The sequence below is a fragment of the Pseudorca crassidens genome, chromosome 3 (assembly GCF_039906515.1).
Source record: "Pseudorca crassidens isolate mPseCra1 chromosome 3, mPseCra1.hap1, whole genome shotgun sequence".
In the NCBI taxonomy this organism is placed as follows: Eukaryota; Metazoa; Chordata; class Mammalia; order Artiodactyla; family Delphinidae; genus Pseudorca; species Pseudorca crassidens.
In genome coordinates, this window is record NC_090298.1 from 90990649 (window position 1) to 92098490 (window position 1107842).

At 40.0% G+C, this 1107842-nt stretch overlaps 7 protein-coding genes, 1 non-coding gene and 1 pseudogene across 35 annotated transcripts; 5 read left to right on the forward strand and 4 right to left on the reverse strand.

The window, feature by feature from the left end:
• The first annotated feature begins 52402 nt into the window (after positions 1 to 52402).
• Positions 52403 to 284317, forward strand: CAMK4 (calcium/calmodulin dependent protein kinase IV). 3 transcript variants are annotated; one of them, XM_067731417.1, is made up of 12 exons: positions 52403 to 52553; positions 53306 to 53544; positions 165905 to 165983; positions 190568 to 190630; positions 192616 to 192698; positions 210196 to 210268; positions 240648 to 240738; positions 242775 to 242849; positions 257931 to 258006; positions 262856 to 262982; positions 267097 to 267249; positions 268419 to 284317. In XM_067731417.1, exons 2-12 carry the CDS (start codon positions 53384 to 53386, stop codon positions 268857 to 268859), a joined length of 1422 nt encoding a protein of 473 aa, XP_067587518.1. In that variant the 5' UTR covers positions 52403 to 52553; positions 53306 to 53383; the 3' UTR covers positions 268860 to 284317. The 3 variants fall into 3 exon arrangements, with proteins under 3 accessions (XP_067587518.1, XP_067587517.1, XP_067587519.1); XM_067731416.1 differs by lacking the exon at positions 52403 to 52553 and having other exon boundaries at positions 53050 to 53544; XM_067731418.1 differs by lacking the exons at positions 52403 to 52553; positions 165905 to 165983; positions 190568 to 190630; positions 192616 to 192698 and having other exon boundaries at positions 53050 to 53544.
• On the forward strand, positions 83820 to 84601 carry LOC137221554 (high mobility group protein B1 pseudogene; annotated as a pseudogene).
• Positions 162188 to 162318, forward strand: LOC137222876 (small nucleolar RNA SNORA18). Its single transcript, XR_010942652.1, has one exon. It is a non-coding gene; the product is annotated as a small nucleolar RNA SNORA18 (small nucleolar RNA).
• A 622-nt stretch (positions 284318 to 284939) lies between the features above and the next one.
• STARD4 (StAR related lipid transfer domain containing 4) lies at positions 284940 to 302063 on the reverse strand. Its single transcript, XM_067731420.1, has 6 exons — positions 301781 to 302063; positions 293535 to 293648; positions 292538 to 292587; positions 288474 to 288600; positions 287496 to 287610; positions 284940 to 286219 (listed from the first exon to the last, which is right to left on the reverse strand). The coding sequence occupies exons 1-6, from the start codon at positions 301817 to 301819 to the stop codon at positions 285990 to 285992; spliced, it is 675 nt and encodes a 224-aa protein (XP_067587521.1). The 5' UTR covers positions 301820 to 302063; the 3' UTR covers positions 284940 to 285989.
• A 241-nt stretch (positions 302064 to 302304) lies between these two features.
• Positions 302305 to 766480, forward strand: MCC (MCC regulator of WNT signaling pathway). Of its 7 annotated transcripts, XM_067731409.1 has the most exons (20): positions 302305 to 302784; positions 311312 to 311419; positions 410379 to 410626; positions 441168 to 441382; positions 653035 to 653148; positions 666781 to 666923; positions 677849 to 677991; positions 693792 to 693955; positions 696017 to 696223; positions 712634 to 712780; positions 713962 to 714051; positions 715146 to 715294; positions 719498 to 719638; positions 722239 to 722342; positions 725453 to 725636; positions 738668 to 738902; positions 742387 to 742593; positions 746956 to 747056; positions 762315 to 762437; positions 763917 to 766480. In XM_067731409.1, the coding sequence occupies exons 2-20, from the start codon at positions 311331 to 311333 to the stop codon at positions 764095 to 764097; spliced, it is 2985 nt and encodes a 994-aa protein (XP_067587510.1). In that variant the 5' UTR covers positions 302305 to 302784; positions 311312 to 311330; the 3' UTR covers positions 764098 to 766480. The 7 variants fall into 7 exon arrangements, with proteins under 7 accessions (XP_067587510.1, XP_067587509.1, XP_067587512.1 ...); XM_067731408.1 differs by lacking the exons at positions 302305 to 302784; positions 311312 to 311419 and adding an exon at positions 335023 to 335199; XM_067731411.1 differs by lacking the exons at positions 302305 to 302784; positions 311312 to 311419; positions 410379 to 410626; positions 441168 to 441382 and adding an exon at positions 493401 to 493989.
• A 3648-nt stretch (positions 766481 to 770128) lies between these two features.
• Positions 770129 to 820708, reverse strand: DCP2 (decapping mRNA 2). Its single transcript, XM_067731419.1, has 11 exons — positions 820474 to 820708; positions 808359 to 808510; positions 802390 to 802517; positions 801876 to 801974; positions 789408 to 789560; positions 789170 to 789282; positions 788963 to 789070; positions 786667 to 786805; positions 783812 to 783922; positions 779999 to 780050; positions 770129 to 777851 (listed from the first exon to the last, which is right to left on the reverse strand). The coding sequence occupies exons 1-11, from the start codon at positions 820524 to 820526 to the stop codon at positions 777688 to 777690; spliced, it is 1272 nt and encodes a 423-aa protein (XP_067587520.1). The 5' UTR covers positions 820527 to 820708; the 3' UTR covers positions 770129 to 777687.
• Positions 820709 to 858951: 38243 nt separating this feature from the next.
• REEP5 (receptor accessory protein 5) lies at positions 858952 to 902297 on the forward strand. The gene is made up of 5 exons (XM_067731421.1): positions 858952 to 859160; positions 859834 to 859927; positions 884846 to 884984; positions 894916 to 895084; positions 899897 to 902297. The coding sequence occupies exons 1-5, from the start codon at positions 859043 to 859045 to the stop codon at positions 899944 to 899946; spliced, it is 570 nt and encodes a 189-aa protein (XP_067587522.1). The 5' UTR covers positions 858952 to 859042; the 3' UTR covers positions 899947 to 902297.
• A 6631-nt stretch (positions 902298 to 908928) lies between these two features.
• Positions 908929 to 915388, reverse strand: SRP19 (signal recognition particle 19). 2 transcript variants are annotated; one of them, XM_067731422.1, is made up of 5 exons: positions 915234 to 915388; positions 914508 to 914583; positions 912129 to 912200; positions 911923 to 912034; positions 908929 to 909473 (listed from the first exon to the last, which is right to left on the reverse strand). In XM_067731422.1, exons 1-5 carry the CDS (start codon positions 915350 to 915352, stop codon positions 909340 to 909342), a joined length of 513 nt encoding a protein of 170 aa, XP_067587523.1. In that variant the 5' UTR covers positions 915353 to 915388; the 3' UTR covers positions 908929 to 909339. The 2 variants fall into 2 exon arrangements, with proteins under 2 accessions (XP_067587523.1, XP_067587524.1); XM_067731423.1 differs by lacking the exon at positions 914508 to 914583 and having other exon boundaries at positions 915234 to 915386.
• Positions 915389 to 920386: 4998 nt separating this feature from the next.
• On the reverse strand, positions 920387 to 1059780 carry APC (APC regulator of WNT signaling pathway). 19 transcript variants are annotated; one of them, XM_067731429.1, is made up of 17 exons: positions 1059684 to 1059744; positions 1011347 to 1011499; positions 1001089 to 1001173; positions 993947 to 994148; positions 989562 to 989670; positions 987430 to 987543; positions 977697 to 977780; positions 960587 to 960691; positions 948239 to 948337; positions 945367 to 945745; positions 943575 to 943670; positions 942230 to 942283; positions 938374 to 938513; positions 937722 to 937799; positions 937318 to 937434; positions 932362 to 932576; positions 920387 to 930792 (listed from the first exon to the last, which is right to left on the reverse strand). In XM_067731429.1, exons 2-17 carry the CDS (start codon positions 1011479 to 1011481, stop codon positions 924207 to 924209), a joined length of 8598 nt encoding a protein of 2865 aa, XP_067587530.1. In that variant the 5' UTR covers positions 1011482 to 1011499; positions 1059684 to 1059744; the 3' UTR covers positions 920387 to 924206. The 19 variants fall into 19 exon arrangements, with proteins under 19 accessions (XP_067587530.1, XP_067587528.1, XP_067587529.1 ...); XM_067731427.1 differs by lacking the exon at positions 1059684 to 1059744 and adding an exon at positions 1059468 to 1059605; XM_067731428.1 differs by lacking the exon at positions 1059684 to 1059744 and adding an exon at positions 1059179 to 1059303.
• Between the last annotated feature and the right edge of the window lie 48062 nt (positions 1059781 to 1107842).

A 1107842-nucleotide genomic window follows, 5' to 3' on the forward strand; every position in this document is an offset into this window, starting at 1 on the left:
GTGGGATTTTTTTTTTATTCAAACAGAAAGTCACAAAAATTATAATCATCCTCATCAGTTCACTCAGTCCCATGTAATTAATTTTTTTTCTCATCTTGATCTTTTGTTAGCACTTTTATGAATTCATCAGTTTTCCATTAGAGTTCTGAAAATGCTTATTCATTCAGTTCAGCAGTATAGTCAGTTACCAGAAACCTGTACTTGTCAGAGTCTTTTCCATGAATTCCTTGAAGATGAAACCCTTTTATGGGAACATTTTTGTGAAAGCATCAGAGTACACCCAGAAATGTCTGTAATTGACAAAAGACTTAAAAATTACCACGGTTAAAGATTTGATGAAAGTTCATAATAATGCAATTGACAAGGAAATTTAGTTATTTCTGAGATATACATTTTAAAGTAATAACTAGAATTATGATTTATAACATTATACCAGAACATATAAGATTTTTAGAAATTTCATGTAATGTCTGAAACATTTATATTAACATATTTCCATACAAATAACCCAAAGAAAGTTTAGTATTAGTTGTTTTCTTTGTTGTTGTTGTTTGTTTGTTTTTATACTGCAGGTTCTTATTAGTTATCAGTTTTATACACATCAGTGTATACATGTCAATCCCAATCGCCCAATTCAGCACACCACCATCCCTACCCCACCGTGGTTTTCCCCCCTTGGTGTCCATACGTTTGTTCTCTACATCTGTGTCTCAGCTTCTGCCCTGCAGACCAGTTCATCTGTACCATTTTTCTAGGTTCCACATACGTGCGTTAATATACGATATTTGTTTTTCTCTTTCTGACTTACTTCACTCTGTATGACAGTCTCCAGATCCATCCACGTCTCAACAAATGACTCAATTTTGTTTCTTTGTATGGCTGAGTAATATTCCATTGTATATATGTGCCACATCTTCTTTATCCATTCGTCTGTCGATGGGCATTTAGGGCATTTAGGTTGCTTCCATGACCTGGCTATTGTGAACAGTGCTGCAAAGAACATTCTTCTTTTCCAATTTGTATTCCTTTTATTTCTTTCTCTTCTCTGATTGCCGTGACTAGGACTTCCAAAACTATGTTGAATAATAGTGGTGAGGGCTTCCCTGGTGGCGCGGTGGTTGGGAGTCCGCCTGCCGATGCAGGGGATACGGGTTCGTGCCCCGATCCGGGAGGACCCTGCATGCCGCGGAGCGGCTGGGCCCGTGAGCCATGGCCGCTGAGCCTGCGTGTCCGGAGCCTGTGCTCCGCAATGGGAGAGGCCACAACAGTGAGAGGCCCGCATACCGGTTAAAAATAATAATAATAATAATAATAATAATAATAGTGGTGAGAGTGGACATCCTTGTCTCATTCCTGATCTTAGAGGAAATGCTTTCAGTTTTTCACCATTGAGAATGATGTTTGCTGTGGGTTTGTCATATATGGCCTTTATTATGTTGAGGTAGTTTCCCTCTGTGCCCACTTTCTGGAGAATTTTTATCATAAATGGGTGTTGAATTTTGTCAAAAGATTTTTCTGCATCTACTGAGTTGATCATATGATTTTTATCCTTCAGTTTGTTAATATGGTGTATCACATTGATGGATTTGCGTATATTGAAGAATCCTTGCATCCCTGGAATAAATCCCACTTGATCGTGGTGTATGATCCTTTTAATGTGTTGTTGAATTCTGTTTGCTAGTATTTTGTTGAGGATTTTTGCATCTATATTCATCAGTGATATTCGTCTGTAATTTTCTTTTTTTGTGGTATCTTTGTCTGGTTTTGGTATCAGGGTGATGGTGGCCTTGTAGAATGAGTTTGGGAGTGTTCCTCTGCAATTTTTTGGAAGAGTTTGAGAAGGATAGGTGTTAGCTCTTCTCTAAATGTTTGATAGAAATCACCTGTGAAGCCATCTGGTCCTGGACTTTTGTTTGTTGGAAGATTTTTAATCACAGTTTCAATTTCAGTACTTGTGATTGGTCTGTTCATATTTTCTGCTTCTTCCTGGTTCAGTCTTGGAAGGTTATTACCTTTCTTAAGAATTTGTCCATTTCTTCCAGGTTGTCCATTTTATTGGCATAGAGTTGCTTGTAGTAGTCTCTTGGGATGCTTTGTATTTCTGCGGTGTCCGTTGTAACTTCTCCTTTTTCATTTCTAATTTTATTGATTTGAGTCCTCTCCCTCTTTTTCTTGATGAGTCTGGCTAATAATGGTTTATCAATTTTGTTTATCTTCTCAAAGAACCAGCTTTTAGTGTTACTGATCTTTGCTATTGTTTTCTTTGTTTCTATTTCATTTATTTCTGCTCTGATCTTTATGATTTCTTTCCTTCTACTAACTTTGGATTTTGTTTGTTCTTCTTTCTCTAGTTCCTTTAGGTGTAAGGTTAGATTGTTTACTTGAGATTTTTCTTATTTCTTGACGTAGAGAATTTTTAAAAACCTTTAATATCTGCCATTGCTACCCTGTGTCTGTGAATTTCTGGGCTGAATTTACCTAATCACTGCTTCTCTTATGTGGAAATGAGAATGTTAGTTTTAGGATATAATGCTTAAAAGTGGAGCTGGACTTATGCCTCATGAAGCTGAATTTGGTACCCATTATTATAATTTAGACTGCTTCCTGTCCCATCAGTGAGGTGGGGGTGGACTTCAGTCCACAGAACCACTTCCCAGAGAATTCTTGCTGTACACCTGTCACACAATTTTTAATGCTCCCCCTGCCTTCCCACTCCCAACCCATTAGTTTTGTTCTCTTAGCCTTGGAGTGGAGTTAGAACATGTGGCAGCCTCCATGGATGGTACCTAGAACTATATTGCTGTTTTGAGTCTCTTTAGTTCATACTTCAGTTCTTTTCTTAAACATTTCTGTGTCTTGAGACTTTACTGAAAAAAGGTTTCTTACTCTTGTCTATCCCCAAAACTTTATGGGCTTTCCAGTTCTTTCTAGTGTTTATTTTCATTATCTAAAGGCAATTGGAGAGCATTTTTGAAAATAGAAACAGGTGCCTGGTAATTTGTTTCCATCCTGTTAAAGAACTTATTCAGTTTATCTACTAAATTTCCTGGCAGAATCAAAGCATAGACTCTGTAAAACTCATCAACATAATAGGCAAAAGAAATCTTGTAATAATGTGAACTTATTTAAAAACCAATATGCAACTGGACAACCTAGGGAAATAAGTTGACAGTAACAGGGACTTTAACCCTTCGTATCTCAGTGCTACAATCTCCAGGTAAGACTGATGGTCTGTTTTTTGTTTTTGTTCTGGATTGGGTCATTGCTGACAATATTGCTGATGACATTCAGGATCATAATTCAGTGTCATTAAAAAACCACACAGTATACTTATGTTTGATAAGAATTAAGAAGATAATGAGAAATAGTAGGAAGGAAAAGATGAATAAAAGAGAGGGAGGGTGAGAAGAGAAAAGGACTGAGAAGGAAAGGAGAGCTCAGAGGAAAGAGAGAGAAAAGAGGCAGGAGGAGAAGGAAGGAAATGGTGAAGGGAAAGAAGGAAAAATGTCAGAAACTGTATTCTTACCTAGTTCCAGATGAAGGTTTATCTTCTCATTAGCCTAGGCTGCCTTGCATAATTTCCAGAACTAAAAGAATTGTCCTTTTTTATGATATAACCCCCAACTCTTTCCTCGGCTAACCTTTTTGGCTTTAAACAAGTAAGGAAAGTTGGCATAGTATTTTAGGATCTTTGTCATTCTTCATAGGAGAGCCTGATTTGGAGATGTATAGGGTCCAAGCAGTTATTTCAGATCAAAGTAATTTTATTTCTGAACTTTGGGATGTATGTTGTGTTAAAACAGGGTTGGGTAATATATCTGATTAGTTGGAATGATCTGGCTCATTCATACAGGAAAAGCTGTGTGTCCTACACATTGGACTGTTTTGAGTGTAGTTGTTTGAGAAATATGTTGAACTGACTGGGAGCAGGGAGTAGGACGTATACTCTCAAGCCTCAGGATTAGTAGCTCTGTGGTTTTGGGCAATTCACCTAACCTCCCTGGTTCAATTGAGCATGCATACGTGACCAAGTTGAGTTAGTTCCCTTCAACTTGAACATTACACAATTGAATGATTTAAGACATTTCTTGAGATTCCTTCCGTGTCTTGTTTGAGGAGGTGTAGGTCATATGAACACACAAACTATGTGGTGTCCTAAAAAATGTGGTGGTTAAGAGCACAGGGTCTAGAAAGTCTAATTTAAATAATCCCAGCTCTGTCATTTAACTTCAGGCAACCTTAATCCTTATTCTAACCTTAATCTTTGAGTATTAAAAGAAAAAAATATTATGTAACTAATTCTAGCTCAAAATCAACTGTCAGAAGGGTAAGAATAACCTGGCTCTCCGTGGACCGTGTCCAGTCAAATGAAGAGCGCCCTCCCTCCATTTACACAGAGATTCTGCTGCAATTGCTACAACGTAGTGGCTGTCTTCTCCAAAGGCACCTTTATTTTGTTATTGTGAAATCCAAGAAAGAGTTTTTTTGTCCTTGTCTTCTTTTGCCACAGTCCGCTACTTCCTCTTTCTTGAAAATATTCCCTTGATTTCTGAAACACTGCTCTTCCCAGGCTTTCTTCTAGCCTCTCAGGTCATCCCTTCTCTATTAATTTTAGTCTCTTTTCTATAAATGCCCCCCACAAATGTTGGTGTGTTTTGTTTTGGGGCTCTTTCCTAGGAATTCTTATTACTCTATATGCTTGCCTTAGAAGATCTCACTTCGGCTCAAGGATCCGATAACTATGTCTTCAGTCCACACCTTTTTCTTTTGAACCTTTTGTCCACTGCCTAGATACCTAACATCCTATAAACACAAATACAAAATAGCACACATCATTTCCTGTCTTAGTTCAGGCTGCTATAACAAATCACCATAGACTGGGTAGCTTAAACAACAAATTTTATTTCTCACAGTTCTCGAGGCAGGGAAGACCAAGATCAAGGTACCAGCAGATCCAGTGTCTGGTGAGAGCCTGCTTCCTGGCTTGTAGATAGCTGTCTTCTTATTGTATTCTCACATGGCAGAGAGCAGAGAGAAACAAGCTGTCTTGGGACTCTTATAGGGGCACTAGTCCCATTTACGAGGGCTCTACCCTTATGACCTCATCTAATTATCTAATTATCCTAATTATCTCCCAAAGGCCCTACCTCCTAATACCATTACATTGAGGGCTAGGGTTTCAATGTATGAATTTTAAGGAGACACATTCAGTCTATGACATTCCCAATGAACACGTGCCCCTCTCTTTTATTCCTTTAAAATGTGTCAGGTGTGTTTACTCTCCATTTACACGACTTCTGCTTCTTGCCTAAATTTTTTCACCAGCCTCCAAAATGACCTGCTTGTCCACAGTACTTTCATTTTCCAACACATCCCCCATTTGAAAGATCATTCTCACCTCAGAATGCAAATCCATTCTGTCAATACCTTTCTGAGAATACAGGGTCCTTCATGATTCGAGCACTGTCTGACCCAGCCAAGCGCATTCCTCAGCAGTCCCCTCTCCTACCACATTCCATGCTCCAACCCAATAACTACCTGGAATCCCACAATGAAGCCTATCTGTGAATGCCACTCAGCTCAGGTTTTTTCCTCTGCCCAAGAGGACTTTCTCTTCCTCAACCTTGTAATTAACTCCAGTTTATCTTTATAATGAGATAAAGTATGTAAAGAATGATTTTCTCTGAGAAGACTTCCCTGAACTCTACCCCAACTCCTTGCTGAACTACTGCGCTCCTCTTTTTCATGGAACATCTCAAATACTATGTATTTTTTTTAAATTTCATCAAGGTTATACAAACATATGATTTAAACAAATAGTTTCACAAGTTTGAGAAATAACGTCCTACTGTCTAAATTCAACTATTTTCAACTCTTATGGCTTCCTCTTTTAATTCTAACTCATATCTCCAAATGATAAGATTTTACTGCTTATACTGCTGTTTCTTAATTTTTCAGTCTTCTCTCTGTGGAAAATAAGAATTTAATTTTTTTTTCTGCTCTCTCCTCAGCCCACCAAACGAAGACACACACACACACACACACACACACACACACACACACACACACACAGCTTCCACAATCCTTCTGATATAGATATAACACAGTGGTAATATATGGCTCACAGTTGAGCAATATAGTGTACTATGAATACATTTCTTGTATAACTTTTTGTTTTCCTTGGAGAAGATAATAAATGTTTTATTTTCTTGTCTCCTTAGTTTTCTATGTAGCTATCATTAAATCATCTGTATACTCTTTACCTACCTTAAAAAAATTTTCTGTCAACAATTTAAACTTAATAGACATTTCTGTGAATTTAATCTCCTTTTACTCCCCTCTCCTAGAGCCCACTATGCTCTGGCCAAAATCCGAAATGATTTCTCTCTCAGCCAGGAGGTCAGCTGTCGCTCTAGGTTCACCATCATTCTATAGATTCCCTTTCCCTCTCATTGTATTGGATTCTCTATTTTACGTATCCCATGTTTTCTACTTTCTTAGTTTATTTTCTTTTAATGAACATCTCCTTTCAAAGCCTCCTAAGAAAGGGTGAGTATGGAGATATTCCTGTGAGACCTTGAAAGTCTGAAAATGTCTTTATTCCACTTTTTTTTAAGGTGTAAAAGTGAATATTTATTTAGAATGAGAAAGAAAGTCTCCACAAATACTGGCATATTTGGAATTGCCAGGCCCCTTTCCCCACTGGGATTTCTTTTTCCCTTTTTTTTTTCTCTCTTTTTTATAAAAAAAAAATTTTATTTTATTGAAGTATAGTTGATTTACAATATTATGTTACTTTCAGGTGTACAACATAGCAATTTGATATTTTTCTAGCTTATACTATATACAAAGTTATTGTAAAATATTGACCATATTCCCTGGGCTGTATAGTACATCCTTGTAATTTATGTATTTTCTACCTGGTTGTTTGTACCTCTTAATCCCCTTCACCTATTTGGCTTCTCCCTCCACCGCTCTCTCCTCTGGTAACCACTGGTTTGTTCTTTGTATCTGTGAATCTATTTCTGTTTTGTTATATTTGTTCATTTGTCTTAATTTTTATATTCTAGATAGGAGTAAAAACATACAGTATTTGTCTTTCTCTGTCTGACTTATTTCACTAAGCGTAATACCCTCCAGGTCCATTTGTATTGTTGCAGATGGCAAAATTTCATCCTTTTTTATGGCTAATATTCCATTATGTGTGTGTGTGTATATACATATATATATATGTATATACACACATACACATAATATCTTCTTTAGCCATTCATCTGTTGATGGACACTTAGGTTTCTTCCATATCTTGATTATTGTAAATAATTCTATGAACATTGGGGTACATACACCTTTCGAATTAGCATTTTCATTTCTTTGGATAAATACTCAGGAGTGGAATTGCTGGATCATATGGTAGTTATATTTTAATTTTTTGAGGAACCTCCATACTGTTTTCCATAGTGACTGAACCAATTTACATTCCTACTAACAGTGTACTAGGGTTTCCTTTTCTCCATATCCTTGCCAACACTTGTTATTTCTTGTCTTTTTGATAATAGCCATTCTCGCAGCTGTGAGGTGATATTGTTTTGATTTGCATTCCACTGATAATTAGTGATGTAGAGTATCCTTTCAGGTGCCTGTTGGCCATATGTATGACTTCTTCGGAAAAATGCCTATTCATGTCCTCTGCCTATTTTTAATGGAGTTGTTGATTTTTTTGATATTGAGTTGTATGAGTTCTTATTTTGGATATTAACCCCTTATTGGACATTGAAAATATTTTCTCCCACCGAGGTTGCCTTTTTGTTTTGTTGATGACTTCCTTTGCTGTGTAAAAGCTTTTAAATTTGATTAGGTCCCATTTGTTTTGTTCTACCCTTGATTTTAGATGTTTTGTTTTTCAATTAGTTGATGTTGCTTGATAATGTTTTTCAAATACTCTATATCCATACTGATGTTTTCTTCTTGTTCATAAATTATTGAGAGAGGAGGGTGTTAAAATCTCTAACTATTGTGGGTTTATCTATTTCTTTTTCCAGTTTCGTCTGTTTTTGCTTCTTGTATTAGGTGCACACACATTTAGGATTATTATGGCCTCTTGAAAAATTGATGCATTTTAGCTGTACTTTAATTATCCTGTGTCTAATCTTATTAATTCTATCCAGTGAAGTTTTTATTTCAGATATTTTATTTTTCATTTCTAGTAGTTTTAAAGTATCTACTTTTAAAAATATCTTCCACTTCACGGACTTCCCTGGTGGTACAGTGCTTAAGAATCCACCTGCCAATGCAGGGGACATGGGTTTGATCCCTGGTCCAGGAAGATCCCACATGCCATGGAGCGACTAAGTCCATGTACCACAACTACTGAGCCTGTGCCCTAGAGCCCACACGCCACAGCTACTGAAGCCCGCTCACCTAGAGCCTGTGCTCCACAACAAGAGAAGCCACCACAGTGAGCAGCCCTCACACCGCAACAAAGAGTAGCCACCACTCACTGCAACTAGAGAAAGCCTGCATGCAGCAATCAAGATCCAACCCAGCCCAAAAAAGAACAAAACAAAGGAAAAAAACCACAAAACCAAAAAGCAAAGCGCCAAATGAAGAATAAGCAAAGAAACAAAACAAACTGACAAAAATGATTACAAAAAAAGGGAAAAAACACAGAACAACAGAACAGCAAAGTACAAATGGAAATATAAAAAAATGAAAAATATATTACAGAAAAAGAAGAAAAGAAAAAACAGGAAAAGAACACAGAGCAACAGGAAAGCAATGTAAAAATAGAAATATATAAAAAATAAGAAATAATAAATAGGTTAAAAAACAAGATCCCAAAAGACTAAATAAAAATAATAATAATATGGGGCTTCCCTGGTGGCGCAGTGGTTGAGAGTCTGCCTGCCGATGCAGGGGATGCAGATTCTTGCCCCAGTCCGGGAGGATCCCGCATGCCGCGGAGTGGCTGGGCCCGTGGGCCATGGCCGCTGGGCCTGCACGTCCGGAGCCTGTGCTCCGCAACGGAAGAGGCCACAACAGTGAGAGGCCTGCATACCACAAATAATAATAATAATAATAATAATAATAAAACAATGACAGAAAAAACAAAAAACCAGAACCAACAACAGAATGAATCCAAACATAATAAAAGTAATAATAATAATAATGTTTTCCTGGGGACTCAGCTGTCAGTATCCTTGCCCCTGCTGTGAGCCGCAGCCCACCTCCACCTCCCCAAGAGGCCCCCCACTGTCTCTAGGCTGGTCTCTGGACCTGCTGTGGGCCCTGTGGGGACCCCTCAGACTCTGATCTGACCCACCTCCCACGTGTGCTGCCCCCAAAGTCCACAGCTGCCAGAGCTGGACCATTTTCATTTGCGGGAACACTCAATGTCTACTCAGATATTCCATAGACGCAGGGTCTACCTAGCTTATTGCAGGGATTTAAAATGCAGTTTGTGCAGCTGATGGAAAGATTTTCGATCCTCTTCCTTAGTTTCCGCGTTCCTGGCGTTCAGCTTTGGTTTTATCCCCACCTCTGCATGTGGGCTAACCACAGGAATCTAGTCCTGAGGCTTCCCTGGAACACTTGGGTCTGCCGCGGTGAGAGTAGGGCACGGAGGTAGTACAACTACTTGGATTGTGGGAGCCCCTCTGGTGCCAGATGAGCAGGGAAGCCAGCGGCCACGGGTGCAAGTGATACAGTCCTAGTGAGGGCCCTTTCTGGTGCCCAGTGGTAGGCATACGAGGGCCAGCCCTGGCTGGGCTTTTTCTGGCGCCCAGCAGCAGGCATGCGAGGACCAGTCCTGGGAGGGCTTTTTCTATTCATTCCTGATAATTTTAGATTGGATGCCAGACATTTTCAATTTTACATTGTTAGCTGATGGAATTTTTAAAATTTATATCTTTAAATATTTTTAAGCTTTGATCTGGGTCACAGTTAAGTTACTTAGAAAGAGTTGTCTTCTTTTGAGTTGCTTTAAAGCTTTATTAGACTGGGTCCAGAGCAAGATTAGTCTAGGGCTAATTTAACCTCACTACTAAAGTGGTAAAGTTCTGATGACTCTACCCACTGACACATGCGTTAGGAAATCTTTCCATCCTGTCTGGTAGTAACTCCAGACCTTTTTTAGCAATGGAAATTTTTTTGCCTACTTTGTTCCAATAGTTCTTTCTTCAGGCTTGGATAGTTTCCCCACATGCTTACACTGATCAATACTCAGCCAAAGACTCAAGGGAGCCCCTCTGGAGACCTTAGAGGTCTCTCGCTGTGAAGCTCCTTTCTGTCTATCCCTCCACCCAAATTCTAGCTGCCTTTAGCCTTTGAATTTCCAACCCTATCTCCTCAACTCAGCAAGACTGCCAGGGTCTCTTTGGATTTCCCCTCTCTGCGTGGCACACTGGAAATGCTCTCTAGCATGAGATTCCTTACTTCTTATTCTTCAGATTTCATTTCTCAGACTTCTGAATACCATACAAAGTATGCAATGCATGCTTCAGGTGAAAAAGGCTTATGGTGTACTGCCTTAAGATTACAACTTATGAAACCTTTTATAGGTATTTTCACTGTAACTAAATAAATTAGTAAAATATATAATTTTTATCCCTTAATTCCTTGAAAGGCTATCCATATATATCCAAAGTCCATATAAATAGGTCCCAGTTCTCATACTGATATAATTTGGCAATATTTTTGTTTTCTTTTGTGTGTAGCTCAGTAAATCAGGGGTAAATTTTGAATTTTTAGGCATGTAGGCACAGAAATCTTTGCTATTAAGAGTGTAAACTCTTCCTGGAAATGCCCATGCAAGTTTTTGGCAACCTAGTTTTGATGACCACCATTGCAGTTATGGGCAGGTTTGGGAAAGCAGTCATGTTCTAAAAGTTTAAGATTCTTTATCTGTCTCAAAGGGCTTCCAACCACATATACAGGGATCATTACATCCTCCATGTTAATGTGCTTCAATTACAAATATGGCAGTTCTTTCATTTAGGGAAGATGACACTTACTGGGGGCAAGATAATTTATGTAGCATAAGCCCAGTCAGTCTCATGGCAATCATGGGTAAGCATGGTTTCTGCAAACAAAATGGGTGCCTTTGAGACTCATGTTTTCTAAAACTGTAAGTTTCCCCAGAATCAAAGTGGCTTTAGGATCTACGAAGGTCACAGTTTTAGCATGGGCTAAGGAATAGCTACAAGTGCTTACTTTAGGAACACAGTGCCACTGTTGACATAGAGCATTAATCCAAGTATGTCAGTTACTAAAAGAAGACAGATATCTCTATACTGTCTTACTGATGTGAAAAGGAAAAGTATCAATCATATGAGCTTTCTACAGCACAAGCCTCCAACTCTTCCAAGTATTTTCTCAGATGTGAAGCCTTAGCATCATAGAGGCTTTTCCATCAGTGTCCTGAGATGTATGTCATTAGATCCAACTTTTGAAATGTAAGCATTGTGCATATTTTTTTGACAGCCCAAACAATGTTTTGTATATTTTTATTATAGTGTGGAACACCAATAAAAAGGAGTATAGTAATAAAACTAGGCACAAGCCCATAGTTTTCTGAATTTTTTAAACATTGACTACTTTTTGAATATTCACATAGTTCAAAATCAAAATAATACAAAAAAGTATATGGTGAAAATTATTGCTTCCTTTCCAGCCCACATTCATGTTCACCCTTCGCCTCTCCTCCATCTTACTGGTTTCTTGTGTTATCTTACCAGTGCTTTTTATAATGCGAACAAAAGCAAATTGTGATTTTTATTTCCTCCCTTTCAGTATAAATGTTAGTATAATATGTGCCCTGAATTTTACTTTTTTTAAGAAAAGCTAATAATATAGCCTTGAGATCTTTTCACCTGAACATTGATGTAGTATTGAGTAGTATTTTTTTATATGAATGTGTTGTAGTTTATTTAACCAGTCCCCTCCTGATGAATACTTGGGTTGTTTCCTATCTTTTGTTATTATAACAGTGTTCCAATGAAGAACCTTATACATACTTTATTTGGTGTATGTATTGGTTTAGTTGCAGTGTAAGTTCCCAGAAGTGTGACTGTTAGGTCAAAGGGTAAATGAATTTGTAATTTTGACAAATATTATCAGATTTCTTTTAAGATAGGTTATACAGTTTGTTGCTACTAAGAAATAGAATGACTTTACCTATAACTTTGCCACAAGAATGTGTTGTAAAATTTGGATTTTTAACAATATAATAAATAAGTGATATTTTAATGCAATTTCATGTACATTTTTCCATTTATGAGTCAGTTTAACAATTTCGTATGTATAATGATTTTTTTCCTTTTTTTTTTCAGATTGTAAATTGGGCCAAATGTTCTTAGTTCTTTTTTTTTTTTAACATCTTTATTGGAGTATAATTGCATTACAATGGTGTGTTAGTTTCTGCTTTATAACAAAGTGAATCAGTTATACATATACATATGTTCCCATATCTCTTCCCTCTTGCGTCTCCCTCCCTCCCACCCTCCCTATCCCACCCTTGTAGGTGGTCACAAAGCACCGAGCTGATCTCCCTGTGCTATGCGGCTGCTTCCCACTAGCTATCTATTTTACGTTTGGTAGTGTATATATGTCCATTGTATAATAATTTATATTTATTTTCGTGAACTCTATGGTGTTGCCTTTTACCTATTTTTCTATAAATTTGTTTAATTTTTCTTATTTATATTTGATAAATATTTATAATTAGAGAGATTACCTCTTATGATATGAATTGCAAATACTTATTCCCAGTGTGTCATTTGTTTTGAGTTTTACTTATGGTATATATTTGCCAGTCAGGAGGTTGTTACCTTTTAATTTAGTTCTTTTATGGCTTCTGAATGTTGAGTCTTAGAAAGGCTTTTCCATGTCCAGGGTTATGAAGAAATTCTTTCTTGTACTTTTATTTTTATATTTATATATTTGACTCATTTAGAATTTACTCATGTTTAGTTGGTGACATAGATCTGGTTTTATTTTTTTCTATATGGCTCCTAGTTGTTCAAACATCATGTATTAAAAAGTCCAACATTTTTGGCTTTTGATATACAACTTTATGACATATTGTCTATTAAGTGTGAATTTTGCTCTATTTTTGAACTTTCTACTCTGTTCTTTCAACAGGAAGAGATCACTAATATGTCTGAAACTAGGGTAAATTTTTACCTGTTGAAGAAGATAGAAATATGTTTTTAGGACTTAGTCTTTCTGAACAAAACAAAAAGCCTACTTTAAAGAATTTGGGACAACATGAAGGGTAGGGATTGGCTTATTTTCAGAAGTGATAGATTTTTAAGAATTGGATCATGTTTAGCATGGACTTTAGGGATGGGCTGATTTTCAGAGAGGGAGTACTGAACCAGAGCTCTGATTGATTGATTGGCTGCAGCTTGTTTAAACCAGTTTTGTGGTAACTTATTTACAGCTACAGACTACAGACAAGGAACAGTCAAACTTGGAATGTAGGAACTTTTTCTTCTCTGTTCCATTTCCTGTGCATCTATCCATGGCATGGGCTAATTCCAACAAGGCCCATCATTTTATATAACTAGATGCCTCATGGGCCTGTTTATGAACATTTTTCCAGAGAGGCAATTGCATACTCATATGAGCCATGGATAGATTGTCCGGTTTCTCTACGACTGTGGTGAGTTCACTTTTCACAATCCCATTTTGACCTATTTCCACCATTAGCTCTGAGTGCTGTGAGCAGATGAGGTATTGTTGAATCTTTAGGGTTCTGCAAGATTCATTTAAAATACAGTTTATAAAACATATTCCCTGATTCTGGCAGTAGGCAAAGATACTAACAAACCTAGGAATGAAGTCCTGTAAATGTCTCTTGCTGTCAATTATTATGCTAGTCTTCACACATAAATATGTACCCACCCAACCAGAAAAGGTATATGCAAACATTGAAATATTTTAATGGAATTAATACTTCTCACTTGAAAAAAATTAAGCTAAATGTCAAAAGAAGTGTCTCTACTAGGGAATATGAATTGCCTGTATCTTGTCAGCTTTTCAACACTGTAGTCTTAACAGATTGAACAGGGAGTTCTGACACTGTTGAACAACATGGTAACTTTTGGAATAATCTTTATGATACTTCAGGTTTGCAGAGTTATTCATTACTCATCCATCTGGGTTTCATCTTTATAAATTTTATTGCCATAATTTCTTCTGTTCTACTTTCCTATGTAGGTTTATCCCTTTAAATTTTTTAATTTAAATTTTCCTTTATTCTTTACTGTCATTTTATTAGGGTTTCAATTAGGAGTGAAGATAAATGCATGTATTTTGACACTTCTTCAGCTAGAAACCTTCCCATAGTATTGTAATTGTTATTTTACTCATCTATTGCTTTGACTAATTTGAACATCCCCTGAGAGAATACCTATGACTTACTCATTTTTGTGTAGTTAGAGCTCCAGCCCATGGTGAACCATCACAGGTTCTCATTAGATCATTATTATGTTAATTGTACATTTCAAAATATAGGTACAGCAAGAGAAGGAGATTTTTTTAAAGGCCGCATTGATAGAGAATCTTCCATCAGATTATGTTCTGCACTAATAGAATTGTTTGGATCTGACAGGAGGTGCAAGTTTTTCTCTTCAGTTCTCGTTATCTATTTTAATCCACTTATTCTCAATATAAGCAACTCGCTTAAATTTGAAATAAGATTAAATCTTATAAATCTTATCCAGAAAGAAACAGAACATGGTAACAGAGCAATTTGCTGTCATTTTGTATCATGGAAAATAAATTTCATTTCACGATGATATGTGGCATGCTATCCTAAATTCCCAGCACTCTCACTACCTGTTTTTTCCAGAAAAATAGTGTAAACATTCCATTCCAGGAACTACTTTCTACTCAAAAGAAGTTCATGAAATGAATAGCTTTTCCTCTCCTCAAAATCAATGGATTGATGCACTTTGTATATAGAAGTCCTATGTATGTTCATTGCAATGGGCTGTACATTGGTCTCCATTCAACATAGAAAGTAAGAGAAACAAATTCATCATAAATAGACCTATCTTATACACATTTTGATTACATTTATTGACTCACAGGGGAGAGTCCTATTTGACTTTAAGAATAAAAGAGCTGGCCATATTTTCATTTTACTACTCAATCCAAAAAAGATGCCATGAGCAATGCTGGAATAGTGAATATTCCAGCTATCAGAAAATTTTAAAAATCTTAATGTTGACTCCTGATAAAAATCTAAAATCTAAAACCTTTCCTTCTGTTTCTCCTTCCCTTCCTTCCTTTTTCCTCTCCCTCCCTCCTTTGAAGGGGCATTACTTAATATACAGTAAAAAGAAAAATTTAAGGACAAAGGTACACAGTAAAAGTAAATCTGTGCCCATTGCCGACCTCTTTTGCCTCTCCCCATAGGCAAACACTGGGGCAAAGCCAATATATTGCGAATCATTCCAAATATGTTGTGTCCTATGCCAGCATATGTATGCAGATACTAAATTTTAAATTTTTCTCAAATGTTTGAATATTGTACATATTTTTTGAGTCTTCCTTTTTACTTAACAATGTACAGAGGAGAGTCGATATTTAGGAATATTTACACTGTTTAACAGCTGTGACTGCCATTGTATGGTCGTAGCAGCATTCAACATATACCCTATGGATGAAAGTTTAAGTGTTTTTCACTTTTATGTTACTATAAACAATGTAGTAGAGGACCTTAATAGACATTTTCTTCCAAAGAAGACATACAGATGGGCCAAAAAATGCATGAAAAGATGCTCAACATCACTAATCATCAGGGAAACACAAATCAAAAGCACAGTGAGATGTTACCTCACACATGTCAGAATGGCTGTTATCAAAAACACAACAAATAACAAGGGTTGGTGAGGATGTGGAGAAAAGGGAACCCTCATACACTGTTGGTGGGAATGTAAATTGGTGCAGCCACTGTGGAAAACGGTATGGAGGTTCTCCCAAAAATTAAAAATAGAACTGCCATATGATCCAGAAATTCCATTTCTGGGTATTTTTCGAAAGAAAAAAAATTTTGAAAAGATACATACACCCACCACTATGTTCATTGCAGCATTATTTACAATAGTCAAGATATGGAAGCAGTCTAAGTGTCCCTCAACAGATGAATGGATAAAGAAGATGTGGTATATATATACAATGGTATATTACTCAGTCAAAAAAAAGAGAATGATATCTTGACATTTGTGACAACATACTCTGGTTTCCTTATACCCCCCATTCAAATTTTTAAATATTTTCTTATGTGATCAAAAACTGGAATCTCATTTGGTTTTGTGTTTCTCTTATTATAAATAAGATTCAGCATCTTTTCATGTGCTGTTTAAATTTTACTTTCTATGATTTGTCTTTTCATATTCTTTGCCCATTTTTCTATTGGGTGGTTGACTTATACAAGTTTATTATGTTAACGGTGTTAGTTCTTGTCATCTTTTCGTTGCAAATACTGTTTCCTTATTTTTATTTATCATTTGAACTTGTTTATGTGAAATATTTTTAGGGTGTCAAAATCTATCTTAATTGCTTCTGGTTTTTGTTTGATTACTGAGAGAGAGAGAGAAAGAGAGGGAGAATTTAGAATGTTTCTCATATTTTCTTTTTTGTACCCTCATCTGCCTTATTTTACATATAAAAAATTCTCTGCTTGCTATGTAGTTTGGTGTAATTAGTGACATATGAATCCAACTGTCACAATGTCTACAGTTTACTTTGAAAATTCTTTAGTATTTATACTGTGGTATTTATGTGTGTTACTTAGGTTGAGCTGTAATGCAGGTTAGCTAGTATTGTGTCAGAAAGCCTGTACTCCTGAGAAGCAACTACAGACTCTTCTGTTATACCACCAAGCCATGCTTTTCTAATTAGCATACTGAATGTCAGAAATTGTTTTTCTATTCTTTTAAGTTTTTCTCGTGAAAATTGTTACCTGTTCACTAACTTGATGAAAATTAGATACAGAAGCCCATTGGCAAAATTGAAGGTATTTAAGATTTATGGATGGGTCAAAAAATTTTGGAGATGTTCTAATCATGAGTGAACAGAGTTTGAAAATCCATTGAGGTCTGTTGGGGCTCAGGGCAGACTGCCCCAAAAGATGTCAAAGAGATGTACTGATTATTTTGCTTTAAAGTGACTTAGGAAACAACCAGTGCAAGAACACTTTGACCCAACTCTCTGTCTCCCTGGAAGCAGGAAATAAATCTCCCATGTAAAAGGTACTCTCCCTGAACCAGAGAGAGAGACATCCAGAGGTAGGGAAATCGGGGCAGAAGAGGCTGTGTAAACAAACTGCTTAGATTCTTCACTAATTAGTACCCAAACCCAACTTTCTTTGTTTTGTCAATTCTTCACAAATTTATTCTTCACAAAGAAACAAATTTATTGTTTCTTTGCCTAAAAACTATTAAAGCTGCCTGCTTTGGTTATTTCTTTACATCCTATTTCTATTAAACCTCTGTACATACAAATTCAGTTTTTTTCTGTTAATCTGTCTTGTGTCAATTTAATTATTAGACCCACCAAAAGAACTCAAAAAGCATAGGGGGAACTTTTCCTGTCCCCTACAGTTTCTACTTCATACTTTTAGGGATAGAGCTTGAGTCTTGGATCTCTAAATAGTTTTGAATCCAGCCATTGTATGATGCTGATTATCCTTTCTCAGGAATACTGTCAGGTCTTCCTCATGTGAATCTTCTATCCAAGGTGGTGGGCCTCAGGAAAGATTAGAGCACCTCAATCATTTATTTAAAACATGGTGTGTGTGTGTGTGTGTGTGTGTCTGTCTGTCTGTAAGCTTGCTTTCTTTTTTAAAAAACTTTTTATTTTATATTGGGGTATAGCCAATTAACAATGTTGTGATAGTTTCAGGTACACAGCAAAGTGACTTAGCCATACATATACATGCATCCATTCTCCCGCAGACTCCCCTCCCATCCAGGCTGCCACATAACATTGAGCAGGGTTCCCTGTGCTATACAGTATGTCCTTGTTGGTCATCCATTTTAAATATAGCAGGGTGTACCTGTCGATCCCAAACTCCCTAACTATCCCTTCCCCCATCCCTTACCCTCTGGTGACCATAAGTTCATTCTCTAAGTCTGTGAGTCTGTTTCTGTTTTGTAAATAAGTTCGTTTGTATCATTTCTTTTTAGATTCCTTATTTTAGATAAGGGTATCATACAACATTTCTATTTCTCTGTCTGATTTACTTCACTCTGTATGACAAGCTCTAGGTCCATCCATGATACTGCAAATGGCATATTTCATTCTTTTTAATGGCTGAGTAATATTCCATTGTATATATGTACCACAACTTCTTTATCTGTTCCTCTGTCTATGGACATTTAGTTTGCTTCCATGTCTTGGCTATTGTAAAGAGTGTTGCAATGAACACTGGGGTGCATGTATCCTTTCAGACCATGTTTTTCTCCAGATATATGCCCAGGAGTGGGATTGCAGGGTCATATGGTAGCTCTATTTTTAGTTTTTTAAGGAACCTCCATACTGTTCTCCATAGTGGCTGTACCAATTTACATTCCCACCAACAGTGTAGGAGGGCTCCCTTCTCTCCACACCCTCTCCAGCATTTATTGTTTGTGGATTTTTTGATGATAGCTATTTTGTCTGGTGTGAAGTGATATCTCATTGTAGTTTTGATTTGCATTTCTCTGATAATTAGTGATGTTGAGCATCTTTTCATGTGTTTGTTAGCCATCTGTATGTCTTCTTTGGAGAAATGTCTATTTAGGTCTTCTGCCTATTTTTTGATTGGGTTGTTTGTTTCGAAGATATTAAACCTCATGAGCTGTTTGTAAATTTTGGAGACTAATCCCTTGTCAGTCACATCATTTGCAAATATTTTCTCCCAACTTGTGGGTTGTCTTTTCATTTTGTTTATGGTTTCCTTTGCTGTGCAAAGCTTTTGAGTTTAATTAGGTCCCATTTGTTTATTTTTGTTTTCATTTCCATTATTCTGGGTGATGGATTGAAAAAGATCTTGCTGTGATTTATGTCAAGAGAGTGTGCTGCCTATATTTTCCTCTAGAAGTCTTATAGTGTCCAGTCTCACATTTAGGTCCTTAATCCATTTTGAGCTTATTTTTGTGTATAGTGTTAAAGAATAATCTAATTTCATTTTTTTACATGTAGCTGTCCAGTTTTCCCAGCATCATTTGTTGAAGACACTGCCCACCATTGTGTAGTCTTTCCTCCTTTGTGGTAAATGAATTGACCATAGGTGCATGGGTTTATTTCTCGGCTTTCTATCCTGTTCCATTGATCTATATTTCTGTTTTTGTACAGTACCATACTGTCTTGAAGACTGTAGCTTTGTAGTATAGTCTGAAGTCAGGGAGCCTGATTCCTCCAGCTCCGTTTTTCTTTCTCAAGATTGCTTTGGCTATTTGGGGTCTTTTGTGTCTCCATACAAATTTTAAGAATTTTTGTTCTAGTTCTGTGAAAAATGCCATTGGTAATTTGATAGGGATTGCACTGAATCTGTAGATTACCTTGGATAGTACAGTCATTTTGACAGTGTTGATTCTTCCAATCCACGAACATGGTATATCTTTCTATTTATTTGTGTCTTCTTCGATTTCTTTCACCAGTGTCTTACAGTTTTCTGAGTACAGGTCTTTTGTCTACTTAGGTAGGTTTATTCCTAGGTATTTTATTCTTTTTGATGCAATGGTTAATGGGATTGTCCTTGAATTTCTCTTTCCAATGTTTTGTTGTTAGTGTATAGAGATGCAGCAGATTTCTGTGTATTAATTATGAAACTGGCAACTTTACCAAATTCATTGATGAGCTCTAGTAGTTTTCTGGTGGCGTTTCTAGGATTTTCTATGTATAGAATCATGTCATATGCAAACAGTGACAGTTTAACTTCTTCTTTTCCAACTTGGATTCCTTTTATTTCCTTTTTTTTTCTCTGATTGCTGTAGCTAGGACTTCCAAAACTATGCTGAATAATAGTGGTGAGAGTGGACATCCTTGTCTTGTTCCTGATCTTAAAGGAAATGCTTTCAGTTTTTCACCATTGAGAATGATGTTTGCTGTGGGTTTGTCATATATGGCCTTTACCATGTTGAGGTAGGTTCACTCTTTGCCCACTTTCTGGAGAGTTTTTATCATAAATGTGTGCTGAATTTTGTCAAAAGCTTTTTCTGCATGTATTGAGATGATCATATGGTTTTTATTCTTCAATTTGTTGATGTGGTGTATCACACTGATTGATTTGTGGATATTGAAGAATCCTTGCATCCCTGGTTAAGTCCCACTTGATCATGGTGTATGATCCTTTTAATGTGTTGTTGGATTCTGTTTGCCAGTATTTTGTTGAGGATTTTTGTGTCTGTGTTCATCAGTGATATTGGTCTGTAACAACGAAAACATAATGACCCAAATCCTATGGGATGCAGCAAAAGCAGTTCCAAGAGGGAAGTTTATAGCAATTCAGTCCTACCTCAAGAAACAAGAAAAATCTCAAATAAACAGCCTAACCTTACACCTAAAGCAACTAGAGAAAGAAGAATTAACAAAACCCAAAGTTAGTAGAAGGAAAGAAATCATAAAAATCAAAGCAAAAATAAATGAAATAGACACAAACAAAACAATAGGAAAAATCAATGAAACTAAAAGCTGGTTCTTTGAGAAGATAAAATTGATAAACATTTAGCCAGTCTCATCAAGAAAAAAAGGGAGAGGATTCATATCAATACAATTAGAAATGAAAAAGGAGAATTTAGAACTGACACCACAGAAATACAAAGGATCATAAGATACTACTACAAGCAACTCTATGCCAATAAAATGGACAACCTGGAAGAAATGAACAAATGCTTAGAAAGGTACAGACTCCCAAGACTGAAACAGGAAGAAATATAAAATATGAACAGACCAATCACAAGTACTGAAATTGAAACTGTGATTAAGAAACTCCCAACAAAGAAAAGTCTAGGACCTGATGGCTTCACAGGTGAATTCTATCAAACATTTAGAGAAGAGCTAACACCTATCCTTCTAAAACTGTTCCAAAAAATTTCAGATGAAGGAAAACTCCCAAAGTCACTCTATGAGGCCACCATCACCCTGATACCAAAACCAGACAAAGATACCACATAAAAAGAGTATTACTGGCCAATATCACTGATGAATATAGATGCAAAAATCCTCAACAAAATCCTAGCAAACAGAATCCAACAATACACTGAAAGGATCATACACCATGATCAAGTGGGATTTATCCCAGGGATGCAAGTATTTTTCAATATCTGCAAATCAATCAGTGTGATACACCACATCAACAGACTGAAGAATAAAAACCATATGATCATCTCAATAGATAGATGCAGAAAAAGCTTTTGACAAAATTCAGCACACATTTATGATAAAATCTCTCCAGAAAGTGGGCATAGAGGGAGCATACCTCTACATAATAAAGGCCATATACAATAAACTTACAGCTAACATCACACTCAATGGTGAAAACTAAAAGCATTTCCTTTAAGATCAGGAACATGACAAGGATGTCCACTCTCGCCAGTTTTATTCAACTAGTTTTGGAAATCTTTGCTTTGTTTCTAACCAAGGAATATCTGACTACATCCATCTCCTCAATGGTTTTTAGTCGCTACTATTATATACCCAGACTGAGCTGTACATACCCCAACTACTTAGATCAGCTTATAACAACCTAATTCATTACTGATGGTCATTCTCATCTCTTAAGTAACCCAAATTTCCTCACTGATTCAAAATACCACATTTATCATATACTACATTCCCATAGATATTTGGGTCTATTTCTAGATTCTTTGCTTAGTTTATTCAAGGTATGCTAGCATCAAACTTTTAATTACTGTACCTCTTTTTCAGAATTGTTTTAGTTTATTTTTTCATATAAACTAAGAAACTTGTCTCTTTCTACTGCCGTCATAAAAAATCCATTTTTATGTTGTCTGTCTATCAATCTGGCACTTATGTAGTTCTTAGAGGATACTCGGCACTGTTGTGAATGTGTTAAATTTACAAGGTAATTTAAGAAGACACCTTCAGATAATTTTTACTCTCCTTAACCAAGAACAGGTATATCTTTCTATTTATCAAAGTTTCTCTTATATTTTTCAGTAGGCTTTATAGTTTTGTTCTTACAGATTTTATACACTTTTTTTTTTTTTTTTTTTTTTTGTGGTACGCGGGCCTCTCACTGTTGTGGCCTCTCCTGTTGCGGAGCACAGGCTCCGGACGCGCAGGCTCAGCGGCCATGGCTCACGGGCCCAGTCGCTCCGCGGCATGTGGGATCTTCCCGGACCGGGGCATGAACCCGTGTCCCCTGCATCAATAGGCAGACTCTCAACCACTGCACCACCAGGGAAGCCCATAGATTTTATACACTTTTAAAGTTTGTTACTTATCGTAACTAGATATTTTCTATTATATTTTATAATGGGCTGTTGGTTGTTTATGAAAAGGCTAGTGGTTTTCTAGTATTAGTTTTGCAGCCACCTAGATTATTAGATTCCCTTTTGTAGTTTTCAGAAATATAACTTTATCATCTACAAATAATATATTTTCTTTCTCCTTTCCATTGCTTATATTGATATATTTGTCCTTCTGGTATCTAATTGCATCAGCTAGCAGTTTCAGAACTATAGTAAATGTTTTGTCAGTCGGTGTTCTCACTGCATGATTTTAGGTTGTTTTAAGAGCACCTAGTAAAAAAGAAGACTCAGCTGTTTGAAGTTTCTCTCACTACAGTCTGTATAACCCAATTGCGTGGTTTAATTCGGTTTTGTTTCGTATTTAGGGTTGTAACTCCAGGACCTAGTTTAGTCCCTAGGACATAATAGGTGCTTAGCAAATTTTTATTGTATACATAGAACAGTGAGTGAATGAATGAATGAATGAAGGGCATAGTTATCTGAGGAGAGTATTCATTGTTGTTTTCTCCTTAAGATTCATGGGTACTTTTCTCATTGAGCATCTTTCTTTTTTTAAAAATATGTATTGACTAAATGGCTTTTTAAAAATTTTGTTTATTTTATTTTGGCTGCACTAGGTCTTCATTGTGGCACACAGGCTTCTCTAGTTGCGGCGCTCAGGCTTCTCTAGTTGTAGTGTGTGGCTTATGTAGTTGTGGCACGCAGGCTCTAGAGTGCAGTGGCTCAGTAGTTGCAGTGCACGGGCTTAGTTACAGTATGTGGGATCTTAGTTGCCAACCAGGGATTGAACCCAGGCCCCCTGCATTGGGAGCATAGAGTCTTAACCACTGGACCACCAGGGAAGTCACTAAGCATATTTCTTTAAGGTTACACTTTTTACCCTCAAGTTCTTTTGTTTTTCATAATTTTTATGTTCTTCGTGTCTAGAATCCTAACTGCTTCCTATTTACCATGATTTTTTTTCTTTTTTCTTTGTTGCCTTGTATTTGAGTAATTGAGGTTTTATTATTCCACTTTTTCCTCCTCTATAGATTTGAAAGTTATATGCTTTATTTTTATTCTTTTAATATTTACTCATACATTTGTAATATAAATCTAATTTTTAAAGTCTCAAATTAATCAAAAATTACATTCATTTCTTATCAATATAAAACTTAACATTAAATACAGAATTGTATTTTAGTAATACCTTGTTTTTAAATACCTTCTGAAATTACTCAGTAGCCTTTTTATCAATATTTATTTAAAATTTCTCATAAGTACCAATTTCTTCACCTAGCACTGATTTATTTTTATAAATAGTAGAATTGATCATATAATTAGCACATACACATTGTAAAAATTCAAACAATGCATATGTGCATGAAAAATAAAGTTCAAAAATCACATGAAATCCCATAACCTGGAGAGATTAACATTTAAAAGACCAATCTTTATTTATCTATTTATGCCCATGTACAACAGCCCATGCATGAAAGCAGAGCATATATGACTCTTTCTTTTTTAACACTGAACCTCTTTTTCAAAATGCAGTTTTGTGAATATGTGTGTGTCTCTGTGAAACTCTCTTGTCCTCTTTTTTTCTTTATAGCACCCACCCACCCCAAGTAGCCAATGTTATCAGTATGCTGATATCAGTGCACCCTTGCAGGCACAAAAATACACACACAGATAATTCATTTTATAAATGTGAAATAATTTATATATTTCTCTATGGATTTTCTCACTTAATAACACACAATACAAATCCCTCTGAGTCAGCTGGTAGAAATCCAATAATATTCTTTTTAATTGCCATATTATTCTGTGGTGAATGAAGCACAACACATTTTGCCCTTCATCTGTTAATTAAAATTCAAGTGGCTTCCAATTTTCTTGACACTTGGAGTGATATTACAATAAACATTTTGTACATAACTCCTACCTGCATGTCATTTGTTTTTTATGGAATTAAAGGAATTGTTAGGTCTAAGGATATATGTGTTTTAAATTTTAATTAAAGTATAACATATATAGTGAAAACATCATAGATATACAGATCACTGAATTTTCACAAGTTTAACACACCTGTGTAATGGTACTTATTTCAAAGAATAGAAGTTTACTAGCACCCCACAAGCTCCGCTCGTAATTCCTTCCAGTCACAATTCCCACAAGGAAAACCATCTGCTTCATTTCTAACTGCACAGTTAGTTTACAGCTCCTTTAGTACTTTGTGTAAGTGTCTGTTTGTATTTTGTGCATATTTCTATTTGGTTGACTGCATTTGCTTATTGATTTGTAGGAGTTGTTTATATTCCTGTATATGAGTTGTTTTATATATATGCTGTCTCCACACCATAGCTTGCTTTTTTAGTCTCTTAATAGTATTTTATACACAGAAGTCATCAAGAAGTCATATATCTTAATATAGTTTAATATATCCATTTTTTTTGCTTTTGCCCCACTTTAAGAAATATTTGCATACTTCACGATCTTAAAGATATTTCCTATTTTTTCTCTAAAAGCTTTGTTTGTTGCCTTTTACTTGTAAATGTGCAATCCACCTGAAATTGATTTTTGTGTACAATGTGAGGTAGGGGTCAAGGTATATCTTTTTTTAAAAATATGGATATCTTATTGACTAGTGTTATTTATTGAAAAGACAGTAATGCCATCTTTGCCAGAAATTATGTTTTTTCACTCTCTTTTATATTCCTCTAGTCAATTTGCTTATTTTTGTCCAGATACCACATTTTTAAAGTAATATACCTTTTAATACATATTGATATCTCTTTTTGTAATTTTTCCAGCTTCATTCTTCCCTAATTGCTTTAACTATTTCTAGCTCTTTGCATTTCTATATAGATTTTGAAGTCAGCTTATCAAGTTTTTGCAAAACACAAAAACAAAAAAAGATAACCTGTTGAGTTTTTGACTGGGTCTGAACTGAATCTATAGATTGTTGAGGATAATCGACATTTACATCTTTTCACTATGTAGTTTTCTAATTCATATGCATGGTTTATCACTCCATTTTATGTATTTCTTAATTTCTTTCAGTAACATTTTGTATTTTTATAGTTTTGTATTTTTGAGTATAGAATTTCACCCACTATATTCTAAATATATTTCTAAGTATTTGGTGAGTTTTGATAAAATTGTAAATGATGCTATTTCATTTTATATTTTTGTTGCTAATATATTGAAATATAATTAATTTTTGTACATTGATCTTATATCCAGCAACCTTACTATATTCACTTATTCTGTTGTGGTGATTAAATGAGGTAGTGCCTATAAACCATATAGCATTGTACATAGGAAGAACAAATACTTAATAAATTTTATTGCATTATGAAGAGATTTTTAAAATTATATTAGATCATTGTTATTAAGGTCCCCTCCAACTCTGAGGCTCTGTTATTCCATCATTTATGGATTAGGCTATATGCCTAATATACATTACAAACCACCACTAAGGACATAGCTATATTTGGAGAGAGAATTGTGAGAATGGTAGGTCATACTCTTACTATTTATTTCAAAGTATGAAGCTTGACAGAAAAAAACATTATGTATATATTTGAAAGTCAAACTGGGAAATAAAACATTTGTATATTTTTATTTATAAAGAACACTTCCTAATTGATCCCAAATTATGTTATATCATGTTATAATTTTTATAATATTCCTTTTATAACTAGTACTAGTATTTGAAGAAGAATCTAGAGATTTATTAATATATAGAGATTGGTTGCAGGGTCGTAATTTAATCAAGAAATTCTAACACAGTGTCATAAAACAAAAGATAATTCAGGGTGTCATTTTCATCTTAAAGTTATGACACAGGTAATCCATTATTTATTACAAGGCAAAGAAAAAGCATCACATTTTATAAATTCATTAATGTGATATTAATGAAAAAGTTTAATTGCAATTCTAATCTTTTTGGGGGGATTGCATTTGGTATAATGCAGAAATAGTGAAGAATTAAAACATTAAATGATTAAATTTTTGAGGTATGCATGTCCATTAAGATGTAAAAGTATAATTACTGATACTTTTTGATTATTAGCTTTTATCTCTTAGCTTCAAGCCCAACCGTCTCTACTCTTTTGTATGATTCTTGGGCTAAAACTTTGCAAGCCACATTTTTCTTTGCCATCTGGCTCCCTGTCAAATTGGGGGCACAAGAGGCAGAAGGAAAAACTAGAGGCAGGAAAGGGGACTTGCTCCTTCTGCTTTTGCTTCCTGTTCATGTCAGTGTCATGGCAGCAACAGTTTGTTTCCCATGCTCCCAGAACAGTTTCATTTGCCTCCTCAGAGATATTGGCACCAGCTTGCAGCTGCCCCTTCAGTGGCCCTTCCTTAGACTTCTGAGTCCCAACTCTGCAGGTCTCTCTTCTGAAGCTCCTGGGATACCAACACCAGCTGGTCAGTTCTAATAACCTCATCCTTTCTCTTTGTTCCTCTAGGTCTAATGGTAGAAGCTGCTTTCTTGAATTCCTTTATCTGCTACTTCAGTGCTTCCTTTTACCTTTCAGTCGTCCAATAACTCTTTAGCCAATTCCTTAAATTAAATTTACTCTGTTAAAATGACTGTGTGGTTCTGTTTTCATAACTGGATCCTGACTGATACATTTATTATTTAATAAGTCAAGGAAAAGGTGTACAAATTTTAAAGGTTTACTAATGTAGATAGCAGTAAAATATCCAAAACAGAAAAAATCTTGACTTGCAATCCTATTTTGGGGGCATTGGGAGAGAAATGTACATTTTAAATAATGTACAACATGATAAAAATTTAAAACATGAAATGACTAAATTTTTTTAGTATGAGTTTTCGTTAAGACATAAAGGCCTAATTACTAAAACTTTGTTAGATTTTCATCCTTTTTGGCAAGCTGTACACTTTCTCTATTAAAAGTATTGGGACAATCCTCTTGGTGGTTAGTACTGACTATGCCTTACCTTACAGAATCTGTGTGTGGTACTTCAGAGTGGGTTTGGTAAGGCCTGAGGCTGTTACTGACGTGGCTGCCACTGAATGTTCCCCATTCACTATCTCTCTGGTTATACTCTCCCAAGGCTGGTCCACTATAAACTTGTGAGATATAACCTGAGGGTCTGATTTTAATTGCTTTTTATCCTAAAAGTAATTTTTATTTTATGAGGCTTAGAAGCTCAAGACAGAAAGGAATTAGAAATACACAAAATCCTTGACATTCTGGAAAGAGAATTTGCTCTAATAAATGCTCTGCATTCAAGTACAGTTTGTTACAGCATTGTGCTAAAGAAAGAACTAGACTAGATGTTTCCACCTACCCATTATTCCATATAGCATCTTCCTTTGTGAAATATCCATTTCTCTGTTGAACCATGTGATCTTTCCACAGTGATATTAATAGGATTCTTTCTCTTTTTATTGGAAACATCCTTTAGAAATTTGCACCATACTTAAATTTCAGCAGAAGTGTTATCAAAAATCTAAATATTTGTACATGAAACACTAATATTTTTCCTTCTAAATTTCAGTATTTTTGTATTGGAGTTTTTATTTAGTATGCATATATGTTATATATGTCAAGTTTAAGCCCAATTAAATTTAAGAGTAGTTAGCTAATTTTAATATTGAAAATAATAATTATTTTGTGTTCAGAATTCCCAGGAATTCAGGCTTCTAGTAGATTGCAGATTATTTATTTATTTGGTCAAGGTAAGCACATAGTGGAGGGATAATAAATTAAAGCAGATATCCTGCCCTCAAGGAGCTTATGAACTCGTATGATAAATTAAGCCATGTATATAAATAGCCATAATACAAAGTAGAAAGATTATGACAAATATATATATATATATATATATATATATATATATATATATACATTTGCTTTAAAATAGTGCTATGGAAATTCAGGCTCAAAAGAAAATTACCTCCAATAAAGGTGATGGGGAAATTAATTAAATTAATTAAATTTAGAGATACTAAAACCTAAAAAATATGCTTTTGAAAAACCAATATAATGTCCTAACTATTTAAAATGTAAAATAGTTCATAAAAATATATATCTATTTCAATATGTAACTATTAATTAAGATTACAACAGCAGAAAACATAATGAAGCCAAATATTTGCCCTTTATCATAAGGAATAAATCTGGATTTATGAGAAGTTGATCTGACACTTTCAGTATGAGAACACAGGAAAATCATAGAGCAGAGATACAGAGGACATAAAAATATAACCTAGCATTGGGATAAGTAATAACAGACAAGACTTATTTGAATACAATAAAAGTAAACTAACCTCAGTTAACATGGGGATAACATATCAGACCGTTACAGGCAATTACCTTCAGTCTTGGATTTTTGGAGGCCAAGGAGAGAGGGTGGACTGAAACAGTAGAAACACCAGGGACCACAGAGAGGTTGTGTGGTAGACTGGGGACAGGAAAAAAGTAAGAGTAACAAGTAACTCCAAAGAAATAATTTTAATATGTAATTTACCTAGATTTATCCTGTACTATAATTTAAAATTACATAGGAGGTTATTAATATGAAAAATGTAAAAACCTTTTATTAATGAATTGGTAAGATTCCCATGTGTCGTACGTCTCTGCTAATTTGAAACTATTTAGCTCTAAATCTGTTAGAATGAGAATCAATCTCCTCTGTTACATGTTTGCCTATGAACTAAGAATAAGTATGTAGGTCAATGGTGGTGTATTGTATTGTCAACTTAAAACCAGAAACAACATTGTTCTCCATAAAATAATTTCCTGAAATGATGGTCAACATTCTAGTTGCATTCTTGAAAAATACTAAAACCATGAGAAAATACCTTATTATATTTTAAATTTTTATATGTGTTTATATGTCAAATATTTTAAGCTCATTTGGTTATAAATTGACCTTTCAATTGCATAAGCATCTGGGGGGGTATTGGAAAGTTATGTTCATGTGAGGCAGTTCTTCAATGTTCCCTGTATTGCAGAACCTCTAACAACTCGCCCTATCCACTAAATTCAATTAGGACTCCTCAATCACTGCAATGACTCAAAATGGCCCCTCAGATCTACAGAATTCTTCCTAGGATATGGTACAACCTTCAGTGAAAGTCACTGTCAGAGATGTTTAATTATCAGCTTGCCAGTATCAGACTCAAAGAATGAAAAGTTTCAGCAATGCTCTGAAAGACAGCTAAATGATTTTTAATGATCAGCATTCACTGAGCTGTAAGAAGTAAGGCAATCAGGAGGGAATAAATTCAGAATCTGAGATGCGGAGATGAAATTATAGTCTCATGTAACATGACATATATTTTTAAAATTTCGTATCTAATTGTTGTACACATAGGTTTTTGTGAGTAATTTTGTGTATATATTTTATAAGCATCTTTCTAAGCCGACATTTTACCAAGGCACTGTTTCAACTGGATTATATAATTCACAGTTCTCTTTACTGTGGTATTCAAGGTCTCAATATGCTCCAGTAACTATTACATATTCAAATCACAAATGAGTACTCTTCAGAACTATAACAGTAACTATATCAGAATAAGTTCAGGAAAAAACTAAAAGTGGTTAAATTTGGAGGAGGAAGGGAGCATTAGAAGTACATGGTAGGAAAGGAGCAGTGGGTGAACTAAGTGATGAAGTCACAATCTTGGGAGCCCCTCAGAACTTCTGTCAAGCAGATGCTTACGACAGCAAATGTCACATGTCAACACTCATCCTGGAACAGTGGTTATTTTAAAGAACCTGTGGACAACTGTTCTCACACACTCAGGTATAAATGAGAAACAATGACTAATTAGATAAGTATTTTTTCCCAGACATTTATTTCATTAAAAATATTTAATAAAATGATATAAATGATCTAAAAATGAAATCACTTTTTTAATGTTTTATTTAGTAAAATCATGTATATTTATCATAGGTTATTTTGATGATGTACTCATTAAATCTTCACTTTTAAACCAGGGAAAACTTTAGAAACAGAAAAATGTCCGAGAATTAATTTACCTAATGGTGAACTCCTAGAAGGCAGACACCATTCTTGTTTAACCTGCTTTGTGTGTGTAGCATCTACTAGAAAGGAAATTGGGTTAAGGACAGCCTGTATTCATTTCTATCATAGCAATTATTTCCCTATGCTATAATTGCTGTCTGCTTGTCTGTTTCATTCCTTCATTCCCAATAACTCTACTGGAAAATAAGCTTCTTTTCTATTAGATTGGCCTAATTCTTAAAGTGATATATTAAAATCTCCCTGTATAATTTTCAGTTTTATAGTTATAACAGTTATTACCATGTGTTTTTAGTCACTGCGTTTTTTTGATGCATACAAGTAGCCTATTACATTGTGTTCAAAAATTGTGCCTTTTCTTATTATATAATGGCCCTTTTGGCTGAGTAATGATTGTATTTTTAAATTGTACCTTATTTCATATATGTATGTATACATATATGTATTCACTCTTATTCTTTTTATTTATATTTGCCTAGTAATTATTTCTCTGTCATTTTATTATCATTTAAAAATGTATTGCTTTAGGTATATTTCTTACAAATAACATATAGTTGGGTTTTGGTTTTGGTTTTTCTTTTTTTATTGAGTTATAACTGACATTTAACAGTATATTAGTTTCAGGTGTACAACATAATGATTTGATATTTGTAAATATTGCAAAATGATCACCGCAATAAGTCTAGTTAACATCCATTAGCACACGTAGTTACAAATTCTTTTTGTGTGTGTGATGTGAACTTTTAAGATCTACTCTCTTAGCAGCTTTCAAATATACTTTACAGTATTGTTAACTATGGTCACCATGCTGTACATTACAGCCGCAGGACTCATTTATGTTATAACTGGAAGTTTGTACCTTTTAACCCCCTTCACCCTTTTCACCCACCCCCTACCCACTGCTTTTAGCAACCAGCAACCTGTTCTCTGTATCTGTGAGTTCCATTTTGGGGTTTATTTATTTGGTTAGTTGGTTGTTGTTTAGATTCCACATATAAATGAGATCATATGGTGTTTGTCTTTCTCTGACTTACCTTACTTAACATAATGCCCTCAAGGTTGGGGTTTTGTTTTTTAAACAAAATTAGAACAGTTTGACTCTCTCATATGTGAAGTAAGAATTTATATACTTTCTGCAGTATTAATATTTACTTTTTATTTTATTATTTCCTTCTTTACTTTCCCTGTTTCTCCTGGTATGATCAAACGACACTTTATTCTCTTTTTTCTCTTGTTAATTTGAAAGTTCAGCTTTATGTTTCCATTGCACTAGGGGTTACCTTCCTATTGCAAACGGAAATTCTCACTTGTGATATAAAAGCAAAATATAAACTGTTCTCTTTGTGGACAGTGGTAGTTACCTACCCACCTATAACATTCTCTCCTTCTGTACTAATCAAAATGCAGATTTCTTTGGGGGAGAGGGAGTGTTGCAAACTTGATTTCCCCTGCTTTCTTTAGACTAGGAGTGGCCAGGGGACTACTTCCTGGCTAATGATATATAAGCAGAAATCTATTGGCTGGGGCTTTAGGGAGAACAATAGTATATATACTCAGCTGGCATGTATTTTTGCCCTTTGCCCTTCCTATTCTTCATGCCTAAAATGTAGCTATCATGCCTGAAGGTGGAACAGCCACCTTGTGATCATTATGACAACAGCCACAAGAATAGGGGCCGTGGGAATGCAGTTCAGGCCCTTGTTGGCGGTGGGAAACTTTGCTGCACTGACTGCTCCCAACTTCTGTTACATGAGAAATACAAGGCCCTGTTTAGTCAGATTTCATTTTGTGTAGCTGAATGCAATCTGAATGGAGACAGTCCCCCAACCAAGGCACATCTGATTCCTCCCTGCTCCCCCAACGTTAGATGGATTAGTGTTCTAACTCCCTACTCTCCCCAAGCCATGACTGGAATTCTATTACTTCTCTTCCTTTCTCCTCATTCTCAACACAAAAGTTTTGGTGAAATTATTTTGTATTTTAATTCTAAACTGTTCTTTTTTATTATTTTAGAGCGTGTCATCTTATTTCAAAGCCCTAAATTATTTTGAGTCACTTTCCCATATATTGCAAAAATCATTTTTCATCAGCATTTTTTTCTCCTTCACCTTTGCTTATGTTAAGATTTCTGTTCTGATTCACTCGTTTGGCTAAAGTTCTTTATTATGTATTCTCAGATGAGATGTGTGCTGATACCTTCTGTGAATTCTTGCTTATTGGTTCACAGTTCTTTTCTCTCACTAGCCTGTGGATGTTACTTAAATGCCATCTAGATTCCACAATAACAGGCAAGAAATCGGATGTCAGTCTGTTCTTTTTTCCTTTGTAACCAATTCTTTCTGTCTAGAAGCTTATGATGTTTTGTTTTTTATCTTTGGGATTCAAGCATTTTATCATAATACACATAGATGTCTTTTTTAAAAAACATCTTTATTGGAGTATAATTGCCTTGCAATGTTGTGTTACTTTCTGCTGTATAACAAAGTGAATCAGCTATATGTATACAGATATCCCCGTATCCCCTCCCTCTTGGGTCTCCCTCCCACCCTCCCTATCCCACCCCGAGATGATCTCCCTGTGCTATGCAGCTGCTTCCCACTAGCTATCTATTTTACGTTTGGTAGTGTATATATGTCAATGCTATTCTCTCACTTCGTCCCAGCTTACCCTTCCCCCTCCCCATGTCCTCAAGTCCATTCTCTACCTCTGCATCTTTATTCCTGTCCTGCCCCTGGGTTCGTCAGAACCATTTTTTTAAACAGATGTTATTTTGTATAAGTCAATCTTGCTCAAATTCAGTGAGCACTTTTAACCTGCAGAATCAAATCTCTCTTAAAGCCAGGGAATTTTTCTCTAGTACTTAATTATCGCTTCTCTTCCCTTGTTTCTTTCTGTCCTGGATCACCTATCATTTGCTTATTTAAACTTTCATGTGTTCTCCAAATCACTTCTTTCTTCCCTCAGGGTTTATATCTCTTTTAATTTTTGCTCCATTTTTGAAGCATTTCTGTACTTCTATTTTCCATGACAGTAATCCAATTCTCAGCACGGCTCATTCTGTTCTTCATTTCATATTATGCATTGCATTTTTCAAAAGATTAAAAACCATACCTCTTATTTCCAGAAAGTATATCCTTAAGTGCTCTTATTATTTTGTTGTTAATGGTGTTAAATGTGTGGCCTGTCCCCATCAGAAGTTCTGATCCCAGGAGCTACCTTTTACTGGGAAGCACAAGCTATGCTTGTTCTTCCTCCATCTGATGATGGGTCCCTTTGGACCCTGACTTTTATTGCCTTCAGGGCTCAAATTGACTTGTTGGGTATACAAACAGCAGTAGAATCAAGAAAGTGGTGGGAGACATGGCATTATGTACTCTTGTGAGTTGATGATAGACCAGCATGGCTTCTTCCTAAGGAAGCCTCTTTCCTTTCCATTCTCAGCTACAGAATTAGTGTCAGGCTAAAGAGACAAAGGCAACATTTTTTGACCATATTGTTTCAGGTCCTGTTCTAAGCATTTTATAACAATTAAGGATTCCTATTATAACAACCTTTTGATCTATACACTGTTATCTCCATTTTATAAAAGAAGAGTTAAGAAACTTACCCAAGCTTTTACTACTAGGAAGCAATGGAGTCAGGACTTAAATCCAGGCGTTCTTTGTCCACAGCAAGAGAATATGCTATTCTGCCCACATGAGCATTACTCATGTTTGTATCCCTAATAGCTGTTCCAGAGCCAAGTTGACCGGTAGTTCCTACAGAAGGACCAAGGCTCTCCAAAGGCCAAAATTTCGCCAGTAATCCCAGGGCTCAGTTTCTTGCCTGAGGCCTCTCCACTGCCAGTCTTCAGACTCCATTGGCCAAATGAGGACACATCCTGTAGCCCCTTCAGAACCCAGGTAGGGCAGAAGGCTTTGCACCTGACAGCCATTGTCAAGCTCAGGGGAAGGTGTAGTTGGAAGCTGGAGCAGAGTTTGGATAGGCTGGAGGTAGGGACATTGCATTCATATACCATGCTCTGAATGTAACCTGCTTGAGAGTGGCAACTCTTTTCATCAACTCTTGCATTCTCAATATCTAGTACATTATAGGGAACATGATAGTAGCCCAATAAATATTTACTGAATGAAATTGTAATAGGACTTAACCATCTGAAAGCCATCACCCTAAAGTAATGTGTAAACTTAGGACTCTATCCTCAAACTCTAACCCTCAAACCAGTCCTCGTCTTAATTTTTGGAAAGCCATCTCTGGGGTAGTTATCTTCTCAGAATAAGGAAGAGGTATTCTCTCTTCATCCTTTTGGTTATAAGTTTGCAACAATAAAAAAAGATAAGACTTTAATTTCTTACAAAGCAAATGAATGAATAAACACCTTGTGTGTGGAACAGCTCTAGAAAACTGTGTGTGTGTGTGTGTGTGTGTGTGTGTGTGTGTGGTGGGTGGTGATTAGGAAAAAAAGAAGAGGAAGATCAAGCTCATGAAAAGTTAATATGGCAACCAAGCTCATCAGAGAAGAAGGAGGAAATATTGCTTAGCAACTAGAAGTTTCAAGAAGGAAAATTCTAAATTCCAGTGGGAGAAAGTGTGGAAGGTAAGTAAATGTGTATCTGAAGTGAAGGCTTTTGAGGTGATTGTTTTGGTGAATAATTTGCTACTTCTTTTCCTTTGTATCCATTGAAAATTTGGCCCTGTCTCAAAGCATGACTAATAAATGGCCAAAACGAATGGAGTGGCCAAAATGGGGCAAATTTTTCCATTACAAACAGAAGTGGCCAGGGACCAAAAAGGAAATTCCTTACTACTTCATTCCTCTAATTGTTTTGTCTTTTTAATTACCACACTAATGCATGAATATATTCTCATTATAAAAGATTTTTTAAATTTGGCATTATTAAGAGCAAACCTGAAATGACCCCTGTGGTATGCTACTCCTACTTTCATTTCTGAGTTGGTACCACTGTCATGTGTCTGATATGCATTCTTCCGACCATTACCATGTTTTTGTTTTGTTTTGTTTTGTTTTCTTTTTGCGGTACGCGGGCCTCTCACTGTTGTGGCCTCTCCCGTTGCGGAGCACAGGCTCCTGACGTGAGGTTCAGTGGCCGTGGCTCACGGGCCCAGCAGCTCTGCGGCATGCGGGATCCTCCCGGACCAGGGCACGAACCTGTGTCCCCTGCATCGGCAGGCGGACTCTCAACCACTGTGCCACCAGGGAAACCCAATTACCATGTATTTTTGTATATATATATTTGCTTCCTAATTTTTAACACAGTGGTCATATCCTAGTACTTGAACTTGTAAAAAATAATATGGTTGGAAAATTTTTCATGTTATACACACACACATATATATATAACTCATTCTTTTTACATGCCATGTATAAAATTCCACTGACAACTTCTCTATTGATGGACATTTCAGTGTTTCCAGTTTTACACTAATATATACAGTAAAGTTATGAATAGCCTTGAATATATCACTTTACACTTGAGAAAGTATTTCTTGAAAATGTATTGCTAAAAGCAGAATTGCTAGCCCAAAGGAATTTAAGATTCAAAATATATACTTCCTAATTGCCTTCCCAAAAGACTCTATCTACTGCATACAAATGTACCAGGTTCCCTATACCTTTCCCAAATTTGACAGTTTATCTGATAAGTGACAGCTTATCTGACAGCTATCTGATAAGTGAAAACACACACACACACACACACACACAGAGTTACCAGTGAGAATGACTGTCCTCTATGTTTACTGGCCATTTTGTTTCTCTTTGTGAGAATTGCTATCTGGCCTCCTTTACTCATTTTAGTATTGTTTGCCTTTTCCTAGATTACTTATAGCAGTCTTTATACATTCTGGTTATTAATACCTTGTCTGCTAAATGTGTTGCAGTAATTTATCTCTGCCACTTGTTTATGTTTCTCTCCCCTTACACAGAAGCTTTAAATTTTTTAGGAGAAATCTGTCACGTATACTTGATGGTTTCTGGGTTGGGGGTCTCACTTGAGAAAACCTTTGGTACCCCAAGGCTTTAAAAGTATTCTGTATTTTCCTCTAACACATTTATATTCTTGCTTAACATTTGGTGCTTTAAGCCACATGGAATTTGTTTTAGTAAATAATATGAGGCATAGATAGTATCTTGCTTCACTTTTTTTATACGAGAGCTACTTTCCTACAATTTAATAAGCACACAATCTTTTCCCACTGATTAAAAGGGCAAGCAAATAAAAAGTCTTACATATATGTAAGTCTGCTAATGTACCCAATTCAGCTTTATTTCCCTATTCCTAAACTCTCTAGGCTTGATTAGTATAGGCCTCATAGTATGTATTCATACATATGTAGAAGTCCTGTCTCATTGATAGTCTTTTACAGATATATTTGTCTCTTCTGTGGCATCTTCAGAGAAAATAGATAGATAGTAAATCAGATATTTGCTGTCTTGGTTTTGTCTGAAACCCAAGGGCCAAAAGCAAAATAAAAGGTGACAAGGACTCCTACATTTCAAAATGAAGGGTATTTTCTAGGTATCTTATATTTAATAAGGGCTGTTTTCCTTGCTGGATAGTGCTCATAAGAGGAGCACTAACTTTATCTCTGCGTTTCTCATATTGATGCCTCCTATTTCTTTCTCTCCATGTGTTCATTACACTGAGTATTGCTATAGAGGATATCCTTTTCTTGTGTCTGTAGTCACAGTGCTTCTCATATTTTGCCATGAACTATGATATTTTCTGTAGATTTCATATAAGCACCCCTTATTAGATTGAGGATATTTCTTCTTTAGTTTATGCTTGCTAATTTTTTAAGTCATTAAAGAACATTGAAAATAATTAAATATATTTTTTCCTTAGTTTGCTAATAATGATATATACACTTATTTTCTAATATTTAACCAGGAATAATATTTAAGCAAAGAAACCCTCACTTAGACACTTCTTTATACGTGGACATTTCAAGAGTTTTTTCCTCTCCTTATCCTACCAAAGAACAGAGAAGAACTTGACCATTTAACCAGTCTGAGTAAGGTAATAGAGTCATAACTGATTAGGGTCACTGCTGATCACAGCTGCACTAGGGGAGATTAGATACAGATCTATCTGCGTCACATGAAGTGGGGGAAAAAAGGGGTTAGTATTAGTTCAGATACATGAAAAAAAGAAACAGTTTCTCATCAACAAAAGCCTGAAACCAGTGTGAAAATATCTGAATATTGTGTAATATTGTATTGGCTATAGAATCAGTGGTCAATGGAAAATACTCTATTTCCTAAATTTCTTAATGTACTGAAATTTCTGCCTCTTTTTATTGTGTGTGTGTGTGTGTGTGTGTGTGTGTACCCAGAGAAGGAAATTTTCTATGATTTTTGCAAATATCAACACAGAAATAACTTTTACTTGATTATGGTATCCTTTAATTTCTGCTGGCTTTAGAATGTTAATACAGTTGACCCTTGAATAACATGGGTTTGAACTGTACAGGTCCACTTATACATGGATTTTTAAAATAGTATAAATTATAGTACTATATGATCTGAGGTTGGTTGAATCCAAGGATTCGGAACCTTGGATTCAGAGGAACTTCCTGTGTGTATATGTGGGAGGGCGGACTATAAGCTATGCATGGATTTTCAACTGTGTAAAGAGTTGGTACCCCTAGCCCCCAGCATTGTTCAAGGGGCAGCTGTATTTACTTTAAGATTATAATATTCATGCTCATGAGAAGAAATTGGGTTATATTTCTCTCTTTGTATACTCTTTGTCCTTTGTTGATAGTAGAGTTTTGCTATTCTCATGGAATGATTTAACAAACTTTTTTAAAAATCTGTACTCTGGGACAGTTTATATATATAATGTGGAAAATAATCTGCTATTTGAAGTTTGGTAGAATCCTTCTATGAAATTTCCTGGACCTAAGATCTTTTAAAGAGTAGATTTTAATTTCCTTGGTCATTTCTTTGCTAATAAAACTTCTATTCCTACTTCTACACTTCTTGAATTAATTATAATAACATATACTTTTCTATGAAGTGATACACTTCACCTAGTTTTCTAAATTTTTGGCATAAGGATAACTATAATATTTTCTTATAATTCTTACCTTGTTTAATGTAATTTTATATTCCCTTTCCATCTATAATCTTCTTTACCTGTGTCTTTCCTAATTTTTTTCCTTATAATTACCAGAAGTTCAATTTAATGGGATTTTCCAAGAACAGAGTTTTGCTTTTACTGATTGTGCTTAATGTTCATTTTATTTAATCAATTTCTGCTTTTATTAATTCTTTTCTTTTACTTGCTTTTGTTCTATTTTGTCAATCTTTTCTGGTTCCTTAAGTTTATGTGTGTGGCAGGATGAGTAATCAGATATTTGCTGTCTTGGTTTTGTCTGAAACCCAAAGGCCAAAATAATAAGTGACAAGGACCCCCTACATTTCAAAATGGCAGTCTAGTTCATCTATGTACAACTGACAAAAGAGGTAGCTGAAAAGCAGTTTTGTGACCCTTGGTCCCGCACCCAACTTGAGGACATAAAAGGATTGAGGTAGGAGAGCCAGGGAAGAGCAGATATTTTGAGAAACTGTTGTTGCTTGGTGGCATTTTCCATCCGTACTTCCCCTCCTTAGTGTGTGGGGTGAGTGGGTGGAGGGATGTTCCCTCTGACCTCAAGACAAGTTAGATGGATTCTAAGAGTCTTTCATGTGGAATTTCATATCCCTGCCTTCTTTCTTTGCCCTTACTGTTTGAGGGAGCAAAGAGACAGTTTGTGAGAAAATGAAAGGCAGAAAGTATGTGGCTGGAGCTGTCTGCCTGAGGAAGAGCAAAGAGAGGTGCCTTCTCCACTGACAGCTGAGCAGAGGCATGTGTTTCCCTAGACCAGACATGAATCATAAAAAGGAGAGCCATCTGGCTTTGAACAGACCAGAAAGAGGTAACCCTTAGATACTGAACCTGAGGGGAAAATCTTAAGTGGCCAGGCCAGAGACAGAGCTCTGCCCACATCAAGTGAACTACAATTTGATGTTTCTAGTGAAAAAATCTCTAGAAAGTCCACAGAAATACCCTCATGAAGTCAGCAATGAAGATTCAGCAAACCCAGAGAGCATATCACCACATCACAGCCCCCATCACCCTATCAAGTTAGACTTTTCTTACTCCTTACCTCCTTATCCCATCTCTGACTCTGCGCAGTCCAACTCTGGAGGGTCCTAATGTCACAGCTAAAAGTGTAGGAGTGCGTGAGGAGGAGCTGACAAAGCAAGGACAGGAGTCTCCACACAATGCCCTCCCCGCTCCCTGCTGAGTCCCAGCCTGAAATGAACCTGAGTTGGGAAAGGGAGAAGTGAAACATAAATAAAATCCCAATGTAGACTATTTCACTAAAATGGGCATTTTAGTTATCTAAATAAGACCAAAACCATTACTAAAGGTGACTGGAGGATTTTTTTATTACCGTTTAAGAGTGATCAGAAAAGCTATGTCCATTTCTCTATTTTATCCAAGGAGAGGGGAAGAAAGAGACTATAGAATGGATTTTAAAAGATAGTGAAATGAATTTGAAAATGAATTTGCATTATGTTTGCATCCTATCAATTTCTGCTAGTTCAGCATGCCAGTTAGCTAGTCTTAACTCACTTATTTTCAAACTTTGTTTACTAATACATACATTTAAAATTATGAATATTTCTCAGTACTATGTTGACTATATTCCACAGATTATTGTAATTAGTGCTTTCACTTTCATTCATTATAAAGGATATAAATTATAATTTATAATTTGAATTTTAGTTTTATCTGAAGGGCATTTCCAAATGCATGATTTCTTTTGCTACTTTTTGTTGTTAGTTTCTAATTCTACTGCAATTTGGTAGGAAAATTTGTCCTGTGTGATTTCTTTTTTGAATAATGAAGATTTTTCTATGTGGGCAGAGATTTTTATTTGAGGGCTTCAATCCAGCATCAAGGGAGCAGTTCCCATGCCCATAAAATCTCCCTTTTATAATTTTATTTTCTGACTCCCTTGATTCAGGAACCTCAGGATCCAAATTCATGCCAGTACATGTTGGCTAGGTCCTGTATCTCCTTCAGAGTTTAATCCCTTTCCTTGCATAGCATGCCCCACTTCCCTAGTGTGTTACGTTGTGTTGTGACTTGACCCTAGTTATTGGCCTGTAGACTAAGAGGATGGTGGGAGGAAAGATTCTGAGTGGGATGGGTACTGTCTTGCAAGACTGAACCCTCAGTATCATCTCCAAGCAGTGGAGGTGTTACAGCCTTTAATAGGATGGGTGCGCCACTTCTACAGGCCCAGATGGTTCAGGGAAATCTGGGGTTTCAAGTTTCTCCAGTGCATCAACCAAGATAGTTCCATCCCAAGACTTGGGGGTCCCATTCCTTCTACCAAAGGCGCTACCTTGGTATAGCAGGCTTTCCAGGATTGAGAATTCACTTTTTTTTAATGCAACTAGATATCTTTATAATCAAGTCTTGATTCACAGCTGTTTCCGCTGTCCTGCTGCAGAGGTGAGGGTCTCTTCAAAAGCTACCAAGGAGGCCCACCAGCTTTTTCACTTTGCCTTAAACTGGTGATTAATCATCCTTGGCCTTTTATTTTCTTTTTTCCAGTGGCTGGTTGCACTCAACAAAATCCATCTGATTTCATGTTGTTATAATTATGACTTCCTCCAAACCTTTCAAAGATTTGAGACATTGCACCCATCAATGTTTTTCCTCCTACTGTGATCCAACCTCAGTTCATCACTAGTGAAATTTTAACAACTATACTCTGTGGTAGCTAGTTTCCTACGATGGTCCCAGTTTTACTGTATCCTACATGTAAATGTCATACATCCCCTTTTCTCTCCCCATGGATCTGGCCGAAGCTCTGATTTCTTGATCAATAGAATATGGTATAAGTGATACTCTTGGCCTAGCTTTTAATTGAACTAGGAGTTTTTACATCCTCTCTTTTGGAACACTTGTTCTTGGAATGTTCCCTCTTGGAACCCAGCTGCCATGCTGTGAAAATCCCACTTGTAGGCACTCTGGTCCCCAATCCTAGGTGATCTTGCAGTTGAAGCCAGCATCAGCCCATGTGAATGAGCCCAGTTAACTTCCTAGTTGATTGCAAGTTCAGTTGACCTCTTTGAAGCTGAAGAACTGCCCAATTGAGTACACAGTCATGAGAAATAATGAAATAGTTATTTTAAGCCACTAAGCTTTGGAATTACTTGTTATGAAACAATTTGTAATCAAATTGTGCCATGGTATGCCAGGAGCTACCATACTCCATTCACTACCAATAATGGGGTCTTTATTGTTAGCCAGCTGGTGAGTGATTTGGCTCCAAAATTCCATCCTTAAAGTCGGCTTCCTTGGAGCACTTGTCACCAACTGTCCGAAATCAAATCCCCTTAGAAACATTTGTTGAGATAGAGAAGACAAAAGGTGTGTATGCACAAAGTTTATTGGGGAGCAATCAGGAACAGTGCCTGCAAGGGAATAAGGGAAGGATTGGGCAGAAGGAGAGGTTGAACTGTGGTACATTTCTCCCAGAGATTTCAGCCAATCCCACAGGGACTCTGGAGATGAGATGGGCCTTTAGAGTTGTCCTGAACTGAGGCAAGAAGTCTAAGATGAGTAAGTGGATGCAAGTTGCCCCCGGGGAGCAGGGAGGGGGCTAACTTGAGTGAGGCATCCTTGACAGTACACTACAACATCCACTGTAGTGCCATTTAAAATATTTTGTAATGCTGTTTTGTTTTTTTTTACCCCTCTGCCTTTTGTCTATCAGATTTTCTTTGTCCTATTTCCTCTCCCCACCTTGTTGTTTGAAAGCTATAAACACTTTTTATTCTTCTCATTGTTATCCTTACATTTTTGAATGTATATTTAAGCTTATAACTTTCTATCAAATTCTATATTTAATCAGAATATCTCTAATTTGCCTGGAAGGGATGGGATTAGTAATCTACTTTTATGTGTTTTCTGATCCTATCCTCTCCTGCTGCCTCTGTAGAATAATATACTAATCCACATTATTATATTGTGCACTAATAAGTTTTAAAACTTTAGCTTTGGGCTTCCCGGGTGGCTCAGTGGTTGAGAGTCCGCCTGCCGATGCAGGGGACGCGGGTTCGTGCCCCGGTCCGGGAAGATCCCACATGCCGTGGAGCGGCTGGGCCTGTGAGCCATGGCCGCTGGGCCTGCGCGTCCGGAGCCTGTGCTCCGCGATGGGAGAGGCCACAGCAGTGAGAGGCCCGCGTACCGCAAAAAAAAAAAAAACCTTTAGCTTTTTCTTCAGTTAGCACTCATATTCTATATCACTCACTTTCTTGCACATATTAAAGGTTTTACTGCAGTTAATACTATGTTGATTGTATCTGAGAGAATTGAAAGGGTGATACATTTTCCTAGTTCCATAATATTTGAAAATGTTATTTTGATTTATTTGAAATGGTAGTTGCTTGGGCATAACACATAGGTTCAAAATCAGTTTTTCCCTTGAACTTTGAAGTGGTTACTTCATTGTCTTCCAGCATCCAGTGTTACTGATGAGAAGTGTGATGAAATTCTGAGTATTGTTTCTTTGTAGGTAACCTGGTTCTTCTTTCCAGAAACTTCAGTGTTCTTAAATGGCACCAAAATATATCTTGATGGTGGGTCATTTACCTTCACTTTTTTCTTCCGGAATTCCAAATAAATGAAATCATACAATACATACTCTTTGAGGTCTGACTTCTTTTATTCAGTTTAATGTTTTTGAGGCTCATCCATGTTTCTGTGTATTTTAGTAGTTTATTCTTTTTATTGCTGAGTAGTAAAGTTTAATTTGTTTTTCTTTTCTAGTTGTTTGTTGCCAATATATAGAAATACAATGTTTTTTTACATCTTTATTGGAGTATAATTGCTTTACAATGGTGTGTTAGTTTCTGCTTTATAACAAAGTGAATCAGTTATACATATACATATGTTCCCATATCTCTTCCCTCTTGCATCTCCCTCCCTCCCTAGAAATACAATTTTTGAATTGAATTTGGCACATTGGCTTTGTATTCAGTGACTATAAACTCATTACTTCTAAGAATTCATTTATAGATTATTTTGGATTTTCAGCATAAGCAATTTTATCATCTGTAGATAATGACAGATTCTTTTCAATACTTACTCCTTTTAGGTTTTTTTTTTTTAATCTTGCCTTATTACATTGGTTAAGACCTCCTGTACAATACTGAGTAAAAGTAGGAGTGGTGGTAGAGACCATGCTTTCACCATTTCTGATCTCAGAAGGAAATTTCTCAGCATTTCACCATTATGATTTTTGCTGCAGAGTCTACCTTAGTTTTTAAAATATCTTTTTGGTTTTTATAATTAACAGACTTGACTTTTATCATTTTTTTCTGCATCTAATGAGATGGTCATATGATTTTTCTTCCTCTATCTGTTTCTCTTTTGAGGCCAGGATAAGCTGGTTTATATTATAGGGAAAAAATTTTAAGGCCAGTATTACTCATGAGCTAATTTTTTTTTTTAATTAAGCAGTACATAAAAATTATACTATATCATGACACAGTTGGGTTTATTCTAAAATAAACCATATATTTTACCCATATTAGCAGATAGAAGAAGAAAAATCTCCAAAATATACAAATAGCTCATGCAGCTTAATAACAAAAAAATGAACAACCTAATCAAAAAATGGATGGAAGATCTAAATAGACATTTCTCCAAAGAAGACATGCAGATGGCCAAAAAGCACATGAAAAGATGCTCAACATCACTAATTATTAAAGAAATGCAAATCAAAACTGCAAATCAAAACTCACACTGGTCAGAATGGCCATCATCAAAAAAATCTACAAACGAATGCTGGAGAGGGTGTGGAGAAAAGGGAGCCCTTCTACACAGTTGGTGGGAATGTAAATTGGTACAGCCACTATGGAGAACAGTATGGAGGTTCCTTAAAAAACTAAAAATAGAGCTACCGTATGGTCCCGCAATCCCACTCCTGGGGATATAGCCAGAGAAAACCATAATTTGAAAAGGTACATGCACCCATATGTTCAGTTCAGCACTATTTACAATAGCCAGGACATGGAAGCAACCTAAATGTCCATCGACATAGGAATGGATAAAGAAGATTTGGTACATATATTTCTCAGGCATAAAAAAGAACGAAATAATGCCATTTGTAGCAACATGGACGGACTTAGAGATTGTCCTACTGAGAAGGACAAATATCATATGATATTGCTTATATGTGGGATCTAAAAAATGGTACAAATGAATTTATCTACAAAACAGAAATAGAGTCACAAATGTAGAAAACAATCATGGTTACCAGGGGAAAAGGGGGGGAGGGATAAATTGGGAGATTAGGATTGACATATACACACTACTATATATAAAATAAGTAACTAATAAGGACCTACTGTGTAGCACAGGGAACTCTACTCAATACTCTGTAATGACCTATATGGGAAAAGAATCTAAAAAAGAGTGGATGTATGTATATGTATAACTGATTCACTTTGCTGTACAGCAGAAAATAACACAACATTGTAAATCAATTATACTCCAATAAAAATTTTTTAAAAAGTCTTTAGCCTTAGGTAGGCCCTGTGTCCCTGGATCTTGGGGATGTGACCTATTTAGAGCTCTTGCCTTTCCACCATTTGTAATTCTGTTTTCAGGACATATTCCTGCCTTTCTCTTTAGCGTAGAGGGATTTTTCCTTTTCCCTTTCCCCATCTGCTGTGGGCTTATGCCAGTAACATTGTTTGTTGTAGGCACAGTAGCTACTGTTCTCCTTCTCCAGGTTTGCACTACCAAGCATGCTTTTTCAGGACTTTAAACCATCTTTTATTGTGTGCCCAGTAGAGTTTGTGGAGAAAAGCCTGCAAGAAGGTGTGAACTCTTCCTCTGTACGTGGCTCCCAGGCTCACATTCTTTTGTTAACTCACATTCAATATCCCCTAATTTGCTAGTCTTCATATCAAATTCTTATTGGTATGTGGCTGTGTTTGCTGCAGGTAAGCAACTGCCATCTTTCCTTGTGAACACTGTCTCTCCTTAGATTTTAGACTACTTGGTTGTCCTGTGACCCCAGTTCTCTGAAGCGTTCAAGGAAATCTTGACTTGCATTTTGGCTTTTATTTGTTGTATTATAAGGGTTAAAGCAATGTTTTTTGTAGTGCTCTACATCCTGAGCAGAAACCAGAAATCTTTTTTTAGTTTTTTAAATTGATTTCTAAGAATTCTTCATATATTCTAGTTACATATTCTTTGTCAGATATTTCTATTGAAAATATTTACTCCCAGTTTGTGGCTTGTGTTTCTACTTTCTTAACTGTGTCTCTTGCTGTATTTAAGTTTTAAAATTTGATAAATTCCAATTTTTAATTTTTTTATGTTTAGAACTCACTTTGGCCTAAGACATTTTTATCTACTATAAGTTCCTGAAGATATGATTTAGTCTTTTCTTTTAAAAGTACTACTGTAGTTTTAGCTTATATGCATAGGTTTATGATCCGTCTTAAATTAATTTTTGTTTGTGTCACAAGGAAAATTTTGAGGTTCATTTTTACCTATATAGTTATCCAATTGTTCTAGTACTATTTATTGAAAAGACTTTTCTTTGTGCATTAAATTGCTTTGTTACTTTTTTCAAAGATTAATTGACCACGTGTATCATTTTACTTCTAAACTCTATTCTTTTCCATTGACCTATTCTTTCTTTCCTTATACCAATGCCACACTGTCTTTATTTCTGTAGCTTTATTGTAAATTTTGAAATCAGATAGAATGAGACCTCCAACTTTGTTCTTTTTTAGGATTGGTTTTATATTCCAGGTATTTTGTATTTCTTTATACATTTTAGAATAAACTTTTCGATTTCTCCAAACAAAGCGTACTAGCATTAGTCTACATCTCAATTAGGGGAAAATCAACTTGTTAACAATACTGAACCTTCAATCAATGAACATAGTATATCTTTCCATTTATTTCTCTTAGCAATATATGGTGGTTTTCACTGTAAAAGATTTGAATACCTTCTGTTGAATCGATTCGTAATATTTTATGCTTGTTTTATTATATTGTAAATCAGTGGTCCCAATCTTTTTGGCACCAGGGACCAGTTTCATGGAAGACAAATTTTTCCATGGACGGGGGGGCGGGGGATGGTTCAGGTGGTAATGCAAGTGGTGGGGAGTGGCAGATGAAGCTTCGCTCACTTGTTCACCTCTCACCTCCTGCTGTGCGGTCTGATTCCTCACAGGCCACGGACCAGTACCAGTCTGCGGCCCATTGGTTGAGGACCCTTGTTGTGAATGAAATATTTTTATTGCATTTCCAGTTGTTTTCTGCAGCATGTAGAAATATAGTTGATTATTTTATTTTGACCTTGTACCCTGTGACCTTGCCAAATTCATTTATTAATATTAGGAACCTAAGTCAAATCCTAGGATTTTTAATGTAAAAATCGAGTCATTTATAAATGGGAACAGTTTAATGTCTTCCTTTTCAATATTTATGGACTTTTAATTTTACCTAAAAGAATTGCTGATGCTACTGTTACAGTTTTTATTTGGCTTTATTGAGATACAATTTGCACACAATAAAATCCATTATTTTTAAAAGTATAATTGAAGAGTTTTGACAAATGCATGAAATCATGTAACAACGATCAAACTCAAGATACAGAACTTTCTGTGTCCACCCAAATCCCCCCAAACCCATATTCAGTCAATCCTCTACCCTTCCTTGGCCCCTGAGAACCACCAATCTGCATTCTGTCACTTCATTTTGCCTTTTCTTGAATATTATTTAGAAGGAATTATATATAGTATTTTGTATTTTACCTCTACATATATTATAAACCACAAAATTCAGTGTTATAATTTTTGCCTTAAACCATGAGTTGTCTTCTGAATAAGAGAATATGAAATATAGCCTTTTTTATTTATCCATATATCCCATTTTTGCTGTCTTTTTTTGGGGGGGGGTATGTCTGAGTTTCCATCTTGTTTATTTCCCTTCAGCCTAAAAATATTCCTTTGGTATGGAGTTCTGGATCTACTGGTTTTTTTTTTTCTTTTAGTAGTTAAATATCTTCAAAGTTAAAAAACTTTAGAGATATAATTCCATTGTTTTTTATCCTACAGTATTTTTGATGAGGCATCATCTGTCATTTGTATTACTTTCCTTTATATATAATATATTCCCCCTCCCCCCCTCTTTCTCTCTCTCAGAAGGGGATGCTTTCAGAACTTCTTTAAAAATCTATTGTTGGGGGTTTCCCTGGTGGCGCAGTGGTTGAGAGTCCGCCTGCCAATGCAGGGGATGTGGGTTCGTGCCCCGGTCCGGGAAGATCCCACGTGCCGTGGAGCGGCTGGGCCTGTGAGCCGTGGCCGCTGAGCCTGCGCGTCCGGAGCTTGTGCTCTGCAACGGGAGAGGCCACAACAGTGAGAGGCCCGCGTACAGAAAAATAAATATATATATCTATCTATTGTTGGGAGCATTTGACTTAGATAGACCTATGTATGATTTTATTTCTATTTATTCTCTTTGGGTTTCTGAGATTCTTGAATCTGTAAGTTGATGTCGTTTACCTAATTTGAGGACATTTCAACTATTTTTTTTTTTTTGATGTTGGGGGTAGGAGTTTATTAATTATTTTTGCTGTGCAAGGGCTCTCTCTAGTTGTGGCAAGCGGGGGCCACTCTTCATCGTGGTGTGCGGGCCTCTCACTATCGCGGCCTCTCTTGTTGCAGACCACAGGCTCCAGATGCGCAGGCTCAGTAGTTGTGGCTCACGGACCTAGTTGCTCCGCGGCATGTGGGATCCTCCCAGACCAGGGCTCGAACCCGTGTCCCCTGCATTAGCAGGCAGATTCTCAACCACTGCGCCACCAGGGAAGCCCTCAACTATTATTTTTTCAAATAAATTTTCTGCCGGAATCTTTCACCTTTCCTCCTGGAAATTCAGTTACATGTAAGATAAACTGATATTGTCCAAAAATTCACTGAGAATTGCTCATTTTTTAAAAAATATTTTTTCTGGGCTTCCCTGGTGGTGCAGTGGTTGAGAGTCCGCCTGCCGATGCAGGGAACACGGGTTTGTGCCCTGGTCCGGGAGGATCCCACATGCCGCGGAGCAGCTGGGCCCGTGAGCCATGGCCGCTGAGCCTGCATGTCCGGAGCCTGTGCTCACAGTGAGAGGCCCGCGTACCACAAAAAAAAAAAAAAAAATTTCTTTTTGTTCTCTAGATTGGATAATTTCTGTTTTTATTAGTTCTCTATTGATTCATAACAAATTACTCCAAAATTCAGTGACTTATAGCAGCAATAATCATTTAGCTCTCATAGTTTCTATGAATTTAGAATTCTGAATCATCTGAAATTCTGAATTGTTGGGTGTTTTCAGCTGAGGTCTCTCATGAAGTTATAGTCAAATGTTGGCTGGAGATGCAGTCATTTGAAGGCTTGATTGAGGTTGGGGAATCTACTTCAGTTGTGGCTTACTCTCATGCAAGCTGGTTCTTCTCCCCATCAGCATCTCCTTGGAGCTGCTTGAGTAGCCTCATGTCACACCTTCCATCAGAATAAGCAATCTAAGAGATCAGGGCAGAATCTGCAATGCTTTTATGACCTTGGAAATCACACACCTTCATTTCTACCATATTCTATTTGTCACTTAAGTCAACCGTAATTTAATGTAGGTAAATTCTGAGTAGGTAAACTCAGAAGAGCATGAATACTAAGAAGTGAAAATCAGTGGGGATGATCTTGGAGGTTGGATACCATATTCTATTTTCAAGTTCACCCACCCTTTCTCCTGCAATCTGCACACTTCTGTAAACCCTTTGAGTGATTTTCTCCCCCAAATTCCAGGTAGTTTGCTTGTTCAGTTCTTAAATTTCTAATGGTTTATTTTGAATCATTTTCATATCTCTGATAGGAATACCCATCTGTACACTAATTATGACTATCTTTTCCTTTAATTATTTGAACATATTTATAATAGCAGTTTAAAATAATTTGTCCATGAATATCAACCTATGAGTCATCTTGGGGTTGGTTTCTGTTGACTGATTTTTCTTTTGACTATGGTTCACATTTTCCAACCACTTCATGTATCTAGTCTTTGTGTGTGTGTGTTTGTACATGCGTGTGTGTAGACTGGATTGTCAGTGACTCCTTGGAGAGATTCTGGATTCCATTATCTTTTTCCTGAATAGATTTTTTTTCTTCTAACCCACAGTTAAATTTGATGGGACTCATATTTCAAACCATGTCTCCCCTGTGGTGAAGAACAGCTAAAATTTCTTCTTAGCGTTTTCAACCTTCCAGTTATTGCTTTGTCCTTTTTGCTGGGTTCCTCAGAATTTCCCACACATATATGTAGCTCAGAGGTTAGCCTATTATTTGAGCACATTTTACATGTAGATTTTTGGATTCTTCCACTGTGGTCCCTTCTTTCTGGAATTTCCTCCTCAATTTTCAGCCTCTCTGCCAGGCTTGAATTCTGTTTTCTGACACCTCAAGCAACTAAGAGTTGTGCTGCCTGCAGAGCCCTCAGAGGAAAAGCTGAATAAATGTGCATCTTATTCAGAAGAGTTCCTTTCTTTCATGGGTTGCATCATTTCCAGTTTTCTGATTTTGGTGGTTCTTTCTGCACATTTAAATAACTGTTTTTATACTTAGTTCAGAGATTATAATTGTCATATTCAGGAAGGTTAGTCATACCAGCTACTTTGCCATACCAGAATGGAAACTTGTCCATTTATATTTGAGTGAGACATAAAATAGCTCATTAGTAGCTTTGGGTTCCTGATCCTGTTCAATGATGGGCTCACTGTATGGTGTTAACAAAAACCAAGTTCCTTTGTTGGCAGGGGCGGTATCCTAATTGTCAGTATCCACAGATCCTCCTCGCCTTGGGTTGTTTACTTTTCTCATTGAGGAATCCTCCAATTTCTGCATGGCTGAGATTGTGATAGATACAAGCCTATTTTTCAGCATCCTGGGAGCCTGTTGGACCTGGAAGTCTCACTGTTTATTATGTAGAGTTTCATGAATCCCTTTGTGTTTAATACATTTGTAGCTATACCTTGTGATCTAAGACATACTTCATTTTTTGTTCAAAATTTCCAAAGATTAAATGTGCTCTCTTTTCGAAGAGCTTAGGAAGTGTGTTTTTTGGCTGTGAATGATAGAAGAAGAAATGTAGAGGCCTAAGAGCTTCTTATAAAAAAGCACTGAACCAACGTCTTATTCTCACTCCACTTTTAGAAAGATCTGGTACTCTAATTCCTGAGCATTTCTGGAATTCTGTGGTAAGAATTATATTTCTTCATATTGGCTTCTCCCATTGCAAATCTGGGTTTCAGGTCTACCCAGTCTTCTGAGTGAGTGACCATTGTTCATTTGTTCCAAGATTTTAAGTTTTAGTTGATATTATTTCTTCCTTTCTTTTTGTGGATATATGCATTTGTTTCTTTTCTGTCATTTTAGGTGATATTGCATAATGAGTGACAATAAATTGCATAGATTCTATTCCTGTTCCATCTGTTTTAAAATAAATTTTTTCATCTTCAGTTTTTAAATAAACTACATTCATGAAACCAAATACCCTCTTTTTAATCTGCAGCTAATAACACTTTTAGAAAAGCCAGTTGTGAAAAGCATAGGTGTCAAATAACTAAACCAATGTTGAATGTAAATATCAATTCTACTATCACCTCTGTATCATGAAATGGTGTTTCTCTAGCTATTGTTCCCTAAAATAGCAGGAGAAAAAAAGGTTAACCGTCTCTTTCAGTGTAATATGCTTGCTTTCAACTCATGAGTTGAAAAGAATTGTGAATAAAAGAATTGCTCACAACAGGCAAGTATCTACATGCAGTGCTGCCACTTCAGGACTTACCTCAAAAAGGTGTAAATAAAAGTGACCTAGCCACTACTTCATGCCCATCCCACCACCAGTCAGTGCCAAGGGAAACTGATTTAGTAAGAACTAGAATTTACTTTCAAGAGCTTCATCAGCTTGCTTTGCTTGTATACTTGGTTTTCTAACGTGAAGATTAGTGAATTCATTCTCTGAAAAGTAACAGGTCATGTGAGCATTTTGTCTTTCACCGTATAATTCAGTATTAATTGAATTTGTGTGAATCTACATGTACTTGCTATTTTTTAGGCCATTTGTAAACTGATCATATGCTAATCTTCATAAAATTACCTGTGAAGAATAGTTTCTGTATAGTTTATTTTTCATTTCCTATCAACTAAGGGTCAATTCCTATCATTAATTGGTTAGATTTGGGGGGTTTGTTTTTGCTTTTTTTGGTTTTGCTTTGTTTTTGGTAGTTCACCAATATAGCACAAAAGCTCTTAAGTGTAAGAAATTAATCGGTAATAGTGGAAACTATTGGACCGTGTTTACTGGTGTAATCAGGAATGGGGACACACTGAGAAGAGTTTAATGCATGTTGCAGGAAAGTCAGAAAAGAAAAAAGACTAAAAGTAATACCTGTGAAGTAAGATTAAATAAAGGGCTTAAAGTTATTTAGCCAGAAATGAGATATTATGTAATGTCTTTATATATACAAAGATTTATTACAGAATATAATGACTAATTGTTGTTCATTTCTGCTGAAATCTAAAAAAAGTTCAAGGGTAGAAATATAAATGATATAGATTTAACCAATACTTAGAAGGATAGCCTAAAGGTTTATGGGCAGACATTAGAATGCTTGTGATGGGACACATCTCTTGGGAAGAGGAAAGAGCTTTAAATGTAGCAGTCTTCTCTGTCATGAATGATGACAAGTCCTGCTTTAAGGCAGAGGGCTGGACTAGTTGGATTCCATAGGGCCCTTCCAAACCTGTAATTCTCTGGGTCACTTCTGTTGCTAGACTTCAGAAGCTGGGAGTCAACTAGACATAGCAAATACCTGCCCTTCCAGGAGCTCCAAAAGTGCCACAGGATGCAGTGCCAGCAGCAGCACGGCAGCACCTATTACAACTGAAGACTTCATTCAAAGGTGAGTCAGGTCACCGTGGACCCAGGCACTTCCCTTTCCTCCAGCTTTCACTGGCTCTGGGCATTGGAGCCCTGGAGGATCGGCGACCAGAGGACACCTTTCCCGGCTGTCAATATAACCTTTGACAGAGGGAGGAACAAGGGATGGCAGGTTAGCTGGTGCTGGGTGGGAGGGGCTCGCCACCTAGACGCGCTCAAGGAGAGATGAGTTGCGCCAGCAACAGCCAGGTCCCTTTCTCACCATCCTGCTGGCCACCCGGACCCATGTGCTCCCAGAGCGCGCTGGGCGCTCAACACTCGGAGCGATTGTCCCTGTGCGCTCGGTCTCTTCCAGGCACCCGATTCCAGCGGGAGGTAGCGTGGGATGATGCTTTGGCCCTTGTGCCTTCCCCAGTCTCCAGCATCCGGAGGCGCCCTAGCTGGCTCCACCGCAGCCACTGCCAGAGAGGGAGAAAGGAAAAAAAAGGGAGGGGGGTTGGAAAGGCACGGTGGAGGGAGGTAGGGAGGGAAGGACCGAAGGGGGAGGGAACCACTCTCCTTTGCAGTGCCTCCGCCTCCTCTCTCTCGCCAGCGGTGACTGGGGTTCTCCCTCCACACCGTCTCCCAGTTCCTCGGCCCCTTCTCCGCCCACCCTCCCGCCAGAGCGTGCAGAAAGGGAACCGCAGCCCGAGCGCGGCTGACGGCGCCGTGGGAGGCGGCCGTGGGTGTGTGCGTGTGTTTGAAGGACGCCACCTCTCGCTCCTGCGTTCGCAGGCGGTGACTGGCGGCGGGGCTTCTCGCTCCGGCAACGGTGGCGACCGCGGCGGCGGCTTCCGGAGTCCCGCCGCGAAGATGCTCAAAGTCACGGTGCCCTCGTGCTCCGCCTCGTCCTGCTCTTCGGTCACCGCCAGTGTGGCCCCGGGGGCCGGGAGCCTCATCCCGGATTACTGGATCGACGGCTCCAACAGGGATGCTTTGAGCGATTTCTTCGAGGTGGAGTCGGAGCTGGGACGGTAAGGCGGAGGGGGCGGGGTGGCGAGCTGGGGCGTTGGGGGGCGCCCTGGACCTGGTGGAGCCGGGCGCCCTGTGCGCGGGCTCGGGCTTCTGGGGAAGCCCGCGGCGCGCAGCGGGCGCTCTCCCTCTCGCAGCGACAGCTCCCGAGGATGCGGGAGCCGGCCTCACTGCCCTCTGGTTTCTACCCGCTCTGGGAGAGAGCTCAGCACCATGCAAGTGCGAGTCGGGTCTCCCCGGGAGCGCCCAGGCCGGTGCAGCTGCTAGCAGCAGCCCGACTCTCTCCCACTCTCCCTCCTCCTCACCGCCTGCCACTTCCCTTGCGTGATAGCTCCCACCGCACGTGGGCCCTGCTTTCCCAACTGATGTCTTTGCTCACGATTATATCTTGCCAGAGGGTCCTGTTTGTCTAGTTATTTTTTGGATTGGGGGGCGGAGGGAGCCTCTCCAAATCATGACAGAATTATTAAATTAGATTCTTTCTCTTTCCCCTCATCAAGCTCTTCAAAGCAAGTGGCACTAGAAATTAAACTTAAACACTAGCTTCCCTGCAGAGTCTGCTCAGGAGTGAAGGGGAAATGAATCATTTAAGAGAGTTGAAGGCAGAATAATGAACTAGTGTGGCTTTAAAGAAAAAGCAGCCCTTGGGGTGGTAATTAGTGAGAAGAGTTCTGCGGCTCTTCTTTCATGTGCTGGAGTGATTTGTTTAAATTATGTATGCAGAAAACCACCTCCCTGGGGTTGTAGAAATGTTCCTCATCCCTTCTGTGAAGATCCAAACAGGTAGTGGTTTTGCCATGTGAATGATGCCATATGTTCTCATATTTTTATCCATTGAAAAATATTTTTCCCTTCCTTCCTTTTTCCTTTTTTCCTTTCTGCTATCCATTGGTAAGGGACTTCTTTTCAACACTCATTTTAGAACCAGGCCCTTTATTATAGGGAATCTAACGATGTAATTTCAGCGTTTAACAGGTTGAAGCTTCTGTACTTAACTATTTCTTTGCAATTTTATTTTCCATTCTTTTTTTGCTGGAAACAGTTTAGCTAACAGCCATTTTATTTTTCATGGCATTGGAGACTACAGTGTGGGATTCTGGATGTTGGTACCTAGTGGGACTGTAAGGGCCACTTTTCCCCTCCGAATTGCCACTACTATTAATGGCTCTCTGAGTGCAGAAGGTGTGGAAGAAAAGCAAAACTTCTGAATGAAAATTTAGGAGTTGCCACTGTTTTAAAATGTTTCAGAATATTTGAGCATTGAATAATGCATACATAAACATCCTGTTCTGATCAAGTTTTTCAATGTTCATCTGAAGATCTGCTGTAGTATGCATTCCCTAGTAGGTTGAAAATGAAATATTTCCTTTTGTAAGGTTTGAAGCCTACATAATTGTATGATGAGCTGCAGTGGAACAGTGTAAACTTCTGATTAAAGTGATAATCTACTTAAAATTGATGAGTTTTAGAAACTGCCACCTAGTAGAGGAAGTGCCTGATGGTACTCCAGGGACTGTCTCAACACCAAATCTAACTGCTTTCTGAGTAACGTTTACCTTAGATGCTCCTAATTGGCTATGGCTTACCATCAGCACACGTTATCTTTGTGATTAAGCTTTGCCCTCAGGAAGCTCAAGAAATTTCCTTTAATGTAAGGAATGGGAAGATGGGTAGAAAAATAAATAAACTACAAATTGTGTGTATATACAAGATGGTAGACTTCATAGGGAAAACCTAAGGAATTTGGAGTTTATTATACTTTTTAAAACAGCTTGTTATATTTTGTACTAAATTTTGGAGCGTGAATATAAATCAATTATATATTGCTAAGACTCTCACTCTGCTAGCTAATCATTTGATTACCATGAAAATCACAGAATTAAAATATTTTGAGAAGAGATTTAAAATTGTTACTTCTGTCCTCTTTGTCAGTATTCATGTATATTAGGTAAGTTCTTTGTATATGGCAGAATTGGTGAGGTGCATACTTATTCCATTTGGTTGAGACTTTGAGAAATATTATCACTTCATGGTCAAAGTTGTTTTTTTTCAACAAAATAAACCTAAAACATAAAGCAGCTCTGTTACAAATACAATTAGTAAGAATCTATAAAGCCAGAGAATGCAACAGAATTATAATTGTAGATATTGACTGAGTGACAAGTTTTCTTCCTCACAAGTGATAAAGTTGAGGCTCAGTCGATTGGTTTCAAGTCTTTACTCTCTTTACTCCCAGTCTTGGGCCAAGTCTGCCTGCCAGTGGTGACTCTAAAGCCAAAATATTTAATTCATTAGTAACACAGTTGTTATTAAGAGTAAGAGAACAATGCCCCTAGTGTTGTGTGGTGCCATTGTGGTTAGTTCCAGGATGTAGACAGTTCTCTCCAGATCAAGTATAGATTAAGTTATAGAGTAATCTATTACAATTACGTGTTGTAAACTAGTGACTCCTGAATTCAAGAAAATTGGACAAATGACCATTAGGGCAACATAGCTTGAGGATGTATTTGGGGATTTCAGGGAACAAAATTCCCAAGGCTGTAACCACTTGAATCCCCTGGATGGTACTGACAGCACCAATCCACCAATCCATTCAGACCAGGGTAGATGTGATAGCTTTCTTTTTTCAGGATGAGGGTGAGGCAGGAGCTGAAGCAGGGACTGAAGCAGGGGCCGAAGGGTGTTGAAAGGAATTATCTAAGAGTTTCAGGCAAACTAATTTATTTTCCCAAAAACCACATTTGAAAATACTGCTATGTTTATAAAATTTGTTTAAAAGTTTACAAAAATCAAGTTTACAACAAATTCAGTTCTACTCAAAAAAATAAATTGACCGTGATCCTGTTCAGGACTCCATATCTTAAAGAGTGGTTGGTCCTTTGCCCAGTGATTTGAGAAATTGGTGTTTTAAAGGTTTTTCCAAGGGAGAAGGGACCCTCCCTCTGGTCCAGATTCTTCCGGGTGGTTTGGCAAACAGAGGGACAGGATTTGGCCTGGGCTGCTCTGTGGTGATGATTTGGCCCTGTGCATCCAAACCCATGTTCTCTCTTCAGTTATTTCTCACCTTTTGTTTCTATCTGTTGTATGAGATTGAAAGAATGTTTGTAACAAAATCAGATGTATTCCCACACACACACAAGTTCAGGGAAGCAAATGAAAGATAATTAGGACAAGAGAATAAAAGTGTGAAAATCACAGAATTAAAGTATTTTGAGAAATACTTAGGTTTGCTCTCTTTTTCAGCGTAGAAATTGAGTTTTTGGGATCTTTTCTTTTTCAATTTCCATTACATTTCACTATAGTTTCTTTAGGCTGATGACTTTCAGTACCTGCCCACCACCCAACTTGATTCACAATTTTAAAAAAAACTTATATAGCAACCTAATTTAAGCATAATTATATAGGATCCCTTGTTATGTGTGTTCTTGCTCAGGAAACAAATTTAGATAGTGAGTCATATGTGTATATAAAATGGAAATAAAAGCTTCATAAAACAATGTTTATTTTTATTACCAGCAGTGTATTCTAATATTTCCTATTCTGTGCTGTTTAATTTTATTCTAGTTCCTTAAAAATATTGGTTGAACCTACGTGATTTCACATCCCACTAGTAGGTTGTGATTCAGTTTGAAAAGTACTGTTTTAGGCCGTAAATCTGTGTATGCCAGATTAAAGTATGAGTATGAGTATCTTCCTTTCGAAAGATGCCATGCAGACCAATTGGTAACATTGAGTAGTGACTGATTGCATAGCTCTGTAAAGAAAAATCCCCCTGTCTTTCCTTCCAACATTATTGGGTTTCCCTTTTCAAACACTATTGGAAAAACTCTGGTTTCTCCACGAGGCCTGCTGAGTGGAGTGTATTCTGGACTGGCTGAGCAGTTCAGGAGGCTGGACCAGGAGCACCTTCACTGTGGAGTGGAGGAATCCAGAGGCCTGAGCAGGGCTGTAGTCCACTCGGTAACATGTAACTTTGTTCCCAGGTAATGGTCAGCAAATGCTTCCTGTAAGGAAACAGCAAAGTGTGCATTTTCTGAAAGGAGGGCTCCAACCTGTGCTCCTGGCTGGGGAGGAATCGGATCCTCTCTTTTCCCTTTTCCCTTACTTCCGTTTGTTCAAGTCCGTTCCTGAGCCGTTCTTAGCCATTGCTTCTTGGGCTCTTGGTCTTTCCCTCACACTGTCCTTTAGGGCCCCACAGCCTATCCGGCGTATCCCCACAGCTGGCTGTGGATCTCCTGCCACACGCACTGTACTTGGTATCTTAAGCTCTTTTGGGGATGATGTTGTTTTTTTTTTTTATCTCACTAGGAATTTAAAGTATACTTGTTCAGTCCCTCTCTTGTTCTCTGTGCATCTGATTCTCTTCTCAGGCAGTTGACACAGTAGCAAGGTGGGATTGCATTTGGGAGAACAGAAACTGGGGCTGCACAGGCTCTTCGCACCAACACTGACTACAAGTTCTGGAAGGCAGTGTCTGTAGATTTGGCTGGTTCACTCTTGTGTGCTCATTGCCTGGCATAGTTACTCAGTGCTCAGCAGGTGCTCAACAAATGAGTTTGAAGAGAATGAATGAATGATAACAAAGTGGGCCAGGCACTGTGGGTCCTGATGTGATGATCTCAGTTCTAACGACCCCAAGGAAAGGGAAATCTGGTGACCTGTTTGACGTGTGTGACCATGATCTTAATCTCTTAATCTTAAAACCATCTCTTAATCTCTCAGCACTGGTTTCCTTTCTTGGCAGTATTGATAACTGCCACCTCTGTAGCTTGTTGGTATTGAAAATAATGCTGCTTTTCTGTTGGCAGAGTGCTTTGTGGCTCTGAAATGAAAGGGATTCAGTTTCACCTTTGCTATCATTTTACCACAGGCATGTCAGAATTAGGAGTTAAATCAACTTGAATTTAAAAGCATGAAATGCCTCCAAGCTATGCCAACCACCAAAGTTAATACATAGTAAATGCTAAATTTGAAAATACTCTCATTGTAAAGAGCCTTAAAGTCAAGTGAAGATTATGATAGGCTCATTAATTTAAGAATGCACTATTTTTCCATGTTTAAATACTGTTGCAAGGGTAAAAATAACTCCTAATTTGGAAAAATAAAAAATAAAAAGACACAGGTGCTATCGGCTTCTAAGTTGTTCTGGTGAACTTTACTTGAAAAAAAAGAAAGAAAGAGAACGAAAACACTAACCACAAAATAGCTTCAAAGACCTTTCTTGTAAACGCTTTACCCTCAGACACATCTGTGTGGATTATGTGTTTGCAATAATACTTTTGAGAATAAAGTACTGAGTGGTGGCCAAGCGAACTGTTTCAACTACTAATTGTTATGTTGTTTTATGTTAATGATTTTTTTTTGCTAGCTTAAAAAGTAGTTCTCTTTAGACTCCCTTTCATGAAAGCTAACATCTAATAAAAAATACTGAATTTTAACAATTTCAAGGTCAGGTTTATTCTGCAAAATATATTATTTGAGTCAATGAACCATATAGTTCAAGCCAAAGAATAACTTTACATGAAGTCAATAGCAGCTAGAATCAAAGTTTTACTCAAATTGTATTAATCTTTACCTTAATTACTTTTAAAAATCTATTTGATAGTGCAGGAAAATCTGAAAATTTCGTAACTCCAATGGTTTAATTAGGAAGTTAGATCTAAATATTGATGGCATAGTATTAGCATATAAAGGACATGTACTCTTCAGTGCAGTCTATTTTAAAATTCTAATTGCTAATGGAGGGCAGTGGCTGTGTGGGTGATGTAAAATAATGAAAGGTTTGGGTGGGAGATTTTCCTCAGCAGTCTTATCAGTGGCAGATCAAATCAGGACAGAGTGCTGCATAGAGGATGATTTATAATGATGGGCAAAAGGTAGTACCTGTAAAGCTTGCTCTTTCTCTCAGAGCAGTTTCTCAACTTTGGCACTGTAGACATTTGGGGCCAGATAATTCTTTGATGTGGGGCTGTCCTGTGCATTGTAAGATGTGTAGCAGTGTCCCTGGCCTCTGCCCACTAGATGCCAGAAGCAATCCTCCCCCAGCCACCCCACCTCCACCAATTGTGACTACCAAAAATGTCTCTAGACATTATCAAGTGTCACACCCTCCTCTGTTGAGAACCACTGTCTCAGAAGCTTGAAGCTAGTCTTTTACATGATTTTCTTTTAGTTATGTAGATGGTTAACAAGGAGTTTGATGGAATAAAGTCATTTGGCTTTATTGATTATCTGCTACAACCAAATGTTTCTGACATTTTTGTGTATTACTGTTGATTTCTGTTGTATATGCATACCATCTGTGCTATAATTTGCTTAATATTTTTGTTTAAATCACCTCATTTTTGTTAACCTAAATTTATTTACTGAGAATACTTATTTTCATTAAATTGAAAACCAGTATTCATCCCATAAATAGAGGCAGTAAGAACAAAGCATTTTTCCTAAATCATAGCTAGAAATTCTTGCCTCCAGAAGGCTCCAAGCCTGAGAATTGTTTTCTCTTTGTTAAAAAGGGAGATTATCAAAGATTAGCAAAGTTAAAACCATAGTGGCACAAATTGAGGTTTTCTTCTTGATGTAATCAGATGATTGAAAATAATTGAAAAGAGAATAATGATGTCATTTTTTGATTTCTTGTTATTTAATTCCATGTCTTCATGCCACTTAATGTCCTCTCTGTTACAAGTCTGATCCTTTGAATAACTATGAGCTAGGCAATTTATGGTGTAGGGGGCAGGGTGAGGGGGACAGAGTATGAATGAATATGATAAATAAAACACTACTTGGCCTCCACATGTATAGTTTACTTGTAAGGCACCAACAATTAATCTAATATGAGATAGATAAATAAATAAAACTAATACCGGATGGAGATAATGAGAATTACAGCAGTCTTTACAACAGAGTGATAATTCTGACTGGGAAGATTGAGGTGTCTTCATTGGGAGGGGTGGATCTTGAATTTTGGCAGGATTTTAACAAGGTAGAGCTTTGGTGAAGAGCATTCCAGATGGAAAATACATTCTAAAGAAAAAGGCAAAAAAAAACCTGGCAGAAGAATGTGGGGTATACATTTTGTTTTTCAGACTTTACAAAGCATGAACATTGTAATGACAGATAAGGTTGGGAGGGTAGGTTGATTATCAGACCAAAGAAAGCCTGTAAAAAAAAAAATGACTGAGTTTGTATCAACCGAAAACCAAAATTATAGATAAAGAGAAAGAAACCATTATGAGAACAAAAGGTGCCTATAGAAGCAGCTTTGTCTTGGGCTAAAGGTGTGGGAATCAGAACTTGACACTAACTCACAATGTAGATAAGTGAGGGGGGTGGGTAAGAGAGAACTTACCATGTTGGTTGAAAAAAAAGAAAGAAAAAAGAAACCCTGCAGCACTCTAGACTAGAATAAAAAGGGGAAGTGTGGGATTGAAGGGATTAAGATCAGTTACCTACACTGGGTAAAGAGCCTGTAAAGGGATAGACAGTAACTATTTTAGGTGTTGTGGGCCGCAGATCTCTGTGGCAGCTCTCAACTCTGATGATTGAGTGAAAACAGCCATAGACAACACAGAAACCAATGCACATGGCTGTGTTCCAATAAAACTTTATGACAGTAAAATTTCAATTTCATATAATTTTCACATCACATTCTTTTGATTTTTAAAAACCATTTTAAAATGTAAAAACTCTTCTTAAGTTGTGGACTGTTCAAAAATAAGTGACTGCTGTATTAGGCCCTTGGCCGGAGGTTTGCTGACCCCTGACCTAGATCAGTCAAGGTAAACTTCTACTCCTCCTCAGTTATACGAGAATTTCAGGTTAAAATGATCTCAAAACTTCATTTATTCAAGGAATTACCTTTAATCTCCCTTTTACTTTGAACATGTCAACCTGATATTAGTTTTTCCAGTGGGCACAGGCTTTAAGTTCATTCTCATCCTTTTTCTACATCTGTTGAAACTATATCAGTTGCAGTTCTTAACCTACGTAGCACGTTGGCTAGCTCCAATCATCATTCATGTTTCTGAAAATGAAGTAGCTTTATTTGAAGTGTGTTTAAGTTAAATTTCCATACCATGATCAGCATTCACATTCAAAGACTATTGGAGGGTCATTTGTTTTGTGTATAATAATTAGATTTCAAGTTGCTCATTCTTCTATTATATTTGAAGTGACAGTCATTATAAAGTAATATGCTAAATCAATAAAGATTTGCTTCTAATTAGTAAAGTTTAATACATTTTTCTGTTTACTAATATATTATCTGCATGTTGAATAATCCTTCTATATGCCATACACATATGACAGGTGGACTAATTAAGGTCCTTTAAGTTGAGACTGTTTAAATAAGCATTTTTTTAATGAAAAGTTATTCTTTCTTAGTTTGAATAGAGTTTAGAGCTAACTAAAGCATTCACTCATATCTTAACTAGAGCAGAGGTCTCCAAAGTGAGATGTTCATATCCAGGGGGTGCATAGTATAATGGGATGCTAGAAGAACATATTTTTTTTCTAATTTTTGCTTTCTTAAAATGTTTTGGAAAGAACATTATATATTGGTTCAATAGCATATGTATTGCATTTATAGGTACTTAAGTATACACAATTTGGGAGCATGTGCTCAAAACATTTTATTTGATGATTACTGGATCAAAGAATGGTAGTTCTGAGTGGTTACTGAATAAGTTTTTTACTTATATTTAAATACTAACATTTTGCTATATGAAAATGATTTTAAAGCAAATACATAGATCAAAATGCAGACAGAAATCATATTGCAAGGTGTGACTTTGTGCAGAAAGGGGAAGTGGGCACATATGTGCACTTGTTATGCATTTTGAGACTGCCTGATGAAAGATTTTGATAAGAACATAACTGCCATTGTAACCAAAAAAGTCATACGGCAGAGTAAAGAAAAAGAGAAAAGGAATACAGTTTGCCCATCAAGCAAGCAGAGGGTTAAATGAATTTTGTTTTTCGTTGTTGTTGAACCCAAAATTCATAGGCAAGAACCTCAATTTCAAAATACTTAACTTACTTCATGGTAAATTTTGTCACCTGCTGCCTTAAGCAGCTGACTGCATTTGCCTGAAGTGTTTGGTGGGCAGGGGTTGGAGAGTTGTGAGCATTAGTGCCAGGATGCTGAGTTTAACTTGGTTAACAAATGCATCATCATCAGTTAATTACTTCTTAAGTCATGCTTCAGGGTGATATGGTTGAAAAATTCACCAAAATTTTGGTGCAAAAATATTTTTTAAAAAAACTAGACTAGAGATAACACTGTTCAGAATGGTCTGCTAAAAAAGTAATACATGTGACTTGCTCTTAACTGTTTTCTTTACTAGTTTGTGGTAGCATTCTTCGTTAAAAGTGTACTTTCTTTGATTTGTCATGATTATAGACAGAATTTGACTAATATTACAAACCAGAACAAACAAGAGTAGGGGATAACAAATCTGTAGTTATGTTTACACATTTATTGTTACTTATAATGCAGTATTTGAATGATTTCTTCCCACTTTCAGTCTTCATGGACTGTTTAGTAGGGACTTTTACTTGCATTGCACAGAATCTTGTACTTTTAATTTTTTAAATTAATTAATTTATTTTTAATTTTTGGCTGCGTTGGGTCTTTGTTGCTGCATGTGGGCTTTCTCTAGTTGTGGCGAGCGGGGGCTACTCTTCGTTGTGGTGTGTGGGCTTCTCATTGCGGTAGCTTCTCTTGTTGCGGAACACGGGCTCTCATCACGGGCTTCAGTAGTTGTGGCTTTGTTGCTCTGTGGCATGTGGGATCTTCCCGGACCAGGGATGAAACCTGTGTCCCCTGCGTTGGCAGGTGGATTCTTAACCACTGTGCCACCAGGGAAGTCCCTCTTGTACTTTTCAGCTTGGTCTGCCTTACTTCTTGTACTATCTTGAAGGGATAGTTAGTGACTCTTTAACTTAGTGACAACTGTCCATGTGGGACTTTCACAGACATACAAAATTGTTCTTTAGTTGAGACAACTAGTCAGTCCAAATGTTATCTTTAACAGGATATAAATGCGCTGCTACCTATTCATTCAAGTTAATCTTACCTATTTTTTCAAAGCTCCCTGTTAGGACAAGCACGGAGAAAATAAGACTATGTTATTAAATGTAACCAAATTCAAATTATATAATTCAGTAAATCAGCCTGGCCTAGAGTGTTCAGTCATAATAAGCCTCTGAAGCTTTCTTGTGTGAGTGGAAACATTTTTAGTGGTTCCTATGGGACTCGAGTGAGTCCTTCCTCTCCTTTTTCCCTCAGTGTGAACACATAAGGTAATAAAAATGTTCAGTGAAGTAAACTTGAGTTCTGATTGTAACCTGTATCTAGAAGCGAATTAAACACATAATAATAAACAGAGCTTGTCATGTGTATGTATGCCACATCAGCAGAGTGGAAGTCTGAGGAAATTGTCAGGATAATTCACAGCAAATGGTACAGTTCTTTCAAATCTTGAGGTACTGAGGAAATGGAATGTCAGGACTGAGCTGAGGGCCCCAGGGAGCAGATGAGGTTCTGGCCCAGGCCAGGAGGGGGCAGCAGAGCTCCAGTCCCGGCTTGAGCTGGCAGATGGTGGAGGGGAGTGATGCTCAGGGAGCCGCAGCCCAAGGGGACAGTTGGGCAAGGCAGCTACTCAGGAAAGCTTTGAGGCTGGGGGAGCAAGTAGGGCATTCTGGACAGTTGAGAGTGGAGATGAAGGAGGACTGCTGAGCCAGGCAGGTGCTAAGCCAGAAGCTGAGCTAGAAGGTGCAGGGTGCAGGCAGGAAAACAAGAAGGATTAAATTGCTGCTTGATGGCTGGGTCCCTTTGGGCATAACACTAGACCTCACTAAGCCTCATTTCTAAAGTGAAGATTTGTGGTAGTATATCCACCACAACGTTGCTCTGACGATGAAATTAGATCGCATATGTAAAAACACTTAGCTCCATGGTTGGCACTTAAGCTTAATATCGTGCCCCAGACAGGATACAAGGTGGGAGGTAGGGGATGATGATTCCAAATTAGGTAGCTACAGGGTAAAAAACCTTAGTCCAACTTACTTGGGTCTTTTAGCATTCTGACTCCAACTTGCCTGCCAGCCTTGTTCCCCACCACTTCTAATTACCACCATGGAGTATTTACCAGGAACTTGGTGTTGAGATTTTCCTTTTTTTTTTTTTTATGTGCATTGCTAATTATTTCAATAATACAACAAGGTGATCAACACGAGCATCATTTTTCAGATGAGGAGCCTGAAGCTCAGAAAGGTTAAGCAGCTTGTCCAAGCTCACGCAGCTGGGGAGGGGAGCAGAGCTGGGATTCAAGACCAGGTTGTCAGACTACAGTGCTCCTCTCTTACCTGCCATCCTCAAGGGACCCCTCATGGGCCTCATATCTCCATGGTGTTGTGCATGAAACTCTCCTGGCCTGAAACGCCCTTCTCCTTCTAATTCCTCCAGGAGAGTCACCCTGCCCCATAAGCCGAAGGTTTCCCCTGCCTCCCGGCTCTTATACCATGTCACACATTTATTGTCTTACAGGTAAATGCTTTGTGGCCTTCACCACCAGAGCATCTGTTCCTCAGACAGAGGAACCCTGAATCTTATCCATCCTTTGTCCCCATTACTAAGCCCATTCTCCAGCTTACTAGCTGCCCCCCATAACTGCTTAGTAAGTGTTTGTGGAATAGCGAGTGAATGAATAAATATTAGAAGAATTAGATGAACAACTGCAGGAAAATGAGCACACTCTTAAATCTCTCTTCCTTCAGGATGTTTTTCCTACGCATATCCTCTGCTAAACCAGCACACTGTGAAATTACTTATTCAATGTCTTTGTCCTTCTCTTTAGAATGTAAGCCTCTGTGGGCAGGACCTCTGTCTCTTTGTTCATTACTGTGTCCCCAGACCTATTGCAATGCCTGGTGTGTAGTGAGCACTCATTAAATATTTGTTGAGTAAATGAGTCAGTTGTACCAGCAGGGCATCTGCAATTGAAAGTCCTTTGTAATGCTAGGGTCTCTGGTCTTTTATCAGGCTGCTCTGTCTTAAAGAGCCCCCCATGTCTGAATGAACTGGGAATAGTGTGACCTTCTGTGATTAGATCATCTTTGTTGAAGGTACTCTCTAGCCACAACCATCTGTGCATCTATGTTTTCTTCCAGTTGAATTCTCTGGATGATTACCTTAGTTGTTTACTGCCTGTTCAGGAGACAGAGCAGCTTTTGGAGTAAGTAGGGTTCTAAGCTCCAAAGGCTTTGTAAATGTGTTGGAGGCTCCTTGAATAATTTTTTTTCTTATTTTGTACTTTTTAAATGCCTAATCTCTCTTTTAGAGACATGTACTCATTATTATATTTGCTCATTTTTACTTCCGTAAGATGGTATGGAAAAAACCTGAGCTATCTTTTTGGCCAGCCCAATAATTATTCTGGAAAATGTGTATGTCCCCATCTCTATTTTTGATGACAGAAGCCAGGGAAGTATGGTGAAAGAAAGATTGTGTATAGGAGAGAGGGGGGCAGAGATGGAGCTGAGGGATGGAAGGAAGGTCACTCCTCACCTAGGGCTATTTTTTGTTTTCTGAGTTAGCTACACCTCAACCCACAAGCACCTCTCTGTCCCTACCTGACTTCTCCCTGTTACTGTTGTCCCACGAGAGCCCAGGTCCATTTCATTTTCTTTGTATCTCCCCTTGTTATGGTCTGAATGTTTGTGTCCCCACCGTGGATTCTTATGTTGAAGCCCTAACCCCCCCCCCCCGCCCCCCCGCAATGTGATGGTATTTGGAGAAGGGGCCTTTGAGAGGTGGTTAGGGTTAGATGAAGTCATGAGTGTAGGGCCTTAATGATGGGATCTGTTCCCTTGTAAGAAGAGAGACGGGAGAGCATACTCTCTCTCCCTCTGCCATATGAGGACACAGCAAGAGGTCAGCTGTCTGCAAGCCAGGAAGAGAGCTCTCACCAGAACACGACCATGTTGGCGCCCTGATCTTGAACTTCCAGCCTCCAGAACTGTGAGAAATAAATGTCTGTTGTTTAAGTCGCCCAATGTATTTTGCTATGGCAGTTGAGCTGACCAAGATGCCCATGTACCCCTTCCCCCACTTTGAATATCTATCTAACTTTGGTCACAACCTCAGAATCTGCCTGCAGTGTCTCAGAAACTAACCTGAGTTAATCTAGGCTAATGTGGCAAGCAGAGCTTGAGGAAAGTGATGTACTTTTCCTTTCCCAGATGCCCACCATTGTTCTTCTCCCAGATGTTGGGGGATGCAGTCAAGAGGCCCACTTCACAGGCAGTATAGCGCGGCCTTGGCTTTATCTAGGAGCTGCCTTCTGGCATTACCACCTTGGTATCCACTGTGCATCCGTATCCATACCTGTTGGCTTTCCAAGTGCCCGTGCCTGCCAGCTCCCAGCATATTATTTCCTCAGCAGCTGGCACAGGATTTTTTTGTTGCCAACTAGAAGCTCAGCTATTAAAAAATAAAACTTGGCCCATCTTGAAAATCATATGTTTCCATCAGAACTTGGATCTACATTCTGGCACAACTCATAGAGTCATGCACCTCTCTCAGGACCAAGAACCCAGTGTTCCTCTGGGTCTCTGACCACACTTTCACCTGCTTGTTCCAAATGCGGTTTCCAACCTGGAGTAACCTGTGATGCTTGTGATTTGTTGAGCACCAGTTTACTAACATTTAGTTGGTCTTTTTGAATTTATTAACTTGTTCAGTGTTTCTTTAGCACTAGATTGCCTTCTCTGATCATTTGTGTCAGTTTTATATCTTAAATTGTTAATTCTCAAGAATCAGGTTCATGTTTCCTCAGTTATTGAGAAGCTAACAGACAACATGGAGGCATGGAGTAAACACCGCATGACTTTGCATGAGCTTGAGGCAGTCCAAGAAAGGAGATGTTAATATTTATAAATATCTGACTGCTGTTCTTTTGTATTTCACATACTGAAAATAATGTGTGGTATAACCTTAAGGTTTTCCATATCTTCAGACAAAAGGACAGTTGGGGAAGTTTAAAATAACTGCTGTAGATGGGTCTTTCTGTATAATTTTTACAGTTTGCTTTTCTTATAAGAAGAGCACTAAAATTAGAGAATATTAATCATTTTGTAGCTTTGAGATCTTATTTGTGCCAACTTTAACTTTGTCATATATTTATTAATTTTTTATTGAGAATAATGCATTCTTCACTGGAAAGTTAAATAACCAGACCCAGAATCACTGCAACTTGACTGTGATTCAGAAATAAATAAGAGAGTCCTGGAAATCATTTAAGGATGTTAGAAAAAAAAACAAAAACAGATGTGATTAGGAATATTTTAAAGCAGGCTGTAGTCTGTGTACACTGATAAAAACATATCACATAAAAAAGACTTCTTGTATTAAAATGACATCGGTATTAGCCATGCATAAAGAATATATTTCTCTAACTTGATACCTAACTAGTAAAATAAAGTTTGACTTTTGGTTTCATCATACGTTTCTTTAGTAGCTACTGTTAATTGTCTTAGTCTCTTTTCTGGTGAAGGGATTTCTTTGAAGCACTTAAGAAACAAATGAATAAACTTTGAGAAAGGTGTTAATGAGATACAAATGGCTAGGAGAAAAGGGGAAAAAAATAGAGACCAGATGACTTAGGAGGTGTCTTACTGACTGTCATTCAGGTAAGGGGTATTAATTCTGGAATGGCTCTCTGTAAAGAAGGAGGTGATTAGATATCACAATCCTAAGTGATTGGATATCACTGTCTTTTGAAATGTCTTCTGATTCCAAGATTCTGAATATGAGATGGCTATAGGCACTCTGAGAATAAAAATCAGGGCTGCAGGCCATATAAAATGAACCCATGATTCCAACGGATATTAATAGAACCCCCAGTGGCAACTGTGGTGTAAAAATACATTCCAACTCTGGTACCTATTAGCTGTCTATTGTTAATGATTTTTTTAAACTGTAATGAGCTTCATTTTCCTCATCTGTAGAATGAAAATACTAGTGCCATTCTCACAGGATTATTGCAAAGATTTTAAAAAGACAAATTATGTGACTATTAAGCAAAAAAAACTGTGCACATACTGCATGAGACTTTTTATTTTAATAATAATAATAAAATTTTTTTACTATTAAATCCAGACTTTATTTGGATTTCATCAGCTTTTCCATTAATGTCCTCCCTCTCTTCCAGGCTCTAATCCAGGCAACCACATTGCATTTAGTTGGCATGTTTCCTTGCCTCCTCTGATATGTGACACTTTCTCAGTCTTTCCTTGTTTTTCATGACCTTGACAGTCTTGAGGAGTATTGGACAGGTGTCCTGTAGAGTGCCCCCTAATTTGGGTTTGCCTGTCATTTTTCCACATGATTAACTGGGGTAGTGAGTTTTTGGAAAGAATACCACAGAGGTGAAGTGCCCTTCTTGTCATATCCTATCGGGGTACTCGAAGCCACCTGACATCTCTGATGATTTTAACCTTCATCACTTGGTGAAAGTGGTGTTTGCCAGATTTCTCTGCTGTACGGTTACTGCTTATCCCTTCCCCTACTCTGTCTAGTCTTTGGAACTGAGTCGCTAAAGCTAAAATAACCAACTCTTGGGAGGGAGGGTGATTAAGCTCCACCTCTTGGAGGGAGGAATATCTACATATTATTTGTAGTTTTGTAGAGAAGATGTGTTAGGTATTGTTTTATTACTAATAAATTCTTATATGTATATAAGATGATTGGATATCTTAAGTCATTTTCCAAAATTCTTTTTAAAATATACTGCCAGGGCTTCCCTGGTGGCGCAGTGGTTGAGAGTCCGCCTGCCGATGCAGGGGATGAGGGTTTGTGCCCCGGTCTGGGAAGATCCCACATGCCGCGGAGCGGTTGGGCCCGTGAGCCATAGCCGCTGAGCCTGCGCGTCTGGAGCCTGTGCTCCGCAACGGGAGAGGCCACGACAGTGAGAGGCCCGCGTACTGCAAAAATAAATAAATAAATAAATAAAATAAAATATACTGCCAGCATACATCATGCAATTAGGAATGTACTAGACGGTGAGAAACTTTGAATCTGGTAGAAGCTGTCCCTGGAATCTTGTGCTTAGACAGTGGAGAGTATTGGAGATGTGTGTTTAAGGGGAAGGTGTGACGTCAAAAACTCTCTTTTGTTTTGATGGAGGTAGATAGGCTCTAGACAGTAGTTGGTCTCTTTCTGTGTCTTGTAGGTGCATAATTCATAATAGGAATGACTCTCATTTCAGATGGCCTGCTGAACTCTCCGTTGGAAGACCATATAGGCAACTGTGATGCAGGTTATTCAAACTGACTCCATCTTCCACTCACCTCCAACCAACAGCCATTACCAAACCTGCTTCTCTATTTGTGTATTCCATCTCAGTAAATGTTACCACCATCTACCTTGGCTCCCTACCTAGGATCATGGGAGACATTCTGGATTTTTCCTTCACCCCTGCTAATAAGACATATTCTTTCACTTAACAGAGATATGATCCTGGGAAAGTCCCTTATCCATTCTGAGTCTCAAAAGAGGTATAATAATCTCATAAATTTATTATGAGGATTCAGTGAGATCATGCATTATAAAGTTCTTGGCATGATGTATATTGCACAATTCAATGAAAGTCATTGGGTGTGACCTCTCTTAAATATATTTTAAATCAGGGGTCCTGGTCCTTTTAGTTCTATAAATTAGGAACTCTTTCCTAGAGTACTGCACTGGTATCTTAAATATTGTCTCTACTCTCATCCACTTCCCACTCTGCTTGGAAGGTGACCTTTCAAAGACCAAGTCTGATTATGCCACTCCCCTGCTTAGAATCTTTTAACCTCTTGCACCCCATCCAGGATGTGGAACCCTTTTACACGAACAGTAGGTCTTTTCAAAACAGCTCCTGTCGCTTTCCTGTCTTACCTTCACCAAGCCTGCATTCTCATGTTGGGTTCCAGCCCAACCAGCTATTTTTCCTCATGTAGGATCTGTCATGCTGCCCCATTTCAGTGTGCAGTGTGCAGCACCTCCACTGTCTTTTCCCCAATGAACACCCTCCACACCATACACTCCTTGTCTACTATATGAACACCTTTTTCTTCTTCGTGTGAGCACAGGAAAGCCTTGCCTGACTCAGAGGAAGGCCATCTTACACTCTGCTTCTGTAGCTCTGGTGTACTGCTAGCAGGATCTCCTGCCTCTGCACCTTGATTGGGGTGCTTCTAAGATAGTTTCATTCCCATGTGCCTGCACAGGCTCTGTCAGAGGGAAGATTTTTTTACTGCTTTGCTAAGGATATAGGTTATATTTTGACTGAGTTAATATAACTGAAAGTTTTACTAGCCCTGTGGTGGTCCCTGTTCCTTTCTAGGCCAACCATGTCTTTTCTCTTCTTTTTTCTTTTCTTTTCATCTTTTGAAGCTTCAGAGAGGATGAGGCAGGATTCAGGCAAATATCTGGGAGAGGGGCATAGATAATGGTTCTCTCCTGTTTTCAAAAAGGGACACTGTTGGTGGCATTGTCAAGCCTCAAACTGTAAAAACACTGAAAATATCGTGGCTAAATGTGCATATGACTAAAATGTGTGTACATCTACACCATTCTTAAGATTCTTACTTAGATTTTCAGAACTGTAGAGCTGGATAGCACCTTAGAAAATCAAGCCAAGGGAACGCACATGTCTTTCCCAGCTCTCCAAAGCTAGTTAGTAGTAGAAGTGGGCCAGAACCTTGGCCTTCTGTACTTTGACTCTGTGACACACTTCCTTCCCTCGCGAGTGCCATTTAAGAAACCAGGGCTTAAATTAAGCCACTCCAAGCTCTTCCTCCTAGAGCTTTCCTGAGTTACTTCAGAACACAACATTCCTTAATCACCAAGAAGCTCTTACAGATTATGATTTTTAAATTGGCACTATTTTCTATTTTGTATGTTGTGCTTCATTTTTTTTTTTTTTTTTTTTTTTGCGGAGGATGTAGTCTTAAAAATTAAAATGCAGCAAAACTATTAAACATTGGATATTTTACACTTAATTTCTTTCACATTTTGGACAGTGTTCATTCACCTTGTAAAAAAAACCTCTGTCCCTAAATGTATTGAAATTACATTTAAGAGTCTTAGCATGCATGTCAGAGTGCAGTCTGTTCCTGTTGGTCTTTGGGGGCTGAAATTCTCATTCTTATACAACTCATTAAGAAACTAGTCAATATGGGAACATATGTATATGTATAACTGATTCACTTTGTTATAAAGCAGAAACTAACACACCATTGTAAAGCAATTATACTCCAATAAAGATGTTAAAAAAAAAAGAAACTAGTCAAATATGTAAGTGCCCCATCCACTTTAAAACGGCTACCTATGTTAAACTATAATATAAATAAATAGGCTTTCTTTGTTCTTCCTGAGTCCAGGAAAATTGAATGTTTGAGCAGATGAATTAATATATTACTCCAATATTTAGCACTACTTAGGAACTGGAAAAATTACATGGAGGTATTGTTATGGTGCCTGCACATGTCATGAGACCAAGGCTATTTTCTTATAGCTGGGGATGCTACTGATTCCAAAAGTCATTTATAACAGAAATATATTGGACATTTATTCTTAATTTCAATTAATGCTGCCAGCATCTGATTTGCATTAAATAAATATTCTTGTTTTTTCTTCCTAACCCCAGTAGTTTTGCTGACTACAGTGATAGGCTGTCAAGTTAGGTTTGAATTCCTTTAACTAAGAAAAACTATTTTTATTTATTGTTGATAGAAATGACAGAAATTTTCATTATCTACAACAGGGAAAACTGCAACAATGTCTTATTTTGTTCCCATGCCTATATCTAAGCCTCTGCTGAAGAATGCAACACTAATAATATTTAATACTATATCTCGTCTTCCTTTCTTAGTATGCCTTCCCTGACGTGAGTCAGCACAGCCATTTTTAAATTTCTCTCAAATAACTTCTACTTTGGCCCCTTCAATCTGGTTTTTATCCTCATAATTCCATTAAAAAGTGACAGGTGAGTTCCACTAGACTTCCACCTCCCAAATTGATTCTCTGATCTCACTTTTTAAACCTCTTAACTGCCTGTCAGTGTGCTGATAAATTTTCCCTTACCTTTTTAAAAGTGATAAGATAACCATGCTCTGCATGCCATGGAATGCTGAGCATTCATAGACAAAGTTTACTGATGTAAATAAAACTTACCATAAGATTCTATTGGGTGTTCATAATCATGTGAACAGTGTTATCAGTCCCAGAACAAATGGTACTCACAGGTCCCAGGAGCAAATGGTTCTCACAATGTATAACCTGTGTTCAGCCAAAGCACATTTTTAGTTCTATTCTTCAATATCTATTTATAACAAGAATCAATGTTGGCAGTTTTTCCTGCCACCATGTAGAGCAGGGATTCCTAACTTTAATCCGTAGACCTCTATGCCTATGTTTTAGGACTATATGAAACTCCTGAAATTGAAAGCAAAATATTGCGTGTGTAATCATTTTTCTGAGGAAAGTGGCCATAGCTTTCATCAAATTTTCAAGGCTGTTTAAGCAGCCTTGATGTTTGAGGTTTACCCAGACATATATATTCTTACATCTGCTCAGAACATTTGGGTAGCATGAAGCTTGTATTGGCCTAATCATTTAGCAAACTTTTTTCCCTTTTCTGCTGCCCTGCCCAGTCCATTTATCCTTAAACAGAGATTTTTATATTCTTATATACTCAGTTTTTACCTCTTCTGTATTCCCTTTAATTAGTTAGGATACTGTTATATGCAGGTGCAATTCAACAAGCATATATCAAAGTGCCAAAAGAAACCCAACTCAGATTATGTTAAACAACGAAATGGATTAATTGGCTCAAATAAGTAGAGTCCAGAGGTTGTTCAGGTTTTACATGTGGTTTAACTTGGAACACATTTATTTTTCTTCATTTCTTTCAGCATTGCCCTCCTAAGTTTGTTGGCTTGTCTTCATGCCAGCTTTCCTCATGGTAGCAAAATGCAGCAGTTTCAGTCCTGATGTTGGCAACCAACCATCATCATCCAGGACAGTAAGGATCTTCACTTCCTTGTACCACTTAATAAAGCAGAATCAGTCAACGTGGTTGAGGAGCATCAGTGCATTAATTGACTTAAGCCTGTATTACCATCATACTTGAACAAGTCACGGAGACAAAGGGAAAGAGAGTACAGTTTTTGATTAGTGTTAGTCAGGGTCTACTTTTAGGACTCTGGAATTTCCAACTTGGAGGTGGAGGTAGGTGCTGGTAGGAAAGATGCTGAGAAGCAGCTAACAATATTTATTATGTCCCTTAAATTAAGTAGGGTTCAGGCATACGGCTCCTGGTATCTGATTGCAGTTATGCTGTAGAAGATACGATTTTACTGAGGTAGAAGATGGGACTTTATTGCGTGCCCTAAAGAAAGTTATGTAAAACATTAGTTCCTTGGGATGTTTCATCAGAGTTCTGCCAGAGAAACAGAACCAGTAGTTAATACACACATGCACACAAATGCACATTTATTTAAAGATTATTTATTTTAAGTAATATTTTAAATATTATAAAATATAAATAAATACTCATTTATGTATTATTTATTTATTTCAAGGAATTGGCTTATGTGATGTGGAGGCTGGCAAGCCCAAAGTTTGTAGGGCAGGAAGGCAGACTAGAAACTCTTGGGCAGGAGCTGATGCTGTAGTCTTGAGGTGGAATATCTTCTTTCTCAGGGAAACCTCAGTTTTGTTCTCAAGGGCTTTCAACTGGTTGGATGAAGCCCACCCACATTATTGAAGGTAACCTCATATACTTTAATGTCACCTAATTATAGACGTTAATGATACCTACAAAATACCTTCACAGAAACATCAAGACTGGTGTTTAATTGAATAACAGGCTACTATAGCCTAATGAAGTTGACACATAAAACTAACCATCACAGATGTTAATAATTGTAAGGTCAAAGAAGGGTTCTGTGTTTAAACAAATTTGAGAAATGTTATATTAAACGTTGCTCTAGGACTTTTCATTCTTTAATGTGCTCAAGGACATTGTGGTTTTGAACTATTTCTCAAACTTGTTTGATCAGGGACATTTTTTTTGTTCCCCTGAAGACTCTCACTGTACTAGTGAATACATTTTGGGAAACACTGGATTAAATTATGACTGAGAAAAAGGGTTTTACTGTAACTATGGGCAATTTTATTTGTCTGTATGTTTCTGTTGTTTGTGTTTTTAAATGTATTAGTGTGTGCTCCTCTTTCTCTGTTAAATTATAGGTCCCTTTGGGATCACACTTTGTGTTTTCACAAAGTGGAAATTCAATAATGTTGACTGAGAAATATTTTTAGATAAATGAATGGTTATTAAGTCTTGGGTTAATGATCTTTATATTTGCTCAGAGCCATCACTTTCCCTTGGCAGATATTATATTGCAATAGCTTTAAACTGTTTGCTGACCTTTGGAGATTTTCTCACTGTGGGGAACCATTCAGTACGATGAAGCAGGTTCTATGTCCTGGACACAGTGTCTCATTTTATTACTTTTACTTTTTAATGTGACAGGCTATAACTTTGTTCCACTTAAGAGATTATTTAAATCCATAGAAAATAAGTGAAAGAAAAGAACAGGACAGGTTAAGGCCCTGAAAGTGTTTCTGTTTTTGTTTTTGTTTTGCTTTACTATCCTCTCACAATATCCAGAATGTTGCTTTACTCTCAGTGGTGCTTGGTATATGTTGTGCCTGACTCTTAGAAGAGAAAAATATTTTCCCTTAACTCTGCTTAAATCCATTCTTATTGTGATGACAAATTATTAGATCAAACAGAGCTGAGATTTGCTCTCCTGTAACCTGTCAGGAATATCACATGGTCTAGAGATGGTTTAGAGTCTGGATGTGGCTTAAAGTCCTGGCCAAAGACTATGACCAGTAATCAAATCATGTTGTGGGTAGATCCATTTGCCTGAAAGGCAGTGGAGCATGAAAGGCAGATGTGATTGTCACCTGCATGTCCCTGTGCATGCGAGCTGTATCTTGGATCCCTGCCAAATCCTCTGAGCTGCTTACTGTATGAGGACCACTCTAATCTGTCTGCATGGATGTTGTGAACAAGTAAACATATTTTTGGAAAACAAATCAAAATTTAAAGTCTGATATTATTAGACAGGTACTAGTTGAATCTGAAGAAACTATTGTTTTAAAATAGCAAGTTTGATTGAATTCAACCAGAATACTTAAAAGCCAGTTTGTGTGTGTAGGTATGAAAAAGTGGCCATATTAATTTCCTGTTCATTTTGTCACTGTCATGAAGGAAAAGAGGCTTTAAAGCTGCCATCAGTCTAGAAGTTGGGGTAAAGCCCAACCTTGTAAAACTTAAAAGGTTTCTTCTTCTGTTGTGGCCTCTCTCATTGCGGAACACAGGCTCCGGACGCGCAGGCTCAGCGGCCATGGCTTACGGGCCTAGCCGCTCCGCGGCATGTGGGATCTTCCCGGACCAGGGCACGAACTCGTGTCCCCTGAATTGGCAGGAGGACTCTCAACCACTGCGCCACCAGGGAAGCCCCCTAAAAGATTTCTTCTTCTTGAGGACAGAGACAGTCCTGAAATTGCCTGTTCTGTTTGAGACAATAACCTGAAAACTGAAAAAAAGCTGGCTTTAAAACCTTTTTTCCCCGATTATAAAGTGAATAGCCTAAATATTACCATATTTATATAGAATATATATAAAGGTATCTATATTTATTACAAATTAATATGTTTAAATGTATTAAATATCTAAATAATTATAGCATAAATTTGTTTTGAGTGTAAAAATTTTGGAAATGATAGATAAACAAAAGCCATACAGTAAAAATTAGTTTTAATCCCATTACTCAGAAATGATCACTATTCACGTTATATTCAGTTCTTTTTGTATTTGTATATGTGTATAATTGTTTTCATCTAATTATTTATCTCCCCAAACAGTTACTTTGTTTTAGGGTTAAGGTTAATGTTTTATAAATTTACAAATATATTTATTGTTGATTGATTTTAATATGCTTTTATATAAAATATAAAAACATATTTAATGTGTTCTTTCATTGAGTAGACAAAATCACATACAGCAATAGCAGCTGACCTTTAACAGGTATGTACTATGAGCTGGGCATGTTATCTTTATTGTCCTCAACTCTCACAATAACCTGCCAGGTGGGCATTATTAACCCACGGAAACTGAGGCCTGGGGAAAGCTATAACCTGCCAGGTCACACTGGCAGTAAGCGCCGTGGCGCAGGATGGTCTGGTTATCTGTCTGACTCCAAAGCTTGTACTTCCTAAAACTATCACATTGCCTCTTCTGAAGTGAATTCCTGTCGAATTTACTAGGTCCCAGACAAAATATCTAAGATATAGTGAAATGAAATTATGAGCAGATTGGCCAAGCACACCAATTGGATATTCAGAACCTGACACAGGCAATTCAGAGTGCTTTCACATTTCAGAGGTACGGTGTGACTGTACCATCAGGGAACTGTGAAGAGCTCGGGGAGAGAGTCCTTTGGGCTGGTCCTACCTGATTAAAGGCATGATGCACTTCTTTAAAGAAAGAAGATATTCTATACAGGCTTTTCTTAAAAATCAGGTTTGTTTCTGATAATGGCCTCAAAGTAGTATCAGAAGACCAAAATTGGTGACTTGTAGCTGATAACCCATATTATTTTTTGTTATCCATTATCAGAGCCTATGGGCTCATCACGTGCTGACTTTATTTCTAGAATGATGCACGCATAACTGAAGGCTCAATGCCATTTCCCAGTATACTGCTGCCTCTTCGTATAGTGTCTCCATCCCTTCAACATTCACTTCTTTTTCCTCATATCTGCTTCATTCTTCATACTTTGTATGCTTACCTGGATCCCATTTTACCATCTCTCTCTTCATTTTTCTTTCAGTTTTCCATTCCCAATCACCATTATCTTCTGTCCTGACTACCATTTTATCTTCATGTTGACCTTTGACTCCTGTGTCAGGCAATACTGAGCCCTTTCCTTGAGCTTTCGCATATTTTTCATCCTCTTTGTCTAGCACTTCCCACCCCTCAGTGAAGTGTGACTTTTGTCAGCCCGACAACTGCCTTCACTTTGTAAATTCTTGGACATTCTTTGCTGTTGCCTACTGAACTTAGATAAAACTTGAGCTTCTAGAGTGGTGGACATTTCTGTATCTTTAAGAAGTATAATGTGGGTAGCTGCATTTTATACTTTGCACTTCTCTTAGCTGCACTTTCCTGAGGTTCTATTACCAGAAGAAAGGTTCTTGCGTTGTTAATAATCGCTTATATTTTACTCTTCAGCAATCTTTTGTACACTGCATAAAGGCTTTTGACCAAAAAAGTGACATCCAGTCCATTCTGCACTGGCCAAGCCATTTCATTCCAGAGGAATAGGCATCTTTTTTGAATTCTTTCTCCAGGGTCATTTAGTCCAGCAGAGGTATTGTCTGCTAGGGTGTCCAAGTTGATCTTGGAAATATACAGGTGCACTGGTAGTAATTTAAAAACAAAAACAAAAATAACCTCCAAGACCATAACAGAGAGGAACTACCTAACAAGACACATTCAGTGTGTTTGCCATGCCCACTGCATCACTAGTCTAGAAGGAAGGCAGGGCTGATTAATTACAGCCGTCTCTTCATTTAGCTTCTTTTTAAAATAAATAATACAGCTATGAGGATTCAATCTGAGAGTGCTTTTATTTCTTTCTGTGATTTTTTTGGTGTCTGTGCTTTTCTTTAATTCTCCATTTGCTTTTAATTTTTGTCCTTTCTGCCTAGTCTGTCCTTCCCTTTAAATGCTTCTAAATATCAAATCTAAATAAGTAAGAATGTGATACGTAGCTGTGATGGAAGGGAAAATTCAATATGTGTTCATCAGTGAAGGATTCCTGGTACAGACGTACATTGAGGCAGCTCATACTTTTCTAGTTCATTTTGTGTGGTGTAAGTATATGACTTTGTGGCAGTGAGTTTGGGGTTCACCAGGTCTTCACTGTTCATGTCTCCTTGCCATTAATGAACTCAGATTTGATGGGAGAGAGCAGGGAATAATTATGAGTCCAAACTCTTGCATATATGTACATTTTCTTTTTCTTTATGCTTGTATTACTTCTTGATTCATGTTAGCATAACAGAAAGCATCTGGGCTAGGGCAGAGAGTTATGGGATGCCAAGGCATAGTCATCATTGTAGAATGCCAGGGAACCATCATATTCATGACAACTCTGGGAATTACTCCCCAAGTCTGTAGTCACACACTTTCCAAGAATGGATCTATTTGGAGGTGTATTTTAAACTTTGTCAACGTCATTCGTATTGGCTTCTTCAGTTGATTCATGTGGGGACTCTGATCGTTGGCTGCTGAAGTACCATCTGTACATAGAGATATAGGGCTCAAGCTGTAAATAGTATGGCATATTGTAAAGCCAGAAAGAGTAAGTGTCTTCTTACATATTTTTGTTTAGTATGGGTAAGTGTGGAAGAACACAAATAAGACTACTTCCTTATTTAGGCCTTCATGATATATTCAAGACCAGCATTTTCTTATATATTTTCCCTGGAGCTCTCCATTTAACCACTTTAAGTTGAAAACAGTTTTGGAGAACTGTGGTTACTAATGGTTACACTAATGGTTAGTGTAACAAAATTCTATGAGCCTTACTTATAGGTCTCAATAAGAATGTATACATAATACTTAGCAATAGGCTAGTACCAAAAAAATAATAATGTTGCAATAGTAAGTTAATTGTGATGTGATGCTTATAAAAAGAACTTGCTAGAAAAACTTTGACTAAATATTTTGTGACTTGCTACAGGTTTGTTTGTTTTTTCTGGAGAAATTCTTTTACCTTTGATTCTACTGATTTTCAAAATAAGGACTGGATAAGGAACTTTCCCCTAACATAATGATAGTTAGTAATGTAGCATTGCATGGACTAGAAAAATAGTTCCAGTGGTCTACAAATTTTCACCAGTCTGATAACTACTTAGCAATAGCAAATGATGCTACCTGTATTTGTGAGAGCTCTGCATAGACAATGTATAAAGAGATATAAGGCTGTAAGTTGTATTTGCATTTGTATTAGCTTTCTAATTTTTGTTAAGCCTGTTTCCTTGTCTACAGAGACTTATTTCTTTGTCATTTGGCCTTTGCTGATTAAATAACTAGTTTATAGCAACACACACACACATTCACGCTGGTAATGTCTTAGTCTGTGGTGTGGAGGTGGACACTCATTTCTGCATGGGTGATACTTCATTGTGCCTCTTCTGCACCACCACTCCTGCCTTTCATCTTCCTCCAAAAGCACCTTTGGGTTCTGGCAGCTGCATATGGAACAGCCTTGGAGCCATGTGCTCATGCGCCTTTTTTGAGCAGATATCCCCAACCAACCGCAGGTGCTGCCTGCCCGCTTGCCCTAGAAGCCTGGGAGGAGAGTCACTTCCAATTCCGGACAGGGCCGGGCTGTTCTGCCTCAACAGATGGTCAGCATTTGCTTTTCTCAGTCCTGTCACCTAGAGAACTCCAATAATGTTTTATGTTCCGTTATTTACTATTCATCAAAAAGAAGCAGAAAAGGGGAACGCAATGCCATATCAAAATAGTCAACAGCTTCAGTGTTGGTGAGAGTGAAACATGATAGTTTAAAAAAAGAAAAAGAACAGAAATGAACATGGCACATTTGCTAAAACGCTTAACTACAATGATCTTGATAGTTAGATTTTAGATCTTGATAGTATTTATTTAATTTTATGGACGATTGAAAAGATTTAGCTATTGGGCTTCCCTGGTGGCGCAGTTGAGCTTCCCTGGTGGCGCAATTGAGAGTCCGCCTGCCGATGCAGGGGACACGGCTTTGTGCCCCGGTCCGGGAAGATCCCACATTCCGCGGAGCGGCTGGGCCCGTGAGCCATGGCTGCTGAGCCTGCGCGTCCGGAGCCTGTGCTTCGCAACGGGAGAGCCCACAGCAGTGAGAGGCCTGCGTACCGCAAAAAAAAAAAAAAAAAAAAAAAAGCTTTAGCTATTAAGAAGCTGTTGAGATTTTATACATTTTTTTATTTTTAAAAAATAAGTGTGCCAGAAATGGCCACTTTAATTTTCTAATTTTATATTCCTATATGCACACTGATATTTCTTCATCTCAGACAAGGCTTTTGTCATCATCAACTCCATTAAGCTACATAATGACAGGTCAATTCATTATTTGAATAATTTCCAAATAAATTTCAGTTATTTAAATAATGAATTGCTTGTTATGTTATATATAAATATTTTCTTTTCACCTAGAAAGCATTTCAGAAGTCTTATGGTGCTCAGATATAGAACTCTGGTAAAACTGTCAGTTTAAGATCAGAACATTGAATCTGGCTGATGAAAAATAGAAGCCCAGAATAAATGATCTTCCTGTAGATTATTGCTGCATATAGAGATGGAAGGGACTCCAATTTCGTTCTCAAACATAGTCAAAGGTCTGTTTTGGAAGTTGAGGGCAAGTGCTTTAGTTCTGCCTCCTGGGATATAACTAGATATGTTGCTGCATCCTATTAACTCATTTTATGAGTTTGACACAAAAAGAGAAGCTGACGGAAAATGGGGATTAGGGTGGGGAGCATGTGGGCAGACCCTCCAGGAGGCAGATTGCTGCAATGTGACCATTGCAGTGTGGGCTGTAAGATGATCCCAGGTCTGCTCAGAATCCTTTTCTAGATTGTGAGCAGGGTTGACACCCTTGATAAAACACAGGGAATAGACCTGTCGGCCTCATTTAACTCCTTCTCACTCTGTGATGACATGAACTGATATTAACATCAAAATACAAATTTTAAAGTGTGGCAGAGATGATGTTCATGTAAGATATGTAGAATTAACATTTTAAGAGAGAAACTGAGGGACCAAGAGGTCAGTTTCTCTCAGGATTCAGAAATCCCTTCTCATAAATACATCTGCTCATCCCATCTACTCTTTATCATCTATGATCGCCAGCATCTACAGGGCAAGGGATTATCACTGCTAATACCTCAGCATTGCATCAACATTGGCATCTACAATTCTTTGGGTGATGGTGGTAAAAATAAAGCTAATTATGAGTAATGAAGGTACTGGTCTCAATTCCCTGGTTTTCTCTGGGGTTCTGGTTCTTGGGGGCTTATTTCCATACCCTGCATAATTACTTGTGTTGACCTTGATGGGGCCCACATCAGGTGCTGGGGGGAAACCTGAAGCACCATGTGTCAATAGCACTGCAGTGAGCTCAGTGACTGCAAAAGAATCCAATGAAGTCTCAATGTTCCTAAAGCTGACCTTTGTCCAACCTTTACTTAGAACTTTGAAAAAAAATACAGAGCAGTTTTTTGTATCTTCTAAATTGGGGCTGATTACTGGAATTCCCTGGTGTGACTGAAGTACATTTCTGACTGAATTTATTGATGGTCTAATAGCATAGTTGAATGTTATCTGAGCTGTTCTTGATGGCCAGGGGGCCTGGTTCCTGTGTCTTACAAATAACTTTGGTCTGCCCATCCCATGCCCTCATTACCTGCATTGGATCTACTCACTTGGTGAGCTGTGGGAAGAAAACTTCTTTCCAAGTACTAAGGAATTATATTTCTCCTTACAAAGAGAAAATGTTCGCAGCAGTCTTTATTATAATCTGAATGGGTAATCTTGGACTTATGCCCAGCAAGTTTATTCTTGTGTGGAGTAAGCTGATTTTCTAATTTTCTGTGTATCTCTTGGTAGAGTTTACCAAACTGCTTATCTTTGCCAACAACTTCAGCTAGGTCAGAGTTTTGAGTAAATGCAGCAGAGCCTTTAAAAAGCCATTATCTAAAGTTCCCTAAGATCTCTATTGCCCGCTTTTAGAGTAACAATTTGTACAGCACCTTAGCTCAGCCTGTCTTGGGAATGAAAACAAGAGCTGAATTGTGTGTTTGCATCCCCAGAGCCCAAACTGTATTTGTAAAGTTCCCATTATTTATCTTTGTAGTCTCAGAAGCTTTGCATTTATAGATTCATTGCATCATCATCTTATGATCATTTGGAGTCTCTGATGGTGTGTTCTAATTAAAAGCTCATTTCCTAGTTACCACAACACTGTTTTACACCACTTAAAATACCAACCTCCTCCAGTGTATTTTTGGATATGTGGGTAATGGATTGGAATCTGCAGTATTGCAGGAACTAAGTAATTTTAAAGCTAATAGTGTAAAGACAAAACGATTCGTTTTACAGTAAGTTTTCTCATCTTTAGAACAAACACACACACATACCCCATATATAGCCATATATATTTTGATACTGACTAATTATTCTTTTAAAACTGAGTGCAGTCCAGGGAAAAATTGCAGCAACTAATGGATTCTCTTAGTGTAATTTGATTTGAAGTATAGAAAAGAAAGAAAAAGTGATTTTGACCTACATACCCAATAGGATGTTCTTACTGTACTCATGGTATCCATGGGAAGAATACTGAAGGAGAAATGGGCAGGTTTCTGACAATCCATTGGAAGTAACAGGGATCTGTGGTCTCTGGAGGATAGGTAAAGGTATACTGCCCTGAATTCTCTTCACCAGGTCATTACAGTGACCCACATGCATTGCTCCAAGTGATTAGAAGATGTTGTAATTTTTTAAATACCATAGCCATATGTGTAATCTCCTAATTGTTCTGATTTCCATTAAGAAAATGTGATTCACAAAATTTCCACTGTATAAAACTAATTAAAAGTATTTCAGGGCTTCCCTGATGGCGCAGTGGTTGAGAGTCCACCTGCCGATGCAGGGGACACAGGTTCATGCCCCGGTCCGGGAGGATCCCACATGCCGCAGAGCGGCTGGGCCTGTGAGCCATGGCTGCTGAGCCTGCGCGTCCGGAGCCTATGCTCCGCAACGGGAGAGGCCACAACAGTGAGAGGCCCGCGTACCACACACACACAAAAAAAGTATTTCAAGAGAGCTTCATGTTATCAAAGTATTTCCTGTGACATTCATGTAAGAGTGAACTCCTTTAGGGTGTGAAAGTGAGTTTTTATAGATCATTAACAAATTGACAGATCTGGAAATAGAAAAATATAAAACTGATGTGTTAGGAAGCAATGCCAATTTAAGATCGATCAAAAGTGACAAAGTACTCCTGAAAACTTTAGATGAATTAAGGAGAAAGTAACTCAATTTATAAGCCATTTTGCAAGAACATATCAACTATATACCCTTGTACATTGTCTATAAATTCTTTTGGTCTGGCTCCCGCTCTCACAGCCATTGCAGTACATTGAGCTCCATAGAGACAGCGCCGGGGCAAGTGAGAGCCGGACGGGCACTGAGCGACTCTGTGCCTCGCAGAGGAAAAATAATTAAGCATGGGCAAAGGAGATCCTAAGAAGCCGAGAGGCAAAATATCATCATATGCATTCTTTGTGCAAACTTGCTGGGAGGAGCACAAGAAGAAGCACCCAGATGCTTCCGTCAACTTCTCAGAGTTTTCTAAGAAGTTCTCAGAGAGGTGGAAAACCATGTCTGCTAAAGAGAAAGGAAAGTTTGAAGACATGGCAAAGGCGAACAACGACCGTTATGAAAGAGAAGTGAAAACTTATATCCCTCCTAAAGGGGAAACAAAAAAGAAGTTCAAGAATCCCAATGCACCCAAGAGACCTCCTTTGGCCTTTTTCTTGTTTTGTTCTGAGTATCGTCCAAAAGTCAAAGGAGAACATCCTGGCCTATCCATTGGTGATGTTGCCAAGAAACTGGGAGAGATGTGGAATAACACTGCTGCAGGTGACAAGCAGTCTTATGAGAAGAAGGCTGCTAAACTGAAGGAAAAGTACGAAAAGGATATTGCTGCATACCGAGCTAAAGGGAAGCCTGATGCAGCAAAAAAGGGAGTCGTCAAGGCTGAAAAAGCAAGAAAAAGAACGAAGAGGAGGAAGATGAGGAAGATGAAGAGGATGGTGATGAGGAGGAAGATGAAGAGGATGAAGAGGAAGAAGATGATGATGAATAAGTTGGTTCAGCGCAGTTTTTTTTCTTGTCTATAAAGCATTTCACCCCCCTGTACACAACTCACTCCTTTTAAAGAAAAAAATTTAAATGTAAGGCTATGTAAGATTTTGTTTTTAAACTGTGCAGTGTCTTTTTTTGTATAGTTAACACACTACCAAATGTGTCTTTAGATAGCCCTGTCCTGGTGGTATTTTCAATAGCCACTAACCTTGCCTGGTACAGTATGGGGGTTGTAAATTGGCATGGAAATTTAAAGCAGGTTCTTGTTGGTGCACAGCACAAATTAGTTATATATGGGGATGGTCGTTTTTTCATCTTCAGTTGTCTCTGATGCAGCTTATACGAAATAATTGTTCTGTTAACTGAATACTACTCTGTAATTGCAAAACAAAAGAAAGAAGTTGCAGCTGTTTTGTTGACATTCTGAATGCTTCTAAGTAAATACAATTTTTTTTATTAGTATTGTTGTCCTTTTCATAGGTCTGAAAATTTTCTTCTTAAGGGGAAGCTAGTCTTTTGCTTTTGCCCATTTTGGATCACACGAATTATTACAGTGTTTATCTTTCGTATAGTTAGCTGATAAAAAGCTTTTGTGTACATACCCTGCATACTCATGATGAGGGTAATAAAAGTTTAATTGAGACAGTTTTCATCCGTAACTGAAACTCAAATCCTTATCGGTTGATATCACATTTCACATAGCCCAGGTTCATTTACAAAGTGAAGAGTAACCAATCTACTCACAGCATGGGATTATTAGAATCAAACATTTTGAAAGTCTGTCCTTGAAGGACTAATAGAAAAGTATGTTCTAATCATTACATGAGGACTCTACATCCTTTAACTCCCATTACCATGTAATGGCAGTTATATTTGCAGTTCCCACGTTTAAGACTGAGAATGTATCCCCAAAAGCGTGAGCTTGAAATACAAGACTGCCATATTACGTTTTGTTGTTGTTGTTAATATTAGTCCCAAAAAGGCTCTGGAGAAAAAGTGCTGGCTGTAAATGTCTTCTCCCATTTATCTAAATATGGATTGTTTAGGAAACTTGAGATCCTCCATTAAAGGTATTTTTAATTAATTGGGCCAACTTTTAAAATTGTATACCACATTTTAAATCAGGTATATTTTCCTATATTATGGTTTGCCCCTTTATAAATGAAATAGACATGAGGGAAGAAGACAAACTTTGTCTTTCAGTATGAATTACCTGATTTATTTGAATTTGATTTTTCTTTACAAAACTCAAGCTCATTCATCAGGGTCATATGTTTATCTGCTTAACAGTTTAGGGAACAATTTGGCAATTTTGTGGTTTTTGAGATTATCGTTCTCTTAAAGTGCCAGTGTTTTAAAATAGTGTTCTTGTAATTTTACATGCTTTTGTGATGGAGTGCTGTTTTGTTATATAATTTTGACTTGGATTCTTTCCATTTGCATTTGTTTTATGTAATTTCAGGAGGAATACTGAATATCTGAGTCCTGGATGATACTAATAAACTAATACTTGCAGAGGTTTTAAAAAAAAATCTTTTGATATCATCATAAATAATAGCTGAAAAGATTTTTAAAGGACAAAATAAGTGTATCTCTTTTTCCTTTTATGGCTAACATTCTTGAAGGAGAAGTCAGTCCACTTGTTTTCTTCTCATCTTGATCTCCCATTCTCTATCTAGATCAATCTTGATTCTGTCCTAAAACTAAAACACTAAGGTCTCCTTTTATTAGCCAAGTTCAACAGAATTTTTGTCTTTATATTCATTGACTTCTTTCCAGCATTTGATGGCTTTGATCATCAAAACTTTTGGAAACATTTTCCTTTGGTTCCACTTGTACCATGTCTTCTGGTAAAATCTCCTTCATACCTCACTGGCCCTTCTCTCCCTTCTTCATTGTTGTTTATTTCTTGGTCTATTCCTGAAGTGTAGGCTTCCCCCAAGCTACACCCTCAACCTTCTTGTCTTCCTCTACAGCTCTTGCTCAGTGATCTTGTATGTGCCAACATTTTTGGTTATAACTCAGTATTCTTGTCTTGAATATGTGTCTATAGCACCCAACTCTCTTCTGAACTGTAGGCCTGATTTTCCAATCTGAATATTTTATCTCCCTCAAAAGATTCCCATTTCTCTCCCTATATTCCTGCTTTTACACTTCCAAGCTCCCATGTGATTAATCTCAGTCTCTTCCTTGGCTCTGTTCACTCCTTATTATCTCTCAGTTCACTCTCTAACTTCCCAACCCTGAAGATCCTTCAAGTCCAGAAACTTCTCTATATCTCTACTGCCACTGCTTTGTTGAAGCCCTCAATCTTTCACACTTGGACTATTACTTCAGTGGTACTCTAACATGTATCCTGATCCCTAATTTCTTCCCCTTAACATTTACCCTCCTTATAAAATCGGAAATATCTTTCTAATTAAAATCTGATCATCTCAATTATGGTTCTTAAGACATTTTGCAATCTGATCTCTCCCTGCATTTTTGGATATGTAAATTGGCTGCCAGCTTAATTTTTGGCATCTCCATCTTAAATGCATTGTCACTCTTCTCAGAATGCCTTTTGTCAGACCTTGTCATATGATGAACCCCTGTACATTCTCTGTGATACAGTTCCATTGTCACACATGGTGAAGTTTTTCCTGATTCTTCTAAAACTCACAACTTTGTCACAAACAATCACAATAATAATTGTCTTCATCTTCCTCACCTCATCATCCTTGAGATTTCATCTTCTACCTTTGGCAACTGCCTTTCATGTCACCATAGTGAGGTCTTTTTTGTGCTTCTAACATTGGGAGAGAGTCACTCTATTTGGTTCCCACATTTACTGTGAAAAGTTGGGGGGGAATGCTCCCCCACCTTGTGTTGCATTCTCTTCCAATTTATGCATTGATTACAAGCAGAATTTACCTCTTATCCCTTCAGTAATAAGGCCTTATCCCATGACTTACTGTTCCTTACAGACCTTCTCCTCTTGTGAACCAGCTTAAGCTCTCTGGGGCTGGAATATGTACCAATCTGAGTGACTGGCACTGTGCCCTTCTTAAAAGTGTTTCTTTTCCCCACATGTTTAACCATAGTCCAGAGTTAAAACTTGTACAATGTATCTCCCTTTTTCAAGGTATATAGCCTAAGGCATTAAAGAGAGGCCCTTATCCTTGAGAGTTTAACAGTTTAGGAGTCTTAGTTCTGCAGGTTCATTCTTGTGTCCACTTATTAGCACCTTCCATGGATTCCTGGGCTCCTCACTCCACCACTATATCTTCATGGGCTGTGAAGACCCAACTTAGGTCTTCCTTCTGCAACTTTGTTGTATTAAAGAAAAATTTCACCCAACCAGCTAAACCAGCAAAGAAGACTTTATACAAGACAACTGCAATAGGGGAGAGAGATTATTGTAATAGGAGAGAGATTATTGTATTAGTTGAGCTTGAATTCAACTCCACTGAAATAAAAGGCAGGAGTGTTTTTAAGTGCTGAGTTGAGCTAGTGGAAAAGTACTGGAAGACACTAGTGGGGAGATTAGTCAATGTGATTAGGCCATCTGTATCTGCTAATCAGTGCTTACGGAAGTTAGGCTCCTACCTTCACACAGAGACTGGAAGATAAGGATGCTATCTTTCTTGATGGTTACATTTCAAAGGGATAGTTCCCCTGTCCTGGAGAAAGAAAGACATTCCTGGGTTATAGAAGATTTATATCTCAAAGGGGCAGAGGAAAAAATTATAAATGACAGTTTTCTAAAGTAAATTCTCTAAGGAAAGGGAGGTCAGGAGACTATAGTCAGGAAGAAACCTGTCTAAAGTTTAGTCAGACAATTTGAAGTCCATCTTGGTCATGTGGATAAGCATAATCTAAAAGGTAAATAATGACCCACTTAACTTGCTTTCATGTGGCTTTTCATATTCCATCAATAACAGTGAAATGGGTTGTGCAGTAGGGCAGGTACCATTATTAATACAATTTATATATATTTAGCCTAATAATATGCTACAATTGTGAATAATTTCCCTCTTACGTTATATCCTTTTGAGGAGAAATGAAAAAACACTTCAAAATAAATGCTTTGCAATTATCACTCTTTTCTTCCTTCTGACTCTCTATTTATTATAAGGTGAATGCATTTATCACACAGGCAAATATTTTTGGTTTGATTGATTTGTATTATTGCTTTTTCTTTCCTGTGGAAGTACCCATTAGGGTAAGTTTTTTTTGCAGCATAGAAAATAGTAATTTAGCACCCTAGCCGGGTTGTTCCTAGAATAAATGAATCATACTAAACCAGAAGGCATATAAGTTACAAAGAAAGGGTAGCAGTCAGTAAGACAACACAAAGAGATCATAGTTCACCGTCACCATCTTTCTAGAAGGTACACTTTCAAGAGTGATTCTTGACTACATCAGATGATTTTTCTTTTTCACTTGGTGGAAACGGTATTTGACTTAGTTTCCCATGCCTGTTATGTGAAATCAATTTCATAAATACAGTTAGTGATCTCAAGGCAATACTGATTTTTAAATTATATTACATATATCATAATTATCATTGTGACCTGACATTTTATATAAAGTTTGCGTGAATTGGGGAAGATAAAGGAAAGATAGGAGTTCAGTCAGGGTACTGAGTTTGATCTCGGGTGGCCTTGGCCCGCAGTGGCTTGAAGCAGGGTTTCGGTTCCTGGCTAAAGATTGGGGTCGGGTCTCGGCAGTGAGAGCACCGAATCCTAGCCACTAGACCAGTGGTCAGTGACAAGGCCCTGGCTCTTTGGCTTTGCAGAAAAAGAATTCCCACAAAGATGGAAAGTAGTGAAACAAGTAATGTGTTTATTAGGAGGAAAAAAGAGTACAGTACGTGTGGACAGACACACAGGTGGGCTCAGAGAGAGAGAGTCACGTCTTCGTGGCTGTTTAAATCACTTATATAGGGCATTTCTTCTGGGTTTCTTTGGCCAGTCATTTTGATTTGCCTGGTTCACAGTCCGTATTTGGTTTATCTCAGGATTCTCCCATGTGTGCATGCGCATCTCTTAGCCAAGATGGACTCTACCGAAGAGGTCTATGCGTATTTAGCATCACTTAATACTGTGGGGTGGCTCCCCCTCCCTTTTTGACCTCCAAGGAGCTTTTCTGCTCATCTGTAGTTGGGGAGGTCTCTTGACTTTGAGAATGAGAAATATGTGGTCTCTTATCTTCTCGGGCAGGGCCCAGCCTTCTCCCTCAATTGTCTTACTCTTTTTGTCTTGGAGTATCGGTCCACAGAGAGCAAATTCCAGTTGTTTGCCCCGGGGGCCCATCTATCTCCTGCCTCAAGTCTAGTGGTCAGTAAAGGCTGTTTGGGGACAATCAATAACTTGAGCTCTTTAGGAAATACTGTGGTTCATTCCTTCACTTTTATCTTCGTTTGTATTGCCACATTTGTTCACTGATCCATTTCTTTCCTGCCATATTGCTCCTGCACTAGCCTGCTTCACCAAACCCCATCACCATTGCCCTCTCTATCTGTCTCAACCCAATTCCAAGCCAGCCTCTCACATCTCAGCTGGATTTACAGCAGTTTTTATTGCCTCTCTAATATCTATTTTTTGCACAGAGTAAGCCTTTAAAAATGTAAACTAAACCAAATTGTTCTTCCTAATATCTGTAAAACTCTCCCATTGCTTCCCAGTGTACTAAAAATAAATTTCAAACTGTGACCCTCGAAACCCAATAGACTTTAGACTCTGCCTACCTCATCCACCTAACCTCTCACCTCTTACCACTCTCCCACTGGATCACGATCCCCAGGCACACTGTCCTTTCTGTTACATATAGTTACCTGAAAATTTTCTTGTTTATCTCTTTGTTTTGCTTGTCAAGGTGCTTTGAGAATATAAGCCCCATGAAGGCAAGGATCTTGCCTCTAATTATATACTGCTGTAACCAAAGCACCAAGAACACCCCTAGAACATTGATATGCTCAGTAGATAGTTGAGTGAGTTGATTAATCAGTTTTCTAAATAAATATCACTTATTGATGTCCAACTGTCTGCCAGGTCCAATGCAACATTGATTGGGAATCAAAGATGAGTATTGCATGGTTCCATACATCAGGTGGCTTACTGACTGGCTGTTATCTTTATCTGGGCATCTGGTTATCAAGCTGTCTTTTAGGGTTTATATTTAACTTTGGGGAATCAAGATGAATTGATAATATTCATGAGTAGTCAGATACTTTTGGTTCTCTAAGTACACTCTATGTCTACTTCCAAGGAACCTCTTAAAATTTAGCTTCTCTCATTATACACATATTATTTATTCACTTTAATAAGGCTTTATCCATCAGGTACAGAGTCAAGCTTTTTACTGCTTATTATGAGATATACACATGAGAGTAAGATGTTTACCCTGTCTTCAGGGAATATGAAATTTAGTAGGGAGAGATAAACTTTGTATTCTGATAAACATGAAATAAAGCTATATCTTATAAATTCCATTAAAAAGGCAGAACAAATAATAGAACGATCCAGAAAAGGGAGTAATCAGAGAGGAGATGAACAGGAAACGCTCCATTAATAGATATGTTTGATCTTGGGTGGTTTTTTTTTTTAATATAACATACAATTTTTTTTTTTGAAGATGTTGGGGGTACGAGTTTATTTATTTATTTATTTTTGCTCTGTTGGGTCTTCATTTCTGTGCGAGGGCTTTCTCTAGTTGTGGCAAGCGGGGGCCACTCTTCATCGCGGTGCGCGGGCCTCTGACTGTTGTGGCCTCTCTTGTTGCGGAGCGCAGGCTCCAGGCGCGCAGGCTCAGTAGCTGTGGCTCATAGGCCTAGTTGCTCCGCGGCATGTGGGATCCTCCCAGACCAGGGCTTGAACCCGTGTCCCCTGCATTGGCAGGCAGATTCTCAACCACTGCGCCACCAGGGAAGCCCCATCTTGGGTTTTAATGATCACTGTGATTTCGACAGATGGAGGAAATGGCACATATAAAGCAAATGACAAGTTTTTCAGATGAGCAGCAGCATCAACATGACGTTTTGGAATAGACCTCTATGCTGGAAGGCTTTGAAATGTCTTTGGTAGGTGGTGGGAGCCACTGGAGATTTCTTAGCCAGAGTGCCACTAGCACAACTGTGTAAATTAGACATCTTTTAGCAGAATGGATTGGAGTGAAGACAAACTGGAGGTAGGAATACCAACCGATTAGCAATCTTTTGGGATATGACAGTCCAGAGGTGATGGAATAATGGTTTGGTAGGATGGTAGTCTTCCTAAAGAAATATATTCAGGACACACACACACACGCACAGAGACAAATTGTGTACTCACAAGGAACTTTTCCCTTTATACATTTATCCTGAATTGGAGTTATTCCATTCTTCAAACCTAAGTTTTTTTACCTTTATACTTATAAACTATCTCTTCCTGTAGGTTATATCAGGAAGAGATTTTTGGGTCCATTTTACTATTCTCATGTATTAAAAGCACGTTTAGTATCTCTATGTATCCTCAAAATGTTTCACACTTTTGGCAGAGTTGAAACATCCATACTTGAGTTTGGTCTTTATTTTTTATGAATTACTGTCTTGCTATTTATCAGGCTTTCTCAGCAGATTGGCTTATTTGGCCTAATTTTCTCTATAAATCTTTCACTCCTTCCCCTTCCCCCCACCCAACACACACGTGTCACACACACGATTGAATCATACTTGTCTCAGAGATGTTTTGCCATACAAATCACATGTCTAGCACTGTGACATTTTGTTTGTATATCACATTCATATATTTTAGTTGAGCCATATACCAGCGTACCACAGCCCCAGCTAAGGCTGTCAAAGTGCTAAATCCATTGGATGTGTTTCAATTCTTATCTTATTTGAATTCTTAGAATATTTGATCCTGATGATCACTCTGTCCTTGAAACATTTTTTTCCATTAGTTTCCATGATATAACATCCTCTATGTTTTTTTTTTTTTTCTCTTTGCCTCTTAGTCTCTTTCTTCTCTAGTGGAATATTCTCTACTTGTCCATTAAATATTGACACTTCCCAAAGCCTAGTTCCCCTTCTGTTCTAGTTCTGAAATACTGGTGCAGTTGTTAGCTTCATTCCCACAACTTTGGCCAGTAGGATGCTCTTCAGGTTGGCTCCTAAATCCTTTATAAATGACCGTACTAGTCTCTGATAGCTTCCTTGCTATCTACTTTGTTAAGATATTCTGGGCTCTCCTTATACCTTCCCTACCCTAGACCGGGGATCAGCCATTTCTCCAAAAAGTCCTGGTTTTCTTTAGTAGTAAATGTGTTTCAAGACTGTAATTTGGGCCCAGTGGTGCTCGTTGAGACAGGATTTGCCATTGTTTCTAGGCTTTTTCATTATATATACATAAATTAACGTTAATACTTACGATTCAGGTTTAGGACTATGTGGTTTTCTTTCTTCCACGTTGAGAATCTTGGTTCTGAAGGATACAGGGGGTGATAGAATTAGAATATCCCACATTACAAACACAATATCCGCAGAATAACAGTTTTAACCCTATCGCCACCAGTATGATTTATATATTGCTTTTGATTTAGAAAATGTTAGCAAGAATACTGATGACTATGTTGTGCACATATTCTAATTGATTTAGAAAGTTACAGACCACAGTATCATTTATTTGTTTGTGTAACAAATAGTACTGATTAATAGGAATGATTTTTCCTCAGTATTCCCTTCTCTATACTTGAGGTTGTCAGTGGATTCCAAGAGAACCCTAGTGGGAATTACACACTCAAGAAGTAGAGTGGTATCTTTAGGCCCAGTATATTTCACTGTGAGGAGCCACCTCGTAGAGGCTAGAGGTCGGCCCTCTACAGTTCATTATTTTTACTCCTCTTGTAGTAAAGGGAACTTCCACACTCATGAAATTATTAGGTCCATTAGGGATCAGCAATTCTCCTTTTATATGCTTTTCTTCCAGTGAACATAGTACTGATTTTTTGTTTCCTGCTAAGGTATATTTTAATGGCCAATTCCTTGAAAGCTACTTTGAGAGGATCTTAATTGTTGTTCACATAAAGATGGAAGTGTGTTTGTAATAGATCTAGGATAGAAAAGGAGTTTAATGGATTCATTTTGTAATAACACGTATAAGTGTTCATCCTTTAGGAGAAAAAGGGAAGCTGAAACAGATTTCAACAGGAATAACAGGAAGGCTGGAATTTTCACACCAGCAGGGTCCCTTGGGTTACCAGCCCATGAATGACCCCCACTCAGTTTTTTTGAGACTCAATATTTTTAGAGCAGCTTTAGGTTCAAAGCAAGATTAAGAGGAAGGTACAGAGGTTTACCATATGTGCTCCACTCAGTTTTACTGTGTAAACTATTACTTTGTGCAAGGAAATCTTAACATTTGCAGGAAATTAATGAGGAAAAAAGTAAGGTCTTTTGAGCTTTTGTGCAGCGGGTTTTGGGGCAGCTAAACTCTAATTTAACTCTGAAAATATTAAGTATGAAGGAAATAGGAATGATAGTGGAAATCATACTGTATACCTTTATGTGGTGATTTAATAGCTGAGAAGGCTGATGTGTGATGTGTGGCATGTCAAGGATAATTTCTTTCTGCTCCTATTTTAATGAGACATCACTCACAAAGCATTCCTTTCTAGCTGCTTCTAAACCTGAAAGGTATTAAAGCTCCTTTCTCCTTAGGCTCTCACTGTCCCATCCACTACCTTTTCTCCTTCCTGTCCATCTCTTCACTGTCACTCTCCCTCGTACACTGAACAGCTAAGTGCTTAGATCACATTTGCTTTCTCCCTCTGGTGGCCGCCATCACTCTGGCCTCTGGATTCCTCATCCTCTTTGTCCTTAGTGACCTTTACCTAATTACAGAATGGCTCCACACCTGAAAGTATTAATTCCTGCATCCCAATCTTGGACTGCAGCCTCTCTTCTCTGCTTTCTTACATGATTACTGTTAAAATACTCTTTCTTCTTCAACCTTTGGCTCCTCAGTTCCCTTTTTGCCTATCAGCTTCCCCTTGTCCCCTTTTTTCTCATTTCTCTTAAATTCCATGAACCACTCCTTCATACCATCTTGAAAGAATCCTCAATTCCTCATCATTCTTCATTTTTTCAGTCTGGCAAAACCTCAGTTTGCATCAATTTAGTTGTCCAGTTTCTCCAACCTGCAACCTGGATTTCTGAGTACCAAGCAGAGTGCTTAGCATATAGTAATTACCTAGTATTTACTGAATGAAAAAAAGTCTGTGGAATACATATGGGGTAGTATTTAAGACTATGGAATTTGGATGAGACATAGGTACCACATTTTAAACCGAAGGACCTTAGGCATGTTAATAAACATCTCTGCATTTCGCTTTCTTCACCATTAACATAAAGATAAAATAGTGTCTACCATACGTGAGGAATTAAGAGGTGCAGTGAGGTTAAGTCACTTGACAAGGGGCTGGCGCAAGGAGCCCTTTAAGGCATGTTAGCCATTGTGTAGTTGTTGAAGCAGAATGGACCAGTTACACTTGCACCATGGTTTATTTGAGTTTCTCTGCCACATTGCTTCAGTAGACCAAATAGCTATGATTGGACTGGCTAGTGAGAGAGGAGCAAGGAGCTGGCAGTTAGATAGATGTGAGATCATAGCAAGCAGTAGGTGGGAGTATCTCTCAGTGGTTAGTAAAATGATGTAGTGTTTCAATTACAGTGTTTTTTGCCCAGTGCCTAATTTTTTTGTATATTGTTACTATACAAACAAATTCGTAGAAAAGCAGGATCATCCTAATTTTTGACAAGATTACATCTTAGACTTTGATTGGGCTTTTACTTCGTCCTTGCTTCATTCTTTTCCCCTCTCTCAATCATCAGTCTACCCTCTCATGTTTAGTTCCCAAGTTTTCTTACCAGGACACTAGTTCTGTAAATGTGCCATAAAAGTTCATATATGCTCTGTATTTGAAGCTTTAGCAAAGAAACAGAACAAAACGGACACTATCATCCACATACCATTGGTTTCCTTACTGCTTAATTAATGGAACATTCTCTCTCTCCCCCTATTCTTCAGTGGTCTTTTTAGATGTACTGAGAAGTCTTCTCTGAGTGTCTCTCAACCCATAAACCCATAGAGGGAATAGGGTGTGTCTTTTTCTGCCCTGTGGTCATAGTCCTAATTATTGTGTCTAGCCCCCAGACAGTCCTAGTTGTGTGTGTGTGTGTGTGTGTGTGTGTGTGTGTGTGTGTGTGTGTGTGTGTGTGTGTTTATGGTTATTGAGTGAAGTTAAAAGATGGGTAATTTACCAAAAAGGTCAGATATCCTGAGAGATGTGGTGAGAATTTTTGTTCCAATTTAGGATTTCTGGATTTCTTTGCTTTATTTCTGCTAAAGAGATCTCTTCATGACCACTATTGCTTTCTTTCTTCCATTCTCTCTTCTTTCTTTCCTTCCAGTCTTCATCTATGTTACGGTATAGGGAAGGGAACCAATGTATAGATGCCATTAGTGGTGTTAAGCATTTTCATATATATTAGGTAATCACTTAATGTATTGTGATTCCCACAAAAAATTGTGATTACCATAATAATAACTCAAGAGGTAGATTTTTATCTCCTCCATTTGTAGGTGAGAAAACTGAAGTAGAGAGAAGTTAAATAAATTTCCTAAGGACATACAGCTGTTAAGTGGCAGGAACCTAGATGTGAATCTGGATTTGAACAATATGTTTTGGGACCATAATCATGAGAGACTACAGCTTACTTAAATTCACATAAAACTTAACACTTGACTTAACATATTCATGTCATGCACTATGCCAGTGATTGCAAATTAGAAATTAGGTAATGTTACAGATTTCAGTGTTTGTAATTAAGATAATTAATGACTTGGAAATGTTGTAAATAAAATTATTCACGTATTTCCACAAAGTTGCAAAATGTCTGAGTGCCAGTTTGAAGGAATTAAATTCTTTAGTGGGAAATGTGGCTGTGGTAGAAAGGGAGTCATGGGTATCTCTACAGAGTTTACAGAAGACTTTTAAAAAGAGGCCATTGTTTTAAAAAGGTTTTTTTTTTTTTAACATCTTTATTGGGGTATAATTGCTTTACAGTGGTTTAAAAAGGTTTTGAGTCATTTATCTGTATATCTTTGTCTCTATGCACAGTGTTTATTTTTTTTAAAAAAATTTATTTATTTATTTTTGGCTGCGTTGGGTCTTTGTTGCTGCATGTGGGTTTTCTTTAGTTGCGGCGAGCGGGAGCTACTCTTTCTTGCAGTGCGTGGGCTTCTCATTGTGGTGGCTTCTCTTGTTGCGGAGCACGGGCTCTAGGCATGTGGGTTTCAGTAGTTGTGGCTCGCTGGCTCTAGAGCACAGGCTCAGTAGTTGTGGCGCACGGGCTTAGTTGTTCTGCGGCATGTGGGATCTTCCTGGACCAGGGCTCGAACCCGTGTCCCCTGCAATGGCAGGCAGATCCTTATTCACTGCGTCAAGCACAGTGTTTATGAAATAGTTGGCAATAAGAAAATTAAGTTTCTAGGGCCTTCCACACCTAATCGTTAGATTGTATACATCACTTTTCCTCACTCTGATACATTCAGGTATGATTTAGGGGACCATGGTTTCAACTTAATCATCAGTATGCATCTAAAGGATTATCTTTCCATGAAGGTACACAAGTACCAGGTCTATTTCTGTGCTTCCCTGACTCAGAATCTTTGGAAAGAGGTGCCTCACTGTGACTCACCTTTCTCTAAGCCTACAAACTTTTGTCATGTTGGACACATTGTTGTGTAAATAAATTATATGACTGTTATCTTTGCACCAATCATCACTCATGATTTTCATTATAGTTTCTCTTTCTTCAGTTCATATTTCTTACTACTCCTGCTGATGGCATAACACCTTTCATAGGATACACACACACGCATATACACACATATATACACACACACAAATGAAAGTCAGAATTTTCCAGAAAAAGTTTTTATGAGTAATTGGCACACTCATACATGTACTCATGTACATGAGTATAATCTTACTTGTAAGATTTCAAAGAGCTCATCTGGAGAAGAGTGTAGCAACAATACCCATTCTTTCAGGATACAAAGTTTGCTGAATGGTTAACGATGATCATTATTTTTCTTCATCTAATTTTTTTTCACATCTTCATTGGAGTATAATTGCTTTACAATGGTGTGTTAGTCTGCTTTATAACAAAGTGAATCAGCAACACATATACATATATCCCCATATCTCCCCCCCTCTTGTTTAATTTAGCAAGTAATACATGTATTCTTTCTCATCATAAAGAAATTAAAAATATATGGATAGATTTACTAAAATCCCTGTTGACTGCTTTCCCCATTCTAGAGCTGTCCCCAGTGTTTCCTCTTTGGAATGTATCCTTCCGGCTTTTAAAAAAATGTGTCTATATATACATACGTATACACACACACACACACAGAACATTTTGGCTTTGTCTTGTGTGTGTGTATGGTTTTAATATAAAAGGTGTTACAGGCATGTATTATTCTACAACTTTTTTGTTACTGTGTGTCTCGCAGACTCTGTACCAGGACATATATTTTAATAGCTGCATGCTATTCAGTCAACTTAAAATAAAATCCTATATCCTTACTTGATGGGATCCATGGAGTATGGCCACCCCACCTCATTATCTTCCTTGCTGCCTCCTTTCCAGCCACACTGGCTATGCCTTAATGTTTCTGGAACATACTGAACATAATCCCTTTCATGTCTCCCACTTGAAAAGCTCCACTCCTAGATATTTTTCTTCATTCCTTTACTTCATTCAAGTCTCCACTCAAACATGCCTCATCAGAAACTCTCTGCTGTTCCTCTCCATCTCCTGCAACCTCCCATTCAGCTTCTCTCTCTCTCTCTCTCCTCTCTCTCTTCTCTCTCTCTCTCTCTCTCTTTATGTCATCTGTCTATCTCCCCTTAACCTTTTTTTTTTTCTTCCTAACACCTATCACTACCTGGCATGTAATAGATTTATTTCTTCATTGTCTGTCTTCCTCCACTAGAATGTAGAACTTACTTTCAGAGTTCACTGATATATCCCTAAGACCTACTATAGTAGCTGGCCCATAATTGGTGTTCAACAAATATTTGTGAATAAATGACTAGTATGGAAGTTTGTTTAGTTTATTTAACTCTTCCCTTTCTGCTGAACATTTAGGTTGTTTCCAGGTTTACACAATAACAAACAATGTCACAGTGAATATTTTCTTATATGTCTCTATGTATATGCATATAGGTGTGTTTAGGGTGGATTCTGATAAGGAAAATCTTTGGGTTAATGTGTATGAATATTTAAAATTTTAATAGACAAGGAAAATAGCCCTCCAAAAAATTTATACCAATGTACACCCTCCCATATGGGAGCATATATTTCCTTCCTCATATCCTTGACAACACTATATGTAACTTTTCAATGTTTGTCTGTTAGGCAAACTGGAATCTTTTGCTAAGAAAGAAAAAGTATGATTTCATAGGAAACTATTAGTTTCCACCTTAAAATTCATTTCCTTTTAAATATTATATCCCTCTTTTCTTCTTTTTTCTTGATTTATAAGCCACCTTGAAGAAGTTCAGTATGCGGTTGAATAATAGAAGACACAGGGGAGTCCGTTTCTTGTTCCTGGACTTAGTTTTCACCAGTAAATGTGATTATTCTTGTTCACTTGTAGATTCCATATTGAGTCAAGAATGTTTCTTAGTTTGCTTTATATTCTTAGTTTTCTATGAGTTTTGTTTTTGTTTTAATCAGAAATGGGAGTTTTGTATAATGTTGTTTGAGGTCCTCCTGTGCGTTTTTTCTTCTCCTTTTGTCTATAGTATAGTGAATTGTATTGATATATTTTTTTAGTATTGAAACACCATTGCATTCTTGGAATAAACACTTGGTCTTGATGAAATTGATTTGCAACTATTTTTATAGGATTTTTAAAAATTTTATTGAAGAATAGTTGATTTGATTTGCTATTTTTATTTAGAATTTTTACTACATGTTTGTAAATAAGATTGACTTTTGTTTTCATATTGCCCTGTCTGGCTTTGGTATAGGAGTTATTTTAGCATTATAAAATGATTACAATAGCTTTTTCACTTTTTCCATACCACAGAAGAGTTGTTATAAGCTGGAAATTATCTTTCTCCTCAAAAGAGTATGGAAATTCACTCATTAAACTATTTTAACAACTAACTTTTTAAGGGTAGATATATTCCATCTCTTTTGTTGTTTTTGAACTCTTTAATGTCTCTGAATTATTTTATGCCAATTTTGATAATGTTTTCCTAAAGAGATTATTTTCCTAGATTTTTAGATTTATTGTGTAAAACTTCTCATAGTGTTCTTCTATCATTTTTTATAAATCTCGCAACTACTTTTAATGTTCCCTTTTTTATTCCTTATTTCTTCTCCCTCCCTTCTTTTTTAAATTGACTTGCCAAACCATCTGGATTTTATGTAAATACTTCTATTTTTAAGTATTTTTGGCAACTAATTTGATTTTTTTTAAAAATAACTGAATTGTCCAGGCAAAGCACTGGTACTGGCCAAACTTGAACTGATAATGATTGAATATTATAGTCTCGCTTTCTTTCTAGTGGGAAAACCTTCATTTTTAACGAAGATTTAAACTCATATTTTACTTCAGTGACCAGAGTTATTCAGTAGCTATAGTCTCCCCAGATAAGACCAGAATCTAAGGAAACTTGAATTTTTTTCTTTCTTCCTTTCCTTGACACTTCTCATGTTGGTTGCACCTGGGATTTAAATTACAAATTATTATTGCAATTTAAAAAGTTTATAATTTACACTTGTTTGCACTTAATCCTACATTTTACTGTTTTCTTTGCTCACCACTACTTCCATGTTCCATTTTTCTCTCATATTTATTTTTCATTTTACTGTAGTATCTCCTGTAGTAATTCTTTTAGACAGTGTCTGAGAGTGATAACCTTTGAGTTTCACATACTTGAAAATGTCCTTATTTTGCTTTCACATATGAATTATATAGCTTAGGAGTGTCGAATTTTGTTGAAAGTAGTATATCTCATAACTTTAAAGATATGTTTCCACTGTCCTCTCGTATCAGATATTACTGAGAATTCTGTTTAAACCTAATATTAATTTTGTTTTCTTCAGTGTTTATACTGGAAGCTTAGGTGTTTTTTTTTTTTCCTTTATTCTTAGTGTTCCCAGACTAACTGTGATCTGTGTCCTCTGTACTCTCTCATCTCTTTGATTGTGAGGGCTAATGTCTTTATTTAGATTTGAGAAATGCTCAGTTATAACTTATTGAAGCATTTCCTCTGTTTGGCTGTATCTATTCTGTTTCAGTAACTACTATTATATAAATGTTTAAAGATTCATATCCATCCTTGAGGTCTCTATGTTTTTCTTTCAAGCTCTCATTTTCTTTTCCTTTTTTGTTGCATTCTGGTATACTTTCTTTGCTCAATTTTCCAGCTCACTTCCTCACTCTTTTTAAATGGAATTTATATACTTTAAAATGTACAGATCCCAAGTGCTTAATACTAATTAAGATATACAACAATTACATGATTCCCAAAGGTCTTTCTGGGCCCCTTTACAGGCAATCCCCACCCTCCACTGGAGACAACCATTATTTTGATAGTTCTATCACCATAAGTTACTTTTGTTGCCCATTTTTGAACTTTATATGAATGAAATTAGCATGTACTCTTTTGCATCTGGTTTCTTTCACTCAATATGTCTATGAGATTTTTTTCATGGTGTTGTCTGTTTCAACAGTTTGTTCCTTTGTGAGAAGTATGTCATTATATGAATATATTACAATTTGTTTGTCCAGACTTTTATTGATAAGCATTTGGACTTTTCTTTTCGGTACGTGGGCCTGTCACTGCTGCGGCCTCTCCCGCCACGGAGCACAGGCTCCGGATGCGCAGGCCCAGCGGCCACGGCCCACGGGCCTAGCTGCTCCGCGGCATGCGGGACCCTCCCGGACCAGGGCATGAACCCGGATCCCCTGCATCGGCAGGCAGACTCCCAACCACTGCGCCACCAGGGGAGCCCTGGACTATTTTTTAAAAAGCTACTATGAACAGTCTTGTACAAGTATTTTATGGACATATGCACTTACTTCTGTTGAACCTATCCACTCTTCAGTTACATCTCTTTTGTTTCTTAGCCTATCTATTCAGTTTTTAATTTCAAAAATAATGTTTTCATTTCTAAGATCTCATTGGTTTTCTGTGTCTGATATCCATGGAGGGTGATTTGTTCTATTAAATGTGTTACTTCTTTTTGTTCTATTTTCTCTTCTACGGACTGGGTTATTTTTGTGTCCTATTTGGGCCTCTCTTTCATATGGTAATCCCATGTTGTGTTTTCACCTTTGTCTGTGAGTTTAAGACCTGTTTACAGCATCTTATGCTTCCCTACCCATGATTGTGAAAAAGTGGCAGAAGATGCTTGGAGATGAGGTATCCCATTTCTGGGCTGTTGGGGGCTGTCTCTGGGGACTCTGCCTGGACATGCCTGCTCAAGTTACCCTGGAGTTGGACACCCCTAGTTTCTCCTTCGGGGTGTAAGTAAGCCTTGGGTGTTATGTAGAGGCAGGTTTGGCTGTGGAGAGGCATGTGATTGGTGATGCAGCCAAACACCCTTAGCCCCTGGGCCACCTCCACTTCTCTAATTGACAGTGTACCTGTTCCCGCCACCCCTAAGTTTATTGCTGTCTTGGGGCTGTCCTCCATCTTTTTTGTAGCAGTCTGAATTTTGTCATTTAAATATTTCTTTCTCACTTAGGTCATGTTTTGTTTTCCACCAGCTTTGTGAATTTTTTGTTTTTCAAATATATTTCTGACATTTGCATGGATTTGGAGCAGGATAGGAGGTTTCAATAAGTTCTTATTCTGACATCTTGATCCCATCCCTTCCTTAATGAAGGGTCAGATAATAGTAATAACTTCTCTATCATAAACATAGCTAAATATTAGAGATGTTAAGACAGAAGACTCTTTACTGAAACTTTGTTAAAAATATGATTTTGGGGAAGGAAATCTAAAAAAGAGGGGATATAGATATACGTATAACTGATTCACTTTGCTGTACAGCAGAAACTAATACAACATTGTAAAGCAACTATACTCCAATACAAATTAATAAAAAAGAAAAAAAAAGATTTTTGGCCATCTTTCTGTTAACATTTACTTGTGGTCCTTCCCAATCACAAGAGTTTGGCCCTTTTAACCTTCAAAGGCTGTAAGGAATTTGGTCTTAATATTAAGCATGTATATTTCTATTCCCTTTGCCATAGACAGTACTTTGCTAGATTTAAATTATCTGTTTTAAATGAAAATCTCCACTTGACTGAATTTCCATTTTCAGGAGATGTGCTCACACAGCCCAAAAAATACTATTGGAAAGTTATCTCCTATCTAATTTTCGTTAAGATTTTAACACATGGTTGATAAACTTTGAGAAGCTGGATTTTATGGTTACAACACATGAACTTCCATGAGTAATGTGGTATTTGAATCCCAGAGGTGTCAGCTATGGTTTTGGAGGCTGCAGGCTTTCAACCACTAAAACTGGAATCTAGTAGAAGCTGGAAAAAGTCCTTGGCTTGTTCTTGTAGCAACTGGCTGAAAAAATATCCATTGAATAAAATAGTGGCATGTGGGTATGCTATGTCATAAAGCATTAGGAGCATAATACATCATAGAGACTCCCTGCAAACTGATTTTCTGGGATTAGAGGTAATGTTTCCCTCAGCCAGTTGCCTGTTACAATTTCCGCTAACTTGAAGCCATTTTATTTTTATTTCCCTTTTTACCTTCCTCTCAAAGTTTCCTCTAATAAGATTTACAGTGACTTCAATTTTGGTAAGGAATCATAAATTTCAGCAGCTCCAAAAAGGATAAAGAGTCCATATTAACTTTCAATCAATATAGTTTTTAGGTATTTAAACCCCCACAAATTGTGAATTTTTACATGCTTGTCATGAAACTCAGTCACATTTTTCTTCTCTAAGTTTGTATTACACAGGTCTTTGTGTCTCTCAACTTTAGCTTCTACACTGCATGTACATACATGTACATTTTGTACATTTTAAAGTGTCACTACTTTGATTGATGCTTAGAGGACCAAATGATTATAAACTGCTTCTTATTGGTGAGAATTTAGATTGTGTTATAAGGCTAAGTCTGTATATACATATAAAAATTGTGAATCTGGAAAAAATTTTAATTCAGTACTGCCAGAGGCAATGTTTGATCATCATGGGTAATAATTACTTAATTTTAGGATGTGGTATTACTCAGAGAAAGAGAGAAAGCTAGTATATGGCGAAGCTCTGCAGTGTTAGACCTTAAAGACTCAAGTTATTCTGTTAGTTTATGTTTCAGTAGCTGTAATAATGTTTTTAGGTCATTCCTCTGTATGCTTTATTTCTCCCAGCCGAGATGATAGTGTCCACAAGGGCAAGAGTTTTGCTTTTGCTTCCCTCCTATATGAATAGTAACAGCACTTTAAACAGTGATCAATAAAGAAAATGCTTGGGAACTTTGGAGTCACTTTTATACCGCTGGACACTCGGGCATACCTACTTTGTATGGGAAAAAGATCTTGACTCAAATCCACATAATCATTGCATTTCACAGATTTATGCAATAATGAGTTTCAGTAAGAAATTTGGAGAGGGACTTCCCTGGTGGTCCAGTGGCTAAGACTCCACACTCCCAATGCAGGGGCCCCAGGTTCAATTCCTGGTCAGGGAACTAGATCCCACATGTCACAACTAACATTTCGCATGCCGCAACTAAAAGATCCCGCACACCACAACAGAGATCCCACATGCAGCAACTAAGACCCGGTACAGCCAAATAAATATTAAAAAAAAAAAAAAAGAAATTTGGAGAATTGAACATTTGTTTATTCGGTTGGTTTTTTTTGCAGTGAAACTTAAATAGTTCAGAATAATTTGAGAAAGGCCATTCTCAATTACTAAAACTTTAATGAAAAGTTTAAAAGAAATGTGCTTTTGTAACATGTACAATTTATATATTGTATTACATTATATTATAAACAGTGATCCTATTAGGTCTATGTGAATCGATAGTTGACAGAACTAAATATAGAAATATTTATTAAGTGCTATGAATTTATAATTGTCTATTTTCTTACCAAGGCTTGCCAGACATCTTATAATAAATGGGTCTCTGCCTCCTGCAAAAAAATCACTCAGTTCTTTCCTTTCTGAAGAAATGAGAGGGATTAAAAAAAGGGATGGTTTCAAAGTGACTATAGAAAATTTTAAAATATACATACATATAACAGATCTTCTTTCATAGGAAAGAAGTGATCCTAGACAGTTCTAGAAAGGACTGTAAAGTGCCTTAAGACACTAACTCAGTTGCAGTAGCCTCTGGGGAGAACCCTCAGAGAATACTCTAGTGAATGGTGCCCCTGGAACTCGGGCCTAGTGTGAATGGCACCCCATTGGGGTATTGCAACATAGGAGCTTGCTCAGAGAGATGACCTTGCGTCATTTGCCTGAAATGAATCCGGTTTGCACATTAAATTCCCTTTGTTTGAAGCAAATTTAGTCATAGGCTTGAACTGATTGTGTATATTGACCTGAGAAGTCAGCATAGAATAATGAATACTACTGGGGAAAAGGAGTGACGTCAGGCTAGGGTTCAGAAGGACCTGGGTTCCTGGCCCAGTGACGGCAGTTCAATATGGCATACCCTGACTGAGCCACTTGGAAGCAGGAGCTCTGTCACCATAGCAACACTGGTACCACTTCTGCAGATCTTAAGCTGTCTCTGCCAATCAGCTCCTGCCCTAAGCCATCAAATCCATTTATGATAAAGCCAGATGCTACACACTGAAGGATGCACAAACCAAGCACAGATGAGCCAGAGGGAGGAAATTTTCTCTGAAAGTGATTTTTTTCCTTTATATGATAGAAATAATTAATGGTTATAGAATACAACTCTTCTGTTTTGTGTCAAAATACAGTTAATTCAGTGAATTCTGATTCCCATTGCTAATGAACTGCTTCTCTTTAAGAGCTCCTGAAGAACTTTATTTTTTATACTGCATGTATGGCACTCTTATTGTATTTTTGTTTGCAGTGTTCATGCAAACATGTGCATGTGTGTGTATGTTTACTGTGTATTTGTGTCTGTGCATGTGTTTTTTAATAGATTTTGAGTGCTCTGAGGATGAGAATTATGTGGTATTTATCCTTGTGTCCTTTATACCTATTTCCATGTCTGGCACTTAGCTAGGCATTCCATAAATGCTATTTGAATTGTTGAAGATAATTGGCAATGGCTAAATTTAATGAATGGTAGAGCTACTCCTGACTAGATTTAATTGGTGAGTGGATTGGAGGTGGCCATACAGAGGAAGGGAGTGTTACAAAGCCTACAGTATAGAAACAGAATTGTCAGTTTTAGTGTGCAGCTTGTAAACAAAAACGTTAGAAGGCAGTTTTCGTAAAGAGCACAAGAATGTCTTTCAAAATAAGGGTTTTCATAAACTCACACACCTACAGTCAGTTAATCTTCAACAAAGGAGGCAAGAATATACAATGGAGAAAAGACAGTCTCTTTAGCAAGTGGTGTTGGGAAACTGGACAGCTGCATGTAAATCAACGAAGTTAGAACACATCCTCATACCATACACAAAAATAAACTCAAAATGGCTTAAAGACTTAAATACGACTTGACACTATAAAACTCCTAGAAGAGAACTTAGGCAAAACATTCTCTGACATAAATCAATGTTTTTACCAATGTTTTCTTAGGTCAGTCTACCAAGGCAATAGAAATAAAAACAAAAATAAACAAATGGGACCTAATTAAACTTACAAGCTTTTGCACAGCAAAGGAAACCACAAACAAAACGAAAAGACAACCTGTGGAATGGGAGAAAATATTTGCAAGTGATGCAACTAACAAGAGCTTAATTTCCAAAATATACAAACAGCTCATACAACTCAGTAACAAAAAAAGAAAGCAAACAACCCAATCAAAAAATGGCAGAAGACCTAAATAGACGTTTCTCCAAAGAAGATACAGATAGGCAATAGGGACATGAAAAGATGCTCAGCATCATTAATTATTAGAGAAATGCAAATCAAAACTGCAGTGAGGTACCACCTCACACTGGTCAGAATGGCCATCATTAAACAGTCTACAAATAACAAACGCTGGAGAGGGTGTGGAGAAAAGGGAACCCTCCTACACTGTTGGTGGGAATGTAAATTGGTGCAGCCACAATGGAAAACAGTATGGAGGGTCCTCAAGAAACTAAAGATAGAGTTGCCATAAGATCCAGCAATCCCACTCCTGGGCATATATCTGGACAAAACTATAATTCAAAAAGATACATGCACTCCCATGTTCCTAGCAGCACTATTCACAATAGCCAAGACATGGAAACAACCTAAATGTCTATTGATGGATGAATGGATAAAGAAGATGTGGTATATATATACAATGGAATACTCCTGAGCCATAAAAAATAATGAAATAATGCCATGGATGGACCTAGAGATTATCATACTAAGTGAAGTAAATTAGAAAGAGAAAGACAATGCCGTATGATGTCACTTATATGTGCAATCTAAAATATAATGCAAATGAACTCATCTATGAAACAGAAACAGACTCACAGACCTAGAGAACAGACTTGTGGTTGCCAGGGGGGAGGAGGGATTGGGGAGGGATGGATTGGGAGTTTGGGATTAGCAGATACAAACTATTACGTATATATATAGAGAGAGAGATAGATAACTGAATCACTTTGCTGTACACCAGAAACTAACACAACGTTGTAAATCAACTATACTTCAATAAAATAAATTTTTTTAATGTGTGTTTTCATATATCTGATTGTTGTTTACTAATGGAATAAGGACATTACCCAGCTGTCACAGAAGGGGACCCATTTTGAAACAGAACGAGCTTCTAAATGATTCTTCTAATATTTTGTCAGGTAATAGTGATAACCTCTTGGTTTTAAAAATCAAGAGATTGCAGCTCCAGGAAATTACAAGCTTGATTGAAGAAACATTCTGAAGTCACTGGACAAGTATTATTGTATCTTAAAAGACAGAAAAATAATTCAATAGTTCAAATTCTTTTACTGTTTTCTGAGACTCAAAGTAAGTCTGCCAGTTATATAACCTAGTTATTAACCAGATTTTAAGAGACCTACCAAAAGTCTTGTCTTTAATACACAGCTTCTTCCCCTCTATCATGCTGCTTTATTAGAATTAAAATATATGCAGATGATCAAGAACTTGGCAAAGAAAATGAACACTCCAGAATTATAAATACAATTATTTCTATAGGAAAGCCAACTGTTCTGTTAAAAATCTAGGCTGACTGACCTAGATCTACAAACTGAAAGGTTTGCTGAGACACGTGCAGCCGTGTAAATCTCTGAGATGTGGGTTATTTAAACAGATGGTAACTGTGACACAGTAAGCTCCACATGCAAATTGGCAGAGACCAAAACCAGAAAGGAAGCAAGCCAGAGAGGAAACATTATCTCACTGTGGACCTCTGAGAATTTTAATTAAAAGACAGAACAGAATTCAGAGTGCTCGGATATACTTCTTCAGAATATTAATTGAATATCAGTATTAGTTGTATTGTTGCTATGATACCAATAGTGGGGAAGGCCAGGGATTTTTTGGAATCTTCCTTCACATCCTCTGGATGTGATTTGGTCCTGCCTTTTATACTCACTCAAATAGGATCTGGAAGGAGAGAGTAAGTGGGGGCAGTGGTGTTGATGTTGGCAAGTAAGTTGTAGAGGAGTTTTATTTGTTTGGTTTTTCTATTACAGCATTCTACAGCCAAGGTGCTAGTTTGGTAGGTGTCAAGAGACAAAGTAGAGGCATCCATGGATCTGGAAGTCCAAATATTCCTGATGGTGATGGGGGACAGTTCTGCCATCTTGTTCTGGGTCTCACTCCTAGCAGCCTAGCCTAAAGCCTGCTAACTCCGGTCCTGCCAGTGATTTTGCAAACTCCTAGTTTCCTGTATTAACTTTCTAGCTTGAAAGAGCTAGAATACATTTTCTTTCCTGCAACCCAAACCTAACTGATGCAGTTCATATAATAAAATATAGGTATTTCGTCTTGCACCTCCCTGCCCCACATCTGTATTAAAACACACATCTTTACCTCATTCATCTTTCTCTATAAGGAAGAGGAGAATAATATTTTAGGAGAAAGGGGTTAAGCTTATTCATTAAATAACTCAGAGAGATCATTTTGGAACATGAGAAGATTATCAAGAGAGATAAAGATAAAACACTTCATCTGAGAATTCAAGTTCATAAGGGTTTAAGGTCATGTTTGCAACTTAAATGCATCAAGACAGAAGATGAAAGAATGGCTGCTTCTCACAAAGAGCTGTTATCTCAAATTGACAAGAAATTTCCTGGAACTAGGGCAATGAAATTTTGATTTATTGCATTTTTTCCCCCAAAGAGAGAGTTAAGAGACATTGCACTTACAGGACTGTCTCATACTGCTGGATGGCTCTGATAGAAAGCTGAATAATCAAATTCATGCTTGATTATTTTATCTGACATTTAAAATAGAAATATATGTGTGATTTCCTAATGTTATTTTACTGTCAGAAGTTTGGAGGCTAATGTGGAAATTGAAAAAATTTCCAACTAAAAACTAAAGAAGACTGATAGTCCCATTAACCACTGGTAATTAACCACTGGTTAATGTCTATATATATTTACTTTCAGTCAATTTTCCTAGGTATGCAGTGCTTGAAAAATATCAGTAATATAAGAGTATGTTTCCCATTTTAGAAGTAGAGCTTTATGAATGATTAAGTTAGATCACATTTTTCTATTATCCCTAGTTCTAATTCCTTCACCTCCACCTGGCCCAAATTAACTTCTATAATTAGCTTTGTGTGTTTCCTTTCAGTTCATTTTTAATATGTTGGTCTGCATGTATATTTGGCTGCAAATGTGTAGGTTATTTTATGTTCTCTCTATGTGAATAAGATCATACTCTATGTTATATTTTTGCAACCTACTTTTTTTCTTCAACAATATGCTTCTGAGATCTATCCTTGTATTTGCATATAGATCTACCATATTTGACTCATCGGTATTTTTGTATCACTGAAATAGAAAAAAATTTTCCAATTAAACTGACATATTGAAAGAGCTCTTTTAGACTTATTTAGATGTACATTTTTATCACTTACTACTCTGGGTATGTAGAAAGGAAAATAAAAGAAAAATTAGCTAGTTAAGATATTTCTAAAACCTCTTCACATTAGAGTTAAATTCTTGAATCACTGATTGGCTGATACTCACCTTTTTCTAAATAGTATCATCCTCTGTGCCATTGAAAGTATTGATGAAAGAGCACTTCTTTAATGAATGCTCTATCATTATCTCCAGTATTTTCTTCCAAGCTGTTGATACCCACTATATCAGTTTTGATGCTGACACTTTCTTGGTCTGTCCAGAAGGTGAATGGGATGTTTACAGATAACAATCAGTATTCATATTCATTCTTCAAGTAGTTCTTAAATGGTTTGTTGAGTGCAGCTTTACAGGATTGTACTTGTTTATGCATGCTATTAGGAGTAACAACCCATTTTTTTGCATGTTTAATCAATGGCAACAGAAGCATGTCTACTGTCTAGAGAACAGAGATTTTATGATGAAATCGATTGTAAGTAGCAACCCTATTTCATATAATAAAGGATGAAGAAATACATCTTGGAATTGGTGAATACAGTAGTTCATTCTTTTTAACTGCTATATAGTATTCCATTTAAAAATCTATAGTATATTTTAATGATCTGTCCCTCTACTCTTGGGCATTTAGGTTGTTTCCTTTTCTCGCTATTCTATTTCAGTTGAAAAATATTTCTATTTTTGTAAATTGTGTCTACTGTTTAAAACAGGTAACTTGTGAGGCTTTTGTAAAATAGGTAAAGCACTTCAAATATGGTTAAACTTTAATATGTGATTAAAATAACTAAATTAATGGCAAGGTAACTGTTAAGTGAAAATTATAGTCTCCCCTGTTTAAACATGCTATTATCGCAATCAATTATTTAAATGCTGTACTTTATATCTCACTTATAACTGTAAGCCAGAAGATTTTCAGAATTTACATTGATAGAAGATGATTGCAGGCAACAAACATTTCATATGTGGCATTGACATTTTTAAACTTAAATATGAATATGGATTTGTCAAATATTAATCAGTATATTCACTCAGAAGACTTACACTGGTAGTTTGATATTGCAAGGCACTATATTGGGTAATATGAGAAATATAAAGATGAACTAATGTGAAACTAAAAAGTTATCTAATCTCTCCATTATGGCCCTTGCTCAGAATCGTTTCTTGTTTCTCACTTGTCCCTTCAGATTTGGAGACGTACATGTGCAGGCTCTGTACCAGGCACAGACAGAAGCCCTCTCTAGATCTGGGCAGAGCCTCAGCCTGAGGTAGCCCCTCCTGCTCTACCTACCCAGCCCCCCCATTCTAAGAGGACACTTAGAGTGTCCTGCAAATGCTTCCCTGGAGCACTGCAGGAGGAGAACTCGTGAGATTTAAAGCCTCCTGACAAGCAAAAGCATAAGGAAGGGAGAAATATCTGAGGGCATTATTGCCTCTTCTTCCTGAAGTTATTTTTGCTAATTTGAAAGTTAAACATACTAATGCCTTTCCAGTATTGTTGAACCCTGTGGAAATAAGTAAGACTGCAGTCAGATTTTTGTTGCCCATCTAGTTTACATTTTCTTTTGTTTCTGATTTCTTTATCATTTTTAAGCTATGAAGAAGATATCTTCAAAAAACACAGCAAATTCACTTCATCACAAAATCACATATGGAACCTAACTATACATCAGTAGACTCTATAATCGTAGAATCATAGGCTGTGTCATATGTTACACAGCCTGGAAATATTGGATATTTTCTGATTTTTTAACATTTCATACATGATACATATGGAATGTCTGTCAATAAAATAAGAGCTCTATCACATACTGTTCTTTTGGCTGGAGCATAAAAATAAAGCCCTATTGCAAGGAACTGAAACAAATGAAAATTGTCTTAAAATGGTCATGGTATACCAGAAGGAAAAAAATCCTACATATTTCAGAATATGTAGAAATAAGTGTACTAATGAACAGCTTATATACGATTTGGAAAATGAAATACACACACACACACACACACACACACACACACACACACACACACACACACACACACACACACACACACACCCCTACCTGAGTTGTCCGTGTATCTCTTTGTGCATTTTAATGAATCCTACTAAATTTGTACTTTTCACAATCTCTGATGTGTTTACACAATTCACAGGTTGGCAGTGTGATTTTCATGAAAATCACAATGCCTTGGTACTTCACTAACTTAATTGTTCAATAACATAATGTGTCATGTGCTATTAACAAGATGAAAATTTGTTCCTTGAACAAATTTTTCATATAGAAAATTTTTCCTTGATAATGTGTAGAAAATTTTTCCTTGATAATGTGTAGAAAATTTTTCCTTGATAATGTGTAGAAAATTTTTCCTTGATAATGTGTAGTTGACTAATTTTTGCTTATGTGTCCATATTATAGTAATACTAAATATAAAATTAAATTAGCATAATCATTATGAACACTGGTAGTACTTTTGTAAGTTGTATAGCAGGTTTTATATACCATATTCTATTTAATAAGGCTTTGAAGCCCAGAATGTTCAAGAAGTTTGCCCAAAATCACAAGACTGTTAAGTTTCAAAGCCAGGACTTAAACCCAGTACCTCAGGACCCAAATTGCATGCTATTTGTTGTGTATCTAACAGTAATCTAAAAGTTTATTTTATGAAGATTTTGCTGCTTTAAATACTTCATTAACCACTAATATTATAAATTATTTTTTAAGTAGTATTTCTAATAGCCAGGTATCCAAATATAGAACACTAAAGTTTAACCTAATCCTATTAGGAGCTTGTGAATTGATGCACATTAGAAAGAAAAACCAGAGAACTGCTACTAAACCTGACTTTTTGATTCCTTAATAGGGGAAGCTCTTTGAAGTTAAAATTTTCACTCTTTTTAGACAAGTTCATCCCTTCCTGATGCTTATCATTCATTCATTTTCTCTCTCCCTCTCTCTCTTTCTGTCTCTCTCTCTTGCTTTCTCTTCTCTCAGCAAAGCATTTAGCCTTTGTATGTGTTCCTGAGTCTTTTTTGGAAGTCACAGGTAATCAAATTTCATGACTTCTTTGACCTCTTTGTTAAAAGATTGCTAATTAGTGGGGATACTAGTATCTTTTGATAAGAATGGTCTCACTGAACCTTAACTGTTAAATTTTTCTTTATGTCAGATTCCTATAGGTACCGACAGACAGAAGACCACTGCACTTTCCTTCTTTCTTTCCAAAAGTATGAACAGGCCACTAGGGAAAAAACCTGAATACTGTTTAGAGTAGACAGATGGTACTAAAGTGGGTAGGAGAAATGAGTCAAGCCAGATGGGGCAAGATAGGAGCACAGTCCCAGAGAAAGTTGGTGTGAAATTGAGTGATTGTAATAAAGTTTAGAAGAGATCAACAAAAAGCTTTGGTTAATACTTAAGTAGAAAATGCAACTTGCATATTATATTTTACATGAAATCTTGAATAATTCAGATTTCATTTATTCTGCTTTGAATTTTAATATTGTTAATTTGAAAGAATTATTAAATATCAAGAAAAGTTATTTTTCAAGCGTGTGTAATATTTACTGTGACAGTTATATTGTTTTGACTATTTTGTCAAAATGTATTTGTATTCTATTTTGTATTTTAATACTTTATAAAGTGATGGAAGGAAGGATTAGATACTTATATAATAGTTTGTCTTTCAAATATCTGTAGCATTTACTATCTGACTGCTAGAGATGATATAATATTCAAAAAGTGGGCACCTCATATAAAAAACAAATTAAAAATTGCATTTTAACCTTTTTATTGCCAAAAACACCCCATAGGTATAAAGAAATGGAAAATTACCAGCACTCCTGCCTGCCTTTTCCTAATCATATTCCCTTCCTTTCCATAGTAATCAGCTTCCTTGCTTTCCTTTGTAATTTTACCACTAAGTTTGCATTTCTAAATAATATAGTTTAGTTTTGCCTGTCTTGAACTTTATATAAATGTAATTATGCAGTAACACTATTTTGGTCTGTTTCTTTTGCTCAAATTAAGTTGTTAAGATTTATTCATGTTTTGAGTATGGTTGTAGCTATTTATTTTCATTGCTGTATAGTACTCTACTGTAAACATAAACTACAATTTATTTTTCTGTTCTACTGTTCATGGACAGATGGGTTGCTTCCAGGTTTTGGCTATTACAAATAATGATGCTCTGAACATCTTGTTTTGAAACCTGGTATGCATAAGTTTCTCTAGGGTGGGTGATCAGAAGTAGAACTGATGCCCAAGGGGATGCATATTTTAGCTTTATTAGATAATGCTAAGTTTTTTCCCAAAGAGATTATATCTACGGACACGGCCACCAATAGTGTATGAGAGTCTAAATTGCTTCCCATGTTTGCCAAAACACACTATTTTGATTTAGTGCCTCAATTATCTTAATTTGTATTTGTATGATTACAAATGATGTTGAGCACTGTTGCATATATTTATTGCCTATTTAGATTTTCTCTTTTATGAAGTTTCCTTTCAGACCTTTTAGCCAGTTTTCTATTACGTTGGCTATCTTTTTTGTGTTGATTGATGAAAATACTTTATATATTTTGGTTTCAAGCTCTTGGTTGTCCTTCCCCTTATAGCAGAGTGTGGGATAGAGGGCTTATCTGCTGTTACTTTATTAGGAAGTGCAATCCCAAAGAGAAGGAGTAAGTAACAAGATAAGTAAGGCAGAAAAAGAGGGCGGGCCGGTGAAAGGCTGAATTACTGAGCAGGCTGCCGCTGTGTACAACTGATTGCTCAATCTCAGAGGATTGTCCCCCAAGAGCAGTGAATGCCTCTCAAGATCTTCCATTGCAGAAGGAAAAGGGGAAAATATTTATCTGCTAGCTCTTGCCTCCTACTGGTCAAAGGTCCACCCACAGAGTGTTAACTAACCCACACTTCTGGGTTGCACATATGTGGGTACTGAGCGGGGTCTGCTAGTGCAGTGTCAGTAGGAAAGTTCATGGTGGGAGAAGAGAGGCTGAAACATAGGTATGAGGTAAAGTATCCAACTTTCATATGGGGCCTTTATTTTTTGAGAATACAAGAAGTCCTCCTCAGTAGCCCCTTCAAGGTAGTGACCTGTCACAATCTCTAAAAGAGTTAAGGCAAGAGGGATAGTGGAGCAAGTAGTAGCCTCCATTGTTGCAGGTAATCTCAAGACTGTAGTTTATATGCAGAGTAAATTTCTCTCAACATCAGTTCTAGGTTTTTTCTTACTCTTGGAGAACAATTCTGCCAATCTTGGTTGCTTGCCTGGTGAATAGTTCCATATCTCTTAGAAATCTGAACCTTTAGATGCCATGTTTTTGTTGGTTGCTGCCATTGCCTATTCACCATTATCACAGATGCACCATGAGATGCCCAGCAAACCACCCCCATTGTGTAGCAGAAACTCTAGCTCCTCTTGATAATCAAGGTTGATTACCCCTGATATTACAGTAACTCATTTATTTGTCTGTTGAGCCTCAAGCATGAGGAACATTACAGTGTCTCCTGAGGAGGCAGTATCTTCCTGGGAACTCAGTATTCTACACTGGCAGAGTCTAAGCTTGTGGGGACAGGAAATACAAATTCCACAAGTGAGTCATTGGGAGTATTGGTGAGAAAAGCCAATCCTACCTCTCCCCGTAAATTCCCAAACCTGTGCATTCCAGACCAATACCATACCATATATATGCCATTGGTTCAATACATAAACCTTGTTTTGGAGAATAGACGCCCCTCAGCCTCATGGAATTTTCCCTGAGCTGATACCTAAAATAATTTAATAACTAGCCATTTTGTTGTGCTATTAAGCCACCTGCTTTTTATTTTTATTTTTATTTTTTTTGTGTGGTACGCGGGCCTTTCACTGCTGTGGCCTCTCCCATTGCGGAGCACAGGCTCCGGACGCGCAGGCTCCGGACGCGCAGGCTCAGCGGCCATGGCTCACAGGCCGCTCCGCGGCATGTGGGATCTTCCCAGACAGGGGCACGAACCCGTGTCCCCTGCATCAGCAGGCGGACTCTCAACCACTGCGCCACCAGGGAAGCCCTGCTTTTCATCTTTGAAGTAAGACCAGGGATTCCCATGAACATGACCCTTTTTTCCACGATCATGAACATTTTTGCACCTTCTTGCCATAAAACAGTCCCCAGCCAGAAATCAGAGCCTGAAGCCAAATCCCTATGAGCTATCAGTTAGGGAATTAAATCCCAGGCATTAGGAGTGAGGGAAAAGAGAAATGAACTAGAAAATGAAGGAGAGCCGATATGAAGATGTTTTATTTTGCTGGCAAGCACTAAATGTAACTGATTGTTCGATTCCATGAGACTGCCCCCTGAGAAGCCTTATAAACAGCTTCTCAAGACTATCCATCAAAGGCAGGGATGAGGGGAGAGCACAGGGGAAGAATTTGTCCACTGGTTCTTGAATTGGTCACAGACGAGTGTTAACGAGTGTTAATTTGCCCACACTTGTGGATTGCACATCTGTGGGTGCCAGGTGGGTCCAGTGGTGGTATCAGCAGGGAAATTCCATGGTAGGAAGTGGGAGAGATGTTGTGAAGACATTAGGTAAGGTGCAGAAGTCTCTGCTATTGTCACTAAGGTCTAAAATCACAGTTCTCTCAGAGATTTATATAAAAGTAAATATCTAAAACTTGAGTAACCACAAGTGCAGATTTGGATTCTATCATGAAATTTGGGCTTATAGTCCAAATGTCATTTAAATTAGGAAACTGCCACATGGCTCCTTATGTTATCATGGAGAATTCTAAGGAAAGAATCTCAGAATCCACATTCCTGTGGTTTGCATATACATGAGATTGAAAATTATAAGTGAAATAAGCTCAATTTTTTTTTGAAGAATCGCTTATCTTTATGTCAAATCATCTAATGTAAATATGCATTGGATTTAATGATTGAACGTAGGAGCTATGTTCATTATGTGGTCAAAAAAATGACAGTCTGCAAAATGTCAGTGTTAACAATGGTTTTCTTCAGTGCTTAAATTGTCTTCTTTATGCTTTTGTGTATTCTCTGAATATTCAATAAGAAATATATTACATTTGTGATCAGAAAAAATATAATGAATATTTTTTAAAAATAATGGCAAAAGGGCTAAGAAATAACTGATTTTTTTCTATGTAAAAATCAGTTTCTTTCTTGCTATCTGTAGACACACTGCATGTATCACTTTTCTTTAAAGTTAACCAAAGCAAGTGGAAATTTCTACTCAATCATATGTCTTTGCAGTACCTGTCTCCTTGCTGCCTTACAGTATCTGAAGGCTCTATTAAGATTTTAATCAATCTGTATTTTTAAACTTGTACATAGTGGGTTTTTTTCCCCCAGGGTCTTTTCTTTATCTACCTTTGAAGTGATACTTCTCAATTGTTTGAAATCTTGGGTTTCTCTTGAAAATATGCTATTTTATAAACATTAAACGGAACATGTCTTACAATAACTTGCAGGTGCTTAAGAAAAGGAGATAAAAAAGCCACAGTGGGTATATGTTTCTAATATCCTACATCATAATCTGTGGTTGGCAGGGGAATAAAGAAAATGCACATTTGCTGTGAATTTTATTTCCATCAAACCAAAAATGCATAACCTAGGTCATGCTAACACTGGGTGGGTGCAATCAGTCAGTCTTACAATAACACCAGAGACAATGTCTCCCCATAATTATCTCCATGATGTCACCCTCAAAGGTTATAGTGTGTGTGAAACAGGTTGACTTTCAGTAAACTTCTGTATCTGTATCATATGTAAATTTATCTAAGTTCCTCTCAAATTTGTTTTCAAACTCTACAATATCAGCCACAAATTATTGTAGAAATAAAATACTGCTATATAAGATAGGTATATATGATGTGAATAAATGAGAACATGTGTAGCAAGAACTTACCTCATTATTTTAACAGTACAAATAACAATCTAGCTTCAGAAAAATGTTTTTTTCTCACCTTAATAGCATAGTATGAAAATTCTCTGTCCTTCATTAGCCTTTAGAAAATCATGAATTTGTATCATTAAAATGTATTTGAAGTATCTCTTCTAAATAGATTTTTTGTGGAATTTAATGTTTAAATGCAGCAACACAGCTGCCTTTAAAACTGGGCATTAATGACCTGCAGGTTTCCTATATTTAAAATAATTTTAGATTGGAAGAGTTGACAGAGCAAGGATTTGATTTTTGTTGAAGTCAATATAACTGATGTTCAAAGGAGTATAACCAATGATTTCTCTTTATTTAAAAGGCAGTAAAAGAGACATCATTGACACCGACATTTACTCTTTCCTGCCACACCGTGTATAGAGAAGTGGCATGAGCCACATGCTGTTCTGGATTCTGAGATAGAGGACTAAGATGCCAGTCCTTGATAACTGACACACACATTCAGTTCATTGCTGAGTGGAATTCCCTGGGAAAATATTCATTTCAAGGTTTTTAGACTTTTTAACTCCAGCTTATATGTAAATTTAAATTTCTGAAGGAAAATACTATGCTTTTGGAAGATTAGGTTTTATTTGGTATCCTTGTGTTCTTATAATTTTTAAAAATGATTTGCTTTCTTGAAAATGGTGTAAAGTTTATTCAGTAGTTTGTACTTACCTACTTATTCACTAACCTATTCGTTCACTAATGTATTCAAACAAATACTCATAGAGAGCTCACAGTTGTTATGAATGAAATGGAAATGGTAGCCTCTTACAGTCTTACAGTAGGAAAGTTAAGAACTGTAAGTGACTTGTGAGCTTTTAAAACTACAAATCTCATGATGTTAAGCATGTTACTTATAATCAGTAAGTTTTGGGGGAAAAAACACCCGTAATTCCATCACATTTAGCTTTGCACAATACCTTCTAGTTATTTTATACATACATGCATGCATAATTTTAACAAGCTGCATACAGCATGTGCATTTTTTACATTCTTTTTTAATTTAACATTAATATGATATATTAAATTAGAAGGAACAACATGAAAGATTCAGAATGCCACATTCTCCCTCTTTTATTTTCATCCTGGGGTTTCTAGAGTTATGGTTGAGATATATGTTATTCGAGTACAAAAGCAAGATGGTGATACCATATGAATACTAGCACTTTCTAAGCTACAGAAACACAAAAACTGGTGCACATTGTTCTGTGTTATGTTGCAAATGTTGCTGATTCCTAGGGTATTGGAGAGAATCCAGTGGGGGCTCAGAAGAGCATCTGAGTGATACTGAATATGCCCTGTGGCAGAATCCCTTGGTGCTTTAATGCCATGTGCCCAAACTTGGGGGTGTTTCCTCCATTTTTAAAAAGCAGGTTGCATTCTTCATAAGAAAATTATTAAAAGTTTAGCTATTGGGGGCTTCCCTGGTGGCGCAGTGGTTGAAAGTCCGCCTGCCGATGCAGGGGACACGGGTTCGTGCCCCGGTCGGAGAAGATCCCACATGCCGCGGAGCGGCTAGGCCCGTGAGCCATGGCCGCTGAGCCTGCGCGTCCGGAGCCTGTGCTCCGCAACGGGAGAGGCCACAACAGTGAGAGGCCCGCGTATGGCAAAAAAAAAAAAAAAAAAAAGTTTAGCTATTATTATTATAACTAATTATGAAATTGCTGCAGATGCTGCTAAGCTCTGTTCAGTGCATGAAGCTGTTATATTTTTCACTTTAAATTCAAAGCGATAAAAAGCTGATTGTCATACAGTTCTGATATCTATTACAGGGAAGTAACTCTTCCTATAAAAGATTAAGAGGCAAATTTCATTTTAGAAATTTGTGACTTTAAAAGTCTCTGCAGGTCTAAATTTCAAATTAAAAATATATTGCCAGCAGCTATGGTTTAGTAGAACTTATTAGCAGTTGTTCTGGCTTTCAAATTTAACTGTTTATAATAATTCTCCCAAATTGGCTTTTCCCCTTTACCCTTTTATTTAAGACTTTAAAATAGAAAAGGAAACCAGCACCTGGGGCTGGGGGTGGGGGAAGTCCAACAATAAATATCTTAAAAGTATGACTGTATGACTGTTTTTCAAATCCCTTCATATTCAACAGATTTATCATTTAGATGCACCACCATGCTCTCTTCCCAATCTGAAATTGTCAGTGCTCTATTACTCTAAAATTGAAAGTGAAGCATAATGAATTCTGGTTTAAGTTAAGTTCAAGAACTCTAGACTTAAAATGATTACGAAGAGTTACATTTATCCTTTAGCCTCCAGCTTGGTGCATGTGAAAACCATAATTCATGGTGGTGTGCAAGATGAAATCAACTCAGATATGTATTTGTAAAAACTCTACGTATAATAAGGCAAAGACGTTTAGGTCCTTATTAAAGCTATCGTGGAATTATGGCTGATGGAACATATAGGAAAGAACACTCTATTTACTCTTTAACTCCAAATTACTTGCTGGGAGAAATCTACAATATTTTATAATATTCAGCTGCTGGGCCCTTCTTTCTTCTCCCAAATGTCTGGTTGTATGGGAAACAGAAGGAGCAGAAAATGAGAAAAGAGCAAGGACAACTCAAACCAACAATTTATTTTTCTTGTTGGTCATACTGTTTAAAAAAAAATGAGGTTGAAGCATACAAATAAAATTAGGGTTTTTAAATGAATTATGAGTTCTGATTCTGTTATTGGTCTTCATTTACTGTGTAGTTGACCATAGTGACTTCCTTCAAATAAGAGTTTTTTAGTGTATTATTTTTATTGTATACATTGTGAAAGGAGACCCACCATCTAGTTAATTAACACATCCATCACCTCATATATTTATCTTTTTGTGTGTGTATGAGAACATTTAAGTTCTACTCTCTTAGCAAATTTCAATTAAATACAGTGTTATTAACTATAGTCACCATGTTTTATATTAGACCTTATTCATCTTATAGCTGAAAGTTTGTACCCTTTTACCAACCTCTCCCTATTTCTCCCAGCCCCCAGACCCTGGCAACCACTTTTTCACTCTCTGTTTCTATGAGTTTGATTTTTTTTTTAAGTTTTTTAGATTCCACATATAAGTGATACCATGCAATATTTGTCTTTCTCTGTCTGGCTTATTTCACTTTTAATGGTTTCACTAATTAATGGTGTAATGCTAAATGAAAGTATGTCCTCAAAGCTGTTTTTATTTGGAAAGATAACATGTATTCCTTTAGGAAATTCACCTGCTGAAAACAAAAACAAGTAACAACCCACATGACTTCCTCTAGAAAATTAGCAGCTTTTTTGGTACCCTCTCAACATCCCACCTCCACCCTTGTAGGTATGGCAAGTATCAATACATCTTCATTGGCTGTGTTGGAGAAAGAAGCATCTGGCAGCTCAACATAAGCCTCCTCTAAAAGAAGTCAAGCTTCCCCTTCAGGAAATGTGAGGGGGTATTTAAGTCTAGTGAAGACAATTCTGTTAAAATCACTCCTACTTTCCATCCCTCAGGAAAATAGGAAAGTTTCCATGGGTAGCCTTTGTATATTCAGAAGCCTAATCAAGAATTCCTGGTGCAGCAAATATTTTATTTATTTATTTATTTATTTATTTGGCTACACCGGGTCTTAGTCGTGGCATATGGGATCTAGTTCCCTTACCAGGGATCAAACCCAGCCCACTGCATTGGGAGCATGGAGTCTTAACCGCTGGGCCACCAGGGAAGTCCCAGCAGCAAATATTTTAAAAGGGAAAGATAATTAACTCAATCTTTGCTGTCAGTTGCTTTTTATCATTTATTTAAATTTGCATTTGCGTTCTGGGATTGTTTTATCAAATAAATATCTTCCAAGGTATCTTATACTTTGTTTATAAGACAACTCTATAAATTAGCATGGATAGACAAATAACCTATGGCTTGAAAGAAATTGATCTGGTGTGAAAAGATATTGATAACCAAATGAGTAGGAGTTTAAACAAAAACAGAACAACATCCTCAGAATATTGGCTTCATTATGATACTGTTACAACCTGTGGGAAATGCTATTGGGTGATGGACCCAATCTCTGCAGGGCCAGACATTTCTGATTCAGTACCAGCAATCCTGGTTCTGTCCATAATACTGAAAAGATTATCAGTCATTCAGTCCTGATAAATATATTTTAGATACATGTGTGGTATAAATCAAGAAAATGGTTATATGCAATGAAATTGGTATTGATTAGAACCTTTTTTACGTTCTAAAAGGGAAAAACCCTCATGAACCCTTCTGCTCATAATTGCTTAGAATTGGCAAAAATACCACATTCAGTTGCTTTGGCTGGTGGAGTTTCAATTTTTCTCTTAAGCTTCTTTAGGGTACAAAAGATTCAGACACTTTCATGACTAAAATGCCCAACAGAATTTCAATTTCTTGAAAATTTGCTCAGTTAGAATCCTACTGTAAAAATGAGTTCTTTCTAGAAAAACTGTAGAATTTAACTTAAAACAATGAAACATTCTCTTCTTTTTCCGTATTCAACCCCCTTATGGATACCATGCAATTAATTTTCAGTACTTGATTGTGTAGGCAACTTAATAACTCATTCATAATTTCTAAAATCTCTCCCGGTAGTGCCTCTAAATTGATGAAGTACAGTGCTCTCCATAGCCCCTAAGGTAGGAATATTGGTTAATATTATTCAAAGCTGCTCTGTAATGAGAACATTTTACAATTGGAAATGGTATATATTTCAACATCTTTTATTTTTAAAATTCTTTATTGGCCATTTAAAAATTTTATGGCGGGCTTCCCTGGTGGCGCAGTGGTTGAGAGTCCGCCTGCCGATGCAGGGGACACGGGTTCGTGCCCCGGTCCGGGAGGATCCCACATGCCGTGGAGCGGCTGGGCGCGTGAGCCATGGCCGCTGAGCCTGCGCGTCCGGAGCCTGTGCTCTGCACCGGGAGAGGCCACAACAGTGAGAGGCCCGCGTACCGCAAAAAAAAAAAAAAAAAAAAAAAAAAAAAAAAATTATGGCTAAGTTCTAAGTAAATAAAGATTATAAACATACATTATCAGATTGGATCCCATATAAAATCAAGAATAGTAAAAGGAAATATTTTGCTGTAAGACCAGTACACTTTTTATTGAAGTATAATTAATGCACAGTACACTTAATTTAGATTACTGTGATCTGTTTTGCAGAGTTCTGAGTATAGCTAGGGAACTCAGCTATGATCATACTCTATCCAGTGAGAGAATTACATTTTCTTTCTCTTTTCGTCTTCCTTATTATACTCACGAGTCCTGGTTATGCAGGCAGGACATTGCCCGTGAGAGCAGAGTGGGATGAGAGGCAGCAGACAGGAGTCCCAAGGCCCAATAATGGAAGCAGTTAACCGAAGTTACCTGAGTTAGTATAAGAAGGTTACAAAAATGCAAATTATTGTCAAGGTAAAAAAAACAAGACTATAGCTAAGAAAATGCTGTCAAGAGAGAAATCTAAAATGAGGCCACGATGAGAGTGGGAGAATGAAGCTCAAAGTGTGTAGGCAGAAAGGTCTGGATCCACGTGGAATCAGTGGGAGGACTGGGCTGCAGAATGCAGTTCAGAGCTCAGTGGAGGGCAAGATTGTGCTAGAGCCCCCCTTTGACAATGTGCCATTTCCTTAAGCTTTGGAAGTGTGGTGGCTGAAGAGAGACTTAACAACTTAAAAACAAACATATTTGGCACTTTGTCTCGACTTTTTAAACTTCCATTTAATCCTCATCCCTCTATAACCTTTTTTCGACCTATAGTACTCCAAGAAAACCACTCTCACTAAAATCAGTACTGACTTTCTAAGTAGCTGGTCCAAAGAGCAAATTTTAGTCCGTGGCATTTAATATTATTGATCCTTTCCTCCTTATAAGTGACCCGATTTAAGTCAAATAGGTGTGTGATTGTACCATTGTTTGGAAAGAGGAGAGAAAAGTTATATTGTTGATTGTGTAGAGAATTGTGACCAAATTTGTTTTCATCACCCCAACTGATAGTTAGGCCCGTGGTGGAAACAGTTCCATGTTTTGCTGCTATCATTCATTTTGTGCAGCTCCTGTATTTCTGTCTACCAGCAATGTTTTAACATAGGAAAAGGGAAGCTCCAAGATTGACTTGAAGAAAAGTACTGTAATGTGAGGAGAAAATGGATGGGGCCTGACAAGAATAAAAGGTATATTTAGAGGATATTTAGGAAAATACATTGCCATCTTTAAGAGAAGGTTGAAATACGGCTCTATTTTGCTTAAGGGTTACTATACTTCCCTAAGATTTTATAAAATGTCTCATATGTTTTCTGGAAAAGGACAGATAACGATAATGGTAAGAAATTTAGATATAGTCTTTGCTTTATGGAAAATAACATTTAATTTAGGAATGGGAGATACCTATTTATGTTTACAGTACAAGGCAGTCCAGAATTAAGTGCTAAAATAAATGAACAAGTGACTTTTTTGTTTATTTAACATGATATCATTGAGTGCCTAAAGAATGCAAGCACCCATGTTAGGTGGTAAGAGGTACTGAGGACTCGGAGAGCAGAGAGGAATAAAATGCTTTGGGAGAAGGGGAGAAAACTCCAATTGGAGTGTTCGTGGGAGGCTGGTAGGAGGGGGTGGAAATCTGAGGGGTGACTTTGAGGATGGGCGTAACTTAAAAACGTGAAAGGACATGAGAAGTTGTTCTGGGCAACAGCATAAGTCAAGACATGAAGTGAGTAATGAACCTGTCTTCCAGGTGTAGTGATAATGTCTAATTTTGTAGTTTCCTAAAAAAAATCAAAGGAATTGATTGTAAAGGGCAAAATACTTAGTGACAGTAGTCACAGTAGTAGAGTCTGAGTTGCATCTAAAGTTCTAGACCTGTACTGTCCAGTACAGTAGCCACCTGCCATGTGTGTAGCTACTTAGCAATTGAAATGTGACTGGTCTGACTTGAGATGTGTTTTAAGTGTAAAATACGTGCTAGATTTTTAAAGACCTAGCATAAGGACAAAAAAAGAATGTAAAGTATCTCAATAATTTTATATTGGTTACATGTTGAAATGACAATATTTTAGATTATATTGGACATAATTTGCATACATTGATTATATCAAATATGTTATTAAAATTAATTTTACCTGTTCCTTTTAACTTCTTTTTTAAAAAATTTATTTATTTTTTTGGCTGCATTGGGTCTTCGTTGTTGCGCGCGGACTTTCTCTAGTTGCAACGAGTGGGAGCTACTCTTCGTTGCGGTGTGCAGGGTTCAGTAGTTGTGGCTCACGGATTTAGTTGCTCCGTGGCACGTAGAATCTTCCCGGACCAGGGCTTGACCCCATGTCCCCTGCATTGGCAGGTGGATTCTTAACCGCTGCGCCACCAGGGAAGTCCCCTTTATTACTTTTTCTTTTTTTAACATCTTTTTTTTTTTTACACATCTTTATTGGAATATAATTGCTTTACAATGGTGTGTTAGTTTCTGCTTTATAACAAAGTGAATCAGCTATACATATACATATATCCCCATATCTCTTCCCTCTTGCATCTCCCTGCAGCCCTCCCTATCCCACCCCTCTAGGCAGTCACAAAGCACCAAGCTGATCTCCCTGTGCTATGTAGCTGCTTCCCACTAGCTATCTATTTTACATTTGGTAGTGTATCTGTGTCAATGCTACACTCTCAATTCGTCGCAGCATACCCTTCCACCTCCGCGTGTCCTCAAGGCTATGCTCTACTTCTGTGTCTTTATTCCTGTCCTGCCCCTATGTTCATCAGAATAATTTTTATTTTTTAGATTCCATATATATGTGTTAGCATACAGTATTTGTTTTTCTGTTTCTGACTGACTTCACTCTGTATGACAGACTCTAGGTCCATCCACCTCACTACAAATTACTCAATTTCATTTCTCTTTATGGCTCAGTAATATTCCATTGTATATATCTGCCACATCTTCTTTATCCATTTATCCATCGATGGACACCTAGGTTGCTTCCATGTCCTGGCTATTGTAAATAGTGCTGCAATGAACACTGGGGTTCATGTGTCTTTTTGAATTCTGGTTTTCTCAGGGTATATACCCAGTAGTGGGATTGCTGGTCATATGGTAGTTCTATTTTTAGTTGTTTAAGGAACCTCCATACTGTTCTCCAGAGTGGCTGTATCAATTTACATTCCCACCAACAGTGCAAGAGAGTTCCCTTTTCTCCACAGCTTCTCCAGCATTTATTGTTTGTAGATTTTTTGATGATGGCCATTCTGACCGGTGTGAGGTGATACCTCATGGTACTTTTGATTTGCATTTCTCTAATGGTTAGTGATGCTGAGCATCCTTTCATGTGTTTGTTGGCAATCTGTATATCTTCTTTGGAGAATTGTCTATTTAGGTTTTCTGTCCATTTTTGGATTGGGTTGTTTGTTTTTTTTGATATTGAACTGCATAAGCTGCTTGTATATTTTGGAGATTAATACTTTGTCAGTTCCTTCATTTGCAAATATTCTCTCCCATTCTGAGGGTTGTCTTTTTGTCTTGTTTATGGTTTCCTTTGCTATGCAAAAGCTTTTAAGTTTCATTAGGTCCCCTTTGTTTATTTTTGTTTTTATTTCCATTTCTCTAGGAGGTGGGTCTAAAAGGATCTTGCTGTGATTTATGTCATAGAGTGTTCTGCCTATGTTTTCCTTTAAGAGCTTTATAGTGTCTGGATTTACATTTAGGTCTTTAATCCATTTTGAGTTTATTTTTGTGTATGGTGTTAAGAAGTGTTCTAATTTCATTCTTTTACATGTAGCTGTCCAGTTTTCCCAGCACCATTTATTGAAGAGGCTGTCTTTTCTCCACTGCATATTCTTGCCTCCTTTATCAAAGATAAGGTGACCATATGTGCGTGGGTTTATCTCTGGGCTTTCTGTCCTGCTCCATTGATCTATATTTCTGTTTTTGTGCCCATACCATACTGTCTTGATTACTGTAGCTTTGTAGTATAGTCTGAATTCAGGGAGCCTGATTCCTCCAGCTCCATTTTTCTTTCTCAAGGTTGCTTTGGCTATTCGGGGTCTTTTGTGTTTCCATACAAATTGTGAAATTTTTTCTTCTAGTGCTGTGAAAAATGCCATTGGTAGTTTTATAGGGATTGCAGTGAATTTGTAAATTGCTTTGGGTAGTGTAGTCATTTTCACATTGTTGATTCTTGCAATCCAAGGACATAATATATCTCTCCATCTGTTTGTATCATCTTTAATTTCATTCATCAGTGTCTCATAGTTTCTGCATACAGGTCTTTCATCTCCTTAGGTAGGTTTATTCCGAGGTATTTTATTCTTTTTGTTGCAGTGGTAAATGGGAGTGTTTCCTTAATTTCACTTTCAGACTTTTCATCATTAGTGTATAGGAATGCAAGAGATTTCTGTGCATTAATTTTGTATCCTGCTACTTTACCAAATTCGTTGATTAGCTCTAGTATTTTTCTGGTAGCATCTTTAGGATTCTCAATGTATAGTATCATGTCATCTGCAGTGACAGCTTTACTTCTTCTTTTCTGATTTGGATTCCTTTTATTTCTTTCTCTTCTCTGATTGCTGTGGGTAAAACTTCCCAAACTATGTTGAATAAGAGTGGTGTGAGTGGGTATCCTTGTCTTGTTCCTGATCTTAGAGGAAATGGTTTCAGTTTTTCACCATTGAGAATGATGTTGGCTGTGGGTTTGTCAATATGGCCTTTATTATGTTGAGGAAAGTTCCATTTATGCCTACTTTCTGAAGGGTTTTTATCATAAATGGGTGTTGAATTTTGTCAAAAGCTTTTTCTGCATCTATTGAGATTATCATATGGATTTTATCCATCAGTTTGTTAATATGGTGTATCACATTGATCGATATTGAAGAATCCTTGCATTCCTGGGATAAACCCCACTTGATCATGGTGTATGATCCTTTTACTGTGCTGTCGGATTCTGTTTGCTAGTATTTTGTTGAGGATTTTTTGCATCAATGTTCATCAGTGACATTGGTCTGTAGTTTTCTTTTTTTGTGACATCTTTGTCTGGTTTGGTATCCGGGTGATGGTGTCCTCGTAGAATGAGTTTGGGAGTGTTCCTCCTTCTGCTATATTTTGGAAGAGTTTGAGAAGGATAGGTGTTAGCTCTTCTCTAAATGTTTGATAGAATTCTCCTGTGAAGCCTTCTGGTCCTGGGCTTTTGTTTGTTGGAAGATTTTTAATCACAGTTTCAATTTCAGTGCTTGTGATTGGTCTGTTTATACTTTCTATTTCTTCCTGGTTCAGTCTCGGGAGGTTATGCTTTTCTAAGAATTTGTCCATTTCTTCCAGATTGTCCATTTTATTGGCATATAGTTTCTTGTAGTAATCCCTCATGATGCTTTGTATTTCCGCAGTGTCAGTTGTTAGTTCTCATTTTTCATTTCTAATTCTGTTGACTTGAATCTTCTCCTTTATTTCTTGATAAGTCTAGCTAATGGTTTATCAATTTTGTTTATCTTCTCAAAGAACCAGCTTTTAGTTTTATTGATCTTTGCTATTTTTTCCTTCATTTCTTTTTCATTTACTTCTAATCTGATCTTTATGATTTCTTTCCTTCTGCTAACTTTGGGGGTTTTTTGTTCTTGTTTCTTTATTTGCTTTAGGTGTAAGGTTAGGTTGTTTATTTGAGATTTTTCTTGCTTCTTGAGGTAGGATTGTATTGCTATAAACTTTCCTCTTAGAACTGCTTTTGCTGCATCCCATAGGTTTTGGGTCACTGTGTTTTCGTTGTCATTTGTTTCTATGTATTTTTTGATTTCCACTTTGATTTCTTCAGTAATCTCTTGGTTATTAATTAGTGTATTGTTTAACCTCCATGTGTTTGTGTTTTTACAGTTTTTTTCCCTGTAATTGATTTCTAATCTCATAGTGTTGTGGTCGGAATAGATCCTTGATAAGATTTCAGTTTTCTTAAATTTTCTGAGGCTTGATTTGTGACCGAAGATGTGATCTATCCTGGAGAATGTTCCATGAGCACTTGAGAAGAAAGTGTATTCTGTTGTTGTTGGATGGAATGTCCTTTATATAGCAATTAAGTCCATCTTGTTTAATGTATCATTTAAAGCTTGTGTTTCCTTATTTATTTTTATTTTAGATGATCTGTCCATTGGTGAAAGTGGGGTGTCAAAGTCCCCTACTATGACTGTGTTACTGTCGATTTCCCCTTTTATGGCTGTAGCATTTGCCTTAGGTATTGTGGTGCTCCTATGATGTGTGCATAAATATTTACAATTGTTATATCTTCTTGGATTGATCCGTTGATCATTATGTAGTGTCCTTCTTTGTCTCTTGTAACAGTCTTTATTTTAAAGTCTATTTTGTCTGATACAAGAATTGCTACTCCAGCTTTCTTTTGATTTCCATTTGCATGGAATATCTTTTTCGATCCCCTCACTTTCAGTCTGTATGTGTCCCTAGGTCTGAAGTGGGTCTCTTGTAGACATAATATATATGGGTCTTGTTTTTGTATCCATTCAGCCAGTCTGTGTCTTTTGCTTGGAGCATTTAATCCATTTACATTTAAGGTAATTATCGATATGTATGTTCCTATTACCATTTTTTAAATTGTTTTGGGTTTTTTACTGTAGGTCTTTTCCTTCTCTTGTGTTTCTTGCCCAGAGAAGTTCCTTTACCATTTGTTGTAAAGCTGGTTTGGTGGCGCTGAATTCTCTTAGCTTTTGCTTGTCTGTAAAGGTTTTAATTTCTCCGTTGAATCAGAATGAGATTCTTGCTGGGTAGAGTAATCTCGGTTGTAGGTTTTTTCCCTTTCATCACTTTAAATATGTCCTGCCACTCCCTTCTGGCTTACAGAGTTTCTGCTGAACGATCAACTGTTAACCTTATGGGGATTCCATTATATGTTATTTGTTGCTTTTCCCTTGCTGCTTTTAATATTTTTTCTTTTTGTGTGACTACTGGGAATGTTAAATTACAAACATGGCCACCATTCATAGCTAGCATTTTGCTTCTATTTGTCAATGCTGTTCTAAATGCTATATAACACAAGAGTGTGGAAACAAATGACTTCTGCGGTATGATTCCTCCCCATGTACATGTATTTTTAAAAGCCTTCTTTGACTTCTAATCATGTGCCTTATATGTGATAGAGTGCAGGATTTTCTTTTCAGTTGCCAAATTGACTTGTACAATATTATGAAGTTGCATCTATGCTGAACTTCTCATAGGGTCCATACATTGAGCAAGCCTGCAAGCAGCCCCCAGCTCTATCCAGGAGACAGAGTTGGGCTCATACTCAGGCGCTTTTTGCACCCCTGCCCTCCTGTCATTTTCATCTATCATTTCACCTAGAGTTTAAAGGAAATGAAAAAAGAGAATGAGAAATGAGACAAAGCATGAGACGGTGAAGTTAGCTGAAATCGTAAAAATGATAGACTAATTTTCTACTAATGTCTGAATCATGGGACTGCTTTGCTCATAAGATTTGTGAAACAAAGTAGAGTTGCTACCATTAATACAAGTGAAAAATACAAGAGTGAAAGAGCACATCTGAACTGGCTGCATTTTTCCTTCTTGGTAATCTGAAACTTTGCCTTTTCTGGGAGTATGACTTTTCACTTCATCTAGTTGTTTGAATTATTTTGAGATTCTCTCATTTCCTTTTGGAATAAAACACCTAGTGATATGTATTGTTTTAGTAAAAATGAAGTCATTGGTGAAAAGTGTAAATAATCATTGCAGTAATAGTCTTTTTGTTCAAGTATTCTTCTCAAAGAAAAAAAAATTAAATGTCTTATTTTCCCCTTTTTGTTAAAATATTTAATTCACTGTCTGCTTCTTGGCCATTGATACTATAGTGGTAGATGTCATAGACAAATTGCTGAAGAAAAGAATGTAATTGACTTTCTCACTGAATAAATGAGTTTTTCATGCATCACTTTAAGGAGTTGACCCATTTAAACTTTTGCAACATATTTTAAGTTAGCTTGAGAGAGGTGTTATGAAAAAATATGGGATTGTAAATGTTGGAATTAAGCGAAAATTAGTTTACTTTAACATCACCTTTTTTTTTTTTTTTTTGCATTACGCGGGCCTCTCACTGTTGTGGCCTCTCCCGTTGTGGAGCACAGGCTCCGGACGCGCAGGCTCAGTGGCCATGGCTCACGGGCCCAGCCGCCCCGCGGCATGTGGGATCTTCCCAGACCGGGGCACGAACCTGTGTCCCCTGCATCGGCAGGCGGACTCTCAACCACTGCGCCACCAGGGAAGCCCTAACATCACCTTTTAACATGTCCTGAGAACTCTCCTGTCAGAAATTTGAACTGCATTTTACATTAGATTTAGTTGAATGCATTTGCATCAAAATTACCAGTTAACTTTCGCTGGGGGGGGAAGAAACCTCTTGAGAGCCAAAATGGATTCAAAATATCCCTGTCCTTGTCTTCATGAACTCAGTACCCATAATTTTAGAGAAGAAATTTATTTACCATTGGGAAAATTTGTAGTTTGCAAATTTGTGATTTGAACTGACCCCTAATGAAAATCCACATACTGGAAAAGGATTTGATGGCTTTATGGCTAATTATTTTTTTAACCAGCCCCCTTCAGATACCGTTTGTAAGAGGTATCTTGCCTCCTTCACCAGCTAGCTTGTCTGTTTGCTTCTACATATCTCAGGCAAAATCTCTTCGTAGCAATAATGGAAAAGATTATTTACTGGAGAATGGCAACAAAAGACTTTTTTGAGAATAATTCATCTCATTCTATAGAATGATTTACATACATGCTTACACACTAAAACAGTCACAGTGAATATAAATGTGTACATTTAACTAACTTCAAATGATAAGAATAACAGAGTGACTGGTGTTAACTGCTGCTCTATTTCTACTCGGGTGTTAGCGGAACTCTTACTGGACTGGCTAAAGGAACTAAGAGTCCTGATTTTATTCCAGTCATGCCTGGGATTGGAATGTCCATGAAGAAAAGTCATTTTTCTTTGAATGGGGTGTGGGAAAGGACCTACATAGGAGGACGAATTTTTCTTAGTAAGTGTAGCTTTCATAGGGATAGCTGAATTTGAGACCATAACTTAGGTAAGTGAATTGGATTCTCCCAATTCAGAGAGACTTAATTCCATTCTGTCCAGCTTCCTTATGCCCTCTCCCCACTACATTTTGAGGACCTTGTTTTAACTGGGCTCTGCAGAATTTACCTTTACATAAATTTGGTTCCATTTACAGATTTAGATTCACTTTTAGGACAGGACTGAAGGACAAGCTATTGTAGTTTTCTTTCCATATTCACTCTATCACTTATTTTTTGTTTCTGCAATTCACTTGCAAAAAGACTAAATTTAGTTGGTTTTCATATGAGAAAGAGAGAAGTCTGTTCAGTTAAGAATCACTTATTTTGAAGACCTTTTGATATAATTAATAAACTGGCATTTGAATTAGGCAAGGATACTTACTAAAGAGTGAATGTTCTTAAATAATAAAGCCTTGGAATCTTTTAAACTACCATTTTAAACTACCATTGACTTTGGACTGAAAGGAAATGTTAAAGTATTTTACACTTATAGGTTATATTCTCTCAGTTTCCAAGCTAGTGCTTGGTTGTGAATTAAACATTTTTGGAACCGGCCTGAAGTTTTCAGGATTCCAGAGTCACCTTATAAATGTATTGAAACCAGTTATTGTTTTTAAATGAAACTTACTAATAAAATATAAGTGTACCTTAAAAACCTATGGTTTAAAAATCCAAATGTGTAGAATTATAAGATAGGAGATTATAATAAGGATTACAGAAGAATATTTTATTTTATGAAATACTCAATGTTCCCTTTAAAGATAATAATTTTTTCCTGTGCTTATCATTATTTATACGTGGATATTTATCTATAGGTCACAAAGTTTGCAGATAAAATTTAAAACAATTTTGGGAGCCATTGTCTTTGAAGATCAATTCAAAATGACAGCAAAGCATCTCTGGAATTGAAATTTAATGCAGTGGAAAAACATTATGTGATCTAGACATGTTCAGTTTGGTTGACTCGGGTTTTAGAAAAAGTCAATTATGTAAAATACTCTTTGAATCATTTATGCAATGGGAAAAAGGAGCTAATTATCTGGGCTTTAGCCCTAGATATTGAACTCATTAAAAATGCCTTCTATAATTTCAAACTGAAACCCAATTAATAATTTAAAAAGAAAAAAAATTAAACATCCAGTCGTTTGAAAATAACTTTTGTTTAATAGTAGATAAAAAATATAATTGAGATGTTGTTAACCTTCTACTTGGCACATTGGGTTTATCTGTGTTGTGGTTTTATTTGTCTAATTTCATTGACTGATTGACTTCTTTGTATAACAAACATGCACTAAATTCTTACTAGGTGTCACAGCCTGTGATCCATGCTGGAGACATGAATGAATAAGACTTGATCCCTGGACTTAGGATCTTAGAGCCTTGTGGGTTCAGACAAACATGCACACACAGAAGAGTGACGCAGTGTCACAAGGTTGTGACACCTGTTGGTTCAGGGCATTATGAGGGTACAAACATTAATGATTCCAGGACTTTACGACTTAAGAATATTCTATTATCAGTAAGCATCCACACCAAATCAGTTGCCACCTGAATGATCTTATCACTTCTCCTGAGTGAAAGACAAATAAGGCAGCATGATTAAAGACATGCATTTGTATGGAACTCTTCAGGGTCCGGGGTCAACACCTCACTCCCTCCCTGGGGGGCCTGGCCAGTCTTGGAGGAAATGTGTAGCCATTTTTTGCTGCACTTAACCATCCTCCTAAGGATTCATTGAAGTTAAAGCTTCTTAAGCTAAAGCCAAACCAAGATGTGAACTTTGACATTTTGGCCCCTCTTGTGTTGACCCTGATTCTGAGCTGTTTACTGTCTACTTAGTCTGGTAGTTCTTCCCCTAAGGGTGCTGTGGCCTCCAAGCTTCTCACAGTATGTAGGTGGTTTCACCTGCTTCAGTTTTCTTTCCCTGCATTGAGTGACCCCAACCACCACCCTTTCACCTCCATCATCTCATTAAAATTTAACTTTGCTCATTTTTAAAAAGTGAGTTTGAAATGAATGTGAGCTGGGTATAGGACTCAAGACTTGGGATTTAGTCCATCTCTAGGACCAGTAGTCATCTCAGTGTCATTTGGAGGTGAGGACAGAGGTTGATTAAGGGATGTTTATTGGTCTGGTGCCTTGACTTGTGGGAAAATAAATGTGCAATCTTGTAAATGCTTGGAAATAAGAAGACAAATAGTTTCTTAGATTAAGAATGAGTACAAAAAGGACTTCCCTGGTGGCACAGTGGTTAAGGATCCTCCTGCCAATGCAGGGGACATGGGTTTGATCCCTGGTCCATCCCACCTCCCTACCTCTACTCCCAGTAAGCATCCATTCTAATGTGTTTGGTGTATGTCTTTGGAAATGAATGTATCATTATAAAATTCAGTGTTTTCTATATAATCAAGCTTTTAACATACACAAATGGTATTATGCTGCTTAGTGAATGAGATGCCAGGGGGTTGCCAGAAGTTCAGTAAGGCTTGAAGTGAGGGCACTAATAGCAGAAGAGGTAGGCAGGAGCCAACTGATAGATGACCTTATATGTCATGCTAAGGAATTGGGATTTCATCCATCAGTAGTAGGGGGTTATTAAAAAAGGGAATGGCAGTATCAGCTTTGAGGCCCAAGGTTACTTTGACAGTAGTGTGGAAGATGGCTTGGAGGGTATGTATGTAAGTGCTAAGCTTGGCACTTAGTTTGTAGGAACTTCTCAATGATGATAGCTAGTATTAATTTTCATGTTTCAGTAATCCCTGTTCCACTGAACACAGTATAGCTTTAAGATTAAGAATATATTCTGGGGGCTTCCCTGGTGGCGCAGTGGTTGAGAGTCTGCCTGCCGATGCAGGGGACACGGGTTCATGCCCCGGTCTGGGAAGATCCCACGAGCCGTGGAGCGGCTAGGCCTGTGAGCCATGGCCGCTGAGCCTGCGCGTCCGGAGCCTGTGCTCCACAACGGGAGAGGCCTCAACAGTGAGAGGCCCACATACCGCAAAAAAAAAAAAAAAAAAAAAAGAATGTATTCTGACACATTGACTTAAAGAAAATTCTAGTGAATTACAAAAAAGCATAGTAGTCCTTTTTTTATACTTATTGAACTACAAAAAGTCATTGTAAGTGTATTTTCTTTTCTAGCACACAAAACAATTATTTGTGTTCATTTGGGAAGCTTTATCTAGTGTTCTGGGCTGTGATGAGTATTATGAGTCCTCTTAGCTGTGTTCATCTGATAGCAGTGGTGAGCATTATTCTCACAGGCATATGACAGATCTCACACATACCTACCCTAGGAATGCCATTAAAATATAGTTGAATTTAAATAGTGAAGTTTTTGTGCGGAGAGAATGTTATTAAAGAATCTGACCATCATCAGTCTTTCTATAATCAGAGCATTGCCTGGGTGAATGTGAAAAACTTCAAATCCCCCCCTTCTACAACTTCACCCAACACCCTCTGCTATTGTGAGGAGATGTGGCATCAGTTTAGCTGGCATAAGGTTTTAATGAGGTCCAAGGCAAAAAGAAAAAAAAATATTCTATTTCCTCTTCCTCATATTTTCTAAAATTGGTTGATGGAGGGGGCTGCCTGCTGCCATGTGGCAGCCACCACCTGCATAGTTGCTGGCTTTGGAGAAGACTTGCTGAGAGAGAGAGTGCTGTTATTAGCATACTATATAGCTTGCCTTGTACCTCTGTGATTTCTGTTTGAAGATTAATTGAGTTTTGAATGGAAAAACTCTAAACAGGCGATATGTTAACCCATTTTTTCTTTGGAAGGAAAAAGGAGTTCAGGAGATAATAGAAAGTCTACATAATGGATAAGAGACCAGCTGGACGATCTGTGACTCCCACAGAATGTGTAGGGAGATATTCAGGTTTTATAGAGCCAGCATCACACCCTCTGTTCACATGGCAGAGCTGTCATTCAAAGGAAAGCTGAAGGATTCCCTGCTTTTCTAGAGATGTTTCTCAAGGCCTGATAATTGTAAATATTGTATAAAAACAGCTGTGCTTGCTGTTGTCTTTGTTCTCATTCCAGTAGAGAATCAATGTGGATGATTTGTCCATCTTCTCAATCTTGAGTAGCAGTGAGGTGGGTTTGTGGTGTTGTTGCTGTTCTTTTTGTGGTTTTTTTGTTTGTTTGTTTCTTTGGTACTTTTTCACTGCCAGTTCTCTTGGTATATTTAGAAAGCCAGATTAAAAGTTACACCATTCTTTAGAAAAGTCAAAGAACTAAAAATATGGGATGGATTTCTGTTCTGGAAGTGTAAGTGCTTTTCTTTTTAAACCAAAGCATATTCTTTGATTTTCTAATTATAAGTTTTGGTACAAAGAACTTATTCATTCCAGGAAATACTTCCATTTCATTGCAAGATGATGCACCCTGCAACATGGCACAAATGTTTCTCATGCAGCTGAGTGCCAGGGCCTTAAGACCAAAGTGGAGGACCCCTCATAGACACTCAGAGGATGTGGGTTTGAGGGATTGCCAAATAAGCCAGGTGTCATGGTGGTTACAGGCAGTGGCTTTAATGCTAGAGAGAACTGGGATCAAGTTCCAGATTTACCTTTTACTAATTGAATGACCTTGAGCAAGTAAGTAACCTCTCTGGGCTTCAATCTTTTCATCTGTAAAAGGGCATAAAAAAGAATCATGCCCATATGGTCTGAGAATTAGATGAGATAATACATGTTCACATGTATTCTTCAGAATATGGTGCAGGGACTTCCCTGGTGGCGTAGTGGTTAAGAATCTGCCTGCCAGTGCAGGAGACATGGGTCCCAGCCCTAGTCCCGGAAGATCCCACATGCTGTGAAGCAACTAAGCCCATGCACCACAACTACTGAGCCTGAATTCTAGAGCCTGTGAGGCACAACTACTGAGCCCACGTGCCACAACTACTGAAGCCCGTGCACCTAGAGCCCTGCTTCACAATGAGAGAAGCAATGAGAAGCCCGCATACTGCATCAAAGAGTAACCCTGCTTGCTGCAGCTAGAGAAAGCCACGTGCAGCAACGAAGACCCAACACAGCCAAAAATAAAATAAATTTATTAATAAATAATTAAAGTTCTTAAAAAAAAAAAGAACATGGCACAATGCCTGACCTAGAGTAACTGCTTATTAAGTGTTAATTATTATTGTTTCTGAGATAGGTGGATTTGTTCATATTTTTCATGATCCCATCAGGCTTAGTCAGAACATAAAGAGGCTTCCTTGACTTCTCCTTTTGAGATATTCTGGAGTTTCTTGTGATAGTCAGAAATTTCAGGACCCAAACAGATGATACTTCAACTGCAGAGTAATAGAATTCTTCAGGCTATGCCTTATAAATATTCTAGAACAGTCCAAGAAACTCTCAGAGATGTCTTTGAGTTTAAAACACAGTGTAGGAATGAGCTGAGGGCCAACAACCCATTGGTTCATGTGATTTGTTGGTGGAGGGCCCCTGCAACTCATATTGGTACCTTCAATGGGGCAACATTTGGAACATTGGCTACAGTATACTTTTTGGAGATTTCAGTTAGTAACAGAATTCCTTTTTTCCACCATTGGGCAAATATGATTAAAACTAACTTCTTTGCAAACTTAAAACTTAACTTTAACTTAAGCTATGTATGAAGGAGTTTTTACTACACCAGATGGATGGCCCTTCTATTCTGGATATCCTGTGTTCCTAAACAGTTTGCAGTTCTAAACTGGGTAAGTCTCACTTTAAGCCAGGGTTTCTCAACCTCAGCACTATTGACATTTTGGGCCACTAATTCTTTGATTTTTTTTTTTTTTTTGAGTGATGTCACCACGTGCTTTGCAGGATATTTAGCACTGTCTCTGTCCTCTACTTACAAGATGTTAGTAGCAAACCCCACTGCACTCAGACAACAAAAATGTCTGCAGAGATTGATAAATGTCATCTAGGGCAGGGCCAAAATTACCCCCAGTTGAGAGCCACTGCATTAAATACAGTACTGAGCATTGATAATTTTAATAACAGGTCTAATTGTGCGACTTTAACATTGCTGCTTTGAGGAAGTTTGCTTTCTCCCCTTGATCTCTCTGTCCTCTGGAGGTATTCATTAAGCCTCTTCTCTCTTTATACTTATCCTGTTCTGTGGCCTCAGCCATCACCTCTCGTCATATGACGTCCAACTCTTTCCAATCTGAACATCTTGACATTTTCGTTTTAAACTTCATGTGTCAAAACCCTATTCCCAGCCTCCCTTTCTCTCAGTTCTTTCTTCTCTGTTCACCATTCTTCCAATAGCTCAGGCTCAAACTGAATCACCTCTGACTTCTCTGTCCATCTGTCTTTGTCTCCATCCCACCTCTCTCAGTCATCAAGACGACTTTTGAAATCTCTCCTACAACTTTCCCTTTTCTCCTTTCCCACCACCACTGCCCTCCTGCATGCCTCCACTTTTGTGATGGCTTCTCCAACAGTCTCCTGGGGGGGGGTTTGGTCATTTTTTTATACTCCAACATCTTTATTGGAGTATAATTGCTTTACAATGGTGTGTTAGTTTCTGCTGTATAACAAAGTGAATCAGGTATAAGTCTCCTGGGTTTTGCTCTCCCTCCAATATATCCTGCATCCCTTATCCTCTTAAAGCACTGATCGTAATACTCCCATACTCAGAAACCTCAGTAACTTTCCTCTGCCTATGGGGTTGATAACAGATTCCCAATCTTGGCATGTAAAACTTTCCATACTCACACCTCATCTTATTTCACATTAGACCACCCCTCATCCACCCAATGGAATAGCCTACCTAAGAGTTATCACTGTTCTTTTTGTGTGTCTTGAATCCCAGCTTCTGAGCCATTGCTCACTTCCTTTTCATGGACTGGCCATGGCTCTCATCTGTTCCTGCTAAATTCTTCTTATCCTTTAAGGAGAGTCAAATGATGCTTCCTTTATGAAGCTTTCCCTGATTCCATCACTTTTCTTTAAGCTACCATTGCCTTTTTCTGAGCTTCTTCCTTGTATCACTTGGTCTTCCAGCAGCATGCGTAGTTAGAGACTCAGGAAGGATTTTTTGAATAAGTGAGTGAACAGAGATGAGATCTCTTCATTAACAGAATTAAAACTTGAAATGTTTTACTCTTCTACTGAAAGATCTATTAGAAACTCTGTTATCAATTAATCTGTCTTTATACTTAAGTAATATGAATAGCCACACAACTTTTCTTAAAAATATCAATTATGCAAGTCATCAAATCCTCCCTCCCACTGCATGTTAGCTTTGTGACCTTGGTCATATTACTTTACTTCTCTGAACCTTGGTTGTCTCAGCTCTTCAAATAAGTTACTGTTATGAAATCATGTGTGCAAAGGGGTCCAATCAGTGCCTGGAATGTAGGGCTCAGTACATGTCGACTATTTGTTCTTTACCATTGGAACTATCCAAAACACCCTCTTTAAGTGAATTTCTTCTTTCTACAAAATACCTATAATATAGACATAGCTATATGCTACTTGGTTATTTTACTGTTGTGGCGTTAAGAGGGAGGCCAATGAAATGGGACCTAACTTTAACGTATGCTCTTTGAAATGATGTATGAGGTGATGTAAATTGTCCTTTAAAATAATTTCTTGCAGTAATTGTGTGGGCATGTAAAGTGATAGGAGTAGAATCTTCCTTGTAGTGGACATTAGAATTCTTAAGTGTATCTTTTTTCCCCATTAAGGCAATTTTTTCCTATAAAAGCCACAGCTGTAAAGTGTAATAGAAATTAATGGAAAAAGCAGTCCAATATTAATTATGATATTTTGGGGAATGCACCTATTTAATATATAAGATATGGCTAGTAATTAGAGTGAAATTTCTTTTAAAGTAATATTTGGTTAGTTACAGGCTGTGTAATTTTGAGGGAAAGGTAGTGACAGTTTTTGATGCTGTTAACACTACGCATGAAGACTCACCTTTACTGTCTTTGTCCAAATCCAGAGAAGATTTAACCAATAGCACATCAAAATCCATGTAATGGAAAGTCATATTGTTCTAACACTCTTGTAATCATGAATCTGCAAATCCATTTATTAGTAAAGAGTATATCATAATCCAATTTTGTAACAGTGAAGCCTGTTAATGAATATAAAGTATTGCTCTTCTTCAATATATTTATGAGAATGTAAATTGCTTTATATTCTTTTGGTGAATATAAAGTACTGCTCATTTGCCCCATAATATACATTTTACATTCTAAAAATTTGCTTTATAATTGACCAATGAATTTAATAGTACCTTTAATTAAAAAAAGAAACAAACATGGTCCATCATCTTTTCAGAATATTTTCATATTTGAGAACTTTAAAAAGCTGGTAGTTAAAAATCTACAGAAGCTAATGAATTAATTAATTTATTCTTATCATTATAATGATATACTCCAGTATAATTTTGTGTTTCTTTTCTGTTCTTGAATATGATTGAAAACCATTGAGATCTTGAAATAAGTGTCTTCTTAATATGTGGAATTTACTATTTCCATCTTCGTAATGAACAATATACAGATGAGGAAAGTTGATATTTACCAATATAGATTTTATTGTGTATAAACTAAACCAGAAATAACTACAAACAACTGAGAGAGCTTTTTCAATCTTGACATTTTGATGAAGCAATAATATCAATTTAGATGATGAAATATCATTTCTGAAATAGATGGATTTGATATCAAAAAAGTATTTTATCAAAGATAAGAGAATGCAGTAGCAGAATGATATGACAAATGGATAACATACATGATTCCACATGGCTCTTTCTGTTCAAGACACTTTGTTTCCTGATAAGCATTTTATTATCTTGTTTATTGCTGGGTCAACTGGGAAATTCTTTCGTACCTTATTTGAAATGAATGTGCCTTTGGGTGACTTTTTGGCCAGAGTTCTTTAAGAAGAAAACTGTCAGTTGAAAGGTTTTATTTCTTCCACAAAATCAGTGGTCAAAGGGAAAGGTCACTGTTTGCCCAGATAATTAGAAACTTTTGCTAGCATTAGTTTTTCAATTGAGAAGGGATAGAAACGGTGAGCTACTTTAATTTAAGGACTATTTGCCTTGTGCAATTTAATGAGTATTGATTTGTTCAGGTTAATTTGAAATGATAACATTGAGGTGGTGAACAGAACAGGGAATGTCATTTATTAATGAGTCTGTGTCTATCTGACTTAGGTTAGTCCTCACATGAGATTCTGAAATCAGATACACTAAGGGGAAAAGGAGGAAATTAAAATTCATTTAGCTCCATTTATGTGCCTGACACTGTGCTAGGATCTTTCACATAAAATATCTAATTTAATCCTCAAGACAACCTTATTTGTTGAGGATTATGATTTCAGTTGTTTACATATGAAGAAACTTATTCTTACCTCATTCTTATTTCTTTTCTGCTAATTCTTAAACTCACTACTTCTTTTCTCTCAAAGTGCATAGAGGGAGCTAAATAAAAGTTAGCTTAGAAAAAACAGTTTTCTGTTTGACAGTATTTAGACAAATTCAACAGTGTTTTCTTGAAAGTGCTCAATTTTTACATCTGCAGTCAGTGGCAGCTTCTGCTACTAGATAATTTTGATCGTCACCTGAATGATTGCAAGGGTCTTCAATGCCATAAACAGAATCTGTTTTGTCTGTATAAGTTATACATGCTTTACTGCTTTCTTCAGGAAGCAGCTCAGGCTGTCTTGGATTAAAGTTAAGGAAAGTGCAAAGGAACTTATTTTGTTTGGCTCATTAAGCAATAATTAGATGCCATTTCTAATTAATGCAGGAAACACAATAGACCCCTACATTTTAGCCATTAAAGATTGCATTTTAGGCCAACTCAAATTATTTCATGACCCTAAGCAAACATTACCAATAATAAAGAGGAAATTGACATTCTCCCAAGGGATTTCCAAACATTTCTAATCGCATCAGTGCCCTGGCATGTGGCCTAATACTCTAATTCCTTTTTCCCACCCTCCCTTGGCCATCCCCACTCCACAGAACAGACAGGAGATGTCACCAGTTCCCTGGGGAAGATAGAGCATCTGCTCAGTCCTTTTCTGTGGGCAGCCTTTGTGATTTCAGTTTGGGATACTTTGTGATCGCCACTGTCCCACTTAGCTGTTCTCAACCATCTAGTCCCATGCCACAGATTTGCCCAGGAGGCCCAATCTGACATTTGGAAACACACTTTGAGTTGTAACTTCCTTTTTCTTTACTTTTTCTTTGAAGATTAGGACACCAAGGGGGCTTTTCTTTTAACTCTGAGCCTCTGATATAAATTGAGTGATTGATTTTCCTCCAGCTCTGAGGGCTAGACCCTTAGCTCTAAATGGATCCTGAGGTAGGTACATGAAGATGCACAGAGAAGGCTCCTCTACAGTCATAGATAGGGTCGTGTTCAAGTGGAGAACTACATTATTTGTTTAAATTACTTGTTTTAAAAATAGTTATGTTGGGCTTCCCTGGTGGCACAGTGGTTGAGAGTCCGCCTGTCGATGCGGGGGACGCGGGTTCGTGCCCCGGTCCGGGAAGATCCCACATGCCGCGGAGCGGCTGGGCCCGTGAGCCATGGCTGCTGGGCCTGCGCGTCCGGAGCCTGTGCTCCGCGACGGGAGAGGCCACGGCAGTGAGAGGCCCGCGTATCGCGAAAAAAAAAAAAAAAAAGTTATGTTACATTTTGGTTGTATTACTACAAGAAAAAAGGGTACAGAGCCTGTAGTGTCTCAATGTTTTAGCGGCGTTGTTAAATCACTTGGAACGAGGAATCTATAATTTCAATTAATATTACATTTTCAGGGATCGGAATGGCAATATTCTAATCTGTTTCATAACTATTTAAATGTTCCCTGGAAGACCGAGTAAGAACTAAGACCAGGACAAAAAGTGAAGATATTTTATCTTCACACTAAAAATTGAGTAAATTTTGTCATTGGATCCTGGCATGTTCTTTGTTTTGAGGATCAAGAACGTATAGGAATTCATTCTGAAATTTCTAGCTAGTTTAAGTTTGTCTCCTTTGCTTTTGACCCAAAAGCAAAATGCAGGAAAATTACTGAAGAGACATTTAAAAAGAAGAAGAAGAAAAAAGCATCTTCCCGCAAGATAGGACATCCTGACAAAAAGGCAAAGAGCTCAGAATTGAGGAGACCTCAGGCTTCCCTCTTCACAAATTCTTATTTCAGCAAGAAAGAATAAATAGAGCCCATTAATGCATTTGATAAGATAACATGCTAGGAAATCTTCTACCCAGAAACTAGGCAGGTTGGGGTGGGGTGGGGGAATTGTAAAACTGAAGGCTGGCTGATGAAGAGACTGGATGTGTCAGAAAATGAATGTAAAATTTCAGAGTCCCATGACATAGTGATTTTAAACAGTTCAATTTAGTTTCAAGGAATCCATTTGTGCTTAGGCACATCTACTCATCTATCCCTGTTTCAAGAGATATGTTATTGTTCCCAAAGTATATAATTGGTGTAAAATCTTGGTAAGGCCTGTTGTTTTAAGAAAGAATTTGTGTTTTCAGAGGGAAATAAACAATACTCATTTGTTTCAAACTTAAGCCTGTTGGAAGTGTTCTATAATATTTCTTAAGTAAATGAAAAAAAAATGTGCATCAACCAATAACTTTGTAAAACAAACATATATTTTAAAGTGTTTTGGAGCCTACAAAGCATTTGAACTTACCTCATGTGATCCTTACAACATCCATGAGGGACAAGGCAGGTGTGATTACGCCACATTTGTAGATGAACAATCTGAGGGTCAGGGAGACCAAATGATTTGCATCTGGTGAGAGCCACCTTCATGGACATGTGAGCTGTACAGTCACACAGGTTCCAATTCACAAGAACTCTACCCTTGTTTTTGTCCTTTTATTTATTGAAGTATAACCGACAAACAATATTGTATTGGTTTCAGGTGTACATCATAGTGATTCAATATTTATATACATATTGATTTGATCACCATAGTAAGCCTAGTTGCCATCTGTCACCATACAAAGTTATCACAATATTATTGACTATATTCTCTATGCTGTGCATCACCTCCCCTTGACTTATTTCTTTTGTAACTGGAAGTTTATGCCTCTTAATCCTCTTCACTGACTTTGTCCAGCCCCCAGCCACCCTCCCCCCTGACAACCACGAGCTTGTTCTCTGTATCTATGAGTCTGTTTCTGTTTTGTTATGTTTGTTCATTTGTTTTGATTTTTACGTTCCACATGCAAGTGAAATCATACAGTATTTTATTTTTATCTGACTTATTTCACTTAGCATAACATGCTGTAGGTCCATTCATGTTGTCACAAATGGCAAGATTTCATTCTTCTTTATTGCTGAATAATATTTCATTGTGTGCATGTACACACCACGTATCACACACACACATATATATACACATACATATACACATCACATCTTTATCCACTGATCTATCGAAGGACACTTAGGTTGCTTCCATATCTTCACTATTGTAAATAATGCTACAGTGAACATTGGGATATACATATATGTTTTTTTTTTTGCTGTACGTGGGCCTCTCACTGTTGTGGCCTCTCCCATTGCGGAGCACAGGCTCCAGACGCGCAGGCTCAGCAGCCATGGCTCATGGGCCCAGCTGCTCCGCGGCATGTGGGATCTTCCCGGACCAGGGCACGAACCCGTGTCCCCTGCATCGGCAGGCGGACTCTCAACCACTGCGCCACCAGGGAAGCCCTTCAAGTTACTTTGTTCTTTTTTTTTGGATATATACCCAGAAGTGGAGTTGCCAGGTCATATGGTGGTTCTATTTTTAGTTATTTGAGGAACCTCCATACTGTTTTTCACAGTGAGTGTACAAATTTATATTCCTACCAACGTGTACTAGGGTTCTCTTTTCGCCACATCTTCACCAACTCTTGTTTTTTGTTGTGTTTTTGATAATAGCCATTCTGACAGGTGTGAGGTGATATCTTATTGTGGTTTTCACTTGCATTTCCCTGATAATTAGTGACATTGATCATCTTTTCATGTGCCTATTGGCCATCTTTATATCTTCTTTGGAAAATAAGTCTATTCAGTCCCTCTGCTAATTTTTTAATCAGGTTGTTTGGTTTTAGACATTAAATTGTATAAGTTATTTATATATTATGGATATTAAACCCCTTATCAGGTATATGATTTGAAAATATCTTCTCCCATTCAGTAGGTTGCCTTTTCGTTTTGTGGATGGTTTCCTTTGCTGTGTTAAAGCTTTTTGGTTTGAGGTAGTCCATGTTTTATTTTTGCTCTTGTTGCCCTTGCTTGAGGAGGCAGATCCAAAAAAATATCATTGAGACCTATGTCAAAGAGCACACTGCCTATGTTTTCTTCTAGGAATTTTATGGTTTCACATCTCACATTTAAGTCTTTAGTCCATTTTGAATTTATTTTTGTATACAGTGTAAGATAGTGGTCCAGTTTTGTTCTTTTGCATCTCTGTTCAGTTTTCCCAACTCAAACTTTTTAAGAGACTGTCTTTTCTCCACTGTATATTCTCGGTTTAATGCTTTGCTGTCACCATTTTGCAATTCTTAATAATTTTTGAACAAGATGCACTGTATTGTCTGAATGCAAAATTACATTTTCCTTTTAAATAAATGTAGAACCCAGAACCCTAAAACTAGTGGAATAATATATGAAAAAGCATAAAAAGTATTGAAAGGATTGGAACTTCCCTGTTGGTGCAGTGGTTAAGAATCTGGTGCCAATGCAGGAGACACAGGTTCGAGCCTTGGTCCGGGAAGATCCCACATGCTGTGGAGCAACTAAGCCCATATGCCACAACTACTAAGCCTGTGCTCTAGAGCCGGCGAGCCACAACTACTGAAGCCCGCGCTCCTAGAGCCTGTGCTCCACAACAGGAGAAGCCACCGCAATGAGAAGCCCGCGCACCGCAACAGAGTAGCCCCAGCTCACCACAGCTAGAGAAAGCCCACGCACAGCAACGGAGACCCAAAGCAGCCAAAAATAAATAAATAAATTTATTCTTTTTTAAGTATTGAAAGGATACCTTTTAATAGAATGTATGAAGATAAGTAGGTAAGAAAGAAAGGCAGATTTGTACTACATGCAGAGAGAACTAAACTACTTAATTCAGTTTACACAAGCTACTTAATCCTTTTAAACCCTAGCTCTCCATTTATGATAAGGAGATAATTATAAAAGTGTAATGGTTGGTTTTTGTAGGTATATTACTTAATTTAGTAAATGCATTAGAAGAAGTACAATACTTATCTGACACTAAATGACTTACTAAGTAATAGCCCTAAGAAAAATGATCAAGCTTTCCATATTTGGATTTAAAGTTGACAAAGTATATGGCTAGCTGAATTCACTATTCCTCTGACCCACATACCTATGTCAAGCCCAGAAGTTGTCAGTTAGTAAAACCTAAGTGTGGTTCCTGTTTTCTGGGTTGAGTCAGAGAGGCTTACTTAGTACTGTTTATGGAGCATAAGACTCCTTTAGGGTTAATTGCCTTAACATAGCTGTGAATGACACTTATTTTATTCCCATCTGAACTTTATCACCTAAAGGGAAGAGGCAAGAAGACATTAGGTTTTTTGGGGGGGACCCCAACAAACTGGCAATATCAAGCTCTGCTATCAGTCAGAGTCAATTCAGCTCAGACAGCACTGTCCAGAAGAGCAGTGTTACTTCTAATTGTAAGATTGACTTTTAAATTGTCACAAAATGTCACTAATGGAAAAAAACATTTGGCATTAATTAAAGAAACACGTGATACATTAACAGAGAGGTGGCTATGACCTGGTGGAAACAAATACAAGCATCTGAAAGCGTAAATATGACAATGATGTGATTAACACTTTTAAATCCTAAATGGATGGGAAACGATATGAATTTATCAGTTCTATCATGACAAATACGGTTGATAAAAATGGGAAACAGTAACTAGGTATAAGTGAACTCTTGTTTGCATGCTTATTTTTCTTCTTTTATTTTTTATTTTATTTTATTTTTTGCTGTACACAGGCCTCTCACTGTTGTGGCCTCTCCCGTTGCGGAGCACAGGCTCCCGACGCGCAGGCTCAGCGGCCATGGCTCACAGGCCCAGCCGCTCCACAGCATGTGGGATCTTCCCAGACCGGGGCATGAACCTGTGTCCCCAGCATTGGCAGGCGGACTCTCAACCACTGTGCCGTCAGGGAAGCACCTATTTTTCTTCTTTTATAACAATAGTCTTCCTTCTTTCCTTCTTCCCTTCATTTTTTCCTTCCCTCCTTTCATATAGGATTTAAGGCATTGTTATGATAGAAATAATAGAGAATAGAGACTTATTCATTCAATTCCTTTAAATTCTCCAAGCCACTATTGCAGGTCTACTACATGAAAGGCACTGTCTGGTCACAGGCCTTCAACCTCAAGTCACATTGGGGAGACATACACAGTGAACTGTCATACAAAGCAATGCGTGATAAGTTTTGTAATGGTGGGGATACAGAGGACGTGGAGATTAATTTATCAATAGAAAAAATATTGACGTTTCATGACCTCAATAGGTAGAAAACCACATAAGACTGGTTGTCTTTGTAAGAAATCCTAAGACATGGAATACAGATTTGGGTTTGACCTCAGCTCTGCCTCTTATCAACTAAGAGCAAGAGTTGACTTTCCAAAGTGTAGTATCTTTATCAACTGTGAATCATGATACCTACCTTGCCTCTTTGCTAGACTGTTGTAATTATCATATCGGATTATTCAATATATAAAATATTTTTTGAACTCCAACTATATATGCCAGGCTCTGTGCTAGGCACCAGGGTACACAGATCAGTAAGATACACCCTTATGTCAAGGAGTTCACAGTTCACACCCAAAGTTGTAAACGCTGATGCTTATAGAGGCCAGGGCTGTATTTTGAACAAGTGAAAAGACATTTAAAAAACCAGGGGGACTGATGGATTCCCTGATACACTGTAGAAAGTATGTCTACTCTGGATGGGGCAGCCTGTGTCAGCTTCAGCTGGTGTGGTTATCCAGAAATGCTAGTCCCATGTTTCTAGGACTTAGTTTTCTTAAAATATGTAAAGTCCCTATTTTTAATGTAGACATCTAATTACAAAAATTGTCTAAACATTTTGTAGGCAGAATGTGTCTGTGAAGGGTGGAATCAACTTATGAACTGGCCATTTGCAAGCTCTGGTCTAGACAGGTATGCATGCATGTGAATAACTCACAAGGCAAATAGTAGGTAGGTGCAGAAGCAGACCAAACTAATTTCAAATGGCCCCAGAATGGAATGAAAAGGATGGGTATGTGTACCAAAGAAGGTCTCGCATAAGAGGTTGTGACTGTACTGAATTAAAGAATGACTAAAATCTGGGCTTCTCTGGTGGTGCAGTGGTTGAGAGTCTGCCTGCCGATGCAGGGGACACGGGTTCGTGCCCCGGTCCGGGAGAATCCCACATGCCGCAGAGTGGCTGGGCCCATGAGCCATGGCCACTGGGCCTGCGCGTCCGGAGCCTGTGCTTTCCATCGGGAGAGCCACAACAGTGAGAGGCCTGCGTACCACAAAAAAAAAAAAAAAAAAAGGATGAAAATCTGATTAACCAGAAAATTCGGAAGAGGTGATGTAAACAAAAAAGACGGCATGCTCAAAGACTCAGTGAATTTGGTATTGCTAGAAACAAAAGCAGGGGCAAGAGAAGGTGAGACCAGAAAAGAGAAAGCCAAGATAGGGTGTGGTCTGACATGACATGCTGAGGAAACTGGAGCATAGAGGACAGACATGGTCTGATTTCTGTTCTAGAAAGATAGTTCTACTAGTTGAATGGAGGAGGACTGAAGAGGAGTGAGATTAGAGGCCTGGAGCTTATTTAAGAGGTTATGGCATTGAGAATGGAAATTATGAAGAAATTGAAATTGATCTGTAAACTAGAAAGCATTTCATTAATCATATTCATATGCATAATCTTTCACATTTTCACATCTCTGCAATCAAGATGCAGCTTTCAGTCCATGGGATATCATAGTTAACTGGTAGGAGCTTTACTTTTTTTTAGTGATCAAAGCATAATGATGCCTCTTAAAATCAATGGTGTCTTTAATACAGTGAAATGGAATAATAATCACGCACTTCTAACCACTAAACTGAGTGTTAAAGTGGAGAAATGGAATAAGTTCTAGAAATTGATAATCCCACCTACATCTCTGGAAAGGAGCTTTTAGACATTTATCTGCTTTGGTTGCCAACTGTTCCTACTTCCTGAATATTATGAGATTGAAGGAGGCAAATGTGTGCCATAGGAGCTGGGAGGTGGTATAAATGTATAAAGGTAAGGGGACCACAAGCCATTTCTAGAAGACAGTTGCTTCTCTGGCTCTACCAACTACTACTGGACCCAAATTAAAAATTAGTGTTGCCAGATTCAAGAGAAACTGGAAATCTGAATTTTTTGATAAAATCTCTCAATATTTAAATCTTGGCAAGATATTCGACATTTTTTTAAAAACCCTGTGCAGGCCAAACAAACGTATCTGTGTGCTAAAGAAGCTACCAGCCTTGCCTCTGCTAAGCCTCTTGTTAAAGGAGTGATCATACTGATTTCTAATCCTTACATTTTCATAACATTAAATGCTAGACATAGCTAAATGCCAGAGACAAAGTAAGTCACAGCTGGGAGAGATGAAATCTCTTCCTTGTTTGTATCAGCCATCTGGTACAGCTTTCAGCCACAAAAATCTTTTAGAAGTGGCATTGGGGGTAGTCTCAAGGCCTGTGATCTAAAATGAGTTAGTTATTTTGTCCTAAAATATGCCTGTTTGATCATCTATTCAACAGGAAAAATTCTTAGGCACAGTGTTTTGACATAAGAAAATTGTATCTCATGCCTCAAAATTCCTTTTTTCTCCAGAAGCAGTAACAGAAACTGTTGATGTTTAAAAAGCTGCTGGGAATTCCAAAGGGAAATTTCTTAATTCTGCCCTTATAGATTTATCATTTGCTAATTTCCTTCAATCAAAGCTTTGTCAACATTTGTAACGTACTATTAATAAATGCATAAAGAATAAATATATTTTCTCCTTTGCAATAATAATGTCTCACATTAACTTAATGAGGTGATAAAAATTAAGACAGTAAGGAGGAGTTCTGCTCTGGAAATGATGGAGTACAAGATACTACACTTACACTTCCAAAAACTATTTGGACATAATGCATGAGACAGTTGTTTTCAGGCATCAAATAATGGGCAGCACAGGGCTTTGAACCCTGAGAGAAGGAAATCACAAGGTGAGTGCCATTTTCATCTTGGCTCTCTAACTGGGGATGTTGTATGGTGAGACTTTATGAGGGTAAGCACGAGCAGTGTGCTCCTGTGGATGGGTTGAGAGCTAACAGAGATATCAAAAGGAAGATAGGCATGTACTCTTAGAAGACACTGGGTCTCTGGCCAAGCCAGGGTGAAGAGACTTCACTGAGCACCTCAGATATTCAGTTGAGACTTCAAAAAGTTTGTACCTTACCTTTATGAGTAAAGATCATACCCTTGAGCAAGGGCCATGATTATGGACCAAGAAAAACCCAAATTGATCTGTTCTAATAACAAATAAAACCAAACTTGACAGGATCAGAAAGATTTGTCAACAGTATAACTGCCTGCCACTAAAAAAAGTCAACTCTCTTTAAAACAAGATAATATAATCCTGACTACCTAATGTGTATCATTTTAAAGTGTCTATTACACAATCAAAGAATACTAGATGTTCAAAAAAGCAGGAAATTAGACCCATAATCAAAAGAGAAGAGCAGTTAATAAAACAGACTTGGAGATGACCCAGATGTTGGAATAAGCAGAGGAGGAGTATAAAGCAACTGTGGTACATACAGTCAGGCATGTGAAACAACAACTTGGGCATAATGAGTAAACATATGGGGTATCTCAGCACAGAAATGCAAACTATAAAAACGAGCCTAACGGAAATTTTAGAATTGAAAAGCACATCACATGAAATTAAAAATCCATAGGCTTAAGAGTGGATTGGAGGCTGCAGAAGAAAGAGTCAGTGAACTTGAAGACAATCAATAGAAATCCAATTTGAAGAATAGAGAAAAAACAATTGGTAAAAAAGGAACAGCGTCCCAATAACTTGTGGGAAAATATCCAGAAGGCTATTATACACATAATATGCATCCCAGAGGAAGAGGAGAGAAAGAATTGGGCAGGAGAAAAATGTTTAAAGAAATAATGGGAAAACATTTGTCAAATGTGGTGAAGAACGTTGCAGATTTAAGAAGCTCATTGAGCAGCAAGCATAATAAATGAACAGAAAACCAAAACTAGGCATATAGTCTAAAGCCAAAAAACGAAGATAAATGGAAAAATCTTTAAAGCAACTGAAGATGATATGATATATACGGAGAACAGTGATACAAATTACAGCTAATACCTCATCAGAAAAAAAAACAGGGCAGAAGATAATGGGACAACACCTTTTAAGTGCTGGAAAAAAAAAAACCCTGTCACTTCAGAATTCTGTATCTAGTGAAAATATCTCTCAAAAATGAGAGTAAAATAAAGACATTTAAAAATAAATGAACACTGGGTATATCTACTGTCAGTGCACATGAACTATGAGCAGTGCTAAAGGAAGTTCTTTGGGCTGAAGGGAAATAATACCAGACAGAAATTCAGACTGGAAATAGAAGAATATAGGTAATATAAAATAGTTTTCACCCTTCCCTTAATATCTTTTAAAAAACTAGTCATTTGAAGTAAAATATACAAAAACAATAACTAAAGAATAGAGAAAGAAGGGAAAGTGGTTAATGGAATTACTGTTTTGAGGTTCTTGTATTTTACAGTATTAGCTATGAGCCGACTATGATAAGTTAAAGATGTATACTGTAATCCTGAGAACAACCATTAACAAAATAATGAGGTATACCGTAAAGGCCAAGAGAGGTGATAAAATAGATACTGAAAATACTAAAATACTCAATCCAAAGGACAGCAATAAAATGTAGAAAAAGGAACAAAGAACAAATGAAACAAAAAACAAATAGCAATGTGGATGACTTAAACCCAATCATATCACTAGTAATATTAAATGTAAATGAACTAAACTAAACTGCCATTAAAAGGTAAAAAACAATCTGATTAAAAAATGGGCAGAGGAACCAAATAGATATTTTTCCAAAGGAGACATCCAGATGGCCAATAGTTACATGAAATGATGCTCAACATCTCTAATAATCTGGGAAAATGCAAATCAAAACCACAATGAGATATCATCTCACACCTGTTAGAATGGCTGTCATCAAGAAGACAAGAGATAGGTGTTGGTGAGAATATGGAGAAAAGGGAAACTTTATGTTGATGGGAATGTAAATTGGTGCAGCCTCTATAGAAAACAACATGGAGGATCCTCAAAAAATTAAAAATAGGGACTTCCCTGGTGGCACAGTGGTTGAGAGTCCGCCTGCCGATGCAGGGGACACGGCTTCGTGCCCCAGTCCGGGAAGATCCCACATGCCGCGGAGCGGCTGGGCCCGTGAGCCATGGCCGCTGGGCCTGTGCGTCCAGAGCCTGTGCTCCTCAATGGGAGAGGCCACAACAGTGAGAGACCCTAAGGTTGTTTGTAAAAAAAAAAAAAAAAAAAAAAATTTGAAAATAGAACTATATAATCCAGCAATACCACTTCTGGGTATATATCCAAAGGAAACTAAACCAGTATCTCAAAAAGATATCTGCACTCCTGTGTTCAGTGCAGCATTATTCACAATATCCAAGGTAACAACCTACGTGCCCATCAACAGGGGTGTGTGTGTGTGTGTGTGTGTGTGTGTGTGCGCGCGTGTATATATATATATATGAAATTCAGTAATGAGAAAGAACATCCTGCCATTTGTGACAGCATGAATGGACCTTGAGGGCATTATGCTAAGTGAAATGTCAGACAGAGGAAGATAAATACTATGTGATATCACTTATATGTGGAATATAAAAAGGCCAAACTCATAGAAATAGAGTAGAATGGTGGTTGTCAGAGGCTGGGAGATGGGGGTTACGGGGAGATGTAGGTCAAAGGGTACAAACTTCCAGTTACAAGGTAAATAAGTTCTGGGGATCTAATGTACAGCATGGTGATTATAGTTAACAATAAATACTATATTATATACTTGAAAGTTGCTAAAAGAATGTATCTTGAATGTTCTCACCACAGAAATAATTATGTGAGGTGATGATGGAAGTGTTAACTAACACAACTGTGATAGTCATTTCACAATATGTACTTGTATCAGATCAACATGCTATACACCTTAACCTTACACAATGTAATATCTCAATTACATCTCAATAAAGCCAAAAAATTATGATAAATAGTATACAAAAACAATAGTACATATTGCATTGGATGTTAACAAGCTTAAGTGAAGGTGTGGAAGTTGGATTAGATGGATACGTATTAAATATAGTAGATAGTATGGAATAGAAGAAAATGGGACTGGCAATGGAGGGTAGATGTGGAAAAAGAAGAGCCATAGCTGTCCTCAAATGTATTGTGGCATTAAATGCTTGATTGGAAAATCAATTCTTTGTGTGCTGCATGCATGTGCACACACCCATTCAAAGAGAAAAGAAAAATAAAGTCCTCATAAAAAGTGAATAATTGGGGCTTCCCTGGTGGCTCAGTGGTTGAGAGTCCGCCTGCCAATGCAGGGGACACGGGTTCGTGCCCTGGTCCGGGAAGATCCCACATGCCGCCGAGCAGCTAGGCCCGTGAGCCATGGCCGCAGAGCCTGCACGTCCAGAGCCTGTGCTCCGCAATGGGGGAGGCCAAAACAATGAGAGGCCCGCGTACCGCAAAAAAAAAAAAAAAAAAAGTGAATAATTGATACTGATGGCCAACAGCATTAAGACCTTTTATATTTACAATTTTTACTGTCACATCACTTTGTCATTGAGAATAAATACTTAAGGCAGCCTGATAATTTGAAGTTGTTTTTTACTTACTTTGCGGTGGCCAAAATTCAGCATTTGGATTCTAAAGCTACTTAAGCTCTTAGTTTACCTTAGGACAGGGGTTTTGTTAAATTTTTGGAACAAAAGGTATCAGCAAGTCCTTGCAGAGATTCAGGCACTAGGAGCAAAGTCACAGCTAGGTGCTGTCAGGCAACCATTGAAAGAAATTGTTAACCAGACAAGCAGGGTTGTGAGAAAACTAGAGACACACTAAGTAGAGAATATAATGGTTTATGATCTGAGTTGGTGATCAGAGTTGAAAAGTTAAACACTTGGCAATGTGTATAGGTCTTGAGGAAGGGAATATAGGTCAGGAATTAGACATAAAATACAGTGGATAAGACTAAGCTGACCTCAGAGTAAAAAGACAAATGAGAATCTTTCAGGGAGACAGCTACAAGAGTCAATATAATTCCCCGAGTAAGAGGACGTGATATGACCCTGTTACTGAAATGGAGTGCTTGCTCTTTCTCCCTGCGGGATTTAGCAAGTCAATGAACCAGAGAAGGGAGTGCAGTTATGGACAGACTCTGAACTCAAGCTTATTAAAACTTTGGGCCTTGAGCACTTCTTAAGGTCTGGGGTTCAGTATCATTCCTTGATATGATATTTTTGAGATTTACTTTAAGATTGTAAAATTTAATTGACTTGGAAAAACTCTAGGTCTAATAGCAACTTTCTAAATTCTAAAGGTCAGCCATTCTTCAAGTTGTAGGTTGAAAATGCCAAATCAGTAATTAAATCATTTCAGCAATTTTTTTTCCTCTGTTCTTTGTTGGTTTAAGGTTTGTTTTTTTTTAATCTTTGGTGACCAAAGAACATCTTGAAACACTTAAGTAGTGAAGAACATTGAGGAGTTGCAGCTGACGGAGAGAGAGAATGAAACAATGAAAAACTGTCACTGGAATGGAGCCAGATGTATGCTGACATTAAACACTCAGAGACTTTAACTTTTCAGCCTCCTGTTCCTGAATATGACTCTACTTTCACCCCCAAGAAGAATCAATTTTGAGGTTATAACCAGTCTTCTTTAATAATTCATCTAATCAAAATCAGTGAAAAGAACAGGCTTGTTAAATAATAGCAAGTCAATCATGTGGAAGAAATACAGTGCTATACAGAGTCACACACATATTTTCAACATCTGATTGACAGTTCTTATAAATCACATCTTTGCTCTTAAACCTTTTCATAATGAACATTAGGAGGATCTTTTTTGCACGCACATACACACCTTGGAAATAAAAAAAATTAAAAATCAAATGTAAAAACAAACAGAAGAACAAGAAATAAATGCATTGAAATGTTTAGAAATGGTTAATATTTTGACATAACTATATTCTTTAACCAAGCACCTTCAACATCAGAAAAAGGTAACAAGACTCTTTGGTTCCATTTCAAGACTCCTCCCATTAAAAAAAAAAAGTGAAAGTCTTCAATAACTTATGAGGCCTAGGACTTCCCTGGTGGTGCAATGGTTAAGAATCCACCTTCCAATGCAGGGCACACGGGTTCGATCCCTGGTCCACGAAGATCCCACGTGCTGAGGAGCAACTAAGCCCATGAGTCACAAGTACTGAGCCTGCGAACCACAACTACTGAGCCCGTGCACCACGGCTACTGAAGCTGGCATGCCTAGAGCCCGTGCTCCGCAACAAGAGAAGCCACTGCAATGAGAAGCCCATTCACCACCACGAACGGTAGCCCCCATTTGCCACAACTAGAGAAGTCCCACGCACAGCAATGAAGACCCAACACAGCCAAAAATAAATTAATTAATTTAAAAAACTAACCTATGAGGCCTAATATGCTTGGCAAAGACCATTTTACATGGCTGTGAAGCATGTCATTACAGAGATACAGCTGGGACCAAACAACAGAGTAGTCAACAGTCCTTCCAGACTTCTAGATCTTAAGAGATTCCATACCTGAAGTTCTCTTACATTTCCAAAAAGCAAATTTTATGTTTGGTGCCAAGGGAAGCCAAGCTCTATTGCTTCAACCCAGTCACAAATGTCGCACTAGGTCCTCCCCCAGAAAGCCAGTCTCTGATTTATAACCTCCCTTAATGGGAGAATGCCAGTGATTATAAATTGTCTTGACATTGCGCAACCATCCTAATTCCCTAAAACACTGATGTGAATCCAGACTTCGGACTTCCTGCTTCCATTTCGAAGCAGATTGACCTCTGACTGGCCCTTTGAATGCATTTGTATATCTATCTCTCAGCCAGTGGGTGGACAGTTATGTTAATGCACTTGGATTTCTTTTGAAGGGAAAAATTAAACCAATCTTTAGCCAATCTTGTTTTTCTAAAAGAAGAAAAAAGAGAAGAGGGAAGAGTAAAAAGGTGAGATTATAAAGAAAAGAAAAGAAAAAAACCTGTGTTATAAGAGAGATGAAAAACATTTTTGATAGTTGTCCCCTAAGTGTTGACCATGAGGAGCCTGTAAAGGTGAGCAATAGGATAAAAAAAAACCCTTTTCTGTACTAAATAGTTCTAAATGTGGTAGCAAGGGGCTCTGCTTGAAATGTCTTCAAGGAAAGATTATATCTGGTGCTTTTCCCCCATATCTATAAGTTTGGACACAGTGCTAGGTACCAACATCAAGTGCTTCTTCACAGCTTTACAGGGCAATGGTGTATGTGTGTGCATTATATATATATATATATATATATATATATATACACACACACTGCACACACATACATACACTATATATACACTGTGTATATGCACTATATATATATACTATATATAGTATGTATATAATATATACCTAGTATTATGGTTATCATATACACATACTATAAATGATTTTACAAACATGTTGTAGGTTTGACTACCTTCTCTTTCTCTGCAGTGAAACATGGTAGTTGACATTTTTAACTTCTTGCTTTTAACTTTGTTTAAAATTATCAACCATATTAGACAAGGCTGTATCTAAATAGTGATAATGTTACAAAATTTCTTTAAAGAAAACTAATGTGAAAGTAGAAGTTAGGCCCGGACTCCAAAAAAGTATTGAGTTTCTCACCAAACTTATAGCAAAAAAAAATTCTAACCAAAATAATTCCTATATTCTTTGGCCTTTTTGTTAAAGAATATGTTATAAATGAATAGAAATGAGTAATGAATATTTTTCCAGTTGAATAAGTCCATGAATATAAAATCCTCTATTGTAATCTTCTTGCTTCCTTTGTATCTCAGGAAATTTTACGGTGATTCTCTCTTTATACAATTTATTTTGAAATGTAGATACAACACTTTAACAAAAATTTCTTTATGTATTAAAAATTTACTGTTAATATACAAAATATTTTTATTTTTATATAAACATACTGAAAGTGTGGTTTCTTTCTAAAATTATATTTACAGACATTAAATGATTTAAATTAATTGTTTAATTTTAGCAAAGAATACAGATTAAATTACTGAGGTGTTATTTTCATATAAGTTTGGGCTGTTCTGTTCTTTTAATTTGATCTTTACATCCTTTAAAAAGTTATTTCTAAAATTATAACTATGTGAGGTGATGGATATATTAACTAATTATATTGTGGTATAAATTTTGCAATACCTATTTATATCAAATCATTACACTGTACACCTTAAACTTACACACTGCTGTGTGTCAACTATATCTCGGTATAACTGGGAAAAAATTAAAAGTTCTATTAATATTAACAAGACAATTACTTAACAAAATAAATTGGACATTCTTAATGGATTCTTCATACACAAAAATTAAAAAATTTTTGTTATTTCTAGCATACTTGTATCTTGAGCTTGATCAGACAAGAATGTATTTTGTTAAAATTTCTTTGAAAGCTGTTGTTATGGTAATGATTTATGTATTGAAATTATTGATAGGTTAATTTACTATGATAAGGAAATTAAGGAATGGATGCTATTTAATATATTTTCTTTTACATGAATTCTTGAATAATATTAATTTTTCAATTGGTATAAAAATTAAAATTAAATTTTTAGTTTTCTTCAATGTTTGCAAATCACATCCCTTTATATTTATTTTCTCTTTTTTATTTTCTTTCTTTTTTTTTTTTTTATTTCACCAGTTGCCATTAAATGAAAATAGAGTAAGTTGAATGTTATAGGCTACATTTTGGTAGTGTGGTTTTTTAATCTTACTTTTGAACAATACAGTTTTCTTGGAAAGGTTTTTTACTGTATTTTTATTAAGGTATAACTCTAAATTATATAAATTTCACCCATTCTATTGCACAGTTCTACTTGTTTGGACAAATGTATATAGTTATGTAAAAACCACCACAGTCAAGATACAGAACAATTTCATTATGCTAGGAAATTCTCCCATACTCACTTGTAGTCAGTCCGTCCCCCACTTCTTAGCCACTGATCTATTTTCTGTCCCTACGGTCTTTGCAAGAATATTATATAAGTGGAATCATACAATATACATCCTTTTGAGCCTGGCTTCTTTCACTTAGGATACTATGTTAGAGAATCATCCAAGTTATTGTGTGTATCCTAGTTCATTCCATTTTATTTATGAGTATTCTACTCATTTCTCAGTTGAGGGATATGGGAGTTGTTTGTAGTGTTTCCTGATTACTGACAAGCTGCTATAAAGTTTCATGTTCAAATTTGTGAGTGAACATAGCTTTCAATGGTATGGTATTCTTAATTTTATAAGAAACTGCAAAGCTGTTTTCCAAAGTGGCTGTATCATTTTGCATTCCTTCCAGCAGTGTATAAATTTCAGTTGCTCTACATCCTTGGCAGCCATGGTATTGCCTCTCTCTCTCTCTCTCTCTCTCTCTCTCTTTTCTTAGACATTCCAGTAAGAGTATAGTTGTATCTCATTGTGGTTTTATTCTGTCTTTTGGGTTTTTTTAACATCTTTATTGGAATATAATTGCTTTACAATGGTGTATTAGTTTCTGCTTTATAGCAAAGTGAATCAGCTATACATATACATATATCCCCATATCTCTTCCCTCTTGCATCTCCCTGCAGCCCTCCCTATCCCACCCCTCTAGGCAGTCACAAAGCACAAAGCTGATCTCCCTGTGCTATGTAGCTGCTTCCCACTAGCTATCTATTTACATTAGGTAGTATATATAAGTCCATGCCACTCTCTCACTTCGTCCCAGCTTACCCTTCCCCCTCCCCGTGTCCTCAAGTCCATTCTCTATGTCTGCATCTTTATTCCTGTCCTGCCTCTAGGTTCTTCATAACCTTTTCTTTTTTTTTTAGATTCCATATATGTTAGCATACAGTATTTGTTTTTCTCTTTCTGACTTACTTCACTCTGTGTGATAAACTCTAGGTCCATCCACCTCACTACAAATTACTCAATTTCATTTCTTTTTATGGCTGAGTAATATTCCATTGTATATATGTGCCACATCTTCTTTATCCATTCATCTGTCAATGGACACTTAGGTTGCTTCCATATCCTGGCTATTGTTTATAGAGCTGCAATGAACATTGTTGTACATGACTTTTTTTTTTTTTTTTTTTTTTGCGTTACGCGGGCATCTCACTGCCGTGGCCTCTCCCGTTGCGGAGCACAGGCTCCGGACGCACAGGCCCAGCGGCCATGGCTCATGGGCCCAGCCGCTCCGTGGCACATGGGATCCTCCCAGACCGGGGCACAAACCCGCGTCCCCTGCATCGGCAGGCAGACTCTCAACCACTGCGCCACCCGGGAAGCCCTACATGACTCTTTTTGAATTACGGATTTCTCAGGGTATATGCCCAGTCGTAGGATAGCTGGGTCATATGGTAGTTCTATTTTTAGTATTTTAAGGAACCTCCATACTGTTCTCCATAGTGGCTGTGTCAATTTATATTCCCACCAACAGTGCAAGAGGGTTCCCTTTTCTCCACACCCTCTCCAGCATTTATTGTTTGTAGATTTTTTGATGATGGCCATTCTGACTGGTGTGAGGTGACACCTCATTGTACTTTTGATTTGCATTTCTCTAATGATTAGTTAGATGTTGAGCATTCTTTCATGTGTTTGTGGGCTATCTGTATATCTTCTGTGGAGAAATGTCTATTTAGATTTTCTGCCCATTTTTGGATTGGGTTGTTTGTTTTTTTGATATTGAACTGCATGAGCTGCTTGTAAATTTTGGAGATTAATCCTTTGTCAGTTGCTTCATTTGCTAATATTTTCTCCCATTCTGAGGGTTGTCTTTTCATCTCGTTTATGGTTTCCTTTGCTGTGAAAAAGCTTTGAAGTTTCATTAGGTCTCATTCATTTATTTTTCTTTTTATTTCCATTTCTCTAGGAGGTGGGTCAAAAAGGATCTTGCTGTGATTTATGTCATAGAGTGCTCTGCCTATGTTTTCCTCTACGAGTTTTATAGTGTCTGGCCTTACATTTAGGTCTTTAATCCATTTTGAGCTTATTTTTGTGTATGGTGTTAGGGAGTGTTCTAATTTCATTCTTTTACATGTAGCTGCCAAGTTTTCCCAGTACCACTTATTGAAGAGGCTGTCTTTTGTCCATTGTATATTCTTGCCTCCTTTATCAAAGATAAGGTGACCATATGTGCGTGGGCTTATCTCTGGCCTTTCTATCCTGTTCCATTGATCTATCTTTCTGTTTTTCTGCCAGTACCATACTATCTTCATTACTGTAGCTTTGTAGTATAATCTGAAGTCAGGGAGCCTGATTCCTCTAGCTGCATTTTTCTTTCTCAAGATTGCTTTGGCTATTCGAGGTCTTTTGTGTTTCCATACAAATTGTGAAATTTTTTCTTCTAGTGCTGTGAAAAATGCCATTGGTAGTTTGATAGGGATTGTATTGAATCTGTAGATTGCTTTGGGTAGTATAGTCATTATCACATTATTGATTCTTCCAATTCACGAACATGGTATATCTCTCCATCTATTTATGTCATCTTTAATTTCTTTCATCAGTGTCTTACAGTTTTCTGCATACAGGTCTTTTGTCTCCTTAGGTAGGTTTATTCCTAGGTATTTTATTCTTTTTGTTGCAATGGTAAATGGGAGTGTTTTCTTAATTTCACTTTCAGATTTTTCATCCTTAGTGTTTAGGAATGCAAGAGATTTCTGTACATTAATTTTGTATCCTGCTACTTTGCCAGATTCATTGATTAGCTAGAGTAGTTTTCTGGTTGCATCTTTAGGATTCTTTACATAGAGTATCATGTCATCTGCAAACAGTGACAGTTTTACTTCATCTTTTCTGATTTGGATTCCTTTTATTTCTTTTTCTTCTCTGATTGCTGTGGCTAAAACTTCCCAAACTATGTTGAATAATAGTGGTGAGAGTGAGCAACCTTGTCTTGTTCCTGAACTTAGTGGAAATGGTTTCAGTTTTTCACCATTGAGAATGATGTTGGCTTTGCTTTGTCATATATGGCCTTTATTATGTTGAGGTAAGTTCCCTGAATGCATACTTTCTGGAGGGTTTTTATTATAAATGGGTGTTGACTTTTGTCGAAAGCTTTCTCTGCATCTATTGAGATTATCATATGGTTTTTATCCGTCAGTTTGTTAATATGGTGTATCACATTGATTGATTTGCGTATATTGAAGAATCCTTGCATTCCTGGGATAAACCCCACTTGATCATGGCATATGATCCTTTAATGTGCTGTTGGATTCTGTTTCCTAGTATTTTGTTTAGGATTTTTGCATTTATGTTCATCAGTGATACTGGCCTGTAGTTTTCTTTCTTTGTGACATCTTAGTCTGGTTTTGGTATCAGGGTGATGGTGGCATTGTAGAATGAGTTTGGGAGTGTTCCTCCCTCTTCTATATTTTGGAAGATTTTTGAGAAGGATAGGTATAGCTCTTTGATAGAATTCGCCTGTGAAGCCATCTGGTCTTGGGCTTTTGTTTGTTGGAAGATTTTTAATCACATTCTCAATTTCAGTGCTTTTGATTGGTCTGTTTATATTTTATGTTTCTTCCTGGTTCCATCTCGGAAGGTTGTGCTTTTCTAAGAATTTGTCCATTTCTTCCAGGTTGTCCATTTTATGGGCATATAGTTGCTTGTAGTAATATCTTATGGTCCTTTGTATTTCTGCAGTGTCAGTTGTTACTTCTCCTTTTTCATTTCTAATTCTATTGATTTGAGTCTTCTCCCTTTTTTTATTGATGAGTCTGGCTAATGGTTTATCAATTTTGCTTATCTTCTCAAAGAACCAGCTTTTAGTTTATTGATCTTTGCTATAGTTTTCTTCATTTCTCTTTCATTTATTTCTCATCTGATCTTTATGATTTCTTTCCTTCTGCTAACTTTGGGGTTTTTTTGTTCTTCTTTCTCTAATTGCTTTAGGTGTAAGGTTAAGTTGTTTATTTAAGATATTTCTTGTTGAGGTCTATCCCGATGGGGCTTTTTCTGTAAACCTAGATGGTTGGAAACGCCTCATAGATTAACTGTGTGGTTTCCTTTACTCATAGAACTACCTGTTAGATCTGTGGGAAAGAACTACAAGACAGCTGCCAAGTAAACTATGAAAAACCTAACAAACTTTTTATCTTAGGTATTGGCATATCCCAATGATCTGTACTGTTCTAGGGTGTGATGGCTTAGGAGTGAATATGATTTGAACCTAATACATTTTTAGAGGGTGTCAAATTCAGAACCAGGCAGATCCATCTCCTGACCCTAAACATGGTCCTAAAGTAAATCACTTGAGGAAATTGGATCCCAAAGATTACAGGTGGGGAATTTTGGAGTGTGTCCATATTTCATTGGAGATCAAAGAAGCCTAACTAAAAGAATTGTGGGCTGACTCACATGATAACTTCTTTTTGAAAGGGCTATTTTATCTTGAAGATTATGAGTTTGGAGGAACTAAGGTGATTGGCAGTGGAAAGAATCAGAACGTGTGAAATTCCTTAAAAATTTATTGACTTAAATAACTTTGTGTTACACATAATAAAAAAAAAACCCTTTACAAAAAAAAAAAAAAGATATATCTTGCTTCTTGATGTAGGATTGTATTGCTATAAACTTCCCCCTTAGAACTGCTTTTGCTGCATCCCATAGGTTTTGGGTCGTTGTGTTTTCATTGTCATTTGTTTCTAGGTATTTTTTGATTTCCTCTTTGATTTCTACAGTGATTCATTGTGGTTTTAATTTGCATTTCCCTAATGACTAATGATGTTGGGCATCTTTCTTTGTGCTTTTTGCCATACATATATTTTCTTTGGTGAAATATGTATTCAAATCTTTGCCCCATCTTTAAAATGCATTACTTTCTTATTATTGGGCTTTGAGTTGGTTTGTAATTCTAGATACAAGTCCTTTATCAGATATGTGATTATAAAAACTTTCTCCTTGTCTGTGTCTTTCATAAAGCAAACATTATTAATTTAAATGAAGTCCAATTTATTTTTTGTTCTTTGAATTATTGTGCTTTGGGCTGTGTATGTAAGAAATCATTGCCTAACTAAAGGTCACAAAATTTTCTTCTTTTTTTAAGTTTTAGAATTATAGGTTTTACATTTATACTTATGATCCATTTTGAGTAATTTTTTCATAGATTGTGAGCTTGGATAAAGGCTTTTTGTTTTTACTTTTGTTTTTTGCATATGTGTATCCAGTTGTTCCAGCACTATTTATACTTGGTGAAACTGTCCTTTCTCCACCAAATCGCCTATTTATTTACCTTTGTCAGAAACCAATTAGCCATATATGTGTACAACTATTTCTGGATTCTTTTTTCCATTCCATTTGTCTACATGTTTATTCTTCCTTCAATACCACTCTCTGATTACTGTAGCATTATACTAAGTCAGGAAATCAAGTTTATGAATCTTTTAACTTCAAAGAGAAAGTGTATTCTGCTGTTTTTGTGTAGTGTTTTCTAAATATCATTTAACTTAGTTTAGTTGATAATGTTGTTCATGTCCTCCATATCCTCAGTGGTAATTTTTCTGCTTTCTCTATTAACTGCTGAGAGGGTGTGTTGATGTCTCCAGCTGTATTTGTGGATTTGTCTGTTTCTCTGTTCAGTTTTATCAGTTTTTGCTTCATGTATTTTGAAGCACTGTTGTTAGGTGCATACACATTTACATTTGTTATGTCATTTTGTGGAATAGACCTCGTAATAATTAAGTCGTGTTCATCTTTATCCTTATTTTGAAGTCTGGTTGACATGATATTAATATAGCTACTCCTGCTTTCTTTTGTCTAGTGTTTTCATAGTATCTCTCGTCTATCATTTTATTTTTAACCTATTTACCCTTTATATTTAAAATTGGTTAATTGTATATGGTGTATAGTTTGGTCTTGATTTTTTCAATCTAATCTGATGATCTTTACTTTATTTTTTTGAACCTGAAGTAATGAGTCATTTATTAGAAACAAGTCATTGGCTGAACGAGTTTACATATGACAAAAAATTTGGAGGGTATACTAGTGTGGTAGATTTTCAGCATAAACAAAATTTTCTTAAAACAACATGGAATTATTTGTTTAGGTCATTGCTACAGATTGAGACTGAAGATTAAGTGGAGTCTGTTGTAGCATGTGACTGATGATCTTTATTTTGAATTGATATGCTTATGAAATTTACATTTAATGTAATTTTTATATGATTGGATTAAAATACACCATATTGTTAGTTATTTTATTTTTTAATCTCTTATTTTGTTTTGTTCCCCAGCATTTCATTCTGATTATTCCATTTTAGCTTCATTATTGACTTTTTTCTTTTAAAAATTATTTTATTCATTGCCCTAGGTTACACAATATACATCTTTAATTAATCAGAGTCTACTTTTAAATAATATCATACTACTTAACATGTAATATAAGGACTTAACAGTATTATCTCAAATTCTCCCACTCTTTGTGCTATTTTTGTCATACATTTTACTTTTACATATGCCATAAACAGTGAATTAATGTTTCTGCTTTATATAGATATAATTTAGAGCAATTAAAAATAAAGAAAATAGAATTTTATATTTACCTCCATTTATTCCGTTGCAACTCTTTATTTCTTTGTGTATATATTATATCTTACCACAGTTTAAAAAAAATGTGTTGAAATTGTTCTTACCTATTAGCATTTACACCACCAGTTCCTGACTCTTGCTGGGTCTATTAAAAATTTGATGTGCGTGGGTAGCTTGGAATATGCTTGATTTGTATATTTCTTTTGTTCTTTCTTAGAATTTCAGAACCACTGGACTGAATGTATCATGAGAGGTCCTTTGGCCTAATCTTTAAAGTATGACAGATTTACTTCAACTGATCTTATTTTAAGACTTATCTGAAGTTCTCTAAAGTTGTACTTAAGCCTGCTCCGTCTCTTTTTATCTCTGTCTTGTTCTCTTGCTCTCATGACTGGAGAGGAAGCATCAGGACCACAATGTCCTGCTTTTTAATGTTCTCTTTTTAGTAACTTCACACATGTATCACATACATAAAGATAGTTATTGAGTTTCTTCTTACCATTCTGCATTACAAGTAAAAAACTTTCTCTACTTCTCCAAGTTTTTTATAGAGTGATAAATTTACTTTTTCTCTGTATATCTTTGACCATTTTAATAGGATTTTCTCCTGGACATTTCACGTAATCATTCTTGTTAGGCACGTGTGAGTAAGTGGTAGCAGTATTCACCAAGATGAAGGAACCGGTATCTCTATTGGAATAATATTGGCTCTGGGAGAATGCCAGGGAACCAAATGAAGTGGTGTAAATTCTCAAGGGTTCCCAGCACCCTTGCCAAGTAGTGGAGACTTTCCTGACCCTTACAGCCTAGTGCTGAAATTAAACCCTCTCGCTGAAGCCATAAGGCTTACTCTTCTCCAGAGATGACTGAAGGCAACAGCCTTAGGCAGGTTACTTGTATAGCGTTGAGCTAGGAGAAAAAGAGCAGACAGGAAAATCTGAGCACACTATCTTTAGTTATGAGAAAAAAATCCTCTCAACAGTTGGGCCAGCCCTATAATAGAACTTATAAACACTTGTCAGTTATGAGGGTAAATGTAAGACATACTTATTTTCAAGCTTTCCCCTTAATTTCTTGTCCAAAGCATAACATTTTCTTTTTGTCTTTTTCCCCCTCAAGGGGTGCTACATCCATTGTATACAGATGCAAACAGAAGGGGACCCAGAAGCCTTATGCTCTCAAAGTGTTAAAGAAAACAGTAAGTTTATTTCATTATATAATAGCATCTCTAAGGGATCTGTGACCTGGAGAAGGCAGGAGCCCTGATTCGAAGGACAAAAGGGCCAGAGAGCTGCTATGTGCAGCTAACTCATGTGAATCATGATTATGAGAGTGCAGCCAAATGGGTTGTTTTTTGATGGAAATTGTGATTCTTTGAAAGCAACTGGATCTCAAATTAGATACAGTTGTGGGGAGGAGAAGTATGGAATGGAAAGACATTTAGAGTTTCCAGGTAAACTTTGCTTTGTATACCTGTCATGTTTTCTGATATATGTGTACATTTATATAATCTCCAATCACAATTTAATATACTAGAAAAGGTTGCTATTTAAAAATACCTAAATGAAACACAAATAGATGCATTTGTTAAAGAAGTCATCAGCTTCTTACTTGATTTTCAAATGGTGGGTTTACTTCAGTAAAGTACAACCAGGCAAATGCTAATGTATCTGGGACTGAACCTGCTCATCGAAGAAGTTCATATTTGAACAAGAAGGAAGGATTTTGTTTTCGGATTTTTTTTCCTTGCCCTAAGCTTGTAGGTGAGCTGAGGGGGCAAAAGTTACTTAGGCTCATCTCCAATAAGTAAGAAATGCTAAGGTGAGAGTTCAAAATACAAATGTCAGCATGTAATACTGGCATTTTTATACTCCCTGTGCCCCAGAGAATATTTGTCATTGTAATGCCCTACTTATACTTTCTGTCCTTAGGTAATTTCCCCTTATAAAACCACAAAAAGACAACGTATTCTTTTATAGCAAATTCTTCCTTTCTCAAATTTTATGTGAACAAATATGTGAAATATATATATTTCTGAAAACCCAGATGTAACATATGCTGAGGAGAGACATACTGTAACTTTTGAAGTCAAATAATACCTCTTTGAGGCCAAGGGATTTTTTTTTTCTAAAGTCAGCTTAATATCACCAACTGTTTATGTATTGTCTGGCACACGGAAATTTTAGACTCTCATATAATGAAGAAGAGAATAATGGCACAATGTTTTCAGTCAAGTAGAAGTAGAATGACATTTTCAAACAATCTGTTAGAATTTAAGGCCACTCAAGCACCAAGAACAGTATAACTGAAGAAGGTAATAGTTTAAATGGCAATTGCTCCTAATAAGGTCTTTATTCTGGATTTCCTATTTGGTGTAGCCAATGATTCCAGAATGTAGAGGCAGCTTTTGATTGATAAGCTTTGGAGTTTTCTCTTAAATCAATTTCTTATAGTCATAAAATGTATTTGAACTAAGGATTATTAAAATTTCATGAAATAGAATTTCCTGTTAAACATCTGCTTTTCATGAAACTATATTGGCATGCTTTAGCAGTAGTGACACAAGAGATGTTTTTGGACTTGGTTGTATCATTTCTTGCTGGTTAAAAAATTGTCAGTAAAATTTGTGTGTGGTTATTTTATTTTCATAGTTGAGGAAACTTTGAAAGGCACTAGCTATATAAACATCTAGGAAAATGAGTATTCAGAAATGACTTGTGAATGCTCAGAATCCCAAAGGACAAGGGGCTGGTTTAGAGAATATTTGTTTATGTCAAAAATCTTTGAATGAATTGGAATAAGAGAGAAGTGAAGACACTTGGTGGGTTCATGACTTTTATTCATTGAGAAAGTAAAGCTCTGATTTGCCCTCCCTTGTCTTCTCTCCTCCACCTCTGTTGTGGAAACATCTTGTTCAGAAGACAGGCACGAAGAAAATGTGGACGGGAACCAAGTGTCAGATGGAACTGCAGAACGATGCAGTAAGGCAGATGTTGTCAAACACAGTTACTGTTGTACCAAATGGAATGAGAGAAATCCCCTGGAGAAACCTCAGTTTTTAACATAGATGGAATTCCCAGCATTGTCTCCTAGAATCAACCATGCCCAGAGATGTATAAACAAGAGGAATAGCAGGCAAAACCTCAAAGAGAAATTGCCTCCAGTGTTTAATTCTATATAGGTCATGAAGACAGAACTTCCTTATCCAAATGAAATGAATGAAGCCTATGATCTTATTTTAAGACTAAGAATCTATTTATGGAGGAAAAGTGATGTAGGGGAAACAAAGTATTCTTCTAGCAAATTCAGTTAAAGATCTGCTCTTGACGGGGAAAGTGAGCTTCAGAAAACTTGAATGATCTGTGTAATCTATTTATTAGATTGAGCCACATAAAACTTCATCTATTAAACTATTCTTGACCTATAAAAAATGGCAATTTTATGTGGTTCAACTAACAACTTTGGGGCTACTATACCACTTCATGGGATAATTCCTTGGGTCCTCATTTTATGATTAGACCCAAACTTAAGAGGTTTGAAAGATTATCTGTCTATATCTGTTTGTCTGTCTATCATCTATCAACTATCTGTAAGAATTTCATAGGGCTGATGTAATAAACTACCATAAACTGGATGGCTTAGAACAATTAAAATTTATTCTTTTACAATTTTGAAGTCTAGAAGTCTGAAATCAAGGGGATGGGACAGCAAGGTTGATTCCTTCTGAGGGCACTGATGGAGAATTTGTTCCATGCCTCTCTCCTAGCTTCAGGTGGCCATCAGCAATGCTTGATGTTCCTTGACTTGTCATTGCATCACTCTAATCTCTATCTTCATTGTCACATGGCAGTCTTCTCCCTGCATGTCTTCATATCATGTTCCCTCTCTGCATGTCTGTGTTCACATTTCCCTCTTCATATAAGGACACCAGTTCTATTGGATTAGGGGCCCACCCTACTCCAGTATGACCTCATCTTAAATTAACTACTTATATTTACAACAACTAATTCCCAGATAAAGTCACATTTTTAAGGACTAGGGGGTTAGTACTTCAACATATTTTGGAGGGGGGAACACAATTCCATCCAAAATCCTATCAATAAAAGAGGACCTCTAAGGTGAATTTCAAAATATTCCACTCAATAATCTATCTGAAGTTGAATAAAACTTTTATCACATTCAAGAAACTAATAAACATAAGAAAACCTATCCATTTTATAGGTGATTAGATTCATATATAAATGTTTTTAAGTCCAAGAAAATTTCCCTATCTCTTCCACAAGTTAATTATTTGATAACAATAATCCTCTTCCCCAGGATCTGTTTAAAAGCTGTTTCAGGACAGTTTACCCAAAATTTATTTTGTGGCAATATTATGTTCCTTTCTCATAGCTTAATATTTTAGGAAGGATTTAGTTTACATTGCAGTAAGGGACTTATTCCCCCTATAAAACACCCTGATTATCATTAACAATCCATTAAGCACTCATATGTCTGAGTGATAGACAAATACTCTAATTTATCCATAGGAAGATAGACTAAAGCATCTACTCTTATGGAGAAATCCACATTCCATTGGTTGTCAAGTACAGGACAGAATTAATACTGATAATAAACATAAAGTAGCTTGTTATGTTCAGACAGTTGGGTATTTTGGCTAATAAAATATCCTTGTGGGAACTTAACATGTAATTATAATAAAAATATTTTAAATTACCATATATTTTATATGTGGATATAATACCATGTTCTTTATCTATAGACAACTACAATTTCTAGAATTAGAATACATTAAAATACATATCGACCAACATCATTAATGTCTGCAACTTACGTTCAGATAGTTCACAATGAAAGAAAAGTGTGAGTGTGTGTATGTGTGTGCACATATAGGGAGAGAGAGAGAAAAAAAATATGGCAAAAATCAATAGTTATTAAATTTAGGACAGTATACTAGTGTCCATGCTAGATTTCAGAATTTCAGTATATGAGAAAATTTGAGTTAAACCAAACTTCAACATTGAGATCCTGTTCAACATAACTTTTCTCTGGACATTCAGAAAGCATTACAAGATCTTACAGTTTCTAAATGTCCTGATAAACACCAGTGACTCTCTATTATAGATGTATTGAAGTGCCAGAAAACAGAAAATGATAATTGAACCAACGTTTTACTATACTGAAAATCCTGGACTTTTCCAGAAACAGTATCCATTTGTCTCATCACATCATTAATGAGGATAAAGCTTTGAGGGCAGTGAGGGTAGACAAGAGAGGAAAATGAATTGAAGGGCTCTTTTGATTGTTTATTTTTTTTAATTTTTTTCCACATAGTATTAGAGATCCTTGGACTGAAGAACTCATCAAGTCACTAGGAGTGCCATACCTACTCTCCTCCTGGGAAAGGTGACCCATTTTGTAACTTTTTATTTTAAAACAGTTACAGATTCACAGGCAGTGCCATTTTTGTTGCCCATAAATACCTCATTACCTTGTATGTAATTGGCTTGCAGATATCAGTGAAACTTTTACTGTGAACTTTGTAAAACGAATCCAGGGTGAAGGAAACAAGGCTTCCTTTTTTCCTTCACTCATGAGCCTTTCATCATCTCCGTTTTATGCAATATTTAGAAGAAATTGAAGTAGAGTCGAAAGATTTTCTAAGCTGCGTGCTCAGATGAACAACTTTGGGGCGTTAAAAGATTCTAACAGACACGGGTAGTGGGACAATAAGTGATTTACAAGATGGGACCTTTTTATTGATGTTATTTAGTTACGTGACTTTTTAATATGCTGAACTTAAAACTGCACAGAAGGAAAATAATAGATTCAAGAAAATGTCAAAATTTGAACAGATTATGCAGATGGAACCTTCAGTCTGGACTGACTTTTGCTGAGTTAAATGGAATCACAACTTTTGAAGAATTTTGGTGATAATGGAGTCACTACTTCAGGAATGAGTCACAGGCATTCTCTCTTTTCCTAAGGAGTACATCCCCTAGGGTGTGTCTAAATAATCACACTTCAGGCCTATCAATATGGCTCATTTTCAAGAACTGATTGAGATTTAAGAAAATTATGATCATCAATCATTTATAGTGTCCCTGGAATTTTGAAGACAAATATTTGAATTCTAAAATCATGATGACATTTCTAGCCATGTGGCTCAACTCTTGAAAAAGATTGCATTCAGATTGCTATAAAATCCTTGCATGAAATACCCAGTATTGAGTCTAAGAATTACTCTCAGTGTGTAAATTCAGAATTTATGAGTCTGAGAGCCAATCTCAGTGTATAAGTTCAGAATGTATAGGTCTTCTGACTCTCCTTAAGAATGGCTATGTGGTTGTGGGGTAAGATCATGGGCTGTGGAGCCAGACAACTTGAGTTCAGGACCACTTCTGCCACTTACTACCTGTGTGACCCTACAACAGTTATGTAAATCTCTCAATCTTAGTTTCTTCATCTGTGAAATGAGTTTAAGAACATCTAGCCCGTGGCATTTTAGTAACAATTAAAATGAGATAACTTATGTAAAATATTTCTCAGCACCTAGGGAGCATGTAATAAATGGTGAACATTGTTCTTATTATTAATTGTAATGGGTCCACACAGATATTTTATATTATAATAGTATCAGCTCATTCTGTGTAATTCTCGTATTTTCATTAGCTTGATTGAAAACTAAGCAGTAAGCAGCACCAGACATATTGTATACTGCTGTATGAATAAACTAATTATATCATTTCTGGTCATATGACCTCATACTTAGACAAATCTTGGATGCCCGTGATTCCTAGATTTGGGACACTTTCAACCCTACTGCTCTATTCTGATTCTTGACATTGGAGCACTGTGACTTGATCCATAGTTTAGAAGCTGTTTTAGGTCTAAATTTTGTCATATTTTAGTTATTGTAATGTAAAGTGATCTATAGATTTCTGGAAAGGCTTTTCTTGAATAATTTAATTAGCATTCACCTAGTAAATGTTCCTAACTTTTATAAAATTTCCATTAAGTACTAAAGGATAAAAGAGGCCTTTTATCCTCCTCTCAGTTAGTTGAAGAGCCACACGTTGTGACTTGCTGATCATTCTATGAGTTAGTTTTTAATTTGTATTCATTTTTCCTTATGTTCTTATGAATTAGCTCTTTGAGTATGTAACTATGATGCTGCTGGAGACTTTGAAAAGTTGCTCTAGATTAAATTACAGAAGGTACACAGGCCTCCCTCAAATTCTTGGTAGTTGAATCTCCAGGATGTCTCCATTAGAGGAGTTTTCAGGTTTTTCAGTTCTGAAATAGAAAGAATAACATTTATACCACTTGGCAAACTGAGGATTACCTGCTCTTGTCTCTTTCTGTCTAACCTTCGGGAACATGGAAAACTGATCACAGGCCATTCATTTTTCAATTTCTGTGATATACATAAGAGAGATGGCTAGGTCAATCTGGGTTAAAGATATGCGTCTATTAAACACTGCTATAACTACTTTTAACAACTAATGGGTATGCTCTAGAAGTGGAGTCAGGGTCTCCCTTGGTCAGTGATGGAGAGGAGAATAATAAATCACTAGCTCAAATGGACTTTTTGGGCCCAACTGAGGTCTCAGAACACATTAAGGAAAGTAGCTTGCTGATAACAAGCTGTGTCAAGTGAAGTGAAACTTCTTCAAGCATTCTGTCAGTTGGAACCTATTGATTTTCATAGGGACTATTAAGCCAGGTTTCCTGGAATAGGAATAGGGATATTTCTATTCAGTTTGTGACAAGTATATGTCTACAAGAGAAGAGAGGTAGCAGGGTGGAATGTTAAAATCTTGGCCTGATTTGTATGCTTTACTGTTCAAAGATCCACTTGGAAGTCTGAACATTCTTGCAGAGAACTGGTCGTTGCAGTTTGATTTGTTTTCTTGCTTGATAGAAACGCTGCTAGAATCTGTCACAATTCAGCTCACTTATCTATCCTCTCATTTTATTGATCTTTCACAGGCATTTTGTTGCCTTTTAAAAAGTAAACATAATTCAGAGGCAAGCTGATACAAGGGAAGTAGGGAGAGAGAGATTGAGAATATAGGCACTGGCCTGTGTGCTATTACCCAGAAAGAAACATACTTTGCAGTTACACCATCTGCTCAAGTTATCACACTTAACCCTCTAGTACTTTCTTTTTTTAATTTTATTTTTGGCTGCGTTGGGTCTTCGTTGCTGCGCACGGGCTTTCTCTAGTTGCCGTGAGCGGGGGCTACTCTTCGTCGTGGTGCACGGGCTTCTCATTGCGGTGGCTTCTCTTGTTGTGGAGCATGGGCTCTAGGTGCACGGGCCTCAGTAGTTGTGGTGTGCAGGCTCTGTGGTTCACGGGCTCTAGAGCGCAGGCTCAGTAGTTGTGGTGCACAGGCTTAGTTGCTCCATGGCATATGGGATATCCCCGGACCAGGGCTCGAACTTGTGTCCCCTGCATTGGCAGGCGATTCTTAACTACTGCACCACCAGGGAAGTCCCAACCTTCTGGTACTTTTACAAGTAGTGAGTGGTTGGATCTAAAGTGGTCTTCACCCTTTATATGAAGCCTATGGAGGCAAAAAGGAGGTGACTAGCCCAAACCAGAGGAAATCTTAGGAAGAGCTTATGTTACCATACCCTAGTAGAAGAAAGAGACTAGAAACTTCTCAGAGAACTGAGTGGGAAAGACCTTGTAACCAAAGGAGAGGTGCGGGGCAGCAGGAAAGTTGAGAGGAGCCCAAGGAGATCAGAGTTGGGAAGTGGTGCCTGATGGACCACAACCAGGAAAGCTGAGAAGGAACACAGATCAGCCTCAAAGCAAACTTAGGATTCCTATCTTAGTGAGAAGGGGAAAAGCTATAATCTTAGTGTTAACAGGGAAAAACATTTTAACAAATTTTTATTTTTCTTTGTGGTACAAAGTTGAATGATGATCAAAGCTGTGTTCATCCAGACAATGTAAGAAGAGCGGAGAGAAAGAAGGCTAAGAGAAAATTAAGTCCTGAAACTCCAAAACCATTAATTTGCTGAAAGAGAGAAAATGAATGACTGTGTGCAAAGGAAATTGATTAGAAGAGATCCAAATAATTTTCAGTATTGAATTAGCTTAACAACAGCTTTTTTTTTAAAGTAAGCATTTTCAAATCACCATATGCCACTCCAGCAATTTTAACAGTAAAGAAGCATAATGCTAATAAGAATGGGACCCACACTTAATTATTCAACAATATGTAGTAGCCCCTTTCATATGTTAATGCAACAATGCCTCATGGGACTGTTTACTTAAGGGAGTTTTAGAGAAGGAATGTTTCCCCTAAGGACACAATAACATGGAGAATTTGAACGCAGGACTTTTGAGTCCCAAATCTGAGCCCTTCCTATTGATACCAGCTAGGTCCTGAAAGAGAAAAAGACCAAAAAAAAAACAAAAGTAAGGAATAAGCATGGCCCAGATATGAGACTGAAACTAGATGTTGCTCCTTGCTAATCTGATAAAGGATGAAAAAGCCTTTGTTGACACACAGACACAGAGAAGCTGAGTGCAGTTCAAGTCACACTGTGAGTGAGCAAGAGTTTCCTTTGTGCAGAGAAAACAAGCAACATATTTCTTTTCCAAATGTTATTAAAACTTTAGTTTAATGCATCTCAGTATACAATATCCACTAACAAATGAAAGAAGAATAACGAAGGCATGTGTAATGTACAAAACATTGCAGGGTGTGGCTCTCTTTGCCTTTTGTCTTATGCGTAGGTAGGATGCAGTGATGGTCCCACATGCGGCTGTGTATATGGAGTTCCAGTTTGCTCTCTGCTCTAAGTGTCAGTATCACAGGGTACATTCAGTACATTCAAAGCTACTCATACTTATCTCTACCCCAGAAGTCTGAAAAATGTATCAAATGGATAGTTATATCTACGATGCTTTTTTCCCCACAGAATACCACACTGTCACTGGGAAGATTTTTGTTTGAAATTTTGAGATCAGAATAGTTTAGAACTGTTTTTCCATCATAGCATCAGGACATATTTGGGTGTCATGATCAGTTTCAAAATCAAAGTGGATCCAATATTACTATCATCATCTTTTAAATTTTGACGTATTTTATGAAGGGGAATGTGGATGAGTGTCACGATTTACCTACCATATTTATATCTGCAAAAAAAGAAAAAAGAAATTTAAGTATTCTTTGCGTTCTATGATGATTAAAATTCTTCCTGAATCTGGTACCAACTGGATATCTGGGGGGAAAAGTACTTAAATTTTTCAGTCAAAGATATCTTAGTTTTTTACAGTTTAAGAGTCTCTTTTAGTTTAAAAGAATTTCTTTAGCGTAAATATTCAGTATAAATTCAGCTCTCTCTCAGAGCTGTTTCTCCCTCACTCTGTTCTTACCACATTGGCTTCTGGGTTCAAGGGCAGCTACGTAACACATGGGAGCATGGTCTCTGCAGTGAGGATAAAGCAGCCATGCACCACAGCCATCGCCAGATGCTTACTACATTAGAGACGGGGGTAGGCAAGGGCATTAGCAGCTATAGACAGCTGGGGAACACATCATGGGGTTGAATAATGATCAGACATTTAGAGACAGGACCAGACCAGCCCACTGCATGGATCATAGGCCCCTTTCCACTGCCCTCTCTGAGCCCTGACAGTCCTGGAAACTATCAAGAGAGGAAGCAATGGTAGGGCATTAGCATGGAATGTATGCATATCTACCCAATTAGTCATACATGGAACTTTTATGCTCTGAGCCGTTTAATCCAGAAGAGATTTAAGGACAGGCTGTTGGGAGTGCATTGAGGAGATGCATATTACTGTAAAGAAAAAGACTTCTGAGAAGGACTGAGCTGGCATGCTTTAGTTATTGATTTCTGGAAACATCTGAACTCTTCAGAAAAAATGAAGCTCTGGGTTAAGATGCTTCCTCACCAAGGAAGGCAAATCCAGACTTATACAACGAGAAACAGCTACTGCTGTCGACTTAAAAAAAATGCACAACGTGAGAGTTGTGAGTCAAGTTTTATTTGGGGCAAAATGAGGACTATAGCCTGGGAGACAGCATTTCAGATAGTTCTGAGAAACTGCTCCAAAGAGGTAGGGGGGAAGGTCAGTGTATATGTGATTTTGGTAAAGGGGGAGTATATACAATCAAGCACATATTTTTTGCAGAAGGTTTCTGCTAGTCACGAGGAGAATTGGGCTCATAAAATCAAATCCTGAAAATATCTAACTATCTGAAGACCTGTTCTGCCAGTTTTCCCAGAGCACAGAGTTTCTCATTTCTGCTCTCCACCCTGAACTCCTTTCAGGGGGTGTTGAAAATCAGCAGCTGCAGCAGCACATGATTTAATCCTTGTAGAGGTAGTTGACAAGTGCCAATTTGTTGTTGACACTGCCATGGAACAAAATCAACAAGGGAATTTTATTTCAAACCTTAAATCATTAAGATTTCTTGTATCTCTTTCCTATTCCAGCCCCAGAGCATTATTATATCACTTTTAGGGTCATTTAAAAGCGTTTTGTGTCTACAGCCTGTTCTTTTCCTTTCTTTAAGGAAGTTTTTAGCATTTTTGAACAATATTAACCAGGGTATCTGAAAGTCTTAATTGTCTTAGAACATCAAGGAGCTAAAGCTTCTAAGATTGTCTAGGTGTTCCCCTATTCAAAGCTATCCTCAGTAAGGGATTCAACCCCAAGATGTAACTGATGAGACTTAAATGCTAATATTTCCAGGAGTACTTTTTGGTTTTGTTATTTGATAGGTTACAAAGTCATAAGCTTCTTGAATATGTAAATTCTCAGTTTAGTATCTCATAGATGATCACTTAGTTTTAGGATCAAAGGGAGATCTCAGGGCCTTGAAAATATATGCCCCTCACTTCAAATGGTTTGGGAATTCTGCAACCGAGTCATTGCTGTCCAACTGAAAGCAATATAAAATGAGAACTAAATATTGCTGTTTTCATGCCTTCTTGGTAATTTTTAGAGTATTTTGAAAAGTACTGCCTTGACCATGTGAAAACAACTAAAAAGAATGAAAAAGAAATGATGAATTTGTTTCAGTTCTATTAGAACTTGAATGTCTATAGGACCTGGCTGATACTCAGGTCTGTAGTAACCCAGGTGTGACCCTGATGGTCAACAATAATTAATAAACATAAGAAATGGCCTTAAAACTTCCATGGAGCTTAACCACAGTAGTTCAGCTCTCATCCCAGTCTTGAAAAAAAGGTGAAGGAAGGTGTTTAAATTTGAATGCAAATAGGCACCAATCCCCCTCTTTGATTACCATTCAGCAAGAAGATTATATTGGACTTAGTTTAAGATTTTAATGAAGTTGTCTTCCACACTTTTAGGGAAAAAAAGATAAAGCTATATTTTCACGTATATTAGGCATTTTTCCTTTCTAGGGCTGGAATACCCTCATAAATACTTGTATTTCTACACTTTGTTTTAGTTGGATTAATTTTTATGTGAAGACAGAAAATTGGAAATAGAAGACTAGAAAATATTTACCTTACTTTTACAAATTCTTTCAGGAAAGGCACTGAACATCTACCATGAGCCAGGAGATTTCGTATATATTCTCATTTAATCCTTACAACAATAACATGGTAGGGTAGCCATTATTATCCCCATCTTATCCATGAAGAAATTGAAATAATCCTCACATAGGATAAGAGACTTTATGAAGGGCTCTAAATGGTAGGGCCAGAATTCAAATTGCATTTTTTAAAAAAGTACAACCAAGGATGTTCATTACAGAATGATTTATATTAGTAACAAAACGTAGGCAGTTGTAAGTGTCTAACCATAGGATAGCCATTAATGACACGGGGACATTAGGAAGCTCTTTTTTACGTTCTGCTTATGAACATTGGGTATTCATAAAACTTTATGGTATTTTCAGTGAACACTGTAAGAAACAAAATTGTATTTCCATATTTGAAATATATAAGGAAATATGCACAGTTTTAAAAACTGAAAGGAAGTAAACCAAAATGATAATGATAATGTTACAATGGTAGATATGGTACTCACTTTTATTTTTTTATATTTTATATATTTTTTTTAAAGTGGCTGATACCTTTATAAAAATTTATATATGTGTTTATTTTCTTCCAGCCCTGGCAACATGAACATAAAAGAAAATTTGGGAGGCTAACATTATATTCATTTTTTGTAAGCACCTGATATCAATTTCTTTTTTGCATGGATTTGACCATGCAGGTACTGAAGTCACCTCATTGGGGAATATGTGAATAGGAACCCAGCAAAGCTTTTCTTTTGAACTGTCCCTTGACTGGCACAAAGACAAAGCAGAAAATTCGTAGCTGCATCCCTAGAATTCTCTGCTTACCGAGGATCTCACTTCTCCTTCTTTGGGAATGCATAGTATACTCCAGTTCTCACTCTTCTGTTGTCTAATTTTCATCATTTCACTCTCATTTAATCTCTTCTGTGGTTATGTTTGATACACAGCATGTACCACACAAATTAAAGGCAAAGTGTGCTGGTTGAAGAAGAAGCTGTGAAAGCTCTATATACTGTGAGGAGTATCAGTACCTGCTGCAGTGGATTTAGAAAGTCAGTAACTTCACCAGAGCTTTTGTTAATTATATTTCTTGGAGCATTCCCCATTTACCCATGGGAGAGTGCAATCTTGAATAAGTGGTATAGTGACCCTTTGTGGCTCACAATTTAGAAATCACAAGCTATTATCTGTGTAGGCTCTAGAAGATCTGGGTACTTAGCTCTGCCTGTGAGACAGGCATTCTCCACTCCATTGGTGTTGATAACATGACAAAAATGTCATACGGATTTGAATGGCAGGAGAAGTGACTAACCACATCTAATCTCATCTAACCAGAGCTGTTAAACCAGGGATTTTTTCCTTTGAGCCCCCAACCTTTTGTATTCAAATACTAGTACCATCCTTCATTTATTTATTCTATAAATTTATATACCAGGTGTTGGTAAATAACGCTGGCGGTACTAATGTGTAAAAAATGGACAAGCCCTTGCTATCATAGAGCTTATGTTCTGGTGGAAGAAACAAATAATGAATTTGTAACTAAATGGTAACATACATTTGTGTAAATTTTATAAAGGGATTAGAGTGATGATTATGTTATGCGTATATGTGTATGTGTGTTTAGCTACCTTTGATGCAGTGACCTGGGAAGGCCTCTCATTTGTTTTCTGAGTGAAGTGAGAAGGTCTAGTGGAAGAGGGCGTGGCAAGTGTGAAGGCCTTGGAGCTTGGTCTGGGAGTTGAGTGGCCTGTTTATAGAGAGAAAAATGACATTAGCTCAAAAGGGTGAGGCCACCCCATCCTGAGTTTTAAGACCTTGGTAAAGAGTTTGCATTTACTCTTAGAACAGTGGTATGCCAACATTTAAGTTGGAGAGTGACAGGATCTGATTTACATTTTAAAGGTATCACTTTGTCTGCTGTGTGCAGAGGGGATGATTGCAAAGACTAAGAATCAAAGCAGGGAGACTAGTTAGGAAGTATTAAAATACTTCTGCAGCCTTTAAAGTAAGTCAGACCAAAATGGTGACATGGTATAATTAATTTCACGTGAAGAAGGGAGTGATCAAATATATCGAATGCTGCTGACAGAGTAAGATAAGATCAGAAAAGTAGTTAGTCTCCTCCAAGGAGACCACTGATTTCTTCTATAAAAGCAGTTTTGGAGGAGTTCTTGGGGTGATGCCAGATTGAATTTCACTGACAAATATATGGGGAAAGGGAGGAGGAAGTGGAGAAAACGCAGAGGCAGCTCTGGAGAGGTTTTCTGCTAAGGGGAGCAGAGCTACGCTTTGGAAGCAGGAAGAGGGGTGAGGGACTGAAGGGTGAGATCTTTTTAAAGATAAGAGATATTAAATGAAGGTTACCCCCATATATTCTTAATGCCAGGGAGAGATCCAGAGATGAAAGAAATAGGAGAGAGAGGTGTATAAAATATAATGTCCTTTCTACTTTATATATCATGTTCTCTTCCCTTTTTTCTCTCCCTCTGTTAAGCCAAACCTGTTTCTAGAGAACGTCTGGCATCAGCCAGATCTTTTGTATAAACTTTGTTCAGCTTGTTATCTATCCCAGGAATATTTTAAGCCTCCTTCATTCACTGTCAAGTAAAAGACTGTTCCCCGTGAAAGAATTTCTAGCATCTGTGAGCAGGAAGTCTTATACTTTAGACTCTAAGAATGAAGGAGGAGAGGTTACCTCCTTTGTAAGAGCTGCTGTCTTCTGAACCTACCTGATTTACAGAGGTTTCAGGTTCTGAAAGACAAGTGTTTTTCTTTCTGGGTTGAGCTTCTGAGAGCATTTTTGTCTTCTTTAATTCGATCCCAATCCTTGGGATCCTCCTCCATTGGAAAGCTCTACTTTTCCCCTTTTTGCCTCCCAGATGTTTTAGAGTCTGCAGAGAGTAGGAAGTGGCTATTACGGAACTACCAAAGAATACTGTTTCACAATTTTCAAAGCCAAGCTTATCTGAGTGAAATGCTTATTAGTCTTCTCATACTGGTCAGAACCATATTGGCATTATACTAGTCTTGTTAAATGTAAAACAGAATACTGGTTTCTCTACAGTTTACTTTTTCTGTCGGTCCCACCCCACCATGTCTATTGCTCATCACTGCCTCCACCTCTGAACCGTCACCTCCTCTGTGTAGCTGCCCCTACCGTTCTCCTCTCCATTGAGTCCAAAGTCACACGGAAATACCTGGGAGAAGAACATTCAAGACAAAGAACTATCAAGTACAAAGTGGAAAGGCTCAGAAGTGGAAATGATCTTGGCTTCTGGAAAGATCAATTCGATGATCAGTGAGCTGTAGTAAAAGGGGATGAATGGTAGGTGAGTTCAGTACAATGGACAGGGACACGATATTATTAGCATCTTTCTAAACCTATTTATTCACCGTTTCAGTAAATGGCAATATTATTCTACCCATTTCTCAGGTGGAAAAACAAGCAGTCAACCTTTGCATTTCTCTTTCTCTTATACCCCATAACCAGTCCATCTTCAAATACTGTTGGTTCTTAAAAAAATGTTCATCTACTTCTTACTCACCTCCTTCATCACTAGCACCTGGGTCTAAGTCACCATCAACTCTCACCTGGATAACTGCCATAACTTCTTATTGAGTCTCTCTGATTTAACTCTTCCAATTATCCTCCCATTCTCATCCCTACAAGAGTCAGAGTATCCGTTTTTTGTTTTGGGGTTTTTTTTTTTTTTTCTGTTTCACTGCTTGGCCTGTGGGATCTTAGTTCCCCAACCAGGGATTGAATCCGGGCCCTCAGCAGTGAGAGCGCAGAGTCCTAACCATTGGACTGCCAGGGAATTCCCAAGCGTGAGAGTATCCCTTTAAAAATTAACTGAGGTCATGTCATTCCTCTCTCAAAATCTTCCAAATGTGTCTGACCTCTCTGATACAAAAATATCAAGTCCTTACCATGTTCAACCTGGCTTCTGGTCATTAGGAGACTCTGTCATCATCTACTGTTCTCCTCCTCTGTCACTTTCCTCTGGCTAAACTGGCCTCTTTGTTGGAGGCATAAGGGAGGAGAAATGGTTTGGACATAGCAATGAGTAGCAAAAAGGACACCCTGTCCTCCTTCCAGGCCCTATGGTACCTTTCCTACTGGCATGAAAACAAGTCACCACTTGGGAAGACCCTAAAGAAAGTAAGGTAGTCATGAGATGCCCAGGTTTCTGTTAGGTCAAGAAGATAAAGGAATAATCAGACTTGGCTAAAATTGTGTAGTTGTTGGAGATATTAGCCTCAGATAGGAAAAACTCAGTATTTTTCTCAGTGTCCCACATTTGATTTTTGCATTTTCAAATAGCAGTTCCTAGCTTTCAAATCCTTGTAGGCTAAAACTATCATTCTTGAATTTAACAAAGCTCCAGTTGTCAAGTCTTTTCACCACGCATGTTAGTGCCAGCATGTACTTGTTGATATGTCAGAAACCAGGATGCTAAATTAAGCAGAAGCTATGCAGGAAAGAATTGTGAAAATTTAAAGGTATTTGTCTGCTTATTTACCCATTAATAATTTACATTTTGCCTCTTTCCACAAAGGATTTGAGGAGCACAGTTCTGTACTTCACATCATGTTCGTTGGTCATTGTTAAAACCAAAAATGAGCCTAAGAAGCCAGAGAAATATTGAAGTTTCAGAGTCCGGACAGATCTAGACCACATCTGAGATAGCCAAGAGGATCAAGACCACCAGAAATCTGGTGCTGTAGTCCCTCTCCTTTTCTCCAGTTCATTCACCACCTCTGTCTCTATCCATCATTCTCACATGCAGAAACTGGTTTTCCTTTTTCTTCCCCCTTAATTCCTCATTACTTTCTTCTCACATATTTTTCAATTCTTCCTGCTTTTCTTCCCTCAACCTTTCCAGTCCCAGCACAGGAGTATATTTGCTGTGTATCTCAATGAAGGGCCCACATTTCATCAACTTTATTCCAATGGTGAGCTTTTTTCTCTGATGTTACTCTAAAATTATACCTCTTATCCATTTCTTTCTCCCCTCATGGAGGCAGACAGCAAAGTTGGGATTTCTTTCAATATTAAGGAATCTTGATTTCCGTGGAGGTTTAAAACTGTACAAATCTGTATAATCACTCTTATTAAATTATTTAGTTTTTTTCTTAAATGATTTTATGAGGATGAAGGGGTGTATTTCTTTGAATATTTAGGGCATTTCAAATAGGGGAGCTAAAATAAGGCTTTACAGAAAAAGCCCACGTGTCCAAGCCATTTTATGATTATCCATTTCATATTGGCAACTAGAACAATGGCACAAAGAATGTAAGTGGGAGACAAAGCTCTTTCTGATGGGCAGTAAAATACAGCAAATTAGAAAAGCAGAACTGTGGTCCCACTGCTGTCGATCTGCTTTTCCTGTGACAGATAAAAACTCAAGAGTGAACCGTGATTGGACAAAACTCTTACGGGCCTTCTTAGATTCCTTCCACCTGCCTGTCTTCCAGACCAGGGAGGGCTGGATTGCCTGCTGGCCAATTCATGCAACTAAGCCAACCCAGACACACACCTTAAGTTTCTGGCTCTTCCGCCACTTCTAGATTTGAATGAGATATGATATCTGATGAGGAGGGATATGGCATTACAAGTGACTGCCAAAAAGACTACATATGCAACCCAGAGGTATGAAAAAGTTAACACCACAGGGCCAAAATTCACCAGTGGGAAACAGGAGGAGGTTCCTGGGCAGGTAAATTCCCTCTCTTTCTGCCTTTCCATGAACTTCTTCAAGGCATGGTGACCTTGTATAGCTCCTCTAGGGAAGTACTGTGTGCCAGTTGGATACAACTACCCATGTGACCTGCTGTGTCTTTACAGCTCAATGTAGCCAGTGGGCTTACTGCACTGTGTCACCTCTTACCTTGCTGCATTTCCCTTTTTCCTCATTCTCACTGCATTGGGTTTGCACATTCCAAATAAAATACCTGAATGTTAATCCTCGCCTTACATTAGTTTTCTGGGAAACCTAAGTTAGAATGTTAGTAATGTGTATTTTTATAATTGAAAATTGTTAGTAATTAAAAACTACCATTCTTTAAGTTATTTCGTACATAGTGAAGGTATATTTTATGGATTTCAATATTGTTGTAATGTTGACTTGTTAAAGCCATCTGTTCGTGCTTCTGAAGATGCTAATTATAGTAGCTCTTGAAGCTAATTTCAAGTGGCAATAATGACTGTTCAGGTAGCTGCCCATTGACTCTTGTGGCTTGCTTAACAGTTATTTTCTAGGAAAACAACACTTATTCTGAATGGCAGTGCCAGTGCTCAGACCCTATCCTGACCTACCCAGGTAATTGGAAGGGGAAGTCAGAAGTAGGAAGGAAACAATAGCTCCTGGAACTAGAGAAATATTGAGAAGATATCAGATGAAATGGCTGTCAAGACGCACACCGGTGTGACCTCCAAGACCTGACACCTTTGGAGGAACCACCCCCAAAGTCCGGCTGCCTAGGAACCTCTAGACTTTGTTTCAAAAAGATGACAAATTATACTCAGCTAATCTCTCTGGGAAGGATTTTCAGACCTCAGCCTTGTCTTGTCCTTGGCTTCTCAGTCATTTATCTGCCTGCTTTTTTGTCCACTTCTCCCTCTCAACTTTACCCCCTGCTGGTTTCCTTGGTTGTCATTACTTTGTCTTCTAGTCCAGATTTTGTCACTCAGTTTACTCTCTGTGGATTGATGGTTTTTAATACCGCGTTTTTCTCTAACTTCCTTCTTCTTCGATTCTTCTCAGGCTCCACTTAAGTCATGACCTGCATTCAACCTGGGCTCCAGCATTCAGAGCAGGAAGGAGACTGCATTCACATTTTTCTTTCATTTAAATTATTACTACAGTTTTGTTCTTTTTTTTTTTTAAAGAAGATGTTGAGCGTAGGAGTTTATTAATTAATTTATTTATTTTTGGCTGTGTTGGGTCTTCGTTTCTGTGTGAGGGCTTTCTCTAGTTGTGGGGAGCGGGGGCCACTCTTCATCGCGGTGCACGGGCCTCTCACTGTCGCGGCCTCTCTTGTTGTGGAGCACAGGCTCCAGACACGCAGGCTCAGTAGTTGTGGCTCACGGGCCTAGTTGCTCCGCAGCATGTGGTATCCTCCCAGACCAGGGCTCGAACCCGTGTCCCCTGCATTAGCAGGCAGATTCTCAACCACTGCACCACCAGGGAAGCCCCCACAGTTTTGTTCTTTTCTTTCTATTTTCTGTTTTCAAATGTATAATGTTAAGTTTTCTGGAGTACTGGTTCCCAGACTTTTGGGCTTCTGGAGCCCTTTTTACTCTCCAACTTACTGAGAATCCCAAATAGCTATACACATTTAATATATTAGAGATGAAAGAATCTCGATATAATAGAGAAGGGGTCCCCAGCCTCACGGCCGCAGACCAGTACCTGTCTGTGGCCTGTTAGGAATGGGGCCGCACAGCAGGAGGTGAGCGGCGGGTGAGCGAGACAAGTTTCACGTGCCGCTCCCCATCGCTCGCATTACCACCTGAACCATCTGCCACTTCCCCACTCCCACATCCGTGGAAAAATTTTCTTCCACGAATCCAGTCCCTGGTGCCAAAAAGGTTGGGGACCACTGTAATAGAGATTAAAGAATTTTTAAGTATTTATTAATTAATTAAAACTATAACAGTAATAAACCCAGTATGTTTTAACATAAATAACATTTTTAATGAAAAGTAACTATTTTCCAAAATAAAAAAATACTTAGAAGAGTGGCATTGTTTTGTAAATCTCTTTATTATCTGGCTTAATAGAAGAAAGTTGGATTCTCATCTGCTTCTGCATTCAATATGTTGTTTTGTTTCAAGTATAGGAAAAACTCTAGCCTTACCCAGATGTGCAGTTGGGAAAGTGAGAACCTCATACATACCCTGAGTGAGTCTTAGGGACCCGGAACGTCCTCTGATCACACTTTGAGAACCACTGATCTGGAGTATAGTGGGAAAATAATTACCCTTTTCAAAATTACCTTTAAAGAAAAATTAATTCTGAATTAAAAATAAATAACTACATTAGAAGATTGCTAGTCCAAATAATCTAGTATGTTATGAATATTTCCAGAGTTTAGATAACTTTCAAAGAAATAATTTTTGAAGGCATCCCATATTTAATGTGTGACATAACATGATAAAAAATAAATTTGCTTAAAATTCATATTTGTATTAAAAAGTTTTTGTTTACTATGTCATATGAAAAAATTAAAGGATCTCTCTGACACTTATTTTATATGGATCAAAAACATACAAAAACAAGGTGGGGACTTCCTTGGTGGCTCAGTGGTTAAGAATCCGCTTGCCAATGCAGGGGACACGGGTTCGATCCCTGGTCCGGGAAGATGCCACATGCCGCGGAGCAACTAAGCCCGTGCACCACAACTACTGAGCCTGGGCTCTAGAGCCCACGAACCACAACTACTGAAGACCAGGCGCTTAGAGCCCATGCTCCACAACAAGAGAATCCACCGCAATGAGAAGCCCGCGCTCTGCAATGAAGAGTAGCCCCTGCTCACCGCAACTAGAGAAAGCCCGCACACAGCAACGAAGACCCAACACAGCCAAAAATAAATAAATAAATAAATAAATAAATATTTGAAAAAAAAAACAAGGGGGAAAACCGTATATTACATAAACACTAAATGTGTAGTGAAAAAAATATGTTTGAATATTAACAAATCTTAATTTAGAGACACCCATGTCCTTAAAATTTTTTTAAGCATCATGCAGTAATTTAAAATATATTTATTTTGTATTAGTAACTCCTTATTGTCCTGTGGAAGAGAAGATTGTGATAAAAAATAATCAGTATTCACTAATTTGTATGGAAACACAAAAGACCCCGAATAGCCAAAGCAATCTTGAGAAAGAAAAACGGAGCTGGAGGAATCAGGCTCCCTGACTGCAGACTATACTACAAAGCTACAGTAATCAAGACAGTATCGTACTGGCACAAAAAAATATAGATCAATGGAACAGGATACAAAGCTCAGAGATAAACCCATGCACATATGGTCACCTTATTTTTGACAAAGGAGGCAAGAATATACAATGGAGAAAAGACAGCCTCTTCAATAAGTGGTGCTGGGAAAACTGGGCAGCTACCTGTAACACTCCCTAACACCATACACAAAAATAAACTCAAAATGGATTAAAGACCTAAATGTAAGGCCAGACACTATCAAACTCTTAGAGGAAAACATAGGCAGAACACTCTATGACATAAATCACAGCAGGATCCTTTTTGACCCACCTCCTAGAGAAATGAAAATAAAAACAAAAATAAACAAATGGGACCTAATGAAACTAAAAAGCTTTTGCAAAGGAAACCATAAACAAGACGAAAAGACAACGCTCAGAATGGGAGAAAATATTAGCAAATGAAGCAACTGGCAAAGGATTAATCTCCAAAATTTATAAGCAGCTCATGCAGCTCAATATCAAAAAAACAAATGACCCAATCCAAAAATGGGCAGAAGACCTAAATAGACAGTTCTCCAAAGAAGATATACAGATTGCCAACAAACACATGAAAGAATGCTCAACATCATTAATCATTAGAGAAATGCAAATCAAAACTACATTGTGATATCATCTCACACCAGTCAGAATGGCCATCATCAAAAAATCTACAAACAAGAAATGCTGGAGAGGGTGTGGAGAAAAGGGAACACTCTTGCACTGTTGGTGGGAATGTAAATTGGTGTAGCCACTATGGAGAACAGTATGGAGGTTCCTTAAAATACTAAAAATAGAACTACCATATGACCCAGCAATCCCACTACTGGACATATACCCTGAGAAAACCATAAGTCAAAAAGAGTCATGTACCAAAATGTTCATTGCAGCTCTGTTTATACTAGCCAGGATGTGGAAGCAACCTAAGTGTCCATCGACAGATGAATGGATAAAGAAGATGTGGCACATATATACAATGGAATATTACTCAGCCATAAAAAGAAACGAAATTGAGTTATTTGTAGTGAGGTGGATGGACGTAGAGTCTGTCATACAGAGTCAAGTAAGTCAGAAAGAGAAAAACAAATACTGTATGCCAACACATATATACGGAATCTAAAAAAAAAAGGTCATGAAGAACCTAGGGGCAAGACGGGAATAAAGACACAGACCTACTAGAGAATGGACTTGAGGACACAGGGAGGGGGAAGGGTAAGCTGGGACAAAGTGAGAGAGTGGCATGGACATATATACACTACCAAATATAAAATAGATAGCTAGTGGGAAGGAGCCGCATAGCACAGGGAGATCAGCTCGGTGCTTTGTGACCACCTACAGGGGTGGGATAGGGTGGGAGAGAGGGAGATTCAAAAGGGAAGAGATATGGGGATATATGTATATGTATAGCTGATTCACTTTGTTATAAAGTAGAAACTAACACACCATTGTAAAGCAATTATACTCCAATAAAAAAAAATCTGTATTCACTGAATGATTCCTCTTATATGAGGCATCTAAAATAGTCAGACTTATACAAGTAGAGAGTAGGATTGTGCTTCCTAAGGGATAGGTGGAGGGGGAGATGGAGAGTTGTTGTTCAATGGGTATCACGTTACAGTTATACAAAATGAGTAAGTTCCAGAGATCTACTGTACAACATAATGCCCAGAGTTAATAATAAGGTATTGTTCACTTAAAAATTTGTTGAGGGTAGATTTCACATTAAGTGTGCTTACCCCCCGCCACACACACACATCACATACACACACACACAGCAAAGGGACACAGGAAACTTTTGGAGGTGATAGATATGTTTATTACCTTGATTGTGGTGATGGTAACATGAATCTATACATGTGTCCAAACTCACCACATTGTATACATTAATTACGTGTGGTTTTTTGTATACCAATTATACCTCAGCAAAGCTAGAAAAAAAATTAAAATTTTTAAAATAATTTAAAAATTATCATCTATATCCAAATTTTCCTCAACAGCATCTACAGAAGTGAAATGGAGTGTGAACCAAGAACTCTTTGGAAGAGATCTGTCAGTGTCATCTGCCTGTTTTAGCAATGCACCTCTTTCTCAGAGCTCTCCCTTTTGATACAAGTAGAATGACTCTTGCTCAATAGCAAATTTTCATGAAGTATGTGATTTTTTAACTAGATAAAATAACTTTTATAGCGTTTTCCTCTAATACTACATTACCCAGAGACCATGCTGTCAATATCCCATGTGTTGGGCTGTCTGATATCACTGAGTGGCCATCAGCAGCCCACATATCACACTAGCATGACCTGTGCGCACTTTAACAAGTCTTTCTTCATTTTATATTAACACTAGTGTGACTTTTTTGTTTTTTTAATAAATTTATTTATTTATGGCTGCGTTGGGTCTTCATTGCTGCGCACGGGCTTTCTCTAGTCATGACGAGCAGGGGCTACTCTTCGTTGCAGTGCGCGGGCTTCTCATTGCAGTGGCTTCTCTTGTTGCGGAGCACAGGCTCTCGGCACGCAGGCTTCAGTAGTTGTGGCATGCGGGATCAGTAGTTGTGGCATCTGGGCTTAGTTGCTCCTCAACTTGTGGGATCTTACTGGACCAGGGATCGAACCTGTGTCCCCTGCATTGGCAGGTGGATTCTTAACTACTGCGCCACCTGGGAAGTCTAATAGCATGACTTTTAATCGCTAATAATTTCAAAGTCTTTTAGAGTTAGCCCACTGTTTGAATGATAGCTGTATTTTGACTCACAGAAAAATGATCTTCCACTGAACAATGGAATTTTTAAAACAAAACTTGTTTACAACTTACATTCTTCTATCTTCTTATGGCATCTTCTAGAGGAGTCTTATGCCCAAAATTAGATTTTAATCTTCCTCTGAAAAAGATGATATTTTGTTTTTTCATATGCCCAGCATTGTTTAACATGAGGCTGAGCACATTAAAAACTACATTAGGGCTTTCCTGGTGGCGCAGTGGTTGAGAGTCCGCCTGCCGATGCAGGCGACATGGGTTCATGCCCCGGTCCGGGAAGATCCCACATGCTGCGGAGCGGCTGGGCCCGTGAGCCATGGCCGCTGAGCCTGCGCGTCTGGAGCCTGTGCTCCGCAACGGGAGAGGCCACAGCAGTGAGAGGCCAGTGTACCGCAAAAAAAAAAAAAAAAAAAAAAAAAAAACCTACATTAGACCCTTACTATGTACTATACATTCATTACGTATACATTCAAGAGAGATCCTTGACTCCCCAGTTCCATGGAACACATTTTATCTTTTTTAAATAGATCAGATTTTTAGGCTTTCCTCTGCCTCAGACATTTAGAGAATATGATGAATGTTGTAGATCCTCTTCCCTCCCAGAAAACACATAGATCTGAGGAACTGCTTTATCCAAATCTCTACTCCAGGCTTTCATATTGAGTCATCATTTCCTTAGACCCCTTTATTTTCCTTCAGCTTACATCACTGATAGCATCACGCAACTCTGGATAACTTAAGTAGAAAAGGAGATTCAGTAGCTCACATAATAAGACAGGTCAAAGGGCAAACTAGCTTATGCAAAACTGAATCCAGTGGATTACATGGTCAGCGGTACTCATTCTTCATCTCTAGCAATGTTTTTTTCTGTGTTGACTCCATTTTCAGTGAAGTTATCTCCACATGGTATCAAAAATGGTCCCTGGTAGTGGCAAACTCTATACTCCTGCTCTCACAATTTCAGAGGAAAAGAGAATACCTCTTTCTTGATTATATGAGCAATATTTGGGGGGAGGACCCAGATTGTAATGACTTGGATCTGGTGGATATCCCAGACTCAAGTCACTTTGGCCAGAGAAGAGAGTAATCTGATTGGTTAGGCTGGGTTATGTGCTCACTTCTGTGGGAAAAAGGCAGGCGAAGTGATCGACAGCTCCAATGGGTTTGGGTCAAGGATTCAAAAAAGAAAGGAAGAGGAGGAGGAATAGGTTGAGATGTAGTTGTGCCTTAGTGGTGATAGCGATAATTTTTGATAGCAAAGGGGCCACACAAGCGGTCTGACAAGTTGTGACCCATATTTGTAACTAGTTCTCTTTATGTCTGAAACAGAGAGGAAAGACATGCAGCTGGACAAAAAAGGGAGGAAGGCAACACTTAGAAATTAACCTCTGCCATTGACCTGATTCATCCAGGTGGTTATTGCTGTTTCTGACTCTCTGCTACAATGAAGATATTTCTAAGGCGGGAGTATCTTTCAGTTTCTCTCATTTTGCCTTTTAGGTGGACAAAAAAATCGTAAGAACTGAGATAGGAGTTCTTCTTCGCCTCTCACATCCAAACATTGTAAGTGGTTTTTAGCCTGTTATTTCAAATAATCTCCAATGTTACAGGATGAGATTTTTGTTCTTTACTGTCCATTCTGATGATGAGAAAGGGATTCTTCCACCTCCAGTAAGTAGCCACCTTGGCCTAGCTCTTGTCCTTATCTGATCCCGTTTTTCACTTCTTTTTAACTGAATAAATCTTAAGAATAATACCCCTTGAAAGAGTTGCAAAATGGGCAGATCAGCAATATATACCATTGATGTTTTCATGCATAAGAGGATAACTAAAATTGGAGAGTTTTTTTCCCTCTAATAAGACACTGGCTTTTTTCCTTTTGTGGGCCTACCTTATTAATATGCCATTGCTGAAAACGCCTGTGAAGAAAATGCATTGCTTTCCATAGTCATTTCACTCTCCTATGAGAGAGTATTTGCTTCAGAGACAATGTGAAGATTCAAATAAATAATGTACTTGAATGGGGAAAATAAAACGTCCTCCCAAGCTCTGCTCTAGGCTATGTCCAGACAAAGGCACTGAGGGAAAGAAGGGCTGGGGAAAAGCTTTCTTGAGCCAGTGAAGTGAAAGAACAAAATCATTTTCCAGACCATAACTTGTTTCTATAAATTGAGTCACTTACTTAAAATATTTTACTCATTTCTCTGAGAAAGTTGTGGTGTTCCCAAGGATGACCTGCAATGCTTAGGCTCAAGGCAAAGTGCTTAAAACTTGTATATTAGTTAGCAATGCACTCAGCTGTAAATAACAGAAAACTTGAATATGGTGGTCTAAACAAATATTTTTCTTATGTTGTAAGAAATCAGAAGGCAGGCAGTTGTTAACACTCGTTCACTTCCTCAGTGATGCCATCCAGGACCCAGACACCTTCCATCCATTGGTTCGCCCATCTTCAGTGCACTGGCTTTCACCTTCATGCTTTTCCCTCATGGTCCTAAAATGGCTGCTCCACAGTGTTCACAAGTCTTCAGGTCTATATTCAAGACAGAAAGTAGTGGAAAGGCTTAACGAGCAGAGGCTGATGAGAAGCGTAAAGGCTTTTTCCAGAATTTCCGGCTGCAGTAGAATTCTCTTCAGTTTGTGGCCACAAGATGTGGTCACAAAATCACCCTAAACTGCATGGAGACTGAAAAATTAGGGAGTAGGGTTATCATAAGTGGCCTAGACCAAACATAATCCATAATTTAAGGCTAGGTACCTTGCTTCCTAAACAAATCAGGGTTCAGTAAAGTAGGGGGAGAAGGGCTTTGGGTAAGCAATTAACAAAATTTACCATATATAATCACCACTTTTACATTATCCGTCTTATTTCTTTCAAAGAAGTCAGTATGGAATTTTCCTCAAATATAGATCAGTCCTGGTCACTAGATTCTCAGAAGGAAAATATCCAAAATTGGATAGATTATCTGAATGTGATGAAAACCCTGTTATGGTCAATCAAATCACTATCACTGTTACTTTTCTGAGTATCCTTTCATCTACCAGCAACTTCTTAGGTGTTAAAGGGATTCCCTTTCCCTAAAGACAGACTTTAACCTGGTCCTGTTCTGTCTCAGACCCCTAATTGAAGTCCCTTTCTAGGAGAAAGAGGCATTTGCATCTCTACCAACCATGATGCTTTCAAATGGTTTAGGAAGTTTTGTTTGCTTCTGGTTTGTTTTGTTTGTTTTTTGTTTTTTTTTTAAATTCTGTTGAAATGCAGAAATTGGGATGATTTGGCAAAATTTAAGAAGCATTTCTAGGGCAGGTATCTTTCAACTATCAAGATGAAAAATATAAAAACTCAAAAGGACCTTTGAAGAAATTAGGTAGCTGATAAAAACAACCAGAGAGTGACAAATGACTGCCTGGTACTAGAATAAGGAAGCTTTTTTAACCATGATCCAACATATTGCTATTACAGAGAGTGCTGTTGTAGCCATAATTTTAACTATTTCCTAGAAACTTAAAAATAAAGAATTTGTGATTTTTTTTATATCTTTTCCCAGATAAAACTTAAAGAGATATTTGAAACCCCTACAGAAATCAGTCTGGTCCTAGAACTCGTCACAGGGGGAGAGCTGTTTGACAGGTGAGTAGGTCCTGGCAATGTAACCACAGTAAGGTTTTGCTTCCAGTCACCAAAAATAACCAAAAGGAAATTTCTCCTGAAATTTTTCATAATGACATATTACACCAGTTGATAACTTCTACTAAAATAAATCTTAAAAGGTGTGTAGGGGCTTCCCTGGTGGCGCAGTGGTTGAGAGTCCGCCTGCCGATGCAGGGGACACGGGTTCGTGCCCCGGTCCGGGAAGATCCCACATGCCGCAGAGAGGCTAGGCCCTTGAGCCATGGCCGCTGAGCCTGCGCATCCGGAGCCTGTGCTCCACAACGGAAGAGGCCACAACAGTGAGAGGCCCGCATACCGCAAAAAAAAAAAAAAAAAAAAAAAAAAGGAGTGTAGAATGGAAAGAGTGTGATATTTGATAAGATGTGGGTAGACTAAAATTTGGGATGCTTAGTGAACAAAAATAGAAACATTGTACTATTTACTTCTGCAAACATTTACTTCTAGATAAAAAGCAGAATTTCTAAAGTCATACTAAATCTAAACTAAATAGTAAGATTTATGAGAATATTTTGTGAGAAAATGTTCAATGAGAATTATAGAAAGTTAAACATGTATTATAATAGTATTCTTTATTATGATCCAAAAGCCATAAAAATCAATTCTCTCCAAATGATTGTTTCTAGGCCTACTTTCTTTGTTAGGCTGTGTAAAGAGTTCCAAGTTGCAGAGAAAAACATGTTCTGTTATATCCAATTATAGCCAATTTTAGTTGTCTGTTCATATGTTCATCACTCAAGGCAGAGGTTTGAGGATGGCAGGGAGTATTTCTGGAAATCTGGTAGAGCATAATATAGGCACACTATTTGTACAAGAGACACACACTTTAAGCTTCCATAGCTTTCCAACCCTCCTTATCTTCTCTGAATTCCCTCTTTGCCCTAATGGGCAGCTCTTTGCTGTGCTGAACAGGGTAATTAAGCAAGAATGGAATTGGAAGAAGACAAAGAGACTGAGTAGGTATATATCAGAAATGGTAAGAAACTGCAGTTTCTGTGATGTAAAGGTCTTGTTGGTTGAAGAAAGGGTTAAGAGAGAAGTGGACTGAAGACAGAAGCCAGCAGAGAGGTTGATGAACTGCTAATGTAGCATGAGTGCCTGGAGCACAGTAAATTCTCAATAAATATTTGCTGCATGAATGAGTGAGTAAGCAACTGCTACAATGAATGGACTCTGAGGAGAAAGATACCTAAGGGTTTAGAATGTGTTAGGAGAAGAGCGTGCCCCCCCTTCCTCCCCACCCCTACTCCACCCAGTTAAATTTACTGCCTCTTTAAGAGCTTCCAAAAGTCTTCGTATTGGTTTTCAAAGTTCCTTTCTGCTTTTAATGTTACCCAGTGCAGATTTGGATCTTCAGATAGGAAGGAGCAAAATGGCCTTGATTGGAGCTACATATGTATCTTCAACATTTTGTTCAGATGTATATTAAAGTTTCCTTAGAGCAAGTTATGTGAATTTATCAGATTTTAAAAATTGTAGCATTTAAACTATATTCATTCTTTACAAATAAATGAATCACCTGAAGGAAGTAAGCATAGGTAGCCTAGACATATATTGATACTTCTTCTTATGGTATTTGGCTCATAGTCAGTTGGACTCGTGGTTTTAAATCCTGACTTAAGGAACAAATAACTAACATAGAGCGGTTTGCTTAACTTCTCTGAACCTCAGAACAAATTTGAAGCTGTACTATGATCCTAAGGAGGCTGAGACACTCTGATCCACTATAAGGATAGCCTTATCCTAAAACTGTCATGTTCCCATATGCTTAGTTAAGACTCTTCTGGACTAGTTTATTTGAATGTTGCCTAAATTTGCCAATAATTGGTCCTTTTTCAACACCTTTTTAGCTGACTTCTTTCATGGACATATTCCTTCTTTAGGTACATTAACAGAGTCAATTTATAGTTAGATCCTGCTGGCTCTGGAGCCGTGAGATCTTCCTAAGGAAGACTTACATATTTCTCTGCTAATTATGGTCTAACAGAGAAAAATCTCCTGTTCTTTGTAAATAATTGCAGGACAGGAATTTCACAATGAAGTTGTCATCTACCAATGGCACTTCCTATTTACCTTCTAACCTCTGTTTGTTTAAATCATTTTGGAATCAGGAGTCTCTTTCCTTCCCTTCTCCCCAGCCTTTCTGGTTCTCTCATCTTGCAGTCTAGTTGATTTTGATGGAATAGAGTTAATTCAGCTATAGGTAAGAGTGAAAAACTAAATGCTGTTGATAAATTTCATGTACAGTGATAAATGGATGAAATATTCAGATTTAACAGAGGACATCTGAAGAATGGCAGGCAGCCAGTAGAGCACTCAGCTACTCTATAAACTCTTAGTGGTCGTACATAATAGACTTTTTTCCCCCTGAATGTTGTTGTCCACATATCTGTTGCCATTAAGTTACTTAATTCTACAGTTATCTTTAAATTTGAATCAAACTGAAAATATATCCTGCATTATTATCCATTTATTTCTTTCTTGAGAGTAAAAAATCAAAATATGGTCTCTGTTTCCTGTACTTAGGTCAAAAACCAAACATATTTAATTGTAATGATAGAAATTCATTTCTGGTCTAATGATGACTCTAATAGTATCTAATGAATGAACTAATGGAGCAACTGATGAAGCGATAATTATGTTAGTCCACTATAGTCAAAATGGTTGTATTTTATTAACAAAAGATCTGTTCTATGGTGCTCCTAAAAACCGAAACATGGTAAATCCAAGTGGAATCTGCTGTTTCATGTAGAGTATGAATAGTAAATTGCATAGGACAATGGATTACAATTTTAGGGATTAAAATCAGTAATATTTTGTGTCCAAGATAATCCCCCAAAAAAATTTCCACAAAATTACGATATCATGGAAAAACCTCCAGAACATTTTCTGTTCCATCTCAATCTAGTCACAATTCTTATAAATTTATTGAACTTTTTAAGTGGACAAGTTCTGAGGTTGTTTAAGAGTAAATTTTCAAGTAGTTTTTTTCCAGAAAATGATTGTATTTTAAGACAACTAAGTTAGCAGTGTCCTTCTGGTCTTCTAATTAAACTTTTTTAAAGGTTGTTTTTTTTTTTTCTGATTTTTGTCTAACTCCAGTATCAGAATAACTTGTGAATTTTTAATTGTCTTTTTTTTTCTGTTTTCTCCTTGTGTTTTTGCGTGCTAGATTATGTTTGTTCAAATGCTAAACATTATGTATAAAAGGTTTTAGAATTTGAGGCTTTAAATGTTGTTGCCTTCCAAAAGAGCAGATTTTATTTTGCTCTAACAGGCAGTTAAGGTAAGGAACAGATCACTTTAACCTAATCAGGCAGTGGACTGATTCAAAGCTGGGCTTCCTGAGGGTGGATCTATTTCTTGTCAACTGTTACTCATAGGGTTTTGCTCTTTAAGGGTCCCAATTTAAGCCAGGGGATTTTGCGAGGGCGCCCCCTTCCTTGACAGACAGAACCTAAATGCCAGCTTCTGTTCCCTCTACCCTGTGAGATGACCCCATCAGTTACTGATTTAGAATCAGTAAATGCTTTTAAAGGGAAAGCATAGGCATCAGATATCAGGGTTGTTTTTATGGGTTTTTCTTCTCTTCTAGATCTTGGCTCCTTAAGCCTTAACTTCCTTCGTAACTCTGAGATGTCTTCAAATATACTTTAAAATATATTTTATTTAGCTTGTTTTCATTGTTCTTGGCTGTACGCTTGTCTACCCCACCATTACTGAGAGCAGAAATTCAGTACATGTGGTTTTAAGAGTTCTTTCACAGACACTAGTGTGTCTTCCTGTTTTATGTCAACCCTTTGGGGCAAGCAGATGAAGAGCATTGTCCCCACTATACAGATGTGGAAACTGAGAATGAGTCAAGGTAAATGATCTTCCCCAAATAGGCAGCTGGTGTGTCTTTTCGTCCAACTCTTCCTCCTTATATGGCCTCACTGTCTTTCTTATTAAATCCAGTTAGCACCTTTTAAATCACTTCCAAGGGAATAAACTATTGTTTATCGTGTTTATGGAGAATCCCTGATGTATTGGTTGGTCCTATGCAAAACTGTGTATGATTTAACTCACTCAATCACCCTTCATGTTTTTCTAAGGCATTATTATCCCCATTTTTTTCAAGAACACCAACTGTAGAAATTGATAAGTCATAAAGTCAGGCCTGAAACTCACATCTGTCTGACTACAAACTTTCTTTTTTCATTTCCCAAAAGTGAAAATATTCTCTTTCCAAACAACAAGCCATCAACATGCAGGAGAAGTAGTGCTTATGTTTGGGGATTATGAATTTACTCCATTAATTACCTGACAGAGTCCTATTGTATCAGTCCTAATAGTCGTTTCTACTTCAGCATTCCTGGGTCTCTTACTCTTGGTGGAAGTAAATGGAATTTTCAGGACATTGTCATTAGGAAAAGATTCCAGAAATGGAACTTAGATCTTTTCTCCAGTCTCCATGGAGTTGTGTCAGGGTTGGTATTCTTGTTAACCAAAATCAGAACACATCTGAATTTGTGAAGACTATTGTGTCAAAAATTAGTCATTAATGTAATTGTCTAAAGTTAAGACCTATAAAATCTTATTGTCTAAAAGGATAATTGGTCACTATAATGAGGGCCATTTGTGAGTGCCTTTTGGGGTCCTGGCAGTGGCAGGGCAGTTTGCTAACCATGATCTCATTTAATCCTCACAGCAACACATATACAAGGTAGGCCTTGATATATACATTTTGTAGACCAGATAACTGAGGATCAGAGTGTTCCGTTAACTACCATTAGGTCACTCAGTTTACATTGGATCCAATAATTAAATGAAACTGGACTCAAGTACATTAGATTCCAAAGCATATGATTTTTCTACCATGCCGTGCTGCTGCTATGTAAGCAAATGCCAGTACTCTTAATACTTAAAAATAAAACTTCAAATTAGTAATGTAACATTTTGTTCTGCTTAAGTGTTGGCTTAACTTAAACATTTATATATATATATATATATATATATACTTGTTTTTCAACCATGGATATTTTAAATACGTCTTCCCTTATGCAGTTTTATCTGGCTACATATGAAGAAAACATATACTTTGATTTGGACTAGATTTAAAGTCTACTTTTCCCAGAAGCTTGGCTCTGAAGGGAAAAATAAAAGTGAGGTAGTAGAAAGGGACACAGGATAAATGGAGGCTTATTTATTATTTTAAGCTGGCACACTGGTAACACATTAATTTGCTGATGGGAAGGAGGCTACAGGATGGGGAAGCAGGAGAGATCTGTGTGAGAAGGACTTTTATTTGGAACATTCCAGAGAAGACACTGAAGGAATAAGATCTAGAGCCACATAAAAGGATTTGTTTTAAAAAAAGTTTCCCTCTTCCTCAGAAGCATAGTCAAGCTGCAGCAGAATCAAAGGACCTACAATAGTCGCAACAATGTTGAAAAAGAGGACTTAATATCAGGGCTGGGATATAATTCTAGCCTACTTACAAACTAACAAGTTAGCCTTGTACACCTTCATGGATGTTGGGAAAAGATATGAGACTCCTGGTCAGAGTCCCATTGAGGGCATCACAGCAGGCTCAGATGGATGCCTGCAGACAGAGTAGGGTGTGTTCCAGGAGAGGAAATAACTTATATTGTCCATAAACAGGCAAATGAACAAACAAAATGTACAATGGAATATCATTCACCAATGAAAAGGAATGTTCCTTTGATATATACTGTAACATGGATGAACCTCAAGTACATTATGCTAAGTTAAAAAAAAAAAAAACAGACAGGAAAGACTACATATTTTATGACTCCGTTTATCTGGAATTTCCAGAAGGGGCAAACCTATAGAGACAGAAAGCAAAGCAGTGGTTGCCTAGGGCTGGGAATGGGATTGTGTTGGGGGAGAGGAGAGTGTAAGAGGTTTAAGTAGCTCAGACTTGATAAGCTTTATTCTTTCAGTATTGTTGAAGAGAAATTGATCTCCTAACAATGGCTGGGAGAGAATGGAATAGGACACTTTAGGAAAGAAGTGGTAAAGCTTGGAAATGTGAGAACAGACAAGAATAAGGACTTTCCAGAAGCACTAAGGATCTGCCGAGGCCAGAGGCTATGTGTTTTTGGAGAATCTGGTCTGTGTTAGTTTATATTGTTGGTTAAATCTCTCCATATCTTTAGTACAGTTTTTGACAGCATCTTTTTCCCTTGGTTTTTATCTTACTTTTTGGTTTTCTTTATCTTGATCCCTTTCTTGAGTTCCTCTTCCTCTTTTCATCCCTTAAATGTCTGCCTTTCCTAAAGTTCTTCATACATTCTCCGTAGGTAAATTGAATGCTCTCTTGTGGCTTCAGTCACATTGGTGACTGTTGTCTCAGCAGAGATGGAAACAGTATTTTCAACAATCTGCTGGACATTTTCACCTGCAAGTCCCATAGGCACCTCTAAATCAATATGTCCTGAAATGAACTCAGCATCTTTCCCTCAACTCTCAATCTTGCTTTTCCTCCCTACTTCTGTGAACTGACCTAACAGCTAAGCTAATCACTGATTTCTCCCTCTTCCTCTCACTTCTCCCTGACCCACTCCCCATAATTCTTTCTGTGAGCAGCTCTCAAATCCATTCCCTCTCCCCTTTCCCATTGCTTCTGTCCTTTTGAGACTTCACATTCTCTTTCCCATTGCAATAGACTCCTAACTGGCATTAGTTTCACTCTCTTCCATCCATCTATGTTTAAAGCACTCATTTGATCACAGATCAGCCCAGAAGGCTACTCACTACTTTTAGTTCAAGGAAATTCTTTTAAACATGGCAAACAAAACCCCTTACAGTCTGGCCTCATTCTACCATTTCAGATTCACTACCCACTTTATTCTCTTCTCACTACCGTGTTAACCAGAGGACGTTATCTTCACCCTCAAGTAGCTCACGGTCTAGAAGAGGGAAAGTAAACTGTGATATGGACCCAAATATTACTTTTAATACTACCATCACCTCCAAAAAAGTGTACTAGGCTTATAGAGACAACCACACTATGACAAGATAAAAAAATAAAGGATGACAAGGGACTAAAAAAATAAAGATAAGAATCAGTAGTACACAAAAAACCTATCACAAGATACTTTGCATTTGCTAGAGACTGGTCACAAATTTGGCTGTAAGAATTCATGTGGGGAAGATAAATGCTATAATTGGGGCATAAACACAGTACATTGGTTACAAATTAAGGGGGTCTTCTAAGCCAGAAATGACTTCAGGGAGCTAATAGAGCCTTTTGAGCTGAATCTTAAATGGGAAATAGAAAATTAGCAGGTGAAGGGTAGAGGGAAGGGCAAAGTGATGGCCAAGGCAGAGCACACTGATGGGGGGTTAGATATGAGTATCTTCATGTGCATCTTAGAAGCTGTTCTGGACAGAAAGCAAGCAATTTTTAGATATTTGTCAGATGAATGATTGAATAAACTCTATGCTCTTGGGCAATTTATATGTCTTTGGATCAGGCTTTTCATTTATAGTATGAGAGAATTGGACTGGGAATCCCTTAGGCCCATTGCCAGGTCTACAATTTGATTTGGCCTCCTCTTTCTCCTATGCTGTCAACTCTTCGGCCAGCACCCACAATGATCCACAGTTCCCTCACTCTCTCCCTAGCTTCTCAAATTTAACAGGTGCTAGTAGTCCCTTTGAAACTGTTTTTTTTTTTAAAGCATATGAATTTAATACTCTTTGGGAGAGTTCTTAGAAAAAGCACCAATACAGACAAAGGTGACATGAATGTAATAAGAAAAAGCAGTGAACGAAGCTTCTGTAGGAGGGGTAGATGTACACAGGGTACAGCAGAATTCATTTAAATACAGTTTTGTATGTAGCAGCATAATGATGTACTGGCAGCCCTTAAAACTTGGTTCCTGAAACTCATATTATTAGGGGCTTTTACCCTGTGTCATTCAATCCTTCAGTACACATTTTCACCAGACCAATGTCTTTCTCATATAAACTTACAGTCATCTAATAACATGTCCATTTAAGAAAAAGCTGCCATTGGTCGGGAGAGCAGTAGGGCTCTTAATCTTTGTGCCAGGAAGTCTGAGGGCCTCAGGATATGATTGGATTAGAGCTCTTCAGCTGCATTGTCTGTGCTAACTGCTGGACTGGAGATGAGCTCAATTCAATTTGCAGCAATTAAGGTGACAGAAGCAAATGTACAAAAGTCATATTTTAAAGCAGATCCTTGGAGAGAAATAGGCATTGCCTGTGTTTTCTCATCCTACGAGTTTAAAATGATGAGAAGAAAAACAGTCCCAACTGTGGGAAAGAGCATGTGGGCCAACATAGCAAACAGTGGAAGTAAAACGCATGGTCTTGGAGTGATAACGCCTATCGAGGCCAAAGAATCACAGCCTGGGAGTCGAAGGAAACACACCCCATTGTGATTCCTTCCCAGATCTCCAGATGTAGCTAGGCCTGTTAGTGACTGAGAGACCTGTAGGAACTGGGACACCAGGGCAGCCTTTTGGGTCAGTGTTGTGATTAAAATCCTAGGAGAGATTTTATTTTTAGCACAGCTTACAATGGAGCAACAGGAAATTGTGCAGCATAGCTAAAAACTACATGGCCCTGGACCTTTGAAAATGATCTTAAAACGCAGATAGCATCTTAACTGCCTTCTTATTATGTAAGAAACATGAAAAGGAAATTACTAAATCTGAAAAGAAATATAGCGATAAGTATGTTTAAATACAAAAGACAAAAATATCAACCAAAATTATTCTTCTATTTTTACAGCTCTAAAACCCCTATAATGATTGAACGTATTGTTTCTTCTAAAAATTGAAGTCACTAGTGTATTTTGCATAAAGCTATAAACTCTTAACTGTGTATATGTGGTTCAACTTACTTGGCATTTTTTTTTAATTTCAACTAAATTTTTTGTAGGAATTGTTATTTGTTGCCTCATGAAACAAATACTCTATTTTGCTGAATTGAATCACTTTGATTTTGTTCAAAATAAGTTTCTAAAAAGATCCATGTTATTACAATAATATCTAGGAGCTATGTAACTGTGAGTTTATTCCTAAGGACAACAATCACGTTTCTACCTGTTGCATGTTGCTTTGGGAAGCATGTATACATACAGCAGTTCTCCCTCTGGATCCATGGCCAGTGTGCTTGCAACAAGTGAGCATCACTTCCCAGTCCAGTACTTTTGTTCTACATGATAAGGAACATAGGCAAAGGAGTTGTCCAGATGTCCACAGTCTGAAATTTTTCTGGCATCCATTCACCTAGCAATTAGTATTGATTCCACAAATATTTATTGACCGCCTACTGTGAGCGAGACTTGGAGCGAGGCTCCATGGGTGATCAAAGCAACAGTCTAGTGAGAAGGCCAAGAATTTTTCCCACAATACCCAGCAGAAGACATCGACCAAACACATCTGCTGTAGTCTTGCTACCTAAATGAAGAGAAAAAGATTGCACGATTTCACTTTCCTTTGCTTGGTCACTAATATCTTCACCTACAATCTTAGCTCTAAGTTACAAACCTGCATTTGCAACTTGAGAAGTTCCCTGCTATTGCTCTTCCCAGTCAGTCATGGATGGCCTGGCTCAACTTATAAAATATTTTAAATTGAATGTCTGAGTTTCAGAGACCTATCCCTGTGACACTCTGATGAACAAATCAGCTGGGAACAAAATTCCTTTTAGCAGAAGGAGCCTGGAAGAGAAACAGTTGAGTTCTGATGGTAGGACCAAACTATGGTGTGCAGAGTTCACGTGAGACGAGGTGGGGGAGGCACCTGCATTTGTGCTCCTGCCCCACACGTCTGCTCTAGAGATGTTTCTGACAAAAAAACTAATAAATTTCTTGGCTGTACAAACCTTAGTATAACATATATTACATCTATGATGATGTATTTATTAGTAATTTCTCTACTATCTGTGGTCTCATCTGGGGCAGAACCCAAATCTTATTCTTTATTAAATCCAGCAAGTACCTGGCTCACATTAGACAGTTAAAAATATTGATTAAATATCATTACCCCATCCTCACAATCTAATCCTCACTGTAGTCTTGGTCCTTTCTCTTAGAACAGTTTCCCTTCTCTCCAATCCCATACTCCTCCCCTACACCTATCCTACCGCCAGTTCCCACTCTCCCTACAGCTAGAAAACTTCTGTACATCCTTCAGGTCTGAACTACCTCTGGAATCCTTTTCTCACCCTGCATAGCCTCCAGAATAAATTGCCTGCCCTTTCTAGGAGCTCCCAGGCCATTCTCTAATATCTCTATCACAGCGTTTAGCACACTGTGTTGATTGTTGTCTGTCTACTCATACCAAGAGAAACCCCATGAGTGCAGAGGCCATGTCTGGTTTACTACTGAGCGCCCAGCACATGGTGGTCATTCCATAATATTTATTGAATAAATAAATGAATGGATATATTTGTTAGAATGCATCCTCTCCATTAATTAGATGAAGTATATTACTAATTTAACGTATATATTATAGAAAATTAATGAAATCTTCACCATTCTTCTTATACCTACTATTCTTACCTCTATGCTACCTGAAAACAGCTCCCAAGAAAGTTCACTCCTCCATCCAGCCAGTCACTAGACATTCACACAAGGACATGTCCTGAACACAGGCATTTAACCCTAAATTATATCAAAATGAAAATGCATAAATATCATATTTAGGTCAAAGCTTGAGAATTCATAATAAAGCAAATGATAGGAAATTCTAGTGGCTGAAGCACTTCCTGTCTAAGGGGTGGGGATGCTCATAAGAACTCATGTGTATTTAACAGACAAGGAGGGATTCCCATCAGGGAGGCCGCACATGGTTGTGCAAGTTGGTTCTGTAACAACCCCAAAGAGTACTTCTTGCATAAACTGAGCCATGAGTAGCACTCCCTGGAGGGGTATCACAAAGCTGTTGTGGTAAAGCTCTAGTCCTGAAGAGTGACCATGGGAAAATCCACACTGTTTATGGCAGGCAGGAGGTAACTGATTCTCTCCCCTTCTGGGGAGAATGGGAGATGGAAAAAAAAAGTTAATTATCAGCCATTCTTTTCCATCATCTTTGTAACAACTCCCTTCCTTTAACAACTGGAGAAAACCAAGCAGGTGCAGCACACAGAGGACGCACTAATTACATTTGTGTTGGCTGATGGATGTACCACAGAATCCACATTTAGAGAACAACGCAGAGGATAATGCAATGGTAGCCGAAGTTCTCAACTTACACTGACACAATAGTCCTTCTTTTCCCCTTCTCTCATACTCTATTTAACAATGTTCAGAAAGTATAGTTCAAGAAACCATTTCAATTAAAATTTTAGTAAGTAGATGATGTAACTTAATCATGAGTTGGAAAAATTCGTATTCTAAGGAAATATCATATGAAAACTTATTTTTAAGAACCAATTAATATTAACTCCCTGAATATTTTAATCTATTCTCACATTTTATTTGACCCTGGTGCATAACAGGTGTCCAATAAATAAAAAGGTGAGGAGGGATATTCCATCTTTCATCCTTTAAAAATATGATGAGTTTGTGTTTCTTGGCAATGTTCAAAATAATTGAATGGAGAAAGTCAGAATTTTTGCATCAATATAGCTTTTCTTGTTATACATCTCTTTTATTTTGTCCTATCTGTTCTGTTCATGCCCTATTTTGTAAACATTTTCAAAATTCAGCTTCTAACACCAGCTACTTTGAGAACTTAAAACTTCTTGCTGCAACATTAAAGAAAGAAGGTACTTTCTGAAAAATAACTATACTATTTGAGGTACTAACCATCTAAGAAAAATTTCAATCCAAAATTACAAAAAGTCAACAATTTTCTAGAATTGTTTTTTGTTGTTTTGTCTCATGTTTTGAATTGACCTTTTTCAAATGTCTTTACCACAACTTTTTGTCAGCTGAAAACATCTTGTGCAAGTTGGTGATCTACAGTCTATCAAAAATGTTTTCTCTTGAAATTCTGGGAAGACAGAAACCACAACAAAGTAGTCTTTCAGTCTTCCCAAATATCCCCATAAGAATAGACAGAGAAACTAGGACTAAAAAACCAAAACCTCACTGACAGTATCTGTAGCAAAACCAGATGACAAGGTATGTCCATGAAGCTAAAATATGAGTGAATGAGGACAAACTAATGACAATTTGCAAGAGCCACATGGTATTAGCATTAGAAGAAGCAAAGGAAGCAAGAGAGCATGTGATGGAACTAAGAATAGGAGAACACTCAAATCTCTAAAATCTCCAAATCTTTGGGAGCAGGATGGGCCAGTATAAGAAGAAAGCTGAGGGATTTTCTTTCTTTTTTTTTTTTTTTTTGCGGTACGCCGGCCTCTCGCTGTTGTGGCCTCTCCCGTTGCGGAGCACAGGCTCCGGACGCTCAGGCTCAGCGTCCATGGCTCACGGTCCCAGCTGCTCCGCGGCATGTGGGATCTTCCCGGACCGGGGCAGGAACACGTATCCCCTGCATCGGCAGGGGGACTCTCAACCACTGCGCCACCAGGGAAGCCCAGCTGAGGGCTTTTTGGTATGCAAATTTTCGAGAAGTGCGAGGGCTACACCCACAGTAAGGTTTGAAGAGACTAATGCAGTCAAGGCCCTGTGAACTCATGAAATTAATATCTAAAGCCTCTTTGGGGGGAAAAAAACCTGTGTTTAGGAGAAACTTCTGGAAAGAGACTTTAGTAATCAGAGTAGAGATGGTAGAGGAAAGGGAATGATGTTCCAGATAGAGAAGAGATCTCAGAAAGTATGTTTCCAATTTTTGAATGCTTCATGAAAGTAACCGGAAAGTCGAGAGCCATGAAACTAGAATAGATATCCTGACCTACCACTCTGTCAAAAGGTTAAGAAAACAAATTTAACTGAGATGTGGCTCAGTTAATTACAATACAAAATGATTATAAGAGGACAGAAAATAAGGAGTAGAATAGGGTCCCCTTAGGCAGTGAAAGCATGTCGGGAGGATATGCCCACAAAATAGATGAAATTATAACTTAATATTGCAAAATAAACTAAAATTAAGAAAATCATAGTAAAAAGAACAATGTAAATCAAAAGTAGAAAAACTTTAATTAAAGTATGCTTGTTTTACAGTATTAGTTTCAGGTGTACAACGTAGTGATTAAATATTTTTATAGATTATACTCCACTTAAAGTTATTACAAAATAATGGCTATATGTACCTGTGCTGTTCAATATATCCTTGTTGCTTATCTGTTTTATACATAGTAGTTTGTGTCTTAATCCGTCACCCTTATCGTGCCCCTCCCTTCTCCCCTCTCCCCACTGGTAACCACTTGTTTGTTCTCTTTGTGAATCTGTTTCTGTTTTGTTATATATATTAGTTTGTTTTATTTTTTAGATTTCACATATAAGTGATAGCATAGAGTATTTGTCTTTCTCTGTCTGACTTATTTCACAAAGCATAATTCTCTCTAGGTCCATTCACATTGTTGCAAATGGCAGAATTTCATTCATTTTTTTAAAATTGTTACAAATATTTATTAAAAAGTGCAATTCAAAGTTTAGGCAAGAACATCATTGCAAACCACACACACACAAAGGGAAAACAAAAGCCCAACACAAACAAAAAAACAAGATACAAACAAAACAAGAAAAAAAAGTTAGCATGCTAAGGAATGGACCCCAAGAGATGAGGAGACAGAAGTCAAAGCTAGAACTCTACCCAGATGTTGCTGTGCTTCCCAAGTGCAAAAGAAGGTGGAGAGGAGAGACCTGCAGCCTCTACCACTAAGTGCTGGCTCTGGGTTCAGCTGCTACTTCAATATTAGGTTTTCATCAGGGAGGTTATAAAAGTATCCTATATACATGTGTACACTGGAGGCGTTTTAAAAGTCATCAGAAGCTTGAAGTGTATAGTGTCTCAGCAGTTTCAGCTACTAAAGCCCAATTAAAGCGTCTGTCATTTAAATTTGGATTGGCTTAGTTATTTGAATGGATGATAAAATCGAATTGTGAATGAAAATGGCTTAGTAATATTCCATTATGTATATATACCACATCTTTATCCATTCATCTGTTGATGGGCACTTAGGTTCCTTCCATATCTTGGCCCTTGTAAATAATTCTGCTGTGAACATTGGGGTGCATGTAACTTTTTGAATTAGTGTTTTCGTTTTCTTTGGATATATACCCAGGAGTGAAATTGCTGGATCATATGGTAGTTCTATTTTCAGTTTTTTGAAGAACCTTTTTACTGTTTTCCAGTATGGTTGCACCAATTTACATTCCCACCAACAGTGCACAAGAGTTCCCTTTTTCCCACATCCTTGCCAACATTTGTTATTTGTGGGTTTTTTTATGATAACCATTCTGTAAGGTGTGAAGTGATATTTCACTATGATTCTGATTGGCATTTCTCTGATGATCAGTGATGTTAAGCATCTTTATATGTGCCTGTTGGCCATCTGTAGGTTTTCTTTGGGTAAATGTCTATTCTGGTCTTCTGCCCATTTTTTAATCAGCTTGCTTGTTTTTCTGATATTGACTTGTATGAGCTCTTTATATATGTTAGATATTAATTCCTTATTGTTCATATCATTTACAGATATTTTCTCCCATTCAGTAGATTGTCTTTTCATTTTGTCAGTGGTTTCCTTTGCAATGCAAAAACTTTTAAATTTAATTAGGTCCCATTTGCTTACTTTTGCTTTTACTTCTTTTGCTTAGGAGACAGATCTGATAAAATATTGCTATAATTTATGTCAAAGAGTATTCTGCTTACAATCTCTTCTAGGAGTTTTATGGTTTCAGGTCTTACATTTACGTCTTTAATCCATTTTGAGTTTATTTTTGTATATGGCATGAAGAAATGTTCTAATCTCATTCTTATACAAGTAGCTGTACAGTTTTCCCAGTACCACTTATTGAAGGGACTGTCTTTTCTCCATTGTATACTCTTGCCTCTTTTGTCATATATTAATTGACTATAAGTGTGTAGGTTTATTTCTGAGCTCTCTATTCTGTTCCACTGATCTATGTATCTGTTTTTGTACCAGTTCCATGCTGTTTTGATTACTGTAGCTTTGTAGTATAGTCTGAAGGCAGGGACCGTGATACCTCCAGCTTTGTTCTTTTTTCCCAAGATTGCTTTCAAAACTTGGGGTTTTTTATGGTTCCATAGAAATTTTAGGATTATTTATTCTAGTTCTGTGGAAAATGTCATGGGTAGTTTGATAGGGATTGCATTAAATCTGTAGATTGCTTTGGGTAGTATGGAAATTTTAACAATATTAATTCTTCCAATCCAAGAACATGGGATATCTTTTCATTTCTTTGTATCACCTTCAATTTCCTTCATCAGTGTTTTATAGTTTTCAAAGTATAGGTCTTTCACTTCCTTGGTTAAGTTTATTCCTAGGCATTTTATTCTTTTTGACACAATTTTAAACAGGATTATTTTCTTCCTTTCTCTTTCTGGTAGTTCATTATTAGTGTATTGAAAAGCAATAGATTTCTGTATATTAATCTTGCATCTTGCAATTTGCCTGAATTCATTTATTAGTTCTTATAGTTTTTTTGTAGAGACTTTAGGATTTTCTATATTATAGTATCATGTCATCTGCAGATAGTTAGTTTTACCTCTTCTCTCCCAATTTGGATGATTTTACTTCTTTTTCTTGTTGGATTTCTGTGGCTAAGACTTCCAATACTGTGTTAAATAGAAGTGGAGAGCATGGACATCCTTGTCTTGTTCCTGACTTTAGAGGAAAGGCTCTTAGCTTTTCACTGTTGAGTATGTTATTAGCTATGGGTTTGTTTTTTTTTTTTTATATGGGTTTGTCTTAAGTGGCCTTTATTATTGTGAGATATGTTCCTTCTATACCCAGTTTGATGAGAGTTTTTATCATGAATGGATGTTGAGTTTTGTCAAATGCTTTTTCTGCATCTATTGAGATGATCATGTGATTTTTATCCTTCCTTTTGTTAATGTGGTGCATCACATTGATTGATATGCAAATATTGAACTGTCCTTGCATCCTTGGAATAAATCCCACTTGATCATAGTGTATGATCCTTTTTTATATATTGTTGAATTTGGTTTGCTAATATTTCATTGAGGATTTTTGCATCTATATTCATCAGAGATATTGGCCCATAATTTTCTTTGTTTTGTATTGTCTTTGGCGTTTTAGTATCAGGGTAATGGTGGCCTCAGAGAATAAATTTTGGAGTTTTCCCTCCTCTTAAATTTTTTGGAATAGTCTGAGAAGGATAGATATTAATTCTCTTTTATATGTTTGCTAGAATTCCCTATGAAGCTGTCTGCTCCTGGACTTATGTTTGCTGGGAGTTTGTTTTTTTTTTTTTATTACAAATTCAATTTCAGTATTACTGATCAGTCTGTTCAGATTGTCTGTTTCTTCCTGATTTAGTCTTGACAGGTTGTATGTTTCTAGAAAATTTTCTATCTCTTCTAGGTTGTCAAATTTGTTGACATTTAAATGTTCACGGTATTCTCTTATGATTTTTTTTTGTATCTCTGTGGTATTTGTTGTTATTTCTCTTCTTTCATTTCTTATTTTGTTTATTTGGGTCCATAAAGTAGAAAACCTCTTATATGTGTGTAATTGCATACCCCAAAGAAGAAAACCAAAGCAATGGAAGAAAATAAATATGAAATATTCTAACTCAGGAAAATTCTTGAAATTAAAAAAGGAAAGACTTTAATTTCAAAGAATAATTTCTTGCCCAAATCTATACAAAAAGAGCAAGTCATTTATTTGGAAAAGAAAAGCAGATGAGAGAAAGTGAGTGAGGGAATGGGAGAGAGGAGCTACAGGTAAAAAGAGAATAAGAGACATATCAACCAATCAATTGCATGAACCTTACTTGGATATTGATTCAAAAAAACAAACAAACAAATTTTAACATGTTTAATACAATTAGAAAGTTGAAACACTGCATATTTGATAATGTTAAGGAATTGTAATTTATGGACATAACGGCATTGTAGTTATGATTTTTAAAAGGTCCTTTATTTTTAGAGATACCTCCTTAAATATCTATAAATGAAATTATATGATGTCTGATATTTGCTTTAAAATAATAAAGGAGGAAGGGAAGTAATTAATTAGATAGATAAAACAACATTGGCCATGAATTGATAATTGCTGAAGCAGTGTGACAGTTAAATGGGATGGTTCATGGTATATTGCCTACTTGGTATATGTTTTAAATGATTTGCAATACAAAGTTTAAAAAGAATTTTTTGTCCTCAATAGGATGGAAACTTCAAGCCTAGGCAAAATAAACCTAAAGACTTCTAGAGTGCCAACTTATGGAAATCTTTCCCCTCGTGTCATGGTAGCCTGCTGCAATTGTTTAGATAAATCTTCTTTAACGTTAATTTAACTTCTTTTAACATCTACTCAACTGGATGCATGTGTCTGAGAAGGATTTCATGGTTTTTTTTTTTAGGATTGTGGAAAAGGGATATTATAGTGAACGAGATGCTGCAGATGCTGTCAAACAAATCCTGGAGGCAGTTGCTGTAAGTATGAAGTGACAGCAATAGTGTAACTCTGGGTAATGTCTTCCTTTTACAGAATCATCATTTAGGAAGTGTATATCTGTGACAAGCCGTAAAATTTACAGAAAAACAGTATGAAATATTTACTAGAAAATGTTGAACAAATTTATATTTTCTATTGATAACTCAAACTCTGAAAGATGCAGTCCTCATATGTAATGCCATAAGTTTGTAAAAATCATTTCCGTTCTATTATTATGAATCAGATCAGACTTTGGTGCCTATAGTTGTTCTTTTCTCTCTCTTTCCATTTCTTTAGTTTACCTCTTTATTGTTTTTCTTGTTTGGTGAGGAAGTGGAAAAATGTTCAAGGAGATAAATATAGACCTTAGAGCATAGAGATTATTAATTTTTCTTTCAAGAGAAGAAATGAGTAAATTAGGAGAAAAATTCTGACAATTTTATTTTTTTTAAAGGGAGAAGTATGTTAACATTTTAAACTGGAATAAAGTTTTGTAAGTTAATGATGGAAACATGGACACACATTTACCAAAAAAATATATATATAATTTTGAGAAGTTGGTTTGTATTGAATTAATAAGGAAATATTTGCCTGAATAAAACAGACTCGACTGGTGCAAATCTTCCTATAGATTAGTGGTGTCTAGTATGTCCTGGGACACTTTGGTGATTTATTTATTGACTATAAATCCAGAACAAATTATTCTCTGAATAAACAGGATGGGGCCCAAAGGGACATATTTATTAGGATCAGTTAAAGAGACAAATCTATAAAATATACCCAGAATTAATATATATTCTATTAATCAGAGTCAGTTATATAACTAAAATCATTAGTCAATATCTTGAGGAGCCACAGTGACACAAGTACATGTCCTGTGAATTTTACCTACAACCAAAACAAGAAGGAGGGAAGGAGGAAGGAAGGAAGGAAGGAAGGAGGGAGGGAGGGAGGACTCTTGATACCTAACAAGCTTATGTACCAATTGTGGGTGGAAAAAAAAAAATCCAGTCTTCACAATCTTTGCATAGGGCTGCTAGAAATAGATCTGTGATCTAACAAAATCCATTATTGAGATATCAATGCCAAGTTCGTATGGCTTTATAACCCAGACTTTCCAAATTATTTTTTCCTATAAAGCGTTTTGATCTTTTTGCTGTGGTGGGGGATTAAAAGTTTGAGGGCTTCCCTGGTGGCGCAAGGGCTTCCCTGGTGGCACAGTGGTTTGGAGTCCGCCTGCCGATGCAGGGGACGTGGGTTCGTGCCCCGGTCTGGGAGGGTCCCACATGCCACGGAGCGGCTAGGCCCGTGAGCTGTGGCCGCTGGGCCTGCGCATCTGGAGCCTGTGCTCCACAGCGGGAGAGGCCATAGCGGTGAGAGGCCAAAAAAAAAAAAAAGTTTGAATTTGGGGTGGATAAAAGCTGGAGAAGATGCCATGGAATTTTACTTTAAATACACAATGCAGTTCCTGATTATATGAATTTTGAATATCAAATTCATCTTTCACCACACCTAAAATAACCACTCCATTCCAGATTTTTTATCAGATACAATATATTTACCATCTTGGCTTCCTAAGCTTGCCAAATTGGGGATCGTTTTTAACTTTTCCATCACCTTCTCTCCTCACATCCACCTTCCCAACTTCAGTTGAATCTCTCTTCAAGTATCCATGAACATAGTCCTGCTCCCTATGTCATGCTATGACTATTTCTAGCATGACTTTAAAAAACACTTCTGGTTGCTTCCAATTCCTATCTCTAAATATACATCTGTATATGTCTATCAATCCTCCTTTGCAGTCACTGTTTTCATTTTGTCCCTTTTGAGTTCAGTAATGGTAGTTTTATGGCTTACTTAAATACTCATTTTAAATCTTCTTTTTTCACTACTGTGTTCCATAGATTATCTATTCAAGTAAACTTGCTGGCAGTTGCCCACTATCACTTTCCTCAAATCAGGCAGGCAGCTGGTATAGCAGTTAAGAGTACTTTGGGGGCTTCCCTGATGGCGCAGTGGTTGAGAATCTGCCTGCCAATGCAGGGGACATGGGTTCGAGCCCTGGTCTGGGAAGATCCCACATGCCGCGGAGCAGCTGGGCCCGTGAGCCACAACTACTGAGCCTGCGCGTCTGGAGCCTGTGCTCCGCATCAAGAGAGAGAGGCCCGCGCACCGTGATGAAGAGTGGCCCCAGCTCGCCACAACTAGAGAAAGCCCTCACACAGAAAGGAAGACCCAACAGAGCCAAAAATAAATTAATTAATTTTAAAAAAAAAGAGCACTTTGGGAGTCAAACAGAGCTGGGTTCCGTTTCTAGATGTGCGAGCTTGGGTCTATCACTAAATACCTCTGAGCCTCAGTTTCCGCATGTAAAATAGGCATAACATTCAACCTAACAGGGTTATGGAAAAGACTAAATGAGATAAGGTATGGAAATCATAGCAATCTACAAAAAAGAGGGAAAGAGGATAAGCAACTTAAGACTCAGAATATTCATTTAAAGATGTATTACATCTTATAAATCTATATATACATATACACTCCACAGCTGAGTACTAAAATAAAAGACAAATGACAATGGTAGGTGCTCAAAAATATTTGCCGAATAAATAAATGAAAATTTATCAAAATAGTCAGAAATAACCACTATTCTATATTTTGTCTTTCTAGATGATGTCACATTTACTGAAACATTCTTATAATCATTTTTCTACTCAATTCATATGAAACAAAACTATGTAATTTGCTGCCATTCATAAGATTCTTTTCTACTCCCTTACTATCATTTAATTCTTTTCCTTTCATTCAAAACTTACCTTCTTCAATATGCTTTTTCTGGTTGCCTCCATCCATTTAGGTCAGCTCTTGACTCTTTAGGCTTATCACAGTGGGCATGCTTCAATTTAGTGATACCTCGGGTGGCTGACTGGGAGAATTCTCATTCAGTGAATGAGAAATGGATGCTTTCAGCATCAGGATTTTCCCCCTGTTGGAGTTACATCAATTGAGGGATAAAAGAGCCACCAATAGTGATGGAGATGGAGGTGCTCCACATAGAACACAGGGACTAGAGTTCCTAGAACTCTGTTTGTCTGCAAAGGTGGATTGGTTAGTCTACTGCTAATCTTAAATTTAAAACAAAAACTGTGTTATTTTACCTACTCATAAAGCTCTACAAAGCTCCAGTTTAGGAAGCAGGTTACCGCATTCAAGTCAAACATTCTTTGAAAGAAGTTTTATAAAAATCAGAGTTTCTCTGATTGCTGCCCCTAAGGGTTAACTTAGAGAAAAAAATTAATTTCCCTCAGTGTTTCACAGGTAGAAAGCAAACAATTTAAAACTTGTGAGAAGTAGCTGACATTTATTATATAGTTTATTGTCAGCTATATGGCTATAGATAGCTATAAAAATAAGACAGTTGGGAACTCAAAGTAATCAGTGATATATCTCACATTTCCCCTGAATCACACACTTTTAAGACTGTATCTAGGCTGGTTTTTGAAAGCACAGAAGTAGAAAACTTCAAGATTAAAAATTTCTTGGGAAATATGTCACAGGCATAATGACACCCCTTAGGCAACAAATCTTTTAATCCTTCTCTTCCTCCTCACTTCATCCCAATTCTTGCCCCAAATATTTCACACTATTTGTCTGACTAATCTTACTCCTTCTGCATTTTAGCTTTAAATAGCATTTTTGAAAGCTTTTAAAATGAATATGAAAGATGTTTCCCGCTTTGCGTTTGAATTCATTCAGTTAGTCTTTAAGTGCAGATCTTTAAGCCTTCTTGAGTAGTCTATCTTCCTGAAATGAATTCAAGGTTGTCCCAAGTTAAACGGTCCAGTCAGTCTGGACATTCAGGAAGGGTCATCGTGTCATGTGTCATAAACCACAAGGCCAAACCTTAAAGCCCTCCTTTTCCATTTACTTGTAGAGATAACCAGGGACTGTTTCATCTCCTCTGGCAGCTCACTATTGCCACCACCTCTAGTTCTTTCCTTGTTATCATTGCTATCCTACTGTCCCTCTGTTTTCAAAAAAATTACTGTCCTTCTCTTTTTTCCACCCCTAATGCTGCCTCCCCTCTTTTGCTAACCACAGTTCTCTTGGGAATGTATTAATTTCAAAGCCATGAATTTGGAGCCTGGAGAAACTTGTAATATAGGAGTATACACTGAACTTAATAAAATAAAAGGAAATGGTTGAAAAAATATTAAATATGTTTGCTATCCCAACACAGAGATTTTTTTTGTTCAAATCGTTTTAAATATTATGGTGATGGGCGTGAAGAGTTGCAGACAAAAGCATCTCACCCTTTAAGGTTATGGAAAAAAATATGGTATCTGAACATCAAAGAAAAACAGGAGATGGACATGATTATAAGGATGCAGAAATAGTCGAAGCTCCTTTTGGTAAATTTTTTAAAACCTGTAATCTCCCCTAAAAAAAGAACAAATTTAGCCTATTAGAGAATCAATCGATAAAGAACTAATGACTAGATAGTGAAGAACTGGAAAGGCAAAAGGGGAACACTAAGCTAATGTATTGCAGAGGGAGCAGCTTCGAGAAGCAGCCTCCTCTTGGACTGGAGAAACCAAGTAAAGAAGTTGAGATTATTAAAATTTAGAAGTTTAAAGGAGGTGCTCTATAGACCTGTGTGAAAGTTCACTGCTTGGCTAGGCTGGTGTCTCTTTTCTGACATCAGAGGCATTGCCCATGCAGCGGGCACTCAGACCTTTGAGAACGATGTTCTGGCCAGCTAGTGCTGGTGTTACTGAAGAGGGACTCTGGGATTGGTTCTGTGAGCACTGGAAAACTACAAACTGGAATTAGCAACTGCTATTGGAATGATCTGCCACTGCGGGGTTAAAAAGTGTTTCAAAGGTACATGGGAAGAACAAGCAGAAAGACAGACTCAGAAAGGGAGCAAGTCCCTTCATCCGCTTCAAGGCTTCCACTCTCTTCCTAGTGCCCTCTAATGGCAGAGCCAAACAGGAAGCCAGCAGAGGAAAAGTGTCACTTGTAACTCAAGTCCCCACTTCACAAAGTGGACTATAGAAGGGCAGATATAAAGTTGAGAGACAATAGCTTAGTAAATGGTACCGGAAGTTATTTGAAAACAAAAATCAATTCTCAAAATTTCTGTTTCTATTCATAGATTCTTTAAAGTCTTCATAGTCTTTACTAATGTGTGTGAAATGGTTCTAGAGGTCAATGAATTCAAAACAAGTGCAGCAGCATTAAAAAAATTACCATCGGGCTTCCCTGGTGGCGCAGTGGTTGAGGGTCCGCCTGCCGATGCAGGGGACATGGGTTCGTGCCCTGGTTCGGGAGAATCCCGAATGCCGCGGAGCGGCTGGGCCCGCGAGCCGTGGCCGCTGAGCCTGCGCGTCCGGAGCCTGTGCTCCGCCACAGGAGAGGCCACAGCAGTGAGAGGCCCACGTACCAGAAAAAAGCAAAAACAAAAACAAAATACCATCTAGGGACTTCCCTGGTGGCGCAGTAGTTAAGAATCCGCCTGCCAATGCAGGGGACACGGGTTCGAGCCCTGGCCCGGGAAGATCCCACATGCCGCGGAGCAACTAAGCCCGTGCGCCACAACTACTGAGCCTGTCTGCCACAGCTACTGAAGTCCCCGCGCCTAGAGCCCGAGCTCCGCAACAAGAGAAGCCACCTCAATGAGAAGCCTGCGCACCGCAGTGGAAAAGTAGTCCCCGCTCGCCGCAACTAGAGAAAGCCTGCGCGCAGCAACGAAGACCCAACGCAGGCAAAAATAAATAAATTTATTTTAAAGAAATTACTATCTATATTTACTACCAAGTACTATGCTTGATAACATTTATAGGTTTAATGGGCAGTGTATATGTCATTCAGCTTTACATTATTTGACATGTTTAAGCCTTCTTCCACCTGACCTCTTATTCCTGTTGACAGAACCAATCTACTTTTATAAAGATGGAAAAGGCTAAAACTTCTTCTCCCACCCTCCCTTGCAGCTAGTCAAGGGCATATGACCTGATCCTCACCAATGAGTTTTGATGGGCAGTCTGCTTGTGAGTTATTAGAAAAGTTTCTCTTTAATAAAAGGAGAACCAGGGGAGGAAAGGTCTTTTCTCTTTTTCACTGTCATATTGGAGTCTATGTATGAAGCTGGGAACTGCTTTTGCTGTCTTATAATTATGAAGAGAAACATAACAGTGTTGAAGAAGGCAGAGAAAAAAGTAGACATCATTGGAATTCTCCTGCTTGATAGCTCATAGATGATAATGAGCTTCTCAAAATTTCTGCCACTTTAAATTGTATATCTTGTTACTTAAAGCAAAAAGATACTGAACTTCTTATTAAATAAACTTTTGAGTATATACTAATAATGGTTCTGTGGTCAGAGCAAATTGTATAGTTTTCCATCTATCTAAACATAACATGAAGGGCATACTCCTAGATAAAAAGATTCTGGTCCCTCACATTTCTAAAAACTGAATTTCACTGAACGTAAAACACACATCCACATACTGATAAATGAGGATTAAATATGATTTGAAGGGACACTGAGGTTTAAATTAAGGTCATTAACAATAAGCTTGCTTCTGACACTTGTTCTTTGTTTTTGTGAATATTTTTCTCGCTTGGGTCCACTTATTGTCAATAGAAAGATTCTTCTGAGGACTTAATTAAGCAATGAGAGACTAAGAAAGAAAATGGGGGGGGGTTGTTGTTTAAGTTTGTCGGTTCCTGTGGTATTTACATTTTTTTCTGGGGAGATTTTGTCTCTTGTTACTTCCATTTGAACGTTGATCTCTGGAGGGTGGATTTTAATGCAAGGCTCAGGCATTAAAACACTATAATGATAATTTTACCAGTAAAAAGTAAAAGTGGTTATATATTCTTACTAAGAATTGAGAGATTACATTCACCAGAGAAGAAATAACAAATAGTTCTGTTAATGTTCTAATTTTTTTATTTATAAACATAGAATAAAATAGATCAGTGGCTTAGGCATAGCATAGATATTTTATCAAAAAAATTTGGAGCAAAAAAAAATCTACATTCTGAAAATTATATCTCAATATTAGGAACCTGGAGATCTAAAAATAATGCCTGGGAAGGAGGTTCCTTTCTCATTAAATGTTTCTGTACATCATTATTGACAATGATATCAAAAGTTTATCAAATTCTAAGTGGCCTTCTCTCTTTTGAGTCCAGGGAATCACAATAAATTCTAGAGTAAATATCTAGGAATTTTCCAAGTACTATATACAAAATATCATGTTAATTGTTACATTCTAAATGACTTGTTCTTTCTGTAAATGATGTCGGTAATTCAGTTCAACCATTAGCTGATTCTCTGGTATGTGCCAAAATCTTGGATACAGAGATTAAGAAGTTCATTAGTTTATAGAGCAGATAGACACATAAGCACAGAGCTGTAAGATGACATATGTGCACCAATTGATGCGTTTTGCAACTTCAAAGACATCAGGGAGGGTGAAACCTATTCAAAACATCTAGAATGAAACTGAGTCAGAAAAATCTTGCCAGAGGATGTTATGTCTGTGTTGGGTTTTAAAAGAAAAATTGCTGTTTAGTAGTCAGCCAGTATGAAAAAAAGGGAATACCAGGAATACTCCTTTTCTCCCACAAATTTTTATAGAACATAATAGACCAAAGATGCAAAGGCATGAACTTCTGGTCTTTGGATATTGCTAGAAAGTAAAGTACACTTGGTGAGAACTGGGGTTTGAGCGAGAGGTATGGATCTTGTCCAGAGAGGCTTACGTGAAAGAAGTTCCCATGTTTCTGTAGGTGAGGAGACTGTGAAAGACTTCTGCTGCAGGACCATCATCCTTCATGGGAGCATGAAGTCCAAAAGCAGGGCAGCCAGTTAAGAGGTTATGAAAATGTCCAGTCAAGAGATGAAGAGCATCTAAAAGGACATGGTTTGTGATTCTATGAATGAAATATGCTAACAGCTAAGCCCAGGATTCCCCTTGGGTCTTCACTGCCAATATTTATGAATGTTACATATGTGAAGACTTAGAGATTATGAGAAATAAACTAGAGTGGGGAACATGCATAGAAGAGGACTTAGAGGATTGATAAGAAATTCTCATCAAACTTCCTCACCTTTATTAACATTACAGTGCAGTCTCTTCTCCTCACTTCTCTGCCCACTTGCTCTCTGAGGCTTTACTCCATTCTCTTCCATACAGTTACACAGTTCCTCTAATGAACTTTTTCTTCAATTCCTATTTCCTTCACCTACATTTTTTTTTTCCTTTTATACTCTCTTTTGCCTCTCCTCTAGCTGAGAACAAATGATGAAAAAAACAACAGCAAAAAATAACAAACATTTTAAGAGACCAACCAAAGCCTCTAGCCCAGGATGACCATATTCCCTACACACAACATGCACTGTAGGTCCTGAGAGCTACAGAAAGTAAACATGAGACACAGTCCCTGCCTGGAAAGATTTAACAAGAAAAAGAGGGTAAAAAATAACATCTAAGTTTATCTTTCTTTGAAGGAAACACCTTGGGATTGAGGTGAATATCTTCACTATTCCAAAAGCCCATTGAAATGTCATGCACATGAGGTTACTGTGTAGATATGACCTGATTCTTACTTGATGTCCTTGCATTACAGTCTTTAGAGGTTCATTCACAGCTGTTCTCTCAGGCTTCAGTTGCTAAAGGAATGAGATTCACAGAATCCTTGACTTTGGAGCAGGAGAATTGGATGACCTCAAGTAAGGGTAGGAAAATTTTTTCTAGTTAGCAGCGGCAGTATTAAAAAAAAAAAAAAGTCACAAAAAAGGAAACAAAATGTAGTAAGAGATCTACCCGCAGTTTCCTTATGAGGTCAGGAAAGGCACACATTTTTTCTGTTTCTATAGATGACCTACAAAGACTTAATGTGAATAAAGAAAAAGAAAAAAGATGGGAATTCAAGCTATAAGGGAATATGGTTTTAAGTAAAGTAATAAGTTTTAATTACATTTAAAAATGCTTATTCCAAGCAGGTGTGTATCAACCATGAGAGGAAGGATATTATCATATTATCATGATACCTTTTCTATTTTAAACAAACCTTACTCTAATTGGCAATTTGGCCTATTTTCTGTTCCTGTGATACAGTATTTCACATCTATGTATTCTGTTCCTCTAACCCTGAATGCTCTGAAAAGCTAAAATTCAGAAAAAGCTGAGCAAAGAATTCTACCACCCACAATGGGCGCTCTAGGAGGACAGTCTCTTCTTTACGTCAATATAGTTTATGTGTGACAATCTCTACCTATGGACTGCAAGGGAATGACTCAAGCTAAAAAGATTCCTTTGAAAATGATCCCCTTTTAGGAAAGAATTATCATGTGGGAAATATCAAAGTATTGTGGCTTGAAGGTGAACAATGATCCTTTCTTTGTATGTGTGCTTCTCTCCAAGGATGGTGGAGTAACTAAGGTTAGATTCTAGCTAACTATTTCTATGTTGTTTTTTCATTGATTATTTATTGGAGCATGGGGATGGGACCATGAAATTTATATCCTTGCTGTTGGGTAACAGTTGTCTGCCCCATAACTGAAGTACTCTCTGCCTTGAGGAAATGAAGTCCTATTTTGTATTATAAGGATGAATGTGAATCTTCTACTTATGATGTCTTTAACACATAAAAAATGAATTTTTATTTTGGGAATGGTTAATTCAGAAGTAGTGTGGAAAAATGAATCCTCTGAAAGAGTCAGGTAAATATTTTTTTATTTCTGGGTCAGAAGAAGAGCTTTCAGGCAACATTATAATAATACTCTGTTAACTTCATTCCTTGAACATGGACTTTTGATTTTAATATTATTAAATAATTCAAGAACAAATTCTGCAAAAGTTTTACAAAGTATTTTGCCTGCCTCATAAATGAGAAATATAGAACTCAGTGAAGACGTCAAATTAACATACAGGTAGAGGCCTTGGTCATAGCTGTAGATTGCACCAGTCATGGAAACAGAAGGTTAACTTGGTTTTCTTGTTTTAGTCACTGTCTTTGGTCCCATCTCAAGTGTGTAGCTCCTGAATAAGGAGTGCTCACAAAAAATCCAGCTTACTCACTTTGGGTAAGATTCAGAGTTTCTCAATGGAAACAACAGGAACACTAGTTTCATTTGGGCAGGGCAGTTCTTTGTAGGTGTTTAGCATCACTGGCTATATTAACCTGTTCAGGCTGCTATAACAGAATACCACAGATTGGGTGGCTTAAAGAAAAAACATTTGTTTCCCACAGTTCCAGAAGTTAAAAGTCCCAGAACAGAATGCCAGCATGGTCAGATTCCTAGTGAGGGCTCTATCCTAGGTTTTAGACTACAGTCTTCTTGCCGTGTCCTCACAAGGGAGAGAGAGCAAGCTCTGGTCTCTTCATCTTCTTATAAGGGCACTAATCCCATCACGAGGTCTCCACCCTCAAAACTTCATCTAAATCTACTTACTTCAAAAGGTTTCACCTCCAAATACCATCACACTGGGGATTAGGGCTTCAACATATGAATTCTGGGGGGACATAAACATTCAGTCCATACCACTAACCTCAATACAGTACACTGAATGCCATAGGAGGCCAATACATTGCAACTACAAAAAAGAAAAAATTCTTTCACACAGTTTCCAATGCATCTAAGCGCAACTGTCCCCTTAATGTGTCTATTCTCACCTTCTCTCTCTGTCTCTTTGTCTCTGTCTCTCTGTCTCTCTCTCCCCCTCTCTCTTACTTTCAACCTCTCTCCCTTCCTCCTTCCTTCTCTCCCTTCCTATCTTTATTTTGTAAATTCCAGAGAATCATCACCATCCAAAGATCTAAAGAAATGGAACCACCATTGCAATATATGCAGTGTTGGACATACTAACAATTCTTACTAACTTTTTTGCCTACTTTAAAGAAAAATTTCAGTAACCACCAGAGGTTTCAAAATGTTCTCTTGACCTAGGACAAGAATACCCTTTCTCATTCCAGTGTTCCAGTTTATCTTTCTGCCTTTTATAAATGTAATTTAAGGCCCCTTTGCAATATCCTCTTTATTTTTGGCTCATGAAAGTAGTGTGAAATAATTCTAATGCATTTTACATGCCATATATTTAATATTAATCTTCTGTGATTTCTGACCTCAGTGTTTCCTCCCAATTATTTATTTTGCTTAAAGTTTACAGAGCCTGCTCTGCTTATTTTTTTCGAGGAAATGGTTCCCTACATTTCATCAATCCATAAAATTTTGCTGGAATGTCATGGCTCTCCCTATTATGTTATAAACAGTTGGTGGATTAAATAGATAACTATCAATACTTATCTGTGCTCAGGACACATAAAAATAGTCAAAACTCAGATTTTATTAATAGAATGTTCCACGTGTTTTTAAAGATATGTATAAGTTGCATGATTTTAGTGGCAAATGATGACCACCAAGAAAATGAATAGTATATATACATAATTTGGAATGTAGACAAGGAAGATTCACATTTAACTGTCCTTTGTTTTCTTTATGTCGCAGTATATGTTGAACGGAAAGTACAGTAGTCCCCCTTATCTGAGGTTTTGCCTTCCTTAGTTTCAGTTACCCGCAGTCAACCATGGTCCAATAATATTAAGTGGAAAATTCCAGGAATAAACAATTTATAGTTTTAAATTGCATGCCATTCTGAGTAACGTGATGAAATCTTGCACCGTCTGGCTCCATCCCGCACCTGATATGAATCATCCCTTTGTCTAGCATATCCCACTAGTCATTTAGTTGCCATCTAGGTTATCAGATCGACTGTCACAGTATTGTGTGCTTGTATTCAGGTAACCCTTATTTTACTTAGTGATGGCCCCCTTTAAAGCACAAGAGTAGTGTTACTGGCAATTCGGATATGCCAAAGAGAGCCAAAAAGTGCCTCCTTTAAGTGAAAAGTTCAAAGTTCTTGGGTTAATAAGAAAGGAAAAAAAATCATGTGCTGAGGTTAGTAAGATCTACTAAGATCTATGGTAAGAATGAATCTTCTATGCATGAAATTGTGAAGAAGGAAAAAGAAATCCATGCTAGTTTTGCTGTAACCCCTGAAACTGCAGAAGTTATGGCCGCAGTGCATGATAAATGCTTAAGATGGAAAAGGCATTAAATTTTTACAACAAGATATTTTGAGAGAGGTAAAGTGATTAAAGAAACAGAATAGAGTTTCTACACACCAAAAAAAAAAAAAAAAAAGATATGAGAGAGAGATAGACACCACGTTCACATAACTTTTATTACAGTATATTGTTATAATTATCCTATTTTATTGTTAGGTATTGTTATTAATCTCTTACTTTGCCTAATTTGTACATTAAATTTTATCATAAATACGTATGTATAGTAAAAGCAGAGTATATATAGGGTTCAGTACTATTTACGGTTTCAGGCATCTGCTGGGAATATTGGAATGTATCCCCTGCAAATAAGAGGCGGGGGGTGCACTGTATAACTTTCAGCTCTAATTTTGATACAGCAGACCTGCAAGTTGGAGATTATTGCATTGGCATCTCTGTAGTGATCAATTTTCTTCAGATTTATTTTGTGTTACTTAAAAGACTTTCTTTGGATGTTTAGGATCCATCTTGATTTTCAAGATAAAATCATACATCATATCACACCATTTCCCCCCTTAACCCTCCAGTGTCTCCCCATCACAGCCACCCTCTATGCACGGCCCTCAGAGTCCTGCCTGGAAAGGCCTTCTGCTGACCTCATGATCCTCTTTCCATGGGCCTTCATTCACAGCATTCCAATGACCTTCTGTTTCACCAACATGAGAAGCTCTAGTCCAGAGAATTTTGAGCTCTTGTTTGAAACTAGAATATAAATTACCGGGTGTTTTGAACCTCTTTCTACTATGTCCTGCACTCAGAATGGTTCATGGTGTATATTGGGCATTCCATAAATATTTGTTGGATGACTTGACTGACCAAAGATTGTTTATTGCTTCATTCATTTATTCATTCATTTATTCATTCATGCATTTACTCACCACCTAACCAAACAACTAAAACTATTTATTGAGCATATATTTAGACCCTAACACTATACACTCAATAAGAGAGCACATGGCACGTGTGTGCCAAGAGTTTATGTTCTTTAGTTTACCATTTGCTAACTGCAAAATACCCAGTGTATTCATTTTCTATTTCTAACAAATTACCACAAATTTAGCAACTCAGAACAACTAATTATCTCTCAGATCTGTAGGTCTAAGTCCAGGGGGCTCTACTGGGTTCTCTGCTTAGTGTCTCACAAAGTGGAAACTAAGCTGTTAGTTGTCCCGGGTAATTATCTGGAAATTCTAGGAAAGAATCTGCTTCCAAACTCATTGAGCTTCCAAGCTCCTTTGCCAAATTCACATCCATGTGGTTGTGTGACCAACATCCCCGTTCCCTCACTGCTTGTCAGCCAGGGACTGCTTTCAGCTCCTAAGGACTGCCTCATTCCTTGGCATATGCCTCCTTCCAACTTCAAAGCTAAATTGTTTCAAATCCCTGACTTCCTTTTCTGCTGCCAGCCAGAGAAAACTCTGCTTTTCAAGGGTACATTTGATTTTATTAAACCTGTCTGAATAACCTCCTTATTGTCATGTAAATTAATATAATCCTAGGAGTGCTGCCTTATCTATTCGTAGATTCCACCCACACTCAGAAGGGAGAGCATTTAATATAAGAGCTAAGTTCACATAGGGATCATTCATAGAATTCTGCCTATTACACCCAGACCAACCTACTCTTACCAATCAAGGTGTGATGCATTCGTTTTCTAACATAATGTATCCGCTCTAATCAACTCGAAATGTGGATTCTATGGGAAAGTAAATTAGGAATCCAAAGTTCAACATTCAAGGATAAACTTGAATGTCATTGGTTTTCAGGCCTTTCAAAGACTCATTCACTGACAAGTATTTTGGTTTGTTTTTTAATGTGTAGCACTTAATTTGTGTTCTCATGCTCTTCTATTATTCTCTCCTGGAGGTTTTTTTTTTTTTTTCATATGTTAGGAAATCAATTCTGCTACTTCAGAGTATTAACCACAACAAGTATTTTCAGAGATTTTCAAAACTATTTGCCATATCTTAGAAAAGAAGCTGAAACACAGATCAGTGATCAAAAAGGAGGAATGATGGCATGTGGCTGAGGCTATGTGTGGCATCTTGGCACACAAAAAAAAAAAGCAATATACTTACATACATTTGTTTTTTTGTTTCTCTCTAACTTATTTTTTTGCTTAACAATATGCCTTGGAAATTTTTTCCATTTATGTATTAGTTTTCTATTGCTGCATCACAAATTACCACAAACTTGAACACTTAAAATAACACTATATATTATCTTACAATTTTGTAGGTCAAAAGTTAGGCATGGCATGACTAGATTCTCACAATTCCAAAATTAAGGCATCATGAGGGCTGCACTTCTCTCTGGAGGCTCTGGAGAAAAATCCGCTTCCAAGCTCATTCAGTTCCTTGGAGGAATTCAGTTCCTTGGAGGAATTCAGTTCCTTGTAGTTGCCTTGATACTTGGCCTTCTCCATCTTCTCACCTGCAATGGCACATCAAATCCTTCTGATGCTTTGAATCTATTTCACTGACTCTTCTGTCTTCCTCTTCTGCTTTTAAAGGCTCATACAGTTACATTGGGCCCATCTGGATAATCCAGGATAATCTCTGTATTTTAAGGCAACAGTAATTCGTAATCCTAACTACATATGCAAAGTCTCTTTGCCATGTTACCTGGCATGTTCACAGTCCCAGAATTGGAGAATGGAGTCTTCTTTGGGACCATAATTCTGTCTACAATATTTTAATACATACGGATCTTTTTCATTCTTTTAGTTGCTATGTGGTTTTTCATACTGTGAGCTCTGTAATTTATCCAGTTCCTACATGGTTATTAAACTTTTTTCCAATTTTAAAAATTATACATAATATAGTAATAAATATCCTTGAGGCATATTATGCACAAGTGAAAATATTTCCTTAAGATACATTCCAAGAAGTGGCTTCTATTAGACAATTAATATATTCATTTTACATTCTTTCATGGATGTGGCTAAATTTCAAGGCTTTACCAATCTACAATATTGCTAATAGTTGGAATCTTCCTCTTTAACAGCATGTGCATCTGACCAATCCTCATCATTACATTCTTTTCTCTATTCTTTGCTCTGTTTTTCGGTGATTTATATGTGTTTTTATGTGTTTTTCTCTTGGTATGTAGGAGCTCTCTATATATTCAAATATTAATCTTGATCATATATGTATAATCTTATATATATCTTTATGTATAATCCATATCATATAGACAGATGGATAGTAGAGTAAATGTTTTCTCCTAGTTTTGCTTTGTTTATGTTGTCTTGCATAATTTTATCGTAGGGGATCAAATTTGTAAGGTTTTTTTTCATCAGTTCTAAGATTTTATATTTTTTATATCTTTCTTAGGAAGTCCTATCATGTTTTCTCTCCCTCTCTTTCTTTCTTTCTCTATATATACTTAAAATCTCATGTAATTACTCTTAAAATACTTTTGCGGTCATTTTGTTTTGTTCTTGTCCTTTTCTTACTTTAATAGCTCTTTAACCCACACTTACTATTGATCCGTCTTTGTTAGTTTAATCCACATTTGTTTGTTTGATAGCTCTTACATGGAAATATTATTATTGTTTGTTATTTTAGTGAACTTGTGTGTGCATTTATATTTTTAGTTCTCTGGTGGTTCCTTTTATAACTTTAAACAATATCGTTCAACCTCTATTTTGTATTTTATTAAACTTAGGCACTATATATTTTCTCTCCATTGGGAAAAATAAGGAAATTAATATACATTCACTTCCTTCCATTGACGTCCACCTTCAGATTCTCTCTTGTCATATCTCTGTTTTATACCGGTAAGGTTTACATCATTTATAATCTGCATCTTACTTGTTTGGGTTCTACCTTTAAATGGACTTGATGCCCATTACCAGCCCTTTACCACAGTTTTTTCTCTTTATTTCTTAATTGGCTGGATTTATTCAAGTAGCTGAGGGTTTTTTGTTTATTTGTTTTGCTTTGAGTTTGTTTGTTTTTTCTGTTCCCAGAAGGGTATAGCAACAATATATTCCCCAAGTTCTTTCATGACTTTTATGGTCACTTTAAATTTGCAGGACATTTTGTAACATTTGTGGGACACTTGGTCCTAACCTCAGCAGTCTGTACCCATTCGTCTGTAATCTCCTGGCACTGAAAGCTGTCTTGCAGAAATCTGACATCAACTTGATACTTCCCTTCTTAGAGATGATCTGCTTTTTTCTGCTTAGAGGTCTATGAATCCCTTCTTTATCCTTGAAGTTCAATTACTTAAGCAGGTACGTGTCAGTTTTCACAGCTCTTTTCCTATTCGGAAAGCAGCAATAGCATTTCCCCCATTTTACAGTTGTGCACAAACAAGCTTTGAGAGGCTGTTCAAACAGTGGAACCAAAGCTGTTAAAACTCCCAGTCTAGGCTTGACCACATTGCCAGGCATCTGTGCAAGTCTTCCTTATTGGCCTTTGGGATTCTGGGTCTTTTAAGTTTCAATCTGTACAGAAGTCCATTAAGTTAAGCAGTCTTGTAGGCTTTTGATAATTTTCTGTGCTTTTCTCTTCCTGAGAGATGTAAATTTAGAATTTTAACAAATCTACTTTCTTCCCTGCACTCTCATGGCGTTTTCTACCACTGTAATACAGCACTAACCACACTGTATTATGGTTAGCTGTACATGGTCCTGTCTCCTGGAATAGGCAGGAATAATGACTTATCTATCTGTGTCTGTCATCCTTTTCCTCTGCCCTTTACCACCTTTCCCCACACCCCACATATGCCTTTGTATTCATGGCACAAACAGGTACAATATATATTCATTGACTTGAATCCAGTTATTTACAAAAACTTGTTTAGGATACCAGCATTTTGAGTGCAGGGAATATTTTAGAACTGGCCTCGTATCCTTCATTTTTACTTTTTATTTTTTTCTTATTGATTCATAGATATTTATTTGCCCATAAAACTCTTATGAAAAGCAACTTTGCCAGTAGCACTTATTGTAAAACAAAAATAACTTCAAGATCATCTGATTTTTAAAAGATAATAGGACTTCAAACACATTTAATAATTCAAGACACTTAAATCACATTACTTTCAAAAATGATAATGCTAACCCAACTCTACAGGAGAGCACATTTCATGGAATATAATGTCTTTTAGAATCTAAATAAATATACATAGCGTATTTATCTGTGTTTTGGAAAAGATATCTAATTTTGTAGCACTTCACATGATGATAGATATAGAGGAAAATCCATGTTGAAAAACATAATTTCTCACACATACACTTTGCATTCTACTCTTGGATTCTACTTCTCAAAATTTAACCTTAAAATACTTAGATTTCTATGAATAATATGTTGAATGTGCCATAGGTTCTGACTATCTGTGTGATTTATTCTTTGAAATGTTCCGTTGAATGTTGGAACCTATCTAGAATCCCAGTATCTAACTTTTAAATTACCATCCTGACTTTTGCCTGTGAAATTATTGTTACAGAAGCTTAGCCACACTCAAGTCTTAATGGCTCTTGATCCTGCAGAATTCCAGAAATGCCATCTTATTGTTAGTGGAATTTCACTGAGGAAGAGCCTTGTTAACACTGATTCACATCGATCATACCTTCTATTTATATATAATGGGCCATTTAGTGAAGGAACTAAATGCTTATGCTCTACTCTGCTAGAAAACTGAAAGAAGAAAGAATCTTGAGAGGAATATACAGTTGAACACATGTGACTAAGACCTAATAATAACTATCTCAATAGTAATAGTACCAGCCATCACTACCATGTGTTATCAAGCACTTATTGTGGACCAAGCTTTTGCTAAAATCTTTATGTAAATTATTTCACTTAATCTTCAAAGGCTATCAGTCTCTTTACATTAATTTCACAGATAAGGAAACTGAGATTCAGAAAGGTTAGGTAACTTTTTTAAGATCACATAGCTGGTTTGTGGCAGAATCAAGATTAGAACACAAAATAAAACTTGACTTCAGAGTTTATGCTCTTAATCCCTCTGCCATCTGCCTTCTTCTACCATATTATGTTATAGACGATGTTGGGCCCAAAGCCAGAGACACAGATGAGCAGACAGAGAGGCCTAAGCACGGAAGGAGTTCAAGGGCTAACACTCAAATGTGACAAGTGAGATACATCTCTTTTAAAGATCACATAGCGGGGGGTGGGGGGGAGTCACACCTTTTTAAAAGACACAGGTGCATTGCAGCAGGTGTGCCTGTTTATGTTTGCCTTTGCTTTCTTACTCTTGGATTCAGTTCTTGAAAACTGCTTATTTGAGATAATGAGAGAGAAGCACTTTACATGCTTAATTAAAAAATTAAGTCTGTCTCAAACAAATTAGGAATATGTACAAATGCATATTTCATTCTTTTTTGGACAAGAGTAGGTGGGAATAATGATAGCTCCACAGATGTACCTCTTCCACGTGCAATCAGCTCTGTCACTTTGTCTATATCCAGAATGATGGTAGTTGAACATCCCTTGATGTGAGTCAATAGTAAGAAATTGGAGAGGAGACTTAAATTCGTCGTAGCCAAATTCAGTGTCCATGTAATTATTGTATTTCTTCACAAGTAGTTGCCCTTTAACACAAGTTTTAGGGGGTCATAAATATTAGTGCAGCACTCATGGGCTGATTAATCAGACTGGTCTTACCAGGCATGCTGATGATGAGGCTGACTCTCAAATAGCAGTGCCCTATGTTTTCAAAATGAAAGCATCTACCTGCTCCTCCTTTGACATTTTGTAGATAATCCTTGTTTTCCTCAAAGTTAAGTCAAACAATAGACTAAGAGAGCTCAGCTTGGCTGAATTCAGAACTTTCTTCATTCATTCATCCAACTTTTCTTAAATATCGGGAATGATGGGTAGGCTAAAAGGAATTAGCATGGTTTGTTATGACAATATAACCAACACAGTACAAATATGATTCTTTTTCCATTGTAGAGTTTATTAAATAGCTTATTATATTTGCATATGATTAAAATCTTATTCTCCATGAGTACCAGAAACCACATTTATATTCACATGGAATTTTCATGGAATGGAAATTGAGATGCATTGATTTGATTTTGGTTTTGAGATGCAGTGTATTGATATACCCTGAGAAAACCATAATTCAAAGAGTCATGTACCACAATGTTCATTGCAGCTCTATTCACAATAGGCAGGATATGGAAGCAACCTAAGTGTCTATCAACAGATGAATGGATAAAGAAGATGTGGCACATATATACAATGGAATATTACTCAGCCATAAAAAGAAACAAAATTGAGTTATTTGTAGTGAGGTGGATGGACCTAGAGTCTGTCATACAGAGCCAAGTAAGTCAGAAAGAGAAAAACAAATACCGTATGCTAGCACATATATATGGAATCTAAAAAAAAAAAGTTCTGGAGATGCATTGATTTGATTTTGGTTTTGATATTAGATTTCTACCTTAATATCACTTCAGGAATTTTAACACTGAGCCTCATCATGTGAATTCTAAAGAAATGTCATTTAACAATTAAAAACATTAAATAAATACAATGTCATTTAACCTGAATTGACAATACCAGCAATTTAAAGAATGTGGTGTTTAATGGAATGATAAAACTTTTTGTATTTGTAAACCCTGAATTACTGAAATTACCAAAAAAAATCTTATATTCATATATGAAGTACTTGAAAATCCATAACAAATTACTTTTATGTATTCTAATTTAGAGTAAAAAGAAGAAATAAGAATTAGAGCAGAAATCAATGAAATTGAAAAGAGGAAATCAGTAGAAAAAAAAAATCAATGAAACCAAAAACTGGTTCTTTGAAAAGAGTAATGAAATCAATAGCCTCTAGCCAGGATAACTAAAAAAAATAATAAGAGACTGGGGACACAAATTACTAATATCAGAAATGAAAGTCGGGACATCACCACAGAGCCATCAACATTAAAAGGATACTAAAAAATACTATGCCAGCAAAGTTGATAACCTAGATGAAAAGGACCAATTCCTTGAAAGACACAATTTGCCAAAACTCAAGCAAGAAGTAAACAATCTGAATGGACCCATATCTATTAAAGAAATTGGATAAATAATTAGTAACCTTCCAAAAGAGAAAGCACCATGCCCATTTGGGCTCACTGGTAAATTCTACCTAACATTTAAGGAAGAAATTTTTACCAATTCTCTACAATATCTTTCAGAGGATAGAATCAAAGAAAATACTTCCTAACTCATTCTATGAGGCCCACATTACCCTAACACCAAAACCAGACAGACACTACAAGAAAAGAAAACTGCAAACCAATGCCTCTTAGGAATGTAGATGCAAAAATCCTCAACAAAATATTAGCAAATTAAATCTAACAATGTATAAAAAGAATTATACACCAAGAAAAAGTGGGATTTATTCTAGGTATGCAAGCCTGATTCAACATTTGAAAATCAATTAATGTACTCCATTACATCAACAGGCTAAATCATATTAACAGGTGCAGAAAAAAAATTTGACAAAATCCAATACCCATTCTTGATAAAAACTCCCCGAAAACTAGGAATAGAAGGGAAGTTCTTCAACTTGATAAAGGATATCTACAGAAAACTCACAGATAACTTAATGCTTAATGGTGAGAAACTCAAAGCTTTCCCTCTAAGATTAGGGACAAGTCAAAGATGTCCCGACTCACCATTGCACTGAAAGTTCTAGCTAATGCAATAAGACAAGAAGTGGAAATAAAACATGTAGGTTGGAAAGCAAGGAAGAAACCATCTTTGTTCATAGATGACATGATTGTCTATTTAGAAAATCTAAAAGAATCAACAAAACTTGAAGTACTTTTTTAAAAAAGATTTTATTTTTTAGAGCAGGTTTAGGTTCACAGCAAAACTGAGGTGAAAGTACAGAGAATTCCCATATGCTCCCTACCCCCACAGATGCACAGCCTCCCCGTTATCAACACCCCCCACCAGAATCGTACATTTGTTACAACTGATGAACCTAAATTGACACATCATAATCACTCAAAGTCTGTAGTTTACATTGCAGTTCACTCTCAGTGTTCTACATTCTATAGGTTTAGGCAAATGTATAATGACACATATCCATTATTATAGCACCATACAGAGAATCTTCACTGCCCTAAACCCTCTGTGCTCCACCTGTTACTCCCTTTGTACCCATGGATTGAATCTAAGGAAAATAGTATAGGTAAAATGATACTTCCACCACTAGTAAATAGACCATTCTTAGAAATATGTACTTAATAGACTTTTATGATGTACACATATATAAATAGAAAAATGAATTTCCAACCTGTTGCAAGCACCCATGTTGCCCCACTCTGACTTTGTACACCAGGAGACTTGTACCAAAATCAGAAACAAGAATTAGAGTCTGACTGTTCTTCCTGACCTCTTCACCTATCAACTACTCTAAACTGACACCACAGGTTTCCCTACCCAGTGACATTCATAATTATCCTCTCTGTAAAACATCCTACTCTCTTTCCCCATGACATTGCCACTCCAGCAAGCATTTTCCAGCAAAGCTTTGCTTTATCCAGACACTTCAAGCCACACCCATAATCTAAATAATGGTGCTCACGTAGGAACCTTACTGCAGGGACAGCAGCGGGCCCAGTCCTCTTCAGGCTCACTACTGGAGTCCAGTGCGGCTCTTTCATTTACAAACGGAGGCCTTTTGGCTTGGTCACTCTTTGCTAATGAGTTATTAAGGCTGGACAACTCAGTTCCATTTTATTACAATGCCCCATACAATTTATGAATGTTTTAGACATGAAGGAAACTGAAGAGAAAACTAACAGGTGAATTTTCAAGTGTCTTTCCCCAAACTCCCCTGACGTTGTATTGAATATTCAGATCAACTTCAAAGGATGTGAAGAAATTAATTCAGCCATAACTATCAACTTAATGCTACTACAGAAGAAGAAAAATAATGTAATTATTCAAAATGTCATTTTGTAGATGAAACCCTTTTTCCTGATTTTTTTTTTTTTTTTTTTTTTTTGTCTGCGTTGCGTTGCTGCTCATGAGCTTTCTTTAGTTGCATGGAGCGGGGGCTACTCTTCGTTGTGGTGTGCAGGCTTCTCATTGCGGTGGCGTCCCTTGTTGCAGAGCATGGGCTCTGGGTGCACGGGCTTCAGTAGTTGTGGCTCGCGGGTTCTAGAGCTCAGGCTCAGTAGTTGTGGCGCACGGGCTTCGTTGCTCCGCGGCATGTGGGATCTTCCCAGACCAGGGCTCAAACCCGTGTCCCCTGCATTGGCAGGCAGATTCTTAACCACTGTGCCACCAGGGAAGCCCCTTTTTGCATGCTCTTACAGTTAAAATATTCTTATTGGATTTTGGCTTTTCTCAAAGTGATGCTGCAAATCTCATCTATCTAACTGATACTCACTGAGCACCTCTGAGGTGACTTAAGTATTATTATCCAGTAAGTATGGTATATGTTTCACAAACATATAAACGCTGAGCCTTACTTCAGCTAAATGTATCGGAGCAATGTTGCTGTGGAATCACTACAGTGTAAGCACAAGAATTTAAACTTCTGACATTAATAATGGCAAATGAATAAAAGGTGCAGATTACCATCATTCTTGAATATGTAACTACAAGTTAGTGACTAAAAAGTAGAATAACATACCTGTCTATAGGAAAATGTATTTATTGATCATTCAAAAGTATTTATTGAGTGCATGTTTAGTGAAGGCATTGTAGAGGAAACTCGGTACCTGAGGAACCAGGGAAAAATTTCCTTGTCTTCATGGAGTTTTCAGTCTAGTGAGGGAGACATCCTTAACATAAAGCTTGCAAAGAAACAGATATGCTATAAAGAAAAATAGGAAGCATCAATGAGAGGACATATGAGTGTGCATATAAGAGAACATGTTAATTTGGAAGGGCAGGTACAACCTCCCTGAGGATTGACATTATAGTCGAGTACTGAGGGTGAGGAGGGCTGGCCTAGTCTGGTGATATTTCTATGATGAAAGGGAATAGCAGGAGAGAGGTGGGAAAAAGGCAGTACTGATGGGGCAATGCCTCTGAGTAGGGAGGGGCCATGGGATAGGATCCAAAGCTGCATCCAGGGATAGCTCCTGAAGAACCACCAAAGCTCCAGGAGAATGGAGCACAAGCAAAACAACAGGCTTTGAAATGCAGCTCTTTATCAGTGACAGATACTGTATATCACAGAAATTCTTTGTTTTACAATTGGGAAAAACATAGTAAGAATGTTTCAAATCCTAACTGACACAAACTTTGTTCCTTTTCTAACTTCTAAACATTCTTACCATAAACTATGAACATATATATAGCAATTTCAGTCTTCGTTTTACTTAGACCTGTTTCGAAGGGGAAGACTAATATATAACACATCCTATCTCTCTGTACTTTATATTGCATCTTCTTGGGAAGAGAAGTTGTGGCAAATTAAATGAAAATGCATACAAAATAAAGCTATTAAAGTGGAAAAAAGAATTTTTAAAAAAGCAGGGAGAGGGAGAAGTAAATAATCCAAATTAGGCTAGTTATTGTAATTGAAACCTTTTTCTCACTGAGTTTTTTGGCAGCCAAAACAAAAGAAGAAAATGTGATGAAATAAAAAGCAAGTATTTTCTGATCAAAGTATCCTTTGATACTTCAGAAAAGAGCAAGTTTTCCAAATCTCAAAGGATTTCTAAATGTAATTTATTCTGTAAGAGATGTGAAACAACAATGGTAGAGTCCTAATAACTACTGTTTATGAAGTAGAATATCTACTACGTGCTAAGGGCTTCCATGCCCCATCTCCGATTCTCACTACAGCCTGCAAAGTGGACCTTGCAGATGAGAAAACTGAGATTTAGAGGGTGGGCAAATTGTTTAAGGTCGCACAGGTAATAAATGGTATACTTGGGGTAAATTGCCCCAAAGCAGCTCTCATAATGTTTTTCCTTAATAACCATTTCAAAAACAATACCACAAAACCTTATTATGCTTTATTTCTTATATTAACCTTTGATCAAAACCAAGAGCATAATACTGAAACAGAACTCGGCAAAGATATGCCTTTGGCACCAAAACGTTAAATTTATTATTATAAAATCCTTAAAAAGTATTTGTTTCCTATCTTGATTAGTCTGCAGATAGAATTCTACTTGTCATTTAATGCTTTTTTTTCCTAAAAAGAGAATGCACTTTGCAAAAATTGAGCCAGTAAATTAGTTGTGCTTCTCTGCCTCTGACGCTTTCTTTTCCTCCTCCTTCTCCTTCTTTTTATTCCACAAAGTTTTAATTAAATTCATACACACCTGGTTGTTTGCTCTTCCAATTTCCTTATTAAAGGTTACCATTAGTCAAGATAACCTTTAGTAATTAGCTGCTACAATTGTTGTCAGATTTATTATTTATTATTTATTTATTATTTATTATTTCTCCCTATTAAATTGTTGGATTCATATAGAAGATTTTATAGATCTTTTCCCAAACTGATGTTTAGGTTTTCAATCTGTTTCCTTGCTTGTCCTCAATTTACTTTAATTAAGATTACTTTTAACACTTGGTTTATTCTAGAATATCCAATAATCTCATTTCTTAGTATTTCTAATCCTTTTGTCTACTTATGTTGAATCCCCATAATCTGTAGCTAAAATGACAATACTTTGATAAGGTCTATTTCTCTGTGATCAGATATTCCTTAATCAGTTCTATATCATTCATATGATATAAAATGTCTTTACACATTTTCCTATGAGTACCCAATTTTGAGGAGCATTTTTCCCCTTAATATCGTTTTCTTCTTCACTTCTCCATGTGCAGTGATCTCAACGTGTCAAAATAAGATTAGCATTTGATGAGATTATGTATTTTATTTAAAACCTATTTTGAAAATAAGGGGAAGTGTGCCTATTATTCAGCTCTTAAAAACTACTCTTTTTATGTCTTCAGATGCTGTAAGACAAGTTTTCAAAGTATATTTTAGGAATTCCTGGAGGGTCCCTGAGACCCCTTTCAGGGTCTGTGAGGTCAAAACTATTTCATCATAATATGAAAGCATTTCTCCTTACTTATCAAAGTACCGTGGAATTTTCCAGAGTCTACATGATATGTGATTTTACAATAGAGAATGCAGCAGATATGAGAATCCAGCTGTTTTCCATTAAACCAGACATTAAAGAAATTTGTAAAACTTTAAAACAATGGCATAGTACTCTCTAATTTTTTGTCTTAGAAAATAGTTATTTATGTTTTAAAATGTATATGTTAACATCATGAGTTTATTGTTTTATTTCTAAATAAATTAATAAGTGATTTCTAAATTTCTCAGTGTTAACTACTTACACAGTAACTAAATGTTAGGCATAACTCACATAAACAAGAGCTCTTTGAGGTTCTTAATATATTTTTTTTAACTTTCTAGAAGTCCTGAGACCAAAAAGTTTGAGAATTGGTGCTCTGGAAGTGTTGCTGCTTCTAATGATTGTATCTCCTTGAGGAAGACAAAAAATCATATACTCCATGTTTTCCTTCTTCCTGGCTTCCTGACTTGAGATAACGTACAAGTCAAAAATACTAACTATTGATGAAAGGCAATCAGTGGGTCTAAGCAAAAATAAAATTGCCATTTTGTCAATAAAATACACTTAAATGCCTCCTCCCATATGTGCACATGATTATATTATGACTTTTAATAATCTATTATTTTCTCTGAAACTTTTCTTCTGTTATCTGGTCTAGTTCTCCTTTATGGAGTGCCAAATGGTGTTTTGTTTTTGTTTGTTTTGTCTTGCTTTCTTTAGATTTGGACTTAGAACACATGACCACCATTTCTGTTTAAGAAAGCCAGAACAACATTTAATGAGAATCTTTACATAATTAGTACTTGCTAAACCAACACTTGTCAGTCATCTCATTTGCTGTTGTTATTGTGTTGCTATTTTCAGTGTCATTTTCTTCCCAAAGCAGTGGAGCTTCTAAATTGGGTTAGATTAGGGAGGAAAATCAATATTTTCTATTGATCCCTAACTATGCAATTCTTAGGTATGCTCCAAAGCTATTATATGAGATACTCACATCTTTGCCTTTCAAACGCTGCATATACGAGATATAGTATCTTCCTCCTTAGGGATATGGTGTTTTTTTCCACGGTATCATTCGAGGCTGTGTGGGGTCCTCTGTCATTCTCTCGTATCTCCTCCCACTCTCTTATTACCTTCCCTCTCTTCCATTATTCTCCCCTCTTCTCCTTCGTTTTTATTTTCCTCTCATCCCCACCCTACAAAATCAAGAAATAAGTAGTTCTTGAGCACCTGCTTGGGAATCATGACATGGGCAAAGGTATGGACTCTGCTGCCAGATGCCCAGGTCTGAATCTTGACACCACAATCTCTAATTGTGACATTGTACAGATCTCTTAGCCTCTCTATGCCTCAATTTTCTCACTTCTAGAACAAGAATTATATGATTTACATCACAGAGCTGCTGCTAAGATTAAATAAACTAAGAGATCTAAGGTGTTTATAATAGTGCTTGGAATATAGTAAGTGCTTAGGACATGAATGGTATTATTATCTACCTGATAATGATCTAGTATAAAGAGGGAGCTAGACCTGGTAAGACATGAACAAAAGCAACTTTATGTTTTTCTCACTGTTGTCCTGACGCATTAACCCTGTGAATCCATTCTTCTCAATGAATAAAATTTCAGGCCATGCCCATAGTTTTTCTTGTCCCTCTTGGGTAAGGAAAAGACCAAAATTTTATTTTTTACTTTTTTTATTAAAGTATAGTTGATTTACAATGTTGTGTTTCTGCTGTCCAGCAAAGTGATTCAGTTATACATATATACATTCTTTTTTATATTCTTTTCCATTATTGTTTATCTCAGGATATTGAATATAGTTCCCTGCGCTATACAGTAGGATCTTGTTGTTTATCCATTCTATATGTAATAGTTTGCATTTGCTAACCCCAAATTCCCAGTCCATTTCTCCCCGACCCCTGCCTTGGCAACTACAAATCTGTTCTCTATGTCTGTGAGTCTGTTCCTGTTTCACAGATAAGTTCACTTGTGTCATATTTTAGATTCTACATATAAGTGATATCATATGGTATTTGTATTTCTCTTTCTGAATTACTTCACTTAGTATGATAATCTCTAGTAGGATCCATGTTGCTGCAAATGGCATTATTTCGTTCTTTTTTATGGCTGAGTAGTATTCCATTGTATATATGTACCATATCTTCTTTATCCATTCCTCTGTCGATGGACCTTTAGGCTGTCTCCATGCCTTGGCTATTGTGAATAGTACTGCTATGAACATAGGGGTACATGTATCTTTTTGAATTATAGTTTTGTCCAGATATATGCCCAGGAATAGATTGCGGATCATATGGTAATTCTATTTTTAGTTTTTTGAGGAACCTTCATACTGTTTTCCATAGAGGCTGTACCAACTTAACATTCCCACCAACAGTGTAGGAGGGTTCCCTTCTCTCCACACTCTCTCCAGCATTTGTTATTTGTAGACTTTTTAATGATGGCCATTCTGACTGGTGTGAGGTGGCACCTCATTGTAGTTTTGATTTGCATTTCTCTAATAATTAGCAATGTTGAGCATCTTTTCATGACAAGACCAAAATTTAAGACTCATCCAGTTTTAAACTTCTTCCCTTCCCCACCTTGGGATCTATAATTTATAAACATAGGGGGTAGGAATTCTTGTTAGTTTCTTCTTTTTTTCTGGCTCTTTTTCAACAAGCTAGATGCTGATTGTGGTCCTTCCAGGGTTGGGATGTGAAGGCGATGATGAAGAGTGAGTGGGTTAGGAGATGGAGGGTTAAGACTTGGTCTTACCAGACAGGCACAGTTCTGGGCTGGCACCAATGATCTATGGGTGTGGCAGGTTACAAATGCCTGTTGTTCTTTCCCTATGAGACACCATTGATAGCTCTACAGAGACTCATTGCAGGACAGTTCTCTCACTCCAGGTGATCTGAGTGGCCCTTCAGCTGCCTACTCTCACCTCCCTCATGTTCTGCTTGCTGTGATGCTGAGATGAGGTGGCATCATCCCAGCAGGAAACACTCCAGCAAAGGGACCTCTTCTGGGAGACTAGTGTCTGATTCCCTTCTGCACAGTCCATACTGGGCCCATGAGAAATGTGCTTCTTTGTCCACCTATTATTTGAGGGCAGCTGAGTCTCACTGAGACCCTCTCTCCTCAATCACCTGCTCCAACCATTTTCCAGTTTTTCATGAGTGAGCCACGTATCAGTCCCTATTTCCCCAAATCACTAAGTGACACATGTCAAGTGACCTTGAAGCTGTTTATCCCCTCTTACTTGGCTTGAATAGAAAGAAAGAAGGACTTCCTCCCTACCCCTATGAGATTGGAAAGGAGAAAAACTACAGCACCCTGGCAACTTTTTCTCTTAACCCAACAGAAAGATAGGCAAAGGATTTGAATGGGCATTTAATGAAAAGGAAAACCAGTAAAGGTATGAAAAGAAGCTAGACTATACCAGTAAACAGAGAAAGACAAATTAAACAAAACTTAAGGTATAATTTTTATACTCCAGCTCAGCAAAAGTTAAAAATATAAATTTTGTAAAGATACTAGGAAAACATATACACTTACAATGTTTATGTGAGTAAATACTGATGGAGTCTTTTAGGAAAGTGATTTTGCAGTATATATTAAAATTAAAAGTCTGTATACCTTTTAACCCCACCAGACCTGCTTCCAGGTATCTGTCCTAGAGAAACGCCAGCAAAAATACTCAAATATCCAAGTACTGATGGTTTATTAATGCTTTATTTGTAATTTTTAAAAACTTGAATGTCCATCAAAATGGGAATAGCAAAATAAAAAGTGGTGGACATCAAACAAAAACTGGATGCAAGGATTAAATAAAATAAGCTGTGGTGACATGTGGGAAAGATTTCAAAGACACGTTAAGTGAAAAAAAAGAGCAGTGTAGGGCTTCCCTGGTGGCGCAGTGGTTGAGAGTCTGCCTGCCGATGCAGGGGACATGGGTTCGTGCCCCGGTCCGGGAAGATCCCACATGCCGCGGAGCCGGCTCGCTGAGCCTATGCTCTGCAATGGGAGAGGCCACAACAGTGAGAGGCCCACGTAGTGCAAAAAAAAAAAAAAAAAAAAAAAGAGCAGTGTAAAAACTTTTATTAATGATACACTGATGTAATAAAATGGAAAAATCAGGGATATTTCTTTGTATACATATACTCATATTTGTAAATGCATAGAAAAAAGTTCAGACCATTTCAAACTGATGAATGATTGCTTTTGGAGAGGACCTGAGGCTTCCCCTGGAAGAGAAGCAGGGTCGGGTAGAACTTTTAACATTCACAATGAGAGTATGTTACATGTTTAATTACAGATGATTTACAAAATAATTTAAAATGTAATAAAATGAATGGAGTTGTTAGAGGTAATTTTTAAGATAATCTCAAGTATAATACTCTATACTGATAGCTGGATATACTAATCCTCAGAAGAGTCTATGAGAGCATTCATTGTCATTAAACAATATTTTTCATATTAAGGGTAGTTCTCTATAATAATTACTCACATCTAAATGCCTGTTCAAATGATAATTAAGAAATCTTTGCTATGGTTGTGAACTTCTAAGATGACACATACAATTATGCTTTTCAGATAATAAATCAGACAAATTTCAACACAGAGCACCTTGACTTTATTATAATAATAATTAGCCAAGGGCTTCCCTGGTGGCGCAGTGGTTGAGAGTCCGCCTGCCGATGCAGGGGACACGGGTTCATGCCCCGGTCCGGGAAGATCCCACATGCCGCGGAGCGGCTGGGCCCATGAGCCATGGCCGCTGAGCCTGCGCGTCCGGAGCCTGTGCTCCACAACGGGAGAGGCCACAACAGTGAGAGGCCCATGTACGCAAAAAAAAATAATAATAATAATAATTAGCCAATTTGAACTGATATGGTAATATGCATATGAGAACTGCAACCAATATTCTCTGAGAAGTAAATATTTTATTTCTGGCAGTTGGTTCTATACAATTTAAATTGCATTTCACTTTTAGGAAAATATGTATAAGCTATTCTCAAATGACATATAGTTTAAAACATATTTTCCCTTATGGTGTTTATTTTTAAATCATAGTATGTGTGTTGTTGAATCACATAACTTAGTAAAAAATTATTATAATTCTGGAAAGATTAAATGTTGGAACCATAAATATAATTATGTGAATGTTACTTAATTATTTTCCCTGTTTAGTACCTACATGAAAATGGGATTGTCCATCGTGATCTCAAACCAGAGAACCTTCTCTATGCAACTCCAGCCCCAGATGCACCACTCAAAATTGGTATGTTTCCTGATGTCTTATGATCCCTTTTCCCAAAGCAGAAGAAATTTATTCCACGGAATTTGTAAATATTGCTCTGTCCAGTTTTGCCTCCATTCAATTTCCTCAAATATTGGTGTCTGTAAAGGAATAATGCATTGTTTTGGAAGTCTGTGCTCTTTCCTGGAATATTTACCTGAATTAGTGCATAGAAGGTGGTGCTTCATTGCTGGACACACAAAGGAATCACAGCTCTTGGAAATGACAGGGACTTCAGGAGGTGACCTTGTATTTTGTAGATAAGTTTATATAGTAGAAAATCACAGATTACATGACACTTCCTATTGCACAAGTTAGTTGGAGCTTAATTTTAGGTAATGAAGAACTTTGACACAAAATGCTTAGTACATATCAGTGAATTTGGGCTCTGAATCATTTGTTTATATGAACAGAGATAAATTGAGATCTGTATTTCCCAAAGTACACTCCACAGAACACTGGTCCTCAGTTGAGTGAACCATTCCCCGCTCCCTTTGGTGGGGGGAATGGTTTGTGGAGGTGCTAAGTTTGGTCAAGTAAGTTAAGAAATGCCAACTTACAGTTAAACAAGATTTTTATTTCTGCAGGACTTTTGAGAAAGTTAAAAATGCTAATGTGTAGAGTGACATCTAAATTAGTGTCTGTGAGGCTTTTTCCAAACCTTATTTGACTCTGGAAACCTTGGTTTGGTTTTTTTCTCCCAGTAAGCACTCTGAAGAACTACAAAGATGGTTTGGGAAGTTCTGATCTACCCAAAGAGATCATTAAATCATCATTTTAGAAAAACGTGTATTAAATTTTACTTTCCATGTCCCTTACAGAGCAAATCTTTGTTTGCAAAAATAATTATAAAATTTATTTTAGGTGAAATCTCCTTAGTAGAATCTGTACTAAGTCCTCTAAAGGGCACTGCTTTTTTGGCGCTGTCTCTTATAATGCTAATCTGATGAGTTCACTGCATTTATAAATGTTAACACTTTTGAAAATTAAGTTGTACATATCATGGAAGAGCTCAGACAACATAATGTGCTTTATGAATGCAAGAACCTAAAGAAAAAATACTGAAGTCATGCTGGGCAGCCAGCTTGTTCTCATAATCACTCCTGAAAGGCAGTGGGCAGCAGGGAGGCTTCCATTTCCTTTAACATCACTTTCAAAGATTTTATCCTTCAAGAAATTTCTTTAAATGGATGGATAGATACTAATTTAGACAGGAGAGCCTTTCTTTCTGAAGGACTTCCTGCTGCTTTTTCTGATAAGGATCAGCAGCACCTCCATGGAAATGTGGGTTTATCTTTGAAGTCTAAAATGGCATCAATTCTGTACCTGCCTCTCTTGAAGAATGGCCTTGAACTGTTTCCTTATGTTTCCTGGGTGAGAAGGACGTAGCCCAGCAAATAGACCATAATGGTAGCAACTTTTGTTAATGTTTTATCTAGGTACCATTCTGAGAAATAAATAAGAATTTTTGCACAAAGTTATATGTTCCTCATACAAGAGTAAATTCTTATCCGTCAAATATACTAGAGAACAAAATTACTTATTTTGAAGCAGAATAAACCTTTGATATTTCTGTTCATTTTACTGACATTTACAGAAGTCTGATTTTTTATTTTGATTTCTTCCAGTGGATTAAAAGTTCTGAATTATATCAATAATTCTGTACTGTCCTTTAGAGTTAGTTTCAAATCTCAGAATTAATATTAGACAAAATATATCTGTCACAACTATTATTTCAAGAAGAAATAGCTTATTTACTGAAAGCTAGTAATTATAGAGAAGAGCATAACATGTATTTGGGAGTCATGGGGTATTTTTTTTCCAATTTAAAGCAAGGCATGAATTATTATTTAATTTTTTTTAGTTTACTGTCCCAGGTGACTGGCCCCTATCTATATCCACCCCAATGTCAAATACAAACAAATAAATAAGTTTTACTTTGAATAACAAAAAAGTAATCTGTCATCATATAAAAGCTGAGAAACGACTCACTTCATTAAATTTTTTTCTTATCTCAGCTGATTTTGGGCTCTCTAAAATCGTGGAACATCAAGTGCTCATGAAGACAGTATGTGGAACCCCAGGGTACTGCGGTATGTTCTTTAATACCGATATTTTACTTTTATTGTATTCAATGATCTGATCTTTTTTAACTCCTAATATCTCTATTTGAAACACAATTTGATGTAAGTCTCCATGAGGAAGGCATATATAAATGACATTCAGACCACCTGTTGTTCTGCATGAGGGGTTCAATGATGTTGATTTCAGGGCACCCCTGTTAAGACAGCAGGGGGGAGAGGGGCCCTCAGAAGGAAGGACTGGGTGTTCTGTACCTGCTTTTAGGTAGTAGCTACTCTTGGACCCACTCAGGAATAGAAAGACAGTCACCGGGGAAAAGGGCAGGGAAACAGCATTGTGGTTGGGATTAAAGCCATGAGCCCTTTGTTACTTCACTTATTTGCTTTTACTCAGGAAGGTGTGTGAGGAGAGCATATATTTGCTTTTACTCAGGAAGGTGTGTGAGGAGAGCATATATCATTAATTCCGATGGTGTATAAGACTACAGTGAGAGAGGGGTAGCCCGTAGTTCTCATGGATGGCACTGGCCTAGCCTCACTAGGACAACGGCTTTAGGTGGGGTTTCACCGCCAGAGTCCCCCAGAGATGAGCTGTGGGACAGTCCTCCCATCCTCTTGCCCAGTCTCCCAGAATGGGCTGAAGGTACCCTGAGTACAGTTCATAATCCAGAGACAGAACAATAGCATTTGATCCAAGCCAGCATGAAGCTCGCCCTTCTTTCCTTGACAGCTATATTAATCTGGCAACAACCTAAAAGCCTATAAAGCTTGCAAAAATTATCAAGAATTTCTAAAGTTTTTCTGACTAATGAATATGTCACAAATTAATTAAAATCTGGATTACAAAGAAAAGAGACAAGACTTCAAGTTACCAGTCATAAGATTAGCTATCATTTTCTCTTAGGATCATCGTCTTTTTACACAAATCTTCCTTCACTCGCTCATCTCTTCAGCAAAATCACCTGCTGTATTTCAGGCCAGTGCTTGGCACCAGGAAGAGGCATTTCTTGCCTCCACCCCCATCCCCAGGGGTTCACAATCTATAGGGGAACAGACATGAAACCAAAAAAGTATCTCATCTTAGGAAATACCAGGTTATGCATATGGAAAGGCCTTTATGGAGACACAGGAGAAGGGTGGTATTTGGAGTTATCTGTCTTATTCTTCTATGGCATTTATATTTGTTAGTCACCCCACCTCAGAAATAGGCACATAAGAACTACATTACTAACTCATTGTAACAACTTTTGAATTCATAGAAATCAGACTGGAGAGGTGCAGTAAGATAGTCACTGAAGCAAATGTATGATTAAATTCACAGAATATTAGTGCTGAAAGAAACTTTAATATTCATTTACTAACATTCTCATTTTACTAAGGTTAAAAGAGTATAACTTCCCCAAGATTCCACATCTAGTTATTAGTGGATCAGGGATGAGAATCCTGGTATACAATGTCCTGAAAACAGATTTATAGAATTCCCTATTCAAAAAAGCAACATAGATAAATCAGTATAGTTTTCCCTCATAGAAATATTCATCAGTTATTGCTTTTAGTTTAAAATATTCTCTATTTTAATTTTTGAAGCCTCAAAAGTATTACTTGGTCATTGTAAGAAGTGAAAATCCAAACATGTGTAATCAATATTAACAGCCTCATTCATTCTTCCACACCAGTCTCCATGTTTCCATGTTCACATAAACATTTTATAATTTTGATTTTAACTAGCTAGTTTCCCTGGTCTAAAATAATAATATTTTAGATTACTTTCTTGCAGCTGAATTGTTCATAAATCCAGTAAGTGCACAGAATTGTGTACCTATCTTTCTGTTAAATCTTTACATTGTGCCAAATATTCTTCTTCTGGATCTTAAGATCCTTGAGGACAGGAGTAATTTATCAATTAGGAGTAAACTCAGAAAACTAAAAATAACTATGGCTTAAACAAGACAGAAGTTAATTTCTCTGATGCTAGAGGTCTAGAGATAGGCAATCCTGATGGGTTCCACAGCTATGGCTCTGCAGGTGTGGTGGATCTCAGTGTCAGGGATTCAGACTTTTCCTGTCTTACTCTCCCATTCCTGAGTATGTTTCCTCACAGTCCAAAATGGCTGCTTGAAATCAGTCATTATATCTGCATTCTACACAACCAGAAGGAAACAAATCTAAAAAAGAGTGCACATTTTCACTGTTAAACAGGCTTGCTGAAGCCCCACATGTCACTTCCACTTATATCTTATTAGCCAGTACTTAGTTATAGCCTCCACACTGCCAGTACTTAGTTATAGCCTCCACACTGCCAGGGAAACTGGCAATATGTCCCTTGGCTGCACGTGCTGCTGTCCCAAATGAATTCAGGGTTCTATTACAAAGAATGAATATTGCATTAGACGACTCACTATCTCTACCACAGGCTTATGAGTAAGATTTTCATTCTCAGAAAAAAATGTGAGGACTTTCCTGGTAGTCCAGTGGTTGAGAATCCGCCTTCCAATGCAGGGGACGTGCGTTCAATCCCTGGTCTGGGAACTAAGATCCCACAAGCTGCAGGGCGGCTAAGCCCGCATGCTCTAGAGCCCACGCGCCACAACTAGAAAGAAGCCCGCATGCCGCCACTAAGACCTGATGCAGCCAAATAAATTAATAAGTAAATAAATATTTTTTTAATGTGGAAACCATTGCAGTATGTTCCCTATAGGCATGCTCTTTTTCATTTTCCTTAGAACTGTTAGCGGACAGCCTATCACCCTTCCCTTCTAATGATGCCGTGTGAACTTTTCCTTTCTCTAATTCATATGTCCTTATTTGTCCTCATCCTGAATTTCTTTCCTGCCTCCAGATCCTGCCAACAATATGGAGAAAAATAAGAACCTTGAATTTAGTACTATGTGCCAAATGGGGTTGCCTGTTTGTGACCACTAATTGCTGACCAATTGACAGAAGCATTGAAAGAGGATTGAGAAAAGAATGAGACAACAAATTAAGGATTTCCCACAAGAATAAAGCTGGTGGACAATTTAGTAATCATTATCTAATACTGAACAATAAGTATTCCAGGGAGGTAGGTAGGTTGGAGAAATTCTCTGAGACTTGAGCAGCCCTGAAATTGAAGGATCAGGGAGAACTTACCCTAGTGATCTCTCAGGGTCCCTGCAGTGACTAAGAGATAGCAGTCCTTTCAGTGGCTTTAATAATAGTGATAAGAGGGACTTCCCCAATGGTCCGGTGGTAAAGAATCCACCTTCCCATGCAGAGGATGTGGGTTCCATCCCTGGTTGGGGAAGTAAGATCCCACATGCCGAGGGGCAACTAAGCCCGCGCACCACAACTACTGAGCCCATGCACCTCAACTAGAGAGCCTGCGTACCACAAACTATAGAGCCCATGCGCTCTGGAGCCCACGCGCCATAACTAGAGAGAGAAAACCTGCATGCCGCATCTAGAGAGAAGCCCGCATGCCGCAACGAAGATCGCACGTGCAGCCAAAATATAAATAAATAAATAAATAATAATAATAGTGATAAGAGCAAATCTTTCTTGCAGCAGTACAGAATGGTCATTCTATGAATGAATGATTCATTCACTGATAAAATGAACATTGAATGTCTAATAGACTCCATGTTAGTCACTGAGATTATAAGAGTGAACACAGTATGATCTTGCCCTTTAAGGATTTCATAGGCTATAAAAGAAGAAAGACCTGTACACATAAATCAAAATTTATTGTAATAAGTTAGATATTTATCTGAGCCAAAGGCTCAAGCATTTAGAGGGGAGGGAACAATTAATCCTTCTTAGATGGACCTTTACAGAGGAGGGGTACTAAAGGATTAGTAGGAGTTCAACAAGTGAAGAGGTGGCCACAAGGCATTGTTTGTCAGCAAGCACAGGAAGAGAAAAGTCAGAGGAGTGGTAGCATCTAAAAGTTCAGGGACTGTTAGTTACTTTGTCACTTTGCATGACTGGAACATAGAGTCTTTGGTACAGAGAATACAGATGGACTTGGAAAAGTAGGATGGACCAAATGTTAAAAGAATCTGTACATTAGGCTAAGGAATTCAGACTTGCTTTGGTAGATAATAGTGATCCAGCAAAGGTTCTTAATCAGGGCAATTATATTTTTAAATCAAACCTGTATTTTATAAATACCTTGATAATGACATTATGACAGATGGATTTGAGAGAGAAAAGAGATCAAAAGAAGACAAATTAGAAAGCTATTGTAAATGCTCTTTCCTGTCACTCCATAAACAGCTTCTCAGTGAATAATGTATTCAATCTACTCCTAAATCCAATCGTTTATTTTTTTAATATAAAGTTATTGTAAGGCTTCCCTGGTGGCACAGTGGTTGAGAGTCTGCCTGCCGATGTAGGGGACACGGGTTCGTGCCCCGGTCCGGGAAGATCCCACATGCCGCGGAGTGGCTGGGCCTGTGAGCCATGGCTGCTGAGTCTGTGCGTCCAGAGCCTGTGCTCTGCAACGGGAGAGGCCACAACAGTGAGAGGCCCGTGTACCGCAAAAAAAAAAAAAAAAAAAAATTATTGTAAAAATACTATTTCAGATGCTTGTCTTTGCCATCTTATAAGACAGGCCCATCTTACAGATAACGCCATCTCATAATGGAGGCTTATTTTCCATTTGCTGTTTTTTTCCCTGCAGATATCCATATCACCCTTGAGGCTGTGTAATGGGGAAAAAGGGAATTGAGTGGGTGAACAAGATCAAGATAATCCTTCCACTCTGCTATAGGTAGAGACTCATCAGGAAGTAGTAATTTGCTATATTATACAGAAAGGAGGAGAAAGCAGCAAGGAAGCTGGGGCAGGGGTGGAGATTGAGAGAGAAAATATAAGTGCTTTGTGGACTCTAAAGTGGTAAACGTATGTGTGGAATTACTATTATATAGGCTGAGGCAGGCTTAGAAATCAAAAACAATAAAGTTCAATGTATTTAATTTAAAAAGTAAAGTTCATAATGTATATAAAGAGGGAGGACTTCCCTGTTGGTGCAGTGGTTAGGAATCTGCCTGCCAGTGCAGGGGACACAGTTTCAAGCCCTGGTCCGGGAAGATCCCATGTGCCATGGAGCAACTAAACCCATGCGCCACAACTACTGAGACTGCATGCCACAACTACTGAAGCCCGTGCACCTAGAGCCTGTGCTCCAAAGCAAGAGAAGCCACCGCAATGAGAAGCCCACGTACTGCAACAATGCAACTAGAGAAAGCCCGCGCGCAGCACCAAAGACCCAGCACAACCAAAAAATAAATAAACTTTAAAAATAATAATAATATATATAAAGAGACATATATTCATACATACTCTTGGTCCACAGGAAATACACTAGAATATTACCTCCAAGTGGGAGCAAAGGAGGGGGCAGGATTTTAAGGATACACTGAAAGCATTGAAAAAGCTGAGTTAGGGAAAAACAGAAGTCCCAGTAATACCAGGGCACAGGAAATAGGTGATCTAGAGCGGAGGAAAGATGCAGGGTTTTGAATTTTTTTTAATGTAATATAGTAATATTTATATTCATCTGTCTTATAAACAATTAGACCATTTATAGACAAGGCTGAAGCTCTCTTTGAGGATCAACCTCAATTCTAGCCCTTTCTCCCTTCACCACATATAAGTACTGTCATCAGTTTGCCATGTAACCTTCTGAGAATATTTAGGTGAGGCGGGAACTGTTCATTTATAGAATGATCTGGAAATTAAACGCAAGAGCAAAACTGGCAAGAATCACTGTCGTGCTATGGAAAGCATTACTTTACACAGAGACTTTACATTTAACTTGGAACAGTGACAGAGAGGGGAAGGCTGACCTTGTTTCCTTGCTTGATGTAAGGACGATTACATCCTAGGTCAATTATCCTTATGTACGCTGCGTCTAGTTTTTTGAATAGAAGGGTTTTTTCAATTACATCTTTGGAGAGAGTGGGATCTATGTGATACCATCTGTCATTTGTCAGGAAATTAAAAAAGGAAAGTTACCCAATCAGTCTCACTTATAGAACCTTTGCCCCAGGCTATTAATAACAGAGAGTTCTCCTATAAGTGAATCTCAAAAGAAAAAATATCACAGATGTTGTGTGTTTAAGCAAATACTCATTATTTCCAGGGAAATCTGCCCAGTCAAAACTAAACTCCAGGCCAGAAAACTAAAATTTGTGATCCAGATAAATGGAATCGATGACTAGTGCTCTAACATAGTCCATGAGGGGGTCAACACTGAAGAAGTTCTCAAAATCTTGTTGTTGGGAAAAGAAACAGGTCTCAAGAAAAAAAAAATCCATTGGGCCATGGCTCCTGATAAATGTGCTACAATATAACTATGCAATATTACTTCCAAAATATCTTAACTGGTTCAGATATTTGAGGCTTGAATTCTGTGGGTGTTCAGACCTACCCATGCCCATCACAGAAAAGAAATACAAGCTGTTAGAGTAGAAAAGAAACCAGTGTGGAAGTTGTTAGATAAAAGAATGTTTCTGTCTAATACCAAGTATCTAATTTATTTATAGGCTTAGTTAATTAAACTATATGTGTTCATATTTTACACTCCTACTTGTCTGTTTATCCAAATTCTATTTTCAGGGTCCAGAAGCTGTTAAGAATTTATTTCCTCTTGGCATTTGCCAGGTTTTATTATTATAGGGATAATCCTTCCTTGTTACCACATGCTATGTTCTAAAGAAATAACCTATTACACTCACTCTACGAAAATTACAATTTTCAACAGTCTACAGTCAGAAGAGATTTCTATCTACATGCACACACATTACCTTGAAAAATATTGGAAAATTTAAGTGAGATAAAAGAAGTAAATTTAATAGTCTAAAATACAAGCTTTCAGGATAGTTTCATGTTTTCGTTCTTTTCTAGAACACTAAATAGTTAAGGTGAAATAGTGAGTACCCAATTACATTGATAACCTAATCAAGTAGGGGATTATCTCGCCTGAGAGCTAATTAAAAACCCACAATGATGCCTTCCTTTTTGCAATGAAGTTTAAAAAAAAAAAAAAAAAAAACACTAGAAGAAATAAACATATAGTAAAATGTCATCTGCACTGTGTATAAGTTTCCCCTTGACAGGCTGGTGTGTGTACACTAGGGTTCCCATGGGGCTTGTTGACAATAGGAAGGGAGTAGGGAAGGCTCAAGGAAGAAAGCAAAGAATGATAAGCAGGTTGGTCCCAGATCCATCTCCCCTTCCTGAGCACAGCCCTTCGTTTTCCCTGAGATATGCTAAGTCCCCAAAGCCATCATAGGATTGTCCCCAGCGTGCTAGCAGTGCCTGATCCAAATGAACAAGTGCCAGGTAAAGGGAAAAGTGGGACTGGGGATAGACGCAGGAGTGATGAGGAAAGGTTGTAGCTCATCTTGTTCTTGACCTTGCAGAAGGACAGGGACTCTGCAGGTTGAGTGCAGGCTTATTTTAAGCTGTCTTGGAAATTTTAAACTTAGAGGAAAATGAGTCTCTTGAGGCCTTTGTGTTGGTCTGATACTGACCTAAACCAAGGGTATTCTGTGGAACTTTATTCTTTTTTCGTTTAATAAATATTTATTAAACTCCTATTATGCACCAGGCACTGTTCTAGGTGATATAGCAGCGATATAGCAGTGAAAAAATTTCTTCTTTAAGAAAGGTACATTTTAGTGGGAGAAGACAAATAATGAACAAAGTAAATGTGTAAATTATATAGAAAGAGGATATAATTTCTGTGGAAGAATATAGAGTTGGGAAAGGGGATAGGAAGTGCTGGAAGCCTGAGTTAATATTTAAACAGGTGTGATCAGTGAAGGCTTCACCTGAGAAGGGAACATAAGAGCAAAGACTTGAAAGAGGTAAGGGAGAGAGCAAGCAACATGGATATCTAGGGAAAGAACATTCCAGGAAGAGGGGACAGAGCACACCAACCCTGAGGCAAGAAACAGTAGGCAGGCAAGAGTAGGCCGGAGAAGGGATCAGAGAGCTCCAGCTGGAAAGATATAGCTAACGTTAACTGAGATGAGGAAGACTTCGGGAGCAGCAGGTTTGGGGCTTGTTGATTTTGAGATGCCTGTTCGACATCCAAGTGGAGGTGACATGTGGGCAGAGGGGTGTATATGTCTGAAATTCAGGAGCAAGGGTGTGGCTGTCGATATAAATGTGGGCGTTATCAACATATAAATGCTATTTAAAGTCATGAGACTATCTAGCATCACCAAAGCAGAAAAGGAAACGACCCCCACTGATCCCTGGGCAACGTTCACCATTAGGAGGCCAGAGAGAAGAGAAGAAACCACATTATCATTGAGACTGTCAAATAGTAGAAGCTCCACAGGACGGAATTAGAAATCATGAATAGATGTTGTAAAGCACGGATTTGAGCTCAATACACACAAAACAATGTTCTCACATCTAAAGCTGTCAGCAATATAAGGGGCTGCCTCCCTAGCTTGGGGAATGGTCACAAAAGCTGATTGACTCATCTCGCGGGATGTAGGGTTATCAACAAGGAGAGGGAGGAAGAGTCCTACAAATTTCTTCATCACCCATATGGTATTAAATAATATTACCACAAAATCTGTGTATACATTCTATATGTATAAACTAAGTTTAGGACAACCACTCAGTTAAATCCAAGTTAACCACGTATATTTTGGCCTGAGATGGCTGATAAAATTGAGTCTAAAGAGATTGTCACCAACATCATCCCCTCACTTCTCTTGCTCCTTTTAGTTTAGAGACAATCTTTTAATGTACTGTTAATCCTTAACTTCTGGGTCTCCATATCACAAATCATTTTCTGTGCCCACTTCCTTATAATTGTAAGAGACTACTTCAAGAACAGAACCAACTGTGCCGGAGAATTCACATGCCTTGAGGATTCAGCTCTATTATTACATATGTGAGGGTGGAATGATGGGAGGAAAAGAGGTCTAAAGGGAGAGGTGATTGATGGCAAGTGGGTAGAAGACTTGCTTAAAACGTATTATTTGGGCCCTGAACACCCACAAAATGTTCCATTTTAGAATGTTTGCTACAGGAAGGTTATGCATAAAATAAACATTAAAAGTTTCAAAAGAATTATTATTGATAATTATCAGTAAGATGTATAGGGTCTTTGGAGAAAAACACAGTATTTGCCATACTTAACACATGAGACAGTGTTTGAATGCTAAGTCCATTACTTTATATCTGCATCTTCATTTAAAAAAGAGATTCTTACATAATGTTAATATTAGGATGAGTTGGGTTAATTTATTTATGTGGTTTATTTATTTATACTCTACCTTATCCCACAAAAAGTGGGAAGGCAGCTTCTCAACGGTTAACACTCCTTTGCTGTCCCTCAGCCAGCATCCATCACAGCTTTAAAGTGACCAGGAGACTTGGTATGATTAAGATTTGGAACAAATAGTGATTACTCCAAGATGGGAGAGCTCAATGGAATCATAGAAAAGTGAATTCCATAGAAATGAAACTTTCACAGGCTCATTAAAATAAGTCGCGTTTCTTTTTTCCTCTTCTGAAAGCACTAGGTGTTCTCACATATTTGATTTTCTCTTCAGGGTATTATTAAAAATTTTAAAAAGTAAAGTGAGGAAAATAAACAGGCTCTTTCTTCACCCATTTATAAGATTTATACAGAGAGAACTGTCATACAATTCATGTGGCAAGGAAGACTTTTTTTTTTTTTTTTTTTTTGCAGTACGCGGGCCTCTCACTGCTGTGGCCTCTCCCTTTGCGGAGTACAGGCTCCGCCTGATGCGCAGGCTCAGCGGCCATGGCTCACGGGCCCAGCCGCTCCACAGCATGTGGGATCTTCCCGGACCGGGACACGAACCCGTGTCCCCTGCATCGGCAGGTGGACTCTCAATCACTGCGCCACCAGGGAAGCCCAAGACTTTGTTAACAGCTAAAATGAAAAACATCAAGTGAGAGATGGATTGCCTGATATTTGCTGTGTAAAAGATCAAGAGCCAAGGAAAATAGAAAAGCTGCATTGGAACATAAAGAGCCTATCACTTGTGTTTCAAAACATCCTTCAAACTTTTTTCTTGCCCTACACGAACAAGTTATAAATAACTAAAGTGACAGGGGCTTCAAATGCCTCCTCTGTCGTTCTCAAGCTTCCACAGCATGGCATGCAAGAACTGATAGTATTCTGAGAATCACTGTAGTAAAGTGACAAGGCTGCTCCTAGCCAGAGGCAACCCGCTCTGGAAGCATCTCAACTGTATCACAGTCTGATCCATTCCATACCTTTGTTATAACATGTAGCACTGGAACATCGCCTGGCTTCTCTGTTGTCAAAGCAAAAATTGCACTTGACAATGTTAAAAAGGTTGTGCCTCATTCTTGCCAAATGTATGTGACACCGTCACAAAGGACCACACTTGGTACAGATGCTAAGAAAAGCACAAGTTTGGAGTCTGCCCGGCTGTGGGCACTTGCTGCCACCTATAGGTCGCTACCCTGAAGGCATTCTCCTCCCGGTTCCCAGGCCAAGTTAGGAACCAGGAAGAAGCAGAGAATTTCCAAACACTGCTCTTCTGCTTCTGGCAGATAAATCCCTCTCCTTCCTTCCTCCAAACTGCTCACTCCCCAGAGGCAAAGCTTAGAGAGACTTCTAGACGCTGTGCTAAAGATGCCATGGATTTTTGTGGCCCCCAGAAAACTATGAATTCAAGATAAGCCTCTACAGTGAAAGCTCCACATTGTTTTTTGCCTCAGCTGTGGTGGGCGGGGGAGTAGTTTTGTAAAGTCAGATTCAGGCCTTAAGATGAAAATAGATTTTTTTTTCCATTTTGTAATTGAGGTAGAGTTGATTGACAATATTATATTAGTTTCAGGTGTACAAAATAGTGATTCAAAATTTTTACAGTTTATACTCCATTTATAGTTATTATAAAATATTGGCTATATTTCCCATATGTTTTGAATGGTTAAAATGAAAATGTAGGAGAGAATTTAAAAACAAACGAACAAAGAAACCCCTGAACTATTGGAATCTGCAGTCTGGCCTGGACCTGCCTCCCAGGCGCTGGATGCACCTGGGCCTCGCACACCGGCTACGCTCCACCCACACTGACTGCTCCGGTTCCCTAAGGGCCACTTGTTCCTTCTTGCCGCAAGGTCTCTTTACGTGCGCTTTCTCCATCCGAACCCTCTTCTGTCTCTTTCAACCACTACCTCTCCCCCTGCCTAGTTAACGTCTCTAGATCTTTTACATCTGTTTAAACTTTGCTTTCTCTGATCACATTTCTCCATCTTTCTGACCAGGTCAGCCCTCTATTAGAGCCACTCTCCCTCCAAGCGCTTCCGGTTACCACTTTACGTTTCTTCGTATGGTTTTCTTTCTTCTTTTTTTTTTTTTAAAGGATACTTTAGAAAAATTATTTATTTAGTTATTTGGCTGTGCCAGGTCTTAGTTGCGGCATGCAGGCATCTTCGTTGAAGCTTGCAGGATCTAGTTCCCTGACCAGGGATGGAACCCCGGCCCCCTGCATTGGGAGCGCAGAGTCTTAACCACTAGACCACCAGGGAAGTCCCCGTATGATTTTCTTGATTCAGCATCTACCTCCTCCACCAAACTGTAAGCTCCGTGATGATGGAGACTTGTTCTCTGTAACTCCCCATTATTCCCCAGCACCACCCAACAGTATCTGTCATACAGCATGTGCTTAACAAATAGTTCATGATATATTAATTTATTAAATTTATTATAAATTAATTATTAAATGAGTGAGTGAAGGAACCTGTTGATTTCATTCACCTTAGTCTCCCTTGGATTTGTCTCAAAACAGTTAACAGTAGTTTGAAAAAGTCTTCTGATAACGAACACCACTCTGTAGTTTTAACTCCATAGGTAGGAAGGGATCATAAAGCTCATCTAGGGCATTGACAAAATGAAGTGAACTAAATTATCCCTCTATTCTTCTCCTAGGACTTTAGGAAAAGAGGGAAAACCTAGCACCAATCAGTGTGTCACAGGCTATACCTGATACTTCTTATCTTAGAACCATTTTCAGTTACAGTGATTTTATTTAATAAAACGTAATTCATTCCAATCTTTATATGTACCTTCAATTGCTAGATATTGGAGTGTGAAGTGTCCTGGGAGTTCTGTAGCATTTAGTGTTTAATGAGCAGTAACATAAATGATAAGATAACTTTAGGAAGTGGCAGAAAACTTGGATCTACTTAGAAGACAGCCAGGAAAATCAATAAATGACTATTGACTATTTCTGAAAAGATGGTTCTAAATCACTTACAATACATTTTTAAAAACTGTATTACACCTTGAAATGGTTTATCCCCCCATTTTGCATTTGTTTGTTTTGGCAACGAGGTAAGAAAATATATGAAGGACATCCAGAAGTGCTTATAGCATTAATAGTTGCACTAGTTGATGCCTTTTCTCGAACTGAACTGGAAGTAGTCAACTATTTCTCACTCTAAGAAAATCACAATTCTGTAGAATTACCTTCAAGGACATTTGATACCTAGGAGACTTGAAGCGCTGGTGTGCCAGCATCTGAAATGTATTCTAGAAAAGCTTTTGGCTCTCGGAAAGGGTTCAGATAGATTACAAGGATGTGTTCTGCTGGTTCTGAAGTCAAGGTCATATTAACTAATGAGTGAAAATATTTAAAGGTTACTGTGAATTGGTATCTAATTGTGTCTAGGAATTTAGGCATGTTTCACCCAAATCTTATATTAGGATTAGTAAATATTCAATAGGATAAATTCATTTAAAAAATTCTTTTTAAGAGGAATTTATGATGGAGGGGGAAAACGTTCTATATTCCTTTCATCTCAGTTAACCTCACTATGGAAAGTCTAGCTTTTCACACCACCAGTTTACTCACGTTGCAGCATAAGGTCTTACAAGGAAATAACTTGCCTCTGGAGAGTAAGGTTGCACCCAGTGCTGTGAAGGGAGATCAGATATTGCCATATCAGCTAAGAAACCCAGATGCCCTCTAAAGTGGATTCAGAAAGGCTTTTGTTCCGTAGTATTCACTTCGTTTGGGGCCCTTGGCCTGGGAGCTATGGAGGATGTCCTGAGAGAGCACCTGACCTTCGAGACAGCGTGCTGACCTCTGCACGGCACAGGACGGGAGGTTTGATTTCACTGGACCTGACAGGATAGGTGCCTGCAGGGCAGCAGACACAGTAGGCGCTCCGATGGGAGGGATGGGATTTCAGCAGGTTCTGTAGCAGGAGTGCTTGTCCTCTCTTCTTGCTTAAACTCTCATAACTATCCCTTTACGTACATCACAGTGGCTAAAACTCAAAGTAAACTTGGAAATTAGCTAGTTCAATTCATTTACTAGAGGTAAAAACCAAGACCCAGGAAATATAAGACTGTCCCCAACATATCTCTGTGTTTATGTTGAAATGTCAGTACGAGACTTGATAACGCTTCACGGATGTGGATACCTGGAGTGGGGAAGGGCACATGGTACTAACTGTGCATGCCAAATATGCATGTGTTCAGCTCCCTGACAGTAGTAACCCTTCTGAAGTGGCAGCCGAACCTCAGTTCCCTTTGCACTATGATGAGCAAATCATTTTTGAGTGGGAGTTCAGTGCGGGGGCTGCTGCGGCCCAAAGGAACTGTCTGTGGGTACAGATGGCTCTAGAAACGGAAGCCAACCTGACAGAGAGAATGGTGTTGGCTTTGAGCGTGCATTTTTCTTAATTATCTTAATTAAATCTTAAAAGGAAAATATTCTAGGAATAATTTGCTCATAGATGAGAAAAACTTCTTGGCCCCAGATCCAGTTCCTTAAAGGGTGCATCTTGCTGAATTGCTTCTCAGAGTGCTAGAATGCACACCATCATTACACAGGCTCTTCATCTCCTATATTTTATGTAACACAGTTTCTACATAAAATATGAAGAGAATATTCTGGTTGGAAAAGGATGGAGAGAAGGGGATAGAATGGGAAGACATCAGTAGAAAATCTGCTGTGTTTCTTCCTGTAAATTAAATTCAGAGTCCCATGAGACCAGCTTCCTTTAGGAGCTCACTTTGACAATCTCCACCAATATTGACATTCCCAGGCTGCATGGACAAGGGATCCTGCTCTCCTGCCGCACTGAGGGAAGGAGAAGTGTGGTGCCCCTGTCCCCAAGGCCTCCCTCAAGGACCCCTCAGCATTCATCAATCAGCTCCTTCCTCAGGGGCCCTGCTGACACCTACAGACCACACTTTTGTTCAAAATAGAAAGGGGCTACTCTGGGCTCTAAACCTGAGCCCTATTTCTACGTAGAGGGTAGAGCTCTCACTTCTTTTCTTCCTTTGTTAGTTAGGCAAACAAACAACACCTCCAATCCTCAGTGCAAACAGTTAGACCCAGTTAACTCTTCATTGTCACGGCTCTAAGGTAATAAAATCATGGGAGATCTCACTATCCTATACTACTGGACCAGGCCGTTTAATGGCTGAGAAGACCTTCCATTTTCACAATGGTGGGCAGGGCTGATAGGAGCAGACTCCTTGTGCACAGGGAAGCCCCCTTTCTCAGTTCATAATCCCAAACTGACTGGGGACAGCTGCTCTCTGAGGACCTATGTGTAGTTCTCAGCACCGAGACATGTGCCAGGGCCCCTCCTAGCTCCTGTTCCAACCTTCCAGTACTAGAGACTTTCCAGTCCTCTCACTATCTGCCCTGCTCCCTGCCCTGCACGTTGTCAAACACACACACACTCATGGACACCCCAGGCGGCATGATTGTGCCTTTTTCCCCTTACTATGCTAAACTTTCATTTCTTTTCTATGTACACAGCTCCCTTTGTAGCAGAAATATAGCTCTATCTGATTTGAGCAGTATCATGATGTTCTGATGTAGAATATTACATTTAATAACTTTATTTTTATGCACCCCAAACACAGAGAGACTATAATGTCTCCCACTAAAATAGACGTAAGAATTTGTAGACTCATACTTTGGTTTGGGGAGAGAAGATTGGTTATAAAACTGTGCTGAAGTTTCTGTTGACGAATTCATTTCTTCCCTATTGCTTGTTATTAAAATGTGAATATTGAATTTAAACAGTAATTTAATACAGTTTTCACTCTTTCTGCAGCACCTGAAATTCTTAGAGGCTGTGCCTATGGACCTGAGGTGGACATGTGGTCTGTAGGAATAATCACCTACATCTTGTAAGTGAAGAAAAGCAATCTCTAAGCATACTGTTGGCCTTTGCTGTAATATTTTCTAGTTACTCATAGTTCTCATAAAAAACAAGATTCCTTTTTGATTTTTTGTGGTTTTCTATGACATACTAAGTGTAGTTACTGATGGAATTTTCGGAAAATGAGCAATTGCTTTTTATTTTGTCATTTTCTTGGGGCCAGAACTTCTGTCTAGGGCTTTGCTGTGTCTCATTCTGCTATGCAGTGTATAGCAGATTTTGGGAACAATTCATTGTTTGATGATAGTAATGAGCATGAAACAAATCCACCTATTAAACTTGCACTTATTTTATTTATGTGCATCTCGTCCAAATGATTAGAGTATTATTCCTTTTGAAGGGGAAAATGGCTGTTTAATCTCTGAAGCAATCCCAAACTGGTACGTTTCTTATCAGAAATGTTTTAAATACGTTTGGGCTATCGGTTTGTGTTCCTATATCTGTTAAGTTCTCAAGGACCTTTAGTTTAATACCCTAAACTCAGAGAAACCTGTTCTCTGGGAGAAAAAAAAGGGGGGGGCTAAATCTCTCACTCTCTGGTATCCCCAACTCCATTCCTGAGCTCCTGTCCACTAATAAACATGGGGTTTCAGTTTGCCAAAGAGATGATGGAATTGCAGACAAATACAAGGGAAATAATCAAGAACAATGGAAGAGTATCTGGGGAGGAAGGCTGTTGTAGAACAACTACAAAAGCAAGACATCAATGAGTTCCAAAGTTTAATTCAAACCAAGTAGATTTGGTTTTCAATTAGAGGACACTGCAGAGTTAATTGTTGGAACCTGTAATATTCAAATCTGTAAAGAGATTTTGAAGGGTGGGGAAGAAAGCAAATTAGCTCAGGCTGCTATAACAAAATACCATAGACTCAGTGGCTTAAACAACAGAAATGTAGTTCTGGAGGTTGAAAGCCTGAGGTCAGGGTGCCAGTAGGTCAGGTTCTGGTGAGAGCTGTCTTCTGGCTTGCAGATACAAGCAGATACAAGCCAGCTGGCTTGCAGATACAAGCCAGCTGCCAGATACAAGATACAGCTGCCTTTTCACTGTATCCTCACAAGGCAGAAAGAGGAAGCAAGCTCTCTGGTGTCTCTTCTTATAAGGGCACTGATCCCATCATGACCTCATGACCTCATGACCCTCATGAGGTCATCATGACCTCATGACCCTCATCTAACCCTGTTACCTGCCAAAGGCACCATCTCCAAATACCATCACGTTGGGGGTTAGGGCTTCAACATATTAATTTGGGGGGAACACAATTCAGTCCATAGTAGGAAGAGGTTGGTTTGGTTTGGTTTGGTTAATTTAATAGTGATCTTAGAAAGTGTGGTGTCTAGGTAATATGGGCTAGGAAGAGGGTAACTAGGGTAGAACCCACAAGCAAGTTAGCAAACTCTAAGTTCACCTGGGTTTATATTGCTATATTGGTCAGTAAGAACCATAAAAATGTTTTAAAGCAACCCATAAAATAGCCATCTGCTATTATGTAATGTCAAAAGATATTTTCAGTGATCAATTCCCTGTGTTTCCAGGATGTATTAAAGCTTAAGAAGAATTTGGAAAGCTAGGGAACCATGTTTTTTCTTAGGAGAGTGAAAACTTTTAGGTAATTTGTTTGCCACACCAAGTGCTTGTTAGTTCATTAAAATGAATTCCTAAGGCCGCATCATAGAATCCCTTCATCTTACATTTAAGATCACTTTTATGCTGTGAAAGAATGTTGTCTCCTGAATTATGTGGGTGACATATCATACTTAGTGATGTTAAGTGAAAAACTGAACTACAAATAATGCTCCAGATTTGCCCCTAAAATGTAAATGTGCCCACCCAATTAGAGTTTCATGTTGAAATGTGATGGGAGGGGTTGAAGCATTGAGGATGTGTAAGAACTCAGAGATGGAGGTAGGAAATTTAGTAACATTTACCTTGAAAAACTGAAATATGGGATGAGTAAAACTCCATGACATGGTCACTAACATGGGAAAATGAAGAGAAAAATTGGGGCCATTTGAGAAATGTCTTATTGTAACCCTGAAAATAATTTTTTAAATCTCTCGTTTCTTTCCCCTAGTTCACTTAAGGCCATTAATTATAGGTGTTGGTTGAATAAGTGGTAGCAGCCCCCAAAATTAAAATAACAGTGCTGCTCACAACTAATATCCTTTAGTTCTTTTCTTAAAAAAATAAATTTATTTATTTATTTTTGGCTGTGTTGGGTCTCTGTTGCTGCACACAGGCTTTCTCTAGTTGTGGCGAGCGGGGGCTACTCTTCGTTCCGGTGCCCGGGCTTCTCATTGCGGTGGCTTCTCTTGTTGTGGAGCACAGGCTCTAGGCACGCAGGCTTCAGTAGTTGTGGCTCTCAGGCTCTTGAGCGCAGGCTCAGTAGTTGTGGCGCACTGGCTTAGTTGCTCCATGGCATGTGGGATCTTCCCAGACCAGGGCTCGAACCTGTGTCCCCTGCATTGGCAGGCGGATTCTTAACCACTGTGCCACCAGGGAAGCCCCTAATATCCTTTAGTTCTGATCCAACGTATGTCAGCCCCTAAGCCTAGGGACTTTTTATTTAATCTGTAGTTCATTAATAATTGATGAAGTCCACTACGCAAGATTCATTGGACCATTCTCTCCAGTGGATTGTGCCATTGGGCTTATGCACCTCCTTTATTATTATTAAGAGTTCCACCAGGCTATTTTGTGCTATGACCTTGCTATTTCTAAGGATGACAGTAGCCTGGAAATAAAGGCCGTTTTGTTTCTTACAAGAATTCTGGTCCCTCTCTTTGGTTTAAAGCGTTAAACCAAAACCCTTTCTCCCCACAGACAAAAGCAACTATTACAGTTCTCAGGTCAAAATCAGAATCAGATAACATCAGAGATTCAAATTCTGTCCTTCGGCTTTCAACACTACAGTTCTGCTCAATGGCTTGGAGTTACCCTGTGTAATACAGTCACACTTCAGGCCTTATAATCCTAATATGCTCCTAAACTGTCAATGTCAGCATTCAAATATTTCCATTTCTAAAGGGTTTTCTTACTCTGTGTGTGTGTCTGTGTGCTCATGCACACATGTGTGCTGCTCTCTGTCACATTTCTTCCATTTTTGACATTTCAGGCTGGTGAGATAAACTTTTTACCTCTGTTACCAATGCACAGACTTGCTGACATGACTGAGAGGAAAGAAAGGCATTTGAGTACTGTACCTTCTGAACTATCATTTTTCTCTCTAGATTTCCAGAAGGGGAAACATTAAGAGTTCCCTAAACTAAGCCTGGAAAGTTGACCAATTTCTCCATGACTAGCCAACAACAGGCTATGTTTTTCTAGTGTTTTGGAGGGCAGAGGAGGGCCAGGTGAGGATGAACTGCCTCCTTGGCAATGTGTGGACCTGTGCTCCCTTCTCTCCTTTTGCTGGAGCAGTATTCTCTGCGCGGACTTCTGCAGTGGGAGAGGGAGGATGCACAGCCCAGGCCTCAGCACTCCCTGAGCCTTGCCTTTTCCTGGCTGGCTCCACAATATTTGAAAGAAACAAAGACTCTCCCAACAGGACGTTCCCTGAGCAAAAGAACATGAGAAATTGCTTCTTCCTAGAAACTCACTACATTAGGATGCACTGGAATGTTTCATTCTCGGCACCAACCTGGCCAGTTTGAAGGAAGAATTTGGGGAAATGTTTTTCATTCTTTTTCCTTCATTCCTTGTCAGATGCAACACATGCCCTAGCAGGGACTTTTAAAAAATAGTTCCCGTTTGGTCTTTAGTGATTTCAGTACCTCCACCCACCTATAAACAGTAGAGGCTTGGTGGTCCCAGACCAGCAACTCACTTTTCCTCTCTCTCTTTAGGATGCCAGAGATGGTTCTCTGTTTCTTTTCTCCCACTTTGCTCATACATTTTTATGCTGACCCGTGATGGAAGATGAAGGTGAACATAGTGAGATGTCTTTAAGATGTGCAAAAGTGAGGGTCCTTACCAGGCTGAGCTAACGCTAGGCTGCTCACCTCTGCTGGCTGCAGCTGCTCACTGTAGTAAGTTTTAAAAGGCCATTCCCTGACAATAGTGTTAGCTCTTGTGTTTGTTCACTCCGAAATCCAAACAGGAATGGGATGGAAATCGAATATTTTATTCATCTCTATGGAAGAATTCAAATGAAAAGGGCTGAATAAAAACAACTAAAAACTTTTCTTTCCACCTTTTAACCTTTTTATTCTCAAAATCCTAACTTTTCTGTTTTGTAATCAATTGGAATTCTAATCAATCTGTCTTCTCAATTCCTGGTGGGAAAAAATCCATGGAGGGCTTCCCTGGTGGCGCAGGGGTTGAGAGTCTGCCTGCCGATGCAGGGGACACGGGTTCGTGCCCCGGTCCGGGAAGATCCCACATGCCGTGGAGCGGCTGGGCCCGTGAGCCATGACCGCTGAGCCTGCGCATCCGGAGCCTGTGCTGTGCAACGGGAGAGGCCACAACAGTGAGAGGCCCGCGTACCGCAAAAAAAATCCATGGAAATAGCACTATAGCATAATGCCTATAATAGTGTTAGCTATTATTATTGTTGTTTGTGTCATAATTATTAATACGATTATAACTTTTTGTAGAAATCTTAAATTGGTTTTGTATCTATTCTTACTTCCTGAAGACATGACTGTGTGTTTATATAATCAAAAGTGAATTGTAAGAAGGTGATTACATACTTAAACTGAGCGATTACATTCATAACAGGAAGCTGTGAAAAAGGACAGTCTTGAATTTCTGCAAAAAATTGGTGAAATATGCTTAGGCTTTTAAAAGACATTTTATTCTCTATCTTTTGTCCCTCTAGACTTTGTGGATTTGAACCATTCTATGATGAAAGAGGCGATCAGTTCATGTTTAGGAGAATTCTGAACTGTGAATATTACTTTATCTCCCCCTGGTGGGATGAAGTATCTCTAAATGCCAAGGATTTGGTAAGTGTGACCAAACAAAATGAAACAAAATGAAATAAAATCCCTTGCATTCATTTTTATCTAATTAATGGGCAGTGCCATTTTTTAAATCAACCCCTCTTAATAGCCTATTTCTTTTAAATTATAAAGTATTTTTAATGAAACAATGCACACTAATGCATTTTCCTTATAGATAATGAAAAAAGATACGTTTGATTCATCTCTAGCTGAATTATCACAAATTATGGCATATTAATTAATGAGTTTTTACCATCTAGTCAATGCAGAACCTTGCTTATGAAGATAGCTGTGCTGAGTGAATCCAAACATAATTTACACAGAAGAATTCTGTTTTAAAATGGCTTGCTATCACCTAGATTAGTTATACTTTGAATAAAACAACATTGCTTCTTGAAATGTTCAAACTTATTAAAATATCCTGATAGTAACACAAGTCCCATCATGCATGATTATCATTATACAAGTTACACTATATGTTTTGTTTGGTTTTTTTGTTTGTTTTACTTGGCTTCTCACTTCAGGTAACATTGAAGTTTGTTTGCATTCAGGAAACACATACCCTCTAGGGAGATGGCCCACCTGCTGTAAAATAAAGAGGATACTAGGGTGTAATTGAAACATTTACCATCAATCCTCTAGAGAGAAATCATGCAGAAATAACTAAAAGCTAACTTCTGAATCATAGAAGGTTAGATCTCCAAGGGATCTTAGGAGTCATCTAATCTTCCCTGCATTTTAAAGATAAGTTTGCTAAAGCCCAGAGAAGTGAAATGACTGTCCAAGTTCACACAGCTTCTCAGCAGAAAGGCATTGTTAGGAACTAAGGATCCAGATTTCCAAACCCCTTATCCAGTGCTCTTTTCCCTCCTTACCATCTGTGTTCTTTCATGAAAACAGATATCCTGCAGGTCACGGATTTTCCAACATGGTTGTGAAAGAGAGGCCGTGTGTGTGATGTGGGAATGTGTCATCCCAACTTCTCCCTCATGTCAGGGCCCACACTCCTAAACATCTCTTGAATCCGTCCACTTCTCTCCACCTCCACTACAACTGCCTAGTCCAAGCCCCATCCTCTCCTGGTTCACGGCCACAGCCTCCTATCTGGTCTCCTTGCCTCTTCTTGTGCTCTTCTCAAGTACACTCTCCACACAGGAGCCAGAGGAATGGTTTTATAAATAAGTGTCACCCTCTCTTGTGCCACTTACTTCACATCACTCTCCCTTGATCTCTCTTTCCTCCAGAGCACTAGACTTCCAGTCCCTCATCAATGTAGCTCTGGGTATGTTGCTCTTTCTTCTGCTTTGTGATGTTCTTTCCTCCTTCCTCTCCACCATTACATACACATACACGCCTCTTTAAATGGGTAACTCTAATCTTCAAGCCCTGGCTGCCATTTGGCATTCTCTGGGAGATTTCGTCTTCAGCAGGCCATTCTTCTCACAATTGGTTCATTCCTTCTGCCACTTGTTCCTCTGCCCCCTAGACTTCCTTTTTCATGATGGTCATCATTTCTATATACTTGCTCAAAGGTGTTCCTTAATTAGATTGTGAGCTCTGGGAGAGGGTGAAGCATGTGTGCCCAGATCTTAGTACCATATGGACATAAAGTACAGGCTCAATAAATATTTGTTGAATGAAACCATGAATCAGGAAACAGACCAAGGATTCTTAAAGTCTGACATGCCTGGATTCAAGTGACCCCCCCCCTTCTTATAATTTACAGATATGACCTTGGGCTAGCCTAACCTCTCTGTGCTTTAGTTTTCTTCTCTGAGATGATAACAGTACCTATCTCTAGGTCTTTAGAAGAATTAAGGGATATAATACATACTAAGTAATCACCACCAACTAACTCAATAATAACCCCATTATTTAGTCTTCCTTCCATTTCTTTTTATCCCTCATAAAAATTAAATGGATAAGAGGGTTAGCTGTGATGTTCCTTCATTCAGCTAGACCTCCTGTTGGTTAATAAATTTATAAAACTTGAGAACTAAAGCAATCATTGAGCCTCATAATGTGTACTTATTAGCAAAACCTGCATCTATTCTGTCATGAGCAGAGGCTATGGTGCCGATGAGTGGGGAGTTGGGCTATTAAGAGGAACCGTAGGATAATGGCAAGGCTTTGGGTTAGAATCCTGACAAGGTCACTGGATCTCGCTAATCTTCAGCAAGTTTCTTAATAATTCAGTGCATCAGTATCTTCAAATGTAAAGATTAATGATGACATATATAAAATTTTGGTACATACTGGCTTTCAGTAAATTCTTTGTATTTTCATGAGGAGGAGGATGGTAATGATAAGAGGAAACGGATGATTAGAAAATGAGAGGGAAATATCTGTCAGGGATGGTGTAAGGATTAGGTATCATTGACATAAAATTATTAGTATATGTGTTCAACAGATGATAGCTCTGACTACTATCAAATTCGTATTACTACTGTGCATTCTTTTTCTTAATTATCCTTATCTCCCTCCACCCCCTCTCTGATTTTAAGACTAAGCAGTCTCACGTCTCTGCCATTTACAAATTCAGTGTCTACCCCCCACACACATTTCTTTGCAAATGCTACAAAAAGGAAGTGAAAGGCGAACCGGATATTCATTCTTCATTTGACTAGCTGCCTGATTTTGTTAGCCTGTGTTCAGTTCTTAGGTTATTAGAGTTAGAAAAGATCTTATGCCTTAAATCATCCAAAGCCCCTCATTTTACATATTGGCAGACTGAAACCCAGAGAGGCTGACAACCTTGGAGGCACTATGGTGTAGTGGCCATGAGACAAACTATAAGACCCGAGTTTGAGTATAGCCCCCACCAGTTATGAGTTGTCTGACCTTACACAAGTCACTAAATCTTTCTGAGCTTCCTTCCATCCCTCATTTATGAATTGGAGCTAATAGTTACTAATTGATAAGGTTATGGACAGGGTTACATGAGTTTTGGGTTTTTTTTTTTAAATGTTATATGTCTATAAGAATGTATTTATTGATACAAAGGAATTAGGGTGGAAACGAGGTCATGTAAGAAAGGGCCCAGGAGGGTGTCCATAGTCACCCAATTCACATGTGGTCTTTGTCTAAGGTCACAAAAGTAGTTAGAGACTTTGAATAAGTTAGGACTTGAACATGCTTCCTGACTCCAAAGAGTCTCTGCCTCATTCCAGGTCACCCCTTCTGAGCCTAGGGCTGGGGATTATTTTGGTTGTTGATCTTCCTGGCAATTTATTGTCTGCTCATCCTCACAAGCAGGGGTAAACCTCCCAGAACAGGCTACCATTGGTTTGAATTCAGTCCTGTAAACAAATCATACCCACAAGCTACTGACACCTTTACTTTGATTCTAAATAGGCTTTTACCCCAGCTCTTGGCTTATTCCTTCAAGTATCCTCAAGGGATTAGAGAGCTATTAACTTCATGATAGACTCATGGTATAATCATAAGGGCTATGATACTGCCCCTATTGTTTGCCATTCAATTCCCATAGAAAGAATGATGGATGCATGAACGATGCCCGTCTCCATTGATGTGTATTTTAAGCTCTGAATTCTAAGTGATGTGAAGTACGGCCGAGAATTATTCAGATGCTGGTTCTCATTCAAAGAACTTCCAGTCTAGGGCTTCCCTGGTGGCGCAGTGGTTGAGAGTCCGCCTGCCGATGCAGGGGACACAGGTTCGTGCCCAGGTCTGGGAAGATCCCACATGCCGCGGAGCGGCTGGGCCCGTGAGCCATGGCCGCTGAGCCTGCGCGTCCGGAGCCTGTGCTCCGCAACGGGAGAGGCCACAACAATGAGAGGCCCGCGTACCACAAAAACAAAAACAAAGAACTTCCAGTCTATAGGCAAGGCAGGACTTATTTCTTTGACCTCCGTGGGCAAGCTATCCACCAGTTTGGGCTCTCAGGTAGCCTACGCACACCACTCTCAGATTCCTCAGCTACTGCTACCTGAAGCCGTCTCTACAGTAACCTCTGGGGACTTAAAAAAACTGTTTAATGTATATTTAGTGTACTGCCAAGGAAATTAAATAAGACCTAGAAGTTCACGAGCTGAGGGGCAAGCCCAGGTCACCGTAAAAATCTCCCTAAGAAGACTATGGCTCTTTATCATTTCAGGTCAGAAAATTAATTGTGTTGGATCCTAAGAAAAGGCTGACTACCTTCCAAGCCCTCCAGCACCCGTGGGTCACAGGTAAAGCAGCCAATTTTGTACACATGGATACAGCTCAAAAGAAGCTCCAAGAATTCAATGCCCGGCGCAAGCTCAAGGTAGATGGCATTTATTTGTTTTATTTAAAAAAAAAAAATTTCTCTCATATCTTGATGATCAAAGATGATTCCACTATTATTTATCTAATACTATTATTCATCTCCTGTGGTACCAGGAAAAATCCTGCTTTGAAATCCCAACAGTGCTGGTATAAAGCCAATTGTAGTTCTGTTATCCTCTCATAAGAATTCATTGTGGGTTTTTTTGTTTTTGGGGTTTTTTTGGAGTGGGGGGCACCGTGCCACTCGGCTTGTGGGATCTTAGTGAAAGCGCTGAGTCTTAACCACTGGACTGCCAGGGAATTCCCAGAGTTCATTGTTAATAAAGGGAAATGTGTTGTATGTTGAGCTTTACTCACCAAACAAATCCATTATCATTGCTTCTCATTTAATTAAGGCTGAACTGCTTGAACAGCATTGTTCAGGAAACATTTACTCAGAAAGTTGTCTACTTTCTGAATATGGAAAAATTGGGGAAAAAAATTTTAAAACTATGTTTTAGTACATAAGCAAATAGTTATACTTGGTAAAAATTAAAATAATTCAAGTGATAGGGAAAATTATCTACCAAAACATATCTCTTTTTATAGAATGTATATGGAATAGAAATTAGGTGCTTTTCTCTTACTTAATGGTATTTAGGACTAGCTATACATACAGGGGATCTCAGAGAACAGCTGGGGGTCAAAAACAGTGTTCTATTCAGCAATCGCTTACAGGCTGATACAGACTAAATAAACCTGAAGGGTTCCATGGTCATATTAATTTGAAATACACTACATTAAACAACCTTGACTTAACCCAGGATTTCTCAAACAAAGTTGACTGTGGAACTCTTTTATCTAGATAGTGCCTAAAACATCCATGGAACTAGTGTCCCATGAAACAAATACTTTGGGAAACACAATCTAAAATTTTTGAATATTGGTAATCCATGGGAAAATGCATTTACTCAGGTTTTTGGTTGTCCAGATGATTAAATACGCTAATTTGAGATTAAACATATTTTGCTGTTCATTCTCCAAACAAGTTTTCATTAGACAATCTTGGAATAATATACTTTCAAAGATTAAACACTAACATATAATAACAAACTCCCTATTGAAATTGAGCTCTGATTTGGGATTTTAAGTGAAAGTAACACCTGACACTTTTCTGTTTCCAATCAGGCAGCAGTAAAGGCCGTGGTGGCCTCTTCCCGGTTGGGAAGCGCCAGCAGCAGCCATGGCAGCATCCAGGAGAGCCAGAAGGCCAGCCGAGAGCCATCTCCAACACAAGATGGCAATGAAGATGTCAAAGCTATTCCGGAAGGAGTGAAAATTCAAGGAGATGGGGCCCAAGTGGCAGTTGAGGGGGCAGAGGCTGAGCTGATGAAGGTGCAGGCCATAGAGAAAGTTAAAGATGCTGAAATAAATGCTGCTGAGGCCACCAAGATGGTGCCCGAGGCATTAGAGGATGGGATAAAGGAGGCTGACCCAGAAATAGAGGAGGGCCTAGTGGAGGAAAAGCTGAAGACTGTTGAGGAAGCAGCAGCCCCCAAAGAAGGGCAAGAAAACCCTGCTCTGGAATTTGGAGCTCAGCAGAATGATGTGATCCTGCCAGAGTACTAAATGGCTTCCTTCCATCTGGGAGCCAAATCCTGGCACTTTATGCATTTTGTCCTTCAGCAAGGAAGGTGGGGAAGCATGATATGCACTATAGTGATTCTGTTTTTAAGGTGCAAAAAAATACATATATATCAGTTGGTAATCCTAACTTCAATGCATGTGACTGCTTTATGAAAAAATAGTGTCTTCTATGGTATGTAATGGATACCAAATACCTACTGATGAATTAAATTTGAAATTGCAAGTAAACACAACATAACATTTAAAAACATACATTTTCAGGGACCAGTAGCACACATTTGAAGTAAATAGTAACAAATTGGTTTTGCTTTGAAAACCTAGCCAGCCTACACCCTTTGGATTTCTTTACAAGGACTGTTGCCCAGCTAATACTAGGTAGAGCTATAAGATGTATTCCCATGACATTCACAGTCTTTTCAGTAATGTGTTCAAACTGTTTACAAGAAGATGGTTAGGTTATAGTTGTATGGTATGTGCAAAAAAAAAAAAAAAATCCACTTATAATGGTAAGAAACTGAAGCATGCTTTAAGGGCTATGAAACCATATGCCCCTAAAGCTTGTGTGCAGAATGTTTTTTTATCTTGTCTTTATTTATACACACCATATTACTAATAACCGAAAACATTCTATTACAAATTCCTGCCATTTTACGGTCCTAAAAAAATTATTTTACAGACTCACGCTGAGGAATTTATTCTTTCCTTCACCTGCTCTCTAACAAGAAGTCCTTCTGATGGACAACACTTAGGGGGGGAATAAAGAAATTTAGTGAAGAAAAGGAGATAAGACTGGGACTTAGACTAATAAAGACTGACTCCTTGTCATTTTTCAGATAAAATTGAATTTATTCACAAGCTTGTACAATTTTAAAGATAGGAAAACTTTTATGGATAAACTCTATACTTAACCAAGGTTCAGATATTTAGAAAAGTCTACACCAAAGGCTGGTGCCAAAATGTCTGAATAGAGTGGGAATAATATCCCATTGTAAGATCATCCATTATTGACTTTAGTATAGTAAGGAAACCTTTGTTTTTATAAAAGTCCTTTTTTTCCTTCAACTGATGGTTATTTAGATATACAGCTTATGGACTAAAGATATTTCTGAAAAGCTAGTATATCTTTTTCTCATACTTGGAATGGAAGCACCCATAATTTACAATGTATTTTTGAAAGTTTCCATGTCCAGAAATGTAGGACAATGCAGCTTTTAATTTACTTTAGTAAACAAAAACAAAAAGAAACAATGAAAAAAACACTGATTTCAAATCAGACTCTTGAGAAGCTGTAACATTAGACCTAATACATTACCATGATTTTTTTCAAAATATTTTTCTTTGGTTTTCATATAAACACTTTTCCCTTATAAAAATCACAGTTAAATTCCAAATACCTCAGATTTATTTCTAGCTTGAGCTTAAATGAACATTTTTATCAAATTAATTATGCAGCATATTTTAGTAGGTTTCCTTAATTTTAAAAAAGGATTATTTTCAGGCCAAAATTATGGATAAAAATGACTATCACATAAAAATCCTCCTCAAAAATAGAGATCTTAACTTTTTTGGGCTCTTCCTCAGAAATATTAAATTAGAAAATTAAATTAAACCTCTGGTTTCTGGGGACTATTCGACCTAGGAGACATTCTGCTTTCCAAGTGCAAATCTTCCTTTACTACTGTTCTCATGAGAAGAAAATAAGGTAGAACTTCTTGTCTTCCATAATATAGGAGCCTGACAGATCACTGAGGTGGAGGAAAAAGCCCTTAAGGGCACATCATCTGGACTCAGAGAAAGATTTTTTGTTTCATTTTATCTTTATTAATTAGTAGAGAGTACTTATCTTCTTCTCTTCTGTTTCCCTCCTTCTTTATTCTCTCAGAATTTCCATTTTAGCTATTATAAGGGGCTCACTAGTTTCAAACTTTAAGAATGCCTTCTTCCCTAAGCATTAAGATTTCTATTTTAAAAGACCAATTGCCTGGTATACTTTTCCCAAAGAGACTTAACAGGTGTATATTGTGAGGCATATATGGTAAGTGTCCCATATATTGGAAAAGGGAAGAAGAGAGGGAAAGGAATCTTAATGGAAAGTGGCAATACTAATAGGAAGATGAGAACACATTGTCCCTCCCAGCCCACTTCCATATTGTTCCAAGGGCAATGGTTATATCATCCCAACATTCAGGGCTGACTGCAGTGGTTGGACCTGCGGACTGTGTAGTGTGACGAGCACTGCAAATGCCAAGGCCAGTGTGTACTTAAGAATTTACCCATTTAAATGAGTACACATGCCTATTCCCTGTGAGGGTGTGAGCGTAATTTCCTCTTTTTTAACCCATAAATTGCACTCTCTAAAAATCAGCAGGAGTTGTAAATTTTGACTTGTATGTTAAAGATTAAGTCCTGATAATGCCTAAGTGACTGAGTTAGTCATTTCAGTGGAAAACAAGTCAAAGTTTCACAAAAATCGGGCATTTCAGCCAAATGATTCAACCTAGGATTTCACAGAGATGCTATTTAAGTTAGGATAGTTAAATTAACATTTTTGAAAAAACAGTAAACATTTATATTGCTTGTTAAAATGGATATATTATCTATCTCAAAGATTACTTATTTATAATAGACTAATGCAGATAGAACCTTAATTTGATGAACTATTTCATAATGTTTCCTTTAATTGACACTATAGTCACAAAGCAAATAATTAAGGGAGTTTCAGCAAACAATACATTTTGCATTTTAGAGATGACAGTTATTATATTATTGATTTTTGTTCTCAGATAAGTTCAGATACATAGCATATACCAGACTATTCTGCCATAGAGAAGGACAATCTTGAATTATTTCTCCCATTTAAAAAGTCTAGTTGGAATCCCAGTGGTTTTTCTCAAACCATAAGAGCTCATTTGTCCCATGAACACATAAATAAGGTAGAAATTAGAATAATATGGTTGTAGAAGTTATTGTCTAGAACAAGTGCTGCCTAATATAGATGATACAAACCACATATGTAATTTTAAATTTTCTCCTAGCCACGTTTTAAAAAGAAAAAAGAAAAAAAAAAGCTGGTAAAATTAACTATATTTTAATCCAATATATCCATACTATTATTCCAATACATAATCAATATGAAAAATTAACAAGACCTTTTAGATTTTTTATTTTTGTACTAAGTTTTCAAAAGAAGGATTATGTTACACCTTCAGTACATCAAGTGCTCAACAGCCACATGTGACTAGTGGCTACAGTGGTACTAGAAGAGCGCTGGTCTAGAGCACTTTCAAAGCAAAATGACAGACAAATTTCTATGCTTAGATTTGAGCTGCCTCAGTTTTCCACACTGATGAGTTGGTAGGAGGCCAAAAAGAAAATGTTTCAGAAATGTCATAGACTGAAATGAGTAAAAACTCTGTTGGCCACATCTACCTATTCATGTGCTTCAGAGGAGAAGTGTTTCCCAGCATGACTGTTAGAGAACTTTCCTGGGCATTGGCAAGTTGTCCGTTGGCTACAGTTCCTCTCTTGGGCCCTGGAATCTTGACTACAGGCTAGCGTCTCCTGAGTACTGCCATGAAGTCAATCGTGTTCTCACATACCAAAATCTTCTGTGGGCGAACCATGTGTCCTCATTCAGGAAGGGCTGCACACAGAATCTTAGTGGGATTTCGTAGGCCTGGCCACCAACAAGGCTGGACACCATCCTTGTATTGCAGGCAATATTTTTTATAGAAATCTTCTGAAATATACCAAATTTGCATGATAAAGACTGTATGATGAGGATGATATCACCCCAGTTATCCCTAAAATGAGAATATGACCATCCGCTGGCATTTTTTATATTTCCTTAGAAGAGTTTAATCAACTCTGCCATTACACATGGATTCAAAAGACTTTTTGGAATTTTCTTACATATTGCTATTTTAGAATAATCCTCAAGGTTCTATAGCCATTTTTAGTGGCAGACTTTAAAAGAAAAGAACAGTTTGCCTTTTACTGTGACCTCAATTACATAGTATTTTAAACATATTTTGTAATTTAGAATGTTTAGCAATCCCTATTTCCAGTTTTACATGAAAGGTAACTGCTTGAAGATTGCCTATAGACTGAAAATTTAGAGAAAGCCATTTTGTTTCATAATTCAGTTGTTTCACAGAAGCATCTGGTTGCATTTCAAATCGGAAAATAAAAGAAGTAAATGCCAAAAAAGGCAAAGGATAAAATCAGTAAATCATTTATTCTGTTTTAGGATTGTCTTTGCAAAGCAAATGCAAAAACAAGTCAAAAAAGTGAATCAGCACTAGGTTTTTCTTGATGAGGCTGACTCCACATAAATTGACATAAATATACTGAGAAGAGTCAATTACATAATTACAGTGCCATTATGTAATTTACTTGTCATTGCAGAGTATTCAGTCTGGTTATCTAGGTCTACTTTAGCTGGTGCAAACTTTTCCGACATCTACTTACATAATAGGATTTGTAATATCCTTGTAATTACTGCCTATTAGGTCTTATTTAAATTTCCTTAATGTTCAGCACTGATATGTCTCTGATCAAGGTCGTTACTAACATTTGAGCATTTACTGGTTAAATACTGCTTACTGGTTAGACTCTATGTGTGTCTTCACTGTTTTTTTTTAACATTTATGCACGTATAATCTCAATATTGGTATAATATTCATAACCACATGTTAAGCAGAAATGTAACCAATAATTTTCTATAAAACTTTTTCAAAGTTCTTTTCTTCCCCTGGCACAACTCAGGGTGAGTTTCTGGCTCCTTGACAAATAGAAAAAGAACCTAAAAGATCACTGGAGAGATATCAGCTATCCACCCATAGTAACCAAGCTCAGCATTTCTTCTTTCTATATCCTGATCTGTTAAGGGCCAGTTTTTGTCATCATTACTTTCAAATATCACCTGAGATCAGATAATATAGTCTCAGCTCACATAGCCCAACCATTTATATACTTTTCTTGGAGAGCAATAACAAACTTGACTAATTTATGTTTGCTTGTTTAAAATTCTAATTTTCACACACTCTCTGTGGTGTACTCTAGAGGCTTTGATTGTGTGATTTTAACTTCCTTCAAGATTCAGTCTTTTCTCTGTCACCTGGCCCAGAGGTCTACCTAGGACAAGGAGGAAGCCTTGCCATGAGAGTGGACCATGTGAGTCCTTGACAGGAATCAGACATTGCTCTAGTGAAGACTCAAGGCATCTGTCTTGGTTGAGCTCAAATGAGCCAAATGGGAAACACCTCTTCCAGTGATACTGTTTGAATATTGGTACAGTGCCATTAGTCAGTAATGGAAAATGAGATTTCACCAATCATTTGCTCTTCCCATGACTTGGTTTGCTACCACTTATCCCAGATCAATGTTTTCTTCCATCCCTATGGCCATCAAGCTGCCCTCTCGAATTTTGAAGTCCTCTAAAATCCTGGAAAGAGTATCCCAGACTGGTCGAAGAAATATGGAGTCTTTGGTGGCCCAGAATTTAGTTTGAAACTCTAAACGGCAATGCTAAGACAGCAAAATCATACTGTTCTTCTTAACTAGTTGCTTTCAGCACATTTTGAAAACTGACCTGGAATACCCATGGATATGGAATATTTATATCTGTATAGCCTTTTCTGTGATTCAGTGTGTTAAAAATGGCAGATAGTTAATCTTCAGATTATATAATATTTATTTTCCATTTAAAAGATTATTTTGGGCTACTCAAATATAACAGGCTTCATATTAGAATTTTTGAAAGCTGTTGTTTTCCCTAAGCACTCTCTCACTCTGACAATCAGTTGTGGATGATAAAAATTTACTAAGTTTGTCCTTTCTTTGTCCTTTCCTTGATACATGTATGGTAGTTAATCTGGTTTGTAAAGGATACAAGTAAGAATGACTATAAAGTGACAACTGTCATCTCATAACTGCCTCCTTTTAACTTGACCTATTTTTATAGCCTATCATGTAGCTAATATACAGTAGCATACAAACAGCATATTCAGGAGTATGAGTTTTATTGTCAAGATTATTATTTCAAAAGTTCCCAAAATGTTTATATTCATGCACCCTTAATTTCAGTAATATTTTCATGACCCCCACCTACCAAGCCAAAAGAATTACCTAACATGCCCATTTTTTAAGTAGTTAGGTCCAAACAACATAATAGTAGTAGTGCATTCCATGTCTGACTGATGTTGCTGTGTGTTTCCCTTGACATGTTAAAATGTCCTCTGAGTTTACTGAGTGGGAACAGCAGACAGGTGACAGACAAAAGGGATTATTAGTAAACAAGTTAGGGGCTAACGTTTATACTCTTTCTTATTTGAATGACAATCATTCTTTTATCTATGGTCTTTGTGATATACACATAAAATTTACAAGTGCATTTTTAAAAAGTAATTTCCACATAACTACCCAAGGAAATAAAGTTAAATCTCCAAAGATCAGTTTTCAAGAGTCAGGCAAACTATAGGTCACGGACCAAATCCATCAGAGCGCTGTTTTATAAAGTTTTATCAGAACACGACCATGCTCATTTATTTATACATTGGCTATGGCTGCTTTCATGCTACTAGGACAGAGTGGAGTAGTTTCAACAGAGACTGTATGGCCCAGAAAAGCCTAAAATGTTTATCTGGCCTTTTACAGAAAAATAATTGATGACGCTGGTTTTTCATGGCACCCTGCCTTTTTGGTAACATCTAGGAATACAGATTCCCATACTCCAGATTTCTTCTCCTTAGCTTAGGGTTCTTATCCCATTTGCTTCTTAGGAAGTTAGGACAGGTTTGTTTCTGTGCAGATGGTCTCAACAATAATTTTGCTGGAAGTACAACTTAACAGTAAAATTTCCCTACAGAACTAAAAATTCAAAATTGCATCATTCCTGAAAAGAAAAGTTTAGAGTACGAATTGACTTGTTTCAGAGAGAGGAATTAGAAAGATTTCTAGCACATCAAGCACGTTTTAGAAAATTTGATCCTTTTATTTAAAATCATGTAAATGACATTTTGTATTCCCCCCATTTAAGTCAATCTGCAGCTGTTACTTAGTAAGCCAAGAAATGAGAGCCCCCTTTGGTTCTGAATCCTTTAGAATATTTTCAAGTAATTAATACCAATTGGATTTTCATTTAATCATTTTTAGAAAATAACATGCTTTATTATGTGGCATTCTATGACAATGACTTGCTTATCAATAGCTCAGGAAATAGGCAAATAGCCAACTTTTTAATGTAAGAAAGCTACTTTCCAGTCCCTGTGTTTTTCTGAGTGTTATATATTTCACTTCTTCGGAAAGAGAAGGCCTCGAGCAAATGCTTTCCTTTCCTTTTCTTACATATTTAGAAATCCAAGAGGGGCCCTTTTCTTAGTCTATTTCTGTCACAGAGAAGTTATTCATTCCACAATATTTGCCTTAAGGGAAGCAGGTGGCCCAGATATTGAGAATGTAGGCATGCATGACCTTTGTGTTTGACTTTGAACATCTATAGCCAAAAGGTTACAAGTGAGATATTGAGTAGAAAACCTATTATCAGCTTATTATTAGGAAAAGCTAAAATTATATCATGACTCTAATTAAATAATATATTGTTTTCTTTAAACTGTTGCAGCAATCAATATGATGTAGCCACTGGATACACTATAGAACTCAGGAAAAAAAGAGATGAATCGTCTGCCTGCTCCTCATGGTTGATGTGAGTAGGAGGGAGACTTTACCGGAATGGAAGAGGGAAAAGGTAAAATGTAGATGAGGATTCCACATTCCCACCTACCCATTTTTCTTGATTGCTCAGAGTTTGAAAGCAGTTGTTAACGGACTAAACTTATCATTTTAAAATTTCTCTCAATATCTGGGTCACCAGCTTCCCTTAGAAATGAGTAAACCAAAGCCAGTAGCTAATTTTCCTCCCAGAATAAAAAACTAAACAGTGTAGTTTAGGGAATATTAGGCCTACATCGCAAGCACACTTTAAGGAGATGATTCGGTGATTCTGAAGCTTTCTAGGAGCAGCGCACGCCAGGGACCCATTTTCTCAGTAAACTTTCATTGAAAAACAATTACGTACAATGAAAGAGTCAAAGTTGAATTAAACCCATGCTACCCTCTAGGATTGAGCTTTGTCGTTGGAGAGAAAAAACAAGTGTACATATAGCCTCTGCTAAATCTTGGCAGGCAGTAAGCCCTCCAGGGACGGAAAGCAGGAAAAGTTCCCCTTTGCTTGGAATGATCAAGGGGAGCTTCCTGGGAATATTAGCTAAATATAAAGGATGGGGAGAACCTTTGCAGGTAGGGAGGAGGAAGGCAGAACATTTGGCTGAGAAATCTGCAGAGTGGAGGAATGTGTTGAAGGAACAATGCTGGGTGTGAAAGACTGAAATCTGCAGGGAAGTGTTGCTAAGTCTGCATAAGAGTATCAGATCTTGTGCAAAGTTGAATTAGACTTCTTCACCCCTTTCTTACTCTGGGTAGACATTTGTGCAGCATTTCCTCAGAGCATGTAGCCCTCTGTGATCTCCTACATACGTGGCTAATCTGGTGTGTCCCCCAACAGAATAAAAATCACCCAACACATCAAAGACATTTTTGCAAGTCACCAGTTGAAATAAAGCTTCAGTCACTAAAAGCAAAAACTGCACTGGCGAGATCTCCACTGACAAAGCAGAGTAAAAGAAGATAGTGATTATCTGAGTAACTTTGGCAAAACTCCAGTATCTGAATAACTCCCGGTGACTAGAAAATCACCTAACTACTTGCTAAAGCTTTGCCAGTGGAGGCCACGTCAAGGTTACTTCTTTCACAGTTATTTTAACCTTTTAAATTATCTGACCTGAAAGGGCAGTTCCCGCAGGATCTAAGATAGAATTATACCTGAAAGTTTAGACTTCAAAAGACAACCTGTGTTAAGCCTCAGACAATGAAATTTAAAATCTTCGGAGCTGCCTTCCCCAAACTTCAAGCCGATCCTGTGAAGTCCTTTCGTCTCCATCTCTCCCTTTTGCCCCTTTATACACCTTTCTATAATTTCCTTTTTATATCACTCATTGCAGGCAGTATTTTACATCCATCTTCAAGAAACTTCTAAAAACATAATCATTACAGTATATATACTTCTAGTTGTCTTGCCACTTTGCTTGTTTCAGATAATGTCTGTGATTAGTAACTTGCTATATTATTCGGGCAAATGAAACGAAGAAAGGGACAACGGTTGACCATCATCTGAGTGATGGAAGAGGAGTTAAGACGTGGAGATACTGTAGGGGTACAGAAAACACAACTTGGCAGGCGTTGAGAAAGGAATACTACTTACTAGGGTTTTCAGACTTAGGTGACAGTATCTGGTATGTCTTTTCTAGTTTTTCCTAGAGGAGAAATCTGTACTGCTGCGTTGTCGAAAGTTTTCTGGACTAAAAGGACATAAGCAGCTCAACGGCAGCTTGGAGGATTAGATAATGGAATACCACTCTATACAGGAAACCTACATCTCCAGTAGTTTAGACTGCAAATCATTAGCCAAAAACAACTGCATGTAGGATCTGGAGGGCAAAGACAAAGTGTAAATACTGCAGTTTACACCGCCAAGATCATAGGCTGCCTTCCCAATTTCTCATTGAAAAGTACTGGAAAAGGAGCTGTGAACATTTCATTTTTAAAACCTGTCGAAATGGTGCTATTGACTCCTTAATACAAAGATATATTACAATATTTTTTAGGTAAACATGTAAGTCTGACCTGGCCATAAATGTAAATATAGAGAATGTTTACAGAGAATTCATCAAAATCATGCCCGTTTGCTTTTGACTGAGCTACCGTTTTGTTCGATGGCACTGCTTCCAGCATATGGGACACATCAGAGTCACTGGCTCTCAGCTGCCCAAAGCCTGGGGCAGACAACATGACAGCCACAGACAACTGGCTGCTTCTTGGACTCAGGTTAGACAACCCAAGTAAATGAGTAAACATGCTCATTTTTTGGTGTTTCCCAGGAACATAATGGAAGAATATGTGACATGAGGCAAAATGGATGTTGGGAGACTGTTGAAATTGACCTTAGTGAGGGCCAATGTTGCTTTGTGTAAGTTCATTCAGATTTGTCAGAGCATGCCAAAAGAAGCATACACCTTACTGCTGGGAAACTTGTAAAGCAATCTGCATGTATGGTATGATAATAAATCATCTAAGAGCCCACCAATACTTTGCATTCCGTGATTTGAGATGTTAGCACAATTCAAGAGTGACACAATGGACATTTTCCTTATATCTGAAATATGAAGTCGAAGCATTTCTTGATTGTTTTTCCATTCTCTCAGGCAACATTATACTTTGAGTTTCACAGCATTTTTAATATTATACAGTGATGTCATAAAATCATAAAGTTAAAAGGGGATCTTAGTAATCATTTAACCCAACAAGCTCATCTTATTAAAGAGAAGTAACACCCAGAGAGGTAATGACTTATCTAAGATCGCAGTTAGTGGCTGAGAAGAGATCTGGGTTGCCCATCTCCTAGTCCAGTGCTCTCATGACTGAGAAGTCAATTCACTGGATACAAAGTCAATCCAGCGATTCATATAAAAATTGATTTTCATTATAAAAATATGAAAATACAGAAAAGTAGATTACCATAAGAACGCCTTCCAAAGACAAGCATTGTCTTTTTTAAAATCTTGCACTAGTTTATTTTTTTCTTACAGACTTTAATCATATTGTAACTTTTTTATGTCAACCTACCACTACAGCAGGCATTTTTTGTATAATCTTCAGAAACAATTTTGATAGCTGCATAATAATCCATTCTCAATTCTTTTTCTTTTCTCAGTTAACACTACATAAAGCTTTTTTCTGAGTTTGGGGAAATCTATCCTAAGGAAATAATCCTAATGTGGAATTGTCGGGCCAAATGATATTCAGTGGTCCCTTCATTATGATGCTTTCAAACCTGCAGGACCTGAGAATGAAAGGGAAAAACCTTTATGTTCCCTCCTAAGAAGCTGATTGTTAGCAACAATAGTTGTAAAAAGAACTAAAAGTCTTTCTTGAGCTTGGCCACCCAATTAGCAAACATTTGTATGAAATATTGGGGGGAAGGCATAATATGTCAGTGAGGTTCACTCTCAGAATTGCAGCTGGCTACTAACTACTACTAGGTCCAAAATCCTCACCTAAACAATGACTTCTGAATTGAGGGAAATGCTAGAGGAAAACAAAAAACCTCTCCCATCTGCAAGTCCATTTTTGACTATATGAAACATCTTTTTATTTCAACCTGGTTTTGCACAATCTCTGGACTACTTCTTTTAATAAAAAGCCAGCTGCTTGTACTTGAGGAATGTCACTAAAGCAAAACCTAAGAAGGAAGGTAAAGCTCCTGAAAAAGAACAGTACCATCCAAATAATGAGTAAAAAGCCAGTTTTGGTATTTGTACACTATGCTTCCCCCATAATTTTTATTAGCAGAATACTACACCCCACTAATCACCTGTACAGCTAACACAAGTAACATGGATCCACCCTCTATCTCCTGGGATACATTTGCATTTCATGTTTTCCAGCAATTTTCTGTCATCTCCTGGTCTAGAAGTCTTCATCCATAGTGGACCCTTTGCTCCAGAGGAGTAGAAATGGTGTACTATAGACATAAGTCATTCACATCGGATGCCATGTGACACCAACCATTAATTAACAACCTTCCGAGGAGCTCCATCACCTCATTACCTCAATGACGGACAGCTATGTAGAATCTGCCATACAGAAGCGGCCCAATCAATGTTTCATGGAGGAGTGAAGGACTACTTTGCTATTTTCATTTCTGTTTTGTGAGTCTATCATTTTCCTATTGACATTTAAAGGAGCTCTATACACACTTTCCAGAGGTGACCCACTGAGAGATGCTATGATTGGCTAGCCAGAGTCATTACCAACCCTTTCACCAAGAGGCTGGAAATACTTGCCTTCCCAGCTAGTGGTAGTCACGTGACCCAGACTACTAGAAAGAAAAGCTATTGGAGGCTCTGGAAAAGCTTTTACTTTCCTGGTAAAAGAGACGGATGAGTAGTGCCATGCCTTCCCCTGCTTCTTCTTTACTTGAATGCACATGTAATTTCCAGGGCTAGCTGGTCACCTTATCATATCTGAGGGAAAGATGAGAACTGAAGAAACACTGGCCCTGACGTGCTAACACTAATAATTACCGACATCCAGATTTTTTATTAAATGAGGAAAATAACTCCCTATTTGGTTTGTTTTTTGTGTGTTTTTATGGTTTTGGTTTTTTGTTTATTTGTTTGTTTGGCCACACCGCACAGCTTATGGGATCTTAGTGCCCCGACCAGGGATTGAACCCTCAGCAGGTTCAATCAGTCCTAACCACTGGACCGCCAGGGAATTCCCTACTCTATATTTGTTTAAACCACTTAATAGTCATATTTTCTACTGCATATTTCCCACAGCATCCATAACTGCTTCCTTATAATATAGATCAAGAGTTCCTTTGTAATCACTTCCACCTTTTTTCAACTCCAAAGGAAATCATCACTACAATTGCTAATCAAGTTAGTACAATTATTTAAAAATGTATACAATAAACCTTACCTATACGTTACAGTGGTAAGAGCAGAATATGTCATCATCCTTGCTATATAACAGCAAATCAAAATTCAGCAGTATTGTGGCTAATATTGTATGAGACATTGGCAGGGGATTAGCATATGCATTGTTAATCTTAATTTTCCAGTTTATATTTTTCTTTTGTAAGAGTTCAGGAAGCTAAACTACATACTTTAAATTCAGATAAGGTTAAAGCAACTTAGTATAAATGGTCAATACACAAGCGTCTAGAAATTTTATTCTGATATATTTCATAGAAATTTTTAAATAAATACACATTTTATTATATTAATGCATGCTCTCATTAGTTTAATGAAGGTTCCAGCTTTACACATTGGCCCATAAAAGAAATATAAACTTCTTAAAAATAAAATCTATATATAGTATAGCTCTTATTGAATTGCAAGAGATGAATTTTTATTTAACCATACATGTAAATCTTTGGAAACAACAAAATAATACAGAAATTATAATTCCAATTTCCTGTGCTCTGGGATTAATCTAATGTTTCTCCTAAGCTCAGATCCCACCATCCCCTACTTCTGGAATTTGAATAAGAAAGGCATGGGAGATAGACTAGACAAGTAATTATACAGCACAGGGTCTAATGGACACCTGGTCAAGTCCCCTAGCTTTTCTGGGTTCTGTTAATTTATGCATAGGTTTGGGATAGCTACAGTATCCACTTAATTAAAAGAAACTGGATTTTAACAACTGATTCTAAGGATGCTAGCGTGCTCTTAAATAAACAGGTAAAGCTTTTATCCACATCAAAGGGAATTAGTCATACCCAAAAGCTCAATAGACATTAGGAGTTTAAATTGGGCAATGTTTTCCTATCTTCTCCAGAGGCAACCTCCATTACAGAGTTTTTAGCTTAAGAGGTTAATTTAATTCAACTTGAGTGTTGATAAAATGTCCTTCAGTTAGGAAAGAAAGAGGGAGGAGAGTAAGAAAGGACTTTTTTATTGGGAGATAATTTTACATATAGAAATCTACAGTTTCAAATATATCCAGCCTCAATGAACAGTGAAATGAAGAGATTTTTAACATTAACAATCTGTCTTTAATACTCTAGCAGTTTATATTATACATAACTGCAGAACACTAAATTCTCATAATTATTTTTGCTGCGTATTGTGTTAAACTTTAAGGATTAATCAAGGATTATCAATACAAACTAATATTTCATGCAGAAGTATCACTTATGATAAATTATTTTTTTCTTGTATGAAACTAATTTCCTTAAAAAAATAGGTATCATGTACTGAAAACAGTACCATGCCAAGTGTTTCCTGCATACACGTGTTTCTAATACAAACTAGCTATAAGCCAGAGAAACTAATCAACCACATAACTACACGGCAGATTATATTCTTTCATTTCATCAACTGCCCTATGAAAAGTTAATTATCTTCAAAGGAAAATCTTTTGGGGCTGTAGTTTTTATTTTACTGACAATTACAACTGATTTATTTCTAATGTTAAGGAGTCCACGTTTAGCAAGCACTGAAGGCTTCAGAGAACAGAAAAGATTTTGTATTTAAGAGAGTGATTCTATGAAATTCTCTACTTCATATTATAGAAAGACAAATTAATATACAGATTAATATAGAACTGTGTGTTATTAAAAGTTATTAAAATTAACTTGAAATGTGGCTAGCCCAAATTAGTAAAATATACACCAGAAATCAAAAAATTAGTATAAAAGAAGAATGTAAGCTATCTTAAAGATTTTTACAGTGATTACATGTTGAAATGATAATATTTTGGATATATTGAGTGAAATGTACTGTACTATTAAAATTAACTTCAGCTGTTTCTTTTAATTTTTTTAATGCGCTGCTAGAAAATTTTAAATTACATATATGGCTCACATTATTTTTCTATTCTACAGCACTGCTATAGAAACAGCAGACTCTATTACATGTTAATATTAATCCCAATCCACATTGTTAAATTTCATATCATTATGATATTTGACATAACATATATAGTACATTATCACAAGATTCCTGAGCTTAGAATCAAATACACCTCTACTCTTGAAAACAAAACCAAACAAAACGTGCTCTAATCTTTTCCATCATCTTCTGTATACCAGCAACTGTGCTAAACTTTGGTTATGTATGATTCAGCAAACACGCAAAAGGGATCTTTTGGGTGATAGAACTATTCTAAAATTGGGCTGTTGTGATGGCTGCACAACTATAAATGTATTCAAAAATCAACGGATTGTATACTTATAACTGGTAAATTGTACAGCATTGGAAATCATACCTCAATAAAGCTGTTTTTTTTCTTTTTTTTAAGTACACAGCTAGAGCCCAGCAGATTTAAAGTGCCATCTAGAAGCTGCATATACATTTCAGGTAATTCAAATATAATTCTTCAATCCATCATACGGCTCAACATTGCAATGAAAATTTTTCCATGAGGGTCTTGTTACCTGCAATGGGTCCTCATTCAACAGTGGATTATGTCATCACTAGTTGGAGGTATAAGTTACAAAAAAACAAAGGGAACACAGAGTAGCTGAAAGTGGACAGTTTATTAGTGGCACCCAGCTCAGGCGATAATAGCCCTTATAATAATGTACATCTTGTTGCAAACTCACCCAATCTGGGCACCCTATAATTGGACATCTGCTGGTATTTTGTCATGCTAGACTGAATACTGGAATGTAAGAAACCTCCTGCTCTACACTAATAAAACCAAATAAAAGACAATAGATTGAGTCAAAATTAACATTTAACAATTTCCATGCGAAACTGAAAGCTAAACTGCTCATTTCTCTTTCCCTATTGCAAGAAAAAAAAAAGAAATCCAGCAGCTCAAAAATTATAGTCAATTTGGAAAAACATATTGGTGATTAATAAATTTCAAGTTAAGAGCATAGGATCGTTTGTGCATTGCTTCTATCAGACTATTTTCAATCTAAAATTTGTGAGATTATTCACTATGGATATTATGGTGCTGCCACCTTTTGCTTTTTTTGAACATCATCTCCATACCAAAACAGTAAAAATAAGTCAGCTCTACTTTTTCCACTTCAGCAAAATGGGTCTGAAGAACTATGACTTATGCTTTCTTTACACTCAGGAAAACACAGGAAAGTAAAACACAGATCACACCTTCATGCAATTGAACCACTATACAGTTTTGTGCTTTCGGTGGCCTATCTAGTAAATACTATTTCCAGAGCTCTCTTTACCCCATATTAACCAAAAGAAAAAAAAAAAGAAGAGAAAATGAAACAGTGGGAACAGTAATAATATCACATAAATAACTCACATTGAACACTGGAACAGATTTCAAGATGTGTGCATGTACACAAATATAAATATAGACAAAAATTTGCACGGACACTGAGTTCCCTCAAGTTCTCATCTTAGATGTAAACTAGGTGGATAGTTCAAAAGTCAAAGACCATGTGGAATGTTAAAATCATTTAGGAATGTTCATTTAATGCAGCCACAGAATCGAGAGACATATTATAGTCCATTCTAGTTATAAAATGACTCATCCAGGCATTTAGATAAATCTATGAATGCATTTGTTCTAGTTCCAGACTGAAGTTACATCACAATTGTGAATGCTTATGACGTAGTTATACTTTATGAGTTGAGTGACACATTTAAAACTCAAACATGTATAAAACATTCACTGAATTTGACTTTCTAGAGAGATGGTTCTCTATTGGTCAGTATTGGATACCACCACCCATTTCACATAACCCAGAATACTGTCCAATCAATGTGGTGTCCCAGCACATATCTGGCAGTTTTTCACACTGCCTTATTCATTCATAAATGCTTTTAAGACTCCTAAAATAAAAGCCCATAAAGATATGAATACATTTTTAAAGATATCTATAAAATAATACTATCCAGGTATCAAAACTGAATTGCATTTTACTATGATACCTATTCTTTTCTTATTTCTGATATTTTCAATAGGTAAAGTAGTACAAGTCAACTGACAATGAAGTTCATCTTTATAAAGTATAGAGAAGAGCTTTTTTTCTTTAGTCCAAGATATTGTTAAACTCATAGAGCATATGAGAAGTAAAGCATTAATATTTAACTCCTCCCAAAATTAAAACTTTTACAGAATGTTCATAAAGCTCTAAAATAGGTGATTTTAACCTACCAGCATGAAGCTTGGCTTTCTCTAATTTCTAAGAAGCCAAAATATTCATACTGAGGCACTATCCAATTTCTTAAGAGTTTGTGTCAAAGAACTATATCTACTTGGTGGATTTCTGTCATACTCTCCATTCCTAGACATATCACCATACCAAACAATGTGCAAATAACTGTTTAGGAAAACTGAAATGCCCACACTAGATAGCTATTTACTTTAGGAATAAAATAAACCAAAAACATCTCAAAATTTTCTACAGGCTATGCAGAAGACAGGAAAGGATGATTTTTACAGGCCATGCAGCTAAGAGAGAGTTGATTCAGGGAATATAATGCTATAAGTTTAAAAATATTATGCCTTTTGTAAGGCTTTTTGTAAATCACCATAGAAGTTGATTAAAGTGCTTGCCATGGCTGTATCTACTGCAGACTGGGGAATCATTCCACGCAGATCCGTCTGAATATAGCCTGTCAAAAGACTCCGGTTTGGACTGTCTTTAAGAGGAACACAAAACCAACCACAGGGATGGTTATATCCACGAACAAATTCTGATCTCTTTTCACTCCAGTCAAGACTTATCCCTACAAGGCAATTTAAAATGACACTATTAATAGCAATGACTGACATTAATCTAAAACTCTCACTAAAAAATATTATCAGATTTCTTATTTACATATTTTTCTTCTTATCCATGTAGATGAAAATTAAGCCCCAAGAGTGACCGTGGAAGAATGAAAAAGATAATTACTAAGTGGAATTCTGACAGAGGCTGGTAGATATGTAATGGGGAAAGTTCTAATCCCTTCAGAATAAATGGCATCATGTCATCCTGGTAACTCCTTGGAAACTACAAATCTTCTCTGTAGCAGCCAGGCCTCAAGGTACTAATAATCAAACCTATGTACCACCACTGCTCCCCACAGGCACTACCATATCAAACTTTGGTTCTGGCTGGTTCAGATTAAACAGGTAGATGTGTACCTACAACTGCCAACTCAAATATACCGTACATACAAAAATATTAATTTACCTATAGATATATTTTAGAAAGCAGGAGCCTTCTAATAGTATCTTTAATTTTGAAAAGAAAAATATTACACAGATCAAGGAAGGAAAAGTACTCTAACACATACCAAGCCTATTTTTTCTAAGTATATGACTAAGAAGCTGTTTCTTGAGAGTGACTTAGAAGGAAACCCAACGACTAGATCCCTTTCTTAGAGGCAGTCATGCATTCCATATTTGTTAGCTGTGACCTGAAGGATACTGTGTAACGGGGAACAAAAACTCATCAGAAAGATTGCAAAAACCTTCTCGATATTGTTATTTTAATCCCTAGGGTTTAGCATTTGCAAACAGAGCTTATTGATTATAAAATAACTATGGGGACTTCCCTGGTGGCGCAGTCGTTAAGAATCTGCCTGCCAATTCAGGGGACACAGGTTCGATCCCTGGTCCGGGAGGATCCCACATGCCGCGGAGCAACTGAGCCCATGTGCCACAACTACAGAGCCTGCGCTCTTAGAGCCCACAAGCCACAACTACTGAGCCCACATGCCACAACTACTGAAGCCCAGGTGCCTAGAGCCCGAGCTCCGTAATAAGAGAAGTCACCGCAATGAGAAGCCCACGCACTGCAACAAAGAGCAGCCCCCGCTCACCACAACTAGAGAAAGCCCGTGCATGCGCAGCAACAAAGACCCAATGCAGCCAAAAATAAATTAATTAAATAAAATAATTTTTTTAAAGATAAGTATGAAAGTTGAAAATGTATCTTGTGTAGAAAGAAACATCCAGCCTAGAAAACTCAAAATTTAAAACAAACCGAGAGAAAGTAAAAGGTTTTGAGACAATTACCACAGGATAAAAGCCCTTCTTTATAGTCCACAGTATAGGAGAAGTCAACAAACTCTCTTGGGGAAATTATATTCCAAAGCTGACCAGCAGTAGTATAACGCATCACACAGCAATTCTGAAAGAGAACAGGTAACAGCTGTTAGTACTATAGGAAATACATACATAGACTCATATATCATAAGTTAATCTGTAGTAAAACATTAACACTCACTTAAAATGTGTTATAATAAATATTAATAACATTTCTTACAGTGATTCTGACAGGTTTAGATCTCTATTCTATATCTCACGGAGACTGTATGGACTTGAAGAGGATATACAATCAAAACACAGAGGTAAGTTACCCAGTATCCAAATCTCTGTTTCAGTAGAGTCACCTCTTATCCTATATGATAAAAGTGGAAGCAGGTAGTATAGACTGTACGTGTATAAGATAAAATCCACAAGTACTTTGACTAAAACACCAAATGTGTCAATAAAGGAATCCAAACATGGCAAGGAATGAGTTAATAGAAACAGACAAAGAAAGAAAGCCACTTAGGTTACATAATTCTCTAACGCCTAAGGTGGCATTTTTATCTTTGATTTTGGCTAAATGTTAATGGAAAACCTACATACTATTACCTAGAAACCTGAATATGATGGTGGTATTTTCAGAATTTTAGATTTCAGAACCTCAGCTAAAGTTTTACAATTAAAGACACTGATGATTTTCTTAAGCAGCAAGGGTAAAGCTATTGCAGAAAACAAACTCAGTTCTGACTAACACTCATTAGTTAATATGAGGAAACTCAAGCTTTTTGAAAGGCAGCAAGGATTCCCCTGTGAGATCTTTGCCATGACTACTTATTCTCAAAGCAATGAATATAATGAATGCAAGTATACACACGTGCACATGCGCACACATACACACACACACACTCACACACACACACACACACACACACACAATCTGAAGCAACATTTCTATACAAATACCTCTTCAAAGTACTCCAAAATATCCAATGAGGTCATTAAGCTGTCCCAATCCAAGCGACAGGGACCTGGGCGTATATGGTCTATTACACTATTGACGACATCATCTATAACACCTTGGGCTTTGAAGCTGGAGAAAACATATGAAAGTCAAATGCTATTAGAATGAAAAATTTCAGCATGCTCTCACAGTTCAGAGCTCACATCAAAAAAAATAAAATTTAATGAAGATTTTTTAAAAAGAGTAAACCCCGACTTTTCCGATAAATTAGGTTCTGTCAATTATTTCATCAGAATGTACTCTAAAACGTCCTCAAATCTAATAAGAGATTTGAAGGCTATCTTATGCATTATCATAAACATAGTAAAATACCTTCATGTTATGGTGTAGCCAAGAGCAGTCCGTAGAACACTGTAATGCTTCCATTTATTTCGTATGCTCTTCTTTTCTCAGCTATGTTCTAACATGTTATTAGTATATGCATATTCTTACCCTAACTTTTGAAACCTTTTTATTAGGAATAGAAATATAGGTCACTCTAGAATAGAATGCCCAGGATTGACTCATGAATAATATCAGAACTTGACATATTTCAAAGGTGGCATTACATACCAGTAGGAAAAAGATATACTAGTTCAAAAATGGTGTTTGGATTCAACAGTTATCCTAACAGAGAGAATAAAAACTGAATTCTTACTTCACATCATTCAAAATACCTCCAGATAGACTAAATACCACTATGTAAAAGGTAAAACTTTTAAATTTTGAGAAAAATATACAAGTGACCATCTTTGTGACCTCAGGATACAGGGGGATTACTTGAATACATAAAACACACAGAAACACAAATTACACAAGATGGTTAAAATTTAAAACTTACATACCACAAATGACAAAATAAGTAATTTCTTTAAAAACAAGCCACAGAGTGGAAGAAGATAAGTGCAACACATATATACAGATATATACTTACTATAGAGCATATATGATTAATTCCTATGAAACAATGAGAAGAGGACAATCCAAACAAAAGATGGGCAAAGGACAAGATTGACCTGAAATGTCAATAAACTTAGAGAAGATGCTCAATTTCACTCATAATCAAGTAATTACTAGCAATACACCATCTCATACCCCTGAAAAACTGACAGAGATTAAAAACTTAATAACAAGTGTTGAATGGAAGGGAATGAGAACTCTCAAAGTGCTACCACCACTTTAGAGAGCAATTTGGCAACATGCAGTAAAGTGGGATGATGTATGTCCCTAAGACACAGGCACACCCCAAGAAAATGTTACATGTGTGTAGAAGGAGGCATGTACCAAAAAGCTTACTGTAGAGAAGAATTCACAACAACCTGAAAATTCATCAGTAGGCAAACTTGCAAACACAGATAAACACATTGTGGTATATGAATACAGAAGTGAAAGACTAGATCAACATGTAACAACACGGGTAACTCTTGAAAACACAGTATTGAACAGAAAAAATTAAAGCGTATTACTAAAACACACACACACACACACACAAAGTGTGAAACAGGAATAATACACACAACTTCAAGAGAGTAGTTATCTCTGGGGAGGAAAGAAAAGAGAGGTAGATTGACTTTAACTCCATCATTGTTTTCAGGGATCTTTTTTCTCTTTTTAAGCATCTGAAGCCTTTTTATCATTTTGTAAATCTCTCAAGCTCAAGCTTCTATTATGTTCCATCCTAAGTCTGCTCTTCTGCCTGTGTTCTCTAACTTGGGGTGAGGGTGGGGGTAGGAGGTGGGTAATACAAATTACTTCAGGCACAAATTAGAAATCTGGGATTCAATTTCGACTCTTCTTTTTCTCTTAACCCCATTCCAATAGTCAGAACTAATAAGTCACCATGTTTCATCAAGATGATTTTCCAAACGTAAACTGCTTAGAACAATATCTGGTTTTCAATAAATGTTAGTTATCATCGCCATCATCATCATCACCACCACCATCACTATTATAAATCTCTTTCAAGTTCATTTGTCCTTTTCAACTCCCATGCTATGTCCTTAGTTTGGGAACTCTGTGTCCAACTCAACACTGCATCAGTTTCTAGCTCTTCTGATCATATAACTCTTTAAGAATCTGAAAAAAGCCACAGATCTCTTCCCAGGAACATACACATTGTCACAAAACTTTGTATACAATCTTAGGGACACTTCAAGAAGCTAGCCATGGACCCCCAGGATACAAGCTCTTCTCTAAACTTTCCATGCTCATTTCTCTTTCACAATTGTTATTAGAATAAATGCAAAATCCTCTGAGGACCTGGGATGTATGGGTAGGGTTGAGCAGTAGGTAACGCAAAACTGAGTGCCTTAGTTTAGAATTCAAAAATCCTTCAGAGGGCTTCCCTGGTGGCGCAGTGGTTGAGAGTCTGCCTGCCGATGCAGGGGACACGGGTTCGTGCCCCGGTCCGGGAAGATCCCACATGCCGCGGAGCGGCTGGGCCCGTGAGCCATGGCCGCTGAGCCTGCGCGTCCAGAGCCTGTGCTCCGCAATGGGAGAGGCCACAACAGTGAGAGGCCCGCGTACCGCAAAAAAAAAAAAAAAAAATCCTTCAGACATCCTCTCCCCACCCCCATACTTAATGCTCCAGCTATACAAACACAATTTCAACTTCCCTAAATAAACTCCTTAAAGTGTTTCCCATCTGTGTGAACGTAGTAAATGAAATGCTCTCTGCCTGGAATATGAATTTATCCTTCATTCCCTAAGAAATATCTATTCGTTCTTTAAGACTCCGCTCCAATATTAGCTCCCCTATGAAGTTTTTCCATATCACCAAGCATAGTGCTCCCTTGGCACTTTTTACACTTTTTCGCCCCAGCAGGGATTACTGATCTAAAGGATTAACTTCTACACTTGCTTACAATGTTTAATCCAACTCCAATTTCCCTGTCCTCATAAATACTGTACAACTTATCTTCCTGGAAACGCTATCTTTGGTAATACACTTCAAAATACACTGTATATAGTAAGTTCAGTCAACAGTTTCATTTTAAAAAGTGCTGAGTCCCAAGGATGTGACTATTCCACTCCAATTTCACGTGGCAACTATCTCCTCTGGCTTTAAAAAACAATATTTTTTTTACTGGTTAAAGGCATAATTCGTGTTCAACTATATGCAAAAATCAAAAAACAGAAGTAAAAATCACACATAAAACTGACATCTAGAGGTATATATTTTGTGTTAAATAAAACATTTTAATATATAAAAAATATATATTTAAAGTCAACCCATGATTGTGCTACATACAGTTTAGTATTCTGCTTTATTCACTTTTCATTGTATCTTGAGCATTTTATTATGTTTTTAAAGACTGTAAAATAGCACATTTTATAATTTAATCATTCCCCAACAATTGATTATTCAGGTTGTTTGTAATTTTTAATATTTTAAGTAATACTGTGATGGAAGAGAAGTTTAAATAACTATTAATTTTCCCATGATTTCTTCAAGATAAATTTCTTAGAATAAAATATGCTACAGGTGCTTCCCTAGTGGCGCAGTGGTTGAGAGTCCACCTGCCGATGCAGGGGACACGGGTTCGTGCCCCGGTCCGGGAGAATCCCACATGCCGCGGAGGGGCTGGGCCCGTAGGCCGCGGCTGCTGGGCCTGCGCATCTGAAGCCTGTGCTCCGCAGCGGGAGAGGCCATGACGGTGAGAGGCCCGTGCAAAAAAATAAAATAAAAAAAAATAAAATATGCTACAGCACTGAATAAATGCAGAAAGAATATCAGAAGGGTCTTATACACCATAGTAAGAAATTAAGATTTTATCAGCTATCTGATATCATTAATGATATCATATTATTTATGATCCCCTCACCACCAACTCTGTCCACCAGGGATATGGACATTTTAAAGGCTTTGAATTCATAACAGGATTTGCTTCTCAGAAAGTTTAACATCTTAAAGCAAAAGCCAAATTTTGCTGGCAATGATCATTCAGTGATCATGTGTGTAGGTGTGTATATATCTGAAGTTTAGCAATGTCCTAAGAGCTACGTAACACTACAGGAATTTACTTACAGATATCCATTATATTCTTCTGAAGGTTTCCTCCAAATTGTTACATCTTTCTAGAAAAATAAAAACAGTGTATACTGATAATTACATAGGTGGAAACCTGGATATAAAACTGACAATTTCATAAATTCTACAGCATTAGCTTTTGCATGAAAATAAAACATAAGTAAATATTCAAAGAAATACACAAAAGTAATTTATACCATAAAATAATCCATATCTGAATTTCTTCTGTATCTGAAAGTAGTACACATCTTATTTAAATTACAAACCCCTACAAAAGGTTTTTCAATAGCTTAATGACACCCAAACACTGTTAAGATTTGGTGATGGCACTATCTCATTGGCCATTATTATTTGCCGCATTCCAATCTCATCTGTTTACCATTACTGACACATTTAGACTGAGATAATAGAAATGTTAAATACTTCATTCTGAACTTGCTCACATCTTTTTAAAATTAAACAATTCAAATCTATTATGACAGTGCTACCTTGAATTAGTCCCTACATTTTTTTCTAGATCATTTCCCAAGAAATTCTGAATAGCAGAATAGACAGAGGACTTAACTGGAAGAGTCCTGGGTTCAAGGATTGGCTCTGTCAACACTCAGGTATGTCATATTGGTAAAAAAATACTAACTGGCCATTCTCACAGGCTTGTTAAAATATCTGAAACAATTTCAAATTATCAATTACTATACTTCCTTAAACTGACAATGACACATTTTATTTACTGACTTGAGAGGCTGCTCTTTACAATCTTGTTGCCATGAGTCTATTCTTGTGTCCAATATCTGAAGAACTAATGAAAGCAGTGCAGGATTATTATGTTTCTTCCTTTGTGAGACAGTAAACCATCAACTATATTAGCACATTTATCTATCCTGCACATTCATCTAAAGTATGGTCCATATTTTTCCGTACCATTTTGAAAGTCATCCACCAGCTCATTAGACAGAAGATACACCCTCAAACATAAGTAATTTAATTAATTTACCATTTTCTTAGCAACTCGCCACTTGTCATCTTCAAGGCTGTGGTATTGGATGAGAGTGTTTTTAAGTCTAGTCGCCAAAACAGCTGCATCAGGCAGGTCTTCCATTTGTTTTCCCTGTTACAGAGACTAAGATTATCATCAGCAAATACCAGAGTTAGATGCAGTTGGGTCTCAAATATGGCTTCATAAAAGAATCACCTGGGGAGTTGTAAAAGATACCTATACCCGGACCCCATCCCAAATCAACTAATCAGGATCCCTGAGGGTAAGACCTGGCCATAGATTTTTTTTCTAAAAGCTTCCAAGGTGTGAAACACATAGGGATAAGAATCACATATGTTGAGTTATTAAAATCACTCATATAAAAAATAAAATACAATCCTATTTCCCTTTCTAATAGAATCTAACCCAAAGGAATAAATTATAAAATTCCAGATAACTTAAAAGAAAAAAAAATACTGCTTTTTCAAAAATACAAAAATAACACACAAGGCATAAACTCTTTAAAAATTCCTTAGAGATTCAGCCATTGAAAATTTTCATTTTACCAGCCAACAGATATAGGACTCATTCTAGCAAATAAATGACAACCACAATTGGAAACCTCCTCTTACATCCTTTAAGGATAGGGCTAGAGACCTCTGAAGAATTTCTAAAGTTTGAAGAACTCTATTGTCTTCAGTGTTTTATTTCATTTGATGAAGTGTCATAGGATTCAGTGAGCTATCTGTGTAACATAGGAGGTGATATGAAGACCTTAGAACCACCAGTACAGCATAAGTAAGTGGTTTATAATTTTAAGGCAATAATTTTAACTATACAGAGAGGAAAGTACTATATCATTAATAATTCCAAAGGTATGTTATTGTTCAACAATACTTTAAAAGGGAAATGATTACTAATCTTTAAAGATAATAAACTTAATATAATGAGGGATTCTATAACGTGATCATTTTAAAACATTGCTGCAAATCCTGTGACACACTTCCCATCAAGAGGGATTGACATATATACACTACTATGTATAAAATAGATAACTAATGAACACCGACTGTATAGCACAGGGAACTCTACTCAGTGCTCTGTGGTGACCTAAATGGGAAGGAAATCCAAGGAAGAGGGGATATATGTATATGTATAGCTGATTCACTTTGCTGTACAGCAGAAACTAACACAACATTATAAAGCAACTATACTCCAATAAAAATAAAGTGAAAAAAATGAATAAAAAGCAACAAAGCATTTACAATGAAAAAAAAAAAAAAAGAGGTGCAGTCTGTGACGCTGCATGACCTCTGCAGCTAGGTTAGAAAATTCCATGCAGCCTCTGTACGTCACTCTTAGAATAATCGCTCTGGGAGCCTTTGATCAACATGTAAGCATACAAGAAATCTGGTTATCCTGAAGCTGATATGTGGAAAGGCCCAGGTGGAAAGAAGAGGAAGGGAGGAAAAAAAGGAGAGGGAAAGACAGAGACAGACAGACAGACACACACACACACAGATCCAAAATCCCACATCCAGAAGCCTATATTTAGGGCTTCACGCCTAATGGGCATCTCTTGCTGCCCCAGTCTTCCTTCAATTTGCCTCTGTCTTCCTCATCTTAATAATTTTACTATTAAAATGATAATTGAGCCAGTTGCTCAATGTCAAAAACCTTGGAATCACCCTTAATAGGTATTAGGAGATTCATCACATACCATTGCCTACAATACTCTTCTCCTACTGGTTTTCTTTCTGTCCCTTAAATACATCAAGCTTGTCACTGACTTCGGGCCTTTGCATTTACTATTATTTCTCTACCTGGATTAGTAGATCCCAAATCTGAGCATGACTAATAACAACCTGTAATAATAATTTCAGATTAAACCTCCTGTCCTTAATACAACCTTCCCCAAATCACTATTATACCCTTCTTTTATTTTCTTCATAGTGCATCACTATGTGAAATTAACTTGTTTATTTATTGATGTACTATATTCTACTCTTTGACTACCATGTCCCCAACTAACAGAGTGGCTGTCCCATGTCTGCCTTTTTCACTACTATATCCCCACCAACTAGAACACTACCTGGAACACAGTAGGACCTTAATATTTGTTGAAGTGTGTTTGCTTCAAAACATGATTTATTTGGTGTTAACTTCTCTCCTTTTGGTGCCATGGTACTCTCCAGTAAAAGGCTAAAGAAGAAAAGGCTTTGGAAGAAAGCTGTCCATTTACAGGATCATGAAGTTACTACTAAAAAGGAGATCAAGAAAAGATCTAAATGAAATATCAAGGCTCAAACCTCTATGGGAATAAGGATGCAATTCTCACTACAAATGCATACATCAGAATCATGTTGTTATAATTTGTAATAGCTGTTAATGTTGACAAAGAATCTCTCCTTGGTTGGGCTCCTCTGAGTCCTCTTTTTTTTTTTGGCTGCATCAGGTCTTAGTTGTGGCATGCAGAATCTTCAGTAGTGGTGCGGGCTCTTCATTGCGGCATGCGGGCTTCTCTCTACTTGGGGTGCGCAGGCTCCAGAGCACACAGGCTCAGTAGTTGCGGCACGCAGTCTCTCTAGTTGTGAGGCACGGGCTCTAGAGCACATGGGCTTAGTTGCCTCATGGCATGTGGGATCTTAGTTCCCCGACCAGAGATCAAACCCGCATCCCTTGCATTGGAAGGCAGATTCTTAACCACTGGACCACCAGGGAAGTCTCCTCTGAGTCCTCTTTGTGACGAGGCCTAGCTCTTGGGCTTGTCCTTGGACCCCTTAGTCTAGTTTTAGCAAGAATCCTGCTGAGTCAGTTTAGTGAAAATCCCCTACCCTCAAATTTCCTTATCCCACCCTCAATCTTATCCCCCTGGCCTGCCTTCAGCAAGAATCCTGTCAAGTTGGTTTAAGGCAAATCCCCCTTCCTCTAATGTTTCCTCCTAGTAATTTTCATTCACTGACACCCACCCTGCTTCTTGGCTATACACCCCTACGTGCCCTTGTTGTATTCAGAATGAAGCCTAGTTCTATACCAAGGTTTCTTTTCCACTATTGCAATAGTTATTGAATAAGATTTGCCTTTACCACTTTCATGTGTGTCTGCCTCTGGTTTTCTGTGACACCGTTTTTGGATATTAGATTTCATGGTCCACAGCCAGATAGTCCGATTCAGTGGGTCTGCTCTAGAATAGGCCCCAGATCTAGGTCCTATAAAAAGCCTCACTGATCATTCTTTTAACCAGTCGGGAGTGACAGCCACTAATCTAAAATCTAAAGTGACAAAGTCAGTGCTATAGTCAATATTTAACCAGCACAAAGTAGAACATAAAAGCCATGAAACATGATAAACACTAAAATGATATAAGGGGATTCAAGATGGCGGAAGAGTAAGACGCGGAGATCACCTTCCTCCACACAGATACACCAGAAATACATCTACCCGTGGAACAACTCCTACAGAACACCTACTGAACTCTGGCAGAAGACCTCAGACTTCCCTAAAGGCAAGAAACTCCCCACGTACCTGGGTAGGGCAAAAGAAAAAAGAATAAACAGAAACAAAAGGATAGGGACGGGACCTGCACCAGTGGGAGGGAGCTGTGGAAGAAAGGTTTCCACACACTAGGAAGCCCCTTCGCAGGCGGAGACTGCGGGTGGCAGAGGCGGAAAGCTTCGGAGCCGCGGAGGAGAGCACAGCAACAGGGGTGTGGGGGGCAAAGCGGAGAGATTCCCACACAGAGGATCGGTGCCGACCGGCACTCACCAGCCCGAGAGGCTTGTCTGCTCAGAATGGCCATCATCAAAAAATCTAGAAACAATGAATGCTGGAGAGGGTGTGGAGAAAAGGGAACCCTCTTGCACTGTTGGTGGGAATGTAAATTGATACAGCCACTATGGAGAACAGTATGGAAGTTCCTTAAAAAACTACAAATAGAACTACCATATGACCCAGCGATCCCACTACTGGGCATATACCCTGAGAAAACCATAATTCAAAAAGAGTCATGTACCAAGATGTTCATTGCAGCTCTATTTACAATAGCCAGGACATGGAAACAAACTAAGTGTCCATCGACAGATGAATGGATAAAGAAGATGTGGCACACATATACAATGGAATATCACTCTGCCATAAAAAGAAACGAAACTGAGTTATTTGTAGTGAGGTGGATGGACTTAGAGTCTGTCATACAGAGTGAAGTAAGTCAGAAAGAGAAAAACAAATACCGTATGCTAACACATATATATGGAATGTAAAAAAAAAAAATATGGTCATGAAGAACCTAGGGCCAAGACAGGAATAAAGACGCAGACCTACTAGAGAATGGACTTGAGGACATGGTGAGGGGGAAGGGTAAGCTGGGACAAAGTGAGAGATGGCATGGACATATATACACTACCAAACGTAAAATAGATAGCTAGTGGGAAGCAGCCGCATAGCACAGGAAGATGAGCTCAGTGTTTTGTGACCACCTAGAGGGGTGGGATAGGGAGGGCGGGAGGGAGGGAGACGCAAGAGGGAAGAGATATGGGGATATATGTGTATGTATAGCTGATTCACTTTGTTATAAAGCAGAAACTAACACACAATTGTAAAGCAATTATACTCCAATAAAGATGTTAAAAAAAAGAGTAAATACTGCAAACAAATTATGCTGAAAAAAATAAAGAAAAAAGATATGATATGGAAAAACTGAAATAAAATGATACAGAAGTTCAGGGAGGAAAATAAAAAAACTTTTCCTGTATTTTCTTATGCTCTGTCCCTGAGACCTGCAATTAAATTGACAAAAGATAGATTAACAGAAAAAAAGGCAAAGTTTACTTGATGTCAATATTTAATTTTTTTATGCAAAGAGGCTTTCATAGAAAATAACTGGAGACTCAGAGAAGCTTATATACCCTGAGCTTATACACCATCTTAAAGGGTGATAAACTCTGGAGAAATGACAAGACAAGGGAAAAGGGGTATGAGCTTCTAGGGGTGGTAAATTATGGCAAGATAAATATATGGGAAGAGACTAATAAAAGGTAAACACACACACACAAAAAAAAGGTAAAGGTTATTTTAGTGAAGTTTGTTTGTGTAGACCATCTCAGTTCAACTTTCTATCTCCAGTGATAGCCGTTATTCTCCTGGTATAGGAGAGAGGAGAGGGAAGACCTTCACCAAAGGATATTTATGTCCCATTTTTAGGCAGATAGTGGAAGGATAAATGGTTCTTTCCGTGTCTGCTGCTTCCTAATTGCCTTCAGCTCAAAGTAACCTTTATTCTGAAGTGGCATGTTTTGGGGTGGTATATCCCTTCAGAAACATGGGAAAGTATATATAGAAAATTCAGTAATATAGAATTTTGGATCTATGAAAGTGATGTGAAATATCTAATAATTATAGATCCTACCCATAAGAAGTAGATTAGCTCATTTAGAAAGTCTGCCAGTCAGGAATAGATCCCATTTCCACTCAAGAGACTGCCAACTTGATAGCCAGTACAATGACCTTATTTAAGGGTATGTTATAAACAAACACAAGTTCTTAGAGAGGACTTGAAAAAGAAATTTTATTTATCCATCACTAAGGATCATTATGATTAAACAACATTCTTTAAATCCAAAGGTCACATGCCAGGTTCCTGTGGCTAGCAGATAAGAGTATTTTCAAAACTCTTTGATAGAAATCAAAGATGAAGTGGAAAGCTACTGTTAGCATAGACAACATTACCTTTAGGTAAATCTAGCATACAAAAAGTAAGCAATAAAAACTACCTATAAAGATGAGAATCTGAAACTTTAAGGTGTTTACCTTAGTTATCATTAACTCCTACTGGTTAGTATAAAATCCAAACTCCCTAATATGTCTTATGGGCCCTTTTATATTTTGGCCAAGCTCATTGCCTAATTTCTACTCTTCTTTCCTGGACCCCTCTTAAGACTATGTTAGCTCTCCCGCCAATGTTAAAAACTCCTATTAATGAGCCTCTCTAGTGGTGGTAGGAGGTAGGAAAGGAAGAAAATAAAGTAAGTATAAACTTGGAAATCTCTTTTAGCCCAATGAAGTATTTAACCAGGCAGTTAATCTTGATGAAAAAAATCCATGCAAGGGTTAAGTCCAAAGGGAATAACAGTTACTTTCTAAACTGATCATCTGTGTTTAGACAGGCAAGACAGAGAATCTCTCAAAAACCAAGGTGGGCTGGGGATAGGGGAACAATATTGGGATTATCAAGGTCTTGGTGCTCTCTTAATATAATAGGGCACTCACATTAATTGAAAAGAAAGCATGCAATATGCCCTATTGTAATCTCTATCTGTGGAGAATGTCAGGAAATGTTTTAAATACCATTCTGAACTCCCTCTTTCTTTTATTCTCCTTGCTGACCTTATAGCACGAAACTCTCCAACACTTCCATGTCAGAGAAAACAGGTACCACTTAACTGTATCAGAATCTAACAGCTCCATAAATGGGTTATATACTCTTGACAATTCTATAGCCAGGTGCTAAGTAATGTCCACCTTTTTTCTTTCTTACTCTAACCTTTTTGGTCACGTTTTCTATGTTTATGTTTTTGAAGTGACTACTAGTGTAGGCAGTTGCTGCCACCATTGAGTGGGCAGCCTTCACAGGTTAAAAAATTTTCTTGGGCTTCCCTGGTGGCGCAGTGGTTGAGAGTCTGCCTGCCGATGCAGCGGACACGGGTTCGCGCCCCGGTCTGGAGAGATCCCACATACCGTGAAGTGGCTAGGCCCGTGAGCCGTGGCCGCTAAGCCTGCGCGTCCAGAGCCTGTGCTCCGCAACGGGAGAGGCCACAACAGTGAGAGGCCCTCGTACCACCAAAAAAAAAAAAAAAAAACTTTCTTGAGGCCATCTATCAGCACCACAGTCTTTGACGGATACAATTTTAATTTTTGTCAAATGTCAGTGAAATGGCCATAGGTTTTAATTAACTATGGAATATAATAAACATTTTAACCTCTAATAAAAAGTGAATGCCATAAAAATCCGTTTGTACTTATGTAGTATGATTAAGTCAGAATTTACGTATTAAAGAAACTCATATCAGAATCGTTTCACCTTCCATTACCTGATTGATATGTTTCATGTATGTGAATAGCTTCAATTTAACATGCCATAGATCTTCCCCAAGATGTGCAAACCAAGGCCTTGTAAATTAAATATTTTCTACCTAACATAAAAATTCCAGCATAGGCTTAATTGCCAATCAATTTTGAATTAGTAATTTAGCTTTTCCAATTAGTCAAATACGGTAGTTTCTCATTTTTGAGACTGGCTGTGGCAGGAATGCAACAGGGTAAGTCTTCATCTGCAATGTGACTGATGATACTCCGATTCAGTGCTCACTTTGGCTTATTTTAGGACAAGCTTTACAACACCAATGAGACTTTTACAACACTTAAGACAATATTAATTTCTAATAATGTCACAGCTTTAAGTTTGAGTCCAAGTTAATGTTCAAGCTCCTAATGCTCTAATCCTTTATTTAAAAACATAATAATAGCTAACATTTATTGATCATTTACTATGTGATCAGTCTTTCTGGCCACTTCAAATTGTATTATTTCATTTAATCCTCATAAATAACCTTAAGAGCCCATCCTATTATTGTCTCTATTTTACAGAAAGGGAAAGTATCAACACGGAGGTTAAGTCACTTGTCCAAGATCACACAGCCCATAAGTGATGGAGCCAGAATTCCAACCCAGGACCTCTGCCTCCAGAGACTGAAGGTCTATTCTGTAAAACACTGGAAGCTGATCAAAGGCTGCAAGAGACTCTAAAAATCTGACATCATGTTGAATTTGCCATATTTTGTCTTGGCTGCTGAACCTAAAAAATCTCAGGTAATCTTTCTTAATTGTAAATTAGGGATAACAGCAACATTAAGTTATTGAGGAATTACAAGAGTTAATATATTTAGTACCGAACTTGGAAGATAGTAAGCACTCGGAAAACACTGCCTCTTAACAACACAGCTCCGTCAAAGCCTGGTGTGAGGGAATGGACCTTCTGTTGTCTGTGCACCTACTAAGAACCAGGAAGCACTGTGCCCATCACAGAACGGTATCTCAATGAATCTTCACCCAGGCCCCCCGAAGCGAGGTTATTACCGCCCTTTCCCCATTTAACAGATGAAGTAACTTGGGCCTAATCAGCGTCCTAACGCTGATGAACTGGGTTGAGGAGGAGAGGGGCAAGCCCTGGGATCCAACCAGCGCGACCCTTACCCTCAGTTTCCTCTTACCTGTGAGGTCCACACACGTCCGGACGCCGGTTCCGCCATCCTGGACTTCCACGGCGGCTTCCCTCTCCCACTGCCCGGAGCAGCTCCGGGAAGACCACCCTGTCGCTCCGCCTCTAGGCGGCCTCACCTCCGTGCTTCTACTCAAGGCTACTTGAGGTGAAGCAAGGAGTGCGACCGAGATCAGGCGTGCGAGGTAGACAGGAAACTCACTCTTTCTGCAATACTAGCTCTACAGCTCTCTTGGCTTCCCCGCCCGCCGAGGCCACCGGCGGCAGCAGCCAATGGTCGCCAAGCCACTGCCAGTTGCAGCCAATTGGAAGGCATCAAGCCTTCCGGGGAAGGCGGGCCGAACCCCGCAACCACGCCCCCGGCTCGAACCCTGGCCTCCGGGGATGGGTAGCGGCAAAAGTTGGCAGAAGCAACGTGTGTTTGCACGGATTGGCTGGCGCGGCAGCGTGCGGAGCGCTGATTGGTCGCCGAGAGATGGACTGATTCCGCGTCGGGTGAGAGTTGACGGTCTCCGGGCCAGCTGCGTGTGTGGAGTCGCCTGTGGGTTTGGCTCTGGAAGGGTGCCGTGTGGCCGATTAATTCTGAAAGAATTTCGCGTGGCAGTAAGTCCCGCTGGGAGAATATGAACGCGAAGAGGGAGTGAATGACGACGGTGAGGGATAAGGCTGGCTTAAATTCGCTCTGAAGATTAGTATCGCGCGGCTGCATTGCCCCTCCCAAGGCCAGAAGTCAAATAAGAAATGAGAAAAAAAAAATGCACCCGTGCGAGGATGACCGGCTCTTCGGCTTCCTGCGGCCTCCCGTGACTCAAAGCTGAGAGTACTATACGAGAAAACATGTAAACAAAGTCACTGCACAGTGTGAATTGATCTTTCGCCAAATGTTTACCCTCAGATATGGGAGTTCAGAGGACAACCTTTTAAGTAGGGAAGAGTTGGGGTGCGCAGGTGGCTTTAGCAGCCTCACAAAGTGTTCTGGTTTTCATCTGTTTGAAGGTGAGTAACATTTATACCAGTGTCTGTGAAGTCACCCATCTGATAGGATGCTTGGCAAATCTGAATACTAAAAATCAGGTGTTTGCAAATTACATATACCAGGATATGTAGTTTGAGAACCAAGAATAGGAAGGAATGCAAGGCTACATCATTAGTCATTTTTGATAGACTTGCACTGAGAATAAGCAATACTTCATAAAAATTTTAATTAGCATCACTAAAAGAATCACCAAACACCACTTGCTAGTTATTATTGGCAGATTTTAAAAATCTTACCTCATTGTTTATATATAAAAGGAATAATAATTTGGTGATTACTTTTCCGTTATCATCTTACTTGTATTCATCTGTAAAACACACCTACCTTGGGGGGCTGTGTGGAGTTAATGAGATATAAAGTATGTAAAACTTTAACCAAAGCACTTTTCCATGACTATCTCAAGGTATTATCTGTACATACATGCAAACAAGAACCACGATAATTGGCCAATAATAACTAGCAAGTGAATGGAGCCCCAGGCATAGATCGTTAAGGCAGATTATGTAATTTCTGAGTGGCTGAACTGGAATTTGGTCCAGGTCTGCTGGATTCTGAAACTGGGGCTCTTTAACCCCCATGAAACTCATAATGTGTTTCACAGGCTGTCAGGCACATACCTGTGCACAGCAGGTGGGACCAGAAATGAAAGCCCTAATCCCTGCCGGGAAGGTTTACACAGTTAAATGGTGGAGAGGAACAAGTCCACTTAACCGTTTCAGAAAAGTAGAAGATTAGTATCTCTCATTATTAGAATTGAGCTGGCTACATTGCTCAGTAGCTTTGCATATTCTCTTACAGAACCTGGTAGAATATGTTTAAAAGAAAATCAACGTGACTTTTTTTTGAAAGGGTTTTCTGCGTAAAGTCATACATCACACTTACTCCTCCTGTAGGGAGGTTTTGTTTCTTTGCCCTTTGCTCTTCATCTTTTGCCTTGTTTTTCTTGGTTAGAAAGAAGTTGGGCTGATTCAAAACCCCTCTGTGTCTATCAAAGTGGAATGCTACTGAAAGCAAAACTGCAGCAAAACTCAGAAAAAATTAAATAATATTATCTGAAGCTATTATTGAGTACCATGGACCAGGCACAGTGCTAAGCATTTTACATGTATTAACTCATTTAATCCTGATAACCTCATAAGGTATGCATTATTATTATTATACTCACAAGAGAACAGTAATATATAGGGCAACAGACAGGTCCCCTATCCAAATAGTTTGGAATAGGTAGAGTAGATGGAAATTAGCTTTCCATCTAAAGTTCAAGTATAAAAGAGATATATAATGTATTTGACCAGCTATAGAAAGTCACCCTAGAGAGGAAAAATAGCTTCGCTGCCAATCCCTGACTGTAATCAGACTGAATATATTAACAAATCTAAAAAAGGAATTTTCAAGAAGAAAAACAAAAAATTCCAAAACACAGAAATAATATATCCACTATTTCTGCCAGGAGGCAATAAATCTAGAATTAAAAAGCAAAATAAAAACATAGAAAAAAATCCCCAACTACTTGAAATTAAAAAAAAACCTGTCCCCCAAACTCTGATCAAAAAGAAAATCAAATATTACATACTGAAGAATGTTAATAAAATATTGCAAACATTAATATTAATAAATTAAACATTAATAAATATTAACCCCTTAGAAAAATTCATAGCCTTAATTCAAGTCAACAAGTATTTATTAAATCCCTGCTGTAGGAAACCTGTTGAAGCTGGGGCAGTTTATAAGGTGACCCCCAACCAATTCCAGAGCTGGATTGAATCCTGAACCTTCTATTTATATAATCCAATAATTTTTTTTAACATCAGTTTGAGCTGACTTTCCCTTGTTTAGGATGAAAAGAGCTTTTAAGGAATAGAGGACCGCTTTTCTCTTGCGACACTTTCTTCCTTTGGACAATTAATCTATGACAAAGGAAGCAAGAATATACAATGGAGAAAAGACAGTCTCTTCAATAAGTGGTGCTGGGAAAACTGGACAGCTACATGTAAAAGAATGATATTGAACATTCTCTAACACTACACACAAAAATAAACTCAAAATGGATTAAAGATCTAAATGTAAGACAGGATACTATAAAACTCCTAAAGGAAAACATAGGCAGAACACTCTTTGACATAAATAGTAGCCATATTTTTTTGGATCCATCTCCTAGAGTAATGGAAATAAAAACAAAAATAAACAAATGGGACTCAAAGGAAACCATAAACAAAATGAAAAAGCCTATGAACTGGGAAAAAATATTTGCAAATGATGCTACTGACAAGGGATTAATTTTCAAAATATACAAACAGCCCATGAGGCTTAATATCAAAAAAAAAAAAACTCAATCAAAAAATGAGCAGAAGACCTAAATAGACATTTCTCCAAAGAAGACATACAGACAGCCAACAGGCATGTGAAAAGATGCTTAACATCACTAATTATTAGAGAAATTCATATCAAAACCACAGTGAGGTATCACGTCACACCAGTAAAAATGGCCATCATTAAAAAGTCTACAAATAATAAATGCTAGAGAGGGTGTGGATAAAAATGAACCCTCGTACACTGTTGTTGAGCATGTAAATTGGTGCAGCCACTATAGAAAACAGTATGGAGGCTCCTTAAAAAACCAAAAATAGAGCTACCATATGATCCTGCAGTCCCACTACTGGGTACATACCTGGAGAAAACTCTAATATGAAAAGATACATGCACTCAGTGTTCTGGTGGCACTATTCACAATAGCCAAGACATAGAAACAACCTAAATGTCCATAGACAGATGAATGGATAAAGTTGTAGTACACATATACAATGGAACACTACTCAGCCATAAGGAAGAATGAAATAATGCCATTTGTAGCAACATGGATAGACCTAGATTATCATATTAAGTGAAGTTAAGTCAGACAAAGATAAATATCATATGATATCACTTATATGTGGAATCTAAAAAAAATACAAATGAACTTATTTACAAAACAGAAATTAGACTCACAGACATAGAAAACAAGACATACATACTACTGTAGATAAAATAGGTAAACAACAAGGACGTACTGTATAGCACAGGGAACTATACTCAATATCTTGTAATAACCTATAAGGAAAAATATCTGAAAAAGAATGTGTATATATATGTGTATATATGTACACATATATATATACACATATATGTATATATACATATATATATGTACAACTGAATCACTTTGCTGTACACTTGAAACACAACATTGTAAATTATACTTAAATTTAAAAAACTTTAAAAGAAGAATATCGTCTTCGCAGCGTTGTTGTAAGTGTTCAAGACTGGCTGCTGAGGCTGGAGGCTGGCACAGATTTGGTACTGGTGGGCACAGAGAAATGGTAGCGGGGATTGGGGGGAAGCCCTTGGATGAGAACACGAGTTAGAGTGTGGAACAGAGGTCCCCAAACCTCCCATACATCTGCCTCATGGATGGGAAGCATTTAAAAGTACAGACTTCGAGCCCTATCCTGAAGCTACTAAATCAGAATCTTTGGAGGTGGAGATCTAGGAATGTGACTTCTGGTTGATGTCCCACAGCAAATCTAAAGCCAGTCTGGGGACTTCCCTGGTGGCACAGTGGATAAGACTCCACGCTCCCAATGCAGGGGACTGGTCAGGGAACAAGATCCCACATGCATGCCGCAACTGAGAGTTTGCATGCTGCAACTAAGGAGCCCGTGTGCTGCAACTAATTAGCTGGGAGCTGCAACTAAGGAGCCCACCTGCCACAACTAAGACCCAGTGCAGCCAAATAAATAAATATTTACAAAATAAATAAATAAAATAAAATAAAACCAGTCTGACTAGTGTTTAAGCGCTACCAGAAAAGAAAAGGAAGCCAGGTTTGTGTGAGAAGAGAGTGGGCCAGAGGCACAGGCAAATGTTAAGATTCAGTGGGTAAAATACTGAATTGTCCTTAGTATTTATTTCTGTTACTTAATTTTGTGCTTTACTCTTTTGTGCTGTCTGCTCTATTGTTTAAAGCTTATGCTAATTTTTTATTTATTTTTGTTGTTGTTGTTGTGGTACGCGGGCCTCTCACTGTTGTGGCCTCTCCCGCTGCGGAGCATAGGCTCCGGACGTGCAGGCCCAGCGGCCATGGCTCACGGGCCCAGCCGCTCCGCGGCATGTGGAATCTTCCCGGACCGGGGCACGAACCCGCGTCCCCTGCATCGGCAGGCGGACTCCCAACCACTGTGCCACCAGGGAAGCCCTAATTTTTTTTTTTTAAGTGCACTTTTGAGAAAATTTAGGGCAACTGAATAGTAAAACATGCTCTACCAGTGTATAGAAAATATTCATGTTAGACCATGATTAAAATGAACAAAACAAGGAGACAAAACTCAAATTTTACTTGTTGTTCATATATCAAAATATTCAGATGAAAATGAAGGCCAACCAGCAATATTATAATCATCATAAATTATATAACTGGCCGATACCAAATTCACTCTTGTGGATAAAATCTATGGACTGTTTAATATAGTCCAGGCACTGCTCTAGGTAGATATTATCATGATCTCCATCTTGCTTACTAGGAAACTGAAGCTTAGGAAGTTTAGGTAATTATCCTAAAATCACATAGCTAATGAGTGACAGAGGTCAGAGGTCAGTAGGAAAGCTGATGCCCCAGCAGGGACAGCAGTAGAATTTGTCTGGGTGTGGGAGGCCATGCCAGCTCATGTGTACTCACGGTACCTGAAGATCAGGAGCCTGTAGGCAAAGCCAGCCCACAGTCGAGGCCGACAGAAAAACACACTGGTTACTTCACCTGTGACTGAGCACATTTGGTAGCAACTTGCTATCTCCACTGTAAAGATGGTTATTGAAGTTAAAGAAATTTCCTGTTGTATTTAGGTTCATCAGTGGTCAGAACATTGATACGTGACTGTAAAGTGAAACCAAGCGGAGGGAAGTGCCGGTCTCAAACACCAGAAGTTAGGTTGAGTGTTTGTGTAAAAGAAAGGACTCTACACGCAGAGAGAGAAGAGAAAGGACCAACGATAGTCCGTATCTGTGGACTGATATGATCTGCAAGGTAACTCTGATAGAATTATTTTTTAATTTATTTCACACAATTATCTAAAACAAGGGTCCGCAAATGACAACCCATGTGCCAAATTAGGTCCGCCACATTTTTTGTAAGTAAAATTTTGTTGGAACATAGGCACACTCACTAATCTATGTACTATGATTGCTCTCACACCACAATGTCATGATTGAGAAATGGCAACAGACATTATGTGGTCTGCAAAGATGAAAACATTACTATCTGAACCTTTATAGTAAAACTTTGCTGATCTCTGCTCTAACACATATTTCACAAATCTAGGTTTAAGATTTAAAATTTTAAAGATAAACGTAGTCTTGATACACATCTGAGAGCCCTTATTTCCTTGGATCACAGGTATCAAACACATGGGGAGGTAAAACCACTTGAGAAGGAACAAAGTATAAGAGAATTCAGTTGGACCAGGATCTTTGACTTACAAGGTCAATTTTTCCTCCAGAGAATGAACTTTGTTCACTGCAAGTGTACATGTATAAATATTCCAGCTCAGAAAACACTGTATTGCACTTGGATAAGCAAAAGTGCAAAGCAATTGTGACATAGTTTGCCTTTTGCAAACCTGATCTCCTGGATTTTTTTTTTATAAATTTATTTATTTTATTTAATTTATTTATTTTTGGTTGCGTTGGGTCTTCGTTGCTGCACGTGGGCTTTCTCTAGGTGCGGTGAGCGGGGGCTACTCTTCGTTGTGGCGCACGGGCTTCTCCTTGCGATGGCTTCTCTTGTTGCAGAACACAGGCTCTAGGCGCGCAGTCTTCAGTAGTTGTGGCGCACGGGCTTAGTTGCTCCACTGCATGTGGAATCTTCCCAAACCAGGGATTGAACCTGTGTCCCCTGCATTGGCAGGTGGATTCTTAACCACCGCACCACCAGGGAAGTCCCTAATCTCTTGTTTCTGATTTCACATTTTCTCTTTTAAGAACTTGTATTGTGTTTCCATAAATTTGTCAGTAAGGGCCTGCTCTGTGTCAGAGATAATTCTAAAATATTTACATTCATAATCTGACTACTTCTTCTCTATCTCCTTCCCCCTTTTCTCTCCCTTTTCTCTCACAGAATTAGAGCTGTTAATTTTCAGCTGGGCACATCAGAGTCCAGAAAAACAGACATTTCCCAGGCACTCTGATAGCTAGAGCTCTGAATGGACTTGGGTCCTGCCAATAAGATGTACTCGTGAGAGATCTGAAAAGATGTCAAAATCATGCTTTACTGCTTCTGCAATTCTAGGCAGGCTTCTGTCTTCCAATACCCTGCCCCAGTTTAAGGTTGCCTTATGATCCTGATGGTTTCCCAACAGCTGTAGGAACATCTGCATTGTTGGCTCCACACTGTTGTACTGTTCAGAAAGGATTTCTTCAACCTTCCAACTGCTTCTCTAAGCAATAACAAAACCTGTACTAAATCTTTTTCTGATTAGACTAGTTAAAATGGCTTCTGTTCTTTGCAAGTGAACGTTGACCAATACAAAATTTGGAATTTAGAAATGGGGTGATGCCCTAAAGGATATTAATGTACGTTTTCTTGACTTAGCAGTCCAAGAAGCAGATGATGAGGACAGGTAGCCGTAGGTCCTCCTTATCCACGAGTTCTGCATTCACCAATTCAACCGCAGAACCTGAAGATACTGAGGGCAAGCTGTATCTCTGCTAAGGAAAGGATAGAGAATCTAAAGCTGTAGCAGAATCTCAACCTGTGTCAGAGACTCTAAAATATTTGTAAGCCTGACGATTTGGTGCTTCACAGCATTAAAAAATGTCCACTGTGTCTGTACCTCCACACTGAAGTGATAATAAAAGCTAGCTGTGAAGGAGTACAGTGGCCCCAACTATTTACAAGAATCTCTAGAAAGCCTTCTGGGCTGGGCAAGAAGAATCAGTACAGCAGCACAGATCAGATTAAGGGTTGTGCCCTACCACTCAAGACCCTTATTTTAGGGCATTATGGAAGCTGCCTCTATTAGTTGCTAGGGCTGCTATAAAAAAGTACTGCAGGGCTTCCCTGGTGGCGCAGTGGTTGAGAGTCCGCCTGCCGATGCAGGGGACACGGGTTCGTGCCCCGGTCCGGGAAGATCCCACATGCCGCGGAGCAGCTGGGCCCGTGAGCCATGGCCGCTGAGCCTGCGCGTCCGGAGCCTGTGCTCCGCAATGGGAGAGGCCACAACAGTGAGAGGCCCGCGTACCGCAAAAAAAAAAAAAAAAAAAAAAAAAAAGTACTGCAAACTGGGTGACTTAAACAATGGAAATTTATTGTCTTACAATTCTAGAGGCTAGAAGTTTGAGATCAAGGTGTCCATAGAGTGGTTTCTTCTGAGAGCTGGGAGGGAAAATATGTTCCATGGCTCTCCCCTGGCTTCTGGTGGTTTACTGACAACCTCTGGTGTTCCTTGGCTTGTGGCTGCATCACCTTGATCTCTGCCTTTATCGTCACATGACATTGTACCTGTGTGCATGACTGCATCCAAATTTCCCCTTTTTTTATAAGGACACCAGTCATACTGGGTTAGGGCTCACCCAAATGATCTCATTTCAACTTGATTACCACTGTAAAGACCTTGTCTTCAAATAAGGTCACATTCTGAGGTACTGGGAGTTAAGAATCAAACATATCTTTTTGGGGGGGACAAAATTCAACCCATAAACACCATAATCAGGTTGAAAAGAGGCTGTGCAGATCATAGCAGGTAATAATTAAAATGATCTGCAGACTTTTATATATATATGTATTTGATTGATAAATATATATATAATACATATATATGTGTGTATACACATGTACACACACGTGTGTATACACACATGTGTATATGCACATGTGTGTATATACATATATATACATGTGTGTGTATGTGTACACACACACACACACACATAATGTCTAGATTATTTCTTTGGGTACAATTTTTACACTGCAACTGACCAGAAGAAAGACTGGATGCCTATTAAGTTAAGAGGAAATTCTTTACCAGAGAAACCATAAACCTGGCCTGCCAAAGCCTGACTGAGTACAATGCAAACTTAAGTACCCAAACCTACACTAGCAAAAAGTAGGATGTGAAAGTTTTGCAGCCCCAAGAAGGGCAGACTCTCCAATGCCCAATGAAGCTGTGATCGAGGAGGCTAATGGACAAAGAAGGACCTCCAAGAAAACAAAGCCAGTAGTCATGGAGATGATAGAGGAACCAGAGGTTTTGGATGGGCTAACCTAGAAAATTATAATAGTCTATTGCCAGAGCAGACATCTCTGAAATTTCTGCCCATTACAATATATTTTTTTGGAAGGGAACTTTTTGTTATAGTTATCCTGTTCCTATTCTACCAGAGAAGTGGTGTGTGTGTGTGTGTGTGTGCTGGGCATGGGGGAATAACTCACCAGTCACTTCCTGGATCATTTGTCCACAGGTAGCCACATCTGGACCTAATGGAGAGAACTTTGTGTCACTCAGATATCCTGGTCTTTGAGCTGGGTTTAGTCTCTGAAAGATGGAACTTTGAAGTCATACCTCTTAGGTAAGGTATGAATTTTCCCTATTTGGGAAAAAGGGTGCTCACAGATCTCAGGGATGGAAGTGGTGGTCTATGGCAGACTGCTAGATGTCCTCCAATAGCTGTTCTTCCCCTTTCTTTTAATCTATGATGATAGAACCTCCAATGTTTTATTTGGACATAAGGTCATTCCAGGGCTTCCCTGGTGGCGCAGTGGTTGAGGGTCCGCATGCTGATGCAGGGGACACGGGTTCGTGCCCCAATCCGGGAAGATCCCACATGCCGTGGAGCGGCTGGGCCCGTGAGCCATGGCCGCTGAGCCTGCGCGTCCGGAGCCTGTGCTCCGCAACGGGAGAGGCCACAACAGTGAGAGGCCCGCGTACCGCAAAAAAAAAAAAAAATGACTGTATATCTGAGTCTCCCATGCAGCCACAGCTGTGGTTATGAATTAGTTTCTGCCAATCAGATGCTCTCTTGAAACATTTAGAAGGCAAGAGCCAGGAAAGACAATGTGGAAGTCTCTGGTTTGCCTGCAGTGGCTTCTTTTTTTTTTCTTTTTTACATTTTTATTGGAGTATAATTGCTTTACAATGGTATGTTAGTTTCTGCTTTATAACAAAGTTAATCAGTTATACATATACATATGTTCCCATATCTCTTCCCTTTTGTGTCTCCCTCCCTCCCACCCTCCCTATCCCACCCCTCTAGGTGGTCACAAAACACCGAGCTGATCCCCCTGTGCTATGCGGCTGCTTCCCACTAGCTATCTACTTTACGTTTAGTAGTGTATATATGTCCATGCCACTCTCTCGCTTTGTCACAGCTTACCCTTCCCCTCCCCATATCCTCAAGTCCATTCTCTGCTAGGTCTGTGTCTTTATTCCTGTCTTACCCCTAGGTTCTTCATGACATTTTTTTTCTTAAATTCCATATATATGTGTTAGCATACGGTATTTGTCTTTCTCTTTCTGACTTACTTCACTCTGTATGACAGACTCTAGGTCCATCCACCTCATTACAAATAGCTCAATTTCGTTTCTTTATATGGCTGAGTAATATTCCATTGTATATATGTGCCACATCTTCTTTATCCATTCATCCGATGATGGACACTTAGGTTGTTTCCATCTCCGGGCTATTGTAAATAGAGCTGCAATGAACATTTTGGTACATGACTCTTTTTGAATTATGGTTTTCTCAGGGTATATGCCCAGTAGTGGGATTGCTGGGTCATATGGTAGTTCTATTTGTAGTTTTCTAAGGAACCTCCATACTGTTCTCCATAGTGGCTGTACCAATTCACATTCCCACCAGCAGTGCAAGAGTGTTCCCTTTTCTCCACACCCTCTACAGCATTTATTCTTTCTAGGTTTTTTGATGATGGCCATTCTGACGGGTGTAAGATGATATCTCATTGTAGTTTTGATTTGCATTTCTCTAATGATTAATGATGTTGAGCATTCTTTCATGTGTTTGTTGGCAGTCTGTATATCTTCTTTGGAGAAAAGTCTATTTAGGTCTTCTGCCCATTTTTGGATTGGGTTGTTTATTTTTTTGTTATTGAGCTGCATGAGCTGCTTATAAATTTTGGAGATTAATCCTTTGTCAGTTGCTTCATTTGCAAATATTTTCTCCCATTCTGAGGGTTGTCTTTTGGTCTTGTTTATGGTTTCCTTTGCTGTGCAAAAGCTTTGGAGTTTCATTATTTCCCATTTGTTTATTTTTGTTTTTATTTCCATTTCTCTAGGAGGTGGGTCTAAAAGGATCTTGCTGTGATTTATGTCATAGGGTGTTCTGCCTCTGTTTTCCTCTAAGAGTTTGATACTTTCTGGCCTTACATTTAGGTCTTTAATCCATTTTCAGCTTATTTTTGTGTATGGTGTTAGGGAGTGATCTAATCTCATACTTTTACATGTACCTGTCAAGTTTTCCCAGCACCACTTATTGAAGAAGCTGTCCTTTCTCCACTGTACATTCCTGCCCTTTATCAAAGATAAGGTGACCATATGTGCATGGGTTTACCTCTGGGCTTTCTATCCTGTTCCATTGATCTATATTTCTGTTTTTGTGCCAGTACCATACTGTCTTGATTACTGTAGCTTTGTAGTATAGTCTGAAGTCAGGGAGCCTGATTCTTCCAGCTCCGTTTTTCGTTCTCAAGATTGCTTTGACAGTTCGGGGTCTTTTGTGTTTCCATACAAATTGTGACATTTTTTGTTCTAGTTCTGTGAAAAATGCCAGTGGTAGTTTGATAGGGATTGCATTGAATCTGTAGATTGCTTTGGGTAGTAGATTCATTTTCACATTGTTGATTCTTCCAATCCAAGAACATGTTATATCTATTTGTATCATCTTTAATTTCTTTTATCAGTGTCTTATAATTTTCTGCATACAGGTCTTTTGTGTCCTTAGGTAGGTATATTCCCAGATATTTTATTCTTTTTGTTGCAATGGTAAATGGGAGTGTTTTCTTGATTTCACTTTCAGATTTTTCATCATTAGTGTATAGGAATGCCAGAGATTTCTGTGCATTAATTTTGTATCCTGCTACTTTACCAAATTCATTGATTAGCTCTAGTAAATTTCTGGTAGCATCTTTAGGATTCTGTATGTATAGTATCATGTCATCTGTAAACAGTGACAGCTTTACTTCTTTTCCAATATGGATTCCTTTTATTTCCTTTTCTTCTGTGATTGCTGTGGCTAAAACTTCCAAAACTATGTTGAATAAGAGTGGTGAGAGTGGGCAACCTTGTCTTGTTCCTGATCTTAGTGTAAATGCTTTCAGTTTTTCACCATTGAGGACGATGTTGGCTGTGGGTTTGTCATATATGCACTTTATTATGTTGAGGAAAGTATCCTCTATGCCTACTTTCTGCAGGGTTTTTATCATAAATGGGTGTTGAATTTTGTTGAAAGCTTTCTCTGCATCTATTAAGATGATCATATGGTTTTTCTCCTTCAATTTGTTAATATGGTGTATCACGATGATTGATTTGCGTATATTGAAGAATCCTTGCATTCCTGGAATAAACCCCACTTGATTATGGTGTATGATCCTTTTAATGTGCTGTTGGATTCTGTTTGCTAGTATTTTGTTGAGGATTTTTGCATCTATGTTCATCAGTGATATTGGCCTGTAGTTTTCTTTCTTTGTGACATCCTTGTCTGGTTTTGGTATCAAGGTGATGGTGGCCTCGTAGAATGAGTTTGGGGGTGTTCCTCCCTCTGCTATATTTTGGAAGAGTTTGAGAAGGATAGGTGTTAGCTCTTCTCTGAATGTTTGATAGAATTCGCCTGTGAAGCCGAAGGCTCAGTAGTTGTGACTCACGGGCCTAGTTGCTCCGCGGCATGTGGGATCTTCCCAGACCAGAGCTCGAACCCGTGTCCCCTGCATTAGCAAGCAGATTCTCAACCAGTGTGCCACCAGGGAAGCCCCTCAGATTTATTTTTGAGACCTCAAACTATAACTGATTTTATCAGTCTTCCCTACAATTCAATAGTGCTCTCTGGAAAATTCCTTTTCTATTTAAACTAGCAGAGGGAATTCCCTGGCAGTCCAGTGGTTAGGACTCCACGCTTTCACTGCCAAGGCCATGGGTTCAATCCCTGGTCAGGGAACTAAGATCCCGCAAGCCATGCAGCACAGCCAAATGAAACAAAAGTCCTGGGCTTTTGTTTGTTGGAAGATTTTTAATCACAGTTTCAATTTCAGTGCTTGTGATTGGTCTGTTCATATTTTCTATTTCTTCCTGATTCAGTCTTGGCAGGTTGTGCATTTCTAAGATATTGTCCATTTCTTCCAGGTTGTCCATTTTATTGGCATAGAGTTGCTTGTAGTAACCTCTCATGATCTTTTGTATTTCTGCAGTGTCATTTGTTACTTCTCCTTTTTCATTTCTAATTCTATTGATTTGAGTCTTCTCCCTTTTTTTCTTGATGAGTCTGGCTAATGGTTTATCAATTTTGTTTATCTTCTCAAAGAAACAGCTTTTAGTTTTATTGATCTTTGCTATTGTTTCCTTTATTTCTTTTTCATTTATTTCTGATCTGATTTTTATGATTTCTTTCCTTCTGCTAACTTTGGGGTTTTTTTGTTCTTCTTTCTCTAATTGCTTTTGGTGCAAGGTTAGGTTGTTTATTCGAGATGTTTCCTGTTTCTTAAGGTAGGATTGTATTGCTATAAACTTCTCTCTTAGAACTGCTTTTGCTGCATCCCATAGGTTTTGGGTCGTTGTGTCTCCATTGTCATTTGTTTCTAGGTAATTTTTGATTTCCTCTTTGATTTCTTCAGTGATCACTTCGTTATTAAGTAGTGTATTGTTTAGCCTCCATGTGTTTGTATTTTTTACAGATCTTTTCCTGTAATTGATATCTAGTCTTATAGCGTTGTGGTCAGAAAAGATACTTGCAGCGGCTTCTTGATCAGAGAGGCTTTCCTGGTCATGGTAGAAGCAAAGTAGTTTTAAAACTGGTAACCAGGCTTCCCTGGTGGTGCAGTGGTTAAGAATCCTGCCAAAGCAGGGGACACGGGTTCAAGCCCTGGTCCCAGAAGATCCCACGTGCCACGGAGCAACTAAGCCCGTGCACCACAACTAATGAGCCTGTGCTCTAGAGCCGGCAAGCCGCAACTACTGAAGCCTGCGCGCCTAGAGCCCGTGCTCCACCACAAGAGAAGCCACTGTAATGAGAAGCCTGCGCTCTGCAACAAAGAGTAGTCCCCGCTCGCCTCAACTAGAGAAAGCCTGTACACAGCAATAAAGACCCAGTGTAGCCATAAATAAATAAATAAGTAAATAAATAAATAACCGGTAACCACAGCAGCAGCTTCCCAAATGGACAGGTGGCTTCCCGAACATAGAAAGAGGCAATAGGTCCCTTGGTGGCCTAGTTTTTTTTGTTTTTCTTTGTGTGTGTGTGTGTGGTATGCAGGCCTCTCACTGTTGTGGCCTCTCCCGTTGCGGAGCACAGGCTCCGGACGCGCAGGCTCAGCGGCCACGGCTCACGGGCTGAGCCACTCCGCAGCATGCGTTATCCTCCCGGAGTTGGCCTAGTTTTATGCTATGACTCTCAGATTTATTTATTTTATTTTATTTATTTATTTATTTATTTTTGGCTGTGTTGGGTCTTCATTTCTGTTTGAGGGTTTTCTCTAGTTGTAGCAAGTGGGGGCCACTCTTCATCGCAGTGTGCGGGCCTCTCACTATCACAGCCTCTCTTGTTGCAGAGCACAGGCTCCAGACGCGCAGGCTCAGTAGTTGTGGCTCACGGGCCTAGTTGCTCCGCGGCATGTGGGATCTTCCCAGACCAGAGCTCGAACCCGTGTCCCCTGCATTAGCAGGCAGATTCTCAACGAGTGTGCCACCAGGGAAGCCCCTCAGATTTATTTTTGAGACCTCAAACTATAACTGATTTTATCAGTCTTCCCTACAATTCAATAGTGCTCTCTGGAAAATTCCTTTTCTATTTAAACTAGCAGAGGGAATTCCCTGGCAGTCCAGTGGTTAGGACTCCACGCTTTCACTGCCAAGGCCATGGGTTCAATCCCTGGTCAGGGAACTAAGATCCCGCAAGCCATGCAGCACAGCCAAATGAAAAGCAAAACAAAACTAGCAGAGAGATCCTGTTTACTGCAAGTAAATAAGTCCAATACAGATTGGAATTTTTTTTTTCATTTTATGGATGAAGAAACTAAGGCCTAGAGGTAAACCAGCTTTCTATGGGGGAAAAAATGCCCCCATTTGTAGCATTTGACACCATCTGTGGTAAATACTCCTACCATGGCTTATTTCAAGCCTCCAAAGGTTTAAAATCTTTTAGGCAAAATTCCTGAAAGTTTAACAATTGGCTCTTGCAAGCTGGCTCCTGTTCTAACACACCCCTGCTTACAAAATTTAAGTAACTTTCCCAAGGTACAAAGTCAGTAAGTATTTAACAAAATGATTGAAAATAGAATGATATTTATTGTGCCTAAAAAACCATTATACTACAGAACGTTAATTAGAAATATTAAGGAATTCTAAAGAATATTATTAAAAGCAATAATGGAACTACATTTATATAAGAAAGCATCTATCTTTTTTAAAGATAACACACTGAACTATTTCAAAGTGAAAAAAAAAAAAAACATTATCAGGAGAGTTTTGGGCTGCCAGCATTTACACGAAACAGAAATTTACATCACATGGTATAAATGCTTCCAATGTGTTCACTTCAGAGATTTCATTAATGAATGCTGAGGCGGTAGTGGAGAAGTTCAGAGTGTTTTTAAGCTTTAGGTAGGATTGGGGTGAGTAGTCATTACCGATGTTATTACATGCACATGACATAAAGGGGATTTAAACAGCTTAAGACCATCAAAGTTGCAAGTGGAGCTCAAGGAATGAGGGAAATAATTCATAAATTGAAAAATTTAAAGTTGTTGCTTCTTGACTGCTGTGAAACTGAGTTTGTGGTTGAGGTAGTTATGCAACTGACCTACTAGAAAATTCCCGAAGACCAAAAGGTAAACGGAAACTGAACTTTCTTCAAGCATGTTTAGATCATCATAGTATTGCTTTTCGACATTAAATGAGCCATAGAGAAACATATAGTGTACTTCCTATTTTTCTGGGGGGTTTGTGAAGAAATTTGTTTCTCAGTCTAATGAGTTGTACCTGGCCATTGATCGAGTCTCCTGATAGCAATGACGCCAGGCATCTATTTTGTAACCTCGCTGTGACTGTGACGACCCGGCCAGGGCAAACGGTTTTAGGTAAGTGCTCAGAAGAAAACTTAAAATGAGATGACAGATCTTATTTTTAAAATTTTGAGCAAAGAGCTAAATAATCTGCTAAAATAAGAGATAAATTGTGCAAGGCACAGAATAATGAACATTTCTTAGATCTTAGCATTCAAAAATTATAAGGTCCTACTGTATAGCACAGGGAACTATATTCAATATCCTGTGATAAACCATAATGGAAAAGAATATGAAAAAAAGAATGTATACATATATATAACTGAGTCACTGCTGTACAGCAATAATTAGCACAACATTGTAATTCACCTATACTTCAATAAAAAATAAATTTTAAAAATATTATAAGGCGAGAGAGGTAGGAAAGAGAAGTACAAAGGAAAGGAGGTGGGTAAAGAAAGATTTGAGTGGAAGGCTTAGACATGGGCCTTCTCCATCCATTGAACAAGCCCAACAAGCTGCTGCCCAGCTCCAGGCACTCCGGAGGCACTGCAGGAACCAGGGGTGGGCTATGTCCTCTCAGGGATTTATTGACAGGAAGACAGTATGAGTTCTCCTTCTCTAGTCAAGTGACCAAACAGGTTTTGCTTCTACACATTGCAGGGTAACAAATAAAGGTATAATAAGATAGAGATAGTTCTCAAATTTGCTATTTCTTTATGTGGAAAGGATATAATTCAAAAGGGACTAAGAATTTCTTAGAAGGTAATGTGGAGTTATATGAATCCTGTTCTTTCTCAGATATAATTGCTTTAGACACATTTGCCCTGGTTTCCTTCTATGAAGAAACCCTTATTGAGTAATTAGAAAATATTACTGCCTGACAAGTGAGAATAAATGTTAAGAAAATAGATATTTTAAAGATAAAACTGAAGACTCAATTTTACCTTAAAATGCCACTGCTTTAAAGATAAACTAATTTGAATTCCTACATCAGTCAATAAGTCTTTTAAATCTTTTGTTTTAATATTTCTTCCACCCATCCTGACGTCTTCATTCCTCTGTCACCACCACAACCTCATGTTTATAGTATTATATTAGAATCTTAATGGTATGGAATACATTTCCCTACTTCCAGTCCTTCTCAGCCCAAATCTGAGAATGGAATTTTCTTTACGGGAAGGTTTAAAGTTTCAAATTCAATATCTTCAGTAGATATCGGGCTCCTCAGGTTATCTACTTCTTCTTGAATAAGGCTTGTGGTTTGTATCTTTTAAGGAATTTGACATTTGTTGCTGAAGGTGGAAGCTGATGCCATTGACTCAAGGTCTTTCTCCTTTTTTAATATAGGTATATACAGGAAGAATATTCCCCCTATATTACTGCTTTAGGTAATATTACTTCTTTAGCTGTATACCATAAAATTTCTTATGCTATGTTTTCATTTTTATTCAGTTAAAATTTTTCCTAATTTCACTTTAGATTTCTTTTTTGACTCATGGGTTATTTAAAAGTGTGTCACTTAATTTCCAAGTAGGGTTTTGTCCAGATAACTTTCTGTTATTGATTTCTAATTTAATTCCATTGTGGTCAGAGAACATACTTTGTATGTCTTTTGTTACTCTATCTTGATTGCAAACAGAAATTCAATCCCATATTTTTGGACTTGTAGGTTGTTTCTAATTTTTGTGCTATTAAGAACAATTCTTGGGCTTCCCTGGTGGTGCAGTGGTTGAGAGTCCGCCTACTGATGCAGGGGACACGGGTTTGTGCCCCAGTCTGGGAAGATCCCACATGCCGCGGAGCGGCTGGGCCCGTGAGCCATGACCGCTGAGCCTGTGCGTCCAGAGCCTGTGCTCTGCAACGGGAGAAGCCACAACACTGAGAGGCCCACGTACCGAAAACAAACAAACAACAGAAAAAAAACCCACAATTCTTGGATGAAGATGAACTTGGAATCGTTGCACCCATTCTTTAGTATTTTCTTAGGTAAATTTCAAGAAGCAAAAATTCTGAGTCAAAGAGTGTTTACTTTTTATAGAATTTGTACATACTGTTAGGTGGCTTGTTTCATGCTTTCCTTCATATTCAATAATGTGCAAATACTTTCTTCAGATCAATTTTTTCTATAACATGTTGTTTCTGATTGCATAATTATTGATATACCAAATTGTATTTAATAATTCTCTCTTGTTGGACATCTTGGCTCTTTCTAATTTGGGACAAATTTCCATAATGCTTTAATAAATTATATTGTGGATCATTAGTTTCTGAGAAAATATTGACCTCATAAAATCAGTGATTTGGGAAAATTAGTCAGGGACTAGGTATCTGTTGAAGACATTGAATCAAATCAAATCTAACACCATATTAAAAGGATAATACATCGTTACCAAGAGGGGTTCATCTCAGGGGTGCAAAGTTAGTTTAGCATTCGAAAAGCCAATCAATGTAACTTACCACGTTAACAGACTAAAAAAGGAAAACAATATCATCATCTCAATAATGAAGAAGAGGCATTTGACAAATACCCGACTTCGATCCTGATAAAAACACTGCAAACTGGGAACAGAAGTAATAGCCTCAACCTGACAAAGGACATCTATGTACTGCTAACATAATGATGAAAGGCGAACTTCTTCCTGCTAAGATGAGGAAACAGGCAAGGATGTCTACTCTCACCACTTCTATTCCACATCGTACTGGAGGTTTTCACCAGTCCACCAGGCAAAAAAGAGAAATAAAAGACATCGTGATTGGAGACGAAGAAGTAAAATTGTCTGTAATCACAGATGACTTGATCATCTATATAGAAAATCCTACAGAATCTATATATCTATATATTTACTAGAGCCAATAAGTAAGTTTAGCAAGGTTGGAAGATGTGTGGTCAATATACTAGCAACAAACAATTGGAAATTGAAATTAAAATAACAATACCATTTATGATCACATAAAACGTGAACTACTTAGATATAAATATAAGAAAAAAATGTGGAAGACCTGTGCACTACAAATATAATGAGAGAAAGTAAAGAACTCCTGGGACTTCCCTGGTGGTCTAGTGGTAAAGAATCTGCCTTACAATGCAGGGGACACAGGTTTGATCCCTGCTCAGGGAAATAAGATCCCACAAGGTGCAGGGCAACTAAGCCCAAGTGCCATAAATACTGAGCCCACGCGCTCTGGAACCCACGCACCACAACTACAGAGCCCATGTGCCCTGAAGCCTGTGTGCCACGACTAGAGAAGAGAAAACCCGCACGCCACAACTAGAGAGAAGCCCGTGTACCACAATGAAGAGCCCACGTGCCACAACGGAAGATCCCGTGTGCTGCAACTAAGACCCGACACAACCAAAAATAAAATAAATAAATAAATAAATAAATAAATCTTTAAAAAAAGAAAATAAAGAACTCCTAAATGAATAGAGAAGAAATGCCATGTTTATGGATAAACATGGATAAAATATCAATTCTCTCCAATTTGCTATATAGGTATAACACAATCCCAATTAAAATCTCAGCAAACTCCTTTGTAGATGTTGACAGCTAATTCTAAAATTCATGTTGAAATGCAAAGGATGTAGAATAGCCAAAACAACTTTGAAAAAGAAGTTGGCTAATTTATACTCTCTGACTTCAAGTTTTAGTATAAAGTTACAGTGATCAAGGTTGTGTTATTAGAATTAAGAAGACAAATACATAAGTAGAACGGAATACAGAATCTAGCAATAGACCCACACACATATGCTTAATTGATTTTCAACAAAGATGCAGAGGCAATTAAAAGTATGAGATTAATTGAGTAAATTATTTTGTATAGGATGCAGCCATTAAATTTTGCTGTAAAAATACATATGTCAACATAGTAACATGTTCATAATACATTAAGAGAAAACTATAGGGTCTAAAACCGTTTATGAATTATTATTCTATTTTTGAATAGGATCTATATTTTTTTCAAAAGGATACACAGATAAATACATGCATACACATACAATAGTGATTGTTAATAGTAGGAGCTTGGAATTGCTTATAATTTTAGTTTTGCTTTTAATGTTTATGCTTCTATTTTGTTTATAATAGATATACACTGTAATAAAAGACAAAACCAAAACATTAAAATGCTGTATAATTATTACATAAAGTGCAATAACAGTATTATTTGGGGAAAAAAGGGGGTTGTGTGTAATATAAAGAATGGAGGGCTTCCCTGGTGGCGCAGTGGTTGGGGGTCTGCCTACCGATGCAGGGGACACGGGTTCGTGCCCCGGTCCGGGAAGATCCCACATGCCGCGGAGCGGCTGGGCCCGTGAGCCATGGCCGCTGAGCCTGCGCATCCGGAGCCTGTGCTCCGCGACGGGAGAGGCTACAACAGTGAGAGGCCCGCGTACCGCAAAAAAAAAAAAGAATGGAAATATATTCCAAGTAATACAAAGAGAGATGGAGTTACAGATGGTCTTTTAGCTTTCTCTTTACTGGTTTCCAAGTTTTCTGCATTGGACATATCTAGCTTTTAAAATATTACAAAGGCAAGGTAATCCATGTTATCCACACTCGCAATAATTCTCTGTAACTACCCGGCTAAAGATCTAACTTAATCTGATGTTAAGATCCTCCACGAACAATATGGCCCAGACTGACCTTTCTGACTTTCCTCTCTTCCCCTGCAAGTCCTCCTGTTCTCTGCTTCATCTACCTGGTTCTGTTCCCGGCACCCACCCTCCCTCCCTTCCTCCACTGCTGTCCCTTCTTATTTGGGCCATGCTTCCTCCTCTGTACCTTTCTACTTCACCCCAAAGTTTGAAGTCAAGTTCCTGCTGTCTCTGAAACTTCTCTGAGAAATGCTTTTGTCAAGTTCTATCTGTGAATTCCTATGGCACTTCTGTCTTTCCCATACATGTGACGCTTAACCACGTTCTAGTTAAAGGATAAGCGAGCATTAGATTAATGGGGAGAATTTTGATTCCACAGTACTAATGTACGTGTTGACGCTATGCTACGGAGACTTAAGGTTCTGGAACTAGACTGTTGGGTTTTCAATCTTGGCTTTACCTTGTTAATAGGTGGTTGATCTTGGGGGAAAATTTTAACTCGCTTTATCTCAGTTTTCTCTTTTAAAAATTGTATAAAAGAGAACTTACCTCATAGAGTTGATGTGGGGTAAATGAGTAGTACTGAAAAGTATTAGAATGTTTTCTGGAACATAGTAAGCACTCAATAGATGTTAGCTATATTATTACAATGATTGTTTTTATTATCATCACAACCTTAGAACCAAGTCTCAGTCATATGTGTCCTTTTGGTAAATCTGGAAACTTAAGGGCTTAGAAAGCATTCTGAAATAACCCCTATATTTGAATTTCTAATATTTAGTCTCCATAGTTAATTTAAGATTTCTCATATGCTATCTGTCTCCAAGCAGTATTTAGGCAGCAAATAAAGGTAGAATTTAGAGCTGATTGAAAAATTAAATGTCCATTGCAAAGCCCAATATTTGCCACGAGGTGGCGATAAAAGACTAGTCATGATTTTTAAAATCAACTACAAAAAACATTCATAATTTAAAGAAAAGTTCCATATTTCACATTTACTTGCATGATTTCTAATTGCTCCCTCCTCAAATAGGGAAGAAGGAGAGAAAGAGAACCAGGAGTCAGAACTCTTCCTCTTTGAGACCAGGGGGCTTGTTCAGAGTATTTTAGGGACCTCCCTAGTTTGGCTGCACATCCTGACGAGAAGCCTGACAAAGGTCCTGTTCTATCAGAAGCACTGCTTGCCTAACCTATGCACTCTGGACATGAGGAATCTTGACTTTTCCATCACTTGCTGCCTAATAATAGGCGAAGTCTTCTTTACCTGCAAGCTCCCTCTGGCTTAACTCTTCCATAGGTGAGAGCAATGCTGTGGTCTGACATGATAGGGCACGGGCATCCAGCAAGAAGACGGAGACAGAAATGAGGTTTAATGCTGGGGAGGTTGCCAGTGACTCATGAGCAACCTGTCCAGGTTCAAGGGAAGGTCTAAGTCCTTAGGAGTCAGTGCTGTAATATTATGAAAATACAAAATTCTCTTAGTCTCTATATCTGCAGGTCCTAAACATTCAGATTTAAAATACGCGATTGTCCACTGTATTTAAAGTTTTTGAATATATTCTCCCCAAGATGGCTGCCACCAGTCTTTCTTTTTTTTTTTTTTTTTGCTTGGCCATGCCACACAGCTTACAGGATCTTAGTTCCCCGACCAGGGATCAAACCCAGGCCCACGGTAGTGAAAGCGCCAAGTCCTAAATACTGGACTGCCAGGGAATTCCCCACCGGTCACTTCTTGCCAAGTAACAGCTCCTCTCTGCACCAACAGGAAGAATGTCTGTATGGCTCTGGCTGCTGCCCGTGCCTGCCACAGGTGTGGAGCTCAGAGAGAATCACATCCCATCCTCCTTTTGCTGGGGAGTAACTTCCAGATCCAGGTCAAGCCTCCAATTGGTCTAAACATAGACTCCATTCTCCTGCAATACTATAAATGTTCTCTACGGATGCCACTTCTCAGGAGGATTCGTTATTATTACTGTGGTAAAAACATCAAAAAACATAAAATTTACCATTTTTAAATACACAATTCCGTGGCATTAAGTATATTCACAAATTGTGCAACCATCACCACTACCCATTCCCAGAAGTTTTTCATCATCACAAACAGAAAATCAGTGCACATTGGACTAAACCTTCCCATTACCTCCTCCCTCAGGGGGTTACTTGTAAGCAGTTTTGGTGCCCACAAAACCTGCAGCTGTTTTTACACCTCTTTTAAAGGACTTTGTTATTTCATTTCTTTAACAGACATTTATTAGGCAACCATACTGGGTGAAATCAAATATATACCTGAAGGAACCTGCAGCGAAGGAGCTTGTAATGAACTGATATAGAGACATAGATAAATGATATCAGCGCAGTGTGATAAACGCTATGAGAAAGGAAAGAAGAGAACTGGCTAGAGATCTAGTATTTATGGAACACAAACTGTCAGACTGCACCAAAGTGATTAGGCATTTCATTTCTCTTCATAATAACCCTGTAAAGTAGTTACTGTTACCCCATTTTGCAGAGAAGGAATCTGAAATCTAGAAGGATCTAGCAGTTTGCCTACAGGAGCTCAGTAGCTCAGGGTGCAGTAGAGGGGGCAAGCCCTAAACAGTTAGGAGTTCTGGGTGCCAATCCAGACTGTGTGATTGACCAGCTTCATGCATATAGGTTTGTGCTCACAGTTCCCTGGGCCTTAGTTTCCTTTGTATAAAATGGCAGAATTACACTAGTAGACCTCTTAGGACCTTTTCATCGAAAGATGAAAAAGACTGAGTGACTACTGGAGAGTTCTAGTCGCAGATCTGAAGAGGAAACAGACTGAAGAGAATTCTGTCCTTCTGGACTCAATGCGGGAGTGTCCCAGAGCTGAGACCCCATTAGCTGGGTAGGTGGGGCTTTGAGACCACAGATGTATGGCTTTTAGATCAGTTTGGGACTCAAGACTGCTTAACAGAGGAGGTTGGACTTGGTCTGGTAAATTTTGTTGAGTTATTAATTTATGTTTTCTGCCTCAGTTTTCCATTTTCTTTATGCCGTATTCAGACAGTTAGCCAAACTCCCCCCCTTGCCCCAGGAGAGGACTAAGGCAGGGTGGTTTGTATTCAAACCCACCCAGCTAGGGGATTGTATGGAGGGAGCAGAGGGAAACAGTAATAGGAGAGGACTGAAGATGTAGGTCTTGGATGAGATTCCTCCAGGCTGGGAGGGAGAGAAGATACTAGGTGGATTCTCAGAAATGCACCTAACTCTGTCCTGGCACTGCTGATGGGGTGGAGATGGAAAATTCTCAGATACAAGTGTACATAAAGTGGAGTGTGGGCAGAAGGGACTGTAGCCTCACTTACGTAGCAAATACGGGTAGATCTCCCCATATACATAGCAGAGTATGATGCTTCCAGGCCTTGACCAATGCTTTGCTCTCTGCTGGAGAGGTCCTCCTTTCTTGTCTACTTGTTGACTTTGTGTTGTCGGAGCAAAATTGCAGCAAAGTTAAACAGGCAAGGAAGACCTAATCCAAAGCTATTGCAATTGAGGAGAGGATCAAGAACCAAATCTTAACTCCACTGAAACAAAGGGCAGGAGGGTTTTTAAGAGCAAAATGAGCTAGTGGAAGAGTACTTGGGGACTTTAGAAGGGGGCTAATCAATGGGATGTGTCCAGCACATTGAGTTATTCCTGATTAGGTAAATGGTTTTCTCTGTGATGAGGCCATGTGTTTGCCAGTTGGTACCATAGAAGTTAGGCTTCTCCCTCCCACAGAGAGTGGGTATGGGGGTGCCATATTCCTGATGATTACATTTCAAAGGAATGGTTCCCAGGTCCTTGAGAAATACAGTCTTGGGTTGTAAAACTGGCAAGCCGCTTTTAAGAAGGTTTACATCTCAAAGGGCAGAGAAAAAATTTACAAGTTTTCTAAAGAATTGCTCTAAGAAAAGGGAGGTCAGGGCCTAGAGTCAGAAGCAAGCCTTTCTAAATTTGCCAAGCTGAGGGGAAACTTAAGGCCATTTGGTCACTTATTTTTATTTAAATTAATTTATTTTATTTATTTTTTGGCTGCGTTGGGTCTTCGTTGCTGTGTGCACAGGCTTTCTCTAGTTGTGGTGAGTGGGGGCTACTCTTTGTTGCGATGCGCAGGCTTCTCATTGCAGTGGCTTCTCTTGTTGTGGAGCACAGGCTCTAGGCACGCAGGCTTCAGTAGTTGTGGCACATGGGCTCAGTAGTTGTGGCTCGCGGGCTCTAGAGCACAGGCTCAGAAGTTGTGGTGCACGGGCTTAGTTGCTCCGCGGCATGTGGGATCTTCCCAGACCAGGGATCAAACCTGTGTCCCCTGCATTGGCAGATGGATTCTTAACCACTGAGCCACCAGGGAAGTCCCTATTTTTTTAATTAAATTTTTTTTTTTTATTTTTGGCCACGCCACATGGCTTTGCGGTTATCTTAGTTCCCCAAACAGGGATTAAACCCGGGAGTCCTAACCACTGGACTGCCAGGGAATTCCCAGTCACTTATTTTTAAATTCCATTTTTTTGTCACTGAAAATATAACACGTCTCCTGAGTCTCTTTCTTTCCCCCATCCCTAATTTTTTACTTCAAAATCTATAGAAATTCTGATTCTTGTTCATGCATCCATCACCAGTATATGGAACTGAACTGCAAGTATTGATTTATATATTTGAGATATTTGGTTTTATTTTTGTTTGTTTGTTTTTTGCGGTATGCAGGCCTCTCCCGTTGCGGAGCACAGGCTCCAGACGCGCAGGCTCAGCGGCCATGGCTCACGGGCCCGGCCGCTCCGCGGCATGTGGGATCTTCCCGGACCAGGGCACGAACCCGTGTCCCCTGCATTGGCAGGCGGACTCTCAACCACTGCACCACCAGGGAGGCCCCTATTTGAGATACTTGAAGCAGGGATGGTATCTTATTCCATCAGTACTGTCAAGATCACATGGTTGGAAATGCAGAAAAAATATCTGCTAAACTAAGTCTTACCAATTCATACAGGCTATTCCGACTGTTTTCACTGACTGACCTTTCCATCAAACTAGCTAATTACATCAATAAATGCACTTGCTTTCCCTCACCTGTTTACCACATATGACTTGTTTTTTTGTTTTGTTTTGGTTTTTGTTAATTTGAATAGTTTGTGTTCTTAGGTTGAGTGACCAGAATTCTAACAGGACACACTACCACTCAATTTGAGTCCAGTTCAAAGACTGGATAATTTTATCCAAATTCTCAGTTTTGTCACTAAGTTTTCCACTTTCTCTGTTAGCAACACTCAGGGATGGTAACACCAAAAAGAACCTTCATGGGTGTTATGATGGTTACTTTTGGAAAAGGAATTTGAGTATCCAAATGGCTCCCAATTGTCCATCAACGAAAACACTGCCCCTCACATGGTCCCATCAGTGATCCTACTCAGGCCAAGACTTTGCCTTCACACAGCAAAGGGAAGCATTGAAGACATGGTTCGCATTGATCTCAAATTCCCTCTTCAAGACCCTCTAGTAAGAGGAAGCGTTATTCTTTTGGTCTGAATTATCCAGAACTGATGTCTATTTTGATTAAATCCACCAGACAATTTCTAGTCAGCTCTGAGCAGTAACCCCATTGAGCCACCCAGATGGCTGAAGATGCCATGCCAACATCCTTTTTCTTAGTATGTTGTCTACCAGACACAGCCTGATTATTACCTTGGGTTTCAATAGGCTCACACACAAAAAATATGAAATATTATATGGTTGTTGTTTTTATATCAAGCAAGAGCATTATTCTACTCCTGAGACTTAATTTAGGCAATTGTGGACCAACAGTTCCTGTTGGCCACTAGAGTAGCATTTTGTCCACAGCACCAGTAGGTTACTAAATGGGTCCCATCACATGAAAGAGTTAACGTATTTCTAAAAATTATTAGTTGCCAGGTCTCAGAAAGTCGGTTATGTCCAGACCACCAGATGACAAGGAAATAACATCACATACAAGTCTCACGATAAAGTGCATCCAAATTAATTTTGCTCAGGCTAGAACATAAGGATATTTTCTAACTACAAAGAGAATGAGGTCCTTTGAGACAAACCATATTTCTTAAAATATGGGCTTCTGTTTTCAAATATCTCTTCCTCACAGCTTCCATTCTTCTACTGCTTCATTTATATCAATTACAGTGTATTTTTAATATAATTATCTGATTTGTTCACATGGAGATTGATGCAATATATATGCTGGAATGAAAAACAGTTGCATGAGAAATACATATGAGAAGATGGACTCTCAAGGGAAGATGTTTTTTCAGCACTTTTAAATCTGAGACTCCGATTGGTGCTGTGTTTGTTAGAGGCTTGTTATTTATATTGGTTTTTAAAATATTTCCTCCTAAATATCTTTGGTATGGGGGAAGAAAAGTACACATTTAGATGCTAAAAACCTCCTCTGTTTTTATGACATCTTATTAATTTGATGTGACATTGGGCTCTGATGCCAGTAAAGCGTTGGCACGAATACATGCTACTAAGTCTGGTTCATGGTGTCTCACATTTTTGAGTATCCTCCACGTTTAAGATTTTTGTTTATACACATAGAGCTTTGGAATGATGTCATTAATAAATTGTATCTCTAGTTCTCTCATGGAAAAGGTCGTGCCTCTACAAGGCCACTGAATCAGTTGATTGAATTAACCTTGCGTTAAATTCAATTCAGTTAAGAAAGCCCAAACTGCCACGATTAACCATTTCTCATTCTGTGTATCTGCTTAAAGGAGAAAACAATAATCTAACAAAGATAATCATCACACTCCACTTTTTCTCAAGGAGAAAGTTCATTGTATGCACATGGCAATCATTAAACAAAGGTGATAAAATTGAATACATTTATGATAAATCATAAGATAATTATCTTACAATAAAAAAAAACTACCATGAAAACGAAGTCCTTACCCACAGATAAAAGAGATAGGCTGGCTAAGAGATGTCAACTTTCTCTAAATCTGAGTCTAGGCGGAAATATGAACAAATTATTCCTTTTTCCAGCTGTGCGACTGTGGAAAGTTATTTCATGCCATTTGACATATGTTTTTCTGTGCCCTCATCTGTAAAATGGGAATAAAACCACCTGCCTCTTAAGTTTGATGTAAGAATTAAATAAGACACTGTTTAAAGCACTTAAGAAAAATGATTGGTGCGTATTAAATTCTCAGTAAATACTAGTCATTATTAATTTCATTGTTAATTAGAGAGGAAAGGGCCTGAGAAGATAGGTAAAATGTCATAGCCCAATGCCTACTGGAGAGATGTGGGGATCAGGAAGTCCCAGGGGTTCATGGTTCCCTCAGTCAGTCGTGACATTTCTCTTTCTCCTCCAGACATTTCCCTTGCTTTTCCTCTTGGAGAAACCCACAAAGGTGCTCAAACTTCTAAATCCCACTCTTATTTCCTTATTAATCACAGATCTCTAGGCCTCAGCCTGCTTTTTTCTCTTCATAACTGCCACTACCCATGTTGTCCCTGGATGTCTTGTTCCTTCCAAGATGCTAGAGTTGGGGTATGAACTCCCCACCTCCTTCATTCATTTCTGGTTGGAAAGTATGAGACTCCCACAGTGGCATATAAGCATAAGGGAGGATAGCTTATGTAGGAAAAATAAAAGTCAACATGGCTTGCACTGGAGCACAGGGGCAAGGGAAGAAGCAGGAGAGAAGGGGTCAGATCATGGAAGGCCTTGAAGGTTTCGCTGGCAGGCAGGATTTTATCCTGAGGGCAAAGGTGAGTCAATGAGGTACAGTTTAAGCCTGGAGGGACCTGATCACATTTTCATTTTATACTGAGGACTTGGGCTATAGCATTGAGAATGGGTTGGAAGGCCAGATTATTTGAAAGACATAATAGGAGCCTCTTTAAAAGCTGTGGTAATGGGGATAGAGAAAAGAGACCAATATGAGGAGATATTAAGGAGGTAGATTCACCAGGACGTGGTGGCTCACAGGAGGTGGGAAGTGAGGGGCAGAGGGAGGCAAGGACTCTGGGGTTTCTGGCTTGGAAGACTAAGTGAATGATGGACATAATAAGAGGAGCCAGCTGTGAAGAAAGAGAATAAGGTGGAAAAGGCAAGCAAATGGGCTCTCTGCTAGAGCCTGCAGACGGAACATGGCCCTGCTGCCACTTCGATTTTAGCTCAGTGAGACTCATCTCAGATTTCTTTCTTTGTTTTTTAAAAATATTTATTTATTTATTTATTTATTTATTTATATAGCTGTGCTGGGTCTTAGTTGCGGCATGTGGGATCTAGTTCCCTGACCAGGGATTGAACCCAGGCCCCCTGCATCGGGAGCGCAGAGGCTTAACAGCTGGACCACCAGGAAAGTCCCTCATTTCAAATTTCTGACCTTCAGAACTGTAAGATAATATATTAGTGCTGTTTTAAGCCAGTCAGTTTGCGATAATTTGTTACAATAGTAATAGGGAACCAATATAGGCCATTTTAGCTCCAGAGCTTTCTGTGAGGTCAGACAAGGATGTGCTGGGGCCTACATCATAGCGTGACTTCTCCCTCTTTCCACGCTGCTCCCTTCACCTCCTTTCCACACATGTTGGGGCACCAAGGGCACTCCCAAGTAAGCATCCTGCACGTGAAACTCTGTCTTGGAGTCTGCTTCCCAGAAAACCAACCTGGGACAAATTGTAAAAGCTCATGTTAACTTCCTATGATTGTAAATATATGACTAACAAATATAGTAAAGCTTATCATTGTTATCCCTTTTCAGTGTCACTCAAAAAGTATAATGCCTAACATGAATTGCACTGGCCCTGATATTAAGACAATGTGAAGTAAACATGAAGAACATGAGCTTGACAGGAAGATATGAGTTCAATTCCAGCTCTTTACTTGGTCACATTACTTAAACTTTTTGGATTTAATTCCCCTCACTTGCCATCCCCTGCCCCATAAATAGGAATGATAAACACTTTCCCCCACTAGGTAGCATTAGAGTATTTAAACACCATTACTGATCTATGACAAGGGCTCAGTGAAAGATAGTCAAGCCCCCTCTACTCTACCTCACTGTTATAATTGATGCTCCAGGTGGCGGAGGCAAGTCACCACTAAACTACATGATTCTGCTGTCAAAATGTGTGCTTCAAGCTAGGAGGGGTCTGGGAGATCAGTGTGACCTGGGGAGGTGAAGGAAGGCTTCTTGAGGGATATGGGAACTTAGCTGGGCGAATAAAAACACCTGAAAGAGAGAAGGGCCGGGAGAAGGCACCATAGGGATCCTCATTTCCAACTCTAGTGTGTAGTTCTAGTTCAGGTAAACAGAATTTGGAAGCGCAAGTACCAGATAATCAAGTTTGCACAGTGCTGCTCTTGTTTTAGTTGTTTTAACTGGCAACGTTAGACATGGAAGACAGTATATCTTGTAATGTATACAGTGTATTTTGATCTGTTTTACATAAGTATGAAGTATTATTATAACCAAGAGGAATCTGAGAAGGAAAAAAGCTGGATAAGGACAACAATGTTGAGCTATGTACTCATCGCAAATAAATGCATAAAACCTTTGAAATTATGATATAACCAGTACTGTTAGATTTATGGTTATGGGTATTGCTCTCATTCCAAGCTTCTACTTTACATTTATCAACTTCATATTCATATGGCATCTCTATTTTCAACGTCTTAGAAGTTTCTCCCTTTCCTAGTAACCTTTTCAGCTGAAATTTCATATGCTTCATATTAGCTCAGAAGGAAATTTTTTTTTTTTTTGGCTATGTTGGATCTTTGTTTCTGTGCGTGGGCTTTCTCTAGTTGCGGCGAGCGGGAGCCACTCTTCATCGCGGTGCATGGGCCTCTCACTGTCGCGGCCTCTCCTGTTGCGGAGCACAGGCTCCAGACGTGCAGGCTCAGTAGTTGTGGCTACGGGCCCAGTTGCTCTGCGGCATGTGGGATCTTCCCAGACCAGGACTCGAACCTGTGTCCCGTGCATTGTCAGGCAGACTCCCAACCATTGCGCCACCAGGGAAGCCCCAGAAGCAAATTTTTTTTCTGGTAGGTTGAACCTATCTGTTCAGCCATTTCTGAGTTACTCAAGCATGAACAAATGTTGTTTAGGAAATTTGTCGAGATCCACTTTTTATGTGTTCAGATTTAATTCAAGATGGTTTAAACTTAAATCCCCAGAGCTGTCATGCACGTATTCTCTCAGGAGAAAAACATCCTTTGCTTTGAGATATAATTGGTTGAGGTTTACACTCCACTTTCTGTGTAAATGGAGTTTGGTTATGAAGAGATCTACTCAGATCCTGGAAAACCTTTTGGGTTTCCAGACCCTCCATGCATATTTATAAGAATGCTTTTTTTCTTTTTTCCCCCCCAAATTATCAACTTTCTAGGAGAACTTGAAGGTAACAACTCCTATCTGGCTGTTTACTGTCAGAAAATAATAAAATCTTATTTATGAAAAATTGGAAAAATAAAGATTTTAAATATTTATTGAAACTTGGGCATTAGTCCTTGTTCAGTTGTAGACAGCAATATCTGTATTGCTAACAGCATCTTTTAAGCAAATATTATTGGGTATATTGATAAGACTTTTCTAAGATGGCATACTATTCATCATAAGATTTTAAGTGCTCTGAAATACTGGGAACTTACAAAATTAAAAAGAACTAAAGTAGGAATAGGTGGATGGGGTAGAGACAAGAGAGAAGAGGGCAGAGACACCTTCCTCATGACCTGGCAGACAGTCTCAAAACATATGAATGTATCCTAGTTATCTATTGTTGCGTGACAAATCACCTCAAAACTTATGACTTAAAACAATAATCCTTTTAATATCTCTGGGGGTTGGCTGGGCTCAGACAATTATTGCTCAGGGTCTCTCATGCATTTGCAGCTTCTAGGGCTAGCATCCTCTGAAGGCTCACTCACTGACTCACTCAGGTGTAGCACCTGGGCTGGGAAGCCTCAAACACCTAAGGCTCCTTGGGCATCTCTTTCTGTCTTTACATGGTCTCTCCACATGGTTTCTCCAGCATGGTAGCTTCAGCATAGCCAAACATTTTTCAAGGTAGTTCAAGGCTTCAAAGATCCGTGTCCCAAGTGAGACACCCAAATGGAATCTGTATTTTCTTTTCTAACCTGGCCTCAGAAATCAAGTCACAAAGGTCCACTCAAGTTGGACGGGAGGAGACAGACTCCACCTCTTGATGAGAGGTGCGCCAAAGAATCTACAGATGTGTTTTAAAACTTCCACAGGATTTCATAGACCTCTGGCAGAGTCTGGGACAGAATAGTGAGTCATTCACTAAACCACAAATTAGTTCATTGTGGTTCCTTTTCTGCTGTGGTAGAAGGATACTGCCATGTTTAAGGGCTCCTGCTCTGGAGTTAGAATGCCTGCCTGGGCTTGCCTCTGCCCTTACGCTTACGAAGCTTGAAACCTTAAACAAGTTCCGGTGCCTCAGTTTTCTTATAAGTTGGAGATAATGAGAGCTAACGTTTATTGAGCACTTAGGAGGTGGCAGGCATTGTCATAAGTGCATTATATACTATCTTATTTTATCACCAAGATAACTCCATGAGGTAGCTACTTTACCTCCTAAATCATAGGGTTGACAATAATAAAGACATCTTTCAGGTGTGTCTGTGGTGTGGATCAAATGAGACTTATTACTTTCCCTCTTGACGTTATTAAACCTGATGGGGCAAATTCTAGTGATGCCAGGTCAGGAGGGTGAGCCATTTCCAGAAATGGACCAAATGTGCACAATGCCACGTAGGAGCGCAGACTGTTCCCAGTCTAGTGCGGAAGACCCAAGGAGGATTAGATTTCTTGATAGGAGTTAAAAATGCATAAAAGATCAGTCATTCCGGGTCTTACTTGGGGTTACGGGTACAGAATCCAGCGCAGTCCAGCAGAGTAGGACCACGAGCCCCGCTTTGAGTTTGCAAAAACGGAAGCGTTTATCTTTTTCCTGAAAAAGAAATCCATGACTTGGGGCAGTGAAAAGAGTTCTGGCCAGAGAACACGCTCCCTCAGCCTGGAGCGTCCGCAGGTGTCGAGAGCCCGCTTCTTAGCCGGATGCACGACGCTGACACCCTACCCGGGCGGCCTCCCCTCGCCTCCCCGTCGCCACCCTCAGTTCCCTGACTCCAAGAGCCTCCTCCCCCTCCTCCCTCTTCCCTAAGGTGCCTACTCCCGCGACTGCAGAGCGCCCATCTTCCCAGGCCGGGCAAAACCCGGAGAGCTGGAATCCCTCTCTTGGAGCGCCCGGGCGGCCACTGGGCATGCTCAGTCGTCAGGCAGGTTCGGGGCCGCGAGCGCGTGTGCGCCTCGCAGATTCCTCCCGCGGCCGCGCGTCCTCCGCCTCCCGAGCAGGGAGCGGGCGCATGATGGCGGCGGCGGCGGCTGGGAGCGCCAGCAGCGGCAGCAGCGGCGGCGGCGGCGGCGGCAGCAGCAGCAGCGACACGTCCAGCACCGGCGAGGAGGAGAGGATGCGGCGCCTCTTCCAGACGTGCGACGGCGACGGCGACGGCTACATTAGCAGGTACTCGGGGAGGTCCGCGAAACAGGCTGGGGCGCGATCAGCCTCTCGGCGCTGCCCTTGACCTCTCCTCTGCCCCCTCGTCCCCAACTTCCAGCAAGTTGCTCAGAAGCTCACGCGAAAAGTTGCCTGCGACTCTTGAGAGCGCGTCGCCAGCTCGGCCACTGAGGCCGAGGGGCTGCTCTGCTTGTCTTCTGGAGGTGCCAGTTGGTCCAACTTTTCCCAGTGCCGTCTTTGTCTGGGCATTGGGAGACATCTCTTTCGGATGGGAGTTCCCCCCCGGAGCCCGGAGCGCTCCTGCCTGTGGGGAGACGAGTTATGGCCACTTGTTCCCGATAGAAGAGGCTGTCCTACAGATGTGGGTGTCAAGATGCTGGGCCACCAGGCAGCGATCTTGTTCGGTTGCTCGGTGGACAGACCCGGGGCCGGACCAGGATAGGGATGCGCTCTCAGTGACAGAGTTGACCATGAAAACAAGCTGTGAAAAACTTTCGTGTGGCACAGAGACCCTGCGTTCCCAACTTCGGAGTCCAAAGAATGGGCATAGTTTGCCGCTCAGTACTGATTTAATAAACCTATTAGCCTGAGGGGAACGAAGCGCCCAGGTGCAAACTAGGGGTTTAGAGGTGAGGCTGGAAATAGACCCTACGCCCTAGCCCGGCTCCGCGCTCTAACCAGGTGAGCCTCCGGAGGGGTCTCGGGGCGCCTCTGCGCGACCACTCCTAACCCTCGCTGTGCTTGCCTCCAGCTCCCCTTCAGGGGCGGTGTTGCAACGTCAAGCGGCAGGGCTTGGCAAAATAATTACTTCTGCCCAAATTTTTATAACTTATCAGACACTGATGGTGAAGAAGGTAATCGTAATGTTTTCTGGTATGCTTATATGAAAGGTTGACACCGGGCGCTGAAGCCTGTACGCGCCGAAATGTGAATTGCCTTCAAAGGCGTAGGCAGCCTGAATTGTGTACTACATCTTTCTTTAGCCTTTGTCTTGGTGATGCCGAAGATCCTCTGAAAATTCCAGGATGCCTCCTGCAGTTTGTCCTTGCCTACCTAGAGAAAAAAAGAGTGGGGAATCCCTCCCCACCCCCAAATTAAAAAAAAAAACTCTGAAACAGGTGGTTTGACATGTAAAAGAATTTGACAGTTAAAGAATTAATTATTTATTTGGGACTTCACTCAGTTATGATAATTCTTAGCTGAACTTTATTACTTTTCTGAAGTTTCATTGGGAAACATTAGAAAGATATCAGAAAACTGTATGGAGTAATTATGTTATGAAATGGAAAAAAATATGTAACTCTAGTTGACCTCATATAGATTTTTATCTGGAAGTCTTTCCCTGTTTTGGTTCTGGGTTAAAAAAATTTCATCCTATAGTTTAGGATTTGGGGTTTTTTAACTTTATTTATTTATTTTTGGCTGCGTTGGGTCTTCATTGATGCGCGCGGGCTTCCTCTAGTTGCTGAGAGCGGGGGCTACTCTTCGTTGCGGTGCGCGGGCTTCTCATTGCCGTGGCTTCTCTTGTTGTGGAGCACGGGCTCTAGGCATGTTGGCTTCGGTAGTTGTGGCTCTCAGGCTCAGTAGTTGTGGCTCACGGGCTTAGTTGCTCCGTGGCATGTGGGATCTTCCCGGACCAGGGCTTGAACCTCTGTCCCCTGCATTGGCAGGCAGATTCTTAGCCACTGCGCCACCAGGGAAGTCCCGTTTACGGTTTTTTTGTTGTTGTTTTCCTACTTGAAAAGCCGTTATCTCATTTGCAATAATAAAAACTATTTACATTCTTCATGTTAGAATGCAAAAAGAATTTAATTTCACATGGGCAAGAGTGCATATAGAAAACTAGCAAAATTCTCTGCTTTCCTCCCACTAATCCTATTAATATGTTGCTTTACCTGAACTACACTTTCTGTGTAAATGCTCATATTGTTTTGAATGGGGGCTATATGAGCACTGAAGGATAATGAATTCTTTAAGCACAGTTTGAGAACTTTGTTTTGGAGGGTGAAGCATTGTGAGGGCATGATGTTAAAGAAGGAATTTTAGATGAAGGTAGAAACCTGCTGGGGCAAAAGTGGGAAAAAATGTTATCCTTCCTTGAGCCACATCACTTTAATATATCTGCTTGAAAGTTGGAAGGCATGTGCAGTAGTGGACCCAAAGTCAAAACTTTAGCTGTGGGCAGAGTTGCCCTGGAAGTTATTTTTAGGCTGTGACAGAATTTCCATATAGGAGTAGTTCAGGGATGGCAATCTCATTGAGAGCAGGCACCAGAGAACTTGTCTAGAAGTGTGTTTACATAGCAAGCACAGTTTTATTGGAATATATGTTTATTTGGTATGCTTGAGGAATGGAGTTAATGAAAATAATGACTTCCTTTCCAATGTCACTCCTTCGTGCTGCCCCTATTTAATGACTTTACTGACCACTGTACAGTGGGAGATAAGGTGTGGAATGCTGTGAATTTTCTCTTTTATTAAACATGAGAGTTGGGCTTTCTGCTTTAAAACCTTGAAAACCTTGAATTCTTCTAAAGATGTCAAGTTTATGCTAATCATAAATAGCTGTATCCTTTAGGATTTCAGTTTGTCTATAATAGAATCACAAATAAGTGTTGACTGTCACACCTAGAAGTCTTGAGGTGGGCCATCCACGCTGAGGCAGCAGCTCCAGAGTGGTATCAATGTCCACCTTCCTTGTATCTTTCTGCATTGCATTCTTCACATGGAGCATTCATCCTCATGGTTATCTCGCAGTCCTAAAATGATTGCTGTGTCTCCAACTTCATCTCCAAGTTCTAGGGAGGGAAGGTGTAAGAGGAAGCTGAAATGAATGCTGCCTGTATCATCAAAGCACAGCTTTCCCAGATCCCTAAATTGACATCATGTTGGTCAAACTACATCACTGTACCATGCCTACTTGCAGTAGAGTTTAAGGAAGTATATCATCCAATTAGGTACATCGCCTCCTATACAAAAGCTGAGTTCTGTTATTAAGAGCGGGAAATGGATATTGGGTAGGCAAGTAGCAACCAATACGTATAATAAAATTCCCCATGTTAACCTAAATTCAACTATATTGGCTCCAGTCCTTTTACCTAGCCATTATCCTCAAACAGGAGTGAGCTGGAGATGTTATATTTGGAGGAAGGATGAGTGGAAGAGAGACTGAGGCCATTGGGGAAATATCAGGGTACATCATTTCAGGAAGCAGGGAGGTAAAAGTTAGGGCTTTGTGTCTTAAATATCCCCTTGGCTCAGCCTTCCCCATCAAACTGACAAAAAGGGTATTAGCTAGCTGGAGGTTCCTGGAGTTGCTACTTCTGCCCTGGAGCTTCCAGCCTGCCAGAGGGACCCAGAATCATTTCCATGGATACTTAGGTGGAGCAGACAACTACCGTCAGGTGGAGCCAAGCCGTAGCTTGGACAGTGTGACCACAGCAGGCTCTTCTGGTGCATTTATTAACCTTACAATGAGTTTTGGGAGCCCTATATATCATGTTGTAGGAGACGGTGGTTTTACTCTATTTGTTGAAATTAATTTCCCTTTGGAATTTTAAAGCTTGTTTTTATCCTTCAGTTTAAGAAACTGTTGAACATTTTGACAAATATCTAAAACCAACACTTAACATTTATATCTAGTCCCCAAGCCTCAGCTTAAACATTGTTGCCTTAGAGAGAACTTCCATGACCACTATATCAAAGTGTTAGGGAATTCCCTGACAGTCCAGTGGTTAGGACTCAGTGCTTTCACTGCCGAAAGCATGGGTTCAATTCCTTGTTCGTGGAACTAAGATCCCACCATTGGCTTTCTTCCAAATCATTCTTTACAACTTGTTATTGCATTTCTATTTATTACTTTGCCCATTTATTGTCATTCTCCCATTGGCCTTCATGAGGGCCAGAATCATGTCTGTTTTATTAAAACAGTACACTCAGGATCTAGCAGAGTATTTGCCATATAGCACTCAATCAGTAAATTCTGATGAATAAATGACCAAGAATCAACAGTGGTATGTCCATATAGGTTGAAAAATCTTTCAAGCATTTTCCATGTTTATGAGATACTTAAATGTAAGTATATTTTATTATATAATATTTTCCTTTAAAATAACTTCTTTTTGGTTATATAAAAGGTATTTTTGTTGATGAAAATTTGCAAAATACAGAAATATATAAAAATAAAATCAAAATCACCCATTATCCCATAATTAAGGTGTATTATTTCTGTTTTCCTGGTGACATATCTATACCATATCATTCCTCTAGTATGTTTAGAATGATTCAATAAAAGGAAAGGCATCTCATTTTCATGGTTAGGAAGTTTTAATATTGTTATGATGGCAATACTCCCCCATTTCGCCCCAACCTTCCCAGCCCTAGGTAACGATTAATCTACTTTCTATCTCTATTGATTTGCCTATTACGGATATTTCATGTAAATGGAATCATGCATTATGTGACCTTTAGTTGCTTGTGTTTTGGTGTCATATCCGAGAAGGTTTTGTCTAATCCAAGGTCACAAAGATTCACTCCTATGTTTTCTCCTGAGAGTTTCGTAGATATAGTTCTTACATTTAGGTTTGTGATCCATTTTGAGTTTATTTTTGTGTATGGTGTGAAGAAGGGGTCCAAGTCCATTCTTCTGCGTGTGGCTATCGAGTTGTTCCAGCATCATTTGTTGAAAAGACTGTTCTTTCCTATTTTCATGACACTCTTGTCAACAATCAATTGACCATAAACATAAGAATTTATTTCTGGACTCTCAGTTCTTTTCCATTGGTACATATACCTGTCCTTATACCAGTACCACACTATTTTGATTACTGTTACTTTGTTGTAAGTTTTAAAATTGAGAAGTGTGAATCCTCCAGTTTGGTTCTTCTCTTTTTAAGATTGGTTATTCTTAGTCCTCTGAGTTCCCATACACATTTTAGGATCAGCTTGTCAGTTTCTTCAAAACAGGCAGCTGGAATATTTGATTGGGGTTGTGTTGAACCTATAGACCAATTTGTTCACATGCATTTTTAGTAAGTATATTTTTCAAGATAGTTTTGTTTTTTTCCACCAGCCCTTTATTTTACAGTCTTAATTTGGAGTCAGCAGGTTAGTGAACATCTGAAGTAATAATAGCAAATGTGTATAGACGCTTTTATAGTTTACAATCAATTGGTCCATATATTATCTCATTTAATTCTTGCAACAGGAATTAATATCTCTGTTTTAAGACAGGGAGCCAAGATAACATAGCCTCTAAGGAAAAAGAATGAACCTGTGGCCCTGACTTGAGAGCCTGTTTTACCATAAATGCTGCGCAGCTAACACCAGAAAACCTATTAAAACCCCTAAAGCCTTAAAGTTATTTCCTGTTTAATTTACCCAAGGTCTATGGTGCAGATGAATTTTCATTTTAAAACTGGCTTCTTAGCATCAATGGGAATGGCATTTAAATTCTTGGTACAGAAGGTGAGGCATTTGCACTCTAAATGAGTTTCCATGGGGGTCTCAGCTGGGGAGACTCTCTGTTGTTCAGTAAATTGAAAATCTCTTTAAGTGTTAGTCCCAGAGTAGAAACCGTATGGAGAGAAAGGGCATTTCCTTAGAGAACAGTTAATTGTCAGCTTCTCATTGTCATTTCAAAATGTCAGTTTAAATATGTAAATGAGTAATTACTAAATCTGTGCAATTGATTATTGATGACTCTGATGGGAGAAAAAGAGTTGGGTAGGCAGAAGGACTCTCTGGACCTATTCATTGTTCAAATATTTGGATCCCTGTCCCTTAGCAAAGTGAAAATGTAAACGGAACAAATTGCTAGGTTGACCCAATAAGCATTAAATGTGTTTGTCTGATGTGATAGTTGAGTTTAAGTGTAGCCCTCAGTTGAATATTTAGTTGTGAAACTTTTGCTTGGAAAACTCTAGATAGATGAGCTCTTTGTTTAATTTTTTAAATATTCACATCACAATGTAGAAGATAGTTGAAAATACATCTTAGACTTGATGTTGGTGTTAATTGGGCATCTATTCAACATTGTGGCAAGTGCCGTAGATTAAGGCACCTGTTGTCTATTGTTTAAAAGTTCTCATGTACACATTTGTGATACAGATGAAGGAAGTAAAAACAGATAGGATGAAGGAGGGCATTTATGTAAAAGTGTGACTGCATTGCATTTAAATGTCAGAATTTTTCACTTCTTTACAAAAAAATCAGAACTTCTTTCTGAGAATAACAACCTTAACAGAATATTCCACATTAGAGGTTAATGCTTTTAGACAAGAGTTTTACTTTAACAATTGTAGGTACTGTAGAGTCTTAACCTGAGTGTACTTCATGATAAACAGCGTGGAAATCATTGAGAGAATATTGTTGGGGAAGTATTTACTCTTCTAAAAATATGTTGGCAGTTTTATATTTATTGTAAGAAAAGGGTGAAATCAGTGCTGCTCATCTCCCTCCCCCTTCTTGGTTTCCTAAGTTCCTTCATCTCTGACCAGAATTATTCTCCTAGTGTCGTAACATGCAGGCTCGGCTCCTCCAGGCCACTTTACATGGACATTAAAGTCATTTTTCTATAAAATAAAGCTGAGCAGGCAGCTCCTCGTAAAGTCCTTCAACAGTTAGTTGCCTGTTTCTTACAGCTAATTTCAGGCTCCTCCTAGGGCCTTTTGATTTGAAGCGCCTGGCCATCTGGCACAGTGATTGTATCCCCTCTAGCATTATCTTTCACACTCCCTCCTCTGGCAGGCCCAGCTGTTCCACACTTCAGTGCTTTGCACATGCAGCTCCTCTGTAAGTGCCCTTCTTTCCCCTTGTTGTCTGGTAAGCACCTTCTCAGTTTTCCTAGACTCAGTTCTTATGCAGCTCTTTCTCTCTGGAGACTTTCCCTCATGCCTCAGGACCTTATACACACTCCTAGGCCAGCACAGCTCACCTTTGATATTCTCACCGTTTCCATTTCCTTGCTTCCCACACTCAAGGCAGAGACTATACTTCTTTTGTCTTTTGTCTTCATAAACTCAGTGCCCAACACATAATAGAAATGTATTAAATATTGATCAAATAAAATTGTTCATGTGTAATGGTAATTTCAAACACTTTAGAATACTTAGAAAAACATTTATCAGGTTTTGTCCAACTTAGAAGAAGCTGAGAACCTAAATGACTGTCGACAGATGAGTGGATTAATATGTGGTACATATATACAATATATAAAATATATAATATATATAATATAATATATAATATATAAAACATATATATAAAAGAATGAAATAATGCCATTTGCAGCAACATGGATGCAACTAGAGATTATCATACTAAATGAAATAAATCAGAAAGAGGAAGACGAATACCATATGATACCACTTACATATGGAATCTGAAATATGATACAAATGAACTTATTTACAAAACAGAAACAGACTCACAAAGAAAACAAACTTATGGTTACCAAGGGGAAAGGGGGTAGGGGAGGAATAGATTCGGAGTTTGGGATTAGCAGATACAAACTACTATATATAAAACAGATAAATAACAAGGTCCTACTTTATAGCACAGGGAACTATATTCAATATCCTGTAACAAACCATAGTGGAGAATAATATGGAAAAGAATATATATATAAGTGAATCACTTTGCTGTACACCAGAAACTAACACAACATTGTAAATCAACTATACTTCAATAAAAAAGAAGAAGCTGAGAAATATTTATATTTGAAAATATGTATCATGTGCATTTTACCTAATCTAGAATATTAGAGTGATGGGGACTCTGTGCCCCTTCAGCTAACTAGTCATGTGACTTTAGGCAAGTCACACAAACCTCTCCAATCAGTCTTCTTCTATAAAGTGATTTTAACATCTTTTTCAGGACTGAAAACGTTTTATTTTATGAACTGTAAGTACTAGGATTTTTTTGGTAGCATATTTTTTTGGAAAAGCATACTGTTTAAATTAGTCCCATTGGGCAACTGTTGGTGTTTGCTTGTGAACTAACTGTGATAAATCCATAGTTTCTCTGTATTAGTAGCTGTTATCATCCAATAGGCTTCAATACCATCTAGTTAGTAGTATTTTCAAAAGCATTGAACTGTTGGTTAGGTTTTGTGTCAGTTCTTGAGTAAAGATTATAAGATGAAGTAAATGAAAAAAAAAAAAACCAAACTACTCTTAATTGTGTATTCCAGTTGTTATTAAAAAGTTGTTTGGCAGTCTACCACATGGTTCTATCCTGACTCTTTCAGGGTATAATATAAATGCTTTAAAAAAATATTTTCAAATTAATATTTATAGTCTACTTTTCTTAGGCTGTTCCTTTCTGGTTACTGGGTATTCACAGTGAACAAACATTTTAAACTAATCACAGAGTAAAAAACTAATAATAGAATTAAGGGAATTTACTTAATCCAAACTTGTGTTACAGTAACTTCTATTCAGTTTCTTTCACCTACCAGATTATAAACTTCATGAGTGTAACAACCATGCTTTTTATCTCTCATACCACCTGACACTATTCCTTGTACATAAATGCTGTGTACATAGATGTTAAATCAGTGTTGAATGAGTGAAGTGATGGATTAATACTACCTTAAGACAAAATTATGTTGCTACTTCTACACTTGCAAGGTAGGATTTTGATTTTTCTTATTCCTAAAATAGAGAAAAACTCCTGTGTCAGTGTTAACCTGTCTCTAACTGTATGCTTACATGCTTCCATCAGTAAAATAACATGGAACGAGGAAAACACAAAGACTATTGCCATGTAAGTTAGTTTGTTGAAGTCCCCTATTTTTGGTAATATAAAATAAAGTTCCCCTTAAAAGAGTAATTTGCTATCCATAGTGGTTTTTTACTTTATAGATTCCTTCTCAATCTTCAGTCCCTATAGCATCTGCTGACTGTCATACCAGAGCAAATTTAAGAATATTAATTTTTATTTTTAAATGTTTATTGAATGCCCACTGTATGCACAGAGGAATTCAAAGATGGGTGTGTTACAACATCTTCCTTTAAGGAGTATTTGGTCTTATGCAATAAGTACACACATGACCAGAAACAAGGAAAAGTGCAAAGCATCTAGGAAGGTTCAGGGGAAGGGAGGAAAACACCTGGGCTTTATAGGAGGATATTGTTTTAGTAAGTTTGCTGCAAGGAATATGTAACTGGCCCAGAATGATCGCTTAGCTTCACCTCCCATCATAGATCATGGCCTCTGTCTTTACTTCAGCCAGAGTGGCTCTAGTGATGGCTTCCCTGCTGCCCTGCACCCTCCCACAGACAAAGGAGCCAAGGGCAGCCCTGGTGACAAGGAGAGACCGCCCTGCAGAGGCCCTGGCTTCCTCAGCGACTGCCTGGACTTGTCAGGTGCACAACCCTGAGCTGTTGTGGAGGTCACACCCTGTGGAGCAGCAACCAGAGAGAGACAGGAAACAGGAGGGAACCAGCTGTGAGGCTTCTCCTCCTTCCTTCCCCCCTGAGGACCTGTTCTGAATGCAGTAGTTTCCTCTGGCCCTGTAAGACCAGACAGCCAGCTACGTGTGCTGCAGAGCTGTGGCCAGCTTGCTTGCACACCCCTTACGTTAGCTTTTCCCGCTTTGTTTCCTCATTCAGCTTTTCCCTTCACTCATGCTTTCCTGAGACTGCACCCCCAATAATGTATAAGCATGTAAGTTTAAGACAGAACCCGTATAAACAGCTCAAAAAAGGAGATTATTGTTTAAATACATTGGGCTTCATTGGCCCTGAACCTAATTGCAAAACAATAAAAAAAATAAAATTCATTCAATAAGGAAAAATACAAAGAAAAAGAGATCATTCTTAATCTCATCTACCCAGAGATAGTAAGAGTAAATACACAACAGATACACACAGATATGATGTAGTGCTCATTATTTGTTGCCCACATCTATCCCTACTTCTCTTCTTTCCAGAAGATCCCTAACAAAAGTGCAGGCAGCCTCTCCTCCTACAAGAAACCCATGTATTGCAGGGTCCCACCTCCCAATGTAAGGGGAAGCCTGACAGACATAAGGGTAATCCCAGCCTCTTGATAACATTTGAGTTAGGAATGGACATGTGATAAGACTTGCACTAATGAGTCTCTAGAAGCAGTGTGCTGGAGATAGCTAGAAAAGGTTTCCATGTTCTTCTGGTAGAGTTTCTGAAAGCAGCTCCTTCTCTCTTTCCCTCCCAAACGGGAGATAAACATGAAGAGGATGCCTGTACCCTTGATTGCCAGTAGTAGCCACTACAGATCCAAAGGAGATTAATATTAGGAAGAAGACCACACTTTTTTTTAAAAGCTTATTTGTTTATTTATTTTTGCTGTGTTGGGTCTTCGTTTCTGTGCGAGGGCTTTCTCTAGTTGCGGCGAGCAGGGGCCACTCTTCATCGTGGTGCGCAGGCCTCTCACTATCGCGGCCTCTCTTGTTGTGGAGCACAGGCTCCAGACGCGCAGGCTCAGTAGTTGTGGCTCATGGGCCTAGTTGCTCTGCGGCATGTAGGGATCCTCCCAGACCAGGGCTCGAACCCGTGTCCCGTGCATTAGCAGGCAGATTCTCAACCACTGCGCCACCGGGGAAGCCCAGAAGACCACACTTTTAAGGGAGAAGAACAGCATGGAAACAGCTAGAGCCTTCATGATATTGATTGAACCACCCTGCCTCTAGCCTTCCTGCTGCACAATACACTTCTTTATTATTTAAGATCTCTTGAGTTATATCTTCTTTACTTATGCCCTAAAGCATACTAATGTATTTATATATAAATGGGATTTTACTAGGCAGGGTGTTTTGTAATCTACTTTTTTTTTTACATACTATATCATGTAAATTTGCCATGTAAATATAGACCTCATATCACCATTTAAAATTAAGTATTTCATGGTGTGTGTGTGTTTGTGTGTGTGTGTGTGTGTGTGTGTGTAACTTGATATATTATACTAGTTGCCTCTCTACAGAAATGTTACTTTACTTTCTTAGTTTATTTGTTGCTTACCGCAAAACTCAGTGGCTTAAAACAACGCATATTTATCATCTCAGTTTCGTGGGTCTTTAATCCAAGCATGGCTTAGCTGGGTCCTCTATTTAAGGGTCTCTTAAGAGGCTGCAGTCAGGGTATCGGCTGGAGCCAAAGTCATATCAGGGTTCAACTGGGCAGATCCGTTTCTCAGCTTCCTCAGCGGTCGTTGACAGGATCCAGTTCCTGGAGAGCTGTTGGACTGACGGCTTCAGTTCCTCCCTCACTGTTGACCCGAGGCCACCCTCTGTTCCTTACTCGATGCTCCTCTTCCCCAGAGCAAGCGAACAAGAAGGGCCAGCAAGACAGAAGCCACAGTCTTTTGTACCATGATCTCAGAAGTGACATCCATCACTTTAGCAGTATTCTGTTCTTTAGAATCAAGTCCCAAGGTCCAGCTGACACTCAAGGGGAGGGGATTACATAAGGGTGTGACTCCCAGGGGTCAGGGTTCATCCAGAGCTATTTTAGAAGGTTACCTATCCCACTTGCTGATTACAGACAGTTATCTTACAGATAAGGAGAGAGAGGCCTCAGAATGAAAGCAACACGTCCAGTACCTTGATCTTGGACCTCTAAGCCTCCAGAATCGAGAGAAAGTAAATTTCTGTTGTTTAAGCCACCTAGTCGGTGGTACTTTGTTATGGCAGCACTAAAAAACTAATAAACCCCTCTATGAATATCTGGGTTAATATATTACTAATTGCCTTCCAGAATTTACTGTGCCTCCTGGAACCTGTAAAAGTGCCCATTTCCTCACATATTCAGTAACGTTACACATTATTACCTTTTTTAGCCTTCACCAATCTGACCTCTGAATAATGGTATCACATTATTTAATTTTACAATTCTTTGAGTCCTAGTAAATTTGGACATCTTTTTGATTTATTTATTGACTAGCTCTGTTTCTAGTTTGTGTCTTTTCTCAATTCTCATTTTTTTTCTGTTAGAGAATTTGTGTTTTTCTTTTTGGTTTATAAGAAGTCTTTGTATATTAGGAATATTAATTTTTTGTCAGGTTGCAAATGTTTTCCCCAAATTTTTGCTTTAGTTTAAAATTTGTGATATCTTTTGCAAAACATACGTTTTAAATTTAAATGTAGCCAAATCTGTCACTTTCTTCTTTTACTTTTGCACATGTTAAGGCTCTATCTATCGAGCTCAGTAGATAAATATTGACATTATTTTCTTATAGCTATCTTATGGTTCATTTATAAATATCTAATTCTTCTGGAATTTATGTGTATATGATTTACATGATAGGAAGCATCATTTTTTCCCCAAATGATTAGTCATTTGTCCTAATCCCATTTAATAAATCCATTCTTTCCCTGATGATCTGAATGTATGCTTTATATATACTAACTTTAAAAGTATATATATTTGCATTTGATTATAGATCCTACATTTTCTTTTATTGATCTATCTGTTCTTGTATTAATACTGTTACTTCATAATATGGTTAAATATGCCATATGGATTGGCTTCCATCATTGTCTCTCCTCACCCCCAAAAAAACCATTTTGGCTATTTCCAGGCATTTTTCCCATCTAAAAGAACTTTAGAAATTCCATTGAATTGTTTTTCCTTCTAGTTTTATTGAGGTAAAATTGACATACAGAACTGTATAAGTTTAAGGTGTACATTATAAAGATTTGACTTACTTACATCATGAAATAATTACCACATTAAGTTTAGTGAACATCTATCATCTCATATAGATAGAAAATGAAAGAGAAAGGAAAAATATTTTTCCTTGTGATGAGCACTCTAAGGATTTATTACTCTCTTAACTACTTTCATATAATGTAACACACAGAGGCGTCAATTATACTTATTATGCTGTACATCACACCCCTAGTACTTATTTATCTTATAACTAGAAGCTTGTACCTTTTGACCGCCTTCATCCAATTCCCCCTTCCTCCATCCCCCCACCTCCGGTAACCACAAATCTGATCTCTTTTTCTATGAGTTTGTTTGTTGGTTTGTTTTTGAAGTATAATTGACTGTGTTAGTTCCTGGTGCACAACATAGTGATTGGATATTTCCATACAATACAAAATGATGACCATGATAAGTCGAGTTACCATCTGTTCCCTTACAAAGATGTTACATTATTTTTGACTATATTCCCCATGCTGTACCTTTCATCTGGTGACTTATTTTGTAACTGGAAGTTTGTACCTCTTAATCTCCCTCACCTATTTCTCCCCTCCCCCTAACCTCCTCCCCTCTGGCAACCATCTATTTATTCTCTGTATCTATGACTCTGTTTCTGTCTTGTTATGTTTGTTCATTTGTTTTGTTTTTTACATTCCACATATGAGTGAAATCATGCGGTGTTTGTCTTTCTCTGTCTGACTTATTTCACTTAATATAATACCTTATAGGCCCATCCATGTTGTCACAAATGGCAAGATTTCATTTTTTATGACTGAGTAATATTACATTATATATATATAATATATATAACATTCTTAATATATATATATTCTTTATCCATTCATTGATCAGTGGGCACTTAGGTTGCTTCTGTATCTTGGTTATTGTAAATGCTACGATGAACATAGGGGTGCATATATCTTTTCAAATTAGTGCTTTTGTTTTCTTCAGATAAATACCCAGGAGTGGAATTGCTGGATCATATGGTAGTTCTATTTTTAATTTTTTAAGGAACCTCCGTACTGTTTTCCATAGTGGCTGCACCAATTTACATTCCCACCAACAGTGCACAAGTGTTCCCTTTTCTCCACATCCTCATCAATACTTGTTATTTATTGTCTTTTTGATAATAGCCATTCTGACAGGTATGAGGTGATATCTCACTGTGGTTTTGATTTGCATTTCCCTGATGATTAGTGATGTTGAGCATCTGTTTATGTGCCTGTTGGTCATCTGTATATCTTCTTTGGAAAAAATGTCTATTCAGTTTCTCTGCCAATTTTTAAATCGAATCATTTATTTTTTTTGATGGTGAGTTGTATGAGTTCTTTGTATGTTTTGGGTATTAACTCCTTATCAGGTATTTTGTTTGCAAATATCATCTATCATTCAATAGGCAGCCTTTTTGTTTTGTTGGTAGTTTCCTTCACTGTGCAAAAGCTTTTTACTTTGATGTAGAAATTTCATTGACTTTTAATTGTCTGTTAATTTTAATTTCATTAACTTGTCATACATTTCTAAATTAATGTAGAAATAATTGATATCTTTGCAAGCCAGTTTTTCCATAAGAGGGATTGTATATCTCTACATTTACTCAAGTCTTTTTGATGTCACTCAGTGGTTTTCCTCATATTTGCACATTATTTTTTGTTTTGTTTTGTTTCTCTGTCTTTCCCTCCAGATTTTGCTGCTATCATGAATGGAGCTTTTTTTAAACCTCTTTGTTTTTCTAGTTGATAATTTATGGTGTATATTAAAGCTATTTATTTGTTCAAATATTTTATTTTTTCAACACATTTTTTGAGTGCTTACTAAGTAATAGACACTGGTCTAATCACTGAGACTGCAGCAGTGATCAAAATAGATAAAATTCTCTGCCCTCAAGAAACTTACATTCTTGGGGGAGGGGATGAGGTAAATAGTAAACACAAAAGCAATATATGATCTGTCAGATGGTAAGAAGTACCAGATGAAGCAGGGAAGGGAATAGTCAGCACAAGCGAAGAGGTGAATTTTAATATTAAATAGGGTAGATAGGGGAGACCTCACTGAGAAAATAATTTTTGAGCCAAGACCTGAGGAGTTAGGGAGCAGCCATTTATTTATGTGGAGGAATAAGTTTCCTGACTGAAGGAACAGCAAATGCAAAAGTCATGAGATGGAAGCTGGTGCATCCAAAGAATAAGGAAGTCAGTGTGGCCCGCGTGAGAAAGGGAAGAGAAGTGGAAGACGCAGTAAGGAGGGGTAGATGGTATGGCCTGGTAGGTTACTGTAAGGACTTTGGCTTTTAGTCCGAGTCAGAGTTTCCTGCTTGATTCTGTAGGACTGGCTTTACTTACGTTCTCCATTTTTTCACTCCCCGTAAAGTCCTCAACCCACTCAATGCTGGCATCTGTCACTGTCATCAATCCATACTTTCACGACATTGCTAAAGTCACTGGTGACTTCGTCAGTGAATAAAATGGGCATTTTCAGTTCTTGCCTTGTATTAATTACCTCTCAGCAGTCGACCATGCTGACGATTGCCCGCTGCTCGCAGCCCCGTCTCTTCCTGGCTCCCACGACCCCACAGTCTTCTTGCTTTTCTCCCATCTGTCTGGCTCCTCCTTTCTGTCTCATTTGCAGGCTCAGCTCTTCTGCCTAGCTCTCGAGGGTCAGAATTTCGCAAGGCATCAACTTTTGCCCCTTCCTCTTTTAACCTCATGCATTCTGTCTGGGCATTTATGTTTCATCTTTCTTACTTATGTTTCAGCTTCAGTTATCTTTGAAGAGGCCGTTGACTCCCATAGTAAATGTCCAGCTCAGACTTCTCTTCTGAGCCTCAGACCTGCAGGACAAATTTACTCAATTGCCTATAAATCATGTCCCACCAGATATTTCTAAAACATGCTGAATTATACCAGTCCAATATTGGATTCATAATCTGCCGCCTAGTCTTGCTATCTCAGCAAATGTATCTCCATGTATACCCACTTACACAAGCCAGAAGAGATCTTGGCATCATCCTGGACACCCCCTTTTCCATCAACTCCCGTACTGGTTTCACGACCAATTCCTAATATTTTTTAAATTTAATTTTTATTTTATATTAGAATATAGTTGCTTTACCATGTTGTGTTAGTTTCAGATGTACAACAAAGTGATTCAGTTATACATATACATGTAATCATCCTTTTTCAGATTCTTTTCCCATGTAGGTTATTACAGAATATTGAGTAGAGTTCCCTGTGCTATACAGTAGCCAAGTCCTATTATTTCACCTTCTAAATCTCTCTCATATCTGTCCACTTCTTTCCATGTCTACTCCTGGCAGCCTAATTCTCTCTCTTGGAGTGCTGCAGATACTCCTAACTGACTTTCCTGTGTCTCCTTTGGCCCTCCTCCCATCCAGCCTTCCACACTGTAGGCAGAGGAGATCTTTTCTGAAGTGCCAGTCTGCACATGTCACCCCAGCTTAAAACCCTTCAGTTCAGATTCTTAACTTGGCTACCACAGGCCCTGCATGGTTCCACCTCCAACTTCCTCTCCTGCCTCATCTCTTCTCTCCTCCTGGCTCTCTGTCCACCAACCACTCTAGTCCCTGAATTTCAGCTTCTCCATCCTGTTCTGCTGTCAGTTCCCATCCAGTTCCCATGCGGCTGAATATATCCAGCTGTTCTCAAGCTCCTCAACTGAACTTCAACATCACTTTTTCAGCCTTCCTTGGCCCTCCCTCCCAACTTTGTTGCCTTCAGAGCACTTATTTCAATTTGTAACAATGTGTTCATTTGTGGGAATTTCCTGGTGAATGTCTTTCTGGCTCACTCAACCATGAGTTCAGGAGAACAGGGACTGTTTTTGTTCACCATTAAATCCTCAGGCCTAGCGCAGGAACCTGGCACATTGTAGGCACTCAGTAAATATTTGAGGAAAGAATCAGTGAAGCCCTTTTTGCTTCTTAGAACTAAACCAAACGTTGCATTTTTGCATAACTGGCACACTAGTACACGTATTTTTATTTGCGTAGGCACCTTATTTCTATAAACATAAAAGCACCCCTTTTGAGAGGTTTCTGAGTTTTTCTGGAGCTGCTAGAGAAGAAATGGATGTTGGGTATTTTCTTACTTTATCAAGATCTGATATAACTCCTCTGTTCTTTGTGCGTGCCACGCCTGACTCAGGATTGAGTAAACACACACATTCTGAGATGATAGCTATCCAACACTGTTAATGACTTTTCCAAACGTGTTAAGGGTGTTGTTTTGATTAGGGTGAAATCCACTTTCTGGAGGCTTCAGGAAAATATTGCAACTGTGAGGTGCTGTTTCCTGGTGTTCCTGTTGAACACTGCCCAGGGGACTATGAAATATGCAGCCAGGAAACCCAAATCTGTGGGCAAGTTTGAGATCAGAGCTGTGAGGTGTTTCCGAAGGATGCAAGGCCCAGAAAAGAAAGTAGAAAGTGGGTGAATGGGTGGGCCTGCTGAAGTCACATCGCCACACAGACAGTTCCAGAGGCCCAACTCTGTGGGTGGTCTGCAACTAATTTTGAGGTATTTTGACCTGACTGACAAGTCAAGCAAGAAGAGTACCAATATTTAAATCTTAGTTATTTCCCTCAGTTTCTAATGTGCTGTGCGGGCATTAACTGGCGAAGTTTCCCAAACGTGTGGGTTAAACCTTTTTACTTTACCATTCAAACTGACCTTCGTTTCTAAAAACGTTTTTAAATGTATCACTAAAGTATAGTAGTTTTTGTTTGTTTAGTATAACAATTTTTGTTTATTTACTAAATAAGTTATCACTCCTACTTGTCTTGAATTCCTGATCATCTGATGGGAAGAAGTTTTCACTTCTTATAGCTCTTCCTGAACTAACAATCCTTTTGGAAGAGAAGGATCCCTCTGGACATTCTAGTGTAATCCATAGCTTCCAGAACTGTTATTGTTTTCAACACCTGTGGATATATTTTTAATGGTGCAAAGCGGCCATCCTTTAATATCAGTTGTAATTATTTATTGTATGTCTCCAAGAGGCAGGCAGTATAGAGTTGTGACATTCAGAATGGGTTCTGGGGTTCTAATCCTGACTCCATCACACACTAGCTGTGTGACCTTAGGCAAGTACTTAATACTTTCATACCTTGGTTTCCTCATCTATAAAATGGGGGTATAATAATACCTACTATACTATTATAAATGAGGTTGTTCTGAGGAGTACATGAGTTACTGTTGGAAAGAAGGTGTCCTTAAGAGTGCTTGGCTTATAGTACTTACTATGAGGTTTCTTAAATAGAATAAATGTGATAAAGTTCCATAAACCAGTACTTCTCAAATTTTGATGTGCATAGAAATCATTTGGGGATATGGTTAAATTGCAGATTCTGACTCTGCAGTTCCAGTGTGGGACTTGAGAGTCTGCATTTCTAAGATGCTCCCAGGTGTTGCAGCCGCTGCAGGTCCACAGACCACACTTGGAGTAGCAGCAGGCAAATACACGGCAGCAGGCTGCGTCTGTCTCCAAAATTCTGCCCGCCTGTGACATGCTGCATTTATAAGAAGCTGGGGCTCCCAAATGCTCCTCTCTTCTGCGGCTCTGTGGGTACAGTGGGCACAGCATGCAGCATGGGGCTGTCAGGGGAGCCTCAAGCGGTCTGCAGGCTCCTCTGGTCCCCACAGCTTTCAGTGGGGAGAAAGGCCAGTATCCTTGTTGCTGGAAGTTAGTTCTCTTGTCAGCTGGGGGTGAGCTACTGACGCAGCACATGTGCTGTGTGTTTGGCGAAAGAGAGAAGGAAGAGGGCAGGCTGATGAGAAAATTCACAGGAAGAGGTATTCATCCGAGTATTAGTTGAACAAAAGAACGAATGGTCACATCCAAGTAAAGGTTCCTGTGCCTCTTCGGTTGAGGGATCCTCACTGACAAGGTGCCTCAGAGGATTTGTCACCTGCCTCGGGTTTGACCCTCTTTCCTGGCTCCACAGATGGTCGGGATTGCCAGTGGAAAGAGGGTTCCCTTTATACAAGTAGTCCCCAAATCCAACCATGGCGATAATGAAAAGCTAGAAATAATTTCAGCTACAACTACTTGGGAGGTTCTTTTTTTTTCCTTAAACATTTTTTTATAGTTTAATAAAAACTGCATCTGTTTTCATGCAGGGAACTCTCTTAGGCAACCTACTTTCTATTGTTTCAGTGCTTTCCCTTTCTCTCAGCTTTCCATGAATATCATGTGAACAGAGAAAAAGTGCACAACTCAGTTCCCTGCCCTAGGATGTCTAGTTTCCCTTTCTTTAAATGTCTCTATCCACAGAATACGACTCAGGTATGTGTGTGTGTGCCACATGTGTGCATGCATGTTTCCATAGTAATTCTGGGTTTGTTTTTTGGAATGGGTGTCTGGGTCATCTAGTTTCCTTTGAAGCATTTGTCTGCCCTTTGACTTTCAAATCATTGATCTAAAGGTAGATCAGTTGGTTCAGTAGCAACACAGGTTTCTGAGGTAGCACATGATTACTGGTTACTTCTGCTCCAAAAGTTGCCTTAAATCAGGATTACCCCTCCTCCCCCACCAGTCAGAGAATAACAGAGTGTTTACAGTTTAAATAAAATTCTTTGAACACAGAATTCTGATTTTTTCAAAAGATCTCTTTTTCCAAGGTCTTCACTCATATTCTACATACAACACACACACACACAATACACAGACACACACACACACAGAGACACACACACACACACACACACACACACACACACCCCTCCCCCTCGGCCCTGGTCTTGATTGGCCCTCTCAGCTTGCCTGGATCTTCTTGAGCAATCTGTCTGGGAGAGGCCGGTGCCTGGCACCAATGGGATGTTTGTTCTCAGGAAAACTCTCCCACGAAGTCAGTTCCACTTTGCTGAGGTGAAAACCCTTTCATCCTCTGAACCTTTGATCTAGGTAAGTTAAAGATTCCTCTGGTCAGCTGAAGTGCTGAAAGTGAGATCTTATTACATAAGCCAGGCCACTTTGGGTTTTATCTTTATCTGTGGACAACCACACCAGACACCTGCTGGTTCAGGGCCTGGGGCACTCTCTCTGTATGTAACCCCTCAAGCCTTCCTTTCTAATCCCTTCCACTTGGCCCAGCAGCTCAGGTCAGCACACAGCCCGCACTCTCGTTACGCTGGCCCCATGAGCAGCACACACCGGTCTATTCCAGTCACACACCATTACGTTTTTATACACTGTGGTGCCTTGTATAAGAGCCCTCATTCATTTATACCTCAAATTGCATCATTTTTACAACTTGGAAGCAATATGGCTTTGTCCCCTCCTCTTCATAGGTCCCTTGCTATTATAAAAGAACTTAATTTCCCCTGGTGTGATCTCCTGGGCCCCACCCTAGAAGCTGACATTTGAAGCCTTTAAAACCCAGCCTGTGTAGCACAACCATTAAAACCTACTGTGAATGTAAGCTGGTGCAGCCACTATGGAAAACAGTATGGAGGTTCCTCAGAAAACTAAACATAGCATTACCATATGATCCAGCAATCCCACTCCTAGGAATATACCCGGACAAAACTATAATTCAAAAAGATACATGCACCCCTATGTTCATAGCAGCACTATCCACAATAGCCAAAACATGGAAACAACCTAAATGTCCACAGATGAATGGGTAAAGAAGATGTGGTATGTATATACAATGGAATACTACTCAGCCATAAAAAAAGAATGAAATAATGCCATGTGCACCAACATGGATGCAACTAGAGATTATCATACTAAGTGAAGTAAGTCAGAAAGAGAAAGACAAATACCATATGATATCACTTACATATGGAATCTAAAATATGGCACAAATGAACCTATCTACAAAACAAACAGACTCACAGACGTAGAGAACAGATTTGTGGTTGCCAAGGTGGGAGGGGGAAGGGAGAGGGAAGGTCTGGGAGTTTGGGGTTAGCAGATGCAAACTTTTACATTTAGAATGGACAAACAATAAGGTCCTACTGTATAGCACAGGGAACTATATTCAATATCCTGTGATAAACCATAATGGAAAAGAATATAAAAAAAGAATGTCTATATGTGTATAACTGAGTCACCTTGCTGTACAGCAGGGATTGGCACAGCATTGTAAATCAACTATACTTCAATTAAAAAATAGTAAATAAAATTAAAAAAATAAAACCCACTGTAATGTGACAGTAATAACTTAGCCTTAGCCTGCTCTGGGGTGCTGTATCCAGGGGTTAAGATCAGTATTCATCTCAGTAAGTTGGGTAGCCGGTTAATTTTTAATTTATTATTTTAATTATTATGTGTTAATTTTCATAAATGTCACATATATTATTTTGTGTGTATCAAATACTATATCATTTAACCTTTTTAAAATTTTGAGTTCTGGAGTCAGGCATTGAATTTTTAGTTTATTCACTGTATGATTTGGGGCAAGTTACTTAACTTTTCTATGTCCCATTTGTTCATTTCTAAAAATATATATATATTTATATATATAAAATATATATATAATTGTGCAAGTCCATACACATTTATTTGCATTTCTGATATCCAAAAGCTCCAAAATTGACAGGTTTTTTTCATAAGTTTGCTGCAAACTCAGTAGGAAGCAAAACTTGACCTGAACTAATCAGAGTCTACTTACAGTCCATATTTATTCCACTTCATGTGATTATTCATATGTGTGGCTGATTGTATATGATTATATGTGTATGATTATCAGTGATGCCCCAAAAATCTCTCTGGTGGTATTATATATACTCTTTAATATAACATATTGCCTTTCTAAAATACAAAAATGTGTGAAGTTTACACCCTATCTAACCCCAAGAGATTTGGAAAAGGGTTTTTGGACTTGTACTTTCCACCTCAGAGGGCTGCTGTGAGGATTAAACATGGGTAATCTACTGCAAGTGCCTATCATATAAATTGTTGGTTGTTACAGACCCCTGAAAAACAAAAACAAACAAAGCTATCAATTTTTTTAACATCTTTATTGGAGTATAATTGCTTTACAACGGTGTGTTAGTTTCTGCTTTATGACAAAGTGAATCAGCTATATGCATACATATATCCCCATATCCCCTCCCTCTTGCGTCTCCCTCCCACCCTCCCTATCCCACCCCTCTAGGTGGTCACAAAGCACCGAGCTGATCTCCCTGTGCTATGCGGCTAAAGCTATCAACTTTTTACAGGGAGGAATGTGAACGATTTTTAGGGAATTCTTTTTAAAATACTCTTTATATTTATTACTGTAATAATTTTTAAATTAGTCCCTGCACCCTCGCTCCAGGGATCTTCTTTTCTGTGACTCTGTTCTTGTTATTTCATCTAGTTTAACTGTGATGACACAGAAAACAACTGCAAGGCAGCTGTGAAGTCCCTTATAAACCAGGCCTGCTTGCACAGAGGGAAACACCTCTCCTAATGGCTCAATACCAGAAAGGGAATCATACCTGCCCTTGTGGAAGAGTCACAGCCACTGCTGCCTGCTGACTGCTTGTGAAGCACGAGTGATGACAACTTAGACTGTGACATTCCATGGGGGCTCCAGTTACTTCAGGAGATTTGTGAAAATCTGAAAAAAATGTCAACTTTAATTTTCACTTATTTAAAATAGCTGTTCCACAACATTTTATGGTGGTGGGACTGTGTGTGTGTGTGTGTGTGTGTGTGTGTGTGTGTGTGTGTGTTCGCACAGGAGCTGGGGACCCGGAGAAGTGGGGGGTATGTCAGGTGAGTTAGGCATGGAGGAATTTCATGCCTAAAAGAATCTCAGCTGTAACCATGTATCTGGCTAAGGAGAGGTTTTAATTGGATGACCATGAAATGTGCCTTCAAGCCAGAAAATTCAATAAGGCTGTGAGTCAGTCACATAAAAAACCTTCTTCCCATGATTTCTGCTGCCAACTGGCTCTTTGCCATTAACATTCATCAGCAAGTCCCCTTGTGCAGCCAGTCATTTGTCATCTCATACCTTGCTCTTAAAGTCCTTATTGAGAACATTGGCGTTATATTAACTTAGGCCCACAGTTATATATGGGCCTAAGGTAATCTCTGTCTTCCAAATAAATGAAACGTAAAGGCAAAGGTGCAGTGATGCCAGCATCACCTGAGAGCAAGTAGGGAATTACTTTCCTGGGTGTCTGTCATGAAACTTAACCCTAGACTTGGACATAAAGAATTAGCAGAATAGTGGCATTCTCACTGATCTTCCTGAGTTCCAACTATACCCCTCCTGGTGTGGTAGATTGTCTGCAAATATAGCTGCCCACAATTCTTCCCATTCCTGTACATGCATGTGGCTTCAGCATCAACAGATTGAATCTATTTCCTTTGCCTTGAATCTGCTTGGCCGTGGCTTGCTTTGACCAGCAGAATGCAGTGGAAGTTGTATTATGTGACTTCCAGGCCTAGGCTTTAAGAGACCTGGCAGTTTCCATTTTTGCGCTCTGGAGATCCTGCCATGTAAAGAAGTCTGGGCTGTCCTACTAGAGAGACCATGAGAAGAGAGGTCTTGGGGGATGAGAGGCCATGTGGAGGAGAGCCACATTGCCCCCACCAATGGCCAGCACCTACAGCCAAACATGAGAGTGAGACCCTCTTGATTATTCTAGCCCCAGCCAAGCTCCAAGTGGATACTCTGTGAAGCAGAACTGCCCAGCCAACTCGCAGAATCATGAGTAATTATAAGTTAATTTTTCTGAGCCGTTACATTTGGGGGTAGTTAGTTACACAGCAGTAGGTAACTGAAACACTTGGTGTGTGACTTGGGCAAATGATTTGACTATTCCAAACCTCAATTTTCTTAATCTGTAAAATGGGGATTATACAAATGACACTTGCCTCACAGGTTTGTCATGGTGACCAGTAAGAGAGGTAAATGTTCCAGATAAACTGTAAATTGAATTTAAAATGCTAGTTGTTTCATTGTTATTCCTTCCTCATCTCCTCCTGAAGAAGCACTTGTTTTTACCTTGGGGCCTTTTGTTATAGTACAGAGGGAAGGCAGGCCCATGTGGAGAGTATACATGCAAAGAAATTCCACCTCAGTCAGGGTATTCAAAACGTTTTTTCTTGGTGTTATTTTTTTTCTCTACATTTAACCCTTTTCCTTTTGACAGTTTGATGTGTATAGTGTATGAGTGTGTTTATTTAGTTGCAAATGTAGAAACATTTCAATGTTTGCTTGAGAAGAGATTCTCTAAATTATTTCATGCAGGTCATATAAATGAAAGGGTTTGGACAGGGAACATATTCTCTTTTCTGTTGTTAAGTATGAAGCGGAGAAAGTATTATTGAAATACGGAGCTTTACGTAAATGTGAAAGCATGTAGAACAGTGTCTGGAACATAGTAAGAGCTCAGTAGGTGTTAGCTATAGTTATTATAATGAAGCCCTATCACCTTTCTGTAATGGCTCCACTACCCACACCACCCACTCCAAACCCTCCACAGACATTTGGCTTCATCTCAGGGGTCTGAAGAAGAGGTGAATGGGTAGAGCATCTCATCAGGTGTGGTTAGCAGTATGGACCACATACTGGTCCAGACTAATAAGACTTCCTTCCACCAGGTAGGAAGTCTTATTTTACTTCCCGAATTCCACTTAAGGGGGCCAAACTGTATCATGACATGTGCTGGCCTATGTCATAGGTAGGAAAGAAAAATATACAGTTATGGAAAGGGAAAGATGAATAAGAATAAACAAAGCAGATAAGGCTGTGGGTCAGAGGGAAAAATCAAGGACAAAGAAGCCAAGAAAAGGTAGGTAGCGGCTGTCCTTAGAGCATTTCAACCTGCAAGGCCCTTCTGTTAGTACAATGAACACTAACCGGCCTCTTTCAGAATAGAAAGGTAAGTCCTTGTAAACGTGTTTCAGGAATTTGCATCTGCAGCCTTTACCAAAGCTACTGATGGTGCATTGCAGAACCACTCCCTCTCGAGACTTCTTTTCTTGAGTGTGTATGTATATGTGTACAATGGAAGAGGCCGTTTAAGGGGAACATATTTGAAAATGCTTATGAAAACACATTCAAAATCAGCTTTCGAGAGGGGTGTGGAAATTCTGTACTACCTTACAAGCATTTCTTTTTATAAAAATTTATTTATTTATTTATTTATTTTTGGCTGCATTGGGTCTTCGTTGCTGAGTGCAGGCTTTCTCTAGTTGCAGCAAGCAAGGACTCCTCTTCGTTGCGGTGCGTGGGCTTCTCATTGCGGTGGCTTCTCTTGTTGCGGAGCACGGGCTCTAGGCGTACAGGCTTCAGTAGTTGTGGTGTGCGGCTTCAGTAGTTTTGGCTTGCGGGCTCTAGAGCACAGGCTCAGTAGTTGTGGTGCACGGGCTTAGTTGCTCCGTGGCATGTGGGATCTTCCTGGACCAGGGATCGAACCCATGTCCCCTGCATTGGCTGGTGGATTCTTAACCACTGCGCCACCAGGGAAGCCCCACAAGCATTTCTTAATGTGGCATATGCAGTGAGAACATCTGTTAAATGGCTTCAGAGGTGTGCAGGGTCCCATAAGGGTCATGGTAATAAGCAAATGGTCCCAGCCAAAACGCTTTCTCTCCCAGGGTTCACACACATTTCTGTTCATGGGGCTGCCAGGTTTGGGGGCACCATGTTGGTCAAAGACAGTTATATTTGCCAAAAGAATTGTCTCAAGCTGCCGGGTCCCCGGGGGCCAGGCCCGCCGCAGCCTGGAGCTCACCTTCGCCTTCTCCCCGAGGCCCTTCCACAGCCTGAGCCGCTCTGATGCCTCCCGGCTGCCAAGAGGCCGTTCTCTAGGCTCAACTTAATAAACAAGCTCAAAATACGGTATTAATAACAAGGTAACATTTAATGTTATTTCTCCTCAACCCAGCATTTGATTTTAGCTGTGGACTTCTACTGTAACTCAAGGGAAGAATTCAATGAAGGAACTTCATTCTTAGGGCCTTGGGGAAGGGTGTATACAGGGAGAGCCCCTTCGAGTTTCCATAAAATCATGTCTTTAAAAAAAGTCCACTAAAATGCTGGCAGTGTATTATTCTTCACATTGTACCTCATGAGCTGTGTCCCTTTTATAAAGAAAAAAGTAAACCTTTTAAAATCGAGAAAATCAAACTCCAAATGCAGCCATAGACTTCACCAACCTGTGACACAACCCAGGCCTCCCTGTCCAAAGAAGGGTGTTCTTTTCTTTGTCCCACACAGGACTATAAATGAAATTTCTCATCTGACCATACATATACTTTTAAAATCATCATTAATTTGTTGTGATTTTGAAGATATTGCTAGGATCAGATTAGGCAAATGTGACCGTAAAGATAAGTTCATGCCAAGTTTTTGTCTTGTAGACTGTCCTGGGTCTTAGCAGCTGTAACTCAGGGGCAGCCTCACCTCAAAACCTGCTCAATGGGGACTTCCCTGGTGGTCCAGTGATTAAGACTTCGCCTTCCAATGCAGGGGGTGCGGGTTCGATTCCTGGTCGGGGAGCTGGGATCCCACATGCCTCACGGCCAATAAACCAAAACATAAAACAGAAGCAATATTGTTAACAAATTCAATAAAGACTTTACAAATGGTCCATATCAAAAAATCTTAAAAAAAAAAAAGACCTGCTCAATGACTGCTCCGAGTTTGAATATTGCTTTTTTCCTATTTCACTTTACCCTGCTCTGCTTCCCTCAGAAAGGAAGAGAAGAATCAGAAGTGAAATCCCTATTTATCCCTTTGTCTTTAGGTAAAACTGCACAGAAATCATCACAGAAGAGGTGGTGACTGGCCTCTGCTGAGGCAGCACCCAGCCAGTGTCTTGCTGGGGCTAGAAACTTAGGTCTTACTGTGGAAGGAAAGAAGGAAAGAAGGAAGGAAGGAAGGAAGGAGAGGACCCTTTCCCAGTTCCCAGTTATAGTGTTGACTCCCCGACATCACTATATTGGCCTCATTTTATTCTTGTTCTTGCTTCCTTGCCCCAACTATCTTTTCCACTTTTGATATATACAGGAAGACCTTTATTACAACATTCTTCAGCTTTGTTTCATTTAGCTTTCCTCATAGGTCCTATTCTCTAGCTTTTACAATTAGCTAATTTTCCTCTCACTTAAATCCCCAGGGCTGAGGAATATCAAATGGGCTTCCAGTAAGGATCTGCCCTCACCTGAGAGTAATTATTGATTCGTTCGTGAACCATTTGTGCTATTTATTCCCAGTAACCAGGAGAGCTGACCCTTGTAGGATGTTCCTGGTGACTGTGAGAGATGGGGCAGGCACCGAGGAGGGGTTGGACGTCAACAGTAAATCAGAGCCCCAGACAGTGTGAACTTTTACCTGTTATGTACAGTAGATGTAGCACAAAATGGATTAGTTAAAAATTGAATCTATGTTGCAAGCCTTCTTTACTAGAGAGTAATAAGTCAAATACAAGATTGACAAGGTCAGGATCAAATTCTATGCCTTCATTTGTGTAGTTGCTTTGGAGATTTCTTTAAAGATCATCCCTTCTTGTCTTTCTCTCCTTTCCCGTGAGCACTGAGATCTAAGGACTTTACAGTAATGATTTTTTAAGGTGACGATTATATAATGCCAGGAAAAACACATTAAAGAGGAAATCCTTAATATGTAAAACAAAGCATTTATTCCTAATATCAATATAAAGGCTAAAGTTTTAAGGATCTGGGGTCTGTATGCATCACAGCTGAAGGCAGTGTATCAAATCTGAAAAATAAAAGACGTCAGGGGTCATTGAACCTACAGCTGTCTTTCTGTGTCAGGGTCTGACAGTCTGGGGAAGCATTTATGAATTCCCTTTCACTTGAGGATATCACTGCCTTTCTTTGTTACTTAGACTGTATTCTTGTGTCTGGTTTTACTTAAGTTTAAGATTTAAACAAAATGTTTACCTTGGAAAGTTTTTCTGACGTGAAGCCAGTTGTGTCTGAAACCATGATATATTCACAAGTTATGTGTCCTTATCAGACACAGCTCTTCCTCATATGTTCTTCCTGCTGAGGTTATGCACCAGAAAGGAGAAGAAAGGAGAGGCAGACCCACTGCCCCACTAATAGCATGGCGCTGCCTGCCCGCCCACCCCAGGGACTCTCCATCTCTCAAAAAAGGGCTCTAAGCCTCAGCATAATTAAAAACTTTTGGAAGCTAATAGTAGGCAAATGACAGAAACATCCTGTTGTGAGATGTCATATGTGTTCCTCATTTTATTTACAGCAGTGGTGAAATCCACACTTCAGTTCTGTTACTTTCCAGGCACTTTTCATTTTCCTTCCTTCCTCCAGCCCCTTTCCACCTTCCCACATAATGGCCAGATTCCAGCCCATAGGACTCCTGAAGAAGGTCACAAAAGCCACAGCTATTTGTTGGCCCTCTCCCAGCGATTGCCCCGGAGTGAGGCAGCTGGCCCTCTGTCTCAGAAAGCTCTCCCTCGGCATTGCAGACACTGCAGGACATTTGGCACGAACACAGAGGCCCCATGTGTCTTACAGTCTCGGAGGTAGCATCTTCCAACTCTGAGAGAGCAGATCTGGAGAGAGAGAATGTGAGGAGGATCTGTTTGTTTGAATTCTAGCCAATTTAATAGTAGCTCAAGTGTTTAAAAAAGACAAATCTTAAAAAAAAAATCCTTGGGGAATGAACCAACTCCAAGTGAATGTCAGAATGTATTCATATTGAACATGTGGTCTCGCTCATCTGTCAAAGGAGGTGGTGGGACTAGATATCTCTAAGATACCTCTTCTAGCTCTCAGTTCAGCTGTAGAGCAATCAAAGTGGGATCATAATGGACACAGATACCTGCAGACCCTCAGGGAGAGAGGTTTAATCAAAGCTGAGAAAAGGAGGGTGAAGGCAGGACTGGACCAGTTACTACAAATTATATCATGTTCCCTAGACCCAATTTATGACTCAGAGAGACAAAGAAGGTGGCTCCAGCCTTTCTGGAGAGTGGGGATGAAAAAGGGACCATATTCCAAGGTGGTCATTCAGGGAGCTTGAATGATTTAAGATTATGCATCATGTCATGTTACAGTTAAATATGCAGCTCCACCCTTGGCTCGCCCTGACCTTGGATAAGTTACTTAAATGCTTTGAGCCTCAGTTTCCTCATCTACAGCTGTAATTCCTTTATAGGGTTATTGTGAGGATAAGTGACATAAAGCAATCTAAAGCCCACTTTAACATTATTATTGTTGTTATTATTGCCATTGGGTCATTGGCCTAGAAACCAATTCAAATCCTCCAGTATAGAGAATTATAGTACTAAATGAGCCATTAACTTAAAAGAGCTATAATAATTGATGAACAAAAGAAGCTTTTTCATTAGTGAAATAAAAGAGCCAGGAATCAGTAGGAACATTAAGGAGATAGATGGATTTTGAGCTCCAGTAATGAAACCAGGCATTGGTTTGACGGCCAAACACCATACAGATGGCCACCCATCCCATCCTTCCTTTGATTATCCTCAAGGTTGTATGGTCTAGATGTGGAACATACAGCTGTTACCCAAATAAATCTGGGGTCCACACGACCCAGTCTTGCTTCCTTCTTCTTTTTTTTTTTTTTTTTGTTGTTTTGGTATTTTTATTTTCTTAACATCTTTATTGGAGTATAATTGCTTTACAATGGTGTGTTAGTTTCTGCTTTATGACAAAGTGAATCAGCTATACATATACGTATATCCCCATATCCCCTCCCTCTTGCGTCTCCCTCCCACCCTCCCTATCCCACCCCTCTAGGTGGTCACAAAGCACCGAGCTGATCTTTGTGTGCTATGCAGCTGCTTCCCACTAGCTATCTATTTTACATTTGGTAGTGTATATATGTCCATGCCACTCTCACTTCATCCCAGCTTACCCTTCCCACTCCTCGTGTCCTCAAGTCCATTCTCTACGTCTGCATCTTTATTCCTGTCCTGCCCCTAGGTTCTTCAGAACCATTTTTTTTTTTTTTTTACATTCCACATATATGTGTTAGCATACGGTATTTGTTTTTCTCTCTCTGACTTACTTCACTCTGTACAACAGACTCTAGGTCCATCCACCTCACTACAAATAACTCAATTTAGTTTCTTTTTTATGACTGAGTGATATTCCATTATATACATGTGCCACATCTTCTTTATCCATTCATCTGTCGATAGACACTTAGGTTGCTTCCATGTCCTAGCTACTGTAAATAGAGCTGCACTGAACATTGTGGTACATGACTCTTTGAATTCTGGTTTTCTCAGGGTATATGCCTAGTAGTGGGATTGCTGGGTCATATGGTAGTTCTATTTTTAGTTTTTTAAGGAACCTCCATACTGTTCTCCAGAGTGGCTGTATCAATTTACATTCCCACCAACAGTGCAAGAGGGTTCCCTTTTCTCCACACCCTCTCCAGCATTTATTGTTTGTAGATTTTTTGATGATGCCCATTCTGACTCTTTCTTCCTTCAAAGAAATTTAATCCAGTAACTCTTGAAGGACATCAAAAGAGATCCAGCTCATAACCTACAGCTACAGTTTTAATAATTCCAATGTCTCAGTATCTTTTCTCTTGTAGCTACCCAATATCTCTCTTCTCATCCCTCACTTTCAGTTCTCAACTAAAACTCCTTCCAGGCCTTCAGGCTCTTTGTTCTTTCTTCCTTCTCCTTGCAGGAATGTGCAAACTATGGTCTTCCAGCCAAATTTGACCTATAACCTATTTTGTACAGTCCTCAAGATAATAATGGCTTTAATATTTTTAAAGTGTTGTACAAAAATAAAAAAGTATTTGTGACAGAGAGCACATGTGGCCCTCAAAGCCTAAAATATTTATTACCTGGCTCTTTAAAGAAAATGTTTACCAACACCTGTTCTACACCACTTCCTTTCCTCTATTACTCATAGACCTTGTTTGTTTCTAATTCCGCATCTATCTTTCTTGGTTATTCACCTGCCTTATTAACCTAATCTGCAAATACACAGTGGGGATGGGGTAGAGAAGAGAAGAAGCTGTAAACTCGTAGACGCGAGTTTAACAGTTTTTGTCCCCGTCACACCACGATTCCAGCAGTAATGTGAAAAAAGAGGTGGTTCTGTCATTATCAACCATAGTAATTATGTTAAACTTCTCCTGATAAAAATGCTCTATTTCTTTCTTCTTCTCCTTCTCTCTTTCCCATTCTCTCTTATTTCTCTACTTTCTTCATTTGCTGAGAAATTTACTGAAAATGAGTTATTACCTATTCCCTTTAAAGACATAGGCATCTTTTCTTTCCTTCCCTTTTCTTTACTTTTCTCCTTCCCTTCCCTCCCTTCCTCTCTTCTCCTCTCTTTCTCTCTCTCTCTTCCTATTTCCCTCTTTCTTTCCTTCCATTTCTTTCTTTTTTTCTTTTTAAAATTTTTATTGGAGTATAGTTGTTTACAATGGTGTGCTAGTTCCAGGTGTACAGCAAAGTGATTCAGTTATACATTTACATATGTCCACTCTTTTTTAGATTCTTTTCCCATATAGGTCATTACAGAGTATTGAGTAGAGTTCCCTGTGCTATATAGTAGGTCCTTATAAGTGATATCATATGATATTTTTCTTTCTCTGACTTACTTCATTCAGTGTGACAATCTCTAGGTTCATCCATGTTACTGCAAATGGCATTATTTTGTTCTTTTTTATGGCTGAGTAGTATTCCATTGTATATATGTACCACATCTTCTTTATCTACTCCTCTGTGGATAAGCATTTAGGTTGCTTCCATGTATTGGCTATTGTAAATAGTACTACAGTGAACATAGGGGTGCATGTATCTTTTCAAATTATGGTTTCCTCCGGATATATGCCCAGGAGTGGGATTGCTGGATTGTATGATAGTCATTTCTTTCTTTCTTGTTTCTTTGAACAGATATCTATTGAGGACCTATAGTGCATTATGCACTGAGAATCCAGGGACAAATAAGATGTGATATTTGTCATGGAAACACTTAGCTGGGGAGACAAATAAGTAAATGAACAACTGCACTGTAGAGTGTTAAGCACCTGTGATAAAAATGAGATCAAGGTGTTGTGGCCTGACTGGGGATGTGGTGAAGAGGAAAGTCAGAGAATGTTGAAACAAAGACAGAGCCAGGCCGAAAAGAGGGGACAAGGCAATAGAGGCAGGGCTGGCAACACATACAAAGGCTCAGAGATGAGAGACGTGAAAAACATAGAGAAAGTATAATATTGGAGTCAGGAGAGAATAGCAGGAACCAGATGCCAAAGGGCCTGAGATTCTGAAGGAATCTGTACTTTTTCCTAAGGACAGTGGAGATCTATTTAGTAATTTGAAGCAGAGAAATAAAATATCTGGATTTGTCTCTAACAAAGAATGCTGAGGCTACATGGAGGCAAATGCTAGACTGGAAATAGAGAGACCAGTCAGGGGGCTGTCACAGAGACTGGGTGAGAAAAGATGAAGGTATACATGAAGACAGCATCAGCAGTGATGGCCCAGATGTGATAAAGTGACCATCAATAATAACAGCTAACATGAGTTAAGCACCTACTGTGTGCTAGCCTTTGCTTAGCACTATCCATCATTATCTCATTGGTTCCTTGCAATAATCCTATGAGATAGATACTGTTATTGTCCCTATTTTACAAATGTGGTTACAGAGGCTCAAAGAGATGGAATCAGTTGATTAACTGTGACCCCATCCTAGGATTTTGCTTCTGCCTCTCTCATCAGCATGATCTCTAGCAGAAAATTTGTGACTAACCATTAGATTTTGCTTCCTAGTCCTATCAATTGTGAGGTAGCCCAGGGCATTGAGAGACCTTCTGAGAGCACCTGCCATGTTTTATTCATCCCTGTCTCCCCGTGGCATTTTTCATATAATAAAGGTTTGTTCCTTGCTATAGTCATTCATTTCTCTGTTTTATTCAGATGTTTCCCTTTCCTATCTACCCTAGCTACATTTACCTGTATAACTCCTACCCTGATATCAGGGCCACAAATACCTCATCACCTCCATGCAGCCCTCTACCTATTCCTTGTTAGCCATGTGACACAACCAGGTCTCAGGCTTGACTGAAATTCACTCTGAGCCAGTTCCTCACCACTAGTCTCGCTCTCCAACCCCGTAGCTTTGGCCTGCCTACCTGATCAGTCACCTGGGCTCTTTACACATTTACAAACTGAATTTTGGTTCCCACTTTTCCATGGGATCCCTTGGGTTTCTCAACCTGGTTTGTTGATGGTTTTCTTCACTCAGACCTTGGCCCTGCATTGTGGAATGTCTACCCAGAGTGATCCTTGGCCACTGAAGGTTATGCTCCTGGTATCTGTTCTTTGGTTTCAACTTCTGTGGTCTTAGAAGGTACTGTCCCCACACCCTGCCATGGGTCACCTCCCAGCCACTGCATAAGTTTAATACTTTAATATTATAACATTCACGTATATTATAGTGATTTCTCCAAGTATAAAAATTTCATTCTTTTTACATCTTTATTGGTGTATAATTGCTATACAATGGTGTGTTAGTTTCTGCTTTATAACAAAGTGAATCAGTTATACATATACATATGTTCCCATATCTCTTCCCTCTTGTGTCTCCCTCCCTCCCACCCTCCATATCCCACCCCTCTAGGTGGTCACAAAGCACCAAGCTGATCTCCCTGTGCTATGCGGCTGCTTCCCACTAGCTATCTATTTTACGTTTGGTAGTGTATATATGTCCATGCCACTCTCTTACTTTGTCACAGCTTACCATTCCCCCTGACCATATCCTCAAGTCCATTCTCTAGTAGGTCTGTGTCTTTATTCCTGTCTTACCCCTAGGTTCTTCATGACATTTTCTTTTTCTTAAATTCCATATATATGTGTTAGCATATGGTATTTGTCTTTCTCTTTCTGACTTACTTCACTCTGTATGACAGACTCTAGGTCCATCCACCTCATTACAAATACTCAATTTCGTTTCTTTTTATGGCTGAGTAATATTCCATTGTATATATGTGCCACATCTTCTTTATCCATTCATCCAATGATGGACACTTAGGTTGTTTCCATCTCCTGGCTATTGTAAATAGAGCTGCAGTGGGGCTTCCCTTGTGGCGCAGTGGCTGGGGGTCCACCTGCCGGTGCGGGGGGCGCAGGTTTGTGCCCCGGTCCGGGAGGTTCCCGCGTGCCATGGAGTGGCTGGGCCCGTGGGCCATGGACGCTGGGCCTGCGCGTCTGGAACCTGTGCTTCGCAGCGGGAGAGGCCGCAACAGTGAGAGGCCTGCGTACCGAAAAAAAATAATTAGAGCTGCAATGAACATTTTGGTACATGACTCTTTTTTTTTTTTTGTGGTACGCGGGCCTCTCGCTGTTGTGGCCTCTCCCGTTGCGGACCACAGGCTCCAGACGCGCAGGCTCAGCGGCCATGGCTCACGGGCCCAGCCACTCCGCAGCATGTGGGATCTTCCTGGACTGGGGCACGAACCCGTGTCCCCTGCATCGGCAGGCGGACTCTCAACTACTGCACCACCAGGGAAGCCCTGTACATGACTCTTTTTGAATTATGGTTTTCTCAGGGTATATGCCCAGTAGTGGGATTACTGGGTCATATGGTAGTTCTATTTGTAGTTTTTTAAGGAACATCCATATTGTTCTCCATAGTGGCTATACCAATTCATATTCCCACCAGCAGTGCAAGAGTATTCCCTTTTCTCCACACCCTCTCCAGCATTCATTGTTTCTAGATTTTTTGATGATGGCCATTCTGACTGGTGTGAGATGATATCTCACTGTAGTTTTTATTTGCATTTCTGTAATGATTAATGATGTTGTGCATTCTTTCATGTGTTTGCTGGAAATCTGTATATCTTCTTTGGAAGGTCTTCTGCCCATTTTTGGATTGGGTTGTTTGTTTTTTTGATATTGAGCTGAATGAGCTGCTTGTAAATTTTGGAGATGAATCCTTTGTCCATTGCTTCATTTGCAAATATTTTCTCCCATTCTGAGGGTTGTCTTTTTGTCTTGTTTATGGTTTCTTTGGTGTGAAAAAGCTTTGAAGTTTCATTAGGTCCCATTTGTTTATTTTTGTTTTTATTTCCATTTCTCTATGAGGTGGGTCAAAAAGGATCTTGCTGTGATTTATGTCATAGAGTGTTCTGCCTCTGTTTTCCTCTAAGGGTTTGATACTTTCTGGCCTTATATTTAGGTCTTTAATCCATTTTCAGCTTATTTTTGTGTATGGTGTTAGGGAGTGATCTAATCTCATACTTTTACATGTACTTGTCCAGTTTTCCCAGCACCACTTATTGAAGAGGCTGTCCTTTCTCCACTGTACATTCCTGCCTCCTTTATCAAAGATAAGGTGACCATATGTGCGTGGGTTTATCTCTGGGCTTTCTATCCTGTTGCATTGATCTATATTTCTGTTTTTGTGCCAGTACCATACTGTCTTGATTACTGTAGCTTTGTAGTATAGTCTGAAGTCAGGGAGCCTGATTCCTCCAGCTCCGTTTTTTGTTCTCAAGATTGCTTTGGCTATTCAGGATCCTTTGTGTTTCCATACAAATTGTGCAATTTTTTGTTCTAGTTCTGTGAAAAATGCCAGTGGTAGTTTGATAGGGATTGCACTGAATCTATAGATTACTTTGGGTAGTAGAGTCGTTTTCACAATGTTGATTCTTCCAATCCAAGAACATGGTATATCTCTCCATCTATTTGTATCATCTTTAATTTCTTTCATCAGTGTCTTATAATTTTCTGCATACAGGTCTTTTGTCTCCTTAGGTAGATTTATTCCTAGATATTTTATTCTTTTTGTTGCAATGGTAAATGGGAGTGTTTTTTTGATTTCACTTTTAGCTTTTTCATCAATAGTGTATAGGAATGCCAGAGATTTCTGTGCATTAATTTTGTATCCTGCTACTTTACCAAATTCATTGATTAGCTCTAGTATTTTTCTGGTAGCATCTTTAGGATTCTCTATGTATAGTATCATGTCATCTGCAAACAGTGACTGCTTTACTTCTTCTTTTCCGATTTGGATTCCTTTTATTTCCTTTTCTTCTCTGATTGCTGTGGCTAAAACTTCCAAAACTATGTTGAATAAGTGCGGTGAGAGTGGGCAACCTTGTCTTGTTCCTGATCTTAGTGGAAATGCTTTCAGTTTTTCACCATTGAGGATGATGTCGGCTGTGGGTTTGTCATATATGGCCTTATTATGTTGAGGAAAGTTCCCTTTATGCCTACTTTCTGAAGGGTTTTTATCATAAATGGGCGTTGAATTTTGTCTAAAGCTTTCTCTTCATCTATTGAGATGACCATATGGTTTTTTTCCTTCAATTTGTTAATATGGTGTATCACATTGATTGATTTGTGTATATTGAAGAATCCTTGCAATCCTGGAATAAACCCCACTTGATCATGGTGTATGATCCGTTTAATGTGCTGTTGGATTCTGTTTGCTAGTATTTTGTTGAGGATTTTTGCATCTATGTTCATCAGTGATATTGGCCTGTAGTTTTCTTTCTTTGTGACATCTTTGTCTGGTTTTGGTATCAGGGTGATGGTGGCCTCGTAAAATGAGTTTGGGAGTGTTCCTCCCTCTGCTATATTTTGGAAGAGTTTGAGAAGGATAGGTGTTAGCTCTTCTCTAAATGTTTGATAGGATTCGCCTGTGAAGCCATCTGGTCCTGGGCTTTTGTTTGTTGGAAGATTTTTAATCACAGTTTCAATTTCAGTGCTTGTGATTGGTCTGTTCATATTTTCTTTTTCTTCCTGATTCAGTCTTGGCACATTGTGCATTTCTAAGAATTTGTCCATTTCTTCCAGGTTGTCCATTTTATTGGCATAGAGTTGCTTGTAGTAACCTCTCATGATCTTTTGTATTTCTGCAGTCAGTTGTTACTTCTCCTTTTTCATTTCTAATTCTATTTATTTGAGTCTTCTCCCTTTTTTTCTTTATGAATCTGGCTAATGGTTTATCAATTTTGTTTATCTTCTCAAAGAACCAGCTTTTTGTTTTATTCATCTTTGCTATCATTTCCTTCATTTGTTTTTCATTTATTTCTGATCTGATCTTTATGATTTCTTTCCTTCTGCTAACTTTGGGGTTTTTTTTCTTCTTTCTCTAATTGCTTTAGGTGCAAGGTTAGGTTGTTTATTCGAGATGTTTCCTGTTTCTTAAGATAGGATTGTATTCCTATAAACTTCCCTCTTAGAACTGCTTTTGCTGCATCCCATAGGTTTTGGGTCATCGTGTCTCCATTGTCATTTGTTTCTAGATATTTTTTAATTTCCTCTTTGATTTCTTAAGTGATCACTTCGTTATTAAATAGTGTGTTGTTTAGCCTCCATGTGTTTGTATTTTTTACAGATCTTTTCCTGTAATTGATATCTAGTCTCATAGCATTGTGGTCGGAAAAGATACTTGATACAATTTCAGTTTTCTTAAATTTACCAAGGCTTGATTTGTGACCCAAGATATGATCTATCCTGGAGAATGTTCCATGAGCCCTTGAGAAAAATGTGTATTCTGTTGTTTTTGGATGGAATGTCCTATAAATATCAATTAAGTCCATCTTGTTTAATGTGTCATTTAAAGCTTGTGTTTCCTTATTTATTTTCATTTTGGATGATCTGTCCATTGGTGAAAGTGGGGTGTTAAAGTCCCCTACTATGAATGTGTTACTGTCGATTTCCCCTTTTATGGCTGTTAGTATTTGCCTTATGTATTGAGGTGCTCCTATGTTGGGTATATAAATATTTACAATTGTTATACCTTCTTCTTGGATTGATCCCTTAATCATTATGTAGTGTCCTTCTTTGTCTCTTCTAATAGTCTTTATTTTAAAGTCTATTTTGTCTGATATGAGAATTGCTCCTCCAGCTTTCTTTTGGTTTCCATTTGCATGAAATATCTTTTTCCATCCCCTTACTTTCAGTCTGTATGTGTCTCTAGGTCTGAAGTGGGTCTCTTGTAGACAGCATATATATGGGTCTTGTTTTTGTATCCATTCAGCCAGTCTGTGTCTTTTGTTTGGAGCATTTAATTCATTTACATTTAAGGTAATTATCGATATGTATGTTCCTATTCCCATTTTCTTAATTGATTTGGGTTTGTTATTATAGGTCTTCTCCTTCTCTTGTGTTTCTTGGCCTAGAGAAGATCCTTTAGCATTTGTTGTAAAGCTGGTTTGGTGGTGCTGGTTTGGTGGTGCAAAAGCTCTCTCAGCTTTTGCGTGTCTGTAAAGGTTTTAATTTCTCCATCAAATCTGAATGAGATCCTTGCTGGGTAGAGTAAACTTGGTTGTAGGTTTTTCTTCTTCATCACTTTAAATATGTCCTGCCTGTACCTTCTGGCTTGCAGAGTTTCTGTTGAAAGATCAGCTGTTAATCTTATGGGAATTCCCTTGTAGGTTATTTGTTGTTTTTCCCTTGCTGCTTTTAATATGTTTTCTTTGTATTTAATTTTTGACAGTTTGATTAATATGTGTCTTGACATATTTCTCCTTGGATTTATCCTGTATGGGACTCTCTGTGCTTCCTAGACTTGATTAACTATTTCCTTTCGCATATTAGGGAAGTTTTTAACTATAACCTCTTCAAATATTTTCTCAGTCCCTTTCTTTTTCTCTTCTTCTTCTGGAACCCCTATAATTCAAATGTTGGTGTGTTTAATGTTGTCCCAGAGGTCTCTGAGAATGTCCTCAGTTCTTTTCATTCTTTTTCTTTATTCTGCTCTGCAGTAGTTATTTCCATTATTTTATCTTCCAGGTCACTTATCCGTTCTTCTGCCTCAGTTATTCTGCTATTGATCCCTTCTATAGTAGTTTAAATTTCATTTATTGTGTTGTTCATCATTGTTTGTTTCATGTTTAGTTCTTCTAGGTCCTTGTTAAATGTTTGTTGCATTTTCTCTATTCTATTTCCAAGATTTTGGATCATCTTTACTATCATTATTGTAAATTGTTTTTCAGGTAGACTGCCTATTTCCTCTTCATTTGTTAGGTCTGGTGGGTGTTTATCTTGCTCCTTCATCTGCTGTGAGTTTTTCTGTCTCCTCATTTTGCTTATCTTACTGTGTTTTGGGTCTCCTTTTTGCAGGCTGCAGGTTCATTGTTCCCATTGTTTTTGGTGTCTGTCCTCAGTGGCTAAAGTTGGTTCAGTGGGTTGTGTAGGCTTCCTGGTGGAGGGGAATGGTGCCTGTGTTCTGGTGGATGAGGCTGGATCTTGTCTTTCTGGTGGGCAGGTCCACGTCTGGTGGTGTGTTTGGGGGTGTCTGTGGACTTATTATGATTTTAGGCAGCCTCTCTGCTAATGGGTGGGGTTGTGTTCCTGTCTTGCTAGTTGTTTGGCAAAGGGTGTCCAGCACTGTAGCTTGCTGGTCGTTGAGTGAAGCTGGATCTTGGTGTTAAGATGGAGACCTCTGGGAGATTTTCGCCGTTTGATATTATGTGGATCTGGGAGGTCTCTTGTGGACCAGTGTCCTGAAGTTGGCTCTCCCACCTCAGAGGCACAGCACTGACTCCTGGCTGCAGTACCAAGAGCCTTTCATCCACATGGCTCAGAATAAAAGGGAGAAAAAGTAGAAAGAAAGAAAGTGGATAAAAGAAAATAAAATAAAGTAAGGTAAAATAAAATAAAGTTATTAAAATAAAAAAGTAATTATTAAGAAAAAATTTTTTTAAAAAGAAAAAAAAATGGACGGATAGAACCCTAGGACAATTGGTGAAAGCAAAGCTATACAGACAAAATCTGACACAGAAACATACATACTCACAAAAAGAGGAAAGGGGAAAAAAATCATAAATCTTGCTCTCAAAGTCCACCCTCTTAATTTGGGATGATTCGTTGTCTATTCATGTATTCCACAGATGCAGGGTACATCAAGTTGATTGTGGAGCTTTAATCCGCTGCTTCTGAGGCTGCTGGGAGAAATTTCCCTTTCTCTTCTTTGTTCTCACAGCTCCTGGGGCTCAGCTTTGGATTTGGCCCCGCCTCTGCGTGTAGGTCGCCGGAGGGCGTCTGTTCTTCGCTGAGACAGGACGGGGTTAAAGGAGCCGCTGATTCGGGGGCTCTGGCTCACTCAGGCCGGGGGGAGGGAGGGGTACGGAGTGTGGGGCGGGCCTGCGGCGGCAGAGGCCAGCATGACGTTAGACCAGCCTGAGGCGCGCCGTGCGTTCTCCTGGGGCAGTTGTCCCTGGATCCCGGGACCCTGGCAGTGGCAGGCTGCACAGGCTCCCCGGAAGGGGCGTGTGGATAGTGACCTGTGCTCGCACGCAGGCTTCTTGGTGGCGGCAGCAGCAGCCATAGCGTCTCATGCCCGTCTCTGGGGTCCGCGCTGTTAGCCGCGACTCGCGCCCGTCTCTGGAGCTCCTTTAAGCAGCGCTCTTCTATAAAAATTTCTTAAAAGATGGGGCCATATCCTAATTTTTTTAGCTTCCCCACAATGCCCAATAGTATTGAGAAAAGTGTTCAGTAGATACTTGAAACTAATTTGTTTACAGGACCCCTTCTGGAATGTTCTAAGATAGATCTACATTATAGTGAATGTCATTTTGTACCTAACTTGGGCCCAACATAGTAGAGTGGCTCTGCTCTACACCATTATGACATAATGCAGTCCTAGGATAAGAAGAGGTAATATGCCAGGAATTACCACATTTAATCCTTACAGTAATTGTGTGTAGTGCATCCCCATTTCACAGATGATAATCAGAGAAGAACACAACTTACTTTCCCAAAGTCACACTGCTGATAAGATGGGGCCACTGGGATTTAAAAACAGATTTATCTGCTCCATATCTGGTGTTCTTAGCTTGGCTCTTCTGCTTCACTATATGGCAGATGGAGCCCTTGAGGACCCATGTCTTCAGATCTAGAGTCACAAAATGCTAGATGTGGAAAGGACATTAAGAATTTCTAGAGAAAATGCCTTTTTTTTTTCCTGCCAATAAGAAAGCTAAGGGTGAGAGGCACAAATCATTTCCTTAAAGTCACAAAATGAGTTGTCAGAGCCCTAGGACCAGGAGTGGGTCTCCTTTTAGGCACTCCACATATGAAAACTATTTTCCTTCCCAGAGCCTCAGAGTTCCGCTTGCTCTATCACTAGGTCTTACAGATGGGTGATGCTAGCAAGATCACCCATCTTGATGGGTGTCAATTTTAGGACACTTCATCAACCTATGGGATGGTTTTCAAAGAGAATCCCGTGAGGCACTGAAGGAACAGACATGTGGCACGAAGCAGCAATAGTTGAGGGTCTTCCTGCCCCTCACCCCACACCAGAATTCACAGAATACATTTATCCACTCATTCTGTACCCAAGAGCAATCTAATCAATAATAAAATGCCTTAGAGCTCTGGAATAGCTCGGGAGTAGATAAGGAGCTCTTTGTACTGAAAGCATCTGAAGAATCAGAGGAGGACCCAAAGGTGTGGGGGAGACTGAAGAGTTGATTTCAGAAGTATGCTCAGAGAATTTTGAGCAAAACCAGACAGCATTATGAGTGCTGCAGTATTTCTGCTTTATCTCCAAGTGTTTTGTATGTATGTCTGTGTATGACTGTGTGCGTATCATCTGTCACCCAGATTTTCGTGAAATGCAAATATTCAATGACCCCATCAATTTAGGATTTTAGGTATGTTGTTCCTCCATAATCCTAAGGTAATTATTTGTCATTCTGAGTGAATACCTCATACCTTACTGTCTTTATCCTTGGACTACACAGAACACAAAAAGGATAAAGGAATAATAAAGGAAAATGGTTTTTTCCTCCTCCCCTTCTGTGCCACAGTCAGTCAAGTCAGCCAGTGTTTATTCAGCGCGTGACGGTGTGTGAGGCTTGTGCGGAGGGCAGCCAGGGGACACACAGATGGGAAAGCCCAGTTTGCAAGAAGCTGTCTTCCTTACCTCTCTCTTGTGTTTGCCTTTGCTTGTCTTTATTTCCTCTGTAAGATAATAGCACTGGGACCAAAATAAAATTGTTTTAACTGCTTTATTCCTAAGGGTAAACATAACACTGGATGTTTGTCATTGTAGACAGCAATAAAGATAAACTTTTAAGGAACACTTGAAAAATATTTTTAAAGCATTAAGCTGATGGAAATGCTGGAAATCTTTTACCCCATATGCGCTTCTTTCAATATCTAAAGATTCTCAAGAATAGCATAGACTGGAGAAAATGGAAGAAAAGACAAGAAGAAATAGAAGCCGACTTAACTTCGAGTTTATTCAATTTTAATTTTCTTATCTCATTATTCTCTCGCTTGTTCAAATTCTGTATTGGTAAGTATTCTGTATTTGAAAATGAGAAGTTGGAAATTTTATTTCCACTTCTAACTCTTCTGTATTCTTTTTATTTATTTATTTATTTATTTGGCTGCATCGGGTCTTAGTTGCGGCACGCAGGATCTTCATTGCGGTGTGCAGGCTTCTATCTAGTTGTGGCGCGTGGGCTCCAGAGCCCCCAGGCTCAGTAGTTGCAGCACGGGGGCTCTAGAGTGCACAGGCTTAGTTGCCCTGTGGTATGTGGGATATTAGTTCCCTGACCGGGTATCGAACCCACATCCCCTGCATTGGAAGGTGAATTCTTAACCACTGGACCACCAGGGAAATCCCACTCTTCTGTATTCTTGAGCCTTCTCTTTGTAACTGATATTATAGCTAATTACCCTCTATCACCCCCCCCCAGAAGAAAACTTGATAGATTAAGGAAAAGGTTTTATTTTTCTTTTCTTTAAATTTAAACTTTTATTTAAATGCTGATATCCCATTAATGGGCAAATGCATCAGCTAACACTGAAAGCAATAAAACATAATCATTATGTGAATTTTTGATTTCTATAAACTCTTTTACTAGACGCACCATCTTGTGCAAGTCAGTTAACCTGTATGAATGTTGGTTTCTTCATCTATAAAATGAGAAAAATAATAGTACCAACTGCATTAGGTGTGCTCTTTATTAATGTGTTTAGTTCTCATAATTCCATGGGATAGATCTTACTGTTATTCCCATTCTATAAATAGGAAATTGAGGAAAAGTCAGTTTTAGTACCTTGGTCACAAGATAAATAAGTGATCGAACTGAGCTTGAAACTCAGACACTCCAGCTCCAGAACCCACACTCTCAACTACTAAGCTGTTGCCTCAAAGTGGACCCCTTTAAGGCCCACATCTTCATGGCCCGTTGCGGGAGGGGGATGGGAAGAGTTCAGAGTCAGTGCCCAGGGGTCCTTGAACAGCACCTCCGCCTCCTTTTTCCTAGTGCCTCAGAAAGCCCTTCATCCACTGCTGTGAGTTGAATTGTATGCCCCCAAGTTTATCTGTTGAAGTACTAACCTCCAGTACCTCAGAATGGGACCTTATTTGGAAATAGGGTCATTGCAGATATAATTATTTAAGATGAAGTCATACTGGAGTCAGATAAGCACCTAAACCGATATGATGGTGTCCTTATAAAAAGGGGAAATTTGGACACAGACACGCACACAGGGATACTTGCATGTGAAGATAAGAATTATATTGCCCCAAGCCAATTAACTATTAGAAGCCAGGAGAGAGGCCTGGAACAGATCGTTCACTACTGCCTTCAGAAGAAGCATGGTCCTGCCAACATCTTGATCTTGGACTTACAGCCTCCAGAACAGTGAGACAATAAATTTCTGGTGGTTAAGCTAGTCAGTTTGTTACAGCAGCCCTAGCAAACACCTCTATGCATCTAACTGGTTAGCCCCCCAGCACCACTCAGCGAGGCTTCTCTCCGGCCCCTCTCAGCTCCATCTTTTTTTTTTTTTTTTTTGCGGTACGCTGGCCTCTCACTGTTGTGGCCTCTCCCGTTGTGGAGCACAGCCTCCGGACACGCAGACTCCGCGGCCATGGCTCACGGGCCCCGCCGCTCCGCAGCATGTGGGATCTTCCCGGACCGGGGCATGGAAACCGTGTCCCCTGCATCGGCAGGCGGTCTCTCAACCACTGCGCCACCAGGGAAGCCCTCAGCTCCATCTTAATCCCGTGGATTGCTTCCCCCACCGTTTCACCATCTCAGTCTCCTCCCCTTCCTTCCTCACTCCCTCAGCAGATGATCACAGCTTTTACCCTCCTGAGGACTCGCTGCCTCCTATGAGACCACTCACGTTCCCTCCTCCTCTGTCACCGCTGGCTCTTCTCCTCGTCAGACCACTGCTCTTCCTGTCTTTCACCCTTTTGCATTCCACAGGCTTGGTCCCTCTCTGTCTTTTCTCTCTCTACATGCTCCTCTCAGTGTTCATATTCATTTCCATAATTTGAAGTATCAACGCTGCACTGTGAACTCTGATGCTTATTCCTGCGACCCAGCTTCTCTCCAGAGGCCACGCCCCTCACTCACAACCACTTTGCGGTCAGTTCCAGCTGCTGACTCTTCGATCCCAGCCACACACTACAATGAGCAAGTCATCTGACCTATGTAGCAGCTGCTTCTCTCTTTCTCCACAGTCAGAACCCCAAAACTTTCTTTCTTTTCCATGGCCTTCTGCAAACAAAGTCACCAAGACATGTTGATACTCTCTCTGCAGTGCCTCTCACATACATACTTTCTAATTTCCCTCAGCCATTTCAAATCCTCATCCACAACTAGGGTAGCTTACTGCCCTTCCTGTTACTCCAGTTTTCCGCCTGGTTTTCGTAGGCTGCCAGAGTCATCTTCTCAACATAGAATTACACTCCTGTCGCTACCCTAGCCAGGCTGGGCCCTGGTTGCATACAGAATAAAGTCCCATCTAAATTTAGCATTCAAGGCTCCTCTTTGATCCAACCACAGCTCACCTCAATATTGTCCCCTAAAATAACCAAGGGAGACCAATTGTCAACACAGAAAGAGCTTTACTCGGTTCCGTCCCTTAATGGAAACTGCATGGTCTGAAACTACATTTATCATTCCTTTAGAGATGACCTGGCTCAGCTGAGCTAATTCACGTTAACAAAATTTTTGAAAGACACGGTACCCGTTATAATTGCATTGCATATTTGAGTATACAAAGATGTGGCCTTGATTGAGTTTTAGTATTTCCATAACCACAAGATTCTCTCACAGGATGTATTACTTCTATAGGTGACTAACCTCATTCACAGTGTTGATTGCTTTGTTCATTCATTTGTTTATATGTTTGCTAATTTAGCACTCAGCTGCCTTATCTCCAGATTCGAAGGGCTCCTTACTATGTGGAGCTCCCTCTGAATTTCTCTGAATAGGTTTTAGGCTACCACTCAGCAGCCTTTGAATCCTGAACAGACAACATTAGCTGGTCCAGCCCCGGTCAGAAATTTAAAATGTATGCCATTGATTTATATGTATATTCTGTATACCCTCGAGTTAAGGGCACTGACACTGAATGAGGAAAAAAAAAAAAGGAGCTGAAGAAAAGAAATTGAGTTAAGGAAGAGAAGCAGGAACTTCCCTGGTGACGCAGTGGTTAAGAATCTGCCTGCCAATGCAGGGGACACGGGTTCGATCCCTGGTCCAGGAGGAATCTACGTGCTGTGGAGCAACGAAGCCCGTGCACCACAACTACTGAGCCTGCTCTCTAGAGCCTGTGAGCCACAACTACTGAAGCCCACGCGCCTAGTGCCCATGCTCCACAACAAGAGAAGCCACTGCAATGAGAAGCCCACACACCACAAGGAAGAGTAGCCCCTGCTTACCACAACTAAAGAAAGCCTGCACTCAGCAATGAAGACACAAAGCAGCCAAAAATACATAAATAAATAAATAATACTTTTTTTTTTTTTTTTTTAAAGGAGAGAAGCAGAGCTACGAAGAAAACAAAAGATGCATTTGTGAGGAATAGTACCATACTATAGTTTACTTACATTACCTCCTCCCACAAATTTAGTCAGCTTGGGCTAACTAATAATGATCTTCACCATAACAAAATACCATAGACTGAGTAGTTTAAACAACAAAAATTTACTTTCTTATAGTTCTGGAGGCTAGGAAGTTCAAGATCCAGGTGCCAGCCAACTTGGTTTCTGGCAAGAGCTCTCTTCTTGGGTTACAGGTGACCACTCATGGCAGAGAAAAAAGTCTCTCTCTCTTCCTCTTCTTAGAAGGTCACAGTCCTATAGGATTAGGGCCTTACCCTTATGACCTCATTTAACCATAATTACCTCCTAAAGACCCCATTTCCAGGTACAATTACATTGGGGGTTAGGGCTTCAACGTATGAATTTGGGGGTGGGGACAATTCAGTCCATAGCACCCCCCCTCCCAAAAAAGTTTACGTAAAGTTTTTTTCTCCAGTAAGTGAAAGAGAGCTGATGAACAGTGGGATACTTAGGTATAGTGTGAGTAGAGATAGTAAGTTCTGACCCAACATACCTGCCTAATAGTTCTAGGTTAGTAGCTAGAGACTGGGAAGCAATTCAGCCTGCTCGAATTCTTATTATTTTAAGATATGTGAACCTAGGGGCTTCAAAGACAGTTATTCTAATGGGAGGTCTAAATTTCATTTAATGTTTCATGGACTATGAAAACTTGAACCCTTAAATCTAGAAAGTTCAACTGTGTTTGGTTGGAGTTAATTTAATTCCTTACAGAAAGCCAAACTATGTAGATAGGATTCCCCTTAAATCCTTTCTTGAGTTTGGGTTCTTCAAATGGGGATGTCTTAGGTTGCGTTCCCCAGGAAACAGATTCAGGTAGAGATTTGGGTGCAGAAGGTTTGTTTGGGAGCGCCTGTGTGAGAGCTGAAAGAAGCAGGATTAGGCAGATGGAGATGTGGAACTGTGAGGCATTTACAAGAGGTGTCTCAGCTCATCTTGGTGGAAGCCCTGGAAGTAAGATGGCCCTTAGCATAGCCAAGATTTGAGGAAAGGGGGCCAGACCTTTGTCAACCAGTTATTAGGTATTGGCTGCCTCTGGGGAAGGGGCATAACTTTGGACAAGTTGGCTCCCTTACCCAGAGGGAAATTCCCAGGAAGGGACTCAGTCATGAGCCTTAAGAAGGTAACACTTCTGGCAGCTTCAGTCCATAAAGGGGAGGTGGGGGTGGTCTGGTGATGTATCACTGCATCCACTACATGGGACCAAGGAGCCATTAGTTATACATTAAAATCTGTTGACATTCTTCTACACTTTTTTTCTTGTGGCTAAAAGATCATCCTTGTGCTAGAGGCTAAAGATTTTGCATATAGGATCCCTCTGAAAATTCTGGGTTGCGGCTAGCTAAGACTGGTAATTAATGTAAAACTAAAATGCACAATATTTCCAGTTATGTCATTACAAGCATAAGGGAGGGAGGAGCTAGAACCAGTTGTACACTTAGTTGAAAATGACTGATAGATGATGTGATGAGGAGCCAGTTTCAGATAAGCCTGGACATTTATTTTGGAGGAGCTGATTTCCACAGAGGTACCTGTAGTTTCTATAACCTTCCTGGCCTTTTTCATCCCTGAGATTGTTTAAATTCTTTTACTAGAATCAGCAGAGGTGTTATGAATGTGGAAGATGGTCCACTGCTGTATAAGTGTACCTCAACACTTGTCTGTTAATTAGTGTGGTTAGGTTTAATGAACTCATTTAATAACAATATTCCTGCTGAGAATTTTTTTAGGCACTAAATTCTTAAATTTAATAATGCAAAACTTATTTGTAGAGTGTTAATAATGGTTGTAGGACTTTCAGAGAGTAAAATAGTGGAAGGTTAAGTGAAATGGATTAATTAAATAAGAAAACCCAAATTACCTTTCAAAGTGACTCCATAATGATCTTCACTTTGTATTAATGAATAAAGCAGGCCATATCAAATGCCATTTGTGGGTGTTAGTTTAAAAGCAGCATTCAAAGCTAGCAAGTTTAGATCAGAGGAAACACAAACACAGCAAAATATTCTGCTTGGCAAACAGCGTTTTGTTTTCTGTACTGATCCATTAAATTGAATAACTTGATTTTCTTACAAGGTGTCAACAATATGCTTCTTCCATGTAGAGAAATCAGTGGGAACTCTCTAATCAACTCCTGAACAGCAGCTTCTTGTATCAGCAGTGATCCACATAAGCATTTGGGAAGTGTTTTTAATTGTTTTAATTGCATTTTAGTAAAATGACACAAACTTCTTATTATAGCTTTTCCAAAGTAAGCAGTTCATTTAAATTGGTTAAGAACTTTTAAACCGGTAATAAATACCCTTTATATGGTATATTCAAAATTATTTTTAGCAAATTTTTCAGGATGATATTTTGTAATTTATTATCATAATGAATTGTTTGGACCTGGGGGAGGTATGTCCCTCAGTTTTCCCATCTGCACAATAGGGATAGGAAAGAATGCCAATTAGGATGTGATAAGGCAATGTATGATTAAAGTATGCACACTTTGAGTTCTCCAGGGTCCTCAAAGGCAATTTCATTTGAGGATGAATTTTGTGGATTTTGTTTGCGGAAAGATAATTATTCCAAACAGGAATCCTGGGGGAGAATATTGAACTCATTTTTCACTCCCAGTGGGTTATAGAGGAGTAAATTTTGAGATTCTGAAATATTAAAAAAGAATTTGTAGTTTCCAATCAAATCCATTCCCATCGTATTGGGAAGGCACATCCGTTAAGAATGTGTTTAGTTACTTTATTTCAAGCATCAAGAATTCTGGGGTAGGTGGCTCAATGATGCCTTCAATGAATCTTTTTCTTTTCTTTTTTTGTTTTTCATCTTTATGCTCTGCCATCCTTAGAATACCTGCTGCCACTGGGTTGTAAGATGCTCTGCCCATGCAGATGTTGCTGCATTTCTAGGTATCATATTCCAGGCATGAAGAAGATAGAAAAAGGCAGTAGGAAATTGTGGCATCCATATCTGGAAAGAAAGCTTTCCCAGGAACCTTCAGTGTTTGTTTCATTGGCTGCATATTATTTTATTGTATGGATGTAGCACAATTTAACTAGTCCTCGGGGTAGATTTTGTTGGGCTACATATGGAACCCAGGTAGGGGCTAACAGACATTGTAAAGGAAGAGAATGACCTGCAGCTCTCAGATCTAGAGGCTGGTGTTGATTTGGTGTTTGTCAGGCTACCCAGGTTTCTATTATAGTTTTACTTCCCTTGTTGCGCTTGTCTTCCAGGCTCAGCCGGTGCTTAGCTCTCGTAAGACGTAGGTAGACAGTGAGCCCCAAGCACTGTGGGCCTCAGCATCTACTCACGTTGTCTGCCGTACAGGCTGGAGCCTGGTGTCCCAGTTCTGATCCCCAAGTCCCCATATTACATTGTTTCCTGGGCCTAACTCCCTGCCTTGGAAACCTACCAGCCCTCAGTCCCTGGAGAACTTGGCCTGCCTAATTCTTTTTTTTTTTTTTTTTTTTTTTTTCGCGGTACGCGGGCCTCTCCCTGTTGTGACCTCTCCCATTGTGGAGCACAGGCTCCGGGCGCGCAGGCTCAACGGCCATGGCTTACGGGCCCAGCCGCTCCGCGGCATGTGGGATCTTCCCAGACCGGGGCACGAACCTGTGTTCCCTGCATCGGCAGGCGGACTCTCAACCACTGCGCCACCAGGGAAGCCCTAGCCTGCCTAATTCTTATTTGCTCCCCTCTAGGGAGGGAAATTCTAGGTTTGAGCTTCTGCCTGGTGGCTGGGGTTCTACCGTCTACTGACAGACTTAGTTAATAATGCTGTGGGCTTCAGATCATTGCCAGCTCCCATGACACCAGATCCCTGGCCTGGCCTCCGCCTCCCGGTCCACCCCCCCAAAACACACACACTCACACACACGTGCTTGATCAAAGATACATGGTTTAAAATATCAGGTAGATATTTGAGATTCATAATGAAAAAGAGCACTGTTCTGTCCACCCCTCCCTACTTCCCATTCTTTTCTGTATAAAACTTACAATACTGTCAACTACTGCTTTTCATTTACCTTCATAATTTATAATTTGCTTATATTGCTGTTTCTTCCATTTTACATCAAATGTAAACATTATTTATTGACTTTCTACAAAGGAATATGTTGATTTAGTGTCCTTCCCAAACACGTACCTACTTCCCCTTTACCCATTCTCCTAATTACAATTTATTGTTAGATCGATATTCAGATTTCTTGTTACACAGGAGAAAAGTCAACTTTCTAGCTAATGCCATTTTTACTTGGTCACTGATTATATGCAGCTGATATACCGTGTTTCTGTCTTTCTCGTGAATGCTTTTTGGTGGATCCCTCCTCTAGTAGATTCCCAAGAAAGCATCCATGACAGCTAAATGTTTTGAGAAATGTCTTAAGTCTGCCATTTCATTTGATTGATAGTTTGGGCATGGAATTTGAAGTTGGAAATTATTTTCTCTAGGAATTCTGAAGTGATTGTTCCAGGGTCTTCCAGCACCTGGTTGCGATCCAAAAAGTAGGTTCTGTTATGACTCCCAGTTCTTTGTATGAGACCTCTTGTTGTTTCTCTTTTTCTCTTCTGGAAGCTTTTAGAATCCTCTTTGCCCAAAATTTCATGTTGATGTGTCTTAGTACGGGTGTAGGTTTATTCTTTTTTTAAAGTCCATTATCCTGGTCCCATGAAGGACCCTCTCTTATGGAAACTGATATCCTTCAGTTCCGGGAAATTTAAAAAACTTACATTTATGATAGTTTCCTCCTCTCTATTCTTCTCTGTCATTCTTTCTGGAACTCCTGTAATTTGGATATTAAATATTCTAAAATGATCTAATAATTTTACTTTATCTCTCATATTTTCCAGTTCTTTGGTTTTTCTTCCTAGTGTTGCTGTATTATTTCCTGGATTTTCTCAAAGTTACCTTTCATTTCTTTTATTAAAATTTTAGTTTCTGCTTTTAATTTCCAAGAATTTTTTATGTTGTTATTCTCTGGATGTCTTTTTAAAATCTTCCTATTCTTGTTCCATGAATGTTATATCATCGTTTAACTCTATACAGAGTCCCATGATAGTTTTGAGGAAGTGTTCTTTTGTTCCACCGTTATTTCTTTGTTTCCTCTGAATTGTTTTTTCTTTTCTTGTTCGTTTTTGTCTCTCTCTTTTATGTTAGATGCTCTCTTCCATTATCCAGTTGTTGCTGGCTATCTCCTCTTATTGAAGAGTAAGGCACAACAGAGCTACTTAGAAATAGTGTATGGGTGTGTATGTATGTGTGTATTTAGGAGAGGAAGACTTTTTGGTCAGTGGGCTTCACCATAGCTGCCTATTATACACAAGTATTTTCTTTTGGCCCAGGTAGCATCCCCAGAGGGACATTCTTTCAGCCTGGATGGTATAACGCTAATAGCAAGGGTTCTCAGAGCTGAGGAGGGGGAAAGGAGCCAAGGGTCCTATCATTCAACATGTGGACCTTCATTTAACTCCCTGGTTTTAGGACAGCATCCTCATCCTCTGAGCAGTGGCACTAAATCCAGAATCTATTTGGGATCAACTTCTGTAGAAAATAAACCTCTAGTTTTCTGCCTGGGTTGGGAGGACTTGACTATGCTGGGTTGGGGTTGGGAAATAGGGATCTCACAGCTTCTCACCCACACTTTCAACTAATCCACCTATTTTGGGCTTTACCTTCACTCTCTGGCTCTCTTGTTTCTGAGCCTGTCCAAGGTGTTGCTTCACTCTGGCTTTCTCTGGTGAGCTAAATCCACTTATCCCCCTGCCTGGTGACTTCTGAAATTGAGTTCTAATCTGTCCTTGACATTATACAATCAGTTCTCATTATTTGCAAAAATTATGTTCTATAAAGTCGCTCCAAACACTGAATTAGTAAATACTGAACCTTTGCTCCAAGGAGAAATACAGGGTTTAGGTACCTGCAAACCTCATTAACTAATCAACACATAACCCTGTGTTCAATGTACTTCTGTTTAAAGACAGCTTATTTAACATATATGATTGATTCATTAACATTGAACTTATGGCCAACAGCACGATAACTCATGCCTGAATGAAGCTTATCCAACACACACATTTTCTCCATATGGTGCATCACTGCCCACTTGTGCCTAGGGACCTAGACAGCACTTTAGTGGTTTGCTTGGGTGCCATTTTAAACAGCAAAATCAACAACAAAAAGCACAAAACTCTGAAAAATGTTTCCCTAAATAGACAGTGAAAAGGATGCTTGTTTACACTGTGAGAGCTGAAGCAAGAAGGGAAAGGGTCACCTTGTTCAACCTCAGTTGAAAACATGAGCATCAGGAGGCTTAAAATTTTCACCACCTTGAGCATGTCCACAAATGACAGTGAAAGCACCATGAGTATTGCTTTTTGGGTTTAGAAATAAGTTTTAGAGAGTAGTCAAGTTCACAAATACAGAACCTGCAAATAATGAGGATCGACCATAGTTTTATGCTCTTTTTTATTCTGTTATCTTTTTAGAGTGGCTTCAGGAAGGATCGAAGGGAAACAAGTTAAGATAAATGAGCATATTAAATCCACCACCTTTAACTGGAAGTCTCTGTCGTTCATTCTAGTTATTTTGTATAGGACCCACTGATACTACTTGTCTACAGTGACATGTCAGATTTTCTTAGCGCAATCTGCCTCTTCCATCCTTATGCATCCCCACTGGGCTCATCCAGGTGCACCTAACACTTCTCAGGTGGTCCAGGTTCTCTGCAATTAGCTGGGTCGCACCTGACCTTGTCACAACATACTGATGGCAATGTGTAACCAGTGGTGTGCTGGACCTGGCTCATACTGGCTTATAAAAAACAATTGCTAATTTTTCGGGAATTTTGTGAGGCCATTGTTAAACATGACCATTGTTAAAAATCAAATCACATATCTTACAATTAAGTAAATTACGTTAACAACAGAGGTAGTAAACACTCAAAACTCATCACTTCCTGATTATTTACTATTAGCTATATTCTTGAGGTTATTTATGTCCCTTGAATCTCTCTGGTGAAAAAACTATCACGGTGTGCTACTGCACATCTCTCCCAAATTCACATTCAGTGATATGACATTGATAGTTTAAAATCAGCAGTGACAGAAGTATTTATACTATGGAAATTAGCAGACGCTCCAAATCTGGACTTCTTTCCCCCAGAGAGCCCATTGCTAAACATTCACCAACATACCCCTATAGCCTGAAAAATTGTTTGGAATTGAGTAAAAGTAGAAATTAACTGACAAAGGGAATGGGGAAGGAGTCAGTTAGCTAGATCCAAAGTTATGCATTAGCTACTTGGATGTTTATTAAGCAGAAGAAAATGAAATGAAGACTGGCAGACAGAGTCACAGAAAAAGGATCTGGGTCTTTCTTGCAATGTATTTATTATAGAATCTGACCCAACTGAGCCACAGGGTCTTGTATATATGAGCTTGGAAAAGGTAAACTTTTATAATTAACAGATGGGGATTAAAAATTACTGATACCCAGTTAGAATCATATTGCCTAGGAAACTCAATATGTGTGAATAAGAGATGATTGACCCATATCATAGGTTATTTCACTGACCAGTTAGTACTGTTGTGAAGTTAGAGTAAAAGTTAGTGTTTTCCCTGAGCAATAGCTCTAGGGCAGTTTGTTGAAATAATTATTGCAGGAAAATCCAGAAGGAAAAAATCATATTTAAAATTACTTTACAAAATTTCTACTAGTTGTAGATCCTTGCGAAGTTCAAGTTACTGGCTTATAGTATAAAGTCAGTAAGTATTTTTAGGAGATTTAAATGTGTTAGATTTAACTTTAAGGGCTTGCAATCAGTTGATTCCAACGAGTTAAAAAAACGAATTGACTGATATATCCCTGGAAGGCCAGTTAAGCGGGGGAAAAAAATCAATGTAGAAGGTATAATAGAAAATAGTATTGCTGCTGTCTTTCATAGCTATCACTGTCATGAAGAAAACTGCTTATAGAGACTGCCATACAGAGTGAAGTAAGCTAGAACGAGAAAAACAAATATCGTATATTAACATGTATATGTGGAATCTAGAAAAATGGTACAGGTGATCTTATTTGCAAAGCAGAAATAGAGATACAGACATAGAGAATAAATGTATGGATACCAAGGGGGAAAAGGGGGTGGTGGGATGAATTGGGAGATTGGAATTGACATATACACACTACTATGTATAGAATAGATAGCTAATGAGAACCTACTGTATAGCACAGGGAACTCTACTCGGTGCTCTGTGGTGACCTAAATGGGGAGGATATCCAAAAAAGAGGGGATATATGTATATGTATGGCTGATTCACTTTGCTATACAGCAGAAACTGACACAGCAGTGTAAAACAACTATACTCCAATTCAAAAACAAAAAAGAAAATAGTAGTGTTGCTGTCCTTCATAGCTATCATTGTCATGAAAAAACTGCTTATATTTTAAAAACAGAATGATTCCTCTTCATAGTCACAAACATATTGGTGTGTAGGGGAAGGCGCACCCCTGGGCATACTGTCATACTGATTCTTAGTTTTTGTCCCAAACTCTGGTTTGGGGACCCTTTAGTGTAATGTCTCTGAGGGAAAAAGAATTGCTGACAGGTTTATATATTAAAGTTTGCTTCACAAAGATGATCCTTGCTTGAAGTGTTAGCCCTTTAAGTAAACTGAAAGACTTCACGAAGCTGCTCAAGGGAGAAGGCAAAAATATTTTTCCTGAGTTGTTTGGTGTAATCTCCACATAACAGAGACTTTGAAAATAGTCCTATCAGATTTCTTTTTTCCTTTTCTTTATTTGAACTGTTCCCAGTTCATGTCTCACTTGCTTTTAGTGCTGTGTTGTAGCATTTGCTTTTTTTTCCCATGGACAACACAAAATCATCCTTCAAGATTACAATATTAATCTTAAATATGGGCAATCTTTGGCACCATCAGTGTATTCATTTCTTTTTTTTCAATTGGGATATAATTTACATACCATACACTTTGCCATTTTAAAGTGTACAAGCCAGCGGTTTCTAATGTATTCACTACGTTGTGCAACCATCACCACTGTCTAATAGCAGAACATTTCCGTCACCCCCAAAAGAAACCCCATACCTATCAGGTAATTTTTCAGGACAAATACCTAGAGTGGAACTGCTGGGTCATATGGTAATTCTACGTTGAAATTTTGAGGAACTGCCAAACGGTTTTCCAGTGAATTCATCTCTGCTAGGCTCTTACCCTTACGTCCTTTATTGTTTGGTTCTCTCCAAATATGTGTCCCTCTCTGGTAGGTTGTGCCAGTTGTGATGTTCTGTGAGAGAAATGACAAGGAAGAGGTGCTGCTTGAGGTAGCGTGCACGTCGCTGATTTTTGTTTTGTTCTGTTTGTCTGCAGCTTGTCAGGAAATATTTAAAGACTCTCCTATTCCCAGAACTGCTGTATGTATATTCATTTGTGGTTTATGGTCTATTCTGCCTTCACCTTTGATAAATGGCCACATTCTGTGTTCATCTTCCTGATGATGATGATCACGTCACGACTTGTTAGCTGCTTTCCTTGTGTGAGGCAATGTGCTCAGAGCTTTATGTACATTATTTTATTTAATCCTCACAATGTGCTTCTGAGATGGATATTTTAAATTCCCTTTTCACGTGCCCAGACCGAGGTTTAAATCAGTGAAGATACTTCACATAGCTGGAGGTTGACAGAACATTAGGAAAGTGCTGCCAGACCGGGTCCTCCGACTCCTTGGAAAGATTTACCTATGACTGCTCATTCTAGTTTGTCCTACTGTATTTGAAAACTGAGATCATACCTGAACCTATATCAAACAGAAAGGAAAAAAGAAGAAAGCCTTAGACAGAACCGCCATGTAGTTTCAAATTCTGTACCTGAAAAAATACACGAGGGGAAAAATGACCACAAAAGCAGCATGCAATTGCCGTCCCACTTCTGTAATATATGAGTCTACTCTCCTTTTTAAATGACACTAGGAAGATTTATTTCTTCTTTTCACCTTAATATGACATTTTAATGTTGTCCATTAGCATAGACATCATAAACCTAGAAAAATGTACACTAATGATTATTGGCTTTTAGATCCCCAAGATGAAAATTCTTTCTCTCCAAAGCTCATCATGGTTGTGGCTTTTCAAATGCAGAAGCTGTTTTGTGCCTCAGTGGACCTCCCTTGCTGCACTGGCGCCAAGGGAAGTCATCGATTACTAAAGCAATAATGGTATAAGCTGTAGCAGCTTTTCCCTAAATGAAAGCATGGCCACTGCTAGCATAGTAACAAGCAGTTCTGCTTTATGAATAGGTTTGCCCAAAATGCTTGTGGATTTTAAGACTATTATAGGAGTTTTTAGAAAGATGTATCTTAGGCAAGAGCATGAGAAGACAATTCATAAGAGAAGAAATACAAATAGGCAATAGGTAAAAAAAAAATTTGTTCAAACCTCTAGTTGTTGAAAAATGTAAACTAAAATGAGACATAAATTGTTTATTATTGAACAGGTAATATATGAACATGGTACAAAATTCTGGAGTACAGAATTATATACAATGAAAAGTGTATTTCTCTCCTCCCATGCTCTTCTCCAGCCACTCCATACTCCTTCTCAAAGGCAAACACCATTACCAGTTTGGTTTTTTCTTTTTCTGGCCGCGCAGCTCGACTTGCAGGGTCTTAGTTCCCCAAATGGGGATTGAACCCAGGCCCCGGGCCCTGGCAGAGAAAGTGCCGAGTCCTAAACACTGGACCACCAGAGAATTCGGTTACCAGTTTTTTATGGACTCCTTTAATGGTTGTCCGTGAACGTGGGTGTGTGTATACATACACATGCCTACACATATACATCTGTGTATATATGTATAACATACATACATACATAATATTACACACAATCTTCTACACCTTGCTTTTTTCACATAACCGTTATTCTTGTACATTTTTACACATGGATACATATATATATCTGCCTCATTCTTTATCCCCCTAACATATTTTTAAATAAAAAATTTTAAGCATACAGAAAAGTTGGGACCTTGTTCTTTTTAACAGTTGCCTAGTATTTCATTATGTGGATGTACCACAATTCATTTTACCAGTCCTCTATTGATATACATTTCAATTATTTCCCATCATTTGCCTTTATAAAATAATGCTGCAATAAAATCCTTATACATAGGTCATTTGACATATATGAGAATGTATCAATATGATAGTTCCCTAAGAGTGGAATTGCCAGGTCAGGAGTGTATTTATTTTTAGTTTTATAGATGTGGCCAAACTTTCTCCGTGGAGATTGAAGCAATTTATGGCTATACTCCAGAGAGCTGCTGTTACCCCATACTCTCACCAAAAGTGTTATCAAAAATTTGATCTTGGTCAACTTTAATGGATGAAGAACCAAGATACTATTTTTTCCTTTTGTTTTGGAAAATATTTTTAAATAAGAGAATAGCCAGTGTTGGTGTCGGTGTGAAAAAAAAAGGAAGACTAATACATACCGGTAAAAGTAAGATTGATTCAGCCTTTCTATAGGACTGTTTAACATGTGTGAAAGTCTTTTCTGAGCATGCTTTTTTTGACCCAGCAATTCTACCTTTAACCTAAGGAAGTAGTCAGACAAGTGCTTATAAGAGGAAAATGATGGAAAAAAACAAATAAATAGACTTTTAAAACATATTATGCTGTAGCTATACAGTGGATACCTTGTTAGTATTAAAATATACGCAGAGCCTGACTTATTATCATGGAAAGATGTTTATGATTTTTTGGCTACATGAATACACAGGTTACAAAACAGTACGTTCAGCATGATCCCATTTAGGGGGAAGATATGGAGAGATAGACACAGAGATATGCAATTTGAGAAATAAATACCATTACATAAACATATATAAGCAAGTGTTGATCTATCTATCTATCTATCTATGCATATATATACCTGGAGCGGTGTCTGTAATAATGTACATGTTTGTAACAGGACATACGATCATTATATACTACCAAAAATATAGATAATTTTTATTTGCTTTTATTATGTTCTATATATTATAAACAAATTTTTTTTTTTTTTTCGGTACGTGGGCCTCTCACTGTTGTGGCCTCTCCCGTTGCGGAGCACAGGCTCCAGACGCGCAGGCTCAGCGGCCATGGCTCACGGGCCCAGCTGCTCCACGGCATGTGGGATCTTCCCGGACCAGGGCATGAACCCGTGTCCCCTGTGTCGGTAGGCGGACTGTCAACCACTGGGCCACCAGGGAAGCCCCAAACAAATTTTTATAATTAGCATATGCTTTATTTATTATCACAAAATAATACAATGGAAAGAAAATTTCATGTGGAATCCATAGCACCAAATAATCTATGTTTGTACATGTAGTTGCAGTTTATTCATTTCCATGACTTGATTTCATTGTGTGAGTATAGCACAATTTCTTTATCTGCTGTCTTGTTGACAAAAAATAGAGTTGTTTAGTTTTTGGTATGTGCAAGGACATTCTTGAACTTGTTTTCTGAAGAACATATGTTTCAGATGGCTTTATAACTAAGGTGGAATTTCTAGGCCACAATCTATGCATATGTTAGCTTTAGTAAATGCTGGTAGATAGTGTTCCAGCATGTTAACTGCTAGCAATGCATAAAGAGTTCTATGTGTTCCACCTCCTCCCCACACTTGGATATGTAGTTATTTTCAATATGAGACATTCTATTGGTAATCCCTTGACAATTTTAATTTGAATTTTGCTGATTACTTATGGGATTGAGCTTATATTTATATTCCTATCCATTTGGATATCCTCTGCTTTCTATGCCAGTTCATCTTTTGCTCAGTTTTGTACTGTTTTTTTTATTATTATGTTTTTATTGATGTATAAGAATTCTCTGTATATTCTGGGATCAAGGTGTATGTATTAAATATTTTCTCTTAAAACAAAAAACAAAAAACCTGCTGAATATATTAAAAAGTCACTTATTCAGGTGACATTTATTAAGTGTCTACCGTGTGTGAACCCTCTGGTCTACGTATTGGGGGAGGGACAGAGACCACCTAAACATCCCTATCCTCGTGATCTGATATATAAATTGTCCTGAGTACTGGAGTGGGCTGGGAGTGAGTGAGGAGCACATGACTCTTATTTTTCTTTAAAATTACCAAATTTCAGTTGGTAAGAATTATCGTGATGATTTAGATGTAACACGCAATTGTTTAACAATTTTATCTGCAAGCTGCATTTTCATTGTCCCCTAGGAGGCTTTTATGGCAGCTTTTTTGGCTAAAAGTAAATATCCACATGCAAGACAATTTTAGCTGACAACTCCTTTCCTTCATTCCCCATGACACGTGAAGGAAATAAAACAGCATAGAGCTGGATTCTAAGATGTAAATTGCAGAGAAGAAGATGTATCTGTAATTAACTTAGAAAGTACCGTTTGTGTTTAACTTCACCATAATTTTTCAGGATGAACAAATTGCACATTAGATAGGGCAGGCAAGAAGTAAGGCTTTTAACAAGTGTAAATGTTTTTTTTTTCCTGGTTGTAATTTCTAAGATGAACTTGTATACTTTTAATTTATACACTGGTTTGGAGTAATTAGCCCTTGAATTGTCTATATTTCTTTAGAAGAGGGATGGACCATAGAGAGCATCTTGATTTTCTAAATCTTCAGAAGAAAAATGACACCCTTCACTGAAAATCATACACTAATGGTCAAAAGGAAAATATAGTCATGCAGATGTAAGCTAAATACTTAAATAATGTCATTTATAAGGCAGGGTAAATTTCTGTCTCATCTCTGTCCTCCAGACACAGTCCCCATTCCGGAGGCAGTCCTGGGTAACAGTTCCTCAGGTGTCATTCCAGAGATAATCTGTGCATATCAAGTGTATAAGGACACCTTCTACTTCTGCTTTTATACATATGGTCATATAACTTATTCACTGCTCTTCACCTGCCTTTTTTTAACTTGACCTATTTTGGAAATTGTGCCATCATGATACATAGCTGCCTTATTCTTCTTAAAGTTTGTTTAGTATTCATTGCATTGTATAGCTTGACCATAATTTATTTACCAGACCCCCACTGGTGAATATTTAGACGATTTCCAATCTTTTGCTGATAATACAAGCAAGACTGCATTGAATAACTGTACATTCATCGTTTTGCATACATCAGCATATCTGTGGGACACATTCCTAGAAATGGAATTGCTGGATCAAACAGTCTGTGCATTTTTTATTTTGACAAATACTGCCAAAGTGCAGGAGATGTCATACAAGTTATACTCCCCCCAGCGGGGTATAAGAGTGGCATGTGCTTTTAAATCCTAGACCTCGCCTTTGTCACGAGGGTGTTTTTTTCTGAGTCTAGTCACGGTCCCAAGCCTCTGGGTTCACTTGTGTTATGTTGGTGGCTTTCTGTCTGTGATCAGGACTCATTTTTCAACACTCCTGGACGCTGTGGGTTTTTTCCAGCTGCTTGAGGTCGTTGCTTAAGCCTCAATAGGAAATAGGCTTATTTTATTTATTTATTTTTTGCGGTACGCGGGCCTCTCACTGCTGTGACCTCTCCCGTTGAGGAGCACAGGCTCCGGACGCGCAGGCTCAGCGACCATGGCTCACGGGCCCAGCCACTCCGCGGCATGTGGGATCCTCCCGGACCGGGGCACGAACCCGTGTCCCCTGCATCGGCAGGCGGACCCTCATCCACTGTGCCACCAGGGAAGCCCTAGGCGTATTTTTATATGAGTTTCCCCATAGACACGGGGATTAAGGGGGTTACTGATGTTTCAGAGCCTTTCAGAGTTTAGGCGATGCAGAGGCATTAGAGGGGTTAGTTTATTTTCCTTGATTTGAAAATCAACATAGGAAGGAATCTTCCCACCCTCAAATAGAGAAACAAACTGAAGTTTTGACCTTTAACGCTAGAGTGTTCGTGATGTCTTACGGTTATCACTATACCCCTGAGCCCTCTCTGCTAGCCCCACGTCACAAGCTCTCCTGGGTCTGGATCTCCGCCCCGCTCTCCCTGGGACACCGTTGGGGGCGGGTGTGCGAAGCCCTCTCCCTCTGCGGCTTGGCTTCCTTCCCTATTCTGGTTCCTCTCCTTCATTTCCTCTTCTCCTTCTTATCCAAACAGCTTTTTATGGCTTCTGTTGGAACTTTACCACCTCTCCCTAAGCCACCATCATAACACGACAGGTTCAGGCACAAAGCAGAGTGAGCTCCCTTTGATTTTTATATCTACAGATCTTTCTCCCTGTGCTTACTATTTTGTAATCTGTGCTATAGTCTGTATTCCAAACTTCTAAAACATAAAGAATGGGGCTTCCCTGGTGGCGCAGTGGTTGAGAGTCCGCCTGCCAATGCAGGGGACACGGGTTCGTGCTCTGGTCCAGGAAGATCCCACATGCTGCGGAGAGGCTGGGCCTGTGCTCCGCAGCGGGAGAGGCCACAGCAGTGAGAGGCCCGCGTACTGCAAAAAAAAAAAAAAAAATAGCTCACAGCGCTTACTTAAATATATGATACTGTGGTTAGTTGAGAGATTTTTTTTTCAAAAACTTAGCTTTAAATTTATTTTGATTTAAATATATTTATATTTATAAATGCATTTATATATTTATAGAAATATATTTTTATATTTATATATTGTATTTTAAAATATAAATATATTTTAATTTAAATATATTTATAAACTATAAAACTATGATGGCATTTCTGTAGGTGATTTCCCAGTCTAGTGTTCACTAAGACCGAACATAGAGTTAAACGTTATCACAGTGTGTACTTATGTTCCTTAGAATGATAAGTCCAGGTAAACAAAGGTGGTGAGCTACCAAGGATAGTGGCGTTGCTGCTGTTTGGTACCATTCATTCCATGTTGGTCTCTCGTTTATGGAGTCAGGGATTGCTTTAGTCACATCATGATATCCAGAAAACAGAACTTCTCCAAGAGTGGCCCACAGAGTGGTGCTTTTCATACCTGACTGCAACAAGGTAAGCATAGGAATTGGAAATACGTGTTCAGAAACTTTCAAACCAATATGACAGAATTGAACCTAAGTTTAAAAAATTGAGCTTGTATTTTTCTATATCTTTTGCAAATTTTTTTTCTGAAAGCTCATTTTATTCTATAAAATATCAATCTATTACAGTTTAGATTTTGTAAAGTAATCTAGAAAATTCTTCAAATGTTGGTGACTCTCTAGCCTGTAAGGCAGATGCAGTGCTCTAAACATCATTGCCCTGGCTTGTTTTCATAGTGGGACAAGTGTGACATCCCCATGTAGGATGTGAGGGAATGAGGCACAGTGACAAAATTTTTTGCCTCAGGCTGCTGCATATACTGGGATTAAATCTTTCCCTTCTCATTTCTGTGATCAGATTACAAGGCTTTGGCTTTTAACATTATGATATTTTAATTAGAATCTGAGAGAGTGAGTTGAATAAGAAAGTTATTCATGAGAAGAATCCTGCAATTTTTTTTATCCTTCAAAGAAAAATGTCAATAGCATTTCCTCCCATGTTGCTTTTCCTTTACTGTCATTTTCTAAAACTAAAGTACTTTGGAAGATATTTAGGACAATTTTAACACAGTGGCTTTGCACTGAGAAAAAAAAATCTCTGTGTGCTGAATGTTTTTAAGTGCTGGTGGAGAGTATATACATAATAAAATTGGGGGAAATTTGCAAGCCCCACAGCAAGCCCCTTAGAAAGAGGTTTGGGCTTCTATCCTGGCCAAAGGAAGACTCAAGGAGCCAGAATAAATATTGACAACATCTCCTATTCTGAGTGTGGATGCGACAAGCCTTCCCTGGGTGTGAGCAGAGTCGATGGAATTTAGGATGCCAGACGTACATGTCCCCATGACACATGAAGCAAGAAGAACTGAGGGATATTAGATGAGAGAGAGAATGAGACCATGGGACAGAGGAGTGAAAAGAATAGGGGTGGGTGGGAGGCCTCCGGGGTAACTGAGCCTCAGTCTCATGGTGACAGACCCTGTGGGTGGGTCACTTCCATTTGCCAGGGGTTAAGGACACATTTGGAGCCTAGCCTAAAAATGTGTCAGCCTTGGTGATTCAATTTAAGAGCACTTGGTGAAAATTTTTGCTTTATCTCCTATTATCACATTTAGGTATTCCTTTTCTACAATGGAAAAAATATATATAATTATAAGTTTATCATTCACAGCAGGTTGTGTGTCTTTTATATGTTAAATACGTGTTGTAATATAAATCTTTTGCCTTGATGAAAAAATTTGGGTGCAGTTGTCTTTTTATAATAATGGTGTTATGTGTGCTGTAATTTTCTCATGAAAGTGTGATCTGAAATAATCTGAAAGGATAACTGTTCTTGAGATGTTGTTAATATACACTTATAAATAAGTTTTTATAAAAGTGGCACACTTCCCAAATTCTTTTATTGCCCCCAAACTTATATCTATCAGCCTTTTCTGTGTATCTTCTCTGTCTATATCTTTCTGACCTGACTGCCTTACGTAGTTTTTGGGTCAAGAGTCAATTGCTTAGCTTTAGTGGGGTTTTGCAGGAACATCTACATATTAAGAATCACTTAACTGTCATACTGACCGTTACTGTTAGTATATTCAATTGGTAAGGATTTTCTGAGTGCTCACTACAAGGTTCTGTGTCTGTCACTGAGATTACAGAAGAGCTACCTTCTGTTCATTCATGCATCCACCAACTTGTTGAAGTACCTGTGATGGACCAAGTATGGTGCCAGGAACTTGGGACAAGCTCCCTTTTACACAGAACTGATAGACCCTGTAAAATGGGGATAATATCTCTTAAAGTTATTATGAGGCTTAAATGAAATAAGATTTCTAAAGCACCTAGCACAGCCCCTGAATCATAGGTACTCTGAATGAGTATTTTTCCCCAGGAATGGCAGAAACGTCTTAAGAAGCTTTTACAAATCACTGTGAAGGTAGGCTGAATCTTGCTTAATAAAGAATGTTAACTTACTGATTAAAATAATAATCCAAGGGCAAACACATTGAATATTTTCTCCCACTGGACTATCAGTGGGAAACGCCAAATTGAGAGATTGCTAAAAGAATGAAGAGTAAGAGTATTAGGAGTCACATGTAAAAGAATTATAGAATAAAAGAGCTTTTAAAAAATATGTAAAAGTAGTATTTTACTTGCTTGTAGATACTTTCTTCTTGAGTATTGGCTTTTAGTCACTCTTGACGTTTCACCTGGAGAAGGGGAAACCATCATATCATTGATTAAACTTGGCTATTCATTATTACAGTGAACTCTCAGGAAGTTCAGGCTAAACATCAGAAAGAATTACTATTACGATAACTTAAATCTAAGAAGACAAAGCTAGTGCTTCCTCTAGGGAATATATGCATCCCTCCACCTGCCTTCTAAAATCTGATAAATCTTTCAACCTATGTTTTTTTATCGGTGGGTAGTGTATTGCACATGATTTTGAATCTGGTCAAATTTCCTTAATCAAAAAGTGGGGATATTTGTGTGTTCTGTGAATAAGAGTGAACCCCAAACTCGAAAATCAACTGCAAAGAAAACTAACAGTTTTATGACATAATGGCTTTTCTATATTCAGACTTTTTATGTATCAGTTTTGTCATTCCTTCTTTACCTAGAAATAATAACTGACATCTGTAACAATTTCCTTGCTTGACTGATACTATCGCCTGAAGCCTTTGAGGGTACTGTTCTTTATTTTATTTTCCCAGTGCTATCCTATGGGACTTTCTGTGATGATGGAAGTGTTCTATGACTGTTCTGTGCGGTGTGGTAGCCGCTAGCCACATGTGGCTATTGAGCTAGTATAACTGAGGAAATGAATTTTTAATCATATTTAATTTTAGTTAATTTCAGTGTAAACTTCAATAGCCACCTGTGTGTATTGACTACCATTTTGAACAGCGCAACTCAAGACTGTAAATATTAATTCACAGGAGTTAAAATAGGTTTCAACACAGACAATATTGAGAAAGTTGGTAATGGGAAATTCTGGCTTTCCAAAGAGCTTATATCTCAAATATTCCTTTAGGAGTGAAATTTCAAAAGGAAAATCTTTATAATATAAATTCGATGACAAAGTGTGTCTTCTTTCAATCTTGACTTTTGTTTTGTCTTTCCTATTTTTCTGTATTTTTTCAAGTTGGTAACCTCAACCAAAAGCATTTTTTTCAGATATAAAAATGAGGCCAACAGCTTTATAATTTCTAGTACGATGTTTTATGAGAAAGAGAAAGAAGAAACAAGGAAACAGAAAGAATTAGCCAGCCTCAGATATTCTTCCTTGGGCTAGCGTGCTTAGTGCTTTAAGAGGGGAGGTCCAAGACGATTTCTGTTAATTCCTTAGGATGCATGTCATATGGCATTTGGTTTGTTTAGGTAATGTCACCAATTTTATCTTTCCTTCATGGCTTTTCATGTTCTCTTCCCATGAGTTTGCAGATGACAGCTAACCTTTTTAAAAGTAAATATTGAATTTTTTTAGAGGCTGGGCTGCATCTACCCACAGCAGTGTCTCTTTGCTTTCCCTTTTTAAAATCAAAACACTCTTTTAAATTGTAGAATGTAATGTTTATGCCCCTAAAAAATGTTGTCTGTTGATTAACTGAAGATTATATTTGCTAATTTGCCTTCTTTGTGTATAAAATTTCAATTAACTGGAGTATTTCTGGGGCTTCTGGCTGACTGAAAGCAAATGAATAACGTATTCATACATTCATCATTTATCTACTGATTGCGTGTTTCGTGCCAGGTACTGTTTTTGGTATCGGGAATACAAGAGTGAACAGAAGAGACAAAATGCTCCATCCTCATGGAGCTTAAATGCTAGAGGAGGAATCATTTTGTTTCCGCCTCTGTAGATAACTTTTCTAAAATATCTCTTTCTTTTCATCTTACTAGTATATAACTTATCAACATCTAGTGTGTTTCTTTGGTTGGTTGGTTTTAAATTAAGATTTCTGAGTTGCCTCAAAGCTCTCGTCCCTTCAGACTGTTGGTGTAGAAGTTCTACTCTGAATCACTTAGGAAGCCTTCTAACAAATATCGATGCTGCCCCCTCCTCCCCACCCTGATTTAGTTTGTCAGCAATGGAGCCTGAGCATCAATATGTTTTAATCACCCCAGGTGAACATCATATGCTGTCAGAGTTGAGTACCACTAGCCAGAAGGCTTAAATTACTAGCTTGAAGGGTACAGAGCCTCTCATATATACTAGAAGATATTTTAAGACTTTATGATATGGGGACGTCCCTGGCAGTCGGGTGATTGGGACTTCGCCTTCCAGTGCAGGGGATGTGGGCTCAGTCCCTGGTCAGGGAGCTGGGATCCCACATGCCTCGAGGCCAAAAAAACAAAACATAACACAGAAGCAATATTGGAACAAATTCAATAAAGACTTTAAAAATGGTCCACATCAAAAAAATCTTAAAAAAAAAACCCTAATGATATCAACTTATTTTGTTTTCATTTGTGATTATAAATTGGGGTATGCAAAAAGCAAAGAAGAAATGGGGTTGAAGGTCCTCATTAACTTCTCTCCCCACCTCTTTTACCTCAAATCTAACATTTTATTTACCCACTTACTTATTTAACAGCTATTTGTATGCCAGGTGTTAGGGATTCAAAGATGAACAAAGAATGAACCCTCTCCTCTAAGAATTTACAGTCTAGTACAGAAGTTTGCAACTTCTTTTAAATAAAAGGCCATATAGTAAAGATTTTTGGTTTTATGGGCCATATACTCTGTCACAAGTATTCAACTCAACTGTTGCAGTGAGAAAGTAACCATAGACAAATGGGTATGCCGGGTTTCAATAAACTTGACTTACAAAAGCAGGCAATGGTCTGGATTTGGTTGTAGGTTTTAGTTACCAGTCTCTGGTCTGGTAGAAGAGAGAAAAAAATAAATCAATAATTACTGTACAGTGGGGTAAGTGATCAAAGCAAGCACAGGTGACTTAGTAACACAGGGAGGGGGCATCAAATTAAACTGGGAGTTACCTGAGATATTTAGGGAAGATTTCTGAAGGAGATGCTATTCAAGTGAATTACAAGCATGGGCTGGCGTTTGGAGAAAGGTAAAGAGAGGATTTTCCAAGCAGAGGGCTAAATATATACAAAGTATGGGCATGTAAAACAACAATGCCTCTTATGGAACCTAAAAGAAATTCAGTGGGCTAGGATGCAGGTTGCCTACTTTAGCAGGAGAGTGAGGCTAGAAAGATAGGACCTTAGCTATGAAGTGAGAAACATGGGTATGAAGCTGAAAGTCTTGAGGGACACAAAGAAAGGATTTTAAGCAAGAGAAAATAACATGTCGCCTACCAGTTGGAAAGAGGGAGAGCCAGTAGGAGACCATTATAGTAATTCAAGTGGAAAACGATGAGGGTGATAAGAATGATCAGGATGGGATGGATATGAGAGCCATTTAGAACAACAGACACTATTTTGGGTGACTGATTGCAGGGGGAATAAATGAGAAGGAAGCAACTTAGAAAACTTCTAGATTTCTACTGTGGGTGACCAATGGTGTAATTTATGTAGAGAGGAGGAGTCAACTTGTAAAGGGATACAAAATGATGAATTCATTTTAGGACTTTGAGTTCAAGATAAATGTATGACACTGAAGTGTAGCTATACAGTCAAAACTACTTAACTGGAGAGGGAGATTTGGGAGTCAATGTTCCTAGTGATAGATAAAGCCATAAATTTAGATTAGATCAGCTATAGAGAGTCTATAAAGTGAGAAAATAGAAAGGACAAGGCCTTGGGTAACATGGATATTTAAGGACAAGAACTCTGAAGGAGCAGTCACGTAGAGGTGGGAAACTAGAAGACAGGGCTGTTACACAGGCTAATGAAGGAAGGAGATTCAAGGAAAAGGCAGCCGTCAGTACTGAGTGCTGAAGAGAAGGAAAGAAATGTGTCTCTGGGAATGTGTGGTATAAATGCCTTCACAGAAAAGAAAGTGAGAACATAGAGATGGAGAATTTGATTCTGCTCTCCAGAAAAGTATGTATAACAAGTGGGGGTAACTGAAACACTGCTGGTGGGGCTCAAAATTGGTGGATGTTTCTCAAGGGATGTTTGAAAAACTGTATTGAGAGATTAGACTGTTTAACAATGAGTAATTCTACTTTTAGAAAATCATACCAGGAGAATAATCAGGTGCTCTATAGCCTGTAAGGATGAACAGTGTCATTTTGGATCATCTAATTTGATCAACTCCACGAGACATGTCCTACAAGTGCTTACTGATATGAATGACATTGCTCATTTTAAATGTTTTATCCTTCAACCATGGCCTCAGACCAAATTTGTTTTAAGTTGCCTTTCATACATTAGATTTTTTTTATTAAGACAGATTTTAAATATTGAAAACTACAAAGTGTATAGTAAACACACATGTATCCATACCCAGATTGAAAAGAGGTAGACAATGTGTCATATTTACCTATGATTTTTTAATATAACATTGTAAATGCACGTTAAAACCCCTTTATCCCCTCCCCAATTCTATTCCCCTCTCTCCCTCACCACTTTATGGTTGATGTTTTTGCTTCCTGACTTTGTTTTTATTATTCATATATAATTTATAGTGGTTTTTGTTATATTTTTAAACTTTAGATAAATACTGTCCTGTCGTTCATGTTATTCTTGAGGTTTTTACTCACTGCTGTTTTTGAGATTTATTAATTATGATATATTACAAATGTATTTCTTCTGAAAACTCTGATCATATTTCATTAGCTGACGATTCCTCAATTTATGTATCCACTAGCTCAGGCCCCGGCACACAGTAAGCATCCGGTGCATGTTCACTGTTCTTATTAGCATGATTATTAATACTAACCTTTTTCCAAATCTTTGCTCTTACAGATATTGTGCATGTCTCCTTCCATCCTAGCATAAGTTTCTTTAACATATATAACTAAAAGTGATATTTCTGGTTGAAGGGTGTGCATTTTTTTTAGATGTTGCCAAAATTCATTCTAAAGAAGTGGTACCAGTTTTTGTTTTCCACCAACACCGCATGAAAGTTTCTGCTTCTTTGTCAACATTTGGTATTGTCAGACTAACATTTTTGCCAGTCCTATACCTATTAAAATTGTATCCCATTGTTTGCTTGAATTTGCATTTTCCTTACGTTTATTGAGGTTGAGAATATTTCCACATCTTTGCCATTTTTTGTTAATTTTCTGTTCTTATCATTTACCCATTTTTCAACTGGGTTGTTATCTTTTTCTTATTACATTGTAGGAATTTGTTGTATATTTAAATACTAATATTTTGTCTGTTATAGCTCAGATTAAATTAATGACTTATTTGATTTTTTAAACCTGAAAACATTACTTTTATCAAAATAATTCATGCACATGGTAAAGTAAAATAAAATAAAATAAAATGGTACAGAAGGGCACATGACAAAACACAAGTCTCTTGCCCCATCCACCTCTCAATGCCCAAGCTCACTCCCCAGGTACAGTTTTTTACCACTTGTGCTTTTAGTTCTCTTGGTGATTTTTTTCCATTTTTTCCATAATGTGCTTATACCACTGTGTAAGTATCCTGATTTATCACCTTTGAACATCTATTTGTTCCGTGCTCTGAAAGGTAAGGTAGCCCCACTGGCCAGCTTCTCCCATCTCTTTACTATCTTTCTGAATTTTGTTGAAGTCCTTCAGATCAATCAACTACTCTCCTTTTAACGATAAGTTTATTTGCTTATTTAGTTGTTTGTTTTGGTCTTCACTTTAGACCAGATAAACTCAGAAGCAATTGTGAAAGGCAAATGCATTTGCTCCCTCCAACAATTATACTCAGAAATTACCAGTTGTAGCCCAGAAGCCTGTTTTTTAATGACTTATATATGATTTTTCACACTTTGAATATTTATGGAACTGAAATTAGAGTCCCCTAAATTACATTTTTGTGTGACTCAAATTGAACAGTTAGAGAGGCAAAATGAACTTATAGACTTGTTTTGAGTTCTTTCATAAGCAGCTATTTCTGGCATACCTATTAGTTCCAAAGGTGTCTGTTCGTTGAGAGCTGTGAACAGAAGCATCTAACCCTTCCTCAGAGTAACAATTGCTTTCACATAGCCCTCGTTCCGACTGGGTTTGGGGTTTAGTATCATTGTGGGGAAGAATAATGTTTTTCTCTGCATCTGAGCTTGAGAGACCTAAGCCCATCTTTCCCGTTATCTATTCCTGATGTAAGGCTGTGAATTTCCCTGAATGATGAATAGCTTCATTGAATTTTCACTTCCTACTCAATTTCTTTACAAGTTAAAAGAAAAAGAATAGCCAAGAGACCAAAAGGCTTCTACATACAGAAAGTAATAGCTATGCTTTGTAAAACCATGCAGTTTTGAGCTGGAAGCATTGATCTTCAGTGCTGCCTGGTGATTGGTGTTCTCTGCAGAGCCAAATATTACCTCATTTGACCAGTTCCTCTGCTAAACCAGAATCTATTCCTCATGGTTATATCCTCTGAAGATAAGACATGCATATATGAATATGAATAAATATGAAACACCTTCTAGAGCAGTTGTAGCAATGGTGAAAGGAAAATTTTATTTGGAGGAAATTTATTTATTTAGAGGAAACTTAGAGAAAAAAATATTTACCATAATTTTGTGAAATTAGTTAAAATGTTCACTGTGGTTATTGCTGGGTAGAAAGGTAGCATGTAATTTATATTTTCTTCTTACTTGTCTACATTTTCTAAGATGAATGGGTGTATTTTCTGGAATAATATACAAAAGTTTGTTGGTTTTTATTTTAAAGGCAGGTGCTTTATATGATGATGTTACTACTACTGAAATAGTTCTCCACTGGACTATATTAGTTTTGGACAACCGCTGCTCATTATGTCTTCCTCTGAGAAACGTTCCTGGCCTAGTGCAGAGAAACTGTTATGTTGCTCTGTCACTAAGGCTACAAGGTTGTTGTTTGTTTTTACGGTGCCCATTGGTCATTCATACTCACTGAGCATCCCATGTGCTGTTGCCTTCTGTGGGAAGATACAAAGACAGGTATTGTGGGAAGATATCAGATGAAGTGGGGAACCCCTTCAAAAGAATGATCATGTTTAACTTCTGAGAGTTTACAAATCCATCTATCAAAACAAATGTGATGGAGTTCTGTTGTGTACAGGGTGGTGTGCTGGGTGCTGCACGGATCTTAAGGGAGATTGATGCATGGCCACTGCCTTCCAGGAGCCTGTGGTCAGGTTGGGAAGATAAGACTTGAGTGTGTGAAAATAATTTTTTTTTTGCGGTACGCGGGCCTCTCACTGTTGTGGCCTCTCCCGTTGCAGAGCAGAGGCTCCGGATGCGCAGGCTCAGCGGCCATGGCTCACGGGCCTAGCCAGTCCGCGGCATGTGGGATCCTCCCGGACCGGGCCATGAACCCGTGTCCCTTGCATCGGCAGGCGGACTCTCAAGCACTGCGCCACCAGGGAAGCCCTGAAAATAATTTTTTGAGAAAGAGAAATGAAAGTTTAGTACAACAATCTAAAAGTTGTCCCACAGCTGTATATAGTCACTGAATGAATGGTACAGGTGCTAAATGCTAGAAGAAGGAAGAGACCACTTGTGGCCTTGAGTGGGCAACAAGACCAGCATGAAGCTGGAAGGATTTGAGCTGAAAGTGGAAACTACAAGGCGTCATAAGGCATGTGTTCATGAATCCTAGAACGTTAGTTATTTCTGCCACATTCCACTGGTCAAAGCAAGTCACAAGGCCAGCCCAGATTCAAGGTCAGGGAAATAGCCTCCATCTGTTGATGGGAGGAAAGGCAAAGACATAATGCAAAGGGGCGTAGTCACAGGAGCATGTAATTCATTGCGAGCTGTTTGAAACAGCCCTAGCACAATGTCTGATAGTGAAACTGTGATCAAGTTCTCTGGGCTTGCTCTTATATGTAAAGGAGAGCTTTGGGATTTTTTTTTTTTTTTTTGGCTGTGTCACTCGGCTTGCTTGCGGGATGTTAGTTCCCGTAGTAAAAGCGCAGAGTCCTAACCACTGGACCTCCAGGGAACTCCCTGGAGTTTTTTTTTCTCTCTCTTGTAACTGTTTTCTCATGTTGATATCAAAATGTAATATTATTCTCATCCGTATTTAACATAGTCGGGGAGCACATACATAGATATATGTAGTCTTTCTGGTTTAAGATAAAAGTGCTGTTCTTTAATGACTGTTGATCATCAAGCTGTTCCTATTATTGCTGTCCTTATTTGTGTTCAGAGGCCAAAGTTTAAGTATCATTGACATCCAAGGTGGTGTTTGGTAGAATGGAAAGGGCAAGAGCTTTGGAATCAGACTGATTTGGTTTAGATTCCTGGCTCTGCCACATATTAGCTCTTTCAGCCTTCACATCTTCATCTGTAAAATGGGGATAGTAGCATTTCGCCCTGCAGGTTTGTTAGTTGTTCTTGCTAGTTCTGTGTTTCTATACTGAGAAACTTTAGCTTTCATTTAGTTTTTAGAAACTAGCACCACTGTTTAAAGATTACTGTCTGACTTAATTTAGTAGGATGTACTTACTGTATTTTGTTTTTGACCTTTTATGAGAGTCTCTCAGTGACCCACACCTTTTTTTTTTTTTTTGCGATACGTGGGCCTCTCACTGCTGTGGCCTCTCCCGTTGCGGAGCACAGGCTCCGGACACATGGGCTCAGCGACCATGGCTCACGGGCCCAGCCGCTCCGCGGCATGTGGGATCTTCCCGGACCGGGGCACGAACCCGGGTCCCCTGCATCGGCAGGCGGACTCTCAACCACTGCACCACCAGGGAAGCCCAGTGACCTACACTTTTTAAATAAAGATGCAAAATTATGCATTCTCCTCTGAGTTGACATTTGACATTTCTAGAACACAAATCCTTTTTTGAGCTGCTTTTTGTGGAATGGGGCTTCTCGAGCTTGGACAGGCTTGGGTTTCTCACCAGGGCGCCCAAGTGTAAGTGGGCCACAGGCAGGGAGGAAGGCGAGCCTCTGCAGATAGATTGCTCCACTTAGTGAAGGAGTCAGTTCAGTTCAATAAGCACTATTTTCCCCTGAGCAGTTTGTGCTTAATTACTAAAGACTTAATCATGCAACTGGGACATTGTTAAAGATTTATGATCAATAATTATAAAATAATCATAATAATGGCTACTATTTATTGAGTACTTAATATGTGCCAGGAACTGTGTTAAGTGCTTTACATGCATCATCTCATTTATCCTCAAAACAACCCTAAGAGATAGGTGCTATTATTATCCTCACTTTTAAAACCTATAAAATGACATAGCAATTTATGAAAGTAGTATAGTACATTCTAGAAAGTTACAAATACAATAGGCAAAAATAAGAAAATGAAAACACCATATTCCTACTATTCAGAAAATATTAGTGTTAACATCTTAGTGTGTGAACTTCTGAAATTTAGAAAACTTACTTATCTCCCACCAAGCCTAATTTTTAAGATTATTGTCTAAAAACATGATAAAGAAATTCTTTTTTTAGATGTAGAACCTGAACATTGGCCCTTTCTTTTTGTTTGCATTCCTGTTTTACTGTTATGTAAGCAGTACATAAACAGTACTGCATTCCTGTTTTACAGGAATCATAATCATTCCTGTCTGGGATGAATCCAGCTGAATATCAGACAGGTTGTATTCAGCAAAGGGCAAAAAAATAAACATATGAATAGATCCAAAAATTATTCCAATGTATCAGTTAGCTATTGCTGGGGAACAATCACAAAATCTCATTGGCATAAACAATAAGAATTTATTCTTGATTACATACCTTTGGGTCAGCTGCAGTGATTCTTATGCTACACGTCTGCAGATCAGCTGAAGTGGCTCATTTGGGGGTCCAGGCTAGAGGGTTAATAGCTATCATGGTTTGTTCTTCTCATAATAATGGCAGAAGCAAAAGGGCACAAGCCCAGTAGGGGATTAACTAGATAAACACATACATCCCAGAGGGTAAGTTAGATGTCAAGCCTGAAGTTAAAACGATGGGAAAGATCATACCTACCATGAGTGTCCCTGGCCCCAAGGCCAAGGCAAGGGTATAGATGTATAACAGTTCTACAGAGAAATGAAAAATTAGGACTAATTTAATCTACCATACTTCCTTCCATATGTGTATATTTATTTATCTACCCATCCATCTATCTTACAAATAAAAGCATAAATATATACACGTATGCATTATATACTATACATATATACACAGACATACAAACAAGATAAACTAAAACTTGTAGCTGTGTGTCAAAATTCTTTATGAAACACGAAAATGGTTGGCATATGGAAGCAAGGTGATCAACTAAAGAAGCTAATGTAATGGACCTGGTATAAACTGAGAAGGTTTTGGAGAGTGTTATGTGTATTGAAAAACATAATAAAGAGTACATATAGAAGCATTTCAGGGACAGGACCAACAGAAATTTGATGAGAGATTGGATACTAGGGACGAGGATGGGGGGAATTAGGGTTAAAATGGAGTGAATGAGAAGATATTAAAAATATCTACAATTCTGTGAGCCTAGGGAACTTGGGGAATCATACTAGCATGGACCAGAAGGAATTTGTGAAGGGTGACTGGAGAAGGGTTGGTCTTTTCATGGTTAGGTTTCAGATATCAGCAAACATCAAATAGGTCATGGTCTCCAGATGACCGGGTTTGGTGGTGTGTTGAGACAGGAGCACTAACTAGCTGTTCTTGTGACCATGGCCCAGTTCCTAATATCTCTTCCAGCTCTTAAATTCATAATCCTTTTACCTTTATTGAGACTTAGAGTTGGATCAATCTGAACAAAGTATTTTCCCAAAGAGTTTAGAAAGAGAGAAAAGAACAAGATTTATATGTGCAGGGTCAGATGATGTCCTCCAGATAAATGTTCTTGGCCGGCATAGTGTTGTTGTTCTTGTTTCTTTTTTATTCTTTTTCTTTCTCTTTCTTTAACTTGAGAACCTGTAGGCTGAATATACTTCTCTGGTCCAGCCACAGACTCCAGAAACCCCTCTTGTCTTAAATCCACCCACTTCACACGTTTACATTAAGTCCTAGACATGGAAGACTTTTGGGATTTTGATCCCTGCCCTAAGGCTTAGGGTTTACTAATTGCTGATGAGAAGGTGGAAAATACTCAAAGAAAATCAGGAAAAACCAGAGGTAGGGGAGCACTGAGTCATCAAAGTTGAAATTAAATAACATTTTAAAGACGTACTAAAATTAGCTGATTGGTCCAGAAAGCTGAAAAGTCAAGCTTGTTAAAATCTTTGTTGTTCCTTTAAAATTTGATGAGATTTTCAAGTCTGCCAAGAGTGGAAACAATATCTTTTCTATGTTCTGAAACTTTATCTTACAGTTAGGTAACAATGCTACCCTCTACAGGTGCTTTGTCAATTTCAAAAGAAAGAAAAGGAGGAAAGGGCATGGACACGGAAGAAAAAAGAGAACAAAGGATTTAAAGTTGCCTCACTGTTCCAAATAATAATAGAGTTCTTGTCTAGAATAACCCAGGTGGAACAGATCTTTTTGCACACTTAGCACTTTTCCAGAAGCAATGAGAAATGTGGAAATAGGTTTCCTACGTGTGGATGTATTCAAGAAATACTCTTTTTTTTTTTCATTAACTATTTTCTCTAGCTTAAATGTCTCTCCTAACAAGCCCTTTTTCTGTTCAATCCCTTCTGTAGAAATGACTTGTTGATGGTCTGTCGCCAGTTGAACATGGAAGAGTCTGTGGCTGAGATCATGAACCAACTGGGCGCTGATGAAAATGGGAAGATTTCCTTTCAGGATTTTACAAGGTGCCGCATGCAGCTCGTCAGAGAAATTAGGAAGGAGGAAGTAGGCCTTTCTGAGAAGTCAGACAATTCCTGTAAAAAGAAGAAGCTGAGGGACAGAATTGCTTCCTGGCCCACGAGCAGTGACAACAGTTTGGGTAGGTACAACCCCGTGACAGTTCATAATGCACCCCTGTCCCCACTTCGTGACCTTCGTGAGACTGGCCTGCCCAGCCTGATGCCTGCTTGTCCCCAGGCTGTCCTCTGGACCACACTTGCTCTGGGTGAGCGCTTGCTAATCCCCCAGTTCTGTCCTGTGGCTTCCCAGTTCCTGGTTTACTGCTTTCTTTATTTTAGTTCTTCCATTTCCCAAGTGTGATCATGCACTCAAATAGCTACTGGGGAGGAAGGGCAAACTGGATGGGAAAGGTGGTAATTGAATCAGCAGGCCTCAGAAACTCTTTAGGGACTTCTTCAAAGCTTGGTTCAGATCTGCACAGTGAAGTTTTTAACCATTTCTTTTTTATTTAATGTGTAAAAATGTTTCTACAAACTGTTTTCCTGTTCCTAAGTATTATTGTTTCCTACTAATGCAAGATAAGCAACTAGAAAGAAAATTCTGAAAAATGTTGGTAATTACTGAAGCTGAGTGATGGGAACATGGGGTTTATTGTACATGTTTTTGAGAACTCAAATATACATATTTTTAGTATGTTTATAAAAAGTTTAAAAGAAAAAATGCATCTTAAAGGGATAGCCTGAACCAAGGGATACAGGAAGTATCTGAATTTTCTGCCTATACTTTAGGGAACTTTTTTTCCTTGGAAATGTCTCCTGGATCTCCCTCTCTGTTTCTTTCTCCGCTCGGTAGATCTAGTGGCAGGAAGTGAAGCTCCATGTTAATTGTCCATCATTTGTTAAATACATACTAATTAGCTTGGATGATTCTGTACTGCCCCACAGAACACACACACACACACACACACACACACACACACACACACACACAGACATGCACACCCTGAATGATGTTCTGGGCAGTGGAATAATTGGGAGCATTATTATTGAGTAATTGAAATAATAAAAATACCCTCCTATCCCCTATGCCTTGCTATCTTAATGGATTCCATTTTAGCTGCAAATTAGGTATCTGGTAATTCATATGCTCTTAGTGCAATATGTAGAAATATTTAATTTTTGAACTAACATTTTTCTGAGTATTGGTGTATGTTCATTATAGAAAAATAAGGGAAAAAAGGCAAGCAGAAGAAAACAAAAACCATCCTTAATATCTTACTACCCAGAAATAACAACTACTGTTTACATTTCTCCCTCTCTTTCTCATGTGGTGTGTGTATGTGTGATTTAATTGTTTCTTACATATTTTTTCACATACTTTCCATATAATTTTGTATCCTGCAGTTTTTCCTCTGCATTTTCCTCATGCTTTTAAACAGCATTAGAAAACATGATTTGTAATGGTTACATCATGTAAAATGGACACTAAGAATTGGTTTATTAAATGAAAGGATGAGTAGAATTCTTTTTGCTAAGCTGTATTTTCTAATTTTTCTGCCAAGAACTTGGACTTCTTCTATAAGTACATAAGCACACACACATACATATATTTGAAGGGTTAAGTAAACTGTGGTATGTTTCAACAATTGAATACCATATAGCCATTAAAGTAATATATAAATGTGTATCAAATGTGTTTACAGAAGGCATACTTGTATGAAAAAACATTATACTAACTGTTGAAAATTGTATTTTAATGTGTGGTGTTTATAAAATATCTTGAAAGGAATGGTTTTGATAGAATTGCTGCCCACATCTAATTGGTTTGACCGTCTCATAAGATTGCCCCAACTAAAGAAAGAGTTGAAAAACAACTCCTTTTTATCCTTTTCTGTAACCACATACTCTTAGAGAAAGAAGAGGTGAGAGGAGGTGAATCGTAAAACGTATCATGAACTGAGGAAATGCCAGCACACATAAGACCATTTACCAATTTATCCTGGTAGTTAAAGCTTCAGAGGCAGCTTATGTGAGTGGGAATCCTGGTTCTGTCACTTACTGCCTACACAGCACTAGAGAAGTTACTTAATCTCTCTGTGTCTCAGTTTCCTCATTAAGTATTACATGAGAACAATTATTGTTATTTGGAGGAATAAAGAAGCTAATATAGGGCTTCCCTGGTGACGCAGTGGTTAAGAATCCGCCTGCCAATGCAGGGGACACGGGTTCGAGCCCTGGTCCAGGAAGATACCACACACCGCGGAGCAGCTAAGCCCGTGTGCCACAACTATTGAGCCTGCGCTCTAGAGCCCGTGAGCCACAACCACTGAGCCTGAGTGCCACAACTACTGAAGCCTGCGCGCCTGGAGCCCGTGTTCCACAACAAGAGAAGCCACCGCAATGGGAAGCCCACGCACCGCAACAAAGAGTAACCCCTGGTCGTCGCAACTAGAGAAAGCCTGTGCACAGCAACAAAGACCCAACACAGCCAAAAATAAAGAAAATAAAATTTTTTTTTAATTTTTAAAAAGAAGCTAATACATGGAAAGCACATGAAACGATGCCTAGCATAGTAAGATAAGCTATAAGCCCTAGATGCAAGTTAAGTTAATATTGTTATTATTATTATCACTCAGTTTTATTTCCTGGAGATTGTCACAATTACACTCATGTTGGAAAACAACTTCCTGTTCAGTCTAATGTGAATCAAATACATTTTAAAATCTATAATAATTAAACAAAGCTTTATGTGTTCAATCAGTCCCTCTCTTTTCTACATCATCAATCTTTCCCTCTGATTCTATATAGATAAACTCTAGTATCTCACATCTTGAGGTCAGGAGAAACCTTTTCTTGACTGCATGTGCCTAACTATTGCCCCACTTCTCTGCTCCTCTTAACAGTTAAACTTTTGGAGGAGTCTGTCTACACTGAATGCTTATCTGTCCTTACCTCTCATTCTTCCTTCAGCCCACTCTTCCCAGCTCCAGTCATCAGCACTCCACTGACCCTGCTCTTACTGCTTTCACATTGTCCGACCCAGTGGTTCCTCCTCTGTCCTCATCTAGATCTTTGGCATTGGCTCAGCTGACTACTCCTTCATTCAGCTGCAGTTTATTTTCCTGGACTTCTCAACATGACATTCTCCTGGGTTTCTGCATACTGTTTTGGCTTCCCTCTCTCTCTGTCTGTCTCTCCCTCCCCCTCTCTTTCTTTTTTTTTTACTCCTCTTCCCCTGGACCACTTCCAAATTTTGAGGTGCCTTGGAGTTACATTTTCTCCCTAGATGATCTCATGTGGTCTCATGATTTTAAATACTGTTTTTGTGCCAGTGACTCCCAAATGTATGTATCTAGCCCTGCCCTTTCCCTTGAGCTTCAGAATCAGGTAAAATTGATACATATTCCTGCATATCTTATAGACGACTCAACCTTAACATTGTCAAAAAGTTTTTTTTTTTTATTTTTGCGGTACGTGGGCCTCTCACCGTTGTGGCCTCTCCCGTTGTGGAGCACAGGCTCCGGATGCGCAGGCTCAGCAGCCGTGGCTCGTGGGCCTAGCCGCTCCGCAGCATGTGGGATCTTCCCAGACCGGGGCACGAACCTGTGTCCCTTGCATCGGCAGGTGGATGCTCAACCACTGCGCCACCAGGGAAGCCCCAAAAAGTATTTTTGATTCCCTTCCCTACCCTTCCTCCCAGGGTCGTTTCTGTCCCAGATATCCCCACCTAGGAAATATCACCATCCACTAGTTTGCTCAAGCCAGCAAGTCCCATTGCCTCTTTTGCCAAAGTGCTTCCAGAATCTGTCCACTTCCTTGGCTCTCCTGCCACCACCCTCTTCTAACACCATCATGTCTTACCTTGGCTACTAAAAGAGCCTGTAACTGGCCTCCCTGATTCTTCCCTTGATTCCTTACATTTCATTCTTTACCCTGCAGTCAGAGTGGCCTTTTAACATTATGAAAACATGCTTAGGTCATTCCTGTGCCTACAGCGCTCCATGGCTTCCATATGAACTCAAATGAAGTCCAAATTCCTTACTGCAGTCTACCCCGTTCCCACCGCTCTACGTTGATCTCATAGCAATTCCCCTGACTTCTTTTGCAAGCTCCAGCCACACTGACCTTCCTGCTATTCCGCTAACTTAGCAAATTTAGCCGGCCGCCAACCTATGCCCTGGCTTTTTCCTCTCATCTAAAACACTCTTCTTTCTGACCTTCTCTTTCTGACGTTCTCTTTGCATGGCTGAGTCTTTCCTGTTATTCAGATTCCAGCTTAAATATTCCCTCTTTGGAGAGGCCTTTCCAAGCTAATGTAACCTCTCCTCATTTACTCCTTCACATGCCCTTGTGCTTCATACCACTAATTCTTATCTGACATTATATTATATGCTCACTTGAACATTTATTTATCCATCTCCCCCAGTGCAATAAAAGTTCTGCTAGAATACTGATGGCCTTGCTGGGGTCCTGCTATACCCCAGCACTTAGAACAGTGCCTGGCCCATGAGACATGCTCAATGTGTATTTGTTGAATGAATGAATGAGCAATGCACTGTGTTCATGCTCTTTTAGGGCTTCACAGAAGTGCAATGCATAGTTCCAGACACTAAGTAACTTACAGTTTAATTGTGGAGTCATAAGCACATGACAAATTAGGTAGCAGTAAGGTTTAAATTAGAGTCAGTGAAACTTTAAAGGCCATTGAATGGTGCAGAAGATAAGGTCCATAAGGAGATCTAAGAAATACCGTGAGCAGGAGTTTCAGGAAAGGGTTGAGATTTCACCTGTGACTGCATTGTGAAGAGAAGTAGAAAGAATGTTGTGCTGTTGTGAGAAAAGCCTGAGAAAAACTTAAGTTTAACAGTTAAGTGTCAGAAAGACTTTATTGTCAGCCCTAACATTTCACAGCACATCTCAGCAGGGAGTCGAGTTGACAGAAAAAGACCTGTCAAAACATTACAGGCTCTACTTGGAAGAGGAGTTTCGATAGATTCATTTTTCCCAAATGTTTTCCTCAGAACACTGATTTCAAGAGATGCTCATAAATATTATGTGAAGAAAGAATTTCTTCGACAAATACATTTGAAAACTTTGGGTTAAATTAGATGAAGAGTTTACTTGGAGACATCTCGGAGTCTTTAATGTGCTAACATTTCCTGTGAATCTCCAGGAGAAGAATAAAATACATAGCATTCCCCACATTTAATTGACCTTAAACTTTTATTTACAGATCTTCTCTTTGACCTTTCTCAAATATACTTTGGGGAAAAATTAAGATATCTGATCAACTAAATCATAATAGATTTTTGTATCATTTTATGTCATTTTAGAAATAATATTCAAAATTTTTTGTCTTTCAGGCACCAGCTATATAAAATTTAATAGTTATAGCAATAATAAAAAAGGTTAAAAATTACCAATATTTACTATGCACAAGGCAATTTTCTAGGAACTAGTATTATATGCTAAACTGATAAATCCCCAGGTTCACCACTGAGTTGCTGTGGGACTTAGGCTACATTCCTGATTATTCTGAGCTTCACTTCTCTTATCTCTAAAAGTAGAGTAGGGGCTTCCCTGGTGGCGCAGTGGTTGAGAGTCTGCCTGCCGATGCAGGGGACATGGATTTGTGCCCCGGTCTGGGAAAATCCCACATGCCGCGGATAGGCTAGGCCCATGAGCCATGGCCGCTGAGCCTGTGCGTCTGGAGCCTGTGCTCCGCAACAGGAGAGGCCACAACAGTGAGAGGCCTGCGTACCGCAAAAAAAAAAAAAAAAAAAAGTAGAGTAGTAATACCTGCATTATAGGGTATTTGGAAGGACTTAGTGGGATATCACTTGTAAAGTTCTTACACAGTGCCTGTTCACATTAGGTTTTCAATAAACAATAACATTACGTTAATTATCATTATCATCTCTAATCCTTGCGACTACATTCCAGGTTTAGAATAGAACCCTCCTTATGTAGAGGAGGACAGTGAGGCTCAGAGAAATTCATTGATTTGCTCTAAGCCACACAGCTACTAAGGAGTTGAGAACACTAAGACATCACTTATTGAAAGAGATAATTCTTTGACTCCCCTGCAACTTTTGCTTAGAAATTTCATCTTCATGACCAAGATGCAAACTAAAAAGAGCACTGCCATCTAGAGACCACTTCCAGCAATTGCAGACACATGGTGCCCAGGGTCTTGAGGAGGGATCTGAGGACAAGGCCTGTTAGAGAAGCCCATCTCTTTGGCAGCAAAGTGACAGCATGCATTATGCCAAAATAGTTGTGTGTATGCTACCTAATTTCCCATTGGAAAATAAATAATCTAGATTCGTTATAATTATTTGTAATTTTCATTTAAAAATTTTGTGGTTAAAAGCTTTTCATTTTGGGGGGAAAGGATAAATTGGGAGATTGGGATTGACATATACACACTACTATATATAAAATAGATAACTACAACAAGAACAGGCTCTTAGTTCCCATAATATGACTAGGTGAAGGAAAATGCAATAAAATATGATCTAAAGGGAAAAAAATAATAAAATAGATAACTAATAAAGACCTACTGTATAGCACAGGGAACTCTACTCAAAACTTTGTAATGGCCCATTTAGAAAAAGAATCTAAGAAAAGAGTGGATATATGTATATGTATATCTGATGCACTTTACTGTATACTGAAACTAACACAACATTGTAAATCAACTATACTCCAATAAAAATTAAAAAAAATTTTTTTTCATTTAAAAATTTTTAAAATTTAAATCACATATAAAAAATTGTGATTTAAATTTTTTTTCAATTTTCTTTGTGATGAGGGAAGACTCTGGAATTTTAAAAAATTCCTAGCATTAGGTATTTATGTATGTTAGCAATTCCAATAGAACCTTTATTCAAACGTGCCCTTTTAAATAAACAGTTTTTTACTTCAACTAAGCTGTGAACTTTAGACATGATTTCTACATATTCCTGTCAAATGTGTGAATTATGTGAAAGAGGTATTGCTTCAGGGTGATGACCACTAAAAAAAAAAATGGCTGAATTGTCTGAGGAGAGCTGATATGAGCCTGCAAGCTTGCCTAATGAGGTCTGTGCTTTTCATATCTTTGGGAGCACTTTTTTTCTTCCTTCGGTCAGGTCTCAGAGAGTCCAGGAACTTATTTGAATCAAATCCCCATGGTTTTAAAACATTGCTTAAGACAGCAGACATTAAAATCTGCTAATTAATGCAACTAAATTTAACTTATGCTAAGATTAGAACACTGGGCACAGTTTCCAATAACCTGTATCTTCAAAGATGCTTTATTGGCCTTTCCTTGGTATATATTCCCACCTGATGTGTCAGCTTCATTAATTACTGCTCTGATAGTGCCCCTGTGGTCCAAAAGGAGCATATAAAGTACTTAAGTTTCTTGGAGAAACTAATAGGAAGAATTTTCCTTAATGGAACTCAAAGTAAAAAGTTAGATCAAAGAATACATAGTTAGACAGGAAGGACTCCAAACCCCACAAGTCTGAGGAAGATAATGTAAGGAGATATCCTGATTCCTTGGCACATTTAAAGAGACAAGCAACCCCCTGAATTTTGGTTTAGTATCTTGCTTTTAAAAAATTAAAACTAGGGCTTCCCTGGCGGCGCAGTGGTTGAGAGTCCGCCTGCTGATGCAGGGGACACAGGTTCGTGCCCCGGTCCGGGAAGATCCCAAATGCCGTGGAGCGGCTGGGCCCGTGAGCCATGGCCTCTGAGCCTGCGCATCCGGAGCCTGTGCTCTGCAACGGGAGAGGCCACAACAGTGAGAGGCCCGCGTACCGCAAAAAAAAAAAAAAAATTAAAACTAAAATTAGTTAATATATGCAAAACCTGTCTAGTCCTGAAACATCCCAATTTTTTCAGAATGAATGGTACTCTTAAATATTGTTGGGGTTTTGTCTATGTGTATAAATATTTTTCTAAACTCTTAAAACAGGTTAAATTAAGTGAGACAGAGGGCATTTTCCAATTCAGCTGCATTGACACTAGTATGTAGAGTTATGGCTGGTAAATTTAGAGAATCAAATGTGGTTTAAACTCTCTATGGACTCTGGATGAGAAATTAATAATTAACACAGAGTCTTTTAAATAAAATCACTCATTGAGAGTGTTTCATTGTTAAAAATACTGCCCAGTTAGCATAAAACCAGACTAAAGTCACAGCAGTTTTTAGCCCAGTTGAAGTTTTCAAGAAGTTTGGTTTTTTGTTGGTGGTACTGGTAGTTTTTTACATACTCTAAGCCCTATGTCATAGGGTTAACAATATGTTTATTTAATTTATCCTACCCCTAGAGGCTTCTACATTCTTTAAATAATAGGTACCATGTTAACGTTCTTCTGTTGCATACTGAGAATACTGTCAACGACTGTCTGTAGATTGACTGTTTTTAGAGTTAATTTGGGTAGATTTAGTTCTTGATTAACTTAGTCCACTTGTATCCCTTTTTATTAATCATTGTCCTTCCTGGCCTTGAGCAGTTCCTAATACCCACTGATTCACCTGTTCATACTTCTCAGATTAGACCTGCCATGGTCCAGAGCTGGGTCTTCCTCCCCATCCTCTGAATTACTGCGGTTTCCTTCTAACAGTTCTTTTTGTCTAATTCCAGTTGATGCTGCTATGACTTCCAAATATTTTAAATACGTACTTATGGTAAAAATGCACTGATTCTCTCTTGCCTACTTAAGAGACTCTCTGAACTCTTTTGGATGTCAAGACTCCTTACCATCCAGTGGGCTCATCCTACCTTACTCCATCTTGTTCCCCATTACTTCTTCACATGGACGCTTAGCTTCAATAATGCTGGCCTTCTAATTGATACATTCTCCTCAAGCCTACGTTTTGAGTTTTGTTCCTTCTGTACTATATTAGGTAGAGCTTTTTGGTGACAAGCCACAAACCCTCAACACTAATATTTTGAAGGAAAAGGGGAAGGGGAGAAGGAGAGGGAGGGAGGGGAGAGGGAGAGAGAAAATGTGAATATATTGGAGGATCTAGGCAGTTAGATCTAGCATGAATAGCTCCAGAGATTCAATGCCATCAGTCTTCTTCTTTCCCTGTTTCAACCCTTTCCCTCAGAAATAGCTTTATTCTCAGGCTCCTGTGGCCTACAGCAGCCCCAGGATTACTCCCGTTCTGTTGAGTAACTACAAGAGAAAAGAGTGATCTTTCTCTTCACAGCAGCTCCACAAAATTCCTGGAAATTGGTCTCATTAGGTCTTCTTGGGTCATATACCTATCCTTGAACAAGTCCCTGTGGCCAGAAGAATGCAGTGGTCTGATTGGCCAGGCCTGGACCACACACTCAACCTATAAGATTGGAGTGGAGTTGTTTCTATCCACATCATATGGACTGAGAGTTGAGGAAAGGAGGGAGGGAATCAACGTACTGTCACCACAAGAAGAGTAAGTGGATGCAGGGCAGGTAAAAAGAGCAGATGGCCACCACATGGTCCTATGTGTAAATCTTGCCTCCTATCTTTTCATTCAATATATACTCTTGCAATCCTCAAAAGGCTTTAATAATGCTACATTAAACTGACATGTACACATATATTTTGCAACTAGGAGATTCACGTGTGTCTTGTCATAAAGCCAAATTGTAAAAATTTTAATGCATTCTGTTTTTTAAATGTGCTTCTGTTATATCCTATGCCTATCCGTCACTGTAATTATGAACCATCCTGTGTTATAATTGTACATTTATATTTCTTTCTTCTCAACTAGATTATGTATCCTGGGTGAATAACAGAGAGCCTCACACATGCCAAGCACTGGATGAACGTTTGATCAATAAATTAACATATCAATGAGCAAAACTGTTTGATACTCATAGTCCCTAGTCTTAGGTTTAGTAACTTTGCTGATTTATTGTCAGTCTTCAAAGCATGGGCCTCTTTCTTTGAGGTAGAACTATTCCTTTCAAATAAGACATGTGTTTGGACCTAGGCATTTTTTTAAAAGAAAATTAGTCCAAGTAATGTGTTACAGATCAATCTTTTCAAGATTAATTTTTTCCTTTGAATCTATTCTTATCTTGAAGTTATATCTCAAGCTGGATATAATAAAAGTACCAGAACATTGAGTTCATTTCAGCTAGTGTCTAGTAGGTGCCTTCACTGTGACACTTGCTGCTAAAGTGACAAAAGGAGAAAGTTTGCTGTCCTTGATTGAAAAATATGGCCACAATATTTTTCAGCTCTTTTCCCACACCCCTTGAATCTAGGGTGGCTTTGTGGTTTATTTCGACCAACAGAATGTGGCAAGAGTGAAATTGTGCGAGTTCTGGAGCCTAGGCTTCAAAATGCCTTGCAGCTTCCTGCTTCACCTCTTGGAACATTCCTGCAACCATGAAGGGAAGTCTGGGCTAGACTAACAAATGGTGAGAGACCGCACAGAGAGGCCCAGCCAATAACCAGCATCGAGGCCCCAGACACATGAATGTGCACATCATAGTTTCTCCAACCCCAGTTGAGCTATCAGATGACTGCAAGTCACGTTAATGATCCTAGGTGAGATAAGATGGAGAACTGCCCAGGTGAGCCCAGCCCAAATTGTTGACCCCAGAATCACAAGAAACAGTAAGTTGCAGCTGTTTCAAGCTACTAAGTTTTGTGATTGCTTGTTACATAGCAGTAGATAAGTGATATATATATATATATATATATATATATATAGGGAATTACCCTTAAGAAGTTTGTGAAAGTATTATGAATATGAGGCAATACAAAAGACCCCAAGCCATCTGTAAATTAATTGCAATCCCTATCAAAATCCCAGTGGCATTTTGCACAGAAATAAAAAAAAATGAGCCTAAAATTTGTATGGAACCAGCCAAAGCAATCCTGAGAGAGAAGTACAAAGCTGGAGGTATTGTACTTTCTGATTTTAAGCTATATTATAAAGGCATAGTAATCTAAACAATATGGTAGTGGTATTAAAAACAGACACATAGACTAATGGAACAGAATCAAGAGCTGAGAAATAAACCCACACATATACAGTTAACTAATACTTGGCAAGAGAGCCAAGAATACTCAATGAGGAAATGATAGTCTCATTGATAAATGGTGTTGGGAAAACTGGATATTCACATGCAAAAAAATGAAATTGGACCCCTATCTTATACCACTCATAAAATTAACTTGAAATGGGTTAAAAACTTAAATGTAAGATTTGAAACTGTAAAACTACTAGCAGAAAACATAAAAGTTCCTTGATACTGTCTTGACAATGATTTTTTTTAATATGACAACTAAAAGCACACGCAACAAAAGCAAAAAATAAACAAGTGGGACTGTATCAAACTTAAAAGTTTCTGTACAACAAAGAAACAATCAGCAGAATGAAAAGGCACCCTACAGAATGGAGAATATATTTGCAAACCATCTATCTGACAAGCAGTTAATATCCAAAATATGTAAGTAACTCATACAACTCTATAGCAAAAAAAGAACAAACTATCTGATTAAAAATAGAGGACTTGAACAGACATTTTTCCAAAGAAGACATACAGATGACCAATAGACACATGAAAAAATGTTCAACATCACTCATCATCAGAAATATGCAAATTGAAGCCGCGAGATATCACACCTGTTAGAATGACTATCATCAAAGACAAGAGATAGGTTGTTGGTGAGGGTGTGGAGAAGAGGAAACCTTATGCACCGTTGGTGGGAATGTAATTAGTACAGCCACTGTCAAAAATACTATGGGGCTTCCCTGGTGGTGCAGTGGTTGAGAGTCCACCTGCCGATGCAGGGGACATGGGTTCGTGCCCCCGTCGGGGAAGATCCCACATGCCGCGGAGTGGCTGGGCCCATGAGCCATGGCCGCTGAGCCTGTGCGTCCGGAGCCTGTGCTCCGCAACGGGAGAGGCCACAACAGTGAGAGGCCCGCGTACGGGGAAAAAAAAATACTATGAAGTTTCCTCAAAAATTTAAAAATAGAATTAATATATGATCCAGAAATCCCACTTGTGGATATATATCTGAAGAAAATGAAAACACTAATTCAGAAAGATATCTGCACTCCCATGTTCATTGCAGCATTATTCACAACAGCCAAGATAGAGAAACAACCTAAGTGTCCACTGATAAATGAATGATAAACAAGATGTGGTATATATGTACAATGGAATAGTATTCAATCATGAGAAAGAAGATCCTGCCATTTGCAACAACATGGAGGGACCTTGAGGGTATTATGCTAAATGAAATTAGACAGAGATACAGGCCTTCCTCAAAAAGCAAGAAAAAATCTCAAATAAACAACCTAGCCTACCACCTAAAAGAATTAGAAAAAGAAGAACAAAGTCCACAGTCAGCAGAAGGAAGGCTATAATAAAGATCAGAGAAGAAATAAATAAAACAGAAATCCAAAAAAACAAAAGGAAATATCAGTGAAACCAAGAGCTTTTCTTTTTGAAAAGATAAACAAAATTGATAAACCTTTAACTAGGCTCACCAAGAAGAAAAGACAGAGGACCCAAATAAACAAAAAAAAATGAAAGAGGAGAAATAACAGATACCACAGAGATACAAAAAAATCGTAAGAGAATGCTATGAACAGTTACAGACCAACAAATTGGACAACCTAGAAGAAATGAACAAATATCTAGAAACATACAGCCTGCCAAGACTGAGTCAAGAAGAAGCAAAGAATTTGAACAGATCATTAGAAATGAAGTAGAATCTGTAATTTAAAAAAAGGAAAAGAAAAAGGTCCCTGCAAATAAAAGTCCAGGACTGGATGGCTTCACTGTGGAAGACTACCAAACACATAAAGAAGAACTTAAACCTATCCTTCTCAAACTATTCCAAAAATTTGAAGAGGAGATAACACTCCCAAATTTATTCTACAAGACTACCATTATCCTGATACGAAAACAGACAAAGACACTACAAAAAAAGAAAATCACAGGCTAATAACTTTGATGAATATTGATGCAGAAATCCTCAACAAAATATTAGCAAACTGAATCCAACAATACAATGAATGATCATAAACCTTGGTCAAATTGGATTTATTCCCGGGTTGCAAGGATGGTTTAACAGAGGCAAATGAATCAATGTGATACACCACATTATCAAAAGGGAAGACGAAAACCACATGATCATCTTAATAGATGCAGAAAAAGCATTTGACAAAATTCAGCATTCCTTCATGATAAAAACTCTCATCAAAGTGGATATAGAGGGAACATACCTCAACATAATAGGGGGCATTTATAACAAACCTACAGCCAACTAATACTCAGTGGTGAAAAGCTGAAAGCCTTCCCGGTAAATTCAGGAACAAGAGAAGGATGCCCACTATCAATACTTCTATTTAACATAGTATTAGAAGTCCTAGCCACAGAAACCAGACGATATATATATATATATATATATATGTGTGTGTGTGTGTGTATACACACACACACTCACTCTCTCTTATCTACCTTGGAGTACTTGGGTGGAAAAGACTGAGAAACACTGTATTAAAGGATCTCTTTAAAAGTGTATGAACCTTGGAGCTTCTTTCTCTTCTAGTTTGTTTTCTTGGGCTGTTTAAGGCTTTTGACATTTGAGCTGACAATCACTCTGGTACCAGATAATAGCCTACAGAGTCCATCAGGGTCAAGGAATAAAGAGGATCTAAGGCTGCCCAAACACTGTCATGGTCACCAGCAAAGGCACTTTCTGGAGTGGCTATTGCAATGGCTTTGATAGTTTTAACAACAAAAAAAAGGAATAGAGGTTTCAACTCAGCATATACAGAGAAGCAATCCTGCAGGAAAATCTTGATTAGCCAGCAGCAGCTTCTATGTGGCAAATCTTGCTTTCAAATTATGAGTGTAATTAAGAATGTAACGTAATAATGGCCTTAATATATCTCACAGATTTAGTAACCTGAAGATCAGCAGCGTCCATTAAAACCAAACATTTTCCTTTTCCCTAACCCAGGGAAAGTGTGAAACACTAAAATAGAGAGAAAATCTGTTTGGGTTTAGTCTGAGAAGTCATGTCATTTGCCATGAACAGACTAAGCGACCTTCTGAACAAGGCAGTGGGATAGGATATTATAAATCATTTCTCCCCCGTCCCCGGAATCACCAAGTTATGTCCTCATTGGTTATTTAAGGTGTTGTGTGTTCTCAGAAGATTGAACACACATATTAAAATGTAAGTATAAAACACCTAACAAAACCAAAGACAACAAATGTTTTTGACATCATCTGAGACAGTGAGAATGATCAAGAGTCATTTGTATGTTACTTATCTATCAGAATGGAAAAGTTTCTGTATTGGGTATATTTGAACTTCCAATTCTGTATGTGTATGTGCATGTAAACTTTAAATATTCTGCACTTAAGATGTCAAATTCTATTTATGGTACACTGGCTTTCATCTCTCCATCCTGAAGTCACTGCAGACAGAACAAAGAAACAAAGTATGATGTATTTTGTTTTTAAACTTCTAAGCAAGCATGTGTAAGATCAGTGGATTCTCAGGTATTTCTTGAGATATTAAATAATTTAGATTTCTCTTGTAGATTAATAGTACCTCACGTAATACAGTACACTGTTCTGTGGTGGTCTAAATTCTTGTAAAGTGATGTCTCAAGTAGTGCAAACTGGTTCTGTCTTACTTCCTGATTTTTGTCTTTTATCAGCATTTCAAGCTATTTGATGCTGCTCTTTTTGAATATATTATTTTAGCCTCATTCCCAGTGGCATTAATCACTTCATTTTAGTCAGCAAAAGACAGAGTTCATGGAAATCCAGGTGTGTTTATCTCAGGTGGTAATCCTCACATGAAGGGTGCCAGTGATTACCTGTGTTGATTGTATCTTTTGAACTACATAGAACCCAATAAAATTGTTCATCTTTTTTCTCTCCAGCATGATTTAAGTGCACCAATTCGTTAAGTGTCACTGTTTTCATGGGATGTTGAAACCATTCCAATTTCAGTGGCAGTGATACAACTTGGCATGATTTTAGATACTTTTCATGGAATGAAAATGATTACTTGGCTGAGATAAAGGCTCAGTCTGCTCGCAGAAAGTATTTAGTTTGGCCAGACTATTTCATTGTCCATTGTTCATTCTAGAGAAACTGTCACTCAACATTATAAGCACAAAAGCACAGGAAGGCTTATTTTGCTTCCTGTTTTATCTCTTGTAAGACTACTGCAAGTTTGTTGGAGAACATAAATGAAAGAGCATTAATAAATGACTGTTTAAATCAGTTAAATCTTTATGGTTGTTTTGGAAGAATTTTGTATGGTTTCCAGTTGATCCATTTAAGTTTGCTATCTACAAGAAGATCTAGTTGAAGGAGAATTTAATCCGATACCTTGTGTATTTATTTAGCTCTCATTTATGAATACATATCAGTCAGTTCTAGATAAATTTTAATGCAAAAAATTACCATGTCAGATTTCTCTCTTGGTATTTATAATGTTTTCTTTGATTTATCTGATTTAAGATTTAGAGTACTTGATAAGATTTTGCCCTTGAATTATAAGATTACAGCCCAGAGAATCTGTTAAATACCATCTAGTTTCACCATCTGTTTAGTATAGATGAGGAAATGGAGAACTGGAGGATTAAATAATAACTGTTAGGTCACAGAGTTAGTTGGTGGCATGGCTGGGACTAGACTGGAGCTCTCCTGGCTCCTAGTTTGTTCTTCTGCTAATTCACACTGCTGTGTTCTTTCCTCTTTTTCTCTTGCTGTATTAACAAAAACTTAGAATTCCAACCTCTAGGATTGTTTGTTTTTCTATTAGGAATTTCTAGATAGAGATTTAGAACTCTGCACTCCCTGAACTCCTAAAGAGTAAATTTAGTTACCAATCTCACCTACTTCAGTTGCTTTAATGCCACAACCAAGACACTCAAAATGCTTATGTTTTTCTAACACTTTACACTTTGCCCTTTTTTTTTTAGCTTAGGTTATACAATTCTTCAAGGGATTTTTTTCACTTAATCTCATTTGGATAACAGTAACTAGGTCTAGAATCTGTGGATGTAAACATTAACCTTTTCACCTTGCCCTTTGTATGTCAACATAGTACTTAAATGTCATCTATCTCCAAACTTGCCACTAGATGGTACTGGTTCTTGGGCAAAAACCCTGATAAAAAAGGACCCCATTGTTAGTGTCCACCTTGCGTATGAAATTGAGACTATAGTTTATGGTATATACTTAGGTCTACAAGGCCACAGCCCTGGGATGGGTGGGGTCTCCCCTGAACAGGAAGGTGATTTCTGATTGTTCCTACCAGTCCATTACCTGGGAAAGAGTAGGTCCTCAGATACAGAAGTGTAGCTCAAAAGGAAGGGTTGCAAATGCTTACTGAGGGCAGGTAGACAACATAAATGAGTGAAGTTGACCAGATGGAGGCTCCAGCAAACTGGAGGACACGTGCCCATTTGCAAAGAGGCAGCCAATGCTCAACTACAGCCAAATGTGGGAATGGGAGCCAAATGTTTCCAGACATTGTATGTGTGTGTGTTTGTGTGTGTGTATATATGTGTGTGTGTTCAATACCAGAACATATTTTTACTTTTTAAAAATCTGATCTCTCCAAATTTTTAATACTGATGACTAAATTTTTTAAAAATGATTTTTGAGTAGAATCAACAAAATATAACTGTGGACCAGATATAGTTCATACCCACCAGTCCGCAGCTTCTGTCAGAAGGAAGTCTTAAGTCAACAGAGTAGGAGGTGACTTCTTTTTGAGCCTTCGCCCCTTGCTTTTTTAATAAGAGGAATTTGACTATCTAGTTTTATGCTCTTAAATGCTGGGAATTGGGATAATATCATAACGTAGGCTGGACTGGGAATTAGGATGGGATAGGGATAGTACCCACAAAAAGTAAATCTCCACTGATATGCCTGATTATCAAGTTTCATGCCATTTCTATGTTAATTTCTCCTTTTATGTTTATAAAATCTTTTATGAATGCTGCCACTTTGCTTTGTTTGTGGTATTAAGGAAGAACAATTGTCCATTCTCAGGCCACAATGTTGGAGGGGAAACAACTCTGCCTCTTCATGGCCTGGGAATGGTTGCAGGGATAATTAGAGGGAAATCCTGAAGGGGAAGGGGAATTATGGATGATAACAGTTGAGATTATGAGATTCTGTTACATCATCTGTTGTGGAGATTTTCCCTCCATTGCCAGGTTTGTTTTTATTAAGTGAGTTGTCTGTCTTATACATTTCTGCTGATTTGCTTTGTTGTTGACTAAGCTGTACGCTTAGAGTCTACTCCTTTGGTTTATCCCAAGGAATGCTTTTGGCCTCATTTTTTAAAAGGCAAACACCAGAGAATATATTTAGCCTTATCAGTCATTCATACTGTGTGTTAGTAAAATGATCAGGTTTTTTTACTTGAGCTGGCTCTCTAATGAGGGGAATCCACAGGAGAGATTCTGAAGAACAAGTGGGAAGGGGGAGAATTAGTGTTATGGAAGAAACCTGAGGAAGGAAGAAAGCGGTAAGGCTGGCGAAAAACATTTTGTCTTTTTCACTTCTGCATATGCCTGGTCTGATGAAGTCCCAATTCATCCAGTATGGCACAGATCAGTGTTTCCTAAGCTAAGCCTGATAGGCTTCCATAATTTGGGGAATGGGGAACTGAGATCTTAGAGCTGGAACAGGTCATAAGGAGGTCATAAAGCCCAAAGGAGCAATCAACTAAGGAGCACCAAGACATCTGAGGAATTCCTCTAAAATGAAAGATAGAGACCAAACAAGTAAAAAAACTTAAAGGGAACAGAGACTCTGTAAGGAGAATACTCAAAATAGTCCCTCTTTCATATACTGTGAAATACAGGAAAAAGTATTGTATCCATAAAAAAAAAAAAAAAAAAAAAACAGGATAAAGAGAAACATTAAAAAACCTGCTCTGGAAAAAACATAGCATAAATTATAAGCTCAACAAAAAGAATGAGAAATAAAGATAAGAATATCTTCTAGAAAGAGAAGCAGAGAAACAAAGAAATTTAAGATAGGAAAGAAAAGATAAAAATTAGAGGGCTGGTGCAGGATGTTTACCACCCAAATAATAGGCATTCTCAAAAGAGCAAAGAAGACACAGGGGGAGAAATCGTCAACAAAATGGTCCATGAATTGTCCTCCAAACTGAAGAATGTGTTTCCTGATAGAAGGGGCTGACCAAGCATCACCTACCACAGAATTTTAAGACACACATCATTGTGAAATTTCATAACACTAGGGACAAAAAAAAAAAAAAAAATTCTTCAAACTTTCAGAGGAAAAACAAAAGAGCACAAGTATAAAAGATTTGGAATCAGAATGGCTTCTGACTTCTCAAAAACAATGACAGACATTAAATTAGCATTGTCTTCAAAAGTCTGAAGAATTGTTTCCAACTTAGAATTCTTTACCAACTATTAATGAAGTATAAGGATAAAATATAAATGTTTTCATGCAGCAAAGTCTCAGAAAATTTATTTCCCATGCCTAATTTCTTAGAAATCTACTAGACCTCCCAAAAAACGGAGTTAACCTAGGAAGAAAAATACATGGAATCATGAAACAAAGAGTGAAAACAAGTTAGAAGTGAAGCATAATGGTCTTTGGAACCAGTCTGGACTACAGCAGGTCAAAAAGCTCCAGATAAGTTTTTCTGACTAAATTTGATGGAATATCTCTGCATCTTAAATTATTAAGAGGAGGTTTAGATAATTAGCTAAGAAACTGAGGCTGAATTCATGATACGTAGAAAACTAAACAAAGATACAAAGTATTAATTTTAGGGAAAACAAGATTATTCAAGAAAAGAAAAGTAGGCATGGCCCATTTGTGAATATGTAGTTTACATCATCATAATTCACACAAGTCATATTTTAAAGAACAAATATGGATTCCCATATCAAGTAACATGATTAGATATCAGGATATATCTTCCAGCTGAAACAGGTTGTAAAGCTGAAATGACTATAGTTTTAAAGCCCTCCTTTAACACCCTGAATATCTAGTGAAATAGTAAAATTTGTGAGTCTAAAATACGTCAGTGAGGAAGCTTGGAGCATCAAGCCACTTTTACCTTGAGATTATTGTCTGAACCTGGTAAAATTGAATTTTGGATTACATGACCTTGTGGGTTCTGGGAACAGAAGACAAATTCCAAGGACTGCTCAGGTAGGGAATTTTATAAAATATACCTTTATTTCAAGTACTAGAATATTAGAGGGCTCTACCCTTTGTGTAAAGTTGAACCAGAAGTCTACAACCCTCAGAGTATTCTAAGAGAAGTTGCCTTGGAGATGAGTAAAGCAGTTCTAAAAGTATCTCCACAAATAATTTTCCAAGGAATACGGGCAACTCAGTATCTAAAATTACTAAGTATATCAGGAGACTACATACCATGAGCCGGAATTAACATAAAAAACAAAGCCACCAAGATTTCATTTATTGGAATTATCAGACTCAGAATATAAAGTAATTATGTTTACTATGTTCAGAAAGAAAATATAAGGTAGAAAAAGGAAACCAAAAAACCAAGCAGATTTGAAAAAGAACCAAATGGACATCTAGGAATGAGAAATGTTATAGTTGAAATAAAACAATTAAAATTAACAACAAATTAGTTAGAGATAAAGAGAGAATTAGTGAAATAGAAAAAACGTTAGACGACATTATAAAGCACAGAGGAAGAAACACATGTAAAAGGTAAAATATGAAAGAGAGACATAACATAAAATTGGATTCTCAGAAGAAGAGGAAAGAAAGAATGAAGCAGAATAAGCATTTGAAGTAATGGCTTAGAATTTTTGAAAACTAGATACTAACCAGTAGATTCCAAAATCCCAATGAGTCCTGAGCAGGAAAAATTACAAGAAATATACATATCAAGTAACATAATTAGATAATTAGACACATTACTGTGAGCCTGTAGAACACCAAAGATAAAGAGAAAATCTAGGAAAGTATTTTTTTAAGAGGCAGATTACTTTCAAAGGAGCAACAGTTAGGCTGAGAGCGGACTCTCAAGAATAATGCAAGACAATGGCATTCCTCTGTCCTCTGTGTATTGAGAAAGGTAATTGACAAGCTAACACACCATACCCAGCAAAAGTATCTTTCAAGAATCAGGGTGAAATAAAGACATTTAAAGACAAACATGAACCTAGAGAAGACCTTCATTAAGATAAATTCTAAAGGATATATTTAAAACAAAATGAGAGTGGTTCCAGATAGAAGTTCTGAGTTGGAAGGGAGAAAGAAGAATAAAGAAAGTGTTAAATATGTGAATAAACTTAAATAAACAGTAAAAAGCAATAATACTTTTCTTGGAGTTTTAAGAGAAAATAAATATTCAACAATAGAAGCATATAGGTTGAGAGTGGGATGAATAGATTTTAAGTTTTCTAAGGTTCTTATATTGTCCAGAGCTAGGTAAAGATATAGATAAACTTTAGATTTTGATAAATTAAGGATGTATGTTGTGACGTCTATCATAATCAGTAAAATAGAAAGCATTTAACTCTCAAACCTATAGATGTAAAATATAGAATGAGAAAATGTTTCAAAAGTCAAGAAAAGAGAAAGAAATATAGAACAAGTAGACATATAGGAATAACAAAATAAGATGAAAAGAGATTAATCCTTCTATTAGTATTTCAATTACATGTAAATAGATTAAATTCTATAGTTAAAGACATAAGTGGTAAGAGTGGATTGTAAAAATCTGCTTATGGGCTGTTTATAAGGGATAAATCAAAAACCAATGAGGGACTTCCCTGGTGGTCCAGTGGGTAAGATTCCATGCTCCTGATGCAGGGGGCCCGGGTTCGATCCCTGGTCGGGGAGCTGGATCCCATGTGCATACTGCAACTAAGAAGTCAACATGCCGCAGCTAAAGATACCACATGCTGCAATGAATATCCCACATGCCGCAGCTAAGACCTGGCACAGCCTAAATAAATAAATAAAAAATAAATAAATATTTTAAGAAAAACAATGAAAAGCTTGAAAGAAAAACAATGGCAAAATGTATGTTAAGGCTTCCTCAACAAAAGAAATCTGGAGTAACTATAATAATAGGAAACAAAATTGTCTTTAAGTTAAAAAGTAGGGTGTGGGTTTTTTTCCTGACACCAAATAGATCACTCTAATACTAAGTCTCTGATTCTCTGACCCAACCAGGTTTCCTACAGTTCAGTTCAACTCTGATGCTACCTGGAGTTAGCACAGACCCCACAAGTTAAGGCATCAATCCCACAACCCTGCCTCAACTTCAGACATCACCCACAGAGGGGATCCCCAGGCTACCTGTACCTCTTCCTGGCCAACTACAAATTCGGGGGTTTTCCACAACACCCTTCTCAGGTTTTATAATTTCTAGAATGACAATAGAACTCAGTAAAGTGCTATACTTATTATTACAGTTTATTGTAAAGGTATAATAATTGAACAGCCAGATAAAGAGGTATATAGGGCAAGACCCAGAGAATCCCAAGCACAGGAGCCTCTGTCCCCATGGAATTGGGTTGCACCACCTTCCCAGCACGTAGATGTGTTCACCGACTTGGAAGCTCCTGAGCCCCATTGTTAAGGGGATTTTATTATGTAGCCGTGGTTGATTAAATCAACTGCTGATGGCTGAACTCAGTCTCTTGCCCCTATAACTCCCCTTCTCCAGTCCGTTTGAGTCATCTCATTAGTATACAAATGATACTCTTACTCAGGAAATTCCAAGAATTTTAGGAGCCCTGTGCCAGGAAAAGGGAGCAAAAGCCAATATATATTTTTTATTACACCACAAAAATTTCAAAATGATGAAGGATTAAATTCACCAAAAAGATGTAACAATTTTAAATTTGTATTTACCCAATAAAGTCTCAAAATAAATGAAGTAAAAATTGACACCTATAAGAGAAATCTACCAATCCATAATCATTATGAAGGATTATTAGAATATTTCTCATTAATTGCTGGAATAAGCAGACCAAAACAAACAAACAAAAGCCAAAATAAATAAGGCTCTGTAAGATTTGAACAACCCAATTAATAAACGACCTAATGGTCATATAAAGCAGACTCCATCCAACAACTATAAGATATACTTCTTTTTTCAAGTGTACATGGAACATTTGTAAAATTTGATCATGTACAGGCCATAAAACAAGTCTCAACAAATTTAAAAGGACTGAAATAACATAGGCCATGTGTTCTGAATATAATGCAGTGAATCTATAAATCAAAACACTACCAAAACCCCATATGATAGGAAATTAAGAACATACCTTGAAATAGTTCCTCGATCTATGACAAAATTATGAAAATAATTTGAATTGAAATTCAAAATAATTTGAAGTGAAAGATTATGAAAATATCAATTGAAATGCAGCACTTAGAGGAAATTTTATAGCTTTTTATGCATATATTAGAAGACAAAAGAAAAAAGGCTGAGTTGAGCATCCATTCCAAGAATTTAGAAAGAGAACAGCAAAATAAACACAAATACAAGAGAAGAAAGGATATAATAAAGATAACCCAAATCAATGAAATAGAAAACAAGCACACAATATAGAGAGAGGCACAGTATAGACTAAAGATAGGTTTTTCTAAAAGATTTATGAAATTGATAACTTCCTGGCAAGAATGCTAAAGTGAAAAAAGATAAGGCACAAATAGTTGTTAAAGGAAAAATAAATAAATAAAGACCATTAGAGAGCAAGGATTGAATACTGAGTGGGAAAGTTTTACTGCCAAACAGGCAACCCAATCAAGCATGGAGTCCAGGAAGGCTCTCCGGGTTGAGGTCAGAGGAAAAGAAGACCATGAACTCTCTTGGTCCAGCATTAGGAATGCAAAGCACCTGGGCACTGTTGATTAGCAATATCTGGGTTTGTTGGCTGAGGTCATATGCTATGTAGGCGTAGCATGTTTGTAGCAGGAATAGGGCATCCAGGGGCCTCTAATTTGCTCATATAGCAACTGAGTCAAGATTATGTCACCCAGTCAAGCCAAATAAGGGATTATTATACCCAGTATCAGGAGTGAAAAGCAGACATTGCTAGAGATGCTGCAAACATAAACAAAAAGAAGATATTATAAATAGTTTTCTGCTGATATAATTAAAAGTTTAGAAGAAATAAAGAAATTTCCAGAAAATAGAACTTACTAAAACTGATTCATTAAGGAATATAAAATCTGAATAGTAGATGGGCTTCCCTGGTGGCACAGTGGTTGAGAGTCCGCCTGCCGATGCAGGGGACACGGGTTCATGCCTCGGTCCGGGAAGATCCCACATGCCGCGGAGTGGCTGGGCCCGTGAGCCATGGCCGCTGAGCCTGCGTGTCCGGAGCCTGTGCTCCACCACGGGAGAGGCCACAACAGTGAGAGGCCTGCATACTGCAAAAAAAGAAAAAAGAAAAAAATCTGAATAGTTTTATAATGCGTTAAGGAATATAAAATCTGAATAGTTTTATAACTAAGAATGAAATTAAAATAGTAATTAAAAAAAAATCTTCCCACAAAGAACACTCAAGACCCAGACAACTTCACCAGCAAGGTCTACCTAACACTGGAAGAACAAATAATTCCAGTCTCACATAGACTCACACATAACCTTGATACCAAAACATGAGAGGTTCAGTGTAAGAAAGAAAAATTATAGGCCAATTTTACTTTTGAACAGAGATGCAAAAATTATAAACAAAATACTAGCAAACCAAAATCAATAATACATAAACAAGATATCACACACTTTGACTATGTTGGGTTTGTCTCTTGAATGCAAGCTTGGTTTAACATTGGAAAATTAATATAACCTACCACCTTTTAAAAGCTTAAACGAAAATGCCAACTTTTCAGGCATAAAAAATAATTCTATTTTTTGCTAAGAAGCTGGAATCAGCATTCAATTTTTGTATTCCTATTTGAGTATTCCCCACCTTCCCCTACCCTTCCCCGGCATTTTCCCATTTTGATTAGACTAATTTTCATCCAAGAAATACGACCATCCCTATGGGCATGCCAACCAAAGGATGTGTATGATGCTTCTCCCCACAGAGAATAGGTCCAGATTAGCATGATCCCCATTTAGTCTTATGGTACTTAAAAATCAGTGACTACCAAGGGCTTACTGAATACATGGTCCATTAATATGCCTTGTAAGAGAAGGATAAGTTGATCCAAAATACCAAGAGAAACAGATCTTTTTAAAAAAAATCTTAAAGTCTTGTAGACCATAGGTGTTACCCCCCCAACCTCAGGGTCAAGTGAAACTCAGTTAACTCTTCTTTACTCCAATGCCTCCTCATTTTAACACACTTTCCCTAAATTCTCCTTTGAATTCTTTAGCCCCGAATCAACCCTCTTGCTTATCTCCTTCATAGGTCTAGTTTAGACAAACCAAGATAGCAAGCTGCCAAATATTATTTTTAGTTTTTTAAAAAGGTTAAAGATGATTACCACCACATCTTTATTAACTGCTGAAGGGCAGACACTTTGCCTTTTATATTATAGTCGGTAAAGAACAGAACAATAGACTCTCAAGCTGGAGAAGAATTGTAAAGGCTGTTAGTTCCAGCTATCCCTTTGGTTGTCTCTAAACTATCTTCCATTTAGTGTTCTCAAGCCTGTGCTTAAATACATTAAGGACTGTTGAATTTACTTGTACAGAGTGGAACATTAAGAAATATCCACTAATGATGATGTTGGTAAGCGCACTTCAATAAGAAATACATTTCTTCATTTCTTTCTTTCTTGTCACCTATCAATAGTCTTGGGGTCAGGGGAAAGGGGAGGGAGTTGCATTTCAAAATGCATCTTCCACTGTATTCCTAATGTTCCATTGAAATTCAGTGTATTGTCCCCAGATAGGACACGTGTGACCTGTATTCAAAATAGGATGCTAATAGACTCACTTCCTAAAGATTGCCAAAGGCCAAAGAACTGACTTTTTTTTTATTGGAGTAGAGTTGCTTTACGATGTTGTGTTAGTTTCTGCTGTACAACGAAGTGTAGCAGCTATATTTTACATATATCTCCTCCCACTTGGACCTCCCTCCTACTCCCCCCACCATCCCACCCATCTAGGTCATCACAGATCACTGAGCTGAGCTCCATGTGCTATACAGCAGGTTCACCTCCCCTTAGTAGGATATGTGCTTCGAATTACTTTTTGTTTTTTTGCTTTTTCTCAGAAGGATACATAGGTCTTTTAAACTATCCTTTCCTACCCAATCCTCCTTGAGACCACAGACACAGATTTTAAGACAATTGGCCTGTGTTTGCATGTAATTTGTGGTGTAGGAAGCTAGAGGCCCTCATGAGAATTGAGCTCCTGAATTTTGTACCAATAATTGACATTAATAAATGACCAAAGACTCATATGGTGATTCTCCTTTGGACTAAAGGATTTACTGCTGCTTCTGTTGATGTTAGTATTATCTAGAAATAGTAAATGTGCTATGACAGGGAAGGCTGACACCTGGCAGCCAATTTGTTCAAATTCCCCTGTGCTTCTTTCTGTCGGTGGGGTAGTTCTGAATTCAGAAAGGTAGCTGCTTCCAGTGTTTCTAAAGGAGTATTTTCTCTCTTTCCACTGAAGGTAATAAGTTAGGCAGTGTTCTCTAAACAATCCACATAAATGAAAGATTAATGACCACTCATAAAATACTGTTAATACATGTCTCAGGATCCCCTAAACACTCTGCATTATCACCTGCCTGTGATGTGATGAGAGGCCCCGGGCATTCAAATGAAGGATGGAAAAGAAAGAACTGGAGGTAGAAAACAGGAGTGTCTAGGGTGGCCAGAGCACAAGTCTGATGAATAAATCATATCTACTCAGCCCTTGCTGCTGCCACTGCCGGGCTGTGCAGATTTCCTTATGGTGCTGGCCACAGGTGTTAGGAAGGCCAGGTGTCCTCTGGACGTAGGAATTGGCCAAGTAGAATAGAGAAGCAAAGTCTATCAAACCTGATAACCAAAGACTGTGAGTTGTTAATGGAATATTCCATACTCAGAGAAACATAACTTTGGCCGTGACCTAATTGGCTATTTTTATTGTCTGTAATGCTGATATTAAGTACAAAACTATTGATGAAAATTTAGCCACTGGTTAGGTGCCAAAGGTTTGTTTTTTAAAAATTGGTAATTTTGGACTTCCCTGGTGGAGCAGTGGTTAAGAACCTGCCTGCCAATGCAGGGGACACGAGTTCGATCCCTGGTCCAGGAAGATCCCACATGCCACGGAGCAAGTATTGAGCCCACACGTCACAACTACTGAGTCCGCCTGCTGCAGCTACTGAAGCCCATACGCCTAGAGCCTGTGCTCCACAACAAGAGAAACCACGGAAATGAGAAGCCCTCGCACCACAACGAAGAGTAGCCCCCGCTCACTGCAACTAGAGAAAGCCCACACACAGCAACGAAGACCCAACACAGCCAACAGTAAATAAATTTTTAAAAAATTAATTAAAAAAACAGCTCATAAATAAAAGAACTGGTAATTTTAACAGGTAAGTTTCAGAACCTGGGAGGTACACATTTCTCTCATATATTTGTTCCCTAATAAATTGTCCAAAATGGGTTCCAAATAACTAAAGTCGTGAAGTGTGACCAGATAATTGCTCACATTTCTGGATCAGTTTGTCACATACCAGGGATTGTCTCATACGTTCTACATATTTTACTCTTATTTAACTCTCACAGCACCTCTATGAAATACATATTATTATCCCCATTTTAAAGATGAGAAAACTGAAGCTTAGGTTAAATAATTTGCTTGAGGTCACATAGCTGGTCATGGTGACTCTTGACTTGACCTCAGTGAATCTGACCACAAAACCCCAGCTCTTAACTACTATTCTATGCAAATGAGCAAAGTCTATAAAATGAAGCTAAAAGAGAGAAAATATCTTTTTTCTTAAAATGGAAAAATGACTTTACTATTCATAGACTGTGGGTGGATCTATGTAAGATAATATATGTAAAGTTGTTAGAACAGTGCCTGGCCCTTATTGGCTTTGAATAAATGTTAGCTGTCATGGTTGTTGTAGTATCTTTAAGGTAAATTTCAGGTGTTCCAAATGTTGGTTTGCCTGATTCTCACAAGGAGCTTGGCCCATGGGAAGGTGGCACAGTGCCTTTGGTGAATAAGTGCATTAATTGCAGGCTTTGGAACCAAACCTGGGTGGCACTTTGAAAATGGGATTGAAGCCCTAGCTTATAGACAAGTACCCACCAGAGCAAGGATCTCAATGTTTGGCAGATTTTCTGTTGCAGCATCCTCTCTGAAAGCAGGGTTTTCCCAGTGATGTATTTTATAAAGATGTCAAATTGCCACTTGTTTCCTGTGCTTTTCTGATAAGAGAAGCATTTGGAATCTGTGCTCTGCCACCTTTAAACACTAAACATTCAGATTTTTAAAAGTATAAATCTTACTTCTTACTTCAGAGCACCCTAGAGGATTATGGTGGCAGATATTATGGCCTCCTTTGGTTCTGTGTATGCAGAGACCTCTAGGCACAGGGAGTGCTTTGACCTTTGGTATTTAATGGGATGCTGTACAGTCACTGTCCTTACTGGCCTGGAGAGCAGCTGCTCAGTGGTTATTATGGACTGAATATTTGTGTCCCCCCAAAATTCATATGTTGAAGCCCTAACCACCAATGTGATAGTTGTTGGAGATGGGGCTTTTGGGAGGGGAATAGTTAGATGAGGTCATGATGATGGGGCCCTCATGATGGGATTAGTGTCCTTATATAAAGAGACATCAGAGAGCATGGTGAGCATGGGGGACAATAGAACATGGTATCCATGTTCAGGAAAAGAAAACATGGCCATCTGCCTGTGGTCAACAGGCTTCTTTTGAGGTGAGCAAGGGGGTGAAAAGAGACTGGCATGAGGCTGAGAGTGAGCCTGTAAACCTCAGGTACCATCATGCTTCAAGGGGTAAAAGGAAGATAGTTACTAGACCTACATTTTTGAAATTTTTCAGTGAGTTCTTCCAAATTAAATGGCGAATTTTGCCTCAGGAATGTTGGGTTTTATCCAGAAAAATGTAATGTGAAGACAGATTAAAAGAGAGTAATGGGAATAGTCTACTGTGTTTTCTTCATTGAAGTATAGTTGATTTACAATGTTGTGTTAATTTCTGCTGTACAGCAAAGTGACTCAGTTATACACATCTACTGTATTTTTTTTTAAATACACTTTGTTTTTTTGTGGTCCATTTATGTGGATACTAATATGATTGCCTTGGCTCCTTAGCAGAGAATCTGAATTCTCAGCATCACTTCAGCAAAATTTGTTATGGTAATAGAGTGAGGGCCTTTTGATCTTGATGATTAACATGGAGCTTGGCTAACCTGATTTTATAACTCTGCCCGAAACTGGGTTTCGGTCTGTTAATACAGCATAATACATTCAAATGAAGCTTCCTTGGGCTGTCTTATCCCAGAACTGTTGTGATTTATTATTTGAAATGAAGTTCTCATAAAGAACTTTGCATGAAGAAAAAGTTTAAGTGTATAATTTATTTTGATTCTTAAAATTAATCTCCATGTTGCTTTTCCTGGTTAAGAAGTGAAACCCTGAGGTACTACAACTGTGAATAATTCAGCAATCCATTCAATAAATGTGTGTTAAATTCCTGATATGTCGCAGGCTATGTGCAAGGTACTGGGGATACCGTGGTGAAACATAAAAGGCAAGGGCCCGGCGCTATGCTTTTTTGCCTTATGTATGAGCTATGAGGCCATCAATGATTCAACCCATCTTTCAACTCTAGGATCGATCAGTCTTCTGGCCACACATTGCTGGGGCCAGGACAGAGAATGTGTGGCAGCTAGGCAGACAGCATACAGAGGAACAGTGGGGAGGAAGGGCAGGCATTTTGGAGTCTGTGCTGATATGGAAAGCAAAGCCATCCTTGCAGTACAGTTGATAGACTTTAATATTAAAATAAACTTTGGGCAATTGCAAACATAACAACAGAGTTGTCTGCTTTGGTACAAAGACATGTCACCCCAGCTATATAGCATTGTATGAAAAAAGTGTTGTGTCAGGCTGACTGAAGATCAGCAGAACATGAACAGTAGAGGGAAACCATCTGAAGTGGTTCCAGACAAAGACAGTTTTCCTAATTCCATTGATGAAATTCACCAATACCCAATAAGGGAAGATTGGAAATTCACATCAGAACCCGCTGTACATAATTTGTAGTTTGCTCTATGTAATTATACTCAAGTAAATTATAGAGGAATCTGTATATGTTCTCCTTTCATAGTACAAATTAAATCATTTTAACAAATCCCTTTTTTAAAATTAAAAGTCATGTATTAAAGACCCACCAAAATGAAAACTCCACAAGCAGGGACTGCAACTCATCATGCTCACTGCTCTGTCCCCAGAACAGTGTGTAGCTCGTCGTATTTTCTGGCCACCCAGGCCTTTTATGTACTCTTCCTATGCTTAGGAAAGGTCTCGTCTTACAAATCCTACCTCCCCAAAGTGGAAGCCAGAAAACAAATTTCCCAGCCTCCTTTACAGCTAAGATAGAGGCATGTGACCCAGGATCCACCAGCCAGCTGCACCTACAAGGGACTTCTACTCAGAAGCGAACACAAAGAAGCAAGCTTTACCCCAAATCTAATTTTTCTAGCAAAGGTGGAGACTGAAGCATCAGTCTTTCTCCTCCAGTAAGGTTTCCCTGCATATCGCCCATCCTTGAGGGCAGTTGGGTTTAGACCTTCTCTAGGTCTACTTTTCATTGTACTTACCCGTGGTATTATAATGATTATCATCTTTAATTAGGTTCTAATCTGCTGTGATAGTTAGGGTAATCCTAGCTGCTCTCACAAACCAAAAATATATGGTGGATCAATCACAGAAGAAGTTTCCCTTTCCTGATCACGTAAAGTTAACATGGTACCTGGGTTCAGCCGACAGCCTCCTGGCAGGAGGTAATTCATAGATCCAGGCATCTTCCATCGTGCAGCTTTGCCATCTGTACCACGTGGCTTCCAAGGGTGCCATGCCCATCTGAACCGGGCCAGAGGCAGAGGGCCTGAAGAATCACATGCTGGGGGTTTTATGAGCTAGCCTCTGAAGCTATGCTTATCACTTCTGTTCACATTCTATTGTTCAGAGCTCATCCATGTGGCTACACCTAACTGGCAAACACAGTCTAGCTTCCCGTAGCTTCTTCCAGTTAAGAGTACATGGACACTAGAAGATTATGACAAAGTGCCGTATCTAACTTTCTATCTTCTCTCTTGCTTCCATCCTCCTCGACTGGGAAAAAGGATGACAGTAAGAAGGCTAATCATACAGTAACACTGTGTAAATCACAGACAGCTGTAGCTCTTATCTGGATTCCCTTTTCTTGGCTCTTCTGTGCTTTTTGCTAAACATTTCTCTTGGGGTGCGGGGAAGGCACACATTCATTGGATAGTTATTTCTGAATGCTTTGCCCAAAACTGCTTTTATCTCCAAGCTCCCCATGTGTCACTCTGAAAGGGAAAGTGCTTAGCATGCAGCCTGGGCGCCACATGTGTTCTGACGCGCTGGCACGTGGATGAGTTAGGAGGTTCCAAATCATTGCCTCTTGGCCTCCCCCAGGCTAATATAGGAAACATCTTTTTTTCGCCCCTGCCTCTCCTGGACCTAGGTGCCTTATCAGCGGCCAGGGAAAGCTGGGAATACGACTCGGGAGCCAGGGACCTCCAGAGCCCGGACTTGCAGAGTCAGTCAGCCCTACAGAAGCTTCTTGAGTATGGGGGAAGCTCTTTGCATCAGCAGGCTGCTGCTTTCCACAAGCTGCTCACACAGTCCCCGCGTTTTGGCAACTCTGTAGGAGGAAGCTATCTAGAGCTGGCCAACACGGTGAGTCCTTTCTGGTTCAGAGAACACATCTTTAGGCCTGTGTGTATGCCAATACAAAATTTGAATTTTGAGCTCCAGGGGACATATCGGGTATTGTCTTTTTTATTGAGCTAAATGTTGTACCATTCCCAGCCTTGCCAATAATGTTAAGGGCTCCAAATACTTAAGATTGGTGACTTCACTCTCACTATTGAGAGCAGAGTGGTCGCCTAAAAAATGTTTTAAGTCTGTATGTTGTACAGATTTAATTACTAGAATATCCACAATGGCTTCACCACAGAATATTTTCTGGGACCAGACATTACAAGTCAATAGGATATAATTCTTTGTGTTCCCTAATTTGGGCTTTGCTCGTTTGAAAAGCAAACAAGAAAATATTTCATTGAAAGTTTGATCATTGTTTCTGCTTGTACTTTAAAAACATATTCTGTTGAAAACTATGGAACAGCTTAGAATTCCATTATGCTTAGTTTAAACTTTTTTACCTCAGGATGAATTAGTACCGTGATGACCTTTGGGTGAAAAGCTGTTGTCTTCCCTTTTAAGCTAGAGCTGGGGAACGAGGTGGGGTTGGCTGAAGACCTGGGCCACGTTGGGGTGATGTGCAGACAGTTTATAAATTAGGGTTGCTATCTAGCCACTGTGTGAAAGGTCCGTAAACCTGCCTTGCTTTTTGAAACTGAAGTTTGAAACCAGAGGTGATATAAGCATCTTGACAACTTCATTTACGTCTATTTACAATCTGCTTTGGGGTAGACTAGTGGTTTTCAGACTTTTTGTGTTTGAGGCATATTTTCTAATTCTGACATTTTTGGTGACGTGTTTGAAGGCACTAACAATCCTAAATACACAGCAAAAATGACAGTACAATCATCAGACAAATCCCAATTAAAAGACATTCTGCAAAATACTTGACCAGTACTCTGTGAAATTGTCAAGGATATCGAAAGTAAGGAAAGTCTGAGAAAGAGAAACTCACAGCTAAAAGGAGCCTAAGAAGATCTGACAACTTCTCATTTGTGGTACCCTGGCTGGGACATCAGGTAAAAACTAAGGAAACCTGGATAAATTATGGATTTTAGTTAATAATAATTATCAGTATTGATTCATTAATCGTGACACTGTATCATAATCATGTAAGATATTCATAATAGGGGAAATTGGGCGTGAAGTATGTGAGAACTCTCTGTCCCATCTTTGCAACTTTTCTAAAATATTTTTAAATATATTAAAAACATACACACACACAATCACTACTATGGTGTAACTATGTCTCATAAAACCTGTAAAAGAACCCATAGTTATTGCACTGTTTGCCACTTGGTCACCCTTCAAGGACATTCTTGCTCAGTTTGAGTAGAACTATTAACTCTCCTAATCTCATCTTCCTGTGTGCCCAGGAGACTAGGCAAGTAGCAGGAAATAAGTCATCTTTCTCTGGCATGGGCCTGGATTTAGGCTGCTTTTACAAATAATTTGCAGCAAGTTGAACTTTACTCTTTACTGTATCAGCTCAGCCTTTTTCAAGACAGACACTGATGTGGCAGTATGGGTTATAGCAAGAATCTATGTTACAGACTGATCAAAATTTAGTGGCCCCCGCTCTGAAGGGTTCAGGGCTTGAGGCCCACCAGTTTTCTTCAGCAGACCTACTGGTGAAAACAGCAGGAGTTGGCTGTTTCCTCCTCTGCTTGACTTCTTGGTTCTTAACCTTTCCAGTAACTGCTTGGATTTTGTTCTGTTCTCCCTTCAATCCTGGTCAGCCCCTGGGCTTCCCACAGCCAGGTTCTCTTTTTGTATTATTGGTGAAGTTTTGGAACTGATGGAACCCTGCCTGTGATGACCTTTGCAGAGGCCAGTTTGAGAAACATTCCCCTTACATGTTGAGCACCCAGCCCATGCAGGAGTGTTCACTTTATTAAAAGTCATGACCGGGCTTCCCTGATGGCGTGGTGGTTGAGAGTCCGCCTGCCGATGCAGGGGACGTGGGTTCATGCCCCGGTCCGGGAAGATCCCACATGCCTCATAGCGTCTGGGCCCGTGAGCCATGGCTGCTGAGCCTGCGCATCTGGAGCCTGTGCTCCGCAACGGGAGAGGCCACAACAGTGAGAGGCCCGCGTACCGCAAAAAAAAAAAAAAAAAAAAAAAAGTCATGACCTGGGAATTCCCTGGCAGTCTAGTGGTTAGGACTCCACATTCTCACTGCGGAGAGCCCTGGTTCAATCCCTGGTCGGGGAACTAAAATCCCACAAGCCACACAGTGCAGCCAAAAAAAAAATAAAAGTCATGACTCATATACTTACATTTGGCACACTTTTCTGTATATATGTTGTTGATGAAAATAATCAATAAACAACCTAAAATAGTAATAGAAAAGTGTTTTATTTGAACCCAGCTGAGGACTATAGCTCAGAAGACAGCCTCTCAGATAGCTCTGAGGAACTGCCCTGGAGAAGCATGGTTTTCAGCAATTTTATATCTTGTCAGAACAAAGAACATTAAACAAGTCAGGGATACATTCCTTCAAGATTAAAAAAAAAACAGATCAGCACATACATAGCGAGTCAGCATGGCCTTGGCAGCTGGGAAGGGTGTCTTATCATTGAGGGGGTACTAGCATTGGCGTCCCAGAAAGGGAGGCATTTAATCTTTATTTCTAACATAAACATTCTTTACTTCTGGCCCTTTTCTTTATTAATTAAAGCAGATGTACAGTATGTTTGATAGGCCACAAACAGGGTATTTTAGTTAGCATAAAATTCAGGTTAACTCATGTATAAGCCAGAATGGCTTCTCCACAACTCAAAATGTGAAAATCTTTTTTATCAATGTTATATGTCTATAAAAGCTTATAATGAACACATAATCAATGGTGGTGACCTATTCAGTAGTATTCATTAGAATACGTTGAATAAGTTTTTTTTTTTAAGTTATAACTCCACGAATGAAGAAATAAAGTTGTACATTCTCACTTAAGGTGATCCTTGGTGAGAACCAGACCAAAATGCAAATGCAGGGACTTGCAATCTATGACGATGATTATGTTCTTTATTTCCTCACTGAATTGAAAATGCACAATTTTCAAAATATATTTTATTGAAATATACATGATTTACAATGTTTTAATTTCTGCTGTACAGCTAAGTGATTCAGTTATACATATACATGCATTCTTTTTTATATTCTTTTCCATTATGGTTTATCACAGGATGTTGAATATAGTTCCCTGTGCTATACAGTAGGACCTTGTTGTTTATCCATCCTATATATACTAGTTTGCAACTGCTACCCCAGAACTTCCCCTCCATCCCTCCCCCACCCCCCCACCCCTTGGCAACCACAAGTCTGTTCTCTATGTCTGTGAGTCTGTTTCTGTTTCGTAGATATGTTCATTTTTGTTGTATTTTAGATTCCATATATAGGTGATATCATATGATATTGGTCTTCCTTTTTCTGACTTACTTCACTTAGTATGATAATCTCTAGTTGCATCCATGTTGGTGCAAGTGGCATTATTTTAACGGCTGAGTAATACTCCATTGTGTATATATACTACATCTTTATTCATTCATCTGTCAGTGGACATTTAGGTTGCTTCCATGTCTTGGCTATTGTAAATCGGGCTGCTATGAACATTGGGGTGCATGTATCTTTTAGAATTAGTGTTTTCATCTTTTCTGGATATATGCCCAGGAGTGAGATTACTGGATCATATGGCAACTCTATTTTTAGTTTTTTAAGGAACCCCCATACTGTTTTCCATAGTGGCTATACCATTTTACATTCCCACCAACAATGTAGGAGGGTTCCCTTTTCTCCACACCCTCTCTAGCATTTGTTACTTGTAGACATTTTAGTGATGGCCATTCTGACTGGTGTGAGGTGATACCTCATTGTAGTTTTGATTTGCATTTTTCTAATAATGAGCAGCTTTGAGCATCTTTTCATGTGCCTTTTGACTATCTGTATGTCTTCTTTGGAGAAATCTCTGTTTAAGTCTTCTGCCCATTTTTCAGTTGGGTTGTTTTTTTGTTGTTGTTATTGAGTTGCATGAACTGTTCGTATATTTTGGAAATTAAGCCCTTGTCGGTTACATTATTTGCAAATATTTTCTCCCAGTCCATAAGTTGTCTTTTTGTTTTGTTTATGGTTTCCTTTGCGTACAAAAGCTTATAAGTTTGATTAGAGCCCATTTGTTTATTTTTACTTTTATGTCTGTGGCCTTGGGAGACTGACCAAGTCTCAGAGAATGTTTTGTCTATGTTTTTTTTAGGATTTTTATGGTGTCATGTCTTATGTTTAAGTCTTTAAGCCATTTTGAGTTTATTTTTGTGTATGGTGTGAGAGTGTGTTCTAACTTCATTGGTTTACAAGCAGCTGTCCAGCTTTCCCACTACTACTTGCTGAAGAGACTGTCTTTTCTCCTTTGTATGTTCTTGCCTCCCTTGTCAAAGATTAATTGTCCAGGGGCTTCCCTGGTGGCGCAGTGGTTGAGAGTCCGCCTGCCGATGCAGGGAACACGGGTTCGTGCCCCGGTCTGGGAGGATCCCACAGGCCGCAGAGCGGCTGGGCCTGTAAGCCATGGCCGCTGAGCCTACACGTCCAGAGCCTGTGCTCCGCAACGGGAGAGGCCACAACAGTGAGAAACCCATGTAACGCAAAAAAAAAAAAAAAAAAAAATTAATTGTCCATAGGTGTGTGGGTTTATTTCTGGGCTCTCTATTCTTTTCCATTGATCCATATGTCTGTTTTTGTGCCAGTACCACACTGTTTTGATTACTGTAGCTTTGTAGTACTGTCTGAGGTCTGGAAGAGTTATGCCCCCTACTTTGTTCTTTTTCCTCAGGATTGCTTTGTCAATTCTGGGTCTTTTATGTTTCCATATAAATTTTAGGATTATTTGTTCTAGTTCTGTGAAAAATGTCATAGGTAATTTGATGGGATCGCATTAAATCTGTATATTGCTTTGGGTAATATGGCCATTTTAACAATATTTATTCTTCCAATCCAAGAGCATGGGATATCTTTACATTTCTTTGAATAATCTTCAGTTTCCTTTATTAATGTTTTGTAGTTCTCAGCATACAAATCTTTCACCTCTTTGGTCAGGTTTAGTCCTAAGTATTTTATTTTTTTGATGTGATTTTAAAACAAATAGTTTGTTTACATTCCCTTCTGATATTTCATTGTTAGTGGAAAATACACAACTTAAAAATATGATTTAAACTGATAGACCCTTGATAACTCCTTGGACCCTGTGGTAAAGGGACTTTTGAACCCCAATTCTTCATCCTTTCCTATATCTTCACTGTTTGTCATGTGACTTTGGTGTCTTCCTGTCAAATATGTGAGAAATAATAAAAGATTGTTGTTTTAACTATTGTGTTTAGGGTGGTTTGTTTCATGGCAATAGTTGACTCAGGGTCTGCTCACAGTGGTCCATGGAGCCCAGATTGAGAAATACCCCTTATAAGTGGCCAAAGAAAGCAAATAGCCTCTCTAAAGTGCACACTTGGGCAATCCCTTCACTTATAAAACCATATTAAAAGTAATTTATGTTCCTTCTAGAACAAATCCTGAACTAATACAATTAGATTCTGGGGTTTGGGTTTTTTTTTTTTTTTAAAGTAGCTACTAAGAGCAAAAGGCATTTTATTGGTGCCCAGTTAGGAGACAAGAAGCACACACTAATTCACACAGGGAAAGTTTAACATAAAAAGTGATTAACTAGTAGCAGGGGATTACCTACTGAGGAGTCAGGAAAATCTAGTGAATACAGGAATAGTACACATGAAGAGCAGTCACTTCCTCTAAAACTGAGTCAAGTACCCAAGGAAGGAATATATTTGGAAGAGGGCCTCCCTTCACCCAGGGCTGGGATTCAGACCCCCTTGACAAGGAGTGGCTGGTACCCACTGGACGGCAGAGAAATTCCCTGAGATGCCGTGGGCCAGGGTTGGCAGCAGGAAGCCAGCTCTCTGGAGTGTCGGCCCAGCTGGCTGGGATGCCACCCACTGGCGCATCACTGAGAAAGTGCCCACAGAGGAATTCACTGGGAGGCTGCCTACCAGAGTGGTAGCAAAACCCACCAAGAAGTGCCCTAAATGGTGGCACTGAAACATACTGGGGATGAGTGCCACTGCATGTCCTGTGCTACTGGCCTTGGGAAGAGTCCCGAAGAACCAGCATTCCCTTTCTCCCCCAGTGGCGCTCCAGTGCCTCTGCTGACAGGGGACAAATGTCCATCTTCAGGATCATAAAGCAGGGCAAGGAAAGATGGGTTTGGAGATGAGAGAGATAAACTGATAACTGGCACAGGCATTTTTAACATTGAGAAGCTTCTGATAGCATCCTACACAAGATTTACCTTTCTAAGCATCCCTTCTTTTCTTCTACTACCAAATACCTGTCTTCTTCTCCTTCTGCCAGACACAGTGCCTATTATGACTTTGAGGCTTAACACACTGTTTAAAATGCAAAGGCAACAAGATGATGTTGTGCATAGAAACTTGTGCCAATTAGAGTTTTATCTGAGAAGCAGAATGGCTAACCATGATATAGAATAAAGGATCTACAGAAACAGACTCACAGACATAGAGAATAGACTTGTGATTGGCAAGGGAGAGGAGTGGTGGTGGAAGGATGGATTGGGAGTTTGGGATTAGCAGATGCAAACTATTATATATAGGATGGATAAACAACAAGGTCCTACTGTATAGCACAGGGAACTATATTCAATATCCTGAGATAAACCAGAATGGAAAAGAATATGAAAAAGAATATATATATGTATAACTGAATCACTTTGCTGTACAGCAGAAATTAATGCAACATTGTAAATCAACTATAATTCAATTAAAAAAAAGAATAAAGGATCTATGGTGAAGCAATCTATGCAGGCTGTTGTTCTGCGTCTGTGTTGAGTCTAAAGTTACTCTAGGTCTATCAGATCAGCAGATAAGAAGGAAAGCTGGATGTAGAGGACAGCAGGACAAGTGCGAATGCATGAACACAAATTGAGACCCCATGAGGACAAACTGGAACCCACTTCTATCTCTGAACCATGTCCAACCCTGATGCTGTGGATGACCCACAGGAGAACTGGCACCCATTATCAGGGAACCACACACACATCTAGCCCGGGACTCAGAGAAGCTGAAGGAGGTGGCCTTGGGAAGTTGGAGTTGCTACAAGTCTGATTCACCAAGGAGGAAAGCAGCAGATTGGCAACAACTTTCAGAGCATAAATAGTATGACTTCTTCACTGCTACCTCTGGCCTTCACATGGAGTGTCTCTCATGTCCAGACAGAACCATACAGGAAACAGAACTCTGGGAAACATAGTTCCAGCTTAGCTAAGTTGACTTAGCACCACAGAGCAGCAGAGAAACTGCCAGTGCAATCTGTACTGTATTCCTAAAACTATCAGCAAAACAAAATGAAACACTTTGGTTTAGTAGAGAAGAGATGCAGTGGAAAGGATATACTGCCTGTTTGCTGATGGATTTTCTCTCCAAAGATTTGTATTTCAGAGAAGAGTGCAAGTATAAATTATAATGTTATAGATTCTAAGTAGTGACATATTTAAGTATTATAAAGCATAAAACACAGCTGAAGTTTTATTTTCTAGCTACAACCCTGATAAATTACTGAACAAAGTATCAGTTTCTTCATAGATTCTTGCAGTCATGCTACTTGGTTTTTTAAGTATTTATTACCAGGTTTATTAATTTGTGTTAAGAAAAATATTGATAATTCATTGATAATGATTAATTATGACTGATTATACTAGAAAAGAAGTCATGTACAAGATATAAAGTATTTGATTTACAATAGCCAGGACATGGAAGCAACTTAAGTGTCCGTCGACAGATGAATGGATAAAGAAGATGTGGCACATATATACAGTGGAATATTACTCAGCCATAAAAAGAAACTAAACTGAGTTATTTGTAGTGAGGTGGATGGACCTAGAGACTGTCATACAGAGTGAAGTAAGTCAGAAAGAGAAAAACAAATACCGTATGCTAACACATATATATGGAATCTAAAAAAAAAAAAAAAAAAAAGGTTCTGAAGAACCTAGGGGCAGCACAGGAATAAAGATGCAGACATAGAGAATGGACTTGAGGACACGGGGAGAGGGAAGGGTAAGCTGGGACGAAGTGAGAGAGAGACATGGACATATATACACTACCAAATGTAAAATAGGTAGCTAGTGGGAAGCAGTCGCATAGCATAGGGAGATCAGCTTGGTGCTTTGTGACCACCTAGAGGGGTGGGATAGGGAGGGTGGGAGGGAGACGTAAGAGGGAGGGGATATGGGGATATACGTATATATATATAGCTGATTTACTTTGTTATACAGCAGAAACTAACACACCACTGTAAAGCAATTATATTCCAATAAAGATGTTAAAAAAAGATACAACAGGATTATTATATTTGAAAAAAAATAAAAATAAAAGCTGCCTTGGGGATCATGTGAACTCAAAATAAAGCTCAACTTTTAGATGAAACAGAAAAGCTATAAAGTATTTGAACCAATATAGAAAGCTGATGAAAAGTTAAAGTCGTCATTTGTCTCCCCATGTCTTCACCAATTTTTTTATGTATCCCTTATTTGCTTTTAATATAAGGAACTTTCTATTTCTTCTTTGGTAGTATTAATTACTGTGATGCTAATGATCCTAATATAATGCTGTGATCATTAGGGTACTTGCCAAACTTGGGATTCCCATATTGAAACCTTTGGTCAAGAGGATGTGTCCTGTCTTTGTGGTCAGAGCAAGGCTGATTGTTCTGTCAGCACCCTCTTCTGGACATTGTTCAGAATCAACGAACAGGAAATTCTTAAGCATAGGGCATGCTTATCAACTTTGGGATTTTCAGGAAATTAAGACAGTACAAATGAAATATTGGATTTTTTTTTTTGAAATATTGGATTTTTGAGAGTAGCTACGGATAGGTCTAGAATATAGGGTTGATAAAAAAATTTCTTCAGAATCTTGAATTGTCACTTCCAAATGATTGAAACTGAATTTCAAAATAAATCATCAAGGAGTTTGAAAATTCTTAAAGAGTTGTCAAAAATTTGGAAATGGAAGATTACTGGTTACCCTTTCAAAGTCATATTAGAGCTCCTTACAAGTCATCTGAGGCTACAGGAGATGTAACCTCGTTTGGCTTACCGTTTATGAATGGAGGGTAGCAGAATATACCACCCCAAATATGACTATAGGAGTTCAGTGCATGCCACTCTAAAATATGTCATTTTGGCGTTTTGATTATTTTGAGCTGCTGGCACTTGGAAAACCATAAATACAGGGAGAGGCTTTCTCTGAATTCCCCTTATCTGCCTAAAGACTGATCCTTCAGAAGGAACTCAGATGTCATAGATCCCCTTCCAGGAGTTTCATCAACCAGGGAAGATTGACTTCTTTCAAAGGAGAGGAGAATAGAAGTCAACACCACACCCTCACAGACTTTGTCAGAGATGATCACACCTCCCATCTATTCTTCTAAGGGCCCATTCATCTTTCCTAAAAATCATTTACTCTCCCCTAAGAGTCTTACATTCCCCCAACCCTTTCCCTATTAAGATGGTATTTAATCCTGAATTCTAAGCCACCTTGGGGAGGTACTTCCCCCCCCCGCCCCGCCCCCCCCCCCCCCCCCCCCGCCACCCGCACCGCCGCCCCGCTGGGTTTCTCTCAGGTACACATGAGGTATACATATTAGTAAACTCGTTTATTTTTTTCTTGTTAATCTTTTATCATAGAGTCTCAGCTAGGAATTTAGGGGGTAGAGGGAAAATTTTTTTCCTCCCCTACACTGTTAGTTAGGGTCCAGACTCTTCAAATGTGGATGTTAATTTGCAGAAGGTTGATAAATTATCAGTGGTTTTGATAGAGATACAAATTATTTTTGTTGGCAGAAAGGATAACCTTTTGTTAACAGACAACTGTTACATTTTACTTGCCCTGGTGAGACATTAACCGGTTTTGTAACTGCCATCTTATTCCGGCATTCTTTTTCTTCTCCCCCTTCTGTGAATCAGCTTTATTCTTCTGGGTCCCTCAATGAATTAAATAAATCTTAAGAAAACTGCTTACCCTATATTTATATGAAAGTTCTGTTTTTCCTTTTATGAAAATTATACTTCAACACTGTGTTCTTTTTCTGTTTGCTTACTGCTAGTGAAAATAGAGAAGTAGATAGGAGTTAACAAATGAAGCACTTTACAAGGGTCGTTTCTGTGTAAATTACCTCGTTACCCGTAGATTAGGCAGGCCCAGCCAGTCTCTTACTGACTCTCCCTTTCTCATTTATTTTATAGGACTTTAGATCCTTTCATTCTTCTTTGTCTTCCATCCTCACCTCCACACACAGCAACCTCACCTCCTTTCTTTGAAAAAAATCCCCCCACATGGCCCTACCCCCATGTCTTAGGTCCTGAAGCTGGTACTTCCTGTAAAGGAATAGAAAGAAATATAGGGTCCTGTAAGTTCTTTATCTCCAAAGAAATTCATTACATCCCCAGGGCAACTAGGAACTGGTAGCATCAAGCTCTGCCGGGTTTTATAAACAAGTCACCTTGGTTCAATCCTTGGTCAGTATGAAGGAGAGTATGGGTGTATATGCAAAGCTATCATTTTAGCTCACACTTCTGTTAAGTATGCAACATGAAAGCATAAGGAAGTTGCCCCCCTACCCCCTGCAACAAAAGGGATGAGAAAGGAAGATTTCTCTGGATATTTATTTGCCTTGTGGGAGATTTCCACAATTGTACAGAGATGATTTATTATGGTGTATTCTAATTCTTCACAAAGATTGAGTTATTAAAAGTCTTCACAAATAATTTTTAATCTCTAAGATACTCGGCAGTCGTAAATTTGAGATTAAGCTCTAACATCATATTGAAATGATAATACTCTTTTGGAGAAGAACTTTAAATTTGACAAAGGTCTTTATTTATGAAAATGAAGATGCTGTTTAAGGATTGTTGCTGTTACTATTATTGCTATTAATATTATAAAACCTGCAGATGCAGGGTCTGTGGTTTACGTTCTGGGTTTTTTTTTGGAGAGCCTCTCTGTTCTTGGTTAGAGGAATCTGAGCTTACTCTTACTTTTTTCCCACTCCTCTTAGCTTAGCTTCTGTTTCCTCCATGTCTTTGTCACAAATGGAAGAACTGACTAACATATATAATGGCCTGAGGAATCCCTTTCTTCCTCACCTATAGTCTGTTCAGACTGTGAAGAGATAATATGACCCTCTTTTTACCAACAAGTTATCATCAACAAGGTATACAAAAAGCAGGCACACCACCCTTCAGAAGCTTTTTTTTAATTTTTTTATTTTTATTTTTATTTTTTTTTTTGCGGTACGCGGACCTCTCACTCTTGTGGCCTCTCCCGCTGCGGAGCACAGGCTCCGGACGCGCAGGCTCAGCGGCCATGGCTCACGGGCCCAGCCGCTCCGCGGCATGTGGGATCCTCCCAGACTGGGGCACGAACCCGCGTCCCCTGCATCGGCAGGCGGACTCTCAACCACTGCGCCACCAGAGAAGCCCCCAGAAGCTTTTAATCTTGGGAATGACCAGAGTACCCACACAGCAGATCCTCATACTACTAGGAACAATTGCTCCCAGACATTGCAATTTCATGGCCTGATAACACTTCAGAAGATTGAAACTTGCCAAATTTTTATGTTGCTAAAAATCAAAAGCCAATCTATCTACTATCCAGTATCACTATCTACTGTCATTTCATAAAAGAAAGGACTTTTTAGCAACCAAAGATAGGTAGTTATCTCTAGATAAGTAAATAAATGAAAAGATACATTTAACATCATGGAAGAAATCACAATTGTTCTTGTTTTTAACATTTCTTCACGAACTGATGGGAGTAGCTAAGGATGTGGACTTTAGCACCACACATCGTGCCCTTAGGTCTGACTTCGGACAAGTCATTTAGCCTCTTTTAGCATCCGCATTAAGGAAATTAGGAATAATAATACCTTCCTCATATGGTTGTCATGGGAACTAAATGGATAATGCATATAAAGTGTTTAATACAATGCCTCATGCAAATAGATGCTCTGTAAATGGTAGTGGTTGTTATGGCTCTTTCCCCCAGCTCATTATCAGAAACAAATTTTTGAGAGTTACTTACAAGTGGATTCATTTGGGGTACAATTTGGAAACAGAAATGTAAAAATTGTGAAGAAAGGAGATCTTCCAAGAAGATTTAGAGATATTTATTGAGCACTTTTTTATGAGCTAGGAGCTGTCTCAAAGATATCGTTAAAAATTATAGTAAATGCACTTGTACATAGGATATTTTTGGAAATCAGATCGTGAAAAAGCATAATATTATAATTCCTACCTAGAGATAAAAGGGCCCTTAAAAAAAACCCTGGTCTAACCTCTCACTTGAAGAATGGGGGCATGGAGTCCCAGATCAAACTATCTGCTAATGCTAATGTTACACAGGGAGAAGGAGAAGGGAGACTAGAGGGCAGGTGTCCTGACAGCCCTGCACCGACACCACCATGCCCCTGCCATTGGCAGGAGAAGAAGCAGCTGCTGGTGGGAGACAAGGGACCCTTGCATCTCTCCTTACCATATTTGCTATTGGACGCTGGGTCACTCTTCTGCCCTGCTGGGTGGTATCTTTATCCTCAAGTCTCTTTCATGAGCTGATGTTCAGCCAGGACACTCTAGTACAGACAACCATTTGTTCAAATCTTGGCATACTTCTATGCCAGGCCCACTCCTCTCCTGGCTACCTGGTCTCCTCTCTCAGGAGGCCCCTGCCTCCCCATGATTCAACCTCTAAGGGGTGAATGCTGGCCCTGCAGGGGCCCCAGCACCGCTGCCAGCTGGCATCTTGCAAGCGTCCATTCTGTATGCCAGTGGCTGTGCCACACCGTTTGTCAAATATTTTTAATACCTCTTCTGTCCTTTGGGCAGTCTGTTGGACTGAAAACAATAAATCCATTTTTAGGGCCTGATAAGAGTGTGGGAACAGATAGTAAGGTAGTAGGAAGCCATCAAATCTCACTCTCTTAATAATTTACATTATTTTAAAATGATTCTGCTGGATAGTTCAACAGGGGTTCAAGTTTTATTCTGTTTTCTACTGTCTTTGGGGTAAAGATATCTGATTTACCAGGACAAAGGTATTTTGCAAATCTTAAAGTACACACTAGAGGGCAGTGGCCCCATACCTAGACACCTGACAATTTCCACTGTCTGCATTTCTCTGGCCTTCCTGTGTGTAGGGGAGGGAGAGGGGAGTCTCCTCCACATCTTATAAATGCCGTTTACGCCTGAAGTGTTTTCTGAAAATAGACCAGCTGCTTGGCAGCACCCTGTCATTCCTTGTTGTTTCTTTTCCATTCTGCTTCCAATGGTTTATCTCAGTGGGGTTTTAATAACAGAGTTATATTAACATCTTAATGATCTTTCTTTTTTCTAAACACAAGGCGAAGGAGAGATAGGAAAGATACATTCCTAATTTGGAGTATTAACGTTTTCTATCTTTGCATCTTTGTGAATAAAGTCATGAATTAAGAATGAGGAAGAAGAAAGGTACAGTGAGGTGTTATTGTATATTGCAAATGCAGAGGCTAAAACCATTTATGTGAGTCTGCAGAGCTGCCCCCCGTCCCCATAATAACTAAGGAGAATCATGTTTCAGCTCAGCTTTACCTCTCCTGCCTACTTCTAAGCAGGAGAGAGTCCTCACTGGGAGAGGCAAAGCTGACCGGTATAGTCAAGAGCAGGGCTGGGGTGAGGGGGCTGAGAGATAGTAGAGCCACTACGCCTGTGGTTGCAGAGCTCTGGGTTAGCAAAGAGAGAAGTTCCAGTGCAGCTGAATAGTGTAATGAAGTTCAAGAGGAAAACAAAGGGACATTGAGAGGTATGTCAGTGGGTTATTTATGCATCTGCCTTTGATGGAATCTGAGGACCCTAAATAAAGGATTTGATTTATTTTTAATTACTTTTGGTTGTTGGACTGTTTCTTTGAAAAGAATAACCCTCTAAAACTGGATTATGTGAGTCCCTTAATTTATAGGCATATCTCAGAGATATTGCAGTTCCAGACCACTGCAATAAAGCAAGTATCAGAATTAAGTGAATCACATGAATGTTTTGGTTTCCCAGTGCATATAAAAGTTATCTTTACACTTTACTGTAGTCTATTAAATGTGCAATAGCATTAGGTCTAAAAAAACAATGTACATACCTTAATTAAAAAATACTTTATTGCTAGAAAGTGCTAACCGTCACCTGAGCCTTCAGCAAGTCTTAGTAGTAACATCAAAGATCACTGATCACAGATCACATAACGAATATAATAATAACTTAAAAGTTTAAAATATTGCCAGAATTACCAAAATGTGGCACATAGAAATGAAGTGAGCAAATGCTGTTGGAAAAGTGGCACCTACAGACTTGTTGCCACAAACCTGCAATTTGTAAAAAATGCTGTATCTTTGAAGGGCAGTAAAGCAAAGCACCATCAAATGAGGTATGCCTGTATAAATGTTTTATATTGAATGAATTTGCAGCGGTTTGTTTTTGAATTTGTGAAATCTAAAGCAATTGTGTTCCTTTATATTTATTTTTAAGTGTTTTTCACTAAGTTTACTCTTAAACACAGGAGGGAGATAAGATATGCTTCTTTGGATTCACCCAACCAGGTCTTGGTGGGAGAAGGAACACCTAGACCCTCGTAGCAGCCTGTGCTCTGCAACAGGCTGCGACATGGGACTCCCTCTGCATTTCTCTTGGTGTTGCTAATGTTTATTGAGCATTTACTATATACTACATGTTGTGTTAAGTGTCTTGCATAGATTATCTTGCTTAATTCTCAGAACAACCTTATGCCATATGCATGGTTATGATCCCTGTTTTACAGATGAGGAACCTGAGGATTAGGGAGGCTGCCTGGGATGAAACAGTGAGGATGCAGCAGGCTGAGGTTTGAACTCAGGTTTGCCTGCCTCTGACCTTATAATCATTATTTATGTGCCCCTAAAGGACAGAGCAAAGCTGCAGGCAGTTCCATCATGAAATCATCCCTCCTGACCAACCTTACAGAGTGCAGTGCTATCTCACACACCCTGAACTGGGGATGGGTTCTTGATCTTTTTCCTTCAGAGGACAGAAATGATGCCCTGGCTGTTCTGGGGATAGCCTGGGCCACCACACACACACACAGAGACACTGGTTAGGTTTTCATTTCTCTGACTTTATATGACATTGTCACTGGAGAATAATTAAAACTCCTGGTGGATTTATGTTGGGGCCTCCTGACACGGTTATATAGGTACTTATGCTGAGATGGCAGGGGAGATCAGCATTAAATGCTGAGAGAAATGCTCCTGCCATTTTGATGCAGTTAGAGGCATCTATCAAAGATGCATTTGGAACCCAGAAACCTCAATCTTGTTGCCAAGAATGCTGTAGGCTTTCTTCAGCTAGACTTAAAGGTGGAGAGAAAAAGTAGTTAGTGGAAACAGAGGTGGACCCCACCTTAACTTGACAGTAGATTCTTCAGGGGCAGAGGAGTCATCCCTTGCCCAGTCCTGTCTCCCTTGGTCTTTGAGGTAATAGTCCTTGTGCCACAGATGAAGGCAAAACCTTCTTGTAGAGACAAAAGCAGGTAGAAGGACTTATGTGTCCGTACTACTACTACTAATCATAATTGGTCACATTTGTTAAGTGTTTATTATGTGCTGGATATTGATGAAATGGCCTTGCCTGTATCATCTCATCTACTCCTTAGATGGTCAGCCGCTCTTTCAAGCTTGACCCCTCCCCCAACTATCACTTACTCTGCTATTTATTTCTTCCAGGGGAGGGAGAAGGTACTGCTTATTTGTAACATTGGCATACATACAAGCTCAAGAAGTAAACGTTGCCAATGACTAAGGCACAAAAGGATCAGCAGATCTATGAATTAGGGTGTCAGTTACACTTCTACTGAGAAGAATAATTTGCTAGTTTTTAGATTTTATTTCATGTTTACAGACATCAGTATGTTTTATACTAAAATAATAATAATAATAATTAGTAGTAGTAGTCATATTGTAATAACCCAAACGTCAGCTGCCCCTTTGTCCTTCAGTTTCAGCGTCTGTGCCATCTCTGGTTTTGCCCCATTGCAACCCAGATTTGGAACCCAGAGAGAAGAATCTATGATCATAAAAGAATTGGTGAGCAATTTTGATTTTAGAAAGGGAAGAAGTCATGGAGGAGATCTATTATCACACCACCGCCCCACACACACACCCCTCTTGTTAAGCAAGGAGCCTAAGTCCATATTAGGCACCTCTGTCCTCTAGAGACCCTCTGTCCCAGATCTGAGGCTTTTCTCTCTATGATCTACACCCTTCTCCCCCAGCAGTGCCCTTGCTCACTCTTCTCTATGTCCTTCTTTTTCTTAGGTGGGATGCAAATTGCTCTCCTAATAGGTTATAGTTTATAAACCTTCTTTTGTTACTAAACATGTCCTTAGCATCTTATGCTTCCACCCTTCGTGGTTTTGAGGTGTTCCTTACAAAGAAGCTCCTTACAAGAAATTCTAGGATATTACATTTTCATTCCATTATAGAAATCAGCATTACTAAGACAGAATTCTTAAATGAGGGACTATTTACAGAATCTTAATTCTAAATAGTCTGATATAGTCCAACCCAATTCAGATATCTTACATTTAACAATACTTGAAGGAGTTCATTAGCATGGGAATTTATGAAGATGACAAAAATAGTGTTGGGAATGACCAAATCCATACTCTGTAGTGAGAACCATAGAAAATTCTCTATAAACTTAATATGGGGACTTCCCTGGTGGTGCAGTGGTTAAGAATCCACCTGCCAGTGTAGGGGACAGGGGTTCAAGCCCTGGTCCAGGAAGATCCCACATGTCACGGAGAAACTAAGCCCATGTGGCACAACTGCTGAGCCTGTGCTCTAGAGCCCGCGAACCACAACTACTGAGCCCACGTGCCACAACTACTGAAGCCCTCACGCCTAGAGCCCATGGTTCCGCAACAAGAGAAGCCACTGCAATGAGAAGCCCACGCACTGCAACGAAGAGTAGTCCCCACTCCCCACAACTAGAGAAAGCCCGTGAGGAGCAACGAAGACCCAACGCAGCAAAAAACAAACAAACAAACTTAATATGGTACCAAAACGATGTATAAATAATACATGGTGATTTCTATAATAATCATACTTCCCCTTTACTATGAAACCAGATGTAACCTTTAAACAGGCAGTCCTGGTTCTGGCTGGGTTCTTCTGTGGGCCCATATTACTCATGTCCCTAGTTTTGACTCATAGTTAGCTATGAGAAATTCAAACCATATCACATTCAAACACATCTCCACTTCTGTCCACTAATGGATTTAATCAAGACAAAACATCTAATTTACAACCAAAGGTGTAAATGAAACCCTAATTCATGTATTTGCTCATTGCCTTCCCTCTCCCGCCCTGCCCCCCACACACCCAGAGGCATCTCAGGTTACCTTTTTATAATGCAGTCCAAATTCCCAATTTCACCACAGCTTTCCAGAGTTTAGATACATTAATATCATGTCTCTGTTAGACCCTGTTGGCTAAAAATATTCCCAAAGAATCCAAACAGGTAACTGTAGTATCAGAGTGCTAAAACCATATCAGGGTTGGCTATGGATGGATGTTTAAAAATTCCTGTGAAATTTAGCTGTAGTGGCTCCTTTTTAAGCAAAATACATGTTTATGCTCTTAAAAGTTGAGTCTGCCTTCAAATTAATTAAACCTCAATTGGAACAGCATCATGCATGGTAATACTTTCCATTAAGTAAATGGATTTTAGTTGTTCAGTAAAATATTGAAGATTAACACTGAGATTTAAGTTTTCCTGGGCTTACAGCACTCATGATTCTGGGCGATTGCCTATGATAGCAACAAAAGACTTTTCAGGGAAGTCCAAGGAATAATATGAGAATAAGGATGGCTAATGTCCAGAAGTGGAAGACTTTTTACTTAAAACTTGGACTTGGGTCATTAGAAATATAATGAGAGAAACTTAGGCAACCAGGACAACCAGAATTTAATATGTTTGTCTAGATAGGTTTTGTTTTGAGGTTGAAAATTCAGTTTGAACATACTTATTGTATGAATTACTAGTACTGACCCTACAATATATTATAGAGGGGAGTTGTTGACTAGGATTTGTGGTGAGAAGGAACGTCTTTTTCCTATCCCCTATACCTTATTTATCTTAATGTGAAGTATAAAAATGGTGTGAAAACCCTCTACAAAGGGAACAATCCTCCAGAGAAAGACAAATATGATATGATATCACTTATATGTGGAATCTAAAAAAATGTTACAAATGAACTTATATACAAAACATAGATAGACTCACAGACATTGAAAACAAACTTATGGTTACCAAAGGGGAAAAGCGGGGGAGGGATAAATTGGGAATTTGGGATTAACAGATACACACTACTATATATAAAATAGATAAACAATAGGGACCTACTGAATAGCACAGGGAACTATATTCAATATTTTCTAATAACTCATAATGGAAAAGAATCTGAAAAAGGATATATATATGTATATGTGTGTGTGTATGTATATATATAACTGAATCATTTTGCTGTACACCTGAAGCATTGTAAATCAACCATACTTCAATAAAGAAAGAAAAATAAAGTAGGGAACAGTCCTCAACATTTATTTTCCTTTTCGAGTGAGCTAAGGGGGTAGGATGAAATTAAGGAAATGAGTATTTGTAAAATGGCAGCTCAGAGTGACAGCTGCAGACTTGAATGAGTTTCCAGCTGCCTTAGGATTCTCAGAAAGAAATAGAGGTAGTATTATTGGTTCCATTTATTTTTTTCTTTACATTTTCTGTGTGTTCAAAGCTACCTAAAACCAGCATCTAAGGTTTTTATAATGGAGAAGAAAAAATCTTCTAAATTTTTAGTCTTTATTTTAGAAGAGTTTGAGAAGGATTGGTATTCATTCTTCTTTGAATCTTTGGTAGAATTCACCAGTGAAGCCATCTGCTTCTGGACTTTTGTTTTAGATCACTGATTTTATCTTCTTACAAGTAATTGGTTTGTTCAGATTTTCTATTTCATCATGATTCAGTCTTGGTACGTTCTATGTTACTAGAAATTTATCCATTTCTTCTAGGTTGTCCAATTTGTTAGTGTATAGTTGTTCATTGTAGTCTCTTATGATCATTTGTATTTCTGTGGTATGAGTTTAATATCTCCTCCTTCATTTCTGATGTTATTCATTTGTGTCCTCTCTTTTTTTCCTGGGAAAACTAGCTCAGAGATTTTCAGTTTTGTTTATCTTTTCAAAGAACTAACTTTTAGTTTCATTGACCTTTTCTATTGTCTTTTTAGTCTCTATTTCATTTTTTTCTGCTCCAATCTTTGTTATTTCCTTCCTTCTACTAACATGGGGCTTCATTTGTTCTTCTTTTTTCTAGTTCCTTCAGGGGTAAACTTAGGTTACTTATTTGAGACTTTTCTTGTTTCTTGAGATACACATTTATCACTATGAACTTCCCTCTTAGAACTGCTTTTGCTGCATCCCATAAATTTTGGTATATTACATTTACATTTCATTTGTCTCAAGGTATTTTTTGTATCTCTTTTGATTTCTTTTTTTGACCCATTGGTTGTTCACTATCATGTTGTTTAATCTCCACATATTTGTGGATCCAGTTTTCTTCATGTAATTAATGTCTAGTTTCATACCATTGTGGTTGGAAAAGATACTTGATGATGATTTCAGTCCTTTTAAATTTATTAAGACTTCTGTTATGGCCTAACATATGATCTATCTTGGAAAATGTTCCATGTGCACTTGAGCAGAATGTGTATTCTGTTGCTTTTGGATGGAACACTCTTAAATACCTGTTAAGTACATATGGTCTAACGTGTCATTTAAAGCTGATGTTGCCTTATTGATTTTCTGTCTGTATAATCAATACATTGATGTAGTGGGGTATTAAAGTCTCCTATTATTATTGTATTCATCTCTATTTCTCCCTTTAGATCTATTAATATTTGCTTTGTACACTTAGGTGCGCCTATGTTGGTTATGTAAATATTTACAAATGTTATATCTTCTTGTTGGATTGACCCCTTTATCATTATGTAATGGCCTTCTTTGTCTCTTATTACGGTCTTTGTTTTAAAGTCTATTTTGTCTGATATAAGTATAGCTATTCCCGTTTTCGTTTCTATTTGCATGGAATATCTTCTTCCTTCCTTTCACTTTCAGTCTCTGTGTGTCCTTAAATCTAAAGTGAGTCTCTTTGAGACTAGATATCAATTACAGGAAAAAATCTGTAAAACATACAAATACATGGAGGCTAAACAGTACACTACTAAATAACCAAGAGATCACAGAAGAAATCAAAGAGGAAGTCAAAAAATACCTAGAAACAAATGACAATGAAAACACCACGACCCAAAATCTATGGGATGCAGCAAAAGCAGTTCTAAGAGGGAAGTTTATAGCAATACAATCCTACCTCAAGAAACAAGAAACATCTCAAATAAACAACCTAACCTTAAACCTAAAGCAATTAGAGCTAGAAGAACAAAAAAAACCCCAAAGTTAGCAGAAGGAAAGAAATCATAAAGATCAGATCAGAAATAAATGAAAAAGAAATGAAGGAAACAATAGCAAAGATGAATAAATCTAAAAGCTGGTTGTTTGAGAACATAAACAAAATTGATAAACCATTAGCCAGACTCCTCAAGAAAAAAAGGGAGAAGACTCAAATCAGTAGAATTAGAAATGAAAAAGGACAAGTAACAACCTACACTGCAGAAATACAAAGGATCATTAGAGATTACTACAAGCAACTATATGCCCATAGTGGACAACTACATGCCCACAAAGTGGACAACCTGGAAGAAATGGACAAATTCTTAGAAAAGCACAACCTTCCAAGACTGAACCAGGAAGAAACATAAAATAGAAACCAATCACAAACACTGAAATTGAAACTGTGATTAAAACTCTTCCAACAAACAAAAACCCAGGACCAGATGGCTTCACAGGTGGATTCTATCAAACATTTAGAGAAGAGCTAACACCTATCCTTCTCAAACTCTTCCAAAATATAGCAGAGGGAGGAACACTCCCAAACTCATTCTACAAGGCCACCACCACCCTGATACCAAAACCAGACAAAGATGTCACAAAAAAAGACTACAGGCCAATATCACTGATGAACATAGATGCAAACATCCTCAACGTAATTCTAGCAAACAGAATCCAACAGCACATTAAGAGGATCATACACCATGATCAAGTGGGGTTTATCCCAGGAATGCAAGGATTCTTCAATATACGTAAATCAATCAGTGTGATACACCATATTAACAAATTGAAGGATAAAAACCACATGATCATCTCAGTAGATGCAGAAAAAGCTTGTGACAAAATTCAACAGCCATTTATGATAAAAACCCGCCAGAAAGTAGGCATAGAGGGAACTTACCTCAACATAATAAAGGCCATATATGACAAACCCACAGCCAACATCGTTCTCAATGGTGAAAAGTTGAAACCATTTCCACTAAGATCAGGAACAAGACAAGGTTGCCCACTCTCACCACTGTTATTCAACACAGTTTTGGAAGTTTTAGCCACAGCAACCAGAGAAGAAAAAGAAATAAAAGGAATCCAAATCAGAAAGAAGAAGTAAAACTGTCATGTTTGCAGATGACATGATACTATACATAAAGACTCCTAAAGATGCTACCAGAAAACTACTAGAGCTAATCAGTGAATTTGGTAATGTAACAGGGTACAAAATTAATGCACAGAAATCTCTTGCATTCTTATACACTAATGATAAAAAATCTGAAAGAGAAATTAAGGAAACACTCCAATTTACCATTGCAACAAAAAGAATAAAATACCTAGGAATAAACCTAACTAAGGAGACAAAAGACCTATATGCAGAAAACTATAAGACACTGATGAAAGAAATTAAAGATGATACAAACAGATGGAGAGATATACCATGTTCTTGGATTGGAAGAATCAACATTGTGAAAATGACTATACTACCCAAAGCAATCTATAGAGTCAGTGCAATCCCTATCACTACCAATGGCATTTTTCACAGAACTAGAACCAAAAATTTCACAGTTTGTATGGAAGCATAAAAGACCCCAAATAGCCAAAGAAATATTGAGAAAGAAAAATGGAGCTGGAGGAATCAGACTCCCTGAATTCAGACTTTACTGCAAAGCTACAATCATCAGGACAGTATGATACTGGCACAAATACAGAAATATAGATCAATGGAACAGGATAGAAAGCCGAGAGAAAAACTCACGCACATATGGTCACCTTGTTTTTGATAAAGGAGGCAAGGATATACAATGGCGAAAAGACAGTCTCTTCAATAAGTGGTGCTGGGAAAACTGGACAGCTACATGTAAAAGAATGAAATTAGAACACTCCGTAACACCATACACAAAAATAAACTCAAAATGGATTAAAGACCTAAATGTAAGGCCAGACACTATCAAACTCTTAGAGGAAAACATAAGCAGAAGACTCTATGACATAAATCATAGCAAGATCCTTTTTGACCCACCTCCTAGAGAAATGGAAATGAAAACAAAAATAAACAAATGGGACCTAATGAAATTTAAAAGTTTTTACACAGCAAAGGAAACCATAAACAAGACAAAAAGGCAACCCTCAGAATGGGAGAAAATATTTGCAAATGAAGCAACTGACAAAGGATTCATCTCCAAGATATACAAGCAGCTCATGTAGCTCAATATCAAAAAACAAACAACCCATTCCAAAAGTGGGCAGAAGACCTGAATAGACATTTCTCCAAAGAAGATATACGGATTGCCAACAAACACGTGAAAGGATTCTCAACATCACTAATCATTAGAGAAATGCAAATCAAAACCACAATGAGGTATCACCTCACACCGGTCAGAATGGCCATCATCAAAAAATCTACAAACAATAAATGCTGGAGAGGGTGTGGAGAAAAGGGAACCCTTGTGCACTGTTGGTGGGAATGTAAGTTGATTCAGCTACTATGGAGAACAGTGTGGAGGTTCCTTAAAAAACGAAAAATAGAACTACCATATGACCTAGCAATCCCACTATTGGGTATATACCCTGAGAAAACCATAATTCAAAGAGTCATGTACCACGATATTCATTGCAGCTCTATTTACAATAGCCAGGATATAGAAGCAACCTAAATGTCCATCGACATATGAATGGATAAAGAAGATGTGGCACATATATACAATGGAATATTATTCAGCCATAAAAAGAAATGAAATTGAGTTATTTGTAGTGAGGTGGATGGACCTAGAGCCTGTCATACAGAGTGAAGTAAGAAAAACAAATACCATATACTGACACATACATATGGAATCTAAAAAAAAAAAAAAAAGTTCTGAAGAACCTAGGGGCAGGACAGGAATAAAGATGCAGACATAGAGAATGGACTTGAGGACACAGGGAGGGCGAAGGGTAAGCTGGGACAAAGTGAGAGACTGACATGGGCATATATACACTACCAAATGTAAAACAGATAGCTAGTGGGAAGCAGCTGCATAGCACAGGGAGATCAGCTCTGTGCTTTGTGTCCACCTAGAAGGGTGGGATAGGGAGAGTGGGAGGGAGACGCAAGCAGGAAGAGAAATGGGGTATATGTGTATGCATAATGATTCACTTTGTTATAAAGCAGAAACTAACACACCATTGTAAAGCAGTTATACTCCAATAAAGATGTTAAAAAATGTTATTGTAAAAAAAGTTAAAAAAAAGATATAGCAAGTCTCTTGTAGGCAGTGTATAGACATGTCTTTTTCTTTTTAGCCATTCATCTACTCTATGTCTTTGATTGGAGATTTTAATCCATTTATAGTTAAAGTAATTATTGATAAGTATGTGCTTATTACCATTCTGTTTATTGTTTTCTGGCTTTCTTGTGGTTCCTCTCTGTTCCTTTCTTTTCCTCTTGCTCTCTTCCTTTGTGGTTTGATGACTTTCTTTAGTGGTATATTTGTATTTCTTTCTTATCTTTTGTATATTTACTACAGATTTTTGCTTTTTGGTTACCATGAAGCTTACGTATAACAACTTATATTTATCACGGTCTATTTTAAGTTGATAACAACTTAAGTTTGATTCCACTGTAAAGTTCAACATTATTACTCTCCCCTCCCATGTTTTATGGGTTTTTTTTCATCTTTTTATCTTGTGTACACCTTAACTGATTATTTTAATCATAGTTATTTTAACTATTTTTGTTTAACTTTCAAACTAGCTTTATAAGTGATTAATCCATTACCTTTACTATATATTGACCTTTCCAGTAAGATTTATTGTATTATATGTGTTCTTGTTACTAATCAGTTCCCTTTCTTTTCAACTTAAAGGCATTCATTTAACATTTCTTGTAAGGCTGCTTTAGCGGTGATGAACTCCTTTAGCTTTTTCTTGTCTGGAAAACTCTATCTCTTCTTCACTTCTGACAACAACTTTGCCAAATAGAGTATTCTTGGTTAGAAGTTTTTTTCATTCAGCACTTTGAATATTTCATGCCACTGCCTTCTGGCCTGCAAAGTTTCTGCTGAAAAATCTGCTGCTAGCTTTATGGGGGTTCCTTTGTACCTAACAGGCTGTTTTTCTCTTGCTGCTTTTAATATTCTCTCCTTGTCTTTTAACTTTTGACGTTTTAATTATAATGTGTTTTGGTGTGGATCTTTTTGGCATCCTTTTATTTGGAACTCTTTGGGCTTCCTAGATCTGGATGTCTGTTTCCTTCCCCGGGTTAGGGAAGTTTTCAGTCATTATTACTTCAAATGAGATTTCTGCCCCTTTCTCTCTTCTCTTTCTGGGAACCCTATGATGGAATATTAGTCCATTTGATGTTATTCCATAAGTCTCTTAAGCTATTTTCACTTTTTTTCATTCTTTTTTCCTTTTGCTGCTCTGGTTGAGTGAGTTTTACTGCCTTCTTTGAGTTAACTGATCCTTTCTTCTCCTTCATCTAGTCTGCTCTTAAACTCCTCTAGTGTATTTTTTGTTTAGTTTTTGTATTCTTTAGCTCTGTGACTTCCATTTGGTACTTTCTTATATTTTCCATCTTTTTGTTGAAATTCTCACTGTGTTCATTCATTCTTCTCTCCAGTTCAGTGAGTATCTTTATAACAAATATTTTGAACTTTTTATCTGGTAAATGATTATCTCCATTTCATTAAGGCCTTATCTTATTCTTTCATTTGGAACATATTCCTCTCTTTGATTCTTTATGGTGGTTTCTATACAGTAGATGAAACAACCACTTCTTCCCATCTTGAAGGAGTGGCCTTGTGTAGGAGATGAACATTCTCATTCAACCCTGCCTCAGCTCATGGTTGTCTCTCAAAACTCTGTGCTTGTCCATGCAGTCTTTTATATTTTTAATAGCTCCAAGTAGTTGAGGATGTGCCAGCACCTCTCAATGTCCCAGAGGGAAGGCATTCAGCACCTACATTCAGTTTGACTGAAAGTCAGACACTCAGGCATCAGCTTTTAAAAGTATTCAAATATATACAGTCCTGTGAGACTGTAGCATAAGCCTCACTGGCCACCAGAGGTAAATGATCAATGGGCATTCCCTGGGCAGCAGTCACAAAAACCAGGGCACCAAACACAAAACCAGGATACCAGGTGCATGTAAAGCTCCCGTCCAGGAGACTCTGACACTCTGGAGTGTGGCAGAGGGTGAGTGCAGAGTTAGTGCCCACCCTCTGAGGTCTCTGGGAAGGATTAGAGTGGCCCCAACGTGTATGCCTAGCCAGAAGCCTTTCCCTCAGGCCACAGTCATGATCATCAGCTAGAAGGCCTTCTTCACAGAAAGACCAAGCTCCTGAGCCTGCTACTTCTTGCTGTGCCCTGGATGTCATAGCTGTTTAAGAGCACTTTTTCCGTTGGTCCCAATCCTAGGGGACCCACGAGTGTAAGTCCCAGTGGACACCAGTGCCAGGCAATGTAGGGTTGTCCCCTGGCAGCAGTCACAAAAATTGGGGCAACAGACAGGGATATTAACTCCTTTCTGAGTGACATCAATTATTATACCCCCATGGGACCAGGAACTCAAGCTCCCCTGGCTTCCAGGGTGGGCAGTCAAGAGCCATCCCCTAGGTGGCAGTCTTAAAAACTGGGGCACCAGATACTTGCAAAAGCTCCCCTTCAGGAGACACTGGTGCTCTGGAGCACAACAAAGGGAGAATGCAAATACAGTGCCCACCAGTCTCCATCCCAGAGATTGTTCCAGCCGACTCCTAGATGTGTGTGTTGAATTAGATGCCTGCCCCTCAGACCAATGCTTTTATATTAGCAGGTAAGCCTCCTTTACTAAGTCTGGGCGCCATCGGCTGCCTCTGAAGTGGGCCCAGGGATAGGTGAGTCCAAGCACTTGAGCCCTTTAAGAATGGCTTCTCAGATGGCTAGAGTCTTGTAGGTCTCGGAACACAAGCCTTGTTGTTTTTCAAAGCCAAATGTGTTTAGGGCTTGTCACCATCTTGAACCAGAACTCTTCCAAACTCATTTTACAAGGCCAGCATTACCCTGAAACCAAAACCAGACAAGGCTGGCTCAAGGAAAGAAAATTACAGGCCAGTATCCCTGATGAACAGAGATGTGGAAATTCTCAACAAAATATTAGCAAACCAAATTTAGCAATACAGTAATAGGATAGCAATACAGTAATACACCACAATCAAGAGGGATTTATTCCAGGGATGCAGGGATGCTTCAACATCCATAAATCAGTCAGTGTGATACATCACATTAACAAAATGAAGGATGAAAATCATATGATCATCTCAAGCGATGCAGAAACAGCTTTTGACAAAATTCAACATCCATTCACGATAAAAACTCTCAACAAAGTGGGTATAGAGGGAACTCACCTCAATGTAATAAAGGTCATATGTGACAAGCCTACAGCTAACATCACACTCAATGGTGAAAAGCTGAAAGCTTTTCCACTAAGATCCAGAACAAGACAAGGATTGTACATATGTACGCATTCTTACCACTTTTATTCAACATGGTATTGGAAGCCCTAGCCAGAGCAGTTAGGCAAGAAAAAGAAATAAAAGGAATCCAAATTGGAAAGGAAAAAGTAAAATTGTCACTATTTGAAGTTGAATGCTATTACGTATAGAAAATCCTAAAGACTCCATCAAAAAACTGTTGGAACTAATAAATGAATTCAGTAAATTTTCAGGATACAAAATCAATACATAAAAATCTGTTGAATTTCTACACACTAACAAAGAACTATCAGAAAGAGAATTTAAGAAAACAATTGCATCAAAAAGAATAGAATATTTAGGATTAAATTTAACCAAAGGGATGAAAGATCTGTATGTTGAAAACTACAAGACATTAATGAAAGAAATTGAAGAAGACACAAATAAATGGAAAAATATTTCATGCTTATGATAGGAAGAATTAATATTGCTAAAATTACCATGCTACCCAAAGTACTCTACAGATTCATTGCAATCCCTATCAAAATTCCAATGGCATTTTTCACAGAAATAGAACAAAAACATCCTAAAATTTGTAGGGAACTATAAAAGACCCCAAATAGCTAAAGCAATCTTGAGAAAGAAGAAAGAAAGCTGGAGTCATCATGCTCCCTGATTTCAAAATCTATTACAAAGCTATAGTAATTACAACGGGATCTTATTAGCATAAAAACAGACACATAGTTCAAAGGAACAGAATACAGAGAGCCCAGAAATAAACTCACACACTTATGGTCAATTAATTTACAACAAAGGAGCCAAGAATATACAATAGGAAAAGGACAATCTTTTCAATAAACGGTGTTGGGAAAATTGGATGGCCACATGCAAAATAATAAACTGGACCACTGTCTTACAGCATACACAGAATCTGACTCAAAATGAATTAAAGGCTTGAATGTAAGACCTGAAACCATAAAACTCCTAAAAGAAAACATAGGCAGTAACCTCCTTGACATAGGTCTTGGTGATGACTTTTTAAAATTTGACACCAAAAGCAAAAGCAACAAAAGCAAAAATAAATAAGTGACTACACCAAGCTAAAAGCTTCTTCACAGCAAAGGAAACCATTAACAAAATGAAAAAGCAACCTACCAAATGGGAGAATATTTGCAAGTCATATATCTAATGAGGCTAATATCCAAAATATATAAAGAATTCATGCAACTTAAGAGCAAAAAAACCCCAAATAATTCAATTTTTAAAATGAGCAGAAGATCTGAACAGACATTTTTCTAAAGAAGACATACAGGTACATGAAAAGATGCTCTACATCATTAATTATCAGGGAAATGCAAATCAAAACCACAATGAGGGGCTTCCCTGTTGGCGCAGTGGTTGAGAGTCCGCCTGCCAATGCAGGGGACGTGGGTTCGTGCCCTGGTCCAGGAAGATCCCACATGCCATGGAGCGGCTGGGCCCGTGAGCCATGGCTGCTGAGCCTGTGCGTCCAGAGCCTGTGCTCCGTAACGGGAGAGGCCACAAAAGTGAGAGGCCCCCGTACTGCAAAAAAACAAAAAAACCACAATGAGATATCACCTCACACCTGTTAGAAAGGCTATTATCAAAAAGACTAGAAATAACAAGTGTCGGCGAGGATGCCAAAAAAAGGGAACCCTCATGCACGGTTGGTGGGAATGTAAATTGGTGTAGCCTCTATGGAAAATAGTATGGAAGTTCCTCAAAAAATTGAAAATAGAACTACCATATGATCCAGCAATTTCAATTCTGGGTATTTATCCAAAGAAAAGAAAAACTAATTTGAAAAGATATCTGCACACCTATGTTCATAGTGGAATTATTTACAATAGCCAAGGTAAGGAAACATCCTAAGCGTCCATCGATGGGTAAATAACAACCTAAGTGTCCATCGATGGATAAATTGATAAGGAAATTGTAGTATATATTTGAATAGTATTCATTCATAAAAAAGAATTAAACCTTGCCATTTGGGACAATGTGGACAGACCTCGAGGGCATTATGCCAAGTGAAATAAGTTAGAGAAAGACGAATACCATATGATCTCTCTTATATGTGGAATACACACACACACACACACACACACATGCATATATATATATGTGTATATATATGTGTGTGTATATATATATTTATATACACACACATATATATACACATATATAAAACTAACCCCATAGATACAGAGAACTGTGGTTGCCAGGGGCAGAGGGTGGGGAGTGGGAGAAATAGGTGAACTGTTTTGGGTTTTGTTAGTTTAAATAAATTGATTTTTTTTTTTAATTTGAGAAAAACAAATCTTAGTTGTAACCAGTATATATTACATGTAGTCATAGGGATACTAGAAGGTTACTTGCCAACATGAAAACAGTGTTTATGTTGACACAATCAGGTGACTAGTAATTTTTAGTTTCTTCTCTTTTGCACGTTTGCATTTTTTAGTTTTTCTGCAGTGCACACTACCTGCATAATAAATGATCATTCTCCTACAGTGAGCATTATCTACATAGTTAAAAAATTGTTTATAGTTTTTAAAAATCATACCTTTACCGAAAAGTAAGTTTGTTCCTGTTCCACATTAACATTTTAGGCTTCAGTTTCAGTTGTCTTGAGGACATGTCACTAAAATAGAGCAAAATGATGATTGAATCATGAGTGTATGATGAGATATCATACGGCCATGCTTTTCCTTTTAAATGAAAATTTAGCTTTAGAAAATCAGAGCAATTGAATTTCCTAAAGCTGTTGATATAATTGTGTCAACTAAGGAAGTGCGTGGATAGTATATTAAAAATATTTGAGAAAGCATCATTAGTGCTATATTGACACCTTGTTGGAGGGAGGTGAATGGATTGTCATTCAAGTCAAATTTTTCTTCACATTTCCAAAATCTGGCCAAATTATATTATATTTAAGAGCAAGACCTCACCTATATACTACGTACCATGGTTTTCATTCAGTAATATTCATGTGCCAGGTGCTGGGCCCAGCCTTACATTGCAAAGAGGAGGGTGTGATGTGTGTGCAAACCACTTTTTTTGAAGTGATAGTTTGGTCAGGGAACTCTGATAATAACTAAACTAGTTGCTGGCTCCTGAAAATTTTAAGATACAAGCAATATGCTCTCCTAATTCTAAAATAAACATGTATTTCTCCAAATATAAATATTCAGAGTAAGTAGAGGGCTTGTAGATTATCAAGCTTCTTTGCCAGTTAATACTCTGTTTCTCCCAGGGTGACATTTAAATTGTTTTTTTGCGGTGAGTCTGGTGCATTTTTTTTTTTAATTTTATTTATTTTTGGCTTTGTTGGGTCTTCGTTTCTGTGTGAGGGCTTTCTCTAGTTGTGGTGAGCAGGGGCCACTCTTCATCGCGGTGCGCGGGCCTCTCACTATCGTAGCCTCTCTTGTTGTGGAGCACAGGCTCCAGATGCACAGGCTCAGTAGTTGTGGCTTATGGGCCTAGTTGCTCCACGGCATGTGGGATCTTCCCAGACCAGGGCTCGAAACCCTGTCCCCTGCATTGGCAGGCAGATTCTCAACCACTGTGCCACCAGGGAAGCCCTGGTGCATTTTCCTAAATAGTCTTGCCTCATATATAATTTTATCACCATAGGAAAATCCTGTTTTCCTGACATGACCTGAATTTGTATTTCTTCCATTTTCAATGTATTTCTCACTTAGGATCTATTGCCATCTCTGCTACTGAAATTCAGTTTTTTGAGACAAACAGCTTGTGTGTGTGTGTGTGTGTGTGTGTGTGTGTGTGTGTGTGTGTGTGTTACTACATAGTAGGTTTGAATATGTACACATGAATGTAGGTTTTTCTGGGAAAACATAGTACATGTATGCAGAAAACCAAAATTTTTTTTTATTTTTGCAGAAGTTTATATACTTGTTAAATATGCTAAGGAGTCAAGTATAGAAGATTAGGAAACAAAATACTTTTGAGATAGGGATGTAGAAATATCTCTTGGTTATTCTGTTTGATACATGGTGTCAGTTTTTTAGTATTTTATGGTGATGCTCCTGGTACTCTAATAGCCATTGTGTCATTCTGTACTTTTTAGAGAAGTAAGGAGAAAATCAGGACAGAATTATGCTGAGAAATGACTTTTGGCCTCAAATGGCCTTTCTTTGAGTCAGCTTTGCTCAGGAATAGGCAAGGTCCTAAGAACTTCTAGCCTATCTTCTCCAAGAAGTTTTGTAAGGAGAAGGGGTCCAGTGAGGCTCGCATGATGATGTCCTGCAATAGTTTAACCAGGAAGCATGGCAAGGGATACTCAACAGTTCCTAGACTCAGTATGCTCTAGGACAAGGCCGTGGGACATTGGTGTCCTGTAAGAATTTGGCCCTGTGTTTAATTTTTAGTTTGCTCTGAGATCTGTGACATATAAAATTTAATTGAATCATACATGGAAACAGAGATCTAGTTTCTTTTGAGCTGAATTTTGATTTGAAAAAAAGATAGGATCCAATCAATTTCCTTCTGTCTTCCTTACCAAAAATGGTCAGCCAATGATGTTTCCTTCCCCAGGCGTGACCAGCTGGCCACAGGTGGCAGGCAGAGCGACTCCAAGTGGTATAACCACATGGGCCACACACATCAGATAAGGCTGTATCACAGGACAGTAACAGAATTCCCATTTTAGTTCTCTTTCAGTTCTTCTGTTTACATCAAGAGAAAAGTCGCATTTTGGTGCTTTAATTCTTTACTGTCTGAGCCCTCCTTATAAGGAAAAGGCAGACCCCAGGTTCTGAGCTTTGGGTAGGCAACGGTGTTTAGCCAGAATTTAATTAATTTTTCAGTTGCCTTCTGCTTATGGCAAATGATATTTTCCATTAATAATATTATAAAAAAAATAAAAAATAAAAAAAATAAAAAATAGTATTATAAATCTTTCTTTTAACATAAATATTCTATGAAGTATAAATCTATGAATTAGAGAAAAATATTAAGTAGATTATAACACACATGGTACATGGTCTGGTAAAAGTTATAAAGGTGATTCATGAAAGACTACCTTTGTGAACACTTGTGTAGAAAAAGAACAGGCTTTGGAATCAGATGAGATAGCCTTTGAACTCACATCTCTATTCAGGCACTTAACTAACTTTGTGACTTTGGGGAAATTATTTCATCACTGAGCTTTAATTGTCTTCATCTCAAAATGGCAATAACTATGATACCATGTATATATGTAAACTATGCAGTACAGTGCTTTAAAAAAAAAAGGAATGTATTCAAAATGTAGCTACTCTCCAGCTAACTAAACTCTTTAAGACTTCATCATTTATATCTAATTTCCTTCACAAATCCATCTCAAGCCATCTCCCAACACGACAGTGCAGTATCAATAACTGGAAATCATCTGGTCTCCACCATCTTTATAATTGGTTTGCTTCCCGTTTGTCCTTGTGTGATTTATAAAGCACTTAGGTCTCCCTATGCATCTTGTGATATTTAAGCTATGTAAAATCTTATGTCTGTAGACTGTGAATAAGAAGGCTGATATTAGATTCTGATGATATTTTTCCTTTGGGTAGTCACACAGTGGCTCTGGAATCGCTGGGTCATCTGGGTGTTGTGAGGTAGCCAACTTAATAGTATACCTTTCCCCATTTGCATCATCTTTAGCCCATCCACACTGGCATTGTTGAAGACATGTGGCTTGAATTAAAATTTACATGGCCATATGCTACCATCTCATTTTTTAATTCTATTTGTGGAATGAAGGTTTTATGGAAAACATTTTGCTACAGAGTTGTGAATGTGCTTAGGAGGATTCATGTCATACATCATGACAGCTCTTTCCGTATCAGTGCCACATGAACTCACCCCCTTATTTGAAGTGCCTTCCTTAGCATCTGGCCGTACACATCCCTTTTTGGTATTATCGCTCATGAAAATAACTGCTGGTACACCTGTATATATTTGAGTGATGGCACATATGATTAAATAGACATGCCCATTAGAGTGTCATATGTTCAAATAAGTCTCCCAGTGTCCATTTTAATATAATGCAATAAACTCACTTTTCCAGCACACGCAGAAATTGCAAGCCAAGCTCCATGTCGACCCAAGGGTCTGTTAATTCCACATACAGCCAATTCCCTGAAGGGAGATGTTTGAATACAGTTTTTTTTTAAGTGCGTTAGCTAACAGAAAATTTAATTCACATGCTAAAGTGTGTCAGGCAGCTGAGTGCCAGCATTCAGTTCATCATTATCTTGAATTGTGGGTTTAATCAAGTTCCTTCACTTAATCTGAATGTTTGTGTTCAAAACCTAGCACCCCGCTTTAAGGAAAACCCTCACCTTTTATTTCTTTTGGATAGTCTCCAGTTTCATGAAATCTGATGAAGACAGCCAGTGAAGGGAATCTAATTTGGATGGTTGAATGCTGAGGAGGAATCAGGGAGACTGCATGGAGTGTTGCTTTCATTAAAATAGCTTTGTCCAAGAAGACATTTTCACCATACTCTTGCATCTGTTCCAGTGTTATTTCCATTTTGCTTTGCTTAAGTTAAAAAGGAATGCTATTAAAATGAAACTTGGTTTTAGGAAAAAAAAAAAAAATATATATATATATATATGATCAAGGCAGTGGGTTGGGGCTGAATGCTATTATTTGACCGATTTCGCATGTCTGCCGTGGGATGAGAAAGCAGTTTGGTGTACCCTCTTTGATACAAAGCCAGCACATGTAATGGAGTTTATGTGTTCAGAGCTGGGTATCAGGTGTAATAGAATTATGCACTGTGTTTATGTGACCCTGCCTTTTATATCCCTGTAGTTGCTCATTCATTCATTTTTCAGATGTAAATTAAAAGCGGAGATTGTAGATTAGATGTGCCAGGGCTCACGTGGGCCATGTGAAATGTAGTTTCACTCTTGGAACTTATTGAATCATGACAGAAATATAAATGAGCGCTAGGACAATATTCAACTCTTATGAGAATTCATTTCCATCAAGAGTAGGTAGTTGCCTTTGCTTGCAGATGAGGCCTGTATATTTATCTTTTCCTTTGTTCTTGTTATTTGTTACTGTTATTTTAATTCAGTTAGCAATGCAAAGGGCTTTAAGCAATGTTCTCAAGTTACCTCTATACCCTTTCAATTGTAAATATGACTAATGTTAAATAGATTCTCCTACTTAGTAGAAGAAACATCTTCTAAGAGTCTGCTTTGTGCCCAGCAGTGTCTGGGTACTTTACAAGGAGAAAGGATCCAATCATCCCAATCAGTCTTCTGTCATTTTTTCAAAAGGTCAAATGAAGAGCATTTGACCTCTCTGGATGCTATCCAAATAACTTACATACTTCAAATTTGACCTTCTAAACTGGCTTTGTGCCACAGGACTTAGTATTAAGTTGAACTATTTAAAATTGATGCTGCTATTTACTAATTTCATAAGGTTTAACCAAATACCTATAAGTTGTTGGGCAGCCACTAGATAAATAATTGTATTCAGCATAGGAAGAATATGCTTGTAATTCTAACAATAAAAGGGACAGTACCTTTGGGAACTGCTATTGAAGGAAAGTTTGCTGACATGGATATTGTTAGGAATTTGGGATTTCCAGGCAGGGATGAGGATGTAGGAATGAGAGCACCAGAGCTGAATTTGGGATTTATAATTTAACATCTTTTAATCCTCACCTTAGAAGAGCCTCATCTAATAATAAGAATTGCCAACTTTATTTGCCAAGAACATGAATACTGAATAGAGCTTATAATGCATTTCTCTACAAAAGTTTTTTATTGCTTGGTGGAGAACAAAGCTCACTGGCAGATTAAATCTGCAAACAAAGGGAATATGGGAATCAAAGGCCATCAGCAAAGGCGAAAATGAGCCATAACCTTGAAAGAGCACTAAGACGGTCCAACTGAATCTTCATACTGACCTGTTGAAGTGAACATAATGGCCCAGTGGGACCGAATGTGGAGAGTTCAGAATCCTGGTGAGGCTCTTTCCTGGTCTGTGGCAAATGTGCACAGCACCACTCAGAACATCTGGTTGCGTGCAGTGCGGGGCTGAGCAAAACAGTTCTCTCAGGTGATACTGCTGGCACCAGCAACACTTAGGTGCCCTCTTTCTATTACGGGCAAATCAGGACTTTCAGAAAAACGGAGTCCCCATAAAAATCTCTAGAACAGGGGGTTATAGTTATCCAACCTTCATTCTCAAGTCCATCCATATTGTAATTGGGAAAATGGCCTTTTGTTTGCCTATTGTATCATTTTAAACGCCAGTTAAAAGCAAAATGAAGCTCCATGATCTTTTGATTTTTTTTGCGGTACGCGGGCCTCTCACTGTTGTGGCCTCTCCTGTTGCGGAGCACAGGCTCCGGACGCGCAGGCTCAGCAGCCATGGCTCATGGGCCCAGCCGCTCCGCGGCATGTGGGATCCTCCCGGACCAGGGCACGAACCCGTGTCCCCTGCATCGGCAGGCAGACTCTCAACCACTGCGCCACCAGGGAAGCCCCATCTTTTGATTTTATTTAATCTTTTTTTCTAAAAAAGAAACATTCTTGGGCTTCCCGGATGGCGCAGTGGTTGAGAATCTGCCTGCCGATGCAGGGGACACGGGTTCGAGCCCTGGTCCGGGAGGATCCCACATGCCGCGGAGCAACTGGGCCCGTGAGCCACAACTACTGAGCCTGCGCATCTGGAGCCTGTGCTCCGCAACAAGAGAGGCCATGACAGTGAGAGGCCCACACACCGCGATGAAGAGTGGCCCCCGCTCGCCGCAACTAGAGGAAGCCCTCACACAGAAACGAAGACCCAACACAGCCAAATAAATAAATAAAATAAATTTATAAAAAAGGGAACATTCTTGTATGGGCCTCTTCACGAGCTTTGAGAGAATCTGAAATATCTATTTTGAAGGATAGATATCTTCTCACATACTATGGTTTCCACTAGAGGATGCACAAAGAACATCCCAAAACAATAGGAATCCAAGAAAATAGCTGAATTCTGAACGGATCTGTGACTTGGAGATGGACTTCCATACAGGAAGGTACGCTGGGTCTCTCCCCCTTGTTTGCTTCCCCTTTCTAGCCTGTCGTCAGCCCAGCTAGCTACCCACTCAGCCATCAGTGTCAGGTATGACAGGTGCTTTCAGTTCGGAATCGGAACTGTCAACTCCTCAAGCTCATCTTACTTCCAATGTGTGTAATTTGGCCCTCACAGAATTAGATACTCCTTCTCTCCACGTCTAAAGCACATTGTTCATATGTCTCTGGCTCGAAAGGGTGTCTTTTTCTCATGTCTACCTCCCTTACTAGACCGTGAGCAGATCAAGAACAGGAGACCTGTCTCTGGGTCTCTCCAGTACCTATTAGATTGCTCAGTGCAGGCTCATTCACTCATTTAATCTCTGAATCATATATTCGTTCTAAATTGGAGCCTCTTAATAAATATTCATTGACTAAATGGCTGGGTGAATGATATCCTTGTTTTAGAGTGAGCTTGAAAAATTGGGCAAATTACAAGGTGTTTGTGTGAGAAACCCTGTACCCACTCCACAGCTAGGTAAGCACATGAGAAGAACCACTGTTACTGCCATCTTATAACCACTCAGTAGCTCTCACTGTTGTTTGGATCAAGTCTCAAACCCTTCATGTGTTCTATAAGGCTGTCTGCTTGCTCCAGTCACTGCCTATCATTCTGGCCTCATTGCTTTGCACTCTCCCCTTTATCGCCATGTTCCAGTCACACTGGTCTTCTTAGTGACTTAAATTCTGTACTCCTTCCCTGCAAGGCCTTTGCACATGCCACTCCAGTGACCTAAACAACTCTTCCCCCCACTCTTCACCTACTTAACTTCTGTGCATCCTTTAGATCTTAGCTCACCCATGTCTTCCTTAAAGAAGTGTTCTTTGACCTCCCTTCCCCACCCAGTCTAGACTAGATCTAGCTCTCATGTGCTCTCCTGTTTCTGTATTCATGTTCTTCAGAGTGATCTCGGGTGGCCTTGGCCTGCAGAGGCTTGAAGCAGGATTTCAGTTCCTGGCCAGAGATTGATGTCAGGCTGCCGCAGTGAGAGCACCGAATCCTAGCCACTAGACCCGTGACCAGTGACAAAGCCCTGGCCCTTCGGCTTTGTAGAAATGAATTCCCACAATGATGGCAAGTAGTGAAACAAGTAAAGTGTTTATAGGAGGAGAAAGAGTACAGGTGGATAGACACACAGGCGGGCTCAGAGAGAGAGTCGCGCCCTCATGGTAGTTTGAATCACTTATATGGGACATTTCTTCCGGGTTTCCTCTGGCCAGTCATCTTGCTTTGCCTGGTTCTGAGTCCATATTTGGTTCATCTCAGAGTCCTCCCATGTGTGTGCACACATCTCTTAGCCGAGATGGATTCTGGTGAAGAGGCCTATGGGTAGGTTGACATCATTCCCTTTTTGACCCCCAAGGAGGCTTTCTGCACATGTGTAGTTGGGAAGGTCTCTTTGACCTTGAGAATGAGAAACATGTGGTCTCTTATCTGGGCAGGGCTCAGCTCCTCCTCCTCTTCTTGGAGTATCTGTCCACAGGGGACAAACTCCAGCTGCTCAGCCTGGGGCCCATCTATCTCCTGCCTCAAGAGCACATACTGCAGCTTGTGAGTTTATGTTCATTTTTAAATTATTTATTTATTTATTTAGGCTGTGCTGGCTCTTAGTTGCAGCATGCCGGCTCTTCGTTGTGGCACACAGGCTTCTATCTAGTTGCGGCCCGCAGGTTTTCTCTCTCTAGTTATGGCGCGTGGGCTCCAGAGCGCATGGGCTCTGTAGTTTGCGGCACGCAGGCTCTCTAGTTGAGGTGCGCGGGCTCAGTAGTTGTGGCACGCGGGCTTAGTTGCCCCCACAGCATGTGGGATCTTAGTTCCCCGACCAGGGATTGAACCCTCGTCCCCTGCATTGAAAGGTGGATTCTTTACCACTGGACCACCAGGGAAGTCCCTTATGTTCATTTTTATGATTAAGTGATATATCAGTTATCTGTTGCCACATAATGCTGTGTAATGAAATACCACAAAATCTCATTGGCACTCGACAGTAAGTGTTTATTGCTCGTGTATCTGGGGTCAGCTGCAGGTTGGCAGGGCAACTGTTGCTCTTGGCTGTAGAGGCCGGGCTAGCTCAAATATCTGGGGATCAGCTGGCTGACTGCTGATCTAAGTCTCAGTTTGGGTGACTGGGACAACAGCTCACATGTCTGTCATCCTCCAGAAGGCTGCCTCAGGGATCACCTGTTAGTGGCAGATGCTCAAGAGGAGACACAAATGACCTCTTGAGGTGGCACAGGCACACCATTACTTCTGGCCTATTCTAGTGGCCCAAGTTGAGTCACATGGACAAATCCAGAATCAGAGTGGGAGGGCACTGCAAAGTTGCAGGCAAAGACATGTTTCCAAGGAGTTGTGAAGATGGGGCCATCTTTGTGTTCTACCACAACGTGACTCTAGGATCAACTGAGGGCACTGATGGCATCTGTTTTTCTTCACCCTTATCTTGCTAGTACCTAGCAAGATGCGTGAATGTTGTAGTTGATAACTAAATATTTCTTGAATATGAAAAGGCATTAATTTGATGCCACTGTCTCAAGACTCTAGAGGAATGTTCACCTTTGAAGTAGATTCCTGCCTTAAGAAAAGTAAAAGAAATTAGTTTAAAATTGTTATCCATTTCTTGCTCTTCAGATTTCCAAATTCCTCCAAATAACAAGTGTTTGCATCTTAGGGTTAGCTTTCATGTCCCGTGAGATTCATTTCCCTCTCTATCATTGGTGCCAGATAATGGTGTGTGAAAAATAATTTGAAATGAAACGAGTTAAACATCAGCTGTGTGAAGAAAGGGGTAAAAATCTTAATATTTTGGCTGTGAGGGAAAAATAAGGGTAGTTTTCATTAGTGTGGACAGTGGTCTTTGCACACCTTCTCACATCATAGAATTCCACAGAACAGGCTCTGAAGGGCCAAGAGGAGTCTGATGATGATTCAAAGAGGTGTGTTCCTAATAACTGGGAAAATAAGTCAGATATTTTGGTTAGCTCTGGAACATGAAATCTTAAAAAGATCAGGAATGAAACACAAGCAGGAAGGGACTTGTGTTGGAAAGGGAGATTGGCATTGTCAAGACTGTGGAACATTTAGTGGGTTTCATATTCAGAGAGTGGTAAAGGGGTTGGGGAATACTGATTCAAATGCTGTTAGGAAATCCTTTAAGAGTATGATAATTGTTTAATGGAACCATGTAATTGGGTATCTATAATAACTTTATTCTTTGATTCTGTCTTTATTTAAGAAATATGACCTCTTTTCTCCGGGGGTGATATTCAAAATACCTGACAACGGGGACCAGCCATAGCAATGCAGAAAGGTTCTAGAGCCCTTGATTGTGCCAAGTGTTAGTCCTATGGCTGCTAAACTGTGGAAAGGTCTGAGGGTTTTTAGAGGTAGGAATGGGGCCCCCTGGGCAGCAAGTGGTCAGAGAGTGGGCATTCTCTGGTTTTGGGGCAGTGGTTATCTACCAACTGGAACAGAATTGTTTCCATTTTCTAATACTGACACAACCATATGAGTCCTGGTTTTCCCTTTACTTAATTGAGTTCACCATCATACAGCTTAGCCTTTAATGGAGCCATCAAGGCCAGAAATGCTGAAGGATTTTGGAGAAGAGAAAGATCAAAGCACAGACAATAAGTGTAGGCAAGGATTGTAGAGAAATTGAAACCTACATGTATTGTTGGTGGGAATGTGAAATGGTGCAGCCATTCAGGAAACAATTTGGTAGTTCCTCAAAATGTTAAACAGAGAGTTACCAAATTACCAAGCAGTTCCATCCCTAGGCATATACCCAAGAGAACTGACAACATATGTATATAAAGACCTGCTCACAGGTGTTCAGGGCTACGTTATTCATAATAGCCAAAAAAATGGAAACAAATATCCATCCACTGATGAATGGATAAACAAAATGTGTTATAACCATACAATGGAATATTATTTGGCAATAAAAAGGAATGAAATACTGATACACACTACAGTATGGTTGAACCTTGAAAATTATTATGCTAAGTGAAAGAAGACAGATATAAGGTGCGACATATTGTCTTATTTTATTTGTATGAATTGTCCAGAATGGGCAAATCCATACAGACACAAAGTAAATCAGTGGTTGGGATAAATGGAGAATGATGACTAAAGACTATAGATTTCTTTGGGGGAGGGGTGATGAAAATGTTCTAAAGTAGATAGTGGTGATGGTTGCACAACTCTGTGAATATTACTAAAAACCACAGAACTGTACATGTTAAAAGGTGAATTTTATGGTATATGAATTGTGTTTCAATAAAGCTTATAAAATATCTTTTAAAAGATTTACTTGTACAATGACATGAAAGAAAGCTGTATTTTGGAGAAAAATAGCTGGGCTAGAGTATGCAGAATGACTTGGAGTTGAGTCATATCATTAAGTGCAGTTAGCAATGTATAAAAAGACAAGGCCCGGGAATTCTCTGGTGGTAAGGACTCGGTGCTTTCACTGCCTGGGCCTGGGTTCAATCCCTGGTTGGGGAATTAAGATCCTGCAAGTTGCACGGCGTGGCCAAAAAATATATATATATATAAGGCCTGGAAGATGCTGCTATCAGGAAAAGTGGAGAGCAAGTGGAGAAAGGGCTAAATGCCTGGAAGAGGAGATGAAGGAGAAGGGAATTGAAAAGGACTCCAGACTTATTTGACTGGAAACTGTGATTCTATTTACAGAAATGTGCAAGCTGAAATTTAACCTGGGTTTTGGTGGAACATGACAAGTTTAGTTTTAGACATCCTTTACAGTGATGACAAGACTTAAAAGTGTCTGGTAGTCACATGAAAAAACATGAACTGGAGCACAAGTAAGGATCGTGGCTGGACGTGCCAATTAAAGAGCATTTGCTCTGAAGGGAAAGTTTGAGCTCACATGGCACTTGTGCAGAACAACTGAGGATGGCTGGGAGAGGGAAGGTGACTTATCAAGACAGGCAGAGCCTGTTCCTCATGGCTCAGAGTGTCCCTATAGGAAATCTCTACCAGAGCGTCCAGCCAGTGGCACTTAGTGGACTCCAAGTCCAGGATGATGGCTTTCCCCAGCCTGTCTCCCAGATCTTCCGTCTTCATCTGTCAGCTTGGTATGATGCCAGGCGAACTGCCTCCTTTGTCATTAGGTCTGTGAGACATTATATTATATTAATTCTCTCTTTGCCCCTTCTGGGCAGCTGCTGCAACATATTCTAGCTAAAAGAGAGATGGAATGATGTTGTTTTAGCCTCCCAAAGAGCTCCAGAAATAACAGTGGCAGGCATTTGGAATTCATTTAATTTAAGCAACTTCTCCAAATTTTACTACATCTATTTTCATGCATCTCTTTTTCTTTTTCCTCTCCAGGAGACTGACTGGCCATATGCAAGTACTCCTGGGAGGATTTAAGGCTTTTTATTTACTTCCTTGGATTTCCAAATCCCTAATCTCCCCTGATTATTTTTCCTTTCCATAGAGAATTTGATATAGTTTAAAGAAACTTAACAAAGAAGTGAAGATTTTTTTTTAATATTCTGAATATTTAAGGCAAGATGACACAGATACTAAGTTTTGGACTCCAAAACATCTTATCAGATGGCGAAGAAGTTTCTGAAGCATCACATGATGCGTGCATGTGGTTGTGAATCTCAACTAGGAATTCCCCACTGATGACGTCAGGGATCTTGATGCCAAATGATTCTAGGTTAGTAGAATGCCTAGGCGGGTGTGAGACAGTCCGTAAATGTAATTAATGAGACGACACACACCACAGGGGTGCTTTCTGTGCTTGAGTTATATTTGCAGTTGAGAAGGCTGGATCTTTGTTTGTTCTGTGTGTGAGGTTTAATCTGGAAATAGTTTTCAAGTATTTCCTTCCTTAGCAAATTTTTTTGTTGTTTTTAATTGAAGTATAGTTGATTTACAATGTTGTGTTAATTTCTGCTGTACAGCAAAGTGACTCAGTTATATATATATATATATATATATATATATATACATTCCTTTTTATGTTCTTTTCCGTGACGGTTTATCACAGGATGATATTGAATATACTTCCCTGTGCTATACAGTAGGACCTTGTTGTTTATCTGTTCTATATATAATAGTTTGCATCTGCTAATCCCAAACTCCCACTCCATCCATCCCCCACCTCCCCTCCCCTTTGGCAACTACAAGTCTGTTCTCTATGTCTGTGAATCTGTTTCTGTTTTTCACATATGTTCATTTGTGTCATATTTTAGATTCCACATGTAAGTGATATCATATGGTACTTGTCTTCGTCTTTCTGACTTACTTCATTTAGTATGATAATCTCTAGTTCTATCCATGTTGCTGCTAATGGCATTATTTCATTCTTTCTTATGGCTGAGTAGTATTCCTTTGTATGTATGTACCATATCTTCTTTATCCATTCACCTGTCAATGGACATTTAGGTTGTTTCCATGTTTTGGCTATTGTGAATAGTGCTGCTATGAACATAGGGGTGGATGTATCTTTTTGAATTATAGTTTTGTCTAGATATATGCCCAGAAGTGGGATTGCTGGATCATATGGTAATTCTATTTTTAGTTTTTTGAGGAACCTCCATACTGTTCTCCATAGTGGCTGTATCAATTTACATTCCCACCAACAGTGCAAGAGGGTTCCCTTTTCTCTACACCCTCTTCAGCATTTGTTATTTGTAGACTTTTTAATGATGGCCATTCTGACTGGTGTGAGGTGATACCCACTGTAGTTTTGATTTGCATTTCTCTAATAATTAGCAATGTTGAGCATCTTTTCATGTGCCCATTGGCCATCTGTATGTCTTCTGTGGAGAAATATCTATTTAAGTTTTCTGCCCAATTTTTGATTGGGTTGTTTGTTTTATTGAGTTGAAAAGCTGTTTGTATATTTGGGAAATTAAGCCCTTGTCAGTTGTATTGTTTGCAAATATTTTCTCCCAGACTGTAGGTTATCTTTTCATTTTGTTTATGGTTTCCTTTGCTGTACAAAAGCTTATAAGTTTGATTAGGTCCCATTTGTTTATTTTTGTTTTTATTTCTATTGCCTGGGGAGACTAACCTAAACTTTGGTACGATTTATGTCAGAAAATGTTTTGCCTATGATCTCTTCTAGGATTTTTATGGTGTCATGTCTTATGTTTAAGCCATTTTGAGTTTATTTTTGTGTATGGTGTGAGGGTGTGTTCTAACTTCATTGATTTACATGCGGCTCTCCGACTTTCCCAACACCACTTGCTGAAGAGACTGTCTTTTTCCCATTGTATATTCTTGGCTACTTTGTCGAAGATTAATTGACCATAAGTGTGTGGGTTTTTCTTAGCAAATTTCAAACACAGATTATCTACCGCAGTCCATCTATTTCACAGCAGTAAGTCATTGGGTCTAAAAGTGATATAACTGATTTCATAAACAGTAAGGTGAAGACCCAGCATGATGGAACAGTTATCACTCTAGGGAGGGGTCCACTATGCTAACAACTCAGAGTCTCTAATCCCAGCCAAGGGATTCCAAGATAACTTGACTGAAGGGGCATAGTAAAGGGAGAAAAGTTCAGAAGTGGAAGTTAGGACTGGTTCAAGGTCTCATCAGATTGTTCAGTAGTAGTAAGGCTTTGGGCAACATGCTTCTCAAAAGTTACCTCCATGTACTCTTTCAACTTTTTCACTCCCTAGTCACTATTCAATCCACACTAATCTAGCTTCTATCCATCGCCACCACTTAATGAAATTGCTCCTCTCAAGGTCCCCAGTAATCTCCATTGCCAAAGGACACTTCTTTATTGTCACTTTCTTGAACTCTCAGCAGCATTCCACGTAGGTTGCAACTCTCCTTGACACACTGGTCTCTTGGTATCTATGATGTCATATCTTCAGTTTTGCTCTTTGTCACTGGTTACTTTTTCTTGATCTTCCTTGCTGGATTCTCTTCCTCTATCCTCAGGAAATATTGGAGCATCTCAATGATAAGTCCTGGGACTGCATCTTTTTACTCACTCTCTCCCTAGGTGACCTTATGTGTTCTTGTGGCTTTCAACATCCACTATAGTCTATATGCTGATGACTTCCAAATCCATTTGTCTAGCCTGACTCTCCCCTGAACCCCAAACTCATTTATCCAACTGCTGTTGGCATCCTCTTAAATGTCAAATAGGAATCTCCAACTTAATGTGTCTAAAGTGGAAGCATTGATCCCCCCAAACCCAGTCCTTCCCCACACCCGATTGTTTAACCCCCAAATTGATGGTCATCCTGATTCCTCTCTCTGTCTCATTACCTACATCCAATTATTCACCAAGTTGGTGTCAGTTTTACCTAAATTATATATCTCAAGTTCATCCATTTCTTACCGTCTTTATTGATTTTACCGAGTTTCAAGCCACAGGCATCTTCTTACAACTATAATAGCTTTTAACAAGTTTCCTTGCTCTACTACATTTATGATGCTACAACCCATTCTTTACATAAAGGTAAAATTGTCCTTTTTTGGCTTTTTATTATGAAGATTCTCAAACATACACAAGTGGACAGAGAGTAGCACGAGCTACACCTGTCACCCAGCTTTAGCGGTTATCAATTCATGGCAGTCTGTTTCATTGAAAACCCCATTGATTTCCTTGACTCCTCTAGGATTTTGACACAAATCCCAGACATCATATCGTTTCACCCCTAAATATTTCAATATAGATCTATAAATAAGCACAAGGCCATTAACATATCCTTAAACATTAATAATTTAAAATAGCATCAAATATTCAAAAAATATATTTCTGAATGTCTCATAAAGTATAATTTTTTACAGTCAGGTTATTTGAATCAAGATCCCAATAAGGAGCACATACTGCAACTGGTTGATATGTCTCTGGGGTTCTCCTTCCATTGATATCTCACTCCTTCACGTGCTTTTTTTTCTCCCCCTTTCAATTTACATGTTTACAAAACCAGATTGTTTGCCCTGTAGAGTTATAGTCTAGATTTTGCTGATTGCATCTCTGTGGCTAACGTAACATGTTCCTTAATGTCAAAAACTGCTAAGATGGCTTCATAGGTGGTATTGTATTCTTCCATCAGAAGTCATGTGTTTAATTGCATGTCTTTTTGTGATGTTAGTAGCCATTGTGCTTTATGCCTAGATCTATTAATTCATTAGAGGTTGCAAAATAGGGATATTCTAATTTTATCAATTCTTCGTTTATTTGCAGGAATACTCATGTAAATGAGGAACTTTCTTTTGTCTACTTTTTTAGGTTACCTAGTGGTAAAGTTTGTATAGGAATAGATTTACCTTTTTTTTTAAAGATTTGTTTTTTGACGTGGACCATTTTTAAAGTCTTCTATTGAATTTGTTACAATATTGCTGCTGTTGGATATGTTTTTTTTTTTTTTTTTTGAGGTACGCGGGCCTCTCACCGCTGTGGCCTCTCCCGCCGCGGAGCACCGGCTCCGGATGCGCAGACCCAGCGGCCATGGCTCACAGGCCCAGCTGCTCCGTGGCACGTGGGATCCTCCCGGACCGGGGCATGAACCCGCGTCCCCTGCATCGGCAGGCGGACCTCAACCACTGTGCCACCAGGGAAGCCCTGTTTTGATTTTTTGGCCACGATGCGTGTGGGATCTTAACTCCCCAACCGGGGATGGAACCCACGCCCCCTGTACTGAAAGGTGAAGTCTTAATCACTGGACCACCAGGAAAGTCCCTAGATTTTACTTTTTAAAAACATAAATTGGATCACATCTCTGCCCTGCTTAAAGTCTTCCTGTGGCATCTTTATGCACACAGAATGAAATCTATGGCCAACACACACACTGCATGAGCTCCTCCATCATTTTTTCGTCATGTTCCATCATAGTGTCTACTTTTTTGTTGAAATATAAATTAAATTAAAAACTTGAAGTTTATGGGAAAGGGTCAAGCCCTTTTCTGCCCCAGGCTTTTTGCACTTGCTCATCCTTCTGCCTGGCCATCTTCCCCCACTTTCTGCCTAGTGGGCTCCTTCTTGACCTTCATGCTGAAATGTCATCTCATCAAGGCCTTCTCTGACTGCTTCATTTAAGGGGCCTGCTCTCCCTCATTGTAGCTCCTGTTTAATTCCTTTATAGCATCCATCACAAACTATAGCTATCTTCTTTATTTGTTTATTAATCATTTTCCACCGAGAATGCTAGCATTGTAAGAGCAAGGATTTTTCCTGTCCCATACACCACTGAATCCCAAGGCACAGCACAATGTCTGGCACACAGTGGGTGCTTTTCTGTTTTGAATCAACACCACAAACTTGCTGCACATCCTCACTGATATAAGTGGAACACAGGGACGGGCTAGATGATTGTTTTTAACATTGTTCTCTGAGGACACAGAGACCAAGGCCAAGCTCGTCTAGTGCAGTGCTTCCTGAATGCTTTATGTTGTGGCACCTGGAGCAAATGATGTCTGATAGGGTAGGCCACTGAGGCTGGCTGGTGGCTCACAGCCAGGGACTCAGTCCTGGCTTTCCGCACCTGGCTTGGTGCCTGAACAGACGGCCACAGGAGTTGGGTTACGGAGAGCATTTCTGGACTTACGGGGGTGGGCTTATAGATTTAGGGCAGGAAATTCTTTTGAATGTATACTTTGAGGGCTCCCTGACTTTTATAACTGTCAGGGACTCAGAGGATTGGGACTTCCTGCATCTCCACAGGGTTCTGAAATCCCCCTTTCCTCTGAAAAGTCACTTTCTCCTTCAGGAAATCTCACCAATTTCACACTATTTCAAAGCATCCTCCTTTACAATGCGAATACTTTGGACTTGGTTGAGAAGATTATGAGTATTTTTCACCTTCGTGTGAAGTAGCTTAACCAGGCTGCTTTCTTCCTAAAATCTGAGGTATCTAAGTTGGGTTTAGCTTAAGAGAGTCAAGGGGGAAGGGGGCAATTTTGGAGTTTGTTTCCTTGTGTGGGCTGGAGGAGGACAGTGTGACTCAGCACAGTGGACTCATGGCGATGGGCAAGGCTGGCTTGGACCCCCTAGGGGTGGAGACGAGGGCTTAGGTCAGCCAGCCCCAAAGTTCAATTTCCTTAATGCCGGAGGTTCAAGACTTTTACCCAAGATTGCTTCAGTGAATCTGATGTTCATTACCAATGTAGGGTACAGAGAAGACCTGGAGTAGAATCCCTACTGTGTAGAAATTCACTGAGGTCAGCAGCCATACATAGAGGGGCCAGCCTGCCCCTGACAGCAGAAAGGCAATGCCAGTGCGCTACAGCATGTGATCGGTGCACAGACCCATCCACTCATGCAAACTGCAACTTCTGCTTCCCCAGAAATGCTCCTGGAACTACCGCTGCCTCCTCTTCTTCTCCCAGAAACCAGATGCGAAGAGATTAGCCTCTTGGGAAGACAAGGCCAGAAATAAGGGGAACCCAGGTCATTGCCCAATTGGAAGACAGGTGTTCCTCCTTCACCCGACCTGCTCCCACATCTTGATAAATTCCCCTGCCACTTCCTGTCCACACCTCTGTGGAGAGGGGCTTGCACTCTGCTGAAGCAGAACTTGGAGAAGCTCTTCTAGAGGGGTCATGCTGAGGCAGCCACAGTATGAAAGGATTTGCAGGCATGCAGTTATATACTTGGTAAACTACAGTGAGCACTAATCTTGCGACCTCTTTCTCATTATATTGGAAATGCACGTGGGTTTTCATTCTCCTTTGGTGTGCTGACACAACATGCTGCGGGGCTCCTTGCATTCCTAACGTACTTAGGACATTGACCCAGTTTCATTCTTGTCTACCACAATATCTTAGCTTTCTTGATAGTAGATATTCCCAGCCTGATTCCTAACTAACTAAGAGGTGGAAAAAAACCACAAAACATTTAAACTATGCAAAAAAAAAAAATCTTCGTTTCGTGGAATCTTAGATTGGAAGAAAACTGATTTGGACTCTCCCTGATTGCATGAAGCTCTACTCTCTATACCACTGGCTTTCAGTGTGTCCCGCCAGCCTTGATCCTCTGCTTGAACAATTTCAGGGGAGGGGATTACAACTACTCTGTTCTCCTTGCACTGACAGTTCTGTGGTCTTCCTGTTATTAAGTTAAAATTTGATGCTAAGTTCTCATTAGTCTTCATTACCCCTCCACAATCACACAGAGGAAGTTGGATGGCTCTTCAAACAAATGCTGTTAGTTACCGTGTATCTCTGAAGTCTTCTCTTTACTAGTCTATAAATGCTCCAGCTCTCCCAACTATTCCTGGCCTCCTTGGAAGGAGCATCTGAATTCTCCTCCTCTCCAAGCCTACTCCAAAGCTAAGCTCATTATTTTTGTCCTTGGCCCTTTCCTTCCCTCCTTTTTCAAGAACTTTGCTCCATCTTCCTTTCCTCTGTATCCTCAGGTTTTCCTTTAGCCCCAGACTACAAATATTGTCATTCTACCCTCTACTCAACATTGCTTACCTACCTGAAGAAACTCTCCCATCTCTCAATTTGCAGTCACCATCAAATTTATGGAAAGAGTAGTACATGGTTACTACTCCTAGTTCCTCTTCATTCCTTGTGTAGAGATTTATCTTTGAAGGACATTAATGTCTTAGAGGTGCTCTTTTATCAGTCTTCAGGCTTCTCCCCCCTCTATAGCATGTAATATCGATGCTTTCCCTTCTGTCTTGACATTTCCCTTAGGCTCCCAGACTCAGAGTCCCCCTGGTTACCTTCCTGTTTCTTTAACTGGCCTTTCCTACCATTTCTTTTTTTTTTTTTTTGAAGATGTTGGGGGTGGGAGTTTATTAATTAATTAATTTATTTTTGCTGTGTTGGTCTTCGTTTCTGTGCGAGGGCTTTCTCTAGTTGTGGCAAGCGGGGGCCACTCTTCATAGCAGTGCGTGGGCCTCTCACTGTCGCGGCCTCTCTTGTTGCGGAGCACAGGCTCCAGACGCGCAGGCTCAGTAGTTGTGGCTCACGGGCCTAGTTGCTCCGCGGCATGTGGGATCCTCCCAGACCAGGGCTCGAACCCGTGTCCCCTGCATTAGCAGGCAGATTCTCAACCACTGCACCACCAGGGAATCCCCCCTACCATTTCTTCTTTTATTCTTTTCCCTCCATGAAAAAGATGTTCCTTAAGATAATGTCCTCAGAGCACTTCTCTTTTCTCTGTCCTATCTTCTTTGGCAACCTTACCTGTTTCCATGGTTTTATTTATAATTCTAATAGGAGTTACCCCAAACTTCCATCTCCATCACAACCTTGACTTACCTCTATAGCTCCATTTCAAGCTTCCTTCTAAACATTTCCACTTGAATATGCCACCTCAAACTTACAAAGATGTCACTTCAAACATATGGTATCCCAAATGTAGTTTCCTCCTTAACCTATTTCTTCTCTGGAATATGTATTTTTATTGAGAACATTGTTGAAAACCCCAGTCAGTCAAGTTCTAGATCTACAAGTCATTTTTTTTTTTTTTTTACAAGTCATTTTTAAGCTCTCCTCTTTCCACTACAGTTTCTGTTTACTATCTTTCTATTAGAACCTCTTATATCTTAAACGAACCTCTGGTTCTTTTCCATTGTCCCAACTCAATTCAGGCCTTTTTAGCCTCTTGTTGGATTGTGGGGATGGTCCAATTGGCATGTCCATTTCCTACTTCCACTTTACCACATTTAGATGCCAGATTGTAGTGGAGTTCCAGCTTATGTGGGGACTAAGTATGAATGTCATTGTTTAAGAAAATCTCATATAATCAATACTGCTCTTGAAAATGCCTTATACTGTCCATAAAGTAGAATCTGCAGACATATTCCTTCTTAATAAGTTCAGTGCTGCCCATTTTTCCTCCATTCTTGGAACAGATCACTTTTCTTTTGGTTGAACACCAGATGAAGTCATCTGCTTGGTTTTTAAGGGCCATCTAGTATGAAAACTATGTTTCTTTAAACACCAGAATCACACTCAACACTAGTCTACTTGACTTCATGTTAGTTACTCATGAATGTGATACAAATCCACTGGAATGTCTAAGAAAGCACAGCTCTGATCCTATTATTTCTTTGCTTGAAAACCTTTAGAGGCTTTTTTTTTTTTTCCATTGCCAATCGGAAGGCCCATTTCTTTAGCCTGGCACTCGAAACTGTCCATGATCTGGCTTCAACTCACTTATCTAATCCAGGTTCCATTACCAGAATGGAATATCTCCCATTCCCCACACGTGCTTTGCACATTCCAGTCTCCACCCACACTTTCTCTCACCGTGGGCCCACATCATGGGATACCTTCTCCTCACTCCCCATCTCTGCTAGGCTCAGCCATTCTTCAAATATCAACTCATGCTGCCTCTTCTAAGAGTCCTTCACAGTCTTCTCCTCCTACCCAACCCGGCCAAAATCCTATTTCCCACCTCTGAACTGCTGTAGGTCTTAATTTGTTCTGCTTTTATGGCAAGTATCCATTTATATTTCGAATAGTCATTTCTGTTTATATGAGACTATAAACACCTTATGGGCAGGGTTGATGTTTCAGTCTTCTTTATATTTTTATATTCTTTCACCACCATCTCCCATCTTCAAGCACACAGTTCTCAACAGTTTTTAATGAATTCAATAAGTAAAATAATGTGGCTTCCCAAACGCTCCGCATGCTGAAGAGCTTCTCCTAATGTGCTCTAGTCTGGCAGTGCCCCAGAACTTGGGACTGGTGCTCCAAAAAAGCTGCTAACTCTTCCTCATCCCAGTAGAGCCTTCATCAGGCAATGAATGAACTCAGCAGGAAGGCATACGAGTAAGAAGATCTCTGCAAACGGTCAAGCTTTTTCCTTCTTCTTAAAGAGCAAAACAAATATCCTACTTCATTAAAAAAAAAAAAGCAGCCTTGGAAATTAATGGCTTTTTCATAGAAGGCTTCAGGAAGTGCCAAGGTCTGTCACTGGGGATGGAGACATTTTGTTCCCATTGTGTAGAAAGTGACTGATGAGGCTTTTAAAGCAATCCTGCAGACCTACTGTTAAAGGATCAGAATATTTTTCAGTGCATCTCAAGTTCAGTGGGACTTTAACCTTTATGGAGGGAAAAATTCTAGCTCTTTCCTCCCACCCTGCCACACACAGAGGGATGATTTTTGTTTGTTTCTTTTTGCGGTACGCGGGCCTCTCACTGTTGTGGCCTTTCCCGTTGCGGAGCACAGGCTCCGGACGCACAGGCTCAGAGGCCATGGCTCAGGGGCCCAGCCGCTCCGCGGCATGTGGGATCTTTCCGGACCGGGGCACGAACCCGTGTTCCCTGCATCGGCAGGCGGACTCTCAACCACTGTGCCACCAGGGAAGCCCCAGAGGGATGTTTTTACGGAAACTCAAGGCTGCAGGGGAGCTCTGATTCCAGGAGTCCACTGAATTTAACAGCCTCTTGAGTTTGAGAGGGATGGGAAATTTGGGCCTTTCATGTGATGGAGCATCTTAATCTGTATTAAGAACATGCAGAAATTGTAATCTACCGGGGTGTGGGTGGGGGGGAGTTTGACGGTGAATTTACACCCTCAGTGTCGACTTTAGACTGATCAGGGAAAATGACCGCCCCACAATCTTGTAAAATCTTAATGTACCATGAGAAGTGCACAGCGCTGCCTGATGTACAGTGTTCAGATTTGTCTTGACCTTCTTAAATTATGGAAAGTGGCTACTAGGAGGGAAGATTTTTTGGTTTTGTTTTTTAATTTTTCTGCACAATTACTCAGGTGGCTTTTCCTGTTTCTTCTCTCCTCCTGGACCTGGGTCCTGTAATTACTTTCGCAGGGAGCTGGAAGGATGCCTGCTCTCCCGGCGAGGTCTCCTCTGCTCGGCCTCCTCCCCCCCTCCCCCCGCCTTTTCTCTTTCTGGCCCCGCCTCCTCCGCTCACCCCGTAGCCAGCAGCTAGACAGCTGTATTCAATCAGAGCACTTACAACTCCCGAGGATTCAAACGGGAAACTTCAGCGTGAAGTGCAGCCGCGCTCCGGCGCTCTCTTAGCTTGCTTTCCCTCCCCGGAACCCGAGACGCGGATTTTCCTCCTCCCGCCGCCCTGGTTTCTTCGGGAAGCCCTCCAGGGAGGCCGGATCCTGCCGGGGTTGCCCTCCAGCCTGGTCATGGGGGGCGGCGAGGCACCATAGGAGACGCGAGGCGGCGCTGAGCGTGGCACTGCCTCGGGTCCCCGCGCCGGCCCGGCCGCTGCGAGCGCGCCTCGCCGCCCAGCCTTCTGCAGCAATGGCTCGTGCGTGAAACGAGTGCCTGCATCCTTCGTGTGGGCTTCACCACTGTCCTGGGTGAAAATGGCTGTCTAGACTAAAATGTGCCAGAGGGGACCAAGCAGTGGATATCCAGCCTGCTAAACCCAACTCGTAAGCGCCGAGACCTGGAGGAGGAGGAGCTCGGCTCTGAAAAGTGCAGTCATGAATTCTGGAGTTGCCGTGAAATATGGAAACGACAACTCGGCCGAGCTGAGTGAGGTAAGAAGCAGCTGAGGTCGGGAGCTCTGGTTTCTTAGGCATTTGCTTTGCGACAAATCCCCCTCCCTCCCCGTCTCCCACTTTTCTACACGCCACCCGCCTCGCGCTCCCAGTCTGGAGGCGGCACAATTAAAGATAAATAGATTTTCTGGATCTTGTTTTAACTTGTTGTGCTACTCAGGAAATGACCTGAACTGGCTTGATATTTCAGTCTGAGATGAGTGGTTTAAAAAAGAAACAAGCTCTCCCCGCGTCGCCAAGGCGTTTTACTCTCCGTGGTCTGGGTGCCCTGTCCATTCCCACCCCCCCTTCCTCCAATGTATGTACCACATAAGCTTTCGTAGTCGGCAAAATACATGGGGATCCCAGCTGAGCTTAATCTGATGGTGAGTAAATTGGTGGGGCCGGGGAGCTCATCGGAGGACTGAGTCGGCCGCAGGCTCCCACGTGTGATGCGTTTGGTTCCGTTCATGTAAGGTGGTCTTTTCCTTGGCTGAGACGAATGACCCGCGTTGGGGAGGAGAGTGGAGAGGAAGCACATCAAAGCGGCTTAGAACTTTATTTCCTGCCCGGGGCTGGACTCCTGAGTCTTTGAGGCAAGCGCACTTGCAGTTCCTGGCTCTCACAAGTAGCAAATCCACTTCAGTGCTGGAGACCAGCTTTGAGATTAAGGCGACATCAAACGCTATGCAAGTATATGAGTGGTCAGATGCTGGAGGCCACCTTTTTTAATGACCGTAGGGATGCCTCTGGCATATTCTCCCCACCACCCCACCCCACCCCGCAGGCTTTGAATACCTGAAAAGTGTGATGGGAAACCCACAGAACGATGCTCTGAAGAGGAGGAAATCTGTCTGCAGCAGGAGGCTTGGTGGCTGGGGGTTTTCCTCTTAGCATCATCACTGAGTCATTCATGGGGCGACGTGGTCTGTGCTTCTTGAGTATGGCTGAAGAGAGAAAAGGCACCGTATAAAGACAGGAGAAGGCAGATAGAGGTGATGTCAGATAGATGACCGACAGTGAAGGGAAAAGGAAAGGATGGAGCCCTCTTTGAGGGGTGAGGGCTGGTGCTGGGGAAGTGAGGGGCGTGTAGATGGGGGAAATCCGAGCAGGTCTGTGGCTGGTATCCAGCAGTGAATACAGTCAGCCCCTGCCTGGTGCTCTCAGTGTCTTGGTGCTGAGCCTTCCCTGCTCCAGTTTGAGGTGGCATTTTGAGATGTTGGCCAGATGAGGTAGAGGCATTTCCTAATCCCTGTGGTTTTCCCTGTGATGTAGAAAGCTGGGGAGAAGCTGAGAGTGAGGGCTTCACTTAAAAACGGGAGGTGGGGGAAGAGGCTCAGAGACCTAAGTGAATTTTGCCAATTTTACATGCAGGGAGAGGTTTCAGATCTAAAACGGAACCCACTACCCTACTCCATTAATAACACTGTTAGGAGAAGCCTTTGATTTCTAAGGACGTTTAAGAATAAGAAACTAAAGGCACGTATCCTGCAGAGTCTCTGCCAGGTCCTTCACATTGTTTGTTTCTGTGTGGCAGCTTTAACTCTTTGTCACCTGAAGTGTGCTATTCAGGTACCTTTGCTCGAAAATGAATCACAGATTTAGGATGAAGGTGGCTAGAAGGCTGAAGAGAGAGAGAGGAGGCCAGGATTGACTTGAAGAGCACTGGCACGGTCAGCGGGTGCATTAGATGAGCTGAGAGTATCTGTGAAACTCAGGTGGGAACTAAAACTCTCCATCCTTTGCCTGGTTTTATCCACTCCTTAAGTGTTCCTTGGAAACTTGTGGCCAGGTGAAAGAGCTGAGGGTGTTTCGTGGCCCCTGCTTTAGTTGGAGCTGTGGTACTAGAGCATTATAGGACTTAGTTTTGTCCCTAAGAAAGTAAACAAGTTTCGGCCCCAACCGTGTCCTTCACCACATTTTCTGCCTCTTGCCCTCTTTCCAGCCTTCTTTCTAGGTTCAGTGATTTAGTTGCCACTCCATCCTCCGGGTCTTGAGTTTCCCCGCAGATTGAGTAATTGCAGTGGAGTGAAGGATAGTTATTTTTAGTTTTTTACATATTTTCAATTAGGGTATATGTAAAGAGAATTTGTAAGCAAAGGGGAGATGTGTGATTCATACCCTGTGGACCCTAAATCTCAGTTCGCTTCATCATGGGCAACAGTTGTAGCATTTGCCTTTTCTATAATATCCATAGGGCAGTATCCATATGACTCCATAGATCTGAATACAGTTAATTTGTATTTCTCACATAAGGTCTATGATGTAGAGTTTCTTCTTTTCACTGTAATTTTTCTCTTAAACACTGGTTTTACTTTAATGTCCTGGGGGGCAAAGTTGCCATCCTCTGTTCGTGGTCGGTTCCTCCTTCTCACCTGAAAGCAGAGCTAATAAAAACCCCCTTTGGTGCCATAGCTCTTATTGGTGCTCTTATTTGGTGCTCAGGAGCCTCAAAGCTGTCTGGAGGTCACTGTAGGGTCAGATTTAACCTGATGCTCACCAGGCGTTTCAGGGGCAGGAAGAATTCTGAAAGGGCCTAGCGTTATCCTGGGTATCGTAAACAAGAGTCCTCTCTCATTGGTGTTGACTTGTGAGCTTACCCCTTCGACAAAGGTTCTCTCTCCACAGGAGTCATTGACTCTTTGACAGTACTGTTGACACTAACGCCATAACATCCTAAACAAGGGGGAGTGACTGGAATCAATTTCTTGCTGTAATCTGCTTGTCCTATTCCTGAAAGCAGCTAGCTTTGGTCAGCAGTTGAGGTGCTGAGCTCCGCCTGCAGTGCTCCAGGAATGCTTGGGTGCCAGAAAGGCAGGAGGGATTTGGGTGTGAGGGATACATGATAAGGAGACCTAGCTGGGTATTGCGCATGAGGTGTCCACGGTATGCTTGAGGGCTTTAAAATGGAAAAACAGGAAATTCATGAATGTGTTCCTTTTGTGTCTTTATTTTGAACAATAGCTGTTTAAGATCCCGTGAGATGATTATAACAGACAGTAAAATTGTTTCTGCCTATGGACATTCAAAATATTTTTATTTATCAATGACCACAAATGGTTTTATCAGGGCTAAACACTTTAACCAAAGTGAACTAGTCCTTAGCATTGACAACAGTACTACAAAAGGAAAATTGAGAAGCATAAATTGGCTATTCTTTTTTCTTGGCTAATAGCTCGCCTTGTCAAAGACTCAAAGGGTGTTTTTCTTTTCCGAATGTGAGGTTAAGAAAGGACTTCAACATCAGCCAGATCAGAAGTATTTAGAAAATTAAACGTTTGACTTTCAGGCTCCCTCCCCCACGATCAAGAAGCTGAGTAGACACACTTTCAGCAGCGTTAGATTAAATTCTCCCAAACCGTGTCAAGGGAAGGCCGCTAAATCTTTTTCCTCGTCGCCATGGCTTTTCCATCAGCAGTTAGTTCTGTTTGTCTTGGTAAAACTTGTGGGACCAGTATGTAGCTGAACCTTATTTTACTGTCACAATCACATTTCTTGGTTCTTAGAATAACTTAGACCTTAGGAAGAGGTCTTAAGGTGCAGCATTATGAGGGTATGACTTGAATTTACTCATCTTCACAAAATAGCTGTGGACTGGATCTGTTTGCCTGGTAGACAGCTGCCTAGTTATGTAGCAAACTAAAAATTTATATTTAAGGGTTTGTTCTTTGCTGGGAATAACTAAAACCTCTTGTCCAAAGCAATCAACGTATATCCTTTGCTTTTTCAACATTAAGCAATGAATAGGTAAAATTCTCCCATCACTATTTACTTTGAAACCTCTGTTGCCCCAGAAAATCATATTTTCCTTACTCTGTCCTTCTTTCTTTATTCAAAGCCTCTTTCATAAGATTTATTCCACTCCTGAATGCAGGCTATAGAGGCGACTTTTCATGCTTTCACCATTCACTTGCTGCGTAGCTACTGAAACCCACATCTCTGTTGATACTCTTTAATTAAGAAGTGAATTTATATAGGAGAAAACTGTTCTCTAGATAGATTATCTTGTATGACTGTCTTTAAGTGGCCGTCTCACAGATGTACTTGCTCTAAACCATGAAGTTACAAAATATCAGGGTTGGCAGAGACTAAGATCACCTGGTATTCCCACACCCATTTCTACTTCTTTATACTCCTCTGTCCTTATGGAATCACGCTTCATTGTAATGAGTTGTTTAATGTCTGTCTTAGACACAGACCATAAGCATCAGAATAACAGTGTCACAGCCTGTCACAGAGGCTGGCACATAGTAGGTGTTCTACAAATGTTTGAATGAACACCTTGCCTCTTCTCTCCCTTTCCCTTTTTATAAACATCAAATTTGAGAAAGTGATTTAAGTGCTTGGTCTGAGGCTTTTTTGGCTATCGATGGCTGTGTAACAAACTACCCCCCAAATTTAGAGGCTTAAAATAACAATCTTATTTGTTCATGGTTTCTCAGTTTGGGGCAGAGCTGAGGGTGGGAAGACTTGTGTCTGTGACCCCCAGCTAGACGATCCACTTCCAAAATGGCTTAGTCCCGTGGCTGGCAAGCAGCTGCGGGCTGTGGACTGGGAGATCACCTCACTGCTCTTCTACACGGGTCTGCCCAGGTACTGCTTGGGTTTCCTCTCAGCATGGCAGCTGGGTTCCAGGAGCGGGTGGAAGCTACCAGTTCTTTTAAAATGTAGGACTGAAATTGGCACAGGGTCATGTCTGTGTGTTCTGTTGGTTAAAACAGCTATATGCTTAGCCCAGATTGAAAGGGGTGAAGAAATAGATCCCACCTCTTCAAGGGGGATGTGATAAAGAATTTGCAACCATTTTTAATCTACTCCAGAGGCCACAAAACAAGAGCCCTGTCTAAAACCCTGATCTCTTAATTCCCAGTGGCTGGCAGTAGTTTTTGTCATTTTATTTTGTCATTTTAGCTGTTAATTTATTGGTTTGTAATAACTAACACATTCTAAGCATTTCCCAGGTATTGACATGCTTAATTATCAAAAGCTCTGTGAGATACATGCTGTTATGCCCATGTTACAGGTGGAGAAATTAAGGCATAAAGAAGTGAAAACCCTTACCAAGATTGCACAGACTATTAATGGTGACCTCAAGATTTGAGGCCAGGTAGTCTTTCTCCAGAGTCTGCCATTCCTCCACTGTTTCCTTTCATTAGTTCCTGTTACTGCTCTCAGCCTTTTTTTTTTTTTTAGTTCATAATTTTCTTTATTCTCAATTACAACTTCATAGTACTTCATTTGGTAAATATACCGTAGTTTATTCAGCTGAACTTCTCTGTCTAGATATTTAGGCCTGCAATATTTGGCAATTACAAATAATGCTGAAATCTTCCCACATGAGTTTTTTTATTGGTAAGGATCTTTCTTCAGAGTGAATTCCTAGAAGAGTCATTTCTGTGCTCTCAGCTTTTGATCACATATTCCTAGGAGGGAGTATTCTATCTAATAAGCCTGTTTAACTTGATTTGTATTATAATCTCTATGCAATACCCAGATAAATGTTTTTGATAAGAGTGGTATGAATATGCTCGTTGCTGTCACCTTCAGGTGGCTGAAGAATTGTAGACATTGATTTTCTAGAGCAGATTTGTTAATAAGGGATCGGGCAGTCATGATCCAGGAAGGGCTTCCTTCTGTTACCACTTACTGCAAGGGAGATAGAGGCGCCACGACCTCTGTCCCACTGCCTGTGTGCTCTGAGGCGTCTGAGGAATTAGTGCTACAGTATTTGAGGTGCCAGATGAGAATAAGATTTCCTTCGTGACAAGAATTAGGGTTCTCTTACCCCTGCAGGTGGGGCTCTAGGCTTCTACAGCGGTTGGCTAAATCGCTGTGGGGCTGCAGAGCGCTGAGTTTGATGAAAAAGCCGGTGAAGTGGGCGGCCAGGGCTGTGTGGCAAGGCAGCTGCTGGTGGCCTGGTCCTGAGGAAGCAGGTGCTGAAAGGGCCTGCAAGACCCTGAGTGGAGCCCAGTGGGCGGGGTCAGTAGATCAAGCATGGCCGGAACCAGGTGGTAGTCAAGAAACAGGGGAAGGAGCAGTGGGATGTGAGGGGAGGAGGTTAGTCAAAGACCAGGCAGGAGACCAGGAACTGAGATGGCCACAGACCTGAAAGCAGAGAGAGAACCTTGATTCTGAAGAAGTGCTTTGTCCAGACAGGAAGTTTTAAAATTAATCCCAAGACTTTTCATGCTGATGAATTATTTACAGGACTGTGGCTACCAGATCTGAGGTGCCAGAACTTTGAGTCGAGGCACCCATCCAGAGTAGGGAATATGATGGTGATACTCAGGAAATAAACTCAAGGTGCTCTTTTAACAGCTGCCTGAAGCTAATTTACCCAGTGCGTGTCATGTGGAAGGCTTCCTCCAAAGCCAGACTGTAACTGGAAAATAAAAACTGCATTTACGGAAAGATTAAGAAGTTGTTGATGAACAAAGATTGCAAATTTAGGTTTTGATCCAAGGAATCAAATTTCAGAAAACCAAGATTACGACGTTTTAAGTAAACTCCAGATTCTGGGAAAGAGGTTTATGTTGGCGAGATTACAGAATCAGACAAGCTAAAAAAAGACACAGAAAACTGATAGTAGTTAGGATGTGGATTTTTACATCTGGGAGGGGGTGGCATGGCACAGATAAATTATTTGCAATTATTTTCTCATCTCCCCCAACCACATCTGAATTCCTAGCAGTGGCCATCTTTCATTCTTGAAAGAAACAAGAGAATAACCTGGATTATGCAGATAAAAAGAAGTTCAATTTATAGAGCAAATATTTACTGGGACCACAAAGCTGTCCTCTCTTTCTAGCAAATGTCCTTTTTCTCTTGCTGAACAGAAACAGCCAAAATTCATTCATGGGGGAATAGAAACCACCTTTTGGAAGGTTTGCACTATTATAAGGAGTGACTGAGGCTATAACGCACTTTATATATGTAAGTCTTTCAAGATATTTTTGAAACTCAGCAGAGAAGTTAAACTTTGAGACAATTTAGGAAAAAAAAATTCAGCATTAGCAGCTGTTGATTCTACTTGTCATGCAAAAAGCTGTAGGTTAGGGTTGTTAACTTTGTAAGTAGCAATCAAAGTCTGTTGGGCTGGAAAAATCGCACGGTAAAGCTACTCAATGCCTTGGCTGGTGGGATATTTTGAGGCAGATTGCTTGTCAGGAGGTTTGATCAGTGCTTGGAACACATGATGGGACATATGGGGCCCGAGATGCAAATGCATCTTAAGCCAAAGGCTGTGGTGTTCCATCACCTGAGAACAGAAAGTTTCAGAAAGCCTCAGTGTGTGCATGTCAGTGAACGACTCCAGCTGGATTTGTGAGAAATATTGAAGTAGTTGTCAAGGGAAGAATGCCAACGTGAAAAAAGATGGCCTGTCAATTAGAAAAGCAATGGAGTCCTCTGGTTGGTTGCAGGGTAGGAGTGGGAGTAATTGCTTGTCCCTGTTTCCTGGGAGTTGTGTGGACTTGTCCATAGAATACATGGCACACTTGCGATGACTTCTTGCTTCAGCCTGGGTACCTCCCAACCTCCCAGGTTAGCTGTCCTTCCCTCATCTGTGTTCACAACACTTACTTTAATTATCCACAGCCTCCCTGGGAGACCGTGCAATCTTTGAAGGCAGGGACAGAGTGAAACCCATCACAGTATTGCCAGTACCTAGCCAATACGTGACACAGGGCAACCACAAACTTTAAATTTACTTGTTGGACCAAACAGCAGTTGCCATTATAGTGTGACAGATGTGTTGGATAAAGGACACATTTGAGGAAATTTAACTTGGTCATTATTACTGTAACTTACTTTCTATTCCTAGTTCATTTTTCTGTTCAGCAAACACTGTGTGCCTTCTGTATGCCAGGTGCTGTTCTTAGGGGTGGGGATACAGAAACAAAACTGATGTAGTCCCTGTTTTAATGGATACTACATTCTAGAGGGAGACAGACAATACACGTGACAGGTGTATGTGGTGGTGATGAAGAGGTAATGGTGATGAAGAGATCCAGTGGTGATGAAGAGGAGGAAAGACGAATGAAAGAGGGAGGGATGCTATTATACTGATCAGGGAAGACCTGTCTGCAGGAATCTTTGAACTGAGACCTGAATGCAAGGAGGGATAGAGCCATGCAAAGATGAGGATGATTATTTCAGGCCTTGAGACTGATAAGGGTCAAGGTGTCAGAGGCCAGAGCATGCATGGTGTGTGTCAGCAAGGAGGAGACCTGGCTGGGAGTGCAGTGAGCAAGGGGAGAGCGGAAGGAGGTGAGGTCAGAGAAAATAGTTCTGGCTAGATCACCTATATTCTTGTAGGCTTTGGAGAAGAATCTGGATTTCTCTGGAATGATTTGAAAATATGCCTGAATTGATTTTTTAAAATCCTTTTCGTGTGTGTGTGTGTGTGTGTGTGTGTGTATTTTATTGTGGAGCAGGGGCAGGGAGATATCCTCGGAAAGAGGAGGAGCTAGCAAAGAAACCTGGAAAGTTGTGCCCCAAAAGCCAATGAAAGGAAAGGGTAGTGATCCGTCAGATGCTTCTCCTTTTGTTTCTTTCACTCTTAAAGCCTGTGCATAGTCCCAGACTTTCAAATGGTGTCATTTTCTACAAGCAGAAATCATTGTTATATGCATTAAAAACAAACTATAATTATTTTGGGGCATCTTCAGAGTATGTGAGTGTATTTTCCCCTTAAAAGGAATGGTTTAAAGAACTAAGTGATGTGGCCACTGGCCAAGAAGGATTTGAAAACTGCCATCCCTTCCCTGATGGATGGTTCGGTGTTGATGGGTGCTAATGATGTAGAATATAGGTGGGCTCGGAATTAGGAAAACTGAGCTCTGGTTTCCACTCTCACTTGCACCAATTTCCTTCCTCTATTTGTAATCACTGATTTTATTTTTTTAATGAACTTTTGTATCCAGTTTATTGATTTATAACCAATATAGCTCCAAGGAACCTGGAATGCTGAGACCTTTTTTCTTATTGAAAAGGTATTTGGCAGTCAGATTATGACCAGAAAGATTCCAGGTAAGCTTGGAATTAGACAAGGGAGATTGTCTAATTCTGTTGGGTGGTGCCATTAAGCTATTCGTTGATTTGCAGTTTATTTTATCCAAACCATTTGTACGACTGATGAGGAAACTGAGGCATAAAGAAGGCTGGCTAGCAGCAGAGGGGGAAGTGTAGAACTCAGATTTTTTTCCTTAACTCTCAGGGATAATTTTTCCTCTTCTACCTCAACTTCCTCAGTTTCTATATCACAGGATTTGTTTTAAAGTATGTGTTTTATAACAGTCTGTAATTATTTTAAAAGGTGGAAGTCCTAATTCTTCAGTATTCTCATATACATAGGACATGACTACTGATGACACTATTAAAATAATTGGAAGAATTTATTTTTAGCTCTGTGATTTTTGGGTATATTGTAATAGTCTGCGCCCTTCTGTCCTTCTTTAAAAAAATTGTGGTAAAATATACATAACATAAAATTAACAGTCTTAACCATTTTAGGGGTACAGTTCTGTAGCATTAAGTACATTCACATTATTGTACAACCATCATCACCGTCCGTGTACAGCACTTTTTCATCTTTTGCAACTGAAACTCTATACCCATTAAACACTAACTCCCTGTTTCCCTCCTCCCGTGCCCCTGGAAACTACCATTCTACTTTCTGCCCCACTATGAATTTGACTAATCTTGATACCTCATGTGAGTATAATCATAAAATATCCCTTCATGACTGGTTAATTTCCTTTAGCATAATGTCTTCAAGGTTCATTGATACTGTAGCATGTGTCAGAACTTCCTTTTTATGGCTGAATGCTAATCTACTGTGTGTGTGTATTTTGTTTATCCATTCATCTGTCAGTGGACACTTGGGTTGCCTCTACTTTTTGGCTATTGTGAATAATTCTGTGATGCATATGGGTGTGCAAATATTTGAGTCCCTGCTTTCATTTATTTTGGGTACATACCCAGAAGTGTGATTGCTAGAGCATGTGGTAATTCTGTATTTAATTTTAGGGGGAATTGCCATCCCATTTTCTATAGAGGCTATTCCACTTTACATCATTCCCACCAGCAATGCACAGAGGTTCCAACTTCTCCACATCCTTGCCAACCCTGCTTTTCTGTTTTATTTTGCTTTTTAAGTAATAGCCATCCTAATGGGTATGAGGTGGTATCTAATTGTGGTTTCTCTTTGCATTGCCCTAATGATCACTGATATTGAGCCTCTTTTCATGTGCGTATTGGCCCTGTCGTCGTCAGAGAAATGTCTATTCAAGTCCGTGTCCAATTTTAATCAAGTTGTTTAGGAATCTTTTGTTGTTGCAAAATATATTCTTCGTATATTTTGAATATCAAGTCCCTGTCCCTTTTCTCCTTTGTCCAGGTCTGATTTTCTCTGTGGTTGGAGCTTTGCACAGCCACTGGCTATTTCCAGATGGAGTTACAGTGAGTGTAAAATGAGGCATGAACATGCACTGCTTCTCCATGGAAAACAAACGGGCTTTCCCAAACCCAGGAGGACTCCTTCCTCCACGGTGTCCAGGAAGAAGTAACTTCCTGACGCGTGGTGGGGCAAGTGCTCATTTCACAGGCTGGCAGCCAGCAGCTCTCCGTCTGGACAGACTAGATGATCTGGAGCAAGGTTAGGCAGGCACCAGAGCTAAGAGTTATGTTCATGGCCCTTGAAGAGTTCCATTGCCCCACCGACATGTGGTGATTTCACAGTATTTAAAGGGGATTTTTAGGAGAGGGCTTTGGCAACAGGGGCCTGTGGAGAGTAGCCAGGAAGTCTGAGGCTGGCCTGTTAGATTAGATAACTGTTACTTTACTTCTTGGTGCTGGGAATCTAATCCTGGTTAAACCAAAACCTAATTTATTTTCATGCTTGATTGGGGGCACTTTTGATGATGTGTTTGGATGAGAGTGAGCGTGGAATAGGAGTACTGTGGGAATGAGATAGTGCAGGGCTGCTCTGCCTGGGCTGATTATTAATAGGGGGTTGACGGGGAGGAGGGGGAAAATAGGCGAGTTGGACCGCAGGACAGGAGTTTTTACTTCCAGTGGGTAGATTTAAACTAAAAGTGGGATCCCCTTTTTTCAGGATGCCTTGATGTGTAGATAGGGCAGAAAGCAGTATGCCTTCTGGTATAATAGAGTGACTTTTAAGACTGTTTCTCATTTGGGGCTTCTGAGTTGCTAATGAAAATGCTGTCAGGACAAACATGTAATTATGGCCGAAGAAAGTGTCTGATGTTGATAAAGCTGCCTTCAAACCCTTTAATTCGCCGAGTGTTGAAGATGGGGCATCTTTCTTATTTGGTATTAACATGTCCCAGCCAGCATGGATGACCTGCTGGGGTCAGGGTAATATGTTGAGTGACTAGGAAAGGCCTCTGATTTTTGACCACCTTCTTTATTAACTTCTCCTCTGGGCCAAGTTACTTGATTCATCACCTCAGTTTGTCTGCAAAACCACGTGTGGCAAAGTTGTGAGCTCTGAAATCTTAGCTCTGCCACTTCCTAGCTAGGCGCTCTGGGGGAAGTTGCTTTTCTTGGCCACACATTCCCTATTATAAAATGGTGAAAATAAGAGTATCCACCTTAGGGAAGACCAGTGACATAACCTATGTAGTGCTTATCTAAGTGCCTGATAAATACTGTTGGTTAGCTCTTGCAATATTATTGTTATTCTTATTCTTGTTTTGCTACTACAAACAGAACATTAGCAGCTGTGGTGGTAAGTCAGCACTAAAATTATTTAAAAGAAGTTCTTAAGTGGAGGCAAACTTGTCATGAAGACAGTATCCAGGAATCTTAAGAGTGTCACAGCCTGCTGATGTGTGCTGGACCTTAATGCCAAAAGCTCATTATCTGGGAAAATTTCTTCCGAATATTGACAAGTCTTAGAAAAGAAAGGTATTTCCTTTTTTGTATTTGCAGAGCCAGAACGTTAATGTGCTAACCAGTGGTAGTAGTAATCACTTTTTAAATTTTAGTTTATCACTTTTATTTAATTTCTCCTAATTTTGTCCCAGCTGTAGTGCCCAGGACCGACCGTAGCACAACCATTCTAGTTGATGGCGTAACATGGGAGAGGGAAGGCACGGCAGGCCACTCCCAACGCCCAGAATAAGGATGCATTGCAGAGAAACAGACGATGTTCATGTATTGCTATTGCGTAACTATTTCTTTCATGGAGATAGGCTTTTATCAGTGAGGCACACTTTGTGGATTCCCTTTCAAGTTACGATCTGTTTACTGGAAGAAGGTTGCAGCAGTGCGAGTGGGAGCTTTGCCTGGAAGAGCAGTGGCAAAGTGGTCTCTGCTGGAGACCAGGGGAGCCTTGCTAAGTGGGTCTGAGGAGGACTTGGGATGTGCCCGCCAGCAGTGAAGGCCATCTCTATTGCTGTGTACAGCTAACTTTTTCATTTGAAAGAATTTTTGAAAAGCTTCCTGTTTGAGGTTCTGTCTGATGATCAGAAAGGAGGAAGTGATGGAATATTTCCTCTCGGGTTTTGAAGTTGTTAGACAGCTTGATCATTTGCTGAAGTGGATATACCTGAGGGCAATGAGAAGGAAACGAACATGAGTCTCCGAAAATGCGCCTCCAGGTGACGTTACTCGTTCCCATGGCTTTAACTACCATCTCTAAGCTGCTGCCTCACAAGTCCGTACCTCCAACCCAGATCGATTTGAATACCAGACAGGTAAAAGAAGTGCAGGTCTTGTGTAATACAAAAGCTTCTTGTAACCAGTATTCTTCCACCTGGTCCCTCCTGCCTTCTCGCAGACACTCAGGCCCGTCTCTAGAAGGCCTTTGTCAGCTCCCAGTTAACTCTCTGTCAAGTACCCCCTGCTGTCTGGCAACACTGCTTCACCGGAAGTGCTCTATCATCTCAGAAGCTTACCTGGTAGGGGAGTGGCCAGTGGCTGGAGAAATGCACTGTTCTCAGAGCGCATTATTGCAGCGTGGTTGGCAGGACACATGATAGTTATGAATGATGAAAAGAAGTAAAAAAGAAAAGACTAAGAGATAGAAAAAGTACACAAAGGCAACTACTTTTGTACCAATTAACGGTGTAAACTTCATCGTCCACCACCAGGTCCCCACTCCCTGAAGCTGGATCCGGGTTGCACCTCCCCTCCATCTCCTTCTGAAAGCAAACACTGGGCCCTTAGGGACCCACCCAGTATGACTGAGGTTGGAGAGCTTTGCTTCCAGCCGAGTCTCACGGGTGTATCTGGGCTGCTCTGGGTTTTCTCTCTTAGGAAGATAGGAGATCAGAGTGGAAGCTGTTTGGAAGCAGGTCTAGTCCTGGGATGGTGGGAGTAGCTCCAGGAGCTAGATTGTGCTATTGTGTTAGAAATGATAAATGTGAAGGATGGCAATGCAGATATTTTGCTGGAATACTTGAAGTGAAACAATATGGTGCAAAATTACTTCTGTTTCATCTTGCAAATATTCCCTCCCTTTATGCATATCAAAGCCTAAATCTATACTTTTTAAAAATTGTTGCCTTCAGTACAACAAAACTGATGCACAAGAATAGTTTTGATATTCAAAAGTATCCGTTATACTTTCTTAAGAGATTAGTGTTCTTTGATACTCTAAAGGAAAGTCGTTAGAACTAGTGAGAATGGTAACTTAATGCCTTTAGCCTTAGCAAGGTTCTTTCCAAAATAGAAATGAATATGTAGTTTTTAAGGATGAGGGCGTGGAGATTAATTCTATATGTAATTGTGCCCTACATGCAAAAAGACATCCTTGCAAAGGTAGCGAAGTCCCTGCAGTTAAGCTTCAGCATTCATTTGCAAGTGACAGGAATATGTTAATTGCTTTTCTTAGGTGAATGATTCTTAGTCTGGTGGGAATGATAAAGATTTCAATTCATTTCACTAATTTAGGTTTTTAAAAATATCAGTGTTCATAGGTGGCGGTATGGAGCTAAGAAGGGATTCCAGTGAGGTCTGGGTTACTGGGTAGATTTCATTCAAAGTGTGACTGCAATAGTCCTCAGTGGTAGAATTACATTTTCATCAAAGCAATCAGCCCGTGATTCTTTGGTTGACTCTGAGCGCCCTGAACCACTGGTGCTTATGTGGGCTGGATGGGAAGATTGGAGCGTATTATGCTATGAAATGATGAGGCTGATGCGGTGTCTTGTAAACACTGCTTAGCACAGCAGTTGGAATTGAGAAGTTAGTGTGATCGGTTATGTGGAGAGGGTTCTGAGGTTTATGACTTACATAAGAAATTAACCTTTTCATTGCTCTTTGGACTGCCAAAGAGGCCAGGTAAAGACTGATGGGATTTTCCCTTTACATTTCTGCCTTTAATTCACCAAGTAAATTGAGGAAAATTTAAAAATTGCTTTTACGACTTTGTAGGTTTGACAGATGTCCACAAGTACATCATTATCAGTATTTTGTCAGATTGTCTTTTAAAGTTTACTTTGATTCAGAAACCATTTAGAGTTATGTATCATTCTGTGAAATCTTTCTTATGATAACGTGTTCATATTATCCTCAACTTCATTGGAAATCCAACATGTTACTTTCATTAAGTCATGAATGTTCTTTTGTAATATATTCACATTCAGTACCTGAAGGTAGGGCCATCCATAGTTTTGACCGGTGGTAGCACAAGTGGTTGGCGTATCATCGTAGGACCCTGGATGACAAGAGAACATTCCTGTGAATTTGGTAACATTATTAGTGGATAGGGATTTTACAGAACTTAAAGTTACATATTAGTTTTTTTAAAAAATCATAAGCATATATATTTTAAATGTTTCATTTTAATGGGAAGTTGGAAGGAATTGTATCAGGCACATTTAGGTTGCCACCATGCTAACCTGAGAGTAATCAAGAAATGTTCAGGAGAAAGGTTGTTCCCAGAAGAAAGTGTGGCTTGGTCAGTGGTTCTGAGAAAGGAATAACATGGCTGGTTCAAAGTACATAAAGAAGGCCAAAGTGATCAAACTGGAGTGAGTGAGGGGGAAAGAGCAACACAGATCTTGTCAAAGAGTAAGCCAGAGACTAGACCATGTCAGTAATGAGATTTAACTGTCCTTAAACATAGGGTATCACTAACGAGTGAGAATCATCCACTGCTAAACTAAGAGTTAACATATATAAACGTGGTTTACCTGCATCTTTTCAGACTCAAAACAATGTTGAAGGCAAGATACAGCTGTAATCTGGTTTACCTTGCTTTGCATTTACACAGTACTATTTGGACTTGTAGAACTTCAAAAATGTCAAATTTGCATTTGCGCATTTTTTATCTCCATTAATTTATATTGTCATTTGAGAGGCTTTTATTAAACTTGCTCTTATGGATCATCAATTTGCTTCTACTTCCAACAATAATTTCTGAATTATTGTCGGGGATTTCCACGAAGTTACCGGGGATCCTTACGTGAAAACCCGAAAGTATTAAGAAAGCTTATGTTAAAAGCAATCTCTGTAATCAAATCTTTTTTATGTAAATAAAAAAACACACTTGAATTACTCTGTAAAATTACTTTGTAAATTTTTACACCTTCGCGTATTAAAAAAATTGCTTTTAGAAAACACTCTAACATGTTAATAATTAGTAGGAAGAGGATAGCTTAAGAAAAAACATGTAAGATTGTAAATTTCTGGAACAGCATAAACCAGAGTACATAGTAGTGAAAATGAAGCAGTTACATAGAGTATTCAGGAATAGCACTCAGAAGTGCTGAGCACTTTGCGTGCATGTTAAAAATGGCATTTCCCTGCTTAAAACCCTTCATTTCAGGGTACCCAGCTCCTTAGCCCCTGTTGGCCTCTCCAGCTATATCTGGCCACTTCTCACCCTCACATTCTAGCCTCCAGCCAACTCAACTACTTGCAATATCTTCAAGGTGCCTGGCTGTCTCTTGACCTTAGAACTTCACATTTGCTCTTCCTCTGCTGGTACACTATCCGTATCCTCCACCTTTGCTTATCTACCTTCTGCTCATCTCATAGAACTTAGTTTGAGTGTTAGATCCCTTGAAAATCTTCCCTGACATTCCCACTCTGGTCTAGATTCCACCCTCTTCCATACGTTCCCACAGCATTGGGCATTTCTGCATTATAGCACTTAATACACTGTACAGGACTGCAGACGTGATCATTCCTATCAGAGTGGCTGCTGTTCAGCATTGATCACTAGCACTTGTATAGCATCCAGCTATATATTCCCTTTTGAGTGCATGACCTTATTTAAACCTTGCAACAGTCCCATTACATAGGTCCTATCTTTAGGGGCGTTTGGAAGCTCAGAAGGATTAAGGGTGTTGCCCAAGGTCATACATCTCGTAGGTGTCAAGGCCAAGTTTAAACTTGGGTCTGATTCTAGAAGTCCCTGCTGTTTGCATGATGCCTACAGCCCTCTCAGACCATGTCGTCATGGCCTCTAGAACTGGCATCTATAAGACCTGGGGTTGCGGGTGGGTTGATAGGTTGCTGGGAAGGAGAGGCATTGGGGGCAATGTCCGGGTTTCTGAGAAGGTTAGGTTGGCAGGAGAGATGGAGATTTCATGTAAAATCCAGTTTGTGGGGAAGGATGAGTCTGCACTTAGGCATGCTGATTTTGAGATGCCTGTTGGTTATGTAAGTGGAAATGTGTTACTAGTAGGCTGTGGGCTAATAAGGCTCAGAAAGAGGTCAGTTTGGGAACCTTTGGTCTTCATGGCTGTTCACTTACGGTACAGATGAGTTGACGGCTAATGTTGTAGTCCATTCCAGCCTCTCCACGGTAGATGCCTACCCTCAGGTACCACATAAGTGAGGAGTAATATGAAGCAACCAAATGGTACTCTTGCATACTCCAGTGCAGGTCAAAGTACCATAGTCTTTGCCTTGTAGCATTTTATGTGTATATAATATATGCACACATGTTTATGGTTCAGAATCTGCCATTATAACTGAAACAGGTTGTGCTTTTTTTTTTTTTTTGCGGTACACGGGCCTCTCACTGTTGTGGCCTCTCCCGTTGCGGAGCACAGGCTCTGGACGCGCAGGCTCAGCGGCCATGGCTCACGGGCCTAGCCGCTCCGTGGCATGTGGGATCTTCCCGGACCGGGGCACGAACCCGTGTCCCCTGCATCGGCAGGCGGACTCTCAACCACTGCGCCACCAGGGAAGCCCGGTTGTGCTTTTATAGTCACATTTTCTTTTAAATTTTAAGAAAAATCCGATGAGTTCATGACATCACCTGGGCATTTCTACCTTTGATTCCTCCTTAGGAAAGGGCAGGGAAAGGGGTATATGGGTATGATCACAAAAGTAATGCATGTACATACAAAATTTGGAAAATAAATTAGTAAAAAAGTCTTGTAATTATATTATTGGTAACATTTTGGTATGTTCTTTTAGTTATTAATATTTCTTTAAAGGGATTATACTTGAGTTTCACAATATTATATCCTACTTTCCTCAAGTTTTCCTTGATATGTTTTCTTTTAAAAAAACTTGAGGAGCTTCCCTGGTGGCGCAATGGTTGGGAGTCCGCCTGACGATGCAGGGGACACGGGTTCGTGCCCCGGTCCGGGAGGATCCCACGTGCCGCGGTGCAGCTGGGCCCGTGGGCCATGGCCGCTGAGCCTGCGCGTCCGGAGGCTGTGCTACGCAACGGGAGAGGCCACAACAGTGAGAGGCCCACGTACTGCAAAAACAAAACAAAATAAAACTTGAGTTTTAATAACTCTAATAGTCCATTTATATGCATGCCCAAATAACTATTGAATAAATATTTTGTTCATATAAATAATGCACCTATATAACTTTGTGGTTTCTTATATATTAATATTTAGGGTAGATGGGCGGAGGGAGAGGAATGAGAGAGAGAGAGAAAAAAATGTGAGTGAATGAAGAAACTGAGCACCGTATCATGCAGAGTTGGTATCTGGTGTTAAAAGAAGAAAAAACGAGGGTACCTTGAGGTCTTGGGGTGATCTTTGTAAAATAAGACAAAGACTGAAAAGGCTGATTTAAAAAAAATGAAAAAAAACAAATACACTGGCTAAAATAAATTGGGACCATCTGTTGTTCTACCTTTGGCCTGCTTACATAGTCTTCTGCCGCTGCTTATTTAAGAATGCCTTTAAAATGGTGAAGGAGGGCTGCCGGGTGTCAGATGGCACCAGGGCAGGAGTGCAGAGAGACAGCATGGCTGCCGCACAATTCCATGCTGGTTACCCTTTGGGGCCAGCGTTACTGTGGCCACTGTGGCCTTGACCTTCTGATCCATAGAGGTGTGGGAGGTGGGGGTAGGGTGAGTTATCCTGCCTTTTTTTTTTTTTTTTTAAATCACCAGGCAAAACAAATTTTAGAATGATGTTTTTAAAAAGGATATTTCATCTGAACATCTAATAATGTATTACTCCTTTCTTATATGTATGTTGATACTTACCTTTCTCTGCGAGATCTCATATTAACCTATCCTTGCAAAGTCTTTCATGAACCAGTCTAATTGTAGGAAGCTCAGTCCCTGGGGCCCAGTGGAGTCCTTTTTAATCATAGGAGCTGCTGAGTTTTATTTTCTGGCCAGTATGACCATTATGAATTGCTAGTGTTCCTGTTTTAATGGTGACTTCCTATAAATAACAGCAGAATGATTACTTGGAAATCCCTAAATTGAACTACATTGCAAGTACTAGTCTACAGTTAAAGGCTTTATTTAATTTTTGTTTAAAGTGGATGTGACCAAAATGTTAATCTAGAGCAACATTTAACCTACTGGCTTGGGAAACTCTGCTATGTAATCAATTTAGCTCTTGGAATTGGAGTAACTATTTTGGCAGAATGGAGGCGAGTCCACTTGTAGCTTCAGGGTGTTTTTTTGTTGTTGTTGCTTTCTTTTTTTTTTTTTTTTTTTTTAAGGAGTTCATGAATTGGATGGCCCACCCTGGATCACGTATTGGCTGGAGGCTTTGCTTGTTGGGATGGCCTTAGGTCTTTGTTGCTTTCAGAAAGTTAAGGGAAGCCCACAAGCTCTGTGTGTGAAGCCCCCTGTCCCCATTCTCTGGCAGCCAAAAAGCCAAGCTGGGAATCCAGGCAGGGGGCAGGGAGATGTCAGAGTCCGGTTTCTTACCCAGAAATGTCATTGCTTGCAGACATATTTTCTGAATCCTGAGGTATAACATTCATTCAGCAGTGAGTATTTATGAAAAGAGTTGATTGTGGGAACTTGGATGATGAAAGCATTCATACTGCGTTGATTTTCAATAGCCCAGTATCTGGCCCATCAAAGGATTGTAGTGGAAACTTGACGGATTGAATGATTGGAAATAGCTGTTAGAGTGCTCATTTGGCCTTAGTTTCATTAGCCTTCAAAAGTGTCTTTAGTCAAAATTAAATGATCCCAGCTTAGCACAGATGCTTCTCTGCTGGTTTCCCCTTTTCCTAGGAAGAAGCTGATCTGCTAAGAATTCTTAGCAAAGTGGAGGAAGGAACTGACCAGTTTCTAATGCCCGGAATCTGATTTATGCTCCACTCTACTGCTACACATTGTGACAAACATGGAGGCTACCATAGGAAGTGGGTGTTGTCTAATAGCGTGACTGAACTAAGTCCCCGTGCGTGCGATACTCTTCGGTGACCTTCTGGAAGTCCCCCACCCTGCTTCATATGGCCAGTGGATATACAATGTTCAGCAATTCATGTGTGCTGGAGACGCTGGCCTTTCTCTGCACAGAGTCAAAACCCTCTCTTCCTCTGTATGTCAGTGGTACAGATAAACCCTGAGGGCAGCCCATAATTAGGAGTGGAATTTAGGAGCATAACATGATAGGCAGAACTGGGAGATGAAGACAGGAAACAGGGAACAGAGCGTATTTCATGGAGGAAGGATTTATTAACCTGTCCACCCTTCATATGACTCAGTGTTTCTTTCATTATCCAGTTGATTATCATGGTTGAAGAGATTCCTGATCTTGATTACCGTGGCCATTTGCATCACGTTATTTGTACTTCTCTACTTAATCCAATTTCATCGTGAAAATGCCCTTGTTTGGTCCAGCTGGCACCACCTCGTGCCTACTCTCATCCCTCCTTTTTAAAAATCCTGTTGCGTTTAGTTGCTACAAGCACATGTTAAGTGCTTTAAAACGTGGCTTCATCCCGTTTCTCATGCTTAACTTTCCTCCCCTACGAGCTTGTAAGTACCTTCAGTGGCTGGGAATGGCTGGTACTTCATGTACACTTCTGCCGTCCCTCTGTAATACCTAATACAAGATGAGAAAATCAAAGACGATCCAATTGACAGAGACCCTGCGTGTTGAAGGCATGACTCAGAGCACAGAATCCCCCACTCTCGGCTTTATGTAAACTTCCTAAGATCTCCTGGCTCATCTACAGTGCTTTCCCTGCAGGCAGCTTTTAAGAAAACCCCTGAGCAAGTTGGAAACCTCTGATCCCCTTATGCTGTAGCTGTAGCTGATAATAGAACTTTGCCAGAATGGGAAAACGAGACACATTCCAGCATTCTTACTGTTTGCTAGGAACTAGACATTGATTCGGTAATTGGTAATTAATCAGTTTCCTGATTTGGAAGAAATGCTGCATTTCTCTACTCCAGACATTTGTCCAGTGTCACTCTCAGCCCCTCAGGCACTGTTCTGGTAAATACAGTAGATTAAGAGGTTCTTTCATTTTCCTTTCTATTATCATAGGACTGGTAGTTCTCTCTCCTTAGCCCATTAATGTTTTCACATCGGTGAAACAGTAACTTCTGTAAACCATCCCTTGCTCCATTTCTACAGTCCCTGTTGCTGGCGGCCCCAGGATTCACCAGCCACCTTGTTGACATTATTACATTTTAATGATTTCTGTGCTGCCTACCCACTGGATAGTCTGTGGTTTTATTAGCTTGAGATTGAAAATTCAAATGAATAAAGGACCACAGAGTAAAAGGAACCTAGTCAGATATGATAGGAGACTAATGTCCCTTAATTCATTCATTGGAGTGTTTCTTTGCAATCCATGCATTATCGTATTCATTTTTAAAGAATAATTACTGTATTTTGTTGAAAGAATAGGCTCATAAATTCCAAGAAGCTAATTATATTTTGTTACTAGTGTTGCTAGAATTCTAATAAGCTTATTCCTCTTTCTTAGGTTGGAAAAGGAAACATATCCTAACATAGACAAGTGTACCCTGGTAATTAGAAATCACTGAGAAAGAAATAATGATATTTTGTTATCATTATTTGTTATAATGATATTTTGTTATGATATATTTGTTATAACAAATAATGATATTTGTTATAAGTGTTAGAAGTTTTCTAACACTTGGTTATTTAAAATGAGCATGGTAGAGCCTGACTTTAAAATGACATAGGAAATGAAATTGCGTCTTTATTTTTTATGTAGGTATGCCAGAAAATAAGTGGAAGACTTAAGGAGAGCATATCAACCTGACTGTATTTGTAGGCTCTTCTGAGATTTAAAAAAAGAAGAAGAAAAAAGAAAATACACTGTATTTGTAGAGATGATGGGTGAAATTTAAAAATCACCAGTAGGAAAAATAAGGTCATGCCACTAGGCTTACAGTGTTAAATAGAGGTGATATTATTGGTTCATGTTGGGGTGCTTACTGTGTGCCTGTCATGAGGAGAACTTGAGATAGAGAGCTTCAGTAACTTACCCAGGGCCACAGAGTTAAGTGGCAGAGCCTCAGATATCTAAATCATTACCTAGTTTTCTTCGGTGAAACTGAAAAAAAAAAAAAAAATTCAAGAAGATCAAATATATACAAGCTAAAGCCGGTCACACTCCAATTTTTAATGCAGAGAATTGAGTTTAAAGTTGACTAGTCATCTCTGATTATGCAAATATTCTTACTCATTTGGGTTTCTGTTAAGGTAACCATCTCTCGGTTGACCCAGGAATTTCAGTGCAAAAACCTTAATAGTCCTGAGCAAACTGGGATGGTTGGTCACCTTGTTTCTGGTGCCGATACCAAGTTTTGTTTTTAATTTTGCAGTAGGAAATTTTTTAGTAAAGCAAGGCTGACTGATCATTAGAAACCTTTTTCTCTTTATAAGCTGAGTCTCTTGCCTGTGTTATCTGTCTTCCACTTAAGATTTGAGTCTGGACACCATCACTGTGTACACAATGCTTAACACTTACTTAATAATTTGTGAACCTGATGTTCTGGGTCGTTGTAGAAGAGGTGACAACTGTGCCATTGTTAGTGATGGGGAAACTGAGTCAAGGAAAAGCGCAACATTTCTAATGGCCATGGGAATCCACAGCACCTGAATCAGCAGCATTTAGGCCTTGAGTCTGTGCTTGGAAATGTAAACAAAGCCCTCTCTGATAAAAATAGTTCCATTATCTTAAAGTAAACAGCCTTGATCATTTAAGTAGTCCTGCCGCAATCCAGGACTTGGTTAAATTGCTTAGCTAAGCAAGACTAATTGCTAGAGCATTTAATGAAGCAAATATTTTTATCCTTAGCAAACTGTTAATTTTCCTCAAGGAGAGATTAAATTAAGCCCATATATGCCAACTTTTTATTTGTATATTTGTTTTGCAGGGAAATCTAAGAGGTAAAGTGAAATAATTATCTTTCTGTCAATCATTTTTCTTAACATCTATTTCGGTAGTATTTGGGCCTTTTAATTTAAAGAGCAAAGAAGTACATGGCTACTTGGAAGGTAACGGGCAGAAGTTAGGGATGTAGCTCAGGTCACATGGAATTTGGTATTGGAATTTCCATTTCTCAACTTTCTTAGCAGGGGACTTGTTACCATATTCTCCGCGAGTAAGTTGAAAAGTTAAAATGGGCCTGGATTCAGAAACCATGAATCATCTCTGTATCCCATTAGGTGGGGTGGGGTAAAGAGAGTCAGGGAGAGATTGGGGTGGGTGCAAAAAGGATGACCTGTTGCTATCTTTGGAGCCTGGAACTTCTTTTCCTTATGAGGTCAGCTGTTGGGAACTAGACTGAGTGCTTTATTTTCTTTATCCTTCATTTTGCCTATCCTTTTTCATCATAATTGGAACGAATTTGATGTGTCCCCAAGGTAAATTTTGGAATTCTGTCAGTGAAAGGCCGGGTCCAGTTCCTCAAATCAACACCCATGCATCAATCGGCCTTCTCCCCCGACTCTGTTGCAATGAGCTTAAGTGAGTGCCTCCCATGTTGGGATGTCCAGACACCCATGACCCAAAGGTGAACAGCCCTATTATCCATTACTGACTCTCAGACTGATTACATGTGTTACTACTTATGCTTATATAAGAAGGATAAGTTGAAATTGCCAAAGAAGGAATCTATTTTTATTTTGTCTTGAATAAGTCATAAGCAAAATTTTTTTAGCGCAAAAGTGATGAAAGCAATCTAGATCTAGCTCCTTCAGGTACCCTTATTTAGCATCCTAAGATTTGTCATGAATGGAAGCAAATTTTGTTAAACAGCCCTCCTCTTCCATCTCTCCCCACCAAAACATTTTCTTATGCTCTCTTCCTTCTATAGTGAAGCTGCTTATACATTTCAGAATTTCAAAATGCAGTTGTACTTCAGACAAAATACGTGGGCATGTTTTGGTACTGAGCTCTGTGTACTCTGTTGGCTTATCTCTGAACTAGGTCTTGCAGTGGTGAAAGAAAAATAAAAGCAATCTGTCAGTGGGGTGTTATCGCTACCCTTCTAGTAATCATCTTTATTGCCATTCATTTCTTCTGATTGCTGCTCTGACATTTCCGTGAAAATTACCGAGGGCAGCTGAACTAGATAAATTAGGCCCTTTCTGACCAAATAAATGACCATTGACATTTTGGCAGTGCTCACCTCATTAACAGTATTAGCCAGGAGTCCTGCTTTTAGGAAAGCTCCACCGTGGGCATGTGACTGTAGGTTGGGGCAAATGAAGACCTTCCAGCTCCTAATTAGCAAGAGTAATAAATGGCAAACACTTTGTGGGAGTCCCTGAATAACATTAATCAGATGTAGAGCACTACTACAGGTTAACAGTTTGTTTCACTGTCAATGTGGAAAAAACACATTATGCTAAAGTTATGAAGGAAGTGCCTTTTTGACGTGTTATCACGGCCGTAGTGAAATTCGAGAGATGGGAGTTGAGCCACATAAGCATTCTTTATCCTTCAGGGTTTCTTTGAGAAAGCTTATGGCAAAGAGTTCATTGGCCTCTGGTTCCCCGAGGTAGAGCCTGCTGGAGTCAAGGGGCCCAGTCCCCACCTGGAGAGAGAGTGTAGTGCTCTGATGCTGGGGAAGGAACTTGCCTTCTGGAGTTGCAAGGCTTTTTGTAAGCAGAGAACCCGTATTCCCTGTTTCCCTCCAGCCTGTGAAGCTGGTCTGACTTCTGTTCTTCATCCCTGTCTTCTCTGTCCCGTGCTCGCCCACCCTAGTCCTGTTAACTTCCATTGTTCCTTTCACTGTTTCTAATTTTTGCTGCCATTCGCCATTTGTCTCTCCAGTACTCTTTGCATCTTCCTTGCCTTCTCATCTTTGAGAAGAAAGTCTGACCCTTACAGATAACACCAGTCAGTGTTATCTGTCCAATCTGTCCAATCAAGATAACATTGGGTATAACTGTTGGCCTCTCCAAGCTGATCTGTCTTAGCTGATGTTTCTTTTTTTTTTTGTATATACTGCAATTTTATTTCAATCACACAAAGTTAGCGTGTAGGAAATGTAAATGAAAGTACAGTAAATATAGCAGAGAACCAAAAAGTCTAAAAAGGAAGTACACCTAAAACATGAGAATTCAACATTCATTAGTGTTTCATCTTCAGTTTTGATTGACACTTGATGCTTGCAAATTTTGAAACAAACTTTGAGATCATGATGACTATTCTGTAGAGATTCCAGCACCAGCGCTAAGATTTGTACATTCAGTTTGTTTGCATAGTGTATAGGACAGATTTGTCACAGGTCAGATCACAGTGTTGAAGGAAAGAAGTACCTTCCTGTAATTAGAAAGAATCCCCTGAACCGCACTCAGCTTAAGACATCCAGTGTACAAGAGCACGAAAACCGTCATAATAACGTGGCTCTAAGGAACATAGTTTCGATAAGGACAGTAACCTAAGCTTCTGTTTCCCATTTTAGTTACTGAAATCTCTAACAATGACAAAGCGGTCACATAGGACAGTAAATGTATACAGTAATTCAGTCAAACTTCTTGGAAAGAAAACATTTTAGCTGAAGTTTCCTTCCCCTTAAACTGTTTGGAACCATTCCAGAAGCCAGTTATAATAGTTTGCAGATAACCAAAGATGAATGGGTGATTTAAGAAAAATCCATTTCCCAAACTAAGAAGTTTTTCTTTTGCCGTCAACTTCCAGAGTGTTACATTAGACAGTAAATGGGTGAACTGTTGTTTCTAGGAGCTCAGGATCATCTTTAAAGGTAGCTAAATCGAGTGACACTTTGTGTATAACAGTATTCTAGAGCTACTGGATGGAAGGAGGGCACAGAAAAAGTAACACCATCTACCTGCCTGAGCTGTCTTTTGACCCTCACTGGGAGACAGAATGCAAAATTGGCTTCTCTTGTTATCTAAGTATCAGGTGAATCATACAGACTTACAAGTGATAGGTGTTGAGAGAAACAACATTATGGTCTGGAATGGTCAAGGGAAATTGGTGAAGATGGTACATCCAGAAGGACTTCCCATAAGCAGGAAGAAGGAATTCCTGGTGGTGCTGTATGGGTTTGGGAGAGCTGAGCAGACTAGCATGACGAGGTGGGACCTCCAGATGAAGGTGGAGAGGGTAGGGTTCAGCTTGCCTCCTGAGGACCTCTGTGTATTCCATGCTGAATACACAGCATGGAATGTATTCCATTCCATTCCATAGTTGGGGACTAATATCATTGGCTACTCTAGGAAAAATCATTACAGCGTTTTAGCAGGAAAGTGGTGCAGGAAAATGGTGCTTTGCGGAAGAGGAATTTTGAACCTCCCTGCGTAGGAGTGATTGGATAGGGAGATGTGGTGCTCAGGAAAAAAAGTTAAGGAGTTGTCTCAGTAACCCAGGTTGGTAAAGACTAGGTTTGTATTAAGGTGGAAAAAGTGTTGGTTGCAAGAGTGACAGGATTGTGTGAGTAAGATATTGTGAAAGAATGGAGCATAGTGGAAGATGTAGCTGAGTTGTTTTTTTTTTTTAAATCATCCATTCCACTTTATTTCATTCTACTTTAAAATCAGTTCTGTTGGACTTCCCTGCTGGTGCAGTGGTTAAGAATCTGCCTGCCAGCGCAGGGGACACAGGTTTGATCCCTGGTCCCAGAAGATCCCACGTGCCATGGAGCAACTAAGCCCGTGCGCCACAACTACTGAGCCTGGGCGCTAGAGCCCGTGAGCCACAACTACTGAGCCCATGTGCCACAACTACTGAAGCCCACGCACCTAGAGCCCGCGCTCTGCAACAAGAGAAGCCACTGTAATGAGAAGCCCGTGCACCGCAATGAAGAGTAGCCCCCGCTCACCACAACTAGAGAAAGCCCGCGCGCAGCAACGAAGACCCAACACAGCCAAAAATAAATTAATTTAAAAAAATGATTCTGTTATTAAAAAAAATCAATTCTGTTTCAGCAGACATATCTTGTTTATTAGATGTTACATATAAATATAGAAGATATTTTAATAGCTCTGTTGAGATATTCATACATGATAAAATTTATCTAAAGTGTGCAATTCCATGGTTTTTGTATATTCACAAGAATGTGTAACCATCACCACAATCTAATTTTAGGGTATTTTCATCATCCTGGAAAGAAACCCCATCAGCAGTCACTCCCTGCCTCCCACCCCCGAGGCGACCACAAATTCTCTGTCACTGAGGATTTGCCTGTTCTAGAAGTCAGATATTCTGTGGCCTTTTTAAAAAATAAATAAATTTATTATTTATTTTTGGCTGCACAGGGTCTTTGTTGCTGCTCACGGGCTTTCTCTAGTTGCGGTGAGCGGGGGCTACTCTTCGTGGCGGTGTGCAGGCTTCTCATTGCTGTGGCTTCTCTTGTTGCAGAGCATGAGCTCTAGGCACGTGGGCTTCAGTAGTTGTGGCTTGTGGTTCTAGAGCGCAGGCTCAGTAGTTGTGGCGCACGGGCTTAGTTGCTCCGCGGCATATGGGATCTTCCTGGCCCAGGGCTCGAACCCGTGTCCCCTGCATTGGCAGGTGGATTCTTAACCACTGCGCCACCAGGGAAGCCCCTATGTGGCCTTTTGTGATTAGCTTCTTTCACTTAAGGTAATGTTTTCCAGGGTCATCCATTTTGTAGCCTGTCTCAGTGTGTAGCTGGGTTGGGACTTGACCGTCGAGCAGGTGGGAAATGGTGCCTCCGACAGAAAGAAGCCCAGAGGTGGGGTGATCGTGCCCCACCTGCCAAATGGGAATGACAGCAACCATCCTCTTTACTTCCCAAAGTTATTCTGAAGGTCAGATCACGTGTATGAACGTCTGTTGATCTATTTATTTCATATAAACTTAGAAATCTTTGTGGCATATTTTGCTGAAGACAAGTTTTAGGGGTAAGGGGATGAAATTGAGACGTCAGTACATTTGGGTTGATGGTAGCACATGTGTGAATTGCTGGGCTGAAGAGCCTCTTGGGAACTCATGCTGGTGGAGTCCCTGAGGACTGATGAGATTGTCCAGGGCAGAGAGGTTAAAGAGGGAAGAGCAGAGGACTGAGATGTGAAGGAGGCCTGTTGGCGGACAGTAGGAAGAAAAGAGCTGCAGAGGAGCGCAAAACCGGTCCTGCTGGAATGGTGTAATAATGCAGTCATTGCTAAGTTTTCTTAATTAGCTAACTGTTGGCCAAGTCCAGTCTGTGCAGGATTCTCTGGCCCAGTTTATTCTTGGCCCAAGCCCCTTTGCTAACTGGGCAGAGATTTAGGCCCTTATTTAAAAAACAAAGTGAAACAAAACAATGAAGTGCCCCGGGCTTGAAATGTGACCTGCTTCCCAGGCCAAGATTCCACTACCTAGTGTGCTGGCCGGAGCTGCATGCCTGATCTCTTTGAGCCTTAGGTGGTTTTTGTCTCTACCTGATAGTTGGCTCCTTTGCTGGGAGGTTGAAGACCACCACCAAGGCAACAACCTGTGCACGAAGGCTTTGTAAGTGCTAAAATGTCCTTGGAAGTAAGGGAGTGGTGCTCTTCCATCCATTGCCTGCCCCTCTCCCAAGTAAATACAAAGCAAGGCTGATGGAAGATACTGGGAATTTCCCAAGGGCTGCCTCTGTAAGGAGCTCTGCAGTGTTGGGTAATGCATCTGTAAGTAGTGTAATTGATTGGAGGTGGTGGGCACCTGAACCAGAACCCAAAAGTTAGATATTTTTCAGTTTTCCAAGAGAAGGAATGAAGTGGAGACATAAAAAAGAAGCTCAGGGCTTCCCTGGTGGCGCAGTGGTTGAGAATCCGCCTGCCAATGCAGGGGACACGGGTTCGAGCCCTGGTTCGGGAGGATCCCACATGCCGTGGAGCAACCAAGCCCGTGCGCCACAACTACTGAGCCTGCGCTGTAGAACCCGCGAAGCCACAGCTACTGAAGCCTGTGCACCTAGGGCCCATGCTCCGCAACAGGAGAAGCCACCGCAGTGAGAAGCCTGCGCACCACAACGAAGAGTAGCCCCGGCTCACTGCAGCTAGAGAAAGCCCGCATACAGCAACAAAGACCCAACACAGCCAAAAATAAATAAATTAAATAAATAAATTTTTTTAAAAAAAGGAAGCTCAGTTTTTCCTGGACTTTGACAGTGGACCAAGGGTTTTAATAAAAGTTGAAATCAAATCCCTGAGATGCCCCATAGTGTGAGAGTCTTATTAGCCTTGTCCTTGGAAGGAGACTTACTCTCTCTGCTTCTAAATTTACATAGCTTGTTCTCCCCGCCTATATGATGGCAGCCCAAGTGGATGCTTAAAATATTACCTAGGTCTCCCTGTCCTCATTTGCTAGGCACCATTCCATACTCCATTTATGCTGCTATGTTAGGCCCTATAAACTTGGCCCGTCTCTCCTGCGCACTTGGAAATGGAATATGTTCTACTCCTAGTCTGTCTCTGAATCATGGGAGCTGTTAACTCTGGAGGCCTATGAACTGGGAAGGGGCTGGTCTGCAATGAGGGAAGAAGGAACCAGGAGATGTGCAGAGAAGGACACAGTCCAGAGATGAGCTCAAGTTCCTGCATGGTGCCCTGAAGCTCCAAGAGAGCCCTGTGTACTTAGAACGGATGAAAAGTGAGTTGGTTGACTTTTTCCCTTAAACTGTCTCAAGTTGTTTTGGGAACTTGCAACCCAAGGAGCCCTAACCCTGCTTTAGTAGTTGAAAGCAGCCTGAAATCTTTACAGCTGCTCTGAGGACCTACTGTAAGGTAAAGCAGGGGATGGACGTAGGGGACTGAGTTACTGAAAACATAGCCCCATAGAGGGGGCTGCTCTGCCCTTCCCTGAGCCGTCGTTGAAGTTGGGGCACATCTGGTAACATCATACCGTTGCTCTGAACTAGAAGGAGAAACATCTGTCAAAGGTACCAGTTGGGATAAAACGACCACTGTGTTGCTTTTCAGGACAATTGTCTGTCTCTGGGATTCATTTTGGAATTCATTCATTTCCAGTCTCAAAATGCTCAGACGCATGTAGGACTTGGGCCTGGAGCACGGGTAGGCACACATTTTTCTAAGGGCCAAATAGTAAATATTTTAACTTTGGTGGGTCATGTGGTCTCTGTCACAACTACTCTGTCATTGTAGGGTAAACACAACCATAGATAACATATAAACAAGTGGGCGTAGCTGTGTTCCGGTATAACTTTATGTACCAACACTGAAATTCGAAATTTATATCTTTCTTTTTTTTTTCTTTTTTTTTCTTTTTTGCGGTACGCGGGCCTCTCACTGTTGTGGCCTCTCCCATTGCGGAGCACAGGCTCCGGACGTGCAGGCTCAGCGGCCATGGCTCATGGGCCCAGCCGCTCCACAGGACTTGGGATCTTCCCGGACTGGGGCATGAACCCTTGTTCCCTGCATCGGCAGGCGGACTCTCAACCACTGCGCCACCAGGGAAGCCCTATATCATTTTTGCATGTCATGAGATAATCTTTTGATTTTTTTTCAACTATTTAAAAATGTAAAAACACTCCTTAGCTTACAGGCCACACAAAAACACCCAGTGAGGTGGATTTGGCCCATGGGTTGTAGTTTGCAGACCCTTAAAGCGTGACATGGAAGCAGAGGGACGCGTGTGCTTTTATAATAGCTCAGGTGGATGAGAACAGTTTTCATAGAGTGTGAGTCCTGAATATTTTAACCCTTCCATTAACACCACCAGACCCCTGTGGGATAGATGGCTAGTATAGTAACTAACCCTTGACATAGAGGAAAGACTTTAAGTTCAGTGAGCTGGTTTTAGAACTGGGAGCTAATAATTTCCAGAGCTTTTAGGTGCTTGACTCATGACGGAGGCCCTCGGCGCATGCCAAGTGGAAACAGTGCTGTTTCCACATATAAGCACGTATAGAGACATCAAAGCTTCTGAAATATTGTGTAATGCTTTATGTGAAGCCCAGATTAGAATTAAAGAGTTTAATTTTTCTGTAGTTTAGCCACTGAAATCCACATCTTCCCTTGCTCTTGGAAGATCTAAATATTGTGCTGTTTTTTTAAAAAAACTTTTATTGAGATGTTATTGACAGTGAACTGCACGTATTTAAGGTACACAGCTTGAGGGAATTCCCTGGCAGTCCAGTGGTTAGGACTCAGCTCTTTCACTGCCGTGGCCCAGGTTCAATCCCTGGTCTGGGAACTAAGATCCCCGTAAGCCACCAGGTGCGGCCAAATAAATAAATAAAATAAGGTACACAGTTTGAGAAGTGTGTGTGTGTGTGTGTGTGTGTATCTCCACGAAACCATTTCCACAATCAAGACACTGAACGTATCCATCACCCACAAAAGTTTTCCTCTTGCCTCTCCCCTTCTCCATTCCTTCTCTTTCCTAGACAATTGCTGATCTGCTTTCTGTCACTCTACGCTAATTTGCATTTTATTGAATTTTATGTAAATGGAATCTTACAATATGTACTATATTTTTGCTCTGGCTTCTTTCATGCAGCATAATTTTTAGATCCATCCATGTCTCATGTGTCAATAATTCATTCCTTCTTGTTGCTGAGTACATTGCATTGTATAAATATATCACAATTTGTTCATTCATCTGTTGAAGGACATCTGAACTGTTTCCATTTTGAGGACCTTACGCATAAATTTGCTGTTAATGTTTCCGTATGGGTCTTTTTATGGACATATGTGGTATCATTTCTCTTGGGTAAAGACCTAGGAGTGGAATAGCTGGTCACATGGAAAGTATGTATTTAACTTTTTAAGAAACTTCCAAAATTGTTCTCCAAAGAGGCTGTACCACTTTCCATTCCCACCAGCAGCGTAGGAGGATTCTAGTTCCTCCACATGCTCGCCAACTAAGTGTGCTGGTTTAAGGAAGCATTTTTAGTGGACATTTATGTTGTAAACTCTTTTAAATACAGAAAATCACATCCTCTAGAATCCCTTAATTTTTGTTTCCAAAGAGCACTAAAATCTGCATCTTTTTCCATTTCCAGAACATCCCTGTAAAAGGAGGTGTTAGAGGACCGAATCAGATGTGTGGCTTAGGCATCATCATGTGGTTTGGCTTCCAGTCTGACCAGGGTTGTTATTTTCTTTTTCTTTTTCTCTCCTTCAAACATAAGTCCACTAGCTTCCCTTTCTTTCCTTTTCTACTTCCTTCAGTTGTTTTGCTTTTGCCACATTGAGGTGTGAGGTGTGTGGTGTGCGTCTCGATCTGTGTTGGTGTGTGAGAATCAGGCTGTTTCCTGTCGCACCATGAATGTCTCAGGAAAATTAAGATGCTCCTGGAGATCACCCCTGGGGTGATAGCTGTATTACAGTTTTCACGTTTCAGAGTGGCTTCCCTGCAGTAAAATTACTGCCGTCTTTTTGCCCTGTCCTCGAGTTATGTTAGTCTGAGAAATGAAATATTGCTGGAAATGTGTGCATCTCAGTAGGAGTTTTAAGCAATTTGAAAGAGCCATGTCTTAACAGTGCCAATTTCGAAGCTTGCTAGGTGCAGGTTTGTTACAATGAACCCATAGCTCTTCAGCTGTCCAACTGAATCAGGGCCACTATTGATTAATCAATAGTAACCCAGCTATGATTCCTGGGTATGGCAGCCAGTATCTGATTCAGAGTTAATGTATTGAGAAGATGTCTCCTCTGGTATATTGCATTTCCTGGTCTTTTTGCCTTCAGCTTCCTTCCATTCCCATTAAGGGTTCTCCCTATCACAGTCTCTCACATTTAGCTGCAGTCCTCCCTAACTAGTCAAGTTAAAGCTGTCTGCTCTAACTCCAGCAGATGCTGCTAAACTGTTGGTTGGTTTAAAAGAGACACAATGTAACAACCCTGGTCAGACTGGAAGCCAAACCACCTGACTTTGTGTAAGCCGCGCATCTGATTCGGTCCTTTAATTCCTCATTTTACAGGGGTGTTCTGGGAATGAAAAGACATGCAGATTTGAGTGCTCTTTTAAACCAACGCTCTAGTTGTTAGGGCCAGTCTCTTTGCTCTTTCCTGCCTTGAGAGCACTCTCCCTCTACCAGGTGAAGAACTCTAGAGATTCAGGGTTTCTTATCAGCCCTTTTCTGCCAGGTTGGTGGGGACAGTGGTGGTTGTTCTGCAGATTCACTGATGGCGCTGTGACTGACTTAGGTTTTCTTGAAGGGCATGGATGGAGAGTAGAAAAATACACAAGTGGGAAAAAAGCATTTCTGACATTGAATTTTGAAAGCTGTGTTAGCCTTCATTTGCTTTCTGCATACACATGGAACCTTCTGCAAGGTCATGTTGGTTTAGAGCAATTATTCTCAAAGTGTGGTCCCTGGACCCAACAGTATGAGCATCATGGGAGAACTTGTTAGAAATGCAGATTACCGGGCCCCACTCCAGACCTGCTGAATCCGAAAATCAGGAGGTGGGCCCAGGAATTTTTTTTTAACAGCTGATTCTAATTCATATCCAAGTTTGAGAGCCACTTGTTCCGTGCCAAACCTGTGTTTGGATCCTGGCTAACTGGGGACTAGTTATTTTCCTTCAGTTTTTAAATTTTTATAAAAGGAGGATAGGGCTTCCCTGGTGGCGCAGTGGTTGAGAGTCCTCCTGCCGATGCAGGGGAAACAGGTTCGTGCCCTGGTCCAGGAGGATCCCTCATGCTGCGGAGCGGCTGGGCCCGTGAGCCATGGCTGCTGAGCCTGTGCGTCCGCAGCCTCTGCTCCGCAGCGGGAGAGGCCACAACGGTGAGAGGCCCGCGTACCGCAAAAAAAAAAAAAAGGAGGATAAACATCTCTACCTTTCAAGGTCATTGTGGGGATTAAGATGATGAGTATAAATATCTGCATATAAGTACTCAGTAAACAATAACTGCTGGTATTTGGTACCAACTTTTAAAAGGTGTGGTGATAGAAAATGAGATAAAGGCATAAAAGATGGGCTCAGCCCTGAAGAGTTTGCAATGAGAAGAGGTGACCTACATATGAATGATTGCCTGACCTTCAAAAATGGTAACCTTTGTCAGAAAACCCCAAAACAAGGGTATTTCCCTTGACTTTTTTCCCTTTTTGGTAGCAAATGTGATAGTTGGAGAAAGTAGAAGTAGTAATGTGCCTAGAGTCATGGAGTTGACATTACTTTTACTGGGAATCTGTTAAGCCTGTATTCATAGTCATATACTAAAGAGGTTTAAGAGGCCTGAAAGGCATCCTAGAGGGTGTCTTTGTTTGAGGGAACCTTAGGAGAATACCCTTTAGTTTTCTATAGACCTTTTACTTTATTATCCTAATTTATCCCCCCACCACCATCTTTCCCCTTTGGTAACTGTAAGTTTGTTTTCAAAGTCTTTGAGTCTGTTTCTGTTTTGTAAATAAGTTCATTTGTATCATTTTTTTTATATTCCACATGTAAGTGATATCATAGGATATTTGTCTTTCTCAATCTCTAGGTCCATCCATGTTGTTGCAAATGGCATTATTTCATTCTTTTTTATGGCTGAGTAATATTCCATTGCATATATGTACCACATCTTTTTTATCCATTCCTCTGTCGATGGACATTTAGGTTGCTTCCATGTCTTGGCTACTGTAAATAATGCTTCAGTGAACATTGGGGTGCATGTATCTTTTTGAATTATGGTTTTCTCACAGTATATGCCCAGTAGGGGGATTGCTGGGTCATATGGTAGTTCTATTTTTAGCTTTTTAAGCAACCTCCATACTGTTCTCCATGGTGGCTGTACCAATTTACATTCCCACCAACAGTGTAGGAGGGTTTCCTTTTCTCCACACCCTCTCCAGCATTTATTATCTGTAGACTTTTTGATGATGGCCATTCTGATCAGTGTGAGGTGATACCCCATTGTAGTTTTGATTTGCATTTCTCTAATAATTAACATTGTTAAGCCTCTTTTAATGTACTTTTTGACCCTCTGTATGTCTTCTTTGGAGAAATGTCTAGTTAGATCTTCTGCCCATTTTTTGATTGGGTTGTTTGGGGTTTTTTTGATATTGAGCTCCATGAGCTGTTTGTATATTTTGGAGATTAATCCCCTGTAGGTTGCTTCATTTGCAAATATTTTCTCTCCTTCTGAGGGTTGTCTTCTTGTTTTGCTTATGGTTTCCTTTGTGGTACAAAAGCTTTTAAGTTTAATTAGGTCCCATATGTTTATTTTTGGTTCTATTTTCATTACTCTAGGAGGTGGGTCCAAAAAGATCTTGCTGTGATTTATGTCAAAGAGTGTTGTGCCCAAGTTTTCCTCTAGGAGTTTTATAGTATCTGGTCTTACATTTAGTAGACCTTGTACTTTAAAAAAGCTGTTGAGACATACATGAAAAGTTAATGCTTTTGAGATGGTGTGAGGGATTGGTTAATCAGTCTTTCCAATTCTTCCCCCCTACCCAGTTTTATTGAGGTATACTTTTCAATTCTTTATTAGCAGATGGGTAGATGGACATGTGGACCCTTGAATTTGTTTTTAATAACCAGGTAGCTTTGTGTATACTTCAGTAACATCATTTAATATTACTGAAGTATACACAAACCTTATACTTTGAAAGGTAGATTTCAGGAGTTATACAGCATTGTGCAGATTCTATAATTTAAAAAGTGATTAGCAGAAATGTCTTGGATTTTGGACAAAACCAATTTGTTCTGTCAAAAGATCAGTCTTTGGGAAAGAATGTGTAAAGATGGCATCCTTATTTTGATCTTCTGTGCCAAAAGATAGAGCTTAATTCCTTCCATGTTGGGTGGAATACAATAGGATTTGTGTTTCATTTTTGTTTGTGTCGCTGATTAGAACTCAAGTTGGGGTTTTTTAAAATTTAAATCTAACAAATTATAATATTTGTCAGGCTCCCCCATAAGTGTTAATACTTGGTATTAATGACTATTTGTAATTCTTTTAAAAGATACCTGCCTAAAAGTTTTGGGCTTGGTTTTGTGGCTAGTTTGTCTAATACAGAAAAACCTCAAGTAGAGATACACAAACTTTTAAAAGCATAGCTGATACTATAATATATACGAATTTTTTGTTCCTTTTTTTCCCACTTAACGTTATATCATGAGCATTTTCTCTTACCATTAAATTATTTGTAAACAGTATGATGGCCACATAATTCCTCATAAGGATGTATCCTAACTTATCTCTTTTTGAGCACTTAAGCCATTTGATATTTTCTCAGAAATAAATGAGGAGCCTATCACTTCAAGGAAAACACCTGATAGTATATGTTGCCAGTGATAAAATTTGAGCTGTCAAGTGGAAAGTGAAAATTGGAATTTTGGAAAACTTGTATTCAAAACCCTGTGCTTGACAGCTTTTCAATACCTAAAGACATTTTTTCAAAAGCCGATGGTGATATGATTTTTGTAATATTTCCTAAAGATGTGTCAGCTATTGGAATATCTGAATAATTCATTGAACCAAGATTTTTCAAAAGCCTGCATGGGTAAAAGATCCTATCAACGTGCAAATAGACTATTGGATTTTAATGTAACAGAGTACAGAGAGTTTGTTTCAGATTCCACATTGCAGTTAACTTTTGAGAAACTACCCTCATCACATTGTATATACTCGTCACGTTGTATGCCTTAAATATGTCCAGCTTTTTGTATGCCAATCTTATTTCAATCAAGTGGTTTAAGAAAAAGAGAGAGAGAGAAACAACTACTTTCTGAATTTTAGGGAAGCACCGAAGAAGCATTCACAGTCATCTGAAAAGGGCCATTAAAATACCCCTGCATTTTTCAACTACAGAGCTGTACGAGGCCAGATTTTCTTTATGTCCTTCAGTCTAAACAACGTATCTCAGCAGATTGCCTGCAGCAGCAGGCCTGAGACTCTACTGTTTTCTATTAAGCCAGACATTTAAGAGGTTTGCAAAAATGCAGAACATTGCCATTCTTTTCACTAAATTTCTTCCATTTGGAAAATATATTTTTCATTAACAGTATTCAAGTGAATATGTAATCTAAACAATTATTTATAAATGAATAAATCTTTTAAAAGTTTCTTAATTTTGAGTATGATGAGTAGTGATTGATATACCCCACAGAACAAAAGCTCTTTGAGGTCCTCAATAATTTGAGTGTGAAAGGGTCCTGAGACCAAAAACTTTGAAAACCACCGGGTTAGATGAATTTCTTTGTTTAAAGTTTTTGTGTTTACCCAGAGTTGGAGGTTATTGATTCCTATTACTACTCTTGAATTTGTAATGAATTCAGGCCACCTTGAAAGATGTTTATTAATCAACTAAAGTATTAATCTTTTTCTATCTTTTCTAGAGTTTTTTGTGCTTAGAGCTTATTTATACATTTTGGTTGAGTTGAGGCTTGACTTTTCCTAGATCTGTGATACCTGAGTACAATGTCACACATATAAAATAGGTTCACTTTTATTGTGATGATTAACGTGTTCTGGGAATTGGACTAAAGGGAAAAAGTAAGAGCCATGTTCTTCTCCCTCCCCCCAAGTTTAAGCTGATTCCTAGAGATAAAGAAACAAGTGGCTTCACAGTTATCTTTGCAGATGACTTTTGAAGCATATTAAGAGCAACATGCTTTTCAATCAATTTCATTTTCCTTTAGTAAATGATAATGAATCTATTAAATGACTTGGAGGTGGGAGTGGAGTCCATTACCTGGCAGCTTTCTGTCTTTTCAAAGGCTGTCTTCTAACCCATTCCGTAGACTTGTGGAATGAGATGTCAGGGCTGAATGATTTTTTTTTTTTTTTTTTTTGCGGTACGCGGGCCTCTCACTGCTGCGGCCTCTCCCGTTGCGGAGCACAGGCTCCGGATGCGCAGGCTCAGCGGCCATGGCTCACGGGCCCAGCCGCTCCGCAGCATCTTCCCGGACTGGGGCACGAACCCGTGTCCCCTGCATCGGCAGGCGGACTCTCAACCACTGCGCCACCAGGGAAGCCCTAGTCTGTTGGTTTTCAAATATTTTGACTGCCACCCACGTAGAGAACATTTTACATCATGATTCAGTATACACATAAGCATATATTATATTAACTTATTACATACAATGATTGTCTTCACGGTATGAATAGTACTCTGATTTTTTATTCTCTTTTTAAAAAATATTGATTTCAGGCCCCTTTGCAATCAGCTCACTGAAAAACACCAACTTGGCCAACTCAGTCTGCTACTCACCACAGTGGTCATCTGCTATCTTTTCTGCTCTCATATCTGACCACTTCCCTCAATTTTAGCCAACGCCCTGGCCCCCTGCTTTACAGTGAGAGAGCCCCTGAGTTGTGGTTCCTCAGCTTGTCACGAAGCTGCAAGTTTCTGCACTGGTACCATCCATTCATCTGTCCTCTCTCCCTCCATGGAAGAGGTTTCTTTTCTCCACACGTGCTCTAGATAGGTATCGCTCTTTGAACTCTGGTCTCACATACGATGCTGGGCCAGGGTGACTGGCAGTCGTGCCTGGAGTGTATTTCAAATGCCCATGAACCTTAAAACAACATGCTCAGCCCCATAAATCCCCAGCTGCTTATGTATCTTGATACCACAAACTTCTGGTAATCTCCACTAACAAGATAGAAAGGATGAGTCAAAAAGAGGTGAGTTTGTGACAACCACTGGTGCCCCCAGATATGGGAGGAGGGGTAATGGAGCATGATAAGCTCCTGCTAGGTTTCACCTCCTGCTGCAAAGATGTGAATTGAAATTAGACAACTTGGAGAAATCAAGGGAGGTTGTCATCTGGCTTTCACAATGATATGTTTTTGCTTTTACTAGCATTTTCTGCAAAATAAGCAGAAAGCTGGTATGGTGTAGAAATAAAGCAAAAATTGGCATTATCCCCAGTTTGAAGGCCGCAGTGACTCTTTTCTCAGATTTGAGGCAACACTGAGTGTCTGTGTCACGTTGGAAGAGTGAGTAGCAGTGTTTGCAGGAATCGTACTTAAACTGTGTGACTGACTGTTGGAATTCTGTTTGAATATCTCAAACCTGTGCCTCCCCTAAGTTTTTTTTTTTTTTTTTTTTTTTTTTTTGCGGTACGCGGGCCTCTCACTGCGGTGGCCTCTCCCGCCGCGGAGCACAGGCTCCAGACGCGCAGGCTCAGTGGCCATGGCTCACGGGCCCAGCCGCTCCGCGGCATGTGGGATCTTCCCGGACCGGGGCACGAACCCGTGTCCCCTGCATTGGCAGGCAGACTCTCAACCACTGAGCCACCAGGGAAGCCCCTCCCCTAAGTTCTTAATTTCAGTCTGCCTACATGTGCAGGTAGACAGCTTCCTCGAACCTGAACTTCAGGTTCCTTACCTGTGCCATGTTATGTCTTGCCGCTAGACCTTTGCATGTGCTGTTCCCTGTGTTAGCAGAACCCATCCCAACTATATCTTATTTTTCTTGTTTTTAGGACTCAGGCCCTGACCCCCACCCCCCGCCAAATCCCTGTTCTTTACTTCCACAGTACTCTCTAATTTCCCCTCCCTAGGACTCAGTATAGTATGTTGTAATAGTTTGGGGACTCTTCCCTGTCTGAATCCTTCCTTTACCCTCTGGCCTCAGTAAACGTAAGCCCTTTGAGGGCAGGTACTCTCTGATTTTCTGGAATATCCACAACACCTGGCATAGCATCTGACCTAGAAGGTGCTTGTTTAATAGTATTAAATGACCAAAACAAGCAGTGCTAGGATGAGGATGGGCTTTGATTCAATTAGTATGGTGGGATGTAGCTGCCTCTTGCATGGAAACTGGAGAGAACCAGGAATAATTCCACTAAGGAGAGTAACGTTGGCACAGCTGAACAACATTGCTGGTTTCTTTTGAATTGGAACGTTCCATAGGGATTCAGTTTACTTGGGGTGCGGTGAATTCCCAGAACAACAGGCACACCCAGTTTAAAATATAAATTCATTCAAGGCAAATATTATTTTGGCTTATCTGTGCTATTATTCAGTGAATAACTAAGAGTTTACTGAATAAAATGTTGGTCTAGCTGAATCAGACCAAATAAGTACTTTTGCATTTTAGAGTTTACTATGTTTGAAATATTGCTAGATTGGCCTAAATTACTTCCTTTACTATCGTTGTATAACACAATCCCATACTCTCACAATATTCTATGTGTTTGTAAACTCTCTGCCCCATTTTCCTGGGGCCCATGAGGGCAAACGCAGTGTCTCGTTAGGCTTGTTATGTGTTCTGTGTTCAGCACAGAAATTAGCCTGTGGTTGGGGCCAAGTAAGTGTTTAAATGAAAGCTGTGGGACCCTCTGCAACATCCTGTTCCTCCTGAAGCTGAAGGTAAAAGATTTGGTCATTGATTGTGGCTCTTTTTTCCTCTGGAGCAAAGTGCAGAGAAAGAGGATATGTATTGGGTTGGCCAAAAATTTCGTTCGGTTAATGAATGTGTGCTTCAATAAAATTCTTGGTGAAAATGAAAAATGTCTTATTTTTACTTAAAACCGACCGAACTTTTTGGCCAACCCAGTGTTAGCTCTTGCTTGCTTGCAAGAAAGGGAAACCCAACTCAAACCGGTGTCATTAAAAACAGGAAATTGATTTGTTTCAGTTAGGAATGTGTTCCCCAACAACAACAAATGTGCAACTAACATCTTAAACAGACAGGGGATTAGTTTTCTCTTGTAGCAAGAAGCCTGAAGGAAGTCCATCCAAGGCAGGTCGAGCCACTCATGGAAATCATTTCAAACCTTCTACAGTCCTGCCCCACCATTTTTAATACGTGCTTTTCATCCTCAGTCACAAAGTGGCAGAAAAAACAGGGAATGGAAAAGCTCACGGCTTTCTCTTTAGCAAGTCTTGGCCTTCTTATCCTACAGGCAACCATCCCAAGAACTTTGGTGGCTCACATTTCCTTGGCTGTAATTGTGGTCAGATTGCAAAAGGGGTTGGGAAATCAAGGGTGGGGAATGGGGATTTACTTAGTCAACTAACAGTGTCTTTCACACTCTTACACTGGGAAAATGCAAGGAGGTGGTTTTCTTTTTTTCTTGGTTGGATCCAGAGGCTCAGATACCTCTCTTAAAGTGGTATTCAGAAATATGAATGGATCATAAAGATGGAATCCTATGTTACTAACTAAGTGTAGCCTACTTAAATGAAGATGTTATGAGCATCTAAGTAAAATTCTTACTTTATGTGTGGTCGTTTGCTTAGGATCATGGCACGCTTTTGTTTGCTTCATGTATGGACCACAGTATTCTTGTACAGCCTTGTTCTTTCTGGACTTTCTAATGGCCTGTTTTCTCATTAGGAGAAGTAACATGTGTTCTCTTTCTCTCAACACTATAATTTACTCTCTTAATACACAACTTTTTTGAATGCTTTATTATGAACTAACTGCTTTCTAGACGTGCTTACACAGCTGTCATCCTGAAATTTCTTTTTTTAAAAAAATTCTTAGACTAGTTCTGCTTTTTCTTGGAGCTCTGTGTTTCTTAGACTTATTTTTAATTTTTCTTGAGTATATTTTGAAAGTTTTCAGAAAGAGTGCATGGCAAGCATACTTTGAACCCATGCTTATCTGCCCTCATACTTAACTGGTAATTTGGCTGGGTATGAAAATCTAAGTGCAAAATATTCTTCCCTCAGTATTTGAAAGGAATTTCTTTCTAGCAGTCAGTGTTACTGAGTCTGTGCCTTCATATAAACCTTTCTTTGGAAATTTAGAATTTTCTTTCTAAAGAAAGTTTTCTTCTTGATTGTGTGACCTTTCATGAGAATCTATTTTTTCTCACCTGTTCTGCTCACCACCTGTGGGGCTTCTCATCTGAAGACTTGTGTTCTTCACTATCTTCTCTTGTCTTTTTTTTGGGGGGGGGGGTGTTGTGGGGTAAATTCAATAGATTGATATCAGACCTCCTGGATTAACTCTCATACTGCCTATCAAACGTTCTGTCTTCTCTTCTTCCTCCTCCCCCACCCCACCCTCCCAGTTTATTGGGAATTTCATCTACCCTTTTATCTCAGCCCTTCTATTGAATTTTTAACTTCTTAAATCCAATTTTAATTTCAATATGTGATTTTCCTTTTCATAATAAGGTTTTTGTTTCAGGTAGGTATTCTGTGCTTCCTAGTATCTTTGACTACACTCAGATTTTTTCCCCCCTTAAATTCTCTTCTGCTTCATGAATTACTATCTCTGTTTTCTGTGGGATTGGTTCTGTTTTTTTTTTTTTTTTTTTTTTGGCAGTATGCAGGCCTCTCACTGTTGTGGCCTCTTCCGTTGCGGAGCACAGGCTCCGGACGTGCAGGCTCAGCGGCCATGGCTCACAGGCCCAGCCGCTCCGCGGCATGTGGGATCTTCCCGGACCGGGCACGAACCCGTGTCCCCTGCATTGGCAGGCGGACTCTCAACCACTGCGCCACCAGGGAAGCCCGGTTCTGTTTGTTTTATACTAGTCTTTCTTTTGTTCCTTTAGCTTTCCTCAAATCTGATGATCCTTGATTACCTATTCAGATTCATAAAAGAAGGCCTAGGATGATTGTTCTAGAGAGCTGATTTAATTTCCCTCCTCCTACAAACAGCTGCTGCCCCTGCTCACCTTTCCCTTCATTGGGAGAGCCGACTGCGTTCTGAAACTGAAGGTGCAGGATGTGAAAGAGCAGGTTTCCCTTGAGGGTGTGTCAAGGTGCGACCAGCAGGACAAGTTGAGGTTCCCTCAGTGCCAGAGGAGAGGCCCCTGCTGAGGGATGCCAACCCCTTGCCGCCTTTGGAGAGTAGATGTCTGACTTCAGGCCTGGGGAGGACGCTGTGCTGCCCTCACAGGCTGGGGGAAAGAGGAGCTCGGGCTGTGCTGCCCTCACAGGCTGGGGGAAAGGGGAGCTCGGGTTGTGCCACCCGTTCCGAGACAGACGCCCCTTCCAGTGTCTACACTACTAATTTCACCTTCCTACCATCTTCCACCTCTGCTCTTGCCTTCACCTGGATGTGTCCCAAGCTCAGCTGTGGTTTATTTCTCAATCTTCTCTCATCTCACTTAAAAAAATCTTTAGTTCATGGATGTACCTCAGTGGGTTGTGATGAAGAGATGTCTTGCTTCTCAATCTAGAGTTCCTGCAGCAATACAGTTTTCTAAACTTATATATGTATGCATATATATATTATATGTGTATATATATATATATTTTATATATATATATATATATATTTTTTTAAAGAAGAACTAAGGGAACTTTGAGCCAAACTGAGGATTATAACCCAGGAGACAGATTCTCAGAAAGCTCTGAGAACTGTTCCACCTGTTAGCAGTAGAAGACACAATCATACACATTTTCCAGACAAAGGATCAAACATCAGAATGAGATACTAATATGTAACATCATAAAACTTACTATATTTTTGAGAAAGTGAGACTCACATGGTGAGAAAAATTCTTCAAAAAGTATAGAAGGAGACGCAGGGGAAAACAAGCCTTCCTCAAACTCAGGCTCCCGATTCTCCAAGCCCCCCTCCCAGCGGCAACCACTGTCAGCAGTTTCCTGCATACTTCCAGAGAATCTACCACGTGGACATTGAGGAAGATTCACTTCGGTAGTTGTGTGTAGAAGGGGCTAGGGTTGGAGTGAGGTAGGAAGAGAGAGAAACTGGAGTCTGGGGGTGCCTTGGTGCCATTAGTGGTTTAAGCCATGGCTAAGGGTCTGCACTGAGGCCATGGGCTGGGAATGAGGGGTGAGACAATGAGAATTCCAGAAGGAGTTACAGGATCCAGCCACTGCTTTGGTGTTGGCAAGATGTCAGGGGAGGCCGGAGTAAATGGGGGAATTGGGTTAGGGAGAAAACAGAGTAAGCCTCCAGGTCGATCTGGTAGTGGACAGAGGGTGGGGTTTTATTTGCATTAACCCAGTGACTTTACAGAGAAAGTGAATGCTTCGTTTGTCCCCGATGTCCATAAAACCTTAATAATTGGCTGTCTCCGCTCATGTTCCTATTGCTTTTACACATTCCCTCAGTCCACTGGAGGATTTGAGCCTAACACTCAAAAGTAATTTTAACAGTAGCATCGAATATGCATTATTCCCTCTTCCTGTAGAGGAGAGCCTGCCAACCGGCAACCAAGTCTAGCCCGTGGGCATAGTCACTCAGGCACAAACAGTGTTTTGTCTTCTACTTGAGTTAACATTTTACAAAGCTGAGACCTCCCCTAACCCTGGTTGCATGGTTTCTCCTGAGGAAGAGGAAGATCTGGCTGCACTGAGATGGTCTTCCTCACTGTAGTAACTGGCCAAGCCTGAAGAGCTGCCGCCCTTGTAGGCAGGCCATACCTTCTCCGCTGGGCACAGGTCTTGTGACTCACTCAGTTACCTGCCAGGACCCCGCAGCTCTCCATTAGTCCTCCAGGCTATTAGAGACCCCACTGCCAAGGATTCCAAACTATCAGAGCAGCTGTTGCTATCTTAAGGTTTTTCTTAGTACACTCTCTGTTGGCACTTTTTTCCCAAGCATAAACAAATGGGATAACCTGGAAATTTAAATTCCAAAAGGTTGGAATCTAACCTAGGTAATGCTTGATCTTTTGTTTAAAAAGAAAAATGCAGGTGGTACTGATTAAAAGTTATTAAAAAGAATACCTTTTGGCTTGGCCATACTTAAGTAAATATTCCTGATGATGTGGTCACCACAGCTGCCATTCACAAAGGCAACGAGGTGACAACTAGAAATCTTCTGAGGTTCATAAGCTAAGAGACTGGATAACTTTATTTTCCTCTGGCCAATAGCGACGTGTTAACATGCAGGAAAGGAGAGCTGAATAAAGCAGTTTTGATTGTATTGTTGAGGGAGTACCCTAAGAAATCCTTCCGGATAAAATCTCTGCCTCTTAAGCCAATAAGGAAAAGGTATATATCCCTTGTGCGACATAACACTTGGAACAAAAATCATCAGTTGAGATAGTTTATTGAAGTGATGTGCCCTAAATTTACCTGTTTGTGGGGCCATGTTTTTTTTCTAAGCCCATCCTAGGGAGTTCCCTTTGTGCATGTAGGTTGACCTTGGACTAACCCCAAGATTTCCAGTCACCAAAACGTAGGAAGTAGAAGGAGTAGTATTACACGTGTTTGGAATCTAGCCCATTAGAAAAAGGCACATGCATTTTCCAGTGTTGGCCGTCTTTGTCTTCAGTTTTGAATCACTCACTGACCATTTGATCCGAATTCCCCACACCGCTTACATAAACAATTCCATGTACTCCTCAGGAAGTGTGACATAACTTTGTGATTGATGTTTGGATTCCAATAGCAAGAACACAAGATTACAGACTTGTGTTAGTTTATAAAGGTCCATGTCTCAGTGTGTAAAAGAACAGAGGTCGGGAGGCAGTGTGCTGGTAGCAGGGTAAATTGGGATGGCGACCCAAGGAGCGTGGACTCTAATCCCAGCACTGTCTGTGTCCTGCTGTGTGACCACTGAGCAGATTTCCTCTACATCCCTGTTTCCTTTCATGTAAACTAAGGAGGTTGAACTGTTGATCTTCAAGGCAGCATTTCCATCTCCGACACTCGAGCAGTCATTGACTCTCCTGCGGAAAGGGCTCCTCCCTGTCTCTCGGTTGGACTCTTCTTCTTGATAAAATGACCTGATGGGGGCTTCCCTGGTGGTGGAATGGTTGAGAGTCCGCCTGCCGATACAGGGGACACGGGTTCGCGCCCCGGTCCGGGAAAATCCCACATGCCGCGGAGCGGCTGGGCCCGTGAGCCATGGCCGCTGAGCCTGCGCGTCCGGAGCCTATGCTCCGCAACGGGAGAGGCCATGGCGGTGAGAGGCCCACGTACCGCAAAAAACAAACAAACAAAAAATGACCTGATGTCTTGTGTCACTTAGGACACTTGGCGAGTCCTCACTGACCGCCTTCCACTCCTCTGTATGCCGCGCATCTGGAGGCACTATGGGAAGCAAGACTGGCTTTATAGGGAGACAGTCTTTTCTGTCTGGGTTTCAGAATGCCAGGGAAGTTCTGTTCCTTCTGGAGGTTTCTTATTTTTTGCTAGTGATTCCTGAAATTCTACAATATTTCTTTTTTCTTTAACCAGTTTTGTTTTCCTTCTTAAAGACTGTGTTTTGGAGTGTGAAGAGGCTAGTAACATCACAGAGGATTGGTTTAGCAAATGGCAAAACCAAAGGATTATGGGTAGACAGTGACACCAGAATAAGGCACAGTGGGTAAGAGGACCTGAAGGTCATCTTCATCCATCTGATAAACGTGTCCAGACTGGCTCTGGTTGAGCAGGACTGAAAGGGAGAGGAAGCATGCCGGTCTGCATAGCTCTGCTTCCTGACCTTGAAACCCAACAGAGGCAGGTGTGTTCTACATGCCCCTAACACAGAAGTGCAGAGACATCCAGATCTACTTGAGCACATTGGTGGGGTGAACCAGAAGGAAGGGAGAAGATACACAGGAGAGGAAATAACTAATGGAACAGCAGCGGGGCGGAGGCTGGAAAGAATGGGGTTGGAATATAAGTAGAGGGTAAGGGCTTGCCAGATGTGAAAGGAAATCTCGTCATCACCGAAAGCTATGAAGGAAAAGAATGAGTTAGTATACAGCTTGGACGCTGGGGAGATGGGGCCGTGAGGAATTGTTTTTTTTTCTGACTTGTCCTCAGACATGTAGGGAAGTCTTACTGTCCTCATCTCTCCCCTGACTTCCTGATCTTGCTGTGTTTCATTTGATTCTAAGTGGATCTTTATGTTGTTGGGATTGGCATTTGAAGGAGAATAATTGTTGTAGAGTAAACAACAGGGATTCGGCTTTGCTCTCCATCAGCTCATCGTTTCCTTTCTGAGCCAGCAGAGGAGAGAGCGGTGTTCAGTCAGGCATTTACACGAGAGAGATTGCTGCCTGTGCGCCAAGCACCAGACAACGTTGCTCTGTCCTGCTCCTGGTGCAGAAAATTTTTTTAAAAATCAGAACCTCACTATTACCGTGGGATAGCATGGTGACAGTACCTTTACTATGGTAAATGTATTGGACCAAGAAGACATGACCTATGTCCCGTTAGTGTTTAGAAGACCACCAGGGTTTCCACACTAAGGAAATTGCAGAAGCAGCCAGATCATTTCTTACACTGTCCTCATATATCAGCTTCGCTTAGGTATAAAATTTATGTTATATTTACTGAAGCAGTGAGGCAGTGGTAACACATGAGAAAACCTAGTACTGCGCTTGGTCTGATTCACATCCTCCAGGGTGACTCTAATCTCCAGCTGCCTGTTGAAAGCAAGAAGATGCAAGCCAGGGTTAGCACCCTCTGTTGGGTTCCTGGCTTCGTTGTAAATACAGTGAAGTGTCTCGTTGAAATGGGAAGAACCCAAAAAAGGGAAAGAAGTTGTGTCTTTCATTAAAGACTTTTCAAAGACAGCCTCTAACACAGAGCCCCAGCATCTTAGAATGTTAAGGCTGGAAATGTCAGGTATCAGTGATGCCTAATCGTATTTTCCAGGTGAGAAAACAGGCTCGAAAGACCTGTCCTTGTCCAAGGTTACACAGTACCTGGTGGAGAAGAGCACAGTGACTAAGGGTGCAGATGAGGGCAGCCTGACAGCCTGGGACCCGTGGGTCTACCATGCATTAGCTTGTGACCTTGGACAAGTTCCTGAACCTCTCGGTGCCTCAGTTTCTACATTTAAAAAAGGACTGGGCTTCCCTGGTGGCGCAGTGGTTGAGAGTCCGCCTGCCAATGCAGGGGACACGGGTTTGTGCCCCGGTCCGGGAAGATCCCACATGCCGCGGAGCGGCTGGGCCCGTGAGCCATGGCCGATGAGCCTGCACGTCCGGAGCCTGTGCTCCGCAACGGGAGAGGCCACAACAGTGAGAGGCCCGCGTACAGCAAAAAAAAAAAAAAAAAAAAAAGGGACTAATAGGACTCACTTTGCAGACCTGTTGTAGGGGCAGAGTTCATTAACACAGGTCAAACGCGGAGCACAGTGCAGGGCCCGTGTTTCATGCTCAGCACCGGGGAGCTGGTATCACTGTTAAATCTCTGGTTTCCGGAATCACGGTGCACAGAGCCTTCTGTTATCTCACTGCCTTTTAGATTTTGCTGTTTTACTTCTTACTCACAAATAATCAATGTAGATTATTCATATTCCCATGTCTCTTTTTGTTTCATTGCTTACCAACAGCTTTCTTACTTTTTCTTCTAATATCCATGATCTTCTAATCACCTCGTCCAGTGTGTTTTCTCTTGTGTCCATTGACTTTGATTACCTGGGCATTTAGTGCTATCATGAAGCTCCCTCCTGCCTTTCGTCCTTTGCCTCCTCCTGAGGCTCTTCCTTGTCTGTTCCCTTCCCTGACTTCTCCTGCTTCTTCCTGCCCCCTGACAATGGCCTGCCCCGCAGGCTGAGCTCTGGGACTCCTTGCATGACTCAGTCACCCTCAGGGTTTGGCTCTTCTGTATGACACCCAACAGTATGCTTCCTGGTGTCTTTCCAGAGCTTTGGTTCAGCATTTGACATCGCGCTCTCTGGTCGGGGAGACACCATCCTCTCGTATCTGTACCTGAGGATCTGGAGCCTAATTCGATTCCTCCATCTCCTTTCCTGCCCGCATCCAGTTGATGGCCAAATCCCATTGACCTTTCTTTGAGGAAGAAAGGTCCTTCCTTCCTCTGCTTACCAGTCCCCACCTTCTCATACCTGAACTCCTCTCCCCAGGTTCCCTGACTCTAGTCTTTCTTCAGTCTATCTTGCACTGTATTTCCAGAGTTATTCTCCTAAAAGGCTGCCTTGTACACATCACTTTTATTTTTACTAAAACTTCTATCTGTACCAACAGACATCTTTACAGCCAGTCTGATGAATACAGTCCAAATTTCATAGCTTGGCACTGAAGGCTTTCTGTAGTTTTTCTCCTTCCTTCTCGTCTCTGTTCACATTGTTCTCTGTTGTCTTAGATGTATCATGAGTCATTCCAACATCTATCTGTGTGTGCTGGGGATGGGACTGTACCCGCATTTCCCTTTCCCACTTAGAGTGGTCTCCTCTGGCCCTCACCTGTTCTTGACTCTTTCTCCACCAAAGCCTTCCTCTGCTGGCCCTGCCCGTTGGCAAAGCTTCCCTCTTTGGATTCCTCTAGGATTTTTCACTGACCATATTATCAGCTGTGTTTTCATGTGTCCGCCCAGTTGTAAACTGCTCCAGGGCAAGGGTCATGTCTTAAGACTCCATCTCCAATGTCCAGCATCTTCTTCATCAGACCATTTCAGAACAGAGGTAGAAAGAATGGGTTCCATAATGGACTGAACAATGAACCAAGTGGAGAAAACTGGGTTAGGATCTTACTTCCGCCTCTACAAGCACAGAGAACCTGGCCATATCTCCTCATCTCTCTGGGCCTCCATTTCTGCGTACTTAACTATGAAGGGAGCTGAAGCCATTTCTCAGGTCCTAAGCCTAATGTTATATGAATGACTCCAGGGATTGGATTTGGAAACGATATCTGCACTGCAGTCTCCGCTTCCCTGTTATGATTAAGAAGGAGAATAGAGTGGTTTACAGAAGCAATGTGTAACTTAATAAAGACAGGATGGAGAGTTCACAAATAAAGTGGAAGGATTTTTCCTTAAACACAATCACAGAAAGTGATGAGACAACTTTCGGGGGAAAAAAAAAAATAATGAAGAGCTCACAACTGGAAACAAAAGACAATATCTCCTCCTAGGATTCATTTACTTGGCTGTCAGCCTCTGTCTGTGTCCTAAATAGGATTAGCTGCCACTTCTTTCCATTCCTCCGAATTCCTGGTTGAACTGGCAAGTAGCATGTACTTAGCAAAGTCATCACTTGACCTTCCTGTTCTCCTAAAAATGAAGTCCCCCTCTTCTTCCCCACGCCACCCCTCCATCTGGAAGACATAATCTGAGTTCCTTTCGGTTCCACGATATATCACTGCCCTTCTTTCTGCTGGGATAAGCTTTCCCCCTTTATATTTCTCTTCCTCTAAGTCAAGATGAGGCTACTTTTCACGAGAAACTGCTTTTGGAAGAATGAATTGACTTCCCACTTATCAATTTTAAAAAATACTTCAATGGGTAGGGATTTCATTGTGCTAAATCTCTGATTAGGGGCAGGCAAGCAGAAACATAACTGTCTCTGGAACTCTAAAACTTCTAGAATCTGAGTTGCTACACAGAGTCTCAAAATTCTGGCTACATGCTTTTTCCCTGCCATTGTTTATCAATTCTCTTCTAGAAAACCATCTTCTATAACTGAATCCACATGTCTCTCTTTTCTACAGAAACTTCATTCTTTTTCGTTCCCCATCTTCGCCTCGGGAAATATTTTTGGTTAGGACCGTATCTCAAAGCCTTTCTAACAAGATCTTTTTCTAAAACCTCTGAAGTAATACTGCTCTCCTTGGCCCCCATGTCATCGTGAAGCCCAGACATCCAGACGTTTTCTGATCCCATTAGATGTTGATTACATTGTTGGCCCTTAGTCCTAGTGACTTTTTTTTTCCTTTCAAAGTGGCAGTTGCTGTGATTGAATGGGTTTTAAATTGTCTCAGTAGGAGTTTTTTATGGCTTGGATCTCTTTGGATTTTCCATCTTTTAGGGGGAGGGGATTAAAATAAAACTATGAGGTTTGTCAGACATGTGTTACTGAAACTGAGAGGCTGCACGTCCCCTAGGAAGGTTGCAGCGTGATGACACAACTTCAACGTTAATTGCTAGGAGTCCCGTTTCTTACACTGAATTCCAAACTAACTTTTACCCTGGTGGTATACTTCTTTTTTTTTTTTAATAAATTTATTTTAATTTTTGGCAGCGTTGGGTCTTCGTTGCTGCGCGCGGGCTTTCTCTAGTTGCAGCAAGTGGGGACTACTCTTCGTTGCGGTGTGCGGGCTTCTCATTGCGGTGGCTTCTCTTGTTGAGGAGCACGGGCTCTAGGTGCGCGGGCTTCAGTAGTTGTGGCACGTGGGCTCAGTAGTTGTGGCTCGAGGGCTCTAGAGTGCAGGCTCAGCAGCTGTGGCGCACGGGCTTAGTTGCTCCGCGGCATATGGGATCTTCCCGGACCAGGGCTTGAACCCGTGTCCCCTGAATTGGCAGGCGGATTCTTAACCACTGCGCCATACCCTGGTGGTATACTTCTTATAGGCTTTATGTCCTTGATTGCTCCAAAGATATTGTGGCAAAGACTGTATTCCACTCTGCTAACCTTTCTCTGACTAGTTGGATGGCTGATGGCTTCAGCACATTTAATTTAATCAACTTAAAATGTTCAGTTGGGTGAAAAAAAAGAAACCAGATGACTTGGACAACACAAAAAAGAGGAAATAAGATATTTCTGTGGTTCACTCCTCAAGGGTCTTTGGGTTGAACCTCCATGGAAAAAAATATTTTTATGTGCTTTCCAGAAGCAGGAGCTACCCAGATGGTTAAATCCAGCAAGTCTGTATAATTTTTTTTAACCCATGTTGACTAATTGATACTAATTTTTGTATACTTGTGGGCAACATTGCTGGTGGAACAACAAAGGAAAACTCAGATTTTTATCTGACACATTTATTGTCACAGTGGACTTAAATTTTGTACATACTTAGGGAGTGTTTTACTGATAAGAATATATAGGTGTGGTGTTTGGGGATAGCAGTAAAGTGAAACATTATTTTCCTAATTACTTTAGGGAGGCATCTCTTCCCGTTGTTGAGCTATCTATACTACTAACCTCCAAGAGGCAGAACTCAGTAAATTCACTTAGTGAAATCCTTTCTCCAGTGAGAGAGTGGTTATGGATTTGCACTAATTTTGTTTCCTTCCTTTTGGAGTCTGACATTTTATCTTTCTGACTAAGTAAATTCTCAGTCACAAGAGATATTCCTAGTAGCCAAATTTATTTAGAAATGTTATTTAAGGCTTTTTTCTTTTTTTAAGCTGACACATCTAAAGTTTCGAAATGTATAGGCTAAACTTCAGAGCAGATGTTTAATGCATTCTCTCTCCAATTCCAGAGATTATATCAAGTATTATATAATGTGGAGTGTTTCCTCCATTTACTCAAAGTGTAACTATTGGAAGATCAAAATACATTTAGTTTATTCCTATAGGCTTTAGTATTTAAGTCTACTTGTAGATCACTTATCTGTGGGTATTTATTTTGTTTATAGTTCATGGAAACATAGATGATCATTCCATGTGTTGTTAGAAGTGTATCAGCAACTGAGGCCAACAATCATAATCACATTACATACATAATTTGGGAGTCACAGAGGCATGTTCCCATTTGGATATTTGTTTATTAGATAAGCCAGATGTGTCAATCAATTATTTAGATAATTTCAGTATTTCCATATATACTACCCAAAGAAACATCTTAACCAGATTTTTATATGTTTACTTTGCTTGCACAGTAGACGGGGATCCTGGTACGTGCTCACCATTGCCGGGTATTTAGTGTTCTAACCCACTGCAAAGCATCGTGTAGAGAACTCACATGTGGGTCGACCTGGGTGTTGAATGGGTGGGAGAGCCTGAAGCAAGGAAAGGAGATAGAGAAATGGTGGATGTGGGGTCTCTTGGCTGCCATATGAGGCGAAGGAGGGACAGCCCTGAGAACTGGGCTTCCAGGAGCCCCACTGCAGGGCCTTGGGTGCCAGGCTGGAAGTTGGTACTCATGGTTATTCTGTATCTGTCACAGCTTTGTGGCCATGTGAGTTAATAATTGTTTCTTTTAATACAATAGCATTTTCTTGACCTTTTATATGGGCTGATGATTCCTTAACGGAAATGGGCTGTTGTAACTGCAGTAAAATTCTAGATCATGCCAGTACTTGATACCATCCCATTAAAAAAAGAAAGAAAAAGGAAATCATGGTTAGACAGCCATTTTTAGACCTGGGCTTCTGGAATGTATCGATTGCAAGATGAGGGATACAGAAGGCATGTTGTTATTTTCAGAATTCAGTAGACTACCTGACTGGATGTTTTGGCTTAAATTTGTAAAATGAATAACTGACTAGAAACAGAAGAGTTTTCCCACGTGGCATCGCACTGTGAACTGGATTTATTTGCTGATCCTAGTCTGAATGGGGAGTGGGAACACCCTCTACCACCGATTCCTGTAGCTGGGTGCGTGTTCACGTCTCTTGGTCCTGTCTGACTCTTGTTACTGGTTTTTGTGAAGTCACAGCTTCACCTCCTCAGTTTCCCATGGCACAGTTTTCTGTTCCTCTTGGTGAGATTGGAGAGAACGCTTTCTCAAGCCCCTCCGTGGGAAGCGCACACTTCCTCAGCCTGTGCAGTCTTAACCTGTGCCAGTCTGGTGGCGCTTGTCTGTCACGTGCTGCCCTGCCCAGCGCCCTCTTTTTTTTTTGCGGCACGCGGGCCTCTCACTGTTGTGGCCTCTCCCGTTGCGGAGCACAGGCTCCGGATGCGCAGGCTCAGCGGCCATGGCTCACGGGCCCAGCCGCTCTGCGGCATGTGGGATCTTCCCGGACCGGGCACGAACCCGTGTCCCCTGCATCAGCAGGCGGACTCCCAACCACTGCGCCACCAGGGAAGCCTCCAGCGCCCTCTTGAAGCGTGGTGTCTGTGAGCTATCTCAGCCAGGTCCAGCCGTGGGGCGCCAGTGCACAGAAGGCCCTCAGCGCCCCAGCATTCATCTTCTCCTGCTGCCGTCCAACATGGTGTTAGTCTTTGGGGAACCGTTTTATAGAAGAGTCGCTGAATGTGTAGGAAGCAGATTCCTGAGGTCATGTTTTTCTGTTTTTAATTTCTTTTTTTTAAAATTGGAGTATAGTTGATTTACAATGTTGTGTTAGTTTCTGCTATACAGCAAAGTGAATCAGTTATACACATACACCTGTCCACTCCCTTTTAGATTCTTTTCCCATATAGGTTATTGCAGAGTATCAAGTAGAGTTCCCTGTGCTCTCCAGTAGATCCTTATTAGTTGTCTATTTTATGTATAGTAGTGTGTGTATGTCATTCCCAATCTCCCAATTTATCCCTCCTCCCACCCCCACCCCCCCGCCTTTCCCCCTGGTAACCATAAGTTTGTTTTTTTTACATCTGTGACTATTTCTGTTTTGTAAATAAGTTTTTTTGTACCGTTTTTTTAGATTCCACATATAAGTGATATCATGTATTTGTCTTTCTCTGACTGACTTACTTCACTCAGAATGGCAATCTCTAGGTCCACCCGTGTTGCTGCAAATGGCATTATTTCATTCTTTTTTATGGCTGAGTAATATTCCATTGTATATATGTATCACATCTTCTTTATCCATTCCTCTGTCAGTGGACATTTAGGTTGCTTCCATGTCCTGGCTAATGCTGCAGTGAACATTGGGGGTGCATGTATCTTTTCAAATGACTGTTTTCTCTGGATATGTGCCCAGAAGTAGAGTTACTGGATCATATGGTAGCTCTGCTTTTAGTTTTTTAAGGAACCTCCATACTGTTCTCCATAATGGTTGTACCAATTAAATTCCCACCAACAGTGTAGGAGGGTTCCCTTTTCTCTACACCCTCTCCAGCATTTATTGTCCGTAGGTTTTCTTGATGATGGTCATTCTGATCGGTGTGAGGTGATACCTCATTGTAGTTTTGATTTGCATTTCTCTAATAGTAATGTTGAGCATCTTTTCATATGCCTCTTGGCTATCTGTATGTCTTCTTTGGAGAAATGTCTATTTAGAGCTTCTGCCCATTTTTTGATTGGGCTGTTAGTTTTTTTGATATTGAGCTTCATGAACTGTTTATATATTTTGGAGATTAATTCCATGTTGGTCGCTTCGTTTGCAAATATTTTCTCCCATTCTGAGTTGTCTTTTCCTTTGCTGTGCAAAAGCTTTTAAGTTTAATTAGGTCCCATTTGTCTATATTTGTTCTCAATTTATTAATAATTCTTAGTAATTCATATCTCCCTCTATTTGTATAACTCTCTAAAAACATGAATGTAAGACAATTTTTGATTCAGTCAATTTTGTCCTTTACTCTGCCTGTCATTTAAAATTTGGTTTGGGAAGGATCCTTGTTCTGTCAGCATATATGTTGGCTGTCCTTCCTAGAGTGGTGTCATCTAGAAGTTCGAGAACCATGCCATTGACATACTTATCAATAATTTGCATGAGTGTTGAGTAAGCCAGAATGGACGCCTTGTGACATACCACAGAAGGCCTCTTCCCCAAGTTTAGCCTAGCTGCCTCCTAACACACAGGAAGTCAGATGATATCCTGAAAGAATTTTTTGATGCCTTGTTGATACTCAGAATATTGTGAATGAATCCAGGTATACAATGCATATTGGTCTACTTGCCAAAGATGGCTGTGGTGGGGGGTGTTAGGTTACTCCTGGTAAGGGGTGAGAGGTCATGGAAGAAATGAAGTGTGGTTTATGAGGGAGAGTTTTCCCTTTACACTGTATTATTTGATTTGGTCTGTCTTCTGTTGGAGTAGTTCCTGAAATGTATGTATGGTGCTCTTGGTCCTCTGCTCCTACTTAAAAATGTGAAGAAGCTAATTGGAAGCTCTGTGGAGCAGGGTACACTAGCCAACAGGTGGGCTTTGGAGCCAATTATTTGGCCAACTTGAATGTCTATACAGTAACTGGAGATTTTTTTCTTAGTTTTTCCAGAGAAGATTTCTCTAACTTCCTTCTTTAAGGGTGTCTGCTTCTTACATTTGAAGAAACAAAACTTCGGGAAAGGAAAACAGCAGTTGAATCCCAGAGCTCAGAATGCATAATTTTAAAAATACCCCCTTCCCCCCCCCCCAATCCAAGCCTCACTTGTGTTGCCCATAGTGCCTGAGGTCTGCAGTCCTCATACCCGACTTTGCCCGGGGTTCTCTGTTGTTGAGGGAAGAAGGTCAAGGTTAGAAGACACAGTCCTAGAGCTGTGAAGGGTTAAGGTTGAGACGTGGGGTCCAGTCTCTGTCTAGATAAACTTTCAAACGGTCCCTTCACTTCTAGTCTCACGTCTCACTCCTGTCCTCCGCGGTACACGGTGTCTGCAGGCCTGCGCCTCTTTGGAGTTTCGTGAGAGCAGTTTGTTCTCAGTACCCCCTCTGCAGGTTCTTCAGAGGCTACAGCAGAGTGGGGAAGTTAGCTCAGAGATCGCTCTGCTTCGTCTTCCCAAATTTGTTGTAATGACTCCTCTGCTGTCTTCCCTCCTATTTCTTGCCCTCACCTTTCTCTTTAGGTCTTTTTTGGGGGCGGGGGCGGGGTGGACTTTGCCATCATCTGGATGGCTTTGCACAGAAGAGATGAGTAGGGTGAGTAGTGTATAGTCATTCTGCTACATGTAACCAGCGGCCCGTTATCGTGCTCCAGAGAAAAGGCTGGAAGTTAGCTGAGTTTCTATACAGTGTTATATCAATATGTCATGTAACTTAAACCCTATTATTATTATGAAATTCAAGATATTCCTACATAATTTCTAAATGATCTGCCGATGTTACTCAGTCTCTGATCCAGCAGATTTATAGGGCAAGCAAAGCCCATGGCAGCACGTTGGCACTTGTGTTCTAGAGGCAGCTGGCTGTCCCCACGAGCACGTCCCTTGTGGGTCGGGGACTGGAGTCTCCTCCCACCTGACTCTGCGGTGCTCTGAGTTGAATTATTCCCCCTCTAGGACCCAGTTCCTTATTTGTGCATGAGGGCCTGGTCTCTGCAGTGCCTTATAGGTCCGCATTCTGTGACTCCCGGCGCAAATGCAGCCAGCTAAGGGGAGGACGGCTGTAAAAGCCACACGCCTCTCCCTCCATGGTCTTTCATCTAGACCTGGAGACCCACAACCACATGGTAACTGAAGTCCCCATGAAATGTCGTTGCTTGCATGTAAAGTGTAGCCTGGGGGACTGCTCCGGTTCTCAGCTCTTCTGGTCCCGAGGCTGTGGCTCCCGGAGAACAGATGCTTGTTGGCTGTAGCGCACACACCCACGTGCTCATGAGATGGCCCGGTTTGCTCTGAGTGAAGTACAGGTTAGAGGACTAGAAACTCTGTTTCAGTTAGCATTCAGCTTTCTACGGGAGGGAAATGTGTTATCCGGGCCATTTCCATTGAAACTACGCTCACTGTAAAAAGTCCCACTGAACTATAAAACAAGCCGTATTAGAGGAAGGACGTTCAGTGAAGCTTTATAAACTAGAACATGGGAATCATGGACTGTGTGATGTCCTTACGTCCCATTTTGTTGAACGATCCAGACATATTTACTCCTATAGCCTTATAAACAGATGGTGCATCTGTCATAGGAGGGTCAGTTCAGTACGGTCTGAATTCTAGGTTTATTTCAGTTGCAAGTTGAGGACCTATCCCAAGTTAGCTTAAAACAACAAAAACAAAATTAACTCATATAACTTGTAAGTCTATGAGTGACCTTGGCTAGATCCTGAGACCCAGCTGTTAGATTCACACCTGACTCTCTGCACTTCTGTTCATTGTGCTCGTGCATGTTGAGCTCAGGGAAGGTTCACTTGGGTCAGTTCGGACCCCAGACCAGCCCCTATGGGGAGTGGGTATCATGACTGTCCTTGCTCAGGCAGCAGCCCTCTGGCAACCACACAGAAGGGAAAGTTTTCCCCAAAAGGAACAGGATGGGCAGTAACAACAGCTCCTCACCACTCTCTGCATCATACATGGAAAGTACAGTCACTTGAGAAAGATTAAATTTGCAGAACAGGAAACCAGAAAGGAGCAGGGTTTGGACTTTTTAAAGTAGGCAGAGAGGAGCCATTGGAGGATACAAACAATATAATGGATGACCTGATGGGATTTGTATCTTAAAGCTCAACGTGGGCTCCATGTGGAGAATCAATCACCTAAACTGAGTTGGAAATAGGAGACCAGGTAATGATCAAAAACTGGTAGCACCTGGCACAGAACCAGAACTCTGTCTTCCATGTTTGGATTTCACCCAGAGAAGAGTTGGCAGCTCGCCATGGGAAATCTGACAAATGAGAAATGTGTGTGTGACAAATGAGTGTATACACCGTGGTTGACTAAGATGAGCATCCCAGATTGAGGCTCTATCCACACAAGCCATTTCCCAGTGGAGGATTTGCCACAAATGAGCTGCACTTGGATGTATTATTGGACCTTAAGTCCCCATCCGGACTTGACAACTGAGATCCTGTCTAGTTGTGGCTGAGGCCATGTACTGCTTCCTGGGATCATGGTCCCAGGAATCCATGAGTGGTTTCAACAAGTACATCAATCAAACCCCTGAACATGTGTAAGCAGAAGGTCCATTCCACTTGTCAGATTAAGAGGGGGCTGAACTGAAGGAGATTAAGAACCACTGCTTCATGAAAGTCCCCCTGGAGAAATGAAGTAGCCCTGCTTCTGCTCAGAACCCCTCTTCTGGGATTCCAAACTCCCATTACTCAATTTATTTCTGAAAGAGACCCACAGTGTCATGGGATGTTCCAATGACAGATATATTCCTGGGGCTGCCCCACCTGAAACAGGAGACATATTTTTATAAAAAAATCTTGTTATCAATATGGTAGCAAACAAGAGTAATGCTGGTGTTACTGTTTAAAACTAATGGTCTCCAAACTTCTCTAACAAATAAGTAGTTTGAGTTTTTACAGCTTGTATAGCCAATTTCTGTATATTTAGAAATTAAATACTTTCCCTCCTGTATTAATATTCTGTACCTTATAAAGCACAAAGTAGGCATTAAAGGACCAGGTGAGAAATAAACAGATAGATGAATATTCTTTCCATACTTCAGTGAATTGTCACAGTTACCGTATCTTTGAGAACTTTGTTTGAAACTACAAGGATTAAATAGATTTTGCAGAAATACGCCCCAGCCCCTTTCTTGTACTATTTCCCTTGAAAATATGTTTTAAGTTCTAAACAACAGTTTAACAAAAATTGAAACTACAATTTTGTTATAAATTTGAGACCCTGAGTCGTTTCCTGCTGCCACATTGCATCACCTTGAGACTGAGTCAAACCCTGGTAAGGACTGGATCCTGTCCTCACCACACCCCATTGGGAGGGCAAACACTGGCTAATCCCCGGAATTCCTGAATGTGTTGACAATTTTTTCTAATCTCCTGGCTTTGTCTATACTTTTGAAGTCTTAGCATTAACAGCCTTTGTTTTTGAATTAAAAACAAACAAACAACTACCACCACAAAACCTTAAGGTGGTGAGAAATCTGTGAGCAAAATTTGGTTTCGATTAAGTGACCAGGTTGTTTCTGTTTCAACAGCTTTAGTGAAGAGTTTTTTAAGAAGAGAGAATGTAATGCTGAACTGGGTTTTTCCGTGTGTTATGTTTAACTGCCACGGTAGGAAATAGGGGGGGAAAAAAAAGACTGGAATGAAATATATAAAATGCCAATAATAAGTTGTGGAAAGTGATTGCGTAAGTGGCTTTTTTTTCTCTTCATCCCCCAGTTTTCAGTTATATCAGATATAATTGCTTTGTTTACAAAACAAAGTTTTCTCCCCCAAATGTTACTGCCATTTCTAAAAGTGCCAAAATCTCCTCAGCCTGATTTAAGAATGTCTACATCAGTTGGCAGTGATAGGCATTGAAAGGTAAATTGATGTTTTACTACGTTTTATATTCTAAACTACCCAGGTGTCCCCACCCCCAAAGCTTTGTAATTCTTGCGTTGCCTACTTTTTAAATTTAAGTAACTGTGAAGTTGAGTGTATATTACTGTGACTGCTGCTTATGCCATGTGGGAAGCCAAATACAGCTGCATTCTTGATGTCTGTCTGATGCTGGTCTAACAGCCAGAAATATTTGAACTCTCCATTATTGTTAAAGGAGGGAAAATCCACAAAACACACTTCCTTCTTCACCTCTGAATGCCTCCTTTAGTTTATACCTACCCCCTTTCATCGTACTCAATTCATGGAAATTATTTTTCTGCAGTTGTTGAAAAATAATTCAGTTCTGACCCTTCAAGCATGAGATGACCCTGATTGTTTTTCACTGCTCTTGCCTTAGAAGAAATTAAATCTCCAGCAGTATTTTGCATCCAGCCAACACACATCAAACCTCCTGCCTGTCTTGGCTTTGAGAGCCTTGGAAGTTTCTGAATCAGTCAGAAATTACAGTAGAGCTGAGACTGATCAATGAGGAAGCCCCATTTTATTTTTCAGACACCTTCTATCTCTCTTGTAGCCAATGTGTGTGTCTGTGCTTTCTCTAAAATACAACTGATTCTTATTCACTTACTTGTTTTAACCCGGAAGCTTCTGTGTTTCCCCCCTTACCGGCTTCCTTAGTGAACAGCTATCATTTTAATGTAAATGACTCTTTTGTAGATTCGAACTTTACTTGGATTCTCCTTAGCAGAAATAAGATTAGGTAATATTATGACCTCCTAAATCTGGAGGCACCAGTTTTCCTCGTTTGCAATTTTTTTTAACTGGGTTTCTCCATTAAAAATATTTTAAGAACGTGAAGATAAATGACCGGTAGAAGCAGCTGCTTTTCTTGGATTCTGCCTGTTTACTTACCCACCTTGTGGTACTCATTGATGTCAAGGAAAATAGCTAAATTTTATTAAAGTATTTTTGAGGTATGAAACTCAAACATTTCTGTGGTGTTAGCTTTAAACATGGTGGCCAAAATCGTACTCATTATAAAGCAGAAATAAAATGTTCACATTTTTGCCTCAGTGAGCTGAGTAGTATATTTATACCAATTAAATATTTAACTTACATGTAAACTGTATTCTTTGGTTACTGTTAAGAAGCCAGATACTTAGTGAATTGTATAGGTGAAGACTTATTCCCTGAAGGCATATACCACATATACCACTTGGTTCTCTTCTCTGAGTGTTACGTGGCTCTTCATCTGCCCTGCCCGAAACTTGGGGCTGGAGCTCAATGTGCTATTGCTGGTGCTGAGAGTGCCTCGCTTGGGCAATTGTAATATTTATAGCTGGTAACACTAATAATGAAGACAAACACTATATGGCACTCAGCATCCTAAGCTCTTGATAATTCATTAACATAACGAACCCTTCACTCCTCAACACCTTAGACGTAATTATCCCTATTTTTCAGATGAGGAAGCAGAGACAGAAAAATTAAGTGACTTCTCCAAAGTCACAGGGCTATGTAGCATCACAGCTAAAATTGAAGCATGGGAGTCTGGTTCCAGAGCCTGTGCTCCTAACCACTACACTGCCTCCCTGGGGGCCTACAAGCCTGTAAGCCCGTCTGCTAACCAGCAGCTCTGGGATTGGTTGATATTTGCATTCCAGATTATTGGTGTCCTTCTTGGTTTGTGCAATAAATGACGCAATGTCGTTTCAAACCCAAGGTCAAGTATCCTGCACCTACAGGCTGCCATCTCGCGCCCTCTTGGGAGCATGGCTTAGTCGTGTGGGCCAGAGAAGCTTGAAAAGGGGGTATTGCCGCCAGCATCATGCCCTATCATAGGATTCCCCTATGGGGGCACTCAAGGGTCTGCCATGAACATGGGGAAGACCAGCCTACGCAGGTCAGGATACCAAGGACATGGTAGTAGGAGCCCCACTAATGCTGCCTTCGTCTCCTGGACTCCTAAACAGTCTGGCAGACCCTGCCAAAGTCTTACGGTTACTAAAATTAGGTAAAGTGAACAGAATGTTCAGATTCTAGTTCTTTCTGCTTCTGCAAAGTTGGAGCCGTCGAGCTTGCTATAAAGTTGAAGTAAAAGATGTCCTTTCTAAACTGTTTTGTTTCCTGGGGGAATGGAAGTCTGAAAGTCTTTTCATCACAGTGGTTTTCTGCAGAAGATTTCATGCCCAGAGAAACTTCTTTGCACCATAAGTGAAGATGTGCTTCTCCAAGCACTAAATCTCCTTGGGTAGTTCTGTTATGGAAAAGACGTGGACCAGGAGAGTTTCCCAGGCAGTCTGCTCTCAAATACCAAGACAGTGAAATCCACGTCCACCATTTTATTGTACTCCCCGCACCCAGTTCCTCTAAGTATTATTGGGTCTTCTTAATTCTCATGTACTAAATTCCATTTAAATATACTTTTTCTCAGACGATCGTGTATTTTTCTCATATTGAATGGGTTGAAGAAATGAATCCACTTGCAAGCTGAATCAGATTTAAGTTTACTTGGGAATTCCTTTGGGGAAATAGCATGGTATATGTATGTGTTTGGTTATTGGAATCTAAGTTAAAAAGGAAGCCAGTGTTTTTATTTAGAGGAAAATTCCTCTTTGATTCATTTCTTATGTATACTGAAATCATACTTTTGAAGAACCCAAAATGTGAAGTGAAAAGAAGAGGATGAGGAGAGTTTTGTGTTGTTCCCAGAATTGATTTTTTTAAAAAATGGACCCTATTTTTATTGTGGAACAATTGAACAGTTTTGTGCAGCTCCGAGAGCCAAGTCATCTCACCCCTAAATAATTACAGAAAATCCATTCGGCCCAGCCTAGGAGAAGCAGAACCAAGGAGGCAGCGTTTTAGGAGTATTGTTGGTAATAACACACAGCTGGAAGTTACCACCTCGATCCGTGGAGGGGACTACGGGTCCTAAGGATGGGGCCCTCGTTTTTTTCCCCTTGAAGATGACATTCGTATCTCTTGCATGTATCTTTGTGCTGAATTGCTAGAACCTAAGAGTTTGTCATTCAGCGAGGAACCTGTTGCTGCTTTTCAGCAGCTTATGTTTTACTTGTAGGCTGCATATCCGGGATCCGTGAAGAAGTATAGTATTATGTACAAGGCTGGGTGGGGCTGTGCGTTTCCTTGAGGAGATGGGCAGGAAGAAGAGTCCAATTTTAACTCTGCTTGTTTTCTATATATAATATCTGTCCTCAGGGCAGCTTTCTATTTTTCCGTCTTTTGGAAGGAAAACTGAAAACTAGGGGTACATCCCTTTTCTTCAGGGATTTTGGTTTCGTAGAAAGCCTGTCAAGGGGGACCTGCCCTCGCATCCTCAAGCATCATACGGGCCTATAGCATGTCCCTCTGCCCTGATCTGATGCAGTCGCTGCTTGCGGACACGTTTCACAAGGAAGAAGCTGGTAAGCTAATTGCATTTTATTATCGAAGTGTTGCTCTCGGAGGCCTCCTCTTCTTGGCAGCATCATAACACTTGATTTTAATCAAGTACATTATTCATTTATCTGAGATTTCAGACTTCTAGTAACTTGAGTGAGCGTCAGTCATTCATCTGATATGTGCTAAATGTTGAAAGTGACTGGATCATAGTAAGCAACTTTATTTAAAAGTAATTTTCAGTAGTATGGCAGTATTTGTATAAGAGGTTTCTTTATGTGTTAAAATGTCTTCAGTCATAAATGTAATGATGAGGCAATTTCATTTTCATGAACTATCACAATGTTCCTGAAAGTAGGTCAGCACCACTAAGTTCAGTTAGTCGACAAATACTGAGTGCCTATTTTTCTTTCAGTTTCACGGATCTTTTTTTTTTTTTTTTGCCATACGCCGCCGGCCTCTCACTGTTGTGGCCTCTCCCGTTGCGGAGCACAGGCTCTGGACGCGCAGGCTCAGCGGCCAGGGCTCCAGCCGCTCCGCAGCATGTGGGGTCCTTCCGGACAGGGGCACGAACCCGTGTCCCCTGCATCGGCAGGCGGACTCTCAACCACTGCGCCACCAGGGAAGCCCAGAAATGTTGATTTAATGGTAAATGCTTCAGCCTTTCTGTCTTAACATCTGGCCTGAGTGGGGATGGGGAAGAGACTCAGGAGGGAAAGTGCGCACGCGCGCACACACAAGTTAGCATCACCTCAGAACGACAGATCACAGAGAAATCGCAGTCTTGTTTCTGTTGTCAGTCACGAGATTGTCTCTTGGAATAACACAGGACTTCTAACACCTGGGGTTTCAGAGAATCTGGCAAGTTAAGGAAACTTCATTGCATTCATATTTGTGTTTGGAGTCAGTAAATGTGATTACTTTGGTCACCTCTTCTTAAATTCACGACATGAGGTGCTCCCTAATCTGAGCCATCCAGAGGCATTTGGGGTCTGTGTTTAGTTATCTAAGGTATTTATAGGAAACCATAAAAACCCTTTTGATAACATGTGCTCTCCCGAGTATGCATATTTTTGTACATTTCAACTGGTGGCAACTTGCTGTGTAAATAAATATTCCATCTCCCCCACCACCCCCAACAGTTTGTTTCAAAGGAGCCTGTTTCCTTTGTTCTAATAGTTTGAGATAAAGTGAATGGGCTTACACCATTTGCTCTTTTGTGAAATTTTGTTTCACTAATATTAGTGATAGTCAAGTTCACAGAGCACTCACTGCATGTTGGATGCTTTATGTATAATATCTCATTTAATCCCACTTAATCATATGTCTTTTCAAATGACTCCCCGCTCTGTAAGCAATAGCTCCTCCAAACCCGGTTTTGCCCCTGGGTAGATACTTTTAATGATCTCCATTTTATAGATGAGAAGACAGACATTAAGAAATCTGCCCCAGGTCACACAGTAAGTGGTAGAGCCTAGCTTGAAGCCCAGGCTGTCTGGCTCCAAACCCTGAGGCACTCTGCCCACAGGAAAGAGGCTGGGTTTTTCTGAAGATCTGTATAAAAGTTCTGCCTCATAGAAATGTTAGATTAATTATACTTAATATGCAATCCTATATTCTTCTTAGTGTTCAAACAGGTCCTTTCTTGCTTTAATCACTTTTCAAAATACCTTTCACTAGAATTAGAAGTTTTTTGAAGCGTTAACACATTGAATATATGTGTATATAATTTATGCATTAATCAGAATTTTACGCTAATGTGAAAAACTTACCAAATAAACTGACAGATTCTCCAGGCTCACCCGTTTGGAGCTTTTCAGGCAAGTGAATCCGGCATAGGAAGGCAAAGGGACCGTTTGGGGCGACCTAAAAGCTGGCAGACCAGGGCATGGGTGTGGACATGAAGGCTCACATAGCCCGCTGCTGTTGTGTGCTAGTGTGTAGGCATCTAGTTGTGGAAAATTGACTCCAAAAGTCAACTAATTAACCCCTTATTCACCCACTGAGGCCTAGTATTCCAGCACTGACAGATGGGATACAGTCATACTGTATTCAATAGCTTAAGCAGAAATGATTAATGCAAATGTGAAAAAGTTTCCGTTACGTTATTTCCCTACCTCAATGTACATGGATGAGGCGTTCATACTTGTTGATTCTGTTTTCTCTGGAGTTTGGAAAATCCAATGTTAGAAGTGATAAACTTTAGTTTTCCTTGTGATTTTTGAGTTTCCGTTAAGGTGGAAGCTAGTTAATAATGTACAGTCTTTGTGCTTGAAGAGGTGATAAACTAGGTCATTGGACTTCATAGTTGATGAATCCACTATACAGCGAATATAAGACCAGAAGGTTACGCTCAAAGTTATATAGGTCCTATAGAACTTCACTTAGTGTCGGGTCATTGTTGGCATATAAAAACTAGGGATTGGTATAGATAGAATTGAAGTAATTAGCATATGATTTGGATGTTTATAAGGAACATTGGCCATGTGAAATACCCTTGAAATAAATACCACAACTCACAAAACTCTCTTAGTATCAACAAAATCATGATGTTCTATATTGTCTCGAAGTTCAATATGTATTTTCCTGGTTTCTTTCGTACATACTGGGAAATCGGTCATCATGATTATCTTAGAGACATTACTTGTAGCTTTCATAGCTGTCAAGAAAATTTGTGAGCTTTTTCTTTCTAGGAGGAAATTCCAGTTTGGAGATGGTATGAGAGGGAAAGGATTAATGAGGAAGAATACTAACATCCTTGGCTGTAGGAACAAAGCCAACATGGGCGACAGCCATGAGTAATGGGTGAAACATCCTGTTTCATATGGGGTGAAACACCCATATCCTGTGGTCATGCGAATGTTCTCAGTCGTGATCTGGCCAAATAACAGGCCTCCTTCACTTTAAGGAAACATGTTAAGAATATCTGCTTTACAAAACTGAAGCAGTATGATTCTTTTTTTGAAGGATTTATGTCCTAAGATAGTTTTTAGGTGGGAGCATAGTATTTACTGGTGACATGCGAGAATGCAGTACAGACTGAGCTCCTAAATTAGAGTTGGAAATGTGACATTAGGGAATCTCTAAAGCTGGGAAACTTACAAGGAAGGGGAGAAACTTGCAGGGAGTGAGAAGCACAGAGATAGGGAAATGTGGTGGTACCTTAATACTCCAATTTTTTTTTAAAAGGATGTAATCTCTGTAATTTTCACCAGTGATTGAAGGTCAAGCTTTTCAATTTTTTTTCACCCTGAGGAAACATTACTGGAATTAGATAGGAATTTTGGAGAATACGATTAGCTTTTCATAATGAAGACTTAAAAATTTTGACTGCAATATGTAAATTCTGCAATCCAAGGAATTTCTGTAGCTGGGGAAAAGTGTTTGTTGGGCTCATCTCTTTAGGATCAGAAAACTCTTGTTAAGGTATAGGGAGTACGTAGGAGCATGCTAAGAAGAAGTGAGAGAGAATGGTAACAGATACACACTCCTATTTATAAAATAGATAAACAGGGACCTACTGTATAGCACAGGGAACTATATTCAGTATCCTGTAATAACCTATAATGAAAAAGAATCTGAAAGAATATATATATGTGTAACTGAATCACTTTGCTGTACACCTGAGACACTGAAAATCAACTATACTTCAATTTAAAAACAAAAAAGAGAGGGAGAATGGGCTGTTCTGCCGTGCTCTGTAGTCATATGACCCAAAATCAGTGCAACCGTATGTTTTCGTTTTAGAGCTATCACAATGTGGAGGTGCAGTCGCAAGGCCAAGTTCATATAACCGATGTGGAAATGGACACCAGGGCTTTTTCCTAGTTGGACTAAATATTCATATTTAGATCTGAAAATTAGTACACTAAATTGAAGCTTCCAAAGAAGAGGAAGAGTAGATCTTTTTCCAGGTTAGGCTACATTAGCATGTTCTTTCTGCTTTGGATAGACTAAATCTTTAATTCTTATTGGATCAGAGACATAGCTTTGCTAAATTGGAAAAAAATCAGCATGCCTTATTCTCCCTCTAAAGGAAGAAATGTCAAGTTACTGTAGCTTTCAATTCACTGTGCTAGAAAGAATGGTAAGATGGGCCCGGTTGCCTATAAGAATTTGATTAGGGCCCTTTTATTAACGTTTATGACATCAGATTGATTCGTTTCTGAAAATGCAGTGGTTTCTGTGTTGTTGATGTATGAGAGGTGAGATCTCCCTCTGTGTTGTCTAGAAATGCACTACCCAAGAGTCATATCTCAAGGATGTTGATGTATTAACTCTCGTAAGAGAGTCTTCAAATTGAATTTTGTTTTAACATCATTATTGGAGTATAATTGCTCTACAATGGTGTGTTAGTTTCTGCTGTATAACAAAGTGAATCAACTGTACATATACATAATCCCCATATCTCCTCCCTCTTGTGTCTCCCTCCCACCCTCCCTATCCCACCCCTCTAGGTGGACACAAAGCACCGAGCTGATCTCCCTGTGCCATGCGACTGCATCCCACTAGCTATCTGTTATACATTTGGTAGTATATATATGTCCATGCCACACTCTCACTTCGTCCCAGCTTACCCTTCCCCCTCCCCGTGTCCTCATGTCCATTCTCTATGTCTGCATCTTTATTCCTGTCCTGCCCCTAGGCTCTTCAGAACCTTTTTTTTTTTTTAGATTCCATATATATGTGTTAGCATATGGTATTTGTCTTTCTCTTTCTGACTTACTTCACTCTGTATGACAGACTCTAGGTCCATCCACCTCACTACAAATTACTCAATTTCGTTTCTTTTTATGGCTGAGTATGATTACATTGTATGTATGTGCCACGTTTTCTTTATCCATTCATCTGTCGATGGACACTTAGGTTGCTTCCATGTCCTGACTATTGTAAATAGAGCTGCAATGAACATTGTGGTACATGACTCCTATTGAATTATGGTTTTCTCAGGGTTTATGCCCAGTAGTGGGATTGCTGGGTCCTATGGTAGTTCTATTTTTAGTTTTTTAAGGAACCTCCATACTCTTCTCCATAGTGGCTGTATCAATTTACATTCCCACCAACAGTGCCAAGAGGGTTCCCTTTTCTCCACACCCTATCCAGCATTCACTGTTTGTAGATTTTTTGATGATGGCCATTCTGACTGGTGTGAGATGATATCTCATTGTAGTTTTGATTTGCATTTCTCTAATGATTAGTGATGCTGAGCATCCTTTCATGTGTTTGTTGGCAATCTGTATATCTTCTTTGGAGAAATGTCTATTTAGATCTTCTGCCCATTTTTGGATTGGGTTGTTTGTTTTTTTGATATTGAGCTGCATGAGCTGCTTGTATGTTTTGGAAATGAATCCTTTGTCAGTTGCTTCATTTGCAAATATTTTCTCCCATTCTGAGGGTTGTCTTTTTGTCTTGTTTATGGTTTCCTTTGCTGTGCAAAAGCTTTTAAGTTTCATTAGGTCCCATTTGTTTGTTTTTATTTCCATTTCTCTAGGAGGTGGGTCAAAAAGGATCTTGCTGTGATTTATGTCATGGAGTGTTCTGCCTATGTTTTCCTCTAAGAGTTTGATAGTGTCTGGCCTTACATTTAGGTCTTTAATCCATTTGGAGTTTTTTTGTGTGTATGGTGTTAGTAAGTGTTCTAATTTCATTCTTTTACTTGTAGCTGTCCAGTTTTCCCAGCACCACTTATTGAAGAGGTTGTCTTTTCTCCATTGTAAATTCTTACCTCCTTTATCAAAGATAAGGTGACCATATGTGTGTGGGTTTATCTCAGGGCTTTCTTTCCTGTTGCATTGATCTATATTTCTGTATTTGTGCCAGTATCATACTGTCTTGTTGACTGTAGCTTTGTAGTAGAGTCTGAAGTCAGCGAGTCTGATTCCTCCACCTCCGTTTTTCTTTCTTAAGATTGCTTTGGCTCTTCGGGGTCTTTTGTATTTTCATACAAACTGTGCAATTTTTTGTTCTAGTTCTGTGAAAAATGCCATTGGTAGTTTGATAGGGATTGCATTGAATCTGTAGATTGCTTTGGGTAGTAGAGTCATTTTCACAGTGTTGATTCTTCCAATCCAGGAGCATGGTATATCTCTCCATTTGTTTGTATCATCTTTAATTTCTTTCATCAGTGTCTTATAGCTTTCTGCGTACAGGTCTTTTGTCTCCTTAAGTAGGTTTATTCCTAGGTATTTTATTCTTTTTGTTGCAGTGGTAAATGAGAGTGTTTCCTTAATTTCTCTTTCAGATTTCTCATCATTAGTGTATAGGAATGCCAGAGATTTCTGTGCATTAATTTTGTATCCTGCTACTTTACCAAATTCATTGATTAGCTCTAGTAGTTTTCTGGTAGCATCTTTAGGATTCTCTATGTATGGTATCATGTCATCTGCAAACAGTGACAGTTTTACTTCTTCTTTTCCAATTTGGATTCCTTTTATTTCTTTTTGTTCTCTGATTGCTGTGGCTAAAACTTCCAAAACTATGTTGAATAATAGTGACGAGAGTGAGCAACCTTGTCTTGTTCCTGATCTTAGTTGAAATGGTTTCAGTTTTTCACCATTGAGAAGGATGCTGGCTGTGAGTTTGTCATATATGGCCTTTATTGTGTTGAGGTTAGTTCCCTCTACGCCTACTTTCTGGAGGGTTTATATCATAAATGGGTGTTGAATTTTGTCGAAAACTTTTTCTGCATCTATTGAGATGATCATAAGGTTTTCGCCTTCAGTTTGTTAATATGGTGTATCATTGTTTTGCGTATATTGAAGAATCCTTGCATTCCTGGGATAAACTCCACTTGATCAAAGTGTATGATCCTTTTAATGTGCTGTTGGATTCTGTTTGCTAGTATTTTGTTGAGGATTTTTGCATCTATGTTCATCAGTGATGTTGGCCTGTAGTTTTCTTTTTTTGTGGCGTCCTTGTCTGGTTTTGGTATCAGGTTGATGGTGGCCTTGTAGAATGAGTTTGTGAGTGTTCCTTCCTCTGCTGTATTTTAGAAGAGATTGAGAAGGATAGGTGTTAGTTCTTCTCTAAATGTTCGAAAGAATTCGCCTGTGATGACATCTGGTCCTGGGTTTTTGTTTGTTGGAAGAGTTTTAATCACAGTTTCAATTTCAGTGCTTGTGATTAGTCTGTTTATATTTTCTATTTCTTCCTGGTTCAGTCTCAGAAGGTTGTGCTTTTCTAAGAATTTGTCTATTTCTTCCAGGTTGTCCATTTTATTGGCATTGAGTTGCTTGTAATCTCTCATGATCCTTTGTATTTCTGCAGTGTCAGTTGTTACTTCTCCATTTTCATTTCTAATTCTACTGATTTGAGTCTTCTCCCTTTTTTTCTTGATGAGTCTGACTAATGGCTTATCAATTTTGTTTATCTTCTCAAAGAACCAGCTTTTAGTTTTATTCATCTTTGCTATCATTTCCTTCATTTCTTTTTCATTTATTTCTGATCTGATCTTTATGATTTCTTTCCTTCTGCTAACTTTGGGGCTTTTTTGTTCTTCTTTCTCTAATTGCTTTAGGTGTAAGGTTAGGTTGTTTATTTGAGATGTTTCTTGTTTCTTGAGGTAGGATTGTATTACTATAAACTTCCCTCTTAGAACTGCTTTTGCTGCATCCCATAGGTTTTGGGTCGTGGTGTTTTCATTGTCATTTGTTTCTAGGTATTTTTTGACTTCCTCTTTGATTTCTTCTGTGATCTCTTGGTTATTTAGTAACGTACTGTTTAGCCTCCGTGTGTTTGTATTTTTTACAGATTTTTTCCTGCAATTGATATCTAGTCTCATAGCTTTGTGGTCAGAAAAGATACTTGATATGATTTCAGTTTTCTTAAATTTACCAAGGCTTGATTTGTGACCCAAGATATGATCTATCCTGGAGAATGTTCCATGAGCACTTGAGAAGAAAGTGTAATGTACTGTTTTTGGATGGAATGTCCTATAAAAATCAGTTAAGTCCATCTTGTTTAATGTATCATTTAAAACTTGTGTTTCCTTATTTATTTTCATTTTGGATGACCTGTCCATTGGTGAAAGTGGGGTGTTAAAGTCCCCTACTATGATTGTGTTACTGTCAATTTCCCCTTTTATGGCTGTTAGTATTTGCCTTATGTACTGAGGTGCATAAATATTTACAATTGTTATATCTTCTTCTTGGATCGATCCCTTGATCATTATGTAGTGTCCTTCTTTTTCTCTTGTAATAGTCTTTAAAGTCTATTTTGTCTTATATGAGAATTGCTCCTCCAGCTTTCTTTTGATTTCCATTTGCATGGAATATCTTTTTCCATCCCATCACTTTCAGTCTGTGTGTGTCCCTAGGTCTGAAGTGGGTCTCTTGTAGACAACATATGTACGGGTCTTGTTTTTGTATCCCTTCAGCCAGTCTGTGTCTTTTGGTTGGAGCATTTAATCCATTTACGTTTAAGGTAGTTATCGATATGTATGTTCCTGTTACCATTTTCTTAATTGTTTTGGGTTTGTCATTGTAAGTCTTTTCCTTCTCTTGTGTTTCCTGCCTAGAGAAGTTCCTTTAGCATTTGTTGTAGAGCTGGTTTGGTGGTGCTCAATTCTTTTAGCTTTTGCTTGTCTGTAAATATTTTAATTTTTCTCTTGAATCTGAATGAGATCCTTACTGGGTAGAGTAATTTTGGTTGTAGGGTTTTCCCTCTCATCACTTTAAATATGTCCTGCCGTTCCCTTCTAGCTTGATCAGCTGTTAACCTTATGGGGATTCCCTTGTATGTTAATTGTTGCTTTTCCCTTGCTGCTTTTAATATTTTTTCTTTGTGTTTAGTTTTTGATAGTTTGATTAATATGTGTCTTGGCGTGTTTCTCCTTGGATTTATCCTATATGGGACTTTCTGCACTTCCTGGACTTGATTCAGTAGTTCCTTACCCATATTAGGGAAGTTTTCAACCATAATCTCTTCAAATATTTTTGCAGTCCCCTCTTTTTCCTCTTCTTCTCGGACCCCTATAATTCGAATGTTGGTGCGTTTAATATTGTCCCAGAGGTCTCTGAGACTGTCCTCAATTCTTTTCATTCTTTTTTCTTTATTCTGCTCTGCAGTAGTTATTTTCACTATTTTGTCTTCCAGGTCACTTATCCATTCTTCTGCCTGTTATTCTGCTATTAATTCCTTCTAGAGAGTTTTAAATTTCATTTATTGTGTTATTCATCATGGTTTGTTTGCTCTTTAGTTCTTCTAGGTCCTTGTTAAATGTTTCTTGTATTTTCTCCATTCTATTTCCAAGGTTTTGGATCATCTTTACTGTCATAACTCTGAATTCTTTTTCAGGTAGACTGCCTATTTCCTCTTCATTTGTTTGGTCTGGTGAGTTTTTACCTTGCTCCTTCATCTGCTGTGTATTTTTCTGTCTTCTCATTTTGCTTAACTTACTGTGTTTGGGGTCTCCGTTTTACAGGCTGCAAGTTCATAGTTCCCATTGTTTTTGGTGTCTGCCCCCAGTGGGTAAGGTTGGTTAAGTGGGTTGCGTAGGCTTCCTGGTGGAGGGGACTGGTGCGTGTGTTCTGATGGATGAGGCTGGATCTTGTTTTTCTTGTCAGCACAACGTCTGGTGGTGTGTTTTGGCGTGTCTGTGAACTTATGATTTTAGGCAGCCTGTCTGCTAATGGGTGGCTTTGTGTTCCTGTCTTGCTAGTTGTTTGGCCTAGGGTGTCCAGCACTGTAGCTTGCTAGTCATTGAGTGGAGCTGAGTCTTGGCATTGAGATGGAGATCTCTGTGAGACCTTTTGCCGTTTGATATTACATGGGGCCAGGAGGTCTCTGGTGGACCAATGTTCTGAACTCGCCTCTCCCACCTCAGGGGCTCAGGCCTGACACCTGGCCAGAGCACCACGTCCCTGTCAGCCACACGGCCGGGTACATGGGGAGTTTCTTGCCTTTTCGGAAGTCTGAGTTCTTCTGCCAGTGTTCGGTAGGTGTTCTCTAGTTGTTCCACATGTACATGTAGTTTTGATGTATTTGTGGGGAGGATAGTGATCTCCACGTCTTACTCCTCTGCCATCTTGAAGGTGCCCCCCTCAAACTGAATTTTTAATGAAAATATGTTGAAATGATGAAAGCAAGTTTTAAAATCCATTAACAGTTTGTAAAAATCCTATCGCTGCCCTAATTTATTAGGAAAAAAAGATTAGGTAGTTGAACTACCCAGTGGCCGTTTTTAGAATCCACTGTTTAATGTCTTCTCAGCCGGGGACTGAGAATCACTGAGGGGGTGTGAAGACTTCAGTTTGCTTTCGTCCTTTGCCTACACGTTAGCCAGAGGGAAGAATTCCAGTGGAACAGAAATGTAGCATATGTAGTAATTGCCAAGTAGTCCTGTAGGTTACTACTTAGATCTGCCTGGAGTATGTGTCTAAACCTGTATAGAGGGCATCGGAAAATGGTTGTGTTGGGCCCGTAATCCTCAGAAGGCTCAGTTTTGCTGACCTGAGAATTTTTCATCCTTTTTTTCAAGTCAACTTTTCCGTTTGTGTGTTAGTCAGAATCACTAGTATTTTACAATATTAGATGCTTAGAAAGATATAATTGTAATTTCTAGTGGCTGTTAGTTACCATTATGTATATACCAGTGTTTTTTCCGGTTTCTGAAGCTTTAAATAGGCCTTTAGTTCGCTTGTGATAGATGTGGCCAGGACAATGCTGTCCTGGGCTCTCCCACACACACACTGGCTACCCCTCGTGGTCTCCATTGCTGGTCCTCCCATCCCTCCCCAGCTCCTCATGTGAGGGTGTCTTATCCAGTCTTTTGGCTGAAACAGCCATCTAAATGCTGACTGCCAAGTCCATATCGACAGCCCAAAGCTCTCTCCTAATTCCAGATCCATATTCAACTGCCTCCTCCTCATCTTTACTTGAATATCTAACAGGTATCTCCAACTAAACAGGCTGAAACCCAGCTCCATGAACTTTTTGTAGTCTTTTCTGCATATGGAAATATCAACTCCATTCTCTTAGGCCCAAACCCTGGAGAATCCTTGAACTTCTTTCTCATACCCCACACTCAATCTGTCACCAAACCAGATTGTCTCTACCTTCATAAATTACCTAGAATCTGTTCACTCATCACGGTACCTACAAGCCAAGTCATTATCACCTGCGTCATCTAGTTTTCTTTGTTTTGTGTTTGTTGTTTCTGTAACTGGACTCCCTGTATCCGCCCTTGCCTTTTTACAGTGTATTCTCACCACAGCAGCTGGGTGATCCTTTTAAAATGTGACTCAACTTATGTTATTCCTCTGTTCAAAACCCTCTTTCTATCTCACTCAGTATAAAAGCTGCCAAGTCCTAAAAGTGGGCCTCATCGTCCTACTTTATGGTGTATGGTCATCTCCCACCACCACCGTCTGCAATTTCCCTCGCATTCTCCTGGCCCCAGACACATCAGTTGCCTTGCTGTTCCTCTAAGCATGCCAACAACTTACTTCTCAGGGGCACACTTTCGCCAGATAGCCCCATTATTTGCTTCCTCACTTTTTTCGGGTCCCTGCTCAAATGACACCTTGTTAATAAGGCCTTTTGGGCCATCCGAGAAATATGGCAACACCCATCCTACCCCTCTACTCCTACATTCCCCACACCATCGGAATGTCATAGGGCAGGAATTTGATTTGCATACTGCTGTGTTCTGGGAAGCCAGTATAAAGCCGGGTACTTGGTAGTTTCTCAATCGATGTTTAACAGAATAAATGATCTTCGTATCCTTTTCTTTTTCCCTGAAAAAGTTGCAAGAGTACATTATTTTATATTACTTTTGATAGTTATGTTGGTCCTCAGTAATTTTATTTATCCTCCTGGATAATTTCCTTTTAATTTCTCTCCATTAAAAAGGCTCAGCTGTGCATATTACATTTTTCTTGAGAAACGGCAAACCTTTAGAAAAGTTGCAGGTGTAGTATAATGAACACCCGTATACCCTTCACTGATTCTAATATTTTGCCACTTTTGTTTAATCTCTTTCTGTGCCTGAGTTTATATAATTTCTTCTAAACCATTTGAATTAGTTGTAGGTACCATGACCCTTCATGCCTAAAATGCTTCAGAATTTGTATCTTCTAAGAACAAGGACATTTTCCTACATATCCATGAAAGAAATCTCATTTTCCAAAAACTCAACATTGATATAGTGCTACTGCCTAATATAGTCCATACTCAAATTTCCTCAATTATCTCTATAATGTCCATTGTAACTGTTTCTTAAAATCCAGAGTCTAATCAAGTTTCATCAATTATATTAATCGTCCTGCCTCTCTAACCTTCTTTAGTCTAGAATATAGGTCCCTGGATTTTTTTTTTTTTTTTTTTTTTTTTTTTTTTTGCGGTACGCGGGCCTCTCACTGCTGTGGCCTCTCCTGCTGCGGAGCACAGGCTCCGGACATGCAGGCCCAGCGGCCATGGCCCGTGGGCCCAGCCGTTCCGCGGCATGTGGGATCCTCCCGGACTGGGGCACGAACCTGCGTCCCCTGCATCGGCAGGCGGACTCCCAACCACTGCGCCACCAGGGAAGCCCAGGTCCCTGGATTTTATTGGTCTGTCACAACTTAACATTTTTGAAGAATCTAGGCCAGATGTTTGGCAGGACATCCTTCAATTTGGATTTGCCTGATTACGTAATCTGAGTCAATCAAGAGGAAATGATTTTGGCAGGAGTAGAACACGGATGATATGGTGTGCTTCTCCCACTGTCATCAGCAGGCACACGCTATCACCTGGTCTCATCATTGGTGATGCCAGTTTGGATCATTAGGTTAAGATGGTGTCCACCAAACTGCCCTATTGTAAAGGTGTCTTTTTTCTTTTGTAGTCAGTGGTCTCTGAAGTGACACTTTGAGACTATGTGAAAATCCTTCTCCCCAGCAATCTTTGACCCAGTGGTATCACTATCTGTTAATGATTCTTACCTGAAACAACTACTGTGGTGTATGTAAAAATGGCAGTTTTTTTCCTATCATTCCTTCTATGTTTATTAGTTGATACTTGTCTGTAAAAACTTTCCCTTCTGTCTCTTGTTTTAAAATCTTTTTCGGTATCAGTATAAATTCATGAATTCCTTTATATCCAGTGTGTTCAAATTCATTACATTATTCATTTTGATACCCAAATTGTTCTTTGGCTAGGGGGAGTTCTACATTCCAGTTTGGTTTTTTTTTTTGCAGTACGCGGGCCTCTCACTGTTGTGGCCTCTCCCGTTGCGGAGCACAGGCTCTGGACCCGCAGACTCAGCGGCCATGGCTCACGGGCCCAGCCGCTCCGCGCATGTGGGATCCTCCCGCACCAGGGCACGAACCTGCGTCCCCTGCATCGGCAGGCGGACTCTCAACCACTGTGCCACCAGGGAAGCCCTGTATTCCAGTTTTGATGGGGAAAATAATTGAGGTATTTTTTCTTCAGTATAGTCAGAAGAGATAAAGGAGTTTCCTAATAATTGTATAACATTAAAGAGAACAATAGTATAGTGGAATCTTTGTGGGGAAAATGAAGAGGTCTTGGGTGTCCCAGAGGGAACGATGTTGTTTAACTGGCTTCCTGCCACTGTATAAATGTCATTCAGGCGGAGGCAGGTCTGGAACTGGGGTCCTTCTGTCCTGGAATCATTCCTACCCTGAGTAGGGCAATTTGGCAGAGTCTGAGAAGTTTGGATCTATCACTTTAGCACTGGTACCCAAATGTAGCCAATCACCAGGAGAGCTATTTTGGCTTATTTTTATTTATTTATTATTATTGTTATTTTCTTCAGTACAGCTTCCAGATCTACAGAATCTGACTCTTCGGATTGGGCTCCATATCTCTTCTGAATCGTTAAAAGCTTTCCTCAGATACCTTAGGTTTAGAAATGAGTTTGTTGGTTTAACAGGGACTTGAGTAGTCAAATACTTTGGTCTCTTGGCTTTAGCTGAGCCCAGACTCACTGGGGCTAAAGGGTATATAACCTGTGGATTGGTAGCAAGTAGCCTGGCATCAGCTCTGTTGCACTTAATACCTTTACCTGGTTTTGGTTAGACTAGACCAGCCTTTTACCAGAAGGAGTAAAAGATCAGACATATGACTAATGAGAAGCCTTCCTTACTCTTTACTGCAGGATTTTCATAAGGGAGTGCTACAAAATGGGGACTAATGGAAAGTAATACATCTTATAGGGGGGAAAGACTGCCTTTTACTTCACTTTTATGATAGGAGCAGAATGAGTTTGACATCTACCTCCTACTTTATAGTCATCATAGTCACACGAAAGTAGTATATGCCCATGAAAAATTTATATTTATGCCCCAGTATTGTTTCCTCCAGATCTGATTAAGTTCTACAGTCTACCAAAATATGTAATTTGCCCTTTGTTTCAAAATTTTTAAATGGAAGTGGCGGGGGAGGTGATCTATAAACCTTTTTACTTAAAGCACAAAGATTGGTTATATGAGTGAACTAAGTACCACAGCTACAGGATAGGAACTGAAGTCAAATTTGGGAACCATGTCCCACAGCTGGAAGGTATCACATCGGTAACTTAAGTTGCCATAAAGTATGCTTGACTTAAGGAGTGAAATATTTGGAAAAGAGATGTCTGAGTTATCGAAGATATGGTTATATTCTATACAATATATGATATCTTTCGGTGAGGTTTCATATCCTGATTTCTCTAATGTTTTGACATCTCTTAGAGTACCTAACAGCAGATTATTTGGCAAAGTTGAGCATGCTTATATTTTCTGGTGCATTGGAGAAAGGATGAAATTTATTCTTTGAAGATGATACAGGGATATGATAGATACTCTAGAGATAAGGTAATAGACAGAGGTGATTGCAAGAAATTAAAATGTGCATTAGAGCATTATGGGCAATTTCTGTTAACAGTCTAAAGGTTTATAATGCTCTAATGCTAAACAAAATTACTTAATTAGTGCCCTCTAGAAATAGGTTGTCTTATCACTTTGGTTGAAAAGTAAATGATAACTGAGACTTGGTTTTGCTGCTGCTGTTAAATATATCTGACATAATCGCATTACTTTATCCTTAGCAAGTAACAATATACTTTCTTAATTTTCACAGCATTATATAAGGCTGGTAGAGTTATCCCCATTTTCAGATGCAAAAATCATCATTAACATAAAGTAATCAAATTGAAGCCACTCATCTGGTCAATAGCAGAAACAAATTTTGAACAAATTTTAGGTCTATTTGAGGCCAACACTTTTTCAGAAGGCTTTTCCCCTGACGACAAATAGTACTTAGCTCAAAGAAAAACACTGTAAAGTTAGAATTCAAAAAATTACCCATAATTTCACATCCCAGAGATAAACACTTAACATTTTAGGGGATATTGTTTATTATTGGTTTGAGAAAGTGTTCAATTAGCTTAATTTAAAGCTTGTAAAGAGCATATCGAAATTATTTAAATGTAACATCTTTTCTAAAATGTACTGTAATAATTCTAGACCCTCATATTAAATTGTTAGTTACCTGCAAACGTTGTAGCGTTTAGACACATGGAACTTAATTTGAAAATGAAAGCTATCATTTGAAAGCCTGATTTCATACTATGCCTGGGTGCTGGAACAGTCTTTTCCAAACCTTTTCATCATGCTACATCCCTGTGTAGAAGTGTTAATGGATTTCTTGTTGCCTGCAAACTAAAATTTGAGTACATCTCATTTTTCTCCATCATGGCTCTTGCCCTTCCAGTCATATTAGTCCTTAATGAGGGACTCAAAGTCATTGCTTTTGGTCTTATCCTGGCCCTTAAGTGTTTCAGTAAAACTTTTGTCCCCCAGGAAGTTTCCTAGTATTGGCATAGATTAAACTGCCTGCCAGCATTCTCACCTTAAGCCTTAGTTTCTTTGTCTCAGAGTTAAAGCATTAGAGGCAGTCATTTAATATCCTTTTCAGCGCTGACATTCTGTTGTTCTCACTGCTTCCTGAGACACCAATGAGCGTGTGTCTGTGACAGTCCAGCACATGTCAGTGAACCAGGAGCAGAGGAGGTGCCTGGTATAGGTTCCCTGGGTTGTGATTCCCACCCTCCCATCGTAATAGTGTTAGAAGATCAAAGGGGAGAAGGACTCTCTGGGGCTTGTAGTCATGAAGTGCCCATCAGACTTGAGGGTTGATAAGGGCGTGAGTGTTCAGAGGAAGTGACTGGGAGAATTTAGCCGAATCCCATGAATGTTCAGTGAATGCCTGGCGGTAACAGTTGAGACCCAACCAAAGGAAGTTCACTAGGGACAAGTGGAAGGGTGGTTGAGGTTTGATTGAAGAAGGGGATCTTGGTATTGAAGTGTCAGAGGCACAGCAGTTCTAAATGGTCCAAGGTATATATGGTGACTGCTTAGGGTGTGTTGGAACTGAGATCTTTAGATTTGGTGGCAATCTGAACACTTCAGTGGCAAGAGTTTTAGAAGGAAACTCGTTGATAACGTTATAGTTCAGTGGAATATAGGGGAGGGCATATAAAATTCAGTGTTATACTTGGGTTCAGGTCAAAACACAGATAATGACCAGCTTTGTGATACTGGCATCTTTGATTCTGTGTATGAATCTGTAAATACTCATCTCAGGTTATCGCCAAATTAGGCAACGTTTATAAATGTTTTAGGAAAATCATAGAGTACTGTGCAGATATTATTGGCTATTGTTTGGTCCGTGTGGGTGTGACCTCATTCTTCAACCTCTTTTATTTCTATAAACTGAGTGTAAACTGGGAGCAGGGCTACCACTTCTACATCTCTTATATTCTACCAACTTGTGTTCAGTTTTCCGTCTATCTATCCTATGCATTTGATCTCGGACGGAAATTTTTCTTAAGGAGTCACTTGATATTCCCTGGTTGCAGTTGTCTCTGTGAACAGGGAGTGTGTACTTAGATTTACCTCATTGCGTCTGTAAGAGATTTGAAGTTCATAGCAACTGCACATGGCCCTTATTTGTACTTCAGGAAGGTTCTTTTGATGACCTTTCAGTTGAGGTTTTTTTCTCTATTTACTGCCATTTGAAGAGCTGCTCTTTGGATTAGTGGTAGGACTTTTGGAATTTACACAGAAGAAAACATACTGTTTACTGAGTTTGAGAGCCTTAAAAAGCTTCTATTCTTTCCACAGTGATGTTAAAAAAAAAATTAAATGTTATGCCACCGTTAGAAAATTCTTAAAAAGGATATTTTCTCCAAGGAAAACAGGTATTTTCAGTTTTAATCCCCTCCAATTAAGACTTGCAATAGGAAAAATAGTTTGCATGCATTCACTGTATAAAAGTAGGCTTTTTTAAAAAAATTAATTTTATTTATTTATTTATTTTTGGCTGCACTGGGTCTTCATTACTGCTCATGGGCTTTCTCTAGTTGCAGCAAGCGGGGGCTGCTCTTCGTTGCGGTGCGCAGGCTTCTCATTGCGGTGGCTTCTCTTGTTGCGGAGCATGGGCTCTAGGCACGCGGGCTTCCGTTGTGGCACGTGGGTTCAGTAGTTTTGGCTCGCAGGCTCCAGAGCACAGGCTCAGTAGCTGTGGTGCATGGGCCCAGCTGCTCCGCGGCATGTGGGATCTTCCCAGCCCAGGACTCGAACCCACATCCCCTGCATTGGCAGGCAGGCTCTCAACCACTGCACCACCAGGGAAGTCCTAAAAGTAGGCTTTTTAAAAGCGCATAGAGAGGAAGAAATAAAGGATCAAAGTAGAAATACTGTACAGGTATGCCCCACTTAAGGGATATCCTATTATAAAAAGTTTTGAACTTGAAGAGGAAATAGAGATAGAGGGGAATTGAGTGATCTATAAAAAGACTTGCTATAAATATTACCAAATCTTCATTAGATCATTAAATTATTTAAAATATTAGGCTGGTGGCAGTGAAGCTTAAAGCCTAAATGCTAGAAGTGAAAATTAATTGAAGATCAATCAAAAGTAGAGATTAAACATGTATGATAACAGTGTTGGAGAGAAAAAAGAATTTGACTTGCACGAAATGGTTTAGGACCCTATCCATAGAGCAAAAGAAACTTGGAGAAGAGAAACCTGAAGGGGGTTGCTGGTGATAGTTGGCTTGAGGTTTTTGAAGGACATTCACATGAGAATGGTATTAGATACATCTTTTGGGACTCATGAGATAATTGATCCAATCTGCAGTATCTATAGGTAGACCCTATGAGAGTGTCACTCATATGGTGTAGCCATCCAGTGTGCTGTGCAGAGAGGATGGGCCGCCACAGCCCACTCGGAGCATTGAGGCTTGGCCAGGGGTGTGGTACAAAAATGAGCATTCCTCGGTCCTCCAACTTAGTCTTTAGTGAGGGAGCTGAGATCTGTACTTGTAAACGGTTCGTCAGGACAGTGTGATGAGCCAGGTTCGGAGACCACCAGACTAAATCAAGGAAGGGGTAGAGGCGGGGTAGAGGTGATCAGCATGTTAACCTATCAAGTTGCTTTATACTCTTGAGTTTTCCGGGTCTCTCAGTTACAAAGTATTTGAATACAGTGTGAAAAATAGTTAAGAACATGAGGTCTATCTAGAGTCAGACTGCCTAGGTTCAAATTCCATCTCTGTCACTTGTTAGCTGTGTGTCTTTGGGCAAGTTGCTTAACCTATTTCCTTATCTGTAAAATAGAGATATTAACAATACCTACTCCAAGAATTGCTATGAGTATGACTTGAATTACTGTTTGTAAAAAGACTTAAAATAGTACCTCGTACATAGTAAGCTCTCAGGAAGTGTTGGTGATACAGCAGTGGAGCAAGAAGATGGGGGTTCACACAGAGAAGGCCCTCAGAAGTCCTTGGCCTAGAGACCTGGTCGTAATGCCAGTATTGGAGGGCTTGGCAGGAGTGACAGTTTTCAAGCAAGACATATGGAAATGAAGTACTTATTTGGTAAAATGTCAAATCCATAGCCAGGTAATAGAAACTAAACTACCCACATTGATGACTTGGCCCGTCCGTTACCTAGGCTAAGACTCGACTCCTCCCTCTATTGAATGATCATTTAATCCTTGGTTTAAAAAAAAACAAAAATTATCAATCCTCCTGCTTCTTCCAGTTTCTGTTTCCACTGCCCTAGTACAGGCTTGCTGCATCTCCTACCCTGTCCCTGCAACCAGTCGTTTTGTTATAGGCTTGGAGCTGCCACCAGAGTGATTTTATCTAATACCCAGCCCCATTATCAAATGCCTTCTCAGGGCCTACGTTGGGTAGGGACCCTGGTGAACTAGGGTGGCTCTAACGGGGACAGATGCCTCTTGAATCTGGGAATCATGGACTCTGTATGGCCACATCGTCCTAAGAGAAGCCCAAAATCCAAATTAGTGTGTGAATCCCCAGAGTTTTAAACTTTGGTTCTTGATGTTTCACAAACATAACATGTTTATGGGCACCCGAGACCTTCTGTGAGAAGTCTCCTGCTTGCCTCCAGCCCCATCGTCGTGCACTTCCTGTTTCACACTTGAAGCTACCCCTGCAGCTGGTAGTTTCTCTTCTGCATCCCATTATTAGACCTGTGCCTCTACCCCTGTTAGTGAAGTCCTCGCTGCCTGGAGTGCATGTTTTGACCTCCTCACATCCTCACCCTTGGCCAGGCAAAGCCCTCTTACTCTTGGATCTGCAGAAAAATATCTGAGCCCTAGGAACTGTGCTTCATTGATGAGTGAGATGGATCTTCCTTGCCTTCAGTGCCTTGCATTCTCTCATTGGCTCAGGGGTCATACCCTCAGGGGGTCTTCCCTGAAGACTCCTCCTACAACCTACCCTAGGATGATTCTGCACCCAGATCTGATAATGTGTGGGTGTTTCCACACCACCAGCCAATTCTCAGACACCAGCTGACTATGCTACAATTCAGCTCAATTCTGCCACTGTCTTCCTGGAGATAGCATCACATTCCACAGGTTAAGGGCTCAGTCCCACAAGACTGTCCTCCGCTTCAGATGCCAGTTGCAAGTTCAGGTTGTTTACTCTGCTTCTGATTGGCTGTCAGTCAAAGGTTCCCATGATGCACCCCCTTGGGCTTGATTATTTTGCTAGATTGGCTCACATAACTCAGGAAACTAGTTTATTCACTAGATTACTGGTTTATTACAAAAGGATATCAAAGGATAGGAATCAACAGCCGGATGAAGAGGTACATAGGGCAGGATATGTGGGAAGGGGCGTGGAGCGTCCATACTCTCTGAGCATGCCCCTGTCCTTGAATCACCATGTGTTCACCACCCCAGAACCACTACGCACCCATGAGAATGGCTACAACTAAAAAGACTGAATAGAACAAGCACTGGTGTGAACGTGGAGCAAATGGGACTCCCATACACTGCTGGTGTGAATGTAATATTTTTCACCACTTTAGGAAACAGTTCAGCAGTTTTTTAAAAAGTTAAACATAACACCTTCTGTATCATTCAGTCATTCCGAACAACTGGACACGAATGTTCGTAGCAGCTTCATTTGCAACAGCCAAAACCTGGAACTGGCTCAGATGTCCGTCGACAAGTGAATGGATAAACGAAGAGTGTAATAGCCACACAATAAAGTATACTCAGTAGTGTGAATTACTGTTACACACAGCCATGTGGATGAATCTCAAAATAATTATGCTGAGTGAAACAAGCTAGACAAAAAAAGAGTTCAGAGTGTATGATTCCATTTATGTAAAACTGTAGAAATGCAAACCAATCTATAGTGACAGAAGGCAGATCAGTAATTGCCCGGGGAAGGTGGGAACAGGCAAGGGACCTTTTTGAGGGCCATTGGGTGTGTTCATTCTCTTGATTGTGGTGATTCTTTCACATGTGTAAATATGTCAACTTTTCTAGTTGTCTACTTTAAGTGCAGTTTTTTCTATGAACTATTATGCCTCAAAACTGAAAATAAAGAGACAGGGTCTCTATTTCTTTGATCTTGTCCATTGTCTAGAATACATCGTTGCTTATAATAGGTGCTTGTTAATTCCCAAAGCAGATGTCTTTTAAAAGTAAAGTTGGATGTGGGGGAGAGGGGAGTAGGAAACTGTGGGAAAAACCACTACAACTTCTATGGTCTCAGCTTTATTTGTTCAAATGGAGGCCGGCTGGGACCACCTATCCTTTTAAACTACTCCACTGTTATTTTCTTGTCTTCAGTAGACTTGTTTCTGGAAGAAAAGACTAAAAATAGAGCTGGTTTTTAGCTCTGATAGTTAGAGCCTTAAACTTGTACACCTTTGTTCCCAGTGGGCCTTAAATAATATGAAGGCAAACTTCCCTTTTTTTTTTTTTTTTTTGTTGTACGCGGGCCTCTCACCGTTGTGGCCTCTCCCGTTGTGGAGCACAGGCTCCGGACGCACAGGCTCAGCAGCCATGGCTCACGGGCCCAGCCGCTCCGCGGCATGTGGGATCTTCCCGGACCGGGGCACGAACCCGCCTCCCCTGCATTGGCAGGCGGACTCTCAACCACTGCGCCACCGGGGAAGCCCCCAAACTTCCCTTTTTATAGGTGAGTAAACCAGACCTGAAGAATTCTAGAGCCCAGACTGATACCACGGTGTTGGCCTTCACGTAAAATGGTTCCACGCTTATTAGCTTTCCTCTTCATTAATCCTGCGTGACAGATGCTTTCTCCAAGTCACATTACCACTCTTGTTTGTTTCTCTGCCTGATTCAGAGAGACGGGGAAGATTATTCCCATTTTAAGGAAACCTGGCTAATTACCGAATACAAATGATTTATAGAGTCTGATTCTGCTTAATAACGTACCTCTGTATTTCTGCTGGAAATGACCTTAGTCACTTTGTCTTTGGATTTGTGTATTGCTGTTTTTGGTGCCTCCAAGCAAAATGACATGGACAGAAGTGCTCTTGATCAGATGGGTTGGGTTTATTTCAGTCACTGACCAGGAGTATGTGATGCACCCCAGTTCCTTGTACCTGGCTGGTCAAGGCTCCACAGCACATCATAGAGCAGAGAGGGGTGCAGGAAAAAAACAAGAAGAACTATCCTGCAGTCCAGTTTGGGCTGGTTGAAGAGGGATCAACACCTTCATCACAGCAGACCCAAACCTTCTGGACTATCGTTTTGTTTTTGTTTTAAATGATGAGAGATTACATCTATCTATTTATTTATTTTTTGGCTGCATTGGGTCTTCGTTGCTGCGCGTGGGCTTTCTCTAGTTGCGGCGAGCAGGGGCTACTCTTCATTGAGGTGTGCGGGCTTCTCATTGCAGTGGCTTCTCGTTGCGGAGCACAGGTTCTAGGCGTGTGGGCTTCAGTAGTTGTGACACGCGGCTTCAGTAGTTGTGACATGCGGCTTCAGTAGTTGTGACACGTGGCTTCAGTAGTTGTGCCTCATGGGCACTAGAGCACAGGCGCAGTAGTTGTGGTGCACAGGCTTAGTTGCTCCACGGCATGTGGCATCTTCCCGGACCAGGGCTCGAAGCCGGGTCCCCTGCGTTGGCAGGTGGATTCTTAACCACTGCGCCACCAGGGAAGCCCTGGACTATGGTTAAAGGACATGAAGTTTAGCCTTTAATAGCCTTATAAGGCTTAAAATGTGTCTTTTTTGCGGAAATTTTCAAAAATTGAGAAAATAGATATAATGGGATTCACTATACTGTTCCCCAACTGGGACTTCTTATTAAAATTTAAAAATAATGATTATATGGCTATCAATAATATGCTATTATTAATACAGTGAGAAATGATATTCTATGAGATATTAATGTTTTAACCTCACATTTCTTCAAATAAATCTTTTTGAGAATAAAAACATCATGTTAAAACTATTTCTAGATAAGTTTGTGGATAAATACAACAAGTGATCATTGGTGGTGTTTTAATTGCTGATTCTTAATGCTAGTAACTTTTGGAGGTTGTAGCAGGAGTTAAGGGCCCCTGAGGAAAGGCCTCAGGAGTGAGTTTGTTGCCAAGGGCTGTTTCCTCAAACCTTCCTGTGCACAGACTGCACGGCACCTTCCAAACAATAGTTTCCAGACTTATTTGGCAACAGAACTCTTTGTTCAAATGAAACCTTCAGCATCCGAACATTTAAAACAACCACAAAGATAAAAGCAATGAACAGGTCACCTCCTTAGGCATTTTATTCCAGGTTTGACGGCAAATACTTCATTGTTTACAGAAACTTATAAACATTTTCAGGAGGCAGAGGACAATTTCAAAACTGCTGTTTACTGCATTTCTCTTATACAGGGATTTTTTTTTAAGACTCTCCCTACTCCCATCAAGAAAATGCCCCACAAATTATGTATTATCCGTAATATGTTGAGAATTCCTGTGGATAATCTTAGTTCTAGATTATTTCCAAAGCTGCTCCTATAACGTTGCTCCTTCTATTGATGGATAGTTATTAATTAAAAAATTTTATTTGTTAAAGTAGCTCAACTGAGGTTTCTTCATGTCTGAGTGTATTCTGACTTGCACAAAATATATGCCAGACACGTTGTGTGCAAATCAAAGGTTTAATTATTTTAAATGCCTGAGAGGACATTCATGTTCTAAACGAATTCTGTAGTGAGTTCATTTATGATGTGAAAAAAAATAGCTTCACTTATTTGAGGGTGATTTGTTTTTTTAATTTTTGACTTGCGTAAATTGAAATGCACCTACACTTTGGTGTTATGAAGTTCATTTCTACCTCTAGGCATTTTCTTATTAGTTGCCCATGTGGGATTTGTAGGAAAGAAGCGGGGAAAACCCTAATGCCCATAACTCATGATTCTGACTTACCTTCTACCCTCCTGGTTTAGTGGATGGTAATGTCAGTAATAAGGAGAAAGCAGAGGCACTCAGCAGATCACACTCTGCCCTTTGCCCTTGTCTGACCGTTCACTCTGCTCCTGAAACGCTCTTTCACCCCAACCCCCAGCCTCTCAGCTCAGTGACAAAACTACCAGCTGATCTTAAGAAGATGTAAATGTTAGAGATGCAAAAAAATAAAATTAATAAAAGCCAGGAGAGGGATCCATCTACCCAGCATACATTGCGAAAATTATTTATCGTAGATGAGGCATTTATAAGCCAGTATCGGGTTGATGAGGAAGAGAAGCTGGGTTGAGGGCTCCATCAGCCCCCTCCCCGCCCTCCTTCTGGCTGCTGCTTAGGAGCCAGACCCTTAATTAGAAGTTGTGGATCCTTTCTAAGCCAGACTGTTTGCATAGCCTGGTCAACATGGGGTAGATCAGCCTGCAGAAAATACTGTTAAGAATTCTGTTTTGCCTGTCGACTCCCTACTTCCTCAGCCCCCCAAAACGTACTGAGTTGGAAGAGGAGTATTTGGGTGTGTTGTGTGCGCATGCGCACGCACACACGCAGCGCATGTGTCCTTTCTGACCTCTCAGTGTCTCTCTTCTCTTCTGGGAGTAGATAGGATAGTGCTGCCATGAGCAGTGCTCAGTGGGCTCTGCCTGGGTTCTGTGGTCTCACTCTAAAAGATAAATGACAGGGCTTTGGCTTCCCATCAGAGTCACACAGTGCCACCAGAACATCAATGAAGGGGTATAGGTGGAAGGCAGAGCTTTTCCTCTCATCAGCTTAAAACTCCACTCCCCCACCTCCTCAATTCCCAGCCTCTCCAAATATTTTAATATACTGGTGGGATATCTGTGGGTTTCCCTTCAGTGAATTTATTGGTATTACTCCTTCTTTTCGTTTTGACATGTGCAGAATTTAAGTGTCTCTGTTCTAGCCTCCATATAATAAGCTCTACCTTTAAAGAAAGAAAAAGTTTCACATATATTCATTAACTTAGAAAAAGTATCTTTGCAATAATAAGACCTTAAAAGTTCATTTACACAATATTGTCTTTTTGATTACCAAAATACCTACTCTTAAAGGTTTGCAACTTGAGTTCTAAGGTATGTGTCAGAGCTGGAACAGCAAGTCATGGTGAAGTCTTATCCGGAAAAGGCAATTTACAGGACAGTTTGTTGATGCGTCCATTTAATATAAGCACTAATATTTTTTAACTGCAGCTTTACAGGGGAGAGGGAAAAGCTCCTCTCTTAGAGTTTGATCTTTTATTTTGAAAGATAATTATTCATTTAAGACCCAGCCACTTGTCTTTATAATGTAAAATATGAAACAACAACCTGAACCTGGGCTCCTGCCATGAAAAATTAGTGTGATGCTCTAACGCAGAGATGCCAGTTACAGCCACATTCATTGCCAGTGTACTTAGAGCCTTAAAGCAGAAGAACTTGTCCATAAAAATAATACTTCTATTTATTGAGCACTTAAATTGCTTGACAAGGCGGTAGACACTTTACACACATTCTTGGTTTCGCAACCACCTATTATTTCCATTTCACAGATGAGGCAGCTGAGGCTCTGAGAATAGGCATCTTACTAAGATCACACAGCTAGTAAATGGCCAAGTTCAGACTTTCAACTCTTAATTGATGAGAAATCCCCTCTTCAGCGTTTCTGCTTTGTCACCCATGCCGCTTATAGACAGATCAAAACTGATAACACAAAAGGATAGAAACTTCATGAATCAAATGATTGTTTTTTTCTCAAGAGATCATGGCTGAACTTTCCCCAGAAACTTTAAATATATTTTTCGAAATGCCTTGTAAACACACATCCACCTAGTTGATATTTTTTGAGTGGCTACCATGTGCCTGGAGCTATGCTGAGTTACAGCTGTAGCACATGGGCCCTGTCCCAAGGAGCCTTGTCTGTTGGGGAAGACAAATCACCTTACAGATACACTTAACGCTTCAGGTGTGTGATGGAGGATGTTCAGGTGCCACGGGAACCACGACGGAGGGAGGGAATACGTGTCAGTGAGAAGATGGCGGACAGAATTCTGGGGAGCACCAGCCTCCACTTCCACTGGGCAGCAGAAGACAGAAGCCTGTGAAGATACAATCACGGAGGTGGGAAGGAAACCCACAGGAAAAAGTTACCACAGATAGGGCAGGGCTCGGCAAACTTCTGTAAAGAGCCAAAAAGAAAACAGCATAAGTGTTGTGGGCAGCACAGTCTCTGCTGCAACTACTGAACTGTCGTTGTAGCAGGAGAGGCAGTCACGGTCACCACGTAAATGAATGGGTATGGCTGTGTTCCAGTGGAAGTTTATTTACAAAAGCAGGCAGCAGGCCAGCTTTGGCTCACATGCACCATAGTTTCCTGACCCCTGGAATGGGGGAAGGAGAGGGGCTTGTTATCAAACAAGGGATGACTGGAAAGGAACAGCTTTTTTTTTTTTTTTTTTTTTAACATTTTTATTGGAGTATAATTGCTTTACAATGGTGTGTTAGTTTCTGCTTCATAACAAAACGAATCCATTATACATATATCCCCATATCTCTTCCCTCTTGCGTCTCCCTCCCTATCCCACCCTGCTAGCTGGTCACAAAGCACGGAGCTGATCTCCCTGTGCTACGCGACTGCTTCCCACTTAGCTATCTGTTTTACATTTAGTAGTGTATATATGTCCATGCCACTCTCTCACTTTGCCCCAGCTTACCCCCTTCCCCGTGCCCTCAGGTCCATTCTCTAGTAGGTATGCGTCTTTATTCCCATCTTGCCCATGGTTCTTCATGACCATTTTTTTTTTTTTTTTTAGATTCCATATATATGTGTTAGCATATGGTATTTGTTTTTCTCTTTCTGACTTACTTCACTCTGTGTGACAGACTCTAGGTCCATCCACATCACTACAAATAACTCAATTTTGTTTCTTTTTATGGCTGAGTAATATTCCATTGTATATATGTGCCACATCTTCTTTATCCATTCATCTGTCGATGGACACTTACATTGCTTCCAAGTCCTGGCTATTGTAAATAGAGCTGCAATGAACATTGTGGTACATGACTCTTTTTTTTTTTTTTTTTTTTTGGCGGTACGCGGGCCTCTCACTGTTGCGGCCTCTCCCGCCGCGGAGCACAGGCCCCGGATGCGCAGGTTCAGCGGCCACGGCTCACGGGCCCAGCCGCTCCGCGGCATGTGGGATCTTCCCGGACCGGGGCACGAACCCGTGTCCCCTGCATCAGCAGACAGACTCTCAACCACTGCGTCACCAGGGAAGCCCCATGACTCTTTTTGCATTATGGTTTTCTCAGGATATATGCCCAGTAGTGGGATTGCTGGATCGTATGGTAGTTCTATTTTTAGTTTTTTAAGGAACCTCCGTACTGTTCTCCGTAGTGGCTGTATCAATTTACATTCCCACCAGCAGTGCAAGAGGTTTCTGTTTTCTCCACACCCTCTCCAGCATTTATTGTTTGTAGATTTTTTGATGATGGCCATTCTGACCGGTGTGAGATGATATCGCATTGTAGTTTTGATTTGCATTTCAGTAATAATTAGTGATGTTGAGCAGCTTTTCTTGTGCTTCTTGGCCATCTGTATGTCTTCTTTGGAGAAATGTCTATTTAGGTCTTCTGCCCATTTTTGGATTGGGTTGCTTGTTTTTTTGATATTGAGCTGCATGAGCTGCTTGTATGTTTTGGAGATTAATCGTTTGTCAGTTGCTTCATTTGCAAATATTTTCTCCCATTCTGAGGGTTGTCTTTTTGTCTTGTTTATGGTTTCCTTTGCTGTGCAAAAGCTTTTAAGTTTCATTAGGTCCCATTTGCTTATTTTTGTTTTTATTTCCATTTCTCTAGGAGGCGGGTCAAAAAGGATCTTGATGTGATTTATGTCATAGATTGTTCTGCCTGTGTTTTCCTCTAAGAGTTTGATAGTGTCTGGCCTTACATTTAGGTCTTTAATTCATTTTGAGTTTATTTTTGTGTATGGTGTTAGGGAGTGTTCTAATTTCATTCTTTTACATGTAGCTGTCCAGTTGGAAAGGAACAGTTTTGACTGAACAACAAAGCAGTTGGTGGCTACTTTGAGAGATTAGTGTGGTCATTCCAGCCCCTACCTAGAATATTTTAGGCATTTGGTCAGTATTTGTCAAATGACTAAGTGATGGCTTCTATTTGGGCTGGAGATAGTAACTGAGGCAATCTGTTAGTGAAGGGAGAGGTGAATGTGATAGGAATTTGATTCAAATTTTAAATGGATTGTGTATAAATTACTTGTGTTTTATTATAAAGAAAAAGAAAAGGTCCTGTTGTCTGAAAGCTTATTTTTACATTTAAATGGAGTCATAATGATGGCCACCTGTTTGGGGCCCAGCAGGCATACTATTATTTGTGGTTTGGTTTTCAGGATTTTTTTCTTGGGGGGTGGGGTGGTAGGGGGGAGAGGGGAAGGGTTGGTAATTAGTGTCCAAAGATATTGAAGTCATTGAAACTGAAGTAAATTTTGATCTCTCATTGAAAGTCTGAGGATGTATATTATTCACAGGACACAGACAGAATACGTCTTGAACATGACCAGAGTTTTCGTACGGCTTAAACTTCAAGGTATCCATTTATATGTTGCTGCCATTAGGTGATTTTAATAACATCCCACTGATGTAAGATATTCATTTGGCACTATTCTTTCTTCTGAACATCTGTGAAAGCATTAACAAACCAGTTTTTTTTGAAGTATAGTTCATTTACAATGTTGTGTTAGTTTTTGGTGTACAGCAAAGTGATTCAGTTATACGTATATACAATTCTTTTTCATTATGGTTGATTACAGGATATTGAATATAGTTCCCTGTGCTACACCGTAGGTCCTTGTTGTTTATATATAATAGTTTGTATCTGCTAACCCCAATTTATCCCTCCCCCATCCCCTTTCCCCTTTGGTACTCACAAGTTTGTTATTTTGTCTACAAACCAGTTCTGTTATTTGAGTCACACTGACAAATACTTGTCCACAGTTCAGTTGTACAAAAAAAATTAGTCTTAATAATTCAGCTCAGTGATCTTTGTTTTTTTTTTTTTTTTTTTCGCGGTACGCGGGCCTCTCACTGTTGTGGCCTCTCGCATTGCGGAGCACAGGTTCCGGACGCGCAGGCTCAGCGGCCATGGCTCACGGGCCCAGCCGCTCCGCGGCATGTGGGATCCTCCCGGACCGGGGCACGAACCCGTGTCCCCTGCATCGGCAGACAGACTCAACCGCTGCGCCACCAGGGAAGCCCCCAGCTCAGTGATCTTTTTGTGGTACCAGAATGAAGCACAGTTGATCCTTGAGCAACCAAGGGTTAGGGGCGTCCACCCGCCATGCAGTCCAAAGTCCCCGTGTAACTTATAGCGGGCCCTCCGTGGCCACCCATATTCCTCAGTATCTGCAGTTCCATATCCATGGATTCAACCAACCACAGATTGAATAGTACTGTAGTACTTGCTGCTGAAAAAAATCCATGTTTACGTGGACCCACGCAGTTCGAACCAGTGTTTTTCAGGGGTCAACTGTCCTTCCTCCCGTACTGGGGAAGACAGAATCTGTCTCTGGCAGCTGTGATTGATGTGGAAGGATGAGGCTAATGGGTGGATGGGCTTGGCATTTGGCGTTTTCTTTGTTTTGTTATTTGCTTTTGTCTTTTTTTAAAATTGAAATATAGTTGATTTACAGTGTTGTTTAATTTCTGCTGTACAGCAAAGTGACTCAGTTATACACATATATACATTCTTTTTTATATTCTTTTCCATTATGGTTTATGGATATAGACTGGATATAGTTCCCTCTGCTGTACAGTAAGACCTTGTTGTGTATCTGTTCTGTATGTAATAGTTTGCATCTACTAACCCCAAACTCCCAGTCCATCCCTCCCCCACCCCCTCCCCCTTGGCAACCACAAGTCTGTTCTCTTTGTCTGTTTGTTTTTCATAGATAGGTTCATTTCTGTCATGTTTTAGCTTCCACATATAAGTGATATCATATGGTATTTGTCTTTCCGACTTCAGTTAGTATGATAATCTCTAGTTGCATCCATGTTGCTGCAAATGGCATTATTTCATTCTTTTTTATGGCTGAGTAATATTCCATTGTATATACGTACCACATCTTCTTTATCCATTCATCTGTCAGTGGACATTTAGGTTGTTTCCATGTTTTGGCTATTATGAATAGTGCTGCTATGAACATAGGGGTGCATGTAACTTTTTGAATTACAGTTTTGTCCCGATACAGGCTTGGCATTTGTTTTAATTTGAGCATCTTCCCAGAGTGACAGCCATTGACAGCATGGTCAAAACCTGGCTGTACCAAACCTGAGGTGAACCATTTTCTTTCTTTCAAGATTCAGATGATCTTTTCCTGTATGAAACCTTCCACCAAAGCTTCCAAACTGAGTTAGACCTTCCATTCAATAAACAGTTGTCTGCCTCTGTCAGGCGCTATGCTAAGGACAAAGATACAAAGTCATAGTTCCTGTCCTTATTTATGATCCCTTGTTTTCAACAGACATCAAGAGACGACTCTATGTTAAGTTCCATTCTAGGACCCCAAGTGGTTTGATATCTAGTGGAGAAGAGAGATAAGCTATCAAGCAATTATAATACAAGGTCATAAGTTTTACAGGAGGAATTTAAAGGAGAGACATCTAGCCTTGCCTAAGGTGGTCAGCAAAGGCTTCTGGAGGAAATGATATCCATAGCCAGACTTAAAGGACTGGGTACAGCTAGATGAGTAAAGGGTAAGGGGATCGGGGGGAAATGGGAATCGTGTTCTGAACAGAGGCGAATGGTTTGTATGCAGAGTCCCCGGGGCAGCGTTGAGCATGGTGATTTGGGGGTACTACAGGCTTTTCAGTATGGCTGAGCCAGGTGCCTCTGAGACATGGGGAAACAGAGGGGTTACAAATGGCATTACCATATGAACTTTATCCTGATGGTTGTACCTGGCTGCCTTGTGGAGCGTGACTTGGAGGGAGATGAGATTAGAAGTGGTGAGAACTGTCAGCAGACAGAAGCAATCCAGGAGGGAGATGCTGGTGACCTGAACTGAGTGAGTGGAGGAGCAGGGGAAGAGTAGAGATTCGGAAGTGAGGTTCTGGAACCGATAACCCTTGTGGTTGGATGGAGAAGGTGAAGGAGTCAAGGAGCAGACCTAACGTGCTGTAAGATCTCACACCTGCTTTTGTTCTAACAGCACATGTCCCATTGTATTTTAAGTGTTTGTTTCTTGATTCCCACGTTTGAATCTAATTTACTCAAGGGTTCACCGTTGTATCCGCTATGCCCAATATAGGAGTGCAACAGGAACATGCATGGGAAATCAAGTTATGAGATGTGTGGATGTGGCCCACAAGAAGGGACCCCTGAGCAGAGGACTGAGCGTGTGGTGGTGCCTTCTGTCCTCAGCTCTGTCATCCTTTGCAGGCTTTGAAAGGAGGCCCAAGGGAATGGGGCGGGGGGGATGCAGTTGGACCTCCGCCGAAGGCCTTTCAGGACTGAAGCAGGAGCTGCTTGGTGTGTGGCTTTGGGCTTTTGTGCATTCACACCACTGTGTGTGACCTTGTGTTTAAAGTCTGGAGTGTGGAGACCGGGTGGGAAGAGGGACAATGGGAGAGACAACAGCACTGCAGAAAACTGCCAGTCTGACACATTCTGACTTGGCTGCCAGCGTCCCCTGTGCTGTGTTCTGTGTCTCAGAAATGAGGTGGACTTAGGAAGTGGGGGGAAAAGAAATAAATGATGCACCCTGCAGGGAAATACTTTAGCATTCCAGAGGACTTGAGGATTAGCTGGTGTGTCCTTTTCCGGACAGAGTAGCTTTTTACAGAACCGTGAGTGATGGGATCACAAAGGGAAGTTGCTGGCTCCGTGAGTGTGTATGAAAGAACACATGCGTCGGGAATTAGAAATGGACCATACGTTTGAGTTAGGCAGCTTCAGAACATGGTTATCGGTCCCACCCTTTCTCTTTCCTGACGAGGAGCTCAGCTTGCATTTCCTCTCTTATCGGACGTGCTTTGACACGAGGCTGTCAAGTCCCTGGGCAGCCAGTTGGGTAGAGCCTGCCTTCCATCCTTAGGCTCCATGCAGTCTTCAGGCTACGTTATTGTTCTCCTTTTATAACGAGATATTTTTATTAGGACGTTGCTTGCTATGAACTGCCTGAAGGGTCGTGGCGGTTATGAGCACTTACTGAAAGCCATGAATATTGTGAGACCAGAAGGCTTTACATTTCACACGGCTTCTACAAAGCATTTCGTTCTGTCTCCCTTCCAAGCCTCCTTGGTTCTGTGTAACTCTGAGAGTAGTGTTCGCATTCTGTTTCTCTTTTTTTTGAGGTACGTGCGCCTCTCACTGTTGTGGCCTCTCCCGTTGCGGAGCACAGGCTCCGGACGCGCAGGCTCAGCGGCCATGGCTCACGGGCCCAGCCGCTCCGCGGCATGTGGGATCTTCCCAGACCGGGGCACGAACCCGTGTCCCCTGCATCGGCAGGCGGACTCTCAACCACTGCGCCACCAGGGAAGCCCCTGTTTCATATTTCAATACCTCATGGAATATCTTATTAGCCCACTAATTTAGCTGCTTGACGACTCTGATTATTTTCATGTTTATTCCTAGTTCCCTGAGTTAGGGAGGTATGGGGCTGTCAGTAAGTTACAGAGACCCTAGAAAAAGTGGCAGATTGCAACAGCAATGCTCCAGCACATGATAGCAGCAATTTCAGTTATCATAATCTTGTAGAAACAGTCTTGGTTAGATTATCCTAAAATACAGGTCAAGGAACATTTTCACTGGAAAGCAAGTCGAATTTTAAAATGCAAGAAAAACAAGTACACTTCAGAAGAAAGAAGGACCACTACAAACAGAGAAGCCGTGTTTGGGAGGAATTAAAGAGTAAAACAATTAAAGTAAATCAAAGGTAAAGAGAACTCAGAATTGGATGGGAAAGGGAAGCACTAGTAGAAGGGAGGGTAGATTAGCAATGGAACAAGGTGGCTTTTGTTTTTGCCCTTTTTTTTTTTTTAAAGCAGCAATTAGAGGAGGACCGACCGACACCTTAGAAACTGCAATCTACAAAAGTGCGAGAATGTCTCCCCTTGAGCTCCTTGTGGGCAGGAACTGATTTTGTCGTTCTGTGTTCTGTGCTTGGCACGGTGTCTTGGCATACAATCAGTGTTGGTACATGAATGGTAGGAGGAACAGTCTCTTGCATCTTGTAAGGGGCTGGGAGTTGAGAGAATGAAATTGCAGGCAGTGATCACTGTTGCCTGAAAGGGTGGAGATTTGGGGTTTGAATATTGACATTGTAAAATAAAGGTGGTTATATTTAGAGGCTTACATCTTTGTTGTGCGTGCATGCATGTGTGTAACAACTGAGAATGCTAACATTATAGGGACACTGTCTGCAGTGTGGGATTTTTTGGTTTTAAAAGATCAGGCTGCATGTGGCAGTTGAGTGCTTTCTAAGAATGGTATGAAGCCTTTTCTGTGGCCTTCCCTGGAGTGGAGTCAGGTCATAAAGCTTTGTCTGACGGTGGCTGTCAGCAACAAATGTTCATGTTCAAAATATCTAGGGATTTAAGATTAGCGAGAAGGAAACGTGTAGCGTGCTCCTTGGCAGAGAAAGGGGAACTGGCGTTTTCTTGCCTTTTAGCATTGGATAGGTGTGTATGGTCTGTAAGTGAATTGATAAAGATTGGTTATATATATAATTTATACATCAACATAGTTTTATGTACTGATGTGTTCTTATTGAAAGATCTAATGGGATCCTAATTATCAAATATCCATCAGTTTTTAAATGCCAGACCTTAGTGCACTTTATTAAGCTGCAAATAGGTCCTCTTTCTATAATCATTTGTAATCTTACAGCATAATAGGGACATCCTCAGAGAGAAAACATGCATTGTATGAGTTTAAGAATTGTAGATGCTTGAGACTTCCCTGGTGGTACAAAGGTTAAGACTTCGTGCTCCCAATGCGGGGGGCCTGGGTTCGATCCTTGGTCAGGAAACTGGATCCCCCATGCATGCCACAACTAAGAGTTCGCATGCCACAACTAAGGCGCCTGCCTGCCACAGCTTAAGACCCAGCACAACCAAATAAATAAATATAATTTTTAAGTTAAAAAAATGTAGTTGCTTGACTTTCTAGGTTAGCATGTTTAGGTTATGATTTTAATGAAAATCCATGTAGTTTTCAGTTTCAGTTGTTCAGGCATGTTTCACACATCACTCCTCACATTTTTTATGCTTCTGAAAATGTCAGTTTTTATATGTTTGTTTCAAATAAAACATCTCCATTCAAGTGTGCTACAAACTGACCTCTAAGCCAGTTTGCTTATGTTTAATTAAGTGGGGTTTGGGGTTGGTATCGGCAACCACCATCAGTTGAGGTGGAAGAGGGATATGTCTTCTCCCTCAATCATGTCTCAGATATGAGAGCAGACTCCCACAAACCCGGCTATATATGTGAACACTTCATTCCATTAGTAGGCAGGAAACAGCCACCGAGTCTGTTCTCTGAACTTGTAGATGCTCTGACAGTACCTTACGTGAAAAATTGTTTTGAAGCACATGTGACATTTCTGAGGTGGGATCTTGCTAACCTAGTCAGGGTCAGGTGACAGGAAGCCTGCAAGCCAGTGGCTGCACACGGGATTGTTGCAAAATTGGGCTGTGGGCACCATTGCACAGGGTAAGGTTGGGTTCCTCAGATTCTCTGAGCTTGTTCATCCTTGGGTGGAGCGCCTAGTCCACATTTCTAGCCAATCCCCAGATCTTAAACACCATGGATTCACCAGTGAGAAATCTTGGCCAACCTCCGTTGAACTAATTTACAAAGCATTTAGTGTTGAGAAGAGGGAGGTGAAGAGTCTGAAGTAGCTGCCTCTGGAGTGATGCCTCCGATGAGCATCTTTCAAATGCTGGCCAAACACTTCCAGAGCAGGTGTGCCTGTTTCGGGTAGATCACGACACCTGGAGGGTAGATTAACATCCCTGTCCTATTTTCTGCCCTAGAATATTTTAAAGTAAATTATGTTCATATGACTCTTACTGGGAAGTAATTTCCTCATTTAGGGAGCTTCCCTGGTACCAGTCAACCTTGGTTTCTTCTCCTTCCTATCCTCACTCGCATCGAGTTTTTCTTTTTGCCTGGGTACATATGTTCACGGCCTGTGTGCCCCCCCCGCCACACACACACACATCCTCTTTCACCTCCGCAGATTCCATCGTCAAATTCCTCACCACACTGTACTTCCAAATTCCCAGCCCCTTTCTGCATCCCAGCCACACTGAGTCTGGGGACAAATATTCCTCAGATACACTGGCTGACTCATACTCGATATTGGTTTTATGTGTGTGTTGAATGAGGGAGGTGGGATGGTAGTCTTATATTCTTTATGTTTCAGACTAAAATATAGAGTTTAAGGTAAGGACCTTGTATGCATTTTCTAAACTACCCTCACCCTCAGTTTAGCAGAGCACAAAACTCATATTAAACACAATAAATATTTAAGAGAGAGAATATGGGCAAATTATGGGAAGGTATATTTAGATGCCTTTTAATTCCTGGTCAGTCACTTGTCTGGGGAAAAAAAAAAGTCCTATTATACTGTTGAGGGCTTAACGCTTCACTGTTGCCAGCCACAGTCTTGTCACCACATTCCCTGCCCTATTTTCTCCCTCTGTTAATGCTAAAATATGTGCTACAAGAGCCTAATAAATGGAATAGGGTAGATCAAATTGTGGTGGCTACATAAAAAGAAAACACAACACTCAACCATATGTCCATTAAGTCAGGTGGAGACCGTATCTTAATCTTATCACTGCTGACACAGATGGCTCTAAGCAAGGACACCATTTTTATTAGCAAAAAATGCAAGAACACTCTAGACACAGATATTTATAAATTTAAGGAAAACACTCTCCATTCCTCCCCAACCCCACTTTTTTTTTTTTTGTCCAGTCTTGGTGTTTCTTTTTTACGAAGAGTAGGTAAGATAAATGTGGGACCTGACCAAAGTGTGATGATCCAGGAAGTAGACGATTCCCTGTAGAAATGGCCACAGAAGAAGGAGAATGTCCAGGATCAGCTTACACCAGGAGCTACAGTCCAGTGTTTGAAAGCAGCTACTTTCCTGTTCTGAGTGCAGTGGTGTCTTTGAATGGGAAAAAACATAACTAGCTTTTTCCTTGACAACTTAATATAAAACTCTTTTCCAGAAGAAATTTCTGTACCAGGTCTTTACAATAAAAATTACTGCATCCATAAAGGTAGTCATGTACCCAAAGCCTAAAGGAAATCAGGATAGGTCTCAAAGTGTGTATATTCTGTCATCTTTCATATTTCCTTTGTGGTCTTTATGGGCTCTGTTTGGAGGAGCCCCGTGGAATTGCCATAGGTACAGGCTGATGTTTTTTTTTACGCGTTGTGTAGGCAGAGCATGACTGATTGGGCACTGTTGACGAATGACAATTGGGAGCAATAACATTTGGGAATGAAAATAATTTTTGAAGCCTTACTTTCTCTACTTCTGAAGCATTTTAATAAGTCTGTTCTTTATGACTTTAGGTAAACATGTCAAGTAATCCCTAAAATCTGAATGAGTTTTGTATGTGTGGAGTATTGAATTGCTTAGAACGTCAATCTTGGAATATAAGAGCCTGTCAGGTACCTAGACTCTAGATACAGAATATAATCTTGTTGGGTATAAAGCTCCTATAAAAACCCTGGGTAAGAGATATTATTTCAGGACGGCAATTGAAGAGGCAGTTTGTATCAATCCACTTCTTTTGAAGTATTTTAGGATCTGTCCTTGGATAAAATTAGACCACTGTAGGAAATTAGACCACTATAGGATGTTGATGTGTTCCACATCCCTTAACCCCTCACAGAGTGTCTTCAGGATCTGACCTCAGTGTTAGGCCCCTGAATTTTGTAGTGAGTTGTAATATACATGTCCATGTGTGGATTTTGTGACCATGTTCTTGGTGACATTGCCTTTGGGTAATGTCATGGGGACTTCTATAATTCTTGAGGTGAGAGATGTCTCTTGAAAGAACTGAATCTTTCCAGAAAAGGAGGTGTTTTTGGTTTTTTACGTGGTATTCTTGTTAGCTAAAACGTCTGTAACTTCCTCTTAGTCTCAGTTTGTAGTAAACTTAAAAGGTTAGTGTTACTTTTGTATAACAATTGTACTTGTCTCTTATGGTTGGAAGACTTGCTTTTTTTTCAGTTTTTCTTCACCTCACATTTCAGATGAAAATGAAAATCTTATCCTATCTCAAAGAACTTAGTGAAAGAAAGTAGTAGTGAAGATCATTATCCAGAGGATTTGGTCCTTTTTTTTTCTCTTTTTTTTAACACAAGGCAGCAGCCTGAGACAGGTGAGAAATGTTCAAGAGGCCAGCTATAAATAGCTGCTGGGTGTTCTTGAAGGATTGTAGTTTTCCTTCCGCATAAGATTAAGAAACTTTGTAGAAAGGAATTGGTCTTGTCCATCAAAGGGTAAAGGACAGCTAGATGCCAACTTCCTTCTCATAAAGTCATTTTGTTGAGGTTCTTTTCATAGATGCATTTCTATTAAGCTATTATTACCACTGGCTAGGGTCAAAGTGGAGCACAGATTTGCCCCATTTCACCCAGTAGGTATAACTCTGAAAAGTCATGTGAGTATAACTCATAAATCAGCTCATATTTTAAGCATTCCAGGAAAACCCCTTATTTAAGGGAGCCCTGCTGAGAATCATGTTCTAAAGTGCTGTGCTCACAGTAGACACTGGATAACTACATGGATGGGTGGATGAAAAGAAGGATCCTTTTATATGAACAACCCCTTTATTAAAGGCATTCTCTAAGATTCAGTTTCTCCAAAAACACTGTCTCCCAAAGTTGGGTGGGTGTCGCTGGACCCTGCTCCAGTAATGGCCTTCCTGTGTCTCTATCATTGCACCGTGTTAATGTTCATTGAAACAGGTAATACTTACTGAGTGCTTACCGTGAACCAGGCCCTGTACCAGACATCTTTAATCTGTTATCTCATTTAATTCTCGAGGCAATCCTATGAGCTGAGGAGAGTGCAGTTTAAAGAGGCTTGCCCACAGCTTGCCATACTCACATAATTAGTAAACAGTACGGTCTAGTCACAAATGTGAGTCTGTCTGATTCCAAAGCTTCTAACCCCTGAATTCATGTCTTTATAATGTGTGTTTGTCTCGCCACTAGATGCCAGCTCTCTGAAAAATTGAGCCCTGTTTGGTTTTGGTTTTGGTTTTTTTTTGCTGCACCGGACGGCTTGCGGGATCTCAGTTCCCTGACCAGGGATTGAACCCAGGGCACGGCAGTGAAAGCCCGGAATCCTAACCACTAGGCCACCAGGGAACTCCCATTGAGCTCTGTTTTATACGTCTTTGTCTCCTCAGTTTCAACCACCATGCTGGTATGTAAAAGGCTCTTAATTTGAATGAATGGTGAAGGAAGACCTGGGTTCCACTCTAGTGCTGGCACCGGGTAAATCATCGAACCTCCCTAGAGCAGCACATAAAGTGGGGAAGTAATCCTTGCCCTGGCTCTATCACAGAGCTGTTGTGAGGATCAAATGAGAAAGATCTTATGGAAACCATGAGGAGCTGTGTAAATGTTAAGAAGGATTCATATACCAATTACCTGATTTACCCATTTTGTACATTCAAAATGGTTCAAGGCTGGGGTTCCTCGGAGCACCTGAAATATTTAAATTTTGGGAGAATAATTGGCCTAAGGAAAGATAGGGAACAAAGATTTTTATCAAGCCAGGAGGAGAAAATGCTCCAAGATAAATTTAAAGTCTTAACGGTGTTCATGCACATAACTGACAGATGGGCCAAAAATAGGGATTCCAGTTAGATGAAAAATATCCCCCCAGGCTAGTGGAATGTACACTGGGTGAGGAGTTCATTCAGGGACCAGGTGCTTAGCAAGGCTTGGGTGCTGCCTTTCTTGGGGAAGTGCTTCATCTTGTTGCCAGGCCTCAGGTTTCCCTAGCTGTAAATGAGATACCTAGACTGAATGACTCCAGTGACCTTTCATTCTAAACTTGTGTGTTTGGGGCAGCCCTGCAGGACTGAGGTGCGTAGCTGTCACTGTTCACTGGGGATGCCAGCAGAGAGTTGGCTGCCAGCTTTGGGCTTTTTCACGTGCTGGCAGAGGGCTGGCCAGACCCTCCTAGGCTGAGGCAACAGAGAGGACCCATCCTGTGTTGTGTCTTCAGGTACCTTATAGATGCTGGATCCCAAAGCTGGTCTGTGCCCTGCATCAACTCCTCATTCACGCCTGTAGCACTGGTTTCAGTAGTCTTTGGGAGAATGTTCTGTTTCCCGCTCGTGCCACCCTCATCGTTTCTTTACCATCTCACCTCTAATCCATTGTTTCAAAACTGTTAGATTTCCTGTATTTAAAGCAAATCAGAGATTTTCCTACTGTACAATAGAAAGATGTTCTTTAAGACTTTCTTTCAACCTTGGAACTATTTATACTTTCCAAACTTAGTCTTTGGATAGAAAGCCCTTTGAGACTGATAAGAATGTGTCCTCTGATAACATCCTGTGTTTTGTAATGTTTGTTTTCGAGTGCATTGTTTAAGCGTCATGTTGACACTAGCAGGTACACAGAGCAGGAATGACTACCCACATTTTACAAATGAGCCTAAAAAGGGAAGGAAGGCACACAAGGGACATGGCAGCGCTAGGCTCAGATTTTGTTTTCGCCATCATATTTTGTCCACCTTCTCAACAGTACAAAGCCACTTTCACCTACCTGGCCATGGAGGCACCAGCTCAGTCCTGTTGAGGACGCAAGCAGGGCAGTGATGATACTGTCATTACAGCTGCGGAGATCGCGCCTCAGATGCTGACCTCTGCTCTGTGGCTGTCAGACCTCTAATCTACCTCCGCTGCCTCCTGGGCCTGCTCTGTTCACCTTATGGGTAGATTTTCATTTCAGCACATTCTGTGAAAGCTTCAGGCAGGGCCCTCATCTCACAACGTAAAAGACATCATGTTTCAGGAACTCATTGGGGAACACGCTAGTAAGGCAGGGTCAGGAGATGGGGAGAGGGAGAAGGCGAAGACCAGCACTTGGATTGCCTGCCTTCGAAACCCAGAGCAGGAAGGAGCCCTCAGTGATGGAATTCTCTGCCGCTCTGTCTGTAAAAACCATAAACCAGCTCCATTCCCCCTGCTTCAGCCCTGTCATGGGTTTAGGGGAAAGTTACAGACAGTTCCCCTTTAAATCCTAAGTATTTGTCTGTATCCCCTATTATCGCCTATTTGCATTTATTAATTGTTGCATGTAAAACTAAGACTTCAAAATGGATTCAATTTAATTTTCCAAATTAATCCACCTTGAATTTGAGGTCTAATATCTGACAAATAGCAAAAGGTATTAGGATCAGAAAGTACTTGGAATTACTCTCCTCTCTGGTAATAATAAGAATTCTGGGACAGAGAGCAAGCAACTTGGGAAGGAATCCCCACCCTTACTGAATTCCTCCTGGGTCCTTGATGTCCATGCTTACCCCTCATGTTTTTCTACCTGGAAGCTCGTCTCTGCAGCCCACAGTCTGCTCTCTTTCCCCTCCCTCCGCCAACCCCTGGTATCTCTCCCCTGTGATGTTCTCTGCAGCTCCCTCCCATCTGCCCAGCTGGTTTGAACAGAGACTTGAGTAAGCTTCAAGTATTTTAATACTAAAAGTACATTTTTAGTTGGTGCATTTTTTCCCCATTTTAATGCATTTCTAAGGAAAAGAGGTTGACTTTTTCAATGGCTGTCATCACAGTTTTAGAACTAAAAACCTTGCTTTTCAAGATCAATAAGTAGAGCTTTTCTGAGAAGAGAGTTGTGTGTGCAAAGGGCTTCATCTGTTGAGATGCTTTCATAGCTTAACATTTCGTGCTGGAAAAATCCTTTGTGATCATTTTATATATGGCCTAGCATTCTTGTTCTTGCACGTAATGCTGATGAAATTGTTCTTGCAAAACCTCAAGACTGTCTCTCCAGGCATGTATGTCGGCTTCTCTGGGAACACCCAGTTATCTCCTTGACAGTTTGTAGGCTCTGTACTCATTCCTCTTATTTATCTTGTCTGCTCAGAAAGGCTGTAGAGAGAGACCAGGAACAGGGATAAAAATTGCTGGAAAAGATGGGAAAGGGGAGGGAATTGGTCCACTCATTTTGGTTCCCTGGCACCTTCAAGTTTTGTTTCATTGACTTCTGTTCAGAACCAGTTTAGGCTGTTTTGGTTAAGAACCAGTCTTAGTAATTGTTTCAGCATTCTTTGAAAACGTATCGCATTTAGTCCAAATTAATCTGAGAATCAGACACCACGTTGCCTTGCCTTGGCTCTGTGGCAGACATCTAATAGCAAAACCCATACCTCTGGTATTTTTGAGCTCGTCTTAACCCGTCGTTTAATACGCAGCCTTTATTTGTAATGTTTTGATTTGGTGGCAGTGGTGGTGCATACAGGAACGATACTCTGCCATGGTGGTTGTGTTTCATAGAACCCAAGAGTGGTTTTTATCGCTGCATCTATGTAAAATCCTCAGCGCCTGGTTGAGTGGTTGAATATTGGATGCCTTGTTGCTTTGTTAAAGCCACAAAGTTTGGAAGTGAAATCATCACACCAAGCGATCCGGCTTATGTCAACTCTTCCATAAATAGTACGCGCTGGGGGAGTATTCTCTGGCCCCCGGGGAAGGTCAGCAGAGTGGTTGTGAGCCAGAGTAATCTGGTCTGGGTCGTGCTGAAAGCTCTTATTGATATGGGATTAGTCTCAGTGGAGACACCGCGCTGTCACATGGACATCCCTGCGATCGAGAGGAGTGAGACGGGAGGCCAGTGGGGGGGAGGGGACGCCGCTGAGTCACTGAGTTCATTAAAAGGCTACTACACGGGGCGGCTGGCTGGGAAGACCAACCCTGGACTCTGCACTGCCGCCACACCCACACCTCCAGGTCCTTAAGGCTCCACTCCATGCCCGGCAAGGAGGACGGCAGCACTTGACAAGGTAGGAACTGGAGAAGCTGATCTATGTGACAGTCACATAGCTGCGCACAGTCCCGGTGGTGGCAGAGTGAGGCCCCAGCGGAAATGCGGGTCCACAGCCTCTGGTCCTAAGTGTTGGGTTTCCATACTGATGGGAAGGGGGCTCTGCACCAAAAGAGCTCCTGACCCGGTGGCTCAAAAGTTTGGAAAGGGGGAAAAGGTAATCGTATATGTTTTACTTACGTAGCCAGCAGTCAGATACTGTCAAATGTTTTTCCAGTTTGAGCATTATTCAAAGTCACGTGTGAACTTGGCAGTGAGCAGGCGTTGTTGATGTAGGTGGAAAACAGGGTTGAGAATTTGTTAAGCTTCTGTTCTTTCTTAGTCTGAAACTTCTATACCACTAGAAAAAGTACAAATACGGCAAACTTTTGTCTGCATTGGGGCTAGAGAAGGAAAGTAGAAGGTATTTGGGGGAGGGGACAGTTGGGGCAGATGTCATAAAGTCCAATAAATCGTCTCACTTCTCTAAGTAAAGAAAGTAGTTATGTGGTCTTTGCCTTAAGTTTTGTTCCCAGCCTTAGACACCTAGTCCTTCTTCTGTGTATGAGTGTGGGCTGCGGGCTGGATGCAGATGGCGTGTGTATTCTTGTGTCCTCACCACATAACGCCGGAGACATAGCTGAGTGACTGTTAATACATGAACATGTCCAAAGAAAGAACTACAGAGATGGGTCTAGACAAATTGTGTATGCGTGTGTGTTGTCAAAAAAGATTGAAAATTGGTGGCAGTGCCTGCAGAAAACCTTTTAAAGTAAACTCTAACTGATGGAGGAGCTCCCCCAGTGTAGATTATTAGTTCTGGAGAATTGATTTTGGCAAAGTGACTGCTTGGACTCTGTGTCTTTTTTTTTTTTTTTTTTTTTAAAGGAACGACTAAAGAGTCATTTCTCCTTGACATTCTCCGAGCATTCAGGCAGAACAGAGGGTTGCTTTATTTTTTGAAATTCTTCCTCCATCCCTCCCTTTTTTCCCCCCTTTGCCAAACTGAACACTGAATTCTGTTCATCTCAATTGGTTCGGAGGTGTCTAAGGCAAGGAAAGCAGACAGTGGATGTTTGGTGGCTTCGGGGAAAGAGGGGATTAGTAATGGAGGATAGAGGTTGCACAGGGTCATGGAAGAAGGAAAGCCTGTTTGGTGCAAGAAATGTTTGCTGTTTAATTGGTTGTGTTGGCAGCCAGTAAGGCCTGGGAGGGAGGGAGAGGAAAGATGAAGAGAATGGGGTGGGGAGGGTCATTTCTTGCTGCTGTCGCCTCTTTTCTGGCTAGCATGAGTGGAGCCTGTCGGAAAACATGTTGCTTGGATGGCCCGTCAGAAAAGTACTTCATTCCTGGCTCCCCTGGTCTCAATTAGCTGGAAAAACTTGCTTGGTTTAATATGTCCCTCTAGCAGAGTAAGTTTCCCCTTTTAAAGAAAAAGGAATGTGTGTCTTGGGCATTAATGAACCTTTGCTAAACTAACCTTCCTGAATAATTCAATTACTTACTTTGAACTAAAAGAGCACCTAAAAAATTAAGAGTTGGAGTATGACCCAGAATATGGTTTAAATATTTCTTTCAAATTTTAAGTAAAGTTCGAAAAATGAGACTGTCAAAAGAATCAACTCTGAAATGCAAGAGGTTTGTTTAGCAACACTCATAACAGGGGGAGAAAAACAAAAGCTATTTGGTTCTTGGGTATTGTAAGTTACCAGCAAGGAGCCGTGGATCGAGGCCTCAGTCAAACCTAGGGCCCTAGATTATGGAGGGGTGGGAAGGCTAGATTGCAACGGGCCAGTCGTTTCTAACTCCCGATCCAAGCGTTCGTGGTGGCAAGTCAATTTTAGGGGAGTAGATCGGAATCTTTTTTCCCACGTGTAATGGTTCAATGTAAGAATTTAAATGTTTGATGTTAAATAAACTACCATACTCCAAACAACCTGCAGATTATCCAGTGTAGAACGTTAGCCCTTTGTCTGCTGCATGGTCAAGTTAACTTTTGTTCAAGAAATGTGAATACACTTACAGCTACAGCCTGACACAGAGTCCAGCTAAGGGGTCTTCTGGCCTCCCTCCTGGTCTCACCTAGATAGCTCTGGGGGTACTGTCTAGCTTCAAACCCCCTCATTGCTCTAATTTTGCAATTTCTCTTTGTTTTGGGGTATTGATATTTTTGCTTCTGAGATTAGCTGGATTTTTTTTTTAATTTCTTATGTTTTATCCAACATTTATATATATTTGAAATGAGTAAGAGTAATCCTGTATCAGCTCAGTCTGCTATACAGACCCAAGCTGTAGCATAACTAAGTGGAACTGGGCAGTTCGGTATGTGAGAACATTTCTTCAAGTTGAACCAGAACGTCTTGGGGTGGAAGGAACCCTGCCGCAGCCCTCCTTCATATAGTCTGCTGCCTTCTAATGGGGAGACGGTCTGTGCAGGCAGGCAGCCAGTGATGTATTCTTATAGCCACTCATGGTTCCACTCTGAAGCTGTCATCTTGACACACAGCTGCTCTCCTGTACCCTCCTCTGGGTGGCTTTCACTGAACAAGACACACCTTCCTCTTGCTCTGTCCCTTCCACCAAGGCCATAATTGTATGAGATTGCCTTTCCTTTCCTTTGGAAGTTCAGGTTCGTGCTGTTTACCACCCATAGTCTGTGTGTTTATGATGATATTCCAGTTCCCTTTTATTTTTTCCTTTTAGGTTTGAAACCCCTTCTCTGCTAACTTATCATATTTATTGCCTTCCACTGTAGCTGGGTGTTAAGTTTTACCTAAGTGTCTTTCTCCACTTCCCAAATTGTACATTAAAACTAGTTCAAGGGGCTTTCCTGGTGGCACAGTGGTTGAGAGTCCGCCTGCCGATGCAGGGGACACGGGTTCGTACCCTGGTCCGGGAAGATCCCACATGCCGCGGAGCGGCTGGGCTCGTGAGCCATGGCTGCTGAGCCTGCGCGTCCGGAGCCTGTGCTCCGCAACGGGAGAGGCCACAACAGTGAGAGGCCCGCGTACTGCAAAAAAAAAAAACAACCAAAAAACAAAACTTGTTCACCTTATCAGTTTCTTGACTGCAGAATTTCTTTTCACTCGTGGTCAAGAGGTGTTCTTTCTCCCGTTAGGAGTCATCATTCTAGCACCTTACGTACCTAAAAAAATAACAATAATAAATACGAATCCTGTTTTCCATCATCATGTATGTTACTCTAATCCCTGTCCACCTTTATCTTTAAGAATCAATGACCTTCACCTGAAAGAAACCAGGAAAACACCTCCCTTGAGTTTCAGGACTGTCCTCAGAAAGTCCAGGATGTGTTCATGGGGTCACTTGTTCCTGTGTAAATTAGCAGATGGGAAAGGAGAGGGCGGGGTCAGCCTTGGCGAGCTGTCGCTTCTTTCTCCTGTTTGTCATTTTCTTCAGGAAGTCTGCAACCACTGGGGAGTAATGATCTCATCCACGTGGGAGCCCAACAGCTTTCCCACCCTCACCATCTCCTGCAGCATCCCAGGGCTTGGTTCCGTAGCCCAGGACATCGGGTGCCAGCTGCTGCAGTGCTGCTGCTTCACTCCCTGCCCTTTCTAGCCCTAGGCTTACCTCTTTTTAGATAAGGAATCCTTCCAAGAATCTGAAAACTGCAACGCTTCCTTCCGGAGAAAATATACACACATTCAAGTCTACTCTCAGGGGATTCTGCAGTTCCTAATCAAGGGGGAGGAACCCAGGTTAAAGACCCCTGGCATGCATCATACACAGGTTGCTTTGAAACTGGGCAGTTTATCTTACCGCAGTCTGTATTGCGGATTTTTTGTTCTCTATATTGTGTGACTCCATTTAGTATTTACTTCTGGAATTCAGGTGCCCAGAAATGGGTTAGTCACAGACTTCGGTTTATATCATGCTCACCTCTGGTCTATGCAGAAGTCACTTTTATGTCTGTGTAACAACACTTGTGAGTCCACCCCCAACACAGAAACTAGAATGTGACACTGTTCACCTCAGCCTGTGCAGTCCTGCCTACAACCCAGCCTTGGGTTGCCTTGGGTCTCGGACCCATTGTTTCTTTGCTGTCTTCGGAAATAATTTTGTCACATTTACACATTTCTAAAAGGTTAACTGGGGTGTGGTTTTGTTCTTAAATCCTCTCTAGAAATATAGAAATTGTCCAAGCTTCATTTATTTTAAAATATCCGAGCACCTACTAGGTGGCAGGAGAAGATGGGAACAGAATGACAGCCCCTGCTGTCTCGCAGCTCAGAAAGATGCAAAAACCGTTTAAACTCAAATATGTACATCAGCAGAGACGCGAACAAGTGGAACCACCTTCTGTGGGTGCTGCCGTGTCTACATGGAAGGAAATCTGTTTTATGCCAGACTAATAAACCTGAGGAGGGATGCAGCCCTGCAGTGCACCCACTTTCCTCGTATCTGAAGCTGTGTCTCTCCTTGCACGCCAGCAGCCCATCTCCCACCTGTCACATCTGCACAGCCCTATCCGTGCACCCTTGGCCACGTTGAGACACTCAGGTGACACGCCTTCACTGTCCTCCTCACATGCTTCCCCTTCACCTCTCCTCCTGCCTAGGTTTTTGGAGGGCAGCCTAGCACGGTACAAAGAACACAGGCTGTGGTGTCTGCAGCTTTGGGTTCAAGGCCTGGCTTCACAGTTGTTCTGTGACCTTGAGTGGGTTACTTAATGCCCTCCCTCTTCTTTCCTCAACTATAAAGTGATGAAAGTAATACTCCCTCATAAGGTTGCTGTGAGGATTGAATGAAATAGTGTGCTTTATTTAATTTATCTCTGAAATCAATGAAATAAAGTGCTTAATATGTAGTGCCCTGTATGAAGTAGGTCCTTGATATTTGATGCCCTCACTAATTGTTGTTTTGGCCTGCTATAGCCTGAGAAATAGTAGGAGGTGAAATGAAAGAAACTGGCTTTGTCCCTTGCAGTCTGAGGCGTCAGACTTCCCGTGTACAAGGGGTCATATTGAGAACTGCTTTTAAGAAGAAAGAAGCCTGTCACAGTGGCCACCTGGCCCACGGCAACGTTTCTCACTTCCAAAGGTCTAAAGTCCTACTTCTGCAATATTAGCACATGCTGCCATTTCTTGCTCACGTTACCACAGTTTTGTTCCATGTCCAGAACTAGGGTTCAAACTCTCTGAGGGCAGAGGCTCGCTTTTATTTTCACTGTTACATGCAGGACAGCACCCTTAATAAAGAGTTGCTGAGAACATCCGCGGAGGTTCTAGATCACAGGTACCAGACTCACACCTGGAACCCACAGATGTGCTTCTATTTACCCGCACAGTATTTTTTAAAAAATTCGTAAGTGGCCCTTGCATATCAAAATGTTTCACTTGAAAATCTAGGTATTTGGATTTTTTTTCCTTGCAGAATTATCTAGCAACATGGAGCCCACATTCCCACCTGGCAACAAATGCTGGAGTTGAGAAGCAGACACCCACGCTCTCCCAGTTTACGATAGGCTCTGCCGCTCCCTGATGCTCACCCAGCACTGTCCCCTGTGTTGCACCCACCTGACCTCCTGGAGTTTGTACAGGGCACTACATATTAAGCACTTTATTTCCTAGGTTTCACTGGCATTGGGGGCCCAGTCCCCATTATGGTCTGAGAGCCCGGTACCAGAAGGGGAGTACTCACTCATGTAGTGCATCTTCTAAGACCTGGCACTGGGTGCTGAGGGAGGGCAAGGGAGGCAGAGCTGGAGCACGGGACCAGTTCGTGTCTGTCACCAGTAGGTTCAGGGATGACTGTGGTGAACGCCTGTGTCTGCCAAATGAGCGGTGCAAATAAAGAACTGAAAGAAGGAGTCCCTGCCTCTGCCTGAGCTGCTCATGGGGGTCCCCTGAGGGAGACCCAGCTCTTTAAGGACGATAGGGTTTCAGTATCTGGAGGAGAAAGCGGCCTTCTCCCCCGAGAGCATGACATATGCAGGAAAAGGCAGCTGTGACTTGACCAGTTTGACCCATATGGGAAGGAGCAGAGGGAACTGAAAAGAGGGGGTGATATCAGACAAGCGGCCTTCAAGGCCAAAGAGTGGCATTTGGAGCATAGGCAGTGGGGAGCTGCCAAAGACTTTTGAGAAGATTGCAATCAAAGGAGCTTGAGAAATGAAATGAAAACTTTTTTCAATTGTCAGCAAACATCCCAAAGGTAGAAATGGCTGTGGACATGTTTGCTTGGACGTCCGGGGCACCCTCCATCCTGCTGCTTCTTGAAGCTGCTTCTTCCAAGGGTGCCCTGATGAGGTGGGAAAGATCCCCTTTCCTTCTTAGGCCTGTGGCTTCTGTCAGGTTGGCAGGGTCCCAACACTGTAAGGCCCAGAGCCCGTAGACAGGTGATAAATTTCACATGCAATTTGAAGTGCATTAAAGGGGTGTGGTGACACTTAAAGAGGAGCTTAACCTGCCTGTCAGAGACAGAGATGGAAAGTGTATCTTGGGCCGCTCTAATCTATTTCAGACTCATTCGGACAGTGTGTGTCTGGCTCCAGCCAGATTGTAAGTCTGATTCTCTAAGTGAGACTTCACTAGGTTCTGATAGTTGTTAATTTGCTGCCCACCGTTGAGCACCGCCAGAGACGCTGCCTCCCTGGTGTTTGGTGCCGAGGTCTGGGTGTTGGTGAGAAACACTGCTGTTCCCTTCAGAGCACATTCTACCAAGAATACTGCTGCTACTGCTGAATAATTACTGCTTGATGCCTTCGCGAAGTCTGCCTCTGTCCTCACCGAGCGTGATCTACATGCTATCTTGGAGCCGACTTCCTTTGCTGCTCTGTTCAATGAACGCTCTGATATGTCTAGTCTGCACTGTGCCCTCGGAAAGCCTGTGGCATAATCACCATCAGAAACGGGTACAGATGCTTCTTAGCTGCGATGACCTGGTTTCACTCACAGTTCAACATCCCTGCCCCCAGCGATGGAACCGCCAGCCTGGCTGTGATGTTGCCACAGAAAGCAGCGAAGTGAGATCTGCCCCTGGAGCTGCAGGGATGCTTATTCCTTTATCTATTTTGTGGTTGTTTTAGGTCTGGTTTATTTCATTTGCTTTTTGCACTGCATCTAGATATGTTTTCGCAATGGGTCCTCAAGAAATGACTGTTGATAAAGGAATTCAAGATTGCAGAAGCCTTGAATAGAGTGGAGTGGTCATCACATAGCAGCCACGTGGCATCAGGAGGCCTTTCAAATAGCCTTAGATCATTTTCTGTGGGGCAGTGCTGGATTTCTTTTCCCCATTCACTCAACAGAAGTTTCTCAGTCCTGTTTTGTGTACACTAAGTGTGCCTCAAAGCCCTGGAGAAGTGAGTGACAGATAAGTGTCCATTGTGCACACCTGCTGGATTCCTGGACTTCTTTGTGACAAATTCAAAGCAGAATCATTCACTTGTCAAATAGAACCATTTTTCTTTTTCCCCAACCATAAAACCAGAAATGTGATGTTTATGTCACTTAATGGACTTGGGTTTGAAGAAGGAGTCCTCTGGACGCAGCTCAGTTTTACCCAAGTGTTATTTCTGCAGTTCGTGCAACAGCTGCCAGGTGAATGGTGGCACCTGCAGACATGAAGTAGAATAGGCAGCTGGCTGATCCCCAGGTGTGGGTAACTGGAAAAAGCAAACAGGAATAGCCCACAAAACACGCTTTCATAGAAAAGTAACACCTATTACGTAGGTAGTGCTTTGGTTAATCATTCTTCAGAACACAAACAGGTTAGAGGAGGAGTTCCGAGGTGTATAGCATTCAGGTGTAAAGGAACTGCCAGATGGACTAGAGACTTAAGTGTGCAAATTGGCCCCATAAACAAATGGAAATGCACGTGTGTGTGCGAATGAGGGGCATCAGCTCTGGGAGAGTGGATCCCAAGCTATGAAGTGGTTTCCTATGCGAAGGAGAATTTACTCTTAACTTTATGTGTTTCTGTATTTTTTTGGATTTGTAACAGTGAGTCAGATACACACAGATACATGCACATGTACTCATATATGAACCTGACTGGATATGGAAGGAATTCCTAGGCTTAAAATTAGTGGGAGGGGGGCTTCCCTGGTGGCGCAGTGGTTGAGGGTCCGCCTGCCGATGCAGGGGACACGGGTTCGTGCCGCGGTCTGGGAAGATCCCACAGGCCGCGGAGCGGCTCGGCCCGTGAGCCATGGCCGCTGAGCCTGCGCGTCCGGAGCCTGTGCTCCGCAACGGGAGAGGCCACAACAGTGAGAGGCCCGCGTACCGCAAAAAAAAAAAAAAAAAAAAAAAAAAATTAGTGGGAGAAATGACCAAAGAATAGATTAATCGGATTTGACGACAACTATGTTACTTTTATGGGAAGAATTTAGACAAACTGGAGAAAAATATTTCCAACATATTCATGTTACCATCCTCAACTAGCGTCGTCTATGCTGAGAGCATCTGGTAGGTTGAATAACGGCACCCTCCTCCTAATCCCTAGAATTTATGAATATGTTACCTTACGAGATAAAAGGAACTTTGCATATGTGATTAAGTTACTTTTGAGATGGAAATGTTATCCTGGATTACCAGGTGGCTCCAATATAATCAAAGGCTCTTTATAAGACGGAGGCAGGAAGATGAAAGTCAGAAGAGATGTGATGACAAACAGAGGGTCAGAGTCTGAGAGAGATTTGAAGAGCAAGACTGTGGCTTTGAAGATGGAGGAAGAGGCCTTAAGCCAAGGGAGTGCCAGCAGCCACCAGAAGCCAGAAGAGGAGAGGAAACGAATTCTCCCCTGGCGCCTCCGTGAGTCTTAATGTTGGCGTAAGTGAAACTACCTCAGACTCAGACCTCCAGAACCGTAAGATAATAAATGTGTGTTGTTTTAAGTCACTGAGTTTGTGGTAATTTGTTTCAGCAGCAATAGGAAGCTAACACAGAGCCCAACTAAATGAGAAACTTTCCTAGCGATGATGTCTTGCTGTCACTTAGCAAGTGCTTCCGTGTCTGGACTGAATTGTGTGCTTTGCCTGTATCATCTCTCTTAACCCTCACAAATCTATGGGGAAGGCGGTATAACTCTCGTTTTTGCAAATGAGTAAAGAAAAGGCTTAAGTTGTTAAACTGTACATCACACCATTAGTGTGAGAGCTAGGAGTCTATCTGCCCACATGACCCCAAGCCCCATACATATGTATCTTTATGTATGTGTCACTTACGAGGACATGCAAAGGATATATGCTAACCTGTCAATAGGGGGTGGGGTTATAAGTGATATTTTCCTCTTATGGTTTTTTTTTTATTTACAAATTTTCTACAGTGAGTATATAATCTGAAGTTCAGGAGAAGGGGGAAAAGTTTTTAGTGAAAGACTCGTACCTTGCCTCTCGTGGTGTATCGTCATTGAGAACAAAGTCTCCCAGAGAATGTTCTTTTCTGAATCAGAAGCCCTCTAGAAAGCACTCTCGAAGGTGGTTGTCAAACGGTTCCTTAACCTAATAGTTGGCCTTATCAAAACATCTCCAGGTATTGTCCTTGCTTACTCTCAGGTGTGGGCACGTGTTCTGGGCCAGGGGGAGGAGGGGAGGGCTGCTGTGGTGAAGGGAGGGACAGAGATGGTGGGACATGGGGCCCTGGGACCAGCAGAATGTGGAAGGTGCAGCCCTGGGGACTGATGGCCGACCAGCAGGCTGCTTGTTTCGGTTGCTTTTCTGTAATCGCTTGTATCACCTTCACCATCACGTAAAACTCAAATGGCGGCACCACCCTTAGCCCCATGACCCTGCTTCCTTTCTGTTGCCCTTCATGTGCACAGAGGTGTGGCTCAAGAAGTAGTGCTGCCAGAGGTAAGCAGGAAATCTCTGCCTGCATCACTGTGAGATCAGGGAGCCCCTACAGCTGTCATCTTTGTTTCCCTTACGCCCCTCTTTCTTCCATCTGCCCGTCCTTCCTTTGCTCCAGCAGAAGGCCGCAGCCTGGCTGTGGGAGAACATGGTCCAGCGGGAGGGCCTGGGTGCCATCTGGATTCTGTAACGTCATGCTCAGGACAAGCCCTGTTTCCCCACGTGAAACTTTGTTTCACCAGTTCCACCGATGCTCCTGCGTGAGCCAGGGCCAGAAAGGGCCATGTTAAAAAAGAGAAGAGACCCTGCTTCCTCGTTCCTCTGAAGGGATAGAGGAAAGGAGAGTGGCAGCAGCAAAGGCCAGGGCTGACCTGAAATGAGAGGTGTAGGCAGCTGACTGGGAGGCTGGGTGAATTGAGAACAGAGTAGACACTTGCAAAGAATTCTCAAACCCTGTTCGGAAAAATGTGTGGAAAGCTGCTGTGGAGACTGATGGGGGCAGACCACCCTTCCCAACCCTTCCCACCTCTGCCGTTTGTCATGACGGGATGGGAAGAAATCTGGAGCATGGACAGGTAAACAGTCTCCACCTTCTCCACAGTGACATTGGGAAACTTACGTGCAGTGTGATGGATAATGCCAAAAGGAGGTGAGGGAATGTTTGCATTTGATGATTTCTGCGCCTTTAGAACTATTCATATAATCCAGAGAGGACCAGCCGTCCTGACCACGCCTGCTGTGAGTGGGCACCGAGCTCTGGCCTCCACTTCACCCCCCTCCCCCACTTCAGGGTACTTTCGTTTGGCCCTAAAGAGGGTTGTAGTTGTGGTAAGGGGCTTGTTTTCAAGAGACGTTTCCATTCTGAAACTTGAGGGCCATCTATTGTTTTTCTTTGCCTCTCAGAATGAGGCAGATCCCCAGGGAAAGGAATCAGCTCTGTGGGTATCTTCATGCCCTTCCCTTCACCCCTGCCCAGGCTTCATTGGCAGAGCCTTTTTGCGTCTCTAGATGCTTTAATTCTTGAACCATTAAGATACTTCTGTACTACTGTACCAGCTCCTGGTGGATATTATTGTAGCAGCTTCTGCGTTTCACTCCACCCCACCCCACCCTAATTTTTGCAATTGTTTTGTCTGTGCGTTTAGTTTCACCAGCAGAAGGGAGCGTAATACCGACTGGCTCTCCCTTCTTTAGCTGTGACTCAGGAACAAGTTTTCCTCCCTAGATTCGGAGCTTTGCTTTGTTTTGATCCAGAGCCATTTGTTTTCTGTGTTCCAAGCCCCTCCTTTTCCTGTGGAGTATGTCATTTAAAGTTCCCTAACATTGGAGAGTTTTTCTAAGAGCCCTTCCGTGCTGAACTTCACATGGAAATGGAGACCAAGTGGCCTGGCAAAGCCTTCATGACTTGGAGCAGCCTTGCAAATTCAAGCAAAAGACGACTAGCTAGTTCTTTCACATCTGATCACCTGACCTGTAAGCGGTGCAGTTTGCTCACTTTACAACAGCAAGAATGAGCAAGATTGTCATAGCAGCTCTCCAGGGAGGAAATACAGGCACCTCATAGGCACTTTAACACTTGATTGGATGCTGATGGAAGAGCCCGGGTGGAGGGGTGGCAGACTGCAGGTGGCTTGGCTGGGTTGACAGGCTGTCTCTGGCCCTTAACTGGCCCTTTAGGCCAGGACCTGGGGAGGCAAATGCAGCTGTAGTAACCCCTAGCTAGGGAGGAATCCTGGGGCTCCTCCTGCAGGAACATCACCCAGCTGGGTCGGTGGTGGTTATGGGCTGCCTCTTTATGGGTGACTGTTTAATTAAGACTGTGGCTAATAAAAAGTAAGCGGCCAGCCTCTTAATCTTAAATGCGGTAGTACCCACCCATGCCCTTGATCACAAAGTACGTCTCTTTCCAAGCTTCAATCACGATTTGGCCGTATTCTGGTCCTTCCCACAGCACTCGGAGCCTCTGGGTTGCTTAGCTGATTTGCATTCGCTTTGATTTATTCTCTGTTGTGCAGCTTGATTACAGAGGGTTCTGTGAGGCAGGGCAGCACGGTGATAGGTAGACTGTGGGGCTTGGAGTCCCCTGAGTCCCCTGCTCTGCTTTAGCAAGTCAGAGTGATCCTGGCGGGTCCGTCCAAACTCAGGCTCAGTTTCACCACCTGTAAAATGGGCTTACACCTAAAGGGCAGGCTTTTACCTTGAGGCTTACCTAACATTTACTGAGCACTTGCTATGTGCCAGACACATTGCATTGATATTAGTGCTTTAAGCACATTATTTAATCATCATAATGCCTCTAGGAAGATGCTAGTCTTATACCCACCATTTTACATACATGATAACCAAAGTTTAATGAGGCCAGGGAACTTTACCAGTGTTATATGAACTACAGATTACAGAGCCAGGATTCTGATTCAAAAGCTCAAATTCCTCATCACGTTGAAATGTGAATAGAAATAAATATTAAAGGAAGATGTTCACACCCATTCATTTATCAAAAATTAAACTCTAATTGTACGATTTATATTAGGTTGAGAAGCAGTAGCCATTCTCATACGATGCTGGTGGGAGTGTAAATTGGTACCACCATTTAGAAAAGTATATGGGCCGCTTCCTGGAAGACTGAAGGTAGTCTAGCAATTCCACTTCTAGGTATGTCCCGGAGATGCTCCTTCACACGTACAGGGAGGCAAATAGAGGACTCGATGTCACAGCGTTGGTTATAGTGGTAAATAAATGAAGGGCAGCTGAAACTTCCTGCGGTAAGTGAATTGACAAACTGTGGAATCGTCAGACGATGGAATACTACACAGCAGTTAAAATGAACACTTCTTAAAGATTGTGAAAAGGAAGCAGTTCAAATTAATACTTCATTAATATTGCTGTATCAGTATAGATAATCTTGTAATGGTGAATGGAGTGGGGGGAAGCAACATATCAAAGGCAATGTAGAAGAGAACACTTCGAATTTAAGCAAGATGAACAGTTTTACACATGTATGGGAGGTTATGTTGTATGGACACCTGTCAGGGCAGGTTCATAGCAGCTTCAGTGGAGTGGCTGTCTGTAAGGAACAGAATGCGGTCAAGGATGGATACAAAAGGGGGCTTCAAGGATAGCTGTAACATGATATATCCTTTCAAAAAATCTGGAAGCAACTACGGCCAAAGGTTGACATTCATTAAATCGAGGTAGGCAATACACAGTACAATTCTCTAGTCGTCTGTGAGTTCTAAATCTTTTCTGATAAAAGGGGAGGAAACGCAGAGATGACTTTTGGGGAGCTCTCCATTTGGAATTCCTTGCAAAGGTTGCCACACATTCTTGTGACCTTTTCTCAGTAGCCACAGATCTTCATCCTTTGGGGGCAAATTGGATTTTTTAAAAATAAAAGGCCGTTGTATTGAATCTGCGTGAGGTAGATAATAAATCAGGAGAGTGCTGGTTTTTAACTAGAATTTGACGTGGCTGGCAGTCAGAGACAGCGAATGGTTGAGTGGAGGTAGCCTCGTGGAAGCCAGTGCCTGTCCCGGCGAGCCGACCTCTCAGGAGGACAGGATGCATCCACGTGAATGTGTAAGTTGGGTCTGCTTGTTAGTAGGTTACCCTTGCTGTTGACCTGCCCCATAACCATGCTGAATGTCTTTCGACAGACTCGCACGGTCCTTCTCTGCCGCAGTCATCTGGTCCTTCAAGCACCGCTCTCTTCTGTTTACGTGAAAAATTAGGCTAAAACTTCAAAGTTTCCTTTTCCTGTCCTGTGAAATCAGGGGATGGTCTATAGTGAGTCCCTCCACCAGAACCACAGCTGAGAGCCTCACGCACAGGTGACAGCTGACTGTTAGTCACAATCTAGGACATCAGCCTCTTCCAGAGAGGATGTCAGAGCAAAGTGAGGGCCCCCGCTGGGACTGCACACGTTGGATTGCTTTGTGAATACCGGTAGAAGCCTTTGGAAGCCGTGGGCAGTCTCAGGTGATGAAGAGTCTGCTCAGGTGCTTCTTTCGGCCCCCTGGATTCTCTGCACTGTGATTGCTCTTCTCAGGGCTCAGTGGCCGCCTGCCTTCTCCAAGGAGAAGCTGCCTCTGGGCTCTGCATGCAGAAAATCTGTTGTGAAAAGTTCAACTTTGTCCCATGGAGGAACGAGCATTTCTCTTCTCCCATTTACTTTTCCTTGTTTCGTATCCTCTCCTCATTTACACTGTCTAATGCTGGCTTGCAGGGTTCTTTGCTCTGTTTTTTATCGTTCACAGAGCTCAGCGTTTACCGAAGTAAAAGGCAGGGACTTGGAGTCGGGCAAACATTTTGATTCCTGGCTCTGCCTCTGCCTGACCAGCTGTGTTTCTTGGACACATCATTCGGTCTCTGAGACTCAGTCACCTCACGCTCAGATGAGAATATCAACAGCACCTTCCATGAAGGGCTGTTGTGATGATTAAATGAGGTGATGTGTGTATAGGACCTTGCCTTTGACTTTCAGGTTAAATGTGGGTTGGCATCTCCACACCATACCTTCTGAGAAGTGTGTGCAACCTCAGTCTTGATTTCCTTCTTCTCGCTGCTGTTGTGTTTTAAGTAATACATCTCTACTTAATGATTATGAAAACATAAAGCCTTCAGCCTCTTGATCACATTTACTTATTAAATAATATAAACTTAGCAGCCGTACCCCTGCAGTCACTGTGGCTGTCCTTTGAAACTAAATTCGGACTGTATGGTATTCTGAGGCAGAGCACGTGAATCTCTGTTTCTTGGTTACCAGTTTCATGATGGTGCTAGAATAATTAGAATCTTTTTTTACCTCCTTTTGGTAAATAATGAGATGAATTTAGTTTGTCAGCCGGGTCTCCTCTTTACGTGAAGCTTGACAGTATCCGATCTTGGCTGTGATGAACTTATAAACGAAAATGGGGGCATCCAGGAACAAGGACGGGCTTGCGTGTAATCTGGACCACTGGCTCTGATATAAGCTATATCTGTTATTTCGGTTCCCATGTGAGGTCGCCACATCCGTAACTCTAAGTAATGCATGGCCGCCTTCACATGCCTTTTGCAAAACCCTGGGAGTGAAAGAGGCTCCTTGATGGCTTGGTTTACTTGCTCCTCCTTTCCCATCTCTAGAATGATAACGGGATCATGCTCGAGTGGGGTGCACACCAGAGCTGATCTGTTTATACCCCCGTTGTTCTGCATATGCAATATGGCTGTAAGGAGGACAGCTTGTAACATGGGTCCCATCTAACCTGGTGGGGCTCACGTTTGTGATAACCTCTTTGGGAGAGTCCGTTTAGTTTTTCTCTTTTGGTCATGGGTGCACATACTTTTTTTTTTTTAATGGAAAAACAAATTTTTAATCTCTACTGACTCACACAGAGGTATGTGTATATAAATGTATGTGCTTAGTATTGGTTTCAGCTGGTTGCTTTTCAAGTAGCAGTTCAGGGCTAATAGAACAGTACGCCAGAGCCAGAAAGAATCTTAATTTTGTTTGCTGTTGTGGCTGTGAAATTTTCAGTAAAGCACAGAGTGAAAGACCAAAGGCTGCTAAAAATTACCTAGAAAGCAGAGCCTGGGGCCAAGTTTAAGCGCTAAGATTTTATTAGGAGGTGCAGTCCCAGGGCAGCAAGGGTGAGGGGAAAGGCAAACGAAAGCAAATGGAAAGCGGTGCTTCAGGAGAGAAGTACAGCTGATTGCTCAGTCCCCGGGGACACCTTCCTGACAAGCCATGCAGAACCATCACGCCTTGGGACCAGCTGCCTGCATTCGCTCACTGGGAGCCCTCACAACCACCCTGCTTCCCAGCACAGGGACACGAGGCTGACAGCGCCCGGCGGGGGAGCTTGGGAGGGGGCTCCGGGCCGACCCCGGCCAGTCAGGCTGCCACGCTCACCGTGGTTCCGGGGCCCGACTCGCGGCACCTGCTGTCCGGCTGGAGAGGGGGACAGCGGGCCCGGCCGTGTACAGCCGCAGGCCAGACAAACCCCCACTCCCGGGACGGAGGCCCTGCCAGGGCGCCCGTGAGGCCGGAGAGGCCGTACGCCTTCAGCCTCTGGCCTCCAGGGCCGCCTGCTCTCGAGGCACGGCCCGGGGCCTCCGGCCACCAGCACAGGCTGGGCCGCGGGCCGGGTGCACATGCTTTAGTTGGTGTGTTTTATTACAACATTCTCTGCTGGACTAAATGAACACTTACAGGGCGTTTGGGAGCTTGCTGACCGTTCGTTACCACCTGGGAGACAAGGTCTGCACAACCAGCTTCGACTCGAAATCATGTTAGTACTGGAATGGTATTCAGGAGCCACAGTAAAACGTGGAGACCTATTGTAAGAATTCTGCCGCAGACACACAAATGGAAGTAGGCTCTAGGCTGTGGACACAGGTGGGTGGGTATTTAATCTCTATTTTACGAATAGGCACTCTCTCAGTGCCTTCTTGGCTCCTGAGAGAAATCCCAACTTGGGGTCAGGTGGCACCGTTTCTGGGGAACACAGGGTGTGTCTCAAGCCGGTGCAGGCTCCCTCCCTGTGCAAACGGGATTCCTACAGAAAGCCCGAGTATCGCTGTGGGATATGGAGTGAACCTGCCCTGAGGGTATCCCCCCCGAACACCAAAGACTCCCTTGTCTAAGTTCTGATCGTCATGGCAACTTAGTCCCCTGAGGGTGCTCTCACCCGTTTTTTATCAAGAGAAAGTGAAGAAACTAGCCCATGATCACAGAGCCAACGAGAGATGGTGCAGAAACCCAAGTCCTTGTGCACCTGGGTGCAGAGCCCGGGCCTTTAAGCACCTCACAAATACGTGCTCTCGTTGCCTTTCAGACAGCAACGCTGTGAGTCCTAAATGAGGTGGTATAAATACGGTCAAATTGAATAACACGAAACAGAGGTTGTCACATTTGTGATATTATCAAGGTGGTGTTTTGTTTTGTTGTTGTTTTCATTTTTAAAATATGAGAACGCAGAAGGAAGCAATCTCACGTTGGCAAGGAGTCCAGGGGGTCAGATGCTAGGAGAAGGTAATATTGAGGGTGAGCTTGAAAGATAAGTAGGGACGGAAGGGTGTGGGGTTAATACATTCAGGACGGGGCCAAGTTGAGCGTGTTAAGGCTGGAAGGAAGACCAGTAGTGCCGGGACAGGCGAGGAGGGGAGGGGAGGGGAGGGGACAAGTCAGGGGAGCTTAGATGCGTTGGGGATGGCTGCTTAGGGCTCGATGTTGAGGAGCCTCAAAATATCCTAAATCCTACAGGCCAGCACTTCTCAAACATCCCCCTAAAGCAGGGTATCTCAGCCTCAGCACTTTTGGCCAGGCAGTTCTTTGTCATGAGGGCTGTCCTGTGCAGTGTAGGTGCTCAGGGGCGTCCCTGGCCTCCACCCACTAGGTGCTAATAGCACCCCCAACCACCAAAAATATCTCCAGATATTGCCTGGGAACAAAATCGCCCCTGGTTGAGAACCACTGCCCTGAAACACAGCAGGATGAGAAACGGCCCCCCTCGGGAAGCAGAGCACAGCCCGTGGTGAACCTTGAAAGAGTCCATAGCTTGGAAGTTCTTCACCACCTCAGGGCCGGTAGAGGTTTTCTCTTAAAAGTGCCCATGTGTTTTACTTTGTGATATATCCATGTCAGTCTTCAATACAGAAATATCTTGTTGACGTTTAAATCAAGTCAAGTGTTGCTCTAGGGCAGGCCTCGCAAACTCAAATGCCAGGCGGGGTAGGTTACGTCAATGAAGTGGGCTAGGAGGTGTATTTGTTTTTGTTTAAGAGGAGGTGGTGTGAATTGTGGAAGGTAGCAGCCGGAGGCGGGAGGCTGCCCTCCCTTCTAGACCACTGTCACCACGCCTGCTGCAGGTGGTTTCAGGAAATCCGGAAATATATTTGCCTGTTAAATGCATTCACATTTAAAATAGACTCAAAGGAGGGAGACTGTGCAAACCACAGACAGGATGTCTGAATGCCAGTGTGTAAAGCTCCCTCCCCACCTGCACCAGAGCCACGCACGTTGTGGCTTCACATGCCCACTGGCGCACACGCCGTCTCCACACTCCGGGTTCCCCTAGTTTGAGAAGGGCCTCTGAGCCGGCGACACCGTGCAGATGTGGTCAGACCCCTGGTAACGATGCGAGCATCATTTGTAGCACAGGTGAATGTCCTCCCCCAAGAATCCCAGGAGCCCCCCACCCCTCCCCCGTTTCAGCTGCAGTGGCTCCCACTCAGTCCTTCACACTGGGTTTACGTGCCCTGCTCCCCAGACCCCTAAATCATCCCTCCACCTAAAAGCAACAGCAACGGCAAAACATCTGTCTCTCAGATTACTCATTTTCAAATCTCGGGGTCCTAGCGCCTCTCGTCTGAATGCACACTTATTTTTTGTTCTCAAAACAAGGAGTCCAGAAACGGACGGATCTGACCAGTGTAGGGTTGGGAGGCTCCCCACGCAGCCTCTGTTACTGTGTCCTGAGACTGCAGAGCTCCTAGGCGGCCCCGGGCACGCTTAATTCTCCATGAACTTCGTGCGAACCAGAATTCCTCAATCTCTTTTATATGTTCTGCTACCAAGTCATATTTCTCTCCTATACTTGTAATAAATTATTTTAGCGTGCTCAAGGATGGTAATGACTCAAGAGTGACTGAAGTTTGTAAAGCCGTTTGTCCCTCTCGGTGGCCCCAGGCTGCGGCTGAGTTTTTCAATGGGTTGGCTTTTTAAAATAATTGTCTTCCTTACCTTTCTGTCAGCTGTCAGTTCTTGCTGTTATCTGTGTAGCTGTCTCTAGCCTTTTAATTTGCTGCTTCTCATCTCCTATGAGTTGGGAAGTTGTGTATCCGGGAATGTTAGAATCCTGTAACCAGAATTTTTAGAACAAGATAGACCGTCTGTGTGTGGTGGACCCCTCTTATGGGTCAGGGTTGTAAGCTCAGGTTGGACATGACATCTCCTTCGCTGGTTAGAGCCATTTATTTACTTATTTAAAAAAAATTTTAATTTATGTTAGAGTATAGTTGATTTACAATGTTGTGTTAGTTTCAGGTGTACAGCAGAGTGATTCAATTATACATATAAATTCTTTGTCAAATTCTTTTCCTATATAGGTTATTACAGAATATTGAGTAGGGTTCCCTGTGCTATTCAGTAGGTCCTTGCTGATTATCTATTTTACATATAGTAGTGTGTATATGTTAATCCCCAACTCCCAATTTATCCCTCCCCGCCCCCAATCTTTCCCCTTTGGTAACCATAAGTTTGTTTTCTATGTCTGTGAGTCTGTTTCTGTTTTGTAAAGAAGTTCATCTGTGTCATTATTTTTAGATTCCACATGTAAGTGATATCATGGTATTTGTCTTTCTCTGACTTACTTAGTATGATAATCTCTAGGTCCACCCATGTTGCTGCAAATGGTATTATTTCATTCTTTTTATGGCTGAGTAATATTCCATTGTATATATGTACCGCATCTTCTTTATCCATTCCTCTGTCGATGAACGCTTAGGTTGCTTCCGTGTATTAGCGCCATTTATTTTTCCTCGCGGTTTTCAGGTCTGTAGAGGAGTTGTTCCCTCCAGGACTTGTATCTCGTGAAGTAAGACTTGCCTGCCAGAGTGAACCCGCTCCATTCATACAGCCACCCTTCCTCACCCTCTCCTCTCCCCTCCTGAGGCCTGAGAATTGGGACCTCATCTTGGAGACAGCTTAGGCAGTCAGGATCCAAACTGGGAGGAATTCATCCCCTCATGCCCACTCTGTTCTCACAAAGGTGACATTTCAACCATTGTGGAAAGGCTCTTTACACATGGAATGGTGAACAGCCTTCTGTGGCCTGACATTTATTCCATGTTTTTAGACCCGCATTAATGTAGTAGATGTGATTGTACATTGTCATTAGACACCCTTGGGCTCCCCTGGGTGCCTTTGCCGTCCTTCTCTTTTATCCCTTTCAGTTAAAAGGTGGAGGAGGTGAGATTTGGGTTTGGAGACAGAGGTTCTCAGAATAACTTTTTCTTTCTTTCTCTCACTACAGTGTATGTCACTGGGTCCTGTATACAAAGTTTAGGTTGTCTGTCTATTTCAGAGTATAATTCTAGAATTGGAGCTGTGAGGTTGAAGTGCCCAGCTATCTAGTACACCCCTGTCAGTGGAATGTAAAGATTTTACACAGAGGTTATGTGTTCTACAGTTGCAGACTTATCCGTTTGACTTACACCTGTCCATTTCTTCTTTTGATATTTTTTAATAAAAGCAAGCCTGGTTGACCTCGGTTCCTATAGGATTATAGAAACTGAACTGCTATAGAGGAAAGCCATGTGCTATTCCACAGATTAGCAAAATAAAGTTTTACAAGTTGGTTTGATTTTCCTTCCAACATCTTTCTAACCAGTCCAAACAAAGAAGTTAAATTATACCTAGCAGTTAAGGAAAATTAATTGAGTTGGTGGGAGAGTGGGTGGCAGAGAATTAGAAGCTGCTGTTGTAGCTTTTTTAGACTGTCGTAACTTGAAACAGAGCTTTGGGTTAAGGACCTGAACTATCCTGTTATGTTCTTCCAAAGTATTGATATTATCCACATTCATCTCAACAAATACATGGTGCTAATAAGTGGGAAACCACTCTTGATAAGAGCAAACTCTAATGTTAAGAGGTCACAGGTCTTTGGAATATCACTGAAAATTAAATGCCAGCTGTCTCCTCTGCTGAGCTTTGGGGGGGTGGGAGGTGGCCTCAGACATTCATTCTGCTAACCAGCTTAGTGACTGGGGATGGTCACTGTAACCTCCGTGGGCTTCAGTTTGCACAACTGAAAAGTAGAATCGGGAATTGTGAGATGGGGGTGAAGGAGGGGGTGACAGAGGAGGGAGCAGGTGGAAGGAACAAAATGATGGTAGTTCTTTGCCTCCCACCCCTTCTCTCCAACTTGTTCTTCAGACAGAACCTCAGAGAAACCTGACAGTCATTGCTCACTAGTCATAGTTTCCAGATAGTTCCCGTCCCCCTGAATGGTCGGGCTTCCCCGTGGCACTCTTAGGATGGGGCTTTTGCATCAGCACATTCCTCCAGATGCCTGAGTAGCTGTGGGTATGCTTAGACTCCCGCCCTTCTCTGTGCTGGATACAGTATTCCTGTCAGTGCAGGGGAGGTTGGACTGTCGTTTAGGACACTCATGCAGTGTCCCTTCCAGGCTTATTTGGAAGTGAAGCCAGGCCCCTCCTGAGGAGAGAGGTATGGAGGGGTGCGGCGGGGAGGTTGCTTAGTCAGGGACCGAACAGCAGTGGTACACTCTTCTTTTTTCTGAGGTAAGGAAAGAATTTTTTTTTTTTTTTTTTTTTTTTTTTTTTGCGGTACGCGGGCCTCTCACTGTTGTAGCCTCTCCTGTTGCGGAGCACAGGCTCCGGACGCACAGGCTCAGCAGCCATGGCTCACGGGCCCAGCCGCTCCGCGGCATGTGGGATCCTCCCGGACCGGGACACGAACCCGCGTCCCTTGCATCGGCAGGCGGACTCTCAACCACTGCGCCACCAGGGAAGCCCGGAAAGAATGTTTTTAAGAGTAGTTTTACAGGAAGGAAGAAAGAAAAGATAGATGTGAAGAGTCATATATTGAAAACATTGAAATTTAGAGAAGCTTACTATACTATAAAGGAAAAATCTCTCTCTCTCTCTCTCTCTCTCACACACACACACACACACACACACACACACACACACACACACTCACTCACACACACACCTTAAAATTTTCAGAGCCTTTCTCTCAGGAGTGTAGGGAACCTGCCTTTTGGCTACTAGAGCAGCTGCTAACCTTTTAAATCATAACAGCCCGGAGTAGATGGGGCCCCTGGGAGACCTAGAGCCCCAGCTGCATAAGGCTTATCTCCTGGTAGCTCTGTACCCGTTGTAAATGATACGACGCTTTCACTTAAGCCGTTCTGCCCACCGGGACACTCCCTCCCCCCGAACTTTCATTTTTCATGCCTGTTGAAATCCTACTTCCGGGCTTAGGGCAAATGCCTGTTCTCCAAAAAGATCCTCTAAACCATCTCAAGTGGGAACTGCATGGAGCTCTCTTCTGTCTTGTGATAAATTATTGGAACTTCCACTCTGGCCCTTAACACAGACTTCCTGTGGCAGCACGGTTATTCAGTTATCTGGTTATCTGTTATCTGGTTTGTCAGCTCCTCACGGGCGAAGCATGCACAGAGTTCCAACTGTGTGTCAGGTATTGTGCTAGGAACTGGAAACAGGTAAATCTGGGAGCTCATCACCACGTATGGAGACCGGCATGTAAATATAAAATTCAAGACTTCCCTGGTGGTCCAGTGGCAGACTCTGCGCTCCCACTGCAAGGGGCACAGGTTCGATCCCTGGTGGGGGAAGTAAGATCCTTCATGCCCCGCGGCACGGCCAAAAAAAAAAAAAAGTTCACCATGATGGATGTTGTATAGTGAAAGGAGATATCAGGTGCTTTAATATTTTCATGTGAGTGTCTATGTAGCTTTCTGAGGCCTTACCTTTTGAAGCTGAAGAGCGTCTTAGCAATCTTTTACTTCCATTCTTTTTTTTTTTTTTTTTTTGCGGTACACGGGCTTCTCACTGTTGTGGCCTCTCCCGTTGCGGAGCGCAGGCTCAGCGGCCAGGGCTCACGGGCCCAGCCGCTCCGCGGCATGTGGGATCTTCCCGGACCGGGGCACGAACCCGTGTCCCCTGCATCGGCAGGCAGACTCTCAACCACTGCGCCACCAGGGAAGCCCTCTTTTAGTTTCTTAAATATTGACTTCAACTATTACAAACCACAGAACAGCCAAGGTAAATTCTTTGAGTCTCAGTAAAAGTGTAGGTCACCAGAATCCATTTCTAAATTCTAATCAGGACGTATCAAGGCTGGTCACGGTATTCTGACAAGTAGTGCTGGCCTACAGTTTGCCCGAGAGGGTCTTACAGGAGCCTGTGCACGTCCAGCCTTATTTTGTTAGCGGCAGAACCAGGAAAAGTGCTTCTTGGGAATCAGAGCTTCCCATCAAAATCCATTTTTCGGAATTATCTAAATTTGGCAACTGTCTAAATTGTCTGTGTCTGGTGATTTAAACAAAGTTGTTCTTAATGGGTGTCATCAGTTCATGGAGACATTTACTGATCTCAGTATTAAACTTGGAGCTCAGAAGCATATATGTAGGTTTTAAGGCACTACTACATTAATATAATTTAATCAATTTGGCAAGTCGAAGCTTTTGCTCTGCAAAATTGCAAGTGGCTACTCAGGATCATTTTAGATTAAGTTGTAAACAGGGTTAATGAGGGCATGCAGAATAGGGTGCTGAGTGGGGACGGGCAGGCCACAAATGACTTTACATAATTAGAATTTTTCTGATTAGAAAAGTAATTCTACTCATCATGTAACATACAGAAAATCAGAAAAATGCTAAAACCAAAATAACCTAAAATCCCACATCCAGACATATTTACCATTTACGTTTTAATATTTTCTATTACATAGAGAAAAGAATTGATTTTTTTATACTGTTGAGATCCTAATGTATGTGCAAATGTATAAATATATTTGTTTGGGTAAGAAAGAGTCACATTACTTACAGACATAGAAGACAAACTTATGGTTACCAAAGGGGATAGTGGGGGGGGTGCTGGGTAATAAATTAGGAGTTTGGGATGAACATATGCACCCTACTACGTATAAAACAGGTAAACAACAAGGACCTACTGTATAGCACAGGGAACTATATTCAATATCTTGTAATAACCTATAATAGAAAAGAATCTGAAAAAGAATAGATTACATATATATGTGTATAACTCAATCACTTTGCTGTACACCTGAAACTAACACAACATTGTAAATCAACTATACTTCAATTGGAAAAATGGTTTTTTAAAAAAAAAAGGAGTCACATTATAGCATAAGCGTTTCTCATGTCTGTAATAGGACTCTTTGTTAAGCAGCTGATCATGGGCCACCCCTTACCTGGAAGTTGAAAGAGAAAGAGCCCAAATCTAGAAGAATCTTCTCCTCTCTATTCACTTTCTTCTTACCATTGTAGGCTGAGCAGGGTTGAAAGCAGAGGGGTGAGGGGAAGGAGGAAGAAATCATTAGTTCTGCCTGTGAGGGGGTAATAAGTGAGTTTTGCGGATGGGTTCTCTCTGTTTTACATCCCATAAACCTGAGTCGTACCATATTTATTTTTGTTCACTGGATTTCTGAACTGAAAACACTGTACTGAAAACTTGAAATGTATAACGTTATTACCTTGAAAGCACAGGAGACAGGATGGAATTGAAGTGGAAATAGAAATAAGACCAATAGACAGAGGAATTAGGAATGAGAAAGTGGCAAATTCAAAACCACATGGGGGATAAGCAGTGGAGATGGGCCAGTGGAGTCCAGATGCCAGTGAGGAAACAGTGCTCAGGGAGGACAGGGTGACCAGCTACATCTGTCCTAAAATTGGAGAAGGAGGGTGTCAGGTCACTGCATTCATTCTCTATACAAGTCCTCCTTGATGTACTTCTTGGGTGGGAGTAGAAATATCTAGGAAATATTTAGCACAGCGTATGAAGCTACTTTTTCAGGTAATTAAAACCAGGATTTAGGTATACATAACAGTACCTTAAGGGGACACACCCAAAGCCCTTGGCTGGGGAGCAGTATCAGGCTGGGTGTTAAATGTGCTACATCATTCCGGACTCTGCTGTATTCATGGTGGCTGGGTGTGGAGGTGACAGATGGTGGAGCTGGAATCTGAACCCAGGTGTGCCTGTAGTTAAGGCCTATTCTCTTGTAAACACTGGCAGGCCTTGGTTCTGATGCTCCCCAGTGTGACCTGTAAGCAGGTGGCATACCCTTGCAAAATGCTCACGGTTCCTAATTGGGTGGTCTAATTTTATAGCAAAATCCGATGAAATTCCGCTGTATCCTTCTGTCTTTTAAAGAACTTGCATATGACTAATTGGTAAATGAGAAGACATGCTAACAATTGAAAAGAAATCAATATAATTTGTCTTAATTTAATAAAATCCTACTATCTACTGTTTTTAAAGGATCAAAGCACAACCACAGTGGCCACCAGAAGACCTTAAACCAGTTTGGGGACGCGTTTCCCTTTGCTTCCCTCTCTAAGGACTGTCGAGTCAGTCACTTAAGAGTACAGAGCGTTGCCCTGAAGTAGCTCTCATGTCCCCCACAGCCAGCGTACTTGCCTCTAACGGCGTTTGAGAAGATAAACGAACCAAGTGCTAGGCTGCAAATGGATTAAAGCAGGGTTGATCCTCATCTGTCAGAACAATTAACATGAGTAAAATACTTGCCCTACTTAAAGCAGATGGAGGGAGGGGAGGGGAGGGGAGGCAGAGGGGAGGGTGTTCCGTGGTACTGTTCGTAAGATTAATGTTGCTGTATGGGCAGCAGAGAGCACTGGATTTATTTCCTGAACATTACATGGATTTACAGGGATGTCAGTTACTGCTGAAAGCACAGACTGTGTTTTTAAAGGGTCTCCGTGGGGTATTGAACAAGGCACGGAAGAGGCATGGGGATGGGGGATGGGGGATGGTGCAGGAGATAGACGGCATTTCTAACAAGAAAGTATGACTTGTTGACCATTTTTTTCCCCTGGTTTTTAAGCTCTGCTGAATTCAAGGCTTCCCAGCAACCTGGCTTCTTAGAGGATGTGTGAACGTTGAGATTTTTTGATAAGGTAAATGGAATAGGTAGAAATAGAACTGTAATGACTACAGCTCTGTGTTCGCAGGGAGACTTCAGATCCCCTTTGCCTTCCATTGGAGCTGGATTTGTGCTTCTAGGACGGGAGGCAAAGAAAACAGCATGTTAATTAAGAATGAGCTACCAAGGAGGATTTTATTATTCTTTGACAGTGAAAGTGGAAGGAGGAAATTGTTGAGGTTAGCACAAGAACGACAGAAGATGAGAGTTGTGTGAGAAATAACATTTATTTGAGTGCTGAACAAAATTTTCATTATAGGAAGCTGAGGGAGGAACCAGGCTTTTAGCGGAAGTTGAACTGTCCCTGCAAGGTCTGGACTTGGGGGCAAGGAGGTAGCATTGAGTGACCCATGTTCATGGCATAGCAGGTTGAGATTCTACTGTTCCTTCAGATATGCTTCCCAAAGTGTCCCTCCTAAATAAATTTTCTGCCCTGGTAGCCACTTTCCCCTGGTTTGTTCTTCCTCTTCTTGCCTTCTAGTCCCCCAGGTGTTAGAAAAAGGTCAGAATCCTCTGCTGTCAGTCATGGCTTTCTTGTTTATATGGGATACCTAGCACTGCTGGAAAAGCTGCTGTGCTCTGAGATGTCAAATGGTCCACTCACCCCTGGGATGTCCTGTTTCTGAGCAAGGACAGCTGCAGGGTAGAGTCTTAGTTAACTATCTGAGAACCGAGCGTGACTCTAGAATTGCTTCTCTCTGGCCCTTCAGGAACATGTTCCACTTGGACCTTGCCTGTCTGAATTCCTGCTTATCCTCTATTTCAGCAGCATCTCTTTCCTCCTTCTGTCTTCTCCATCACCACTTACAGCTTCCTTTCTTGCTCATTCCTCTACCAGGGCATGTGTTTTGATCTGCAAGCCCTTTCTTCCATAATTACACTAGCCACTACGTTTAATACTGTTCATGTGGACAGTGTCCCAAGCGTGCATTCTTTTCAGGTTCTTTCCAGTGGCAAAGGAATCCTCTAAAATGAGGGGGGGACGAAATCGTGTCCTAATTAGAAAAAAAATTTATTATTAATTTGTTTTATGGATCTTTTGCAGCATGATTTAAACTAGTAAAGATTTAAAACTGCCTAAATATGATTAAGAAAACTATAATGTGTTTACTTGATGGCATTTGTTCTGTCATTAATATTATGAATATGAAGACTGTGTACTCGGGAAAAACCGTACAGAATAACACTAAAATTAGCAAGCTACATATGATGTGATTACAGCTATTTAACAAGAAACACAAACATACGGAATAAAAAATGGAAAGGCCAGGGAGAAATCTAATAGCTATCACAATTGTGATTTTTTTGGGTATAATTATGTAAAGTAAAACCAGGTTTTAAAGGTAAAATATACTTAACGTTGATATTGTTTATAATCATAAACAGACTTACATAATTGACTTGAACACTCTTTTGTTTTCAGACTGTGTAGCAGAGGGTCATTGGATGACCTTCGAGCTCTAGGTTTTCCATCCTTCTGCACCTCAGAGGTTTATGGTTTCCTAGTCACTGCTGGAAGTCCACATTGTGCAGCAATATGTGTAGTCAGCATTTGCTTTGTGCCAGGCACAGTGCTGGGTGTTGTAAACCAGTCAGACACAGTCCACTCGTCAAGGAATTCACAGGCCCGGTGGAGGAGACCCAAGCAACGGAGCTGTCGAGTGGCATGATAGATGCTGTGAGAGTAGTGAGGAAGCACAGGTGCACTATACCCACCAGGGTCCAAGAAGTCTTTCCAGAGGCCACCTGCGTGTGGTGTGGAGATGAGTGGCAGGGGTGGGGATGCAGGGTTAACTTATCTGGAGAACTGCAGTGTGTTCTAATTGGCAAGAGAAGATAGCTTGCGGGCAGGGGGGTTTATTAGGCCACATTGAGATATTTGGACTCTACCTGAGGGCAAAGAGCAGCCATGGAAGGTCTGTGGTTATTCATCTTTTAGCAGGAGAAGTGACACCCCCATTATTGCATTTTGAGTATTGCATTTGGCTCTGGTTTTGGAGAACGGTTTGGAGAGAAAGCAGGAAAACTGGTGACAGCACTGTTGCTGTAATCCAGGTGAGGGAGCAGTATCCTGAGCTAGAATGATGGTAGGAGGCATGGGGAGGAGTGGACACTTTCTAGAAAGTTGTATGAGGTAAGAGCCACAGAAACTGATGATAAGAGAGAGGGAAGAATTCAGAGAGGATGCCTGAGTCTCTGGCTTCAGGCAAATGGGCATGAAGAACCTGGCTCTTGGCGGTTACTCATTTAGTTGAAGCGTCCCACAGGGCAGCATGGTGGATGTGTGTGGTGGGTTGGCTTGTAAGGGAAGAAGACAGGTTGAGTTTGGAATATATTGAGTTGCATCCCTCTGTGTACAGAGGTCTGGTAGGCAGCTGGATGTACAGGTCTGGGGTGCAAGGGAGCTGTCACCCATGGCCGTCGGATTTGTGATCAGTGCTTTACTTCTGAGAGGGAGGCACGTGCCGGGGCTTCAAACGTAAAGGTCATTTACCCTGAGGATCCTGCTGGCAGCAGTAGTCTTTGGAGTTGCAAGTGCCGGCAGCCCAGCTGAAGAAGGAACGTTTCAGATTTGAGGGTTTACTACCGTTGCCTACAGTTACTACAGGCCCTCTCTGTTCTGCAGCTTCTGGTGCTGGGCCGTGAGTGCAATCCTTAGGAACCTAGCCAGATCCCAGCATTATAACTTTATTATTGTAATCTCCCTTATTTTTATGTGACATTTTAATATACAAGAGAAGGGAATTTACAAATTTTTTTCTCAGGGAGAAGTCCAAAGGCAAAGCCTCTTACCCATTATAACACACACTTTGCTGAGAGGTGGAGAAAATAGAATTATCTCTTGCCTTTTCTAATGGATATTTTAACCTGACTTTTTTTTTTTTTTTTAATGGAAAAATTAACTCCTTGAAAATCAGCACAGGATGTGGCCATACAGACTTGAGAGAAAGTGTTTTGCTCCTGTTGGTCGGAAGTAGGAAATGTACGGATGGGGGCAGAAAAAGAAAGGGGGGAGTATTTAAGGCAGTGTTTTTTAAACTTTTTTTTCTCATCTAGACCCATACTGATCACAACACACTAAATTTATTTCTAGACTCATTCATGGGTCATGACCTACAGATTGAAAACATTCATGAAAAGTACTCTAGGGATGGTTGACTGAGGACTATTTTATCTCTTCCTTAGAGTTGACTATGTTTTAGAGTGTACGATAAGGAATATCATGTGGTTGACCTTTAATTTATCCTCTAGGGGCTCCACAGCAGATTTGCCATCTCATGCAAATCTCATACAGCCTCCTAAACATTTTCCCAAGCAAGTCAAACAAGGCTTTCAGAAGTCAAATAAATTACAGCAGCTGTAGCATCATCTCTACTTACCTGTCACTGCTTCTCTTCCAGTTTGAGTGGCTAATCAAACATTAACTGCAATAATCTGATTTGCATTTTCCCTGTCAAATGTGCCACTCTATGAATAGCTAAATTAACTTAGCCTTCCTGGAATGTGCCCAAATGTTGAGAACCATTTAGGACCTTTCAAAACCATTTGGTTTATTAGCTCTGTCTTGAGATAAGCAGAATAAATGTCCCTGAAATCAAAGGAAAACTAATTGTAGTACCTCTTTCCAGCTTTGAGTCATCAAAGCTTGACTATCTCAAGTATGTTCTAATGAGGTTCATTATTTTGTTTGTTCTACATTTGATAATTCTGAGATAATTTTACATTTGCATTGTTAATATCCATTTTTGGAAAAATTTTTGACATGTCTATTTATTTTGGAGAATAATAATATATTAGCTTTTCCTTTCAAGACACAGAAGCAATGCACGCCCATTGTAACAAATCGAATGACAAAGAAGTATACAGTTGTCCCTCGGTATCCTGAGGGGGATTGGTTCGAGGGTGCTTGTGGATACCAAAATCTGTGAATGTTCAAGTCCCTTACGTAAAATAGCATAGTACAGTAGGCCCTCCGTATCCACGGGTTCTTCATTCCAGAATACAGAGGGCCGAGTGTACCCTGCAAAAGCCAGCTCAGCCCCTTTTCCTCCATATATTCCATCTCCCTCCTTGACCCATGTTACCAACTTGGTATTTATTCTTCAACACCCATCTGTGCTCACATACAATATACAAGTACTTATATATGTGGTGAACATTTTTATAAAAATAGATGAGACTATATATACATCCTTGTCTTCTTTTTTTTAAAACTTAACAACATATCATGGTTTTCTAAAATCTCCAATAGATCTTTATTTTTCACAGCCACAGAATGTGAATATGGACAGTTTGTTCATTCACTCTCCTATAGATGAGCATTTATGTATTTCAGTTGTTTAGTTTTTGTCATTATTACAGTGCTATAATCTTTGTAAATACATCTAGTAAGTTGTTCGATCAAAAGAGGCATTCTGTAGACGTCATGAATAATGCAGGTGATTCTTATCAGTAATCTGGGTGCGATTCACCATCATTCCTTCCAGCCTCTATCGGCTGGCTGATTTTTATTAGTTGAGTCTCTTCAGCAAGGCGTTGGGAAGAAGACAGGTCAGGAGCACTAATTCAGGCCATCTTTTTGACCTAGGACACTTCCCTCTCTACCTACCCTTGTCCTGGGCCATCGCTCTTTAAATGTCCGAAATCTCTCTTAGCACTTGGGTCTAGGACTTTTAAAAAATAGTTAGCTGATCTCTACTCCTCCATGGCAATGATATGAAAAGGACCTCACTCTAGTAAAGTTCCTGCAGTTCTCAAGCATGAATTCCTAATCTGTTGATTTTAGTTCATCTTTATGGCAGTGTTACTCTCCTTTTTCTTTTGCCCATTGTGGTAATTTAGGAAGGACACCATCTTTTTTTTTTTTGCGGTACGCGGGCCTCTCACTGTTGTGGCCTCTCCCGTTGCGGAGCACAGGCTCTGGACGTGCAGGCTCAGCGGCCATGGCTCACGGGCCTAGCCACTCCGCGGCATGTGGGATCCTCCCGGACCAGGGCACAAACCCGTGTCCCCTACATCGGCAGGCGGACTCTCAACCACTGTGCCACCAGGGAAGCCCAGGACACCATCTTTGAAGCTGGTTATTCCATTGGCCAGGTTTGGGTACCGTAGCCTATAAATCCCTTGTACACCTTTGCTCAGTTTACACACACCAGGTGCGTTCACAGTTACGTTGCTGGTTTAGCTATTTTGGGTTAAGAGATACTAAATGAGATGCTCGAGACAAAAACAGTTCTAGGTCGCTTTGATTTCATTCAGTAATTGTATGTGTGCTTGCGCTGTACTAGGTGCTAGGAATGGAACACACTGAGGAGCAAAGCAGACATTGTGTTTGTCCTCAAGGAATTTGTGTCACGGTTAAGGAGAGCCACTGCAATGAAAATTACAGTTGATAGATGGACTGTCCATGTTATTAGATGGAATTCAGTTTTATACATGACCACATTGACTTGGGAGGGAGAGTGGAAGTTTAATGTTGTTCTGATCCAAAGCCCTGTGAGATTTTTTAAATCTTCATAGTAACTTCATCTGGAAGAATAAACAAATAGCTAAAATGTTTTTGAAAAACAATAAAAAGGGGATATTGTACATTAATGAAACATTAACGTTGTAATACTATAATTTAAAATAATATAAAAAGGATTTAGCTATATCATAATGGCTGCAATAAGTAGAAAAGGTTTAATTATTCAGTAATGCTGGAATAAATACAAATATAAACAAAAAGGTTAGATTTGTAATATATGTATACAATGAAATTCCACATGGAATAAAGCTTTTTAAAAAATGACTGACCAGGGACTTCTCTGGTGGCACAGTGGTTAAGAATCCACCTGCCAGTGCAGGAGACACGGGTTCAAGCCCTGGTCCGGGAAGATCCTATATGCCGCGGAGCAACTAAGCCCGTGCGCCGCAACTGCTGAGCCCACGTGCCGCAACTACTGAAGCCCGTGCGCCTAGAGCCCATGCTCCGCAACAAGAGAAGCCACCGCAATGAGAAGCCCACGCACCACAACGAAGAGTAGCCCCCGCTCGCCACAACTAGAGAAAGCCCGCGGGCAGCAACGAAGACCCAATGCAGCCAAAAATAAATAAATAATTTTTTAAAAAAATGACTGACCACATTTTAAAAAATCACAATAAAGAAAATGTAGGTAACTATCTGAACAGAGTGGAGAAGGACTTTCTAAACAAAAAGCCAAGGAAAAAATCTGTAAAGGAAAAGATTTATGGAGGCAACGTAAAAATATCAAACACACAGATGTCAAAAATGCTATGTAAATTAAAAGGTGAATAGCCAACTGGGAAAGAAGATTTGTGATACATATGGTGAAAGGTTAATATTTGTAATACGTATCAAACTCTAAGAAGTCAACATCGTGTCAAAATGGGCAAAGAATGTGAACAGGCCATTAAAAAACAAAGCCACGTGTCCAGTAGATTTAGGGGAAAAGTTTAAATTTAATCAAGGAAATGAAGACTAAAATGTTGAAGACTAATATGGTTCCAGCTATCTTGGAATCATATTGGTAAAAAATACATATTTAAGTGATATATCTAGGGCTGTTGGGAGTAAAGCAAAATAGATAAGAGCTGGCAGAAGTATATCTTGCAATAGCTTTTGTGGGGGAGGCAGTTTCACACTCAGAAGCTTTGGCCAAATGCTAATTTCATTTCTAAGAATTTGTCCTAATGTTCTTCATTGCAGCATTATTCAACAAGGAAAATTGGTTACATATACAATAATGGGTTGATGGTTAAATTATGGTACCTCCAGCATAATGTAGGTAATTATGTTAAGATGGACAGATGGCCATAGCTGGGGGTCTTCTTTCTTGTAGCCTGGTTTGTTCTGGGTTCTGTCAGTGTTTAAAAGGTGTGGGGAAAGAGTAAAATGGTATACTTGCGACCCCATCCCTTTTTATTCAGACAGCGTTTTGTACAAAGGGGAAGAGATGTACGTGCAAAGGAAAGATTTCTCAGCTATAAAGCTGTAAGAAGTAGGTAACCACATATAGTGTGAAACGGAAATGGAGCATATTCTGTATCCATCTGAATTGCTGAAGAAGCTAAGTAGCTGTAATAACCTCCCAAATCTTACCTTGGCTGTTAAATAACTTTCAAGAGGTGATTTGACACCTAAAGATGCTTACTTGCATTGTTTCGTGGTCATGTGGACAGAAGCTGTGACAGTCTCATTTTTCAGCAGGATTTGGTCATCAGTATGAAGTCAGGTACCTGGATTGTTTGAGCTGAATTATATTCATTTGGTCTGTACTGTCCTTGGTATGTGTCGCTATTGTCTTCCACTCCTCGAGTGGAAAAAAGTGCCTTATGTGTTCTCACACAGAATCCTTTTCTTTCCCAGGGCTCCCACAGTGCCTGAAGACGGCCAACCACAATTGGATAGCTTTCCATTTTACCTTTTCTAAGTCAAAAAGTTCGGCTCTTGGTAGATGGATATAGGGACAGGGAAGGACGAGCCTTTCTTTGAGGGGGCTTCCTGCAACAGTGTCCATTACTGACGAGTTCCAGGACTTCCTGGTTGACAAGCAGACATCTCTGAAACTTTCTGTGCCTTGAAACTTCACAATTTCTGGAGAATTTCTTTGCCATAGCTGCTTCTTTTGTTGGAGGCTGTCCAGTAACCACTGTGAAATGATACGGGATGCAGAGCCACCAGTGAGGTTTCCTGGGTTAAAGGGGTTTCCACCTTCTGCTTGTCTGTGCATTTTTGCCCTTGTCAGCTAATTGCCAGACAGGAGCTTAATACGTTTTGGTGCAGAAACGCAGGCTAATCTGTACCAGAGTGATGAAACAGCTCTATTGTCTGTGCTTCATCTGTTACTCTTTAGAGTCAAGAAAATGGCTCCCTTCTGCTGGGAAATGATCTAGTAGCATGCTGTGGTTGTGCTCTGCAGAATTTGTCTCAGAACTTCCTTGTGGATGTATGCGTTTGCGATTAGATGGTTTTTGTGCTGAGGGAAGACATTTGAGTAAACTTCCAGGAACTTTCTGTGCTTTGATAAGGGCATGGCCAAACACCCCTACAAAACAGAAATGGTTCTCAAGAACACCCAGCACATCTGAAGCCAGAGCTTTAGGGACGCTCATCCCCAGCACTTCAGTGAAGTCTCAGTTCAGGATGAAATAATCCCAGTATGGGAACCAAATACCCATCCTTTACCTTAGGAGACTCCTATTAGTGTAATGATATTGAAAGTGATTTGGGAGTATATGGATCCTGACCCTCAAATTTCAAGTCTTGTCCTTAGAGATCAGTGCTACTTAAGGCTCCTTTGTGGGAGCAGGACATGTCAGAGGTGATTGCTGTAACTACCGACTCTATTAGCAGAGAGCCTGTAGACCATGACGTGACTTCTTGTCAAACTTTGTAAAGTGTGTTGGAGATGAATTTTAAGGACCCAAGTAAGGGGAGTTAACATATAAAGGTCAGTAAATAACATTTTGAACTGTATCATATAACTAACATTTTAATAATGCTTCCAACATACAACACTTACATAAACATTTCCACTTTTCCCAGTATCCCTGGGAAGTAGGTAGGGTAGGTATTAGCTTCCACAGAAGAGATAAGAAAACAGGAGTGGGTTGGGGTAGACGAGGTTGGGCCCTGAGATACTTTAAATTATAGGCGCAGAGGCGCGTGCGTGGGTGCACATGTGCGTGCACACATACATGCAAGTCACCGTCATGCAGTTGTGGTTTGTCAGAAGTTTTCAGAAATGTAACTTCCTGCCTAAGAGATGGGAAAACGATATATGATATATTGCCCAATTCTACAAGAGAAGGTTCGTTTCTGCCATGGGGTAGAAATAAAGTCCATTGAAGAAAAGGAGAAAAAAGGTGAAAGAAGTAATCCTATGACTCCACATGTCCTTGTTTAAAAGAAGTAGTTGCTGGGCTTCCCTGGTGGCGCAGTGGTTGAGAGTCCACCTGACGATGCAGGGGACACGGGTTCGTGCCCCAGTCCGGGAAGATCCCACATGCCATGGAGCGGCTAGGCCCGTGAGCCATGGCCGCTGAGCCTGTGCGTCCGGAGCCTGTGCTCCGCAGTGGGAGAGGCCACAACAGTGAGAGGCCCGTGTACCGCAAAAAAAAAAAAAAAAAAAAAAAGTAGTTGCTGTAAAGAAAGAAAGAAAGAAAGAAAAAATTCAATTTAGACACCATTAATTACTTCTTTCCATGAAGACCAGACCTGCTAATGATCTTGTCCTTTCAAAACAAATACACATTTGTGCATCTTATAAAAAATCCTGAGAATTTTACATCGGAGTTGATGTTTGTGGGGTAGATCCATCTTATTCTATTATAGTAGCTATGGCCATAGTATCACGTACTTGCCATCCCCAGAAGAAAGTACTTTATTTGACTAAAGTGAAATTGTGCAGTGCATAAATGCTGGAGCAGAATAGAAATGTATCATTTATGCCGATCTCTCAATCATTGTGCTTTGCTGGCCATCTCTGAATTGCCTCTTGTTACCTGAATAGCTACTATTAAAAAAATGAGGCATTTTGTTTTCTAGACAGCCCTCTGATTGTTCCCTACATTCACACTGGAGTGCCTGGCTGCAAAGCTTTCTATTTTTCTCCCAGGTCATCCCCCAGTAGTTCAAAAGGTGACCTATCATCTGGAGGACGGCAAGTCGACGCATTTTAAGAAACCCGCCCTTGTGTCTCCGCAGGGCCAGAATGTGACCCGTACAGAGTTTCTGAACTTGAACATTAACCCCTTGGCTCTGCACCTAAACAGTTTGACCGGATCTGAATGAGAGAGTTCTTTTTTGAGAACAAAAGAGCTGATTGAGCTGATTTTTGGTCCACTCCACCCAGTTACCTGAGCATGCAAGCTCCTCCTTGGAATGCTGGCTGGGAGACTGTGGGGATGGCGTTACAGGCGGTGATGCAAGATGAAGGCTTGTCACATTTAGGTGCAGGAATTGTCTTGCGAAAAGAAGTCTTTCAAATGGCCTTTTTTCCAAAAAAAAAAAAAAAAAATTGAGGTATAATGGACATAGAAGAGTATATTAGTTTTAAGTGTATGATATGATAATTCAACATTTGTATATATTAAGGAATGATCACCACAATGAGTATAGTTAATGTCCGTCACCACACAGTTACAGAATTTGTTTTCTTGTGATGATAACTTTTAAGATCTCTTCTCTTTGCAACGTTCAAATATGCAGGACAGTATTATAAACTGTAGGCACCATGCTATGCATTACATCTCCAGGACATACTTATTTTATAACTGGAAGTTTGTACATTTTGACCCCCTTCACCCATTTTACCCACTCCCCATCTCTGGCAGCCACCAGCTTGTTCTCTGTATCTATGAGCTTGGGTTTTTTTTTTTTCCCCAACAGGCTCATTTTTTTAAACCTATCATGCTAATTCCTGTAATTATTTTCTCATATTTTCCTTTCTCCTTCTGGGTTTCTTGGCTTCCTTCAGAATTAGTGGCCGCCTCCATGTGTATGGCATATCCATTCTATTTCCCCTTTCCCTCTGCCCTTTGAATTGAATTCCTTCCCCTTTATCCTTTCCCTTTTCCTCCTTCCCCACAAAACAGCAAGAGGGATGCACATCAGTGTCTCCTCTTCCCCTCTCCCATAGCAGAGTAGTGTGGACTGTGGCAGGTGCAGAATTTCTATACAGAATGCTCTGGGGCAAGGGATTGGGGGAGGCGGGGGCCACAGGGAGCTTGTCTTAAAGCTCTGTTTTCTTAGCCAACACCATCTTTACATGATTGTTTCTATCGGATGCCTGCAGGAGAGCTGTGGATATGATGGGGTCTGAAGCCTGCCTAAGCTGTTGCTACTGGTCTAGCCCCAATTCAGGGGATCTTTGCTATACTGACTTTAAGGGGTAAAAGGCAGTGCATGGTATTAGCCTTGCCAAATCTTCGTCCCTGCCCTGCTCACCCCTCCCACCCCCAATCTGTTTGCCTACTTCTTCCCTTCCCCCACCCCACTTGTTGGAAAGGCTTAATATATTAAAAAAAAAAAAAAAAAGACACATCAGAAAAGCTGTGGCCTGCACCCACTATTCAAACTTGGAGATGCAGAATTTCATAAACCACAAGAGTTTTGTGCATATGATATATTCTGGAATTTGAACTCACCATAGGCGAGGTCTGCTTTCTATTATCATCTTTCATAGCATAGATTTATCATTCCATATACTCCATTAATGTATTTCTGTGGAAATCGTTTAACTTATGGGGAATAACTAATTTTTTTAAGTTTTTTTTTTTGAGGTACATGAATAACTGCCTTTTTGTCCATAAAATGCAGTGGGAGAAAGAAACACAATTACATTTTTTCAGAAGGTTTTAAAGAACAGATTATGTAAAGAACTGGTCTCTAGATGGATAGCTACTCTTAACATCTGGAATTTATTAAGAAAAAAGAGCACCTTTTCAGCCAAATTCTGACACTCCTCATTTGAGTTATCAGTTCCTTAAGGCTGTCTAGTTGCCACGTTGACTTGAGCATGTACAGTGCAGAAGCTGCATGTCTGCTTGCTGCGGCGAGCCCGTGGTTTATACTGCACTAGGTATGTGGAGTCACTGAAAAAAAGTCAACTTAACCTTGCTTTATAAGGAGACTCTCAGGCTCTTTGTTTCCCCAGGAAATGATTTGATAGGTTCCCACTTTTTTTTCGTGAACATAAATCTGTTGCCCAAAAGAATGTAATATCTGGAATGAGATGAGATAAATTTCTAATTTTTAAAATCTTGAGATAGTAGGGAACTTTTTTTATTTTATTTTATTTTTTTTTGCGGTACACGGGCCTCTCACTGTTGTGGCCTCTCCTGTTGCGGAGCACAGGCTCCGGCCGCGCAGGCTCAGTGGCCATGGCTCATGGGCCCAGCCGCTCTGCGGCATGTGGGATCTGCCTGGACCGGGGCACGAACCCATGTCCCTTGCATCAGCAGGCGGACTCTCAACCACTGCGCCACCAGGGAAGCCCAGTAGGCAACTTTTGAACAATTTTACTTTCTTTTAAGATGGCCAGTGAAAGGGCAAGTTGGTAGCTGTAGATTAGGTTTCTCTGACTCAGGAAAGATTGTTTTAAAGGGCAAAAGGGAGTTGAGACCTGTTCCATTGCAAATTTAAGGTGGTGGTTTTTACCCTTTCTCTCTAGCCCACTATATGGGGTGAAGTGGAGCTAATCCTTTATGTATCAGTCACTTGAAATAAACATCCAGTTCCACTGCAGTCATTTTCTGGGTAGCCCTGGCCCTGAAGGTATGTAAACGCCACAGCTCTTGGGGCCACAGTGCAGCAAGGAACGAAGTGCTCCGATCGTGTGCTTCTGGAAATGTTGCTCTGTTAGCCAGAGCATGATTGCCAGGGTTTTAAAAGGCCAAGAACAAGTCAAAAAAGCTTACTCTGTGGTGCCCTTGCCTCCCTTGAAATAACCTCTGTTTTCCTTTGCCACATGAGAAGAAACGTCCTCCATAATCTGTGTGTTGACTCACCGTTTTTGCCCGGCACATCTATTGGTGTAAAATGAGGGAGTCATCAGACTGGAATGAATTTCGAGAGGCAGTAGACGAAATTCCCAGGCAGGACTGTACCCACATTAGCCCGGAGACAGGAGACCGGCCCCTGTCTTGAAAGGTTTTCCCGGAGAGAAATTCCATAGCATTCCTGCACCTTTGAAGACACAACAAGCTCCACTGTCAGGAGAGATGTTGAGAGCAAACCTGAATCCTCAAGCTGAAATGTAAACTCATTATCTTGGACTGGGTACACTGGTGACTGCCCTCAGTGTAAGAGCTCGTCATTTGCCTATCGGCCAGTGCTAATTTGCTTTCATCCTTCTTGCCTTGGAGCTAAGTAATCCTGCTTCACATTTGTGATATTTTTCTGGGAGCCCAAAGCTAAGGTCAGTTTTTTTTTGTTTTTTTTTTTAATAAATGATGGCCTGGATTAAGACTGACGGGAAGACATCTCACAGAGTCTTTGGAGTTTGTCATCCTTGTTTACTCATCTCAGAGTGGTGTTTGCGTTTAAAGTATAATACGACCCACACGAGCATTCAGAATCTTGACAACAGGGTAAACGAACAGGGCAACCCACTCAGGCCTCTGAGGAGATGGCTTCTGAGTATCAGGCAAAAGCTTGCTCACTGTGTTTTCCAGCCCTGTGTTTAGTCCTGTGCCTAGTGATTGACAGTATCAACTTCTTTAGCAGCGAAGCTGAGCTTTAATAGTTTGAGTCAATTTTGGTTTTGTGTTGTTGAAACGGCAGTATTTCTAGTCACTGCCAGATTTAGGATTTCCTTTGATATTTTTATGTAGGTTAGAAATGTTTAATTCTTAAACAGCCTAGGAATCTTTAATACTTTCTCTGTACACTGCCTTTCTGCTTACAGGAAACAAAATGGGGCAGCTTTAGGGAATTTCCTGTTTGCATTCTAGTGCCCTGTCTCTAAGGAGGTAAGAGGGAGGGGTGCTGGGGAGAGTGTAGACAGTGCAGGAAACTCCAGGATTAGGTGTCACCTCTTTTTCTCTGGTGTGTTGGATCCAATGATTAAGGTTGCACTTCGTGAGCTTGGGAAAATATGCAGTTCCTCCCTTGCGAGCACAGGAAGAGTTTAGTTTGCACATGAACCTAGATGCTGGGAAGAAAGCAGTGCCACATCCAAACTGTGTGATGAGAAAACATCTTCCTCTTAGGAGAGTGTCTGCTGTTTGGTTGCCCCAAAGCTCCCCACCTTCCTGAGCAACCAGCGTGTTTATCTCTGCCGCCATCCTTCAGTGAGGTCAGACTGTGCTTGGCTTTGTTGGGGGCTGTGCACTAGAGGCCCAAAGACAGTGTCTCCCCACTGGGGGCTCCCTCCATGTAGAGAAAGGCAGAAGCGACCGATACTATCTCCACCCAAAGGAATTTGTTTCATCAGCCATCCGGTGTGGCCTCCCCTTTATCCTTTCTCCTGCTTCTCCTCCAAGGGCGTTACAGCAGGCCCACGACAGCGGCGGGGTGGAGGTGAACACCCATGCAGGAGACCTCACGTTGTCCTCAGCTTCCCCGTCTGCAGTGAGCTCTACCACACCCTCCACTGTACTTAAGCATTTCAGAGTTTGCCTGGCGAAATGGAGGGAGCAGGAAAGAGGAATAAATCAATTTGTAAGAGAGAAAGTTGTCAAGGCACATGTGATAAAACGTGTTCTTTGTAGGTAGAGGGGGGAGAAAGGGAGGCTTTGTTTATTAAAATAATGCTGAGCTGTCAGGTGCCTTTTGAATTCATATTGTGTTGTGGTTTCTAGAGGCCAAGTGGGAGGGTAGGGTGCCTTCACCCTCAGAGCAGCTCCTTACAGGAAAGGAGCCGGAATGCTGTCAAGCTGGACCCAAACCACAGTGTTTTGTTCTAGTCTGTGGCTCACTTGCTCACGTTACGTCTTTCGTCTGCAGTTGTGACATCTTCGTGATTTGGCGAGGGATTGGGAAACACTCCCCAGGCGCTGGCCAGGCCGGCACTGGCAGATGGGTGGGGGGCACACCTGCTTGGGTGGATTATTGGCTCACTTACGGGAACGGGGTCTTTCTGGGTTTGTCTGGCCGCAGAGTTCTCCCTGCCCTTCACCTGCACCGTGCTTCTTGCCTCCAGCGCTGGGCACTGACAGAGCAAGTACAGGGGATCTCACTGCAGCTCCCTTCTGGTGCCAGCGCTGTTCCCAGTTTGTGCGGCACTGCTAGAAACTGTCTGGTGCTGAGCGCCATCCAAGTCCGCGGTCTTGGATCCTCAGATGCTCTCCCTGGGCCACGTCAGATCATGTGATCGAAAACATTTGACCCTGGATACCCATGGTAAATGAGATGCAGTATTGATGAATAGGGTAGGTCAGCTGGGGAGGTTCTGGTTTTAAGTACTAGAGAAACTTACTGTGCCTCCGTTTCTGATCTGCAGAATGAAGTAACAATTACTTCTATCTTGTTGAGTGAGAATTCAGTGAAAACCCATATAAGGCAATTGGCATGGTCCCTGGCACATAGAAGTGTGCTGGCCAGAATTCATCTGGAGTATTGTGCTTGGTCCTAAGTACCATGTATCAAAAAAAAAAAAACAAAAAAACCGAAACACTGACATCCTGGAGGGACCACTGGGGGATGCAGAACTGTTGTAGCCATTTGGTGACCTAGAGGGGATATTAACGATACAGTGAATTATTCAGAGAGTTCGAAGGATGGAGGACAGTACTACATTGGACATTGTTTCACCTAAGTTATTTTTACTTTATTTTATAAGCTACTTCTATTTACACATAGAAAAATATTTGACAGATATCTCTAGGTGGTAGGGGTAAGGATAATGTAAGTTCTTTTATCTGTATCTTCTAATTTTCTAAATTTATCCATTCAACAAATCTGTCTGAAGTCCTCCCATGTACCAGGCACAGTTCATCTTGTTCGTTGGCTATTTCCTTAGTTCCGTGACATGTCTGCCTTCTTGGAACTTATAGCCTCATGAGGGAATGACTCAACACAAAACTTGTATGATATATTGTCAGGGAGTAATAAGTGTTATGAAAAATAAAGAGGAGTGAAAGGCTAGAGGAGCAGTAGGGGAGAAGGAAAACTTGTTCCAGGTGGTTGGTGGGGACAGGTGGAAAGCAGCCGGAATGAATTGACTCAGCACCCATATGGGAAGTTATGATTACCACGTTAATTATATATTTCTCTATTTTGTTGGCAACATGGTATATTATGCATATCATGCAATTTATTCAACCACTATTTTCCTTTTTCTTTTTTTTTTTTACTGTCATGAACAGGTCTTTGTGCATATCCTTGCTTACACTAAGCTCTTCTGTCTTCAGATACATTTTTCTGGAAGTTCATTTTGGGGTCACTGTATGTGTCCCACTTGGTTCCTGACCCTCTCTTACCTTGTGCTATGAGGAGCCAGGAGGTGGGGAGTATAGACTGGGCGTAAGCCTCCTCTAGTTTCTAGGCTGTTGAGGATAAATGTGTTTACCTGCTTCCCTGCAGGCCCAGCCAGGATGTAGAGAGCTGCTGATCCAATTGCACATGTTGAAAGGCAGGCAAAGTGTAGATCACTCTGACTAATGTGAGCTGGGCCTCAAGGTAATGATGAGTCATTCTGATTGTTTAATCAGGGTGTGTGTAAACAAGGAGATAGGAAAGTAGCCCATCAACACTTTTAAGGCCCAAAGTTATCTTGATACTTTTTTGTTTGTTTGTTTTGTTTTGTTTTGTTTTTGCCTCTCCAGTTGCGGAGCACAGGCTCTGGACGAGCAGGCTCAGCGGCCATGGCTCACGGGCCCAGCCGCTCCGCGGCATGTGGGATCTTCCCGGACCGGGGCACGAACGCGTGTCCCCTGCATCGGCAGGCGGACTCTTAACCACTGCGCCACCAGGGAAGCCCCTATCTTGATACTTTTTAGCAAGCACGAAGGCATGGCATGATGATCACGATAATTAAGATGACAACAGTCACTGTGGTTAACTTTCTGCCAGGCAGCATTGTGTTCGAGTGAGCTACCTGTAGTATGTTCATTTAATTTTTACAGTTCTGTATGGTTGGCTGTCATTACAGGGTGAGTAAAGTGGGGCTTGGAAATTTTTAACAACTTAACCAAGCTTGAACTAGTACTCAGGTCTGGGGTTTTTATTTGTTTTTGTTTTGTTATAAAGCCTGTGTCCTTAACTGAACTATGTTTTCCCCATCACTTTCTCTCTTCTTCCTCTCTCATTTTCTTCCTTTTCAGGGAACAAGTCCTGGTTGGGACTAGTATTGACTGGGTTAAGTGATTTGGAAAGGAGAGAAGATTCAGACCTTTTCTTCTCTCTAAGCACACTGTTCTCTGAAGCAGTCAGCAGGGCCCCTGATGGGAGAGAACATTGAGTAGATTTGAAATGTGTCTTCTACCCTTTCCTGGTGCTTTGGATTAGATGCAGCAGTGAGTGGTGAAATGGCCCATCAGTCAGCAGCCCCATGGTGAGGAACGAGAAGCCAGGGCCCGCCTGAGACTTGCCTGAAATGGGAGCTTGTTTATGGCATCAAGCATTTTAAAGGGATTTTCTTTACAAGAAATAGTGCATGTGAAAATCTCTCTCAAATGTTGGGAATACATTTGAATATGATTGTACTGAATATCTCAATAGTCAACATCTAGGCTGTCTCCTGTGCTTAAATAAAAAGACTTGAGATCATGTGCCTTGAGTTCTGTATACATAGAAAGTCCATATGTATATATGTGTGTGTTAATATATGTATGTGTGTATAAGTATGTATCTATATATGTATACACACACACACACACACACTCAAATCTAAGTCTTCACTTGTTTTCCCAAAGAAAAAAATATTGTCCTCAATCCAGTAAAAAATAGGGAACTTCCAAAGCACTCAACTATTGCTGTTAAAGTACCTTGGTTTTTCCTGATCTGCAGAGTTTATGGAGTGTTTCACCATTAAAGGTACTTGGTTTCTTTAGAAAGGAGAATTTGATACCTACTAAATTGGATCAATATAAAAATTTATGAACAATGCAGACCTTGTCAAGGAAGTCTTTTACTCCTGTTCATATAATTCTCTGTGGGACTTTCTGCCTCAGGGATCACATCAGTATTTAGTACACACTGAAATATTCATGTCTTCTGATTAGCAGGATTTAATTGTTACATCTCGATCTCCTTCATGATGTGCCATCAGGATGCAACCCACCTTGAAATTTAAGCAGGTGCTGACAGGTTATTGCTGTGTCTTTATTTTGTTTGTGTTTCTTTCCAAATATCCTTGTATTGCATGTAATTTTGGTTTCCCTTGAAAATAACACCACAAAAAGTAAGAATTTATTAGTGGAAAATGCTGTGACTTGTTTTTACCAGCAACTATTGTATAGTAAATTTTAAAGTGTGTGTGTGTGTGTGTGTGTGTGTGTGTGTGTATATATATATATATAATATTCTGTTTAGACTTTTTATTTTTTAAGATTTATCAGTTAAGATAACCTTTCCTCCCATGTACTGTTTAGTTAGAGCTTTTTCACCTACACTTCAATATTTCCCTTGTTAACTTTCCCTCATCGATCGGGTATGGACATATCCGGAGATTAATTTTTCTCTGCTTTCCTGGGTCTGATATCAGCTTAATGGTCTTGTGTTTCTCAAAATGTTGGAAGTTTTAAAGAATTAATACCTTTTCCCTCATGCTAATTTTGCAGTTGTGCTTTTTCCCCTCTTATAAAAAGAACTCTCTGTCTGAGACTTTATCTTCTCAATAATTTCATGAAGGTATCTCAGCAGTGCTAGGGTATTCTGTTGCAAAGCATGAGGCATGGTTGTGAACCAGGCTCTGGGGTTAGACTGACAAGGGTTTTCATTCTAGCTCTGCCACTTACTAGTTTGGCAAGTTACTGAACCTCTAAGCCTCAATTCCTACCTCTTTAAAATTGGGGTTAACAACAGTACCTATTCCAAAGGCTATGTGAAGAATAATTAAGAAAGTACATGCATGTTACATGCTTTAAATATAGCAATAGCACATAACACATGTCCACATATTAGCTAATATCATTTCCAGTAAAAATTATGTGACATTTTTATTTTTTATTGAAGTATAGTTATGCATAATATTATATAAGTTATAGGTGTGTAATACAGTGATTCACAATTTTAAAGGTCATACTCCATTTGTAGTTATTATAAAATATTGGCTTTATTCCCTGTGTTGTACAGTATAACCTTGTAGCTTATTTTATACCTAATAGTTTGTACCGCTTAATCCTCTACCCCTATATTTCCCCTACACTCTTTCCTCTCCCCACTGGTAACCACTAGTTTGTTCTCTGTATCTGTGAGTCTGCTGCTTTTTTGTTATATTCACTAGTTTGTTTTATTTTTTGAGTTCCACGTATAAGTCATATCATATGGTATTTGTCTTTCTCTGTTGGACTTATTTCACTTAGTATAATGCCCCCTAGGTCCACCCATGTTGCTGCAAATGACAAAATTCCATTCTTTTTTATAACTGAGTAGTATTCCATTGTATATATGTACCACATCTTCTTTACCTCTTCATCTATTTATGGACACTTAGGTTGCTTCCATATCTTGGCAAGTATAAATAATGCTGCTATGAGCATTGAAGTGCATGTATCATTTCGAATTAGTGTTTGTGGTTTTTTCAGATATATACCCAGGAATGGAAATGCTGTGTCCTTTGGTAGTTCTATTTTTACTTTTTTGAGAAACCTTCATACAGTTTTTCACAGTGGCTGCACCAATTTACATTCCCACCAACAGTGTACGAGGGTTCCCTTTTCTCCACACCCTTCCCGACATTAGTGTTCTTTTTGATGATAGCCATTCTGACAGGTGTGAGATGATATCTCATTATGGTTTTGATTTGCATTTCCCTGATGATTAGCGATGTTGAGTATGTTTTCATGTGCCTGTTGGCCATCTGCATTTCTCTTTGGAAAAATGTCTATTCAGTTCTTATTGGGTTGTTTGGTTTTTTGATGTTGAGTTACATGGGCTGTTTATGTATGTTGGATATTAACCCTTTATTGGTCATATCATTTGCAAAGGTTTTCTCCCATTCAGTAGGTTGTCTTTTTGCTTTGTCAGTGGTTTCCTTTGCTGTGAAAAAGGTTTTAAATTTAATTAGGTCCTGTTTTTTTATTTTTGCTTTTATTTCCTTTGTTTTAGGAGAGGGATCAAAAAAAATACTGCTTATGATTTTTGTCAAAGAGTGTTCTGCCTATGTCTTCCTCTAGGAGTTTTGTGGTGTCCAGTCGTACATTTAGGTCTTTAATCCATTTTGAGTTTATTTTTGTATATGGTGTTAGAGAATTTTCTAATTTCATTCTTTTACATGTAGCTATCCAGTTTTCCTAGCACCACTTATTGAAAGGACTGTCTTTTCTCCATTGTATATTCTTGCCTCCTTTGTCATAAATTAATTGATCATCAGTACGTGGGTTTATTTCTGGGCTCTCCGCTCTCTTCCCTTGATCTGTGTGTCTTTTTTTGTGCCAGTACACCATACTATTTTGATTACTGTAGCTTTGTAGTATAGTCTAAAGTTAGGGAGTATGATTCCTTTAGTTCTGTTGTTCTTTCTCAAGATTGTTTTGGCTATTCGGGGTCTTTTGTGTTTCCAGACAAATTTTTAAAATATTTGTTCTAGTTCATATGCAAGGATTTTTTTCAATATCTGCAAATCAATCAATGTGATACACCACATTAACAAATTGAAGAATAAAAATCATATGATGATCTCAGTAGATGCAGAAAAAGCCTTGGACAAAATTCAATATTCATTTATGATTAAAAACTCTTCAGAAAGTGGGCTTAGAGGGAGCGTACCTCAACATAATAAAGGCCATATATGACAGACCCACAGCTAACATCATACTTAGTGGTGCTAAGCTGAAAGCATTTCCTCTAAGATCAGGAACAAGACAAGGATGTCCACTGTTGCCACTTTTATTCAACATAGTTTTGGAAGGCCTAGCCATAACAATCAGAGAAGAAAAATAAAGAAAAGGAATCCAAACTGTAAGGGAAGAATTCAAACTGTCACTGTTTGCAGGTGATGTGATACTATACATAGCAAACCCTAAAGATGCCACCAGAAAACTACTAGAGCTCATCAATGAATTCAGTACAGTTGCAGGATACAAAATTAATGCACAGAAATCTCTTGCATTCTTATACACTAACAATGAATGATCAGAAAGAGAAACTAAGGAAACGATCCCTTTTACCATCACATCAAAGAGAATAAAATACCTAGGAATAAACCTACCTAAGGAGACAAAAGACCTGTACTCTGAAAACTATAGGATGATGAAAGAAATTGAAGACTACACAAACAGATGGAAAGATATACATTGTTCTTGGATTAGAAGAATTTATACTGATAAAATGACCATACTACCCAAGGCAATGTACAAATTCAGTGTGGCTTATTTTTAGAGGAGCATATTTTTGAAGATGGAGTGGGATTGAGGGTTATCTTCAGAGTTGGGAGGATCAGTCTTGGACCCCTCCCCTCCTTGAGAGCCGTCTCCCAGCCATTTGCCTTAGGTGGGTGCTAGGGATGATGGTGTTGCTGTTTTCACAGTTGGTACCTGGGTCCTGCTTTGTGATTTGGCACCATCACCTACATCAGGCACTCTTGGACGGGATCATTTTGTCTATTGGATGGTATTTTAGTGCTACCACGTTGAAGGGGATTTAGAGTGCTGTTTTCGACAACTGAACTTCAGTGGAGGTTTAAAAAGTAACTCAGGGACCACTGACCAATGAAATCATCAGATAAAATGAAAGACGAAAAGGTCCTGTTTTCTGAGTTGGTCTAGGTCAGCAAAAAGTGATTAGCGTGCAGCGGGGCAATCTTGTAGATGGTGTTTAATGAGTTTTTACGTTTCAAGGCTGTGAACATCCTTTCTTGAAATATTGCACAGTAGGTGCCCCTAGCTGGAATTCTAGCTGTAAATAGGAATGTTCCAGTCCTGGAAGCCACTGAACAGGCCTGATTGTGTCCATCTGGCAAGGAACGTTCCCCCTTTGCCAGGGATTTTGTTCTTTATGTATCTGAATTAGAGCACCCGGCGTGTGGGGGAGTCTTGCAGGGGAAGCTGAATGAGGCTGCTTTCTCGTGTACAGATGTCTCTTGCTATTTCGAAGGATGAGGCTGGATATAGACATTTATTCACTACCCAGGAGCTCCTGGATTGCCATATGGGAGAACAGGAAGCCTCTGGATAGGGAATGAGGAAATGTGAATCTGATGAGCCTTGTTTTTCTGAGTCTGTTTAATGCCTTTACAACGAAGGAATTGAACTAGATGTTCTTGAATTCCCTCGCCGGCCGTAAGGTTATGTGTGATTCTGAGCGCTTTTTAAATTTCTAGGGGAGAGATTGCTGCTGATCAGTTCTGTATATAAATGAAACTTCCTTGGGAAGTGAGCTTCAGCAAATCCATTCTGGGACCAGTGGGCAAATAAAGTATGAAGAGCCCCAAGCACAGAACTCAGGGTGGGGCCATCTGGTACAAACCCTTCTCAAAAAGATGAAAAAGCACAGAAAGTTAAAGAGAGTCTCCAAATTGACACTGAGCTGAGCCACCGCCAGCTTCATCATTGTCACTGGAGGGCTCGCCCTGCCATCTCCCACTGCCCTCTGCTTCACCCCCTGTCCCGGCCTCTGCCAGTGTGCACATCCTCCTACCCATCCACATACATGCACACACATGCACACATGTGTATCCTGCAAGCCAGGAGGGCAGTGGCATGTTGAGTTGGAAGTACCAGCAAAGCACATAGCAGAGACGATTAGAGCATGGAGTGTGTGTGTGTTAATATGTCTTCTACTGTTTATCAGTTCCCTGCCCTTGGGCTGATTTCCTATCCCTCCTCTGTGCCTTGATTCCTCATTGGTCAGAAGGAGGTGATAATACCTGTCTCATAGCATTGCGGTGAGGGTTAAATGAGGTACTGCATGAAATGTGCTTAGCCCAAGTGCCTGATACCTGTTAAACATTCAGCAAATGGTAACTATTAATGTTATGATTTACTACTATCGAGTTGCCTGGAATTCTTAGAATATTCCCAAAGCTTGGCACTGGGGTTGTGTCCTTTCTTCTGCAGGACTCTGTAGCTGATTGAATTAGGTAAAGTGTAGAATGCACTTAGTGCAGAGCCTGAGTGTGTGTTCAGCATATAGTGGGTTAATTAATGTTATTTTTAAATAAATATTTTTAAGTCTCTAAAAAAAAAAGACTATGTGTTCAGTAAAGGTTAGTTGCCCTTATTTCTTCCCCTTTAAGGAAGAGAACAGTTCACTAAGTGGAAGCAGTTGGCACTACCCATTGTCTCACTCAAATATAAGCAAGAACTATGTTGTGTACTTTGCAGCTGGAGGGCAAGTGGCCCACTTAGAAGGACAGGATGGGCATTCCCATCATCACTGGTGGGAGGGAAATAGAGGTACCCTGGCAGTGCATGGCCTACAGGAGCATCTCAGGTAGCCAGACCAAGTACAGGGAGAGAGAGAACAAGCACAGTTTCCTCTGAGTGAGCTTACCTGCCAACAAGGCGGAAAAGCCTAGCTCAGCCATGTCACCATTAGTACTGCATGGTCTCTGGATGGAGACTTGGGGATGAACTCATTCCTCTGTTTCAGGTGTGGCTGTGGAAGCCTTTGGTCCCTTTGAAGGCAGTGCTGTAAGAGAGCAGACCCAAGTCCCAGAAAGATGAGTAAAATGGTGGGCCTAGAGTTTGGCAGCCTCGATTCTGGTTCTGGACCCCTTCAACAGCTGTGGCCCTTGGGAAGAGTACTTGTTCCTCAGCACACTGGGAATCATAGCCTCCCTGTAGGCCACGGAGGTGTGGTGTGATGGAGACCCAGTGGGATAATGCATAGGAGGGTGCCAAGCGATCAGGAAAGCACCGGCATCTGTTCCATTGTTTTTATTGCCAGTAGTAGCAAGATAAAGAAGCATCTTATAACCATAAGTACACAGTGGTGCTCCTGGGGGCTCATTAGAGTCACTGGGCTGCTGCTGGCTTAGAAGGGCATCCTAAGAAGTGTGACGCCCTTTGTCTCATGGCTAGTCGGTAACGGGAAGCACATCTATCCACATAGCCCAGGAGCAGCCACCAGGAGAGACCGTCACAAAGGCACTGCTTGATCCTCACCCGGGCTCCCGGCAGCTGGACACCTTCTCTCTCAGAGGCTCCGCAGGCTTGTCTTTACAGCCAGCTGAACTGTGAAATATTAGTCAAGTAATGTTTCATCCGAAAATAGCCACCATTCTGACAGTTGTCTTGAAGCCAAATTTCCAGGTGGTTCACTTTTCCTTTGGATACACGCTGTAAAATGAATGTGAAGCCAGGCGCAGAACAGCCTAGGGAATTAGTATCTTTTATCTCCAGAAATACGAGGTATGCATGGATTTATATCCTTCACGTGCTAGACCCAAAGTTGTATTAGGAAGCGTCATGGTCCCATCCCAACCTTGCTGAGGCCTTGGGTTAAAATTTCACAGAGAATTAAGAGCCTTGACAGTCAGCTCCTTAAGCCTTGGGACTTCTGCTGAAGTCCCAAGGCTTAAGGCCTCTCATTCCTGTGCTGTTAACCCCCAGGAAGTGTGCTGCTCCAAGACAGGACTGTGTTACTTCCTCACCTGGATGTACCTCTCACTACCTGTAGTGAGGCTTCATCTGAGAAGGTTGTTGACTTGAAACTTGCTGACTTAAAACCTGGCTGGGAAAGAGGAAATGCACGTTGTTGAATGCTTACTTGGTTTCAGACACTGTGCTGGTCATTTTATGGATGGCCATCTCATTTTGCCTTTACGACAGCAAAAACACCCCTTTATAAAAAACCAGGGCTTCCCTGGTGGCGCAGTGGTTGAGAGTCCGCCTGCCGATGCAGGGGACGCGGGTTCGTGCTCCGGTCTGGGAGGATCCCACATGCCGCGGAGCGGCTGGGCCCGTGAGCCATGGCCGCTGAGCCTATGCGTCCGGAGCCTGTGCTCCGCAACGGGAGGGGCCCCAACAGTGAGAGGCCCACGTACGGCAAAAAACAAAAACAAAAAACCCAGTTAAATCAGCTGTCCAAAGACAAATCACTAACAAGTATCATAAATGAGACATGAACCCAGGTTTATCTGATTCTTTATAAATTAGGCTCAGATCAACTTCATTTGCCAGCGTATCACAACATAATAGTGGTCTATACAGCGGAGGTCTGTTCTTGCTATTCTATTACAGAAGTCTGGAGTCAGGCAGTCCAAAGCTAGTAGGGTGGCTCTACAAGGTTGTTAGGGATTCAGGCACCTTCCACTCCCTACAGTGTGGACCTCATCTTTCTGAAGCAAGATGGCTGCTGGAGCTCCATCCATCACATTAATATACCAAGCAGCAAGGCTGGAGGAAGAGAAAAACAGCATGACCTCCCTCAAAAAGATTTTCCCAGAACTTCCACGTATTTTTTTTTTTAACTTCCACATATTTTTGCTTCTGTCTCCTTGGCTAGAACTTTGTCACATGGTTACACCTAGCTCCAGCTGCAAGGGAGGCTGGGAACTGGGATATTTTAGCTGAACAGTAGTCTGACCAATGAAAAATCGAGGTCTTGTTCCTGAGCATGAAGCGAAAAGTGTGTTTGGGAAGAGACCAGCACAGTCTGCAGACGTCATATATTTTCTCTCTCTTTGGTTAGTGAAACATCTTTTAATGGTACTTCGAGGTTCATGTGTCTGAAGCTCTGACTCAAGGTAGAGGACATTTCAGAAGCCAGAATATAAGTAAAGACATCCTGAAAAATGATGCAAATATAATTTTTCTATTATAGATAGTTGACAGTTCTGGTTGCTGTGGTAAATTTTTCTTTCCAGGATTTAAACCCACTGTCACTCCTTTTAAAAATTACCCGGAAAGACCTCTATTCTCTTATTTTCTTAATGCTGGGCTTGACACAGGTCTACACAGGTTCCGTCATAATACTTGTAGCATTGCTCGAAAACTCCCTAGCTATTGAATTTGCAGGGATACCACCAGGTCTGCCAGAATGAGGGGGGTGAAACCCCAAAAGAAGGAGATCCAGTCAGCTCTTGAGTACTGGGTGATTGACAAGGTGGAACAGGGGAGCTCCGGAGCTGAAGCTGGCAGGGAGTGTCCACTCTTCCTTGCGGTGAGAACACGACTCATCCCGTGCTCAGTTGTGGGAATGAGAGAGGGGTCGGTCAGACACATTCTCAGCAACACGTCTTTCAACTTGCGGGCAAACTTCTTTCCACACTGCACGTCCCAACCTTTGTAGTTAGCTTCTGCTGAGTACTTGTCAGTGACACTAAGGAACAAGTGTATACTGCACCTGGTTTTTAAAGTTTTACCTTCTATCAGAATTGCTGGCGGACAGGGAAAGAAGATGCAGCAGGGACAGATAATAACCGTTTACAGTTTTTATGCTACAGCCTTCACCTGCAGAAAACACTGTGACAACACTTTTTTTTTTTTTTAATACAAAAGCCTCTTTCTCTTTAAAAAAAAAAAGTATTAAACAGGAAAGTATCCCAGAAGAGTTTGAAACCACCCAAAGGCCACCACCAAAAAGTTAGAATGCCAACTTACCAGTTTATTTTTCTGTTACATACTCATTATTTTTATAATCAGAGGCAAACATTTTAAGTAAAGTTTTCATCCACAGGAAAAAAACCCCTGAAAATCACTGTCACATACAACACTGCATAGTGAGGAAGGGGCATGGTGACCTTGGTTCTGGTGCTAGGCTCTCCATGGGACCTGGAGTGAGCAGGTCAATCTCTGGGTTTCATTCCTCACTCGCAGATGTGGAAGTGGGAGATGCCACATGCCGAGGGCCTTTCCTCCACTCAGACATCTGTGGTTATGACACTTGACACCATCTGCAAAACTTGGGGGCATCACAGAGCTGGCGTCTAGTCTAGATGGTTCTTAGTTCGGAGTTCATAGATGGATTCCAGGGTGTGTCATCATCTTAATTAGGTGGAACACATGCATAAGCACCAAGTTTATACTCTCCTCTAGGAGAAGGGCCCAACACATTCATGAGATTCTTAAGGAATCTTCAAGTTAAGAACAACTGAGGGGCTTCCCTGGTGGCGCAGTGGTTAAGAATCCACCTGCCAATGCAGGGGACACGGGTTCAAGCCCTGGTCCGGGAAGATCCCACATGCCGTGGAGCAACTAAGCCCGTGATCCACAACTACTGAGCCTGTGCTCTAGAGCCCACGAGCCACAACTACTGAGCCCGTGAGCCACAAGGACTGAAGCCTGCGTGCCTGGAGCCCGAGCTCCACAACAAGAGAAGCCACCACAGTGAGAAGCCCACGCACCGCAACGAAGAGTAGCCCCCACTCGCCACAACTAGAGAAAGCCCGCGCGCAGCAACAAAGACCCAACACAGCCAAAAATAAATATAATTAATTAATTTAAAAAACAAAAAGAAAAACTGATCAATTCATATTTGATAGATAGGCATCTTCCATCCAGGGAAGAAAAGGGACTTGCCCCACAAGCACATCTGATGGATCCTTTGGCAATCCGGAGTGCTGGTGTTATCGTCTCTGGGCCCAGGGCTGTCTTCCATAGGATGTGACCCAGCCTGGACCCCTCTGCCCTGTACTGTGATGGAAATAACCACTCTGTGTGTCTCCCCATCTGGCCCAGTTCATGAGGTCAGTATGGAGTATATAGTCTCCTCTGTCAGCTTTTCCCCCGAAATTCTCCCCCAACCCCTGCAGGCAGCTCTTTCCCCCAGAAGTAGGATGGGAGGTGGATGAGAGAGGAAGCCAGTCTAGGCTGTCATAGTTGGGATCCTTGTTTCTGCTCCTATATATCTTAAAGAACATGTCCGCTCTCCATGTATTTCATCCTTCCTGTCAGAGGTCAGGTGGTGGGTCTTCTCCCAAGACCAGACATAATAGCATAGCAGACCACAGTGTCTGTTGCTAAAGGAACATTCTCAGATTGACAGTTCAGAGGCAGAAGGGGCAACCCAGCTATGTAAGGGAGTGAATTTGTGTCCCTCTCCCCACGCTGGGAGCAAAACTGCCTCCAAAAAATTATACAATGGGAACACTGTGGTATTTGTGCTGAGAATTCATCACAGAAACCCTGTATCTGAAACCCAAAGTGACCTTTTCTGAGGGGCCTAGCCCTACATGAGAAGGCAAATACCACCAGATTGCCTGACATTTCCTTTTTTAAATTACAAGCGTTCCTGATTGCAAATCGGCTGTTGATCTGTTGGTTTGCAGCCCCGATGCAGTTAAGTGAAGTCCCAGTCACTGCTGTGATAGTCTCACAAACAACCGCTTTGAAACCCTAGCCCCTGCCCTATGTCTCCTTCTCGCCTACTCACCCTCCCCCAAGCCTCCCAGCCTCCACGCAGTGTGGAGGGGCAGGCTGCAGAAAAGAGCATCTTTCTAAACCTGAAATTAAAATCTTCAAAGTGGAGTTGTGTGCCGCTGCACTGTGTACATCTTGAAAGATCAAATTTATTTACTTCTTACTTTACATCCTCTTGGCAGACGCTATACAGAAACCCTATAAAGAGGGAGGGTTTGCTCTGATTGGCATCACTCACCCAAGTGTCATGTGGAATTCAGCTCAGGGATGGTCTGAGCTCCACCTGGGATTGACAGTGAAGACAGCGAAGTAGTGACTCAGAGGGCAAGGAAGGCTGGAAGGTGCTGCTCCAGGAGCCGTGGCTGAACAGATACTAAGGATGGTCGCAGCCATCCACCTGCAAAGCCACAGCGGGCACATGTGTGGTAGACATGTGTGCATCCCAGGCTCCATGTGCAGAACCTGAAAGCTGAGCGGGTTGAGATCCTGGAAGTGCGTGATACGCTTGTTAATCTGCTGAAGAACGTTCTTTCTTGCTCCGCTTCCCCTGAGAGAGTTGGCTGGGGAAAGGTATAGCGATGCATTCTTGGTTTCTCTCGCCATAGCATAATTTATCAGAGTTCCGGTTCTGTTTCTGAGAGGCCTGCTTGCACAGAAGCATCATCATCTGGTCAATCTAGTCTGTCTGGGGAACAATGAGGAAGGAGGAGCTGGCAAGAAAATTAATGCATCAACTTGAGGAGGAGAACATCGGACACAATGAGCTCTCCCATTTTTTTTTCTTAATTCTCAGCCTTTTGGTCCGTCTGGACATGCGGCAGTATGGGTGATTGAATTGAAAAAAATTGAATTGCCCCATTCAACTCGCATATTTTCCCAAAGGTAAAAGCTAATTTGGTCCTGCCTTTTCCTTGCTTCTTGAGAATCAGGCAGTCCACACCAGCTCTTAATCTCATCCTTGCTGAGTAACTCGGAGAAAGCCCTTAGAATGAGCAGCTTTCCTCTCTATTTTTATTAGACAATCCAAAATTAGGTCCTACTGCCCACACATAACAGTGTTTTCCCTGTTACATTGAGGGTGACCAGATAATCCAGCTTGCCTGTGACACACCTGATTTCTGTCCATTGTCCCCTGAGATTAATATCACCCAATGTCCCATCGTAGATGATACCTATTTTTATGCGATCACACTAATTACAGGAAATGAAGGGAAGGAAATGAGTTTCTGCCGAAGGGTCTAACCTTGTGCTCCTTTCTTCCCATAACTGCAGCTTCACTTGGCAGCCCTGGCATCACTCAAGGGAGATATAGTGGAGCTTAATAAACGTCTGCAGCAAACGGAGCGGGAACGGGACCTTCTGGAAAAGAAATTGGCCAAGGCACAGGTAAGGGGTCTGGAAAGGTTCTTTTTGCTTTATTTTTTAAGATGAAACATATGGAAATCTCCACAAAACAAATGACGGTTTGATGAGCAGACCCCCTCATGACCACTGTCCAGGTCAAGAATTAGAACCTGACAGTCATCCCAGAAGTGCCTCCTTATGTCCCATCCCAATCCCACTTTTCCTCCCCACATGGCTTTTATAGTCATATTTTCTGTTTCTTTACGGTTTATCGCTGGAGTTTGTATGTCCCTAGACAGTGGAGTTTTGTCTTGCCTGTTTAAAAATTACGTGTTTCCTTTGAATCTCTTAATCCACAGGTTTTCCCTCCGTTCTTTATTGGCTTTATACTTAGTCTTTTAAAAGCTGGCCATTTGACCTGTGGAGTTTCCCACAGTCCAGATGTTGCTGATTGTTCACCCATGGTGCAGTTCGGCATGTTCCTCTGTCCCCTGTGTTCCCTGCAGAATGGCCTTGGATCCAGAGGACCAGTCGGATTCATGGCCAGTCCCTCTGGCAAGACTGTAGAGGGTATTTGTTTTTCCACTGGGAAGCACATAGTATCTGGTTGTCTTGCCTTCTGAGATGTTAGCAGCTATCTTTTTTTTTCTTTTTTTTTTTTTTGCGGTACGCGGGCCTCTCACTGCTGCGGCCTCTCCCGCTGCGGAGCACAGGCTCCGGACCTGCAGGTCCAGCGGCCATGGCTTACGGGCACAGCCGCTGCGCAGCATGTGGGATCCTCCCAGACCGGGGCACGAACCCGTATCCTCTGCATCGGCAGGCGGACTCTCAACCACTGCGCCACCAGGGAAGCCCGTTAGCAGCTGTCTTGATACTCAATGCCCAAGTTCACTGATTCATCAAGACTTTACAAAATCATGATATTTTAGTTCTACCATTTCTTTCTCAGTTATTAATTGAAGTGCTTTTATAGAGACATTTCCCATCATCTATGATGTATTGAAACAATGGTATAGTTCACGGAGGAAAAGCAGAATCATTGCTTCATGCTTTTGATTTATTTAACATTTTTCAAGATAATGAATTATTTATGATCCTCAAAGTCCCCGGTTACTTTTTAAAATATGATGAACTTAGGGATTTTAACATATTTGGGTTTCAGTCCTTTGTAATTATTTTCCTTGTAGAAACTCAAAGTATACTATTTTTGGCCAGTAAGAACCTCTTCAAGTTGGCTCCTGAGTCTTTTGACAGGAGCCTAGTACTTACTCCAGGCTCATCCAGTACATTTCTCACTCCAAAACTGGAATTAAGCATTCTCCATGTAGCCTTGGTTTTTCTCTGTAGAAAATGGTATTTCCAGACTGCAATCTGGGTGCTAAGGGTGCTTATTGCTTCTAGTTTGGTCATTATTTTTAGGCCTCTTCTATAAACATAGCCAGGAAATTCTTTATTTACTTATTTATTTATCCACATATGTATGTATGTATACATTTTAAGATAAAATACCTTAGGAGCTCATAATAATTTCTCCAATTTAAATTCAGACTACAGGGTTCTTTTACTTAGCTTCTGTATTTTATTTGTATATCCTTTCTTTTCACACTAAACATCTTGGTTCTGAAGTTTACAGAGGATGATTGGATAAGAATATTCCATAATTACTCATTTGCTTCCTTCCATATTATATACAATCAGTCTCAAAATAATAACATTAATACTATCATAACAAATACAGTTACTGAGAAGAATTTTTTAAAGTTTTTTTTTCATTATACTTTCCTCATTCTCCCAGTTTTTTGCAACTGTACTATATCCATACTGCCTGACCCTGTGGCCATTACATCTTAGACTTTCTTTTAGTCCTCATTTAGTCTTCTACAAGTAAATTATATATTTCATGTTTACCATGGTCTTTATGTCAATATCCCTCTGTTTGTTTGTTTAATGCCCGGAAGCTACTTTCCAGTAGATTTCCTCAGGGAGGACTCATGGGAATAATCTTCACCAACTTTCTGCTTGTTAATAACAATATGTCTCTGCCCTTCTTACTTGAAAGGCATTCTTGCTGCCTTAAAACCCTTGACTCATCTTTTCTTTACTTGAATATGTTTCTTTATTCTATTTTGGCATGGAGTGTTGCTCTCAAAGTCTGTAAATAATACAACTTTCTCTCTCTCTCTCTCTCTCTCTTTCTTCCTCCCTTCTTTACTTCCTTCCAGTAATTTTGCTAGAGTAACTCTTAATCATTCTGGTTTGATATTCTCATGTTTGCTGTGTTTTCTTCTGATTATATTTTGTAATCTTTTTTTTAATTTCAGAGAAGTTTTTTCTAATTATAGTGTTTAATATTAGTTTTGTTCCCTTGCCTTTTCTTTTTCTTCAAGGATGCTTATTATTTATATCTTAGATCTTCTTTGCCTGTCTTCCATATCTGTCACTATCTCAAATCCTTTATATCTCTCCCTGTTTACCTTGTTTTTCCTGTTCTCCATCTTCTGTTTTTCTTAGGCCTTATATGTTGTATTTATCCCCTCCTGTGTGCCTTCTGGCTTAGTCATATATTTCTGCATTTTTATTTCATTTCTTTTGTGTGTGTGTGTTCTATTACCTTCTTTCTGAGTTTTTCTAATTTTGAATTATGTTCTCCCATGTTTTATGTCATTTCATCTTTTTCAAGTCTTTTAGCTTATTTTGAAATAGTAGTCTACTGTTTGGGACTCTTTGTGGGGAGAGAGGTTCTCTATTTTGTGGCATGCTTTCATGGTTTATAGGGATGTTATTCTCCCCTTTTTTTCATTCTTTCTTGTACCTTTATGTGGGATTTGCCCTCAATACTGTTCTGTTTTTCATTTTTATGTGAAAAATAGTTTCTTTGAACCTTTAGGAGGCAGAGTTGAACATGGCCTTTTTAAGTTCATAGAGCTTCCTTGTATTCACGAATATGGCAACCTGCTTTCCGACACTTCCTGGCTCTGTTCCCCTCACCTGCTTCTATCTCGATCTGTTCTTTCCCTTGTCTCTATTACCCCATCCTGTTCAATTTTGATCCTACTCCCAGCAGTTTCTCCTCCTGGCAGAGAGTCCTAGGGCCGGTCTTGAAAGTTCATAGGGACTAGCTGCCTTAGCCCCTTCAGATCTTACTGTGGGCCCCTTGCTCACTCACTCTTGGCTCAGGCAAAACCCCTCCCAGTTGGCCCTCCTCACTTTCCTGTATATACTTACTGGCTGTTCTGAGGTTTTCCAGTTGTCGGGTCCCTCAGTCTTGTTTCTTCCCTCTGCTTCTGCCCACACAGACACCATTTAGGTCTTGTGGATGCTGTTGGTTTGTCCCTACCTGCTTCTGTTTTGTTGTTCAGGAGGATACCTTATCTCTAAGCATTTGCTTTTGATGTGTAGGTTCTCTATATTTGTGTGGGAATTCAGAGAGATTAAAAGAACGAGGCTGCCCCAGTCATTGGTCTAGAATGACCTATGGCAGGTTTTGAAAACTCATGTTTCATAATCTTAGACTGTTCAAGTAGAGAGGAAAGACCCTTTGTACTTGAGATCATCTACTTCCACATTTGACAGGCAACCCAGAGAGGTTAACTTGCTTACCCAAGGTCAAATGAGCAGCCAGCCCCAGAGCCAAGACAAGGCTACCAGTGTTCTTTCCTCATACAGGATGTTACAGAGACAGAAATTTTCAATTTTTACTTGGATGAAAACTTTACATTTTCCTTCTGATCATAAAAGTAACAAAAATGTGATAGAAAAAACTGGAAAGGCAGCATTATAATATTTATACTGGACTCTGGTGAATTAAAACTTTTCTAAATGCTTTGTTGTTGTTTCTTAAGGTGTTTTTTGTTTTTTGAGAAAGTAGTTATTTTTTCATTAAAGAAAAAATAGAATGATGTTAAGCTGGTGTAAAGCCAGCCATTGTTAATAGTCCTGATTGGTGAGAATGTTTCTTTTAGGAAAAAGAAATTGTGAGTGCTTTTAACTGGAAGCTGGCATGTACCCCAGTCTTGGATTTTAAAAGATGACCAGGAAGGTTTTTGTTAAAATTTAAGTCTCAAAGACAGAGCAGCTTGTGCAGGGGATGATAAGAGGAGAATGGGAAACTTTTTGTCTGCTATGTCAGGGATTGATTCAGCTCCCTTTTGACTTAACTTATGGTCAAGATAATCTCATGTAATAATTTTGTTGGCTGGTTTTACCCCTGATGGTTACATCACAGTACCATTAGTTGACTCTCTTGCTTGTATACTTACAGTAAATATACTTAAAAATTACTCTTCCTTTCACTGGAAATGTCTTCCCAGTTCAGATGCTGGGACCCAGGAAAGAACATGAAAATAAAAAGGTTAGTCTTGCCAGGCTTATACCTTTTATAAAGATGAGATTTATGCAAGGAAGTGTCTGTGCCGTGCTTTCTCTGTTACATGCCTTGGTAAGTGATTCGTGTTTGAGACTTTACCAGATGGTGGAAGAGCAAGTTTGTGTATAAATGTATAGTCTGTGGCTTTAGTAAGTTTTACCAGCTCTCTAAATATTACAGAGCTATGATTAAAATGTAAAATATAAATGGTGCTTTTGTTCATCAGAAATAATCAAAGAGAGCTTCATAATCTGTTGAGTAATTATTAATGGTGATACTAGAACTAGTTGAATAAAAGAAGGCTCATTATACATGGGCAAAAGTCGGTGGAGTTTTAATAGTGATTGGAAGGGAAGAGCTAAGTAAAGGACCCCCAATACCAATGTGATAGGGAAGGCAAAGTGCTTCTGTATTTGCATCCTACTGCTGCGTAACAAATTGCCCCAAACTTACTGGCTTAAAACAACACACATTTATTATCTTACACATTTATTATCTCCTGTGCATCAGGATCCCAGGCATGGCTTAACTAGGTCCTCTGCAAGTTTGCCGTCAAGGTGTGGGCAGAGCTGCACGCTCGTCTGGACACTCAACAGGGAAAGAGTTCACCTCCAGGCTCACTCACGTCATTAGCAGAATTTCTCTGTGGTTGTAGAATTCATGGCAGCTTGCTTCCTCAAAGCCAGCAATGGAGAGAAAGATTCTAGAATAAATCTTCTGGCAAGACAGTCTTATATAATGTAATGCAATTATGGGAGAGACATCCCATCACCTTTGCCACATTGTGTTAGTTAAAGGCAGTCACACGTCCCACCCAGATTCAGTGAGATGGTAATCACACCAAGGAGACACAGGGATCATATGGTCAACTTGGAGTCTGTCCATCACAGCTTCCTGGGGGATCTGATGAAGAGTGCCACTATTAGCCTACAATAGTGATGATCGCCACACTTCTTTAGCTCTGTTTTGTGCCAGGCAGTATAGCAAGCATTCTGCATGCTTTATCTCACTGAGTTCTCATAATGACCTGTGATGAGAAAACCTTAACATTCCCATTTACAAATGAAGAAATTGTGAGGTTTAGGGAATTTGAATATCTTGCCTGAGATGATGGAGCTAGAAAGCACCTAAAGTCAGGGTATGAATCTAGGTTTCGTGGGAATCCATAGCTGTACTAGTCCCCTGGGCTGCCCTGGGGATCTCAAAGAGGGTGGGGAATAGGGCACGGGTTAATTTGGTTTAAGTATCTACCCTCCCAAATCAAACAGATGCTCAGACCTGCGCATGCGATTTGCACCAACACTAAACACCTTCTGGGGGAACAGCCTGGTGGGAAAGTGGCGAAGGTTATATACGGTACTGATTTGATGCTTTCAGCATATTTTCTTTGCGTTTAATACCAACAATTATTTTCAGTAACTGCATTTTTAAAAAGTACTACAGAAGGAGATATATCAGAACAAGCTTCTGAGCCCCTTTGAAATTGGTCAGTAGTAATACAGTACACCTTCTATTTCTCAGCTCTCTATCTTTAGATAGCAAGTGTTCTGAATTTTCTACGGCTTGACTTTTAGGAAGAAGACAAATATAGTTTTCATTAAATGTAACGGAGAGAGTGTTTTCTTTAATCTTTCTCTTGTATGAGATACTTACAGAGGTAGTATGGATGCCTTCTCTTTGCCAGGATCTCCCTCCCCCAATTCCTTCCTTATTTGTTTATACTCTTCGGTACAGTGCTCTAGCTGTTTGGTTTTGTCAATGACGTTTCCATTTGTGCTGAGCCTCTTTGTTTAGTTGGCTTGGTTCCCCACCCTACCCCTCAGGAGAACCTGGGCAAGGACTTCGAATGAGGGTAGAAATATCCTGGGTGGTATTACTGGTGATCCATCCAGTGTGACCCTGAGAAAGTAGCGTAACTTCTTAGCGTATTTTATTTTATTTTTTTTTTTAAACATCTTTATTGGAGCATAGTTGCTTTACAATGGTATGTTAGTTTCAGCTTCACAACAAAATGAATCAGTTATATATATACATATGTTCCCATATCTCTTCCCGCTTGCGTCACCCTCCCTCCCACCCTCCCTATCCCACCCCTCCAGGCAGTCACACAGCACCGAGCTGGGCTCCCTGTGCTATGCGGCTGCTTCCCACTAGCTATCTACCTTACGTTTGGTAGTGTATACATGTCCATGCCTCTTTATTGCTTTGTCACCGTTTACCCTTCCCCCTCCCCATAGCCTCAAGTCCATTCTCTAGTAAGTCTGTGTCTTTATTCCTGTTTCACCCCTAGGTTTTTCATGACATTATTTTTTTCTTAAATTCCATATATATGTGTTAGCATACGGTATTTGTCTCTCTCTTTCTGACTTACTTCACTCTGTATGACAGACTCTAGGTCTATCCACCTCATTACAAATAGCTCAATTTCGTCTCTTTTTATGGCTGAGTAATACTCCATTGTATATATGTGCCACATCTTCTTTATCCATTCATCCGATGATGGACACTTAGGTTGTTTCCATCTCTGGGCTATTGTAAATAGAGCTGCAATGAACATTTTGGTACATGACTCTTTTTGAATTATGGTTTTCTCAGGGTATATGCCCAGTAGTGGGATTGCTGGGTCATATGGTAGTTCTATTTGTAGCTTTTTAAGGAACCTCCATACTGTTCTCCACAGTGGCTGTATCAATTTACATTCCCACCAACAGTGTAAGAGGGTTCCCTTTTCTCCACACCCTCTCCAGCATTTATTGTTTCTAGATTTTTTGATGATGGCCATTCTGACTGGTGTGAGATGATATCTCATTGTAGTTTTGATTTGCATTTCTCTAATGATTAGTGATGTTGAGCATTCTTTCATGTGTTTGTTGGCACTCTGTATATCTTCTTTGGAGAAATGTCTATTTAGGTCTTCTGCCCATTTTTGGATTGGGTTGTTTGTTCTTTTGTTATTAAGCTGCATGAGCTGCTTATAAATTTTGGAGATTAATCCTTTGTCAGTTGCTTCATTTGCAAATATTTTCTCCCATTCTGAGGGTTGTCTTTTGGTCTTCTTTATGGTTTCCTTTGCTGCGCAAAAGCTTTTAAGTTTCATTAGGTCCCATTTGTTTACTTTTGTTTTTATTTCCATTTCTCTAGGAGGTGGGTCAAAAAGGATCTTGCTGTGATTTATGTCATAGAGTGTTCTGCCTATGTTTTCCTCTAAGAGTTTGATAGTTTCTGGCCTTACATTTAGGTCTTTAATCCATTTTGAGCTTATTTTTGTGTATGGTGTTAGGGAGTGATCTAATCTCATACTTTTACATGTAGCTGTCCAGTTTTCCCAGCACCACTTATTGAATAGGCTGTCCTTTCTCCACTGTACATTTCTGCCTCCTTTGTCAAAGATAAGGTGACCATATGTGCGTGGGTTTATCTCTGGGCTTTCTATCCTGTTCCATTGATCTATATTTCTGTTTTTGTGCCAGTACCATACTGTCTTGATTACTGTAGCTTTGTAGTATAGTCTGAAGTCAGGAAGCCTGATTCCTCCAGCTCCATTTTTCGTTCTCAAAATTGCTTTGGCTATTCGGGGTCTTTTGTGTTTCCATACAAATTGTGAGATTTTTTGTTCTAGTTCTGTGAAAAATGCCAGTGGTAGTTTCATAGGGATTGCATTGAATCTGTAGATTGCTTTGGGTAGTAGAGTCATTTTCACAATGTTGATTCTTCCAATCCAAGAACATGGTATTTCTTAGCGTATTTTAAAAGGGAGCGGTGCCGACCCTCTTCCCACGATGGTTGAGAGGGTTAACGAATGAATGATGGCATTGCATTTTTCAAGAATGGAGTTTATAATACCCTTAGGTTTGACAGCTGAGACTAATGTGATGATTAAAGATCAGTGGCCTCTGTGGAATAAGATAAAACCCAGTGAAGAACATTAACAAAGCCATAAAGCTTCTTAGCATCACCGCATTACACAGGGTTTTTCCAACAAGGGCTCAAGTTCTCAGGCCAGTCTGTCTCAAGGCTGACTCACAGCTTTATCCCTGGATTGCACCAATTGCAGAGATGAGCCTAAAGGGTTTTATTCTTAGTGGTTGTAATGATGATATTGCTTGCTTTTATTGAACATTTTTGCACATAGGCAGTTTCGCTCCTTTATGTGGCTTGAGACAAGTATTTATATAGATTTTAAATTTGCTTCATCATCATGATAGGAGAGTGGAAACCTAGAGAAAAAGCTCAGGGTATATATTAAGCTCCAGATGAAATTCAGGAAAAGCAAAATTCCATCCTATCTAATCCCAATCTTTTTTTTTTTTTTCTTTGCCTTTCAAACTGAAAGTCTGTAGTTGCAGGAGAAATCCAGCTTCCTAATGATAGTGACCTCCAGAAATTCATGGCAGGCAAGATGCTGCAAGCCCAGGCTTTCTGGCTTTGCTGTACTGTAGGATCAGTCAAAAATGCAGTATAGGTTGGAGGACCCTGGGTAAAATTCTCTGTAATAATAGAAGAAAAAAAAAGCAGTAGCATGTTGTTTAAGACCATTTCTTATTTTGCTCAGCTGAAATTATGTGAGCTGTTTCTATACAGTAAGGAGGCGAAAGTAATCCCTCATCTGCAAGTTTTGCTAGAAGAAGCCACCATTGCTTTCTGTTCAGAAAGTTGTTGCTGAGTAATTGACTTTGGTAGCTAAAGCTGGCTTGATGGGAGCTGGAGGGACTTAGAATTTCCTGCTTTATACCCCCTTATGTCTGCTTTTCTATTTCGGTGCTCCCAGGGGGTTGGGGAGAGAGCTATTGGGGTTTCCTAACTCTCCTCTGGTATTGTAAGGCATTAATGTTCACGTTTCCTGGAGTTCACCAGAGGTGGTGCAGGGTAAGAGACCAAGGGGGGATCACTCTGATGCCACTTGAGGTCTTTAGGTAAATGGTAAGGAGGAGTTAAGCCCACAGCTCAGGGAGCTGGAAGGGAGTAGAGGCGAGAAGGCTGTGGCTACAACAGCCTCAGCCCCTTGATGGCATACACAGGACTCTGAGGGCTTTGCAGAGCATTCTGTTCGCTATCTGGGTTTTAAGAAATAGTCCCTGTGCATTTGCTCTGTTTTCATCTGTAAAGTGGTTGTATCATCAGGATATGCAATGATAACAAATAACCCCAAATGTTCAGTGGCTTAAATTATCAAAGGTTTATTTTTTGGCTTCTTGCTGGGAGCTCACTGGAACTGGTAGGAAACTGCTGCATTGTCCTCACCCAGCCTCCCAAGCTGATAGCCTCTACTATCTGGAGTGTTGCCCAGGGGAAGAGAATATGGGAAAGCCTGCAGAAGCACTTAAAGGCTTCTAGGCAAAAATGGTGTATATTCACTCATATCTTGCTGGACAAGCAAGTCACATGGCCTTATTCAGCTTCATGGGGGAGGAGAAATATTCCTCCACGTGCATGGATGGAGGTGAACCAGAGTCTTGGTAAACGCCTCTGCAGGCTGCCACCTGGGTGCTCGTGCTTATGAGATGTGCATCCCTTACGGTGGTCCTGGCGGTGCCCCACATACATAAGAAAATACTGGAGAAAAATGAACACCATTTGAAAAAGGATCTTGTTAATGGATTATGAAAAAGTGGATGTCTTTTTATCATTCTTTAAAATTTTCTATAATGTACTTAAAGTTGTAACTTAAAATTGAAAAATTTGGGCAAACGTTAAGTGGTAATAGGAGTGATACTCTTTGTCCTGTTTGGTTGTCATTGTTATATTACCTTCTTAAATGAGGCTTTACTGGAATACCTGCCCATAAGTGACTCTCATATGGAGGTGCAGTATACAGCTTGACCTAGCCTGTGTCCTTGTGAAACAGAATACCGGAAATCACATAGCCTCCTGGGTTAAAAAACGCTCTCGGAAACTCGGGTTAGTGAGAGGCATGGGCAGTGTGATACTTGAACTGGGCCTCATTTTAATAGGCCAGTCCTGCTTGTGTGGGAGGCTGCCAGGGCAGGAAGGCACTGATTGCTCACAGAATATGGCTTTGTCTGTCCTGGGTGCTCCCCACTCATCTGCCACTTTTAACACATTGATGTGCCCCATTCCTGGGCTTGGTCTTGTGCAGTTTAATGGGAGCAGTTTAACAAGAGTGGTTTTTTGAGTTCTTTAGGCTCCTGCAGGTGATGGCTTGTTTCGTCCTGCACTGTTGCCCTTGTGGGAATTGATGCACTTCTCCCGGCACCACAGCTTGGAAAAGCTCAAGGAGTTTCTTCATTCAGCTTGGAGAGCAACGCTTCCGCTCAGCTTTGGTTGGGCATGATGAGTGTGCATGGAATGGGTGAAGCGTGTTTAATGAGATACCTCAAGGGGATTTTGGTTTGTAACATCAAATCAGCTATGAGCTACGTCCTGAGCTATGTCTTCTCAGTCATTCATTGATCTGGAGGCTAGGAGTTTCGATAATTATTTTCCAGTATTCTCTTTTCACTGGGGAAAGAATCTCCAGGGCACCATTCTATCATCTCTTCTTCCCCCCCCCACCCCTCCAATTCTGTCCATGTTTCTTATGCACCAGCAGAGGAGTCTGCTTGGAAGCTGCGACCACATTTCCCTTCAAGGTAGGTGTCATAGTGACCCTCCCTATGGCACCTAGCACCGTATCATAGTTTAGGAAATCAAGATATATCTATTATTTTAGAGGAAGTATTCAATTATAGAGGCTTCCCACCATTGTGAAAAAACATACATATGGAAAAATATAGGAATGTAACCTTTGCCTTCAGCTGAGAAGTTTTTTCCTCGAAGACGTTCTTGTTGCTACTCCCAGATGAACTCCTAAGTTCCAAATAGACATTATGAATCTTTTTTATCCTTTCAGCTGCAAGCACTGTTCTGTCTGACTGAATTGTCGGGCTTCCTGTTGAGTCTTGTTCATACTCATGCCCTCCAGGCGGACCTTCCAGTTAGAGGCAGGGGGAAGATGGTACGACACCAGCTCTCATGCTCTCGTTATCTGGGTACCAACCATCTGATCTCCCTGCAAGCCAGGCAGCCCCACAGGAGCTCACCTCTCAGATAGCTCCTAACAGCCAACAGGGACACCTAGAGTGGGCTTGGTGTTTATCAGTTGATCCTGTGCCTTTCTCTTGAATAAACACTTACGCATCTTCATTTTTAAGTGGATTTTGCAGTTTCTTGTCTGCCTTGGTGGTGGCGGCGGCCTGTTGACCTGTAAAGACTGAAGGAGGAGGAATAAGTGGGGAATTTCAGGGAGAATGAGAGCTCGTGGAGTTTGTAAGGGGAAGCGTTTCACAGCAGTTTGTAGCCCTAGAGAACTGAATATGGGAAACCCCAGAGCGGGAACCAGCAAGATGACAAAGTAGTAGGAGTCACGGCATCCACAAGATCAAGGTCAGACCGGGCATCATCTCATAACTATTGTAAGATCTGGAACTGGTGACCTTCGTGAGAGCGTCAGCTACATACGCACATACACATACTACACACATGCAGGTGCATGCGTGCACAAGTGCACACACACACTCACATACACAATTTGAAGATGGGAAAAAAAGACCAGTGATAAAAGCTTATAGATATTCTGCGGGGTTGGAGAGAAGCAGGATTCTGCTTATGGAGAGAAATAAGAAGCTTTTTCATTTACTGACAGGTACTATCTGTGAGACACTGTCATTTTGTGGACTTCTCTTGTTCCTCTTAAAGTGTGATGGATCACAGGTGAAAAGGCATAACTTCATGGGAAGAGTATTTGTGGCCTGTCAGGGTTTTGCTCTGGTTAGGAAAGCTTCCATGTAGATGGGACTTTCACTTGTCCTTCCTCCTGGCCTCTGGTTCTACTTACTTCCTGTGTGTTGGACCTTGAGTGGAGGTTATTTGATGTTTTGGGTTGTCACTAAGAACAGAAGTTCACGTCACTGTTTCTCTGAAAGTCACCATCTCACAAAGGTCTGTGGTACAGGTTCCTCTCCAGTCTTCTTTCTGGAGCTCTGAGCAGCTCCTAGGAAGTTACTACATTCATAGTGATCAAGCTGCTGTTCATAGGTATGGTCCCTGCCGTGATTTATACCAACGTATTTATCATACTTTGCTGAGTACTTCTGTTTCAGGTAGCAGTCTGTTTTGAAGGCTTTGTGTCCCTGCCCAATAGCTTCTGGGTTACACCATTGGAAGCCTGGCAGATTTAGGGACGGGGAGGACATTGGACGTGGTGGGTGAGAAGTCTTACCTCGCCCGCCTGCCCCCAGCCCTGAAAGTGCAAAGCTGGCAAGTACGTGTGGCTCTTGGCGTTAGGAAAACCTTGCCGAAAATGAAGTTAAAATTCCTCCACTGGACAGGAAATTAATCAGGACTGAACGCAGTAGACAGGGGCAGAAGCTTGACTCCTTGTTCTGTCGCTGACTAGTGTTTTATTATTATGTAAATGAGATTAACTGTACAATGACTGGTTGGGGGTTGAGGAGGAGGGAGAGAAGTGAAGATGAACAGGTTCCTTAGGATTTAAACTCAAGATGCAAAAATGTTTTTATAGCATCTGCTGCTTCTTAATCCTTCAAATGCTGAGCAAGGGAAGCTCCTTGGCTTCTTGAAACGCAGCAATTTATTTGTCCCATCGCACGCCTAGGTCACCCACAGCGAACCAGGCTGTGTGCCACGTGCTAGGGCGAAGTCATGAAAACACCTAGCCCCTGCCTTCCTGGAGTTTATAGTCTAGTAGGAAAGGATATTGGAAAACATTATGTGTGCAGATAACCAGCCAGGTAAGAAATGGTGTCATACAATTTAGGATTATTTGCTTGAAAAGTGGCTGAAACATACCCTAGCAAACTTCAGCAAAAAAGGAATGAGTTGGTAAAAAGGAAAAAATGAGCAGCCATAAAAGAACTTGGGAAGAAAGCTCTGGGGATAGAGGTAGCAGGAACTGGAGGGCAGTCTCATCAGGACCCTCAGTCAAGTGAAGTGACAGCATGCAACTTTAGATCCATTCGCTCAAGATTCAGATTCCCAAAAAAAGGTATCTGCCCACTCTGTGGCTGAGGAAAAACAGGAGGTGTGGATAGTGTGCAGTGGCAGAGGGACCTTTCCCCAAAGAGCAAATGAGAGCTAGAAAGGTAAAAAGACTCCGATGCGCACCAGGGGCTCTGTGAAGTTCAGCTATTGTTGTGTCTTCTGGGACTCATGGCCAATGCGCAGGTGTATGTTTATTTGGGGCATACTCAACATTGAGGTTGTGATGGTTTGAGGCCATAAAACTTAGAATCACTCACCTGTAGGTGTGTCAACTCATTGGCACTTCTGTCTTGTTCTCTCGATCCCAGTGCGAGCAGTCCCACCTCATGAGAGAGCATGAGGACGTCCAGGAGCGAACGACGCTTCGGTACGAGGAACGCATCACCGAACTCCACAGCATCATTGCTGAGCTCAATAAGAAGATAGACCGTTTGCAAGGCACCACCATCAGGTAGTCAGCTCCAGGTCAAGGCTCTCTCTCTGCCCGTCCGGGTGGTAACCTGGGTTTCGGATTTGAAGTCACCCCTATGAATTATAACAATGTTTTACTTGGAACTAATATTTTTACAGTTGATAAGTGTTATCTCTTTACTTTGTTAACCATGTGCTTTCCCGTCCATTATTCTCTTCTGACCTTGATCCTCGTGGTAACCCTGAAAGGTAGACAGGGTGGGAGTTGTAATCCTCAGTTGACTGATGAGGGGAGGCTGAGTGAGATGCTTTATCAACAGGTTGTAAATGGAGCCTCTTCTGTCTTAGAGACCAGCATCCCTACCAGCCCTTTTTTTTTTTTTTTTTTTTGCGGTACGCGGGCTTCTCACTGCTGCGGCCTCTCCCGTTGCGGAGCACAGGCTCCGGACACACAGGCTCAGCAGCCAGGGCTCACGGGCCCAGCCGCTCCGCGGCATGTGGGATCTTCCCGGACCGGGGCACGAACCCGCGTCCCCTGCATCGGCAGGCGGACTCTCAACCACTGCGCCACCAGGGAAGCCCCCTACCAGCCCTTTTATTCACCAGGTCTGTTCTAAATATACAAACTCAGTGCATCCCTTGGGGATTTTGAGAGATTTATGAACGTGGCTTTTAACTAAACATCACATATGCTTCTAGATAATCTAAAAAAATTTTGAGCTCACTTGAAGTTGACTCACCAACATTGACGTAGCCTCGTACAAACTCCTAAGGCAGGCAGTTGGGGAGGAGCGAGATTGGATCTATCACGTTATTGGTGGAAAAGCTGGGGCTTAAAAATGTTAAGTGATTACTTTGAAGTTACCCTTAAGAGAGGGCAGATAGAGATGGAGTTAGAACCCACAGTATCTCTGCCTTTACTCAGTTTTCTTTCCATAAAAGTGATTGTTGGGGATTCTTCCTTCCTTGCTCATGAATCAGCTGGCCCCTAAGTCTCCTGCACACAGCACTTAGTTGGTGTGTCTGCCCTGCTGTCCACAAGAGGGGTTTGCCTTAAGTGACTTACTGAGCCAAGGAAGAGAACTTTTATCTTCCTGCCCATGCTGAGGGAATAGCCCTCAGGAACACAAATGGTTAGCATCAACTTTTATGGAGAAAGAGTGCTTTGTACTCTGCCTGTTTGTATAGGCCTCAATTAAAACAGTTTTAGAGGCAGCTTCTTTAAACTCTCCCTCTACAAGTCCTGGGTTAGAAGAAACTTTGGATGCATTTTGTTCCAACTCTGAGAGTTACAGTGATGATGGGGCTACTTGATGAGAGTACTGGTGGGCCTCTGTTTCAGGGCAGAGTTGTGGAAAAATTTGCACTGAATTGGAGGCACACGATACATCTCATATTCCAGTTTAGAACCTCAAGCCTTTTAAATTGTATACTGGTCTTCAGAGTGATTGTAGGTTAGAAGAGCAGAGAAGAATTTTCAGCCCAAAGAAATGATTATAGCAGACTTTAAGGAGGCTGACAGAGTACACTGGCAAATTTGTAATTTCCATTAAAACATGCTGCACTTTTAAACACTTGAGAAGGTAAAGGCAAATGGACTCAGTGAGTTGTGAAAAAAATGCATCACGCATCACCTAGAAAACTCAATTTCAGGATGTTTAAATTGAATATAATGGCCAAACTCCTTCATGTTAAAATACAGTGAGCTTTTTTTTTTAACATCTTTATTGGAGTATAATTGCTTTACAATGGTGTGTTAGTTTCTGCTTTGTAACAAAGTGAATCAGTTATACATATACATATGTCTCCATATCTCTTCCCTCTTGCGTGTCTCTCCCTCCCACCCTCCCTATCCCACCCCTCTAGGTGGTCACAAAGCACTGAGCTGATCTCCCTGTGCTATGCGGCTACTTCCCACTAGCTATCTGTTTTACGTTTGGTAGTGTATATATGTCCATGCCACTCTCTCACTTTGTCTACAGTGAGCTTCTTGAGCATAAACATTTATCGGTGCCTTTTGTTTAAAGAAGATTGCATCTGTACAGATGTCACATTAAATTCTGCCAGTTTTCATTATGTAAGTGCGCTAGCCCCTCCTCGAGGTGGGGACTCCCTGCAAGGCTGGAAGACTAGCAGACATGTGGGCCAGTAAGGCAAGGCTCTTCTTGTCCTCTGAGCTCTAGTAGCCAAGGTATCTCCCAGCCTCCATCACTCCAGGAAATTGGTTTGCTCTCAGGTCCTGATAATAGACCCAGTGCAGGAGGAGCCAGATGCCTTGGATGAACTCTAAACTGCCCTGACATATCCAGGCTATAGAGAATTGTCATGCTAATCAGGTACATTCCTGGCACCGTATAGACTTTCTTGTCACTTCAATCCGGGCCTGAATTAAGAATTTATTGGAAAAACTGAAAAATCATCAATAAGGGAATGGTTTATGATATATCCACATTTAAGCCATACTGAATTACATAAGAAAAAGATATGACAGTCTCATAGTTTAAATTTTTTTTCTCAGGTCACAGTCAGAGAACCAGGGACCTTCTGTGACTGCCCTAGAAGACTCTCCCATCTTTTATAGCCACAGGGCTCCTGTAGTCAAGAATCAGACGCTGCAGGTTGCTGAATTCCAACATAAGTTGAATTCAAAGCCACATCAGATCCCTTAGGTTAAAGGTTAAGCACTGATAGGAAAAGATGAAGTGGTGAGAATTTAAATGGACACATTTGGATAGATTCAAATGAATCAAAATGCCTAGAGCCTGCAAATGCCACTGAATTTCCCCTCCTGCAGAAGCAGTCCCACTCCCAGTCTGATAAAAGTTAGTCCTACCTTGCTTGGAGACTGTAGCAATCTGATCCCAGGTAGAGGGTACCAGATACAGTCATACCTCACCGGCTACTCCATTCCTCTTTATCTTTAGGCCTAAAAGTAGCCAAATTCAATCCTGCCCCAGGGGAATAAGTAGAGAATCCAACCTTGGAAGATACAGTTAAAATATGTAAGAGATTTATAAGATTTTATTCATTTATATTCACAGAAACTTGAGAAGAATATGTATAGGATTAGGGCCTAAGTGTTCTAGACCAGGGAGGGAGGGATATAGTGTTCGACTGATGGTGAATTTATTGATACAACTGTTCCTGTCGGACATTCTGGATGTAGGGTGTTAGCTCCAGCAGTTTGATTAAATGAAAACTAGAGTCATTGGAGGATTACATTAAATAATGTTGAACTGCCAGAACTTCCCTAGTATAACATAGGAGTCCGGAGGCCGTGGGAGTCGGGAGTGTTGGGTGGGAGCTGATGTCATTAAAATGGGGTCTTTGATGCCACTTCACTGCTGGAGTCGGTGTGGGCTTGTCTCTTGTACTGGTCCACAGGGCTGCAGTAGGAATCAAAATGATTCGACCCGTAGAGATTTTTGATAACGGCTAATTGATCACGGAGTCTCCAGGATGACTAGACTGCATAATTTCTTGCTTTTTTATGTATATATGCCATTTCCTTTTTATTCTCTTACTTTCTCCTCTTATATAAGGTGAGTTGGTATCGGTGAAGCTTAGCATTTAATAGTTAGGCTACGTGATACCTAGGTGAATTTGTCATTAAACTAGAAGAGGAAGGCTCACCTAACAGTGGATATAATTACCGATGGGACTTTGGGTCTCCCATTTTGATGAGAAGGTGAGTACATTTACATTTGAACGAGGGATAGTTACAGAAGCTTGATGTCATTGCTATTGCAATTTGGAAATTTAAGTACGTGTGAGAGGATGTGTGTGGTTGTCAAGTAGCCAAAGACAGTAGTGTGGATGGATGTTGTAGACAGTACTGTAGACAGCATGAAGGATGTTGTCTGGCACCTGGTACCATTCCCACCCCTTCTCTCTACTCGCCCCCAAATCAAAGAAGATTGACCCTGGGGACTACTTCCCAAACTCCCTTAACAGCTGGGCTCTGGGATACAGTTTTGGTTCTGCCAGTGAGATGCATTCACCTGGATCTGGAAGGCTGAAAGGAGGTGGGAGCCATCGTCCCTCAGGCCATAATGGTGGCAGCTGACATACAGGCTTTGGTGAACATGAGGTCCTGCATTGACTGGCCTGACCCTGGAGCTGTGGGCAGGTGTGAAGGCAGCAGCAATTTCCTCATCCTGGAGGGGACCACAGCTCTGATGGCAAATCTGACGGCCCCGGGTGGCCTCCACCCACCCTTCTCTTCTCTAGTCCTTCCTTCCGATGGTTTTGTAAGCACGCAACTATCTAAATTAAATCCTTCTTGAAACACCCAGAAGAGTTTGTTTTCCTAACTGAACCCTGCCTAATGTGTCCTAAATCTCATCTGCTTGGAATAAACACTGAACAGTTTGTATTTATGGCCTTCTAAAAATTTTTTATTCATGAATATTTTAAACAAATTGGATCACATAGCACACGCTGTTTTGTAATATGTGCTTTTTCACCTAACTGTTTGTTGTGGCTTTTTTTTTAACACTCATCTGACTTGGGGGGATTATATAATGGGATGGGTAAAATGGAAAAATACGTCAGTAGCTCACTTTGGATCTGGGGGAGGAAAAAAGATGTCTAAGCAAATTAGACATGAGATCTTTTGTTTCCCAAGGAGATTATTTTCTTTTCCCAAAAGCTGCTCTCATAACATCCACCTTTCACTGCCAGCTCTCATGAGTAGTTTATGATTTCTACTTCATTTCCCATTTGCTTGTTAGCCCACAGCTGTCTGGCTTCTGACCCCAACAGTTTGCCAAAGCTCCCTCTGCTACGTACTGAATTGTGCCCCCCACCTCCAGTTCACATGGTGAACCCCTCGATATGACAGCGTTTGGAGATGGGGCCCTTTGGGAGGTCATTCGGTTTAGTCGAGGTCATGAGGATGGGGACCACATGATAGGATTAGTGAGTTTCCTTATAAAAAGAGATGGCAGGGCTTCCCTGGTGGCGCAGTGGTTGAGAGTCCGCCTGCCGATGCAGGGGATGCGGTATCATGCCCCGGTCCGGGAGGATCCCACATGCCGCGGAGCGGCTGGGCCCGTGAGCCATGGCCGCTGAGCCTGCGCGTCCGGAGCCTGTGCTCCGCAACGGGAGAGGCCACAGCAGTGAGAGGCCTGCGTACCGCAAAAAAAAAAAAAAGAGAGAGACGGGAGAGAGCTTGCTTGCTCTCCAGCTCTCTCCCTGCCATGTGAGGACGCAGTGAGAAGGCAACCATCTGTAAGCCAGGAAGAGAGCCCTTACCAGAAACCAACCATGCTGGCACCTTGATTTTGGATTGCCGACCAAAGTCTAAAACTATGAGAAAATTCCTGTTGTTTAAGCTTGTCTATGGTACTTTGTTACAGCAGCATAAGCTAAGACACTTTTTTGAAAATCACCAATGATTTCTTAACTGAAAAATCCGGTGACCTTTTTCTTGTTTCTGGCCCATTTTTGCAACATTTAATCCTAAATCCTCCTTCCCAACTGGTGTACTCTTCTCAAATCTCCATGACCCTTCATGTCCTAGATCTTCTCCTCTGTCCCTAAGATCCATCTTCAGCCTTGGCTCTTACCCTGGGCTCTCCCCCACGCCTTTCACCAGGATGGCTGCAGCCCTAAAGCACTGACCTCTCCTGTTTGTGTCACATTGACATTGGCACTTGACCTTTCTGCTGCTTTGTCTGCACAATGCTCCTCATTTAGTGACTGAGATAGCATCCAAAGCCTCCTTGTACTCTAACATAATCCATTTGCTAAAATCTCATGCTGATGCTACACGCCCGACCTTTCTCCTGATCTTCAGGCCCACACTTGGGCCTGTGTGGTACATCTGTCTGTCCATCTTCATGTTGCTGCATCTCAAACAGTGTAACCAAAACCTCTTTCTTTCCCAGTAAAACATGTTGTTCTGATTAACTTCTGGCCTAAAGAGTAGAATATAATGAAACAAAAAATAAAACGCAGGAAGATAAGGTAGCTTTCTTTCTCTCTCTGTCTTCCTATGTGGTACATATTCCAACCTTGTTCACTATTTGAAGTTTTTGAATATGAATCTTACATCAGACCTTGTTAAAACTGGTACTCATTGATGACAAGGATGGATTATCATATACATAGGAGAGCATTTCAGAGTCCCATTTGTTCAGTTATTCACCATAAGATTCTGAACTTCCTCTGTACTATATGGAAAAATAAGAAGTATTTACTCATCACTTATTTCCTGCTATAGATCCTCTAAGAGAACTGAAAGGAATACCCTTCCTCCTTGTATCTAAAAAAATCTTTGTTCGGGCTTCCCTGGTGGTGCAGTGGTTGAGAGTCCACCTGCTGATGCAGGGGACGCGGGTTCATGCCCCGGTCCGGGAAGATCCCACATGCCGCGGAGTGGCTGGGCCCGTGAGCCATGGCCGCGGAGCCTGTGTGTCCGGAGCCTGTGCTCCGCAACGGGAGAGGCCACAACAGTGAGAGGCCCGTGTACCGCAAAAAAAAAAAAAAAAAAAATCTTTGTTCTTTAAAAGAATGATGACCATTTCAGGGCAAGTCGGCCTTTAATTGCAAAAGAGGCAGAATGTGTTTCAGAAGACAGACCACACACTCAGGTAGACTGGGCTAGCTGGACATAGTTGACTGACAGTTACCAAGGTAGGCAGATGTTCTTCTGGGTCTTGTTCATCAGTCACTCCAATCCAGTGACAAGGCATGAATGTGCACCCCAAAATAAAACAGGTATAGAGACTGCTACTGAAGTTAATATTTTTATCAACTGCTGCTGATTCCATAATACTTCAGCTCAAGGTCTGGAAAGCATGATAAGAATTATACTTTCATTGACTTTTTCCTTTTCTAATTAGATCATTTCACCCCTAGCTACTAATGAGAAAGAATCTTTAAAAAAAAAAGAAATCTTTTCTTTAGGCCATCATATTATTGTTTTGTTGGTAACTAGATTTAAGAATTAGGCTGTGCTGCTAACTGGTTGTATAGTCTTAGGTAAGTCGCTTAGCCTCTGGAAGCTTCAGTGGTCTTATCTGTAAAACAAAGGTATTGATCCTGTCTTAGGTGATCACCAAGATCCCTTCCAGTCTGCCAGTCTGTGACTTGTCTGCCTCTGCTAGTTACGTAGGTGTGTGTACAATCTAATCCCTGCCCCCTTAGGAGCGTTTTTGGGTTTTTTTGTTAAGCTAGTAGCGAGCATTAATCATTGCAACTCGAAACTAAGCAACGTGGAAGCACTTCACAGATGCTTCGAAGTAAATGAAATAATGTACATTTAGAATCCTGTGAGATGATCCTTTATGTTCCGAAGAAAAACACCTGAGAACTTTGTAATTCCATAATTAGGAAACTGCCACAGTAGCATACAATTAGCAACATTTATCACTTTATCAGAGCTTCTGTTTTTTTTGACTTAAATTGATCACTTCTTGGACCTTTTCATATTTTCTTCCTTTTCATCACCGGCATTAGCAGTTAGTGTTCTTGGGGGAGGCATTTTTTTCCCCAAAAAAAATAAGATGTCACTTACCAAGAGTTACCATATACACCATGGAAGGAAGCAAACAATAAAGTCACTTTGAGATGCAGGTGCTGTGTCATTTGCTAGACACCCTGCCCAGCTAGGTGACGCCCTGCTGCACAGAGCAGCCTTAAAAACACATCTCAAATTCTTGCCTTTGTAAAACTGCCATGGATCAGCAGGGTGTTTCGGACTTCTTGTTCCATTTCTCTGGATGGACCAATGCTTCTGAATAAAACAGTAGAGAGAGAACCCCCAGCATCAGTCTTCTGCAAATGCTGCAGTCCCAGATTGACTGTCGACTTACAAAGGGCCCGGAGACCATTGGCTTTTGTCACTTTCGAGTCCCAGATTCCAATCTCCTTTCAGGAACGATGCCGATAAGGATGTTCAGGAGATGACGAAGATACGCAACTCCAAGATTTTTTACCAAGTCCGCTGGAGAAACAGGGTTGCACAAATTTTCTCATGTTAGGTTCAGTTTAACCTTTTTTTTTTTTTTTTTATTGCGGTACGCGGGCCTCTCACTGTTGTGGCCTCTCCCATCGCGGAGCACAGGCTCCGGACGCTCAGGCCCAGTGGCCATGGCTCACGGGCCCAGCCGCTCCGGGGCATGCGGGATCCTCCCGGACCGGGGCACGAACCTGCGCCCCCTGCATCGGCAGACAGACCCCCAACCACTGTGCCGCCAGGGAAGCCCCAGTTTAACCTTTTAATGCCTCATTTTTGGGACACAGAAATGCACGCGATCGTCTCACAAGGTTGCTTTCTACCTCTAACTACTGTTTACGTTGTTTGCTTGTGTTGTTTTGCACTGTAACCTTCATTATGATTACCATAAGGGGGAACCTGAACCATGGGTGGTATGTGCTCACCTCAGCCTCTCCCTGTGAGGTCAGAAACACAGACCATCTGCACGTCCCTGCTGCTTATTTTATCTGTTCCATGAAAGTTCTCAGCAGTACTTACTCCTTCCTCTGAATTCCTCGATTTCACACATTTTTTCCCTTTATTTCTGCCATCTAACCCTGATTATTTGCCTCCTTCAATACAATCAGTTCTCCTTCTGATCAAAATTGCCCGCTCAGCAAGTGGCCTGAGTGCTCCTCCAGCCTCATGGTTCCATCCTGCACCCCATTTTGGTTTCAGCTATCCCGAACCTCTATCCCAAGCTCCACATGTCCATGTTCACGTTCACGGGCCCCTCTGAGTCTCTGCGTGTGCCCTTGCACCCTCGTGACCTATCTAAAACCTGCTTGCCTTTAGACTCATCTTCAGTGCTGCTTCATCCAGGAAGTCTTCCCTGGTCACTGCACACCTGCAGCCCCAGATGCTCCTCCTGTGTCCGCCCAGAGCATCCTTCTTAGGTTAGAATTTGTTCTGAACATATTTGACTCCCAGAAGACAGCATCTGTCTGGTTTTTGCCATCCTATCCTTGTTTCGGTGCTCAATCCAATACCTTGAATGAGGATCCTTAGTTTGCATTTCATGACACTGAAAGCCTTCTGCCTAAGGTGACATTTCTAGTGTGGTATCCTTCTTCAGTCTGTGCTCTGACCTCAGTAAGGAATGTTTCCCTCAACAGCTTCCTTCTCCCACCCCTTCCCTATTCACTCCTTTAAAGTAATTTTTACAAAGCAGGAGGTTTGGCAGGCACTGTGTGTTTTGGGACCTGCCAAGCCAAGAGGGTTGAAGGTGGCTATGAAAGATTTTTCAAATGCCATTTATACCAGAGATACAGCGGCAGCATTTATCTGGCTTTTTTGGCTGGAAAACAGTCTGAGCCAAGCTGAAGCTGATTGCATTGGCCATGCAACAAAGAATTTATTCATCATACACAAAATCTCCCCTTAACTAAAATCAGGGTTTTAACTGCTGATTGAAAGGAGAGCTGATGTATCAGGGCACAATCACCCTCTAGACCAAAAAGGTGACTCTTAAGAATACTTTTTAATTGTTTTCTTTCCTAAACCTAATTATTGTTGACTTTGCAGATGTCTAATAATTTAACCTATTCATAGAACGTTAACCTATATTTTTTTGCCTTCACCACTCCCATTCTGATTCATATTTTGACTGTCTGGGGGTTTTATATCTGTTTAAAGTCTTCGCAGATCTCTGTGTGGCTCTTATTAGAAATACTTTATAAAGCAGGGGCTCAGCTGAATTCCTTCCCTGAGAGGATGTTGATTCCTTGAGAGAACCAAGAACTCTGGAGAGTTCTTCCCGTTTCTCTAATATAGATGTGTCTCCCCAGCTTCAAATGGCAGTTGCCTCTTCCCCAAGTTCCAATGAATACCACTCACCGTCTTGGTCCACCCAAAACTGTGGACATTCTGCCCACCCCACGCCCGGTTGTCAGTAACTTGAAGTGAATGCCAGGTTGAGAGAATTTCTTCTCTTCCTTCCTTTCTTCACAGACAGTCTCCCCCTGGGGCTGAGCAGGTACACCTGTGGACTTTCCAACCTCAGAGTTAAATCCCTTGACAATTATCTTTTCTGGCTTACTTGCAAAATAAATGCTTCAAAGAGGGCTAATTTTTGCTCTGTCCATTTCTGTCTCCAGCGTGTGTGTGGTGTTTGTGGTGGTGTGGGGAGAAGGTCTGCGTGTGCTTTGAAATAGATATTACAATTTTGAGTTTTCTTAGCTTGCCCATAGCTAATTCAGAGACCAGAGGTTGTGAGGGCTCCATGAGAGGCTGAGAAGGCGGTGGGGTGTGCTTGTGCAGATGAAACACGGCTGCATTTCAATGTTGTCTTCCTGCTAGCAAATGCAAATTGGAGGAAATAGACCATTGTGTGGTATTCTCTCACTCACTGATTCCATTCTTCTCCTCACCCCATCCTCCTTTCCTATCCCCTAACTCCATTTACTTCCTTTAGAGAAACTAAGTGTGATATTTCTCAGACGTGCTGACCCATATATACTTCTCGGAGCATTGGTTTTGATCTGCACAGATGAGGTGCTGGTTTACTAGTCGCTGCAGCCTCAATACTCCTTATGTCCTCTTCCCAGAAGGAAACCCACCAGTGGGACCCTGCTGGTGATGATCTGAGCCACTCCTATTCACCAGACTTTTGATACTTCTCCCCACCGTGGCCTCAGTGCTAGTAGTCTCAGTTCTTTTTCACCTCGGAATTTGAGGGGGTGAAGAAATCTAATTTCTTGAGGAAATCTTTGAAAGGGAAAAGTTTCTGGTAGGCTGGTAGATGAACCTTGTTTGGTGTATAGGTACGGATGTTGACACAGAAGCAAACTTTCAGTTTCAAACGCTGACCGTAGATGTGTCCATCTATTTGGTCTGAGAGGAATCCTGATGCATGCGGCCCGGAGAGGAGACCTGTCTGTTTCCTTTCTGAGTGTCTTTATCTTGTCCTTAAAAGACATATTCTCTAGGGATTTGTCTTACGTCTCTGTCAGTGGAGGCTGACTTCCTTTTTTTTCCCTCAGGGAGGAGGATGAGTACTCAGAACTGCGATCAGAACTCAGCCAGAGTCAGCACGAGGTCAATGAGGACTCTCGCAGTGTGGACCAAGACCAGACCTCTGTCTCCATCCCTGAAAACCAGTCCACCATGGTGACTGCGGACATGGGTGAGTCTGCCTGCCATTACCACAAAGCCGGAGTTCGGTTTCTGGATTGTAACAGGAACTTTAGAAACATAAGGCAGCCTGAATTAAAATTTAATTAGTCAAGGAGCTTATTGAGTAGATGAAGGCACGTCCATTTCAGGTCTTGACATACTTCTTTGTCGGTCAAAATGGAACCAAAGAGCTGAATTCCCTTTCTGCCTTGTGATTCAAATATATGTCACCTTCTGCTTGAAAATTCTGGAAGTAGGGAACCAGTTAAAAAGGCTGTGGCAGGGCTTCCCTGCTGGCGCAGTGGTTGAGAGTCCATCTGCCGATGCAGGGGACGCGGGTTCATGCCCTGGTCCAGGGAGATCCCACATGCTGCAGTGCAGCTGGGCCCGTGAGCCATGGCCGCTGAGCCTGCGCGTCCGGAGCCTGTGCTCCGCAACGGGAGAGGCCACAACAGTGAGAGGCCCGCGTACTGCCAAAAAAAAGAAAAAAAGGCTGTGGCAGTGTTCCAAGTTACAGTAAAATCTGAACTGAGATGGCAGGAATGGAAAGGGTGGAGTAAGTAGCGACATACCACAGTGGAAGAACCAATAGGTTTCAGCAACTTTGGGGTAAGGAGGAATCCAAAATGACTAACATGTTCATCCTGAATGCCTAAGAGAATGATTATGTTCCTTAGTAAGGAAGCTTGGTTGAGCAATGAGTCGGGAAACAGATATATTACGTCTGAGGTTGTAGGGAAATGTCCATGTGGAAATACGTGGCACAGTGTGTTGGTATGGTGTGTTTTAAACTACAGGTTGTGGCCCATTAATGGGTCTTGAAATTATATGAAAAAATAAAATGTTTTTTAAATGAAATCAAATAGGAAAAAAACAATGACAGTATTGTTTCATGAAGCGTATTTGTTGGAAGTTTGTGTGTTGTAAGTTGCCAAGTGAAATGTGCCAACTATGGGTTGCAGTCGAAAGGTTGCAAAACCTCAGGTCTACTTGGAGATGCTTAACTAGATCTCTGGAGAGATTGGGGTTGAGGATAAAGGCTTTGAAGTTATAAGGTAAGGAGATCCCTATGGTTGAAAGGGTGTGGAGTCAAAATGGGGAGAGGCACTATATCTTAGGAAATGTTCATGCACAGGGCAGTGATGGGAAAAGAACGAGGAGAAGGAAGAGAAAGTATAGTACGATTTACAATAGAACTCAAAATTTCTTTGGGGAGAGAGACTTTAATCAAATATTAAACACTTATGTTTAATTATCAACCTATATACGTGCTATAACACCAAGAACATAGTACCGTGACAGTGTGTCAAAGGGATTCAGTTTAGGATTTCCAGGATGGCTTCCTCTAGGAAGTAACATTTGAGCTGAGATCGGAGGATAAGTAGGAATTGAGTACATAAAAGAGGAAACGGCATTCAGGGGAGAAGGGAGAGATGTATTCAAGGCCGTGAGAAAAGGTCATCCTGTGTGGAGGGCACAGAGATGTGAGATGGAGGCTTGGAGAAGTAGGCAGGAGTCAGATGGTGCAAGATCTTATAGACCATGTTAGAGAGTCTGACCTTTATTCAAAGACCCACAAGAAACCACTGAATGATTTTAATAGTTGGGGGTCGGGGGAATGAAATGATCAAATTTGCATTTTGAATCAATTACTCTGTGGTGAAGAGAAAGAATCAGTGGATCAAGAGTGAATGGGTGGGCTTCCCTGGTGGCGCAGTGGTTGAGAGTCCACCTGCCGATGCAGGGGACATGGGTTCGTGCCCCGGTCTGGGAAGATCCCACATGCCGCGGAGCAGCTGGGCCCGTGAGCCATGGCCGCTGAGCCTGCGCGTCCGGAGCCTGTGCTCTGCAACGGGAGAGGCCACAACAGTGAGCGACCCGCGTACCGCAAAAAAAAAAAAAAAAAAAAAGAGTGAATGGGGGAGGCCAGCTAGGAAACTACTGCAAAAGTCTAGGTGGGCAAAATTGTTTATAGGATTAGGGTGGTGGCAGTTGAGGTGTGGAAAAGCAGATGAGTATAGAAAGTCGGCAAGATCTGCTAAAGGATCAGTAACAGGGTGAAGGAGGAAGTAGGCACGTGGGGATCTCCCGTAAGTGTCTCGTTCGCACAGTGGATAGACGGTAGGGCCAATCGCCAATATGAAAGCAGGGAAAAAGGACCAGGTGGTTTTGCTCTGAATTGTATTTTGTTTTACTTGGGGGAGGGTGGAGTAGGGTAGAGATCTTGTGTTTTGTTTGGGCATAAGTTTCAGGCATCTGGAGGTATCTGGGTGGAGATGTTGGGAAGGCAGTAGGTATAAATAAGCCAATAAAGGTCTGGCTGAAGAAAGCAGTTGGGAGACATCAGGCTGTTTGCAGATAGTTCCTGAAGCAGTGGAAGTCGATGTGAAGAGTGAGAACTGCAGAGAGCTGGAGACCAAGCCTGGGGGGCCACCCGCTGAAGAGGAAACTCAGCAGCAGCTCACAGCAGGGATGCACCTCTCAGCTTTTCAGTCTCAGTTTAAATGCACCTCCTCCAAAAGCATCTTGTGAGCACCAGTCTGTGCAAGGCCCCATTGGTTTCCTTCTTACATCACACTGAAATTTCAAGCAATGTATTTGTATTTCTTTGCTTGACTGGTGCTCCCGCTAAACCCCACTGAGCAGAAGCATGTTTGTTTTATCTACTAATCTCTCTCCAGAGCCCACCACATGGCCTGGCACATAGTATGTGTTCAGAGATACTTGTTTGAATGAAGGAGTGAAGCAGTCACCCAATCCGTCAACCATTCAATCAGCTGAAGCTGTAAGAAGGAAATGAGGGCAGCCCTGTCCACCAGCCAGTGGGGCAGAGAAGGCTCTAATAAGAAGGGGTCAGCAGGATGGATTGCTGCTAAGGCCGGATAAGATGGATTTAGCTACATCAAAGTCACTGAGAGCTGTATACTGATACCAGTATACTTGAGCCAGACAGAAATGGGTTGAGGAGGAGGGATACCTCCCAGGCCTGGGGCCTTCGCTTTAGGCTGAAACGGCTTCCCTCACACTAACCTGAACCCAGACCCTGGGCCTTAAGTCACAACACACACAGACCCCTGCGATCAGCCCAGCCGTGGGCCCAAGTCCAAAGGGCTCAGCTATACCAGCATCAGAATCTCTAACCCTAGTGGCCCCGAGCTTCTGGACTCAGCCTTCCAGCCTTAGGCAGTCAGACGAGTGAGAGCAGCAGCTGAGAAGTTTCTGATCACTGCAAAGAGACATTCCTACATTCCTACACAGGAATGTCATTCATTTCTCTGAAATTGTTTTTTTATGAAATGAAGCAAGTGACCCACACTCCAACAAAATTTCTTAATCAAATAAGCTGGGGGAATGGAGGGCAAACCCCAATCAAGTGGGCAGGGCGTCTTCACTGCGGGGCATCTCAGGGTTCCAGCTGTGAGGGAGCATCTGTAGCCCGGGCGCCCCACACAGGAGCCAGTGTCTGCTTGTCTGCACTGTGAGCTGGCTTTGTTTTCCCAGGTTGTTTATTTTCATCTTTTCCCTCAGTAAAAATACATGTTCATTGTAACTGGTGGTAGTATCATTCCTGACAAGACTGGGCTCCTGGGGGGAAGGGACCCTCTCTGCTCGATGCCTGTGTATGTTCTCTGTCCACAGTAGGAGGCCTTCATTCATCTATGCAGCAGCTCACTGGGAGCTGTGCTGGAGACTGGGCACGTGAGACTCAGAACCTGCCATCAGATCACTCTGCTCCCACACTCAAATCCCTCACCCCAGAGTGATATCCCCGCTCCTTACCCTGGCCTTTAGGGCCCCCAGAACCTGGGCATACCCACCTCAGGCCTTATCCTCCCCAACTCTCCCTTTCCTTTTTTTTCTTTTAAAATTTATTTATTTATTTATTTATTTTTAGCTACTTTGGGTTGCCACGCGTGGCTTTCTCTAGTTGCAGTGGGCGGGCTTCTCATTGCAGTGGCTTCTCTTGTTGTGGAGCACAGGCTCTAGGTGCACAGGCTCAGTAGTTGTGGCTCGTGGGCACTAGAGCGCAGGCTCAGTAGCTGTGGCCCACAGGCTTAGTTGCTCCGTGGCATGTGGGATCTTCCCGGGCCAGGGCTCGAACCTGCATCCCCTACATTGACAGGTGGATTCTTAACCACTGCGCCACCAGGGAAGTCCCTCCCCAACTCTCCTGTTTTCTTCCCAGCTCTGGCCACACCGGCCTCCTTGCTGTCCCTCAGACCTGACCAGCATCTCTGGCCTCAGGGTTTCTGCATCCACACGTGCCTCTCTGATGCATGTCAGTCAGCTGTCCTCTCATCACAGGCCTTCCCCAACCCCCTGGTAGAGTCCTGGTGCTGTCACTCACTCTCACAATGCAGGTACTCCTTTCCCATCCCTGCTTCATTTTTCTTCACAGCACTTAGCACTACCTAATGATACCTCGTGTTTGCATTTATTGCCTTATATATGTATCACCAGTCTTTATTAGTCTCTTGCACTAGAATGCAGGTTCCATGCAGGCAGGGACTTCGGCTCTCCTGTTTACCGAAGTAACAATGCCCGCTCGTAGGAGGCTCCCAGATATGTGAGGAACAGTGAACACCATCTTGGAGCTCACGGTTCTTTGGAGGATGCAAAGGAAACAGGGAATGACTGGCAGTGGGACCACAAAAGGAGGTGGGCAGGGGCCCCTAGCGACACCCTCAAGTGGGAGCATCAGAAGACGTGGCCAGTAGTCACATCTAAGCAGAAAGCTGCGGGATAAGTGGGAACGATGCAAGCAAAGAGCAGGGGGCAGGAGGAGAGTGCTGTGGGCACGGCCGGTACCTGCCAGGTCACCGTGGAGGGCAGGCACCCGGGCAGCAAGGAGGAGGACCTGATGAAGGCCCCAGCTGAGCCCCGCCCCTGCGTGTTCATTGGCTGCATATTCTTACTCCTGTGCCATTTTCCTATTAAATTGCTTCAGTAGGGAAAAAAGCTACCATTTATAAACACCATCACAGGAAATCATTAAAAAGCAGCCATTTCATTATGCCTGCTATATTTGCAAACTTGCATTAGCAACCCAGAGGTTTTCTTGAGCTGGATTTTATATACAGAGTTTGCTGCAGTATATTTGCCGATCTCCACTTAAGAAAACAGGAGTATTCCCTTCATCAAAACGCACTTTTCTTTTGTTTTCAAACCCCACTCATCACAGCCTGGCTGCCCCCTCGATAAGCTGGCTCCAGGGTGTGGTTGGTCCTCAGAGCCTGGAGGGGTAAACCAGCAATTTAGAAAGTGTTTTGACTTACCTAAGCAGTCATATACAGCAGAAAGGTCCCGGTGGTGTCACACTGCATCTTAAAATAAATTGCATTACCTCTGTTCAAACCTGGTCACACAATCGTTTGTAAAGTAAAGGTAATTAAGTAGACAAAGATAAGGTAGGAATTATGAGTTGGGATTTCTATTTCATAATTTGGCAGAGAGTTCTAGTTCAAAGGGAGGCTGCATATCATAACTAACATGCTTTGTTCACTTACTTTGTGTTGAGCATATACATGCATCCTCATGTTCAATCCTCAGCCTTGAAGGAGGCCCTGTAACTCTCCTCATCTGTAAAACTGGGATGACAGAGTTCAGAGAGGGCAAGTCATTTGTCCAAGACCACACAGCTAAGCAGTTGTCTTTGCTTTTGCCGCCCGTGTTTCTATAGATGGCTTTGCTTTTACACACCCCTGCTTAAACGGTGAAGCATGCTTATGGATGGTGTGCTCTACTTACTGCCCTCCTTTGAGGTCTCTAGTACTGGTGGCAGAATTTAGGGAGCAGCTGTCTGATTACAGCACCTGGCTTACTAGCAGGGTATTTGCTGTTCACTGAGATCTTGCAGATCTCCGTCTTAGAAACAACACCCTTAGACCAAACCATTCTGGGTGTTGCAGTAGAGCCGAGCACAGATGTGTGTGAGATGGGCTCAGTGTTGCGTCATGCGTGTTAGCGTTTGTGGGGCGCACTCGCTCTAGTAGGCTGTCTTCCCAACTCTGTTCATGGAACAGCAAAGCTTGTCTGGAGCAACCGTCCGTAAACCAAACAAAATCCCTGATCTGATGGGCTTTTGCGCAGGCTGTGATGGGTTCTGCTCCTGTGTTTTGAGATCTCTTCTGGTTTTAGGTGAGAAATTCTTATTTTTGTGGAATTTAGCAATGCTGAACTATTAAACCCTCAGCGAGGACAGGAAGCATATGATACCATGTTTGCTGGTGTGATCATTTAGATAGAGATTTCCTTCTTGTGCATAGTTTTTGGAGGACAACCAAGGAAGAATTTACACGTGAAACCTGGCTATTTGGCATGACTGTGACTATGAAATATGTTTAATGTTGAAGCCAGATTTTCCTGGCTTAATGGCCCATGAGGCTTAAAGACTTCAGGAGAAATCTTCCAAAGTGTCGAGCAGCCCATTGCGGTGGGGACAAAGGGAGGTCGGGGCAGGGAAAGCAGTCCCGCCTTCTCTCAAAATGATTTCTGCAGAGTGGGAGGGAAGTGTTTACAACGGCAAGGCAGCCTGTCCAGAGAAAACTGGATTTTTGTTAGGAATGAGGCACTAAGTAGGCAGTTATATTCCAGCAGAGAATTTTTCGAGGAGAATCAGATCATTGGTAACCTGATTCTGAAACTTTGAGAAACCAGTCCCCAGGTTGGAAAAGTTAGACAGGACTGAAACTAGTACCCTGACTTGACGGTGGAACAGCCCAAGCCCTGTGTTGCTTTTGTTTTTCTTCTCCTTACTTTAACTGGGCAGCTTAATTTATCCCAGGAGGTTCACGATGTTGGTCATCCCTGAGAACCAAGCCCAGGGAAGGCTTAGACGTTTCGAACATTGACTCACAGGGGGCTCTCTAAGGAGACTGTGCGCTTCCTCCCAGGGATCTGAGCCTGGTCAAACAAGGCCTGTCTGTGAATGTTAGCAGGGCCGAGTGGCCAAGGAGGCCACCTCATATCATTCCAGAACTTTCCTCACAGAGTAACCAAGCTTGAGAGCGGGAAAGATTATGGCTCCACTTCACTTTGTGGTACTTTTGAAATATTTCCCTCAAACTCTACTGTTCGGTAATTTTTCAGCACCCAAAAGAGACTTAGAGTTTAAGATAGATATGGAAAGGCGTTGATCCACCACGTTTGCTCAGAATGAGCTGCCATGATTGTTAGGTTCATGCACTCCTTTCCTAAGATAAGCAGCCTTTATTTTCTAAGCAGACCATGTCTTCTCAGGTTGGATTGTTTTTTGGGTTGTTTGGAACTCATGACATCTTTTTCCTTAAAACCAGTGTCAGACCAGCTGCCCAGACCAGCCCCGGAAGCCTATTTCTTCTATAATGGTAATAAAGTACGGACCTCACTAGTGTTACTGCAGCCCCACCCATCGCTGTGGACATTGTTTTTGTGAGAAGAGGTTCTGCAGACCACATTCGCATGCCACAAGCACATTTTCCAAGTTGATGATACTTTGTCAGTGAGCAGTCTAACAAAACTTGATACTTTTGGGCTTCCCTGGTGGCGCAGTGGTTGAGAGTCCACCTGCCGATGCAGGGGACGTGGGTTCGTGCCCCGGTCCGGGAAGATCCCACATGCCGCGGAGCGGCTGGGCCCGTGAGCCATGGCCGCTGAGCCTGCGCGTCCGGAGCCTGTGCTCCGCAACGGGGGAGGCCACAACAGTGAGAGGCCCGCGTACCGAAAAAATAAAACAAAACTTGATACTTTTAAAAATTAGCTTAGAAAAAGTCTTTCATTACCTTTACACGTTCAACTCATGCGGTCTTTATCGAGTACGACTCCGTGCCCAGTGTTGTGAGCGTCTAGGAACACAAGGATGGATGAACAGAGTCCCTGCTCCCCGGAGCCAGACTTCGTAGGGTCCATGTGTCAGATAATAAGTAATTATGGGGAAGGCGATGCCTCAAAGAAAGAAGTAAATACGAGACTATAGGTAATCGGGGAAGGCTTACTGGAAGAGCAGATTTTAAGGCAAAGCTTTAAAAAGAACCATTGTGAAAAGACAGTGAGGGGCTTCCAAACTAGGCAGACACATCACCATTAACCGTGAAGTGAATGCCGAGCCCCAGGAGTAAGTACGTTTGAAGTTGGGACCATATTTTGGAGCAGATTCATTCTGGTAAATGCACGTTGCTTGGAATCAAAGGAACAGGGGAATATTTCTAACATCTAGCCTATTTAGCTATATTTCTATTTGGGTTAGGGTTCTCACAGGGGGTTCAACAAAAGTAGAGTCAGCCTTTAACACCGTATTCAGAATGAACCAACTCTGGTATGGTTTCTTGTGTACAGCACTGGGGATAGGTCTAATTGATCCTGAAAGAGGAAAACCAGCTTTGCCCACTAGTATGTATTTAACCAAGAAAGCATGCTGGTGAGGCGTCGTTTCCATAGCCATGAAGGTCCTCTGGCCTCCTTTCCAGATTTCCCAGGTGCTTGGGTCTTCCCTCAGACAGCAACCTAAAAACCTAAGGCTCTGGGTTCTCATTAGAAAAATAGAACCTGAGCTGTCTTTTCTCCAGCTGCTATCGGAAGTCTAACTTGGGCAAGTTGCGTTTGGAAAAGATGGCCCACCCAGGCAGGTGCTGCAGACTCTGACAGCGGTGGGCAGCAGATGGGGTGAGGAAAGCAGGCAGAACAGTGGAGCACCATAGCCTGACGAGTCCAAAGGGGCAGCTGCTGGCCACTCTGCCCACTGCTGTCATGGGAAGAGCTGGTATTTCCTGACCTTCTAATTTTACAGGAATAGCTGTAAATTCTAATAATTTTTAAATGCTGGCAATTAATTCAAAAATGTTTTTTAAAAAAGGCTGCACCGGTTATGAAACCCTGCCATCCTCTCGTTGAAGGGAGATGTCCCTTCCATTTATTCTTTTTTATCCTCTGTTTCATCTCTGCAGCAAATTAGACAGCTAGAAGGCAGAGTGCCAAGATTGTGTGAGCTTAGCCTTGCCCAGAATTCCCTTTACGTTGTACTTGAATGGTCTACAGCTTAAATTTAATTGAAAGTTAGTATCAGAAGAAACCATATGAAATCTGCATATGTGGGAAATTGTGGCTGAAAGGACTCACAATCACATCGCTTCACACCACACATGAAGTCCCAGGTACCTAAACTCTTCTAGCATCTAATTGTTAAAAACACATTGCGTCCCTTGTGCAACTGGAATGCTTCCTGCTTTCTGACGGGAGAGCATTCATTTCTGCCCTGGCTGCCAGGGAGCACGGCACTAAGTAGAAGAGTCAGCCCTAGCAGCTGTGTTCACCTCCATTGGCTTCCTCAGCCTTTCCCTGGTCCCAGTCATTGTGTTTTTCCCTTATTTGTGGTTGCTTGCTATGTGCTACCTCAAATTCATTTTTATAAAGCTATAACCTCTGGTAGAATAATGAGTATTTGCTGCAAAGGACATCCTCTTTGTCCCATGGACACGGAACCGAGCCGTTAGCTTTACTTTACAAAGCACAGCATAGCCTGAGGTGCCGCAGCGGGTCTGCCTCGTGTGACCCTTCACACCGGAGTTCCATGTCAAGTGTGCAGTGCAGTGGCACTACGTACATTCACAGAGCTGTGCAACCATCACCAATATCCATTTTCAGAGTTTTCTTATCCTCCCAAACAGGAATTCTGTATTCATTAAACGATATTGCCCCATTTGCCCATCTACTGTAACCTCTCTTCTCTCTTTTTTTGTATTTTTATTTTTTTAATTAATTTATTTATTTTTGGCTGTGTTGGGTCTTCGTTGCTGTACACAGGCTTTCTCTAGTTGCGGTGAGCGGGGGCTACTCTTCATTGCAGTGCGCAGGCTTCTCATTGTGGTGGCTTCTATTGTTGTGGAGCACGGGCTCTAGGCGTACAGGCTTCAGTAGTTGTGGCATGTGGGTGCAGTAGTGGTTCACGAGCTCTAGAGCGCAGGCTTAGTAGTTGTGGTGACATGGATTTAGCTGCTCCACGGCATGTGGGATCTTCCTGGACCAGGGATCGAACCCATGTCCCCTGCATTGGCAGGCAGATTCTTAACCACTGTGCCACCAGGGAAGTCCCTCTTCTACTTTCTATGAATTTTCCTATTCCAGGTACCTAATATAAATGGAATCATATAATATTTGTCCTTTTGTAACTGACTTATTTCACTTAGCCTAATGTTTTCAGGGGTCATCCATGTTGTAGCAGTATCAGAATTCTGTCCCTTTTTAAGGTGGAATAATATTCTGTCATGCGTTTATATCACATTTTGCTTATCCATTCATCTGTCAACAGATACTTGGATTATTTCCATCTTTTGACTCTTGTGAATAATTCTGCTGTAAACATTGGCATACAAGCATCTGTTTGAGTCTATGCTTTCAGTGTTTTGGAGCATGTACCTAGGAGTGGAATTGCTGGGTCATATGGTAATTCTATGTTTAACTTTTTCGGGAACCACCAAATTGTTTTCTACAGTGGCTACACCACTTTACATTCCCACCAACAATGTGCAAGGGTTACAGTTTCTCCATATTCTTGTCAACACTTGTTCTTTCCTCTTGTTGTTGTTTTTGATAACTTCCATCCTCTCCGTAGTGTCAGTCTTGCCTTTAATCCATGCTGACAGTATCTTCCTTTTGGGGAGTCTGTGAACATTTAATGTAGTTAATGATCGATTGATTGTGGGTCTCTCAGTTTACTATTTGTTTTCTGTTTGCCCCTTCTGAATTTTTTGTTCTTCTGTCCATCCTGTCTTCCTTCTTTTGGGTTAACCGCATAGTTTTTAGAATTTTATTTTATGTATTGGTTTCTGGCTATGCCTCTTCATCATTCTTTTCTAGTAATTATTCTAAGAATTACATTATACATGGTTAATTTTTCCGAGTCCACTCACAGTTACTATTCCTCCTTTAATTCTGATATATGTCCTCTCTTGCCTTTCCTGGGAAACAGCGGCGATGAGTAGGTACCCTCACAGGCTTGGCTGAGCTGACCTGTTCTTGTCCGCATAGCAGTACTTGCTTGGGGTTGGAGCAGTGTGGTGAAGGTAGCCCTGGACACAGAAGGGCGACACTGTACTTCGAGCCCTGCCCCCCACCCATTGTGCAGCTGTGGGTGAGAAACTGGGTGTCTTCGAGTCTCAGATACCTCCTCTTTGGAGCGAGGCTTACCACCTTCCTGCTGGGGTGGAACTTGATGATGTATGTGAAAGCCCTTTCTGAAGTGTCAAGAGTGCTGATCAAACCAGAGTCACTGTGATCATCACCTAAATGAAGAGCCTTTTTTTTTTCATTGTAGTAAAAAACGCATTACATAAAATTTACCATCTTAACCATTTTTAAGTGTACCGGTCCGTACTGTTAGTTATATTCACATTGTTGTGCAACAGATCTCCAGAACTTATTTTATCTTGCAAAACTGAAATTGTACCCGTCAAACAATACCTGCCCCGTCCCCCTTCCTTCCAGCCCCTGGTAACCACCTTCCTACTTTCTGTCCCCTATGCATTTGACTACTTTAGATAGCTCATATAAGTGGAATCATACAGTATTTGTCTTTTTTAGTAACTGCCTTATTTCACCTAGCTTAATAGCCTTAAGTTTCATCCATGTTGTAGCACGTGTCAGAATTTCCTTCCTTTTTAAGGCTGAATAACATTCTGATGTATGTATGTACCACACTTGGTTCATCCATTCATTCGCCGATGGACACGGGTTATTTCCATCTTTTGGCTATTATGGACATGATATACAAGGATCTGTCTGCGGGCCTACTTTCCATTCTTTTGGGTATGTACCCAGCAGTGGAATTGCTGGATCACATGGTAGTTCTATTTTTAATTTTTGAGGAGCTGCCATACTGTTTTCCAAAGCAGCTGCACCATTTTACTCTTCCCACCAACAGTGCACAAGGACCCCAGTGTCTCCACTTCCTCACCAATACCTGCTCTTTTCTGTTGTTGTTGACATAGTAGCCATCCTAATGGGCCTGAGATGATATTTCATTGTGGTTTATAAATGAGGCACTTGCTGTTTGTTCTGGAACTCTTGGTCCCTTGTCTGAGCTTATCTTGCTCCTCTGGTCCCGTAACTTAAACTTCGGGTCTTTTATAAAGACTCCAACTACCTTGGCCTTCAGTGTTGAAGCTCCAGTGCCTGGCAGGGCCCATACCGTGCAGGGCATTGGAGGCCAAGGGAAGGAACTGAGGATTTATTCAAAGTCTATATTTAGAAGAACGTGGCACCAACTGAAAGATAAGGCCACCCTGTATTGAGTAGCGTTGATGGTGGGGTGAGTGGTGGTGAGCGATTGGTGCTATGCGACAGCACCAACAGGGGGCCCAGAATATCTGCTTCTGCCAGCCTGGCCACCCTGTCCTACTGTGAGGCCCCAAACTGGGAACACTGACAAAAGACAGCCAGGGGGCACCTGATTACTGGTGGGGCTTATGTAAAACCAGTGGGTAATAGGCAAGAGTGTGTGGGCTTCATCCTCCAGCCTGTGTGATACACATTGGGCTTCCTAAGACAAGGAAAGCATTCATAGCCCTCCTAGGTATGAATAGAACATGCTCCTGAGCTGTTTGCAGTCTGCATGTTCATTTAAGTGCCTTCCTCCATCTTCCTTTTTATTTATTTATTTATTTGGTTGCACCAGGTCTTATTTGCAGCTCGTGGGCTCCTTAGTCACGGCACGTGGGCTCCTTAGTTGTGTCATGCGAACTCTTAGTTGCGGCACGCATGTGGGATCTAGTTCCCTGACCAGGGATCGAACCCGGGCCCCCTGCATTGGGAGTGCGGAGTCTTATGCACTGTGCCACCAGGGAAGTCCCCCCTCCGTCTTCCTGATGCTCCGTCCTATACTTGCATCATGCTCTCTGTGGTTACTTTCCCCAGGGGAGTGGGAGAGAGGACTGTGGCTTTTGCCACGTACGTCTGTGAGCCTCTCAGAGTTGAAAGGCTCATGCTCATCTCTGTACCCTGCTTCTAGCCTGAGGCCAGGGCTCAGCAACTGATCAAAGTATGAGAAAGAAAGACTGATCAGGTCCCTACACTTGCCTCCTGTTGCCTGTAACCCAACATCCTCAGGACACAGCCTGGTGGCACCTCTCCAGTCCTGCTGTGAAGACCCCTCAGCAGACATGTCCAGAGTGATCATTGCATCAGGTGGGGCCGTGCTAGGGAAATCCTTATGAATGGCTGAATAGAGACATCTTCCTTCCTCATCCCACTCAGGAATAATCCAAATAATTCAGGGGTGTGTGTTAACTGCAGCTCAGGGTACCAGGAAACCCTGCACCTCAAGGTAAATGATCCTTTGGAGAAACTTCTCCATTTGTTACCTGGAATTAAGTGTGCTCGGGAGATAGTTTCATCAGCATGTGTGGGAACTAAGGAGTGCTGCACCTGGCTCTGGACCTTCTTGTCTTGAGTTGGTGATGGGCACCTGCCGTCCATCTCCAGAGGGCTTCGGCAGTGGAGATTGTCCTCCTGTTGTCAGCAGTTCAGGGCATGGTCCATACTGAGGACAAAAAGCATAAGGTGGATGTAAAACATGCTGCTGTTGACAGTCTATTTCTAGTCTTGCTGGCTCTTAAATATATAATGATGTGGTATTTATATTTGGTCATTTAAAAATAACTTTTGATTGCCTGTCTTGTGTTGGAGATGAAATGAGGAGGAAGGTCAAAGTCCCTTCTTTCTTGAAGCTTACACTTTAGTAGAGAAGAGATGACAGACACATAGGTCAGAGCAGATAGTGATAATTGCCATGGAGAAGATAGGATAATAGGACAGGGACTAAGGGGGAAGAGATGGAACCCCATACTTCAGACAGAGAAGAGCTTGGTGAGGAGGTGGCATTTGAGCTGAGAGCTGAATGTAGGAGGAGATTTGGGTACAATTCAGTCTCAGCAGAGGGAACAGCAAAGGAAAAGAAAGCCCTGGGGCAGATGAGAGGTTGGCATCTTCCAGGGATGGAGAGAAGGCAGGAGCGTGAACATAGCATAGTGATGCGGGGGAAGGTGGACAGATGAGGCAAGGACCAGAGAAGCCAGTGGTTCCCACCCCGACTACACGTTAGGGTTATCTGAGGAGCCTAAAAAATTTTCCAGTGCCAAAGCTCCACCCGTAGAGAGTGTGATTTAATTGGCCTGGGTGGGGCCTGGACATTGGTGTTTTGTAGAAGCTCCCCAGGAAGTTCCACGGTACAGCCTGGGTTGAAACATCAACAGGGCTGATCGTGCAGAGCCTTAGAGACTCTGGTAAGGAGTTTAGACTTTATTTGAATGACAGTTTATATAACGGTTTGGGCCAGGGGAGTAACAGGATCCAGCTTATGTCCTTAAGAGACTCACTTTGGCTACAGTGTTGGGGACTGGAGGTAGGAGCTTGTTCCGGTGGTTCAGTTAAGAAATGATGGCGGCTGGGACCAAGGCTGGTGTCAGTGGAGATGGTAAGAAGAGGTCAGTTTGGGGATATGTTTTGGAGGTTGCAGTCAAAAAATGGATTGGATTTAGGGTGTGAAGCAAAAGGAAATCAAGGTTGCCAGAGAGTTAACCAGAGTAACTGGGAGGATGGTAGTGCTGTTCACAGAGCTGGGAGAGGTGGGGAAAACAGGTTGGAGAGGAGGGGGAATCATTGAGTTCATTGGTTGCGGTGAAAGCTTCACACTTCTCTTCTGTCTAGATTTAGGTAACTTGTAGATATAGGCAGTCAAATAAAGTTGCCCAGAATATTCTGAGATATCCTCTTACTGTAATGCTGGGGGTTTTCTTGAAGTCTTGTGCAAGTGAGCGCCAAAGGCAATTGAGTATTTTAGGGCATGGAACCTGCGATGAGAAGGGAAGAGGAGGGAAGTATGAAGCCTTTAAGCTTCTTCCATACAGGAGTCAGGCCGAGTGTAAGGGAAAGGTGTACTTGGATAAATCGCTGTAGTTAACACCTGTCTTGCTATAAGAATTGAATGGCATAGCGACACATAGAATCCAAAATAGGTTGACATATTTATATTTGACTTAAGGGGATTTTTGCCCCTCCCCCAAATTATCTTTTAAGATACGTCTAGTTCACATTAAGATTATAATTAATTCTCCTCCCTGGACTAAGCCCTGGGTGTCCAGCAATTAAAAGTAACCCAGACTTTTAAGTCAGAATCAAATTATTAGAATTGCTTACAAGACATTTACACGGAGAACAATATGGAATTTGTTAGAATAGTTTGTTTTCCCCCTGATGGAAGAAGTGGTATAAATTGCAGTAGTAGAGCCTGTTGATTGGTTATATCAGGGAAAAAAGTCCTGATTATAAGCTCGCTGAGGGCAAGAACTGTCCCTTATACAGCTGCTATTTTTTTTAAACACCTAGTGTCTCTGCTCACTCTGGGGTTTTTTTGTTTTTTTTTTTCGTTTAGTAAAGTTATGAGATCTTTTTAGCTGAAACTTTTCCTGAAATCAGTCCTTATCTGAATGGCTGAGCAGGAAGGTTGACCAGAAGTCCTAACAGCCCCTTCTGGGACACTTCTTTGTTCTTACTAGAGAAACTTGAGATGTGTCTGCCTTTGAGTGAAAGACGAGAGAATGCAGCGTGGCATGGCTGTCTAGAAAATGGCCATGGTCTGAAACTCCTTAATAAAGCCTTTGTATTGGCCCCAGGCCTCAGAAGGCCAGCAGGCTGGGAGATCAGGCTGCCGGTGTTAAACCTGGACACGTCCAGCTCCACTGCCATCCATTTCACCTGAATGGGTTCCTCTCCGTAAGCGAAACAGAGAGCGCTCATCGCCCACCTGCCTGCTTAACTCGTTGTATCCGCATCCACTTTCAGATAACTGCAGCGACCTGAACTCGGAGCTGCAGAGGGTGCTGACGGGGCTGGAGAATGTGGTCTGCTGCAGGAAGAAGAGTAGCTGCAGCCTCTCGGTGGCAGAGGTGGACAGGCACATCGAGCAGCTCACCACTGCCAGCGAGCACTGTGACTTGGCTATTAAGGTAGGACCCCCCCCAACCCCCATCCTCTCTGTCTGGCTCTTTTCAGATCACATGAGGGAAATGATCAGGTGCCTTTCTTCTGAAGTGTGATTTTGCTCAGAGACCTATTAGAGAGTGAGTGTTTCTAAGAAAGCCATGCTAAAGATTGGGCCACCAGGGAGAAGCAGGAGCCCGATAAATTTTTGCTGGGTTGACTCACAATAGAAAAAGTCATTATATCAATAGTCAAGATCACTGGCTTTGCTGCAAAAATGACTACTTCCTTGGAAACTATTAGACCACTAGTATTGAACCATGTCATTTTAGTGTGGTTCATCATGTAGCACTCTGAGGTTGTAAGATTAACCTGGAAATTTTGTTAAAGCTTTCAGGTCTCTGGAATATTATTTCCGGAGTTATCTATTCATGGTGCTAACAAGGGGGACGTTCAGGGCCTGAACGAGTCATCTATCCTGAGTGCACTGGACCGGACCTCAGTCCCGCCTTTCATGTGCATTCATCTTACTGCTTAGGGAGGACCAGGTGAGAAGAATCTGCTGCATCTGCACAAACTCATCATGAGCAATGGGAATGTCAAGTCCCCTTGATACAGGGCCTCTGGTATCTTTATGTTACTTCACCAGAGCTTAGTGACCTAGGCATCACAATTCAAACTGAAAAGTCTGAGAGGAGCCTATAGAAAGGGAAAATGTGATGTGCTATTTGAAAAATGTTTGAGGACTCTGGGCCCAAGTTTCTATCAACAGGAATCCTGGATTTCACAAAAGAGCTATGGTCTCTCGAGGTAAACCGTGATGCATGTTTATAATACATCCGGTTTCCCATCTTTATTCATCACAATTATAAATACATAGTTGATGTGGTTTGGGGAAGTAACCACTAGTATTTCTTGCTTTGGAATCTCCAGACCCTGTATTTGATGGTAATGTCAGCTTGGGTACTAGCCCCAGCCTTAGCATTGAAAGGGAAGGAGGAAGCCAAGGGTGTCTGCCAACCAGCAAGGGACAGAGCAGGCCCTGGAGTAGGGCTGAGTAGGACGTGAGTCTCTTACTTGAGAGGAAGGACAAAGCACTGCCTGTGGAAAGTGGCAGCACGATTTGGGTGACTGTCCTCATCAGGGAACCAGTGTGAGCATCTAAGAGTGACACATCCTTATGCCACCCATTTTTGAGACCTGTTTCCCATCCCATCTCTTCACTGCCTTCTGCCCCTACGTGGCAATTCCACCTCGTCTTTCCAAATCATTTGGTGCACGCTTCCTTTTCCAAAGGACAGTAATTGTGAATGAATCGTTTCTGAAAGCAAACAGAATGAGTTGTTCCTTTTTTTTTCAAATTTTATGCGTGTTTCTTCTCCATTAATACGGGTGTTTTTAATGAATGTTAAAAAAAAAAACTCTCCACGTAGTATTAAGATTCTGTTCTTTTTAAGCACATAGCTGTGTTATTAATTAAATCCCTGCTGTCTTAGAAACCTCCACGATGAACTTCCTCTTTTCTGTGTCACTGAGGTTTATTTTTGTCTTTCTTATCTTGGGACTGAACCTCATTCACACCTTCTGGTTCTGTTGTGACACTAAAAGCTGTAAACAGGGATGTGACCTATCCTATTGCCGAGTTGGAACATGGGAAGCCTGTAATTTAGGAAACTTCCAGTTAGATTTTGTGTGCAGTTTGCAACTTCACATTTGCTTTATCGGGCTCACTAACTGGCTTGCTGTCTGGTTATGTGTATTCACCTACTCTGGACCGTGGGTGAGGGAGATAAACAGCTGTGTGGACATGGCAGTTAGCACTGCTGATAGACTTAAATACCAGGAAGGGATGGCGCTTTTCTTACTGGGGGTACTGCTGGGTAACACAGACTGTAACTCAGGCAAGTGACAGAGCCTCATCTGAAAATGGTGAGAGGATAGATAATCAGGGGCTCTCGTTAGTCTTGATTACTTTCTGCAGTGAAGTGACTGTGGAACCCACCCCTCTGGGGACACTCACCCCGGGCTGGCCTGTTTTCTCCCCCTCCCGTTTCTCCCAGGGAACTCACTGTGGCTGTGTTTTGTAGACAGTGGAGGAGATCGAAGGGGTCCTTGGCCGGGACCTGTATCCCAACCTTGCTGAAGAGCGGTCTCGATGGGAGAAGGAGCTGGCTGGGCTGAGGGAAGAGAACGAGAGCCTGACTGCCATGCTGTGCAGCAAAGAGGAGGAGCTGAACAGGACCAAGGCCACCATGAACGCCATCCGGGAGGAGCGGGACCGGCTGCGGAGGAGGGTGAGTGCCAGGCCTTTCCCTGGGGGCTGGGGCCAAAGGAGAAGCCAGCTGGTCGAGCCAAGGGCAGCCCCAAGAATTTGGTGGCATTTCTAGTCTTGTGAATCACCATCCCTTTCTGGTGATGAAGTCGTTCTTGAAAGTATTCTGAAAGCGCTGAGATGTGCAGGTATGGTTTTTAAAAACGCTCTTCTCTGCAATTGCAGATCTAAGTGGATGCTAAAAATTATCCCAGTGCAGTGATTCTCAGCCATTCGCTGGGTACACACATCTTCCCCCAAGCTCAATTAAAATGTTCTTCCTTTGAGGTAGGATAATAATATTTTATAATTTGCAAAAATATACAGAATTTCCCCTTTGCAGTTTCTTCTGTAAATTTTTCTTGAAACTTATAGTACCTGCTCTCACATATCCATACTGAGTCTAATGTGACATGTCCTCTCCTCTAGTGCAGACTCATTAAAGTTAATAATCTTACATATATATTTGTGTGTGTGTGTGTATGTTCTGTGAGAGAGAGAGAGAGAGTGTGTGTGTGTGTGTGTGTGTAATTCCTGGTAGTCACCCCAGCTCACTGAATGGCTCTATGGCCTGAACAGGTTTGAGAACCACTTTGCTTAGGAAATACAGCCATTACTAAAGGAGCTGATGTTTCAGGATAGAAATGTTTGACAGAGTTGTTAAAGCACTCACTTTTCCAAAGATGGAGTTTTTTCTTAGGAACCCACAAGTACTTCTTTGTTTGGCTGTTAATTTGATCTGTGATTGGACTGGAGGTGAAGCAGTGAATTCTGCAATCAGAAACAATTCCCTCTAAACTTCACTTTGAATTACTAGACCTACTTTATTCTCTTTCTCCATTGTGGCAATATTAGAAGCTTGCTTTCAAGTTGTGCTGTGACTGGTAATTTTGCACACAGAGGAGAAAAAAATACATCCAGTTGATCACACCATTACTCTTTTTTTTTTTTTTTTTTTTTGTGGCACGCGGGCCTCTCACTGTTGTGGCCTCTCCCGCTGCGGAGCACAGGCTCTGGACGTGCAGGCTCAGCGGCCATGGCTCACGGGCCTCGCCACTCCGCGGCATGTGGGATCTTCCCGGACCGGGGCACAAACCCGTGTCCCCTGCATCGGCAGGCGGACTCTCAACCACTGTGCCACCAGGGAAGCCCCCACCATTACTCTTTAACTTGCTTTTCAGTAAGATCAGTGTGCGTACATCATTCTCCTTTTAATCTACATGCAGGTTTCATAATTGCCATTATTTATGAATATAGAAGAAATTACTATTTTTGAATGTTATCAACTCTTTTTCTCATTTGTGGCTATTGCCAGCATTCCTAACTCTCATATCTGAATGTCATTTTGTGTGAACTCACATGCGTAAGCTTATTTTCAGAACCCAGCTGTATCGGATGCCAGTCTCCGTCCTTGTAACAGCAGGTGTAAATCACTGCCGTCAGCAAAGACTTCTGGGCAAGCTGAGGACATTCACTTAGTGCTAAGGCCCACAGCACCTGTAATTTCCTGGGCTACACTCCCTGATCATTATGACTAATGCCCTAATTAGGTGTGCTTGCTTAGTGTGCACGTTCTGATGGTGCTTACTTTGTGAAGGAAATGTTGGTCGCAGGCCTAATTACATATTGCGGTTTTGAATAAATTTCCTCCTCTAACTTGAGTTACTAAAGCACAAGACAGCCCTTGATTGTGACTAGCAAAGGAGAAAAAGCCAGTTCCCCTTTGAGTATTTTCTCCAACTCTGGAGATTAGTATTAAGGACAGCATAGTGTGATGGTACCACACTCTGTGCCAGGGCTCTGTGACCACCTGGAGTCACAGCTTGATCTCCCAAGCCACTGTGAGTCTCTGGTCAGTTACCTAACCTCCCGGTTTATTCCGCCGTGAAGTGGGGGTAATGATAGTACCCAGTGCAGGAAAACTAGGTAATCCTCATGAATTATCTAAGCACTTAACCAACGCATGGCATGCAGTAAATGCTCAAAAGCTATCAGTAACCGTTTGGGATGAAATTCAGAGATACCTGTTTAGTAGTCTGGAAAGATTAACACCATACCATCTTTCTTCCCCCAAGAATTCTTATATATTTGAAGGACTCTTAGAACTCTTAGATGGACGTTGAATAACTACACACACACACACACACACACACACACACACACACACACAATACTCAAAATCTTTCTTCTGATCACATTTATTACCGTGTAAGTTTTGCAGTTAATATGGCTTTATTTAAATTTATATAATTTATATAAATTTACATATTTTATATAAATTTATATAATTTATATTTCCAAATAAAAATATATTGGGGAACTTGTATCTCTTCCTCAACTGGAAATTTCCTCCGGAATTTGTATACATACCCATGAATTAGATTTATTTCTCTTTATTTCAAGACAATTGTGGGTGTCAGAATTTGCTAGATGCCTGTAAATGCCAGTTTGCTAGATTTTAAGTGCTGGATGACTTCTACCTACCACCACCCAATATATTTTATTCCCCTGAGGAGAAATCTGTCTTTTGTGGTTGGTCGTTGTGTCTTCTCCATGATATATAGCTCTGAGGAATGACGGAGGTCTAGTTTCATTTCCATCCTTGTGGTACCACACGATAACATGGCTGGTTGGCCTTTCCTGTCTTTCTAGCAACTCAGAATCCAGAGTTCATCAAAGTCGCCTGGAAAGCAATAGAGGCCACTTTTTTTTTTTCGTTGCCCACATTCATTGTATAGAATTTGAACTGACCAGATCAATAGGATTGGTGCTGGCCCCCTGCCTGTAATTAAACAGAGTGCTCTCAGGAGGTTTTCTGAGCCTTGTTCAAAATTTAATTAAATTAGATCTTTAACGTCAGCTAACAGATTGGGCTACTTGGCAGAGCAGTAACTAAGGAACAACAGGCAGACAGTTCTTATTACTGGTCCCGGCTCATTATTAAATGAGGTAATCATTTAGGTCTTCATGCTCTGTAATAGAACCGCTCATTTCCTCACACTGAAAGGAGCGGGTGTAATTTAGGCAACGTAGAATTAATTACTCTAGAAAGGGAAGCATTTGGCTGTTCATTCATTCATTTTGTAAACATGATTGGTCATCTTCTCTGTGCTAGGCAGAGGGGCTACGGTGATGAACAGGACACAGAACCTGGCCTGAAGGATGTTTGGGAGACAGGCAAATAAACAGGTCATTACAATGGTACATGTCAAGTGATAGGGAGGGATAAACACAGGAGAAGCCCTGAGAACTCATAGGAGGGATATGTGATGGCAGGTCCAGCCTCTCTATATTATGTATTCTTTACCTGATTGTTTAGGTCAACTGCCATGTAGCAAAAATGATCAGTGCTTTCCTCAGATAGTTTGGTAAAGCAAACTGGATGTGACCACTGGCTCATGAATCTGTGTCCCATTGAACCATAGACTTGAATCAAACACAGGCAACGCACGTTCTTTATGAGATTTTGTACAAACTCTTCAGAAAGTTGTGCAAAGTCAGTTATAGTTTTATTACAGCAAAAAGATACAAATCAGAGCCAGCCAAACTAAGAGACATATAGGTGAAGTCTGAAAGAGGTCTGAAGGCAAAGCTCCCAGCTCTTTTCTTCCCCTGGAGTCCTGAATGGTGTTACCTCCTTTGCGCTGTGATGTGTGGCCAACTCGGAGTATTGCCAACCAGGGTAGTTCACCCAAGCTTCCGAATCCAGAGTTCATATTGGGGTTTAATTCTGTAAATGTGATTGACTGGATTGCTGGCCGTGTGGTTGGATTCAATTCCCAGTTCCTTCTCCTTTAGGGATATCAGGCTGATACCCTTTGGGCCATTTTTAAGTCTGTGAGTCATATCCTTTGGGCCACTTTTAAGTTTGCGAGTCTGCCAGGGGTGGTGGTGCTGCACTGCGTCTACCCACAGTCCTTCTAACGCAGGAGGGACCTCGGAGGTGTGAGGGGTCCGGCACTGTCCTACTTGGGCACGTGTGCAGCTTGCAGGTGTAGCACTCATCCTGTAAACTCAACCGCCTCTGCCGATTTACTGAGCATCCTCTTGTAGGAGCCCAAGAGCCACCCCTAAAGCCATTAGTTCTAAATCCATTGGTGCCTGTTTCTAAATACTGCACTGGTTCTGAACACCTGATCGAATCCACTTTCAGTGTTCGCCCACGTCATCTCGAAGGGCACTTGACGATCAGTGTTCATGCTTAAAGGGAAAGAGGAGTCCAAACCAAATGAAGGAGTCTGCTTAGAAAGAGTAATGACCTTAAAGGTTAACCATGTGTTTTATTATGTACTTCTTTCTACTAATTAATTCATTTATAATATGTACTTACTATTAGGCTGACCACCCTTACTGGGAGATAAGATGTTTAGCGTCATGCTGAGGTGTCCAGAGCTGGTCTGTCTCTGAAGCAGCCATTCACTTCATCTGAATTATCTCCCATGATAGGCTACGTCAGTATCGCTTTGATATTTTTAACTAAAAATCAGTAACAGCAGAGGTATTTCTAGAAGTGAAACTGTTGTGACCTTACATAGGTTAAATAAAGATTCATCTCCGTTTTGCCTTATTTAGCCTTAGATCTCACGTGAACTCTTCCCACTCAGCCTCCCTCTCCGTGATACTTTTCTTGTCTGTATATTGAAAATGCAGGACTGCAAAACAGTACTTTATATTTACTGTGAATTTATATGTGTGTAAATGTGCCTGAATTCTATATGTGTGCATGCAAAAATATTTGAAATAGAGCAGAACAATTTAAGCCAATCTCATAGTTATGGGGGTGGGGGGAGTACCTACGAGTATGGGTCAAAGGATATTTTGAACACTTCTATAGTGTCCTAGTTTATTTTTTTAAGTGTGTATTCTTACAGTTGTATGGTTTTTAATATATAGAAGTAGATTCACAGAAATAGAAGGGAAGCTAATATGCTAAAATATTAAGACGCTAGTAAGTCTAGGCTGTGAAAAGATAGGCATTCTTTTTTCTTTCTACTCTTCCTTAATTTTCAAATTGAAGAAACAAAAAAGTAAAGTATGGATTATGGACCATGACTGGTATCTCCCAGCTTTAATAACTTGACATCCACACACAAGCAGTTATTCTCTTTTGTCCTTGATGGAAATTTGTTCATATCTTACCTGTTCCATTTCTCTTAGGAGTTTCTTTTTTTTTTTTTTTTTTTTTTTGTGGTACACGGGCCTCTCACTGCTGTGGCCTCTCCAGTTGCGGAGCACAGGCTCCGGACGCGCAGGCTCAGCGGCCATGGCTCATGGGCCCAGCCACTCCGTGACATGTGGGATCTTCCCGGACCGGGACACGAACCCGTGTCCCCTGCATCGGCAGGCGAACCCTCAACCACTGCGCCACCAGGGAAGCCCAGGAGTTTCTTTATATGAGGAAGAAAATGCCAATATTAGCAAATTTTAAATTCATAAAATACTTATTTTAAAAAAAACAACCACCCTGTTTCCACGTTCCCAGCCCTAATCTGGCCTCGTAGGAGGGAGCTGAGAGGAGGGCGATCTTGCTCCAGTGTTTCCTTCCACCTCGGTTTGGGAGTCCTGGCTGGCTCTTCCTTTGTGTGACTGGAGTATTAGTCAAGATGAGGATAGGTTACACAGCAGTAGCAAACTAACCCCCCAAATTTCAGTGGCATGGCCCACCAAAAGAGCTTGTTTTCTGGTTGCACTGCACGTCTAATGCAGGTTTAGAGATGAGCACATGGCTCTGCTCCATGTACTCACTCAGGAACCCAGGCTGGTGGTAACCCATTATCTAAAACATCACTTGAACAGACTCACCCCTATATCTGAATGCTTCTGCTCACAGCCCATTGGCCAGAACTATACAGATGCTCCACCTAACCGTAGAGGGGCTAAGAAATATGAAGGGAGCACATGGGTATTTGTTGAGCCATAAATGTTCCTAACACAGCTGATTTATTTGCTTTGAGTCTGATACCAGATAGACTTGGACAGGAATCAGGGTGCCAGAGAAACTGGCGGTTTCACTCATCCATCTCGAGGTGGCTCTCAACATGCGTGACAGAATCACTGGGAAGCTCTTTCAAAGGATAGATGCCCAGGCCCTTCCATGAGCCACCAAATCAACGCATGGGGTGTAGGACCCTCGTACACTTCCCTGTTGTGATCCCAGCCATCTCCCAGACAGGAAAGGGGAGGCAGTGTCTTTCAGTCACTGGGCGTGTTCCGAGAGGCTCTCCAGCCATCTTTACCTCTCTCCCCACAGGTGGAGTGAAAAGAGAGAGAACCACAGCCTTCTGGCCCTTTCTATTCATGCCTAGCCTGCTCCTCCAGGGGCCACAGTATGGCAGTGATGAATCTTGCATCTGAAACAAGAGAGGTTCCCAACCCTGTCTGTCCACTCACCAGGGTCACATGAGCTATAGGAGTGGGTGCGGAGAGGGGTGTGCTCATCCTAGAATCTAGCAGGACACGGGCACCCTGGGGCTCCAAAGGCAAGGTGCATTGCCTGGCATAGGGGAGGACTTCCTGTGCTACCCGATGAGGGAAAATTGTTTTACAAGGTGCCACCCACCAATGCATTTTTTTTTCAGTGCAGTCTTGATAGCTTATTTTTAAGGACGCATTAATAATATTAATAGTATTAACATTCTTTGGATATTTTCAGACTAAACATACCCCTCTTGGACTAAAAATAGGTACCTCTGAAGGCAAAGCAGGACTCGGAGCCTGAATTGTGACACTGAACATGTTTTGAGCATTTACTTGTGATGAGCAGTGATTTATGCACATCTCATTTAGTCTGCACGAGAACTCTACAAGAGGTACTATTACACCCTTCTTAGACATGAGAAAACTGGGGCCCACAGAAGTTTAATAACCTTGGTCTGTGCTGACATTAACTCTTAGCACCAAAGCTTCGGCTCTGGTGGCCTTACTGTGGGATGCAGCATTCATTTTTTCTATTGTTTGGACTCCTTTCCTGCGTTCTTTCTGCTCTTTTGCCCGTTTCTTCTCCTGCTTCCACACAGACCAGAAGTAAAGCATCCTCTGTTATAGTAACGTGGGTGCCAGACTCGTTAGGGTACCATCCATCAGTCTTCCTGGCATTCCAAAACAACACAAAGTGAAGACAAAATACGTCTGTTTCCTACAGAAAAGGCTACGTGTGCATATGTTTGTCTTGAGCCCGACGGAGCATTATTGGCAAAGCCTGTCACCCCTCTTCTCTGTAGTTCGAGGGAGCTTTAAGTGCAATCCAAGGCAGAGAACCCTCAAAACTGATTTCCTCGTGTCTTCTTTGGAAACTGCTTCTAAAAGGGTTTTGTGCACATCTGTGCCACGGAATCTGTGAAGCAGCTTTTTTAGCTGTGGGCACTGGTGTTGGCTTATCCATCCCTGTCTCCCTTCTCCAGCCTCTGCTCCTGTGAGGAAGTCCAGCTGCGTAAAGGCCAGCTCTTGGCTATAAAGCACGTAGCTGACTCCGTTTGTTTGCAAGCTGGTAAGAAATGAGGAAGACAGCCAAAGCGCTGACCTTTTCCCTGACACAGCCACTTAGGTAATCCAGTCCAGGTTCCTTCGTGGGCTGTAGAACAAAAGAATACAATACACCCATCACATCTTCACAGAATGGAAATGCTGCTGGGCTTGCTTTCCTCCTTCTGTAAATAAATTCTGATTTCTTATCTGTTGGAGGCCAAGAAAGAAAAGTCTTGTAAAATCTCCAACAGGAGGAAGTGGTTCTCTGCAAAACACTCCCCAAGCCTGGACTTGGAGGAGGCAGCTTTCTCGAGACTCCACCAGACTCACCGCCTCAAGCTCGTTCAGTAGAACTTTTCCGGCCCAGTGATCCTCAGCCTGCTGCAGGGTAGAAATCATCTCATCTCAGCCAGCCGCAATTCACAGTGAAACTATGGATTACGACCTAACCGCCTGAAATTACGGCTACGCAGCGACCGCTCCTCCGTTATCATCAGCGGAACAGGCTCGTTCTTTTATGGCTAATAATAATGTTTCTCATCCTACTCAGGACTCCAGTGCCACCTTTCTTTCGTGCTTGTCGCTCATCTGTGGACCACATTCACAGATGCCTTCATCAGCACGCTCGGTCATCTCGTTGTCTGTGCTCCTATCATGGTCCTGGGAGAGCGAAGGGCCAGTAGCTGCTCCACTTACGCCCGCCCCTGCCTCACTCTCCCGGTGAACTGCCCGCCTTCCCAGAAAACTACCTCTGTGCCCACCCCAGCGATCTTTGTCTGCGACAGACTCTTCTTCCTCGCCAGCATCTCTCTCTCTCTGGCTCTGCACAATCTCTCAGGCTCCCGAGTGCCCATCTTTGTATTTACTTTCTTTCATTTGTTTTTTTTTTCAATTTGGCCTGCGGGGCAGAGAAATAAGCTAATTACATCCCTCTGTTAAAGCATGCTCATTGATCGTGAAAAGGCCCTCTTTTAATTTATGTATTGCTTTTCTCTCCCACTCCCTCTCCCTCACTTTTATGTGTGTCCTTATACACAATGTTTTGTGTGTTGTTTTTAAAACTTACATCAGTCGTGTCGTGCTGTAGACTTTTTTCTTTGTTTCCCCCGAGCGCTCTGATTTTTAAGGTCTGTCCATGTCGCTGTGTATGCACGAGGTCTGATGGCCTCCTGACATTCTGTCGTGTCCCCACCATGGTTACCGCGCCTGACATCCAGACCTCCCACTACCACAAATAGCACTCCAGTGCATAGTCCCGTGCACATGTCCTCTTTGGTCCTGTGTGGAAATTCCTCTGGAATACATGTCCGGGAGTGAGGTTGCAGAGTCCTGGGGTGTGCATGTTCTTACTTGGACCAAATCCTGCAGTGCAGCTTTCCAGACTGGCCCACCCATCTGTCCGCTCACCGGCAGCATAGGAAGGTTCCTTCTGCCCCTACATCTCCGCCAGTTTTTGTGCTGATCATTATTCCTCTTACGCCATTCTTTTTCTGAGTTCAGTGTTCTAATTCCTGAAAAGCCTGTGTCCTTGGGAAGTTCTTTCAGCAAAGGTCTACGGGTGCCTAATTCTTAATCTTTGAGAATATCTTTATTTTTTCCCACACTCTTCATGATAGGGGTATAGTTTCTTGTTGTTGCTTAGACAGATGACCACCAACAGTGGCGTAAAATAACACAGATTTATTAATCAGCGTGTCATCGGGGCTGTGTTCCTTCTCAGTTGTGCTTCCTCATTCCTGCAAATTCCCTCTTGCCACGTAAGGTCATATAGTCACAGGTTTCCAGGATTCAGGTGTGGACATCTTTGGGGGCCATTGCTCAGCCTACTGTAGTAGGCCAGGTATTGGATTTTAGGGTGACAGTTTTATTGGCGATGTTCAACAGATTGTATTGAGACTGACGCTGTGTCAGACACTGTTCAGTGTGTTGAATACAGTAGTGAGTGAAACAAACCTACTCCCCTGCCCCAGAGCCTGTGTCATCTCTCCCCACCTGACAGCTTTAAGATTCTCTCTTTATCCTTTCCCCTCGCCCTACATTTGCACCGCAGTGTTTCTAGATACGCCGTGTTTTCATCCTCTTCTTCCAGTTAGCACCAGCTGCATAACAAACCACCCCAAACATGGAGCCCTAAAACAGCAGTCATTTACTGATAACTGCATCCTCCTGGGGATGACTGGGCTCCAGTGGACAGTTCTCTCTCTTGGGCTCAGATGTGGTCGCAGTCAGATGGTGGCTGGAGCCAGAGTCGTCTTGAAGGGTTCCTTACTTGTTTGTCTGGTGGGTGAGGCTAGCTGCTGTCTGGACCTTAGCAGGGACTGTTGGTCAGAGCACCCACAAGCATCCTCTCTGTGTGGCCTGTGCTTCCTCACAACAGAGTCGGCGGCGTGTAAGAGAGCTAGGCAAAACTGTATTACCTTTTCTAACCTAGCCTTGGAAGTTATGTGGTAGCACTTTCACTACACTGTCTCCATCAGATGCAATCTCTCAGGCCAGGCGTGTGCAACGAGAGGGGAACTAGAGTCCAGTGATGGAGAGACTATCAAAGCATTTGCAGACACATCTAAAAACTGCCACAACTACTTAGCACCTGACATGATACTTAAGTCTCGGGACTTACGTTGGTCTCTACATCTGGAAAGCTCACCTGTTCTCTTTTCAAATAACGTTTCTCTGTCATTATCTGTGTTCCTGTCCTCTGGAACTCCTTTAAAAGTGTGTTGAAAGGGCTTCCCTGGTGGCGCAGTGGTTAAGAATCTGCCTGCCAATGCAGGGGATGCAGGTTCGAGCCCGGGAAGATCCCACATGCTGCGGAGCGGCTGGGCCCGTGAGCCATGGCCGCTGAGCCTGTGTGTCTGAAGCCTGTGCTCCGCAACGGGAGAGGCCACAACAGTGAGAGGCCCGCGTACTGCAAAAAAAAACAAAAAAAAAAAGTGTGTTGAAGCTTCTCAGTGACACTTGCATATTTTGTCCTTCTTTAGCTGCCCATGCTGTGTTCTGAATTCTCTGTACTGTGCTCCTGTTCACTACTTCTCTTGCAGTTTTATCCAGTCTAAAGCTTAACCTATACATTGATTTTATTTCATTGACTACGTTTTCCATGGGCTTTTTTTTCATCTACCTATTCTTGTTTGATATCTGCCTATTTTTGTTTCGTAATTTATTGTGTACAGAAATTACTCCTTCTACCTCTTTAAGGGGCCTAAACATACTTGTGATTGTGATGTGGTTTACTGGTTGCTCTATTCTGATTTCTCCTCCAGTGGAGTCATCTCCTGATTTAGCCTGCTGGCTCTCCTGTCTCATCCTCCTCTCCCTGCAGTCATCCTTCCATGTCAAGCAGCTCCATGGTCCTGGGCTCCTAGTCATGGGAGGCTTAAGTCTCTTCCTGTTCTCTAATGATATTGGGTGGTTTACCAGTTAGGTTTCTGGGGCAGTGAGTGGCCTGGCAAAATCCAGACCAGTTTTCAGTGTGAATGTGTAAGATTGGGGTCCCACACTAGGGAGCTAGGAGAAACTTGGACTCCACACCCAAATGTGTCACAGGTCTGAGATGTTGGTTTCTTAGGCTTGACCCGTCTGCACAGCCCAGGGACTCCTTTCCGGCTTCCGGGGCAACGCGCTGAGTCCGCTTCTCACAGATGGGTCGGGCAGGAAGGCTCCCAGCTTGATGCTGGAGGATCAGCTCAAAAAGCCTGACCTGCAGGGGCCCCTGCCCCTCTCCCCGCCCCACACCCCGGCGTGCACACTCCACGCCTTGCTCTCCATCCCACGGCTCCCTCCTAACCTCTCTAACCTTATTTTTCACTTCATTTCTGGCACCTGGAGATTTTACTATCTTTCTTTGAACCTTGGCAATGAATTTCTTTCTCGTTGTTCCTTTTTATGCAGCATTTCTATGCATTTTTCATAGGAGGACTGTCTGTTTACTTTAGCTGAGGCTGTCATATGCTGGAAATTTCCATTTGTTCTGTATACAGACAGCTACCCCTCCTGTTTTCAGCCCTGCCTCTCATTCTTGTCCTTCGTAGTACCTGCTGAGGCTGCATCTAAACCCAGCCAACCTTCTTCTGGGTAGATTGGCCACCTCCCCTCGTATAGTTTGTAGAATTTGCCTTTTTCCATTTTGTTTCTTTCATCAGTACTCTTCCTTCCACTCTGCTTTTAAGGAATGCGCCCAAATCCTCTGTCTGCTAATGCCCCAAGCACATTCTTTTCACTGTTACTGTTTTGATTCTTTTTTTATTCTTTACTACCATTTTCATGAGGTCTCTGGGGTTTGAAGAAAAGAATGCCTTGAGTCAGTCTGCTGTCTAGAATGCAAAAGCTCAGCTGACTTCTCAGTGCTGCTGGGTAAGCCTCTCTCTCTCTCTTTCTGTCTCTCTCTCTCTGTCTCTCTTTCTGTCTCTCTCTCTCTGTCTCTGTCTGCCTGTCTCTCTCTCTCTTTGGGTTATCGGTCAGCTTCCTTTCTCATTTCTGACAGCTACTATTCCCTCCTTCTCTCCTAGCAGAGGACCTTAACTCTTGTCTCTAAGAGAGACAAAAGCCATCAGGTGGGAGCCTCCTGTTTCCCATCCTCATTTTCCAGTCTGCAAACACACCTTTCTTATTATCTATCCTCACCTCTTCTTTCTCTCTTAGGGCAAAAGCCGCCCCTTCCTACTGTCCTCAGTTGAGCCTTCGGTCCAACCAGCTATGTAGAGTCTCTCCTCCCACCCACATGGCTGCACCTTTTCCCTTGGCAACTATATCCACGTGTAGAAGTCCAGTTCTGATCTCCTTCCCTCAGATTATATTTCTAATTGTTGACTGAATATCCTTCTTCACACCTCTGATGGTTTCCTCAAATTCAGTATATCCAAAGTTGGCATCTTTGTTTATCTCTGAGAAATCAGCTGCTTATGTTTTCACCATTTTGCTGAGTAATATACCATGATCCGCTAAGTCATTCCAGCCACAAGTTTGGGTATCTCGTCCCTTTCTTGAATCGTTCTAGAACTGCATTGACCAATACAGTAGCTACTAGCCATGCAAAACTATGTAAATTTGAATTTCAGTTAAGTAAAATACAGTACAATTAAAAATAAAGTTCCTTAGGTATACTAGGTGCATTGCATGTGGCTTGTGGCCACCGTTGTGGACAGTAGGGCTATATAACATTTCCGTTGTTACAGGAAGTTCTATTGGACGATGCTGGCCTAGGGAGTATTAGGCATCTTTGCTCCCACTTCACTGACGGTATTTGAGCCTTCATCATTTCTCACGTGCAGCTTTGACTCACTTCCTTTCTCTTCCTCACTCCAGTCCATTCTCTTCTCTAATAAAATGATTTTATGAAGCCCTTTTCGCTCTTTGGGAAGTCATTGAACTCTAAGCGAGAGAAGCAGAGTCCTGGCATTTTACTGTCATTTCCTTCCTTGAACTTTCAGAGCCCCCCATGCCTTTTCCTCTTTTTATTTGCTTGTTAAACAGCTACCCAACCTTCCAGATTGCACGCCGGCGTTTCCTACTCTGGGAAGGCAGAATAATGCTTCTTTTACAACGCGGACTTGTTGGTGTCCCTTCTGAGAGCATGTTTCACGAGGTGTCTGGCTAGGACAGACATCTGAGCCTAGGACTCTGAGCCACTGAAAGATGAGGATCTCACCTTCATACTCTGCAGGTTTCAAATGTACGTAACAGACAAACTTCTGGGCCTCTAGATGGGGCCTGGCTACATACTCACTTTAGGAGAAATGACAAAATGGCCACTGAAGTCATGTTCTGTGTTCTGCTGTTGAAGATGTCAACAGCAATTGGGAAAGACTTTATGGGTGATGAATTACTTTCCCACAGTATCGATTCCTACTTAGGGTTCCTGTGATTCCCAGCTACCCCCTGACTCCAAACCACATATCTGGTTGAAAGAAAGATATTTTCTTTAATAACATATCTTCAGTGAAAGGATAGGTATATTAGTTAATTACCTCAAACTTAGTGACATAGAACAACAAAAACATATTCTCCCACCGTTCTGGAGTCTACAAAATCAGGGTGTTGGCAGGGCTGCACCTCCTCCAAGGGCTCTAGAGAGAATCCTTTCTCGCCTCTTCCAGCTTCTGGTAGCCCTTGACTTGTGGCCAATCCCCGCCTCCGTCTGCACACGGCCTTCTTCTTTGTGTGTCTGTGTCTCAAATCTCCTTCTCTTTTTTCTTACAAGAACGCCAGTCATTAGGTTTAGGACCCACCCTAAATCCAGGATGATTTCATCTTGAGATCCTTAGTTTAATTACATCTACAAAGACCGTATTTCCAAATAAGGTCCCATTCACAGGTACTGGGGGTTTAGAACTTGGATATATCTTTTGAGGGGGACACAATTCCACTTACTACAATGGGTAAGAATAAAAGTGAGACTCTAACAGCAGTCTCTTTCCCCTCTCCTAAGCCTTACCTAAGCTGAATCAGCAGATTGGTTATAGCCTTCATTTCTGTGCATTTATTCATTTAAATTAAGACCCCACCTCCCAAGCCAGGAGAGAGAGGCTATTTAACTCAACCAGCTGTCTCTCTTTCTTTCCATCGCAGACTCACTCCACCCCCTTCAGCTGGATTTTTTTCACTGCCTAACCATGATCGTTAATTAATAAAGCGTAGACCAAAATAAGCATGACTATCACCCTTTAGTTTTCAAAGACATTCTCTGCGTCCAGAACTTTTAATATGAGAATGGGTATTTAGATTTAGAAATCATTTTAAGCATGCATGCCCATGCACAAGCACACCATGGAAAATGACTGGAAGCTCTTACTCTGTAGAGTAAGAAAGAACATGGGTACTTTTTCTGGCTTCATTTTTCAGTGTCATCTAAATTTTCTACAGTGGACATGTTTGACTTTAGTGATTAGAAGAAGGAACTTTTTTTTTATAACATGGGTAGTTTTAATGACGCTTTTATAAAATGCCCAGGGCCATTTTTGCTTTTTTAAAAGAGAGATGAGTGGGCCAGTTGAGATTCTAGGAAGCCCAGACCACTGATTGTTTTGGGAATGATTCAGACACTTTTTAGATTTGGGAGTGGTGTTAACACTGTTGATTATTCAGGACCTCGTCAGACTCTCACAGTGGTAGAACCTGAAATCCATGGTCTCTACCAGAGAGGTTTCCCCGGTGCCAGGAAGCTGGCCTGATGGAAAAATGGGTCCTGTCCCTCTGCCATGGGGCACAGAGAGGCACAGTTAATCGGGACCATTCCAGAATGAGCCTTGTAATCTCTCACCAGCAATACCACTTGACTTTGACAGGCATGTGTTTTTCTAGTCTTTAAACTATTTTGAGGGCAGCTCTGTGTCTGGCCCTTTATGAGGACGACACACATTTCTGTTAACCCCCAGTTACTGGAAGCCGCAGCAGAGACAGCTTTCAGGCACTTTTGAGCTGTTTCACCATTGAATGTAGTTCTCTCTGGGGGAATTTTCCTATTTTGGCTTCTAATATGCTGATGAATTATTGAAATTTCAATTACTTTTGGTTCCCAATTTAGCAGAGTGGAGACATGCAAGATACTGAATACGAAAAGCTCTCCAGTTGCTTTTAGAGAAGGGTTTGCTTGGAAGGGTTTGGCGTCAGGGCTGGCAGAGGTGCAGCCCTGCTCCTTCTGTGTCGGGGACTAAAGTACCACGTGGCCTTGGCAGTCCCTTAGGTCACTGCTGCTCAAGGTGCGAGTCCCTAACCGGGACCTGGCATCTGCATCTCCTGGGAGCTTGTTAGATACACAGACTCCTAGGCTTGGTCTCCACCTACTAATCAGAATCCCTGAGAGTGGCACCCTGGGCTCTGTGTTTTAACAAGCCCTCTGGGACATCCTGGTACACTGACAAGTTGGGGAAACCCTGCCTTAGATGTCCTGGTGCTAATTTTTCCCAGTGGGGTTGGTGCCCATTTGTAAGGGCCCTTGGATGCTTCAGTCAGTGTGCCCTTTAAGGTAGACACTGTACGTAATGATAAAACTGTGATCAAGGTCATCAGAGAGACCAATTTCTAACAGTCATCTTCACTTGCTTGGAACACTTCTCTCTTTGGAAGTCCGTGAGCCATAACCATAGAGAAGCAGAATCTGGACATTTAAATTCTGTGCAGGTAAATGTGTGTTCTAAATGTAATTGAAAGGGCCCTGTGTTTCTCTGTACTGGAGGGCTATTTAGATATTCCTTCCCACTGTCCCCAGGACAATCTCATCTCGAAGTCCCTTGGAGAGAAGCCGTGGGTACCATCTCTGCCTCATCACCTTAGCCTCACCTCCTTCCCAGGGCAGGTCTCTCTCCTACACCGTGCACACTGAATAACTTGCAGTTCTTCAGACACAGTGTGTCATCCAAGCTACTCTCCCTGCCCCACCACCAAAGCCAGCCCCTTACTCATCTCATCCCTTAAGCCCTGCTCACCTGTGAGGCTCTACTCAAGGATGGCTCCCTAATGACTTCAGGTGGAGTCACTCTCTTCGCCTTTTCTGCTTCCTGCAAACTCTGGATAGATATTTATGGCATGCGGGTGCGCTTGTGTCGAAATTGTCTCTCTCCGCTGAGCTCCGAGGTCCACGCAAGTACAGATTTCATCCTGGGTTCTGTCCCTTGTGCCCATCTGTGTCAGGCACACGAGGCTGAATGAATAAACATCCCTCAAAGATGGTCATTCTACTTCTGCTGGAAGCTTCCAGTGCCTTAGGAAACATGTTCCCTTCGTACGTTTGAAGAACAGATATACTTGGCCAGCACGTGGCGGACTAGTTAAGAACAGCAGTGCATTCTATGTGGACTCAACCGACTTAGCTTTTCAGGGAAGCCGGTTTCTTAACGTAAATGAAAGCTCTGCCCTCCCCTCCGCCAATCTGGCTGTTCTCCTCTTTGGCCGGGGAACCCACCCGCTGTATCTGAAGGTGTTCTTTTTTCAGGTTCGAGAGCTTCAAACTAGACTGCAGAGCGTGCAGGCCACAGGGCCCTCCAGCCCTGGCCGCCTCACTTCCGCCAATCGCCCTGTTAACCCCAGCACCGGAGAGCTAAGCACAAGCAGCAGCAGCAATGACATCCCCATCGCCAAGGTGAGCTCCCGGGGATGGCAGGGACACCTCCTGTTATCTGGCTGCCCCAGCCTCCGTGGAGTAGGGCCGCTGTGCAGGCATGCAGTTAGCTCAGCTGGCCCCCAGGGGCTTCCTGGGGTCCCGCACAGGCCTCCTGTGCTGGAGCTGCAGGGAGAGATAACCCACTAATGGTTTGTTTTGTTTTTCTTTTTTTGCGGTACGCGGGCCTCTCACTGTTGTGGCCTCTCCCGTTGCGGAGCGCAGGCTCAGCGGCCATGGCTCACGGGCCCAGCCGCTCCGCGGCCTGTGGGATCTTCCCGGACCGGGGCACGAACCCGTGTCCCCTGCATCAGCAGGCGGACTCTCAACCACTGCGCCACCAGGGAGGCCCCCCCACTAATGTTTTAAGTCTCTCTCGGCTACAGGCTGGACACCAGCTCTCATTAATCAGCCAGCTGGAGCATGTCACAGCTGACAGGTCGTTGTAGAGAGTGAGATGTTTTGTCAGGCTCTGCAGTGCGAAGGGGTGGGCGGAGAGCTGCTCTCGAGGATCAAGGTTCAGCCCAGGAGGGGACCCTGAGTAATGAACCAATGATCTCCCCGCTCACGGGACTGACAGCCCTGCCAGCAGAAAAATAGATTGTGATGGACACGCCCTGGCAGCTGTGAGAAGTAGCCCCTCCATTCTCAGCCACAGCCCCCCCCGCCCCACTCCTAAGTTGAGTCTGCCCCAGAGAGACTGTTCGAATGATACACGTCCTCTCCCCGGTAGCCCTACCAGTCTCCGCAAGAAGGTTGGTTCTCAACCATCAAGTTTATTAAGTCAAGTCAAACCAGTGTTTCTCAACCAGAAGTGACTTTTGTCCCCCAGGGGATATTTGGCCATGTCTGGACACCTTTTTGATGGTCATAGCTGGAGTGCTACTGGCATCTTATGGCCAGAAGCCACAGATGCTGCTGAACACCCCACAATGCACAGAACAGTCCCTACAGCAAAGAATATCCAACCCAAAATGTCAAAAGTGCTAAGGTTGAAAAACCGTGAGTTAAGCAGAAAAACTGGACAAGTGAGTCGTTTTTAAGACTTGATGAATCCGTTGAGTTGCCGCAGTTAAAGAGTAGCCCCGTATAAACAGAGGCTCAACAGTGTATATGGGGAGTTACGTGTTGTGTTTTGAAAATTTTTTGTTTTGTTTTCTAAGATTGCTGAGAGAGTGAAGCTATCAAAGACCAGGTCCGAATCTTCATCGTCTGATCGGCCGGTCCTGGGCTCAGAAATCAGCAGCATAGGGGTGAGTGTTCATGAGAAGCAAGGCAACAAAGTACCCAGTAAAGCTACACAGTGGTTTATCCATGATAGAAGAACTTCCGAAGTTCACCCCCAGTAAACCGGTTAGTTATAATAAGAAATCATACCTGATTTCTTTCCAAAGGAGCCAATGAAAATGTATAGTGGTTTGCACGTGGTGAATCACCTCTTCAGCCTTAAGGGAGATTTTTTTTTTTTTTTCTCTAGCTGAAACCATTCAGAAAGAAATGATTTAGGTCTGGTTACTGGCAATGTAGATGAAAGCCTTAAAGTATCTGCTTTATATCACCCTGCTTCCCCAGAGATGAAGTGAGTCAGGAAGCTCTAAGAGAACTTTACCGTTCGCGCATCCCTCTTGAAAGGGAAGGTGCTCTCCAGTGAGGAGGATTGCTGCCTTTGAAGTGTGGCCGATGCTGTGACAGACCAGAACCTTCCAGCTCAGTACTAGAGCTTTCATTTGTAGAGCCCTGAACCCCGTGGGGCTGTAAGCTGATAAATGGTGAAAAGGGAATTTCAGTTCCCTAGGGATGTCCTTTAGAATTCTGGGGTAAGGCTGGGAAATCCAGCTCATTTGGTCCTCAGGGGTGGGGAAAACCGGAACAGCACTCTTAAGGCCCTAGTTTAGAGTTTTGTGCTGGGCAGAAATTGCATGCACCCAGATTCCATGCCAAAGCCAAATTATGAACATAAAGGAGTGGACGCTCCCCTTAACTACAACAGCCGGAGACAAGTCTGGGAGTGGCAGGGGGTTTCGGAAGGGAGAAGGATGTTCAGCCTCTGTTTAATATCCAAAATTTTAGGTCTCTAAACACTCATGATCCCACATGCCTGCTGCCCAGGATGCAGCTTAGAAGATGCCGCTTGCATTTTGACACTGTTTTATGTACTGTTTCACAGTAGTTAGCTTTCTATACTAGGATGATATTATACAAACGGAGGAAGATCAGGGTAGCTATCTCCTGGTGCCTGTTTCTCAAGGAAGATCGGCTTTAAATTGTTTTGCGTGCAAAGCATGCCTGGGGACCAGCGTCCCTGAAGTATCGCTGTCCAGAGGGGGATTAATGCTCATCTGTACAGGTATCCAGCAGTGTGGCGGAGCACCTGGCCCACTCTCTTCAGGACTGCTCCAACATCCAAGAGATCTTCCAGACACTCTACTCGCATGGATCTGCCATCTCAGAAAGCAAAATTAGGGAGTTTGAGGTGGAAACAGAACGGTTGAATAGGTAAGGAGAAATTCTGCATATTTGGATGGTGGCACTGGGGGCAACTCCTTTCCCTTCCCAAAGATCAACTCAGGTTGGCTTATGTGTTGTGACATAGAGTGATGCTGTCAGGCTGGTGGGTGGGGAGTTTCCACCATCCTGTTCATCACAGGAGGGCTGGCTTCATGGGCATTGTGTGACCTGTCATCAGATGCACAGGGCCTCATGCTTAAAAGGACCCCACGCTTGCTTTACCGCTCTGCTGTCACTGTTTTAAATTCTTAATAATTTATGAAGCAGGGGCCCCGCCTTTTCATTTTGCAGTGGCCCTAGCAAATTAAGGAGCATGTCCCGGGAGCAGTCCATAAGGAATGACAAGTAGGTCAGGATGGCAAGATGGCTCCCAAGCTTGCAGCCTGAGCTGCTGAGAACCACAGAGAGCAGCTCTGGGATGTGGACTCAGCACCCAGGGGTGCCTGGAGCCAGCAGAAGCAGTCTGATGAAGGGGCTCCTGCGATGGAGCAGGCATGCTGGTCTAATCCTCCCTGCTCGAACTGAGGGTTGCCTAATTTTATTTATGCTTTTTGCAAATGTGCACATCCCCCCATCCCTACATCCTATCCTACTTAGTTCTGATTATCTAAGTAGTTCTAACTATCCTGCTTAGAATAATTCCACTGTGTGTACCCAGTTTTATGGGTTCTTCCTAAATCTTATGCCAGAGGTGGTTTGAGTTTGTCCCCCTGCCCCTTGGCAAAGACTGGCTTGTGTGTTGTCCCAGCAATGAAAGAGAGCTGCTAAAAAAGCAAAAGAGAAGGACCAGGGGCAAGCCACGGCAACTACTCAGAAATTGGCTCCGCGGTGGCAGAATGGACTAGCGATGGCATCCAAGTGTGCTGTGGCTGCCCTGACCTAGCAATCTTCAGTGGGAGAGCACAGTCAGAATTGGAAAGGTTTACGAGCTAACCAGTCAGAAATGTGGATGCCATTCCCCTGGTGTATGGCAAACCTGAATAAATTGAATTATCCTTTTAGTCCTCCCTGATTTGAAGCTGTTTAATGTAGCACTTGAGAACCAAGGAAATATGGCTATCTAGGTCATTTTAAATCTTGAAATTAAATGGTTTCCTTATTAAATCCAAAATACTTAAGAGTGACAATCCTGATGATTGCCTTGTAGCAGTGAAGAAGCAGCCCTCTCGGTATCACAGGCAGAGGAGTGCTTAAAAATTGGATCAGATATGCCCTTTGCAGTTTAATGAAGTCAGATGCCTTCAGGGGCCCTCTGTGTAATGAGGATCTCCTCTCTACAGATCCTGGGATTTAACAAGCCTGCTTTGTCGTTGAATTTGAGGGGAGGTTCCTTTCTCTTCAATTATATGCACCTAGGAGAGACCAAAGAAGGGGGAACTATTTAGTGCTTGTAGCTCACGTTATCATGGAGTTTAACAGCTTACAAAAGGCTCCCCCACTGACAGCCTCTTAACCCTCAACTTGGGAGGGCAGAATAGTCCCATTTCGCAAATGAGAAACCAAAGGCTTTGACTTTGAATGACTTGCCTCAAGTCCAGAGCTGTTAAATAGCCCAGCTGATCGACCCCTGCCCCCCTACCTCACCTCCGTTGTTCTCTATATTATCACAGCTGCTGCTAGAACATGGGAATTCTTGTAAATAATCTACCAGTATGTTCTGGTGTCTGTTATTTAACTACTTGTCTCAGAGTTGGAGTCCTATTACCCTCCAAAAATATTACAGCCTTTAACTTGTGTTTGGGGGGGGGGCAGGGGTGGGTGTCACGTCTACTCAAAAGTGTGTTTTCTCATTTAACAAATCCGTGTTAAGCACTTACTATATGCTGGACTATTTGGATGCAAAAGGAAGTAAAACAGACAAGATCCCTGCTTTCATGGAGCTATGTCCTGTTAAGGGAGCTAGACAAAAAGCAGACAAATAAATAAGAGCGTAAGAAAGCTCCCCATAAATAGGACACTGTGACAGAATAACAGGAAGGCTTGATTTTAGTAGGAAGCCAGGGAAGGCATCTCTGAAGGGGGGACTTGTCAACTGAGATTTTCAGGGGAAAAAGGAACAGCCATATGACAAACTAGGAGGAGACTTACGGGCCAGCTTACCAAGTTCAAGGCTGGGAAGTGGTTGGCATGAAGTTAGAAGTGCCCAAATGCCCATGGAACTGAAATAGAATGAGTGAAAGGAGGAGTTCCATGAGATAAGGTGGCAGAATAGGCAGGGCTGGGTGAGATACAGATTTTGAGGCCATGGACAAAGTTTACTCTTTAAGTGTCATTGGAAGTTGTTAAAGGGTTTTACGTAGGAGAAGAACAGATCTGATTTAAATTTTGAAAGTTCACTCAGGTGTGAAGAATGGAAGGAGGTGGGCAGGTGTGGAAGCTGAGCAGTGGACCAGCGTGGCCCAGGTGGTGGTGATGTGAAGGGGTCAGTATATGTTTGGTGGTAAAACCCCACAGATGTAAGAAAAAGGGATGGTCTCAAAGGAGAGTCTCAGGTGTCTTACTGGTGGTGTTGGGTACACGGTGGTGGCATTTACTGAGATGGAGAAGATGGAGGAAGATAAGGTTTGAGGAAAATCGAGAGTCCCCTTTGGGAATGTTAAATTGGAGGTGTCCATGTGAAACCCTGGATATGTGAGACGGGCACTCAGGAGAGAGGTCTGGACTGAAGAAATCTGGGAGCCATGGGAATATAAGTGCCTGTTAAGGTTGTGGCACTGGATGAAATCACCCCAGGGGGAGAGTGTTGATAGAAGAAGGGGCCCAGGATGGAGTCCTGAGGGAACATCGACCCTCACAGATTTTGTAGAGAAGAGGGAGTCGGCAAAGGAGACAGAAGAGATGACCTTTCGGGTAGGAAGAAAACCAGTAGACACCTCTCATGACCCAGGTAAAGGAGAACGTTTCAAGAAGGAAGCCATACCCGATTACAGGGGTACTGCCTGAGAAGGCCCGTAAGATAGAATTGACCACACGGAGGTCTGTGAGCCGAGTAAACAGTTTCATCTAATCAGTAGGGACTGAATGTAACTGGAGCAAGTTGAGAAGTAAACTAGAGAGTGGGGACTGTTTGAAGAAATCTGAATGTGAACAAGGACAGAAAACTCTGTCCTTGTAACACCTTATGTTGAACTGACCTTGTTGTTGCCAGAGCCACACAGCGGTCTTAGCTGTACACTCACGGGACATGTCCTGCATGGGCGAGTGTCTCCATAATCTGCTCTAAGATATGTGCCCCTAAGATTTATCCTCAAGGCAAATGACTTCCAAGCCCCTTAACATTTTGTGTGTGTGAAACCCTGTGTCTCTTTAAGACTTGGTGGTCAGAGTGCTACAGATGGGCATGTCCCATGGGAAATGAATCATTGCATTCAGGTCATCCGTGTCGTGGGACAGAAAATGGAGAGGCTGAAGGCTTACCTTTTTCTGATTTGCTTTCTGACTTTGCCATGAACTTTTGCCCTGAACGTACAGTTCTGATTCCTATAAAACTTAAAGTTCCCACCACTTATCCTACCAGTAGTTAGCAGTTAGGGGTCTGTCCAAGCTGGAAGGAGCTTTGGACACGATCCACAGTTCCCATTCAAAGGCCCCTTAAGTGCAGTTTCTTGTTCATTCACTGATTCATCTTTTGCTCCTGCCCCATAGTGAGTGTTCTGAGTCAAGGATCTGGGGTCAAGCTGCCTGGTTCAAATCCCAAGGATTAATTACCCTTTCCTTGCTGCCTCTGAGAAATGAGGATAATAATACTTAGTTCAGAGGGCTGTTGGGAGAGTTACTGATCAAGGGCTCAACAAAGGGTAGCTATTACTGTGATTTCATTTGTCCCTGTGGACGGTGGTTCATCGAAGCATACCAGTTGTAACTCTCATGAGGGCCTGAGGTCACGTGGTTGGTTCCTTTCCTTGGTGTATCTACAGAGCCTAGTGCAGTACCTAGCAAATGGCTCATCTGTGGCTGGCTAGGAAAGAACCAGGAGTTTATTTTTTATTTCTCATCCACACAGAATTTAGTGATTCTTCAGCTTTGAGCTTCTTCCTTCATTACTTCTCATCAGCTGCATTTACTAAAACATCTGACGAGCTCACATCCAATGTGCATTTTGGCCGGAATCTAGAGTCAATGGCTAAAATCTTGGCAAATTCATTGTAGTCCCGGTGTAAAATTGTGAACGTGATTTTCCTTCCTTTGTAGCCGTATCGAACACCTCAAATCCCAAAATGACCTTCTGACCATAACCCTGGAAGAATGCAAAAGCAATGCTGAGAGAATGAGCATGCTGGTGGGGAAATACGAATCCAATGCCACCGCGCTGAGGCTGGCCCTGCAGTACAGGTAGGAAGTGGGGCGGGGCAGGCGAGTAGCCACTTTAATTTAGAAATACATGCATAGCAAGCTTCTGCGTGAAAGTAGACAACATAACCAGCAAATGCTAGTGTGCTATATATTGAAAATCAATTAGCACCCTGGTGGCAGCAATTAAGAAAATAAGGGTAATGAGTGTGGTATTAGTAAACAGGTATGTTTCTGTTCGCATGGTCAACTTAAATATTATTTCATTCGAGTAGTATCCCTCAGAACATCAAGTTTTGTGTTACATGTTCAAGTCTTGTTCTTTCGAATCTTTTTTTCCCAGCCTTTATTCATATTCATATATATTTTACATTGTTGTAAATCTGGGGCACTCTCTTCCTTCAGGTTGTTACAGTTTTGTAATGTTGCTTAAAAGTCTCCATTTATTTTGACTGGCTGTATCCCCTACATCAAGTTCATATGGTGTTATTACTCATTTCTCTAAAAGACATTTAGACTTTTGCAGACTCTTGATATTGAAAATAATTCGATGGTGAATAATTTAAAACAAAAGCCTTCATTCTTGTGAGTATTTTCCTCAAGATAAAATCCCCGAAGCAGGAATTACAGGTCAAAGGGTATGAATATTTTCATGGCTCCTCAGGCGTGCTGCCAGTTTTTTCCCATAAAAACAAACCAGTTGAAATGAATATGATTCATTCATTGATGAGCAAGTGGTGTATGAATGTACCACTCTTTTTTCAGCTTCATTGGCTTTGGAATTTATCTATTTTTAAATTACTGCTTGGGAAAAGCTACGAAACTATGCTTTATTGTTTTCATAGATTCATTCGTGTCGCTTAGGCATATTTACCGAAGTCCCAGAGTAGCCATTGTATCTTACTCTTGGCATCTTTTACAAAGGTCAGTATTGTTTTCAGAAACATTGCTTCTTCAGAAAACAATATCAAACCTAAATATAGGAGACCAAAGCAAGAAAGCAATCCTACTAGTTGACAGACACAGCAAAGCAAACAGATAATCGTCTATGACAGCTCTCGAAACAGGCCTTTCTGCACCGGCAGTCTGCCTTTCATCCGTACAGAAGAAACAATGTCCCAGCGTCTCTAACTTGAAAGACCAACTAACTGCCCTTGAGAGGAGGAGCTGCCAGTACCCAGAGGCAGTCATTGGACCCTCTTCCTTATCTCTTAGTAAAGGAACTTGAAAGTAAAGACAATAAAAAACAGTCTGTTGGCTAATAAGTGTTGTGTAAAGCAACATTTCCCCTGCTCAGCTTGGAGAAGCTAATCAGTTCTTTGCTTGGGGGGGGGGTGAATTTCACTACTGCAGGCATCTGGCCAGGATGACTGAGGCATTAGGCACACGCTCCATCCAGTACAGACGTGGGTCCCTGTGGGGTCACAGGCAGCAGTGGCTCTCAAGAGGTCGCTCTTTGATCCTCTCTCTACCTGGTGTACCCAAAGAGAGACTAATGTTCTTCCTCTTAGAAATCCATTCTCAAACTCTCGTCAGAGGTTTTGTGAGTGTTTCATGAAACAGTTGTACAAACATCTAATAGAACTTTCTGTGTTGATGGAACTGTTCTCTGTGCTATCCAGTATGGTAACTGCTAGCCGCACATGGCTGTTACACATATGAAATGTGGCTATTGCAACGGAGGAACTGAATTTTTCATTTTATTTACCTTAAATTCTTTTTAATTTAAATATCCACATGTGGCTAGTGGCCATTCTATTGAATAGGTGGGTCTGGGTCAAAATAGTCCCCTTTCTAGGGTGCTATATGAATTACCTATTATTGTATGACTGTTTATTACATCACAGTTTCTAGGGTCGGGAATCTGGGAATGACTTGTCTAGGTAGTTCTGGCTCAGGGTCTGTTACGAGGTTCTGGTCAAGCTCTCAGCCAGAGCTGCATCAGCTGAAACCTTAACTGGGGCTGGCAGATCTGCTTCAAAGAAGCTTTGGGTAGGGTCCTCAGTCCATCCCTGGCTGTTGGCTGGGCGCCTTAGTTCCTAACCACATGGGCCTCTCCATAGGGCTGCTCGAGTGTCTTCAAGGCATGGCAGCTGGCCTCCTCTAAAGAGGATGATCCAAGAGGGAAAGTGAAGGGAGGAGAGAGAGAGACCAGGATGGAAATCACCGTGTTTTTTAATAACCTAACCTCAGACATGACATCCCATGACTTCTGCCTTAGTCACACAGACCAACCCTGCAACAACGTGGAAGGGGGTTATGCAAAGGCTGTGGATAGCAGTGTGTAGAGATCAGGGCGATTGGAGAGCATCTCGGGAGGCTGGCTGTCAGGAACCTATTACCTTTCCCTTCGAGCTGATCATCAAAGGGCCAGCATACTTGCCTCCCTCATCTTTATGGCTTCTCTTGTATTTTTCTAGATCCTAGTTTAAAGTTTAAAAAAACAGGGGCAGGGGAGGGGGCCACGTAACAGAGCAAGACCCTGGCTCTGGCCAGGAGTATCCCTGGGTATTTCCTTGCTGACATGGACGGCGAGGCTGAGAGCCAGGTCCCGAGCTGCTTCCCACCCCGGGCACGGCGCTGCATTGGAGAGGCTCGCCATCCTCTGGCTGAGTTGAGGATGCCGTGTGCTTCTGTTTCAGTGAGCAGTGCATCGAAGCCTATGAACTCCTCCTGGCGCTGGCCGAGAGCGAGCAGAGCCTCATCCTGGGGCAGTTCCGCGCGGCTGGTGTGGGGTCATCTCCCGGTAAGTGTGGCCGGAGTCCCTCCGTCCCCTTCCTTCCTCCTCACCCCCCCGCCTCTCTTGCTCTCCTGCCCCCATCTCGGCTGTTGGCATTGGCACGCCTCCCGACAACATGAAATTCCCTTGTCAAGTGTGTTTTTCATTTTTTCCTCATGACTGAGTGAGTAAATTGTTTATGTTGAATGCAGCAAGAACTGGAGTGGAAACAGCATTACAGACAAGTTAAAACAAACAAACCCTCTCAGGAAACGTACTCTCCCCGGCTGGCAGTAGAACCAGATGGAGTGGGAGGCCCAGGTTCACGATGAAAGGGACCAGCTTTCCCGCAGCCTCTCTCTGATGCTGGTCGTTGAGGGTCCCTTTGCTGCCCACAAGGCCTTTGCCTCTTGGGGCTGCTTTTGTTGGCTGTGCTTTTTCTCCAGGTTTGTTCCTTTGAGTAGGTTGGAAGCGTGGGTTCCCCCTACCTGGTCTCCAGGTGTCGTGGGAATGCAGAGGAACGTTTCATACCTTGCTCTTGTCAGCCTCACCGAATGCGAGCCCTGGGAGCCCCGGGAGCCCCGGCCTGCCCCTGTGGGGGAGCAGAGGTGTTGCCAGCCCACCTCGAAGCCCTGCCTCTCCCTCACCCCAGGGATCACGCGTCCTGTTGGCGTGATTCCTCCCTCCAGATCCACACCGCTTCCCCCTGCTGACCCTCACTGTTGAGTAACTAGAAGGGCTATGAACTGAAAAAGACACGATTGTGGCATCCTAGTTACCATCGTTTGCCAAAACTTCACCAGTGACTATGGCTCTGGGCATTGAGATGACATGAGGACAGTGGCAGTGGAAATAGTGTTCGGGAGGAAAGACAGCTCCAGGGACAGAGGTTGCCATCTCTGATGCTGAGGCCTGCAGACTCCCTCAGCCTACACCTGATAACAGCAACTTCTCCCGAGAAGGCATGGCAGGTGAACAAAAAACTGACCGGACCACTCCAGAGTCAAAGGTGGGTGGCGTGGGCAGGCTGGGGACCAGGCCACCTGTCACGGACTGGCTTTCCCTTGCGGGCTGTGAGCCCACGTTAGAGCTAGTCCTTCCAGGACACACCTTGCAGAGAAGGTCGCCGTCGGGGTACCTCCAGAATGCATCCCTCTCCTCCTTGCCAGCTCCTTGCTCCCTGCCTGGGCTCTAGCTTTTGCACTGAACATTCACCTATTTTTCCTCCTTCAGTTTTGACATGGACAGGAATCTGAAGCAAGTCTGAAGGGAATGAAGTATCCTGGGTATTAATTTCCTGCTTCATATCCAAGTCACCCAGCGAGGAAGCAGGCCTCCATTTGTACGGGTGACCATCCTCCACCCCCCTCTCTGGGATTTCTGGGTTTTTTTTTTTTTTTTTAATAGGATTACCATCCCAGCCCAGAAGTAGAAACTCTGCCAGCATTTCCATTAGGAACCTCATTTTTCAGGGTCTTTTAACCAAACCATAAAACTTTATTCCTCCTCTTAAACAGATTCTAAAATGATCTTGGCCTGCTGTCAGGTTTTTTTTGGGTTTTTTTTAATGTAATTATTAAGGAAAATGATCAATTAAAGGAAAAAAATCAATCATCTTATTTCCAGTTTGTATCAGAGGAATGTCTTAAACTGTTCCATCCTTGAAAGGTACCTTTTATGAGGCTTGTACCTACTCAGCACAGTTATTTGGTAGGAGCTGAAAGGACTTAAATAAATCTGCATTTTAAATATTTAAAATCAATAATAAAATGCCTTGTATTAACATAATCCTGGGTAGCTCATGGGTCTGTTTATAAAATGGGGCAGTCAGTAACACGCCTCTTCAGAATTCAGAGAGCAGTCGGTGCGACATACGTAAAATATCTTATTTGTGGAAGGAGAAAAAAGTATGAAAGTTGTCAGAGAAGTGGCCAGAGGGAGGTCCAGGGAATCTTAGTCTGCGGGACACGGACACCCACGTTTCCTCCCCCTCCTCTGTAAAGCAGAGCGTTGATTGACTTTTTAGCAGCTCCCTATTAAATCTCACTCTTCCATTCTGCTGACAACGGCTGCTGACCTGTCAGCCTGCCCTAACGTGCCATGTAGTTGCACAGGGAAGCAAGTACTAGTTGTAACATTTACCCACAGTGTCAGTTATTGTGGGTTTTTTCTTTGTTTCTTGTTGACTGCACAGGTGTTCATTCTAGATGATTTAGACCAGTGCTTTTCGAACTGGGCCTGGGAAGCTGGAGGAGTTTCTCTAGGCCTCAGTGGTGGGCGTGGAGGGTGGAGAAGCTGAGTGTATGCCCCCCACCCCTGCCCACTTCAACCAGTTCCACATTTGCCAGTTCTGTATCTTAGGCTTTGGCATAAGCTTTCATATATACACACTTGGAAGATCATGGGCCTGGGCGGCAGAGGTGACAAACCAATGACTTATTTGGCCGGCATGGTTTTTGAAAACACAACAAGAAGGTGACTGTCTTGGGCAGGGAATTCCCTGTCTGGCTCTGTGGTGGTGGCCACGACCCTGACGTCTTGCTCCAGCCCAGTTTCCTGGCCTCTGGAGGCAGGGGAGCTCGCCCCTGGCCATGGCCTAGCTCAGAGAGAAAGGTCAGGGATAGCGTCCATAGAGGACAGTCAGAGCCAGTCTCAAGGTCTCGTTTTAACCATTAGTTTTGTGTCTCGTGCCTACACGAAGCTCTCAGCAAAGCTGCAGACTTGTGGAGGGGTCGTAAGGTTTGGCCTCAGTTTCTCCCTGGCCTCATTCACAGAGAAGTACCAACCAGCGCAGGGGAGAAGGGCCACACAGGAGACTTGGGGCTGGACCCGGGGAGCAGCGAGGAGCCTGGGGAATTAGAAAATCATAGGTTAGAGCTGGAAACGGACCACAGAGCTCCTACTGGCCAGCCCCTCATTTGTCGGGGAGGACCGTGGAGGCCAGAGCAGAGAAGATGCCTTCCTCGGTGCAGTTTCTCGGTGAAGAGCCAGGCCCAGGACGCGCGTCTCTTCACTGGCATTCACCGCTGGACTCCTCTCTACTGCGCCACCTCCCCCCCGAGTAACTGGCTACTGATTGTCCAGACTCACTCCTCTGGACCAGCGCTGATTAACCCATTGGCTTCTCTGCCATGCAGGAGACCCGTCAGGGGATGAAAACATCACTCAGATGCTCAAGCGAGCTCACGACTGCCGGAAGACAGCCGAGAACGCCGCCAAGGCCCTGCTCATGAAGCTGGACGGCAGCTGCGGGGGAGCCTTTGCTGTGGCCGGTTGCAGCGTGCAGCCTTGGGAGAGCCTGTCCTCTAACAGCCATACCAGGTAATTCTCGGCCTTTCTGCCGCGAGCTGGATGCGTGCCCACGGGTAGTCCGCTAGGCTTGACGTGCAGTGACCCAGCTCTTAAGGACTGTGAGGCTTGCTGGAAGACAGAATTCTAACCGCCCCCGCCCCCCGACCCCAGCTTGCAGCCTGCTCCCGGGAATCAGAATGGGAGAGCTGGAAAGCGCCTTCTCACTTCACCAGTGTGGGAAATGCCGCCCAGAGAGAAGGGGTGATTTGCTCAAGGGGGTGGAACCCAAACCTACCTTTCTGTCTGGTATACTTCCCCCTTTTGGTTCTACCTTCCATTTCGTTACAGTCCTCGATTTTCAAGAAGTATTTGGGGCGGTGAAGGAGGCCCATGTGCTGCAAATGGTCCTTAAGCACCCAAGACCCAGACCGCATCCTATTTCCAGGCTCCATTCTCTTCCTTCCTCTTGTGCTTCTGTCCTTTGTAAGCCCCCCTCAGGCAACAGACTTCCCTTCTCTCGCCTCTTTGCCTTGTAGAGTGATGCGTAATCATAGCGTGTGCTTGGCAGACACTTAGTCATGAACCTGGGTTCAAGTTCAGTATCTGTGGATCTAGAAAACTGAAGTGGGTACTTGAAAAAGATGGGGAGGGGCTTCCCTGGTGGCTCAGTGGTTGAGAGTCCGCCTGCCGATGCAGGGGACATGGATTCGTGCCCCGGTCTGGGAGGATCCCACATGCCGCGGAGCTGCTGGGCCCGTGAGCCATGGCCACTGAGCCTGCGCGTCTGGAGCCTGTGCTCCGCAACGGGAGAGGCCACAACGGTGAGAGGCCCGCGTACCGCAAAAAAAAAAAAAAAAAAAAGATGGGGAGGAAAGCAGTGAACACCTTGCTAAGCATAATTTGCGGAAGCCATTGGATTCTATTGGATGTGGGTAGAGGGTCAGAATGAAATTTTTTCTAATGACCTTCTCATTTCTTGCCACCAAAACTCCTAAAAACATGAATGCCTTCCCTTTTTCTTTCTTTCTGTAAAATTATAGTTGATTTACAATGTTGTGTTAGTTGCTGGTGTACAGCACAGTGATTCATATAGATATAGAGATACATGGAGATGTGTATTTGGTTATATGGATACATATGGATATATGGATATATATATATGGATATTGTTTTTTCAGATTCTTTTCCATTATGGTTTATTACAAGATACTCAATATAGTTCCCTGTGCTATACAGGAGGACCTTGTCATTTATCTATTTTGTATATAGTAGTTTGTATATGCTAATCCCAAACTCCTAATTTATCCCAGCCCACCCCTTTTCCCCTTTGATAAGCATAAGTTTGTTTTCTATGTCTATGATTCCATTTCTGTTTCATAAATAAATTCATTTGTATCATATTTTAGATTCCACATATTAGTGATATCATATATTTGTCTTTCTCTGTCTGACTTCACTTAGTGTGATAATCTCTAGGTCCATCCCTGTTGCTGCAAATAGAATGCCTTCCCTTTATATCCCAGTTCTGTCTAGAAAGTACTTTGTTAGAGATTGTCATGTGATGACCAAATCACAAAAGACAGGAAGGGTAACTTACCCCATTTGTATAGGTGAGAAAACCTAGGGTAGGCTCAGAGGTGAGAGAGTGACTTGCCTAAATAAGGCTGATAGATAAGAGGAAAATCAGAACCTGAGCCCAGGACTTTGGCACCAAGCATATTATTCTTTTCACTAGGCCAGGTTGGATCTCATGATTTAAAAAAAAAAAAACAGTGTCTGCTTACAGGTCAAGTGACCAAAGCCACATAAGGGTGGATTCAATCTTAAGAGCAAAAGGAGAGATACTGATGTTTTTTTCGGTACCTGAGAGAAACTTAATGGTCCCATCTGTCTTTCCCACTGGTAGGACCCAGCCATCTGCCGAAGTGCAGATTTAACTGTCCTGGACCTGGTGCCTCAGGAAAGGGGACATTCTCAGTAACGTACTTGGCCAGGTGCCCACAAACACAAGGGACTTATTTCCTCTGGACTGCAGCAACAATTGTCTTATTCAGGGTAGCACAGATTATAATTTATTTTTTTCTTAAAACCAGTTTCTTCTGTTTAAACACAGAAAGCAGATGCTCTTCTTAATGACTTTTCCCAATGTGTATAATCTATAATTTCCACCTTCATTTAGCATAAAAATGTAGTTCTCATGTTGTCAATGATACTGTTCTGTTGCATTAGTGAACACGAGACTTGGGTTGACAGGAATTGTGTACCATTTCAGTGGCTTATAAGGGGTGTGTTACAGATCTTTTGCTCATCCCTCCCCACCTGCAAAATAATTTTGTTGTTTTAATCTAAATCAGAGACACATTTAGAGCCAGTCAGGAGCGGGAATGTTTTCTCACCAGCTATTCAGTGGAGACCCTGATTGTGAATATTTCTTAGAAATATTTTAATGTATAGATGAGCCTTGATTTTTGAGACAGGCTTCTTAGAGAAGCTTCATTTTAGGTAATGTACTTCAGTAGGTTGACATAGACTCAGAACATAGTTTCAGTTTGCAAGGATGACCTCACTGAAGAATGGCTCTTGAACTAAATTCAGTCTTCAATGGATCTTTGCATCAAAGTACAGAGACCTTTAGCTCAGATTTTACTCAATTCTCCTTAAAAGTTCCCTTTCATACTCCCACCCAAATCAGAGCAACTCAGAGAGGGGGTTACAGGCATTCACGTGGCAACACACGTTCTTGGGACCTGATACAGCCAGACTGCTTAGGTTCAGCGTGGCTCAGAAAAAAAGTCCCAGACCACCAGATGCTTTCATAATTATAATAATTAATTTTGTTTATAAGTCTTGCCATTCCACTCAGCCATTCCCACATGTCAAGATTATGGAAGAAAGAAAGACAAGAGGCTTTCTGAGTTGGAGGCTTTCTGTGGCTCCATCAGTCGCCTCCCCTCCCCCTGTAGCCAGCTGGCAGAATTCTAACCAGAGAGTCAGCCCGCTGTTCCTCCAGGTCTCAGGAAGGGAATGCTGAGTACCGGGCCTCCAGACGCCTTTCTGGCAGCACAGGGCAGCCCCTGGTAACAGCAAGGTCGTGGTTTCAGAAGGGAGCAGCTGAGGGGCTTACCAGCAAGGAGAATAAAAACGGTAGGCAGCCCATCAGTTGACTCTGCAGTCTGGAGCCCAGGGCTGCTGCTGTTTCAGTTTTGAAACATTTCATTTTTTTTTTTTGCAAAAATACAGCCATGGCCGCATCAGAAAGTGTAATTATCTTAATGGGCAGAGTAACTAGGTAATGTGGGTTGCCTGGATAGCTTTATCAATGTATCACGACAGAGAGGCAAGTGGACTAAATGGGTGAGAAGTGGGAATAGGAATTCTCAGTCAAGCCCACCCTTTTGGTCAAGCATCACAGTTTCAGCTCACCGGGTGGAAGCACAGTCATCGATCTAAATCTACGAAAGGACGAGGGGCCAAGACAGAGTAAGCCACAGCAAGTCTGTCCTCATGGAGGCTGGAGTCCCTTTTGTCCTGCCACCAGGTGTGGATCGGGTTGAGGCTGTGAGACTGGTGACTGCAGCCTTGCGGTGAGCTCTGGGAACACCCAGGGAGCCGGGGTCCCACCTGGCTGACCACTCCCACTGGGGCGTGATCCCCAAATTGGATTGGAGAGTGGTGGGGCTCCCAGCCCTCACTCTCCAAGTCAGTCTTAAGATTAAGATGAAGTTTCACTGAGATGGAAAGAAAGGCTGAGGACCGTGGAAGCACGTCCGTTGAAAGGGTAAATGGGACTGAAACAGCCATCCAGTTAGGACAGGCCTGTGCCCCACCACCAGCAAGCTTCCGGGCATGAGAGTCAGACTAGGTCTGCCTGTCGTAATAGGCGTCTTTACTTCCCTCTGAAAACCAGAGGTGCTTTCCCCATCCAAGTACCAGGAGAGTCCATCCAGAGTCTTTGGGATTAATGCTTAGAAGTGCTGGTAAATTCTGAAGCCCAGCTCAGACACAGTTCTCCACATGACAGCATAGCATGGTGCTCAGGCCTCCTGCGAAAATGTCCTCGTCACTTATCGTTTAGGTTCTATGGGAACTAGATAGAGACCTGAAATGCTTTTGCTTTTCTTTTTTTAAGACCTAACTTGCTGATCTCAAAAGAATTATATGCTCATTGTAAAAATAAACTGAACAGTTAAAATCCAAGCATGACATAAAATTCCCCGTGCTAGGACCCTCCCTGGAAAGGACACTGCACACAGTTTGGAGCGTATCCTCACAGATTTAAGTGTCCGTTTTTTATGACCTAGACCTTTGGTTGCCAATGACAGAAACATACTCAAATAGCTTAAAAGGGGGTCTTGGTGGAAGGATATCAGGTCTGCCACAGAGGAGCCGCGTACCTGGGCAGAGGGCTACAGTGAGCCCGGGCAGAGGAGAACCGGCCACCTGGGCACAGCTGGGCCAGGCCACACCTGGCCAGTCTGGCCTCCGCACACGGCTTTCACCTCTTCCCTGCTACAGGCTGCTCCCCAGATGACAGAAAACCAGCACACCACCTGCTTTAGTATACCAGGCTGACTGGTTTCTCTGGTGTCAAGTAAGAAAATCCTGGGAAGGAACATCTCGCCCAGTTGGGCTCAAGTGCCTACCCAGTCAGTCATCCGTGGCCACGACAGTTCTTGCAGGAGCCACGCGGGCAGAGAGAAGGGGTAGGTCCCAGAAGAAGGCGGAGGGTGTGTCGTCAGCAGACCAACACATGGCATCTTTAAAAATGTGACTCCATCTCATTTTAACCCAATAAGGATCCTACTTAGGTGGACTCTCTCGAAACTTGCTTTTTCCCCTTAGTATCATATGTTTAGCCATCTTTCCACGTGTGTCGTTCTTTTCAGTAGTGCCCAGTCTCCCATTGGATGGCAGTTCGTCGTGTATTTAGACAGCTTCCTCTTGTTGGGATGTTTGTATCCAGTTTTTTACTATTAAAACACCGCTGCAGTCACCATCCTTGTCCTTATACCTGCCCCCCTCATGCAGTTTCTGTGGGACCAATTCCCACAGAAGCAGAAGCAGAATGTGCTGACTCAAAAATGACTGTTGTTTCAAATGTCAGAGAGCCCTTCCATACATGATCCAGCCGGCGTGTGAGGACCTCTTCCTCCACACCCTTGCTGAAACTGGGTAGTATACATTTTTTTAATTTGGCCAATCTCTAGGCAAAAACATACCCTTAATATTTTACTCTGTACCTCTTAATTATTAGTGATGAAAATCATTTACAGTCACCCCTCAGTATCCTTGGGCGATTGGTTCTAGGACTCCTGTGGGGATACCAAAATCTGAGGATGCTCAAGTGTCCCTTATATAAAACATTGTAATATTTGCACTGGAACCTACAAACATCCTCTCATATATTTTAAATCATCTATAGGTTACTTAAAATACCTAATGTAATGTAAATGCTATGTAAATAGTTGCCTGCACATAGCAAATTCAAGTTTTGCTCTTTAGAACTTTCTGGATTTTTTTTTTTTTCCTCCAAAGATTTTCCACCCGCGGTTGGTTGAATCCGCAGATGCAGAATTCTTAGATAGGGAGTGCGGACTGTAAAATGTTTAATGTTTTTAATGTCAGAGAAATCGTTAGCAGCAGTATAGGTGTCAGGTCTAGATGGTGTCTATCTTGGTGTGTTATTGGCAACCAACTCAGGAGCACTTTAATATTTGTTTTAGAGATGCCTGGTTCCCAACCCCATCGTAACGGCACCACATAAAGACCATATAAAGAATCCATCTCCTAAATGTGTCTCTCATTTTGCCTTCCACTGTCAGCTGAGTTTCTGGAACCAGGCAGTTTTTGAGGACTTCAGTTATCTGGCAGAAGATTTCCCCTACCCACGTAGTCGTCCCCTGGGTATCCACCGGGGATTCGTTCCAGGACCCACCACGGACTCCCCCGGCCCCCATCATAAACATAGCACTGTATTTATTTTTAAAAAGCCACGAATAAATGACCTGCACAGTTCAAGCTCATGGTGTTCAAGAGTCAACTGTATTTTTTTAGATAATTTTTCCTCCCAAACCGCTTCTCCTTGAGAATTCTGATAATCCTTTGAGAGCGTTCAGACCTAAGAGGTTTGGATTGTGTTGAGTACTTTTAGTCCTGTGTGACAAAGAATTGTCAGAAAAAAGAGATAGGGGGGCATGGGGGGATACCCAGCACAACACTGCAAAATTCAGGCAGCTGACAAGGCCCAAGCTTCTGCTTAGAGGAGTGGGATCGAATGTCACTGGCCTGACCCCCTCCTTCAAATAAATTCAAAATGCTCGGCCAACAGAAGGCCCCCTAGTGGCCCTTTCCTTCTGAAAGTGAGCTCCTCCTTGGTGTAAATGAGATCCTAACTGGGGCCAGGTAAGACATTGATAAAAACTCCAGGAAAAATCCGCCTCTGGTTTTCAAGGCAAAAGAAATAATATGTTCTTTTCTCTTTCTGCCGAGACAAGATGAGGAAGCTGAAAAAAAAAAAAAAAAAAGGATTTTTCTTCTAAAAGCAGGATGGGGAGTTGTCTTCAGGACAGGGCTGGGACATGGTGGACAGGGACAGAAGAGAGGACATTTGAAATCGACGGCTGCTTAAATAAACTGCTGTATCCGCGTCCCACTGTGAACAGGGCAGGCAGGAGGGTGGGCTGCCCCAGGCTGGCCGGCGTGCGCTCCTGTGCGGTGAGCAGACAGATCAGCTGTCAGCTGGCGACTAATGGACGCAGAGCAGAGCCAGCCGAGGGGAGCTCAAGCAGAGAGCATCATGGTAAGGAAGGAGAAACCCTCGCAACCTGGCCCAGCTCCTCGAAAAACCGGGGGAGAAGGCAAAAACGTGCGGCCCCAGAATCCTGGGACCAGCTGGGGTTTGCTTCCTCTGCAGCCCTCCCCGCAATCCCTCTCACCCTGGAGAGGAGGAGTAACTCGGCCCACTGGGAAAGTGATTTATTCCCCCTTGACAACTGAGCTCACCCGGCATTCCGAGCCGGGAGAGTTAATGGATGACTTAACCCCAGCCCGGCAGTCGGCAGCCGGCGGCAGGCCCTCGGGAGACCGACAGCGCCTTTGTCTGCAGGAGGCCGGAGAAAAGGCCGCGGCTTCCCCTCCTCTTACCATTGTCATAATCATATTCCGCGGTGGTCCATTAAGAGCACAAAGCAGAATTGTAATTAACCTCGCCTGATCTGTTCCCTGCTGGTGTCCTGGAAGGGAGAGAAGGAAGCTGGAGAGGGGCAGCGGGTCTAGGTGCTTACCTTGAAATTAAACTTTCCCCTGGAAAAGCACTTTACAGCTCTGAGCTTCCCACAGGGGTAAAATCAGTGGAGGGAGATCTTTTGTCCTTCTTTCTTTTTCTTCCTTTCTTAAAACTATACCCACAGCAGGGATGGTGAAACAAAAGCCTTCCCCACCTGGCCTGGGATCGGGCGCCAGGCCCTAGAGGGTTCCAGGACCCCCCAAAGCCTGGCAGCCTCTGCCCTGCCCCCCCATGTTGGTGTCTCCCAGGCAGTTCTGGGGGTTTGCAAGTCCGGTCAACACTTGCTGCTCTGCTTCCCCCGCAGATGGGTGGTTTTCTGCAGGACCTGCTAGGCTGACATCCCTGGAGGGAGGCCCTGAACCTGATGTTGGGTATCTCGGGGCCACTGGCACAGCTGTGCTTCCTCCCCGCCCAGAGCAAGTGCTGTGTGTGGGCTGCCGGCTTCAGGACCCATTGTCTCATTTTCATAGCCTGGTGACATGGCAACTGTTAGTATCCCCACTTTGTCACAGCCCAGAAAGGTTGGGTGATTTACTCTGGGCCATAACGCTAGGCATTGACAGAGGAAGAATGTTTACTCAGGTCTGCCTGATGTCAGAGACCTGCTCAGAATCACTGGTACCCACCAGGTCAGCCCAAGAGCACGGTGGCTCTCCCTAGAGAATTTGTGATGGGGTGCCGTTACTTTACAGGCTACTTTGCAAATGCCCAGTTATCCTTGGGGTGGACCAGTTGTTCTCAAACCAGGCTGTGCCTCAGAATCAGTGGGAGTGGCCAGATGGCTGGCCCCACTCCCCCCACCCCCGAGTTCCCGACTCTGTGAGTCTGGGTAGTGGGGCCTGGGAACATGCATTCCTAACAAGTTCCCAGGGGATGCTGCCGTGGTCAGCCCCTCGACTGCTCTTTGACAACCACTGGGGAACACCAGTCCCGCTAAATGGAAAATATGCCAACATATTATCCTTTCAGGGCCTGCAGAATAATTAAAGAACTCTAGCTTCTACTGTCCTTAGAGTTTTGAAATTTTTGTTAAATTTTTTATTGAAGTATAGTTGATTTACAGTGTTGTGTTAATTACTGCTCTACAGCAAAGTGACTCAGTTATACATATATATACATTCTTTTTCATATTCTTTTCCATTATGGTTTATCCCAGGATATTGAATATGGTTTACTGTGCTATACAGTAGCGCCTTGTTGTTTATCCATTCTATATATACCAGTTTGCATCTGCTAATCCCAAACTCCCACTCCATCCCTCTCCCAGTCTCCTCCCCCTTGGCAATCACCAGTCTGTTCTCCATGTCCCTGCTTCTGTTTCTGTTTCATAGATAGGTTCATTCGTGCCATAATTTAGATTCCACATACAAGTGATATCATATGGTATCTGTCTTTCTCTTTCTGGCTTCCTTCACTTAGTATGATAATCTCTAGTTGCATCCATGTTGCTGCAACTGGCATTATTTCATTCTTTTTTATGGCTGAATAATATTCCATTGTATATAGATACCATATCTTTATCCATTCATCTGTTGATGGACATTTAGGTTGTTTCCATGTCTTGGCTATTGTAAACAGTGCTGCTGTGAACATAGGGATGCATGTGTCTTTTTGAATTACAGTTTTTTGGGTTGTTTTTTTTTTTTTTTTTTTTTTTTTTTTTTTTGCGGTACGTGGGCCTCTCACTGTTGTGGCCTCTCCCGTTGCGGAGCACAGGCTCTGGACGCGCAGGCTCAGCGGCCATGGCTCATGGGCCTAGCCGCTCCGCGGCATGTGGGATCTTCCCGGACCGGGGCACGAACCCGTGTCCCCTACATCAGCAGGCGGACTCTCAACCACTGCGCCACCAGGGAAGCCCTGAATTATAGTTTTGTCTGGATATATACCCAGGAGTGGGACTGCTGGATCATATGGTAATTCTATTTTTGATTTTTTGAGAAACCTCCATACTGTTTTCCATAGTGGCTATACCAAATTAGATTCCCACCGACAGCATAGGAGGGTTCCCTTTTCTCCACACCCTCTCCAGCATTTGTTATTTGTAGACTTTTTAATGGTGGCCATTCTTACCGGCATGAGGTGGTACCTCATTGTAGTTTTGATTTGCATGAAATTTCTTTTTTAAGTGACAGGAATCAAACGGTGGCTCAAGTATGTTATATTTCTAAAAAAGCATTTCAAAGAAAATATGACAAAAAGGTCACCCAGATATTGGTTTAGCTCTGCGTTTTCTCTATATTTAAAATTTTCCAAAGTGACTTTTAATGAAAAGAAGAACTACAGTTGTAAAGTGAGCCTCTCTTGCTGGGTCCCAGCTTCACGGGAAAGGATCTCCTACCTGAAGCTCCTCCCCACTCACTGGAAGAGCAGTGTTGCTATTTCCCAGCAGCGCGCTGTCTAAACACGTCATGCCTGGGAGCACATCTCCACACTCAGCCCCGTGCAATGCTCCGTGAACAGGGCCACAGCTTCAGTTCGCTCTGATTTTGTGGCTCATGTGTGGAAACTTAGGCATCTGTCCCTCCACGTTGTGTTGACAGTCCATGAAGGCAAGCTCCGAGTCCTGTTGAATGGTTTTGTGTAAGGCATGCCTGTCACCGAGCTGTTTGCAAAACAGGTCTTTACCGAAGAAGGCTGAGATCCTGAGGGAGGGACCCTGTTTCCTCCCTAGGATGAATCCCTCTTGCTGGGCAGCTGTCATCCTCAGAAGCCCCCGCTGGCTCCTCAGCGCCCTCTGCTGGCGGTACCGGTTGCTCCTTCATGCTTTTCTTGGGCTGCTTTGTTTCTTTATGCAGTTGCACCTGAAGTGTTCCAACTGGAGGGTATTGCTGCTTGTCCCATCTCGTCCTTTTTAAAATACAGCTTGAGAACACATAACATTGATGATGAGTAGTTTTTAACCTACTTCCTGCCTTCTCAGCTTCCACAGTCTCCCCCAAGCTTGTTGCAGTAGCCCCCAAAAGGTCTCCTGCCTCTGCCCTTGCCTCCCTGCATCTCTCCTAGTACAGCAGCCAGAGGGATCCTGTTAAAATGGAAGGCAGATCATGTCACTCCTCTATTACAAACCCTCCAGTGGCTTCTAATTCTAGAGAAAAAGACAGCCCTTATGAGACCCTATGTGACGTGGCACCCTGCCCCCCACATACACACCCTCCTGTCTGACCAGCTCTCCTCCCTCTCCCCTGTCTGACCCCCATTCAGCCACAGTCTTATTCTTGCTGGCCAGCCGGCCTTGCTGCCTCAGGGCCTTTGCATTTGCTGTATCGTCTGCTTGCCTCCCTGTTCCTTCAGATACCCACATAGCTCCCTTTCTCACCTTCTTCACGTCTACTCCTCGAACTCTGTTTGCAAGAATCACCCCACCCCCCTCTTTGTGATCCCCATAACTGCGTCATTTTTCTCCCTGGTACTTCTCCCTGTCTGTTTTACTTGTTTGTCTCCCCTGTTAGAATATGAGTTCCATGAAGACAGATTTTTCTAGGGCCTAGAAAAGTGACCCACAGTAAGTACCCCAATATTTCTTGAATGAATGAATGATGGCTATATTTACTGAGTGCTGGGCACTATTCCAGACACTTTCGGTTTACCTCATTTAATCCTCACCACAACCTTAGGAAGTATGTACTGTATTACTTTCATTTTAAAGATAAGGAACTAGGCACAGAGAGTTTGAGTCCTGCTACCTCTAAATCTACAAAGCGTATAAGATGCTCGGGTCCCAGGTAAAGGCAGCACCGCTGTATTCAGGTTCCCCAGAGAAACGGAATCAACAGGTGTGTGTGTGGATGGATGGAGAGGCTGATTGATTGACTGATTTTAACGAATTAGCTCGTTTGATTATGGGGGCTGGCAAGTCCTAAATCTACAGGGCAGGCAGGCTGGAGACCCCAGGAAGGGGTGATGTTGCAGGCTTGAATTCAAAGGCAGTCTGGAGGCAGAATTTCTTCTTCCTTAGGGGATTTCCATCTCTTCTTTTAAGGCCTCAACTCATTGGATGAGACCCACCTACACTACGGAGGGTAATCTGCTTTACTCAGTCTACTGATTTAAATGTCAATCACATGTGAAAAATACCTTTACAGCAACATCTAAGAGGGGCGTTCGGCCAAGCAGCTAGGCACCATAGCCTAGCCCAGCTGACACGTGTAACTAGCCGTCACAGCCTCTGAAAAGGTGTTGTGTGTTGGTCAGACTCGTCTTGCTCCCTTCATCTCTAAGGAACATCCCACCTGTTCTGATGGGGGTTGGGGGGTGAAGGATGGTAGGGGACCTCCAGTCCTGGCAGGAGTTCTCTGACCTGAAGACCACCCCAGGCCCTAGAAGTTCTCTTCCTTGTGTGCATGGCCTACCATCTCTTCTCACCCTTCTCTTCCCGGAAGCCTCGACTTCTTGTTAACGTGTCACGTACAAGAGTGGAATGGCCCTTGGTCACATCGAGGTTACGGGGAGGAGATGCATCTGCTGTGTAGGGGTCTTGGCCTGTTACCCCTGTTCCAGTGTGAGCTGAGGAGGGCAGGCCTGGCCTCAGGGCAGCCAACAGCGTATGGATACCAGTCCCTGCTCCTGGCACAGCTTCCAACAACAGGAATCTTGGGGAGACAGGGCTGTGGAATGGGGAGACTGCGGCCCAAGTCGAGCTGCACCAGTTTCCGTCCTCATGACCAGGCAAGCTACTTAATGACTCAGAACCTCCGTTTCCAAATCTGTAACGACAGAGATGATAATGCCGACCTGCCCAATTGGGATGAGAGTTAAATGGGTCCCTGCTTGTTTTTCTGCCATCTTTCCAAAGCCAGTTCCATAAGGGCTACGTCACGTGTAGGTGGGTCCAGAGAAACCACCGTAGGTGCATGCTGGCCTCAAGTGCTTGAGAACTGGGTACAGTGGGCTTCATTCTGAGCCAGGGGGGACAGCCTACAACCGTCTGGAGCACCAAGCCTCAGTTTTCCTGTGGTTCTCACCCTTCCATGGTACTCTGGAACCCACAGAAACTTTCATGGACCACCACATTCCCGGGGTCCAGCCCTAGGTGCTCCTCAGAACCGCCAGCCCCTGCTTGGTCACCATTCAGCATGGGTGGCCAGGGGCCCCTTGGACCAGCCTGAGTCCCTGTGGTGGACTTTATACTCAGCCATGACACAGAGGATCCCCCATCACTACCACTCCGTCCAGCTGCCACCACCAGGGGACTGCTGTCAGCAGTCTGAGATGTGTGCGTGCACAGTGCGTATGTGTACACACACACACACACAATCTGTAGGTAATGCCATAGGTATTTTGTTCTTCACCTTGCTTTGTTCCCTTAACATATCCCTTTTTTTAAGTCCTATGCATATATACACCTATTTTTATGACGTATTTTTCATCCTGTTTCCTCACTCAAATTCTCTCCACCATTACCATAATTATTCCTGTAATGTCCACATCATGTCCTTCTCTTTGATATGTACTATAATTCACTAAACCTTGCATTCCGTGAAACGTCTTTGTACATGTGTATCTTGTTGCTTCTGTGGAATCTTTTCCTTAGACTTCATTTCTAGGGTCCACACCTTGTCTTAAAGGGTGTAAACATTTTCTGATATTCTTCATACTCATTTCTCTCCCAAAAGGTGCTATCAATTTACTATGCCATGAAGAATGCTTTCTTCGTTGTTGTTTTTGCATTACCATCTAAATACTGTTGGAGAGGGGAGGGTGTCTCCGGAGAAGAATGAGGGGGAGAAGACCTGCTGGCAGCGACTGGAAGTGCGATGGGTTTTCTTTGTCTTCTCAGCACAACCAGCTCCACAGCCAGTAGCTGCGATACGGAGTTTACTAAGGAAGACGAGCAGAGGCTGAAGGATTACATCCAGCAGCTCAGGAATGACAGGGCCGCGGTCAAGCTGACCATGCTGGAGCTGGAAAGCATCCACATCGATCCTCTCAGCTACGACGTCAAGCCCCGGGGAGACAGCCAGCGGCTAGACCTCGAAAACGCGGTGCTGATGCAGGAGCTGATGGCCATGAAGGTATCCGCGCGGGGGGCTCTTCTCAGACCCGGGTCCCGTTCACTCCGCTGTCACCAGGAGGAAGTACAAAAAGGCCTCTCGGTAGTGGTCAGCCCAGCCGTGGTCAGCCACCTCTCCCCTGGACAGGCAGGGCCTCGTGTGTAGACAGGGATGGTTTCAGTACGTCTGGGAGTCACTTGAGCTGGATGTGTTCCTGGAGAGGTGAGCTGAGCACTGGAGAAACCTCAGGGGGTCCCAGGCCAGAATGGAACACCTCGTCTCCAAGAGAAGCCAGGAGAGACCTCTGCGGTGGTGGGGGTCGGGGGGGAGCAGCCTCTGTCCGCGTGAAAAGAGCCCTGGTCTCCAGAACACTTGCAAGTGCTTCCCGGGTTGATGCTGATGTTAAGGTGAGGCGGGGAGAGCGGGGCGAGGCCAGTTGCGGCATCTGGACAAGAGCCCTGGTTTCCTGACCCCCTTGTCCCTGTGGCGTTGTGTGGAAGATCGGTAACCCTCATCGCCGTCACCCTCCGGGGCGACTTGCTCAGCACATCCCTGCCCTCCGTGGCTGCTCGAGCTGGAGTCTGGGTGAAGCCTGGGAGGACTTTGGGCCGTGGCAGCAGATTCAGGTCAGATATTGGCCTCACCGTCTCAGCTCAGACCCTCACTTGACTCCCGCTAGGGAACCCTCATGCGACGTTGGCTGATTTCCCCCCTCACTGCCCACGAGCCGGGCGTTGTGTCCATAACCGCGGTGCCTTTTCCCCTCTCTGTGGGCCTTTGCACCCTGTGGCATGAACTGTGAAGCTGCCCTTCCATTACTGCTTCCAAACATCATGTTTCCTTTGGCCAAAGACTCTAGATTTCTTTTATGTTCAGGCCAATATGTTGTGCGATAAATTCAGTGTTATTTTGGCCAGGAAAGAGATTTTTGGTGAAATAAAAGCTCTAATATTCCCTTTGCTACTTGCAACTAAAATGTATACGCATCAGAGAAATTTTCCCAAAAAATAGGAATTATAAAAAGCTGGAAGGAAGAGAACCCGTAATATCGTGACCCAGGGGTAGCCATTGGGTTCCCTCCTCACTAGGAGTTTTTTGAAGAAAAACATCGGAGTCACCTCCCTTCCCTGTATGTCCCTAATAGTGTGTTCAGGGATGTGTGCTTGCCCACACCAAGCCCATTGCTGCAGATTTTGTTGGATTTCACCGTTTTGTTCTAGGCTACAACTGCTGAGAGAGTCACGTTTTCTGGGTTTTTTCACTTGTACTTGGTCTTTAGTAAACGGCTTTTGATTTCTAGATGATCGACGTGGCTCCTTCTCAAACCCACTCTTCTGTGTTGAATATCCCATCCTTTCATTGTGACTCCTCTTCCTTTTTCTCTTTAATTGCTTTAAATATTTATTTTCTGTCTTCTTCCTTGTGAATTCTGGTTCTTTACATGCCGATTCTACCTCACCGTGACTCACTTCTGTTTTCTCTTCGCGCGTGTGTGTGTGTTGGGAGGAGAACTTGGTTGCCAGCTCCCACCTGGTGGAGGTTGTGTCTTCCCTGGGGTCCCGCGGGTCCTGGGTGGAGATGTCCCTGTAAACGGTTGTGTCCTTAGATCTGTTGGGACCTGTGGGTTTCAGAGGTTTAGGGCTAGTTTTTGCCTTATTCGTGGCTGAAGATTCCTGTAGCCTATCTACACATGCCTCCTGCCTCCATGATTCCTCAGAAGAGGCTTTTCTTTCTTCTCCCACCCGCAGCCTGAGTGATGACACGTTTCCTCGCCACATCCTCACCACAGGGAGGTCGTCTTGTCTCCTCTCGAGGCGGCACTTGGAGAGTCCTGGCTCCTGTGGGGGGGGGGGGGGGGGTCTCAGTCCTGGCTGTCTGCCCTGCCCTTGCATGGGTGCTGGGGCCTCCCTGCCTGCCTGATGCCTCAGGAGGCCGGTGCTGGGGCCACCTTACCTTTCCTCTTGGTGGAGGGCCTGTTTCCGGCACCCATGGGTCCATCTTTCCTTCTTTCAAGCTTGTGTCTGTATGGTTGTTCTGGGTGTGACTGTCCACATTAGCTCAGGATGCAGTGCTGTCAGAACCTTCAGAATCCGGCTTCTGATGGCAAAAGATGAGACGGTTCAGTGTATGGAGACCTTTCCTCCTGGTTCTGTGTCGTTGTTAGGAAAGGTTTGGCGTCTTCTTTTCAGTGGTCGCTCGGCTCGGCACATTGCCTTCTCCATGGCTAACGCCCCCAGCCCTGAGTACGACTGGCCGCGGTGGGTACCCTCTAGGTGTTTCCCCATGTTGGCGGTGAGAACATCTACTCCCCAGGTCTGGCTTACCCAGGAGAGCACAGCAGGTCTGGCTTGTCACCTCAGAGGGGGGTCACTTCGGGGGTGACCTTGGTGAATCCCTCTCAAGGCAGTGCCCCCGTGTTATGAAGTAAGATGACAGAGATAGCTGGGGAGACTGACCGGGTGGTCACGGGGTGCTGGACTTGCCCTCCAGCAGAGGTGAGGGACAAGAGTCATGTGTGGGCTCACCTTGAAAGCGGGGCCGGGGAGGGGGAGTACAGCTTAGTGGTTACCTGGGCTCTGAGCCAGACGTCCTGGGTTCAAACTCGGGCTCCGCAGTTTACCCAGTAATTGTGGGCTGAGCTGGTGGATTTCCCTCTTCATGCCTCAGTTTCCCCTCCATGAACGGAAATGCTCATAATACCTCCCTCAGGTTGGGAGGATTAAGTGAGTGACTTAGTGTAAACATTTAAGACAGTGTTACATGCTCAATAAATGCTGGTGATTACCACTGGTGCCCGGCTCTGGTCCCAGGACAGCACGGTCCCATTTGGGAGTCACTTCTTTCTCTCCATAGCAAACTCTGATTTGGCTCCTTTAAGATACTTGAAGAAGTTACCTGAGGCGTAGTCACCCGGGAAGGGCTCTGTTTCGATTTCGTTTCATTTGGGGCCTAAAGTAGAGAAGAGCTGGGGGCAGTATCATTGCTCTGCACGCTTCCCAGTGGCCTGACACAGCTCAGGGCCCCAGACTGCCATCAGGGGTGATTAATATGTGGATTGGTGCTATGGAAAGTGGAAAAGGCAATGGGAATTGGAAGGGACCTAGTCAGACCCAGCTTTATACGAATGACCCTTTTACCTCTTTGATGGTTAGCCTCTGCCTGCCAGAAAACTGGTTTCTGTCGTGGCTGATGAGACCGCTGGGGACGTGGGCGTGGGGTATTCCAGTTGTTAGAGAGGTTTTCCTTATAGTGAGTCAAGGTCTGCTTGCCTGTAACTTCTACCCATTGATCTCAGTTCTGGTGCCTAGTGACAAGCGCATGGCTTAGTGCACGAGTCCGTCCTTTAAGATGTGTGAAGACGGCCATCTAGTCTCCTCGGGGTCATGTTCTCCCCAGCTGCCCAGTGATACCTCCCTCCGGGCTGTGGGTGGTAGCTACAGACCCCCTTCCCCCGCCCAGCCCTGCTCTCACCCCGTGGGCGCCTCGTGCGCTCTGTGCTCCGCAGGAGGAGATGGCAGAGTTGAAGGCCCAGCTGTACCTCCTGGAGAAGGAGAAGAAGGCCCTGGAGCTGAAGCTGAGCACGCGGGAGGCCCAGGAGCAGGCCTACCTCGTGCACATCGAGCACCTGAAGTCCGAGGTGGAGGAGCTGAAGGAGCAGCGCACGCGGTCCCTCAGCTCCACCAGCAGTGGCGGCAAGGACAAGGCCGGCAAGGTAGGGGCACAGGGACCCTGGGGCTCGGGCCTCACCGCCTGCCCAGGTCCCGCAAGCCACTGCCCACCACCCTGCTGCCTCAGCTTCCTTATTTGCATAGGAGCCGAAAGCCATTCCAGAAATTCGAAAGAAAGGGACATTCTGCGGGCAAAGAAACCAAATCCACATTTTGAAAACATCTCACTTTTACGGACAGTTAAAATTCCATACAATTCAACTGTTCCATACAGTTGAAGCATTTTCACAGATCACGGTCTGATCCAGGGAGCGATCTATGCGGTGGTCCCGGAGTCTGATACTGGTTCTACCTCTTCTTCCTTCTATCACGTGTCACACGGTGACCATCGCTGGTTGATCACTCTGTACCCGATCATTGCATGTATCATCTCCCTTAAGTCTCACGACTCTCAGGAAAGAAGAGTTATCCCCATTTACGTGAGGATAATGAGGTTTAAAAGAACTGAGGGGGTCTCAACAGCTAGTGAATGGCAGAATCGGGATTTAACCCCAGTTTGGCTGACGGCCACTCTTCCTTTCGTCTGTTTCCTCCTCGACTTCCAAGAGGTGGGGGGCCGGAAGCATTATGAGGCAGAGAAGGAGGTAGGTGAGCCCCGCATTACCCCGAGGATATCACACAGAGTGGGCTATCGATGATATCATCTTGCAAACTCACACTTTCATTAGCGCACAAGTCTTTTTTTCTAGAATCCAAGCTCATTCCATCAGCCTCTATCTCAGAGTGATTCCAAATACTGCACTGGAGAAAAAAATAGTCCAGACTTTAAAGAAAGATATCCCCCACCCCAGGGTGCTGGAATTTCTGTGCGTCAGATTTTCTGTTCCTAACAAACGCCAGCTTCTCCTGACCCCACTTTGTCTCAGGCCCAGGACTTGTGGGCCTACGCTGACTTGCTGGTCTAATGAGTGGCCCCTCACGGCCCAGATGCAGTGATGTCTTCACGAGAGTAGTGTACCTGCGAAGAAAGCACCTTGATGATACCGTGTGGCAGTGAAGAAACAGCTAAACAGCTAAGAACTGACGCGTGCTCCACAGAGGCCACAGCTACCCTTTGCCCGCCTCTCACCTGCAAGGGCACCAAGGGAGTCCATAGCCATGGTACCCAGCTTGGCCACTTTCCTGAGGCCCCAGCTGCTTCTCAGTCATCCGTTCATGTGACGGATGTGATTTGGTCCAGGCAAGATGCTGGAGGCTGTTCCAGGAGTTTAGATTGCCCTGGAATGGGCAAATAGATGATCACAACGCAGGGGCACGGTGTTCTTGGGTGCAAGGATCAATGCCCGGTGCAAGGGGAGGCCACAGGCCAGCTCTGGAGATTCGGGACAGGTTTCCTGAACTGAGAGCCAGTGGAGAGTGGGTGCTAGCCTGAGGAAGAGGGCCAGGGCAGACCAGGAAGTCCACCCTGGGCCAATGGAATGGCAAGGGCAAAGCCTAGGAGGAGGAGGAATCCATACACTGGCTGGGGAGACCAGCCGGCTGTGCCGTCCTGAGGATGGGGAGGAATCGCTGAGGGGTTTTTGCAGGGGGTGAGGTGACACAGTCTGAGCTTTGGAAAGGTCACCATGTGGGTGCACCCTGAAACCACGTGCCCAGTGCTTGGGGAGTCTGATCGTGGTGAGCAGTGGCCTCTGCAGAGCTGTTTCACGCGGGAGGATCTGGGGCTCTGTTCTGTGCCAACAGCTTCAGAATCTTTGCTCAGCCTTTTGAGTTTGTTAGCAGTCACTTTGGGACAGAGCCTGAGAGACAGAGCCCCAGCGTTCGTGTGTGCGCCCTTAGGGAGTGGTGCAAACGGACTACTCAGGCTCTTTCCAGAGGCCCAGGGACTGTGCATCCTCCTGGTTCTTAGTATTTATTTCGACTGCGGGAAGCTCTGTGTTTTGTGGAATGGCTTCAAAGAACAGAAATCTCTTTGATGGTAAAGGCCAGATGATTTATTTTTATTTTCTTACATTAGGGTAAGGAGCTTTTATAAGAGTGCTCTGTGTTGTTCAGGTAATGAAATTGGAGGAAGGTGATTATTTTGCCTTTCAAAAGTTATATCCTGGGCTTCCCTGGTGACGCAGTGGTTAAGAATCCACCTGCCAATGCAGGGGACACGGGTTCGAGCCCTGGTCCGGGAAGATCCCGCATGCCGCGGAGCAACTAAGCCCGCGCACCACAACTACTGAGCCTGTGCTCTAGAGCCCGTGAGCCACAGCTCCTGAGCCCGCGCGCCTAGAGCCCGTGCTCCACAACAAGAGAAGCCACCGCAGTGAGAAGCCCGTGCACCGCAACGAAGAGTAGCCCCCACTCGCCGCAACTAGAGAAAGCCCGCGGGCAGCAACGAAGACCCAACGCAGCCAAAAATAAAATAAATTTATTTTTTAAAAAATGTTAGATCCATTTACTATATCAATAATACCTCCCTTCTGGGCTATTCATTTGGTCTTACTTGTTGGTGGATGAGGCAAGCAGTCTGGAGCAGAGGCTGGTATACTGTTAACATTTTAGGATTTTCGGGTCATGTGGACTCTGCTGCAACTACGTAACTTTGCCGTTGCGGAATGGTACTGTGAAGGCAGAGACAATACAGACACAAAGGCGCATGGCTGTGTTCTAACACTTTATTTATGGACGCTGAAATTTGAATTTCATATGATTTCTATACATCACAAAATATTCCTCAATTTTTTTTTCCATGATTTTAAAAACAAAAACAATTCTTGCCCTGTGGGACTTTTATAAAAACAGGTGGCAGGCCAGATTGGGGTCTAGAACATCCACTCTCGCTTCTGAGGCGGGGGGGTGTCATGCTTGGTTTAAAACTTTCCCTCCAGCCAGCAAGCTGGGTCCCATATCTTGCCCAAGTGACATTAGGTTTTTTTCACTTCTTGTCTGTGTGCAACAGAGATTACCAGACGTGTTCAGTGAAGGGCACTGGGTGAGACAAAGCTGTCCCTTGTCCTTAAGGAGTCTTATGAAATGTTAACCCTGAGGGCAGTCCCTGTATACACAAGAAGAGGGTGTTGGACTCTGGAGAGACTCCAGGGCTGGTGGATGGGGGCTCGGGTCTGCAGGTCGCCAGGAGGAGAGGAGGGAGGGAAAGCAGAGCTGGAGGAGCATGGGGGTGGGGGGAGTTCAGGTGCTGTGGGCTCCTCCAGAGGAGCCCCGTGTGGTGGCGTTTCTGTGCCAGTGGGCCGAGGGGACCCAGCGCCCCCTGTCGTCTGGATTTCTAGCGCCAGGTTCATACTTCCTGGAAGCGCTCCTTCCATCATGATACAGCCTTCTGTTTACATTCTGTCTCAGCGTAACAGATCACGGGCTTTTTATTCTCAAGCCTGAGCTGTAGTCAGCCCTCTGTAAATGTCTGCTGAGCAAACTATCAGGTGAGCACCGTCCCCTGTGCTTATTACACAGCACAGCAGCTGCCCTCTGTCTAAATGCAGAGAAGGCAGAGCGCTCGGAGGGGTGTGAGCATTGCTTTGTGAATTGTCCTAACTCCATTTAGGATTTAGGCATTCTGGCTCTTAGGTTTCCTCATCTGTAAAAGGGGAGGATTTGGTTTAGGTGGTGTCAAAGCTCCTGTCTGATGCTAAGGCACATCTTCTGTGAATGTGTGCTTCTGCTGTCCTCCTCCTTTCCTGGGTCTTCTAGATGATTACACTGAACCCAGTAAAGCCCCTAACTCCAGGGAAGATTGGTTCTCTCCCCAGGGGACGCGGGATGAAGGGACGGACAACCCAAGGATACATGTGTTTCCCACTTTTATGAGCTACCAGAGGCTTAGCCCAGTGATGAAGGGAACTGACCTGGCATCAGTTGGCATCCTGGTTCCACCGTGTCCTGGCTGAATACCTGGGGCAGTGTAACTTCCCTGTGCCCTAGTTTTTCTCCTTGGCAAAGAGGGGATAATGACAGTATCTGCCTCAGAGGATCGTCACGATGATCAGATAAGAGAACGTGTGGGGCTTCCCTGGTGGCGCAGTGGTTGAGAGTCCGCCTGCCGATGCAGGGGACACGGGTTCGTGCCCCGGTCCGGGAAGATCCCACATGCCGCGGAGCGGCTGGGCCCGTGAGCCATGGCTGCTGAGCCTGCGCGTCCGGAGCCTGTGCTCCGCAACGGGAGAGGCCACAACAGTGAGAGGCCCGCATACCGCAAAAAAAAAAAAAAAAAAGAACGTGTGTGTAGAGGGCTCAGCCTAGTGCGCAGCTCCCTGTGAGTGCTCAGAGCGCGGGGCAGCAGGCGGCGGACGTCGAGGGGATGTCGAGGGGCGGAGCTGCCGCCGCCTGTCAGCTCCCGCCGTCTGCCTCCGGGCGCCCTCGGCTTGGCTGCAGACCTCACCCGGCTGTGTTTACATCCTCAGGAGTCTGCGGACGCTGCCTCCCCAGCTCTGTCTCTGGCTGAACTGAGGACGGCGTGCAGTGACAGCGAGCTGGCCGCGGAGTTCGCCAACGCCATCCGTCGGTAAGCGCCCTGCTCACAGCCCCGCTGCGCAGTTTATTCCAGGAGTGACGGCTGGGTGCCAGGTTCTCCCCGCATGCTCCTCATGGAGCATTACAGGCTGCTTGGGAAGGAGGAGGCGCCCATACGGGCTTCTTTGGCCCAGACCTGGAGGCCAGAAAGGGGAATGACCGGGAGAATATATACAGTCATTTCACCTCCAGGTAGAAGAGGCCTCTTTGTGTACTTTTTGGTTGTGGTGTGGCATTGGCTAGAACCTCAGGACTGTGTTAAATGGTGAGGAACAAATCAGGCATCTTCTCATATCAACGGGATGGAATATTGCGAGTAAATTTTGTTGGATCTTTAGGGAATTTTTAACAATTTCTTTGGCTGCTTTATATGTGTATCGTATTTCTCAAATATAAAGGTAATTAAGTTGACTGAAGGAAAGAAAAAAAAAACAGGCATCTTTATCTTGTTTCTAGCTTCAGTGAGAATGCCTCCCTCCCCATCTCTGGCTCTTTCCAATCAGACGGCCTCATTGTTGATTCACTGCTGGACGTTTTTCCTCTATTGCAGCTGTTTCTTTCCCTCTATTCTTTCTCTCTGGATCTGTCTTCCATATTCCTAACTTTTCATACTCTCGCCACCCTTCTGCACTCTGTTCTGGAGGAGGGCTGTCCAGTCAAAAGGTAATGCAGACCACGCCTGATGTCCTAGGAACCACATTTAAAAAGTAGAAAGAAACAGGTACAGTCCACTTTAATGACGTATTTCATTTCACTCATTGTATCCAAAATATCATTTCAAAATATAAATCGATATTTTTAAAAGATATTAATGAGATATCTTCTTTTCTTTTCTTTTCTTTTACTAAATGTTCAAAATCTACTGTAAATCTAGTAAATTTATACTTACAGCACTTCTCAGATTCAAACCAGTCAACATTTCCAGTGCTCAGTGGCTCACGTGGCCATGGCTGCCCTATCGGATAGTGCAGTTCTGGGGAGGTTCTGCAGCTCCGTTTTCCAGCTCACTCATTTATTCCTTAGCTCGAGCCATCATGGTGTTTGGGTGATGTGTTGAGTTTATTTTGGTGATGAAACCTATCATCTCTTGTGTCATGATATCGTCTTGCGTCTCTCAGGATATTTATTGTACTTACTCTGAAATGTTATTTTGTCTACTGTATTAACTTGCCTCACATGTGAGTTTTTAAGGTTGAGTTTTGTGACTCACTCTTGGCTTCGGCTCACAAGCTTGCCTCCTGGGCTTTCTGTTCCTCCCGGCTGACAGCGGGTCTGTAGGCCGCGTATCTGACCCAAGCGTCCGGTCCCCTCCGGCTCTAATGGCCAGCACCTCTCACTGAAGCACCTCTGAATCCCTTTCTTCCTTTTGTAGCAGCTTGCTTTTGTGTGCATTTTGAGTTGTGGTTTCCTTTTTCAAGAAGAGTAAAAATCTGCCTTTCCTTTTTTTATGAGTCCTCAGGGTTTCTGGCAGACGAAGAGCACTCCTTAGTTTCCATCGTGCTTGAGGATTTTTTTAAAAATACATTTGCCATCGTTTCTGGGGATTTGGGGTAGGAGGGGAAGGCTACAGTGTGTGCTCAGGCTGCTGTCTTGGTCCAGCCAGGGCTGTTTATCTTATAGTGTAGCCTCCGGGCTGAGGGTGGATTGCAGGCTGCCATGTGGGGAACCTCACTACCCTCCTGATTTACTCACCGCCACTTTTTGTCTTTCCTTCCAAGTTGTAATAGCTCAGTTTTTACATTGCCAGTGCCTCTGGCCATGTGGTTAAATGGTAATCGCTTTGCTTGAGGCAGGAAGAGAGAAGCTGCAGGGAGAATGCCCTCAGCTAATCCTAATGACGTGATTGCGCCAGAAATTCGGGATGCAAACCACCCCCTGCTGCCAGCAGGGAGCCATTTGGATATTGTATCTGTAAGCTAAGCCCCTGCATTTTCCAAGTTCCCCGAACCTCAGAGGCCTTCGCTGGCACAAGCAGGATGCAGGTTCTGCTGACTAAACATAAAGGGATTTCATTTGTTCTGTCAGTCACAATGGATTTCCAATAGCCAGCCTTAAGTTGCTTAGCATGGATTTCTAATCAAGCCCCAGATATATGGAGCCAAGAAAGAACCCACAGGGCTACAGGAAAAAGGAAAATAACATAATTATACTGTAAATATAGCTTAGAAAGTGGAATCGTCATTTCATGAGGATATATAATACAGACACCTAAAGGCTGAGGTTTGGGGATGTTTCTATTTTTAAAAATCAAGTGGAAACTACCACCTTCTTTGAAGATGTTAAATCACCGCCACACTAGTGGTTGAGTCCGTTGAGGGAACCTTCCCAGAATTTTCAGACATATTCCTACCTTGGAAAAGGATGGTTCCAAACACCGAAGCTGTGGGCCAGGGGAACCGGACTGAGAAGAGCAGGTGTGGTGAGGGGGCTGGAGCAGAGGCTAGGCTGGAGCAGAGGCTAGGCATGGACTTTTCTGGAGGAGAGCCCCTAGGAATGTGCCTTGTGACATTCTAGTCACTGGTCCTAGGTTCCTGCCCTGTCCCAGCCTAGTCTCCGCAACACCTAGCGGGGCTGCAGCCTCGGTCGGGCCCCTGCCCTGCGACCCTGCTCTCTCGGTGTGTCTGCTCCCAGCCGCCTTCTGTTTGGAACAAAACCAGGCCTCCGTGCAATCACACATTGACTGGCTACCTCCCATCTGGTCTGATTTCATTCCCTCCACTTCCATGGACGTTTATTGTAGTTTATTGGCTCCGGGGTTGCCATAAAACCCCATCTGGATGACCAGGTTTCCAAGTCTTGCACATGAGTTTTTTTTTTTATCAGGGCACCTTGTCTTTGCTGTTGTCTGCATAGGCTGCGTGCTACAAAACCCTTCTCCATCCCAGATCCCTCTCTTGCTTGTGGTCCTAGTAAAATTTAACCGAACCACCAAAGAAGTAAACTATACAAATGCGGTTAAGGAGAGGGAATTTTCAGCAATGAGTTTTCTTTGTACTTCACGTGGTATTCATGTAGCGTGCCTGCGGGAGCCGAGCACAGCTGAGAGGAGCAGACTGTTCCATCTTCGCCATACTTAGAAAGCAGCAAGGGGCAGGTGGTGTTCTCCATATGATGCGGGAAGAGGTGGGGGGGGGGGAGACCGGCACGGCAAGGCCCAGCGGTTTCCCAAGGTCACACAGTGAGGCAGCGGGGAAATCGCAGGCCCCGCCCCCCGTGTCTCCCGGACCCCTGTGTGCTGGCAGAGGTTTGCTTGCAGGTGAGTGTGAGCTGAGCCCGCTCGTGTAGGCTCACCTACACCTGGACCCGGCATAGTATGCATGGCCTGGGCAGATGGGAATCCCTGTGCTCCTGGTACACAGCCGCCCATCTGTCCACCGAAGGCTGAGGACACGTGAAGGGCTGGTGGTGAGGGCGGACTTCCTCAGATGCACAGAGCCCAGGTCGTTGCGGTTAAAAGGTAAGGACGCTGTGCCCCTCAGTGCTGAGGGACAGGGAGGAATCAGGAAAGGGCTGTGACGTGGTGAGCAGCAGCATGTAGCATCACCTCAGATGATTCCACACCCCTGTCCCTGGGCCCCAAGGCAGGTCAGGACCAGCTCCATATCCCACCCAGGCACCGCAGAGGTCGCCGCCCTGTCCCTGCAGGAGGCTGTGCTCATTTAGTCACAGGCCCGCCAGGGGCTCTGCTGAGCGCTTCGGGGCACTGGCAGCTGCCACCTGTGCCTGCAAGTGCCAGATGGTTCTGTAAAATGCTAAGTGAAGGCAATCAGCAAATCACAGCGGCCGCTCTGTCCAGGGACAGGATGCGCCCGACTCATCAGCAGAGAAGGGGCACTTAGACTTCCTTTCATCTCTCTGATGAGTTACAGGCGAGCTGCTGCTGCCGGGAGAGGGCTGTGTGTCAGATCCCTGTAGGGAGAGATCGGGGGCAGGTGGGCCCCGACTGGTTAGGGTGGTCACAAGAGACCAGATCTGGAGGACGTGGATGTGCCCCTGTGGGGAGTGGAGCTGGGCCATCCAGGAAGATACACAAGGCGGCGTCTCGGAGTTCAAAGAGACGGAGTGGGAACTCCCCGCTCAGCCCTGGCCCGTGGGCCTCCACCGCTGGGTGAATTACTCCTAATGGAAGGGACTCCAGATGACACATGAACCCACAGCGCTGACACAGAAGCCAAGCAAAGAACATGTTTCAAAGCAAGGAAGCGACCACTTCAGGTTGAGGTGGGTTAAGAAGGGGAAAGGCAAGAAGCGAAGACAGCTGGTGGGAGAAGGTCGCTGTGCAGAGAGGGAACTCTGGGGGAACTGTCTCTAAGGAGACCCCGGAGCGCATCTGTGTGCGCCTGAGGATGACCCCGTAAGAGCGGGCCCTCTCAGGGTCACAGAGTAACTTTACAGGATGCAGATCTGATGGTACCCTCACACTCGTGTTCCTCTGCTGTGTAACAAAGTACCACAAGCTTTGCAGCTTGAACAATGCCCATTCATTAGCTCACAGTTTCTGTGGGTCAGCAGGGCGCAGCACGACTGGCTTCTCTGCTTAGGGTCTTACAAGGCTGCAGTCAACATGTCATCCAGGGCCCTGTTCTCATCTGGAGGCTCTTGGGAGGAACCTGCTTCAAAGCTCGTTCTGCCTGTTGGCAGAAGTCAGCTCCTGGCGGTTGTAGGGCTGACATCCCATTTTCTTGGGGCTCTTGGCCAGGGGTAACTCCTAGAGGCCTCTAGAACTTCTGCACAGACTTCCTGGTCCTCAAAGCAGCAAACACCTCCCTCTTATCACATCCCTTCCCTGCTTCAAATCTCTTTCCAGGAAGAGCCCAGTCCTTTTTAAGGGCTCACCTAAGTCCGCCAGGTCTACCCAGAATCATCTTATCCTAAGATCAGCTCTTTGGGACTTTAATTACATCTGCAGAATTCCCTCACAGCAGCACCTGGATGACTGAATAACTGGGATGTGTGTGTATCCTAAGGGGCCAAACTCTCGGAGGCCATTTTCGAACTCTGCCTACCACACCTCATTACCTAAGACCTTCCAGTGACTCCGGCTGTCTGTGTCCAAGCTCCTTCGCAAGTGTGTGATCTGACCCCTGCCTGCTTCTCCACCCTCGCCCTATCACATGCCCCCTCCCACCCTGAGCCACACCAGGCTGCCCACCCTCTCTGTGCCTCTGGGGCTTCAGTGCTGCTGCTACCTCTGACCTCACACCACCAAAGTCCACGTCCCAGGCACTCACAGCACTGTGCCTCTTCCCTGTCTATAAAATTTGTTTATTTTTTGGTTCTCGTGAGCCCTGATTTCGTTCTACCAGAGAACACATCATTGCTTTGTTTCTTATGTGCCTGCCTCTTCTTCCCCTGCTTCACCCTCCGCTGCCTGCAGGAGAGTCCCTTTTGGGGGGGGGCGGGGCAGGGGTCATGACTTACCCAGCTGTACGACTCTGGTGACTTTGTTCCTTCTAAACGATCCCTCAGTGATCTCAGCCGCACTTCTCTCTGCCCACTGGACATCTCCCCCGAATATCAGGCTAGAGCCTTAAAACACACCATGTCTCTGGGCTTCCCTGGTGGCGCAGTGGTTGAGAGTCTGCCTGCTGATGCAGGGGACACGGGTTCGTGCCCCGGTCCGGGAGGATCCCACATGCCGTGGAGTGGCGGGCCCCATGAGCCATGGCCGCTGAGCCTGCACGTCCGGAGGCTGTGCTCCGCAATGGGAGAGGCCACAACAGTGAGAGGCCCGCGTACTGCAAAAAAAAAAAGAAGACACACCATGTCTAAAACAGAAATTATAATCCCGTTTCCTCCTGCCCTTTGAAATTGGCCTCTTTTTCAGAATTCCTATTTATATTAAAAAAAGTAAATTTTTCTAGTGATCCAGGATTATAATTTTGAAGTCTCCTATCTCTGTCTCTTGTCTGCAGATTGTAATGTTTTTTTTTCCATTAAAATCCCATCCATCCCATGCCACTTGCATTGCCTTCTCCTGAGTTTAGCCCTCAATCCCTCAGAACTCAGTAGCATCCCGATGGGTCATTCTACCATTAGTCTCACCTTGTGTTCTGCCACCAAAAATACCTTAAAACACACTTCTGATCATGCTGCTCTGCAGATACACCTTCAGTGGCTTGGCCTGCAAGATCATCTGTAGGTCCCTAACTTAACTTCCTAGCCCATATTTCAAATGTTTCCCTACATGTAACCTGCGGTCCAGATTCATCTGGGCAGTTCATCTTTCCGAGAGCATGCCCTTTGCTTTATCCCCCCACCCTGCCCCATCTCTCTCAATCTGGGGACCCCTCCTCTTCACCCCCTCCCGTAGGACACTCATCTTCCGGAAGCTTCCTGTGTCACCTCTTCTCTGCACCCCTGATGGTACAGACCACTCATCGTCCGTCGGTGCCCACAGAGCACGTGGTTGTCAGAGGGCCTTAGAACAAACCACAGCAAGCCTCCTTGAGTTCAGGTTCATGTCCGAGTTCCAAAAATATCTGCCCAGCTCTAGAAATCTTCCAGATTTGTAGGAAAGAACAACTGGCCATGAAAGGAAGGAAGATGGCACTGATCGACCCCTATTTCAGCAGCTATGGATTAATACTGTTTTTGAGCCGTACACATAGTGGATTGAAATGCAGAAGGAACTGGTTGGAGTCCTTTAAAGAGGGAGACCCCACTGAGCAAACAAGCAGCAGAATCTTCACCATTTTATTAGTAGGACCATTATTTTTAAGGGTGCTGTTTTATTAAACTTGCACTTGCTGATTCTTCCTATGTGGCTGATTTACAAGAGCAGTCAGGCAGTGGAAGTTGTGCTCAGAATTCCGTAAATGCACAGGGGTCTGCAGGACATTAATGGAATACAAAGTGCACCTGTGAGTTCATTATCATGTCAACAAATGACTGAGCTCCAGAGCCGGCCTCAGAGGGCACAGGGAAAGACCAGTGCTCATCCTGGGGGTTGAGGTAGGCGTTGCTTGGATAACTGAGATTTCTTTTTATTCCTGTCATTCCCCCCACGTTCCAAAAGCTCAGAGAAAAGGCCTTGCCCTGGATCGCATAAAGGCAGAGTGATGGAGAACATCCAAGCACCCTGTAGCATGGGCAAGGCAGCAGCGTGCAGATGTGCAAGAAACATGGTCGTAGGGAGGTCTGGGCCGTCATCTTGTGGCTACTCCTGGCAAACTCGCCCCAACACAACACCTGCGGAACATCATTAACTGGGACACCCCCTCCTTAGTTCCACAGGCCTGGGCTCTTCACCAGAGAGCTGTCTGCTCTGTCTCCTGCCCCACTGTCTGCTCGTTATGAAGCAGCATACTTCAGCAAGATGCTGAAGAGCAGGCTCGCAGACAGACCCCTGGGTGCATCCCAGCTCCGCAGGCGAACCTGGCGAGTCTCTTCACTGTGCCTCAAGTGCCTCATCTAGAAGACTAGAATAATAATAGAGTACTGACCTCCAAGGCTTGTGGTGAGAGATAACTTCATCCTTGTAAAGGACTTAGAGCTGTTACTGCTGGCTGGATTTTCTAAAAGAGAAGTAGTTATAGACTGTAATGGCTACCATGAAGGAAAGAAATAGAGCCATAGTCTCTGCGGAGATTTTTTTTTTCCGCAAAAATGTAAATATAGGTTGCATTGAATAATGGGGAAGTGACAAGGTGCTGGGATGTCATTACCCTGGGACATTTGTTTAGATGGGTGGTCAGGGTAGGCTGTTCTGAGGAGGTGACATTTAAGCTGAGATGCGAAGGAGGAAAAGTAACCGTGGGGAGGAAGTTCATCCCAAGCAGAGGGGACTGACTGCACGGGGTTCTGTCCTGGGAAAAAGCTTGGTGTGTGCTAAGAATGGATAGGATTCCAGGGTGCGAGGGGGAGGGCGATACCAAAGACTGGGTCAGGCAGGGCCTTTAGTCAGAGTAAAGCCACGGACTCTATTCCAAGTGCAGGGCAATAATACGATCTGAGTTGTCATATTAAAAACTTCCTCTGGCCGCTCTGTGAAAGCTAGACTCTGGGGTACAGAGGTGAAGCAGAAACACCAATTAGGAGGCTCCTGTGGTTGTCCAGGAGAGAAATGATGGCAGCTTGGGCCTGGGTGGTGGCAGGAATTGCACCCATTTGGTAGGTGGGGTTTGCTGCTGAGCGAACATGGAGGACGAGGAAAAGGGAGGGTCAAGGCTGACTGAAGACGGGTGTCGGCAACTGGGTGAATGGCCTTGCCGGCCTCTGACAAGCGAGGAAGCGTGGGTCGGGGAGGCCGTCTCAGAAGGTCTGCTTTGGACATGCTGAACTGAAGACGCCTGTTAGGTAGAGATGTCACAAGGACAATTCCAGAGCTCTGCGGAAAGGCCTGAAGATTTAGAAGTTTTTAGCATGTAGGTAGTTTCTAGGGAAATAAATGCAAATGGAGAGGATCAAGTCAAGAAAGGGTGGGGTACAAAATAGGGTCCAGGCCCAAGTCCTAAATACTCCCAGCACTTAGAGGTGGAGGAGAGGATGAGGAACCAGGGCAGAAGACCGCACGGACAGCTGGGGAAGTGGGATGAAATCCAGGCGCTCGGGGAAGAGAAGGTGCCGACAGAACATCAGGCCAGAGAGGGACCCTTGATTGTGTCAATGCCCAGATCATCGGTGGCCTCGTGAGCAGTTTCAGTGGAGACAGAAGCCTGGTAATGGAAGGTGAGGAAGAGGAACCACATAGGCGGACCATTCTCTCGTCGTCTAATTCCACATAATGAGCAATGACAAAGAAATTCTAGGGCTTCCCTGGTGGCGCAGTGGTTGAGAGTCCGCCTGCCGATGCAGGGGACGCGGGTTTGTGCCCCGGTCCAGGAAGATCCCACATGCCACGGAGCGATTGGGCCCATGAGCCATGGCCGCTGAGCCTGCGCATCCGGAGCCTGTGCTCCGCAGCAGGAGAGGCCGCAGCAGTGAGAGGCCTGCATACCGCCAAAAAGAAAAGAAAAGAAATTCTAGGTCCTGTGGCTGCGACTCCCTGCGGTTTGGTGTGATTACAGCTCCTCTGGAAGGTTTCCTGGCCGGTGCAGCCACTGCCCACCTCATCAGGCCCCGGCTCTTGCCCTGCCTCCCCAGCCTCCTCATCTGGACTTAGTGATTAAAGCACTGCAGCTGGCCTTTTTCTTTGCGGGAGAATGCAGCCTCCTCCCTGATGGCCCCGAGAACTCTGCTTCCAGACCCCCGGGCACACTGACAGCCTCACTGCAGAGGCCTGCGAGGCCGTCCCCTGCCCAGGCTGCCTGCCTGGATTTTCTCGTCACCAGCAAACTCCCACTGTGAGTCTGCCTCTCACTTCCCATGTGTATGCCACTGCTGACAATTACGCTTCAGTTAAAAATAAAAAGCACTTCCGGCTGCGTGGCTAAAGTAAGATTCAGAGGACCTTTTGTGACCAAAGATGAACCTGGGGATGGGGCGGAACCTGTAAGTGAAACCCATGTGTGTGCTGGGGGCTGTGGGTCTTCATGGTGAGAGTAGGAGCCAGGATTGTCTTCTTGCTGCTGTAGGTGCATATTCCTGAGGGTCTGTATTACTGAGTGTGAAGACACAAGGAAGGGATTACACAGTTCTGGTCGTTCCGGAAAACATTGTGTGAACACATTACCATGGAGGGGCAAGTGGAACATGTAGTGTTTCATTTGTACTTTCTCATCTGCGCGGAGCCTATGAAAGTGTTCCTTTTAGCCTTATTACCTAGACAAACCATAGAAATTCTTTCTGAACTGAAAGCCAAGCAAATTTGAATCAGAAACTAGAAGGAACAGGAAATGAATGGTTGAGGTTCCAAAGTGACTTGGATTAGCAGGTTTATGGCTCTCAGTGTGTTTCAGGTCCTCCTTTGAAAATCCGAGGAAAGCTGTGGTCTTCAGAAAAGTAGAACCGTGCGTGTAATTCTGCATAAAAATTCAGAGAGTTCAAGACCACATGAAGCTCATTTGTAGACCCAGGTAAATAGCACTGCTGCCTTACCAGAGTTTCCCAAATTTGCACAATAATATCACCGGAGGCATTCTTTTTTATTGAGGCATAACAGACATATAACATTATATTAGTTTCTGGTGTACAACGTGATGATTCAATATTTGTATATATTGCAAAATGATCACCATAATAAGTCTAGTTAACATTTGTCACCATAGTTACCAAAAAAATTTCTTACTTGTAATAACTTTTAAGATCTCCTCTCTCAGCACCTTTCAAACACACAGTCCAGTAACGTTTAGTCACCATGCTGTACATTACATCCTCGGGACTTATTTATGTTATAACTGGAAGGTTGTACCTTTTAACCCCCTTCACCCATTTCGCCCGCCCCCAGCCCCACCTCTGGCAGCCATCAGTCTGTTCTGTGTATCTATGAGCTTGCTTTTTGTTTTTTTAGATTCCACATACAAGTGAGATCATACAGTATTTGTCTTTGTCTTATTTCACTTAGCATAAGGCCCTTAAGGTCCATCCATGTTGTTGCAAACGGCAAAATTTCACTCTTTTTTATGGCCGAATAATATTCCATTGTGTATGTATCCCACATCTTTATCCATTTATCCACCGATGGGCACTTAGGTTGTTTTCATATCTTGGCTATTGTAAATAGTGCTGCAGTGAACATGGGGGTGCAGATATCTTTTCAGGGTGGGGATTTCATTTTCTTTGGATAAATACCCAGAAGTGGAATTGCTGGATATGTTGGTTTTATTTTTAATTTTTTGGGGAACTCCCATTCTGTTTTGCATAGTGGCTACACCAGTTTACATTCCCACCAACAGTACACAGGGTTCCCTTTTCTCTGCATCCTCACGAACATTTGTTATTTCTTGTCTTTTTTTTTTTTTTGCGGTATGCGGGCTTCTCACTGTTGTGGCCTCTCCCGTTGCGGAGCGCAGGCTCAGTGGCCAGGGCTCACGGGCCCAGCCGCTCCGCCGCATGTGGGATCTTCCCGGACTGGGGCACGAACCCGTGTCCCCTGCACCGGCAGGTGGACTCTCAACCACTGCGCCACCAGGGAAGCCCTTGTCTTTTTTATAATAACCATTCTGACAGGTATGAGGCAATATCTCATTGTCGTTTTGATTTGCATTCCCCTGATGATTAGTGATGTCGAGCATCTTTTCATATGCCTGTTAGCCATCTGTTTGTCTTCTTTGGAAAAATGTCTATTTAGATCTTCTCTCTTCTGCTCATTTTTCTTTTTTTAATTTTCTCTTTCATTCAAACCCTGGCTTCTGCTCATTTTTTAATCAGGTTGTTTTTTTCCTATTGGGTTGTATGGATTCTTTATTTATTAGATACATGATTTGTAAACATTTTCTCCCATTCAGTAGGTTGCCCTTTCATTTTGTGGTTTCCTTTGATGTGCAGAATTTTAGTTCGATGTAGTCCCATTTATTTATATTTGCTTTTGGTGTCAGATTCAAAAAATCATCACCAAGATTGATGTCAAGGAGCTTACTGCCTGTGTTTTCTCTAGGAAGGAGTTTGATGGCTTCAGGCCTTACCAGGTCTTTAATCCATTTTGAGTTAATTTTTGTGTATGGTGTAAGACAGTGATCCGGTTTCATTCCCTTGCACGTAGCTGTCCAGTTCTCCCGAGACCATATATTGAAGAGACTGTTCTTTCCCCATTATACACACACACACACACACTTGGCTCCTTTATCATAAATTAATTGGGCTCCCTATTCTGTTGTATTGATCATGTGTCTCTTTTTATGCCAATACCGTGCTGTTTTGGTCACCTGGAGCACTTCTTTTTAAATTTATTTATTTATGGCTGTGTTGGGTCTTTGTTGCGGTGTGCGGGCTTCTCATTGCGGTGGCTTCTCTTGTTGCATAGCATGGGCTCTAGGCACATGGGCTTCAGTAGTTGCAGCACGCGGGCTCAGTAGTTGTGTCTCACGGGCTTAGTTGCTCTGCGGCATGTGGGATCTTCCCGGACCAGGGCTCGAACCCGTGTCCCCTGAATTAGCAGGCAGATTCTTAACCACTGCACCACCAGGGAAGCCCTGGAGCACTTCTTGAAACTGCACTTCCTGGCTCTCAACCCAAACCTACTGAATCAGAATCCAGGGATACCCCTGGTACTGTTACTATAAACACATGCTCTAGAGCAGCACTGTCCGCGAGTAACATCACATGAGCCACAAAGGCAAGCCATGATGTGTGTAACTACATTTTCTAGTAGCTACCTTAAAAACTGTAACGAACAGGGAAATTAACATATTTAGCCCAGTGTATCTAAAATATTATCATTTCAACATATAATCAATGTTTTTTCAGTTATTTTACCTTCTTTTTTTCATATTAAGTCTTCAAATTCCAGTGTGTATTGTACACTTACAGCACATCTCAGATCAGACTGGCTGAGTTTCAAGTGCCCAAATGGCCTCCTGACGCCTCTAGGCTGCGTGTGGGAAGCGGCCCTAGAGTTGCTACCGCACAGGGGTTTAGCGTTTGTCCAGACAAGCGACGCCAGAGGCATGACTCAGTACTGCAGGCGTCTGCCTGGCTCAAACAAAAACAGGTATAAAGTAACTCACGTTTTAGGTTTAAGTTTGAGGTTTAGCCTGTCTTTATAGCTTTAAATAAATCAGCATCATGGTTTTCTACCCTGGTGTTTGGACAGCAGTTCACTCCCATCTCCCTCCCTTCCGGAGGCCTAAGGGGTTCTGGGGACAGTTCTCAGCTCCCAGAGATGGCTCCCCACTCCCAGCCCTGTCCCCATCTCCCTTCACCCCCAGCCAGGGTTGGGCAGGGTCTCTGAGGGCCTCTCTTGCCTTCCTGGGTTCCATCCTCCATTGGAGCCTGCCAGTTCTGGAAGTTTCCCTCCAGTCCCCAGGGGCCTGGGCCCTTCGTTTTGCGGGAGCTGGGATTTCCACACTCGCCCTTTGGGGTTGGGGCAGGGATGCGGATGTAATTAGGGGGTGGGGAAGAAGCCGTATCACTCCAGGCAGTTTTATGTTGTGAATTTGAATTCATGGTTAGATTTTAAATTCTCTTCGTAATTTTCTTCTTTCCTTTTGCACTATTAATCGACTTCAGAATAAAGATAAAAGAATTTGAAACAGTAACAAAACGTAAAACAAATAACCCTTCCCTATTCTTTGTAGCCAGAGGGAAGAGGGGAGAAATCTTTCATGCTCTCCTAACTTTTCCTCAGCTGACGGAGGGCTGCCTGCAAGGCTGAGGGGATGGGCTGGGGAAGGAGGGAGGAACCGCCCTCTCGAGACCCATTCTCACTTACGGTGGGAAATGGTGCCACTCTGGGATTCCAGTGGGAAATGCAGCCAGATCTGAGATTTCCTGGTGGCCACTAGGGCCCAGGAGAAACCTCAGCAACCAGGAGGCACTAGCCGGAAGGCTCTGTGGGGGAGGGGGGGCCTCCAGCTCCCTTAGGGCTGGTGGGACGAAGTCACTGGGCGCTACGCACACTTATCCTCACTCACAGAAGCAGGCCTGGAGTTTTGTGTTGCAATTCCTTTCTTCATTAATGAATTTGGGAAGCTGGAACTGCACTTACAGTAGCTGGAGGCAGAAATGTTAAAGATTAGATACTTGAAAAGCCAGGAGGGGAGAACCAGGGCTGAACCACTGAGCACCTGTGAGTCCTCCCCTTCAAGGTCACCCCCCAGGCCCATCCTACAGGAAGCACAACTGAGACTCCGCACACACTTTACAAAAGCATCCAAAATTATAAACACTTCAAGCAACTCGAAATGAGTCAGGTAGGAAGTGAAAGCATCCGTCATCCCCCTTCCTGGAGTTCAGCACTGTTGAGTGTTTAGCCTTCTAGTCAGTCACTACAGTATATCAGCTATTCACACATTTTTGGTTGTTTCTGCAAACATGACATCCAATGGAACTCACCCTTTTCGCTTGACAGTGTATCAGCTGCTCTTCCGTGCCAGTGCACGTCAGCCTGCATGCTTTATTAACAGGGAAGAGCATTTCAAGAGAACCACTAGGAGACCCTGAGTGACTTAACCAGCCCCCTGGTTGTTTCCCATTCTTAAGCTTATAACCAGAGCTGAAGTGAATCCAACTGTCATCTCATGTATAGGAACCTACACTCATACTGTTTCTGTAAGGAAAATTCCTATAAAGTTTCTTAGTCAAGGGATGGGTTCATTTTGTATTTTGCTAGATGCTGGCAAATGCCTTCCAGAACCATCATGCTAATTTACATTCCTCATACACTCATGAGTTGTTTTTAGAGGAGTTTCTTCCATAAATCCTGGTTACTCGGTACGCTCCAAGGTATCCCATACCTTCAGTGACCTGTTTTAACAACTGTTGTCACTGTGAAACTATCCCCTTGCACGGCGCTCGGTACTCAGGATACATCAGGGAAGAAACCAAATAAGGTCCTTGCCGCCCTAGAGCCTGCATGCCGGTGGGGGCGTCTGCTGAGCAGATTACGACCGACTGTGCCGAGCGTGCCACGTGTGACAGAACAGAGTGGCACCGTGCCTGTGATGGGGACCTCAGGAGGGAGGAGGGCGGTCGGTAACGCCTCCCTGCCCAGGTCTGTGCTCTCAGGGGAATTAGAGGAAGGCAGTAAGCTGACTTGGACACCAAAAACCTCCTAAGTCACTTGTCTTGGGTCTCTGCAGTAGTAAAGACCCAATGGAACTTGAAGCCAGGGACTGGGGGAGTCGAATGAGCGCGAATATAACTTCCGTACTTGAAATGTGATCAAGGATGAGAATACCAGTTCTCCCTCTACCACGACCACACCTTTTTTTATTTTGCCCGGTAGGACTGTGTTGGTTTCATTGAGAAGGGACTCATCCCAGGTAGGCACCCAGGCCAGGTTTATACTCTTGAATCCCCGCATGGTTCAGGAGATGCTTAGCACACTTGGAAAAGAGCACAGAGACCAGGAACAGGGGTTTGTGGTCAGACTGCACTCTGCTTGCTGAGTATCTGGTCTGCCCACAGCAGGAAGGAACTTCTCCGTCTGGAAGACGAGAAACAACTTCCTGTCCTATTCCTTTGCAACACGCACTTAGATCTCTAAAGGGCCCTTATCATTAAAAGCAGACTCCAGCGGGCCTTCGAGACTGCGGTGGTGAGGTGTTCGGGCTCTGCAGAGGGGCGCTCTTGTGCTCTCTGGTGTCTCCCCTTTGGTCTGTACTCCTGCCTTTGGACTTGGCAGGCTAAGCCTTCCTCCTCTCTGCCAGGGCAGCAGCCATCTCCGTTCTCTCACGTTACTCACAACATGCTGCATCTCTCCTTGATACAGAGAAAAGAAGTTAAAGGCCAGAGTTCAGGAGCTGGTGAGTGCCTTGGAAAGACTCACCAAGAGCAGCGAAATCCGACACCAGCAATCGGCGGAGTTCGTTAATGACCTGAAGCGAGCCAACAGGTAAAGTCTCCGTTTGTAATCCACAGCAGTGCTTGGACTCATACACCAGGGAGAACGTTTCCATAATTGCTGGAAATCAGCTGTAGAGAACAGTGAATCCTCAGCTGTCTCCCTTAGAGCCTGACCTTCCCTAGGGTATGACTTCCCAGTGTTCCACAGAAACCTAAGAAACGCTCCGTAAGGACAAGTCCTTGGGTCAGATGTGTCTGGGAGATGCAGCAGACTGTGGTCCCTTCCTAACACTTCATATAGGAAAGGTTCTGAGAAGTCATTCAGTTTAAAAAAAAAAAAAAATCAGCCTATGTTTAAGCCAATGTTTTCAAAGCAAAACTGGCTACACAACTTTTTTTTTGAGCAGCATTCAAAAAGCGGGTGGAACACTTTAGGGAGCATTGCTCTAAGACAGCAGCCGCAAACGTTGTGGGCTCGTGACCCCTGTAAAAAAGTAAGGACCTCAAAGAGTTTTGTTCTTAAAAATTATCTGTCTTGATAAATTTCATTTGAGAAACTAAAACAAATTTTAAGTTTTTATTCATGTACAAAAAACCCCACAACTCACTACATAGAATACAAATGGCATTTATTTAAAAAATTACTATTTTCCAAAAAATAATTAAAAGAGTGGCACTGCTTCTACAATTTTACAAATATCTTTAATATTTGGTTTAATTCAGGACAGCTAGATTCTCACATCCGCTTCTCCAGGCAATATGTGGTTTTGAAACATACTGAGGAAACCCAGCTTCGTGTACATCTGTAGTTAGAAAATAAAGGACCTCACAGATTTCCCTCGAGAGGGCTTTGGGAATACTGGGGGTCGGTTCTCAGACTACACTTTGAGAACCTAACAGTATATGGAAGGGATCTGGGGTGCTGTTTTGGACCAGAGAGAGTATGGGGACTTACCTAGCTCTGGGCTCAGCCCCTGCCCTCTTCCCCCAGAGGCCTGTGTTTGGCTGGCAGCATTAGTAGCTTATGGCCTGTGTGCTCTGAATCCCGTCAGCCCAAAGCATAAAGGGAAACGGCTGGTGCCTCTCTGTCCTCATCCTAGGTGAGGTGACTTAGACTGCAGTGTGTGAGGAACTCCCTCCTGCAACTGCCACTTGACCATGCTGCAAGCAGCCATGGAACAGCAAGTAGATCCACTATTGGTATTTCCATGACAGATTTCTGGAATTCAGCTACCTTTTCTGCTTATCTGTTTTGGATGTGGCCAGTTTGGATTGTTGGTTTAAATCCCTCCCGATACGTTAGTGACAAGCCTCTAGCAGTCAGGCTGAATGAATCGTGGTTAAGTCAATACACGAGTGGCCGTGAGCGTTGAAATACCACTTGATTTCAAATTCTTACTGAAGAGGCTGAGTGTCCTCTGTCTGGAGTGGTACTTACTGGACCAGGTTACCCAGTGGGCAGGACAGTGTGCATCTCAGTGCTACTTAGGATAAATCTTCATTCTCATTTCCTTCTGTTCCCACATAGCAACCTGGTGGCTGCCTATGAGAAAGCAAAGAAGAAGCATCAAAACAAACTGAAGAAGCTGGAGTCTCAGATGATGGCCATGGTGGAGAGACATGAGACCCAAGTGAGGATGCTAAAGCAAAGAATAGCTCTGCTGGAGGAGGAGAACTCAAGGCCTCACACCAATGAAACTTCGCTTTAATCGGCACTCAGGCTCCACGGTTCTGTCCGTGGAGGCTAAAGTCTAGCAGGTCGCTGAGGAGAGAGGGGCCCCAGAGGACAGAGTAACCTGTTGGGAGAAGGAGAAAAGGGAAGGTTGGCAGGTAGGTCAGCACTTGGACAATGGAGTGCCCTGGACTCAGCCCTGGGGCGAGTGGCCCTGGGACGTGGTGTAGACTGTATCCAGAGGATCCTGCCCCTCCCCTCCTGGGCTGTGGACGGCGTGGGAACCCCTGCCGTGTGCGTGCCGGCTCCACAGGTCTTGCTTCTGCTTTCAGCACTGGCTCTATCACTCTCCCACCTTTCTGTTCTGGAACTTGTGCATTGGTGGTATAATCCAGGCATCACCTCTTCAAGATTTTCCATTCTTTTTTTTCTCTTTTTGGCAGACAGCAGCCTTATCTCTGACATCCCTAATTTCTCCTCTTTCCTTCTCCTTCAGGGGAAAACTGTCCCGGGGGTGGGGGGGGCAGGGGGGTGGTGCGGAGACCGTGCTCAGCATCTAGAAGAACTGCTGCTTTGTTTATTGCAGCCAGGCGTTGGTTTTCAAGTCCCAGGTATCAACATTTAAGACACAGGCTGTCACTCAGAGGTGTTCTGGGATGTCAAGCACAGGCGAATGGCACACAGGTGTTCCTTACAGTCCCAGATATGTTGAAGCTACAGGTAGAGCAGTTGGGTCTGAACAACTCTGTGTGGGAGGATGAGAACTTCCTTCACCTCTCACTGTGAAAGCAGGCCTGGGCAGGCAGCTCTCTTTAGACTGAGGTTTCCCCATCCTGGTGGAGCCTTATTAACAGCCAAGGCTTGGAGCTGAGAGAATCCCGTTGATACGAGTAAGGGAACTAAACTTTTGTCAGGAGCAGAGATGCATTCGTACTTTCCACCACCCCAGGGCACTACATAATTGCTGTTCTACACGAATCAAAGCTCATCCACATGAACATGTAGTTAGGTCTGGACCTGCCTCTATTGCTCTAAGGGCAAGAGGCAGGATGCTGAGTAGATAATGTTTTGCAGGCTACACTCCTCTTACAAAGGGCAGGGGGTGAGGGAAGGGCTGTTGAGGCCTCTTTTTATCCCCCAGAGACACGGTGATGGGTAGCATATGGTGTTTCAACAGGGGAAATTTCAAGCAAAATGCTGACAGGACTGGGCAGGAACAAAGTACCTGAATTCTTTCAGGAAGGGCTTCCATTTTAAAATCAATTCTTCATCCCTTTTCTACTATAACCTTCCCTGTTGCACCTTTCACTTTTTTCAGTTCTTCTGTCGCTGCCGTACGCTGACTGATACATCTTAAAGGACCACTTGCCATTTATTCTGTAGCACCTGAAGTCACCTATGAGAAATATGCCCAATGCCACAGTTCACTATGTTTTGCTTATGACCAGGTCACTGCATTCACTTCCCCGTGTCCATGAGCTGCTTTCAGAGGGCATGACACAAGTTCCTCAGCCTTCTGCACAACGGGGCAGGACACTCTAGCCACCATCTTGGAAGGCAGAGCAGTTCTATCCCAAAGCAACTACCCTTCTTTCTCAGGCCAGCAGTGAGGCTGCCCCATATTCAAAAAAAAAAAAAAAAAATCAACTGGTACCAGTGTGAAAGACCCAGCTTTTGGATGCTGTGAAGTACCCACTGGCTTGTGTTTCTATAAAATTCAGGTAAATTTGTTTCTGTAGAATCAGGTAAACTTGGTTCTTGTGACATTAAGTCAATTTTTACTCTTCGGATAGTTTCATTTTGTTACAAGGAAAATGATTTGGCTGAAAAGTGTGTGCAAAAAAAGGTGTAACAGATGAAATCATGGTTTTCCCCGTTTTTCCAACATGCCCAGGGAAAACGTCCTCCCTAAGCAAACCGGACTGTGCAAAGCGGGGAACCATTCGTGGCTTTCTCTTGTGTGATTGAACAGGTATCAAAACAGAGGGATGGTCTTCACTTTCACCAACACTAAAAAGTGTAGCTGATGCAGGGCCTCTGTCTACCATTCTTGTTGCTCCAAGTGAAAACAGAACCTGCTCTTCTAGGGTCATGGAACTCCTCCAGACCTGGGAAGTCTCAGCTCCTACATTATGAGCCCCAGTATTACTGAGCCTACTTGGCCTCATTTTGAGTTTATACTTCCGCGTAATACTTTCGGATATATGGTGGTTGGGTGAAAACTATTTCCCTGGCAAAACTGTTACTTTTATAAATGTGTAGAATAACAGCTATTAAATAGTTGATTGCCTTTCCTTATATTTTTTCACATACGCCCCGAAGACACAGTCCTTGTTGAAGGTGAACCTAGGGGCACTTGGTTATTATGTTAATTGCAGGGCTTACTAAAACCGCATTGATTAAATAAATGATTACAGGTGCCTGGATCATTTTCTTTTTTTATAACCTGAATTTTTCTTTCTAAATAGGAGCTGGTTTATATTAACATCTCCATCAGAGGTAAACAGTGATCCTGATTATAACTTGTACAAGGTTAAAAATGTTCCGACTTTCATATGTTTGTTTTAATCCTCAGTGGTTAACCCTTTTAGGCAGTCACCTTCGCTGTTCAGAGTTGTCTCTGGCTCTTAGAGAAATAGGCATGAGAAGAAAGGACCCATTTGAAAGTTCCCTTGGAGTATAATTTCCCACTACTACACTGAGGCAAAAATCTCAAGTAAAAGAGACTTCTGTCTGTTGCTGGAGTGCCATCAACACGTGCACCTACCAACCGGATCTGATGTTCTGCCGAACCCCATGTGCACCAGCTACCAAAACTGCCATGGAATTGTAGGCGGTAAGATTCCCTTTTGAGATTTACACCAAAAGCTACTGATGCTTATGTATCTTATGTGATCAGACAGTTGGGATTTATCATGTCCTCCCTACCTCAGAGGTACACTAGATGTTTTATCATTGCCAATGCAGATAATTAACTGTTGCATATTCACTCTCATCTGCTAGCATGTCAGGTTTCTGAAGTTAATATCCATGCTGCCTGAAACTGGAATGGTAGAATAATAAAAAATTAAGTGGCAGTTAAACATAATTGCTTAATCCTCCTGTGAGATAATGCATACCTTACTAAGTCTTCCTCTGAGCCTACAGCAAGACTTTACAGGGACATTCCCCTTCTCCAGGGAGGCAGTCCAAGTTAGAGCTGATGAGGCTTTCTTTTTAGGATGAGGATAGTAAAGATTTTACTATTCTAAGGAAAACCTGAAATCACAGGAAAGTCTCCTAGTTCCCAGCTGCATATAGATTACATTATTTCAAGTGAAAAAAATGCCTCATAATTACCCGATCTGGGCTGGATTGCCTATGTAGATGGCATAAATTGTCTCCTATGGCCCACAGAAATTATCCTGCAATTATTTTTTAATTCTATCAAATATCTTAAAGCTCTCAAGAGTTTGGGGTATCATGCTTGTGTTTTCAGTGAAGTAATGAGAAAGACTACAGAAGACACCCAAACTTTTATTATTATGACTTCTGAAAGCCCTAAGCTTTTTCCATAAACTATTTGCAAATGCATAGCTGGGATTATGGCTCATCCATGAAACTAAACTCTCTATAAAGTGAACAAAGGTCATGTTCCCTAAGTTTACAGCTGCACCTATTTGTAGATGCAGCAAACAGCTTTTAATTAGACAGTTTTTAGAGCCCAAAGGGGGAGAGAATTATGATGATTGAAATTTCTGAATTGAATTTTAATTAGGGTGCATCCTATAGGGTTGCCAAGGATTTTGTGGGTGGGGAGGAAGCATAAGTAACGTTTTTGTTTTTCTGCACCACGTGACAGCTTGGTAAAACAACACTGTAAAAAATTCTGAAAAAATCATGTAGCAATTATTTTTTTATTTCTCCAATGGAATGGCCTAGTTGACAGGAAATGATACTGTTACCACCTTTCACGGAGACTTGCTGGGCACTACTTTGCAGAGGCATCACTTGTTACAAAACACAAATTATGCCTTTGCTGTACACAATTCTTATTGAAGTCTATCAAAATCCTATAATAGTTAACTGAAATCCTGTGTTCACATAGGCCGGGCTGAACCTGTCACCTTCTGAAGTTCCTATTTCACACACTTGAAGTTAACTTTCTAACTAACTATACTTATTCACTAGGAGATGAATGGGGATGCCTTAGGCTGCCAAACACTAATTTTTCAGAATTGGCGCCAGAATTATCAATTAATATAATGCTGGCTGTAGCCACCACAGCATCACTGAGCACTCAGTGGCTGTTAAAACATTAAGGACGTGGAAAAGAATACAAGTTGAATAGCAGCTGTTCACGTATTCTCATTTTTTGCTAATTCTTGTGTAGAGAAAAATAGTTTCGCATACCGACAACTATTTTTGGTGAAGGGTTACATTGGATAAGTTGTCACATTGCATCTGAGTGAGATTTTGCATAGGACCAAGACAAGAAATCCTTCTGGCCCAGTAACAGCAACTGCTACTGGATCACCAAGGTTGCTACAAAATCATTTATCCACTAATCATCTGAAATACCAGCTCAGCAGTACAAAGCAAGCTAGAGACAAAATTCCCTCATACTGATGACCTGCTTAGTTATCCCAGCTCTACCGTTCACTTTTGCACTTTTTTGCAAATCAGATCCACGTGGAAAATGTTCTGTTTGTAGAACTCATAGTATTCACTTATAGTGCTCATGTCAGGACAGCCATTCGGGAGCCCCTAATGATCTGCTTCTCTTTGAACCCAGTGCAAAGATGATGAAACATGTTCACTTTTCTATGTCTAATCAATCAGTTTTTAGACATTGTCAAGACTTACTTTGCATGAGATTTTGTTTCCTATTATTTGAAAATGTGCTACTTTTAAGCTGCTTGAATGTACTGTCAGTTATTAAAGCACATGTGACTAAGTTTGCATTTGTCAGTATTGTTCTACTGTATTAAAGTCTCATTTTAAGGTTGCCCTTTAACACTGTACTATACCTTGTAATTTTTTCTTCACTTGTATGCTTTAAATGTTTCCAGATGCCTTTAGTTTTAGCTGCTGTAAAATAGCTTTGTGTTATTTGATATAGAATTGTTTAAAAAAAATCCATTTATTTATACAGAGACATTTATAATATTTTACAAACAATCTTATATTCTGAATAAAGATTTCTAATTCGATAATGTGCTTTAACTGTATTCACTGAAGGATACGGCTGTCCTGTAATACTGTGTGTCTAACATTTAATATCAAACATCGCAGGTTTCATAGTTACATCACGAGCCCTCATCAAAGCGGGAAACTACAAGACAGACTGTATTAGGTCAAAACGGCCAACAAACAGCCAAAAGAAACCTCATTTATCGCCAGTGTCTACTGGGCTGCCTTTTCTGATTTGGTATGAACGCAGAGTTAATTATCTATTGAAGGATCTGCATCTTTTCTTTAAAAGTTAATGAAAGAGGGAATATAACAAAAAGTTACTGAAAGAGGGACTATAACAATGAGCTGGAAAGTCACCCATGCCTCTAAAGAAGGATGATGAGCAGCTCTGCAAGGTGTCTGATGTTAGAATATTACTACAGTGTTGTCAGTTCTCATTATCAAAGCAAAGTACCTTTGACAGTAAGAGCATAACACCTTGGTTACTCTCCTTTCTTAAAATCTTAAATAAAAATTTCTATCATATCATACAGCTGCGGTCTCTAGTAGGGAAGAATGTATTTCTCTGACCCCTGAGATCCAAGGACTGGCAAGCATTCTATTTAGAAAACCAGGCTCTAATACAAATTGAAGAATTGTTGGATTTTATGTATCTAATTAACTCACAATATAACCTTGCTTTAAAAATCAACAACCAAACCATAAACTGAGATGGAGAATACATACCAGTTTTCATTTTTGCAGAGACGACACTCTACCCTTAATATTTCCTCCTATCAATCACATAACATACCTTTATCTCATACTTGTCATTTTTTTTACTGGTCCAGAGAGATGCAGCCAAAATATGAGCAACTTGCAACCTACAACAAGTATCAGTAGCAGAAGCCAGGTTAAGGTAGTAATTAAAACTGCCCAAGCAGCAAAATTTATTGATATTGCACTACAAAGATAAATTTAACATGATAATGTTTTTACAGAAAGCCAATATTTGATCAATCAACTGTAAAAATGTTTTAAAATACAAAGGAAACCTTCCATCATTCAAACCGTATTTAAGATAGAAGGTTTCTCATTTCTCAAATGGTGTTATTTACATCAAAAGCTTTCAAAAAGAGCATAACTGTTAAGACACAGGACTTTGTTCATTTTCTCAGTGGAGAATACAGCTGGCATTTCTAGTCAACTTTGGAAGTGCAGTAATCCTGCAAACATTTAAACTCCTGATTCATAAACATGAGTCACTGGAAATCCTTTACTTATGATAGACACACTCAATATAAGTGAAAAATCAATAGAAGTAAAATCCTTATCCTTTCATTAACACTGAGGGGAAAAGAGAAAACTATTCAGTCAGAATGTAATAAGCCCTGAAAACACAATAAGTAATACCACTCTAAAGGTTATCGGTTCATTGAACTATAAGGTGCACCAACAAGGCTGATTTGGGGGTTCCTTTTCTGCTTTTCCTAAATGTTTCACAATCAAAACAAGCACCAAAAACTTCATTACTGGGCTTCCCTGGTGGCGCAGTGGTTGAGGGTCTGCCTGCCGACGCAGGGGACACGGGTTCGTGCCCCGGTCCGGGAAGATCCCACATGCCGTGGAGTAGCTGGGCCCGTGAGCCATGGCCACTGAGCCTGCGCTCCGCAACGGGAGAGGCCACAACAGTGAGAGGCCCGCAAAAAAAAAAAAAAAAAACTTCATTACTACCATGGACAGAATCACTCCAATGGTTTACTTACACAGTCTTTCTCGAAACATTAAAATGCCCTAGAAGGTAAAGTAATAAAATGCTGCTATAATTAAGGTAAAAATTAAATGTTAAATCATTTTACATGAGACAAAAATTATTGCTGAATAAAGTTTACAAACCTATTTAGTTATCACATTGACTCTAAAGTTCAGTTTTCTCAAGTGGAATATCATGTTTAGCAAAACCATTTCATCAATTTTTTTCTACCAGATTTTGTCAGTCCATGACTCAGCATAAATATCTTCACCTTTTTCAGACTAAAACCTACCCCCAAGAAAACTGTTTTAAGACTACGTATGTTCCATGAACATTACCTAGTCTCCACAGCATCAAAGACACTTCAAATCTTGTTTTGGAAATAGGCAGGAAATATAAAGAAATCAATTCTTATTCCCTTTCCCATCCAAACTAAACTGGATGGTCACTTTAGTTAACACATGAACCATAATTCCATTTGATTAATCATTTTATTCTGAAATAAGACTTTTAAATTTTCATTAAACAGGTAAAATTAAAACTCTGAGTTGTATGAATCAATATTTAGCAAAGATGAATTTTTTATAAAGTATTAAGCTAATGAGCAAACTTCAAAAACAATTAGAAAAAATATGTATATTGTGCATATATATATACACAAATATATGTATATGCAAAATAGTTCATGGTTTTATTTTCCTTCCCTATTTATTACTGAAGAAAAACAGTTTATAATATTTATAAAATGGAAGTCAGGTTACCTGTCTCCTGTCCTAACTTTGAAATGAAATTAGCAAAAAAGTAAAAGAATCAGTTCTTTGGGCTCTCGCATTTGAAATTAAAAGGTACTTGTGCAAGATCCAAACACAAACCTAAAATGACCACCAGAGACAGCAGTGCCCTAGGACAGTAGTGAAATGCACAAAGAAACTCTGCAGATAGGTCTTTTGTGCTTTTCTATCAGTGCATATCGTATGTGTTAAGACATGAAGAGTACGGCTATTCATTTGTTCCAAAAGTATTCAATATTAACACATCTAACTAACCAAACTGCTGAGGAATAGTTACTACCTTTCTCAATTTCATTCACAATTGAGAACCTTTGCTTCCATTTCCTGCCATCCACAATCTATTCCTAAATATCACAAAAGCATAGTAAGCGAAGATATCATTTTACAAAGATCTAGCTAATATCTTAAAGCTTAAGAAATGACTAACAATGAAGATTTGTGCCAAAAATGTCTCACACCATCGTTTGCAGCTATAGATTGTTTTAGAAACTCAGATTCAATTCATTGTAAGTACACTAAAATGTTACATCCTGTCAAAAAGTCCACAGCCGAAGAATGTTAACTGAGACCTCTCAAAGACCAGCAGAATACTGCCCATTTTGCCCTAGAACTACAGAGAAGTTTCCTTTGTTCCCAAACCAATGTGACAGCTACCTGCATGAGAGACTAAAATAAAATAGCACAGGCATCCACAGCCCTCCTAACTGCTCATGGCCCAACGGTCAAAGTTAAGATGCAATCACTGCTTGTAAATTCCCACAGGGGCAGATACACAATAGGGATGCATCACAAGGAAAAAAAAAAAGATTCTTTTACCGAAAGAGAAAAATCGACACGGGGTGGGCACTGAGGGGGCGGGGGGGAGTAGGGACAGGGTACAGGTGGCATGGGACAGACTCAATGGCCGCTTCCTGATCAGTCACCCCAGAAAAGGGATTAAGAAACAACAGGTCTTCAAACAGCACTCACCGGACAGAGGCCAATAACCAAAAGAACACCCAAACACCAAAAAAGCATCAAGTATATGTTCAGGGCCTTATTCTTCCACTGGACTGAAGGATTAAAGGCTACTAACAGGAGGGTCCACGCAAAACGAAGTTACAAACATAGGCAGTTGACTTCTGCATTCAGTCCCAGTCCCTTTCCCAGAGCACACTTGACCAGCACTACACAGCTAATGCAACCTTGTTAAGGTTAATTCCTCTTAGATTGTGCTTTTAAGCTACCATAGCTAGACCATGACCTCTGCTAACAACAGAAGACCCAAGACAAATGAAATCTCTTTACTGGTGATTTCATAAGGAACCCAGATTAAAGAGTCAATTATGAATGTTTTCTCAAGATAAAACTTTCATAATTTATCGTAGTTTTTTGTTTACACTTCTCTGTACCTTATGTTAAAGTCTGAGCAACAAAGCTGGTGGAAGCCAACACTTCAAGTCCACTCCCAGGCAGGGGAGGTAGCTTTACTCTGTTCCCTAGCTACAGACCACCAATTCAGTAATAAATACTGTCTGCAACAGGAAACTAGACGGAAAGCATCACTATTCAGGACAAATATATGGCTACCATGTGAAGGGACTATGACACACAGCTGATTACGGCTGTGTATACTCTGGGTTGCGTTCCTGTAAGAAAGCCGTGTACTTCTAATCAGCATAGGAAGGACCAGACTCCCAAACACTGATCATTATTAAAGTGAGAAAAATTACATTAGATTTACTGGATTGCTTGGCAACCATACTTAGAAAAAATTATACCCAGAGCCAGAAAACGCTTGGTAATGGCCACATATATTAGACTCTGCTTGGGCTAGGCAATGATCACATTTCTAGCCTCGTGCATCATACAGCACTCAATAATTGATTTTATCTTCTAAAATTTCTTCTTCATGCTTTCTTTGCCCAGCAACTATAGCTATCTTCTTCCTTCAGGGCACTTTTATTCTATAATAATAAACCTATCATATTTTTTGAAACTGCAATCCAGAACTCTACTTTGAAAGCATTAGACAGAACCTACACTGTCCATCTGCAATCTGCCATCTTTATGACAGAGGAGTACAAACTTCAAGAGCAACTCAATTCTAAGAAGAAAAAGATGCTGAGAAAGCCCATCATAATCTCATTTTTAGAATTCTTGGCAACTATACAAATATATCTTAAAGTCTACGGACAGAATACAAAGTAAGGAACTCTAGGCTTTACCAAATGATCAGGAATAAAGTTTAACAAAACTGTTACTTACTAACACCCGTTTACCTAGAGACAGGTACTTACAGAGTATTGATACCTTCAGACGGAACAAGACTTTGTCCTGCTCACCATTAATCTAAAGTTACAGTGACACGTGAGCCCCCTTCCCCAGGCTAGAAAATATCCAAGTCAGAATTGCTAGGTAACACTTATTTTTCTTCAATCAGAAAAATGTTAACAAATCTGACCTTTTAACTATGATTAATATGTGAAGAAAACACTGCCTCAGGGAATACAAAGACAATAGATGTCAATCAAAACAAAATCTCTGAGTGGGCAGAGGGAGGTCCACTGGTACAAAAATAAAGATAAAAAGCCAAGAGATGTCATCAGAGTAAGAAAAATAACTCGGCAAAAAGTCTAATTTTTTAACTAACTTTGCTCCTTACCGTTCAAGTTAACTGTTGGAAGCAAACAAAAAAAAAAGGTGAGGGAATACGTAATGAAATGTTTTTAATTTTTTAAATGTACATATGCAGTCAGACCTGAACTTTTCTAAAGACTACCACAATGTATTAAGTTTTATAGAAAAATTTAATCCTGTGGAAGGATGCTATTCACTTAGATTTGAGGAGTTTTTTGATATTAACATACAAATTACTAAAGACTTAAAAGACAAAATACCAACCCAATAAAATTTTGTTATACATCTTCATCATCTGTACTTACTAATTGATATGTAATAGAAAAATAAGGATATCCATGTTCAAAGCAGCAAGCAGTGACCACCATTCCTTTACAGCACAGGAAACTCACCTTTATATATAACCATGAAAAAGCAACTTAATTTTCAAACATCTTCATTCAAATTTCACCCATGCTAAAAGAGCTCTATTAGGTTCTCACACTTCCCCAGATGCTCACGTCTCAGGAGAGCATCACGGTTTGTAATCCTAAAACCATTCATTTGCTATTTCTGAACAAAAATTTTGAAAGCATGTAAACCATACCCCTATCTTCTGGATTACAATGGTTAAGTACAAAAACAATTCATTGACCATCTTACAAATCACTACAGTTACACATAAAAGCACCTAAGAAATTTTAAAAAATAAAAGATTCACAGTGCACTGAACCTTGGAACATATAAGGCTGGAACATAAGAACACTGAAAAAGTGGATTCGAAAGACCTGTTCTCTCAAAGACATAAAACATAATGAAGCCAACCCAACACTTTTCTCATCTAGCTTCTTAAAACGCAGCACACAGAAGTCAAGTACTGCATATTCAGCACTCTCCTTTATCACTTGATTTCTTCAAACCGTGCTAAAATTTCTCAATCGAGAAAGCTAGTTCTATGCTAAGCATGGCCTTTCTCAAGGTAACCTGAACACTGAGAAACTTAATACACAGGTTTGAGGGAATAAGTATAGCAGAAGTACATAAAACATGTACATCCAACTTATACATTTTCTGCATAGTTAAGTCACATCACACACATAAACTTTAAATCGCATCTTTTAACATTTTTTTAAATCTCAAACTGTCAAGAAAGCTAAAAGCCTCAAGTTACCAAAGTTCCATTCCAACAAGACCCTTATTTTGTTCCACCCACAGTGCATTAAATGAAGCAGCACAACAGCAATAATATTTAACCATAGTTAAACTACCATTATCGAAAAGAGATCATCTGTTGGTTCCTGAAAAGGCTCAACACCATTGGAGGCCATACTTCTGGTAACTAATCTCTTCTGCTTTAGTATCGAGAGCTGAAAGTTCCAACTTGAGGCACCAGAAAGACTGACCAAAGCACTCACTTAAAAAGGGAAAACCCCTACAAAAATCACTAAAAATTAAAGTTTCCAGATAGCAGTAAATGAGTGAAAATGATTTACCTGCCAGGCAAACAGTTTTCACTGTTTCTGTTCATAATTTAACAGAAATCTGGAATGCTGGGACCAACTAAAAATATGGCTCAAGGAGACCCAAGCAAAGCAGCTGTATTTTTGGAAAGAACAGTTAAGAGCTTCCTAATGCAATCATATAATGCATTTTTAAAAGGTCACAGAAGCATTCACAAATTTGTCACATTAAAAGACGCAGGATTGTGAGTAACCTAATTCTAAACACACTGCTATAACTGAATTATCCTGCTTAGCACCAGGAGGGTGACACTTGTATTAATAAATAGAATTTCTCCTTTAAAATCAAGCCATTGAAAAGCTAAAGCAAATTAATACCAAGTGAACTCCTTACAATAGCACTTCTTTTGAAAGTCCCACCGGGTTAAATAGAACCCCTATTAAATAGGCTATCTATACAGAATAAAGATTTCTACAATAAAATTTACAAGCAGAGATATATTTTGTGGATACCACATGTAAAAAAGATTTTTAAAACCCACATGACAGAAGCACACGCACGCATATGCTCACACTCTCCCCGCAACCCCCAAAGAAACACCTTCAATGAGGTTAGAAGCAGCCCAAACACTAAAGCCCCTTAAAGCCCTGGTGATTGTCCTCAATTATATAGCTAAAATCCTTCTTTAAATGGGCACTGCCATCCTTATTTGGATTTAAGAATCCTAAAGGAGCAAAATACATTCCTAGGAGTGAATTATACACGTTACTTCCGTGTTCTGATCCTCCCCTAGTGAAATGCTTTATCTGTACTTGGGTACACTGCATACCCTTCCCTTTGGCTCCATCATCTAGGGGCTTCATGCTAATAAAAGTGTGTCAGTCTCTGCTACTACTGCAAATTGAAACCTAATATAACATCAGTTTCCAGAGATCAACACTGAGATGCAATGTAAAACCTAATAATGTCAGTATTCCATACATATTTACACAACTTAATACAGAATAAAGTTTCACAAGAACAAAATCATCATATGATACTAAGGGGCTGGCAGCAGGATGGTGCAGATGTGACCAAAGCAGTTTCGGGGTCCCAGCCCCCGTGCTCTCTCCCCACTACCCTCTCTCTCTCCGCGGTCTCCCAGGTTCACTGACTGCACACAGCACAATTCAAAATTAGAGCATCAACTCCCCGCCCAACCAACTCAGTCCCTCTCCAGGCTGAGGACTTTGTCCTTTAATGAAGTGCTGAGAGTTCATTTTGAACATGAACATTGTATAGCAGATGCTGACTCTAAATAAAACCTTAACAAAACTCCTAGCAGAGGAGGATTAGAAAACCTAAGTGGTTAGAAGCAGAGATAGGCACAAAATGCCACCAAAGCAGATGACCTGCAATCTTGACTTCTGTGACATTTCAGCTCTTGTATTCATTTAATAATTGTGTATTTTAAGTTTCTTTTAAAATTTTCAATATAAGGAAACTAGTAGTTATCAATACAATCACTGTAATGGGTTGATGGAGCATTCCCATTAACTTAGCTGTTAGTGATGACTCAAACACTATTTTCTTGACCAGAATACAAAATAAAAACCATAATCACACAGAAAAAAATGCCCTCATAAAAAGCAACTTAAATTCATTAGCCAAACACTGAAAAGGTACGTATGTATAAAAAGTTATAACTGCATTTACAGTGCAAACTCATGTTTCTTTCTACTCTCTCTTCTGCACATAGAACATCTCTTCAGAAACATCATTGCCTCCCTGCATTTCTTTAAAACACCTGAGAAAGGTAAGGCTCAAAGAGACACCCACTCAAATGCAACAAGTCTCTGATCTTGGAACTTCCACAACACATTTGTTGCTATCAAAGGTCCAAGATTTTCATTATAGCATTATGGTCAAACTTGAAACTCAAAAAGGCTCTGGATGAAAAGGGGAACTTGCAACGTCCATTACATGCCACAGACTGGCCCTCGGCATGTTCTAGCAACTGGTCTTCACCGGAGCAAGGTAAGTCATATACAGCATCTGCTTAAAAAACAAAATAAATAAGCTCAGTAACAGTAAGAAATCAAATCTTGCCCTTCACCTTTTGTTATAAAGGAATCCATGTGCAGTATATATTCATCTCCCCACACTCTAAATCTAACCTAAGTAGAACCACCAAGGTATCTTCCTTTCCCTAAACTGGTACTCAAGTGAATTTCTAATCTATTATTGCTTATTCCAAACAAACATTCAAAATCTTAATCTCAGCCTTTATTTTAAGACCCTTAATATTCACCTGCTTTCAAAAATGGGCATACCTAGGGACTTCCCTGGTGGTGCAGTGGTTAAGAATCCGCCTGCCAATGCAGGGGATACGGGTTCGAGCCCTGGTCCAGGAAGATCCCCCACATGCCACGGAGCAACTAAGCCTGTGCGCCACAACTACTGAGCCTGCAAGCCACAACTACTGAGCCCATGTGCCACAACTACTGAAGCCAGCACACCTAGAGCTCGTGCTCCACAACAAGAGAAGCCACTGCAATGAGAAACACGTACACTGCAATGAAGAGTAGCCCCTGCTCACCACAACTAGAGAAAGCCCGTGTGCAGCAACGAAGACTCAACACAGCCAAAAATAAATTAATTTTAAAACTGGGCATACCTTTGTTTACCACCTATATTTGTATTTTGTGCCAACATAAGGGGAGCTTCTTGATAGAGATCAAAATGTAAACATTATAAAGATTATAATTACAATGTAAGATCTGTGAAGATTCCAATTCTAGAAAAATAAAGCTGGAGGTTATTAAATATTCAGTGAGTATGTCAACCTAAAGAAAAATCCAAATTTTCAAAATCATAGTACAACAGAACTCCAACTTATCAGGGCTTTTTTTTTTCCCCTTAAAGTAGAACAGGGACCTGACCAGGAAAGTAGGTTTGGAATAGACACCAAAAGGTTGAGGCAGAAATAAAGTCTGATACGAGGTTTCCCAGGATAAGAACACTTTTATACTTCCTTCTCAAGACAACTCAAAATTTTATATATCTGAATCATGCCTAACTAAGTTGGATATACATTATACTGTGCCTTCTTTAATGTTCCTAAACATATGGCTTTTTAAAGATTTTGTGAAATAATTGATTTCTGAAGTTACATTACTTCAACTATCAGCCTATCATGCCCACACCACCTAAGGTGGCCAGAAAAGTCCAACTAAGAGGAATTCTACCACCATAACTTAATGATAGTTCCAACTTCTTACACTTAATTTTCCAAAACAGGGTTAAAGGATCTCTCTCTCTGTTTTTTTCCTGGACGTGCCGCAGGCATGTGTGATCTTAGTTCCCTAACCAGGGATCGAACCCACGTTCCCTGCATTGGAAGCACGGAGTCTTAACCACTGGACCACCAGGGAAGTCCCCAAAGCATCTCTTTTAATATAGCTTCTATCTTGCTTAAATCATAAACAGTAATGCAAGAAAATATAATTATAATGCTTTTCAATTCTTAAGAGTTTTCTATATGAAAGCCTTAAATCTAGATGGTAAATAAATGCTTACCTACTGCACAGAGAATTTCATACCATTCAAAACAGGACCGAAGAAAAAAATAGCCTACTGCACTTCCAAATGACATCTATTAAATCAGTATTTACAAAGAGCTTTCTACATTCCTCAACATTACTTTCCAAATCAGATCACACACCTACTCTTCATAACTGAGGGTGGAGAAGTTCCAAATGTCATTTTAATAAAAGCTATCCTTAGTACCATCTTAACAAGTTGATCATTACCTCAAGTAAGGGGGAAATGTTTCCCTTCTGAAGTTAGCACTCCCCTTACATATATGTGAGAATGAGGTTTCTCCTCACCATTATGTTACTTGGGTCTACTCCCTGTCTAACCCTTAAGCAATTATTTATTTATTTACAATATTCATGCACAGCACCAAGGCTTCACATTCGCAAAAGAAATAGCACAGTGAAAGGGCAAATAATTTAAATAAATTTATTTTAGGCAGTTTCATATTTAGAGAACTTGACCATATATATGAACTCTCTACAGACCATGTGCAACTCTTTCAGCTTATCTATCACAGTTCGTCATGCACCACTAAAATCAAGGTTACTTCAAAACCAAACCAAATCCCAACCAGCAGAAATTTTAAAAAGAAAATGACTTGCCTGTTTCAAAAGTATCCTGAAGCTTTCGTGGATGAAGTTTTTTTTCACATTTCTATTAAAAAACACAAACACACAACATACCATCTCCAGTTATTTCAATTATAAATAAGGAGATATAGTATCAAATTTCTCAGGAAGAGAATTAAACCATATAATCACCATGCCCACCTTGCATTGGTATTTTTAATTTTATTTTTATTTTTTTAAGCCTAAAACTGTTTTTAGCTCTTGAATACACATACAATATGGAAACACCAGAAAACAAGAAAATTATTCATTAAATTTCTCAACCCAGAGATAATTACTATTAACACTCCAGTACATCTTTCCAGCTTTTTTTCTATGAAGATATGTGTGAATGTATTTTCATATAATTATGTAACAAACAGAATTATTCTATACATAGTATTCTATAACCCATTTTTTAACATCTTTATTGGAGTATAATTGCTTTACAATGGTGTGTTAGTTTCTGCTTTATAACAAAGTGAATCAGCTATACATATACATATATCCCCATATCTCCCCCCTCTTGCGTCTCCTTCCCACCCTCCCTATCCCACCCATCTAGGTGGACACAAAGCACCGAGCTGATCTCCCTGTGCTATGCGGCTGTTTCCCACTAGCTCTCTATTTTACATTTGGTAGTGTATATATGTCCATGCCACTCTCTCACTTCATCTCAGCTTACCCTTCCCACTCCCCGTGTCCTCAAGTCCATTCTCTACATCTGCGTCTTTATTCCTGTCCTGTTCCTAGGTTCTTCAGAACCACATTTTTTTAAGATTCCATATATATGTGTTAGCGTACAGTATTTGTTTTTCTCTTTGACTTACTTCACTCTGTATAACAGACTCTAGGTCCACCCACCTCATTACAAATAACTCAATTTCGTTTCTTTTTATGGCTGAGTAATATTCCATTGTATATATGTGCCACATCTTCTTTATCCATTCATCTGTTGATGGACACTTAGGTTGCTTCCATGTCCTGGCTATTGTAAACAGAACTACAATGAACATTTTGGTACATGACTCTTTTTGAATTATTGTTTTCTCAGGGTTTATGCCCAGTAGTGGGATTGCTGGGTCATATGGTAGTTCTATTTTTAGTTTTTTAAGGAACCTCCATACTGTTCTCCATAGTGGCTGTATCAATTTACATTCCCACCAACAATGCAAGAGGTTCCCTTTTCTCCACACCCTCTCCAGCATTTATTGTTTGTAGATTTTTTGATGATGGCCATTCTGACCGGTGTGAGATGATATCTCATTGTAGTTTTTTGCCTTTGCCCTGAAGGATCTTTTTTTTTTTTTAACATATTATTAGAGTATAATTGCTTTACAATGGTGTTATTAGTTTTGGCTTTATAACAAAGTGAATCAGCTATACATATGATTAGTGATGCTGAGCATCCTTTCATGTGTTTGTTGGCAATCTGTATATCTTCTTTGGAGAAATATCTGTTTAGGTCTTCTGCCTATTTTTGGATTGGATTGTTTGTTTTTTTTAATATTGAGCCACATCAGCTGCTTGTAAATTTTGGAGATTAATCCTTTGTCAGTTGCTTCATTTGCAAATATTTTCTCCCATTCTGAGGGTTGTCTTTTTGTTTTGTTTATGTTTTCCTTTGCTGTGCAAAAGCTTTTAAGTTTCATTAGGTCCCATTTGTTTATTTTTGTTTTTATTTCCATTTCTCTAGGAGGTGGGTCAAAAAGGATATAACCCACTTTTTAAATGTATATACTATGAACATATTCCTTTTTCAATAAATACAAATCTACACCATCACTTTTAATGACTACATGGTAGTCTATGGCATAGATCTACGATATTGCATTTAGTATTACCTTCTTGGATATTTAGATTATTTCCATGTTTTCATAACTAAGAGCAATGGAGTGAATATTCTTTAAATTTCTCTTCTAGGGAAACAAGGTAAGAACTTTTTCAGGCTTTCAATATAGCCAAACTACTCTCTAGGAGGCTGTACCAATTAGCAATTCTTAAGGGTTCTCAATATTCTCAACAATACATAAGTGGCTATCTTTTCATCTTTGCCAATCTAATGAGGAAAAGTGGCATCCTGTTTTATTTTACTTTCTTTGATTACACATTTATACATTTATCAGTCACTTTTAGTTCTTCCCTTATAAGCTGTTCATATACTTGTTCTCCATCATTAACTTTATTTTAAGAACTTATAAAAAATTTATTCAAGTTCTTTTAGACAAATATGAGAGTCATTTGTGAAGTTCCCCCCAAAAAATCAAGGATTTTGATTGGTATTGAATTAAATCTATGTATTAATTTGAGGAGAATTAACATTTGTATAGTACTATCATTTTAATCTGTGCAGCTTTTGTTAGGGACAGATGTTGAATGAGATTAAAAGCCTTCTGACCATCTATTAAGACTCTTCTTTGTTCTTGTCACTATTTCTACCAGAGTGGAGTACAATAATAGTAAAGGGCAAGTAGTCTAACAGTAAACTGATCTTTAACATGTGCTTGCTAGTGGAATCAATACACCCCAAGTTAAATCAACAGCACCTAGGGAATTCAAGGAAAATACTTTTGTTAAAAACTTGAAATTACTATTATCACCCACTGTTAAAGAAAGAAAAATAGGTGAAGATACAATAAGAAAATTCAACATAGAAATACCAGGACTGGGACTTCCCTGGTGGTGCAGTGGTTAAGAATCTGCCTGCCAATACAGAGGACACAGGTTCGATCCCTGGTCTGGGAAGATCCCACATGCCACGGAGCAACTAAGCCCGTGCGCCACAACTACTGAGGCCACAAGCCACAACTACTGAAGCCCGCACACCTGGAGCCCACGCTCTGCAACAAAGAAGCCACCACAATGAGCAGCCCGCACACCACAACAAACAGTAGCCCCCGCTCACTGCAACTAGAGGAAGCCTGCGTGCAGCAATGAAGACCCAACACAGCCAAAAATAAATTAATTAATTTTAAAAAATAATAAAAATAAAATAAATACATCTTTTAAAAAAAGGAAAGAAATACTGGGACTTACAGAAAAGATAAGCAAGGAGACTTACCAGTTTATGAATTACCTTCTGGAACACAGACTAAAAGAATGGAAGTAAATGCCTTAAAATGCTCACACGTATTTGTCTTTCAGCCTAGTCTAATGACTATGACACTGGCTATGAGTACTGTGTTTTATTTATTTTCGTTTTCTAAATTCTATCAACTTGAAGAAAACAAAAACACTGTGATGTTATTCCAAACTTTTAACTTCATTAAAATAATACAGACTCTATTTAGAAAAATATAGAGAGAATACTTAGGACTTGTCTAGAAAGCAGGGTTGACTACACACTGTTTCCAAAGTATTAAAATAAATCTAAATACCCACATATAGATAACCAACAAGAACCTACAGTATAGCACAGGGAACTCTACTCAATACTCTGTAATGACCTATATATGGGAACAGAATCTGAAAAAGAGCGGATATATGTATAACTGATTCACTTTGCTGTACAGCAGAAACTAACACAACATTGTAAATCAACTATACTCCAATAAAAATTAATTTAAAAAATAATAAATAGATAAATAAATACCCACATAAAAAGTAAAGATCAGTTGCACATTTGAATCAATGTGATAAACCTATAATTGAGAGTAGGCAGAGATTTTTTTAGTGGGTGAATAGTGCGCACACAGCAGGTTCATAAAAATCCTGTCAATATATCAATTCAACGTGCCTCGCCAATGCCCTTGCCCCATCTTAAAAAGCGTGAACTGCCTTCTTAGCATGAGAGCTGTTAACTCTTACCATCAAGGGATTCTGCTGCTTGCCTGGCTGGCTGTGGACCCCATTTGTTCTTTTCTTTTGATTAGGTGACTCTTGATACTGTTTTCTGCCATTTCCCCTCATACTTTGACTCTGTTTTTCCAATAAGAAGAAATAAAATGTAAACCTATAGCATAATGAAATAGGATAAAACAATATACCCCTATGAATGTATTTAGCTGGTTGAATCAGAGTTCAGCAAAGCACCCCCACCCAAAACCTTCCTTAAACACTGGAGAACCACTATCAATATATTTTCTTATAGAAGATAGTGCTTCACAAAGCAAGAGTCCTCAAAAGATATGAAACAGCAAATATAATGGTCCCTAGGAATCTTTCCACACCTCTTGCCTTATGCCATTTCTGCTCACAGACTGTGTTTACAAGCATGAGGAGTAAAAGAATAATGGGAGCAAGGAGAGGAACAACTTTGAAAACCTTATGTGACTGCCAAAGAAAACCTCTCTGTGAGGGAACACTTAGGCCCATTGACTACAGTCCTTAAAGCTGGAAACAGGCAGCCGATGTGATCACTGTTACCCTAAAATCTGCTTTAAATTATTAATAAACAAATAGGGATTTTTTAAATTAATAATCTCTTTTTATACAAAATAATAAAGACAACTGGTTTTTAAAATTTGGGCCATTATCCCTAAATTTTGACCTAAAACCTAAACATGCAGTAGTTGACATCTTGCTATTATACTGCTTTAACGAGTTAATTTTCTTAGAAAATAACTCTAAGTTTAACTTAAAACACAAAGTTTTTAAACATTAATTTGGCCTTAGAGGTCTTAAAAAGACAGCTATTTAAGAGGACTAGCTAAAACAGTGAGCAGAATAATTTTATTATTATTATAAAATGTATAAAAATACATTTATGTACATTCTATCTACCTACAGAAAAAATTAAGCAGTTCCTAAAATAGCTTGAAAACAACAAGCTAATTTAAAGAAAGAAAGGTAGGGAAATACAGCAGTCATGTTACCACAGACTTTTAATTCAATTTCATCCCATTCTTCTCAGTATTTACCTTTTATTGCGGTACCATATACATAAAATTTAGCACTTGAACCACTTTTAAATGTACAACTCAGTGGCAGTGTATAGTCACAATGTTGTGCAACCACCACCAGTATCCATCTCCAAAACTTTTTCATCATCTAAACAGAACTTCGTACCTATTAAATAATTCCATATTCCCTCCTGTCCCTCAGCCCTGGTAACCTCAAGTTAATTTCTGTCTATAAATTTGTCTATACTAGGCACCTCATGTAAGTGGAGTCATACAATATTTGTCCTTTTGTGTATGGCTTATTTCACTTAGCATGTGTTTAAGGTTCATCCATGTTGTAGCACGTACGTATCATAATTTCATTCCTTTTTTTTTTTTTAAATATTTATTTATTCATTTGGCTGCACTGGGTCTTAGCTGCAGCATGAGGGATCCAGTTCCCTGACCAGGGATCCAACCCGGGCCCCCTGCATTGGGAGCGTGGAGTCTTAACCACTGGAACACCAGGGAAGTCCCTTTCATTCCTTTTTAAGGCCAAATAATATTCCTCTATATGTTTATTTTGTTTATCCATTAATCTGCTGACAGACACATGGGTTGACACATGGGTTGTTTCCACCTTTTGGCTATCATGAATAATGCTACTGTGAACACTGGGATATAAGTTACCTGTTTAAGTCCCTGCTTTCAATTCTTTTGAGTATGAGCCTAGGAATGGAATTGCTGGGTCATATGGTAATTCTATGTTTAACTATTTGACGAACCATCCAAACTGTTTTCCACGGCAGCTGCACCATTTTACATTCCCACCTGCAATGGACACGGGTTCCAATTTCCCTACATTCTTGTCAGCACTTATTATTCTCCATTTTTTAATTACATTTTTATTACTTCGTACCTAGTGGGTATTAATAGTATCTCCTGTGGTTTTGATTTGCATTCTACTAATGATTGTGAGCATCGTTTCATGTGCTTATTGGCCATTTGTATATATTCTTTAAAGAAATGTCTATTCAAGGTGTCTACCCATTTTTTTAATTGGGTTGTTTTGTTTGTAATTGAATTGTAGGAGTTCTCCATATATCCTGGATATTAATCCATTAGATATATGATTTGCAAATTCTCCCATTCCATGGGCTGTCTCTTCTCTTTTGATAGTGATCTCTGATGCACAAAAGTTTTTAATTTTGATGAAACCAGTATATTTTTAAAAGAATGAAAATAAAAAGAGTGGTACCCAAATAGATGGCTAAAGTAATAAAGGCAGATACTACCATGGATTAGTAAGGATGTGGAACAAATGGAACTCTCATATATTTTGCTGGGGATATAAATTACCCGAGAATATTGAGTATATACTCAAGAACATAGGCATATCCACTGCTCCAACATTTCTACCCAATTCTATATACCCAAAAGAACTGTGTATGTTCCTCAAAAGACATGTACAGAAATATTCATAGCAGTATGGTTTGTAAAAGCCCCAAAGTGGAAACAACAAACATGTCCACTAAGAGTAGAATGGATAAATAAACTGTAATATAATCATACACCAGAATACAACACAGTAATGAACCTTTCACTGGTAGCATATTTACCAAAATCAGATGTTAATTCATATTACTTACTACACTGGATTAATACCAAAGCTGTAAAGGTTAAGGAGTCTCATCCCTACTTCAAATCACAAGTCAGAAACACAGGAGCCTTGGATTAACAATTCAGAACTCTACAACTGTTAATCTGTAATTCCTCAACTCAGATACATTCCAAAGTCAAATGAGCTAAAGTTATGAAAATCTTTAAATGTGTATCACTCACCTTTGCTTTTAAAAGGTCAGACATTTCAGAATGATTATTATTATATGGTTTTTGTTGCAGTGGTTGCCTGTGCTTTACCCACTGGTCACCGGGAGAACCTTCAGGAAATAATTGCTGACTGTGGCGGAATTTGGTTCGACTACACCAAGATTTAAAAAATAAAAATCAGATCAGAAAATTTTCACTTATAGTCTTTCTAACACCTGTTAGTTTATCTTACAGACTACAAATTTTACTTTATTTACTGTCTATCTCTGCCCACCGGAGTATAAGTTCCATGAGGGCAGGGGATTCTTGTTGACTCTGCCTATCACTTTACCCCCAGCACCCAGAGGAGTGCCTAGCATTCCATATTTCTTGAATGAATTAATACTCTGTTATTTTTAATCCCAAAGTTTCCTAAATTTATTGATACCACTTCCTCCCTATAAATGATTGTACTTTTAAAAATCTGGGGAGTTCCCTGGCGGTCCAGTGGTTAGGACTCTGCGCTTCCCGTGCAGGGGGCACGGGTTCGATCCCTGGTTGGGGAACTAAGATCCCGCAAGCTGTGATGCATGCCCCCCCACCCCGCAAAAAGAAACACAACTGAAGAAAATAATTCTTTCATAAATTTAGTAATAAATTCAATAAATCAATCTAGTCGAAACAAACAAATGTCAGTGGATCTTCCTTCTTAACAGGACAGACAACTCAATTCTCAATTCTTTACTAGGATGCTTAAGTATGGAATTTGATCTGGCACAGGTCAGTTACGGACCCCGGCCATGCTGGAAGAGGATCTGAAAAATTAAGCTACATTGTGCAGCAAAAAATTCAGGAGCTCAAAAACGATGGAGAAGCAAATTAAATAAAGATCCAGTCTCAAATACTTATGCAAAAGAAACCAACTGTAACAGTAGTTTGTAGTAAAGATAAGAAATCGTATTCTGTAGTACCACATACATGTGTAATACAGTCCAGAGCCACTGATCCCAAGATCCATATTATAGTAAGATTGTTTTTGAATATTTCAGAATCTGTCCCCTTTCCCATTTAAAAACTGTAATTAAATTGCAGACTCTCTACTCTTTCTTTAGACAAAACTCAGATATTTCCTCCAACACATCAATAGATGTTATTCTATATGCTAAAAACAGACACCACCCTGCCTAAGCAACCTGAAATTTGGTTAAAGAAGTTATTTATTGTCTCATTCCATTCTCTAGGACCACAAACCCTAACACTGGCTGAAATATGTGGGAATCTTATCACACACTATGGTGGACAGATTCTCCCAAATATGAACAGTGACACAATTTCTTTTCAAACAGTGTCACTATTTCATGACTTTTTAGTAGTGATTGGATTTTTTTAATCTTGACTACATTCCTGTCTACTTTACTCTTTTTCCTTTTTACTGCTTCCCTTATGTTTAGTAGTATATAATTTGGTGATTATAATCATAGATTCTGAAAGGCAGAAATGACCTTTCAAGGCATTTAGTCTAATCTCCTATCCTCATAAAATTCAACTAAAATGGAATATTCCCTATGTGTTTAAAAAATATTGACTGCAGATGTGTTACTCCTATTGTTTACTTTTTAAAGCTCTGGGATAAAAACAGAACACCTACATTAGAGAAAGTATAAAAAGCAACTCTCTCTGAACCTAACAAAGGCAAAGTTCTAGCAAGCTGATTACAAATACATATACTTATTTAAGAAAATTACTTACTCAGCCTACTCTATAATTGTGATTTGGATACAATTACATTCCAACCAAGAAAATGCTCTTTGCGGTTCATGTCCATGTAATAGTCACTCTTTATAATATACAGTCTAGGCTAGGGAAAGAAAAGAAGCAAGCCCAAGCCTTCACAGTGCTATCTTTCTGAACAAATTATACATACACCAGCATCCCTCATCTCCTCTACACAAAAACAAACTTCAATCTATTCCCCCCATTCAACCATCTTCAGAAACTCAATTATTTCTAAAGTAAAGATATGAGAACAGGGAAGTAACAGTATAAATATACATACAGAGGATTTTTGTCTTTTCCTCATAGTCTATCTATCCATCTAAAAAGTTGATAAGCTCTTATGTATACCATTTTAAAATATGCCTGAAGCTCCTTTCCAAATTCCACTAACCTCTCATCAAAAACCCTTAAAATTTTTTTCAATTATTTGTGAGACCAGTAACAAAATAGTACCTACAAAAAGGAAGCCAACACCTCTACAAACTTTATAAGCAAAATGTCACTGCATTAAAAACTATCAAAAAGTCAGAATCCTACGCATATATTTCTTTACCTCAATTTTTCCACAGTGGGTTTAGCTGGTGTACTACCAGCTGAGGAAAATCCATTGTCGCTATCTGAGGAATCGCCAAATCTTCGAGAAAGCCAGTCCCTTAATGGTCTATGGAAACATTAAGAATTCAATTTTAAAACTTGGCTATGTAAAGAAACTCACTATCAGAATTTATGAAGTTTTGTATTTAAAGAAATACGAACATACCTGATAAAAGGAATGGCCATAAAAAATTTGTTTGGTGCCAAACCAAGTTTGGATTTTGGGGTCATATCATTTCTATGACAGGGCAATTTCTCAATGGAGAACCACTCAATGTTCTGAAACACAAGAAAATAATTCATTTTGTTAGTTACTTATTATCAAGGAGTTTCTAAAAGCAATCTCCTACATCATTTAATTGGGATACTGTCCAGCAATCTGAAAATACTTTTCAATTACATACCCGAATTTCTCTTCTGGTTTTCGGGTTAAATTTGGTATCTTTTGGAATTCCTGGAATGATGTACAAACGAGCAAGCTGGTCATTGATTCGAAGTTCAATGTAATCATCCTTACAAATATAATCTTTAATATCAAAACCAGTTTCTTCAAAGACCTGGAAATAACAAATTTGGATGATGATTTTCAAGTTTTGCTGTTAGACCTTCAGTTCATTAAAATTTGTTTATATCAAAGACAAAAATTTGGGACTTCCCTGGTGGAGCAGTGGTTAAGAATCTGCCTGCCAATGCAGGGGACACGGGTTCGAGCCCTGGTCCGGGAAGATTCCCACAAGCTACGGAGCAACTAAGCCCGTATGCCACAACTACTGAGCCCACATGCCACAATTAACCAAGCCGGCGCGCCTGGAGCCCGAGCTCTGCAACAAAGAGACGCCACCCCAATGAGAAGCCGGCGCACCGCAACGAAGAGTGGCCCCCACTCGCCACAACTAGAGACAAGCCCACACGCAGCAACGAAGACCCCACGCAGCCATACATACATTCATTCATTCATTTAAAAACCACTAAGGAAAAAGTCAGAATATTTCAGGGTCTAGTTCTAGCTGTGCCTCTGTTGAACTGTTCACTATGGAAAAACCTCCTTGCATACCTGAGCCTAAGTTTCTTCACCTATTCAGTGAAGGGCAACGTGGGAAATTGTGACTTACAATAATATATATTTGGTCACCGTCCCCCTTTCTGGTACAAGATCTCCTAAAACCCTTGGAATGTCTTAAGTGACGAAAGCAAGAGTGTCTTTTGTTATGTTAATCAGGTGACTTAAGAAGCCCCTGTAAGGATTGAGTAAGGACCGAAGCTGGTCGCCAGGTGATTAAGAGGGCTGGAACTTTCAGCCCCTCCTCCCCCACACCTCCAGGGATTGAGCTCAATCGCTAATGGCCAATGATTTAATCAATCATGACTATGAAATGAAGCCCCCCCCTAAAAACCCAAAAGGAGAGTTTCTGGTTTGGTGAACACATGAAGATTTGGGCATAGCAGTGCTCTAGAAGAGAGCATGAAAGCTCCTTGCCCTTTCCCTATACCTTGCCCTATGTATTTATGTCTTCCATTTGGCTATTTCTGAGTTATATCCTTTTATTACAATAAACTGATAATCTAGTAAGAAAAACTGAATTCTGAATTCTGCGAATCACTCTAGCAAATTAATCAAACCCAAGGAGGAGCTCAGAAGCACAAATGACAACCTGGACTTGTGACTGGCATCTGAAGCAAAGGAGGGTCTTATGGGACTGAGCCCTTAACATGTGGAATGGGATGCTATCTCCAGGTAGATAGCGTCAGAATTGAGTTGAATTGTAGGACACCCAGCTGACGTCCAAAACTTGCTTGCTGGTGTAGGGAAACACCCCCTACACACACACACACACACACACACACACACACACACACACACACACACACACACACACACACACACACACACACACACACACACACGGTAATTGGGTCCAGAACCCTTAAGATGTTAGAATACATCAGTGGTTCCCACTCTGTGGGAAGTCACTGGGAACTCCATATGGATTTTATTCACCACAACCACAAATCTATATGTATACCAAGATACAGAATGAAAAGTGTCTTACACCAGCGGCCCGTTTCGTGGAAGACAATTTTTCCACGGACCGGGGTTGCAGGGCTGGGTGGGCGCCGCTCACCTCCTGCCGTGCAGCCTGGTTCCTAACAGGCTGCTGACTGGTACCATTCCATGGCCCAGGGGTTGGGAGCCCCCGTCTTTCACAAAGAAAACCATTTCTCAAACATGAAAACGGAATGTGATTAATACTAATATTTAAGTGGGCAGATTCCAAGAGTATAGCTACAACCACATTTGCACGTGTGTGTGTGGGGAGGTGTTGTAAATGCACTAAAAATGAGAACTAGTGAAGTGGATTAATGGTTCTAAAACTGCCTTTCCTCACCGTGCCTCAAGGACTGCAGGAGCGTAAATCTCAGGAATAAAATGTCACATCTAACCCTCACCTTTTCCTTCAGCCAGAGGAGCCATTCTTAATTTGATTAAAATCCCGGGCTTCTGCTTAAAATTTAAAAAGCACTGGTATCTTCTAGCCTTAAAGTTCTCCTTCAGATAACATTTGTGTTCTGTGACCAAGTCCTTCCCCACTTCACCCCCAAATGAAAAGGCTTTGGAGCTTTAGTGTCTAGTAACCAGTGTGCATCTTTTACACTGGAGTTCGTTCCTCCTCTTGCCTCTAGTTTCAGCACCTTCTAACCAATCAGTGGGACAGAACATGCACAGGCCTGAATCTCTTACAAGGTATGGGTGTGAAGGAGATATTTCTATCCATTTTTTTTTTTGTCTCTTCCCTCCTTCTCTTGCCAGTACATCTGACAAGAGAAAGGTACATCTTTCTACCTTCCTCAACAAGGGCACATCTATACTTGTCTCAAACATGTGTAGACTGTAACTCCCAATTTAAGCTCCTCTACGACACCTAACTCATTTCTGTATACTACCTTTCCCTAATTTCAAGATACTAGGTGAATATACTTACTTGAAAACTGCTCTATGGTATATAGAAAAAACAGACATTATTTGTATTTCCTACTTCTAGAAATGACAGAGTGGGAACAGAAATACAGATATGCTACCAAAAAAAAAAAAAAGTTTTCTTGTCCTAAACCAAAACTATACACCTTTTCCAAAATAAAATTCTTTTACCAATTGTGGATTTATTTCACAACTCATGTATGCTATCTGGAGTGAAAGTCCAGATACTTTGGTTTTCCTTTTCTTTGCAACTAAGGTCTACCCTACTCTACTGCTTCAGACATAGCTTAAAAAAAATTGTTTTAATTGTAAATCAATCAGGATGGATATTAGATTTATAACTGTAACAATTAGGACTGGTTTACCTGAAAGTTTACACATCAGTGACATAAAATTGTTTCTCTTCAGAGTTTCCATTAAGAAGGTCAAAAGGGAAGACATAAACCAGAAGACATTCACAATACACTCAAATCCAGACTATATTAAAAAGTCCTATATATCCACAGGACAAGTAAACCAACTTTTTAAAAAAATGGGTAACATGTAAGTGGGTACTTAATAAAAGAGCACATTCAAATGGCCAATAAGAATATGACAATGTGGTCAACATCATTAGACTTCAGAGATACATAAATTAGAAGCACAATGACAATTACATTCCCATGAGAATGACTAAAAATTTTTTAAATTGATATAATTAACATTATATTAACTTCAGATATACAACATAATTAACTTTTTTTTTTTTTTTTTTTTTGGCGGTATGCGGGCCTCTCACCGCTGTGGCCTCTCCCGTTGCGGAGCACAGGCTCCGGACGCGCAGGCTCAGCGGCCATGGCTCACGGGCCCAGCCGCTCCGCGGCATGTGGGATCCTCCCAGACCGGGTCACGAACCCGTGTCCCCTGCATCAGCAGGCGGACTCTCAACCACTGCGCCACCAGGGAAGCCCCATAATTAACTTTTTGTATATATTGAGGAATGACCATAAAATTTTTCCCAGTTTTACTGATATAATTGATATATACCATTGCTTAACTTTAAGGTGTACAGCTTAACGGTTTGACTTGTAATGAGAACTCACTGTAATGATAACTCTTAGGATCTACTCTCTGAGCAACTTACATACGTATCATACAGCAGTGTTAACTACAGTCATCATGTTGTTCACTGCATCCCTAGTACTTATTTATCTTCTAACTCAGTTTGTGCCTTTTGACCAGCTTCCTACAATTCTCCTCTACACGCACACACCCTCTGATAACCACAAAACTGATCTCTCCCTCTATGAGTTTTGTTTTTTCAAATTCCACATGTAAGTGAGACCATACAGTACCTGTCTTTGTCTGACTTATTTCATTTTGCATAATGCTCTCAATGTCCATCCATAGCGCAAATGGCAGGATTCTTTTTTTTTTTAACAGCTGAAATATATTCCATTGTGAATATAACATACCACATATTCTTTAACCATTCATCGATGAACACTTAGGTTGTTTCCATGTCTTGGCTGTTGTAAAAAATGCTATGAACCTAAGAATGCAGATACCTTTTCAAGTTAGCATTTTCATTTCCTTTGGATATATTCCCACTAGTGGAATTGCTGGATCATATGGTAGTTGTAATTTAATTTTTTGAGGATCCTCCATACAGCTTTGCATAGTGGCTGTACCAGTTTACAATCTCAGTAACAGTGAACAAGGGATCCCTTTTCTCCACATTCATCTGTCTTTTTAAGGTGGCCATTCTAACAGGCATAAGAGATATATCATTGTGGTTTTGATTTCTATTTGCCTAATAACCTAGTGATGTTGAGCATCTTTTCACATACCTCTATCTTCCATTCCATTAGCCATTCCTCTATCTTCTTTGGAAAAATGTATATTCAGGTCTTTTGCCCATTTTTTAATTGAATTATTTGTTGAGTTGTATGAGTTCTTTATACATTTTAGCTATTAACCCCTTATCAAATATATGGTTTTCGAGTATTTTCTCCCATTCCATAGGCTGTCATTCTACTTTGTTGACTGTTTCTCTTGCTGTACAGAAGCTTTTGGGTTGATGTAGTCGCACTTGCTTATTTTGGTGCTTATGCTTTTGGTGTCATAGCCAAAAAATCATTGCCAAGACCCATGTCAAGGAGTTTTTATCCTGTTTTCTTCTAGGAGTTTTATAGTTTCAGGTCTTACATTTAAATTTAAGTATTTAATCCATTTCAAGTTAACTTCTGTGAGTGGTATAAGTCAGGGATCTAGTTTCATTCTTTTACATGAGAATATCCAATTTCTCCAGCACAATTTACTGAAGAGACTTCTTTTCTCCATTCAGTTTTCTTGGCTCCCTCTTCAAATATTAGCTGACCATATACGTGTGGGTTTATTTCTGGGATCTCAGTTCTATTCCATTGATCTATATATTTGTCTGTTTTTATACCAGTGCCATACTGTTTTAATTACTATAGCTTTATAGTATAGCTTGAAATCAGGCAGTGTGATGCCTTCCACTTTGTTCTTCTTTCTCAGGATTGCTTTGGCTATTCAGAGTCTTTGGTGGTTACATATACATTTTAGAATTTCTTTTCTAATTCTGTAAAAATAATGTCATTGAAATCTTGAAAGGGATCACACTGAATCTAGACATGGTTTTTGGCAGTAATGACATTAAACAATATTAATTCTCGCACTCCATGAACATGGGATAAAAATTTTTAAATTGGTAATTCTATGTGTAGGTCAGGACAACTAGAACTCTCATATGCGGGTGGTGGGAATGTAAATCGGTTCAACCACCTGGAAAACCATTGGCAGTAGATATGCAACTTCCCTATGACTCAATAATTCCACTCCTAGAGAAATGAAGGCTTATTTTCCTCAAAGGACATGTATAAGAATATTTACAGCAGTTTTATTCTGAATAGCCAAAAACTGGATACAATCCAATGCATAAGAGAATGGACAAACTGTGGTATATTTGTACACTGGAATATAACAAAGAGCAATTAAAAAGGACCAACTGCTAATATACACAACAACATAGATGAATCTCACAGGCATTATACTGAGCCAAAGACATAAAACACAAAGAATAACTATTGCAAAATCCTAATTATATGAAGCTCAAGACCAGGCAAAACTAATCAATGGTGATAGAAGTCAAGATAGTGGTTCCCTTCAGGAAATGTGGGGGAAAGAAGGCATTGACTAAGAAGGGGCAGGAAAGAATCTTCTGAGGTGCTGAAAATATTCTTTGACCTAGGTGGTGGTTTCACAGGTATATACATATATAAAAATGAATAACCTGTTAAGATTAGTGTATTTTATGTTCTTATCCTCCAACAAAAAAGTTTTAAAATAACTTTATATAGTTCTTAATTCTATTTTTACAGTTATTCCCTTTAACTACCTTCTTTGAATAATACCTTATAATCAGAAATTAGTATACATTCCAGTCACGTATGTCTGTATAATAATTAGAAACTATGCTAAAGGTAAACTGTATATTCTAAGTTCCTTGTGAGCAGAGCCTGTTACCAAACAGAATCTAACTGAATACATGCTTACTAAAACAAGTACTGGAGGACCGAGGGGCTGTTTCAGATTAGAGACTGAAAACATAACAATTAAATGCAAATACAGTACATGAGCCTGGATAGGATCGTGGAGGGAGAAGGGGGTGGAAACTGCAGAAAAGGACCATAATGGATCAACTAGTAAATATGAATATGAATTGTCCGTTAGATAACAGAACCTATCAATGTCCCACTCCTGAATTTGATAATTACACTGTGCTTATATAAGAGAACTTCCCACTTCTTAAAATTTACATGCGTAAATAATTAGGGGTTAAGGGGCATTTTGTCTGCAATTTACTCCTAAAGTATTTAGCAATAATAATAAAAACCATTCACCCATATGTATCAAAAGTAATAAAGCAAATATGGCAAAATATTAACAGGTGAATCTATTCTTTATATTATTCTTACTATTTTTCTCTATACTTGAAATTCTCTCAATAGTAACACAATTTTAAAGAGTAACATGTAATTAATGTTTAGGTTTTTCTAGTGCATTCATTCAAATATATCCTGTGTGCTTAGTAAGTGGTAGGTACTGTCCTAGGCACTGACTTCAGAAATGAATAAAGCAAGCGCTGCTCTTTAAAGAGCTCCATCTAAAAAAGAAATGATAACTGCAATATGATATACGTGCCAAAAGGTAGGTGGGTTCTATGGGAGTACAGAATCAGGGTGCCTAACTCAGCCTTGGTTAAAGGTAAGGTGTGATTGTGAGTTGGGGTGGTCACCTCTGGAAGGCTGTCATGGGCAGCATCCTATTCTGCTGGATACACTTGAGCTAGGACTTGAAAGATGAACAGAAGTTTGCCAGATAGAAAGAAAAAGACATTCCATTCACATAGCTGGGAATGGCTACAGCTGAAGAATTATATGAGAGGAAATGGTACAACATGAGGCCATCAGCCTAGTTTAACAAAGGCAGCTTGAAACCCTGTACAACCAAACTTAGAATAAACATAATATAGTGACAGACCTCAATTCTAAAAGTGATAAAGACTGATTTACCTCTAAAATTAGGTATTCATGGGCTTCCCTGGTGGTGCAGTGGTTGAGAGTCCGCCTGCCAATGCACGGGACATGGGTTCGTGCCCCGTTCCGGGAAGATCCCACATGCCGCAGAGCGGCTGGGCCCGTGAGCCATGACCACTGAGCCTTGTGCGTCCGGAGCCTGTGCTCCGCAACGGGAGAGGCCACAGCAGTGAGAGGCCCGCGTACCGCAAAAAAAAAAATAAATAAATAAAAAAAATAATAATAATAAAATTAGGTATTCATTCTCAACAAATATTTACCAGGAAAAAATTTTAATAGCTCACTTACATGTATAGACAACAAATATAAAAATTTTAATACCATACCTTCTGTGTATCAAATCCATTCCTGTATTATAATACAGACTTAATGTTTCTGGCACATGGAATAGGACTAATGTCTCAAATGATATCAGATAAAAATCTCTACATAAGAGTAAAGAAATGTGCTACCCAAAGAACACCAGCATAGACAATGAAATCCTCTGCGTAAAATCTATGTCCTATAAGCCTACAAGAGGTAGAATAAACCAATAATTCCTCTGTACAAATTCTATCAAGATTAAATCACATAAATGCATATTAAAGCTTTATTAGAATAAAATATGTTGTTCTGACAAATAATAAGCAACAATATGAAATCTTGAAACCACAAGTGAACTGCCAAGTATTCCTTGTTTTCTCAAAAACAGTTGGTGTTTCACTGCAACTAACAACAAAAATATACTAAGGTTATCCTAATATAGCCTTTCAATAATATCTAGAAAACATTTTTCATATCCCTGTCCTAAATCTACTTCACTGAATACAAGTGATCAGAAATAGGGACTTCCCTGGTGGCGCAGTGGTTGAGAATCCACATGCCAATGCAGGGGACACGGGTTCGAGCCCTGGTCTGGGAAGATCCCACATGCTGCGGAGCAACTAGGCCCGTGAGCCACAACTACTGAGCCTGCGCGTCTGGAGCCTGCGCTCCGCAACAAGAGAGGCCGCGATAGTGAGAGGCCCGCGCACTGCGATGAAGAGTGGCCCCCGCTTGCCACAACTAGAGAAAGCCCTCGCACAGAAACGAAGACCCAATACAGCAAAAATAAATAAATAAATAAATAACTCCTACCCTCAACATCTTCAAAAAAAAAACATAAACTCCTATAAATGGAATAAAAATCTGGTTTTTAACTAAGACACTGGTGGTTCCTCCCCTCCCTCAAACAGTGTTGCTTTTATTATACTGCAGTACCACCAAGTGGCAGAAGGATACACTGCAACTCTAGCACTGCTAGTTGAATACTTCATCACTCAAAAATGGCAACTACTATGGATTGAACCCTCCAAAATTCTTACGTTGAAGACCTAACCCCCAATATGACTGTATTTGGAGATAGGGCCTCTGAGGAGGTGTTACAGGTTAAATGAGGTCATATGGGTGGGGCTCTAATCCAACAGGGCTAGTGCCCTTATGAAAAACAGGAGATGCTAGCACACTAGCTCTCGGGGCACTCACACAGGCACCTGGCAAAGGTCACATGAGCATGCAGAGAAAAGGCAGCCAACTGCAAGCCAGGATCAGAGTCCTCACCAAGAAGTCAATCAGCAGGCAGCTTGATCTTAGACTTCCCAGCCTCCAGAGAAGTAGAAAATAAATTTCTATTGTTTAAGCCACCCAGTCTGTGGTATTTTGTTATGGCAGCCTGAGTGGACTAATACAGCAATGCTCCACCTTAGTCCCAAAACTTTTCTCTTTACGAAAAAAGTATTCACTTAAAAATCAGGAATAAAAGTCAAAAGACTTGACTTTAAAACTTCTAGCCTCAAAATTTACAGAAATTAAAGTTAAATATTCTTTGACAAGTTCTTTTATCAGCTAAAAGAGACTATTATTTAGATCAGAAAGGTTAGAAGTTAGGATTAATTCTTATTATCAAAGGGAACATTTTTTTCCCTGAAATTAAAGGACTGTGGTTCCTAAGTATGCTTGTGCTTTCCTCAGAGCAAGACAAAAACTCTAAAACAGGGGGAAAAAATTCATATTGATCCAACAGAAAGGTAAATGTTATTAGGAAATAGATAGATGTACTTAAAAATCACAAATTCCTTCTGTTTTCATCTGTTTAGAAATTCTCACCCATTTATAAATATTCCTTAACTGCCTATATAGCAGTCAAGAACATCAACTCCAGAACCCAAATACCTAAATATCTCTGTTTTGCTGCTTACTGTAAGACCGTGAGCATGTTACTAAACTGCTGTTTCAGTTACCCCCACCTGTAAAATGGAGATAACAATTTCCCATAATGGTTGTATCTTTCCCCACAGGATTCTCTTTAGATCCTACAATCCACACTCCATTCTCCCACTTCCCATCGCCCCAAGAATAAATTTTATTTACTTTCTTACAAATTACAATGATGCACAGTCATTACTGAAATCAGCATCACATAGATAGGACAACTTTTTATCTTAGTATCCCAGAGCAGAGAACAAACAAGATAAACCAAAGTGAAAACTGTCTCAGTTCACAGGTTAACTTACTTTTTTACCCTGAATATCCTATTTCTGCATCATCCTGACTCTTTATAATACAGTGCATAAAACTCATCAGAGGGAGGTTTCCAGCACTCCTGGGTCTAGGGTCATTCTTCAGTTTTTCCAAGGTTAGGTATTTGATTCCTCCAAGAAGATCCAATTCCAGAGACAGCTCATTTCACACAATTTAGCCTAAATTTCTGTTATTCCAGTTATTATCTTTTCTGGACTTGGACAACTATCTCACTACTGTAGGACTAGTCTAACTCCATGTTTAAGATCTACAGATCAATTCCTCTAAGTAGGATGCTATGGTTCCCATTTTGTCCTTCCTTATAAGCAAGATGACTACAAAAATTGAAGGTATAAAAAGGGAAGACTTTACAAGTACTGTACATCTCCTGCCATATACAGAAAAGAAAGGAAAAGCTCTTAGAGGATGTGGCAATTTCTCACCTGCTTCCTAAATAGCTTTCGATTTTAAAGGGTGGGCATAAACCTTCACCTACTTGTACAGAAAAAGCTTTGTCTATACGCTGTTGCAAATACTTGCTTAGATAAGTTGTTCCATACTCAATTTAAAATGCAGCATTTTCAATCATTTTTAAAATCTTACTCCAGGGCTTCCCTGGTGGCGCAGTGGTTGAGAGTCCGCCTGCCGATGCAGGGGACGCAGGTTCGTACCCCGGTCTGGGAGGATCCCACATGCCGCGAAGCAGCTGGGCCCATGAGCCATGGCCACTGAGCCTGCGTGTCCGGAGCCTGTGCTCCACAACGGGAGAGGCCACAACAGTGAGAGACCCGCGTACCACAAAAAAACACAAAAAACAACAACAACAAATCTTACTCCAAAGAAAATAACTACTAATAGTTTTTCTACAGCAAATAACCACTAGTGGTTTATAAGAATTTTAACTATTATCCCTCACTAATAATTATACCCAAACTTAAATGAGGCAGTGAACACTGCCACAGGAAAACAATGAGTCAAAAAATAAATAAGGCAAGAGACCCAAATAAAATATGTCACAAAATACATACTGCCATCTCAAAATTCAATCACCACCAGCTTAGATTCTAAAGATATCACTTCTAGTTATGAAGATCTTGTTTCTAGCTATATCTGGGACTTCCCTGGTGCTGCAGTGGTAAAGAATACGCCTTCCAATGCAGGGTACACGGGTTCAATCCCTGGTTGGGGAACTAAGATCCCACATGCCGCAGGGAAACTAAGCCTGCGTGCCACAACCACTGAGCCCAGGCACCTCAACTAGAGAGCCCACACGCCCTGAAGCCCACACACCACAACTAGAGAAGAGAAAACCTGCACGCCATAACTAGAGAGAAGCCAGCACACAACAAAAAAAAAGATCACACATGCCTCAATGAAGATCCTGCGTGCCGCAACTAAGACCCAACGCAGGCAAAAAAATAATTTAAAAACATTTTATGTCTTACAGAGACTTGCCCAAAGTCTCTAGGCTATTGAACAACATATACTAAAACTATACTAGAACAAAAACCTTTCAACTTCTAGGCCAGTTCTCTTTCCATTTTATCATACTTCCTCATAGCTCAACTTCTCAAATGTCAAGGACAAGGTGTAATGTTATAAATGATTAGGAACTAATAAATAAGAATACAGTATACAATATATCACAAGGTACTATACAGTTAAGGCCAAGCGAACGATAAAGACAGCAATTGCTATTAAAGTTCAGATTACTGTGGGCTACAGCTGACTGGTTACATTTTAAAATAAACAGAATTTAGGGACTTCCCTGGTGGCGCAGCGGTTAAGACTCCGTGCTCTCCATGCAGGGGGCCTGGGTTCTATCCCTGGTCAGGGAACTAGATCCCACATGCATGCCGCAACTGAGAGTTCGCATGCCACAACCAAGGAGCCCAAGTGACACAACTAAGGAGCTGGCAAGCCACAACTAAGGAGCCTGCCGGCCACAACTAAGACCCGGCACAACCAAATAAATAAATTAATTTTTTTAAAAAAAAACAATTTAAAGAAGAATGAACTTCCTTATTTTACAAATAAAGAAACTCAGGCCCTGTATATAGAGCTAGTTGGTGGCAGTCCTTTAGGGAAAAAGAGTAATTTGAGCTGGGTCTAGAAAGATACCTAGATAAGATTTGAATAGGCAGGAAGAAGACAGAACTTTCCAGGTAGGGAAATCACATATGCAAAAGCCTAGAGGCTGAAACAAATCAATCAAATTCAGAGACCAAAGAATTCATTCTTTTGACTAAGAATAAAGAAAAATAAATTTAGGAATGGCTAAGTTTTGTGTTGGGGGTAGGGGAGGGAGTTTCAATACTTAATTAAACTTGATCCTACAGGCAGTGGGAGGAAGCTAGAGTGGGTTTTGAGCAACAAACATAAATTTCTTAGAAAAGCCCAAATTATGCATTTGTCTGGAAGCCAAGAATATAAACATAAAACAAAGGTTATAATAGCCAAAATATTTAACCAATAACAAATCCAATTCTAAAAGGAAAGGTGGAGAAGATATCTAAAAAAAAAGTTAAATAATAGAATAAAAAATGAACAATGAAAGAAAATGGAAACAAATGAGAGAAGAATAAATGATAGATGTGGACAAATGAATCAACAGTTACATTATAAAAGATGTTACTTCATGCAGTCAAGTTCTGGAAAGAGGATTAAATGATCCAAACAAGTTAGTCTCCATGGCTAAAAAAACACACTCAAAGCATAACCACCAAATGTTACTGTTTCAAACTGCAATAACTCACCTCTCTAGCAGCACAATCATGAGGAGCTTCTTCTTTATTTACTTTTCCTTTTGGAAATCCCCAGCCTGATTTTGCTAGGTACCCCTGAACCAGTAATACCTACAAAACAATCAGAGGTAAAAATAAAACTTGCCCTCCTTTCCCATGTTCCTTTCTAAAAGCCAAAAGTGCTTTTCTCCTTACTTCAGGTAACTGTTATCACCAATAATTTTATTTGGTTGACTATCTTTCAGGAAGCTAAATATACTATTACTTTTCCTGTAAAGAAAGGTATTCTGTCCATTTTAAAGTATTTCTTCAAAAATCAAATGATTCCTTTGCAATAAGTCATGCTGCAACAAGTATAAATTATTAAGACCCAGAATGCAGATGAAATATACAAAATCTGGCCTTTTATCACTAAAAATCTAAGTATACTTTTCAAACCTCAGTTCAGAACATTATAAAAACAACATATTAGGATGAAAACAGCTGATCACCATTTCACTAAAAATCTTTTATTACTCTCACTCACATTTTCAAGTGTCTCATCAAGAATAATTGCACCATATGTTGGCACTCCCATTTTATATTCTTTCCATTCATCCAAAATTTTTTCCACATCTTCACCTTGAGGCAGCAAAAATGGACAATGACTGAAGAGTATACATTGTGTTAAGGAAGCTACTTTCTCCCTTAATACAGCTTAAGCACTTATACACATAAAGAGATCTATTTAAATCAACTGTGTATTTTACATGAAATTACTCGTATCTTCACCTCACTTAAGTTTATCCTTCTTGCTTTTGTCTTTTCACATTTGTTTTCTCTTGAACAAGCCATTGCTAACTTCTGCATTTAGCCTAGACACAAATCAAGTAAATTGTGAATACTCAAATACTCTAGCTCCCTAAGTTAACACAAATAAATTCAGGACCATGTGAACACTTCGAATAATTCTTGTTAAGTGGGTCGAATTCATCATATTAAGAGTCAACAGATACTGAAACTGACATCAAGAAATATAAGCACAGTACACATATACTGGTAAGAGCTAGGAACCATCAGAATAAGTGAAAGTGGGAATTCCCTGGTGGTCCAGTGGTTAGGACTCCGCACTTCCTGTGCAGGGAGCAGAGGATCAACCCCTGGTCGGGAACTAAGATCCCACAAGCCTCAAGGCCAAAAAAATAAATAAATAAATAAAAAGAGTAAGTGGAAGTGGCTAACTCTGGGAAGCAGAACTAGGGATGACATATTACACTGCCGAATTTCTTTACCATGTACATATATTGCTTCCATAATTTAAAACATTTTTAAGATGAAGATTTATTAAGGATTATAGAGAAAGGTAAATATGGGTTTTAAGGAAAGTATGGCCTGTTTCAAAAGAAACTGGGTATGCCTCCCCAAAACTGGGCTGAGTAAAGTAAGTTTTTTTTTAAAGTAAATAAAACCTAAACCTGTAAAGTATATGCTCAGGCTTCCAATACTCCATGCTACCAAATGCCTCATCACTACAGCACTGTTTATTATGAAAACTGTGGGGAAAATTATAATTTATGATAGCGTTTCTCAAATGGAGGACATTCTCAAGGGTCTTCAAGTCCTCTATGAAAACTTACATATTCTGTCTTTTCATTTTTATGTTAATGTAAAGGCATGTAATATGAGCATACTTTCAATCATTTGGATGATCTCATCCATCAAGTACTACACTACTTGATTTTAGAGACCATATTGGCACTAGTACTTTAACTGCTGTGGGCTACTAAAAACAGAAAAAAAGTAATACGCAAATAGTGTATTAGGGTCAAATGATATTCCATTGTAACACAGAAAGGAAGGTGTCATAACACATAAAGAAAGGTTCTGGGAAAACTTGTAGTACAGGCACATCAAAACACCCTTAAAGACAGCATTATATTCACATTGTGACTAGTAGTTTGGTTTAAACAAAAACATCACATTAAATTCACTTTATGAAAACAAATTTTATGAGTTTTACAGCTTTGTGTTTAAAATTTTGCTTTGGTTTTATAGTTGCAGTAAGAACTAAGGTTCTCAAAGAGCTCAAAAAAGTCAACCATCTATAACAACACTGTAATTAAAAGACAGGCAGTAGATTAATCTCAATATAAACACTCCTTGCCTTTATTTAGGGAGGGGGGAAAAAAGAATAAATTATGGATATAATACTAACTATTCCATGAAGCCCTATGGTTCTACAAGAGCTTGCTAGAATTCTGGAAGCTATTTCTCAATAAAAGTCTGGCTTGAGATGTTCAGTAAAATCCCTTATGTGTTTTAAAGTCATCACAGATTTTTTTGAATCTAGTTATAAATTTAAAATAAATGGATATTTTTTCCATTAAAAATTTAACCATAGTGAAAAAAACATATGGATATACCCCAGGAATATAGGTAACTTCCAATAATTCAAAGAGGAAGACACTTATCTAGTTTTTTTTCTTTCTCTTCCTTCTCCCTACAATGTTCCTCATAACTTCAAGGTGCATCAACGTCTCTCTAATGAAGTGTTATCTCATTTTTCTACCCATTAAACAACTTCTTTAAAAAGAATAACAAAAACAAAGGTTTAGCAAAAGAAATTAAATCAACTGACATAACCTTGGAAATTATCTATACTCTTCATTTACCTACTTTTTTTCCTATCCCCAAATCACCATAAAATGAGTGAGTTGATAAACCAACCAACTACAGTTCAAGATACACTTGGAATTAATGTTGAAAAGTACTTGCTCAAGTCCACACAATTAGCAAATAACAGAACCCAATCCAAAATGACATCAATTTCCCCAATGACAACTCTTCAATCCTCTTCCATATTCAGGAGTACATAAAGTAATTCAAACAAGGGAGTGGAAAGTTTTTGAATACCATTTTTATTTAATGAGACAATGTATTTAATTTAAAAAACCCTATGACATGCTCTGAGTAATGTTAATTATCTTTCTAATTTTTACTAAAAGCACTACTTGGCTACTATTTTGCGTCTTGAATCTGGGTTACTGGGCCCTACACAATAGTTCTAAGAGAAAGAAGATCACATTGATTACATGAAGAATGTAAGAAATTTTAAGCACATATATCTACTTGTATTACATATATCCTCTTTCTTTTTTAACAATTCAGTGATTTTTTTATATACTCTTTTTATTCTAACATTTTTGCAAAAACATGAAAAATCTGCTCTAACGATAGACAATCATTTAGATGATAATCTCCATCCTTCCATTATCATAGACGATATCGATCTCCCCAAGAACAACTCATCTCACGCTCCAGGTTCAGTTCCTTGTATTCCTTGTACTTTACATCCATGCCCACTTCTGGGACCAATTCCCACAGGAACATTCTGGACCTTGCCATCAATAGAACTATTACAGTACTTTGATTAGAATAAAACATTGTGACCACAATTTTCTACGGCAGTCTTCTAATTACTCACAATATACTGTTATTCTACATCTATTTTTGACTGTCTTCCTTTCTCCATATTAGCACCCTCCTGCTTTTAATTCCTTCCCTAAACAATATGGTCCATCACTTTAATCAATGTCTTAGCAAGATCCAAAATTTCTTTGCCCCACTATTCTGAATACAGCTCCCTAGTAAAACCTCAACCCAGTGTCAAGTCCAGGACAGCCATTCTGTACCCACTGCTGAGTGCTTACTGAAGAAAAATCACAAGACCATGCAAAATTAACAAAAGAGAAAACAGAGGCACAGAAAAGCCCCACTATTTGCCCAAGGTTGCACAGCTGGTAAATGGCAAAGGTGGGATGGCAACCCAAGTAATCTGGCTCCAGAGCTCATACTATTAACTTTTATTCTACATAGTCTCACCACTTCAATATCCCACAGGTACCACAAACCAACATGTCCATAACTGAGCCCATCATTCCCCACAAAATTTCTCCTCCATTATTTTTCTACAAATGGAATGGCACACCCATCCACTCAATTGTTCAAATCAGAAACCTGGATACCATCCTCGATTCCTTCTTCCACCTTTCCTCAAACATCCAAGTTAAGACAAATTTTACTCCTAAATACCACTGAAATTTAATCTTTTCTATTCACTTCTATCACAGGTTTCCATTTCTCAATCATAAATTAATGAAATAGCATCTTAACTAGGTTTCCAACCTCATGTTCCTCCAATTCACTGCCTACACTATTTCAGAGCTTCTTTCAAAACACCCCTAGAGAAATAAAGCAAATATGGCAAAAAGCTAACAATGGGTGAATACATAAAAAGGGTATAATGGCAGTTGATTGTAATATACTTAAGTTAAAATTACTGTAAGTTAAAATTTTTTCCCAAAAGTAAAGTTTTTTTTTTTTAAATCTCCTATATTCTTTTATTACTCTTATGGATAAAGTCCAAACAAACATGGCCTACAAGACCCTTCCTCCAAAGAAAACTTTTATCTAATTCCAAATCTGGGTTGGATTAGTCTCTTCGCTATTCCTACTGAACCCTATGCTACCTTATCAAAACCTAACAGACTGCAATGTAATCATGTCCCTTTCTGTCTGTAATCTTCTTGAAGACAGCAACCAAATCTACCTTGTTCACTGCACAACGCCTGGCACAGAGGAAGCACTCAATTATTGAATGAAGTCTACCACACTAGCAATAAAAGTTTTTTCCTCCATATAAATGAATTAAAAGAAACTTAACTAGAACAGAGGCTTTTTTTTTTTTTAATAACAAGGAAAGTTTTTAAAACTCATGTGCATACACACACAAAATCTTACCCAGAACCCCGAAGTATGTATAGTTGCTCTGGTAGAACCCTAAGTCTATGAAAACAGACCAAAACCGCAGAAGACAACTTTCCTGTTTTAATCATGTTTATAGCTCCTTAAAAGCAAAGTCTTCTATGTTTTCTTCATAAAACCTGCTACCGAGACTTTAACAAAGACAGTGCTCAGTGGTACTTCTATTCCCCTTTGATTTTTTCATTTACTTCTCCATATTTAATCTGTCAAACAGCTTGAGCATTTCTGCCACTGAAATTTGTCTCTTCTGTCTTTTCTTTGTAGTCCCTCTACTATGGTTCAGGACCTTACTGCTCCATATCTCAAGTATTTAACAGTCCTTGTGGTTCAACCTGTCCTGCCAAATAAGTTTTTTTGAATACCATTTTCAAATGGTCTGAGTAATATTCTTAACTTAGCCTTGCTCAAAAACTTTCAATGGTTAACAGTAATGCAGAATAAACAGAGTTTCATCCATTTTCTACAGAGCCCTAAGGGGTTCCTTATTTCATACAGCTCAAGAAAAAGCATAGGGAGCTGAGTATGAGGGTTATTTTAGGTCACCTATCCCTACTCCAACTCTACTCCAACTAGCATAGTACAGTGAACTTGCGGGTACAATTGCATCTGAGCACATGATTTATGGTTAAAAACAATGACCTAGAGAATAAAAATCAAAGCAGTTTGGCTCAGGATTTAAAACCCCACAAATTCCCCCTATACAACTTCCATCCATACCCCCTCTTGTATCCCTGTAAGAAACTCAATGCAAAATAATTTACTTCCCAAAATATCTCTTATCCTTTCCAACTCTCCAATTTTGCTCAGTCCCTTTTCTTTACCTGCAACATATTCCCCACTCCAGCCTGTTTAGAAAATTCTATATTCCCTTAAAAATATAGCTTTGCCTAAAATCTTTCCACCTTTTGCCAAATTCTAAAAACACTTAGTATAAGAAACATTAGCAATTCATCAATTTTTTTTGCCTTGTGACATAGCTTCTTTTATAATCTTAAATATTCATGTCAATCTTATAATTAATAAATGATGAAAAGTTTCTATTTTATTTGTAAATAGGGAGGAACAAAAGCTTCTCTAAAGGCAAGGACTTCTTTGAATTTGCCACAGACCCAAAAACTGCTTTGAAAACAGCAAGTACTCAATAATTATTTAAGAATTTCTATCCCAGAAAGGTAGTAATCTGAATAAAGATCATCCAGTTAAGTGCAAAAGCAAGAGAAATGTAAAAAACAGATCAGTTCTAGAAATAGGCTAGCTACATATGGAAAAAAAAGAAAATCAAATTTAATTCTAATGATCACTGCACATTTTAGGGGGTCCTCCACATAAAAATAAGAATACAGTTGGCCCCCCAGTATCCAGATGTAGGACCCGCAGATACCGAGGGCTGACCATACTTTGCCATTTTACAGTCTAAGGAACTTGAGCATCCATGGATTTTCGTATCCTGCGGGAAGGGGAGTGGTCCTGGAACCATCCCCATAAACCAAGGTACAACTGTACTATCAAACTGTGCCTACCATAATCAGGCACAAACCATATATATATGTTTTACATTTTTGACAATTTTTAGAAATCAAGTATGTTTTATCTAAAAGGTTATAAATCTCAACGACAAGCAAAAGAAAATTTGTGCTAAAATACCTTATTAATAAGAATGAAAGACATTCATTATAGTAATAAAAAGGATATCAGCTTTAGCAAAGTCTCTTATCCCACACTGAGGTAATCCTGGTGTGTTCTGCATGTAGAAATCCAAGTAAAACCAATGGGCAAGTTCAATCTGAAAACACACTCGGATAGCATTGTCTCTTTCCTCGCTGGGAATATGCAAAATAAATCGGCTGTCAAAAACAAAAAACATACAAAAATTACATTTACAAACCATAACAATTTATTTTAACCTTTTTAATTGCTTCACTCCTGACCCACCAACATAGAAAAGGGACCCAGAGCAGTACTGATCAAGGAAGCAAAACTGGCAGGAAATTACTGCAGGGAAGATGAGTCTTTAAAAAAAATAATAAATAAGAGATATCACATATATCTCATTCATAATAGAATTTTTTTAAGAGGCCATCTACCCTCTGTTCACAAGTACAGAGATAAACTTAAGAGCTCTCTAACAATAAATTAAAGGTGAGCAAGAAAACAAACTTCACTAGGATTCCCTCCCATGCCTGGTAACATTTTCAAAGAATATATGCAAATATATTCATATACTCAAATAGAAAAGATGTTAGCTGCTTAATCTTCATATTTAAAGTATTACAAAAAAATTAAAGAAATCATTAATAGACCAGATTTCCCAAAAAGCTCATCTGAAGAACCTGAGTTCAAAATAACTTTCAAATACACTCACTTTTAAAAAAACCTAAATTGTCTTTTCCAAGTACATTCAGAGGGAGGAAGGGACATTTATTTTAATACGTAGTATAAGTGTGCACTATATTAAATACACATATGTATATATATGATTAAGATAATTAACCCCTTTTTTATGCAACAAGTCAAAATTTATGTGATCTACAGGACTCATTAAGCAACCACCATTAAAGCTTCTTCCACGCTTAGCATTTTTGTAATCTTCTTTTCTAGCGACCTTTAGAGATAGACTGAACTACATAAAAGAAATCCACTGGTTTTTAGAGTCATTTTCTAAAATTAAAAATAGCATCACCCAGTCTGATCACTTACACTATTCACTAGCTGTGGTGCTAAATGTTCTTTGTTGTTTTCAAGTTTCAAATCAAACCTCAAAAAAAAATGCTTTTAAATTATAAAAATAATGTAGCATTCCAATAGGGGATTGAATAAGTAAATGTTAAGACAAATGTATGTACAATAATCTACAATTCAATATAGAAAAACAATGGGGAAAGGAGCTTAAAACTGCATCTACACTAAAACCAAGACATGTAACATGCAACATTAATGGCATAATGTAAGATATAAAAATCTGAGCTCTTCCATACGGCATTCAAGATCCAGTGCCTGCTCACCTGCACAGCCTCTATCACTCTGTAAGGTTCTTTATACCCAGTGATACCTAATTCTTAGTAATGTCCTAAATTGCCATCCACATACTATATCTATTCCCTTCTCTTGTCCATCTAGCAAACTTATAACTCACCCCTCATGACTTAACACTGTATCTCCTATATAGGTATATCAGACTCCTCTGAACAGATTTATAAACTCTTTCAACTCCTCCATTATAGTAATTATCTAATTTTTACTATTACTGTCTATAAACTCTTCCAAATTACTTCACTGAGATCTTTGTATACTTTTATTCCCATAGTCTAGCAAATTGTCTCATATACTTACAGTGACATACTGATAGTTACAATTTATCTTTGAAAGGTAAGATGGAGTAAGCACACTCCACTCTGTCCCTCCCATAAAACGTATAAAACCTGGACAAAATACATGGAGCAGCTGTTTGAGGACTATGTAAAGTAAACAGCAGCAGAAAGATTGGGGAAGATGACAAATATTCAAATTTACCATTTTTCACCCTCCAATATCCCCTAGCTGGATTGGGGGTTAGAAGTGACCTCCAAAAGCCCTCAAGGATCAAGAAAGGAATCTGTTAACACTCAGAGACAGTAGAGGAAATTTCTCCTCTCTTTTCTCCATTCTCTCATGCCCCAGAGCCCAACCAATGCCACACTGGTTAGACTTGGCAGCAACAGTGGCTGTAACAGGGATCCACAGAGACTAAAACTTTGATGGACGGGAACCTTCCTCTCCGATAGCAAGAGGTGGGAGGTCCCAAGAGATTAGGGCCAACATCCATTGCTTATTTTACTTCTAACCTCCAGCTGCTTGGTCCCAGGCATGAGCAGAGTCACATGAAATGTGTGGTAGAGCATCTTTCCATTTTTGCCATTTTTCAATATTCAATTTCCTCAAAAAGGGGAGCCAAGAAGTACCAGGGGGATAGCAGAAAAGGAGCAGCTCAGGAAAATGGTCCCACGAAATTGTTTATGAACTCTGAGGCTCAACCCCAAACTGCACAAACTTGGATTAGAATACAAACAGCATACCACACACTTTGTGAGCTGAACGACGTATGAGACAGACCACTGCCCAAGTCTCAGACTAGCCAGTAGATGATACACAAAGACAAAAAGCACTGCAAAAACTAGCCTTCTTTTATCTGATTTTATTTAACTTACACCAAGTCTCAAAAAAAACACCTGTCTGCTATATCTTATTTTCTCAGTTTGGGACATTTTCTATTGATTTCCATTATGGAAGTTGAAGAATTAACTCCAGTCCTCCCACTCTCATTCTACACACCATTCTCATCTCTACATCTTCCGAACAAAATGATATCTTAGTTTGGTTAGTGTGTTAACTACAGCACTACTGACACCTGGAACTGATAATTGTATGTTGAGAGGAGCTGTCCTGTGTGCTGTAGGTGTTTAGCACCATCCGTAGCCTCTGCTTATTAGATGTCAATAGCACTCTCCAGTAAAGCTGTGACAACCAAAAAGATCTCCAGCCACTGCCAAAGTTCCCTGAGGGGAGCAAAATCACTCGCAGTTGATAACCGCCGGGTTAGGTCAAAAATTCAGTCTTGAGCTTCCCTGGTGGCGCAGTGGTTGAGAATCCGCCTGCCGATGCAGGGGACACGGGTTCGTGCCCCGGTCCGGGAGGATCCCACATGCCGCGGAGCGGCTGGGCCCGTGAGCCATGGCTGCTGAGCCTGCGCGTCCGGAGCCCGTGCTCCGCAACGGGAGAGGCCACAACAGTGAGAGGCCCGCGTACCGCAAAAAAAAGAAAAAGAAAAAGAAAAATTCAGTCTTTACATTACTATGACTCTGCAAACTTAATTCAAGACTAAGCCATGTGACAAGCTACGATTGTTTTCCCTTTAAAGCACAACCTTTTGTTCTCCCACTAATTAATAAATGTCTTATTGTCTTTGCTTTGTTTTCTCTATACTTGTCACTAACTCAATCTTCCACTAGTTTCCTAAATTTTTTTTCTCAAGATGTTAATTCAGACACATCCATTTCATCTTGAAGACTATCCCTGAGCCTTCTGATCTGTTCCAGTCTGGAGTGGTTGTCACTTCACATAACACACATCTGTCATTCTATGCTATCCTTTCACTAGCATCCTATAGTTCCCAACGCCTCCATCCTGTATTTTTTTTTTATAAATTTATTTTATTTATTTATTTTTGGCTACACTGGGTCTTCGTTGCTGTGCGCAGGCTTTCTCTAGTTGCAGCAAGCAGGGGCTACTCTTTGTTGCGGTGTGCTGTCTTCTCATTGCGGTGGCTTCTCTTGCGTGCAGAGCACGGGCTCTAGGTGCGCAGGCTTCAGTAGTTGTGGCACGCTGACTCAGTAGTTGTGGCACACGGGCTTAGTTGCTCCACGGCATGTGAGTTCTTCCCCGGACCAGGGCTCGATCCTGTGTCCCCTGCATTGGCAGGTGGATTCTTAACCACTGTGCCACCAGGGAAGCCCCATCCTGTATTTAGATCTATTTCTTATATCCTGTCTTCCTCCTAATTAATGTACTTCCTATTTTTACGAAGTACATCCTCCCATGCCTTCTGGAAAAAGGATGCAGGGGAGATTAATATTAAGACATGGTGAATTTAAGAATATTTTTATCCTCACTCTTGACACTTTGGCTAGGTAAAGAATTCCAGGTTGGAAATCATTTTCCTTCAGAATCCTGAAGACAGTGCCCACTCCTGCCAGCCTATAATTTTGATGTGAAGACTGAAGCCACTCAGATTCCTTTGCCCAACCTGTTTTTTCAGACTGGAAGCTTCCAGGTTCTTCCTTCTATCCTCAATGTTCTGAAATTTCCCAGTTGTCTATTATTCATCCACTGATTCACCCATTCAATGGACTTTACCTATTTAGAAACTCATCTCCTTCAGTACTAAAGGACCTCATGGACTGATCCTTTGATTCTTCACTTTTCTCTGATATTTCCTATCTCTAATTTCTCAAGCCCCCTTACTTTCGGGAAACAGTCTCTTGCAAGCCATCTATTGAGGTTTTTGTTTCTACTCTCATATTTAAAATTCCAAAGGCTATTTTTGTTTAAACTATGCTTTCACAGATAATTCTGTTATTCCATGACTGTAAAAACCTATCTAAGGAGATCAATGTAGTTTTGAGGGGGTTTTTTGTTTTAAAGTTTTCTTCTATCTACATAGTTTGATTCTTTTCAGTTGCTTTTTTGTTGTTGTTAGTTTTATGCTCTACTTTTTGTGTTAAGAGGCCTATTTCAGATGTTCGTATTTAATGTGATAGACCACAAAGCTAATTAGGAAGGTTGTCAAACTATGAGGCACCACTTAAGGTGATCAGGCTGAGCCATTTAATCAAGGAACCTCCAATGTCAGTATCTTTAGGTGTTTCCTCGTGGGCTAGTCTGATCATCTAGACAAGAACCTTCCAATCTCCTATCTGGAGGATAAAGCCCAGGCTGCCACATTCTGGGAGCTGAGCAGGGGAAGAAGGATGGTTTTCAATATGTATACAGGATGCATAAACTCACTTCTGCCACTTTTCAACATTCTCTAATTCTGAAGTAGGCTGACTACTACAGTAGTCTTTCACTCTATCAGGTCTGCGAAGTCATATGCCACTTTCCCTTCTGCTGTACGGTTTCCAAGTTTTGTTGCTCATCTCTTCACCCAATCTTCCTTTCCTTGTGGGTTATGCATTTAAAATTGTCAAACTTTACTCTTTTTGTGGAGTAGATGTTTGTGTTCAGTCTACTATCTTTAACTAGAAATTTGCATTTCAGACTTCCCTGGTGGTGCAGTGGTTAAGAATCCACCTGCCAATGCAGGGGACACGGGTTCGAGCCCTGGTCCAGGAAGATCCCACATGCCGTGGAGCAACTAAGCCCATGCACTACAACTACTGAGCCTGCGCTCTAGAGCCCATGAGCCACAACTACTGAGCCTGCGCTCTAGAGCCCATGAGCCACAACTACTGAGCCTGAGTGACACAACTACTGAAGCCCACGTGCCTAGAGCCTGTGCTCCACAACAAGAGAAGCCACTGAAATGAGAAGCCCGCGCACTGCAACGAAGAGTAGCCCCCACTGGCCGCAACTAGAGAAAGCCCATGTGCAGCAACTAACACCCAACCCAGCCAAAAATAAATTAAATAAATAAATAAATATTTTTTTAAATTTGCATTTCAACAAATTTCTAGAGGATACTAACCACAATCTAAAATGGGGTAAGAAAATGCCTAAGACAGAGAAATCCAATCCCATTCTCATCCCAATCCAGAAAAGCCCCAAATGAAGAAAGCTAAGCTGGAAGATGAGAATAAGAAATAAAACTTGTAGAAAAGGGTAACAGAGAGGTCTATTTATGTAATAGGAGAACATCCACTCTTCTTTCATTCCTCTGACAGTCAGGAGTTTCTCCTACAAAAGCTGGGGGAAAGAGGAACAACAGCCAAGGCCCTTTTCTAACTTTAGCAGACAGGTTTGAGTGTTGGCACCCCAAAGCAAAACTCCTACACATTGGTATTCAAGGGTCTCCCAGAATAAAAGTCAGCTCCCTATCTACTCTCATAAAGAAGCCTATCAACAAGTAAGTCCCTCTACAGCCTCATCTTAAATATGAAACAGCAACCAAAAATCACCCAATGTCTAAGGAAAATCTAAATGACAAAGAAAAAATTAAACACATTAAAAAACTGGTTGTGAAGAAAAGACAGTGTTGAGGATATCTCCTGGAACCTTGGTACTGAAAGTGTGGACCCTGGACCACCTGGAAACATAAGTGTGAGAAGAAAAAGAGACATTTCAGTCATATACGGACTCAGAAAGTTTACTCTCTAATGACCCCCTCAAAGGAAATTACTTTAGAATGTACACCAGCAAAACAAGAATGAAAGCCAAGAAAGCATAAAACAGGATTCAAGAAAGAAGAAATACAACCTGGGAGAGCTGGGAAAGGGAATTCTCGTGTGCCAGTTGTTTGGCAAGACTAAGAAGCAACCAGTCCAGATTAGACTAAGAGAGTGGAGATCTCCAAGACGGCATTCTCCAGGAAAAGAGAATTCTGTAGAACAGTAGATACTAGTATGATTGAGGGTAAGACCAAGGATATAATAAAGGAGCAGGGACTTCCCTGGTGGTGCAGTGGTTAAGAATCCACCTGCCAATGCAGGGGACACGGGTTCGAGCCCTGGTCCAGGGAATATCCCACATGCCACAGAGCAACTAAACCCGTGTGCCACAACTACTGAGCCTGCACTCTAGAGCCCGTGAGCCACAACTACTGAGCCTGCGCACCTAGAGCCCATGCTCTGCAACAAGAAAATCCACCGCAATGAGAAGACCGCGCACCACAACAAACAGTAGCCCCGCTCGCCGCAACTAGAGCGCGCACACAGCAACAAAGACCCAACACAGCCAAAAATAAAAAAATAAATTAAAAACTTTAAAAAATAAAAAAACAATCTTTAAAAAAATAAATAAAAAATAAAGGAGCAGATGGGGGGTGATGGTGGACGGCAGCAAGAAACTTTGGGCATGTTGGGGGAGAAGGGTAAATATACAAGAGAATCACAGTCCAAACATGAAGCAAAAAAGCCAAAATTAGAACAAAAGGGGAAAAAATTATTTCAAGAATAGCTAGAAGGAATCAGGGAATAATGAACAAAGCATATGCTTCCTTCTCCAAAAGAAAAAATTAAACTATTATTTTGAGCAATTTGTAGAATGTAAGAAAAGAGAATTCATTAGGACATTCATTCTCTTTCAAGATTCTTACAAAAGGGATCTTGACTATGGCCAGATGGAAAACAAACAAAATCCTAACCATTGTATACTTGTCTCTACTGTGAAAAATATTTACAAAGTAATACTGTATAACAAATGCCATTATTATTATTCAGCTTTTGCAATCAACCAGCAGCAAAATGTATAAGATTTCATAAGGTTACAAAATGTAACGTAAATACTATCAATCTTAATTTCTATTTTAAGTTCACCTGGATAGAAACTGAGGGCATGGGTAAGAAACGAAGAAATGATGGGACACTAAGTGCCTCACCTTATCAAATACAGACTCAAGAGACACTGAAGTCCGTAAAACAGAAATACAACTTTAAGTATATTAAAGTCACGAAGGTAACCGATGGAACGATTTAAAATAGTGATATAACTGTATTGGAAGTAGGACAAGGGCAACAGTAAGTGTAAACTAAACCATCACTTAATAATCTACCAAGATACACTAAATCCTCAATCTAATATCTAAAGTTGATAGCAACTGGTGCAAGTATACTTTAAAATATTGAAATATCCACCAGAAGAACTGAACACAAAACAGGTAAAAGTCTGGAGAGCAGAACTGGGATAAAAGGGGTAGGGCAAGAGACTGTTGCTTTTCATTTTATAAATTCATCTGTACTGCTTGATTTTTTTTTAAACCTTACAGATGAGTACATTTTTTAATACTGAAAGGCTAACTTCTTTAAGAAACTTTGTAAGAAATAGGAAATTTTGATACAGGAAAATTAAACTTCAATGCTTTCATTCTGTGAATGTTTTTGATCTGTTTTAAAGATTTAAAAGTGTTTGTATATACATACATATGTATATTTTAATAGCTAAAATAAAATGCTTTCCACAATATTTTGTTATGGGAAAAGTTTCTCCACCTAACAAAAATGTCACCTTTCCAATGTTCCCACAGATAGACAAAGCATTAGCACAAGGACTACAATTAATACAAAAATGTTTCCAGTGAACTGAACACTAAGATAGCAAGCTGAAGATAAACACAAATTATTTAATTAACCTATACAATCACCAAAATAGCAGCAACATTAGTTGCTAGAAAATACCTTTCTCCTTTTAACACTGGAGTGGCTTTACAATTTAATTCTAACGGGGCTTATAAAAAACTCCAAACACTTCTTTAAGAGAAATAACTTACCAAACTGCAGTTTTCAGTTTTTACTTTAAAAACATGCTTTCCAAATCTTTAATAAGATTATTTAAATGGTACTGGAAAACTATGTATTTTACTTTTAATGTCAAAAATCATGGCGCACCAAAGGCAAATATCACCATAAAATGGTGCTGATTTACTTTTTTACATACACATACATGTTTTATTATAAAGTAGTTTTGGTTCACTAAAGCATTTTAGACCAGAGTCTTCCTTTCCTCTCCTCCAGTTCCATTTCACCCAGAAGTCACCAGTTTTATCAGTTTGGTGTATATATTACTTTCAGACTTCTCCTGTGCACGCACACAAACATACATATACAAAACATTTTAAAATTTGTTTTAACAAAGGGCATAAAATGACTAGTTATTACCCTCAGTAGTATATTGTGTACATTTTCAAGACACAAACATTTTCCTTCAGTTTACTGTTTGCTAACTGCCTGAGGAATTTCTAATGGCTGCACAGTATTCCTGTAAATGAAATGTCCCATATTTAACCACCTGAAAAATAACATTTCATGTCTTAGGTTATAAGCTGTCTCATGGTTATAAAGTCACATCTTGAAAATTTAAGTCTCTTGCTCTAATGTTTCACATAAAAATCACTCTCAAATTTTACATTCCTCCAAAACATATTAATATATGGTCAATAACTAACATAGACAAGATTAGCAGGACTATGTAATTTATCAAAAATCAAAATAACACAAAGCAAAAAAACCCTTACAGGTACTGATCATAAGTAAAACTGGAGAAAATATAAAGGGAGTAAAAACAAGAGTCAAGACCAAACTTATAAATCAGCAGGTACTTAGAAAAGAAGTATAGGACTTCCCCGGTGGCGCAGTGGTTAAGAACCCATCTGCCAATACAGGGGACACGGGTTCAAGCCCTGATCCAGGAAGATCACACATGCCACGGAGCAACTAAGCCCACGCACCGCAACTACTGAGCCTGTGCTCTAGAGCCCGCGAGCCACAACTACTGAAGCCCATGCTCCGCAACAAGAGAAGCCTGCACACTGCAATGAAGAGTAGCCCCCGCTCACCGCAACTAGAGAAAGCCTGGGCGCAGAAACAAAGACCCAGCACAGCCATACATACATACATAAAATTTTTTTTAATCTTTAAATTAATCAACAAAGATATTATAAATATTAACTTGAAAATGGTATTACTTTTAAAACCTCAAGTTTTAAGAAATGGTTATTTGGTTTTAAAACGGAGCAGGAGCCTTCCTGGGAAAAGACATTCCCACCCCCTATCAGTCACCTCTTATTCAGAGCAAAGTTTTAGCCTCCTAGACTAAATTTGGTTCAGAAAAGCAAGAAAATGCAGAAACAAAGGAAAGCAGTCTAGCATGACAAAGTAATAATGGCTTAGCCATAAAACAAAGTCAAGGACCTTTAGTTCCTCCTCAAGGCCTATAGATAATATCCTGAGCCATATCCCACAATTGTTTTGCAGAAACTAAAACCCCCAGCAGCTGGAAGAAGTCAACTGCATATGCTGACCACCAGCAAGCAGACCTCAGACCCTTGAAACCAGGTTGATAATTTGAGATTCCTAAAATGCCACCCTGTTACCTCACCACCAACCTATCAGAAGGATGTCCACGAGCTGATTACTCACCCTGGACCCTTTCCCTCATCTTGCCTTTAAAAACCCTTCCCTGAAAGCCATTGGGGAGTTTGTCTTTTGAGCATGAACTGTCCATTCTTCCTTGCATGGCCCAGCAATAAATGCAGTACTTCCCTTCAACCACAAACAGTGGCAGTATAGGCTTTTCTGCACCTCAGGGGAGCAGACCCAAGTTTGGTTTGGTAACAGTTTCACTGTTAGTTTAACAAGTAGCTAGCCCTAATTTTTAAAAACATCATTCTTACAGAGCCAAAACACAGTAATTACAAAAAATTTTCTTAAAGGAAAAAAAGAAATTTTTCTCTATTCCAAAAAATTTGTATAAAATAGTTTAAATACACTAACTAGAAAAACAAGTAAGAATCTTTATTTAACACAACAGATGTTTAACATGAAGTCTACAAAACACAACACCATTATTTTTAAGTACGATTACACACATAAAATCAACCACCTTCATAATGGTGATCTGACTTCTTTAAATAATGTAATCCTCCATAATATACAAAATAAACCCAATACTAATGGGACAATTAGTTTAGATGCCTGAAAAAGTATAAGATTACCCATCTTTTCTAAATCACCTTATCCCTATTAATTCATACATAAACTATTGCTCACCTTTCCAAATATTACTCATATTTAATTTTTCTAACGATAAAATGTACATCCTCTAAAAAATCTTGGAAACATGAATAAGAAAATAAAAATCATAATCCCACATCTGGTATATGTTCTTCCACTCATTTACCTAAGACAGACATCAAACCTCTTTAAGAAAAATGATCATAGAAAATGAGGGCCTTTTAAGTGGTTCATTCGAGTCTATCATATTCCAAAAGTTATAATCATACCATCACTAAAGAAATACAGTGACGTTAATTCTCAGTGGTTGCAGAATTAGTCTATCTACTTATCTACATGTACTTTTTTTGTGTGAGGATATAACATTAGACTTGACTTTCTATTTCATCCACCTGCGTAGGAAAAAAAGCAGACATTAAAAAGGCCCAGATCTTAAATCTTGATTTTCTAAATTAAGATGAATGTGACCTTGTGTAAATTACAACCTGAGTCTGTCAGATGAAAATGGAAAAAACTGCACCTACCAAATAGGGTGGTTTCGAGGATTAAATGATACATGTGAAGAGAGTAGCCAGTGCCTGCCTGGCACTCAGTAATAACCCCACAAGTATTAGTTCTTCCTTTACCATTAAAAGAGGCGTGAATGCGACACAACTACTAAAAGTCAGACTTTTAGACATAAATACGTGAAATGTGTTTGTTTTAATCAGAGCTTTCACTCATTTGTAATTAAAATTACTTCACAACCCACTTACACCGACGACAACTCAGGGTATTACTGCACCAAAATGAGTTCCGTTTCTTGAAGTAAAATTTTAAGGCCATTTTACACTTGCTTGGCTATTTGAAATCATAGCCAACAAGAGAGAAGAACTCAGAAAATTTCTCTTGTAAAAGTACTCCATGAGTTAAAACCCAGCGGTTGAGAATTTCCTTTAAGAAGGATAATTAAGAGATTGGAGGGGGTGGGGGGAAGGAACTCCAGACTTATTTTCCCACTTCCAATGATAAGTTTGAGGATAAACAAAAGAATAATTCTTTACAGCAATTTACAGAGAACGCCACGGACCCATAAGAATACTCCGGGGGAATGGTAAATTTGAAAATTGCTCCCTGCAATTTTCCGAGAACCTGGGATTGTCCGAGAACCTGGGATTCTAAGACTTAAAAACCTTGGGGTCTTTCAACAGAATTGGGGAAATGAGATGGAGGGAGGAGGGGGTAAAACGGTCTGTGAAAGCCAGAGAGCCAGAAAAAGCAATGGGAGGGGGGAGGGGCTGCCCCCAAAATGCCAAAGATCCAGGCTTTGGCGAAGCGGCTTCGCTTGCGGGGAAATCAAAGTAGTTGGGGAACTAAGAAAATGAGGAAATTCCAGCGCTGCGCGAGGAGGAATGGAGGGGGGCGTGAGAAACAGGGAAGCTGCGGCGGAAGAAGAGGGGTGGTGTCGTCCGAGATAAGGGTCGAGGGGGAAAGGGAGCAGCGGCGGGACCGGAAAGCCCGGACAAGGATGTGAGCCGGAGGAGGAGACGCGGAGGCGTCCGGGGTCGCCGAAACTTAGAGAAAGAGTAGGGGACGACAAGGGGCCGGAGCAGCGCGGGGCGCCCCAGTACCTGCAGAGATCGTCCAGGACGCTGCAGGGAATCTCCACCCGTTTAGTCTCCATGATGAGGACCCACAGCAGGAGCAGTGCATCCCGGCTCCGCGCGGCCGGGGACCGAGGGTACGGCACGGAGAGCAGGCAGCGGCGGTAACGGAAACGGCGGCGGCGGCGGCTCCGACGAAAACGAGAGGGGGAAGGGGCGGGACCCGCTCACTTCCGCCCGGCTCCCTCAGCCTGGGACCCCGAGGCTGGGCCGCGGAGCGGGGGCGGAGCTCCTGGAGCCACGCCCCTGCTCTGCTTGAAAGGGCCAATGGGAAGCTGGAGAACCGGCAGCCTGAGCAAGCTAAGCCAATGAGACGTTTGTTTATTGGTCCGTCGGCTCCAATCCGTCTTCAAGCTATTCAGTTGCTACTCAGAAAACCAACTTCCCGCCGCCTTGGACTGGGCCTTGAGGTAGATAGACGCATGCGCACTATGCCTCCTTCGCACTAGTAGGAAGTCTGGAGGGCTCAGGTCTTCCCACTAGATCCCAAGACCAATATCAAGGACTTCGACGTGGTCTGCACCGCCGCTCCGTGACCGAGCAGGCGCTCCGACCTCTGCGCTGCAGAGCCTGTGGGCGCTTTCAGCACGAGTGTGCATGCGTGGTTTCTGTCACCAGATATCCCGCGCACACATTCACCGCCGCCCCCAGCAACTCCAGGCCAAGGGCTGTGTCTCCTTTCGCTACAAACCCCCAAGAGAGTTGTCATTTTTGTGGTGGCTCGCCTCGTTCACTCTGCGGGCACCCAACCCTGACTGTGAAGACAAGGGACTTTACCCCAGTATTTGACACCCTGTAAGATCTCAGAAAATATGAATTGATTGAACCTGAACTCTGGAATCTGCATTCCATCTGCTGCACGCTCACACCACTCCAACTGGCTAGTCCTCATTCATTCCACATCTTGCTTATTGGAGTCCAATCCATTTGGGATCCTTGGAGACACTCTGGATGCGTCCATTTATCAACTTGCTCCTTTTGTATCAGACCCACAGGCCCACACACACCTGCTCAGTCTTGAGTTTAGTCTGTTCTGCCATTTAATCTCCCATCTTTTAATTTCTGTTAAAATGCCCACTGCCTTTACATCAGGTTCGCATTATTCTCCATAGTCTAAGAGCTGCCTAACCAGTACCTCCTCCACCTCCATTCTTAGACTGTACACCTGCCCAGGTTTTGTTTTGTCCAGATATGAACAGGTTACTATCTTTTCAGCTTCTGATAGCCCACCTACATCAGCTTCTGATGTATGTTCAAGCCCAAACTTGGTATAGGAGCCCTGTTACCATCTATTTTACTCTATTTTCCATCTTTGTTCTTTTTGCTTTTTATCGGAAGATTCCTCAAGTTTATTTTCCAGCCATCTATAGTTTTTACTTTTCTAGAATTTTCTTTCGTTCTTCAAATGGCTCTTCGTCATGGTGTCATAGCCTTGCTTCATAGATCCTGTATTTCTATGAGGGTATTAATACGTTTCAAAAGTTTTCTTCTTCCTGAATAGTCTTTTATTCCTCTCAGTTGCTTTTTCCTATTAATTTGGCTTCCACCTATCATATTAGATGTTTTCTGGTGGTCCTCAACTATTCACTCATACTTAAGAGTATGGAACTAAAAAACTGGAGTCAAGTGCTGTAAAAGCTGATTGGAAGCTCCCAGCATGTGGGTGGGACTTGTTTCCTGAGAGCTTCACTGTACGATGGTCTGGCTGGGCTGCTGGTTGGGAACACATGGCATCGGTATCTGTAGGGCATTCTTTCCAGCTGGTCAAATTCCCCGTAGAGAAAATCCTTTCAGGCCAAACTGGAAATATTCTAGGAGTCAAGTAGGGAAGCACAGGCTGGAGTATTCTGTTTGTTCTATTCAGTCCTCCCTGCCACAGTACAAGTCTAGTTTGGGTTACCTAAGAAACAGGCCCTGCGACAAGGATTTGAGTGCAAGTAATTGATTTGAGATGTGATCCTGGGAGAGACTGGTGGCAGAGCAGGGAAGTGAGTCAAGGAAAGGAAGAAAGCCAATGAAAGGATTATTATCAACAAAGTTAGCACTGAGGGTTAACTGGAGCTGGAGAACTTTGAAGACCAGTATGAAACACACCTCAGAGTTATCCTACTCAAGGGGTGAGAAAGATGGAGTATTTATATACTAATTTCCATCAACTATTGGTTGAGGGCTGCCCTTGGGGTCAGCATCCCAGCCTGAAACATGGGCAGCAAGGCAGGCTCTGCTGACCAGAAAAAACCCTCAGGCAAAGCCCTCATCAGGTGGAAAAGATAATTACGTGATGACCAGATGCTGGCTGTTGGATGTTGTTGCGCTGCACCAGGGCAAGCCTGCAAGCCTTGTAGCTGCCCAGCCTCGAGACCAAAGAAAGAGCCCAGAGACACCAACATCAGTGGTATATTGGACAGGAGGATCTTACACAAAGGGTCCTGGGGTGCCCCTACCATGGGCAGCAGATGGCAGGCAGGACATGGCAGGGAGAAGGAGGCTACCATCTATAGGGGGAATTCACATCAGGTGGGCTCATCAGTTACCAGTGACTAATTAAGGCCTATGGTTAAGAGGATTGGACAGTCATGTGAGTGAAGCAGGGACTGGTCAAGCAGGGATGTACAGAAAGCAAGAGAACAGCCATCTTGAATGGCCTGACCATGCGGATGTCCAGGCAGCTTGGTGTAATAGATTGGTGGATGATGGTAAAGCCCCTTCAGTAGCTCTGTCTTGCTTGGTGTGCACTCTATCTAGCCTACTGTAACAAGCAGGACCCCATGAGGCCTTCCTGGGACAGACCCCGCCCCTGCTCCACCATGTCCTCCACCTGCCTCTTGTCTGGAGAAAAACTTAGCCAAATAATAAATTTAATCAGAGAAGTGAGAAAATGTGAAAGCAAAGGAAAACAACAAGACAAAATAATAATAATTTAGCCATTAAACAAAAGCAAGGACCTTTAGTTCCTACTCAAGGGCTACAGATAATATTCTGAGCCATATCCTTTGAGCTGTTTTGTAGATACTGAAAACCCTCATCAGGTGGAAAAAGTTAACTATGTGATGACCAGACTATAGCAATGACATAAGCTTCTCTAGCTTACACAAGTCTGAGAACTGACCTCAAAGAACTGGGAACAAACCAACCCTGGAAGTGAAGATTAACTGTACTTAAAACAATCAAGATGACACTGATCAGACCACTGCATGACCAATTTCAATGTGACTGTCGGAGCTGACTGTGCTCTTCTGCACTAAGCCCCCTCTCTCCGCCTATACACCCCTGAAACTCCCTTTAAAAACCCTTACCCCCTGATCGGCAGTTGGGAATTGGCTTTTGGACACGAGTCCAAACCTTTTCCCCAGGTTGCCAGCCTCCTAAATAAAGCAGTTTTTCCTTTCCTACCAACACTTGTCTCTCAAATACTGGCTTTTGAGCAGCGAGCAGACAAACCTGAGTTCAGTAACACTAACTGAACTTCTTTTCTGTGTCTGAGGGACACCTTGGTGGTTATTTTTCTTAGTTGTCCACTTGTAGCTCAAGTCTGGTTTTTAGAGTACTCTAAATGGTGGCAGTGAAACAATGGTGGAAGGCAAAGTGGTGTTTACCCCCAAGGGTCCAATGGCATAAAAACAATCAGGCTACCAGCCCCACTGAAGAACCTAGAGGAAGTTTTCCTGCTCCCTTATTTCTTTATAGTCTCCCAGCTCAGGGACAGCTACACAACTCCTTCTTTGGCTTTTAGGGGCCAGGAAGTCCCCAAACTCTCTCACAGTGCTAAGTCAATCTCCTTCACAAAGAATTCCAGTGATGTCTGAGGGCAAGCATCTTCCAAGTTACTTTCCTGCCCATTCCCCATCTCACCCCTGCTTCCTTTCACACACATTTCTAGGAGCTGGGCTAGTGCACAGTGGAGCAGCCCTTATAGCAGCCCTCTGAGCCGTGACTTCTAAAGAACCCAAGGCCTCATTCAAACCCAACTGTCCACAGGCCCCAGCAGCCTGTGGCTTGAGAGAAGAAAATAAATTGGAGTTTGGAGTTGAGGGAAAGGAAGATGCTAGCGTTCTTAACTTATAATATGATATGATTTTTAAATAATTGGGTTGATCAAAACCTTTACAGTTTTAAAATATGCTATCTCATTTAGTGTTTATAACTACATGGGATGGACAGATAGAGATTAATGAAGCTTATAAAGATTAAGTGACTTACAAAGATTAAATCATTAAACCACTGTATGCAATGGAGACAGAGCTAGAATTCAGGTCTTTTGAACTCATCAGCAGGAATTCTGCTTCAAGGAGAACGACACAATAATAATTATTAATATCTGTACAGCATATTATAGTATAAAATTATCTTCAAATACAATAATCCTCACAACAAAATGAGTTGTTGTAGAATTCTAAAAAAATACTTAACATGCTTACTGGCCTCTCCCAAGTCAGCTGAGCTCCTGACAGCTCTGGCTCCAATTTCTACAGGTCTCTTAGCTTTGCCCTACTCCACATGTTAGCTTTAACCTCAAGACACTGGTGAGATGGCCCTGGTAGTTCCTGATCTGATGACATTCAATAAAGAGAGGAGAGAACGGAGAGCCGTCAGGTATCAGAGTAGCCAATTAAACCAGCAAGCCAAAAATGAAAGAGTTAAGCCTTTAATCACTTACTGTGACAGTGTGAGAAAGAGGTTAAAACCAGACAAAGCATGACTCCCTCCTTTCCATTTTCTCCTTGGAACAGAGCACTTGTCAAGGTCAGATGGATTAGCTCAGATCCATCAGTTTTGGGTGGTGGTTTCACTGAACAAAAGGCTCCAGCTCTTTTATGGACCCTGGGGAAAGGGTTAGGAGTGAAAAAGCACTTCTCCTTCCCAGATAAGGAAGTCTCAGCAGAGGCACCTGAAGAAGACCTCTGCCCAAGCCCTAGATAAGGAGACCTAGGATTGAAGGCCCTGGGGCTAGGAATGCAAATAGCGAAGCACAGGAGTCTGGGAGGCCTGAGTCCTTGACTGCAACCCCCCTCAGAGATCGCAGTCCACTAGCTGTGCACCAAGGCTGTGTAGAGAAGGCAGATATTCCCCATGAGGCCTGCCAGGCAAAGCTTTTGTAATTGCCCAGGGTTAGGCCTGAAAATCACACATCGGTCTTTAACCATGAGACAGACTCATCAAGAACTGCTGGAATTAAGTGGACTCTGAAGCCTGTCCTACCTCTGAACCTACATGAACCCATACATTTTTTTTTAATAAATTCATTTAGTTTATTTAAATTTGGCTGCGTTGGGTCTTCATTGCTGCACACAGGCTTTCTCTAGTTGCGGCGAGCGGGGGCTACTCTTCGTTGCGGTGCGCAGGCTTCTCATTGTGGTGGCTTCTCTTGTTGCGGAGCACAGGCTCTAGGCATGTGGGCTTCAGTAGTTGTGGCAAGCAGGCTCAGTAGTTGTGGCTCACGGGCTCTAGAGTGCAGCCTCAGTAGTTGTGGCGCACGGACTTAATTGCTCCACGGCATGTGGGATCTTCCCGGACCAGGGCTCGAACCCGTGTCGCCTGCATTGGCAGGCAGATTCCTAACCACTGCACCACCAGGGAAGCCCAATACGTTTCTTTTTATTTCAGCCCAAGCTTTCTGTTACGTGGGCCCAAATCATTCCAACTGATATGTTTCACTAGCCACCCAGGGGCTCAGACCAGAAACCTAAGAGTGAATCTTGATTCCTGTCTTTCTCACACATTACCATTTCCAGTCCGTCAGTGAGTCCTGTCCAATCTACCTCTTAAACCTATCTTAAAAACCCATCCCCTTTATATGTATTGGTATAACTGGATCACTTTACTGTACACCTGAAACTAACACAACATTGTAAATCAACTATATTTCGATCAAAAATAAAAATAAACAAATAAATAAAGCCCATTCCTTTTTCTCCAACCTCAGCCTTCCCCACCTCAGTCCAAGCCACCTCATCGCTCACTTGGACAACTTCAATAGACTCTCCTGTCTTCTGCTCTTGCCCTATTTTAATCCATCCTCCATGTAGCAGCAGGAGTGATCATCTTAAAACACAAATTTGATCACATCGCTCTCCTGCTTGGAAATCTTCATGATCCTTGGAGTCAAATCCAATATGCATGCTGTGACCCAAGAGACTATATGATGGGGCACCAGACTATCACTCTTGTTTCTTCCTATGTCCCATCTGCATCTCTCTCTCACTACACCCTAACCACACTAGCCTTCTTCCGATTCATCAAAAACTCCAAACTCTTGGGAATTCCCTGGCCGTCCACTGGTTAGGACGCCACACTTTCACTGAAAAGGGCATGGGTTCAATCCCTGGTCGGGGAGATAAGATCCAGCAAGCCACACGGCCAAAAAAAAAAGGAAGAAAAGGCCGTCTAACTCTTTCTGCATACCATTCCCTCTACCTGGAATGCTGCCCACCCACTTCTATAATTCCCTCCTTTTCATCTTTTATGTACAGCTTAAACAACACCTCTTCAGAAATCCTTCCCTGCCCACTGTGTCTAAATAGTCTCTACTGTTATTATCAATCCCATTCCTTTGTTTTCTTCATACTATGCTTCCTCAGTGTGAATTTTTTTCAATCTATTTTTCCCTCTCCCCCACTATACCATAAGTTACAAGAAAGCAGGGATCTTTTCTATGTTATTCACTGAGTCCCCAGTGCTTAGAATATCTTTGTCATATGGTAGGCACTCTATAAACGTTTGCTAATTAAGAATAGGCAAATGAGTAAGTTATCACCAAATATGTGCTGAGATTACTGAGGAAGAAGTGACAAGATGCAAAATCTTAACATCAATAAGTGTGAAGTTCTTCAAAAAAAAAGTGCATCTCTGCTTAGAAATCTGTTGGAAAAGATGAACTCATTCTAGCTCAGATGGGTTTTTGTTTTTTTATTTTATTTATTTAATATTTTTGGCTGCTTTGGGTCTTCGTTGCTACGCACAGGCTTTCTCTAGTTGCGGTGAGCGGGGGCTACTCTTCATTGTGGTGTGCGGGCTTCTCATTGCAGTGGCCTCTCTTGTTGCGGAGCACGGGTTCTAGACACACGGGCTTCAGTAGTTGTGGCTCTCAGGCTCAGTAGTTGTGGCGCACGGGCCGCGGCATGTGGGATCTTCCCGGACCAGGGCTTGAACCTGTGTTCCCTGCATTTGCAGGCGGATTCTTAACCACTGTGCTACCAGGGAAGTCCTGGTTTTTGTTACTTTCACCAAAAAGTTCTAATTAATGCAGAGTTCACTTTCTCTTTCTCTATGTATGTGTGTATATATAGATATATATACATATATACTATATCATATATATTATATAAATATATTATGTAAATATATAAAATATAATATACAATAATATAATAAATATATAATACATACCTATGTATGTTAAACATAAATATATGTATAAATATATTATGTATATAAAACAACTCTAGACTCTAGAACTCTAGAATATCTTCCTTTACTTTTGCCCTCCCCTTCCTGCTCCTCTGTCATGTCTAACTCCCATGCTCTGATAAGTTTGCCCAGAATTGGAGGAAGCAGTTGAAAGGGGGAAAATGAAGTTGTCAGACGCAAATAAAAAAGCTCTACTACAGTGGTAAACAACCTTTTTTTGCATGAGGGACAGCTCAGGAAAAAAGAAACTTGTTTCAGAATTTTTCTTTTTTAGAAATAATTTCTTAATTTTTAAAAATCAGAAATATAATCTCTATAACAATTCTTAAGAATTTTCTTGTTTAATTCCCTGTCACTGATGAAGGGGTTTTGGGTTTTTTTTTTTACTAAAATTTCGGAAAGTAAATTACTAACAGGCACTAATTACTATGTCAATTCTTTGAATAAATTTTGTTGTTGAGTAAGCATGCTGGAGGTTGTTTTGTTTTTCTTTCTTTAACTGACCTTGTAAGCATCTTAATTGGGAAAAGCTGTTTATCTCATCTCATATAGAATTCTTTAAAAGAAGAAATTTTGTTGAAACAACAGCATACAAATCCTAAACATTTCTCCAATCACTCATTATTAAAATAATCAGCTTAATTGGGCCCCATTACCCATTGGTCGACATGGAGCTTATTGTCCACAGTTGGTCTGTTACTCTCCAGACAGAGGCCCCATCTGTGACAGGCCTGGGTGGCCCCAACTGTTCCCAGAGTACACAAGGACACCAGAATCCAAAACAACAAAAGTCTGTTTTATCTCTACCAGCAGAGGGTGTCCATTCCTTTTTCCCATTTTTAAAGTTGACATCATACAGCCGCCTTATGTTTTTAGCACAAGAGCAGGACTTGAAAACTGAGCCTTTTGCCATACGTAGGACTCCCCTTCTAATGACTTCAGGTGAGTATATCATTATCTGCTTAAATGATTCACATCTCCGAAAAAACCCTTTCCCACATAAGGAAAACTCTCCCTGAAAGTTGGCTTTCTCTTTTCTATTCTATAGTCACTGCAGCACTGCCAAATGGTGATATAATCTCACTCTCTACATTCGTTTTATATTATATTGCTGCTTTGACAAATTACCAAACTTGGTGGCTTAAACAGTACAAATTTATTACCTTATAGTTCTGTAGGTTAGAAGGCCAACAAAGATCCCACTGAGCTACAATCAGGATGTTGGCAAGGCTGTGTTCCCTACTGGCAGCTCTAAAAGCAGAAGAAGTTTCCTTGCCTTTTCCAGCCTCTAGAGACCACCTGCTTTCTTTGGCTCATGCTTCCCTTCCTCCCCTCCCAAGCCAGTAATGTTTGGTCGATTCCTTCTTGCATCACATTACTCTGACCTTCTGGCATAGTCTCATTTCCCTGTGACTCACTCCTTCTGCTTCCTGCTCCATTTTTAAGGACCCCCATGATTGCATTGGGCCCAACTGGATAATTCAGGACAACCTCCCTATCTTAAAGCCAGCTGATTAGTAACTTTAATTCCCCCTTTTCCATTAACATAACATAGTCACAGATCCCAGGGACTGGGATGGACATTTTGGGGGGCATTATTCTGCTTGTCACACTGTATAGGTATCCTTGCTTTACAGCTTTTCTCTATGCCTACCCACCTCCACTTCCAGGAATCATTGCCAAATATTTTTTTTTGGCCCTTCGGCATGTGGGATCTTAGTTCCCTGACCAGGGTTCAAACCCGCGCCCCCTGCAGTGGAAGCACCGAGTATTAACCACTGGGCCGCCAGGGAAGTCCCCACTGACAAATTTTTATGGTGCCTGAAAATAGCTAGTTTTAGTAAATTAAAATTATGCAGTTTTAGCTCCTTTGTTCATTGTACATGGGATCACCCAGTTTAAAACCAGCCCTTATTTAAGGGTAAAATAATGCCTGGGATTTGCTTTAAAATAATCCACCAGGGGAAAAAGTTGCAAGGCAAATAGATAAAATAAGGTAAGTAATTGTTGAAGTTGGGTGATAAGTACATGGAGTTTAATTATATTCTTTTCTTTTGTATATATTTTCAAAAGTTCGTAATTTAAAAATTGAGACTTTCTTGGGACTTCCCTGGCAGTCTGGTGGTTAAGGCTCCGTGTTTCCATTGCAGGGGGTCTGGGTTTGATCCCTGGTCAGGGGAACTAAGATCCCTCATGCCACATGGCACGGCCGAAAAAAAAAAAAAATCTAGACTTTCTTACTGAGAATTCAATTGACTTCTCTTCTTGCTTTTTTTTTTTTTTTTTTTTTTACTGTTTGAGAGGGAAAAAAATAAGAATAGTCAAAACTGCATACTAAATATGTCCTTATTAAATGCACTAATTTGGAAATGCAACTGACTTAAAAAAAAACTTTTTGGAGATATAATTTACAATGAGATGCTGCTGACTTTTATAAAATTAAACTTTATTTGAGAAAATTGGAGATTCATATCTAGCTGTAAGAAGAGAGCTCTGATATACCCTTTACCCAGTTTCCCACAGTGGTAACATCTTACAAAACTATAGCAGGATATCACAACCAGGAGAGTGACATGGACAGTCAAGACACACATTTTCATCACCATTAGGATCCTTCATGATGCCCTTTTATAGCCAGCATTTTCTGTGTAGGTGACATGTATTTATTGTACATTCCAAATGAGGACTCTTCTTATCAATTTTACATGCCTTCCTCTCAGCTTTGCTTAGGAACTTATTGGCAGTTGCTTGAAATCACCAAAACCTATTTTTCAGAGCTGTCAAACACACTGACTGATATAATCCTAAAACTGAACTGATCAAATTTTAGGAACCAAAGATAGACTAGCAAAATATGAGCTCAAATAAGGGATTGAGAGCAGTGCACAGAACAGTGGAGAGGCATCCTGGGACTCCAGCATCAAAGCAGCATGGCAGGGAGGCAGGGCAGTCAGTGTAACCACCTGGGTGGCCCAGTCATCAAACACGTGACTGACACTGCTACTGCCAGCTGCCTCTTCCAACATCCAGGCTCCTCGCTCCTTTCAGCTAAAGGGCTCACGTAGGAATGCACGTTGGTGCAGCCACTATGGAAAACAGTATGGAGGTTCCTCAAAAAGCTAAAAATACAGTGGCCATGTGATCCAGCAATCCCACTCCTGGGCATATATCCAGACAAAACTATAATTCAAAAAGATACATGCACCCCTATGTTCATAGCAGTGCTAGTCGCCATAGCCAAGACAGGGGGACAACCTAAGTGTCCATCAGCAGATGAATGGATAAAGAGGATGTGGTATATATACACAATGGAATACTACTCAGCCATAAAAAAGAACGAAATAATGCCATTTGCAGCAACATGGATGGACCTAGAGATTATCATACTAAGTGAAGTAAGTCAACAAGAGAAAGACAAATACCATATGATATCACTTATATGTGGAATCTAAAATACAACATAAATGAACTTATCTACAAAACAGAAACAGACTCACAAAGAGAACTGAATCACTTTGTTGTACAGCAGAAATTAACACAATACTGTGAATCAACTATACTTCAATTTAAAAAATTAAATTAAATAAATAAAGGGCTCACTTAAAAGCCTACATCTCCTGGCCCCTCTCACAGCTCTATGTGAGTACATGGAGCAACTGCATTTGGCCAAGAAGATGTATGCGTAGGGTGGTCTAGGACTTCAGGAAAGTCTCTAAAAGCAAGCTTTTCTTTACTCCTTCCTGTGGCCAACAACTGACCCTCTGGTCAGAGAAGTAAAATAGAAGATGCTGTGGACTCTGATGAGCTTGGAGCCACCAAACCAGGCCTGGAGTACCTTTCTGTAGATTTCCTTTATTGAGAGAAAGAGAGACAGGCAGAGAGAGAGAGAGGTAAACTTCTGTCTTGTGTAAGCCATGATATTGGGCTTTTTTCTCTTACATGCAGATGGTGATCCAAGCTGACATAAGCAATCTTCCCCTTATCTAGAGGCAATCTTCCCCTTATTTGAGGCTTGAAACTGCTCTTATGATTTGGGAAAAAAACACTTCAGTAGGCTTTTTGATCCTATAACATTAAAGGCCTGAAATGATTACAGACTGAAGAGTTTGAGACAGTGGGAGGTAACCAGCTCTGTGGAATGATGCAAAATTTTCTCTTCCTTTGAGTAGAGTTGAGGCCCTGAAGAAAGAGGGTTACTATATTGGAGGAAGGGATAATGAGCAGAAAGGAAGGATTTCTTATCTTTTTAGAAGAAAACAAAAGGGCATAGTTGAGGGCCTGACCCTGGGTAGAGTTTAAGTTCAGGATACCCACATCTATTATCTATTCTCTCAAAGACACTCTTGCCACCAGGGGCCTAAGGAGAGCCAGTGGGGCAGCCTTCTGTAGAGATGGATCTGGGAGCCAGGATATCAGCATACATTAATTTTAAGGTAGATTTTTTTTTTTCCCTGCACGGTAATTCTCTTTGCTGATGTCCAAATGTAGTGAGCATCTGTCTTTCCTTTCCTTTCCTTTCTGCATCCATTTTCCCTCTGGTAACATGAAGCTATGTTTCCTTCAGGAGCAACTCCTCCCCCACCCACACCCTTGTGTTTTGGGAGGGTTTGATTCCTCACCCCCAACCCCTTCACCCTAGCCCCCAATCTCCAAGAGCATTTGTCACAGTGATTAGTTAAGGGATAAGCTAGGAACACAAGTCATGCTCAATAAACCCAATACTATGACATTTGGGGGGCTTAGTGGAAAAGGAATGTCTTCTTTCTGCTCTTCTTGCTAAAGTGCTCAGAACATAAGCTTGGAGATTCTGTGCCTTCTCTGCTACCACTCAGGAGAGCCTGCCTGAGAATGAAGCCAAGACAGATGAAACAGGGGCACGAGATGAAAAGAAACCATTTCTGATCACATTGTTTGCACCCTGGAATCCAACTGAGCCTTGAACTACATGTATCCCCTGCATTTTTCGTGACCTTAGCCAACACATTCTCTTTTACTGATGGTGGTGTTGTTGCTCTTTAAAACAAGTTTGAGTTGAGTGTCTGTCTCTTGCAACCCTGAGTCCTGACTGACACACTAAGTCTGGTCTTCCTGTGTTTTGGGGAATCAAGGAAGAAGTGTGTGCCTACATTTGGAGTGTATGTTTATTAAAGGAGCAAAGCATCAAGAGAAAAAAGTTGTGAGAGCAAGAGAAGATTGGCAGGAATGGAGCAGCAGGCCAAAAGCAAGAAGGCGACCTTGGGAATGGAGATGAAAGCTTAAACCCTGTTTGACACTCAACAAGAATGACCTCCGAAACCTGGAGACCTTGGGAACACTCCGATTATACTAATAAAGTCAGTATATCATAAATGAAATATGGTATCTGCAAAAACCGTCTCATATGTCCAAGTGGGAAGAGCTGAATCAGATGGTTGGCTAATATTATTCACATCTTCAAAAAACAGCGAGCCAACAAGGTGTAGAGAGGAAAGCCTGAAAGAGATCTGAGATGCAGAGTTTGGCACTGCCTCTCCAAGTCCCACAGACTGGAGACACACTGAGCAGCCAACTTGAGCCTCTGCTTGGCACTTCTTCCACATAATGGCTCTGATAGGACCTTTAACCTTTAAAAATTACTCAACTTAGGTGCCATTTCAATTCAACACTCTTCAAGCAACTTTAAGATTACAATTTCACGTCCATGTAGCCTTCCATCAGCACTGTCAAGGCTGATGCAAGGCCATGGAAAGGAGAGGAGGCAGGTTCAGATTAAAACCATTTGAGAGCATGCAACATCAAACGGCACCAGAAGGCCAAGTCCAAAGACCAGGTCTGGAGGGTCCTAAACAGAATCAGAGTTTGGGAAAGGGGTGTAAAATTGGAAGGTGGTGTTGGGTGAGGGGGCTACACTTTCTGAGACAGAGACAGAGTAATAAAAGATCAGGTTGGAAATGAACAAAGAGATTTGGTAATGGTTCTAATCAAACTAGAGGGTCTGCATCTGGCCTTTGTCGGCTTGGGCTCTGAGATGTGGGGCTGGTTAAAGGACAGGGCCCACAACACTTGGTCCTAATTTTTGCATGGTAGAAGGCTCCCTGCCCACTAGGGGCCAAATCCACATTTTCAGTAGTGTTGGAAATACCATTTTAGAAACTTAGTCCTTTGTTCTTATGCTTTTTCCCCTCTTTTGCATTTGGACAAATGCAAATGTCCATGAAGAGCATTAATACATTAAACTTCATCACTCGTATAGACATCCTTATTGAGAATTTTCTTTTCTTTTTTTTTTTTTTTTTTTTGCGGTGCGCGGGCCTCTCACTGTTGCGGCCTCTCCCGTTGCGGAGCACAGGCTCCGGACGTGCAGGCTCAGTGGCCATGGCTCACGGGCCCAGCCGCTCCGCAGCATGTGGGATCTTCCCGGACCGGGGCATGAACCTGTGTCCCCTGCATCGGCAGGTGGACTCTCAACCACTGCGCCACCAGGGAAGCCCGAGAATTTTCTTTTTTTAAGCAAAAATCAAGTGCCTTCTGTTTTACTTCTTAAAAGAGTTTCATTGTTTTTACTAGTAATCGACTTTCTAAAAGTTAATTTTCCTAACTTTGAATATGAAAAATTCATGCAAATCGATGAAGGACTCCCTCTGAGAATAAATAATGCATGCAATTTTTATGCTAAAAAGTCCAAGCCGTGATGTCATTAATATACAAAAATAGATTGTTAATTTCTGTACACCTGCCCATACATATTATTATTTTCATGACAGTGGGGTATGTGAACCATAAATTTATATTTTCCAGAATTACATGTTTTAAAGATGATCCACATCTAGCTTTTGAGTGCCACTTCTTCAGAGGTATTTGTTTGAGAAAGAATTGAAAATAATGACCAGCTGGCAGACCGCCAGGTTTCAAAAGGACTGGTTTGGCCTTGTATCAGTACTTACATTAAAGTCTGTTTATTTAATTTTCTACAGAAGAGAATTTGCATTACTAAAGTTGGCATGTACAGCATGCGTCCCTAATTTAGGTAAAACACCCATTCTGCCAGAAATCCATAATTAGAAAACAAGCATAAAAGCTATACAAAAGCATATGTTAGTTTTTACAGATTTAAAGTTTTATGTCCAAAGCATCAGCCCACTTGATACAGGTGTTACGTGTATCATGAATTATTGAATGAATTATTGCTCACTTCCTCTGCTCTGCTTTTGTTCCTAGTCTGGCTTACCTCCTCTCTCTTCCCTTCTCCCCAGTAATCCGTTTCCCCTACCCTGAGCAAGTTAACAATCTCTGCATGTCCTTGCATGCCTTCTCCCTACTCTTTTTTTTCTTTTTTCTTTTTGGCCACGCTGCGTGGCATGTGGGATCTTAGTCCCTGACCAGGGATCGAACCCATGCCCCTGCAGTGGAAGCACAGATTCTTAACCACTGGAGTGCCAGGGAATTCCCTCCCTACTTTTTAACTTAGACAAACATATATACATGGGGATTTCCTCCTCATTGTCTTACAAAATAAAGGAGGGTTATAAAATTTTTAAAATTTTCTTTCTTAGTAAAAATATGTGGAAATCTCTCCAGTCAATTGATAGAGAACTCACTCATTCTTTTAAGTATATATTTTGTGTTGCTTTATATTCTATGATGTGGCTATACCACAATTTAGTCAATCATTTCCCCACTGATGGGCATACACTTTGTTTTCGATCTTTTGTCCCCACAAAAAAAAAGTTCTGCAATAAAAGTCCTTTATGCAAGTCCTTAAGTACTGGTGCCTCTATTTCTAAGGACTAGCAGGAGTGAGATTGCTGGGGCAAGGGTGTGCATACTTTAAATTTTAATAGGTACTGCCAGATTGCCTTCCCAATGCACAGTATTGAATTCACAGTTCCAAATGTAACGTATGAGTGTGCCCTCCCCTGCACTCACTTCTACTTCCACCAGTCATAGGCACTGTTATTCTTTTTAATTATTGCATATTGGTAAAAAGTGTTGGCATGCTCCCTGACTTCAGACTATACTACAAAGCTACAGTAACCTAAACAGTGTGGTACCAGCACAAAAACAGAAACATAGATCAATGGAACAGGATAGAAAGCCCAGAAGTAAACCCCCACACTATGGTCAATTAATCTACAACAAAGCAGGCAATAATATACAATGGAGAAAACACAGTCTCTTCAATAAGTGGTGCTGGGAAAACTGGACATCTACATGTAAAATAATGAAATTAGAACATTCTCTAACAGCATATATAAAAATAAATTTTAAAAAGATTAAAGACCTAAATGTAAGACTGGATACTATAAAACTCCTAGAAGGAAACACAGATAGAACACTCTTTGACATAAATCACAGCAATATATTTTTGGATCCATCTCCTAGAGTAATGGAAATAAAAACAAAAATAAAAAAATGGGACCTAATTAAACTTAAAAGCTTTTTCACAGCAAATGAAATGATAAACAAAATGAAAAGACAACCTATGGACTGAGAGAAAATATTTTCAAATGATGCTACCAACAAGAGATTAATTTCCAAAATGTACAAACAGCTCATACAGCTTAATATCAAAAAACAAACAACCCGATTAAAAAATGGGCAGAAAACCTAAATAGACGTTTCTCCAAAAAAGACATACAGCTGGCCAACAGGCACATGAAAAGATGCTCAACATTGCTAATTATTAGAGAAATGCAAATCAAAACTACAATGAGGTAGCACCTCACACCAGTCAGAATGGCCAATTTTTTTTTTCTGGCCACACCACACAGATGTGGGATCTTAGTTCCCCCACCAGGTATTGAACCCATGCCCCCTGCATTGGGAGCACAGAGTCTTAACCACTGGACTGCCAGGGAAGTCCCCAGAATGGCCATTATTTAAAAAGTCCACAAATAATAAATGCTGGAGAGAGCGTGGAGAAAAAGGAACCCTCCTACACTGTTGGTGGGAATGTATATTGGTACAGCCAGTATGGAGAACAGTATGGAGGTTCCTCAAAAAACTAAAAATAGAGTTACCATATGATCTTACAGTCCCACTCCTGGGCATATATCTGGAGAAAACTCTAATTCGAAAAGATACAGGCACCCCAATGTTCATAGCAGCACTATTTACAATAGCCTGGTCATGGAAGCAATCAAAATGTCCATCAACAGATGAATGCATAAAGAAGATGTGGTATATATATACAATGTAATATGTATATATATATATATACACACAATGGAATAGTACTCATAAAAAAGAATGAAATAATGTCATTTGCAGCAACATGGATGGACCCATAGATTATCATATCTAGTGAAGTAAGTCAGAGAAATACAAATATCATATGATATCATTTATATGTGGAATCTAAAAAAATGATACAACCTTGTTGAGATCTATTGAAAGTCAGCTCTCGACACAAGGCTTTGTAAAAAAAAAAAAAAAAAAAGAGAAGAATGAAAAAAAAGAAAAAACTGATATACAAAGGAATTTATTTACAAAACAGAAATAGACTCAGACATAGAAAACAAACCTATGGTTACTAAAGGGGAAAAGACTGGGGAGGAATAAATTTGGAATTTGGGATTAACAGATACAGACTACTATATATGGAATAGATAAACGACAAGGACCTTCTGTATAGCACAGGGAACTATATTCAATATCTTGTAATAGCCTATAATGGAAAAGAATCTGAAAAAGAATAAATAAATAAATATTTATTTATTATTTGAATGTTTTGAATCACTTTGCTGTATACCTGAAACTAACACAACATTGTAAATTAACTATACTTCAATTTAAAAAATAGAAAAAAGTGATAGTTGTGTTTTTAATATTCATTTTTATTAATTTTATCTTGAATGCACACACGGCAGTTAGGGATCAGAGTCAGATTTCTTAATACCTCACAATAAATAGCATACTGGTCCCCTTGCACCAGTTCTGATTCACTTGTTGTCTGTATCATGGGGAAGTTATGTGATGTGCTCTCTGAATCCTTGTGGATCCATACAGAATTTTCTTTCACCTCAATAGATGAATGCTATCTGAGCTGGGTAAAGATTCTTGGGTAGGGATTTTTGTTTTTTCCTGTCAGTATTCTGTAGATTCTATTTCATTCTCTCTAGCTTCAGATTTTTAATGGGAAATCTGATGCCAGACTGATAGCTTTCCTTTTAAAGTAACTTTTTCTTTCTATCCAACAGATTCTAAGATTAGTACTGCTGATTCTTGAAGTTCAGGAATTTTACTAGAACATACCTGTGTGTAAATATATGTTTGGTTTTTTTGTCATTATTATGTTTTCATCAATCTGTCTGGAACTCAGGAAGGCCTTCCAATCTTCAAATTGTTCTTTAGCTCATATAAAATTTCTTCCTTTTTGGTTCAGTTATTGCCTCTTCTCCATTTTTTCCTTTTTCTCCTTCTGGTAATACTATTTACATGTTGCATCTCTAGTATCTGTCTTCCATGTCTTTATTTTTCACCATTTGTACTGCTTTTCTTCTTCTGCGTTTTGAAATATTTCTTCCCTTTCCAGACCACTAATTCAGGTTTCAACATTACCATCCCTTATTTAAATTTATCTGCTAAATTTTAAAATTAGAAAATTATCCTTAATATTTCTAGAAATTCTCTTTCATGCTATAATTGAATCACATTAAATTCTCTGGCTTTTTGGCTGTGGTTCAGGTTGTCATTTTTCTCCTGCAGTAATTTCTATTTTGCTAGGAGTCATCTGGTGTATTAGTTATCTATTGCTGCAAGACAAATTACCCCAAAACTTTGTATCTGAAAACAACAGTAAACATTTATCTTCTCTGGAGAATCCAAATGGAATCAAAGTACTCCAAGAAAAGTAAAAGTCATTTCCAGGTTTTTGAGCACAAGCCACCTGTCCTCCTTGCTTGGCCCCTCAATAAACTTCTCTCTGCTCCAAAAAATTTTTAAAAAGAAAGAAAAAGAAAGAAAGAAAGAAAGAAAGAAAGAAAGAAAGAAAGAAAGAAAGAAAGAAAGAAAGAAAGAAAGAAAGAAAGAGTAAAAGTCTTCCTTCTACCCCAGAACTTCACTTCCATCTATGCATTCATCTACCCAGAGATAACTATATTTTATCGTTTTAAAATATTTCTAAGCATATACAAGCAGATACACATATGTGTAAAGATATATTTTTGGCTTTTTGCTTTGAAATAATTTCAGACTTACAGAAAAATTACAAAATGGCACAGAAAACACATACCCTTCACCCAGACTCCTCAAAGATGAGTATTTTGCCACATTTGTTTTCTTATCCTCTCGCTCTATACTTTTTTTCTGAACAATTTGAAATTGGGTTGCAAATATGATGCCCCTTTACCACTTTATGAATGCATCACTATGTGTTTCCTGAAAACATGGACATTTTCCTTTATAACCATAGTATAATTATAAAGATCAAGAAATGTACATCAATGGGAAAACAGAATGGAGGTTCCTCAAAAAACTAAAAGTAGAGTTGCCATATCATCCAGCAATCCCACTCCTGGGCATATATCTGGACAAAACTCTAATTCAAAAAGATACATGCACCCTTGGGACTTCCCTAGTGCTCCAGTGGGTAAGACTCCATGCTCCCAATGCAAGGGGATGGGGTTAGATCCCTGTTTGGGGAACAAGATCCCACATGCATGCCACAACTAAGAGTTCGCATGCTGCAACTAAGAAGTGCACATGCCACAACTAAAAGACCCCATGTGCCACAAGGAAGATCCCGCGTGCTGCAACTAAGACCCAGCACAGCCTGAATAAATAAATATAAATAACAAAAACAAAAAACCCCAAAATAAAAAGATACATAAACCCCTATGTTCATAGCAGCACTATTCACAATAGCCAAAACATGGAAACAACCTAAACATTTATCGACAGATGAATGGATAAAGTAGATGTGGTACATATATATATATGATGGAATACTACTCAGCCATAAAAAAGAATGAAATAATGCCATTTTCGGCAGCATGGATGGACCTAGATATTATCATACTAAGTGAAGTCAGACAGAGAAAGACAAATACCATATGATATCACTTATATGTGGAATCTAAAATATGACACAAATGAACCTATCTTTGAAACAGAAACAGAATCACGGACATAGAGAACAGACTTGTGGTTGACAAGGGGGAGGGATAGATTGGGAGTTGGGGGTTAGCAGATGCAAACTATTATACATAGAATGGATAAACAACAAGTTTCTACTGTATAGCGCAGGGAACTATATTCAATATCCTGTGATAAACCATAATGGAAAAGAATATAACAAAAAATGTGTGTGTGTATATATATATATATAAAAAACTGAATCACTTTGTTGTACAACAGAAATTAACACAACATTGTAAATCATCTACATTTCAATAAAAAAAGAAATGGGCATCAATGTAATATTGTTATCTAATCTACGGATCTTATTCAAGTGTTACTAATTACCCCACTAAGGTCTTTTATAGCAAAAGAAGAAGCATTTTTCTCTGGTCCAGGATCCAATACAAGGTCATATACTGCATTTAGTTGTCATGCCTCTTTAGTCTCCCTTAATCTGGAAGAGTTCCTCAGTCTGTCTTTTCCTATAGATATGTTTTCATAAAATCACAAGATAGAATAATTCTATATAAATCTATGTCCCTTGTCTCTTGTACTTAGTCTATCTTGGACATTTTCCATTTCGGTACATTTTTATCTGTCTCATATATTTTATTAGCTGCTCAGTAGACAGAATCAGTCAGGATAATCTAGGTTATGCTATGATAACAAACACCACCAGAATCTCAGTGGCTTAACACAACAAAAGCTGATTTTCTGTTCATGTGAAGTTTGCTGTCCTTGCTGTGAAGGCTCAGTCTGGCTGCTTCTGTCTTGTGACTCTCCCTCCCAATGTGTGTTTCTACAAATGCTGCATCAGAAGAGAGCATGGAGAATCTACCATGGGCTCTTAAAATTCTTCTCAAATCTCAGGGGCCAAAGCAAATCACACCAGCATGCTCAACTGCAAAGGGACAGGGAAATGTATTCCTTCCATGGACTCAGAAAGAGAAGGGATTAAGAAATGTTGGTGAACACTAGTAATGTCTACCACACATATCATTGAATGGGTATACCATAATTTATTTAAATAGTCCCTTATGGGGCTTCCCTGGTGGCGCAGTGGTTGAGAGTCCGCCTGCCGATGCAGGGGACGCGGGTTTGTGCCCCGGTCCGGGAAGATCCCACATGCCGCGGAGCGGCTGGGCCCGTGAGCCATGGCCGCTGAGCCTGTGCATCCGGAGCCTGTGCTCTGCAACGGGAGAGGCCACAGCAGTGAGAGGCCCGCGTACAGAAAAAATAAAACACAAAAGTTAAATAGTCCCTTATGATGGACATTTAGATTACTGCTGGGTTTTTTTTTTTTTTTTTTAGAGATCTTTCTACTTTTATTTTTGCACACTTGTGTGAGTATATCTACAGCACAAATTCCAAGAAGTGGATTTGCAAAAGTAAAAGGAATGTGCGTCTAAAGTTTTGACAGATCAAGGCTGCCATTTTGAGCTATGTGCCACGTGAGTGAACAGAAGAAGACAGAAAACAACGAAGGAGACAGAAACAGGAAAATCAAGGAAAGAAAGAGATGGGAGAGACAGAGAGAGTAGATTTCAAAGCCTGACTTTCCAATTCACAGGCCCTTTGAATGCAAGTATTCATGTCTATTAAACCTCAGCATGTGTTCAATAAGCACTTGTTTTCACTTTTGCATGTTTACGTGGGTTTCTGCTCCTTGCCTTAAGTTATACCAGACTTCAAGGGGAACAGAAAGAGGCCTAGTATGATCCTTACTCTCATGTCAGCTTTCAACCTAGTACACAGTGGGGGCAGGAAAAGACATGAGCACTGAGTTATCCAACCAGAAGGTTCCCCACTGGACCAGTGTTTATGAGTAGAGCTGCTTTTAAATCCAGTGCCAGTGGTTATGGAATGAATTTTCCTCAGGTCTGGAAAAAGAGCACAGTCCAAGAAAAGCCTTGCTTTTCCATCTCTACACCAGAGGACATTTTTCTCATTTTTAAAAGCCCAGCTCAGATGTCACTTACTTCATGAAGCTTCACCAACTGCTATCAGATCTCATCTGATCTCCAATTTTTCTAAATTCTTATGACACATGACATACAAGTTAGCCTATATTTGGTTTCATATTGTCCTCTGTCTTATATCTAGAATTAGGTTTTAACTTATTTGAGTGTAGGGAAAATATTTTATATTTATTTTAAATTTCCTACAGAACCTTGCAGATAAAACACTCAATAAATGTATAACTGTTGACTGATTAATTCTACCTAAGCCATGCAAACCAGAATTAACATGAGTGTATTTAAAGCCACAGACAAAATGAAGGACAACTCAGCTGAAACCAACATGTGGTTCACATTTGCCAGGATTCCCAAGGAATAAAGATTATTGCCTTGTTGATATAACTGCAGCAATTTTGAAAACCTAGTGTGTGCACCTTCTAATGACTACAGACTATTTTCTTAGACTTGTATTATAAACTTGCCTTAAGTAAGCTTACACACATTCTATAAGCAGATTTACAAAATCTGGTACTCACTCCATAAGTAATCACTCTAAAGAGAGATTTATTTTAAAGTATTGAAAGTCTCTTTCTCCCTTTCTTGGAAAATCATTCTATAAATGTCATTGTATATCATTCCTGTGAATGTTTTCATATTTTTGCCATATTAGTATATATCCATAAATAATATGTACTATTGCTGTCATGTACATTTTAAGTTGTTTTTTTTTTTTTTTTTTTTTTTTGCGGTACGCGGACCTCTCACTGTTGTGGCCTCTCCCGTTGCGGAGCACAGGCTCCGGACGCGCAGGCTCAGCGGCCATGGCTCACGGGCCCAGCCGCTCCGCGGCATGTGGGATCTTCCCAGACCGGGGCACGAACCCGTGTCCCCTGCATCGGCAGGTGGACTCTCAACCACTGCGCCACCAGGGAAGCCCCATTTTAAGTTTTAAGTGTAATCATACTCTACTTATTATTCTGCAACCTCCCTTTTTTCTCTTTATAATATGTATTTACAATTTACCTCATGTTAATATAACTGCAGATAACTTATTTTAACTGTCTAGAATTTTATTTTAGTAAACCCATTTTCTTCTTGATGCATATCCAAACTACCTCCAGGGACTTCCCTGGTGTTCCAGTGGTTGGGACTTCACCTTCCAATGCAGGGGGTGCAGGTTCGAGCCGTCAGGGAGCTAAGATCCCACATGCCTCGCGGCCAAAAAACCAAAACATAAAACAGAAGCAATATTATAACAAATTCAATAAAGACTTTAAAAATGGTCCACATCAAAAAAAAAAATCTTTAAATAAACTACTTCCAGTTTTTGCCAGGTTCAAAAATAGGCTGCAAGGAAAGTTCTTGTTCATATCAATTTACACAGATACAGAAGGAGTTTCTCTGTGGTATTTGCCTACAAGTAGATTTCTGGGTATTGATATCTTCAACTTTGAGAAAGAAACCATCAACAAAATGTAAAGACAACCTACCGAATGGGAGAAGATAGTTGCACATGATATGACCAATAAGGAGTTAATAACCAAAATATATAAACAGCTCATACAACTCAGTATCAGAAAAACAAACAACCCAATTAAAAAATGGGCAGGGCTTCCCTGGTGGCGCAGTGGTTGAGAATCTGCCTGCCGATGCAGGGGACACAGGTTCGAGCCCTGGTCTGGGAGGATCCCACATGCCGCGGAGCAACTAGGCCCGTGAGCCACAACTACTGATCCTGCGCATCTGGAGCCTGTGCTCCACAACAAGAGAGGCCGCGACAGTGAGAGGCCCGCGCACTGCGATGAAGAGTGGCCCCCGCTCACCGCAACTGGAGAAATCCCTCGCACGGAAGCGAAGACCAAACACAGCCAAAAATAAATAAATAAATAAATTTTAAAAAATGGGCAGAAGAACTGAATAGACATTTTTCCAAAGAAGATATACAGATGGCCAACAGGCACATGAAAGGATGCTTATCATTGCTAATCATTATAGAAATGCAAATCAAAACCACGAGATATCGCTTCACACCTGTCAGAATGACTACCATCAAAAAAAACACAGGGACTTCCCTAGTGGTCCAGTGGTTAAGAATCCACCTGCCAATGCAGGGGACACGGGTTCAAGCCCTGGTCCGGGAAGATCCCACGTGCTGCGGAGCAACTAAGGCCATGTGCCACAACTACTGAGCCTGTGCTCTAGAGCCCCCGAGCCACAACTACTGAGCCTGCGTGCCTAGAGCCCGTGCTCCGCAACAAGAGGAGGCACCACAGTGAGAAGCCCCCGCTGGCTGCAACTAGAGAAACGCTGGGCACAGCAACGAAGACCCAACACAACCAAAAATTAAAAAGAAAAACACACACACGCACACACACACACACACAAATAACAAACATTGACAAGGGTGTAGAGAAAAGGGAATCCCAGTACACTGTTGGTGGGAATGTAAACTGGTAACCGCCACTGTGGAAAACAGTACAGCGGTTTCTCGAAAAACTAAAACTACCATAAGATCCAGGAATTCCACTCCTGGATGTATATGCGAAGAAAACAAAAACACTAATTCAAAAAGGTAAATGCACCCTAACATTCATAGTAGCATGATTTACAATCGCCAAGATATGGAAGCAACCCAAGTGTCCATCAATGGATGAATGGATAAAGAAATATTTTACATACATACATACATACATACATATATATATATATATATATATATATATATAAATGGAATACTACTCAGCCACAAAAAGGAATGGAATTTTGCCATTTGCAACAACATTGATAGACCTGGGGGGTATTATGTTTAGTGAAATAACTCACATGAAGAAAGAAAAATACTGTATGTTATCATTTATTTGTGGAATCTAAACATAAAACAAATAAATGAATATAACAAGAAGAAAAAGACTTAGATACAGAGAACAAACAAGTGGTTACCAATGGGGAGAGGGCAGCAGGGAGTGGCAACATAGGGACAGAAGTAGGGGATTAAGAGATACAAACTACTTTGTATAAAATAAGCTACAAGGATATATTGTGTAGCACAGAGAATACAGCCAATATTTTCATAATAACTTTAAATGGAGTATAATCTATAAAAAATTTTGAATCACTATGTTTTATACCTGAAGCTAATATAATATTGTAAATAAACTATACATCAATAAAAATTAATTAATTAATTTCTGTGCTCACTATTTTTTCTTGCATCTAATTTCTGCTCCCTGGGTTTACTGTTCTTCTTATTGAAATACATCTTTTACTAGGTCTCTCACTGTAGGTCTATGGTTAGTACATTCTTTTCCTTTTGTATATTTATTTTCTGTATTTCATATCTAAAAATGTATTTTCATCGAACACTTAATGCTGCCTTTCCTATACAAAGTAAACAAATAGTAGTGGAGAAGTTTCTCATTATGGAAGTATTTCACCAACTAAAAAAAAGAAAGAATGATTAAATTTGAATATCACCATTTTGCAACTCCTAATGAATTAGTAGATCAGTGGCTCTCAATATTACACAGAGAGAGACAATCAGCTGTTACATGTCTCCTCCATGCCACCTACAATGGAGTCTGTCACAAAATTGTACTTAAATCTGATCAAGTTCATAATCTCATTCCCAATTTGTAGAAAATACAGAAGACAGAGGAATGGGGAATACAATTAACAAAATCCAATTGTGGGAAACTGTACAAGCAAATCAAACAACCCAGTTTCTTACAGAACTAAGTTGTAAAGAAGAAGGTGGGGCAAAGGAAGAATAGAATGTACTTAGAGAATTGCAAGAGACTTAAAAGGTGTACATTTTTTAAACTATAGGGTTTAGAGATGTATCTTGGTTGACAGACTATAAAGAAAGTAAGGAAATGACCATACAAGTCAAGATATGGTTACTTTTGGGCAAAAGGGAAAGGTTTGGGATTGATACAGGGTAAATGAAGGACCTCTGGGGTGGCTGGCGCATGGACCCAATCAGGGTACAGCAGAAAACAAGACAAAGTCCTGGGTCTCAGGGAGATTGCCTTCTATAGGCAGACATATACCAATACATGCATAATATTACAATGACAGTGATAAGTGCTATAAAGAAATATAAAGGATGATTGATCCAAAACCGCTAAACAAGCAACAACTGAGTTTCACTCCTAGCATAAAATATATAGAAAATGTAATTATTTGATCAAGTCAGTAAGTAACACAATTTTTCTCAGTATCTTATGGCAAAACCAAAGACTGATACATAGAGAGATACCCACAAAGGCATAAAGAAACACCCACATCCATGGGGCTAGTAATTTTATGGAGTAAAATCTTTTACTACTGCTACAAATTCACCACTCTATGTAAATACATTTTCTATTTTTAAAATTAATTAATTATTTTTTGGCTGTGTTGGGTCTTCGCTGCTGTGTGCGGGCTTTCTCTAGTTGCGGCGAGCGGGGGCTACTCTTCGTTGAGGTGCGTGGGCTTCTCATTGCAGTGGCTTCTCTTGTTGGGAGCACGGGCTCTAGGCACATGGGCTCAGTAGTTGTGGCTCACAGGCTCTAGAGCGCAGGCTCAGTAGCTGTGGCGCACGGGCTTTGTTGCTCCGCGGCATGTGGGAACTTCCGGGACCATGGCTCAGAACCCGTGTCCTCTACATTGGCAGGCAGATTCTTAACCACTGCGCCATCAGGGACGCCCTACAACCTTACTTTTTTACTTAATATATCATAGATATTCTTGGTATGTGGTAGAATGAAAAAATAAGTTACTGAGTAATACATATGTTCATAGTATGAATGTATTTCATTTTAAAATTCTATGTTTATATCTAGATACAAATATAAACCTAGATATACAAATATATGCTTTATTTATACAGAAAATGATCTGGCAGGGTAAAAATCAAACTGTTAACCGCAGGGGATGGGATGGAAGGGGGATAAGTAGAGGAAACTTAAATTTTTTACTTTATATATATATATGCATCTATTCTAAAAAGGCATGTACTGTTTCAGAAATTAATAAAAGTATGCATAATGAACAGCTTTTCATGTCCATTAAAATATTTGTCACCCTTTTTAATTGTTCTTTTAAAATTTGTCACCCTTTTTAATTATGTCATCTTTCAAATTGTTTAATAATATTCCACTGTACAGCTATACTCTAGCATTTAATCCATTGTCTACTTATTGGGTTTAGGCTTTTACCTATCTTTTGGTATTAAAACAGTGTTGATAGAATATCCTCCTGTATGTTTTCTGCACTTTCTCATCAGTCCTGGGTATTATCAATTTTAATTTTTTTTTTCACCCACCAGTCAAAAATGGTATCTCATTGTTTTAACCAGCAGTTTTTGATTTAAAGTGAGAATGAACATGTTTCCCATGGTTGTTGTGTATTTTTCTTATTTTGTGAATTATCCTATTCACTTTGTCCACTTTTCTTGTAATTTTCCTATTTTTCTTAGATAACTGCTTATACATAGTTACTAACCCTGTCTGTGATATACACATGAAATATTTTCCAGATTTGCTTTTGCCTTTTAGATGTCTGTTTTTACCATTCCTCTCCATTAAAAATATATATATATATATATATATATATATTTATTTATTTGGCTGCATCAGGTCTTAGTTGTGGCACGTGGGATCGTTGTTGAGACATGCAGGATCTTTAGTTGTGGTATGCGGGATCTAGTTCCCTGACCAGGGATTGAACCTGGGCCCCCTGCATTGGGAGCGAGGAGTCTTAACCACTGGATCACCAGGGAAGTCCTCCCCTCCGCTTTTGTTCACATGTTACTTTTACGTATATATTGTTGTCTGTCTATATGTTGTTTTATTTCTCATTTGTCTATTCTTTTTTTTTTAAATTTATTTATTTATTTTTGGCTGTGTTGGGTCTTCGTTTCTGTGCGAGGGCTTTCTCTAGTTGCAGCAAGTGGGGGCCACTCTTCATCGCGGTGCGCGGGCCTCTCACTGTCGCGGCCTCTCTTGTTGTGGAGCACAAGCTCCAGACGCGCAGGCTCAGTAGTTGTGGCTCACGGGCCTAGTTGCTCCGCGGCATGTGGGATCTTCCCAGACCAGGGCTCGAACCCATGTCCCCTGCATTGGCAGGCAGATTCTCAAACACTGAGCCACCAGGGAAGCCCCATTTGTCCATTCTTGCACCAGGATACATGGCTTTAATTACTGTAGCTATATACCTGATAAGACAGTCTCCCCGCATATTTTTCTTTTTTTGAATGTTACTAGTTATTTTTGCATGCTTATCCTTACCGGTGAAATTTAGAATCATCTTGTTAAATCCAAAATGTTGGGATTGTGTTAAACTTATGGATACATTTGGGAAGAGGTGACACATTTATAATATTGAATATGTCCCAAGGCTTTTATGTTCCTCAGTCAAGTTATGTAGTTTTCTTTAAATATGTCCATCAGGGACTTCCCCTGTGGTCCAGTGGGTAAGACTCCGTGCTCCCAATGCAGGGGGCCCAGGTTCGATCCCTGGTCAGGGAACTAGATCCCACATGCATGCCACAAACTAAGAGTCCATATGCTGCAACTAAGAAGTCCATATGCCGCAACTAAGATCCCACGTGCTGCAACTAAGACCCAGAGCAGCCTAAATAAATAAATAAATATTTTTAAAATGTCCAACAATATCTTGTCAAATTTGTGCTTATCTATTTTTTTTTTTTTTTTTTTGCGTTACACGGGCCTCTCACTGTTGTGGCCTCTCCCATTGCGGAGCACAGGCTCCGGACGCGCAGGCTCAGCGGCCATGGCTCACGGGCCCAGCCGCTCCGCGGCACGTGGGATCTTCCTGGACTGGGGCACGAACCCGTGTCCCCTGCATCGGCAGGCGGACTCTCAACCACTGCGCCACCAGGGAAGCCCTGTGCTTATCTATTTTATGCTTTGTGTTATTAATGCCAATAGGAATTTTTATTTCTGCTTAATAGTATGACTGGCATTTTATAGGCATTCAACAGCATTTATTGAATGAGTAAGTGCATAATAGAGAAAACTACTTTTAAAAGTCATGAAAACTGGGCTTCCCTGGTGGTGCAGTGGTTAAGAATCCGCTTGCCAATGCAGAGGATGTGGGTTAGAGCCCTGGTCCGGGAAGTTCCTTCATGCAACAGAGCAATTAAGCCTGTGCGCCACAACTACTGAGCCCATGTGCCACAACTACTGAGCCGGTGCACCTAGAGACCGTGCTCCACAGCAGGATAAGAAGCCCGTGCACTGCAACGAGAAGCCCGTGCACTGCAACGAAGAGTAGCTTGCCGCAACTAGAGAAAGCCCGCACGCAGGAACGAAGACCCAACGCAGCCAAAAATAAATAAATAAAATAAATTTATTAAAAAAAAATTAAAAGTTGTGAGAACTTTAATTATAGATGAAAGGAGAAATGTGCTTTAATATCTAAAAGATTTTGGTTTAATTGTACTAGCACAAAAAAATGTAGCCAGCTTGGTTTACTAGGACTCGTATCAAAAAGTGAACTGATCATTCAGGACTCAAAGTCAGGACTAGCCTTATTCATTTATGGTGGACCTTGGGAAATTACATACATTAAGGAGAGAAAACCTCCATTATTGCTTCACTAATGTCTAGAGCTCTACCGTTAATGTCACTGCTTCAAATTAAGGAATTCCTTTCTCTGACAATGCAAACACCTCTGAGAAAGATAGTAGAATACAATGAATTTAGCCATTACAGTCTTTTACACAATAGTGTGAATTAACAATCAATTTATTCTCAACTTGTAGCTAATTAAGAAGAGCTTTTGACAACAGGAGAGAATAAAGAGAGCAACGAACAAGAAGTACTAGGATACTGGACATATGAGGGAGGTACAGAGGTTAAAAAGAAAAGGTCAGGAGAGGAAAGCTAAAATTTATAAATTTCTTTGGGCAGGAAGTGCATCTTATTCACCTTCAAGAACAATGCTTAGCACATCACAGCCACTATATAGATACGCGTAAAACAGATGAGTCAGTGAATAAATAGCTCTGCTCACCTCACAATTTTGGCTTTGGGTTGTCCTGCCCAAAGCTGTAGTCTCAGGCTATTTTGGGGTGACTCTGCTATTCTGGCTTCCTTTCCTCAGAATTACTCAAGTGGGATAGGCTGCCAGAATCTCATTGTTAACATATTAGTTCACTGGTATAACAAAAAATTTCTAATTGCCAACACATTTTACATTAAGGTAAAACAATAATATGTCTGTTTATACGTTGGAAATGTCTCCCTACAGAATAAAAGGAGATTATTAACATAAGGTGCTTGGTCAGGTCAATGATTAGCTCTCCCTCCCACTCCTCACGGGTCTGATCATTTCACAATTGACCCCACTAGGGAAGTACTGGGAGACTGGAAGATGGGGGATAAACAATGGGTCTTTCCCCCTTGTTTAGTTTTTTCCACTATTAGCAGTTATGAATTTATTATGTAATGTGGCATAATGATGATTCACCCGTGAAGTCACTACTCCCCCAACTCCTGTTGGATCTGGGGAAAGGGGGAGAGAAAAGCTGATGGAGTTGGAAAGGATTTGCTGCTAGCAGAGTAGGCGGTGGCTGGTAAAGAATGAACAAATGATACCACATAATGGTCAAGTGGAGAAGTTTCTTGACCTTGATAATAGTTTTCTCTTTAGTGAAGAAAAACATAAGTATTGGGTTAAGATATTAAAGTTTCTTTCAAATTCTCACTGATATATATCAAATATTTTGAGATACATAAAGCTTGGACCTCATCTTTCTTGGTTTCTGGTGTATATTCAGTGCCTAGCAGATAGTAGGTGTTCAGTAAATAAATGTTGAATGAATGAATATTAAGTACTGATGATTCAGTAGCCTTCTGAAAATGAGTCTGAAACCTTTAGCAAATTAAATCTAAATAGTTAGGTCTAATATTAATGGAAAGTGACTTCAAGGGTGGAGGAGTATATTCTGGAATATTTTCTATACTTGACAAAAACAGCACTGACCATTCTAACTCATCCTGAAAAATCTACCCATGTCCAATTTTTCTCTGTTAAAACGCCATAGCATGGGGCTGTCTACACCAAGTTATTGTTCATATAATTTTTAGCAGTAAAATCCAAAGATTTTTGCTTAACTCTCCACTTTCCTCTGTCAGTGGGGATGTAATCTAAGGCAAGTGAAAAGAAATCATACTCTATAAACTGATGCAGGTCTTCAGGCTAAGTTGATTCTTTTCTTTATTCTCCTCTGAATTAATACAAATTGGAAAAAGTAATTTGAGGTAACTATAAAAAATTATGTTAAATAGATTACTCTGAAATTGAGCCAATGTTTTTATTTTCGCTTATCAAGATAACTGCCTATCCTCCACTTAATTTTGCACTCAAGTCTTTTGTGGCTTATTTAAGATATCTGTATCTAACCAAATCATGGCATTAACATTAAAGTTGTGAACTTGATATCAAGCAATCTAAGTATAAAGGTCCTCCTACATGTTAAAGAAATATGCTGTAAGTAACCACACTCGCCCAAAATCCAGAAATGGAAACTCCTCCTTTAATCCATTTCATATGTCACTGTGTTATAAACATACAAAATATTCAGGTGATGTAGACTTGGTGTACTGTGCTAAACATAAATTTAGTGACAATCGTACAAAATTATAAGTTACAGCTGTAATGACTAATGTTTCCAAGTTCAAACTGTTTGCCTAAGAATGATCATCAAAAGTCTCAACACTGTGACTTTCAGTAAATTGTGTAAAGGTGATTAAGATGATACACACAACAGGTGATGTTTTTTGGAGGCAGTGTACGTACATCATAATTTTTTATACTAATACATTCTCACTTTCAGCAGAGAGTTTTTCTTTCGGTGGTCGATAGGTAAGGAGTTCTTAGAAACATAAGTGACAAAAAAATCTGGCCTGTACTCCCAAATCTTATTCCAAACCCCTCAATACTAACTAGTTATAAATCTACATCAGCATTGATTTTAGAGAGACCATCCTGGATAATAAGCAAAAGGCTACATGATCAAGTCATCCTCTCCTAAGTGCACGGCAGACCTCATAATAAAGCAAAAGTTATTTATGTATTTTAAGGAAGAGGCATGTTCTTGAGTCAATGAGTGTGGTCACAGCATGAATGATGTCCAAGAGCTGGAGGATCTTGGGCCAAAACCCATCCAAAAAAGGATGAAAGACAGAGCCCAAGGAGAGAGAGGAAGCATTTGGAGACTGTTAAGTGATAAAAAGCTGCATACATCAGCTTGCTGTGTGTCAGAGGACAGCTTGACCTGACCGGGCATGCGTTGTTAGGTCAGTTCCTTGTTTGCATCTGTGCAGGCCTGGCGAGTCCATTTCCTTTGGCCACTGATTAGTCAAAGGGTCCTAAACGCAATAGGAAATTAGCAACTTGGTTTCACTATTGTGTACCTGGAGAAAGTCTACTTTTTAAATCCTCAAGCACCTGGTGCCTCCACTCTATTAAAATATGCTCTTAGATCCTTCATGGACACAAATCGCTAACACGAAATAGGTGCTCAGTAAAAATTTTTGTTTTCCTTCCTCTTTCCCGTAATTGCTGATGAAAATATGCTCTTATTTCTTCTAGAGTATTTTTATTTTCACAGATAGCAGATACTGGAATCAAAGGGATGAGACAAGAGAGGAATTTCAGGTATCGACTCTTATGATACTTCACGTATGTATGAATCTTTCAGATTAGCGCCAGCACTCATGAGGCTGGGCACTCTAAGGAGTGCTTTATTTATTTTTTTGTTTTTTTGGTTTTTTTGTGGTACGCGGGCCTCTCACTGCTGTGGCCTCTCCCGTTGCGGAGCACAGGCTCCGGACGCACAGGCTCTGCGGCCATGGCTCGCGGGCCCAGCCGCTCCGCGGCACATGGGATCCTCCCGGACCGGGGCACGAACCCATGTCCCCTGCATCGGCAGGCGGACTCTCAACCACTGCGCCACCAGGGAAGCCCTAAGGAATGCTTTAGATGAAGTATGCCATTTGTCTCAACAACCCTATGAGGTATTATATTAGTCCATTTGGACTGCTATAACAAAAATAGACTGGGTGACTTAAACAACAAACATTTATTTCTCACAGCTCTGGAGGCTAGGAAATCCAAGATCAAGGAGCTGCCAGATCTGGTATCTGGTGAGAGCTGACTTCCTGGTTCATGGACTGCCATGTTCTCTCTGTGTCCTTGCATGATGGAAGGGGCGAGAGAGCTCTCTGGAGCATCTTTTACAAGGGTACTAGTCCCATTCATGAGGCCTCCACCCTCATGATCTAATTACCTCCCAAAGACCCCATCTCCAAATACCACCACATTTGGGATTAGGTTTCAACATATGGATTTGGGGAGGACACAAACATTCAGGCTACAGCTGGTAGATACTAACATTACCTTCATTTTATAGACCAAGGAAAGTGGGGCTTTTGGAGTTTGAGAACTTTCCTAAGATTTTGCAGCTAGTAACCCAGGGCGTCTGCTTCAGGACCTGTGCCTTAATTAAATCTTTGCCATGTCCTGGGTGGGCCCTCAGTGTGAATAAAAGGGCTACACCAGCTCATTGATCTTAACATATTCATTCTTTCTAGGGACCTTGAGACTGGTTTTGGACCTTCCATGTATGGCTGGTACGTTAGGCAGAAAAATGACTCCCCTGAAAATGTCCATGCCATACTATCCAGAACTTGTGACTATGTCCCCTTACATGGCAAAAGGGACTTTGCAGATCTTATTAAGGTTATGGACCTTAAAATAGGAAGATTACCCTAGATTATCTGGGTGGACCCAACATAATCACATGAGACCCTAAAAATGAAAGTGGAAGGAAGATGGGTCAGAGAGATGAGATGGAAGAAAAAGGAAGAGAAATTTGAAGTATGAGAGGGATTTGACCGACTGCTGCTGGCTTTGAAGATGAGGAAGGAAATGGCAACCTCAGTCCTACAACCACAAGAGCCTGAATTTTGCCAAAAACCCAAAATGAGCCAAAATACAGATCTTCCCCTGAGTTTCTAGAAAGGAATGTAGCCTTGCTGACGACATGTTGGTTTTAGCCCAGTGAGACGTGTTTCAGACTTCTGACATAAAGAACTGTAAGACAACAAGGCTGTGTTGTTTTAAGCCACCAGGTTTGTGGTAGTTTGTCACAGCAGCCACAAGAAACTGATACAACTGCTTGCTTCCTTTATTCAAGTTAAGTACATTTTCCTGATGCCTAGTCACAAAGGGAAGTGCACAAAATTGTCTGACTCTTTCTCCTCCTTCTCCTCCTTCTCCTACATGGAAAGAAAAGCAAAAAATGCACACCACCCTATAGGCTATGAGGCGAATCTGGATTGCTCTCTGTGGTTGGAACCAGACACCAGGGTCAGTGGACAATCTCAGTATGGAATCCAAATGCCATGGTTTGTCCAGAACTGGACTAAATGGCTTGAACATAGAGAAACAACCTACCAGTGACTTATTTTCTATTTGTCTCCTGTGCAGGGACTATAAGAGAAATGGACAGCCATTTTATACCTGGTGAAAATCTCTAGATTTATGGGCAATAGCAATGGCATATGATATTTAATTTCAGAATAAAAATCTTTTGCTAAACAATAGGTTATTCCCAGGTTGATTTATTCTCAATCGTGAGCAGTAATTTTCTAAAATTCAACTTCTTGTTTGATACATGGAAACACAATAAAATGCTTTGTCCATATTTTCAGTAGAAAGTGTTTAGGAATAAGACAAATGAGGCAAACAAAATGTAATTCAAATGTATTCAGTGAAGCATGGTAATTTTCACATTTTATTTCTTTTAATACTCTTTCTTCAGTTATATTAATAGCCTCTGCATTTTCCTCCTGTCGTCTGTGCCTCAGGTTTTGTTTACTAAGTCTTTTCCTCTTTTTATTTCTATGACATGTTGCCACTAGCCTCCTCCAGCAGAGGGAGGTGGGGTGTGTCCAACAGGGCTGTGTCCACAGGGTCAGAGGGTCTCCTGACTGAGAAGGCTGGCTACCTCATGGGTGCCAGGCTCCAATAAAAGCCAGGGTCCCCCCTCCATATGTGGGGTGGGTAACAAAGAGATTATCTGGCAAACTATGCCCTACAACTTCTTCCTAACATACATGAGAGTTAGAACAAAAATATGTTAATGACTTCAAGTGGTTAAGAGATTATCTTAACCTGAAGAAACAGCTTGTGGAGAACAAAAGTGACCTGATCATAGGTCTCGGGCAGAAATTTCTTCCCTAGCTCAGGAAAGGGTAGAGTAATAGCATTTGCATCATCCCGAGTTGGTTTGACTTCCTTCTTAGGAACTGCCAAAGTCAGCGGGCTTCAGGCCAGCCTGCTCCATCGCCTTCCAGGCAGAGACCTGGTCTGTCTGCTTCCCAGGTCTAACAGCGTCTGGCACCTAGGATATACTCCATAAATACAACTAGGTGAATGGTTTGAGATCCAAGTCTGAGCTCTTATCTTCTGCATCTTTTTTCTTAGCTCTGAAAGAGGCTAAGCTTTGTAGTGGTGTCTGAATGGGCTAAGGGTCCCACACTCCCCAACCTTACTGTCATTTCCTAAAGGCAAGAACTATGTACTCCTCTATCTCAATTTTAGCATCTAGCTGTGTTTTTTCTTCTTCTTTCTTAAATTATTTAAGAGGGACTTCCCTGGCAGTCCAGTGGTTAAGACGCCATGCTTCCACCACAGGGGGTATGGTTTCGATCCCTGGTCGGGGAACTAAAGATCCCAGAAGCCAAAAAAAAAGAAAAGAAAAAAATATATACACTTAACCAACACTTATTTTGCAACAGGCACTCTTCCAAAAACTTTACAAATAGTAACTCATTCAATCATCATGATAACCCTATGAAATAGGTTCTATTGTCACCCCTATTTTGCAGATGAGGGAACAGAGGAACAGAGAGCTTATGTAACTTGCCCAAAGTCACACAGCTAAATGGTGGAGCTGGGATTTCATCTGTACAGGCTGGATCCAGAGGCTGTGCTCCACACACACACTACGCCTTACCTTGCTGCCTCATCTTGCCAGTGTTAGAATGACGGAGGAAAGAAAAAATTTGGAAGCTAACTTCACAGAAAACTGGGAAGGGAGCAATATTTATACAAAAGAAGTCCAAATGAATGGTATGTTTCCAAATACTTCACGCATAGTGTGTTGACACTATATGAAACGTAGTCATAAAAATCTAGGCTGATTTGAATACCTAACTTGAAAGATGTTGTTCCTTGGCTTAAAAAAGATAACATTATCAAACTGTGAATCATTTGAAGTTCTCAAAAACATGACACTGACTCCAACCAAATGAATAATTACTGTACTCACTTAGTAGGAAATTATACAAACACACAACTGGTTAAAAAGTTCAAAATTCAGTTATCCTCGTAGCCAGTTGTACTAGCTACGGCTGCCGTAACAAAGTACCACAAACTGCCTTAAATAAAAGAAATGTATTGTCTCACAGCTCTGGAAGCCAGATGTCCAAGATCAAGGTGTCAGCAGGGTTGGTTTTATTTGAGGGCTGTGAGGGAAGGCCTCTCTCCTTGGCTGGTAGATGGCTGGCTTCTCCCTTTGTGTCTTCAGATCATCTTCCCTCTATGTGTGTCTGTCTCTGCATCCAAATTTCCCCATTTTATAAGGCCCCAGTCATATTGGATTAGAGTCTACCTTAATAACCTCATTTTAACTTGATTACCTCTATAAAGACCCTACCTCCAAATAAGGTAGGGGTTTTAACTCCAACTTATCCATTTTGCAGGGGACACAATTTAACCGTATCAGCAGGGGGTAAGAGTCCTGTCTGAATTCTAGCTCTGACATTTATCAATTTTGAGACCCTGGCATACCTCATTTCCCTCCCTTAAATGAGGATAAAATAGATAGTATCTACACCATGCTGTTGTGAGGATTAAGTGAATTAGTACATGTAACACATAGAATACTGAGTAGTACAATGCATGTTAGATATTCGTTAATTCATCAAATAGTTTGAACACCTATTAAGTACCAGGCACTGTTCTAGGTGTTTGAGACACAGATATAATCAAAACATGCAAAAATACCCACGTTTGTGGATCTCATAATTTAGTGGGAAAAGAAAAAAAATACAAATAGAACACATAGACTATCAGACAGTAATGTGTTATAGAGCAAAATAAAGCAAGACAGTGGCTAGAGAGCATTGGGGGTTGCAATTCTGGATCAGAGAGGGCCTCACAAATTTGTCATTTGATCAAGGACCTGACGAATGGGAGGAGACAGTTAGGTGCTTATCTGGAGCTTTTAGATAGAGAAGGGTTTCCCCACTTCAGCACTACTGACATTTGGGGCTGGATTATTCTTCTTTGCGGGGGTGGGCGGTGGGGGGGACTGACCTGTGCATCGCAGGATGTTTAGCAGCATGCCTACTAGATGCTAGTAGTGGTGAGTAACATCTGCTACCCCAGTTGTCACCACTCATCTGACAACCAAAGATGTCTCCAGACATTGCCACATGTCCTGTGGGGGACAAAATCACTGCGGTTTGAGAGCCACTGAGACAGCAAAAAAGTAAAAGCCCAGGGGCAGGAGTGGACTCAGCTTGTTTGAGGCACAGCAAGGAAGCAGGCAATAGGAGATGAAATTAGAAGGGAGAAGGATGAACCACACATATCATCTATGACCTTGAGGCCAGCAGATGGGAAGCTACTGGAGGGTTAAGAGCAAAAAGACAGCACAACTTGACTCACATTTTAAAAATATTCCAGTTGGCTGCCACACTGAGAATTGCCCGTAGGTACAAAGACAGAAATGGACACCTCAGCGGGGAGGCTATCACAGTAATCCTATTATTGGTTTATTTACTTTTTTTTTTTTAATTTAATTTGGTCACTGATTTGCCTGGATGGTCATGGGACTACTGAGAGAATTGAGCTAAGATCTGGGGAAGAAAAGAGGAAGGAGAATTAGCACAAAAGGAAAAGGCTAAGAGTGGGCAAGGTAGCTTTTCACTGAAGTGTAAGGCAGTACTGTAAAGTCAATTTGAAAGAGCAGAGGGGTTGCACAGGACAAAGAGAGAATGTTGGGGCAAGTCTGTGCACAGGGCCAGTGAATGCTATACTAAGGAATGGGAGCTCTGGTCTGTAGGGAACGGAGAGCCTTTCAAGCTTAAGCAACCAGGAAAACTCTGCAGCAGGGTGCAGATCACAGGAGTAAGAAAGAATACTTTCAAAGGGAGTTTCCTGAAATAATACGGGCGAGCGGTAACAAGAGCCTAAGTTTAGGTGGAGGAAGAGCATGAGCACGACATTCTGAAGGAAGCAAAGTGAAGTTCTGCCCAAAGATTTGGAATTACCTTCTGCAGGGTAATTTTGCTTGTAGGCAAGCGCGCACTACTGACTTCGCAGCCGGGGTCTGGAAAAGTTTCCATGGTATCAGAGACCAAGCAAATGCCAAGCCCACCATGAAATGGTTTAAGCAGTGTAGGGCAGGACTTTTCTTGGAAGTGGTGTCCCCAGAGGAGGGTGTGTTAAGTTTCTTCAAGGGTCTTTTCAAAAAGACTCCTACCTGTAAGTGAGAAGAACTATGCCGAGTACTGACAACGAAGGGAAAAGTAGGTCTGCAACCAAAGAGTTCTTTCAGGATGGTCGAGCATTTCAATTTCTAGATTTAAAACGTCTCAGCAGGTTTAGCAGAACAGGGTAGGTACATCAAACCAGTCCCACTACTTTTTAGGTGGGAGCAACAAGGACGCCTGCCCCCTCCTTTCGAGTACGATTTCCGAAGGGACCTCACAAGACTCACCACCTTCTTTCTACCCAGTTAACAGAGGTAGTGGGCGGCCGCCCAGCAGCGAGCAGCGGCTGCTAGCGTCGCCACCGAGGGTGTGGCGCTCGCCGCGGACCGCGGGAGGGAGAGAGGGCGGCGCGGCTGGGCGGGGCGAGGAGGGGGGCTGCGGGGCGCGAGCGGAGGAACTCGGGAATCGACCGCCTCCGGCACCGCCCCAGTCACCTCGCTCTGCGGCCACCCGGCACCAGGAGCAGTCCCAGGCGGCGGCGCGACGGTCCCCGCCATGTCTGCAGCCATGAGGCAGAGGTTCGACCAGTTCCTTCACCAGAAGAACTGCATGACTGACATCTTGGCCAAGCTCGAGGCCAAGACCGGCGTGAACCGGAGCTACATGGCCCTCGGTGAGTGTGGGGCTGCGGCCCGCGATCCCGCCGCTTGCCCGGCCCGGGAGCGGCTGTCGCATCGCAGCTGGGACCACGGGCTCGGTGACAGACGGGGGTGAGTGGCGTCGTCGGGGACAGAAGTGGCCGCCTGGACAGGCCAGGGGCCAGAGACCTCGCCCGGGGCGGCCCGGTGGCGGGGCGCCCGGGACGTGGAGCCGGGGACCGGCCGGCGCTGACGTGTCTGCCCTGCGGCCCAGTGTCGTGTGCCTGTGGCCGAGCGCAGAGCTGACGCCGAGTGGCGGGGTCCCTGCTGGAGGGAGCGCGGTCCCCGTGGCGGAGTACCGGGTCCTAGCCAGACCCTCCGCGGAGTTGGGCGCGGGACAGGAGGGGCTGCGGACAGGCGCCGGAATCCCGGCCTGCCCAGACCCTCCAGGAAGGAAGCGGGGCTCCTGCAGCTGGTGCGCAGCGTGGCGTGGGGCCCCTTGCGGGAGGGACGGGGGAAGGAAGGGCACAAAGGTGCGGCCTGCCAGTATCCCCAGACCAAAGGCAAAGCCCCGAGAAGGCGCGGGCCCAGCCTCGGTGCGGTTTCTCTCCAATGCCTAGAACGGGCCAAGCTTTGCGGTGTTGGCGGGGGCTGCCCGGCTGGAGCGCCTGTGTGCCACCCGACCCACTTCCCTCCTCGTGTCTGCAGGTGTCATCGGGCTGGTGGCTTTGTACCTGGTGTTCGGTTATGGAGCCTCTCTCCTCTGCAACCTGATAGGATTTGGTTACCCAGCCTATGTCTCGTAAGTGGCTCCCCCTGCAACCGTCCCTTCCTCCCCTTCACTCCCCTTCCCCCATCCAGAGCTGTTCTAGTTGCTGTACCATCCCCATTTCCCTGGGAGAGTGGTCAGAGGACCAAAGAGTAGTAACTGACTGCTTAAGGCTACATATTTTAGAGCTTTACCTTGACACCTGATCTCCCGATGACTAGCCGAAATGTATATTTCATCAGGTTAAACTGGCTGAGTGTATGCCTTCTAACAGCTGCACAAATGAAAGGCAGAGCAAAGTCGACCTTTACTGGTGGGACGATCTCAACGGGTACAGAGAGCCGATTCTTTCTCCCTAATAATTATTTCAGTGTGTATTTCACCTTATATTTATGTACACAGTAAATCCCCATCAATTAGAGCTTCTTTAATTCAGAAGTAATGTTAATTCAGACACTGGGGAGAATTTTGTCTTCTTTATATTAAAAAGGCTCGCCACTTATTACAGGCAAACGGGAAACACTTATCCTAGTATAAAAACAAAAACAAACCTTATAAAATGCATCCCTAATATATCTCCTTGGTTATATAAATGACCCATCTATATAATTAATCTAAATGGCAAGTGAATCTTATCAGATTACGATCTGACTTTTCTGCTAGCTGAGGCTGTTTTTACTCTACAGTGTGTTTAATTTGAAAATATTCTACAATTTCATTTTTCCATTCATTCAATAGGAATTATGCTTCCCCACAAATAAATTTTGTTGTATTCTACAGTTCTTCCCAAGAAAGCTGGTGGGTTTTACTTCTATTGAATTGGTCTGTACAACTTTCCTCAACCACAGGGATTAAAAAAAAAAGGAAGAAAATATTTCAGCCGGAAGGCTAAGACACCAATAACACATTATTACGACTGTGTCTATCCTAGGCCCGGCTAGAATTTAATATATGACTAGAAAGGGGAAATGTGTTTTAGAAAAAGTTCGGACTTGAAAAATTAAATCGAAATTACATAAGTAGTAATTACTGAGTTAGTCTGGTACAGACCCTTAGTGGCTCCAGAAAATCTAACTACATATAGGACACTACTTGCTTTTGAATTTGGAGATCCTCTCCAGCATTATCGGCTAAAGTACCATCCACACTGTTTGTGTATACCAAACAATTCTGAAGACAGACCAGAAAAACTGGTTTGACTTTCAGATCAATGAAAAAGTTATAAGAATAGCAGTTCTCCATAAAATAATAGATGGTGTAGATAGAAAGTTTGTAGGCAACACTGGTTCAAAATGGCTTGCACATCACTGTGTCTGTGATAATGGACAAAATAACCAGGTAGAACATTCCTTTACTTTTCTTCTGTTTGTGTATTCTACTTGGAAGAGTTCTTTTAGTAATAAAGATTTTGAAGCATTTTTCAAGTTTGTGCTTCAGATCTTATTGATCACATTTAATAACTGCCTAGCTGCTTGAATTGTTTTGAACTAGGGAAGACTGTGGATCTTTAAAAATACTGAAGAGCATAAAAAACATTTTTTCCACATCTGTGCTATTTGGTGAGTAATCTTGTGAGAAACATAACCTTGTCTGTTGGTGTGATTAGATGATTGATATGGGCTTTAGAAAAGTAAAAATCTGTTTCTGGGTGGGATGTATAGATCCATGTATGTGGAAGTGGATGTGACTGAAGGCAGACAGGGCTTGGACATGCTTTTCTTTGACCTACTGGATTAATTCTAGCAGGAGCCACTTTGTTTGTCTGTTTTTAAATTAATTTTTATTAGAGTATAGTTGCTTTACAATGTTGTGTTAGTTTCTGCTGTGCAGCAAACTGAATCAGTTATACGTATACATATACCTCTTAGATTTCCTTCCCATTTAGGTCACCATAGAGCATTGAGTAGAGTTCCCTGTGCTATTCAGTAGGCTCTCATTAGTTATCTATTTTACACATAGTAGTGTCTGTATGTCAATCCCAGTCTCCCAGTCCATCCCACCTTGCCCTTCCCCGCTTGGTAACCATAAGTTTGTTCTCTACATGTGACTCTTTCTAGCAGGAGCCATTTTTAAAGTCATATTTTAAAAGTAATTTCAAGCAAGTCAATTTCAGTTTTTTATCATTTGTTTGAACTCATTCTTCCATTCATTTTCTACATAGTCAATTGAATATTATTGGCTCTCTTTATTTACAAGAAGCTAAGTGTTCGTGCCTATTGCTAGGAATTCTGTGAAATGGTAGAGATGGTCATGTATCTGAGTAGTTCAGGTAAGTGGGTTTTATATATTTTAGAATTTTTTTATTCACCAAGTAGATACACTTTTCTATCTGAGTATTCTGAGGCAAAGTGACATTTGTAGTAATAGGAGTTGGAAGAGTATTAAAAATCTAAAAAAGGGGATTTAATGATTTAAATAAACATTCAGGAAACAATTTATGAGTATCTCTAGATTAGTATTTATTCATAGGATGCTTCCTTTTGGTACAACCAGCTTTTACCTTTAAAATGAATACAAGATCCTATTATCATAAGGGAATTAAGTGAAGGTTGGTCTCTGGGTGCTTGGATTTTTCACTAAAACAGTGCTTCTCAGCCTTGGCTGCCCATTGGAATTATCTGAGGAGCCTTAAAAAGTGCTGATGCCTGGGCCCTATCCCCAAAGATTCTGATGTAATTGGTCTGGGGTGCAGCCTGGGTTTTGGAATTTTTAAAAGAGTCTCATGTGCAGCCCATGCTGAGAAGCCCTGCTGTAGAGCAGCAGCATAACCTGCGCTTGTTACACTTGAAGAGGGGGTGAAAGGGGCAGAAGAACAGCCTGCTAACCCTGGGAATAGTCCACAGGCCCACCTGGCCTCTGCTTTGTGAAGGAGGTTCAAGGACACATGGGATTGTGTGCACAGTAAAAGCACGCAGACCCCCAGTTAGTAAACATTCAGGCAATCACGGTTATATTAGTCAAATCAAGTCTGTTCATTGCTTAACTGATGTAACTGTACAATTGTCAGAAAGTCCTTGTAAGTGGTACTATTAGTAGCACCACAATCAGTGTTACTTAAGATGTGATCTGTGACCACTTTAATTGTTCTCCTTGTCTCTTGGAATTCTCCCCAGCCAGAGTTATTTTTAAAAATACAGGTTCATCTCTTTATTTTTAAAAATACAGGTTCATCTATTTAGCAAACATCAAATGCCAACCATGCACCAGACACTGTGGCAGCACCTCAGATACACCAGGGACTAAGTTGGGCATACTCCCCATCTTTGCATGACTAGTCTACAGGGTGGACTGCAATAAATAGTAAAGTAGTGACAGTGTGGTGAGCCCTCCACAGAGCACCCGCAGGGAGCTGTGGTAGAGATTAACAGGAGGGGCCCCCTGTAGGTATTTATCTGAGCTACTATTTGAGTAAAGACTTGAGGGATGAGAAGCTGCCCGCTGAGAGCAGAGTCAGGCAGAGGGAGCAGCGAATGCCAGGCCCTGGGCAGCCAGGCGCTTGGGCCGTTGAAGGACCTGGTGCGTTGGAAGCTCTGAGAGGGAAGAGGGGCGAAGGAGGACCAGAGAGGTGCAGGTGCCATCAGGCACAGCTGGTGGCTGGCACACCAAGTGTGCATTTTATTCCAGGTAGCTGTGGGGAGTTTGCATGTTTTCTGATTGCCTTGGATGGGTTCTAAGTAGGAGATGACATGTTACAATGTACATTTTAAGGTCATTCTGTCTGCTGTGATTCCTGGAAGGAATTGGTGATCCTGCCAAACTATTGCTAATAGTCCTTCCTTTCTCACCTTTCAGCTTTTGCTCCTGCTGCTTCCTTTCCTTGGGCCACCATAGAATGGCCCACAGATTGTGCTTAATGGTCAGTGATAGGCTTAGAGGCTGCAGGGTGCAGAAGTGAAATAAGGAAAAGCCTATTTGGCTTCGTAGCTTTTCTCGTGACTCACTACCTGGGGAAATCTGTGGGTGGGGCTCAGGTGCACCTGGCTTCACACCAGGCCTTGTCGTGTTGGAGCACTAGACAGCTGGAGGCCTGGCTGGCCCTCGGGGCGGGGCAACCCGTGCCTTATCAGGTAGCCCCTTCCTACTGGTTACTCTTATTTTCTGCGTATATCATTTCCCTTTGAGAGCAGGGCCATTAATCCTCTACCTCTAAGTTTCCAGACATTTTGGCCACCCTTTATAGGCAATTTGAAATATAATTCCAGACTTCTCATTATCAAGAGCTGTTGACAGAATGACTTTAATCTCCCTACTTCCTTCTATTTCTGATAAGAGAAGGCAGACTACTGGATAATAATAGGAACCTTTATTATTACAGCTGACCTGCCCCTCCCCCCATTTTTTGCTGAGATATAATTTCCATGCAACCCTTTTAAAGTGTACAATTCAGCGGTTAGTATGAAGTTTTGCAACCATCACTGCTTTCTTTTTTTTAATAAATAAATTTATTTTAAAAAAAAGATGATGCAGGAAATATAACAGAAGCAGAAGTAAGATCTCACCCAACAATTTTTATGTAATGTTAAATATAGCATTACCATTAAAATATCTCCAAGGATTTTTAATCTTTTTTGTATAAATAACTTTCACTGCTCTTAAGTTTATGATCCCCTCTCCCAACTATTATTCTCAGGTCAAAAAAACAATGGAAGTCGTCTAACAAATAAACCCTTAACAGCCACCACGTGTGTCACTTTTATAAGAAAATTACTGAAATTTTGAGAAAAATAAGGTAAAATAAACTGGAATCTAGAAAATGCATGACACAAAAACTAAACTGTGATCCCTTGTGTTTAAAAATCTTAAAAAATTGTTTTTAGCTCTGGTGGAGTTCCAGATCCACCCCATTTTTCTCTCACACATTATTACGAAGAGAAACTACTCCAAAATAAAAATAATAATGTCGTGCATACTAAATACAGTCTTTAAAATATGTTCCACATAAGAGCTCTTCCAAAGAAAAGCCACAAATTTCCTTTAATATGGAAAGTAAGAGTTCCAGGCAAGTATCTCTTTTGTAACAGTAAGTCTCTCTTAACAGTTTTAATATCCAGGTTTTATAAAACTATTGGCAAAAAAAAAAAAAAAAAAAAAAAAGAACTATTGGCTACCATTCAATCTGAAATGTCTAATCCACAAAAAACAAAGCATGAATAGGTATCTTGCTAAGTATCAGCATCTAAGGAATTTATTAAAAATACACATGGGGCTTTCCTGGTGGGGTAGTGGTTAAGAATCTGCCTACCAGTGCAGGGGACACAGGTTCGAGCTCTGGTCCGGGAAGATCCCACATGCCGTGGAGCAACTAAGCCCGTGTGCCACAACTACTGAAGCCCGTGTGCCTAGAGCCCACGCTCCGCAACAAGAGAAGCCACTGCAATGAGAAGCCCGCACACCGCAACGAAGAGTAGCCCCTGCTCGCCACAACTAGAGGAAGCCTGTGCGCAGCAACAAAGACCAAAAGCAGCCCAAAATAAATTAATTTATAAAAAAATAAAAATACTCATTATTTCAGGCCCTACGTATTTATACATCTCCCTTGTTTGACTTAAACAGGATAAACATTCAAGTCTAAGAAATATTGTTCCTAACATGGACACCAAAAAGAAGATTCCTATAATAAAATGTTGCCTACTTTTACAGGTTTCACACATTCTCCACAGTAAATGAACATTCATTCATATTGCCAATGCAATTTTTGTTCTCTATCCATTATCATAAATTATAAAACGTATGTCCCATCAGTTTGCAAAAAGTATGATGGAATAGTAGAATTAAAGATTCCACAGGTTTTTCTTTTTATATTAAAGCCAACTACCCATCTCTTCAGTTTAACTCTTTAACCTCCTTCAAAACCTGTCTAAACTCCTAAACCTAAAACTCTAGTGAGCAAAAGGCTAGAAGCACTTCAGGTGCCAATTAGAAAATACCTGGTCGGGGCTTCCCTGGTGGCACAGTGGTTGAGAGTCCGCCTGCCGATGCAGGGGACACAGGTTCGTGCCCTGGTCCGGGAAGATCCCACATGCCGCGGAGCGGCTGGGCCCGTGAGCCATGGCTGCTGAGCCTGCGCGTCCGGAGCCTGTGCTCCGCAACGGGAGAGGCCACAACAGTGAGAGGCCCGCGTACCGCAAAAAAACCCAAACAAACAAACAAAAAGAAAATACCTGGTCATTTGCTCTTATCGTTTACACTATACCAAGAATATGATTTACTAACAATGTACTACATTAAAATGATAAAATTCTGTAATAAAGGCATTGTAACTATCAACTATATCAAAATAATAGAATTTTTCTTGTATCCCAATATTTAGTACATTTGGCCTGTGTAGGAGATCTGGCTGCATCTTTACATAAGACAGCCATGAGAGTATAATCATCACAGAGTGACCAGCGGTTTCTAAGTACCATGACCTCTCCTTGCTCTACCCTCTGAATTTCCCCCCAAAATAGGGCTCCCTCAGCCTAATGACTGCAACTATCTACCATTCCCATAGTCAAGTCTCATGGGTCAGATAAAGATAAAGTGGCAGGGCATGTAATATTGAAGGAATGACCCAAGATGCCTCTTACCCAGTCTCTCCACAATAATTTTATACTCTTATTTTCCATCTTGTACCTTTATACCCAGCCCTCTGGCGACCCTGCCCCAGTCAACCCACAGGTACAGAAATGAAAGGAAGTTTGAGCTCCCAAGAGAAAAAGTTATTTTGATTTCTGTTGCCACATGATGAAAATCTAGAGGCATTTAACATGAAAATATTGTTATACCTAGCAGACGGGTTCCATATGAATATACTTCAAGTACGTCAGTGTTTAAATAAGCTGCTGTTGACTAGTATGGAAATCTAAGAATTTATAACATTAAAACCTCAAATACATTTCCTTATAGAGAAACAATCAGACTAGTGTACATTTATAATACAGTCAATTTGTAGCTGAGAAATGCCTTTACTAAGATATGTAAACCTTATTCAAGTGCATTTATAATACTCAAAAGTACACTATATATAAAAAAATCACAGGACAGTCTTACTAACATCCCCCCCATTGCCTCAAAAATTTTATAATTCAACTTAAACATATTCAAGAAAAAAACCAGTCAGGTCCATTAAAAAAAAAAAAGACAAACCTTTACATATAAAAATTAGTACCTGATCCATCTGTTCCTGAACCAGATCTGACAGACGCATCTGTGAAGGAAATGGATTCAGAATCAGAGTCGCTAGCCTCACTTCAGGTGTCATAAACATTTCCCTCTTCCTTCTGGTCTCTCTCATCCTGTTCATCTTCCTCCTCCTCCTCCTCCTCCTCATCGTCATCCACCTCTTCATCTTCCTCTGCATCTTCTTCTGATTCTTCATCTTCTTCCACATCTTCCACCCCTTCCTCCTCATTCTCAGTGTTGTTGCCTTACTCATCAGAAGAACCAGTGCTGCCAGTCTCATGGTCAGAGCCATATTCTTCAGAGTTCACTTCCTCCTTAGAAGACTGGCTGCATCTGCTTGCACGTCTGTCCACTTCAAGCCCAGTTCTCTCAGAGCCATCTGGCGTAAGGGATTTGACCCTCCTTTCAGGATCCCTTTTCCGCAGACATGTTTTTTCAGGTTGACTTTTATAAGGTTCTCTGGAGGCACTGCTTGACAAACGAATTTTCCGATCAGCTTCTAGATGATTGTTTCAGATCTTTGATATTCCTCATTTTTATACTCTGTGACTGACTCCTTTTGTACTAACCATTCTTTTTTTTTTTTTTTTGCGGTACGCAGGCCTCTCACTGTTGTGGCCTCTCCCGTTGCGGAGCACAGGCTCCGGACGCGCAGGCTCAGCGGCCATGGCTCACGGGCCCAGCCGCTCTGCGGCATGTGGGATCTTCCTGGACCGGGGCACGAACCCGTGTCCCCTGCATCAGCAGTCGAACTCTCAACCACTGTGCCACCAGGGAAGCCCTGCACTAACCATTCTTTTGTTATTGCTAACTGATGAGCTCAGTGACTTAGAAATCAATTGTCTTGAATGAACAGAAGGCTTTTGTCGCTTTGTGTCAGTAGATTCCATTTGGTCACTTTTTCTTTGTGAACCCTTTTTCTCATTTTTATCTTGTTCACTCTCTGGATTTTGGAGTTCATTATCCTGTTCTGGTACTTCAGTCAAAATATCATCTAGAACATTAAGTTCTCCATCTGCTAGTGTTGGAAGGGCTCCTGCAGAGGTGGGGTGTGGCTGTGGCTCACCACGGGGACAAGGACACTGGCAGCAGAAATTCTGGGAGGTACTTCTTGGTGTGGGCCCTCCTGGAGTCTCCATTACCGCTTTCTAATTCCAAAACATGTTTATCACCCCAAAGGAAACCCTGTACCCATTAGCAGTCATTCTCCATTTCTTCTACACCCCAGTCCTCAGAAACCACCAATCTACTTTCTGTCTCTATGGATTTGCCTGTTCTGGACATTTCATATAAATGGAATCATATAATACGTGGTTTTTGGTTTCTGGGGCGGCCCTGCTTTGAATGGCACAAAAGCCATTCTGAGAGACCTCTCGGGGAGTGTGCTTTGCTGCACCGTCACATACACAAAATCAGAGCCCGAGACCGAAGGTAACTGCCTCCCAGTGGTCCCAGAATGTGGAGGCTGCTCCTGTCCCTGCTTCTTTATTCAAGTGTAGTTATGACAGAAGTCTAATGACTTTGTTTTCTATTTTTATCTTTGCCCTGCAGAGAAGGGAAAGGAGGAGGGTTGTCTTTTTGTCCAACTCAGCCATCTTTTCGTTTAAAATTCTATTAAAACGTCTGTTACTTTTCCTCTCATTTATTTCGTATGTTTCTTAAGGATCAGGTGGCCACCTTCCTGGGACTATCAGAGGTGGGCCTTAGAGATCAAACATGTAGTCTGATCACTTTTCAAAAGACTGAGGGACAGAGAGAGTTAGAAGGTTTTCCAAGGTCACACAGAGGCTAGACTTGTAACTGAGGGCTCCAGACCTACACAGAAATGTGAAAGCACATTTAGGCATATTTTAGTACCAAGCTTGAAAAGATTAAATATGCTTAGAGTCCAGAATTTTAATGTCTGTATTTAATGTTTGGCAACACTTTTCAAATCTGATACCCACTTTAGTGATGTGTCATTTTATCTTCTGTGTGTCCTCACCAGCCCATTTTAGCCTTTTGCTATCAGTACAAAGAGTGTTACTGCTTTTAGGTCTTTGCACGGCTGCTGAACACCGGTGTAGCCCTTAATTTAATAAATACTTAAATATCTCTGTTTAAGTGCTTTATAAATATACCTTATTTAATCCTCATAACAACCCTATGATATAGGTATTATGATTATTCCCATTTTACAGGTGAGGAAACAGAGAAAGAAGTAACTTGATTAAGGTCTCATAACAGTAGACGGTGACACTGATATTTAAACCTAGGGAGTTTGGCCCCAAAACCCATGTTTTTAACTTTTCGTTATATTGCTTCCCATATGGCTCTTCAGGTGTCCCACAGATACATGCCATAACCTTATATAGAGATGAAAATTAACTACTGATGTAACTTTTTCTTTTATCAGTTTGACACTGTCAATACAAATACATGACCTTCATGCAGTGTAGTTCTCAAATAAGGTACTACCATCCCAAATCATATATCTGCACACATAGTCATTTGCAGTGTTTTGTGAACATGAGTTAGAATATATTACTAACAAGTTCTTTCTCTTGTTGGCTGTGGTACAGCATTGATTTACAACAGCAGCAATATAGCTCATCATGTGCAGAGACCTGCTTTTTTTTTTAAGCAGTGCAGTGCATGCCCATCTGAAGATGACACACTGCATTGTATCTCCTGAGGAAATGCAGCCTTGTCTTTAGGTCTTTGTCAGGAGGCAACGAATCTCAAGGGGGAGATGTTTGGGGATGGTCCCTATGAGGTCAGATCAGAAAAGGGGATCGTGAGGGAGAATATTTGAAGGAGACAGTCAAAATAACTACAAGAGTTGTAAGACAGTCTACCACAAGTAAAAGCTACAACATCTTAGCAAATGATGCACAGCAGATAACATGAGGGAATATAGGTTAAAAAGGGTTGAAATCTACTTATTTACAGTTTGCAATGACAGATTCCTGAACAGGTTCACTACCCAGAGGAGAATTTGGGAAAGTCGCCATGGTTCTGACTCATGGTTCTGAACCACTTTCTGTTTCTCAAGAGCAAGTCATCTGAAGCAGAGCTAGGCTCCCCTAATGTTGCTGGAGGATGTGTATTTGTGGTTGTCTTCATGGACTCATTAGTAAGGGGTGTGTTTGTTTTCTTGTGTTTTTTAAAGAACTTGTAATTATCTTATTTTTTTTTCTCTTTTTTACTCATGAGCATTTGGGAGCAGATATATTTTCTACTAAGCTGCTAATGTTCCTACTACACCAGCTTTTCTCTCTGCAACTGTGTGTTCTTTGTTGCTAGCGCTTTAGGGCAGAGCAGCTCATGCCCACACTTTCCTTCTCTGGGTAGTGTGAAGCACATGCACATTTTCTGGCCTACTGGGCACTTGGACCAAAAATACAACTGGCATTCTTTAAATGCCTTAAGCAACAGTGTAGTCGTAAACATTTAAACATTTACCTTTGTCAGCTTTTTGCTGGTTGTGTTTTCACTAAGTATTATGGCTAGCATTACTGAACTATTTTAAAAGGAAGGAGTTGTGGAGAAAACTTAAATGTAGATAATTAAAGCCAGCATTTTGGTTATGTTTTTGTTTTTTTCCCTTTGCCTGTGAGAAAAGAAAGTTTTGAGGAGCAAATAAGATTTAAACAGTTTATTCATGATCTAGTTTCTGGGCTCTAAAGCAGTTGTGGAGGGCGATCTCATTCCTAAGACTCTGTTCTGGAGTGTTCCCTATGAACTTTAATGAACTTTTTTTGTTCTCTTTATGGAGGCCCTGGAGATAGGGTCTATTTGTCCTTCTGAGCTGCCTCCCTCCGCCACCCCCCCCACCCCGTACCGTCCTAGAGCTCTCTTTTTTAGGACTTTGAATGAGAACTCTGTTTTTCAACTTAATATCCTCAGATAGTATTTAAAACAAATATAAATACTTATGGGCCATTTTAAGATATTTAGTGCCTATCAATAATATTACCAAGTAATTAATTTTTTGAATAAATGATTATAGCAGAAGTTTAAAAACAATTTCAAAAATTGCTAATGAAATTACTTTTGTAGCAGTTGAAATATAAGCAGGGGGTGCAGAAACCTATCCTGATTTCATTCTAACACTCCCTGATTCCTGGGAGTGGAAGAATCAGGGAGTGGAGCTATCATGCGTCCCTCTCACATGGCTACTATATATATCCTGCAGCTTCTGGTAGTTTGGCCAGGTGATCTAGTTAAGGGATCACTTACATGTCAGAGGTAACTCTGGACTGCTGTCTACATCTTGATGCGGCCCTCTTTTGTCTGGGAAAGGTCAGTTTAGGTTGTTCTTATGCAGGTTGTGAGGGTGCTTGAGCCTAAGTTAAATTTTCCGATGCCAGACCTGACATAGATATTATATATACAGAGCCATCAATTTTATTGACAGAGGGTTGTCCCAGTAGGATTTGCATCTGCTGTTTGTTTGTTTACTGAAGCATAGTTGATTTACAAAGTTGTGTTAGTGATTGCAATGTGGTGTACAGCAAAGTGATTCAGTTTTACATGTATATTCTTTTCCATTATGGTTTATTACAAGATATTGAATATAGTTCCCTGTGCTATGCAGTAGGACCTTGTTGTTTGCATCTGCTATTTTATTGCTTCAGGCGTTCATCTTTTTTAACTGTCTATTGAATAGTCTAAATGCATTCTGTTTTGAGTTATAAAATGTTAGCTAGGAGAGGTCTTAGAGATCAGGCTGCTGGGGCTATAGCTATCTTTAACAGATTTGGAAACCGAGGAGACAAAATGAAGTTTTATGGCTCAGGTCACAAGTCTGTTGAGGCAAAGCCAGGCGTAGGTGTAGGGGTGCCTGACTCCCCTGGCCTGCCCACTGCCAGCATTCCTCATGCTTTATATTCGACTGTGACTGAAGCTTCCATTTTGCATTAAAAAACAAAATGGTGAACAGTTGACAAATAAGATCAGTATAATTAAACACCAAAATATTTGACCAGTAAATGACTGCTTTTGGTTTTTTTGTAATTTAATCTCCGCTAGAGATGTTTTACAGACTCATCTTAAAATGCATTTGCTTGTGAATTTACCTTATATTATGCATTTCATTAAGTCAGTCATCTTATACTATAGGAGAACACTATTAAAAATGAAAGGAGCATGGTATATTTTTTCATTGTTCTTGTATAGTCATCTTATAGTTTCTACATATTTAAGAGGCATATTTGCTGCTAGTGATTGTATCTTTTTTGGTGTGGGGAGGAGGATTGGGCATGATATAAACAGTAAATAAGCAAATTGGTTTTATTGTATGTTTAGTTTTTTCCCTTTGTTTGTTTGATCTCTTGCTCTGTTGGTTCTCTCTCTTGCTTTGAAAGCACACCTACTCTGCAGTGAAAAACAAGTGTACTTTTCTGAGTGCCCATAGTTTCTGACCTTTTTTCCATGAAGAAGAAAAGTCTTTTCCTTACTGGCATGGAAATAAAATACTGTTCATGTCTTAAAATGTGTGATTTTTTTCCTTCTAATTTGACACACTGTATGTGTCAAATAATATTTGCAATGGCAGACTGCTAAACAGAGGTAATAGGAAATAGGAAAATTATTTTGAGCTATCAGGAATTCCTGCTTCCCATTCTCTAATAAACACAGCCAAAAGCAGTCCTACACGTAGTGGGAACTGTGGATGGTCACACTGTGTGTCTGCTGTATCAGAAAGGATTATAAACATTATGGTCTGTATTCTTCATATTCATGCTTCAAAGACTCTACCTTGAACTCTGGAATATTTGTTATTAAACATAACTTACCACGTTAGAAATAAAACAAAGCAAATGGACCAGAAGTAGATTCCTTTCTGTTCTTTACCAACAGCACACCTCAAAGCTTTTTATTGTTATAGGTTTTTTTCATGAACTGCTTTTTTTGATGTCCTGTCTGGTAATATAATCAACTCATTAAAATTAAAATCCTATTGATGACTACAACTGGTTTCAGTAGTAAAGCCAGTGGTCTGAAGACATATAATATTACTTAATTTTATATCATTTGGCTAGTATGAACTGTAGTGGCTAAGTTACATATGAACCATGTACAGTACAGGTAGTGTGTACCTAAGTTTCTTTGGCGTGAGTGATCAGAAAACATATGTACATGGACCTGATAATTACTAGTTGAATTAACCCCTGGGGAAATAGGTTAACTTTTATAATACTCAATTTTCTCAAATGTAAAAGGAAGGGATAAGTTAAACTCTAGCACAGGATCAAGATTTTAGTAAGTGTTTAATTAAGTGTGGCTACTTTTGATTAACATACAAAGAGGAAAACTGACAATCATTGTCATGGTTGTCTAACTCCATGTCATTGAACTTTAAATGATTAAGGAAGAACCTCCCAAGTAGTATTTTCTTTCACTTATTTTTTTCGCTTACTCTTTTTCTGTTCCTTATCTTACTTTTTCCTGTACTTAGATCAGCAGCTTAAGGCTTCGTTATTCTAAGGCGCAATAAAGTACCATAAAGTTTTCTTCTTCCAAGTTATAAATATGGCTAGTGGTTTTCTTCTCTTTTGGTACAGTGGTATACATGTTCCTAAGCCCTGGGCATGGTTTAACGAACAATTTTTAAATATTAAACCTATTTTTTACTTGTCTTGTTTCCATTGAGACTTCCAGTTTCCCATAACTCCTTCATTGGACCCCTCCCCACACACACGTGTGCTGCTTACTTAAGAATGGAATGATCTTTTGACTGTTTTTGACTTTATGTCCTTGAGCATCACTGTTTTGGCCCCAGAGCTTCAGTACAGTGTCAGTGCATGGTCAATGCTCGGCGTATGCTTGCATCCAAAAGAGTCTGTCACTGACAGTTGCGGTGGATTACCTAGACAGGGCCTCTCTGGCCATTTCACTTCACCCCCCACCACTAAGAATTGAGTGGAGAAAAGTAGAGCCAGTTAGGGTTTTGGTTTGTACTGACGGTAAACAATCTTACTTATTTTTTTCATTTCCTTTTTATCTTAAGAAAAATTTTAACAAAGAAGATTAAGCCAGACAGTCTTATTCCCTGTTAGAAGCTACCTTTAAAGTAAACCATTTGGAATACAGGACATAGGAATAAATAATTGCAAAACTTCTCAGTGAGCTTTTTGTGTTTGTGATCTATCTTATGCTTCTCCTTCATTGTAGACATAGATGTATATAATACTAAATATAATATACACACAGTTTATCCTTCATACTATTGTAGGAAATTGACATTTTTCAACTTAATGACATGAATGAAGGTTTTGAAATACCCATTAACCAGGAATAACCTTTGAGTCTGAAAAAGTTAATATAGTGTTAAAAATGCTTAATTTATAACTACATCAAAGTAAGAGAATGCAACATCCATCCAATGATAAATATAACTAAAGTTGTCATTGATGGAAGAAGAAAATCTCAGTAACAAATATCTATGACATATCTCAAAGGCTTAGAAAACATGGCTTTCCTCCACATATCTGCTTTTCCTATTTGCTAGTTTTAATTTCTTAATGATATAACGATAGAATATTTATAATAGTAAATATTAGGTAAAAGTTGGGTAGCAGGGCTTCCCTGGTGGCGCAGTGGTTGAGAGTCCGCCTGCCGATGGAGGGGACACGGGTTCGTGCCCCGGTCCGGGAAGATCCCACAGGCCGTGGAGCGGCTGGGCCCGTGAGCCATGGCCGCTGAGCCTGTGTGTCCGGAGCCTGTGCTCTGCCACAGGAGAGGCCACAACAGTGAGAGGCCCACGTACCGCGAAAAAAAAAAAAAAAAAAAAGTTGGGTAGCATATTATTTGACATATTGTTTATATTTGTTAATTGCTTATACCTCTGAAAGCTATTTACATGTTACACATAATAAACATGGACTTTGTCCTAAAAAGACAAGAATTAGAAACAGAAATATAAATACTAAAGGTTGTACCAAAGGTTGGTACAATTCATATATAGAAAAGCATTTTTATCTATTTTGCTTACTAATAGCATAAATCTGAATTAAGAGGATGTGCGTAAAGGTGAATGTTTCCCTGATGGATGTGTTGTGTCTGAAATAATTCTAAAAATAGTATGGAGGGTTATCTCTTTCCTGCCCTCCTACGTGAGCATTAACTGTAAACAATGATATATTTAATCAATAGATAAAACCTCAGTAAGGGAAGCAGAGCTGTTTCTGACAGTTACCTAGATATCTAAATATCTAACGTAAATTTGGTTTAGAAAGCTTTTGGTGGGGCCACTCACCTTTTATATCAGGGTTCAGTCAGCTGCTTCCATCAACAGTGGCCTGAACCACTGAATTATCTAGCATAATAAGAAGTCTGGAGGTTGATATTCCAGGGCTGGGACAGCAGATGTTCAGGCTTTTTTTCTGGTGACCTTGGAGTGCTGGCTTTCCTGCCCATGCCCATAGCTCCAAGGTATCACAAGACTGTTGCCTCCGTTAATGATTTTTGAACTAGTTCATCTCTAAAATACCTTCCTTTTGCCTCACAAAATTATTTAAACCCCCTGGACTGTCCTTAGTTTACATGATTTCGTTCTAATAAAGTACTCAGGGGACTTGCAGTTTAGTGGTGCCTGTGGGTCAAAGCATATTTAGGTTCTCTGAATGATGACTCTTAATTTGGGAGGGAGAGAATGCTGGTAGCCCAGGACCATATCTGCTCAAACTTTGGTTTCTTCACACATGTTTAACGCTATCCTTTGGCCATTTTAAGTTCGTGATCTTACGTTTAGAAAAAACAGCAAAGAAAGAAAGAGATGAGCCAACAAGGTAGAGTCAGCCAGTACCCAGTCACTGGCGCTGGGTGGTCTGGACAAGGGCTGGCCAGTGGTTACCTCCCTATCAGTACCAATCCGATACCAGCATCAAGACTTTTGGCCAGTCCTCCCCTGTAGCATGGGCCTGAAAACTGTTTTCAGCGGCGTCCAAATTTGTTGCCATTGACCTGCAAATAGGATTTTTGGATTTCAGCTAACCATTTACTCTCTGTAGCATTTGGGATTTGGAGAGTGAGGTACAATTCATGAGTAATTCCCCTAATCATCCTTTAGCCTTATTAACAATGCTGTTAATCCTTTACCCATTCTACTTAGCCAGAAGGACTGGAGTGTTCTTATTGCTCTTTTCTTTTTAATCTCTTGCCTCTCTATGATAATAATAAACTATCACCACCATATTATAGTTACTACCTAATGTAATATTTCTGAGTGCTTACCCTGTTTAAGTGCTTAACATGTATCAACTAAGTTAATCTTCACAGCAACACAATGAGGTTTATCATCTTTACTTGACAGATGAGCACACTGAGGCCCAGAATAACTTGCCCACGGTCATGTATTGGGTTGGCCAAAAGGTTCATTCGGTTGATGAATACGTTGTTCAATAAAGTTCTTGGTGAAAATGAAAAATGTGTCTACTTAAAACCAAATGACCTTTTCGGCCAACCAATACCTAGTAAGTGGTAGAACCAGGATACAAAGCTGCAAGCCAAGAATGGTGAAATGATGTAAAGCCAGGTGAGCACTGGGAAGAAATGAAGGGAAAAGCCTGGCTCTTTCATAGTCCAGTGTAATTAATAATTTTTTGATAGTTTGCTTTGTTTAAGGAGGAAATCAGAATGAGTCAATTGCATGTGATGGGCCGTGTGACTTTCTTTTCTCCCTCTGTGCCTTTCTGTGTGTATTGAAGCCCTTTTAATGCCCTAAAACACAATAGATTGTGTCTGATCATTGTTAGAGAGGTTTGTTTGTTAGAAAATCACGAGCTGTTTCCTCAAGAGAGAAATTAAATAAATGTGTCTGATGTTCACTTTAGTGTGTTTTTTTTTGTTTTTTTTTTTAAAGAAGATGTTGGGGGTAGGAGTTTATTTATTTATTTTTGCTATGTTGCGTCTTCATTTCTGTGCGAGGGCTTTCTCTAGTTGTGGCAAGCAGGGGCCACTCTTCATCGCGGTGCGTGGGCCTCTCACTGTCGAGGCCTCTCTTGTTGCAGAGCACAGGCTCCAGACGCGCAGGCTCAGTAGTTGTGGCTCATGGGACTAGTTGCTCCGCCGCATGTGGGATCCTCCCAGACCGGGCCTCGAACCCATGTCCCCTGCATTAGCAGACAGATTCTCAACCACTGCACCACCAAGGAAGCCCAGTGTGTGTTTTTAACAAAGCCCTAAAGAGAGACCTAGTCTCATAGGAGAAAGTAGTTGTATAAAGTCTGGTGCCCTGGGCTTCCCTGGTGGCGCAGTGGTTGGGAGTCCGCCTGCCGATGCAGGGGACGCGGGTTCGTGCCCCAGTTCGGGAGGATCCCACGTGCCGAGGAGCGGCTGGGCCCGTGGGCCATGGCTGCTGGGCCTGCGCGTCCGGAGCCTGTGCTCCGCGGCGGGAGAGGCCGCGGCGGTGAGAGGCCCGCGTACCGCATAAAAAAAAAAAGTCTGGTGCCCTGTGGTTTTTTTTCCTTCCAAACAAATATTTTTCCTCACTTTCATTATTTAAAGTAGTACATGCTATATATGTATAACTGATTCACTTTGCTGTACACCTGAAACAAACACAACATTGTAAATCAACTGTACTTAAATTAAAAAAAAAAATAGTACATGAGAGCAGACTCACAGAGAATAAACTAGTGGCTACCAGTGGGGACAGGGACGGGGGGTGGGGCAATATAGGGGTAGGGGATTAAGAGGTACAAACTGTTAGGTATAAAATAAGCTATAAGAATATATTGTACAACACAAGGAATATAGCCAATATTTTATAATAACTATAAATGGCATATAACCTTTAAAAATTGTGAATCTCTGTACTGTACACTTGTAACTTATATAATATTGTACACCGGCTGTACCTTAATTAAAAAAAATAACACATACTCATTGTAAAGATCTTAAAAAAGTAAAATTCTACAATCCCAATACTCAGGATTAACTGTATACAACTTGAAATATATATTTCTGAATACCATTCTTGGTCTGTAAACACATGCAAATATATCTTTCTTTTTTCTTTTAAACACAAAATTAGTGATCTCTTTTGACACAAAACTATATCTTGGACATCTTTTCCTGTTACTGTCCTTTTCAAAGGCTTCAGAATATTTCATTGTATGGATATACCTAAATTTATTTAAACAGTCCATTCTGCCCTTAAAAAAATGTGTAAACACATGCTTCTATAATCGTTTTTTTTCTATAATCTTTTAGTTTGAGTTGAAATTCATTTTAATATCACTCTTTCTTCTTTGAACTTCATTTTTTGTGTCTATAAAATGTGGAATTTGAACTAGTTCTTTAAGATATCTTCCAGTTCAACATTCTACAATTTCTAATTTGCTCAGTGAATTTTTAGGACTGCTAGCTGCTCCCATAATATTGCCAACCATCTTCCTCACCCTAGGCCCATCTCCTGCTCACCCAGGCCTTGCTTCCTTTTGCCACCTGCTTGAGGGAGGTGAAGCTCTGCCTCTAGAACATGGCAGGTGGCTCAGGAGAGAATAAGGAGCCACAGCTCTGGGCTTAGGTGGCCAGGCTTTGGGCCAGTGGTGAGAATGTGGCACTAACAGTGGGCAGAGAGCAATGTAAGACCATGGTGCCCGTCTTTTGTGAATGTGTCCTTCCCTAACCCCTGGGAGTAGTTCTGAGCCCAAGGTCACTGCTGACACCTGCCATTTGAAGACGAGGTGGCACTAGAGAGATAGTGGCCCAGGACTTTGGAGAGAGTGGTAGAATTGCTGTCAGCTGCCGTTGGGACAGTTTCAGAGCTCCTCTAGGATTGAGCTTTTCTTCTCTCTTGGCTTCTCATTCATTGCTGGAAAGGGGTGGCCTCCTCTCTGGCTATAGCTGATGGGACCCAAATCAATCATTTTGATTTTCTGTCCTAGAAATGACATGACGAAGTGGTACTGAAACTGGAACTTGTAGCTAGTGATTCTGAAACTTGGCTGTGTGTTAGGATCGCCTGCATATGTTTCTAAAAGCACATACCTGTGCTGTAGATGGTAGAGTTTGAGTCACTAGATCTGAAGAAGGACCTGGGCGTGTATAGTTTTGAAAAGTTCCCAAGGTGGATGTGGATCATCATCTAAGTTTGAGAACCAGCCCAACCTTTTTGGCACCAGGGACTGGTTTTGTGGAAGACAGTTTTTCCATGGACGGGGCGGGGGATGGTTCGAGCGGTAATGCGAGCGACAGGGAGTGATGGGGAGCAGAAGGTGAAGCTTCAGTCGCTCACCTGCTGCTCCCCTCCTACTGTGTGGTGCGGTTCCTAACAGGCCACGGACTGGTACCCAGTCCACGGCCCGGGGGTTGGGGCACCAACTCAGAATACCATCCTGTTCACTTTTTTTAAATAATTAATTAATTTATTTTTGGCTGTGTTGGGTCTTCATTGCTGTGCGTGGGCTTCCTCTAGTTGGAGCGAGCGGGGGCTACTCTTCCTTGCGATGCGCAGGCTTCTCATTGCAGTGGCTTCTCTTGTTGCAGAGCACGGGCTGTAGGCGCTCAAGCTTCAGTAGTTGTGGCTCACGGGCTCTAGAGTGCAGCCTCAGTAGTTGTGGCGCACGGGCTTAGTTGCTCCATGGCATGTGGGATCTTCCCGGAGCAGGGCTCGAACCCATATCCCCTGCATTGGCAGGTGGATTCTTAACCACTGAGCCACCAGGGAAGTCCCATCCTGTTCACTTCTAATGATCCCCCCACCTCAAGGAAGCAGGATGGAGGGTGGAATGGTCCTTTAGGAATCTGGATGTTGAGACTATGACCTTTTCTCCTGTTTGCTCTGTGCCCAAGTTAACCTTTCTAAGCCTTGATTTTCTCCAATAGAGAACTCTGGTCCCTTCCAAAAGTAAGATTATGAACTCCTTTTGTATTTATATTTATGCAATAAATATTTAGTAGCTGCCCACTTAGCACCAGACACTTTGCTAAGTGCTGTGCAGTCGGGTAGTGAGTGGTTCTCCCAATTAGGAAAACAGCTTGGGATAGAGAAACAGACACAGGCTTTGTTGGAGTTAGTCTTGGGTGTAAACCCAGTCTCTGCTGTTGCAGCTGGGTGCCCTGTCCACGTTATTTTTCTTCCCTAAGCCTCAGTTTCTTCCTCTCAAAAATGAGAATAACGTTACCTATTCCATAGGGCTATTCTGAAGGTTATATTAAATAATTATTAGGTTCCTACCCTTCCCATTCTTTAGCTTTGCCACTTTGGCTAAAGACCAAAAACTACACATGACCTAAGGATAGAGACCGCATCTTAGGATTTCTTGAATCCCCTGTGTTGCCTGAAAAGTTGATACATCCTCATTCTGATACGCGAGTTGAAATACCATTTAGCATAGGTACATGGCAGTAGAGCACATTGTCAAAGAATCACCCATGTGCAGAGGGCCAAATTCGAACACTTCTCCACACCAACAAGCAATTCTCAGATGCCAGCAGAGAGTCTGAGAGTTCAACTCAGTTCTGTCACCTTCTACCCGGAGATAGAATCAAATTGCACAGGTAAAGGGCTCAGTCCAACAAGACTGCCTTCCACTTCAGACACCAGTAACAAGCCCGGGTTGTTAACCTGTGCTTCTGACCAACTGGCTAGAAATCAGAGGTCCCGACGTCCCCCTCTTCAGGTTCAATTAGAATGGCTCACAGAACTCAGGAAAACCATTTACTCACTAGATTACCAATATATTATAAAAGGAAACAAATCAATAGCCAGATGAAGAGATACATAGGCGAGGTCCCAAACAAAGGAACTTTTGTCTTCATGGAGTTTGGGGTCCAGCATGAGTGGCACAAGGAAGCATTGTGGTTCCCCAACATGGAAGCTCTCTGAAAAGGGACAAAAAGCTGTCCTTTGGGGTTTTATGGAGGCTTCATTACATAGTCATGACTGACTAAATAATTGGCCGTTGGTGATCGATTTAACCTCCAGCCCCTTCCCCTCCCCAGAGGTCAGCGATGGGACTGAAAGTTCCAGCCCTCTAATCACATAGTTGGCTCCAGGGACGTCCAGCTCCCCTCCTTATGTGCTTTATAAAAATCACCTCATTAACATAACAAAAGACACCTTTATCCCTCTCAACACTTCAGAAATTGCAAGGGTTTGGGGAGCTGTGCAGGAACCTAGATGAAGACCAAATATATAGGAGAACTATATTTTGGTCTTTGGAATGACCAAATATATATTTTGCTTATAAATCACAATTTTGCATCCACTCATTTGGACAAGACAGTATATATGTAAATAGGGTTCAGGAAATCCCGGTATTAAGCACTTTTCTTCTTATCTCTTTGAGTCTTAGGTTCCTCAACTGTACACTGAGTGGGTTAGACTATCTTCTATGTTCTTTCTTGTTCTGACTAGCTTATGATGTTATGACATGTAGACACATTTTAAAAAATGAACATTGTGGTATTTTTAATTAAAACAGTAATTAACTGCTTCAATAATAGAAGTTCTATTTAAAAATTCTCTTGACCTTAATGAGACTCTGTGATCTTTTCCTATCTTTTTTCCCAGGCCTTGCTTTTCTACAAAGTTGTGTTCAATATGTGTGCTCAATTTTGAGTTCTTCCTACTTTTCAGTGTTACTATAGAGTGTTCCAAGTGTATCAGCATGGAAACTTTTGAATTCATATTGTTGATAAGTTAGGGAGCTTATTCCTTAAGAGACTGAACTTGAACTATTAGTTTTTCTGTTTTTGAATCTGTGGATCTTGACTAACATCTTAAAAATAATGACATAACAGGGCTTCCCTGGTGGCGCAGTGGTTGAGAATCTGCCTGCTAATGCAGGGGACACAGGTTCGAGCCCTGGTCTGGGAGGATCCCATATGCCACGGAGCAACTAGGCCCGTGAGCCACAACTACTGAGCCTGCGCGTCTGGAGCCTGTGCTCCGCAACAAGAGAGGCTGCGATAGTGAGAGGCTCACGCACCGCGATGAAGAGTGGCCCCCGCTTGCCACAACTAGAGAAAGCCCTCGCACAGAAACGAAGACACAACACAGCCAAAAATAAATTTAAAAAAATAATAATAATGACATAACAGTTTTCCAAGGCAATATTAAAGCAAAAAAACCCAAATGGGACCTAATCAAACTTATAAGCTTTTGCACAGCAAAGGAAACCATCAGCAAAATGAAAAGATAGACTAAAGAATGGGAGAAAATATTTGCAGACAATACGACTGACAAGGGATTAATTTCCCAAATATACAAACAGCTCATACAACTCAATAACAAAAAAACAAACAACCCAATTAAAAATGGGCAGAACCTTATATAGACATTTCTCCAAAGAAGACATACAGATGGCCACTAGGTACATGAAAAGATACTCAACATTATTAATTATTAGAGAAACGCAAATCAAAATTACAATGAGGTACCATCTCATACCAGTCAGGATGGCCATCATTAAAAAGTCCACAAATAACAAATGCTGGAGAGGGTGTGGAGAAAAGGGAACCCTCCTACACTGTTGGTGGGAGTGTAAATTGTGCAGCCACTATGGAAAACAGTGTGGAGATTCCTCAAAAAACTAAAAATAGAGTTGCCATGTGATCCAGCCATCCCACTCTTGGGCATATATCCAGATAAAACTATAATTGGAAAAGATATGCATATCCGAGTGTTCATAGCAGCACTATTCACAATAGCCAAAGCATGGAAGCAGCTTAAATTTCCATCAACAGATGAATGGATAAAGAAGATGTGGTGTGTGTCTGTGTATATATATCTATATATCTATATCTATATCTATCTATCTATATATATCTATATATACACAATGGAATATTACCCATAAAAAAGAACGAAACAATGCCATTTTCAGCAACATGGATGGACCTAGAGATTATCATACTAAGTGAAGTCAGACAGAGAAAGACAAATACCATATATCACTTATATGTGGAATCTAAAATATGACACAGATGAACTTATCTACAAAACAGAAACAGACACACAGACATAGAGAACAGACTTGTGGTTGCCAAGGGGGAGTGGGGTTGGGGAGGGATAAATTAGGAGTTTGGGATTAGCAGATACAAACTATTATATATAAAATAGATAAACAACAACAAGGCCCTACTGTATAGCACAGGGAACTACATTCAATGTCTTATAATAAATTATAATGGAAACGAATATTAAAAAGTATATATACATACACATATATATAACTGAATCACTTCGCTATACACCAGAAACTAACACAACACTGTAAATCAACTATACTTCAATAAAAAAATAATAATGACATAGAATGGAATCGAAAATATCAGTGATTTCATAAATGTTTGTTTCAGTTTAATTTGTGTGTGGATGTGTGTTTGCTGGTTAGTCATGGACTGCTTTGGTTACCAAAACTAAGACCTTAAGTGAAATATAACTATGTATCCCCTCTGCCCAGGATGGATGTGTAAGAAACAAGTTTTTACCGTAATGATAACTTTAAAAATCCACTTAAATATAAATAGGTAAACCATATTCTATACCAAATAAAGCGCAGAGGGGAAAAAAACCTTACGTGTAAAGGGTATACATTTTTTAGTTCTTTGGTTCACATGCTTGCCTACGCTTTTCCTTCGGCCTTCCATTACATCAGCTAGCTTCTACCTGAGGAAAGCTAAAACACAAACACAGTCCACATGTGAGAAGCCATTATTTTATAATTAGCTGCCTTCAATTCATTTTATGATTCTGTGTTTATTCTTGATGTTCAAAGCAGCATTCATTTAATCACTCCCTCCTCTCCTTTTCCTCATTAGCAGTCATCTCATTCAGCTATAACTTTTCCCTGCTCAGTGATCTTCTTAAAACACTCATGCAGGCACTCACACCTACACCCACAGCTACTTCCAATTAATTCAGAGGCTTTCTTAGGGGATGACTCAGCATGATTCATCAGCCTGTCTCTTTGGTGAACCCGTGTTACCAAGTAGCCAATGTATTTTTAATAGTTAACCCATTGCATAGGCTAAACAAGATTCAGGTTTCTTCTAGTTTACTGTTGTAGTCCAGCTCAGTTACAATAAGTTTCCAGGCATGTGTCAGGATAGGATAAAAGATTATGGAATTGAGGTTTAGAATGAAAGGATTCCCAGGACTGGAAGAAATTCCTGTGATTCAGAAGTAAAAGAAGGTTATTTTAAATTTAGTTCTATTCATTTACAGAGTAAATTTTGTTTAAGCAGTAGTTGATACTGAGAAAGTCATATTAACTGATAAGAGGAGGAAAGGTCACAGCCTGAGGATCACATAATGTCAGTCGAAACCAAATGGACACCATGATGTTTGTTTTCACCTCTTTGTAATGAAGTGTGTTGTGAACTTTGGACAGTGCCTAAACTATGTTCCAGAAGGTCTTTTATGGAATGCCTCCTCACCATGATGTACTTCAGTTATTAAAAGTGCATAAGAACTGAGTTACATGAGTGAATTATTGATATATCCCTAGTGGCAGGACCCTACTTGAGAGTGGGGATTACTCTAGTTCCCAGTCATTGGTGGTATTTCCTGGAGCCTTGGTGGAGACTCAAGCAGAGTAGAGATCCAGGGGACAACTGGTGCTGGTTTCTCTGGTAACCAGAGAACTGATAACAGGTAGTTATAATGGCTTGTCCTGACATCTCTACATTGCTGCCTGTTTTCATGTTGTACTTTTGCATCTAGTGACATGATGCATACATTTGCCTGAGTTTCTCAGTTGGTGTTGGAGGGCAGCTGTGAAAGTATGTTTGAAAATGTCTCATTGAGATCTTACTACATGATACACTTGGTTTTGTATTGCCTTTCAGAATTAAAGCGATAGAGAGTCCAAACAAAGAAGATGATACCCAGTGGCTGACCTACTGGGTAGTGTATGGTGTGTTCAGCATTGCCGAATTCTTCTCTGACCTCTTCCTGTCATGGTTCCCCTTCTACTACATGCTGAAGGTACGTTGGCTTTCCTGAACTGCCATTTTCTTCCATCTGTGTTTTTGCTTTGCTCCCTACCCCTGAAATAAACTCCATCTCAGGACCTCTATACAAGGAATAGGACATCTGTGGCTCTGCCTTAGATTAATAAACAGGAAGACAGGATTCAACATGTCTAACTTATTTTGTATATTATCTTGGAAACAGCCAAAGCAATTGTGTCTTTACAATGTGTTTGATAATAATAAAAGATGGAAATACTGTGAACTAGCACAAGCATTGCTCTTTGCCAAGATCCTCTCTTCATGCTCTGTTGTGTGTTTGATGTGTCAACATTGCAAATTTTACCAGGTCATCAGTCACTCACAGTGGTGTGCTGGAGTCATTATTTCTGGAAAAAAATACTTATTTCTTAATCGGTTTGGAAAAAGCAGACGTGAAACGGGCTCTCTGAGGAAGTCATTTTAATAACTCTGGCAGGTGCAATAGTCTGGGATCAGCCCTGCCAAGCGTTGTTTGCCAGAGAACTCTCCTCAGCTATTACTGTGTGAGGAAAGGGAGTAGGACGTTGAACTCGTCCCTAATGGCACCTGTATCAACTCCAGCCTTGGCCTCCAAGGCACATGACAATGAAAAGTTTGCATCTTTTGATAGAGTGGTTGGTTCTTTTTCTCTAAATGGGACAGACTGTCTTCAGTTGATTCCTCAGGTGTCTTCCATGGAAGAGGCTTGCTTCCAGTTAGTTGCATAGGATGTAAATAGTTCCTCAGGTTCACCGACCCAGACTTCCCAAGCTGCCGAGGGTGGTGAGTCCAGCTCTTATGAATTCTGGGTCCTCTTCTTTTCCCTCATACGCTTAAGTATTTGCTTTAGTAAGGGTTACACATGACATAGTTTAAAGACTCAAATAGCTCTGGAAGAGTTTTGATGATCTACACTCCTGCCCCTTACATTGCCTTTCCTTAAAAGCAACCACTGTCCCTTCATTTATGACAGATTATTTTGTCATTTACCTCTGTTTCTAAATAATATCCTTGTTTAGTTACCTTTTAATTTTTATGTTTTACACGTTAGCTCTTTTATTTATTTATTTATTTGGCTGCGCCAGGTCTTAGTTGCTGCATATCTGCGGGATCTAGTTCCCTGACAAGGGATAGAACCTGGGCCCCCTGCATTGGGAGCACAGACTTTTAACCACTGGACCACCAACGGAAGTCCCTACACATTAGCCCTTGATTCCCACCAGAAGATAAGGATTTGGCTTTGTTTCCTTCTTCCTCCCTGCCACACATGCAGGCTTGATAGTAATAAAAGATGTCTTCATCTTCCTCAGGGATAATTTTGGTTAGATAGGGCTTCACTGCTTTTATTATTATGACTTGTTAAGCACTGTTTAGTTGGGCCATATAGTATATATATAATGTACATGCAGTGTTGCTGCAGTTTTTTAGTTTCCCCGAAATCAATAATTGTTTCCTTATTTCTATATTTAGGCCTATTTTGAGTGTCCTTGTTATTTTAATTTGTCCTAATGTCTACATTTCTATTTACTTGCTTTTAAAATTTTCTATCTGAAGAAATGTAGTTACAGGAAATTAGATAGCGGAAGCTCTGTCATCCTTTGGTCTCCTTCCCCGCAGCCGCCACTACGTTGATATTACCTTGATTTTTAATTCTTGCTAATTATGGATATATTTTTTCTTTTCCTCTGGACTTACCTATTTTTCAAACATATTTATTTGTATTTTCCTTCTTTCTGGGAGATTTTCTCAATCCGATCTTCCAATTTTCAGTTTTGTTCCATTCTGCTGTTTATGCCATACATTGTGTTATTTCAGTTGTTATATTTTTCATACCTAGTAGTTTTGCTTGGCTCTTCCCTATGTTTTCTTGTTCTTCTTTCATGTCGCTGTATTTCTTTTAGTATAGCTGTTTTTAAATTCTTGGTCATTCACTTCTAAAATTTCTGCTGCTGATAGAATCTGTAGTTGATTGTGCTGTCTCTGTTTTGAACTGGTTGTACTTTTCAAATACCTTGTTATTTTGGCCTGTAAGTTCCTTCTCCTCCAGGAGTATCAGCCGTTCCATCGGGTGTTAGAATGGAGGAGGCCACACCCTGATCCATGCTAGTCCATAAGCTCAGTGTAGGGGTGTGTGAGTCCTAGGGTGGGGACCCCCAGGCAGCAGAAGAGCCACAGTTGATTCCCTTCCCCCACTAAACAGCTCTTCAGGTGCAGGTGTCACCCTTTGCTCCCCCAGCAGCACTAGAAGCAGGTGCTCCTAAGTTGGAATTCATAGCTCTAGGGGTTGGAGCAGAAGGGCTTGAGGAGGAACTGCCCTGGCTACTTAGTCCCTAGCTGTTCTCCTTAGTGCCTCACAAGGCAGGACTTCTATGCCAAAACCTCTGTTTTAGAAAAAGTATAGGAGAATGTTTTTTAACTTGGAGGTATAGAAACAAGACAGAAATTTCTATGACAGTGGGCAGTATAAGCAAAGATAAAATCATGACAGACTAGGAGGATGTATTTAGAACACTTACACTAGATAAGGAATTAATATCCAGAATATATAAAAACATTTACAAGTAAGAAGAAAAGGAGAAAAATGAACAAAGGTTATAAATAGACATTTCACAGAAGAGAAGAAAATATGAGTAGTCAGTGATCTGGGAAATGTGAGTTAAAATAGTGAAATACCATATTTTGCTCATTACATTGGCAGGTATTTAAAAGGTTGAGGATATCTGGTATTGGTGAATATATTGGGAAATGGATGTGTGGTGGTAATGCTATAAATTGGAATAGCCTTTTTAAAGGAGGCTTTGAGAGTTTCTTGTCAAAATGAAAAATGATACTCTAGCAGTTCTAAGCATCCATCCTAGGAAATATTCACCACGAATAAGAGAGCTGCATAAGGACGTTTACTGCAGCGCTTTTGGTTATAAATAAAAGTTATTAAAAAAAAAAACCCTGCAGGGTCCGTCAACTGGTAACTGGTTAAATGAATTAATAGTACATCCATACAGTTAAATGAAATGAAATGATCCATTTGTAGATATAGAAATTTTGCATAATTCATTAATTATAAAAAATTATAGAATATTACAGTATGAAACCACTTATGGTAAAAAAAAAGCTAAATAGTTTAAAAGTTTAAATGAAAACATGGATATTCTCTTAATTTTGAATGCTGTTACCACAGAACGCCTGTAACACAGCAGAAAATTTTTCCTTCAAAACAAATGGGAAAAAAGTTGGTCTGTGGGAAGATTTAAGATTCCAGAGATTGCTGGATTTTTCGTGTGTTTTTGTCATCCAAAGATATTTAGCATTTATAAAAATAATTTTATAATCTTTAATTTGAATGTCCATATTTTAAACTTAAAATATTTGTGAACCCCTTAATAAGATCCATCTGATGGCAGTGACATCACATTGTGGTCTCTAACAGAAGGAAACTGGGCTTTTGCCTTGGGCCCCACTGCTTGCCCTGAACAGTATCCCGTCAGCAGAACCACTCACACCAGTATCTGACCTCAGACTTCCGAAACACAAGCCCGACTTCAGCCTGCTCCTGATCGCCTCTGCTAATGGAGGCCCCTTGAGGTAGAAAGTATCCAAAATAAAAGATAATCACCAAGTCATTTATATTTGATTTTGAAGTACATTACAGAAATTGCTTTGCAACAAATTTTCCTCCCTAACGGTAAAACAAATGCACATCCATTAGTAGTGAGTGTCCAGCTGTTTGATGTCACAGCGTCCAGAATGAGAGAGTGAATTTACCGCATATGTTCCAAATAGATAATATACTTGAGATGATTGAAAATTGATTATGCTGTCAATAAAAATGCTTTCTTCCTGCATTAGTGGCGTATTCTGAGTGGCTTCAGTGAACTGACTGAGAAAAGGTCTCTGAATTGCAGAGTGTGTAGGAGAATATCCCATTTTAAGGACTAGCATAGATCTTACCTGCGCCATTGCTACAATCACAAGGTGATTGTGTGGGAGGATGAAAAGGAGACCTGCAACTAAGGCCATGTTTACTATTTTATCTTTTGCAGAATTAGTATTGTTGGCCTTTTCCCCCCATTTTTCTAAAGCAACCTATAAGATTGCAGGAATACAAGAGGAGCCAATGATTAGGCATCAAGGGTTAGTCGAGAAGATACTGTTCAATGTATTGCTAGAAAAAGTGGATCCTGCCTGTTCAGAGCTTTGCTCTGAGGTCCATCTTTGAACAGGAAGGTTTAAAAATAAATGTATTTATTTAAAAATAAATTTTTTCTCCGATTGTGAAAGTAGTGTATTTCTTTATTCAGCAGATATTTATTTAGAACCTCTATGTGCCAGAATCTGTTCTAGGTCAGGGGATTTTGGTGAATAAAACGAAATCCCTGCTGTCATACTGTTTGCATTTGTGTTGTGTGTGTGTGCATGTGTGTTGGGGCATGTTTTAGATAGGGAAGGAAATAGTATTTGGAAGACTACCACTGGTATCATCTTAGGGTAGTCTTCCTTTTCTTTTTTAATGTGCAGATAAATTGCTTGATGTAAGACAATTGTTATTGTCTTAACCATCTATGTATGGTTGAAACCATATATATCAGGGGTCCTCAACCCCCAGGCCACGGACCAGCACCAGTCCGTGGCCTGTTGGGAACCGGGCCACAGAGCAGGAGGTGAGTGGCGGGCGAGCGAGTGAAGCTTCATCTGCCGCTCCCCATCGCTTGCGTTATCACCTGAACCACACCTCCCGCCCCCCGCGGAAAAATTGTCGTCTTCCACGAAACCGGTCCCTGGTAGCAAAAAGGTTGGGGACCAATGATATATATGATATATGATTCTATAACTCACTTTTCTTCAATTAACACAATATTATGAGTATGTTCTCATTCAATATTCTTTGACATAAATGTCTAATCCATTATAGGTGATAATGTATTCATTCCCCAGTTAATAGACATTTAGGATATTTATCTTGCTATTTTAACTAATGCTACAATGAGTATCTTTGCACCTCATCTTTACTCTCATTTGAATCATCTTCTAGATTTATTTTTAAAATAAAGGTTGAATAAATTTTGGCAAGTTTAAGTCCTGATCCAGACCGTCACCTGTATCGTTTCACCCATTGACAAAGAGCATAACATTTCTCTTCTTAACTTTGTAGGAGGCAAAAAAGATAGAAAAATCTTCCCCTTCACATGTTCGTTTTTACCTTTCATTTGTGCATGCTGAGCAGTCTGTTTTAACTTTAGCTCATTACTATTCTCGTGGCTGTGTTGCAAAGGCTTCCCAAGGCTTCTGTTTTTGATCAAGTGATTGCAGCATACCAGGAAGTCAGTGTTGAAATACATTTTTTCTGGCATTAACTCTCAGTTCTCACCAGGCTAGTCCCAAACCGTGCATATTAAATATATCCCTACCTTGGAAATACCTCTTCTAGGGGAAAATTGAATAGTGACAGCATTAGAATCATAGACAGAATTATCTGGCCTGTTGTAATTTAAGGATTTAGTGTGTCATTGCTAATAGTGCCGAGAGTTGAGTTGAAATGGCATGGCCGGACTCTTTGTCTGAACTCTGTGTCTGAGTGGGCTTGTGTTTGCCATTGGAAGTTTCGTCAGCTGGCACTTTGAGGGCAGCTTGATTAAAAGGATGGCCAGATCTGTGTAGCTCAGGGTATTCCTCGGCTGTAGAGTAGTTACATAGATTAAGAAAAGGGAGTTTTAAAAGCTGGTGGCTGAATATCACCTTGAGAGTTGAATAGTAATTAACTTTATTTTTAATACAAGAAAGTTACTTCATATGAGAACTGGAAAATGCTCACGATGTGGGTAAAGAGCAGTAATTATTTTATTGTCTCAAGACGATAGCTAGAGGGTACCAGAAAGAACTAACTAAACAGCCTGGAGAATAGCCTATAAAGTTAATCACATTGCAGAGGTACAAAAATGTAGACTCTTGGCTCTGGTCCTGTCTGGTAGCCATGCTTAATTCATCCAGAAAAGGTGAATGAATCAGCTTTTCTGGGTTGCTGAAGGGCTGTTATCTGCATAGGCAGGTAATATTTCAGAGATTTTTCAACAACAGTAAGAACTGTAGGACTTGGTAATACTACTACTATCTTGTACGTTTCTTAATTTGTGACTTTCCTAAAAATCCTGCAGAAGAGAAAATCGACTCTTAGAGAGGTTGTTTGATTTACCTAAAGTCATAGAACAGATACCAACTCTCCTGATTCTTAACCCAGTGAGTCATTTCTACTTCACCTTGAGGCCTATGGGCATGTGTGTCTACATCAATAATCCATTCCTGACAATTAGATATTCTACGTAGGAATACCAGCCAGGAGACTATTTCTTACAATTTTAAATAATAAAAATTAAAATGTATTACGTGTCAACTTAAAACTCCATACCAATTTCCTAAATATTAATACAGCAAGATGCCCCTGTATAAATAACAAATCTATTGGATGTTAGATGCTAAAAACTAAATCCAAATAGTTCCTGCGCTCCAAATAGTTAATATAGTTGGTGGGAAACTATTGCTTTGTTTGCAGTAAGTAGTACATGGCACATCCCCTTGGACACTGCATTCTCTTCACAATGTCCACACAGAATTCCGATGTTCTGTCAAGAATGTAACTTTTCCTTTTCCTGTATATCATCTTGTCTAAATTGTTTTATTAAGTTTTAGGGGTGTGTGTGTGTGTGTATTAGCGTTACCTATATAAGCAACTGATGGAGGGATTTCCCTGGTGGTCCAGCGGTTAGGACTGCGCTTCCACTGCAGGGGGTGCGGGTTCCATCCCTGGTTGGGGAACTAAGATCCCGCATGCTGTGTGTGATGGAAAACATGAATGTTTGGATACTAAAAACCACAGGGAAATGTCAACTAGAGAGATGGTCTCTAGGGTCTGCCTGTTAATAACCTGGCTGTAAGCAGAGGACATTAAAGCTAAAGCCAGTGAAAACTGCAGTCACGCTTAGTCACACTTCGTTCCATACTTTGGGTTAATGCAAATGTGTAGTTCAGAAAACCAGGTTTCTCTGGCACATCTTCACAAGGATGGCTGGCCAAGCCCAGTGTGTGCTGGAGCAGAGTCACTGGGAAAACGAAAAGTAAACGTGGAGCTACACACACACACTAAAGACTGAGGATATTTCAAGGAACTGGCTTCATTTAAGAGCTTGGACCTGTAACAGAGGGTCTTACTCGCCACTGTGTGTCTGTGCGGGCTCACTGGAGTTTTGGGTGGTTGCACACACAGCTGTAGTGAGACTACGAGATGGCCAGTCTGAATCTTTGCCCTTCCCCTGCCTACTGCCATGCTTTCCCATCCTTTGCTTTCCTAACTCTGAACATCCCATTTTCAGTAAATGAGTTTTGGAGTCTGTCGCACGTAAGGGGTGGGAGAGGTGAAGAGAGGGCTGGCTTGGTATCATAACTTGGAGATTGTGGCAGTGAATTGCATTTGGCTGAATTCTCTGATATGGAAAGGAGGCAACCTTTGGGGAATACATAGAGAAAATTTTGTAGCTGTTAATAGTCACTGATTCTACTTATTATTTTATATTGTTTTCTAATACAGTTTGGCTTGAATATTTACACTTTAAAATACATTTTTTTTAATAAATTACTTTCACTTTTTTTTTCTTTATATTCCAGTTAGAAAACTTTTTTTTTTTTTTGTAATTGTGTATGTAAGTATGTCATGACTTTGAATTTCATTTCAGGTAGTAAAAGGAGAGGTAAGAACAAAATAATTGTTTAAAAAGGGTGTATGTTGGTCCTGGGATTTGATTTTACCTGGTTTAAAGCTCTAATGAGGTAGCTTGTTACTGTTTCACGGATGTTGGTAGAAGACACAGTATTCTTGGGAGAGGGACAGAGCCTTACTATGCTCGATGCTCAAAGTGTTTCTTATTTTCTTCCAAAATCTGTATGAGGTAGATTTTTTAAAATTTCTTTTAATATATATATATATTTTTATAGAGTCAAAACAGACTTGAGCAATTAACTTGCACAAGGTTTTCCCAGCTAGTAAGAAGACTGGAACCAGTTTTTCTGAGCCCAGTTCTCTTACCTCTATATACTGTAGTATACAATTCTCTTAGTCCCCAGTTTGTTGGGTGGAGAGATCTGTGTATATCGTTAGATCAAGATTTTAAATTCTGTGTATTTTGCTTTGTATTCTTACTGATTTCTAGTTTTTTGATATATCAATTTCTGATGGAAATGTTAAAAATAGATTGTGGATTTTGTCCATTTATCTATATAATTCTGACTTTCAAGTTTATACATTTCAAAGCTATATTTGGAAGTGATATATAATTATAAACTACATAATTATAAAAATTAAAATTTATATAATTGTAAATATAAAAAATACAATGCTATATATATTTACGTATTTCAAAGATATATAGCTTCAGGCAAATTGTTCTTGACAAACTGCTTTCCTTCTTTATCACTGTTTACTTATTTTGCCTTATGTTTACGTACTATTAATATTACTATAATATGTGAGCTAATTTGAGAGTTGGTATTTGTCAGATACATCTTTTTTCATCTCCTTATTTTCAGTGTTCCTAATTGGTTTTATCTCTGGTGTGTTTCTTATCAGAAGCATATAGCCATAGTTTGTTTTTTTAAAATCCAGTCTGGTAACCCCTGTCTTTTGAAAGCTCGCCCCCCCGGCCCTAATCTGTTTAGAACCTGCATTTTGTTTTGTATTTTGAGTGTCATAGAAGTTCAAAGTGTAATGGAAATTTCTCAGAGCCAACGTGGTACTGCTGGGGTGAGCTTTGGGCACAAATGTGTGCATTTTAACTCAAGCTCTCTGTCATTAGTAGTAGCCCCTTAGCGGGTTTGCATCTCTAGAGCAAACTTAAAAGACCATGTTAGAAAGGAACGTAGCTTCTTGATTATTTGAATACATTCTTTGGTTTGGAGTAAAAGGACTGTAGAATTAAATATATATATGGCATAAGAAGTTGAAAGGATTTTACTTTAAGGAGGAGAAGTAAAAACTACAGAATTGGAATCTCAAGAAATGACTCCTGTTTTTTATAGAGTCACCTATGCTGTGTGGAATACAATATAGTTAGAAGCTTTTAAGCTGAAAGAACACAGTATGCTGTTTATCAAACATTCTAGGGAAATGAGCATATCATTCTGAATGTTCCCTTTTTTGCTCATTCATTATATTATAGAGGAATAAATTGCTTGGACAACTTAAAGTGCTGAGTTGTTTATCATTTGAATAAACAGTAAAGGTTTTTCAAAGTAAACATAGTGTGACAATTCTTGTTGTGTAAGTTTTTAGGGTAGAACTCTTGTCAATTTTTCATCTCAATAGCAAAGTAGAGCCATAAAGAAAGAGTTAGGGATAATATCTACATTCAAGGTGAAAGATGATGAACAGCTGACTGTAAAGATTCCTTGAAGGCTAAGATCTACCCAAAACTGAGATCCCTCTAAGGGAAGAATTCAAGAATGGCCAGGATATTTTTTTCTATAACAGGATGAATAAAGGTGACAAACTTACTGAGGTAAGCCTGTTGAGAACAAGCCTCATAGATACCTACGTGGACGGGGTTTACACACACAGATAAATACTATTTTTTAATTGATTAAGAGTTATAATTAATAAAAGTCTCTTGTAACTGTCAACTAAAAAGTGGTCCAAGTTAGGAAGGAAGTTAAGCTGCTGGACTTGGTGTGTTTTGCCTTTCTTTGTCAGTCTCAGCTTTTCCTTACTAGGTCATTATTTGTCATGTTTTTTCCATCTAAGAAAAGTGCACCTGTATCCTGCAGGAAACACTGGAAATGCTGTTGGGGCAAATAGCAGAGGCAGTGCCATCCCCAGAGTAGTGGTGGCAGCGTGTGTTGTCAGATGCCGCTGCACTCTGTCACCATGCTGCCTCTCCTCTGTGCAGTGTGGCTTCCTGTTGTGGTGCATGGCTCCCAGCCCGGCCAACGGAGCGGACCTGCTCTACACGCGCATCATCCGTCCTTTATTCCTGAAGCACGAGTCGCAGGTAGACAACATGGTGAATGACTTGAAGGACAAAGCCAAAGAGACTGCAGATGCCATCTCTAAAGAAGGTATGGCTCGGGGACAGCTGATTCAGCGTGTGAGAGGACATGGGATATACTGAGCCCACGTAACAAGCTTCCTCACTTTGTGTCCTATAACCTTTCCTCAGCCGTGTGCCAGGGCTAGTCCGGGATTTCTTTCCCAAGACTTTGCCTGTTGCCTTTACTTTTCCCGACATTCTTCTGCCATGTCACATAAAACACATCATTCGGTCAGCACTTTAGGAAAAATGACTTTCCTTTGGTGGGTAGAGATTTCAGAGAGTCATCTGTATTTATACACAAGTGCCATCTCTTTATTTCATTTCAGGTTGAACTGCTTAATATGCTGTTCACACCGCTTTTGTTAGAGGGCCAAGAGAATGCCCTCTCTCTCAGCTCTCCTGATCCTTTCATTCAAATACTTATTTGTAGAGGTGCTTGATATGTGCCAAGCATGTTCATAGCACTGGGCATGAACCAGGGAACCAGACAGACCAATGGACCATAGTGAACTCATGAAGGTTACAATCTTGTTGAGAGAAAGAGAGAGACAATACCATTGAAAAGCAAGTTATATGGCATACTTAGCAGATGATACAGAGAAAGATTAAGCAGATAGAAAGATAGAGAGTGCCAGGGGCTGAAGGGAAGCTTACAATTTTCAATAGAGTGATGTAGCAAATCCTCACAAAGAAGGCTGTACTGAGTCCAAGTTGAAAGTGTTAAGGGTAGGAACCGTGGGGAAGAAAGCTGCAGATAGAGAAGAAACGGCATGTGCAAAAGCCGGGAGTGGGCAGAGTACGATTGGCAGGGGGTGACCTAGAGGGAGAGTTGAAGGAGACAAGGTCAGAGAGGCTGGGGAGTGGAGCTGGAAGAGGACAGATCATATAGTACCCTTCAGGCTGCTGTAAGGGCTTTGGGCTTTTATTCTGCGTGAGATGGGCGTGAGCTGGGGTGCCACTGGAGAACTGTGAGCAAAGGAGCGACATGATTCGTCCTCTGTTGGAACAGGCTTATGTTGGCCACTGTATTAAGAATAGACTGAAGGGGGACAAGAAGGAAATCAGGAGACCAGATAAAAGGTTATTGCGGTGATCTGGCTGAAGGTGGTGGTGGTGGCTTGTTTGTAGTGGTAGCAGTAGGAGGTAAGAAGTCAGATCCTTGCTATATTTTGGAGTTAGAACCAGTAGGATTTGCTTATGGATCAGGCATGGAGTATGAGAGAGGAGTCAAGGACGAGGCCAAGTTTTTTTAGCCTGAACACATGGGAGGATAGAATTGCCACTGAGCTGGGGAAGACTGGGTGTTAACAGGTGTAGAGGGGAAAATAAGGAATTTAGTTCTGGACATAACTTTGTGTCTACTGGGTACATGGAGAAGTCAGCACAGCCAGGTGGATATGGATGTTGAGAGTTCAGGAGACAGGATAGGGCTAGGGATAGAAATTTGGGGGAGGGGGGTTACCCACATATGGACAGTATAATAAGCATGAGACTGGATGAGATCACAAGGGAGTGAGTGTAGTTAGAAAAGAGGAAGTCTGAGGCCTGGGCCCTGTGGCACCAATATTTGAGATCGAAGAAATGAGAAGCAACCAAAAAAGCAGACTGATAAGGACTGGCCAGTTGAGCAAGCAAGAAAACTCGAGATTGTGGTATCCTTGGGGCCAAGTGAAGACACTGTTTCAAAGAGGAGGGAGGGGTCTGTGGTCACACGGTACAGACGGGTCAAGGAGGCTAAAGGCCGAAAACTGACTCTTGGATTTAGCAGTGAGGAAGGCACTAGTCGTCTTGACAAAACAGAGTTTGTGGGGTGGTGAGAGCAAAATCCTGATCAGAATGGATTTTATGGGAGGAAGGGCATGAGAGAACATAGATTAGTCTTTTCAGAAGTTTCCCGCAGAGAGGAGTAGAAGAATGGGGCTGTAACTGGAGGAAGGTACTAGGGTCCTGAGGATGTTTTTTTCTTTTTCTTAAGGTAGAAGAAACAAAGTAGGTTTGAAAATTAATAGGAATGATCCAGTAGAGAGCAAAAAAATGATAGGAGTGAGGAGGTGAATTGCTGGAGCTCTGTCCTGGAATAGACCAGAGGGGACAGGGTCTAGAGTACAAATAGAGGGATCGGTCGTAGGAGCAGGAACAGTTTAGAATCATAGGAGGGGAATCAGTGTTGATGGGTGAAGATGCTGGTAGCTGAGCGTATGTGATGGTGAGAGCTTACAGAAGTGATTTTCTCATCACATCAAATTCCTCAGTAAACTAAGAAGGTCAACTGAGAGAGGGTGGGGAAGGAGGTGATAGAAAGGGGAGATGGTATGAAATAGTTACTTAGGACGAGGGTCAGCAAGCTTTTTCCGTAACGGGTCAGATAATAAATACTTCAGCTTTTGCCGGCCGTCAGGTCTCTGTGGCATCTACTCAACCCTGCCATTGTAGCTTTACGCAACACACAGCCAGAGGTGACACGGTGACCAGTGCGTGTGACTGTAATGTGCTGGCCGCTCTAAGACAGGGGCGAGTGGATGGACTAGGACAGTGTCGTGTGATCGCCAGGGGGCATTAGAGGCTCACGGGAGGTTTGTGTTCCTGGACTTACAGTGAGGCCGCGTAGTCTGCTTGTGTCTTCTTTTCCAGCCACATTTCCAGCTGTGTGGGTGCAGCTGTGGGATAGATGGAGAGCTGCATCCGGGTTGACTTGGTTAAGTGGGAGCTCTGAAGGGGGACCTAATGAGTGGTTCATGTTTGATGGCGGAGGAGGGAAGTGAGGACAAAAGGGAAGTGAGGAACAGTGAAAGGGGTGATAGAATCGATGGCTTATACAACCAGGTGGTGGGGGAAGAAGAACTCGGAGTCAGGAAAATAGAGGGAGCGGGCTGCAAAGGTAGGAGGTGATGGTGGAGTGGGACGCTCGGCGCTGAGACCGGAGAGAGGCAGCCATTACTGGTTGTGACAGTGAGGACGTGAGGTAGGCTGGAGCAGGTAGGGTGGAACGTCAAGGTTTTTGGAGGGGAGGAACCAAGAGGCCAGGATACTGGAAGAATATCGTAATTACTGATAAAGTAAGAGTAGTGCTAGAGAGTGATATTAAGTTTGGAGTTAAAATCTTAAAGAAATGAGGCAGCACAGCCCAAGGGTCAGTGGACTGGAAAAAGAAGGGCTAGTGGGAAAGATAATTTGATGACATGAGATTCTGAACATGGCCCTGAAGAACAAAGGACGCTTTCTGGACCTCCAGACCCAGTAGTACCAGGGTCATGGAAGGAAAAAACAGCCGAAACTTGAGAAAGCAGTGTCCTTAGGGGACAGCCACGTTTCTGTAAAAGGAACAAGGTGAAGGAAACATTCAGAGAGATGGATGAGGATAGAGGAGATCTCACTAATGATGGGACTTAAATTCCAGAGGGCACAGTAAGGGTTTTAAAAAGTGGAGAATGGGCATAGAATTAGAGAATTAAAAAAAAAAAGTTCTACAATAATGAGAAAGTGGGAGACAAGAGGTGACCTGGCCCCTGAGGAAGGAAGATCCCCCAGACGGTCCCCCGGCAGCTGTGTGTCCCCGCAGTGGTGTGCTCTCCCCCCACCCCCCCAACAGGCCGTTCTCTCCCGACGCCCGCTCCTGGGCACATGGCTCCAGTCTCCTTCAGAACGTTTTTTAGTTTCCTCACATCCTCCCGCTTTGGGATCGCCAGTTCCTTTTTAAGAGATTTCTTAACTGTTCCTCCTTGCTCTTAGCCTAACCAGCAACCTCTGGTGATGTCATTTCTGTCTAATTTGCCCACATTTCTTAGTCTTTGGTTCTCTCAGATCTCAGTACTCTGAAATCCGATTTTACTTTGATACATTCCTAAACACAGGTGTGAGAATGAAAATAAGTTAAGAGGAATTTAGGTGCTGACACATTTTAGACTTTTCTCCCAGTTTCTGGATTCTCCAAAAAGGACATTTTTGCAAAAGGCTAGTTAAGAGAGAAGCTGCAGTTTCTGTGTAAACTTTGTTCAGCAATTTTAATTGAGTGAAGGGAGAGCAGCTGTCAGGCAGCTGGTGAACAAGGAGGGCCTCCTTGGCTGGCATTCCCCTTGGGGCTCCATCAAGAACAGCTGCAGTTTGTGGAATCTCAGGAGGCCTGGAGGCTTCCAGAACACGCCCCCCTGCCCCATCACGCATATCACACTCACTCTTACGGCACATTTCAAGCCACTTGGTAATTAGGCAGGGTAGGTGGGGCTTAATCTCCCACAGATATAAGAATATTTTCCTGATGAATGTAGCTTCGTGCCATGAACTTGAACACTTACAGCAAACTCTTCCCATCATAAGCAAACTCTTCCCATCATACAAGGAAATGGTGGCACAACGATAAAACATAAACATGCATATAAGTATTCCGTCATTTCTTGATTCGGGGAATGATGGTTTTCTCTGATTTTTGTCACCAAGGCATAGACAGCCGACCCTGTTGTCATCAGACTGAGACATAGTGAAATTGTACAGGTGAGCACTCAGGCACAAAGGAGAATTTCTTGAATGTGCAGGGGACACTATACGCTCAAGGAATCTCTACTTCTTGTGATACTTAAAGGAGGACAGAGGGCAATGGCTTAGGTGACAGTCACTACAAGGGGGCTAGGCCAGACGATCTTCAGTAACTCTGCTCAAGTACTCAGGATTTGCCCTTGAAGAGGTCTCTTGTCCATTTCCGGGAAACTCTCCTAGCCCTGCCCACAAACCTCGGTATGTTCTCATCTGAGCATGAGTCATCCAAGTTGTTAATCTAGTAGCTACATTAGGCACAGAACCGCATTGCAAATAGCTCTGATGCAATTTTCTTTCCTCCTAACAGCCAAGAAAGCTGCTGTGAATTTACTGGGTGAGGAAAAGAAGAGCACCTAAATCACTGACTGGATGAAACCTTTCTGCCCTCTCTGTACCTTCCTTTTAGAGCTTGATGTTATATTAGGAACTGTGGTATAATCATTTTAATAATGTTGCCTTGGAAACATTTTTGATATATTAAAAAAAGGAATGTGTAAGTTTTTTTGCTTACTTTTACTGTCTGTATACACAGGGAACATTTAAATTTAATGCAATGGGCAGTGTCCAAGTTTTTGGAAAGTACATTTTGCCTCTGGGTAGGAAAAGACACATGTCACCATCCTGCAGGAAAAATAAACTTAAAATTATATATCCTACAGGCTTTGTACTTCAGTGGGCTCTCTCTGCATGCATTTTCTCTGTACTTTTAGGATACTCTATAACGGTCTACTTCATGTAATGTACAATTTTGTATTAAATGTTTTTAATGTATTTGTGCATACACACGCATAGGGAAATGTTACTGTCTGTGCGTAATGCTCATGGGGAGCTCCTGCCAAAGGCTGAAGGTTCCACTGTGCTGGTGTGATCTGAATAATACTTTAGAAAATTAATACACATGAGTAATGTTTCGAGTGAACAGTTAAGTGATAAATGAGGCTGAACTGGAGGCTGGCCTGGTGGTTTTCCTAACATTGTAGCAGCTGAATACAAAAACAGCTTTGTAAAGCAGTCAGTTGAGTGATAAATGGGGAAAGGTACACACACACATCACAGCTCCCAGTTCTGCAGAACTACTAATATTGTCTTGTAGCTTTTTAAAAATTTGCTGATAAGCTTTCAATCTGTCTGTTTTTAAGATGCTATAGTGGAAACCATCCCTGGTTTCACCTTCATAGCTGAATAATATGTTGGTTTAGTCTTGTTTCTTTTCCAGTCTTTTTAAAAGCAGTTAAGGAACCTCCAGAGGCTTGCCCACTTCTGATTACATGTACATTCTTGTTTTTATCATTAGCAACTACATGCTAATGATGACACCAGGCTCTAAGAGCAATTCTCGGAGAAGAAAGGAAGTATGATATAACCCATAATCCAGCTGGCAGTGGTTAAGACAAACGGCCTTCACCTTCTTTCCCTGGCCTTTAGAGGTCAAACACCAGATGCTTCCCTAGTTTACAAATCAGAATCATTTGTAGTCCATTTACACGCCTTCATCTTTATGCTTTACTTTGATAAACTGCACACAACCTCATAGTTTAAGTACAGAACACAAAGTTAAAATTAATGTCACTAGCTTGATTAGCCACATAGCTTATAGGGACCTTGACAACTTGTCTGTACTACAGAATCTGAGCTTTGCACCAACCATACTGCTAGGATGCTTCTGAATTAGACTAACCTGACCAAAACAAGAGCATAACAAAACGAACATTAAATATCCAGGCCTGTAAAATATTTCTTAAAGCAAATAAAGATGATTAGTTCCCTTTTAGATAACAATTAGGTAAAATCATGATGTCTCATGAAATCATTTCTCATGAAATATCAAAGATATCAAAAATAGGGGATAATATCACCCTAATATTATAATAATATGGATAATATCACACCCAATATTATAATAATATTTTTTTGGGGGGGGAATGTGATGATAAGGCATCTTATTAACCATACCTTAAAAAACTTTTGGAAAGCAAACAGAATTACTTGTTATTGGAAGAAAATCAAGCCTTAGATTAAAGATTTTAAAAAGTACCTCTAGGAGTATTTAAATCCCTTTCCCCATAAATAAACTATGCTTTTCTTGGTGACAGAAGAATGAAAATTAGCAACTTCTAGCTAATCAGAATATATAATCAGATTGTTAGTATACAAAATATGTAACTTTTAGTATACAAAGTATCAGGCAAGGTGGAGCATACAAGTTACTATTGCTCATAACTACTTTACAGGCTAGTATCAGTTTTAAAACTACTATACTAAGAAAATTCTGAATGCAATATTTTTTATCCCTATAGCTTTATCCTGCAGTGCATTCTGTAAGAAATTTTAGTTACTGTTTTTGGCAGTCAACGTGTACATATTAATGACAGGAGAACTTACGAGTTGAGCAATTCTGTCTGTTTCGTTTTCCCAAATAAGATATTGCCATGGCTAGAGTATTTGAAAAACTAATCGAGCCTGTGTCTAGCTATAAGACAAGCATTTGTTTATACATGAACACTATTTCGGGGATATGTAAAGGCAAAGAATTCCTACGACAATTCTTCTCCTACTTAAGAGCTTCTGATTGACAATTACTGCTACTCTGGGGAGTCTTCTGCCTACAGCCTGAAGAACATGAGCATAGCCTTTAAATAAGTTACCAACTATCCTGAAGATGTGATACAGTAAATGAAAATGGATATAAATAAAATTCCGTTATCTCATTGAGCTGTTTTAGTTCATTTTATCTGATGGGGCTTAAAAGACTTTCCCTAAAAACATACCAACCAAAAAAAGTTTCTACCAATAATTAGCATGAGATGGAGAGGAAACCTAAACTACTCTTGACCTTTGAAATAACACAGGTTTGAACTGCACGGGTCCATTTACATATGGATTTTTTTCAATAAATACATACTACAGTACTACACGATCTGTGGTTAATTGAATATCCAGTTGCAAAACTGCAGCTCTGGAGAGCCGTTTGTTTGCAAAGTTATCACTGGATAGTTGACTGTGATAGTTGTCAGCTGTACTGCTTTCTACTGGCATAATGTATTACACACAGTCGCATACAACTACTAGTTGGTGTTATTATTTGCATGTAAGTATATTTTGATGTAGTAAACACATATGTGCCTCCAAATCACTCTGTACTTTAAGAGACCAAGAAAAGAACTTGGGATTTTATTAAAAATACCTACTTCTGGAGGGCGTACTTTGGTCAGCTTCATCTCCTGCATTTGCTTATTACATGTCTGTATGTCTAGAATCATGGTGTTTAGAGTAGTAGATACAATTCACATCCTTAGCCATCAAATATTACAGTTCTATATAATACAGCAGGAGAAAGTAAATATATTTGAGAATGACCTTATTTAAAAGTTTTTCTGGCTGCTTACTACAATATTAGCTTATAAAGTATCTTTGTAAACACACACCTCAGAGAACTAAGAGAAATAAAGAGGTTATTTGGTCAAATTAGTGGTTCTCAAACTTGTGTGCATCAGGATTTCTTGGTGGGGGTTGCGGGATCGGGAATTGGTAAAACAGATTGCTGGCCTCATCCCCAAAGTTCCTGATTCAGGAAGCCTGTGGCAGGGCTGAAAAATCTGCATTTCCAACAAGATCCGAGGTGATGCTAATGATCCAGGAATCACAATTTGACACAAAACCACTGGGTTAGATTAATGCTCTCTTTACACTTAGTATACAGAGGTTTTCAGGCCTGGGCTGTGCATTACAATCATCTGAGCAGCTTTCAAAAAATACTGGTATCTGCCTCCACTGCCAGAAATTCTAACATTAACCTACTATACACCCAGGTGCCAGTATTTTAAAACTCTTCAGGTGATTCAAACATGCAGCCAGGGTTGAGAATGTGAAATAAGATTCGTATTTATGGCAAGACAAGAAAAATTTAAACATAAAAATTCTTCTCTGTCCTTTGGTCTCCCCTCTCCCCCCAGTGTGCACTGTGTACCCACATTATGCATTGACCAAAGCTCCCCCATTAGCAGGAATACCTGCTCAACCATAAATAGCAACATTCTCCTAGCATCAACAAGACAACTCCTTGAAAGATAACAGGCCTTCCTGAGCTTATAAAGGTTCACATAACCCACCACGATGGCGCTTAGATCTGGATTATGAAAACTGTCAAGTACAAACACATCATTTAACATACAGCCCTGTCTTAAAAAAAACCAAATATAAACTGTGTCTTGACTTCTAATGGGCAGAACAATTCTCAGAGCTTTCTGAGATGCTCTTCCCGGGTTTGAGGATGCTCAATCCTCAAATTTGGCTTGAATAAAATTTTCCCATTCCTTCTTAGATCAACTGATTAAATTTTTCGCCAACAAGAACTACTGGTAGAGACTACTAGTAAGGTCGAGAATCCCAAGGTCTGGAGAGTTTGTCTTAGCTCATGAGTTCACCTGGTGTGTTAGTTTCCTATTGTTGCTGTAACATATTACAACAAATTCAGTGGCTTAAAACAACACAGATATATTAGCTTACAGTTCTGAAGGTTAGACATCCAAGAGGTTGGCAGGGCTGCATTTCATCTGGAGACTGTAGGGGAGAATCCATGTCCTTGCTGCTTTCAGCTTCTACATGCTGCCTGCATTCCTCGGTTTGTGGCTACTTGGTACTCTGACCTCTGCTTCCCTTTTATAAGCACCTTTGTGATTTACATTGGGCTCACCTGGATAATCCAGGATACTCTCTGCAGCTCAAGATCCTTAATCTCATATGCAAAGCCTTTTGTCATGTAAAGTAACATACTCACAGGTGGTTTTGTTTTTATTGTTTTTGTTTTTTTTCTGCGGGGGCAGCCAGTGGTAGGGAGAGCGGCCCATTCTGCCTACCCCACCTAGTCTCTCTTTGGGTACAGAAATTTCATTATAGTTACCCTCAATGTCAAAACAACTGTAAAGAGCATCTTAATGTTGGGAGGAAACTAAAAAAAAAAAAAAAAAAAAAGGGTTTAGGGAAGAACTATTCATACCCAAGTAAAGACTGGAGGTTTATCCTCTGGAGATAGTAAGAGGATCTTTGGAGTAGGGGACACAGGCAGAGTTAAGGGAGGGAAGTTGTATTAAAAACAGGATTGAGCGACTAAATGCTGAAACCCATTAGCCCCACCCTGCCTTCTCCCACTAGGCTCCCAGATCTTTATCCTCCTGGAAGCTTCTTAGACTTCTCTCTGGGGAAGCACATCAGCCTAAGAGAAAACACTTCTGATCTTGGAAGTTTCCCCCAAAATGTCTCAGCCAGATATCCCTTTAGTGAAACTCACAGTCTGCAAGCCCTTCTTATATGCTCAGAACTTCCAATCAACTTTTTTGGTCTTTCACTCTTAAAAAAAAATTAAGGAAAGCCACTTAAACATGACAGGAATCTAAATAAAAACAATTAAAAAAAAAAGTGACTTGGAAGTAAAAGGATATAAACCATACCCTCTAAGAAAGAAGAAATTACATCCATGAAATAAGAATAGAATGCTAGAAAAAGGAAACATTTAGGTGACAAAAGAGCTTACAGAAGTTGAAAATAACAAGAAAAATGAAAAGTTCAATAGAAGGGTTGGAAGATAAAGCTGAGAAATTCTAGGAACTAGAACATAAAGACAAAGAAATGGAAATAAAAAAAGATAAGAAAATTTTAGGACTTGCCCAGCAGGTCCAATATTTAAATAAGGAATTCCAAGATCAGCTCTCCGGCTATAGGATGCCTAGATGCTCAGAGCCTGAGGCTGATGCCACCAGGGCCCCGGGGGAAGAGGGGCTCTGTTCTCATCTTTCAATAAAGCTGTTGGTCTAATTTTTTAAAAAAGCAATTCCAAGATCAGAAAGGGGAGAAAAATCAATGAAATTTTCAAGAAAATCTCCCAGAACTGAACACAAGTCTCCATATTGAAAGGGCCCATTAGGTACCCAGTACAATAGACAAAAGGAGACCCACACAAAGCAAAAGTGATATTTAAGAATACTGAGATCTGAGTTTCAGTAAGAAAAATGTGAGTCACGACAGATCATGAACTAGAATGGCTACAACAGAAGACCATGAAGCAATGCCCTTAGACTTCTGAAATGAAATGATTTCCAATTCTAGTTCTATACCCAGCCAAACAGTGTGAGGGTAGAATGATGACACTTTCAGATATGCAAGGTCTAAGAACATTTACCTCCCTTACATTTTTCCCAGGAAGATCCTGAAGATGGGCTACACAAAACAAAGAAGTAACTCAAGAAAGAATACATAACATGCAGAAATACAGGATATCCAAAAACAGCAAAGTAGTGAAGCGAGTCATACTCTGAATGATGGTGAAGAGAGACCTGAGTGAAGCTGTGCACTGGGTGGAAAGGGTAACTAGTAGAGATTAGAGCCAGGTGAAAGGCTCCAGAAGAGACTTCTTTAAAAAGATGAAATTAATGAACTACTTGGGCTTCCCTGGTGGTGCAGTGGTTAAGAATCCGCCTGCCAATGCAGGGGACACGGGTTCGAGCCCTGGTCTGGGAAGATCCCACATGCCACGGAGCAGCTAAGCCCATGCGCCACAACTACTGAGCCTGCGCTCTAGAGCCCATGATCCACAACAAGAGAAGCCACTGCAATGAGAAGCCTGCTTACCGCAACGAAGAGTATCCCCTGCTCGCAGCAACTAGAGAAAGCCCGCACACAGCAATGAAGACCCAACGCAGCCAAAAATAAAAATAAATTAAAAAAAACAAAAAAAATAAACTATCTGATGTGAACAAACTATTTGTAAGGTTGTTTTGACAACTGATAGTTTATGGCTGAGTTAGTGACAAATATTCAGAAAACTGAGCAAATAAAAGAAAAAAATTAGCCCCAAAGAAATAAAAAATAACCACAGCATACTCAAGAGTGTTTCTGGAGATCAGCTGGGGATCTTCCTAAATGCATTCAAATTCTGGGCTTGGGCCAGAGATTCTGCATTTTTCACAAACTCCCAGGGGAGCCCAGTGCTGCTGGATCCCTGACTGTAATTTTGAACAGCAAAGGTACTACATGGTTCAGCTATGAATGGAGTATAGGATAATAATGTAAACTCTGAATAGTGATTAAAATTATAAAATACAGTGGTAGGAGGGAAGATGGGAAAGATGCATGCATGTGTTGCGGGTAAAGGAAGGAAAACGAAATCATCCTCCTCTACAGATGGAAGTTAATGCCTAAAATCGAAACTATTAAAACTGGCTGGCTCTTTAAATTATGTACAATATTGATAACAATAAAGTCCTTAAAAAAAAGGGCAAAGGATGTGAACATAATTCACTGAAATAAATACAAATGACATTTCAACATATGAATAAATGCTCAATTTTGCTCATTAGAAAAGAGTCTATTTTTCACTTGACTGGGAAAGAAGCAAAGTTAATTATTCACTGATTGCAGCAAGATGAAGAAACAGCAATATGTTACAGCAATAGTTGTGAAACCTTTTCTGACAATCCTATTGTCCCGTAAGTAAAAGAATTTTAGATTCTAGTGATCTTTCTGTAACAAATCTTTTAAGTTGACCGCCCCAGTATCCACTCTCAACTACTCACTTCCTTGGCTGCCTCTACTATCAGGACTGAAAGGCTGTATTTCACTTTGTGCCAGAGTTCTTGACAATGAAACTTAAGTGAAAGTTGGCCAGGAGGGATTTTGAGAAATCTCTGGCTTTCCTTTTAACGGGGGACAGATGTGGAACTCTGATACAATGTCAGGTCTGGTATCATCCCTTTTACAAGCTTGCAACAACTGTAAGGATGTTAGAAACATGCCATGGATAGCGGAGTAGAAAGGTATGAGGGCATCACTGAGCAACCGAACCAACACCTATAATAACCTTTGGGTTTCACGTTATTTGAAAAAATTTAATTCCTGCTTAAGTCCCTCATCGTTTTCTGTTACACAGCCAAACACATTCCTAAGTGATACACTTCCCCAAAGAGGGCTTCTCTGAATCATGTTTTGCAACCCTGTATTTATTTGTAAGTCTGATATATAAACTGCTGTACTATTATGTTCACTATAAAACATATTAATAACAGAAGTCATTAGAGAGAAAAAAACCTAAGTACCAATTCTAATACTTCTTCCTGCATACCAATGGATCATCTCATACAGCCTGGATGTGTAACCCCTTTTAAAGTTCTGAAAGTCTGGCTTCGTTTATTCTGTAATCACTTGGAATTGTTTGATCTCAAGCAATAAAAACTTAAAGAAATGGGGATTTAAAGGAGGACATAAAGGGGCTCATAAGATTCACAGAAGAGCTATACCAGGCCTCAGGAAGACAGGAATCAGGATAGCTCAAATTTGTAAACAATTCCCATCACCATTTGTACTTGTGTTTCTACTCCAGATTTAATATTTGTGAGAAATAATCCATTGGCCTGGCTTGGGTCATATCCTGTGGTCAGGATGCAGTCCTGTAATTAACTGCCCTTCCAGAAGCATATGGAGTCAGGGAAGGCAGTTCCCCAAGAGATGATCAGTAGACAAAAACATATGGCTGGATAAGGAGTCTCTTCAATTTTACACAAAATCACCACTTTTAGAACAGTGCTTTGGAATAAAGTTAGAATCACCAATCCACTTTAGTTTCTTGAAAAAATGTTTATGTCAAGGTGCTAAAGCATAGGTAATTTTAGAACTCCAAGTAAAATAATATTCTTAAGTCTACACAATAAGCAAATCTAAAGCTTAAACTCCAGGACTTTCCACATGCCAACAAACTAGTAATTGATTAAACAATTCAATTACAATAATTGAGTAGAAGAATATGATCTACAGAGTGAAGTCAGAAAGAGAAAAACAAATATATATTAATGCATATATGTGGAATCTAGAAAAATGGTACAGATGATCTTATATGCAAAGCAGAAAGAAAGACACAGACATAGAGATCAAACATAGGGATACCACGAGGGAAGGGGGCGTGGGATGAACTGGGAGATTGGGACTGACATATATACACTACTATGTGTAAAACAGATAACTCATGAGATCCTACTGTATAGCACAGGGAACTCTACTTGGTGCTCTGTGGAGACCTAAATGGGAAGGAAATCTAAAAAAGAGGGGATATATGTATATGTATGGCTGATTCACTTTGCTGTACAGCAGAAACTGACACAGTAGTGTAAAGCAACTATACTCCAAGTAAAAAGAAAAAAAAGAATATGATCTACAGACTGCCTGTTCATAGACCTCCAAAAGGATTTAAGCACTTTCTTCTGGTTTTAGGCTCACACTACGCTTCCACTCCCCATTTTATTCTCTTTATCGCCTCTGCTGGCATTAACTAATTTGTAAGCAAAAGCTACAAAAGTCAGTTTGAAATTTATTTCATTAACTTAAAAGAGGAACAAAATGTGTACTTCAAATCTTAGTAAACTCATTTATCTGAAACATGTTTACACAGAGGACAAACAGATATAGGATTTCAAGTAACTTATGGTAGAGTCCACTGTCCATTTAAAAAAAATGATTCTTTCTTTCACAAAAACTGCATTAAAAGGCAAAAAGAAAAAATTTCTTTTATACTTCCTAAGAGCTGGATGCATATTTCTGATGTAAATTTATTTCATTGTCAACTCTGATGCTGAAGCTGGGAGGCACAAATGTTCATAGTTCAGTTAAATGATGCAAACAGAAAGTTTCTGTTTCTCTCAGATACAAATGAGAAACCTCCATTCATGTCTCTTACAGTAGTACCACATCCTTGATTCTCATACCAGGTCACTTCTTCTTCTTTCCTTTCCCTTTTTTACTTCCCTCTCCTTGCTGAAGACTCTGGTCACCACCTCCGGTTTTTTGTGTCCTTGTTTTCAGTTTAGGTATCATTTCTGCAGCATACAACATTACTGACTTACCTAGGAACAAGAAGTTAGGCTTAGTGTATAATCTGAGAAATAAGACATAAAAGGTCGTTAACTTGAAAATCATGAAGTTTAAGAAATCATCACCACATCAAGAAAATAAGAATTTAAAAAGAAAAAATCAGGGCTTCCCTGGTGGCGCAGTGGTTGGGAGTCCCCCTGCTGATGCAGGGGACATGGGTTCATGCCTCGGTCCGGGAAGATTCCACATGCTGCGGAGCGGCTGGGCCCGTGAGCCATGGCCGCTGAGCCTGCGTGTCCGGAGCCTATGCTCCGCGACGGGAGAGGCCACAGCAGTGAGAGGCCCGCGTACCAAAAAAAAAAGAAAAAGAAAAAAATCAAATGACTATGAAGACACTGATTTTCTCAAGTGGGGACCTTTCCTGGAGAAAATGTATTAAGAACAATGCTGAAATATTTAAATGAACAAAATAAAAATTTAGAACACTTTATTTGAAATAAAAAATTTGATCTTGGTCCTAGGAATTGGCTTGAAGATCAAAGGAAAATATATCTAAACATAACAAGCTGAAAACAGAGTCAGGATATCATTGTAACTTAAGCTAGGAAGCACAGGCCCTCTCAATCTTACAGCAAACGCCCATGTCATTAAGCTACAAAATATGTCACTCACACGCCCAAATGATTTATGCCCACGTGCCCCCTGCTCTGGGCACCAACCACCTCCTCCAGCTCCAGTGGCTGCTTTCAACACATCAGCCGCTCAGCTCTGTTTTTTACTTTCTTACTGTTTTCTTACTGGAAACAGGAAGCAACATCTTTTCAACTGTAGTTTTTACTTCTATGTTATTAACTAGTCAAAGCAAAAGGTTGATGGTTTTTGTTTTTGTTTTTTTTTGGTCTTTTGACTTGTAAGAAGTAGTGTAGGAAGATGCCAAAGAAAAGAAAAAATACACTGAATATACCACCTGTCATTCCTGAGTCAGACCCTTAAGTTTCTAGAAATATCTACCAATCCTGACAGGTTTTGGTAGATATTAATAACCAAATAATTATGTTAGAATAATAACCAGTTATTTTAATTCAATTAAAAACAATTCAGTTGTCACTTTGGGGTTACTGTGTCAAGAAAAAAATTAACAGCTCCATTTAAAAAACCTAGAACATATTTTTTACAAATAAAAAATTCAGAAAAGTAAAGAATTACATGTAAATAAATACTCATCTTCCCAATACACCGAGTTAATATATTGGAATACTGAAGTTTGTTTTGTTTGGTTCTCATTGTTTTTTAAGAAATAAAACACTAGAGCTAATGCTACAATCTACTCTGACCATCACACCCCTGACCACACTCCTCACTCCCTACTTGCCATTAGGTTAACTACTACCTTAAGACTTGGTGTTTTCTTCTAGTCCATTTCAAAAGTGTTTATATATATGTCAATAAACAATACTGCATATACATCAATCAATAAACAGTCATATTTTGTATTTAAATGTATACCTAAGTGGCACCACACTATGCATATCTCTTGCGTTTTTCGCTCAATATGGCTTTTTATTTTTAATTTTTAAATTTATTTATTTATTTATTTTGGCCACCCTGTGCAGCTTGTGTGATCTTAGTTCCCTGACTGGGGATTGAACCCTGGGCCCCTGGCAGTGAGAGCACAGAGTCCTAACCACTGGACCGCCAGGGAATTCCCTCAATATGGGTTTTTATTTTTTTATTTAATAAATTTATTTATTTATATATTTTTTGGCAGCGTTGGGTCTTAGTTGCTGCGCATGGGCTTTCTCTAGTTGCGGTTAGCGAGGTCTACTCTTTGTTGCAGTGCATGGGCTTCTCACTGCGGTGGCTTCTCTTGTTGCGGAGCGCGGGCTCTAGGCGCACGGGCTTCAGTAGTTGTGGGATGTGGGCTCAGCAGTTGTAGCTCGCGGGCTCCAGAGCACAGGCTCAGTAGTTGTGGCGCACGGGCTTAGCTGCTCCACGGCATGTGGGATCTTCCCAGACCAGGGCTTGAACCCATGTCCCCTGCATTGGCAGGCGGATTCTTAAGCACTGCGCCACCAGGGAAGCCCTCAATATGGCTTTTTAAATTTACTGACAGAAATGAATAGCAGACCTCAAGGGTCTCTAGGATCTGAAATAGCAGTAATGTGTGACCATTTAATAATTTCACATTCTTAACCTGGGAACAATGATGGGACTTCCAGAGGATTATAAAATGTTCACGCAACAATGTGTTTTTTTTGGAGAAATGATTAGTAGGTTTCATCACATTCTCAAAGGTCCTTAACTTAAAAGAAGTTAAAAGCACTGTTTACCTCTCTGCATCAGCAGCAGCCCTTTTTCTAAATTAATCTATAGAATGCAAATTACATTTTTGACCTGTCAAAAGGTCAGTTTTAGAACATTTTTGACAGTGTAGAGGAGTAACCTATCCCAAACTTAATTCATTCATTAAAAAAAACTTACGTGACGGGAACTGTACAAGACAGAGGCTGCCATCTTCCTGTTTGAGCTGGACCCGGACCCTGCCCCTGTACTGAAGATCACGATTCCATTCTCTAGAGTACATTTTATTTTTCTAACATAAAGAAATAAATAAAAACAGGCTTTAAGAAAGTTATTATGTCAATGAGATGAGTATGGAAAATAGTGAACAAAGAACCATATCATACCTCAAGAAATACATTAAGTCCAACTGCTGAGCATACATCCTGAATCTCTGTAGCTGTAGGATTTTCAACAGCCTGAAAAGTTAAAAACAAAAACACTAAATAGCTCAGCTTTAAGTGGATATTGCTACATTGTTGTATAAATCATTTCAAATATCTGATCAAAACACATACCAAAATCCTAGGTTTCCTTTTTTTTTTTTTTTTAGGTACAGTTGTTTCGATTGTAATTTTTAAATTCCTGGGACTCACACTGATTCATACTTGTGTATCCACCTCCTTCCAAAAGAACATAAACTTCACAGGGTTAATACCGGTTAAACAACTATTACAGATGCAACCATTTCCTCCCTCCCTCCTTTCTTTCTTTCTGTCTGTATTTACTCTTTAGTGTCCATACTCAGCAAATTATAAGGTATAACAACCTTATATTCAGCATAGACAAAGCTTAGTATGGCTAATGGAGATTCCATTGCTTAATGAGGAGCAGTGTTTGTCCTGATCACCAAGTACCCTTTCTGGCTCCTCCAGAAGCCCTCAGAATTCTGTAGTCATTATTGGTACACTTTGATGGACACATCTGTCTATTAAATAAATATATGCTAGGAGCTGTCTTTGCCACAAGGGGCTTTTTTCAAGAAGTCTACATAATACAGATGCAACCACTTTAGAAAACTGTTTGGCAGTATCTACTAAAGTTAAATATATGCATTTTTTATGGCCATGCAATTCCACTGCTATAGGTATGTTATCGAGGAAAAATACAAAATAGACAATCTCAAGAATGTTCACAGTAGCACTATTTTTAATAGCCCCAAACTAGAAACAACCCAACTATCCATCAATAGTAGGCTGGACCGTGGTATATACACACAATGCAGTACTACAGAGCAGTGGCTTTCAGCAAGGTAATTTTGCCCCCTGACATTCAGCAATGCTAGGAGACATTTTTGATCATCACAACTAGGGTGGGGTAGGGCACTGGCTTCTGATGGGTAGAAGCCAAGGATGCCGCTAAACCCCACACAGCACAGCACAGCCTCTGCAACCATGAATCATCTGGCTCAAAACGCTGGTGGTGCTGCTGTCGGGAAACCCTACAACAGAGCAATGAAATTCAACAAACTACACTCACAAATGCAGGGTATAAGCACTTGTAAGCTGAAACCTCATAAGCTTCATGTTCATTGAAATCAGACAGACATGAAAGTACATAGTGTGTAATGCCACTGAAATAAAATAAGAAACAAGCAACAGTAATCTATGGTATCGGAAGTCAGGGCAGGGGTCATCCTTTGTAGTGAGTGTATATGGAAGGAACAGAGACTGGGAAGGGACGTAAAGGAATCTTCCTGAGTGCTGGTAACGTGTTCTTTTTAAAATCTGGGTGCTTGGTTACCCATGCGTACTCATTTTATGAAATTTAATCAAAATAAACACGTAAGATTTACGTATGTTTCCGTATGTATGCTATAAATCAATAAAACTAAAAACAATTCAATCATTCTCCAAATTATCTTGAGATCTTGCTTCCAGAGGCCTCTGTCAATGTGGCTTGATGTTAGGCATTATTCTGAATCAGTGCTGTGGCGTCTTCTCTTTTACCCTGTAGCAGCAAAGCAGACTTTCCTCTACACATTTAAGCAGTAGAATGAGAGATATTAAATAACACAAAAATAATGTACTGCTTCAGGCCAAGTTCCTTAAATCCATCATCAGATTACAAAATGTAAATTAATCTTAAAAAAATAGAATATAACATATTAATTTTGAAAATGAATAGCTACAAAGACCCCCTTCGCTTGGCACTAGGCACTTTCTAAACTTAAGCCACCAGGCCAACTAAGAACTCGGGTTTTCCTACTGAAACAGCACAAGGCAGAAATCATCTCTTTTAAAACTATAAAAACGTACTTTTAAAAAGTATTAATTTTAAAGTAACTTTACCCCTCTCAAAAAGAAGACGATGACGATGATAATGGACATAAAACTGTAAAACTCAACATATGTGAATTTTCTGCAAGTCTTGTTTAAAAACACAGCTGCATTCTGTATATCATATTGTACAATGCCAGAATTTTGGTTTCCTTTATTAAGGGAAAGAGTGTCATAACCTTAAGTTTAAAAAAACAAAAACGTGCAAACCCTACAACACTCCACCCCCAACTTCTTTCAAACACAGGCTCATGAAGAACCACTTAAAAAATTCTTTCAGTTATGAATCAGTGCCCTCCTGCATCACCATTATTAATGAAAGCACCCCAATTGCTGGCTGCCGTTCTCCTCATGCCCCAAACAATGCAGTAAAGTAAAAGAAGCCTTTGTGGCCCTGACAATACAACCTCCCCAGGCCCTCAAAGACAGACGTATCAGCCCGCTTACCTTACTTATGGGGATTCGCCGCCCCTCCGCTATGGTCTTCTTGTTATTTAAATAAGCAGGATAGATACAAATGAACCTGCCACAGGAAAAGCCCAGCTGGTATCACTCGAGAAATATTTCCAAAAGTTCATTCATTCTTTCTTTCATCATCATCATCATCATCAGGATTGCCGGTACACCTATACTGTTATGTGGTTAACTTTTTTTCTTTAAATTGCCTCCCCTCTACTTAAAAAGCGAACTTTAACTTAGATGGAAAAAAAATCACTTGCTAGAGGGAGGGAGGAAGGAAGCAACGCCGTAACTGTTCAGTTAGATACAGGTGCCTGTCAAAAGCTTCTGATGGTGGGGCCTGCTCTCTTATATAGAAACTACAAGTCTGAGGTATTAAAGGCTTGAAAGAACTCAAACGAGCCTTTCCGAACGCACCAACAACTGAAAGAACAGATTTTTCACACTGTGATTACTTAACGTCATGTCCACGTAGCACCCAAAGTCCTCGGTCTCACGTACAGGTAAAGGTAAACACTGAGCTAGGTAAAGTTGGGATCTAGGGACCTGCGAACAGCCCTGGCGCAGCCGGCCTCAGGGAGGAACGGGCGCCGGAGGACAGGCCCGGAGCCCGGGGCTGGGGCTGAGCTCCCACGGCGAGCCTTCCTCAGGGCTGGGGAAGTCTGCGCAACACCCGCGGGCTCGCCGCAAGCCCCTTCCTCTCTCCGGACTCACCTGTCCTGGTCGGCCGGGGACCGCGCAGCGGCGCAAGCCATCTTCACCCAGACCCCAGGCCGAACTCGAAAGAAAAACCCAGCCTGAATTCCTCTCGGCGATCTCCCAGACCACCCCATTTCCGGCGGAAGTCCTGCCCACCGAAGCGCTTTTGCGTCCGCCTTTTTTCACCGTCGGTTTGTTCCAGTACCTGTCGCTCGGCGTCAGGGTCTCTAGTTTCTGACGTGGCGTCGAAACCTCTCGCGAGAGGGTCCACGAACGCTAGTAATTCCTTCGCTTCTCAAGATCTCGCCAAAACCAGCCTTTGGGGCGCTTGCCCTGTCGCTAAAATTGGCTTAAGCGTTCACGCGCTTTCTTGGCCAATTTCACATTGCGATTGGATGCCGCTAACTTCTCTCGTCCTTAGAGTAGGGCTCCACACCGCGGGTGATCTGTGAGTTCCGAGCAAGTTGTTAGAGTAGGCAAGAAAATACCCTTTATGTTTAATCTTTAACCGCTCTTGGGCCCTGCAGCTCGCTTTCAACTTGGCAAAAATGGAACTAGCAAAATTACTTGGCACTGTATTTCAGTGTGCTGTATAATGTTAGAAGTTTGACTATACACTTTTCAAAACCTTTACCCTAAAATTCACTGTATTTTTACATACCTTAGGTTAATTGCAAAACACTGTTGCAGTATCCCATTCTTTAAACACAACTTTATTCCTATTTTCGTAGCGGCCGTTTATTCAGAAAACCGGACAAGGGTAAAATAGGTATTTTCTTCTAAAACTGAAGAAACAAAATAAACAAACAAAACAAAAATCTGCCCAAAGGCTTGAGTCTCCGCGAGGCTGGGTAATTTTCGCCATTCAACGCTGGTGATGGCTGAGCATAAATACCCAGCTGGTCTGACTGGAAGCCCCTGATTTTTCTCCATCCCCTCAGTTCCTGTCTCTCAATCTTCCTTGTACTAGTGTCTTAGTTTGGTGGATTAGTTTGGTGCTGATGTATATAAATGTCTTACTTTTTTATAAAGTGCACTAGATTCCTGTAAAAACAGCTTCATGCAATGACCAAACCAAACCAGTTTCTACAGAAGTCTGAGAATTTGCCCTAGGATAACTGTCACGGGGAGAATTCCAGAGCACAACGTGGTGTTTATGAGTAAGATTTGTCTACATTCCATCTCCAGCCTCTGTTGGATTCATATCTATTGATATATCTTGGTGTAGGAGGGTAGACTGTAAGTAAAATTTCTTTTAGTGAACCTGTTTCATTACAAATCCTTTAAGGCATTTGAACACAAGCAGTACTGCTTTGGTACTCTTACGGGGAAGTGTTATACCAAACACCAAAGTAGAGGACAGGTGTGCTTCCACTTCTAGAGGAATAGAGTGCAACTTCTGGACACCAAGAACTCCTGACAATATGGTCCCCACTTAGGCACCACCAGGATTCCAGCTGGTGTCTGATGGAGAGCACTGTTTTGGTAGATCTGGTTGGTTTGAAAAGACATAACACGAGAACATTTACTGAGCTGAAGACTCAAGATTGAAAAGACTCAGTACTAAAAGATAGGGCTGTGGAAACAAACACACACATGGACTTAAGCTAGTAAAACTGCTTTATTTTAAGGATAAAAACAAAACTCTAAAAACACCAAGGTAGGAAATAAAAGTAATCTATAGGAGAAAAGAACTCAGACTGACTGTTGAACTTCTTAGACACAGTAAACATTAGAAATTAAGAGTTTTGAAGAAAATGAACTGTGACTGAAGTTGTGACCCAAATTATCCTTTGTTTGAGGGCAAAAGAAAAACTATTTTAAACAAGCAAGGATTTAGAAAGTATATTCCCAACTTAGCTTTTCTGGGAAAAAAACAAACAAACAAAACTATTTAAGGACATACTCCAGCCAAGCCAAATTATATTAACATAAAGATTTGAAGGAAGTGTTTCCTCTATGCTATATAGGGGAAACAGTGGTGAACACTTACATCCACTATATAAGTGAATTCGAATAATTATTAATAATGTGATGGTGAAGATAACTGCAATTGTTAAAAAAAGATTCTGAAAATTAGAAACAAGTGAATCCGTTACTACTGGAACAGAGATTTTGCAAAGAACTTAGATTTCAACTGAAATAGTGTATGTCTCTGTTTCTAAAATCATGACCTGCCGCATCACCAGGGTTTTCATAGGACCTTGACTTCTTACCATTTTTTCTGCCTTCTCTTTCCTTTTGTCTTCCTGTCTCTGTTCCTCAACCCCCCCATTCCTGGGTACCCCAAGAACCCCAAGTTCTTGCCTCTCTTAAGCACACCTCTGAGATTTTCTCTAATCCTCCTCCCACTCAAACTCCAGGCTTGGCTTTACAGATCCCAAACCCACCAAGGTCCTCAGCTAAAGAAAAGAACCTTTTGAGAATTTTACCTTAACAAGAGCCACCCTTTCTGGAAGGAAGTTGTGGTTTTAAATAATAACTCTCCTTTTGTTTTGTATAGACGAAGTCATCTGTCAAAGACTGGCAGTGTCACTGGTTCCATGGTTTTTGTCAGTATCCCTTTGTGTTTGTAATTTTGTTTCATACACTTGATGCTCTATTATTTGATGTTTAAAGAAAGTCATAACTGATGTTCACCTTCTTTTCATTATGTTTGATGTCTTTTATCCAGAATTATACTTTGACATAAATTTACCTTTACTGTTTTCTTTGCATTTGCCTGTGCAAAAGTGGTTGTGCTTTTAGTTTTATACATTCTGGATCATTTTTTAAATTAATTATTTTTTAATTTTTATTTTTGTATTTTTTGGGTCTTTGTTGCTGCGCGCGGGCTTTCTCTAGGTGCAGCAAGTGGGGGCTATTCTTCGTTGCGGTGCGCGGGCTTCTCACTTGCGGTGGCTTCTTGTTGTGGATCACGGGCTCTAGGTGTGCAGGCTTCAGTAGTTGCAGCACAGGGCCTCAGTAGTTGTGGCACTCAGGCCCTAGAGTGCATGGGCTTCAGTAGTTGTGGCATGTGGGCTCAGTAGTCGTGGCTCGTGCGCTCTAGAGCACAGGCTCAGTAGTTGTGGCGCACGGGCTTAGTTGCTCCATGGCATGTGGGATCTTCCCAGACCAGGGACCGAACCCGTGTCCCCTGCATTGGCAGCTGGATTCTTAACCACTGTGCCACCAGGGAAGTCCCCATTCTGGATCATTTTAAATGTGTCTTTTACTAATGGTGTATAATTGGAGGATATTTTTTGTTTTACTTGACTGCAACCTGAGAGTGGTTATTTTACCATATGTGCTCAATCCACTCATTATTTGGTATTACTGTGTCATTTTATGCTTCTTGTGGCTAATTCTCCTTCTCCCATTTTCTCCATTCTTTGATATCTTGTTCAAGTATTCTTAGTTATCTTTGACTAATGATTTGGATGGAAATTTTTCTTTCTTTTTAACACTGGGGTTACCACTAAATAAAAAAATTGAATTTTTATTTTTCCAAGTTAAAAGTATAATAGTATCTTTTGACACTGCCTACTTAAGATTAGAAGTTTAGCATGCTTTTATGTCTTCTCTCCCTCATTTCCCAGTTTGGGTTGGAATAATCTGGAATTTAAGATTATTAAAATTATTAAGCATTTCATCTTTTCAGTTTTGAGTTACATGGACATTCACAATGAGATTCATTATCAGATTAACCACAATTATTTACACATTTATTCAAGTTTAAAGGTTTTATTAATCAAACCATTTCCTTAATAGTTTCCCATTTGTTTTAATTGCTTGGGCAGCAGGAATACTATGGTAGAGGTATGGATTCTGGTTTCCCAGTGCTTTAGAAATGCCCCTCATAGATTTGGAGAATTCATGTCTTATGCATCCTGCTTCCTCAATGGAGAAACCAAACAACCGAGCGTTCCCAGACTCTACAGGCATGTGACAGAGCTTCTGCCAATCATGTCCACCCAAGCAAGACTTCAGTCCAGAAGTGAGCAATGTGAGGAATCAAGTGCTGCACAGAATCATGATTTATGGGGAGGATGGTGTCAGAGAGTTCCAGAGGTTGGGGACAACAACTAATTCTTTTTGAAGCAGTCTCATAGTATGGTTTGGGTATTATTTCCACTGTGGTTTCCAAGTCTGATTTTCTGGCCCTCATACAGCTCCTGTGAGCTACCTAAGATTCCTTAAATGAATGTTTTGTCTTTCAGAGAAAGTCTTGTTGTTAATAACTATAATAAGAATCCCAAATGATACAAGTATTCCAGAGAAATTAAATGCTAGTTTGAGAATTCTTAGGTAATATTTCCATTTGCTTCCAAATGCTGTATATATTGTTCCATTGCTTTATTTTCCTTTTTTGGCATTTGGTATTGCAGAGAAGAAATCTGATGCCAACCTATTTTTTTTTTTTTGTTTGGTAGGCAGCTTATTCCTCTCTCCCCACAGATTTTAGAAAGCTTTCTCTATATTAAAAAACCAAAAAACCTCACGAAGATGTGTCTAAAGAGTTTTCTGTTAGTTTCAAGTTACTTCAGAAACAAAGTGGGTTTAGAAGTTCATAAATGCCCCCAAACACAAGGAAAAGTAGAACTAGGCCCCAGAATTGGCAGGGACTGAGGTAACACCAGCAGCTAGTGACTCTTGTCTCTCACTTGCTTTCTATGCCTCCTTCCCATATCTGTTCCTTCTCACTCTAGAGACCAACTTTCTCTTAGTTTTAGGTTCATGATGCCAATCATAGTGACCTCAGCCTGAACTCTATACGATCTTTCAGTTCCAGCACTCAATCACCAACCAGAAATTTCCTTTGACTCTTATTTAAAATTGGCCCAGTCTTTTTTTTTTTTTTTTGACAAGCCTCGCAAGTCTTTGGTCACTGGTCAGTTAATGATGAGTCTCCCCTGGGTCAAGCATCTGCCTCTGGTGCAAACAGCCATGGTTGGGGGGAAAGACTGGGTACAGGGTTCAGTGACCAACAGTGAGACTAAGTGTCTGGATTCCAAAAGGTGGTGTAGGTGGGGCAGGTAATGTGTGCAACATTCTCAATAGGTAGTTCATTTTTCACTACTGTTGCTTTATATTCAGTGGTCACCACCACTAGCGTAAAGTTGAGTATTTTTAATTAAAAAAAGGAACAGTCTCATAACTTCAAGAAAATAAGCAAATAGTCACAGATGTAGAGTTATCCTGAATATCAGAAGTGTATTTAGCACCAAGAACAACATTATACACACAGAAAAACATACAGGTTGAAAGAAGCATCAATGGTCTAACAAAAACCAGAATATAGTTTTATAGACCAAAGAACAGAGGAGAATGGCAGGAAAATGACCTGGTGTTTATAGGAGTCAAAGTCAATAGGTTTCAACACTACAAAAGTAATACTTAAAAGTCGGCATAATATGAAGGAATTAGAAATTAAAAAAAATAATTTATACACTCTATTTCAACCATCAAGACTTTTGAAAAATTATTTTTGTTTGGTAAGTGTGAACGATCTGATTACTGAAATACTCTTCAGCTCTTGGCAATTTTCTTTTTGCATTTGTGGGACTCTGTTCTTTTGCTATCTTAGATACAAGGAACCCCCTGTGATAACATGAATTCAGATATAGTGCAACTGGCTCCCTTCTGCAGCAAGACTCATCCCTTCAGTTAATTAACCTTGTGGTAACTAGTTTATGGAAAAAAAGTTTTTTGACTGTACTTAGAGTGCAATTTGAGTCTTTTGGGCTTATCTTTTATTTCATTATTTCCCTCTCATTAACTTTCCTGCTAGTGCAAGGTTAACTTGTAAAGCTTATTCTCAAATACCAATTTGCCATAGTTAATTGGTTGGTTGTATACTAACAAAACGCGTGCATTTTTCTTTCAGCTGAAGTCAATCTGCCTTCACTTCAAAGTTCTCTTTTCTTTTCCCTTTTCTTGGTGTGTGTCTCTTTTGATCTTATTGCAAATCCAAATTAGATATTTGCTGAAATTTTTGCCTTTTTGATAACCATTCCAAAGGGAACATTAGTCAATCCCTCAGACACAGTCACTGTCTTTAGAATTACCCGTTCATTCATGTCTGGCAAATTTGTCTATTGGGAGTTGCGATGGGCTACATCAGACTGTATAGCTCAATATTCAAATCTTTCCTGCCTAAAGGAGAGGGAAGTTTGGTATACCTTCTCATATGTCGAGTCCAGTTGTTGAGAAGAGCAGCTGGAACTGAAGGCAATCACTCAAGGAGCTTCGCTGTGGTGACACAGGGCAGTGGTTCTCAGAGTGTGGTTCCCAGACCAACAGCATCAGCATCACCTGAGAACTTGTCAGAACTGCACATACTTGGGCCTCACTCAGAATCACAAAGTGTGGGCGTGTGTCTTAGCAACATTTTTGGTGATTCAAATGCACTCTAGTTGTTTTTTTGTTTAACCACAAAGGACATATATTGAGCACGTTTTCATATTACAACATTACAGAATGAATGTATGGATAAATTTAAAAAATACACACAAACAAACAATAAACAAATGCGGCTTGGATTTGCACTAAGATCAAATGCACTCTAGTTTGAAAACCACTCACTGCCTTAAGAGTGCTGTTTGCTGCAGTCCAGAGATAACAGGGCACTGCCCTACTTCTCTTAACAGGTGTTGCAACTCCACGCTGGGCTCAGTATGCTTAGTATGCCGTTTGTAACAAGCATACACTGAGAATATTTGGCCTGTTATCACTTATGGCAGCACTCTGTGAAGTTCTAAAAGTAGAATTGAGATTTGCTCCTTTACTAATTCAGAGCCATTATCTCTAACTAGAGGGTCTCATACAGCAACTTTTTCCTCAATGGGCAATGCAGACTGATTGCACCTTCTCCCAGTAGGCTGTCTACCGGAATTCCTGAATTTTCTGGCATATGGAAGGCACCCTTTTTTCATTTTCAGCATTGTTTTTTTCCTTCCTTGAGAAAGGCGATTTTATTCTAATTGACTTATATCCCATCTCTTTCCATAAAAGTATTTGAAGTGGTTTATAAAAATTGGCACGAGTAACTCAAAAAAATAGAAAATCAGGACTAAAGGAAAAGGAAAGAAATATGACCTATATCCATGTGTCCCTGTTGGATAAGGCAGCCTTTGAGAAAAATAGAATAATTTAGTATTACTACTTACAAACCATTTCATTCAGATAAAATTTGACAAAAATTTAAATGCAGATATACTCCAAAGGTCAGTAAATTGAGGTGTTTGCAAAGTGGTGCAATAGAAAGAGTATGGGCTTTGGAGTCAAATGCCTTATTTCAAATCACAGCACTTATTTACTGGCATGTTAGTAAATGACTTTAAAAAAGTCATGACCTGTAAATGATAAACACAGGTAAGGGTAGATAATTAATTACATGATGTGATTTCAAAGACACCAGGTAGATGTGCTTACTCCTCACCCCCTTTCCCAGCATCCTGCTATATCCAAATACCTTTTCCCTTCCCCCCAACACAGAGTGCATGAATTTTATTATTAAAAATAAATTTTCATTTATTCAACAAATATGTGAGCACTTATCATCATCCTTACCTTCTGATCATTTAGAACAAATTCTGGGAAGATATACTGTTAGCTTTTTAAATACTTCTATCAGTTTATCTTCCTTCCTGAAGGATTCTCTCCCTGCTGTGTGAGGAAGCGGGAGCTGGAACACATACTCCACAAACCTACCTATCAAAAACAAAATCTCCCTTAACAGACAGGGGTTTCTAAATAGCCTTTTGAATATCTTAATAGTGTTAAATCTACCTTTGAAGTTCAACATGATTTGCATTTTCTGAGCATGGCAAAGTGCTGATTATACTTGGTGCTAATCACACAGTAACATTTTTTTTTTCAGGAAAGGTTAAGTGCCAATGCATGGAATGGTTAAATGCCAACAGTCAGCTTCAATTGTTTTTATTACAGTAAGAGGAATTTTACTCTTAATGCATAGAATTTGAAGAAAAAAATTATATAAGCTTTTAAAAGAGGCCCTTTTGACAATTATTAATACAAATGTGAAATAAGACCCTTCAAACAAATACTGATTTCAGTAAGTTTATACATACAGCAATAATTTATTCTTAAATGTTCATTTAGTTTCTGTTGAGACACGATTCATGTCTCATTAATAAAAGAGCAGCCATCTCACCTCAAATACCAGAATATACAACAAGTTACAGCATAGCAAAAATTCTACCTACTTTCAGATAAAATCTAGTTCAGGTAAAATAGTTTCATTCAATGTTTTACAGTTACACAGATTTTTTGTTTGTTTTGAGCACAAAATAGTGTAAGTTGTTACACTACAGCTATCTATATGAACATCATGTGACCACAGAATTGTTAATCATTACTTCTGAAATTGAACCATCAGTTTCATTCATGCAGTAAAGCAAAGCAGGCTGGGTAAACTTGTTCATCGGGAACCATATTACTGTGAATTTCACAGCCACATGATTATGATGTCAGATGGACTCACAAGGACTAAAACAGAATGGTTTTTGCATAAATACCAATTTCTCCCTGATGTAAGTTTAGTCAGTTTATAATCTAGAAATGATTGATAACAGCAATATATCATATCTTCTATCTGTAGTGTTATTTTAAGACAAGCAATAATTAAAGGATGATGGGATGGGATGCTACTTAAATACATGAAAAACATACTGTACAAATATACTTGGCTTTACCATTTTCCTCCTAACTATCAAGAGTGCCTCCCAAAATATGACCAGTGAAGATGAAGTATACTATCAAATATGGCTTCCAGAACAAAAACCCTCTAACAAGAATCAAACCTATTTACAAAATTTTTCAGTCTTTTAGTTTCATTTGAAACAAAATTTCTTTTTTTGAATTTTATTTTTTATACAGCAGGTTCTTATTAGTTATCTATTTTATACATATTGGTTGAAACAAAATTTCTACATAGCAGTTGTAATTAACACTAACACATTCTTAGTTTCATCATTCCAGCTCTTTTTAAACAGATGTCACAAGGTAAGACCCAGAATGGCGTTTAGGACTTTGAGTTCCACTGGATTCTGTATTGTCACTTTTTGAATCTCGTTTCTTTGTGTTGTTATTCACTGGCGTTGGGATCTGAGATGGTCGGGCTGAAGTGCTATCTGCGCTGCTTTTCCTTGGGCTTGGGTTGTAATTAAAAGGACTCACTCTGGCAGCAACAGTCCCACTCGGTGAACTGTGCTTGCTTGAGCTGCTAGAACTAAATGGGGTACGTTCAGCTATTGAACTTTCATTAGTCTCTGATGCAGGGACAGGATGACTTTGTCCCGGTTTTCCCTCAGTTCCTTTTTGGTCTGGGGCATCTACCTGAATAAAGGAGTTCAGGCGGTTTTCCAAACCCATGGTGCGTACAGGAGCACTACCATTGCTCACATTTTGTTTCCCCTGATGATCTTTTGAATCTTTAGTGTTTGGGTTTCCCTTTTCTGAAACAGTGTCAATCACTGGGGGAGTATTTCCTGTTGGAGATCTTCCAGATCTAGGGTTGTTAATGGGGCAGTCCTCAATTCTCACCCAAACATCCTCTGTTTTAGAAACAGCAGGTGCCATTTGATAAATCAGAGTCTTTGATTCAGCACCATTTGCAGCACCTGAGGAAGTGGTCTGAGAAGTACTATTGGTGGGAGAAATTTCACTTTCTTTCATTTTTCTCCATGTTCCTTTTGTGGATACTTGGTTTTCTTTAGTTTGTTTGGTTCCTGAAGTAGAGTTCACATGTTTTTCATCCTCACTTTTTGCTTTTTCACTAGATTCTGATGAAGCAGAAAGAATTGAGGATGAACTTCCAGTTCTCCTCCAAGTGCTTACTCGAGGAAGGGATGATGAGTGTTTGCTGTGCTCACGTTTCCAGGTTCCTGACCTATTGATGGGAAGTCTGGAAGGACTTTCAGAATGAGAGCGTGCTATGTCATGGCGCTTTACTGGTCTTCCATCATTATACTCTATGGTGGGACTGAGATTAGGTGGGAGTTTTCGCCATCCACCAGCCTGAACAGATGAATGTGTAGACAGAGACATATCAGGAAGGGAAGGACTTAAAATTGGAGTCTGTGCCTGGGACCTACTGGGAGAATCTGGTCTAGAAGATGGAGAAAGAGATTCAAATGAAGCGGATTCCTCCAATTTTCTCCTTAGGGTTGGGCTTGGAGCTTCTTTGATGAAAGTTGACTGGCGTACTAATACAGGTCTCTCTGACCTATCAGATTCACTTCCACTTGATTTAGTTGAAGACATTCTAGAAAGTTCTACCTTTTTATTGGATCCATTGCTAGTACTCATTTGACTTAGTCCTTTGGAGGCAGATTCACTTCTTGGGATACTACTGACATTCTTGGATAAACCCGTTTGTTTGGTGAGGTTCTGTTGGCTCATCTGTCTGCCAGGAGATGTGTAAGACATTTTCCCAGAACCCGAGGACTTAGTTGAAGCAGTACTAGGGGATGACGTCCTTGGCAGCTGAGATAATTTGTTGGGAGGACTTATTCCATTTCTACCAGGAGAAATTGAGTTTCGCCCTGGAGACTGCATAGGTCTACTTAACGGCTGCTGGGCAGGTCTTGAAGGAGTGGAATCTCTAGATCCTGATCTAGAAGGCCCTTTATTTGACCCAGGTGTCAGGGATGCCTGCCTCGTAACAGGGCTTAATTCTGACTTCACTGATGGCTTGGCGCCTCTGGGGGAAGTGGTAGCTGCCTGACCTTCACTAGGGCTTTTGGAGGCTGGAGTCTTAAGGGGTGGGCCTTTTTTAGAAACCGGACTTGTACTTGAAGAGCTATTCCGAACTCCTGGAATATGAATCATTGTCCTACCTCGAGAGATTGAAGGCATGTTTGTTTGAAGGGGCTGTTTCATTTGGCTTGAAACTTCCGAATTAGATCGAATTTTTCCAGTAATCAAACTTCTATAAACTTTTTTCCCTCCTTTTATTCCTTTATTTTCAGATTCTAATTTCTTAGCTTCCAATGTACTTTTCTCCCCAGGTTTTAGAATTCGTGGGCCTTTATTACTTGCAAAGGGTTTTTCCTCTTGATCAGGTGTAAGATGAAATGGTGATCCCAGAGAGAGTCCTGATTTCAGGGAAAGGATGGAATCTGAATCAGAAGAAGCTTGTCTAGATAAACATGCGGCAGCAGCAGCTTGATGTAAACTACTTACTATGGAATTTGCACCTTCCTGAATAGCTTTCCAATCGAAATTTTCTGAATCAGGGGATAAACCATGTTCTGAATCTGGTCTCTGTATATCTTTCAAATCGAGTGTCAAATCTTCTGCTAATATGCCACCCATATTTCTGGGACTATGCTTTTCATTATCAGCCTTGAGTCTTGAAGGCTTTTTCTTTTTTGGCATTGCAGAACTTATACATTCCTGCAACAGGTCATCTTCAGAGTCAATACTGAGAGAACTGAGAGAACTGTTTCTTGAGAAACAAACAGGGGTATCTTCAACGTGAAATGATTTAGGAGCATAACCTGACGCCTGAGGTTTACTTGGTTCTCCCTGTGAGTCAGGGGGCTCTGTCTCTTTGATAGGTTCATTTTCCTTGTTGTTGTTGTTTTCTTGATCAATGTCACTAAGAGAACTTAGAGAGGAATTTCGGGAAAAGCAAACCGGAGTATTTTCAATAGCAAAATTCTGTAATTTCTCATCTGTTGCTGCCCCTCTGTCTGGTATATCTTTGGAGGGCTGGGGAAAAGTGGATTGCTTCTGCAGCACGGGTTTAGGCTGACCTCGATTTATTGGATGTTTTGGAACAGCTTGTGTCTTATTAGCTGATTGTTGGTTTGAGGTTAGTTCTGTGTGGTTGGTAACTTTAGCTTCTGATTCCTTACTTTCCTTCCCCTTTCTTAATTCAGCCTTTTCCCTGGAAAGGTCGACATCATCATCATCAAAATCTAGAGAACTCAAAGAATCATTTCGTGAAAAACAGTATGGAGTGCCTTCAATGGGTGTGTAATGATGAGGTGAATCAAAAGTAAAACTTCCTCTGACTCGATCTTCATTATTTGGGACCTTATCATTGAAGTCCTTCGAATTATTTTTCAAGTTCTGTTTCTTTGAATCTTTGTTGTCTGAGAAATTTCTTTCAGCATTTAAATTATTTTTTGAGTCTGTATTTTTTCTTACACGTGTCCTGTATTCAGTATTTTGTGGTATAGGTTTTACTGGTGAAGTAGGTTTCTTCTTCTTACCATCTAATTGATTTTTGTTAGTTCCAGATGAAGACATAGACGCTTGTTGGACCTGGTCCATTATCTTTTTCACACGGAAAGGCTTGTGACTTTTTCCTTTGGGCATAGCAGAATTAATGCATTCTGCAAGAATATCGCCTTCTTCTGTTTTATTGTCATCCAGTTCAGGTATAGTTACAGATGAGGCTTTCCCTGTTTGAGCCTCATCTGTACTTCTGCCTTCTGTAGGAATGGTGTCTCGTTTTTCAAATTCACCTGACTGTGTTCCTGCTCTAACACCTTCTCCAGCAGCTAACTCATTTGGAGGGGATTCTATCGTTAGATCACTTAGAGATGTAGCTGTGGAAAAGTTTATAGGTGTCCCTTCTACACAATACACCCGAGGCATATCATCTCCTGGTGTAAAACTAACATGCTTTTGTGCTTGTAATCTGTTTTGTGATGGCAGAAGTTTGTACACAGGCAGTTGACTTGGTTTCCTTGCCACAGGTGGAGGTACTTTGGAAGACGTCTGGGCTGGCTTTTTGGCTTTGCGTGAAGATTTTGTTGGCATGGCAGAAATAATACACTCTTCTAGTATTTCAATATCATCATCATCTGAATCATCTAATAGATCTTTTTCAGAATCGGTGGGTTTTTCTGCCTCTTTTCCCTGGCTTTCATTTGATTCTTCAGGCTGCTCATTTTCTGTTTCATTCCCATTGTCATTTTCCTGAACCGGAGGCATTATTCTTAATTCCACATCTTTCTGAATAAATGGCTCATCGAGGCTCAGAGCACTCAGGCTAGATGAACAAGAAAATCCATCAGGAGTACTTTCTGTGGCAAAATGTAACAAAGCATCAGCATCTGGAAGAACCTGGACCCTCTGTACTGCAGCATTTACAGCAGCTTGCTTAGGGCCACTTTCTCTCTTCTCAGCACTAGGGGCTTTATTTTTAGGTACTTCTTGCTTAGTCTGAGCTGACTGAGGAGGAGGGGGAGGAGGGGTTTTACTTCTGCTTGGTGGCATGGTTTGTCCAGGGCTATCTGGAAGGTCACTGGGGCTTATAATGCCACTCACCATTCCACTGCAGGGTTCACTCTGAACGGAGCTGGCAATTGAACGACTCTCAAAACTGTCAAGTGAACTGACAGAAGTACATCTGCTAAACATGAGTGGAGTCTCCTGAACGTAGTGCTCTGGTGGACTTTTAGGTGTCTGAGCACCACTCTTTGATGGAGATTTGGCCCCTGAAGAAAATTCAACAGCTTTGTGCCTGGTTGATTCTGAAGATAAACCAGAAGCCTGGAGTCTGCTGGATTTGGTTCTAATGTGCTGTGACACTGTTGGAACTTCACTCACAGAATCTTCAGTTGATCTAGTTCCACTGCTTTCTTTTATTTCTGCTATTTGCAGGGTATTAGCAGAATCTGCTTCTTGTGTTGTCTGATCACACCCTATTTCATCTTCAGCTGATGACAAAGATGATAATGAACTACATCTTGAAAAGCATATTGGGGTATCTTCTACACAGTAAGTCTGTATTGTTTCTTGGTTGATAGAGGGAACTTTGCAAGAGGAAGAGGTGGCTTTTTGGGTCTGACCACTCCTGCTCTGTGCTGAACTGTGATGGAGCTGATTCTGCCTCTTGGCATTTGATGAAGGTGTGGCTGTATTCTCACTGCTTGAAGAGATGTGTTCAGTTTTAGTGCTCTGTCCAGATGAATTCTTTGAGAATGAAAATGCTGGTTTCTGTGAAGAAGGAATGTCTGTGGTATATTTTAAACTATAATCAATAGGCTGGTCCACGTGATGTTTTTCTTCATTATATTTTATGCTATAATTGGTTGGTCTCTCTTCTTCCTCATGTTGCTCTTCCTCAGAGTAACGTTCACTATAGTTGGTTGGCTTATCATCTTCATAGTCATCTTCCTGACACAAAGACTGATTTACATTTTGATTAATTCCATGATTAGAACCTACTCGATTTGTTTCTGAACCATTGGCTGCTCTTGACCTATATGGGGAAACACATTCTTGCTGTCCAAAATGTGGTTGGAACTTGAGGTGTTTATCATCAGTGCTCTCAGGATATACAGGATAAGTTGTGCTTTGACTCCTTGATTGTCTTTCCTCATTTTGTTTTATTTCATCTTCTATTATATGTTTCGGTCTTGCCCACCTTTCATTCTGTGAAGGACTTTGCCTTCCGGAGTTCAACTGTTCATCAGAATATTTAAGACTATAATTTATTGGTGTATCTAGTTCTCCATCATTATCATCCATATGATTTGCACTATGTATTTTATGGGCTAGGTCAGCTGGATACTGACCATAGCTGCAAAATTTACTTTCCTCATCTTCAGAATAGGATTCAACTGAAGGTTTCATTTGACCTCTTTTACCATAACCATCACTACTGCTGACACTATTTAAACTATCATTTGAAGATCTCTTGTATTCTACTTTGGCATATGGCACTGGACATGTCCTGTTTGAGTTTTCTGACTTGGTGAAGTTGTAAGAGTTTGCATGTGTGTGGGCGGTAGAGCTTCTTCTTAGTGCATTCCTCTCATCTGTCCCACAATGTAGTTCCGGGGTAGACCCAGAACTTCTGTCTTCCTGGGAGGTATGAATGGCTGACACTTCTTCCATGACTTTGGCAATCTGGGCTGCAGTGGTAGAAATCTGCAAACCTCGCTTCGAAGAGGTTCCTGGATTTTCTGTTGCTGGGTGGTAGTTGACTAGGCTAATACCTCGTTCTCTCTCCAAACTTCTATCTTTCTCAGAACGAGAACTATCTAAACTTCCCCTTGATGAAGAGGAGCTGGGCAACACTGTAGTATTTAAATATGGTGACAAGACAGTCATGTTTCCAGTATTAAAATTGTCTGACCTATTATCATCATGTCGATTGGTGTCAAAAACATAGTCACCATAGAGATTTTGCTTGTGTCTCTGCTTACTACGATGAGATGCCTTGGGACTTAAATTGTCAATATTGTCAAAAGTTTCTGATAAATGCTGAGCATCTAATTCTGCTTCTAGGGCTTTTTGTTTCCTGACATGAAGAGAAGGCAAGCTTGAACCAGGAGACATGATATTGGCATCCTTATACTTTGCAGGTCTATTTGCCATGAGATTCCTTAAAGCTGCAGCACTTCCCATAGCAATCATCTTGTGCTTTGAATGAATGAGGTTCTTGAGCATGCTGACTGCTCCCATGTCCCATAATGCTTCCTGATCTTTAGGATTTCTTGCTGAGAGATTCCACAAGGTTCCGCATGCATTACTGACTATTGTCAAACTGTGAGATTTCAAGTGTTGTAATAAGGTTTGTAAGCAATTATTCTCTCTTAGGATTTGCCTGAAATAAAAATATCACAGAAGTAAGGTAAAAATCTGTTCGTAGTAACAACAAATAAAAGGACAGAAAACAAATTTAAATCTAAAGATAACTACTAAAGCTTATTAACAACAGGCATAATAAAATTACACCAAATTATACTATAAATTTCAGGCATTGCCTATTTCCTTTTGTTCTATCTTAGTTCATTTAATGTCTATTGTTTTAAAGTACTCATCTGTCAGGGTAAAAGCGTTAAGTTTAATCAATTCTGCATTTCCTATTCTGACCCAATAGCTTTAAACACTTTTCCTGAGTAGATATATTTACTTTATTTACATAGTGACGGAGTCTCTCAGTTTGAGGAGTAGAGATGTATTATGAAATCTTAAGCTGAACAGGGGCTGTGGTAATTTAATCTCTGGATGGGCACCACAATGTTGACAAACTGAGACATCTCAGAAGAGGTAGACAGAAGAAACTGATTGACAATAGATCTTAACGAAGTCAGGGAGCACACTGTAAGCTCCTAGGTCAGCAGAATGACTTTTAGATAATCTTTCTGCCTCTGGTTTGATTTTGTAATACTGCCATTCCCCCTTACAAGTGTTCTCGGGCAAATTGTGTGTAGTCGTTATTTCTAAAAATAAACTGAAAGAAAAGTTTTCAAAACATTAACTATAAAAACAAGAGTTAAGAGTCAGCATAATGAATGTTAGGATCTGAAAGAGCTATGGCTTGTTTAAGGCACGGTAAAATGAAGTTTAGTGACAGCACAGTTGGCACTGGTGGGCTTTAAAACTGATAGGCAAGGGTGCAGTAAGCTTTACCATGGCGGCTCTCTAGCAGTCCAGTAGACACCTGAGTGCTTACTGAGTCTAAGAGGTCTTCTATGAACAGAAGAAAGGACTATAAGGCTTGTAGCTGGTGCATCAAAAACTTAAAGAAAAGATGTTTACATTCTTTTCAAAGCCCTTTTACTAAAGGTACCTCATAGTCTTTTTGAAAATGAGAGAGGAACAATACAGGATAAAATAAATAAATATGCTGTGAAAGATACCCATATTTTTGTTGAGATAATACAGAGCTCAAGTTCTGAAGATATGTGCCTTGTACCTGAGGTGCCTCTTAGGCCTCACAGCTCTAACAGATTGGATGAATGGTGGTTGGCTGAAAAATATTATCATTATTGATGTTATGGCACCACTAGAAAAATGTGAACCATCGTACTCTCTGGATCATAACCACAAGGTTTTGTTTTTTATAAACCTCATATTCGTTTAAGCCATGCTAACATACAGGAAAGGATTTTCTTCTCTGTAATATTTATGACTTTCATTTTTTCTTCTACACATGGGTTATACCTCTCAAGTATCATTTATTTCTAGACATCTTTATGATACTATGAACTTGTATTAGAATAAATATGTTAATGAATAAATCAGGAATTAATAGTTATATTTTCATTGTCATAAATGTAATTTGGCTTAGAACTTGCATAATTACACAAAACACTGCTTACAGTTGAGTCTTTCTGAGAGTATGAATCTTAAAATTTCATTTAAAAGTAATATAAAACCCTGTATTTACCTGTGGTCCTCATTCGTAGCTATCAAGCTGGACACATTCCGTAATATCCCACCTCCACTTTCAATAATAGCTAAAGTATTTGTCTGGCTCCGGTAAGTGAGAGTGCCAACCAAAAATGCAAGCGCACCATCTACGGCACATATATCAGCTTTATTCTCAGTGCAGTGTGCTGACAAATTCCATAAGGCACTCAATACGCTTTTGAGGGTTGATTCCTATCAAGAAACAGAATATGTGTCATCTAATTAGAGTTGGAATTTCCTTCTTATAACGTCTATGTTTACTTCTATTGAGGAAGCTTTTTTTTTTTTCCCTCTTTAAATCTTCCCTGCTGCCCATCCTTCACGGGTAAAGTATTAGGAACTCCTCATTTAGAAAAACTTTCATAAAATATCAAATCGAACTTAAGACAGTGATATCCCCATGAAACAAGCAGAACGCAATATTAAAATAATGACCTTTATGAACTTTATTCTAAGTGTTTAGATGGTGCACGCATATCTCACAAGAGCTTATATTAGAATATGAAACAGAACTGATGTGCATTCTGAAAAGATAGCATTTTCAGGACAACAGAAGCTAGAAAAAGCCCTCTACATGCCGATATGGAAAGATATCTAGATGTATCATTAAATGAAAAGAGCAAGCTGCAGAGGAGTATGTGCAATCTTATTTGTATAAACACACACATATATATTTATGTGTGGTTGATTCAAAAGTAACAATGTAACTTATTAAAAGGAAAGCATACTAGAAAAACTCCAATTTCTTAAAATCCCCAAAGAAACAAAGTAATTGAAAAACCAGAACTCCCTGGTATACAGTATCACAGTAAACTGACAAATTATAAATGCCACAGAAAATACTCTGAGTATACAATTAAGGATATTTGGTCAAAACTTGCCATGATCCTGATGTCAGTCTTTCTTCTTACTACAAATCAATCAGGGAACAAACAAACATTCATTAGAGATCTACTCTGTGCCTATCACAAGTAGAGGCACTCCAGAAAACATAGCAACTGATACTTGCTTTGAAGGTGCTAACTGTTTACTCTGGGGAAAAAAGAATGCAAAATCATACTTGAAACCAAAGGCTCTAATGGAAAGATTATTGCCATCTGAATTTAATAAAATAAGTAAAATATTTCATGGAGGAGAGCAGCTCTGCAGAAGAAAAGACATGTACATTCAGAGAGAAGGCAGGGGAAGTAGGAGGAAAAGCATGGAAGTGGAAATAAGCAAGGGAGGACTAAAGAACAGAAAGAAGACACAGAGGAAGTCAAAGTCCATGCTGGGGCATTGTGGGAAGTAAGGTCAGAGAGGTAAAAGGCGGCCCTGAATGTCATGGCAAACATTTTGGGCCTAACCCAATAAGGAACAAGCCATTGTATTCTCTTCATCAAGTTATTAAATGAATAAAACAATGTAGGAGCAGGTTTAGATACTACTTATCAGGAAGCAGGGAAGAAGTGCTTTCACCACTGAAGATGTGAAAAGGCTAAGAGCTCAATTTTAATTACATTGTGAATGAGGTAAAGGTGGGACATTCAAAGTATCCTGAGAACAGAAAAAAATGGCAAGAGTTTAGAGGAGTGAGCTAAACTTACAACTGACCTAGAGGTGAGACTTGAAGGTAGGAACATAGAAGTTGCTCTTCAAGACTACATGTAGAGGGCCAAGGGTCTTGTTTCAAAGAAGCTTTATAGTCAAAGGAGACAAGGAGAAATGATTAGATGTTGGAAGTACAGGTGGTAAAAACAAAGGGAAGAGATTCAGTAAGGAATGTGATCAAAAAGTATCAAATATAGGTGTAGGTAGAAAAGAAATACCCTAGTTAATCTATAAGTCTAGATTTTGTTAGAAGCAATATATTAGAAAGGACTGAAGAAGGTATGGCCAGTTAAGAAATGAAGCAAGTGACTACATGTTCAGGGTTTTGGTTCTTACAGGAAAAAGTGGAACACTGCAGAAGTTAGAAGAAGCAACAGAGGATTTCTGTTTTCATTTTCAAAATATTGGGCTTCTTACAGATAGCTGAAACATAAAAAAGCCGACTTCTCTACACCCAGTAGAGAAGATATAGAAGACAAGAATAAGGGACTAACAGCTTTGAGTAAATAGCCACGCTTAGGGCACAGAGTGCAGGTGAAGGAAAGATTCTGCTGTGTAGAAGAGTAAGAGTCAGCGAATGATGGTAAAATGATGCAGTACGTGGGGAACATGGAAGGTAGTTTTGGTTCTTGTGGTCATTAGTAGTAAATGAAGTTGACAAGGAAGAGATGACAAATTAAAAAAGAGAATAAGAACGTTCATAATGACGGCTGCACTGAATGTAGAAAAAGAGGGAAAAAATAAATTCTAATACTGCTAACCAGAGCAGGCCCAAACCAGAATTGGATATTATAAATTTCTGATGGGCTACTTTTTCCAAGATTGGGCCTTGCATTAAAAATTTATAGATGAATTTAGGGAGAAATGGTCTTTAAACTACTCTTCCTTTACAAGAACAGGCTATGTCTTTCCATTTATTATGGTCTTCTCTTACGCTTCTCAGTAGGATGTGTCTTTTAATCTAACTTTCTTCGTTTGTAGCAATTAGTTTGTATGTAGATCTTTAAGGTCCTTGAGCGACAATAAAATAATGAGCTATTCAGCAGCAATACAAGTTCCCATAATACCTACAAATACGTTAAATCTTTCTGAAAACACACAAGCTTGATAAGAAAGGAGTCTTAAAGTGTACGTGGGGCTAATTTTTTTGTATAATTTTATTAAGGTATAATTAGAGAACAATAAACTGCACATATTTCAAGTGTGCAATTTGATCATTTTTGATGTGTGTGTATACCAAGATAACATTTATATCACTCCCTCCACTTTCCTCATGCCACCCCTAATCCAACCCTAACCCCAGGCAACCGCTGTTCTGATTCCTGTCATTGTAGATTATTGAATGTATCAATAGGTCATTCTTTTTTTTTTTTAATAGCCAAATTGTATTCCACAATTTGTTTACCCATTTACCTATTGATGGACATTTGCGTTATTTTTAGTTTTTGGCTATCACAAATAATCTTTCTGTGAATATTTGTAAGTCTTTGTGTGAATTTAAGTTTTTGTTTCTCCTGGGTGGCCAGGTTGTATGGTAGGTAAATGTTTAATTTTAAAACACTGCCAAATGTTCTCTAAAGTTGGATAGGCATACCTCAGAGATATTGCAGGTTTGATTCTAGACCATTGCAGTAAAGCCAAGTCACATCATTTTTTTTTTTGGTGTGCATATAGAAGTTATGTTTACACTATACTGTAGTGCATATAAAAGTTATGTTTACACTATACTGTAGTCTATTAAGTGTCCAATAGCATTACGTATAAAAAAAAGTACATACCTTAACTGAAAAATAATGCTGTTGGAAAAACGGCATCCATAGACTTGCTTAATGCAGGGTTGCCACAAACCTTCAATTTATAAAAAATGTAATATCTGCAAAGTGCAATAAAGCAAGGTATGCCTGTACGCCACGTAACATTCCCGCCAGCAGTGTGTGAGAATTCCAGCTGCTTAACATCCTTGACAACACTTGGCCAATATTTTAAATTTTAACCAATGTAATATCTTTAATGGTATCTCGTAGTTGTAATTTGTATTTTCCTAATGACTAACAATGTTGAGTATCTTTTCAAGTGCTTATTGGCTATTCACGTATCTTCTTTTCTGCAGTGTGAGTACAAGTGTTCTGCTGATTCGGTAGTGTTTTAAAGGTATCTTTATGCAGACCCTAAGTATATTTGAGTATTACCTTTTTTTCCCAGTTTTGAGATATAGTTGACATGTAACACTGTTTAAAGTATAATGATTTGACTTACAAACATCATGAAATGTTTACCACAATAAGTTTACTGAACATCTATCATCTCATACATACACAAAATTAAAGAAATAGAAAAAAATTTTTTTCCTTGTGATGAGAACTCAGGATTTACTCTCAACAATTTTCATATATAATGATACAACAGTGTTAATAAGATTTATCATACTGTATATTACATCCCTAGTACTTATTTATCTTATAACTGGAAGTTTGTACCTTTTGACCACCTTTGAATATTAACTTTATATCCAGTTATTTAGTTGAATACTTATTTCTAACAATTTTTCAGTTGATTTTCTTGGGATTTTCAGGTGTAAAATAATTTAGAAAAAATACATAAGTAAACAAACAAAACATCCCCAGACTCTTCCTTCTCTGAAAAGGAAATTTTGAAGAGAAAAATATGTAGGCTCTGGATCAAGGAGGACTGGTTGGGTGAAAGGAAATTCAGATTAGCTGAAAAGACTTGCTTAGTTCCTCTCAAATTTAAAAAAAATTTGCTTAGTTTCTGAAGTAGATATACTATCTGGAGATTATTTCCTTTTGTAAACAAATTATTATTTGAGGGATTTCTCACCTTTGGGTCTGATTACCTCTTGACAGGGTGACTATCAGAATTTGAGGACTCAGGTAGATTGAGATTTGGGCAGCAAAGAGTTAACACTCAACACCAGTGATTGGCAACGGAGGGTGATTGTGTCCCTTTTCCTTTACAGAGGACATCTGGTAATATGTGGAGATATTTCTGATTGTTATGACTGAGGGGAAGGTGCACTGGCATCTACTGTGCAAAGGCCAGGGAGGCTGCTAAACATCCTACAAGGCACAGATCAGTCCTCCAAAACAAAGACTTATCTGGTGCAAGATGTCAACAGTGCTGAGTCTGAAAAACCCTGACTTATACTAGGCTACCTTGTACAATCTTTTCTGGCTTAATACTTTAGGAGTTTGGAGCAGTCTAAGTCTAGGGATAGGTAAGATAAGAGGGTCAGAAATTAGTGAGTCTCAGGAGTGGGAGATGGCAGCAAAAAAGTATCCCAAGATGAAATCCCTATTGTAATACTAAATGTTTTCAAAGGTACCTTTTTCACTTCCAAAGCACATTCCATCAATGCTTTCACACTTCCAACTTCACGCAAAGTCTTTTTACTATTTACATCTGCTCTCCAAGACAGATTCCTCAAAACACTTGCAATAACCTGCAAATAAATCAATTTTAGAATAATTTGTTTATAAAATTATTCATACTAGTTGCTTTCTTGTTCGTAATGTTGAGTAGAAATATATCAATAAATAAATTTCTTCTAAATGCTAATATAGTGCCAAAAGGAATTCCTACAATATAATTATTTTCCTCTATTTTGGTGTTAATGTAGCCACAATTTAAACATGAGATGCTAAACAGTGAGCCACAGCTTAAATTAATCTAAATCAGGGTATTAACCCACTAACAGCCAAGAAAAACATTTGAAATTCTAAGTAGTACCTGCTGTAAGTCCTCACTTTCAGATTTTAGCTGGGCCACAAGTGCTCTCATGCAGCCTTTCATAGAGCATAGTGTAGCCTGTAAAATCAAATATTGCAGAGGGTCAATAATAAGGCAACCTGGAGCCATGCTTTATTTTTGACTAAACTTCAAATCCAGTTTCAATCGTCTCATTTCAATCCTAACTAATGTTTTACCCATAAAAGAACTAGAACCAGATTACATAAATGAAAGACAAATACCCTCCTAATCCTTTGGTATTTGTTCTTTTCTTGGCAAACCGGAAAAATAAAGTGAATAAATGATAAGAAACAATAAGCAAAGGGTTTTAAAGTCTTTTATTCGGATGGAACCAACACGTGTATAACACTTGCACCAATCATCAAGATTTCCAGATTTTTGCTATCATTCCCAGGAATAGTATTTTAAATGTGATCACATAAATCCACTACTGTGTTCCATCTTTTGCCTTTGTTTAGGCATAAGACAACCAAATGAGTAAGGATATGCAGTGAGGTATGAAGTACAGGTTTTTGTTGGTCAGTGTTTAATGAGGAGAGTGACAAAAAGAGAGTCAGTGAAAAGTAGTTTGTATGAAAGTAAAATAACTCACACCAGAGATATCATAAGAAATGGATCTTATAAAACATACCTTGTTGGCTACATCTCCGAAAGTCAAGTTTGTCAAAGCCATTCCTGCATATCGTCTTAAGGTAATACTGTAGTGGTCATTAGTAAGTCCATACATTTCACAGTCCACTTGCAATAATTCTGCAATGGCCTGTAGTCCCCCTAATTTAAAAAGGGCAAGAGGAAAAAGATAATAATCTAAAATAAAACAAATGGGTACCAAGTTTATAAATTATTAGGAAAAAATCTCAAAGAATGAGAATATATAAATTTAATTTTGTCTTTAGAATTACAAGCTACAGATAATATTATAAAGGACTTTTGTGTAATATACTTATAAAGTACAAGTGACAACTATTCCATTTTCTGCCAGTTTCTCCACCCTCCAGCCCCTTGCCTTACTGAGTGAAATGAACATTATACTCTATTTACTGCACATACACTGTATCTTGTCACGGATGAAGAAGGCTATTTTCTAACACTAGGTCTTCCTGAATGTAAGCAGAAAAAGGTAACTTATTTTTATTATTAGGACTTTACAAACACTCTTCATTGTCACACACTGTGGCCTAATCACTTGAATATACTTTTATCTCCCAAATAATTTTTAGTATCCTTAGGAATACTAAAACTTCTAAATGAAACTGTGCATGAAGCAAAGCTTATTTTTTTATGAAAAAGAATTACCTATTCAACTTATTACTAAGCTCTATAAAACCATTTTTAATTTTTACTTTTTTAATTCTTACTTTTCTTTGATACTCATGAAGTGTCAAATACCAATACTAGGATTTAGTATTTTCTTTCCCCTTGATTCCCACCAATGGGTATACTTAACAACGCCCACAGTGGTCAGCAGTAGGAAGGCAAGGAGGAAAATGAAGGGAAAGGAAAGGAAAAGACATAAAGGAAGGGGTGGTAAAAAGACAAAACAAAACAAAAAGACAAAAGGTGAAGCAAAATGGTGAGGGAGTAAATAAAAAGAAAAATAAAAATGCATATGGAGGTTATTCAAAATATTATTCATCATCAATATTAATCATCATGGGACTGGAGACATTCTTTTGTCAGAGAAGTGGCTTAGACAGAAAAAGAGAAGATGAATATAAACAGGCAATTCTTGGATACTGTAAGTCTGAACGATCAGGTCATTAATCTGAAAGAGGATCGGTACATTTTTGTAAATGATCTAGAAGGGTCAGTATGTAGATGAATCAGCAAGTCTGCAAAATAGACCAAGTTCTATCTTGGGTCAAGAATGCCAGGCCAAGGGATTTAACTCTTGGAACATTTGTGTAAATCTTTATAACTAGCACCAATGACGGATGAGTTTGAATGTAGGTAAGTAAAAATTAATTTGGTTAAGGGAAATCCAAACCGTATTTAGGAAGATTTTCCTCCATCCACCCATGATGATGGGAAGATAAACAACCAACGAAAAAAACAGCCAATGTCTTTATGGAGCTTACAGATTAGAGCAGAGACAGCCACTGAACAACTAATTTAAGTGTACTGGATTGTGTAGAAGCACAGGGCAAGGTAACAGGTGAACTTAACCTAGATTGGGAGGATCAAGAAAATGGCTGAGGAAATAATGTTTAACTTGAGACTTAAAAGGATGAACGAATATCTAAAAAGGGTGGGGCAGAAACAATAAGTACGCATTTCAGGCAGATGAAACAGCATGTGCAAGGACTGCTGGGCCTGAAATATACAGCAACAAGGAGAGGGTCACAGGTGAGGCTACAAAAATGGGTAGAGGCCAGATTATGCAAGACTTTGTGTGCCTCACCAAGGATTTAAGGCAGGGGAAGGAATAATCAGATGTATGTTCTAAACAGATTCCTATGACTGTAGGCTGCAGAATGGATTATGATTGGAAGTGGGGGGACAAGTAAGACAAACTATGGGAGAACGGGAGAGATGACAGAGGCTTGCTTGGGCTGGGGATAAAAAGAAGAGCAGTGATATGAGATGTATTTAAGAACCAGAATTAAAGCATTTACGAGACATAGGGGATAAGGAATAGACTCATGGATGTCTTCTAAGATTCTGGCTTCAGCAAGTGGGTTGACTGGAATGCCATTTTCTGAGAAAAGGAACCCTGGAATAGACAGAGATTTGGGGATGGAGGAGACAACAAACTCAGTTTCTGTCAGCTGAGTCAGAAATGTCTGAAAAATCATCTAGGTGAAGATGTCGAATGAGCAGTTTGAAAAATGTGTGTAAATCTCAGGAGAGAGAACTTGGATTAAGCTGTGAATTTGAAAAACACTGTAATTGAAGCCATGGAGTAGAGGATACTGCCCAGGGAGAGTGGAAGAAAGCCTAGTACAGAGCTTCAAAAAATTCCACTACTTATGACTTTGGTAAAGAAGAAGGAACCACCAGTAAAAGAACTGAGAGTTTTGACCCAGGAAACAGATCTGGGAGTCATTGTTGACCTGAAGACAGTGGCCTTGTGTACTGAGGAGATCACCAAAATGTTGAGGATTATAAAGCAGACGATCAAAGCCAAAACAAAACATACTATGCTTCATGCCTACATAAAATCCTGCCTGGCACAGCAGTATCTGTGATACTGTTTTGAGAAAGGTGAAATGATCTAAAGAAAATCCCAAGAAGGACCTGACTACTTTTGTATGGAAAACCCAAAAATCTTAGGACCTGATTCTAAAAACAAAGATTAAAGAAGGATTTGGTCAATGCCAATAAAACCATGAAGAACATGGCTAATGAAAAAAAGGACATTCAATAAAATTTAGTGTATCAGATAGAAGAGAGAGCCCTTTATGACTTCAGGCAGGTAAAAAGAAAACCTTCAGTGAATTTTCAGGCAAAGAATCTATACATTAAAACTATAAATGGATTCACAAAAATATGATGTGAATTCATGAGCAATACAATAAAAAATAGGTTGCCCTAAGAAATATTAGGATGTTTCAAGGTAATGCAAAGGTCATGAACACATCCTTCCACATTTTCTTGGTGTCTATGTTAGAGAATAGTGGTCCAGATGAACCAAATACTATCTCCTATGGTATCTCATAACCTTACAGATAGTAGAGGATCAATGGCTTCAGGTGACATTTAACAAAATCCTTAATTTAAACTTATCAAAAAGAGATAATAGAAAGATGATACTTAATTTTTAAAAAGTATATTACTTTTCTTTTACTTGGTTTAGATAGTCACCATTAGCATGAAACGCCTCATTCTAAAATAAATATTAGGGGCTCAGCATCAATATTCTATATATTGGCGTTTCACAAAATTTCCCGATCATAAGAATCACCTGGGCCACTTATTAGATTTGATTCCTAGGTTCCCTCCTCTGGAGATTCTACTTTACTAAGCTTGCTTACCACGCACGGGCCAGAGAAATACATGGTTTGACAACTGCCTCTGGTGATCATTATGATCTAGTTTGGGAAACACTAATGCAAATTAACTATGAATTCCTTGAAAGTCAGGACCACATCTTAATCATTTTTATACCTAGTGCCTAGCACAGTTTCTGGGACAGAGCTGGGAATTCATAAATGTATACATTACTGATACTATGGTCTAAAACTTGCAATACTAATAGGTGCAAACTTAAATGACCCTAATAGTTGTAAGAATTTTCTTCTATGTACAAATGACGGTCCTAGCTGACTGGGCTTAGAAATTTCCCTTCATCCACTTGGGACTTCTTTCCTCCTTATTCCTCACTGTCAGATCCCTTGTGCTGTCTTAATCCATCTCCCCACGGTCCACACACCTTGGTCCTTCTTGTGCTCCAATGCGAATTCAGAGGCTAGGAGTGAGAAGAAGGTAATCCCCTGTGGCTACACCCCCAGCAGTCACACCCCCAGAGGCCCCATCCTGCTCCTCACCTGAAAGCCCCTGCCCTAGCTCCTGTGATGAAATGCCCCGGGTAGCCTTCCTACCTGAAGAAGGAAGAGGAACAAATACTGAGTCTAGATTTTACTTGGAAATTCAGATGATTAATGTGTCAGTCCTAGTCTATAGTTCATTGGAACACAGGAACATTTATAAAAACGTTTGCGGGAGCTTAAAATTGGATTCGTTTTCCCGCTGATTCATTATTTTCCCCATTATTACTAGCGTTAAAAAAAACACCGAAACTTAAAATTTCACCAATGCTGAGGCAGTACTGAGGAGGGGAGAACTCATAAGCTCGTACTCAGTTTCACAGGAGGCTGGGGGCATGGGGGAAGGAAAGAGAATCAAGTGGGCCGACTGCTAGGGCCTGTGGGAAGAAAAGCATGGCTGGAGGGCAGGCGGAAATCACAAAGTACACAGCCTCCCAAAGTGATGACTCTGAAGGAGACAACACTCATTTTTGGCCATTCAGGTTCTCTGTGTTTAAGAGTGTCATGACTTTGTCACTTTGAAGATAAGTGATGAATGATAATGATGAGGGGTGGCAGGAATACACAGTGGGGGCTTGAATGAAATGTAACATAACCGGCACAAAAAGCAAGGGCACAGCTACACTAAGATGGAAACTCAGTGTATGGTTCTTGCTTGTGGCACGACTAGAGCGATCCAGTTCACATGAGATGGCTCAGCATGATGCAACTTATAAATACCACATGTGCAAAATGAACCTAGAAATCAAAGAAAAACCATTACATGAAAAATGGGGGCCACAAATGCAGGTTATATAAGGTTTAGAGTATGTGAGAACACATACCTAAGAGTAACCCTTCCACAATTAATGGAATGTTTCTAACATAAATCAGAGCATAATGCTTTTCCGTATTAATCAGTTTCAGAGATACCACGCTGCTTATCATGAAAATCCAGTAAAGTACAGATAACCATGAAGATAAATGAGAATCTTAATAATAATTCCTTCTGATGTCTTTCAGAAGTGACTGAGTTCAAGAATAATTACGTAGCCCCACGTCTCAAAACAATTCAAATTACCCTCCCCATCAACTGTCACCCAGGGTCTACCTTGACGAGAGGGGCAAGAATGGACCGTTTAGTATTTTTTCCAACCTTTGGCTAAGATTTTAAAAATCCAAGTTAGGTTACAAGGGTAGCAGTTTCTGCCACTTAGGACATTGTCTCCCCTGGAAACCAGAGTATAGTCATTTGCTACAAGGAGGAAGCAGATGGTAATAAAAGTTAGTGGCCTTATATCCTAATTCAACAATGATGAAAAATCTTTAGTATTCTTCTATGGCATTGAGAAACATTTTGTCTTACCAAGTTCATTCATCGCGTGTCTATGCTCCTCATCAAACGAAAGTTTCATTAGAACACACACAGCAGGACAGATTTGATGTTCAACAGGAGCTGGCACTGAAAGATAAAATTGACATAAACCATAATGCTTTGTTTTCTCAAAAGTAGTGACGTTTATTATACTTAAAAAATACTCAGGGCTCACTAATACATCCCTAATGCATAGCAGTTTAGTGAATCAACAAGTATTTGCTAAAGAGATGAATATATACTACAAACATGGAAAGGAAAACGTAAGGGTTTTTCTTGGTTCCACAAAAATGTCTACCTCTCATCAGCCTTTGACCAAGTCTGCTGGTCCCATGCAGGTTTATGCTATAATTCAAATAACAACTTAAAAATTGTATTGGCTATATGAAACAATAAAAACATTTTGGTATAAAACTTTTAATTTACAATCTCTATTTAAACTTAAAGGCATGCGGCTGTATACAAATGTAGTAGAGAAACCTAGTATAAACCTAGTATAGAAAGCTTACTATACAGATACCAGATAGTAAACAAAAATTTATACACAAGGTGTCCAAGAAAATGTACCTGCACATTTAATACTATGCACAAAGTTTCAAAACTGTTACTTGAAATAAAAATTTAAAAAGCAAGTCTATTTTTCAGAAGTAATAATATTTATTCTATTTAACTTTTCTGAGAGTAGGTATTAAGAGCACAAAATGCGAGTCATTATATAATTGTGGACAAAGAAAACAATTCAGAAAGACAATGTTCTTCCAGTAAAGCATCTTATAGTTCTCCTCATCCCTAGGACAAATAGATATAAAGGACATTTCTGCTGTACTCTATTCTTGAAAACTATTAAATTTTAAATAAATTCACTTTTATACCTACCTAAAAAAAATCTGCTAAATCTTTATAGATCATGTTCTCATCATCACTCTTTCTCCTACTCCCGAAATCAAGATACTGATACAATAGTCCTTTGTCAAGTGTGTGTGCGCATGTGTGTGTTCTTATCAGGTGAAAGGAAGGTCTTACCTTATATACTTACTGCTTTTGGTTCTTGCTACAGGAATGAAGTAAGTTATGTCCCCAAAGGTCCCAACTCCCATGTTCCCTGCTCCTGAGGGAGAGGGGCTGGTGGCCAAGGGTTTCTCCCTGAGCAAAGAGCTGGGAGGCTGATCACCCCAGCAACTGGGGCCCCATGGCCTGAAGCAGGATGGTGCAGTAGGAAGAGCACTGGGCTGAGAGTCAGGAGATCTGATCTCTGATCCTGGCTCCACCACCCACTAGCTGTGAGGCCACAGGCAAGTCTTTTAGCCTCTCTGAGCCTCAGTTTCTTCATCTGTAAAATGGAGATGATATCTTCCCTTCCTACTTCACAAGGTTGTTGTAAGGATCAAATAACATATATAACACAGCTCTGTATCCACTGAGTAGAGTGATATGCAAATGTAAGAGATTATGGGTTGGTCACTCACAGCTGAAGGAACTTATGTAAAGTCACTTTCTTGAGCTTAATCTCAAGAGATGGAGGACATAATCGCTCAAGTTCTTTCTAGATCTGCTATGCTATAACTCTGTCTTGATTTTCTGTTCTTTTGTGGTTGCACTGTAGTACACATAACATTTTCCTTTGCTAACTTTTTCTAGAGAAATTAAGCTTTAAACTATGTCAGCAGTGTAGATGGCTAATATGAATTTCCCAGGCCTATTCATAAAGACACCATCCTAATTTAAAGTTTTCATTTCAAAAACTTTTACATTTGCTTTGTAACATGCACCATACGGAACATACTTGGATTTTTGTCCTGGTCCATGCCTTGTTCATGGGCTTCCTGCCACTCCCAACAGGTTTCACAGTAAGCTCGTATCTGTTCCAAAAGATGAAGGACTCGGATTTCACGCCTGCCTCTCTTGTCATCAGGCTGTGAGTGAATGATGTTGTGGAGTGCTGCACTGGCCCTGGCCCGAGCCTCTTTACTGCCCCGGGAATTTCCCAACAACACAGAGTCTTTGTCATTGCCATGTAAAAGCTGGATGAGGAGAGGAAGACATCCAGACTGTCGCATGGATATACAGCTGTCTTGGGAGCTAGACATAGCTAGCAAAGTTCGTGACATATCATCCTTATCATGAGTACCAAGCATTGACAACAATGAATACACCATTTCCACCTGTGGGCCAAATGAGTTTAGAAACAAAATTATGACTTTAATATCCAAAAGCCAACACCAATGAAGTGATGAATGGGATATTTATTGTAACTCATTAAAAACAAAAACAAAAACCCCTTTCCAGGATGAAGTAATGAGCGTTATTTCAAAATCCATATAATATAATCATCACCAACTTGTTTATGAGTAAATATTAGTAGTGGTAGTACATAGTGTTGGAAAAGAGAAAGTAGGTTCTTGCATAAACCTAAATTGCTGTTTGTCTGGATCAGCTGGTGATAATCCACTGATTATGATGAATGACAATCAACTGATTTCTCTCTCTCTCTCACATCTCCCCCCGCACCACACATACCCACCCCCACCAACACACACACAGAGTCAGAAATGTGGTTTATCTAAATTCTTTACACAATTTAAAATTTTAATTTTTAATCTACAACCATAATCAATAAAGAGAAAATATTTTTCAGCAATTATTATTTACTAAGTACTAGCTCTCAGCAATTGCTAACCCTCACCAGATTATAAGTATAGTAAGTCCCCTACATATGAACAAGTTCCATTCTGAGAGCACGTTCACAAGTCCAATTTGTTCATAAGTCCAACAAAGCTAGCCCAGGGACCCAACAAACACAATTGGTATTCAGTACTATACTGTAATAGGTTTACAATACATTCCCATCTTTGAAAGTTCACAACTTGAAGGTTCATATGTAGGGGACTTACTGTATAATATTGTTAAAGTTATGATTTCTCCCTTATACATGTAAACATATTTTGTTATAAAAAGAAGAGTGCTCTGATCATACAGGGATACAAAGCCAGGATTCTTATTCAATTTCTTTTTAAAAGCAGCTGGTAAGCATCAATTACTCCCTGACCATAAATTCTAAGAATTTACTTAGAAGCAGATTAGAAACAGGAAACAGTACCCAGTTATCCTGCACTGTGATCAACCTCATTTTAAAGTGAGAGCTATTACATAAAAGTAGAGGCTATTACATAAATGTATCATATCTGTAAATTAGTGGTTCTTAACCAGGGGCAATTTTAGCCACGCTGAGACACTTTTGGCAACGTCTTGGAGACATTTTTGGCGGTCACAACTTCAGGAGGAGAAGCTTCGGGCATCTAGTAGGAAAAGACCAGGGATGCTGCTAAACATCCCACAATGCAATGAGGAATTATCCAGCCAACAATGCTGAGGCTGAGAAACTCTACTCTAAATGTGTAGACACACACTACTCTCAGATATGACAGTTTTATTAGGAAGGCAGCACAGAACTGTGGATAAACAGTCTTTCAAATTCTGACTCCACCATTTACAAGTGAGTTGTGTGACACGACCAAGTTATTTGAATTCTCTGAGGCCCAGTTGTCTCAGCTGCAAAATGGAGATATTTACCCAATAGGGTTTTCTTTGTGAAGATTAAATAAAATAACACATGTATGGCACAGTAACTGGCATTCAAAAATGTAGTAAGGTCTTAATGTTATCATGCATAAATCACTTCAAAAGGAAATGGTATTCTAGCTGCCAGTTTTCATGCAATAGTACTGCTGAATATTAAACATTTTCTTTATAGTGAAAACTACTTGTTGATGTTGGACAGATCTGGGGTTGAATTCCAATTTATTTACATGACAACTGTCTGAATCTTTTTTTGGCTTCAGTATTCTCATTTTAAAAAGAGGGGCAAGAATACCTCAAAGGGTTTTCGAGAAGATGAGATAATAAACATTCAACTCCCAGCAGTTACTGGCATCCTAGCGGTCCCAATTAGTAACTATTGTGAGTTATTAAAAGGATTAAGTTTCATATTAACAATACCATTGATACTCTAAAATTCATTTCTTAAATCGACATTAGTTATTTCAGTAATGCTTTTCCTAAGAGCCACTATATTATTAAAGTAAAGAAAGACTATGTAGAGTATGCTGTGAAAACAACTAGTGGAATTATTTAGATTTAACTGAAAATATACTGCTTAGTAATATTAGAATTTCATCTTTGTTCATATAATAGTAAAGCCTCCGGCTTTAACAATAATAAAATAATTATTTTCTTTTCAAACATACTATTCTCAAGTCCCCCAAAATATTTACTAACATCTACGAGACCCTAAGAAAACTCACTTATCAGCAGTGAATAGGATAACATTCAATTTCAATAATTTTTCCATCCACTAAGTATTTATTAAACACTCATTATGTGCAGATTCTGTGCTCGATGCTGCAAAGGATAAAAAACAGTCCCTGTGCTCCAACTGTAGTGATTCAAAGGAGGTAGACAGACTGCAAGGGGAGGTGAGAGGACCCTGGAAATCAGAAAATGTTTTGTAAAGAAGGAAAGCCCAAGAAGATTTCTGAAGGCTGGCTAGGACTCTGACGGTCATTTTTCAGTGGGCTGGGAAGCGGAGGTGTGTGCCACTGCAGGCAAGGCACAGAGGCATAAGTCACAGGGAGTGCTCAGTGCTTATAATCTATTACCTTGGTTCCCAGATGACTTGTCAGCCTTCGAGGAGCAGAATGTGTGCTGCTAGAACTCAAAACACTGGCTGTTTCGTGATCTATTCGTGCAGTTGAACCCTAGAAATTAAGCAAATTATAGACAGTATAATTTAGATTATAGATAAATACAGCTAACTTCATGTTAAGGTACTCCAAATGAACTGTCTTTAGGGTAAACAGCTAAATATACCATTAAAAGTGTGAACATTATAACTGCTCAAAATGAATATTTTTACCTATAAACAAGTAGAGTTTAGAGAAACACTGAAGGAAAAAAAGACTGTTGCAAAAGACAGTTAAAGTACAATGTGGAAGTAACCGAACACTGCAGAAATTCTAAGAGTAATATTCTTTCACAAATCAAAAGGCATGAAACTACATTCAGTTAAATATAAATTGATTGGCAGAAAGCTCCAATGAGTGACGAAATGCTCTAAATTACCACAAAACTAACTGTAAATTTTGTACAGACCAAGTTCTCCAGGAGCTCAGAGTAGAAAAAAGACTGCTTGAAACCTCTATTGGAGAAAGGCACTGAGATATCATGAGCACTTAGTAAGAAGAATGCATAAAATACTGAGGGAAAACAGAAAGAAATAACTACTTGCTTAAGAACTATTAAAGACTGAATAAGATAAGTTATACTTAAAGGTAGGCCTTGGATTTTGGAAAAATGATGGAAGAGTCTGTGTAAAGGGATAAATATGGAAAGCATGCTAGAAAAGAATATAGGCAGAATACTCTCTGACATAAATTGTAGTAATATTTTTTTGGATCTGTCTCCTAAGGCAAAGGAAATAAAAGCAAAAATAAACAAATGGAACCCAACTAAACTTAAAAGCTTTTGCATGGCAATGGAAACCACAGACAAAACAAAAGACAACCTACAGAATGGGAGAAAACATTTGCAAATGATGTGACCGACAAGGGATTAATATCCAAAGTATATAAACAGCTCATATGACTCAGTATCAAAAAAACAACCCAATCAAAAAATGACCTGAAGACCTGAATAGACATTTCTCCAAAGAAGACATACAGGCACATGAAAAGATGCCCAACGTCACCAGTTATTACAGAAATACAAATCAAAACCAGATATTACTTCACACCTGTCAGAATGGCTATTAAAAAAAAAAGTTTTAAGAGAAAATTCCATTTGTAAATGTAACTGTAGAAAAAAACTGTAAATGTGAAATTCATTTAACTATATATTTAAAATGAGTATGTTAGTCTTTCCTCAGTAAAGATGATTTTAAGAAGTTGCAACTTGAGAGGTCTTTTTTATGTCTCCCCATATAAAAGCATGAAGACCCACTTATTCACACCCACGTAGGGAAATCTAGGGTTAGATTAAGAATACTAGAACAGAGTCTCAGAGTGGCTACCCTTTCTAGTCTCTACTCCTTCTGTGGGTCTGGATGCTTTATGCTGGTTAGTCCTCTAGGGATACTTCTCAATTTGGAGCGGCAGGTTAGTACTCCTCAGGGTAGGGAGAACAGGCAGCAGAGGTAGACATCCGGCAACTCTTCCCACTGCCACTAGCTACTGGGTGCTTCTATAATGGTATTTCAACTCACATGCAACCAAACAACAAACATTTACTGAGCTCTTGCTACTTTCTCGGTACAGTGCTAGTCACTAGGGATATAAGTGAATAAGATAGTCCCATCCTCACCGCACACAGATTCTAGACAGGTTGCTCAACATGTAAATATACAGTAGTAAGTGCTTTGACAGAGGCCACATGCACACACAGGAATGGCATATACTCAGTCTTGGGAGTACAGAGTAAAGTGCTATCTGATTTTAAACTACGAGGAAGAGTTTAGATAATAAAAAGGAGGAGAGTTAGCCACAGGGCAGCCCAGAGGAGGCAGAAGCATAAGCAAAGGTCAGAAAGAACGTGTGTGTGTGTGTGTGTGTGTGTGTGTGTGAGAGAGAGAGAGAGAGAGAGAGAGAGAGAGAGAGAGAGAGAGGGGGGGGGGGGAGAGAGAGAGAGAGGGAGAGAGAGAGAGAGAGGGAGGGAGAGAGAGAGAGGGAGAGGGAGAGGGAGAGAGGGAGAGAGGGAGAGAAAGAGAGAGAGACAGACAGAATCTGATTCACTGATTGATTTGGAGATAAAGAGCTTATTCTGATTGCAATAAAGAAGATGGAGTTGAGGGACCAAGACTCAAGGTAAAGAGAATAGTCAGGGGGCTTTTTAAGAAGACTTAGGCAAGGGGCCTCTCTTGTTCTACAGTAGAAGGGGAATGACTCCTTATCCTGAAGCAAACATACTGTCTTTTTTTTAAAAAAATTAATTAATCAATTTATTTATTTTTGGCCATGTTGGGTCTTCGTTGCTATGCGCATGGGCTTTCTCTAGTGGTGGCTAGCAGGGGCTATTCTTCATTGTGGTGCACAGGCTTCTCGTTGCAGTGGCTTGTCTTTGTTGTGGCTCGCGGGCTCTAGAGTGCAGGCTCAGTAGTTGTGGTGTGCGGGCTTAGTTGCTCCATGGCATGTGGGATCTTCATGGACCAGGCCTCAAACCTGTGTCCCCTGCATTGGCAGGTGGATTCTTAACCACTGCACCACCAGGGAAGTTCCAAACATACCGTCTTTGAGGATACCTAAATATTTTTACTGTTTCTGGTAGTAAGGATCTAACACAATCCCTAACGATCCTTGTTTCCTGGTATTCACACCCTTATGTAATCTCCCTGCCTTTGACTGTGGGCTAGATTTAGTGAATGGCTTCTAGTGAACAGACTGCTGCAGACGTGATGAGAAGTCACTTCCAAGATAAGGTTACGAAGACTGTGGCTTCCATCCTCGGCACCCTCTCTTGTGCTCTCTGAGGGAGGCCAGATGCTACGTTGTGAAATGCCCTTTGTAGAGACCCTGGTGGCAAGGACATGATATCACTGGCCAACAGCCTGAGGACATGAGGCCTGCCAATAGCCATATGAGTGAGCTTAGAAGCACATCTTCCCCGAGTCAAGTCTTGAAATGACTGCGGCCCCCGCTAACACCATGACTGCAGCCTGTGAGAGACCCTGAACCAGAGGCACTCAGCTAAGCTGCACCAGGTTTCCTGACCTACAGAAACAACAATAAATGTTTGCTGATTTTGCTAAAATTGTCAAGCAGCAATAGATAATTAACACATTGTTTGAAACAAAAGATAAATAAGAGGTTAAACTACGAAACAAGGGAAAACCCATGTCCACACTAAAAAATGTTCCGGACATTCCTTTCAGTGTAGATACCAAATCATCTTTAAGCTTTAGTCTCCGTACCTTTCTATACAGCTCCTTGATTTTGGGACACTCACCGCTCTGTTCTCCCAAACTCTCTAGCTAGAAATCCAGATGCATTTCCTATAAGGAGATTCCAAGAGAACATTCCCATACCCACACTACCTATAGGCCTAGAACTTGAGCCCTGAGAATCTTTCCTGGGCCCTTTTATTATGGCTATGCCTGCACCGACACCTTTCAGAGGAACCAGAGAAATGGTAACCTGCAAGAAATGGTACCTTCCTAAGAAGTATTTCCCACCCAAATCATGACTAAATTCTGAAGAAATGAGCGTCATTAACTCTCTCTCAAACTCAAGACCTATTAAATCAGCCATATTTTACATCCACTAAATCAGCCTTGCTCAGTGTTCAAAAACATAATAAGTCCAAAAACATATCATTTCCCACTCTCAGCCTTACAACGTGTGTAAGACACTATTTCCTACTATTTTCTTTCCTATCCAAACTTCCTTGTGAAATTTAGGTTCCATGCTCCATAAATACCCACACCTCCTCAACTTTTCACATAATGCTCCTTTCATTTCATTAACTGAAACCTAGCTCTTATTGGACACCAGCTCCCCCTGCAGCCCTCTCTCCAATATCCCATGTACTTTGGCGTCAGGAGGTAGCATAAGCCTATGTTTTCCTCACTCTTCAACATCACTTTGAAACTACTATTTCTCCACCTTCCGGTAATAGCCCCAAATCTCCTTGTGTTATAATCACTTTTCCCTTTCCCCAGTGCTATCACCTACTAACCACCCAATCACTGTCTTCAATCATTAAACAACTTTGGCACAAGGGTCACTGGCCTCCTTCTACTTCAATTACTGCCACCATTCTGGGTAACTTACGCCTCATTCAAAACCGTGGTCTCTCAGTTCTCTGGTATCTTCAGTGATGTTTTTCTCCTCTACTCCATTTTAGTCACTGACATCTATGGCTGTATCCTAGACCATTTCCATCACCCTAAAATGTACTATCTCTGAATAATGCATTTAGTTATCTTGTGGTAACTCTGAAAACCTATTCTTCTGGCAATCTCCTTTAACCTTCCCCAAGAAAGTGTCTTTAAAATGATTGGAATGTCCAGTGCATGGATGTCTCTACATACTCCACCTTGAGATTTTTCGTGGTCCATCACTTCCGTAATTCTCTTGTCAGTTTTCAATATCTTTGCCCCATGGCTATTCCATCCCACCTGCCTGGAAACATTGCAATTGTAGATGAATCCAACTGCCTGTTTTCTCTACACCCTAATATGGACTGCTGAGCAGTATTTGAGAAATTTGAGCATGTGAGAATATCACACAATTCTCCAGGGTACTGCCCATATAACATTTATGGTCACCAATACACCTGGGCCCTTAGTCCTCCATCTGTAATCCTTGTGTTTCCCAAGTCAGCTCTCCCTTCTTTGCTCACAGTGGCTATTTTGGATATGTCTCCTTTACCACAAATAATTTTACCTTCTAATTACAGAGAAACAGAAGCCATCAGACAAAACTTCCTCAAACTTGCTGCCACCAAACTGACAAAATTACCTGCCTCCACACCCATCTCCATCTTCTCCTGCTATTGCTTCAGAGGCACCCCTTCTGCTACCTGAGGCCCGTCCCTTCATGTGTGCTCTGGATCCTTTCCCTCCCCATTTCTCTTTGCTCTTTTGGACCTTCAATCTTTTTCTCTACTGGCTCCTTCCCATTACCATTCAAATATGCTTATCTCTCCTATTTTATAAAAAGAAAAATAATCTCTCAATTTTCTCTCAAATCTCTACTGTGTCAATTAATGGCCTTTTCTCTCTTGGGCAGTTCACACTCAGACTTTTTGAGTTAGCTAAAATTGCTCTCTTCTACTTTTTAACCTTCCAATTTAAACCTCAACTCACTCCAATATCACATGGTAGAGAAGAAAGCCAATGAAACGGCTCTTGCCAAGATCAGCACTGAAGTTTTTGTTTTTTTGTTTTTTTCTGCGGTACGTGGGCCTCTCACTGCTGTGGCCTCTCCCGTTGCGGAGCACAGGCTCCGGACGCGCAGGCTCAGCGGCCATGGCTCACGGGCCCAGCCGCTCCGCGGCATGTGGGATCTTCCCGGACCGGGGCACAAACCCGTGTCCCCTGCATCGGCAGGTGGACTCTCAACCACTACGCCACCAGGGAAGCCCTGAAGTTCTTTTCTTGGTGAAACCTAAAGGAAAATTTTCAAGTCCTTACAGTCAATGGTGGATATTGGTAACTATTTCCTCTTTTGGAACAACAATGTTATTCCCTTGCTTTGGGATTTTTTTAGCCCAGGTCTTCATCTTCTCGTTCTATAATCACAGGGGATATAAAAATCTCCCATACCTTGAATTATCACATTTTTCACCCTTCCCTTTGATTCCAAACCCACTATCTAATAGCCTACTTGACATTTCTGCTTCATTGTCTCAGAATGAACATCTTGAAACTTAACATTTTTGAAACTAGATTATTTTCCTTCACAAACTTGTTCCTCATCTAGTGTTAGCACTGAAATGCATCACCATCCTTGTAGCTGCCTACGACAAAAACCTGGAAGTCATTCCTGACTTCTCCTTCCTCCTCAGCCCTCGCATCTGACACTAACCCTTATGGATTATAGTTTCTAAATCCTCTCAGATACTCAGATATTTGCTGACCAAATGACTCTCTCACACCTATCAATTCTTCCCTAACTCCCAGGCCACCATCGTCTTTCACCTAGACTACTGTACCTAATTTACCCAATCATTATTACGGTGTCAGAATAAATTAATTTGTAACTTCCTCTAGGATGAAAATCACCCTAACACTAGGTTAAGTGCTGTAGCGCTACGTACTTGCCCTTTCATAGTACTTAACACACTTTGTGGAAAATGCTCATTTGTCTTACTTCTAGATGATAAGTTTCTTGAGGACAAGGTAGCATCTACCTAGCCCACCACCACACCCGAGGGTTCAGAACAGCCTTGGCATAATGCAGATCCTTAGTAAACAGATCCTGAACAGTGATGAGTTTTATATTATCTTTCAGGTAAAAGGGCTGGGGGAGAAAGTTAACAGCAGAGTGAAAAATGGGCTAAGGAGCAGGGTGGTGGGGATAAGATGAATTGTCTGGAGGGGACCCCTCCAAGTAAATACAATTCCTTTTCACTACATGTTAGAATCAAGCATCTATCTTCTGATTCCCCTTTATTCACCCTTAAATATCCATTGCCATTACAGGCACTCAAATGTTTGCTGAGGGACCCTAGAAGGACTATGCCTGGCAGTTAAATTAGCACAACTGGGATACAGTCAATTTCAATTACACTTGCTGGGTTGGAACCCCTCTTCTATCCTCTGCTTGCTCACTTTACAAAGTGACTCAAAGGGGTTCACCATAAAGGTAGCAACAGTCTCCAACTCACCATGAAATCTGACATAAGAGGGGGAAGAAGCAACCACTCCCCTTGCCTTGCCTTTTTTCATACAAACTGTATCTGGAAGTAGTCAAACAGTAGATAAGGAGATGTTTCTCTATACAGAAATACTACAGCTAATTCTGTAACCCCTAATGAATTAATGGAGCTAGGCATTAAGTATCAATGGCTGTTAATACCACAAAATAGAGACAACCAGACATTTTGTGCTTCCTGATGGAAGACCACAATGCCATCTATGAAAAAGTCTTGTCCAAAAAAAAGTGGGGGGGGGGGCCTTGAAACCAAATCCGATCACATCTCTAGATCTAAATACCAATTTATAGGAAATACAGAAGATAGAGGATCATGTCAAACTTCACCATGGAGATGTTATCAGCAAAATCCAGACTATGGAAAACACTAGAAAACAAATAACTTTGGTTAGTCAACAAACATAGCAAAAAACTGAGAGACAAAGAGGAAACCTATAGATTAAAAGAGGCTTCAAAGACATATTAACCAATCTCTGTGCACGAACCTTATCTGGCCCAAGTCAAATAAACTGAAAAATTATGACATTCATGAAACAATTGCAAATTTGAATACTGACTAGATATCTGATGCTACTAAGGAATTACTGTTAATTTCTTTGGCAGTGTAATAATGGCACTATAGTTATGTATTTTAAAAAACTGTTCTTTGTCCTTTTTCCCCAGGATTGCTTTAGCAATTGCTTTAGCAATTTCCCCAGGATTGCTTTAGCAATTTTGCTTTAGCAAAAATACATAACTATAGTTATGTATTTTAAAAAACTGTTCTTTGTCCTTTTTCCCCAGGATTGCTTTAGCAATTCAAGATTGCTAAAGCAATTCTGCTTTAGCAATTTAGCACAAAAGTCTTTTGTGGTTCCATATAAATTTTAGTATTATTTGTTCTAGTTCTGTGAAAAATGTCATGGGCATTTTGATAGGAATTGCATTAAATCTTGTAGACTGCTTTGGGACTTCAGACAATACTACAAAGCTACAGTAATCAAAACAGTATGGTGTTTGCACAAAAACAGACATATAGACCAACAGAACAAAATAAAGAGCCCAGAAATAAACCCACACACCTACGGTCAATTAATCTTCGACAAAGGAGGCAAGAATACACAATGGAGAAAAGACAGTCTCTTCATCAAGTGGTGTTCAGAAAGCTGGACAGCTACATGTAAATCAAAGAAGTTAGAACACTCCATCACACCATAAACTCAAATTGGTTTAAAGACCTAAATACAAGACATGACACCATAAAACTCCTAGAAGAAGACATAGGCAAACATTCTCAGACATAAATTATAGCAATATTTTCTTAGATCAGTCTCCCAAGGCAAAAGAAATAAAAGCAAAAATAATCAAATGGGACCTAATCAAACGTAAAAGCTTTCACACAGCAAAGAAAAACCAAAAAACAAAAAACCCATCAACAAAACAAAGACAACCTACGGACTGGGAGAAAATATATGCACAAATGATGCGACTGACAAACGGTTAATATCCAAAATGTACAAACAACTCATACAACTTAATATCAAAAAAACAGACAACCCAATCAAAAGATGGACAGAAGACCTAAACAGACATTCCTCCAAAGAAGACATACAGATGACCAACAAGCACATGAAAAGATGATCAACATTGCTAATTATTAGAGAAATGCAAATCAAAACCACAATGAGGTATCACCTCACACCGGTCAGAATGGCCATCATTAAAAAGTCTGGAAAGAATGTGGAGAAAAGGGAGCCCTCCTACACTGTTAGTGGGAATGTTAATTGGTACTGCCACTGTGAAAAACAGTATGGAGGTTCCTTAAAAAGCTAAAAATAGAGCTACCATATGATCCAGCAATCTCACTCCTGGGCATAAATCCAGAAAAGAGGAAAACTCTAATTCAAAAAGATACATACACCCCAATGTTCACAGCAGCACTGTTTACAATAGCCAAGACATGGAAACGACCCAAGTGCCCATCAACAGATGATCAGTTTAAGAAGATACAATGGAATTTTATTCAGCCACAAAAAAGAATGAAATACTGCCACCTGCAGCAACATGGATGGACCTAGAGAATATCATACTAAGTTAGGCAAGTCAGACAGAGAAAGACAAATATTATATGATATCACTTATATGGGGGAATCTAAAAAATAATACAAATGAATCTATATACAAAACAGAAACAGACTCATAGACGCAGAAAACAAACTTATGGTTATCACAGGGGAAGGAGAAAAGGACAGATTAATGGTATGGGATTAACAGATACAAATAATCTGAAAAAAAAATTACTGAATCACTTTGCTGTATAGTTGAAACTAACTAATGTAAATCAGCTATACTTCAATTTTAAAAAAAGTAATCTTCTACACAGAAAACAAACTTATGGTTACCAAAGGGGAAAGGGAGGGAGGGATGAAACAGGAGTATGGGATTAACAGATACACACCTCCACATATAAAAATTAGATAAACAACAAGAATTTACTGTATAGCACAGGGAACTATATTCAACTTCTTGTAATAACCTATAAGGGAAAAGAATTGGAAAAAAATATATGTATAACTGAATCACTTTGCTGTGCACCTGGAACTAACAATATTGTAAATCAACCATACTTCAATTAAAAAAAAGTATTCCTTTTTTAAAAAAATGTATTTGGTTGTGCCAGGTCTTCGTTGCAGCACACGGGCTCCTTAGTTGTGGCATGCATGTGGGATCCAGTTCCCTGACCAGGGATTGAACCCAAGCCCCTCGCGCTGGGAACACAGAATCTTAACCACTGCACCACCAGGGAAGTCCCCCCAAAATGTGTTCTTATCTTTTGGAAACACACAGTGAAGTATTTATGCAATAAATGATGTCTGGGATCTTTTCCAAAAATAAAATGGGAGGGCAAGTAGATAGGGTACATGTAGATTACTATATTATTCTATCTGCCTCTGTATATATTTGAAATTTTCCATAATAAAATGTTTAAAAACACATTACTAGCAGCAAAAAAGGTCCTCCTACCATTTTCTCTCTTTCCCACTCTTTGTTGAAGTTCATTACTACTTACTGGTTATATCACTGGAGATCTGGTTCTAAACATTAAACAGAAAAGCTGAGGATCAATTCATAAATGAATTACACACACAGTTATATACTAAGCAAACAGGGATCTGATCTGTATAATTTACTTTTAGCTTTCTCTTTTCATTTAGCTTCTAGCGGAGATTAATCACAGGTCAAGAAACCTTATTTCTAGAAGGGATGTTAGTCATTCCTTCCAACCTACATGTATTTATTGTTGTTATCTACTATTTATCAGGGATTGTGGGGATATAAAAATGGATAAAACTGGGAAGGATCTTTGCCCTTCTGGAGCTTACAGTCTACTGGGGAAAAGAGAAATAATCACAGAAATAAACATAAAACTGCAAATGTGGTCTGCAAAGGAGAAGAACAAGCTAGGACAGCCTTTAATAATGGGATGTGAACAGTTCAAGCCTCTTGAGAAAGTCATGCTTAAGCTCAGACACATATAAACCGATGTTAACTGAGTGAAGTGGGATGAGAAGAGCACTACATGGAACAGGAACAGACGGTGCACAGGCTGCAGAGGAGAAAGCCCAGGAAAGGTGAGGTCCTGAAAGCTCAGCGCAGCAGAAGTGCTGAGAGCAAAGTGTGACATAAAGCTAACACGCTGGGAAGGAGCCAGATTATACAGGTCATAATAAAGGGTTACCTTATTCTAAGAACCAAGGGACGCCAACAAAGGATTTTACAAAGAGGGTGATTTACTCATGTAAAGATCATTCCGGCAGAGTGGATGTGGGGAGGAAACCAGGTGAGGTAGAATGAATTTCCACAAAGTGGTAGAGATAAGGGCACCAGGAAAGGAGCTTTGATAGATCATGCTACTGTGACCCTGAGAGTCAAAAAGATTATTTTCAGTTTTCATTAGTGTCAATGGTTTTTGTCTCTGGAGCAAATAATAAAACAAAGCAAATGAACAAACCTCAAGCAGCTGTCATATGGGTAGACCCTACTAAGACAGGTTAAAGGAATCTTGGCATAACTGAATCACAGTCCCACAGATGTATACCACTCATCTTACATTAGGATCTGGGAGTAGCTGTAGCATCATTAATTTGATCTTGTAACTTTGCTATGATTTTATGGCATATTGAAGTTTTACATTTTTATATAAAACCTACTGTTCCTTTCTCTTATGGTTTCCTACCCACTTCATGATTATAAAAATTCTACCCTCATTTTCTTCTTATCTTTTAGTATTTTTATAGTTTTCATTTTTGACATCAAATCTAATCTACTTAGAATTAATTTTGATGTAAGCAGTGTGATAGGGATTCGATCTCTTTTTTTAATGAATATCCAGCTTATTGGATAGGTGAGGCGTTAAAGTATATAATAATTGGAATACGACCCAAAGCACTAATAGTGGGTCTAATCCTAAGCAAACAATTTTTTTTCTATCAAAAAGACAGAACTTTTCTTTTTTCTATGTAATTGTAGGAACACATATTGTTCCCAAAGAATTCCCTAAACAATACACAAAGAAATAACCCAAATGTGCTATTTAAATATAATTTCCCTAATTTGCCATCTATAGAGTTTTCTCCACTACAGTGCTCACCAGTAATACTAAAATGAAGTATCTTTTTGTTTTAACTCAGTAAAATAAATTTAAGTACTCAAGTATGAGACATTTTAAGCTTTAAATTTCAATGAACTAATAGAAGCAGGCTCTTTTAAAATAACTAGTATCATTAAAAGTAACCTACAGACACTAAGGGAATATTTTATATCAACAGTAAGAAAATTTCCTTAAAATTAACTTAGTGAAATTGTATTTAAAAAAATGATTCATTTACAACATAAAATATTCATTGAAAAAATGTGGAGAATACAGAACACTCCAAAGAAAAATACTGTCATAGTAGGATGCATTCCAATAAAACTCTAATAGAAGACTGATGGCAACGTAACAAGATAATAGTTCTACATTAAAAAAAAAAAATTGACGTCTATAGTTTTGCTAAAGATGAAAATAGTAAACATCATTAGGCTATATTTCTACTCTGTATGAGCATTAGAATCATCTTTTTCAGTGATAGGATTTAAATTTCTAGATTTATGTAACCTTGAAGTGCAACATAAAACAAGAACTATAAGTTCTTATGGCCATTTTTTAAAAACATAAAAATGTCTTTGCAAAGAATGCCACAGAGAAAGAGCAAACCTATTCAAATACAAGCAATAATAACTAGGTCAAATCACATATGACCAAAATGCAGCTTAGTATTTATTTTTCAAAAAAATTCTTCTCACGCAAATCACTTCAGGCTAAAACAGAGACATACAATTTAGAGCTATAAAATATACTTAGAAATTTTGAAAGCATTATTGTTAGATATAATAAAGAAAAATGACATAGAATTTTGGTACCGAATTCTTCTGGAGATATCCATTCAAGACTAAGAAAGTAGATAAGATTTATAGATCTTTCTGAGAATCATCTCACTCTGTATTCCTTTTTAAATATTTAAATAATTAGAAAAAAAATTAAGAAAAAAATTTATTTACCTGACCACTACCCGAAGTTGCCATGTTGATTTCTGCCACTCCTTGACTTTCATTCTGTCGCTCAGCTTCATGTGAGCCGGCTTCATGCTTGCTCTGAGATGACCTCTGTTAATACGGAGTTAACATCATTACATACAAAAATGGTGTATGCTTTCTTAGCCCAGAGCTTTCCTTCGTTCTTGCTTTAAAGCTTTGAATGCCTCAATTATACAGGTTTACAAAAGCATGGAACTGCACTTTATACTTCATCAGCTCCAGCAGGGTTGACTGTCGACTATTTCGGTAAAAGGAAAGTGAAGTGTGTCCCTCGAGCATTAGAGCCACACAAGACAAAGGATTTTCTGAGACTCACAGAAACACCATCCTCCACCAGCTGTGCTCACATCACTATCAGGGATATAACCCAACTAGAACAAATAACTGTCTTTTCCGCAAGGTCACATGGCTCTGGCGTTTACTAGAGCTGCAAATATAAGTTAAACTATTAATCTAAGCTTAAAAACACCTTCTGTATAACTATGTTTATACACAGAATATATAAATACATCTTCTCCTAATAAAAGTCATATGAAACCAACAGATAAATTCTTAAGATTCTGATCTGAAAAAGACCAAAAACCTTTTTTCTAATGTAGCCACCATCTGCTATGTAAAATGAAAGTGACAGATTATATCCAGTAAAAGCAGTCACTTTGAAAAAAATATCACCGTAGAATCAAAGAAATAAAATAACTTTTCCATTATCTTTTATAGAAACAATCACAAATGTGCCTGCCCTAGGAAAATGATAACGCAAAAATAAAAATTACACTTTAAAAAATCTGACATAATAGTGGAAAACTGTATTGCAAAATGGCTTCCACTAGAATTTCTTTAAACATAAAGCTTTCCTAGACCATTTAAGATGTGACTTAATAATTTACCAATATTTCCATCAATAAACTAGTGTAAGTTATATATAGGCAAAAGAGAGGTAGTCTCGATAATTCAGAAGCAGAAGAAAAAATATCACCATGGGAAAATTACACTAAGAAATTCAACAAAATCAACAAAAGTAGAGAATACAAAATCAATCTAGAGACAAAATGAATCAAAAACCACTAAATCGGGCTTCCCTGGTGGCACAGTGGTTGAGAGTCCGCCTGCCGATGCAGGGGACACGGGTTCGTGCTCCGGTCCGGGAAGATCCCACATGCCGCGGAGCAGCTAGGCCCGTGAGCCATGGCCGCTGAGCCTGCGTGTCCGGAGCCTGTGCTCCACAACGGGAGAGGCCACAACAGTGAGAGGCCCACGTACCGCAAAACAAAACAAAACAAAACCCACTAAATCCACTAAGATTTGACACTAACATAATTGAAGACGTCAATATAAGAGTACTGAGTATCTGCCATGTTGGTTACTTTCACTAGATGCTGGGGAACACAGCGTTGGCAAAACCAGACACTGCTCAACACACTCTTCAAGCTTCAGTCTAGTCAGGGATGCTATCAAATAATGAGAGAAATGACAATAGAGTTAAAACTTTGACAAGTACTCTGAGGAAGGGTACAGGGTGCTGTAAGGATATACACCAGAGGGATGCCATACGTTGTGGGGACTTGGGGGGAAGAGCTCCCTTAGGAAGCGTTGTCTGAACTGACATCTAAATACAACAGGAGTTCTAGGAAATGGGATGGGGATAGAAGGTGAAGGTTTTAGGTAAACAGAAGACCATATGCAAAGAAACTGGGCTGGGAGGAAACATGGCTTGCTCTAGAACATCAAAGAACTATAGTGTGAAGAGTAGAACAGAAAGATGGTAAAAACAAAAACAAAACCAAAAAACTTACTGATTTTACTGAATTTAGTGTGATTCTCAGATGGCACTCTTGCCCTCACATAACTAATACCAGCAATACTAACAGGAAAAGGTGCGTGTATTTTGAGTTTTTAAAGTCAAATTTAAAATGGTCTAAGTAGGTAGGAAAGAGAAGAGACAAGTTTGGAGACTATGTATTAAAGTAGGTATTAGATAATGGTACTTTACACCTAGGGAAGCAGTGATGCAGATAAAGGCAGTGGAGACAGAGGTAAATCTGAAAGACTACATGATAGATTGGATATGGCGAGTGGAGGAAGAGGTCTGGTGTCAAGAATTACTCCTGTGTTCCTTAGCTCACACGACTGAATAATGATGGTATCATTCACAGAGGTAGGTAATACTAAAGGAGAATGAGGGTATTTTGGAGGATGTGGGGCTCATAAGGAGGACTTAGGAGGAGAAGATCATTAATTATGCTTTGGATATGTTGGATTTAAAGTGCCTTTAAGACAACTAAGTAGAGATGCAGAGCAGGTACACAGATTTAGGAGTCTGGAGCTCAGGGCTAGAAAAATGAATTTGAGAGCCAAAAGCATACAGCTGGTGAGTAAAGCCCTAAGTATAAATAAGATGGTCTCAGGGAGGGAGAAAAAATAAAGAGAAAAGAGAAATTTGTCTTAAGGAATGCGTATGAACCAAAAAAGATGCCAAGAGTGTAATATTTCAAGCAACAGTGTTCAGTAATGTGGAAAGTATCAAGATGAAGACTGAAAATGTCAATTTAATTGGCAATATGGAAGTTATCAATGATCCATTTCAGTGAAACTATGAGAATAGAGACTAGACTGGTGTGTGTGAATGGTGGGGAGGAAATACAGACTTGGAGTCTAGAAACACCTTTGGAGTGAAGATTAGGAAAAGACAATGAGGACGGGAAGGGGACAGATGAAGAACAGTTGCAGGGAGAGGTGGAATTGAGGAAGGTTCATTTTCTATTTTTAAAGATAAGACTCGAGCATGTTTAAATTCCAATGAAAAGATGCTACAGAAGAGAAAGAAGATAAACATGTGACAGAAACGAGGTAAGAGTACAAAGTTCCTGAGAAGGCAGGAACTGAAAATCCAAAGCACAGGAAGGAAGGCAGAATGCTTCCTGGTAGGAAGGAGAGAGAGCTCTGACGATAGCTACTGTTTTCTCTGTGAAGGAGGAGATGAAATTATTAGAAGGACAAAGATTAGCAGACATCAGAAATAGTCATTTCCAGTAGAGAGAGAAGGGCGGATCCAGAGAAACACAGTAGGCCTGCAGGACTGCCAGGCCCAAGTGATGATGGTGATAATGATGAAAATAATGAAGTTAAAAAAAAAAATCTAATGTTTGTTATGCACTGATCACTTGGCACCTATTGATTTATTTAATCCTTACATCAACTCTATGAAGCACGTACTATTATTATCCCCATTTTACAGATGAAGAAACTGAGGAGGCACAGATGATAAGTACCTGGCTTTAGGTCACATACCTAGTAAATGGCAGAGCCAGAGCTGGGATCACAACCCAAGCATTCTGACTCTAGAGCACAAAGTAATATTTAACACTTACTATCTTTAGTTTTCTTTACTTATTTACTTCCCTTTATTCTTTCACTGATCCTAGGCTACAGGCCTGTCTGTGTTCTTTGATCACTATCTAAAACTACTGCTAACACTGAGAACAAAGAGATTGTTTCTGATTCCTTTGAAAGAATAATCCTATCTAGTTTCCTTATTCCCATAGTTGCTGGACACCTTCCCCAGTTTTCTATCCTAGGACTAAAAAAATTAAAAAAACAAAACAATTTTGTTGAGGTATTTTCATATCTCAGAATTGGCCCACTTTAAGTGTACGGCTCAATGATTTTTAATAAACTTACCAAGCATCACAATACTCCAGTTTTAGAACATTTTCATCACTCTAAAAAGATCCCTTGTGTTCTAAAAGAACCCTTTATAGTTAATCCCAATTCCCACCCACAGCCTCAGGTAAATATAAATCTACTTTGTCTTTATGAATTTGTCTTTTCTGTACATTAATTATAAGCGGAATATGTGGACTTATGTGTCTAGCTACTTTTATTTAGTAAAATGTTTTTGAGGTTCATCTCTGTTAGAGTATGTGTCATCAATTTGTTCCTTTTTATTGCCAAACAGTATTCCATTGTAAGGGTATACCATATTTTGTTTATTAATTCACCAATTGATACACATTTGCATTTTTCTACTTTGGGGCTATTGTGAATAATACTGCCATGAACATTCAAGTGAAAGTCTCTGTGTGGACATGTTTCCATTTCTCTTAGATAGATACCTAGAAGTGGAATTGCTGTGTCATACGATAATGGTACGTTTAATACTTCAGGTGACTGCCACACTTTTCAAGTGGCCAAACCATTTTAGATTCTCAGCAGCAATGTATGACGGCTTCTATTTATCCATAACTCTGCCAAAGCTTACTGTTTTCTTTATGATTACAGCCACCCTAATGAGTGTGAAGTGGTATCTCATTGTGGTTTTAACTTGCATTTCCCTAGTGACTAATGATGTTTAGCACATTTTCATGTGTTTACTAGCCATTCCTATATATTTTTCTGGTGAAACGTGTATTCAAATCTTTTGCTCATTTGTAAGTGTGGTTGTCTCCTTATTAATGGGTTGTAAGAGTACTCTGCATGGGATTTTAATAAATATTTCTCACTGGCTATTTTCTAGAGATTGTTAAACCATGCCATAATTTACCTCACAGTTTGCACCCTTCTGAGCACCCCCCACCCCCAAATGTACGAGTTTGCCAGTAAAAAACCTGTCTGAAATGATACATAAGAAAGTGGCAGCACTGGTTGCCTCACATATCCTTTTGGAACTTTTGAGATTTGAATCATGTGTAATAATTACATCATCTGAATTATGTTCCACATCTAGACCCTAAACCAGAGTTGTCAGCAGGTAGGGCAAAGACAGTGTTATAAGATGCTTCAGGGGCTTCCCTGGTGGTGCAGTGGTAGAGAGTCCACCTGCTGATGCAGGGGACGCGGGTTCGTGCCCCGGTCCGGGAGGATCCCATATGCCGCGGAGCGGCTAGGCCCGTGAGCCATGGCCGCTGAGCCTGCGTGTCCAGAGCCTGTGCTCCGCAACGGGAGAAGCCACAACAGTGAGAGGCCCCCGTACCGAAAAAAAAAAAAAAATAATAAGATGCTTCACGGTAGAGAAATTATTTAGCAGACATCTTTTCTTGTCTTCACTGTATGTGACCTAATTTATGAGTATCTGATTCCCAGTTTTCTCTATTTTCAAGCTTCTCTCTCTGATCTATATTAGAAAAATGATAATAATGGAATAAAGAAACATGAAACAGCAATATTAGAGTTTTCTTTCTCGAATAAGACACAGCACCTTCTTTTAGTTTTCATTCACTGAATAAATGTAAACATTTTAGACTATGAATGATATGACCATTATTATAACAAAAAGAAACAAGAATTAGATTAGGTCACAGTGGTAGACAGTCAGCCCCAAATCCAATGATCTAAATAAAAATCTGAATACAAAAAACACAAACAAGCCCCCAATCTGCCATAACCTTATAATTGTGCTGGAAAATGAATTGTTATTAACAAATGACAATTTTTTTAAGGAATTTTCAGAGGCCAGAAAGTTGGTAAAATTTGGAAATATACAGACAGGGAATATGTTACACCAAGCAAATGATGAAAGAAAGAAGGCCAGTGCAGTAATACTAATAGCAAACAAAATAAAATTCAAGGTGAAGAGCATTAAATGGAATTAAGGAGGGCTGTTTCATACACATAAAGGAGTCAATCAAATAGAAAAAATGTGAATATTGATCTAGAAATAGAAAAAAAACCCTGCTGATGCAGCCAAATAGCAATAATCAGAATATAAGAAAGATGTGGAGGGCTTCCCTGGTGGCGCAGTGGTTGAGAGTCTGCCTGCCAATGCAGGGGACACGGGTTCGTGCCCCAGTCCAGGAGGATCCCACATGCCGCGGAGCGGCTAGACCCGTGAGCTATGGCCACTGAGCCTGCGCGTCCAGAGCCTGTGCTCCACAGCGGGAGAGGCCACAACAGTGAGAGGCCCGCGTACTGAAAAAAAAAGAAAGATGGTGGGAATAAAAACTAACTATAACTAAATAAGCTAGAAAGAAGCAAAAGCTCAAAGCATAAAATATCAAAAAAGAAATTACAGGGCTTCTCTGGTGGCACAGTGGTAAAGAATCCGCCTGTCAACACAGGGGACAGGGGTTCGAGTCCTGATCCGGGAAGATCCCACATGCCACGGAACTAAGCCCACAAGCCACAACTACTGAGCCTGTGCTCTAGAGCTTGCGAGCCACAACTACTGAAGCCCGTGCACCTAGACCCCGTGCTCCACAACAAGAGAAGCCACTGCAATGAGAAGCTGATGCACCACAACAAAGAGTAGCCCCTGCTCGCCGCAGCTAGAGAAAGCCCGCATGCAGCAACAAAGACCCAATGCAGCCAAAAATGAATGAATAAATAAATTTAAAAAAACCCCACAGTGCTGCTCAATAAAAACAAAAGCTGTCTCTTTAAAAACAATTTAAAAAATAGAGTGTAGTTAAGTTTGATCAAGGAAAAAAAAAACACAGCTGCACAAGCCTCTTAGATAGCCTCAACCACCAGAGGGCAGACAGCAGAAGCAAGAAGAACTACAATTCTGCAGCCTGTGGAACAAAAACCACATCCACAGAAAGATAGACAAGATGAAAAGGCAAAGGGGCTATGTACCAGATGAAGGAACAAGATAAAACACCAGAAAAACAACTAAATGAAGTGGAGATAGGCAACCTTCCAGAAAAAGAATTGAGAATAATGATAGTGAAGATGATCCAGGACCTCGGAAAAAGAATGGAGGCAAAGGTCGAGAAGATGCAAGAAATGTTTAACAAAGACCTAGAAGAATTAAAGAACAAACAAACAGAGATGAACAATACAATAATTGAAATGAAAAACACACTAAAAGGAATCAATAGCAGAATAACTGAGGCAGAAAAGCAGACAAGTGACCTGGAAGACAGAATGGTGGAATTCACTGCTGCAGAACACAATAAAGAAAAAAGAATGAAAAGAAATGAAGACAGCCTAAGAGACCTCTGGGACAACATTAAACATAACAACATTAGCATTGTAGGGGTCCCAGAAGAAGAGAGAGAGAAAGGACCTGAAAAAATATTTGAAGAGATCATAGTCGAAACTTCCCTAACATGGGAAAGGAAATAGCCACCCAAGTCCAGGAAGTGCAGAGAGTCCCATATAGGATAAACCCAAGGAGAAACACGCCGAGACACATAGTAATCAAATTGGCAAAAATTAAAGACCAAGAAAAATTATTGAAAGCAGCAAGGGAAAAACAACAAATAACATACAAGGGAACTCCCATAAGGTTAACAGCTGATTTCTCAGCAGAAAGTCTACAAGCCAGAAGGGAGTGGCATGATATACTTAAAGTGATGAAAGGGAAGAACCTAAAACCAAGGTTACTCTACCCAGCAAGGATCTCATTCAGACTCGATGGAGAAATCAAAAGCTTTACAGGCAAGCAAAAGCTAAGAATTCAGCACCACCAAACCAGCTCTACAACAAATGCTAAAGGAACTTCTCTAAGTGGGAAACACAAGAGAAGTAAAGGACCTACAAAAACAAACCCAAAACAATTAAGAAAATGGTCACAGGAACATACATATCGATAATTACCTTAAACGTGAATGGATTAAATGCTCCAACCAAAGACAGGCTCGCTGAATGTATACAAAAACAAAACCCATATATATGCTGTCTACAAGGGACCCACTTCAGACCTAAGACACATACTGATGGCAAGTGAGGGGCTGGAAAAAGATATTCCATGCAAATGGAAATCAAAAGAAAGCTGGAGTAGCTATACTCATATCAGATAAAATAGACTTTAAAATAAAGAATGTTACAAAAGACAAGGAAGGACACTACATAATGATCAAGGGATCAATCCAAGAAGAAGAAGATATAACAATTATGAATATATATGCACCCAACATAGAAGCACCTCAATACATAAGGCAACTAACTGCTAACAGCTATAAAAGAGGAAATCAACAGTAACACAATAATAGTGGGGGACTTTTAACACCTCACCTACAATGATGAACAGATCATCCAAACAGAAAATTAATAAGGAAACATGAGCTTTAACTGACACAACAGACCAGATAGATTTAATTGATATTTATAGGAGATTCCATCCAAAAACAGCAGATTACACTTTCTTCCCAAGTGCACACGGAACATTCTTGGGTCACAAATTAAGCCTCAGTAAATTTAAGAAAATTAAAATCATATCAAGCATCTTTTCTGACCACAGTGCTATGAGATTAGAAATCAATTACAGGGGAAAAAACATAAAAAAACAAACACATGGAGGCTAAACAATACGTTACTAAATAACCAAGAGATCACTGAAGAAATTAAAGAGGAAATAAAAAAATACCTAGAGACAAATGACAATGAAAACACGATGATCCAAAACCTATGGGATGCAGCAAAAGCAGTTCTAAGAGGGAAGTTTATAGCTATACAAGCCTACCTCAAGAAACAAGAAAAATCTGATATATACAATCTAACCTTACACCTAAAGGAACTAGAGAAAGAAGAACAAACAAAACCCAAAGTTAGCAGAAGGAAAGAAATCAAAAAGAGCAGAGCAGAAATAAATGAAATAGAAACAAAGAAAACAATAGCAAAGATCAATAAAACTAAAAGCTGGTTCTTTGAGAAGATAAACAAAATTGATAAACCATTAGCCAGACTCATCAAGAAAAAGAGGGAGAGGACTCAAATCAATAAAATTTGAAATGAAAAAGGAGAAGTTACAACAGACACCACAGAAATACAAAGCATCCTAAGAGACTACTGCAGACAACTCTATATAGGCCAATAAAATGGACAACCTGGAAGAAATGGACAAATTCTTAGAAAGGTATATCCTTCCAAGACTGAACCAGAAAGAAGTAGAAAATATGAACAGACCAATCACCAGTAATGAAATTGAAACTCTGACTAGAAAGCTTCCAACAAACAAAAGTCTAATACCAGATGGCTTCACAGGTGAATTCTATCAAACATTTAGAGAATAGCTAACACCCATCCTTCTCAAACTCTTCCAAAAGATTGCAGAGGAAGGAACACTCCCAAACTCATTCTATGAGGCCATCATCACCCTCATACCAAAACCAGACAAAGATACTACAAAAAAAGAAAATTACAGACTAATATCACCAATGAATATAGATGCAAAAATCCTCAACAAAATACTAGCAAACAGAATCCAACAACACATTAAAAAGATCGTACACCATGATCAAGTGGATCAAAGGGATTTATCCCAGGGATGCAAGGATTCTTCAATATATGCAAATCAATCAATGTGACACACCATGTTAACAAATTAAAAAATAAAAACCATATGATCATCTCAATAGATGCAGAAAAAGCTTTTGACAAAATTCAACACCCATTTATGATAAAAACTCTCCAGGAAGTTGGCATAGAGGGAACCTACCTCAACATAATAAAGGCCGTATAAGACAAACCCACAGCCAACATCGTTCTCAATGGTGAAAAACTGAAAGCATTTCCTCTAAGATCAGGAACAAGACAAGGATGTCCACTCTCACCACTATTATTCAACCTAGTTTTAGAAGTCCTAGCCACGGCAATCAGAGAAGAAAAATAAAAGGAATACAAATTGGAAAAGAAGAATTAAAGCTGTCACTGTTTGCAGATGACATGATACTATACATAGAGAATCTTAAAGATGCTACCAGAAAACTACTAGAGCTAATCAATGAATTTGGTAAAGCTGCAGGATACAAAATTAATGCACAGAAATCTCTTGCATTCCTATACACTAAGATGAAAAATCTGAAAGTGAAATTAAGATAACACTCCCATTTACCACTGCAAGAAAAAGAATAAAATACCTAGGAATAAACCTACCTAGAGAGACAAAAGACCTGTATGCAGAAAACTATAAGACACTGATGAAAGAAATTAAAGATGATACCAACAGATGGAGAGATATACCATGTTCTTGGCTTAGAAGAATCAATATTGTGAGAACAACTATACTACCCAAAGCAATCTACAGATTCAATGCAATCCCTATTAAATTACCGATGGCAATTTTTACAAAACGAAAACAAAAACATCTTAAAATTTTTATGAAGACACAAAAGACCCCGAATAGCCAAAGCAGTCTTGAGGGAAAAAAATGGAGCTGGAGGAATCAGACTCCCTGACTTCAGACTATACTACAAAGCTACAGTAATCAAGACAATATGGTACTGGCACAAAAACAGAAATATAGATCAATGGAACAAGACAGAAAATGCAGAGATAAACCCATGCACCTATGGTACATTAATCTATGGCAAAGGAGGCAAGGATATACAATGGAGAAAAGACAGTCTCTTCAATAAGTGGTGCTGGGAAAACCGGACAGCTACATGTAAAAGAATAAAATTAGAATGCTCCCTAACACCATACACAAAAATAAACTCAAAATGGATTAGAGACCTAAATGTAAGACCGGACACTATAAAACTCTTAGAGGAAAACATAGGAAGAACACTCTTTGACATAAATCACAGCAAGATCTTTTTTGATCCACCTCCTAGAGTAATGGAAATAAAAATAAAAATAAACAAATGGGACCTAATGAAACTTAAAACCTTTTGCACAGCAAAGGAAACCATAAACAAGACAAAAGGACAACCCTCAGAGTGGGAGAAAATATTTGCAAACAAATCAATGGACAAAGGATTAATCTCCAAAATATATAAACAGCTCATGCAGCTCAATATTAAAAAAAACAAACAACCCAATCCAAAAATGGGCAGAAGACCTAAATAGACATTTCTCCAAAGAAGACATACAGATGGCCAAGAAGTACATGAAATGCTGCTCAACATCACTAATTATTAAAGAAATGCAAATCAAAACTACAATGAGGGCTTCCCTGGTGGCACAGTGGTTGAGAGTCCACCTGCCTATGCAGGGGACATGGGTTCGTGCCCTGGTCCGGGAAGATCCCACATGCTGCAGAGCGGCTGGGCCTGTGAACCATGGCTGCTGAGCCTGTGCGTCCGGAGCCTGTGCTCCGCGGTGAGAGAGGTCACAACAGTGAGAGGCCCGCGTACCGCAAAAAAAACCAAAAAACAAAAAAAAACTACAGGGCTTCCCTGGTGGCGCAGTGGTTGAGAGTCCGCCTGCTGATGCAGGGGACACAGGTTCATGCCTTGGTCCGGGAAGATCCCACGTGCCGCAGAGCGGCTAGGCCCGTGAGCCATGGCCACTGGGCCTGTGCGTCCGGAGCCTGTGCTCCACAACGGGAGAGGCCACAACAGTGAGAGGCCCGTGAACCGCAAAAAAAAAAAAAAAAAAAAAAAAAACTACAATGAGGTATCACCTCACACCAGTTAGAATGGGCATCACCAGAAAGTCTATGAACAACAAGTGCTGGAGAGAGTGTGGAGAAAAGGGAACCCTCTTGCACTGGTGGTGGGAACGTAAATTGATACAGCCACTATAGAGAACAATATGGAGGTTCCTTAAAAAACTAAAAAGAGAATTACCATATGACCCAGCAATCCCACTACTGCGCATATACCCAGAGAAAACCATAATTCAGAAAGACACATGCACCCCAATGTTCACTGCAGCACTATTTACAATAGCCAGGTCATGGAAGCAACCTAAATGCCCATCGACAGACAAATGGATAAAGAAGATGTGGTACATATATACAATGGTGTATTACTCAGCAATAAAAAGGAACGAAATTGGGTCATTTGTAGAGACATGGATGGATCTAGAGACTGTCATACAGAGTGAAGTCAGTCAGAAAGAAAAAAACAAACATCATATATTATTAACGCATATATGTGGAACCTAGAAAAACTGTACAAATGAACCGGTTTTCAGGGCAGAAATAGAGACAGAGAGGTAGAGAACAAACATATGGACACCAAGGGGGGAAAGCGGCAGGGGGTGGGGGTGGGGGTGTGATGAATTGGGCGATTGGGATTGACATGTATACACTGATGTGTATAAACTGATGACTAATAAGAACCTGCTATATTAAAAAAAAAAACACCACCACCAAAACACAGATAAACTACACTGGAAAGCCAAAAGGGGTCATAATAACCAGAACGCCACATAGAGTAATGCCAATGACACTGAAAAAGAAGCAAAGAGATACTGGTTTTTGGTTTTTTTTTTAAAAGTCCTTAAGAGTCAACACTGCAAGAAGGACACTTAATCATTATGTTACAAATATTTAGTTTATATTGACTTAGGACAGCCAGGTTAAACTACTTTTAGCAATATGACTATTACACTGTACTTAAACTGCCTATTTAGCAAATACATGTTTCTACATATTTCAAATTTAGATGTACTGAATCCAAAGATATTTTAAAAGACAAGCATGGACGAATATAGTCTTAAAAAGGACTCTACACTTTCAAAACCTGTACTTTTAACATTAGAAACAGTTGTCTTCCCTGTGTATAAATGGGCCTGCACTGTTTTTGGCTCAAAACAGAACTGTTCATTATTTGATCAAATTTTCCACAGGTGGAAAATATGTGCTGGCCATGACAGGACATGACAAATTTGTTTTGTATACAAAAGTTTTCTCCCATTATAAAAACTGGACGTCGTTAGTATAAAAAAGTTACAAAACAACTGGCCAAACTAGAAAAACTAGGAGGTATTAAGAATGGTTATCTGCCTTTTCATATTATTTCTGATATACTATGTTTGTGTGTATCTTTTAAAAAATGGGATCAAAGCGTACATGCTACTTTGTATATCATAAACATTTAAAAATATCAATAAATGCTTCATTGTGTTTTTAGGAATTATATTTAGAAAACAGCACTATGCTGATGTTTCACTCTTTGCAGTCTCTTCCTTTTTCATGATCTGGAATGTGAGTCTGAATCTGGCTACACGTTAGAAACTTTCCATTGATGTGTCTCAAATCTGTCCCCAAACACTGAGCCAATTTTTCCTAGCAACAATTCTGTTGTTTATTGTTCAATGTGGATTTTTATTCAGCTTTTCTTTTGCTCCTGTTGCACAGAGACAGGTCTTCCTGCAGTTGACTAAAGAAGCAAATAATTTCCTGAAAATTTATTTTCTCTGAGCCTCCCACATGCTTCTCCGAGACTTATTCAGCAATAGTTCACTTAAGACCCATGTAGGTTTTCTTATTATTTACCTATAAACAAGGTGAGAAGTGCCCAAATTCGCTGGCTATAAACAGATAGGTGAGGGGATGGTCTTTTACACCCCCATCCTTCTATATGGTGATCAAAACCAAATTTCAGCTGCAGAGCTGACAAATATGCACAAGCCTCAGTAACATTCAGTTTCTAGCATGTATAAATATACAGTATTTGTGTTCCACTGAGATAGTACCTTCCCCTTACTTCCATTGCTTGGTCTTCTTGTTACTCACTGATAGTATATTAAACATGACTTTTCCTAGGATATACTGCTACCAACGTTTCTGCTTTCTCTAAGCTCCTCTTAAGTTCTTTACTAATCACCATTATCAAGGTATAATTATTAAGCCAATCCAGATTATAGAGGAAGATAAGTATAAATATCTTCTAAATGATGGCCTTGGCTCTTTTATGTTTTATTTTTATCATAGTTACACACAGTTGAAATAATCATTAGTTCTAAAGCCTTGTGACAATGAACAGTGGTCTTTCACACTTGCTTGCTCTGTCCCATTTCCTGCTATCTTAAGGCAAACAGTTTCATCTCCTTCAGAGGATTTTTTTTTTTTTTTTTTGAATTCACTTCTCTATCTCTAAATAACCTGCTTGTGTTGCTAGGTTCTGCTTTTCTTAGTTTAATGCCTCATTTATTGATTTCCTATTATGTAAGATGAGGACTGATTTCTCTTTTATCAATACTCCACCCTTAACACACCACACTCATACTGTTCCTCTATTTGTCCAATTTACATTTTATAGTTAGATAAGTTGTTCCCTATTTGCATTATTTTGACTATTAAATTATAGTCATGAGTGACAGGTGGTATACTATGATTCTTTCCTTTACAACTTCTCGTTGTCCACGGAGTATCTTTTTTTTGTTTTGTTTATTTGGTGTTCTGTGTACTTATGACACCCTCACAGTTTCTCTCCTACTGTGTAAATTTCTTTTCCTTTCAATAAATTCAAAAACATTAAGTAGTCTACTGATTTCATCTTCTTAGACTCATCTCTCCCAGAATCTTCTCAACTGTACCAACAGGGACTTGTTACTTTCTCTATCATTAGTCTCAGAATCTCCCTTCATCTTCATTCTGGGGAGTCTTTCATGTCTTTCTCTTGTATTGTATTCTTTATGTCTTGGATCCCAAATCTTCATTTTTCTTGCTTTACCTTCTCATTTTAACTATATCCACTAATAGCTTCCAGAAAACAGTATAGAGAAATACATATTTTTGATACTTTGACTGTCTGAAAATGCATTCTACTCTCAAATTTAATAGGCAGTTGACTAGAGATAAATTTATAGGCTCGTGTGGTATAATAAAAAATATATATATATGGTCTTTGTCCCTTTGTTCTTTGCACAGAGCTTCAAAAACCCTTGGAATTTCTTGAGTTTGCCATGCAGATGAGGTGACCCATGGGGGATCCTTAGATAGCTTCAGGATGGGTGCTGGTCACCTGAAAGGCCAACCATGTGACTAGACGGTTGAACTAGTCAAGACTGACCTCCAGGGATGGGAAGGGTGCTGGAAACTGAGTTCAATCATGTAGCCACTTGTTTAATCAAGCATGCCTACATAATGAAACCCCAATAAAAACTCTGGACACTGAAGCTCAATGCAGCTTCCTGCTTGGTGAACACAAAGATGTCCTGGGAGAGTGATGTGTCCAGATTCCATGAGAGATCACGGAAGCTCTGCATCCTCCACCCTCACCTTCTCTAGGTCCTGCCTTATGTGTCTCACTCGGCTGTTCCTGATCTGCATCCTTTATAATAAAACTGTAATCATAAGTGTAGAACTTTTACTGAGTTCTGAGTCACTGAAGTGAATTATCAAACCTAAGGCTGTTGTAGGACACCCCAAATTTGCAGAAGTATGGGAGGCTTGGCATCTGAAGTGGGCGTAGTCTTGTGAAGGGCTCTGCCCTTAATCTGTAAGGTCTAGGCTCCCTCCAAGTAGTTAATGTCAGAACTGAACTGTAGTGCAATACACCCACTTGGGTAGAATTTATAACAAGCTGGGCAGAGTGCAGATGGTTTGGGACACCTGAAACTTGCCTGGTACCTGAAGTGAGGGCAGTCTTGTGAATGACTTTACCCTTAAATGTAGGGTCTACGCTAAGTCTGGGTAGTGTCAGAACTGATCTGAACTGTAGGACAACTAGTGGTGTCAGAGAACTGGTTTGGGAACATAGCTGAAAATAATCTTACAGAAGTTTTAAGAAATTGCTACTCTACTTCCCAGATTCCAGTGTGCTGTTTATATACCTAAAGACATTTGTATTCCTGTTTCTTTGTGTGAAATTTGTTTTCTTCTCCTTCTCTACAAGGTTTTAAGATTTACTCTTTATTCTCAGTGAGATGAAATTTCATCATGATGTACCTAGTGTGGGATTTTCATCTGTGGCACTGGATACTGGAGAGACCATTTTATCTGGAAAACTATGCCCTTCAGTTCTGGGGAATTTTAATTTATTTTTAGGATTTCCTTCCTCTAGTCTGTCCATTCTCTTTCTGGAACCCCCTTTTTATTTGGATATTGAACCCTCCTAGAATGATTCTCTGACTTTCTTATCTTTTCTATTTTCCATTGCGTTATTCCTTTGTGCTATTTTCTGAGAAATTTATCTTTTAACCTTTCTGTTGAGATTTTCATTTCTACTATTACAATTTTAATTCCCAAGAACTCTTTTTTAAATTCTCTGAATGTTCCTTTTGTATACCATTATTTTCTCACTTTATGGATAAATTATCTTTTATCTTGAGAATATTAATGTTAGTTCTACTTTTCTTAAGTTTTTTTCTTCTTGTATAGTCTTTATTTCCATTAAATCTTTTTTATTAGAAACTTTCTTAAAATCTCTGGTGGTCTTTAGCTGTCTAGCCATATTTAGGAATGGACGGCCTATGAAGCTCTATGCCTAAAGGATGGAGTCTGTCAGCTGTAGCCATCCAGTAGGGTGGTCTAGCTGGGATGTTTTATTGAGGAATCCTCCAGTGTCAGTACCTTTAGGTCTCTTCCTGGGTTAGTCACATTTCTTAGAGAAGTTGCTTCTAGAAACTTGCCTGTATTATAAAGCTGGATGCCAATGAGGGTTTCAGCATTCAGTAAGGAAATTTTCACTTATTTCAGTTTTTAGTATGATACCTCCCTCCCAACTTCAACTACACTAGGATTACCCTTATCCAAAGACCCTTTGTTTTACCTTTTCCAGAATAATCTCTCAGCTTTTGCTGAGACTGGAAAGTAGCAGTCACTTAGCCATGCAGAGTTGAAGAGAGGTTCTGGAGGCTCCACCGGCTTCTTAAACTTTCAGTCATCCTCTTGCTTTTAACCTCTTTCTTAATCCCCACATCCAGAGGTAGCATATCCAGATGTAACCAATTCTGGAACCTTGTAGGACTCCACAGTGTAAAATGGGTTGCTTCCTGACTTCCTACTGCTGACTCAGGGGTCAACTCTCTACCATAAGCTAGAAGAGTAATTTGTTTACCTGCTTTCTAGCTCCCCAAATTTTATTGATGTCACCTCCCCTGGTATTTGTGATTTTTCATTTTATCCTTTTACTGCCATTTTAATGGAGTTTGTAGAGTAAGCATAGATATATGTATATGATCAATTCTTACTATGGATTACATACAAAGAGATAGCTTATTTACAAATTGTTAGTAGCCAAATTAAGTTAGTTATCTGATTATACGAAAACAGATAACTGAAGTAAGGTATCTGTATTTATGGCTCTATAAATTTTAACTGCCTTAAAGTTATGAAGAAACCAAAGTAGTAAAGGTTTTTGAAATCTATTTAATTTAGTGAAAAAACTTATAAACTTATTAAGTGTCTCAATTCTTTAGAGCACCTATTTCAATGATGCCACGTTAATTATACCTATTTCCTCTTCTTAGAATAACTACCTATATTTATGTCTGCAAACAAAAGAGACAATTTACTAACCTCTGCTTCTGTTGCTTGGGACTGTAAAAGCTGTCGTATACGAAGTATGTCCTTCTCTATTTGTTGAATTCTGGTTATTCTTCGCTAAAATAAAATAAGTAACCAAATTAGATCTATTTTTATTAAAAACATTAGTTTAAATAACCGTACTATGGTTACCACTTAACAGCTTAGGGTTATACCAAATCACTCTTATATAAGAATTAGATATGCATATATATTCATACACTGATGACATATTAGGATCAGTTCAATTTTTTTTAAAATCTAACTTTATACAACAGATCTCTAGATCTACTTAGGAAAACTATAAAAATACACGTCATATATCAAATTGTATGATGCATAGAGTGTGAAATTGGTATTTAAAAGCTAGTCTCAAAAACTACTTCAACAAAGAGAAAATTACATCTGAATTTAATCTTCTATATTAATCCAGATGTCAGTACAGTGTAATGGATTTATACAAAGCATGGTATACCTGTAAAGGGAAAGAGCAGCTGATTTGTTTTAAAAACATCAGGCTTTAAACAGTAAGAATAATCTTCCCCCAAATTATTCTTATTACAAGTCAGTGGTACCTTTCAGATTTAGCTTTCCCAAATACCTACTGCAGCTAAACATTATTTTTATTCCCAACACTAAGATCACAATGATGGTAAGAGCTACTGCTCTGCCCATATCCTGAGACCTTCAAGTGAACACAAAGTAGTAACTATAGATCAAACAATGTGGAACTGAAAAAATGTGGGAAAAGTGTTTTCAAGTATATGTTTTAAAAACAAGTACTGCCGGGGGCTTCCCTGGTGGCACAGTGGTTGAGAGTCCGCCTGCCAATGCAGGGGACACGGGTTCGTGCCCCGGTCTGGGGAGATCCCTCATGCCACGGAGCAGCTAGGCCCGTGAGCCATGGCCGCTGAGCCTGCGCGTCCGGAGCCTGTGCTCCGCAACGCAAGAGGCCACAACAGTGAGAGGCCCGCGTACCGCAAAAAATGGGGAAAAAAGTGTTAGAAGCTAGATGGAGTCATTTCCAAACTTTTATGATTATGCACCCATCAATAAAAGATTTCTGAGCATGTATACCTCAATAGATAAATAATAAAAGTACTGTAACAAATAGCTTTAAGTATATATAGTTATAAAACTTACATATAAAACTTACCCTTTGAGCATATCTAATTTTGCTGAAATACAATGTCTTTACGATTTTATTGCCATAGTAAAAATGCTTACGGTTGCTATTTTCCAATGTTATGATAAACAAACACAGAAAAGCTCAAAAGAGTTGCACTCACCAAAAAAGAATCCTTCCTCCCTCCCTTCTTTCCTTCCTTTGTAACACTATAACTGTGCTGATCCTATATCATAATTCTGAAAATAGTGAACCTAAGGTAAATAGTATTCTTTAATTAAGAAATTTTACCACATCCAATTTTCATCATGAAAACATGCTGAAGAAGAAATACCTGTGCTTTTGGTAGCTTTCTAAAGAGACTGCAAAGATGAGTGATCACCTCTACATCAGATGGTAAATACTTCCTGGCATTACATAAGCAATGAAACTACATACAATTAGTGGCTTTGTAATATTTTATTGTTCTCCTCTCTCTATGTAACTAGCTCCCCTTCACCAATAAAGTCCTAAGTCAACATTTTTAATACTCAGAGGATGAAAAAGGAAATCATATCTAACACTCCTCTCCACAGAACTACATTTCTGTATTGCTATTAGGTCACTAAATCCTGAAGTCAAATCTGAGCCTTGATGATTTCTGACACAACAACCTTTGTGCTTCTGTTACTCAACAGGAAAATGGAAGAAGCCAGTAGAATTTCTTTCCATTCTCTATATGACAATCTTGAATATTTATGAAATTATGTTTAACGAAAAATGCTTACTTGTTCTGGCATATGGAGATGGTATTACTTTTGCAAAACTGATTTAAAAAAATAATATAGTAATATAGTTCAATATGAATTCAGGACAACTCTCAACAAATTAGGAATAGAAGGTAAATTCCTTAACTTGATAAATGGTATCAAAAACCTTGAGTAAACAACATACTTAATGGTGAAATTTCAGAAGGATTCCTTTTAGAGCCAAGAGAAGATGAAGAAGACAAATTATCACTGCTTTTTATTCAAAGATGTATTAGAGTTCTTATTTAATAGAAAGAGGAAAAAAAAGGACTGGAAAAGACAAAATTGTCATTACTTGCAAACAAAATAACAGTTGGAATGGAAAATCCAAGAAAATCTTAAACTACTAAGACAATCTATTAAAAGAGTTCAGGAAGACTGCTGGACACATAAATCAAATTTAGTAATGTAATTAAAGAAAATCCCATTCACAATGCAACAAAAACTGTAAGATATCTAGGAATAAATGTAAAAAAAAAGATGTGTAAGAGTTTTATGAAGAATATTACGAAACTTTTTTGAAGGACATAAAATAAGACCTAAATGAACGGAGAGATAAAAAATTAATAACAATACCTAATATTTCCTGAGTGTTTGCTGGATTCCAAGTGTTTTACATATATTAACTCATTTAATCCTCACATTTTACAGGGAATCATTATTTGTATTTTACCAATGGGAAAACTGAGACAGAGAGTTTACCCAAGATCCCAGTGCTGATACGTGACAGGTAGGGAATTAGAACCCCGGAGGACTGGCTCCAGAGTCACCCTTTCAACCAAGAACCAATCTTTATATTGTAAAGCTATAAATTCTCCTCAAATTAATTATAAATTCAATGTAATTCTAATCAAAAGCCCATAAGGCTTTTCCTTGAATTTGATGAGTAACAAAACAGAATATAAACACATTTTTACAAACAAAAATAAGAAGGACTCACCCTCCTAGGTACCAAGATTAATAAAGCTATAGCAAATAAAACAAATGTGGTTATCAGCGCAGGGACAGAGAAGCTAAAACAGACTAACAGAATGGAGTCTACAAATATCCAGCAAATACAAACTTCTCAGATGCCAGAGACAGCATTACCAATCCATGGGAAAACAGTGGCACATCCAGCAAGTGATAATGGGAAATTTAGTTAACAACATAAATATGCATCGATCTGTGTATATCTGTGTTATGTATATGTGTATACATAATTAATTACATATTATATAATTAATAATATATATTTATTAAATAATCAAAATTACATTGTATATATTAAATAAGTATATATACATTGATATAAAAATCATATGTGTGTGTATATATATATATATAATTAGATTCCTACTTCCAAAACATATATAATAGCAAATGTGAGATGAATTAAAGACCTAATTGTAAAAATAAAACATTAAAACTATTAGGAAAAAATACGAGGGTATCTTTAAGGATAGGAAAAGATGTATAAATAGGTCAAAGAAAGCACAAATATGGCAATACAATTAATTTAGCTTTATAACAAAAACTAATTTTGTTATCATGAAGCTAAAGTAGGTAACATATTTGGCAGGGAGGGGTTGTGATATACATTATGTATAACAGATTGGTATCTAGAGGATATTAAAATACCTCTCAAATACATAAGAATAAGACATTTAACATAATAGAAAATGGGCAAAGGATATGGAAAAATGACAAAATGAAAATCTAATAAATACATGAAAAGATAATCAGCTTCAGCAGTACTCATGGAAGTACAAACTAAATGACAAGATAATGCTTCAAATGCCCACTGACTGTTAATTATAAAATGTGACTCACAATTGCTGAAAAAATCAGGTAAAAGAAACGGGAATTCTCACATATGACTAGGAGAAATGTAAACTGATAAAATCATTTTGAGTGCAATTTGGCACACACTATTCAAAACACTCATACCTTATGACCAGCAATTACGCTTTTAGGTATACACCCTAGAGCAGAGGTCAGCAAATTAGGGCTTGGTAGCCATCTGTATTTATGAATTAAGTTTTACTGAAACACAGCCATGCCCATCTGCTTATATATTGTCATCTATGGTTACCTTCTTGCTACAAAGGCAGAGCTGAGTAGTTACGACAGAGACCATATGGCCACAAAGTCTAAAATATTTACCATACAGCTCTTTAAGAAATAGACTGATTCTTGAACTAGAGAAACTGTTGCGCACGTTTACAGGATATGAATAAGTATGTTTATCAGAGTTGTTTTAACAGTGAAAAATTAGGCATAGAGGAGAGCAGGCACCACCATACTAGGTGCAAATATGTGTTGAACAAATAATGGAGAAAATAAATAACCAAACTGTTAACAGAGATAGCTAGAGACTAACACATGCGTGGGCAAGAGTGGATTTTGTTTCAACTTTCCCTAAATTGTTCCCCAGTCATTCGTATGTTTTACTGGTCATTTACATTTTCTTTTCAATAAATTGAATGATTACATCCTCTGTCCATATAAAAAAGAGTTCTCGGGCTTCCCTGGTGGCGCAGTGGTTGAGAGTCCGCCTGCCGATTCAGGGGACATGGGTTCGTGCCCCGGTCCGGGAGGATCCCACATGCCGCAGAGCGGCTGGGCCCGTGAGCCATGGCCGCTGAGCCTGCGCATCCGGAGCCTGTGCTCTGCAGCAGGAGAGGCCACAACAGTGAGACGCCCGCGTACCGCCAAAAAAAAAAAAAAAAAAAAAAAAAAGAGTTGTCTTTTTCTTATTGTTTGTAGGAATTCTTATAGCACAGGGATATTAACCTTTTCCCCTTACGTGTACAAATATTTTCCCTTAGTTTATTTTCTGCAGGATGAATGTTTTAAATTTTTATGAAATAAATCCTGTTTCCCACCCTGCCTTTATTGCTTATGTTTCCATTCTTAATTAAGATCTCTCTTGTTCTATATTTTCTATTAATTTGTTTATTTTTTACATTTAGATATTTAATCCACCTATAATTGTTCATGTACAAGATGTGAGTTAGGGATCTAATTCAATTTCTCTTCTACCAAACAGGTTCCTAGTTATACCTATGCGTTTATTGAGTTATTTACCATTTCCCCCCAAATTTATAACTTTTATCATTAAAAGATTCCATATTTTCTTATATCTTTTTCTAGTCTCTATTCTGTTCTATTTGCCTACGTCTATACCTGTGCTATCATACTGTGATCACTACAACACCTTTACAGTAAGTTTTAACAAATGGTAAGGTAAATCCTCACTCATAATTTTCTTAAATATTTTTGGAAATTTTTACTTTGCAAACTTTAGAATCATTTTTCTGGGCTCCAAAAAAAATTTAAGGTTATGACTGGAATTGTATTATATATCAACTTTTTAAAGGAAGACATTTTTAGGATGTTAAAGTCTTCCCACCTAGGCTTCCTTATTTATTTTTTTCAGCAACAGAGACATCAATGGTTTAATGGATTGGGGGATCTTACACACCTGAAGCAAGGTCCTGGAGTGACACCCCACCATGTGCAGCGGACAGCGGGCAGGACATTGCAGCGGGTTTCCCTCCCGGTGGAAGGGGAGATTTGCTAGTTATAGGGAGAATTACCTCAGGTGGGCTCATTAGTTACCAGGGAAGTCAGCAGAAACTAGCAGAGGGGGAAGTCCCTCACTGCCCCATTGATGAGAGCAATCACCAGCTGGGGCCTGGGGCAAGCCTGCAGGAAGGTCAGTCATGTGAATGGGGTGTAGGTGAAGCAGGCACTGGTTGAGCAGGGGATGTACAGAGAGCAAGACAACAGCCATCTTGGGTGGCCTGATCATACCGCTCCACCCCTCCATACCCTGCATGACCCTTACCAACTGGGTTCGCACCTCTTCCGTGATTCCCTGGGGTCAGGTACGTAGGGGGCACTTCAACCAGATACCCCAAATACAATACAGACAGCAGCATAGGCTCCTCTATTTTTAAGGCCATATTTTGCATCCTTTAGCAATTTTATATTTTTCTTCATGTGGGTATGTTCCAGGTATTTTAAAGTGTCCTGTTACTGTAAACAGGTCGTCCTACCCCATCTTCCATTTCCAAGTGGTAGCTATTGCTACTAGAGAAAACCTACTAATTTTTAATTTTTGTAATGTACCTTAACTCCAGCCACCTTACTCAATTCTCTCATTACCTGAAATATTTTTTGACTCTTCTCTACAGCTTTTCTAGGCAAACAACCATATAATTTACAAATGACAATTATTTGGTCTCTTCCCTTCTAGTTGGAAAATAGTGTAGTATTTAAACAACTTATTTTCTTTCTAACTGAATTAGTGGACCTCCAAACACAGTTAAGTAATAGTGATGACAGCAAGCACCCAACCATATTAATGAGTGCAATGGTAATAATCTTATTATTTCTCTATTCAAGTTAATATAAAGTTGGCTTCTGGTTTCTGATATATAATTATTCCTTAAAAAACTTTTACTCTATTCTTATTTTATTTGGAATTTTTATCCATCCTTTCCCCTTGCAAATGAGATCCCACATTTTCTTCTCATGGCTTCTTCAGGTCTTCCTAGGATCCACTTCCCTATGCTCATTAGCTGGCCATAGTCTTACATGTTGAGTCATTTAAACAGAGAGTTAGGAGGGAAAGATGTACTGTGGACAATTACTAACAAATAGCTAACAGAAGCTAGCTATCAGCTACCAGAAGAGGAGCATCTAATTCTTCTTCCCTCATAATTCCAAGGCATAGCAGAACAGTATCAGGGAAATTAAATATGAAGGCAGAATTATGTGAACACTGGTTATGTTGCCCAGCAGCCATCGTAAATTTTTTTTAACGTTTTTATTGGAGTATAATTGCTTTACAATGGTGTGTTAGTTTCTGCTTTATAACAAAGTGAATGAGCTATACATATACACATATCCCCATATCTCCTCCCTCTTGCATCTCCCTCCCACCCTCCCTATCCTACCTCTCTAGGTGGTCACAAAGCACCAAGCTGATCTCCCTGTGCTATGCGGCTGCTTCCCATGAGCTATTTTACATTTGGTAGTGTATATATGTCCATACCACGCTCTTTCTCCCAGACTACCCTACCCCCTCCCCATATCCTCAAGTCCATTCTCCAGTAGGTCTGTGTCTTTATTCCCATCTTGCCCCTAGGTTCTTCAGAACTTTTTTTTTTTTAATTCCATATATGTGTGTTAGCATACAGTATTTGTTTTTCTCTTTCTGACTTACTTCTCTCTGTATGACAGACTCTAGGTCCATCCACCTCACTACAAATAACTCAATTTCGTTTCTTTTTATGGCTGAGTAATATTCCATTGTATATATGTGCCACATCTTTATCCATTCATCTGTTGATGGACACTTAGAATGCTTCCACGTCCTGGCTACTGTAAATATAGCTGCAGTGAATATTGTGGTACATGACTATTTTTGAATTATGGTATTCTCAGGGTATATGCCCAGAGGTGGGATTGCTGGGTCATATGAGAGTTCTATTTTTAGTTTTTTAAGGAACCTCCATATTGTTCTCCATAGTGGCTGTATGAATTTACATTCCCACCAACAGTGCAAGAGGGTTCCCTTTTCCCCACACCCTCTCCAGCATTTATGGTTTGTAGATTTTTTGATGATGACCATTCTGACCGATGTGAGATGATATCGCATTGTAGTTTTGATTTGCATTTGTCTAATGATGTTGAGCATTCTTTCATGTGTTTGTTGGCAATCTGTGTATCTTCTTTGGAGAAATGTCTCTTTAGGTCTTCTGCCCATTTTTGGATTGGGTTGTTTGTTTTTTTGATATGGAGCTGCATGAGCTGCTTGTATGTTTTGGAGATTAATCCTTTGTCAGTTGCTTCATTTGCAAATATTTTCTCCCACTCTGAGGGTTGTCTTTTCGTCTTGTTTATGGTTTCCTTTGCTCTGCAAAAGCTTTTAAGTTTCATTAGGTCCCATTTGTTTATTTTTGCTTTTATTTCCATTTCTCTAGGAGGTGGGTGGGTCAAAAAGGATCTTGCTGTGATTTATGTCATAGAGTGTTCTCCTTATGTTTTCCTCTAAGAGTTTGATAGTGTCTGGCTTTACTTTTAGGTCTTTAATCCATTTTGAGTTTATTTTTGTGTATGGTGTTAGCGAGTGTTCTACTTTCATTCTTTTACATGTAGCTGTCCAGTTATCCCAGCACCACTTATTGAAGAGGCAGTCTTTTCTCCACTGTATATTCTTGCCTCCTTTATCAAAGATAAGGTGGGGCTTCCCTGGTGGCGCAGTGGTTGAGAGCCTGCCTGCCGATGCAGGGGACATGAGTTCATGCCCAGGTCCGGGAAGATCCCACATGCCACGGAGCGGCTGGGCCTGTGAGCCATGGCTGCTGGGCCTGCGCGTCCGGAGCCTGTGCTCCGCAACGAGAGAGGCCACAACAGTGAGAGGCCCGCGTACCATTAAAAAAAAAAAAAAAGGATAAGGTGACCATATGTGCATGGGTTTAACTCTGGGCTTTCTGTCCTGTTCCATTGATCTATATTTCTGTTTTTGTACCAGTACCATATTGTCTTAATTACTGTAGCTCTGTAGTATAGTCTGAAGTCTGGGAGCCTGATTCCTCCAGCTCCGTTTTTCTTTCTCAAGATTGCTTTGGCTATTTGGGGTCTTTTGTGTTTCCATACACATTGTGAAATTTTTTCTTCTAGTTCTGTGAAAAATGCCAGTGGTAGTTTGATAGGGATTGCACTGAATCTATAGATTGCTTTGGGTAGTATAGTCATTTTCACAATGTTGATTCTTCCAATCCAAGAACATGGTATATCTCTCCATCTGTTGGTATCATCTTTAATTTCTTTCATCAGTGTCTTATAATTTTCTGCATACAGGTCTTTTGTCTCCTTAGGTAGGTTTATTCCTAGATATTTTATTCTTTCTGTTGCAATGGTAAATGGGAGTGTTTTCTTGATTTCACTTTCAGATTTTTCATCATTAGTATATAGGAATGCAAGAGATTTCTGTGCATTAATTTTGTACCCTGCTACTTTACCAAATTCATTGATTAGCTCTAGTAGTTTTCTGGTAGCATCTTTAGGATACTCTATGTATAGTATCATGTCATCTGCAAACAGTGACAGCTTTACTTCTTCTTTTCTGATTTGGATTCCTTTTATTTCTTTTTCTTCTCTGACTGCTGTGGCTAAAACTTCCAAAACTATGTTGAATAACAGTGGTAAGAGTGGGTAACCTTGTCTTGTTCCTGATCTTAGTGAAAATGGTTTCAGTTTTTCACCACTGACGACGATGCTGGCTGTGGGTTTGTCATATATAGCCTTTATTATGTTGAGGTATGTTCCCTCTATGCCTACTTTCTGGAGGGTTTTTATCATAAATGGGTGTTGAATTTTGTCAAAAGCTTTCTCTGCATCTATTGAGATGATCATATGGTTTTTCTCCTTCAATTTGTTAATACGGTATATCACATTGATTGATTTGTGTATATTGGAGAATCCCTGCATTCCTGGGATAAACCCCACTTGATCATGGTGAATGATACTTTTAATGTGCTGTTGGATTCTGTTTGCTAGTATTTTGTTGAGGATTTTTGCATCTTTGTTCATCAGTGATAGATGCATGATCTTTGTGCATCTTTGTGACATCTTTGTCTGGTTTTGGTATCAGGGTCATGGTAAATTATTCTTATTTTGAACTAGTGTCAAAGTAAAGACAGACTTTAACATATCTCTAATAATAAAATTTAATCAATGGTAACAGAGCTGTAATTCATTAGATTCTTAATAGCTCTCTAGCTAGTGCTGTTTCACAGTTTAATAATAAATAAGTTACCTGTGCTCGTTTTTCCATATCCTGGCAAGTACCCAGTTGTTCTTCCATTGCAACTCTGATTTGCCTTGCTTCATATTCCAATTGCCTTCTGGTCATATCTGTCTGTAAGGAAAACTAAAACCACAAATAAAATGGAAACATTAATATCTTGTGTGTTTATCAGTAAAAATAAAAAAGCATGTAAGTACCAATAAAGAACATGAATAAGCAAATATGTAAGTTACTGTGCATGAGAGAATTATCTTTTTTACTCCAAGGAGTCCTAAAACTTGATTATCGGTGCTATGCTCAGACTGGGTCTCTGATGTGAAATGCAGAGTTGAAACACTTTTATTGCCCCATAGTCACAAACAGCTTTAATTAAATTGTACACTTTCATTTAAAATATATAATTGGGGACTTCCCTGGTGGCACAGTCATTAAGAATCTGTCTGCCAATGCAGGGGACATGGGTTTGAGCCCTGGTCCAGGAAGATCCCACATGCTGCGGAGCAACTAAGCCTGTGTGCCACAACTACTGAGCCTGTGTGCCACAACTACTGAAGTCTGTGCGCCTAGATCCCGTGCTCTGCAACGAGAAGCCACCACAATGAGAAGCCTGTGCACCAAAGAGTAGCCCCTGCTCGCCAGAGGTAGAGAAAGCCTGCACGCAGCAACGAAGACTCAATGCAGCCATAAATAAATAAATTTTATAAATAAATAAATTAAATATATAATCGGTCCAGTTAGGGTAAGCCTATCTTCAGTCACCTTATAATCCTGCTCTGAAGAGGTAGTACTTTGAATTATTAAAAACTAGAATAGTAATGTGGACAACATAGAATAACCAAGAATCAGGTCCATCATCCTTAAGTTTATACGTCAATTTTAGGTACAGACTGTTGTATACATGTAGACTAAACAGAGAGAACTTTCCTATTTGTAAAAAGAAGAAAATGGAATAAGAAAAAGCTTTTATATAATATAATCATTAATTGTGAGACAACACAAACTTTTTGGTAAAAATCCAAATGTGAACCCAAGTTGAAACAAACCAAAAAAAGTACTTCACAGAGTGGGTGTTAATTCATTCAAAATTTTATTTGCCCTTTAACTAAAATTCCAGGTACTGTGGTAACTGCTAGGCATAAAAAAGGATGAAAAGGACAAGGTAAATAAACTTGCAAAGACATGCTCCAAGAGGTGATAAAGGCTAAAAATATGACTAGACAAAATGATAGGTAACAGGGTTATAATGGGCCATGACGAGAGTAAGGAAGTGCTGTAGATTCTTCATGCTCTATACACCCAATAAAAAGCTGCATGTGTGGAATTCCCTGGTGGTCCAGAGGCTAGGACTCTGCGCTTTCATTGCTGAGGGCCTGGGTTCGATCCCTGGTCAGGGAACGAAGATCCCACGAGCCGTGAGGCGGGACCAAAGAAAAGAAAATGAAAAATTTAAGCTAAGAGCGGAAGATATATTTTAATTAGCTTATTTTTTCGCTTTTTAAAAATTATTTTAAAATTTATGGATAACAGTTAAAATATAGTCTTGTTTAAAATTATTAATGTTATTAATGTATTTCAGAAATGTTCTTACATGTGCCATCCCATGAATAAAACAGTTGACATGGAGAGGTTGGGTGGGGAGGAAGAGGCTGACAGAATTAAATTATTTTTTTTTTACATAGTTATATTTGCAAAACAAATTTAGTATACCTGCAAAAAGCACTAAGATCCATACCACCAGATACTGTCGTTTGAATAGGACACAAGTTATCTCAAAGATACTTTTAATGCAAAAATTATCTGGCATGAGTCCTGTAATACAGTTCAAAAAACAGACAGATGGTAATAAACATTTCTACAGAGTACGTCTGGTAATTGAACACACAGAATAAAAAACCAGTTTCCTAGTAGAACCCTGAGTCCTTTAGTATTCAAACTTAAGAGGTTTTCTTAACAAGGGACTTAAAATAAATATGCTTGAGCCTAATGAAATGTTATCATCTTTATAAACAAAATTCATTATTATATATTTAGGTTTAAAGTTGGATAAAACATATTACTGTTTACAAATAACTATAAATGCAGTTATAAATTTATATATACTTTTAGATATTACAAATAAGTCACTTTGTCAAGTTACTTACATTTTCAGTTAAAGGAAGACTATCTATTCTTTTAGTGAGATTCTGAAGTTGAGCATAATACCAGTCTTTTTCCTTTTCTTCTTTGTCAAGGTCAGCAAGAAGCAATGATCTGTTTTTCAAAAAAAAGTTAAGTTTACACAATGCTAATATAGCACACACAACAGCAGTTCTGATAAGCTGTAACTGTACTGTTCTCTATTTAAAGTATAATGAATAAATGAAAATTTTATTAATTTTGGATTTTTGAATGTGTGACTTAATACAAGAATAAAAAGTATAATAAAGGAGTAAAGAAAAGCAGTAATTATGCAAAAAACAAACCTAGAGTACAGGGAACTACTGCATTGGACATAGATGTAGCTTTCAGCTTCTCAGCAGTTAAAACAGTAAGAAATATATTGTCACTGTGTAATAAGAGGAAATTATTCTGAGGGAGAGAAACGTTTTCTTAGTTTGGAATTTGAAGATGAATTTGTTGTATAAATTCCTCACAACCTAATCGATGATGTCCTCAATAACAATCTATATCAAGATACTCCATATCTGACCATTATAAAGGTAAATGTAAAATAAGAGTGTTAATGGGAAAAAAACAGTAGGTACAAGAAGTATATGATCTATCTCCTTTCATGTGGCTCTTTCCCAAAGCAACCACTATTATCACTCTCGTGTATATATTTCCAGAGATACTCTATAAAAATGCAAGGATATATATATATAATTACATGTACATTTTTTAAACATAAATAGTAGCATATTTTTATATGTGTTGTCCTGTAACTTTTTTTTTCCCACTTAAAAATCTATCTTGGAGATCACTCTGTATCAGAACATAAGGTCCTATGTGTTTTCTGCTAGCTGCAAAGATATTCATGAATCCATACAGGGATAAACTATAACCGGTTCTATGTTGGAGAGCATTTAGGATCTTTCTAATCTTTTGCTATTACAAACAATGCTGCACTGAATATCCTTATACATAAGTTCATTTCACAAATGTGCAAGCATGTACAGAAGATAAATTCCTAGGGTATGTAAATTTTAAAATTACTGCCCTTATTAGGTATTGTACCTATTTATGCTCTTGCCACCTTCACCAATGCAAACATTTTATCAAATGTTTAAAAAATTTTTACATACCTAGGATTTTAAGAAATGGTACATCACTATGGTTGTAATTTGATTTTTATTAGTATGAGTAAGGTTAAGTATTTTTTCAAGTTTAAAATCCATTTGTATTTCCATTTCTGTGACTTTTTCTTATTTATAGGACCTCTTCTATATTAAGAATGATAGCACTTTGTCAGTTATAAATATTTTTTCTCAGTTTACACTTGTTTTTTCACTATGTTTTTGCCATGTAGAAAATTTTAATTTTCCCGTAGTCAGATCTGAGGATATTTTTTATTATGGCTTCTGGGGTTTGCTCCTACACAGAGTTGTTCCCCACTCTGACACTGTTACTTTAAAATTCTATTTGATTATATTTTCTTGAAGAATATGTATGCATGTGAGTATGGAAGGTTCTATTCTTGCTAAAATTCCCTTTCCTTTACTGAGAAGCAATTTAAAAAATAAGAAATAAGCCTTTACTTTTGATGTGGCAACCTCAGTAGTGAGGGAATCCATGGGAAGGAAGCCAGGCCCTGGTTATGATGTAACAACCTGGGGTGGGGGAGGTGTGCTGACCAATGAGAAGCTGTCCCCTCCCTTCCATTTTTGACGAAAGAACCAGGAGAAAGCAATGTAGAAATCTTGAATCTCTTTCACAGGCTGGATACTAAAACTGACATAAAAATGAGATCTGATTCTATTTTTCAATGTTCCCTGGTGAGTACCTGTAGGACCTACCAGGACTAAGGTGGGGAAATAAGGGATAGATGGAGATGCTATTTCCTCTGATTACTCTCCAATAAATAGGCTTATTTAAATAAGATTTGGGTGCTAAAAGTGCTTAAACGGATAGGCTAATGTTAGTGATGGTCATGGAGTGAGGAAAATGTTAAGGAGAAGAGGGGCAAGTTGTTACTCTCAAGTTTAAGATCGAACTGTGGCAAAATGCTCTGGGGAAGCAAAAGTTACCAAGTCTTGAGCCAGCATGATAACAAGTGGTTAGCTGAGAGTAGCTGATCTTGTAACTTACACAACAGCGCTTAAGACTCAACACTGAAACAAGGTCCAGACCCAGAAGCTGGTGGGTCTCTATGGTTTGTTTAGTGTACTAATGGCTTATTTAGTGACTGTCAAGAGTCTTCTTTAAAATGTAAATCTCATGTCTTCTTAGTCCTCTAGCTAATTCAAGATCATCTAGAAGAGCATGGCACATGTATTATGCACTTAAATATTTGTTAAATGTATTAATGGCTAATGTGACAATGGCTGCCTATTGAGTGTATCAGACATAGTGCTAAGTACTTTTTAAAAAATCGAATTTTATCCTCACAACATCTTTTAAGGTAGTTATTCTTCTTTTTTTTTTTTTTTTTTTTTTTGCGATACGCGGGCCTCTCACTGCTGTGGCCTCTCCCGTTGCGGAGCACAGGCTCCGGACGCGCAGGCTCAGCAGCCATGGCCCACGGGCCCAGCCACTCCGCGGCATGTGGGATCCTCCTGGACCGGGTCACGAACCCATGTCCCCTGAATCGGCAGGCGGACTCTCAACCACTGCGCCACCAGGGAAACCCTAGGTAGTTATTCTTATGCTAATTTTACAGACTGGAAAACTGAAGTTCAGAAAGGTTATGGACCTGGGTCTGAGTCCTGGCTTGACTACTTTCTAACACTTATCTCAATTATCTTGGGCAATACAGAAAACAAGAAAAAAAAAAAGAGACACAGAGGTAGTTGATCTATGACTTAAGGGATATCTAGAAATCTACGATATCTAGTTGATCTATGACTTAAGGGATATCTAGAGGGAGAAAAATCATCAAAGAAATAACAGAATTTTCAAAAGCTGAAGAAAATACATTTCCAGAGAAAAAGGGCACAGTGAGTATACAGCATGATGAATCAACAAAACACATATACCAAGGCATTCTGAAAGCTTCAGAAGAAGAAAAATGGTTCCCTGGAAAGGAATGTGAATCAGACCGATACTAAATTTTTCATCAGTGACATTGATTACGAAGAAGGAAAATAAGTTTGAGCCTAGACCTATCCAAACTATCAGGTGTGAGAGCAAAATAAAGATTTTGTCACATAAACAAGAACTAAATTTACCTCCAAACACAGTGAAAACTAAGAGGACACAAGATATATCAGAACTACACACACATATACTCTCCCCCCTCTCTCTCTGCTAATAAAATTAGACTTTTATCTACATGAAGCAAAGTAAGTTCCTAGGAAAGTCAGTATGCTCACATTCCTCTTAACAGAGCTCAAAGGGGACAAAGAGATGGAAGATTGTAGACCCTAGTTATTAGCTTCTTATTTTTCAGGATAGTGTTTCCTAGACTCTCAGAAACAGTCGCGATTCAAGGTATGAAACAGAGACTCATGTAAACTCAGAAGAGTAAAGAAAGCTTAACACTATTTCCAGTCCAGATGGTTATCCCTATTTTTAGAGATGGACAAACCTGAAACCAGAGGGAAAGTAGTAAAAGGTCTTTTGCCTCTCAGTGAGATATGCTAGGCATTTTCCATATATTAATATTCATTTTTCATAACTCCACAAGGTAGAATCATATCCCTATTTTACAGAAGGGAATGACACAAAAATTTAATGACTTGACCAAGGTCCCAGAGGTAATATGTAACATTTATACATTTGAATATTTCTTGAAAGTCTAATACAACTTTTAGGAATATAAATATAATATGGTATTTATCACACATAAAGGAATTTATACGTTTTTAGAAGGTACAAAACACTTGACAAAGTTCCTAATAACGATATATATTCTGATACTCGTAGTGAGATGATTTGAACTTCAAGAAGAAAAGAATTAATACGCTAGCTCTGAGAAACCAGAACTTATTCTATGTCAAGTAATGTTTTTTAGACTTGGAAACTGATAAATTAAAAAATGCTTCATTTGTGGCCCCTTGTGATAGGCCTTTAATAATGGAAACAGTCATCTTATACTGGATCTAGTAGTTATTTAAGATCATGTGTATTACTCAATGTACAGAGCATGTGAGTATTTAAGTGACAAAGTAGAAGTTCAGAATCCCAAGAAATCGCCTCCTTTACATTTTTTCGATTTAAGGTAAGTACAATCAACAACATACTGTTTTTGAGATAATAAAGGCAAAATGCTCTCTGTTTGTGATCAACCACCATACACGCTTCATAATTCCTATCTTGTATCATTAAAAAATGACAAAATACTAGCTAAAATTGGAGCATACAAGTTTACTATTTAATGAAGAAAAGTTACCTCTCTTTTTCAAGTTCTTCTAAATAACCGGTATTTTCTCTGCTTCCATTTACAAACCCTCTTCTCGGAAATGAACCCATAGGAACAGGACTGCACTCTCCTGAACGACTAGATACAGATCCTTCTCGGCTTCCGTAAGAACGGAGGGACATTTTTGACCGTAGTTTCACTCCAGGAAAATTACTGCTATCTAAGTTAAGTTCTAAATAAAATACAGACAAGTTTTTATAAAACAATTGCTTTAAGTGCTCTAAAATATTGCTAATGCAATTATATTATCTTCTTATTTTTTAACATCTTTATTGGAGTATAATTGCTTTACAATGGTGTGTTAGTGTCTGCTTTATAACAAAGTGAATCAGCTATACATATGCGTATACATATATCCCCATCTCTCTTCCCTCTTGCGTCTCCCTCCCACCCTCACTATGTGGTCACAAAGCACTGAGCTGATCTCCCTGTGCTATGCAGCTGCTTCCCACTATCTACCTATTTTACATTTGGTAGTGTATTTGTCCATGCCACTCTCTCACTTTGTCCCAGATTACCCTTCCCCCTCCCCATATATTCAAGTCCATTCTCTAGTAGGTCTGTGTCTTTATTCCCATCTTGCCCCTAAGTTCTTCAGAACTATTTTTTTAAATTCCATATATGTATGTTAGCATACGGTATGTTTTTAAACATCTTTATTGGAGTATAATTGCTTTACAATGGTGTGTTAGTTTGTGCTTTATAACAAAGTGAATCAGTTATACATATACATATGATCCCATACCTCTTCCCTCTTGCGTCTCCCTCCCTCCCACCCTCCCTATCCCACCCCTCTAGGTGGTCACAAACCACCTAGCTGATCTCCCTGTGCTATGCGGCTGCTTCCCACGAGCTATCTATTTTACGTTTGGTAGTGTATATATGTCCATGCCACTCTCTCTGTCACAGCTTACCCTTCCCGCTCCCCATATCCTCAAGTCCATTCTCTAGTAGGTTTGTGTCTTTATTTCCGACTTACCCCTAGGTTCTTCATGACCTTTTTTTCCCTTAGATTCCTATGTGTTAGCATATGGTATTTGTTTTTCTCTTTCCGACTTACTTCACTCTGTATGACGGACTCTAGGTCCATCCACCTCACTACAAATATCTCAATTTTGTTTCTTTTTATGGCTGAGTAATATTCCATTGTACGTATGTGCCACATCTTCTTTATCCACTCATCTTTTGGTGGGCATTTAGGTTGCTTCCATGTCCTGGCTACTGTAAACAGAGCTGCAATGAACATTGTGATACATGATTGTTTTTGAATTATGGTTTTCTCAGGGTATATACCCAGTAGTGGGATTGCTGGGTCATATGGTAGTTCTATTTTTAGTTTTTTAAGGAACCTCCATACTGTTCTCCATAGTGGCTGTATGAATTTACATTCCCACCAACAGTGCAAGAGTGTTCCCTTTTCTCCACACCCTCTCCAGCATTTACTGTTTCTAGATTTTTTTGATGATGGCCATTCTGACTGGTGTGAGATGATATCTCATTGTAGTTTTGATTTGCATTTCTCTAATGATAAATGATATTGAGCATTCTTTCATATGTTTGTTGGCAATCTGCATATCTTCTTTGGAGAAATGTCTATTTAGGGCTTCTGCCCAATTTTGGATTGGGTTGTTTGCTTTTTTGTTATTGAGCTGAATGAGCCGCTTGTAAATCTTGGAGATTAATCCTTTGTCAGTTGCTTCATTTGCAAATATTTTCTCCCATTCTGAGGGTTGTCCTTTGGTCTTGTTTATAGTTTCCTTTGCTGGGCAAAGGCTCTTAACTTTCATTAGGTCCTATTTGTCTATTTTTATTTCCATTTCTCTAGGAGGTGGGTCAAAAAGGATCTTGCTGTGATTTATGTCATAGAGTGTTCTGCCTATGTTTTACTCTAAGAGTTTGATAGTTTCTGGCCTTACATTTAGGTCTTTAATCCATTTTGAGTCTATTTTTGTGTATGGTGTTAGGGAGTGTTCTAATTTCATACTTTTACATGTACCTGTCCAGTTTCCCCAGCACCACTTACTGAAGAGCTGTCTTCTCTCCACTGTATATTCTTGCCTCCTTTATCAAAGATAAGGTAACTATATGTGCGTGGGTTTAACTCTGGGCTTTCTATCCTTTTCCATTGATCTATATTTCTGTTTTTGTGCCAGTATCATACTGTTTTGATTACTGTAGCTTTGTAGTATAGTCTGAAGTCCAGGAATCTGATTCCTCCAGCTCCATTTCTTTCTCAAGATTGCTTTGGCTATTCGGGGTCTTTTGTGTTTCCATACACTTTGTGAAATTTTTTATTCTAGCTCTGTGAAAAATGCCAGTGGTAGTTTGATAGGGATTGCATTGAATCTATAGATTGCTTTGGGTAGTATAGTCATTTTCACAATGTTGATTATTCCAATCCAAGAACATGGTACATCTCTCCATCTGTTGGTATCATCTTTAATTTCTTTCACCAGTGTCTTATAATTTTCTGCATACAGGTCTTTTGTCTCCTTAGGTAGGTTTATTCCTAGATGTTTTATTCTTTTTGTTGCAATGGTAAATGGGAGTATTTTCTTGATTTCACTTTCAGATTTTTCATCATTAGTGTATAGGAATGCAAGAGATTTCTGTGCATTAAGTATGTATCCTGCTACTTTACCAAAATTCATTGATTAGCTCTAGTAGTTTTCTGATAGCATCTTTTGGATTCTCTATGTATAGTATCATGTCATCTGCAAACAGTGACAGGTTTACTTCTTCTTTTCTGATTTGGATTCCTTTTATTTCTTTTTCTTCTCTGATTGCTGTGGCTAAAACTTCCAAAACTATGTTGAATAATAGTGGTGAGAGTGGGCAACCTTGTCTTATTCCTGATCTTAGTGGAAATGATTTCAGTTTCTCACCACTGAGAACAATGTTGGTTGTAGGTTTGTCATATATGGCCTTCATTACGTTGAGGTAAGTTCCCTCTATGCCTACTTTCTGGAGGGTTTTTATCATAAATGGGTGTTGAATTTTGTCGAAAGCTTTTTCTGCATCTATTGAGATGACCATATGGTTCTTCTCCTTCAATTTGTTAATATGGTGTATCACATCGATTGATTTGCGTATATTGAAGAATCCTTGCATTCCTGAGATAAACCCCAATTTATCATGGTGTATGATCCTTTTACTGTGCTGTTGGATTCCGTTTGCTAGTATTTTGTTGAGGATTTTTGCATCTATGTTCATCAGTGATATTGGCCTGTAGTTTTGCTTCTTTGTGACATCTTTGTCTGGTTTTGGTATCAGGGTGATGGTGGCCTCGTAGAATGCGTTTGGGAGTGTTCCTCCATCTGCTATACTTTGGAAGAGTTTGAGAAGGATAGGTGTTAGCTCTTCTCTGTTTGATAGAATTCGCCTGTGAAGCCATCTGGTCCTGGGCTTTTGTTTGTTGGAAGATTTTTAATCACTGTTTCAATTTCAGTGCTTGTGATTGTTCTGTTCATATTTTCTATTTCTTCCTGGTTCACTCTTGGAAGGTTGTGCATTTCTAAGAATTTGTCCATTTCTTCGTGGTTGTCCATTTTATTGGCATATAGTTGCTTGTCGTAATCTCTCATGATCCTTTGTATTTCTGCAGTGTCAGTTGTTACTTCTCCTTTTTCATTTCTAATTCTATTGATTTGAGTCTTCTCCTTTTTCTTGATGAGTCTGGCTAATGGTTTATCAATTTTGTTTATCTTCTCAAAGAACCAGCTTTTAGTTTTATTGATCTTTGCTACTGTTTCCTTCTTTTCCTTTTCATTTATTTCTGATCTGATCTTTATGATTTCTTTCCTTCTGCTAATTTTGGGGGGTTTTTTTGTTCTTCTTTCTCTAATTTCTTTAGGTGTAAGGTTAGATTGTTTATTTGAGATGTTTCTTGTTTCTTAAGGTAGGATTGTATTGCTATAAACTTCCCTCTTATAACTGTTTTTGCTGCATCCCGTAGCTTTGGGGTCATTGTGTTTTCATTGTCATTTGTTTCTAGGTATTTTTTGATTTCCTCTTTGATTTCTTCAGTGGTCTCTTGGTTATTAAGTAGTATATTGTTTAGCCTCCATGTGTTTGTATTCTTTACAGATATTTTCCTGTAATTGATATCTAGTCTCATAGCGTTGTGGTTGGAAAAGATACTTGATACGAGTTCAATTTTCTTAAATTTACCAAGGCCTGATTTGTGACCCATGATATGATCTATCCTGGAGAATGTTCCATGAGCCCTTGAGAAGAAAGTGTATTCTGTTGTTTTTGGATGCAATGTCCTATAAATATCAATTAAGTCCATCTTGTTTAACGTATCATTTAAAGCTTGTGCTTCCTTATTTATTTTCGTTTTGGATGATCTGTCCATTGGTGAAAGTGGGGTGTTAAAGTCCCCTACTATGATTGTGCTACTGTCGATTTCCTCTTTTATGGCTGTCAGTACTTGCCTTATGTATTGAGGTGCTCCTATGTTGGCTGTATAAATATTTACAACTGTTATATCTTCTTCTTGGATTGATCCCTTAATCATTATGTAGTGTCCTTCTTTGTCTCTTGTAATAAATAGTCTTTGTTTTAAAGTTTATTTTGTCTGATATGAGAATTGCCACTCCAGCTTTCTTTCGATTTCCATCTGCATGGAATATCTTTTTCCATCCCCTCATTTTCAGTCTGTATGTGTCTCTAGGTCTGAAGTGGGTGCCTTGTAGACAGCATATATATGGGTCTTGTTTTTGTATCTATTCAGCCAGTCTATGTCTTTTGGTTGGAGCATTTAATCCATTTACATTTAAAGTAATTATCGATATGTATGTTCCTATTCCCATTTTCTTAATTGTTTTGGGTTTGTTATTGTAGGTCTTTTGCTTCTCTTGTGTTTCCTGCCTAGAGAAGTTCCTTTAGCATTTGTTTTAAAGCTGGTTTGGTGGTGCTGAATTCTCCTAGCTTTTGCTTGTCTGTAAAGGTTTTAATTTCTCTGTCCAATCTGAATGAGATTCTTGCTGGGTAGAGTAATCTTGGTTGTAGGTTTTTCCCTTTTATCACTTTAAATATGTCCTGCCACTCCCTTCTGGCTTGCAGAGTTTCTGCTGAAAGATCAGCTGTTGACCTTATGGGGGATTCCCTTGTATGTTGTTTCTTTTCCCTTGCTGCTTTTAATATTTTTTCTTTGTATTTAATTTTTGATAGTTTGATTAATATGTGTCTTGGCGTGTTTCTCCTTGGATTTATCCTGTATGGGACTCCCTGTGCTTCCTGGACTTGATTAACTATTTCCTTTCCCATATTAGGGAAGTTTTCAACTATAAACTCTTCAAATATTTTCTCAGTCCCTTTCTTTTTCTCTTCTTCTTCTGGGACCCCTATAATTCAAATGTTGGTGCATTTAATGTTATCCCAGATGTCTCTGAGACTGTCCTCAATTCTTTTCATTCTTTTTTCTTTGTTCTGCTCTGCAGCAGTTATTTCCACTATTTTATCTTCCAGGTCACTTATCCGTTCTTCTGCCTCAGTTATTCTGCTATTGATCCCTTCTAGAGAATTTTTAATTTCATTTGTTGTGTTGTTCATCACTGTTTGTTTGCTCTTTAGTTCTTCTAGGTCCTTGTTAAACATTTCTGTATTTTCTCCATTCTATTTCCAAGATTTTGGATCATCTTTACCATCATTATTCTGAATTCTTTTTCACGTAGACTGCCTATTTCCTCTTCATTTGTTAGGTCTGGTGGGTTTCTGCCTTGCTCCTTCATCTGCTGTGTGTTTCTCTGTCTTCTCATTTTGCTTAACTTACTGTGTTTGGGGTCTCCTTTTCGCAGGCTGCAGGTTCGTAGTTCCCATTGTTTTTGGTGTCTGCCCCCAGTGGCTAAGGTTGGTTCAATGGGTTGTGTAGGCTTCCTGGTGGAGGGAACTAGTGCCTGTGTTCTGGTGGATGAGGCTGGATCTTGTCTTTCTGGTGGGCAGGTCCACGTCTGGTGGTGTGTTTTGGGGTGTCTGTGGCCTTATTATGATTTTAGGCAGCTTCTCTGCTAATGGGTGGGGTTGTGTTCCTGTCTTGCTAGTTGTTTGGCATAGGATGTCCAGCACTGTAGCTTGCTGGTCGTTGAGTGGAGCTGGGTCTTGGCCTTGAGATGGAGATCTCTGGGAGATTTCTGCCGTTTGATATTATGTGGAGCTGGGATGTCTTTTGGGGACCAGTGTCCTGAACTTAGCTCTCCCACCTGAGAGGCACAGCCCTGATGCTTGGCTGGAGTACCTAGAGCCTGTAACCCACACAGCTGGTCACACAGAAATCCATGGGTCAGTGAGGACAGGTGAAACTTGAGTCTGGTTTCAACTCAAACTTGAACTCCAGAGATAACCTGTCAGGTGAACGCAGCCCCCCACGGAGAAAACTTTACACACAGCGCAGTGAGCCACCCTGTGACTCCCTCCTCAGCACCTCCTGGCGGTTCTATCTTTTAAAACTGAAATCTTTGGTTCATATTTTAGCCCTCTGATTTTAAGCCATTTTATAATATAACTGATAATACATTATATATATTACATAAAGCCTGTAGGAGTACTAAATTATGGCAGCTATTGAGCAGCAAATTTATATAGGAAACAGAAGAAATCCTATCAAAAATGCTGATGCTCAGAGAAATTCATTGACTCCTGGTTCTATAAGAGAAACAGTCCCACAAAAAATCAGGCCATATGTATGAAGATAAAACACTTCTATCCTGGACGGAACAAAGAAGGTCACTGACTCCTTCAAATGAAGCAGTGGGCCCAGTTTGTGGCATACAGCTTATTAAAGGCCTATTTAGTGACTAGTGGAACAGCAATGAGTTTTAGAAAGAGCTGAAAATTATCAAGGAAGTAATCTAAAATAGTTTATTCAAAGCCAAGAAAACCCAATACCAACATTCTAATCAAGAGAAGCTGTACTTGGGTATATACACCTAAAGGTGACAACTAGACCTTAAAAAAATTACTTTAAAACACTTTTTAAAAATCTACCTTTGATATATGTATATGTATAGCTGATTCACTTTGTTATAAAGCAGAAACGAACACACCACTGTAAAGCAATTATACTCCAATAAAGATGTTAAATAAATAAATAAATAAATAAATAAATCTACCTTTGAGACGCTCTAATAAATCAATCTGTCCAGACGAAGCCATAGCTTCATCTTCAATACTTCCTTGTAGTTGTTTAAGTACTTCCTGTAAAAAAGAACAGAATGTATTAACATGACAAAATTCTAAGTAATTTTTTTTTAATAATATGAACTTAATTTTTTAAATTTTTAAAAAACTTTTTGGCTGCATTGGGTCTTCGTTGCTGCGTGTGGGCTTCTCATTGCGGTGGCTTCTCTTGTTGCAGAGATGGGCTCTAGGCACGCAGGCTCAGTAGTTGTGATGCGTAGGCTCAGTAGTTGTGGCTCATGGGCTTAGCTGCTCCATGGCATGTGGGATCTTCCCGGACCAGAGATCAAACCCGTGTCCCCTGCATTGGCAGGCAGATTCTTAACTACTGTGCCACCAGGGAAGTCCCCTAAATAACTTTTTGAAGACATGCTTCTACATTTCTTGGCATTTAGGTCTGCTTGGGGAACAAAGTGATTTCAGATCTATCTGAAAACGTATCATAAATTGTAAAGTACTCTACATATATTACCTATTGCTAATTATGAATAATAAATTATAGCCCAACAACAGTGATATTTTGTGATAATGGTGATTATGGGTAGTCTCCATGCAATATACTATATATATGGAATAGTTAAGATATATTATCTGCAACTTCTGAAATAATATAGCAAAGCGGATCATTCTCATCTTTCAGAGAGATCAACTGAGACTCAAAGACTTGCCCGAGGCACAAAAGCTAGTTACCTGTTTAAAATCCATGTCTCTTAAGCTTATACCAACATGGCCATGAAAAACACCAGATTAACACAGTATGCTGTTTTATTTAACACCCCAATAAACAGCAAGCTTTTACATACTACATTTATGTACATTCTGCTAGTACACTGATTTATAATCAGCAGATAGTTAAGTGACTGTATGCTCACTGTCTCCTGACTTTTGATCCATTATTTCCTTTCCCATCTAAATCCTTCTGTTGATAAATTTTTGTCAAAGAAGGTTGGGAACTTCCATCTTCTATTAGTTTTTCTGTAATTTATATACATTTACATTTTGTATATTCTGAGGCATCCCATTCTAGTTCACAGCAGAATCTTTTGTTGGCCAACTAGGTTTCCAAATGCAAAACAGTGTATTTGAACATTTACAATCTTATAGCTATGGGCAGTGTTCCTCTATATGAAAAATGATCCATAAATAGATTGAAAAGGAAATCTGTCAAAAAGTGAGTAAATGTAGCAAAGACAACTTCACTGGTTTACCTTGACAGTGACATTATAAGCATTAAGAAAAGAATCCCTATGTTAACAACAAGAAATAGCCTGTGACCTTAAGATCTGACCTTCAAATAATAGACCATGTTGGAGGTTAAAAGGCTTAGATAAGTAGACGTGGGACGTGGGACATGGAGGTGACGGATATCCACGTTCAGAAATTATGTCAGAGTGTATCACAACTGTGGGATAGGAAATAAATTTGCACAGGGATGCCTTTCTCGAATGAATGTAGATTACTCTAAAACATTTAGTATAAACATCAGGACACCATCTCTTCCATAAAGTTTGAGATTACCACTGTAGGCTACCTGCAGTGTTTAGGATCCCAATTCTCCTTCCATCCACTGCTGCTTGTAGTCTTTCAATGACCCTTTAATCTTATCACTATTTCTTATAATCCCCAGTCTCACAATTCAACAACTGCCTTTCTCAAATAACTTCCAATTATATGTCTAATCCTAACCTCACTTGCAAATTTCAGACTCACTTTCCCAGTATGACTGATGCTTTACATTCAGTGCATCTGGATGATATGCACTGCACATGTAAATGTCCGAACTATCATTTTGTGTCACTAAAACCTTTTCTTCGCCTTGTATTCCTTCAGTTAAATGGCAGTAGCCTTCTTTTGTACCTCCAGGCTCAAATCCTCAGCATCCCCTCCTTCATCTTCCCAATCAGTTATCAAATTCTGTATTCTAGCTCTATTATCTCTCTTATAGCCATCTCTTTTCTATTCTTACTGTCACTATCCTGATTATTAACCTCAAAACTACTAAAATAAACTCCTAAATGGTCCTACCTTGCACAGAACTATCCGAGTAAGCCTTTTAAAACACAGCTCTGATCAGGTCTCTCTTTATACAAGATTATTCTCCAAAGCCTATCATCAAGAGTTCGCAGTGGTATTCTATGGAAGTTAGAATTGCAAGCAAATTTTTTGCTTGTTTTTGGTTTCCTAATTTTAAAACAACAGGTATTACAAAAAAAATATTGTTTTTAGAAAAGGTACAAGTACTTAAGAGTTCAAAAACAACAAGAAAAAGAAATCCTTGGCATCTCATAGGACATATACCTGATTTTTCAAAACTAATGGCACATTAACAGTTTTTAAGAAACATGTTAAAAAATAATAAAGAAGAATTAAAATAACATCAACAATAGAAATTAAAAGGCTATATAAACCTGCATGTCCAACAATAAAGGATTAAATAAATTTATGGCATTAGCCATACAATGGAATATTACAGAACTATGAAAATATTATAAAATATTTAGTGACATAAAAAGATGACTTATATTAAATTAAAAAGCATGCTTCAAAATACGATCCCATTAAATGCATGCCTGCATAAAATGCACAGAGAGAAAAATATACACATTATCAAAGGTTACTGCTGGTATTAAAAACATTTTTTAAATGGGTGATTTTGATATCTCTTTTTGTTTGCCCATATTTCCTAATTTTTAAAAACAGTAAATATGCACAGCTTGTAATATGTTTTTTTTAAGTTTCTGTGCATGTGGTTAGAAGTCTGTTGATAAAAGTTCTAACCACAAAAGTAAATAAAACTATTGAAATTTAAGGTTTAAAAAAATTTTTTTTAAGACTTTCAAAGCAGACACCTTGGAAGCTACTCATTCCAATATGTTCCATTAAACTTTTTTTGTACATTCTGAGTTATGAACCTCACCAAAAAAAGAAAAAAAAAAGCACACGTTATTAATTCATAGTTAGATCCAGTTACCTTCCCTCACGATGACATCATCCAGCATGACTACATTACTCACTACTTTGTTGTGAATAGTTTATGGCTATTCCATGATAAAAATTAGCCCTAATTTTTTTTCTGCTTTACTGAGATACAACATACATATGAAAAGTACACCAATATTAAGTTTCTGATGTAATCTAAGTATCCATGTAATCACTACCCAGGGAAGACACAGAACATTTCCAGCATCTCAGAAGGTTCCCTTTTGTCCCTTACCAATCAATATTCACTCCCCAGAGGTAACCAGTATTCTGATTTCTGTGTCTATTAGTTGGCATGCTTGTGAACTGCATATAAATGAAATCATACAGTATACAGTCTTTTGTGTCTCACGTTTTTTGCTCACCAAAATTTCTATGAGATTTATTCATGCTGTTGCATGTATCAGCTATTTTTTTTTTAATGCTATGTAGTTATCCACTGTATGAATGCACCTCAACTGATTTATCCTTTATTCTCCCTCTTGATGGACATTTGGGTTGTTGCCAGTTTGGAGGCTATTATGAAGAATGCTACTATGAACATTTTTGCACATATCTTCAGGTGGACACATGCACTCACTTCTCTTGAGTATATATCTGGAAGTTTAAACGCTGAGTCATAGGGTTTAACTTTAAAAGAAACTGCTGAATGGTTTTCCAAAGATGATGTGCCATTTTATACTCCTACCAGCAATGTATAAGCATCTTGATGTTCCACATTTGGCATGATCAGTCTTTTAAATTTTAGTGATTTCATATATATGGAATTTAAGAAAAAAATGTCATGAAGAACCTAGGGGTAAAGCAGGAATAAAGACGCAGACCTCTTAGAGAACGGACTTGAGGTTATGGGGAGGGGGAAGGGTGAGCTGTGACAGGGCGAGAGAGAGTCATGGGCATATACACACTAACAAACGCAGTAAGGTAGATAGCTAGTGGGAAGCAGCCGCATGGCACAGGGATATTGGCTCGGTGCTTTGTGACAGCCTGGAGGGGTGGGATGGGGAGGGTGGGAGGGAGGGAGACGCAACAGGGAAGACATATGGGAACATATGTTTATGTATGACTGATTCACTTTGTTATAAAGCAGAAACTAACACACCATTGTAAAGCAATTATACCCCAATAAAGATGTTAAAAAAAAAAAAAATTTTAGTGATTTGATTAGGAATGAAATGATATTTGCACTTCCCTGAGGATAAAGGATGTTGAATCCCTTTACATGTGCTTACTGACCATTTACCTTCCTTTCTGAATTGTCTTTTCAAGTTTTGGGCCAGATTTTAAAAACTGGACTTTTAAAATTCTTGGTTTGTAAAAATTCTTTGTATATTCTGAACCAAGTCCTTTATCAGATATACGTACTGCAAATATTTTCTTCCAGTCTATGCTTTGTCTTTTCATTTTCTTAATGAAGTCTTGAATAGATTTTAAGTTTTAAATTTGATGACATTCATTTTATACCTTTTTTTCTTTTATGTTTAGAGCTTTATGTGTACTAAGAAATTTTGCCTTCATGAAGGTCAAAGCGATATTACCCTATATTTTCTTCCAGAAACATAATGGAGTCTTTTGATGAACAAAAGCTGTTGGTTTTAATGATGTCCCACTGATAAATTTTTAGTACTTTGGCATTCTATTTAAGAAATCTTTGCCTACTCTAAGGAGATGAAGCTATTCCCTAAGTTTTCTTCCAGAAGGAAACTGTTCTGTTTTCACATTTACATTTTTTGCATATGATTTACTTGAATTACTTTTTTGCATATGATTTGAGGTAGAGCTCTTGGTTCTTTTTTGGTTTTTTTCCTTTATACAGATATTTAATTGCCTCTGCACCATTTATTGAAAAGACCAGCCTTTCCCCACTGATCTGCAGGGATGCCTGGATCATAAATCAGGTGACCATATATATGTAGGTATTTTTCTCAACTCTATTGCTGTTAGTCTACTAATCTACTCTAATTACCACATTGTCTTAATAACTTTACAACAGCTTTACATTAATTCTCAGCTACTACGCCTTTAAATATTACTTTTGCTCCATTCTCTTCCCCTGCCCCTTCTAAGACTTCAATTATACTTGCTTTTACCTATTTGCCTGTGTCCCTCGTGACTCTTACATACTTTTTGTTTTCCATTTTTCTTCCTCTTCTGTGCTTCAGTTTGGATATTTTTCTATTGACCTTTCTACATGTTCACTAATTCTATCTTCTCACTAGTTCATTAATCCTGTGTTTAATCTGTGACCAAGCCCATCCAATAAGTTAATGTCAAAAATATTTCAGTTATAGAATATCTATATGACTCTTCTTAATTACAGATTCCAATTCTCTGTCAAGATTTTCTGATTTTTCATCCATTTAATCCAACCTTTTCTTTTTTTTTTTTGCGGTACGTGGGCCTCTCACTGTTGTGGCCTCTCCCGTTGCGGAGCACAGGCTCCGGACACGCAGGCTCAGCGGCCATGGTTCACAGGCCCAGCCGCTCCGCAGAATGTGGGATCTTCCCGGACCGGGGCACGAACCTGTGTCCCCTGCATCGGCAGGCGGACTCTCAACCACTGCGCCACCAGGGAAGCCCCAACCTTTTCTTTTTTCTCAAAACATTTAAATTATGTTAAAATCTTTGACTACTAATTACAACACATGGATCATCTTGGGATTTGCTTCTATTTTCTATTTGTTCTTTTGATTAGCAGTCATTTTCCTATTTCTTTGTATTTCTTGTAACTTTTAACTGCATGCTAGTCATTATGTATACAAGAATAATAAAGACTTCAGATCAGATTTTGCCTCAAAGAGTTTGCCCTTTCCACCACTGGGGTCTGATTTCCTTCATTCAATAGCTGAAAATAGGTTGCAGGTGCAGTTTAAGTGAACTTCATATCTGATTTGGTTTGCCAAGTTCCTTGAATGTCTCTCTCCTCTACACTTAAACTGAGGAGACCTGTTGTACGAGTATTCCTCTAGCAGGACATGGCCTCCTAACATCCTGCCTCCACAGTCCATCCCCAGCATCCTTCCCCACAGCAAGACTCAGCCAATGCCCCATGCATTTTGAGAAAATTTGGGAAAACTAGCCATGCATTTGGAGCTCCTCTAAATGTCAATACTTCACATCTGCCCATGTGTTTGTCAAGACCTCCAACAGTTTCTTTCCTCCAGTAGAGTCCTGTGCCAGTGATGAATTATCAGTCTGTCCCTAGAAATAGCAAATACCCCTGGGGAGGAAAATTACCAGTGATCTCAGCTCATCTAGAAAGGGCTCTTTCCTCTTAGGAATTTTAGTTAATACAGTCCTTGATGATTTCACACTTCTCCAATGTCTTTAAAAGTACGATTTTAATTTTTTGTCCAGTGTTTTCTAGTTGCTGCAGTAGTACTGAATGATTGCCTGGGGCTGCATGCTGCATACAACCTTAAAGAAGTCCTCAATTTCAGAGTGTTTAAGAGAAAATGCAACACAACTACAAAGCAATTCCAAATAAAATACTTCAAAAAAATGTTTTGAGAAACAACAGCTTTTTAAATTAATATGTAAATTTTAAAGGAGAGAATATTCATTTGTCTTTATAAATTCTGGAAGTTTTTTTTTTTTTTTTTTTTTTGCGGTACGTGGGCCTCTCACTGTTGTGGCGTCTCCCGTTGCGGAGTACAGGCTCCGGATGCGCAGGCTCAGCGGCCATGGCTCTGGAAGTTTGGTTTTAAAAAATTACTTAGTTACATTACATAATCACATTATTTTAAAAAACATTTTAAGATTTTAAAAACATCAGAAACTTAATTATTAGAGACAAAATATGCTGTGGTCATATCAGTAAATAGGAAATATTTATCAATGATCAACTGTGTCATTTCAAGGGGGTTTCTGCTTGACTCACTTCTGTTTTTCTCAATATATCATAGTTATTTATTCTCTTCATTACCAGATAAAAGTACACTTGGTAATTAAATCTTCAAAATAAATTATGAAATGTGCCAATTTGAATTTCTACTTCTCATTTTTTCTTATACTCTGAAAATAAAAGATGCTTTCCATGTATGGTTTTATAGTTTACAGAGCAAGTTATAAATATTTCATTTTGCTAAAATACAAAAAAGATAATAATAGTTGATTAATATTTTACCTAAAGATAATTTTTTCTATACCATGCCATATCTCAGTTTAAATGCTTCACAACACACCATATTTACCTTGTTGCTATGCTCACCATTTTAAAGTAAATTACGTTCATTTCTAGCCCTGGAGTAAAAAATATAATACATAATTTCTCTTAAGTTTAGCTGTAATTGCTGCATTTATCTGATCTAAATCCCACAAAATCTGTATTTTATTTTAATTACAGAAATGTCAAGTATATACATAAATGTAGAGAACAATGTAACAAACTCCTATGTATCCTCACATCTTACTTCAGTAACTATCAACTCATGGGCTTCTTTCATCTACACCCATAACCATTTTCTCCTTTCCCCTACAACCCAAATTTATCTGAAAAACAAATCTCAGACACACTGTTTCTTCTGTAAAAAAATTTGATATACGGTCTTCCCTGGTGGCGCAGTGGATGAGAGTCCGCCTGCCGATGCAGGGGACACGAGTTTGTGCCCCGGTCCGGGAAGATCCCACATGCTGCGGAGCGGCTGGGCCCGTGAGCCATGGCCGCTGAGCCTGCGCGTCCGGAGCCTGTGCTCCGCAACAGAAGAGGCCACAATAGTGAGAGGCCCGCGTACCGCAAAAAAAAAAAAAAAAATTCGATATGTATATTTACACAGGGATTCTTTCTAAACACAACCACAATGCCATCATTATACCTAAAAAATAAGCATTTCCTTAATATTCTCAAATATACAGTGTTCACATTCCCTTAACTGTTGTACACATACTTTCCTGACACACACACACAAAATACTTTTATAGTATCAATGACATGTAATCAATAGCAAAGCAGTATTCTCTTTTGCCACTAGATGGTACTACTGCATAAACTTCAGAAATCCTGAGACATCTAGTTGGAGGAGACACACCTTGCCTTCCATAGAGTAAATATGTTAATGATCAGTAAACATAATTCAAGATCATATGATGTATTCCAAAGTTTAGTAAGTGATTTTATGAGAAATAACCATTGTTTTGGATTAACTTTAATCCAGTGTAAGAAGTGCCAATGTTTCCAAGTGTCTTTTCACAACTCGATATTCTAAGACAAAATAAACAGGCCATGGTTCCTATTCTTTAACACCATACATAAAGCCTCTTAAAAGGAGAGATACATAAATAATTTCAGTACAAGGTCGTAACTGCTATGATAACATACACCCAATCCTGAAGAAATACGTGGATGGCTTAGCAAGGATGTCTGTAAAAGCACTTGCTGAGTAATAATCAATTCACAGTTGAATTCAGACAATATTAGTATTTAATTAGTATTTAATATTAAATAGTAATATTCATGATGTATATTATACCACATGGCTAAGAGGTCACCCTGATATTCCACTGTAGAAATTTAAGGGTCTGACTTGTATTGTTACTCTGAGAGACATTCCATTTCAACATAGAGATGGATCTAAAGATAGGTTAAAATGTTTCCCAAAAATGAATTTTGAATTTGCTCAAGTAGTTTAAAAAAAAAACCCAACAACTTTTAAAAGGGACCTCAGAATTCTGCACTACAAAAGAGACATTGAGATAGGCATGCCAGGAAGAATTCCCTACTAAGTATACTTCTGAAGTAGATGAAAGAGTAGTCCTGCTGGGAATTTTAAGTTTTTTATCTTTAAACTTTTAAAACCACATGCCATGTACAATAATTTTAGATATATTATGTTGATCTGTGTTAAAATACCAGACTATACTTTTTTAACCTAGTAGGTAATTGAGTCAGCTGTTTTTAAGGTCACCCAAAGTCTGTGGTGAGAAAAAATGTTTCTTTATAGTCTACTTAATCTCCAAAAGGACTTGAGGTAGGTATCTTGGAGATCTGTCAATTGCTACTGCCATAGAAATAGGCAATTAGAGTGGAAAAGATTTATAGATACATAGGGAGGGAGGGAGGGAGGGAGAGTAAGAAAAAGAGAGAGAGAGAAAGAAAGAGAGAGAGAAAAAGAAAGAAAGAGAAAGAAAGAAAAAGAAAGAAAAGCTCATATGAGTAAAAGGCTGAACTGTTATGATAATGAATACAAAAGTAAAAGAGGAGCAAAATAGTTCAGTGATATACAGAAGCTTGAAGAATAAGGGAGACCTCAAAATGCATGGAAAAAGAACTAGAAGAGACTAGGAAATGAATACGGAATAAGAGTAGTGAGCAGACAGGAAGAAGGGGTCGGAAACCCAGATGGTTAAAATAGCCAAGGCACAGAAACAACACGTAGCAGGAAGAATTTTTTAAAAGAGAAGGAGGTAACAGTTTTGTTGAATCTCCAATTCTATAAAGTTATTAAATTCAGGGAGAGGAGAATCTGCCTAAGTAGCTGGAAATTAAAACAGTTAAAGTTTTAACCTTAATTATTTTGAAATTAGAACATATTTTCCCCAGTGCAGACTTAATATTTTATAACTTGTCGTGGAGGTTATCACAGCTTTTCAATGTTATTTGGGAAACCAATTTCAGGGCGTGAAGGTGTCATGGAAATCATCTATGCTACTGCAATGACTGTATTTTCCAAATAAGGCAACTTCTAGAAGGGTACCCTAGAGTATGTAGTTTAGCTTATGGCAAAACCAGGAACAGGACCAGGTACTGACTTTCAGTTCAGGACTCTTCCCACTAGGGCACCCTGATTTTCTTGATCATCTATCATTGCAGCACTTAAGTGAAGACAAGATCTGAGAGAGTTGGGGATGATGGCAATATTTAATACTTGAGATATATTCTAAGGTTGTGAGGCTAGTTTCTATGAATTACACAGAATACCCACCCTCACTATAGTGACGGTTAAGTTGGCCTTTTATTTTTAAGCTTAAAAATAACTAAGAACTAACTAATGAGTCACTGGGGTTTTACAATCATTTTATTTATATGATTTGCTGGATGAATTCAAAACATTTTGTTTAAAAATATAAATGTTAACTTTTGCAAGAAAGAGTTTACATATTACTGCTTAACTTACAACACACTTTTAAGTAAGTGAAGTGTCTAATCCCAAGTTTACAGAAAGGAGTACTGAATAAAAATGGATAAACTACAATTAAAAGTCACAGTCTTGATACCTTCATATTAGATGCCTCAGTTTCCAGTTTTGTAAGATGATTGGAATTATCTTCTAGCTCTTGTCGAAGATTTGAGTTCTCCATCTTCAGTGCCTCAACTTGCTTTAACAACTGATCATATGAAGCTGCAGCCATCCTTGGCTACCCTTGGACCTATAAGGTTAAAAAGGATTTTGAAATTCACTACTAAAAATATAGTGGCTGCTTGTTTACAAAGAAAGGGATAAACAAAACCCTGGAGACACTTAATAAGAAGAATTGTGTTTATGTAGTAGTTTCCATCTCAAAACAATATTGGGCAAAGTAGCAGCATCTTTCTAAGAGGATGAAATACTGGGGTCTTAATTAAAGACAGATAGGGCTAAAATAGAAGAGAACTTCAGTAGTGTTTGAAAACATTTGTCTTTTCACAGGTGGATGAGATTTCTATCAGGTTAGAATTTTTTAGAAGGTTTTAAAGATATTTTAAATGGCAAGACTTAGGAAATATAATCATTGATAAGAAATTTATTTATATTGGTAATATTAATTTATTTCTCGATTTTTTCCAATAGTCACATAATTTTAAAGCCAGAATGGATTAATGAGATTAGGTATTGCATTCTACCACTTTTCATTTGATAAAAGGCTAGTCTCAAACATTATCCATAGGGAAGTATGAAGTTCCAAGAAGGCATCATTAAAAAGGCCGTCATTAACAAAATGGACACAAGGGAGAAGTTTAGATTGAGACTTCAAATCTTTTAGATAGAAAGATGATAATAATTACTAGTATAAATTCTAATACATTCATCCAAAAGGATGAATATAACAGGCCATGCTATGGCATATGCATCTTGGGACCCACTGTGTTCAGACTGAGGCTGAAAGACACTTAAAGAAAACTGATGACTTCAGCAGTAGAGACTGTCAAAGAGAAGTGAAGAAGAGCCTGGCTGTTAATTACAAGACTATGAAAGAAGAGGGGAGAAAAGAAAGATATAGAAGATAGCCAGGTAACAAGAGGTCCTTGGCCTGAAGAATTAGAGAATGCTAGGAGTTACCTTCAGACTAACCAAGTTTCAAAGACCCAGATTCTCTTTTTAGTTTAATCCCAAACTCACTTAGGAATACATAAAATTCTACCTATATTTAAAAGCTAAAAAGTATAACAAAGTTTGTACTCAAGCAATACTTAAAGATCTGGACATTAAAAAAAATGTTTCTGTAATAAAAATCCACTGCACAAAATAAGGCAGACAAATTATAACACTGGCTAGTCATGACAATATTGGGGGTTCAACAACTGGAAGGTCCCTAACAAGGGAAATCAAGGGACTCAAGTCTCGTCTGTTCACGAATGGCTAGAGTCAATGATAAACCTGGTGCAACCCACCGATTCCTGAGGAGGAAACGGAATCCTGGGAGGTGGGGATCACTCACAAAAGTCTTTACTGCTGAAAAGAATGACTTGTATTTGGAGATCTGGGTCTTAATTTCAGTCTTGGTCCTGTTTTTACCTTTGCCCCTTCATTGAAATTCACTTCACCATTTGTACAGTGGACATTTACTACCTGTTCTAATATAATTTACAGGGATATTATTAGAATTAAGAAACAAAAGGAGGGTCTAAAAATAAAAGTGCTGTGTAAGTTATATTATGAAAATACACTTGAAACATAACTTCCTTAGTAAGACCTACTGTTGATCTATTGTTGTAAGCCCCAGTCCCCCAACCAATGGACAAGAGGTGAAGAATAATTCACCCTCTTGAAAAAGACAGAGATGTCTCAAAAACAAGGGAGAAATTCATAGGTGGGGTCACTTATCTGTTTTACACCATACCACTAATAAGCAGGTCTGGAAAGAGGTAGCACATTAAAAACCATGTGACAGAAGTGGGGGTCTGACAGTATTTAATAATGTAAGCCCTAAAATTCTTCATTTCAAATAAAATCCTAACAGGTAATTTTCCACTAAAACAATAAAATAAGAGAAAAGGTAATAACACAGAGAAAGAGCAAAGTACACAGAAGTATGCTAAGACACAGAGGTTATAACCTCACACAATCACAAAAAGAACCAGATGGGCAAAATGAACACGAGACTACTAAAAGTGCTCTTCACTGGAGGGAAAAGAATTCAGCCCTTCAGATGGACAATTAAAACATTTGATCATGGGACTTCCCTGGTGGTCCAGTGGTTAAGACTCCACACTCTCAATGCAGGGGGTCCGGGTTCGATCCCTGGTCAGGGAAATAGATCCCGCATGCTGCAACTGAGGCCCAGCGCAGCCAAATAAATAAATAAATATTTAAAAAAAATTTTTGATCACCTTTTTTCCCCCCTCCAGAATCAAATCATTTAAGTCACTTCTGCTTTAGAAAGCAGGGTGCTTTGATACAATTTTACAGGAAAAATAAGACGTTTCATGGAGTAATACTTTGCCTTATACCCTTGCAGGATGTTGCAGCCATCCCTAAGTCAAAACTGCTTACTGAAAAATTTAAGAACTCATTAATTTATTTTAGAAAGCCTTTTATACAATCACATGAATTTCATACCAAATATATCTCAAATGAAAGTCACTCAGCATCATTAAAAATATCAAAATTTATCACATGAAATGGGGAAAAACTCTGAATCTTTCACGCTACTGAGAATATACAAAGATCTAAATTTGTTTTTCAGTAAGGATACCCAGTAAAGAGATCCTCACCCCTTAAGAGTAGGGTAGGGGAGAAGAAAGCAAAAGGACTGTTATTTAGATTTTTATCCAAATGTTGACTGGAAAACAAATTTACCAGTATCCTAAGAAATTAATGCAAGGAGGCAGAAAAGTTTAGGCAGGCAATTAAAATTAAGTCTGAAGGATGCAATTAGAATTAAATATGAAGGATTCTTTATTATAATTTAAGAAGTTTGGGATCACTTTTTAAAAAATTAGTTAAACTGCTTTTATTATTTGTTTGTTTTTGTGGTACGCGGGCCTCTCACTGCTGCGGCCTCTCCCATTGCGGAGCACAAGCTCCGGACGCAGATGCGCAGGCCCAGCGGCTATGGTCACGGGCCCAGCCGCTCCGCGGCATGTGGGATCTTCACGGACTGGGGCACGAACCCGCATCCCCTGAATCGGCAGGTGGACCCCCAAGCACTGCACCACCAGGGAAGCCCTATTGTTTTGTTTTAATGAATTAAAAAAAAAAGATGTATTTGCCAGTACTGTTGATGGTAATGAAAAAAGAGGAAAATACCAATAGAAAGAAGAAACCAAAAGAGTCATAAAAGACTACTTTGCTCAATTCTATGTAAATAAATTTGAAAACTAAATGAAATAGATAATTTACTAGAAAATGTAATTTATCAAAACTAACAACAAAAAGAGATGGAAAATCTAAAATTTACAACAAAAATCACTATTATAAAATCGACATTATTCAACATATTAATGGGTCTACACAGAAGAAAAATATTATCATGCCAAAGGTGATGAAAAGATGCTTTACAAATTCAATGTCCAGTTTTGTTGAAAATACTCAATATAATAGGACACTTTTTTTTTTTTAAACACAATATATAGCAGCCCAAAGCCAGTACCACAGAATATGGAAACACTGGGTATACTATATTCCTAAACTAAGGGAAAGCCCATTTTTACCACTCTTACTCATTGTACCAGTCAACACAATTAAAGAATGAAATTAGAAAGGAATACTATTGGCAGATGATATAATTATATACCTAGAATATCCAAAAGAATCAACTAAATATTACCACAACAAGATAGTCTAGTAATTTAGTGTAGTACAAAATATACAGAAACCTTTCCTTTATATGTGTAAAGAGAAACCAAAAGAATCAACTAAATATTACCACAACAAGATAGTCTAGTAATTTAGTGTAGTACAAAATATACAGAAACCTTTCCTTTGTATGTGTAAAGAGAAACCAGATAGAAGATGAAATGGAAGAAAAGATCTTATTTATAATAAAAAAACACAGGCAAAAAACCCCCAAAAACCAAAACAAAAACAAAAAAAGCACAGGCATGAACTGAACAAAGAGTTCAAAACATATTATGAGAAAACTATAAAATGCTTCTGAAAGACACAAAGGTACATTTCAACAAATGGAAAGACATACCTTGTTTGTGTACATAAAGATTCAGTATCATAAAGATGTCATTTCTCCCTAAGTTAATTTATAAATTTTACATGGTCCCAATACAAATATTATATGACTGGTTTTTATTTTGTTTTCTGCAGCTAGAAAACTGAAAAAAACAAGCAAAAAAGGGAAAACATGAAAAAAGAGCAGGAGTACACCTACCACATATTAAATTACTGTACAAAGCCATTATAAGTAACATAGTATGAAGTCAACTGTACTGTACAGTAAGTTAATTTCTTAGTTCTGATCATTATACTATGGATATGTAAGATGTTAACATTAGGAGAAGCTAAGTGAAGGGTACATGGGAACTCTCTATTATTTTTCCAACTCTTTTGTAAGTCCAAAGTTATTTAAAAATAAAAAGGCTTTAAAAAGCCGTAATAGGACTTCCCTGGTGGCGCAGTGGTTAAGAATCCGCCTGCCAATGCAGGGGACATGGGTTCGAGCCCTGGGCCAGGAAGATCCCACATGCCGCGGAGCGACTAAGCCCGTGCGTCACAACTACTAAGCCTGCGCTCTAGAGCCCAAGAGCCACAACTACTGAGCTCGCATGTCACAACTACTGAAGCCCGTGTGCCACAACTACTGAGTCCACGTGCTGCAGCTACTGAAGCCTGCACGCCTAGAGCCCGTGTTCCACAGCAAGAGAAGCCACCACAATGAGAAACCTGCACACTGCAATGAAGAGTAGCCCTCACTCGCCACAACTAGAGAAAGCCTGTGCGCAGCAACGAAGACCCAATCTAGCCAAAAAATAAATAAAATTTAAAAGAAAAAAAAAAGCTATGATATTGGCAGATGAATAGATCAACCAAGGGAACACATTTTTTTTTTTTTTTTGGCAGTACGCGGGCCTCTCACTGTTGTGGCCTCTCCCGTTGCGGAGCACAGGCTCCGGACGCGCAGGCTCAGTGGCCATGGCTCACAGGCCCAGCCGCTCCGCGGCATGTGGGATCTTCCTGGACCGGGGCAGGAACCCGTGTCCCCTGCATCGGCGGGCGGACTCTCAACCACTGCGCCACCAGGGAAGCCTGGGAACACATTTTTTAAAATTCCATAAGTAAATATATGTAAATTTAGTCATAATAAAGGTAGCAATCTCAAACACACGCGAAAAGATGAACTTTAAATAAACGGCAACGGAAACTGGACAGCCATGAGGAAACTGACAAAACTGCACCTTTCCTTATACTACACAACAGGGTAAATTACAAAAGAAACAGGGATTTAAATGTTTAAGAACATTACGTGGCATTTAAATCATGGAAACAGTTCTGTTTTTAACTAAAGATACTTAAATGGAATATACCTGCTTCCAAGAAGGCTATTATGGAGCAAATGAACATTTTAATTTTACCTGATTAGTTAATGGGTAAGGCACATGGAGGGCCTGTTGGAGCTCTGAAGTGATGATGTCTATTACTAGACTAGGAGTGACAGATTGGGTTCTTAGGTTCCTTTAAACAAATGCGAAAGTTTTTACTTGGTATAAAAGCTTAACTACTTTTAAATAAATAGGATACATCCATGCAGTGGAACATTACATTGGCATTAAAAAGAATGAGGTTGATGTAAAAACAAACCGAAAAAAGGGGGAGAAAACAAAAAAAGAGTACAGATCACTATGTCTCATACTGTCCATCTTGTTCTAGTAAAAAATAAAAGGATTGTATAAAGATAAAAATGTCATTGAAAGGATATACAAAAGTACAGTCATTGCCTCTGGAAAAAACGGTCTCAGGTCTGCTGAGAAGAAGCTTTTCTTTTCATTGTATATCTTTGTGTAAAGTTTGAAGATCAGAGCAAAAAGTTGGTTTTTTGAAAAGACTGATTATGATTAAAGAGAGAGAAGAGCCCAAACATTTAAAATGAACAAAACTCAAAGGTGGGGGGAACTGACTCGAAGAAAAAGAAAATCTTAAAAGTTCTGCAACATTGAAAAACTGGAGCAGTAGTTAAATATTTCCCCTTTCCTTCTCCTAACACAAAAAATACCAGATCCAAATGGTTTTACAGACACCTTCTACCAAACATTTGAGGAACAAAGTATTCCAACCTTTTGTTTTTTATAAATGTATTTATTTTATTTATTTATTTTTGGCTGCGTTGGGTCTTTGTTGCTGCACGCAGGCTTTCTCTAGTTGCAGCCAGCGCGGGCTACTCTTGGTTGCAGCGTGCAGGATTCTCATTGTGGTGGCTTCTCTTGTTGCAGGGGCACAGGCTCTAGGCGCGTGGGCTTCAGTCGCTGTGGCACATGGGCTCAGTAATTGTGGCTCACGGGCTCTAGAGCGCAGGCTCAGTAGTTGTGGCACATGGGCTTAGTTGCTCTGCAGCATGTGGGATCTTCCCGGGCCAGGGCTTGAACCCGTGTGCTGTGCATTGGCAGGCGGATTCTTAACCACTGCACCACCAGGAAGTCCCTAAGGTACTAATTTTCTTCTCCACACAGCTTTAGCCATGTTTCATAGGTTTTAGTATAAAATGTTTCCGTCTCTATTTCTTGATAATTTATAATTTTAATATTGATTTCCTCTTTGACTCAGGGATACTTAAAAGATTCTTCTCAATTATTAGGTGTATAAGATGACTTGTGAGTCATCCTTTTATTGCCATTGATTTATTGTTTATTAGATTGATTGGAGATTGTTGCTTACAAATGCTACCATTTTGAATTTTTTAAGGTTTGCCTTGTAGTCAAGAACATGACTAACTTTTTTAACTATCTCACTGAAATTTAAGAAAAGGGAAAAGTGTACAAAGTTCTCAAAGTTATATACCTATTTATTGACTGTAGCATATTATTTAAATCCTCTGCATATCTGTTAAATTTTTGTACTTGACAGGTGAAACTTAGAAAGCCTACCATTTATTGCATGTCATGTAATACAGTAAGTACCATATATTAATATATATGTAATTTAATCTTCTCAACTGTGAGGTAGGTATCACTTCCCATTTTAGAGTTAAGGAAGCTGGGACTTCAAAATGGCAAATAATTTTCGTAAAAACACAGATCATGTGGCTAAGCCAGGATTCAAACTCATATTTGTTCCCAATGCTCATGCTCCTAAAACCATGTAATACTACCTCTACATGGCTTTCATGACCTGGTGTACCCGATACCAGTCTATGTTCCAAACTTATTTTCTATTAAGTTCCAGTATAACCCTTCTCCTTAAGTAATTCCCTCTTCACCATTCCATACAAACTATTTTGTACTTCTGCTCATAATTCATCTCCTTTTTTGAATGCCCCATCCTTTTCCCCTCTGCTTTGCTACCCTTTAAGGCCCAATTCTGTTGCCTTACATAAAACCTTCCTGTCTCCTACAGCCAGTAATGAGTCTTCCTGCTGATTGTACAGTAAATACTATACAACTTGGCTTAACTGTTCTCTAATTATTCCACTTTACTTTGGCAAGTTTTGTTTTCTACCTTTAAGACAAGGTTTGTATCTAATACTTAGCTTTTGTAATTCCCAAAATGCTTTACTCAGTGACAGCCACAAAAAGATAAATACATGCAAGAATAAACAGCCATGGAGAGCAAAGAAGAGAAAAAAGAGGGCACAAATTCAGAGAATGTCCAGGATGACTTTCCCATTAAAAGAGTAAGATGATGGATTTCTCTCTATGCGATTCAAATCAACAAACATTTGAGAACTTATTATTCACAAGACACCGTGCAAATATTATAAGGAGATTTTTGTGGGTTGAATTGTGTTTCCCAAAATGATACATTGAGCCACAGGTAGCTAATCTCTGGTACCTGTGAAAAGTGACCTCGTTTGGAAACAGGGCCTTTGCAGCTGTAATCAAGATAAAGTCTTACTGGATTAGGGTGGGCCCTAAATCCAATGATTGGTACACTTAAAACAAGGCCAAGTGAGGAAATGAACACAGAGACACAGGAAAAACGCCAAGTGACAATGGAGGCAGAGACTGGAGTGAGGCAGCTGCAAACCAAGGAATGCCGAAGACTGCCAGCAACCACCACAAGCTAGGGAGAAAGGCATGGAACAGATGCTCTCTCAGAGTCTCCAAAAGGAATCAACTTTGCTGACGCTCTGATTTTGTACTTCCAGCCTCCAGAACTGTGACAGAATACATTTCTATGATTTTAAGCCATGAGTGTGTGGTACTCTGTCACAGCAGCTCTACACCACCAGGGAAAAGATAAACTGACATGTTCCTTATTCTCAAGTATCTTATTAACAGCAAATGGGTAGTATTCCAGTAGGAAGGGGAAATAGGATCCATACACAAATAAATCAGACGTTTGTGTCTCATCTTACATTCTCTTGGCTCACTTTAACTCTAGTCATTGCCGCATCAATCAGCTCACTGCAAGATATAAACTGACAGCACAACGGCTGACAGGTATCCTTTTGTTTTCTGTTCTAGTCTCAGTGACAACCCAGTGTGGGTCACCAGCATTCATGCATATACAGCCTATAAAAGAATGAACACTTGATGGGACAATCCTTGACTAAAGGGGAATGGGAGCTAGTAAATATAATTCTTTTCTTTAGATGGACAATTTTATATGGCTTCTTTAAAAGTCCCAGCTTTCAGGACTTTCCCAATTATCCAAAGCGGTGACCAACTTGAGAACACATACTGGCTGTCCCTCTTCACTATTTAACACTTTCTAAGCCACTACTCCTGTTCCTGGATCACTTCCCAAAGCAAGTATTTCGCACAAGGCCTCAAGATTCTCAGAATCTCAAGATTCTGACTTACAGGGGACCCATGCTAAGATACAACTTACCTACAATTCAGAGGCAAGTCTGGGTTCAAAAGATTGATATAGAGTCTATGGGAGTCACACCTTGCTGAGAAAATTGGAGGTAAGGGCACAAATATGGACTGGAGCTACATTGTGGCTAGCTATCTTCACAGTGTAAAGAAGATGAGATTTGGATAGAGTACCCACAGAAACGGTACGATAACAAGACTAAAAGGTACAAAGTCACGTTGCTTTAATGTTTCTCAGTTTCTATTATAAACAATGTCAGAAGTAGCTAATATACTGACAGGTAATTTATCAATTAATTAATGATAATAAAACCAAGAATCTAAAAATAGCTAGTGGAATATATATTCAATATTCAATATTCTTCATTGGATATCTGCTTACTATCTTAGTCACCATTATATACCATATTATAAACAAATCTGGTAAATGAAAATCTGAATTTACCCCAAAAAGTAACATTCATTCACAAAAATACAACTTTAAAAAAACCACTTCAGCTTAAAACAAGGAACTGTATGTGTATGTCTGAAAACAAATGAAGACCTGTATGTGTATGCCTATAGTAGACAGAACAGTGGCCCCACAAACATGTCCATGTCCTAATCCTGGAGACCAGTGAATATGTTACCTTACAAGGCTAAAGGGACTTTGCAGATGTGAACAAGTAAAGGATCTTAATATGGGCAAATTTTCCTGGATTATATGGGTGGACTTACTGTAATCACAGGGTTTTGTTTTTGGGTTTTTTTTTTTGCGGTATGCGGGCCTCTCACTGTTGTGGCCTCTCCCGCTGCGGAGCACAGGCTCTGTACGCGCAGGCTCCGCGGCACGTGGGATCTTCCCGGACCGGGGCACGAACCTGTGTCCCCTGCATCGGCAGGCGGACTCTCAACCACTGTGCCACCAGGGAAGCCCAATCACAGGGTTTTATAAGAAGGAGACAGAAAAGTCAGCGTCAGAGAAGGATATGTGAAGACGGAAAGGGGGTCGGAGTCAAAGAAAGATTTATTGTGCTGCTCGCACAAAGATGGAGGAAGAGGCCATGAGTCAAGGAATGCAGTTAGACTCTAGAAGCTGGAAAAAAGGAAGGAAATGGATTCTCCAGATAGCCTCTGAAGGAAGTACAGCACTGCTGCTGTTATGATTTTGGTCCAATGTAAACCATTTCCGAATTCTGATCTCCAGGGTTGCAAGATAATAAATCTGGGTTGTTTTAAACACTAAATTTGAGATACTTTGTTACAACAGCAATACGAAAAATGCCCTATGATCCAGTGATCCCTCTCCAAAGAATAAATTTCAGTGAAATCTCACTGACTATGTAGTGATCTTAAAATAGATCCACAATTTCTTTGACCTTATACCTTCAAAAGTGGAGCTTAATTCATCTCCTCTTGTGTGGGCTGGACTTAATGACTCACTTCTAATAAAAAGAATACGGTAGAAGTGATGGGCTATGTCATAAATGGCTTCCTTCTTGCTCTTTCTCTCCGGGATCACTGGGGAAGCCAGCTGCAATGTCATGAAGATTCTCAGGCAGCCCATCGTAGAGACCCACGGAAAAGAAGCGAGGCCTTCTGTCAACGGTCAGGAGAAACAGACTGTGAGTGAGCCATCTAGGAAGTGAATCTTCCAGTCTAGTCAAGGCTTCAGATGACTGTAGCCCTGGCTGACATCTTAACTGTAACTTCATGAGAGATTCTGAAACATATACCCAATTAAGATATTCTTGAATTTCTGCCCCAGAGAAACTCTAAAGTAATAAATATTTGTTGTTTAAGCCACTAAGATTTGGGGTAATTTATTGTACACTGATATGTAACTAAAATAGTCTATAAGAAGTCATATACAAGGATGTACACCATAGCAAAGTTTGTGGTAAAAGAGATTTGGAAAAAACCTAGGACCTTCACATCTGATAGACACTACAGAACATTAGATAGCAGAGTTAGAACGACAAACTAGATGGACATGAAGTAAAACAGGTCTTAAAAACAGTATCGAGTTAAAAATGTTCAGAAGTTATGTAAATTAAAAACATAAATTTGGGTACATATCCCCAAAGAAGTGAAAGTAGGAACTCAAACAGATATTTGTGCATCCATGTTCAGAGCAGCATTATTCACAAAAGCCAAAAGATGGAAGCAACCCAAGTGTCCACTGAAAAATGAATGCATAAACAAAATGTGGTGTACATACACTGGAATACTATTCCACCTCAAAAAAGGTGGAAATTCTGACACATGCAACAACATGGATGAAACCTGAAGACGTATCTTATATGAGGTTCTTAGGGAAGTCAAATTCATAGAGAAAGAAAACAAAATGGTGGTTGCCAGGAATTGGGGGAAGGTGAAAATGGAGAGTTAGTGTTTACCAGGTAGAGTTTCAGTTGGGGAATGTGAAAAAGATCTGGAGATGGACTGTGATACACTCACAACAATATGAATGTACTTAATGCCACAGAACTATATATACACATAAAAATGGTTAAGCTGGTAAATTTTATGTATGTATATTTTACCACAATTAAAAAACCCTCATTAACTATAAAAAAGACAAAATGCGGGCTTCCCTGGTGGCGCAGTGGTTGAGAGTCTGCCTGCCGGTGCAGAGGACATGGGTTCGTGCCCCGGTACGGGAGGATCCCACGTGCCGTGGAGCGGCTGGGCCCGTGAGCCATGGCTGCTGGGCCTGAGCGTCTGGAGCCTGTGCTCCGCGACGGGAGAGGCCACAGCAGTGAGAGGCCCGCATAACGCAAAAAAAAAAAAAAAAAAAAAAAAAGACAAAATGCTAAATATTTCACAAGAATTAACGCATATTTAAGAACATATGTGAATGAGTGCCTACAAGGGGAGTGGGAATAGGGCCTGGGAATAAAGGGGAGAAGGCTTGCCTTTTATGGACTGATGTCATGATTTGATTTACAAAAACAATTTTCAAGAACGTATCTATTATATAACATATGAGATGTCACCTATACCAAAAACAAGAAACCGTCTAGGTAGCTTTCCTTCTAAGAGGTGAACTTACAGAAATCAAGAACCACAGATTATTGACTATTGGAACTAGAAGATCTAGAAATCACTTCATCTAACCTCATTTTACATTCAAGGCACTTAATACTTCAAAACTAATTTGCTTTTTAGAATTATCTGCTATTCCAAGCAGATTTTACAAGGCATGGTGTTTCAAAGAGCAAACCATCACATTCTTTCAGTTAGAAGACATTTTAGATGATATAAATCTTTAAAGATCCTAGGAGTAGCCAAAGCAATCAGTGTTTTCAATGCAATAGCAATAATATTTCACACAGTTCTATTGTAAGTTTCTTAGAGGTTAGTTTCCATGTCTTATTTGACTCTCCTGAACCTTTATAGGTCTGGCATTTAGTAGGTACTCAAATGTGTAGTCAATGTATTTCCTCAAGTCATCTTTTCTATATTATATTGCCCTATCCTATCTTATGTGCTATGTAAAATTCCAGAGTGTAGTATCAAAAAAAAAAAAAAAGAAAAAGAAAAAAAGAGGAGGGAGGTCAAAATTAAAGAGAACATTTAATATAAAAGGACTGTTAAATTATGTGAAATTAGAAAAAAAATAGAGAAAAATGGTAAAATAAAAATCCAAAGAGCAATGCATGAAAAGACTGCAATTAATAGCTTTGATTCAGTTCATAGACCTACTTATGAATGTTTAACTTTTGAACTCCTTAATAGCTCAATTCTGGCAATATCAATTAACAATGAATAATTTCAAAGACCAACAGTACAGTCTTATATTAGGTATTTCATAATGCAAGGGGAAAGAAATCAACTTTTCTTACTTTAGTTCTTTATTTCTTATTTAATTCCAAAAAATATCTCTATCTAATACTGTTCTGTTTAGTTGAAGTTTAAGTTGATTAATAAGATGATAGTTTCATAGCGTTAGAACAAAATAGAAGACTTACGTTCTTTACATCCTTATACAATACATGACCTTGGATAAAGTCACAACATATGCAATTAGGAATAATCTAACGTTTAAAATGAAAATAATGCTACATTGAGCTGTTTAAATCATAAAATAAGATAATTTATGTAAAAATAAGAATCATAAACTCTCAAAAACTATACCAATTGGAGTTCAAAGAAATGAATGGTATTAGCTATTAAACTTCACTTGAAAAAATTGTTTTAAATTATTGAAAAAGTATCTTGAAGGATCTTCTGGAAAATTTGGATATACTGCAAAAAACAAACAAATAAATAAATAAATTTCACTTGAAAATTTAATGCAACACCTTTAATTCTAGGTACAGTTTCCATCAGATTTTAAAAAGAGATCCTAAGAACTATTAACCCTGATACCCATAACTAAACAATTCTTAAAGCAAAAATAGTTTTAAAAATAAAGAATAAAATCGCTTATTTATCAGTGAAAACTTTACATAGTCTAATTTTATTCCAGTCCAATTCCTTATTATCTTGAAAAAAATTACTGAAACAAAAATTATAGGTTCTTTCAAGACTTTCTATTACATAAACACTACTTAAGAGACATTGATCCTGGAGGGCTTTACAAAGCCACTGCCACCCTGTTCAGAGAGTAGGGAGGTGTGACAAGCTGGCTACCATAAATAGGCATTAAGATAAGGCATTTAAAACTACTCAATCTGAAAACTTGTTTTTAGACATTTAATGAAACAAAAATACAGTGCAACGGAAACAGTCTATATCAAGAGTATATCTTATGAATATTCACTAAACAGAAATACATCTAAAAGAAAAATCATACTGCTTTAATTTGAAATATTTGCCTATAGACTTTATTCAATGATATCTAAAACTGACCAGAGTAATATAAAATTACCTAATAAACACAGACCTTAAATATTAAGCCTATGAAAAATTTACCACTGTAACTTTTCACAAAGTGATTTACATTATAAAGTGATTTACTCTTGAGTAACCTAATTAATAGCATAAAGCTATACTAACAAAGGAATAGATCCACTGCTTCATACATAATTTATTAAGATTTCCTATAGGATTTATTTAAAGCAAAGAATTTGAGCATCTCTTTTGTGATACAGAATCAAAGTGTCTGATAAATTCCACTGTCAAAACATTCATAGCCTGATATTCTTCCTACTTTAAAAAACTAAGTTATTCTTTCCATCCAGGTTGTAATGATATGATAAACTATGGCTTTTTGTAAATAGACTTCTACCACCAGCATTGCTGCAAGGGTTCTTATTCCTCTGCAGTTATCTTTCCAGCCTGGGAGGGAGAAAAGCACTGCTGCAGTCATCTGCAAAAAGGCATTACATTGCATCTTAAAACTAACAAAGACACTGGTATCTCTTTGCCACCCTATTCACTGGCAGTTCACTTAGAACTGCAAAAGCAGGCACTTTTGGTAACCCAAATTTCACGGATCAACCAAAACCACCACTGAAGCTCTGCAGTACCTGCCTCCACCTCTTCCTCCTCTCCCAAGGAGCCCTTTCCACTAGGTTCATAACAGCCATCAGCAGCAGCTTCGTAACCCCTCCCCTGGCTACCACTGCATGTGTCCTTGTGGCCAGGGAGGAAAAGAAGCCTTTCAGTGGGCTAAAGCTTTTGCTCCTCACCATGAATATGCTCCATTCTTTGTTGTCCTCTACCCGTTTCCTTAGATACTGTTATTCCACTCGACTCTGTCAACATGCATTATAAAAACAAAACCTCCTTCTAGCTTCAAAAACAGCTCTTTCTCACCAGACTCCCCTTAACACTCCTACCCCTCCCCCCCTTCTTCCTCTTCTGTCAAAAACCCTGGATCAGAAGCACAGGAAATCCATCTCCTGTGCTGCAATGGTGGGGGGGTGGGGGAGACGCCCCTGCCTCCCCGCTTGGCATGTGGCATCAGATTCTGTGCCAAGGAAAGACCATCGGCTTTACACAGTGCAAGGGAAAATCGCCTCCTTCTCCCCCGGCAGCTAGCCGGGCCATCGTAGCTCCAGCACCTACCCCATTTCCGAGCTCAGCAGCACCTCCATTCCGTCTCCAGTGACACCCAGGCGGGCTGCGCCAATACAGCCACATGTCGGTCACGTGTGCCCACGCCCAGCCAATCGGAGGGTCCCCGACGGGAAAGGGGAGCGCCCTGGTCCGCATCCAGCGGATTACACAGCTGCTTCACGCTCCGCTTCCCGACCCGCACTCCCGACCCGCACTCCGCACTCCGCAGCAGGACATAGGGCCCGGCCCCGCCCCGCCCCGCCCCACCCCACCCCAAGGCTCCAGCCCTAGCCGGCACTTAGTGCTCACCGACTCCACCTCCGGGCAACCCTCTGGAGCTGATGGAAGCAGACAAGCATAATGCGGGTGGGGTGGGGGGAGGCCCACGGAGCAGGAAGATTAGCACAAGATACTGGCGGTGGGTGGGTAATAAATTACATCTCATTCGCTATTTGCTAAGATATACATGCTTGCAACACAGAGAAAAAGAATTTCACTAAATGTATTAAAACGAATAATTTTACATTACGTATCACCGATTTGTTAGGTAAATCACTGGAACTGTGTTTGAATTAAAAATACAGTCTCCAGAAATGCTATGGTGGCAGTAGAAAAGAGTAGTTGAGATCAGAATCATGGAGCCACACAGTCTGGACTGAATCTTTGCTCCCGTCACTTACTAGCTGTGTGACTTTAGTCACTTTCATTTCCCTTGCAAAACGGGAGTAGAAATGTTGAATAGAGAAGTTAATACATAGGAAGCAGTATTTGGAGCAGACCCTGACACAGTAAATGCTGTTATTCACTACTAATCTGAGACTTAAATATTTTAATGCAAATTCTGCATTTCACTTAAATTTAACCAAGTGAAGCTTGAATTACTAATTTTTTAAAATAAATTTATTTTATTTTTGGCTGCACTGGGTCTTCATTGCTGAGCGCGGGCTACTCTTCGTTGCAGTGCGTGGGCTTCTCATTGCCGTGGCTTCTCTTGTTGCGGAGCACGGGCTCGAGGCACGCGGGCTTCAGTAGTTGTGGCATGTGGGCTCAGTAGCTGTGGCTCGCAGGCTCTAGAGTGCAGGCTCAGTAATTGTGGCACACGGGCTTAGTTGCTCTGCGGCATGTGGGATCTTCCCAGACCAAGGCTCGAACCCGTGTCCCCTGCATTGGCAGGTGGATTCTTAACCACTGTACCACCAGGGAAGTCCCTGAATTACTAATTTTTATGAGTTAGAAGGACAAAATCCAAATTGCCAAGAATTTAAAGTGGATTTAAATTCTGTTTAAATGGGGATGGGGGTGGAATCAGTTTTCATGATCTATTTCAAATTTAAAAGGATACTTAACTTTAGGTTTTTTAATGAAATGTATTTACTATAATCTTTTAATTTTTCAAATTAATAGCATGAAAAGCAGCAAGCAAGCTATTAAATAGCACACTTGGAGCAATTTCATTTTATTAAAAATGGTATAAATTAGAAAAGTAATAGACAAATAGCAAAATGCTCCTAGATGTACACACAATGGATGGTTCACAGTGGTTATCCATGGAAGGTGAGATTATGGAGTGATTGCTGCTTTTCCTTTCTGCTGCTGGGTATTTTTTTCTTTATCTCTGTATTATAATGCCTAATATATAGCAAATACCCCCTAAATATTTGTTGAATGAACAAATGAACAAACATCAATCACATATTACTAGTAATTTACTAGTAAGTAGAAAAATTATATATTACATAAAAGTTTAAATATATTTAGAAACACTTTCCCTTGATATTTGAAATAAAGGAAACATAAATCAATTTGGTTCTATCTTAAATATCCCTTTTGTCAAGATGACTTAGTTTTACAAAAGGCTTTCAAGATTCTCTTACTGAAAGTGCATGATTTATTGAACAGGACTTATTTATACAGTCATCAACTATTTGTGACAAATTCTGAATAATTTCTCATAAGGCCTAAAACTTCTGGAAAGTAAGAATACATTTTAGAAGCTCCTAAAAATAACTTCTTAGTACCCTAAGAAACAACTCTATTACTCTTGACTCAGACTATGACTCAAGCTATTATTTAGTATACCAGTTTGTAGCCAAAATATTTGTCTAAATTTTTATTACATGTGTGGTAACAGTTAGTGTTTCAAATGACAAAATTTTAAAGAAAGCTATGACCATTATATGTTCACCGATCAATAAAACTCAAATCAATCAAAAAGCAAGCCAATCTAAAAACTACATTTTACAATGTGGCCAACTGAATTTTTTCAGTAAAATTTTCAAACCAGTTTTCTCAGATTCCACAAAAGTTTAATTTGAATTTTGTATTAAAAATATACTTAGGGCTTCCCTGGTGGCGCAGTGGTTGAGAGTCCGCCTGCCGATGCAGGGGACACGGGTTCGTGCCCCAGTCCGGGAGGATCCCACATGCCGCGGAGCAGCTGGGCCCATGAGCCATGGCCGCTGAGCCTGCGCATCTGGAGCCTGTGCTCCGCAACGGGAGAGGCCACAACAGTGAGAGGCCCGCGTACCGCAAATATATATATATATATATATACACACACTTAGCTATTTTTAAAACTACAATTAAAAACATATACAATCAAAATGTTTTAGACCAAATTTGAAAACAATGGAGGTCACTGAAGCATTAATTTGTGCTACTAGGTTTATATGTATCTCAGAATAAAGCTCCTGCCATCCCTATTTGTATAAAAATGTTATTATTCAGGCTACATACATATGTATGCATTAAAAGTATTTTCTGATCAAAATTTGCTATAGAAATAAATTGTACATTAAGGCTATTATAAGACTGTACTGACAAACATGCCCCTGATTTCAAATATCTGTGCTCATTATGATTAGCTTTACTGTTTTTAATAAATATTCGTAAGTAAATGTTATAAATATGAACACATAGTGCACCTTAAAAAAATAAACAACCTCTGAACCTTCTGTAACTTAAAAAAAATTGATGACTCAAGAGAAATAATAGGATTCTTAAAGTCTTAAATCCTTCATTCTATTTTAACATGAACCTGTTAGGCTTAATTTAAGACTTGTGATTTTAAAAACTGATAAGAATATGGGCAACAATATCAACTAGAATAAAAAGAGTTAAAATCAGTGCTCTGAATTCAGTTATCTCAACTCGTACTTTAATACTTAACTCTTTCTTTACTGGAGACCTCAGATACATTGATAGCAGAATAAAATATAGATTTATGCCTACAAAGAGATCAACGAAAGTCTTTTTCTTTAAAAATAATTATGTATTGTAAAAGCACATGCTAGTGTAAGTTCTCCAGGTGCCAAGCAACCAAATAAAGCTCAAATTCATTTAAAAATCTTCCAGTCTTCAGATTCATACTGGGTTAGGGTATGACAAAAAATCCTAAGAACAGAATAAAGTGGGTCAGAGACCAAAGCCCAATTCTCCCATTGTTTCTATACTTCTCATGGGACATGGGAAGGAGCTGAAATATTGCAATGGAAATTGGATTTTTAGTGATGTATAAACTAAGTGAGAGATATATACCTGGTCTTCTACAAGCCAGACATATAGATGTGTTCTATGTTACCTCAAAAAGCAAAAGTTTCTCAAAAGAAATGTTTCTAGCACCAATAATAGAATCTTAGTGTTTTTCCCTCCAATCTTTCTCCTCTCTAATCAGCAAATATCAAAATAGATTTTTACACCCCTGCTCAAGAACATTTCATGGCTTTCTGTTACTGACAGTGGAAGTGAGATAGTCTGGAGTTTAACTGTAGAGTACCTACGCTAAAAGGCTTTCTACAGGTATTAAGTTTTCCATGGCCGCCGTAACAAATTACCACAAATTTAGTGGCTTAAAGCAACAAAATTTATTATCTTACAGTCTTGTAGTTCAGAAGTCCAAAATGGGTCTCACTGAGCTAAAATCAAGGTGTCTGCAGGGCTCTACTTCTTTCAGGAGGCTCTAAGGGAGAATCTGTTTTCTTGCCCTTTCCAGGTTCTAGAGACCAACTATATTCTTGGTTCAAGGCCTCTTTCCTCCATCTTCAAAGCTAGCAGTGGTGGCCTGAGTCCTTCTCAATTTGCAGCACTGTCACTTTGCTTCTATTGTCATTATCTCTTTCTCTGAATCTTGTTCTTCTCTTCCCTCTTTTAAAGACTTAAAAACCGTTCTTACATTGGCCCACCTCAATAATCCAACAATCCAGGGTACCTCATTAGCAACTTTATTCCACCTGCAACCTTAATTCCCCTTTGTAACATAATCTAACATATTCACAGGTTCTAGGGATTAGGAACTGGACATCTTTAGGGAGCCATTATTCTGCCTACCACACTAAAGCTTTATCTTCAACTATTCCAGAACTTGCATCCTAATACCAGTCCAATCAAACTAAACACTTAGCCATTTCTTTTTTTAAAAAATAAATTTATTTATTTGTTTATTTTTTGGCTGCGTTGGGTCTTCGAGCTGTGCTCAGGCTTTCTCCAGTTGCAGCAAGCAGGGGCTACTCTTCGTTGTGATGTGTTGGCTTCTCATTGTGGCGGCTTCTCTTGTCGCGAAGCATGGGCTCTAGGTGTGTGCTCTTCAGTAGCTGTGGCTCGCAGGCTCTAGAGTGCAGGCTCAGTAGCTGTGGCGCACAGGCTTAGTTGGTACGCGGCACATGGGATTTTCCAGGACCAGGGCTCGAACCCGTGTCCCCTGCACTGGCAGACGGATTCTTAACCACTGTGCCACCAGGGAAGTCCCCACTTAGCCATTTCTAAAACTCACCTTAGACATAGAACCTTCTGCCTTTACTATAATGTGGTACAGTAGAAGGCTCCAGCATATGGAGACTGAAGAATCAGGTTTAAAGTTCTGAGTCTTTCATTTTGTAGCTCTGTGACTCTGGATGTTACTTAACTATCCTAAGACTTGGCTACTCTTTCATCTGTAAAATGAGAATAACTGTTTGGCTTATTTTATAGAGCTGTTATAAGGATCAAATGTGTAACTGTGAACAAACTTTATAAACTATGAAATATGTTTTACGAGTAACAGATTATTAATTGCTCTATTGGTCCAAATCAAGATTCAGCTTAAACATACATTTTCATGAAGTAATCTACCATCCCACCTAGACTCCTAGACTCCTCACCCTCCTTTTCCCTCCACTGTTCCCTCCTTTTATGGCACAAACACATTGTAGCTCTGTGTGTACATCTCCTTTCCCATTCCTGACTATAAGAATCCGAGGGAAGAGCCACACCTGATTTTATCTTGAACGTCTCATGGTGTATACCACAGTATTTTGTACATAACAGGTGTTCATTAAGTATTAGTAGAAGGAATGAGTTAAAATTAATCTCCAAAGGGGACCCAATGCAGATGCTCTCAAGGAATAATAGTACAGCAAATGCTGAATAATGAATATTAGTACAAAGTATAACTTTCTACAGAGGAAATGGAATGCTTTAAATAAAAACCCTAGGCCCTGTAAGTGAAAAATATGTGACGCAGGCTTGGGGCTAAGTTTCTGAGGTTAGGTGGCTGCACAGTAGAATCACTTTAGGAGCTTGAGAAGTTTTAAAAACACCATTAAGTCAGAATCTCTGAGGATGAGGTCCGAGCATTGGTGGGTGCTGGCAGGATTGCGAAGCACCACCCACCACTCTAGCTTCTGCTATCAAAGCTCCTACTGCACTATGATAGGGAGACCATTTTGAAATGCCTTTTAATTCAGTGTGCTATACAGATTGAGGCATTTGCTTACAGAGGAAAAAAACCTTCCTTTTTCCTGTCAAAAAGCTTCCTCGTCATGTATTAGCAATTAACATAAGAAAAACAATAGGGACTAATAAATACACAGAATATGTTCTACTACATTAAGGAATCAAAGAAAACAAAAACAAAAGAGTATCATTTTCACCTATTAAATAGGCAATGATATTTTAAAATAATATTGCGGGTCAGTGAGGATACATTTTTAAAAAATAGGCAGGGTTTCCCTGGTGGCGCAGTGGTTGAGAGTCTGCCTGCCGATGCAGGGGACACGGGCTCGAGCCCTGGTCCGGGAAGATCCCACATGTCGCGGAGCAGCTGGGCCCGTGAGCTACAACTACTGAGCCTGTGCTCCACAGCAAGAGAGGCCGCGACAGTGAGAGGCCCGCGCACCACAATGAAGAGTGGCCCCCGCTTGCCACAACTAGAGAAAGCCCTCGCATAGAAACGAAGACCCAACACAGCCAAAAATAAAATTAAATTAAAAAAAGGCAGTAGCTTTTGAAAATCCTTAAAATGTTTAAAATGCTTATACTGAAATAAGTCCAGTTAATAGAAATTATCTTATGTACAATCAGGTACATGCACAAAGATTTATATTCAAAGATACTCAGTATTGTTTCCACAAGTGAAATTTTAGAAACAACCTCAATGATTGATAACAACAGCTTGGTTAATTATACTTTTGGCACTCATTTTTTTTTTTTTTTTTTTTTTGCGGTACGCGGGCCTCTCACTGTTGTGGCCTCTCCCGTTGCGGAGCACAGGCTCCGGATGCGCAGGCTCGGCAGCCATGGCTCACGGGCCCAGCCGCTCCGCAGCATGTGGGATCTTCCTGGACCAGGGCACGAACCCGTGTCCCCTGCATTGGCAGGCGGACTCTCAACCACTGCGCCACCAGGGAAGCCCACTTTTGGCACTCTTAAAGATGATTAATGTTATGCCGGATATACAATTACATAAAAAAGCATAAAGTACATAAGAATAAATTTACCCAAGCAAGTGAAAGATCTGTACAGTGAAAACTATAAGACAGTGATGAAAGAAATTGAAGAAGAACACAAATAAATGGAAAGATATTTCATGCTCACTGATTAGAAAAATTAATATTGTTAAAATGTCCATACTACCCAAAGTGATCTACAGATTCAATGCAATCCCTTTCAAACCTCCAATAGCATTTTTCACAGAAATAGAAAAAACAATCCTAAAATGTCTATGGAACCACAAAAGACCCCAAATAGTCAAAGCAATCTTGGAGGAAAAAAAAGAAAAAAAAAAAAGAACAAAGCTGGAGGCACCACACTTCATGGTTTCAAACTATATTACAAAACTACAGTAATCAAAACAGTATGATAACTGTATATCAACTATACTTCAATTAAAAAAAAAACAGCATGGTACAAACATAAAAACAGACATGTAGATCAAGGAACAGAATAGCAAGTCCAGAAATCAACCCAGGCAAATATGGTCAATTAATTTATGACAAAGGAGCCACACATATACAGTGGTGAAAAGACAGTCTCTTCAATAAATGATGTTGGGAAAACTGGACAGCCACTTGCAAAAGAATGAACTGGACCCCTATTTTACACCATACACAAAAATCAACTAAAAATGTATTAAAGACTTACATTTAATACCTGAAACTGTAAAACTCCTAAAAGAAAACATATAGAATAAGCTCCTTGACATCAGTCTTGGCAATAATTTTTTTTGATTTGACACCAAAAAACAAAGGCAATAAAAGCAAAAATGAACAAGTGGGACAATATCAAACTAAAACGCTTCTACACAGTGAAAGAAACCATCAGCAAAATGAAGAGGCAACCTATCAAAATGGAGAAAACACTTCCAAATCATATATCTAATAAGGGGTTAATATCAAAAAAAATCTATATCTATATCTATCTATCTATCTATATATATAACAACCTCATACAACTAAATAGCCAACAAACCAAACAACTGGATTAAAAAATGGGCAGAGGAACTGAACAAACATCTTCCCAAAGAAGACATCCAAACGGCCAACAAGTACATAAAAAGATGTTCAACATCACCCATCATCATGAAAATGCAAATCAAAACAAAAATGATATCACCTTGCATCTGTTCGAATGGCTGTCATCAAAAGACAAGAAATAACAAATATTAGGGAGGATGTGGTGAAAAGGGAACCCCAGTGCACTCTTAGTGGGGATGTAAATTGGTGTAGCCACTATGGAAACAGCATGGAGGTTCCTCAACAAATTAAAGTTTAACTCCCATATGATCCAGCAACCCCACTTCTGGGTATATATCCAAAGGAAGAGAGATCTGCACTCCCATGTTTATTGCAGCATATTCTTAACCGCCAAGATATGAAAACAAGTGTCCATCAATGGATGAGTGGATAAAAATCTCACACACACACACACACACACAAAATGAAGTATTATTCAGCCATGAGCAAGAAGGAAACCCTGCCATTTGGGACAACATGGATGGGCCATGAAGGCATTATGCTAAGTGAAATAAGCCAGGCAGAAAAGACAAATACTGCATGGAATCACTTATATGAGGAATCTAAATAAAAAGCCAAATTCACAGAAAAAAATAAATTTTTCAATTTTTCTTAATTTTATAAAATTTCCACAACCTAACACACATAATTTCTGTATTTTTTCCCAAAAGTTAAGTGCCTTTTGGACACAATTTGATATCATAACATGAGAAGAAGAGAGAAATTAACATTTCTTTCTCATCTAATCTGTAGCCAAAGGCAGATCCAGATCTTGTGGGGTTCAGGATCATATATAAATTATGGGGGAGCCTTCCTTAAGGAAAATACAAATTAATTCAAAATTGCTATTGCTGCTGCAAAAGAACCTAGGAAGGGTCCATGAAATTAGGTGCATTAAACTTTGTTAGTTTCATGATAAATCTTCTAAACCAGCAGCAGACATTATGATCAGCAAATATATATAATCAGCAAATTCATCTAACTTGAATTTCTATAGAGATTAAAAAAAGATCACTGTTCACACACATAGGCTCAAAGAAATTTCAAAATTCATTCAGGTCCCCACATAGTGAAGTGGCAGTCTGCCTCCTAAGCCAGTGTTGGTCAAACTGCCTCACCCTCCAGGTCTCACGAGCACGTCATGTTAGATCTTCTAATTAGATTTAAATACAGTAGATGCTCCGTATCCTTGGGTTCTTCATTCAACCACTGAGGATTCAACCAGCCATGGATCAAAACTACACAAAAAAGATTCCAGAAAGTTCCAAAAAGCAAAACTTGAATTTGCCAAGCAGCCTCCAATTACTTACATAGCATTTACAATGTATTAGGTATTATAAGTAATCTAGAGATGATTTCAAGTATAGTGGGAGGGATATGTGTAGGTTATATGTAAATACTATACTGTTTTATATAAGGGACTTGAGCATCCCTGGGTTTTGGTATCCTCCAGGGTCCTGGAACCAATCCCTAAAGGATACCAAGGGACGACTGTGTGTCATCTCCGAGAGCAGCTTGTACTTCCTCCTTCAGAGCCTCACGCTTCATAAAAAATTACTTGTTCAATTATCATCCTGATGATTACTGCAACACCTAGCTCTGTAGTAGTAGATGCTCAATAAATCCTTATTGAGTGAATACATTTTTTAATAATCAGAATAAGTGAAAACAAGAAATCTCAAACAGCTTTGAAAATGTCAATCTGGAATCTACAAAAAATCCCCTTGACCCATAAATTTTTATCAATGGGTAACCACAGATTTCTCTGGAAGGTATCTAGAACAAAATTTCTTTAAATGCAGGAGACATTTTCACATTGTCATGCTTATTTAGTTAAATAACTAAAGAGAAACAGTTTGGGGTTGTCTTATGGGCGTGTGGCAAATACAAGGTAATGACTGATAGTGGGCATATAAGCAAAGGCAAAAGAAATCAGAAAAACTGTGAATGACTCAAAAAAGGCTACTCTGTCAGAGTTAATTCTGCTTCACTGCCCTTGTATGATGTTAAATATGTTAAATGTGTATTAGGCTAAATACGCCCTGGTGTTACAATAGTGAATACACTACATTGCATGGTAAGAAGGACCTGGCAGATGTAATTAAAATTATTAATAGGCTGACTTTAAAATAGGGAGATGAAATTCACTACCTGTCACTGGTTCGGCACTTTCTCTGCATGTCATATGGTATCCTGCGCCCCTAAAGGAGGTAACACACTCTGAAAGATGAGCTTATATGGGGAAGATGACCCCCAGAGCATTGTGATCCTTGCCCAGAAGTTCAGGAGTGATCAATGGCAGGATTTGTGTGGCTCTGTTTAGTTGAAATTTATCCAATAATGGTACTGAAAACATCTGCTTTTTTTGAGGCAAGTATGAATGTAATAAAATAAGTGCTTTATTGCAGATGAAGAACCATGTGGAGACATGAGAAAAGAAACTTGTAACTTGTAAGGAATAACTCTTACAGCCGCAGTCAAACTCTTGAGACACAAGTAGGCCAGCTCCAGAGCACTGCAGTCCTGGGCCTTTAGACATGGACTTTCCTTGAGAATGAAGGTCACTTCTGCCTTGTTTTTACATGACTTTTGGGTTAAAATCTTTTCTTGCTCAATAATGCAAATCAGTGCCTAATATTGTGCTAGTCATACGGTACACTCAATAAATACTTGTTGAACAACAAAAAAGAGGGCAGGAGGAGATGATCCTGGGTGGGCCCAATGTAATCACAAGCCCTTAAAAGCTACAAGCTGTTCACTGGCTTCCAAATGAAGTTAGAATAAATTTCAAATTCCTTAACTCGGTTTACAAGACTCTGTATAACCCACCTCCTGCTCCCATTCCCACCCTCCTCCCTAACTCCCCCTTTCTTCCCTCTCTCTAATGCCTTTGCACTGCCTCTTTCAGATTCAAGAACTCTGTTCCCAAATCCTCAAATGACTGCTCTATTGTATCATTCAGCTTTGGCATAAATGTCTCGTCTTCAAAGAGACCTTCCATGACCATCGAATCAACACTGGTACTGTCCTTAAATTTCTATCACATCATACTGTTTTCTCTTCAAATCATTTAAAGGTCTAAAAAGTTCTACCTATGTATCTATCTGTTTGTTTAATTTTCTGTCTCCCTCATCATCGTTTCCCAAACTAGAATACAAATGCCATGAGGACAGGAACCTATATTCTCATGCACTGCTGTTTCCTTCACACCTAGAACAGTGCCTGGTGCACAGTAAGCATTCAATAACACTGTTGAATGCATGAATGTAGATGATATAAAGACGAATAAGACATCAACTTACAATCTGATAGGGGATCTAAAATGTGCACAAGAAAAGTTTTAATACAAGGCAACATGTATATCAAAGGATGAGAGATTAGATAATTTCTGGCCAGGTAATCAAGAAAGATTTCAGAGAGAAAGCAGCAAAAGAACTAGCCTTCAAAGATGTTTAGGAATATTTTAGGACAGAGATTTAGATTTTGTCTGTTAGGTTAAAATTTTTAGATATCTTACAGGCAATGAAAAATATAAACATTTCAAATAAAGAAGGATACATGATTACAGCAAGATCTACAAAAATTAACAGAATTGCTAGTTCCTACTCAAAAGAAGAAATAATCAGAAGTCATAATGCATACTATTACTAATTTATAGTTATTTAATGGTCAAAGGCTTTTTCAATTGGAAACTATAATAGCAGGAAAAAAACACAAAATTTTACACTCTATGAGAAATTTGTTTTATTTGGTCTTACTTTGGCAATTTTGACTACACACTTACTTATTAATTTATGTTGTTAATAAGACAAAAAACTCAAAATCACCTTTGGCAACCATTTTGCCCAATTAACAAATATTCAAACATTTCCATGTAAGTAAAGAAAATTTTTTTTCCTAAATTCTTAACATGCCCTAATCTGACAAAGTTCCAGTTTCTGGTCCACCAATGTTTTAAGCTACCCTTCCCCTAGGGGAAAAAAAAACAAATTCTGATTTTTTAAAAACTAAATGTTTAAAGCAGAATTTTATTCTTGCCCGTGTGTGTGTGTGTTAACTATGTCTTGTTTAATGTTTTTAGTTTGATCTTTACTGAAAACCCAAAGCAGCTGTAAGACTGCTCCCAAAGGTACAATTTACAATACAAACTTATAAACCCTATTCATAAAGATAACATTTTAACATTAAAGACTTCAGTGACTTAAGTCACCAAAACAGCACCAAATGCTTACGGTATCACTGTGAATTCAAGAAAAAGGTGCACACAGAATGAGTTTTTTAAAAATAGTCTTTCCCCCAAAATATAATTAAAACTCCCATCATTTTAACATTTAAAATATCATAAAATACTTAGATAAATTTGACAAATCATTTATCAATTTATAACACACAAATTACCCCTTGAAATACATGAACATTAATAACAAAAAATCCAATTTTTAAATTGACGTTAAAAACAAAATTTGGTGTATATGAAAGAATAAATTTATGGCCTAGTAATGGTGTGTATTTATTAGAACCTTAAACCAAATCCTTGGGTTAAGACTTTTATCCTTACACAATATCCCCAAATTGTTACCCTGAATGAGAAAGCAATGACTTTTTCAACACCGTATATACCAACTGAAGATGGTATTGCCTAATTCTATAATACCATTTCCTTCCTTTTTGAATAGCTTCTCTCCTTCTTGCTTTATGCTGAATTTTAATATGTAAGGCACAGTACAGACTATAAAATTATTTCACTTCTGGATATCTGAAGATAAATGTTTGCTATTATAGGCTTAAAAATCCAAATGTCTTATTAAGTAAAATGGAAAAACAAAATCTACCTTGCATTACTGGACTGTGTCAATCAAATCAGAAACCTCTGGGTGACTTGGACTACCCACAATAGTATCTAATATATAGATTCATTTTAAAGATTAAGAGAATGAGTCACCTCGTAAGAGTTCAACATGAACACTTAACATTATGTTCTAAGAGGGAAGAGAGAAAGAAAAAAAGACAAACTAATACATTTAATTTCTTTTTTCAATACAGATTGTTTTTAAAACTAAAACTTCATATTTACTTTGTTAAGTCTTTTAAAAAACTTGCTTTGCCAAGTTCTCTAAGATTGGGTAGAATTAGTTGAACTGTCACATAGCTTTTATAGAAGCAAAAAGTAAGATTTCTTAAGAATTGGACTAAATTTCATTTCACATTCAAATACCTTCCTCAACAGACACCAGCAGTCAATAAGTACCTTGATTCTCAAACCAGTCTGTACTTGATACAATATGAAAAAGGCATTTTCTTATTCTGTTCCCAAAGAAGGTCTGCTATTTAATTCAAACTAATAGTTAGATCTGCTCAATTAAAACACTTGGAATTTTCATAGAAAAGGTATTTTTGATACTTGTTCTTTTACAATAGAGAACGCAAAGTTCTTAAAAAAAAAAAGTCTCTTGTGAAGTGATAAGACAACTCTGACCAACTCCAAAATCTTAATAAAAAAATCTCAATTCCCAAAGTTTCAGTCTCTGAAGCATACTTCCTATCCCTCTAGTTTATGCTACCATCTCCAAATACAACATTCTTTTACCTCACTGGCTTCTTCAATCCAATGTTCTCATCAATTTTCACTATCACTTTCGTCTTTACTTTCTTCCTTAGACCCAACAATAGCCATTCCCTTTCACTCAAACCCCTTATTCTTCTCTCCCTCTATTATATTTACCTGGTAAAACCTCAAATCTGGTTGAACTGAATGAACTATTCCACTTTTGCATGCCTTCATCAGGGCAGCTGTGTGTGTGTGTGTGTGTGTGTGTGTGTGTGTGTGTGTGTGTGTGTGTGTGTGTGTGTGTGTGTGTGTGTGTGTGCGCGCGCGCGCGCGCGCGCGCACTCGTGCTGGGGAGAGTGGGGGTGGGGGAATGATCAGATAATAGGGGCTGGCTGGTTTCACTTTAAATTCACAACTGTAAACATGGAAGAATATTTAACACCGCCTGGCAGGCCTACTGTGTTTCCTATAAAGTCTGCTTTCTCACTACTTGAGTTAACTTCTTTACACCTTTTTTCTCTCCTCAAACCTGTAACATCTATTTTCCTACCTATGCCACTCTCAGTTGAAGACCTACTTCATTCCATTAAAGAGAAATTTCCTCACATTTCCCTACCATGCCTATACTGCTTCTCTCCTATTAAAATAGAAAAAGCATCCTTGCTCCTATCAAAGACCAATACCTTACTTGGGCAATGGAGCCCAGCTAATCAAGAAAACCTTTGATTAGCCCCTCTCTCTCCAGTATAATCAGTTTCTCCTTCTCTACTGGATCATTATCATGAACACACAAACATGCTCTAATATTACTCATCTTTACAAATTCCTCTCCTGACCTTAGCTCCCCTCCACGCACCCCCTCCACTAGATATGACCATTTCTTTGTTCTATTCACAGCCAAACCTCTTGATCTAGTGGCCTTCATTTCCTGTCTCTATTTTCTCACCTCTAATTCACTCTTTAGCCCTCCCTAATCCTCAACAATCTCCTGAAGCTCAAATCAAGGTCACCAATGACCACCATGTGGCCAAAATCCATTGCCCTCATCTTAGTACAATAACCTCTCAGTAACATTAGACCAAGCAGATCACTCTTTTCTACCTGAAGTTGATGTCTTCTCTTGGGCTCTAGTGACATATTCTCCTGGTTTTCCTCCTCCCTCTAATTTCGTTTATTGGACCTGTCTCTTCACTAGTCTTTTAAAACATGAGTGCCTCAGGGCTTGTACCAGGACTGCTCTCTCTCTTCACTGTTTTCTCACCTACTCCTAACGCTTTTAACCATCTTCTATATGATGTTAAATCTCAAATTTGTATCTCCATCCTAACCCCCTTCTGTGAATATCCAACTATCTATCTGATTATTTCACTTTGATATTTGAGACATTTAAATTAAACAGATACTTGATCCACAAATCTTCCTGTCCTCTCCCTACGAAACTTAAATCTTCAAATTCTTACTCCTCTAAAGATTTCTCTCAAAAACAACACAAAGGGCAATTTTTTTTTCTCTTACAGTGGCAGCCTTATTCTTCCATACTATTCCAGCAGCGTAAGTATGCCAGCACCTAAAATCTCTGAAGACTATAGTCAGAATTCATTACTTTGTGAATGAAAGATGCCCTATATCCAGTCAGGTTTCTGAATGACACCTGGATCCAATGGCTAGATTAAGCAGTAACATCAATAGAAGGTAGTGATGATTTCAGCACTGTGTTAAAGCTCGAGGATGTATCCTACAATTTCTAAGAGGAAGCCAGAATTAGTATCTAAAGATATTCCCAGATTATGTGAGTTTTGTTCTTATCAGGCATCAAACATAATAAAAAATAAATCATTGTGAAAAGCTTGGCAATCAAACAGGCATTTTCCTGAGCAGTGCATAAATAATAGAAAGGTGTGCAGCATTCTAAAAGCCTTACTTTTTTTTTGCATAAATTCACCTTGAGATTACCATAAACACCAAATATAAGATTGCTGATCCAATACTTATTTAAATGGGGTGTGGGGCTATGGTTGGGAAGTATCACAGCCACTTTCCAAGATTATCTCTAATGATCTTTAAATTCTGCTATTCAAGCCTTTGTACAGTGCTCTCCCATGCTGAATAGAGCTGACTTGTGTGACCAGTAAAATACTGCAGAAGTGTGTGACTTCTGAGGCTAGGTCATAAAAGGCATTGTAGCTTCTACCGTGGTCTCCTGAATTGCTTACTCTGGAGCCAGCCTCTGTGTTATAAGGATACTCAGGGTAACCTTATGGAAAGGCCAAGATGGGGCCCAAACCACTAACAACTTGCCAGCCAAATGAGTGAGTGAGTGACCTTAGAAGCAGATCCTCTAGCCCCAGTCAACATTTGTTGCTCATGTAGACAGGGAATAAGCAAAACACACAGATTCTCTCACCTTACTGTAACCCACAATGGAAATTCCTCACAAACACCTTCTTGGGTAGCTAGCAAATGAGCCATCCTTGTCAGATTTCTCCGAATTATCTTCAATCATGGGGCTGCTTTTGTTAAACTCCAAACCAGTAGGATTTCCACACTGAAGTACTGGATAATCAGATTTAAGTAGAAAGCTTTTTATCCTTTTCCAGTATCTGCTTTGTAATTTCTGAAGTGAAAAACTGTTCTGGAGCTTGAATGAGTTATCATTATAATTTAAAATTCTTAAGTATGTCATGTTCCAGAATGCTACTTTCTGATGAAAGCACAAATTAGACTTTACCACAATATATATTTGCCCTTCTGAAGAATATCCAACAGCTATGTTTGTGAGATTTGGGTTTCTGTGGACTGTACTTTGAAAAGCTAAACAAGAAACTGGTAACAGCGATTGCCTCTGTGCAGGGGATGTGTGCAACTAAGGAACAGGGGTAGGAAATTTATTTTCATTTCTTTTCATTTTCTCTTGTACTTTTTGAAATGTATACTACATGCATGTAACATCTGCTCAAGGATATAAATTTTAAAGTCTCTTTACCTGACAAAGCTATATTTTTTAATGTTTAAAATAAGAGAAACCTAAAACAACTTCAGTACTTATTCAAAATCATGCTCATTACTTTTTAAAGTGTACCAAGTAAGACATTATCTCAGTATCTTACTAGTGGCTACCTTTAGGTTTGAGGCCAAGAAGCACGTTACATGTTACAACTCCAGAAACAACCAAGAAGATATGATAAGAAACAATCTGGCTTTAATAACATAAAAGAGAAATATGATTTTTAAAATTGTGTATGTAGATCTGCCTTAGAAAAGTTATGACAGTTGTTCCTATATCACTTCAGAAAAATATTTGAAAAAAAGCGTAGTTAAAACGTCATATGGGGCTTCCCTGGTGGCACAGTGGTTAAGAATCTGCCTGCCAATGAAGAGGACACGGGATCGAGGCCTGGGCCGGGAAGATCCCACATGCCGCGGAGCAACTAAGCCCGTGTGTCACAACCGCTGAGCCTGCGCTCTAGAGCCCACAAGCCACAACTACTGAAGCCCACGTGCCTACAGCCTGTGCTCCACAATAAGAGAAGCCACCACAATGAGAAGCCTTTGCACAGCAATGAAGAGTAGCCCCCGCACCACAATGAAGAGTAGCCCCTGTTCGCCACAACTAGAGAAAGCACGTGCACAGCAATGAAGACCCAACGCAGCCTAAACAAATAAACAAACAAACAAACAAACGTAGTATGTCCTCATTTCGTAGACGAAAAAGCTAAATCACAGGAAGGTCAAGTGATTTGTCCTGATCTAGTTAAAGGTCAAGCCAGACTTGAACCCAGGTTTCATTTTCCAGTGAAGAAAAGCAAATTACTTCTGATTTAGAAACCTAAATATATTTACTTTTAACAAAGAGATGTCTTCCTGTGCCACTGGTTGGTCCTTAATTTCAATAAAAAATGGACAAATATAATGAGACATAAGTGTCAGATATGATGAAACTGTGTAAAATACCCCAAACTTAAATTAAATGATGAATATAGGTAACCTAAGTAATAAAACCAGAAGCCTCCACTACTAGGTTTACACAGTGCCTTACGCAACTTCATTAGGAACCAATTAAAAGCCAAATAAAAGATTTTAATTCGCAACTCAGCAATGGTGAGACAGATTAGAACAGAATTTTTTTAAATTACATACAATAATCTACTTTTTTCAGGAATATAGTAAAGCAGTATACCAAACACTGCTTACAGAAGATGAGAAGAACTCTTTTCCCCATTCAGCTATTCTTTTCAATTCCTTACATTTTGGCAAGAAAACTGTCATGGTTCAAGTCCAGTCCTCAAGGTCTTAATAATAATATTTAATTAGCTGATTGTTATCAGAATTGAGATTAAAAACTTTTTGTCAAAGACCTAACTGTACACTAAATGAAGAATCTCATTAGTCCAATATAACTAATAGGAAATCATAGTATGTGGCAACTCATCATAAAATATCATTAAGTTGTGGGAAAAAAATTCTACCAATATGTACTTCCAACAGATAGAATGTAAATTCTTCTATAAAAGTGAAGCAAAGCTGGATTTTAAAGCTGGCATAACACATTATATTGGTACAACAGAACTGATTTTTCTCCCACATGGCTTTTGGTTTTTGAGTAAGCATTAAATTTCTGTGAAAATTCAAACTTAGTTTTAACTGAGACCCAACTCAGTAATTCATCAGGATAATGTGATATGAGTGAGCACATAACTGAGCACTAAATGAGCACATAATTAAAATACATTTGTATATTTTGTCCAGTGTGACATTTTTCCAACCAGAGTTTATTTTCTTAACTGATAGCTAATATCATCGTTCAGTGATACTAATATGTAACTTGACGTTTGTTAGAGAAGGCAGAGGAAAAACTCTTGTGTTAGAACTCCAAAGCCATACAAGAAATGCCATTGAAATATGAGAAAAGATATCAGCATCTCTGAAATGAAACTAGAGCAAAGACAGAAGAAATGAAAGAATGACTACAGTGAGAAAATGCCCTAGGCCTAATTAAACAGAGGTACTAAAATCAGGCTCTAATGAACATGGATGAATACAACAGGGAAAATGTGTGGCAAGCATTGTAGATTTTGGCAACGAGTTATTTAACAACGACTAAATATGCTAAATGTGTTACCATAGTAGAACAGTGTCATTCATCCACTGTCTTAAGTACTTACTCTAACATAAGAGTTGCTTTACAGGTGATATTATTGAAGTAAAAATCTCCAGAAAATATATGTAAGAGTCCAACTCAGGAACAGCACAGACATTAACAAATGCTGAGACTGAATACCGAGACAGACACACCTGAGTTTAGCCACAGACAGCAAACTTTACAAAATTAAACACTAGACTCACGAACTGAGTTTAGGAAGTATAAAATTAATTGCATTTTCAATAAACATGTGGCTAATCAAGATGCATTAATAACTTATCAGATCTTAATAGTTACAGATAAATCATCATCTTATCTATGTCTGGTATAGCTAATGCAATCATCTGGCTGAAAAGAACCTCAAGAAACTATGATGAGGAAGAGATCTGGGTATCAGTTCAGTGTAACTTTAGGCAAATCAAGTCACCCAGACTACCTCGGACCTCTGTTTTCACATATTTAAAAAGGGAAAGGTGTGGGAAAGGGGCACACATGAGAGAACTGATTCCTAAAATTCTCTGTCACCTCATTTCACCCTTCAGTTTTCTGAAGGGAAGTAAGCAAACCAAAAACAACCACTGTTTAAATCTAACATAGCAGGGAAGTGAAGGAACTATAATTAACAAGAATCTTCAACTTATTTTCTTTTAGCAGAGAGAAAAAAAGAAAGAATCAAGTAAACAAATACAAGAAGTCTAGGTTTCCTTAAAAGAGAACTGCTTTTGTATTTTGTTGATGCACCAATGTAATCACAAAGTGATGGATGGCATTTCATACTAAGAGCTGTGATTAACATCAAATGTGTCTTTAAAATAAAAATATATTGGTATGTTATACTAAATTTTCAACATCCTTGCAACCACAGAAGTCAATTTATGTAAAGACTAATTTAGTTTGCCTAGTGTGATTTCTAACCTGGGTGTTTAACCTATTTAATAGATTTAATCTCAGAAATCAAATGCAAATTGTACCTATAATAGTTTAAATAGATGTGAGTAAAAAGATTCAAAAGTTATATTCTGTCCCTGAGGTATACCAAAAAATATTTTAAAAAATAAAAATAAAACATGACATACAGAGAGCTGTTGCATTAATTATTAGAAATGCACCCCACTTCCAACAGGAATACTAAAGGACAAATTTGTTTGCAGTCCCTCCTCAGTTCAGAGCATTCTCCCTCCCTCTTCACACATCTCCACTTCAAAAATGTTCACTTTGTATTCTCTTTGCTCACACAAAGGACAATTCCTACCTCAAAGCACTACCCACATACTACAAGTATTTCTGACTTCTCCCATCAAATAAAATACTGTCTGCCTCCTTCCTCTGGAGCTTTGCAAAGTAATAAGAACTGAAGATTATTGCAACACATGTTAAAGTATTAAAAGGCAACCATACCTTAATGTTTACCTTTCCCAGGTATCTCATTTGTACCACAAAATGTACCTTAAAACAAAGGAATGACTAACAGAAATGTCAAGTTCTCCTTGAACAGTTAGTCAAAGAAATAGCTGGACTTCCACTTGTAAAAGTAGCAAACTACACAATTCGGACCAACTGTCCTTCTGAAGTCAACTTAAAAAGTTAGACAAAATATTAAAATAATCTTAAAACCATCAAATAACTACCAACATAGTGAGGAATGAATCACTAGTTCAAATTTACCATCAAATAACTACCAACATAGTGAGGAATGAATCACTAGTTCAAATTTACCAGAAGTCAAAACTCAGAAAGGTAAGCTCAGCTTTTTTGTGTGTGTGTGTGTCTATTATATTTTTGAATTTCTGAATTTTATTTTATTTATTTTTTGTACAGCAGGTTCTTATTAGTTATCTATTTTATACATATTAGTGTATACATGTCAATCCCAATCTCCCAATTCATCACACCACCACCTCCCCCCCATCGTCACTTTCCCCACTTGGGTCCATACATTTGTTCTCTACAGGTAAGCTCAGCTTTTGCCTTTTGTGGGTTTGCCAATAAAAAAGTATTTAAGGGCTTCCCTGGTGGCACAGTGGTTGAGAGTCCGCCTGCCGATGCAGGGGACACGGGTTCGTGCCCCGGTCCGGGAAGATCCCACATGCCGCGGAGCGGCTGGCCCTGTGAGCCATGGCCACTGAGCCTGCGCATCTGGAGCCTGTGCTCCACAACGGGAGAGGCCACAACAGGGAGAGGCCCGCGTACTGCAAAAAAAAAAAAAAAAGTATTTAAGAGGCTGAGCTTTATAATTTGTTGCCTGCCTTGCAGGACTGGGGGACAAAAGTCAGAGTCTGGGACCCACCAAAGGTAAGGACGATAATAAAAATGCCCTTGTCTTTGGGCTGGGACCCCAAAGGGATGCACCCTAAGAAGAGTAACAAAGAATCAGATGGTGGTCCAGAAAAGGTAAACATTTGAAATTGAATTAAGATGGTCTCATATTCTTCGCAAAAGCAAATGAAAATCTTCTCTAGAGAAAAATTCACTTCATTTTATACATCAAATTATTTCTACAACAGACAACAGAATCAAATCCACAAAAACTTAACAATATTGGAATCATAAGACACAGACTGAAAAATAACTATGCTTACTACATTCAAGGGTATAAAAGTTGAGCTTCACTATTTTTGCTTGAAACTGAAAATTATAAAAAGTGACACGGTAGATTTGAAAAAGAACCAAATAAACATTCTAGTACTGAAAAAGACACCAATCCACACATTCATGAAGCCCTAAGAATCCAATGCCTAATCACAGCATAACAGAACAACAGAAAACAAAAGACAAAGATAAAAATCTTAAAAGCATCCAAAGGAAAATGTCAGATCTTTTTTTTTAAGGAAAATGAGGCACAAAGAGCTGAGGATTCAACAGCAATGAATGTGCTGAAATAAAGTAACCACCAACTTACCATGTACTGAAATAGCTGCTAAACTAGAATTTTGTACCTAGCAAAAATATCCTTCAAGAATGTGGTAAAATAAAGACATTTCCAAGCAAACAGACTAAAGGAAATTCTAAAGAGTGTGTTTCACCGTCCTCAAGATCAAGGAAAATGGCCCTAAATGGAAGATCATAGGAAACGTAACGACATGGTAGACACATGCACTAACCTGAACTGAACATGGACGGTATAAAACAGTAACAACAACAATGAGAAAGAGAATAAATAAGAGTGAATTAAAATGCACAACAATACTATATAAGTAGGGCTGCAAGTAAATATAATTAAAGTGTATCATCTGAGAAGAGGATAAAGGCATTGATTAACATGAGACTTTATAAAATGTATATTGTATTTCTTGAATAACTAGTAAAAGAGAAAAAGAAGTCATAATTTCCAAATAATAAGGAGAAAAATGTAAAATGATAGAATAGCCACCTCATCTAGATGGCAAGAAAGTAGAGAAAGAGGAACAATTAACAAATAGGGCAGACATAAAGTACATGATAATATGGAAGATTTAAACCCAATCACGTCACAGGAGACATATCTAAAATGTAATACAGAAAGACTGGAAGTAAAAGAATGGAGACAGATAAACCATGCAAACAATAATAAAAAGAAAGCTGGTACTGTTGTATCAATCCCAGACAAACTAGACCTTAATGCAAAAAGTACTTTCAGAATAAAAGAGAAATACTTCATAATGTTAAGTCACTAAGAAGATATAACCATTACACATTTCTACCCACCTACTAACACTGTCTGAAATATATAAGGCAAAAGTTGAAAGAATACAAGGGGAAAAGTCCACAATCGTAAATGGGATATTTTAACACATCCTTGTCTGTAACTAATACAAGCAAACAAAGGTCATTAATGATCCTGAAGATTTGAAATATGGGACTGAAAAGCATGACCTAATGGAAATATATAGAACACCAAATTCAATAACTGCAGAGAAAGAAAAGATAATATACTGGGCCATAGTGTAGTTCTCAAATTTTAAAGGTCTGAAGTCAGACCTCTGAAACACTGAAAGTGTTCTCCGATTACATTGTTATATTGTTAGAAATAAGGAACAAATTCAAAAATAATCAGAAAACCTCCATGTGTTCAGAAATTGAGAAATATAATACTTTCAGCTTATGCAAAAGTCAAAGTAGACACCAATGAAAATAAGAAAACATTTTAAAGTGAATTATAAAAGTAGTACATATTAAAATTTGAATAATAGAGGTAGCTAAAACAGTGCTTAGAGGGAAATGCTTAGCCTTAAATGCATATATTTAAAAGGAATAAATGCTGAAAAATAGTGATCTACAAGAAGTTAGCAAAAGAACAAAAAAGTAAATCCCAAAAAAGTAGAAGGAAGGAAATAAAGAGCAGAAATCAATGCAATAGAGAACAAATATATAATTTTAAAAACAGGATCAGAAAGATTCAAAATTTGGTTCTTTTGAAAGACTACTAAATCTCCAGTGAGACTTACAAAGGAAAAAGAAAACGTACATAAACCCTATAGCAGACATGCGAAGGTAATTCTTTCCTGCAGTCATTAAAAGGATAATGATATTTACTATAAACAATTTTATGTCAGTAAATTTAAAAGTTTAGATGAAAAAGACAACCTCTTAGGGGGGAAATACCAAAATAATCAAGAAACAGAAAACCTGAATAGGCTTAAAAATGAGAAATCAAATTAGTCATTAAAAACCTTTCTGGGACTTCCCTGGTGGTGCAGTGGTTAAGAATCTGCCTGCGAATGCAGGGGACACAGGTTCAATCCCTGGGCTGGGAAGATCCCACATGCCACGGACCAACTAAGCCCATGCACCACAACTACTGAGCCTGCGCATCACAACTACTGAGCACACGTGCCACAACTACTGAAGCCCACGTGCTCTATGGCCTGTGTGTTGCAACTACTGAGACTGTGTGCTGCAACTACTGAAGCCCGCATGCCTAGAGCCCGTGCTCCACAACAAGAGAAGCCACTGCAATGAGAAGCCCACGCACTGCAACAAAGAGAAGCCCCCATTCACCGCAACTAGAGAAAGCCCGTGCAAGCAACGAAGACCCAATGCAGCCAAAAAATAAATTAAAAATTAAAAACATATATTGGAAAAAAGAAAGCAAAAATGGTAAAATAAACATAAATCATATATTAAATAAAATAAATAAAAACCTTTCCACAAATTAATTTCCCAGCCCAGATGGCTTCTCTGCCAGATCCTCGCAAAAATTTAAAGAAAAAATAATTCTAGTCGAACACAAACTTTTCCAGAATAGAAAATGAGGGTCAGCTCATTTTACAAGGCTAGCATAATGTTGACTGCTGATTTCAAATCCTGACAAGGACAATATAGGTCACGTCACTCATGAACACTGATGCAAAACCATTAGCAAAATATTAACAAACTGAATCCAGAAATATATAAAAAGAATAATACGGTAAAGCCAAATTAGGTTTATCTCAGGAATCAGGTTAGGTTTAGCATTTTAAATAATATATAATTCAATATATTAACACAGTAAAGGAGAAAATTCATATGGCAATGAAAAGCTTCAACAGCAACAAAAAAAAGCATTAAATTCAAACAAACAGAACAAAACACAAAATTCTTAGTAAACTAGGTATAGGAGCGAACTTCTTTAACATGATAAACGTTTTCACAAAAACAAAATAAAACAGAAAACGAACATTCAGCAAACATACTTGGAGTCAAAGAGTAAAAGCTTTCTCTCTCTTTTTTTTTTTCTTGCGGTACGCGGACCTCTCACTGCTGTGGCCTCTCCCGCTGCGGAGCACAGGCTCCGGACACGCAGGCTCAGCGGCCATGGCTCACGGGCCCAGCCGCTCCACGGCATGTGGGATCCTCCCAGACCGGGGCACGAACCCGTGTCCCCTGCATCGGCAGGCAGACTCTCAACCACTGCGCCACCAGGGAAGCCCCAAGCTTTCTCTTTTGAGATCAGGAACCAGAAGGGAGAGTATCTCTGGGATGATGGCAGTGCTCTATTTCTTGACCAGAGTAATGACTTCATGTGTGTTTACAGTAACACACTAAATTCTTCATGTTATGTTTTATGTACTCTTTGAAATATATGTTAAAGACAAAAAAGAAAGAAATACTTGGAGATGAACAAAAGGTTGATCTAGGCTATCACTAAAGCTCAGCAACTCTGTAGGTCCTAATTTTTTCCCAGTTATGATTACCGTACTTTCAAACCACTTAACATTTATTGGGCCTATAAAACGTTGTACAATTTGGCAATATGTATCGTAAACCTTAAAAATGTTTAATTGAATAAGGCCATGAAGCCGTATCCAGTTAACTCCATCATCTATAAGCCTATCCTAAGGAAAAAGACCAAGATAAAGAGAAAAAATATCCATAATGTGTTAAGATGTTCATTGCCCATATGATAATAAAATAGAAAACAACTAAATAACAAACTACAGGAAATAGTTAAGAAAAATAATTTTTATAATGGGATTATTATACAGTCAATAAAAATAAGATTTACAAAATATTCCAAGAAATGTATATAACCTAATTTTTTAAAAATTAGAAATATATACACATATTTATACTATAAAGGGGGGAAAAGTGCTGGGCACAGACAAAGGAGAAAATGAGAGAGAGAGGGAGGGAGGGTAGGGAAGGATGGAGGGAGGGGTTCGGAGAGACAAAAGCTACACTGGTTTTCTTCATATGATAAGCTTATGAATGTTGTGTGTACTTCTTTTTTTATCTGTACTTTTTATTGCATTTCCTGAATTTTCTTTAATGACTACATAAAAATTTAGTAATGGGGTATATAAGAACTGAAAAAGGGGCTTCCCTGGTGGCGCAGTGGTTAAGAATCCACCTGCCAATGCATGGGACACGGGTTCGAGCCCTGGTCCAGGAAGATCCCACATGCCGCGGAGCAAATGGGCCTGTGCACCACAACTGCTGAGCCTGTGCTCTAGAGCCTGTGAGCCACAACTACTGAGCCCGCATGTCACAACTACTGAGGCCCACGTGCCTAGAGCCCATGCTCTGCAACAAGAGAAGCCACCACAATGAGAAGCCTGTGCACCGCGATGAAGAGTAGCCCCCGCTCACCACAATTAGAGAAAACCCGCGCGCAGCTACGAGGACACAACACAGCCAAAAAAAAAGAACTGAAGAAAATAATCACAAATCTAAAGTATCCTAAATATTAAATAAGTTATTTTAAAGTATAACTTTAATATTTCAATTTTTATCTCAGTATGATTTTATTCAGATAAATTATTTTCTAACATTTAAATTGTGTAGTCTATGATATGCTAATTACTTAGAACAGAGGTAATTTCTAATTATTTAGTATTTAAAATATTATAACTTTAATTAGATCCTCAAAGATATATCATCTCCAATTTTCTTGCTAATAACATTCCCATAATTGTACAACAGTTTGCTCCTTGACAGCTAAAGGAGAAAATGATCTATAAACAGGCTTCAAGTAGTTATTCCTATAAAAACAAAATAACTGTTAGTCTCTGAATATAAGACTGCTAATGGCTCCTCAGTTTCTTAAGCAGCCATTTTTCTACCTCGGTGTGCCAACCCTGGTGTTTTCTGATCAGTTTTGAGAGATGTCGCAAGTAATCTGTTTTTAAAGCTTATCATTAGAAATAATAATAAATCGAAGCAAACATAAGGTTATCCCCATATGACCTACTATACTTTGCAACCCAGTATACTTTATTGAGAGAGAGAAAATACTGTAAAGATAAAGCTTACATGTTGGGAATTCCACATTCACTTATTCAATGTTTACTAAGCATCTATTAGAGGCCAGGAACTAAGAGGCACTGTGCTAACAACTGAAATAGAGTTGAAAATCATTAGATCATAGGGTTGACTATAACTGGCATTTTAGCATTTAAAGCCTTGAACAGACTAACCCAATCCTACTTTTCACTACTCACCCAACACAAACTGTCTTCTTTAGTTCTCTGACTTTCTTTTAAAACACTGTAAACTTTGCCTGCTGCCATACCTCTGCTCAAGCTGTTCCCCAGCCTAAATGCTTTTTGTTCATTCACCAGCACCTTAGACTGTTCACCACAAGCCAGGCACTATGCTTGGCATGATAGAAGAAAAAAGCCTTTTCTATCCTTTGTATCCTTTGAAGTCCAGGTCAAGTTCCACCTCTTTCTCAGAGATTTACTCACTACCCTCTCCATACTTGGGATGCTATAACTATTATTGTCCAAAACAGTAGCTCCTAATCTTCGATATAAGAACCCATTTTTAGTACCAAAATGTTTCATGAATTCCATTCTCACTCCTCAGGTGATCTCATCTGGTCCCATGGCCCTAAATACCATCTATACACTGATAATTTCCAAATGTTGCCAAATGTTCCAAATGTTTATCTCTAGCATTGAATATATATACCTATTGAATGTCTCCAGTTGGTTTATGTAATAGGTATTTCAAACAAAGCCACATCCACAACAAATCTCCTGATTTAAGTTTCCAAACCTGCTTCCCACCGACCCCTAACCCTTGCCCCATAGTCTCTATCTCAATAAGATATACCATCTTTCAACCAGTTGCTCATGTCAAAAAATTTGGAGTCATCCTTTATTTCTCTTTCCCTCACACTCCACATCAATTCCATCAATGAATTCTCATTACTTTACTTTCTAAATATACCACAAATCTGACCACTTCTCTGGCCCTCCACCACGACAACCCTGCCCAAGCACCATATTTCCAACCTAGATTACTGTAAGATTTTCCTAACTGGTCTTCCTGCTTCCATTCTTGCCTCATACAATCAATTTTCTACACATAGCCAGAGTAAAACCTCTCAAAAAACAAGTCAAACCTGGATACTCCCATGCTTAACACCCTTCAATGGTTTCCATCTCACACAATAAAATCAAGTCTTCAAATGACCTTCAAAACCCTACTTGATCTAACCTCTGTGTACCTGTCCTACCACCTCTTCTGCCACACTGCCCTTCTCTCTCTACTTCAGCCACACTAGCCTCTGTGTTGTTCTTCCAACATGCCACAGACACTTACTTCTATCTTAGAAGTCGCTGCTTCTTCTACCTGAACATTTTCCCCCAGATAGTTCCATGGCTTACTCCACTTCATTCAGGTCTCTCAGCTCAAAGGGCTTCTCAAAAAGCCTTCCCTCACCAACCTGGCTGAAGTAGTATCCCATTACTTTTTATCCCCTGAAACCTATTTTATTTTACTTCAAAGCCTATTAGCTACCTAATGTGTGTGAGTGAGTGTGTGTGAATGAGTGTGCACAGCTCTATAATGTCTACTGTCTCCCTCACTAACATTTAAGCTCAAAGAAAGCATAGGCTCTGTTTTGTTTCCCACTGTTGTCACATTATGTGCAAACAGCAGGCTCTCAAAAATATTTGTTGAATGAATGAATGATGGTAATTGGTTTTATTTTTGTTGAGAAAATAATGACAAAACACTACTAGAATTCAGTAAGGCTTTCAAATGAATTCATACGCAATCACAAGAGCATTACACACATACTTTGGTGGTAGAAGGAGTACAATGTTCGTAATTCAAGGTTCAATTAACAACTACTGAAGGAATGGGGCCTTCTTGTATTTCCCTGCCCCTTCCCATATCCTTCCTCCATCATCCATTAATTCTTTCCATAAATGGTTACTGTGTACCATTAAGCCAGAGAGTATTCTGGACATTAAGAATACAAAGATAAGTAAGACAAGGTAGTTCGTGAGACATAAAAATAATACCCATAGAGTATGACATGTAATAGAGATACATAAGTTGTAACATAACGGAGGAAGTAATCAACAAATACTTGCAAAATCAAATACAAAAGATATTCTTCACTTTACCTTATATATGAAATGAGAGTATTAAGTCTGAAAATGTTACAGTAATTTGCTATCATGAGATAAGCTAGCTTGAGAATGAAATCAAAACAAGGGGAATGACAGAGCAGAACGAATCACAGAGAAATTGAGCCAAGTCCTTGATGATTTCAGGCTGGATGAAGCCCTAGCTGAAGTTCAATTACAAGATCTAATCATGCCTTTTACTGTTTAAGCAGTTTGAATTTGGTTTTCTGTCACTTGTAATATAAGTATACAGATGAGTCTCAGGGAATTCTTTCAAAAACCAAAGCATTTGCTATTTCAGTGTATAGGGGTACTACTGGCATTTTGGAAGGGACAATTCTTATTTTGTGGGCAAACATCACAGGACACTCAGTGTACCTGGTCTCTACCTGGTAATTGTCAGTAGGACCTCATAATCACTATGACAACCAAAAATATCCCCATATATTTCCAAATACCTCCCACCTCCAAGGGGAACCACAAATCTATTCCCTAATAGTTGTTATATATATATATCCATTTCTCACAGTGCATGCTTAAGTGTACTTAACAACAACCTTAAAATAACTGGGATATACCACTCAAATATCCTAATTTTATATAATAATCCAATTTTAATCAGTCATCTATGATTATCTTAATGATTGGCCAAAATCCCATGTATAGCTTATATCAACTCAGTGCTTTAAGTTTGCTAATACTATCTGAAAATTCTCATTTATTTAAGCTTACTTCTCCATACAATACTATCAAGATATGTCACTGACATTGTTGGTTACCTTCCCTGTAGCCATTCACCTAATTTCCTTCTAGACTGAAATGCCAGATATTGGTTTTTCCAGCCCCCTTGCAACTAGGGCATAAGCATGCCAGGATGACATCTGATACAGGGCTTCAGTGAAGGGTTTACTTGCCTCATCAAGAGATGGGAGGGCAAACTTCCTCCTGTCTTTGGTGGCTATGTAAGAAAGTGATGCCTGGATCAGAAAGAGCAACATGCAGCCATGAGAGGATAAACCTGAGCACAAAGGTCAGCAGCTGTGGATAAAGATTAAAAGCATTTGGATCCTTGATAACATCATTGTGCTGTTAAACTGACTCACCATGGAATCCTCCAACTCTGAACTTCTTTCTATGCAAGATACCGTTTAAATCACTGTTAGTTCAGTATTACGTAACCTGGGGCCAAACTAATATAAGGTATGTTCAAGCTCTGATATCTGAATGAAAGTGGGAGAAGAACCAAGATGACTACAAGGTTTCAAGACTGGGTGGCTGAGAGAAAGGTGGTTAGAAAAAGGAAACAGGAGGAAAAGGAATATATATATACCTTCACACATGCGCATGTAAACACCTTAGGTGACGGTAGGTGGATGGAAATCAAATTGACTCAGTGTGGTATGAGGTAAGCTGAAATTAGTACATCTAAGGTAGAGATATATATAGCAAGGGGTAGAAGGGAAGTAGTTACAGCACTGAGAAACACACACACAAAAATGATGACTTACATCATTTAAAAGAGGACATGATCACCAAGAGAACACAGTGAAAAGCAAAGAAACCCCTGAAAACGCTTGCTATCTCCCCATGATCCATTCCACCTCCCTCTCATTTTAGATGGGATTTATCCACTGATTAGGCCAATTAGAATAGTTCCATCCCTCTTGACAAAGCTATTGTGACAGACTTGGCAGCATGATCTTCTCCATTTGTTCTATCAAAGTAAAGCTTAGGACTTTTGGGCAAAGGCTAGAAGAGAAGCTTTCTCTCTTTGAAAGTCAATGAAGAAGAGTTTAACTCGAGCATTGCCGACACCTGTCTTTTTCTAGAAGGGAAGCCAGTCTGAGCATGAAGCCCAAACAGGAGGACAAAGTTTAGCGAAAAGCAGAAAACCAGAACCTCTGCCCTGATAACAAAGCTAAGTTTATGAACAAACTACTCTTTAAACCAATTCTACCTACGCACTTGCCAATTACCTGAGCTAATACATTTCTTTTGTTTTTACGTTCAGTTTGCATCCTAACTGATGTAGGAAACAGCTATGTTTAGCGGGGAGAGCAAAATCAAGACAGTGCAGGAAATGCAAAGAAGTTTTCAGAGAAGTAAGAGAATCAGGAAGTACAATGCACAAGAACCAAGAAATCAGATTTTATTCCTATAGAATGTATTTCAAAAATGGTCTAAGGAAACCAAGGATGACTGAGGAAAGGCCATTAGATTTGCTAATTAGACTGTCATAGGTGACTTAAAAAAGCAATTTCAGTGCTGAAATGGTAAAGGAAGTCAGAGTGTAAAGGAAAGAATAATTTATATTTTTAAGAACTCCATAATGTACCAAACCCTTGGAAAGACATGTAACATGGGTTAAACTCCTTCTATTACAACTCTGTGAGGTAACTGTAACATTCTATTTTATAGATAAAGAATAGAGTCTCAGTAGTAACTTGCCCACAGACACATAGCCAGTAAATTGGTTTTAGCAGACTTCAAAACCAGATCTATGTGGCTTAAAAATCAATGTTCTTCCTACTATAAAAGGCTCCTGGGCTTAAAGAGTAAAAATACAGTGGCACAACAGGCTCAAGATTCAGACTGGCCCCCCTGAATTGCACAGCACAGAGCACTGTATTTTGGTAGCCCTGGAAAAGGTATACATAAACATGTATATAGGCTAGAGAGGGAGAGACTGAAAAAGGAGTGATATTGGACAATTATGGAGAATGAAAGATGGAGAGGGATGATCGTGGACACATCTGGAGAAGGTTGCTCTTTAAAAAAAAGGAAGGACATTTCTTCTCTTGAAATATGAGTAAATAAGGAAATGATACCAAGATAGAAAAGATTATACCTCAGATGGCTGAGATTTTTCTCAGGAAAGTAAGAGTTATTTGCTATAAAAACCTTCAGGAAGTAAGACAAAAAGGAACACAATCAACACTAAAGATCCAGCAGATAAGCAGAGCACTAATTGGTATGGAAGCAAACCAATATCCTCACATAACTGTCTCTTGTATCCTTCAGGATTTCTGGGGTCAAACTGACAAAGCTAGCGATGAGACTTGTTCAGGACAGGGGACTAGAAAGATAAATCTACAGAAAGTAAAGCATTCTAAAGCATCAATGACAGCTTGGTAAAAACTGATGACCATGGGATCCTAGTTACACGGGGAGGCAAATGAGTTGCAGCAGTAGGCTAATGGGTTGAATGAATAGAGAGACAAAGAGGGGTGTTTTCCTAAAGAGAGGAAGAGGGGGAAAGAAAGAGAGAGAAAACAGGTTCCATTAAGGTGGAAGAGTGATTGTTTGTGGCCAGAAAGGTCTCAACACAATGCCCGGGGCAGTGAGCCACTGACTGGGGCTCAGCAGTCCTACATCCTTTCAGCTTAAAGCACAAAACTGAGAGACGACCAGCTCTAAAAACATGCAGTCCTTGGTTGTAGAAAAGTGAAGGCTAGCAACAAACAAATGAATTAATTAGCCCATACAGGAATCAAACATTAAACTACCTCCTCTCCTTTTAAAATGAACAATTCTAGCTCCAAAGTCAAAAGTCTACAATAAAGGGTAAGGCAGATGTGTGTCATGAAGAATGAAAAGTAAAAAATCTGTCAAGCCAATTGTAACCCACCTGTTAAAGATTTTTAGTATAGAATTCAAATAGGGCAAGGATAGTTTGTGCTTTAATAACTTTGGAGAGCATCTAGCAGAGCTTCAACAAAATGATATCACTCAATTTAATGTTAATTTTAAAAGGTCCACCCATTTGCAATCTCAATGGATAAGATGCCATTTATATTTATAACCTCATTTTTACCATTCTGGGGCTCTTGACACATTATCCAACTACAGGAAAAGATGGGAGAATCAGCCATGGCAACTTCCTCCCCAACCACTTCGATCCTGCAGTTTGCACTTATGAACTCTGGCAAGGTACCATGTTATTTAGGACAACTTCTTACACCAATAATTCTGACTACTCTTGCCCCAATATTAAAGGAAGGAGAAATAAGACTGGCACAGGCTAAATTTAACAGAAAATATCAAGTACTATAAAGATTGTTAAGTAGTAGCAACAACTGAGAATTCAAGAAATTTGAGACGTTTTGAGTTTAAAAAGCTTTTTCTCCATTTTAGTCCCTTCTAAATAAAACAAAGGGCTTGGACAGTACGGGATTCTAAGGCTTCAGTGGACAATGTAAGCTAACACTGAATAAAAGAATCACTTAAATCACCCTTTCTTGTACTATAACATTTCTTACATTCATAAAGCCTTCTTTTTAAGAAACGAACACTTCCCAATTCTTTCCCTAGATCTAGAACACTTACGTCCCCCACCCAAAGTTTACAGACCAGATTTGCGATAGTCAGAAAAAGATTAATTTAGATGATCAATCATTTGCCGTCACCGGCACCATTCCTCAACTCTGCAGGAGTTCGATGGGTCAAGGAGTCAAACTCTCCCAAACCATCCCAGTCTCCTGGGGACTGGATTCCCCCAACAAGGTGAACAAAATCCACTGGCCTCTGGATAACAAGCTTTTTCTTTGTAACTCTGTAAGCCAGGCTATCGGCTAAGCTCCCCAGTTAAAAACTTTTAAAGGAAGCAAGAACGAAACCAGGAAGATGGGGAGGCGACTAAAACAGGAGGACGACCCACCCACCTAACGCGAAGAAGAGACCGCTTGCAGGGCTGACGCTTCACTAGGAGCCAGGAAAGGTGCGGAGGGCGTCAGGCGTCGCAACCCCCACCCACTGGGTGAGAACGGAGGACCTGCAAAGCCAGGGGCCAACTGGAGGCCTGAAGAGGGCGCGGGGCGGGGAGGGGGTGGGACGTGGACACAAGGGAGCGGCAGGGTCCGGCTGAGCACCACTAGGGTCTAAGTAACGGCGGGGCAAAGCCGACAAAGGTCTGCCAAAGGAGGAGACGCCGAAGCTTGCAGCTTCACTCACCTGCCAGACGTTCGCCCCGCGGACAGAAGAACGGACGCAGCCCCGGCGCTTCCTCTCCTGCCGGACACAGCCCCTGCCGCCGCCGGAGCTCCAGGACCCGAGAAGACAGGGTGGTACCGAAGCAGGCAACGCGGCGACCGGACCCGAGCCGAGGGAGGCGTACATAGGGGGCACCGGGGGGCTTGGGAAGGCAACTCTGTGCTTCGCCTTCCTTACCGGTAGCCAACAATGCTTCCCAGGAACAGCATCCTGCCAGCCTCAGCCCGCTGCTCCCGGGCCTTCACCCGCAGCTCCCCTCCCCACCCCCCAGCAGCGGCCGGGTTTCCGGCGGCCACACCCCGCCCCCTCGCTACTTGGCCTCCGCCATCTTGTCGGAAGCGGGAAGGATGCAGTGCGCAGGCGTGCGCCGAGGTTGCCGGCGTCCGCTAGCCTCGCGGAGAGGGAACTATATAATGCGCAGCCGTGTCGGCCGCTGCGCACGGCTGCTGTGTTCCGCTTTGGCGTCGCTGTCTTCTGCCTTGCACGGGTGCTGCCGGCTTTTCCTGAATTGTACTGCGGCCAGATTAATACACCCTTCTGCGCACCTCACAGTCATTCTGCAAAAACCTGTCTCGTGCCTACTATGTGCCAGGTCCCAGGCTAGGCGCTGATGATAGATTAGTAGAACTCGGCTCCAGCGCTAAAGATGCTCATAATCTAGTGGAAAAGCGAACTTTTTTTCTAGTGAAAGAGAGAGTAATTTCCTAAATTCTTGTTTTGTGACTGCACACGGCCTCCTCTCTCTTGACCCCGCAATTTTAATTCAAAACATACCTCTTCTAGGAAGTCCTCCCTGTCACACAGTTTGATCAGTTCTTTTACCTTGCGTTACCTCTTTAGCTTTATTTCATTCAGCATTAATTCAACAAATATTTGAGTGTCTGTTATATACTAGATATGATTCTAGGTTTATAGCAGTAAGTAATATAAACTCATGGGACTTACATTCTAGGGGAGAAAATAAACAATAAAAGACTAAAAGAAAACAAAATAATGCTCGATAGTGAAAAGGGATGGGAAGATAACAAACCACAAAAAGATGATGGAGAGTGAGAAGTGGTAGTTAGTGAGCGATCTCTTTCCAGAGATGACACTTGATCTGAGACCTGACTGACCATAGGGGCTAGAAGTCATGAGACCATCTGTGGCAGAACCTTCCAGACAGAGGAAAGAGCAAAAGCAGAGGCGTGAGGTGGGAATGAGACCAGCACTTAAGAGACAGAAAGAATAGGTGGCATGGACACCTGGGGAGGAAATGAGGTCAGGGGGAGGCAGGGGCATTGAGGCCATGGTATGAGTTGGAGTTTACTCCAAGCGGCCCCTCTGTCTCGGTGACACTGCCTGAACTACTCCTCCTCAGACACTTCTAGCTCCTGACTGCCTCACTGCACGTGCTGATTCCACTGTCTTGAAGACCCTTGCTCTGGTTCTTTACACATCTAGCTTGTCATCTTTCATGTTTCAGTTTAAATGTCACCTCAGAAAGGCTATCCTTCCTAAACTAAGTCTCCCTCCTGCCCTCTCATTAGTCTCTATCATTGCACCTGATCATTTCTTCCAGGGCACTCAACATATTTTTAAATTATATGTTCATTATTCTTCACTGGCTCCCCACTAAACTGTGAACTCCACGAGAGAGGGAAGATGTTTCATGTACCAGTGAATACCCCATGCCTAGCTCCATGCCTGGCATGGGTGGTCACTCAATATGTTTGTTGTATTCATGAATGTGGAAGTTTGTCAGCACCTAAATAGTCAATGGTATACTACATTGTTTTGCACTTGTTGGCTTTTAAAATTAAATGCAAGTCATTTCCTGTTTATGTCTCCTCTCCTAGATTATAAATAGGAATGAGAGAGAGAGGGGGAGAGAGAGAGAGAAAGAGAATGAGATGAAAAAGAGTAGGTGATGGTGGGGTAGTGGGCAGAGATTGTATTGCATATTTTTTTAATAAATGTATTTTATTTATTTTTGGCTGTGCCGGGTCTTCGTTGCTGCGCGCAGCCTTTCTAGTTGCGGCGAGCGGGGCTACTCTTTGTTGCGGTGTGCAGGCTTCTCATTGCAGTGGATTCTCTTGTTGCGGAGCATGGGCTCTAGGTGTATGGGCTTCAGTAGTTGTGGCTCGTGGGCTCAGTAGTTGTGGCTCAGGGGCTCTAGAGCTCAGCCTCAGTAGTTGTGCTGCACGGGCTTAGTTGCTGCGCAGCATGTGGGATCTTCCTGGACCAGGGCTCAAACCCGTGCCCCCTGCATTGGCAGGCAGACTCCTAACCACTGCACCACCAGGGAAGCCCTGTATTGCATATATTGATATTTGCAGAACTAGAAGGACAAAGGCTTCAATTTAATGGAGCACCTATTATATGGGCTGTGTACTCTGCTAGACACTTAATCCTCACTACACCCCTGCTAGGTAGTTATCCTTGTTTTTATACATAGAAAACTTTAGAGAGATTAAGTCACTTGCCCAGTGTTCTACATTAAGAGATAGTGCCGAGCCTAAAGCCCATGTCCTTCCCATCTAGAGAAACTGGATTTCGAGATGGGTTTGTTTGGTGATTTGAGTCTGTGTCATTAGCAGGCTTTCATTAGCGATTTCAGCTACTGCCACTTAAGAATCCCAATCATACTGCTATTCTTGTGCAGGATCTCAACAAAGGGCCTGATTGGAAACTGCTGTCATTCTTTTCTTTCAGACTAGAGCAGAGCTCATTTTACCATTTCCTTTTCATGTCTTTTTAAAATTTGTATTTCTTTTTATTAATAACTTTTATATGTTTGATCAAAGAGGAGATACAGAAAAATGGGTGCATTCCCTAAATGCTAGCTGCATCCCCTCAGTTAGGCTTGTTACTGTATGACTAACTCTTTCATCTAGGTTCCAAGTAATACTTTAGTCATCAAAGACAGTTCTCTGGCAAAGAGTGACAGGGTTACTGCAACAGTCACTTATCCCATCTACTCATCAGAATTATACACCATCGTTTGTATACTGTTAACTCACAATAACACACACTTGTCAACCAAACCCAGTTAGTCCATAAGCAAACCAAGTAGTGGGTGGGAATATATACCGAAAAAGACTCCTCCACCTTCTACCCCACTGTAGTATGATTCCTCCTCGGAATAAATCCTGGAATCAAGGCAATGTCTTTGGTTACTATGGTATTCTCTCCTCTTATGGTTAACATCTGTTATGGGTTGAATATTCCCCCACCCATCAAAAGATACGTTGAATTCCTAATCTCAAGTACTAACCAGTATGAACTTATTTGGGAGTAGGATCATTGCTGATGTAATTAGTTAAGTTAAAATGAGGTCATACTAGGGCTTCCCTGGTGGCGCAGTGGTTGAGAGTCCGCCTGCCGATGCAGGGGACACGGGTTTGTGCCCTAGTCCGGGAGGATCCCACATGCCCCAGAGCGGCTGCGCCCATGGGCCATGGCCGCTGAGCCTGCGTGTTGGGAGCCTGTGGTCCGCAACGGGAGAGGCCACAACAGTGAGAGGCCCGCGTACCGCTAAAAAAAAAAAAAAGAGGTCATACTAGAGTAGGGTGGACCCCTAATCCAATAACTAGTGTCCTTATAAGAAGACAGCCATATGAAGAAAGAGACACACAGGGAGAAAGCCATGTGATGACAAAGGCAAAGATTGGAGTTATGTAGCTACAAGCCAAGGAATACCAAAGTTTGCTAGCCAACCACTAGAATTTAGGAAGAGGCAAGCAAGGATTTCTCTACAGGTTTCAGAGGAAGCATGGTCCTCTCAATACCTTGATTTCAGATTTATAGCCTCCAGAACTGTGAGACAATAAATACCCATTATTTTAAGCTTCCCAGTTTGTGGCACTTTGTTACAGCAGCCCTAGAAACAAATATACCATCGTGTGTGTGTGTGTGTGTGTGTGTGTGTGTGTACATATATACACACATATATATATGTATATGCTAGGGCCTGAAGTAGAGGAAAGAGGTGGGGATGAGCAGTGAGGAGTTCTGGGTTACTGTCTCAATTTGGCAGCAACCTGCTGCAGGACTTTGGGGCCAGTCCCTCTACCCCACGGAGCAAGTCTCCTGATCTGCATGAACAGGAATTATGATAGCTGCTCTGTCTACCTCAGAGCTCTGCAGCGATAGCTAACAAGTGTTCCTCCAGAGATGATATAACCAAGATGACCTGACAGCTACTGAGAAACAATTATGCAAAAAAAACCAGGGTTCCTGCCCTGGGGAATTTTACAGTCTGGCTGAAGAGAAAGGTACTTTCCTGTGATAATATAACTAGCACAGGTCAAGTGTCAAGTGTGTAGTTTGGATCTGATTCACTGTTGATGTGAAAGAAGAATCATTGTGGACTGGGGTGGAGAGGAGAGAATTCATGAAGAACCTTAGCAGAAAAGGCATTCGTTAGAAGAATATTGGGTGCCTGTAGGATATACAGGAGCAACACTCAACATTATGCCCAGAACTGGTCCTGAGGAGCCACCCCAGTATCCACTGCTGGATACAGATAACCAAACCTGGGACCACCAACAGCACTTGACCTAGACACTGGATGATGTCACTGCTGCCCCTGGAAACAGATACAGTTACTATGCTGCCACTACTCTCATTAGAACAGAGGGTCACTGTGACTTCACCATGCTAGCTGTCAGTCCCAAGCCTGGGGACGAATGACTGACACAACCCAGTCCCGTGTTAACACTCTAGCTCAATGCTGTCCGATAGAAATATAATGCAAGCCATATACATAATCCTAAATTTTCTAGGAGCCACATTAAGAAAATTAAAGAAAAAGGGGAAATTAATTTTAACAACATATTTTATTTAAGCCAATATATCCAAAATATTATCATTTCAACCTGTGACGCTACTGCATTTCATGTGCTCCATAGCTACATGTGGCTAGTGGCTATCATATATGACAGCACAGCTCTAACTGATAGGGAGGCTGGGAGAATGACCGCATGGACTTTGGATTTCCATTGTGAGAGGTGGGCTCTGCTTCATGAGGAAGGCAACTTCCCAGACACCAGAAGAAGGTTCAGATGCAGTCTTGTGAATGGAAGACAAAGTTGAAGGAAAACAAAGACTGGATTGTAGAGAAAGGGAAATGGTAGTGTAAGGACTTTCATTATCAGTCTTATCCTGTAGTGACTGGGAACCACAGAGGGTTTCTGAACTGGGGAAATCCTTTGAAAAGTTTAAGGAAAGTACCATGCAGATACAGGTATAACTTCAAGAATACTAAAAGTGGAATTAGAATCCTGGATTTTAGTTATGCTTCCTATCTGTGCAGCCTTAGGCAGGTTGTCCCTCTGGATCTGTCTTCTCATCTTCAAGGATGGGGATGATGGTATCTGTCTCTCAGGCTTGTTGTGAGGATTATATGAAATATTGTATGTGAAAATGCGTGGCACCTACCAAGCATTCAATAAACGTTACTCAAATCTGGATGAATCTGAGTATTAGAGATCTAGATAAAGAGCAAAGAGGTTGAACTATTTCCCGAAAGCCAAGAGGAACATTCTAGAGTGAAAAATCAGAAATATGTATTTCAGATACTTCAATTCTGTCTTAGCTTGAACAAGTTAAAAAAATGTACTTGTCTCCTAAGTAGCCCATTTCTTCCTGGAAGCTTTTACTGGTCATTCCTGGCTGAAGGTGTTCTCTGTTTCCACAGTCCCGGGTCCTCCTTTGGGCAGTATGACATGGTGTGTAGGGCTCATGCCTCATCTTCTTCACCAGGTACATACATGAGGGCAGAATCCATGTCTCATTCATCTTTGTACCTATGCCCTACAATGTCTTGAACTGGAAGCATCCAAATAAACAAGATCAGCAAAATTTGATAATTTTAGAACTTGGTTGATGAGAACCATGAATATCCATTATACCATTCTCAGTGCTTCTGGGTATACTTGGAAACTTTCATAATAGTTAAGAAAAAAAAAAGACATCCAAGAAACTTCTGCTTCAAGATAGCAGACTAAGTACAAGTGTTTACCTCCCTTCTCTCTGTATCCCATTAAAATGTCAGCAGGGCTTAATTTTCAATGAAACTAATGAAGGTTAGGTTTCAAAGACGCCCATTTGCACAGGCCCTTTCCAAGGTCCTGGAAGGTGCCTTAGCAATATGCTCATGTGTTTGTACGATTTTCTAAAACCTGCAAAAGTAATATATTTCAACCACAATTGGTTAAGGGCATTGTCTCTTCCTACTCTGATTTCCCCTCTATCACAGTTCTCCTTGTGTCAGGTAGTATTAGAGTGGTTGGAGTCATTTTGGAATCCAGTTAAAGGGAAGTTGAGCTTGGGATACAATTTGTTAGAATTGAGTGGGAGAATAGTTATATGATTCACAGTCACTTCTGTGAGTAGTATTTTATTGCTAGCCATCCTTGCAGAGGAATAGCTTCCAGGAATACTCCTCCAGCCATTGTCTGACTTTCCCAGTATTGTAACACCAAGGTGCAGGGCCAGAGGTTGTGCTGCAATATGAATACATCCTATGGCCCTTGTACCAGAAGTACAGAGCCAGAAGCTAGTCTGTAGAAAATTCTTCCAAATTTTATATCTCCTATAAATGAAACCTAATAGAAGCATCCCCAAATGTGACTACAATCTTAAAAAATTACAAGTTGTCAAGCTAAAAAAAAAACTTATCAGTAATAAAAAATTTTTTGATCAACCATACTTGAAGAAACACTGAATGATCTTTTCAATTGATACAAATATGATAAAACAAAATCACTGTCATATGCAGAGGCAAGTAAAGAGAATCCAGACAAAAAATGTAGGGAAAAGTATTATAGAAGTATGTCAGGCAGTAAAATAATAAACATACTATATTGTTTTTTGGATTTTGTGATATTTGTGGATTTTATGTTGGCATTCCAAATGTATAATTTGTTGTGCTTTTTTCTCATTCTAAATTAATATTTACTTCCTTACTTAAATTTGTATTCAAATTTTCTATTTTTTTCTCTTACACAGGGACTCCAAAATTGATCTCTCATAAAACATTGATCCCTGAAATTATAATTGGGGACTTCAACATCCCCCTCTCAGCAACTGATAGAACTAAGAGTCAGAAAATGAGCAAACATATAGAAGACCTAAACAACACAATCAACCAACAGGATCTAAATGACATTTATAGACATTCTACCCACAATAGCAGAATACATATTTTTTTCTTCAAGCACCAATAATAGACCAAATGCTGGGTCAGAAAACAAATGTTAACAATTTAAGAGAATTGAAACTATACAAAGTATAGTATCTGACCATTATGGAATTGAATTAAAAATCAATAAGAGAAAGGCAAAAGGAAATTTTCCAAATACTTGGAAATTAAACAACACCCTCAAAAATCATACCTTTTTTGGAATTCCCTTGTGGTTCAGTGTTTAGGACTCTGTGCTTTCACTGCTGAAGGCCTGGGTTCAATCTCTGGTCAGGGAACTAAGATCCTGCAAGCCATGCAGTGCAGCCTAAAACAAAAAAATCACATCTTGTCAAAGAAAAAGTCTCAAAGGAAATTTAAAAGAATACACAGAACTGGGACTTCCCTGGTGGTCCAGTGGCTAAGACTCTGCGCTCCCAATGCAGGGGGCCCAGGTTCGATCCCTGGTCAGGGAACTAGATCCCATATGCCACAACTAAGAGTTCGCATGCCTCAACTAAAGATCCCACATGCCACAACTAAAGATCCCACATGCAGCAACAAAGATCCCGCATGCCACAACTAAGACCCAGAGCAGCCAAATAAATAAATATTAAAAAAAAAAGAATACACAGAACTGAATGAAAATAAAAATACAACATTTCAAAATTTCTGGGTTACAGCTAAAGTAGTGCTGAGAAGGTAATTTATGCATTAAATATTACTCAGAAAAATTAGAAAGATTACATTAGGAAAGTCTCATATCAATAACCTTAAGAAGCTAGAAAAAAGAAAGAGCAGAAATCAATGACACTAGAAAACAAAATAAAACAAAACAAACAAATGCAACAAAAAGCTAGTTAATAGACTTCCAGCAAGACTGCCAAAGGGAGAAGACACAAATCATCAATATCAGTAATGAAACAGTTTATCATTATAGTTCCTGCAGCCTTTAAAGGAGTAATAAGGGAATATCACAGACACCAATAACTTATAATTCAACAACTCGGAATAGATCAATTCTACACACCACCAAAACTCAAACAAGATGAAATAGAATAGTCCTATAACCATTAAAGAAATTGAACTTGTCATTATAATTCCCTGGAAAAAGAAATGGAGAATTCTTTCAAGTATTCTGAGAAAAATGAGCACCAATTTTATACAATCTGTTCAGAGAACAGAAGAGGAAGGAACACTTCTCTATTCACTTTATAAGGCCAGTATTACTATGATACCAAAATTAGATAAAGACATTACAATAAAGAAAACTACAGACCATCTCCCTTACACTTAGATGAAAATATCATCAACAAAATATTAGCAAATCAAATCCAACACTGTATTAAAAAATATACATGACCGAGTAGGACTTATTCCAGGTATGCCTGACTGTTTAACATTTAAAAAAAAAAAATCAATGTAATCTACATATCAATAGGCTAAAGAAGAAAAATCATATGATCATTATCAATTGATTCAGAAAAGCATTTGACAAGGTCCACATCCAAAACCTATTCATGACAAAACCTGGACCTGCTCCCTGACCAATAAGTGTACATAAAAGGGAAAACATCCATGAATGTTGAGAATGGGAGAGTGTTCCATCAGTTCATTAGAGATTTTTGACAAGTATCTGTAAGACAGGAAGTGACAGAAGAACCAAGGTGGAGGAAAGACTCCAGCCCAGAACATAAGGGGAGGAAGACTCCAGCGGAGGACCACGGCAGAGGTGGTTGCTAGTTCTTCTTGGAGAAGTCTAGCAAAGACACATTTAGCCAGTCATAGTTACAAACAGAAATGGGATATGGAGCACTGTCAACACTAGTGCTTCCCAACCATTTTTATGTCATGGCACATGTGGGAAATAATAATATGTGTAAGGGATGGTTTTAAGGAAGTGATTTCAGATCAACAACTTTCATATGACTTTGTCTCTAAAACTGATTTGCCTGAGAAGGCATCCAGAGTCATACTGGTTCTCTTTCTCGACTCCATTTTCACAATGGGTATCCCACCACTTTACCAAAGAGAAGCAAGCATTTCTCAATGATTCATTGCCCTGAATGCCAAGCAAAAGAATAATTTAACATTTATTAATGCCCTATTAATTCCCCCAGTCCATCTCATTAAGACATTGATTTCTAATTTTACTTTTTGTGCTGATAATTTTTCTTTAATCAATAAGAATAATTTTAAAACACATTACCTTATGCTTACAAAAATAAAAATATAAGAAATTAAATTAAATTTGTTTCTAGCAGAGAAGTATGATAGGATTATTAATAAAGATTTTCAGACACTTCCACTTCTGGATAAGATGGAGTAATAAGTACCAGGTACACCCTCAAGCTTTAAACAACCCCAAACTGGATGAAATATGTGAAGCAATGTTTTTGTTTGTTTGTTTGTTTTTGAGGCACTGGACACCTGGCAGTGGAGAACAGTGAGCCCTGAAAGACAGGAAGCAAATATCATACCTTAGATGTTTCTCTTCCTTGTTTGCTCTAAGGAGGCCAGCTGCCACGTTGTGAGCTGCTTTATTGAGAGACCCATATGGTGTGGAACAGAGGAGGGCTCTGGCCAAAAGCCAGCAAGATACTGAGGTTCTTAGTCCAACAGTTCACAAGGAATGCAATCCCACAACAATCATGTGAGTGAGCCTGGAAGTGGATCCTCTCCCAGTCAAGCCTTCAGATGATACCACAACCTTGGCTAACAGCTTCATAGAAAGACCTTGAGCTACAGGGAGCCAAGTAATTCATAAACTATGCTCAACTTCCTGACATATAGAAACTGTGAAATAATAGCTATTGTTTTTAGCTGCTAAGTCTTAGAGTAATTTGTTACACAGCAACAGATTAATACAGGAAGAAGATTAATACATGAGAAGGGATATATTCCATTTCTAACACTGCTGGAATTCGACAAAGAGCAGGCTTAAAAATCTTCATCACATAACTAATTACACATTTTAACTCTTTGCCTTCTATCTCTTGTATCTGCTTCAACTTTTCATTCATAATAGAATAAACTGACATTTATCTAAGCTCCACCTATTCCTTAAAGCTTTCCAACTAAAGTGACTAAATGTAATAAAGTAAGCAGTCAGAGATTCTGTGTTTTTCCATCTAATGATAGAAAAAAAGAAAACACTCCATCTGGGTAGAAATTGATAATTAGCCATATCCAATTCCTGGACATCTGGCTTTTAAATGAAACTGAACATAGTAATGTTTGTTTCCAGGGGCATTCTTTTACCGAAAATGCAACTTATTCTTTTGGTCTTTAAAGCATAACATCAATACACTTTTAAATATCAAGTTACCAAAGATTTGTCTCAATTTTTTTACATATTACCATGGTGTTACATGTTTATTGTATAAAATTTGTAAACCACAGAAAATTGCAAGAAGAAGGAAAGAAACCTCACCATCCAAGATAATTGTTCACATTTTGATGACTATCTTCCCATATTTGACTTTAAAAATAAAAGGAATTTCAGAATAATATATTTTCCCTGAACAACAAATCCTCATTAGCAACAAGAGAATATTTTAATGGATGAAATTTAATGAAGAACACCAAACCATTTATGCCACTGAAATCCACATCCATTTTCTCATACAGTTTAAGATGTGGCTGATGACATTGACATTTTAGCCCTGACAACCAGTCTGAATGGCTCAGGGAAATATCCCACAAGGCTAAAGCAGCCCTGGCTGCTTTTGAGGGTAGTGGCGCTTGGGGAAGCAACATAAGTTTGCACCCATTCTCCCTTCATACTGCCTCTGCTGCTGCAGAATCTGTGGTGGGGCAGGGGCCCATAGTCTTGCACTCGGATACTTAATGGGCTGGAGCCAGCTCAAAGAAGTGCTAGAAAACTGATTGTTAAATTTCAGGAATTTTGTGAGCTAGTTCTTAAACACAGTTATTATTAAAAATTCGATGATGTAAGCTTTCAATTAAATAAATTACACTCAGAGCAAAAGTCATACTCAAAACTCATCATTTTAACTTATTTTACTACATTTTGCTGTTGCCTGTGTTCCTGATGCTGTTTCCATCTACTGTATCTGGATGGTGGAAATAGTGTATAATGGTGTGCTGGAGGACTTCTCTTTGTCCAGTGATTTCACGTTGGTAGTTTGGAATTGTTCAGTGTGAGAGTATTTAAACCGTGGAAATAGAAGGATGCTCCAAATTTGGGCTCAATTTATTGTTTTGTTGATTGTATAGTGATGGAGAAAATGTTAATACTGTAGATTAAACTTAAAAACATGTCGTGTCTATAGCTGTTACATTGTGACTAGCACAAAGTTCAAGGAACTATTCCTCCAGTATTCAAAAACTATTATCAAATTCATCCAAGTCACTCAGGTCATTGATGAATAATGAGTCAAGTTCCAACACATATCTTTGTTGTTTCACTTTCATCTTAATCATTAATGTCAGTGAAAATAACAGCCAGGATTCTTGTCAAAACTACACTTGTTTGTTATTTACAATGGTATGTTGGCTACAGATACAAAAGTTCAGCAAAAATCAATGAAACATTCACTGGGAATCAATTGGCTATATGGAATTCACACTAAAGAATAATGTATATTCTATTATTATTTATAAACTATGTGTTCTATATCCTTTATATCAGTAGAATTTAAAATAAATCTGTGTGTGCATTCATGTGTGTGTTTCAGAAAGCTCATTGTTAATCATTTACTAATACACTTCTGTTCAGAGCAAATGCTTCCCTTTGCCCCACTCACCATAGCCTCCAGCAGATCTCTTTCAGCTAGGCACAGACTGATAAATCAATAGGGAAAAGGAGTGAAAGAAAAGAGCTGGGGGAAAAGCAGAAAGAGGAGGAAGAAATGGAAAAGAAATAAAGGAAAGAGAAAGTTCTCCTTGTCTTGTCTTTGAACATCAGTCAGCAGCTGTCTACGAGAAAGGAGACAAACCATTGCACAACCCGTGTGGCCTGAAATAAAACATGTGTGGGGTTAGCTGGCAACCCCACTTGTAGAGAGCTAAGAAGCCAGCAGTCTCCGTCAACAGTGACCATACCAACTCTGGGTCAGAGGTTGTTTTAGGGTTTTTTTGTTTGTTTGTTTTTAACATTTAAAAAATTTAGGTATAATTTATACACAGTAAAATTCCTCATAGAGTACAGTTCTATGAGTACAGTTCTATGAGTTCTAGTCATGTAACTACCGCTGCAATCAAGATATAGAATAGTTCCATCATCCCCCCAAATTCACTTAAGCCTATTTGTGATCAACCCCTCTCCCCATCTCCAGGTGCTGACCAATGTTTCCTATCCCTCTGGTTTTGTTTTGTTTTCCAGAATGACATTTAGAAGGACTCATATAGTATGTAGACTTTTGAGTCTAGCTACTTTCACTTAACATAATGTATTAGAGATTCCCTCATGTTGTTGCATGCATCAGTAGTTCATTTCTTTTTATTGCAGTATACAGATTGCAGTATACAGTACCACAGTTTGTTACCCAGTCACTGGTTGAGGAACACTTGTGTTGTTTTTAGTTTAGAATGATTATGAATAATTCCACTTGTTTATTTACTTACTTAAAGACCTTTTTGGAAGAGCAATTTAGGTTCACAGCAAAATTGAGAGGAAGGTACAGAGATTTTCCACATATCCTCAAACACCTCCCTACATGAATCAACTTCTGCATTATTAGCATTACTCACCAAAATGGTACATACATCTGTTACCAAGTATGAAACTACCGTGACACATCACAATCACTCAAAGTTCATATTTATCTTAGGTTCACACTTGGTATTGTACATTCTGTGGGTTTGGACAAATGTATAGTGACGTATAGCCATAATTAGAATATCATACAGAGTATTTTCACTGCCCTTAAAATCCTCTGTGCTCTGCCTATACCTTTACCACCCCTTCCCAAGAAACAGTGATGTTTCTATTATTGCCATAGAGTTGTCTTTTCTAGAATGTCATATGTTTGGAATCATACAGTATGAAGCCCTTTCAGATTGGCTTCTTTCACTTAGTAATACACATTTACGTTTCCTCCATGTCTTTTAATGACTTGATAGTTTATTTCTTTTTAGTGCTGAATAGTATTCCACTATATGGCTGTATTACAGTTTATTTATTCATTCATCTACTAAAGTACATCTTAGTTGTTTCCAAGTTTGGGCAATTATGAATAAAGCTGCTATTAACATCTGTGTGCAGGTTTTTGTGTGGATATGTTTTCAATTCCATTGAGTAAATACCAGCATGATTAATGGATTGTATAGTAAGAGTAAGAAACTTACAAAACTTAGTTTTGTAAGAAATTGCCAAACTGTCTTCCAAAGTGGCTATACCATTTTGTATTCCCATCAGCAATGAGTAAGAGTTCCCATTATTCTACATCCTTGCCAGCATTTGGTGTTGTCAATGTCCCAGATTTGGTCTTTCTAATAGGTGTGTAGTGGCACTTGTTTTTTATGATTGAGTCTAGAGAACTCTTTACATATTCTGGATACAAATCTTTTAAACGACATGCATTTTACAAATATTTTCTCCCAGTCTGTAGCTTGTATTTTCATTTTGTGGTGTCTTTTGAAGAGGAGAAGTTTAAAATTTTGAAATCCAAATTATCAGTTGTTTTTTAAATAAAACATGTTTTTGGTGTTATATCTAAGAAAATTTGCCTAACTCAAGGTCAAAATGTTTCTCCTATGATTTCTTCTAGAAGTTTTATAGTTTATAGGTTGTACATTTATGTCTATGATCTATTTTTGCATAGAGCACAAGATAAGGGTAGAGGTTCCTTTTGTTGTTGTTGTTGAACATGGATGTTGTAATTTGCTCACCAGTTCCCAGGGGTTAGTAAATTCCTGAGACAGGAAGCTTGGAGGAAGGCTCAGGCCTATTCTTCTTCTACCTTGAACTGGAGGGAATGGGAAGGCAGGCAGGTGCTAAGAAAGAGAGGCATTGTTTCCTTTCACTCTAGTGGCAGGAATAAAAGGCTTTAAGAAAATTATTATTGAAGCAAGAAAAGTCTTCTATTACAGGGCTATCTTTCCTCCTATACTTGTTCACACACACACACACACACACACACACACACACACACACACACCATAACCAGGTGTCACTAATCTAGTATTCTGAGGCGGAAGAGAGGTCAATTATCTTTGTAAAAATATTTTATGCTGGGATGTAGAATGGAGGTCACTTTGAAATACAATAACATCATCTCTTCTTTTGTGTGCAGTTTCATTTCACAAGTAATAGGTTTTTTTTTCAAACAGAATTTGCTTTGACCTAATCCTTTAAATTGTACATGCAACCAAGCAATATGTGAGTACAAAGGTGAGTACATATTAATTCTAAAATTGATTCTATTTATTAAATGTTTTACTTTTCTCAAATGCTTACTGTAGTGTATTATTTATGTTTCAAACCCCTTTACTCATCCATGCTGTCTCAGTAAAACCTTAAGAGCATAGCATTACATTAATCTCCACAGCAATTAATATCATAAACCCCAGATTATGGCTTTGTTACTAAATGTAGCAGATGGGAGACAGAGCTGAGAAAACTAAAGCTCCCTTCAAAACATGGTATTTTAAAAACTGTTATTAAAACTGATAGTGGAGGGAATACAGGAGTAGTAGCTCAAAGTCACTTGCATAATATTTACCTAAATTCCTTATTTACTTCTAAGAAATGTGCTTAGGGCCAAAATCTTATTTCACAAATTAGCTCATAGGAGTTACATAAGAATGAAATAGAACATTTTGGCAAAATCTCACCATAAGGAGCTACTTGGATGTATTGTTTCTAGGTGTATTACCCATAAATTTCTATTACAAACTGGCTTTTCAGGTATTAAACACAGAAGATGCTGGACTTGCCTTTAGTAAAAGAACAAAAGGGCCCCTTTGGGTACCAGAATTTAATTAGTTTCTGGCTGAGGTTGGAGAAACATGATGCCCACCATTTATTCCTGCTGGAGGAGATAGAAAGTTACAGGGGAAGAGAAGAGGGGGAGAGGGCTCCATTGCTGTACTTAGAACCATCAAATCCTGATGCTAGGAATTTAGGAAGAGCATCCCTAGAGAGCACAGAGCTTCCCTTTCTTGGTGCTTTCTGAAACAAAGGAAACAAGCCAGATCTCAGATGGACTCTTGTCCTGGACTGAAAAGCTTGCAGAGGGCAGGGTGGCAGTGAGGGTGGTAGCATGGATTGGTTTAGTTTCCACTTCTGCCTCTAGCTCCTTGGCTGAAAGCTTTTAGACTTAGGGGACGAAAGACTTCTGGGTCCCTAAGGTCCCCAGTGAACCATTTGGGCGGGGTCATCCCAAGCAGCATTTGACTAAAATTACCTGAGTGTCAGCTGGATCAATGTGATTCTGAAAATTGAGGCAAATTGCCAAATAATTCTGTTCAAACATACAGCTGGCTGACGCAAAAGTAGTCTTTTTGGCTTATCTTTGATAACAATAAAAGTTATTCACATCATTTAGTAAGTATACGTGAGAATTAAAATAATTTTTTTAGGAAAATGTATATATTAATGTGGATGAAGTTGTTAGAATACATTTATCCACAGCATTTACTAAGAGCAGATGACAATGTCTAAAAGACAGACTCTGATGGCAAAATTATAGAGTGAAGTATGAAATCTACACATACCTTAATCTTAGGGGTAAGAGTCATAATGGTGACTTCCTCCATTGGGCTGTTAGGAAGCATGTAATATTCTGGGTAAAAGGGGGCTCTTTGAGGCAATCAGTGGCTCTAATATACCAAGAATACCACACATCTTTCTTTAATTTTCGATCTGAGTTTACTAGGCTGAAGTTAGTGTTGGTATTAGTTAGTGAAGGTATTATTCTAATCTATATCCAAAGAGTTTACAATTCCTGGGCTCACAGAGCTCATGCTACTGCAAATTCCATCTTGTCATTCCACTATGTACTAGAGTGACGTGAGCTTTGCACTGGGCAAAGCTTCAAAGAGTTGGCAAGAAAATGAAGGGCCTGCCCCAAAGAATGTCCTGCTTCAGCCTCCACTGAGGAAAAATTCTTCAGTGGAGCATACCAGCTGCCACAGAAAAGCAGAAGTACAAAATCCCTATCAGTGAGCCTAGAACCCACACTGTCCAACTTGAAAGTACATTGGTATTTGTTGAAGCTCACTATAGAACAGGCTATTGCCAAGTTCTCATGGTAAAAGACAAATAGAATCTTTTTTTTATTAGAAAGAAATGTTCATAATAAATATGATACGTTTAAAATTGGATTTTATTGTGAAGATAGACTATTTTTTTTTAAGGTTAGCATTATCTTAATTTAAACATCTACAAAATGAGCTTCTTCCTTTGTACGTTCAGTGACTCTAGCTTATTTTCCCCAAATACATCACATAGTCAAACATTCCCACCAAGCTAAGAATAGGAACAAGCTGTTAGTAAGAGGGAGTGATGGGTGGGGACTAGACCTGCCAAGACTTAATGATTATAAATGATCCTAAGTTTAAAAAGGCAGAGATTTGGGCTTCCCTGGTGGTGCAGTGGTTGGGAGTCTGCCTGCCGATGCAGGGGACACGGGTTCGTGCCCCGGTCCGGGAGGATCCCACATGCCGCAGAGCGGCTGGGCCGGTGAGCCGTGGCTGCTGAGCCTGCGCGTCCGGAGCCTGTGCTCCGCAACGGGAGAGGCCACAACAGTGAGAGGCCCGCGTACCACAAAAAAAAAAAAAAGGCAGAGATTTCCCCCCACTCCATTGTGTTATAACATCTTGCAACAGTAGCACAAATGCTGCTTTGATTTACAACAAAATGGCAGTATTCCTTAGGTCTGGTGACTTAAAGAAGGAATTCTCCCCTGACCTCCTCCTGTAGTGGGGCAGAGTGGGGCAGAGTGGTCCAGATGCAGCTCTCTTGCCCTTTGACTTCTTCAAAAGCAGATAACTGATTTTTTAAAATATCATGCTTTTCTTGTTTCTGATTAAGCAAAATGAAAGTTTATTACAAAGAGAATGTTGATTGGCTATTCCTCATCTCTGGTGAAGATGGAGAACGAGGAATAGGGTTCAACTTCATTAGAAGGAATTTAGGGTTGACAGAGGAAGAATTTCGTGAATCCAGGAGTTATGAGGCACAGAGCGGATCCTGATGAATGTGCTTTTCCTGTCCTTGGAGAACTTGCAGGAACAATAAGACATACATTCACGGGGAGAACTTGCAGGGACAATATGGCATACATTTAGGAGGAAGGAGGGGTGATAACTGTAGGAATGGAATCAGGAATGCAAAATATTAGTTACGGAATAACAGGCCGCTCAGTTGCTAAGGAATCCTAAAAATAGGGATGAGTGACTGGCTGAGAGGGGTGGAGAGGAGTAGATATTTCCGTGGGTTTCATCGGGCAGCCCAGACCTGACAAAGGCAGTGCAGAGCTGCTTCTGCAGCTGCAGCAACAGAGCAGCAGTGAACATGCGCAGCTACCTGACCGCCAGCTATCTTGCAGTTATTCTCCACAGTGGCTGCACTTTCTTCCCGTGCAGGCCGGCCCCAAGGAACAGAGACCTCAGACCCACAGTAAGGGCTGGAGGCTCAGGTCCTAGAGAACAGGGGTCCAGCGCTCCTCCAAGAACTGTACCCATTTACACAACCCCTGTCCCACTCCCATCTACTTTTCACACTGATCCTCCAACTTGGAAATATTTTGGATTACAGACTCACACCCCTCTTTCCACAGGATGTAAAGCTGACTATTGGGGAAGTGATGAAAGGAATCTCAGGGTAAGGAGTAGGGTGGCAGATTTTATTTTAGAGGAAAGTAGTTTTTGTTTTCATCCTGGACAGGTGACCTTTTCAGTCTGATGATTTCTAGTCTGATGATAAAATATTTTAAACAAATTTCACTGCATATCAAATAAATGGAGACACTCCCTAGGGAATGTGCCTGCATAGTTGCCACATCCTCTAACTGACAGCCTATCAATACTGTGCTACTGTTTTTCTCTAAGAGAAGTTCCTTTAGAGACTGTGACTTTCATCTGTTATTTCCTGCTTGGTGGTGTTTAAAAACATTCTGATGTTGCTATAAGGAAGCACTTTGCTCACCAGTTTATTTTTCTTTTGTTGATGGTAAAGCATGGCAGAAATGCTATTTGGTCGCTGTGTGGACACTGGGCAGATGGCAGGAAAATGGAGAGAGGTGGGGACACATGGTAGAGGACATCAATTGTGAAACAGAACCCAACTCTCCTCCTCTGAGCAGGTGTTGCTACAGGACACAGCAGGTTGGGCTCATGTTCTCTGAATGCCTTTGATGCCTTTGTCCATTCTTTAAAAAACTGGCCCCCAGAAAGAAAGCTCAGGGCTGTTTCCACAGATTTCTACTTTAACCTTGATAGCAAAAATATTAGTTCGTGGGCTTGGAGGCTCACTTAGTGACTTTCTGTTTGTGGGGTTACACAAAGGACACCCGAACACACAGGAAAAAATTATTGCCCTAAACTTTCACTGAGATTCTTTTTTTTTTTTTTTTAGTCATTATCTCTCTCTGAAAGGCTCTGTTAAATTCAAAAAACAAAAATAAGAAATCCTTAGTAGGAAAGAACTATTATCAGTATTAGACATTATAACCTTACAGTCTGATGACAAACTAATGGGGTATAGGATACAGAACAGCTTTTTTCATTTTTAAAACTAAATATAATTTAGATTCAGTAAACTTTAGCCCTTTTAATGTCCAGTTCTGTTAGTGTTGACAAAAAACACAGTCACGTAACCAGCACCACAAACAAGGTAATATGGAACACTTCCATCACAGCAAAAAAATTCGTCTATATCCCTTTGTGTCAAACCATTCTCCATTCCTTAGCAACCACTGATCTGATAGGTTTGTCTTTTCCAGAATGTCATATAAATGGGCACATATAATATATAACCTTTTAAATCCGGCTTTATCACTTAGCATAATTCGAGATTCATCCATGTTACTTTCTGTTTCAATAATTTGTCCACTTGTATTGCTGAATAGTATCTCACTGTATGGAGGTACCAGATTTTGTTTATTCATTGCCCAGTTAAGGGACTGCTGTGGACTGAATTGTGTCCCCCCCAAAATTCATATGTTGAATCCCTAACCCACAATATAATTGTGTTTGGAGATAGGGCCTTTGGGTTAAATTGATTATAAACTTAATTAAGGTTAAGCGAGGTCAAAAGGGTGGGGCTCTAACCCGATAGGGCTGGTGCCCTTATAAGAAGAAGAAGAGACACAAGAGTTCCCTCTCTGAGCACACACACTGAGGAAAGGCCATGTGAGCACACAGAAGGAAGGCGGCCATCTGCAAGCCAAGAAGAGAGTCTTTACCAGAAACTGAATCAGCTGGCACCTGGATCTTGGACCTTCCATCTTCAAGAACTGCAAGAAAATAATTTCTGTTGTTTAAGCTACCCAGTCTGTGGGATTTTGTTACAGCAACCTCAGCAGACTAATACAGGGACATTTGGGTTGTTTTTATTTTTGTAATTATGAATAAAATTTTTAAATTTAATTTTTAGAAATAGCTAAAACACCTTCTTGTGGCTCAAAATTGTAAACAGTAATATTGTAGCAAATCCAATAGATGGGCTTGTTCAGCATATATACCTTATTGTACTGCACAGCACTAACACAGTGTATTATCAAATTTCTTTTTTTTTTTTTGCCAATCTAATAGGTGAAAAGTATCGTCAGTGTATTTTAACTGAAATTTTTTTCATATGTTTAGGAGCCCTTTATATTTTCTTTTCTGGTGAACCATTTATCTCTTTTGTCCCTTTTTCTATTGGTCTTTGGTTTTTCATTCAGCATCTTATTTGTAACTGCTATACTAAGTTAATTAGCTATGTGTTTATAATATGATTTGCAAATTCTTTTTCCAAGTTTCTTTCTTTTATTTGATTTTAGCATGTACTTTAAAATTATGTTTAATGTTTTTGTGTTATAGTTTATAAAGGCCTTTACCATTCTGAGGATTTTCTCTCTTTTTATCATTCTTATATTGCTTACTTTTTGGTAAACGTTTACTTCTTTGATCCATTTGGAATTTATCTTGGTATAAAGGAAAGGTAAGGGTCTGTGGGGAGTTGATTCTCCATGGATCTCTCATGTTTCTGTGCATCTTGTGACAGCTTTTGTTCTGAACTATCTTTTCAAGGATGTTTGTATAATAATCAGCCTTGGGAGACAGAAATAGTGTTTTCCTCCATGTCGAAGGGCAGATTTGTTTGTTGTCCAGCGTGATAAAGGTAACGTTTCCCTTTGGATCAGATTTGCTAGCAGTCCCCTTATAAGATAGAGAATTGCCTACGCTCAGAGTTCCTCAACCATGACAAAAACCCACTGTGTATGCAGCTTCCATCTGGACCAAACTCTGCATTACCTAGGGAGCAAGACGAACTAACACAATCGTGAAGCTCATGCTTCTTGCTGGTCCATGAGCAAGAAAATCTTTTGTCTCTGACCTAGGAGTCTCATGTCTTCTGACAGCATCTATGAAAACCTAGCAGGCCAACTTGTTAGCTTACAAGCAGGGTAAAATCTCAGACTCATCACAGTTCTTGACAGGAACTGCCTCTAATTTTTCCATATGGCTGTTACCCCATCACTATTTTTTTTGCAAGTGGGGAATAGTTCCTTTTTTCCCAACTGATTCTAGATGACAATTTTGTTGTATGCTAAATTCTTGTATGAGTTCAGGTTCATTTCAAGCTCAGATTCTATTCAGTCAATCTGTCTATGTGTGTGCTAAAAATTATTGAGACTATATAATGTTTAACATCTGGTGAAATAAATTACCACTTACACTCTTATTTCCCAGGAATTCCCTGTAACTTCCCACATGATTGTTCTGCTCATGAAATTTAGAATCAACTTATCCAGTTTTTAAAAAATTCCTTGTATTTTATTAATGACAGTGTCAGACTTATAACTTAATTTAGAGAGGATTAACATCTTTATGATGTTGAGTCTTCCCATGCAGGAACATGCTATGCCTTTCTTTTCATTCATTTTTTTCTTCAAACACATGAGCTCTGTTGATTTGTGTATGTGAATTTTATACCCTGCTATTTAAAGAATTTTCTTACTATTTGTTGTAGTTTTTCAGTACTTTCTTGGATTTTTAAGTTTTACAATTATAGTAACTAAAATGTAGATAATTTTATTTCTTCTTTTAACACCTCTAAATCCCTTCTTCTTTCTGTTTGGTTTGTCTACTGCCTCAGAAATAATGTTACATAATTGCAATGGTAGCTAATATTTACAAAACATTTACATGCACCTATCAATTACTTTGTTCCTATCAACCTGTTAATACCTCATAGCAAGCAGCCTTAAGATTGTAAGTATTATCATTACCCCATTTACAGAAAGGGAAACTCAGCAGAGAAATATTAAGTAAATTGCCCACAGTCACACAGGTTCTAGGTGGCAAGGTTGGGATTTGAACCTTGGTAGTGGTAGTTGAATACCAAAGTCCACAAGATTTACCAGTTACTGCAAGACCTCTTAAGAGAAGTGTGAGTAAATAAATATCCTTTGTTTCTGACTCTGGTGGAAATAATCCTGGTGGTTTCCCATTAAGTATGATGAAGGCTTCCAGGTTAAGACAGATCTACTCAGTCATGTTAGGGATTGAGAGTTTTTATGAAGAATAGATGTACATTTTTTTCAAGAGCTTTTCCAGCATCAGTGTAGGTAATATTAGATGACTTTTCTTACAAGATCTATTAAAATGAATTAAGTTAATAGAGTTCCTAAAATGGACTTACCCTTGCATCTCTGGAATGAAACCCACTTGGACTTGGTGAGTTATTCTTTTGATGTATTGCTAGATTTGTTTGATAATATTTAATTTATAATTTCTGCATTGTTATTAACAAGTGAATAGGCACAGTTTGACAGTAGAACAAATTCTGGTGTAGAGAAAGTTTTAGTTGGAGACCCCTTAGTGAAGAGGAGGGGCACGTGGTTGATGGCAAGCAGAGGAGTACGACAGCTGTGTGTTCTCATCAAAGGAATTGATGAGGAGATTGAGGAATTCCCAAGCAATAAGAAAAGCATTAAATAGGAACTCTACCTACTTTATACTAGTTCCGTAAGAAATGGTTTCAAATCATTCAAAGCAAATGTTCCTATACCTCCTATATTTTTCCTATACCTCCTATTGTACGCTTTCTATTTAAAATATTCTAGGGCCTTCCCCGGTGGTGCAGTGGTTAAGAATCCGCCTGCCAATGCAGGGACACAGGTTCGAGCCCTGGTCTGGCAAGATCCCACATGCCGTGGAGCAACTAACCCGTGTGCCACAACTACTGAGCCTGCAATCTAGAGCCCATGAGCCACAACTACTGAGCCTGTGTGCCACAACTACTGAAGCCTGTGCACCTACAGCCTGTGCTCCACAACAAGAGAAGCCACCGCAATGAGAAGCCCGCACACCACAATGAAGAGTAGCCCCTGCTTGCTGCAACTAGAGAAAGCCTGTGCACAGCAATGAAGACACAACGCAGCCAAAAAAAAAAAAAGTAATTAACTTTAAAAAAGGAAAGCACTAAAAAATAAAATAAAATATTCTACTGGTCAGAAGGGAAAATCCAGCTAGAATTCTAGTCACACCATTACATTATTAGTTACTAATAAAAGGATAATCATTTGATAACTGAATCATTCCCTAATGATTCATTCCCCTATGATGATGCATAGCTCTCTGCTCTTTAATGAGCTACAAAGCCATAAATGAGAATAACTGAGGGTCCATGGCTAGACCACAAGGGTTCATTTCATCATGGAGAAAAATTGAAGAAATGCCAGAATGAGAAAAGATGAATAAGTTGACAGCTGTCAAAGTAATGATACTAACTGCCCTTAAGTCCTTTTTATGACTAGTTCTGCCTAAAATAATTCAGTATTGGAAATGCTCAATTCCGTCCTTCCACCAAGGGGAGAATACAGTTCAGTTCCTCTGACGGAGTCCTCTGCTGTTTCCTCAGGGTAGTGTTTGTTAGATGAGAGATGATGGGGCCATCTGTATCAGAATCCCCTAGGTGTTTGCTAAAAAGCAGGGTGCCCAGGCCCTACCTGGGGTGAAACTCTGAAATATAAAATTGTTAAAGTCAGATCATTCTGATGCAGACAGTCCTAGGACCTCATTTTCAAAAACTGTTCCTTAAAGATGGTTAATTTCTCCACTCTACCTTTTGTAGAATCAAAGCAAAATGCCATATTTTATTTTATTTATTTTTTAAATTAATTAATTAATTAATTTATTTTGGCTGCGTTGGGTCTTTGTTGCTGTGAGCGGGCTTTCTCTAGTTGTGGCGAGTTGGGGTTACTCTTTGCTGCGGTGTGCGGGCTTCTCATTGCAGTGGCTTCTCTTGTTGTGGAGCATGGGCTCTAGGCGCATGAGCTTCAGTAGTTGTGGCACGTGGGCTCTGTAGTTGTGGCTCATGGGTTCTAGATCGCAGGCTCAGTAGTTGTGGCACACGGGCTTAGTTGCTCCGTGGAAAATGCCATATTTTAAATTTATCATGACTTAGATCCAAGGCCTGCTTCCCAGAAAGATGCATACAGATGGCCTACGATACATTTATGCAGACAATGCATACACATACTGTGACCATTTCATTATTTTTATGCAGAGAAAACCAGACAATTTGATATTACTGAAACAAATTCACCTAAAGGTAGACAACTGACCTTCCAGGATCCATGGGTTTCTCTGCATAAAACCTTTCAGTCAAATCCTAGATGTCAAGGATGCTAAATGACTGCACATCCTTTCATACCTTTTAGTGGGTTGAACGCTGAAGGGAAAATTTCCTGTGGGCGTCGCCATGGGGCATTACAGGAAGACAGCTGTCCCTGGCTTCTGGTCAACAATCTGCAATGAAAAACGAATGTTTTAGTATTTCTGAATAATCTGCTTAATAATTGGGAAAGCAGAACCCATCTTCTGATGCTTACTAAGCATTTCTGGCTAGTAATTTGGACACATTTATCATCTCTGACATTGCCTAATGGAGCTATCTACTACCCTCGTGCATGTTGAAAATGACTGGATGAAGTGTATGCATTCTGAGCTCTACAATAAAGTGTGTGCCCCACAGATGGAAGCAGACCACCTTGGGCAGCCAGCATAAAAATTTAAACTAACCAGTTCTCCGGGAGCTATTCAGTGCGGGTATTTGTTATTTTAACCTCTTAAGTAAAATCTCAGATCTTTCAGGGCTGGTCTCTAGGAGTTAAAAAAGGTTTTAAATCCCAGACTGTCAAAATATATTCCAGTTTAAAAAAATATTCCATTTTAAACTGAGTGGGAAACAAACACTAGAAATTAGTTGAAAGGAACACTGTGATTGCTTTACCCAGGTCTCAATTCTTGAACCTGGAGAAAGTGGTGATACTAGAAAAATGTGACTTATTAAGACAGTATAGATAGTTTTAAAACTACAATAAGAATCTCTGATGATACAGAGTGAAGTAAGTCAGAAAGAGAAAAATAAATATTGTATAATATCGCTTATATGTGGAATCTAGAAAAATGAGACAGATGAACTTATTTGCAAAGCAGAAATAGAGACACAGATGTAGAGAACAGATGTGTGGATACCAGCTGGGGAAGGGGGAGGTGGGATGAACTGGGAGACTGGGATTGACATATGTACACTACTATGTATAAAATAGATAACTAGTGAGAACATACTGTATAGCACAGGGAACTCTACTCAATGCTCTGTGGTGACCTAAATGGGAAGGAAACCCAAAAAAGAGGGGATATATGTATACGTGTAGCTGATTCACTTTGCTGTACAGCAGAAATCAACACAACATTGTGAAACAACTATACTCCAATAAAAATTAATAATAATAAAAAAAGACAACAAGTAACGTGTTGATCAGGATTATGGAGAAAAGGGAACACCTGTGCACTGTTGTTGAGAAAATAAATTGGTGCAGCCACTATGGAAAACATTATGGAATTTCCTCAAAAAATTAAAAAGAGAACTACCATATGACCCATCAAAAAAATAAAATAATATAAAATAAAAAAATATTTCATATAAAAAAAAATCTCATCATGATGATGATGATGATAAAGAAGAAGAAGAAGAAAAATAATTGATGGAAGTTTTGGTCCATAATATCTTTAGTAAGTCTGATTAGAAATACATGGCCCCTAAATTAAGAAAAATAAAGGGGAGGGCGGGTGGCAGGCAGCCAGAGAAAGGAAGAATCCAAGATCCATGCTTATATTTTGTCCTTAAATTCATCCACAAAATGGCATAAATCTTGTAAAAGAAAGGTAAGCAGTGGGTTTTCATTGGTGCAGTCAAGTATGTACAGGCTCCTTCTAACTGAGGAGAGATAATTCTAGGAGACAGGCTGCTTTTGCTGTAGGGGCATGTTCACTACTCTGATTATAAACTTTGGCATGATAAGTGTTCCCAAACCTGTCTTTACCAATTCATACCTCCCAATTCAACACTTAACACTGTCAGCTTAGTTTTTCATTCCAAGAAAGGTGATAAAATCAAATATGACTAAAATGCCTCTTCATACAAAAAACCTATTTGCATTTTATCCAGTTTCATAGAATTTCTGAATAGCTATTGAAAACTGAAAGTTTCTGTAACTGAAAATTATAGATGGATATAAATATTTCAGTCATCCACTGTAATAAGTGTAGCAAATAAATGTTCTTGATGCTTTGGGACACTTTTCTTTCAAGATGAATTCCAAATGTTAAATGCTACATTTTAGAGTTAGGGTTAGAGAATATTCAGACAGTACTGGTAAAATCAGTCAATATATTTTCTTGAATTGTGACTATTCCCATTCAATCAGTAAAGCAGTTTCCCCAGAACAATCTCTAAATCCCTTGCTTTCATTTTGCTAAGGAAGTATTGGTTTTTGCTACTTTGGGAAGTTTAAAAAAAAAAAAAAAGAGTATTTCCATCCCTACCCCTAACCCAAAGATCAGCCCACCGGCTGCCCTTCCCCTTCCCAGAGTTCACTGTTAGTATAGCATCCTTGGAATCTGTTAAAGTGATTATATGACAACATGGAAAATGAATAGGTTATAATAATAAGTAAATAAACCAAGGTTCAAAATTGGATTCATGAAATGATTGCAATTTTGTTGATATCATATATACATGCAGACAAGACTCGAAGGAGACAGGGGAAAGTGAAGTCAAATGATTGTTTGGGAAGTGAGATTTAGGATGAATAACTCCTATTTTAAAACTTCCATTACTGTTCTCATTACATTGTTTGAAAAAATAACTTCTTTTAAAAAAGAATCTGATTGACTTGTACTCGGAAAACTATAAAATGTTGTTGAAAGAAATTACTGAACACACAAGTAAATGGAAAGCCATCTAGTGTACATGGATTGGAAGGTGTAATACTGTTAAGATGTCAATACTACCAAAATTAATCTCCACATTCAATGCAATCTCTATCAAAATTCCAACAATATTATTTTCATAAATAGAAAAATTCATCCTAAAATTTCATGTGGGATCTCAAGGGATCCCAAAGAGTTAAACAATCTTGAAAAAGAAAAGCAAAGTTGGAGGTCTCACATTTCCTCATTTCAAAACTTTGTACAAAATCCCAGTAAACAAACAGTGTGGTATTGGCATAAAGACAGCCATATAAACCAATGAAATAGAATAGGGAACTCAGAAATAAACTCTCTCATATATGGTCAAATGATTTCAACAAGGATGCCAAGACCATTGAATGGGGAAAGGACAGATTTTTCAATCAATGGTGTTGGAAAACTAAATATCCATATGCAAAAGAATGAAGTTGAACCCTTACCTTACACCATGTACAAAAATGCACATAAAACGGATCAAAGACCTAAACATAAGGGCTAAAACTATAAAACTCTGGGAAGAAAACAGAGGAAAATCTTCATGACGTAGAATTTGGCCATGTGAAACTAAAACCACAGGCAACAAAAGAAAAAAAATAGATAAATTGAACTTCATCAAAATTAAAAATGTTTGTGCATCAAAAGACACTATCAGGCTTCCCTGGTGGCGCAGTGGTTGAGAGTCCGCCTGCCGATGCAGGGGACATGGGTTCGTGCCCCCGGTGCGGGAAGATCCCACATGCCGCGGAGCGGCTGGGCCCGTGAGCCATGGCCGCTGAGCCTGCGCGTCCAGAGCCTGTGTTCCACAACGGGAGAGGCCACAACAGTGAGAGGCCCGCGTACCGCAAAAAAAAAAAAAAGACACTATCAACAGAGTGAAAAGGTAACCCTCAGAATGGGAGAAAATATTTGCAAATTGTATATCTGATAAGGAATTGATACCTAGATTATATAAAGAACTCCTATAACTCAACAACAAAACAAACAACCTGATTAAAAAATGGGCTTCCCTGGCAGTGCAGTGGTTAAGAATTTGCCTGCTAATGCAAGGGACACGGGTTCGAGACCTGGACCGGGAAGATCCCACATGCCACGGAGCAACTAAGCTCGTGCACCCCAAGTACTGAGCCTGTGCTCTAGAGCCCGCGAGCCTGGAGCCCGTGCTCTGCAACAAGAGAAGCCACTGCAATGAGAAGCCTGTGCACCGCAACTAGAGAAAGCCCGCATGCAGCAACAAAGACCCAACACAGCCAAAAATAAGTAAATAAAATAAATAAATTTTTTTAAAAAATGGGAAAAGGACTTGCATAGACATTTCTCCAAGAAAATATACAAACGGCTGCTTAAGCAGATGCAAGAATGCTTAACATCATTAGTCATCAGGGAAGTGCAAATCAAAACCACAATGAGATACCACATCACACTCATTAAGATGGTTATTATTAAAAAAAAAAAAAAACAGAAAAGAACACGTGCTGTCAGGGACGTGGAGAAATTGGAACCCTTGTGCATTGCTTTTGGGAATGTCAAATGGTAGAGCTGCTGTGGAAAACAGTATGGCAATCCCTCAAAAAATTGAAAATAGTATTACCACATGATCCAGCAATTCCATTTCTGGGTATATATCCAAAAGAAATGAAAACAGGGACTTGAACATATATTTATACACCTATGTTCATAGCAGCTTTATTCCCAATAGCCAGTGGTGGAAGCAACCCAAGTGTTCCCTGATGGATGAATGGATAAACAAAATGTGGTATACACATACAATGGAAAATTATTCAGCGTTAAAAAGGAGAGAAATTCTGACACATGCTACGACATGGATGAACCTTGAAGATATTACGCTAAGTGAAATGAGCCAGTCACAAAAGGACGAATCTTGCATAATCCCTCTTATATGAGGTACCTAGAGTAGTCAAATTTATAGAGACAGAAAGTACCTCCCTTTTCTTCTTTCTTCCACTCTCTAGGTTGCTAGGGAGTGGAAGAAAGGAGAAAAGGGAGGTATTTTTTTTTTAAATGAGTTTCTTTTTTTTTTTTTTTTTGCGGTACGCGGGCCTCTCACTGCCGCGGCCTCTCCCGTTGCGGAGCACAGGCTCCGGACACGCAGGCCCAGCGGCCATGGCTCACGGGCCCAGCCGCTCCGCGGCATGTGGGATCCTCCCGGACCGGGGCACGAACCCGTGTCCCCTGCATCGGCAGGCAGACTCTCAACCACTGCGCCACCAGGGAAGCCCGAGTTTCTATTTTTTATAGAGTTTCAGTTTTGCAAAATTAAAAGAGTTCTGGGGAATTCCCTGGCAGTCCAGTGGTTAGGACCTTGCACTTTCACTGCTGAGGATGTGGGTTAAATCCCTGGTCAGGGAACTAAGATCCCACAAACTGCATGGTATGGCCAAAAAAAAAAGAGTTCTGGAGATGGTTGGTGGGGATTGTTGCACAACAATATGAATGTATTTAATATCACTGAACTGCACACTTAATAATGGTTAAAATGATAAATTTTGTTACATGTATTTTACCACAATAAAAGAATCTGATTAATTGCATACTGTAACTATTTTATCCTAGGCAGTACATCCTGATGTCCTTGTCCCTTTCTTTATATTCCCATTTTCCCTTGGCTTTTCTCTTAATGAGATAGTTGCAGATTAATTGCCCTCATCTCAAATCTGTAGCAAGTTCTCTTCTGACTACTTCAGCTGTCAATTTCCGTGCTAATGGATTCAACTTCTGAGTTATAAGTATTTACTGATTGTGTAATATATGTGGGGCCCTGTGCTTGCTAGTGTGGACACTAAAGTAGAATATGGACCCACTGACTTTCAGCAGCAATACTCTGACAAGATGGGGTGCATGGGACACAGAGCACTATCTCCAAAGGAAAATGATACACACATAGGGAGTGCTTCTGACCAAAAGTGCCTTAGGAATTCAGGGAGAGAACTGGGCGAGGGGGAGTTGAAGTAAGCTTTGGAGAATGAGTAGGATTTGATTACATGGAGATGGGAGGCATTGAACTGAGGGGAAAATTGATGAATTAACTATTAACATGTGCACTTTCTCCAGCTTGGCACCATTGACACTTTGCACTGTTTCATTTTTGTTGGAGGGAGCTGTCCTCTACATTGTAGGTTGCTTAGCAGCGTCCTTGGCCTCTAAATACTAGATGACAGTAACTCCCTTCTCCACCCCCGTTGGGACAATCAAAAATGCCTTCTATTTGAGAACCACTGATATATGGAGCCTGTCCCTGAGCTAGAAAAGACATCAATTTGATCAGAACAGAAAGTCCACTCATGAGAGTATCCTTCACCTATGTATTCCAAGTGTCAGTTTTGGCACTTGACACATCATGGATGGTGTATAAGTCTTTTTTGTTCATGCCTCTTTGAATGGTGCTATAAGAAAGTTGATTTGAAACCTTTAAAAGTTGGATAGAGAAAGCCTGGAGGTAGATGGACCCTTTAGGAAGCTTCTGTAATAATTGAGAAAGAGATGTAAAGACCTGAACTAAAGTTGTGATAAGTGAAATAGAAAGGGGATGGATGCAAGAATTCGTGTGAAGGAAGAATGTACAGAACTTGGGGGCAGAGGACAGTACATCTGGGTAAGCTGGGTAGAAGACAGAAAGGGCCCTGGTCTTACTGAGAAGTAGGGAAATCAAAGTATTTATAAGCAGAAGTCTCTAAGTAGATAACTGAGGGTTGAGTGTGAACAGTTATTGGTTAGCAAATCATGGAAAGAACTTCTGTAGCAAATAAGCAAGCTGAATATGGAATTATCTTGCAGGTAAAGAAGGCAAGCAAATTTAGACTTTCTTTAATCTTCTCACAAAAAGAAATATAAGAGAAAATATAAGAAATATAAGAGAAAAGAGAAATATAAGAAGAAGGACAAGGAGAAGAGTACTACAAAATTTATCTTTCTTTTTTGTTGTTTCTGCTCTGTAATATCAGTCGGAGATGTAAAGATGAATAATCGCTGATTTAGGATTCTGAAATCTGCATTTGAAGCTCAGCACATCCCTTCAAAAGCCCTAAGAGAATAAAAACAGTGCTTTTTAAAATTCTAAACCATTTCCCCATTTTCACGGAGGAAATGCAGACAAAGCAAGGGCAAAATTTCCGCATGAGGGCCTCCCCCTGGCTCACGGCCTTGGCCGTCACTAAGCTGGTGAGCATCCCATTGTCATTTGAGAAAGCCAGCTGCACAGCTAGATAGAGTGAGCCTGTCTCTGCAACTCCAAGACTGTAATTATGCTAAAATGGGATCTTGCAGCAGTGAATATAAAGAGAAGCCTTGGAATATCTCTCCTACACTAAACAACTTTATGGTTGAAAGGAAGCAATTACTGAGAACAAGATGAGGCTAAGGAAAAATAGCATAACTTTCCAACTTTTCTAACTTGGTTATTGAGATTGTGCTGACCTCAAACAGTTTTTGCTTTTCTTTCCCCTGAAGCCATAGCAATTCCAGCTTCCTAGCCTGATTTTTAGATTAAGTGGAAAAAAAATTTAATTAACTATCTCCCTCACTCAATTTAAAGCAACTTTCTACATTGGCTTAAAAATATCAATAATTCTACCAAAGTCTTTAGGTTTAGTTATCCCTCCCACCAAAACCTGGAGAGACACTAGCATCCAATTAAGTCCTTTGCTATTTACTTGATGCAGCAGCTCTACCTTCCTAAGTTACAACCGTCCACCTGGGAGTAGAGTTATCTGGGGATAGGACAGATGTGAAAACAGCAGAACCTGAGGGCTCCTAATTATTTTCTTTTCCTGGGATAGAAGTTGGCAGAAATAGGAAATTGCAGATAGAACAGGATTATGTTTGAGGCTGGAAACTGCAAATGAGTATCACCTACAAAAGTGCATACATCACCTTCTCATTCTGCCTCAGTTGTCTACGATTAGAAATGGCCACCTTGAGGGCGTATCAAGATGGCGGACTAGGAGGAGGGGGAATTCGTGTTTCTGTACAACTAGGGCACCTACCAGGCACCAGTGGGGGACCACGGACACCTAAAGGGACGGGAGGAGCCCCCAGCAACCGGATAGGTTGTGGGGTGTGTGGAGAGTGAAGGGGGAGGAGAAGTGGAGGCAGGATGGGACTGACGCCCCTGAGGGGTGGCTGGGGGAGGGAAAGGGATCCCACGCCCGAAAGAGGAAATTGGGGGACCACTGGGAGGACAGAGGATCAAAAGGGAGTGTGGCCAGGTTTCCCCTGCCCACTTGGGCCCCCAGGAGCCTGTTGAGATCCTGGGCCTGATCCTCTGCCCACCTAGGCCCCCTCCAGCCACGTGGGCCTGAGGGAGTGGGAGGGAGGGAAGGGGAAGCAAAAGTAAAGGCCGGATCTATGAGAACAGCACCACTGAGGGGTGGCTGGGGGAGGGAATCAGTTCCTACACCCAGCAGGACCCACCCACGGTTAGGGGTCCAGCAGGGACAGGGGAGACTCTGGGGGAGACGGCGGGGGAGGGGTGTGAAGGAACGGAAGGGGACGCGGCCAGTGCTTTCCCTGTCCACTTAGGCACCAGGAAGCCTGTTGGGCTCCCGGGCCTAATCCTCTGCCCCGGAGCCTCCCTCCTGCCATGCAGAACCCAAGCCCCGCCCCTACACCCCCACCCAGGGCCCTACCTCTACACTCGGAGACCCCCTCCAACGAGCGGGGACTAAACCCCACCCACACACCCTCACCCAGGGCCCTAACTCCAAACTCCAGAACCCCACACTCCAGAGGCCCTCCTTTCCAAGTGCTGCCACTCCACTTCCATGCAGGTACTAAGCACAGGTCCTGCCCCATGCTTGAACAATGCCCCGCCCTAAACCCCACCCCTGACTAAGTTCCACCCCCACCTAAACTCCGCCCCCATAGCCAAGGTTTTTCTTTTTCTTTTTTCTCTTTTAGATTGGGATTGTTTTACCTTGTAGATTCATTGTTGTTGACACTTTTATATTTTTATTTTTCCTAATAAATTTTTTATTTTTCTAATTTTATTTTATTCTTTATACTTTGTTATTGTTCTCTCCTTTTGGCTTGTTCCCTCTGCTCCCTTTTTTTGTTGTTGTGGTTTTATTTTACCTTGTTGTAGTTGTTTCAATTATAGCTTTATTTTTCCTAATATATTTTTTATCTTTCAAATTTTACTTTGTTTTTTATTATTTGATATTGTACTGCCTCTTTCTTTCTTTCTTTCTTTCTTTTTTAATCCCACCACAAAGCTTGCAGGATCTTGGTTCCCACGCTGGAGGTCAGTCCCAAGCTCCTGTGGTGGGAGCTCTGAGTCCAAACCACTGGACTAACAAAGAACCTCAGACCCCAGGGAATATTAATCAGAGTGAGGCCTCCCAGAGGTCCTCATCTCAGCACCAAGACCTGGATCTATCCAATTGCCTGCAAACTCCAGTGCTGGATGTCTCAGGCCAAACAACCAGTAAGACAGGAATACAGCCCCACCCATCAAAAAAAAAAAAAAAAAAAAAAGACAAAAAATACGATACAGAGAAAGGAGAAAGGTAAAGACCTACAAGACCAAATAAATGAAGATGCAATAGGCAACCTACCTGAAAAAGAATTCATAGTAATGATAGTAAAGATGATCCAAAATCTGGGAAACAAAATGGAGAAAATACAAGAAACATTTAACAAGGATCTAGAAGAAATAAAGATCAAACAAACAGTGATGGACAACACAATTACTGAAATTAAAGATACTCTAGAAGGAATCAATAGCAGAATAACTGAGGCAGAAGAACGGATAAGTGAGCTGGAAGATAAAATGGTGGAAATAACTGCCAAGGAGCAAAATAAAGAAAAAAGAATGAAAAGAATTGAGGACAGTCTCAGAGACCTCTGGGACAACACTAAATGCAACAGCATTCAAATCATAGGGATCCCAGAAGAAGAAGAGAAAAAGAAAGGGTCTGAGAAAATATCTGTAAAGATTATAGTCGAAAGTTTCCCTAACATGGTAAAGGAAATAGTCAATCAAGTCCAGGAAGAACAGAGAGTACCATACAGGGTAAACCCAAAGAGAAACACGCCAAGATGCATATTAATCAAACTATCAAAAATTAAATACAAAGAAAATATATTAAAAGCAGCAAGGGAAAAGAAACAAATAACATACAAGGGAATCCCCATAAGGTCAACAGCTGACCTTTCAGCAGAAACTCTGCAAGCCAGAAGGGAGTGGCAGGACATATTTAAAGTGATGAAAGGGAAAAACCTACAACCAAGATTACACTACCCAGCAAGGATCTCATTCAGATTCAACAGAGAAATTAAAACCTTTACAGACAAGCAAAAGCTAAGAGAATTCAGCACCACAAAACCAGCTTTACAACAAATGCTAAATAAACTTCTCTGAGGGAAACACAAGAGAAGAAAAAGACCCACAAATCAAACCCAAAACAATTAAGAAAATGGTAATAGGAACATACATATCGATAATTGCCTTAAACGTGAATGGATTAAATGCTCCAACCAAAAGACAGGCTCGCTGAATGTATACAAAAACAAGACCCATATATATGCTGTCTACAAGAGACCCAATTCAGGCCTAGGGACACATACAGACTGAAAGTGAGGGGATGGAAAAAGATATTCCATGCAAATGGAAATCAAAAGAAATCTGTAGTAGCAATTCTCATATCAGAAAAAATAGACTTTAAAATAAAGACTATTTCAAGAGACAAAGAAGGACACTACATAATGATCAAGGGATCAATCCAAGAAGAAGATATAACGATTGTAAATATTTATGGACCCAACTCAGGAGCACCTCAGTACATAAGGCAAATGTTAACAGCCATAAAAGAGGAAGTCGACTGTAACACAATAATAGTAGGGGACTTTAACACCCCACTTTCACCAATGGACAGATCATCCGAAATGAAAATAAATAAGGAAGCACAAGTTTTAAATGACACATTAAACAAGATGGATTTCATTGATATTTATAGTACATTCCATCCAAAAACAACAGAATACACTTTCTTCTCAAGGGCTCATGGAACATTCTCCAGATAGACCATATCTTGGGTCACAAATCAAGCCTCGGTAAATTTAAGAAAATTGAAATCATATCAAGTATCTTTTCTGACTACAATGCTATGAGACTAGATATCAAATACAAGAAAAAAAACTGTAAAGAATACAAACACGTGGAGGCTAAACAATACACTACTAAATAACCAAGAGATCACTGAAGAAATCAAAAAGGAAATCAAAAAATACCTAGAAACAAATGACAATGAAAAACATGAGGACCCAAAACCTATGGGATGCAGCAAAAGCAGTTCTAAGAGGGAAGTTTATAGCAGTACAATCCTACCTCAAGAAACAAGAAAAATCTCAAATAAACAACCTAACCTTACACCTAAAGCAATTAGAGAAAGAATAACAAAAAAACCCCCCAAAATTAGCAGAAGGAAAGAAATCATAAAGATCAGATCAGAAATAAATGAAAAAGAAATGAAGGAAACAATAGCAAAGATCAATAAAACTAAAAGCTGGTTCTTTGAGAAGATAAACAAAATTGATAAACCATTAGCCAGACTCATCAAGAAAAAAAGGGAGAAGACTCATATCAACAGAATTAGAAATGAAAAAGGAGAAGTAACAACTGACCCTGCATAAATACAGAGGATCATGAGAGATTACGACAAGCAACTATATGCCAATAAAATGGACAACCTGGAAGAAATGGACAAATTCTTAGAAAAGCACAACCTTCCGAGACTGAACCAGGAAGAAATAGAAAATATAAACAGACCAATCACAAGCACTGAAATTGAAACGGTGATTAAAAATCTTCCAACAAACAAAAGCCCAGGACCAGATGGCTTCACAGGCGAATTCTATCAAACATTTAGAGAAGAGCTAACACCTATCCTTCTCAAACTCTTCCAAAATACAGCAGAGGTAGGAACACTCCCAGACTTCATCTACGAGGCCACCATCACCCTGATACCAAAACCAGACAAAGATGTCACAAAAAAAGAAAACTACAGTCCAATATCACTGTTGAACATAGATGCAAATCTCCTCAATAAAATCCTAGCAAACAGAATCCAACAGCACATTAAAAGGATCATACATCATGACAAAGTGGGGTTCATCTCGGGAATGAAAGGATTCTTCAATATACGCAAATCAATCAATGTGATACACCATATTTACAAATTGAAGGATAAAAACCACATGATAATCTCAATAGACGCAAAAAAAGCTTTCAACAAAATGCAACACCCATTTATGATAAAAAAAACTTTCCAGAAAGTGGTCATAGAGGGAAACTACCTCAACATAATAAAGGCCATATATGAAAAACCCACAGCCAACATCGTCCTTAATGGTGAAAAACTGAAACCATTTCCACTAAGATCAGGAAGAAGACAAGGTTGCCCACTCTCACTACTATTATTCAATATTGTTTTGGAAATTTTAGCCATAGCAGTCAGAGAAGAAAAAGAAATAAAAGGAACCCAAATCAGAAAAGAAGAAGTAAAGCTGTCACTGTTTGCAGATGACACGATACTATACATAGAGAATCCTAAAGATGCTACTAGAAAACTACTAGAGCTAATCAGTGAATTTTGTAAAGTAGCAGGATACAAAATTAATGCACAGAAATCTCTTGCATTCCTATACACTAATGATGAAAAATCTGAAAGGGAAATTAAGGAAACACTCCCATTTACCATCGCAACAAAAAGAATAAAATACCTAGGAATAAACGTACCTAAGGAGACTAAAGATCTGTATGCAGAAAACCGTAAGACACTGATGAAAGAAATCAAGGATGATATAAACAGACGGAGACCTATGCCATGTTCTTGCACTGGAAGAATCAACATTGTGAAAATGACTACACTACCCAAAGCAATCTACAGATTCAGTGCAATCCCTATCAAACTACCACTGGCATTTTTCACAGAACTAGAACAAAAAATTTCACAATGTGTATGGAAACAAAAAAGACCCCGAATAGCCAAAGCAATCTTGAGAAAGTAAAACGGAGCTGAAGGAATCAGACTCCCTGACTTCTGATTATACTATAAAGCTACAGTAATCAAGACAGTATGGTACTGGCACAAAAACAGAAATATAGACCAATGGAACCGGACAGAAAGCCCAGAGATAAACCTACACACATATGGTCACCTTATTTTTGATAAAGGAGGGAAGAATATATAGTGGAGAAAACACACCCTCTTCAATAAGTGGTGCTGGGAAAACTGGACAGCTACATGTAAAAGAATGAAATTAGAACACTGCCTAACACCATACACAAAAATAAACTCAAAATGGATTAAAGACCTAAATGTAAGGCCAGACACTATAAAACTCTTAGAGGAAAACATAGGCAGAACACTCTATGACATAAATCACAGCAAGATCCTTTTTGACCCACCTCCTAGAGAAATGGAAATAAAAACAAAAATAAACAAATGGGACCTAATAAAACTTAAAAGCTTTTGCACAGCAAAGGAAACCATAAACAAGATGAAAAGACAACCCTCAGAAGGGAAGAAAGTATTTGCAAATGAAGCAACTGACAAAGGATTAATCTCCAAAATATACAAGCAGCTCATGCAGCTCAATATCAAAAAAACAAAAAACCCACTCCAAAAATGGGCAGAAGATCTAAATAGACATTTCTCCAAAGAAGATATACAGATTGCCAACAAACACATGAAAGACTGCTCAACATCATTAATCATTAGAGAAATGCAAATCAAAACTACAATGAGATATCATCTCACACTAGTCAGAATGGCCATCATAAAAAAATCTACAAACAATAAATGCTGGAAACGGTGTGGAGAAAAGGGAACACTCTTGCACTGTTGGTGGGAATGTAAATTGATACAGCCACTATGGAGAACAGTATGGAGGTTCCTTAAAAAACTACAAATAGGGCTTCCCTGGTGGCACAGTGGTTGAGAGTCCGCCTGCTGATGCAGGGTACGCGGGTTTGTGCCCCGGTCCGGGAAGATCCCACATGCCGCGGAGCGGCGGGGCCCGTGAACCATGGCCGCTGAGCCTGCGCGTCCGGAGCCTGTGCTCCGCAATGGGAGAGGCCACAACAGTGAGAGGCCCGCGTACCGCAAAAAAAACAAAAAAAACTACAAATAGAACTACCATACGACCCAGCAATCCCACTACTGGCCATATATCCAGAGAAAACCATAATTCAAAAAGAATCATGTACCCCAATGTTCATTGCAGCTCTATTTACAATAGCCAGGACACGGAAGCAACCTAAGTGTCTATTGACATATGAATGGATAAAGAAGATGTGGCACATATATACAATGGAATATTACTCAGCCACAAAAAGAAACAAAATTGAGTTATTTGTAGTGAGGTGGGTGGACCTAGAGTCTGTCATACAGAGTGAAGTCAGAAAGAGAAAAACAAATACCGTATGCTAACAGATATATATGGAACCTTAAAAAAAAAAATGGTTCTGATGAATCTAGGGGCAGGACAGGAATAAAGATGCAGATGTAAAGAATGGACTTGAGGACACGGAGAGTGGGAAGGGTAAGCTAGGATGAAGTGAGAGAGTGGCATGCATGTATATACACTACCATATGGTAAAACAGATAGCTAGTGAGAAGCAGCTGCATAGCACAGGGAGATCAGCTCGGAGCTTTGTGACCACCTAGAGGGGTGGGATAGGGAGGGTGGGAGGGAGACGCAAGAGAGAGGGGATATGGGGATATATGTATACATATAGGTGATATATATATATATATATATATATATATATATATATATATATATATATAGCTGTATATTCTTTTCAGTGGTCTGTAGGTTGTGTTTCCACAGAAGCAGAACCTGAGGGAAGGAAATGAGTGGAAGTGGTTTATTTGGGAGGTGACCCCAAGAATCACTGGTAGGGGGAGAAAAAGTAAGGGAGGGTAGGGGAAGAAGGCAGTAAATGGTGTGGTTCCAGTAGCTTACTTGTGTGGGCAGTAGGAACTCTGGGAGGCAGTGTAGAACACACAGCAGAGTCAGCATAATTGAGAGCAGAGGAACTGGAATATTTACCCCTGGTTGTCAGTCACTGACTGAGCTTTGCTGGAAGGAGGCATTAATTCCCCAGCACTTCTCTCTGCCCCACAAGAGGTCATGTGGGCTCAGCTGGTCAAAAACAAATAAAAAAACAAATCAAAACGCTCAGAGAGTTGTAGGTGCTAGCGATTGGAAACCTGAAAAGCAAACATGGTAACTGTGAATGCTGAGGGGGTGTGGGCAGAGCCCCTACAGTGTCAATAGATACCCTTTGGTTTTGGATTTTTTCCCCAATTCACCCTGGAACTCAAATCCTTCATGTTTTCCAGAGAGAGTCAACACCATTGACTGCCCCGTTCTCTATTTTTTTTTCCTTTCTCTCCATATCCATTTCCACTCATCCTCAGTCAGAAGATGAAAGAGATATACATATGTACTGAATATATTTCTCTTCAGATTGGTGAGAATCCTCAGGATTTTGTTGCCTATCTTCTACAGTTTCTGGGAGTGGAGTGAGGTTAGGAGCTGAGCTTTCCTGTGTATCTAGCTTCTATGTTCTGTATTAGAAGCTGGTGCCCCTCCTCAGCCCTCCATACGGCCCACAGAGCCTTGCAACTGCCCAGTTTTAGAAGTTTGTTGTGCTTTGGTTTAAAAATATATCCACAGATTCTTTGACATCCTCTCCCTAAAAGGCAGAGGTGCATTCCCCTCCCCTGGAGTGTAGGCTGAATTGTCTTCTAATGAATAGAATATGGTGGAAGTGAAGGTATGTGATTAGGTCATGAAAGGCATCCTTTCTCCTCGCTCCTCTCTCCCACTGTCTTTCTCTCCCTCTCAACATTCGCTCTGAGGAAAGCCAACTACCCTATCATGAGCACACTCAGCAGCCCGATGGACAAAGCCACAGGATGATTCTGTGAACAGCCAGCAAGGCACTGAAGTCTCTGGACAACAGCGTATGAGTGAGTTTGGAAGAGGATCCTCCAGCCCCAGTCAAGTCTTTTTATGGGAAAACTGGAGCGACAACCACCCAGCTAAGCTGTTTCCAGATTCTTGACTTACCAAAACTAAAAAGAAATGCGTTTTAAGCCACCAAGTTTGGGAGTGATTTGTTAAGCAGCAATAGATAAACAATAGAATTGATTAGGATTTTCCATTTCCTAGTTAGGTTCTTTTTGGTAAATTTGGAGCTAGCTTTTTTTTAAAAATTTTTTTAAATTTACTTTATTTATTTATTTTTGGCTGTGTCAGGTCTTTGTTGCTGTGCGCAGGCTTTCTCTAGTGGCGAGCGGGGGCTACTCTTCATTGTGGTGCGTGGGCTTCTCAATGCGGTGGCTTCTCTTGTTGCAGAGCACGGGCTCTAGGCACGCGGGCTTCAGTAGTTGCGGCGCATGGCTTCAGTAGTTGCGGCACGTGCGCTCAGTAGTTGTAGCTCGCGGGCTCTAGAGCGCAGGCTCAGTAGTTGTGGCGCACGGGCTTAGTCGCTCTGCGGTATGTGGGATCTTCCTGGACCAGGGCTCGAACTCGTGTTCCCTGCATTGGCAGGTGGATTCTTAACCACTGCACCACCAGGGAAGCCAGGGGCTGGATTTTAAACTATTTTTTGCTCTCCTTTTTTAAAATATGCAATTTAAATTCACCATATTAAACACCTTTGAAGTTAACTCTTTTGTCTTGAACGTGGCATAGTATGTTAAACTTTGCTTTTTATTCCTTTCTGTTGTACGTAAGTCATAGGAGACCTAGAGAATCTTTTGTCACTTTATTTCTTGGACAACAGTGAAGACAGAAGCTGTTCAGTATGTCTTTCCCCTTCACATTTTATCTATAAAGAGAACAAGGTAGGAGGTTAATACTTTTAGTTGACAGAGGTACTTTAACAAGTTCTAGACAAGGGAAGGCTTTGATGCCGTCTCCAAGAATCTCTTCGCTTTTTTCTACCTGCTTCTAAAACTCCTCTTGGATCCTCTGGAATGTCAGATCCCTCAGTCACCAGCACCGCTACTGTCTTCCCTCTGCTTCAAGCTGATTGGAATTGATTGCTCTTCTGTATCACGAGGTTCGTAGTCTCAATGTTCTCTGTTTGAAATCGCTGAGAAGTACTTTCCTCCTATAAAGTTCACAGTGGCACTTCATTCTTAGAAATATTGCATGAAGGAGATGGAACAAAGTACGGAATCAGACAACTAGGGAGGTTATGACTTCATGCATTTATGGTAGACTCTCTTAACCCAGAAACTAAATAAAACAGGTATTCCACTTGAAGCAACTCTTGCAACTCAGTTTTTATAATAACTTAAATCGCTTTAAAATAAAAATCTTCTATTTTGAAACGTAAGAATTAGGGAATAGCGTCTCAAGCCAACCTTGATGACTTGAAGAAAAAATCTCCATTAGAAACACAAAATCATACATACTCTATGATACGAATCATGTGAAAAGTATGTGTATATGTGGGAAAAGATTAGGAGAACTAAAGGAATGTAAACAATTATTTCCTTTAGGCTGAGACATTATAGGTAAATTTTTTGAAATTGTAAAATCAAAATCTTTCCGGAAGAAAGAAATATAACTACATATGCCTGGGTGGCTTTCTGTAAACACTACAGAATTTTAAAAAGTAAACTGGCTGGGTTATGAAGGAGAGAGAAAGAGACCATTCTTTCATTCTGGCTGAAGGGAGGCGTCTGAGCTGAGACTGCACTCGCACTGCTGAAAAACTCCCTCTGCTTCCTTCCCTTTCCAGCTCAACCCCATTTCACTATAGTCTGCTTTCCTTCTCTCTTGATAGAAAATCTCCAAATTAGTTGAGAGTTGATTATTTTGTCTGAACAAAAATAATGATAATAAAACTTCTAAAAAAATGAAGTCTGATAAGTCCCAATTTAGAAATCAAACCAACCAGGTGGCATCTCAGGGGCTGAGGCTGCTGTCACCTTTGGCTCTTAAGAAACGACAGCATGCATCCTCCTCTCATGTTTGTGACTCTCTGAGTGTGGAAATGACCTAAGGGAAGCAGCAAAGCAGGCTGTGGAGCAGTCTTACAACTGGAAAAAATAAGTAGGCCTGCTTATTAGGTCTGTCTATAAAACTCTGATCTGTTACACCCCGTTCATTAAAAAAGGTAATAATGGGCTTCCCTGGTGGCACAGTGGTTGAGAGTCCGCCTGCCGATGCAGGGGACACGGGTTCGTGCCCCGGTCCGGGAAGATCCCACATACCGCGGAGCGGCTGGGCCCGTGAGCCGCTGAGCCTGCGCGTCCGGAGCCTGCGCGTCCGGAGCCTGTGCTCCGCAATGGGAGAGGCCACAACAGTGAGAGGCCCGCGTACCGCAAAAAAAAAAAAAAAAAAAAGTGACTATCTCCAGAAGGAATTACATTTGGAGAAGGACCAGTTGCTGGGCAAGGCCAAACTGTTTCCATCCGCCCTGGGAACTGCTGAGCACCGATCTCTTATGCCAGGTTTTAGCATTGGAGTCAGCAAGGTCTTTGTCATCTCTTGCCAAGCAGAGAGGGGGCGGAGGTGTACGTCGGACCAAAGGCGATAGATCTCTACCCAGAGGACCCAGCCCTGACCTTGGTGCTTGAGTAGAAGTGACCTTGCCGAAGGCTAGGTTTGTTTTTGTAGTCTTTTTCATTTTTTACCTATTTTTTTTTTTATCAGTCTATCTCCCTCCTCCAGAATGTAAGCTCCATAAGGGTAGGGAATGTTTGTTCATTGCCATATCCCCAGCATGAGAGTGCTAGAAAGTGGTTTGGTCAGTGTGTCCAGGCTGGGTGGGGGTGACACAGGGGAAGGAGTTGGGGACGGGGGTGGGGTAAAATCTGGGTCAGAGAAATTAGATGTTTTCCAGAGATTGCCAGGGCCACGAGTCAGGAATCATCACGAAGAGAAGCTAAGGACAGAGCTTAGATAGGTTTAGGGTGAGGCCTGAGGCTATGCATTCTTAACAAGCTCCCAGATGATGCTGATACTGTTGGTTCAGAGACAACATTTGGAGGAGCAAGATTCTAAATTCAGGTCTGCTGTGGACTACAGCAGAAACCTCTGTGGAGGAGCCTGGGTACGCTGTGATGAGTGGGAGACAAGGGTGAAGACCTGGGCAGGGTGATGGCCACGGTGGGTCTGCGAGCAGCTTGGGGCATGGGCAGCTGGTGTGCAGCCTCAGCTCTGGCTTTGTTAGCCCCTGGCTTTGGGAGAGGTGAGGTCTTTTATCTTTTTAGAAATAACCTGCGGCTCATTTTCTTACGTCTCATTTCATGCTGTGACTTGACTCCTACTACAAGGGCGGAGTGGTTAAGGGAGCTGGGTGTGGGGAGGGACGTGCATAGGAAGTTCTCTGAAGTACCCCATTCTCTTTGCCCTCCCATCTTATCCTTCACCTTCATCTTATCCTTTACCTGTGCACAGTGCTCAGAGCACTGGGCTGAGAGGTAGTGAGGTGAGTAGGAGGAGTCGTGAACTTGAGTCAAAAGATTGAACTGAGGGCTTCCCTGGTGGCGCAGTAGTTGAGAGTCCGCCTGCCGATGCAGGGGACATGGGTTCGTGCCCCGGTCCAGGAGGATCCCACATGCCGCGGAGCGGCTGGGCCCGTGAGCCATGGCCGCTGAGCCTGCGCGTCCAGAGCCTGTGCTCCGCAACAGAAGAGGCCACAACAGTGAGAGGCCCGCGTACCGCAAAAAAAAAAAGGTTGAACTGAGTCCTGGCTCTGCTGCTTATGCAGTGGCCTTGGACAAGTTGCATGACCACAGTGGCTTGCAATTTCCTCAACCATAAAATGAGTTTAGTAAGACCTGCTCTGAGTATCTCATGAGAGTATTGTGAGGATTGAGTTAATGTGTATGAAACAAGAGTTATTACATCAGTGACGTTGCTCCCTTTGCCCTTGACTTTGGGTATACCTTGAGTATCTTGAAATGAACAAGTCACTCAAGTAAGTGTTTCTACTGCTAGCCTTGACCAGGATATATAACAGGTGACTTGTTTCTGTAAAGGTCATTTACATTGGAATGTTTTTAAAGTTTACTTCATTTTTTTCTTCCCTCAGGAAAATCTCTGTTCTCTGCATGATAGAATCCTTACTCATCTTTTAAAAATTTTACATAAATACTGTAATCACTTTAAAGTCACTGGTAGGAAAAATAGGTTTCTTCAAGACTCCATCATTTGCTACAAAGGGTAAAAGATGACCTTGTCTGAAATACAGGGTGTAATTATTTCAGATTCTGAAAAAAATGTTCTTTGAACAGTCCATGTCTCTCCTTTGCTTGTTTCTTTTAAAAGAACTGCAAGCTCTAGTGAGAAGGATGCCACAAAAATAGAAATGCCAATCTCTAAAGATCTCAAGGCACTTTCAAAATGATAAATAATTAATTTTCACAGCATCCCTGATATGATTAAGAGATGAAGCAAGGGAGGCCAAAAGAAGTTAAGGGACCTGCCCAAGGTTATAAGCAGCCAAGCCTGGAATAGAAGCCAGACTGGAACTCAGGGCTTCTAACAAAAAGGTTTAGTTTAGTACATTTACTGAGCATGAACTACATCCTAGGTACCAAGGGGACTGTATCATCTAGGAGTTCATGATCTAGTGGGGAACACACACACACACACACACACACACACACACACACACACTCCCCTAATATAAAGCAAACAGCAATGAATACTATAATTAGATACCAAAAGTATATAAAAGTAGAAGAGGGGAAAAATTAATTATGACTCAGGCAGAGGGGGAATTTGGGAATGTTTTTATAGAGGAGATGAGATTTGACCTGAGGCTTGGAGAATGGGTTGACCATTGATAGGAGAACATAGGAGGGGAAACAAAAGGGCATCCCTCCAGGCTGGCTATTCAGGTTTGAGTCAATAACCAGGGTTTGGAAAGCAAAGGAGACATTCTTACAAAATAGCAAGTAGAACTGGGTTATATGCAGAGTAGGGATCAGATTGCCAAGGATCTTGAATTCTAAATTGAAGAGGATGGATTTTGTTAGCCATGATGAGCTATCAGTGGCTTTGGGGGTGGGGAAGAGATAAGGTATCTGTTCTAATAGGAAGGTTACTATGGGACCAATATGTAGGATAAATGAGAAGGAAGAGAAATAGCAGGCAGGAAACCAATAGTAACTTCTTTCAATCGTTGAACAAATGTTTGTGGGATATTTTAGTATTACTGTGTGCCAGTTGTAATGCTGGGCACTAGGAATATCAGTATAAAAAAGACATAGCCTCTGCTGCTAAAGGGAAGCAGTGCTTACAGAACAGCCCAAGAAGTGCTGAGAGTGGTAGGAATAGGGTGCTTTGGAAGCATGGATGGGGCATCTAAATGAGGGAACACTGGGTGGGGGCAGGGAGATAAATTACAAGGTTGGGATGAACATATACACACTACTCTATATAAAATAGGTAAACAACATGGGCCTACTGTATAATACAGGGAACTATACCTTGTAAGAACCTATAATGGAAAAAAATCTGAAAAAGAATGTGTGTGTGTGTGTGTGTGTGTGTGTGTGTGTGTGTGTGTAACTGAATCACTTTGCCATACACTTGGAAATAACACAACATTGTAAATTAACTATACTTTGATTTTTAAAAACTGCAAAAAAGCATCTCTAAACTCAATACCTAACTAAAAAATAATAAATAAATAAATGAGGGAAGACTTCCTGGAGGAGGTTTCCCTCTAGCTAAGTCTAAAAAATGAATGGGGATTGGTAGGTGAATGAGGCATGGAAGCACATTCCAGGTAATGGCACATGCGAGGTATGAATCGGGATGACAGGTTCAGGGAACAAGGGGCTCTGTGTGACTGGGTTGAAGTTGTGTGTGATGGTGAGGGAAGAGAAAGGGAGATGAAGCCAGAAGGCCAGCGAGTCTGGAGCATGAGAGGTTGTGTGTGTTGGTTAAGGGAATGAACTTCATCCCAAGAGCTTGTGAAGGACTTCTAAGTAGAGGAGGTACTATATCAGACCAGTTAAGTGTATTGAAATCATTCTGGTGAGAGATTATAGGGCTTGACCTAGGTCAGTGGGCAGGTGGTGAGACTAGAGAGAACTTTATCATTTGGATGGAGAGTTTAGACTAATGTACAGAATGAGATTAAAAATCAAGATGAGTATACTTAGTGAGATTAGTCAGACAGAGAAAGACAAATATATATCACTCACATGTGGAGTCTAAAACATAATACAAATGAATGTACACTTAAAACAGAAACAAACCCTTGTATACTGTTGGTGGGAATGTAAATTGGTACAGCCACTGTGGAAAACATTATGGAGATTCCTCAAAAAACTAAAAATAGAGCTACCATATGATCCAGCAATCCTGCTCTTGGGCATATATCCAGATAAAACTGTAATTGGAAAAGATACATGCACCCCAATGTTCATAGCAGCACTATTTGCAATTGCCAAGACAGGGAAACAACCTAAGTGTCCATCAACAGAGGACAGGATAAAGAAGATGCGGTATATATATATATACACACACACACACACACATACATACATACACACACATGATGGAATACTACTCAGCCATAAAAAAGAATGAAATTTTGCCATTTGCAGCAGTGTGAATGGACTTGGAGGGCATTATGCCAAGTGAAATAAGTCAGATAAAGGAAGATAAATACTATATGATATCACTTATATGTGAAATCTAAAATAATACAACAATCTAACGAATGTACCAAAAAAGAAGCAGACTCACAGATATAGAGAACAAACTGGTGGTTACCAGTGGGGGGGGGAGGGGCAATATAGGGGTGGGAGAGAGGGAGGTACAAACTGTTGTGTGTAAGATAGGCTCAAGGATGTATTGTACAACATGGGGAATATAGCCAATATCTTGTAATAACTGTAGATGGAAAGTAACCTTTAAAAATTGTATTAAGTAAAAAAAAATTTATTTTAAAGGAAGGCAATGAGTAACAGAAACACAAAGTCAAGAGGAGAGTTTAGAAATTGACTAAGTGTATAGATCTGTGATCTGGTGACCTAGAAAGGGTAGGCCTATGGTGGTGAGATTCTTAAATCATGGCTAAGACTTGAAGAAAGAATAATATATCTGTTATGGGCTGAATTGTGTCCCCCCAAAATTCATATGTCAGTGTCCTAATCCCCAGCACCTCAGAATTCAACTGTACTTTGAGATAGGGTCTTTAAAGAGGTAATTAAAGTTAAATGAGGTCATCAGGGTGGGCCCTAATCCAATATGACTGATGTCCTTATAGGAAGAGTGTAGGACACAGACACACACAGAGGGAAGATCCTATGAAGTCAAGGATAAACATGGCCATCTACAAGCCAAGGAGAGGCCTAAGAATGAAACCATCTCTGTTGACACCTTGTGCTTATACTTCTAACCTCCAGAGTGGTTTAAATTTTTGCTGTTTTAAGTCATCCAGTCTGCCTTTTGTTATGGCAGCCCTAGAAAATACAGTGCTCTAGAAAACTAATACAATAGTTCCCGTGGGGCTAGAAGAACTCCAGGACTTGGACCAGAGCCAGAAGTACAGCAGACTGGAAAGCAAGGTAGGAAGAGAGAGGCCAGGGCAGACGGAGGCACACAGATCTAAGGATCTCTGAGTGAGATGTCTCTCAGACGAAGTATTTAGTTTCTGCCTTGAGTCATCGGCTGGTTTTTAGGAGTAGCGTGGCTGCACTTGGGATGCCTGGCCTGAGCGTGTGTGCCTTTTGTGATTTAATGCTGATGAAAGATATGAGAGATGATAGTTCTACATCCTCAAGTTATCCTGCTTCTGAGCAGCATTCAAAACAGTTGACCACTCCTTCCTTCTTGAAACTCTCTCCTCTCTTGGATTGTGTGATACCACGAGTCTCCTCTATTTCTGCTGGCTACTTTTTAATTTCATTTGCTGCCTTTTTTTTTTTCTTTTTCTCTACCTAAATTCTAAATGATGGAGGTCCTCAGGGCTCCATCATGGATCCTCCTGTCTTCTCTGCCTACCTGATTTCTCCCGGTGAACTCATCCAGTCCCTTGGTTTAAACGCTGTGTCTAAACAGATGATCCCAAATCTACATTGCTGGCTGCTCCCTTGAGCTCCTGACTCATGTAAACAAACACGTACTTGATGTTTTCCCCCTGGATGTCACACAGACATCTCAGATTTTGTGAGTACAAAATTACACTTGATTTTCCTGCTCATTCTTGTTCCTTTGCCCATCCTTCCATTCTCAGTGACACATTATCACCATCCACTCAGTTGCTCAAGCCAAGTCATCCTTGATCCCTTCCTTTCTCTAACCCAATCCATCAGCAAGTGCAGACCATTCTACTTTTAAAACATATCCCAACCTGTCCATCTCCCTTTATCACCTCTGCCAACATTACAGTACAAGTCACCATCTTTTGTTGCCTGGACTACTGTTAGAGCCTCCTGCTTTGCACATCTACTAAACCCAGTCTGCACCCGGAACCGTGGAGTATAACATTCTCAATTCTGCACAGTCTGCTTCCATCCTACAATTCCAGCCTCATCTGGCTTTACTCTCCTCCTTGCCCACTCCCTTTAAGACCTTTATTCAGTTCTCTAATGTGTGTGTATCCTAGACTGAGTTCCTTTGAAATGACTTAGGGGCAAATTGGTAGTGGGGGGACAGGTCAGTGATCCAAAAGGAGTGAGGGCATGAGAAGAACGAGAAAGAAAAGGAGGGGAAAAAAAAAA

What these genes read in the sequence shown, in the direction of transcription:
- CAMK4 (XM_067731417.1), top strand. Translation starts at nt 53,384, where the DNA reads ATGCTCAAAGTCACGGTGCCCTCGTGCTCCGCCTCGTCCTGCTCTTCG. An exon ending in AGATGCACCACTCAAAATTG is followed by an intron (nt 240,739 to 242,774) that starts GTATGTTTCCTG and finishes TTCTTATCTCAG; the next exon opens with CTGATTTTGGGCTCTCTAAA. An exon ending in CTCTAAATGCCAAGGATTTG is followed by an intron (nt 262,983 to 267,096) that starts GTAAGTGTGACC and finishes TTATCATTTCAG; the next exon opens with GTCAGAAAATTAATTGTGTT.
- STARD4 (XM_067731420.1), bottom strand. Translation starts at nt 301,819, where the DNA reads ATGGCGGAACCGGCGTCCGGACGTGTGTGGACCTCACAG. An exon ending in GACGTGTGTGGACCTCACAG is followed by an intron (nt 293,649 to 301,780) that starts GTAAGAGGAAAC and finishes TCTCTGTAACAG; the next exon opens with GGAAAACAAATGGAAGACCT. An exon ending in TTTTGGAGTACTTTGAAGAG is followed by an intron (nt 287,611 to 288,473) that starts GTATTTGTATAG and finishes GTTCTCTTTCAG; the next exon opens with AATTGCTGTGTGATGCGTTA.
- APC (XM_067731424.1), bottom strand. Translation starts at nt 1,059,632, where the DNA reads ATGTACGCCTCCCTCGGCTCGGGTCCGGTCGCCGCGTTGCCTGCTTCG. An exon ending in GCGGGGCGAACGTCTGGCAG is followed by an intron (nt 1,001,174 to 1,059,467) that starts GTGAGTGAAGCT and finishes TCTTTTTTACAG; the next exon opens with GAAGTACTTAAACAACTACA. An exon ending in CAAGTCATCTGGGAACCAAG is followed by an intron (nt 945,746 to 948,238) that starts GTAATAGATTAT and finishes TTTGGCCCACAG; the next exon opens with GTGGAAATGGTGTATTCATT.
- DCP2 (XM_067731419.1), bottom strand. Translation starts at nt 820,526, where the DNA reads ATGGAGACTAAACGGGTGGAGATTCCCTGCAGCGTCCTGGACGATCTC. An exon ending in TTGATGAGACACTTGAAAAT is followed by an intron (nt 801,975 to 802,389) that starts GTGAGTGAGAGT and finishes ATTGTTTTGTAG; the next exon opens with GTATTACTGGTTCAGGGGTA. An exon ending in ATGGCCATTCCTTTTATCAG is followed by an intron (nt 789,071 to 789,169) that starts GTATGTTCGTAT and finishes ATGTTTCCATAG; the next exon opens with ACCATTAAGGGACTGGCTTT.
- SRP19 (XM_067731422.1), bottom strand. Translation starts at nt 915,352, where the DNA reads ATGGGGTGGTCTGGGAGATCGCCGAGAGGAATTCAGGCTGGGTTTTTC. An exon ending in TCCCCGGCCGACCAGGACAG is followed by an intron (nt 914,584 to 915,233) that starts GTGAGTCCGGAG and finishes TTCCTGTGGCAG; the next exon opens with GTTCATTTGTATCTATCCTG. An exon ending in GACTTAATGTATTTCTTGAG is followed by an intron (nt 912,035 to 912,128) that starts GTATGATATGGT and finishes TCTTTATGTTAG; the next exon opens with AAAAATAAAATGTACTCTAG.
- MCC (XM_067731408.1), top strand. Translation starts at nt 335,042, where the DNA reads ATGATGGCGGCGGCGGCGGCTGGGAGCGCCAGCAGCGGCAGCAGCGGC. An exon ending in GGGACCGGCTGCGGAGGAGG is followed by an intron (nt 696,224 to 712,633) that starts GTGAGTGCCAGG and finishes TTCTTTTTTCAG; the next exon opens with GTTCGAGAGCTTCAAACTAG. An exon ending in CAGAAATCAGCAGCATAGGG is followed by an intron (nt 714,052 to 715,145) that starts GTGAGTGTTCAT and finishes TCATCTGTACAG; the next exon opens with GTATCCAGCAGTGTGGCGGA.
- REEP5 (XM_067731421.1), top strand. Translation starts at nt 859,043, where the DNA reads ATGTCTGCAGCCATGAGGCAGAGGTTCGACCAGTTCCTTCACCAGAAG. An exon ending in CCGGAGCTACATGGCCCTCG is followed by an intron (nt 859,161 to 859,833) that starts GTGAGTGTGGGG and finishes TCGTGTCTGCAG; the next exon opens with GTGTCATCGGGCTGGTGGCT. An exon ending in CCTTCTACTACATGCTGAAG is followed by an intron (nt 884,985 to 894,915) that starts GTACGTTGGCTT and finishes TCCTCTGTGCAG; the next exon opens with TGTGGCTTCCTGTTGTGGTG.